Genomic DNA, 1,153,433 nt, shown 5'->3' with positions numbered 1-1,153,433 from the left:
CTCTTCCGGGTCTCCCACTCGGGTGCAGGGTCCCAATGCATGGGGCCGTCCTCAACTGCTTTCCCAGGCCACAAGCAGGGAGCTGGATGGGAAGTGGAGCTGCTAGGATCAGAACCAGCACCCATATGGGATCCTGGCGCGTTAAAGGCGAGGACTTTAGCCACTAGGCCACGCCACCAGGCCTGACTTGTTTTTCTCTTAAGAAAAGTTTTGCCTTATTATCTTCTACAAAAATGTGGCAAATGATCACTTTCCCTTTAATTACACATTTTGCATAGTAAAATTTTCATCTAATATTCATCATCAGTGTGGCAAATGATACATTCACTCTGTCCTCCCTTCCACAGACTTATCAGTAATAATCAGGCATAATTCATATGTTGCAAGCACTAAAACTGTCCACCCTTTGGCTAGGTTGGAGCCTCTTACCTTTAGCTCCTAGGTGCTTTGTCTGCATACACATTGGCCTTTGATCTCTTGGGTACTATAAGAGATCCCAGGCTCACTTTGTGCTTGTTCTGCCACATGGCTGAGAGTCAGCCATGATTTCTTCCATTGCCAAGCTATTGGACATCAGGATGAGGTTCCTAAGTATTAGTGTTACTACTAGTGTGTCAATGGCTTTAAATAATTATAATACAAAATTTAATATAAAATCCAGGAATTTTATATGCATTTCTTTTGAGAGGTAAACCTCAGGGAACTGTTTTCCTTCCACTTCTCTAGTTTTTCTTATTTGTCTCCTTTTGCTTATGTAAAAATCTTTGTTTATAATAACATTAATACCATGTCTTAATTGATTTACCCTACTATGTTTACATAGTTTCATCATCATCATCATAGCTATAGTAATGTTAGTAAATTAAATGTATCTTCTTAGTTTCCGTTGTCTATGGAGTATCATAAAAATGTTAAGAATAAAATATCACAGTAAGACTGTCATCTGAGAAATGTAGATCAAAACCAAAAATTGAGAAACCACTTCATAAGCATTATGATGAGTACAGTGAAACAGATTGTCACGCATGTTAACTAGGATGTGGAGAAATTTAAACCCTCATATATTACTGGTAGATGTATTAAATGATTTACTTTACCTGCAGTTCTTAAAGTGTTAAACATAGATTTGTCTTATTACCCAGCAATTCCATTTCTAATAATATGCCCAAGAGAAATGAAAGCATACATCCACATAAAAATTTACTCATAGTGGCATTATTCATAATAGCCAGAAAGTGGACACCACACACTGATGAATGGATAATTACTATTATTCAACAATAAAAGCAGAATGAGGTACCGATATATACCACAACTTGGATGAATCTTGAACACATTAAGCTAAGTAAAAGAAATCAGACACTAAAGACCACACAGGTTGCAGGATCCTATTTATGTGAACTGTCCCCAAAAAAGCAAATAATAATTACAGACAAGGTTAGTAGATTAATGGTTGCCATAGGGGTGAGGCAGGAGATGCTGTAGACAAACATACTGATAATACAGTAAGGATCTCTAATGGGCATGAACAAATGTTTTGGACATAGATTTGGTGATGGTTGTGCAGTTCTGTGAATATACAAGCCACCACAGACTTGCACAATTTCAATTTTATGGTATTTGAATTTAAAAAAGAGAAGTTCTTCAGCATGGTAAAGGGTAACTATAAGAACTGTTGATAGCAACAACTAAAGACTTATTTTTCCCTCATGATTGGTAAATTTAAAAAAGGACATCAGCTCAAACCACTTTTTTTTAATATTACACTAGACTTCCTAGCCAGTGCCTGAGGAAAAAAAATAAACAAATGTTAAATGAAAGATACAAACATTTAAAAGGGGAAAAATTATCTTAAAAAACATTCGAAGGAGCCAATGGAAATAATAGGTGGATTTAGCAACTTAATAAGTATGAAGCTAGCAAATAAAAGTCAAATGTGTCTCCATATAAAATCAGTAGGTCATTGGAAAATGAAATTAAATGAACAATTCCATTTAAAATAGCACTCAAAAACATGAAACAAAGATACATTTAGTAGAAGTATACATTAGATTATGCATGAACATGCTAAATAAAATTAAGGACATCTAAACAAATGGACATATATACTGTCTCTCAGAGCTGGAAGACTAAGATGCCATTTCTATTCAAATGGTTCTACAGATTCAGTGTGGTCCTAATCAAAACATCAGCAGGTTTTTGTGTAGTTGTTGCAAGGATCTACAATTGATAAAACAACTTTGGGAAAAAGAAAAGAACAAAGTTGGCAAATTCAAACATCTGATTTCAAGATTTGTTACAAAGTTAAAATAATTAAGACTTACTACAAAACAAGTAATTGAAATAGGATGGTGTTGGCATAAGAAGAAACAAAGAAATGAAATAGAATAAAGAAATAGAACTGCATGCATGTGAATTATTTTTAACAAAGGGACCAAGATAAAGCAAATGAAAAGAATAGTGATTTCAACAAACTGCTAAAATAACTGAATATCCAGATAAATAAAAGCCAGTCTTAATATTTCTTTGGTTCTAAACACACACACACACACACACACACACACAATCTATAAATGAATCACAGATCTAAATATAAAAATTAAAACTATAAAGCTTCTAGATAAACACATGAGAAAATGTTTATAACCTTGGAATAGAGATCTCTTAGAAAACAAAATTAATAAAACCTAAAAGAAAAAGCCTGATAAATACACTCATCAAAATTAACACTTTTGCTCTTCAAAGATATTGCTAAGTAATTGAAAAGGCAAGTCATAGACTAGGAGAAAAATATTTACAATACATTTCTCTGGCAGAGATCTTGTATCTGAAACACACGAAAAAATTTTACAGCTTAATAATTATCTTAAAAATAATCCAATTTGTAAAAATGAGCAGATTTGAACAGCTCCTTCACAGAAGCAGAAATGTAAGTGGTCCTTAAGCACACAAATAACATCAACATTATTCAACACAACTTAGAGTCACAGTGAGATACAACACACCCAAATTACAATGAAAAAGATGAGGGAAAACAAGCATTTGCATGAAATTCTCACATTTGGCTGGTGAGAGCACAAATTGTTATAGCTCTTTGCAAACATTTGAGTAGATCTTAACAGAGTTAAATCATACACTTATCCTATGACCCAGAAATTCCACCTCTAAATATTTAGTCAAGAGAAATGGAAATACAGGAATGTGTACATATGCTCCTAACACCTGCTTATGTCCCCTTTGAATAGAAAGAAAAGTGGTCCAAGGTCAAAGAGGCCAAAAATGGTCAGAACTCAGAGACAAAAAAAAAAAAATGGGAAGACAAGAGGTGTGTGGATAGACTGGTGGACACATGTGTAGATCTGCTTATCATATGTCAGCCCCCACCAGAGATCATCAACCAAGTAAGCAAAACGACTTGGACAGCTGAAGTCAGTAACCCCATATTCTAACTTACTTGGGTCCTTGTCATGTTTCTAGGGCCAGAGATTTGGTCTCCCAAATTATACAGTCCAGGTATGGGTTTGCCTTGCTTGCCAGCAGCATCTCAGCCAGCACCACTTTCATCTGGCTAATTAACTGATCTACCAACATAGGACCCTACGTATCAGGGGTCTCACTTCACAGCAGACACTCAAGCCATCTATAGCTATGGAACCCACTGTTTGTATCCTATGCATCATCCATGAGCATTTGGCTTACAGTATCTTTCAAGGCCACCTTTAATTTCTTGGTTTGTACACATAAACCAAACAGATCCACTCATAAATCAAAACCACTCGTAACACTAAGTGTCAGCTAACTTGCCGCTCCAGACTCAGATCTGGGGTCTCTGCTCACACAGCTTTCTGGTGCTACCTGCTCCTACTTGTACACAAACCTTAACATTTTACTGCCATCTCAAAGAAGTTGGCCTCTGAGCTGGATCTGACACACAATTTGGCAAGACACACAGAACTGAGACCACCATGGATAAGCTCCAAATACATGGGGCATTGTCCACTAGGAAATGGCTGGTCAGCCACTGTATCTCTGGCAGGTCTCAGTTTTATTGGTAGTAAAATGATATATTCAGTTATTTCCATTTTTTCATGAAGTAACTTTTGCTATCCCATCCTCATTTTTATGCAATTAGCATTCCTTAAACAGTGTGCATATAAAAGTTGGAATGTGAAAATCAAATGTTAGATATAATGCTTTCCTGAGTCCCAGAAATTTTTAAAATGTAACACTAATCTTATTTCATGTTAAAAATCATAATCTTATGCTTTATTATTAATTTTCTAGAATTTAAAAAAGCCTTCAGTTCAAATATGTGAGAAGATTGTACCTCATAACACACTTTATGACTTGCATTTTTGTGTTTATTAAATATGTGAATGGCCCATTATTAATATTAGAACTGACAGTTTTTCACTAAAATTTGGCAAAAATCAAAAAGTTCAGCTATTGTCCAATTTAACAGAGATGTTGGTCCTGGAAAAGCTGAACTATAGATTGTTACCCAACGTTATCATGGAAAAACTTAATAGCCATTTATTGGCTGAAACCCCCAAATCTGAATTCAATATAAAGAAAGATTTTTGACACTTAAAAGATTATACAAAAGTCAAATACAAAAATATAGTACTGCCTGTGTGACATTTAATTTAAAATTTAAGCTGAATTACTTCTCCTCTGAAAATGGTATCACTTAAGCCATGAAGCTGATGTATGAAAAGCCTTCCTCAAGGCAAGTGGTGCTGACTGATTTCTAACACATCAGGGCCATGTGTAGTTCATGTTGTAGAGCCCTACCTACACCCCTCAGGCCTACCCACAGTGGGAATTCCAGCATTTTTGTTAGTTCACCTGAATTCATTTGACTGAGGGTGTAAACACTGGAGTATAGAAGAATGAACATCTCTCTGCTTCATCCCTCCCAGAAAGCCTTAAAGCCCTGATTGGGGGAGTTGTCATTTAATATCTCAGTTCCTTGGCTTTTGTTGGAATAAAATCAAAGCACATATTTTATGCCATTTCCAAGAATCCCCTGTGTGATTAAACACCTGTCACCCACAGCTCTAGCTAATAGACACTTGATATTGTGCCCTTGAGTTGTATGTAACTCCCCGCCTGAGGCCTCCATTCCCCACCAGTGTCTCCTGAACTTCCTACATAAATAGCATATCGCATGGGAATCCTCATCTGAAGGTGTGCTTTCCATCACTTGACCCTACCAACTCGGGCACACTAATTGCGATAGCACTGGTGGCTCAGTCATCTTGATAGTGACCTGTTGTGAGACTCAAGTAGGCACTGAATACTGAATGGACCAACAAATCTAAGCAGTCCTCTCCTGGGAAGTTTAAATGTGAAACACTTGAAAACAGATTTGATCGGGGTAGAAGAAACTCAGACACTCTGCAGGGGCTAAGGAAACAGGAAGAAACAGTGGCACCAGGCATCTTCAGCAGCTGTGGAAATTAAGTGTCTTCCATGCTCCAAAGTTCATTTTTATAATGAATGCAACTATCATTAAACTCAGTAACTTTTTGTATTTGATGTATTCGCTCAACTCTGCATTTTCTTTCCTATATAAGCCAGCAATACCTTATTATTTCAAACATATCATTTCAAGTAGCATTCTATCTATAACAAAATCTGATCAATACCTGGCATTCCAAAGGTCAAATAAAGTGGATTAACCCTGGAAGTGAGTCAGTTACTCAGAAATTATCAAAATTGAATTGTTTAGATATCAAAGACTTTTAAAAAACATTATGTTCTTTTCTTTTGCAGTTTGCTTCTTTCAGTGCCCCTGTATCAGTTTTGAAAAATATGTTCAACAAATTATCAGCAATTTTCTTCTAGCTAGAGGATGTATATATATCATCTTTTTTCCTCTTAAATCATTGACCAAATTGTAGCTAAAAACACAGGACCGTATCCTGGTCTGGAAAGGTTTTCAGGATTATGTGTTAATGGTGCATCTTAGAGTTCTTCAAAAAGACAGGCACACCCTTTTGGCAGCCTTCTTTAGCCCAACAGTGATCTGTTTAAAGTTTTAGGAATGCTTGTAGCAATTTTCTTATATTCTTGGTTCAGGAGTCAATGAGAAAAGGAGGGCAATGAGTTTCCAGAAATAGGAGGAAATTGAGATGGTACACACTGAGTAAATTTCAACATGACTCACATTCACTGTTGGTAAAGTCAGAATGTGAGCCTTCTGACCTGGGACTCTGTCCTCCGGTCCACATCTAATCTGTGATTTTAACATTGTGAGTCCTTTGAGAGCAGGGGTCATGTCTTCCAATTTGATGGCTGAGAACATTGTGATACACATGGAATGCAGAAACTGGACATTTATCTGTGATAGTTTAAAAGATATCTCATCAGACCAACATGTGAGTCTTTGAGTAAACAATAATTCTTGGAAACATCAAGTTTGAGAGATTTCCATTTTGGGGGAGACTTGAATAACCCCCATCAATCTTTCCATTCTTATCCACATGAGCTTTTTGGAAAAAAAACTAGGAAAGCAAGAATCTATATAATTTTTCACTTTGCAGATTAGGGGAGGATTTTTAATGTGGCTAAGTTCTGTTTCTAACTCATCCCAGCAGCATTTTGCCAAATAATATTGCTTGGCTAGAGAAGATAGTTATCATGAGACACTATCATTTTAAAAGTTATAGTAAAGAAGCGTCTATGACAGTTTACTATGACTGTGTTTTAGAGTCTGTGTGTTCTATTCTGAACATAAACTTGAGGTTTTCTTTTGGTACTTTCAAATGTATAGCATTTTATTTCTATACTCAAGCAAAAACAGAGTAGCTCCTACCAGTGCTTCCTTTTAAGGACAAAATTTGTGAATCGAAGCACAAGACTTCCCCTGCTCTTGTTCTTTCCTACTTAACTGAAACATAAGTGAGTTGACCTTTAATTCTAGTGAACAGTGGCATGGTGAGCTCAGGAATCTCATAATTACACCCTGAGGACCAGCTCCAGGACCAGTCTCTAAGGAGGTCTTTGGAGAGTCATTTCAATGACAGTCTTTAGCTTCAGGGCAGCAGGAGCCCCTGCTCCCTTTAACAATGGCAGTCTTTTCTGAGCAGGTGCTGCCATCCAGTATCTAGTATCCAGATTCTCCACTGTTCATGCTAAAATGCCAGCATTTTAAACTGAATTTCCATGAGCCTTATGCATTCATCTAGTAAAATCACAAATTATTTTCACCAAAAATTTCCTCTGTGTATGTTTCTAGGTAGCGTTTTTCTTCTTGTCTTTACTACTGAAGATAGCGTTCCCTTCCTGACCAAGGTCACCTTCAAAGCCCCTGTGGAAATTTTTGTATGTGTTTTGGGTTTGGGCTGTCAAAGCATATTCTTTGGATCACAAATCATTCCTTTCTCCCTCTCCTGCACAATTCTTCAAGCTCAGAACAAGCTGCATTTTTAAACTGAGAATTCTTGAATTAACATTGATTTTCAATATAGGCTTAGTATCCGGATAACCAGGAACAAATTCATTTGTGAGGGTCATAAGCAATCTCTCACAGTGTTGTTTCTTGGAAAAAGCTGAGGATAACATGTTTATATGAGAATCTGATACATAAAAGTGTGAGGTTCTTGTCATGTGTACATTTGCTTGACTTGAACATAATACATTGGATTGACAGACATGAAACCTAAAGAACACATCCTGGATGACTTAACCAAGAGTTCCCATTCAGTAGCAGGCAATGAGAAGCAAAGGTCAATACATGAATAAGCAAATTATTACATAATTAAGAGAAGTCATTTAAGCTCACCATCCTTTAAGTCTAACAATATATTATGCTATTAACATTATAATGTGTATCAAATGTATTCAGACATGTTAGTTAATTAATGAAAATGTATTAATTAAATATATTAATGTGTATTAAAATGTCATTAAAGATGATATTTACAGTAGGCAGTGGTCATTTCTGTCCTTTGGGCATCTGCTATTCCTTCCTATCTGTCTGGGTTTCTAAGAATACCTCATTTTTCAGAAGTCCCAATAATCCAAGGCTCTCCCCACTTTCCATCACAACCTATGAGGGGCCTCATTAGGATTTTGAATGCTGAGTCAGGGATGAAGCTATTTGGAGAGGTTCAACATTAGCTCAGAGGCAGAGGGCATGAATCCGATCATTATCACAGTGTGACCTTCATTGTGGCTTCTATTGCCAACCTCAAGGAAACCACTTTGGCTCCTGCTAATTCTCTATGCCTTCTCCCCAAGCTTCCTGTTGATTTTCTACACTCTCCAATTCTCTTTTTTGCAAAAAAAAAAAAAAAAAAAAAGGAAGAAAGAAAAGAAGGAAGGAAAAAACTCCAAGTCATGATTATCACACTAGTATGGATTCCTTCATCCCAGAGCAGAATCCAACTCCACTCCTAATGCCCGGATCCTGCAGATGCACACCGTGGGAGGCAGCAAATGGTTGCTTACGTACTTGGGTTCCTGACAGCCAGCTGGGAGACCCAGACTGAGTTCTGGGGTCCTGCTTCTACCTAGCCCAGCCTAACTGTTGCGAGCATTTGAGAAATGAACCAGCAGACAGAACCCCCTGCCCCTAGTGGTATTCTCCTTCCAAGTAAAACGGTAATAAAAAATTTTTAAAGCTTATCTTGCTTGAATCAGAGAACCGAGAATTCCACTTAGATATTTGCCCTGGGGAAAATGTAATGAAGAAGCAATTTGCAGATGTGTGGAAAATTTAAAGAGCCCACCAAGGGTTGTTGAAGTGTCCAGAGATTAAAAGACAATACCCCCTGAAGGGGAAGGAAAAGACCTGGTTTTCCTGGAATCCAATGAGTGCTAAAGCCAAGCAGGAAAAGTCTGGTCAATGGAGGAGAGAAATCATCCGTTGTATCTGCCTCTTTCCCCTAAGTTCCCATCTGGGCCGCCTCTAGGCTGAGCTCGCTGTGGAGCCTGTCCACAGGTGGAGGCTCCCGGGGCTCAGTGATTGGCAAGAAAAGGGCAGGAAAGGGAGTTGAGCAAGAGCTGGCAAAGACAGTGGAGGACAGCCAACAGATTAGTGGAGAAGCAATAGGTGTTCTCTATCACCGTGTAATGAACTGTTAGCACACAGTCATCCACAGTCCTTGTGCTAATGTCATCTTTATTTAATTTATCAAAAGTTAAGACAGAATACCTTTCAGAAATCCATACCAAAAAGAGATGGTAGGAACAAGCATTGCAGTGCAGGAAGCTAAATAGCCAGTTGGGATACAACATCTTACATCGAAGCACAAGGTGGAATCCTAGCTACTTAGCTTGCACTACTGCAAGTGCCCCTGGGAAGGCAGCAGACTAGGACCAAGTGCTAGGATCACTGCCACCCGTGTGAAAGACATGGATGGAGTTCCTCCTGATTTCCCATAGCTCAGCCCAAGCTGTGTCGGGCACTTACACTCTCTCTTTTTGTCTCTCAATCTGCCTTCCAGTGTGTAAAAAAAAATTAAATACATCCTTTTTAAAATTAAAGATGACATTTATAATTCTCCACTATTATGTTGTGACAACCAATTTTCAAAAATAGTCTTGTATTTATTTTTTGTATAAACCTATATTATGTGAAACAATATGAATTTATGCAAATTTTATACTAATCTTAAAATTCAAGATGGATATATTATGGAAACTGGCATCCTTTTAGGACAGAAAATCAAATATTGATTGTCTCGGTTGGTTTTTAATAAAGCTGAAGTTTCATGATACACTGAAATGATAGGATCTTATCCAGATGTAAAATTGTACTAAGCAAATCCAAACAAAAATAAAGCAGGTTTTAAATAGTAACTTCAGTCAAAATAGAATTTGAGACAAAAATACACTAAATAGGATAATATCATAATAAAGGGATACTTTATGCTAAAGAAGTGCAAAATCAATAAGGATATTATGAAACTATATTGCAAGTAAAATATATAAAGCAGAAATGTTAAACAGCACAATAAATATGCTACAATTTACTTGCCTTCTTGAAACATCAATCGAAAAAAATTATAGTCTATAGTCTTGAAGTGCTAAACAAGGTAGTTAATATGGCTGATATTATAACTACATGTGAATTCAGTACTTAATAGAAAATATCCTTTCTACTTTATTTGTTTGTTTACTTATTATTGGAAAGCCAGATTTACTGAGAGAAGGAGAGAGAGAAAGATCTTCTGTCAGCTGGTTCGCTCCCCAAGTGGCCACAATGGCCGGAGATGAGCCAGTCTGAAGCCAGGAGCCAGGCGCCTCCCTTGGGACTCCCATGCAGGCACAGGGTCCCAACACTTTGGGCTGTCCTCTTCTGCTTTCCCAGCCACAAGTGGAGAGCTAGATAGGAAGTGGGACCACCAGGACATGAAACAGTGCCCATGTGAGATCCTGGCATATATAAGGCAAAGAATTTGGCACTAGCCTACTGTGCCAGGCGCCCTTTCTGCTTTAAAGATCCAAAGAGAATTAGTAAAGATGAGCATGCACTAAGCCACAGAGACCCACAGGGTGGGTATTGGTGTTCTCTAATGGTGGTTTCTTCATTCAGTTTAATTCAATGCCCACTTTCAACTCACACTGAAACTAGATCATTCAGTAGGCCTTTCTTCCTTCTTTCCTTCCTACCTTCCTTCATATTTTATTTTATTTTTTTATTTATTTTATTTCATTTCATTTCATTTCATTTCATTTCATTTCATTTTAAAGGCAGATTTACACAGAGAAGGAGAGACACAGAGAAAGATCTTTTGTTTGCTGGTTCACTCCCTAAGTGGTCACAATGGCCTGAGTTGAGCTGATCTAAAGCCAGGACCCAGGAGCTTTTTCTGGGTCTCCCATGCTGGTGCAGTGTCCCAAGGCCTGGGGTCATCCTTCACTGCTTTCCCAAGCCACAAACAGGCAGCTGGATAGAAGTGGAGCAACCAGGACAGAAACTAGCATCCATATGGGATTCCTGCAGTTGCGAGGGGTATATTTAGCCACTAGGCTATCATGCTGAGCCCAAAACTAGACTTTTCAACATCAGCAAATTTCACCCACAAATGCTGAGTTCCCAAGTCAACTTCATGTCTTTGATTTTAAAAGCATAAATGGGCAGACATCATTAGTCATCTGAATAAAGCCTGCAGTGTGAGAAATACTAATAATGGCTCACCTTTGATCCCTAACTATGTTGTTGCTAGTTGTCTAGGTATGGTTGTAAACTAACTTGCTAAATCTTTACTAGAGTTGAGGAAGCTTAGTATGACTGCTATGCCCTGGGATACTGAGCCTGAGGGAATGAGTGTACATGGTTAGCCTGTATGAGAGGGGGTTTGATATTTCCAGTCTGTGCTGATTAGCTGCTCTGATGTAGTTCCTTTAATAATAAATAAACAGAGCACTGGCCCCAGAGGAGAAGAGATAACTTAAGTAAAACAAAATTTAATTAGAAATTCCAGAAAATGTTATGCTTGTAAAATAATACAAAAAGGTAACAATGAGAACATTATGAGTGCTTTACATTTTCTGATATAATTTTAAAATAAGCAACCTAAGAGAGGATGGTAAACCACAGAATTTCTTTTATACGTTTTTATGGAATCAAGTATATTATTTCAACACATGCATGCAATGTAAGGCAGTTGAACTAGGCAACCAGGCTTTCCAGCTCCTCTGTTTGTTAACCAGTGTGTTACCCATTACTGTGATAATAGTCACTCTAATAGCTGTGAACACTGGAATTCGATACATGTGTCTGATTGTCTTTTGCATCCTCCTTCTTTTACCCAACTGGTCCTTACCTCTACTAATGACTCTCTTTGTTTACACTGACTTCTTTGTTTCCACACATGAGACAGAATATTACAATATGTGTCCTTCTATGTCTGGTTTGTATCCCTTAACATAATTGAATGGATCATATGGTAGATATATTTTTAGTTTCTGGAGCGCTATATTGTTTTCCCTCATGGCTATCTTAATTTGCACTTCCTACAACTGTATGCAAGCATTCCCTTTTCTCTACCTCCTTGCCAGCATTTTCTGGAATTTTATAATAGTCTTTCTAAATGGGGTGTGATGATATCTCACTATGGTTTTGATTTGCATTTTCCTTATTACTGATATTGAGCATCCTTTTTTTTTTATATGTTTGTTGGTCATTGCATTTTTTTCCCCGGAGAAATGCATGTCTATGCACTTTGCCCATTTCTTAGCTGTTCTGATTGTTTTCCTCTTGTTCAAGGTTTTTTAATTGCTTACGTATTCTGAATATCAATCCTTTGTCAGATGTTCTTAGTCGGTCATTTCTTTACTCTCATGATTTTGTTTTATTTTTTTCAAAAACTTCTTGGGTGATATAATCCTGTCTCTCTTTTTGCATTTGCTATCTCTGCTTTCCATTTTGTCAAATTCTTTATAGTTTCCCTATGTTTCCTTCTATGGCATTATAGTTTCACAGCTTACGTTTAGATTTTCGATTCATTTTGAATTTATTTTGTGGAGGGTGAGAGGTGCGTGGTGAAGGTCTAGTCCTCTGCATAGCGATAGTCAGCTTTACTTGACCGTTTATTGAAGAGGATATTTTCTTCAGCTACTTTGTCAATGATCAGTTGGCTGAAGACACATGGGCTAACTTCTAGGATCTGTACTCTGTATTTTTGGTCTGTGTGTCTGTTCTTATACCAGTACCATATTGTTTGGATTATAAGACCTATATAGTATGTCTTGAAATCTTAAATTGTTATGCCTCCAGTTTCATTCTGTTTTTTTTTTTTCCAAAATTTCTCTAGCTATTCTGGGTCTTTCACACTTCTGCATTCATTTAGGAATTGTTTTGGTTGGTTCTGTGAAGGAGTTCATTAGTATTTTTGTGGGGATTGTATTGCATCTGTAAATCATGTTGGATACTACAATCATTTTAAAATTATTAATTCTGTCCATATAAATACAGAAGATTGTTTCAGTTGTTTATATGTGTCTTTCTCAATTTCTTTCAATCATTTCTTGGTGGAGTTCTTTCATATCCTTGGTTAAACTAATTGCATAGGCTTTTTGGATAGCTGTTGTGAGTGGGTTGTTCTTATACTCAGTGAGTTTATTGTTGCTGTGTAAAAATGCTACTGTTTTAAGAATATTTTATTTATTTACTTTCATGTGATTTGAAAAGCAGAGAAAAAGAGATCTGCCTTCCACAGATTCACTTCCCGAATACCTACAACAGCCAAGACTGGAGCAGACTGAAATTATGAGTTTAGAATTCAATTTGGGTTTCGCATATGGGTGGCGAAAACTCAAGTGTTTGAGTCGTCATCTGATGACTCTCTGGGTGCACATTGGCAGAAATTTCGATCAGAAGGCAAGAGTCAAAACTCAAAAAAGTACTCCAGTAAGTGATGTGGCATCTGAATGAGTATCTTAATGTGTTGATTCTGTGTCCTGAAACTTTACCAAATTATTTTATCAGCTCTAAAATTTTATCAATCTTTTAGTATAGCCTCCAGGTTTCTGTATGTAGAGTCATGCCATCTGCAAACAGGTATAATCTAACATCTTCCTTTATTGTTTGTATTTCTAAAATTTCTTTTTCTTGCCTAATGGCTCTGGATAAAACCTTCAGGCCTGGGGGCAGGTGCAGTAACATGGTGGGCTGGGCCTCTCCGCCTTTGGCACTGGCATCCCATATAGGTGCCAATGTGTATCCCAGTTGCTCCACTTTCAATCCAGCTCATTGCTTATGCTTTGAGAGGAAAGTGGAGGATGGCCAAAGTCCTTGAGTCCCTGCCACCCACATGGGAGACCAAGAAGAGGCTCTTGGCTCCTGGATTCATTTACTGACCCAGTTAAGGCTGTTGCAACTATTTGGCGAGTGAAGCAGCAGATGGAAAATCAGCCTCCTTCTGTAAATCTTTTTTTTTTTTTTTACTCAATGGACAAAGTTCTTTAAAAATTTTTATTTAGTTTTATTTTATTTGAGAGGCGAAAAATACACAGAAACAGAGAAGGCTCTCCTTCCACAGGTTCACTCCCCAAATGCTCATAACAACCATGGCTGGGCTAGGCCCCAGTCAGTGGCATAGAACACAGCACAGGCTTCCCACATGGGTAACAGGGACTCAACTACACAAGGTATTATGTGCTACCTCCCAGCATACATGTTAGCAGGAAGCTAAATCAGAAGCAGAAATGTCTGACTCTCAGCAGTGAGCTGATCCAGGATACAGGCATTGTGAGTGTCATCCTAATTGTTGTGCCAAATGCCTAATGCTGGTTTGTTTTGGCTTTTCTTTTTTAGCTTGTGTTTCACTTATTCTGGTTCCCATCTGTATTGTACATTTTCTTATACTGACTTCTATATTGATTTGTTCTTATTTTTCTAGTGACTACTGTTGAGCAATCCAATTGTATTTTTATTTGAAATTTTTATTTCATTTTGATGTTTATTTGGTTCTTTTTCAAGATCTCTCTCTTCACTGGAATTCTCATTTATATCCAACATTACTTTACTGGTTTCACTCCACTATTTCATATATTCTCTTGAATCTCTCCTTTTCAAGATGTATTTAACTTATTTGAAAGGTTGGGGACCAATGCTGTGGTATAAAGAATAAAGTCATGCCCTGCAGTGCTACATAGGCACCAGCTCAAATCCCAGCTGTTCCATTTGTTATCCAGCTCCCTGCTCATGTGCCTGGGAAAGTAGTAAAAGATGGCTCAAATCCTTGCACCCTTACACCTAACTTGGAGACCTGGCAGAAGGTCCTGGTTACTGGCTCCTGGCTTTAGACTGATCCGGTTCTGTTGTGGCCATTTAGGGAATGCACCACCAGACTAAAGATCTTTTTTTTTTTCTCTCTACCACCCTCCTGTCGGTAATGCTTTCAAGTAAATAACTAAATATTAGAAAAAAAGCTGAAAGAGAGATATGGAATAATGGACACAATGCCTGGGACTGTGCCAATCTGAAGCCAGAACCCTAAAAATATATCCAAGCTTCCCACTTAGTGCCACATGAGCCATCCTCCACTGCTTTCCCAGTTACCTCCACAGGGATCTGGATTGGAAGCAGATAAGCTGGGACTTGAACAGGAATTCCAATGATGCTGACATTGCAAGCAGCAGCCTAACCCATTACATGACCATGCTGGTGTATCTTAAATCTCCTGAGTGTCCTTATAATTTTTATTTTGGGTTTTTTGTAAGATATTTGGTCAACCTCTTTTCTTTGGAGTCTATTGCAAGAGAGTCATTGTATTCCCAAAGGGACATGATATTACCTTGCTCTTTTCATGTTTCCTGTGTCCCTATGTTGGTATTTGCTAATCTGATGAGTTGGTTGTTTCTGTCACTTTTAACAACTAGCTTTCATGGTAAAATGATTTTTTTTCTGAAAATATGTTTTCAAGTATGTGTTTTCAGATATGTGGCTTGGTAGATTACTATGGCTTTATTTACAGTTAGATGTCTTGGTGTAATCTCCTTGCATCTTCTCCTTCCACAATTGGTGACAGCAGTAGTTGTGGTTGTCATCTCAAGTGCAGCATCTAGTTGGCAATAGGATGCTGTGTGTGAGGTTGGAACATTTGCCTGGAGTTCTGTAGGAGTCCTTTGGGTGCCTGTGTCGGGAGTAGCATAGTTGGAGTCACAGCTGTAGCAGCCCAAGGTCCAGCAGAGGTGCACCAGTTTTCAAGTGATTTCTTGCCACCTACCTACATATCTTTTCTTCCTCCAAATATACATGTATTCTCTCCATGTTGTATATCCTGGAGTTGGGGTAAAATAGAGTATGCAGTCTTGTTTTTACGTATGCTAAAATTCTAGATCATACTAAGAGTTCAAAGGACCCCGAAGATGCATGGATTAGGACCAAGGTGTACTTTACTGCAAGAGTTTAAGCATACTAAGTTGCCTGTTGCTAAAGTAGGCTTACAGTCTAAGGCTGCTGCAGCTCTATTTGAAAGCACTTGACTGGGGAGAGGAACCATTAGTATCAACCCAATATTGGTGTTATCAAATCTAAGATGATCCAAGAACCTTGGTATCCTACTCCCCAGTAACTGGACTCTTGACCCTTAGTATCTGCCCATAGTTGGGGAAGGGTAACAAAGAGAGCCCCTTGGCCACCCAGGCTGACAGCAAGCTGTGTCACACCTGATTCTCATAGTCATCAGGTCTGGCACAGTCTCACAGTGTATACCAAGCTCACATACAGGCTGGTTGAAACAAGCTCATCTCACTATGCTGCAATAGTGTACCTGATTCATTGACAGAACTAGAAGCTACTTCTGTGAGCATTAGCCTGTGAGTAGAGGCTTTTAGGATTTATTTGGTATTAGGTATCACTGGATCTGGCCTTGCTCTGTGTATCAAGACAAATCCCTAAACTTTCTTTGCCACCCTACTCTCTAACAAATGGAGTCTTGATTTCAAATCTGAGGACTGGACTTTATTTTCTTTCCTTTCCCTGAATGCAGGCATCTCTATCCCCTGTATGTGTTTCTTCAAGTTGTAGGAAGAGGCATGCACCAACTTTTCCTTCTTGCCTTCTTCAAGACTTTTAATTGTTGTACTACAACAAAATACTGTGATCTGTGATGTACAGATAGTCATTCAAACCAGTGTCTTTGCTGGAAGACACCTTTAGTTAGATGAATTTCATAAGTAACTGTTAAAAACTCATGTGAAAAACCTGTGCTTATTTTGGAAAGTACTCTATCCTGCCAATGAAAGAATTAGCACAAATGCTCAGCATATCATTGTTTAATTTCAGAACCAAAGATAGAAATATTCAAAAGTCTACAAAGATAAACCAACCCATCATTAACTTGTCCAAAAATATCATCAGCCTAAAAAGATTAGGAAGAATGAGGGATATTTGGCAGGGTGACTTAAGTTGGATGTGCACATTCTACATCTGAATGCCTGGTTTGAGTCCTAGTTACTTCACTGCCTAACCAACTTCCTGCTAGTGTACCCCAGCAGGCAGTAGATGATGATGACTCTATATTTGAGTAGTTTGCAGGGCCCATCAGGAAGAGCTGGATGGAGTACTATGCTCCTGGCTTTGACTTGATTCAACTCTGGCTGGTGTGGATATTTGAGGAGTTAATCAATGGCTGAGAAATCCCTATCTGTATCTGTCCCTCTGCCTTTGAGGGAAATGAAGGGGAGGGCAGCATTATGGCACGGTGGGTTAAGACATTGCCTCTGATGGCAGCATGTGATGATTGCTCTACTTCCTGTCCAATGTACTGCTATTATGCCTCAGCAAACAGAGGAAGATGACCCATTGGAAGGAAAAAAGAAGGAGTGAGGGAGAAAGGAAGGATGAAGGCAAAATAATGGCGCAAAGGAGGTAAGAAGAATACCTTTGTGTGGGCTTTTGGCTCAACAGTTATTATGATTCTTGGGACACCCACATCCCACATCGTTGTGCCTGGGTTCATATTCTGATTTCAGTGCAGATCCCAGCCTCTTACTGTTACACACCCTGAAAGATAACAGAAGATAGCTGGGGGACTTGGATCCCTGCCAGTCATGTAAAAGACCCAGTTGAGTTCTGGACTCTATCTTCCATTGCTTTTCCAGGCAGAGTGGCAGGGAGATGGATCAGAAATAGAACTCTAGTTTGATCATTACACAACATATACCTGTATCAAAAAAATTACCTGTAAATCTATGTTCATAATCATGTATCAGGCAAAAACAGTTTCAAAGTTAGCTTAAAATTTGGCTGCAGATGTGAAAGACACCTACAAATTATCTTCATAGAAATACCTATAGCAGGTTTTTAGTTATTTAGGTCCTGCATACTAGCCAAGTAGGCAAATATTCATGAAACTAACCATCACATTTATTTCAGCTCTCCTCTTCCAGTTTTATATAGTTTAATAAAATAATCATGGCATAACTTTCACCATAGCAATGTTTGAATATCCATTTTCTCCAACACGTTATTTTCCTTTCCTTTTCTTTGTTTTGCTTTTCCTTTCTTTTCCTCTCTTCGCCTTTCTTCTTCCTTCTTTTCCCTTCTTCCCCTTTACTTCTCTCCTTCTTCCTTTCTCCTTCCACTTATTCATTTTTTAATGTGGTCATCCTAATGTATATGAAGTGACATCTCATAGTTATTTAGATTTGAATTTTCCTAATGACAATTAACATTTACCATCTTTTGACATACTTGGAGGCCAATAGCTTAAGCGTATCCTCTTTGTATAAGTGTCTGTTTATACTCATTTTTAAATTGAATTGCTTGTCATTTTCTTTTTTAATAATAAATTCATTTTATTTTTGACGATGTTTACATAATTGAGGGGGATGTATTACCATGTGGACCACCAGTTAGGGCGGGAAAGGTCAAGGAATGGGGGCAAGTGGAAGAGACAACTGCCTCTGATCTCCTTTTTTCTTCTGGTATTTTAGTAAAATGGAGAGAAGAGAAAAGGCTGCTCCCAGTAACCCAACCCAGGAATGGGGGATGTCATCCTAGAGTCCCCAGTGTGTTCTGAGGATACTGTTTAAGTGATTATGATAGCTCTGAGGTGCTGTTGATTTTGTTACTCCAAGATTAAGGAAATCCTTCCAAGGTCTGTTGGCTGACATAGTCCACTTTAGAGTTTCTATTCATGGTTCTACAGTACAGTCTGACAGGACTTTCCCCCAATCCCAACACTTGCCAGCTGCTGCTGCAACAAAGCCCAACAAGACTGCACTTACTCTGGCTCAGGCATGCACCAGTGGATATGGTTGCTTAGCCCAGCCTGGCTCTCTGCCTAACCCAGTTCACATGCAGGCCAGTGGATTTTTAGCACTGTCCAGCCTTCTTTGCCTCCCAACCCCAGCTCTTAGGCTCACCAGCAGGAGCAGTGGCCCAGCAGGGGAACCCCCACAGGTCCCCTATTGGGCTCACATCCATCCCAGGTCTTACATGTGCTAGTAGGAGCTGCAATCAAAACTGACATGGCTTATCTCACCTCAGCATCCCAAAGCAGATACTATAGCCTGGGTTGGCATGGCCTGAATCCAGTTCCAGCACACACTGGCAGATGCTGTAGCCTAGCCCACCCAAGCCACATCCTACTACCAGCTTTAATGTGAATGGCTGGTGTTGTGGCCCAACTTAGCCCATCCTGCACCCCATCCTGGTTCTCACATCTACCAGTGAGTGATATAAACTTGCACTCACCTGCAGGGACTGCTTCCTGTCAAAGGAGTACTCCAAGCTCCTCTGTCAGGTCACCTCCCAGTCACAGATCTCACATACACTGGTGGGTCCTTGGCCCAGACTGCCTTAGTCTACTTCCTGTCCTGGCAGGTACAGTGGCCTTTCCTGACTGGCCTACACCCATTCCAGTTTCTACTCTTGAGCGCTACAGCCCAGCCATTCTTGGTCCAGCCCTTGACCCAGCTACTGCTTAGCTCAGCAGGAGCCAAGACCAAATCCAGCCTGTTCTACACCTACCCTGGCTCTTGGCAGCAACAGTAGGTACTGGAACCTAGCCCAGTCTGGTACACACCCATGTTGAAGGATACTGCAGCCATGTCCAGCCCAGTTTGCTACCTTTATTCCAGCTCTTATGCTCACTAGTGGAAAATGCAGCCCATCTGGGGTGTCCCCTTCATTCTCCAACCAAACTCACTCCCAGCCACAGATCTTGCGTGTGCTGCTGATTGCTTCACCTCAGCCTGGCATAACCCATTTCCCAGCTTGGCCTTTGCCATTAGATTCTGCAGCTTTGTCTCTCCTGACCTGCACCCAGTCCCAACTCTCATTGGGTGATGTTGCAGCCTAGTCCTGCCCAGCCTATCACCATTCCTGGCTTTCGTGCAAACTGATAGGTATGATAGCTTAGTCTAGTTTGGTGTGGTCCGCATCCCATCCTGGTTCCTGCACATGTGTGCTTTGGTTTTGCCTGGTCCTACCTGGTCTGCCCCCTAAAGAACCAACCCACACACTTGTCAACAAGTGAAGCAGCTCTTTCTTGCCTGACCAACACCCAACCTTGACCCATATGCTCATCAGCAGAGTGATAATCCATTAGGGGAGTTCCCGAAGTTTCTCAACCATGCCCACTCCCAGACACAAATCTCACATGCCAGTAGGTGCTAGGCCCTTGCATGACAGTCTGCTCCCCAGTGTCAGCCTTTGTGTATACTGATAGATGTTGTGGCTCGCCACCCCCAACACCCAATTCTTGGGTTTGCCTGCAGATGCTACAGCCTGGACTAGCCCAGCCTGTGCCGAACTCCAATACCCATGAGTGTTGTTGAGTTCCATGATCATTCCTAGCTCAGCCCATCACTACTCCAGCCCTTGAGGAAACCAGCAAGTATGGCAGTCCTACAGGGACTGTGATCTGCCATAGTTCTGCTCCCAGAACCAGTTCTATTTTGAGTGGTTAGTGTCATGGCACAGCCTAACATGGTCCACCCCCTGCCCCAACACTCACTAGTAGGTACTATGGTCACGCCCTGCCAGCCAGGCCCCATCTCAGGCTTGGTTTTTGTATGTACCAGTAGAGATGGTAGTTGATACCAACAGTCCCAGCTCAGGTCTCCCATATGGGCAGGTATATTGGTTTGGCTCCCAAATGTACTCCAGTATCACTCCTCTAAATCACCAGGTCTCAGTCTCTTGTTTACCTGCAATTGCAATAGCCGGGTTAGTAGAAGTCTCCCAGAAGTCACTCCTCACCTGTTACATTCTCCCTTAGCAGTCTTCCCTCCCACACATCCCCAGATCCGCTTCCTTGAGCAATTCTTAGTCTCCTATGCCCAGTCCTCTGGTGGTGTGCCATGCTAGCCTGGGACCCTACCTGCCTACCCAGGGCCCATGCACACTCATGTGCAGGCTCCAAGACCCTGTCTCTTGATGTGTTGGGGCCTGCCCCCTCCCATATAATTAAAAACAAAATAGGATAGACAAGGATGCTGGCATACTGGCATCATACTGGCATAGTTAACACAAATGTGGCATTAACCAGACCAGGATGCCCACCAGCTATTAGCTGCTTTTCTTCCAGCAGTGTAACACTTACCTAGGTACAATGCAGCCTAAGTCATTGCCTACAGCTGGGGTGTCATTTTATTTTTAATTAATGAAGCAAATAAAGTGGGGTTGTCTCCTTGAATTGTATATATGGAATGCATAAAGTCTCTTCCTTTTATATTAGAAAACAGTTAAAATTATAAAAAAATTATGCATTCCAAGCATTAGACCTTCATATAATAAACTATTTGCAGATATTTTCCTCCCTTGTATAATTGTATTTTCACTCAATCAGTTGTGTCTTTGGATACATAAAACTTTAATTTTAAGAAATCCATTTGCCCATTTGTATTTGTTATTTGTGCTTTCAAAGCTAAAATCAGCAAGACATTTCCCTAGTTTTTTTCCTAACAGTTTCATTTTTAAATTCTTATGTTTAGCTCTTCGATCTATTTTTAAGTTGATTTTCATAACTGGGATGAGATAAAGGTTTAATTTAATTGTTTGTATGTGGGTATCTGGTTTTCCCAGTGCCATTCATTGAAATGAACATTTTTTCTCATGTAATGGCCTTTGTCAGATGATTATAGATCTGGTGACTTCTTTCTAGATTTAAAATTCTGTTCCATTGATCCACCTATTTCTCCTTGTAATAGTAGCTTGCTATTTTGATTATTGTGGCTTTGTAGTAAGTTTTGAATTTGAGAAATGAGAGTACTCCAACTTTGTTGTTTGTTTTCTATAGGATTTTAGCTATTTAGGTTCCCTTACACATTTCCATAATTATTTAAGGATTATGTGTGTATTTGTGTATAAATAGTGATATGCATTGCATTGAATATATTTGGATAGGAGTACAATTTTTAAAAAGATTTGTTTTATTTTTATTGCAAAGTCAGATATACAGAGAGAAGGATAGATAGAGAGGAAGATCTTTCATCTGATGATTCACTCCCCAAGTGGTCGCAATGGCCAGTACTTCACTGATCCATAGCCAGGAGCCTGGAGCTCTTCTGGATCTCCCTCATGGGTGCAGGATTCCAAGGCTTTGGGCCATCCTCTTCTGCTTTCCCAGATCACAAGCAGGGAGCTGGATGGGAAGCAGGGCCACTGGGATTAGAACTGACGCCCACATGGGATCCCGGTGCGTGCAATGGAGGGACTTCAGCCGCTAGGCTACCAGACTGGGCCATAGGAGTGCAATCTTAGTAGTATTAAGTCTTCTAATCCATGAGGCTTCTGAATATTTCTGTTTACTTGAGCTTTCTATAATTTCTTCAGCAAAGTTTTATAGTTGTTAGTATCTAAAGCTTTTTGCCTCCTTAAATTTATTACTAAATATTTTACTCTCTTGGATACAATTATACATAAAATTATTTTCCTCTTATTATTAATTGCTAACATTTACAAATACAAGCAAATTTTTGTGTTGATTTTATATCTTGTGACACTGCTAAATTCATTGATCAATCTTAAAATTGGGGGAAATATTTTTAGGATTTCCTCTTCTGTAAGACCAAGACATTTGTGAATAGATAGTTTTGTTTCCTTTGTAATTTACATTTTTTAAAAATTCCATCAGCTTACCTAATTGTCCTGGCTAAAACTTTCAGTACAGAGTTGAATAGAAATGTTGAAGGCTTGACAACCTTATCTTGTTCTGTTCTTATGGGGAAAACTTTGTCTTTCATTGTTAAATATTACTTTGGCTGCTTTTTAAAATATAAATCCTTTTTATCATATTAGGAATGTTGTAAGGAATTTTTTTACAAGCTCTCAATCCAGTTGCAAACAGAATAAAAAACATTTCAAAGGTAAGTTCTCAGAACCTTTCATCCTGCCGTCCTCTCTGAAGCAGTTGCTTACAGCAAAACAAAGGCACAGAATAATCAAAGGAAAGATGTAGGATCCAAGTGATGTTAGATCCATCCACGCCAGGAACACAGGGAAAGGAAGTACTTAATAGAATGACTTCAAGGCTAGAACCCAACCAGTACAAATCATAACTCTAGTGAGACTAACTCATTCCATAGAGGTCTGTGGCAAGGTTTAGATGTAAGGAAAGGATGTATTAGTTCACAGAAGAAACTAGACCAACTCTTTAGGAAACAATAGTTTCCAAGTAACAAGTAGAGTGATGAAAGGACTATTTAAATATGCAGCAGGCAATGTGACATAAGAAAATAGTCAGAAATTATGAAACAGTATGGAATTATTTTAGGCAGTTGATGACCCACCAACACCATTGCACCATTCAGGAACTTCTGGGCAATCACTATCAGCATACTTACAGGGATGTGAAACTTTGTATTGGTTTTCAGTGATCTTAATAGGCAGCTGAAAGGAAGGTTTAAATATGGTTATGGAACAAAATGAAAATATAACTGGCAATCCAATGGGAAGACAAAAATATTGGGAACCATGTTTTGGAAATAATTTGCTCCTGTTTGTTAGTATGGGCTCTTCTTGCTGATGGATGCTACCAACAAGCCTTGCCGGAAATTGAATGAAATGAGAGATATACAAGGCCATGTGAACATTGACAGTAAGTCCAATTTAGTAGAAGGGAAGGAACGTTTCCAGAAGTATTGGTAGAAAAGAGGATATTCTTTTCTCCTCAGGGAAAGAAAAAATGGATGATTGGTGATAAGGATACTTGACACGAAAGGAAAGAAAGTTCCAGGGAAATTACTAGATTGCTTGAAAGTTCCATCACCATTTAGCTTGTTGGTTTTTTTTTTTAACTTCTGCCTGAAAATCCAGAATGGCATATTATATTCAATTCATTTTGAGCATAAATTTGAATCCATGAATAAAGTCTTTTTATTTTTGTTGACACCACAACGTTTTCCTGTTTTCTAGTTCTTTTCAATTTTGTCCCATAAGATAATTATGCCATTATGCTCTCAGGGAAGCCATTCCATGCATTTTTGGCATCTGTTGTGGGTCCTCTTGCTATCTGTAATTTCTGCTAGTATGAAAAGGCATGACATCATTATCAAAGGGTCATTTAGTTCAGTACACATTAGGTATGCTCATGAACTGTTTTCTGTACATGTAATATATACAAATCCAAAACTTGCCCAGAATATAAATAGTTCTCAAACATATTTTGTCCTTTATGTAAAACAATGCTGTTTTCATATGCACAAATCCCATGATTCCTCCTAGCCATTTTGGACGTATTACATGTAACTTCTCTTGAAAAAGAAAGTGAAGATTTAAGCAGTTATTCACTGAATGTATTTAATGGAGACAGTTAGTCTGGACCACATAAGCAGAAAAACTTTTCTAGAATCCTTTTTGATACTTTAATTATCAATTCAGGCATCTTATTCCCTCAGGTATTTATGAACATGAAGCAAATTACCTGGAATGTGGATGTGAAGTAGAAATATTTTGCTTATTTTCATAGAAAAAGAAGGAACTAGCACCATTTAAATAAATATTCAAATCTTTTGAAACAGGCCTTGGCAGGTTGAATTTTCTTTGGTGTAGGAAATAGTATAGCATAAGTGCTACCTGGAATCTAAAGGTTGGAGCTCAACCAAGTACAGTCTCATTTAACACACTTAGGAGTATAAAGGGTAAGAGAGAGAACCACCAAAATGGCACTCAAATGTTCTTTTACATACTTGTGTGTTTGTATTGTAGTTAGATCTGTAAACTCACAGTGCAAACATGTAAAATTCATGTTAGCACCTTCAATCAATGGTTAAGCTTTTTTTTTTTTTAACCCATCTTGGAAGATGGTTAATCTCCCCTTCTAACTCTTGTGTTGCTTCATGTAATCCCATAGGAAGCAAGAGGGAACTGTTTTGTTTTTCACTCTCTCAAGCCATATAGTTCTTCTGCAGGCAAAGGCAACTCAAAAGAGTGGTCCAAGGCAGCTTGCCACATTAAAAAGTGAGGAGGAAGATACAAAGAATCAGGCATGATTAGTTTCATGCTGTCTTTACCAAAGTGTGGGTGTAAGAGAGACATCATTACAGAAGACAATACAAAAACTTATTTAGCATTAAGGACAAGACAAGGCCAAGCAAATGCTCATTTGGTTACAGGTCTAGCACTTATATATAAGGTTGGTTGGCAAAAGATTATAGTAATCTGCTTATCTCTAAAATGTACTTCCTTGTTTCATAGGAACTTCATCACATGTGCTCATGCTCATGTACTGCCCCTAGCATTCCCCTTCCTTAAAAATGGCTACATAGTCCGTTCATCAAGCAAATTTATACTTTTTCCATCTCCATCCAATTCTAATACCCATGAACTAATGTACCTCAACTTCAAAGTTCTCTGTCTTGAATATTTCAACTCTAACACCACTCATGGTTTGAGAGCTTCCCTTTACCTATATATATCTGCATGTGGTTATGAACATGTTTTTATATCTGAGCCACTAGATTGTCAGTTTTTTTCTTTATCTTAAAGGATAGTCATTTAAAATTTATCACATAAAATTATTCTTTTTCCTACTTGTAGAGATAAATCATAGCTTTGAACACTTTATTGTTCCGCTTCATGCTGTCCCATAATACAGAAACATATTAAGTGATTGACAATTTCAACAGTGTGTACATCTGGAATCCTTCCGATACTTGCTGCTTTACTAGCCACTTTTTCAATCCAGTAAGTGGTTTTCTGTTTTGATACTGTTCCTGTTTCCAGACTGAGAGTTTTCCTGAGAGCAAGTCACACAAATCCATGAATGGAAGTCATTTCTAAATCATGTTCTCCAAGTTCCCTGGGTCCTTTGATTCATGGCAATCTTTCAGTGTCCTTCTTGCCAATTTTCTATTTGAGTCTCAATAACTACTTTTCTTTTTTTTTTTATTCATATAAAAAGAACAGGTTTTATGCATCCTGTAGGTGCAGTTCCAAGCAGACAAACACACTTCCCTCACTCCTGTCCTTAACCACAGCTTTGCCGTTGATTTTCCTTTTTCTGAGCAGGTGCTTTAGCCTCACATTCTACTGCAAAGCCAAGCATCATTTGATTTGACTCAGCTCAAGGAATTCTTGCAATCTTCCTCCTGTTATCCTTTAGTCAGTGCAAATAAGAACATCTCCCCTCTCTCATCCCAAGGCGTAAGCCTTATTACTTCCCATAAGGCCCTGCCCTTTTCTCTCCCTGGCTATACTGTGGAGAGATTCAATAACTTGTTCATGTTCACACAGCTTGCAAATGGAACAGCCGCACTTTAGACCCAAGCAAACTGGCTGTGAATTCCTGTACTTGACACCTGTATTTTCCTGCCTCTCACGCTGCTACCTCCTATCTGCTCCATCCTTCTCCAATTTTTACTAAAGAATCTGTTTCTTACCATTTGCCTTTTAATCATCTGCAGTGTTCCTCATAACTCCACCAGCATCTTGAAAGTCTTCTCTTTGAGATGCCCTCACCAAAAGGCTTTGTCTTCTTTGTAGCATCTTCAACTTTTCCAGGGGTTCAAATCTATTGGTGGTGGGGAAGGGTATGAGGAAACTCAGATTTGCTGAGTAGCTGTGAGGTATCAGAACCCTTGCATGTTGTGTAATATAACTAAATTCTTACAGCAGCTCGGTGATGTGAATAGCTTTTTTCATAGCTGAAAAAAATAATTATAAAAGACCTTAAAGGATTTGCTCATCAGAATTTGCTTTAAAGAGGAACCTCTGAGGACTCAGTAAGGAAATGCAGGATGTAATATTAAAAACAAGTAAAAGCTTTGAACAGACACTTCACCAAAGAGTAGTAAACACAACAAAAAGTTTTAACAAACTGCATATTAGAAAGATACTATTGGGAAAGAATCAAGATGGTAGACTATGGTAAGGACATGTATAAATAAATGGAGAATCATTGGTCAGGGTGAAGTAGAGAAGGCACATTCCAGGAAATAGGAGAGGACAGGATGACAGCAGAGGGGCACCTGGAGATTAATGAACATGGGAAAACAGCAGAGGGAACCATGCGGTGTTGTAATGACCAGATACTCCAGTGGAAGCCAGTGAGTGGTGATCTGAACTGCACCAGCAGCCAGGTGGGAAGAAGAGTTTATCGGGGTCTCAGCAGGTGAACCCAGGCAAACAAATAGGATAGAGTCCACATCTGCTAGCACACACGAGAGCCAGAAAAGTACAGGCTGATTGGGCTTTGTGGCAGCATCTGCTGGTAAGTACCAGGATTGTGTGTAAGTCGTGTCAGACTGGACCACAGTACCACCTGGAAAGTGTAGATCCTGGGCTGGGAGTATGCCTAGTAGAGAAGTTATGGGCAGTCCTCTGCTGGACTGCAGCTTGCACTGGTGAACATAAGCACCAATGCTGGGGGCAAGGCCTGGCTGGACAAGTTGCCAGCACTTGCTGGCATACATGTGGGCTGTGTAGTGGAGCCAGTAGAATTGAGCTAGACTGAAGTACCCATTTGTGTGCCTAAGAGCTGAAATGGATGTGGACAGACAGGAACAATCTGCTGCACATACTAGACCATGCAGTAACTATGACTGGGGGCTGATCTGGTGGTCATTATTGGAGTTTGCCCTGACTAGGTGCAGTTGCTGCTGGTGCATGCGAGCCAAGTGTGTGGTGGACAGAGTTAGGCTGGGCCAAAACATCTGTTGATTTGCATATGAGATGGGGCTGGAGACAGAACTGATCAAGTGACTGCAACCACCAGTGTATGCGAATTGATACAGGTGACAAACTGAGCTGGACCCTGCACTGGCTGACACAGGAGTCAGATCTGGGGTCACCTTAGGTAACTTTTTGGGGGGGACACCCCCAACTGGACCACTGAACTCAAAGCTCTGACCATAGAGGAAAATCACAGGATTTGTGGTCTGACCTTGAAATGCTTGCATTGACACTGGGCCTGTTCAATTGTTTGATTCCTTTGCAGCAGACAGCATGCCCAGATGCACATGGGGGACATGACAGCCAATTCATTGTGGCCTGCAGAGGATTCAAGTACCACGTCAGAGGATAGAGGGTAGAACAGATTGGATGACTCTCCTGGTCAAGTTTAGATAGCTTGTATGTGGGCAAGTGGATACACTAAGGTAGACTATGTCAGTCACTGGACCTTGGAAAGATTTCATCTGTCTTGGAGCAATGAAATCAACAGCATCTCAAAACCATCAAAAACCACTTAAGCAATACCCTCAGAACATGCCTCTCTATATTGATGATCCTAGAATGACATGAAGTGGCCATCCCCAATCCCAGGGTACTGATGTGGTTTGGTTGCTGGGAACAGCCCCCTCCATTTCTTGCCCCACCTGCCCAGATGCAGGAGAAAAATAAATCGGAAGTATTTGTTTCACCTATTATCCCCATGCTATACCCTCCCTACCCTAATCAGTGGTCCACTAGGACATATGTCCTTCTCAATTATGTAAACAACATCAAAAATAAAATAATTTTTAAAGAACAAATAGGGTGTAGTTTTCATGGAGTTTAGTATACCAAAGGCTTTCTGGGAATTTCATGGCATTTCCGCATGGAGTTTAACTTCTACTTGGCCATTATTGTGTCTCCCGCTTCCTGGTGTAAGAGTTATAAGTGCATCATGGGAAAGTGGGCATACTGGTTGACATGTAAGCAGCACTAGAGGCAGAAATTGTGAGAAAAATCTTTCAGTTAACTGTTCCCACATCATCTTTCTGCATATTTTCCAGTATCACCAGTAATAGGTGTTTACCCAAGGAAAGATAAAACACAAAGATAATAATTGTCACACAATGAGCTTTAACCTTACAGTTCTAATAATTTTATTTATAATTGCTTAAAACTGGAAAGAGCACAAATGTCCATCATCTGGTGAATGAATAAATAATGGTTAATTAAAAATTGATAACTTCTCAACAGTGAAAGGAAATGAATGATACCTGTTACAACATGCATGCATCTCAAAAGTGCAATGTAAAATGGAAGAAGCCAGAAACAAGAGACTAATATATATATATATATATACATATATATACATATATACATATGTATGTACATAGATATGTGTTAATATACATACACGCACATATGTATATACATATATGTATATATGTGTGTATGTATGCCAGTTTTTCATTTACATAGGAAATTCTAGAAAAACTGAAAGTACATTGAATATAAGCATTTCAGTTGCTGTTAGAGATCAGCAGTGCTAACAAGGATTTGAGTGTATAAAGGGATCAGAGTCTTGGGTGATGACAGAAATGCCTTGTTATGATCCTGGTGGAAGTTTCACAGTACAGAAAAACATTTGCCAAAATAATAAGCACTTTATTCTAAACAGGCAAATTTATATTACATAATTTTTACTGTATTAAGATGAAACATAAGAAAGGATGAGAAAATGTGGAAATAATTACTAATTAGAAGAACGACATTGACCTTACTATGGTCCCTCTTCATCTCTCATTTTTTCTCTTCTATATCCTTCCATATTCCTCTGCAGTCTTTTCCCTATTCTTCAAGTTTTCAGTTATACAACAAATGACTAGCTCTGTGATTTATGTGGTAATTTTTGAACATAGAAAATGTTACATGAGCAGAAGTGAGAGTCAGCCCATGTGAAATTCTGTGTTTTGGACTTTCTCATGACTAGATGAGCAAAACTCTATTAGAGTGAAACATGGCCATAACTATGTTATCATAATGATGGCTGTCAGGAAGGCAGGACCAAATGTGGTGCTCGGTCACAGCAACTTTATTAGCCCATGAGGTTGACAAATTTACTCTCTCATCCTCTCCATGGTCTTGATTTTCTATTTCAACTGCAGCATCTTGATAATTCATCTCTTCTTCATGAGTACCTAAATTCCTTTTGAAAAACAGAAGTCATATGAATAAAGGAAGTAAAATTATAGTAATACTGATGATGTTTACAATAATGAGATTATTCCTACATAAGGAAAGAACTATGGTGGTTTATACTTTGCTTATAATTCTTTCCCCAAAACTCAGGAAATTAGTATTTCCCAGGACAATGCATAATGGTCTTAAATTGCAGGAAACAAATAGGTTGGCATTTGTTTTTCACTTTTTTATATATAAACTTGAATTTCCTTCCTGCACTTGTGAAAGCAGTTTCTCTCTGCCCTCCCCCCATTTTTTTTTAACAGCATCAACTGGTATCTTTTTCTCTAGCATGTTTTTTATTTGATCTATGGAACACAACACTATGAAGTTGGGAAGACAGCAAAGAAATATGTTTATTCTTCCAGCTCTCTATGTCAAACTAATTGAATTCCTTTACCAAAAGTCCAACTGTGGTCAGGTACACCCTCACCAGCTGCACTGACAGCCACTGGGCCACAGTTTTATGGAATACATCTTCCCCTTTGCCCTGTGAGCTGAGTAATGGCAAAGACAAGCACCCACTTCTAGTTCCCCCTCCCATGCTACAGTGGGGGATGGGTGATGATTCTCATAGCAGATAGTCTATGTCCCTGTCCCCAAGGACCTATGAACTTGATCTCATTTAGAAGAGATTTTTGCAGATGCGTTAAAGTTAAGGATATTTACATGATGAAGTCATCCCTGACTTTCTCAGGGGACACTAGGTCCAGTAACAAATATCCTTGTAGAAGCAAGGCCAAGCAAGATTTGACACAAATGGAAAGGAAGAAGTAAAGGAGAAGGTAATACAAAGAGGCAGAGGAGGGAGTGATGTGAAAGTCAGAGACTTTCAGGAGCCACCTGAATCTAGTAGAGACAGGAGAACAATTCTCAGAACCTCTGAAGGCAACAGCCTCACTCACACCTTCATTTCAGACATCTGACCTCCAAAGCAATGAGAAGATAGATTCTTATTCCAAGCTGCCAATTTGGTGATTATTCCTTATGACAAACCTAGGAAGCGAATGCAGCTGCTGTGTCTAAACAGACCCTCTCAACACTCTTGCCAACTACAGTTCTCATGTTTCCTCTGTCTCCTGCTAATATCTGCCTGATCTATCTAACAATGAGTGTGCTTCACTATTATAACTCTAAAGTCTAGCAAATGCAAAATAGCATTGTGATAATTACTTTCATTTCTGGTAACTTTCTCTCCAGCATGAGATAGAACTAGAAGAGTAGCACAGGCTACAAAGTCCTCACTGACCTTACTGTGGATTGTTTCTACCATAAGACAGCTACATATATTAAGGATCTTATTTTTAAAAGACTTATTTATTGTTTATTGGAAAGGTAGATTTACAGAGAGAAGGAGACACAGAAGAAAGATCCTCCATCCACTGTTTCATCCCCCAAGTGGCCACAATGGCTGGAACTGAGTCGATCTGAAGCCAGGAGCCAGGAACTTCTTAGTCTCCCATGTGGGAGGCCCCAAGGCTTTGGGCCATTTTTGGCTGATTTCCGAGGCCACAAGCAGGGAGAAAATGTCTGTAAAAGTTCCTTTGTAGTATGAATTGATATCTGAAAAAAGGAACTTTCAGTTCATTTCATGAATAATAGCCTTCATGTCTAGTTTCTAAAGCTGTGTTCAAAGCAAGAATTCAGTCACACAAAGTATCCTACCAAAATAACCCATTTTGGAGACATCAGGCCAACTAGTGCCAATGTGAATGTTGCTTCAATTCAAGAGGACCACAACACAGTGAAGGAGAAACTGGTTAAAGAGTCTGAGGACATCTGTTTGGTAACGACCTGTATTTAAGATGCCAGAGGTAGAAGAAACAGGAGGGTAGGTAAAAAGCACTGGAATGTTGCGAGTTTTGAGATACCTGAAAACATAGACTGTTTCTAAATCAGAACCTTAGAAGTTCAGAGAAATGAGTACTAATGCAAGATCACTAATCCTGGGACTTAAAGTAGAGTGCCTGGGACAGAAGCCAGATTGCAAGAAAAGGGTCTGCTTCTTACTGATAAGGGTCTACCATGCTGAGTCAACTTTCAAATAAACAAACAGCACTCCTTTGAGCATTGGCTCTCAACACTGGCTGTGTGTTCTAATCCCTGCAGAATTTTCAAGTGATACCAGCAGTGGGGCCCATTCCAGAAAAACCAATCAGAATCTAGAGGGGGAGTGGTGTCCAAATAATACCACTATGTAAAAGCCACAGGGTTCTCCTAATGAGCATCCAAGACTGAGTTTCTGCTATGAAGTGATTCACGACCTACACTCCAACTCCAAATTCAACAAGCTGAGTGCTTTCCCAAATCAAGTTTGTTGGACAACACCCATACCCATTCATCAACTGTGATATTGTCAGAGGCTATTTTCATGCTGCAATGGCAGAACTTAGAAGCTATGATGGAGACCACATGGCCCAGAAAGGTAAAAAGATTAATTATCTGGCGCTTAATCAAGAGTCTGCAGACCAGTAGTACAAAGCAGAGAGGGTTTCCCCGCTTCACTGCTTTGGACATTTTTGGCAAAATAATTCTTTGAGACTGGTAGCTGTCTTGTGTGTTATATGAAGATTGGGTGAGTTCTTCCTTTTTGTTTCTTGGGTTTTCTAGGTATTTAACAGCAACAGCCAAATTACGCGTATTTATGGGGTACCTCTGAGATGTTTTTTGAAACATGTTTACATTGGATATGGTCTAATTAGGGAATACACATCTGTTTCCTCAAACATTTAACATTTCTTCAGGAGGAAGACATTCACTATTGTAGGGAGTTTAGCAGCATCCTTGCCCTTTATATTCTACACACAAGTACCCCTCCCAAACCCACTCATGCATGCAGTCAAGACAACCAGGTTGCCAAATGTTCCATGGGATAAAATCACCCTGAGAAAAATGGCTGCAGAGCTACCAAGAATATACAGTTAATTGCTATCATTCACAGTAGGTGTGCTCTATTATGTCACCTATGAACAGTAAACTCATGCCTCTAAAGGAAAGGTAGGGTTAGGTTGCTGAGAGTTTCTGGTTACGGTGTCTATTCAACACATAAACTTGTTTTGTGTTTCCATTTAAAGACTCTGTATTTAATGCACATTCCTTTCAAATAATTATATTTAGCATTTTCTTTATAATCAAAGGTGAATCTAGAGAAGTTTAGCATTATCATAAATCTGGATAACCTGAGAATTCTTTATTTTTTTGGTTCCATGACTCATTATCTCAGAAAGCCACAAGTCAATCCCTTTTCTATAGTTTCAGTGTGTGTTAGAGATATTCCTGGAGCAGATCATTCTGGCTTGCAGAAGGATGGATTTCCTATTTCTTTTCCTGGCATGTGCAGTTTCTATGTTGGGTCAGAAGTGAGCTCATAGCCAACAACACCGCAACTTGTGTTCGAAGGATGCTTATCTAACATGCATTTTCTCCACACAGCACATGGCAGTGTTCTTATGTTTTCCAGCTCCACACAGCACTTCAGCACTATAGCTAAGGTCTTTTGAAAGAGTGAGGTCACTAAGACAAAGCTCAGGAATACAAAAAAACTACATAGCAATAAACGCTTTGACATCAAAGAGGAGACCGTTACTTATGTGAGAGGTAAAACAAGAAGGCAGAGTATTGTTATTCACTTGGAACTGGTTGTGACTGGGGACTCAAATTTTGATCACTCTGCATTTAACTACAAACAATGACAAAAGCCCTACAAGTATTGACTTTTCAACTACGAAGACTAAGCAGCATATACACTAAGTTGTCTAGATTGACTGTATTAACAGATCAACATTAAATTTCCACAGTGTCATTTGCATTTGGATATAACAGTTCTTAATAAATAGGACTCTTTAATAAGTAGTTGTTTAGTTAATACTCAAAATGAGAAAGTATTCTTATGGGCTTTTTGATCCTTTTAAAATACAGATCACATGTAGAAAAAAGGAAATTTACAAAAGACCCAGTAATTTTTTCTGACTGTTCCCTGGGATTTGAAGAAGTTTGTAATTTAACAACTGGTTACCTGATGTGAAGAATACGGATGAAACTTGAAAATGGTACCATGGGAAAAGCAGAGAAAACAGCGAGTAGGGAGTTCAGCCAATTTGCAGTTCTCTGTCACTCACAGAAGTTTGGGAGCTAGAGCCCATGTGACCTGACCTTTGCCGACTCCATGAGATCACAGCACCCTGCATCTCAAGAGAAGTGAATCATTGTTAGGTGGCTCTTCATAACAGCTCATGGAACCTCAAGATTCACTTAATCACAGGATGCTAATAACTTTGTCCAGTAAGCAGAAAATTCTTTTCTGCATATACAGGCATCACCCAGGAGGAGTTCCTGTGCCATTTGGAATTCCTATCAAGAATTGCTTTTTCTTGGCAATCATTTTCAAACACCAGAAGCTTTTTAAAATTGTTGTTCAAGATCATCATGTCACTATAGTAGTAATGACAATGAGATCTTACATTCCATAAGTTTTGAAATTTTTATTTATTTTCACTGTATTTGAAAGGCAGAGACACACAGGGAGACAGAGAAATTGTCCATCCTTTCATTTGCTCTTCAAATGGCCATAATATCCAGGAGCTTGGAACTTAGTCTGGGACTCCCGTGTGAGTGGTAGGGTCTAAAGTACTTGAGCTATCATCTGCCACCTCCCATTTTATATATTAGCAGGAAAATGACATAAAGGGAAAAGAGCCAGAATCTTAAACAGATACTCTGTTATGGGTGGTAAGGAGGAAGCTTGGATCCCAACCATGAAGACTCCCAGACCTTCACCACAAACTATTAATACGAGCAACAAGGACTATATCCCAACTGCCAAGGAGGCCACAAGGAATTGGATGCCCTCGGAGGCCGAGTACTCTGAGGTCACCCACCCCCAACCGGAGCTTCCGCTGGGGATGGAAGAAGTCCAAACACTACCGTGCAGAAACCAACGTCATTGGAAAGACAACCAGAAGCCCTGAGTGGTCTGCAGAAACAGAAGAACAATAAACGTCCTTCGGGACCAGGGAGAAGAGCTTTCTCTGGTCCGAGCCTGGCTCCACCTCTGGACCCCCTCTCCCTCGCAATGACCATCGGGATTGCTTCGAAAACCCCTCACAGCAAACAATCCGACAAACTTTAAAAAAAAAAAAAAAAAAAAAAAAAAACCTAAAATAAATAAACAACAGAAAGTAGAACTTGAAATCTGACAGGAAAGAGCTGGCATGGATTGGCTCATGCCTCGCTGGGTGGGTCACAAAGATTAGTTACTCCTCACCATGGTGTTGAGGATTTTCCTGCACACCCCCCCCCAAAAAAAATGTTCTGCACCTAAAATGTTGACATATATCTTGTCAGAGTTACAAGCCAGTCTGGATTATCCTAAAATCTGCCAAGATCAGCAAAATTTTACTTCAACACAACAACTGGCTAAATACTAAGATGAAATGGACACAAAATAGCTGAATGGTGCCTTATGGCCATTTTAAGGTATATAGCAGCCGGTCCTGTATATGAACTAAAATTGAAATGTCAATGAGCTAATCATAGGTTGTGGCTAGGACTTGTTTTCCTTTTTTTTTTTTTTTCTTTTTTTTTTCTTTTTAATACACTGGTTACTCAAAACCATGTCAATTCCATAACATTGCAAATTGCTGTTGATGTTATATTGGGACTCTTAATTGACTGTGATGATATCCTGCCAGCTCAAACTTCAGACCAGAAAAGGTCTCCCCAAGAAACTGTCCAACCCATCTGGACAGTAAGTAGCTGGACTCTATGCTTGGTATATGTTTGCAATGAAAGAATCTTGATTGAATTTGAACTGTAATACTGCATCAAGGTGGAGGAATCCACCGGGGGGAGGGGAGGGGGAGGGGGTGGGGGATTCCCAGAGCCTATGAAACTGTCACATAATGCAAAATAATTAACAATAAAAAAAAAAAACAGATACTCTGTTATGGCTTGTGGATGTCCATTGTCACCTTAACTGCTGTGCCAGATACCCTTATGTTTTAAAATCCATAGTTACTGATATATATGCTTGTAGTTATTGTTTGCCAAGAAGCCTTCTCAATGTCTATAGATTTTGATATGTTTGTTGCTTTATTTTTAATATGGCACCCTAAGTTGAAATAATTATTATCTTCCTAATTTTATAATGAGGAAATAATCTTCCAGAGATCAAGGAATTTGCTCAGGTCATACAGCAATTAAGAGCAAGAGCTCAATAACAATAACACCAAGTAACTATGTGGGTGATGGATGTGATTGCTGCAATCATTTCATAACTCATACATACAACAGAAACCACATTGTGTACTTCAGTAATACAGAATTTTTCTCAATTTTATTTCTGTAAGGGAGAGAAAATGAAATAAGTAAATAAAAACAGAGTAAGAGTTGAAACCCAAGTCTTCTAGATTTCTAGCTACCAAAACATATAGTGCAAAGAGAATGTACAATAATTTTATATGATTAGCAAGTGTATCTTTGGCTAAATTTATTGAGTCCGTGGAACTATTAAACACTTAGGAATGTTTGTTGAACACATACCTGCTAGATATTGGTAAAAAAAATTTAAAAAATTATCACCTTTGAAGAATTTCTAGGTTTTTTTTTTTTTCATGAGAGCCTGATGGAAAAGACATCTCACTTTTGGATTTTGATTTATTTTGTCATCTGATTCAGACTGCTACCTATTTTTCCCCCTTTTCATTAATGTAACTGGCCTCAAAATTATAGTACAAAGAAGAAAAGCTTGTCTTTGTTAATAGGGATTTTCTAAGCCATAGGAAGAAAATCAGGGCAATCTGTCAAAGTGATGTTTGCCATGTTCTTAAGAATGAAATAGGATCCTAGAAATCCCAGGAGGTATTGTGGCATGAATGGAAGAAAGCAATTGTTTCCACTGAGACATACTTTATTACACATGAACTAAGGTGAGTTAAGGTCAGGAATAGTTTCATACAGTGGCTGCCAGAGGAACCTAGAAAACATACTCTACTTTGCCCAATAACCAAATGAATCCTGTGCAGAACATTTAAACATGATAGGTAATTCTTATCTAACACTTGTGGCTTCTGCATATCAGCCTCAATGCCATTAAAACAAAAACAAAACAAAAACAAAAAAACAGAAGCCACAAGAAAAGGCTGAGCAAGGATAACATTTGCACTATTGTTTATGTCCTTCAAAACAAAAAGAATTCTAAGATAAAAGAAAATGAGTAAACCAGGCCTGTTAGATGTTGATATCAGAGGAAAGCCATCAATCTCCTTTCGTAGGACAGATTTGTAAAATAAACCAACCCAAGTGAAAGCAATTAATGTATTTTGCCTTAGAAAATCGTGACTCATTTAGCATGAAAATTTTCATGAAATACCCCCAAAATATTTGACTTGGGGTAAAAACAACACAGAAGACACAAAAGTAACGAGTGTTATCAGGTATGAATTAAATAGACACTTCTATCCTTGGTTAAACGTTATCTTCTTTAAAAGACTTTTACTTTTATTTGAAAGGCAAAGATACAGAGAAAGGGAGAGACACCCAGAGAGATCTTCCACCTCGGATTCATCTCCCAAATGCTCAACAAACAGGCTTGTGGCAGGCAGAAGACAGGAGCCAGGACCTGCATCTGCAACTGCCATAGGTGGACAGGGACTAAAGTGCTTGTGTGATCATCATACCCTTTTTCCAGGTCCTTAGTAAGAAACTGGATCAGGAGACAGAGTAGCTCAAACTGGAACCAGGCACTTTTACATGTGCTAAGTTGTCCCAAAAGCAGCTGAACCTAGTGCTCTACAATGCCTGTCACAATCTTTACCTTTTAAATATTTTTTAATTTGTTTTACATAATAGATCTTTGTGGGTATAGGGATTTATCCCTTCCAGCCCTTCTTCCATCCTAATTTCTTCTCCCATCATCCCCCCCATATTGTCACAGCAGTATAATCCCTTTGTGCAAGTTACAAGTTTAACTTTCTAATATGTAAATGTATCATGACATGATAAGTATAGGCAAAGGTAGAAAGCCTAGTGTCATATTTTAGAGGCATGTTTAAAAGTTTCATTGGGAATCTTACTTTTATTTAGAAATACAGACACATACTGCATAATATCTTTACTTCTGAGTATGCTAGTCTCCCTTGTTTAGTTCATGTGTGTGTGTGATTATATGTGTGTGTGTGATTATGAGTGTGATATATATATAGTGCTTTGCATATTGGTTGTTTTATATCAGACAGCATATATTTTTCCTTTTAAGAGTGGCTTGCTTCACTAAGCATAATGGCATCCAACTAAGACCATTTTGCTGCAGATGGCAAGATTTCATTGTTCTTTATGGCTGAGTAGTATTCCATCTAGAAGATATAATATAAGCTCTTTATTTGTTCTTCTGTTGACTGGCATTTGGAGTTGATTCTATATCTTTGCTATTGTGCCTCCATAAATTCAGCTTTATTGATTGCCCTCTCTAGCACAGATTTTGTTTCCTTTGGGGATAACCAGGAACCTGTATGGCTGGGTCATATGGTAGATCAGTTCTCAATTGTCTGAGCACTCTCCATCGTGACTTCCAAAGTGGTTGCACTGGTTTACATTCCCAGCAGTGGAGGAGGATACCTATTCCCCCCACATCTTCGTTGTTTCCTGATTGCTGAATGTAGACCATTCTCATTGGAATTATGTGGAACCTTGCTATAGTTTTACTTGTATTTCCTTAATGGCTAAAGGATCTCAACATTGTTTTTCATGTGGCTATTAGCCTTTCTGATTTCATCTTTTGAAAAATGTCTGTTTGGGCCTGGCGGCGTAGTCTGGCGGCTAAGGTCCTCGCCTTGAACGTCCCGGGATCCCATATGGGCGCCGGTTCTAATCCCAGAAGCTCCACTTCCTATCCAGCTCCCTGCTTGTGGCCTGGGAGGGCAGTCAAGGACGGCCCAAAGCTTTGGGACCCTGCACCTGAATGGGAGACCCAGAGGAGGTTCCTGGCTCCCGGCTTCGGATCAGCACAGCACCGGCCGTTGCGCTCTCCTCCTCTCTGTATATCTGACTTTGTGATAAAATAAAAAAAGAAAAATGTTCATTTTCTTTATCCATTTCCTAACAGAATTTTTTTTCTTCTACTCTTGAGTTTCTGGAACTCTTTGTAGATCTTGAGTATTAGTTCAACTATCTGTTGTGTAACGTGGGAAGATTTCTCCCATTCTGTTGGTTGCCTCCTCACTTTATTGATCATTCCCCTTGCTGTACAGAAGCTTATTAGTTTGATGTGATTCCATGTGTTTATTTTGGCGTTACCTGCCTATGCTTTTGGTGTCTTTTCTATGAAGTCTACCTATGCCTATTGCTTGCAGGGTGTTTCCTGTGCTTTGTTTTCCTTTAGTAGGTTGATGGTGTCTGGGTATAGGTTTAGATCATTAGTCCATTTAGAGCTGATTTTGTGTAGGCTGAAAGATAGGGGTCTTGCTTCTTATTTCTGCAAGAAACTCTCCAATTTTCCCAGCAGCATTTGTTAAAGAGACTATCCTTTCACCTTGGATTATTTTCAATTCTCTTGTTAAACAGTAGTTGGTTATGCATGTATGGGCTCATTTCTGAGACTTTTATTTTGATCCATTGATCTTCTTCCCTGTGTTTCCCATGCTTTATTTTTCTAATCCTCATATTTTTCACCTTCCTGGTATTTGAAAGAATCAAATCAAAGCGGATGGAAGGCAATTATAAAATTATCAGCAGAATAGTAAATAGGGATTTTGTTTCCCAAGGCTATCTGATCTCACTGAACAAAAATGATACCATCTATTTTTGTGTGTGAAAGAGGACAAAGGCATTTTCTTTATTCTGTAATGTATGTAATCTCACTATGTAAGAATAAATTGTAAAGACATATGGCTATCGTCTAAGCATAATCAAATATTCAGCCACACATCTCCAGCTATTTAGTATATGTGTTTCACTAACAAATTGGGAGAGCTTCAACAGATAGTATTTACTATCTTAAATTCTAATGTGATAACATAGTATAACATTATGCTGTTAAATCTAAAGTCATAGACAATTTAAGATACTGTTTTCTGCTTGGTCCTTATTTACTATTTCCTTCATTTAAAATTTGTGAAAAATGTTGCCTATGCCACATATTAAAGTTTAAGAAGTGCATGGAGGTTCTCACTGGAAAAACCAGTGTGCAAGTACAGATAAGTTTTGAGGTGGGATTGTTGAGGAAGTAAGGAACATTCTAGGTCCCTGGAGCTTGTTAAAAATAAAGCAGAGTCTCGTGTCTGTCTGGGCTGGTTTGGGTGTGGCTCTGCCTGGAGGCAGGAGGCTGGACTAGAATAGATGACCACACATAGTCCCTGACAGCCTGGGGACCCTATGATTCAAGAAATGCTAAAACTCAGACACTGCGGGAATGAAGGAGAGGAAAACCCTGCGGAGTTTTTATTGAGCCACCAGGGCCTGAGAAGTAAACACATCCTTCATTCCTGTAGATTTCCGTAACTGAACAACACCTAGAATAGATGGTTAGTGTCTTTTCACACACTGTGTTAATCATGGTGTTGCTGGTAAGGATCTCAGAAATCATGCAGCCTTAGTCAGACCTTTATGTAAGTGTGAGGATAACTTACACTTTCTCAAAAGTGAATCACCTGGAGATCCAAGGAAAGCATTTTCATTGACATGAATTTGATACTGATTTCTTTTGTTAAAATATTCATCTTAATCTCTTGCCTTTTTGTTTCAGTCCATAATCCTGGCTCTCTTAAACTAAAGTATGCTTGTATTAACTTTCACTGACACATTGAAAACAATTTTTCAAATCATTAAAGATTTATTGAGTGAATGCTGTGGCTATTAAAATGATAACCTTAGGGCCCATCACAGTAGCCTAACAGCTAAAATCCTCACCTTGCCTGCACCAGAATACCATATGGGCACTAGTTCTAATCCCAGCAGCCCCTTTTTCCTTCCAGCTCCCTGTTTGTGGCCTGGGAAAGCAGTCAAGGATGGCCCAAAGCCTTGGGACTCTGCACCTATGAGGGAGACCTGGAAGAGGCTCTTAGCTATGGATCAGTGCAGTACTGGCCATTGCGGTCACTTGGGGAGTGAATCATCGGACAGAAGATCTTCCTCTCTGTCTCTCCTCCTCTCTGTATATCTGACTTTCCAATGAAAATAAACAAATCTTTTTTTAAAACTAATTAAAATGATAATTGTAAAGGCTAGCCAACATGGAAAAATGTAAATAAATTATTACGCAAAAATGGTAGAACCTGAAATTGTACATTTGGTATGCTTACAACTACACATACATTGTAGTGTGGATTGAAATCGGAAGAAGTATTTTTAGCATGAGTGTAGATGATAACACAATGTTTTAGAAATATCACATAAATTATATTCAGGATTTTTAAATGCATTATGAAATGGACAATATTCATGTTTTCCATAGGCTCTTTATGTAAAGCTAAATGATGAAGCCTGATGCGTACAAATTCAGACTCATCCACTATGAAGCATTGAGTAGCTGCGACCTCTCACAACTTTGTCTTCTCATCTGAAGATGCAAAGATAATAACCCACAATGTAAGATTTTAAGATTGAGGTAACAGTAAGTGACTGACATTGTGTAAGCACTATTAGGTGTAGGTGATTCATGGAAGTCAAATGTGAGCCAATTAAAAAGGGGCTGTTTTGGGAGCTGGATTCTGATGGGGCACTGATCTAACTACATTTTGCCCATCCTCTACCAATGCTAGCTACTTGAGAGTTCTATATATATAACCAAGTAGGTAACTCAGGGAATTGGCAGGCACAATACTCCCTATGGGATGTTAGCACATTCTTTTGAGGAGATGAAAGACCAATCTTTGATAAAGTTGGAACATCCTAATGATTGCACAGCACTGCTCTGTAATTGCATTACCCAGGAAGCTAACTTACTTCCTTTTAGACATCAGGAAGCAGGTACTATTCCTCTAAAAGCTATATTAGATTTTTTCCTCCCCCTAGGCCAGGCATCTTCCAAATACAAAGAATTCCGTGCGAGGGATCTTGACAGCACAGGATTAGTCACATTTGATTATATCATTGCTCTGTCGATCATGCTACATACCGAATGTAGAAAATCTTGACAAAGACTGGGCAGTTTGCAGTCATTGCATGGTGCAGTGTGCATAGAGGAAATGGAAAACTTGAAGTCCATGTAAGCTTGAACGTAGTCCTCTAAATAGATTTACACCCTTACTTTTGTTCCAGTGCCCATTAGAATAGAAAGGTTGCAACAATAAAAATGTTCATAAAATGCTAGGAGCATAATTTGGTGAAGCGTAGTATTCCGAAAAGTACAAGTGAACAGCTTAGGGTCAATCTCATTGGAAGCTACCACACTGGGTTGAATTTTAGGTCTCAAATTTTGTTCAATATTCCTTATTAGCAACAAAATAAAATTAGGAAAATCCTCAATTCTGCTATGATACTAAATGAGACAACATTGTTAACCTTTAAAAATACAGGAGTAGTTTAGAAGTATTTTAAGTAAATTAGAAATAATTGTACCACAAAGTGTTCAGTTAAAGAGTTTGAAGACAATATTAACTTGTGCCCTAAAACTGAAATATCTTGGGCTTGGCAGTGTGGCCTAGTGGCTAAGGTCCTCGCCTTGATCCCATATGGCCGCTGGTTCTAATCCCGGCAGCTCCACTTCCTCTCTGTCTCTCCTCCTCTCAGTATATCTGACTTTGTAATAAAAATAAAATAAATCTTAAAAAAATTGAAATATCTTGCTGTTATAATTGTAGAGATTATAATATAGACATAAGCATCCACAAATGAAGTTGAGATAATGACAGGAAAAAAAGAGACAGGTTTGTCATGTTCATTTTAATAATAAAATAAAACATGTACTATATGATATTAAAAAGTTAACTATAAGCACTCAGTAGAGCACACCCTTTATTAACTATGAGACTATACAACTGAATTTGTTGTAGTAAATTATAGGAGACTTAGAAAATGTATCTGAATATTGGAAAACATCGACTGGAAAGATGAAATGCCTGAGTAAATAGAAAAGATGGCTGAAAAACTATTTGTATCTTAGATTATTGACTAAAACATTATCCATCTTCCACAAGGTAGAATGTGATTTCTTGATGTCATAAGTTATAAAATGAATTCCTAGAGAGAAGGGATTTCTTAATCATAAAAATGACTAAATTCTTGATGAGCTAAATTACTAAGAGGAGCATATCCCCAAAGTATTACATCAGAGAATGTCTAGAGGTTCTAGCCAAATCTTGTAGGCTGGAAGCATTCTTACTGAATTCTTACCTTTGGTCTACTGCTTTGTTCTGTGCACACTTCCCTTGGTAAATCTCATATGCCCTTTAGATTTTAACTACAGTTTTTTATATTGTTACCAACTCCCAAGTCTCTCTCTATTTCCTACTGCTTCTGTTAATTTCATAATCACAGATACCAATAACTGCTGGGCACATTTTCTCAGATGTTTACTGGGACCTCACAGGGAGTATCCTTCCAAAGAATACTTTGTTCACAGTACATACATTCACAGATGTTCATAGGAAGACTATTAACAGTAGCCAAAAGATGTTAGAAATCCAGTTATCCATTATAGATGAATGATTAAATTAACTGTGGTACACCCAGGCAGTGGAATATTATTCAGTCATACAAAGGAATAAAGCACTGATACCTGTTAAAATGTAGATGCACTCAAAAACTATTATGGTGAGATAAATAATACAAAAGGTAATAATAATAATAATTCCATTATATGAAATATCTAGGATGTATAAATCTATAGAAATGGAAAGCAGGGGCTGAGAAGAGGAATGGAGGATTGGAAATAACTGTAATGGGTAAATTTATTTTTTGTTGTTCTTTTTGAAAAACATTATTTATTTTTATTGGCAAGGTGAATTTATGGAGTGAAAGAGAGACAAAAAACAAAACAAAAACCTTCCATCTGCTGATTTACTTCTCAAGTGGCCACAATGACTGGAGCTGAGCCAATCCAAAGCCAGGAGCCAGGAGCCTCCTCTAGTTCTCTCAAGTGGGTGCAAGGTCCCAAGGCTTTGGGCAGTTCTCAGCTTCTTTCCAGGCCACAGTCAGGGTCTGGATGGGAAGTGGAACAGCCGGGACTTGAACTCGTGCCCATATTGTATGCTGTACTTGGAGGAGCAGGATCAGCCATTTGAGCCAATGTGCTGACTCCTGTCAATCTTTTAAATTTTTAGCTTATTTATATAATGTGAGCATATTTCATGTATTTCACAATGAAGATCTAGGAACATAGTGATAACTTTCTACCTTCCCCTCCCTCCTGCCTGAACTCCCCACTAACCCTCCTTCTTCCTTCTTTCTTTTTTTTTTAAATTAAATTTTTACAATGGCATACTTTCAGTTCACTTCACAATTACAGGCTTAATGCTCTAGCAGGTAAAGAATTCAACTAACACTAAGTACAAACACACACACTACTATAGACAAAGGCTGTAAACAATAAAATAAATAAAATTTTAATTAATTAATTAATTAATTAAGAATGCTACAGGGAAGTTAATGCTGGAAACTACCCACTAATGAAACAAGAAGCCATTATGTTTAGTGAAATAGCGTATATTTTCCCTGATCTATAGTAACTAATACACAGAATTTTAACAAGTGTAATCTACATGAGCAAGACTGACATTTTGAGATTTATTTACTTGGAAAGACAGATATACAAACAGGAGGAGAGACAGAAAGGAAGATCCTCCATCCAATGATTCACTCCCCAAGTGGCCGCCATGGTCAGAGCTGAGCCAAACCAAAGCCAGGAGCCCAGAACCTCTTATGGGTCTCTCATGTGGGTACAGGGTCCCAAGGCTTTGGACTGTCCTCAGCTGCCTTCACAGGCCACAAGCAGGGAGCTGGATGGGACATGGGGCCGCCGGGATTACAACCAGCACCCATATGGGATCCTGGCGCATACAAGGCAATGACCTTAATTGCTAGGCTACTGTGCCAGACCTGAAATTTATTTTTTTTATATCTATTCATTTATTGGTAAGGCAGAGTGATAGAAAAGGAGAAATGGAAACACACACACACACACACACACAAACACACACACACACATTTCATATTCTGGTTCATTCCCCAGGTGGCTGTAATAACTGGGACTGAACTAGGTCAAAAGCCTGCAACACCATCCAGATCTCACATGGGAGCAATATAGGCTCCACCACTTGGGCCATCTGCTGTTACTTTCGCAGGTAAATTAGTAGGAAGCTGGATTGGAAGCAAAGTAGCTGGGATTCAAACCGGCACTCTTATAAGGGATGCTGGTGTTGCAAGTAGCAGCTTAGCCAATAACATCATGCTACCAGTCCCATGGGTTTAGAAGTACGTAAAAGAGTATATAAGGACAAAAGTTGTTCCTTTTTGAAGTTTCTGGATACACTGTTGTGCTTGTGAGCCTCCAAGAACCTCTGATCATTCACACTTCCTGGAGTTTGTCTTCTTGGGAAGCCAGTCCCCTGGTACCTGGTGATAAAATGGAATGGCTGTTGAGGATCTGTCACTTCTGAGAAGAGGTTATGAAAGGTACAGTAGCTCCTACTTTATTTGAGGACATTTTCTCTTTATCTCTTAAAAAAATAAGCTGGATGCCACATTATCAGAGTCCTGTTGACATAGGCTTACATAGAGAGAATTTGAGGACACCTCCCAGGAGGCACATGTGTGATCTTTGGAGTGAATCTTCAAGTCCCAGTCAAACCTTTGTCTAGTACTACCCCAGCTCACAGCTTCATCTCACGAGAGACTTTGAGGTGGAACCACCCAGCTAGGCAACTTCCAAATGCCTGACTGAGAAACCATGTAGGATCATGACTGTTTGTTATTTGAGCTGGTAAACTAGGGAATAATTTGTCAGCAGTAGCTAACTAACGTGATCATTAAAACTCAAGAGTAACCATGGCAAGTGTTTGGAACTTATAGCAACAAAGCTTTTTCAGAAGTGTGCACTCTATTGCTAACATTGTTCAGTGATCAATAGGGTGCATAATGGTAATACGAAACAGGCTTTTAGTTGGCTTTCTGGGTGTTTTTAAATTCTCTATGGATGGAACATTCCCTTAGCACCTCACTAGCATGGACCACTCCTACTGCTGGTTTAAGCTACTGTTTGGTTTAAGCCAATGTCACTTTTTCCCTGGAGCAATTCAGGATTCTAGTCTCCCACCCTCATGGAGTTTATTTGCAATGATGATAATAACCAAATTTCTCTAATCATAAATCTAAGTATTCATTTGTACCTGAGATTCAAAAATTCTTGTGCCCCTACACAATCAGGCCCAGGTAACTTATGAGGTTCTTTGATTCAATGATGCTTAAAATGTTTCAAAAAATTTCACTTTATGCACAGTGATATTCTAATAAGGTTCTTAGGAAGGTGGCACCATCATAATTTTTTTTAAGCCTTAATCTTACTCACCTCTTCAAATATCTTACTCTGTCCATACAGCTGTGAAGAAGCACCCCAGTGTGGGCAATCCACAAACAATAAAAATATATTTCTCAAGTGTTACCAAAGCTGGGAAATCCAGAGGACTTTTTTGTCCTCATATGGCAGAAACAGAAAAACAGAAAGGCAAAAAGGATAGAATTCCCTTTGTCTGTTTTGAAGAACATTAAGCTATTCATGAGGGCTTTTCCCACCACAGTGAGGATTAAGTGTATTGTGAACTTGAGATGGGGAGGGACTTTCGGATCACAGCATTATGTTTGTGGAGTCATAAGTAATAATCGATTGCTTATAGTTCTGCAATGATGCTATTACAAGACATCTACCTTTGCACCCACTGCTCTTTTTACCAGGAATTCTCTAAACCTGTTCCCCCTCTGTTCCACTTCTATGCCTTTTTAATTGGTGAATTTATTTTTTTCCACAAACTACAGTTTAAAATGTTTCTCCATAGAGAAGTGGACACTCTCAAGACTAAGTAAAGTACTTCTTCCTCATCCACTTCTCTACATGCAATTGCAATTATGTGAATTCATGTCTGCTTTATCTATTAAAATGAGAATCACCCATGGCCGAAATCATATTCATTTTGCATTTTGTTGCCTGTTGCTTAATACAATCAGGTTACCCAAGGAGCACTAAACACAGGAACGAGTAAAATCTGAAAATTAAACAATAGCATAAAAACCATCCACTATCACACTACCATGACTCACATGCTATATAAGTTTTTACTTGAGTTCTTGTATGTTATTCTAGATCATTACTTTGTGTAAATTTACAACTTCTACTCACTGTATTATGAAAGTTTAGCAATCTGCATTTACTTTTCAATTTACATAGCTTATGTTACTAAATTTCTAGTTTATCCATTCTTTCCTTCCACAATTTCTAAACTGTTATTAATTTTTTCAAATGCACTTTTATTTCTGGAAGTGTTTTTGCAGACAACTAGAGAGTATTACTGCAAGTCAAATGTATGACAGGCTATAGCTGTCAGCTACCAAAAGCAGCTTAAGGACTGGTCGCCTGCAGGAGAGGAAATAGTAAAGTCAGATATTTTCCCCCTTCTCTTCAACTGATTTGCTTGACTTCCTCACACTTATTAATTATTTTGGGCTTTGATGTCCTTCAGTGCTACAGTAATACTTATCAGCAACTGTTCTTGTACAAATACATTTATGGAATCAGAACCTTTAAATCATGGAACCTTGGATCCTCAAGGGCAGGGTCTTTATTTCTGCTGCTCAGTAAGATAGTCCCCTGCATACTGGTGGTGCTTACTAAATGCTTATTGGACGAGTTCATTGCTTTCTAAATTATTTCATCATATTATGGTAGATATGATCAACTGGGTATGGTAACCTTAATGATTGCTCTAATTATGGATGACCTACCGTAAGCAGAGTTGACAAAGAGAAAATATGCCTTTGATGGTAACTGAATCCTTATTTCCAGCATATTCTGGCAATGAACAACTGCATGCATTATTTCAGAAATGTTTTTCTAATGTTTATACATGTTGTATGAGAGGCATGCATTCTTTTGCTTTTCTAAAATGCATAAGGCCAAGGAGGGACAGAAAGAATGATTATTGTACTGTCCCTCTTTAAATCACAAAAATTGCCAAATTTCTGAATTGGAAGGAATCTTGGAGAACTTAAAAAACATTTCCTACCACAAGTTATGGGGATGCTTTCTCCTGAAACTTCTTGATATGAATTTAATGAATGTGCACAGTAAACTGGATATTTGATATTTGGAGACAGGTTCAAGCTGGGTCTCATAAGAGGACCTACTCAATCCAATCTAATGGCTAAAGGAATTTGAGACAGAGTCAAGTTTCAAAGATACAGTAAAAGTGGCTCAGGTAAAGAAAGGTAAAATGTGCTCTAGGCAGACAAATCAGAAAAGGCCAATGGTGACTGGAGTTGTTCAAGGATATGGTGAGGGTTGGGAAGACTAGACATAGAAAACAGCAAGGAGCTACATACCTCAAGAGGTAGCAAGGTGGAAGGAGATGGACCTAGAAAAAATGGGAAAAGTGTGGATGGCAAAGTAGCTTCCAGTTGTAGGAGCACAAGTGTACTAACAGTACTGCTCAAATTGTAAGGATAAGAGATGCATTTTGAGGGTTTAAAAATGTATGTTTTACTTGATCAACTACATATACTATCTATACTGAAAATATTTTCTGCATGGATGACATATAATAATGCTATAGTTGTTTAATTTAGAGCTCCATAAAATACAGTTTAAGGATACATATCTGAGAAACATCAGATTAGAAGATATTTCATGAGACATCCACTTTTTATGACAAAACCTCATCATAAATTAAAAGCTTGGTGTCCTTATATCTTTATTCTTCTTAGCAGACCCCAAAACACATGAGAGACACACTTTGGCCTTTCCTTAGTATTCAGTAAATGCTATCACAGACATCATCTGATTACCCGATATGGGCACAAAACTGCTCACCCATCAGTAATTCAGCAACTCCTTCACCAGATCTTTCTCATGAGCCTGAATCCATTTTAGAATCCACTGATGCGCAAGAATAGAAAGTGTAAGTAGCAAACTATCTAATTTTTTCTCCTTAGTCATGTCAGTGCTCCTAGGCAGATGTCAATAGCACTGAGCAAAACCAGTTTATTTGGTCCACTTTTAATTAAGCATAATCAAAAAATGTTTACCTTTGGTTATAAGAGAAATCTTGGATTGGAGATCTTATATACAAACATTTATGCTTCTAGATTTTCCGTAAGTTTTCCTTTTCCCCTCCCTTGGAGCCCCCTCCTGCCACTAGGACAGGAGCCTTTTTCCCTCCTCTTCCTGAATAAATCCTGCTTTGCAAACTAGAAAAAAATTTTTTCTGTAGGAACTCAGTTCTTTGCTCTTTACCTCCTACAAGGTTCTTAGGGCTCACCCAGTGCTATCCATCATGTCTCTTTGGAGAGATTCCCCATCTACTCTAATTAAACTTTCTAACCTTGCTCCTATAAAGTTACTCTCCATTCAGTGTCCTGTTATTTTCTTTGTGAAGTTTGTCATAATTTGTCATTGTCTTAATCTTTGTCTCCCTCCTAATATCATAAGCTCCAATAAGGTAGGCACTATGCCTACTGTTCTCCAACATTCTTGACATAAAAGATGGTCCTTTAGCCTTGGTGGAAAGGTGACCATATAATTGTGTCTCTTGATGTCACTCAATAGCTCATGCTCTGCTAGGGGTTATCTTGGCACAAGATTTCATTAAGAGCCATTCATGAACTCCTTCCCCCCAAGTGTAATAAATATCTAGGACATGTTTAAAGGAATTTGTTTATTATTTTTACTAAAAGCTGACCTAAGTTTCTTAGATAAATGACTGACTCAAATCTGGGCCAAACTATGTCAGAACCTGCAACAGTCTCATCAAACTAGAAAACAAACAAAAAAATGAATGAAGATATTAGGGTCTGACGAAGACACAGGAAGTGACTGGAAGGGGCTCCCAAAAGCCAAACATGGGAACAATTTGAACATCAGGAAAAATAGTAACTATAGTAGGTGAAATAAATTAAAAAGCATGGAAATTCATGTCCTGAAATTTTCACATAAAATTAGCTTTGAAACTTGCTATAACACCAACTCTTTATTCAGGAAATTGGTAAAGGAAGAAAAATCATCATGTTTTCTGCAATATCCATATTTCAACTTAACCGAAGAATTAAGGAAAAGAAATTCTTTTATAAATCCAGAGGTAATTTATAGCTAATAGATGCAGAAGAATGGTAAAATTGTCAGGGAGCTGAGGGGGAGAGGAGGGAATCACAAATTTAGATTCCTAACAAAATAACGGAATCAGGTAACACTCATGGTGTTAAAAACCGTACTGTGAATGGTTGCTAGGAAACTTTAGTAAAATGGATTATTCAGCCTGATAATATCTGAAATTCTGATCAGCCTTGATATCACAAAAGAAACACAACTGGACATCACATGTCTCCTGATGTCATCCCGTTCCATCCCCCATGTGTTCAGTACCATTCAGGAAACATTTTTTTTTTTCCAAAAATGTAAACCTGCAAACTTCTAGAACTGATCATATCTCAAAATGATGGCATAAGTTTTAATCTGTCCATGGGGGACATTTGATAGGATAAACAACCCAAACCCTTTAACAAATAAAGATCAACTTTAAAACTAAGTGGGGCTAAACTTTAATATGCTGAAGAGGTGCAACAGGAAAATCAATCAAATTTAAAATGTGGGAACTGTTTCATCCTGATTGAAATAAAACAATAAAAAGTTTAGATGACAGTAATGAACTAGCCAATGATTATTAGCTGATAACAATGAATTGTTGTATTTGTTAGATACGTGATTATTAGCTGATGTTAGTGAATTGTTGTATTTGTTGAGTATGTGAGTGGTATAGTATTTTTATAAAGTTCTTATTTGATAGATGTAGGTATAACAATAGGTACTATAAGATGATGTAATATTTTGGGATTTGCTTTGAAATAACTCAGTTGTGTGAAACAAGCCTGACAGAACACTGGTAAGGGTTGAGGCTGAGTGTTTCGAATGAAAGGATCATTATTCTATTCTTTCTGCTTTTACTTGCCTGCACATGATCATGTTTCAAATGAAAAGCTAATTTTATTTTAAAAATATCTTAGTATGAAATGCAGCAAAAACAGAAGCATCTATAAGCCACTTACAAAAAAATATTGAAATATATTCCTCTGTATCTACAACCCAGAGTATCACCTAGAGAATTACCATCTGTATCTGCCTCCTGTGTTCCCTCCATTTTTCCCTTAGAAAGAATAAATTATTCCCTTGGTTTTCTTTATAGTTTCGTTCAACTATTCCTAGACCTGTGAGTTTTCTTACACAGTGTATTACTTTTGTGTTCCATACGAATGGACTCCTGCTTCACATGTTGGGTTTACTCATCTCTTTGTTCAACATCAGTCTTGAAATGATCTGTATTGATGCTTTTAACTGGGGTTTAGTAATGTTTACTACTACAAGGTGTTCCATTATGGTGCTTACAACAACCTTTCTTCCCACTCTCCAGCTAGTGAGCATTTAGCTATTTGCCATATATTATGAGTATCCTGGTATATGTCTCATGTTGCACACAGAGAAAATTTCAAGGTATATTTTCAGTGCTTTTGGGATACATGCAAATAAAATTGAGTAGTAACACAGACTATTTTCTCAAGTGGTGGTTGTACCAATTTACACTTCTCCATGAAGCAGTTTTTCCCTAAGTCTTCTCATTTTCAGATTTTCTAGCCACTTCCAATATTTTCAGAGTTGTTAAATTTTGCCAACCTAGTGAGTGTGAAATGGCATTTTGTTATTTTAATTTTCCTTGCCTTAGTTACTAATAAGTATCAGCATTGTTGTATGTATTTTCAGGGCAGCTGTGCTTCCACTGTGGAATACACATTCATGTTTCTGCTCATATTCTCACCAATTGTTTTTTCTATTGATTCTCAAGGGATATTTTACATAGTTCCTAAATGGACCATTTGCACTTCTGTGCCTTACAAGTAACTATTTTGTCACTTGCTCATTCACTCTCTTTATATGCTGTATTAATGAGCCAACATTATTAATTTCAGTATAGTCACATTTAACCATCCTACAGTTTGAATTACCTTATTAAATCTTTTCCCTGTCTCATAGCTAAAAAGTTATTCCCTTAGGTTTTATTCTTTCAATTTTGGAGTTTGGTTCGCCATGTCTGTCTAGGCCATTAATACATATGAACTCTCCCTCCACCTTTGGTATTTGTCAGGCAGGGCTCCAATTTCATTTTTTTTTCCCATATGGACAAACAATTGGCCTAGAATCCTTGAAAATTTTGCTCCTCATTATTGTAGGTTACCAGCTCAGTCATACATCACATATTTACTTAGATGTAGGTGTGTGTCTGCTTTGGGGCTCTCTAAAACAGGCTGAATTTCCATCATCATAAAAAAAAAGTAAGTAGAACAATCTGATTTGGGGCAATTTCCTTTACTACCTCAAACCTAGAACTTCTGAGATTGTTCTCAACTTATTTCGCCTCTTTTGGTCACACCTCTGAGTCACTGCTTTTAGTCTTACCTAGGTTTCTAAGACACAAGTTAGTTTAAGTCAGTTGTCTGCTTTAAAACACTAAATTGTTTTATATTGGAACAATATATGGGGAATTTCTTTAAGCTCCCTTAGGCAAACAGTGAACCACTCCAACTTTGAGATTGGCATTAACCTTGAAGGTGGCCCATGATATAACAGAAGCTCAATAGATAATAGTTTCTTTATAGGATTTCACATGGACAATTGTGGGGGGACTCTGTTTCCTGGTGTGTCCACATGTTCTCACATGAGTCAAACGGTCAGAAATGTGTCTATACATTAATGATTATGCAGGTTTCAATTCACTGTTTCACCATTGTTCTAACACATCTTACTAAACCTGTTTTAAAATGTGATCACACAAAAATGTAAATGTTTAAGATAGTCAGACATTCTAGTTCAGTTTGATTTTCCTTGTGCTGTTAAGACTCTGAAAACCCGAAATGACACAACAAAGTCAGGAAGATCTGTTTGGTAACAAATGAATTTTTCCTTGAAGTGATTAGGTGCGCAAGAACATCAATTCGGGAATGCTTTCTTTCATACCTGTCCTATTTTAGCGTCTCTCTGCAGGCTGTTTTGGAAACCAATTACTCCATTAAATTATCTCCAGTTATTCAGTGAGCCAAACCAGCGCGCTCGTCTGGGGCTGTATGAAGTAGTGACAATTAGGAGAGGGAGAGAGGCAGAGGGAGATGGATTTTGTATGTCACCTAAGCGCATTGCAACAATATGCCAGCGTGAGTTTCAAAATGGCCTTAACATATTCCAAACTCAGGGAGTTTCCTTGCTCCCGAGTGGGAGTTGACAGACTGTCTGGCGGCATTAGAAAGAAGCAGAGCAAAGCTGATGTCTATATTGTGTCCTCTAATAACATCCAGCCTTTCTCTTTGCGGCATCCCTCCTCTTGGAAGGAGCCGTCTGTTTGTTGTGAGGTGTGTTGAGTGTGTGTGTGTGTGTGAGAGAGAGAGAGACAGAGAGAGAGAGAGAGCGCCAGATTCTGCCTCCCCTTGGTGCAGGGGGCCTGATTTCCACATCTCATAACCAGGAAAACCAAACGGAAGGGCACTTACTCTCCCAAGGTCACCCCGAAAATGAGTGCTGTGGCCAGGGGTGGGAGGTGGAACAGAACCCAGGCTTCACCGCTCCGGCTTTGTGTAGGGCCCTCAATCATTTTCCTTCCCTTTTGGGAAAAAAAAAAGGTATGGGGGAAGTGAGAGATTAATTAGATTTCCTTTTTCCCGTACCTCCCCTCCCCTTTAGGAAGATGAAAACTCCAGAGGTGCTCTTTCTGCAGTTCTTAAGCAGCACCCCCCACCCCGCTCCAACCCGACTCCATCCACCCCCACCCCCACCCGACACAAAGCGATCTGGGCTTGCTGGGCTCCTGCTGTCCTACCGCCAGCCAGGGAGGTGAGCAGGGCTCCCAACTCAGTCCTCACCTCCAGTGGGTCCGGCTCCTTGGTGCCCAGGCCCCGCCCCCGCCCGCCCTTTCCCCCCACCCCACGGCCTCAGCCGGCCGGCCCCTCTCCCTTCTCCAGGCGGGCGCACCCACCCCAGATGCAGCCTGGCACGGAGCGCAGCCGCCGCAGCAGCAGCACTTTCCACTTGCATTGATTCCCTCCCCGCCCGGCGCAGACTGCTCGCCCGCCAAGCACGGCCCGTGCGCCAGCCCTTGGCAGCCCCAGCGCAGTCGGGCTCCTGGAGGAAACTCCTTGGGAGCGCCCTGTCCGGGGTGCCCTCTGCGCGCTGCAGTGTCTCTCTGCCTGGGAGGAGGAGAGGGGAGGAGAAGGAGAGGGGAGGAGGAGGAGGCGGAGGACGTCTGGTCCCGGCTGGGAGGTGGAGCAGCAGCAGCAGCCTAGGCAGCCACCGCTGCCGCCGGAAAGGGAGAGGCAGGAGCGATTGAGACTTGGAAACCCCAAAGTGTTCGCGACCCTGCACAGCAGGCTCCCTTCCAGCTTCATGGGCAAAGTGTGGAAACAGCAGATGTACCCTCAGTACGCCACCTACTACTACCCCCAGTATCTGCAAGCCAAGGTAAGAGGGCTCCGCAGGGCGGAGGTGCCTGCAGAGGGGCGCCAGGGGCGCTTGGGGTTGGCCGGGAGAGGCGCTGGGCTCCCGGACGCCTCTAGTCGCCCCGGACGGAGTTGATGGAAGGTTGCTAACTATAGCACTGGCCTGGGCTGAGCCATGCTGCGTGGGGCGATTGTGGGGATTCGGTTACAGTGTGAGGGTTTGGGGCTGGGGCGGGGTGTAGGGGAGACCAGACAGGAAAGAGCCACCGTCCCCTTCCTGGCCAAGCATGGGGCAAGGAGGGCCTAGGGGGCCCCGAAGTGGCGCCTCACACTGGGTGCTTACCAGCAGGCAGCCGAGGTTTGGGGCCCACAGCCTTGGGACCCCCTTCCCCGGGCCTCGCCCATGGAACAGTAACTCTCGAATTCCCCCCAGAGCCCGCAGGGCCTCCAGCCCCCTCCCTGATGCCGCTCTACCTCCCGCACGGGGGCTGGGGCTCGAAGTGGCTGGGGGTGGGGGGTGGAGGGGGGTGGAGGAGGAGGAGGGGACCGGGACATTTCCCTGCCCGCCTCCGGCCCTGCGCGCCCGCCCCTCCGCCTCTGATCTTTGTGCGGTGTGGCACTTCACCTGGTTACTGATTTCTACTTTTACGCTTGTGTTTTGGGTAGAAAAGTGGCCAAAGTTCACTCAGCGTTCATTGATGTCCTTTTGAATCTTGTCTGTGGTTGCTCCCCCACCCCCACCCCACCTCAGTAGTGGCAATGGGCAGAGAAAGAAGTGAGTTTGTATTTAGTTTAAAGGAAAAGAAGGGGGAAAGACACTTCTGTGTTTACTACCAATGGATTTGCAATGGTGCTTTTTCAAAAAGTGGCCTGGCTGCACACTTGGGTTTCACTGGCTGATGACATGTAGCCATGCGAATTGCCACTGCGTTTCTGGGGGCCCTGGTAGGCAGCCTATCTAATTTTTCCTTTTTTTCTTTTTTTTTTTTTTAACTATAAAATGTGATGTCTTCTGAACTCATTAAAAACAAACCTGGATCCACGGAATAGTGGTGTGTTTCTGCTTTAAAAGCTTTTGCAGGCAGGCTGTTTGAACGGTTAACATTTAGCAGAGCTCGGGTGCCCTTGGAGCTCACTGAAGAATGAGGTAGGGATGTAGTGTCTGGACTTTCCTGGAGAGATCCTTACCGTGCCCTGCTGGCCAGAGAACCGGGCATGGCTAGGCTAGCCTGGTTCAAATGACTGCTTCAGCCTCGTAGAGCTCCTCCGTCTTCCAGTGTGTGTGTGGTCCATATTGCCATGGACCTGCCACACAGACCTGGTATTTGGCAGTGTAAAAAGGACACTTGTCAGCATCAAGGCCAGAACTGTCCAAGCACTCCAGGGTCTGCGTTTCACTCCCCACACCCCCTCCCTACTTCCTATTTTACTTCTAGGCCCGGGAAAGCTGCAAAAGGGGTGCCAGGCAAGGACAGCCATTATTCATTGCTCTGTGTGTGTGGCTCTCATGGGTTTGTTTTTCCACAACTTGGAGATGCTCGGTTTGAGGGGCAGGGTTTCCGCATCGGATCTCTTAAAAGAAGTTTTGTGACATAATCAATGCTCTACCTTTTAGACGTCTTATATATTTAATGCACTTGTTTGAATTATGCAGCATTGGGTGCCCGAAGGACACCCTATTCAACACTTAACTGAATGAATAATAAATACATACACTCAGGTGAAGAAGGAAAAAAACGTGTTTCTGCAGGCATATTTACCTTGGCAATTTTTATGAACCATTAGTAAGTTAGAAACCAAGTACCTAACATTTAATATAGCTAATGCAATGCCATTTGTTTTTTTTTTTTTTTTCTTCTCCCTGTAAATAATTGAAGAGAGACAAACGGCCAGAGCCTTCTCTGGTAATAAGGATCAGATCCCAGAAAGCTTTAGGGTCCATTTTCTCAAAGTGTTCTTCCTGCATAAGGCATTTAATATTGATTTGTGTTACAGTAAATGATATTCTCAAAACATATTTAGCTATTTCTACTATGAAATCTGAAGTCTTATTACCCTGAGTCTCTTTGTTTTTGAAGAGAGATGCTCATATTCACTTGACCTATATAGCCTGCCATTGAAGTTTGGTAATTAAATCTAAATTTCCTCTTGTACAAGTTTCTTGATGATTGCAATAAAGAACATTGCCTAAAAATGAAACATGATTAGTTGAGAAGATTTTAGCTAGGCAGAGTTTAGAACATGTAACCCGCTTTCTCTCTCCCCACCCCTATTTAAAATTCTCTCCTCTATCTGTTGGAAACAATATAGTGGTGTAGTTTTAAAAGATAGACTTGGTTGATTTGTAGTTAATTTGAAAACAAGTGTTGCCTGATCTGCCTCAAGAGTTAATAGACTTCTTAGAATCTGCCGTCTACCCTGATGATGTTTGTCTGTTTGAACCTTTCTGAATCAGGGGCTAGAAAGCATCACAATGTTTAAAGTACAGTGATGTGTTTACTAGTCTGAGTTGCTTTGAAATTTTTGTCTGGTAGCTCTGTCAAAAACTGAGGAATGGTATCGTTATTCAGAAGCAATATTTGACTTATGATCAAGGAATAGATATGACCTAATTGAATCAGGAAGAAATAAATGGACATGGTTTCTTTTCATCAGAGGAATGGATGATACCAAATAAGGGCTCTTGAAATATGAGTTTGTTCCCATTCTTTAAAAAGTTACATATGCCATACCGTTCATTGTCTGTTAATGATCCAATTGGACTAATTTGCTTTGTAATTCTCCTCTCTCTGCCAAATATGTGTTACTTCTACATTTTCTTAACAGACAAAAAATTACATCGATGTAGCTATGTTAGAACAATTGACCGTTTTGATATGCTTTGTGCTTAAAAGAAAATGGTGTTCCAAAAACTGAACTTGAGGGTGCTTTGGAAGGAAAGGGCTTGGGTGGAAACGAAGGAGGTGATGTAATTTTCAGAATATCTTCCTGTAGGGTAACATAAATTTCAAATAACCTAATTTTACACACTGATGAGATTTCTTTAATTCCCTAGTCATTATCGTCATGTCAAGGCAGGCTCTTTCTATCCCATATGATATTTATTCTGAATTGTACTCTGATGCATCTTTGAAAATATAAGCATATATTGTTTAAAAGACTATCTGGGTTTTAAAATCACATGTTGTATCGTGAAAATTTAAATTCTGGTAATCTAACATTTTAACTTGAAGATTTGTAAGTACATGTTTCAACCCGTGGCTGTAGTAATTTCACTTTTTGTAAAGACAATCTTTCAATCATGGTTTATTTGTTAAATGATGCTTTGTGGAAATTGAAATACTTACTCCATTTCTGTTTTTAAAAAAAATTAATAAGTAGCTAAATATCTTGTACCAACTGAAAGAAGATGGACACAATTGTAATCTTTATCATAGATTTCTAAAATTTATCTGTAGAAAGCCAACACTTGATTTTTAAGTTTTTCTTTATATAATAACATTGTGTCTATCCTAGGGAAAAGCTTTTTTTTTCTAAAACAGTGATTTTAGGCCATTTTTGTATATATGTATGGCAAAGAACAAATCTGAACATAGTTTCAAAATCTGAAATAATGATGAATGGTTTAATTTGGGATTCCATTAATAACGGATACAAGAACAAAATTTTTTGTGAATTGAACTTTTGCATGTCTCTTACTTAATTGTAGCCAGATGAATATTGTGTTGTACACTCTGCTTCTCCAGAAATTAGGAGTCCTGGTGTCATACATGCAGCTGCTGAGCGTAATGTGGTAGACGGGATACAAAGACATAGGGTGCTTTGTATCTTAGGAGAAGAAAAATTGGCTACAATCTATCAGTTTAGTAATGCAAGATCTTGCACCAATGAATGAGTCTTATTTCTTTTAGTGAGTGTGATGTGACTGGAAGAGGTATGGGAAGATTTAAGGTTATATAAATGTTGAAATGAAGATTCTCTATCTCTTACCTGTTAGCCCTGCTAGCCCCCTTCCTTTTAGATTTCTCACAACACTGTTACTGGGTATACTACTTTTTCTATGTTAGCTGTCAAATGTTAAGGTCCTCTAAGGGAACAGTAGAGGTAAGTGACAAAAAGTAGGAAAGTACTCAATCTTTTTCTTATCAGAAAACCCAGATACACCATACATTTTTAGCACTCTTGACCTTTGACTTAAATTTAAATCTGAGCAATTTCCATGAAATAAACTTCCAAGGATTAACTTTACTGATGCAGTGCTTTGAATTTTGCTTAATGGGTTATTGAAACTATCAAGTTAACCCAGCTTACTTTGTGAATACAGAAAAATGTTACTGTGGCTCTTTTATTTAAAAGACAGAAGAATCTCCTCCATCCCCTCTTTTTTTTTTAAGATTTATTTATTTTTATTGGAAAGTCAGATATCAAAGAGAGAGAAAATAATCTTCAGTCTGCTGATTTCACTCCCCAAGTAGCCACAACAGCCTGAGCTGAGCTGGCTCAAAGCCAGGCGCTTCTTCTGGGTCTCTCACATGAGTTAGGGGACCCAGGGGCAGTCCTCCACTGCTTTCCTTGGCCACAAGCAGGGAGCTGTAAGGGAAGTGGAGCAACCAGGACATGAACTGGCACCCACATGGGATCCTGATGCATCCAAGGTGAGGACTTCAGCCACTAGACCACTGCACCACCCGCATTACCCACACCACCCACATCACCCATCCCACCCGTTCCCCCCTACCCACCAACCTTGTTAACTGAAGAGGAACTTACCAGAAAAGGGATTCACTTATATTTTTCCTGATTCTGTTTAACTAGTAAAAGGCACATGAGAAGCTTCCAGAATGGAAGGATAAGTGTTCAGTAAAACTGACACTTTTTGATAAAGTTTGAAAAAACTGACTCATTGTTGATAAAGGTGGGGAATTTCTTCTCTAGTTTGTTTTTTATTGGGTCTCAGTTAAGAAATGTTTATTTTTTCCAGGCATTTTCTCAGGACCCCACTGTATGCTCTCTGCAAAGAATGTCAACACTTCCTTAGTTTCTTGCTATCAAGTATATATCCCAGTATATTAGGTATTAAATAAAGGTTTCTTTAGGAACTGTTATCATTCAGAAAGAAAAATGCATGCAGGAATTTTTTAAATTAGAAAAAAATTGGTAGGCCAAAATCTACAAATGTACCAATCTATCCTTATTTTAAAGTGAAATTTCAATATAGTTTGATTTGTGTTTTTTATTTATTCCTAAAATGAAACTTTCAGGTGTTTCATGGAGTAAAAAAAAATCTAATAAAAATCACATACCCATTGGCTAATGATTACTTGCATAGAATGAAAGTGATTTTTTTTTGCATGATCTTTTTTTTAAGACTTTGGATGCCCCAAGGTTGGCACTGTGGCCCAGGGGCTAAACATCAGCTTGCCGCAACCTGTTATCTATCACAGGGCTGATCTGAATCTCAGATGCTCTGCCTCTGTTCTGACTCCCTGCTAATATTCCTGAGAAGGCAGTAGAAGATGACCCAAGAACTTGGGCCCTTACTTCCATTGTGGAAAACACAGATGGAGATCCTGGCTCCTGGCTCCCTACCCTGGCTGTTGCAGTTATTGGGGAGTGAAACAGAGGATGGAAGATCTCTGTCTTTCCCTCTTTTAAATAAACAAGCAAATAAATCTTAGGGGAAAGAAACAGAATGTAGATGCCAGAGAACGTCTCCCAGTGGTAGCTTGAGGGGAAATATGTCCTAGTGAATTGGTGACATGGCAGGTACAGGCCCCATCATATCCTACCCCAATCAACCAACACTGTTCAAACTTGTCCTGCTTAATTTTCAAGAAAACCCCCTCTACTAGGTATGTTCTACCATATTTCACATATATTCTACCATATTTAATAGATAATAACTAAAATATAAACTAGGGTTGAGGTGTTAAATAGTATAGCTCTCTTTCAATTGCTGACTATTTTATAATGTTACACATGCCATTTGACCACCTGACTATTAAATTGGTAAAAATACGCTTTGTAACACATTCCTTGGGATATTATAAGAAAAAAAAGCAGGGGTATATCAAGTTGCTCTTAAGTGGAAGGGTTTTATTCAATTTAAAATAGTGTATGTTTTAAAAATATGGTAATGATATGTTAGTTACTTACATGCAACACCATAATTTTTGGTAAAAAATCAAACCAGATACCCAAGATGTGGACGTTTGACTTGAGGATGTTATGTGGGATGACTTTCAATCTTCTGGTTTCTGTGCTGTATCATTTTCATGGCTAAAGTAATAAAACCTGCTGGCCCTTGGCTGTACCTCATGAGTGGAGGCACTTGGACGAGAGAGGTTTACCACTGGGAGTTTGGTCAGATGACATACATAGCAAAATGTCTTCTTTGGACCATGTGTGTGGAACACAGATGCACATTTGGTAATAGAATCCAAACATTTCTCAATCTGACACATAGGCGGACCACAAAGATTATAAAGTGGCTGGTGACAGCTAAGCCAACAATAAGCAGAACATATATCTCCCATAATCTAATCTGTTATTTGTGCTTAATGCATCTAGTCTCTTTAACATAATTATATGAATATTTTAATTTTTCAAACAAGCACTGGAAAACAAGCATGCCAAGATGATGAGAGAAATAAAGCAAAAGGAAAGGGCAAAAATCAACATCTCGACCTCCTGGGGGAGAAAATGTATAATGCTGAGCATGGCTGCTTTCTTGCATTGTTGCTCAGTGAATTCTTAAATGGAAGCATCTGTTGTCTTAGAAGATGGAGGGTATGTTATAGTTTTCTGGATGATGGGTATGTCTGAGGAGAACTCAGATGCTAACATGAGCAATTACCTTGCTTCTAAACTTGGCACTGCAAGCATACAAAAATCTACACCCAATAGGAAGGAGACTTTGCACAATGGCAGTCACATCTGTATTCTGGAATTAGGTTAAATGTAAGCTGGAAGCTTGTTGAAAAATTGCTGAGATCCATAAAGGGCTAAAACATTCGCTAATCAATCCTGTTAAACAGTGATGCCGATACGCCATTCTCTGCACTTGACGTTGGGAAAGGTTAATATGATTCCCATTCTTCAGAGCGTCACAGATAAGCAGGGAAGACAGTACACACAGTATGAGAAATCAACAGAGTATACCGAGGAAATAGTATACTCACGAAAGCAGCGTAACAGCCAAAGGTCTGCATGACAGGAGATGCACCAAGATATGTGAGTGGGATTAAAAACTGCTGTGCATTTGGGCAGAAAAAGTGCTAAAGAAGCTATTACAAACCTTAGAATTTTAGAAGAAAATCTGATTTTTAAAAAATTTTTAAAAATTTGAATTAGTTTTTAATAGGTTCAGATAGTTTGTAGATACAATTCTAATGTAATGATACTCACTCCTTCCCTTTCCCACCTTCCCAGACAGCATTTATGTTTCTGAGTCTGGCTTATTTTATTCAACATGATTTATTCCAGTGGCATCATTTTGCTGCGAATGGTTGACTTTCATTCTTATTCTTATTCTTATTCATTATTTGTAGCTGAATAATAATCCATTGTATTAATATATATATATATATATATATATATATATATATATATATATATATATACCACATTTTCTTTATTCATTCATCTGATGATGGGTACCTTGATTGATTCCATAGAACATGAACATGTCTTTGATACAACATGTTCATGTCTTTATGGAACCTACCCCATAGTGGGATTGCAAGTCTGGTTTTTTTAAGATATCTCCATGCTGTTTTCCACAGTGGCTACACTGATTTAAATCCCTATTAACAGTGTATATAAGAGTTTTCCCTTCCTCCCTGTCCTTGCCAGCATTTTCTTACTCTGTCTTTTTGGTTTTAGCCATTTTGAGAAGGATGAAGTGATATCACTTTGTAGTTTTGATTTGCATTTCCCTGATGGCTAGTGATAGCAGGTATTTTGTCATATATTTTTACCATTTAAATTTCTTTGTTTGAGAACTATCCATGGGAGAAATCTGGTTTTAAATAAAAGAGTGAACATTTCTTGAGTTGATAGTCAGCATTGTTTTGTGTATCTTTTGTACTATAATCCTTTTAAGGCAACTTGGAATTTTAAAGGAATAACAGTTTTGTAGTTTGCTATGTTGTGTCTTCACCTTAAAATTTCATGTTCAGGTGCTTCATTTTACTTTGTCATTTTTTCAGTTTTATGCTTATAAATGTGCTATTAAGGCAAGCTCTTAGGGTTCTAACAGGCTTATAATGTAATCCTCAAATGATGACATAATGGTTATCCAGAAATGTTATTCCTACTGTTTTGAACCATTTAGAATAATGTTTATTTCTCATAATTCATTAGTCTTGCTAACAGAAAAGGAGAAAAAGAAAGTTTGGGGTATTGTAATTCTGTTGATTAGATCATTGCCTGCAATCTATGCATTAATAATGTGTCTAATGTGAGCTGGTGTTTCTTCAGAAAACGAAATTTTAAAAAATTATTTGTGATCTTCTGTGGATAGCTCATTATCTAACCAAATCAAGCCCTAATTCCTGTAAGATAAACAGTTATTGACGTCTGCAGATGGAGCCAAGTGCTTTAGGAGCTGTGTTGTCCTCCACTTGGCCTCGGTATGTAACCCTGAATCCATCTCTCAACCTGCCTGGCAACAAACACATGCTGTGCACTTGAGAGCCAGGTCCCTGCTAAAGAGGACTTCAGGAAGAGGGTTTGTGTGGCTAAACAAGGGCATTTCAAAGATCTCAGAAATATTTTTCCCTGATCCTGAGGGGAAAATGCATCATCTTAGCTCTGCAAAGTGTGGGCTCATTTCACAAAATGCTGGCCATGTTGCTCTATGAGTTGAAAAACTGCATACTTAGAATGGCAGAAGGGGATGCACTGTGCCCTAAGCTTGTGGCATGGAAAAATCCAAGTTGCCAAAAAGTGTTTTGTAAGTTTACACCTACATTACCCCCAAGTAACACTGCTATTTCTTCATTAAATACTTGTCAAACATGATGATTTTAAGTTACAGTTGCGAACTTATTTGTACTTAAGAACCTGTAAACCTCCATTGACTCACAGAATTGCAAGAAATATTTTCACAACTTTGATGCAATTTCAAACATTTATTTTGCAAGAATAGGAAATTTTATTAGAAATTTGTAACACAATCAGTTTTACTGTTGTCTTCAAAAACAATTTGGGTTCATTACTAAATAAGTTTCTGATAAATGCAGACATTTATAAAATAAAAAATCCACCAGAAATTTATTTTCAAGTCATTCCCTGGCTTACTACCAAGGGCCTATCTGCCTTCTACCAAGCACAGCTCTGATTAACTTTAGTGTTTTGAAATGGAATTATGTGTATTTAAAAAAAAAACATGCCTAATCTCAATCTCTTTTTAGGCTTTTCTCTGCAGGCTCACCTGCATACTTCTACTTAAAAACCATAACTGAACATGGAAAGAATTGGCTACTAGATTCTTTCCTTGTGTTATATGCAGTTCGCTCCACAGTTGGGGGTGCATTGACACAAAAGTGATTTATGTTTACAACAAATTTTATTTCACACAGCTCACTTCTTAGTTGTTTATTTAAAGCCTGCAACTCATTTTTGTATATAAATTTGTTCTACTTAGTGGAAGGGTCTCTAACAACCTGTAAGAATCAATGAAAAAAATTAACCTAATTTATAATTCACATATATATTTTAATCCTTCCACAAATCTAACACAGCTACTGGACCATGCCCTCTGGAACATAGACTGAATATTCAGAGTTGGGACCTACCTTTGCCTTTTAATTTACTTTCATTCATTTGAAAGTAACATGGATACACATACTCTTAGAGAGACTGATCCTCTATCTGCGAGCTCACTCCCAAAATGCCTGCAACATTCAGTCAGGCTAGGCCAGTCAAGAGCCAGGGACTCCATCTTGGTCTTCCTTGATGGTGGCAGGGACTCAAGTACTTAAGCTGGTAGCTGCTATCTCCCATGAAGTAGGATCTCTGGCATCTCTACCTTCTTTTTTTTTTTTTTTTTAACATTTATTTATTTTTATTGGAAAGCCAGATCTACAGAGATAAGGGGAGACAGAGGCACAAAGCCCTTCCATCTGCTGATTTACTCCCCATGTGGCTATAACAGCCAGAGCTGAGCTGATTCGAAGCCAGGAGCCAGGAGCTTCCCCCACATCTCCCACCTGGGTGCAGGGTCTCAAGGCCTTGCGCCATCTTCCACAGGCCACAGACAGGGAGCTGGATGGAAAATGGAGCAGCCAATACACGAACCAGTGCTCATATGAGATGCTGGTGCTTAAAAAGGGAGGATCAGCAATGGAGCCATTGTGCTAGGCACTCTCTTCCTTCTTTAAAGGAGTGGTAAGGCAGGCAGTCCTTGCAGTCCTTACATAGGGATTTGAGCTTTTAGGGCCGAGGAAGGAATTTCCAGAGATGGAACGCCTGGACACCACATGCCTCAGGGATTAGCAAAACCTGGAGTTGTTGGCATTGGAGCTTCCATCTGGGGTCAGACCCTGAAGCTCTCCTTGCTCCTGGACAAACTCCCACTCAGCTGCTCCTCATTGCTGGTCTCAGCAATAACCACCACTTATTCTTCCCCCGTCCTCCTCATTCCCATTAAAATTGCTTTTTAGCAGCCTGGTGGTTGCTTGGAGTCCATTTCTTACTACACTCAGCAGTGGCTGCATTATTATAGCCTCACAGCTTTTCCTTCCTCTTCTCTAGCCCTGAATGAGGCTGGAATAGGAAAACAAAGAGACACAAAGGGGAAATGTCTCATTTCATCACTCTCCTTGGACTGACCAGTCCACTGATGTTTGTATCGGGTAAGGGAAACCCTCCTTGACATCCTGTTTGTGGCTTGCCTTTGCTTTCACCTGGAAGCTTTGGGAGGACTCCGCCTGTCAAGGGCATGTTGTCAGTCCTACCCTGGCTGCTAGAGAATGGCTCAGCCCTTGAAACCAGCCCCGCCCCTCCTTTGTTTTCCTGGAGGGTGGTTCAGAAGGCACTGGCTGAAGAGCAAGGCCCAACTGTAAAGTGGTGGTGACTGCTGGTAAAGTGCGTGCTCCTGTCCAGCCAGAGTGTGGGCGGCTGGAAAGTGTTAGCAAACACTGTCTCCCTTCTCCCTACTCCTGCTCCTAGCATTTCTTCCTGTGCCAAGAGTTGAGCTGGTTTGGACCTAACCTCTGTTTTTTATTTTGTTTTTTTCCCAGCTATGTAGTCCATTCATGAGGGACGCGTTACATAAAAGCTACTTTCACTTCATCTGCTCCAATCAGGGACCAAGTGTATCTGACTTCATGTAGTTAAAAAAAAAAAGTCCACTAACTCTTTTGTAAAACAGTATTTATTTACGAATAAGAGACAGGTGGAGAGAGCACAGTGATCTGCTGGCTCACTTCTCAAATGTTTGCAACATCCAGAACTGGGCGAGGCCGAGGTGGGTGGCAGGAGAACCCAACCCAGGTCTCCCAGGTGGACAGCCAAAACCAGATTCATGACTTGAATCTCCACCTGCTGCTTCCCAGGCTCTGCAGTGGTGGGAAACTGTAGTCAAATCCATTGCATCGTAACTGCCAGGCCAAATGCCTGCCCCTTTACTTGCTGCTACAGATTCTGATTAAAAAATTTGCTAACTACAGTTACTCCTTTGAGTTGAATTTTGTCTTCTGATTCCTTACCCAATTTTATAGGAAATTTTAAATAAAATTTTATTTGGTAATGTTTAAGTGTGTTATAGAAGCACAGACATGATATAATACTTTGAACGAAAGAATATAATTAGCATCATAGAAACTATTTTGATGATAAATGTATATTCCTAATGAGATTAGAACTTCAATATGATGTAGTCCAATGCCAAACTGTTTATATTTCTTTCCGAAAATTTAAAATCACATATACTGTATTTCTCACTTGTGAATATTTCACCAGAGTTTTCTTCATTTGAAGTACTCATAAAAGAGATATATTCTTTTCTCATTTCCACTAGACTAAAAATGATATGATTTAACACGGCAATGGTCTGTTCAAGTTTAATTTTAACGGCAGAAATCGTCGACATTGAGTTAAATTGTTTTTTAAAAACAGTAATTTTTTTTTACATTATGAATAATACTTGAAATGACAGTGAGTGATACCTGGTGCTCTTTGCTACCCTCTGTCACTGTCAGAAAATTCAAATTTGTGTTTCATCAGTACAGGATGTTCTTCAGTGCACATCCTTTGAGCCTTCACAATTTGATTTGACTGTGTGGTCTGACGATAGCATGTTCAGATAAGTACATTGTGATAGTAATCTCTGTGTCTGGGCCCTAATGAACATCTGCTTTCTAGGGCACCACGCTGCACCTTCCTGTATTTTCTCTTCCTTTGCTTCTTGGATTTCAGTCTTTCAAATCCTACATGCAGAGTCCTTTCTGTTTGTTTTTAGTATGTAAATGATACTGTCTCCCCTCTTTTTTTTCCAGGGGAGGAAAGCTAGATTTTAAAATATGAATAAATGTGCTGAGACTGTAAAAGGAGTCTGCAGGAAAGCACACAGCTATGTATCTTCTCTGAACAATTCAGACACATGAAACTAAAATCATTCAATTTGGGTCATATAGATGGAACTACCTGACTTATGTAATTAAATACATTCAACGCCTACTGAACAGGCATTGTATTGGATCCTGAAAGTTGCCGTCATATAATTATAGGCATAGTTGGTGCCATCATGGAGGATAATGGGATTATTTAACTTGTTTGTTTAAAAAATTTACATTGAGGTAGAAAATACATTTGGGATAGTGTAACAAATTTAAATGTGTGAGTTGATACACTCATATGAGAGCCACCCAAGTAGAAATATAAAACATTTCCAGCACCCAGAAACCATCCTGAGATAACTACTAATTTTCGTCTTTATAGACTGGTTTTGCTTCATATACGTCATAAGAATGAAGCCATATTGTGTGTATCTTTTTTGTGTCTGAGCTTTTCTGCTCATCATTATTTTGATTTGATTCACTGATGTGATCAGTTACTGATTCTTTTTTTAATGCTGTGTAGCATTACATCACAAAATAAAGTTTGTTTATGTGTTCTGTTATTAGTGAGCATTTAGATTATTCAATTTTGAGCTATAATGAATGAAATTGCCGCGATTATTTTTGCCTGTGTCATGTATTCATTATGTGCTGTTGCTCCTAAAAGAGCATTTGGTAGGTTTTGGAATATGTATTTGTTCACCCTGGGTAGGTATTGCTATTTTTTTACTCTTACTGGCAAAGAATGAGAAATCTAATTGCTCTGCATTCTCACTAGCACCCGTATTGTCAGTCTTTAACTTAGCCCTTCTGGTGAGTGGCATCTCATTATGATTTTAATTTGCATTTTCCTGATGATTAATGATGCTGAGCACTTTTCCATGCTTTTGTTGGCCAGTTGGATATCCTCTTGTGAAATCTCCTTTAAGGTTTTTGCTTGCTTTTTAAAAGTAACAATTTTAATAGCATACTTCACATACAACACAACTTTTTGATCACTTTAAATTTCTAAGTTTTAAAATACATTCTGGATATAGTCATTCATCAGACATAAGTATGAGAATATCTTCTTCTAACATTCATTTTCTTCCTTCCATCATCTGACTTACCTATGCTTTAATATAGAAGTTGTTCATAAAGTCCAATTTACTAATCTTTCATGATTTTGCTTTTGGTATGTCTTTAGGAAATCTTTTTTTAAAGTCATGACACTTCTTTGTGGTTCCTACTAGAAGCTGCATTTTATCTTTCACATTTAGGTCTGTGATCATTTCTAATTAATCTTTGAATCTTGTGTGGATAGGCTTGTGTGGATAGGGCCAAGATTTGTTTTAGGTTGCAGTGCCATTTGATGAGAAAACATTCCCCCTGCCCCCTTTGTTTTTCAGCATTTCCTTTGTGCTTACCCAGGTGGCCATACATGTGTGTGTGAGTGTGTGTGTGTGTGTGTGTGTGTCTTTCTTTGGTTTTCATATATCCTTGTACCCATGCTGTACTGTCTTACAATAGAAATGCAGAGAGTGTACATACTCCATGATGGTCTTAATTATTGTAGGGCCTTTGTGTTGCATTGTGTATCAGCTTGTGAACTTCCATTCAGAAGAAATCTCATAGCATTTTTATTAGGATGCTATTAAATTTGTCTATCAATTTTGAAAGAATTAATAACACTGATGCCTTTGCTAAATTGTAAATGTGGCTTGTGTATCTCATTTATTTGTGAGATTACCACTTTTAAGTATTAATAAAAATAGCAGCAAGTTCGTTTTGCAAAGACTTGTTTGTTAAATATGTGCAATAGTTTCTTCATGACAACAGAAACTCTAAGAGAATACTTCTATTGAAGAGAGAATATTTATTATCAGAGATCAAAATTATTTGTAAAAAGTAGCTTGCCAATGGGATTTACCCTTTAATAACAGATGACATTCTTTTTGACTTTTCTTTAATATGTCTCAAAATATGACTTTTTTTCTGCATTTGCAACTGTGTTTGTATGATGTTCCTAAACTTTGTAATAAATGGGAGTGTGTTGGTGTGGAGAATTTGCCAACATCCTGTGTGGCTTATAGATATACCCTGATACTATGAAGACAAAGATTGGGAATTACTGCTCAGGTACTGACTTCTAAGCAGTGGAACATGTCACTCCATGGCTTGCAGCTCCTCCAGACATTTTTTCAGATGTTCTAAAAACCTGTTATGGTTTTTTCTTTCATTCTTTATGCTTAAGGTTTTGAATGTTCATTATTGTCATATTCAGCCAGCCAACAATAACTACATTTAACCTTCAAAGCTTATTAGTTCTGGCTAAGTTTGCCCTGATGAGTAGGAGGTTTAATAGATGACTTCGGAAGTTCCTTTCAACTCTCAATGTTATGATTCTTGGAATCTGTAACATCCAAGCCTCACCACAGGTTAGAATGAGAAGGGACTTTCAGATCCTCTGGTCCAAGCTTCTTGGATGAGGAAGCCTAGCCAGAGTGAAGAGACGGAGGGGATGCACTGGAGTTGGGGAACGGGAGCAGGAGGGCTAGAGTTAGGGTAGCCAGAACCTAAACTTCCATAACTGTGCAGTGATCTGTAGAGGAGCTGGGGAACCACACAGGAACCTCACCAAACATCCCAGGAAAATGATCGCAGAGGTGGGATATGGTGTGAAGGGGCCACTGTCAGCATCTGCTCTCAGATCTGGAGTGGCTTGTGGTCACTCTGAGATCACCCAGCAGGAATGGCCAGCCGGGCCTCTGTGCTCCAGGCACTGGCGTGACTGCTTCCTCCAGTTTGCCAGAACTGTGTCCAAAGCTCACTTTGCTTTGCTGTCATATTTCTAATCGGAAACAGATCAGCTGGATGGGCCAACAGCGAGGCCCTGTGTATCCTTTTTGGCTCCTGGGCAATTCATGGCCTTTTTCTGTTTCTGAATTCTTCCTTTACACATTCCTTATTTAGGCCATCTGTTTTTTAAGTCCAGAGCCTAGGGTCAAAGCCCTCTCATTTCTTCAGCATGCTCGGAGCTTTATAACACTACTTAGTTCACCCAGAATTGCCCCCTATCTTGCCCTCATTACCTGTTGTTACCTGTTTGTTCAACAACAATCACAACAAGACAACAACAAAAACTAGCTTGGCTATCATTACATTAAACAGGTGCCCTGTTTGTTGACGTCAGCCCATTTGTTCTTGACCTTGATGGAAACTACCTTCTGCTTAGGACACACCACTTTTACAAGCTTCTGTTTTCTCTGAACTATTTGACCAGGGTTGGAGTTGGCAGATTGGCAGACTTTGGCACTCATCATCCGATTAGGCTTAAGAAACTCTGTGTTAGTCAATTATGTGGATAACCTCATAAAAACAAAGTACACAGTAGGTAGTCGCAAGAAGTGCCTTGTGCCATTTGGGCATAGCTTGTGCTGTTTGTATCATGTGTTTGTTAAGTATACCAGCCGAAAATGTCAAGACTGGCTGCCACACACTAGGGAAATCGACCATGGGGAATGTTGAGATGTATTAATAAGCAAACAAGAAAGTGATTATTTTCAACAATTTGCAGGTAAATTCAACAGTGAAAATGCTCCCTTAATTCATTTACAAAACAAAACAAAACAAAAAAGATAATTACTGGTTGCAAACTCTTTGATAAAAGGTATAATTTAGAGTTAAGCAACCAGGACTAGAGTTAAGCCTCTGAGAGGCATGGTCTATTAAAAATTAATTAGATATTAATGAAAATGATTTATAAAATATCAGCTGATGCACATTGCAAAGCATTTTATTATACTTTATATATGTTTAACTTAGAATGATTATATACTTAAGTGAAAGCAAGGTACAACCTTAGCTAGATTTGTTTCCTTTTTGTTTACTTCTCATTGTTTCAACTGTGCTCTACCCTGGTTAGTATGAAGTGTTTTTTTGTTTTGTTTTGTTTTGTTTTTTCAAAAATGTCTGTGACCGTAACTGGAAGCTGCAAGATAAATACACAGAAAGAACTGACAGGAAGGACTGTGGGCGATTTACAATTATGTTATCTATAGGAAAACCAAGTTGTGTGTGGACCATTATTACTTGACAGATGTCACAGGGTGGCTTCCAGGGACGTGCTATGTGTAAAGGATGGAATGAACCATGCATTCGTAGACCATTCAGATACTTTTTAGAGAGTAATTGACTGCTTGGGCTAAAAGATTTTTTTGGCTGGAATCAAAAGACTCAACATATTGAGCCACAATATTTTGCTTTTAATAATATTCTTACTAAAATAAGCTGGTCTGAATCTCTCTCCAAACACAGCAGTAGCTTTGCATTTGAATTTCCCTTATTTAATTAATTTCCAACAGTTTCAGATGGGTGTTTGATACTGTAGAAGGTCATGGAGGGTGTATGTTTTCTGTAGATTAGAAATGTACATACTGAGCCAGAGAGATTTACATTCCAAAAGGAAAGAGAAGGTTTAGTTAAGCAGATGAAGAATTGTTACCCTAGAAATACAGGAAATTTCCTTTTGATCGAGTTTATTTAGATAAATGGGAAGTTTCCTGTTTTATTACCTTTCACCTAACTTTCTCAACATTTTCAAGAAAACACAGACAAACTGAGGCAGATCCATTCAGTTCTGTGTTGGTTGTCCTCATCAGCAGCATGTAAAATCTCATTCTTAGGATGTTTAAAAAATGGAGACATTACAGTTTACTAATTTGATTTTTCTTTTTCTTATTATATTTTACCTTTCACTAAGTGGCATTTCATTTAGACTGCAGTGCACAATAAATTTACATCTAGTATTAGTGAGTCAAGGCCTGAGAAAGTTAGAAAATACCAAGAAAGAAAAAACACAGTATGAGATTACAGGTTGGTTCAGTGATGGTTTCACACAGTGGGCTGTGCAGTAACTTGTGTACTGATGATCCTCCATCCCAAGTGCATAGGACCCTGAAAGATGGGGCATATAGATTGCTGAGTTTCTTGCCTGTTGGAATCGTTGGTACATAGTGGGCACTTGAATGTTTATTATTAGATTGAATTCCTATCTTTTGTTTGCTAACATGAGGCAGAGAAATGTGAAGCACAGATAGAATTTTATTTTTTTTTAGGAAGGCAGTGCATCAAGCTTCAAGTACATAAATGATGAGCATTAAAATGTGCCTTTGGTCTAAATTACCGAAGTAATGTTCTCAATCATGAGCTTTACAATTGGAGTTGATAGTAGCATCATTAAGGGCAATCACTACTATTAAGCTGGTTTGCATTTCATGAAGTGCAAAAACAAAATGTTCAATGACTATCTTATTTAAATATAGTAAATAGAATGCGTGTAGATATAATAGGTTCATTCAGATAAAAATCTCTACTCTGTTACTATACTGTTTACAATGGATGTGGGGAAGGCATTATAAAGGGAAGGTAATAAAATTTAAAAATCAAAATATAGGCTTCATCTCTAAAGATTGTTTCTTACAATTAGCTGGAGTTAACATTGGCCCTGTCATTGTGTTGGGCAAGAATACAGGCGTTGAGGAGGTGGCTGAGTTGGCATTCTGATGGCAAACACATGGTATGCTCAAACTTGGTATTCACGGAATGTTTACTAAACAAAAATGTTTATGAATGTGGTGGCAGGACTTGGAGAAACTGAAAATAGATACAGATTCTTTGGCCAGTTGAAGCTGGTCCCCTTCTGTGCAGAGTCTGAAGGACCAGAGGGTAGGAGCAGTTCCCAGACCCAGAGCAGTGGCTCTGGGAAGAGGCTGCCCGCTAGGGGTGCTGACCCCTCTACCACAGGGCCTGTAGCTGGCGCCCAGGGAAGCTGGAGAAAGGGATTCATACATTGGCAAGGCATGGCTCAGCCTCCCAGGGCAGCAGATTGGACAAATGAGGTGGAGGGGCACGTTTTATATATTTTTGAATACATAAGTGGCTGATCACTTTTTTTTAAAGAGTAGTTTTCTTTCTTTCAGTTAATAGAACTTTAAATTTCCCTTCTTTAAAATTAGCTAATGTTATTTGAGTGAATAAGCAAGTGGCATCTAGTGAGTGGTACAATTGATAACACCTGACTTTTAAGAAAATTACTGGAGGGGTACCTTGCTTTCCATAGACATAAATAGCTAAAAGAACTAACCCAGTGTTCTTTGAAGTGGCGTAGTAAAAGAATCCAAAGCACATTCCGAGTGGGCCTGGACACTTACTCTCTAAGGTAGGCCTGTGTTGCTACTCTCAGTAGAACTTTCTGCGGTGATGGAAATGTTCTGAATCTGCCCTGGCTGAATTGGTGGTCACTGACCCCCATGGGGCTATTAGGCACTTGAAATTTGGCTACTGCAGCCAAAAAAGTGAACTTGTGACTTACAGCTGCCTGTGACTAGAGGCTTTCATAGTAGGCAGTAAAACTTAAGTGAATATGTACCTTCAAAATTGATTTTTTTATTCGTCTATTTCAAAATAAGACATTAGATCTTACAGTTTTGGATTTTCATATTGCTGCTCAGCTAATGCTAGGGACCAGCATGCAAAGGTAAACAATATCAAAAGAGGCTAAGGTAGAGCAGGTTTAAGGCTTGGCTAACAAAAGCAAAGCAAAAACATGTAAGAACTCTTCTGTGTTTTATAGTATCTGCTTTAGAAAGGTAGATCATATGTATCTCTTTAGACTGAATTTTGGTGAAAATAGACCACGAGGCCTAGATATCATTATAGGAAATTACAATTAATTTATTTTTATGATACTATTTTGGTTTGGTGGTCCTTAGTTCCCACCCTTTTTACTTCTAAATATAGATAGTTGATTGCCAAGAAGATAGAGTGTAAAGGTAAGGAATCTATATACACAACTAGATGAAAAAAATGAATGATTATGTGTTGCGAGTATATTTAAGATTTTCATATTTCATGCCATTTTTTTCCTGGGATTTCTTAAGATCTATAGATCTGTATATGTTCATACATGATTTAATGACATTAAATAATTCACATTGTAATACAGCTATTACCATTCGAGAATTTTTTTTTCATAAATTCATATGAGAGACAGAGAGATACAGAGAGGAGGAGATATAGAACCAGAGACAAAAGCTTTCATCCTCTAGTCTACTGCCCGGATGCCCGCAATATCTATGGCTAAAGCCAGGGGCCTGGAATGCACCCCAGCCCTCCCGGGGACGCGACTGCTGTTGCTGCCTCCCAGTCCCTACATTCGTTGGAATCAGGAGCCTGAGTTGGGAGATAAACACAGATACTCCAGTGCTAGATGCGTGTATGCTCACTATTAGGCAAAATGACTGCTGCCCGTATGGGTTCCTGTTTGAATCCTGGCTTCTCCACTTGTGATCCAGCTCCCTGCTAATGTCTCTGAGAAAGGTATGGAAGGTGACCCAAGTACATAGGCCCAAGATGACCTGGGTGCTTGGGTCCCTGCACCCACATGGGAGATCTGGAAGAAAATCCTGGCTCCTGGCTTCAGACCAGCCCAGCTCCAGCAGTTGCAGCCATCTAAACCAGCCAAGGGAATATTCTGTCTCTTTAACTCTGCCCTTCAAATAAATAAATGAAATCTTAATCCTTAATATTAAAGGTTAGGGAGGTAAGTTTCTAGTCTTGTGAGATTTTTTTTTCTGTCTCAAAAAGAACAACAGCAACAACATCCTAGGAGTTCTCCCTTCTATCTGTAAAGAAACGTCTGCTGAAAGCCTCTCAAATGACATTTTGAAGCGGTAGTAAATCAGCAAAGTTATTGTAAGCTTGTTCATTGACACACATGAAAAGCATTTGTTGAAAATAACATTAAAAGTGAAAGTGTCACTTAAAGTAGGAAGATACTGTTATTTTGCTTCTACCCTTTTCCTTTCATAAGAATTTTGCGAGAAATCCTACAAACACCGTAGGTGAATGGGTAGTATGCTGAAAACTGTGCTTTTATGGTATACCCCACACTTGGGGACTCACCTTCCTTTAATGTGGTTTTCAAATTTGCATACTAGCATTCAGACTTAAGTTTACTTTCCTTTTGTTCATTTACTTGAGTTCTTGAAAAGATACCACAACAGTGAACCATTTAACTTACTTTTAGATGATAAAACCACAACTCATTATGTCTTAGGAAAAGATAGAGCATAAAACCAGCATTTTTCCATAACCTGAGTCTATCTTATTGGTTGCCATAGTAACTCAGTAAACACTAATAAAGCCAAATGAGCATCAAAACATTTTCTCATTTAAATCATGTTGAAAATTCTTCATAGTACTTTAAGAAAAAAAAAAGTGGGAGGGAGTTCTCTGAGTAAAGGAAGAAAAGACTAAAGTATGGAAGAGGAATAGCCTTATTTGAATATAGTTAGCTGAGGGGCGGGAATCTATGTTGCTGAGAAAAAGAGTTTTCAGAGCAGACTGTTCTGGTATTTTACACCAATTATGTGCAGTTATTGCTTTGAATAAATTTGGCTGCCCTGCTGTGATTTCCTTTTTACAAATCCTGGAGCAATTATAAGATGGAAGTCTGGTATGTATAAACAATGTCCTTTGAACAGTAAATGAGTCTCATTTTTTATAAAACTCCAGGGTAAGAATGTACTACCTTTTGTCCGACGGGTCTCTGACTTTTTTTTCCTCCCTGATCATGGCACAGAAACTAGTGTCTCATGCAGGAGTGCACAAAAATCACATTTTCCCCTCCTAAAAGTACTTTCAAATGATAAATTCCATCATATTAACAAAATAGCTCTTTGGCTATAATGGACTTGTTAATACTACCAGTTCAGTCCATGTATTGATGATTTCTTCTTCTTCTTCTTGACTATTTTTCTGGCGTTCACATATGGTTCTGTAATGATGGAGGACCTTTTCCTGCGCACCTGTAAACAGAACACCTCACCGCGTCAGTGTGTGTGGTGGAAGGGAGGGATACAGCTGGGAGAGTGAGAAGTCTATTGTCATTTGGAGTTAGTTGTGAAAAACCTGAATTTCTGTTACTTTACTGAACTTACAGACCCTGTGCTTTGCTTACAATACTGTTGGGAGAATTACCTGGCATTGGAATATATACAATTAGACATAGTAGAATGGCCTTTTCTGTCAGGGCTGCTAAAAGACTGTGACTATACTCGGAAGATAGTCATTCTTGGAACTCAGCATAAATGGAAATAGAGAGCAATCATTTGAAATTCCATCTAAATGCATGCAGGATTTTATTTTATCTTATCCATGTGAATCCTTGTGAAAAGCAACAATAGCAATAATAAAGGGATCACCAAATGAGAATTATTTCTTTGCCAAGGAAAGTAAGACTTTTATTTTGTTTGCAACTGATCCTAAGCTCTTCGCTCTTGGGACTTTTATTTAAGCTCATAAAGGCAAAGGAGAATACATTTAAATGAATTACAGAGTGAATTTTATTTGTTTAAAAGAACGCTAGAAATTAATATGAAATACACTTCATGGTTCCCTCCTTCAGACTTTTTCTAGCAACAGTAAATACAAAGAGACAACACAGTATTATAGATTAAAATGAAATAAACCACAGGCTACTTTTAAGTACACATCACATTTTGCTAAAGCTAGATTAAGCTAGCAATAGTCATTGTGAGACCAACAACGTTGATCTTTCTGCACTGGTGGGAACATAAGGGGAAATGATATACAGCTGAAAGATTTTTTTCAGAGGAAAGTGGAAATATTTAAGAGACTGATTTATAGTTTTGTCGCTCAGAAATATAAATATATGATTTTAATAAACATATTGGGTTCTCCCTAAAGTATTTTTTTGCTGCCAGTTTCCCAGGGATGTTTGGCTTTATACTTTTAAAAAATAGTTTACATTGACAACAAAATAAAACATAGCTGTGTCATCTAACAAAAAAGGCATGACTCGATACCAGGAGGAAAATCTGAGCTCTATTTAGGTCTCCAGAGTCCGTATTTGCAGCTGTTTTTGCCTCCATCTTCTATGCTATTATCTATAATGCAAGAATTTGCTGAGCATCTTTTTAGAAAGGCTTTAACTGTTGGACACATAGTGTAAGTGTCACATGGCAGAAGCAAAGCAATACTGTCAACCAGATAGGTTAAAGATATGTAACATATTTCAATAACCATGTGTTAGAATATCAGAAAATACAAATTACCTTAAATCTAATCTCCAATGAAAATGGAAATATTTACTTCCTTCCAGTGTGACATGAATCTTATAATTCACAGCCTTCAATACAGATGAGTTTTTGTTCTTTATTTCCTTTTACTATTAATATTTTTAACGGATTTATTTTATTTTTATTTGAAAGTCAGATATACAGAAAGGAGGGGAGAGAGAGAAAAAGATCTTCTGTCTGTTGATTCACTCCCCAAACGGCCGCAACAAGCAGAGCTAAGCTGATCCAAAGCCAGGAGCCTGGAGCCTCTTCCAGGTCTCCCACACGGATGCAAGGTCCCAAGGCTTTAGGCCATCCTCCACTGCTTTCCCAGCCCACAAGCAGGGAGCTGGATGGGAAGTGGTGCTGCCAGGATTAGAACCGGTGCCCATATGGGATCCTGGTGCTTGCAAGGTGAGGACTTTAGCCGGTAGGTTACAGCACCAAGCCAATACTATTAATATTTCTACCTTCTATTCAAAATACCTAGGGGGATCTCCACTATTAATACCAGAACTCATGGAAACTTAAGTCAGACTAAAATATTTGCCAATAGCATTTGATCTCTGTATTTGGAAATGAGGGAAAGAGTTTTTGGAGTACTAATTTCAGTAGTAAATGATCAACCCCCTGCTCCCATATCCCTTAAATAACCAGTGGGTCAGTGTTCTGTATGATTAAATCGCTCTTGGACCTGTGATTAGGACATTGAAAGCAATGTAACCCTCAAACATTTGTGAAGTACTACTGGTTTCATTTTTTTTCTTTAAGAAAATGCACAGTTCAAGCTCTTTCCTCCTTTGCTAATTATTCATAATTTGAGAAATACTCATTATGATTTTACAAAATTTAAAAGTTTTTCCTTTAAAGTAACATTTTTCCAGGTTTATGAGTCCTAACTTAAAAACATATGGTAGCATAGAAATCTCTAATCTTTCAGTCATTTTAGTTCTCTACTTTATTGTTTGCAAAAAGCAGTAATTACAACTCCTTGACTGTTGAGTTAGATGTATTTGAATTTTTTTCTTAAGATTTTATTCACGCATTCATTTATTTTGTGATTGTTTCTTCATTTAGTTTGAAAGAGTTATGGAAAGAAGAGAGATCTTCCACCCACTCATTTCACTCTCCAGATAGCTGCAGTGGCTAGCACTGAGCCAGGCCAAAGCCAGGAGTCAGGAGGTTCATCCAGGTCTCCCATGTGGGTGGAAGGGACCTAAGCACTGGACCATCTTCTGCTTCTTTTTCCAGACCATTAGCAGGAAGCTAGATTGGAAATGAAACAGCCAGGACTTAAACTAAACCCATGTGCCAGTGCTGCAAGCAGCACCTGAATTTGCTGCACTACAATACCTGTATTTGAAAGGCAGAGTGACACACACCCACACACACACACACACACACACACACAGAGGAAGAAAGGAGTAGAAGGGACATGGGGAGGGAGGGAGGAAGGAAGGGTGATCTTCTAATCACTGGTTAGCTCTCAAAATGGCTGCACAGTGGGGGCTAGGTCATGAAAGCCAATAGCCTGGATCTCCCACTGGATCTCCCACATGCAGGTGCATAGGTACTTGGGCTATCTTCCAGTGCTTTCCCAGGTGTGTTAGGAAGGTGGTGGATTAGGTATCTGGGACTTAAGCTGGCTCTCCTATGTGAAATGCTAATGTCACAAGTAGTGGTTTAAGTAGTTGTGCTGGATTATATACCTCTGTACCTGAGTTTTGTGCTCAGTAACATTATGGGTTCAGTTCTACTTCCAGCAACTTTTTTTCTTCCTCTCCAGTTTTCATTGTTCTTTTGAGTTATGATTCACATACGACTGTTGCCTTTCAGTAATAGTCCACAGTGACTCCCAACCACTTTCAATGTTTGGTAGTTTAAAGGATGTGATTGTCTTACTCTTGTAGGTATTAAAAATCATCTGTCACACACTTTTGTGGTTTCTTCTTTTTCTTCCTTTTCTCCTCCTCCTCCTCCTTCTTCCTCCTCTTCCTCCTCCATTTCCTCCTCCTCTTCCACTTCCTCTTGCTCCTCCTCCTCCTCTTCTTCTTCCTCTTCCTCTTCATATTATTGTTATTAATTTTGAGAAACAGAATTCGTATCTATATTATCATTAGTACATTCACTCACTAAATGCCCAAAATACCTAGAGCTGTAACTGGCCAAAGCTGAGTGACAAGAACTTCATCCAGGTCTGCATGTGTCAGGAACTGAGTTCTTGAACCATCACTGCTGCCCTTCAGGTTCATTAACAGGAACCTGGAGTAAGGAGGCCAAGCTGGGTATGGGATCTGGGTATATTAACTGGTTCCCATTTGTCACTCTTTTGGATCTGCTTTCCATACCTCATCCCCATCAACTCAGTATGCAGTACGCCACTGTGATAAATACAGTGTTCTATGCAGATGCAGACATTTAACTGTGGTTGCTTTTTTACAATGCTAAAGAGTTAAGTAGCTATAGGACCTAGAAAGACTGTTCTTGAAACAGAAACCAAGGATTATATCATGCCTCTTACATTGGTTTCTTGTCAAATTTCCTTCTATAATGAACTTCATTGCATTGATACTCCCAAATAGGTCTATCGGGAGTTTAAAGACTAGAAAAGAGAACAATATGACCTATTGGAGTAAATAGAATAGAGCTAGCAAACATTAACATCAATGGGTATTGACTGTTCCCCATCCCCCTCCCCACCCCATCTCCCTGTTCCCCCCAAAAAAGCTTGGATGAACATATCTTATTTCTGAACCTGTAAGGCTGAGGCAACATTTGTGATCAGTCTTGAAAGACAATTATCAGGTGTATGATATTGGTTTGGTGTGGTCAGGAGTGGACTAGACTTGGTGTGTATGTTTTAGTTTTTTTTAGCTGCCATAGCAAAATATCAGGGATTAACATCTGTAGACACAAGACCAGGTATTGGCAAGGTGGGTTTATGTTGAGGCTTGACTTCTTGAATTGTTGATACTAATTTTTTCCCGTGTCTTCTGGGGACCTACATGCTCCTCAGTTTTCTTCTTAGTAAGACCAGTGGGATTAGGACCTTAAGAACTCTTTAGCCATATTTACCACCTTAAGGATGATATCTCCAAATGTAGTCATACTGAAGGTTAGGTGTCAGCACAGTGATTTGGAAGAGCGCCAGAAACAGTTCATAGCAGTGTGTTGTGTATACTTAAGAGAAGCAAGTTGGATCTGGTGTGATGTTTCTAGGCCAGCGAAAAGTGTCTCAGTCCATTTTTTAAAATATAACAGAAAACCTGATACTGCATATAAAGAGTAGAGGTTAAGTAGCTCATGGTGCTAGAGAATGCGAGGGCCAAGAGAATGTTGCTGGCATCTTTTCAGCATCTGTGAGAATCTTCTACTATCTTCAGATTAGTGGTAGAAAGTAGAAGGAAGTGGCTCTTTCGGAAACAGAAAAACTGACTGAATTCCTAAGATAGCCCAGCCCAGTCCTGTGGAAGGCCATTTGCTCTCTGGTGAAAGTCCACCCCGCCCCCCAAATACCCTCCCACTAAGTCTCACTTCCCAACACTGCTGCTTTGAGGACCAAGACTCATGTGAGTTTTTGAAGGGGACAAATGAGATTCAAATCATAGCTGATAGGAACAAAAGATACATGGTTGCCTCAAAAAGTGTGTGGACCATGGAGATAAAATCCTCAAAAAGTTGATGGAAAATATTCAAAAAGAGGTTTATTTTGGTAAAAAATTGAAATGATGTGCATGAGAGAATCTTCAAGGAATTCATGGAAATGCATATCATGAAAAATTTTCAAAAATTGGTATGCCACATATTCCACAAATCTATGGGAGTAACATGTATCCATTTGAAATTATTTAAATTTGGATTTCTGCTTTATGAATCCATCCTACTAGGCATAATCTATAATATAATTATGATTCATTATAGTAAGAGGCTTTGCTATTAACAGCAATAATAATTGTACTGATAATTGTCACAGCTAACATTTATAGGATATCATATGGTATCCTGTTCCAGGAAATTTACATATGTATATATGTGTGTGTGTGTGTATACATTATTAAAACATGTAGTTAAGTATAGCATTTTTCATATTGGAGTAAATAATATGAAAGAGTTCACACATTCAATGTGAACTATAAATATTATTCATTTTCCTATAATGAGGAAAATCCTTGAATACTGTGCTCCTTGGGAAATGAATCATGTTACTGTTTTTATCCTGACAATTGAAAAACTGTAATGCAGTTAATAAGCATATGCTAGAAAATAAAAATAAGTTGGATTTATGGAATAATATTTAGGGAGTGTGATGTGGAGCTATTCCAAGCAGAACACCAGCTTGAATTTGTTTTTCATTTACATCTACACCCTCACAACAGCCTCATATGAAGATTTAAAAATATATCTGTGTGGTTTTGTCATCTTGGATGCGGAGTTCCACACTCAGCAAAAGTCATAGCTGTGTGCATAAGGCTTCGGATGTTGCCAGTGCACATCAAACGTCTTTTAAGAATCTTCTTATCAGAAATTTATAGCCACCCCATTTTAATTGTTTCATCTATTTTTTTGCTGCTGCTTCTTATTATTATCATTTTATGATACAGTTCCATAGGCCCTGGGATTTCCCTTTCCCCTGTCCCCAAAGCCCTCACTCCCACTGATTTCCCATAAATTATTACTATAGTATGATTCTTTATAAACAGTCATATGCCCATGATTGAGGGCATGGACAATGGCAGAGAGTCCAGCATCCTATCATCAATATATAGTTAACAGTCTTATTGGGAGTCCATCTTGATCTGGAAGTAGAGATGCACATTGCATTATATCCTCACATCTGGATATGATAGCCTCCATTACATAATTACTATACATCCCCTTAAATGAAAAGCCACAAAACAAAATCAACAAAAGGAAGAAAAATAGAAAATCACAATGCCATGAAGTTAAGTAACGTGCTACTAGATATGATAGTCTCCATTACGCAGTTACTGTCCATCCCCTTAAATGAAAAACCAAAAGACAAAATCAATAACAGGAAGAAAAAAAGAAATTAAAAACTTCTTTATGCGATCAACTTTTCAACTCCTTTGTTTTACTTGATTTTTTTGTGAATCTGTTAATCACTTTTTTTTTAAAGATTTATTCATTTTATTATAGCCAGATATACACAGAGGAGGAGAGACAGAGAGGAAGATCTTCCATCCCATGATTCACTCCCCAAGTGAGCCGCAACGGGCCGGTACGCGCCAATCCGATGCTGGGAACCAGGAACCTCTTCCGGGTCTCCCACGCGGGTGCAGTGTCCCAAAGCCTTGGGCCGTCCTCAACTGCCCTCCCAGGCCACAAGCAGGGAGCTGGATGGGAAGTGGAGCTGCCGGGATTAGAACCGGCGCCCATATGGGATCCTGGTGCTTTCAAGGTGAGGACTTTAGCCGCTAGGCCACGCCGCCGGGCCCTGTTAATCACTTTTAAAGAATGTGTATGTCCTATAATTAGGTGGTTATCTTACAGGAACTCTCTGGGTACCTCCCCTGAGTGATTTCTGGGTGACAGTGAGTTATGCTAAGTCTCCTGAGATAAAAACAAAGAGTCTGGACAGAAATGCAGAGCTGAGTGACTCTTTCAAGGAGTAGTCTGTAGCTAGGTGGGTACCAGAATGGGTAAGGAGAAACTTGTGTGGACAAAGATTCTGGTGCAGTGTTGTCCAACCTGAGGTTTAGAAAATGGCTGGAAGCTCTCAGGGCCTTGGAGTCCAGCGTTGCCAACGAGGGACCCAAGTGTTCAGATGCTTTATGAGAGCAGAGTCCAGGGAAGCCTGGAGTCAGTGTTGCCATGGTAGCAAGAACCAAGGGGATGAGAAACAGACCCAGGCAAGAAGCTATGTATTCCGCCTCTGTGGCAAACCAGAAGATGCTGGTTTGAGTTAAGATTGAAAGGGTGAACTTGGAAAAGAGTTTGCAAATTCCATGAAGGAATGATTCAATGTATAAACATGAGCTAGACTGTATGGGATTTGAAAATGTGTATTCATAGCATGTTTAACTTGCATGCATTTTTATTCCTTAAGATTCATTTTGTATTGGTTTGTAAATAGCTCCCAAATCAATCATTTTTGTATATTCTAAATGGTGGTTGAACATGTGATGCTGAAATATTTAGGATCTGTATGGGATACTGGAAGAGTAAATAAAAGAGCTTAAAGCTAAATGGCTCTGTCTTTGAAGAGAAATTTGCATCCTTTATTTAGATTATATTAGCAGAACATTTCCCTCCTTTCCTCCCCCCAAAAATAATGCTATTGGAGAGTCTGTATTTAATGGCCGCCTGAGGCGGGTTTTTGGCATATGTGTGTATCATAATACCAATACAGGTTAATACTGACTCTATCATGAGTAAGAGCAGAATCAATGCTAACAAGTAACTTTTTTTAGCAAGCTATCAGTAAAGTTTGGCCCAAAATATCCTTTCATGGAAAAGATCAGATCTCTCTTAGAAAATTAGTTATTCACTTGTCAAAGATAAAGTAATGAATGAAGGTTGCTTTAATGATGCCTTACATTCTAGTTTTTAATATTTAAGATAAAATCCTATGTAGATAATATACTTAATTTTTAAATTATGTTGATGTATTTGAAAGATGGAGGGAGGGAAGGAAAGGAGGAATTTGGGGAGGGATGGAGAGACAGAGAAAAAGGAATAAAAAAGAGAGAGAGAATTAGAATGTTCCATGTGTTGCCTCATTCCCCAAATGTCTTCCATAGCCTAGGCTGGAATCAAGCCAAAGCTTGGAGCCTGGAACTCAATCTGCATTTCCCATGTAGATGGCAGACCTAAGTCCCTGAGCCATTACCCTCTTCCAAAATGCATGTTAAGGAGAAGCAGGAATTGGGAACAGAGGTAGGGTTCTAACACAGTCCCTCTGCTATAGGATGTGGACTTCCCGAGTGATATCTTTGCTGCAGTGCCAAATATCTGCCCATCAAAAAAATGCTTAGGTTTTAATACCCCTCAACCTTTCTTGCCCCAAATAGAAGTTACTCTTACTCTGTACATTTTAACCAAGTGATTACATTCACATATCCCACGTGGCATGCATAATACTGTTATTTTGAATGAGAGTTATAGTAACCAGAAATTAGCTTGTATTTTTTTTGTTGGTGATATTAGAGGAATGAAAGTTAGTTTACTTACATGAAAACAGACTTCACAGATAGCTTTCCAGCAGTAGATTGTTAGAAGGCCGACCTGAAATCAGGCTAGAGGGGAACAATTCAGTTACCATGTTGAAAAAAGAGTTGAAATAGAAATCAGATGTTAAAATGAATCCATAGTTCCAGAGAAATGGTGAGGAAGCACCTTTTGAGGAGGGCTCAGGGCTTGGTGGCTTTGACCCTGCTATTACCCACATGGGGAGGATGTAGCTAATAAATACTTACTGAGCACTCCCACACCAGTGGAGAGTATCTTATTCTTTCAGGAAAGCAGCTCTTGGGTTTCTTTAATGCTAAGGCACAAGGTTCCTCCATTTCTGAACCCATGTGTAACTCACAGTAGATGGTGAAAGTCAGTGGGTCATTGGTCCAGATAGAAGGTAAGTTCTTCCGGAGAACATTTGTGGACTTGAATTTGCCTGGAATGGCCACCTGGGGCCACCTCCAATATGAGATCACTTGGAGTGCAATTCTCTGCTTGAGCTTTTGTAGAAGCAAGCTGGTGGTGGGATCATGGTGCCAACAGGGAGTTCAGATTCTGCTGGGGAGGTGTTTTTATCAGCTGGCTGCAGCCTTGAGACAGACAGGTTTCCTCACTTCTCTTTCAGCATGCTGAGATGATTTCTTTCTCTTTTTTTAAGACTTATTTATTTTTTATTGGAAAGTCAGATATATAGAAAGGAGGAGAGACAGAGAGGAAGATCTTCCATCTGATGATTCACTCCCCAAGTGATCGCAATGCCTGGTGCTACGCCGATCCAAAGCCAGGAGCCAGGAACTTCTTCCGAGTCTCCCATGTGGGTGCAGGGTCCCAGGGCTTTGGGCTGTTCTCAACTGCTTTCCCAGGCCACAAGCAGGGAGCTAGATGGGAAGTAGGGCCTCCAGGATTAGAACCATATGGGATCCCGGCGGATGCAAAGCGAGGACTGTAGTCATTAGGCTACTGTGTCGGGCCTTAAGGTGAATTCTTGTTTGCCCTTTCCTGGGAATTCTGACTCTATAGCGTCCCAGGTTTCTGTGATGGTCTTCCATAGCATTTTGGAACATGTTTAATTTCTTTATTGGCATGTAGAAGAATGGGGTTTTCTACTGATTTGCTTAATTTTTAAATTTTACCAACTTTTTTAAAAAGTAAAGGAAGATAGGGACAAGAATACAGGCAAAGTTACAGTGGCAGGTATATTTAAAGAGAGTTCCCATCTGGTCTTTCAGTCCCCAAATGCAGGAAAACTCAGGATGGACAGGAGGTGAAGCTGAAACATGGAAACTCATTGCAGCTCTCCCATGGGGTGACTGGAGCCCAGTTATTTAAGCCATCACTGCTGCCTCCCATGATCTACATTAGAAAGAAACTGGAATCAGGAACCAGAGCCAGGAATCCAACTCAGCTTTTAATGTGGGATGCGGGCATCTCAATCCTTGAATTAAATACCTGCCCCCATGATAATGGCGTTTCAGATCTGATGAAACAATACTCGCTGTGGTTGCCAGCTGATCTATACAATTTAGCTGGTTGCTAATGGGACCAAAAAACTTGCTTTGTATATGACGTAGATTTGGTACCATTGCCTTCTGAAAACATAGGTAACTCTAAATGAAAATTAATGTTTAGCAGTGTTATTTCTGTAGACATGTATTTGGAGGGGCTGGTATACTAGTGCCTTGGACTAAGCCCCCTTCTCAAAACAGAAATGCGACCATCCTCTATAAGCATTGATTCTGGTTCTGCCTACTCCATTTTTTAATTCAAACTTGTGTTAATGCATGTAAGAATGCAGCAGAATATGGCTCAAGTACTTGAGCCTCTCCCACTCCAGTGGTAGAACAAGATAGAGATCCTGGCTGCCCTGATATTGTGGTCATCTGGAGAGTGAAGCAAGAAATGGAAGATTTCTCCCTCTGTATCTTCCTCTGTCTCTATTAACTTATGTCAAGCACAATATGAAATCTTCAAAGTAATTCTTTCAACATCCTGTAATGGATAATTGCTGTTATCCCATTGTACATAAGAAGACTGATGATCCTGGAGGCAAAGTGCTTGCCCAAGGTCACTCAGCAGAAAAGCAGCAGAGCTAGGATTGGAGGACAATGTCAGGCTGGGACTCAGTCTGTTTACACTTCTCCTCATTGCATCCCGGGGGCAGAGCTGAACCTAGGATACGTTTTTTTTTTAGATTTATGTTTTAATTGAGAGGTAGATTTTACCGAGAAAGAAGGAATGGAGAGAAAGGTCTTCCATCTGCTGTGTCACTCCCCAAATGGCTGCAACAATCGAAACTAAGCTGAGCTGAACTGAGCTGAAGCTGGGAACCAGGAGCTTCTTCTGGGCCTCCTATATGGGTGCAGATCCCAAGGACATGAGCCATGCTCTTTTGCTTTCCCAAATGGTAAATTGAGAGCTGAAGTGGAAGTGGAGCAGCTTGGACATGAAGTGGTGTCCAAATGCAATACCAGTACCACAGGGTGAAGGATTAGCCTGTGTTTCACGGCACCTGCCCCCTGAAAGGCAGCCTTTTATAGAGAGGGAAGAAATGGACCTTCCATTCTCTGGTTCACTCCTTAAATGGCCATGGTAGTTTGAGCTGAACCAATTTTAAACCTACGTGTGTGCAGGATCCCAAGGACTTGAGCCATCTTCTTTTCTTTCTCAGGACGTAAGCAGGAAGCTGGATAGGAAGTGGAGCAGCTGGGACAAGAACTGGTGTCCATTTGATGACAGCACTACAGATGAGGATGTAGGACGCTATGCTATAGCACCAGCCACATAGGATTTATTTTTTAGAGCCTTTTTTATTTCACAAAAAATATTCAAAACACAAAACAAGTCAAATATAGAAGGTTCTGCACCCTAAAGTATTATGGATGTAGACTCTGTACCTGAACTTTGGGCTTTCATTTGATTTCATTGTGTGTGTATATTGTACACCTGTTGGCTGTTGATTGTTGTGTTGAAATTTTAAGAATAAGTACTTCAAATAAAAACAAAAGAAAATGCACTTACTGTTCTCATTGCCAAACTTAAAAGTCTTATGATTAGCTAACGTGCTTTTGAGAGGCATTTCAACATGAATGTCTGCTTTAAAGGTAGTTTTTCTTTGTAGGGTTTGGCGACACTTCATTTTTGAAATCACACAATATTTTCTATTTACGTTTAGTTGTACTCTGTGGAATCTCTAGACTGTGACACTGCAGTATAATTTACTGAATCCATGTAGTGTCACAAAAGTACGTTAGTTTAGAAACTTTGGTGTTTGTAGGTGTGATTGGCAAACACAAGGTAACTTCCTTGGGATAACAACACATTTCAATAGAAGTAGAATAAACATTTTGAGTATATAAATATATATCATACTTAATAAGATCTAAATACATTTTAAGATAACAGACATGTTTCTGCTGTTAGATTATCAACACAGGTGTTTTCTGTAATTACTCATAAAAATTGAAATTCTAGAAGTGTAAGTGGGAGAAAGCATGTGTGTGTGAATGTACGCATGTGTGAGTAGCCCTGCAGAAGCCTGACTTGTTTACCCGGCCTCTAGTTCCGTGTTGCTTGATTGGACCCAAGCAGAGGCTTGTATTGTCTGAATCACCCTTGTTATCTGATGGGCTCCACTGTGAGCGTTCATGATTGATCAGCACTAGAAAGAAGTGAATTTTGTGCCAGCACATGGGTCTTGGTTCGTGAGTCAGTCAAGCTTGCTCTTACGATTCCACAGTGAGCTTCCTGACTCCTGATATGGGTGGTGAGCTGGTCTGTTTCTGACTTTTTCATATCCTTCCACCTGATTCGGTTTCAACAGTACTTGGTACCCACGATAATCTGTCTGCAGAATGAGGGCCTGACATGTGATGATCCAAAACTTCGCATGTTGGTCATCTTTCATCACATGCAAAAGTGAATGCAAGGTGTACTGTTGAGTTAGGCAGGAGTGTAATGCTGGATCTGATTTCTTCAATGTAGTTGGCCCCATTTATGTAAATGTTGCACAAAAGTACCAATGGCCACTTTATAAAAAAACCACCTTAGAAAGGCTTAGACTTCAGTTCCTGGAGAATTGAGCCATAAGATGTTGGAAATGCTATTGTAGTGATTATGCCAAATTCAGGTTTCACCGTATCACTTACTGTTGTCGTTATTAGTGACAGGTTGGCCAATTAACATCTCTTTGGAAAACCTTCAAAGAAAGACAAGCTTATTTGACTTTGTATTATTATGATTGTCTGTTCAATAATAATTCACTTTGGAACATCTTCAAAACTCATTTGCTTAGGTAGCCTTTTAAAAGCTCTTGGCAAGAAGATAGTTAAATACAAATATTGACAATTTTATTTTTGGAACTACAGTAGCATGCTACTCTGTAAATGCGCACATGGCAGTTATTCTTGGGCAATTTGAAACCTTGTGAATATCCTTCCCTACTATATACAGCAACTTATTCTGCAGAATGTGAAAGGATTCCTGAATAAGGATTAGACTATTTCATGAAGGCCTGGTAAGGACAATGTTGTTTTTTCCTCTTTGTATTCCAGCATGAATGATATACTTTGCAAATATTTGTTGAAAGTGTGAGTATATGGGCAATTGAGCGAATTGAAGAAAATGTGTAAGTTTTAATTTAAAAGTTTTCAAATTTGATACTATTTTCAAACGATTTATATAGAAAGCAGAGGATAATTCAGCAAATAGCTGAAAGTGTTAGCAGGATTTGATTAGCTCCTGTTTTTCTTTTTGGCAAATAAAGGAATTTCTTACCTTCCTTCTGTGGCACCTCATGAACTCTGAGTCTACCCTTTGTATCCATACTGTCCTTGTATGTGCACACACAATTTACATAAAATAGTGTTGGTTTACATATATTTTGAAATTTTTACTTGTGATATCCTCTGTGCATCCTGCAATTTGTTCATTTGGAATTGGTTTTGAGATAGGTCCATACATATACATTTTATTAAGCCCTCTGTTCCTTTTTTTTTAAGATTTATTATTTTTATTGCAAAGTCAGATATACAGAGAGGAGGAGAGACAGAGAGGAAGATCTTCCATTTGAAGATTCACTTTCCAAGTAACCGCAACAGACAGTGCTGTGCCAATCCAGAGCCAGAGCCAGGAGCTTCTTCCGGGTCTCCCATGTGAGTGCAGGGTCCCAAATCTTTGGGCCATCCTCGACTGCTTTTTCAGGCCACAAGCAAGTAGCTGGATGGGAAGTAAGGCTGCCAGGATTAGAACCAGTACCCAAATGGGATCCTGGCATGTTCAAGGCAAGGACTTTATCCACTAAGCCACTGCTCCAGGTCCCAGTTTTTTTGTTTCTTAAGTATACTGTAATTTATTTATCTTTTGATCTGAGCTGTCTTTTCCCACTTTTCCAGATGCATTAGCAGGGAGCTGAATTGCAAGCAGGGCAGCCAGGACTCCTTCCAATGAGTAGATATAGGATGCTGCTATAGCAAGTGGCAGTTTAATGTGCTATGCCACAATGCTGGCCGTCTTCTATTCGATTCCTGCTGCCTGTGGAGGCTGCTATAGTTTTCTCACAAGTGCAGAGTATCCAGGGAGTATCATTGTACAGCTTGCTGTGTCTGTAAAGGAAGAGCTTCTCAGAGGTGCATTTGCAGATACAGCAACAGGTTGTGGTACAGGGTGGTCTTATCCACACTTATCCTTGCCTTGGCATATAGGAGCACTACACTAGTCTTTATTATCCCCCCAAAAGCTTCAATATTGAGTTAGCAAAACAGACCAAGTAGGGTTCTTTTCAAGTTCCTGGTGGGTGGCTTAACTGCTGTTTAATTTAGCAAAGTTTCTTTTCATTATTTTACAGAAAGACAACATAATCCACAAAATAATTGTGAATGGAAAAACAGGAATAGCAATGGAAAAAAAAAGCAGGAGACTTTAAATTGAAACCGCTTCTAAATGATTCTGCTGCCTTTCCCTGATGTTGCTTAAAAATGTTGGCAGCTAAACCTCCTGATTATAATCCCAGCTGAAAAGACTGGATAAGAATAAATTTTTAGCCCTGTATCAGTCTGAAAGTGACTTTTTGAAAGGTATATTATAAAATGGAAGTAGATATTTACTGAAAGATTTTGGATTAAATAGCTTAAGTGAATAAGCATCATTTTTACAGTTATTGTATTAGCTACCCTAACCACTCTGAACATCTTTTTTAGTCTCTCTCTCTCTCTCTTTTAGATCAAATATCATTTATTTTATGTAAGCCAGTTTTAGCAGAAACAAAACCCTGATTTTGTCAGAGGACCAAAACAAGAAAAAAATTACCCACAAGCTGACATCTGTCTGCAATGCTGGCATCCCATAAGGGCACCAATTCAAATCCTGACTATTCCACTTCTAATTCAGCTCCCTCCTAATGTGCATGGGAAAGCAGCAAAGGATAGTCCCAGTGCTTTGACCTCTGCAAAGATATGAGAAACCTAGAAGAAGCTCTTGGCTTCTGTTTTTGGCTTCTTCCAGCCCTAACTTTTGCGGCCATTGGGAAAGTGAAGCAACAAATGGGAACACTCTCTCTCTCTCTCTCTCTCTCTCTCTCTCTCTCTCTCTCTGTAACTCAAATAAATACATAAATCTTTAGAAATAAATTACTAAACAACCATTATGATCAGTTTTATGGATCCACATTTGTTTTCATTTTTATCCTGAGAGTGATTTCCATTGTCTTCTCAATTCTGCAGAAAGATTGCATTCCTGTGCTGCACTCTTTGGTTACTGCATAAACCATACATGCAATACCCGCTTTTTAACCTCAAGGCTCTCCCATTCTTCTCAAGATTTTTTTCTTCAGTTGAAACACTCATATGAATCTATAAACAGCATGGTCCGTAGGATGTTCCTAATCCATTGCCCAGTGGCTCTATTCCTCTTGCCAAATGTTCTTATTGTTAAGAACATCATTTCTGTCTAAGAGTAGAACGTTAAATGTCTCCAGATATTCAAGTCTCCTTCCTGGGTGTCACTCATTGGCCATAGTCATCTGAGTATCACTGCTCCTCTTTTTTCAGCCCCTGTCTGATATGCTTTAGTCCAATCTGAGGCAGACGTTAAGTGAGAAGGCAACGGAGCACCTCCTTGGGGGCACTGTATTGAGACCTTGACCAGAGGTCCTTATTAGTTCATCATAGTGCTTAGCCTATTTGTGGACCTCATAAAAAGCAAACACAAACTCTGAAATGCCATTTGCATTTTTATGTGATGCATGAAAACAGATTGCTTTTCTGATAACATACCAAACCATCAAACTCTTTAGGTACCCTCCTCCAATGAATCAAGTACACATCCAATTTGGGGGCTGATGGACTCAACAGAAGAGATCTTGGAAAGTAAATCAGTAGGCGAAGAGCATGGAAGGCATATCCCTCAGCTAAAGACAATGAGAATAACATTGGAATCATCTGTTGTCTTGGGTCTTCTGATCTGCCACTTGCCTTCCATCAGCTTAGAAAATTAGCTATTGATTAAAATTATTAAATCGGAATGGTGGCAAGAATGATTCAGTTCTGCTTCCTACATTCCCAAGAGATTGCTTTGCAGCTAAGCAAATGGCCAACTAGTCAGTACCTAAAAGAAATAATAAGAGGAGAAGCAATAATTAGCAGATATTGAACTCTCTACTCTCTGTAACTGCTTTTTTATTGCTTTATACTGAATTTTGGTATTTATCAAGAATATCTGAGTCATTTGCTGGAGGCACAGGCTTGAGTAAGCCTCAGGGAGCATAGAGCAGTGAAATGGCACTGATAACTTGGCAAGGAGGGCAGTTAGGGGCAGTGGTGGATGGCAGCCAGGATGGATATCTTTCCTGGAAGTTGTAGTGCTGGGTGCACATAGCAGTCATGAAGCCTAGCAGCCACTATGAGCTTTTCTTGCAGAGGTGCAGGCTCAGGGCCTTTTGTGACCATTGTATTGACTTTCCAGAAATAAAATGAAAAGGACAGGAAAGTTACACCCTGTCCCTCCACTTGCTTTAATTGGAGAGAAGTAAGTTCTAGAACTTCTGATAATGCCACAGCCACTCTGTGCTCTCTCATTCTGGGAGAATGCTTGTCATCCCACTATTTGGACTTGATTTTTTTTTTCACCAGAACATTTATGGTAGTTTTCTGGGGGAAAAAAGAGCACATTTCCTAAGAGGGATACTGTTCAACTTCATTGCTCATTTAACTCTTATAGCATTCCAATGAGAAGCTAAGGGGGCAGAGGTGCTTCATGGTCTTTAGGTCATGGCACTGGGAGCAGCAGTCAGGGTGGCGTTCCCCAGAAAGCAAAGAGAATATGCACCTCCTTCCTCCAGATCCATTGAGTGTTATCTTAGTGGAATCCAAATCAGTCCAGACAAGTGCAGCATTAAAAGGAACCAGGGGCAGGGCATTAGCCTAGCAGTTTGTGCCCATGACCCACCTCAAAGTACATGGCTCCAGTACCCAGCTGATGACTCTTGAATTCTGACAGTACAGATCCCAGAAAGCAACGGTAGTGGCTCAGGTATTCCCTGGCACCCTTTGGAAACCTAGCTTTGGTCTATGGCAGCCCTTGCCATGACAGGCATCACAGCACGTGGGGGAGTATGCTCTCTTATGTGCATGTTCTCTCTCAAATATGTAAATAGAAATACTTTTGTTATGGGAACAAATCATCAAAGGAGAAAATGCAAAGGAGCAACAGGTTACCTGGCGGCACATGGGTTGAAAACGAGGAATGACTATTATCCTATTATGTCACAACAGTTTCAGATATTCCTTCCTCTGCCATCTTGCTGGTGATTGTGGCCACACCCCCCACTACCTGCATCCATGCTCGGGTGACTCTGTACTAGCTTTTGGTAAAACTTTCAGTTCTCACCCAGAGACCTTATCTGCAAAGCTGGGACACAGTGCTGACCTGGCAGAGATGGTGCTGGGATTAGATTAGTTTTCATCTGCAGAGCCCCAGGTCATAGGACTGTGTTTGTGTTAGTGAGCTGTGTTGATTCCCTTATGGCATGGGAAATACTGAGTGATAGAGGCTCCCAGATCTGATCACCACTGCTTTTTCCTCTTGTTCCTCTGATGTGCTATCTTTCAGAGTCATTGAATGACCTCCACTTCTTACTCCCTAAAGCAAAGCAGGCGCTTCACAAACTTACCAGATATGGGGGCAATTCACCTTGATTGCCAAGCTTTAGGTGAGAATGGGCCCATGGGGTAGTAGGAGCTGTTCATTTCTACTTCTGAAAGCATCTAGCTTCTTTGGCCCAGAGATTTTTTTTAACTTATCTACAAGGTTAATATTGAATTGTGTATTAGATTATAATTACGACTTTTTCCCAGTTAATGATTCTTGAATAGGAAAAGCCATAAATCCTACCCTGGCTCTGTAAACTTGGACTTAAAGAGATATTTAGAAGAAGTTCCTCTCTCCTGATATGTACTTTATATGCATCTTGGGTTTAATCAATATTGATGAACTTGTCTTTTGGAAAGATTATTTGCGTGTTAGACCTTAGCTCATCTATTTAGTAAGCCAATGACCATGCATGAATTTTACTGTCAGATATTATTCTGAAATGACAGAAAAGTGGAATGAATTATTTATAAGAAATTTTGGTCATATGATACCCTACCCCAATCACTGGAGGCAATAAGATTAATAAAACCATGTGAAATAATACGCAACTGCACTGAGTAGTTAACAGTTATAAACGAGTGGCAGACAGTAAAAAGCATTTAAAAAGAAGTCCGAAACAGTATATCTACTTGGAAACTTTTAAGTTAGCACATGTATTGTCTTCAGTTGTTTGAAATATGCCATTAAGAATTAAAGATTTTAAAATTTTTCATAGAGATATTTAACCTTTTAAGCATTGGTGCTTTTAAAAAGATCCTGAAGGATCAAGAAACATTTTCAGTGTAAATCTTAGAAGGAGGAATGGCAGCACTTATCGTGGTGTCCTATTTATTTTTCTAAGATGAAAATATAAGTTCTATACTTGCAAAGCCAACTAGAATGTTTTCTAAGAAAGACAGCTCAGAAGTCCTTAGATAGGAGAGATGTATGGCCACGAGGAGTAGGTATTGAAGTGTTAGGAAGGACATAAAAAAAGCTGGAGTCTACATGAATAGAAGCAAAAATGCAGAGGCACCTATTAACAGGATTATTTGTGACATGAAAGTGACCTGAACCTAGGCCAAGTCATCTCAGAACATAACTGCATTAAGAAAAAGAAAAGGTTTGGACCACATGCTGAATATCATCAGGACTTGTCTCCAAATTAGTGTCATAAAAATACTGTCTGATCTAAGCAACTGTTTTAGCTGATGGAGTTTGTGCTTGGTTGCTTCTGCTCTGCAGAGCAGAAAGATAGAGGCACACGTGTATGTCTAAAGTGAATGCAGGGAAAAGGTCAGGCCCATCCAGTACTGGAGAATTCTTTTTGACTTTGTGTTCTAAGAGCAGGAGCCCATGACAAAACCAAACAGTTCTAGTATTTCTTAGAAAGTTCTAGTGTTTCTACGTATTTGCCATATGAACAGCTTCCTACACTGTGTGAAGACTTACATGACCTTAAATATGAATGAATTGGAAAGTGCTTTTAATGTAATTAGATGTTTGAAATAACTAATGAAAGGTTTCTGGATCCACTTTTTAAATATTGACAGTTTTAATGGTCACTGCTAATTTAATTCAATAACTAACCCAAGTAAATGTCCAGAGTTCTTAGGGTCATAGCCATTCTTACCGTATAGCATAATCTGTAGCACAAAGTATCTGTTTGATAAATATTGGTTAAATCAATAGAAGAATTCAGACAACCAGGCTAAAATAGAATTAGATCTAAATGGGAGAGGGAAATGGTTTTCTGAATAATTTGATCTTAAAAACTTATGATATTCAAACCTTAATGCTAGCAATATTTCAGTTTTAAGATAGTTAGCATGTATAATACAAATCTATATTTCTTTGCATATTTGTTTTACTCTGATGCAATAATGTCCTTCAAAATAAGTGAGCTGAGCAAAAAATGCCAGGAAATCACTGTGGAGGTTACAGGATATGATAAAGCATGACCTTCAAGCTGGTCACTGTTAATGCATAGGTGGCACTGCTTGAATGTTGCCAGTTTGGCAATCTCTGATCTATGCTTTAAATCTCACTTTATAATTTCAATATGGATACATGACATTATTCAGCATTTGTCACCAATAAATACAGCAAATATTTGGTTATTTCTTATTGCCGTCAATATTATAAGAAATGGTTTTAGTCCCCTCCCCTCACTCCATTTGTGGCAGTGAACCTTAAAAGGACCTTGTTTGATCCCAGCTGTACTGCCTGCTTGCCCTGAAAGCTGGGCGTTGCTTCATATTCCTAAGACTCAGTCCATGCCTCTGCAAACTGAGGACACCACTAACAGTTCATAAGATTTTCAGTCTTCCTAACTTTTGTTAAGTTAGACAAAGTCCACTGGATCTGGCTAGTCGAGGTTTTACTGGAAAGAAAGTGCAGATTTCTTTGGTTTGGCACAGTATCTCTACTATCTCTATTGATAAAATAGGCCATGGAGAACAAGTACAGGTCCAAGCAGATCTTACAAAAGTGGGTTGAACTGAATTCATTGACATTTCCTTGGCCTTGGGTAGCATTAGAGGAAGTTGCAGAAAAAGCAGAGTTTAAAGGAAGCAGAGGATTGTCCAGTGCTCTAAGAGCAGCGGGTGTGAGTTGGTAGCCTGGTGGTGATGAAAGAGACAGTAAATATAGAGGATCAGGGACACCTCAAAGAGTATTTAGTTCCAACGTGGTAAGGAAGCCCTACTTATGTTAATAGCTCTTGAAACTGTTTTAAAGCAGAATGTAATGACTGATGTCATTGAGTAAGGCACTCAACAGCCCATGAGATATTTATTAAAAATGTCAAGTAAATCCTCTTATTTTTGTATCATAGTGTCAAATAGCAGTAAAATAAACATGTTAAGATCCTTAATCTACTGCTATGTTTCACTGCAAAATTTACCTTTGTTAAAATTTGCTTCTGTTCAAATTTGTTGAGATCACACGTAAAAGTATCCTAATATTACTTTGGCTGGTATTTTCTAATTACTGTATAATATTTTGGGAATGCAAATTTTATTTGAATGTCAACTACAGTTAAGCATGTGCTGTTTGTTTTTCTTGCTCAGGTTTTTGTAATTTGATGGAATGTTTTTATTACAGTTTAATAAATGTTTGCTTTATTTTTTAAAAATAATAAAAAAATAAACTGTAAAAAAAAAGAATATAATGACTGATGTTCAAATTAAGCTCTGTTATGGATTATGACAGAATTTGATGATTGAGAAATAGTACTTCAAGAAAGAAGGGAAAGCTAAAATGACTTGGAAAAAACTTTCATTAAAAGGGCCGCAGCATCAGCTGGCAGAAGCTGGCACTGGGGACTAATTCTGTCGAGTCAAATCTCAGGACCACCTAAAGAGTGCATAAACCGGGACAGAGAGACCTGGGAGGGAAAAGTGGGTTCCCCCTTCTTGGGTCACTATTCCCGTGGGAGGGCATGAAAACTAGGACGGGGGCTGGGATGGCTAGATAGAGAGGCACTCAACAACATCTGTGAGGGCTGGATGGTTGAGTTGGTTAGATAGAACTAAGCTTTAATACCCATTGACAAGTACCAGAGCCAAATGGGATGGGGGACAGACTGGCAAACCAGGGTAGGGGGCGGGCTTGGTGGGGGTTATTGTGGGTCACCCCTACTAGGCTGCAGCTCCCACTGGTTGATGTAAGGGCCGAACCAGACTGGACTGCAACACCCATTGGTTCCAGTGCAACTCGGGACTGAAAACAGAACCAACCCAGCAATTGCAACCACCAGCTGATCGGGGTGATGGACTGTGCCGGGCCCTGTGATTGCTAGAACATATAAGAATCTAGTCTGGGAATACCTCAAAGTATCTTTGGAGATCTCCCAAATCAAACTGTTGGACTCAGAACTCTAACCAAGAAAAGACAGAAGACAGAATAGGACAATCATTCATCTCAGCTATATGTTGGCAGCAAGTTATGGGGCAAACGGAGACTTTATGATGGACCATATCAATCGGTGGACGACCTCATCGAGTGAAACTGGCAGCGATTCATAACTGCAGAACTATTAACACCACTCGAGCACATATTTCAGAGCATGCCCCACATCCGGGACTTGGGGTGGGCGGGAAACCGGGTGGGGCTTCTCCCTCAATGTCCCCCTTTACCTCAGATACATGATGGAAACAATATGGACATAATAGCATTACCCACTTTCCTATCCCCCAAACCTTTTTTTTTCCTTCTTTTTCCTTTAACTGTAATTAACTATGTAAAGATTGTCAACAACAATACAATAAAAATATATATATAAAAAAAAGTGTACATCATATTTTACTTAGACCCAAATTATAACCAGATTAAAAACAAGAAAACATACCTTGAACTTAATTGTAAAAGCCGCAATCAGAAAAGAAATGATTTATGGAACCCATAAATTAGGCCTCCTCCTGCAGCACCAACATCTCATTAGAGCAGCAGTTGGAGTACCAGCTACTCTGTTTCTGACCCAGCTCTCTGTTAATGCTTCTGGGAAAGCAGCAGCAGAAGGTACCAACTACTCAGGTGGGAGAGCCAGGTGAGGTTCCAGACTCCAGGTTTCTGTCTGGCTCAACCCAAGTCATTGGTGTCATTTGGGGGAAGCAAACAGCAGATCAAAGATTCTCCTTCTGTTTCATTTTTCATGTCGTCCCTCATTTATTCTGTTACTCTGCCTTTAAATTATGTTTTTGAAAGAACCAAACTTAACTGACACTCACTTTCTGGCATCTTAATGTTTGATTTAGCAGGAGTTTCTTCACATTTCCAATGGAAGCAAAAAATATTTACCATAGAGATGTTTAAGTTTGAAATCACATAAACTGTAAAGTGCTTAGTACAATACTCAGCATGTAATACTGAAGCTCTGAAAAGATCACAGATAAGGCCCGGTGCAGTGGCCTAGTGCCTAAAGTCCTCACCTTGAATGCGCCAGGACCCCATATGGGCATCAGTTCTAATGCTGGCTGCCCATCCAGCTCCCTGCTTTGGCCTGGGAAAGCAGTCAAGGATGGCCCAAAGCTGTGGGACTCTACACAAGTGTGGGAAACCCAGAAGAAGTTCCTGGCTCCTGTCTTTGGATCAGTGCAGCTCCAGTAATTGCTGCCACTTGGGGAGTAAATCATTGGATGGAAGATCTTCCTCTCTGTCTCTCCTCCTCTCTGTATATCTGACTTTGCAATGAAAATAAATATAAAATAAATCTTTAAAAAATCATGGATAAATGAAATTAAAAAGTAAGTTTATTTTGTTGCAAACATTTTTAAATCTGTTTAGTTTTTCAGAATGTACACTTTCAATGAATTTTGTAATTAAAAAAACTACAGATGGATTCCAATTTTTTAGTAACAGCATAAATTTACTCTTTAATTCCATTTATCCATAAATGGCTTGAAGAACCATTATATGTCATAAATACAGTAATATTTATTATTGGTATGTTTCAGTTGCTATTCCATGTTGCAAAGTTTGCCCTCCTAAAATCATTTTGTCCAATTCTGTATACATTGCCTGTATTCGTTTCCTTGGTTCAGATTATCTTTTCTTAGAAGAATTTTTCAAATTTATTTTTAAAAAGATTTTTTTTGTAAATGCAGATCAGATTTATAGAGAGAAGGAGAGACCGAGAAAAAGACCTTCCATCTGCTGGTTCCCCCCTCAAATGGCCCCAATAGCCAGGGCTCAGCCGATCAATAGCCAGGAGTCCCTTCCAAGTCTCCCATCTGAGTTCAGGGTCCCAAGGCTTTGGACCATCCTCTGCTGCTCTCCCACACCATAAACAGGGAGCTGGATGGGAATGGAACAGCGGGGTCATAAATCAGCACCCACATGGGATCCTAGTGCTTGCAAGGTAAGGATTTAGCCATTGCCCCATTGCGCCAGGCCCATCCCTGTGTTATTTTTAAGAATAAATTACTGCACATAAAGTGCTTAAGAAAGGGTTTTGTATTACATCATGTGTGATGGCTATGTATTTTTCCCTCCGCACTGTTTCATTTCTTGCAGTGGGTCCATGTTGGATGCTTCTTGACAATCCTCTCCTACAGTTGGCTTTCCCAAGGAGCCAGTAGTACCCGTGCAGCGTTAATGCTTGCTGGCTGAAGTGTGTTCCTGATGGTCCTTCTTTATTCTGCAGTGGTGTATTTCTTCTTCTTTCCTCTCCCTCTTTTTCTGGTTGTAGCAATTTTTTTTTTTTTGGTCTATGAAAATGTTACAAGAGCATTCTTACAATGATCCTGAATTTTATCAGATTTTGTGACATAATTGTAACTTGAATGAATTCAACAAGCAGAAACTCCACCTTTCTTTTTTTTTAAAGATTTTTAAATTTTTATTACAAAGTCAGATATACAGAAAGGAGGAGAGACAGAGAGGAAGATCTTCCGTCCGATGATTTACTCCCCAAGTGACCGCAACGATCCAAAGCCGGGAACCAGGAGCCTCTTCCAGGCCTCCCACGCAGGAGCAGTGTCCCAAAGCCTTGGGCTGTCCTCCACTGCTTTCCCAGACCACAAGCAGGAAGCTGGATGGGAAGTGGAGCTTCCGGGATTAGAACCGGTGCCCATATGGGATCCCGGGGCACTCAAGGCGAGGAGTTTAACCACTAGGCCACGCTACTGGGCCCAAAATTCCGCCTTTCTGTTCTCTTACCTACCACTCATTGCTCATCAGCTCAGGGGGAAAAGGCTATGTTTTTAACCGAACTTGAAATGAAAAATTTGAATTTCCATCAACATCAAATACTAGACTTTATCTTGACAAGATATTTTGATGCTTTGGAATGGTAGCTCTGATTAATGGTAGCTCTGATTGGATGTGGCATTCTTAGAACCAGGAATTGTTGTGTAACTTTGTATACCTAACATATATTATTCAGAGAAATAAAAGTGTATGAGGAGGTTTGGTTTTACATTTTAAAGATGATCAGAGACAAATATTTGACTGATACATGTTCAAATAACTATTATACTGAGTTACTGAAAGATCAAATAAATGGAGAAATTTTCCATCTCACTGGTAATTTTATCTGTAAGAATTTTAATTCTGCACTTGAGAGTGATATTTTAAAAATGTAAATCTGATCCCGTTATCCTCTCTTCTCCCCCCCTCCACCGGCATTGCTTGAAATCTTTAATGGCTTAAAGGTGCCCTTACAAGAAACAGCAGTCTCTTCCAGGCGCTCTGAGCTGGTGCATCACGCTGCATTTCTTCACCAGGCTGCAGGCGACCAGCGTCCCTCACTTTCTCAAGCACACTAAGCTCCCTTCAGCCACAGTTCTCATCAGGACCTTCTCCTTCCTTGGGAATGTTCTCTTTTCCATGCTGTACATGGTCAGTTCTTCCCTAGCTGTCATTTTCCATTGTCATAATTGCTTCCCTAGAGATGCCCTTTGGTACCCTGTTTCCAGTTAGGATCTTCAGTTGCCATCTTTTGTTTGTTCGTTAAGATTTATTTATTTTTATTGGAGAGTCAGATATACAGAGAGGAGGAGAGACAGAGAGGAAAATCTTTCATCTACTTATTCACTCCCCAAGTGGCCGCAACAGCCAGAACTGAACCAATGTGAAGCAAGGAGTCAGGAGTTTCTTCCGGGTCTCCCAACGCTATGGACCATCTTTGACTGCTTTGCCGGCCACAAGCAGGGAGCTTGATGGGAAGTGGTGCAGCTGGGACATGACTTGGCACCTCTATGGCATCCCAGTGCCTGTAAGGAGAGGACTTTAGCTACTAGGCTACTGCGCCAGTCCCAGGTTGCCATCTTTTATGGCTGGCTAGTCTTCCCCTTTATGTGAGTATATATGTATCAGTGTGTTACTTTCACATCTGTGTTTGCAATTGTGTACCTAATGTCTTGGCAAACAGTCAATGCCTGTGTACTGAACTGGTAAATACACACACAATATTACAAGAGACAAGTCAATAGTTGGGATGGCATGTCATTCCATGTCTTCTCAGCATTTATTTTGAATAGTCTATTTCTCGTGATTTTCTCAAATAAACAATCATGGTTTAATTAGGACAGCAACACTATAGACAACTGTTGAGTTCAGAGCTGGACATAGTAACAAACAACTGTAGAATAGACAAGTTCCTGCTTTGATAGAACCCATCCTTCTGGCAGAGAGACAAACACTTTGGAGACTGTGTTAGTCAGCTTTCCGTTACTATAGCAAAATGTCTGAGACAAGCTACTTGTGTAGCAAAATGAGACTTATTTAAAGTTCACAATCTTGAGAAATAAAAGTGCCAATGGCGTGATGTATGCTGTGGCAAATACCCCACAGCAGATTGTGGATGACAAAACTGTGCTCAGGAACTAATACATGGCAAGCCAGGAATCAGTGGTACCAAACTCAGGATTTTGTTAACAACTCTCTCACAAGAACTACCAAGGAGTCCCATAGGACTACCTCCTGTGAGCCCAATCCCAGTGGCCGAGAGCCTTCTGCTAGATCCTACTCCCTAAAGGTTCCACTTACCACTGCCCTGGGGACAGACCTTTAATATATGAACCTTTTGGGGATGAACTGGTATCCAAACCATAGCAGATGTAACATGATGAGTGCTATAAAAAGTCAACTCTTAAGGATTTGTGTTTTGGAGAAAGGTGGACAGTATGGGAGAAAGTTTTGTACAGGAAATGTCAGTGTATCTTAATGGATTGAAAGTGAGTCAGATTTTGATAAATGGAGATTGACATGAAAATTAAAACGAGATGAGGTAGGGGGGACTGCCAAAGCATATGCTGTATTCAGGAAGTTGGTGAGAGATTTTGCTAGCTAACAGTGAATATAGGAAGAGAAAGGAGAGAAGCAGGAACAGATTCTGGAAGAGCCTGGGCCGAAATTCTGGATCAGCTGGGTGATTTAGTTCAGGAGTTTGGTTGTTATTTTGTAGGACATCAGAAGCCATGGAATATTTTAAGCATGTGAGTGATAGAGCGGATTTGTATTTTGGAAACATAGTGCTGAAGTTTTCTATTTGAAGATCTTGCTAAAGGCTGATGGAGTAATGGCAGTGAGTCACTAAAAGAATGGAAAGTGACACAGAGCAGTGAATGAGAGCCAGATTTTGTAGAAGTTAGATTGTTACAGGGAGTGAAAAGTTGAAGGTATCTCTTCTTCAGAATTAAGAAAGTATCATGAGAATATATCTGAAAAATAAAGAAATTTATAAAAATAGGAAATGAAGATCACACTAGGATATCTGCAAGGGAAATAGAGCCTCAAGAAAATGCCTTTAGGATGGTTAGGGAGAGAGGACAAAGTTTTGGGAAGGCTGCAGAGGGTCTTCCTTTACGTTGTTCCCTAGTTATTTCATCTTTGCAGAGTCTAATTCCATCCACAGGGGCACCATAACTTTTGGGGACTCAAGACTTTTGTTTATATATATATATATATTTCCCCCCCTCTGGAATGTGCGCTCCTGCTATCCTCCTCTCCTCCCTCCAACCCCAGTTTTGCCTGGCTAACTTATAGCAGAAACATACATTGATCACTTCCCCAGTGCTTTTGACTGTCGTTGTTGCTTTCACTTGTTATCAAACTTAGCCTTCATGAAAGTCTTATCGGGTAGGTACTGCTATTAGTCCATTCTACAGATGAAAGCACTAAGGTACTATAAAGCTATGTAGATTCAGCAAATGTAGATATCATAGTGTGTCACCTTCTCTGGAACCCATTCTGGCTACACCTCCCTGCATCACCACTAAGTTAGGAATGCCTATAATAGGACTTCATAGTTACTAATTTTTATGGGATGGTTTGATCATATATGTGTTTATCTCATAAGTGAATGAGAGTCTTCTCTGGTGGGAGTCTTCTCTGTCCTCCTAAGCCTTGGGGGGGACAGGTTTTGTGTCTTTCCTGCTCTCTTCAGTGCTTAGCATTGTGATCACCTGGCACATGCAAGAGTGCTCAGCAAACCGAGCATTTGCAATCATGATTGATACTCATATAGTAAGATTGTTCTATGCCTGTGATGCAGGACCCACCCGGAAGGGAGTACTTGTTACCCCATCATGATGAGAACCTGTGAACATCCTAGTGTACAGGGGCCTCCAGATCAATTCCATCTTGTACTAGTGTTCCTGAGTCCATAAAGCCTTCTTGCCACTAACATGATTGACTGGACCTCAAACTGAAGCACATTCTCTGGGAGGTCCAGGTGACAGGGCCTTGAGGCAACCCATGACTAATACTCAGATGTTCTGAGCAGGCTTATTGAACAAATTTACATTTGCATTTGTTTTGTGTTAGCTTGATATTTTTTATTTTTGTACATTTTTAAATTTAAATTGTGAAAAATAAAGGGAAAGAGAGAGTAAGAGAAAGATCTTAGGTGCTGGTTCATGCCCCAAATGCCACGATAAGCAGGGATAAGCTGGGTAGATCTGGGCTAAAGTGGAAAACTGGAAATGTAATTTCTCTCTCCCCTGTGGGCAGCAGGAACCCAGTTGCTTGAGCCATCACCACTGCTTCACAGAGTGTGCATTTGTAGGAGCCTGGAGTCAGCATGCAGAGAGGGCTACCAATGCAGGCACTCCAAAATGGGAGGCAGGTGTCTACCTTTAGGCCAAATGCCCATCCCTCTGTATTTTATTTTTAATTGACACACATATTTCCTGGGAAGCAGTATGTTATTTTCACACACACACACACACGCAAGCATATCTCTCATCTCAGTAGTTATTTCTTCGTGATTAGAACATTGAAAATCCTCTACTTTGAAATACACGATGACTTTCAAAAATTTTAAATTGATATATAATAAATGTATTTATGAATATGATGTGATAATTTGATATATGCATATAGTGTGTAATGATCAAATAATCATAATTAGCACTTCTGTCTCCTTAAACACGTGGCATTTCCTTGTACTGGGAGCTTTTGGAGTCCTTTCTTATAATTCTGCTTGCATTATGGAATACCTTGTGATAAGCTATTGTCACTCCAATCTACAGTACCCACCATCCAACCTCTCTCAGCACCCCACCCCTTTCCTTTCCAGCCTCTCGTCATCACTGTTCTATGACAGTCATTTCATTTGCTTTGATTCGAGTTTTATCCATTTGGTTTTACTGAATGTTCAAGGTTTTATCGTTTTTAAACAAATCAAATTGAGGTAATGGAAAGTTGATTTTCAAAGAGAATGCTGAACTAAAACTTTGATTTTCATATTTTGTCTGATAAGTTATATTTAAGTATTTTTGAAAATCACTAATAGAAATGATAAGCTTATTTTACGACCAAAATGATAAATTGTTGATGTGTTTGTTTTAATTAAAATGCAGGTTTCACTTGTACATTATAGAGCAGGCACCTTTTTGGATTAATTTTGGACCAATTGCTTCTTTGTTTCATTTATCAAAAAGAATAAACACCTGGAAGGCACTGGAAGGTGAACACTCTCATTTCAGCAGGTTAATATTGGATATTTTGAACACAACAACCAACATCCAAAGCTTGCCAAAGAGAAAACATTTTCGATTGCTTTAAATAAAAAAAATAGGTTCAGATTTAAGGAGCCTGACTTTTTGTTTTCTTTTTTTAATAGGTAATACAAAGTGCCAAGCAAAGAAACATATTATGATTTTTTTTTCTGATTTTAGATGTTTGAGGTGGCCTTTTTTCCTTCTTTCTTAAAAACCACTCACAGTAGGAAGTATGGTATTTAAGGCAGGTCAACACAAGTTTCACAGTGTTGACTTGGGAACTACTTCAGTTGTTATCTTTGTCTTCCTCTTTATTTATAGACTGGAAAAGGAAGACAGGCTTTCCTGCTTTTTCGGTTTCCTAATGATAGCTGTTTGTAAAGATTTAATCCAAAGACAGAAGGTATTTTTTTTTTCTCTGTAGTAGAAGCTACCGCTGCTAAACACTTAACCCAAGTGGGTAAATGATTTCAGTTTGCTTAAAAAGTAACGCAAATTTGTAAGAATAATTCTTAGCTGGAATTAGGAAAAGAATAGTGCATAGGGCTAGAAAGTGTTGGGGCTGAGATTGTGGCATAACAGGTTAAACCACTACCTGCAGCATTCCATTTGAGCATTGGTTCAAGTCCTGGCTGTTCTATTTCCAATCCAGCTCCCTGCTGATGTGCCTAAGAAAGTAGTGGAGGATGACCCAACTGTCTGTGCCCCTGCATCCACCTAAAATAGTGAAAGGAAGCTCCTGGCTCCCAGCTTTGGTCTGGCTCAACCCCCTCCATTGAAGCCATTTAGGGAGCGAACCAGAGGATGGAAGACTTCTCTCTGTGTGTGTCTCTCTCTCTCCCTCTGTAATTCTACCTTTCAGATAAATAAATCTTTTTAGAAAGAGAAGCAGACAGCTATAAAATGTTATGAAAATAGTTGTTGTTACTTTGATAAAACTGATCTTGGTTGGCTTATTATGGCTGGTCCTGTTACCAACTTTCATTAGTTTTTGTGTGAAACTAGTTATTGTATCTGGTTGCATCACTGAACTAATTATAAAACATATTTTCAGTGTTTTACATTTGTACATTGAACAGACAATGGTAAGAGTGCCAACTGCTAGGGAATCAACAATGAGTAAGACTCGGAGTGTCAGTGAAAGCGCGTGGCTTCCTCTTCTCCAAGGCAGAGGCAGTATTCAATCCACATAAGAGCCACTGAAACATCTCTTGACACCCCCAGCACTCAAAAGAGTCATAGTGTTGCATATGTTGCTTTTTGGATCTTCAAGTACTGTTTTAACAATCTAGTCTGGAGTAATAGAAAGGATGGACCTAGGCCTATTCATTACTTCATTTGTTTCCAATACAGTGGACATTTGTAGCAGGAACATCCTGTACAACACACTAGCAACATGGAAGTGAAAGTTACATGGCTGGCCACCAGGAGCTTCCAGTTAAGTTAGAGAATAGATGAGCGACCATATAGATTTTCACTGTCCAGTGCAATGAGTGTTTTTATCCGTTCGTGATTACTCTTTCATAATACTAGCTGCTCCTACATTCTCTTTGTAATATCATTGTGATCGCAGTAAGTGTAGACTTTCCTGAGGAGCGAAATAGAGTCCTCTAGACAGTGCTATAGATTCAGCAACCCTTCATTTTCCTCCTGCAGCTACATTTCTCAGTTTCCTCTGCAGTAAGTCCTATAAATGAGAATTGGTGAGTGAAATGTAAGCAGAACTGATGTGCACCACATCTTGGCCTGGATATAAAAACTTCTATACACTCCTTTATGCTTTTTGATTTCTTTCTAAGATGACTTTGAAGGCTCTAATGTGGAAGACAACTACATTCTCAACCAGAAACAGTCTGGGTTCTTGAAGTACTGTGTTTGGTTCACCTAGCTAAAGTAAAGTTAAAATCCTGGCTTCCACCCCAGCAAGATTGGACTGTAATATAAATAAGAAGTAAACTTACACGTGTCCCGAAGATTTGGATGTTATTTTTAGCTGGCTGGTCTGTACTGACCAGCAAATGGGTGTTCATAAAAATATTGATGGAAAATGAAAATACATTCATCTTGGTACATAAAATTGAAATCGATACATTACTTTTTTTTTAACATTTCATTATTATTGGAAAGCCGGATATACACAGAGGAGGAGAGACAGAGAGGAAGATCTTCCATCCCATGATTCACTCCCCAAGTGAGCCGCAACGGGCCGGTGTGCGCCAATCCGATGCCGGGAACCTGGAACCTCTTCCAGGTCTCCCACGCGGGTGCAGTGTCCCAAAGCATTGGGCCGTCCTCAACTGCTTTCCCAGGCCACAAGCAGGGAGCTGGATGGGAAGTGGAGCTGCCGGGATCAGAACCGGCGCCCATATGGGATCCCGGGGCTTTCAAGGCGAGGACTTTAGCCGCTAGGCCACGCCACCGGGAGCTACATTACTTTTTAGTACACATTTTCCATTACCTTTCTGAAACTCCTTTATATAGATGGAGTGTACAATTTTTTCCACCAAAATAAACTTATCTTTTAATTTTATTTTTTACAGACCTTTCAAAGTACCTGCATATTTTTGAGCTCTCAGCCTACCTGCCCAGAGTGTCTATTGGTTACACATCAAAAAGGGAGGAATAGTATTCCAGGCAAAGAGCAATATAGTGTAGAGAAAACTTGGAGGGCAATACCTGTCCACTACAAAACAAACAAAGGGTAAGACCCAGGACTGCTTTTTAGGCAGAGCTTAGGGAAGAGAGCCATGTAGACCTGAAGACAATTAGTCAAGGGAATAGAGTATAATGGCAGTATTCAAACACATAAGAAAAAGAGCTAACCTACATGTGGTACTTGGTTTAAGAATAAGAGGAATTTCTTATATGAAAATTTTTGTAATGGACATTCACAATGGGTTTTCCTACATGCATGGGCTCCCAAAGTCCACCAAAGACACTACTGTTGGCACAGTCATTGACAGATCAAGAGAAAAGCTAAGGAGCTGAGAATGCTTGCTTGAGAAGGAGGAACTCCCAAAGACCATCAGTGGTATCCTCAAGTGTCAGAGGGGGAACAGGTCAAAGAGCTGCTGCTTGACTGAGTTGTCTTGAAAGGCAAGTTGAGACAGATTAATGGTGTGGAGAGAGACTTGAGTTCAGTATAATCTTCCATTACAGTTTGCCTAAGGAGCAACAGGCTGAACCTGGAGAAAATAGCAGGTTTTGTGAATAGGAAGAGCTCAAATACACTGGTTTCAACTTGGAGGAATTGTCACAGAGGTGGTGTGAGCAGACAACAATCGGGATCTTTGTGTGATGTCTCATGTTGTTTGATACTTGTCTAAAATGAGAACTTTCGGAAGGTTGATTTTATTCAAATAAACTCTGATTTCAATGTAAGGAAAATGGATGATATAAGGTTGGAAGTCTTCCAAAAAGAAAGGTGATGCTTGTCCAACGTTCTCACCAGAGTTCACCGCTTAACACTTAATGCATGACTTTTGTTGGGGCTAATGAACATGCATGTGATCTGGTTAACATTCCTAGATGGCCTGGCAGTGATATTTTAAATAGTATGTTTAAGAGAATGACAAAGCCCAACAAAAGGACAGTGGGTAAAAAGACAGATTATACCTTGCCTGGAGATATTGAGGCAAGAAAGTTTGCTGTAACTCGCTATTTATCAAAGCCAGGTAGCTTGGCTGTTCCTCTGAAACTGTCAAAATTTCTCTAATCACTGCCTCCAAACTGATGGATGGAGTTTGGTTTTGCTTACCAAATGTGCATGCTAGCAACACACAACTTTATTAAAAATACCATTAAGATGCAAACACATTATGGTTACTCTGAAGGCCTTCTCTTAGAACATGAATTATTCAAATTGCTTCTTAATAACTGCATTGATTCCCACAGTTAAAAGCAGATCGGATTATGGAACCTGCTCAATACCACTTAAATGTTTATAGATGTTGGACTTGACAAAGACCTTTTAGAGACTGATAATTTCTTTCCCAAGGCCAGAATGCTAGAGATTTGGCATTACTGCTAATGCTCTGTGATTATTTTTAATAAGTGGAGAACATTGTAAGAGCAACCATTTAAGATCTTCGTTCTTATTCCATTTTAGTTCCAGAATCATTGCCTGAAAATGTAGTTATGCTAAAAATCAGACCCAAAACTTTTACATTTATATTGATCAGAAGCTTTTATGTTTGCTTCGCAAAGATCAATTCAGTAAACATGTCTTAACCTGCAAGTACTGGTGTGTATGTTCAAAATGAATATTTATAATGTGAAAACCCAATCATGTTTCAGTTTTTGGGTTGCTTTTAGAACCCCTTGAAAGAGTGAAAGGGAGATAGGCTTCTAGTATGTGAAGAAATTGTAGGGGAAGCAAAAATTTGATCTTATAATCATTTTGATTTTTATTTGGCAGTTTCTAGGAAGAGTAATTTATGTAGTGTCTTAGTTTGCTACCATAAAAAAATACTGTGGGCTTAAGCAATAGAAACTTCTTTTCTGACAATTTGAGATGCCAGAAGTACAAGATCAAATTACCAGCATGGGTGGTTTCCAGTGAGGGCTTTCTTTCTGGTTTGCAGATGTCACCTTCTTGCCAGGTGTCCAAGTGACTTTTGCACAGTATTTGCATGTGCAGAGACAGAAAGAAGGCGATAGAGAAGCTATGATGTACTCTCTTCCCATTGTTATAAGGCCACAAATCCTATAGGATTAGGACCCTACCCTTGTGTTACTGTATGACCTTCACTATCTCCTTAGAAGCCCTATGGTCACACTAGGATTAAGTGCTTCAACATATAAATGTGTGGAGACTCAGTTTAGGTCTATAGCATGAAGGTAGTGGGCTCTGCAATCAGACTGCCTGATTCTGTGTGTTGCTTCTTTGTGCCTCATGTTCTAAGAAATGAGAAAAAAATGCCTTATAGATCTCTCACATTGAATAGATGAGTTGACAAGCAAAGCACTCAGCACATAACATTTATTAAGTGTACAAACATGTTAGTTATTCAGGATCAAATTAGATATTTATGCCTTTAACAGAGCCTTTCATTATCTTATACATGTGATTTTCATGTTTATATATCATGATTATTGGCATTGGAAATTCACAGTATGTCTTGGAATATTTTCCTCTGAATCTTGATAGCTGTTCAAGTATAAGTGAATTACAGATATTTTATCTTATAAAGTTCTTATGAAAAGTTGTTCTTAAAATCTAGTCCTTGTCTCCTCTAACACAGGAGAATGTCTCCTCTCCAGAGTCAGGACTTCATCCATCTGCTAGACTGTGGGGATGATATTATACACAAACTCCATAAAGAATGAGGGTAGAGGCATTTCCCTAGCAATTAAAGAAGGAATTTTCTGCCTTTTCCATTTCTCAGTTGGTTCGAGATTCTCTCTCTCTCTCTCTCCCGCCCCCCGCCGCCTGTCTCCCCTGTCCCTGCCCCCTCCACCATATACCCTTGCATTCTACTTATACAATAGAAGAATCATGGCTATAGACCTTGTTATTATGGAAATAAGAGTAATTATTCTTTATAACAGCTTCAGTAATTATTGGATTCTTCCCATAGAGAGTTTAGGGTCCCCATTTTGTTAGTGACATATTAGATTATAAGTTGCCTTTTGTGAGCCACTCCATATGGGAGCACCAGTGTGGGTCCTGGCTGTTGTGCTTCCAAGCCAACTCCCTGCTAATGTGCTTGAGAAGGTAACAGAGGTGGGAGACTCACATGGAATTTCAGGCTTCTGGATTCAATCAGGCCCAACTGCAGCCATTATGGCTGTTTTGAAAGTAAACAGAGGATAGAAGATCTGTGTGTGTACGCATGTGAATGTGTGTCCTCTCTCTGTCATTCTGCCTTTCAATAAATAAATCTTAAAAAAAAAAAAGAAAGTGAAATTAGAAGCAGTAGCCAGCTTATCAGAAGTGCTACAGGTAAGGTACAGTAGTGTTATTCTATTAATATTGGCCAATATTCTGTCTTGATTTGCTTGAATTAAGAGTGGAGAAAGTGTGCTTAAGTGACTCTCCAGTAAGAAATATTTCCTGGTTTCCATCACATATTCTCAGGCAGTCTCCAGTTTTTCCAGGCTCCTTCTAAGCCTGGATAAATAGTCTTATTCTTTTTCAGAATAAATCAAGGTCATTTCTACTTGGCAGGCAAAGTTTTTGTTTTGTTTTATTGTAAAAGGGGAAAAGACAAAAAAGAAAGAAAGAGAGAAGAAAAGAAAGGAAGGAAGGAAGGAAGGAAGGAAGGAAGAAAGGAAGGAAGGAAGGAAGGAAGGAAGAAAGAAAGAAAGAAAGAAAGAAAGAAAGAAAGAAAGAAAGAAAGAAAGAAAGAGAAAAAGAGAAGAAAGAAAAAACCCTTTCTGGAAAGTGATTGTCCAGTGAATTTGTGCTCCCTGTCCTGGACTTACTGCTTTCCCCTCCTCCCAATTCCATGGAGAGTACAGAAACAAATCACAGATATTTTACAGTTTAAAACATTTCATTCCAAATAATTGTACTTATGAGTCAAATTGTAAGACTTCCGTTATGATTAGCACTTGAGTCTCTATATCTGAGCTCTTGCTTTAAAAAAATCAAAGTGAAATATTTATGTACACAAAGCTGAGCAGTTTAAATGATCTATCTTTGTAAAACTTCTCAGTGTTAGAATGACTGGTCCTATTGGAACACTGAATGTAGTAAAAAGTGAAATCAGCATGGTGTGGGCACGTATGCCTTAGAGCCAAGTTGTTTGATTATTCTGACATACCAGTATTTCCCAAACTGCAGTCAAATACATTAGTAAAATACAGATTCCCTTGGGGGAAAAAATGAATCTTGATTTGAATTGAATCATAAACCGAAATGTAAACTTGGAAGTATAATCAACCTTCTAGAAGAAGACAAGGGAAAATATCTTTGTGATCATGGGGGTGAGCAAAGATTTCTGGCATATGACATAAAAACTGCATCATAAACTTAAAAATTCCAAAGTTAGATATCACCTAAATAAAACATTGCTGCTTACCAATATGTACCGTGTTTAAGTAAATGAGTAAGTCTGTACTAACTGGGAACATACAACACATCTATCTGACAAAGGACTTAGGTCTAAAAGACATAAAGAATTTCTGCAAATCTGATAAAAACACAATCCAACTGAAGATGAATGGGCACTGCACATAAGAAGATAGATATTGGGCCCAGTGGGGTGGCTCAGGGGCTAAATCCTCACCTTGCAAGTGCCAGGATCCCATATGCATGCGGGTTTTTGTCTCAGCTGTTCTACTTCCCATCCAGCTGCTTGTGGCCTGGGAAAGCAGCTGAGGACGGCCCAAGGCCTTGGGACCTTGTACTCATATTGGGAGACCCAGAAGATGCTCCAGGCTCCTGGCTTCTGCTTAGCTCTGGCTGTGGCAGCTGCCTGGGGAGTGAATCAACGGATGGAAGATCTTCCTCTCTGTCCTCCTATCTGTATATCTGTTTTTTATAGTAAAAATAAAAAATAAATCTTAAAAAAAGGCAGTTGTAAAAAGTCATTTTTCTGTGATTCAGGTTATTTCAAAATCAGGTATAGAAACTAATCAGGGATGATCCAGCAATTATTAGCAAGGAAATTGACAGGAAATGAGCATTGGGGAACTTTTTAGGGATGTAAATATCCTATGATTGTTTTGTCTGGTGGTTATATAACTACAAACAGATGTTAAAGCCCAAATGTGCATATTTTATTCATGTTCCTTAATTTCAGTAAAAAAATGTAAAATAATTTGCTCCCACTAAAACAATTACAGACCAAATAACAATAATTAATAATAATTACAGTTGCAGACTGAATAATAGAAGGCAGGAACCTAGGGGAAATGAGGAGAAGTATTGTTAGATTTCTTGGAACAGAAAGGATGGCTGCTTACAATGAGTGCAAAAATGTCTATGCTGTGAGAACCCTTCAAAAAAGTCTTAAGAGAGAGAAACTTGGAGTCAACACCTGCTAAGCAAATGGAAATTGAAGGCACAGCTCCCGTAGTACCCTTTTTGGAGACATCAATGAAGGGGTCGTTTTGGACTGGGGAGAAGGGAGGTGGGCCAGGATGAAGGCAGGCATTTCCAGTAGGAAATATGGTGACTCCCCTGCAACACTCAGAGAAGAAGGTGCACAGAGATCTCAGGTGTTCGTTTCTGGGGAGTCAGCTGCCTCAGAGGGCAGTTAGTAGGTGAGTGTCTGTTGGAAGTGGTGCTGAGGTAGAAGTGTCCCAAAGTCAGGGATGCTGTGTTTGTTTTAGGCACCAGAATTGTTCCCTGGGGATGTTGCTTCCAGCCTCAGACAGAAAGCAGGGTCTGTATCATCCCATCTTCTTTACAGTGAAGAAGTCCTTTATGCTCAATTACCAGAAAGCATTGCTTCTCCTTTAGTGTGCATCAGCAATGGACTTTATGTAACTGAGTTCCCGTGTGGGGTCTCTCAGGATGATCTCCAAGAATGAGCCTGACTTCCGAAATGCTTTCAGTGCCACAGAAAAGCAACAAGTACTTGACAGGCAGTCAGAGAGGATGTCAGTACCAAAGTGACTTCTTTCAGCAATGGAAGGAACAGCAGGTCCCTAAGGAATTTCTTACTTCTTGTCTAGATCCTGTCAAAAATCTCAGCCTGCACCTCAACACAAGAGTAAAGGAGTTATGAATGGGATGATTCTCCTGCATTTGAATGGTCAGGCTCTTGGAAGTTGTCTCAGAGAATTTTACTTTATAGATCCTTAATCACTTAAAAGGAGGAAGTATCTAATAGGACCAGAATTGAAACTTGATTTTAGGAAAACTGTGGTGCATTTCTTAGGTCCTTAATGGTAGTATATCTGATTTTTCTTGAGTGACAGTAGTGGGTATTGCATGTGTTATGGACATTTCTTTTCTACCTGTGACACTCACCATTTAAACATTTATGCTTCTAGAGATGTAAAAATGCGGTGTGCAGTGTATATGAAACCCTTGGGAAATTGATCCAGAAGAAGCATCATATTTGCAGACTGCCTATGTTCATATTGTTGCAGACATTTCAAGACTCGGTTGTCAGCCACAAAATTGGTCATATTTCAACCTGGTACTCCTGCACATACGGTTGGAAGGATGACAGTTTTGTGCCGTGAATGCTTGTTTGGAGTGTTGGCATTTCAGACAGAACCAGCAATTTTTCAAATTGAGTAAGGCATTAGATAGACTGACTTTGCTTTATGGATTATATATCACTATGTTATAGATTATATACCTTTCTTGATACACGTGCTCAATGCAGAGAGACTGAAAGAGAAATGAGAATATGCTATACTTTGATCCTCTCACTCCTTCCGAACAGCTTTAGAAGGGCTAGACAAAAAAAATGAAGATAGTGGCAATGGTCGAGAAAAGCTGGATGGCATAAAGGAATAACCATGAAGTTCTGGGGTGTTGAGTTTTAGAAGAGATTAAATTGCATTTCTACCTTTAGCTAAGTTGTTATCTTCCTCAACATTACTCTGTCAGGGTACAATCTAAATGAATTGGGGGCTCTAAAGCAGGATTCTCTTTAAGAGTGTCCTGTTAAAACATTTTAGACTCCACAAGCTATTGCATTTCCCCTCCTTTTAAAAATATCATTCATACTTATATTGTCCTGTAAAGATATTTTTCTATTGAGGGGCAACAAAGCATTCTCCTGTACATTGAATAGGATTAATGCGTGAGCTTGACACCTATCTGCTTATATTTTGCAATAACGTCAAGTTTTTATTTCATCATTGAATTAAATATTCCTAGTAAAAAGGACAAGGCAAGATGCAGGGTGGGAGCAGGGTTGATATTTTAGAATTTCTTCCAGAGCAGGACAGCCTGGCTCCTTGATTGCAGTTTTATAAGATTATGTAGATAGTTGTTTTTTCTCCATCACACTTGAAGTTTCAGTATAAAGGCCTTAGCTGAGAAATCTGTTGCGAAACACATTCTTCCTAAACAGTACAGAGATCTATGCTATCCTTTCCTGGGGACTCATTACCCAGTTACTATGCTTTTAATTTTAGTTGGTGGTGGCAATAAGAAGGAGACCAGTGTAGCAGGAAGCCACGGGATGTGCTTTCTGTTTGTGTGAGCCTTGTCTGTGACAAGTAACACACTCCTAAATATTTGCATTCAGCTATATTTAAGCACAAAGGAAAATAGGCAAAGGAAACTTCCTAGTTACTTTTCCTACTCAGAATGAGAAGTTGGAGTAGCACGTTGGGTAATCAAGTATGGAAATAGATAGCATAACAAATCAATCCCAAATTTTGTGGCTTTAGCATAACAGTAATTTATGATTTCTCATGTTTCTGTGGTTCGGGAATTTGGACAGTTAGGCTACCTCCACATGTTGGCAGCTGTGTGTGTTCTGGGCTGCATCAGCTGGGTCCTCATGTCCGTACTCAGCTGGCAGGCCCAGGGACCCGAAGGTTGGGAAGGCTTCACTGTTAATAGCTGGTGCCTCTTCCTTTGCTCCTTTAACCTTTCTCTTTCCACATAGTAGTTGGCCTTTCTCATAGGATGGCGATATCAGGAGAGTAGAAATTCTTTCCTGATGGGTTCCTTCCAACAGAGAAGGTGCAACCTGCCAGGCACAGTGTCACTTCCACACCCTTTTATTATCCAAAGCAAATCACCCTTGCAGCTGAGTTGCAAGCTTAGACCTGCTGTATTCCAATTTTTGAAGGGTGGAGTGGCATGCAAGTAACAGAAGGGAAGTGCTTGATGGTGGAGCCATCAACAATAATGTCTGTTAACTCAATGTTGGAAGAGACCATTTAGAAAAGCTGCCTGCTTGAAATTGCTCCATCTGGTGGATTGCTACAGTGGAAGATTGGAGAACCTTTCTTGGTGAATTCTCTCTTGGTGGTGGGGGTTGACTTTATAACCCCAAAGATATGGATTAAAGCTCTTTCCCCCAAGTATCCCTGCTTCACACTCAAAATCATCCATACTGATGAAACAAATAACTTGTTTATCTAAGGGAACATTTATTTATGTGTCCTAGCTAAATCCTTGGGATATGCATTCCTGATCATTTGAAAAGTAGGCCAAGGAAGATTAATTTAGTCTAGAACTAAAAATAATTCTAGATTCTCCATTATTCTATTTCAGCTGATTCTGTAACTCTTCTTGCTCTTCCTGATCCTTGCTGTAGGAATAATATAACTTCACCTTCTCATGAGCAGAGGTGAATTTGAAAATAAGTGCCCTGCTTATGGCCTGGGAAGGCAGAGGAGAATGGTTGAAGTTGTTGTACTCCTGTACCCACTTGGAAGACCTAGAAGAAGCTCTTGGCTTATGGTTTCAGATGTGCTCAATTCTGGCTGTTGCAGCCAAATGGGAGTGAGCCAGAGGGTGGAATATCTCTCTTCTTTAACTTTGCCTTTCAAATAAAGATAAAATAATTCTTTTAAAATTTTCATGTATAACTCCGTGGCTGAGAAAGAAATTGTAAGTACAGGCCCCTTTAAAATAGCAGAGAGGAACCATAAATACCTTGAAATTAGCCTAACCAAAAAATGTGGAACGTTTCTATGATAAAAATTATGGAATATTGAAAAAATAAATAGAACAAGATATCAAAATATTGAGAAATTTACCATGTTCCTGGATTGGCAGGATCAATATCATCAAAATGTCAATATACCGAAAGTAATACACAGATTCAAGATGATTCCAATCAAAATCCCAACAATATTCTTCTCAGAAATAGGAAAAATGATACAAAAGTTCACCTGGAAGCACAAGAGACCACAAACAGTCAAAGCTATCCTGCAGAATAAAAATCAAACAGGAGGAATCACAATTCCAGACCTCAAGACATAATATAGAGCAGTGGTCATCCAAACAGTCTGGCACTGGTAGAGATCAATCCAACAGAATAGAAACACCAGACAGGAGTCCATACATGCATAGTCAATTAATCTTTGAGAAGAGAACTAAAAGTAGTCCCGGGGAAAAGCCTGGTCTCTTCAACAAATGCTGTTGGGACAATTGGATAGCAGCCTACAAAAGTAAGAAACAAGATCCCCACCTCTCACCTTGCACAAAAATCAGTTATAAATGGATCAAGGACATAAATCTGCACCCAGAAACCATAGGACGCACTCTCAAAGATACAGGAACTGGGAAAGACTACTTAGACAAGCCACCAAAAGCACTGGCCAAATAAACATATTGGACTACCACAAAGAAAAAAAAAAACTCTTCTGTACAGCAAAGGAGACAAAGTGATGAAACAACCAATGGAATGGGAGATGATCTTTCCACACTATACAACCAATAGGGGACTGAAATCCAGGATTTACAAAGAGCTTCAGAAACTCAGTGACAGCAAAATGAACAATTCTGTGAAGAAATGGGCAAAGCAAATGAGCAGACATTTTTCAAAAAACAAATTCAAATGCCTAATATACATGTGAAAAAATGCTCAGGCTCCCTAGCTGTCAAGGGAAATAAAAAATGAAGACCACATTGAAATTTCACCTAATTCCAGTGAGATTGTCTGCATTCAGAATTCTACTAACAACACCTCTTGGCATTGATGTGGAGATAAAGGTACTCTCCTTCACTGTTGGTGGGAGTGTAGGCTAGTACAAACATTATGGAAGTCAGTATGGAGCATGCTAGGAGAATTGAAAAGAAACCTGTCGCATGACCCAGCTATTCCACTTTAGAAATATATCCAGAGGAAATGACATCAGCATTTGAAAAAGGGATCTGTAATCCTATATTTACAGAAGCACAATCTACAATAGCAAAGACATGGAAACAACCCAGATGGCTATCCAAAGAAAAGTAGATAAAGAAACCATGATGCATCTACGCTGTGGAATACTACTCAGGCATTAAAAAGAACGAAATTCTACCATTTAGATAGACCGTTTTGCTCGATGAGACAAATCAATCCTCAAAGGAAAAATATATGTTCTCTCTGGTATAAGGCAACCTTCGTGCAAAATACAAGTTCAGTAGGCCCTTTCAATGCTGTTTTGCTCCATCTCAGGGGGTTGCATGCTTTGATTTTATTTTCATTCATTTGAAAAAATGCTTTTGTTTCTCTTATTAATTTCCTCACCGACTCATAGTTCACACAGTAGCATCATTTGCTTCAGAAAGGTCTTTGATTTTCTTATTCATTTCTTCAGCGACACATTTATCATTCAGTTACGTGTTATTTAACTTTATGTTGCTGTAAATTTTCTATTTTTCTCTCTGTTGTTGGTTTTGTTTTATGGCTTTTCATTTAAGGGGATGTATAATAACTGTGTAATAGAGACTGTCACTTGCAGATGTGAAGATACAATGTAGTGCGCATCAATACTTTCAAATCAAAGAGGGACTGTTGACTATATCTTGACAATAGGATGCTGGACTCTCTCTGCCATTGTCCATGCCTACAAGGTCAGGATACACTTCAGAATGATGGACTGATGACTGTGAAGGACTATACTATTGTAATGAAATAGGGGAAATTAGTGGGAGAGCAGGGATTTGGGGATGGAGGAAGAGAAAGCCCAGAGCCTATGGAACTGTGTCATGGAATAATAAAATAAATAAATAAAAATTTTAAAAAATTTATTCAAATATGAAGACTAGTTTAAGGCTTGTTGATTATAAAAAATTGACTATTCCTACTGCATTCAAGGTGTTGTTCAATAAAATATATCACATGACTGCTGTTTGTCAAATTCTCAAGAAAGTGGCATGGAGTAGGGAACAGTGGATCGACTGGTCACCTTCACTGGCTGCTTAACTGCAAGTGTTGTTTGTGTTTGTTTGTTTTATTTTTTGTGTTTTGTTTATCTCTGAGATGAGGAGGATAGTTCTTTGTTCATTGGCCCCAGACAGTGTTTGTGAGACTTAAATAAACAGAATTATTCAGGGCCACAGATAAAGTATTACCACATGGATGGAAAAAATACTAGGTTATCTTCCTCAGAGTGGGAAGAGACACAATAAAACTACATCTGTCTATCATCTGTCTATCCATCCACCAACCCATCTCTCTATCTCTCTTCCTTGGGCTCACGATCTCTAATATTAGAGTGTTTTCCCAGTAAGATATCTAGTGAAGATGTGATAATTTTCAACAGTCTCCCTCACTCCCACAATTAGGAAGTTCTAAACTCCTTTTCAGGTCTTCTGAGTTCTATCTGTGGAAGTCTCAGCGAACTGCATTGGCCAAAGTGCAGCGCTTTGCAATGCTTCATTCCTGGGCAAGCTGGATGACCTGGCAGAAGAGTGCCACAGGACTCAGAATGGGGCTTGTTCTTCTGCCATGGCATTCCTATCATTTCTGGCTTTCCTTGACAGTACTCTATTTATAGCCAAAGCTCCTTTTTATGACTGAAAAGAATTTTTAAAGATCATATGATAAAAATAATTACAGATTCTTGTTGGTAATAAAATAATCGCTATATATAATATTATATACAATAATTTGTTTCCTTACTTTTCAGGGATTCAGTTAATTATCAGTTAATCTTGATAGCCTTAACTACATGTGGCTTTAAATTTATTAAAATAAAAGTTTCAGGAGATGGCATGGTGGTGTGGTAGGGTAAGGCATGGCTGGTGATGCTAGCATCCCATATCAGAGTTTGAGTCCCAGCTCCACTTCTGATGCAGCTTCCTGCTTCTGTGCCTGGGAAGGCAGCAGAAGATGGCTCCAGTGCTTATGGATCTGCCACCCATTCTTGAGGCTAGGAAGAAGTTCTTTCCTCCTGCCTTCAACCTGGCCCAGACTTGGCCATTGTGGTCATTTGGGGAATGAATCAGTGCATGGCTCTCTGATTTTTTTATCTCCTCACTCTAAATGTCTTTTCTTTCTCTCTTCCTCTGCCTTTCACATAAATGGTAAATAAATCATTAAAAATTGAATACCAAGCTTCTTAGTCCTGTTAGCTATTTATCAAGATGTCATTCATTGTATTTGGCTAATGGCCACCATACTGGGGAGTGTAGATGTAGAACATTTCCATCTTCACAGAAAATTTTGATGGATAGCACTGTTAATAGTTTCAAGATTTAATGAAAGATATAGTGAAAAGATACTGTATTTATTAACAAAGTCATACAATGTTTTAGTCCCGCAGTGACAATCTCCTTATTGTTATAATAACAACATGAAATTAAATGTTGAATAATACCAAGTAGTTATTACAGAATATTTTATACATTCCTAGTCTTTTCAGTATGTCTTTTTATTTCTGAAAGTGAAAGTTCCAAAACATTCTTAAGTTTTTCAAAGTTTTTAGAAATAGCTAGATTCTGCAGGGTTGTTGCTATGTTTCTCTTCTGCTATCTCCCACAAAGTCTCTCAGTTACACTTATTTGCTTTAGGTGAGCTTAGGGAAAAAGAGATAAAACTCATGTCCTATTTTTAATAGTGTTGTCAAAATAGCTGATAATTTTACAGACAGTAACTATCAAATAGGATAAGATTTCTGAAATATTATGTATTATTGTCCAACGTGGTGGTTGTAGAGCACTTTAAAAAAAAAAGATTTTTTTTGTTTGAAAGCTAGAGAGAGAGTGGGGAGGGGGAGAGAGGGCACAGTCTTCTGTTTGCTCATTCATTCGCTGGACGGGCACAACAACCAAAGCTAAGCCTGGTGCTCCATCTGGGTCTCCCACCTAGGGGCAGGGACTCAGGCTCTTGGGCCATCCTTGGCAGCTTTTCCCAAGCCGTTAGCTGGGAGGTAGATCGGAAGTCAATCAGCCAGGACACACCTGGCACCCATTTGGGATGCTAGCTTCCCAGATGGCAGCTTTACCCATGACAAAGCCAGTCCAAAGGACTTGTTTTTTTAAAGAAACTAGAGCCCTGTGTCAGCTAAACATTTTAAATGCATTGTTGACTTTATTTTTCTTATTGTTGTTTCTTTAAAACTTTCACTAACTGCCCTCTACAGTGAAAGTTAGGCTGTAATATTTTGGATCTGAAGTCATTTGAAGTAGTATGTGCCATTTTCTTAGTTTAAACACAATTTATGATTCAAAATCTGTTCAGATCTTTTTATGTGCCAATTAAAATATTGACTTTAAATAAAAGGGTCATAAAAAATGTGAGATTAAAATGATTAGAAGCTGAGTCCTTATCACATAACGCAAAGTAAACACGGATTGCACAATGTCCTCCTGAAGCAGCAGAGTTCAGCTGTAGACATACTCCTAGATGCTCACCACTGCTTACAAATGACAATGCTCCATGCAAGAGGTTGATGTTAGAATGTACTTGGCAATTAAGATTCATGCTGGGATGACTAGTTGCTTGTAGGACTGGAGACATGGGAAGGAAAAGAGTAGTCGCCAAGACCAGGCCACACTTTTTTCATTCCAGAGTCAGAAAAGTTTATGTAAGCAGTGTGGTTTACCCAGCGTGTTTTCCTTCGTGGGAACCTATTTTTCACTTTAACACTGACATAATTTATGCAGAGTCAGGAAACACAATCATAAAGTGTGTCACCTGAAGCAAATTTCAGTGATTTTAATTATGACACTAAGAATGCGAATTCTATTGCTGAATCTCATAAACAGGCTTGTTTTGTGCTGGTCTCCTATCTTTGTGCTGAGAACAGCCACAGTCGATGCTCTCCTGTAAGATCTAGCCATTTACCAAGCAGCCAGGAACCTCAGAGAGAAGCTTATAGCCCATTTTATTGGATCCCACACAACAGGAAAGACTTAAGGTTTGGGCAAGTCATGCAGTTTCTCAGGTCGAATGTGGCTTTGTTCTGGGTAGTTGGGCAGGCTACTTAGTGTATCTGTCCAGAGACCATTAATGAAATGTGTGTCATTGATGTTTCTCAATCACTGTGGCTTGTCCTATGGGTGTGTCATGAAGATTTCCTACCTTGTTAAACAGCAGGAACAGTTCTCCCCAAGCTCTGGCTGCTCTGACAACCCGCTGCCAGGTGACTTCCACAGCCTGTGCTCATCCTCCTGGGCCCCATACATTTTACATTGCTTTTGTCTGGCTCTTCCAAGGACTTGACTTGGACAGGGCTGGTTTGCATTTCCTAATCAGAGTGCCTCCACAGAAGCCAAGCTGTAATTGCGGTCTTTACACAGTGAAGTCTAACAGTTTATCTTAAAATATCTCTTCCTTGAGTTAAGTGTCACCAATGTTCCTTTATAATACTGTTTAATTTCTTGGAGCTGGGGAGGCATTTGGAAACCAAGTACAAGGAGGGACTAACAGAAAAGTGTCGATGGGGAAGACAGATGCTTGAGAATTGTACTAGGGGACCAGAACATGTATGTGTAAACACTTTTTCTTTCTTATAGGCATGTTCAGATTCTCTTCCATGAAATATTTATTTTCTAGTCATCACTTGGCATCAGTATCCTTGTCCCAGCTCTTTCATTATGTATTTGTATTTTATACATCTTCATATCACTGGTTGGAACTATGTGCCCTGCCACATTATTTGTGTGTATATTTTTCTTTTTTTAATTTTTATTTTTATTGATTACATTGCATTATGTGACACAGTTTTATAGGCACTGGGATTTCCCCCCCAACGCCCCACCCCCCGTGGTGGATTCCTCCACCTTGTTGCATTACCACAGTTCAAATTCAGTTGAGATTCTTTCATTGTAAGCATCTACCAAGCATAGAGTTCAGCATCTTATTGTCCAGATAAGTTCAACGGTTTCTTGGGGAGACCATCTCTGGTCTGAAGGTAGAGCCAGCAGAGTATCATCCCGTTCAATTAAAAGCCCCGACATAATATCAGTAACAATTTATAACGTTATGGAATTAGTTGACATGGTATTGAGTAACCAATATGTTAAAAGAGAAAAAGAAAAAACAAAGAATGTAAGTTCTGAACCACATCCTGTGACTTCTACATTGACAATTCAATTATTGGCTTATATACAACCAGGTTCTATACACCTTAAAATGGTTATATATTACTATTCAGCTGTCTCATGTCTATTTTGATTTTAGTATTTAGCAGTTTATAGCGTTGAAGCATGATTTTGTTGAACCTGGCTGTTTTTCGGGTAGTCTAACTCTGTAACTCTAACAAGACATATGTCAACAATTTAAGTGAACAGTTTTAGAAGGGGTGTGCAGATCCTTTGTTGTATCTTCAGAGGCTCACATAATATATACATTCATATTTAAGTTCCTTAATATGTGTGTAATGTTTATTACATTTCAGTTCTGTAAATACAATAGGTTTAAATTCAATGGATAGTATTCAATCTTTTACAAGACACTGGTGATGAAACAGCAAATGGAACAGATACAACCCCTTTGTCTCCAGAAGCTTTCATAATGAAGCGCAATGTCCATACTGTGGACATTAAGTAGTTATTTTTAAGTTTAACCATGGTGAGCTCCCAGGAAGTATGCCAAACTCAGACTAACGAAAGACCTGGCTTCTTCTTGGGACTAATAGGGATGGTTTCTGGTAGAAGTGGTACAAGCTGCTACTTGAAGCAGGAGTTCATTCTCATAAAGAGGTAGAGGTAGAGCATCCCAGGCACAGGGAACAGCATCTGTGAAGTACTGACCTGGCTGCCTTGCAAATAGAAGGAGCTGACAGACCAGAAAGCCTTGATTGACGTGGGTAAGCAAGAGATTGAAGAAGCTGACAGTTCTCACCAGGGTTTGTGGGCCATGTGAAGGATTTGTTTTGTTAGCCTGACACTAAGAGGCCACCACTGAAAGATACAGAATAGAAGATGCTTATTCTGTATGTGTTCTGGCACTCGCCTAGTAGTTTCCTGGTTTCCAGCATCTGTAACTCAAATTTATGGTCATTGTTTTTCATTTGCCTTGTCACTACTGTGGGAAAGGAGGAAGGAGCATGTTCTGTCCTCTCTACCAAGACACAGCAAAATGCTTCTGAGAAAGAGAAACTGGCCAGCAGGTTGATGAACCACAATTTGGACTTCAGTCTTTTAAAAGTGAAGTTTATTCTGTCTTGGTTGTGGGACACTTAGTTTATTTTGAAAATCTGGTTTTTTGGCCATCATCTTCCTCCAGTTTATCATTGGACAATTGCTGAGGTAAAGCAGACCAGTCTTCAACTCTGAGCACATTCCACCTGCTACATTCAACTTTTCCTCAAGAACATTTAGCCATCAAGGGAAACATCCCACAGTTGTCTCTTGTTGGAACCCTGTGTCAATATCAGCCATGCAAGACCTCACAGTTAACCTTAGAGAAGGAAAATTTGGGAAAAGAGAGACAAAGTGCAAAGAGAGGACTTGGTGTCAGATGCCCAATTGTTAGTTTGTCCAGGGCGTGACTCAAATACATGGGAGAATTATAAAACTTTGCAATATAGTGAGAATAAGCAGAGAAAGAATGTTCAGGGGTGATTTGAAATTTAAAAGTCCAGTTTATATCCTCACTTGAAGTTGCCCTGCTTTGGTTGTAGAACTCTGAAATAATTGATAGTTCTTAAACAGCAAGACAAAGCTAAACGGTGTATAAATAAACAGGCATAGACACATCTTTAGGATTAAGGGAAAAGATTACGGTTGTCAAGATTAATCAATTCATATTGGAAAGAAATTTTGAAGACAGTAATTTTTGGTAATGTATTTTGTTAGTTGATCACCATTACTGTACTAGACATATAGTAGGAAAATAGGGATATTTTACATATTTGGCACTTACTTGGAAGAAACACATCTCTTTTGAATGTAAGCTTTGTTTTTAAGCATTCTGAGATCTTGGACAGAGATAATTGACATTTGATCTAGTTTCCTCGTACTTGTTATTCCTGTAGGAGACAGTTGATATGAAAGGGCTTTAAATTTTTTTTAGAATATCATACAAATGTTTTTACTAGTATTATTGTTTCAATTATGCATCACAGGGTAACAAACCATCTCAAACTTGAAATCATGGTTTGTTGTTTTGCACAATTCTTTGGGTTGGCTGATGGCTCTTTGTTGCAGTTGACTTGGGCTGGCTTACTCATGCAGCTGCATGAAACTGAGAGCTCAGCTGCGGAAGAAATGTCCTTAATGGGCTCCTTCACATTCCCTCAATCTCTGGCTGTTGACTGGAATGCCTTCTTTCTCTTCCACCTGGCTTCTCATTTCTCAGGGCCTCTCTATTCTGCCATGGGGGTTCTCTGGGTAGCATACCAGCCTAGAGTTCTTCACATGGAAGTTGACTGAAAACGTTTTCAATCCTGGTTCTAAAGGTCACTCTGTGATACTTCTGCATTCTTCTGGTGAAGTCATAGGCCATCCCCTATTCCACAGGAGGTAAAAGAGATTCCAACCTTTGACCTAGGAATGCAGACTTTCTTAGGGAAAGCACATGGAGAAGGTAAGGGGTTGTAGCAAGCACCATGGGGATGTTCTCCTACAATTATTGGGGTTGTTATTTTTAATTTTTAAATTTTTGTGTTTTATTTTAATTGGTTTTTAACAAATTTAGTGTGATCTTTTAAAAATAATTCCAAAACATAATGTTATTCTCTCCCCTCCTCTTTTAATCCTTCCTTCCCATCCTTACTCCTTCATTTCCTGCTTTTTTTTCAGTCTTTTTTTTTTATGTTGGATTTTGTGGTACAATTATGTAGGGTCTGGGATTCTTCCAACAAATTTCCGTCCCCTGACTGACTTTCCCCGTATTGTTGCAATAGCATAGTCCTTCATAACAAGTTATAATCCTATCAGTCTGTTATTTAAGTGTGCCCGTAACTGTTGGTACAGACAACGTCAGATGGTCCAGTATCCCTACTTCCAGATCAAAGATGGGTTCCCAATGAAACTGCTGGACATATCTAGATAATGGAATGCTAGTGTTGTTATGTTTAAATTATTTATTTTTATTTTATTTGAAATGGACAGAGACAGACAGAAAGACGTAGATATTTTGAAAATCCTGCATCCCGTGATTCATTTGCTGAATACCAGCAACAGGCAAGGCTGGGCTAGGCCAAAACTGGGGGCCACAAACTCAGTCCAAATCTTCCTCATGATTGTGGGGACTCAAGAACATGAGCCATAAACTGCTTCCTATGCACTAACAACAAGTTGGATAAGAAGTACAAGCACTTGAACTCAAAGTAGGAACTCAATTATGGGCTACTGGCATCTCAGGTGGACCATTGAATCAGTGCACCTCATTCCTACCTTCTGTACTTACCTTTAAAGAAAGCTCAAAGGCATAAAAGATCCCATTCCCAATGAATAAGCAATTAGAAATGAACTCAGTGATGTTACTTAGAGATTTTCAAGTTTTTCAGGGACTTTCAGTATGAATATATGTTGCACACAATAACCCTCACATGTGTTCACAGTTTATTCTAGTTAAAAGTTAAATACATTCCCTAAAAACTATTCTTGGTTTAATCTTATTGGCTAATACTGTACTCATACTTTTTTGTTTCTAAGTTAAATTAACTCTACATGTTATTCATACAAAGGGAATTTTGAACTCCCTCTAGTGGTAAAAAGATTTTATTTATTTCAAAGGGTTTGCTTGGAAGAGTAAGATGGCTGACTTAACATGGAATGGACCATAGTTCTAAAAATGCCTGGCTCTTACTGTGATGACCACTTCCGCCTGAGTTATGATGGGTTATATCATCCCCCGTGAAAACATTTCACCTTTCTAAGCAATGTTTCTAATTTAATATGAAAAAGGTTATTTCCTGTTCATTTTAAATTATAAAAACAACCAACTTAGATAAAATTACCATATTTTGCTAAAATATGTAGCTAAGATGTAAGTTGAATTATAAATTTGGTTCAAAGATTTATTTTTTGGATAGGTGAGTTTGTTTAAATGTGAAACTTCTGAGAGAGTGAGCAATACAATAGAACTTTGGAAATGTGAGGCTTGGAAAGCACTAGTAGTCACACTAGTAAACAAACAAAAATAGAAGTACCAAGATCTTGCATTTTTCTCTTTCAGAGAAGTTCAATTTTGTTTCTTTGTAGCCAACAGTGGGACAGTATTCACCAGTGTTATGATCACGCCATCCACAGGGAAGCATTACATCAAAGGGTGGGAATAGGAAAGTAGTTACTGCAGACTTCGGAACTCAAGGTTTTTCTATCTCCACCCTACTGCTGAAGAGAGTTAATAATACTCATTAACTAACTCTTTTACATGACTGTTTACAAACAGATTTATTCTGATCGTTTAAAAGGAAGAACAGTTTTGTAATCCTATTAGAAAACCCAACGTTACAAAATGCTGTCTCCCCACCATTACAGGGTTACGTGCCCTGCAAGTTTGAATGTGAAGCTGAATTTCTTTCCCTTCAGGAAGTAACTTTTACTCAAGATTACAGATCCCATACTGTCTGGCAGATGGACACCCTTATTCTGTGTTCTTTTGCCCATAAAGATAAGAAATTGACCAGGGATGGTAAGAAGCCATATTTGTTGTGTGTGTGTTTTTCTTTTAAGTCTACAGACAGTGGATTGTCAAAATAATTCCAAGAGTTTTTGGTTTGTTTGTGAGTGAACAATGAACTAAAAAGATTTCACCAAAACAATTATTCCACTCAATAAAAAGTTAGACTTCGCTTCTTCCCAGTACATCTTTTTAGTTCGACATTTATAACTGCGTATGTGTCTCTTGTGGTCTTGATTGCATCCGGTGTTGTTAGCTGCCAGTATTTCCTCTGTTGAGGCCACCCTACATTGTTTGCCAGGCTACATTTCTGTGACTATAAAGACAGAAAACCACACTGTATTAGAGAATGAAATTTTAAGAAAAGATGAGTGTAGATAATTCATATAACTTCTGTTTTCGAAATAAGGCATAAAAAAAAAACAAACCTGGTGATGTTATTAAAATATATAGGCTACAAAAGTACATGGAAAGTCTTACAGCTTTATATAACCACCCAACATGCTTTCTCTTGAATATTTTTAAAATCTAATTTAACTAACAGAGACCAGAGATTGCCTTTCCACTTTGGTTGTACAGAGTTCAAATAATGAAAGTGAATTTGCATTTCTTAAAATGGTGTTTTCTTCCAGTCCTCATAGCAAAGTTTTTGGAACGGTGTTCTGTACTAACAGCTGTATTCAATCTTGAGTAAAAGTTACTTCCTGAAGGGAAAGAAATTCAGCTTCACATTCAAACTTGCACGGCACGTAACCCTGTAGGGTGAATGTACTACGTGATTATGAAATGGCACAGGCACCCTGCTGAGGTGATTGCTTGTAAATAGAATCCTCTAGAAACCAAAAATCTCAGCCAGTGTTTTTAACTGAGGATCCAGTATTCTAACCTGTTACTGATTCAGCCATGTAATGGTCTTGATTTTTAAGAATTTTATTCCTTAATATTTTTACAATGCAGTCTGCTCCCTTGTGAAATTAAATCTGCAGTCTGTACTTCTATGCATGTCCATATAACTGTGGAAGGAGCAGTACAGATGGATATACTGAGTTACTTTATAAAGATCATGGAAATGTATAGGAGGAAAAAACTAGATAAGGATTTCATATTTTTTTCACCAAAATTAGTTTTCCCACAAACTTTTTGAAATACTTTTGTGTATCTATACTTCTTAGAATTTGAAGACTATTATGTCAGTATTAAATTGTCAATTTATTTTTACTCATCTTACTCATTCATTTGTTCATTTATAGTAGTGTGAACTTAATTGAAATAGAACATGTGTCTAGCCTTACAAGGCCCGTTGAGTAGTTATACTTACGTGTGTCAGGGGGCGGGGAGGATAATATTTTTTTCCAATTTCTGTGAATTTTAAAATATGTTTTATGTGGATTTTACTTATATTCTCCTTAATATTGTACTCATCTGAAATAAGGAACATCATGAATTCATGTAATTTGTATATTGGTAACCCTTAAAGGAATTATGCTTAAGGTGAAAAGCTTTTGATTGCATCTTTATGAACCTTTTTAGGTTTTTGATCCAAACAACACTTAGTTTTCATTCACAGGCTATCATTTTGAAAGAGAGATGAAGTGTAACACATTAAGCCAGAATGAAGAAGTATACATGGGCATTCCAACCTTCCCAGTTTGAAGGAATCAAAACCGTTTCCGGCCCGGCCCTGTTTTGATAATAAAGAGCAAGCTAGGGTGTATTTTTTTCCTTCTTTGACTAAACCACTGAGTTGCCTTGAAGACCTTTGTTTATAATGTCTTTTTGCATTCTTCTTCCCTCCCTCCAGCAGTGAGATACTAATTAAAGAGGCATCCATGACCTTAGGTTGTTTGGAAGTCACCCGGAATGAGGTGGTGGCACAAATCTGGATAGGAAATGTTCATTCCTGAAATATAACACAGTCCTTAACAGATTTTATCAAAATCTGTTGGCTTCTCATAGCAAAAAAGGAACTTCCTTTGATTTAAAGCATATAGACTTCAAACCAAGCTAAAGTTTCTAATGAACCAACACATCACATAAATACTTTATGTAAGAATATGGAAGAAATAGCATTAACATACATATGTAATCATGATTTTAGAGGCATTGAAACATGTCAATATTAAAGGCACATTCCTATTTTAAACTTCACTCTAGGGTAGTCCAGCCTGGTCATCATGTGTTTGTTTTATTGGGAGATAATCATTTCTTTTCAGAATCTGAGACAGCTCTGCTTATGTGTGAGAATTTTTTCCCTTAAACTTTTTTTTTTTTTTTTTTTTTTTTTTTTTTGGTGGTGGACAGGGAGACAACAGAGAAGAGTTTAAACACTTCAGTTGTGATGATCATGTGATTATGTTGCCTACAAATTATACATATGTGCAAGTATGACAATTCCTTTTAATAACAAATGTTATTAAACCGTAAATAAGCAACGATGCTATCTAATGTTAAAATGTTTCCCTTTCAAAAACTATTCGTGTTTAGTAAGTACAAACACATAAGGTGCTGTTTTCACACAGCTCTGTTAAACTGTTTGTTTAGTAAGATAACTTGGATTGTAACTAAGAGACCCAGTACCTGGAAGTGGTCTAAGAGACGAGGAAGGCAATAAGAATCTCAGCTGCAAAAGCAGCTTCAGTGGGAGCTAGGGAATCTCCCAGTTCTCAAGATCCACAGGGGCCGCATTGGTGTGGGCATCACAGAGCCAAGCTGAATGATTGTTCTTTTGTCAAGGCACATGCTGAAGAGCAGCAGTTTTACATTAACCTTTTTTTTCTCTTGAACTACTATTTCTGTCTCTCATTTGCTCTTTATTTAGTTGGTTTTGGAGACTAGCTACTTTGCTTCTTGGGATCTGCTGGCTTCTCATTCCTCTCTTCCTGTCAGTGCTGTTGGGAATGCCGTGGGCACTATAACAAGGAAACATGCTTCCTCATTGCTTCTCCTTCCTCTCAGCTCCTTTACTCAGGGCCTGTCTGTGCTCAGCACCCAACAGTTCCACTAGTGTAGGCTCCCTGCAAATGTTCATGGATTAACTAGGTGAAGGCCATTGTTAGGGAATTTTTGAAAATAACATTTTATGCTCTTTTTCACTCAAGTGTTAAAAGAAATAATAAAAGATGACTAAAGGTTGTGGGAACAGAAAAGATATCTTGAAAAATTTCATCATCTCTGTCTCTTTTGGTAAAAAAGAATGCATTGTAATAGTGATAAGAAATTATTTGTTTTAAAGGCACTATGCAACTTTTAAGGAGAAAGTTTGGACTGTACTATTCGAAATAGTCATGCTTTCAAATCCTCCCACATCATTGAAAAGGATAGACTATCAGGAATTGAGATGTTATTTGTGATTCAGATATCAAAGAGAAAAGTAGACATCTTATTGACCATATTCTTACACAAAAGCCAAAAGTAAAGTCTCTAATAAATATTTGAAGACTAGTTTTCTGCGGCCTTCAGCTGACTTGTCTTTGAATATCTTATCAATTCCCGAATATCTTAAGGCAACCATTCTTTTAATGTTTATTTTGACATTTCCCTTCTTGCAATTTGCTTTTTTAGTTTGGAGATAAAAATAAATCTCAGGAAACACTCCACAATTCCTCATTTCTCCACTTGCTTTTTATTTTTTTAATATGAAAGAAGTTTGACATTAGACAAAAATCTTTTTTAGTTTTTGCCAATCGCAATTAATAAGAGTGAATGTAGAACAGATATTACCAGACCGGCATATGTAATTTTTCTTTACGTATAAAATTTTTGGGTCCAGCACAGTAACCTAGTGGCTAAACATTTACCTTGTGTGTGCCAGGATGCCATATAGGCACCACTTCATGTCCTAGATGCTCCATCCCCATCTTGCTCCCTGCTTGTAGCTTTGGAAAGCAGTAGATGATGGTCCAAAGTCTTGGAACCCTACACCCACATGGGAGACCTAGAATAAGCTCCTGGCTTTGGATCGGCTCAGCTCTGGCTGATGCAGCTACTCGGGGAGTGAACCTGGGATAGATCTTCGTCTCTCCTTCACTCTGTGAGATTTGCCTTTCCAATAAAAAATAGGTAGGTCTTTAAAAATTATTTTTCAACCAAGAAAGGAGTTGAAGAAGAACTTGAAAAACAGTTTAAAGTTTATCTGCGCAGTTTCCCCTCTTGGAATATGAATATCGTACAGTTCTCAGTTAATGATACTTTTATTTCCCCCATTTTTTGAAAATAATCAGCATTCCCCCATGCATCTGAGAGTTAAATCATATTCTGAAGACTTTCCATGTGAAAACAAAACAAAATAAGTGCTATCAGGATATGAAGAAAATTTTCTCCTTGATTGTACTTGGTCAATAAATTTAAGGCAAATTTTGTTTCTGGAGTTGCAGTGGTAATCAAGACATTGATGTCAACCCCTTGCTCCTGATGAACTTATATTCCACTAGAAAGGGCAGATGGAGCTACAGTACAATACAGACAGCCTTAGTGGAATGCATACAGATCTCATGGTACAATGAGTGTGAGATCAGTGAATTCTGACTGAGGGATGTGGAGGCTCAAAGGAAGTTGGTACCAGGGTCTGGAGTCCCAAAAGAGGTGAAAATGGAGGTCTGTATTTGGGAGTCATTTGTTCAGTAGTTTTTACTCAGTGCTAGTTGTGGATGGAATTAGAAATGGGAAATAATCTAGAGCAGAAAAGAAAAGTGGGCCAGGGTGTATGCCTAAAGGAGTGGATGACTTGGAATCTGGTGAGGATGAGTGGCTGACACTGTCGCAGGATCAAGTCATGCTGGAGGAGATTGACTGCTGGGGTCAGAAGCCAGATTGCAGTGGGAAATGAGGGATTGAAAATACTCACTGCCCAATGCTGTTTCAAGAACTCTGTCGTGCAAGAGAAGGAATAAAATACATTAAGCAGCAAGCGAAGCAAGCCTTCCACCTTCCTTACCCTCTTTTAGGATGGAGACAACTTGAGCAAGTTAGTTTACTGGAAGAAAGCCATTGCATCTGCTGCTCCTATTTCTAAAAGGAAGAAATATTAACGTATTACTTTTCCAGGAAAAAATTAAGCAGTTAAGAAAATTTGCAAGCAAATAGGCAAACTGGTATAGAAGTTCGATTGGGGTAGTTGAGTGAGGGTGGGTGTGAGGGAAAGAGAAGTTGATTTCGACTCAAGGATACAAATGGAAATCTCCATACTGCAGAGAACCAGGAACATTTCTACTACAAGAACAGAGAAGAGTGCCAAGGAGATATGCAAAAACATACATGTATATTTGAGAAAGAACCAATTTAACATAAATGTCAAGTGATATCTACCTTATGTTTTGGCAGCAAAGGTCAGAATGGAGGACTGGGAGGAGGGAGAAGTAAGAGGTTTGGAATTAATTCTGTATAAGCTACTTGGAAATGAATAAAATGAATGCTGTTCAGTATCAAAAGTAAGTGAATTTTGGGGGAAACTAATGCCATCGTCATGTGTAGTCAGCACCTGCAGAGAGGAACAGAAACATCTGGTAAACAGTGATCATTGAAAAGACAGGCTGAAAGGATGAGCAATAGTGGGCACTGGAAATAGCCAAATGAAATTGGCTGATTTGGGGATTTAGGTCCATTTATAAAACAGCAAGGGGTGGGGTAGGACTGATGGTGATGATCTTGACTTCATGGACCAGTGGGATGGGAGAATAAAGAGAATGAAAGAGAAGGTAAATTTTTCATGCTGGATGCAGGTATTGTGGCAAAATAGGTTAAGTCATAGTTCCTAGGTTAAGTCATAGGTTAAGTCAGCATTTCTTGTTAGAGTGCCAGTTCAATTTCTGGCTGCTCTGCTTCCAGTCCAGCTCCCTGTTAATGCACTGGTAAGGCAGGAGAAATTGACCCAAGTGCTTAGCTGCCTGCACCCACATGGGAGACCTGGATGGAGTTCCTGGTCCCTGGCTCTAGCCTATCCCAGTTGTGGAGTGGACTGTGGATGGGATATTGCCTCTCTCTTTCTCTGCCTCCCTCTCCTATACTTTTAAAATAAATAGATAATATAAAATCATCTAGAAATGTGAAGAATAATAGTATTGGGGTGAACATTAATAAAATAACAGCCATGAAATACTTTGAATAATATCTGACATATATTGAGCACTCAAATATCTAATACCTTAATTTTTGTTAGTGGAGTATAGAATAGAAGACAAATGGGAATTTCAGAACTTGTTGACACACAATGCTATCACTGAAGGAAAAAGAGTATGTAGGTCTGTTTGAAGTGCAGTAGTAAGGCTACGACTTAGGATGAAATGATAACTTCACTGGGAAGAGACTCGGCCATGTGCTCAGATTCTCAGATATGCCTTCAATAAATAAATTGTAACAAATCTTCATCACTTAATTAAATATCCCTTTTCACAGAAACTGTATCGGGCAGATACCATCATCTGTCCCCTTTTCTAAGCACTAGAGGAGGTTGCAAGCTCACACAGTAGAATTGTCTTTGGAACACGGTAGTTTTAAACACATGTCTGTGCCTTGTCCACTACTCGCTTACACGGCAGTGGCAGTTTGTGACAGGATGGGATGGAGTGGATTGGAACAGCTTTGCTGTCATGCATTGTGGAGAAACAAGCGAGAGGCAGATGCTTTTGATATGGGGCAGACAGAAGAATGGACCACTGCAGCAGAATTGTGTCATCACCTGAAAGGAATTCTTGGTGCTTCCGTCATTCACCACGACAGTTGGCACCATCTTGGACGTAAATATAAATAAAAGGCCCACCCAAAGAAACACTTAATCATGCTCACAGGTCAATCATTTTAAGCACCCTGCAACAAAGGTGTTTTTATACACAGAGAAAGAGAACAAAGTTTAAAAAGTTAAATGTTTATTTCTTCTGGAAAGTTGCTTTAATCTCTTTCTGATTCAGTGTTTCTAACAATGCTTTCAGCTAAGAATGGGAGGGTGTGTCTTCATCATTTCCTGCTCAGCATCATGAAGGAGCACAGTGACGAAGACGCCATATGATAACATCATGTGTGCTGGATTGGAAAGGACACATAGGAAGCACTGATTTGTAGGAAGTCAGGTCAGTCAGAACTCGCTAAGCACTCATAAGATGCCTTTCAATGGAGCAAATAGTGGAGACGCTATGCTAAGTCTTGGCCATGGTTTCTTTAGTAGTGAAGTTTATAATGTAAGGGCATTAAGTTGGTCTCATTTAGGCATTAATGTAGTTCTTGGAAAAAGATGAGAGTAGAAAAAATTCACAGAGGGCAGACCATGAGTTGTGATTTCAACAGAGTAAACAGAGGGAGGGATGAGTGTGGTTTGGCTGGTGGAAAAACAGAGGTTGTTTCCTGGCAAAACTCAGAGCCAAGGAAGAGTGAGTTCATGGGCAGCCAAAACACAAATAGTAGCTGGAAGAGAGGTAAAGGGGCAAGGGAGGTAAAAAATAGAGTGTTTTACAAGTGTTGTTCAGAAATTTGCATTTGATGTGGGAGTTTCAGGAAGTTAGAATGATATGGTCGAAGAGGCCATAAAAATTATTTTGGAAGCAGGGTACACAACAATGTAGGTAACTGAAGACCAGCCAGAGGGAAAGTCAGAAGTGGTTTCAGCAGTCCTGCTGGCTGAGAGACAGAGTCAGAAAAAAGAGGAAGAACCAAAGGGATGCTGCTGGGTTACAAACAGCACGATTCCCCGATCAAGTGCAGAAATTTGCTGAATCCTGTTTAGTTACTTAGATTTGTTAGCATTTCCTGAGGAATTTACTAGGCCACTTTAAAAAGAAATTTACATTTATTTGGAAGGGGGATTGCACAGAGAAAGGAGAGATAGAGAAGGTCTTCTGTCTACCTGTTCACTGTCCAAATGGCCACAATGGCCAGAGCTGAGCTGATTCAAAGCTGGAATATAGGAGCTTCTTCTGGGTCTCTCATGTCAGTGCAGGGGCTCAAGGGCATGGACCATCTTTCACTACTTTCTTAAGCCATCAGCAGAGAGCTGCATTGGAAGTGAGCATCCAAGACATGAACCAGCACCCGTATGGGATGCTGGGGCCGCGGGCTAAAGGATTAGCTTGCTGCACCTTTGTGCTGGCCTCTTGCCACTTTTATATACAGACCATAATCTCATATTTTACTCATTTAATTTTTTTATTGGGACAGTTTCTTTCCTTTGGTGAGATAGACACAGAAAATAGTTGTTTAAAATAAAATGCAACTAGCTGTCTAGTCGCTTCCTCGATGTTGTAGTAGCAAGAAGCAGTTTGTGGGACAGAGGTTGTGGCATTAGCAAGTTAAGCCACTGCTTGTGATGTCCAGATTCCATATTAAAGTCTTGGATTTGATTGCTAACTCCATGCTTCATTCCAGTTTCCTGTTCCTGTCCCTTGGGAATAGCACATGATGGCCCAGTACTTGAGTCCCTGTCACTTACCTACCTAGAAGACTTAGATGGCATTCCTGGCCTTTAGTTTTGACTTGGACTGGTCCTATTGGAGGCACTTGGGGGATGAACTAGATATCTGTCCTCTAACCTCTCGTCACCATCGCTCTTCCTTCCAAATAAATAAATAATACTTTAAATAGTTCACAAGAAAGGAAGCAATTTGGCCTTGTCCAGAATCCCAAGGCTGTGAGTACACTAACCCCAACTGAAAATGTTTTATTATTGGAAACTTTAAGCATACAATGAAGTGAAATACATAGCTAACATTTATCCATTATTACTTACTGATAAAATTCTTTTCAAAGTTACATGCTAGAATAAAATAAGCTGTGATTTTCAGTTATGTAAGTTTGTGCATGTATTTTAGAAAATCTGCTAGTCACCAAAAACTTAAGTCATTTTTTAAATAAAGGGGATAGACAGATATAGAAACAGGAGAAATGAGTGCTTGGGGTCGTTTGCAGTACTTTGTAGCCTGATTTATTTAATAATGTTCCTGAGAAATAGTTTATGTGAATTATATGACTTCCTAAAAGAGCACCTAAAATAAAATGCTTGAAAACCACTCAAGATCATGAATTGCAGAAGCAAAAACTATAGTCTTTGATGCTGAGGGATGTTTGGATAATGAATTTGATTTTAAAATTCAGCATGAAGCTAACAGAACTCAAAATCCATAAGCTTATTTTATTTCTCTTTCTAGAGAAGTAAGTAACGTCTGCTTGAACCATTTTTTCATTTATCTGAATAATTACTAAAACACCTAGTATATTCTAGCGTCTGAGTTAGAAGGTTGGGATACATCAGTGGTGTGATAAGTTAACAATTCATATAAGATGATTTTAAAAGTATTTCAAGATGATGCCAATTTTAACTTTTCTCTTACAAGAAAAGCATTGCAAATAAATGAAATGCCTAAATTATCCCCAACCTTCAATTTGACCAACCTGCCATCAGTAAATACACTGACAATTTGTTTCTCCTTTTTATGATGGTTGTATTGTCCCACCAGTATGGCATGACTATAAGAACCTCTGAATAACGGGAGGAATCGTAAGGGAACTAGTATGAGCCTGAGCAACAATGACAAACCAGGTCCCAGGAATCGCTTCTTCAGGTGTAAATCACTCCCTTCTTCAAGTGTAATTGGGTCACCTTACCTGCTCTATTGTTGCTTTTTAATTAAGACAGATTTAATTTAAAGCAGGAGTGACAAGGAGAAAGAGCGAGGCATACACACATAAATCTTCGGTCTGATTGTTTGCTTCCCAGATGGCTGCAACAGTTGGGTTTGGGCCAGACTGAAACCAGGACCTTCAAACTCCATCTAGATCACCATGTCACACATTGGAATGATCTGCTGCTGCTTTCCCAGGTACACTAGCAGGGAGCTGAACAAGAAATGGAGCTGAGGGATCCAAGGCAGTGCTCATATGGGACACAGGCCTTACAGGAGGCATTAACCCTACTTTGTCACCACACCAGTTCCTGTTACTACTTTTGATTCACTTTGTAGTTTCATATCAATTTTAAGGATTATGGTGATCATTTCAGCTAGAGCTGATTTGATTTATATAAAAATTACTTTTGTGCTCTGAAACCAAAGAGTGACTGAAAATTGCCACTCCCAGGTCCCATAAAATGATAGAAATCTGTTAGCAACACTTGGAAGTTGGAATGGTGCTCTATGCCAAAACAGCCCTGATGACTGATCTTTTGAGAGAGAGAGAGAGAGAGAGAGAGAGAGAGATTTCATGCACATGCACATGTTTGACTATGACCTGCAAAGACGTAATAATCTAGAATTAATGTTTTCAGGTTATCTTTGCAATTGACAACTTCAACAAAGCATTTAATTTAAAGGGCAGAAGACAGAATTCTCTTTGGTCAGCTGGTTCACTGCCCAAATGCTTGTAGCAGCCAAGGCTATGCCAGGCTGAAGCCAGGATCCAAGAGCTCCATTCATGTCTCCCATGTGGAAGGGATCCAGCTGTTAGAGCTGTCACCTGCTGCCCCATAGGGTGCACATTAACAGGAAGCTGGGTTAGAAGCAGAGTCAAGACTCAGTTCCAGGCTTTCCTATATGGGATGGGGACACCCCGAGTGCTGTGGTACAATCAACAACTTTAAAAGCATCAAGAGCAAGAAACATGGAGTACAGAAATCAGAAAAGTAAGCTTTCTTACTACTGAAATGCACTATACACGTTGAAACATGACAGCTATAACTTGATTGTGGGGAGTTGGCTCAAGAGGGAAATAGCTCTGCTTGAGCTTTTGTGAGATTGAGGAGAACGTTTTCCATTCTGTCTTGCAGAGACCGTGCCCATTATTTATAAGACACACTGTCAGATGTCCTTGGAAAAATATGAGAGTGTATGAGTCATTTACTTTTTTTTAAGATTCATTTATTTTTATTGGAAAATCAGATATACAGAGAGGAGGAGAAACAGAGAGGAAGATCTTCCATCCGATGATTCACTCCCCAAGTGGCAGCAACGGCTGGAGCTGAGCCAATCTGAAGCCAGGAGCCAGGAACCTCTTCCAGGTCTCCCACACGGGTGCAGGGTCCCAAATGTTTGGGCCGTCCTCAACTGCTTTCCCAGGCCACAAGCAGGGAGCTGGATGGGAAGTGGAGCTGCCGGGATCAGAACCGGCGCCCATATGGGATCCCGGGGCTTTCAAGGCAAGGACTTTAGCCGCTAGGCCACGCCGCCGGGCCCAGTCCTTTGTTTCTTACAAGTAACTTTGGCTGTAGAAATATATTCTGCCACTCATTTTTTAACTTCTCTAAGAACACAGAGCTACTAGGTAGTTAAGAGTAAATGACTCGGGCCCGGCACGATAGCGTAGTGGTTAAGATCCTCACCTTGCACGCCTGGGATCCCATATGGGCACCAGTTCTAATCCTGGCAACCCCAAGTCCCATCCAGCTCCCTGCTTGTGGCCTGGGAAAGCAGTTGAGGCCGGCCCAAGGCATTGGGACCCTGCACCCGCGTGGGAGACCCAGAGGAGGTTCCAGGTTCCCGGCTTCGGATTGGCGCGCACCGGCCCATTGCGGCTCACTTGGGGAGTGAATCATCGGGCGGAAGATCTTCCTCTCTGTCTCTCCTCCTCTGTGTATATCCGGCTTTCCAATAAAATGAATAAATCTTTAAAAAAAAAAAGAAACAAAGGACATTCTTTAGATGTTAAATGTGAGGTGTTCATATGTGCCATATCCCACATACATTCTGAGATTCACCTTTTCCCAGTTCTATACCTGTGAAATGTATGATTTCTTGTAATTACTGTCTTCCACATTTTCACATGTAGGCAGGCAGCCTACAATCAGTGGCATCTCAGACTACATGGCATGCAGATTTTATCCAAATAATTGCAGGAAACTGCTTGCCAAGAGGAGAACAGAACCTTCTCTTTAATCGAAATAATCAAACTAGAAAACTCCTTTTGAAAAACAATCTTTTAGAACTACTTATGTAGGGCCCGGCACAGTGACCTAGTGGCTAAAGTCCTTGCCTTGAACACATTGGGATCCCGGATGGGCGCCAATTGTAATCCTGGCGGCCCTAGTTCCCATCCAGCTCCCTGCTTGTAACCTGGGAAAGCAGTTGAGGATGGCCCAAACATTTGGGACCCTGCACCCGTGTGGGAGACCCGGAAAAAGCTCCTGGCTCCTGGCTTTGAATTGGCTCAGCTCCGGCCATTGCAGCCACTTGGGGAGTGAATCAACGGACTGAAGATCTTCCTCTCTGTCTCTCTTCCTCTCTGTATATCTGACTTTACAACAAAAATAAATAAATCTTTAAAAATATTTATTTATTTTAACTTGAAAGAGAGGAAGAGGAGAGAGAGTGTGTGTGTGTTTTGTGTGTGCGTAAATGAGTCTGCCCACTGGGTCACTCCTTCACCTGGCTCCAACAGCCAGAACTGGGCCAGTCTAAAGCTAGAGGCGTCTTCTGAGTCTCCCGCATGGGGCAGTGGCCTGAGGACTTGGATCATCCTCCGCTGCTGTTACAGGCACTTTGGCAAAGAGCTGGATTGGAAGTGGTGAAGGTAGGACTTGCACCAGTGCCCCTTTATGGTATGGCAGCATCACAGGCTATGCCATAGCACCAACCCCTAGACTTATTTTGACAGTAACAGTTGAGGTCAAGAAAAATCATTGGTTATGGAATCACACTTCCCTAATGAATTGTATACATATGAACAATTTAGTGTTCTGCAGTCCCTACTAGGATTTTAGGTGACGCAAAAATTAGGGTGCAAAGAAATCCTATTTAATGTAATTTGTCACACACACACACACATACACACATTTAGGGACCAGCACTGTGGCATAGCAAGTAAGTATGCTGCCTGTGATGCTAGCGTCTCATATAGATGTCATTTCAAGTCCCAGGTGCTCCACTTCCAATTCAGCTCCCTGCTGATGTCCCTGCACCCACATGGGACAGCTGCAAGAAGCTCCTAGCCCCCAGCTTCTGATTGGCCTAACTCCAGCCATTGTGGCAATTTGGAAAGTGAAACAACAACAGGTGGAAGATCTCTGTCTTGCACTCTTCCTCTCTCTCTCCTCTTCTACCTCCTCCCACTGATGAACTCTGCTTTTCAACTGTGATATTCTTTAAGATTTGATCACTGAATTTTTTTCATTCTAGTATTTGTAACTCAGATGTATATGGTTTTGAAAGGAGGGCTAAAGTCTCCTTTGTGCCATTTGTGTATGTGCAAGAAAGCCAGCTTGCCTCACCCACTTATGCCTCCTACCTATAGTGTGTATGGGACAGTAGTTTAACGAGTTAAAACTACTATGCATTGTCTGAGCAGTCTTATAACGGTTTTAAAATTTAGGGAAAATAAAAGGTAATTCAAGTCTCACTTTCTTGTGTGAGAAAAACGGAAACAGAAATATCATGTTATCTAAAGAAGGCGAAAGTGTTAGTACTGGGTGTCCTGTAGCAGCTTCAGATTAGAAAGAACTTTCTACCATTTATGACTAAGTATGAACAGATGGACTGAAGCATGCTTTATTGGCTGATCAGGTTAACTGAGGATAGTAGCATTCATTCAGTTTCTGAAATGTTCATTGAATGATTATTTTATGCTGGAATGGGGTTTAGCCCTTACTATTTCTCTCTGGGCTTTATGACCTAGGACAAGTTGCCTAATCAACTTGAGGTCATGTATCTGCTTACAAAAATTGGAGATATGGGTTACTTGCCACCCCTTCTACCTTTGATGTGATGATAATATGCAATAAAACACTTGAAAAATTATGACATTTTCATACACTCAGTATGTTTGTAGGTGTACACATGTCTTCTCTGTTTACAGTTTATTAAATGTAAATCTGAAAAATGTGTCTTTGAAAGTTTTCTTCCTCCTCTTGACACTTTCTCCAACTTGGAAGAGTCTAACAGGGTTTTAACACTTAATCCTTTAGTTGAAACATCATTGTACTGGCCACTAAATCAAATATTAGATTGGGAGGGGATGGAAGGGTGGTTCTGGGAGTATCTGTTTAATATGCTGTCAGCGTTCTGGGAGTGTTCTTTTCAGTTTGGAATTAGGAATTGCTGATGTCATGATCAGTCATATTGTCATGACAACGCCAGAATCTGCACATTTGCCTTCTCTTCACTTGGGGAGTATCAGTTCGCCACAGGTGTGTCATCAGTTTGCTCCACGTGTTAAGTGTATTAGATAACCCACAACTAGTCATTCTTGAAGATACAGGGTGGGGATTTTTATAAGTTCCTTACATATTTTATTTCTGTATTCTTAACTTTGTATCCTAATGTTGGGAAGTTTGCCTTCGTACACATTCAGCTGAATAGAAATTCATTTGTAATATCTCACTCTTTGAATTTTTTGACTCAAGGGAGGATGAAACACATTCCAGCATTCTCTTTTATAGAAATTGTTCTAGCAGTCTCGTGTTTGGTGAAATAGACTGAATTTAATGGTAATTTTAGCCACTGAAGTAAAGGAAACTTTGTAATTGTTTTGGCTTTTGCTTTTTCCTAATGTGTTCTGAATGCTTTCAAACCTGATTGTGCTGTGGATCCCGGGTTTTGGAGAAACACTGATGATCTGCCTCCAGATCCAGATACTTCCGGATGTTTTATAGTAACTCTTTATGGTCATCAGCTTCCATGTGGGTTTGTTCGTCGTGGGTTCAGTTTGCTGTGTGCCGTCAAAGTTGTCACTCGTGCAGTAGACTTTCACTTACAGAAGAGATGGGTTATTCCAAGTTCAAATTAGCTTTGTTTGCCATGAGCTAAAGATACTCGTTCTTGTTCACAAATTGTTGATTTCCCAAGCATTTTCTGTTTCTTCCCAGGTCCTGTAGGAAGAAGTGGATGTGATAAGCAGTTTTTCCAGCACACCTGTCAATCTCTTTCCCCCATCACACTCTATCCTTTTAGCTTGCTCACATAGATTGTGTTATTTCTATCTCTTTTGTTAAACTGTAATTTCAAAGATTAATATTATCTTCCTCTCCTTATTTATAAATTTTACAACTCATTGAAAATTGATAGAATGAACTTGAAATATCTCGAAAAGAAGCACTTTTAATTTTAAAGGCTTACTGTAAGCATGGCGAATAATAGTTTGAACAGCAGTCTAGAGACTGTGAAAAATGGAGTATCTTTTTATCTTGGTTTCTCCACTAATTACCTTGTCTTTGTTACGAAATTTGGTCTGGTAGGACAAGCCCATTAGAGTAAAAGCAAAGAGAATGTGAAAATCTGGGATTTTGAATTCATGTTGTATTTTGCAGGATTTGTTTTTACAACCATAACAATCTACATAGCTGTTTTTATAGAAAGACTTCAAAAACATTAGAGAACTCTTAATGATAAGCTGAAATTTTGAGTGAGTTTTGATTTTTTAAACTTATGCAGGAACAGGGAAATAGTTTAATGAACAGATTTTATCCAGAAATTTCTGTGAGGAAATTTTGAATGTTTCCCCAAAGAGAAAAAAAAAGTCCCAACTGTTGATATATGAATCCCTTATTGAAACTAGTGTCTCATGTGGTCGCCTACTAGCTTTTAATAAACTCAGTTATAACTTGGTTTTAGGGAATGTATTTCACCTAAATACCCTCACAAATTCTAGAAGTTAGTTCTTTCTGCTTATCTTCCAGCTGTATCTTCACCTATCCTAGTAATGAAACTGGCTGTGAGAGAAGAATTACACATTAACAGCCATCGGCAAAGCAGAATTTTAGAAGCCAGATTAGGGTCAGATTAAACTCCTATATCTGAACTCTTTGATATATATTCTGATGGTGTAAATTCTGCCTTCATATTCAAGTAATAAAATCCAATGCTCAGATGCTTCTTACAGCTTCCCAATAAAGTTGTTGGAAACTGAAAAATACTGCCTGTCAGAGTGTATGGACTGTCACTAACCCAATGAGCCTCCTATTCAGCAGCATAGCATGCTGGGGTGTCCTGGGAAATTCTCCTGAGTGGGTTGCAAGAGAGGGTTGCAGGGCATGTCAGTAGCCTGCAGAAAGATCAAAATTACTAATCCAAGGTACAAATTCTAGTGAATGCTTATAGCCTTTGCACAATTGTTAAGTCAAAAACTTATTACATCAAAACATTATTAATTAAAGACCATGTGTAATTCCATTATTGTTTTATAAATGAACAGACAGAGGCTCCCAGAAGGGTTAATTGACTTGCCTAAGTGTCACACAGATAGTAAAAGTCGAAGCCAAGATGCAGCACAAGGTGCCCTCATGCCCAAGCTCTGCCTAATTATACCATGTAGATGTTCCCCTGTGAGGGTTGAGCATCACCCATTACTGCTAGTAACAATGGCTATCATCAGTACTAATACTGGAAATGGATGATGTTGAAAGAAAAAAAAAAAGAAACCTTACTTCAAACGTCAGCTCTATGATGCATTGACTATGACCTTGGCACAGTTACTAAAATCTAGCCTCTGTTTGCTTCAGTAAAGTAGAATGTAATCATTCTTGTCGTGTGTGTGTGTGTGTGTGTGTGGTGTGCTTAGAAAGTGCTCGAGCTATAATAGCTACTCAATAAATAAGAGTTATTTCATAGTCTTTGCAGAGAACCCACACTGGGGCAAAATTTCATTCTTCTGTTTTGATCACCAGGCTAGATTTAAGAATCATCAGAAAACAGCTGCTTAGACTCGTCCAGGTATGGCTATGTTTGTATTGTTCTATATACCTTCTCAGATGATAGACACAGTTTTATTTTATTATAGTGGTTTCATTTTTATATACATGTGATTTTATATGTTTCTAGGGAGTCTTTGAGTATGAAAGAATTGCAGGTTGTTTTTTTTTTTCTTTAAAAAGAAACATAGTAAATAATAGAAAATATTGCTGCTATTTTAGAAATAGAGTACCCACTCTGTTTTCTTCCAGGAAAGATGAGAGAAATTTAAAGGTTCTTTTGACCTCATTCTCCCTCCCTCCCTCTCTCCCTGTTCTCCTCCTTTTTCTTTTTTTGCCAGGAGCTAGAGATTTTGTGAGCTTTTAAGCATACAAATTCTGAAGTGTAGATAGTGTCTTTTTATTTTTGTTTTTGTTTTAATGTGAGCTACTTTAGTACTGGTGGCTGTATTTTATGTATTAAAGCTTATAACGTGAAGTAATACAGAATAATTTCTTCTCTTTAATTCCCTCTTGTCTTCCTTTCAACTCAAATGCAGGAGTGCTTGCTCAGGCAGTGATAACAGAACAGAAACCTGCCCTGCATGCCTGCCAGTCTTCCTCTAGTGTTCTTAGTCACTGGGCACCTTTTCTGCCCCAATTCTTTTTTCCCTCTTTCAAAACGAGCTTCATCACCGTATTTTCTTCGTTGTAATTTTAGTCACAGACCTCTCTGTTATAAGGGTCTCAATAATAAGTGTATGGAGAGGGGGTTCCCTGGGATCTTAATCCTCTGTCTTCTGCCTCTTTCAAAGAGTACATCAATTAGTGTTGATTTCAACAGTAATTACCCCAAATCTCCATCCTGGGCTTATGCCTCTAATTCTGTATTTCTGTCATCTGCACATCGCTACTTTGTGAATGTCCCTCAAACAAAACATTTATCCAGCTGAGCTCCACACACCCATGTTATATCCTGTATTGATCTCCGTCTCCTGTGCACTCCCATAGAACATTATTGTCTGGACTACTTGCCTGGCAGTTATCACTTAATGCTTGCATTATTCGCATACAGCAACTTGGTGCTGTATGGGTTACAAGTACTGCTCAGAATTGGAGCAATATTTATAATTTTTTTTTTTTGCATTGCAGCATGACAGAGTTTGAAGGAGCACAGGAATTGTTTAAACCCTAAAATTTCTGCTTACTTACTAGCTCTAAGGGTAGGCTAGTCTCATATTTTCCTTTTACCTGTATACTGAACCAAATAACTTTCTGTTTTCTTTAAGATTTATATACTTATTTGAGAGGCAGAGTTGGAAAGAGAGAGAGAGAGAGAGAGAGAGAGAGAGAGAGAGCGCGAGAGAGAGCGCGGAGTGCAATGGCTAGGTGAAGCCAGGAGCCTAAAAATCCGTCTGGGTCTCCTATGTTTATGGCACGAAGGACCTAAAATGCATCTGGGTCTCCTATGTGGATAGCAGGGGCCCAAGCGCTTGGGCATCTTCTGCTATCTTTCCAGGCCCATTAGCAGACCCCTGGATCAGAAGTGCAGCAGCCAGGGCTCAGGCCAGGATTGTTAACAGCCTGTAGGAGACACCAGTGCTAGAGGGAGTGACTTAACCCAGCATGTCACAGCACTGGCCCCAATAACTTCCAATTTTATAAGAGTGTTGTGAAAGTGAAAATGTGAAAGATTTAAAACTGAAACTCTTGCTTTGAAATTCCATGGGACAGATGTCTTGTAAATTCATATTTTCACATTCCGGTTACACTAGCTCTGTTCAGTCATTGAAGGCATCGCTCCTTCCACATCTCATGTAGTGTGTGGACTTCTGCTGGTGGCTTCGCCCTTACCATCCTACCCATTTTACCCCTCCTGCTTGACAAGAGTGTGATCCTGCACACAGTCTCCTCATTCATTCAGAAATGGCCTTGGTCCAACACACAGCTTCTTCAAAGGAAACTGAACAGCAACAAATGGAAGAAAGCTAGGCTGTACCTAAGCTCTTGGATAGACCCTTGTCAGACTTTCTTTTTAGCCTTTGAAAGCTTAGAGTGTGGTGGACATAGTCTTGGAAAGCATATTCATTCAGCCGTTCAGCAAACAGTTGTTGAAAAAGTGACCTCCCTTTACCTGACTCTGCACCTTTTCCTTGTCCACAGTTCCCACTCTCCTCTGGCTCCTGTTCGCTGATGGCCACTGTCAGACTTCCTAGGCATCAGCTAGTTACACAACACACCCACCTAAATCTGCAAACCAACATCATAAAACCTGGGGAAAGCATAATAATCGCTGCCCTTTATGGAGGTTGGCAATTCTGTTGGGGTGCTGGACTAGCAGACAATCTAAGAAAGGCAGTCAGGGAAACAGAAAGCTTACCTAACTTGCCCAGAGCTATGTGGCTTAGTAAGTGTGAAGCTGAAATGCAGAGCCAGATCTGCCTGGCTCTGTTTCCGCTTTGGTCCTTGCATTAGAAAGTGCAGATCCATGACAGCTGCCTAAATGAGGTGTGGGGACTTGCAGGTAGACACATGGAAGGGCTGTCCGTCTTGAAGCGCCAAGACTGCAGGATTACCCCTCCGCTTGGCGGCTCTTGGCGTCTGCTCTGCTCTCTGCCTGCTGCCAATCAGCTCCCTGTTTACTCATAGTTTCTGCTGCCTCATACCCATGGCTTGCATATGGTTTGAGCTTATTGTGGCTTTAATTCTACCCCTGGCACTCTTGTAGCTTCTGCCCCTTGGCTAACTGGTTCAGTTCTTGGAGTTTCCTGAATCAAATTCCTGCGAGTGAAAATTGGGTTGGCTTGCTTTTTTTTTTTTTCTCAATCTCAATCAGGCCATAGGTTACTGACCTGTTGGCAGATTGCCTGCCGCTGGGTCAGATTCCCACAGCTTTACCTATCAGTAGAGGTGGGAGGGGAGGACACTGGAGGACACCCCAGGAGGCAGAGTCGGTTTCCCTTCTAAGAGGATGAGTCTCCAGCACAGGATCCAACACCGTTATTCTTACCGTGATACCCTGCAGTTGCTCCAGGCTGCTGCTTCACTTTCTCTCCTTAAAACAGCGTTTCAAAGGTCAACAAACTTCCAGGTGAACCTCACCAGGGGCTATTCCTGTAATCTGACAATTAAGCACTTGTGAGCATCTATAATTGATAATATATGTCAAGCCTCTGTGTGTGTATTAACTCTTGCTTTTCTTAAGTTGGCTTTATTAGGCTTGAATTTTGATCTCACTGTGTTTTATGTTTTTTGAGGATAGATGTTCTATCTTCTCTTTATAATGGTTTTCTGGGTTGCTGTTAACATTCTGGTTTTAACATTTTGCATCCTGGTGGATATGGTATTTTAAAACCTATGCCTATGTGCCCTCCTTTTATGCCCATCATCATTGTAGAACATTTTGGCAGAAGGCTTCTGCAAAGGGTTCATGCAAGTGTATATTAACAACAACAACAACACCTGTGTGTGGATTTTTATTTTTTTTTGCACCAAAATAAATTTAACTATAAATTCCAGGAACAGTTGGAAACACTCGCATCACTGCATGTTGACTTTTACATATTCTTTTTAAAAGGGGCATTTTAATTTCTCTTAGTTTTTCATGTATTTGAGTATTTGGTATCAGAGTTCTTTTTAGAATTTGGTTTAAATTTCATTACTGCTTCTAAACTCTTATCCTTGTAGACACATTTCAGGGTATCCAACCCAATGTTAGCATTCTGGAATGACCTTAGAGTATGCTACAAAAAAAAATTAATCTATGCTGTTCTGCTGTGGTTATTCAGTGGTTTCCTATGAGACCAGTCATGACACAGAGGTTGAACATGGATTTTTTTTTTCTTTCCATAGAAGGTATTGGAGTCTTTAGCATTATGTCCTTGGGAAAAGGCAACTGTGATTTGGTCAGTTCTAAGTGAAACTTTCTGTTTTGAAATATATCTCTGTACACAAAGAGTTGGAGTGAGGGAGAAGAGCAGCCAAAACCATTGTGAATGCCTGCAGTAGTAGAGAATAGCTTTTAAGCATACACGAGACACTCAGCTAAATGCTACTTGTACTGTTTGTAATCACTTTAAGTTATTTTACTGTGAATTTTATCTCACGCGTTTTAACTTGCGTATTCCGTACCTAGTATTGTGTCCAGGATAGATTCCTTTGCTACTTTAATGAAAAAAAAAATAGAAATGATATGTGCGTCCTATGTCTACGGTTTAATAGATGAGATGCGCTGATTCTCACCATTTTTTGCTGGGGAATGTTTGGGGGCACTTGCCGGCATGCAAGCAGCTCACTGAAGATGCTGGGATGGGCGGTTCCGGTTTTTTTGTTTGCAATGGGAAAAGTCATCGGATGGCCATAGCTTTGCTACTCAACTGGGAGATACTTAGCCTTCCTGGTGACAACCAGAAGTCAAGTCCCTTCGCATCTTAGGCAAGCCAATATTAAGCTGAGGCTTTGGCAGGAAGGCATTACAATCTAGAGGCCAAGGAAGAGCTCTGTCTTGCACATAAGCAGGGTGGTAACTTCTCTCTGCAGTCAGTACTCACCAGAGCACAGGCCGACCTGAAAGGCGGCTGCGAGCCTGGCCCAGCGACCCGTCCTTGGGCTCATCGCCTCACTGCCGTCCAGACTTTCTTCACTGGACAGGTTCGGGACTAACGAGTCCCCCCAAAAGCTGGTGGAGAAAGGGGGCCGCTTGAGGAGAAGCCCTCGGTCACTTCAACCAGCAGACAAAGGAAATCACCTCCTCCCTTTGTCCCTTTCGTACCGACTGCCTGTCTCTTGAAGCGCACACATGGGTGTCGCATTTGACAATTAGCCAGGAACATGGGCTGCGCTCTTCCAGCTTTCAGCCTGGGGTGGGGAGGGGGGAAATCCCTGCTGGGGGACAACCTTGACCGCGTCCCGCCGTCCACTCGCCCATTGTCACCTCGAAAGAAAGCTTGGGAACTCTGGTGTAGGAAACACGAAACTCTCCCGCGGTCCTGGGAGAGGGGCTTAGCGGTGGAGACCCGTTTGCTGTGTTGGGGAACTGGGGGCGCGGAGATCCGCAGAGGTTTGACGCGAGGCTAGCTCGTTCCTCGAAGCCGGGGTGACACTGTCAGCAGCCGTTCCCGTGACAGGGTAGTTTGGAAAATGCAGAAAGCCGGAGAAGACCTGGGGGCCAGTTTGCATCCTGCCCAGGTGCCAGCGCGATCTCCTTAGAAGGGACTTCGAGCCGGGGTGCAAAGCGACCTCTCAGGCACCGAACCGAGGGAGTGGGGATGGAAATAGGAGAAGGGGAGGTGGGCGACGGGTGGGGGAGCTTGGGTACTCCCAGGAATGTGCGGCATGTGGGGAACCAGACCCAACCATTGCACCAGAGCGGGGGCGCCCGCGGCTCCCGGGGCTGCAAGGTCCCGGCCCGGGCCCCCATCCCCGGAGCCGGGCGGGGAGAGCGCGGGGGCCGCGCCCAGCGGGCGGGCGGGCGGGTGGGCCTGGGCGCGGCGCGAGGCGGTGCGCGGCCGCCTCCCCGCCCCCGGCCGGCGCGCTCTCGGGGCGGTGGTTGAGGCCGCGGTAGGTGGGGACGCGGAGGCGCTGCTCCTCCGCTGCCGGCAGGAGAAGAGTCGGCGGCGGCGCCAGCTCCGCACGCGAACTCCCGTCCATGGCACGCAGGGCGGCGGCCGCCCGTGCTCCTCGAGTCTCGCCCGCCACCGGCGCGCCGCACTTTTAGGGCGAGTGCGGAGGTCCAGGGCGGAGGAGAAGTCAGCCAGCAGCTGCAGCCCCCGCCGGCCGCCGCCGCGCGGCGAGAGGGAGTTCCCGGAGCGGCCACGGCCCCGGGCCCGGCCGGCCCCCGCCCTGCGCCCTCCCCCTCGCGGCCAGGCTGCCCCGCTGCCCGCCCGCCAGCCCGCCCGCCACGATGATCTTCCCCAGCAGCAGTGGCAATCCCGGGGGCAGCGGCAGCAGCAGCTGCAGGACGCCCTATCGCAAGCAGGTGAGGCGGCGCCGGGATGCCGCGCGGAGGCCGGCGAGCCGCGTGCTACAAAGGGCAGCCGTGCTCGGCCGGCGCCGCGGCTCCGCCGAAGCACCGGGCTGGGCGGTGGTGACCTTGTTCCCAAGGAGGCGGCTGGCGCGAACGGCTCGGGCTGGGGACCTTAGCGAAGAGAGGCGGGGTTGGCGCGGGGCGGGTGTGTGTGTGTGGGTCGGGGGTAAATGCCCTGGCCCCTACGGGTCTGGCCGGCCGGCAGGACGGGACGGGGAAGGAAGAGAGCAGGGGCAGGGGTAGAGAGGCGAGGAGAGCTGCAGCGCCCCGGGCCGGGGGTTTCGCCCAGCTCTGCAACAAGTTTTTGGGTTTCCCCGGTGAAACCTTTGTGTGTGCAAGAGTACGGCGATGAGTCGCCAGGGCGCTTGGCAGCCCGTACTTGGAGCCTCCAAGAACCTGTCTGATTCGTAGCAAACCCGGAAGGTGTGTGTGGTGTGTGTGTGTGTGTGTGTGTGTGTGTGTGTGTGAATGTGTGTGTGCGCGCGCGCCCCCTCCTTATTTTAAAAAGAGAGATCGAAACAGGAACTTCTGTCACTTTCTCAGGGTTTTCAGTTTTCAGAAGCACAGGGAAATCCTGCGACAGCCTCGCTGCAGAGATAACTTGGATACGCCTGAGTCATAACATGTCTTTTCCTATTCTCATACCGTTTCATGCATTTTTTAACAGATTGAACTCCAAAGGCACTTGAGTGGTTAGATCCCAGTCCCCTGCCGGGAACAGGAATGGAGCTGAGAGCTGATACTTGCGGCCTTTTGTTTTGTTTTGTTTTCATCAGTGTTTTTAAAAGCAGGTTACTTGAAGCCATGTTGGAACCAGCCTCACGAAACCCTTCGGCGGGAGCAATAACAAAACCTAGCTTTCAATTATGTAAAAAATGTGCGGGTCTGTTTAGAAAAGGTGAAACTGATTTTAGAGGTCAGCGGCGAGATGCTTGTTGAGAAAACAAAACCATGGTTGCAGATATTTTATTCCTCCGTAAAAAAATCTCTTTTCTCCATCTTTAGCCACTGAAACAAATCAATTAAGTTATTATCCCAATCATGATGCCAGCGAACTGAATCTCTTTCTGCTGGGCTCTGGCTCCGGCGAGAGGGCCTGGTGGCTTTCCTGTGGGCATTCCATGGGCAGTTCCTATGGTATTGTCCCTCAGCTACAGTTCTTGAAGTCATTTGGGGGCAGACACGTCCTAGGCTAAGTGTCTATCAGCACTAAATCACGCTTTCTGTCTTCTGGGCCTTTCGTTCTTTGAGGCGTGAACTTTACCTTACACAGGTAGTAAATAGCCTTGCTCCATGTGCCTTGAGTGGGGAAATGAATGGCACTTTCACCTGGGTTAGAAAGATGCCCCTTCCTTTAATTACATTGCAAGGAAACCTACTGTTGGGACTCAGCTGAAGTGAGTGGCAACATTATCAGGATGCAGGAGCAGGCATCTTTAACCCTGTTCCCTGGAGCTCCCTTGAAAATGCGTGCCCTTGGACCTTAGCATGCTTGCATCAACTTCCTAGATGAAGCCAATATACCAGAAATAGTCTCTCTGTTCCTCCCTCTTCCACTCAGCCCACTCCATCTGAAAGGATGCTAATTATGTTAGGACCTTGCGTATTCCTTTATTTGTTGTAACAGTGTGGCAGGGTGTTAGCTCTGAGATGGGGAAAACCTGTGAGGGCGAGGCCCTTGGCTGCAAGGGGCTGGAGGTTTTGTGCTTGGAGGGGGACAGCCTGCTGGTCTGGAGCAGGCTGATAAGATGCTGTTCTTCTCTCAGGGCTCTCCTTAGATTCAAACCCTGAAAGGGCCGACTGAATCAGAAAAACAAACAGACTTCCTTTTTTCTATAGGCAAAGAAAGACATGAATGTGTAGGCATTATACAGACACAAGACCCGGGTACCACTGGTATTTGAGTCAACGGTTTCTTTTGTTCGTATTTAGCCATTCAGTGGAAAAGCACACTTCCAGCGCGGGGGACCTGGTTACCACAAGTGACTTTGTGATCTCATCCTGGCTTAGCCTAAACGGGAAGTCCAATTAATGCTTTTTGTATGCGATTTCTTGATGTGAAGCTTGCCCCTCCCCCCCAAGTTCTGGTTAGTTTGTTCATTTTGCTGAAAGAATTGGCAAATGTTAGGTGTAGAATGCAGCTTGATTTTAACACAGAAATAGTGTGAGAGCTGATTTCTGATTATTTGCCTGGAGTAGGGGTTGAAAAATGCAATGGATTAGAATCACTCTTGCATTGTCCATGTGTTATGGTGGTAGCTAGCAGTAAAGTAACTTATTGCTTGCTGCTTGCTCTTCTGAATGTTTTTGCCTGCTTGCTTGCTTTTCCTTGCTTTTCTTCCTCTCTCCCTCCCTCTCTACCTCCCTGCTTTCTTTCCTTCCTTATTCATTTATTTGTATTGGAAAGGCAGATTTGCAGAGAAAAGAAAAGACAGGGAAAGAGATCTTCAGTCTGCTGGTTCACTCCCCCAAATGGCCACTGTGGCCAGAGCGGAGCCAGTCTGAAGCTTCTTCTGGGGTTCCCAGGAGTGTGCTGGGTCCCAAAGCTTTGGGCCAGCCTCCGCTCCTTTCCCAGCCATAAGCAGTGAAGTGGATTGGAAGTGGGGCAGCCAGGACAGAAACCAGCCTCTGTGTGGGATACTGGATCGTGCAGGCAGAAAATTAGCCAGCTGAGCCATTGCACTAACCCTTCTGACTGTTTCCTGTGGATGGAGTGATTGGGTCATGTTGCCAGTCCTCTGAAGCAGGGAATGTTAATATCTCCATTTCACAGTGAAGAACAAGAAGGCGTAGATGAAATTATTTGCCCAAAGACTGTGGAACTACAGGCGCAGAGCCAAGATTTGAATCCTGGCAATCAGACGCTTAAGCAAGTGCCTACTTAACTTGTGTAACCTCAGTAGAAACCATGGGACTGACTTGCACCATGGCCCATGGCCCTGTCGGACTCAGCATTCCACCTTAGGTTAATCTCACCTTGTGAAGGGAGTGCTGGATGTTGGGAACTGGGAGGTGAAGAATGACAGGGATGCTGGGTTCATGGTATTTGGAAACAGCAGTAAAGTCAGAATACTTTCCTGAGTGTGTGTGTATAATTCTTAAAGCTTTCTAAGTTTTCCACTGGTGAGAGTATCAAAGCAGAGGTGGGCGGTGCTTAGCACTGTCCTGCCCCCACGTGGTGTAGCCAGCTGACAGGGAGCACCACTCTGGAGTCATCCAGGATAAACAGGATTTTCCTGCATTGCAGACCTGTGTGCACATTCACAATACACCTGCTCTAAGTGGGGCACATTTAGAGTGATAACCCAGTAGGCAGTAGTAAGATAAAGATGGTTCATACATCTCAGTGGGCAAATATGTGCATCCTACACTGTTTACTGTGACGTTGAGACAAATGATACTTATTCAGCAGACCCAGACTGATTATACAAAACAGCAACCCCCAAACCCAAATGAACATCATTTTATCAGAAGTTTCTTATTATGATGCTGCTTTAACATGCAGTGGCTGGGGCTGTCCCTGGGCTAAGTCAAAGCCTGGGATGGAGAGCTCAATCCAAGTGCCCCAGGTGGATGTTAGAGACCCAGTTATTTTATTTATTTTTTTTTTTAATAATTTTATTCCCCCCCCCCCCCGCCCCGCAACTACTTGAGTCATCTCACCTGCTGCCTTAGGTCTGCGTTAGCATACAGCTTCATTCAGGATCCTGAACCAGCTATTAAGCCTGGGGTTCTGCTACTGGCATCCTAACTGCAGCATTGTGACTGCTCGGCCAAAGACCCACCCCTTTAGTGTGCTTTGAAAGGAGAAAGTTCTTTATGCTTGAAAACCTTTAAATATAGAAAGTGGATATTTCTGTGTTTCCTTCATGTTATTTTCTTAATCTTTTCTTAGCTATTCTCTTTATGTCTTCATACTTCCATTTTGGAACTGCTTTCTAAAGTTATGCCACATACTTTAGTCTTGGCAACTTGTGGGATATTTTGTTTAGTACTCAGTTATTGTAACAGTTTGCAGTGGAGTTTTGGATGTAAAGGAATAAATGGAAGAATTTTCCGGTGGGTGTATATGTTAAAGTGTGTGTATATATATTTTTTTTTCTTGCCCTTCTAATAGTTTAGTATTAAGTGTTGCTAAGGTTTTATAAGTGAAGTACTTATCTACTCACTTTAAGTCCATTTACATAGTTTGCTGCTTTCTGGAAGATTAACTGGGTGTAGCTGCACGTGAGGAATTCAACAGTGATTCAGTGTTTGACCTTGTTTGGGGGATGACATCAAAGCTGTTGATTAATCCTCTTCAAGCAGTTTCTGTTCACAGCAATTTATGTTTAGTGGACTGAGTTTTGTTAAAGTTTGAAAACTCAAGTGGCGCCTAGAAGATCTTTAAATGAATACTGTCGGAACCAGGCCCAATTTATTCTTGTGTCTTGTTTTGTTTGTAAAAAGTGAGCGTACTCCAAGCACAGAGATGGGAGGCTTAGGGAAAGCTGCAGAGAGCTAAGTTGGTGACTCTTAGCAAGGCCTTTCCCTTTTTTCATGTTATCCCTATTTATGTATGGTCTAATATTTGTGAGTCAAGATGACTATTTTACATATCGGTCCATAGCAGTTGAGAAACTAGGATTCTTCTTCAGTGATTGCCTATGATTTCTGCTAGGTATGCCCTTTGGCACGGCACTGAGTTTTTCGTAGTTCAGGCTTTTGAGCACATTTCTACTTTGTGTTTTTTCCTTCTTTTAGAGACTGCTGTCAGCTGGGCTCGCCATGCACTGCTAACACTGTGATTTCTGTGTTGTGTCTTGGTGGTGGTGGGAGAGTCTGTCTGATCCAGGCTTCTGAGAATATATTTCTAAAGTTCTCAGCCAAAACAGAAATATTTTCAAGGTGTGTGTAATATCCTCTTCTCAGCTTCAGTTCTGTCTAATCCTCACAGCACCCATGTGCTGTGGAGAAGGGTTTGGAATTTGGAGGCAATGAAATTGAGTGGCCTTGCTGGTGAAAGCCAGGTCTCTGGGGTCAAGGGCTGTGTGTGCTACTAGGAAAAAGAGAAGGAAGCTCAGTCAAGAACAGCTGGAATCTCCCTCCACTTCCCTTTACTTGGCCTCCCGAAGACATGTGGTGCACAGAACAGGCTAGATTTCAGCTTGGGGAATTGTGCAGCTGTAATTTACTAGTGTTTTTGTGTGTTCTGTGAAAGCCTTCAAGTTGTTGAATAACCTGCTAGACGTTGAACTAAATTTGAGTTTTGGAGAAACGACAATTTCCTAGGAAAAGGATCTCAAATGTTTTGTTATACTTTGGATTTTTGGTCACCAAATCCAACAGCCCTATCTTAGGGGAACCCAATTAATGTATGAAAAAATTGTTTTCTGAAACTCAGGGATCAAGCAGCATACACTTAATCTACTTTCTTCACTTGAAATTTTTACCGCATAGCATAATCCTTAAGCCCCGATCCTAATGCAAATCTCACATGTTAGCTTCTTACGTCATTTGGACAAGTGCTTCCTCTACACCAAGTCTAAGAGAAAGTCCCTGGTTTATATGCTGTGCCTGTCATATTCACATGCTTTTTTACTTTGCTGCCCAGGCCTCAGCCTCTGCTGAGTAAAGATAATAGTGTTCATAGGGCGGCTGTTGTGAATTCTCCTGCAGGGTTATTAATAATGTCCCCATGGAGCATACAGTAGCAGGGGGTCCTAGGAGAAGCCTGTGTGGTCCTGGAAGATGTGATACAACCCCCTAAGAAAGGGCTCTTTACAGCATACCAGGATGGACCAAGTTTAGAAAGTGCGGCAACCTCAGAAAGGGTAAGAGTCTGGAGGTTGAAAATGAAAATTCTCAAACAGATTTTGAAAGAGAATTCTGAAGTGGATCCGATTATATTTATAGATAGTTGTTCCAGGGTTATGCTCTTTGTAGCGGTTTGCTCTCCTCTCTTTGGAGAAGAAAACTCCTTTGGTGCTGTTCCTCATTTAATGCAAATATGTGATGAGGGAAACAGTGAATACTGCTTTTCCATTTGCTTGAAAACTGACAGATTAGACTATTAGTGTGTATATGAGTTTCCTGAATTCTCTCCTTTGTCCTGTTTATATGTTTGGTTTCCAAAGATGCTCTTTCTTTACTATTCCAAAAACAACAACCACCACGCCTTTTTCTGTTTGGTCCTTGACCATCTGTAGGCATTTAGGTGTCTGTCTTTGAACTTGGAACTGCATAAGGTACTTTGCTTAACTTGTTCTGAAACATGGGGAAACAGATGAAAACTTTCCCTAAAGTTAAGTAAAATATCCAAATAGAGCAAGCTGAATTCTGGATTAAAATAACAGATGTATTGTGTCTTGCTTACTAAATCAGTAGAGCAATAATAGAACTCTGGGCCATACTATGGTCTGCTAACAAGTAGAAATCTCTTAACCCCTTTTTATTCATTTAAACATACAAACTTCTCTTGCAATATAAATGTGAGAACAGTTTGCCTTTATTTTATGTACAATGTAATTTTTAAAGACTGGAAGGAAATATGTCAAAATATTGACAAGCAGTTGTTTCTTGTAGATGTATTTATTGAATTCTTCACATTTTTTTCTGAGTTTATATTCTTCCATACCTTCTGCAACCACCATATAATTCTGCAATTTATTTATTTAGCCAAAACAAACCCTTCCCAAAAGTCTCTATTTCAGATTTATTTATCTTTATTTGAAAGACAGAACTAGAGGGAGAAGAAACAGAAAGATCTTCAGTCCACTGGTTCATTCTCCAAATGGTCAGAGTAAGGCTCATCTGGAGTCAGGAGCCAGGAGCTTCTTCTGGGTCTCCTATGTGGGTACAGGAACCCAAGGACTTGGGCCTTCTTTTGCTGCCTTCCTAGGTACATTAGCAGGGAGTGGGATTGGAAGATGAATAGCCAAGATTTCAACCGGTGCCTGTACAGGGTGCTGGTGCCACGGATGGAGGCTTAACCTGCTATAAGTTAAGCAACAGGCTTACCACCACAGCACCAGCCCAACAATGCTTCAATGCCAAAGAAAGAAACAGAGTGGGAGGAGAAAAAAAGACTAGAAAGATTGCTTTTTAATATCTAAAAATTATGATGAAAACAAAGAATTCCTGCTGAGAAATACAGCAGATAGGTTTTTGAGAAGCGATCTTTTCCCATTCCTCATGAATTTTTGTTGTTTTTATTTCCAGCAAACACCTATACCACCTTTTTGGAAATTCTTTATTCCTGACAAATATTGTTTTTATATGTAGCACAGGTCTTCTGTACCATTAACAGAACATTTTTAAGACCGTGAACTTACCTATGTGAGTTGGTGAAGGTGGGACGACAGTGTAGCTAGCTATTATTAGTGAAATTTCAAATCCAGATTTCTTTGCAGGAGAGTAGTGATGGTAGATATTGAGAAATGATCCCAGAGACGTGTTTTCATCTGACTTGTAGCTGCAATTAAATGTTGCTGTTTGTGGACAGATAAATCCCTCTCCTTCCCACTCACCCTCCCCCCCTACTCATTCAAGGATAGAATCCTTTGTGTTTATCTTAGTATTAATACTCCAGGATTGTCTTCATTGGAAGCTTCATTTTTAGTCTGTAGCTCTATGAGAGAGAGGATGCTAGAAGTGTGGCCTTTAGGGCTTAATGGAACAGTGCACGTTTCTAGCACAGATAATGTCTGCACCATAGGAACAATTGTGAGTGCAGAACCCATAGGGTCTCAGTGTGTCTGAGAAGTAAAAGAAGACAGAGTGCTGGAGGGGTCACAGAAGGAGAGGGAGGGCAGAAACAGTATTACCTTGTTAGGTTATTTCTTGCTGATTAATACATTCCTGGACAAAATCAGTGCAAATCTCCTAATTTTGATACTGTGTGGATTGGGAGCAAATATGTCATTTCACTAGCATTGGCTCAGATGTTTACATCCTATTTTTTGCTTGCTATCATTCCCATCACTTCTGTCCTCATAAGATAAGCTCTCTGTGTGTCATTCTTTTATTTTTCTTTTTTTATTTTGAGAGAGAAAGGTGACCATAAATGGTCACTTTTTGGGGAGACCACTTATAACCAGCTCAACCCTACCTATTCAGATATTCTCAATACCCTCAGTTTTATCGGTTAAATGTATCAGACCAACTCCAGAGAGTAGACAAATTCTTGTTTAACTGTAGCTTTCACAGAAACTCAAAAATGTTGTGTTCAGTAGTTACTGAGTATGTACTTACGGTAGCTGGTTTTTCAGACACGAATCCTTAGGAAGTGAACTGGTTGCATGCAGGGGATACACTGTTGCAACCAGGGCAGGCAGCGAGCTAGCTGGTAAGATAGCTGAGAGAGATGGTAGAGACACACCCCCTGAAATGCGGATACATTGTAGAAAGGAGTGACAAGATTTTATAACTGTTTGAGTACCTGAAGTTTCAATATCCTGAAAGATTGTGTGCACTAAAAATTCCCTGAAATTTGCCAAAGTCACCTGAATATTCCAAAAAAGATTTTGTGATCCCATGTGGCAACAGGGATTATAGGTGATGCCAGCATTTCTAACTTGGCAGATGGGACTGTTGGTTGTACCATGGATGGAAGGTGACATTACAGGGAACATGTGTGCTTTATTAGGCGACAAGTGAGTGATTCCGGTTCACAGGATGCTGGGCAGAGGAGCCAGAGCAAGTTCGAGCTGCTGAAATGGATGAGTGGAGAGCCTGCGGTTAAAAGGTGCTATGATAGAAGAGAGGTGGTGTCAGGTGCAAGGATGAATTGCAGTGGAGTGAAGTTACTGTGTAGAAAGCATTGACGAAACATGACTGGTGACTGGGTGGAGATGGGGAGATCTTAGAAGGTCCTAGGTTTCTAGTCTTAAATGACTGGAAAGATGAAAAGTTACTGCAAGCTTGCTTAGTTTGAGCTCAGTGATGGTGAAGAACCCAGCCAGTTATGTTAGAGATTTCTACCTTATCTTAGCTGTTAATTACAATGGGGAAAAAGATTGCGGAATCCTTCTGCTGACTTTGTGTCCAGACACTATGTGTGCAAAGTGTCCTACCATGACTAGGTCCATTTCTCATAAGGAAGAATTGTCAGCCTAAGGGACTAATCGCACTCCCAGTGAGGACCACTGTAAGAACTCATTTTGGATTCAGAAAATGTAAGCATTTCTGTACTGTGTGCTTGGGGTTGCCTTGAAGTCAGTTAGAAGCTGCATCATATGGTTGCTAGATTTTTGTGTCTGATCTGTACATCGCAGACATACACATACAAATACACATATTTGCAAATACACATGCACAAGTCTCTTGAAAATATATGCCATCTTTAACTGCACAGTTGTCTGTTACGTGTAGAAAGTACATTGGTTGTGTTGAAATATTTTCTGTTTCAGCATGAATATGGAAGGTAGACAAGTAGGATGGCAAATGGGTTAGTGCTTTGATCCTACCAAGATAATATCTGAAGAAAGACAATGCCTGGCTTGGCCATTTCAATTTGAGCACATGAATCATATTTTACTCTGTATATTCCCAATCCCAGGCAGAAATGTCTGTTAAACAATTGGAGTTACAATTGGGGTCCTCAAAAAGTTCAATGGAAATGCATATTGTGAATAAAACTGCGTGAATTTCAATACTTCTTTGCATTACAAAAATCTGTGGGGAGCACAGATTCTGGTCTGAGGAGTAGGTTGAGCCTTTTGCCAAATATAGAAATGATGGAACACTGAGAAATAAAGTTTCAAGAGGTGGTCAACTCTGTTAAATGTTGCCAAGAGATCAAGGAAGACAAAGGCCAGTAAAAGACTGTTGGAAACGTCCATTTGGAGACCTTTGTGAGCCTTGGAGGTGCAGGTTTCAGTGGAGTGCTGCGTGGGTGGTGGGGCAGGGAGGGCAGTTGCCAAAAGCACATTCCAAAGAATTTCTAGAGTGAGTGAGTGAAGAGCATGTGTCTCTAGGAAAATCAGATACCAGAAGGGAGAGTCTATTCTGAAATTCTCAACATCGACATCCTGGATGGAGACAAGATCATTTTAACTTCTGACTGTGCGTGTGGTGATCAGGAAAGAGGAGCGGGTATTTGGAAATGGGTCTTACTTTTATGAAAGATTGAAGCGTTTGTCTTCCCGGAAAGGGATCTCCTCTGAGAGTATGCTGTCAGCAGTACAGGAAGGAGATGGACTGTGAGGAAAGGAGGAGGAGGAGAGGGAGGAGCGCCAGTGCAGCTTGCCCTTTTGTAAGCTTGTGTTTCCGCAAAGAGGTGAAGTCATCTGTGCAGATGTACCTACACTCACACAAAAAGACCAGAGTCTGGGAATTTGGTGAACATTCAAACTGGAATGAGGAAAAGGCCCTCACTGAGCCTGGGGATGGGGAGGGATTAGGAGTGAGTCAAGCAGAGTACTTTGACCCATTTATTGACCCATTCAAGAGTAATTGGTGAGATAGGGGAAAGAACCTGGACAATGGGTTTAAGTGGAGAGGCATTGGAAAGGTGGAGATGATATGAAAATTGAGAGAATTGTTTTGAAAAGCAGGTGAAATCAACAGAGAATGAACTTTCAGAATAAGGGTTGGCATTAAAGGTTCTGGTAAGATTAAAAAGAAAGCTTGTAGGGAGAGAGGTGAAACATAAAACAAATGATGTCATTAGAAGACATCTTGAAGGATCAGTCATTCCAGGACCCTGAACTTGTAGTATTGAGAAAATGCAATGAAATAATACTGTGTACCTGTCACTGAGTAAGTGCTCAGGTGATAATTATTTAAGTGTGGCTCCCATATAAGTTACTGCTTCTTGTAACCATTGTAGTATTTGTATAAATAAAATCATTTTTTTAAATTTATTTTTATTGAAAAGGCAGATTTACACAGAGGACAGAGGAAGATTTTCTATCTACTGGTTTACTCCCCAAATGGCCACAACGCCAAAGCTGAGCTGATCCCAAGCCAGGAGCCTCTTCCAGGTCTCCCACATGGGTGCATGGTGCAAGGCTTTGGGCCATTCTCCACTGCTTTCCCTAGGCCACAAACAGGGAACTAGATGTGAAATGGAGTAGCCAGGATATGAACTGTTGCCACTGTGGAATCCCCACAGTTGTTGCAAGGGAAAAATTAGCCAATTGAAGCATAGTGCTGGTCCCAGTCAAATCACATTTCACCCAGACTTGCACCAACCATGAACCATAAATCAAAGTAAATTGTGGTTATTGTTATTTCTTTAAAAGGTTTAATCAGAAGTCAGAGCAAGAGAGTGCACACTGTTGAGATCTTCTGTTTGCTAATCCACTCCCCTAAATGGCTGTAATAGCCTAGACTTGGTCTGGCTGAACCAAGAGCCTTAAACCCCATCTGAGTACTCCAGCATTGAGGCTGTCATCTGCTCCCTTCTCGGGTACATTAGCAGGAAGGAAGCTGGTTTCTAAGCAAAGCTGCTGGACCTCCAACCAGTGTTCTGACATGGGAAACCAGTGATGCAAATAGTAACTTAAGATGCTCTACCACAAAGCTAGCTCCAAACTGTTAATTTTTTAAACTGAATCATAAACTTAGGTTTCAGAAGATATCATCCAATCTTTGAAAACATTTCATTTAAAGAAAGGAAAAGAATGTAAGTGTGGATCCCACCTTTAGTATTTGTTAGTACTATGAAAATTCATTTCTTAAACATTCCGGTTCTTAATTTTTTCAGCAGCCTAACTAGGAACAGTGGTTACTTAATGTTATTGAGGTGCTTAGATGAAGTTATAAATGTGACAAAACTTTATACCACCTAGTACAAGTACCCAGCCTCCCTCCCTCCTCCTTGGGGTATATAACACATCAGTTCACACTGATGGTGATGTGACGATGAGCCAAGTAAACCCTGCAGTTCCAGTGTGGCAGCCTGTGACCATTCTAATCATTAATAGGAAGTAATTTCTCATGAGAAAGATCCCATGGAGAATCTCAGTTCTCAATGGGAAAATGGAAATGGTTCTTTTGTCCTTAACTTCCAAGAATTAAGAACCAAACAAGTTAACAAGTCAGTTGAAATGCTTTATGACACATACACGCTACGAAGCTGTGGCTCAGTTTCTGAAATGTAATCTGCTTCTTTCAGCATCACACTTTAAATTCATGAGGTTTATTGTCTGAAGCTTCTTTGTCCAAATTGTGTTCACTGAGATGCTCAAGTTCTGTTGTAAGTGTTCCGGGAATTAAAATATTCAGTGCTCAACGAAATTTGGGAATTATCACATACTATATGCTTACTGTTGTCTAGGAGGGTGACAGAATAAATGATCAGAACAAAGATTCTGGGAGTCCTACAGTGATGACATTTGTATAACTTTATGTGGTTGACTTCCTAGAGCTGATCACAAAACAAAACCACTTAGTCCTAGAATATTTACTACCTGTTTCTAGAAGGAGTTTGGGGAACACTGGTGTAGAGGAACCTGTTCTGCATTGTAAAAAGGGAAGGGACTATAGAGGTTATCTGGACAAGCTCAGTGAATTGACTCAGAAGGAAATAAAATCCAAGAACCTTTAGTGGTTTGTCCAGAGTTTTTACTTATCCAAGTAGGTGACATGCTTGCATCAGTGCTTTTCTTATGACGTATAAAGAATATATATATATTTTAAAAATGAAACTTTAGGTTTATTTTCCTATGAGGGTTTTTCTGTGACTTTCAGTAATTTTCTGAACAATGTAAACCTTTAGTAATGGTATCTTGTGTTATCTGCTGATAAACTATTATCTCTCGACACTCATTATTTTCAAACAAAATTTTTACTTATCCTCTCTTTAGAGAAATTTCCCTACCTCTGTTTTATAGCATTTTGTAGCATTTATAGAATCAAGACTTGAGAAATCAATTTAGTTCAAAATATCAGTGATCCGGAAAACCCACACATTCTAATTATTAATGAATACACTTTTTGCCCTCTAAATTAGTTTGTCTTTTTCGCGTAATTGGCTGTGGGCAGACAGATTTGCATAGTTTTAATCCCCTTCCTGCCTGACTTCTTACAGCATGCAAGGTTTACTCTGTGGTTTCTAGGCGCAAGTTCCTGTGTAGAAGAAACCACAGTCAAGACTTTGCAATATTACTGTGCCCCAGCTCTACTGGACCCATACACTGTGTGTTCTTGAAAATTTTGAATAGGAATCCTTTCAATAGAAATCAAATTATTTGCTTGTAGAATTTTTGTTTTCAACTGCTTTCAAGTTCTTAGTTGTCTAACCTAAAAAACAACAACAACAACAAAAAATCATGGGTATCTGCCAGGGAATCCTCATCAAGCAACTGTTTCTGTTACCTGAACCATGAAATTTTACCCTGTATCAGTCATATAGCTTGGGACTAATATTTTGAGTGAAGTGATCTGAGGGATTATCCATGATCTCAAATGTTATCACAAAAGGGTAATAAATTAGCTCCTCAGGATCCCAAACTGATCAGTTTTTCCCTTTCTGCATTGTAGGATGAGGATGTTTCAACATCACATTGCATATCTGCAACAGAGCTAGCATGTAGAACCCTGTCTCCTGACTGTCAGTGCAGGTTGAGCCTTTTCAGACAAACCAAGCCTGGATTATTATTCATTGCTTCAGTCCATAGTTTAGAGCTCCTCGGGAGCCGTGCAGTGTTTTGGGTCCCAATAGGAATAGCTAAGGAATGATTCTCTTTCCAACCTGATAATCTAAAAGGGGATGAAGCATAACTTTGTAAGGGAGAAAATAATGTCATGAGATTAAAGTACTTTGAAAGTGTGTAGTAAGAATATGTCTAACCTGCAGCTGTCATGCTCCAATTGGCCTGAATTTAGACACTTTTTTTCATCCAGGTACATTTCATTTCATTCCAAGTCAAGAACAAAATTCCCGTTTACTTTGTATTGGTTCTCACCTTTGAGTCTTACTCTTGAATCGATAGAAGCTGCTTATTAGGCTGCAAGACAGAATAAAGAAAGTGAAGTAGTCCTCCATGTCCTTGGCTTCAGTTCATTGGTAAATTTGATTTTAAGTTCTTTGAAAGTGATGCAGGAAAAAGAGATCATTAAGAGAAATTCAAGCAAAAAATATTGCAATTCAAATTCTGAGAGGCTCTTTGTCTTCTTGTTCTTTAGTCAAATGTATGGGGATTAGAAAACACAAACAGCATGAAATTTAGACTGTTGACAGTCAAGAGAAATGATCAGTAAAGGTTTGTATAGGACTTGCTCTTCAGTTTTATGCACTATCTATGGGTAAGGTTGGGCCGGCACATGTTGACAACCTGGGGCCAAATGTACGTTAGTATTTGTAAATCAACAAGTCGGCCAGTTACTCAGCACTGCTTGTGTAGCTTGAAAGAAGCATGGCTGTGTTTGTACAAGACCCAGCTGCCATGGTCAGTATTGTGGTGTGATCCCATCCAATATTGAAGTACTGGTTCAAATCCCAGCTGCTCCACTTCTAGTCCCACTTCCTAATGATACATACAGGAAGGCAGCAGATAATAGCTCAAGAACTTGGGCCCCTTTTGCTCATGAAGGAAGCCTTCATGATTCTATTCAGATCACATTCAGAAGGGCTTTAGCTTGTCCCAACCCTTGCCATTGTGGCCATTTGGGGAGTGAACCTGCAGATGGTTTCTTTGTTTTCTTTCTATGTTACTTTGCCTTTCAAATAAATAAAATTTGCAAAGAACAACAAAGCAAAGCCAGCTGCAATAGCCAGGTGGGCTCTGACAGTAAGTTGCTGCTCCTGATCTGTAGGGTGCTTATTTTATGGGCTTGTTTATCAAAACAAGATACACAAAACATAAATGGAAATACCAGGAAACCCAAAGCAGAAAATAATGATACCTATTAGCACCATCAGTATAAAGTATTAATATGAAATATTAAATGTTTAATTTTTCTGAATAGATTTGGCCAGAAATGTTTAGATTAAGGGTTCATTTTTCTTTTTAATAAATGTGTTTATTTTAACGGTGGAGTGAGAGAGAGAGAGAGAGAGAGATGGAAAGATTTTCCATCACGCTAAATAAAACTACTACTTCCTAGGCTAGGCCAAACTGAAGCTGGTAGCTTCATCTGAGTCTCCACGTGAGTGGCGGAGGTCCAAGCACTTGGGCCATATTCTGCTGGTAGGTGCATTATCGGGGAACTGGGTCAGATTTGGAGCAGCCAGGAATCAAACCTGAGCTCATATAGGATGCCAACATTGTAAACAGTAACTTAATGTACTCTATCGCAACTTAGGTTCCCAAGGTAGTTATTTAGATCTTTTCAGAGGGGTGTTGTTCATCAGTTTATGTAATCCATACTTCCTTGGTTGTTATTTTTGTTTGTTTGAAAGACGTTTTTCATTGGAAAGGCATATTTACACAGAGAAAAATCTTCCTTCCACTGTTTCACTTCCCAAATGGCTGTAGTGGCTGGAGCTGAGCCAGGACCTTCTGGGTCTCCCACAGGGGTGCAGGGTCCCAAGAAGACTGGCCATCCTCCACCGTTTCCCAGGCCACAAGCAGGAAACTGGATGGGAAATGGAGCAATATGGGATTCTAGTGCTTGGTGGTGGAGGATTAGCCAATTGAACATTGTGCTGGTAGTGGTCATTTTATTTTAAATTCCTAACCCTTAGTTATAATTCTAAAGTAATGAGTCAAAGAGGTGTAATGAAATAGAAATGTTAGCAAAATGTTTATTTCTAAAAAAGTGTTTTTTTTTTTAAATAAAATTTACTTTTTTTCCCCTGGATATTAAGCCACAAGAAACTGATGAAGCATCAGTGTATTTGCTACATGTGCTCTAACTAATTCTTAACAGAAGTTGGTTTTCTCTCAGTTTTAGTTGCTGGAATTTCAAGACCAACATGTAAGGTGGGCAGGCAGCTTTGCTGGTGCAGGGAAAGCCCACTTTATTCCTAGCTTCTGGTGACTGCCTGCCTATCTGCCCTGCACCCACATTTCCCTTTTCGAGAAGGATACCAGTCATTTTGGAGGAGAGCTGCATTTTAACGTTATTAGCTTTTAATTAAAGACCCTAGTTTGCAACTCAGGTTATATTCAAAGATGCCTAGGGTTGGGCTTCAAATCTGTTTGGGGACAGGGGCACACAATTCAGTCCATAACAATTTGGTGCCAGATATTTCAGAACTTTAGCGCAAGGGTGGGCCTCCATCCAATCTGTGTACCATATGAGGTCTATGAAATCATTTGGTCTCGCCCTGCCAAAAAAACCTAAAGCAGGATTAGAAATTCGGTAAATCAGTAAAGGACTAGTTCTTAAGTTGCTCATTTTGTATGGCCTATGAACGGTACTTACAAATAACCTCACTCATATCATCCCTAGTATTGTAACAGTGGCCTTGGAGTACATAATGTACGAGAAAATGTGATGTTTTGTTGTTTTAACTTATAAGGTAGAGATTTATTTGTAGAAATAGCCTAAGCTTGTAAATGGTCATAGAGGTACCCATTTCTAGTCATAGCTTTCAAGGACCATAAGTACTGGCCGCTTCCACTGTTTTTTATTCTCCCACTGCTTTGAAGTTGCTTTTCCCTCCCTCCCTTCCAGCTTTCTGTAGGTTATTACAGGTGACCAAGCAATTCTGTCTTCCCACCTTCAAGTCCGTATCTCTTTGTCTGCTGAAATTCAAGGAAGATAATTTCTGTTTCTCTCTTTCTTGATATTTATTTGAAAGAGTTATGATGGGGTAGTAAGAGAGGGAAAAGGAAGAGACAGAAGGGAAGGAGGGAGGAAGGGAAAGAGAGAGGTGAACCTAGTTCACTTACTAGGTGACCACAACAGTCAGGACTGGGCCAGGCTAACGCCAGGAGACAGGAGCTTCGTCCAGGTCTTCTAAGAGGTTAGTAGAGTCCCAAGCACTTCGGCCATCTTCCACAGCTTTTCCTAGGCCATTAGCAGGAAATTGTGTTGTGTGTGCAGTAGCTAGGACACAAAACAGTACCTTTATGTGATGACAGTTTTGCAGGCAGTAGGTACCTTTACTCACTGTCCACCCGCCAGCCTGTCTACTTTCACTTTGGTTCTTTCCGCTTGTTTACTACATAGAATAGAATTCTGTAGTGAAGGATTTCCATCCACCAGTTCTTGCTTGTACAGGGGCCTAGAGTAAAAGCAAAGATGCCATTTGTATTTGGGCAGGTGTGAGTTGTATTACTGCCACTTAAGGCGTTGGGTTTCCTCTGGGGGATGGGAATGAGTTCTTGTCACAATTAGTAGGTCCTTCATAACCAGGAGGTTCTTGCCCATTTGCTTAGTGAGTTATTTTAGAGCCAGGATACCGTAAGAGCATAGGTGAAGTTGGTTTCATTACAAGTGCTTCACTTTTGTGATGCTCAACTTCCACCTTTTTAAAAACATTTTTCTATTTTTAATTTATGGAATCTGAACGACACATCTCAAATGTCATTGGTTAAAAACAAGTAAGTCCATCATTTCACTTTGCAAAAGGATTGCTCCTCATTGATAGTTGTTTAATTGTTGGCTTGTTCCTTAACCTTTTGTCTGAGCATAGAATTCTCTGTAGCAAAATTTTTGTATGTTTGTTATGTATTTGGGTACAAAGTTTGTTGATTTTTCTGTCTCTAAAAAAACCACATCCAGTGCATGAAGTTAGGTACTTTTTTTTTATCAGCAAGAATTTATCAGTGCCTAGGTGTACTGGGTGCCTGGGAATGTATCTATAAGGGCTGTACTCTCTGCCCAAAGTAGAGTCATCTGGTCTTCCCAAGCAGTCACTTGGAGGCATTTTTGACACCATCACATTGAAGCAACTTGTGAAATGTGCACATATGGTATTGATTCCATGTCTGAATAGGAGCAGAAAAATCTTGTCTGGTCATTGTGTAGGAGAGGCACTGAGGAAGGCTCTCCCAGGGAATAGCAGCTCAGCGGATGTGGTTCTGTTTATTTGTACCCAGTGAAGTATGTAGAGTTGTTAACCTTGAGCCGGATGGTGACCTCTTTGTGCGTCAACAAGGAGCCCCTAAAACTTCTTAGAGCTGAAAGAGGCTTGGTTAGCAGTGTCAGATCAGGGAAGCACAAATTGCTCCCATCAGCCAGTACAAAAGAGGATCTGGAGGGTGTGGTCAGAGAGTGTTCAGTTGTAGAGTCTGGAGACGCCTTTTCCTGATGGCCAGTGATAGGTCAAGTGTGCTTTGGAACAACTGAAAGTTGATGCTGCGCAGCAAGGGACAACATGGTGGCATAGACACAGAGCTAGGGTGTCGTAAGGCCCAGAGTTTCTGTGGAAATCTCATGGTAGGTTTTCCTGCATTGGGTAGGACACCAGGGTCTCTGAGTTTCCATGTCACACAGTCATGCTCCTCACCTTTACTAGATAGGTGTTTCCTGGAGTGTGGTTTCAGGACACCCGCATCACTGTCTTCTGGGTGCTCATTAGCAGAGTAAGCTGTTAGGGCCCCTGCTGCCGGCACATCCCCCCCCCGCCCCCCCCCCCCACACATTTTAAATTCTCTGGGGGAATTAGAAGCCAAACAAAAGCTGATGACCATTGAGTTGCTCTGCACATTTGAGTCTTTGAGGAAGAGTGAACCATCTGATAAAGCCGTGATTTTTGAAGTCTAGGAGTGACAAGAACAGGAAATGGAAATGAGTGCCCAGTAGAGAATGACAACTTCTTGAGTAACTGAGTTCAAAATAGGATCCGGAGAAAAATGGAGACACTTCTTCTAAGGTTGACATCAGAATAGCTGACAGCACATGTTCCTCAAATTAGCTGATTCTGAGCTCTCACAGGAAGCAGGACAAGGTTTCTGGGGTCAGCTTAGGTGTGCTGAGCCAGCTGAGGGACCAGAACCAGGCATATACTGTAAAGCCCAGTGGAAACTCTGACGGCCTGCATGGGGAACAGCTTTCTCTTTTCTTTTCCTCCTCCTATTTTTCTTTTTTATTTTCCTTTCACTTTTCTTTGTCTTTTTTCTTTCTCCGTCCCCCGCTCCACCCTGTCAAATATTTGTCATGTGTTCATGTACCAGCACAGGGGATTGGAGGCTCTCTGAGTCATTTGGGGAGGCATGGGCAGGAGGACAGATTTCTTGAGCATCTCAAAGTCCAAAATGAGAGACCCTTTTCCTCACTCACTTCTGCACCAAAAGTGGGCAGGACTTCCACTGGCAGTAGACATGAAAGGCTCCATGATTTTGGGCTTTGCAGGTAATTCCCCACCCTTGCAAACTAGCTGGATATTCAAAGAAGGCACCAGGCTGTACTTCACATCTGCTAACTTAGCCGGTATACTGGTCTCGATATTTGCATATGGTTGCAACCTTCTAACTACTTGAATCAGTCATGATATGTTGAACTTTTAGCTTCCCTGCGAACAGCCATGTTGGTGTATTAGATAGCTGGAACAGAGAGCAGTTGGAAAAATCAACAGGTGGGGACTATCTTCAGATATGATAAATGGATGGTGAATATCCTTTGTTCATGTTTGCTGGGAACAGACGCCTGACACCCTATAGAAAACATGCTTCCCTGTTCTTCAAAGGATGCCAGCTTGAAGGCATGCTCCATGCCAGAAGATGAGCCCAAGACAACAACAGGAAGGTTAATAGGAACAAATTGACATAAATGCCTTTGTGTTCTAGAGATTGGTAATCTAAGGTTAGGATGCCATGGTCAGGTTTGCATGATTCTGACCACGGCATCCTAATGGGGCAGGCAGAGCCCCAGCTGTCTAAGGACTGTGTCTTCCTCCCGAGGACCCCGATCTCCTCATGCTATCACTCTGGAGGTTAGAATTTTGGCATGTGGATTATGTTGAAAAGGGACAAATTCAGTCTTTCACAACTGATTTGACTGTGAAACTTAGCCAACAAATACATGTAGCTACTTGGAACACTTTGGGTTAAGAAATGAAATCATCTAGCTGCATAGACAGAAAATTCTAGTTCAGAAGTTCTTCTCTGCATTCTAACTTTAAAAATCAGAACACTCCCCCCCCATGGATATGTTGTATTTAGTAACTTTTTTTCAGAATTCCCTCGTGAAAAGTTGCTGGTGGTTAGACTCCTAGGCTAGCCCAAAGAGCTGTTCTTTATTTAATAACATCAGATTTGATGTTGGAAACTTCAGTCTTGAGTCTTGTAAGCAAAGGTTTAGTAGCTGTTCTCGGTTCTGTTTTAACTTGTCATATCCTGCAAGTGTTAGGATTCCAAAAAGATACCCAAATGGTAATGCAGCTCTAGTTAGAATCCAGGTGGCGAGACTGACTTCAGGTGAAAGTCTAAGATCAGTGCCAGTGTTGAATAGGCCAGCCTTTCTAGTGATCTTGGCTGGGGAATCAGCACTCTGAGCTTTTTCCACTGTCCCTGTTACCTTCCACTTCTGAACTGGAGTCTTTTTATTTTCCTTCCAGTTTTCTTCATTTTTCCTTCATTGTGGCTATGCAAAGGATCCTCGGGGTAGGAGGAGGGAAATTGAGAAGATGCTTAAATGTTGTGTTAGCACTGCTGATACCCTACTGGGCAAAGCGCACCTGAATGCCATGCTTGAAGGGAGACACTGAGAGGTGACCTTGGGAGTAGGTAATGGTTTTTGAGCACTTCTCAAAAACTTGACATCTCACTGAAGGCCTAACAATCATTAGCTTAGCTTAGGTAATCCTCTGTGAGTTTCAATGTGTAGGTGGTATCATCTCCCCATTCAGTAGATGAACAGATGTAACGTTATGGGAAATGTTAAATAATTGACCCAAGACTACGTCATAGGTAGTCTGGTAGGATCTGGATTTGGAATCTGTCCTTTCAACTCTAATCACTGTCCTGCCGCCTCCCTAGATGTTGCCGAGGTTGAAGAAGTTTGTTCATGTTTGCTTTGAGGTTGTGCAGTACCACTCGGGATAATAGTTATCATTAAGAATTGTTTAAGTGAGAGGAGACTACATTGACCTTCGAAGCTAGGAGACAGTATCTGTTGCTTAAGCCACTGGATTATGGCGATTTGTTCAGCAGCGCACCCCAAGTATTGTGTAATGCCCACATTCTACTTTCTCTCCCATTAGATTCCATCTCTAATTTTGGAATAGTTTCATGCATATATATGATATTACAGTTATTATATAAAGGGTGGTTTTTAGGTTTCCTGGTGGAAATTAATTGTGTTTATATTATTTTGGGCTGTATTCATTAGCTTGATATATTTAGGAGATGAGGCACATTTCAAGGAGTGACCTTGTTGTTTTTAAGTTTGCTTTTTTAAGTTTTGATAGAGTTGAGGTGGGGGGTATTTGGCTCATTTGAAAGAATTTATTAAACCACTCAGGCGAGTCCACTAGGAAGTTAGTCTGCTAAATAACTCTGACTTACACTTCTCTAAGGTTAAAAATCAATTAAAAAAATTAGAGTGAAGGTGTCATTTTTCAATTGAAAGTCTAATAAAGCGAATCCTGGCAAGAATGAATAACAACTGCCTGACCAGATGTGGCCATTACCAAAAGCAGGAGGATCCCAAAGTGATTACCTCTTCTTGAAGGTTTGTAGTAATTCTGATTAATCTGTTTTGAAAAGACAGATACCCCATATCCCATGCATCCAAAGGCAATGAGGTTAAGATTATTAGGATTCAGATTTTTTTTCTGAATTATAACTCTCACCATCAATCATAATTTGTCTAATGTCTCTGGTGTTTTGAAGTCTAAATTCAGAATTTTAAAAGTCCACCTGTCATGGAGTTCAGAAGTGTTTCCAGAGATGCTTCAGTCTGGAGAGGAAATACAATTCCCAGTGGCAATGAAGACTGTTTGAGCTAGGGAAATTACCAGCTAACGTATTTCTTCCCAGGCATCAAACTGCATGCTAAGATACTTAGGCTGCACTATCACCACCCTTGCCAACCTCGCCTACCTCATGAGATGCCAGAGCTGTTCAACAAATACATGTCAGTGTGTGTAGTTATTCAAGCACTAGGTGCAGGTTCTGGAGATTACCTGAAGAGATTACCAAGTCAGGCATGAGCTCATGTCCTTGAGCAGTACAGACAAGTGGTAAGGGTTGCTGGGTATCCCAATGAGGGGGATTGTTTTGCAGCTCTGGGGGATCAAGCTGCTGCCTGCTGCACTGGTATCCCATGTGCACACCCATTTGTTTGCTCCTTACTAGTCTGCCTTGGAAAGCAACAGAGAGCCCTCGGGTTTAAGTACTTGCACCCTTGCACCTATGTGGGAGACCTGGATGGCATACCAGGCTTGTGGTTTCCACTTGATCACAGCCCAGGCTGCTGTTGCCATGGAAAAATAAATCACTGGATGAAAGATCTATCAAACTTTCAAATAAACAAATATTTACATCTTTAAAGAAGAAAAATTCCACATTGAAAAGTGATAACTTTTGTTGATATGAATGTATTCTACATTGAGAAGGTCTAAAGGAGAGCAGACTTCCTGAGAAGTTTGATACTATTGCAATTCTCCTTTGCAGTAATACTGTGCTTGTGCATTGGAGAAAATAGAATATGCTGCACTATCCTGAGACGAGCCTTTTGGTTATTTTTATTGAATGGTTTTCATTCACAGGTGTACAATGTTTATAAAGCCTCATTAGAGCAAGTGTATGTCAGGTGAGGCCTCTAATACAGTGAAAAATGTACTCTTACCCTTAGCTCCTAAGAGGGACCTTATTTCAAAAACTGTCACCTCCTCAGTGTCCTTGGGAGAATTCTCTGAACTTTTCTATTTTCTTATCTGTAAAACAGTGATAAGTGTATCTACCTTCTTGTGCTGTGGTTGTATTCAATGAACCACTGAATACAGAGCCTGTGTCTGTGAGCCAAAGCATTGAAGCATTGTGAAGGCTCAGAAATGTTAACACTACTATGAATCATGCTGAATTTTTTAGGAAAACATATTTACGATCAACTATCATCATTTAAACTGTTTTCTCTTTGACTTTTGGCTTATTTGACCAGTTGTAAAGATTACATGGGTAGCTCTGATGATACTAAGGTAAAACTATTATGAACTAAGTTAAAATGGATGAACAAAGAGCTGAACTTAATCCACTTCTCAGGAGGAAATAGTGTTTCTCGTGTTTGATCTGTTTCTAGGGTAACTGTGAGCCAGAGTTTCATATCAGGTAGTATGGCAAGTGTGATGGAATTTTGCAACCAGGGAGATCCTAAATGAGGTGACAGTCTGTAGCACAAAGTTTCTATATGTTTTCCTGGGGATAGCAGTGTCTTATAACCTGTCCAAGACTTTTATGGATTAAATTTGGCCCCAGTATGTATAACTTCTTTATTAACTTTTAACAGCATATCCATACAGGATTAATCTGTCATTTAGATTTGCATCTCTTAATTTGCCTTGTGATGGAAGTGCTTGTAAGTGTCAGGTGATGCTTTTAAAAAAGAAGTCTCTATTTTATTATTTGATGATATATTTCCATAGACACTGGGATTTCCCTTCCCCCTTCCCCTACGTCCCTCCCCCCACAACACTGATTTCCCCTATATCATTACAATAGTATAGTCCTTCATAAACAGTCATAAGTTCAACATTTGACTATTTAAGTATATCCTGACATTGTAGGTATGGACAATGGCAGAGAGTTCAGCATCCTATTGTCAAGATATATCCAACAGTTTCATTGGGAATCCATCTTTGATTTGGAAGTAGAGATGCATACTGCATTGTGTCTTCAACATCCAGATATGATAGTTTCTATTACACATTTACTGTACATCCCTTTAAACAAAAAGCCATAAAACAAAATCAGTAACAGGAAGAAAAAATAGAAAATTAGCAAAAACATGAAGTTAAATAGCATGCTACTGAGTGACCAATGTGTCGCTGAAGAAATGAAAATCAAAAACCTTCTCAAAGCAAATGATATTACTGTGTGACCTATGAGTCAGTGAGGAAATTAATAAAAACACCAAAAATTTATTTTAATGAAAATAAGAGCAAAAATATCAAAGCCCTGAGATGTAGCACAAACAGTATTGAAAAAGCTAATGATCTTATATTTTGCATGAAGGTTGCCAGAGAGAACATATGATGTTTGTTCTTTTGAGATTGACTTATGTTATTGAGCATAATGGTCTGTAGTTGGGACCATTTGGTTGGAACAAGTCTTGTATAACTGTGACAGCTACTGGGTTACGGGGAACAGCCAAGTGGCTGCTGGTAGTTTCTGTCGGTCACAATGAGGTGCTGGACTTTTTCGGTTTCCTGGCTGCCATGTTTGGGAGGAAGCTTGTCCTTTCCTCCCTGAATTATTTTCCACACCACAACTTAGTTGTTGCTTGGTTATGATCTAAAGGAAAGATGCTTCTACTTTCTCTTCATTCACTGTTGTCCTCTGTGCTCTGAGTTTCAAATCAGTAAGTGTGATGTTTTGCAATTAAATCCAATCAAAAGGGCAAGGGAAGTAGCCAAAAATGGGCATTTCAGGAATTTGGAAAGTTGTCTCTCTGTGAAGAAACAAATTTAAAATCAGTTTGGGTTCCTTTGCTGGATTTTTTCTTGTTGAGCCAAATGATGTGGTGACGTCAGGAGCTCTGAAGTTTCGCTTCTGCTGCTTTCTGTTCCCGGAACTCTGAGATCCTGGTGTAGCTGCCGGCCACACCCAGACCACAGTTCCTGTCTGCTCTCCCACCACAACGCTTGGGCTCTGGCCTGGTTTTTCCTTTGTTGTTTTGGAAAGATCACTAGCTGCTTGGGATTGGGGATGGGGGAAGGCAGAGGGTGTGTGAGGGGGGACAGGAACTGATTCCCAGTGCTGATCATGGAGTGTGGACACTCCCAAAGCCAGCTTCTACTTGGCTATAATTTTCTTCATAATTGTGTGTCTTATAATTAGTGAGGAGAAATGTTGTCACCATCTTTGTACATTTCGAAGTTCAATGACTGCAACCTCGTTGCTGATGAATCAGGTTACTTTCCTTCTGACAGCAGTAGACAGTGAAAACCTGCATGTTTGATTATGTGTGGTAGTGGTTAAAGACATGAAGCTAAACGTAAGGGAAGATAAGAAGGATGTGAAAAATTGAGTGAGGGAACTGAGTGTGGTGCTGACCTCTGAACTCCAAACCTGACCCCTTTCAAGTTAAGTGGAGGTTCCGGATCTCGCCTCTGGGGAGCCAGAGATTTGTATACTATACCATGTTCTTCGGCAGAGTCGCCCTGTCTGCCAATTCAGTATGTAGCAGCACGTGCCTTTGTTTCCCAGAGGTGATGATTTTAAACAGAAAAAAAGTGTTCAGTTAGAGTAATATCGTCACTTTTCACTTGTTAAGCCCTAACTCCAAATTCTAAATTGTGTATTGCAAAATAATTATTAAACTAAAAGGAAAGAAAAAAGTTACATCTGATGTATGTAAACATTGAAGGCTTCTCTGAGATTCTGTTTCACAGACTGAGGTGTTACTTCAGAAGGGAGGAAGGGAAGGGTGAGTTCTTGCCAGCAGGGTTTCCAGCTACGGCAGCACCACTGCAGTGGCTAGACATGCTTAGGCTGGTGCTTCACAGAAAGGAAGGTCTGAGGGCAGCTGCTCGCAGGAGATGCTCTGCCCAAGCACGCAGTAGCATTCAATCTGACGTGTCCCTGTATAACTGGGAATATGCTTTTTGTGGCCGAATAAGGACTGTTTTTCCAGATTATGCTGGTGGGCTGCTGGGATGGGAGACACATGCATTTTATGTTCCCAAAGATCTATTTAGGCGTAAGAAAACTGACAGACTGAAGTCACTTGGTTTAAGTGTATGAATTTGTGGCATGTGGGGAGACCAGACACTGAATGGGCAATTTTATTGATTCCTCATGGATTTCTACTGTAAGCCTGTTACGCTACCAGTCAGTCCTGAATGTGCTCGGAAAGAAAAACATTTAGCTGCTCTAAGTAACTGGGTGATTTTTGTGTTCTCTTATAAATGTTATAGATGAGGCTCACATGTGCTCTTTACAAATGTATAATACAAAGAATTTTGAGTTGTAAATTTGCATTTTCTTTTTTTTTTCCTTTAGCAAAAGAACTATCCAAGTTGACACTGAATAAAATGTGAAGTATAAAAGAGACTGTATAAAATACATGTTTTCCTATGATAACATATCAGGATTAGTGTATCAATTTTACTTACTTGTTACCAACTTCTGAAGAAAACTTTTCCTGTACCATCATCCTTGCAGCAAACAAGGGTTGGTGGGAATGAGGACCTAGTTCTACCTCCGATTTGCTATCTGGCTTTAGCTTTTTGACTTTGTACCTCAGGTTTCTGAAAATTTAAGGGTTGGATTAGATATGTGCTTCTCAGATTTTTTTATACCAAGATCTCTTTAATAAAAGTGAAAATACTGCACCTGCCTCCATTCACCATACTGCTATCCCTCAATTCTGTTATCCTTCCAGTACAGAATTATTGGATCTTATTGTCTCTGGTGTTCATGCCAGCTCTAAAATTTTGTTGTGAGCAGACCCTGTATTGCAAAGATTCTCATCTCACTTAGTGAATAGATGCAGCTTGCTTATCTCAAAGCTGAAAGGGAGTTTTCCAAATTCTTTTCTCATAGGCCTGGAGTCCTGCCTTGAATCTGCTCTGTGTGGGTAAAACTTTGCAGCTTGTTAGACACGCAGAATGTTGGCCCCAGCCCAAAAGGTGGAGTGGAAATCTGCATGTTTAGGAAACAGTGCGGGTGGTTTATCAGTTCAAAGAAGATGGCAGACCATCGTTTTAACTGGTGGATGACAATGTTACTGGAGTCTCAAATCAATTTAGTGGGTCACTACCAATATTTTTAAAAAATTAAATTGACTAGAAAAAGTAATGTCAACATTTCTTTTAAGCGCATGTTGCATGGGGTAAAGGAAAATACTGTTGTATCAGACATGTGTTTCTATGTGAATATCCATACCTGTGTATGTAGACAGGGCAGACAGCACAGTCTGAAAGTTAACTTTAAAGTGGATCTGAAGCCAAAAAAGAAACCCCAGTTTTATAGGCAGCATAGCTCAGAAATAAACACCCACCCCTTCTCTTTGTACTTGCAGACAGACACGTTTGTACCAGGGAGCATCAAAAAGTGATTGAAAAATGAAACATAAAAGAAGGCTTATTTTGGGCAGAAATTGAATCTGTTCATAGTTTTTTTCATAGCTCACCTTTCCATGAACTTTTTGAAGACCCTGTGTATGCATGGTTTCAAAATACTTTGCACCAAAACTACCCTTTCTTAGACTCCATTTCCTGCAACTTTCTGAAGTTGCCTTATATACGGAAGTACATAGACTAATACATAGTGAATTAAGAACCATTCTACAAAAGTGTCACTGAAGCTATATGTTTCCCTATGAGGAAACAAGTGTAGGTGTTACATGTTGAATTGCATTTAATCAGAAAAACTTTGTCTACAGTCTTAACAAATAAGGCTTCATGTTGTCAGAGTGTTTCAAACATGTGCTTGTTCAGGTTCCTGAGACTATATATATGCCATGAAAGTGTAAGCTTATTCACATATCATGCTGCATCTGAAATAGATTGATAACTATAATAAACTGGATAGGGAGCAAAGTAAGCTTGTGTGTAGTTCATCAATTTAAAATACTTTCTGTAAGTTGCTGGACATAGAGAACATGTGTTGTAGAAAGGGTAGTTAGCACCCTACGAACTTTGCCGTCTCGGTGGCAATGCCCTAACTCGTCAACATTGTGGAGAAGATAGAGACTGCTGTGGGAGATTGAAGACCAGTTGGGAAGTTGTCAGCTCTGGAATCCAAGCTTCAGTGGGGCGAGGCAGAGATTGAGAGCATTGCAGAGTTACTCTGAATGATCAGGATGCAGAGAATGTTTCACTTTCTTCAGGAAATTTTCTTTTCTCTTATTTAGCTTAAGGAAAGAGGAAAGCAAGAGCTTGCCTTTCTCCACTTCACAGGGCTCTGCGTTGAGGAAAACTGATGTGGATCCGGAAGTGCCGCACGTAGGGCTCAGAAGAAAACAAGCACTTCCTTTGCACCTGTGCTCAGACTCCAGCAGAATAATTAATTGCACACCTGAACTTGGACAGGGTTGTGTGTTTACCTTGTTCTCATACAGCTGGTTGTTTGGGTTGTAATCTGCTTATACGTCTGAATTTTCTTTGAAGGTGGTTTCAGAGCTTTTAACAGAAGAGGTTGAATAGAATGTGAAGTCAGCCTTTCATGCTGATGACATGTCAGTGCCGGCCTGCCCACTAAGTCTCAGTAGATCTGTTATTTGGTGAGTTCAGCAGCAATAGTACTTTTCAACTAAGGACACTCCAGGTCATGGAGGAGCTCTGTATTTTTTGTTTGTCTTTACATTCCTTCATATAGGCTTTTGTTGTAATTTTAGAATAGCTTATGCATTTAGAATATGTTCTTAGAAGCACCAGTGGCTAATTAGGGAGTCAGTGCTGGCCTAAGACACATAGGAAAGCAGTCCTGTGGTGTGACTTCTGGCCTTAAGCTGTACTGGGTGGTAGAAGTTCCCCTTCTTGAGGTTTGTGGGTGTAATTCATATTCTACCATTACTTCTCTGGCTATTGACAAACAGGTAAAGACTCTCAGCAAGGCCAGGCTGAATTCTGTCTGGATAAGCCTCAGCTGCTGATGGCAAGAAGCCTTTTCCAGCCATGGGGTTTTAGGAATGTAAGTGAGTTTAGTTATCATCCAGTCTGAAATGGTTCCAAATATGAGCAGTGGAGCTATCCAGGAAAATCATCTCTTCCAGACTGAGCTAAGATGGAAGTTGAATCTGTATGTTCTGTTTCTTCTATCCAATCATTATCTTTTCATGGAAGGCAGGGGAATATTCCTGGTTGCATGGTTCCCTTCAACTGTTTTCTTCCTCCATTTTTTTTTTAAAGATTGTTTGAAGACAGATTTACAGAATGGGGTGGAAAAAGATAGACAAAGTAGTCTTTCATCTGCTGATTGATTCTCTAAATGGCTATAGCAGCTGGGGCTGAAGCAGCCAAAGCCAGGAGCCTAGAACTCCATCCATGTCTCCCACATGGATTCAGGAAACCAAGTACTTGGACTGTCTTTTGCTGCCTTCTCAGGTGCGTTAGCAGGAAACCAGCTGGGAGCAGAGTGACCAGGACTCAGATTGAGTGCTGGTGCTCAGGCAGTGGCTTATATGGTGCCATAGAAGCCCCACTCATCTTTTTTATACTTTGAGCCCATGGTAACTGTGACATCTCTATATTCTACTTTGGTATTTAGGTCCTTCTGTTACCTTTCTAGTACCCAGTACTGCTACCCCATCTCCACCCACAACATTTGTTTGTCAGTTGGCTCAACCAACCAGGTCATGTATTCTGTAGACTTTGAGGAAGAACCAGCCATTGGGTCTGTATCTGTGCTTGTCCCTCACCCCCTCCCCTGCCCACTTGCTCTGATCTTTTTATTCTTATTGGAATTAATATTCAACTCACACTGCACTGCCCTGACCTGCCATGTGGGACAAGATAAGCTTGCATCACCAGCATCGCCATTTCAGAACACCAGTCTGAGGGAGTATTGACTGCTCCTTTTCCAACCCAGTTCCTTGGTAATGCTGCTGGGAAGCTGGCAGGTGATGGCCTGGCCCAAATGCCTTGGCTCTGTCCCCCAGGTGAAACCAAGACAGAGTTCCTAACTCTGGCTTTGGCCTGTCTCAGTCCTGCTGTTTTAGCCATTTGGAGAATGAACCAACAGATAAAATACAAAGATATTTATTTTATTCCCATTCATTCTTCTTGTCTCCCTCCCTCCCTCCCTCCCTCCGTCCTCCCTTCCTGTCACTCTGTGTGTGTATATATATATGTGTGTATGTGTCTCCCTTCCTTTCTGTTAGTCTACCTTTTGCACGAAAAACGAATAAATACTGTTTTTAAAAATAATACGTTCATTTAGTGCCCACTTCTTGCAAATAGCCCTCTTCAACCCATCTCTATCCTTTCACCCTCTTCCTCTTCCCTGATCTGCTCTTGTTTACTCTCTGTTAGGATCTACACCATCCCACAGCATTGCCTGCAATGGGACTGAGCGTAGATGAGGCTAGGAACCCAGTAATAAAAGCTTTTCCTTCTTGAGGATGTATTCTGTGGCAAGGAAGTTCTGAAACATTGCAGTAGGCCCTTCACTTTCTTTGTTTTCTCTGCGCATTTTCTGGTGAAGCAATTGTAATGTCTGCAGTGGGTGTGATCTCTCCATGTGGGTCTCTAACCCTTTCTGGCTCCCCTCCCTAGTTGCAAGTGCTGCTACAAAAGCCTGGAGGAACAAAAAAGCATCAAAGCACTGGGAGCAACTTGGTGTAGTATTGGCCATCTTGGAAGAATCTTTATGGGCAACTGGCACTATGGGCTGATTTGCAGAAGTCCAGGCTTACTGCTACAAGATGCATGAGTGCTAAGCAATCTGGCTTTTTTAGTGGATCTAGAAGAAAATTTTGTCTTTAGAAACAATAAGTTGTATTTAATATATGCTTCCTACCCTGGATTACCAAGTCACTTAGCCTTTATTCTTCTAACCTGCTTTACAACCGCTAGGGCCACACCAAAGCTGCTTTAATCCCTTAAGGACCTTTTCGTTTTGTTTAGTTGCCTGTTCACATCTGCAGCATGGTCTCCCTCCGTTCAGTTGGCCACGTGCTATTCAATAGTACATGTCTTACACATATTTCTTTTTATCTAAAAGCTTGAGAGAATGGTGCTTTCTTCATGAATTTAAGACATGTCTGTGTGGAGATTACAGGGATCAGCTTTTGATAGAGATCTTGGAGAATTCTTTGTAAAGCATACTGGGCATTTTTATTTTTAGATTCTATTTGAATAGCACCTGTAACAGGGACCCCTCTACTTTGAGAGCTTAATTCAACAAGAAAATATTTACGATCTGATGCTTAGTTTTTTACATTCTGGAGACATGTTAATAAGTTTATTCCTCAACAGGGGATAGTGAAGGTGGTGGTACCAGTTATATGTACTGTGATTTTCAGCTTTGGTAATCCTTATAACCAATGGGGTCATTGATACTACTCTATTCCCACAGTAAGAGTGAGATGTTGAGAAGATGGGCTCTTAGTCTTCCTAAATTTAAATGTTGCGCTGTAACTTCCTGGCCTCAGGCATTCCTTCTCTAACATACCCAGAAGAGCAACTGTCACCCATCAATTTCTCAATTCATATTTGCCAAGTACATCTCTGGTTTTTCCAGTTCTTGTGCTGGAACTTCTCTTTTTACGTCACCATACCCAGTTGCACTTCTGTGCTTCAGCAGCTCGGATGGCTAAAGGAATACAAATAAAATTGGCCTGTTAGAGTACCCCCCCCCCCCCGCCGTGCTATGCACCCTTGGATAATTCATTTAAACTATTCATCTCTGTCACATCTTGCAAGCATGCAGTGAGGAGCCAGTGTATGGAAATTAATGTACTATGTGTCATCACTGTATGGTACATAGGCCACCAGTATTTCCTGGTGAAAATGATAATGGTCTGTAACTTCTCTCTACTCTCGGGGCAACTGTAGTGATTATTTTGCTTCTGCATAAATCAAACAGTTGGTGTATTGACCCACCCTGCTGTTCCTGGTGGGGATTGCCCTGTGCGTGTATTGTTTAGTAACCATAGAGGGAAGATTTTGTTTAATCTCTTCAGATGTAAGGATAGTAGCCTTAAGTCTTAGGTTACATTTCTTTTTAAAATGGGCTGGAATTCTTGGGGAAGTTGCACAGAGGGGTGGAGGGAGAGGTTAGCCACAGGGCTAAGATTGCTTAGAGCACTCTTTAGCCAATTAGCAACAGGAAGGAAATGAGACAATAGAATTTAAAGTGAAGATCCTTCATTTAAAGAGTGGCAGGCAGGCAGAGAGGCAGCTCCTATTTGCTGGTTCACTCCTCAGATGTCTTCAATAGCTGTGGAGGGCCTACATCAGGGACTCAGAATTCAGTTTCCCATGTAGGTTGCAGGAAGTCAAGTACTTGAGCCAGGACTTGCTCCCGGCCGGGTTCTGTATTATTAGGAAGCAGGAATTTGGAGTGGGAATTGAATCCAGGCATGATGTTGTGGGATGTGGCATTCTAACCACCAGGTCAGAGGCTGGTTCCCAAGGCTTTGTTTTTAGTGTTTGTTGGATAGAAAATGATATGGCAGTGTATATAATTGTTAACATATAGAATTTCACATGGGATTATTTTCGTTTATTTTTAAAGGACTTTTAAACATGCTTTTAGCCAGAGGAGAGTAATGGGTGGGATGGTGGTTGATGCAATGGAGAGGGAAAGCCTGGTGAGCTTTGCAATGGGATGCCTACCCATTGGAAACCCTTCTACTCTGAGTGGGGCTCACATAGGAAGTGTTCACTGAGTGCTGTTGACGCATGAAGGCCATTCCCAACGGCAGATAGCACTGTTCCTGAGCTGCTATCACACAGCTCCTGTCAGACAGTGCAGAGTCTCTACTGCTGTGACCACCCTACTTGTTCACTGCTGCATTTGCTTTCTGTAGGATTTTGTATCTTTTAAGCCCAGGTACATGTAATCCTGGAAGCAGGAATTAACTGTTTCCCTTGAAGAAACAGAATGGAGTCTGTTTACCTGACCCTAAGGTAATTAGGCTGAAGGGGCGGAGATAGACTCCTGGGCTCTCTCAGGATGGGTAAGCAGTTGCTTAATGCCTTCTAGTCACCGACTTCCCTAACTGAATGGAATGGCTTCAGCAGTCTATAAACTGCATCCACAGGGGATCTATTCAAATTCCTAAGCAGTTTGGGAGTTTTGAAATGCAAAAAATGGGGAAGGAATGCCAGTGAGCAAAATGGAGTTTGGTAAAATATATTTTTTTAGGTTTCCTTTAAGTTTACCATTTGTATCATCAAGATGTGTTATCTACCTGCAGAGTATAATGGTTTTAAGTGTGTTAGAGTCCTAAGGTGAAATTAAACCTCATCAGTATTTGCATTTCAGTCCAGGAGAGTTTAATTCTTGACTGTTGTAATCTTGGCTTTGTAAGACGTGAAGGTTAGTTGCAATATGCTCTTGCTTTCAAAAGTTATTTGCAACTCTCAATCTTGAATGAAAAGATTTATAAAGTAGAATTTAGAAACCATTTTTTTAAAAAAGCTAACCTGTTTTAGAAATAAAAAGAAAAAACCCTCTAGCTGTGTGCTCACTAAATCATCTCCAAGATACTTCTTCCTTCCTAAAAAAAAAAAAAAAAAAAAAAAAAAAAACAAGGATGGGCATGTTGGCACAGCAATTGAATCTGTGCCTGTGGGCATCCCCAACCCAAATCCTACTCTGGTTTTGATCCAGCCTCCTGCTAATGGCAGGACAACTCAATTCCCAGCTTGTTTCTTTCAGAATTCTTTGTTGTCACCTAGTCCCAAGAAGTTCCTATTTAGATCACATTTAAATTTGAATGGGTTTCCTGTACAGGATTTGTCTGGCGGCTAGCAGCCCTCCTTACCTGTAACCAGGACTCCCTTGTCCTCAGTGGGATCAGGACGCGAAGAGATTGTGTTCAGTAAGATGCAGGCCAGACAGAAGGGAGAGCAGAGAGGTACCTGCTATGGGAGGGGATCTTCAAAAGATTCATGGAAAATGTGTATTATGAAAACAGCATGCAAGAATCTAAAGTTTTTACACCAAATGAATGTATCTTTTAGTTTTATTTTTTCTCCGACTTTTGAAATGCCCTCATGTGTGGCTCCCCATCCACTTTCCAAAGCGAGAAACCGTTACTATAGCAAATATGAATGCCTGTCAGACACATCTAAATCATCCAGGTGGATTCAGAAATGTAAATCATGGTCCTCCTGTCAAAAGCTGCCACATAAATACTTACTACTTTCATGTCTGTCCAAATAATCTTCAAGTTAATTACAACCCCAAATGTTTCTTTTCGTCATACAGTTCTGCAGCCAGCACTCCCCTTTCCAGCCCAGACAAAAACGGTTTCTGGTGGATGCAGAATTGGAGTATCATCTTTTAAATGTCTGACACAGAGTGGGTGTTTGACCTGGTGGTGAAGATGCCAAATTGCAATGCCTGTGTCCCAAGACAGAATACCTGAGTTTTCAAGCCCTGGCTCCATTTCTGCTAACGCAGACCCTGGGACATCTCAAGCAGTTGGCCCCTGCCACCCGCTGGGGAGACCTGGTTTGAGTTCCCAACTCTTGGCTTCATCTTGGCTCAGACCCAGCTGTTGTGGACAGTTTGAGAAGTGAACCATGGATGAGAAACATATGTTCGTGTCTCTGTCCTTCTCTGCCTTTTAAACAAAATGAAATTGTAAATAAAAACAAAAATACCCACTAGCTCCTTTGTTGTTAGAATTCCACTAAGAAGTGGGAATCAGCCTAACCCACAGCTTCTCTCCTATGTCTCCAAGTCTTGCCGCAGGCGGCTGTGCTTTGTCCCCCGACAGCTACAACAAGCATTCCGAGGCCCCTTGTGAATGACACTTGGAGAGCGATCTGTGTCGGCGGTGGCTGGTTTCTCGGTCACTAGGCAGCAGAGTCAAACTTCAGTCTTGTCTGACTGGACTGTGTCAGTCAAAGGCTTGGAAAGAGAGGCAAATGTGTTAACCTCCCAGTGCCTTGGTTCTCACTGATGTGAAAAATAGGGGAGAAGTGGGTAAATGCAACTAGAAATTGAGTGACTTCAGAGGTGTGAAATATCCTTTGTGACAGAACCAGAGAGCTTAGTTTTAGTATTATGTTTAAAAAGCACCATTTTTGGCCCTTGGGGAAAACACAGTGGCATGGTGGAAGGATGTGAGTTCAGCTACTTATTAAGAGCATAAATCAGATTTACTACAGTGTGATCACAAGCAGGTTTTTCTTGTGTGTCTGTTAGTGCGCACGTGTGTGTGTGTGTGTGTGTTAAATAGTGCTGATGTTTCTGATTTGAACTCCGCCTTCAGTAAAATAGCATCTCTACACTGACTATTTGTCAGCCCTCTCTTTAGCTATATTGGTGATTGGGCTCAGGGGATGTCTTGGCAAGAACTCTGAACAGTGGGAAGCAGAATCTGGAAGTTATAGGAGCAGAAAAAATGGTTACGTGTCTAAATTACCCAGACCCCTAGCGTGTTAACATGTTATGGGATTGGGATGAGTGTGGTAGACACTGCATTCTCAGCCAGGAATCTGTAGTAGACAGCTGACAAGTTCAGTGACGATATGTTTACTGTTAGAGGTCGGCTTTTTGACCTTGCCGCTGTGGAATTTAATGTCCTATGTGTAATTTTTTTCATTTGTGGTAGTAAAAGTCAGGCACTAAAACTCCAAGTGTTTAGGGATTATCTAGTGACGATTTAATTTTGTCTCTTCACGTTTCTAACCTAAACTGTGTCCTTGGCTGGGTACATTTCTTGCTGAATGTGAGGCAAGGACACTTCTGGCCTGCTGGGAAATTACAGAGCATCTGCTTGGAGGATTCCTGCTTGTGTTGTGAAGCTGAGCCATCTCACTTCCTCCAAAGTTGGAGGCATGGACTGGGGGCTGTGGTGTGGTTCAGCAGTTCACAGAGAAGGATCTTGCTAGGAAGGCTGAATTTGTAAAATCACGCTGCGCCCTTGGTTGCAGGCTTTACTAGGGTTGTGATGGGGACCGCGGGTCCTGGGAAGGGTTCCAACCACTCCAGCAATCTTATCAGGGTTCAGTTTCGCTAGTTAGCTCGAGCAAAAGGTAGCGCACTTGTCAGTCCTGTGCAGAGGCCACTCTTAAGAATGAGGTGAAGTCGTTCTCATTTAGGAATATGGATTAACTTTCTTACACTTTTTAATTGTTTTTGACAAAGTTATCTAAAGAAGACTATTGGTAACTTTCAGTCAGTTGTGCTTCAGAATTTGAAAATTTGGATGAAATGCTAGTGAAGTCTAAATCACTATTAAGATGATATCATAGGACCTCATTCAGTTTTGAGTGTCTGAGGAGATGTATTTCTTTAAAATGTGTGAACACATTAATCTTTTATAAATTTAGTCACAATAAAGGCAGGCCTAATCATTTCATGCTGCAGGAGAGGTTTTTTGGGGGGGAGGTGGGTAGTAGAATGAGCTTATCCTTTTTAAAGTATATGTTAAAATTGATGCGTCACAATAGCTCAAGGTAATCTGTATTTGAATCTAGATCATTTCATTTTGTTTTGGAGATCAGATGGTCTCTGAAGGGTGCTTTCTGGGGGCCTTAGCAAGCTAACGCTCCTGTTCTTTGTTTTGCAGCAGTCTCTGGTCCCAGCCCATCCTATGGCCCCTCCCAGTCCCAGCACCACCAGCAGTAATAACAACAGTAGCAGCAGTAGCAACTCAGGATGGGATCAGCTAAGCAAAACAAACCTCTATATCCGAGGCCTGCCCCCCAACACCACCGACCAGGACCTGGTGAAACTCTGCCAACCGTAAGTAGTGGTGCTTCTTGTTTGGGCTGCCAAATGTTTCCGAGACCCCGTGGTAGAGTGATGTACATTGTGTGAGATTTCAGAGGCTTGCAAGACCAGTTTGTGTACCCTAGTATCACAATAACATGAATAATTATTGGTCTTTGGGTACTTGGTCACTGTAAACATCTGCAGGGTCCTTAGATAGCAAAATAAGTTGGAGTATTCTCTCAACAGTATCTGACTTTACTGGAACATGAAAAGTTTTAAAAAAAAAATCTGTGTGTAGATCCTTTTGGGTTCAGTCCATCCCGTAAGAGAAACATTAGCTGTTATTGTGAAGAATGATAGTTAGCCATCCAAACTCATCTGAACTGTGTGGAAAGGTCTTAGTTTCAGGGAGCATGTCAGTCTGTCTTGATGACACACCTGTTTGTAGTTTTGTGGTCTAGGCTGTTGACCCTCATCTCTTTGGGAATGAGAAAGAAAAAAACAACTTCCATTCTCTCTGAATGCCATTAGGGAATGTATTGGTGGCTGCATAAAGTTTCAGAGCAAATCTGCATTATGTGCTGATGTCTTGATGAATGAAATGTAAATGTGTTCCTTTACTGCAATTACATTAGCAGCCAAGAAAGAAAGCACTAATTTAAATTAAGGAGCTAGCAGCACTGTATAGAGTTATGATCATTGTGTAAAGACTGAAAAGCATCAAATTACATCGAGCTGTCAAAACCTACACATATAGCAGCACTTCTTGCTTATCTGAAGACTGTAGTGGTCCTTTACAAAAGGGATTTTGTACTAGAGAATGTTTCCTAATCCCCAAAAGATACTCCCATTTCAGAGCATCTTATTGATAACATTTCATTTCTTGGACCATGAATAAAATACAAGTTCATTACTCTTTTTTAAAGAAAAAAAAATCAAAACTAACTTGGACAATACTTCTAAATTGAAACTGAAGAGTCACCCCCCCGCCTTCTCTCAGGAGTGGATGATTTCACTTTGTTTTGAAAGAGGAGATGCGGGGCAGTAGTCGGTGGTTGCCCTTTAGGATCTGGAGAACTTTCTAAAGGGTTATTATTCTGAGTCTTGTGCCTCTCTTATGTCAACTCTTTGCTCAGCCCTCTTGGACTGTGAGCTTAGCTTTTGGCTTCCAAGGTGATAAAATAATGGCTTGTGCTAGGGTCTGCTGTGAAAGCAGTCCGGGCTCCTGTGGTTGTCAGGCCTAGGGAGAGGCAGCAGGAACCCTGCAGGTATGCCCTGCCCTTCTGCAGCTGTTCAAGACCACAAAGAGACTTCTGCTATCTTGTCTGTTGCTGCCCTTTCATTGGCGCCTTCTGATGCTTCTGCAGCATAATTACAGGTAGAAAGAGCGCCGTAAAGTCGGAGGAGCTAAAAATACAACTTTGTAGGGAACAAAAGAAGGTTGCTAACTCTCAGATTCTTGAGGTGTGCAAGAAAGGAAGAGGATTTCAAAAGACAAATTGTTCCACAGCTACTTTTGAATTACCTGAGTGCTGACGTCAAGAAGACAGTGTTAAATAACCATGAAATAAGGGGGTAATACTATGCTTTCTGTACTCAATTATATGTGTATATTTAATTGAGGAATTGAACCAGTAATTTTTATATAGAATCAAATCACATTTCAAATGTAGTAGAAGAGCATTTTATCTTTATCTGTCAAATATTTATTTCTTTTTTTGCTATGGGTCTCTTTGATGGATATGGATTTTCTTAACTTGTGTAAACATTGCTCTTTTTGCTGTTATCAACAGCAGCAATAACTGCCACTCTCTGTTTTGTCATTTACAAAGAAAGTCTATTACAAAATCTCCGGGTTGATAGCAAAATCTGATGTTAGTTTTCTTGATACGTATTGTACAAAGGCAAGATGTGGCAGAAAATAGAGAGCTCTATCTCAAAATCTGCTGGAAACTTCATTCCGTTTAATGCAAGGAATCTAGTAAATACCAGATTTAACATGCTGAGCTGCTGTATTATAATGTATAGAAAAAAAGGACATTCCTGTTCTGAACTTAATTGTTTTCAGTAGAGAATAGCTGGTGACATGGAAGTGACAAGGATCTGATGGGAAAGTGACTCATCTTGTGCTTTAAAAACCCAGTGGACATAATTAGAGGTTTTGGAAAAGTTGGTATCAGGAGCTTCTCAGAAAAGGTAGGGTGTAAATCTATGGCTCTGAAAAGGGAAACAAAATACATTTTGGAACCAAAAATTCAGCATTGTAATTGCAAATTGACCTGAAGAGACTGAACTGGGGGAGGGAACAGCAATTGAAACAAATGGTGTGGCTCCCAGGATACCTGGAATGCTTATCCCAGTGGGCCCAGTTCTGTAGCATGTGAAATTTGGTAGTGCACCGTGTCATGTAGCATTTCTGAGGTCCTGGTTCATTGCCTGGTACTCCATGCTGCCCATCCATTCTCCTGCTAATTTGAGAGGCAGCAGATGAGGGCCGGAGTTCTTGGGTTCTTTCGACCCCTGTAGGAGAACTGCATAGAATTCCTGGCTCCAGCCTCACCTAATTCTGGCTGTTCTAGACATTTCAGGATTCAGAATTGCAATATATTTGTTTCTCACTGTCACTCTTGCTCTGACACTCTTTTAAACAAATAAATGTTTTAAGAAAAATGAAGGTACATATGTAAAAACTTTAAAAACTAAAGAGAGACAAAAAGTGGTTTTTAGAATTCCATATGACTTAGAACATAGAGATACTATGATGTTAGAGAAAATAGTGAGAAAATAAGATGTTGCGATGTTAAAAGAGTTGACAGACTAAAAGCAGCCTTGGGTGACCAAACAAACTCTTGGCCCTAGAAGTATATAGGTCAGCACAGTGGAGAGGGTGGGAGGTATTAGAGGGGACTCAGCCTGGAAGGCAGTCCCTTTAAATTGCTATAATAGGGAGATGAGCAATAAGAAATCAGAGTAGTGAGAGTGGTAAGAATTGGTAGTGTGGATTCAAAGTAGATACATTTTCTAGGACCATTTAGTTTAACTTTTTATTTCAGAGAGACCTCTCCCTTCTGCTGTGTCACTTCCTAAGAGCCCATAAGAGCCGAAGCTAGTCCTAGCTGAAGCTAGGAACCAGGAATGCAATCAGGGTCTCTCATGTAGGTAGCAGGACCCACCTTGTCTGTATTGTTACCTGTTGCCTTCTAGGGTGTATGTAATGTGCACTGACAGCTGAAATGAGAGCAGAGCTGGGAGTCAAACCAAGCCCTTCTAAGTATGGGATGCACATGTCCCAGGCAGTGTCTTAACTGCTGTGCCATTCAGTTGTGCTTTCTAGGAGCATTTAGTGCAAGAATCACATTCAGTTTATACAGCTTAAACATTTTGAGGCATGTATGGGAAACCATGGGGCCTCAGAACTTCTTCAGACTGCTGCAGTTTGGCTGCTTATTTCTAGAAGGATATTTACTCAAGAAGAGTGTGTCAGAGTCGGCACTATAGCATGGACTAGGTAGTCACCACCTGCACTGCAGCATCCTATATGGGCACCAGTTAGAGTCCTAGCTAGTCCTCTTTCAACCCAGCTCCCTGCTAGTTCACCTGGGAAAGCAGTGGAATATGACCAAGTGCTTGTGCCTTTGCATCATCGTGGAGACCCAGAAAAACTACTCACTTCTAACTTTGGACCAGCACAGCTGTGGCCATTTTTGTCTCCTTCCCTCTCTGTAACTCTGCCTTTGAAATAAATCTTTCACCACCACCCCCCACCCCCCCAAGAAAAAAGAATGTGTTATTGCAGTTACACAACAAGTTGAGAAAATCAAATGGAATCATCTGGATAACAGAAAGGATAAACTGGTTAACTTTGACCTTAAGATCTTCTTAATTCTCCAAAAAAAAAAAAGAAGGAAATTAAGCCAAACACTTCCCTAGACTCTGTTTATTTAGCAAGGGCCATTTGCCTGATAAATACTTTTCAGGTAAACTTTCTAGACAGATCAATCAGATGCTGTCATTGCTTCCCCACTTTCATATGCCTCTAACTATTTACATTTGACCTTCAGCTTCTCAGGCAGAACTCCAGTTTTTCTGTATTACTGTTGTCTGCCTCTCCTCCCAGCCTCTTGACTGTTTCAGTTTCCCATTTTCCTGTCTGGATCATCCTAGTCCAGTCCTCTTATAGCTTCAGTTTCCTTTCTTGCCAGTGTTCTTTCTTTCGTTTAAAGATTTCTTAATTTTAGAGGCGGGGTGGGAGGGAGAGACTGATCAATTCTTCTACCCACTGGTTTACTCCCCAAATGGTTGCACTAGCTGGGGATGGGCCAAGCCAAGCCAGATGCCGGGAGCTCTGTCTAGGTCTCTCCTGTAGATACAGGGCCCACACACTTAAGCCATCTTCTCTTGCTTTCTCAGGCCAAAAGCAGGGAGCTGGAGCAGAAGTGAAGCTGCTTGGACTTGAACAGGTGTCCATGTGGAATTCTGGCATTACAGGTGGAAGATTTTCCTGCTTTGCCACAGCATTGAGCATATCCATTCTTGCTGATTTCCTACACATTTCACGCTTGAATATTTGTACCACAAAATGAGTATTATCTACTTTCTGTCAAAACTATCGCATTTTGAGGCTTGGTCTCTGAAACTTGAAACCATGAGCAGTCACTGTCTACTTCCTGTTGTCCCCCCCCCCACTCCGCTCACCAAGTCTTGTAGATGATACCTTGGTCTTTCTTGTTTTTCTCTGTCAGAAGAACTGGATGCTTCTGTCCTTGTTCCTGTAGCAGGGTCAAGGGCAAGCTGATGGCTCCTGCTGCTGCCTTGCCTCAAGCTTCTGCTCCCCATTTCTTTCCTCAGTTCTCTGAGGCTAAGTCCAAGTTCTCTGCTGCCTTCATGCTTAAACCCCAGAAACCACTGTGCCCTTTTCCTGTATGTCTTACCTTTCCTCTTCAGCATTTTATTCCATCCAGGTCTGTCCTCCAAGTGCCTTGGACATTGAGTAACAAGTCAGTATATACAGCTGATACATAATCTTCACAGGTTTCTCATCTATAAGACCTTCAGAGTCAGGGCTGCTAGTTTCTAAAATTGCGGTTATCCACCTCTGTGCAAGGCAGAAAGCCTATCAGATGGCCCACATGTTGCCTAGTTCCAGAAGTGCCTTGAAAAATAAAATTCAAAGACAAGTTTATTTTTGATGCAAAAATATTTAAAAACCCATGGCTAGTTATTTGGTAGTATCTATTTTCCATGAACTTGTCCAAGACCTCTCTGACTGTAGGTAGGATTGTGATCAGGATTAAACCAAGTAGTACTATCCAAGTAAAACACTGGTCCACACCCTAGGATGCAGCTGTCAATGACTGATGTCAGTCCCTCTCCCCAAGCTCCTTTGCTCCTCAGAATCCTAACTGCCTGAAAAAGCCTGAATTTTATTTAATCTTGTGTTGAAAAGTAAGAGGGAAAATAAAAGCAACCCACCGGATTTTGATTTTGCAAGCCGGGAAAACCAGGGAATTGGGTTATGTTAACATACTTTCCAGCCTGTTCTCCCTTGGGGCCTTTGGTTGGTCCTTGCGAAACACTAGTTTAAGCCTCCCGCGGCCCACCCAATGCATTCCTTGTCATCGTAACTATTACAGCATGTAAACTCTTCTGTGCTGTCCACACACTCTCTTGCAGATTTACAAATAGTTGTCTCTGTGTAAGGTTTGGTGCACAGCTCTTCCCAGTTTGCAGTGGGAACAGAAGTGTACAAATCTCTGTTGACCAAGGCCGAGTAGATTCAAGGGGATTATAGTTTTAATGGCAAGTCAAAAAAGAAAAAAAAATTCCACCTACCACAGTACACCAGCAACTTGCTTGAAAGGAGGAACGGTTTCTGATATTTGAGCACAAGAGAGTGTTCCACTGCCTCTCACTTCCTAAGCTTTTCTCTCCTTCCTAAACTTGATTCTTGGTGTGTTTGCTTCCAACTTCATTCTGTAGATTTCTGATTTGTTTCAAAAGCAGTAAAACAAAGCAAAATTAAATCTAGCTGATTATATGAGAGCTTATCACAAGTTAAAAGTATGTAATGTATTCAATTTCCTGGTAGTAATAGCCAGTGCTGTTTTATTTCCTATCCCTTTGTTTTTTATCCTCTACAAGTTTTCACCATTCTTTGAGAGCTGAAGCAGAGAAGCGCGACAAATCAATGTAGATAGACATTAACTACCAAGCTTAGTTTTAAGACAGAATGAAGTCACAGTGATTGCCAGTGACGCCTTCTGTGGGGAGCCAGGCTGCCTTAAGCTTTCTTGGAGGGGGTTGGGTAACACTTCTGGGAGGAGACGCCAAGAATGTCCTCAGGATGGAAGGACTAGGAGGAAGATTTCTTGAGTAGTTCAGAGGTGTGAGAATGCTTGGATGGTTAAAAACTCAGAGCCCAAGGCTGTTTGGTACATCCCTGGTAGCCAGTAGTGGCGGACCTGGACTCCTGGTGATCAGGTTAGACCCTGTGGGTACCGAGACAACTGAAGCAGGAGCTGCAGGTTACAGCATATTTTTAGCACCTGGAACTAGAAGCACAAGTGTTTTTTTTGAGTTTGTCCTTTTGGTACAGAGGGGCAAGCCATTCGAGTGGAGGAAGAGAAAAATTGATCTTTTCTTGCTCTCAGATGGTAATTCTGACAGAGTGGCGGAGTGGGCTGGGAGAAGCAGGAGCCATGGATAGTTGAGAAGATGTGGACCTGTCCGGGGGTGTGATAGGCTTGGCAATGGGAGAGGACACTAGGGATGCATGGGGCTATCTCACACATGGGAAGAGCATGATTAAAAGTGATCCCCATGCATCCCACCTCTCAATTCAGTGACTGGGAGTATAGAAGAGGCATTGACTCTTGGGAATTTTCTGTTGGACCCTGAACTTTGGCCTCTTTCTTGTTTCTCAGATGTGGCCCGGTAGTTATTTATGCTTTACACAAAGAAGGCCCAGTAACCCAGAATGCTTCCCTGAAACCCATTAGTTTGTCATCACAGAATTTATTTTGTTGCTTACTTTTGTTTGCAGAACGCTGTTTTTTGAAAGAATATTGTTAAGGTCTTTTGGTTGTTATAAGGAATAAGGGCAACAAAGAGGAAACGAGAAAGCTTGAAATGGTTAATTATTTCTCTGTGTATCTTCATCTAGCCCTGGAAATCTAACATTGTAAGGTTTTTAAAGTAGCCCACTTGCCGACTGGTGCTCTCCCTAACCTGGATTTAAAGGCCATCTGTTTTTGTGTTTGTTTTCCCTCCAAAGTGATCAGGCGTACTTTTGTAGTCACTGCTTTATAAGGTCATAAGGAACAAGTGACAATGTTTGAGCCATTGGGCATTTAAATTTGCATCATAGCCTTTTGAATATTTAGGTTCCTAAAACTGCCTTTTTAAAGGAACTAAAAACTGTAGTGAATTTTGAATTCTCAGATTTCTTCGAAGGACCAGAAGAAAAAAAGAAAAATCTAATGGAAACATGTGGAATATTGGAAAACAGAATAATTCTTTCTTGGTGTCCCTTTAAAAAAAAAGCGTTGTTGGACTGGAAAAAAATGCTTTAATCTTCTCAGAATGTGCAGTTGAGTTAGGATGATGAGTTTTCCATAGCTGATCACAGAAAACGAATGACATTTTTTTTTCTATTACTATTATATGATTTTTGTCAATTTAGAAATTTTATTTTGTAAGTAATAAGATTTAAGTTCCATATGTTTTTGTTGTATAAAGCAGTTGATTTTTATTCTTTCCAAAGCTTCTTTCCAAGCTGATGTTGAGGATTCTTGGAGCACAAAAGAGAAGTAACAGTGGTCTCTGGAACGTTAAGTCCCTCCTATTGCCAGCAAAAATAGTGTGACATGTAATAAATAACACAAAGAGGCCTAGACCAAGGAGGTTGATCATTTGGTGTGATCTAAGATATGAAGTTTCCAGACTTTGTCTCATCCTGAAAAAAAAAAAACCCAGGAATTCCAATCTCTTGAATCCAAATGTTGAGTCATTAGCTACAGTTTAACACTATCCTCATAGACAATATTCCAGTAAGTTTCTGTGAGTTTGAAGGGTTTAACATTAAATGAATTTGAAAAAAAAATGCCTTATTTTCCTTGGTCTGCAACAACCAAGGATGGACCAAACTGAATCCAGGAGCCTCACACTCCATCCTGGTCTCCCTCATGGGTGACAGGGACTCAAGGACTTGAGCTGCCTCCCAGGAGCACCAGCAAGAAGCTGAAGCGGAAGCAAAAAAAAGCAGGACAGGAATATAAGCACTCAGGATGTAAGCTACCCCAGTGGCTTAATCCATTGGGTTGCACAGCCCAATCTTGTGTGATCTCTCCCATAACCCCAAACAAGTGGATGTCAGAGCAGAGCTGAGTTTGGGATCCACAGTCCATGTGACCAAGTCTTCTTGCCATTCATCTCTTGGGAAAGCCATAGACAGAATAATTTTCTTGTTCATGTTAGTTGCTCTATATCCTTTCCTAATATGGAAGAATCCTAACAGTTGAAAGACATGTTATGGGGGAAGCTGTCTGGCAGAGTGACTTAAAAATGTTGCTACAATCTTCTATCAGAGTGTCACTTCCAGTCCTGGCCAGTGTGGTTTCCATCTAGCCAGCTATGGATGCGTATCCTGGGAGGTAGCAAATAATGACTCAGGTGATTGGATCCCTGCCAATCTTTAGACCTTTTCTGAATTCCAGGCTCCTGGCTTCAGCCTGGTTAAGGCCTGGCTGTTGGAAGTGAAGCAGTGGATGGAAAATTGATCTGTCTGAATGTCTGTCTCTCCGTGAGTCTCTCCTTCTGCCCCTTTGTCTCTGCTTGTCAAATAAATAAAATTTTAGAAACAAAACAATTTTTATAGAAAGTAAAGATAAATCACAGTTTGCAGGCACTTTATGTATAGTATATAAAGTTATTTAAAAAGTTTGTGAAAGGGCCTGGCTCAGTGGCCTAGTGGCTGAAGTCCACACCTTGCATGCGCAGGGATCCCGTATGAGAACCAGTTCATATCCAAGCTGCCCTGCTTCATTCCAGCTCCCTGCTTGTGGCTTGGGAAAGCAGTAGAGAATGGCCCAAAGCCTAGGGACCCTGCACCCGCTTGGGAGACTCAGAAGTTCCTGGCTTCAGATTGGCTCAGCTCCCAGCCATTCTGGCCACTTGGGTAATGAACCAGCAGATGGAAGATCTTTCTCTCTGTCGCCCTTTCTGTAAATCTGTGTAATTAAATCTTTAAAGGAAAAAAAAAGTGAAAACTGGAATTAAAATAAATTTATTTGGCCATTCAGGGAGTGAATCAGTTGCTGGAAATTCCCCATCTCCTCCCATCTGTCTGTTCTCTTTCTCTCTCGCTCTCTCTTCTTTTCAAATAAATATATAAAGTCTTACAAAAAGATATTTATTTAGTGCCAAAATATTTGAGGTCTACGCATGGGAGTGTCTTCCTAACATTAATGAAAAGTTTATGTCATAAGACACTGCTTGGATTTCAAAAACCTTTATACCAAAATAAATTCATCTTGAAATTACATTTCTCTAGGAACTTTTAGAAGTACCCTTTGACATACAAAAGTATAATCTGAAGACTTTTGGAAACCCCAGAATTTCACAAAGTAAACACGCACAAATCCCCATGAATGAAATACCTGCTTTCTAGTGGGGAACTGGGTCTCTTACACCTCAGGTTTCTCCAGTTTTATCATTACAAATGTCAGTTGCTTAGGTCTTTTTTTTTTTGTGGGTGGGCAATTTTCAAAAATCATAATATTTAAAATTCAATCCCTTTCTGAGAGTTGCTGCACCCATCATCAGAGCAGAACTTACCTGGAAATGAGTCCCACAACATGCGCCCTTCTTCACTGGAGGCTAGACTCCTTTCTGAGTGCCAGTGACTCAGATGTGTGCTGTAGCAGGAGAAACACTGCAGCACAGGGGCTTCCATTGTTGGCGTGGGAGGCTGGATGCTCCGACATTCATGATGACTGTCACCCACGATCTGCATGCCTTTGACATTTTGGCCGAAACGTCTCGGCAATACCTATTTTCTAATTTCTACCCCATGTAAAGTCTGCTGGTAAGCGTGCATATTTCAGTGTTTAGCCAACCCTCCTTCTTGTCAGTGACCTTTTTCCTTGGGATGTTTTTTGTTATTCCTAGGCATGATCACAATTCATTCTGCTCTGTCATAACCCAACAGTGCACACGCTGTTGGCAAGTCATTTTCAGTATTAACCGTCACAGAAGTTAATTGGAAAGCCAGGGCTGAAAATAATGATCATAACTATAGGACTTTTTTTTAATCTCCTTTTTTGTGAGTGCAGATGCTGTTGACTCTGTGTCCATTCCTTGCTGCTTTAACGTGCGCTGTGGGTTTCTGTAACAGCAGGTTGGCCATGTTTTACTGTCCATGGAGATGAAGGTAGCCTATCAGAAACAATGGCCTCTAGGATCTTCATTTGGCAGTTGGTCTTAGTTTTCCTTAGAATTTCCTTATTAAATTACCATGAATCTCAGAAATTTACAACCTCTCTTTCATCTTTTCTTCCATTCATAACAACTTTATGTGGAAAAATCCTGTGCAGTGTAGCATCTATGCTCTAATGTTTGCTGTGTGCCTGCCACAATACCAAGTGTTTTATCATTTAATCCCTAGAACAATTTTATGTGTAATACTATCCCCCTATTGAAGATGCACTTGGGAGAGATTTCTCAACATGGCTGGTCATGACGGAGCCGGAAGTCCAGCTCAGACAGTCTGTCTCTTCTGTGCCACTGAGCTTCCTCCTTCCCAGGAAGGTCTGGGTGAAGTTCATAACCTCTCTCATCCTCCTTCTCTCATCAGCATCCATGGTGCCCCACGTGCCGCATGTTACAATGATGCATGTCTACAAGAACTCTAAAAGAAAGATTTATCCACGATAGATTTGATAAGATTTTGTTAAAAAAAAAAAATTTTAAAGTTCACTTCAGAAGCCAACAGAATCAAAAGGTCCAAGTGAAGAGACCAGAGCCACCCTTGTTTCCTGATAGCTAACACTAGTCATATTAGTATAACGGGTTGCATGAAACTCAGTTCTTCAGTAACTTTCTGATATAATTCCCCAAAATTACACAGCATAGAGAACATATGTAATGTCATTTGCTTGATGCTGGAGAGGTTGTGTGCATATATAACATGAAAGGTTTTTTTAGGCATCGCTGACTTATATATCCTAACAGTGCTGTAGAAAATAATGGGCATTTAGGAGCACTATAATCTAAGTATAACTTTGATTAAACATACCATGAAGCCACTTTGGGGAAAAACTAAAATGGGAATCCCCCTTTAATCTATTTTTAACACGTACTAGGTAAGTATTGTTCTAGAGATGTTGCTAGATGCTTCACTAAATCAGAATCATTTTCTGCCTTCAAGAAGGTTTTTGTCTTGTATAGAAGATGAGCTCCACACATAAAGTGGATCAGAATGTGAGAGGTGGGTAGTGCTGCCCAGAACACAGAGAGATTGCACATGACTAGGGTATCGGGCAGAATTCGGCATTTGGATGAGTGTTCAGGATGTGCTGGCTAGCGCAAGCCCAGCCCTGCCGCAGGACTGGTGTGACTGCCCGCCCTGTCTGCTGTTGACTTTGGGCTGAGTGGTGGGGGGGAAACATGTACTTCCTGAGAAGATAAATGGTAGGAATTCCTCCTGCTTTGCCCTTCATGGAATGTGGAGTGCAGGGTGGGTCAGAGGAGGAGATGACTCAAAGATGATTGTAATGTTTGAGTCTCAGAAACTGGAGACTTGGTTTCGTTCACAGATCCGAGGATCAGGAAGGAGAGCTTATTTTTATTCTTGCCTGGAAATTCTAACCCAATCTCAAGGGAAACTTTTCCAATTTAGTGTCTGCCTGCTTAATGAGCATCTGTACTTTTGGTAGAGCTGTTGAAAGGAAAGGAATAGTACATCAATTCCAAGCTAGTGAATCTTCACTGCAAACAGAGACTGGTAATTAAATATATTTGTCAGCAAGAGTAGGTGACCTAGTCTTTTATTCCTCATTGACCGTGTGCAGTATAATGGAAACTTGCAGTGGAGATAGTTTTTGCGATCATTGATGCTAAGATTTGTATTCTCCGAATATTATAATTCGTCGCTAGGAGTTCAAACTTTTAAGATCTTTTTCTGCTGAATAAACCACTTCGCAAATCCTTTGATTAGAATCCCTTGGCATTGAACAAGAGATGTGATAGGAGGTCCATGGGTTGAGTGTGAGGAATGGAGGATGGGTTGCCATATATGGAGTATCTAGAACTGGCGTGGAAGCAGACTCAGGACACAAACAGCCCTGACCTCCACTGGGGAGATCGGCTTTCCTGCTGGCTGGCCCGGGCCCGCTTGTCTTCCTTGCTTGCTTTTCATGCTATAGAAATCTTCTGCCTTGTTAAGTCTCGTATCAATCAAGCAACCAATATGGTAGACCAACTTTTTTGTTTTTTAACTAACAAGAATGGTTTTATAATTCCAAATTTATAAAGGCACTTTCAGATGGAATAAGATCTATTTCTTTTTTAAAAGGATTTTTTTTATTTTGTTTTTGTTTGAAAGGCAGGGTTATGGAGAAAAGGAGACAGAAAGAGAGATTAATCTTCCGTCTGCTGGCTCACTCTCCAAATGGCTGCCATTGCCAGAGCTAAGTTGAGCTGAAGCCAGGAGCCAGGAGGTTCCTCCGTATTTCCCACATGGATGTGGATGCTCAAACACTTCAGCTGTGTTTTGCTACTTTCCCAGGCCATAAGCAGGGAGCCAGCTGGGAAGGGAAGCAGCTGGGACTCCAACCAGAGCCCACGTGGGATACCAGCACTGCAGATAGAATCTTAACACATTATGCCACAGTGCCAGCCCCAAGACCTATTTGTTTAAAGATGAAGTACAACCATTTAGAATCCTCCTACAAGCTAATTGGACCTGCTAGCCTATTTGGTTAGGGCCACTGATTCTTTCAAAGGATAGTTTCAAAACGTTTCATCTTTACCTCCAAATTCAGGCTGTATATTGTGAAATTATTTCCATTGCCCTTAATAATAATAGGTATATCTTTTTCTCTAGAACTTATTCTACTTCAGTGATCCTGTGTTGCTAACTGGCTAGAAAATATTTTGCTTCTCAGATTTTTATTCCGACTATCCCTTTATTATCTTTCATTGAAGTTTGGCAGCATGCAATTATCTGTTAAAAGCCATACTTAATGAATTTGGATTCAATGTTTTCTAACAAAAACAAGTTTAACATTTAATTAGTGTAGATTAACCATTGTTCATATCTAGTCTGAATGAGAAGACCACATCTTCTCTAGTCACATGGCTATTATCAGACTGTGCCAGTCAGAGTACACCTTTCACGCCTGTGCCCTACTGTTAGGCCCTGCTATGACGTGCATCTGCACTGAAGAGCACAGGTTCACAACTCGCTTCCTGGCTCTGCCACTTGCTTGAGAAAATTTCTCAACCTCTCTATGCCCCAGTTTCCACACCTGTAAAAACAGGATAATAATAGTATCTACAAGACAGGTCTTATAGGGACTAAATGGGTTAATGCAAACTACTCCAAACATTTCCTGGCACATGCTAATATTAGTGGTGTGTCATTATATGTTTTTAAAAGCTTCTCTGGCGATGCTGATGTTCAGGCTCACGTAACAGCTTCTGTTTTAGTCTTTTTCATGTTGTAATGAAGTAAGCTAAAGCTCACAGAGGGTTACATGCTTTCTTGGAGTAGATCTCCTGTCTCTATAACACCTGTTGGGATTTGCTGCTTTATTTTTCATGGCTAAGTGTAAACAACCGTCCTCTGCAGTGTTAATTGTGAATATGAGATGTCGGCACTCTAGTGTCTTGCCAGAGAATTTTGTCCTTTCCATTGCATCACTCTTGTCGAAAGCTGTTAGGAGAGAACATATATATGAAGAACTGCCTAAAGGATTTGTTGTCCATTGTTCATTCCCAGCTTCGTCATTGTACACACAGAAAAGAATAATATTTATATTACGTTATGTTGCTGTTGCCTTAGATTATATTGCATTATTACCAATGACAAAGGGTGCTCATTGCTGCAGATGCCAGGTCCCACCCAGTCTCCAAAGCTGATGGGATCAATATCTGTGCACACGTGTAATAGAGCTATTTCCACAGGCTTTTGTTCTGATTTTAAGTGAAACAGTCATTATTCAATGAAGAGAACCATGAGTACATATACAAATACAAATGTGTGAAATAATTGTGCATTTTGCAAATACAAACTTACTACATTTAAGAAATTGATTAGGGAAAAATGAGGCAGCTCTGACTAACTCAAACATTTGAGATAAGGGCTCCCAGATGACTGAAGCAGAATGGTGTCAACAATTTCATCTATCTAATGTTATTTCTGTTCATCTTGGTTATACGTGTGTAAACGCCTTACTTCTGTAAGTAGTTTGGAAAAATTGATAATTTCAAACTGTTCATTTTTTCTTAGTATACTCTTGAACTAATTTGAAGTTGAACATAATCAAAATTTGTTTTGTGTCCTTGCTAAATTCTAATGATACAGCTATCTTCATGATAGAAAAATCACATTACAGGTTTCTAAAACTATGATTCGGTACTGTCAGTGATATCACTTTGCCATGATTCAACATGGCAGGTAGATTATTATTGTTTAAGTGGTTATTAGGTCATGGTGAGGGTGTGTGCCAACTCGTCGAACCAGCTCTTGGCCTAGCATTTGAATGTGATTGTGTGTGTGTGTGTGTAGGTTGTTTCTACAACTTTATATGACTGGACATGCACAGACTAGAGTATCCAAAAGAACACTAACATAAAGTTACAACTTTCCTAATCAGTGACTCATTTCTAGTAAGTTCACATGTGCCGGAAGAGAAGACAGGAAACATGTTTGTCCAGCGTCTGTCTGCACTTGAAGTGGCTTGATACAGATGTGGTCATTAGTTTACTAAAATTTGCCATGTCATATACAAGGGTACTTGAAAATTTTCATGGAACACAGAGTTACAGTAGAAAAAAAAATTTTCATGGAAAATGGAGTTAAAAATGCACATTTTCTGTGAACTTCTTGGAGACCTCTCATATTTGATTGTATTTCCTACCTAAGTGGTGTTTTTTTTTTTTTTTTTGAAAGCTAAGAAGTAACTTTGAAGTGGGAAGTTGGTGGATCTCCTACACACTTCTTCAGAGTCTAATTTAATAGATGCCACTCTAGCGGAATGTACATTTTATCCCCAGCTCCAATAGAACCTTGTGCATTATCCGCATAGCTCTGTGTATACTTGCGGAATTCTAGCCTGCCTGTGATGCTGGTGCCCCAGGTCATCATTTGACCAGAATTTGCACACAGGTTGTGGCCTGTAGGAAGATCTACAGGAGGAAGCTCCTGGCCACAGAGTTGGGAAAAAAACAGAACTTCTGTTGAGCACATCAGTTTAAAGCACCATTGAACACTCCATTTCATAACTGTGTTTCCTTTTTATTCTAACTACCCAGAAATGTCTAACTTGACTTTGCATCCCACATGAGCAGTTCTGTGGAATCCTTCTGCGATTCATAAATCGGGGGAGTAACTTGACCTCTGGGCTTATTTTCCCTTCCGCTGGAACTTGTTCTTGTTCCCCTGGAACTTAGTCTGTTTGTGACCTGTGGTGGTGCCTATGTTTTAACCATTGGGGGAAAGTGGTATAGACAGATGTTGTGTGTGTTTCTTATGTGATCACCCCTTCTTCAAATTACAGTTCAAAGAATGTTGCTTGGTCATCTTCATGGTCAGTTGGTCCGGTCATCATCATTCTTAAATGCACTTACTTGGGAAAGCTGATTATGTTGTACATCTCCTGGCTTTTCTGTTGGAAAGGGAGATCTGCATCCTGTCCTAATGGCCCTACAAAGAAATCAGGAGATGTATATAAACAGCTTCCTGGACTGTGAATAACCATTGAAATCCACAAATAGTCACAACTCTGATTTCCAGCTACCTTTACCTTGATTGATATTAATAGTGAAAGGAAAGGTTTGTTGTTGTTTCTTGGGCTTTATTATTAATGTTATTTGATTTTCTTGGACATGTGAACACTTTGATCCTGAATGAAATGTCCCCCATTTAAGCCCTTTTTAAAGCAACTTCTCTGAATATATGTTCTAACTGCAAAAGTTTGTTTCACCTATGGTTTTGGGTTTTTTGTTTTTGTTTTTTTGAAAAGGAGAGAGAGAAATTCATTCATCTGTGAGTTCACTCCCCAAATAACTTGCAACAGTCAAGGTTAGAATAAGTCAATGCCAGGAGCCAGGAACTCTGTCCCAGTCTCCTTCATGGATGGCAGAGACCAACATACTTGAGCCATCATATGCTGCCTCCCAGAGTGTATGTTGGCAGGAAGCTGTGGGCCCAGCATGGTAGCCTAGTGGCTAAAGTCCTCACCTTGCATGCACCAGGATCCCATGTGGGTGCTGGTTTGTGTCCCAGCAGCCCCACTTCCTATCCAGCTCCATGCTTGTGACCTGTAGAGGATGGCCCAAAGCCTTGGGACATTGCACCCACATGGGAGACCTGGGCGGGGGGGAGGCTCCTGGCTCTTAGTTTCAGATTAGCTCAGCTCCGGCTGTTGCGGCCACTTGGGGAGTGAATCAGCAGATGGAAGATCTTCCTCTCTGTATATCTATCTACCACTCCCACACACAAGAAAGAAAGAAAGAAAAAGAGAGAAAAAGGCAAAGAAAAGAAAAGAAAATGGAAAGAAAGAAAAGAAAAAAGCAAAGCAAAGCAGGAAGCTGTGTTGGACGCAGGGGTGGGCCTGGGACCTGAACACTCCAGTATGGGATGCACATGGCCCAACTGGTAGCTGAACCCACTGTAGCACAATGCCCGCCTCTGCCTGTGTTTTGCTTGCTTGCTACATCTCACCTGGAAACTATTGGTTCAGCCAGTAAACCTCCCTGGGCTTTGAATGTGCTTTATTCTCTGTCTGCTGCGAGCTCCTGATACATTTCTGGATCAGTTTTCAGCCCTGAGCTTGAAGAAATGGCCTTCTGGAAGCAGCTTCTCAGGTGCTAGCTGTCCATTAGCACTCTCCCGTCCACTCTGCACATTTCCTCTCTTGTTGGATGTGCATTGGGAAAGCCCCGAAACTTACTGCACATGGGTACACAGCGATGATCTGTGACTTCTGAAGGTTTGGGGATAGTTTTTCTTTCTTTACGGAATTCATTGGCACCTCGGTCTTATTTTGTATATGTAATGACCTCCCGTGCTGCCAGACCAAGATCTCCTGTGTGGTCCCGCTGTTGATACATGTCCAGAGCACAACTGTGAATACCACATTAATGGGCAGCATGAAGATGACACTTCAGATGATTGGTAACCTCATCCTCCACGTGTCTGCTTCTCCTTTCCAAGGCTTGGAGCACCACGTTCCCCAGAGCAGGATGCTGCTGGCACACCGACATGCTTGCTGGGTGTGTCCCCATCCCAGCATGTCTGTGCAGGCTACAGCCTGAGCTGAGCCATAAAGATAAGCATCTCAGGATGTGGGCCTGAGATCTGTGCACCCTGCTGCTGCCTGCATCTGCACTAGATGTGCCAGTAGGTCCTATCTCTGAAGGTAGACCAAGCCAAGAGGCCTGTCCTCCTCACCTCAAATAGTTTTTTTTCCATAAGACTTTCTTAAGTCTCACAGTCACTACAAGAGCTGTGCGGCCAACCTTTTTCTCCCTTCAGTTTTCTTACTTCTACACCCTGTCCCAACTTCACTCCAGTCTGCTGGGCTCTTTAAGCTTTCCTAAGGCCACCAGGCCTGTTCTGCCATGCCACCCCTCTGGTGACTTTTCTTTCTCTTTCCTGAATTGCTCCCCCTGGGGGGCCCTCCTGACTCACTTCCTCAAGTCCCTCAGGCCTTTGGTCAAGGTTCACTTTGTCAACAAGTTTGCCTTGGCCAACCTGTAAAAACATCAAATCTGCCTCCACTTTACCTTGGCAATGCCCAGTCTCACACCTTTTCCTTTTGTTGTTTAATGATCATGAAGCTGCCTTGTAACATACTATGTAATTTGTTTGTTTTTGCCTGCTTATTAAAAGCAAATGTCCACATATATTGTTGAATGAACAAAATACCATTTCTGGTAGTATGAAAGAAGGCCAAACCCCCAATTACAGAGACATTGTTATCTTAAGAGCCAAACTCAGGACTTATTTCTGAGACTGAATTGTGGGGACTCCAGAAAGGTCATGGAAAATGGAATTAGAAGGAGAGTTTAATTTAGTGCAGAAATGTTGCAAATCCATGCATACTTTTTTCATAAAACCCATTTTCCATTAACTTCATAAAGATATCACATATGCATGGATGTCAAATTCTTTTGCACTGAAAAAAAAAACTTAATTTTACCTTTTTTTGGTGATCGGTTTGAAATTAAAAGATTCACTTATTTGAAAGAGTTGCACAGAAGCAGAGACAGAGATGGCTCTTCCATCTATTGATTTAGTCTCCAAATGACCGCAGTAGCCAGGACCTGGTACAAGAACTCAAGGACTCGGACCATCTTCTGCCTTCCCAAACCACCAGCAGGGAGCTGGACCGGAAGTGAAGCAGCCAGGACTCAAATCAGCACTTCTGTTTGATACCAGCACTTTGGAAGGCAGCTTTACTGACTTTGCCACAGTGCCAGTCACCTCCCCCGCCCCCTGCCACCACTGAGCTTTTCAAAGTATCCTTGTATTTCTCACACATACTTTCTCCTTCCTGTTCTCCACCTTTCTGTTTTTCCTCTCCCAGAGATGAGCAACTAAAATATCAGTGGGTGTGGGCTCCCCAGTGTTGGGAAAGTTTGTGATGAAGGTTTTATACTTTGTACTCTTTTTCTCTTCCTTCCCCTTCTCTCCCCTCCCCTCCCTTTCCATATGAGAGCCTGTTTCTTTCATGCTGGTTTTTTTCATCAGCTTATTGTTACATAACTGTATGTATGTATGGTTGTACCACATCATGCATTTATTTAAATAATAAGGTGAGCTGCATGTAAACCTATTAAAATGATGAATAAATAACCAGTACTTGAAACCTCCAGCTCTTCATTGGTGACATCAGCAAAGTGAACCAGAGATCAGGAATAAACAAGTAAATGGCCGTGTACTGCCTCATTTCCTCTCCCCTGGCAGAGTTGCTAATAAATAGATGAGAACACTCTTTCCTGCTGGGCCTGGCCGGGCCTCCAAATCCTTCCCGACACAGCACAACTCCTCAGCTAGCAACTCCTCAGAATTGGCATGCGCAGTGAAAACTGTTTGCAACTCTTGGCAGATTGCTTGCAATTCTGTGATCCAAGAAAGGGAGAAATAAAGAACTGTTCTGGATCTTTCTAGGGACCTGGAGTCTTGCTTGAGATTTTTTTTTTAGCACATAGTATCTGCACATATTATCTGCATTAAACATTTTTTTTAAAAGGAAAAAAAAGCCAAGTATCTTTCAGTATAATCAAGAAAGGTTGGACTAGCTGATTGATTTTTCAGTCATGGGGTTTTTTGCTTTAGGTGTCTTACATGAAGTGTCAGTTTTCAAAGCATGGAGATGCATGTTCTTTTTATGATTCAGGTTACGCGTAACACTTGAAAGTCCTTATGAGGACCAGTGTCTTTGAACAGCTCGTGCGGAAGAGCTGCTTTTGGTAGATCTCTTGTGAATCAAGTGCTTCATCTCTGGGTTCTTTGCTGCATTTGGTCAGTGCCGGTTGATAATCATTAGACCAGCTCTTCAGGCTCCACCACCTTTGAGAAGCTGGGCCCTTCCAACAGTGGACCTCTTCAGAATCATTTTGCCTCTGCCCCAGTTTGCCTTTGTCCTATAGTTATTGCCAGTGGTATTTTTAAAAATCATTTTTATTGTCTTCCATGATGCAGTTTTGTAGATATAGGGCTTCCCTCTCCATCTTCCTTTCCCACCATCCCCCCCCCCCCCATGTTAATGCAGTAGTATAGTCATTCAGTATCAGATACAGGTTTAACATTCTGCTAGTTAAGTGCACCATGGCATTGTAGGTATAGGCAAAGGTAGAAAATCTAGTATCTATTGCCACTGATGATATTTTTTTAACCTTTATCTTAGGAATCTCCTGGAGTATGTCTTTTTGGAAGCTGTCCTAAATCCTTTTTAGCCTGTAGGACACACACACACACACACACACACACACACACATCTTTATACATAGATGAATGTCTTTCTTTCCACTCCTGATAAAGAAGGTATTTTCAATGAGACATCTTCTGAAATGTTTTGAGGGAAACATTTGGAATGTCAAATGCCTACATCTGCTTTTCTTTTACTATGTCCAGTGTATGGGGTAAATCTAAATGATGGCTTCCTTTCTCGCCACATTTAAAGTACAATGGATTACACATTTTGATTAGTTCAAGTTATGAAAACTTGTTTAAGATAATAAAATTAAAGATAATGACTTTGCAAGCCATAGTTCTTTTCTAAGAATGACCACCGCTCAGAAATACTGTCCATGCCTGTTCTCCATGCAGTGGACAGTATCTAATTTTTTAGTGTTGGTTCTATCATTCCTCAATCCTGAACCCTATTAAAATAATGAATACAAAAGGACTTTGTAAATGGGGAAAGTCCCTTCAACCAGAGATCAGCGATCTCCAGGACCCCCCTTGCCGTGCCAGCCTGCAGATATCGCCCATGGAAATGCAGCCCAAAGTGCTCTTAGGTCGTGCTGGCGATCAGAGCAGCTTAACTTTTGGAATTGCTCCTTCCGCAGATGGATATTTGTAGGCAGAACTGCAAGTTGTTCCATTCATAACATTCAGGGTGGCTAATTTATACCCAAATTTGTTGAACTTCACTGAGAAAAGTAATTGGGGCTACTGCTTGTCTTAGGATCATTGCCATTCTGCAAATAATAATTTTCTAAAAGCTTACCCAATTTTGTTGCATTACTGAAATTCATTATTTTGGGTTCCTCTTACCTCACTGGACAGCAGATGGATGCTATGGGTGGATATAAAACTGGTTTACAATGATGATCAAATGAAGATACATGCTATGTACAGAATGATGTTCTCACCATTACATGAAAACTTCTATTTTGGCAAAGTATTAGCTTTAGTGGTTAGATGGCTTGAACGATTACATCCACAGAAGCAACGTAACATTACTTTAGTATTCTAAGCAATTAATTGCCAATGCTTAGAAAGGAAGATATCCATGAATCCAGTTCTGCATTTGTACTAAAAGTGACTTTATTCTTGCATTTGAAGTCATTTGTTTTACCTCTGATATTTATTTCTTGTGTGACTTAAGGTAAAGCACTTAGATTCACCCTCTGATAAGGGTTTTACACTTATTTTTTACTTGTAATAAGAAAAAAATTTTTTTACATAGAACTTCTAAAAAAGGAAACAACTTTTTAAAAAGATTTTTTTAAATTGGAAAGTCAGATATACAGAGAGAAGGAGAGACAGAAAGAGAAAGATCTTCTGTCAGCTGATTAACTTCCCAAATGGCCACAACCACCAGAGCTTGAGCTGATCCAAAACCAGGAGCCAGGAGCCAGGAGCTTCTTCCGGGTCTCCCATGCAGATGCAGAGTCCCAAGGCCTTGGGCTGTCCTTGACTGCTTTGCCAGGCCACAAGCAGGGAGCTGGATGGGAAGTAGGGCTGCCGGGATTAGAACCAGCTCCTACATGGGATCCCGACGAGTTCAAGGTGAGGACTTTAGCCACTAGGCCATGCCATGGGGCTCCAGGAAACAAGTTTCTTTAATGCTTGTTCTTTTTCAAAGTTTGTGTTTTAAAAAGAATGTCTGTACCATGATTATATTTAAGTAATTTATGAAGAAACCCTGAAGAAATGTTAAGAGTTCAGAAAGACAGCCTTAAGAAATTTTGTTCAGAACTCTGTGGTATTTGGAGGATATTGTTGTTGCATAAAAACGATCATATTTCTGTTCTTCAGTACTGCATTACATTGAAATGCTTTCAAAGTTTTAGCTTTTAAGAATGACTTAAAACAAATCATATTCAGTTATATCATGAATCATTTCGATGGTTTATATAGCATTTCTTGCTGCTGTTTTCACTGTAACCCATTGCTTTATTGGTTAACAGAGGGCTGGACAGAGATGGGGATTCAGACTGGTTTTACAACATTTCATTAAGTGTTCAAACAGTAAAAGGAAGACTTGGGTATTTTATGTGATTTATATTTCAAAGGCAGATTCTCTTTCTTTATATGTAAGGATATACTTTTAAAGTTTGGAAAATTGAAAGATGTTTATTTTGGCGCAACATATTTTTGAAATGCATATGTTGGCATATTCTTCATGAAGTTAATGGACAATGTGTATGAGACTAAACTCTGCTTGTATTTTAAAAATATCTGGTACTCAAATTAATTTTTAATTACAATTTCCACAAACTTTCTTGAAGTTGCCTCATAATTTTGCTTAATAAATTTTCATCTTAGGAAAGCAGACCATATACTAAAAGACTGGCCAGGGAGACTTGGGCTGAGCTTTGGCAGCAGGAGGGTTCACTGGCTGACACCCGCTTTGATTAGCCAGTGTCTGTCATACCAGGAATTTAGTATTTTCCATATCAGATCTGGGCTGGCATGTGTGGGATGGGTGAATAATTTGTTAGTTCATCTCTAATCATACTTGTAAAGTTTCTTCAGATCAAGAGGTAATCTCTTACTGAATGGATTTTTTAACTGGTATACCTGGAGAAATTCAAAGGTTGAGGGTCCAAGACTTGGAGAAATCAATTTATCAAGTAATGAAGCAAGTATTAGTAAGCATACTTACTGTGCTAGACCCTGGGAATCCCATGCTGATGGTAACGCAGTCCACCACTTTCACTAATCACTGTTTGTAGCAATAATGTGGTTAACTTGCTTGGGTTGACTGACAGTGTGACTGTGATATGTGACCTTCTAGAGGCTCAAAGCCTGCAATATAAGGGAAAATTATTCCTGCTACCTCCCATCCCCTTTCCAAGTGTAGACAAAATGTTTATTAGAGTTGACTAGCCAGTCCAAATAAGCACAGGCAAACTGAGTATTATTATATTACTACCCTTTTCTGTCCACCCATGGGGAATGGCTCTAATTTTTTTTTTTTTGAGTTTTAAGGAACACAGTTTACTTGGCTATCATCTCCAAAAATAAATGAAAGACAGAGTGCATGATTTGGGGTCAGTTTACAAACAGAAGACCTGACTTCAAGCTGCTGAGCTACCGGTTCTCAACAGGGTTAATTAGAAGCCAGCACTTGGGAATGCACTGAATGTGAATTCGGTTTTTGTGATACGACAGTGAATATGAATCTTGTATCCATACCTCAGACCCCCTAGCTGTCCTCCTGAGTGTGTGGTTTCAAGTCCATTTCAAAGGACTACTTATCCCATGAAACACCTTCCTCCCTTTGAAGATTGGCAACTTGTTGTTCCAGCCTTCTCTCATACTTTTAGCTGCTTTGCACGCTGATAGTATCTGGTGTGGAAAAGTCGGGGTAGCTCTGTTTTCTTGGCTACCTTCTCATGTTTCTGTCAGCTAATCCCTGGGACCTGAATATCCTGCAGGTGACTCAGCTTAGCTTTGCACATTGCACAGCAGAAGGGAAGAAAACGTCCTATTTTCAGTTCTTCTGAAGATACTGCGTAACCTTAATCAAGTCTGTCCAAAATGCAGTCTCTTTATTTTGTAAAGTAAGGATAGAATGCTAACATGCAAAGGTTATGATTAGGAGCTGCGGAAGCACATCCTGCTTGCCGTGTAGACCACCAGACCACAGACAGCACTCATCACTGGAAGTCTGTATTCATATTACCATTGTCCTTACAGTCTGAGTTTGGGATTAATGATGCATCACCTCTCCAGTCTGGGAAGTCACTGTCAGTTCAAGTTTAATAAACATGCATTTTTTGAGCATCTTCAGTGCACCAGACACTGCAAATAATGAGATGATGCTAAACTCAACAAGCAGAGATGCCTGTAATCTGTTGCACCTGACACTTACCCACTTGTTTTCTGTTCCTATGTCTAGGCTGCCATGTAGATAACAGGCTAAATTATAGTAACCATTCAGTAAATACTTGAGAAATGACATGGCATGGTTATAAAATGTTTTGCCATTTTTATACTCTTGGGTTTCAAGTTAAAGTTTGCCCTCTTTCTGAATAGTTTGCATCTTCATGAAAAATATCCAAGTTTCCATGTATTGTCAAGAGTCCTAGATTAAAGTGCTCATCAAGGCACACCAAAGCTTCATAGATATGGAAAGCAAAATATATCTGCCCATCACTTGTCTTTGAGTGGGGCAACACTGAATGCATCTCTGAAAGGTAAAAGCTGAATCATAGAATTACCAGAGGAATAAACTGTTATTTTTTGTTAGTAAGTACTGCTTTCTCCAGTGTTGCTGCTTACAAGTTACCTAATTATCTACTTTAAATAGGCCTGTGTGAGATAAAATGTAGTTGTGTAATTAATATATCAAAAATGAGGTGAGTATACTGATTTCATATTGACTATTTTAAACCACAACTTACAGATAGAAAAAACAGCCATTCAGATGTTTTCCAGAATTTTGTATTGCTCAGATATCTAATTAATTACTTGCCATATCTTTAGTGGATCTTGCTCCAATAAAAAATAACTAAGATCTTAAAAAGGATCAGAATGTACTTGGCCAACAGAAGATAGGAGAAGAAATATGTGTAGCTTTAAAACATATTTTGGCAAGTCCTGCAATATTGCTTTAAATGTCAGCCTCAATTCCAACAGTAAACTCACTTTCTTGTAGTTCACGTTCTTGAACTTTGTACAAATATACTGTGTAATTTGCTGAATTAATAGGACATGAAAAATAGAATAGATGCATTATGATCTCACTTTCCAGATGAAATATTTTTAGATTTTATAAAGGGCTTTCATTGTAATTATTCTCCTAATGGCAAAGCAAATACTGTAAATAGCATTTTACAATCACAGACGCCTCCCAAGAAACCATCTTATATCATCTTTACTCCCATTTTCTCTGGTTCATAATTAAATTTTACTCCAGGTGACTCACAGCAGAGGTCAAAACTTCCTATAATGGCAATAATGCACATTAATAACTGTGTGGTAGCCAGTAACACGATCCTTAATTAGAACCAGTAATCTGATAGGCTTAATAAGGAACCAAGAAGTCCCACTGAGCTTGTTCCTTTTCCATGTGCAGACCTAGGATAAAGCCACAGCTATCATCTGGCTACAATAATAAGATAGTGAATGTAGTCCAATGCTGTGATGCTAACTAAAGTCAGTATTTCATTTTCATGTCAATTTTAAGTCTTTAAATTTACGGCATTCAAAGAGAATTTCTGAAAAGTCCAGTGGTCATTTTTGAAGATGCAGGTAATGGACACTTTGATTTTCCTTTTAGGAATATTCTCTAGAAATCCTAATCTGTTTCACCTTTTTTTAAAATTCATAACCCTGTGAGAATTGTGCTCTGCTTCTCCTTGTACATAGCATTTGATTGAAGTTAGCATTTAAAATTTTTTTAACATTATTTATTTGAAAGACAGAGTGAGAGAATGCTAAACATAGAGGTCTTGTCTGTTGGTTTGTTCTCCACATGGCCACAGCAGGACACAGATCTAAACTAAGAGCCTGGGCATTCAATCCTGTCTTCCACAGAAGAATCAGAGACCTGAGGACTTGGGCCATCACATTCTCCTCTCAGTGCTTATTAACACAAATCTGGAATCTGGAGCAGAGCCAGGATTTGAACCCAAGCACTCTGGTATGGGATACCAGTGACCCAAAAAATGGCATCATAACTACTACATCCCTAGGTCAGCTTTTTTTTTTTTTTAAATCTCAGCTGCCAGTACTTTTCCCCTAATGTTATGATCATTATTTGCTGAGATTTTAGAACTGGGTTCCATGCCATGGTAGCTTTTTGGTCCCTCATTCTAGTTTTCAGGAAGTTAGCCATTTTTCATGTTTCACTTGAAGACCGGTAGTTAGATTTAACTGATGATAACAGTGGAAAATCTGGTACTGAATTTCTCTGTGTAATGTTAACTTGATACATGCTTGTAAGGATTCTGATATGAGCAGGTGATATGGTTGCTTCATGATGGAATGAGTACTGTTTGTTAAGAATACACTGTTTGTCCTCTAATGCTGATCCCAGTATTCTTCAGAGACCCAACTGTTGGAACAATTAACACAAAAAAATAATGTCTTTAAAAATTATTCTGTTGAATGGGTTTTCTTTGTGGTATACATTTTGCATTTGCACTTAATGCAAGGAGCATATAGACATCTGTTTAGCTGTTTACACATGGCAAGCATGTAGAAGAACATGTTTCTCAAAAGATGGCTTTACCTCTCAGAGTTTCTATACATTGTGTCAATTTTTAATAAAAGCCTTTTTCTTTAAGAAAGTGCCATATCAAAGACCAATGTTTGTAAATGATAGTAACAGAATTCAGAATATCTCAGTTCACCCTGTGAAAGATGAGTTATTGTTCATTGATTTCACAGTTGAATTTACCAGGTTTTAAGATCAAAATGGAAAATTGTGACATGGAACTTATTTATCATTGTGGGCTTAAACAAATGGTATAAGAAGTGTCTCACCAGGTCTGTTAGCTTTTCTTTTGGAGAGGATATATTGAGCATTCTCTATTACTAGTAGACCACAGCTTGTTAATTCAGTCTTGAAGGCTGAATGAATGTCGACAGATTAGACATGAGAGCTCAGCTTCAGATCTTGCTCATGTTTGTTTATTCACACAGATGTTCACAGAAGATTTGAAACACATAAAACTATTTGTACATTTTCATGTTCCTTGCTGGTTCAGTTTAAAACAACAATGACCAAAAAAACTGAGAGGTTGACATGCCCTGTACCTCCCTTGGGAGGGACATACTTTCTGTGACCTCACTGAGATGCCTTTTCCTGTGGCAGTTGAACTAGACATGTTTGGTTTTTCAGCCTTCATTTCCTCTGGAACTATTTTATCCCAGATTTTCAATTCAACAAAGCTTTCAGTAATATATATATATATATATATATATATATATATATATATATATATATATATATATATATAAGGGCCCTCATTTGGGGTATGACACCTTTAATAGTTACTCAGGTCAGCTGACATGTGTTCACTCCTCTAAAACTTACACAATGTTTTAAGAGATTGATTTATGTGAACGGCAGAGTTAGTGGGAGAGACAAAGAGACATTCTCTTCCAACTGCAGATTCACTTCTCAAGTGGCCACAGGAGCCTGTACTGAGGCAGGCTGAAGCCAGGTGCCAAGAGTTTATCCGGGTCTCCCACGTGCTTGGCAGGGACTCAGGGATTTGGGACATCTTCAGTCATTTTGCCAGGCCACTCAGGAAGCGAAATCAGCAGTGGAGCTGCGGGATGCCAGCATCTCAGGTGGCAGATAAATTTGCCCAGTCACGATGTCATCCCCAAACTTAGATACATTTTATTATAATAATTTTTGAAGAGAACCCTAGTATGTAAGAATATTTACCTTTATATGTGGATATAGCAATTTGCAGTTGAACTGCTTCACTTTTTCATTGAGGGATCTAAACACATAGCACTAATTTTTTTTTCTGACATACATATAATCTGATTTCTTTAAGTTGTATATCAGAAAATTCTGGCTCTGCATGTCTTCTTGACTGAATTTGCACCTATTTCAAATCTTTCTCCAAGTGTTGTTGGCCTCGTATTCTCTGTCAAGCCTTGTGTAATTCCCACCATCGCCCCCATGGAGGATGCGTCTCTTTCTTCCTTTACCCTCAGGTCTCTGAGGTCAGCTGCTGCTTTTCTCCTGTTACTGGATGACTCCTGAGAGAACTAAAAGTCAGCCTCGGGTCACCTGGGAGTACCTTTGGAGAAATTCTGCCTTCCAGTATCTTGCAGAGTCTCCTTTTCACATAGGAACAGGAGCTCAAAAATTATAAATGTAATTAGAAAATATAGAAAAGGAGATACTAAAAACAAAAAGTAATCACATTAAAAAAACCCTTCTCAAGTGTTTATTGCTTGGTACTTACAATCTGTAAATTAGGGAATATTCACTGATGCATTCAGGCCTATAGAGCAGAGCACCAAATTTTCAGTTGTGTGTGTCCAAGGGTGCCAGGGACTGATGGAGATGTCAGGACCCAAACTGGAAGGACAGGGGAGTGGAGTCACATTGCACTGGGCCTGTTGTGAATGTCAGTTGTCACTGGTGTAGGGATAAAATACAAGCTTTTAAATGCATTCTGTGTATTAAGAAAAAAACAACTATAAAGACTGGTCAATTACAAGCTACATTTGTCAGAAAGGCTATTTATATATGCATACACATACTTCTAAAGATGTAATATATTTTAAAGTATAAAATATATCCTACTTTATGTGTACTATATACTTTTTTGATTTAAAGATTTATTTATTTACACAAAGACAGAAGCAGACCAAGCACTTCCATCCACTGGCTCACTCTCCAAGTGGCCACAACAGCTGGAACTGAGCCAATCTGAAGCCAGGAGCTAGGAACTTCTTTCAAATCTCCCATGTGAATGCAGAAACTGAAGTACTTGGGCCATCCTCCTGACCTTCCCAGGCCATAAGCAGGGAAGTGGCACATATAAGATTAGAACCAATGTCCACATAGAATGTTGGCACCTCAGGCAGAGGCTTGGCCTGTTCTACCACAGCATTGTGTGTGTATATATATGTGTGTGTGTACACATAATAAAATATATATAAATATATAACTATACAAATATATATAATAAATATATATACACGATACAATAAATCCTAAATATATATTTATATATATTATTTATATGTGTATAATATTTTTATTGGAAAGTCATATATACAGAGAGAAGGAGAGACAGAGGGGAAAATCTTCCATCCGTTGATTTACTCCCCAAGCAGCTGCAGTGTGCCAGGAGCCAGAAGCTCCAAAGCCAGGAGCCAGAAGCTTCTTCTGGGTCTCCCATGCAGATGCAGAGTCGCAAAGCTTTGGGCCATCCTCTACTGCTTTCCCAGGCCACAAGCAGGAAGCTAGATGGGAAGCAGGGCTGCCGGGATTAGAACCAGCGCCATATGGAATCCTAGCATGTGCAAGATGAGAACTTTAACTGCTAGGCTACCATGTGAGGCCATTCATATATTTAAATTGCATCTCACACGTATGTAAAGGTATATGCTAATGCTGGACATATTCTTTTGGCTACTTTGGGCCCTTCACTGAGAACTTTAAGTATGTAATAAATAAATCTTTTATTTCAGTTCCTGACATTGTGATAAAAGTTTAGTTTACAAATCTAATTTCTTAACTGTCACATCACCAGAAATTATTTTTTAAGTACCTAATGTTTAAGATTTGTCTGAAAATCAGAGACAGAGATCTTCGGTCTACTGGTCCACTCCCGAGATTAGCCCATGACAGCTAAGGGTGGGCCAGGTCAAATCCAGGAGCCTGGAACTCAACCTGAGTCTTCCATATGAGTGGCAAGGTCCCAAGTACTTAAGCCATCACTGCTGCCTCCCAGGATGTGCCTCAGTATGCAGCTGGAATCGGGAGTAAAGCTGGAACTCAAACCTAGGCACTCTGCTATGGAACACAGTTATCCCAAACAGCACTTACCATTGTGCCAAAGGCCTGCCCCATCACAAATGATCATATAGCCTGCATATAACTTTTACATTCATTTGTTTCCAACTACATCAGAAACATGGGGAAAATTTGTAATGAAGTCATATGACAGATCTCAAAACTGACAGAGCTCAAAGTATTTATGGGATTTTATCTTGTCTATTACCCAAATGGCTTGGTCATCATTTTAGAATTTAGACCGAGGCTGCCTGTTACTCCTAATGCAAATGAACTCATTTCCGCACCACAGATACTGTGTGTTACAGGCAAAGGGAAGAGGTGATGCTTGCGAATATCAGCTTGGGCAGTGCTGACTGGATGTCCCTGTAGAGTGTGGAAGCTGGCCTCAATTGGCAGTTCTGCCCCACCCCTCCCTGGGCTGGGGAGGCAGGGGCTGGGATCTTGAGTTGGCACAGCCAGGCCTGGTCAAGTTCCAGCTGCCTGGGTGATAGCTGGGTGATCCCGGGCAAGTTGCTTTTGCTTTCTGGCCCCTTATTCTCAGTTCATAAAGTGAGGATTATGATGCTTGTTTGAGGATTAAGTGAGATAACACACAGGGTTCCTGGGACGGTGTCTGGTACTAGCAGGACATGGGACAAATACTGTTGCCTTCTTGCCTTTCCCTCAGCTCTCCTTTCAAAGGGGTATCAAATGTTCTTCTGTGCTCATCCTGTCCTGCCTCATGACTGCCACCTCTCCTTTTTTCTTTGAAGTTTAGCTCTTCTCAAAGTAACAATCAGTTCAACGACCATTCATTTCTTAAGCACCTCTTTTGAAACTAGAGAGCACAAACATGAAGATAGCACAATAGGTAGAAAGCATAGGACATAAAAAAATGCAGAAGACATAGTTCCTGTTCTTTGTAAGATTAAGATGCTTGTGAGAAAAGAAAATGGGCAGTTGAATGAGGGATGAGTGGATGAATGGCAGACAGGACATGATGAAATTTTCTCGGTGCGTAGGGAATATCACATTTCATTGTGAATGTGAGCTTGACTTGAAGTGAGTACTTTCATTAAGATCCTGTTTAGATAGTGGAATCTACTATAGCATATATGTAACACTGAGTATTCTATTCTAATTCTGTCAAAATCACTCCTGTAAGGGAGGAATGAAAAAATGTGAGTTGAGAAAGCTCCATCTTTCCACTTATGTCACCGATGAACTCTATCAGAATCTCTTTTTTGGTACTCTATAAAGATTTATGGAAAATATTTTACTGAAGTTGTCATCTGTTTATTATAGGAACTGCCTGAAGTTTTGGAGTTTAATTTTCAGAGTACATGTGGCCTTCCATCTCCCACTCAATCACCAGAGCTTATATTTCAGTGACACCTTGAAGGGGTTTGTGGCTGCGCTGGTTGCTCCCCTAGCATCACATGGTAGCATTTGACGGATATGTGACATCTGAGACAAGTAGAGGTCTCAGATCTGCATGGTCGATTGAGTTCAGATTTAATCAGTTGTCTGTGTTTTTACATTTTTCTTCCTTTCTTTTGTTCCTTCCTTTTTAATTTGAAAGGCAGTGTGTCTAAGACAGTTCTTCATCATCAGATTTATTCTCCAGATGTTTACAACAGCTAAGACTGTCCAAACCAAACCCAAGAACTTGAACTTCAGGTCCTCCCACCTGAGTGGGAGGGACCCAAGTACCTGCGCCATCACCTCCTGCTTGGCAGGAGGACTATCTAGAAGCTGGATATGAAGTAGAGGAGCCAGATATTCTGATAGGAGATGCATGCATCTCAGTGGTGTCTTGTTGTGCCAAAGTCTCAACAACCCTGGTTTGGTTTTTAAACAGTAAATAAATAGCGAACTGTCCCTCCCTCTGCTGATTTTTTTTAATGATGCCTATCAGATTAAAATGTAGCATTCTGATATGATTTCAAGTCATGCCCATACAAGTCTATTATTCATTCTATTCCAGTAATGATTAAAGTTCATTCAAGAGCTTAAGTGTTGATGCTGATGAGGGAAGAATCAGAGTATTCTGGTGTGCTATGAGACTTAATTTATGAGACTAACAATAGAATCTTACTTAGAAGGAAATTACTCTTGTGGCTTTTCAAGCAGACCTGCTGTCTGAAAATTTGCCTCAAAAGAGGAATGATTATCTCCCAGAAACCCAAAGTTAGAAAAAATAACTTCAGAAGTACAAAAAATTGATTTACAGTTCCAAAATTGTGTCCATTTTAAAGTAACTACCTTAGGCAACCTAAAGTTCATGGATTAAATGGAACCAAGCTTCTGTTTACTGTGTGAGGGAAATGCCAAACTGTCGGAGAGGCAAGAGGGATGAACTGGAGGTGTGAAGTATACACCACACTTAAGAGACTCAGGAAGAAAATGATCAGGTCTCCTGTTACTTTATATTCATTTCACATCAAGAATACTTTGCATATATTGCATTAGAGAAAAAGTTACTGAAATTAATTTCATCTGTTCCTTATTTTCATTGTGGTTATCAACCAGAAATTTTTAAATTACAGATGTTCACTGGGTTTCTGGCTTGCATTCTGTTGCTGTGTGGCAGCTCTGATGGGATCCGTTTTGTCTGGAAGAGAAGAGGGCCTGTGGCTGAATGGTTTCTTCATGGCCCGTATCTTGTAAGATGCAATATCCGGTTCCCCCTCTCTAAGAGGCGTGGGTTATCTCTGCAATGAAACAAGAACACACAGCATCACTGATTAAATGCTTTTTGCATTCTATAGTTCTTCTGTCGTTTATTTAGGATTTAGATGGTTTACAGCTTTTTCTGTATAATCTTTACAAGAGTATTCATTATTGTCTTTGGAGAGACTATTTAAAACTTTCGCTGGGGATTGCCAAATTGCCCTCTGACTGCAACCAATCTCCACTTACCTACCTTGCCTGACTGTGTAGCCCTTTCTTTCCACCCAAGGATTTTCACTTGTTGTTGCTGTTATCTTTTCCATTATGATGGATCACATGCATCCTCTGTAGCAGAGAAGGGAAAATGACTTGGGGTACACTGACATCAGCTGCTCAGTGTAACATGGTAGGAGGGAATCATGAAGAACAAGTTTTCCTAACCCTGCTTTGGGGAGAGATCAGAATTAGCTCACAGTCTGTCAGAATTCATCAGACTCAAAGACCATTCCAAATCATAGCTTTACTGAATGATCCTCTTTGTCAGCCATGAATACTGTAAGAAATATGTAAAACACATGCGGCACCTGCAGGGTGAATCTTGTGGGAACCAATCCGTATAGTTGTGCACTAGAAACAAAAGGAAATTACGAACAGTTAGCGTTGTGTGCACTTTTAGAAGCGCATAATGAAGTTCCTGGGGAAAAGAGTCCTTCTCGACTGGGAAGTTTTTAATTGGCATGGCTACATGGGATACAGTTACATCAGGATTGCATGTCCAATTAGCCAAAGGTTTATGAAAATCTGTTGTGTGCTTTCTGAACTTGAGAAGAACAAATGAAAAGAAGTCCTGGACAGCCTTTTGCTTTCTTCCTTCTCATTTAGCCAAAGTAAGAACTAGCTCACATCAAGAAATTGATCATCACTGTTGTCTGTAGTGCATTAACATTTTTCACACGCAACAATTGGAACAGTTCCCTAGGAGGCTGCTGTCCTGTAATTGTCATGTCTGGGTTTGCTATGCAGTTGTAACAATGAGAGCAACTCAGCCAACTGGTGAATTGGATGCTCTCAGATACTCTCCCCCTTCCTTCCTCTCTTCTTCTCCCTCCCTCCCTCCCTTCCTCTCTTGCTCACTGCCTTCCTTCCTACCTTCCTCTCTTCCTCAATTCCTTTCTCCCTTACTCTCCTTCCCTCCTTCTTCTCTGCCTTTCCTCCCCCACTAACCCCTCTTCCTGCCAGCCGTTCTGTATTCTGAGTAAACCTTAAGGGCACTAAAAATTATTATAGCTTTATATTTTTTTCCAATTGGTTCATTAGCTTGATAACAAATACATTTTTACAAGTGTTCTTTCCCCAAAATGCTATCTTCTACATTTGCTCATCTCCTTTTCAGGTGATGGCTATGTAGGTCAATCACATGCCACTTCTGTAGTAATCATTGACTTCTCATGGCCAAGTATGAATAGTAGGTCTCAACATAATGTCTGACAAGTAATATACATTCAGAATCCAGAAGAAAGGAGCTCAGGAAAGAGAAAATAATTATCACCTGCTTTGACGGAGTGTGTTCAGCACTGAATGCAATCAGACATCTCTTAACCTGGTCCTCTGAGCTCTTTGTGAGTTAGCACAATCAAAGGTCTAGAAATGATATTCTGGAGGGAACAGCTGAAGGTCTCGCAGATACATACCTAGAACCAAGACTATGTGGCCTTTTTTTTTTCTGATCTAAAAATCCCCTTCCCCATATCAGAATAAAATCTTATATGTATGTATTATTCTACAATTATATGTATTTGGCTTAAAGACGAAATTTGGGGTTTTCCTCAAAATCATCTCTAGTGTCTTCTATGTTAGATTCAACTTAAAACTTGTGATTAAACCTAACCTGGAATGGCGTCTAAGGGGCAAATGTTGGGATTGAAACATCTTCATTTGGTCTCCTTGAAGAAGAGTTGTGGCACATTGTTTTCTTGGCTCCACCCATCTTCCTGGCACAGATCCCATCTCTCCTCTGGTAATAACCTCTTCCCCTTTTCACCAACTGTTTCCCTCACACACATTGTCCCTGGAAATGACTGCTCAATGGCCTTCAAAGGGAGCCTGACTCAGACTCATTCTTTTTATTCTGAAGGCCTGAACCCTGGTTTTGTCTTGTGGTTTCTCTCTACTGCAGTGCAGAGGAAAGATGATTCACAGACTCCCGCAGCCTCAGTTTCCTTCCTCTGTCAGGCTGGCCGACAGGTGCCTCCTTGACTGCTGCCACAAGGTTTGTGCAGGCCTTGTGACTCATGTGGTGCCCCGTTCACAGTTGATCATCAATGTCAAGTACATGTTAGAGCTTCTCCCCTGGTTCCTTAATTGCTCTCATATTCATTGTAAACTTACTAGAAATGGGAATTGCCCTCCTTAGCTTCGCAGGACCTGCCATCCCCAACTACACTTTAGTCTCCCCTTCTGCACCATCTTCCTTACATAATGTCACGCCAGCGCCATGGAAATCACTCGGTACTATAGATAAATGCTCTATGAATAGCTGTGCAGGATTTCCTCACTGAAAAGAACGACAGTATTTATAGAAGCAAGTTCTCAAAATATTCATGGTCAAACAGGATGTTCAAAGGCAGGCATCTTGTTACACACTGAACTAGAATAGTTGCCCTGGCCCACAAGTGTTCATCCGTTGGAAATGAACGTGCTTTCTGGCTCCGTTTTCTTCTGGGTGCGCTGCTCAGGGTTCGTGCTGAAGAGTCTCACAGCCCCGTCCCTCTCAAGTGTGTGTTGGTTTTAAAGAGACCCTTGAGTGCTTAGCCCCTGAATTTCCATCCCAACTTCACTTTGAATCTTCTGAGGCTGAGAAGCTCCTGTTCTTCACATGCAGTCACTAGAAGGAAATGCGATTTTTCATGTAATGAACCCTAAAGCGCTTGTTGTGCTTACCGTCGTGGACTGCTGCAGCTCTCAGTTCCTCTTTTTGTTGCCTTTACAAATGAAGTTCACCATGTGGGAAAGGCTTGGAATTAGGTCTAGAGAGTTAGCGGCAGCCTCTGGGCCATGGCCTGCTTTGTTTTTCCATTAAGGTGTTTGCAAGAGGAAACAGCAGGGGCTTGGAGCAATTAGTGAGCCCAGGGTAGGCCTGGGCGTTAAGGGGGCAATTATCACCTGGCCCTGGATGTGGTCTGCAACAGGCGCCAGCCTGTGGACCAATCTCGGCTGACCTGGTGGGATGTGGGTGGGGGTGGGGCTGACCTACCCAGGTAAAAGAAAACAAGTATTTTGATGAGCTGAACCCTGAACAATGAAATAATGGCAAAGGGTATTTTGTGTTTATTTAGGACTTGATCTTTCTTTTGCCTCTGTTCTAAAACTGATACCAAGTCATTTAAAAGAGGAGGGGAATTAGTATTGTTAGGTTCGTGCTATATGCTGCATGTGGTCCTCAAACAGGCACAGGGCAGGCAATCTTGGTTTTTTGTGGTTGTTCACTGAAGCTCAGCATCCCCCTCTTCCCCCGCCCTGCCTACCTCCATGCCCCCAGCACTCCTGCTGTACCTGGACGGGGGTGTAAACCTCTCCACCTGGGTTGCCTTATTTGTTGAATCCAGAAACTGGAGGAGTATAGCAGAAAGAACCGTGTCTTGAGTTATAAAACCACGTTACTGAACAAGTCTGTATTCTTGGACAGCATGTTTTCGGTGATTGTCCAGCACCATTGGGGTCTCAGTTGCCTTTTGGATTTCATCACTCCTTTTGTGTTGGTTGGGACCTTTCCATGAGTCTGTAAACTGCCCTCCTTATGTCAAGATCCTTTTACTCTGACTGTAGAAGTGGGTGAGGTTAAAGCAGCTCTGAACAGAGCAGTGAAGAAACAAAGTTGGACATGGGCATGCACCTGCTGCTTGAGCAGGACAGTGAGGAGGAGCGTGAGGAGAGCCAGGGCTGCTAATGTGCCCGTTCCAGCTCCATCCTGAGCAAAGGAGACAGAAGAGAGCTCACCAGAAGCTGTATCTCTGCTCTCTCTTTTTCTTGCGTGAATTTTTATTTGTGACAGTCAGTTTATGTACAAGTTTGCCAAATTTTATTGGACTATTTTTGCCTGAGTTTGTAAGTTAAATCAAGGGGATGGTATTGTGGTGCAGTTGGTTGAGCCACTACTGGGCACATGGCCACCCTGAGTTAGCGAACTGATTTGAATCCTAGAAACACAATTTCTCATCCAGTTTCCTGCTTAACGTGCCCAGGAAGGTAGCAGACGATGGCACAGGTGCTTGTGGCCCTGCCACCTATCTGGGAGATCAGGCAAGTATTCCCGACTCCTGTTTTCCACCTAGCCTAGTGCTGAGATGAATTAGTGGTTGGAAGACCAATTTCTTTCACTTTGCCTTTCAAGTAAATAAGTCAACTTCAATTTAAAAACAAGAATATCAGAGTCACATCCTCTCAGGAGACATTTAAGCTTTTGACGGACCCTCTGCACTGGTTTCTCTTTTGTGGACACACTGGGGACCACCTCCTGCCAGCCTGCTTTCTAGATAGCCCTGCTCTGCAAACTCACCCTGAGCACCCAGGTGCCCACCTATCGCTGCTTGAAAACCAGCTGTAGCCAGAAGCACAGCTCTGTGGATTTCAGGAAAGCCTTCCTTAGATAGGGTTTCCTTTCCCAGGGGATTTTTGGCAAGACCTTTAGCTCTTCCTGCTTCACACAGTATGATTTCTAGACCTTTGATTATGGTGCTTGCTACTGCTGAAAGACTCAGAAGACTAAGTTAATAATCTCAATAATTGCATTCAGTGTTGAGAGTACTTGGTGAAGCAGGTGATTGTTGCTTGCTTCTGTGCTCCTTTCTTAATTTCGGGTGTTTATCAGGCACTGTGTGGAGGTGTCACACAGGCTGGGGGAGCCGCTCAAGGGCACAGCCCTAATGGTGACAGCAACCAGGCCAGAGTGTAGACAGCTCAGCTCTGTGTTGAGCACTGCAGCAGCAGCTGCTGCACCCAGAGGCTGCCGTGGGCACCAAGCAGGGACAGCACTTAGCCTAGCACTAAGGTCAGAAAGGCTTACTGCTGGAAAAGCTATTAAACTGAGTCTTGGAGAACAACAATAATTTCCCCGATGAAATAATGTCATAAAGGACAGGGAATTAAGATGGAACAGGGCAGGCACAGGGACCTATGTAGGAATATATAGGAACGTTAAGTCTTCTTTTGATAAGACTTCAAAGGGCCCAACACGATGGCTCAATGGCTAAATCCTCACCTTGCAAGAGGTATGATTCCATATGGGTGTCAGTTCATGTCCCAGTTGCTCTACTTTCCATTCAGCTCCCTGCTTATGGCTTGGGAAAGTAGTCAAGGATGGCCCAAAGCCTTGGGACCCTGCACCCACGTGGGAGATATGAAAGAAGCTCCTAGCTTTGGCTCAGCTCAGCTCTAGCCGTTGTAGTCCTTTGGGAAGTGAACCAGCAGTCAGAAGATTTTGCTCTTTGCCTCTCCTCTCCGTAAGTCTGATTTGCCTTCCCAATCAAAATAAATTTTAAAAAAGACTTCCATTACAAGGTAGCTCAAATTGAGTAGCTTACAACCCATAATTATTCTGTCAGTATTCTGCAGATCCAAAACTAAGGTTGAGCAGGGCCTCTGTAACACCTAAAGGGGAGAATGCCCTCTTTCCCCCGCTAGTCCTGCTGGCTGGCTGGCTGGCAGTTTTTATTAGTCCTGGCTTACAGCTGTATCCTTCTCATCTCTTGCCCCAGTTTCCACATGGCCTTCTCTCTGTGTATCTGTTTCCAAGATTCCCTTTTGAATGGCACCAGTCACATTAAGTTAGGGTCTCTCTCAAGAGAAACATCTTAATGTGATTATACCTGCAAAGACCTTTTCCCGAATCAGTTTACATTCAGAGGTCTTGGGACTTAAGGCTTGAGCATATTTTGAGGGATGGGCTATTGTTCATCACATAGTAACGAATGCTGGAGAAGCGCAAGCAAAAAGGCACACAAGTATACAGGTCAGTGCCCTGCACTTTTCTTGGGGCAACCTAAGTTGTAGTTATTCAGAGAACTTGAAGTTGCATTTAATCCATGTTTCTCATGCACAAGCCAAGACTTTTTCTTAGCTTGTACAGTTGATTTTGCCCCCTTTGGAAATTCTAGATGAGACTATTTTCCCCTGTTAAATATTTTTTCTTTTGGCATCAGCCAAGTATTCACTCTAGCCTGTTGAAGTATTTTAGAGTATCCTGGCATGTTACATTCACCACCTAGCTCTGGGACATACATATATTTGATAAATGCTCTAGCAGTTACCTGAGTTCAGTCTGTCATGTTTTGCAAAATGCTGGCTGTGAACAGAGCCCAGTGATATATCCCCAGAGGCCCACAGCATGATCGTGGTCACTGACCAGCACTCTTAAGCTTAATCACTGGCTCCGCCAGTTACACACTCATCCAAATCTAATTTTGTTTTGCGAATTTGCTTCATCTAATCCTCATGGATTAGATTTTTGATATGGCTCAAATCAAAATGCACTGTATAGTATTTGCCAGCCAGCTCTATCTTCCTCACCACCCCCAAAATAGAATGAAGAGTGGGTGTTTGTCTTTTGGGTTTTTTTGTTTTTGTTATTTCATTGCTTAGTGGTTTGTTTTCTTTTTTTTTCTTTTTTTTTTTTTTTTTTTTGGTCTACCCATTTTTTTTTCTTTACTTTTTTTTTATTAATTATTTTGCATTATGTGACAGTTTCATAGGCTCTGGGAATCCCCCCACCCCTCCCCCCGCCCCTCCCCCCTGGTGGATTCCTCCACCTTGGTGCAGTATTACAGTTCAAATTCAATCAAGATTCTTTCCTTGCAAACATATACCAAACATAGAGTCCAGCTACTTAGTGGTTTGTTTTCTTAAGGCTCCCATCAGCAGGTGGAATAGATGACAACTCCCTTTTGACCCCTGGCAACCAAGGCATTAGACTCCTTCACTGCATGGTCAGAGAATGTGCATATCCATGCCTGTTTCTTGAGCCTCTCCCCACTTGAGGGAGCACCTTCCTGTCCTTCATCACTCAGCGAGTCACAAGGATCTGTACACCCCTTCCCTCCAGTGCTTTTCCTCTTCTAGGCCGCACGCCAACAGTGTGCTCAGCTCCTGCATCAGCAGTGCCCAGTCCAGCTATGTGCTGGCCATACTTTGCAGTCCTTGAAGGTGCAAAGACATCACACAGTTTCAAAGACATAGGAAGGAGTTTTAACTGAAATCCCAAGACCTTCTCTTCTCAGCATGGATTCCTCAAAGAGCTGCGTGCTTTACTGCTTGCCTCAGTGATGTTAACATGCTCTTAAGGACCATGCCACTCCTGTTCCTTTCGCAAGTCTAACCTTCTAGTTTCCAGTGCAGTCCTAAATTTTAATTCAGATCTGTATTCTCTTTGCCTGCCTGGACAATCTGGAAATGAATTCTTTTTGTTCTCTTAGATAGTATGAATGGCATTTGACCATTCATTTAGCATGACTCCTATAAAGCAGGATTTCTTGAAAAAGTCAAGATGGGAAAATTCTTACTGATTGGGTTATGGCAGAAGAAGCTCTTTGGGGCAAGGGTGAGCATTGTAATGCAACAGAATAAACTCTTGCTTGTGGTGCCCATATCCTGTGTCCAAGTGCCCCTTCCAGGCCCCTCAAATCAGTTTCTGATCCGGATCTGTGCTGATGTGTCTGGCAGGGAGGAGGAGAAAGGATTGGAGCAGATAATACTTGATTCCCTGCCACCCAAGTAGGAGACCTAATTGGAGTTCATGGCCCCTAGCTTTATCCTGGCCCGGCTTCAGCTGTTGCAGGCATTTAGGGAGTAACTCGGTAAATGGAATATCCGTTACTATCTCACTATTGCTGTGTTAGTCTTCCTTTCAAAGTAATGATTATTTTTAAAGCAGAAGCCCTTAGGTCAGGCATTTGGTGTGACAGGACATTGAGTGAGATGCTCAGATCCCATGTTGAAACCCTGGGTTCCAATCCAAGCTCTTTTTCTGATTCCCACTTCCTGCTGTCATGCGCTTTGTGAGGCAGCAGGCTGTGGCTCTGGTATCCGGGTCACCACCATCTGTGTGGCAGATTTGGATTGAGTTCTTGACTCAGTCTTGGCTGTTGCAAGCCTTTCAGATTCTCTCTCTCTCTCTCTACCTTCCAACAAAAGAGAAAGAAAAACTGATGAAGAGAGTTCTCTTGACTTTGATCTCTATCCACAGCTCGCTCACTCGCAAAATAGAGGCCGGAAAAACATATGGAAAATTCTGTGGAGTTGAGTTCTATTGAGAGTCTAGCTTATAACCTTTGTTTGGGATATGGTAATTGTGTGAAACTGACACTATTTTTACAGCTTTTAGTTCTCCTTTCTTCTTTCAAGTACAAAGACGATTCCTGCCTGATTTTCTTAAGTTTGTAGGCTGAGATTTTAGTGCTGCATTATTTATTCTGCCTTGAGAGTAAATGCGTGTCTTTATCTACAGTATCTAAAGACAGAACAGTTCAGAGGCAGTCAGAGAAGAAATCAATGCAGGAACCTTATTCATCCTTTTCCATCAGACCTGCCCTTAGAGCTGTAGCCACTGTCACTAGTGACCTTTGAGCTTAATAGAAACATCACCTCTGCCGGTTGGCTACGTGAGCATGGCCTTGCTTATCCAGCCCAACTGTGTCTTCTAGTGATTCATTCATATCATATCCCCTAATTTCTTAGAGGTGAAGTGGATAAAAAAAGATACCATTTTGCTTGTCAGTCTGTTTTTCCAGACTGGCTTTTCAAGGTCAGAGGGCAGCTAGGATTTATTACTTGAGAAAGGGAGGAATTGCATTTGTAAATCAATACATCGGGGCTGTGTTTTGGCTGGAAGCCAGAGGGAGTGTTGAGGCTGAGAAATGTTCAGTATGAATCCTACCTATTCACATGGTGTCAGGATGGAGGAAAATTTCTAGCTAATTTTGCACGCTCTGTTTTTAATCGTTTCAGATAATTCCGTTTTGCCTCAAAGAGCATGTTTACTTTTACTCTCTGTCACGCTGTTCTTGTTTTGAATGAAGCAGTCACTTAATGGCTTTCAGTGTCGGGGGTTTAATGCAGTCAGTTGTTGGGGTTCAATGCAGTCAGTTGCTGCAGATTCTGGCCCAGTTCTTTGGTTGGGGAGTAGGGTGGCAGGTGCTGTGTGTGTGCTCGAATGTGTGTGTGCCTGAGTGGGAAAGATTTCCAGTTTTAATGTGAAAAGAAGCCACCAATTTATAGATACTTGAGAACCAATTTAGGGGACAAAAATTCTTGTGAATTTTATGGATTCTTCCCTCCCAGCTTCTTCAGTTTGCTTTTTTGGTACTTTTTAATTCTATCTGAAACTCCTGAATTACCTGGCTTCCTGTGTTTTTATAACTTGAGGTAAAAGGCAAGACCATGCCCAGCTTCCAGGAAAAGATGCAGTATTTCTATCACTGCTAATGCCTCTACCTTAAGGGAAGCAAATCGTGTTGAGTGGTCACAGAATGCAAAAAGCTCTCCAAAGAAAATGGAAAAGTGGGATGCCTGCCCTTTCTCAACATTTTGCATCCGGAGACTGCCTTGGCGTGAAGGTGAGGAGGTGGCCTGCATTAGTGCTCTGGAGTGATTGGCATTCAGCTACCCTGTATCCTGGCCACAAAGAGAATAGCATAACATTTTAGTTACTGAATATCCATTATGCCTCAAGCTTTGTGCTGGTTGCTAAACAAGAGCCCTGTGAAGGAGCTGCTGTCAGACCAGTTTCCATGTAGTGCTGGATCCTGCAGCCCAGCAGCTACATCAGCAACCAGGACACTCACTGGGCCTCCCAGCACCTGGGGACGGGCCTCTCTTGCTTTGCCGTCCTGTCTTCCTTATGACACAGTAAAAGCCAGGTACTAACTGAAAATGAAAAAGAATATCAAGCCAAAGGAATACATTTCAAGTTGTGTGTGTGGTAGTGGGGGTGGGGGTGATTAAAAAAGTTTTCATAATTGGTTCATAAATTCAATTGAGAAATAGAAGTCCACTCTATATAATCAAATCACTTTTGCTTTAAAAAGCTGGACATAAATCAGTGAGATTTTGGGGGATTCATTTTTATGATAGATAATACACATTTTACTTGAAGATTTATTTATTTTATTACAGTCAGATATACAGAGAGGAGGACAGACAGAGAGGAAGATCTTCCATCCGATGATTCACTCCCCAAGTGAGCCGTAATGGGATGGTACGCACCAATCCGAAGCCGGGAACCAGGAACCTCTTCCGGGTCTCCCATATGGGTGCAGGGTCCCAAGGCTTTGGGCCGTCCTCTCCTGCTTTCCCAGGCCACAAGCAGGGAGCTGGATGGGAAGTGGAGCTGCCGGGATTAGAACCGGCACCCATATGGGATTCCGGGGCGTTCAAGGTGAGGACTTTAGCTGCTAGGCCACGCCGTCGGGTCCGTATGTATAAGTAGTCTTAAAAGACTATAAAGTAGTCTAAAGCTACTTTACCTTGATTGCAGATCATAGTAAAACTAAACTGAATAGCAAATTGAAACTAAACTGCAATAGCAAATCTGTGTAATAAATCAAGTGCTTTAGAGGGTGCTTTTTATTGAATTTATTTTTTCATAGAATGTGGCAAAAAATGCACCTTGGCCATTTTAATGAAGTTGTTTTAGTGTTCCTTCTAAATTCATGTTTTGGTTCCAGGTTTATAAGTAACGAACAATATCAGTTGTTCCCATTGTCTAGCATATGTGGTGGATTCCCCAGTTTCCACCCAGGAACATTGATAAGGCTGAAGACCAGGAATGGCTTCACACGTATTGAAGAAAGTTATTAGTTCCAAACACCTGGATGTAAATCACCAGTTTCATTGGCACAGTGAAAGAGGATGTATTTACCTTAACATTTCAGTGTTGTGAAACATCAGGGAGGTAAATACATAGATTTTTTTTTCTTGAAAAGTAGGTTATGTACCTGCAAGGACCTGGCAACTGGCAGCCAGGGTGAGAGCACACGAGTGGCTCCAGGCATCTGCTAAATCCCCTCTGGCCTGCAGGTCTGCTGCAAACGCTGGCCCTTTCAAGACAGCTCAGAAAAGAGAATTCTCTGGATGCCTTTCTCTGTCTTCCAACTCCCCACAGCAAGCTGTTGGCTTTCCATGGCGTGGACACTGTGAATTATGTTTCTCAGACGGCACATTGCACATTTCAGGCTGTTTCAAAATTAAGTCCTGCGTCTGCCCCCCGCCCTCAGAACCCTCTGTTCTGCCCCAAGTTCTCGTCATCCCTCCATTTTAACTTCTTCATCATGGGTTATTGCTTGGGTATAAAAAAGGAAAAAAAAAAAGTGGCACCTCTCTGTCTCTCCGCTAATCCTAGGCATAAGATTTTTATTAATCTTCCCAAATCTTGCTTTCTTTATTTTGTAATAAAAACCTCCAGTTTTTGTTCTCTTCCCAGCTCCTTGCCTCAGCTTGGCACCCTCCAAAACCCATTTCTGAGTTCATTTACGTTCCTCGCACATAATGCAGGCACGCCTGCATTTCTGTTTCTCCTGAAGTCTTCCTTGCTCAATTTCACCTTCCTTTTAGCTTTATGCCTCCTTTCTGCAATGTTGCTTTCATTATACAAGACCTCACATTTTCAGCTATTAAAGAAAACATTAAAAAGCCCTTAGCCCTCAGCATTGTCCCCCCATGTTTGGCATCTAACATATTTGTCATAGGCCTTGTCTGGTAAGAAGTATATGATAGACAGGCTGTCAGTACTTGTGAGTTAATGGATTTGATCTGTCCTTTCTGAACTATATATGTCTTGCGTGTTACCCATTCGCCTGCAGTACCAGGGTTTTTTTGTTTCTGATCTTTAGGCCTGAAATGGCTTGTCTTGCCAGGCGTTCTCTCCCTTTAAACCCTGGCTTTGGTTCCAGCTGCAGAAGACGAAGCTTACTTCTCTGCATATCCCAGAAATCCATTCCTGCGGACAGCCGCACCACTTTTATAGCATAAGAGGAAGCAGCAGTTATCTAATGAAAGAGTGAAGAGCCACCCCCTCAAAAAAAAAAAAAAAGGGTGGGGAAAGGAAGCAAAATGCCATCTTGTTCTTTACTCCGAATGTTTTTGTATTGTAAGAGGTTTACAGAAACATTGAAAATCACCAGATCACAAAAGGTACGCTTCACAAAATCTGTTTGATATTGTCTCGTTTAAAATGTTCACATGTCTCATAACTCATCTTCAGATGCTTACCACTTCCTGTAGCGAGTAGAGAAAAAAATAGAGCAAGCAAAATTGCTCAAGGTAGTGGGAAGTCAGAAGAATGAACACCTATAAATGTTTCATTCCTTCTGTGATTTTATTTTAGGCTTTATTTCCCAGGAGTCTTCTTTAACTAAAAAGTTGCATTTTAGACTTCTCTATCCCCTCTTTATTCTGTTAGAAGAGCCAAAGCAAATTTTAGGAAACTCCCTTCTAATAAGCCACTGAGAAAAATAAAAAACAAAAATAAATAAATAAATAAATAAATAATAAAAATAAAAGTAAATAAGCAACCTAGATATATAATTTTTTCTTTTGACAACTCTAAAATAACAAGAGGGGTTTGGCTTCTACTCCTCAAGTTCATTTCCATGAAGTAGAAGCATGAACTCATCCTCTTAAGCTTTAGAGCCCATTGTGCCTTCTCCTGCACTGACACATAATGTTCTGTTGGTCCTGACTGGACCAGTGTCAAGTCTCCAGGCAGTCCTAGGCAGGAAACCTCTTTCAGAATGTTATTAGACTCTGTCTTAGAGAAATGAGCTGTCTCCCAGACTTCTCTTTGACTCCTTCGGAGCTGTGCACTTTCAAAGTGGGAGTAACTTTGAGCTTATGGAAGAATCTGGGCTGATTGACTCAAGCTTCTACAACTGTCAACACGCCTGGCCTTTAAACTCCAGAGCAAGCTTCCTGCCATCTTTGTTACTTATTAGTTGTGTGACCCCGAGGAGGCCCCTGGTGCTCCCTGAAGCTTCTCATCCACAAAGTGGGAATGCCATTCCGCCTGCTAAAGAGAAGGTTCTTGTGAAGATTAAAATAATGGATCTGAATCGTGTAGAACAGTGCCAGGCACAGAGTAAAAGCTGCAGAGATGTAGCTTTATTCCTCTCAATTAACTATGTCATAAGCTTTCAGGTGTTATTATTTTGCTTTTTATTTGTTTTTTTTTTTCTTTCAGTCCTCTGTCCCTCCTCCTTGCTGATTTTTATTTGCCAGGTTGCATCTCCCACAGGATACATGAGTCCCCATGTGTCCTTCTGGAGCATTCACTATTAAAGCAAACACAACCCATCCTGTATGCATGAGCAATATCCAGCCCTGGTTTAAACTTACCGCATCATTTTTGTTTTTCTTAGAAGTGTGTACGTTGCTTTCTGCTATTTCCAACACTCTCACTGCTTTTCCAGGTGTGATCATTTTCATAAAATGTCTCAATCTATCAAATACTGCAAATGACCTCATGGTACCTTAAATGAATTTACAGCTCCAGTGACCCATATTCCGAGAACTCATCAACCATGATCGCCATCTGTTGGTGATGGTGGGAGTGGACTAAGCTCCCCTGGGCTTGTAACTGGGCATTTCCAAAAGCAACACATTCCCTTGAGGAGAAGAATGTGTGATTGCACACGCAAGTGTGTGCATGAGCACATCTGTATACATTAGACAAACTCAGTGTATGCACCGATATTCATATCCAGGACCTCGAGTGATTTTAATGTTTCAACTCAACTACTTTACTGTGTTTTCTAACTACAGTAAGCATATGTTTCTTTTGTAACCCAGGTAAATTAACAAAAGGAATTCAGGAAGAATGAAGTGACAGGAGCTGAGGAGAAAATTAACCTTTATTTGCTCAGTGCAAATTAAAGCATAATTTGATTTGTTATAGCAAATGAAAGGAGTTGAAAATGAAACCAGGAAAAAATGATCTGGAGCTATGGTAAAAAGTAAGAAATTTTTTAAAGATTTTGAGCAAAATTATCAACTAAAATAGTTTCTACTTGTTATCCTCTGTTCAAATCCTAATTATTCTGTACTATAGACTCTTAATTTTCTTCATCCTGGCAGAGCTTCCTCTACAGTGGTTTAAGCATCCTTAGCACAGAATATATATTCTTAGTAGCAAGGGCTGTGGTGTGAGCCCTGTTACTTTCAGGATGGATGGAATTCACAAAATCTTCATGGTCACATTTGTTGTTGTTGTTGTTGTTTTGTTTTCTTTTTTTTTTTCCATTAAATTCTAGGGCTTGCCTTCTTGGACATGTGTCTCCATGGTGTTCTTACAGGGTAACTCTCTGCTGGTCACAGACCTATTTTTGCTCCCAGTTCCTGCACGTCCCTCTTTAAGGTGATTGTTTAACGAAACAAATTAAGCTGCAAATAGGAGCAAGGAGTGGTGATCCTCTGTTGCTCTATGAATTTGTACTCAGAAACCTGTTACCTCTGTAGGCACTGGTGGTCGTTTGTGGAATCATACTAAATGCTGATTATCTGTAAAGGTCGCCTCTCACCCATTCTTCAGTCTCACTGTAAGGACTACATGTTGTGGAAGGTGATAGCTACTATGACCCCGCCATCCCTTTGCTGTTCTCAGGACTCTTTGATAGATGGCTCTGCTCTGTAATTTGGATCCCAATCTTTCCTGGCCTTCTTGACATGCCAACAAAACTGCTTATTTCTGCAGAGAGCATTTGGTATAGTGGTCAAGACGCCAGTTCAGATGCCTGTATGATCAGATTGGAGTCCTGGCTCTGCTCCTGATCCAGCGTCCTGCTAAGGTGCACTGTGAGAGGTAGCAGATGATATGGCTCTAGTCCTTAAGGCCCCACTACTCACATGGGCAAGTCAGATGGAGTTCCAGGTACCAAGTTTCAGTCTGGTCCTACTCCCTGTTCTTAAGGGAATCTGGGAAGTGAACCAGTAGATGCCAGTGTGCTCGCTCGTTCACTCCTTCCCTGTCTCCCTCCCCCTAGAATAAACAAACCTTAAAACAGAAAAATCTGTTAATGCTGTATTTCCAAAATGGGAAGTAAAATTTCAGAACTGTCTTCTTCTACCTACCCTCTTTCAGCCATTAGCTATACACATCAGCTATACACTTTTTAAAAAAAGATTTATTTATTTGAAAGGTGGAATGTCAAAGAAGAGGAACAGGGCAAAAGAGAGAGCTTCTATCCACTAGTTCACTCCCCAAATGGTCCATAAATTTAAACTCCAAAACATCTGGTTGCTTTATGAGTTTGTACTCAGAGGTATGTTACTCTTGTAGGCAGAGATGATTGATAATAAAATACCTGCTGATTATCTGTATGGGCTGCCAAGGTCTAGGCCCATATCAGGAGCCACGAAATCCATTTCAGCTTCCCATGTAGGTGACAGGGGTCCAAGTACTTGGACCATATTCTGATGCTTTCCCAGGAACATCAGCAGGAACTTGAATCAGAAGAAGGGCAGCAAGCCTTTGAACCACAGCTTTGATACTAGATGCCAGTGTTGCAAGCAGTGGCTTAACTTGCTGTACCACAACAGCAGCCTAGACATGCTTGTTTTTTATGTGCCAAACAAACCAACAAAAAAAAATTACATGGATCTGAAAAATGAATGAATCTCAGTGTCATGGTAGGAGCGACTTCCTATTTTGTTCTTTCATATTCGGACTGTAAAGAAGGTATTGTTTTCAAAATCTTCCACTTATGATAAGTTGCAATGACAATATAAATACTATTCCTTTTCAAGCCTTGGGTTCTTATAAAATGGGTTAGAAGGTTAGAGCTGGTTTCATGGAACAGATGATGGTTGAATGGATCCATCAGGTTGAGGCCTGAGTGCAGTAAGAGAGTGCACAGAAATTTAAGTGGACATATGGACAGATATGCTTAATAGGGTGCTTAAGACATATTAGTGCAGCAAAAAGATCCTCTTGGAAGGACCAGAGGCTGGGGACAAGGAAAACCACTATGTACATTTGGCATAAGCCCAAGCAAAGTGAAGATAGAAGTCCAACAGAAATAAAATTCAAAAGCAGGTGAACTGAGTTGATGTCTCAATCTTGGTGGAAGATGGGGAATGTGAATTGTCAGGACTTTGTCCAGTCACACATCTCTTGATGGATTCGTGTAGGTCATCGCTAGACTCCACAACCCAGAATGATTTAGGAAATTTAGGAAATAAAGACAAATTTTGTGTAATAAAGACTCCTCAGAGAGTGACTGCACTGTTGAATGACAAAGGAATGTAAGTTACATGAGAAGACAAAGATGTGTATTGGATGTTGGGTGACAATTAGACATGTAGTTATTGGAAGAAAACACAAAAATACTTAAATTGAACGGGGAGAGATATCAAAGCTTTGGTGGCATTTAAGGGAAGGGGAAAATTAGGAGAAACGGATGTCACCAGAGATGCATTGGATATAATTGTGCCCTGGAGGGGGATAACCTGCAAAAGAGAGGTTGAAGACCAGTTACCAAATTTGATCAAAGTACTCAGTTAAGAGGAAGAAGAAAACTGAAGGAGGGCCAGGAGAGCTAGAATGCTATCAGAGTGTTGGGGCCAGGAGACAGAGTTGTCCATGGCGTAGATGCGAAAGTGACGACTAACAGACTCATGTGAGAAGTAGCAGAGTTCAAAGACAGTCAAAACTGTGGCAGGCATTTGGCTTAGCAGTGAAAATGCCAGCAAGAATGTTCACATCTTAACATCAGAGTGCCTGGGTTCAAGTCCAGTCCTTCGCCAGCTCCTATTGTTATGCACCCTGGGAGTGAGGAGTGATGGCTCAAGTAGTTGGACCCCTGCCATCCATGCAGACAACTTGGATTGAGTTTCTCTGGCTTGTGGCTTGTTCTGGCCCAGTCCCAAATGTTGGGAGTGTTTGGGGCAAGTGAACCAACAAATGGAAGCTTGCCCTCTGTCTCTCAAAAAGTTAAGAACTGCAAAACCAGAACCAAATCCAAAAGAGAATGTAGTATGCACTGTTAGTCCTACCAAACTTTTTCTCTTTGCCTTCTGCCACATCTCCCCATTCTCCATTGCCTTTCCAGCATTAAATATTATGCTCTTAAAAGTCGTATGTTTGGTTTACAAAATGCCCTGAACTCTGAGGTCTCACACAGATTCTCCACCTCTGATTTTCAAGCCTCTTATCTTAAATTGTAATACTATCAACTCCCCAGGCCCACTTCAACCCCACTCCTGTTTTTGAAAAGATCTCAGGCTCAGGCAAGGATGTGATCTAAAGATGCTCAAATGGAATACTTGAGCAAAGCAGAGTGTGCTGATAAATCTCAAACATGCGACCCAGGGCAATAAATGGTTGCTAAAAGGTGGTCTCTATGTCACTTTCTCATTTGTGGAGTTAAAAGTTTTTTTTCAGTGAGCTTAGCCATGTGTGTTAATATTACAAATGCTTGGAATCTACAGTGCAGGGAATGGAAGGTGTTATTACACCTTTATACCTCTTGGATGCATTCGTCATATAAACCTTGAATTATCTTTTCTTTCATGCCTAGTTGGTAATCACTTGATTACATGATTATGCAGAGTAAAAATGGAGGAAATTAACTGGAGGAGAAAGGTGGTCAAACCGTGTGCTCACAGAATAGACATCTGTAATATTCCCAACAGATTAAAATGTCCCCTTTCTACTTCTGCTTCCCCAGACATATAAGATTCTTCTTATTCCTCAAAATCAGTCATGAGAAAGTTTCCAGTAGAGCAGATGTGGAATTTTTAAGTTAAAGTTATGGGAGAGTCAGGTTATGTGATTTATCGTGTATTAATGAAGAAGCTAGATTCAGGTGAAATTATGTGCTTTCCAAAGGCTGATTTTTTTTTTAACATTTTAAAAATCACCTATCAAAAGTTCCCTACCCGTGGCCCACAGTGTTTAGGAGACAGGCATAGAAGCAGTCCTTGTTGTCTACATTCTGAGATGTTATTTGTTTAATACACATAATCTGTCACTTCATTTTTAAGAAGAGTTCATTGACTGTTGCACATTTTTCCTCCATCTTCCTCAACTTCTGTGACAGATTAAGGAATTAAGTACATTCCTATAAAAACCCTCATAAAATCGGTTATTAACTCCCGGTTCATTGTTTTATATTCTTGGTTGGTTGGTTGGTTGGTTTTGTTTTTGTTTGTATGTGTATGCATGGACATGAATGATTGTACTGTATACTTAGTTAGAATGCTGCTAATGTATTTGTAAACAGTCATACAAGTAATCAATAAAAAGCTGCTGTGTAACCATTGGGTCCAACCTCTGCATGTGGACACACACACACCTCCTAGTCCCTGGTGCCCTAGAGCCATGCAGCGCTGTCCACAGAGCTGCACAGAAAGCCACTGCGGGCAGCTAGCCCCTGTTATGATGTCATAAAGGCTGTGTGGCTCACAGTACTTGCCTGTGGTAATTATGTAGCCTCGCACTTAGCTTTGTGCTTGACTACAGGCATAGAGTTTTCAGAAACAAAATAGTTTTTATACAACCCACACTCCATGCTTTTGTCCCAGAATTGTCAGGTAAGTATCTGCTCTTCATAAACAACACATAATCCCAAGATTCAAATAGAAGAAAACAGCCCTCCCCTTTCCCCCTGCCCCTTAAGTTTAGTTTTCTGAATTCTTCTTTCCTGGTCCCTTAGTAAACTGTCTTATACTATCATGTTTGCAGCTGTTTTGAAAGTATATGTATTCTTTAGACTTAGACATTTATAAGAATTTTTTGTAAGTGCTTTTTTCCTAATTAAAAAATTTTTTGCTTTTGCTTTTCTAGATACGGGAAAATAGTCTCCACGAAGGCAATTTTGGATAAAACAACGAACAAATGCAAAGGTATGTGTTCTTGGCTGCTTATTTGCTAAATCATAGCTTTAGCGAGCCGATGAAATTTTAAACCTGATCTTTGGTTTCAAAACTGCCCCTGTGTTATTATATGTCACCCATTTCTGTCTTGCACAACGTGAGCGTATTGTTTATGTTTGTCCCTGGTTAAAGTTTGGCTGCAAACCCTACAGCGGCTCGCAGTTTGCCAGAATTCCAGATTTGGCGCCAGTAAGAGTTAACATTCAAAACACTGGTTGGCATTTAGCCCCTGCTTTTAAAAGGGGAGTAGAGTTAGAAAATAGCTTTTCTTTCCTGTGCCTGAGGAGATTAGAGCTGCTTACTGAAGACCATTGGACTGTACTAAAGAACTGAAAAGATTACATATTGTGCAAATTGGCTCTATTAATTAGAATAGAGTCGTTTTAAGCAGTACTTAATTACATGTTTCAATACTCCCAATTGTTCTCCACTGAATGCCTGTTGACAATATTGGCAGCAGGGAGGAGAGAACCATTTTCACTGACCAAATTGTACTAGGGAGGGGAGGTCATGTGCCCCTTTGAAATATGCTGCTGCATTAATGTGATGCACTGACCTTCAGTTTTCCATGTAATTAGAATGAGCTCATCGAGCTCCAGGAGCGGAACAGGAGGTGTCTACAGTAGGCAGCCCGGAGTCTCGGCGGTTCAGACTTTTAATGATATAGCATCCCAACAATAGGCACGTGATTTCTCGGAAAAGGGAAGAATGGAGTCAGCTGACTTTGGGTCTAACGACTGACCCCATGAATTGAAATAAGGTTGACAGGAACAGGCAGAGAAGGCAAATCTCCTCATTAATTAGGCTCCAGGTTTTCAAGTAGTGGTGACGGGGCAGTGGCTTAGCATAGTCTGAAAAAGGCTGAGAGCATAAGTGAACCAACCCTATAGTCAGGCCTTTCCTTGTAAGCCAGCCTTTTGCTTTAATCTAGACTTCAAGTGGGTCTTTGTATGTCTGTCTCTTCTTCAGAGTGCCCGGGGTTTAAAGACGCTATTGTGGCAGATACCTAATCCCATGTTTAGTCAACAGGGCACATGAAGGCCATTTTGCCTCGTGACAGTGACTAGCCTGTGCTTTCTGTAAAATGATGTCGGATAAATAAAGTGAATTAAACTGGAGAGCCAAATTGTAGGCTGTAATGCATACACTTAGTTGCTGAGATGAGTCTTCATTTAACATTTATAAGTGATTGGGGAGCACAAGGACGTACAAAAACATCCTTTTGCTTTCATGAAGAAACCTAGACACTTACAGGCATGAAACGGGAACGTCAGTTTTAGACCAAGACAGAAATCCCAGTGCGCCAGTGATTTTAGTCTTACCCCAGCACTCCTCTTCTTCCCTGCTCCAAGAGAAATCTTGCGTGGCAATCCAGCCTGCTGAAAAACAGAACTGCCCTCGTTATGCAAGGAAGGGACTCCGAGATCTCCCTCCTTGAATTCTCCACCACACATCAGACAGAACATCACTGTACTCCAGAAGCCAGAGTCCCACAGAGTGCTCTTACAGCAGCTGGAGAAGACAGGAGTGAAAACTAAACGGGCACAAAACCTAGCACGTCAGCGGAACACAGAGGCTGAGTGACTTAGAAAGGGTTGGCAGACAAAAATGGAGGGAACTATGTTACTTCTCAACAGAATAGGGAGTGAGTCTCCTGCAGGCCTGCCTTTAGAGCGGGTCTCGGGAGATACTGCCTTTGTGTATGGGGATGCTGAGAGAAACTTTCTGGGACTTTCCGCCCCTCACAAGCTGCACCAAGTGTTTGTGGGCATCTGGTGAGGGAGTGGGTAAGTGGGCAACTAGAAAGCGTAAGCAGGTGTGAGTGTAGAAAACCCTGGAAGTGACACTGAGTACATACAGGAGAAATTATTATTTGAGGACAAATCGAGTAACACTTGCCTCATAATAAAGTTAGATGACATGTTAGCACCATTAATTGGGCATGGTGGGTATGCTTCTAGATAACACAGAGATGAAAACGGACAGATGTTAGAGAACGAATGTGATCAGAGCTAATTTGAGTACTAATGTGAGATGAAATTAATTTTTAAATGGAAATGAAAGAAGATCAGAAAACACCTCAAAACACATTTTGGAACCTCTATTTTGGACAAAACTTAGCGAATGAAACATTAACCTAAATAACATGAACTTCACCTGTTGAATTTTAAAAGGTGCAAGGTGATTATTATACATTTCCACCTAAGTCAGTTTAGCCAACTAAACCAGTGTTTGTATTTAAATATCTGTTGTTTAAATAGATTGGTATTTAAATATCTATGTGTTGTTGAATACATGGCAGTTCAGGGCCCGAAGAAAGCTCACAAAGGATTGATTGTGAAACTGATTATGTTTACTTGCTGAGCTGCACGTAAAACCAGAATGCATACACACATCTTAATGGATTGGAATAAGCCAGGACTACAAGAGATATAAGCATAAGGGCAGGAAACTTCATGTTGTTACAGAATGCCCTCCTGTTTCCTTAGTGGCCAAAGCCAAAATGGGAAACAGCGCTGTTTGCATGATTCAGTCTTCACAAAGTGACAACACCCCCACCCGTCCCATCACCTTACTGGTCCTGAGACCTACAAGAATTCTCCAGACCCATGTCAACAAGTGGCTGGCTGCTAGGTTGTACAGTGAGTCCCACCTTTGAAAATGTATTTATGCACATAGACCTAAAATGGAGCCCATGAAATCTGTGTAACTCCAATTGTATGAAATTTTCATGTCCCTTGAAAATAGCACTGAGAGGGCCCAGCGGCGTGGCCTAGCGGCTAAGGTCCTCGCCTTGAAAGCCCCGGGATCCCATATGGGCGCCGGTTCTAATCCCGGCAGCTCCACTTCCCATCCAGCTCCCTGCTTGTGGCCTGGGAAAGCAGGAGAGGACGGCCCAAAGCCTTGGGACCCTGCACCCGCGTGGGAGACCCGGAAGAGGTTCCTGGTCCCGGCATCGGATTGGCGCGTACCGGCCCGTTGCGGCTCACTTGGGGAGTGAAACATGGGATGGAAGATCTTCCTCTCTGTCTCTCCTCTCTGTATATCCGGCTTTCCAATAATAATAAAATCTTAAAAAAAAAAAAAAAAAAGAAAAGAAAATAGCTCTGAGAACTGTGAAAGAGCACAGGGTTGTATGCTTACCCACTTATATCTGTCTTTGGCAAACAAACAGCTAGTCTGGCGAGCATTAGAAAAGGCCAGAAAAGAAGGTAAACAGTTCAGGAAAATGTAACCACTGTGGATTTTTTTCCATTAGACATAGTAGAAAAGTACTAATGTTACCTGAGCGCATAGTAACTTCAGTACAGTAATATCAGCATCAAGATCTTCTGTTCATTGAAAAGTATTGGGAGTAGAAAAATTGGAGGAAAAAATTGTGCATCAGGAGGAGCTGTATCATGGCAATTTATTGATAATAGGAAAATTGGAGGAAAAAATTTAAAATCCATCAGTGGAAACCATTACCATATCAGCAGGTGTTCATTTACTACCACCTGAAATTGTGTGTAGCAGAGGAGGTAGGTCTATGTGCCTGTGAATGTCACCATAGAATCAAATGTTACACATTAACATAGCATCCTTTCTAAATAACAACTATGTTTTCTCTCTTCTAACCTGGCAATTGTTTCAGTTGTCTCTTTCCAACCTGACCATTTCAACTGTCAGAATCAAACTAAACCTTATTTCAGTCCAATTCTGAGTCATATAATAGAGCTGCTTTGTGTTTCAGCTTTAGCATCCATCTCTCCTAAAACACCTGTCTCTAAAATCAACAGTCCATGCCATTGCGTTACAGATTATTTACTGGGCAGTATTTGTGATACTCATACTCCTGAACTTCCTGTTTGACTTGTTTGGTGTATGTCTACACTGACACAAACATCACTTTCTAAATTATGATTTCCTAACAGAAATAAGTGCTTAGAATAGCTCTTCCAGCCAACCTCCAAATGGAACTATACTTGCATAAAATGTCTTATTTAAAATTAATGTTAAAATAATAGATGGAAATTGCAAAAGGGAATTTTGTCTGGTACCCTGGCTGTAACTGTTTCCTTAGTAACTTTATAGTTATCTCAGTGAAAAGAAAAAAAAAAATCTGAGTTTGGCTATTTCCATCCAGTGGTGCTCAAAGTATTTGTTGATACCTGGGGGGTTTGCTCTCATGCTAAATCCTGATCCTCATGTGGTGTCTGTTTTTAAGATTTATTTTTATTGGAAAGGTAGATATATAGAGAGAAGATACATAGAGCAAGATCTTCCATCCACTGATTTCGCTCTCCAAATGGGCAATGGCCGGAGCTCAGCCAATCTGAAGCCAGGAGCCTCTTCCAGGGTCTCCTATGCAGGGGCAGGGTCCCAAGGCTTTTATTATTATTATTATTATTATTATTATTATCCTCCTCCACTGCTTTCCCAGGCCACACACAGGGAACTGGATAGGAAGCGGGGCAGCTGGGACATGAACCAGTGCCCATATGGGATCCTGGCACGTGCCAGGTGAGGACTTTAGCCACTAGGCTACCTTGCCAGGCCAGCTTAGTGTCTTTAATTGCCTGTTGCTACATCTTGCTAAGAGACAATCCACATGCTTATCTTTGTAGACATCCTGCTCTTGTTGTACTCTGTTCCTTTCCCAAGTTTCTCATTTTTGATTCATTGTGATCTGGAAAAGCAGAAAAGACTTATTCAAAATGTGTGTAAAGCTGTGGACAAGTACTGAACCAGCTCTTCTCTTAGGTGATGACCTTATTTTCAACACTTTAGGGCATCAGTCAGCTCTGTGGGTTATCTGCAGCTCTGTCTTTTTTGGCAGAGATGAGCTACATTTTAAGCCGATGATGTTTTTAAACATGCACCATTAGTAAAATTATCTTGTATTGTGAATATCTAATTGGCTGTACTTACTTAGATAACTTGAAAAGTAAAATTTGTCTCTAGCATGACCCTAAGTTTTGTCAGGGGCATTTGTAACGCTGGAAGAATTGTTCTGTAATTTTGTGCATCATCAAACTCATGTTTTTAAGAAATTCATCGCCATTACAACTGTGTGTTTGTTTTTTCTTAATCTGTGGTTAGCAATTTAAGTGTCATTTCTTTTTGCAGTAACAGGATATCTAAGAGGGTGACTAGGAAAGAGCTGCCCCATGGCCTCCCACAGCAGGTGGGAGAAAGGGAGGCAGAGCCCAAGGATGCTGCCGCCCTGTGGCTGGCAATACCGGGACCTGTCCACAGGTTTCCTCTCTGTTGCCTGATCAAGAAGCAAAGCCAAGTCCTACTTTGACTCCTTCTGACATCATAAAAGACGAGCTTAAAAATCAAGTGTGTTTTGCGTTTCAGGTTATGGTTTTGTCGACTTTGACAGTCCTGCGGCGGCTCAGAAAGCTGTGTCTGCCCTGAAGGCTAGCGGGGTTCAAGCTCAAATGGCAAAGGTGAGTGAAGAGCCAGTCATCCCTTCTCTGTTCCATAGCTTGGGTTCTGAAGCGTAACACATGCTTTTCTGTCACCCTGTGTATCCCTGCCTCCCCCACTGTGGCCTAGGACCCTTCTGCGGCCCCATCCTCAATAGCACTAATGCTAAGGCTTGTTCCTTAACATCTAATGTATGAAGAGGGATTTACAAATGGATACAATGACCACAATAAATTATGTAACCTCACCAGCAAATCAAGAAATATCACTAGATATGCTCAGGAGTTATGAGTCTTTAATGTAGTTTTTGGTTTTGCTTTTTAGGTTTTTTTTCTTTTTTTAATTAAGATTGATTTATCTGAAAGAGTTACAGAAAGAGAGGGAGACAGATCTTCCATCTACTGATTCACTCCCCGAATAGCCACAGCAGCTGGGGTCTGGGCCATGCTGAAACCAGGAGTTTCTTCCAAGTTCCCCCTGTGAGTAGCAGGGGCCCATGCACTTGGGCCATCTTAGCACTGCTTTTCCGAGGCAAGTGCAATAACGTGGGACACTAACTGAAACCCATGTGGCATACTAACATAGCAAACAGGGGCTTAAATTTCTATACCACAATGCCAACCCCTGTACTGTTATCTACAAAATAGTATGTTTTTCTGTTTTTCATTGACTTGAAAGGTAAAATAAGACAAGACAGAAAGACAAAGAAGTCTTCCATGTGATAGTTCACTTCTCTTATGCCTACAACATCCAGCACTGAGCCAAGCCAAAGCCAGGAGCCCGAACTTGATCTGGTTCTCTCATGTGGGTGGCAGGGGCCAAGCACTTCAGCCTGCTGCCTCCTATGATACATTAGCAGGAAGCTAGATTAGAAACAGAACTGGCCCTCTGCTATGGGATGTGGGCATCCCTAGCAGCTTAACCTACTGCAACCACAACATCCTCCCCTTAACGAAAAACAAAACAAACTGCTTGGGGGGCAGTGTGGTGGCTCAACAGGCTAAGCTTGCAGTGCCAGCATCCCCTATGGGCACCGGTTCATGTCCTAGCTGCTTCACTTCCCATCCAGCTCCCTGCTAGTAGCCTGGGAAAACATCGGAAGACGGCTCAAGTCCTTGGATCCCTGCACCCACGTGGGAGACCCGTAACTAGCTCTCAGGTTCAGATCAGCTGAGTTGCAGCCATTATACCCATTTGCGGAGTGAACCAGTGGATGGAAAATCCTTCTTGTGCACGTATGCATTCTCTTAGTAAATATGCCTTCCAAATGAAAATAAAAGGGATGTCACTGCTCAAAAACTCACTACATCTTAGGGCTACTTCACAAGGTAAGTGTTTATAGATGTATTTTGAAAGAATTTGAAACTAGCACTTACATTGCTTTGACTGGTAATTCCTAATGTAAATATCAGCTACAGGTGCTATTTTTATAGAAGAGTCCATCATTTTTAGATATTTGTGGGATTAAGTCTACAGTAAGGACTTTAGTCATGACTATTTCCACTGAGGTTTTTAGTACTCTAGTAAGGAGTATTGTTGAAAAATTCAGATTTTAAAATGGGTACAATGTTTCCTAGTTCATATACTTTAGCATAGTATGAATAGAGAGTACCGTGAGAAAGAATATTTTTCTTAAAAGCTTATTCTTTTGATAGTTGACCTATAAGCTTTTACCTGCAAGATCATAATTTCTGAACATACATGTAGCAGCCAATCAGTGTCTCTTCTCACATTAGGTTTATCATCAAAGTTAAAATTCAAGCTGCCAGTTGCTTTTCAAAAGTAATGATGCCTTAGGTAGTTTTGATGAAAATTTGCTCTTACATGATCTAAATCACTAATCCATAATTCTCAAGCTGTATTCTAACCTCATCTTCAAATGGGCATGTTTGTAAACTAAGAATCGGAGGAGAGAAGGTCCCTTGAAATGGCATGCATCTCTTTTGTGTTTGTATTTCTGTGACAGAGGTGTCCAGAAGTTGCTGTTCACTGAGTTGCTATTTGTGCCCCAGTCTTAATTGCCTATGAGCTTAGGCCACATCTGAAAGCCTAGTCCCTACGGTGCAGACTGGAGACATTTCTATAATTATGGAGAACTTTTTTTGAAGAAAATGTGTTTAGTTACCAGGATAGAGATTTACTTTGAGTAAAAGAATCAACACAAAGACCTCAAGAATTTATTAAAAAAAAAAAAAAAAAGGTGGGGCAGGGATTGGTTGCCTCTCTAAAGTAGTTCTTGCCAGTGAATATTTTTCAAGCTCTTTTTGAGTTAGATTTTGTTGAACAGGAAAAAATTAACTGTAAATATGAAGACCATGATGATATTATTTGTAATCATAGAGCACTCCCCGTGGCATTTTAGGAAGACAGCAGTCCTGAGGTTTGTATAGGCATGCTTAGTTACTATAGCACACCTAGCATGCACAATGGCCTGTAAAGTGTCAAACTTGTATCTCCAGGTGGCAGGTGGCCAGGTGTTTGAGGACACACTCAGAAAGCAACTCTTCTTTCCTCAGTAGCGCCCTGGCTTCCTCTTCTGGGTATAACCGTGGAGATATTGTAACTGTTCCAGCCATCATTATTTTACAACATCCTTTCAGTGGCTTCTTTCCAGTTAAGCCTTCCTGGTTGATGTTTCTTTGTTAGAATGCTTCTTGATTTTTCAGATCCAAACACCATGAAATATACATAGTTTCTAATATATGTTCACTGTTTGTTTCTGTATTTATGTGGTTCTAACTTCAGCAAAGGATTTTAAAACCAAAACCTGTGTGAGTCAAATCTTGAGTTACATTCCAAACAGTTTGTAAAATGTGAGGAATATAAGGTTTTGGAAACTGCTGAGGGGGAACAGAAGGGATGTTGGCAGAGTTGAGAGGGACATCATGGCCTACAAAGCAGTTATTTGTCAGCAGTATTGATTATTTAGTGATCAGGAAGCAGAGTTTTAAAGGCGTCTGTCCCAACCTGTTTATTACAAAACATGAAATAAGTGTAGCTGGTTACATTTTAGAAATTAACTGCCAATTTTGACTTATGAATAATACATGCCTTTTCTTCCTATATAGAATTATGTGAACTAAGCTCTTCATTTGTATAGTGATATTGAATATCTGATTTTCAAGAACAGATTGTCGATGCTAAGTGCATAACACCTGTCATTTAAAAGTTCATTCCTGTCTTTGACAGAAATGTTCATTATGATGACATGGTGTCAAAGACGTCCCTTTCTCTAGATCAGCTAGCTATGCTCCCCACACAGGCTCACTGTGGGATTGGAACATGGTTAGTTTCTTCTTATTTCTAAGGCATTTGTTTCCAACTCCTCCATCGGCTTGCTGCTGGTGGTTCTCAGGCAGCAGTAAATGATGGGAAATGTCTTGACCTTTGATAGTGATGTGACTTGGTGTTGGTGTCTCTGTAAGCTGATGCTTGCTCCCATAAAAGGCTTTGAGCATTCTTCCGATCTGTCTACCCAGTCCTACACTCCCTCCCTCCCTCTGGTTCCTGGCAGCAGAGAACTGCCTTGTGGCTAAAGCTTTAGGCCCCTTTCCGCTGGGATGTTGTAACACACAGGCGGGGAGTCTTTGGAAACCATCCCTCCAACAATAATTCCTTCCCATTCACACAGCCTTTCCGCTAGCAGAGTTCTCCATTTTTTGAGTCAGATGTAGTTTGTTGTACCCACTGAATTCCATGAGATACAGATCAATCTTTGAGTGGCCACTGGAAGTCTGTCTGCTTGGCTGTCAGTGACAGACTGGCAGCCCACATTGGAGACCCCAAACACATCTGTGGTTTTATTCATGAAAATGTGTATTTTCAGACTCTCCTGTCTCTTACAGACATGCTGGAGGTAGGGTCTCAGCTCCTTGCACACTCTCCTTAGGTGGTCTGGTTTGTCACTCTGGAATGTTGGACAGCCATTGTTTTGTAGCTTGTCCTGAAACAGAGAGACCTGGATTTGTTTGTTAAAAATGCAAAGGGCTTACGTAGATTGTCCCACACACACTCACCTAGGGGTCATGCCTGTGACAGCCAGTGTAGTGTATTTTGTTTTTAAAGATATCTTTGCCATGCATTGAATCAAAACCTGTCTAAGTGTCGATTGACATTATGTGCCATGTCACGTGTGTACTTTGAATGCCAGCTCACCCATGGCTTGGTAACAAACATTGTTTAAAGATCTTGGAAAGCTTGACAGTATAAATTTGCCAGGAAAAGGGACCTTCCTCCCTCCTCTGTAGGGATGACTGGTAGTACACATGTTCTGACTGTATGCCAGCATTCTGCATATTATCAGTTTCTTCAGACCCCTGGAAATGACTTGAGTGTCCTGAGCCTAATTTTATTTCTCATTATTGTTACAAAAGGTATTTTAAATGTCAGCAGTTCTTCTTCTATACCAAGGACCCAGAGCTTTGAGTATCTGGACTGAGCCTCTCTGTGCTATTTGGATAAAGAGCACCTGTACACACTTCTGGGGAGGGAGAGGCTAATGATACCTTTTAAAAGAAATTTCAGTCTGGCTCCTGTGGTTGGAGGATAAGGCATTCATGACAGGCCACTTTTCTCCAGTGAATTAACCCGGGCACAGTAACATGTTGAAACTGATATTGCCACATATGAAAGGCTTGCTTTCTTATGTAATCAGAACAACAACAAAAAAGAGCACTTAGTTGGAAACGGGAATATGGGACAATGTGGTTTGACAAATTGGGTTCCTGGACCGGAAAAAAAATCCAACAGATATTCGAAATATGAATTGAGAATCTGCAAGGTTGAGAGCATTACAAGCCAGTCTGTTTCCATTTATATTTTAGTTCTCCGTACCTTGCTTGGTAGTGCCATATATAGACACCAAGTCATTTAAATAAGGGAAAAAGACATTCTTTGTAGTTTGGACAGAGACTGAGAATTAAGAAACGGGCCCTTAAAAACCACGTCCCTTGGGTGTGTGCATAAAATTTAGCAAGTAGGAATTCCCTTGGGTTGTTTGTTAAACTTGGAAGGAATTTAGTTGTGTGTGGTTTTCAATCCAAGACATAGATTCTGTGAAGACAAAAGATATTGAGATGATGAGCAAAAGCAGTGTCAAATTTGAATCAGCATGGGTGGGATCTATACATGGAATGACTTCTGTCAGCCCTCCAGGGCTTCCATGGGCCACTCAGGGTCAAAAGACTGGCAGGTGGTAAGCTTGCACTTTTTTTTTTTTCAGTAAACAGGCAGTGAAATGAGCAGGCTGTAACTTTGCCTACTCCCCACCCCCAAGGTTCTCCCTGTGCCACACAGTGCGCTGTCACATGCCCCTGAGCAGCTATCTGCTGGTTGGTGAACCTATTCAGTGCAAGAGAAAACAGATGTCTGCTCTTCCTGCCAAGTCCCTTTCTTGCATTTTAGGAACCATTCCACACGCATGGGGAGGTTTTTGTTAATTTCTTTCAGATGATGCCTGAATGTGTACACCCTACGGGACCTCCATGTCCCACTTTCCTACTCAGGTAAACAGTGGTAGTCATGGATGCCTCGCCTGCCAGTGTGGAACCCATTTTCCAGTTGTTAGAGAGAAGCCCTTGAACCTTCATGCCATGGCCTCGCTCGTTGGCCCCATTTTTCCATTTGACCAAATTATTGACAAAATACTAATTTTTTTTCTAAATGTAGCTCTGATTACCATAGCAGTTAAGATTCTAAAAAGACTAGGTTATCATCACTCAAGACTATTACTGTAGATATCCTATGAGCAGACAGTATGAATGTGCCAGGGAAGATGACCTGGGCACTTTAGGGATTATATATGTTTGTAGGCAGTGCTGCCAGCTTGACATTCCTTCCCATTCTAATCTGTTATGTTTTTTTATTTGAGATTACTACACATTTATGGGTAGTGTTTGCAAGAAGATTGACCATTTAAAAAAATAATAACATTGACTTTCAAAGTCATTGCTAAGGAAGAATCTGGACAGAGTTGCCACTGAAAACACATGCATAAAATCATAGGAAATATTTAAGGAATTTTATCTCACTGTATTAAATATTAAGTTAAGAGCCCATGTTCTGGGGCAGGCAGGCTTTGGCCTAGCATTTGAGACACTGGCTGGGATGCCCACATTGTACATCAGAGGACCTGGATTCAATCCCAGCTCCCCCTTCCAGGCTACCCTAGGAGGCAGGGATGGTGGCTTACATGCTTGAAGTCCCTGCTACCCATGTAGGAGACCTAGACTGAAACCCCAGGTTAGCCGTGGCTCAGCCCTTGCTATTGTGGGCATGTGAGGCATAAGCCAAGATATGAATGCTCAATTTCTTTTCTTTTCTTTTCTTTTTTTTTCTTTTTTGGTCATTTGAGCGAAAAAAGAGCCCAGTTGCTTTCTAGATCCTAGTTTTCACACTTTTTAATACTATTTCTTTGTATGTAAACTTTGAACAAATGTTTTAAAGAATTATATTTTCATTAATACTTCAACAAGAAGCTAAAACAAATTTAGAAACCACTTAATGGTACACTGTCAATTCTCTTTTTAAAAATGTGTTATAATGTTATAAATTCACATATTCTCCTTTGAGCATTCATAGCCATTTAGGACTGAGCTTTCTTGTAATTTTAAAAAGAAAGTCTATATTTCATCTGTCATTGTCCAGAGTGCTGTAATGCACTCTAATTAGGGAGTTCCCAGCTGAAGTCTGAGTCAGACATCTAAGATATGTCAGTTTGATCCTATCACACCCCTGCTTCCATGCCTCCAAAACCTCCCTAATTTTCAAGGTGTGGCTCTCAAGGTGCAGTTCTTCCTGCTGCCCACTCTCCACCACCCGAGTACATGAAGTCACAGGATAAACATGGCTTATCTTCCTGGCATATCTGTTTCTCTATTACAACAAACTGGAATAGTTAGGGCATAAGTGGAGGAATAAAGAAGACTGAGCATGAGAGAGCAATGAAAGGTAGCAGCCCTGGCTTTTTCCTAAAGACTTCTGAAGCCACATGCTCATTCTTCTTGCTGTGATCTCTGCTTGCTTTGGGAAATTTAAACAGCAAGGACTGACAAGATCAAATTCCTTAAGCGCAGACAACTTGGCGCAGTGGGTTAAGTTCCACCCAGGTTGCCCACATCATATTGAAGTACAGGCTTATTCCACTGTCAGTTCAGCTCCCTGCTGATGTATCTGGGAAACAGTGGATAGCGGCTCAAATACCTGGGCCCTACCACCTATGTGGATGCCCTGGATGGCGTTCCTGGCTTCTGGCCTCAGTCTGATCCAACCCTGGCTCTTGTGGTCATTTGGGTAATGAACCAGCAGATAAAAGATGAATGGCTTTGTCTCCCTCTTTTCCTTTCCTCTCTCCTTCACCCTGCCTATCAGATAAATCTTCAAATAAAGAAAACTCCAGATCCTTAGGTGGCTTTTCTCATCTGGCTTCAACCTCTTGACTTCTGTTTGTTCCTAAAGTTCTAACTCAGTGTCATGTCCTCTCAACAATATATTCCCTAATGTCCCACAGATAAGCCCTCCCCCCCCGTCCTTCCATTGTCATTTGCATACATTTCTCACAGCTTTCATAACCTGTGTTTCTTTGTCCCTTGCTGAACCTTGTGGTAAACCGTTAGAAGATAGGACAAGAACCATGATCATTTAATATCCTTCAGCTGTATCAGACACCAGGCCCCTGCCTCAGACAGGATGGACTTGTTTGTGTTGGCTGGTTCAGGGTCTGGCTGCCAGAGTAGCAAGCAACCGTGTTACTCTGCAGAAGAGGCACAGGGATTTGTCAGATTATGACCAAAATGAGATGGCTGAGTGGGGAGCTGTGTGTTTAATTGGGTCATGTTGATGGAGGCAGTGAATGAAGTGGAAATAAGGAGACCAAACTTGAAGACTTCAAATCATTTTTGTTGATTTTCCCCTGTATTTTGAAACATTGGATCTGTTATTGTCCTGCAAGGATTAAATCACATTCCGCTTTTCAGACTCTAAAGGAAAGACTATTCCTGTCAGCAGGTTTACTCGGGATAAGATAATCAGCGGTGCCAGGCTAAATTGACCTCATTGTAGCTAAGAGCAAAGAGAGTTGCCATTTGGTTGGCTGGTGAAGGTAATGAGGCTAAGTGTTCAATTTGCTGTTGAGTGTTTGAAAAATGCTCATTTCTTTTTGGACCCACCCTGAAAGTCGAGTTTCCAGGCTGGGAGCCACCTTTGGGATTGTCACAGCTATGTGCTGCTTTCCTTGGTCATCACTAGGAGTCCCAGGGTCAATACTCTCTGCCCACAGTTGCTTGGTCTCTGGTGACTTTAACTCCTGAAAATATCAGAATATTTGTGATTCCCTACGATAATGGATTTTATTGTAAAAGGTCTGTGTTCACTTTTACATGCAGTCTGTGTAGAGAAAATGTACTTTCAAATGTATGCTAATTAAATTTGAAAGGAAAGAGATTTTGAGCAAATTCAAGCATGCATAATACCTCACATATTTTAATTTCCTGTGCATTTTAGAAATCTAGAAAGTTATGGTGAGTTTGCTGTTCTATAGCCTGAGGCTAATGCATCAACTAATGACTTTACTAATAGAACGTATTGAAGATCATCATCCTCTCTGTGTTTCAGTATGCAGAGGTAGAATTGGTTAGTGGGGAATCAAAGGGAAGACTGATTGTGAATTCATTAAGGCTACGTGTATCTGAGTTACAAAGGTGAATTTTAACTTAGCCATAAAATAGTCCAACTGTCAGATAAGCTTTTTTTTTTTCTGACAGTTGAATACTATGGTTTTTTTTTTAAAGATTTGTTTTTATTGCAAAGTCAGATATATAGAGAGGAGGAGAGACAGAGGGGAACATCTTCCCTCTGATGATTCACTCTCCAGGCGGCTGCATTGGCTGGAGCTGAGCCAATATGAAGCCAGGAGACCGGAGACCGGAGCCTCTCCTAGATCTCCCACACAGATGCAGGGTCCCAAGGTTTTGGGCTGTCTTTGACTGCTTTCCCAGGCCTAAATTTCTGTATTTCTAACATACCGCTAAGATGTTCTCTGCTTAGAGCTTGTAATTGTACATGGCTCTGAGATTTCTTGTTTGGTAATCACACCTGTACCATAGAACGGAGATGGAAATTTAGGCAAAATCTTCTTGAACTGTATGGGTCTTGGTCCAGAATCCTTCAAGTATCTCTAAATTGAATTATTAGCAGTAATAGCTTCCTGTACAATAATGTGCCCAAAATAGACTCCTAAAAATAGCAGTATGGAAGAGTTTGGTTATTTTTGGAAATATTGCAAAGAGCCAAGAGTTAGTTGTGGCTCCAGAGGGCAACCTTTCCAACTCTGCAATGCCACCTCCCAGTCTGCCAGAGCTGCACAGATGGTCCATGCTTCTGACATTGGATTAGGATATGAGTGTTCTGTGGTCTTAAGTAAAGGGAGTAGCTTTTAAAAAAAAAAAGTTCTTTAGGGTCCAGTGTGGTAGCCTAGTGGCTAAAACCTCACCTTGCATGCACTGAGATCCCACATATGCGCCGATTTGTGTCCTGGATGTTCCACTTTCTATCCAACTCCCTGCTCGTGGCCTGGGAAAGCAGTTGAGGATGGCCCAAAGCCTTGGGATCCTGCACCATTTGGGGGACTTGGAAGAGTCTCCTGGCTGAGAATCAGCTCAGATACAGTCATTGCGGCCTCTTGGGGAGTAAACCAGGGGACAGAACATCTTTCCGTCTCCCCTTTCTATAAATCTGCATTTCCAATAAAAAAAAATAAATAAAAAGTTGTTTAACATTATATCTTACCTTCTTTTTGAAATGAATGGACAATTCTATTTTCTGCTTTAGCAACAGGAACAAGATCCTACAAACCTGTATATTTCTAATTTGCCACTATCCATGGATGAGCAAGAACTTGAAAATATGCTCAAACCCTTTGGACAAGTTATCTCCACCAGGATACTACGTGATTCCAGCGGTACAAGTCGTGGCGTTGGCTTTGCTAGGTAAGCATGCCGCCCTTTCTATAATATTGGTAATGAAACCTCTTACAGGTTCTCAAGATTTCAGCCATGGCTATGGGAGCACATTGCATCTTGGAGTCAATGTACAGGGAAAGATAGGTGAGCACTACCCCAGATATTCAGGCAGTTCACTTAGTATTGAGACAGAGAGCACCCCCACATCCTTCATTGCTACTTCTCTCTCCCCGCAAAAAGTACAGTGGTCAGTACTAGACCCAATCGAAGCTAGCACCCCATTCCCAGTCACCATGTGCACCCTCACTTTCTTGCCTCCCAACATGCCCTTACCAGGAAGGTAGAATGAGCAGTGGAACTGGGCACTTTTGAATGGTTCATGGGCATCCAAATTGTTGTCCTGAATGGCAGAGCCAAACCTACTCCTGAGTAGAAGGCGTCAACCTTTGCAAACTGCTTGGTGAGCTGTATCAAGAGACATGAGCAATAATTCTGAAAGTCTGTGACCTTAATATCTTTAACCAAATCAGGATAGATGCCTTTAAAAAATCGTTTTACTTGTTAGAGTTATGAAAAGAGCAGGGGAAACCCATGGATCTTCCAGCCATTGGTTCACTCCCTAAATGGTTGCTGTAGCCGAGGTTGGACTTGTATTTGAACTGGAGCCCATAAGGCCAGCATTGTAGGTGGTAGCTTCACCTTTGCACAGCACACCAGCCCCTATGCAGGCTTCTTAAATGCTAAGCTAACCATCTGCCTCCCAACTTCTTAAAAATAACAGTCTGCTCAGCTTCATGTCTCATTTTTTTTCTCATACTCAGGAGGGTGACTCATTAGGCTGGCATGATGGCTCAATTGGTTAATCTTCTGCCTGCAAGTGACAGCATGCCATATGGGTGCTAGTTCATGTCTTGGCTGTTCCACTTCCCATCCAGCTCTCTGCTTACGGCCTGGGAAGGCAGAGGGAGGTTGGGCCAAAGCCTCAGGATCCTGTACCCAACATGGGAAACCTAGAACAAACTCCTACCTTCAGATTGGCTTAGCTCCAATCGTTGTGGCCACTTGGGGAATGAACCAGCAGATAAAGCATCTTTCTATACATCTGCCTTTCCAATAAACAAAAATGAAAGTTGACTTATCATCAGCAAATTAAATAGGACCAGACCAGCCTCTGTACAAATGTAACACATTTTATACTTTAGTGATAGCTGATTTCTGATAGCTGATAAAGCTCACCCATTTCTTCTGGTTTTTTATCCATTCTGCCCCCAAAAAGATACTGCAGTGTAATACTTTAATATTTCCCCCCTTAGAAACAAAACTAGCAGATACAGGATTTTGTGTTTGCCATAATTCTAATCCAAAAGCCACCTGTATAAGCTAATTTTACATGATGCATTCTTTAGGAGCATATGAACAATGTGCTGTAATAGTTGATGTCTCATGTTTTAAATAAGTCGACTTTGTACGTGAAAGTAATTTTCCTCTGGAATCAAATGACAAGTGTATTCTATGATAACCAGAATACACTTGTCATTTTATGTATGAGAGAACTGCAACAAAAAGACTTGCATTCTTACCTGGCTGAAGCAAGGACTCTGGCGGCTCTCTTGGTCCATTGTGCTTTCTTTTGCAACAGAACTGAAAATGTTCCAGAAGTTAAGTCTCCAGGCTCAGTATTTGGAATATACCTGCTTTGCCAGTTCAAAGGATCCAGGTGCAACAGTTTAGCATCATCTGTGATGTTCTTTCAGAAACAGTTGTAGTTGTACCATTTCTGCAGCCAAAAATAGAATCCTAGTAAACTTTTTGTCACCACCATTAAAATGAAGGTTATTCTACAGGTAGTGTAGGACTATAGCACATTTTGGATAGATCATTTAATTAAGCAAATGTCCATCACTTAAGTACCAAGAAGTGTTTTTCAAATATTTTAGGCACCTGTCAGTTTATGAGGATACTTCGGGTAGTTCATGGGAAATGCATGTTCTAAAAATACTGCATGGATTTCATAATATTTCAAAACCAAAACATATCTTCCATTTTCCATGAACTTTCGAAGCACAGTCCTAGAATATCTTGCAGAATTATATTCTGTCATGTAATTACTCTTCTGAAGCCAAGATGACAGACTTATCTCATTGATTTCTAATTTAACTCAAAACCTGACATGAACCTAAAAAAACACATAAGGCACCCATTCTGATTGGATTTTGTTAGTTAAAACAATGAACACTGACTTAGAGACAGTGGGACAGAGACAGAGCTGTCATCAGCTAGTTCACTCCCCCAGGGCCCACAGCAACCCAGGCTGAGAAGGCCAACCTCAGGACCTCAGCTGTGAATGCCAGAGACCCGACTGCTTGAGTCGCCTCCTGCTCCCTCCAAGTACACATTAGCAGACTTGAATCCAGGCTCTCTGATTTATGATGCAGGTGGCCCAAGTAGCAGCTCAAACACTTGGCGAAGTACCTACCCCCAGACCATCTCTGAAATGACAAATATTCTAGCAAGCAGCAAGTATATAAGTACTGTTAACTGTTTTTAACTCAGTGTTGTGACGAATAAAGCTATTGTGTCCTGATTTCTTAATTTTCCAACAATTAGGATAAAACTGTACATCCTATATGTTTGTCAGTCACCATCATGGATGTAGTTTATTCTGTCATGTGATTCAGGATATAGTCTCGTTATAAGTTATTGTACTATAGAACAGTACAGATAAAAGAATTAGGACTCTTACCACAGTCAAATTTTTGCTTATCTTCATTTGTATCAGGAAAACCCTACAAGAGAGTTTCCCTGTGCACAGAACAGAATGAAAACTAAGGCCTCTAAATATTTACAAACATTCTGTGTTTATGTTTACATAGGATGGAATCAACAGAAAAATGCGAAGCCATTATTGGTCATTTTAATGGAAAATTCATTAAGACACCACCCGGAGTTTCTGGTATGTTGTTTAACATTTTATCAGTAGTCTTTTGGATACTGTGTGTACAACTTCAGCACAGGGCAATGCTAAGGTTTTCTTTGGATTGCAAGTTGACTTTCAGAGCATTGGGTGTTGAAGTGCTAGTGGAAGCAGAACCAGCAGAAGGCTGACATGGCATTGCAGCACATCAACCTGCCTTTGACCTGTCCTGTCACCATCCTGGCAGGTGGCCCTGCCCCGGGTCACCCTGCCAGGAGTGTGATGCCCTACTATCCCAGGGGCACTGGGCCTCAACTCCCATGGCCTCTCTGTCCTCTCCACTTCAGCCACTCCTTTGCACTGCTCAGTATTGGGTAGTCAGTACTATGGACACCATATTTCAGCTTTTCATCCCACAGTCACATTCACCTGAGGTACCATGGGATCCTTCCACTCTGTATTTATTGGTCCATCTTTTCCTGTGGTCCCATCCCTTCCTTATCTGGGCTCTATTTTCAGCACTGAATCTGCTGCTTCTATGGTATTCTCAATTGTGCTTGTCCAGCCTTCCTGGCAGAGCCCTGAACCTGCAGCGTTCCACCTGCACAGCTCTTGTTAACATCTAGGCAGCTAATGGTCACCGCAGATGACAACCAACAACCACTTCCTGCTGGTGATACATTCTGAGGAAGGCATCAGTAGGCGACTTCACTGATGTGCAGATTTCACAGAATGAGCTTACTTAGACCAGGTTATGTACCACACACCCAAGCCGTGTTAGAATCCTAGAGGCCAACATGGTCAGTGCGATCTGTCTTTGACTGGGAACACTGCTTTGTGGCACTTGACTAAGTATCTTCAGCTTGCCCAGTCCCTCAGCACTGCTGGTGCTTGCTGAGCTTCCTCCCCCTTCCCTGCAGCACTTCTGAATTTTCACCAGAGGCTCTGCAGTCCTGTCCCTTCCTGCTCAGTGAATACATTTGCAATCACCAGGCAGAAGCACCACGAGCTTCCTGCTTCCTCCCAGCAGCGGGCCCTTCACCCTGTCTACCTCTTCCTTATTTAATGTCCCATCAAAGATGTGGATTTCAGAGCTGCCTTTAAGATCCCATCCATTCAGTGTCTTGTTCTGCTACCTACACTCCCACCATTTTATATCATTTCAAATCCTATTTTGCTTTTGTTCACCAACAAAACCAAAGACTTACTTTCAACTAATGACATGGTTTATGGCAAGATTAATAGATGAAGAAATGGGATAAAATAGAGACACAAAATAGAATCTTGTGATGTGAACATAACTGCATTAGACGGTTTTTTTAAAGCATAGAAGTCAGTGAAAAAGAAATTATGCCAGACCTTATCTAGAAAAAGATACCCATTTGTGTTTGAGGTCATTTAAATCTTTGGAGTCTTGAAATTCAGTAAACCTGAGTGCACTCTTTATTTTCCTTTTGTGAGCTCTCCTGTATAATGTTCCCACTCACATCTCAACCCTGTGCAGGTTTGACATATCTTGCATAGCATACCGTTGAAACCTGGCTTGGAAAGCCTACTGTGTTGGTTTGTGAGGGTCCTACACACAGCAGCTTCAGCCACACATCTGTAGTTTCCTCAGCAGGTAGTGCTGAGTGTGAACAGAGCTGGTTCCTTTGGAGGGCTGTGAGGATCTGCTGTAGGACTCTGCTTAGCCTGTAGAGGGCCATTTTCTCCCTGTTCTAACAGCGCGTTCCTCCTACAGCTGTTTGCCTGTGTCCTAATTTTCTATGCTTAGAAACACTTCCATGTCATTTGATAAAGATCCACCCTACATGCTTCATTTGAAGATCCTGTCTACTTAAGTTCTTATCCTGAGGTACTCAAGGTTAGGAATCAGCCATCATATCTGGAATTTTTTTTTTCTTTTAGCAATAGGGGAAAGAGTACATAATTCAACTCCTATCACTCATCTCCTCATTATCCACTCTAAAGATCTTCATATTTTTTGTATGCTGGGTCTGTAATGCTGTATTTGGTGGCACTGGTCCTCCACATCTTTGTCTTCCCTTGAATTCCATCACGCCTATCTTTTAAAAATTCTCATCTCATTACTTTGTGGATTTATTTCTTTTATATACTGCTAATTACTGGTGTACTATGGTAGATTTCATCTGTTTTCTGCTCTTCCATTTAGACAACTCTCAGGACTTAGTCTCTTGCCTGGCTTTTTCCTCCAGGTTTCAGGCTGCCTGACCTCATTCGCTGAAGGTTCATCTGCTCCCAAGCTAAACTGTTTCCCCTTCCCATATGATCCTGCTCGGCTAGCTTCTTGTCCTTATCTTAATGGAACCAGTGAGTAGGTACTCAACCCAGAAATGTAGGCCTGGCTCCCCGACCCCTTCTGTCTTCACCTTTCCTATCAAATCATCATTCAAGCCTTTGCATTTCTCCTCTGAGTAGGCCTAGAATCTTCTTCCTCCCACATCCTCATCCAGGCCATTGCCACAGCCTCCCAGTGGTTCACTATGTTTTCTTTATAGAGATGTGGATACAATAGCCTCCTTTGAGTCACTTTTCAAAGCACAGCCTACTCTTGCTGATAGGACAGTGAAGGCAAAGGGGGCAGCAGCCCTTGCCCACTTAGGATAGTCTTCCTTCCCTAACCACAGTGCTATCCCCAGCACTCCCTGCTGCATCATTTCTCCTTTTTTCCTTCTTGTAGTTTCTGATGCCTGTGATCTGCTTGGTTCCCTGTACCCCGTCTGCCACCTCCTCACCTGCCAGGACTGTTCAAGACTTGCCTTCTCCCTGCAGGGATGTCCTGTGACGCAGCTAGGATAGACTGACTGCAGAGCACCCTGAAGACACTCATCCTAGTGCGAGCATTAAACAAACTGGAAGCTCCTGCAGGCAGAAACATTTACTCCTCTTTTTATGTTCATGTTCAGGACAGTGCTTGAACCATACTAAGCAACATCAAGTGTGTGTTGGTCTTGAGACAATTTCACTGCATTATAACAACTTATAAGCCAGCATATGGGGCAGAAAGATAAAAGGCCTTCTGACTTAGAGCCAGGCACTAGCATGCTGCCTGCCCACAGGGACACAGTTTGACAATTTAAAACCAATCCCACCTTGTTTTGAGGGGAGAGACAGTGCAGTTAAAACGTGGAAAAGGAGAAAAACTCCAGACACTCTCCATCTAGCAGCTGTCATTAACCCGCAGGCCTACTTCATGCCTTTATTCCAAATCTGCATCTGATGTAGGACCATGGTAGTTGCAAGCTACTAGAGCCCCAATTGATGTTGGATAGAAGTCTGGACAGTGAGCCTTTATCTGTGCTAGCCTGCTGCCTGCTGGTAGGAGTCCCTTAGGTCGATCCGCCTTATCAACGGGACTGACCCCCGTGTTCATCTCTGAACGAGGCAGACACCTGAGCAGTGAACATAACCACAGAACCAAGAGGAGTGATGATGAGCACTCCCTGTCACAAAACACCAGTCCCTCCCATAGTATGTCCAGTCCTGCTGGCATTGTATGTACAGATGCATGGAGCATGGAAGTGAATAGATCCAATGCGGTGAAACTTACCTGCTAACATGGGAGGCAGGTTGGCACAACCTATAGGAAGTGAGCACAGAGACCATGTAGAATACTGATCCCATTTTCCACATTGGGGAGAGAAGAGTGTGTTCTGGTGTTTTGAAGTCAGGGAATTCCAGCCGGAAGGCACTGAAGCCAGTTCCTGCAAGGCTGTGCATAGGTTCCCCATGCTCACTGTCCAGGCTCATGTGGTTCCAAGGTTCTGTCCTGAACTGGGTGACTGATGACGATTAAGGATTTGTTTTCATTCTCTATACCCTGTTGAGTTCTATTGCATATGGAAACCAATTTGTACCTACGTGCAGCATCACAGGCTGGCTATACTTGACTAATACTGCCACCTGACAGGGCATGGTTTTTGTGACTGCATCTGAGGAGGGTGGCCTGTGGGCCCACATTTGGGGCATAAAACATGCAACCTAGACATACACTGCTTTTACCTAGTATGCCTACTCAAAAAAGTAACATCCCTTTAACAGTTTGGTTTCCCATCAGGAAAAGAAAAGTTTCTAACTTCCACTGGAAATTAGGGAATAATGACCTGGGTGGCAGCCTTCTGTGAACCTACCTTCCCCCCGCCCCCCTTCCTGGCCACTGAGTTCAACAGCAGTGCCCAGCTGCTATTTCGTTTGCTTCCTTAAGGACACCCCAAAATTGGTCCCTATCGAACACTGCTTATCCACCTGATGACCTGTTTGGCTTCCCAGCTCTTTCTGGCATGAAACAAGTCAAATCTAAGAAGGGAAAAGATCCAGATGCATTTGTTTTGGTGTGGTATCAGTCTGAGATGAGGTCTTCCAGTTTGCCAGAAGAAGTGGATTGGAGAGTATCCCAGGCTATATTTGGACAGTTTCTTTTCCCAAAGGACTCCTTGGTTGTTTAACTGTTTTCTTTGAAGTGGGTTCACAGACTGACCTTCCAAAGCGCACACAGGTATACGGATGCTCACCTGTGCCGCTGCAGTTAGTAAAGGAGCGTTTCTTCTAAGTTGTGCCAAGAGACAAATGGGAAGTGAGAAACAGATGAGGCCCTTTGCATGGAGTGCTGTGCTGCAGAGTATGCAGTCTGGCATTCAGCCCAGCCTCCTGGCTCTTGGTCATACTTCATTTGGTGCCATTTTTGCATGCCTAGGGATCTTTCCTTTGTTTTAGGTCTGGGTCTAACTAGTGTGGCAGGTTCTGGAGACACAGGTGTTGTGTTTGATTTTCAGTTGCCTGCCAGGCAAGACCTGCATCACCCAAAAGTTGCCACATGGCTTCTCAGCACTTCTACATGGAGCTCATCCCAGCAGCCATGGCTGGTGAGGGCCTTTGGGGTAGCTTGATGCATGGATGTGAAAACAAACTGTCCTCAAAGCATGTGTTTGAAATGTACAGTGTGGGACTTGGAAGGACACTGTTGCATGGAGTTCAAGTTCTTTCCAAAACACAATTCCATTTAGCCTTGAAGACCCACAGAGAACCTGAAATTTTCTACTTTTTTGTACATCATAAGCTTGATCGTTGAGTACCTATTTATTGCGTATTGTTGTTCTCTCATTTTACCATGAACAATTATCTGCATCATACCAATTTCTCCATAGGGTGCATGTGATAATTTTCCATAGACCCAAACGAATAGAAATGTTGTCAGGCAAGAGTAAATTGAATGGGCCTCCACTGCAGTGTTTAAATAATGTAGGCTCATTGCTAGGCAGACATAACATTTCACAAATAGAGTCGGAGGATGGTTTATTTAATGATGCAAGATGCTTAGCTGGCATAAGCAGAATTATCCAGGATGGTGCCTGTCAGAGTGCTTGGATTCTTGCATGGCTGGCCATTTGCCTGTGACTTTGGAGCCAAGTACAGGGAAGAATCCCGCAACAGACACAGTCCCCAGAAGACACTTTCCAAAAATGAACAAACTTAAAAGATGAGCTCTGCATGTGTGTTGTCACTTGCCACATGCCACCCACTCCCCAACCCACATACCCTTTTCTCATAGGGGTGGGTAGCATGGCTGGGTTGCCCATACCTTGGTTATGGTGCATAATGGAAATATGCCTACAATTCTATGATAAAAGCTAACACAGTACATTGTAAATTTTATGTTTTCTAAAATGCTTTTTAAAAATATTGTGCTTTCATATCTGAAAGTACCATATTTTGAAAGAAACCTCATCTTGTAGCAGATACATCTTTGGATGTGTAGGTACATTGGTTAGGGGGTTAGGAGGGAAGAATTTCTCTTTCTGCACCCCGTTCCTCAGGTTTACCTGAAAATGGTGGGATATTCTTCTGATTCTGGATGGACTTCCAGATTGAGTGCTGACTGGTTTGTAGTAAGTCAGATAGGCTTGAAAAAATCCCTAACCTAAGGTTTAAAAATCCATGATTTCTTTTTGAGACAACCTAGAGGTGGTCCAAAGAGATTTTCCATATCCCTGATGGGAGCTTGATAAATATTCCTTCCTAGGGCGATACTGGGGTGGCAGTCTACACGGTGAGTTCTAGAAACAGGAATGCAAGTTGCAGGTATGTTGAACTAGTGACCAAATTAGGAGAAGTTCTCCAGGCAGAAACACTGTGAGCATAATCATGATTCAGGGATTTGTCTAAAAATGCTTTTCCAGGACTTTCCTGGAAGAGCACAGGCTCCAAGAAGACATGCACATGGGCTGTTAGCTGGCACTCACCCGGAGCTGTACCCGCGCCAGCACCCTGCCTGCCAGACACACACACCCCACCCCCGACCCCTGACAAAGGCCAACAATGTGCCCAGGGCCACAGGAGACAATAGGGCCATCCCTCTCTCTTTTTGAACCTCTTTGTGACATTCATGGAGTCTGAATAAGCCCCCATGTGCTGAAAGCAGAAGAGTTTTGGGGAAAAAAGAGAAGGGTCTGTCTGCTCACTGGGAACTTGAGAGCCTATGCGATCCCTGGTGTTGTGCCGGTGTCGTGTGATTGTGCGATTGCTGGCCGATTGCAGCCAAGGACTTGAGCTGCTCTCAGATCTGCCTGTGTGTTCCTCTGACTTTTCCAATTGGGTATGCATTCAACAGGCCCTGAAAAGCGCTGTTGCTCACATACTGCCGAGCTGCCTGTGTGCAGTGACAGTGTCCCAAGCTAGGTTGTGTTTAAATGAACAATTATAACTCTAGTCAAAGACTTGGAGATTTTTCCCAAAGGCTTTCTTTGCCTATTTTGGTCTGCAAGTAGGTATGGGCACTGGTTCTTCGTGAAGCCAGAAAACTTTGCCAGCTGTGCAACAAAAGGAACACACAGCTCTCCATGTACTCAAGTTCCTCATCTATGAATTCACGCAACCCGGGATCAAAAATATTCACAAAATACTGTCTAGACTGTGTGCATGCAACCTCTTTGTTCCTTGTCCTTACTTCATAAGCATTTTACCTAGCATTTACATTAAGTAGCTTAGAGATGACTTGAAGCACATAGGAGGATTGTCTAGGTTATTGGCACATACCAACCATCTTCTATAAGATGTTTGAGAACTCACTGATTTTATTATCTGCAGGGTTACAGGCATTCTAGAATGGAAACCCTGTGACTGTCCCACAGGACGAGTGCATCTGAGGACACGAGCAGTGATCGTAATGCCTTTAGGGTGGTGTGGGCCTCCCTGTGCAGCGGTCATCTGTTCATGTCTCCCTCATCTAGCCTATATGATGCTATGGGTCTGTACAGTCTCATTATGTGAGATGTGCTCTTCAAGGGCCACCCCAAGGAGGAGTCATGGCCCTGAGCACCAGTGCACTGGAACAGTCTTTGAGTGGACAGTGGGTCAGACCACAGGTCCAAGCTTCAAACTCATTCTCCACCCTGAGAGCAAGGTCTTGTTCATGGAAAGTACTAGGGCACCAGGACCAGACACGTGCCAGTGTTTTTCAGCTCCAGATGTTCTGAAGGCCCATATTTATATACCCTTCCACTCTCAGGTGCTTACAGTAAGGAATGGTAAAATTGTTAAAGAACCCCATAAAGGTCTTTGCAAATCATGAACCACAATACTCCCTAAAAGCACACATTCTAAAGGGCACATCAAAAAATACATGGAAAACATAATTTGAAGTTTTTTGTGTGTGGACTTTTTTTTGGTGCAAGAAATTACTGAGATCCATGATAGTCTTTCCATCACACACACCCTCAGTGACCTTTTGGAAATCCATCTCTTTTCCCTTCAAATGTCTTTTTATACTTACATACTTCAAATGTCTCGTAATTCCATTTTTCACAAACTTTTTGAAGTATGCTGTGTCAAGGAAAGACAATTAAGCCTAAATTGTCATAGAGCTGCAGCCTCAGAAGGTAGGTTAAGGAAAAAACGTGTATACAGTCCGTCTTCATGGGCATCAGCCACGTGGCTTGTGGTCTCAGGAGTATGAATCCTGTCAGTACTCCACGGCCACGCATGTGTAAAGAATCTTTATTCTCGGAGCTCTGTTGAGGGCAAGGCGCAGATTCTGACAAGGCCATTGCATTAGATGACTGTTCAGAGATGCCAGAGATTTAAAAAGTGTTTATATATGTGATTTCACCAAGGGCTTAGAACAAATGCTGAAGGTAACACTATAGTTGTCAGGCTTTTAGAAGTGCATGGTCCTGTTGGATCTGAGGAACAGGGAAATAATTTTTCAGTCTTGGGTTATGAGGAAGAGAATCTGACCTGCCTGAGAGATTTTGCATGTCTGAATCATAACCTTTACAAATCCAAAAGATGATTAATTAAGGGAATCCCAGTGCCTATAAAACTGTCACATAATGCAATGTAATCAATTTTTAAAAAAGTATTACCTCAAAAAAAAAAAAGATGATTAATTAAGGGGGAGTTCATCCTGGAAGCTCGGCCTATTGAGGAGCATTATTTGACAAGGGATAGTTCAAATAATTTTTGTGTCATTTTATAAGGGCATTTATGTTAAATCACTCATCATTTGTCATAATTTTTTGAAATTGTTTTACACATTAAGGTAGAGTTGCTGTTTTAGAACTTGGTCTCTGAAAACTGATTGGCTATTATGTGGTTTTTTTTTTTTTTTTTATTTCCATGACACTTCATTTTTAAGTGTCGGGCTATGAGTATCTTCCCTTCCAGAATGCCATCAAGGAGGCCAGCCAGCTGCAGTGTCCCTTCTGCAGCAAAGGCTGGCATCACATAGGTCCTTCCAACTTTCCAACTCAAAACCTGTGTGTCAGGCTCCAGAGGTGAGCTAGGAACCACTCTGGGTTTAGCAGAAGCCAGGAGAGTTCTCTAAGGAGAACTCATTTTGTAACAAGCTGACACAGATTTAAAAATAAGGGGGCCATGAAGTGGAGCTGAGTTGTTTTTCTACCCTGCAGTCTTGCTGAATCTTTCTCACCTTTGCTCAAAATCCTACAAAAGACCACATAAGCATCAGTTGTAAGAAGGTAGGCCCATTCGTCACCAACAACACCTGGACATTTCTTAAACCTTTACCCAATTTGTTTTCCTAGAGCACATGGAAATAGGACATAAAGAACTTACAGTGTCTTCTAAGCCAGCAGAGCCTGCATCAGAAGTATTTGTTCCTGGGTAGTGTATTTATTAGAAATCTCTAAATTCTATCAACAGTGTTCTGTCCCATAAATGACTACAAGGTTTTCATCACACTGACTCTCATCCCCCTTAAGCTACATGGCCCACTGAAACAGGGTCCCTGTTTAATCAGCCACTGTATGTCCTGCTCATGTGTACCTAGCACGTGCAAAAATGCAAAGTTCACCTGAAAACTAGACCAAAGAAAAATTGTAATGCAGAAAAGAAGGGGTAACAGTTTTATACTGCCATGCATGGAAAACTGGGACACTCATTTTTCATGAAAGAAGAGGTTGAAAAATGTGTCGTTTCTACTGGTTGTAAGTCTTTTAAAATAACAAACTTGTTTCCCTAAGCAGGGGAGACCTGTCAGAATAAACTCATTTAACTACATACATTCTTGCTTTTAGAAGAAAAATCTTACTGACAGCATAAAATCATGTAGTAGTTAGACTTCATTTCTCAAAATTCAAGTGCAAACTGTCCCAGTTGTTTCACTTGAAATGATATATTGGTAAACATATCACTCACCTCTTTACCTCAGTGCCATATTTTAGCAGGCTCTGTTGTCACCTAGAGTTTCATTATCTTGAGAGTGCAGGATATAGATTTGTAAAAACATATTAGGTGTACGTCCTATGCAGACTGGCACACTGAGCTTCCGCACACACCAAAGTTGTGCTGCGTAACTCTCATCAATCCCTGTCTGCCTAGCCAGCAGGGCTAAGCTTCAAGGATGGGGAGTGTGAGCCAGTGGATGGAAGATCTGTCTCTGCAAATCTGACTTTCAAATAAGTCAGTAGTCTTTTTGTTTTTTTCAGTGCGACATCAGGGTATGAAAGCTCTCTCTCCATTCCATCTATTTATTTTACCTATGTGACTTTTAATGAAGGTAGAAATTTCCAAAAGGTCAACATCTTTATTTTTTTAAAGACACATAGTCTGTCTTATGTGTATTTTATCTACAGTTTGGAAAGTCTCAGTCCTTCCTTCATCAGCTGCACTTACCTTTTAAAGATATATACATAAAAGATAAACATTATATGAATATATATTATATATAATATGAACATGTATATATTCATTTGAAAGAGTTACAGGGAGCAATCTTCCATCCTCTGGTGCACTACCCAGGTGGCTCTAATGGCTAAAGCTGGTCCATGCTGAACCTAGGAGCTTCAACTGGATCTACCACTTGGGATCAGGGGCTCGATGCCTACTTCTGCAGGCATTTAAGCAGGGAGCTGATTTGAAAGTGGAGCACCTGGGAAACAAACCAGTGCCCCTTTAGGATGCAGTTTTATTAATTTTTTTTTAATTTACCATGATGCTACAATGCTGGCACTTCCCCCACTTGCCTTAAATAGAAGTTCTGTATAGTAAAGCTAAAAGAAGCTTAATGAAATCATTCACTTTGTGAATGCTGAGGGCAAAGCTCCCCAGTAAGGCCACTGGACACCTAACACTTGCTCTGAGCTCCTCAGACCCGTAGGGCGATTGCCATTCAGAAGTGAGCTCACATCCAGCCTCTCCTTCTGGGTGGCTTCATACTGACAAGAAAAGCGGTGGAGGGGGTTCTTGCAGCAGGCTGAATGGTCCGCAGGAAGGAATGAGGAAATGTTGTTTTGTTTGTTGGCAAAGAAGTGTTGAGAGACACTTTAACTTCTATCCTGTCATTAGTGGGTGGGTGGTAGTGATATAAAATAAGAGCTGAATTAGGATAATCAGAGGCAAAGGAGAAAAAGACAGTTTTCCACAAATAATATTTTTCTCTTCATGGTTATTTAACTATGAAACTTGAAAGTAGTAATCATGGTTCTGTGGTAGACAAAGGACCAAATGTGGGAAGCAGACAGGAAGGTGGGAGTGCCTTTATTACACTAACTGGAAAATGCACAACCCTCGGGAATACACTGCGACTTGCATGATGCCAAAGCAGAGAAAAGGCCAAGTTCAAGAGTGGTCTACTGTGCCATCTGTTCTCTCTCAATCCTAATGTGCCCCTTAAATACTCTGTACACCTTTTGCTTTTTTTATTTCTTGGGTTTTGAGGGCTCATTTTCTGAAAGAAAACAATAAAGTAAGATGATCAACAAAATTTTTAAACCAGCTGGGCAAGTGTTTGTACTTTTCCACATGAGGTATTTTCAAGACGGCATCCCCAGCACAGCCAACGTGATCCACTCAGTATTCATGGATTCATCTAGGACGTGTAGTAATTGCCTACAGAGTGCTGGACTCTGAGGGGTTTACAGTGCTGAATGAGGCCCCCCCCCCCCCGACCATGCCTCTGCCCCCTTAGGCTCATTTCTAGAGAGGAAACGAGATGAACAAGCAAGCAGGCTCCCAAATACAATGCAAGGAGTAAAGATGGGTGTCAGAGGTCCCATGGGGGAATTGTTTCCTGCAGGGGAAGTAAAGGCCTCCCTGAAGAGTTAGAAAGGGAAAGGAAGGAAACTCCAGGAGTTCTCAGCCTTGAGGGGAGGGAGGTGACATAATCCTATTTGCATGTGACGGTAATTTCCAGGCTATCAAGATACAGAAATGAAGAATGAAAAGAAGTGTGTGTGCACAGGGGGAAAAAAAAGAAAAAAAAATGAAGGCTCCCTCTGCCTCCTCAGAATAATTACTTAAATTATTTCATTAAACTTTACTCTGGAAATAATGACTGCTATGTTATTCTGTGCTTGTTTTCCACCAGTGGATAATTTTATAAGGGCCTGAGTAGAATTTTTGCCTTAGAGTGTTCTATCAAGTCTTGCATATCCCTAACAAACTGCTTCTATTAAAAAAAGAAATCCGATAGTGTTTTATCATACACACAAGTTGTGGTTTCCTGTTTTTCCCTCTTTCCTCAGCTCCAACAGAACCTTTATTGTGCAAGTTTGCGGATGGAGGACAGAAGAAGAGACAGAACCCAAACAAATACATCCCTAACGGAAGACCATGGCATAGAGAAGGAGAGGTGAGACTTGTAAGTCCCTTCCTGAACCTTTAGCATGGGTGTGTAGTCATGAATGCTTACATGAAGTTACAAAGACATCTTGATTTGGCAGTCACGCTTCTGAAACAGAAGGTGCCTGCTTGCAGCCTGCCTGCTGGTATGTTCAAATTCAAATGACATCACATTCTGACATTTGACACAGTAGTTAAGATCCAGTGTGGGATGTTTAAATCCCAAATTGAAGGTCTGGGTTCAGGCCCCACCTGCACTCCCCATTCCAACTCCCTTGGAACTGTTCTGCCGCCCATACGGTGGGCTTGGATTGAGTTTCCACTTTCCGAACCAGATGTGGCTATTGCAGTCAGGGAGGGAACCAGTAGGTAGGAGGAAATACTACGAGCCTTCCCCCTCCCATTTCCACCTTTCAAATAAAATTTAAACAACACCTAAAATTGTGTGTGATAGCAGATTTAAACACCTTTCAGTGCATTCAGTGCTGAGAGTGATGATTCTCCAGCCGGACAGATAGACACACCTGTGCACAAAGTCCGAGAGCGTTCTGAGTTGCTGTAAGATATGCGCAGGTGTTTAGGGTTTCAAGGATATGATTTAGACATTTAAATCTTTTCAAAGGGTTTATGTTTATAATCAGAAATTATAAAAAAACACTAAAATTAATAGTGTATATGTCATTGTTTTGTCTCCGTCTTTTGGCTAGTTTTCTGTTAATTCTTAATAAACTTCCCCACACTAATTTTCAATGAGTTACTATTAAAAAAAAAGTTAACCTACTGGCCCAAGAATGCCCAGTGATGATGCACCACTAGCTAGGTAGACTTGGCTATCTGAGGACAACCTCGGAGCTAGACTTTTCCCATTAATTTTGAACAGACTCATGTGTTTTATGGTTTCCAAAGGAGTCTCACAAGGTTTACAGCTCAATTCACATAGTGGGTTTGTCATTATCTTTGGTAACAGAAACTCCCGATTTTATGAACCGCTACAAAATTATGACTTTTATACAGCCCTGAGTGTAAGTGGTGGCGTTTTGAATCACACCTTGCTAGATGAATGTTTCAAAGTCTTTTCTCTCCCCTTCAGGCTGGAATGACACTTACTTATGACCCAACTACAGCTGCTATACAGAACGGGTATGTCACTAAGATAAATGTGTAGTGGTTGAAGCACAACGTGAAGGTAGATAATACCAGACATTTGTTTCATGAATTATTCTCTTTAAGGACTACTTAATAAAGACTTTTGTGTTTGTTCTAGATTTTACCCTTCACCATACAGTATTGCTACAAACCGAATGATCACTCAAACTTCTATTACACCTTACATTGCATCTCCTGTATCTGCCTACCAGGTTTGTACCTATAGAATTTGTCAACAGTATGACAACTTTGCGCACCACGCATCTGTTCCATTCTTATGTGTCTGAAAATTTTGAACATTTATAATGGAACTTCAAGTCAGACGTTATGCAGCTTGGATACCCAATTCAGAGAGAGCTACCTTTGTTCCTTGGCAAAGTGATTGCCTTTTATGTGTAGGAGAACATAAAGCCCAGGGAAATGGTTGTCTGTTGTCAGTCCTTGGACTCACAGCATTTGACAACTGAGCTGAACTCAAACGCTTTGTGCACGACGGAACCTGTCTCAGACATTCCAGTCTAAGAGAACTGCCGCTAGGTAGCATACATAGGAGAGCACACTTTTGCTTTTGTCACACGTCAGCAGGCACTGACCGGAATAACAGGTAGATGTGTTGCTACAGAGTGTTTCTGTGAAGTAACACTAACTGACAATGCAGAGGAGATCTGAGGATGGGAAAAAAATGACACCGTGTTCTGTGAGGAAGCTTTATGTTTAAAAAGGAGATTTTATCTCAAACACCTTATTACACAATACTGGTTTCATTTCAGGACAAGATTATCTCTTCTCCTCCGTGAACCCATGGCCCGACATGCATTTCTCCTCTGTTAGGGTACCTCTAACAGGGTGACTGCATTGGTTCACACAGGAACCTTATGAAGGAGTTAAGTGACACACATATGCAAATAGACTTCTCTTCTCTTGCTGGTTTCTGTGTATTCTTATTTTTGAGAAAATTGAATTAGATGTGGTAGTCCCAATTTCTAACAGCTTGGGGACTACAATATATAATCACTGTAACTGTAAGTTCTGGGAGCCTCAGTTTCCCCATCTATAACATGGGGATAATAACGGTTCATCTCTAGACTGGAGAAAGAAAAACTAAATGAAACTGTTAAGATCTCTCTATAGTACTTGCCGTATCATTGGCCTTCAGTAAGCCTTAGCTGTGATGATCATCATCATTAAGATACAGAATTAGCCAGATGGTAAGAGTTTATTTATTATACTTTTAAAATCGTGGATTGATCAGCCTAAGCAGTACCATCAAATTAACTCTAACAGCAACAACAAAACGGCTTTGAATAACGGAAACGATTGGATGTGCTGGAACCGATGCACTCCAGCAGCATTCACAGCCTCCCTCAGCTTTTAGGCCTTCAGAGTCTCCTTTCCTGTAACTGACACTCACCTTCATTTGTTCATTTTTTCAGGTTGTTTATGTCGTTTGTTCTGGGACTTCAATCTGCTAGACATAGTAGTCAAGTCCTTTAAATGCCTTTTATTTATTTTAGATGTGAGACTCAGTGACATAAGCCACAGAGCAAATTTTCCTATTAACACCTAAGTCTGACAGTAAAAGGCTGGCTGGCCTCTTTCTTAACCAACTGTACTTGGAAACCTCCGTTCTTTTTATATATCACTAAAAATAGTAGTAAGTGGAAGCTCATAATCAGGCAAATAAAAGATGTAAATAAACTTGGATTTATGTTGCTAGACATATTATTGTTATTCAAGCATCTCTCCTTTTCCCCTGTGTATTATAAAGGTCATGTACATTTTGTTCACAGAATCATTTCATAAAATGAAAAAAGACCAGTGTTCATAGTAGATTGGATTTGCTAACCTTAGATAACTGCATATTGCAGAGGCCTGGTTTCCTCTTCTGGCTAGTGTGTGTTACTCTGACTAACAGACTTTCATTCCATTTGCCTGATGCAAATGCCTCCAGAAGCCTCACATCTCAGACTGGTGCTCAGCACCTTAAGTTTAGAGACTGTACTACAGGGTCAGTAGGTAAGCTTTTTAAGTGATCTATGATTTCCTTAGGCTGTTGGCAGAATGTTCTTTGCAGTTAGGGGGCAAAGATCTTTCTTTCATCAGGTTTTCAAAAGGATCCATGACCCACAAGAATCTAAAACCAATGGCAAAGAGTGCATAGAGCATAGATGATTACCCCATTTTATGATTAGGAAAAACCGAGGAATAGAAACTGACAGTAGCGATTTGCTGCTTAACCCTCCAATTCTATAAGCTGTTAGATTTTATAGGACCATTGAAGCATTTGAAAAATGGGGCACCTGGCCTGTGTTGGGTTTGTAGAGAGCTGATTTGCCCAGCGAGGGCCCTATACCACCGCTCTTGGAGTGGGTCTTTCTCTATTAAACAGCTATGTGCTTATGCAATTGGAGTTGAGAAACTGGCATCTGCAGGAAACCACCAGGATACCAGTGGGGAGAGGCCGCAGTCCAGATAACTGACATGTTACCAAGGCACAATCACTCAACTTTAGTCTGCCTTAGGTGGCAAAGCAAAGCAGAGAGAGCAGGTGTCGGGGCTGTGCTGTCAAGGTAAATCACAATGCCTCTTCCCCCTTATCCTTCCTGTAGAACTTCTGAAGTTAACAATAGGGGCAAAGCTACATGACGGTGTGGTTATTAAGAAACTGAAATCACTAAATGTCAGACTCCAGAAAGCTCAGGGCATCAAAAGAAAAAAATAATAATAATAAACTGTGAGGTATCTTTCCAGCGGTTACATGTGCTTGCTTTTCTGCCACAAAACCTGACTCAGATTATTTTCTACTCTGAGGGTCTGCTCTTGGATGTCCTTTTAACTGTAAGATCTCATTATGAAAGTTTACTTTCCTAAACCTGAACTCCAGATTTTTTAAATTTTTCCTTTCTAATTAGAAATTGCTGACCATGCTACAAGAGTTTCAAAGAGATTGAATTTGGTTATTCTTATGAAATGAGCACATGCTGTAAGGGTCTGTTTCTAATAAGATATGCTGGAGTCAGTCCTCACTCATCTGTATCCCTAAGACACCTAGCTCATACCTTGATGGTAACACTTTTCACTAATTTGAGTTATTGACTTGCTCACCCCCCTGCTTTGATGGTACATTTCTCTAGGTGAGGGCCCTTGTCTGACTCTTTTTTTCTTTGGTGCCTGATACTCAATATACACTGAGATGGCAAACACACATTGGTTCTAAATAATTCTATCATCCCATTCAGAGTGACCAGTTGCCAAGAAACCTAGCTGCCTTAATCTTTTAACCATTGATAGTATTGTTTCTATTTTGTATCTGTGGATATTTTTGTATCTGTGGATATTTAACATGACTAAAAGAGTTCTAGAAAAACAGCTAAGCATTACAGTAGAAATCAGTGTTTCTTCGTGTCCTCTCTTTTTCAGGTACAAAGTCCTTCTTGGATGCAACCTCAGCCGTATATCCTACAGCACCCCGTAAGTGTTTCATTATACTGGTTTTGTGCTTTGTCACTGTCTGTTCTCTGGATTGAAAAAAAATTTTTCCAAAAGAGTTTTAGGATTTATGAAATTTTAAGCATGGAATAGGAAAATGTTCATGTTACCTATAAAATTTCTCTTCACCCTTGTCTTCAAACCAGCTGGTACTAGACATTGGGTTAAATGTTCTACAAGAATTTAAAACACATACTAGAGGCCACACAACATTTTCTTGGCTCATACAAGTTCAACAACTCATCCAAGAAGCTCAGTTTTTTTTAATACTGCTTGCGATCTCTCACTTTTTTTGGTTTTGTTTAATACAAATATACAGTTTGAAATTAAGGTGGAAATTTACATCAGTGTTATTTAGTCTCTTCAAGGAAATTATTAATTCTACAGTAATAATGCATTCTTTGGTAAATGACAAACTTATTTAGTGGCATGAGCATTTGTTCTTATATCTTTCAAATTGACTTATATACTATATAGCTTATTGTATAAGTACTAATGTATCTTTCAAGTGTACACAATATCTAGTTTGCTGAATTACAGAGATCTAAAAAGTTAAAAATAAGAGACCAAAATCCCAAATAAAGCTAAGAATGTATACCATGACCTGTATCCCTGCCATGAGAAGGCCAGAGATTTGAACCCAAGCTTTTTACGTAAACAGTGCAAAACTCAACATCCTGGTAAGAAGAGCAGGTAGCAAGATTTAGAAGATCTACTCAGATTGGCTGCTTAGAAGAACAACTCTATTTTTCGCCTTGGACGAGAGAGGAATTTGTCTCAAGTTAATGCACAAAGTGGTTACGGTGTGACAGAAGGCAGTAGAGATGATCCAGCATAGATGATCCAGAGTACTATGTCCCGCAAGTGACTTTGCTGAGATGACCATTCAGGGCCAGATAAAACATGGTTAGGCAGTGGTCAGCAGAAAACCTTTTTGATGATGTCCATAGGTGTGTTGCATGGTCAATACACATGCTCACATAGATACCTGTGCATCTGAACATGTGTACACATGTACAGGCACTAGTCCTCATCTGCTCAGAGCAGTTGGACCCTCTGACACAGCACCCGTTCTATTTTGCTTTGCTGGAAATCAATCTCCTTTGAATTTAGGAACGTCCTAGTGTACTACCTCTGACAGATGGTGCTGATGAATGGGGGGGGAAGCAGCATGGAATTCCTTCACGATATTCTGGGTTTCTGAGTCATTTCCAGTTTCCCACGTTTCATGATGCACATTTTTAAAGGGAGGGTTTTTCTTACTGAGATATACTAACATTATCTCAGACACACATTTTTTTTTTCATTCCAGCAACTATAGTCAAGGGCTCAGTGTATTTCAGTGTAATGTCTTTGAGGGGGCTGTGAATGTATGCTGAAGACAGCATTTACTACATTTCCCCATAAAGATTTAAGTGGCCTGATTTACACCGTTTACCTAGTTATCAATGCATAGCAGTATATTTGTTTCAAGGGAATGATCGAGTCCAGTGACGACCAAAACATATCAGTATTATGTCAGAATTCCTGTCTTCCTGGGTTCACTGGGTGATAGCAGAAGTGAGGGGATTGGTCCAATCCATAGGAATATTAAGTTGGAAAAGTTAGACATAGGTAATTTTGGTTTCTGCAATTAGACATGATAATACCACGTGCACAGAGGGTTAATGTTTATATTACAATGCCAAGTTAAAAACAAAAACCCAGGAAATGAAATTGCCCATGAACTCGGCAGCTCCAGGCAGTGGGGTCCTGGCATTGTTCACCATGGTTGTCCCAGAAAGGTGACGTTACTGGTGATTTTTTCTTTTCCTTTTTTTCATAAACAGTTAATTTCACTTGTAATGAGTGAACAACATTTTATTTTTCAAGTGAAAGAATCAAATTTTACAATGTCCATCTTATTTTGTTTCCATTTTCTGGCATCAAAATATCTTAAATTTACAACTATTAAATATCAAGTGAATGAAGAATGCACTCTTGATCCTAACAACCTAATTTTCAACCAAATGATATTAAACAACACTATATTGATTTTATGAAGTGTTTTAAAAAAACATTCTGTAACTGTAGCCAGCCAACAGTAATCATAATTTATCTCCTGGTATAGCTCCTCCTGGTGGACCAACTTTCTTCCAGTAAAGTTAAATGCAGGGAAAGGGAAGAGTTCTTCATGAGTTAACACAAGGATTTCTGTCAACTGAGCGCCAACATATAATGTCTTCTAACACAAAATTTTCAGGAAGAGCCATCTAATCATTTAGGATGCCATTCGCAAGTTTGAGGGAGTTTGCTCTGTATGCCCTAATAAGCAGAGATTCCCTCTGCCAAAGATAAGTACAGAATCTGGACTCTCTCCCTCACTTTCTCTTACATTGCCCTTGCCTCCTCCGCAGGGTGCTGTGTTGACTCCCACAATGGAGCACACCATGTCACTACAACCTGCATCTATGATCAGCCCTCTGGCCCAGCAGATGAGTCACCTGTCACTAGGCAGCACCGGAACAGTAGGTGGCAAATTAGTATCACAAGTCTGCAAATGGAGGCGGGTGGAACGGCACAACCCTATCACATTACAAGCTCTGCTATGACAAGGATCCCATTCTATCCCCTCCCCACCATGCATACTGCCTTCTATAAAGCTGTTTCCTCATTGATGAATGGAAAGTCTATTCCCTGGATATTTCTCCTTCATCAAAATATGCACCCACACATCTGGCCTTATTTATGGTATTGTTATTTATGACATTGTGGCAATCAAAATTCAAGGTGATATATAGTAGTAAAGGCAGAAAACTTTCCCTCCCTGTTTTATGGAACTGGAGGGCTCTGCATCATTATCCTCATATTGAGTTACATCCCCAAGTCCTGGGGACTCAATTGAACGAGTTTGAACTGTTGAACCAGATCAATTCCCAGGTTGGTATTCTTAGCATTTGGATTGCAAGAGATGGTCAAAAAATGCATGTAAGTCAGCCTGTCTCTGTTATGGTACATTTCCCCCTCTGCCACCTCTCACCAGCAGCAGCAGCTTGTGAAGGCTAAGGGCCAACATCTCCCAAGATGGGAGAAGAATTTCTTTTACCTTTGAGGCAAGGGAATTCTCAGCATCCAGAAAGCATTCCCAAGCTGCAGTGACTTGTCAAATGTATGAGGAGTGATTTGCCCCTGTTCCCCCATTTAAAAGCAGCAGTAGTAACAGGGAGCTACTTGAACATAATAGGTGTGCGGTTGAAATTGTGGCCCCGTGGCTAGCCACCATCTGAAATGCTGAGAACCCATATTTTAAGTCCTGGCTGCTCCAGTTCCAATGCAGCTCCCTGCTCATGTGGCCGGGGGAAAGTAGAGGATGACATATACTTGGAACTCTGCCACCCACATGAGAGACATGGGCGAAGTTCCAGACTCTAGGCTTTAGCATGGTCCATTGCAGCCCCTTTAGGAAGTACACCAGCCTGTCCCTCTCTCTCCCTCTGCGTCCCTCACTCCCCATCTTGTTCAACTCTTCTAAATAAAAAATGTTTTAAAAATTAGAACACAATGAGGTCTCCGAGGCAAGATCTTCAAAACTAATACATTAATATTGAATTGTTGAGGATAGGAAAGTTTAATGTTCCTAGCCAGTTTGCTGCTTTGTTAGGAAATTGAAGAAAACTGATTTTTTGTTGAGTTTGACAGATTCATAAAGTAAAAAGCATTCACTTTGCCTTCCATATGACTTACCTATATGCACTAATTAAGCTTTCAGGTGTCCCACTTAAGTTTCTATTTTGAGACTTCCACCTCCTAATTCCTCAAGTCCTGGGAGTTTTAACTGGTGTGCCATTGCCCATCCTGACCTTGTTCTTATTTTCAGTACATGCCTGCAACATCAGCTATGCAAGGAGCCTATTTGCCACAGTATCCACACATGCAGACCACAGCGGTTCCTGTTGAGGTTAGTACAGATCATCCAGTGGCAATGGTAGTTTCAAAAGTTGGTAAATTAAATAGAACTCAAAATAGAAGCTACCAAATGTCACATGTTTGCATAAAAAAATTGGATTTAGAGGAAAGAACACCTAGAATATCATTTTCAATGGTAAAATATAATTCACTCCATGCAAATGATAACAACAACATTCAAGCCACACTCCCTGGATCCCAGAAATATTTCCCAAGCTTGTGGTGCATGTCACACTTTCATATGGCTCTGTCTTATTTCATGTGAAATGGTATTTAGAAGCACAGAAAGACAAGTCTGCAGTTTGTGATCCTGCAACTGTAAAATGTATTAATGACAAAGAAATCAGTTATAGTTAACATAATTAAAAAGAAAATATGGTGTTTCAAAACTAATCAGATGAGGAAAGCTATACCTGGTTTATAGAGGCTGCTGGTGTAGCCAAAATAACATTTAGTTCTTGTTTTAGAATATATTGGTATGGAAGAAATGTGACATTTGGATAATGATTGGAAAGAAAGCATAGTATTTTCCTGCAAAGTAGTCTTAAAATTCTAAAGATATTCATCAGTCCATTTGATCACATACACTAGGTAGATCCCAACAATTCCAGTTGCAGGAAGGACTATAGGAGTGCCTCATTATTTGATTCTGATTGTGCAGTTATTGGCAACCACCTTAACCAGAGCTAGTGATTCTTTCTTGGAAATTCACCCAACATTTTGAAAATGAAAATTCCCTTTATAACTTCTTTAGCAAAAAATCCTGACCTATGCCAAAATTCAGTTGGAATTGAGACAAGACTCTTTATAACCATTCACTGTGTTGCCCAATGCCTTTCAGTATGGAACCATTCATATGTTTTAAGAAGTACACCTTACACCCTACATAGCGGGAGATCTTTATATAGATATGGCACACGCATGCCATATTTCATGCTCTAAAAATGTGAAATTGCTGAGCTACAAATCACATCTGGTCACATGTCATGAGAGGATAAAAGATGTATTTGATAAGAATAGATAAATCAAACATTTGGAAGAAAGGTTGCAGCTGTTAGACATTGCAGCTACTCAGGGTAATGATTAACCTTGACAGTTCTATATGACATTATGAAATTCACTGTAGAGAGTGCCTGTATTTTAAGGCGCATGCTGCTGCACTCAAGCCTAAGTTGCAGAATTTGAATGTCATTGCTAACCTGTCTCATCTGTTTGCTTTGTTGTAGGAGGCGAGTGGTCAGCAGCAGGTGGCTGTAGAGACGTCTAATGACCATTCTCCATATACCTTTCAACCCAATAAGTAACTGTGAGGTAGGAGGGAAAGGCCTCCATAACTTTGGGGCTCGCATTAAGCTAAGTCTATGGTTCTTTTGTCAAAACATTGTTTAGAATAATGCAGATTTATTTAGTCATGCTCCCTTGACCATACCAAGCATATCCAATTTTACTGGAATGTTAAAATCGATAATTTTATGAATTTGCAGGATAATCATTCTGCCCAAAAGGAACAAATACATATTTACTCCTTAACCTCCCCAAAAGATGCCAAGCATCAGAAAACATCTTACTGAAAATGCCCTCTGGTTTAAATATCTGCTGTTATGCTGCTGTAGAATTCATTGATGGGAGGGAGAACAAAAGATGTCTCTTGATCTAGCATTACAAGATTAGCAACATCTTCACTGTGAAATTGGATTAATGCCATTATCCACAGATTCCAAGGTCATACTCCCAATCCTCTGTTGAATCACAGATCTCAAAATGCTTTACCACACAGATCACATTAAACTAGCTGGGTGGCACTGGTTTTTTAATCTCCTTGGTGGAAGTAGGTATTGTTGCTTTCAGAAAGCCACACTTCATCTTCAGAGAACCACTCAAACTGGGTAGCAGTTCTCAGAGAAGGAATTGGCCAGTCACAGGTTGAAAAGGCAAACTGAATGTGACTGCTGGTTCCAGACTACACTTAGCCAGCACTTCCCCAGCTGTGGGCACAGCCTGATTCAGACGCACAACTCTAAAACAGAATCTCACAGAGGAGGCCCGGTGGTGAGTTACACCACCTTCACCTGTTTGTTTCCTTCTTCTCTTCCAGATACACAGAAGGGTGTTCTTTACATGAAGAAGGGTGTGAAGGCTGAACAATCATGGATTTTTCTGATCAATTGTGCTTTAGGAAATTATTGACAGTTTTGCACAGGTTCTTGAAAACGTTATTTATAATGAAATCAACTAAAACTATTTTTGCTATAAGTTCTATAAGGTGCATAAAACCCTTAAATTCATCTAGTAGCTGTTCCCCTGAACAGGTTTATTTTAGTAAAAAAAAAAGAAAAAAAAGAAAGAAAAAAAGAAAAAACAAAAAAACAAAAACAAAAGATTTTTATCAAATGTTACCATGCAAAAAAAAAAAAAAAAAAAGGAAAAAAAAGAAAAAAAGAAACAGAAAAAAAAAAAAGAAAACTTCGATTTTCTGGGTATGCACAAAGACCATGAAGACTTATCCAAGTGCATGACCGGATTTTTGTGGTTCTGTTCATTTTGTGTTTGTGTTGGTTTTTTTCCCAGCTGTATGAAATGGGCTTTCTGAAGTTTTATCTAGTCTGACTTCAACCATGGTGGTTTGTGCTTGCAGTGCGAGTGTTGCTACCCTTCAGTGTCAACGTCTCTTTTCTTAGCTTTCCATTTTTTGTTTCCATGTAGTGTGAAGTGTCTTATACTTTTCTATGAATTCCAATTTGCCTTAACTCTTTTGATGCTGTAGCTGTTTCAGTAAAAGTTAGTTCAAACTAATGATGTAGAACGCTTTGACCAAATGAGCTGGTCTATCATGCCTTGTAAAACAGCAGCATAGGGCTTTTAAAAGGTAGTCAATAAAAGTTGCTGAAATTTTGGCTTTTTTAAATATGTAGTAGGTGTTTTTAATGATTTTTCACATAATGTGTAAGGTAGTGAAATGCAAGAAGGGAAAAATGTTTTGTGTGAAACACATTTTCAGACTGGGGAACTTTTAATAGGATAAATTGTTTGTAAGACTGTACGCCAACAGTTTCCTGATAGTTTGATGGATTTAGGATATCTGCTGTATGATGCAATGTAAAGTCTTTTTTGCCTTTTTTCAGGAAAAAAAAATAACTTGATGTTCTAGGTTTAGTGTAGGTAGTGTTGGGGCTGGGGGTGGGGGGCGGGGGAGGGGAGTCACTGAATGTTTTGTCCTTCTTTTATTCTAATGATAGTGCTTTAGAATGAGAATTATGCCTGAGATCTGGCAGACCTAAAAGAAAAAGAAAAAAAAAATGTTGCTATTGCAACTAAATGGCAAAAGCTAAAAGTAAGGATTTATCTTCAAATGTAAGCTGAGATATGAACAGAAGCAAAACGATTGGCTACTAGCTCTCTCTCTATATAAGGTAAATTTGAAAAATAAAAATGACTTGGCACTTTTAAAGGTAACTTCACCAAAGACCGAAGAGCCAGTAACCAGTAGCTCCAACTCGTCTCAGCATCTTATCTTCTGTGCTCTTTATTTTTGCCGGACCAGTTTGCGGTTAGGAGAATGTGCCTTTTTTGTACCTTTCCATTTAGGTTTTTCTAATTTTAATTGATGTATGGACACACACACCAACAACAAAAAAAAGCATGAAGGAAGATTTGGATCCAAGCAGTGCCACACTTTACATCATCACTACAAGTGTTCAAGTGTAAAGAAACCCAATTTTGAAACTATGAAATTCCTGATTCATAAAGTTATTTCTACTTTAGTACATATAAGGTTATTCACTGTTACGAAAGCTCTTTTATTAAGGCAATTGCGTATGTTTTCAAAGCAATGGTAAATTAAGTTGTCTTCCAAAACTGTGTACTTTGTCTGGTCAGCTGTGTATGATCAGTTATCTACCTCAGAGTCTGTTTTCTTTCGTGCTGGGACAGGTTGCTGGCCCTCCCTGTTTCCACAGACCAAATCCTCCTAGCTCAGGAGCTAGGGCTAAGCAGTTATTTCTTTCGAGTATTTTTTAGTTCTGAAATCTTATGCTTGTTATTTGATGATAGATGTCAGTGACATTTCATAGTTTCAAAAGTCCTTGCTGCTCTGAGAAGTGTAGAGTCTAGTGAAAATTACATAGTCATAAGAGAAATGTGTTTTGTTTTTGTTTCCTTTTTTTATTTTTAAAGTTGTGGTATTATTGGTTCTATGCTCCCTGGAATATTACTGCTTTGTCAAAGTCCAGACTGAACGCAGCACCCTCTGTGTACTTAGTACCTTTACAAACCTGGGTCTCTCACTACTTGATATTTTTTGCATTAGTTAAGACAGAACTCTGATAGCTGAGCTAGAGGGGAGGGGATATCTGCTGCTAGAATCGTCTGAACTAAGTGCCATACTCGTCTGGGTAAGATTTGGGAAACATAACCTCTGTACATAAAAAAAAAAAAAGTCAGTTAAACATCACATAGTAGACAGCCATTAAATTATAAAAAAATTAATTTATGAAGAAAGACCTTTTGTACAGATTGAAAAAAAAAGATTTTCATAGAGATATCTATATGATCAAGAGAGTTAATTTTTTATTTTTGTTTTACTAGTGCCACAAACTTGCCAGTGGTAACTTATTTGTCCGGTTCAAGATAACTCTGTAGTTTTCTTTCGTAGGACTTGTTAAACGCCAAAAGACATTTTTGAACTGTACATTTGATCAGATTGTTAGCTTTTTCTGTTTTATTTCTTTTGAGAACCTTTGAATAAAAAAAATCTGAAATTTTCTTCTCCCTGTCCATTTTTTTTTGGAAGTCTGCTTACAGTATGTCAGCATTCCCTGTCCGCTGCCTTCAGTGCAGGAGACTGAAAGTAAGCTGAACATGTGATCAGATACGGTACATTTTCTCAAGAATCGGGAACATCTTCCCACTCCTTTCCTGTTGGGTATTTGAATCTGTATAATGGTCAGAGAATCCACTCAGACCTCTTCTGCCAACACAAGTCCCCCCCAAGATACCAGAGCCTTGGGCTGCGGCTAAAGGCCAAGGCACCAGACCCCAGGCCTTCCTCCTTCCCCGTGGCGGCTTTATTGCCTAGGAATCTGGACTTCAAACCATCTCTCCTCTTGGATGAGCCGGCACAGGGCTAAGATCTCACGCTGATCTCCCAGCCTGTATGACCAGAGTGTCCTAATGGGTGCCCTTTGTTTGCCTGTTACCCCAAACAGGGCTCCTCTCTGCCTCACTAGTGATTTATGGCAGACACTTAATGCAGGATATTGGCTCCAACACCAATGGGAATTAAATGCTGTAATGTGCTTCAGCTGTATTTTCTGCTGTCCAGTAACTGTCATGGGATGGAGGAATAAGCAAGAAAAAGATGCCCTCCCCCATTTCCATCTGCCACCTCCCTGAGTATGCGTAATGGGAGTCACAGAGGGGGGAGAAAGGGCGTCAGAGCATTTAACTGTCAGGAAAAACCCTGGAGGATGTCAAGATGAGAGACACACACCACCTTCTGGAGACGGACACGGCTGCTAAGAAGACAGGGTGCGTGGTGTGTCCATGTCCCAGGTAAGTGCTTGTTCACATGACCAAATAAACATGCTGTTGAGGCTGCTGGACCCCTTGGTCTTGTGAACCTTAGGATTGCACTGATTTTTTTCTTTTTTAAAGATATTTTTATTGGAAAGACACATTTAAAGACAAAAGGAGAAGTTTTCCATCCTCTGGTTAGTGAACCCAAGTGGCCACAATGACCAAAGCTGATTCCATCCAAAGTCAGGAGCTTCTTCCATGTCTCCCATATGTAGACAGGGTCCCAATGCTCAGGGCTGTCCTTGACAGCTTTCCCAGGCCACAATCAGGCAGATGGATGGGAAGTGGGGCAGCTGGGGCACAAACTGGGGTTTGAAGGAGGAGGATTAGCCAATCGAGCCATTGCACTGGGCTCTCCTCTCAGATTTTAAGAAAACTTGATGTCCTGAGCCCTGGTGCTACCATGTAGCTCTGTTACCCTGAGAGGAGCTAGTTTCAGGACCCCTAGCATGGAATCTGCATAATACCCTAGACAGATCCTCCCATATGCTGTAAGCCATCTCGAGATGGCTTAGAATACTTAATAGAAAGTAAATGCTCCATTAATAGCTGTTAAACTAACTTTTAGATTGTGATGATGAGAAAACGATATCTGGACCTGTTGACACACAAGTTTTTTGCTGCTCTCTTGGATCCAGGGCTGTTTCATCCACCAGCATGGAACCCATGGGCCTGAGCAGCCCACCACCTGCTGAAATGCGTAGCCTCTTCTCTCAGTGTACAAGGCAGAGTGAGCCAGGGGCACAATATTTCTGACAAGATTATCGGTCAAATACAAAGGGGGCTATGGTGCCTATGGGGGAGGAGCCTACCTGGCTAGAAGGCTGTGGCTCTTCAGGCAGCGGGGTCACCAGGAGCCAGGTCTCCCTTTTGCCTACGTGTGTAATTCTGTAGTTGGAAGGAAGGAAATGGGCAGCTGCCATGCATTCCCCTTTATCTTGGCAGGTCTCATGCCAGGGAGCCCTATTCTCATTGCCAGCATTGGTGCTGTACCCAGGTGATGGCACTAGGTAATTCCCATGGGAGCCTGCATGCCACCGCCCCCTGATTTCACCAGCATTGCTTTAAGATTGATCTGCTCAAAGACGATTTCCTCCCAGCTTCTGTGGGCTAAATGTTGGGATCTAACGTTTATCAGGAGCCTCATTCTACCAGGGTAGCCGGAAAACAAAAGATCCCAGGATCCTGGGACAGAAGTCACCACCCTATCACAACCCTTTTCCACAAACAGCCAAATTCGGTATCAGAAATGGGGACAGAGGAGAGATTCCATTAGCTCAGGGTTCAAGAGAAGCCAGGCAGGGACACAGTGCACCCACCCAGCCCCAGACAGGCTGAAAGCACCACAGGGTCTCCTTGTGGTTGCCCAGGGTCTGTGAGCCACTGTGGGCAAGATCTTCCCTGCCACAAAATGGGGTTTCAGACCTGTGGGGTGGGGTGCTCTGGAAGGTTTCCTGCCTTCAGGCCCCTGGAGCCCAATACAGCCAGAGGATGTTTGAGTTTGAGCCACTAGAGGGAGGATTTTCTTCAGCCTTCAGCTGTGCTCTCTGAAAGCTCCAGACTCATAGTTGGCTGTGACCAGGATGGTGGACGCGGGGGCAGCAGGAGAGATTCTTGGAGCACAAGCTCCCCTGCTTGTGAATGAACGGGTCTTAGGTTTGCAGTCTAATTTTAAAAACTGAAACACAGACCACCATCCTACCCAGTGCTGGCAACATCTTCGTGGTGAGCCCTGTGGCTCAGACCAGGCAGTGACTTTAAGGCTGTGGGAAGCCACAGCTGGCTAGACCATGCCAGTCAGTCCGGCACAGGAAAGCACTGGCAGTGGCAAGTCTGCGGGCTGCTCTGAATTGGAAACATGTGGCTTTATGCTGTTCCCGCATTCTAATGCTATTTTTTCTTTTTCTTTTTCTTTTTCTTTTCTTTTTTGGTAATCAAGTTGTGACTCTGAGAATAAGATTTGATCTAAGGTACTCCACTGCTTGCTCACAGAGCACATTGTAGACACAATTACAAGTATTGCCTTTTAACAGTCCCAAAGCCACCTGCTCTGCTGAGATTCCTTCATACCCCACTGAAGTGGGATGCATCGTTTTGAAACAGCACAGACATAAAAGCAGGTCCCTGCAAATTCCACCAGCTAGCCTTAATGCAGGTCAAAAATGCCTCCAGCCTGGCAGTGTGATTGTGCGTCTGGTCTGCACATGCTCTAACTCTTTCCCCATGACGTCTGGCTCCACACCCCCATTCCTTCAGCTCACCTTCCAGCTATACCTCAGCTCACTGACGACCCACCCCAGGGCCACCAACAGGCCCAGGATAACACATCTCCCCTGGCCTTTACTCCAGATCTAAGTTTCTTTTTTGACGTCTCAAATATACCATGATGCTTAGAACTTGTGCTCAGTGCCGTTTTTTTTAATCACAGTGACTATGGGAAAAAATGAAACAATATTAAGAAATAATTAGAATGAAATAATTTTAGTTGCATGAAAAATGCTCAGGATATAAGGTGAAGGAAAAGTGTCAGATACAGAATTGAAGATGCATGACCATAATCATGAAGTTTTAAGTACAAAAAAGACAAGATTAAATTCCACCAAAATACTTAACTGTAGCCAGGCAGACTGTGGAAACTAATTATCTCATAGTTGTCTAAAACATTTTTAATGTTTTAATGCAAAGATTATCAGAAAAAAGAATGTGGTCAGATCTTCCTCAAATTTTCAGGTTATGGTCATTCTCCAATCAGGCACATCTAATCAATACTGTTGCACTTACAAGACAACATACCAGGTCTGGCATGGTAGCCTAGCAGCTAAATTCCTGCCTTGTACACACCAGGATCCCATACGGGTGCCAGTTCTAATCCCAGCTGTCTCACTTCCCATCCAGCTTCTTGCTTGTGGCCTGGGAAAGCAGTCAAGGACGGCCCAAGGCCTTGGGACCCTGCACCTGTGTGGGAGACCCAGAAGAGGCTCCTGGCTTTGAATCAGCTCAGCTCTGGCCATTGTGGCCACTTGGGGAATGAATCAGTAGATGGAAGATTTTCCTCTCTGTATGTCTTCCTCTGTATATCTCACTTTCCAATTAAAAAAAAATCTTGAAAAAAAAAAGAAAAAAGACAATGTACCGGATGCAAGAAGACACAAACAGGATTTGTTATGGTCCCAGTCACGGACGGACAATTTTGTGCAGACACCCATGTCTGTAAGTGACAGATTGCAAGGAGAAATCACTGCAGTCAGTTCTGTGAGGGAGGACAAAGATACCACAAACATTTCTCCCAAGAGGCTTGTTGGTACCACATTACCAAACAGCCCATCATGGATCTAATTCACTCTAGGACATCTGGGTTTCTTTCTGGTGCTTTCTACCTTCTGAGAGAAGAAACTGTTGGGCAGACAGCCCAAGTCTTTGGTAGCTCTGCTCCTGCCAGAATGGGACAAACAGCAGCCATCCCAAAAGATGACACATTCCTTTGTCACTTCTGCTCTTAAGACACTAGAGTGTGTAATAGCGTGTCCCTTTACTTTTTATTCATCAACCAGAGCATATGGGATACTTTCTAAGTTACATCATTCCAACTTTTACCTTCTGGCAGAAGTTGCCCACATGCCAGATTGAGAAAATATCTGTATGGCTTTCTTATTATTCTGCCCCACCTTGCCTAATTCCCCCACACTGTATCTTGAAAACTCTTATACCACAGTCCTTCAGGCAGGACATTAATGGAAATCGATCTTAAGCATAATATATATGGGATGTCTCCTGTAAGACCCCAGCAAGTGGTGTTCAAAGTGTAAGGTAACATAATCCATCCTTACCACAAAATTTAGTAAGTCTTTATTCACCAAAATCTTTAAAGTTCATTTTTCCCCAGACTTTTTGAAGTACCCTTGTATGCACTTCAGAAAGAGTTGGCAGTACTCCCATGTTTCGCCTATGCTTTTCTAAATGCTTGGATTTATAAGGATGGTTCTGAACCCTTGCCCATTGTTGTCGTGTGATTTTCCTCTCTATTATTTTGACTTTTTAAAGGAAGTTCTGTTTCCTTCAATTTCATTTTTCCCAATGATCTTTCTGCCTCTTTGTTTTACAACATTTGGTTTAAAAAGGTTTGAGGCAACATTCTAGGAAACAATGAGATGGAGATTTTAAAATCAAAACCTGAATGATCAACAGCTGAGAGGAGGCAGGAACAGAATACAGCTTTGTGGACCAAGTGGCCTCCACTGTCACTACAGTTAGGCCTCCGTAACAGTGACTTTCTGGGCAGCCATGGTAGGAAAGTGCATGCACCTGTAGCTTTTAATGGCCACAGCAGCAAAGCCTACCATCATCTGGAGAGTAACAGTATTTACTATGCTTGTCTAAGGACCGCAACAAGAAGTTCTGGGTGGTATCTACCACATTTCCCTAGGGTGTTGATGACAACTTCCTTTGGCTGTTTCAGATAGAAACCCTCTGAGTCAAAGGCAGCAGAGCGAAACGCCACTGTGTGACATTGCTTCTGAGAGGTCAGAGACTTCTTAGAGGTTTGAGATCTAAGGCTCTTACCATATGTTCTAGATAATGAATGGACTTCAATTCCTCTTGCAAAGCTTGTTTCTCTGAGTATGAAGGACAGAATCAGTGCCATATCCACAAAAGCTCCAGTTCTCCTTTTAGTTCTATATTCAGATCCTCAGAAAGAAAAAGAGGTGCAACCTCTTGCCACTCACTGAGCAACTCAAGGCCCCATCCAGGCCTCTCATTCCACACTCTACCTGAAGCAGGTGGATGAATTGCAGGGTTGGCCATTGACCATCAGAGTACTCTGAATTAGGTACCACCACAGATTTCTAAGGGCTATTTTACCATTTGCTTTATTTTACCATCAAAGGGTCCTGGAGTACGAAGGACAGAGCAGGAGGCCACAAGGACAGATGGCCTTTTATAGCCCACCCAAACCACAGCATTTCAGTCAAGTCGTATGCTTTTTCTTAAAAGAAATTGTGTTTGTTTCCTCACATATGTTTTTCCCTAAAGTGGACATGCTGTTTAATACATTTAAAATTGCATATACAGTACAAATGACTTTTATCCCAATTCATTGGAGAGCAAATTATGGGCCTAGTGCTCCAGGAACCCTCAACAAGGACATTGCTCTATAGGACCACAATACAACCTCCAAAATGAGAAAAGTCACAAGACCATGACTGATGACTAATCCTCAGGCCCTCATTATTAAGTCTCACCATCTAATCCGGTAATGTTCTTAGTTCTAAGAGAATCCAGTCTGAATTCAGACATCACACTTAACTGCCCCATCTTTTAATTTTCTTTCCAACTAAAATAACTCCCCAGTCTTCCCTTGATTTTCTTGACAGACAGTGGAGGATTGTGGGCCTGTTATTTTGCCCAGTGTCCTCAGACTGGCTAGTTTGAAGTTTCTGCATGGTATGTTTGTGGCAGGAAAACCTCAAAAGCAAAACTGTTCTCCATCAGCAGGGGCACACTTTCAATTTTATCATTCCCAATGACCGACCACCTGCCTAAGATAGTGTCTTCCAGGCTTCTCCACGTAAAATTAGTCTTTCTATTTTGCAGTTGTATTTTGTAGGCAAGTGCTCCAAAACCAGGGGAAAATCCCTAAATGCCTGAAGTGTTCGTTACTTTGCTTGTGTGTGAGTATGGACTCAGCATTTCCCGTTTTACTTAATAGGTCCCCAGCAGTTACAGTTACTTATATTCTGTTTAACCTCAGCTTGGCCAACAGGAGTCCCTACATTCCAGTCTGCCATTTCCTACAAGTAAACTGTCATCATTCTTTAAGCACTCCCTTGCTGTCTGGTGCCACAAGATGTCCCTGGCTCATGCCTGATTTTCCCTGTCCTGATCCTGCAATCAGCCACTTCTTGAAAGAGCTCAGGTTCCTCTCAGAGGAGAATAACATTTAACCCTGTTGGTAGACAGGTTGAAGCAATGCATGTGCATACATGTGTTCACATATAGATGAAAATAACTTCAACAAATTTGTGGAAAATGGATCCAGTCTCTTTTATGTTATATATTTTTCATGGACTTTTTAAAAATCCATGATAGGCGTGGATCAGTGTTTTTATGTCAAAATAAACTGAACTTTTGATCCTGTTTCAATGAAGTTTAAGAACCCCTGAGGGCGTGTGCACACACACACACACACACACACACTGACATCCATCTTGCCCATATCTATAAATACTGAAAAATATGAATTTGCACACCCACACTTCTACTACTCATCTCACGCTGGAAGCTTCATTTCTCTTTACATTTTCATAACTTTCTAACAGGAAGAAACAGATCCCAGTACCCTTGATCTAATGACTCGTGTGATAGATGTCCTCTCTGATGCCTCCTACTTGACCATGTAAAGGCCTTAGCCTGGTTCACCCTGGGCAGGCTGTCATGCCCTCCAAGGGCGTCAGCTTGCTTTTCCTCCTATTCTCTTTCCAAAGCAGAGGGCAGCCACGTACCCCTTCTGAAAGAAGAGGTCTTTTGTGATGCCCTAAATTTGTACCATGAAGTCGGCTTACCTCCACTGTCTTACTAAATCTGGTAAAGATTTGAAACATAGAACAGCTAGAGTATGGAAGTAAAAATTCCAGAAAGCAGGTGTAAATTTGAGAGCATTGCATAAAAGCAAAAGGATGTAAACAACAAAACTTAGAAAGGAAGTTGGGTAGATGCCTGCTTCCCAGTACCATTCCTCCAATGCCTGGTAAGTTGGCTGGTGTCTCGTAAGCTCCTACTCACTACCTTCAGGGTGTATGTCCACCGTCAGCTGTGATGTCCACCGTCAGCTGCCACCTCTGAGGCTGCACTGGAAGGTGGCTCCCCAGTCCCATCCCACAGTAGAAAAAAGTGAGCTAAGCAAGGGTGAAGTTCAAGGATAGGGAGGCTCTGGGGTCGCAAGTGCTGTTACACTGGCTTCCATAGATAGTGGGGCTAGCTGCTGAGCTGACAGCCTGCTCCAGGGCCAGCCACTTTCTCACCATCCACATTGGTAGTGTGGGCTTCATGATTTCTCTTGCATTCTGTCCTGACTCCGGTCATAACAGGTTTCTCACAGTCCTGGCCCCTCAGGCTTGGCAGACAACTTTAAGAGTCTGAGAGAGGCAGAGGACTATCTCTTCTTGCTGACCTCCTTCTATACTAACAGGTGCAGGGGGAGTGTGAGTGGGAGAGGTGGTGTCACTGGGGATGATTCTGAAGTGAAGGCTGCAGGGGTGCCCACGTCTCCTTCCTTCACTGTACTGAGAAGTGGCACCATGCCTTAATCTTCACTGGATGCACCCCTTTTCCCTGTCCCACTCCGATACCTCACACTGATCTGTACCTAACCTGCCACTTACTCAGAGGTGGCACCTTGTTCTTAGAACTTTTCTCCACTACAATTTGCAACAAAATCATCCCAAATGGAGACCATGATGCTCAATGAAATAAGCCAATCCCAAACAAATAGCATATGTTCTCTCTGATATAAGGCAATATTCATGCAAAATATAAAACAGATACATACTTGAAGAAGTATATACATAAATTCTCATAGATGAACTATATAATGGAGCCTACTATAGCAGGAAGTAAAGATATTTTACAGTATGCATTTCTAATCCCAATGAAACAAATGCAATACTATGATCCTAAATTTTCTGCCTTTGTGTAGACCTGTAATGCCATGGCACATGTGGATAGCAGAATGTTGAACTTGTAACTGTTCTAGGGGACTTTACATGGCTGTAATAATGTGTGGGGGAAAGAATAATGGGAGGGGAAGGCAGGAATACCTATACTTACCAAATTATATTATGTAAAATAATAAAAATAATTTTTAAAAAGTGGTCAGAAAGGCCATACAAATCTACAATGGTTACATGAATGGTGCCCCCTGGAGTTGTGCTGTGCACAATATTATCACTATATACTGTAGGCTGTTTGATGAATATAATCTAATGTTTATAGGCATTTTAAACCAACATTCAAAACTCTCAAAATGAGGTTATCAGAAAGATTAAGAAAGAATAATTATCTATATTAATGTGCATTAACACATTTTGGTGAGAGAACCAAACTTCTCTTTTTAGAAAGTCCTTTGAGAGAGGGACAAACATAATTCCTACCTACTGATTCACTCCCCAGTTCTGGTGACACTCTGCGCTGAAGCTGGGCGTCAGAAACGCAATCCTATTCTCTAATGTGGTTGCCAGGCACCTACATGCTTGACCCATCATCACCATCAGGGTCCACATTAGCAAGAATCTGAAATCATTAACTGGATCAGGGAATTTAACAAGGTGCTCCAGTGTGGGCTCTGGGTATCTTAACTGGCATCTTAACTACTAAGCCAAACACATATGCTTCAGATAGTTCTTTAGGATCAGGTCAGCCAGAAAGTACCAGTAAATGGTCTAAGAATTATTTAAGAAAATATATATAGATTTTGATTTTGCTATGGGTTCATATTTTTTTTTCCATGTGGGATTGAATGGCTTTTTCCTTTGCAGAAAATAACCGACATAACATCAAAGTTTATCATTTGAAGTAGTGATTAAAATACTACTTGGGATACCCACATTCCCATAGCAGAGTACCTGCATTTGATTCCAAGCTTTGCTCTCAATTATAGCTTCCTGCTAATGTGCATCTTGGGAGGCATCAGGCATAGGCTGTTGGGTCCCTGCCTCTCACAGCTAGATCTGTGTTGGGTTCCCAATGCTTGGTCTGGGTCACTCTCATTAGTGCAGATATTTGGGGAGTGGATCAGATCACAGATCTCGTCTGTCTCTCTTTGTCTCTCTGCCTTTTGAATAATTTAAAAATTTTATCTTTAACTTTGTTCACAAAAGGGAGCTGAAAAAATACTGGGCATTAATCTGGAGCCACAATCAGGGTCACACACACCTTGTGTTTGGCTGAAGATGAAGAATGGGTGTCCACTAGCAGGAATCAGAAAGGCTGCTAAAGCCAACAGCAGAAGTCACCTTTTTTATAGGTATCTGCTGGCAGGCAGTGTCATGTTGCTAATTCTTACAAGAACCGGTGCTGGGCAAGATGTTTAAACAAGACCACAAGGCTGAATCACAGAGCAGCATTTACCTGAGTGGGCATCTCTCAATTCTCAAAAGCAAATAGCACTGGCTCACCCCCATCATTGCTCCTGGCTTTGGTGTTAATTCATTCGTAACCCTATGAGTCAAGGAAATCTGATTTTCATATTTGGAAAGTGACTTTGTACTCCTGCAAAGTCCCCTATTCCTCTGTGTCCCAGGACATGCCCTTAAGGGGTGGCATTACAGATTTGCTTGCCTCCAGCTTTGCTTGGGTTTAGTCCCCTGGGAAGAATCAGCATGGCAATAGGTTAGAAGAGAGACCCATTAAGGTATTATTTTCCAGGATTCCTTCTCTATTGGTCACAGACTGGCAATAACGCCATGATAGATTGGCCTGTGTCCCTCTCACATTCACGTGTTGAAGGTTCAACCTCCTGCATCTTGAAAATGTATTTGGCGATCAGGCCTTGAGAACAAAATTAACATTAGTAGGTGAGACCTTAATCCAGTATGACCTAGTGTCCTTCTAGCAGGAGGTAATGTGGACATAGACAAATGCACAGAAGGACAAGATATGGAGACACAGGGACGAGAGGGTAAGCAGCGAGGCCTCAGAAGAAAACAATTCTGCAAGACCTTTGGCCTGGGGCTTGAGGCCACCCAAATTGAGAGATTTCTGTTGTTTAAGCCTCCAAAGTCATGGTACTTGTGATGGCCATCATGGAAACAATACAATACCTGTACAAAATCGCTGCTGCCTGGTGCTGGTGTTGTGGCTCCCTAGCCTGGTCATCTTCCTTCCTTTAACCCCTTCAGAGGTGAGTAAAAAGGCCTCCCTACTCTTACTTCTCCACCCCTGTTCATTACCTCTGCCTGCATCCATGTTGTTGTGAACTGCCTTTATTAAATTTCCTTTAGTTGTCCTGTGCAAGTGCACCAAGTGTTGCCTGCTGGAACCTGGATCTATTCATTACGCACACTACATGCCTGAGCTGTGCCTGACACACAATCGCACTACACAGCAGAAAATCAGAGCTGCAGGTGAGTCCCTTTTACCACGTTACTGTATAAATAGCATTTTCTGGAACTCTCTTGCTGTTAAGAAGCTGTTGGATATGTAACCTAGCAGTTTAGCTCTGCAAAAATGAAGATGCAGAACCTGTCCACTCAGGGTCACAAAGATATTGCACACTTTCCCCATCAAGTCCCAAGTGAGGTTTGTATGCACGGAGGTCCAGGAACCAAAGTGTAGGGATGCTCCAGTCGCTTGCCTGCAATACTACAATATTTGCATATAATCTATGCACATGCTCCTGTCTATATCATTCATAGATTACTTATAATGCATCAGTTAATACAGATGCAATATAAATACTGGCTATACCATATCATTTAGGGTCTAATGACCAAAAGGTCTATTCATGTTCAGTATAGATGCAATTTTTCCTCTAAATATTGTCAATCCACAATTGTTTGAGAAACTATAAATGTGTGATCCCATGTATAGGGAAGATTGCATATACTAGGAAAGTGAACACACTAAAATTGTAACCCATGCTATGGAGAAAGCACTTTGAAGGCTTATGCTCAGATTTATTCCTATTATTGCAGATACTAGTGTATGAAAACATTGATACTGCTGATGAAAACTCATATATTTATATTTTTAAATTATTTCTGAATCTTTCAGATGTTCAGCTTCAAAGCAGTTTTGACCAGCTCTCTGCCTTGGTGCAAGATATCACCTTTCTATATGGAAACAGTATTCAACCAGACTTTTCTGCCTTCTTTCTCTGGATTTGGCCAATGGGAACCACATTTAGATTAGATCATAACAGTATTTTATGGATGCCAAACCAGAGGGAACCAGAGGGAAAGTAATGCAACAGAACCTTGCATAGCAGATGGATGTGATTGAAAGAATGAGTTATGGCTTAGTAACTGTAGACAACAATGAACTTCTTGCATTGTCTCCAAAGCATGGTTTTAACCATGAAAATCACCAAAATCAGGTTTCAAAATAAAATGAGCTTAGAAGCAGAATTTATATCAGATAAAATTATTACCAAACTTTTCAAATTATACATGTGCAGTACATTCCAATATAAAGTATAACCTTAGTAGAATAGTCAAAAGCAAAATGAATGTTTGGACCGTCAAGAAAATCAACATTGGTCTTTTGGGAGTCAAGGTGGCAGCTAAGCAAGAGGCTCCCAAAATACCAATATAAAGAGCTGCTCACACACTAAGTCACCTTCTGAAGAGCTGTAGAAGCCAGGTAAGAGTCCATGCAGCCTTTTCTTGCCATAATCCTAAGAAAACTCACACTAAAGACATCAAGTCACCCTTAGCTCCAAGGGGCATGGTGTGGTGAGACATCCTCCACTTGGAAGGTGAGGAGATAGAATCTCAGCTCCATTCCCACTGTGGGAACTTTAGTGGGACTGAGCCCCCTATGCTGTCCCTCAGGCCAATACTTGCACAGTGAGCATGTGATGCCTTCACAGCCAGACAGTCTCTGCCACCCTTCCCCTAGCTGCCAGAAGAAAGCTAAGCTCTAGTTTTGTAAGAGAGACCAGGAGAGGGGGTTTAGGATGGCTGCCCAGAGCACAGTCTATGGCACTGACCCCTACCACCTGATGAAGCCCAAAGGCCTCTGCCCTGATCAGGACTCAGACTTTCCTGGCAAAAGGCACAGATCCAAGTTCTTGGCGGATGCAACAGAGGGGAGGGTCAGATCCATTTTTGGTGAATGTAACTTTTGGTCTCTGGTGAGCTGGATATACCTAGGACTTTTCAGGGATCTGTGACCATGAAAACCAGATTTGATCAGCCAGAGGTCAGCCTGTTTGGCTAGAGGGCTGACTTTGTCACTCAACCATGGGCAGACAAGCAAGGGAACACAGAACTCTGTCTTGAAATGCAGGGCTGGCCCGATAAGGCCTAATGCTGGACAGATCTTAGCAGTTCCATGCCTGTGGACAGTCTCTGGATTTGCCCTACTAGGACAAGGCACCCTGCTACGTCAACAGATGTGTTTTGGTATGAATCACCTTCAGCCTCTGGCAGTCCTAGTGCACATACCCAAGACTGCCCAGAGCCTGGTGATTGTGTGACTCAGGTGTTACCTACCCAGTGTCTACTTGAGTACTTACTTTACCACCTATCTTAAAACCTTGGGCAGATAGCAAGGATTATAGAACTATTCATGGACTCTGTGGCAGGCTGATAAAACAGCATGGAGTTAACCCTGGTGGTCAGTCCCCAGGCCAGTACCAGCAGTCAGAGCCTCTGGATCTGCTTCAAGGCCCAACGGAGTCCAGCTGAGCAGTCACACACCAAAGCCAGCATTTCTGGAGGCTGAGAGGTAAGGCATCAGGTGGTAAGCTCACCTCAGTGGCAAACACACTATTGCAAGATAGGCATTGGTCCTACTTCTAGGCGGCACCTGTCTTGGTGAGCCAAGGGCTCCAGAAGTGAGTTAGCATTATAGCACTGATGGGCAAAGAACCAAGAGTCTAAGCCTAACACAGATCCTAGAAGAAGCTTCTGGGCAGGGATGACTCCATTTTAGGCACTTCTTCAGTTCACACAGAACAATACAGCCACTGCAGATTTGAAAAAAAAAATTGCGTTTGGGGAATATTGCAAGACTGAATTAATAAAAACATAATAGTGGGTTTGGACAAACCACAACTTAAGATACTATTTGTTGCAAGCAGAAGCATCTATAGGCTTAGAGAAAATAGACTAATTAGAATTTATAAAAGGATAACCAGCAATGAAAACAAATCAATGACACTAATCCTTCTGTTTAAAACATTGTACACCATGTATCAAGCACCAACAAGTGTTGAGAACTCCCAAGGAATCGTGACCTTGTGTACAGTCAATTACACTGCCAGAAATGAACCATCTAGGTAAAGAAATCTCCAAATGCTTAAAGATTTCAAAATAGCTGTTTCAGGCAGACTCAACATAATCCAAGAGAACAAAGAAATGATTCAATATTAAAGATATGATAGAGAGATGGAGGTAATTTAATCAAAACAGTGATTCTTTTGCATGAAAAAGTACATTTATAGTTAAGCCAAAAATGCCACAAAAAGCATCAAAACAAAATGGATAAAAAGGGAAGAATCAGTGAGCTTGAAGACAAGCTATTTGAAAATACAGTTACAGGATATACAAGATTTAAAAGGAATAAACAAAGCTTATAGGAAACATTGGATAGCATGAAAAGAGCAAATATTCAGGCTAATGGGATTCAAGAGGGCTCCGAGAACCCCCAAAGCTGCAGGAAGCATACTCTAAGAGATAATGACAGGAAACTGCCAAAACTGTAGGAAGATGCAACTTTCTGGGTATAGGAAGGTCAAGGATCACCAGATAGAATCAACTCAACAAGTCTACCTTAAGCCATATGATAGTCCAGCTCTCCAAGGTTAAAGCAAAAGGATTCTCAATGCTTAAAGACAAAGAAGCAATTAACACATCAACAACAACAGCAAAAACATGAAGCTTACATGACTACAAACTTCATAGTGGAAAGCTTTTAGACCAGGTAAGAGTAGAATAAAACTTGTTTAGGACTAAAGGAAAGAAAAAGACTACCAGTCAATCATGTATCTAGTAAAGCTATCCTTTAGATAGAAGAGAGAGATAATGACATTCTCAGACAAATAAAAGCAGGGGAAATTTATCACCAGCAGACCTGAAATACTAAAGGGAATTCTTCAAACTGGAATGATGAGATGCTAGGAAATAAGGTAACCCCGGGAGGTAGAAAACTCACTAGTAAGAGTAACTAAATGAACAAATTCATAATACACTAACATTACAAATATTGTACATAAGCCATGTATGAAGGAAACGAAAATGATCATCACTACTGAAATGTTAACAAATAGGCAATATTGAAAGAGGTCAACTGTGACACCAAAAACTCATAACAGAGTTTTATTGGGATTTCTTATCTCTCTGCTTTTGTGTTGGTCTCCTTCCTTATTTTTATAACCAATGAGAAGTTGTTACTGATTTATGATAGCCAAAGTTTTCATAAACTCCATGGTAAATACAAAATAAGAACCTACCAAAAAATAAATAATAAGCAAGAACTCAACACTGCTGGAGAAAAATCACTTCACTACCAATAAATATTGCAAAAGAGGGATAGTGTCTGGCATTATACCTCAGTGGATTAAGCCATGGCCTACAAGGAGGGCCATTTGATTCCAGGTATTTCACCTAAACTCAGCTCCTTGCAAATGAGCCTGGGACGGTTGCAAAAGGACCCAGTGCTTTGGCTTCTGCAATCCATCTGGCATCTCAGATGGGGCTCCTGGTCCCTGGCTTTGGATTATCCAAACTCTGGACACTATGGCCATTTGGGAAATGAACAAAGAAATAGGAAATCCCTCTCTGTGTGTATTTTGGCTTTCCCCCCAAAAAACCACCCATGTGTATGTATGTTTGTATATATGTGTGTGTGTATATATATGTGTGTGTGTATGTGTATACACAAATGGAGAAAGAAAAAATCCATAATCGAAATACAAAACTAATATCAGAATGGTGGCAATAACAGCTAATCTAATCATAATTACCTTACATGTCAATGGGTTATGTTCTCTTATTGAAAACAGAATGACTGAATAGAACCCAACTATAGGCTTCTAACCAAAAATTTCACCTGTAAGGACACAGACTTTCGGTTATAGTACATAAGATATTCCAAACAAATCAAACCCAACAAAAACAGAAGTAGCCATACTATATTAAGTAGCCATAATATATTTTAAATCCAAAGTAGTAAAAAAAGAGAGAGAGAGACCAGAAAGGCCATTATATAATAATAATAAAGGGTGTTTGAGCCCTTTTTATATCACTGGATGCAGCAAGAGGAAATAACACTGATATAGATATTCATCTAATATGGGATAATACAAACATTTAGGTAAATATAATAGAAATATTAAAAAATAGAAGTAAAAAGACAAACTGCAAAAAAATAGTAGAGGGATTTAGCATCCCACTTTTAGAAATTAACAGATCACTTAGACAAACAAAAACAAAATTAACAAAGAAGCGGCAGAGTTAAATTGTAGTCTAGACCAATTTGACCAAAGAGAAATCCACAGAATTTTCCATCCACTAACTACAGAAAGCACATTCCTCAACAGCACATGGAACATTTTCCAGGATAGATCATATGGTAAGTCACAACACAACTCACACATACAAAGAGATTAAAATGAACATCCTTTCTGACCATAATACAAGAAACTAGAAACCAATAACAAGAAAAACTTTGGAAACTACACAAATAAAATGGAAATTTAAAATGTACTGCTGAATAATTAATGGATCAAGGAATAAATAGGAAAGTTAGATTATTTTTTTAAGATTTTATTTATTTTTATTGGAAAGGCAGATATACAGAGAGGAGGAGAGACAGAGGGGGAAGATCTTCCGTCCAATGGTTCACTCCCCAAGTGGCTGCAATGCCCAGAGATGAGCCAATCTGAAGCCAGGAGCCAGGAGTCTCCTCCAGGTCTCCCATGCAGGTGCAGGGTCCCAAGGATTTGGGCCGTCCTCAACTGCCCTCCCAGGCCACAAGCAGGGAGGTGGATGAGAAGTGGGACAGCCGGAATTAGAACCTGTGCCCATATGGGATCCCGCTGTGATCAAGGTGAGGACTTTAGCTGCCAGGCTATCCCGCCAGGCCCAAAAGATGAATTCTTAACAAAAAATGAAACAAATACAACATAACAAAACCTATGTAATATTACCATGTAATATATAGTATGTTAATGATTACATATAAATATATAAGCTAAGAAGAGAGAAGACAAAACTATCTTACCACATCAAGGTAGGAAGAAATTACTGCACCCTGTAGCTGGCAGTTATTACTGAGAATGAGCCCCACATCAGTCAGGGAAGCTGGCAGGGGCTGAGTTACTGCCACACTTGGAGCAGGAAGTTGCCTGCTTCCTTCCTCTTCCTAATGCTTGCAGAGCACCATACTGGTAGTGAAAAACGGGCAGTCAGATCAGTTGGTGTGATCTCACCCTATCCACCTTCTGACAGTAGAACAGACAGTAGAATAGACCTCCTGACAGTAGAATAGACAATAGAATGCCCAATTTGGCTGTCATCCTGGACTCTGAGTGCCTGAGTACCAGCTGAAGCTCCCTGGCACCACCCAGAAAATGCCTCCAAATACCCCCCAAAGGTGTGGATACCCCACTCAAACCACAAAGGCATGTTGTAAGAGTCATCAGAGGGGGCTTGGCAGCGTGGCCTGGTGGCTAAGGTCCTCGCCTTGATCCCATGTGGCCTCTGGTTCTAGTCCTGGCAGCTCCACTTCCTCTCTGTCTCTCCTCCTCTCAGTGTATCTGACTTTGTAATAAAAAAAAATAATAAAAAAAAGAGTCATCAGAGTACAAAACCAACAAATGCCTAAAAACAAATGTAGAATTGAGAAACAGGAATAAGGAAAACATGATTGCCGCAAAGGAATACACTCTCCAATATTAGAATCTGACAACAAAGACATAGATAGAATGCATGAAAAGGAATATAAAAGAATGGTAAGTTTACTCAAAGACTATGAGAAGGGAATTCATACATGATAGACATGAAAAATTGTTAAGTATTGAAGAGAAATAAATCTAAAATATTAGAAATGAAGAATATGTCAAATAAAGGAACAGTGGAACAAGTTAACAGACCTGATGAAGTAGAAGAATATGTGAGCCAGAAGAAAATCTTTAGCAATGTCTCAAAAAAAAAAAAAAAATAGAAGAACGGAAAACAGTGAAGGTGTAGAAAGAGTGCATTTGAAGAACTTTAAGTAAAACAATATCAGGAAACTTGGCTGCTTTGGATGAAGGGGCATCCAAGTACAGGATCTTCCCTGCAGCACATTATTGTCAAGATGTCAACAGTAAAACATGAGAATCCTACACTGTGCATGAGAGCAACGCCAGGTCACCTTCAGAGGATCACCAGTTGGACTGAAAACTGATTTCTTGCCAGAAACTCTACAGAGAAACATAGTTCAAGTCCTAACAAGGAAAAAAAAAAAGATCTGTGAACCTAGAATATTTACTGTATGCAGCAAAACTCTTTACAAATAAAGGTGGAATAACAGACTTTCCAAGACAAATAGAAATTGGATTAATCACCAAGGAAGTGCTACACACACAGAAGATAGTCATTATTACAAAAGATGAAGGCAGAAAATATAGTAAAAGTACAAAGGAAATCCAAAGCAAACAATTAGCGTTTTTATGGGAATTTGGAAGGACCAAGTTATTACCAATAACAACCTTGAGTGTAAGTGGCTTAAATTCTCCAAGTAAAAGATACAGCTGAACTACTTAAACACAAAACAAAAAATCCAACTATTTCCTGCCTGCAAGAAACATACTCCAAAGATACCCACAGACAAAAAGTGAAAGCATAGAAAAAGATATTCCATGCTAATGGAAAGAAAAAAAAACTGGGAAAAACACTCAGGAGTAACCATTCTAATGATACAACATAGACTTTGAAGCGCAAACTATTTTAAAAGACATAAAAAGGGCATTATGTAATGTTTAAGGAATCAAATCACCAGAAAGATTTGACTATAGTAAACATGTAAGCATGCAATGCCAGAGTGCCCGGCTACTAAACAAAATGTTAATAGATTTAAAGGGCAATCTAGACTCCAGTACAGTAATATTGGGGGGCTGCAACACTCCACTTTAATCAATGGATCAACTAGACAGAAAATGAACAAGAAACAACAGTACTAATTTGCACTATGTACTAATTGGAATTAATTGGCATCTACAGAACATTTAAGCCCACTGCTGAAGAATATACTATCTTTTCTTCAGTACATAGAACCATGTAGGATAAACCATAGGTTAGACCATACAGAAAGAATGAATAAATACAAAAAACTGGAAATAGTATCAGAACTTTTCTAACCACAATGGAAAAAAGCTGAAAATTAAGAATTTAAACCCCAGAAAATACAAAAACACATGAAGATTGTAAGTACACCTCAGAATGAACAATGGGTAATAGAAGAAATAAAAAACTTCCTGGAAGCAAATGAAGATGACAGCACAATGTATCAAAGCTTATGGGATACAGCAAAAACAATGTGACGAGGGAATTTTACGATGATCATTACCTACAACAAGAAATGCACCTCACGGATCTAGCAAAACAAAGCCACACACAGAACTAATAGGAAGATGGGCCCGGTGCAATAGCGTACTGGTTAAGGTCCTCGCCTTGCACGCTCCTGGATCCCATATGGGCACCGGTTCTAACCCCGGCGTCCCTGCTTCCCATCCAGCTCCCTGCCTGGGGCCTGGGAAAGCAGTCGAGGATGGCCCAAAGCTTTGGAACCCTGCACCTGCGTGAGAGACCCGGAAGAGCTCCTGGCTCCTAGCTTCAGATTGGCTCAGCTCCAGCCATTGCGGCCGCTTGGGGAGTGAATCATCGGATGGAAGATCTTCCTCTCTGTCTCTCCTCCTCTCTGTATATCTGCCTTTCCAATAAAAATAAAATAAATCTTAAAAAAAACTAATAGGAAGAAAAACATAATAAAATACAGAATTTGAAGTATTAGCAAGAGCAATTAGGAAGGAAAGAAAAAAGGATGACATCAAAAGTGGAAAGGAGGAAGCAAAAACACCCATATTTACAGATTGTATGATGTTGTATTTTCTAAGAAATCTCATCTATACACTCCAAATCAAATATTAACCAAAGATTGTAAACATCTCTGTAATGAACATTATAGAACACTGCTCAAAGAAATTATCAACAGCACACACAAAAGGGAAATATTCTCTTATCATGATTGGAAAGATTACTATCATTTAAATGCATATGCTACCTAAAGCAATCTATATATTTCAGTGATGTCTTTCTCAAAATACTAATGGCATTTCTTAGGACATTTTTTTAAAAAAACTCTTAAAATTCATATGAAATCACAAAAGATCCAGAATAGCCAAAGGTAATCAGAGCGAGGGAGGGGGAGTTTTCAGCACTCTAATGTCTGCTTTAAAGCAGTCTACAAAGCCACAGTAATTAAAACAGCAAGGTATTGACATAAAAATCAACACGCAGATCAGTGGAGATTACAGAACCCAGAAATTAGCCAACTGATTTTTGAAAGAAATTCTCAGACCATACATGAGAAAAAGAACCATACCTTCAATAAATGATGCTGGCAAAAGTGGGAACATACATAGCAGAAGGAAATTAGATTCCTACCTCCCAATAAGTAATGACTTAAGATGGATCAAAGAAATAAACATAATACCTGAGACTATGAAGTTGCTGGAATAAAATGTAGGAAAAGCATTTAACAGTACTGTACACAATGACTACTTGGTTAAGACCCCCAAAACACAGACAACATAAGCCAAACTAGACAAGTGGGATTATACCAAACTCAGAAGCTTCTGCACAGCAAAGGAGACTACCCATAGAGATATCTGACAGAATGAAAAAATCTGAAACTTACTTATTAGACAAGGATTAGCACAAAAAAATAAATCAGCAATCCAAAAACTTGGCAACAACAACAACAACAAAAACCCCAACCAAGAAATGAGCCAGGGACCACAAAAATGAATTTGCCATACATATCCAACAAATACATGAAAATGCTTAATATTACTAGTCATCAGGGAAATGCAAGTCAAACCTCAGTGAGATTTCACCTCACCTCTGTCAGAGAGGCTGTTATCCACAAGGACGAGAGTTAAATGCTGGTGAGGATGTGTAAAAGGGAAATTCTTATGTACTGTTTATGGGAATGTAAGTTAACACAGCTACTATGGAAAATATTATGGAGATTTCTTTAAAAACTGGAAATAGACTTGTCATATGTTCTAGCAATCCAACTACTGGTAAATATGCAAATTATGTGAACACATTGTGTCCAAGACACCTGTGCCATTTTTACAGCAGCACTATTCACAATAGCCAAAATATGGACTCACCCAAGGTGTCCTTCACCAGTTACAGGTGAAGCTACTTTTTCTTTATCCATTCACCAAATTCTACTTCTTTATCCATTCATCTATATGATATAGATATGTAGATATGTGATAGAAAGATATAGATATGGTATAGATATAGCATAAGCAATGTATATGATCTATATCATATATAGATAAATAAATGCTTATGCTATATATGCATACACTATGGAATATGATTCAGCCATTGAAAATAATAGAATTCTATTATTTTCAACAAAATGGTTACAGCTGGAGGACATGGTGTTATGTAAAATAACCTGGACGCAGAAGACAAATACTCCCTCATTACCTTTGTTGTGGGAACTAACTTTTTTTAAGTCACACAAAAAAAACTGCTTGTTACCATTATTGCAGCAATTTGGGTGGTTTATAAAACTTTGTTTTAAATCTTTGCCAAGAAAATTGGTAAGAATGATATATATACTACTACAGTGTGACGCAACCCCCCCCCCCCCGAAAAAATCCCACAAAAAATCCTATTAAAATGGACAGAATTAAATAGATGTTTTCAAAGGAAGACATACAAATGGCCCAAAACTAAATGAAAAAATTCTCAGCATCATTGATCATCAGGGAAATGCAATCAAAACCACACTGATCTATAACTTCACTCCAGTGGGTTGGTAATTAGCAAAATAGCAAAAGATAGTAAGTGCTGGTGAGTTTGTGGATAAAAGCAAGCCCTTATATGTGTTGTGCGGGTGTAAATTAGTGCAGGCATTGTGGCGAAAAGTATGGAGGCTCCTCCAGTCACTAAAAATAACATCAATTCCACTCCTGGGTATATATCTAAGGGAAATGAAATCTAAGAGACATCTGTACTCTTCTGGGTATCACAGCACTACTTATAACAGCTAACAAATATAAACCATCCTTGTTTCCATTCACCAATGAATAAAAAATGTGGTACATACATAAGGAAATACTAACTCAGCATAAAAAAAAGCAACAACATGGATGGAACTGAAGGGCACTGTTAAGTGAAATTAGAATTATCACATGTCACTCACATGCAGAACCTAAAACATAGGTGATGTCACAGAAGATGAAAATGCAGTGGTTGTTACCAAAGGCTGAGGAGGGAAACTGAAAGACAAGACATGAGAAATGCTCGATTGATGGGAACCAGGTTATAGCTAGTTAGGAATAAGAATTTGTGGAGTTCTATTGCACAGTATTTTGATTACACATAATACTAATAGACTGTACATGTCTATATTGTTCAAACAATACCAGAAGAAAGGATTTTGGATGCTTTCAAAATAAATACTTAATAATTGAAAGGACCAATATATTTTTTGTGATGTTATACAATGTGTACATGTAAAGAAACAATACATAATATCCCTCAAATATATACCATTTTTCCATGTTAAATTTTTCAAATTAGAAGGAAATGAATCTAATACTATTTCACATATCCCTTTTACATTCTGTGTATTTTAAATTTTCATAAAGTAACTCAACAGTACATAGTACATATTTTAAACTTGCAAATCAATAGCAAGTATTGAGAGAATCTGCTTAAAATGTATTACTAATTGGGATTAGCATTTAAGAAGGCTTATCTTATGGTTGCTATTCATATTTTTATAGGGTGTTTGGCTTTTCCAGCTCAAACAGAGAAGGCACAAGCAGCATCCAAAGCTCAAATAAAGGACCTGTTGCCACAGCTTGGACTTCCAAGGTCACTCCAGAGTGACAACAGACCTACATTTGTGTCTAAAATAACTCAAAAGATAGCTACTGCTCCAGGAATTTCTTTTCATCCCCAGGCCTTTTGGAGACTCCAGTCATTGGGTAAAGTCAAAAAGGCTAAACAGAGTCTTAAGAGAAGTCTAGCTAGGTTTTGCCAAGAAATCACACACATGACTTAAGATATTGCCTATGGCCCTCCTCAGAATGAGAATAGCACCTAAGACTCACCTAAAGTTTATTCCGTTCAAGATGCTATATGAGTGGCTCTCCTTGACCTGACATCCTCTAAATCAGAGATTCAAGATCAAATAAATTATTATTAACATGGGTCAAATATGTAAGTTTCTGATGAAATATAGTAATAAAATTCTACCAGTGCCAGACCCCAAAATTCATGAGCAGCCTGTCTCTCCAGGAGACTTGGTTTTATTAAAGACTTGGAAGGAAGATCCCACCTCAGAGCAGGAGTAATCTAAACAGAAGGGACCCTACCAGGTGCTGCTGAGCACTCCCACCTCAGGCAAATGACAGGACATCGCCAGCTGGGCACATTTGCAAAGTATTAAACCTCTACTTCCTGTTCAGTTGCATAGGGAAGCTAAGTTGGCCTACTCCTATAAACCAATCAAATTCTTAAAAAAGTAAGTAAAATCTTTGCTTTTATCTTACCAGGGGCTGTTGCATTCTATGCAAGACTTCTCTATCTCTTGATTCTCTCTAGGAGTTACTTTGGCAAGAAGATTCTGCAGTGAATTCTCTTATAATACTAGAAGATTCTGGTATGTCACATGAAGTTAATTTAAAAAATGTAATCATTACGTTCGGTACCCTGGCCCATACTTCAGGTCAGCTTTTTTAATTTGAGAAAGAGAGGTCAACTTTTACAACTAATACTCTAGCCAGCGGACACTCTAACATAGTTGTGGATAACCAACGGGCCTTAGAATATATGCTGAAAGAGCAAGCAAGAACAAATGCAGTGATTAGTGAGATCGGTCTCCTCTACAACAGTCATATGTTCAATGAAACAGACATTAAAAGTCTGATGTTTAAGCTAGATGATATTACAATCTTCACAGTAACAGTCTCTCAACATCTACTGCTTGGGCAATAGTAAAATATATTCTTGCCTTCTTAATGGGCACTGTACTTGAAATTTATGGGGTTCAGGGTGTCTCCCTCCTCTTTCGAGAAGCACCCCACCTCCCGGCTTTCTCTCCAGAGGTGCTTTCCCGTTCCCTCTCCCTTCCCTGCTCACCTGGTCCCTTTGCAAATAAACTTTTCTGTCTGCAAAAAAAAAAAAAAAACAAAAACAAAAAAACCCACCAACTTGTGGGATTCCCCCAAACCAATTTTACTTACGCTGGTTGATAAATAGGTCTGTTTCATAAGTGAATAACTTCTCAAAGTAATAATGAGCTTGCAAGACCCACAATGATCGCCATTAGACCCATTAGATAATACTGGAAGATTTCTGATTATGATAGGCAAGATCTATGCCCCCTGCTCAGCATTAAGAAGGAAGCCTGGATGAATCTGCATCCTTCAACACTCTAATATTAGGAGCCAGACATCTCTCTGAGGGAGAGAACAATTTGGGATAAAGCAGGTAGCCAGATTAGGGCCATAGCTGGAAGCCTCACCCAATAACCCCGGCTGTCCTATAGTCATCCACCTACATGCCTGTCAAATGGTCCCTTTCCAAAAATGAACCTCTTCTCACTTGGTGGTGTTATGTAACCTCCCTCACTTTCCAACCTCCTGAGATGTTCCAACCTCCTAGCAGCCATGAAGGATGCTCTTCCTTCACTCTCTCCCTCTTCCTACAAATGAGCATCAGACAAGGTGCAGAGGCATCATCTCCGGAATTCCCAATCTCATCCTTCTTTCCTTCCTGGCCCACCCTATTCTTGAATAGTGCTGGTGGTGGTGAGGTAGGAAGTGGATGTGTGCTTTTTTTCTTCATCTTTTTTTTTAAAGATTTATTCATTTTATTACAGCCAGATATACACAGAGGAGGAGAGACAGAGAGGAAGATCTTCCATCTGATGTTTCACTCCCCAAGTGAGCCGCAACAGCTGGTGCTGCGCCGATCCGAAGCCGGGAACCAGGAACCTCTTCCAGGTCTCCCATGCGGGTGCAGGGTCCCAATGCATTGGGCCGTCCTCAACTGCTCTCCCAGGCCACAAGCAGGGAGCTGGATGGGAAGTGGAGCTGCCGGGATTAGAACCGGTGCCCATATGGGATCCCGGGGCTTTCTAGGCGAGGACTTTAGCCGCTAGGCCACGCTGCAGGGCCCTTTCTTCATATTTTAAACAAACTTTATCCCTGTGCATTGTTGGGGGGTGGGGAAACCCAAGCAAAAAACAGAGCACTGAACTGGAAGCGGCCCCGCGGTGCCCAGAAGCCTAGAACTCCAGATTCACAAAGGCTGTCTTGGTTGACTTCAGAGAAAGCACAAGCAGAATGCCAAGTGGGACCAGCCAGCACCAGCCAGCCTTCCCACATCAGTCACAACCCTGCACTGGCTTGTTGAAGCACAAACCCCCATTCAAATGCTGGAAATATTTGAAATGCAGGAGAGTTTAGGGACCTCCCACCAATAAAAACTCAAACAAACCCCTTCCAAAGGTAACGGAAAAACCGGGGCATCAGCTTGACCCGAGCTCCACATCCTGGCTAGTGCTGGGCTAAGCAGTACAGCCATGCTGTCCAATCCTGCTCACATCTTATGTGCATTCTTGAGTGTCACATAGGACATAACATTGAGGATGAAAGTCATCGCAGCATGCAAAATTTGGAAGTGACGGAAAATACTTTAGTCACAATAGAGAGATTAGCCATTAAAACTAGACATGGGTCTGTGACAGGGATGGGTAGAACACTCCTGGAGTTCAACTCTTCATCTTTTCTGCCTAATAACACCGGCGTAACAAGAGCCCAGCTCCGGGGAGCACACTGGATGATATGTTTATTTATTGCTTGGCCTTTAGGGCAAGTTACCATGAAAACATGCTGGTGGAAAGGAGTCATCACCACATAGTTTTACATTCAAAGCTGGTTACAGAACAACAGACCTGTAGAAATGTAGAAACGCTCCGTTCTCTACTTTTCTGCAGACATCTGCTGCTGCTGCTTTTCTCCTTAAAGGCAAGGTGAACCCGAATCACCATCTTGGCACCAAAGGATGCACCAAAGCCACGCCATCGCTGCCAAAGCTTCTGCCAGACATGGCCCAAAGGCCTGAAGAATCCAGCTACCTTTTCCATCATGGGAAAGAAACTAGATGATATTAATGAGACATTGTCTCTGCTACACATATCCAGAATCCCATCTTTGAAAAATTGAGGAGATTTATTAATTATGGATCTGTCCCCCACAAAACCAGATCACAACGCCCAGGGACTCTGAATTTCACCCGTCCTCAGTAGCCTGAGAATGTTGTAGACTCCCTGCTGGGACTGCGGATAAACCTTGCCGGCAAACACATCTGGGGAGGTGCGAGGTGTCTTCCTTATCTCCTTCTTTCGATAGTAATTGTGGCCTAAGTGTATCTGAGTACAAAGTTCTGTTAGAATCTTTTTCTAGTTAGATCTGTTTATTTGCCAGCGCTGATTCCTGTAATTCATGTTTACCTATCTGTCTATTGTTGGAGTAGTTTATGCACCATTGTTCAGTTAACTTGTAACTTTTACCAATCTGCTTGTCCTGCAAAAAATTGGTATAAGAAACCCAGAAAAATTCAATAAAATCTGCATTGGTTCATCTCACCTGTGTACCCTCTTTGTTCCAAAGTTGTCGGTATGGACATCACACCCAAGTTCCAGTCCCCACTAGAGAGACAACCGAGAAAGAAATACATACTGATAATTTGCTACTTTGTTTTTGATGTCTGTTAAGGGGCAGTCTGATTAGATAATAAAACTTTATAATCTACTATAATAAGGCCATTCCTGAACTTGCCAATTCTCATTATTTAGCCTCCTATTTAGCTCACAGGGGACCTCCATCACCAGCATCCATCCCCATGCCCTCCACCCCAATTCAGATGAATGGAAACACCAAGAGCCCCCAAATCATCTGATGAGCAGCCAAGGCTGACAAATCCTGCCACCTGATGACTGCGGCCTCAAAACTGCGTTCTGCTTTTCACTCTTGCCCAGGTGGCACACACCCCCCATGACTGTGCCAAGATGACCTATCACCTGAGTTCCCAGAGGCATTTATCATTTACTCCGCACAGTTTCTTCTTACCTGTTGTAAAAACATGTCTGCATGTTCATGGTTACGAATGACACACATATGGAATACACTTTTTTGAAAAATGAAGGTGAGGCCTCGATTTTCTGTGGGTTGCCTATCCTTCTTCATAATGCCAATGGATTATTGGGCCTGGCAGCCTTGCCCATCATGGTTTATGGTAGGGCAATTCTGATCCTAGCTGCGGAGCTATGAATGGAATTTTAACTACAAATTTCCTCACGTTTAATAGGTCCAGGTCAAAAGGCCACATTCTGCCTTCAGATACACAAGAACAGCTTCCAACTGGAATTACCCATGTATAGCTGAGTTTAGTTAAAATACTCCAACACTCAGACACTACTGAATCATGTGCCTTTTTTCCTCTAAAATGTTTTTAATGTACATGTGGGAAGGTGAAACAGCATGTGTTCACTGATCAAAATTATTTTTTATAGAAATGTTTGATTTTTAAGAGAATAAAGTTATATAGACAAAGCAATTCCTAATCATGCTTATCTGTTGCATATATGCAGATGAACCACAGACCTTCTTTGAGCTTATCTTGAAGGGCTCATTAGCCCAGACTCATCCTGTACAGGAGGGACAGATTTGGAAGAGAGGACACAGCACAAGCCTGGACTCAGAAGCATCAAGGACCAATTCTGCTCTGATAGTAACTGCGGTCCTTTCACCCTCTCCAGTAAACTGAAGACTCTGGAAAGTAATTGCATGAACAAAATCAGTCATGGTCACTTAATTTGTTCCTTTTTCAAAATAGCTCATCTATGGTATAAGTAAAAAATATAAACTCAAAAGTGGAGACAGAATCAAGAAAGGTATAGTCAAACAATGGCAGTGAAAGTAAAAAATGGCGCAGTTGTAATGAATGCTGATAATATTGAGCATTCATACTTGTTCTCTTTGATCCAGTGATTCTGCATATGAAAATCTGTCATAGGAAATAAAGCGGAAACCTCTAAGTGTGAAGATTTTTTTGTAACACTTCTATTGTGGGAAATAAGTGTAAAAACCAATCTTAAGTAAGCAAGGGCATGTTCAAGAACATCATTATAGCCCTTAACAGAATGGCAGGTAGCATTATTGTGCTAAATGACTACAAACTGAGGCACAATATGTTTTCTGTATGATCACATCTTTATACTAAAACAGCAAAAATGCACAAGCTTTGCAAATGACTAGAAGGAAGTAGGGAAATTTTTTCAACAATACTTTGCAGGAGAAAACCAAAGATGCATTGGGTAGGACTGTATGAACTTTTGCTCCTCTTTGTATATTTAATACCATATACACTAACGGCACACAATACACATTAAATGACTTATGAAATGTTTTATTTCAGCTCCTAATTAGCTGAACACCTCCTTCAACTTACCAACTAATCAAAGCTTTACCCAAATTAGCTCTGCAAGATAGTTTTGAAATATTTGCACCCTGTAGTTTTATTTTTCCATCCAGTTATCTTATATTCAGGGTAACACATTTGGCATTTGATCAAATAGCAAAAGCTTGGATTTAGCCCCTGAATGTCTCAAAGCCCCACTTCAAAGGAATTTTCTAAGGCTGCTCTCTACATACAGCAGGGTCCATGTCATTCGATCCTCAAGAATGTGGAGCAGCGGGTGAGGACTGTGCAAGTCAGAAGAGCCTATATATATATATATATATATATTTCCATCAACAGAACAATGAGTTCATGCCAAACCAGGGGTGGTATGTTCCAAGTGCAGACAGCCATGTTCAGAGAAAGCTCATTAGCATATTGATTTTTAAATAACGAAAGGGCTACAATAAATAAGCCCTCGTTAACGTACAGAAGAACAAAGCATACAAAATAGGCAATCACATTTGTGCTTGGTTTCCCAATCCACTAGAAGTAACCTGTATTGCCTTCATATGCAAGCAACCATAGCGGTTTCTTCTGTGATAGTTTGTGAAATGTGTATTTTTTTACTTGTAGTGGGTCTGTAGTCCTCTTTACAACCCACTTGAAGAGAAACACAAATCTCAGCACACACAGTGGAGTCAGCCATCAGGAAAGGGATGTGACTCTGTGCTGAGGCAAGCCACAGAGGACAGACACTTACAGGGAAGAGGAGTAATATCTTTATGGCATAAATTAAATCAGCCCTTGAATTTCACGTGGAAACATTTTTTCACATCCGAGTTCACTTAAAGAGCAAAAGACCAAACATGCACCCCAATTACAGTAAAATTAAAAGCTCCTTGAATGCTCATAAAATCAAAGGTTAGAAATGAATAGTTTTAAAATCTAATACCCACAACACACAATACACATACACTTTTCATAGATGAAGAGAAAGCTCAGAGAGGTTAACAAGCTTTCCCAGATCACATAGCCAGTGAGAACATGCTCGAGTGAGAATTCAAACCCAGGTATCTTGGCTCATTGTTTCTGTTGCCTCAGTATCCCTTACATGCCACAACCCTTGCAAGCTGCCAGACCTTGACCAGTAACTACTGGTTATGATATCCAGGAAACCATACGACATGATGGAAAGGGCTTTGACTTAACACTGGAGTTTAAATCCTTACATGTTCGCACTTTAGAGTGCCACCTTGGACAAGTCCAGCAGTATCCTAAATCTTAGGTCCTTCTGTGATGCAAATAATCAAATCCTGTCCTGTGGTGCAGTGGTCAGAATTCAAAAATATGGTGTCCATCAAGTACTAATCAGGAGGAGGGCACATCTTGAAAACTCAATGACGCATGTCCGCCCAGGCCATCACATCACTTCCTCAAAGGCAGATCTAAAGCTCTAAACTTTCACTCTCAATCTAGAAAGACCGTGGGCCAAACCATTCATCCTTGACAAACACTGAATGGATGTTTCTGTTCTCAGCTCTGCCCAGTTGGAAAAAGTCTAATTTTATCTGGCACATTTAATTCCTGGCACCATTTTTAGTACTAATCTCATTAGTTGTGGTTTTCAGCTTTTAGTTAACCCAAGCAAGCACATATATAGATGCTAGTGGGTTTTTTTTTTTAAGATTTATTTATTTTTATTAGAACGGCAGCTATTCAGAGAAGAGGAAATATATAGAGAAAGATCTTCCATCTGCTGGTCGATTGCCCAAGTGGCCACAACAGCCAGAACTGAGCTGATCTGAAGCCAGGAGCCAGGAGCTTCTTCTGGGTCTCCCATGAGAGTGCAGGGTCCCAAGGCTTTGGGTTGTCCTCTATTGCTTTCCCAGGCCACAAGCAGGGAACTGGATGGGAAGTGTGGCAGCTGGGATTAGAACTGGTGCCCATATGGGATCCCAGCATGTGCAAGGCAAGGCCACTAGGCTACCATGTAGGGCCCTAATGCTAGCAGTTTTAAACCAAAGCATCCAGGAAGATGCTTACTTGAAGACACCAGGATCCCTCTGAAGCAAATTCAAGGTAAACACACCTGAGGTACAGCAACGTGACTTTGGTCACGGACTCAGACATGAACCCAACTGTGAACTCAACTGTGAACTCTTTGGGGTCATTAATAAATGCATGTGCTTCCTGTCCCAGCCACCCTGCCATCTACTAGGTTTCAATGTCCTGAATGGAATGAACTTGATCCTCTCATTTCACTTTTGGTCTCTCTCCAGAGAAGCGAATGTGCTGGCATAGTTCTGCCATTTGTCAGCCAGAAATCTGGCTACACATTTGCTCGTCAATCTAAACCTAACCTATTCTCAAATAAGTGCTTGGGGATTCCTGTAAGTCAACCAGACATTCTGTCATTCAGCGGCACTATCTCCGTAGGACTCTGCACCCCTGTGCCTTCACGAGTTAGCTCCTGGTGCCTGTGGAAGAAGTATTCAAATGAATGTACTTTTTCAGGGATTCTGACACCAGAATGTTTTAAGTTTGTTCATTACCACCACAAGGATAAATGGCGTTTCTGCCAAAGATTTAATATCGCATGCCGAAATGTGCATCAGCACTTTCTGAAATTAAAGGGCCGGCCCTGAGAGGTGAGTAGTATAACGCATGGCTAATGAGTGCAAGCGGAAACGTGGGAGCCGTGTGTTTGTCAGGGCCGTGGACTGCTTGGGAAAGCCTCTGCTTGGGAAAGTTCCCAGTGTTGCTTCAACTCTCTTGACATTCACGTCCAGGTGAGTCTGACCCCTAGGTTTATGTAAGGATAGAGCACTATTCACTCCGCATGCCCTATTGTGATTGTTTTTCCTACATTTGTTTTTAACAGCTGTTTTTAAAATTTACTGTGGTTCAAGAACGGTATTCATAGAAATACCAGTTCCTTTTCCAGTAAAATATTTTCATAATTAGTTGAATAAAATATTCTCATAATGATTTGAATGACATATTTTCATAATGAACTGAATAATCTCTGGTTAAGCAGGTTTTGGATTGGAGCTATTTAATTTATTAAAACATACTGGTGATGAGACTGCCTTTGTTAAATATTTTGGTATTTTCCTGAGGCACAGACACTAAGGACCTGGGCATTTCAACAAGAACAACAAAAAAACCAAGTATCAGTTCTCATGGACAAGTGTATGACACTGTGCCAGCTCACTAGATTCCAGACTGGTGTTGTCCGTAGTACTGATACATGACAACTACGGAAGTGTCTGAAAATGCCCTGGTGTCGTTACTGTTCACTGTGCAGACCGCAAGGATGATCAGCAGTGTGAAAAAAAATAACCCTGCATTTATGAAAGGCTATTCATCCAAGTGATATATCCTCCAACAGCGGAAGCTCACTCAGCTGAATTGTGTTGGCTTTCCAAATGCCTAGAATGGACCGAATGCAGATTCCCGTCAGTAAACAATAGTTACCTACGTTTGTAGATTCTCAACAGCCTCAGAGTTCACAGTTGAAAATTGTTAAGAGTGGATTTTACATATAGTCACTTTGTTGTCGTGCCTGTTTGTGCCTGTGCAACCTTCTCTTCATGAAGTATAGACCTGTCCCCTTGGTCAGGGTGCTCTTCAATTCCCATTCATTCCTACTGTGCAGCCTTTCTCTTCTGACTTACTCCCTCTAGTGTTTCCTGGATGAAGTACAATACCTAAACTTCAATTTACAAACAGTAATACTGCTGCAATCTCCATATTTTCCAGTTACTTTAAAACAGAACAAACTTACTAGACAGCAAGGATTTTTTTTTAATCTAAGACTCTCCCAGTTAGTGGAATCTTGTATTTCCAACTTCAGATCCCCAAGGGAGCCATTTACTTCTGATTGTTAGGGTTAGATTCCTTCTCTGCCTTTGAATCCTTGTGCTCTAATTTACTTTTATTGTGATATGTAGAAGGGAAAAAGGTACTTTCATGAAATAAAGCATGCAAGGAGGCACTTCTTTTACATATTTCCCAGGGGTAGAACTTACACTTTGATTCTTCTTAGTTACCCAGGAGGCTCACGGTATTTCCAACCACAGAGCTCTTAGTCAAACCTAGAGGGATAACTACCTGGGCAATGCATTGCTTGTGGGCACTTGCTCTTTACAGAGAAGAAAATATACTTCCAAAGCCATCAGCTGCCACTGCCGCTTTGGAGATCAGCCATCGCTGATTGTTTGAGCTAACTTTAGGCCAAGGTCATCTGGGGATCCAACCAGCCTGCTCCCAGGGATGGCATCCACACATTGCTGCAGAGCACGGTCGGTCCTGCCAGTACAGCGAGACCAGCCCTTATGGCTATTTTTGGTTTGGAATTCCCTTGACTGTCCTTCAGGCTGTTGGCATTCAGTTTCTTTCTTAAGCACTCTGAGCCATTATCTGTGCTCTAACACTGACAGGGTATCTATCTCTGTGGGGGACCCCCACGGGAGGCTAGTAGATGCTCTAACAAATTCTAATTCTCAAGCAGATGTTCCACTTAGCATCACAAAGCTCACACTTCAGCTCAGCTATACCAAATTCCTTCAAGCAAAACCTTGAGCAGGAAACTTCAGGCTAATGTAGCCTTCTTCAGTTCAGTCATCCCTCAGTCTCTAACCATCACCAGGCCATGTCCACTCTGATTCACAGAACCTGTGAATTATTAGGACCTGTTAGGACCGTGAATTGTTAGGACCATGTCCACTCTGATTCACAGGACCTGTCCCCTTCGTTGTTCATTGTCATTACAGCTCAACTGCTCTTGCCTAAGTCATTTTAACAATTTCTCAGCTGATCTCCCTTCTAAGTCACCAATATTCTAACATCTGTGGCCTTTCAGAATTATAATACAGAACACAGCTCTCTTGTGTTTAAAATTTTTCAAGGATTCCCATCACCTCCAAGATTCCCAAATTTTAAATTCCCTAGAGTCTTGGCCCATTTTATGTTGACAAATGGAGTAGTATAGTCTTCACACTGCATCTTTCTATTATGGAAAAACAGAAGATGGGAAGAGAACCAAAGGGGAGCAATCTCATCCACTTATAGAGAACACACTGTTGCAGTAACAAATCCAGTTCCAAAATAGTGGTGTTAATCTCTCAATCTCTGTACTCTGTTCATGCAAATTACCAACTGGGATATGTCCTGAACTGGGTAAACTTGACTTCAAAGTCAATAACTGACACAATTCCTACCTTTGTCTTGCCTGGTTAATGATCTCTACACACACCTTTTTATCAGAGGCATTCATACAAGCGAAGGCTGACTCGGGGATGCAGGAGCTAGGCACTGGTCCAGCTTCCTTGCACAGAATTTCTGTGACCTCCTAAGTGCCTTTCCTATATAGCTTCATTACCTTCCCATACAGCAAGTTGATAGCAGCTGGCAGAATCTGACCTTCCATTGAACTGCGTAACATGGTGTGATTTTTTGCTTTTCTGTTGTTTCTCAAGCAGTCATCAGTGATTAGTTTACAATTATGTGGCTGGTAATCTGGGTGGGACTCAGCTGGGCAGTTTTTCTGTAGGTAACTTTAGGAACAGATGATTGGCCTAGGATAACCCACACTGATAGGGCCTGGTGGCTCATAGGACATCTGAGGGCATGTGTGCCTCAGTTCTCTTGAAGGCATTTCTAGAAGGCTAGTTTAAGCTTATTTTACAGGGGTCCCTTACGTCTAGTGCAGCAGGACTTGGCAAGCCTTAATAAGTACGTGCTTCTGAAGATTTGACTTATAACATGGTTGTTTAATAGTCAAATGGTCAAAAACAAAGTCACACTGCCAAATCAAGACTGAAGGAGTGAAGAAATAGGTGTGTGATGGAAACAAACAGAGTAGCCAGAAGACAAGAAATGGAGGTGTCTGGGAAGTCTTCAATCTACCACAGAGACTCCTTCATGGTTATCAGTCTATAACCTGGTTTTCTTTTGGAGGATCTGATTCCTCTTAATCACCAGTACTCATACATTGGTACACTCATTGGCGCATTGGCTCCCAAACATCCTCAGGATGTATTTGGGGAATGTGCCGTTTTAGAAAAGTTTGGAAGACATCATATATAACGAAGCTCCCATTCTCACACAGCAGCCAAGTAATATGGCACTTACTAAACAACTGCTCTCTCTCAATGACCCAGAAGGTCACGACCTGGACACAGTCCCCATCACTTCCCTGTGGTGCTCACCACTGCACTTCCTTGCCATTTGCCTTGGCACTCAGCCCACTCTGCAGAGAAATTAAGGAAGATATTCTCATCTCCAACAGGACGTGAAAACAAGGGAGGTCAGCAAGAGTAAGATGTCATGGAAGAAAGAATGTTCTCATGCCAAGCATGCATTTCTGTATTTACATGTATGGACAATGTGTGTAAAAAAAGAACGTGACTTAAGTTGCCATTATAAAGCAGCTTCATTCATTTTGCCCACTGAGACCACACAGCCCTTTCAGTTTCCTACTCTTTTTATTTTAAAAATCTCTTTATTTGAAAGGTAGAAAGGACAAATACCAGGGAAAGGGATGTCACTCTTTGATGGAATAATATTTGGCTTGAGCCAAATGGCCGAGGCAGAGCTAATCACTGCATCTTAACCAGGGACAGCTGGAGCTTCCTGCTTGCATCCTGCCTCGTCCTCTTTATTCTTTCTCTGAAGGCAGGAAGCAGAGGGCTCTGCACTCAGCAGTCACAGACACTCATCAAAGACAAACCACTAACATGGAAATTGAACAACAGAAGGCTCCCAGGTCCAAGGCTGGCTTCTGGGAGCCACGTTCAAGCACATGCTAAGTGGCACCATCAGCAGGGTACAGGGGTGGTGGGAGTTGAGAACAAGAGTCCCTTAGTTTTCCAACACATGACCCATTTTCAGTGAAGTCAGAGAGGAGGCGCAGGGCTGTGGCTGTCAGTTATGTGCTGGGTGGTAGCGATGTTAGTATTTCATGCCAGCAATTCTGTCTAACAGAAACTCATCCTGGCTTTATTCCATTCCTCTTAGCAAGATTGCAGTTGTAAATCAGCTAGAGTGTCCTGGAGGCTGCTTCAGGTAGGTTGTCTGGAGGAACAATCCACAGAATAATTTAGGATATGAGTCTAAGAAGGAAGGTCAATTTTGCTATTTAGAACCAGAGAACTGTGCCAAACTTGGCTTTGGAGGGATGCTTTAAATGTCAATCTTGAAATTTGAATTTAGAGTATCTAAAAGACACAATAATTCATAGTTTTATTTCCATGACTGTGTTCTCATCTGACCTCTGCACATCCTCTAAATTTGAGAAGCTACTTCCATTGTAATACACTTAGGTTGGTTAAAAATATTAAAAATCATTTTTAGTCATACCACCATTTCGTTTGATCTAAAGAGTCGTACGGACAGAAACTGGATTTGTAAGAAGAATATGGACCCTGGTGCTGTCTCTTTACAACCACGTGACCACTGGGTCTTTTTATTTCTAAAATTAACAAACATCGCCATGACTTAATTAACTCTGAAAGGACCCACCATCTCTCAATATCACATTAGCAATTGAATTTCAGCCTAAATTTTGGCAAAGCAAAAGCACATTCAAAACATGGAGCAGAAACCATGATGCATGGAGATGAATGGTCCAAGTTGTCCAACCAGCAGATGTAGAATCGGGGCTAGTTGTTTCCTGTGTCACAGTACATACCATGACAGCACTAGCTGGCTTGTGATGTGAATGCATGCATTTTCCTCTCTGGTCAGGTCCCTGAGATGAGGATGGGATAAAAGGCACAGGCCCAGTGGAACAACCAAGCTTGGATCCATACACTCCCCAGATCCCCGATTGGTCTATGCTGCAATCTCTACCAGATTAGCCTAACCCTTAGCAAGTCACAGACACAAACAAGATTCAACAGGCCTTCTTCAATGGAAAGAATCTACAACAGGAATCAGTGGCCCTGTTGTTTGGAAACAACCCACAGAGAAGGCAGAGACTGTTGGCTTGAGTGCAACTGCCTCTCCAACATTATTTGCTTGACCTTGGTTCTATGTCCACAGCCTAAGAATGCTTCTTGGGTGCCTAAGACTGCTTCCTCCTCATTACTGAGTAACACTAAGGACAACCCTTTCTGACCAATGTGGTCTCTGTTCCACAGTTCTCTTAAGACTGCCTACTCTCTATGGACTTGTATACACAACAGAAACATGCCCCTTTGGGGCCAATAATTATAAGCCCCTTACGCCCCGGCATCATTCTCAGCCAGTCACTCACTAGTTTCTTCCTCTAAGAACTCATGGAGAAGGAAATCAGTACTCCAAGCAATATTTAACTCCTATCACACTGTTTAACTATTAATATTTGGTAGCCCAACAGAATAGCAGTACTTCATCCAGGCATTTAAGAAAAATGGGTAGCTCCTAGCTCAAACTTTGTACTTGGACAGTCCCGTTGGATGAGCACACATGGTTTTCACACATGCTGGTAAACACTCAGATGGCGACGGCTGATTCATTTCTTCCACAAAATATTTATTGAATTGGCGAGGTTCCAGTTGCTAGGAATATCACAGTGACCAAAACACACAAGAAACTCCACTATTGTGAAATGAGAGGTGGAAGAAGCAATGATTTAAGAGTAAACACACTACATAAGGAAACTATTTTAGATGGTAAAAAAAAAAAAGCCCAGCAAGATATGAGGAATGAGCACTATGGGTGGAGTGGTCCATGCAGGTTTCCAGAAGATGGAGGCATTGGAGTAAAGTCTTAAAGGATGAGCCGAAGTGAACCAAGTAGACATCTAGGAGTGAATGTTGCAGAAAGACCACACAACCAGTGCAGTTACTGAGGTAGAAGCATGCCTGGAGTGTTGGTGGGACATTGAGGAAGGCAGAGTGCCTGGAATGCACCGTGTTGAAGAGTAGCGGGAATGAGATCACAAACACTGGGTAGCTAGGCTCTCCTACAAGAGATATATATTTTGCCTTCTTTTAGAGAGTTAGGAGGCATCTGAGTGTATGGAGCAGAGTGATGTGATCTGAGTGTTTACTAGCATCTCACATTGGCTTCTGTATGGTGGGTTCCAGTGTGTGCTGTGAAAGAGCTCACAGGACTAGGGCATGTGCAGTGAAAACAGCCACATCAATTCTCTGGCAAGACAGCCTGCACAGGCTGCCTGGATGGCATGTCAGCCCGCTTACTGAACTGTACTCTGCTGTGGGCTCCATTGTGTGTCCCTGTCCCTTGGGTTCATCTTCCATTTCAGGATCATGGGAGGTAGATAGAGAACAGGGGGGCTCTCCTCACCCCCTCTGCTGCAGACGTCCCAAAAGCTCAGATTCCACCTAGTAAGATCCATTGGAGCTAATTAACGATCCCCTTCAGTAGGTGTCTCTTCACTGTGATTAATTCTGGGTCAGAGACAGAAAGCTTCTTCCATTATGGTTCTGTTTTTTTTTTTTTTTAAGATTTATTTTATTTTTATTACAAAGTCAGATATACCGACAGGAGGAGAGACAGAGAGGAAGTGGAGCTGCTGGGATCAGAACCAGCGGCCATATGGGATCAAGGCGAGGACCTTAGCCACTAGGCCACGCTGCCGAGCCCCATTATGGTTCTGTTTTAAAAATTATTGTTATTCCTGCTTCTAATACTAGCATGAACTGAGGGTGAATTTCTGAAGTCATGTTACTTAGCTGTCACAACTGGTAATAGAAAAATTCAATTTATAAAGAATCAGGAGAGGCAAGAGAGGCATGCTCTTCGGTCTAGAACAAAGGAGATCAATCCTGACACAATGGCAGCATGACATCTGTGGACTTTAAAGATTCCAGGCTTCCTCTTCATTAATTAGAGAGAATCAAGAGTTCTGGTGCTTAATTATTTGCAGAAATTGTGCTCTGCAAAAGCAGATGCCAATTCACTCCAGCCGCCTCCAGCTGCAGCCCAGCATGATAATTAAACTGCACATCAGTCCCAAACCCGAGCTGCTTGGCAGATCCACACTTAGATGGTGATTGCCATCATTTGCCATCGACCACTGGACAGGGGGAGATGGGGTTGTCAACCTTCCCAGCACAGAGACCCAGGTGGTGGAAGCTGCCCTGAATGGATTAGCCTGCAGAGGGAGTGCTTTTAAAACCGACTGCGAGAAACATTAAGCGCCAAGTCACCTGTAACCTGCTTTAGCAAGGTGTACGCTTAGTGGATGAGAACATGTTTCTGTCAGGGTCAGTTGGTGCCCTGTGTTGTTGCTTATGCTACCCCTGCAGATACCCAATTATTTTAGAAAACAATCTGGCTTGTCATTTTTAATTACAAAAGAAACATTCTTGATATCAAAGTTACACAACGAAGAGGTGTATGAAGTAAACTTTGATGGTCTCTGGGCTGCTTCCAATCCCACCTTCCCAAGAGATACATTAGGAAGTAGAAGGTCACTCCTTCCAGACTCTTCTAGGCTGCAGGTTGTAAATTTTGACTTGTTTTTTCACCAGATTCTGACTTATCATCACACCTTAACATCTTTGCCATGTTTTCTGTACCCAGAAGTACATCCAACTGTCCTCAACATCCATGCTCCTCCAAGAATCCATAGCAGGTTCACTTATGACTGCAACCCTAGGCTTGAGCCACATGACTGGTGTGTATGGATGCATGCATATGATCTACTCATATGATCTTTGTGTTTCTAGGCAGGGGAGAGGAGGCAACTCCAACCCCTCCATCCTGCTGTTAACTTTACATCTGTAACAAAATGTTTCAAACGTTAACAACAGATGTTGCTGAAAAAGAAAAGGAGAAAATAGGAACAGCAGCAAAGCCATGAGCGCAGTTGGAGTCAATCTCTGCCTCCAGCCTGCTCACATTTCCCAGGGGACAGGAGTCAGGACACAGGCTCCCCCTTCCAGAAACAGGGAGCTGCCAAGGGTAGCAGAGGACCTCATCTGCCATAGGTAATGCAGCAGACTGAGGTGGCACAAACTTGTCCCTCCCAAGCATCAGTTTCTTGAAAATTTCTCTCCACAACTTCAAATCAACAACAGGACAAGGCCTGGAGTGTGTGACATTTGGGAAGAGCCACAGGCTGCCTTCCAGGTCTCTCCCCTAAATATCCAGGTCATCTGGGGTGCCCTGACATTTGCTGCCACTGGGACACTTTTGCCTTCTTTATTTAAAGTATCCTAAACTCTCTCCACAGATCTGCTAAGGTTGTCATAATAGCCTGGTTGATGTTGGATCCTGACTTGGGTTACCAAGGGCATTTTGATTACTCTGAGGGCGTCCAACACTAAACAACAGTAAACAAGCTTTGTTTGCCTCCTGCTGATAGTCCTTATTACACCAACTTTTACCTGTCTGCCAGAGTGATGCCTTCAACACAGAATCATTCCCTTGAGGGCAGGCAGTGTTATTGTAAGCATCTGGGTACTGCCAGCCTCCAGCTGGAAGCGGCACACAGATTTAAGCCCACATGTCTGTGCCTGGGCTTTTATCCTGCAGTTTCTTTGGTACTTGGCTTTCTCCTTTGGTCATGGTGATTATGTTGGCCATGTCTTTCGGCAGGACTTATAGGATGGTGTAACTTGCTTTATATGCCATTTTGTAGGATATAATACTCAGTTACTTAATGAAACACAAATTCAGGCATTTCTGTGAAGGTATTTTGTGGATATGATTAATATCTAAATTGATTGGCTTTAACTAAAGGAAATGGCCCTTGATAATGTGGGTGGGCTTTGTTCAATCAAAGGCCTTAGAAGTTTTACAGCAAAGAAATTCTGATCTAAGACTATAGTACCAGCTCCAGCCTGCCCTAGAATTTTCCTTAAAATTAATGTCTTGGTGACTGCTTCTATCCAATGTTATTGGTCCCGAGCCCTGCCACAACACACAGACTTCATTCAAAGCAGGCCATACATTCAGTTGATACAATACTTACTTTGAGTGCCTACCACATGCAAAGCATCGTACAAATTGCTAAGAATAATGGTAGGCAATGACAGTCCCTGACCTCAAAAGTGTTTTTCTTTGAGGCAAGTTCAGGGTACTACTGTAACTTCCCTAAAGAACAAAGCTGGCCTGGAATCTGCAGGAATGAGTGCAACATGGTGAGTCACCTGCAGCTGCCATGACCTGGGGCAGGGACATCCTGGACCAGCACAGAGCCAGGAGTGCAGATCATACTGGCATCATTGCCAACAAGAAAAAAATAGCTTTGGGGGTAGAAGAGAGTTGGTCAAGAAAGTTTTTTCTGGCTGCAGATTGAAGCCGTCTTCTCTGTGGGTCCCCTCTCCCAAGAACTGCGTTTTCTGGTGCAGTGGTTTGACTTCACTTCCTTTCCAGGAAGTCCCAGAGACTTCTCACCAGCCCACTACCTTGGGGGAAAGCCTGTATCTGGGTTCACATTTTGATCTAGTGGAGTGGCTAGAGAGGGGGAAGAATAACGGCTCTTTGAGAATTCTTTTAAAATCAACTTCTAAAAGGAATAGGTCATCCTGATGTTGGCAAATCTCAGCTGAAAGGAATACAAGAAAGTTGTGTGCCAACAACAGAAACTAGAAGATGCAAACAGTATGGGAAGGATTGTGACTGCCTTCCATGTGGCCTAGCTATTATAGCTCCCTGCCCCACCCCTCCTCTCTCCCCATCCCGACCGAGGAAGGCTGTGGTCAGGACTCTCTCCTTGAGCAAACATGAGACTATACCTGTCTTCTCACCCAAGACAGTGGAAACAAGAAGAGAAGGCAAGGAGCAGCTCAGGGCTCAGCATTGTTCAGGAAGCTCACCAGCATCATCTATGAATAGGATAGTACATCACATTCTTCCAGACACTGGACTGCTGTCTGACATATGATGGTCTTAACACACAAATCCATAATAAGCAGTATTTAAAAATTGCTCTCAAGAGTTCTAAAACAAGCAATCATTTGGGGGGGGCGGCTTGAAACTATTTAGATTTCCTCTTTAAAGCTCCAGGATCGTGTACTTGCTGTTCTCCCCTTATCAGAGAGCTGTTGTGTTGGAAACTTACCCTGTGGTCTGTCATTAAGTTTCCCCCCAGCTTCCTGCTCCCCACCTCCCATCCAGGTGGACATCACAGTTCCCTATCAGGGCACATCTGAGGAGACACTGCCGGAAATTCACAAATGCTGTTCTCTCTCTCATTTACCTCTCCATTTTGTCCATCAAGAAGTTCAGGCCAAATTTGGGTATGTCAACAGTAATATCTGCTTACAAGTCAGTTGTCCTCACATGATCAAGAGACGCAAGACAAGGTACCAAATATTCTCTTTCTCTCCTCCTTTGTTCCAATTGTCCCAACATTTATATTAATAATATTTCATATTGATTAACTTAAGTCCTAGGTTATTGAAAGGCAGGCAGTTTTTGCCATCAACCCATCCATGAGCAATGAAATACGCACTTGTGCAGGATATCTGAATTTCAATGTCCACCAAGGTTATCCAATTCAGCCAACAGCAATCTCATAATTATAATAGTGTACACTCTACAGCACTTCACAGTTTGTGTAGTCTATACAAGAACATTTCATTGGCTCTTATAAAAAAATCACTGAATTATTACTACTGTGCAAATTGCACAACGGAGAAACCCAAGCCTCACCGAAGGTTTGTCGTTCAAACCAGCTCAGCTGGTCCCTGCCTAATCTTCTCCTCATCAATCAAGGCTGCTCCAGCTGGAGCCTGATCTCACCAGGAGGCACCTGTAGGCCCACATCTCTCTTTAAAGCAAACCTGATCCCTATGACTTTCCACTGGGGGTTTTCACAAAGTTGTGGGGCTCTCGAGCTAAGGACAACAATCCTACACACTTGTAACATGCAGCAAGATGCTCCGCCATCATCTCCTCCAATCTACGATTGTTCCTCTGTCAATAGTATCACTGATGAACCAAAATCAGACAACATAATATCTCAATCATGGAAAAACAGCAGCTAATTTGGAGGGAGCCCCACGAGTCACAAGGATTCAACGCAGAGTGGATAAATGCAGACCAAGTGCCTCCTCTCCACTTCCTCTTTGGGATTCATCCCGGTGAGACAAATGCCTAGGAGAGCCAGGCCCCTCCACAACCACTTGGGTCCTACACTGGCCACTGGGATGCCACTGAACTCCAACAACAGCACAGACCCGGAGATACCTTTAATCCATTCTTATGGCGGCAACAAATACCTGAGCATAGCTACTTTATAAGGAGATTTTACACTAACTTACGGTTTTGTAGACTGGAAATCCAAGCTTGGACAGGCACATCTGGCGAGGGTCGCATGCTGCGTCACAATGTCACCGCTTAGGAGCACAAGCAGAGCAGCTAGCAGTGTGCAGAAACTGCAGGACGAGCAATGGAGGAGCGGCGCCAGTCTCCCTTTATAACATCTCACACTTGTGGTCACTGATCCAGTCTGAGATCTAATCCACCTGTGTGAATTGGGTGTTATTCCCTTACGAGGGTGGAGCCCTGTGATCTAATTGCTGTCCACTCTTCGGAGAGTTTCCACCACCTCCCAAGTCCCTTTTTCATCAGACAGCAAGCTCCCAGAATGTGAACCCTCAGTAGAAGAATCACATCCAAACCATGGCACCCTCCTCTCAGCCTTGACTCCATCAGCTGGACTCTGCACAGTCCTATTGAGGGGGTCAGCGGGGCTCATCTGTCCTCTTCTAGGCTGGGGTTGAGGAGGAGCCTGGCGCAGCTGTGAAAGAGACTCAGCTCAGGATTGGGTGGGCCCTGTGCCCCATGTGTAGCAGCTATGCAGTCATCAGCTTGCCCTCGCCCTTGATACTCAACTATTTCCACCTGTATTGCCCACGGACCCTTTCCATCTTATGCTCTCAATGTCACAGGTTTGCTAGTGGCAGGGAAGAATTGATACCTCGATGTCCATGTGACTTTGGCAAATGCTGCTTCTCATTCAGTGTGGAAGGTGCTTTTCCAGGCATATGAGCAGTCCCCAGCAGGGAACTTTGCTCTCAGTGCTTTCTCCAGGCATTTGAAAAGAGTTGCTGAAAAGAGAGAACCATAGGCAAACCTTAAAAGTGAGTGGAAGGGTACTAACCCGTCCTGGAGCCCTTTCTGAGCACTCGCGTGAATAGAAGGACAGTGAGTAGAAAAAGCCTTCACCCACTCCCTGTGCAATGTTTTCAGATGTTGATCAACACTCTTGCTTCCTGAGGTGACCAAGAACTTACAGTGGAAGGATGTAAAGTGCTTGACACATGCTGAGTGCATGGTGAAAACTAGTTTCATAAAAGTCCAAGTTAAGGGCCCGGTGCAATAGCATAGTGGTTAAAGTGCCTTGCACGCACCTGGATCCCATATGGGCGCCGGTTCTAATCCCGGCGACCCTACTTCCCATCCAGTTCCCTGCTTGTGGCCTGGGAGAGCAGTCGAGGGTAGCCTAAGGCCTTGGAACCCTGCACCTGCCTGGGAGACCTGGAGGAGGTTCCTGGCTCCTGGCTTTGGATTGGCTCAGCTCCAGCCTTTGCGGCTGCTTGGGGAGTGAACCATTGGACGAAAGATCTTCCTCTCTGTCTCTCCTCCTCTCTGTATATCCGCCTTTCCAATAAAAATAAATAAATCTTCAAAAAAAGTCTAAGTTAAAGAGCAGGCCAGGCGGCATGCATCAGTAGAGTTGGGTGGCTAAAAGCAGTCCCCGAAAGAAAAATGCCTGGGTTCGAAGCTCTCATCTGTTACCAGTTTTTGAACTTAGCCTCTCTTTTGACATCTCTGCCTCTTATTTCTTTTATTTTTTTAAAAAAAGAATTATTTATTTTTATTGGAAAGGCAGATATATAAAGAGAAGGAAATACAGAGAGAAAGATCTTCCATCCATTGGTTCACTCTCCCAGTGGCTGCAATGGCCAAAGCTGAGCTGATCCGAAGGCAGGAGCTAGGGGCTCCTTCTGGGTCTTCCATGCGGTTCAGGACCCAAGGCTTTAGGCCATCCTCAACTGCTCTCCCAGGCCATAGGCAGGGAGCTCGATGGGAAGTGGAACAGCCAGGATTAGAATCAGAGTCCACATCAGATCTCAGTGCATGAAGGGTGAGGACTTTACCCACTAGGTTACTGTGCTGGACCTGACATGTCTGTCTTTTATTTCCTAAGCTGTAGGTATCGGAGCTTTCCTCATCTGGGTTTTTCAAAGATTTGAATTCTGACGTAGTGCCAGCTTCACAAGTAGCAAATCCACTTATGGACTGTTATTTTCCTACATGATTATGCTAGGGTTTATCAATCCTTCTCTATATGTGCATGAATTATAATGTTACCCACAGTTGAGTTTATTTCACAACTCATCTTATATGGCCATGACATCCAGGGGAACACCGTGCAACTCTGCTATGCAGAACTATCATTCCTCAGAATATTAACAGGTGTTCTGATTGTGGCCAGTGGACAAAACGCTATAGGTCAATTTCCTGCAGGCTTCTTGCAATGCCAACTATGCTGACCACTCTCCAGGCAGAAGTCTTGTCCTCCCTCAACCCTGGACTCCTCCCAGATCCCGTGTGAGCAGGGTACACTTGGGGAAGAGTTAGCTTCGGAACTGCTCAATGATTTGGAGTAAAACAATGTGATCTTCTATCTGGACACAGAGGGTATGAGTGCTAAAGGCAGAAACAGAAGAACCTTTTGGTGCTGCGGCAAAATCAGGAGGGAAAACAAGGCTGGGAAGAACTTGGCAGAACTTGTCCTGGAAGGACAAAAGTTACATTGTTGTGAGTTAGCAACACCCAAGGGCAAAGCAGTTTGTAGTCAGTCCAAGGGAAAAAATTAAGAGGGCAAGGAGGCTGGGTTACCTTCCCCTTAACACCTTCACCTCCTCACTCTGAAATCAACTGATTCCATGTACTGCCCCCAGCATTGGCCTTGGTGCTGAATGCCTTGTGTACCCAGGAATGTCAGCACCCTACAAATGGAGCCAGGCAGAGCAGCAGTAGGACTCCATGGAAAGACAAGAGAATACATGACCCTGGATGCTGGGGGAAGGGAAATCCGCTTCAGGCAGGGAATGTGGAAAGGCCTCCAAAAATGGACTTTTGGAGCTGAGTCTTCAAAGGGGCTTGTTTGGTTGGGCAGAGATGAAGTATCTCAGGGACAAAGGAGCCCCTTGAGCTCAAGTGAGGCAATACTGATGGGGATGGGGATGGGTGAGCAGGGAGTTTCTTTGCATGCATTGGGTGGAGCATGGATTCAGGCTAAATGGTCTTGCCCAGACAAGACTGTGGAGAAACTCATAGCCTGTGTCTATAAGCTTCATTCACTCCATAAAATCTTAATGAGCATCTACTATGTACCAGGCACGATATTAAATGCTTGGGGAGCAAACAGTGATAAAACAGACGAAGCTTCCACTGTCATAGAATTCAACATTCCTGCATAGAGGGAAACAATAAGTAAGCAAGCATATATAATCATTTGTCAATATATGGTAGGAAGAAAAAAATAATATGAGATGGAAAATAGAGTGAATTGGGGCTGTTATTTCCAGTAGGGTGGCCACAGATGGCAGAAAGGTTGAGACATTTGAGAAGGCACCTGAACAGAATGAGGGGCCAGCCAAGCAAGCATGCAGAAGAGCCAGGTAGAATTGGCACAAATATTCAGGGCAGCATCACTCTTGGGGGCCTGGACCTAGGAAGTTGGTGAGGCAGGGACGTGCAGCGTCAGGGAGACTGGTGGGGACTAAGTCAGAGAGGCCACAAGGGTTCCTGTTGGGCTGTGTGAGAATTTGGAATTGTATGCGAATGCCTTGGTACAATGGGCTTCATTTCACTGGCAAAGGGTGTGCAGAAGGCCCAGAATAGCTTGGGGTAATATGGGGTGGGCTGGTGTTTTAGAGCAGCAATTTCCCAATGGTAGGTGCACAGATCATACATAGACATCTCTCACTGAGTTGTGAGAGCCCAAGGATGCTCAGGCTGGAGTGCAGCAGGAGGCGAGGGCCCCAGCCACTCACCTTCGCTTCTTGGCTTCCAGGAAGACAGTGGCAAAAACACAGAGTTTTTCAATAACCTAGAGCAGAGGCCTTGCTTTGGGGCTAGGAGGAGGGGAGTGAGAAGGGAACTGGGTTATGAAGTAAACTTGCTCTGTTCTGCTCATCTCTCCTGGACATTGTGCACTGATGCGCTGCATATTGAACAAGTAAGAAACAAGCACATGGCCTGCTATTGAGATGGCCCACTTCGGGATTTGGGGGGAGGAGTTTATGTGGAGAACTAATCTATGTGGAGGTAAGGAAAGTTGGAGAGAACAGTATCAAGGAGCTGGGTCAGGATCCTTTCTTTATTCTCCCCACTTAGAACACATATTAAATGCCAGCTCCTGGGCTTTGCTGACCACTGGCCCTCACTCTGCCAGTCTCACTGATTTCCTCTTTACTGAGTTGAGCACACGGGTCTGGTTCCTATCTCAGGACCCTTGCACCTGTTGCTTCTTTGGCCTGAAAAAAATTTGCCTCCAATATTCATAGGACTGTCCCCCACCCCTACCTCCAAGTTTTCTCCAAAGTTTCTCATCTAAAGAGGATTTCCATGCCCATACCACCTCCATGACAATCCCTATCTCTGTTTCACTTCTTCTGTCCTTAACATTTTTTTTACTATAAAAAGTAATACATTTTAACTGTGTGTTTTTATTACCCATTTCTCTTCTTCAAGGTATAAACTCTACAAAAACAGACACTTCTGTTTTATATCCCCAGAGCCCACAATAGTGCTTGTCATAGTGAAGACTGGATAGAGACATGGGAAGCCTAAATGATATTTCCTTCTCCAGTTATTGTCACAGGATCTAGAGACAACTGAATCATCTAGTACAGAGGATATTTCACACACATACACAAGGCAGCAACATACACATGTTATGGTGCATGTGGTAATCAAGAAGTAATATTTAAACATTTTGAGAGAGAGAACAAATCCATCTGGTGGGTTACTTCCTAAAGGCCAGGACTGGGTTATTTCCTAAAAGACCAAAAGTGAGAAGTGGGGACTCAAGGTCTCCCGCCTGGATGGCAGGGACCTGATGGTTTGAGACATCAGCTGTTTCCTCCCACGGTTTGCATTAGCAGGAAGCTGGCATCAGGGGCCACACAAGAGATTTGAACTCAGGTACTCTTAGCATGGGCATCTAAACCACTGGGTGAAATGCCCACTACTGAAAATAAATAATTTATTTACCTTGATCTATTACATTATAAAAGTATATGCTAAAAAAGAGTGGACCAGTTCACACGAATATGTGACACTTCCTTTGATAGGGTCACCGCAGACACTGTGATGGCTAGTATCTTGTGAAGTCTTGGATTACAATGACAAATGAACCTGGCAAAATGTTGAGTTCTGTATTTTGATATTTCTTATACCAATTCTACTTTGCATAACCTGTATTTGCAACTCACTCCCATGTGCTTCTATTCTTACCAACAGCCTCCAGCTAGCAAACTGAGCTGTGTTCTTAAAACTCGCTTAACTGGAACACATTATCATATAGAACCTGCATAATATACAGAGAATTTCTTTTTTTATTAATTTCATTGCATTATGTGACACAGTTTGACATTGCATTATGCGACACAGTTTTATAGGTACTGGGATTCCCCCACCCCTCCCCAAACCCTTCCCCAATGGTGGATTCCTCCACCTTGTTGCATTACCACAGTTCAAGCTAATACATGAAGAATTTCTTAGGCTGGGCCACAAAAGTGTATTTAAGAGTAATGCAATTGATGTTGCATAAATCTGAGATGAAGGCTATAGGAAAGAACTGTGTTGGATCACTAATTTCAAAATGCAAAATGTATATTGAGTTAGAAACTGTGTTTTTCAAAGATACCTTAATTTATTTGAAAAAAAAATGCCAGGCAGAGAAAGGGAGAAAGAGATGGTGAACGGGAGGAGGGAGAGGGAGAGGAAGAGCGGTAAGGAGGGAGGAGAGAGCTCTCCTCACTCCCAGAACGGCTTCAGAGCTGGGCCAGACTGAGGGCAACAACCCAGAACGCCATCGTCGTTTTTCACATAGGTAACAGGGACTCAAGTACTTGCACTGTCTTCTACTGCTTTCCACGGAGCTGTATTGGAAGAGTAGAGCCAGAACTCAAACTATCTCTCTAATATGAGATTTTGGTGCTGCAAATGGCAACTTAACCAGCTGTGCCACACCCGCCCCAGAAAATGGTGTTTTTATGTACCTTGGCTGACTATGCTTGAAAGAATCTGAAGACACTGGAAGAATCTTTTCATTTTTCTAGGGAAGCAGTCTGCCTTTCACTTTATGACCCCATGTTTGGTATCCTGTCCTGGGCCTTCACCCTGCCCCCACCCACCCCGCCTCTTGTCTTCTGTCCTTTCTTGACCATTTTTCTTTCTCTTCTTCAGGCTATATACTTCTGCCTCTACCCATGTCTGTTGCTCTAGCAGCAGATACTTCTCCCACCCGTCTTGAGTTCCATGACTCTGCAAGATTCTCTCGTCTTTGCTTTTATTTTTACTTAAAATAGGAAAAATGTCACAGGAAGAGCCCATCAAGACCACCTGTTTGGAAGAACAGGGGTCTCACATTTTATGTCCACAGAGGCAACATTTTCCCATATCATTCAAGAAAACCAGGAACCCTGGAAAACTCTTTAGTTTTGTTTAAATGTTTTTGGTTACTTGAATATTTACAAATTCATGTTTCATACACCTTTGTGACTTCAGTTGCATGGCAGTATCAATATATGTATGGAAGTGTACAATATGAGTATAATTTCACCCACAAAAGAGCGGAGACAATAGAACAACATTATAGAGGGGTTCAGCTATGCTTGACCATGGGAACTGAAATGTCTTACACCTTCATTGCATAAAATATGATAAAAGAAACCTTTACAGGGACCAGGAGACACCCTGCTTCTGTCACCCAGGTGAGTTCCAGAGAATCCACATCCTTGCATATCAAAAGTAGGCAATGATCCTTGCTCCTGCAGTATTACTAGACTGTTCACAGGGACCAACAGAGCAGAAATGAGGAGGCAGTTAACTGTCACAAATCCTAGAAGCCATGGTATTGTAAACCATCAAGATGTTCATTTTGCCTATGTCTGCCATGTTCTCATACTGTGGGTAATTTGGGAAATTATTTATCAGAAGCCCGCATCAACAATCCAGGAAAGCTGTAGCATTTCAGCAAGAGTTGAAATCATGTAGAATCTGATACTTGTTTTGGAATAACTATCAACAGCCTAAATAGGCAGTTGAAGTGGTAAGAGCTCTAAAGATATATTTGCAAAAGAAGAGGCCAGAAAGCACAAATGCTGTGCTGAGTGAATGCTCCCTTTCATATCTGCCTCTTTCTCTACTGACCAGGTTAGGATCTTTGTGTTTGAGAAGCTGGGGAAAGGGCACAAGCATTTAAAGCATGACCAAGATGGAAATCTTCCTGTGTCAACAGCAGAATAAGGGAACTTGCTCCCCTCCTGGGCCTGACTCAGGTGTCTAGAATGTATATCTGCCTATAAGTAACAGGGGTGTTAAGCACTGTGATTATTTTTCTCCACCTGGGTTATGTAGGGATTTCAGTTCATTCCAGGTAAATGGCTACTGAGGTGTCCTTGTCCAATAAATGATATGATGCATGTGAGAGATTGAAAAAGGACCTTTACCAATTGTGCCAGTCCTCTGATCAATTGGACACTGGGTGGGTACAGCACTTTTTGCTTTCACATCCGCTGATCCTTGCAGCAGAATTTCAGCTAAGGATCAAAGATACTGCCTACTCTTTTTAAGAAATCATCCTCAGAGTATAGGAGGCTGACCTTGTCCTAACTAAGTCATAGTGTGACTGTTATTTTTTTTTTATTAGAAGTCACATAAGAAAGTAGATTTTTGCCTGCTCTTGAAAAATCTACTTGGGCCCAAATTCCAACACATTGATAACTAGCAAAAACCAGGTAGTAGCAATTACTTTCAATGAAGTTGCCAGAATCCTCACCATTCCCTATTGCTGCTTATTTTTGGTCTACTTTATAGTATTCTCCTGCTCTCTCAGACATTTGAAACTGTGATCCTGATGTTACTATCACTCTACTATTTTCCACTCTTAGTACTCTTTCTAAAAGCTGACTTGAGATGGGATTTACACCCTGACCTGAAGCAGGTGAGCAAAAACACTGCATTCTAGACAGAAGGGTCTGCAAGTCCTTGAGGAGCCGGAGAACCAGGGAAGGAGGAAGCATCAGACAGTATTCTGTAGGTGATACTACTCAAGAATGAAATCTAACCTGTTGGAGCAAAATGGATGCAACTGGAAAGCATTATGCTTACCAAAACAAGGCAGTCCACAAAAGGCAAATACATGATTTCCCCGATCTGTGGTAGCTGATATACAGAGTACAAAAGACGTAATCTACATGAGTAAGATGAATATTTTGAGATTTGATTATTGTTTATGCCTTTGTCTATACAGTTGAGGATTGGTCGGGTTTGCTTTCTGCTTGCTGTTTGTTGAACTTTTTACCTAATCGAGTGTTCAGCTTGTGACTGAAAAGTGAAATGAAAATACATCATTGTAAAAACTAAAAAAGAAAGAAGGAAAAGGGAAGTTAGATGAGGAACAAGGCAGGAGGAAGGGAAGGTGGGAAGCGTCACTATGCTCCTAGATCTGTATTGTAAAATATACAAAATATGTTCACCTTAAATAATGTTATTAAAAAGAAATTCAATGCAAGGTACAAATATAAGCTACTCATGCAAGTGACACTTTCCTACATTGTAAAGGAGCAAGAGCAAATAGGTGAAATTCGCAGCTGAAATGACTCCAAATATTTTCATTGTATTTCATCATGTACTCAAGTTTAAAAGTGAGACTTCTGTGACTCTGTGCTGCTTCTCATATTCAATCTCTGAGGTCCAGTGTGAACGTTACACTTCCAGCACATCTCCTTGTGAACTAATGAGCCACATTTTCAGTGCCCAACAGCAGCATGTGGTAGAGGCTGCTGTACTGGATACACAGGGATAGAAAATTAAGAAATTGCTACCCAACTTACTAGTTGTGTCTACAGTACTCTCAAGAACTACCTTATGAGACCAGAAAAAAAACATGTTTAGTGAATACTCACTGTGCACTAAATGTGATCTAAACATAACATTTAGTCAGGTGTGCCACTGAAAAGACAGCTAAAGCAGGAAGTAAAAGGTATTCAAAGGGACCTAATGTGCTGCCACAACTGTGTCGCCTGCTGTCTCATGCCCATGGAACTTCTTAGCCTTAGTTTTTCTCATTTCTAACACCAGCAATAATTATATCTACAAAAGGAGGCTGTTGTGAAATTCATGGAATTGCTTTAGGAGCTATAAAAAGTGAACTAGTTTTTAAAAAGACCAATAGCTGCATGTCATTCAATGATGGACACCCTGACTAGGTGTTATCTGTCTAATGCAATTATCAAATGCAATTATTAATTATTAACCAAATTTTTAAGGTGAAGAAACTGGAGCTTGTGAGAACTAAGCATCTCACACAGTCACATAGGTAGTAGTTGGCAGAGTTAATCATGACTTTGAAAACAGGTTATCTTGCATTTAGTACAACATGCCAGTTACCAAGATCATGAGAATAAGAGACAGAAAGAGAAGTTTAACCTTTTTGAGATATTTTTCAAACATATTCTTTTATTTGAGAGATAGACATACGGATCCTTCACATCTGCTGGCTCAAATCCAAATGCCCACAACACCCAGAGCAGGGCCAGAGCTGAAGTCAGGAAACTGGAACCAAGTCCAGTGGCAGCAATCAACTACTGGAGCTATCAACACTGACTGCATCCATGTCAGCCTCAGCAGGAAGCAGGAGCCTGGAGCCAAAACCAACAATGGAACCCCAGAACTGTCGCACAGAAGGTAGCCATCTCACTCATTAGGGAAATCAACCTGCTCCAGCCTTCTAAGATATTTTGATGTGTTTGAAGGCTGAGGAACCTGAGGCTTTACAGTTTTATGGAGGATCACATACATGATGAGTTAATGGTCCAGGTAGATTTACAACTGGGCGCTCAGCATTGTCATTCTAGCTTAAGTTCACAGAGCCTCTGAGCTGAAGGAATCTCCTGATTAATGAGATCGTGTTTTAATCTCCTAGATAAAACGCCAATCCCTCCAGGGTCAAACCTCTTCAAAGATGGAAATTGATGCAGCTGTGTGACTCTACCTCCCATTTGCTCAAACAGCTTTAATGAATACAAGGGATCTTCAAAAATTGGTGGGAAATATGTATTATGAGAAACTATGCATGGATTTCAGCTTTTTTTTTGCACCAAGATCAATTTACCTTTCAATTTTCCCCACAAAATTTATGCAGTTTCTCCATGTAGCCCACGCCAATTTCTCTTCTTATACCCTTTCTTTCATAAGAAAATGTATCATGACCTTTCCAAGCTTCAGGTGGACTCACGCAAATAGAGACAAGATGATTTGCAAACAAGTCCCTTCCCAATGGCACACAAACTCAGTATGACTCAAGGCATTTATGCCTCCGGAAAGATGCTATTTCTATCCCAGTATGTGAAATGATTTATATAACTTGACATTTTTTTAATGTATCAACATGAAATCTCATCAGCGGTCCATGTGTTGGGTGCACATGTAACACACTTCTCAGTGTGTAACACTCTTCTCAGTGTGTTACCTGTGTGTGTGCGTGTGTGTGCGCTCATGCGCGTATTCTTCCCACTTTAGGCAAATCCTTATCTCTTGGTCTCTTCCACCCGAGCCCTTCTTGTCCTTCACAGATCATTTAGCTGAGGTCAGCGAGCTGACCGTTTCAGCCAGGAGATAGTCCTTGACTTCTAAGCACATGTTTTCTGCACTTCTCCTTTGAGCTCAGCTCACATTCCACCTTGTGTTGTTACTGAATTTGTGCATGTACTTTCTTCCCCCAACTCAGTAGAGGCTCCTTGAAAACATAATCCTTCAATCTGTAATGTTTTACATGTCAGTAGTACTTGAAATATTTTATTGACTGAACACATGAATGCATTCCTTCTGTGTAACAAGGCTGGATTTATAACAAGAATGTAAGACCTATGGAATTAAGCAAATGTCAGCTGAAAAGCAGACAGAGTAGCTCTCCTAGAGGAAATAAAGCTTGCTACAGGTTCAAGGTTTTTGTCTTACTCTCCTTTCCTCTTTGTTTCATCTCTACAGTCCTAGAATGGGAGTTACTAAATCTTTCTGGACTAATATTTTTTACATCCATTTAAGAGTACTTTGATAATGCTACTTCCCAGTTACAATATGTAATGTCAATATCCTCAAGCAAAAAACCAAATTATCCGGCAAAGTGTATGATCAGAGTAATGTGGAAAGCAATAAAATTGGTACAAGTATAGAAAGACTTTGCTCCAGGTGAAACTGAAGACTAATTGAAAACTGTGACTCAGCTGTCTGCATTTTCCTGCTTTTAACAAAGCAGCACAAAGCGTACAGTGGCCGTGAGTAAACTCTCAATGCCCTTCAAGGTAATGAGTAACTGCCTGTGACTCAGATAAGTGTGGAAAGAAAATCTCAGACCTTGAAAAACACAGTTCCTACATCTGGCTGGGCCTGGGTCTCCCTGGGTCTGGGAAGGACTATTACACATTGGCATTCTAATTTGTCAAGGTGAACTCAGAAGAATCACCTATGGTCTTTAATTTTAAACTAACTACCAGGATAAAATGTGGAACCCTATCAATTCCTTTTCTCTCATATTTTTACCCTTTCTTTAATGTGTGTGAAGTCAGCAAACATGGGCACATACATGCTGAATATTGGCAAGGCAGACACCTTCTTTTGGGGTCTGGGTTTCCAGATGCTTGGAGAGTAGACTGGGCTGGCAGCTAATGGGCACTTGGGTTTATCTTCATGTAAAACAAATTAAATTCTGATATGAGGACTGTTATCAGAAATCCCCAAGCCCTGCCCAGCTCCTGAAATCTCTGCCGCCAGGGGCGTTTCAGCAGGTAAACAGAACTTCTGCCACTTCATACACTCTATCTCCCTCAAGCTATGTGCAAGTTATTTGACTTTCCAGCCTGTGGAGTTGGTTGTGGTTTGCTTTCCAAAGCTACTTTATGAAATATCTGAAATGAATTCTCCCACTTGAGTTTTTTCCAACATTTCTCCAAGTCCCTGAACATGTTAGAGAGGGGAGAGGGGAGAGAGGAGAAAGGGGAGAGAGGGAGAAAGGGAAGGAAACAGAAAGGGAGAACCGGGGGAGAGGGAATGGAAAGAGAGAAAAGCAGAGGGGGAGATGGGGAGATGGGAAGAGAGAAAGATGGAGGAAAGAAGAGGGAGGGAAGGCGACAAAGGAAGGAGAGTGAGGGAGAGGGGAGGAGAGAGAGAGAGAACATAGGCACCAGTGCCTCTTTTTCCTGCTGAAGAAGCCTCCCTAGACACTTTGGCACCTGCCCTATCCAGGTCACCTGCACACCAAGCCAACAGGATGCTTGGGCTGTTTCCTTTCTCTTCACCTCTAGTCAATCACCAAGTCCTGTTGGTTCTGCCTCCAAACAATCCAGTTCTGCCCATGATCTCCAAAACAGACCCAGTCACCCTTGCCCTACCCTCATCCTCTCATCTGTCCTCCCACAGCACATTCCTACCTGGTCTCCCTATTGCCTTTTCAGGACACAAAAATCCATTCCTCCCAGAACAGCCCAAGTTATATATTTAGAGCATGGACCAAATGATGCTTCCTGTTTCAAACTTGAATTGCTTTCCTATATACTCAAAGAAAAGGTCTCCCCTGCCTTTCCAAGTCCCACACCACCTCAGGCCTCTGGACTGACACACCTCTGCTGGTACCATCATCTCCCTCCCCTAGACTCTCAGCAGAGTCCACTAAGTCCCCCCAGGTGCCCTTCACCTCACTGCTCCTTTGCCTGGAATTCTCCCTCTTTGGCCTGTGTGGACAGCGCTTCCTTCATTCCGGTCTCCACTTGTCATCTCCTCCTTACCTGCCACTTGCTCTAGCAGAGTTGGGTCACCTCCCACACCCCTTATTCCATCCCCCAAATCAACAACTTTTTTGCCTAGCACTAGTTATGCCCTGCTATTTTCTTTCTTCTGTTTCCATTTTTTTTTTAGCAGCATCTTTTACACATTCCTACCTCTTCAGTGCCTGGGACAGAGCCTGGGACATTGTAGGTGCTCAGTAAAGAGCTTCTAAAGGGTGACTAACACAAGTCATGGCCAGCACTTACCCAGCACTAGCATGTGTTGAGCATTGACAGTACGCAAGATGTAACTTTATGCATTGGCATGGTTGTTTACAATCCGGGTGTGATTTTTACCCCATTGTCTCATTCAAACTTCATGAGAAACTGTGTGGAAGTCAAGGCCAAGGAATCTGGGACCTTGCTGCCAAACTGGAAGCTGCTTTCTGTCTAAGGCCAGAAAAGAAGTCAGACATCTGCAAGGTTTGACGCCTGCCTGATCCAGGGGCAGCTGAGCCTAAGCAGAAATCAAACATAGGAGACTGAGACCAACAGAGTGTGCAAATTTTTATTTCTGCATGTTTGATCTGTGTCATCTCGTGTTTAAGCTGCAAGAGCAAAGGGTTTCATCAATGGGGGGACTGGATGTCAGGGATGAATTGGAAAGGTGTGTGTACAGGATAAGGGAGGTCCACAGGATTTGAGGCCCTGTGGTGGATCAGAACAGAGAAGGTGAGGGTGGTTTGTAGAAGGAGCTTTGGAAACCTCAGGCATGAGCAGGAAAGCTTTCTGTTGCCAATGTTAAAAATTGGCCCAGGGCAGGGAGAGGGCACTTTCCCCAGCTCTGCAAGGAATGGGCATAACGAAAGCACAAAAAGGCCATGGAGCTCTGTGGCACCTTGCAGGTACAGCAGGCCAGTTTTGCATCCCTGGAAGGTGAGGCCTGAGTGAGAGAAGCATTGCCAGGAGGATTTTCTGAAAAATGCTGTGTCCTCCGTTCTCAGCAAGGCTAAAGTCGTAGTCCACCGAACACAGCCTTTAGGCCACCCGGGATGTTGGCATCAATCAGCCCCTGAAAATCTCTGGAGGCCACAAGTGGCAGCACACCAGGAGGGGCACAGGCACAGAGGTGGGTCCTTGGCAGAGGAGTTGGGACACAGGACACAGAGACAGAGTGGTGGCTCCAAATGGCTGGCATGCCACAAGCAGCTAAGAGCTACAAACAGATGGTAAGCATGTATGATGGACTTTGAGAAAGGGCAAGTCTGAGTCCTGTGGTATTTGTGAAGTGTGCGTGACAATGTGATCTAATGGGCTCCCCAGGCTGTGTGAACCTGGGCACATTTGGTTCCATATCTGCCAGGAGTCTCAGCAAGTAAGTCCTTATTCACCCAACTTGCAGGTAATTAAATGCCATGGCCAAGGATATACCCAAGGCCACAGGGACAGAACAGCAGCCCTGGCACCCATCCCTCCACAGGCTGTAGGGACCACACCCACATCCTCCCATCCACCCAGTCACCCTGCTCCACACAAAGTCAGCCTTAACCACCATGAGCTCACTTTGACACATTCATAAGATATGGGAAAGAGGTCAAAAGATTCACTGAGATTGGACCATTGAAGTAATCTCTTTTGGAGTTAAACATAAACACACATCACTCTCCTTTCATCTGGTTGGTAACGAAATCTCCACTTTGTTTAGCAGAGGGTGGAGACTCTAGATTTGTCCAGTTGGACAGCCTCCAAAGTCCAACTGGAATCTTGCACACAGTAGGTATTCAGGCTTTGTCACATGAAAGAATCAAATCCCAAGAAGAAATGAATGCCCTTTCATATTCAGGAGCTCATCTTCTGACAGAAAAGCTAAGAGTGTGACATTAAGAACACTCCTTCCTAATGACACAGAGGCAAACAGTTCCATTCCCGGTAACTCTCCCAAGAAAAACAGAGCAATTATGCTGAAGCGCAGTTTAATTCCAATAAAACAAGAAGGTAACGAAACAGGGTTGCTTTTTTGGCGTGGTCCAGCTGGCCCCATGTTGGAGCACACACATATGATTTCATCCTGATTATTAGAAACCTCAGTGTGTGTGTGTGCATGCTTGTGCATGGTCTGTGGGTATGCACATATACTGTTTGTGTACTGTTAATAGAATGACAGAAAGCCTTCCACTCAGTGGTCACAGTGTGAGCCCTGGGAATGCCACTGCTAAGCAACTGGAATAAAATTTCATTGGGGAGACGTGAACATGATGGGCAGTCAGCTAGCTCTCTTTCAGTCATCTAGGAAACTTCAAAAGTAATAAAGACAAAAAAGAGCCCCAAGTCAAGGTGAAGAGTGGGAAAGGAGGGAGAAAGATGATCTGTGATTAAAGATGAAGAGCATATTCACAGGGTAGGTAGAAGAAAGAGTGGCTTGTATCTGCATCTCATTGACTCTCATCCCAAGGACCTCTGGGGCTCTGCAACATGCAAGTCCAGGTGGAATCCAGGCACCACCAGCAGCAGCTCTGGGCAGCCTGTCTCGAAGGCTGATACCATCAGATGCTGCCAGGTGCTGCACTCGCATGGTCTTGAGATTGTACCATCTTGTGGCTAGGCGGCTGTATGTGCTCTGATGATCCCTGTAGCGCTTCTGCAGGGGCTAACACTATATCTTTCAGGGAATCTAGCAGTGCTTAGGTGGTAGGGAGCCTGTTGAGATCCCTTGGGCTACCCAGTCCCTGGGTTATAATGTATATGGTGTGTAATGGCATCTATGTAGTCAGGTTTCCTAGAACCTGACCATGATCCCACTGTCTTGACTCCTGAGCAGGAAGCCATTGCCAGGGATTGGTGCTTGCTCCTGGTTACATGGGTATAACTCCCCTGTACTGGCAGTAAAACTACAGCTCCTCCCAACCACTGCCACACAGGGCTAACTCATCTGTCCCCACTGGCTTAAGGGCTGAAGGTGAGTCACCAGGGTGACAGAGATGGCTGCATAAACCTGAAGGCATCAGGCGAGGAATTAAAGCTTTGAGTTGGACATGACAGGAACAAACCCGAACTCCTTAGCTCCCCTCCCTGAGCTGAGTCCCGCTAAGCCTTAAATAAATGCACTCCAGTTTTTCTCCCACCACTTTTCATTTTTATTTATTACTGCCCATGGAGCTAGAAGTAGAATAGTCAAAACATTTCTAGGGAAGCCAAATTTCCAGGGTATTTACAGTCAGCCTGGACACAGCAGGAAGTAGAATTTATAGATTTGCATTACCAGGCAGGCAATTTCCCAAACCTCAGCCTTTGGACTTGTTTTTAATGGAATAAATGCTCAGGGCTTAATAGGACTAGATCTCTGAAACCCTGGAGGCTCTCTCCATAAATTGAGATAAGATCCTTAACCTAAAGGTGTTTGCATTCCCCAAGAACACTGACAGGTGGGCGTTGCAGAAAAAGAAAGGAGGATGACTGCAGAATGAAGTCAGTCTCTGGGAGGTCAGAGAGTGCTGGCAGTTAGTACTAGAATGGGGGTGGGAGTGTGTGTGTGTGTGTGTGTGTGTGAGTGCGTGCGCGCGCGCGCTTGGGGGCACTGGGGGCAGGGGCAGTCCTTGCAACTCTTGGAGATGTCCTGGTAACAGAGAGGCAGCACTGATGAGGGATTAAAAAGCACCACTCAGGTGGGTGTTTAGCCTACTAGTTAAGACACAAGTAATGATACCTGTGTCCCATATCAGCATGCCCAAGTTTGAGCCCAGCTTTAGTTTCTGCTTCCAGCTTTGAGCTAATGCAGACTGTGGAAAGCACCAGAGGGGGACGGCTGCCAAACCTGAATTGCATTCCTAGTTCCCAGCTTTAGCCTGGCCCAACTCCAACATTTTGGGGATGAACCAATAGACGGGCATATTATCGCTCTCTCTCTCTCCTCCTTCTCTCCCACCGTCCCTCTTTTACTGTCTTGCTATTTCTGTATATCTCTGACTCTCAAAAACAATTGTCTAGTCTCATTTTGAAAAGTTTAAAAGAATGGTCACTCTGAGCTAAGCTTTTGTGTTGTATAATGATAATAACAGTACCATCATAAAAAGTTGCAGACTCCAAATGGGTACTGATTTTAAGTCTTTTCTACATATCAACAATATTAACACTCTGCTCCAACTTCTCAACAGGTACCTATTTCATTAACAGGAAATCCCAAGTGCTATCTAGAACCTTACAAGTTCAGGTTTTCTGCTAGCCCATTAATCTCCTCTTCAACAACTCCTCCTCCATTTCCATGGCACCTGCCACACTGGTGGCTTGCAGTTCCTGGCACACACAATAGCCTGACATGTGACCCACTTAGTTCCTCCTGCACAGAGTCCCCTTCCTCTATGTTGGGCTCCTGGGTCACAGCCACCTCCTTAGAGGGGAGCCCTCTCACCACATTAGGCTAGCTGAAACAGAAATTAGCTCCCCACTACTCCCTAAATATTTGGGTAGCTCAGCTGCACCCAAAATCCCCCAGTTATTATGCTATACATCCAAAGTCTATTCTTTTCACAATTACACACATACACACAATCAACCATAAGCTGTCTTAACATTTGTCATTGTGGGCTTCTTTGGCCAATGTCCAAGCTTCTTAGAGCCTCCCTGCTATACTGGGGTGGTCAGGAATTCATCCATGGAGGCAGCTGCTACAGGGGCGGAGGAGCACTAGGCATCATGCAGAGCAGAGAAGGGCCCCAGCCCAGCATCTTGTCCTGGCACCCCAAAGCATCCCATAACTATACTAAGCCTCAGTGAAGTTTATGGAAGATTTGTGATCCACTTTAGCTATCACAATGGAATGCTCCAAATTGGATGAAGAGGAAAAACAATGCGAGCCCTATCATCCCCAATTCATTCCCTCCCCCAGAAACCTCATGCCCAAGTTGCCTGCTCCAAATGGAAAAACTCAAAGCTTTGATGCATCCTCTGGATTCAGATCCCAACAGAGGCAAACAGGAATCAATAGCAGAGTTCTATGCGTGAATAAGGAGGTGGTGTAAGAAGAAAAATGGTGGCCAGTTAGTGTCTTCATGCAAATGAAAAAATTACGCAAATTTAATCTTCCTCAAGATACTTTACCACCATTTCCCAGAAACTCATCATAACAGGCAAATTTCATGTCAACCATGCAAATTGTTTCCCCAAAGGCCGTGCTCAGTAAGGCAATTCACACTGTTACTACCTCTCCCTTTTGCCTAGCACACAGTGAATGATGAGTCCTCTGTAGGATGTTCTAATACTGCCCTTCACCAGCAGGAGCACCATGAACAACCCAGCCCCTTCTATAAGTCTCAGATGTTTGCATACAACCAATGCTCTGGCTTCCCTCTAAATGAATGAAACTGTTGCAAGGACATGGAGAATGGCATGAAAATCCTGCCTACCTTCGAGATCAGCACTGACAGGCAGGTATCAGCATGGTTCCCTGCAGTGCAGAGCCACCTACATAGAAGGGAGGGCCCAGACGTATGACACAGAGCAGCCAAGAAAGGCCTAGGACTGATGGACACTGGCTTTTCCGCTGCCCACCAGGATCTGCCAGCTCTGCCGAGAAGCCAGTAGAGGCTTGGAAGCCTGAGAAGGCACGAGGCTGAGGCTCCCCGTCTCCCACATTCCACCAGGCTTAGCCTCTCCCTTTGCACCTGGGACCTACATGAGACTTCCAGGTCTGCAAGCCAGGCTTGAGAGGAATGATGGATGACACTGCTTTAGTTGATTTGTCTGAAGAAAGACATACCAGCTGTGAAGCTAAGAGAAAGCACTGCGTGGCTCATCTCCTGTAGAGGTCTGTGAATTAATGTGTCTGCTTCCTTCCCAACCAAACGTGCCAACCCCTGGGGAGCTCTCAGGGGTTCTTGATGCCTGCCTGCCCCAGTCATGCGTGTCCCTTGCCCAGGATGCCAGGCTGCCCATACTCTGCTGGCCTAGCTATTGTCTCCTGGAGCGTCCATGAGAAGCTGAGCTGGCAGAGTTGCACAGGGATTCCCAAGAAGCCTGAATTCACAGTGTAGCATGTGTGGGTCCCAACAGCTCTCTGAACCCAAGGCTGTACTGGCACTGTCTATGCTGCCCACCCCCACCTAGGGCATGAACTCGCACTTGGAGCTTGAGGGAAGCAGCACTGAAACTGCACCAAAACTCTTTGCCTCATGACAGCATACACAGAGACACCAGGAAAGGCAGGCTGGGAGACCCAGGGGAGGAATGAGCATGAAAACGAAGCGGAGATGGGGAGCAGTGTGGAACTGGGTTCTGCTGTTCCAGAGGATGCTTGAATACTGGTGAAGCCCAGTTAGTAGCAGCATGCCATTAGTCAAGTTCCATAAGCTCCCTTGATATTGAGAAACATTTGCCTAATTCATAATAAAGAAAGGATAATATTTTCCTTACTGTACTAGGCAGCATCTCTGGAGGATGCAAACTCCACCAGTTCCTTCAACAGAAAGACTTTGAGTACAAAGTTGTTGACTTGGCCCAAGAAAGGGTCAAAGTATCAGTCCAAACACCCAGCTCCCTTAGGGTTGGGAGGACAACAGGAAGAAGCTGGTATTACTCAAACCTACAGCAGAGGAGGGATCACCGGGCTTGTCCAGGCTCTTCGGGTGGGCATGACGGGCTGGTTCTGCCAGTGTTGAAAAGCCAGTAAACTGCAATCAACTATTGCTACAAGAGTGAATCTACTGCCAGGGTCAGGAACCCAGCTGGGGAGATGGTACTGGGCCAGTAAGACAATAGTGGACAGACAAGAAGGGACAGGTCCCTCTTCCTTCCTCAGGCTTGCGGCCTCCTCTACAGCCCCTGTTGGCATTAATATGAAGCAGCTGGCAGGAAGCTGCAGTTTGCTGAGTCCCAGTGTGCAGCACAGGAGGGCTGGGTCTGCAGTTCGGAGGCAATAATGTAGTAAGTGACCCACTCCCAGTTAGGATTAAATGTGTCTAAAGTGTTCAGCACAATGTTCAGCACAGTACTATGTGCACCATGCCAGGGCAGATGCTAAATGACTCTGGCAATCTGTGTTATCATCATCGCGGTAGATAACTGGGCTTGGCAATTAGATACAGAAATAAAGGTAGTTTTGTGATAGGTTAATTGTGAGTAGAGATGCCATTTCTGGGAGGTTTCATTGATGATATGAGGTTTCACATATAGCATAAATATGATATAAAGCAGCAGAAAACCTGTTAATTAGTCATGTGAATCTGATCTCCAAGATGTACATCTCTCTCTCTATTCCTATTCTCTGCACTGGGTCATACCTCCTTCATCTCCTGCTCAGATTCATTCATATACCCCTCTGATCTCCAGCCCGTCTGAGCCAATGCTATCAGTCCCATTTTCATTCCTATTGCATAGCTCTCATGAGATTCCCACTACCCAGAGATGAAAAGCTAAATCCCTGGAATAAGCATTTAAATACAGAATCATCTGTTTTGGGAGCCCTCCAGGTATGACTTTCCTTTGGGTCTTGTACCCTTCTGCTCAAACCAGGATCAAACGTGACCTTCAGGAGTGGGAAGGAAGTGAAGTTTGGTTTCACACCCAAGGAATCTCCCATTGGCTCTCCCAATGTCAGCTCTAACTCAGAATGTCAAGCACAGGATCAATGATCCCTCCACCTGCCTCCTATCTATTGCTGAACCTTCCTGGGGTCATCTCATTATAAAATCTCGCTGGGTTATGGTGGCAATGTCTGTTACTCACACACTCCATGCATTGGCTGTGAACCAGTGGCAGCTCTGCTTCATACCTTTTCACTCCAGTACCCAGGATGGGGGCACATCTCCCATCAGGAACATTACCAGGAGGAAAAGAGAAGATGATGGAACCTGAATGTGGCTCCTAAAGGTTCTGCTTGAAAGTAGCACAGATCACATCCACTCCTATTGTTTTGGCTAAAGTAAATCCAGGACTTGTGACTTCAAGAGGAAGCAGCAACTGACAGTCTCACATGGGGAGGAACTGCAAGTCACATGCCTGTCATCTATGCATATGAATGCATGTGAAATGCATAAATATTTTACAATCTCCCTTCCTGTGTTAGTCAAGGAACCCACTGCTTTGTACCTGCCTTATCAAATCCCAATGAGTGATGAATCTAATTTAATAGAGGTGTTTTAATGACTCAGTTTTGGTCTCCTTGCCTAGTGTCTGCATATTACACAGATAGTGGAGTGGCTGCTACAATATGATTTCTCAGCTCTTACAATCCTGTCATTTTCTTGCTCAGAACCTTCAGGAGGTCCCCATTGTCAATAACTTCAAGTCTAAGTTTTTTAGCCCCATGGCCAAGGCTGCCATCAACAGCTCTCCCTCTCATATCCAGTTATACCTTCACCCTGATTCTCAGACCCAGTCAGGGGCCTAAGAGCTGTCTATGCAACTACATATCACATATCCTTTCCAACTAGTGTGTGTTCCTCAGTTTCAGCTAGAGTGTCATAAATCTCATCTTCACAAACATTTCCTTGAATATCTGTCCTCTCCTCTTCTTACTCCTCCATATTCAGGGCTTACCTGTCTGCTTCAGTTTTTATTTTCTGTTTTTGGAATCATTGTGTTTCACTGTGGGACAAGATCTTGGGGATTCCCAATTTTACGTACAGACCACCTTCCTCAATTAGATCAAAGAAATTTGAATTGTGAAAAGAATGGGAAGTCATGAGCTTATTGAGAGGATAAATTGGGAGTAGCATTAAACCTACTAGTTCCTTGTTAGAATTCTTCTCTTACACCAATTTGCCTTTTTCAACTTATATCTACTAATACAACTGATTCAATAAGCTACTAAAGAGTAGAAATGCATTATTACAAAATTTCAAGCAAGAACCTTAACATGTATTATCCCTAACAAAATCCTTGTAAGGTAGCAATTTTTCACCTTTTATCAATGAAAAGCTCAAGGGTTAGAGAAGATAAGAACCAGGCTCAAGATCAAATAATCAATAACCAGCAAGCTCAAGATTTATGAAACACCTACTGTGTGTTGGTAAGCATGCTAATTCTCAAAGAAATTGAAAAGCCGTTTAGTTAAGGAATAAATGCCAACTCTTAAGCATAACTCATGATAAATTTCTAATGAATGTGTGCATCCAGGACTGTGGACACTCATTTAGGGAAGACATTGTGGTCCAAGGTACCACACAAGTGATTGGATGGGAACCTGGCAACTTGGTTTGCACAAGATAAGTGTCACATCAGCAGACGTAGTGGGAAGTTGCAGGCACATCCAACAAACAAGGGAGTAGAAGCTGATCAAAAATTAAATAAAATACATGTTATTGGGAAATGAAGGAAAAATCTGACAGGAGACACAGTTTTCATAGAAGCACTGTGCACAACAGATCACAGCAGAAGCCTGGGGTAACATCACAGAAACCTTGGAAAGCTCAAGCAAGGAGTGTGGATTTTGTTCTGTAAGTCATGGGCAGACACTAACCATGGCTGAAAGTAGACTTTTATGCAGCTGTGTAGTATGGGAGAGGAGAGAAAGGGATTGTGGGATGAGAGACCACTTAAAGGCTACTTAAAGTGGATTAAATACCACTTCAACCACCCACTAATAACCTGAGAAGCTTGGCATACGAGTAGGCAGGTTTATGGGGGTGATAGATAATGTATTATTGGTGTTAGAATTACTGCTATCATTTGTAGAGATGGTGGTTGGGGAACTGACATTTAAAATTTTAAGCTCTTTGTCCAAAGGCAGAGAATTCTGTTTTCCTGAAATAAGAAACAAAAGCAAAGTGTCTAAGGGGCATGAAACATGGGGGCAAAGATCAGCTTCCAATGCCATCCCACAGTTTCCATGGGCTTCCCAGGCATATCTGTCATACATTCTTTTTCTTTCATACTAACTCCACAGCTTAGTTGAACCAAATGTGCTTTCAACCAGTGATTTCCAAGTTACAGCATATCTTCTCTTTAATCCTGTCAGTACATTTATTTTCCCAGTATCATTATTTGATAAAATAAAACTTAAATTATATTTAATTTAATAAAATATTCCATTTGTTGCATGTAAATTGATAAACACAGAAGGCATTACTCCCCAGTAGCAGTGTGGCCATCTAGAACTACATCTATTAGCTCAAATTTAATGTATTAACTCATCAACTGGTATATAGAAATTCAATGTGAGCTGCCACAGGTAATTCACTGCTGTTATACCTTCAAGGAAGGCAAAAAAAATATGTATTGAACAAAAATTGAGTTTATGATGTATGCACAACTCAATGCATTAATTAGATGCTTAAAATTCTTTAAATCTTTAAGAGGTTTAGTTTCCAACATTGGAATCCCTGTTGGAATTCATTCCTATATCCTCTCAATATTCAGTCTTATTTCACTGCAAGATCCAGGAAACATCAGCCTAACTGACATCAATGAGAGTCAAAGGCTGACCACTATGTTGTTTCAAATCCTTTCACCCTAAAAGAAATTCAGTAATTCAAGTGCGTTAAGTAGGGAGGAGAAATATGAAAATCTTATGTTTGTGAGCACACATCTAGCCGTGTCTCCATGTGTTTGAAAAAGCATTTCTTGCATTTTTTGATTTGCTAAAGCCACATTTCAAAGGACACATCATACAAATGAGCCCTGTTTCCAACGCACATGCTGCAGGGTTGAGGAATTTACCTACCTTAAAAAAATGAAAAACAACTTGGCCACATAGCTCCCAAATACTATACCTAATTCTGAAAATCCCAGGTTATACTCATTTTCCTTTTCTTGGGACCAACTCACACAATCAGGGGGATCTAGGAGCAGATATGCAGCCTACATCTGTATATCATGGGTCTCAACTTCATTTCAACGATAAAAGGATGAAGAGGATTTCACAAGGGGTTAGATGATCTGGCAACAAGGTCCTCCGCATCCTTTCCTTTCTTGGGGCTCTGAATTTAGGTAGCACAGACCCCTTTGCCAGTATAATGAAGGGCATACACTCCTTTTCAGAAAAAAAATGGTTTAAAATTCCTAAAGTACATATGATTAAAAAGACAAATAGACTAAAAGATTCAAACACAGAATGATGCCATAGTGGCACATGCTTTAAACAAGTCTACTGGCTGATCTAATGACTACTGTGATTCTGACATGATGCTAAACGTCAAAAGTTTGAGATTTTGCAACAACTACAAAGTGATAAGAGAAATTCACGTCACATGATTTCTGTTGGTGAAAGTTCTAGGTACTGCCAATTTTGCAGTGGCTTATTGCTAACATCGATAATGGAAGGAAATGCTTACTTTCAATCTGGTTGTTAGCATAAATAAAAATGCAATTAATTTTCCCCTTCCAAGGTCACGGACATCTCACCAGGCATCCCAGGTTCTGTTACTGGGTTAGACATCAGGCCAAGAATACATATATTAAAACATTGTTCCTTGGTAACATACAGGCTATCAGCATTTATAGGACACCATATAGACATCTAACAGGCCCTGTAGATGTGATCTGTCAAGTCCTGTTGAGCTTGCTTGTCACCAGAGCTGACCCTTAGTGTCATGCTTTGCAAGAGTGGGTGCTCAGTGTATGTCTATTCAGCAACTGTTTGAAGAAAGGAATGAAGACATGATGGGGTGGGGCTGGACTTGGCTGCCTTCGAGCCCTTTCTGCCTTACATTCTGAGACTCTATGACAAATGCAGAAGGAATTTACTGAAGGCAGCTCAGAGTCTTGTGGCTGCCTGGAGTGACCGCAGGAGACAGCATGGGCATGGGGGTGGAGTAAGAATGCAATGTTTCGGGTGGGGCAGAGGTTGATGCTGAGTACTTGGTTGAAATTCTGTCCCTTCCAGAAAGCTCCTGAGCAGAAAAGGGGCGTGTTGCCTCCTGTGACCACAAGGGTAACCAAAGGGCAGAGGAACAGCTGAGGCTGCCCAGCTGTTGGGTTTGCTGCATATCTATCAACGTGGGCAGTCATTCATCAGGACCTTGGGGTGAGGAAGAGTTTCTAAGCTTAAAGCCTGTTGTGTTTCTGACAATCATTGCCTGGAGATGCTGCCCTCACCCCACCACCACCACTAAGGAAAAAAAAAGAGAGGCAGAATTCACACAGCCTTGTAAGGTTCCTGGCAGGCTCAAGTGTTCAAAGCTTAGAAACCTGCAAAGACCATGAGAAACGGAAAAAAAAAAGATTATGCATTAAGATTAAAAATGGTCAAATAAATTGGGTACAGATAAATGGATCTATGACCATGAGACATTTCCCCCTTTTTATAGTGGGAGCCTTCATATAGAACAAAAGAGTAATAATTACAATAATGGTTGCTATTTTTAAATGCCTGGTGTGTGTGTGTGTGTGTGTGTGTGTGTGTATACACACACACACACACACACACACACCTCATTTTGAAATCATCAGAACAACTGTGTGCACTGGTGGGTCCTGCAGTAAGCTCAAAGGTGGCTGCCTTCAAAATGAATATCCACCTTCCCAGGACTCATGAATGGAATCTTATTTGAAAAAGGGTCACTGTTGATGTCATTGAGGAGCGATCAGGAGATCAACCTGGATTTTTTTTCTTGATGAGTTCTAAGATCAATGACAATATTCTTTTATGAAGAGTATGAAGAGTAGGAGAAAAATGGGAAAGCTGGTGGTATAGGGTGCAGACTGAGGGAGAACCATGAGTCAGGGTGAAGCACAAAGGGCAGATTCTAGGAAACAATATAGGTCTGGCTAATGGCAGAGGGGTACCTAGCAAACAACTGCCTGTCTTGCTGATTTGCTTAACCAGACCACAGAAAGAGACAGAGCAGTAGACTCCAGCAGTTGGTGCAGAAACTGGGTGGATCTTACAGCGCAGACCCCCACAAGTGCTGCATTGAGCACCATTTTGTGCAATGAGGCAAAAATTGCAGATCTCAGGGACAGCTCGGAGCAGGCTCATTTCTGGCTCAGCACACTGCACTGATCCCACAGGGAAAGCAATGCTAACTTTGTGACCTGCAGGTTACACAGAGGGTGGGTTTGTGTGGCCCCAAGACCTAACAGCCAGCAGCCCCAGAACCATGCAAGTGCCATGACAGGTGCCATTTTGTGCAGTGGGGCATATGCCAAGTAACAGAAGGAATAACAGTAAACTTTGCATGTGCTAAAACAGGAGCAATCAGGAGCTTGGCATGGTAGCCTAGCAGCTAAAGTCCTTGCCTTGCACACACCAGGATCCCATATGGGCATCGGTTTTAATCCCAGCAGTCCCATTTCCTATCAAGCTCCCTGTTTGTGGCCTAGGAAACCAGTTGAGGACATCTCAGAGCCTTGGGACTCTGCACCTGCCTGGGAGACCCAGAAGAAGCTCCTGGCTCCTGTCTTTGGATCAGCTCAGCTCCAGCCATTGTGGCCACTGGGGAGTGAATCAACGGATGGAAGATCTTCCTCTCTGTATCTCCTCCTCTCTCTAGATATCTGACTTTGCAATAAAAATATATAAATCTTAAAAAAGAAAATAGGAGAGATCAGGTGCCATTTTCACAAAACCAAAGGTTGTGTGACTAGAGGCACAACAGTGAGCTGTGCAAGCACTAAACAAGGAGCAAAATCACTTCCAGCTCAGCGCATTGTACTGGTCCCCCAGAGAAAACAGTTCCAACATAGTATTCTACAGATTTCATCCAAAATAGGTCCAGATGGCCTCAAGACCTAACAAACAGCAGGTGTCAGCAAGATCGGAACCACTGACAACCCAGTTGTTTAAGACAGCTGGTGTCTCCCTAATCCTTGGCACTGCTTGGAACGGAAGTGGGAAAAAGGCTGTATAGAGTAGCCACAGCATGGAATCACTGGAGGTGGAGAGTGCTGAGCCGGAAGCTGGGGCTACAGGGGGAATCTGTAGTGGAAGCCTAGTACAAGAACCCAGGCCTGAAACTTGATAGAGTAGCACACGTAACTACAAAGAACTGCGTACAAAACCCAATCAATAAAATCAACCTGCAGACCAGTGAGTAAACACAGCTTTAAAACCTGCCCTGGCATACAGGGATGATTTAAATCAATAAATGTGATACACCACATCAACAAATTAAAATATAAAACCATATGATCATCTCAATAGATGCAAAGAAGACATCTGATAATCCAACATCACTTCATGCTGAAAACCTTAAGCAACACAGGCATAGAAAGAACATTTTATGACACAAAGCAATTTACAAACTGACCCAACGCCAGCATCATACTAAATGGGGAAAGATTGGAAACTTCTCCAGTAAGATCTGGAACTAGACAAGGATGTCCACTCTCACCACAGCTGTTCAATATATTATTGGAAGTCCTTTCCAGAGCTATAAGGCAAGAAAAAGAAATTAAAGGAATTAAAATTGGGAATGGGGAATTGAAATTATCCCTATTTGCAGATATGACAGGAGAACCAAAAGACTCAGTCAAGAGACTATCAGAATTCATAAGAGACTTTGGCAGGGTAGCAGGATACAAAATCAATGAACACGCGTTGATAGCACTAGTGTACACAAACAATTTCATAGCTGAGAATGTAAGTACAGTCCCATTTAAAATAATGGAGAAGAATCTTAAATACTTAGAAATTAATCTTTGGCAGGATCGACATCATCAAAATGTCCATATTACCAAAAGCAATATACAAATTCAACACAATCCTAATCAAAATCCCAATAACATTCTTCTCAAAAATAGAAAATACAGAAGTTCATCTGGAAATACAAGAGATGATGAATAGCCAAAGCTATCCTGAAGAATAAAACTCAAGCTGGACGAATCACAATTCCAGAACTCAAGACATACTACAGAACAGTAGTCATCAAAATAGACTGGTACTGGTACTGGTACTGGTACCAAGTGGAGAAGAAGATCAATGGAACAGAATAGAAACACCAGAAGGGACACATAGCCAACCAATCTTGGTCAAGAAAACGGAAACAATCCAGGCAAAAAGCCTGGTCTCTTCGAAAACTGCTGTTGGGACAACTAGATAGCAGCCTGCAGAGGTAAGAACCAAGACCCGCACCTGTCACCTTATACAAAAATCAGCTCTAAATGAATCAAGAACCTAAATCTGCACCCAGAAACTATCAAAGTGTTAGAGCAAAACATAGGAAGCACTCTCCAAGATATAGGAATGGGGAAAGACTTCTTACAAAAAAACACCAAAAGCACAGGCAGTAAAAGCCAAAGTAAACAAATGGGACTACATCAAACTAAAAAACTTCTGTACAGCAAAAGAAACAATTAACAAAATGAAGAAGCAACCAACAGAATGGAAGAAAGTCATTACACATTACACAACTGCTAGGGGACTGATCTCCAGGATTTAAAAGAGCTTCAGAAACCCAGGGACAGTTAAAAAAAAAAAAAAACTGTGGAGAAATGGGCAAAGCAAATGAACAGACACTTTCAAAAGAACAAATTCAAATGACTAACAGACATATAAAGATGCTGAGGCTCGCTAGTCACCAGACACAAATGAAAACCACATTGGGGCTCCACCTAAGTCTAGTGAGATTGCCCTTCATTCAGAACTCTACTAACGACACCTACTGGTGTGGGTGTGGGGAGAAAGGTACCCTCCTTCACTGCTGGTAGGACTGTAGGCTAGTACAATCACTATGGAAATTAGTTTGGAGAGCACTTAGAGAACTGCTGGTAAACCTGCCATATGACCCAGCTATCCTGCTCCTAGGAATATATCCAAAAGAAATGAAAACTGTATATGAAAAAGGGACCTGTAATTCTATATTTACAGCAGTACAATCTATAATAGCAAAGACATGAAACACCCAGATGCGCATCCAAAGAAGAGTAGTTAAAGAAATCATGTTACATTTACTCCATGGAATACTACTCAGCCATCAAAAATAATGTAATTATCCAATTTACAACTAAATGGTCCTAACTAGAGAGCATTGTGCTCAGAGAAATCAGTCAATCCCAAAAGGACAAAAACTATATATGTTCTCTCTACTATAAGGCAACCTTAATGCAAATTAGAAGATCAGTAATCCTTTCAATACTGTTTTTGCTACAACACATGGGTTTTGATATTGTGTTTACTTTCATTTCTTCAAAACAGTTTCTTTTATTAAACTCTGCACTGACTAGTAGATCACACAGTAGCATCATTTTCTCCAAGAAGCTTTTGTGTTTTCTTTTTCATTTCTTTATTGACACATTGGTTATTCAGTAGCATATTACTTAATTCCATGGTGCTGTAAATCTTTTGTTTTATCCTTATTCCTGTTGTTGATTCTGGTTCATGGCTTCTCATTTAGAGGAATGTATAATAACTTCATAAAAAAGACTATCATACTGAGTTGTCAAGATACAATGCAGTATGCATCTCTACTTCCAAATCAAAGATGGATTCCCAACGAAACTGTTGGATATATCTTGACAATAGGATGCTGGACTGTCTGCCATTGTCTGTACCAGCAATGTCAGGACACACTTAAATAACATAATGATAGACTTATGAGTGCTTATAAAGTACTATATTATAATATGGGGGTAAGGAGTGAGGGCAAGGGAATATGGGGAGGGAATAGGGGAAATCTCAGAACTTATGGAATTGTAGCATAAAATTAAAATAGAAGGAGGAAGAAAAAAAGTCATTGGAAAATTTAAGAAAATGCATTACTCACTGGAACCTCCTGCAGGAATACAGCTCTGTGAGCACCTTTATTTCTGAGTCCAGTTTCAAGCCCCTGGCCTCCAGGACTGTAACAAGTAGCTTTTTTGTTTTCTTTGTTTTATCAAGAATAGAAGAGAGAGAGGTATAATGGAAGAAGGTGGTGTACAAAACAGACATTAGAAGGATGTGCCTAGAAGGGAGGGTATGCCAAGGACATGGGCAGAAGTGTGGAACTGGTCCTCTCTCACAGCCTCCAGAAGGGAGCAACCCTGCTAAGACCTTGCTTTCAAACTTCCAGCCTCTGTACTGTGAATCAGAGAATGAGTTTCTACTGTTTTATGCCACTTAACTTCCTTTGGGATCTCCCTGAGGCTCTGAAAATCTGAGGATTATTATTCTTTTGTTGAAAACCACCCAAGTGACTCTGGCCAGTCGCTGACTGCTGTGAATCAGGTGTGTATACCACTCCGCTAGGCTGCTCCCTAAATTGATAAATAACTTGGGTTAATTCAAGTTGAAAGAACATCACCAGGGTAACAATAACCCAGTACAAAGGTTAAACTCCACCCCTACAATCAGAGGCCAACTTTCCTACTTAGGAGCTATGAAGAAGCCATGGGCAAGTTATTTAACCTCTCCCTGTGATGCATTTTTTCTTTTCTTCTGGAAAATAAAAAGAGGAGCCTAAGCAGGCCTGACACCAAACGTAAAGTGGTATCCCTGCAGGGGGCCCTTAAACAGAAGAAAGACATTAGATGAAAACCAGGGAACTCTGAATAAAATATAGATCTTGGATAGCAATTTATAAACAGTGGTTTACTAAAGGAAATAAATGTACCATATTACAGAAGATGTGAACACCAGGGAACAGCAAAGGCTGGACGCAGGGTACACAGGGACCAGTGCTATCCTAAAGCTGTTTGAAATGTTGTTTGCTGCAAGAAGGAAATATTTTTACCTCACTTCAGAGAGTGATACACATTTAGAATAGTGTTGGGCACACAGGAAGAGTTTGGTTGGCCATTGTTTTAGAGCTATTAGCAAAATCCAAACATTTACATTTGCAATACTTCATGAATCAGGTGAATTTTTAAAAAGTGAACTTATTTCAAACAAAGCTCAGTATAACCAAATAAAGTAACTGGACATTGTTCCATACCTCAGTATTCCTTGGTCTTTAGTGCTTTTCAGACTGATTTCTGACCACCACCCTATAACTTACATGCAATTCAGATGAGCAAGAACTATCTGGTTTCTATGATAAATAAAAAAGAAAGGCTTGTAAATTAAAAATATGCATCTGAAATACACCCTCATGCATTTCTCTCTCTCCCGTCTCTTTCTGCTACTGAATTCAAAATTTTAAAATATCTACATTGTTTTTTACTTGTTTCTTGGAAAACCAAGCAGAACAAGTTGCAGTACTCTACTATTTCAACATTCCACAAGGTGGACTAGCACATTTACTTATATTTCTATGACAATGAAAGAATCACATATTTGATAAAATTAGTGGGGGACATTTTTCAAAAAACAAGTTAATGTTGACATGGAAAAGATTCAAGATCAAGGCTACTATTTCCAGCAATGTTTGATGTCGGCAGAGAAATGGCAAGAGAATAAAATAAATTTAAAAGTCTGGAACAAGATATGCCCACTTTATACCCAAAAAATACACTTTCTACCCCAGAAGAATATTCTCTGGACCATCTTCAAGGAGACAGGTGGGTGTACTGATGTTGGGTGAGAGGTGAAAAAGGACTGCTATACTGAAAAGGCACAGCCCAAGGAAAACAGCGGGAAGCCATGCTCAAAAGTCATTTCACAAGGGAACCAGGGTAGGTCGTTCAGTTCTAAAACAGCCAAAGTCAAAGCCCAGCTCTGAGTCTATAGGTTTATAAGAACAAATTGTTACTCCAAGTGCTTATCTAAGCTGTTATTGAAACAGACCTATGCCTGGACTTGTCTTAGAGAATTTTCTCTGGGAAAACCCATCTTGAAAGGTCTTTGAATTGGACTACGCATTCAAACTCACCATCATCAAATAAATCCATGCCAGGTTTTCTTCAGGAATCTGACTACAGTATCATCAGAGGGCAACTTGTACTTGATTTTGGGTCTCCTTGACAGAAGGGTAGGTAAAATTTCATAAAGCTCAGTGTATCTGTTCTCTCCTGTAGCACCTCTGAAACTACACTGATGAAAATGGATCCCATAAACACATGAAGAAAACAATGTGTCCCTATAAAAATGGATTTTTGTCTGATTATTACTATAGTTTTGATTGGGTTTATCATCTAGGATTCATGTGTTGGAAGTCAAGAGCCCAGAGTGGTGATAGGAGATAGTAGACTCTTCAAGAGGTGAGTCCTAGGGGGAAGTCTTTGGGTCACTGGGAACACTGCCCTAGGAAAGGATTAAGGTAGTTTTCCCAAGACTGAGCTAAATTTCTGAGAAAGCAAGTTACTGTAAAAGACCAAGACTGAAAAGTGCTGTTATGGCACACATGGGTTAAGCTGATGCTGGCAATGCCTGCAACTCCTGCAAAGACTGGTTGGTACCCTAACTTCTCTGCTGCAAACCCAACTCTCTGCTAATGTACCTGAGCAGGCAGTAGATATGGTCCAAATACATGGGCCTCTGCCATCCATGTGGGAGACCAGGATGCAAATACAGCCCCCTGCCTTTACCTGATCCAGCTATCATCATTGTGGTCCTTTAGAAAGTGAACCAGTGGACTGGAGATCTTCTGCCTTTGCCTCTCAATCTGTTTCTCTACCTGTCTAACCAGTCAATCAATCTTTAGGGGAAGAATGGCCCTCTACTCTTCGTGTCTTCCTCTTTCACCATGTGAGATTCAGTCCTCCTCTCTCCCCGCACCCCAGCATGTTCCCCTCCCTTGCACACACAATTGTTCCCACCACTGGGATCCCATCCACCAGAATGCTCTCAGCACAGCCTGAAGCCTCCAAAACTGTGAGCTGAATAAACCTCGTGTCTTTTTAAAACACCTCCACCTCAGGTATTTTGTTATAGCAACCGAGAGCAGATTAATGCAATTGTTAAACAAAGATAAGCATTTTCCACCCTGTGGGACTTCTGAAAGTGTTCAGTAGAATAATGAGCATTGTGAATTTCTGGTAGGGGATAATACATTAAATAACCATAGGAACATTTAATGATCAGGCAAGGATTAACAGCTCTCTTCAGAATACAATTTCAAAAATCATGCCTCCCTTCCAGTAATATACATAATGATAAGTCATTCTGTTAAGCTGAGTTAACAGTTAAATCATGTCCTCTTAATCCCTGATTGCCTGAAGTTTAAACTATAAACCATTTAAAGAGCAAGTTATAAAGTGAAAAAATGCCCAATAATCCACCAAGTCCTGGCCTAAGATGCGTGATGGCAGCCACAGTCTCCAGGCCATTCCTCTATCCATGCCCAAGATAATTTAATCCCATCATTGTATGAGGAATGCCTTCCTTAATCCTTCCAAAATATTTGCAAATAACAGAAACTCCTGCAAGCATTTTAGTTGTGCTTTGCTTGGGACTTTACTTTTTTTTTTTTTTTAACTTCTTTGACATAAGCAAAAAAATTCACGTATTTTCATAAAGGTTGAGGCCTTTAGTTGCATGATGCCTGGAGTGAACACATGTTACTCTCTCACCAGCTAGGGGGCGCTGATGGGGGGAACTCAAGGATGATCTGTAAATCCGGCTCCAGACAGAGTACCCATCTCCATGCAGGGAAGAACACAGCCCGGGCAGGTGGCTTTCATACTCCTACAAACAAGGCTTTCACATCTGACAAGCTCACTGCAGTCACTTTTCGCCTACAAGTAATTATGCCCAAACATATACGGATTCAGTACTTATGGAGTGCTATAAAAATCTACCATACTGTCTTTAATTAGATGCCTGCTGGATTTGCTTTTAAAGACTTTTCCCCCTTTTCCTCTTTCAGTTCATGAAACATCACCAGATTAATGACATTTTGATTAGCTTGTTAGAATAATTTGTTGCTTAACCTTTTAAACGATTAGGGTGTTTGCATCATGAACAATCCTTTATTCTATTTGATTTTGCATAAACTTGCTACTGACAACATTCAGTGAGTGGGCATCTGCAACAATCAGAAAAGTCCCTGTCAGCTGGCAGTAATATGCCTTTCAGGGTCACCTCTGGCCAGCATTTCTCCCAGCTTCGTAGAGGGGACAGTACTCACTCCACTTTGTTGCTGTATGTATTACATGTGTAAGGTCAAAAGCAGTCTCACATTCCTGCTCTTTGCAAGGATTTCTTACAGTAAGCCAGCCTTGCCTGCTTTCTTGCAGTGACCTAATGAGGAATATGTATATTTTAAAGAAATCTATTAGGAGAGACTTGCTATGAAAAATGGACTCAATTCATCTACCAGGGCAGCTGGAGAGGACCAGGGGACCAAAGGGATTTTCCAGGTTTTCTTTTGTTGCCCAAATGTAGAGTCATGGGGAATTCCAGAACAGAAAGTGCTGGTGAATCAGACTTTCATCGGGCAAAAGGACTGTTAGCCCAGCACGTCCACAGCCTCACCGTGCCGTGCCTGCCTGCCTGCAGAGGGCTAGTTTGACCATGGTGTGCCCTCTGCAGAATTTTGACCACTCATGATCCCATTGGTTATTAGATTAGATTAGAGCTCTTGGTGACTCTGATGACAGATAGATACTATGCTCTGTCTCTGACAGGCTGATGAAGCCTACTGGGTGATGATGGTGTTATCAGATAGGTGCTCTGCAAGTCAGAGTCTTCGTGGTCCCTTGATTTCTTCTATCCCTACGAGCACTCCATTATGACATCCTGATTAATTTGGAAGAATATCCAGAATCCAACCACTTCTTGCACTCTTCCTTGCTTCTCCCAAGTCTTCATCAGCTCTGCTTCTATTGTTGAAACAGACCGCAACAAGTGTCTCACTCCCTCACCCCTTCCACATCCACTCAGAATGATCTTTGCAGAATGTGAACTATATTATTTCCAACCAAAGCTTTACAAAAGCTTGCCTGTACACTGAGAATACAAATTCAAAATTTTGAACATCACCCACCAGGCCCCCTTACAACAGGTTCTGTCTCTTTCCCTGCAATGCAGCACCATGAAGGCAGAGAATGTCCCAGTTTTAATTAATGCAGTGTTTGTCCCCAGAACAGTACCTGGCACATGGTAGGCTTTCAATAGATGGTGGATGAATGAGTGAATGAAGGATGAATCAAAGTCCATTTTTGGTAGTAATAATGACATTTGTTGCAGTCCCAAAAATGAGATATTATATTCATCAAAAAGACATTCACCGTGGGCAAGCAGTCAATGCAGCATTTAAGATGCCACTTGAGATGCCTACATCCTGTAGTAGCTTCAAGTCCCAACTCTGTCTCCTCTTCCAGCATCCTGCCAATGTGTACTCTGGAAAGACAACCGGTGACGGCTCATACACCTGACCATCCATATGGGAGACCAGACTGTCTCAGCATCTGGCCTCAGTGCAGCCCATTCCTGGCTGTGGGCAACTGTGGAGTGAATCGCTGAATAGGAGATGTCTGTCTGTCTTTCTATATTTCTTTCTCTCCTTGTGTTTGTTTTTCAAACAAGTATCTTTAAAAAAAAAAGAAACTAAGGAACTCTACCCTTTGATGGACTGCCTGAATGAACTTTTAAAATGAAGAGAAAAGGAAAGCTTAGCCGTTTTGCAAACTATGTGAGACAGAATCACTTCGCAATTCCTGGATCATGGCAGACCCTTTGCTTCATAGACAGGACAGGAAGGCAGCAGAAAGAGAGTCTCATTCTATTTCCTAAAAAATGTCACCTTTGGATTGATTGTAAAAATTCAAGGAGGAGCTTAGTCCCATGGAATCCAAATAATTTTTGAGGCCTAAGGTGAGGTGCTTCTCACACAAGGCTGATGAACCAACACATCTTCCTTTAACCAGGACTATGCCCACAAGTCTGCAGGAGGTCGGCATGGTAAAATAGGGATGGTGGCTGTGGCCCAAGGGCCAGCAGCTAAACCTGAGTCATCCCCTGGGGCACAAAAAACACCGGTGGCCACCCTTTCCTGAATCCACAGCCAGGCCTGGCTCCCACCCAACAGTTCCAGCTGCTCATGAAGAGCCTGGCAACTTGTTTTGTTTCACAGTATGGTTCTAAAGTGGCTAGTGCCTAACTTCAATCAAAGCAGGAATACAGGGGGTCTGCCTGGCCCAGGACCACAGCTCTGTTTCGTTTTAAGTGGTGAGTGATGCATAGCAATGTTGACGAACAGATCTGAAAGGCCCTCATGAAAAGCAGCTAGGGCTGGAATCAGAAGGGGAGGGTCAGAGACAAACATTTCCCAAAGTTCCTTGTAGAAGTTCATTTCTTGCTATTATCTCTCTGGGGATTCCAGGAACATCTCTTACAAACTCAAAGGCAGTGTGCACAGAGATTCTGAACTTGGTTAGGGGCCAACCAGTAGGCCTATATCCAGAACCATGCTTCACCGGCAGGTTATACCTCAGCCTGACCTTTGCCTCAGTTTCCCAATCTTATAAATGAAAGTGAACCTGTCCCTGTTTTATTCATAATCCCTTTGAGTATAGGATTTTATGACAATGAAATTGAGAGAAAAAATAAGTTGTTTAATAACACCTGACACTATGTTTTTAAAAATTCTCAAAAACATGAACAACTGCACAGGTGGATCAGAAAGAGGTTTTCCAGGAACTAGATGAACAATTCACTTGGTTCTCACCATGCACAGCTACCTGGTAGCTGCTGGGAGCTACAGGAGGACCCAGACGGGGACTGAAGTCAGAGGAGCACCATGAACCATTTCTTGGAAGGCTTTCTAGTGAGTGGTCTAAGGTGGCATCAAGAAAAATGGGGATTAGAACCTCCTGTCAGCAGTGATTTGTTGCCAACTCATAACTAATTTATTTCCAATTTTGTACTACTTTCCTTTAAAAAGAGTGCACCAAATTGTATAGCCTTCAGGCCTCACAAAATCTGGGTACATCCCAAAAAGGGGTAATTAAATATTCACCATAATTCTGATGGGTGCATATAATCTCTTTTTCCAGTTAAAAACTAAAGTGCTGGCAGAAATGCCATCCCCACAGACAGACAGCAGGAACTCGAAATTTCCCTAATACACTCAACTTCATAGGCACCATAAAAGCTTTAAAAAGTAAGCTCCAGACTCAGTTATTTATACACCAACATTCATAGCAGCTCAATTTACAATAGCAATAAGCGCGAATAACTCAAATGTGTCTTGACAGGTGAATGAGTACACAGAATGTGGTTTATCTACACAACGGAATTTTTTTCAGCTACAAACAGGAAGGAAATGTTAACACATGCTACAATTTGGGAAATCCCTTGAGAACATCATACTAAGTGAAACAAGCCCATTAGAAAAGGACAAATATTGTACGATTCTGTGTAAATGATGTACCTGGACTAGTCTGAGGCTGTGTTACTCTGTATGAATTGTTGTAACAGAATAGGTGATGCTGGGTAATGTACAAAGCAAAGAGGTTTATTTGACCCCTAATTCTGGTGGTGCATGGCACTGGCATCCTAGGCTGCATCACCACATGCAAAAAAGCAGAAAGGGAAGTAGTTGCATGCAGAGTGGGGTAAATGTAGGGAGAAAGGAGGAGAAGCGCAAGAGAGGGGTTGGCTCACTCTTATGATAAAAACCTACTCCCATGGGGGCCAATCCTCTCCTGCCAGACATGGCTCACCCCCAGAAACAGCAATAATCCACACCTTCAGGCAGCGCCCCTGTGACCTAATTATCTTCCACTGGGTCCCAGCTGTTCAAAATTCCATTACCTCAACACTGGCACACTAGAGACCAGGTTCTCAACATAAGAAAATTCAGGGGGCAAACCACATCCAAGCCAGAGCTGATGCAGGGACTGGCACCAGCATGGGGCCAGAGTTTCAGCTGGAGACAAGAAAGAAACTTCTGGAGAAGTTTAGTGGGAAAGGTTTGCAACAGTGTGAACGTATTTATTGCCACTGAACCATATACTTTAAAATGGTTGCAACGGTAAATTTTGTTATGGTTGAAATTTCCTCTCTCTTTCTTAAAGGAGAAATGCCTAGCCACAGAAGAATTTCTCCAGCACTCAGAATATCATAATTATTATGCACTAGGATGGCAGAAAAACTGTAACACATCCTTCTTTCAAAGATTTTTTTTCAACATCTTGAAATGTGAAAAAAAGATCCCCCCGCTTCCAGAATCTTTGCTGTCCCTGTTACAGATATCCGAGAGTTAGCTGATCGATTCTGTAAATAACACTGGGCCAAGACACTGCACACAGTCAGCCCAGCACCCAACCCAGTGACAAAGCACCCATGGGTGCTGTCTTACAGTTATTCATGCTCAGATGTTCTCACAGAAAGGGAGCCTTGTCACTGTCCTTGAAACAAAGCAGGGAGCACCGGAAAACAGCCAGAGGGCTGGTTTGTTTGGAGCTCACCCCAGGGTTCCAGGTGGTTCCTAGCCAGGTTCACTCAGCGCTTCCTCTCCTGGGAGGATTTCTGAGGTGCCCTGGGGCAGGCCCAGTTGTTGTGGATAGGTGTCTGGGAGAAACCCAAGCTAGACCCAGTGAGTCAGATGGGGTTGGGCAGTTTCCTCAACCCACCCCACCTCATCATTCCTTTAATCCAGCTTGCTTCTGCCTCTACATAAATCCTGATTCCTTGCAATGCTGGTTCACTCCCAAATACCAGATTCCCTCCAACCTTTGTCCTGTCACCCCTTGCTCCCCATTTCCAAGCAACTGAGTTTTCACTTGTATTTCCCAGTTCTGATTCTACATACAGGTTTACTTTCAGTAGTTTGTTTCCTGTGGTAATCTTTCATTCTGAAAATGTTAAATAAAAACTCTAGAAATAAAACAATTCATAAGTTTTAAGTTGAGTGCCATTCAAAGGATCTGATAAAATTCCATGCCATTCCCCTTTGCCCCTCCCAGGATGTTAATCATTTCTTTGTCCAGTGGGTCTATGCTGTATACACTACTGACCTGTTAGTCACCTTAGGGGTTATCAGATCCACAGTCATAGACACAGTGTTTGTGCTCAAGTAACCTTTATTTTACTTACTGATTGCCCCAAAGCTAGCAATTTGGATATGCCAAAGAGAAACTGTAAAATGTCTACCTTAAGTGAAAAAGTGAAGGTTCTTGGCTTAAGGAAACAGGAAAAAAAAATCATATGCCAAGGTTGTTAAAACCTGTATTAAGAATGGATTTTCTGTCAGTGAGATTATGAAAAACACAAAAGGAACTCCCTCAGATTTTGCTAACTCAAACTATGAAAGTCATTTATGCAAAATACAGAAAGTACTTAGTTGGTACTGTAAAGGCATTAAATGCACATACATATGTATGGGGGCAAAACATAGTATATTAGGGGCTAGATTCTAGCTACGATTTCAAGTAACCATTCAGGATCTTAAAATTCAACTCAGAGGTAAACAATCTGGCTGGGTTGTCTGAGATATTCATTTTTCCTTGGTGTACTTATGTGCTGGCAGGGAATGGGTTGACTGGTCATGCACCTGCTAGGGCTGCCTCTCTTCACAGCGTGTTGATGGGGTAATTACCAGGAGAGGGCACCAGGTACTACATCTTCAAAACACAAGAGTGTCTCTTTTCTGTGCCTTAGTATTTGGCACAAATTGTTGATAGCAGTGACAAGGTGAAATCAGAGTACACAAGTATTTTTCCAGTAACATTATTCCATTTTATCTGGCTTTCTTCAATTCCTCCTGTACTTTTCCCACCTTGCATTTTAAGCCTTTTCTCAACTGTTGACACAATCCCAGGAGGGCTACGCTTTCCCTCTCCTAATTGCATTATTTACTTTACTAAATTCACTTACTCATCGAATGACTCAATATCTGTTGCATATCTCCTTTGTAACAGGTGAAATACTAGACAACTAAAACATAAAATTCATCCACCTACTCCATCAATATTGGTTGTTTACAAAGTGCTACTTGCTATAGAGAAGTAAGACACAGTCCCTACCTGATTCAGAGTAAAAATTTAATATGTATTTGTTCAAGACATGAAAAAAAAAAGGTTAACTTGCAAATTCAAAATCATTTCATCTGCAGATAGGCTTGTTGCTTGGTATGTAAGGCCTTATAATATTTATGATTTCAGCTTTCCTTTTCTTTTCCTTCTTTAGAAAAAAAAAAAAGACATGAGTGCCTTAAAGGGACTTAGCCTTTCACAGTGGAGTAGCAAACATTCAGATGATTATAAGCAGAATTGAAAAGAGTTATCCTAGGGAATGTCTGCAGGAATGGAGGCTTTGAGAGACCAAGAAGCTGTTCCCACAGATACATCCATGCTGAGGCTTGGATCATGAGCTGAGGGGGTTGAGTGGAAGGCATGGAGGCACATGGTGTATTCGTAACAACCCGGATGGACTAAGGGGAATGAGCATGGGAGGGCACATAGCTGAGACAGAAAACAAATAAACCAATATAATTATAATTAAAGGGAATAAGATAGACTTCTTTACAGGGAGAGAATGTAGGTCAAGTAGCATTATGAAGTTCTCCTAAGATCTCACTGCTGTCTGCCAGCATTGGCAGAGCATCCAGATACTGGTCTGGACAAGGTGTACACCACTCCCATTCACATTCCATTGGCAAGAACTAGTCATTGGGATTTTTCTTTACTGCAAAGCAGCCTGGGAGAGGTAGTCTAACTGTATTCCCAAGAGGATTTTGGAGGGGGGGAACAACTGGAACCCAAAGGAAGTTTTTTTGCGAGTGGGTAAACCAAGAGACTTGAAGGCATCCTTGTTACCAGTTCATCCAATCTGCCAGGCAGTGGTTTCCATGGATGTCTGTAGTAGACAGACAACTTAGAATTTGGGAAAACCTCTAGAACAGCATTGGTCAGCCCAAAGCATTTTAGGCAGTTTATGGGATGCAAGATCTTTTCTTCCCAAGGAGGTGTGCAAGTTGCATGTTCAAACAATAGACAAGTTGGGTTCTGAGTTGGAGATTATCAAAAACTACAAAGGGTCTGAGTTGTTGCTCTTGGATACTGACAGACTTGAGATGACTGGGTCAGAGATATATGGCTGTTTACTTCACAACAGCAGCAGTGGCCAGAGTGTCAACATCTTATCTCACCAGTTCCCCAACCCATATTTCCACAGAGCAATGTTAAAGGGAAGAAGTGACACCTGCTGATGTAGTGGGCTGTATGACAAGGAGGAACCTGAGTTTAGGGAATCTGGGCCTTTGATAAGGGGTGGTAAACATTCCTGCTCTTTGTGCTGGGGAAGGACACTCTCTCTCTTCCAAGGCTGTAAATCATTTTGCCTCTACCCTGAAGAGAGACACTATCTATTGTCAAGGCTTGCCCACTTTCCACGTGTCCTCAAAGACAATTCAGAAGAAAGGCATACAATCTCCCTCCTCACAAGAAGTACAGAAATGAGACAATTGGAAAATTACCATCTGGCAATGATAAGAGGTTCATCTTTACACAGCAACTTCCTTGACTAGACCCTTATCCTGATCTCTACATAGTAGCAGCCACAGGGCTCAGTCCTCAGAGCATTTCTCATCCTGCCTATACTCACTGACCTGGGGGATTTCTGTCACTCATATCTTTGAACACCTCAGCCTCCTATTGTCAAAAATAAGCAGATGTTCCCAAGTTTACAGTTTATGCTTGGATATTGCCCTCATTTCCAGACTCAAATACCAAACTGCCTATCTGGTATCTTCACTTGGTCACTTTGGAGGCATCTCAAATTCCTCATATTCCTGATTCTCAACCACATCAATCCTGCTCCTTCCTCAATCTAAGCCCTTCCAGTAAACAGTGTCATTGGCTCAGCTGTTCAAACCCAACTCTGCCTTTGCTTCATAGCCACAACCAACCCATAAACCCGTAGTCTTTTCTAAGTTCATCATGAACCTAATCTCCCCTCTCTTCCTATATTACAAGCATTCAAATCCCAACTACACGGTTTCTGTCCTTACCAATGGCCTTCTCATCTTACCCCATCCAATTTCAATGTATAGAGCAGCCAATCATTCTTTTAAACATAAAACTAAGTGTCATCTCTCCTTTGCCTCCAGCCTTTCAATAACACTGCAATATGTCTAGAATAAAATCATGGTCAGGACCACACACGATCTGACCTCTGTTTCCAACCAGACTGTCCTCCTGCTCCCTTCTTGCACTCTGCTGCTTCAGAAGATGCCTGGCACTGGGTGTTCCTCAGTCTATGTTCACTGTGCTTTGTTAGAGAACATCATCTCAGACTCTGTCAGAATCTTTCCTGACCGTCTGAAATAAAATAGCACCAATCCCTGCCCCTGTTTCAAATTGATTTTATTATAGAGATACTTCAAAATGTATCTGGAAAATGGAATTAAAAATATGAGTTTATTTTGGTGCAAAAAGTTCTGAATCAATGCATATAAGCAGCCTCCCAAAGTTCATGGAAATGCAGGCTTTGGGAGAAAACTGTATGGATTTCAAATTTTTTTGTACCAACATAAACTTGTCTTTAAATTTCAATTTTCTACAAACTTTGTGAAGGACCCATGTATTTCTGATAGTTCTGATTATCACCACCCAGCCTAGCTATGTTATATAAGTCAAGAACTTTATTTTGTTTACTCACAAAGCTTCTGCTTCACAAATTATATTAACACAAACTAATTTCTCAATGCCTACATGTTAAATAAGTGGATGGATGGATGGGTGGTTGGATGGATGGATGAAAGAATAATAGCTAATACTGGACTGAAAAAATAATTGAGGCCAAATAAGGAACATGGAAAATGTATATCAGAATCTATCTTGTTCAAGCTAAGTAAATTGGTTTATGTAGCTGTAACAAAAGGTATATCTTCTAGCATTTTATTAATTCTGGATTCTCAAGGCAGGATTCTTGCAATATTCTTCCGGTTCTAATGGATCAGGGAGTTCAAAATTGAGCTTTAACTCCTGAGAAGAACCTAAGCAGTCTATAATTAATTTTCTTCTCTTTGTAGGTTTTATATGTTTGTCTAGAAACCCACTTTTAAAGGATAATCCCCTAGGACATGAGCACAGCCACAAAGAAGCTTGTCTGAGATCAGACAATTCAGAAAATGACAAAGTAAGTATTGAATTCTTACATGGTCACAATTTCTACCAATCCCAAAACAACTTCCTGACTTTGCTGTGGTGAGGGAGGGAAGAGCGCACGATAATAACTGTTTACGGTTTACTAATGGTAACTCGTTTACAAATAAATCCTTATCTCACATGTGAGTGAGGAGCTGTAACAGCACACTGGAAAAGAGCTTGACCCTTTCCTGAGGGATTCAGAATCTGGAAATCATTATTTCTATTTCCAAAACTGTTCTTATGGGACTATCTTATTCTGCTGTCATTTAAAATAACTTTTAAAAATATATTTCCTTATTTTTCATTTACTTGAAAGGCAGTGTGAAACACAGATAGACATAGAGATATCTACCGTTCTCTGATTCATTCCCAAATGATTGTAATAGCGACTGCGGGACCAGGCTAAAGCCAGTCACATGGATCTCACCGGGGTCTCCCACATGGATGATAGTGACCCCAGTTCTTGGACCATCACCTGCTGCCTCCCAGGATGTGCAGTGCCAGGAAGCCGGAACTGGGACTGGGACGGGGCCAGGACTGGGACCCAGGTACTCCAGGAAAGGTCTCCCAAGGTCTCGCAAGTAGGATCTTAACCATTGTGCCAAATGTCTACTCCCAGCGTCACCTTTTCAATACAAATTCTGCACTTACAGGAAAATTTCCTTCAACCAAATAAAAAATAAACATTGCCAGCCTGCCTTCCAAGCTGATTTAAATATATATATATTTTTATGTTTCAGAGTTCATGTCCATTTTCTGTGAAAGATTTAGCAATGAAATACGAACATCTCAGGTATTTTCATTTAACTCGTTTTTTTAAATGAGTGCCTTATGTGTGACTTAAATTACTTACATCTCATTTCACATCTTTACTGTTTATATTAAATGAAAATTACTGGAGAAAGTCATTCTTAAATTGTTCTGATATTTCATTAGTTAATATTTCACTACAGATCTTAACTTTCTCTAGACTACAGAGAGACTAACAGAATTTATACAAACAAAAATTTCTTCTGAATGAATTTCCCCACCTTCTTGGTGATTGTACACCTGCTTTCCTTATAAGGAGAACAAGGAAGTAAATCATGTTGAAGTTGCTTTCAAACACAGCTTTTCTTCTTTACCTGTCCAGGTAGTCTCTGTTTTCATTTCAGTCTTAATGAAAACTTCTTAACTTCCATCTCAAGTTTCTTTTCAAAACAGCGTAAGTAGTATTTAAATTTTTCATTTCAAGAAAGACTTTCACCGATACTTAGCTTTAGTCTTGTAACGTGGAAGGTAATTCATTTTTTAATCTATCTGCAACAGCGAGAACTGAAACGAATGGGGATTGGACTGCTCTGCCTGTTCTTTCTATTTCTAGGAAGGAATGTCTGCGTACAAGGTAAGAACTGCGTTTCTCTGTTATGTTGCTTTCGTGGTGTGCTAGACAAACCTGTCATTTGGCTCAGAAACTAGATCTGAAGTCATTTTTTTTTATTTGATCTGTTCAACTGCTCTTTTGCCACTGAGAGAACACTTTAACAAATTACGGGCAAACACTGAACTGTTCCCACAGTGAATGCTCCAGGCTTAAGGTAAATAAATACAAAGGTTGCAAAGGCATTTTAATGAGGAGAATTAAACAGCATTGCTGAGCAATAAAACTTCTCAATGCCACGGTGACAACCATTTTGGAAACCATTCTGATTGTAGAAACATTTTCGCTGAAGAGTAATAATCTTTAGAGACAAAAAGGATGTATTTCAAAACCAGAAGTATCACACTTGAGAGAGTGTAATTTTATGAGTGTAATTTTAAAAATGAACTTGTCATAATGAATAAAAATAATTAATAGAATTCTTTGTTTTGGGAACATTTAGCTATTTACATACTTTAAGAAAAAAAAGACTAACTTTTCCAAGACATAGTGTGAATTGCTAACATTTGGGATCTGACCTTTGGAGATTGAAGTGGACTTGGAGGGGGGTATAGTTGAGTAATTTATAAGGCATAAGTCTCAGAAGCAGAATGAATGGAGTGTTTGTAACAGCGTGTGTCCTATCGGGTTTCATGCAGGTGGCTGTGCCCTGGGAGGTGCAGAAACCTGTGAGGAATGCTTGCTGCTCGGACCACAGTGTGCCTGGTGCTCTCAGGAGGTACGACACGACCTCAGCTGCTTTGAACAATGATATCTACCCTCCTGTTCATCTCCTGGCTGATAGCTCTTGCTGGCGTCCTGCTTTATGTGGGATCATATGAGAAAAACAAATCAAGAAAGGAGACTCTAAGCACTTGTGGATCAACATGGCATCCGTGCAATTAATTTCAAAGCCCATTTGGGGAAGGAAAAGGTGTCATTATTTTGAAAAAATACTTAACTCAGAAGTCTCTATTTAACCTGGTCCCTCTTATTTTGATGTCATTTCTAACTGACTATATGTCATACTGGAGATCTCCAACAGATCAGAATTGATGGAGGTGATCTTTTATAAAAATGAACACACAATTGACATAAGTGTTCTAGTTGTATTCCATCTGGGAACCAGATCCTTTTCAAACCACTGCTAAATTCTAAGAGAACGTCTCTAAATTTAGGATTAAGAATACAGTTCAGATATGGTCTGGTTCCTTTAAAAATTACATTTTCACAAACTCAGTGACTTTATATCACATGGATGACAAAGCCCCAAACACATATTCCTTATCTGGTCAAACTGAAAACTGTGAATGTAGTTTGAAGGTTGATTGGGGAATTTATAACAAGACATCCAAAGTCACTGCCTGTCCTGTAAATCTGCAGAGCAATCTGTAAATGACTCATATAAGAGGGATACGTGTTAGCTTTCTGGATTTTAAAACAAGCCTCTGCCCACTGGATGTCATAAACACAATTGAAACATAAATCAAACCATACAAACGCCAAGTTCAGCAAGAGCTGAGTAGCATGCCTAATGGGATGCAAACCTTGACACCCACATCAGAACTGAGCTGTGATTGTGAAGAGTGCAGTTCCAAGGTGAATGGACATCCACCGAGGGGAACCTCATAGACAAGACTGTCCAGAGCCAGCTCATACCTCACCATCGTCTTGACTGATACAGCCACAAAATTCAAAGGAAGCATGTTTTGTGAATCATATATAACAAGACTTAAATAATGAGAAGGCAAATTTCACATTTTGCAAAATAATGATCCCCTGAAAAAGAACAATGTTGGAGACATGCTGCAATCAGTCTAGGATTTCTATTTTAAGCACAGTTTTAGCATTACCTTAAGAGAGTTTCTTGAGTTGCTATAATAGCTTTACTTACGGCTGATACTTGGCAGCCATTTTGATTGTCAAAACTTAAGGCCAGATTATTGTATGAAGTCACTCTAACAGTTGAAGTATTTATCAGGATATTCATTGAGGCAACTGGAGCAAAAGCCAGTTTAGGCTTTTGTTTGCAGCAGAAAGAAAGCAAGTTCCTCGGCTGACATCACAGCTGGTATTTTGGAATAGGCTATGAGGATAAGTCACAGCAACGTCAGTGGTAAGGGTGATTCTGAGGCCGTGAACAGCTGCTTTTTTCCTCAGCTACCACCATGGAAAGTTGGAATTTGCCATTTCTGCCCCAGATCCTCGAGTATGTATGTGTATATATATATATATGTATGTGTATATATATATATATAACTAACAAAAATATTTTAGTCTCAAAAATCAAATTCAAGAAGGGATGTACTTCTGTAGTTGGTGGACAGGAGTGGCTTAGAATTCTACAGCAGATCTTAGCCCATAGGCCAAGAAGCAATTGGCTTAGAATTCTAACAGGCAAGCAAAAAACACACATGTCGGTTTTGGTTCTCTCTGGGCATGAGACTCCAAGTTCAACTTTGCCTTCTGCTAGCCTAAAACAGCCCTGCTACCAGACAAGTTTGCTGCAGCTTCATCTCTCTGGTATGGGAATTCCAGACTGGACTGGAATAAGCACATCTCCTTTCAGAAACACTGTATTTCACGACTCTGCTACCCATGTGGATCAGAAAGGGGCTGGGAAAATCCTTGGTCCTATCTAGAAAAGTCAGCTTTTAAATCATCTTCTCTTTTACTTCTCTTCTGTCCTTTCAGAACACTTTACAACTGAGTTTAAAACCCCCAAGAAGTCGATCTTAGTGTAGTATAACTGTCATATTAAAGGTAACACACCAATGAACAAAACTGGTTCAGAGAGCTCAATGGGGACATGTTGCAATCCTTCCCCTGTAGGAATACAAGGAAAATTCCCTTTGTCACAGGATTTGTGACAAAAATCTCTTTGTTACCAGAGCTCAGATAGTCAGGATTTCAATAATCCATAGGTTACCCTGAACAGACATTCACAGGATGACACCAACAATATGAAACCAGCAGTTTCACAGATCTGGTCATGGCATGGGACAGATTTTCTAATTAAAAGGTGACTCTGGTTTTACTCAGAATTTCACTGGCATAATTCCCTGATTATTCAGCCATAATTTAACCTTGGCCCTACAATCAATGTCAGTCATAGGAGGATATGCTAATGTGGCAAGATGTTAACTGGAAGATCATGTGTACTTAGTTACTGGTATTCTTTTTCTATCTCCTGTTTTGCTTTTTTTTTTTTTCTTTTTCTTTTTTAGAATTTTACTCATCCATCTGGAGTCGGTGAAAGGTGTGACATTTCAGCAAATCTGTTAGCTAAAGGATGTCAATTAAGCTTCATTGAGAACCCTGTCTCCCAAGTTGAAATACTTAAAAACAAGCCTCTCAGCGTAGGCAGACAGCAAAATAGCTCTGACATCGTTCAGATTGCACCACAGAGTTTGATTCTTAAATTGAGACCAGGTATGTCATGATTTTGTAACAGAAGAGAGGGGGGCTCTATTTTGTGTTGACTTATGTAAATAAATCAAGTGGCCCCTTATGTTAATACTTTTTGGTATTATACCAACATATCTTGTACCATATTACATAACAATGATTATTGTCACACAAATTTCTCATCCTATGGAAACAGAAAATTTGAAAAACACTTTTTTGAAAATTCATAATGGCCACTGGCATCCAAATACGTGACTAAAGCTGTCTTGTCTCCTAGGAACTGTTTGAATTACTGAAATACTGTTAAGGCTTGCCTTACTTTCTTCAAGCTCTGTAATGCAGATTTTAACTTTCCTTTGTCTGGTTTTTTCTCAAACTACACACACACACACAAATTCAGCTTATCTCCCATCTAAATGGATGCTAATTCTCCCAAGGAGATATAAAATATCCTAACTTATACCTCCTTCAGGTGTCCTAAACTTACTGCTGCCTATTCACATAAAAACTTCTTCACATAGTTTATAAAAGTGCAGTTTTTTCCCACTAAGTTCTAATTGCAATGAGACAGCCAGCTGGCCCAGCAATTGGCTATTCACAAATATATTTCAGTGTGTTTTTATGGATCTGCTTTTCCTGCTGGGGCTTTGCAGGTAGTGAACAGACCCTGCAGGTGCATGTCCGCCAGACCGAGGATTACCCAGTGGACTTGTATTACCTCATGGACCTCTCTGCCTCCATGGACGATGACCTCAACACAATCAAAGAGCTGGGCTCCCTGCTTTCCAAGGAGATGTCTAAATTAACCAGCAACTTTAGACTGGGCTTTGGCTCTTTTGTGGAAAAACCTGTCTCCCCCTTCATGAAAACAACACCCGAAGAAATCGCCAACCCTTGCAGGTAAGTAAATGATTCCTTGGCATCTCCATGTACTGATTTTCTATGAGATAGCCTGCTCTGAGTGCACTTGCCAGCAACTTGCTGCCTCTCTTACCTTTCCCTCATTTGTTTGGGTTTCAGTAGTTCTTTGCAGTCAAGGTGAAGTTATTTTAACTCCACAGTTCTACCCTTGGTTCGCCCAGGATCTTCAGTGTCTACTTCCTGTGCTGGTTGTGGTGGCGGTGAAGTAGGGTTTGCCCTCTGTGGTAAGGAACTAACTCAACCTTCTTCTGTAGGTGCATTGGCTTGTGCCCAGTCCTAAAGCCCACAGATGTGTTCTACCTGTAATAACTATACTTTCTGAGGCTACTTGACAGTAACCTACACTTTTCTCAGAGTCTTTTTCCACTATTATGACTTCTGCCAAAACAATACTTGGTGCACATTTCTCTGACATATTTTAGGAAATGTAGGTTTCTCCTATTGCTTGGAAAAGGTCTTTGCAGCCTTCACTGCTATTAAATTCAGAAGGAAATGAGGCATTTGCTCCATTATAATATGCTATTATCAGCTATTAAAACCATGTATTATGCAGGTGATGGCAGAGGAAAATTGCTTTGTGATGGCTTACCTGTACATCAATGACAGGTTCCAAATCAACTTATTTAATATCTTTTTGTTGAAAAAGAACTGCCATTTGCTCTGTGGCAGACCCTGTGTGGAAGGCACTGCTTAACATGACCTCATTCAGTCTTCATGTAACAGCAGGTCACATGAACTCTACATCCTCAGGAAGTAACAAAAGTATAAAAGTTCGAGAGTTCAATAATTCACACAAGGCCACATGACTCATCAATGAACTATACCAAGATTTGGTTTGGTCCAAACCAATCCTATTATGTGTCATTGTATATGAAATGATATTCATACTTTCATCTGTCAAAAGCATCTATCTACATAACAAAAAGAAGAGTTTTACAATGTCATTTAAAAACATTTCAATGTAGTTCCCAACTCTATAATCTAAAATGACTGAAAATAATGAGGAAAGGGGTTTTTCACCAATTTTAACTCTTAAGTATTCTGTTTGGTCACAAGTATCAGACACAGGTGCTTTAATAGAAACAGAATTTTTCCTCCATCCTTTATACCAATTAAATCCACAGAAAGGCAATTCAGGACTGGCAATTCAGCAGCCTTCCTGGACCATAAAGATAAAATCTAAATGCCCGACACTGGTGGAGACATTTTTACTTTGTGCTCAGCCAGTGTTGGCATTCAAACGTCATCTTTATGATCCAAGAAGTCTGCTGGGCTGCTATTATTATTTTTTCATTCCTGGCAAGAAGAACGGAGGCAAGAGGAGTACAAACCAGACTAGGGGCCCTAACCTGCTCCCCTTGCTCACTCAAATGTGACACAAGCATTCCCATCCCCTTGGGAAGCTCCCTCATGCCCCTATGACAGTTGCTTCTGCTTCTTCAGAGGCCATTACTTTCTGCTTCCTATACTTCAGACTGAATTTGCCTGTCCTTGGATTTCACACAAATGGAATCATTCGGTGTATAATACCTTCTGTATCTGATTTCTTTTGCTCACCATTTTGTTTCTTGACCCTTACCCAGGGTCGTGCTTTTTTTTTTTTCAAGATTTATTTATTTTTATTACAAAGTCAGATATACAGAGAGGAGAAGGGATAGAGAGGAAGATCTTCTCTCTGATGATTCACTCCCCAAGTGAGCCGCAACGGGCCGATGCGCGCCGATCCGAAGCCGGGAACCGGGAACCTGGAACCTCTTCCGGGTCTCCCACGCGGGTGCAGTGTCCCAATGCATTGGGCCGTCCTCGACTGCTTTCCCAGGCCACAAGCAGGGAGCTGGATGGGAAGCGGAGCTGCCGGGATTAGCACCGGCGCCCATATGGGATCCCTGTACATTCAAGGCAAGGACTTCAGCCACTAGGCCACCACTCCACCAGGCCCTAACCCTTTTGTTTTAAATTAATATATTATTATAGGGATTTACTACATTTTGTCTATGCATTCTTCCATTGATGAACATTTGGGTGTTTCCTAATTGCTATTATGAAAAATGTTGCTGTGATTATTTGCTCGTAAGTTTTCCTATGAATGTGTATTTAATCTTTCCTACATGGATACTTGCACTGGGATTGCTGAAGTATATAAGTGTCCTTTACATTTTCAAGAAGCTATCTGTTTTCCAAAGTGGGTCTATAATTTTGTATTTTCATCAGCCATGTGAGAAGATTCCAGACCTTCCATATTCTTTTACACAGCCTGGTGCTATTAGTCTTATTAATTTTAGCCATTTGCATTGAGATATAGTAGTATGTTATTATATTTTTAATTTGCCTTTTGTTAATCACAGATGGGTTTAAGCATCTTCTCAAATGTTTATTTCTCAATATTTCCTATTTTATGAAGCATTTTTCACCCATTTAAAAAATTTTGGCTTTTTTTCTTCATATGTCAAGAGGATTTATACACATATATTCTGGGTATATTCTTTAAATATGATTGATAAATATTTCCTTCCAGTTTATGTCTCATATTTTTATTTTGCTAGCAAAGTCTTTGGTCAAGTAAATATTTTCAATTTTGACAAGCTACAATTTATAAATGTTTAACTTTATGCTTAGTAAATTTTTTGTTCTAGAAAATCTTTTGCCTAAGGTCTTAAAGATCTCTCCCACATATTATTCTAGAAGCTGATGGTTACAGCTCTTACTTTTAGGCTCATGATCCCACTGTTTTCTATTTGGAATGAAAAACAGGTCTATTTCATCTTCCATTTCCATGTGGCTGTTCTGGTGCTCTAGTACTATTTGTTAAGGAAGAATTTTCTTCCCACTCTGAATTATCTTTATGTCTTTGTTAAACAGCAATTGCATGTTTATAAGTGTGTGTAATTCTGGCCATTCTCTTCTGTCTGAGATCAGCAGTACATATATCCTACAATGAACTGAGATCACTTGCATTCCCATTAGGTTCATACTGGCAATTTCTTCCAGAGAAAAGCTGAGGTTTGGATTGTGATTCCATTGAAACTGGAGGCCAATGTGGGGAGATTGGGCATCTTAAAACATACTGCAGCTTCCTGATATTTCACATGATAAGCAATTCCATTTTGTTAGATCTTGCTTGATTTACACTACCTAAATTTTATTGTTTCCAAAGTAAAGTTCTAGCATATCTTTTGCTTTCCTTATTCCTGTGGTTTCTTAAAATTTCATTTTCATTGGCTTGCTGACAATATGAAAAAAATAGATTTAATGTTTGCTTTATATCTTGCAAAGTTGAAAAAGTTCTCATGAATTCTAGTCTGATTTTCGTAGTTTTTTTTTCTTCTTCTGGGTCTCCCATGCAGGAGTCCAAGCAATTTGGCCATCTTCCACGGCTTTTGCAGGCCATTAGCAGAGAGCTGAGTCAGAAGTGGAGCAGCCAGGACTTGAACCAGCACCCCTACAAGATGCTGACAACCCAGGCAGTGGCTTAACCCACTGTATCACAACACTTGCCTGTAATTTTTGGAGGCTCTTTGCTGTTTTCTAAGTTCTAGATCATGCTCTCTGAGAACAACAATCTATTTCTCTCTTATGTGTATGACTACGTTTTTTTTTCTTGCCTCATTACTCTGGTTAGGACCTTCAGTGTAATTTTAAATAGAAGTGGTGGGAGAGGATAGCCTTGTCCTGTTCATGGTATTAAGTTCACTAAGCTTTAGTTTTGACCATCAAATATGCTGCAAACTAGTGATTATTTTGGATCCCCTTTGTAATGATCAAGGAGATTTCCTTCTATTCCTCATTTTGGTAAAGGCTTTTTGTTTGTTTAAGAAATTATTCATGAATATTGAATTCTGTTTTCCCAGTTCTAGTGGTCTTGCCAAAAAGTCTCCCCAGATTCTCAAACAAGCCTTATGGTGATCTGAACACACCTGACCACAGCTAGAGACAAAGGAAGCACATGCCCTTCAAAAAATCAGGGTTCTGTTACTGAAGAATAAAGGACGATGCTAGAATGGTCTCTAACAGTCCCTACACCACTGAACTCAAATTCCCATCAGGTCTTTTAATAATTTGTACTCCCTAGAAATGCTGTGCAATAGATAATAAGGCTTGATGACTATCAAGTATTTCATTCATTTGTAAAAGGAAATAAGTTTGATTCTAACAGTCTCCTTGCTGTCTTTTATAAAAACACTTCTATGGTATCTTAACCTTTATTAAAGCATGAAGTAGTGTAATACGTGTCCAATCTAAGATGTGTCCTCAGTTCTTTTACTTAGCCCATGTGCTCCTCCTGCAACAACCTACAGTACAGTTAAGCAGCAAACTTTCTTCCAGGATTACAAAGAGCTGCCTCTGCCCTGGGGGTATATTTAAAATCTTTCTTCCTCTCACAGGGCAGGTAAGATGTAGCATCACAAGGTACAATGATGCCATGGAGAACAATGAGTAGAAATTTTGTCAGAGAAAAGCCTTGTGCTAGATGTGAAAATAGCAGGAAGAAAAAAGATCTGGACCCTGTCCTCAGAGGGCAGAAGTGCTATGAGCGAGCTGGCACTTGACATGGCAAGGTGGTAAGATGCAGAGCCTACAGAGTCAGTGCTGGGGTGGGCATTGATTCACTTAATTACTCATTGTGCAACTTTCAGTGGATTATGTCACCTTTCAAATCTGCAATTTCTTCCTTTATATTTTTTGAATATCTATGCTGATCTCACAAAATGACTGCAAGGATTGACTGAGATAATAAACAGAATCACAGGACACAGCCTGACCATGAGTGATCAATTCTCAACAAATACCAGGTGTTTTAGCAACCACAACGTATACGTGAGAAAAGAGCAGAGCCTTGTCCAGAATGCAGCACGTGGAGACCCAAAAGATCACACATTTGATCTCTCGAAGGGTCAGTGAACCCATTTTCCATGGGTGCTCTTATTCTTGCTGGGAAAAAAATTTACCCTGGAAGTTGTTAAAGCACAAGTTTGTGTTTCTGTGGGTTTTGTTGCCGATGCTGTTGCCTGGTTGTTTCCCTTTCCCTGCCTTCCCTCTCTGCTTCTCTGTCCAGAAAGCACCACTTCTCTCATGCATGCACCTACCAAGATGGCAGGTTCATCCTCTTATCAAACTAAACCCCAAAAGACCAAGCCTGACAACGATAGCATAGGCAATGAGACAGTAATCAGAAGTAAGACAGAAGAGCAGCACAGTTTTATCTAATCTATATGCCTTTTGGTCATCACCTTGAACAAACAACTTACTCTCTTAGTGCTGTCTTTTCACTCATAAATGTTCCATAATAGTGAGACGCACAGAGATCACTGAACCAAATGAGCTCAGGATGTATCTGAAGTTCAGAACAAGTATTAGTTTTCTTCTTTCTCTCACTAATGCTTATTACTGTTTCTTGAATTGGTAAAGCCAGTGATCCTGAAACAATCAAATATCTAGATTCCTTACACTTAAAAATGAAGGCCTCCAAAGCTTGAATTTACATAAGTTATATTTGAGTATAACCACAATAATCACTCTATTAGACAGTAAAAGTGAAAACATAATTAACCATTTATAGATTTCTTGAGCAATTAAAATAAACTTACCGTACATGCCTAGACCATGCTTTCAGTGAAAAATAAGTATTTCCTAAACAAAGCACAACTTAGAAAGTCTTCTGTTCTAAAATATAGTTGCACTCACATATTTTTACAAATCTTTTTAAACATCTTTTAGTAACTCCCCATGCAATGAAAATAAAAAGCTATTCCATCTGGCTTAAAAGATAACTGGATCTTACATTAGCTGCTGTACTTAATCTGATAAGATTGGTTTTACTTGGATTTTGTGCAGAAAGTTAAATCTCACATAGAAACATAATTGGAAAAGAGAAAAGCATCTAATAGTTTTTCCCAGTGACTAAGGACATCTTTGATACCATGTTGAAACAGAAAGACAGGTGAAAGTGATTTTCAATGTGGAATTGGAGACAGTAGCAGTGGATGTTTCATACTCGGTGACATGAGTCTTTGCACGGTTCTTTCACCAGTGTTTGATTTTGTAATATCATGCATTAATCATTTGGAAAATATTGGCTCAAAAGTCAGAATGTCCTAATTTCATGACCAAATATTAAAAGCTCAGATTTATTAATATCACAAATCTCATCAGAACCAGTTAAACTCAGGCACTCACACAAGTACTTTTTCGCTTGAAACACTGTGTTTTAGTGTACAGTAGAAATATTCTGAGCATTTCCCACCATGAATTGAAGAAAACCTACACACAATAAATGTCCTTCACTGCTTCATCAAGGAAGAAGTGCAACTAGAGTTTGTGTTTATGATTATGGTGAATTCTGTCTGGCAAAACAAAACACGAAAATGAGGATGAACATTGCAGTTTTGTGCTAGTACATTTTAGGACTCCTGTCTTGGTCTGTGCTGAAGCACCAACAGCTTTCCTCAATGTTGCTTTTCCATGATTAGTGCAAGCATCAGCACGGGAAATGACACCTTTACATTACTGCGAATTGGTTTGGACTTACCTGCTTCCAGGGTGGTCTCAAACCCCACAATTCTGTGCACTGCCCCTTAAAAACCACCCTTTTAATCTAATCTCTAATGCTTTTGGAATAGCCTTTTATTTTCATTGCATAGTGAGTTACTAAAAATTGATTTCACCCCATAAAAAAGTATATTTTTGCTGATGTGCCAAGGAAACACAAAACATTTCTCTTTGCTTTTATATTTATACATGAGCTGTAATATGCCTTTAAAAATATTTAACAGAATAAAAATTAAATTTTATTCTTCTAACATTTTGAGAAATTTAAGAACTTCATTCCATATGTATTGGGTTTGTTTTGAATTTGATGCCCACAGTGAGGGATCTACTGTAACTTTACAAAAGAAGAAAATGAACAACCAGATGTTTAAATGGATTTCCTACATGTACAATTAAAAATATAAATAAGCTCTAGTTTCTATTGGACAGCTAATACATCCATAGGAAAATATAGAAAGAAGAAAATACAAGTCATTTCTAACCCTGCTTAGAAGATGATGTTAATTTTGGTCCTATATATCTTTTTAAGTTTTATTTTATATTTGTTTTTATATTTATTTAAATGTTTGAAACAAAAACTAAAAGTAGCAGTCCTTTACATTATGTTTTACACATATCCTACATTCCAAATGCAAATCTATTGCCCAGGGACTCAACATCAAATCACTTTGTGAGAAATGTTTACTTCTTCCCATTGCTGTACTGAGACAACCTTAGCCAAATGTGAGCATGTGCTGGGAAAAAACTCCGACCAAAGCAGGAGCAGTTGCCATCCGAAATGCCTGCTGTGACTCCCCTCATTTGGCTGTGTCTAGCTGTGGTCTCCCATCACACGTTCATTACTCTTTCATTTCACTTTCAAAAGCATTAAGTCATATGTATACATTATGTTAATATATAATTGTTTATATGATATTAACATATGCTAATTTTCGCATTCATGTATAATTCTAACCAATAATAATGCAAATTTCTTATGAAACATAGGAATGCTAGTTCTTTGATTCTAAAAGATGCTCAATGATATTCTGATATGTGAACAAGCAGTCCCAAAGAGGAGATGAAACAGACAATTTCTAAGAATATTTGGGGGACAGGGACAATGGCATCCTGAATGCCAATACACACTTTTCATCTCATATACTTTTCATAGCAACTTTGTGAAGTAAGTACTATTGCTATGCCCAGTTCTATGGATGAGGCCACTGAAGTCCAACAGTGTTAATTCACTTGTCCAGGGATAGAAAACATTTAGTCCCTTTATTCTAATCATAATGATTTTTTTCCACTCTATATCATCTTTAAGCACTATAGGGATAAGTAGAACAAACATACAAAGTTTTTGTCATTTAATAGGGCAGCTATTTTGAAAAAACTTAAGATCTCTTCCTCTATATCATGCTTTAAAACAGCGGTTATATTTGAAGATGGAAAAAATTTGCATAAAAAGTTTTTTGTTAATGTGATAAAATAGTAACTTGATCATCTCCAAAGAGTTTATTCTAAGCAAATATATGAAATACTTTCAAAGACTTATATAGACGGGTCAGCACATTAATTAATTAAAGATTTTCAAACTAATTTTCAGTAATAGATGATTAAGTTAATTAACAACAATATATCTCACAATTATTACAATGGGCATGTTAATCTTCTCCTTTATACTTTTCATATGAAACCCAAATTTTCTTTAATGAACACACATTATTATTTTAATAAAAAATATGATTTCTGGGATATCATTAGCCAAATCCATTATCTGTTCTCACGTCTGTGTTAGACTCTGTGTGAAGTGAATTATGTAAGAAAGCACACTAACATTTATTAAGCATTTACTCTGAAAAGCTCATTACACTCTGTGCTTTGCATATTTAATCTCATTCAAGCTTCACAATAACCATACTTGGTAGATCCTATCTGTGGTCGGCACTTTCAAGTTTCAGTGAAACTTGATGCCTGACATTAAAAATAATAGAATAAGATTGCCTTCTGAGAGTTACAGTTATGCATAATGAATCAGACAGGAAATATGAAAAGTGACCTGAAAGTGACAGGTTAGTTCCTGCACTGACTACATCAGACTTGTGAACAGCTAAAAAGTAGGCCAGGTGGACTGGGAGGGGGGCAAAAATGAAGGGTAGCACAATGTGGGATGCATTTACCCAGGAGCCCTAGCTAAGGTGCTTCCAGAGTTTCTCGACTTGTTATCCCATAAACTTTGGTTTACTGAGGAAGCCATCTGCAGATGGGGCTGGGGTGACCAGCTATGACTCTCAGCATGCCTTTGCGAGATGGCTCTCTGAGTGAGCTTCAGGCTTGGGTCCTCCAACTTCCTTAGGGCTGAAGCCTGGGGACAGTCCGGATTCTGACCTGACATGAAGGAAAGGACTGCCCTCACTGGCATCAGGATTCTGGCCTCAGCGAGATCATGTCACTCCATGTGGAAGAAAACACAGTCATGCTGAACCATCACTCCTAGGCGAAGTGCAGGATAAGGCTCCTGCCAGTCTATGGGCACATTGTTTTTTATTCAATCCAGATACAACCTTGTTTTGTATGTGTTTCTAAGTACTTTATCAATATATATGGCTCATTAATTCACATTGTACACTCAGACCAGAGCACTATTCATCATGCCTGAAGGACACTCATCCCACCTGTATCTTCTCCATAAAGGCACATCAAAGACTTCTTGCACTTAGGGATGCTAAAGAGCACTTCAGCATTATCCTAGGAGACCATTCTATCAGTGATCAACTAACAACAACAAAAACAGAAAAATGGGGGCTGGTGTTGTAGCTTAGCAATTAAGCCACAGCCTGTTTTGTTCACATACCACAGGGGCACCAGTACATGTCCCAGCTGCTCCACTTCTGATCTGCGCCCCTGCTAACAGCCTGGGAAAAGCAACAGAGAATGGTCCAAGTATTTGGGCCTTTGCCATTCATGTGGAAGATCTAGATGAAGTTCCTAATTCCAATAGTGTTAGACTTTAGAACCAAGAGCCCTGCTTTGATGCCTTGACAGGTAGGGCTGGGCATATAGCAGGAAGAAAGCAGTTTCCTTTCTTATCTTACTACAAGGTGACTCACTCTTGATGACAGCTTGAAGTATCAGAGTACAAAGACATTGTTATCCTCATGAAAATTTAATGGCAGAATTTGTTTGTTACGTAATAGGAAATGATGATTACACACACACACAACACATACAGGAGGGAGGAAGGGGTGGGCAAGTGGGGATCCCTATACTATCAGAAATATATAATGGAAAATTATAAAAATAATTTTTTAAAAAGAAGTAGCTGTGGATAAGTGTTTCTAGTACAGTCAACATGGAAGGAATTAAAGGAATTAATCTTCATTTAAGAAACTATTGCCAGCCCATCAGATCCACCAGCTATGTGCTTCCTCATATTTTATCAAGAACATTTTTACATCTTGCTTTTGCAGTAGTATACCATATTTCTGCTTACCTACATTTGGATTCAAGCACATTTTGCCATTGACCAATGATGCTGAAAGATTTAATGAAATTGTGAAGAATCAGAAAATTTCTGCTAACATTGATACACCTGAAGGTGGATTTGATGCAATCATGCAAGCTGCTGTGTGTAAGGTATGCTGAGTAGCACTTTCATGTTGTAACATAAATTTCATCTCTTATTAACAAAACTACTTTGAAAAATATAGTACATTTACTATCTTTAATCACTACATTTCATTTTTATTAGAGGTTTTTTTTTTATTTGAAAGACAGATTTTTTTACAGAAATAGCGAGAGACATTCCACCAGTTCACTTCCCAAATGGTTGCAATAGCCATAACTACGCTGAGATGAATGTGGGAGCCAGGAGCTTCTTCTGGGTCTCCCACATGGCCTTGGGTCATACTTCTCTGCTTTCCCAAGCCACAGACAGGAATTTTGATCAAAGTAGAGCAGCTAGGACTCGAACTGATACCCAATGGGATGCTGATGCTTGCAGGTGGAAGATTAGCTTAATGTACCATCACACCAGCCCCAAATCGCTATATTTCTGCATTCATTGTTTTTCTTGAAACACAAAATTTCAGAGCAAGCATTTGGCTTAGAGGTTAAGACATGCCACCCCTGTTCCACCTTGGGGTGTCTGAGCTGTATTCCCAGCTCCGGCTACTGATGCCAGCTTCCTGACAATGTAGACTCAAGGGCGCAACAGACAACAACTCAAGGAGGTAGTCCTCTGTCAGCACTTAAGAGACCTAGATTGAATCCTCGGCCCTTAGTCTTTGAAATCTTTCACTGAATCTTCTTTTTTGAGGGTGTTACAAGCATTTGGGGAGCAAAGTAGCAAAAGAGAGTTCCACCTGTTTTTTCCAATAAAGACACAGCTTTTAAAAACAAAAGGCTTCGCAGTTTCTATAAAATTTTATATGCAATCATTTTGAAATAGAGATCAATGCTTATTGTTCTAAAATTGTAATAGTCTGTACTTGCAATGGTGTTGGGCAAACTGTTCTTCTATTAATATTTAAAGACACAGAACAGATTATTTCTTCACTTATATCTGGTTCAAAAAAAGGTGAGGGTAGAACATTGATAAAAAAAAAAACACTAAAATGCCTGGAGTTAGCATAACCTCTACAGATAATGATTTATTGATGTTTGAACCAAAGAAGTAAACATCAGAAGTCATATTGTCTCTACAACATCCCAGGAATTCGCTTCTCCTTGACTATTTAACAAGTATCCACAGAAATAATTTCCTTATCTTTAAATAGCAGCTTTCCATAGTTAATATCAGGAAATGGAGCAAAAGCTCCAGGAAGGTGCGAGGGAAGAAGACTTAGAGGAGGAAGGAAAAGGATAAGGTGGGATAGAGCAGCCAGGATGAACTTCTGCCCAAGTAGTTCCTGGACTAATCTTAATTAAAGGGAAAGCTCTGCTGAGACACAGACGGCAGACAATCTTAATTAGCACGACCCTGGAGCCATCCTTTGATAAGCAATCCTTATCCTTGTATTAGGTTTGTAATTCTTCGATGACATTGTTAGAAAGAGAAATGTATGCCTAAATGTTGGGCGACATTTTAATGAAGCAAGCTTCCTCTGTGTTTATTTCATGTTGCATTTTGACTTGTTTGGTTTTAGCTTGGATTAAGATTCATCTATAACCTCCTTACCGCCTCCTCTCATTTTTCTGGTGAAATGAAAGCTGGACCATAGAAATAATTAACTTTGCGAAAGTCAGGATCACCTGAATACTGATTATAGTGGAGCTGTTTTATTCTGAAACAGAAATCATCTGAAAATGTTGGCCAGGAAAAAGCAAATGTCACAGAATTTCCTATTTTTTTAAATATAATTTTATTGTCAACTCATAGTAGACAAAAGGCCTAAATAGACGGGATTTTTTTTAATCATCTGAGTGTCCAAGCACAACTGATCCATGCTCAGCAAAGATCTGCCTCTTCTCAATACAACCTGAATGTTTTTTCTAACTGTAGGAGAAAATTGGCTGGCGGAATGACTCTCTCCATCTCCTGGTGTTTGTAAGTGACGCTGATTCTCATTTTGGAATGGACAGCAAGCTGGCAGGGATTGTCATTCCTAATGATGGGCTCTGTCACCTGGACAGCAAGAATGAATACTCCATGTCAACTGTCTTGGTGTGTATAACCTGTGCTGCGGGCTCTTGGGGGAGGGGAGGAGGGGGCTGGGGGGACGAGGAGGCAAACGAAGCAATCATTGCTGAAATTCAATCAGAAATAGCTCACACGTAGCGAAGGCAGGTCACTTTTATAACTGGGGAAGACCAAATCACCTCCTCCATGTTTATTATCAGTAAAGGTTGCTCCCTGAGCCCAGGTGGAAGGTGAGGAGATGAGAACTTTTGATCTTGTCTGGCACATGTAATCTCAGAGCCTGCAAAACTTCTCAGAGGTCCTAGGACTGGTAATTAGCAGGACAGGCAGTTCATTCTGTCTCCACCACAGTCCAGTGAAGGCAGGTACTGGTCAGGACTGGGCTCCCAACGGGTTGCTGTGAATGATACTCCTGCATTCATACTGTGCTTCTGCTGACAACAAAACTTCATGAGAAACCATCAGTCAGATACTCCTTGATTGTTACTCAGAAGCACTAGGCTTGCTATCATTTAAGAAAACACTAATGACATTCAAAGAAAAAAAAAACCTCACCTGACTTGTCAAACACCATACAATGCTCAGAACTCTTTCAGATCTTATCTGATCCTTAACAAAAACCATATAGCCATGCTTCCCCAAGCAGGTCTGGAAGTCATGGGCTGGTGCACCTTTAATTCATCTGCCTGGAATGCCAACCCTCCAACCACCCCCACCCGCTGCTGATATACCACCTGCTAGGAGACTCCTATCATTTAAAATCCAGCTCCATCATTATTGTCTGCAGAAAGTCCTCCTCCGTCTCTGCCAGGCCCCAAAGCAATGTGTCTTCACATTCTTACATAGCTGTCTGCTTGAAAATCTCTACAAGCGAGTATGTTTGTTACAGCATCTGTGTTTTTCTACTGCACACTCCTTAAGGCCAGGACTGGTATATCATTCCTGTTTCTTGAAAGGAGAGTGCCTGGGGTGCAATGAGTGTCCATTAGCATTTGGAACAATTGAATTATGAAGCAGCCACCTGGGATGGTTCTATTATCCTTACATAACATTAGGAAAAATATGGTTCATAGAATTTGTGACTTCCTAAAATGACACTCTTGTAGACACATATATAGGAGGGAAAGAGAGTTGGAATTCTAACACCAACTAGAAAAAGTACTCTTCAAACTCTATGAGTTCTTATGTTACTCACTGTCATTCCTTGACCTAAATTTCTAAGCTTCCACCATAAAATTTCCTCTTAGGTTTTCATCAGTAGTATTTCCCCAAAATAACGTTCTTTACATAATCTGCCTTTTTGGATTACAACATCAGTAATTTTTTTTTAGTCCAAAAGGGGTAAAAAGCTGAGAAATAAATTGCTTTTTCATGACTTCTTTTTGCAACTTCTCAAAGATTCCATAAAAGACACCTTGAAAGCAGCAAGTTGACAGAAGCAAACATCTCCACTGTTTTCTTATGCGATCATCTTATCTAGTGAACAAATCACAGTTGTCACTAAGGGAGAGGGCCCTTGAACCATTTCTGTGCTTCTCTGAGGTTCTTTGAACATTTCCTGTGTACTCAAAATGAGGCTGGATTCCTGGGACAAGCAAATAATAGGACAAGGTTCCTGGTCTTGCAGTTAGACTATAATTGCAGGAATTAAATACAAAGGTCTGATTCAAACAAAAAACCCAAATGTTAAGTAGTCCATAGGGTGCAATCTGGACCACACACACCCAGCAGCTGAAGTTACAGGAACAGGTGACAATGAGGAGGGGGCAGAATTGGAGGGATTTAGGCTTTGAATGAAAGATGTTTATTGTTTGAACAGTTGAAAGGCAGAGACAGCCGAGCACATCAGGCTCAGGAAGATTTATAGTAGCTGATATCTCTGCTAATACAATCAGAATGTGTTAGAAAGCATGTATTACTCAGCCACATTTGCAGTTGGATAACTTCCCTGAGTATGTTAGGCAAAACTATGTTTATCTCTCTACTTGAACTTTGTACCCAATAGTGCTGAGAAGCTGTGAACACATCACATTAATGTACAGAAAGCCTTCTTTATCAATGTCCCTTCATCTTGGCTGCTTTCAGTCCTAACTGACAAATTTATAGTTTAATCATGTGCACCCTGACCTCTCATTTGAGCTTCCTTTTTATACATTAGTCACATTTGAACTCAAATGATTACAAATGTGCTATGTGTTTTCTAGACCTGGGACGTGAAGCCCAACTTGAGATGTGATAATCGATGACTTTTACTTTTTAATTCCTTTCACTTGGTACAAATATGCCAATGGAATAGAAGTGCAAAGTGTTTTCAAATATACCATGAAAATATTTCAGGGTCCTATATAAGCAATTTGAAATATTAAAAAAGTGATAAGGCCAAACTCAAGAACCAATACAGAAATTTCTGGAACTGGACAGACAATGGGAATTGTAGCACTGCCATTCCACACTACACTGTCCCTTCTGCCACTTTCCAATTTCAGTACCAGTTACAGAGTCACTTCATCACATACATCATAGTCTAACTGCCCCTCCCTTGACCCCATCATTTCTAGTCTGCTGGTAAATGACACTTAGAAGAAAAAATGTTCCTATACCCTTGAAAATATGACACACTCTAAGTCCTTAAATAAATTTTGAGTCATCTGTCTAGAGGTGACAGAGCTTAATACACTACTTGATCAGGAACTGCCTCTTGAGATCAGTTGGATTTACTAGTTTCAGGGAACAAAGATTAAACCAGATAAATGAATAATGATAATTCTTTATTTTGTTTACTTATAAGTGATAAATACAGTAATGCCTGTGTGCACTGAGATGCCAACTCAACAAAAAAATCTTGGAAATAAATTATATTTCTTTATTTTATATTATTTTATAAAGATGATACTTAAAATCCATGTTTACTTTAGGAATATCCAACCATTGGACAACTCATTGATAAACTGGTACAAAACAATGTGCTGCTGATCTTTGCTGTAACCCAAGAACAAGTTCCTCTATACGAGGTAAGCAGACATGACTTGAGTCATCCTTATAGGGAGATTATGTGTCATGAAATTTTATGATTAATTCTCTGAGCTGAACACATAGGAAGGCCTTTAGATAATCATTAACATGTATCAGATGCACTGGGCACTTGGCAAAGTGGAATTCATTCACTGTTTGCAACTTCTCATAATCACGAATGTGGAGTGGAGAATGGAGAGACAGAAATGGTGGAATAGGAAGAATTATTATGGCAATAAAGAAGGTAAGTTAGAAGAAAGCATCAATAAACAGGATGCCATCTACTTCAAGAAAAAGTAGCTTTACTTCCCCTTGAATTATTTCCTCTGATGAAAAGGGAACTGATTGAGCACAGTGAAAACCTTAAGGGTGGGGGTAGAATGGATCTGAAATTCTCTGACACGCCGCAAATAAAATATATTTAAAAAGATGCAAATAGAGACACAATTCAAGCAATTAGGAAATTCTTGATAAATTGAGCCAAAAGAACCAATTTCTCCATTAGAGTTTAAGACTCTGAAAGGAAACACTCATTATCCAGTGAGGACTGTTCCATGAAATAAAGTGCATGAACTTGCAGCCTACATGCAAACACAGAAGACTTCTGTGGTTTCCTTCTATCAAAAAGAACACATCAAAATGTCTCCAGCTGGGCTCCTCACAAGTAACCCACCTCCTCACCTGCAGTACACGCATAGATAAGGTGTCATTAGCATGAGCCCTACAGAATGTCGAGGAACTAAGCAGTCTGTGTTCCTAATAAATGCTTCAAATTCTCAACGCAGAGTGTGCGCTCAATTTCCTTTGGAAAGGACCTCTTTACTTCAGGACTGATACAGTACTCATGAAACTCAGATCATTTGACTGGAGGTTTTGATTAAATACCACTTACTAGTGAGAATGGTGCAACTCATGAACCTAAATCAGGTTCTGCAGAAAGGGTCCAGGAGGGGATGTTATCGTACATGTTTACTGAGAGGAGGGTATTTTACACCTGGTGAAACTGCCTTTTGCTGCAGCCAACCAAGTGCCTTGCAATCAAGCTTCATACTTGACGACTTTGTTCCACCCAGAGCTCTTGAGGGTTCACCTGATTGGGGCATTTTCTGAAGGCTTGTTGGTCTGTGGTACTTGCTTCCAGTAGTTTTGAAGCAGTAGAGTCACAGGAAAAATTAAAATTAAAAATTACTCCCAAGTATAATAATGAGTCTATTTTGCCTTTGATTCTTAAGGCTAGAGAGAGCACTGGGGGCCACAACACCTCCTCCTCAGCAGGACTCTGGCTTGGAGGAGGCAGGGTAATAAACTGAAACTTTTTTTCAAAGGGCAGCCTGGGGAACCCCAGCAATGATCATGATGATCAGGAACACACACACTCCCATAACTCACTTTGTAATAGTCTTTAAGGCTCACAACTCATTTATACGCCTCCTCCAAACTGCTATGAAAAAGACAGAGGATGAAAAATAACTGCGGCAAAACAGAATCTGTTGAATGTTAGCCACTGCATCCGCAGCAACCCCCTGTTGCAAAAGAAAGGTTCATTTCCAAGGAAAACGCCAGAGTAAAGCCTGCCTGGAATGTAACAGCAGGACATTCATTTTGCCTGTCTACTAATCTCATTAGGAGGCAAATCTATGTTCTGTCATGATCTGTGGTTTTCCTTTGCAAGCCCAATTCATTTCCAAGGGACATTTTTGCAGAAGACACAACGGAGAGTGGGTCAGCAGGCCCTCTCTGCCTCTGGTCTTCTTGTCATTTTATTTTTCTACTGATGGGTTTATCATTCTACCTGTGACGGTGAGAGCAGGCAGCAACCCAGTCTAAACATAAGGACAGCAACAGTGCATTTCCCCAAGGCTTTACACGGCCTGGAAGTGCTGAGCTCTTGTACCATTGATAATGAAAACTGAAAATAGACCAATAATGGCTGGTGTCGCCTTTCCATTTAAATTTCTTAGAAGGAGCCCGTGGGGTGCTAGAATCCCATGCAACCTGATGTTGGGAGAGCTGTAAGATAGAGAACATAACTGCTGAAGAATCATCACAAAATAAAACTGCTGATAGGAAGAATAAAACAACAGAGTGGTTAGCCCTAATGGGAATTCTAGAAGGAAAATGATTCAGCAGAGTTATATGTTGAGTACAGTTACGGACCTGCACAGCAGGCAGTAGATAGGTTGCATTCAATGGCAGCCCCAAATAGCAGCAAATAAGATCTGTTTGACACACTCATGGCATTCAAGAAAACTGAGGTGTTTTTTTTTTTTTTAAGTAATCTTGGTAAGATGCTGTAGACTGCCCAGATGTGTTGTGTAGCTATACATGTTGTAACAGAGATGGATAAGGTAAGCAGTTTTGCTTCAGTTCAGTGCGGCTGCAGTGTGCACACCAGCCTCCAGCAAAGAGATGATTTTGAACAAACTTATTATTATGAATAGTTTCCTGTTTGTCCAATTACAGGGTTCAAAAGATAATGATAGATAATTGACAGAGCAGTGGGTAGCATATTACACTGTAGAGCTAAATATCATTTTGAATCAGGATTCAATTACGCAAGATAAAAAAATTTGTAGCTCCTCTGTTGTTTTTAAGAGTTTACTGTTAATTTACATTAAGATAGTATCAGGCTGCTAAACCCCCATTGTCTAATTCGACTAGCCTTAGAGACAGTGAGATGAAAAGCAGTGTTCCTCACCACATTGTCAAACCCTATTATTAATCACCTTGGGTTATTTGCAAAACTTTAAAATACCCTGTATCTTTTAAAAATGTTTACATCTGGCTGGAGAAGACAACTTTTGTGAAGTTAATTACAATAATTATGATAAGACCTGGTATTTATGATGTCATGCTGAAACACAGCACTTAGAAAGACAAGAACAAGACCCACAGGAGATTCTTGCAGTCAGTGTCTGTGACCACTGAGTGATGTCTGACAGCATTCAGACCAGGGCCAAAGCAGGATTTTACACTTAGAGATGAACAGCCTCAATTATTAGCTCTTTGGGTTTTTAGATCGGTGGGTTTTGCTCATCTTTCATCTTTTGAGCCAATTACTGAATCACAATAAATTCCCATTGAATATTTTTAGTCACTTAAATTTAAAATTTTAATATTTATTCATTTATCTGGAAAGTTAAAAAAAATAGAGAGAAGCAAATAAAAAAAAAGGAAAAATCTTTCATCCATTTTCCAAAATGCCTGCAACAGCCAGGTCAGTCTAAAGCCAGCAGCTTGGAACTCCCTGCAGATCTCCCACAGTGGGGTCAGGGACCCACATACAGGAGTTATCCCCTCATACCTCCCAGGTCCACATTGTCAGGAAGCTGGAATCCGAAGTGGGGCTGAGAGTTAAACCCAGTCCCTCCAGTGTGGGACGCAAGTGTCTCCTATGGTATCTAAACTATCATGTCAAATGCCTGTCCTAATATTTATTGAATGAATAAAAACACAATAAAAGCACCTCTTCTTTTCTAAACTTGATATTCTAAACAAGGACTTGGAGTCTGACTTACAAGTACTATTTAGGGCTGAGGAAGACCATTTACGGTGAGCCAGTAGAGTAGAAGCAGAGCAGCTGAGACTTAATAACAGTTGTTCATATGGGGTACCAGTGATGCAGGCTTCAGCTTCACCCAGTCACCATGACACCAGCCCCCTCTGCTCTGGTGTTGAACCAGTCTTTTGGAGAAGATCCACAACCTTCTGAGGAGCCCATGGAAGGAAACCCCTAACTACTTGTTCATCTCATTGATAAATGTTTGATCTAAAAACAAGCATAAAGAGCATGAAGGAGCTTCAAAACGTTGGTGGAAAAATAAAATCAAACTCTGTTTATTTTGGTGAAGAAATTCCAGAGACTAGGCAATTGACCTGTCTGAAGTTTCCTCATATGCAATAAGCCTGATGTTCTTCGGTGGCTTGTGAAAATAAGCCTGATGTTCTTGGGTGGCTTGTGAAAATCTTCTGCCATGTGCAAGTTTCAGTGTTTCTGGACTCCATAACTCAGTTTTTAGTTTGCCTCTTCTTCCTTCTTGATATTTACAGCCTTTTACTACAGCAAGTCGGAAAAGGAGACAGAGAAAATAAGAGAGGGAAGAGTAAAAATTGAAGACCTTTGCTCTTCTCTCATTGCTTTATTTCACATCATTTGTTTGTTTGAGAGCGTTCCATTCTACTGGTTTGCTCCTCAGATGCCCACACCAATCCAGCTTGATCAGGCTGAAGCTGGGCGTTAGGAACTCAATCCAGAACCTCTAGTGTCTGAGAGCCTGGAGGGTCTCCACAGACAATGTTCAGCTAGCTGCCACATAGCTAAATGCAGGGCATGGCCTAGAAAGTTGTTCTTTGTGCTGTCTATCCCATCTGCTAATGGGATATTCTTAACTCATGATTTTTTGTGAATATAAAATCTTTTATGACTTAAAAAGACTACTTCTAAATTACAAGGCATCTGTATGGACTTAGCAAACTGATTATTTTAATTCAAGTGTAATGGAAAAGATTTCAATTGCTCCTTAACTGATAATATCTCAGAACAAAGGCAAGAGAACCTGCTCCCTACATGTTCCTTATTAATAGAAATATGCCTTGGAGAGGCAAGATTTGGAAATAAAACCCCTGACCTCAGAACATCAGGCAGGGTTGTTAAGCAGTTGTTTCCGGAGTAAAGAAGAAATCCCAACTATGAAAAAAATCATCAGTGGTTATCCCATAGATCTCCCACAGCATTCTTCTAAAGAATACAAAATTTCAGGGTCAACATTGTGGCACAGCATGTAAGGTCACTACCTGCCATAATGGTAATCCGTATGGGCACTGGTCATGTTCTGGCTGCTCTACTTCCAATCCAGCTCCCTGCTAATATCCCTAGGAATAGCAGCAGAAGATGGCTCAAATGTTTGGTTCCCTGCAATATCCATATGGGAGACCTGGGAGAGGCGTCTGGTTCCTGGCTTTGGCCTGACCCAGCCATCTGGGGAGTGAAGCGGTAGATAGAAGGTTCTTTGTCTTTCCTCTCTCTGTAGCTCCAATTTTAAAATAAATTAAAAATATAAATACTTACAAAAAGAATATGAAGCCTCATGATTGAGAAAACAAACACAAAGGAAAACAAGGCCTTAATGAGATATCTGTCGGGTCAACAAAAGCAGAAATATAAAATGGGGTTTCATTAGTACAAGATCTACATGTTTCAAAAGTTACACAACCACAGGAAAGGTTAGTGTCACATTGAACCAAAATACTACTGACTGCATAGTCATCCATTCACTCACCAAACATTTCATAAGCAACACCTATATGCCAGGCCAGTTTGGATCATGAGACAGAATAAGACAATACTTTCTTCCCAAAGTCTCATGGAGCATTCAAACATTTATAAACAAATAATTTGCCTAAAAAACAGTGATAGCAATCTAGAGATTGTGCTCCTGGTCAAAATCTAGAGTTTTGCTGAGGGGCCAGCATTTCCATGTCTTTTGGTGCTTTTACTCATTTGTAGTCAACATTTTTTGTGAGAGGGAACAGTGAATTAATTTGCACACCAATTTGCAACAGTATTACAGTGCCAAGTCTTTCAATTCACAGGGGTGAAAACTTAGGGCTATGAGGGTGTACACCCATGACAATGACAGCAATGGGGTAGCAAGGAATGTCAGCTAAGAGCTTGTTGGGTGACAATGTAGGGATTAAGGCTTAAATACTTAGTGCTTGTATCACATGATTTCCATCTTAGGGCTAAGAACTCAGGAAGGCCAAGTTGCTTCTGAGAAGCAGGATCTGAATTCTGATAACCTAGGTCTATAGCCTCAACATCAAGATAAGTGGGTCGTGGGTTTCTATCATGAAAGAATATGTCAATTGCTAGCCATTAGGGCACCAGAGGAAAAAAAATTAAAGAAGTAACCCATTTTAAAAATGCCTTTGACAGCACAGAGCCCAAGGGTGGAACAAAGCTGACTGTCATGTGAACTAATACAGGAATCCTTATAAATGACAAGATCTTTCAAGGCCAGGAAGCCGTTGACACAGACGTCTTTATTGCTGCTCTTTAGTTGGGTTAGTTCAGAAGACTAGAACAATTTTATGATACATAGGGTTGGTCACTTAGGGTAGAGACTAGGATGCTGCTTGGGATGCCTGAATTGCATGTCAGAGCTCTTGAGCTCTAGTGCTAGCTCTGTTCTTGAAGATAGTTTCCTGGAAGACAGCAGGTGACGGCTCAAGTAGTTAGTGGGAGACCTCAATTGAGCCTGGGCCAGTCTCGGCCCTGGCAGGCATCTGGGGAATGAAACAATGAACCCAGAAATCTCCTCTCTTTTTTTCACTTTCATTCTCTTTCAAATAAATTTAAAATAAAGATGTGTAGGTTTGAGGAAAAAGAGACATTTGGATTTTGTGGATTACTGAAAATCTCACAGTGCCCAGAATAGACCCCCCGCTGATCCACAAGCATGATGCCCTTGGCCAGCCACGGACCATGGCAATCATTGTCTCCAATGCCCACCAAAGCAGAATTGTGGGGCAGGAGCTCTAACACAGACCACGGTTTATTATAATGATACACTTTTAAATAATGAGAATGGTTCAAAAAAGTTCATGGAAAATGAGATTAAAATCTACATTTGGGTGCCAAAAAATCATAACTCATGCATAGTTTTTCATGATTTTTTGCTTGAGATTTTTTTTAACCAAAAAAACCCCCTATATGCATGCAATTCTCTTTTTTTGGCTATAGAATGCATATTAATCATTTAAATTGAATTTCCCCATTCGTTTGTGAAAATGCCCTTCTGTTTGGCCCTGTGTGCATTCTGAACTCATGGGCACCAGCTGACACCTGATTGTGCCACCTCCAGACATTGCAGCTCTGCAGCTCCTTGCACATGAACTCTCCACTGTGCAAGGAGCTACAGAGCCCTGTGAGGAAGTGCAGCCCTGGATCTTAGGCACATGGCACGTTCCATGTTCCTGCGTTTGTACAGGTTGTCGTCCTATGTAGTTGTACCCACTAAGCTCCTAACAACAATACTGTGCTGAAGTGTGATCAAAACAAAACTTTGAATTATTCTTTTTCTGGTTATAAAATTAGAGTACATGTTATTTATTAAAAGGAGTGGGGGCAGTTTCAGAAAAACACAACGAAGAAATGAAAGATCATAATCTCATCACTCAGACATCATTGCTAACCACCGTTGACATTTGAGCATGAAGTCTCCTCAGCCTTTTTTCTTTGCATACATTTACATCTTTTAGCATAATTGGCATCATACTATACATATTAAGTATGTTCAAAAACTTTTAGATTTGTTTATTTTTTTACAATCTTATAAAGGCAGAAAAATTAAATTGCATGTAGTTATGCACCAGTCACTTTTACTGACAAAAATAATGTTAGATGAAAGCAAGATCAACCTATAAAATTCTGAGTCTCTGGTTGTCATATTAATAGGATGTCTGCTTCAAAATAAAAGTAACTTAACCATCCCCACCAGGAGCCCCTAAACCTGCCAAGGCTACTACCTTACAACCTGCTGGGTTGTTTTGCATTTTATTTATTATCTTACATTTTCATGTTATGATTTTAATAAGATCCACACATAATTTCTAGAATGCATTTTCATATTCCCGAAAGCACCCCCTTGGGAAGCACTATGTATTTCTGAACAACATTCCTCTTTGGACTGCAAAACATTCAGAGTTGTGCAACCTGCTGGATGCTTTCTCTGGCCTCACCCCTAGAGGAGTCCTGTTTTTTCAGACACTCACCTGGCACCAGATGCAAGTTGGCCACTCAGCATTGGTGTCTCTGATGATGGCCCAGATTACAGCTATCCTCACCCCAGCTTGGCTCACCATACAGAGCAGAATAGCAATCTAGCATTTTCTTCATGGCACAGATTTTCAAACACTTACATGTGGCATCAAGGCACAAGGGATGAGTTACAAAAACAGCCACAGGACACAAGATTTGGAGACTATTATATATGTTAATTTAATGTTTTATTATCTCAGAGAGTCTAAAATATACTACTATGGTGGCTACTATTAATTGCAAGACTATTACTATTACTATTAATTGCAAGCTTCAAATATTTAATTGCCCCTGCAATATTAAATCTTCAGAAAGCAAACAATGTTGGAAATGAGTTGTTGAAATTGAGTAGTTTGGGCAAACTTCATTTATGAATTCTACTGGGTTGCCAGATTTTATACATAAAAATACAGGATGTCTAATTAAATTTGAATTGCAAATAAACAAAAGTTTTTAGTACAAGCATAACCCAGGTGACATTTGGGAGATACTTCTTTCAGGACATTTGCTTTGTTTTCTGAAATTTAAATCCAACTCAGGCCGTAAAAGACTCAGTGCTCACAGTATGTCGGAGAAACTGCAAAGAGGCCAGGTACCTTGCAGCTTGCTGGGGCGCAGAGTGTGAGAAGTAGATGACACAGATTGTTCAAGTGCTCCTAGTGCCACTCCAAGGAAGGAGGACTTGAAAAGTACCACATGTGGGTGGGCAATGTGACCTAAGCAGTTACGATGCCAATTCAAATGCTCACTGTTCCCCGTCAGAGGCCTGAGTTCCGCTCAAGGCTCTGCTTCCAACTCCAGCTCCTGTTCCTTCAGGGCCTGGGGGGCAGTGGAGATGGCCCCGGTGGGTGGGTCCTTGCCACTCTCCTGGGAGAACTGGACTTGAGCCTAAAGCAGTCTAGCCATGAGAGGCCTCTGGGTGAGTGAAAAAGTACATGAGAATATAGTCTCTGTCTGCATCTCAAACCAAAAACAAACAAGCCATTAAGCACAACAGAATCCTAGGCTTTTGTCTAACAGTTATTTAAAAGTTTTTTATTTTAAACTATCACTTTCAATACTAAGTATATGCGTCTCCAGTGTACAGCAGGCAGAAAATCCAATATGAATAATGGTCATAAAGGTTTAAAACCATAACACTTCTCCTTACCAAATGGCCACAGCCCCTCCTGGATGCCCTTCCAGCAGTGGTGCTCAGACACTGATGCCTATTGGATTCGCCTAGAAACATTTGGAGAAAAAAAAAAAAAAAAACAAAAAAAAAACAAAATAGCCCAGGCTGTAGCCTAAGGGGGTCAATCTGGTTTCTCTGGGACGGAGATCCAGGCACCAGTGGTGTTTAAAATTTTGTCTGGCGTGTGGGGTCACCTGGGTTCCTGTTGAAATGCAGACAATGATTCAGAAGGTCTGGGCCAGGGTCTGAGAATCTGCATTGCTGACAAGCTCCCGGATGCCTTTGCTGCCAGTCTACTTTCCAGACCCCAAGAGACTCCTCTTTAGCAGTCCTTACACAACCGCCTGTCTGCTATTTCCTTGTCCCCTTTGTTGCCTTCCTGCTAGTCATCCTTCAAAGTTTTATTACCTGCCGTTTGGTCTGCAGGACACAAGGGGCTGCTCCTGAACCCCACACTGCTTGCCATTTTACAAGAGCTCTCTAAAGCCGTGGGGCTCATGCTCCCCTGCCACCTGCTCTCCAAAGGCAGGCTAATCTCATTAAGAGAAGATCTGAAGCGTCCTCAGCAGCAGATACTCAACGCAGTCTCTTTGTTCTCCTGGTTTCCATTCTCCAATGCCTCCCTGTGCATTTGTTTGTCTCAGAACAGTCACGCACTATGGGTCCATTCGTCTTTCCTTATCACTTCTGTAAGTGCTGCCAAGCACTCATTCAGCTGTGGTTTTTTTTTTTTTTTTTTTTTTTTTTTGGCTGACAAGATAATTACATTCCAAGCAGGCAGGGAGAAAGACAGGTAGTGCTCAAAAGTTCCTAGGCTGAGGACCTAGTCATCGCTGGTACAGACTTCGAGATCAAGCAGCTGATTTAATTAGCACACTCCCATCGCTACCTGCCTGGCTGCTGACTGCTGACAACTAAAAGCTGGAAGGCAGAGCAGGTCTCATGCAACGCAGAGACCGACATTTCAGCTATCCTTGTGCCAGAAACAATTACATGATCTTTTTGGAATCCTAGATGTCCCAGTAACACAGTTGAGCCTAAGGGTAAACTTTTGCATAATACTTGGAGCCCTGCATTTATGGATAATGAACATGAGAACCAGCAGAATAAAACCCCACAAGAATGAAAGACCTCACGGGTAGAAAGCCTTTTCTGATTGCCTTCAGAAGGAAGACTGATTTCAGCAGACATAGCCCTCCCCTAGCTCTGTAGGATGCACACCCAACCTCACCAAAGTGAGTTTTCGCCAGCAAAGAGCTGTTTTCTTTTGACCAGATAAATAGCATGCTATGGTCCCCTGGGAATTTTTTTATGTTTTTACTACTTCCTACATTTCTTTCAAGATGCAGCCTCTGAGTTTGAAAGTCATTACAGACACAAACCTGTTTCTTTCTCTCTTTTTTGCTTTGGGTAGGAAGGTCCCTGTAAGAGAGTATTAGAAATTTAATGGAAAAATATGTATTATGAACAAATAACAGTGCAAGAATTTTGAAAATTTGACTCCAAATTATCCTTGTCTTTTAATTCCATGCCCATAAATTTTTTTGAACTGCCCTTATATAGATCTCTGTGTGTACATACATATATTCATATGACATTATCATCTTCACTTTCCAACCACATTATGGCATTATCATCTTAACTTTCTAATGAGATTGTGACCCTCACCTGCTGTTGGCATCTGTACCAGCTCCTCTACAATGGCCTAGTGGGACAAAGTGAGTACTGGCTTTAGTCAAGACCTGCTTTAACCACTTACACCTTCTGTTACTAGGCAAGGTACTCACTTGCCTCGTTAAGGGATGAAGGTTAAAGAAACCAAAAGATGCCTAGCCAGGGTTGCACATTGAATCATGTCCTCCCAAAAGATAGGGTGGAGACATAACATCTAGAATCATAGAATTTGTTGTTGTGGATATAAATTCATTAATATGAGGTCTTACTGGAGTAGAAGTCCCCTAGGACTGATGCCTTTGTACAAAGAGGAAAAGAAACACAGCTACATGTGTGACATAGAAGCAGATTGGAGTGGTGCTCAGGCAAATGGAACGACACCAAGGATTGCTGGTATCATGGAAAACGAGGAAGAAGCAAGGATGGTATCTCCCCAGTGGGTTATGGAAGGAGCATTATAGTTCTGCCGACATCCCGGTGGCAGACTTTGGGTCTCTAGCTAGTGAAACAATGTACTTCTGTTGTTTTAAACTACCCAGCTTGTGGTACCCAAGATAAGGAACATTCTCAGTATCTGACTCCCTCGTGAACCTCTCTCAGGCTCAACAGTGATATCATCAGGAGAGCCACATAGCCATTGCCAGGCCTCCAATGCAAGGGGTCTGGTTGAGAACTCTAGAGTCAGGGACAAGGATACCACTCTACCACTTCATGGGAAAATGAACTCCAGCAAGTTAGTGAAACTCAGCAAAACAGGGGTAACAATGGTACTGAAATACTAGAATCTGTTAAGAACAAAAGGACTGGTCAGCCGAGCATGGATGTTAGCCCTGGTTATTCTTTTTCTGGTGAGTTAGGTGCCGGGCTCTGAGCAGCCCTACCCATGTTTACCTTCTGCACTCTGCAGCAGCACAGTGAGCTGAGGAGAACCCAAGAAGACAGAGTAAGGCAGCCTCTTGTCCCGCCAGCAGACTTGGGTCACTGTGGACTCCAAGTATCTCCTGTGATTCTGAGAATCTTTCAATGCTGTTGCAAGGCCCTCTGAATTGGAAATTGCAGTTCATGGGGGCTTAGTGCTGAGTATTCATCAGCTTTTTGTCACTCAAGCAAAATATTTGAGGCAGGTTTTGCTTATAAAGAATGGGGATTAAATTTGCTTCACAGTTGTGGAGGTTCACAGTGCAAGATCAGTAAGTCCCATTAGATCAGCTTCTAGCTTCAGCATTTCTTTTGGCAGAGTCCTAAAGTAGCACAGAGTACTACATAGCAAGAGATGAGGAATTTGTGTTTGTCTATGTGACCTCTCTCAATATAGAGAGACAGTTTGTTCTTAAAAAAAAAAAAAAGATTTATTCTATTTATCTGAAAGACAGATAGAGCAAGAGAGAACAGAGTTCTTCCATCTTGTTTCACTCTCCAGTTGGCAACAATGACCACCTCTGGGCCAAGCTAAAACCAGGAGTCTGGAACTCCAACTGGTCTCCCATGTGGGTGGCAGGGCTGTAACTACTTGGGCCAACTTCAGTGTTTCCTCAGGCACATTAACAAAGAGATGGATGGAAAGTGACACAGCTAGGACTTGAAATGGCATTTATATGGGATGCTGGTATTTCAGAGAACGGTTTAACCTAAAGTGCCATTACTGGTTTTCCTAGCACCCTAATACAGTCTAATCCATTCCCAAAGGCCTCATCTCTGCAATATCATAATCAGATTAAGTTCCTACCTTTACAATATCACTAGTGTAAGAATTTGGGGATATAAAATCCTGCATGAGTTCTGAAGCCAAATAATATTCAAACTGTACAATCCTAGTACCAGCTCCAAAGAAAGAGCAGCAATACAGCAGGAAGCAGGTGAGATGCCTATGAGAGGGAACCCTTCCCTTGACTCCATCCTCAGGTAGGAAGAATGCAAGTAGAAGCCCATGATTCCCTGTGGGATATCCAGCATCTTGGCATTTCTTCCAGAATGCCCACACCTTCGTGCAGTTTGAGTGACATCCAGATTACCCAGAAGCATTCCATGGAAAATAGTTGCCTCTCTATGCATTGGTCAGAGCAGTCTCATAGCACGGGTCCATTTCAGCTGGGTGCACATATCTCGCCATGGCATGCTAATGTTCAGCTGTAGCAGATCAACTGTTTTTCCAAAATGGTTCTATCACTACAAATGCAGTAAAACCATGTGATTTAAAAAATTTAGCCATTCTAATGAGTACTTCCTGGGATGTCATTGTGGTTTTAATTTATATTAGTTCTATAATGATTCATGATTTTTTTATTTTCCCATACTTGCTTGTTACTTCATAACCATTTTCTTTTTTTATATTATTTCATTTTATGACACAGTTTCATTGGCTCTGCGATTCCCTCAGCCCCTCCCCAAGCCCTCCCCCCATATTGAATTCCTCCATATTGTTACAGTAGTACAGTTCATAACCAGTCATGATTCTCTCATTGCGGGCATGAGCCATGCAGAGTCCAGCATCTTATTGTCAAGATAAATTCAACAGTTTCATTGGGAGACTATCCTTGGTCTGAAAGTAGACCTGGCAGAATATCATTCCCTCCAATGAAAAGCCACTATACAACTTCAACAACAGAAAGAAACATGGAAATTTACAATATCATGAAGTTAACCATATGGTATTGAATGATCAATATGTTAGAAAATGCAAGTTCTTAACTACATCCTGTAACTACTTCACTGACATCTCAATTTTAGTTTATACACAACTGGCTGCTATAAACCTTAAAATGGTTAAAGGGTACTATCCAGCTGTCTTGTGTCTATTTTCATTTTTATATTTAACAGCTTATAGTATTTCAAGCATGATTTTTACTGAACTTCGCAAATTTTAGGATAGTCCAAACAGACTTATAACTCTAACAAGCCATATGTTAATGGTTGAGGAGCAGAACAGTTTTAGGAGGGGTGTGCAGAGAAATCAATACCTTGGGAGTAACTTTGTGTCCTACATAGTAAGGTATATGGGGGTCCAAGCTGACTTTTTCTTGTCTGTTCTAAGCTTTCCTTAGGTCTCTCTCTGTCTATCTGATCTAATTTTGAGGGTTCCGGAGCAACCCTGATCATCATTGCAAGAGAGGGTGGGGAGCCAAAATTGGAACTAAGTAAGGACCAGAGAAAGCTCCTCTCCCAAGTCCCGAAGGAAGTTTGCTGTTCTTCTGTTTCTGAGGACTGCTCAGGGCTCCTGACTGTTGTTCCAATGACATTAGTTCCTGTGAGGAAGGATCTGGGCTTCTTCTATCCCGTGTGAGAGATTCAATAGGGAATGGTTGACCTCAGAGTTCTCGGCCTACAAGGGCACTCCAATTCCCTGTGATCTACTTGGCTTTTGGGATATAGTCCTTGGTGCCCATACTGATAGTACTTGGTGAGGTACCGGTAGTCTCCAGGGTTAGGAAACAAGCCTCCTCCTGTCCTCCTGTATAACCATTTTCTTGACACCTTTTTCCTGGTATGTGAGGGTTGTTTAGATATTTAGATACATGCCATGAATACTTCCTCCTATTCAGTAATTCCTTCTACACTGTCACAATCATATCCTTTGGGACAGGAATTCTTAGTAGACTCTTTTTTAACACATAGATACTGTCAACAAATTTCAATGGAAGGTATAGAGCTATCCCAAATACCCCTGTACAGGTATAGCCACTGTCATTATCAATGACCTCTGCAGAGCATTAACGTTTGTTACAGGTAATGATCCCATGTTAATACAGCTTTATCACCCAAAGTCCATAGTTTGCATTAGGGTTCACTCATAATACTACCCTTCCTGTGTATTTGGACAAAGGTAAAATGATATGTGTACACCATTATAGTGTCACAGAGAGTATTTCCACTGTCCTAGACATAATGCACCTGTTGTTCCCCACTCCCTTCCACTTCAGTCTTGGACTATTACTGTTATTTTTACTATTTTCATAGCCTTTGCTTTTGTCAGACAATTGGCATTTTAGAACATGGAGCATTTCCAGATCAGGTTTTTACTTAGTAATGTGCATGTAAGTTATCTTCATGTCTTTTTCTTGCTGGAGAGCTCATTTACTTTTGGTACTAAAAAACATTCCAGTGTGGCAATGTATCACAGCTTATGTGTCCATTCATTTACTGAAGAGCCTCTTAGTTGCTTCCAGGATTTGTCAATTACAAATAAGATGGTTGCAAACATTTGTAGGCAGGCTGTTGTATAGACATAAGTTTTTAAATCCTTTGGGTTAATACCAAGGAGTTTGATTGCTGGGTCGTATAATAAGTATATGTTTAGTTTTGAAAGAAATTGCCAGTTGTTTTCCTCAGTGGCTTTGTCATTTTGCATTCCCATTAGCAATGCATAAGAGTTCCTTTTTTTCTACATCCTTCCCAGCATTCTGGCATTGTCAGTCACTTGGAGTTTGGCCTTTCATTAGTAAGTGTGCTATGGTACCTCATTTTGTTTAACTGGCATGTTCTAAAGACATGAAAAGTGTCTTTTCACATGCCTATTTGTCATCATTATATTTTCTTTGCTGAGTTGTCAAAGTCTTTGACTCGGTTTTAATTCAATTATTATTGCTGCTGCTGGTTTCTTTTTTATTGTTGAGTTTTTTTTTAAGATTTATTTATTTTTATTACAAAGTCAGACATACAGAGAGAGGAGGAGAGACAGAGAGGAAGATCTTCCGTCCGATGATTCACTCCCCAAGTGAGCTGCAATGGGCCGGTGTGCACCAATCCGATGCCGGGAACCAGGAACCTCTTCCGGGTCTCCCACATGGGTGCAGGGTCCCAAAGCTTTGGGCCATCCTCGACTGCTTTCCCAGGCCACAAGCAGGGAGCTGGATGGGAAGTGGAGCTGCCGGGATTAGAATTGGCGCCCATATGGGATCCCGGTGCGTTCAAGGCGAGGACTTTAGCCGCTAGGCCATGCCGCCGGGCCCTATTGTTGGGTTTTAAGAAATCTTTATATATTTCAGATCACAATCTTTTATCAGATATGTCTTTTCATTGCATTTTATGAAATTCATGAAATCTGCTATGTATTTATAAATAAAAACTTAACAATAAAAACTACTGATATCAGCATTACATTAGTGAATCAACAGAGAAAGAGCTAAGTAAGCACAAGATCTAAAGAGAAGCGATTGATTGCTCTAAGCATTTGATTTTCCAAATTCTTCATTTAAACACACTATTGGGAACATATATTTGATGCAGCAGTTAAGCTGCTACCCGGGACTTTCCCAACCCATAGCAGAATGCTGGATTTGAATCTCAGCCCTTTTATCCTCGGATCCAGCTTCCTACTCATGCACACCTCAAGGAGTAGCAGGTGATGCTCAAAGACTTGGATCCCCGCTGCTTATACAGGAGCCCTTGTTTGAGTTCCAGGTGTTAGGCTTATGGGTATTTTGTTTGAGTTCCACGTGTCAGTTTATGGGTATTTTGGGAATGAACCAGCAGAGGGAAATTATCTCTCTCCCTATCTGTCTCTCTCTCTCCCTGTCTCTCTCTCTCTCCCTTCTTCCCTTAACCCCTCCCTCACCTCTTTGGCTTTCAGATAAAATTTAAAAATTTTAAAAGGAAATTGTAAAAATTGTTTAAAAGAAAAACAGCATTATCTGCTATGTGGCAACTCAAATTCTGCTAGCCCAGCTTCTATCGAGGAGCCAGGGTAGTGTGGTCTCTATAGGCTGATGGGCCCGCAAGGAGGCACAGAATCTAAGTATGAGACTGCAGTAGAAATGCCACAAGAGCAGGACTCACAGGTTCAGATTAGAGTCACCATCCAAGGCAGAAACCAAGAAAAGATCCTCAGCAATCACATGGTTAATACGAATCAGAGTTCTAAGAAGTTCCAATAGGAAAGAGGTCATGGCAGGGGCTGTCCCTTCCTGGGGTGAGGATGCCAAGATAACACAAAAGCCAGAAAGAATTTGCCAAGGTCCTCAGCCAGAGTAGTTTGGAGGAGCAAGCCAACCAACACAAGTATGGAGTGGTGGTGGGGAGGGAGCAGCAGGTGCGCATGACTGCAGGATCCCCAGCCGTCTGCATAGCATGAGCGCACACCTGACATCTGGCTCTGGCAACCCGACCCAGCGCTGCAGGCACCTGGAGACTCCCTGGGAGGAGCCCAAAAGGTGCAATGTGAATTCAGGCATTCTCCTCTGTGTCCTTCCCTGCTTGCCTATTCCATGAATGCCTGCTCTGTTTCTGGCCCTTTCTCCTTCACAGGGAAGTTTCCAGGGAGCAAATGCCGACTGCTGGATGACAGAGTGATCACTTTTGAGATGGGACAGAATGAGCCAATAACTAGGGCTTAAAGAAGGAGGTTCTGAAAATGAAGGTCGTCAGAAAGAGAGTGAGAAAAGCAACCTCAGGAACTCCTGGGTGGCATGGCAAGGAGCAGGGGAGAAAATCCCTAATGAGGATAATCACATAAAGATAACAGAAGTCAAGCCCAAGCACAGGAGCTTACCGTTTTCATTGGCTCATGTAGCAGCATCTTTGCAGTGTTTCTGATTTTTAACATCCAAGCATCATCTTTTAGACTTACAATGCTCTCATTCATTCCATCCAGGTTAGCAAAATCATCCTTTTTCTAATGTTCAACATGTTTAATCATGGCCATTTCTAATAGCACTTTAGAACTTTAATGAAAGGAAGGCATTTGATACATGATATTTACAGTAATCATAATACAAGATTTAAAGTATAATTTTCTTACCAGTGTTCAACCAGGGAGCCAAACTGCTTGCGTTCTTAGCTAATTATCTGAAAAGCTTTTTTGGTGGGGGAGGAGGAATCAACATCCAGAAATTAATTAATAGCTTTCCTCCCCACAATTGTCAGTGCTACAACTGGTTACTGCTACTGGCTGCCAATTCCTTTATACCCTCACTCTAGTGGCAATCATCAAATGCAATTAATGTTAACCACTTATCCTAATAGCCAAATGCCAAATGTCATACCACATGCAGGATCATAATTATGTCTGAGGAAGTGGATGGGGTCGGCTTTGTTAGCCAATAATTAACCCCAAGTTTGGAGGCCACTTGAACTAACACTTGCAGAAAATCCCATCATGTCTCATCCTTGGGGATACCAGCAAGGTTTTCAAGGATGATTGTTTCACACAAAACCAAGAGCCTGGAAATTCTTTCTCAAAAGGGTCTCAACTTTTCTTTTTCAAACTCCGAAGGTTCCCTCTACTTTCCCTTGTGAGATCAGTCAAATTTACACACACATTCCAGCTCCACTTGAGTGAAATTGAAGTTCCTCTTTAGGTATTCACTGTTAACCGCAGGTTGCATGCTTCACAGCCCTTCATGACATGTGTTTATTCGAAGAGGTAAGTCAGTGAACCAAGTCTCCCTCAGACTGTTCAAGTTCTGGCTCACGACAACAGAAGGGTTCTGTGTCAGCAGGCCATGAAGTGGAGTATGGAATAATGTGAGGAAAGGTACTTGGATTACTGCCTGCAAGCCCTCTACATGATAAAACACAGTGCCAAAGCAAAGCAACATCTGACTCATTTAAGAGTTCAGATTCCAGCAACTTCAAACTTTCACAGGATTATTAACACTGAAATAGGAAGAACACTGCACAACCTACCCATCAAAACTGAAGCTCATTTTTTTTTCATACAAGATGAATTAAAAGGCTTGGATTTATCCAGATGCCCACCTCCAGCAAGTGACCAGGAACTTCAGCCTGCACCTTATATTCCGATGGCACCAAAGTACTCCTGGCAGCATTGGTTCTTCCTCTTGGCATCCCTTATCATGATCTAATTACTTTGTATCACTATGGCAATTAATGATAAGTATTAATGCTACTTGAGTGTGTGAGTTTTCTAAGCTACTTAAATCTTTGGAATAAGATAGAACATCAAAATTCCATTTGAACTGCTCAAGATGCCCTGAATCCTTTAGTTGAAACCTATTTCTACATACAATTTTAATAAACTCATTCATGCAATTTCACAATACACAGAAACTTAGAAGACCAGAGCTGACAGAAAAAGCCATTGTGTCTTGTCGATGCAGCACAACACATTAAGCCTACTTAATGGATGTTGTTGAATGCAACGGTAAATGAATAAATGAGTAATTAGTGGGCAGTGACACCTTAGCACTTAACAAGGAGAAAGTTAAACGTATTTAAAAACAAATGCAAGAAAGAAAAGCATAGCCATCAGGGGCCACTTGGTACAGGTGTGATCTCTCCTTGGCTTTGAACAGCCTTTGATCATTATAGAATAATAGTGAACATTGATAAGTATAGCTCTGTGCCTTCAAGGAAACAAAAAAAGTGTTCTTGAGAGTCTTTGTTTAACAAGACTGGGATGTGGATTGTGGCTCACACACTTACATAACTTGTCACTTGAAAATGTTTTGCTGCCAGGCCTACCACTACCACCTTTTGTGCCCGGATACCCAGAAGTCAGCTCTTGGGGGATGCAGAATTGTGGGGGTGGAAGGGAGGATGGGGGATGGTGGCAGGGGTGACCGGGGCTCACTACAGGCAGGTGGAGTGGAGCCTGGGGATTTTCCACGTGCATGGTCCCAGAATGGTTGGGAAGGGGAGGATCCTAGATTAGCATGCTGGCCTGGTGTACTGGTGTGCCGGGCTTGGGGAACTTTGAAAGGGCCTGGACCTTGGATGCATGGAGGGGTAAGGTCCCAAGGCCAGCACACATGCCAGGAGCTTGGGATCCTAGTGGGTGGGCAGAGCTCCAGCCCAGCACACCACTTCACTGGAAGATCAGCTAAGAAGGCTGGGCTGCAGAACCCATGTGCTCTTGGGCACCAGGACTGTGGGTTGATCAGTGAAAGGGGCAAGGAGATAGGTGGGAGGGAAGACCACTGAGGGAGTATGTTACAGGTAAGTAATGGCTTCAGAAGGATTTCTATTGACAAGGCCACTCTACTTGCCCATAAGCAAAGGGGATGAGACTGAGTGGTTTAGAGGGGGAAGCTGGAGGCCCTTTCTGGGTCAGAATGATGCACCAGCTCACGTGGGAGACCTGAGCTGGGCCAGTTAGCATTGACTACTGCAGAACACATTGTGGTGCACACTAAAGCTAGGGCTGGGGGCCTAGCTGGCAGGGCTAGATCACAGTACATACCAATGAGAGTTGGAACAGGGCATGGGTCACATTAGGCTGGGCCACAATACTAACCAGTATATGAGAGAACCAAGTCTGGGGAATATCTTGTTGGAGATATATGGGCCCACCCCATGAACTGCAATTTCCACTGGCTTGCTTAAGAGCTAGGAGTGGTGATGTGCTGAGCTAGGCATGATCATGGAGTCCTCCCCAATAATGGGTACTGGAGTTTGGATCAGATTAGGCTAGTCCAAGCTACAACATCTGCAGGTGCATCCAAGAATAGGGGATGGGGCATGCCAGACCACAACATCCACCAGCTCATACAAAGGTTGGGACGAAGGGGGCAGACTATGCTGGCTAAGGGTCTAGTACCCACCAACACATGTGAGATCTGGGTATAGAAGTGGGCCTGGTGGGGGGACTTGGGAAACTCCACTGCTGGGATGTAGCTCCTGCTGGTAGGCATGTGCTTTAGGCCTGGGTGTTGGTCAGGCCAGGCAAGGCAGTCTACTCGCCAGTAAGTGTGTGGGTTGGTTCTGGAGGGGTGTGGACTGGGAAAGGTCAGGCCAACCTTAGCCCACTGGTATATGCAGGAGCCAGGCTAGAGTGTGGGTCATGCTGGACTAGGTTATTCTACCTATCAGTTTGCATGAGCCAGGGAAGGCAGCAGACTGGGCAGAGCTAGGCTGAATTCACCTGCCAGCAGGAGTTGGGACTTGGGGTGGGAGTTGCAGGCAGAGTTTGGCCTGGTCAGGCTGTAGCATCCAATGGCAAAGTTCATGACAGAGGATAGGCTATGCCAAGCTGGGTCAGAGCAACCACTGGCACGTGCAAGATCTGTAGCTGGAAACAAACCTGGTTTGGAAACTAAGAGGATGCCGCAGCTGGGTTTTAGTTCCTACTGGTAACTACAAGAGCCAGAATGGGTGCAGTGATCTGGGCTGGACATGACTGCAGTGTTCCTTGGCATGGATGTGGACTGTGTCTGTGGTGTGCAAGACTGGGCTAGACTCCAGCACCCACTGGTGCTTGTGAGAGCCAGGGTGCATATGGTACAGGCTGGGCTAGGTCTTGGCTTCCGATAAGCTATGTGAGAGCTGGGTCTGGGTGTGGTTCAGGTATAGCTGGTCTGTAGCACCCAACAGTAAGAACCAGAATTAGTGCAAGCTGGTTGGGCAAGCTCCTGTGAGACAGGAGGTAGACCAGGTCAGGCTGGGCCACGAACCCACTAGTGTGTGCGATATCTGCCACTGGGAAGAGAACTGTTAGAGGAGCTTGGGGAATTCCTCTGTTCCTACAGGTGAGTGCAAGAACCAAGGCAAAGAGCAGTACAGTCCAGGCCAGGTTATGGTACCTGCTGACATATGTGTGGGTCAGATCTGCGAGCAGGCCGCTGGGTCAATTCATGATAATCACCAGCGGATTTGAGAACCAGGATGGGGTACAGGACAGGCCAAGTCAGGTCACAACACCAGCCAATTAACATTAGGACTGGGACTGCGAGCTGGCTGGACTGGGCTGTGCTATAACACCCACCAGCATGAGCTGGAACCGGGGGCTGCCTGGGCTGGGCTAGGTTACAGAACCTGCAGGCCAATGCCAAGGTGAAGCAGGCCAGGCCAGACTTGACCACAGTACCCACTTGACCACAGCATCCACCAGGCCAGACTTGACCACAGCACCCACCCATGTGAGACTGGGGTAGAGGGGGTGGTTCAAGCCCAGTAGAGGGGCTGTTAGGGCTCCCCTTCTTGGAGCTGCTCCCACTGGTGAGCATGAAAACTGGGACTGGGGACCGACCTAGCCAAGTAGGACTATAACATCTGTTAGCCTGCACATGAGCTGGGTTAGGGGGAGGGCCAGGCTAGGCTAAATGACTTGTGCATTCATGAGCTAGAGTTAGTGCAAGATGGTTGGGCTTTGCCACGGCATCAGCTGGCAAGTGGTGGTACTCGGAGCAAATCCTGTTAAGCTAGACTGCAGTACCACCTGGAGAGTACAAGTTCTGGGATTGGGAATAGGCCTAGTAGGGAAACTGTGGGCACTTTGATGGGCTGCAACTCCCACTGGTGAGCAGGATAGCCAGAGCTGGAAGTGGACCTGGTAAGGCAGGTGGTGACACCTGCCAACATGGGTATGGGTTGGACAGAGGAGTTAGTTGGACTGAGCTAGGCTTCAATGCCTATTGACATATATAGTAGCTGAATGGGATGTGGGACAGACTAGACCATTCTGCTTCGCATATTGGAAAGCACAGAAACCAGGCTGCAGGTGGGCCTAGTGAGGGTTATTGGGGGTTGCTCTGACTAGGCCGCAATTTTTGCTGGTATACGTGAGGGCTGGGTGTATTATGGGCAGGATTGTTTTATGTAAAAGACAGGATTGGGGACAGAACTAACCCAGTAATTTTAACTACCACTATGTGTGTAGGCCAATGCGGGTAACAGAGCTGGACCCCATACTGGCAAGCACACACAAGAGTCAGGTCTGGGATCACCTCAAATGAGGTTTCTTTGGGAATTCCCTCGGCTGGATCACTAGACTCAGAACTCCTACCACGGTGAAAATCACAGGCTATGTGGTCTGACTGTGGAGTGCATGTGTCAGAACTGTGCCTCCTCAGTAGCTTAGATGGGGCAGTAGACAGCATGCCCAGATGCACATAGAGAATATGGCAGTACATTGGGGCCTGTAGAGGACATTGAGTATCATACCAAAGGAAGGAAAGCAGAATAAATTGGTCAGCTACTCCAGCCAAGTGTTGACAGCAAATATCTGCATGAATGGAGACTCCAAGGTGGACTATGTCAGCCAACAGACCTTGGAAAGATTTCCTCATTCTTGCATTGGTAAGATAACATCATTTCAGAATTATCGAAACCGCTTGAGCAGAATCCTTGGAGCATGCTCCACACTGGGGACCCTGGGATGACATTTGGTGGCGGTTCCCCACCCCGTGTTCTGAAGTGGTTGGGAGGCTAGGTGCAGCTGTACCCTTGTCTCTTCCCTGTCCCCAGATACAGGAAAAAGAAAGAGAAAATTTGGAATCAAAGGTGTCACCCACTTTCCTCTAATCCTTGACCCTTCCTACCCTAATCAACTATATAAACATCATCAAAAATAAAAGTAAAAAAAAAGTCTAGTTTAAGAGACAGGTGATATTTAGCTGCCTGAAAATTCCCATTCTTTCCAATGGTTCATTCTTACAACAGGCTCAATACCAAGAGTGTTGAACTGATACTGGGAGTTGAACTGATACAGTCCACAAGCCTGGAGAATATGGAAGGTTTAGAATCAGATTGTGACTCACTTCCTCATGAAAAGTGGGAGCATTCTAAACAACCGCAGCACAGTGCCAACCTTCCTGGTAGGAAGAGAAGTGTTAACAGCAAGCATTCCATCACTCACTCCCTTTTACCACCAATATTACTACTTAAGGCCCCCAAACTCCATGACCTAAAGAATACCCTGATTCCCTCACTGCTCATGCATGCCAATGCATGGTTCCAATGTTAAAAAAGAAAAGAAAAAAAAAGTGTCTGGATATAGGCTCACAGTGTTTTGAAGCAAAGATGCCATACAAATCTAAGACTTCTGTTGGGATGCACACCTCAATCCTAGACAAAGGCAAATACAGACCCTCAATCTCTCTAGTGGCCACTATGGCCAACCCATTTCCCACTTGAGGCAAGAAGTAGCATGATGTGTGGTGTCCACTTCAGGAAAAAGGCCCTATTATTATCAGAAGCCATTTTCCCCATTGCACCCCCTAGCCTGGCCAGGAAAACAGAGATGATGCCAGACAGCAGGATGAACCCTCACTAACGTATCTTAATTGCCACCACAAACACTGACTCCTTCTCCCTTTTGGTTCACAGAACTATGCGAAGCTCATTCCTGGTGCTACGGTGGGGCTACTGCAGAAGGACTCCGGAAATGTTCTCCAGCTCATCATCGCAGCCTACGAGGTATGGAGTTTCACAGGGTACTCTTTTCTCATGTTCCTATGGCTTTCAAAAACTAAGACATATTTCAGGCAGTGAGAGGCATTCTCCTTTGTTGGTACAGTGTTTATCCAAAGAAAAATGCCTCTGTGTTAATGCAGCCAAAATATAAATTATACTCTATGCTTACATCATTTGTAGATCTTCCACCTGACAGGTAGAGCAAACAAAAGGTAAAAAAAAATCACAAATCTGAGCTTCAATGCAAATTGTTTTTATAATAAGAACCAACCGCAGGACTGTCCCCGGCAAATGCTAATTTGACTGAAAAGGCTCCATGAGTCATACAATTAAGCCCTCTGTCTGAAAAAAATTAAGTTTAAATTACCAGTGAGTAACAGAGTTATATGGAGCACTAACTCTGCAGGCTTAATGAGAAGAGACCTTAATGAAAGCAAAAACACAAGCATTGGCTATGCACCAAAATCCTTACAGCATACCAGGCACACCATGTCTCGGGATCTCTACTTTGGGGAAACCGGGAATTTTTCCCTTGGTTTTATTAGTATTTATACAATCTTTTGCCTTGATTTGGCAAATTAATACCCCAGGACAGAATTACTCCCTTAAAATAAGATCCATAATTGCAAGTGACTATTTCTTATCCCCATTACATAACTCAGTTATCACTGAAGGAGGGCCAACTATCAACTCTTTGTTTACTAAATACATAAAAATACAAACAACCACACACACACACACACACACACACACACAGATAAAAATGAAATTCTGAATTAGGAAAGGCATGAAGAAGTAAATTTTCATAAAGCAATAAACTCTTAGCATTTGCTATTTACATATTATCTAATCATGAGTGAAATCCTCCCAATATGTTTTTTTTTAAAGTTTATTCATTAATTACATTGTGTTGTAATTTCGTAGGAACTGGGATTCTCCGCACCCCTCCCCACACCCTCCCCACATGGTGGGTTCCTCCACCTTGTCCCAATATGTTTTAAAATTACAAATCAGAGATCCACACGCTACAGATGCCAATACTTAGCATATACTGCAACAGTGTTCCCTAAATGACATCAAAATCATCAGGAAAAGAGTTTCTTCCCCAAATTCATTTAGTTTGCTGAGAGGCAGAAGTGACAGGGAGAGAGAGAGAGCAACAGCAAGAAAGCAAGAAAGAGACAAAGGGAGAAGGGGTCTGTCATCTGCTAATTGACCTCCCAAATGGCTGCAACAGTTGTGCCTTGATCAGCTAAAGCCAGGAGCCTGTAACTCCATCTGGGTCTCCTATATAGGAAGAGACCCAAGCACCCAGGGCATTCTCCATTGCCCTTCCCAGGCACATTAGCAGGGAACTGGATTGGAAACAGAGCAGCTTGGACTCAACCTGGCACTCACATGAGATGCCAGCATTACAGGTGGCAGCTTAACTCACTGCATCACAATGCCTGGCACTGGGAATCCTTTCAAAAACAGGCATGGAGGAAGAAAGGGACATTCTACCTACTGGTTGACATGTGTGTTAGGACATGTAGTTCACATGTTGGAATGTGCCTGAGAGGCAGTGGTAATGGCTCAAGTTGTTGGCTTCCATGGCGAAGACCTGGATTTACTTCTCAACTCATGGCTCAGCTCTGGTCATTGAAGGCGTTTGGGAGTGGACCAACAGATAGTAGCTCTCTATATTTTATCTCTGCCCCCATACCACCTCTCTCTCTCAAATAATTTTATAAATAAACAAATAAATAAATAAACAGGCACATCCAGATTACTCTCACAGATGCCTTTTATGAACGTTAGGGGAAACTGGAGTTATATTTTTGGAGAAAAGAAAAACTCTCTAATGACTCTGATTGACATCATCAATTTTCCCATCATCACCCGAAGAGGAAAAGCAAGGTTTTCCTTCACAAGTATTTCATTTCCTTAAATAATGAACTGCGTATGTGCCCACTAAAATTATAGGATGGGGTCTTTTATGTCACTGATACCCTCAGAAATTTCAGTTTTCTCAGGTCACATCAAAAAGTAACAATCCACATTGCCTCATGCTTAAAATTCTTCCAGACCGGGGAGTTTGTCAAGAAAACACTGTGAAAACCTTCCTCCCTCACATGCAGTAATTAAAGGTCTAATGTGTAGAATCACTGAATCAGAACACACTCCTTTTCTTTAATCCGATACTCTGGAAAAGTATGGGTCACTAGCATTTTCAAAGAGAGCAAGCAAACGCATCATCAAAAATATCTGCCCTTCCTGATAGGTGAGCCCAATCTGACCACCTGCTTGCACTGTCAGAGGTTGTGGCTCAGTTGATGGCCCCCAATCACTCACACAACGACAGGGTAGTTAAAAATCAAGGCACTACATATTTGAATCAGATCTTGTGACCTTATTTTCCATCACAAAAAAAAGAGTATTAAGGGCAGGCATTTGCTCTCGCAATTCAGACACATGTTGGGATGCACACATGCCAAGTAAGAGTGCCTGAGTTCTGCTACCAACTCCAGCTCCCTGCTGACATGCACCATGGAACTGCTCAAGTGGTTGGGTTCTACCTCTGTGTGACATGTAGAATGACATGTAGACTGAACTCCTTGCTCTGTCTTCCACCTAATCCAGATCTGGCCATTGTGGGCAACTGGGGAATCAAGCAACAGATGAAGACTTTCCTGTCTCTGTCTCTCTCCCCCTCTGAAATAATAAATGACTAGATTTACTTAAACAAAAATTCTATAGAAGTATCTCTCAGTTTTACACAATGTTGCTCTATAAATTATTGGAGCTTGATGACTCAAATAGCAAAATATGCAATAGACTGTGATGATATATTTTTCTTCCAATAGTTTTAAATGTATTCTAAGAAGACTTGAAAAAAATGGGAACCCATTGAGTGAATTCCTTTCTAGTTAACAAAGAGAATGGGGAAGATAATACATTGAGAAGACATCTAAAATGCTTCATTTTTTAAAAAAAGATTCATTTATTTTTATTGAAAAGGAAGATTTACAGAGAGAGGAGAGACAGAGAGAGAGATCTTCTATCTGCCAATTTACTACCCAAATGGCCACAATGGCTACAGCTAAGCTGACCTGAAGTCAGGAGCTTCTTCAAGGTCTTCCACATGGGTATAGGGTCCTAAGGACTTGGGCTGTCCTTGACTGCTTTTCCAGGCCACAAACAGGGAGCTGGATGGGAAGTGGGGCTGCCAGGACATGAACCAGTGTTCATATGGGATCTTAACACATACAATGCAAGGCCTTCAGCCACTAGGTTATCATGCTGGGCCCAAATCCTTCTGGTTTCTACTAAGGCAGAAAGATAATCTGTACTGATAATGTGGAGCTACAAACTGTCAGAATTTTACAGTACAGTGGCAATATTTTTAAAAACCTCCAGTACTGGATGTGTATTCTCCCATTAACTGCCTTCTTTGTCTAAGTGTGTAATAAAAGGTGTTCAACACCTCAGATGTCCAGGGTAAGCTCTGCTGTTGACATTTACATCCACGAGGGCATTGATTGGTCGGTTTTGCCTGACATATCGGAGATGCTCAATGAGTGCCTAAGTGAAATGATGACAAATACAAATGAACATTTCTATGCTTTCCTGGAGGACTTTATATCAAAATGATCCTGGTCAAATTTGGAATTCGATTCTCTGTGTGCTGAAATGTCCTCCATGTTAGATTATGTCACTCACTGGTCCTCATTAGTGCTGCCATCCACAGATTTTCAGGTCATTTTCCACTTTTCTCTTTAAGCTTAGAATGTGCTGTTCCATGGCCCCCAACACTCCTGTCTTAACTCTTGATGGTTTTAGTCTGAGTAAAATTTAGAGGATGTCAGGGTCTTCTTCTTATAGTGTTGGCCAGATCACATTGAATGTTTAAAGCTGAATGTGCTTTTAACATGTTAACTGCACAATGGGTATATGTACTCAAAATTTTCTGAATTAGCTGAAGAGTAACATAATAATATTCTAATACTTACTCTGCTTTATTTTGTATTTAACTTTGGCTATTTTCTCCTCAAAATATACTTTTATCCTATAAGTCAACAAAGAACAACAACAAAAAAAGGTCAGTTTTATGATGGGAGAAATTCAATCTTGTAACTCCCCAGAGCTGTCTGAACACTAATGTACAAGTATTGACTTTACAGCACCATTTTCACCTAGGTTTCAACCTCTGTACAATCAGGTCCATCTTAGAGTTAGCAAGGTATACTGCCACGTTCTGAGAGTTGACAATCACGAGTAGCTTTCATTCATGACAGCCACTGTCATCATTTCCATTTGTTAAATACATTATTGCTACTATAAAAGTTAGTTTAATTGCCACTTAAAATACATTCAAAAAGTGTCTGCTATGATTTGAAGTTAAGTATGCAGATATGTACCAAAACATAGCAGCAGGGTGCAAATTTGATATCAGTGGGAAGATATTCACTGTTGAAAGAGTTACTGCAATTCTGTAGCCTTTCCAAAGCAACAGCCAGTTGCTCTTATGGGACCCAAGACATAGTGATACTTACAAGCAAAGGAAGCTGTTGTTTTATGTTATCATTGAGACATAAGCAAAAGAATTGTCTTTTATATGCCAAGCTGCGCAACTCAGGGAAGGAGAATTTGCCAAAACCCTCAGAGTGAATAAAATTATTTTCAAAGCCAAATTGCTTGAGACTGATGGGAATAATTCATATATTCTGCCAAACTGTCCCCAGGTATCTGTCATAATTTAATTGTCATAAAATAATAGCATATCTTATAACTGATGGCATCTTCAATTTGATTACATATGAAATACACTGATTGCACACTTTCTTGCTTGATTGATGATACAGTGAATTTATTTCAAGCCCTATTTGGCATTATTCATTCTTAGTTTAATGAGCATGATTCAGAGTTGCTTCTCGTGGCTGTATTTTGCTGTGACCTCATTTAACTCTTAATGCCTTAACTAAAGGAACTGCGGTCTGAAGTGGAGCTGGAAGTACTAGGAGACACGGAAGGAGTCAACTTGTCGTTCACAGCTATCTGTAACAACAGCACCCTCTTCCCACACCAGAAGAAATGCTCTCACATGAAGGTGGGAGACACAGTAAGTAGAGAACCTACAGGCCCTCTGAAATAAATAAGCCAGTGGATCAGACCCTAGCTTAGCTCACTGAAGTTTTGGGTTCTTTCATGAATTTCACAGATCTCCTAAGAACTTTTTTTTGCAGAGCAGATTGCCTTGCAGCTTTGGTCTCTCCTGCCTCTTGTTGGCTGGAGGAAACAGGTGCATTTGTTATGTTTTCTTGCAGGCATCATTCAATGTGTCTGTAAGTGTAACAAACTGTGAGAAGAGAAACCAGCACATTATCATAAAACCTGTGGGCCTGGGAGACACCCTGGATATCCTGGTCAGTCCCCAGTGCAACTGCGACTGTGAGCAAGAAGTGGAAGTAAACAGCTCCAAATGTCACAATGGCAATGGCTCCTTCCAGTGTGGAGTGTGTGCCTGCCACCCAGGCCACATGGGTCCTCACTGTGAGTGTGGCGAGGATGTGCTGAGCACGGATTCCTGCAAGGAGGCCCCTGATCTTCCCTCATGCAGCGGCAGGGGTGACTGCTACTGCGGCCAGTGCGTCTGCCACCTCTCTCCCTACGGAAGTATTTACGGGCCGTACTGTCAGTGTGACAATTTCTCCTGCGTGAGACACAGAGGACTGCTTTGTGGAGGTAGGCAATGCTCTCAGTCCATATCAGACACGGGCTACACAGCTTCCTGGGCACAGGAGCTATTCAGCAAATGTGTGCTACTCAACTGAATGACTTCATGTTTAGGTTGAGACTTCTTGAATCTTCCCCCCCCCCCCCAGCCTTACCATTTACTCTGGGTGGAATCTCTGCCTACTGAATTTGTGGTTAGCCAAAAGATGGCAATGAAACCCCAGACTCAGTCAAAATGCCTGGGATGTGAACCCACACTTTTCTGGATCAAGCTCCTGGCTCTGTCCCAATCCTTAAAAGCCCATTACTTTAGAAATACCCAACAGCTAGGCTGCTAAACACACATACTGCCAAGGCCAACATGGAGCACAGCCTTGAGGACCTTGACTCTTCACTGTGCCAGATCCTAGACTATGCACGGGGTCTAAGAAAGTGAGGACAGATGTGAAGGAGGAGATGAAAATCTACCTGGTGCTTCTTGAGAAATTTGAGAAGACCTAAAAATAGGAATATTTATGTGTTAAAATTCCTGGTAGATGTAAAGCCACTATAGTTCAAGGATATAAGAGGAAACTTCAAAAAGCACATGGAAACATTAAATCAAAAATGTTTTAGCAACAAATTTTTAGTTTCTTTTAACACAGTTTCTTTAACTTTCTGAAGCATCCTCATGTTACATATAGCATGATGTACCATCATTCTGGTATATACATGATATATTTATGCACGGTCTATTAAAGCAAATATTATATGCATATTAACACTTAAATTATTACCATAGAGAGAATAATTTCACACACTGCATCAACCCTACTTCCCACTTTTTTTTTTTTTTTAAAGATTTATTACTATTGGAAAGCCGGATATACAGAGAGGAGGAGAGACAGAGAGGAAGATCTTCCATCCGATGTTTCACTCCCCAAGTGAGCCACAACGGGCCGGTGTGCACCAATCCGATGCTGGGAACCAGGAACCTCTTCCAGGTCTCCCACACGGGTGCAGGGTCCCAAATCTTTGGGCCGTCCTCGACTGCTTTCCCAGGCCACAAGCAGGGAGCTGGATGGGAAACTGGGCCTGTAGGATTAGAACCGGCGCCCATATGGGATCCCGGGGTGTTCAAGGCGAGGACTTTAGCCGCTAGGCCACGCCGCCGGGCCCAACTTCCCACTTATAATTGATAGACATTGTTGCTACGATTGAAATATTCACTGACTGTTGAATTGAAGCTCTAACATGTCAGTTTTTCACAGTATGGAAGCAAACAGATCTTCAAACGCAGAAAGCCATTATCTCTACAGAAAAACTAAGTGAGTCAAGTTTCTAAATCAACATCAGGAGTATATGAAAGAGTCATTTTCCGAAAAGAAAGATGTGAGAGGCAGAACCTTAAAGAACTGCCAGCCTTTTGAAAATCACCAGGTCCTCTCTGATTTCTTTACTACTGCTGTTGCAGTGGTCAAGGTGTGGGTTGTTCTGAGTAAAATCTGCTTCCCTGCCTACCCTGTGCCCAGCAAAAGACCAACAAAAGTAGGGCGTGTCTCAATGGAGACATACCCCTCCTCTCTCCTAATGCAAACAGGACCCAAACAGAGGTCAGCTATGGCCAGCTACAGCCACCCCCACACTACAGGAAAAATCTATGTGGCAAAGTCCCACCATGCATTTCTAGCACAAGTTTCTAAGAAAACATAAGTGGAATCCAATAACAAAAGAGTGTTATTAACACCATCTAAATTTCACCCTTTAAATCTTAGATGAAACCAATCTAAGGCGCGTAAGTTGCTAAACTGTGTTTAGCAGCAAGGTATTTCCTGGCAGCCTTTCACTCTATTTCATGCCATGAAAGAAAAATATAAATTTAAAAAGAGATAAGTTAGTCCGTGCATTGTAGTTAGGAAGGTCTAACAATAGAGCCTTTCTTTGAATCAGTTGCAGTGATTGCTAAGGAATTCCATTTGGAAACCACAATGATTTCTTCAGCTGGACTCTCAAACTTCACTCGACCAATTTCTTCCTTACTGTGGGATGCTTTATGATCCTCAATCATACTGTCTCCCCAAAGCTTTGTTCTGTTTCTTAGCAGTACCAGAAAACAATATTGTGTTATAATGAGGAACCATTTCTCTAAAGTTACAGGAAAAGAAAGTACAATTATTGAGATTCAACATATAGTTATGGGGACCTACCATATGCCTAGCTTTCGGCTTAGGACAGCGATGAAAACTGCCTGCCATTGTGGACACCATGTTCTGCTGCAGTTACTGTTTTCAGCAGCAGGGCTAACTAGGCTACTGCTTTATAACTTGTGTGGATCTCACTTTTTTTAAAACCAGCAGACAGCATAGGCCACTTTTCTGAAGGTCTGTTATCACAGTGTTCTTCTTCATACCATTTCTTTCATCCACCTGTAAGTACTCAAAAATATAGGGCTCCATTGATTTTGTTTTTTCCTTGCCCAAATTCCATTAATGTCTTATATTTTGATTCAAGGAGCCTGGAAGCTCTAACAGGCAAATGACATTAGAGAAGAAATTTCCTGCCATTAGGCACTTACAGCTATTGTCAAATGCATCCCGGAGAGATCCATCCTTCTAAAGAGTTGGGTAAATCTTTTCTTGCTATTTGGTTATCATCTTGCCTTTACATGAAACCAACAAGGTTTTGCTGCTGTGTGAACAGGTGTGTCAGATAATTGATTGCTTGAAGACATCAACTGGCCACTTTTGTAATCATGTTAATGGTTCTGGAAGGCCAGCAAAGAGGAAGATTTCTCTATTCTGAAAAAGGAGTCCTTCAATACATGGGCCATATATGGTCCCTCTCTACTCTACAAGGAGAGTTTCTAAATTTCTTCCAAGTAATTCTGACAGGCAATTACAAACTGGGGCATTCACAAAACATTTGGAAATGTTCATTTAAAAATATTTATAAATTATATTAAAACCTCCAAATAGACTATAATATAGAAGCTTAGGTCATAAAAGTTTCTCCTTTGCTAGGGAAGGAAAAAAAAGACACCATCTTAGAAGATTGCCTATATATAAAAGCTAAATTAATGGCTTTGGCCCAAATGCCTTCATTATTCTTGACTTTGAATCAATTAGTTCAGTTATGAATGGCACAGGTTCTGAAAAGCAGTTGGAATGTGTCTTGATGAATCCAGATAAACTTCATTCTTCTTTCATTAGCTAAGCATGTCTTTTTAGTGCACGCACACATGCCTCAAACAGTTGGTGGAAAATGGAACTTTAAAATAAGCTTGTTTTGGTGCAAACAATAACCTCCCTGAAATCCATGTATATAATAGGGTTTTCAAAATACTAATGGAAAATACATATTATAAAAAGAAAAAACTATGCATGGGTTTCAATTTTATTGCTCTAAGACACATACCAGAAGTAATTAAAATTCAACTTCAAATTCTTTGTGATTATCTGCTGTGTCCTATGATTTTTTTAAACCAATCAGAGGATTGGGCCAAGCACTCTCCCAGCCCAAGCCCAATAAGGTTCACTCATGAACACAGGAAAGTAATCAGTAATTAGACCACCAATGACAAGAGAAAATCTAGAATCTTCCTTCAACGATGAACTCAGCAATGTCTCCTCCAAATGGAAACCTGCCTCATTTGTGATTATTTTTACTTCTGCTTTGTTTTCAGCAAAACAGTAGGAATTTTAATGGATAATTTTATTTACAAATTCTTCCCACTGGGTAAGTTTTGAAAGTAAGTCTAATAACCGCCACATATGCAGTATTTACTTACAACCAGGTACAGTTACAAACATTGTTGAATTCATATAGCATCTTGATTAATCCTAAATTGTTCTGGAAGAACAAATTCTGAGAGGCAGAATGCTTAAAAGCACATTTTTTTCTTCTGAAGAAAAATAACAATTACCAGAGTTTGTAAATAAATGTGGTTTGTTCAGAATATCAAGTGCCTATTTCAGTATTTTGGGAAGGGAAGACATCCAAAAATTAGGATAAAAAGAATGCACAAGTACATTATCTTAAACAGTTAACAATTTCAGAATGTTTTGTATGACATTAGGTGATAAGATAGAAAATGTGCCCTTTGAAATTAGACAAGATACTTGTCTGCAACAAGTGTCTTGCCTCCTGGATTTTTGTTTGTTGTTTTTGTATGTTTTTTTTTTAAAGATTTATTTTATTTTTATTACAAAGTCAGATATACTGAGAGGAGGAGAGATAGAGAGGAAGTTGAGCTGCCGGGATTAGAACCAGCGGCCATATGGGATCAAGGCGAGGACCTTAGCCACTAGGCCACGCTGCCAAGCCCTGTTTTTGTATGTTTTAATATGTATTTATTTATTTAGAAGAGTAACAGAAAGGCAGGGAGGCAGGAAGAGAGAGAGAATATTTTCCATTTGCCAGTTCCTTCCCAGAGGGCTGCAAGTGGCCAGATCTGAGCCATCCTAAAGTTAGGAGCCAGGAGCTTCATTCAGATCTCTCACGTAGGTAGCAGGGGTCCAAGCAGTTGGGACATCTGCTGATTTTCCCAGGCCATTAGCAAGGAACTGGACCAAAAGTGGATCAGCCAAGACATGAACTGGTACCCATATGGGATGCTGGCCTTGAAAACAGCAGCTCTGCCCACTCTAACACAGCACAAGACCCATGTGCCTCCTTTTTTCAGTCTGTCTCTTCCCTAGCCGTCAGCATCATCATTCCAATTCTCCTTCAAGCTCTCAGCTGGTCTTGTAAGAACCCTTTTCCTTGTTCACATATTTTTTGCTATTATTTAGTTACTGTTTGTTTTATGAAAGAGAGATCCTGTCCTCTGGTTTAAGCGTCCAGTTCTGCAACCACTAGGCTGAGCCAGGACTGCAGCTAACAACAAAATCCAGGTTTCCCATGTGGATGGCAGGAACCCATGTTCATGAGCCTCTCAAGATCTGCACTGCTAGGAAGTTGGAGCCAGAGCCAGGAACCAAACCTAGAGACTACTGTATAAGATGTGGGCATCTTAGCTGCCTGCTAAATGTCTAATCATACTACCATGCTTTAAATACTGATGCTCTCCAGAAATTTCTCACTGTGCATATTTTTCCTAAATGGCCTGATCCATGACATCTTTCTCTGATGACTCTGAAACCCACAGCTTCAGGCATACATGTCTTCATCAACCACCAAGATATCCCACGGACCCTTCCAAAACAAAGCCACAAGTGAACTTAGCTTCTTCTCCCAAAGCTGTTTTTCCTCCCCTTCTTCCGTCTGCTCATTTCAACAGCTGAGCTCTAGTCTAGATTGGGTCTGGAGATTATAATAGTGACCATGTGCTACCTTCAATTCTGCGTCAGTGAGAAACCATGCCATCCGCTAGCTGCCCAGTTGAGAATCCCATCTCTGCCTCTCTCTTCATAAACTCTGCCTCTGGCACCAGTCACACCCATGGCCTGAGCATGCCAACACCAAATTGTATTTCCTTCTGCTCCACTCCCATGGGTGCTTGTATAGTTCAGTGTCATATCTTCTGGTTTCTGCTGCTGCAGGAGCCTCCTGACTGGCTGTCTTGTCTTCCATTCAACCCTCTCTGCTGATGCCAGGATATCCCTAAAAATGCATCTATCTGTTCACACCTCTCCCTTAGTTAAAATCCCATAACTATTCAGATAAAAAGTCCTACTTCAACCAATAAGCCTTTTCATAATCTGATTTCTACTTTTGTTAACTTTTCCTTCATCCCCTGCCAGGGCCCTTCCCAGAGGAAGGAACCAGCCCTATGAAACTATCAGGGTTATTAAACAGGTCACGTAAGCTCACACTGCCATCACGTATCTAAACTTTTATTCTCTGCCTGAAATGCATGAGACCTTGCTTTTGTTATTTACCCTTTATATTTATCTTATAAATTCATCTCAAGTGCCTCATTTCTCTAGAAACATCCTCAGATCTCCAGTCTACTTCATGCATTCTTTCTCTGTGCATATAGCCCTTTTCACACTATCCTACATGTCTTAGTTCAGTGGTAGTATATGTTGGCCTGACACTTACACTAAATTATCAACTCAGTGACCTTGTCTTGTTAAATGTAATATACCCATGATTAAAACAAATTTTGGCAGGTAGTATATGCTCAGTTAAAGTTTGTTGCATAATGAATTTGTAGAACACTCACCACAAGTCTGTGGGGACATCATTCCTGGTGAGGCAAACTTGGGAAACTCACGGATTACTTCATCTGACTACAATGAAGTGAAGCACCTTTCACTCCCTCTGTCTCATAGATGAATGCTTATCTTGAGTGACACAGAAGGACGGGATCTGTCCAGTGACAGCTCCATTAAAAGTTCAAGAACAATTACATATACAAGGGTACTTCAAACAGGTTATGGGAAAATGGAATCCATAGATAACTTTATTTTAGTGCAAAAATTTTTGAAACCCATTCATAAAAGACATCCTCCAAAAATTCAAAAACCGCACATTATGGAAAAAGCAATGGATGCATTTCTAAATTTTTCAAACAAAAGAGATATATCTCTTAATTCTAATTTTCCTACACTTTAAACAAGCCTTTCATATATGCATATGGCTGCACATAGACACACAGAGTGGCTATTATGGGTTTACTGCCTTTTACCATCTGAGCCGGTCATAAATTCTATTTGATAGAGCAGGTAATATGTGGATCTTCCATTAAGAGACCAGGTCAGTAAATAAAATCAACAAAACACATTCAATAAAAATATATCTACACTCCCCACCCCAATTAAGACTTTTTGCTCATTTTTCCTTTAGCCTTTTTGGTGGTAAAGACAGAGACAGGATCCTAGACACACACACTCATACACACGCACTCACACCCACGCACACAACATACACATCTTTAAGTGGTTCTGGCCTTAAAGGATCCAGGGCTTAATGTTTTGCAGATAATGGCGACTGCGAGTGTGGTGAGTGCGTGTGCCGCAGCGGCTGGACGGGCGAGTACTGCAACTGTACCACACACACAGAGTCGTGTGTCGCTGAAGACGGAGTGCTCTGCAGTGGGCGAGGGGACTGCGTCTGCGGCAAGTGTGTCTGCACCAACCCTGGAGCCTCAGGCCCCACCTGTGAGAGGTGTCCAACCTGCGGTGACCCCTGTAACTCAAAACGGTAATATCTGTACTGTCTTCAGATTCCTTTGCAGACAGGGTTCACGGTGATCAAAGTCAGAATGTTATCTTGTAAACTTACACTGCAGACGGCCTGTATGGAGTTTGGGTTCTCAGCATCCACCAAAACACACAAACTGCATGGCCCCTGTGCTCCTCAGCCCGGAACACCAGGCTCTCCTGCTGCCTCTTGCTCAGTGCTGATCACCCCCCACATCACCCAGATGCCTCCTTTCTCTGGGACACTGGCTTGGAGACATTGGTGCTGTGTCCCACACTGATAACATCAGATGGCCTCTGGGTTACAACACTAGCTACACAGAAGGAATGTCCTGGAGGGAAACTGATGACCCTCCCTCACCAGCCAGTAACCTTTTCAGGGAAAGCAGACAAGCTGCCTTCTTCTTTATAGACTGACCTTACAGAGTCACCGCTTTCCACAGACAGCAGGGAGGACAGTGGCAGGAAGACCATCTTAGCCCCCAGCCCTTTCCCTCCTCTCAGTCACCCCCACTCTTTGGCAACTTTCTTTGTGTCTATTTGCTTTTAAAGCAGACAACAACAACAACAAAACCTCATATGGTCTTGTTTTCCAGTAAGAAAATGATTTCTGTGGTTGGCTGCTAATGTCTTTATAGAAATGGGGGGGGGGTGTAGATCACAGGGAACAAATCCTCAAAGCAGCTGTGCTGGATCATGGCTGTGACGAATCTACTAGGTAGCAAATATGTACTTCCTATTTTTATTAACTCCAAAATGGTGACATTTGCATTGCTGATGTAAACAGAGTGAGAAGCTCAATTTTTCACTCACTGGTTATTCATCATTCAGGTGCCAAAATGTCTGTCATTGCCCCTAAGTAGGACATATGCCAGGAAGAGCCTTGGAACAAGATTGGAATGATTAACATAGATTCTGATGTAAAATATCCTTTAAAATGTTTCTATCATTTATTTCCTCTTCTTTGTAAACATGGCTCAATCTTAAATCAGATTTACAAGACATGAAATTAGCAAAGTAGTTGGATTTGGAAATGAGGTAGAGAGACCTCCTTGGTGTTTATACTCATTTTGAGACTAGGCTATTCTTTCATTGATTAAACTGGTAGTAGCTTCCTACTGTATGCCAAGAATCAGGTTAGACCTATGGATATGCAGAAAAGACTGAAATGGATATCATTCCTGCCTTTATAGGTGCTAAGAGCCTGGTGAGAAAGATAGGCTTACAAAAGTATTTACAGTGATATCTAGGCTGGCAATAGAATATGGCATATGGAAAATACAACGGAGCTACACTTTCCAAGACAGGGCTGTCAAACAAGCTGCTGCAGGCATCAGTGAGATGCCCAAAAGGAATGGCTATTTGAGGGCTTCCATATTCTCCATCAAACCCCTGCAAAGCTACTCCAGATAAAGACCTATCTATACAAATGTACTCTACTTGCAATGCAAAGGTCACCTGTAAGGGAAACCTCTATTTCCCTCCTGAGCCTTCTGTAGTGGAATTCTGGGGTTTCTGTTGTAAGAGGACTCACAGGCCCAACAGCAAGAGAAGGTTAGCCAAGGAGGGGCAGTGGGAGCTGAGACTGGGCAAGGCATGGTGGAGTGTCCCCAGCACGGAGAGGAATGTGTTTCCATGGCAGCGGAAGAGAGTGCAATTGTCATGCACCCACCTGTAGTAAGCCAAGCTTCCTGTTTCAAGTTACTCCACAGTCTACTTGGCAAGGGATTCTCAGCTTGAGATTAATTCAGAGTCTCAATTTTACTCTGCTGTATTCTACAACATGTTCTCAGAATTGAAACCCTTTCTATATAAGAAGCAATCTTAATAAAAGATGCTTGCAGACAAGAGAATCCAGGTCCCAATCTGCAGCTTTTGGAAATACCCCCATCAAGGTTTCAACTTATTCAAAAGCAAAATTTTAAAATGATTATATTTCATTTGCCTATCACTTGGAAAAGCATTAATCATTTGTGGCATTCTTGTCACTATATAGACAATTTCTGTTAAGAAATTCAAAGCTTCTCCTAGTCTTTAATTGTATTTCAGGAATATAAGTTCTTGCTAGGGAAAAATAAAATCAAAGAATAGCTAAATCAAATATCAAAAACTAAATACTTATTGTGGCTTAACCAATCAGAAGCAATCACTAAAGATAAGTAAGCACAGTAGTTATTATCTAGGCCGGCACAAGAACATCGATTATTGAGTGGAATTCAGAAAGTCAATGTCCAAATATCATTCAACTGCCTTTTTGAAAGGAACAAAAGACAGTGCTGTGTATGAAACACTCCTATTAGTACGAACTGCTACTGCAATAGTAAAGCAATATTCTAGCAATTTTCCACAAGCCTGACCTGACCAATTGTTACCTATTGTCCACAGGAGCTGCCTTGAATGCCACTTGTCTGCAGATGGCCAGAGCCAAGAAGAATGTGTGGACAAATGCAAACTGGCAGGTGCAACCATCAGTGAAGAAAAAGGTCCTCTTTGTCTTAAATGGTTCTCATTTCCCTCCCATGGTTCTCAAGGGACAGAAACTCTTTGAATTAAGGGCTTCTCAATAGGTCCAGCGCATACGCACTAACGCATTAGCTGCCTCACATTCTTTTTTTGGTTTCTTGAGTCACTGCCTTCTATGAGGCTAAAACCTTGATAGCTTGACATACAAGCAATTTAGTCATAGCAATTCCATTTGGTTACAGCTCTGTTGACAAGTTCATTCTGCTTAACAAATACCACTGCAGAGGATTCCAGAATGCTCTATCACCCAAAATAGAAATGGAGAAATTGAAGACATGGCTATATGTTTGACCTCAAACTGGAAATCATCCTAACATCTGATTGCCTTAAAGATAAGATAAAACCGGCTGTAAGATGGTGTTACTGATAGTAACTGCCTGATACTGGACTGTTTCTGATCAGTGGCCATTTTGCTCCATATATGTTCACTCCTGACCTCCCCGGTGAGGCCTTACGTGCCCCTCCTGACTTCCTATTGCCTTACTCTCAAAATATAAGGGCCAATTATGTTAGCTGCTCAGCAAACTCTGTGCTGGCTTTCATCTATTATAGTAAATTTAATTACTTAAAATCAAACTCTTCCTAATGATCAAATTTCATCTCAAATATTCTGACTATGTTTTAGATGGAAAGATCATCTAGAAAATGACTTATGAACTTTGAAACACACAAAAAAAGAAGGCTAACTCTTCCTAAAGGGACACTCTGGGGTAATTTGGCATGCGATCATTTCAAGCTCTGCTTTGTCAAGCTGTTCATGTGGAATTACTACTCATGTGCTGCAGAGATGTAAACAAGACATATTGCAAGTGAGGTGAAATTATCAAGATAATAATTTATGATGCTGTAGACTATATACCTGACTAGCTGGAAATTAGAATATGGAAATTAAATCCTTCCCAGAATGGAGTAAGTTAATAACATTTGTAGTTGTGTGAAAATTGTTGACCTGGTTTCAAAACTGTGCTCAGTGGGATTACTATAAGCAGACATGACTAGTGACATAAAACATCTCATCCATACATTTCTGGTGACCAAAAATAAACCTGCCAAATAACAGTAAAAGGGCTGAGATGGTGTGTTCCTTACCATGGAAAGTAAGGTGCACTAAGGTGCTAAGTGAAGTGGCCCACGTTAGTAAATAGTCCAAAGTCTCAGCATATCTTTCTAGGCTCACTTCACAGCAAACAGTGAGTATATTTACCACTGATTTCTGAGAAATGAGTAAAAATAGCAAAAAAACAAACAAACAAACAAACAAAAAACACCTTTATAAATGACTAGAACCCAATTCCTTAGCAACATGGGACCTCTAATGTGCTGAGCAAAATAGGGGAAAACCTCAGAAATATGTCAATCATGATGGCAGTTACTATATTAAATTCACAATTTTCTAAGTATATCATAAATGTTCGGATTTCAAGGGATACTAGGTAAGTGGCATTTAAAAGACTGATGTTATTGTGTAAAAATACGCATATGTTAGACTGTGACTTTTACAAACACCTTTCTAATGAGCCTTTGTATATGTTTCAAGTTATTCACCCACCTCTGTAATGGATCAGACCACCCTGAAATGAGTACATCATTGTTGTACATCCCCAAGGTCTTATAAGACTGTGGGAGGAAGGTAAACTGTCAGTTTTGCTGTGGGCAAATCTCAGCACCTGTAGTATACTCTTCTTATTTTTGTTTTAAGGAAATAAATACCTTTTTAAAGATTTGTTTATTTCTTATAGGAAAGTCAGATTTGCAGAAAGTGGAGAGGCAAAAAATGGGAGAGACAGAGAGAAAGATCTTCCATCCACTGATTCACTCCCCAAGTGGCCAAGATGGGTAGAGCTGAGTCAATCCAAAGTCAGGAGCCTGGAGCTTCTTCCAGGTCTCTGAGACGGGTAGAGGGTATCAAGCGTTTATGCTGTCTTCTACTGCTTTCCCAGGCCACAGGAAGTAGCTGACTGGGAAGCAGAGCAGCCGGGATTAGAATTGGCACCCATATGGGATGCCGGCAGGTGCAAGGCAGCAAGGATTTAGCCAATACATTACTGTGCTTGGTCCTGAAAGAGTTACTTTTAATCTACCCTGACATTATGTACTCAAAGCCTCATTATTCAAATTTTGTTCCATGAAACTTCATTAAATGGAAAAGCATTAAATGGAAAAATGTACACATGGTCCTATATACGTTGGAAATGGGAAACAAAGTTTTTTTGTTTTCTGGTTGGTTTGTCTTGGGCACCAGATTAAATGTGCATTGCAAATCACCAGGAAAGGCCAGAGGAGGAATTACAGTAAAGAAGGGATTCCCAATGTGATTGGTCAGAGAATTTTTTTTAATCCCTGGGAAAATCTGTTTTCTTTCTAACTGATGTGAGTTGTCTTAAAGCACGTGGTTGTCCTGATACAACTGAGTTATTTCCTGCGTCTTTCCTGTTCCTTCCCAGACTCCACCTCCTTGCCCTCTGCTCTTGCTTTTCTTCTTTAAGTATGATTTTACAGACCGCCTGGGATCTCATTTTCAGAGTTTTATTCTACAACAGTACTGTGAGCACTCACACAGGAGGGTAGAAAAGAAAGGTCCTTTTTTTTATGAACAACAAAAGAAAGTCTTAGGAGCTAATTATGCAAAACTTCCATTGCCTATTCAATAATACAATTTCAATGCTCAAACACCACAAAACAGGCTGCAGCTATAGCTATAATAGTCATGTAAAGGAGTGTGGAAGTAATTAAACCAAGACAGCAGTTGTGACTCAAAGATCATATTCGCAGTTCCATTAAAACTTAAATAATCCTAGCCACATGAAGTACGCCTCCCTCTGCTTCGGTGCCACTGCTTAAAAGAGAATAAGAACACAAAATTAATATTACTGAAAGGGGTATGATAAGCTGTCCACATATTTTCTACCTGAGAACAAAGTATTCTGCCAAGTATTTTCAAGAGGAGCAAAGTGGGCCTGGGCTATCATGGTGGAGAGGGAGAAAGGAACATTCCAATAAAAAAAAAACCCACATTCCCTTAAACTTCAGGAATGCTAGTTAATTGGAATGTATGGCTGAAAGAAATATAATGAAGACCATCTAAAAATGACCAAACTGCAATGACATACGCAATGTCATTTGCAACCCATCCATAACATAACAAATTTTACTAATTAAATACTGCCTAGAGATTCCCAAACGTCTTAATTGGAATCACCTTATTAAAAATACTCATTAAACAGTTGGCCAGAAGTCCAAGTTCCTATGCAAACAGCCAGATTTTCAAACGAGAACATCTAGGGGTGTGTCCCCAGAATCGACTTGATCAAAGCTCCTGGTCATTTGGATGGTTGTAGACATCTGGGAAAGACCAGATGAGAATAGTAATGATTAGATTTCTTTACATTCTCACATAAAACAATACCTCTAGCAGTTAAAAATACCTTGAGCACTTAAATCTATCATCTAAAGCCTTATTTATAGTGCTAAATGTTTTACTATTTTCTCATGGATAAGACAGGCTTCTACATTAAATGCAAAGACAACAGCAAACAATAATTTAATGTTTCTATCTCAGTATGACTGTGGTATTTTTACACCTAAAACAGGTTATTATTTAGATTTTTTTGTCATATAAACTCAAATAGATTGTTTTACTGGCATTTAAAAAAATTTTCATGTTGATAAGAGATTATAAATTGTGGAAGAGTATGTCCAAGCTAACCTGGGTCAGTCCCAGTTTTAATATTCCTGCATGCCACATTATCCTATCACTACATGCTAATGACAGGTCATATCATGTCTTCTAAATTGCATTAAGAGAAAATCCTCATTCTGCTTAAACAGTGTTTATAACAGTATCATTGAAAAGCCTACAACTTAAAAGATAAGAGAACAGTTAAGCAAGTTTGTGTTTTAAGTAGGAAAACACTACACCATTTTGGCATAGGAGCTAAATATTTATTAGAATATTTGTTAGAATATCAGAATATCTGATAAATAGTACTGACATCTCAGATTGGCCATTTTACTTTGTTTTCAACTCTTGCCATGACATTCATTTTCTACTTCTTGAATAGGCTTGACAAGAAATTTTATTTGAAACATATTTGAAAAAAAGTGATTTTTATTTTCATTAAGAAAGGAGCATTCCAGAATGATAGACAGACTGTCAGTCTGAATTCCTCTCAATCTGAGTGTTATCTTTATCCTGCTGGCCCCTGAGCTAAATAACACCCCATCTCAGCTTCCTGATACCAATTTTGTTTACTGCTGTGACAATATATGACCAGCATCCTGACTATGTCTATTTTAAAGGAGCAGCATTTGGGGTAGGCACTGGTCTCTGTTTCAGACAGTAGCTGGGATGCCCAGATCCCATAGCAGAATGCGTGGGTTGGAATTCCAACTCTACTTCCCTTTTCAGCTTCCTGGTCACTCACATCCTGGGAAGCAGCAAGTGATGGCTCCAGTAGTTGGATCTCTACCACTTCCATAGCCAACTGGCTTTGGCCTGGCCCAACCCCAGCTCTTGAGGCATTTGGAGGAGTACAGCAGCACAAAGATCTCTGCTTCCGCCCCTCAGAAGAAAAAGATGTCTGCTTGGACATCTTTCCCATTGCAGTCAGTGAAGAACCTATGACCAACCTCCTCATGACCACAGTCAGGGTCCGTCCAGGCATGAGCCAGCAGTGGGCACCTGCCTGGTGATCCTTTCATCCTGCTGAAATCCTGCACACATCCAGTTGAGAAGTACACTGATGGTCAGGCCTGACTGGCCACATCTGGCATTGTTCTTCCCACCTGGTAGGAAAAAGCTTTACCACTCCCATTCTACAATATGAAGATTCTTATTTGCATATTAAAACTCAATGCTCCTTTGCTGTAAAAATAATCTCCTGGCATCTCACTTAACCTAATGAATGACTCTTTTATCTACAGATTTCTCAAAGGATAGTTCTGTTTCCTGCTCTCTGCAAGGAGAAAATGAGTGTCTTATTACATTCCTAATAACTACAGATAACGAGGGGAGATCCATCATTCACAGCATCGATGAAACAGGTGGGTAGCTTGCCTTGCCTGTCAGTGGCAAGTGACACTAGGTAGAACAGAACACCATCAGCCCATTACTCTGGGTCACTTGCCAGGAAAGACATCCCCAAACTTCTGATGGGAAGTTTTTCTACTTTTCTATGAATTGAAAGATACCCATTAAAAGGTTTGCTATGTTCCAAATGTCTTATTAAAACCAGACGAAAGCTAGCTGGTATTTGCACCAATCATGACCTGACAGTGGGCTGATGATTTGAGGAAAGGCCAACTGATTAAATGAAGCATAATCACAATGGGTGTGTCTTCTGGGCAACTTAACAGGGAAGAATAAAGCAGTTTTTAAAAATAGAGTTGAAGTGGCCCAGCATAGTTGCCTAGTGGCCAAAATCCTTTCCTTATATGCACCAGGATCCCATATGGGTGCCAGTTTATGTGCTGGCTGCCCCACTTCCCATTCAGTTCCCTACTTGTGGCATGGAAAGACAGTGGAGGATGGCCCCTTGGGAACCTGCACCCATGTTGGAGACATGGAAGAAGCTCTGGGTTCCTGACTTCTGACTGGCTCAGCTCTGGCCGTTGAGGATACTTCTACCTCTCCTTCTCTCTGTAGATCTGCCTTTCTAATAATAATAAACAGTAATAATAATAAAAATAAAGTTGGACTGGGCAGACTTGAGTTCAAATCCTGTTCTGCCATTCAATCATTGCTTGATGTTCCAGAAGACACTTCCCTCTCTGAATCACTACTCTGTCATCAGAAGATGAACTTCTAAGTGGCAATGAGTAAGTTCCAGTCATGGGTTCTTAGATGATAATGCTGAACCAGGAATGACATGCAAGGAAGGGTGGGATCTGTAAAAGATGTCAGGACTAGTTGCCCTGTAGATTTTCATCCTCATCACTTTGTGGGATTAGTTTGAGACTTAGGGCACCCTCAAAGAAAAATTCACATTAGTTACAGAAGAAAGTATGGGAGCCAGCATCTTTATGGAGTTCCCAAAATTTTAGTGCATATCACACATGCACTGGGGAACCTGTTAAAGTGTGCCAAATCCTGACTTGGCAGGCCTGATGTGTGGCCCAAGACTCTGCAAGTTCAACAATTACCCTTTGCAACCTTGACAAAGAGGGTACCAACAGCCCTGTGTGCTCAGAAACTCCTATGTGCTTCCCATTTCCTCTCACCAATGACATGTCCCTCCCTGAGCAATGTGTGCAGGTGACACTTGCATCAGATCTTGTCAGCAACCCCCTTCTCTTCCAATAGCTTGAAGCTGAAGTGCTTCTCCCTTTGCAGCAAGAATGGACTCTGTGGCTGGTATGCTTGTCAATGTGCTTATCAAATATCAAGTCCTGAGTCTGAAATAAAGGGTGTCAAATTGGCATCACTTAAGAGTATAAAATTGAAGGCAACAAAGCAATACCAAGATAACCCAAAGCAGGCTTCAAAAATTATAAGCCAATCTAGAAAACACACTCAGAAACCACCTCATCCTTTACAATATTGACTCTGCTGGAAAAATGAGCTCTAAACAACAAAAGCAAGTTTGCAGAACAGGCCCTTTTTAAATCTCAGGGTCTAGTTGGTTGGATTTGCTTCCATCTGCCCGTATTTTGTTTTACTTTACTTTTGGTGAAAAGTACTTTTGGATGATAAACGCCCTCTCACTACTTTAACCCTTCCATATCTCATGAGTGGCACACACAGCAACATACTCTAGAGCTGACACCCAGGAGCCCTGCTGCTTTCTTGCTGTGGTGTGTGCTTACTCCCATGCTTTTGTAGCAGGGAAATGACCTGTCTGAGCTGTAACAGAAGCCACCTTACAGCTCCAAGGACACCTTTTCTTCCACAACAGTAGGATTCCTGGGCAGGCCTGGCACTTCCAAGCACCTGGGGAATAGAACTAGTCCCCAGGAAATCAGCAGTTCCTCTCCCTCTAACAACTTGAAGGCCAGAGAATTCCAAGGCAGCCAGTCAGAGACTTGACAGAGGCAAAATGAGAAGGCGGGAAGGTTGGTGAGTCCCAGCATGCTCCAGGCAAATTGGAAAAGGAGCCAGGTGAAGAATCACCACCTGGATGTTTGTGGACACAGGCAAAGCATCCTGTCTTTCATCTACTTTCTAGCTTCTTGGAGAATTCAAGGGCCTAAAAGCCACATCGAGTCAAGGCAAGTTGGCCCGGAGCCGTCCCTAGCTCAGGGTACCAGAAGGCTCCAGCCAGGGAACTCCAGGCCCTGGAGTGACAAGAATACAGAAGGGGGAAGAGTGCATTTGTTATAAAGCGGGTAACCGTAATGATGATATAACAGCTCTCATTTATGGAGCCCTTACTCATACCATTTGTCAGGTGTTATTCTAGCATTATTTTCATTTTACAGGTAAGGACAATGATGCACAGAGACATTAAATCCTCTGCTAGGTTTTCCAGGATAGAAGTGCCACAGCGGGCTTAGGTAGTCTGGCTTGGAACCACTGTGCTATACTGCCTCCCACTGGCTACACTATCATGATAAATACCTGGACTGCACAAAACGTTAGATCTGTAGAACTGTTCCACAAGTCATAGATGTCATTTCAAATTTTCTTGTCACCACATAAAAAGTGAAAATAGAAGAAATGAATTTTATTTTTTTCAGCATGTAATCAATATTTCAAATAGGTAATGATACATCTTATTTTTTTTTCAAATCAAGTTTCTGAATACTGTGTGTTTTACATTTACTGTGTGAGCTCAACCTCACTTGGAAAAGTTACATTCCAAGCACTCCAAAGCCACACACAGTAGAACTTCCAGGCTGTACCACAATGCAATGTGTCATACTTAGAAATAGGTGAGGCCCCACCCAGGCGTGATGGGTTACACTGCACAAAGGGACAGAAGCAAGCCTCTTCTCCCACCTCAAAATGTGTATTCAGAGTCAGCTCAAGAAAGTACAGAGAGTATGCAAGTGAAGATCACTGTGTAACACCTGCTAGAATTTGAGCCAAAATATTTCCCTGAGAACTGGATGATTCCCACTGTCCAGCCTGTTCCTCCTTTATTTCCAACTGGAGAGCCCTCTTCATTCATGTCCTGATGGCAAGGTCTTAGTAAGCTTCCTCTTGTTTTGGGCAGGCATCTGCTATGCCCATCCCAGATATTTCTTAGCCAAAGAGGGTGGCAGAACAGTATATCTGAGTCTTAACTGACACAAGCCTGCTGCTTTCATTGCAGGAGTGTTACTAACCGATTAGAGGCAGCTATACTTTATTTGCTATGCCAGGAAACAGTATTCACATCTCCACAGTGTAGTAGCTGTGTCATTAGCTCCTTTTCTTATTTCTACATATTCTCCTTATGTGTTTTTTTAGCCAAAAAACAGAAGTCTGTGAAGCCTGGCATTATGCTATTAAGGGGTCATTAGTCCCACTCAAATTCAGATGGGCCACACATTCTAATCATAAATCCAGCATCACTTGTCCTGTGCAAATAACCCTTCTTATTAGATACATAGAAGCAGTGAGAGTTAGGGGAAGCTGAGCATGATTCATTTCCTCCCTAGATACCATGAATTTTGCCTCATCTCTAGCTGAGAGATGCAAATATTTAATGATAATTTTTGTGGCATTTTTCCCCTTGAAAGTCTGGAGGAGAGCTTAATTATAATGTTTCATTAAGAAATGCATCATCTCCTAGGTGTACTGCAAGGATGATCAGTTATTCTGCTGTCAATGAGGGAACATAATGTATCCTGGCACAATTACATGCATACTACCAGTAGAGAGAAAAGAACATTGTGTAGACTATTCAGGTTGAAAAGACCAAACAGAACATCTACTTTTGCAAACTTTCTAAAGATAGGATGACTTGGAACACTTCAATAATCACAACAGAGCCTCACATTAGAGCTGCTGAATCAGAAAGCTGGGAAGAGCCATGAAGCTGTGGGCCTGACAGGCACGAACATCTCAGCTTACTATTACCGGGATATTCAAGGTAATTTTGTGGTAACCAATGAGGAAATGGGGCCTGATAGAATTTGCACACCTACATCAGAAGGGAATACTAAACTTTTCAGGAGGTGGGGTTTCTTTTGAATAGTTTCTAATATAATTCCTGGATTGCTCAGGGTTCAAGAAGATCCCTGAGAAATTAACTATAGGCACCAAACCTACACATATTCTTCTTTTTTTAAACCACTTTTTAATTTATTTATTTTTAAAATAATCTTACTTAGTTGATTAGGGTACAAAGGATCAAGGGCTACAGGAAAGTGGGTAATACCATTGTTTCCACACTAATATTTTTTCCCCTGTTTTTGGGTCAGGGGAGAAACAAAGGGAAAAGCCCCACCAAGCCTCTCACCCATCCCAGGTCCCTGATGTGAGGCATGCTTTGAGGATCCTGCTCAAGCAGTTTTGATAGTTCAACAGGTCTGAATTGCTGCCAATCTCACCATTCCAATCGCAATGAAACCTATTCAGAATCCACTGTCTGACATAGTCTCTTTATGGTTGGGCTTCTGAGATCAGCAGTTCAGTTGGAGGGATCTCCAAAGAAACTTCATCTGTGATGATCCCAAACCTGATTCTTGTGTGAGTTTGCCAGTACAGGGTCTGGCACAGTCCGTCGCCCCAATCAGCTTATGCACATGCTGGTGGTTGCAATTGCTGGGTCAGTTCTGTTTCCAGCCCTGTCTTCCACGCAAACCAATGGGTGTTGTAGTCCAGCCCAATTCTACCCACTTCACACTCGGTCCTCACGCAAACCAATGGGAGCTGCAGCCTAGCTGGGGTGACTCCCCATAACCCCCAACAGCCCTGCTCCCTACCCTGGTTCCCATGCATGCCAGTATGTACCACAAGCTTGTTCAGTCTATCCCACATCCCATTTAGCTCTCGTACATGTCAATGGGCATTGAAGCCTAGTTCAACCCAACCAACTTACTATCCAACCCACACACATACTGTCATAAACTCAGAAGAGATCACCTTAGGAATTAAGCCAAAGCACTTCTGATGATCCTTAGATACTTTATGTTCATTCATTGCCATTCTTTTAGGTTCTAATTCTTTAAAAATTAGTCACCAAATATGTAACCACCAACCCCTAGTAACTGAATTCCTTCTTTATCTTAAGGGAAGTGATGTTAAGCTATCTGACCAGACCTCATTTGTCTTTAATACAGCAAGACAAAAACATGTCATCTGTTCTACAGAAAAAGCAGGGATGAAAATCCAGTGAGAAATGCCTTTCCTATTTCAAAATGTTGACTGTACTACCTTTTTAATGTAATTTTTTTTTCTTTCTTTAGATTGTCCCAAACCTCCCAACATTCCCATGATCATGTTGGGGGTTTCCCTGGCGATCCTTCTCATCGGTGTTGTCCTACTGTGCATTTGGAAGCTCTTGGTGTCATTTCATGATCGTAAAGAAGTTGCCAAATTTGAAGCAGAACGATCAAAGGCCAAGTGGCAAACGGTATATAAACACTGGGGGCTGTTCCTCGTCCAGGCAGAAAGAGCCTGGTGCGAGGGAGAGGGCGAGGGCTCAGCTCTATTCTAACCTAATAGAGTTCAAATATTAGGTTCTTTCTCTATCATGTTCACCAAAATCCCAGCAGCTTTCATTTCTGTTCTGCTTGGAGAACAGAAATCTGGGCCCAGATTGGTGACATACATTTGTCCATCAGTGCAGCAAGAATTTCTACCACTCAGAAGGGTCTCACAAAACTCATTCTGTAGCTACTTAGGAGTATCAAAGAAAAATATTTCATTCACTTCTTCCTTACCACCAAAGGATCCCACATGATCACACTTAGGTGCTGTATCTAACACTTCCTTAAATCAGTATGCTTTAGCCTGTGAACTATTGGCTCATGACTAGTATGACAATTCATGCCAATTTCTGCAGAAATGCATGTTACTGATATAATATTACAAAAAAGTTTGAGAAAACAGGCAGTTTTCTCAATGACCTAAATTTTAAACAGCTTCTTGAAAAAAGCATTAACCTTTAACTATATATGTTGAATAAATATAATTGTTAAATGTCTCCTCTTCTCAGTAGGCAAAGAGAAAACAGAACAACAGTTTTCTCTTTCTTTTCCACAGGAGAGATAATTACATTTCTAGAGACCCATAGAAGCAATTTCATGGTTTTAATTTCATGTCTGTGTCTCTAATGGTTGCCCAGCTATCTAATAGCAATTATCTTGCATTGCTGATTCCAAAAACAGTGTTATCACTAGAGAAAACATGGGCAGATATAGTGTTCCTGCAGGTTTGTCTGCCCCAATAAATTGGTGTTAATGGGTTTTTCTCTAAATCTGTAGTGATATCTTTAATTCATAAAGCAAATGAGATTTTCTGTTTGATATATTTATCTTGATGAAATGTTTCTATTTAATGCAGCTATTTCAGACTATATATATGTGCATTTGGACTATATATATGTGCATTTGTATGTATATTTCAGACTATATATATATAGTCTGAAATATATATATATAGTCTGAAATACACATACATATATATATATATATGATATAGGACAATGGCCAAGAAAGATTTTCACCTATTTTATCTTCCCATTAAAAATGCCTTTAGACCCAATCATCAAATGTATTGGGTAGATCTTGGTTGGATCCTGATTTGTTCAGTCTAACATCAAAAATGCAGTTGTGAGATAACTGGAAAACTATTAATATGCATTGGGTTTTAAGACAATAGCAATGAAGCATGAAGTGTGGTTAGTGTGAGTAGGAATGACAAGGATGTTATGACTTTGATAGAAAACACCCCATATGTTTTAGAGATGCATACTGAATTATATAGGAATGGGATAAATGAAGGCTGAAGGTTTGCTTTGAAACAATTCAGTCAAAAGATGCAGTAGGAGGGAGAGAGAGTTCAAACAGGTATGGTGAAATCCTAGTACTTGTTGAATCTGGGTGACAGCTTTATGGAGGTTTGTCACACAGCTTCCCTCGTGTGTGTGTGTGTGTGTGTGTGGTGTGTATTAGCTTTTCATATTAAGCAAAGGTCTTTAGGAAAGTAAGCTGCAGGTTTCCCATGAGGATATAACTGATCCTTTGCCAATCATAAGAAATGTAGCCTGACGGGCTAGCTCAGTGACTTGGTAAATAGTGCTAATGAGGTCAAAATTGTGTGGCAGTAACTTCACCTGATCCCATGGCCAGAGATGTTATTTTTAACTTCGGCCAGCTGTCAAACAACTGCCTAGCAATAGTCGGAAGGCCACCAGGCTAAAAACTGGTTGTGGTGGTGCAAAGCAATGACAGCAAATAGATGAAGTATCCTGAGTTCTGTGAAATGGTCTTGGTATTCCTATTATGAAGGCAGGGAAACTGAAGTTCAGAAAGTAAAGGGGTTTCCAAAACATGGGGTACATGGTGGGCATAAACCCTAATTGTTAAATGCTGTTTTTAGCACAATCTTCAGTTGACTCTCTTAGAATTAATAAGTAGGTGTTCCACAAACAAGCACTTGGGCAATTATGTGATGTCTAACAACCAGCACATTTTAATGTTCTCCTACAAAGGCAGGAGTGCTGACAAATGATTAATATCTTTAAAATAACATTTTAATTAACAGTTAATTTCCCCCAAAACATGAATTGTTCTCCCTCAGGAGGTAGAACATGACTGAAATTCAAATGCTGAATTTTTGCTCATTCTTCTTCTAAAATGGGACAAAAACATGCATTAAACAGATAAAAGCATAAATGAAAAATATTATTCTCTTGTTAAATTGAGTTTCTTTGCATAATAAATGTTTGATGTTCCTGACTAGATAATGACTGGGTAATAATTATTCACTTGGATGCAAAAGAGGTTTAATTCAAATAATTCAGTTCAAATTTCACCAATATAATTTTTTTTCAGACTGAGAAAAAATGTTGCTCAGTGCATACATTTAGGAGTCTTCTGTTTAATTCAGTTTTTATCTAAAACCTCTTCCTCAAGAGATGAATTTGGTCTTCAAAACCCAAGGGACTTCCAGGGCATTAGGGACCATCAGGGCTGGAAGGAATGACTACCTTTATATTCTGCTTTAAGAAATACCCCCTCCCTCTGCATATTCTTTATGAAAACACAAATGGAAGATATTTAAATTCATATTTGATTAGACATTTTTTTTCTGGAATGACAAGTCATTAACTTGAGGCAAAAAGTGTTCAGCCTGACATTTCTTGCTGTCGTGGATTGATTTTGTACTGTGCTAAGCAAATCAGGTCTGCATTTGGCAGTTAGGCAATCATTAAGGAAGCTGTGGGTCATGACAGAGAATGTTCCTATTATCACTTTTTCAAGCTTGAAAAATGCACCATTGCATTTACCGAATCCACGGTCTAAATTAGCATCCGTAGACCCCTGGGGTGTGATTAACCTGGTCCCCCAGATAGTTAGGGCAAAACTGACCTTGTCTGAACAGCTGATCACAGAGTTGTCCAGAATAGCATGGGAGCGCCTGTGTCTCAGCTGCAAATCCTACATAGGAACTTGCCTCCCCCTTGGCACTACAGGGGGCACTTTTGGACATCCCATGCTTCCTCCTGCCAACAAAATCTGATTTGAAAGTTTTCTTGTGAGGTCTGATCATCAGATGAGGATAGGAAACACCCTTCTGCATACAGTCCCAATGGCAACATGCACTTGCTATTCTTTCCTGTTTACATCTCTCCACCTTAGCCTCCTTCCAGAATTTGCTTTATCCATCATCCTATCAGCAATGCCTTGGTCCTGTAACTGTTCTGTCCCATCCCCAACCCCTGCTAAATATTGAAGACTTCATTAAATGAAGTCACTTTAAAACACAGAACAGAAACTACATGATCAAAAGGGAACATTCAATGAAATATATATTTTTGTTAAATGACAATGTGTCCCCTCCTGTTCATTGAAACTCACATCACCCCCTTTCACCATGCATATAAAGGATATGGAATGCATTTTAATGTGTTTGACAGGATGTTGCATCAGGTCTGCTAACAAGTATCTGGTCCTATAAATATCTAAGCTGGCCCTACCCATAGCCGATTGCCTCATTTAACATCTTCGCTCTTCCCTAAGCCTCTCTTCCTCCAGGACCAGCTCTACCCATCATCCACAGACGACATCTCTCCTTCGTTCATTTGTTTCAATTCCACTCGTATTCTTGAACCAATTAACATGTTGTCTCTTGACAAAACTTCACATATGCATCCAGACATTTAAGGTGACATCATTCTGCCTTTTACCCTCAAACCCCTACATTTTTATCGCAACAGGGCTGAGTTTCCTCCAATCTATCCAGGCTGATTTCTTCAGCCTCCAGCCACCACCAGTCAAGGAACAATTTTCCACCTGCTGTCATGGTACAGATAGAATCTCTATTCAGAGGTAACATGTCACTCTGTCAGAGGTCAGGCCACTGGCTTTAGGCAACATGAACAGGTGCAGGTGTGATACCTACTCATGATGAAGACACTATGGCAAATCTAAGCTCAGTGAGCAGGAGACTCCAGCAAATGTTTTTCAGTTCTGAATGCTGAAACAAATGTACTGAGGAAACAAATTGAATGGTATGTTGACAAATTGCTATCATCAGTACAATTCTTGGGCTAAGAAGAGCAAAGTGTTAAAATCTCGTAACAGAAGGTCACTGGGGGAGGTTGGACTCCAGACAGACTCTGAAATGAGCTTGGAAATACTAATAGCACTAAAAGCCTTAGGAGAAACATTTTCCTGCCCTTTCTAGAACTAAAAGAGAAAGACATCCCACATGTGAAGAAAAATATAAATACAAATGACATGAGAAACACTTAGTGGGCATTTCCTGTGTGCCAGACACAGTGTTACAGGCCTTTACATCTCAGGGGACACAGGGACTCTGTGAGCAACCTCACAGATAAGGGTGGAACTGCTAAAGGAAGCTCATGTTGTGCAGCTAGCTGGGTTTGAACTCAACCTGCCTGATGCCAAAGCCTGTGTGACCAAAACTGAAAAGCAGAAGAGGAGAAATTGTCCCTTCCCCATCACCTTATGCCTGTCTACAACATCTAGAGGAGCACAGAACTGGGGCCACAGTACCACACTCATTAGCACCTGGAAACATATCCACAGCCCAGCTGAGCTCACCAGGCACTGACACACAACCTTTCCTCTGCCTAAGGCAAAGCCATTTGCCCAGCTTGCCTCGGGACCTCTGCTCTTTCAAAAACCCAGAGCCCACACTCTTGCACTGCTCTTACTTTACATAGTAAAGCTAACCAGCTCTTTCGCTATCTGAAGCAGGTGTGAGCTGTCCAAAGGGTCCTTCTTGCTCTCCTCCAAAGCAGCTAGTTACTACTCACTCTGAGCCTTGATCTTGGTTTCACAAGATTACTTGTGTACCTGTTTGATGATGCTCACCAACCACACATTTCCTTTTTAATTTTTTTGGTCTCTATTTTATTTTGATTGACACATAATAATTGTACGTGTTTATGAGACACAAAATGTGCATAATATCTTGATATGTGTAATGACCAAATCTGTGTGGCTAGCATGTCCATCACCTTAAACATCTGCAGTATCTTTACAATCAGAACATTCAACATCCACGATGCTACATTTGAGTGATTTTGCACAGTATTATTTCTTGAAGGCAGGTACTACGTAGCTCAGTTTTGAGCACTGCCTGCCAGTGTGACACTGTTCTCTACATTTCACTTTGGTTCCTCCACCAGCATTCATTCTGCTCATGTGATAAATATCGAGTGCCTACGAGGAGGCAACCACTCTTCTCAGGGATAGGAAAACCACAATAAACAAAACATTAAAGTCTTATTTTCTCTCCACAAATTAGTACACTTCCAAAAAGGGTACAATTTTTAAAAACACACGTAGAGAACTGGTTCTGCATTTTTTAAAAAAAGAGTGAAGACATGTAAATTGTAAACTGCTGAAGCATAAAATAGCAGATGAATACAAAACTACCCAAATGGTCTCCAAAATTGAACTTGATTCTTCCAATTTGAACTAACATTAAATTGTTTAGAGACATTAAAAATAATAACAAAACATTTATATTTTCATTGGAACTTTTTTTTTTCAGGGAACCAATCCACTGTACAGAGGCTCCACTAGTACTTTTAAAAACGTAACCTATAAACACCGAGAAAAACAAAAGGCGGACTTTTCCACAGATGGATAGAACTGCTTTTCTGCGTGAGAGAAGTCTATTCCACTGACAGGAAATGTCAATGCACTACTGTATTTTTATTTCTTTGTTGCTTCCAAAGGAGGTTGGTTTAAGATAACAATAGGTCATTCGGAGATCAATCATTCTCTGTGTGAAGGTGAGACACTACCTTGGCAGGTTCAAAAATAATCAGGAAGAGGAATATCCCTAACAAAGAGGTGACTTTGGGGAGCATTTGAGGAATACTAACTCTGTCGCATTAATGCTTAAAAAAATCATCAAGATGATTCATGGGGGCCTGATTTGCATTTGAAAAATGTTTGAAATTAGAATCTCATTTGTTTCAGAAATACAGCTAGCTGAAGTCTTTGTCTTAGCAAAGTCACAAAGCCCATATGCTCATATTGTATACCCACACTTGTCAATTAATTCTCAACTTGTTGCAAATCTGCGTTTTCTTAAACAGGGATTCTTAAAAACAAACAAAACAACTCCATGATAAATGAGATTGATTCCATTTAAGCCTGAAGGATGCACTTCTCCCATAGGTGTCCCAAATACAAGACTAAGAATTAAGTTTTGTTAATGACTATGTATCAGCATGTACCTAAATGTCAAGTATCTTAATATTTTATTTTGCAATTAAAGAAGTAATTTATAAATGAAGAGGTTAGCAGTAAAGAACAAAATATCATCTTGTCATCTAGCTTATTGTAAAGTTACCTGGAAAAAATTAATATTCTGACTCATTTTCCTTTTTGATTCTAAGTTTTCAAACTATGATTTTGCCCAAATTTCTCAAGCCATTTTACTCAAAATCCTTTAAAATCCTGTGGCTTGTAATCAAATTTTTCATTTTTTAAACACGTTTACTTTAAATGATCAGCTTATTCAAAGAAAGATCCAGTAATATGAAAAAGAGCATGATCTAACTGAAATAAAATTTGAAATAAACACATCAGGAATTTGCAAATTCCTCATGAACTGTTCCAGCTTTGTAGTCTATATTCTTTTCTAATCTGTGTAACCAAACTTGTACATCTCAGCTGCATACAATATATATGCATGAAATATTTATTTTAAGAAGTAAATTTTACTTGCAAAATACATGCACAGAATTAGGGAGTTGTCTGAGGAGATGGATTCCATAGAATATTCTCTATGGTCACTACAGCTTTATAAGGCACTTTCATTTGATTTGATCCTCATTGGAAACTAAGGCTTAGAGAGTCAGCAGAACTGGGTTCAAAATCTACATATTCTAATTCCAAGCCGTGTCTTCTGTTCCACTGCCCAAGACTGCCTCATTTGTGAGTGAACCAACAAACGATACTAGCTAAGCTAGCATGTGTTTTTAAAGCATACTTAGACTAAAACAAATGGCATTTAAGCTACTGGAATGCAGGGTGAGATCTTGTACTTTGGTGCAAAGTTAATTACCTATGACTAAATGAAACTAGAATGTGATGACAACTTGGTGATGACAACTAGGTAGTGGAGGCTGTGTGGGTATCCATTGAATTGTCACAGTAACATCGGTGCATTTCTTCAACTCTACTGGATACACATATAGAGGCATTTGGAAATTCTCTCTCTCTCTCCTTTTAAATAACTCAGGTAAATCAAACATTCAAGGTGGACATGCTGTTCAAAAAGAATTGATCACCTTGAAAATGTGAGGACTGGTGTACCCCCTATGCTGCACCTAGAACCTGTGAAAATCTAGAGCAACATACAGATTCCAACACTGATGACACAGCAGTGAATTCACCTTCATATGATACTTCTTGTGTACTATTTTATTATTATGTTATTGTTATTATTATTGTTATTGGGGTGAGACTTAGAAAATAGACGCCTCCTTTGTGTGTGTTTTAGGGAAGGTAGAGAAAAATCTGTTCTTTCTCTGAATACTGTTTTGACCCCAGGCGGGACCTTGGAAAGGCCAAAACATTAACAGTAGTACTTCTGTTCACTGAAGAGTTATGTTACATGAAGATAAAATAGTTTTTGTGCAGGTTGTTTTATTGTATTTTGTGTCAACATAAATAAACATGGTAATTTAAACAACTGACTGTAGATGAGTGATATCTTCCTTTATTAACTGGGGACAAAACCCTCTTCTTGGATTTCTGGATCCTGCCGTGACCTGCCCTGACTGCCTAGCTGGCCTCCGCGTAGCTGGCCTCCGCGTGGAGCCAGGGAAGGGAGCAGAGACAGGCACAGAGGCAGGAGGCAACAGCGAAGAGGCTGTGACTTGCTGCTTGAGACTATGCATAGCAGGTCTGGACATGACCCACATTCGGTTAAATCAACTGTTTGAGGGTTAATATTATGCACTGAAATGGAACCTCTTTAATCCCCATCCCAAACACATGTCTTACCCACAGTATCTTGGGATGTCACTGTGTGGTTGGAAATGGGTGGTCCTTAATGGGATTTATGGAGTTAAAATGAGGCCACAGGAATGAGTCCTACCCCAATATTACTGATGTATTATAAGAGGAGATTAGGACACAGCTGTGGGCTGAGGGGAGACCACATGAAGACATAAGGGGAGGACAGCCATGTATAAGGCAAGCAAGGAGGCTTAGGAAGGAAACGTTCTCTGGAGAATCAGTTGCCAGTTTCCCATTGTGTCATCTTGTGTCTACTGTCCCTAATTTCCTAACTCCCTGCTCTTTTCTCCTGGGATGGCACTTCCATATAAAACACTAGCGTATAAATGTGTTTCAGGTTCTTATTTACAGGGATCCTAGACTAAGTCTGCTCAGCAGTCCCAAATACTGTCCAGAACATAAAGCAAGACAAAAGTCACACTATGCCCTGCAAGAGCATATCCTTAGATGGACTTGAACTTTTTAATAGAGATCTGCTTAAGAAAGAAAAATAAGGAAATGCAAAAGCCCCAAGAGGAAACATTATCATGTGAGGAAACTCCAAACAATTTATGGAATGGGTCCTGTGCAATGGTTCAATGGCTAAATCCTCATGGGATCCTATATGGGCTCTGGTTCATGTCCCAGATGTTCCACTTTCTATCCAGCTGCCTGCTTGTGGCTAGGGAAAACAATAGAGGATGGTTCAAAGCTTTGAGAACCTGCACTCGCATGTGAAATCCGGAAGAACCTTCTGGCTCCTGGCTTTGGATCTGCTTTGGATCTCCGGTTCTTGCAGCCATCTAGAGAGTGAACCCGTGAATGAAAGATCTTTCTGCCCATCTTTCCTTCTCTCCATAAATCTGATCTATCTTTCCAATAAAAATAAATAAGTCTATTTTTAAAATTTTATAGGAAATAAAGTTTTTATTGATGGAAAAATTTTTTAAATCCATGCATACACAAGGTCTTCAAAGAGTTCATGGAAAATACACATTACGAAAAAAACTATGCATGGGATTAAAAAATGTCTTTGCATCAAAATAAATTGGCTTCTAATTGCAATATTCTGCAAAGTTTTTTGTAAGGCTGTTTACATTTAAGAAGCAGCAAAAAAGTTAATTGGGACGGAAAGGAATTAATATTTGTTAAAAATGAAATTGAATGAAGAAGAATCATTAGGACAAAAACATATTTTTAATGTTACTGTGAGAAAAGCTTTGTAATTTCAAATATCACTATTTAATGATCCATAGCTGCGCAGTTCACATAAACTGCCGGTAACTTGCTGAGAAACATTCAGGATTTTTATTTAGATATGATTCTTCCCACATTAGGTGTCCTGACTGCTATTCATGCTTGCACTCAGTAGCAAATTATTGAAGGACATGTGACAGTCTCAAAAAAAACCAAAAAACAAACAAAAACAAAACACTAACACACAAGCATTTACAGCCTTTTTTTTCCTTTCCTTTACCTTTAGGGAAAGACAAGTTTTATGGTCTTCTGGTGCGGTGGGAGGGTTTGGTTGTGACAACTGCAGATATTTTTTTATTGTAAAGGACCTATGTAATAAAATACAAGTTTTAAAGGACAAGTGCAAAGCCATGATGATGTGAACTAAAAAGCATTAACATTGTGAGGAGGGTTGGGGAAAACATAAAGCCGACCTGGCTGGGTTTTGAGGAAAGAATGGCAGTTTGAGAAGAGAAAAGGTCTTTGGGGCAGCCACTATATGCAAATGTAGTTTCTAAAACTTAGAAGAAAATGAAACTGAAAGTTGATTTTGATGCAAAAATGTTTTAAATCCATGTGTGCAGAGGTCTTCACGGAGATTTATTTTGAAAAATAAATTATTTATTATGTGCATGATTTTTCAAAAGATTTGCACCAAGGCAAGCTTCTACTTTCAATTCCATTTTCCATGAACTTTTCCATGTCCCTCAGACAAGAGTGGAGGCAGGTGGCTGTTCAGTTTCAATGTGTTCATCCTGCCGAGACTTGGTCCCTGCCTAGCACTCCTAGCATCATCCATAGGTGTTGGCCTCAAGATAAGAGCAAGAAGACCTAGCTCTGGCAATTTCACTTAAGAGAATTACCTGGCTCAGCTTCCCTGTTCAAAACCCTTCAATAGAAGGCGTCTGAACAGGGGTTCTTTGTATTGGTCTCCACCACAAAAAAAGAACCATAACAAAGGAAGGACTATGCTCCCAGGAGATTGAAACAGAGAAAACTCTAGGAGAGAGCCAGTAGGAATTCCAAATAGCTGGGACGCCAGCACACAGAGAGAAATGAAGTACACCACAACTCCCACCCACTTGCCAGAAAAAGGGAAGCATCATCAGTGCACACCTGCACCCCCAACTAAAGGAAAATTCCAGTCTCACTGGCTTGTTGTCCAGCCTGAACCTGGTGGTTGCTTTATTCTATCCCATGTTGCCTGGTCACCACCTCCATCATGACCATGCCACAGCTTCCAGGTCCCAGATAAAAGTGGCTATGAGCAGCTACAGCATAGTCACTGATAAACTATTCTACCTGAGAGGCAAACAGGCAGCCCTGTTGCCTCCAAGAACTCCTGGAAGAAGTATACGTCACAGGGCAAGGAGAAGGCTATCTGCACCTTGCAGCTGCAGCATGCCATGCACACGTACCCAGGACCAGCATACTTGCTATGTGCTATATGCAGAAATTCTTCTCTGCTTCTTGGGCTCCAAACGGGCAACAGCTAATAGACAAGTCCTGGCCTCAGCTGAGGAACTGCCCCTCAATGTCTCATGGTTAAGAATTCTGTGTAGAAAGGGCACCAACCCCAGCATCACCCTTGCACATTCCATGTGACCTGAGGGCAGTTTCTTCTATGTCCTGCGTCTCTGAGACTGTGGCTATTGGTACTACAATCCCCAAGATAGATAGATAGATAGATAGATAGATAGATAGATAGATAGATAGATCGATCGATCTGTCACTGCTGGTGAAGATGTTGTGTGCATTCCAGTGATCCAGGCCTATATTTGTCTGTGCCAACATCACTCACATTCACACTATGGGACCAAAGTGAAGTCTCCAAGATTTCCTAGGGCCAGGATCATGAGCAAAAGTGATATATATTGTCTACAAGCCCCAGAATCACCCATTCTTACCCAACAGGACCTGGAGGAGGGCCCATCCACACTTTGGAGTTCCAGGGCCACAGCTGTCAGTGCCTCAGTCTTGGCATCACTCATGATCACAGAGCAGGTCCGGGGAATAGCTTCCATTGTATCTCAAAGTCCCAAGGACATGACTACTCCTATCAAAGACCCCAGTATCACTGGTACCCGATTCCTTTGCAAGTCCACAGCCACTACATATTTATACCACTACTTCTACGAATTGTTACAGACTAGATGACTGTAGCACTCACAGACATTGCTGCCACTGATTAAAGTGAAGAAAAGGCATATGGGTGATACTTCTGGGATCACTTAGAACCAAAGCCAAAACAACTACCTCCCTCACAAGGCATCTACTGAATGAGTGTTTTGCAGTCGAAGTTAGTCTATAAGCAAAAAGCAATCATTTCATCAGATACACAGACCATCAACATAGGCACACACATATGAAGCAGCACAAAAGCATGGGACCTTGAAAGAAACATAGTAATTCTCCAGCAAAGGTTCCAAGCTGAATGAAATCTATGAAATACAGAGCAGGTGCTGTGGTATGATAGTTTAAGTTGCCACTTGGAATGCCAATATCCCCTAATAGCATGACAGTTGGAGTCCTGGATCCTCCACTTGTAATCTAGCGTCTGGCTAACGCACCTGGGAATACAGCAGATGACGACCCAAGTAATTGGGACATGCAGGAGACCTGGATGGAGTTCCAGTCTCCTGCTTCAGCCTGGCCCAGCACAAGCTAATGAGGGAATTTAGGGAGTGACTTAAGTTGGAAAATCCCTCTCTATATTTCTTTCTCTCCCTTTCCCTTTTCAATAAATAAATAAAGTAGCTCAATCTTTCAAAAAATGATAAAATTCCTGAAAAAAAGGAAAAAGTAATGAAAATAATTATTATAAAGAAATAATGACTACAAGAGAACACAAGTTGATAATCCTTATAAATGAAGGAAATGGGGCTGCCACTGTGGCATATTAAGTTAAGTCTCTGCCTGCAGTGCTGGCATCCTATATGAGTGCTGGTTCAAGTCCCAACTGCTCCACTTCTGATTCAGCTCCCTGTTAATGATTTGGGAAGGCAGTGGAAGATGGTCAACATGCTTGAGCCCTCCAACCCACCCAGAAGGAGCTCCTGGCTCATGGCTTCAGATAGGCCAAACTGGACCTTTGTGGCCATCTGGAGAAGGTTACCAGGAAAAAAAAGGAAAAAAATGTTCCCAGGGGACTGAGTGAGAGACATTTTCAGTGGACAATGGGCAGAACAGAACAAAAAAGACTCAAGGGAATAGTAAGGAGAGAACCCGACACTACCAACAGCCACTACTGTATGTTCACTCCTGGCTCTGGGCTGGGAAAGATCATCTTTCCAGTGCAAGGTGACAGGGGGTTACCATAGTCCCAGGCACTGGTAATTGGGCTGAGGGAAAATTCCATGGTCCTCTTTGAAGTGAGTCCAGCCTGGGGAGCTGCTGGGAGACTGGGTGACTGGGCGACTACTTTGCTCTGTGAAGTGAGGCGTATCACCTCCCTCTCCCCTTATTAAGCCCAAGGATCATCTGCTGAGGTAGTTCCAACTGAACTCTGTCTTCAATCAAAAGTACCAGGATAAGAGTTAGCACTGTGGCATACCAGGTTAATGCCCTGCTTCCAGGGCTGGGATCCCACATGGGCACTAGTTTGAGTCCCAGGTGCTCTACTTCTGATTCAATTCCCTATTTGTGGCCTGGGAAAACAGCAGAGGATAACCCACTTGGGCCCCTGTACCCATGTTGGAGACTTGGAAGAAGCTCCTAGCTCCCACCTTCAGATCATCCCAGTTCTAGTCATTGCAAACATTTGGGGAGTGAAACAGCAGATGGAAGATCTCGCTCTTCCTCTCTCTCTTTCAAATTTTTTTAAAAAGCAAAACACCCAACTTTATGTTATTTTGCAAGAAACTCACTTCATAAATATAACAATATATTGGAATTGAAAGGCTAGCCAAAGATATTCCAAGCAAGAATACATTGTAATCATTAAAAAAAACTTTAAACAAAAAAATTAAAGGAACAAAGCAGGTACTTACATATTAATAAAAGAATAATAAGATAAAATAATTGTAGATACATACATCTGATACCAGAAAACCCAAAGCAAATACTATGAAACCAAAAAAGCAGAAAGCTTAGAAAGCAGAAACCTTGGGGTCAGCACAGTGGTGTAGTGAGTTAAGTCACTGTCAGCCATGCACTGATTCAAGTCCCAGGAGCTCTATTTCTAATTGGGCTCCCTGCCAAGAAGTGGAAAAGCAGTGGAAGATGGCTGCAGTGACTGGGTCCCTGCTACACACTTGGGAAACTCAGAGTTTCAGTCTCCTGGTTTTGGGCCATCTTGGGAGTGAACCAGCAGATGACATGTAGTCCTAAGAAATGCATCTTTCTTTCTTTTCCCTTCTTTTCATATTCCATATTCCAAAAAACCAGCTATTGATCTTGTAAATTACCTATGCCTAATCGGGTCACAGCAGCACTTGCCTAAGACCTTCAAGAGCCTCCTGAAGCGAGAAGATCAGGAATGGTGGAGTTTGACCCAGCTGATAAGCAAGCTTCCAAGCCACTGATGTTGAGCCCCATTGCCTCCACCTGACTGATGCCTGGATTCCTACAGGAGATAAATGGGCCCCCAATCAGAATAAAGCCTACATAATGGTCAAAGGAACAGACCCAGTGCTTTATTTATTTATTTATAAAGATTATTCCTCTTTATTGGAAAGGCAGACTTACAGAGAGAAGGAGAGACACAGAGAAAGTTCTTCCATTCACAGGTTCACTCCCCAAGTGGCTTCAGTAGCCAGGAGATTCTTCCAGGTCTCCCATGTGTATTGAAGGTCCAAGGCTTTGAGCCATCCTCCACTGCTTTCCCAGGCCACAAGCAGGGAGCTGGATGGGAAATGAAGCAGCCGGAGCTTGAACTGGTGCCCATACGGGATCCCAGAACTTAGAAGGTGAACCAATCATTCTGGACCCTAGCATTTTATTTCTCTGCAACTCTCCCTGTCTTGCTAGTTTGTTTGAAAGAACACATTTTGAATCAAGAAATCTCTCTTTCCCCAAGATGCTACCTTGTGAAATCTTTCCTCTCCCCAACACTCCTAACCGGTGAGTTGGGCATCCAAGCAGCAAGCAGCAAGCAGCATGGATCTGGTAATTTGGTAACAAGAAGATCACTCTCAATCTCAATGGTCTTTATCTCTCTCTCCTTTATCTCCTCTCTGTCTTTCAAATAAATAAAAATTTTTAAGAAAACAGATTTCAGTTAAACAATATAACCTTGCACCTCAAGGACTTAGAAAAGCAAAAAGAAGCCAAACCTCAAATTAGTAGGAGGCCAGTAACAACAAGGAACAGGGCAGAAATAAATGCAATTCAACTGAAAACAATTACAAAAGGATCAACAAAACAAATATGCAGTTTAAGAAAAAAGATAAAGTGCACAAACTTTCAGCCAGACTAACAAAGAGAAAGGAGAAAAACATAAAATTAAAGATGAAAAACTGATATTACCAAAATAAAAAAGGATCTATGAAACTATGAGCTATACGACAACTCATTGGACAACACTGAGTAAATGATTTAATCTCTTGACATATGAACTCACCATAATCAAATCAAGAATACATGGATGGAAATATGGCATATCAAGTATAGCCATGGCCTGTGACACTGGTATTTCTGTGATATGGTTATAGGCAAGCAGCTAGTTCAGGGTCACAAAAGTTTGGAGTCCTCTCCTCCCCTACCTAAGTAATCCTTTGTGCTCACCTGTGAGTCAAAGGATGCTTACCTATCATTACCTGTAACCTGAAGGGGGCGGTGTTGTGTAACCACTCCTTTTGTAAGCCCCTTACAAAGCCCATGTTGAGAAACAGCTTGCTTTCTTCCTCTGGTGTTTCGCTGCTTGTGGCTTGCTCTTTTTCTGTCTTCTTCGCTCATGTGCACAGGCTCCTGGCCTCCCACATGCCCTCTTTGTCTCTTGCTTCTCCATGGATGGATTTCGAAGATGGAAGGTGGCAATCCCTCTTACCCCTTTCCCTTCCTGGCTCACTCTTCCTGACCATGGCCCATGTCTGTATTCGTCACCCAATGAATAAACCCTATCATTTTCTGAAGTCATGTTGGTGCCCGAACTTAAAATGCCTTTTAAGTAACAGACAAGAACCTAGGAAATAAATATTCAACCCAAATCTAGACCACAGCACTTGCTGCTCCACTTTTGATTCAGTTTCCTGCCAATAGCCTGGGAAAAAGCATGAGAAGATGGTCTAGTACATGAGCCCCTGCACCAAGGTGGAAACCCATTTGAAGCTTCTGACTTCTGGCTAGAGGTGGACAAGGCTGTGGCTGCTGCTGCCATTTGGAAAGTGAACTGTTGACAGAAGATCTTGCTGTGTGAACTCTGCCTTTCAAATATATATACATATTCTAAACATAAGATTGGAACTAATCAAAAGTACTCATTCAAAGAAAAATCCAGGACCTGATGACTTTACAAACAAATCCTGTAAAGAATTGAACAATTAACTTAAACACTCCTCATACTGTTCAAAACCATTTGGCATTTTGTCAAGTTCTATTTACAAAGTCAGTATCACTTTTACACCAAAACCACATAACATAATAGAAAACTACATGCTAATATCCTTGATGAATATAGATGCAAAAATTCTCAACAATTCACATACCTTGATCAAGTGAGATCCCAGGGATGTAAGAATAGTTCAGTATTCACAAATCAATAAACATAATGAATCATAGCAACAGACTAAAACAAAAATTGTATGATCATCTCAATAGATGCAGAAAATGTGTATAATAAAGTTCAACACCCATTGAAGGCAAAACTATCAACATATTAATAAGAGAAGGAACATACCTCAAAATAACAAAGTTTATGTAAGGCAAACTCACAAATAACATCATACTGAATGTAGGAAAAATAAAAAAAAACATTTCTGCTATCACCTGGAACAGCAAAAGGATGCCCTTTTTTCACCACTCTCTTTCAACATGGTATTGGGAGTGTTAACAACAGTAATTAGAAAAAAGAAAACAAGGAGGCCATCTAAATTGGACAGGAGGAAGCCAATGTATCCATGTTTGCAGACAATGTGATTTTATACATGAGAGTTAGGGTTAGGATTAGGGTTGGGGTTGGTTGGGACTGAGACTGGGGCTGGGGTTAGGGTTGGGATTATGGTTAGGATTAGGATTAGGGTTGGGATTGTGGTTATGGTTAGGATTAGGGTTGGGGTTGGGTTAGGGTTGGGATTAAGGTTGGGGTTGGGGTTAGGATTAGGGTTAGGGTTCTAACTATTAAAACTGATAAAGTTTGGATATAAAAACAATGTACCAAAATAGTAGTATTTCTACAGACCAACAATGATCTTCTTGAAAGGAAAAGATAGAGTATTCAAAACAGTTACAAAATACTTTAGAATAAATTTAACCATACAAGTGATAGATCTCTATAATTAAATCATAAAACACTCAAGAAAGGAATCATGGAGAGTGCAAAGTATAATACATGTATTCCATGTTCATTGATTAAAATAATTAACATTGCTAAACTGTCCAACCCTGCCCCTCAAGGAATTACCAATTCCACCAACATATCAATGAGATTCTTTACAGAAAAAAAAGTTTAAGATGTATATGGAACCACAATAGATGTAGAATAGCCAGTGTGATCCTGAACAGACAACAACCAAACAAGTCAGCAAGATAGCTGGAGCCTCACTGTATTTGACTTTGAAGCAAACTACAACGCTATGGTAATGAAAACACTGTAGTACTGGCATGAAAATGGACATGAATTGATGGAACAAAGTGTAGAAACTATAAGTTAGTCCACATTATACCATCACATTGTTTTTCTGACAAACAATATAGCATACATTGAAGAAACAGCAGTCTATTTAATAAACTGTCCCGGCAAAACTAAATATACAGATGTAGAAAGAAGGAAAAATAGATACCCAGCTCTCACCATACTAAAAAATAAACCAAAAATGGGTCAAAGACCCAGATGTAAAACCTGAATTTTGTAAGATAACATAAGGAAACATAGGGAAAACATTTTAAGACATTGGTGTAGGCAAAAATGTTTTGGATAAGATTCTAAAAGCACAGATGACGGAAGCAAAACTACATAAATCAAAAATTTATTAGCAAATTAAGAAGCTTCCCTATAACAAAACAAATAATCAGTTAAGGAGACACTTAACAACAAAAAAATCCAGAATGTATAAGGAAGGCAACAAAATAGGGACTTCTCAAAAGAAGAAATACAAATTGCCAACAAATTATGAAAAAATGTTCAGGATCACCAGCCAAGAGAGAAGTGCAAATGAAAATTACAATGAGATATTACTTCATCCCACTTAGAACAATTATACAAAAGACAAAAAAGATCACAGGGAACTCTTATATTCTATTGCGGGTGACATAAATTACTACAGTCACTAAGTAAATATATGGAGATACCTTAAAACATTAGAAACAGAACTGCTAAATGGGCTAGCAATCCTCCTACTTAGTATATATGCAAAAAATGTGAAATTGCTGCATCAAAGAGCTATTTCATTACATTTCTTGGGGCATTATTCAGAATAGCAAAGACATATAATCAACCAACAACTCAGCAAAACTGAATGGATGAATTTTCAAAACAGTCATGTATGTATATAGTAAAATATGATTATGCCATTAAAAAAATGAAACTCTGACATTTGCAGCAAGATTTGAGAGGAAGAGAACGCCATTGTGTTAAGTAAAATAAGCCAGACATGGAAAGAGAGATGTTACATGTTCTCCCTCACATGTAGAAGTTTAAAATATCAACCCAGATATAAAAGAATAATTACTAGAAGGTGTGAGCAGTAAAGGGGGTCAGAGGGATAGATAAAAGGTATAAAATCAGAGTTAGCTAGGAAGAGGAAGTTCCTAGTATTACATAGCAGAGTAGAGTGACTACAGTTCACAATATCTTTCACATATTTTCTAAGCAAATGGATGATAAGAACTCCAAAGTTCCAAAGATTTTAATAGCTATATTTCACTAGCATTAACTAGCTTGTAATGTTAATAAAAATAGATAACCCCTAATGTTCTCAGAATTTTATATATACCAAATCATCAAGCACTCACAGCTAATTTCACAAATGGGGAAACTAAGGGATAGAGATGGTAAGCAACTTCCCCAGGTCACTCACCCACCTAGCCAGCTTTGAAAAGTGTTACATATAAACAAAGCTGCATGGTGAACAAAGCAGTAAGAACATATTTTAATCAATAATGTGATATTGCAATTAGAAAAAGAATCCATCATGAAATGAACTCAACTTTCACTGGGATGACAGTAATTTATTTTTGTAAGATTGATTTATTTGAAAGGCAGAGAAACTGATCAGTCTTCTACCCACTGGTTCACTGTTCAAATGGCCACAACAGCTAAGCAAGAGAGAGGAACCAGGAACCCCGTCTAGATTCCCCACATGGGTACAAGGAACCCAGGTACTTCAGCCATCATCCGTTACCTCCCAGATGCACAGAGAACTGGTACAGAAGTGGGACGTGGGTGTTGCACACAGCAGCTTAACATGCGGAGCCACAACATCTGGCCCTAATGAACATTTTAAATAGAGAATGGATGACTAGACAAAGAGTGAGGACTCAGTAAAGTTGAGGAACTGAAAAACAATTACCAAAAAAAAAAAAAAAAAAAGGCAAGAAGGTATTGAATCATGGGAAAAACCCACCTTGGTTTGCTAGGGATGGTAGGCTCCTGCTTGCCACCCACACTGGCAGACAGGGTCCCCACCTTCAGGTACTGGCTGGGACAGGCAGTGCATTCTTCAGGTAGCCTTGAGTTTTCTCCAGCAGGCACTTCACTAGGGGCTAAGTTAATCAAGCATATGGGGTCTTTAGCTTTTTAAGTCTTTCTAGGCTAACAGTGAGGTCCAATTGAGCAGAGGGCTCAGTGTCAGAATACATCCAACAGGATAGCTGGGCCAGCACAGGCCTATGGAATCCTACTGAGAAGAGGCTCCAGAAAAGAGGAGGAGGAGGGCCTCTCACCCAGAGTGCACTCTTGCCCCCAGTGAGTCCTTGAATGTGCCTTTGTGCTCTCCTTGATGTTAGGTAAACATCTGTGCTCTGTCTGGTCAACCAAGGACAAACAGTACTCTTTATCTATTCCTTATTTCAATAATGCTTTGACCACATCACCTTGTTAGCTTCCTTGAACTCTCTGTTCCCAGACATGATCTAGTTTTGAGTTATGTTTGAACTACTGTTTTGCTAAGTGTATAAGAACTGTAACCCTGGAAATAAATTTTGTCAGTTGCCCAGGAAAGCACAACCCCCCTTTTCTTCTCAGTCGCATCTCTTCCCCAGGAACCTGTAAGGTATTCTTGCAGCTCAGATGAGACTGTGTGGAGTTTGATCAAGGTAAGAACCATCGTCAGGGGCTAGTATTTAAAACCACACAGCCTATTCATCTCTACTTCTGAACAAAAGATGGGCTCACAATGAAACTGTTAAATATGTTCTGACAATATAATGCTGGACTTTCTACCATTGTCTATACCTATAATGTCATGATACACTTACATAAAAGAAAGATGGAATTGTGACTGTTGCTGAAGGACTATACTCTCATTATAACATAGAAGAGCACAGTGGGGGAAGGGAGATGGCAAAGATGGAAGGGGAAATCCCTGAGCCTGGGGAACTGTATCATAAAAAATAGATTTAAAAACAAAAACACATAACCTAGATCTGGAAAGCATGTTTTTTAAAGATTTTTTTTTAATTGGAAAGGCACATATACAGAGAGGATAGACATCTTCAGTCTGCTGCTGGTTCACTCCCCAAGTGGCCGCAACAGCTGGAGCTGAACCAATCCAAAGCCAGGAGCCTGGAGCTTCTTCTGGGTCCCCCATGAGGGTACAGGGTCCCAAGGCTTTGGGCCATCCTCCACTGCTTTCCCATGCCACAAGCAGGGAGCTGGATGGGAAGTGGTACAGCCAGGATATGAACAGGCACCCAACATGGGATCCTGGTGGATACAAGGCATTGATTTAGCCACTAGGCTTTGTGCCACGCCCTGGAAAGCATGCTTTTAACCACAATGCTAGATTATCTGATAAATCCCAAGTAAGCACGCAATAATCACAAAGCTCCACATAGTGATGAGCTGCTATAATTGGCAGTAGGAAAAGTACAGCATGTATTTATCACATTTATTTTTGAGAGCCTCATATTGTTTGTTCCCACTCCATGAAGCTGGAGGGATTTTTCTAAAGTTGCTGAGACTGTATATGACATCAGTGAGCTCTTGTTTCAGGTCAATCATAGTAACATTTACATTTTACTCCAATGTCCTCAGCCTTGAACTCTATGCCACCCTGATAGTACTCAGGACAGTTCACTGTCACTGTGCTCATTCTGTAAACCAGAGAAGGTGCCACCATTCATCTGCCCTAGCAGGACATGTCTCAGTGGTTTTCCAGATGCAGTCGTATAATAGCATTGTGATGAAATCTATCTATAGGAGCCAGTGTTCAGTCTAGTGGTTAAGATACCTATGTTTGTGGCTCAGCAGGTAAAGCCAGCATCACCTTGGCACCAGACCCAGTCCAGCTGTTCCAAACTTCCCATCCAGCTCCCTGCTGAAGCAACTGAGAAAGCAGCAGTTGAGGATGGCCCAAAGCCTTGGAACTCTGCACCCATGTGGAAGACAAGGAGGAAGCTCTCGGTGTCTGGATTTGGATTGGCTCAGCTCCAGTCATGGCTACCATTTGGGGAGTGAGCCAGCTGACAGAAGATCTATCCCTTTCTGTGTAGTTCTGCCTTTCAAATAAAAAGGGATAAATCTTTAAGAAAAATAGTGATATGAAGACTCCCAGACCTTCACCACAAACTATTAATATGAGCAACAAGGACTATATCCCAACTGCCAAAGAGGCCACAGGGAATTGGATGCCCTCAGAGGTCGAGTACTCTGAGGTCACCCACCCCCAACCGGAGCTTCCGCAGGGGATGGAAGAAGTCCAGACACTACCGTGCAGAAACCAACGTCATCGGAAAGACAACCAGAAGCTCTGAGCAGTGCAGAAACAGAAGAACAATAAACGTCCTTCAGGACCAGGGAAGAGAGCTTTCTCTGGTCCCAGCCTGGCTCCACCTCTGGACCCCCACCCTCCCTCGCAATGACCATCGGGATCGCTTCGAAAACCCCTCACAGCAAACAAACAATCATACAAACTAAAAAAACCTAAAATAAATAGACAAACAACAGAAAGTAGAGCTTGGAATCTGACAGGAAAGAGCTGGCGTGGATTGGCTCATGCCTCGCTGGGTGGGACACAAAGATTAGTCACTCCTCGCCATGGTGTTGAGGATTTTCCTGCACACCCCCGCCAAAAAAAATGTTCTGCACCTTAATTGTCGACAAATGTCTTGTTAGAGTTACAAGCCAGTCTAGATTATCCTAAAATCTGCCAAGATCAGCAAAATTATACTTCAACACAACAAATGGCTAAATACTAAAATGAAATAGACACGAGACAGCTGAATGGTACCTTATTGCCATTTTAACATATATAGCAGCCAGTCCTGTATATAAACTAAAATTGAAATGTCAATGAAATAATGAGCTAATCATAGGTTGTGGTTAAGAACTTGCTTTTTTTTTTTTTTTAACATACTGGTTACGCAAAACCATGTCAATTCCATAATGTTGCAAATTGCTGTTGCAATGACTCTTAATTGACTGTGATGATATTCTACCAGCTCTAACTTCGGACCAGAAATGGTCTCCCCAGGAAACTGTTCAACCCATCTGGACAATAAGTAGCTGGACTCTATGCTTGGTATACATTTGCAAGGAAAGAATCTTGATTGAATTTGAACTGTAATACTGCATCAAGGTGGAGGAATCCACCAGGGGGGAGGGGCGTGGGGAAGGGTGGGGGGATTCCCAGAGCCTATGAAACTGTCACATAATGCAAAATGATTAATAAAAAAAGTGAAAGAAAAAGAAATAGTGATAAACTATGAAGAAGCTACCTACATTCCATATCAGAGTATCCGGGCTTGACACCTGGCACAGCTCTCGACTCTAGCTTCTTGCTAATGTCCACACATGTTCACAGCAACGACAGCTCAAGTCATGGCATTCTTACCATACGTGTGAGGAACCTGGATTGAGCTCCTGGATCCTGGCTTTAGCCCCGGCCTAAACCAGCCTTGGTAAGCATCTGGGAATGAACCAGTGGATGGAAGGTCTGTCGTTTCTTCTCAAATACATTTCATTTTTTATTTTTCAAAATTTTTATTATTTTTCTATGATATAATTTTGTAGGCATAGGGATTCATTTCCTTTCCATCCCATTTTTCCCTCTCCTCTTTTCCCTCCCACCATTTTCCTCATATTATTACAGTTGCATAGTCCTTTAATAACAGTTACAACTTGAACACTCTGCTATTTATGTGCATCATGGTATCACAGGTATAGACAAAGGTAGAAAATCTAGTATCATATGTAGAGATGTTTAACTGTTTCACTAGGAGTCCTCCTTTTATTCAGGAGTACGGGTGTATACTGAAAGGTATCTTCGCTTTCTGGTATGCTGGTCTCCGTTATACAGTTCATTTATGAGACTATACATATGACTTGTTCACCTCTGTATGTATTTATTTCTTTTGTATTTTGAAGCAATATTGCCTTAGAAACAATTCTTCTGTAAAATAATGGGTCTTACAACAAATTACACTGTAATTCAGCAAGTTAGTAAGACTGAGAAAAAAGTCTAGAACTTAACCTGCTGAGTTTTCCTTCTATAGCCTGCCTGCCACCCTTTACATTCTTTTTTCTTTAAGATTTATTTTTGTATTGGAAAGGCAGATTTATAGAGAGAAGGAGAAACAGAGAGAAAAATCTTACATGTGCTGGTTCATTCCCCAAGTGGCCACAACGGCCAGAGCTGAGCCAATCCAGAGCCAATCCGAAGTCATGAGCCAGGAGTTTCTTCCGGGTATCCCACATCGGTGCAGGGTCCCAAGGCTTTGGGCCGTCCTTGACTGCTCTCCCAGGCCACAAGCAGGAAGCTGGAGAAGTGGAGCAGCCAGGACATGAACCCGTGCCCATATGGGATCCTGGTGGATGCAAGGCCAAGTTTTAAGGCACTAGGCTACCACGCTGGCCCACTTGCTGCCATTTTATATCTCTAGTCACTACCCCTGCCTGCCAGCCCTGTTACTAAGCACTTACATGTCAAGTTTTTCTCTTTATATCCTGGGGAATACTTGCAAGTTGGGTTAGAGGTAAGAGATCTTAACGTACCAAGGAATCTGTTACCAGGAACAGACTTTCACACTCTCAGCTAGAATTGTCTGGGAAAGTTGTTTGAGGTTCAAATGAGTGGCACTGGCTGGCTGCCAGGAGACCCCTTCCCATACTGTTACTGCAGAGCCTGCAAACTGCTGTCCTGAAGGCAACTCTGCAGCCCTTTGGGCCTAGTACCATATAAGTAAGCGCCCAGCCAAAGGAGCCCAGCCTGCTTGGCAGGAATGAGAACTTCCAGGGAAAAGCGGACAGTTTGTCAAAGCTGGGAATGCTCCCCTTCGCCACCGGATTAATTAGAGAGACAAGGAAGGGTGAGGAATGAAGTGTAGGTGACAGAGGAAACTATAAAATGATAATGACCTGGGACAGGCATTGTGGTGTTGCACGTTAAACTGTTGCTTGGGATGCCCAGATTCATGTCTTGGCTGTTCCAGTCGGATCCACCTTCTGCTAATGTGTCTGGGACACATGAAGTGGCTCAGGCACTTGAGTCCCTGTCACCCAACAGTTCTGGCTGTTCTGGCCACTTGCAGGTGGTGGGGAGCACCAGGAGAAGCAAACGTCAGTCTCTCTGTCTCACTTGGCCTTTCAAATAAGCACATCTCTTTTTGGGCCTGGCGGCGTGGCCTAGCGGCTAAAGTCTCGCCTTGAACACCCCGGGATCCCATATGGGCACCGGTTCTAATCCCGGCAGCTACACTTCCCATCCAGCTCCCTGCTTGTGGCCTGGGAAAGCAGTCGAGGACGGCCCAATGCATTGGGACACTGCACCCACATCGGAGACCTGGAGGAGGTTCCTGGTTCCCGGCATTGGATCAGCGTGCACTGGCCCGTTGCGGCTCACTTGGGGAGTGAATCATCGGACGGAAGATCTTCCTCTCTGTCTCTCCTCCTCTCTGTATATCTGACTTTGTAATAAAAATAATAAATCTTTAAAAAAAAACACATCTCTTTTTAGAGAAACTGGTAATGATTTGGCATGCCAAGTTTTCCAACGCCAGTTATTCAGAAGCCCTCATCTCTAACTTCCTTCCTTTATAGTTTATGAACAAGCTATTGGAGACATAAATGAGGATTAGTTCTTCAAAACAAAGATGATTACTAATGTTTTCAGAGATTTTCGTGGTCCATCTTGTTTTCAGTGCCCTGAATTAAAGCTTATGGAATGACTTGCCCCTCCCACCAAAATCCCACACACTATAACACCACTAATAAATGTCAGTTATTTAATAATCCTCTAATAACTATTTTCCTTTATATTCTTTTTTAAGCAAAAAAAGTTATGCCTGTTTTGTTTATCTTTCTCCTGTAATATATTATACTACATCCCAGGCACACTACCACTAGTTTTATAGCCATTGCTGTGGGATCATGAAAATTTAAATTAAATAGGCTGTCAAAAGCATTTTGCTTGACTTCAATATATTACGTTGATTCCAAAAGCATGCCATTTTTGGAACCTGTTTTGCTGAGATGGCAAGAAAACAATATAAATACAATTGAAAACACTGAGCATAATAAAAGATCTGAACTTGTCACAGAAACAAAGAAAATCTGCAATGTTCCAGCTGTATCAAGTTCATTCATTGATTTAATCAAACCTAATATTCATTTTAAGAGATAATCAACCTATACCTTAATAAAAGTTTATGATTCGTTCAAAATTCTAAAAATGCTTTTGGTTCCACAAGGACACTGAAAACCACGCGTTCTCATTTTTATGTTGTGGTTGCAAAGTAACTTTCTCTGCATGCAAATCTATCCTTTCATATCTTAGTGTAGAAAGAGTCAGTAGCAAGTTGTGCAAACTTAATTGTGCCTTGACTTCACACACTGGAAAGTCATAGAGAAAAGAGAGCATGCTGATGCCTGACTTACACTCAACCCAGTTCTGTCTACATTTCTACTGCATCTAGCCCCATATTTTCCCTACCGTTCTTGTGGGAATTCAGTGAAATAACATATGAAAGCATTGGTCATAGTGCTCTTCCTCAAAAGCAGCTGTGTTCATGAAACAATGCTTGTGATAAGCACCTTCTTGGAAAAACAGCAAGGTTGAACTATAAGTATGAACTAGGGTACAGCAGCAGGCAATTGCAAAGAACAATGAAAACTCCACCTGAAAATGCCAGAGAAACTAATTCTGTCGAGTCAAATCTCAGGACCACCTAAAGAGTGCATAAACCGGGACAGAGAGACCTGGGAGGGAAAAGTGGGTTCCCCCTTCTTGGGTCACTATTCCCGTGGGAGGGCATGAAAACTAGATAGAGAGGCACTCAACAACATCTGTGAGGGCTGGATGGTTGAGTTGGTTAGATAGAACTAAGCTTTAATACCCATTGACAAGTACCAGAGCCAAATGGGATGGGGGACAGACTGGTCTTCTGCTACACATACTGGCAAACCAGGGTAGGGGGCGGGCTTGGAGGGGGTTATTGTGGGTCGCCCCTACTAGGCTGCAGCTCCCACTGGTTGATGTAAGGGCCGAACCAGACTGGACTGCAACACCCATTGGTTCCAGTGCAACTCGGGACTGAAAACAGAACCAACCCAGCAATTGCAACCACCAGCTGATCGGGGTGATGGACTGTGCCGGGCCCTGTGCTTGCTAGAACATGCAAGAAACTAGTCTGGGAATACCTCAAAGTATCTTTGGAGATCTCCCCAATCGAACTGCTGGACTCAGAACTCTAACCAAGAAAAGACAGAAGACAGAACAGGACAATCATTCATCTCAGCTATATGTTGGCAGCAAATTATGGGGCAAATGGAGACTTTATGATGGACCATATCAGTTGGTGGACGACCTCATCGAGCGAAACTGGCAGCGATTCATAACTGGAGAACTATTAACACCACTCGAGCACATATCTCAGAGCATGCCCCACATCCGGGACTTAGGGTGGGCGGGAAACCGGGTGGGGCTTCTCCCTCAATATTCCCCTTTACCTCAGATACGTGATGGAAACAATATGGACATAATAGCATTACCCACTTTCCTATCCCCCTAAACCTTTTTTTTTCCTTCTTTTTCCTATAACTGTAATTAACTATGTAAAGATTGTCAACAACAATACAATAAAAAGAAAAAAAATTAAAAAAAAAAAAAAAAAAAGAGAAATGTCTCTAAGAAATGCCTCTATTACAAAAATCCAGTGTTTGGGGTTGGCATGGTGGCGTTGTAGGCTAAGCCTCTGCCTGTTGAGCTCGTATCCCATATGGGCCCCAGTTTATATCCTAGCAGACTAACTTCTGATCCAGTTCTCTGCTTATGGCCTGGGAGAGCAGTGGAGGCTGGTTCAAGTCCTTGGGTCCCTGCATCCACATGAGAGATCCAGAAGAAACTCCTTGTCTCCCAACTTCATATGGGCTCAGCTCCAAACATTGTAGCCATTTGGAGAATAAGCCAGCAGATTGAAGATTTATTTCTTTCTCCTTTATTCTCTCTTCTCTCTTTAATCCTACCTTTCAAATAAAAATAAAATAAATGTTTAATTTTTTTTAAAGATTCATTAATTTTTCTATTGGAAAGTCAGATCTCCAGAGAGAAGGAGAGACACAGAGAAAGATTTTCCATCCACTGGTTCACTCCCCAAGTGGCCCCAGTGGCTGCAGCTGAGCTGATTCAAAGTCAGGAGCCAGGAACTTCTTCTGGGTCTCCCATGCAGGTGCAGGATCTCAAGGCCTTGGGTCATTTTCTATTGCTTTCCCAGGCCATAAACAGAGAGCTGGAAGGGAAATGGAGCAGTTGGGATATGAAACAGTGCCCATAAGGGATCCCAGTGGATGCAAGGTGAGGACTTTAGCCACTAGGCTACTGCGCCATCCCCCTGACATCTTCAAAAAAAAAAAAAAAAAAAAAACCACCAAAGCCCCACAAACTTAGTGAATTGTAGGGAATTGTAGGGAAAATGCTGGTCTGGGCAAGTGTGGTTACAGATCCTTACACTGTAAATGGGTACCGTAATCATAGATCTGATCTAACTACATGGGACCCAAGTGAAGCAGAACATAGAACAGCTATTTCCAAATGGCATAAATGCCTCCGCTGGGTCAGAAGCAGCATTTTGCTATGGGAGGTTGGATTTCTCCCACTACAGGCTTAATGGCATCTGGAGACCAACAGCAGTGTGGAACACAGTGGGTGATGGGAACTTCAATGGGGACCAGAGCCTGGCACCCAGCACAAGCAGTGGAATGCAGGGCAGCATTCTGGGCCTGGGCTTGGGGCTGTAGGGTTTGAATGGGAGCAGCCACATAAGGGTGCACCAACAGCTTGTCATGGTGTACGTGGGGTGCCTTTAAAGGATTCCCAGACACTGGAGGTACATGTGAACTTCAGAAGGGGGCCACTCAGATGTGGCAGGTACCATGGTGAGGGTTGCAGTTCATCAAATTCAGGCGTAAAAGTTAAAAAGACTTTGCTCATACCCCCTGGGTGCTGACATTTGCAAAGATCTGGCCTCAGAGGGCAGACATATTTAATACAAAGGTAAACACAGGAAAAACAGTTTAAAGCAACATTTCTCAAATCAACATCTACAGACCCTTAAAGGTCAGTTCCAAGTAATTTCACGACAATGTACTGTACTTGGTCCTTTCCCTAAAGAGATGGCAGACTTTTCTGAGAAATAAGATGGTACTGGGAAATGTGGGGCACAATGTGAGGAATGGTTTAGGTCATGAGGACCTCTGGCAAAAGTAAGAATACTGATGGGGGGGACAAAGCTACAATGATTCATGCTAAGTAAGAAGCACCAGGGGCAGATTTCAGAGTTTTAAGAAACTCAAGCAAAGAAGCCAGAACCAGTTCAGATTCAAGTGTAGCCTTCCTTAAAATGACCCTTACTATCAAACAGCAACTTACTGGAATAGAATGCGCAAGTTAAAACGTTGAAAGATACAGTTACAAGGGACACACAGGTTTGATGTAGGGCACCCAAGTGAGTCACATAAACCCCTCAGGGAAGACAAACACAAAAGACTGTGGAAAATTCCAGAAGGTGGATAATTTTATCACATCAAGGGAATGAGATGGTTAGGAAGTCATGCCAGACTGCCCAGGTGAATTGGTCTAAGTGCCCAGATCCCGCGCACATCCTACTGATTTGGAAATTCAATTATTTGGAAGGCAAAATTACCCAGAGATGAAAAGTCATTAGGCTTTGTTGAAATAACCCAATAAATTATTTTCAGATTAATGATTCAGGGAGATTAGGAAACCTACAAGCAGATGTAAGGCATCTAGAATGGGATTGAGATGTGGTTTCTGCAAAAATGCTCCAAGAAAATTGGTGGCATTTCCTTCTGTCTGGTGTAGGGAAAGACAGTCTTCCAGAAGCCCAGGAAAGGAAATAAGGCAGGACCTGGACTAATATTTTTTAAGATTTGCTTATTTTTATTTGAAAGGCACATTTTACAAAGAGAGAAGGAAAAGCAGACAGAGATCTTCCATTTGCTGGTTCACGCTCCCAAAAGCCACAATGGTTAGAGCTAAGCTGATCCAAAGCTGGGAGCCAGGAGCTTCCTTCAGGTCTCCCACATGAGTAAAGGGTCCCAAGATTTTGGGCTATCCTCCTCTGCTTTCTCAGGCAGAGAGCTGGATTGGAAGCTGAGCAGCTGGGACAAGAACTAGCTCCCATATGAGCTGCCAATGCTGCAAGCTGTGAATTAGCCTTCTTTACCACTGTGCCAGACGCCTAAATGGAGTTTATTCCAGAAATGCAAGGTTTGCTGAAAATACAAAATCAGGAAATAACCTAATGTGCTAACAGAAGAAAAAAGCATGTGATTGTGTCAGATGATGACAAGTTTCTGGTGTTCTATGGCACAGTAAGATGATAAAAACTAATGGTTCATTACATGTTTCAGGATACCTAGAAAAGATTCTGAAAGTCTCTAACATAAAGAAACAGATGACAGAGAAACTGATTACTCTGTATCCCATAAAAATGTACAATTAGGGCCCGGCACAGTAGCCTAGTGGCTAAAGTCCTTGCCTCGCATACTAGGATCCCATATGGGTGTTGGTTCTAATCCTGGAAGTCCCACTTCCCATCCAGCTCCCTGCTTGTGGCCTGGGAAAGCAGTCAAGGACAGCCCAAAGCCTTGGGACCCTGCACCCACATAAGAGACCTGGAAGAAGCTCCTGGCTCCCGGCTTTGGATCAGCACAGCTCTGGCCATTTAGGGAGTGAATCATTAATGGAAGATTTTCCTCTCTGTCTCCTCTCCTCTCTGTATGTTTCACTTTCCAATTTAAAAAATGCAATTATTTTATGTCAAGTTTTATAACTTCCAATAGCCATTTCTGAAAAAAAAAATCTGAAGCCCCATGGTTAACTTAATCGTAGAAACTCAGTGAGTTCCCGAAAAGATGAAGACCATGACAAGGCTATGTGCTTCTTAACCCCTTCCATTTAGCACAACACTTCTAATCCTGGAAATTGTAGCTAGCTCAAACAGGACAAAAATTTTAAAAAAGGCATGGAAAGAAGCGAAACAGTCCTGTTTACACAATGCATTATTGCCTATGGAGAAAATTTAGGGATATCTATCGATAGCTACCAAAATTAATAAGGGAATTTGCAAGATTGCAGGATGCAAGATCACTATACAAAAGTTAACTGGGACTTTATACACTGGCAACAAAATACTGGAAATTAAGGAGTGTAAAAACCTATTAAAATGATGGAATATTTGGGAATGAATCTGATAAATATGTAAAACCTATGTATTAAAAACTACAAGAAATAGCTGAGAAAAATTAAGGAGCATAAATAAATTGACTCTAGCCTTTTTGTGAGATCAAAAGATTCAACATTGACATGTCAATTTCTCCAAAATTTTTCTTCAACTCAATGAATCATAGTCAAAATCCCAGCAGAATTTTATCTAAATTGGGGGCCTGGTGTGATATCTCAATCATTAAGACATCACTTTATAAGCACTGTGATCCCATATGGATGTCAGTTCATGTCCCAGCTCCTCTTCTTCCCATCCAGCTCCCTGCTTGTGGCCTGGGAAAGCAGTCGAGGACGGCCCAAAGCCTTGGGACCCTGCACCCGTGTGGGAGACCTGGAAGAAGTTCCTGGCTTCAGATCAGCTCAGCTGCAGCTGCTGCAGTCATTTGGGGAGTGAATCCGTGAAGGGAAGATCTTTCTGTCTCTCCTTCTCTCAATAAATTTGATCTGTCTTTCCAAAAAATAAATAAATAAATAAAATTTTAAAAGAAAAGTATTTTTATCTGGAGAATCAAGATGGCACAATAGGGTAAGGACACATTTAAACAGATGGAGAAATATTAGCCAGTGTGAAGCAGAGAGGAAACATTCCAGGAAATAGGAGAGGACAGAACAACAGCAGAGGGGTCTCTGGACTGACAGACATAGGAAAGCAGCAAAAACAACGGTGTGGTGTTGCAGTGACTGATACCCCAGCGGCATTCAGCCCGCAGCAATCTGAACTCCACCGGCAGCTGGAACTCCACCAGCAACAAGGTGGGAAGGGACGTTTACTGGGAGCTCCAGAGGTGAGCCCAGACAAACAACTGCTCGACCTCCTGGTCTGTTTGATTTTACCAGGAGCAGAGACACAGTGGCAGGTCCCACATGGGCGGTGTGGGAACAGGGTGAACTTCACAGCTCAGTCAGCCTCCCAGAGCCGATTTAGGTGCTATTTTGTTTAAAGAGGCAAGGGCTATGGGGCAGGGCTATACGGAGCTGGGAGTGAACTCATTTCTAACTCAGTGAACTGCAACAACATGGCGTTCTACAGGTTCCACCCAAGATAGGTCTGGGTAGCCCTCAGATCTGACGGCCAGCAGATCAAGAACTCTAGTAGTGGCACATCAGGTGCCATTTCTTACAGTGTGGCAAAAAATTTAAGACTGCAGGGGACAACAGTGAGCTGTGCATGAGTTGAGCTTGGTGAGAACTCACTGAGCTCAGTGGATTGCACTGCTACCACATGGAAAATAATACCGACTATGGCATTGCATAGCTTCTGGTGCTTTACTTAGAGTCGTTGGTATTTCTGGACTTACAAATGCATCCCTCCAACTTTACCATCTTCTTCACATAAGGCTCTCCCTGTGTGATTATTCCCTCTTTTTTATAAAGACACCAGATATATGGGTGGATGGCTCACTCGAATAGCTTCATGTTGGCACAATCATCTTTAAAAGGCCCTATTTCTAAATATTGATACATTTACATGTCCTAGGAGTTAGATCTTGAGCAAATTTCGAAGTACACAATTCAACCCACAACTGTAATACTGATAGGAATACAAAATGACACAATTGTTTTGGAAAACGGTTTGGTATTTTCTTATAAATTTTCTGGTCCCAAGCATTTTAGATAAGAAATACTCAATTTTCTTTGTCAGTGAATCCAACTATTTTAAAACAAACTACTGATTACATAAAACAGTTATATCTCAAAATCTCCTGAGTAGAAGAAGACCCAAAAAGAGTGTGACCCATAAGAGCTCATTTATATAAATTTCTGGAAACTGCAAATCATTCTGTAGTGACAGAAAGCAGCTCAATAACTGGTTGGGCTTGGAGTGGGAAGAGCTTAAGGAAGAATGTATTATTTTAATTTGTACCTTAAGAAAGTTGTTACAAAGAAATCACCGAATCTGGTGATTCACTAGAAAAATAAACTATTACATATCTAAAACTCTTGTGAAGTAGAAAAGGTGGGTTTTTTCTGAATTTTAAAAATTTTTTTATTTTGAATTTTTTAAATTTTATGGTACAATTTCAGAGACTGGGATTCCTCCCCACCAAATTCCACCCCCAACTGATTTTCCTCATGTTGCTACAATACTATAGTCCTTCATAAGGGGTCACAATTCCATCAGTCTGTTATTTAAGTGTGCCCCAACATTGCTGGTACAGACAATGTCACTCTAGCAACCTGAACCCAGGTCCTTGCCTTTTACTTAGAGAATCATTCTAAGCACAGGAATATGTATGGTGCACAAAGTGGTACATTTTGTTCAAAAGGTGAAAAGATAAAGACACATACATGGACATTGCTGAGGAGTAGAATGGGAAAAAGGGGCTCAGGGAAGAAAGTAGGGGGGCACTTCTCTTCCTAGCTGCCAAAGAGCCCCTCCCAGGTGCAGAGCCCTGATCAGGTTGGAAGAGTGGTTAAGTGAGACCTCCCATCTCAGATCCCAGCTGAGCAGAGCTCCAACCCGGGAAAGGAGCTATTTGACCAACAGATGGGCAGATGGGATTACATGGCATGGAGTGGGGGCAGTGGGAGGCTCTTACTTTAACATAGCTATCCCACATCACTTGGGAACAGAAGACCTTTAGATTTGAAGCTTGCTGAATCTGGGGATATTTGCCAACTTTTTAAAGTGAGCTTGCCTACTCCAAAGATCTGAGATATGAAATATGATTTCAAAACATTTGAGATTTCAGATTTTAGGCCAGGGCTGTTTGACATACACACTAAATTTTTAATTTAATCCATCAGTGTTAGTTTTAAAGGCTGGGGTTTCTAGCCTTTGATGAATAAATTGTCCCATTTTTTGGTAACAATAAATGTGAATAAAGCCAATATGCAGAAATAAAACCACAGAAACAAATTAAATTCCTAGTTGTAAGGTTTTGGGGCTCCAAGGAGAGGAGGCTGTTAGTATAAGCAGAAGAGGCTCTGTGGCTGAGGGGCAGATTACGGGGGTTCAGCCTGCCAGGACACAGGGAAGGGGTTAGAAGCCAGGCTTCATTCTGTTGAGGCAGCAGGCGGAGTTCCCTCTTTTTTAAATTTTATTTCTAATATTGCTTACATAGTTGAGAGGGAAGCACACCTATGGGGGCCTCTGATTAGGATGGGCCCTCCTGTTGTCTGCAAGAGAGGAAGGAGACGGAGTTCTCCTTGCTGTCAAACTGTATCAGCACTATATCAGTGGGGATGGGATGGTCCTTTGGTGATGCCTGAGAGACTCCATTACGGGGAAGAGTGTTCTGAGGGTGTTACTGAGGTGTTTTTGAAAGCCCTCAGATGCCAGTTTCATTACTCCAAGATTGAGAAAATCATTCCAAGGACTACTGGCTGACAAAGTCCATCTCAGTGCATCCAGACCCAGCTTGGCCAGAGGAGTTGTCCAACCTGTTCTGCTCTCCAGCCTCTGACAAGGCAGTGGATAGCCCCTGCTAGCCTAGATGAGCTGGCTGTCATGTCCCCCGTGTGCATCTGGACATGCTTTCCACTGTACAGGCAACATCAGCTGAGGAGGCCCAGTCCTAGTACATGTACTTCAAGGTAGGACTACACATCCTGTGATCCTGTGAGTTTTGCACTGTGGCCAGGGTCTGAGTTCAGCAATCCAGTTGGGCCATTCCCCAAGTAACTTCATCTGGAATTACCTCAGACTTGGCACAGTCCCTTCCTACGCTGTGTTTTGCTTTTGTTTTTGTTTTTTAGGGGCGGTTGGCAGTGGTGCAGAGCACCAAAGGGACTCTGACTAGCTGGGTAAATGGGCAGAGACATGCAGAAAGGCTCCTTGGTGACGTTGACAACGATTATCTTAGTTTGGGATGCCCCATGTAAGCCACTTTCCTGAAAAACGAAACTTTCACTAACTTTTAGGTGACATGCATCCCATTCCATCAGAAATGCCTCAGTGGCTCTAACACTGTTCCCTTAACTATCTACATTTTCCTCTTTCACAGAATTCATATATTTCATACCACTCTGGAAAAATCTCTGTAACATGCCTTGGAACTACCAAAAGAAAACAGATCTGCCAATTTCATGGTACTCAGCTACTTCACTTTGTACATCTTCTCAGAATGCTGCCCAGAACTTTAATCAGTTCAACTAAGAAGAACTTGGTCTAGAGTTTCCTTTCACAGCCCCAAGACTGTCTCAGGTCGTATCTCTGTTACTCTTACTACTAAAAGCTGCAGAATTTTTAATTGCTTAGGAGTAAAACTTGACCAAGTCCCCAAGTCTCCCAGCAGACAAGATAAGACAAGTGTGGGCAGGCTCTTTGTCCCCACCGCTGTGAGACAAGTCTCCTTCACTCCCACTGGTTGGAACCTGGACCTGTTCCCCTCCTCCACCCACATTTTGGGTCCCAGTATTTCTCATTAAAAAAAACAAAAATCAAAAAACCCTGCAAAGCAGGTTTTGATTGACCTGCCTACAGAGGAGGAAGTTCATTAAGATTATGTCGTTTGATCCAAGTAATACAACTGAGAAGTAAAGGGAGAAGGACTGCTCACTCACCAGCTCTGCCTCCTCTCTCCTCCTTCTCCTCTTACGTACTATCCCTTGCAGGTGCACACACACTCAGAGCTTGCTTGCTTCTGTTTCTCAGGGGACGCTTTGGACAAAAAGCAAAAGATGTCATCCCCTACATTTGACTAACTTTTAAAAAGATTTATTTATTTTCATTTCAAAGGCAGGTTTACAGAAAGAAAAGACAGAAATCTTCTCTTTGCTAGTTCACTCCCCCAAATGACCACAATGGACACAGCTGAGCTAATCTGAAACCAGGAGCCAGAAGCTTCTTCTAGGTGCATGGACTCAAAGACTTGGACCTCTTTCGCTGTTTTCAGAAGTGGAACATCTGGGACTTGAACTGGCACCCATATGAGATACTGGCACTGCAGGTGGCAGCTTAATCTACTATGCTGCAGCACCACAGCCAACCCTTTATTATTTTTATTTGAAAAGAATATTGGTGGTTTAAAAAAATGGTTTTAATGTTAAATGTAGAATACTTAAATTACTATAAATTGATTATTAGATAGTATATCACTACCAAATCACTTTTCAGCCATAAGTCCTAAGTTCTAGGACAGTTGTAGAGCCCAAAGAATGCTAACTGGAAATGGCAACACCTGGGAGTTTGGGTTTCCAAAGGGTGGCTCCTAGAGGCAGGCAGGAGACCTTTGGGACACACCTGCCAGGCCTTCTCAAATCCCTGTCTTCCTGTCTTCAGAGTTAGAACACAGCCAACTGGAAATCTGGTTCTAAAGCCAGCCCTTCACCCAACTAGGACCCATACCTATCCAGCCCTTGACCATTCAAAACACAGCAGGGGTTCTGAGCCCAGATCCAGCCCTTCTCCATCTTGAAGCAAAAAAATGTCAGAAGCTGGATCTGGCCACCTGGATGTGAATCCCCTGGGCTCAGGCAACTGAATCTTAGAGGAGTTTCAAAGCTCCCTAGATGACTTTGGCCTCTCAAAGGACTGAGCATTCAGGTTTCAGGAACCTGTGCCCACCCATTTTCTCTCCCGAGAGGTTCCCCCACCCTGCCTTTTTTTTTTTTACAGATGCTTGCCCTTGGCCTGTATCTTCACAAATATCCAACCTGGAAGGGAAGGCAGCCGCAAATAGCAATCAGGCTCCGCTCACCACCAGAAACAGATACCCTCTGCAGGCCCACCGGACCCAGGCTCGAAGAACACTGGTGAGTGAACGGACCTTTCTGTCCAGCTAAGTACTCAGCATCGGGCCAACTGTTAATTACATTAAACTGATATAAATTGCTGCCTGGACTAAGGTGGAATGCTAGTTTATTAATTCACTACTGGCATTGGCCCTTAGCCCAGTACATTTTCACTCCTTTTCACTCTTCGCACTTCCAGCCACTGTGGGTATTATTAGTTAAAATATCCTGGTGCTGCTGAATCACAACATGCAACAATATTTTGAACACATCCAGAAGTGTTTTACAAATGGCTCAGAGAGAGTTGCTAAATATATGCACCAAATAAGCTAGAAAAATCTTATCTTCTAAAATTCATTCTCTTATCTCTGGAGGAATTCCTTGATTTTAGTGAATCAAGGTTTATTAGTGAAATGGCTTACAAGAGGAAGCGATTGGGTAGTTCAGGGTAGTTGCATATCCTCATGGGTATCTCATGTCTTACACATCCTTCATGGTGTCACTCCCACAGGTATTAGCTAACAGAGCTGCACGCAGTATTTGCGAGGGTATGGGTGCTGCTTGCATATTAGGTTTTGGGAAAGATACTCTATTACCCCATTTTACAGAAAGGAAGCTTTGGCAGAGTTCACAGAGCAGACTCCCATGCAGGCAGTCTCACTTCTCATGTCGGTGTAATCTACGTGAAGCCTGGCACGTTCCCAGCCCTCTGCAGTTAGCAGCTACTGAAGACAGACAAGGATAACAGGTTGAGGCTTTTCTCTCTTCCTAGCAATAGGCCAATTCAACTCCCATTCTTTATCTGCCTGCAAAATAGTTTTTATTTGTGTCAAAAATTACCAGTACATACTAAAGGCTACCGTGGGTGGGTATTCTCTATGTGTCAATCACTGTTTAAAGAACATTCCAGGTATTCCCTCATTCCAGCTCTACATCACACCAATAAAACCAGTTGCTTCCAGTTGGGCTAATGAGAGCCAACGAGCCACATGCCAGGGTCTGACTCTGTCTAGTCCCAGAGCCCCTCTGCCTGCCACCACTTGTTCATCTGTGCTGATAGGACTTGCATCCTGAGATCTACTTTCCCATTATCAATCACTTTAATTTCCTGGTGCATACCATCGTGACCGGTCAATGTCAACGTCCCTCTCACCGTTCTCTGCGTCCAAGACAGCACACACCTCTGCAGAGGCACTGACCCCAGACCACATCCAGTCCTTGGTGATGCCCAGATTTCTCCTGTTCCGGATGGAGCCAGATCTACTCACTCCCCTCCACTTCTGTCCTCCCTCCTCATTTTCAGTCAACAAACTGCCCTGTTACTTCACAAAAAACTAGAAGCTCATGGATGACAGAACTCAAAACTCTACCAGAAGCTGACTTTACTCTGCCCACATCTGTCATCTCCTTCATTCCTGCCCTATGAAAAGTAGTGTCTTCCTTTCTATAGTGATTTTTTTTCTTCTTTTCCATTCCCCACCCCCCCGAAAGTCTGCCTTTTCAAGAATCTTATTCATGAGTTTTCTGAAAGTATCTTTGTTTTTTCTTCTCCAACTGTTCTTCACCTCTCTGGTCTACAAACAGCATAAATGGTACTAGTCATGGCATTCTATGCTCCCTTCATTTCTGACCTTCATCTATGTATTTGCAACTGAATATTCTACCACATCCTCACAACCCATGGCCCAAGCAACCATTTTTTTCTCATCTCCCCACAACTTTGAGCTGTTCAAAGGAGTTGTCTACCTCTGAGGTCTCTGCTTCTGGTCATCACCAAATCACCAATGTAGCTTTTGTCCCAGCCAGGAGTACTCTCCTTAAGATAATAACTCACTTATCTGTTGCAAAATCCAAGGCACATTTCTGACCTTAAATCCTTTGATCTTTCCTTCAAGTTGTTACTGGTTTTTTCCCAGCTTGCATAATACCGTACTTTCCCCCTACACTCTTCTATCTCTTTTAACTCCATCCCAATCTGCTCTGCAGCTGTCATTCAAGTGCTGCCCCAATGAATCTTTTGAAGTCCCTCCTCTTCCCTCTCAACCCACACTTCCTGTGCTATTGCATCCATTCCTGTGACTTTAATTATCAACCGCAAACAACTCCAAGTCTATGTTCACAGCCCACTTCAGACTTTGATAGCTATTTGTGCAACTTCCTCCTGGATGTCTCTACCTAGCTGTCTTATCAGACTCTAACATAACTCAAATATCTTTGCCAGTGGATGGAGCCACTAGGTTGGCCATGAAATGGCACATCATTCTTTACAACTCCCTTTCACCTGAACACAACTAAACACTAAATCCTGATGATCCTTTCTCTTAAATATCTTTTTAAAATAATTTACTCATCCATGTGGGCAGCAGAGAGACAAAAACACATGAACAGCTAGAGCTCCCACATGCTGGTTCACTTCCCAAATGCCCACAATGGCCAGGCCTAGTCTGGGATGAAGCTATGAGCAAGAACACAGTCCAGGTCTCCCACATGGGTGGCAGGGACCCAATTATTTGAGCCTTCATCTGGTGACTCCTGGGATCTGCATTAGCAGGAAGCTGTAATGAGGAGCTGCAGATAAGTTTGGAGTCCACAATCACTGGTACAACACATGGGTGTCTTAACCTAGGTAGGCTAAACATCACTCTCCTCTCCATTATCCTGAAATTCACTTCTTTCCTTTCTTCAGTGCCTCCTTCCTAGCCCAGACAATCACAATCATTTCATCCAGATACTGGCAGCAGCCTCCTAACCCTTGGAAAGTGCTCATCTCCATTCTCCCTGCTGTGAGAGAAACATTCTTTCTAGAATGCAAAATACAAATCTGGCCACGATGAAACCTCCTTAACAGCCTCTTTTTGGCTTTAGTGTAATAATGTTCTTGACATAATTTTGGACCTGGCACTAGCTTTTCCATTTAGGCAGAACCCCCCAAATGCACTACCCAATGATTCTGCTAAAAGAGTTTCCACAGCACCTTATGTATGCTCTCCAGTTCTGTTCTCCCTGCCTGGAACCTTTTTCTTCTCCCTCTTAGCTCAGCTAGGTCTTTTTTCCCAAACAGCCCCAATTCCTGGTCCCATTCCTAAGTAGCTACTGTTGAGGTTTATTAACTGTGGAGATCTGCCCCCTGACCCAGACCACCAAATGTCTGAGGACCCTGAATCTCAGACGTTCTGGGCAGACTGAGAATTATGAAGGAAGCAAAATCCCTGCTGAGACTGCAGGCCACCTTGTTGACACAGTGTGCCTGGGGAGGTGTAAGGTGTCTTCACTATCATTTATTTCTTGAACAATTATGGCCTGAACCCATCTGTTAGATTTTTTTCCTAGTTAGATCTCTTCGTTTACCGGTATTGGTTCTTGCAACCCATGTTTACTTATCCTGTTGCCTGGGACTTGGTGATTGTTTTCCAAATCCCATGTGATCTATTATTGGAGTAACTTGTATGAGATTAATTAGTTACTAGTAACTTTTATCTACCTGCTTGCCTTGCAAAAAATTGGTATCAGTTGCCCCAGAAAAATTCAATAAAGTGTGCATTGGTCCATCTCGCCTTTGCATCCCCTGTGTCCCAAAGTTCTCAAACAGACGTCATACCTCGAATCCCGGTCCCCACTAGAGGGAACCCCAAGAAGCTACTAATATGCATTCTAGAACATGTATTAGTATTTATTTTTCAGATTTTAGGTTAATGGAATTGTAAACTATGTACTATTGTTTTGCCTACCTTTTTTACTCTGCATAAATATTTTGAAGTATGGCCATGTTGTTGCAGGTATCAGTAGTTCATTTTATTTTATTGCTGAGTAGTATTCTCCATTGTATGAATGTTCCACCACCTATTCATTCATCTCTAGGTGGGCTTCTAGTTTGCCCACCTCTAGGTGCTGCCTCTAGTTTGGAGCTATTATGAATAAACCTGTGACAAATATTCGGATAAAAATCTTACATGGATGTGCACTTTCATTTTTCTTGGGTAAACATCTAGGAATGGAGTTGCTATATCATATGGTAGTTGCACTGGGATGTACAGTGTTCCCTACAAGGTCATAACAAGGCCTTTGCAGATATGACTCATTGAGACAGGGACATATTGGATTATATTGGATTATAATGAATCCTAAATCCAACGATGGCTATCTTCCTAAGCAGATCAAGGAAACAGAAAAAGAGACACCCACAGAAGACAGTCTGATGAGGATAGAGTCAGAGCCTGCAGTGATACAGCTCCCTGCCACAGAGCATGACCACCAGCAGCTAGTGGAAGGAGTGGCGTTCATTCCCCCTCAGATCCCAAAAAGGACCCACATGACAGACCTTGATGTCAGAGTTTGAGCTTACAAAACTGATAGAACGAATTCCTGCGGCTTTATGCTACCCAGTTGACTGTAGTACTTTGTTAAGACTGCCCAAGGAAATTAACACAGTCCTTGCATGCCATTCTGCTTTTAAGATCTATGCTACTGGGGCCCGGTGCAGTGGCCTACCAGCTGAAGTCCTCACCTCCCACATGCCAGGATCCCATATGAGCACCGGTTCTAATCCTACAGGCCCCATTTTCCATCCAGCTCCCTGCTTGTGGCCTGGGAAAGCAGTCGAGGACGGCCCAAAGCCTTGGGACCCTGCACCAGTATGGGAGACCCGGAGGAGGTTCCTGGCTCCTGGCTTTGGATCGGTGCAGCTCCAGCTGTTGTGGTCACTTGGGAAGTGAATCAACAGACAGAAGATCCTCCTCTCTGTCTCTCCTCCTCTCTGTATATCTGACTTTGCAATAAAAATAAAGAAATCTTTAAAAAAAGATTTATGTTATTGTATATGTTTAAAGAGGGCAATAGGATGTTTTGATATACACAGGGAAAGGATTATAATAGTTAAACAAATGAACGTAGATGTCACCTTCCATAGCTACCTTTCTTGTGAGTGAATAATAAAAATACCCAAACTCCACTCAGCACATTTTCAGGATTCATCACAATAATTGCAGTCTACATGTTGTGCTTATTTATTCTACATAGCCGCTCTTTGACCTGCTTCTCTTTATTTCCTTTTCTCTGGCTGATAATTACCATTCTACTCCATTTCTATTTATTCAGCTTTTTAAAATTCCACATATAAATGATACCATAAAGCATTTTTCTTTCTGTTTCTGGCTTATTTCACTTAGCATCATGTCCTCCAGGTCACTCTCACTGTCTTTGCAAAGGCCGAATGGTACACTGTGGACAAGGACCCATCCTGCCCTGTCCTCCATGGCGTCCTTAGGAACAGAGCAAAGACTGAGGACAGAAAAACCCTGTGCTGGGTGTTTATTGTCGGCTCTGAGCTCACGGTCTGCAGTTCTTAGCTCTCTGCTCTGGGAAGCGGACTTTTGCAGCCTTCCTGCCCCAGTGAATTCCTGCTGAGTTTGGTCAGTGGGAAGGGATCAAAAGGCGGGCAGACAGGGCATGTACTCTCCCAGCCTGCTTCCTGCTGGGCTTCAGTGGATGGTAGTTGCTCTTCCGTGTAAGTGAGGGTACGGCTCTCAGGGGGCTCCGGTCGCTACTCTCCACCTGGAGTCTTCAGGCCCAAATGTAGTAACGCCAACAGTCAGCTCTTGAGCAAACCAGGTGCTTTACTGTCCCATTCTGGCTCCCTTTGTCTCTGCCCAGGCTTAAATCTTCACTACAAACTATGGGCTCACCCTTTTCTTGCAGGGACCTTTATTCACATGGTGCTTCAAATATTTGGCTATTGTGGACCTTAACCATAACCCACACACTACATTTTTTTAAAGATTTATTTATTTGACAGAGTTACAGTAAGAGGACAGTGAGGGGGAGAGATGGAGAGATAGAGAGACAAAGTCTTTCATCTATTGGTTTATTGCCTCCAATGGCTAAAATGGCCAGAGCTGGGCTAGGTCAAAATCAGGAGCTCTGTCTGGTTCTCCCACGTGGGTATAGGGGCCCGAGTGCTTGGACTGTTCCCAGGCACATCAGCAAGGAGCTGGACTATGGAACTGGAGGTGCTAGGCCTCTAACCTGTGCTAACATGGGATGCTGGCATTGTGGGTGGCAGCCTAATGCCAGCTCCATTAAATGAGTTTTTAATTCCTGAATTCTCTTTACTGTTTTCAATAAACATAATTCAGGTTGCTAATGTTTTCCTCAAGGTTCAAAAGACTCCAAAAAGTATATTCCTTTCCACTTCCTTCCTTCTTTCTCCTTCACTGCCTCAGTAAAGAATCTAAACAAGTACCAAGCACCAGGAAGTGTGCTGCCCTGGATCAACAGAGTTAGAACACAGTCAGTTCTTTAAGGAACTTATAGTCAGGTGCGGGATAAGTATTACCCTGGGAGATGGCCCAGGGCTTTGCCAGTGGGGGCGGGGGCGGGGGCTCCAGCACCTGCCTGGAGGCCAGCATTCTGCAGTCCTGCTCCTCTAGCTTTTGCTTGTCATCTAACCCATTCGACACATGCTTGTAGCTCCCTAAAAGCGAGCTTTGACAACATGTCCCTATTCCGAGGACGCTACACTCATGCTCTCATGGCTACACCACCACTCCGAATACTACCAAAAAGTCAGCAGACATTATCTCCACTGACACAGAAGCCAACCAAGGCTGAAAGATGCTACGCAAGAAACCTGTTCATGTGCCGTGTGGCATCCACCTGAACACGCATCCGATAATGATCACTTTTCTCCAAGGCTGAAAATCTCTCCACCTCGGATTTCCACCTCAAAGCCGCAGTGCTTCAGCAAGAGATGAAAAACCTGTGCTCCTCCTGGAGACTTCTAATGGCTGAATAGGAAATGTGGTGTCGGCAGGCCAGGAAGCTGTCGTCACCTCTCTTCATTACACTAATTGCTCTGAGGATGAAATACGGCCTGTTTCCCCTCTCCTTATCCTACCGGCACACACAGCTCGGTTGCATCAGACCATCATCTGCTACAGGACAGGACAGGAGAGGTTTTTTAATTTTGCCCTCATTAAACAGAAGACAGAATGGCAGCCCATAATAGGTGATCGATTCACCACGTTCCACTGCAGGTGGGAGGTGGCCTGTGTCCCAGGGACTGACACTGTCATCTTTACTACTTTTTTCTCCCAATTCTGTGCCATCCTAGAACCACGTCCTCCCAGGCTGCACACATCTGAACACATTTGGCCTTCTGGACCCACTCCAGCTCCTTCTGGTCTCTGTGCCCTTTGCTCACACTGCCCCGATCTGTACCAGAGATGAATATCAAGGCCACTCTCAGTTACCTAATTGTGATGCATGAGTTGTGCCTACTAGCCAGGGCTGATTCTTCTGCGTGGGAGAGTCCTGATGGTGAGGCAACAGAAGGGCTATGCATGAAGTTTAGGAATGAAGTCCACGTATCTCACCTGCAGAAAGCACCCCTTTTCTGCATGTTAGCAGCAAGGGAGGCTGAGTTCAACAAATGCTCATGTAGCCTAGCCTCAACACACACATCTGCCACGTCCTCTCAGCCCACCTCTCCCTCCTGCCCCCTCTGCAGCAGCTTCTCACCCCTCACACACACATACCCATCTGTGCCCAGCTTCCACTTCCAGGAACAACTCCACAGGGCCTCATCTTTTGCTATGTCATGCACCTGCAGCTTCCAGACCAGGGGCTTCCTGGAGGCCTCAGAAGTGAGCAAGGGAGTTAATAATGATGTGATCTCTTTACCCAACAGGGATCATGAATCTATGGGTAATGCTTTTCTCTTGTGTCCTGGGGCAGACAGGGCTGAGACCCTTCGAGGGGGTCAAGCATGGGGTTAAGCCCATCAGGGCCCTCCTTTTTTATCTCACTCTGACCCTCGACCCAGCACCCTGTGGAGCAGCCAGCCTAAGCCCAGGCTAGCTGATCATGCTGGCTTGATATTAACTGAGAAGCAGCTGAGAAAAATTACATCTTCCAAGATCCTATCTTTTTTTCTAAAGTTTTCTTTTGTTTTCTTCCTCCCTCCGTGTATCATTAACTAACTGGCAAGGTCCCATGTAGGAAAGTTCTTATATTAGCCTGCTCTCATGCAGGTTAAATGGGCCTAGGATTGCACTACTTATTTCAAGGACTGTGATTGGAATGACTGCATTGCAGTTGGGGGCTTTCCTACTTACTGGCTTAGGGAGCAAACTGGATTAAACAGTAACCTAAGGGTAGGGAGCTTTTTCTTTCTTTTTTTTTTTTTTTTAATGAGAGAGCAGGCATGGAGCCAAGAAGTTAAGACACACCCCTACCCACATTCGCCAGACTCTTGGCTCTGGCTTCTAATTCCAGTTTTTCACTAACCCCCACCCTCACCCCGGCCCCAAAGCTGACCCTGAGAGGCCCCAGTGAGGGCTCAAGTTAAGGGGTTCCTAACAGGCACATGGGAGACCTGGGTTTCTTCAGCCCTGCTCAACTTCAGTTATTCTGAGCATTCAGAAGAGGAGTGAACCGGTGGATGTGAAAGCACTCTCTATGGCGCGCTCTTTCTCAAATATTAAATAGTTTAAAAACATTCAGAAAAGCTGCTCAAAGGGAAGAACCTTGAGGCTACTCAGGAGCAAGGCAGGCGGGGACCCGGGTGTCTCTGCTTTTATTTGGAGGTGGAGTCAGAGAGGCTCCCAAAGCCCAAGGGCTAAAGCGGCAGCTCCGTTTACTCCCAGCTGCCCCCAGTCAACCTCACGGTGTTTACCAGAATCCGCACGGTTTGCAAACCCAGATGCCAGACTTCCTGTCCCTGAGCTTCTCAACTCGCTGGATCCCAACTCCGTGCTGGCTTTTCCCCAGGAAGAAAAGAGCAGGGCTGGGAGCGGGTGGAGTCCGGAGTGTGCACTCCCTTCGTCCTCTCCCTCCCCTCTCCCCACCCCGGAGGTTGGAATTTCTGGGATGGGCTGATGGGTCGCCGCCTCTTCTTCTCCAAACCCGAGGAGGGAGAGGGGAGGAGATCTCCTGAGTGGCCACAGGGGTGGCAGAGCGTGTCTCCCTGCGCAGTGAGAGGACGAGGCCCGGAGTTGAGTGGCTTAGGCTGTGGCTCCGCTGGCACTACGAGCAAGGACGTGCGGGCAGCGCGCCTAGTGGTTAGCGATGCTGCAGCCGGGGCTGCTGCTACTGCTGCTGCTACTACTGCTGAGGGTGCCATGGGGCTGCACTGAGGGCGCGCCGGGGACGGGGTTCTCCCGTGAGCAAATCCTCCAGTGGCTGGGTGAGTGTTGCAGCCGGGAGACCAGAGCCCCACATGCCGGGCGGGGGCGGGGGGTGAGCAAGAATGGGAAGGGGAGAAGCTGGGGACTGGTGGCGTTTGGGGGCAGCATAACTAGAATCTTGAGAAAGTGTCCTGTACACTCCACCCTAGCCCCATAGTCTCCTGGCATCTGTGGAAACCGAGGGTTGGGTCCATCCGAGCACCAGAACAGAGAAGCTGTTTCAGAATGAAAACAGGATTGTTTATTTGTGATCCTCTCAAAAAGGTGTCCCCTCGTAAAGCAAGTGCTTGGGAGGTACACTGCAACCTGCGGAATGACCCCAGGCCAGGCCCCTGCCTTCAAACTTCATCTTTATTAACCCCTCTGTGGTGAGGGCGGGGTACAGACAGAGAGGATCCCTGTAACCGTCCAGGAGCTGGAGCAACTGGCACAAATTAGTCCCTTAGCGATGCAGTTTCTCTGGGCTGAAAACAGAAAACAGGGCTGCAACTTCCCTAGGTCTAGATGCTGTGTGCGTGTGCGTGCAGCACACAGATGGACTCTGTGTGCCCTGAAGGGGCAGAGAGGGAGAGGCTTCTGGCAGAGAGTGTGTGTGTGTGTGTGTGTGTGTGTGTGCATGTACTAACGACCCAAGAGGAGCACCAGGCATCTTCCTTTCTGCTCGGCCTGTGGAGAAAGAGGAAGGAGGGACAATGCCTTCCGCCTGTGCTCACTTGTTTTTCTTTCCCAACACACCATATGTACACCTTTGAGGTGGTCATTTCTAGACCCTATTTCCTAGCACTACCTGGCAGTCATTCAGCGGTCGGGTTACACACCATCACACTCCTTATTCTAAAGGAATGGGAGGTCTGACATACTCTTCCTGTGATCGTGTCAGTAAAAGATCGTTCCTGTGGATTCACATCTGAACCAACTGCGTGCTCCATTTCCACCAAGCGTTTACCCTGCAATAACTCTTCCTTTGCCTTTGAAAATCTGCGCCTGTGACTCCAGCATCCCACATGAGCTCCACCCTGTTATTGCTCCACCATTTCCCACCACACTGATTGAGGGAGTGTTCCCCCTCCTGGGCCTCTAATCCCCTGATATTTGTGACCTGCTTGACTGTACTATTAGCAGACACAGAAAGTTGGTCACAGTGCACACGAAGCATGTGTAGGTGAATGAGCTCTGGGTTAGGGGACATGAGTAGGGACCCAACAGAAAATGCCAATCATCCTCAGCTTGGGGAGATAAAAATTTGAGTAGGATATGACCCTGTCCAAGAAGCAGAGCAGGTACAGAAACAAACAGATACAGTTGCCAAACAGTGGGTAGGTGTTAGAATAACAAGGGAAGCAGAAGAGGCTCCTAGCAGCTCACTGTTTTCTGAAAGGATAAACAGGTAGCTGCCTAATGGGAAAAAGCCTGTCTCAGAGAACCTATTTTATGTGCAAAGGCAAGAGTCACATGTCAGGCAACAACATAGGAGTGATCTACTCATTCTGGTTGGGCTCTTTTGGAAGCAAAGGAAAAAGCCCTTTGGATGTCACCCAGGCAAATGTAGAGCCAGTCAGTGGTCAGTTCCAGGGTTAAAGGGGACTAACTGAACAAGTTTTTTTGTGCGACCAAGACTCCTGAAAACTGACCAACGAGAGAAAGCAGTTACTTTCTCTGTTGTTGTCTGGGACTCTGTTGTTGTCTCCTTTCTGCTGACCGGGTTCTTCTGTTTCAACTTGGAGAATATTTCTTGTGTGGCTATCACAGTTTGCTGAGAAGAGCCCCTTAGTTTTCTAGAAGAATCTAGCTACCTGCTCCATGTGCTGGCCAATTCCTGGACTTTGCACTTGAATCAAAGACCTTCCCATGGCTAAATGGACATGGCAGAGGGTGAGAGGCCCACAGTGCTGATGGGGTGGATCCCTAGGCAGGACAGACGGAAACGACACACATCTATATTTGGAAGCACGAGAGAGGGAAGGAAGGGAAGGGTTTGGTTGGCGGCCACCTGCTTTTACAAATCCAACCAATGAATTGGGCATTGCCCTTGTTTTTGGATATAGAAAATCAGATCAGACATTGAAGTTTGGGAATGTGAGATCAATTTTGTACTTGAAGGGGATAATTCTGGAAAGTAGTAAAGGATCATCTGGAAGGTTACACCTGAGCTAGGTCAATTTCCATCTGAATATTTTAGGGAAGAAACTTTCAAGACATTTCAATGAAACTTAAAGTAACAGACTCCAATCAAGTTAGGAGATGAAAGAAGTTGTAGGATAGGAGGCATAGCAGTCATAACATTGTAGTTGCAAGTTTGCAAAATTCCCAAGTCTCTTCTTGGGAATGAGAAGATTCAAGATGTGGCTGACTACAGGCATGGTCACAAAGGTGGAATAGTGTCCTCATAGAAGAGTGAAGAACCAGATCAACACCCGAATTGAAAGTTTCATTTAAAAATATGACACAGGGCTGACTTTCTTCTTTGTTCCAGTCTGTTTTCATGTTGTCATGATGGGCATGATTCACTTAATGCATTTCATGACTGTGAATGGACCACAACCTACACTAGAGAAAGCTCAGGATCAGAGTGTTGGGTCATCTGTGTGGAAGTTCAAAGCTTTGATACTGGAATGGACAGTGGAATCTTGTGGTGGTCCAATCCATTGGGCATGCATGGTGCAGCAGTTCAGAATATACCCCAGGGCTGAGGAAGGTGCCAGTGTGGGCAGGATTTGGGAAGGGAAGGCTAAGAGCCACGGCTACAGGTGGTACTAGGCAGGAGTTGGGGCTTCCATTTTTAATACACTGATAAAATGTCTCACTTTCTAAAAAGATTTATTTATTTATTTATTTATTTATTTATTTATTTATTTATTGGAAAGGCAGATATACATAGGAGGAGGAGAGACAGAGAGACATCTTCAGTCTGCTGCTGGTTTACTCCCCAAGTGGCCACAATGGACAGAGCTGAGCCAATCCAAAGCCAGATGCCAGGAGCAGCTTCTTTGTTTCCCATGAGGGTACAGGTTTCAAGGCTTTGGGCCATCCCCTACTGCTTTCCCAGGCCACAGGAGGGATCTGGAATGGAAGTGGAGCAGCCAGGACTTGAACTGGTGCCTATATGGAGTCCTAGCACTTGCAAGGCATAGAGTTAGCCACTGAGCCATTGTACCAGGCCCAAAATGTCCCTTCAATGCTCCTAACATTCTCTAATGCCTGGGGAGTGGTTATTCTGTGCTGCTTTATTATAACACATTGAATCTTCATCCTACCTATGTAGGTGTTACTAATAGGTAATCCTATTGTGACAGATGAGGAAGGCTTATACAGGAGCTTGAAGTGAGGGGATTCATGTCAGCCACTCAGCTCTTGGAAAAGGATCCCTGGATGCTGCTGAGATTCCATGACCTATCTCATTCTGCCCCCCTGCCCCGCATGATGCTAGCATGTGATTTAATTTTGCAACAGGAAGAACAGGAAGGCAGCCTCTTGCTCTTATCATGTCCAAACCCCTGCACTTCCACATGTAGGACCAAGTATTTTCCTGAGGCAAACGTGTGAAGAGCTACTGACTTATTTCTTGTCCTAAGCAATTCTTACATCCCTAGGCAATCAGCCATTTTTCTAATCTGGAAATGTGGAATTTGAAGGCAGACAGTGGTCAGATAGTGATGGGGCTGCCCTCCCCGATCCTAAATCATGCCAGCCACCTGGGCTTGGCTTTTCTTGTCTTGCCTGGCACCCCCCAGTCTCTCTTCCACTTCACACTTCTCTTATTCCACTGTCCTTGATTGGCTCCTTTTCTCACAAGCCTTTGCACATCAGCATGGATTTCCAGTGTTCCCAGGCCTTTCTGCCCTTAGGAAGCTTCTTCCCTCCTTTCCTATTCTTGTTCAGAAGTTGTCACAAAAACAGATATCCCCATGCTGCATGCAAGTCAGTGACATACAGGAGTGGTCCACAAAGATAGCTGTTATGTCCTCAAGCCCTAGACCTTGACTTAAAGGTCTGCTTATTTACATTTGATTTTCTGAGGAGATGGTTTTTTTCGAGTTGCCTCTTCTGAACTTTTTCCTTTTAGGCAACTCCTCATAAAATCTATCAAAGTAAAATATTTGAGACATTAATAGACTCTTCCCTCCATTTTCTGTCAGAAATTACCCTTGACAGTCTTTCAGGAGCCATCTCAATGCACAGCTGGGAACATACATTATAGCTTGCAGTGATCAAAGCGAACGGAGTAATGTTTAAAACTGAAACAAATGGAGTACCTTATAGGAACTATATTAAAATAATTTAGGGAAGACATTTTAGAAGACCACTCTAGAAAGATGGAGAACTATTAGAAATTCTATCATTCAGGTTGTATGATACACAGCCAAAGAAGATGAGGGGTTTCTGCCACTGCATGTGACCACACAACTCTTTGATTTATGATGCTTTCCAGACTACTGGAATGAAGAAATAATGTTTAACTATTTCTGGCTTGGGCCATGTCTTTTCAGTGAGGAAAACGTAAACAGGAAGTTCAAAGAGATTATTTGGGCATTGTTTGGCAGCATCTGAGTTCAAAGTTGTGCTCTTATTAACATTCATTAAGTGATCACTGTGCATGCCTTACCATAATCCTATGACCCCAGGCCAACTGTGAAAGCTATCCCTCATATGGGGACACCAAGGTAGTTACTTTCCTAGCTTCTGGCATTTCTGCCCTCAGAGCTGGGCTTTGCAGTTGGTCTTCTTCCAGAATGTTAGCTGTCTTCAAATAAGAACAGGGACAGCTTCTGGGCTTTGTGCATCCAGAAGCAACTCCCACATAAGGTTTGATCACCTGTGGCTTGGTGTGTTTGGATTTCTAAAATTTCTAGGAATTGAATGTGTGTGCCATGTATGAATCCCATTGGCCAACGGCTTGAACCTTCATTTCAAGTTCATCTATGACAGCTATCACATTCCCACCTCTCAGGAACAGGTCCTTAGCTATCCGTTCCCAGTTCTTACCTGACAGCCCTCTGCCTTCCACCCACAGTGCCAACCAGGTTGCATCAGGCATGAGAGGATGGAAGCCTGGGGCTATGGGTGGAGTCCTCGTGGTACCTCAAGTTAGGCAATGCAGCAGTTGTCTCTAGAGACCTGGCAGCCCCACTTCTGTGGGGAATGAGTGAGCAGCTTTCACCTGCCCCAGTCCAGGTGTCCAGGAGGCTCTGAGCCTGGTGTGACACAGGAGTCACAATTTCTTAAGGGCCCATGGAAAAGGACGTAACTGCATTTCCCCATGTCCAGATGGGGCCACCCATTTTTTATTGTATGGCGAGACCTTAGAAATTGCATAGCTGCTATGAATAAGACAGACTGTTGTGAATTCAACTGTGTGCTTCCAGCCACCCCAAGCACATATGTTGGGAGTCCTAACTCACTAGGAGACCAGAATGAGAACTTCTTTGACTGTTTACAGAGAGATAAACAAGTTAAAATGGAGAATAGCTGTAATCTGACTCAAAGGGAAAAATAAGACACAGAAATAAACACAGAGTTGATGATGTGAAGAGAAACAGGGAAGAGGTGGCCACCCACAAGCCAAGGAAAGAGGCCTAGGGCAGATCTCTGCCTCACAGCCCTCAGAAGGTACCAACCTGTCAACTCCCTGGATCTCATATTTGCACCTCCAGAATGTGGAAAAGCAAAAGTTCATGGCTCAAGTTACTCGAACATGGCAACACTTGCAAACTAATACAATAAACAAGTAATAATAATATATCTATCATCAAATGCTGTTTACCTTTTAAAATTTCTTCCTCACACTAAAGAACATGTAATTGTTTGAGTGGGGCGGTTGGGGTGGAGAGCTCAGTGTTGGCACTTGTGTTTTCTATGATGTCACACCATTTCCAGAGCTGTTTTGGTTATGGTGGAGTTGTCTTCTGTAGTTTGGGTAACTAGTCTTTGAATCACTTCTCCTGGGCCTTCCATATGCAGGTGCTTGTGGGGGAGTTAGGCAGGGTTCTATCTTTGTGTCTTGAGCCATGACTAGCTCCTTAAGGGGACTCCTGGTACTGAGACTGTATGTTTTCAGTGTAGTTTATAATATAATAACTTAGCTATAGTGTTGGCCCCAGCAAAGTCAAGGCAGAAGGTTGGGGGAATTGATTCAAAGTTAGAAGAAAGAAACCAGTCTTCACAATTCACTGGTGAAGAGGAGCAATAGAACAAAGAACCTCAGGAAAGGTCAAGATTTTCTGCAAGGGCTAGTGCCTGCTAAATCAGAAAGGCAGAGGCGGGTGGGACAGGTTGCAAGGACAGTGTGAAATTAGCCTCCTTCACTGGCAGTCTGAAGTCTCAAAAACGGCAGCCCCGTGAAATTGATTAAACCAGATTTCCTTTCTCTCACCTGTGAGTAATAGTGTTGTGTGTCTTGGGGTAGTGATTTGGTGAGACTGGAGGAGGCGGCGGGGAGAGGACCATGTAGACAGATTTTGCAGATGGGTCCTGTGGGCCTGTGAAGGCAGAAATTGCCCAAGATCAGAAGCTGCAGGGTATCAAGAAGGCTCAGAGCCAGGGACCAATGGCACTGTGACAGGGGAAAGACAAGGGAATCCTAAGCCAGGGTGAGGGGCTATGTCTTCTTAATGTACTGAAGTAACATTTTAGTTGACTCGTGGAAGGCAAACCACGAGAATCCAAAGGCTTGTGATGCTAAGAACCACACATTAAAGCTCAGGTGCAGAGTATCTCGTCATGCAGAGACAGCCAGGGCTGTTCCACTTCTCCTTTGGTTTCGGGACTCTGGTCTCTAGGGAACTCTACACAGTCAGCTTTATAGGACGTGGGAAATTCCTCTGCTACTGCTCTGGAAAGTCCTATTCAAACTCATCACTCAGTCACAAACAGGACTGGATTCATCAACTCACAGCATCCCGTCCTGCTCAGAGTAACATTGGGAACATGATCAGCTTTGCTCCATTGTTCACTGGGCAGGGCACACAGCTGCAACCCTGATGTGTGAAACCAGAGAAAGTCAACACATCTCCAGAGAGAAGTCACCCTCCTGCCTAGTTCCAGAGGACAGAGGCCTCCTCCACACTACCATCTGGATAGTTTCCTTTCCACAACTCAAAGACCGTTAGGACAGCAAAGAAAAACAAAGATCCAAGAAATGCTACATGGAGGAAGCGGGCCAGTCCAAATGCTAGTTGTGCAGGTAGATAAAGTAGAAGAGCTTTCAAACCCAGGGGAATGGGGCAGCGGATTGAAATTGCAGTTTGCAAGCTATGACTTAAACACTGCCCTTAATGTGAACTATGCACTTGAACTTTTCCTTCTGGATCCTTTCCTATGGAGCAGCATACTGGGTGATCATCATGGTAGAATTTATTGAATACCAGAAAGCCCTCTGGGCAAACCAAACATGCTAACTTTAAAAAAAGGTTTCCTTAGGAAGTATTCTATTTTTTTTAATACACCAAATATTCAGCTGGTTTTAAGAGGAGAGCTATCTAAAGCAGGATGTAGAAAGAAGGCAAGTAGAGGTGATCAGCAGGGTTCTAAGTGGCAAGGCCTCAGGAAGCACTTCATAAAGAAACCTCCAGTGGGCGCTCTTCAGCTGTCCTAAGAGTACAGGGTTGTACATTCCGACCTTGTGGCTTCATAGGGGTTGACCACAGGCATCAGCCACTCAAATAGCAGAAGCCAGAAAACCAGAGACTGCAACTTTCATTTTCCCAGATTCCTCACGCTCCACCTGTCCCCAATCTGTGTGTGTGTGTGTGTTTGTTTGTCCACTGAAGTCTGTAGCCATTGACTAGAATCTAAGCATTGCCTCTGCATTTTGTTTTGCATTCCTACGACTTTGACACCTTCAGTCTCTGCTCTGGTCACAGCCATGCTCTCCAAACTGTTCCTCAGGTTCCCTCTTGGACCACTCCTGAGCCATCTCATCCTGCCAAAAAGGGAACTCAGCCAAGCAGAGCTTGGTGGTGGGTCCTCATTTGTATCATTACCTAAAACAGCACAGTAAAGGCTTTTGTTCAGTGACTCACCATTCTGCTTCGGATTCTGATTCATCTTCTCTGCCATGGTTCTAGACGTGTCTCTTCCAAAACTCCTCCTTCATCTAAAGAATCAGAAACGTTTTTGAATAAAATACAAATTCTTCACCAGATGGTTCCAAGCCAACACTTTCCAACTTCATATTCTGCTACCAGCAAAATCTTTCCTTCAGCCTGGCAGCATCACTCCAGAGCTGATCACTTTCATCATGTCTGAACTTTGGTGAAATTCTCTATTTAGAATGTCTCTGTTCTGCCAGCCACAACACAGTGATGCATGCAGGCATCCATGCCTGTCTTGTCTACTATTTACAGCTTCCAATATTTCAAAGATTGGGTTTCTAGTAAGTGCTTTTTGTATAAAAATGTGGCAGAAAAGGTTGATTCCTCTGATTGTTCTGAGAGTAAACTGACTCCCTCTATTCCTAGATTGTTTCCTTGTTTTTATCTTACATATCAAAATACATTGTAGCATTAAGTTACAACTGTTTCTTTAAATAATTCCCAGGCAGAACATGAATTTCATGAAGGTGGGTCTTATGACATAAATATCTTCCCATCTGCAGGATTTTATACATGCCATGGAAGCAATCAATGAAGGCTTATTTGAAATTTCACATCCTACTTCAAAACATTTGTCAACAATTCAAAATAGTTCATTTTCTTCTTAGGTTATGAATGAATGTATATGAAGAAAGCTATATGTATATTAAATATCATTCCTGCTTAGTTTGTGGCAGGAAACTTCTATGACAAAATGATTTTGGGGGAAAAGAAACTGTAAAGGTCATGTTCTGGGTTCATGGGTAACGCCATTATCCTCTGCTTCCTTCCAGCTCTGTTCTGCTTTCCCAAACTGGAAAATGGGCAATTATACATGTGTGCACCCATACTACCAATTCAGAAAGTCAGACGCCACAAAGACATCCTGTCCACTCTTATCTGACATCATTTGGAGCCCAGGAAATTGTCTCAAACTTTGGCTTATTTTCTTTTTCTTATTTATTTTTAAGGACTTATCTTAAGTGCAATTATAAGATTTTCACTGAAACTGATAGGACCCTCCTCATTAGCCTAATTCCTATGATGCCAGAAATCCTAGATACAGTTTCATAGGACAAATAATTAGGCATATAACAACCTCCCTTCCCAATTGCCTTACATACTGGCTCTGACTTAACTGGCCCTAAAAACACTTGATGATTGAATGAATGAATATTAGCATGATGTTATAAAAGAAATGCCCTCTTAAGTTCAACAATTAATCAAGGAATGCTCTACATGCCTTTGGAGAGTATCTGTTCTCTTATGCGACCAGAGAGTGGGTCTGAAATGATCCCCTCCTAAAATGAGCTGAGGAGGAAAACTAGAAACATTGTCGGGCATAGGATTTCATTTTTTTTTTTTTTGAGAAATGAATAAAAATTAGTCAATGAGTTACTTCTGGTAAATCAATCCTTGTTCTCCTCCTGAACTTATAATTATTTGGGGACGTATAATAACATTTCCCTGCAAAGAGATTTAGTAATTCTGGCAGTACTTCATTAATCACTTAATCAGTGTTAAAGCAGAACTGATGTCCTTGACAGACATAATCAATCTTGATTTCTCCCACATTTGATTTTCATCTTTTATGAAATCTAACGACTACACCCACTAAGGTTGGCTGCTTATTTCCACATAATGATTTTGTTAGGAACAAGTTGTATGTGTCTATAATAGAAGTCAGACTATTGACACCGTCTTGGATTGCCTCACAGTCCATTTAAAAGCAACTGTTTTCAATGAATGTATGGAGATCATCAGTGCTAGTGTCAAATTCTATTATAACTTACTGGAAAGTGGGTTCAGGTATTTTTAGCTTAACATATTTGAAGGTAGCATGGTTATTAGTGCTTTTTAAAAAGCTCTATTTGAAAAAGCAGAGTAACAGAGACGCAGAGAAAGATCTTCTACCCATTGGTTGACTTTCGAGATGGGCACAACAGCCAAGGCTGGGTCAGGTCAAACCCACAACAGGAGCTTTATCTAGGCCTCCTACATGAGTGGCAGAAGTCCAAACACTTGGGCCATCTTCTGCTGCTTTGTTAGGCCACTAGCAGGGAGCTGGGTCAGAAGTGAGGCAGCTAGAACTCAAGCTGGAACTCATATGGAATGTATTGCAGGCAGTGGCTCCACTTGCTAAACCATACCATCAGCCACAGCATGTTTACTGTTATGAATAAACCTCAGGTACTTGTTTGAACATTCTGAAGAACTTCTTCAGAGTTACGTTTTGACAGCAGCTGACATAAAGATGTAATAGCACCCCAAAATTGGGCATATGCTTTAAAGCTTACTAATATCTTCTGTTTGGGAAAGATATTGTTGTGATTATTGATGTGCTCAATTAATATTGATTCTTCTACTTTTTCTCTTAATGTTCAGTAATTGGGAAGCTTAAATTCGTTATTCATTCCTCCCACATTTTAGTGGTGTGTCCTTCCCATGCCCACTTATTCATAGAATATTCATTCCCCTACCAGAGCAATACTTGTCAACATCACTTACTTTCCCCTTATAAAACAACAACAGCATTTAAAAAATTTTTTGAAATAAAGAAAAAACAGCAACAGTTTAGACTTCACATGTGGGTAATATGAAAGAGCAACAGATGTACACTCTTAACTCACAATTGCATATTGTTTTAACAATAAGACAAGGGTTTAGTCATCAGGTTGTTTGGCAGGCTTATTATTTTCTAAAATGTGATAGCAAAGTGTCAGGACTGTTTATAACTAAAACATAACATACTCACATGTGCTAAATTAGAAGTATGTTTTTGTGCTCAGGTTGGTAAAAAAGAACTTTGGTCGGGGGAATGCTCAGGTTGGCACCATATTGACAGCTAAATAATCAGACCAAGAATCAGAAAACCTAAGAGATAATTCTAACAACTCATGCTTATTGGTATCATCCCACTTCCCATGGTAACATGTGCTGTGTTTTGCATGAGTTATTTAACACCCAAGAGATTGGTATCTATATTCATCTAGTTTAAAGAAAACACATGAGAGGAGCTACTAGGGAAGCAAAATGGTTCACAGTTTGAGAGACAAATAGGCTAGGACTGGGCAACTCTATTAGTCTGGCATTTGGCAAGTGCAGTGGCTGGTGGAATTCATGCAGAGGGAGGATCATGTGGTGGTCCACACAGTATGGAGAAACTGGATTGAACTCAATTCATATAGCAAACCCTCCCACAAGAGCTACTTTCTGAGAATAAGAGCCCACTAACCTAAAGGCCTCGCAGTATGCCTATCTACCAGACACCAAAGCTGAATCAAGCCTCCAATCATCAATCCTTCAACTATTAATAATAATCCACTGGAAACCCTCCCCCCCCCCCCCAGTGCATGGACTTCTGAGGGACAACCAGAATACTGTCAAGTCTGTAATGGGATCGTACGTATCTCCAGTTCAAGTGAAAAAGCAAGGCTCACCAAGGTCAAGCAATCTGCCCAAAGGTACACACCTGGTCTGAAATTGGTCTGCCTGATTCAAATGCTCTTAACAACTGGCCAAGTCCATGCACCCATTTCAGGTGTGTAAAGTGAAACTTAGGCAGCAGGTTGCAAAGCTGAGTAAACTTGAATGTATGTAACAGGTAGAAGCTGAACTATGGAACTATTATAGTAAAATAATTATCCTTTAATGAAAAATTAGTGGAAGTCTGAACTAACCAGAAAATAATTAGTAGATTACAACAGAAATTAAGGTTAACATTTTACTCAAGCATAAAAAGGTGAAAAAGAGTTGAAGAGAAGGTTAATTATCAGAGTTCATATCACATTGATGAGAGGTAGATTTGATTTTGAATGACCATTTCTAATAACTGTACAGACATGGCTTTCATTAGGAAAACAAATTTCCTGTTCTTAATGAAACAGCCCTAAAACCATTCATTTTCCCTCAACCCCTCAGCCAACTCCTTTCTCTTTTACTCTGATATATGATGATCAAAGAAATTTTCTGACAACTAATTCAATTCTTCAAATACATGGCTCTAAGTAGGGTTATTGATTATTAAATGAGGTGTAGCTTTCATTATGACACCGACAGTCCTTTTAAACAATGTCTTAAATGATTCAGGCAACTGTAAATCAGCTGTCTTAAGCTTAACTTTGGGGAAACCAAAAGGACTTCCGTCAAAATGAAGCCCTGTTCTTTCTGCACTGTTCCAAGTCTCTGAAAGGCCCCTGCCTGTCCCTGCCCTACCACTGTCCTAAGGCATGTCTTTCTCAAGACCCTACTCATTTTCTTCCTGTTTGTACTTAAAAGTGAAATATGGAGAGCAGGCAAGAAGGGGGAGAAGAGTTAGGGGGAGAGAAAGGGGAGAGACAGGGACGGGGAGGCAAAAGAGGAATATCCTTCTTATGGTCCACTCTCTAAATGCTCACAGAAGCAAAGAGCTCAGAACACAATGCAGAGATCCCATGTGAGTGGCAAGAACCTGTTTATCTGCACCATCACTTGCTGCCTTCCTGGGCGCATGTTATCGTGAAGCTGGAATTAGGAAAAAGAGCTGGAACTCAAACTTAGGCACTAATACAGGATGCACGTTTTCAAACAGCTTCTCAGTCACAGCACAACCCCAGTCATTTTAAGAAACCTGATGACATACCTCCAGAGTTTTGAAGAGTTGACAGGGCTGGTGTTATAGCTTTGTGAGTAAAGCTGCTTCTCGTGACCCCAGCATCTCACATGGGCCCTAGTTTGTGTCCCAGCTTCATCGACTTCCAATGCAGCTCCCCAGTAATGGCCTGGGAACAGCAGTGAAGGTTGGCCCAAGACTCTGGATCCTTGCCACCCATGCAGGAGACCTGGCTGATGCTCCTGGCCAGTGCTGGCTAGTGCTGGCCAGTGCTGGCCATTGCAGCCATCTGAAAAGTGAACCAATGGGTGGATTTGTCTCTCTCTCTCTCCATCTCACTCCTTCAAAACAAATACATCTTAAAAAAAAAGGTGGGGGGGGGGGCAAAAGTGATCGCCTGCAACCCAGTACTCCAAGTAACCCAGTTTCAGAAATCTTAAAGGGGAGCCTTACACCCTAATGGGAAACCAAAAGATCTCTGAGACCTCCACAGGCATCTGAGCTAAGATCCATAAGTAGGGCCCGGCAACAGCTGCAGCGTATTCAATCATCCTCCTACCACGTGGCCTCCAAGGCCAAGCACCCTCTTCCTTAGCCCACAGAAGACATGATTTCCATCTTCAAAACACTTGTGAGGAAACACATTGGCAATTGTTGGGTAATCAGTGTCTTTCAGGAGAGCAGCTTGAGGTCAACACAGCCAGCAGATGTAGAACTAACACAGATTCCCTGCACAGTCCCACCAGCTTTTTCCACAAAAACCTCCCCAGATCCTTTTTTCTGGCTGCTTGGAGAGAGCTCGGGAGGGGGCGGTGCATTCCAAACCCTGCCTGCTCTCTCCACGTACCCATAATGACTGCTAGTTCTAGAGCTGTGGAGGTGCTTGACTGCCTCTTGTGTGTCTGGAGCTGGGATCTCAGCTGGTGTCTGGGGCATCCACCTGCTTCTGCCAGTCCCAATCAAGGGACTACCAATCCTATGAGCCTATCCCAGTGGCAAAGCATGCCCACATTTCTACTCCCAATGGATGCAGTACAGAGAGTCAATGTGGAGACACCCTATTTGTTCACTAGCCCTGAATCCTCTATGAGGACACAAAGTAGCACTCACTTGCTTTCCCAAAGGACCTTGATGGTAGAGATTTTTATCTCAGCAGCTATTGATTCAGCTGGTAGGCATCTAACATTCGTGTGTTTCTTCAAAGAAATCTGTACTGCCAGGCACACAATATGCTTTCCTGAGTATTGTTACCAACCCCTACTCTGCAGGTGCAAATGGCACCCTGCCTCTCAGCACCACACCTAGACTAACAAGGTAGCCCTGGCTCCCAAAGGATCAATGAGGTTAAGTTCTTCCATTTTCTATGGCATCATTGAATAACACAAACTGGGTGACATTTTTCTTAAGATTTAGTTATTTGTTTTAAAAGGCAGAATAATAAAGAGAGAGGGAGAAAGAGACAGGAAGAACGAGCTCATTCCCCAGATAGCTGCAACGGCCAGGGTTGGACCTGGTCTCCCACATGAATAGCAGGGCCCCAAGTACTCAGACTGTCTTCTGCCGTCTTCCCAGGTGCTTTAGCATGGAGCTGAGTTGGACACTAACTGGCTCCAAAAAAAGATGGCTGGTGTTATGGCAGCAGCTTTAAACTCCACAATGCTGGTCCCAGATTTGGTAATGTATGAAGAGTATAGATTGGTTTAACATGTGTTTCTGGAGGCTGGAATGTCCAATAGCATGGCAGCAGCATCTGTTCAACATCTGCTAAGGTTTTCCTTCTGGGTGTATTCCAGAGACACAACAAAGCTGGCTGTTTTAATGGAGCCTCTCATGATGAAATTGTACCTACCCTATCCCTTCTGAAAGCCCCTACCTGACCCCAGGTCTTAGTGTCTCACATTGAAGATTACATTTCACTGTGAGTTTTTATAACACTGTACCCATAGCAGGGTCTGAGGTCAGAGGTTTGCATTAACTCCAGTAAATCCTTTCATGCCTTGCAATAAACTTCTCTGCTTTGTGCAACTGAAGTCCTTGGAGGACCCAGCCAATCAACTGAAGATCCAGAAACACTGGCAGCTGGGAAAAAGAAAAGCTTAGATTTGTACACTTATTAATTATAAATGAAATTTTCACACCACCTCTTTACTATTTCTGTTGCAGAGAAAGGAATATTCATTATCCAGAGTGAAAGCCATAAGACATGCATCCAAGCAGACCACTCCATCCTGACCTTGAAGAACTGCGAACGACCCAACAAGAACATGCTGTGGAAATGGGTTTCAAATGAGCAGCTCTTCAATATAGGAGGCAGTGGTTGTCTAGGCCTCAATTTACTCAATCCAGGGCCGCCACTGAGCCTTTATGAATGTGATTCTGCCCACATTTTCTTCAGGTGGCACTGTACCAGGAGGATGATTATGGGTCCCAGGGATTCCATGATCCAGGCGAGGCAGGACAACATTGTGGTGGTCACGTGGAAGCAACTTCATAATTGGACTTCCTACATGTCAGATGGTGGAGATATCTGTCAGCATCTGCACAAAGGTAACTATAAGCCAGAATGCTAATGGGAGTGTGCACTTTTTTAAAAAAAATTTCTTTCTTTTTTTTATACCACCCTGAAAGCACCCAATCTCATCTGCTCTCGCAGGTGTACATTTTAAGTGAAATCTTCTCATAAGAAAGTTTTAGAAAGCACTGCATGGAAGAAATGCATAGAACATCAAGGAATATTTTAGCTGTTGCCTTGATTTTGGTGAAAGGATTACTGGAGTCTTGGAATGGACCTGCTAATTTTTGCTAAACAGCATCTCAAGACGTACAGACACTGGGGGAGAGATATCTGACCAGCTTTGGGAACAGGTGGAAAGGAGGAGGAGTACTAGTGGTGGGAGATAAGGGAGTGAAAGGCAAAGATCTCTGCGGTGAAGGCTTTTGCCCACACACAGTCCACACTCTGCTGCCATCACTTACTGTTGCAGCTCATCCCCACCTACGGAAGGCTGTCTGCAGGCCACCTCAGATGTCCCCTAACGTTTGATTGGCCTCCATGTGACAATCAGATTCCAAGGCACTTGAAGGATGCAAGACGGGGATTATTTGGTGTGCACAAGCATAGTTTTAGGGAAACTCAGTTTGGGGAGGAAGGCTTTATTTTCAATACTTCTTCTATTTCAAGCAGTTTTAAACAGGAAAAAAAATACTAATAAAACTAAGTCATATTGTTAAATTCTAAAGACTCTGACTTGCCCTCCAGCATTTGTTTGCCTTCCACCCCCCAACTTTTTTTCACCCATTCACCCAGCCAGCCAAGTATCCATGCATCCCTCCTTCATCCATTACACATCTATGGAGTGCCAATTATACTCGGGTCCAGAAGGAGGCACTGGTTCACAGACTATCAAGCCAGACGTGGGCCTTCTCTCATGAGGCTCTGTAGAACAGTATCTCCATGATGGCATATGCTATACTCTCTTAGGAAGCCAAGCAATGAACTTCTATGGTGCCAGGCAGGATTTTCTCCCATTACCACAAGGAGTGTGTGGAAAGCGAGCCAAGAGCAAGGCACCTTCTGGACTCCTGACAATAAAGCAAGCTTTCAATGCAGTACTCCAAGAAACCTACAGTCCCAAGGAAGGACTTGATATGTGATATTTCACTTTAGGCTAATGTCTCAGCTGTCACAATGCATGCAGAGCAAGATTCTGGGCTACATCCACTTCTGAGTAGCAGACAGAGACTTGAGACAGAAAGATATGTCCTGAAATGCCTGCAGTTTCTAAAGAGTTCTACCCACTGAGGTCAACAATGTATGTGAGCTCAGCTCCCCCACTCCTGCCATCTGTGTGAAAGTGGTGAGCATCTTCATTGTTAGCCCTTTTGTCCCAGGACCTGTTGATCTAGTGCAGGGAAACCCTTATCTCTAACATGGAAAACCCAGGTGAGCTATGCAAGGGCTTTCTTGACCCTGCTGTAGGCCAGGAATGACTGATTATTGCAATTTACTGAAAAGCAGCCCATAAGCCATCAATGTGGGGTCACTTCTGTCTAGACTGCTTTGGAAGCCAGCTAGTGAGACAAGTTTGGGCCTTTTTCCATATATGTTGTTTACCACACTGCACAGCAATTCTTTAAAACCGGAACTCTGATCTGGTCACTTCCACATTCAAACTCCATCATGACTTCCCACCACCCTGAGAGTGAAGGCCATATCCACATCTTGGCAGAGATGGTCCTCTGTGGGTGGATGCTCAGCTCTTCCTGATCCCCCATCCCTCCTCTTCCTCATTTATACCACACACATTCTTGTCACATGACTGTTGTACTTGCTGCTCCTTTTGGCAAATGACTCTTTTCCAAAAGCTTGTACCTTTGCTTCTCCTAGTTCTCATTCAGGGAAATCTTATACTGAATGCTCTACCCAAAGCAACCCCTCCACTACCCCCCCTACAGAAGCACAAACACACACACACACACACACACCAAACACACACACAAGCATACCCATTCTGTCTTCATGCCCTATTTCTCCTGCAACGCTTACTACTACCTAAAACTATGTGTATATACATACATATATTTCCTTCTCCTTGTCTCTCCTTTTCACCTTACAAGGATTTTTTTTTTTGCTTTGTCCACTGTTTTATCCCCAGTGCTGGATACCTTAAGTGCACCACAAACTTTTGCTGAGTGAGTAAATAAATCTCTGCTTAAGTTGAGTATTGATGCTGATAGCTGGCTCATTTGGGAAATGGAAAATGTTTTAAAGGAACATCTTCATGTAGTTTCCACTCTTATCCATTCACAAAAATGTATGCAGTGTGCTAACTAAGCAATTAAATGAATACATTAAAAAAACATTTGCCATCACATTCTCTGGGCACAGTGCCTGTCCCGGTACTCTCCTGACAGATATGCCTGCCTTAAGGGATTTTCAGACAGGAATTTTCGGTCAATGAAGGATACGTGCACTCTGTGGCATGTTCCAAAGATGAAGCTGACATCATATTTACCTGGCTTTGTGAACTTTTTTCTCCTAGATGTGTATACACACAAAGGGAATGCTCGTGGAATGCCATGTGTGTTTCCCTTCCAGTACAACCAGCAGTGGCATCACGAATGCATCCGAGAAGGCCGGCAAGATGACTTACTGTGGTGTGCCACAACCAGTCGATACGACAGAGATAAGAAGTGGGGATTTTGCCCAGATTCTAGTAAGCATTCATACAGTCTTCTCTGTCATGAATGAGTCAAGAATGATTAGAAAGTTACCTGTATCTAAAAGAAAAGCTTTGGGATTGATATATTGAAGCCTGAACAAGCACTCTGATTCCATTAATCCAGGTTTTGATTTGGAGTTTGTTTTGGTCCTGAAAAGACTATATGGTATATATTCCTGTTTTCTTTATGTTTTAAAGATGTTAATTAGCCATTCTTCATCAAGCTCAGTGCATTAATATGCTTTAAACAGAGTCAAGTTATAATACCATGTGATCTCATTAATCCCAGCTTCCAGGTCAAATACTTTAAAACAAACCTGCGTGCAGATAAAGCCCACTTATCCTTTCAATCCGCTACTTCTTCTAGCTGCCTTTTTAAATAAGCTGCCCTCATTTCTCTATATTCAGAGAGCTTGTCTTGCCCTCTGCCAAATCCTGGCATCAGCTCACCCTTGAGGATCTTGCCAAATTCTCAGTTGCCCTTATCATTTTCTCTACAATGAATTTTTGTTGTGACACCATTATCCTACTGTTTACTTTCTAGATACCACCTCAACATCTTTTTCTTGTTTTTCAAGTTTTTGTGATAACTATCATCATTTCTTTTTTTAACTTATTGTTTTGTTACTTTGTTTCATTTTTCTTTAGGTCTTCTAATTGTTCCTAAGAATTGTGGAATATTTCTATCTGCCTTTGGTTTCTCTATTCTGTGTTGTTCATCTTGCTTCTCATGAGACAGTACAGCACAGCTTTTACAATGTTGCCACCTTCCATGCCTGCTTCTCCTGGAAATGCATGTTAAAATGCAACAACTAAATTTGAAACAAAGGCCAATAAAAGGGAATAATTTCATAGAACCTGATTTATGAAATGATCCCTAAAATTGCCTCTGATTTGAAAATCATTATGTCTTACTAAAGTACATGTACTTTGAAATCAGACAAACTGAGAAGCCTATCCCTTTCCAAAGATGAGATTCAGAAAACCCCCTCCATTTCTCTGAATCTCCTATACCTTGAAATGGAAATCAGAGCAGAACTTATGTTGGTTGATGTGGGTTCAATCATATGGTGCACAGAAGACATCTGTCTTGGTACTGACACATCGTAAACACAAGGCCCCTGTTGGCATTATCACCATCATCAATATCATTGTCATCTTTAATTTGTCTTTTCAGCTCACGTATTTCTGAATCAATGATTCCTTCTCTTTTCAGGTAACAAGCACACAAAGCTAGGCATGGTGGTGAATACAAAGAGTTTTAAGACTTAGAATCCTCCCTTCAAAAAAATGTAGGATGCTCCTAAATCACTTGGGAGAGTGCAAAATACCATTCCAGCCCTTGCCCAGAGAGGCAGCACGTCTGATACACGGGACCCAAGCATCTGCACTTTTGACAAGTGCCCCTGTGGGTTGTGATGAAAGTAGTTCTTCAATAGGCAAGTTTTAAGCTGCAGGTAATTACACACAACATCTACATATAGGGCTGATAGACTGAACAACCAATATGGCAATGGATGTTGACAATCATAGTGGAAATCCTGATGTGCTGGTAGTTACCTGTTAGCTGCTAGAGCAAGGGTAGGAAGATGATGCAAGGAAGTCTGGGGCAATAGGTGAACTACTCTAAGAGCTCAGGACTGTGACTGGTCACCAATTAGCATGAAAGCATTTCATTTTTGTACAACTATCAGATCACCAACCATCTTATCTGAATCTGATAGGTACAGATGTATGCCCATATGATCCCCCATACTCCTTGGATTCCTGACCAGGTTTCATCTTATTTGCATCATCTTCTCTTTTTATTTCCATCTTAATAGCGACAGCATTAAAATTAATCACATGAGCAAATCCTAATAAAATCCAGTTTTTCATGTGACTCTATACTGAAGCATTTAAAAAGAAACTACATCATTCTCCTTAAGGTTCTGAGAAGAGCCCTTGTCATCATCCTCTGTCATTTGTAGCCAATTATGATTTCCCAGTGGAAGCCTGGATTTGGTGGTGCTTTGGATTGCACACTCCCTGGACTATCTATTTGTTCAGCTTCTTGGGCTTGTCAGCTTGCCAGTTCCCAATTCCCTGACCTTTACCAAAGCCAGCAGAAAGCATGTTTATTTGCACAAGGCTACATTACAGTTCTACTTTTCTACTTTCTTGTTACTTTTGGTTCCTAGTGGCTGACATACTTTAAAATCACGTGTCAGAGACTGAGTAAGATGAGAGCTTCTTCTTGGGGTTAGTGAGTGGATAGGATGGAGGGGAGTGAGGAATGCAGTTAAGGTTTGTACTTCTGCATCTCTCACTTAACATAGAAATTTTTATATCTCCATGTAAAATCACATTTTAAAAAAATTGTAAATGAGGGAAACAGACCTTTTGTACTAGGAAACAGAAGTACACTAGCAGTGAAGGATGTCATACAACATCTCCAGAAATAAGGGTGACACATTCGGGTTTGCACAGGGCAATTCTGCACCGGGGGAAGTCTCTCTTGCCTTGTTGCGGATTCACACTTAGAGTTAATGCTATATTACCAATCTCTGGAATGTTTTGATTGTCCCTGAACCTTACTCAGTTGATGGAAATGTGATCATTAACTTGCATGACACAACAGACAGACAGATGTGTGTCAATATAGATGTACACTGCCACCCACCCCTTGGTCTCCTCGTGGAGCAGCATCACTGGTGTGCTCTCCTAACATGATCTCACTTTCAACCAAGACCACTGTAGCCTCCTTTTCTGCCTCTAGCATACAATCCTCCTCCTGATTCTCATCAGATGACCTCATTTTCCACCTCAATATGACAAAAGAATCAATGACGAAAGAGAAGTGCAGCTCCTTAATCTTTAACCTTACTAATGTCTGGACTTTTGGTTCTTCTTCCCTCTTATGTAAAAGAATGATTTTCTTTCCCTGAGTTCTGGAACCTCCCATCAACTTCTCCAAGTTGCATCTCAGTATTTCTCAAACTGCAGCATCAGAATTTCCTGTGAGTTTGCTAGGACTGCAAATTATCAAAAACCCCCAGATCACTCCATCAGAAATTCTGGAAGTACAGCCCAATAATCTGTGTTTTAACAAATACTTACACATGATTATACAGTGTGTTTCTATCCTACTGGGTCCTATCTAGCAGTTAAACCTGTTCAAGGCATAAAATAAAATCCTAAAATATTGCAATTCCTTCATTATCACATCTACCTTTTGAAAATACCATCTCTCTCACTTGGTATATACACGGACTTCTCAAAAGAACCATCTATGTGTCCTCACCTTGCTTCCACTCCTCAGTGTACTAGCTCTCCCTGACTTCTGTGACAATCCATGACCTCCATTTCCATCAAATATGTATTGAACCTTATTATGTACCAGGGACTCTGCTGACTGTTGGGGGCTATAACTGAGGGTCACAGATCAAAGTCATGATATTAATGAAGTTCACATTCAAATATAGTAAGTAAATGTAGAATTAAAATTTTTTATTAGTTCTATTTTTTATCAAAATCATATTTTAAGTAAGAAACAGAATTCACATTTGACAGTCAAGGAATGTTTTCCTAAAGAAGTTGTATTTAAACTTTAGCCTAAGAGATGAGCAGCAGTCATCAATATAAACAGTAATGGCAATGAGAGTTTCATACAGAAGTAAATATGTGCCTGGTGCCAAGCAGAGAGTGAGGAATAGATCAACATTGGGTACAGGCTTTGATTAAGGGGCTATTTCGTTTCAACAGAACTGAAAAGTAATTAGACCAACCAAAGTTCATCTGTTTTTGACTCATCGCACGCAGGCTGACATTCCCAGGCAGTGTCAGTGATGAAATCCTCCCACTTTGCAAGCATAAACTAAACGTAGAGGGAATTTCAACAGTACTTGATCAGTGGATATGCAACAAGGTGGAATATTCCACATGGGGGGAGGGGAGTGGGGTGATTCCCAGTTCCAATGAAACTGTATCACATAATACAATGTAATCAATGAATAATAATTAAAAAAACAGCATGTAAACTGAAAAAAAAAAAAGAAATCCTCCCACTTACCCAGGCTGACTGCTCCCCCATCTCATTCCACACCACCCTCTACAATCGACTGGCCAATGCCTCAAGGCTTTCAGGAGTGAGAGGGGGTGATTTCAACCTAGAATAACAACATAGCAAGAGTGGAGTGAGTGGGGAAACAGTAACAAAGTGTCTGGGGAAGCACACACCAATTCAGGTAGATGCCAGATAAGTTATGATGTGTGAAGGTAAGGATTTACTTAATTTGCAGTACAGAAGAAAGCTATAAAAAGATATAAAAAGATTTAAGCAGGGAAGTACTATTTGTTTTTTAAATTTTAGGGATTACTTTGGTTCCTTTTTGGCAAGTGGCTGGGAAGGGAATATCATATGCTGGAGACCAGTTGAAGGGTTACGGTAATAATCTGGGCCAGGAGCAGATTTAGATAAGATGGTAGTGAGGGGGTTAGAAAAAAAGCGGATGTACTGAAGGTCTTATGTAGAGACAAACGAAACAGGATCTGGTTGTAGAACCCAATGAACTGTGCTGGAAATAGAGAGCTGAGTTGTCAGGTGGTTGAGCAGCTGCTTAAATCAACAAGCAGAAAAAAAAAAAATCAAGGGCTTAAGCCCTTAAGCACTACTGTAATGGAATAACTGAGTGTCTAAAACTGGAAGAAATGCCAACTCCCTGCTCCATTTTTCCCCAGGGAATGGCACACTTATCCAGGGTTAGGAAAAGCAGCAATGATGAGACATGTTGCTCCCTGTTGAGGAAACCTACAAACAAAACAAGTTTGTGTTTCATGAACTCTAGGTCAAGGATAAGGTAGAGGAGAAGAGCTAGAAGCAGAAACATCCTAGGTACTGAGTCCTAGCAGGGAAGTTTCTTTGAGGCTTCCCTTCTTCATTCCCACTCCAAAGTCAGCAGAGGTGTCTGAGTGAACCTCAACCCAGATACAAAGAGATTAAAAAGAGACAATTGAGGTTAGGAATGGTTGCATGCCAACAGCAAGACAGGTCAGATGTTCCTGAGATCTTGCCTATAACTCGCCTGAAGAATTGCAGTCCAAGAAAGTGGAGGGTACAGCAGAAAGTGAGGAGTTAATTACGACCCCAGGTTTCTGGCATGCATAAATAGCTAAGTTTATGGAGACAGAGAATTGAAGGGAAAAACTTAAATATTCACATTGTAACACGTTCCATGTGAATTGGTCATATGGAGATGTAGAGCAGCCAATTAGACACACTGGCCTGTGTATATTTGGAGGTTATAAGAAAGAGATCCACAGAAATGGGATAGATAGTTTAGAGAATATGTGGAAGAGAATGAAACGGGAATTAATGCCAAGTCTTAAGAACTCCAACATTTAATCTGAGTAGAGAAGAATAAAGCAGCAAAAGAGACTGAAAAGGTACCTCCAGATAACGGAAGAGTAGCCAGGAAATCAAGAAAAGAGGCAAAGTCAGCAAGGAGAAGGCTCAACTTGGCAAATTCTGCCAAGGGACTGATTTGACAAGGACTAAAATGTGTTTTCTGAATATGACAACACAGAAGTCACTGAAGACTTAACAAGATGCATAGTTGTTTTCACTGGCATAGATTACAACATATGGAAAATTTATACAATATCTGACAGTTATAGTAGTTATAAAAATGCACAACAAGATACTATACTGATAAACAGAACTCAACAAAATGCAGGAAAAATGTGTATCATGAATGGGGAAACAAGTATGGTTTATAATCTGAAAATTAATCTTAAGATTCAGTACACTAAGAGTGAAAATCACATGATAATCTCAATATATGCAGGGAAAAATCCAATAGAATTCAATACTTTTTAGTTGATAAAAAAAATCCAAAAAAATGAATAGCAGAAAGGAATGTCCTCAACTTGATAAGAGATGTTTAAGAAAAATCTACAGCCAACATACCTGATAGTGATCCCCCATTCAGTTCAGGAAGAAAACAAAGACATCCATCTTACACATCTATTTATCACTGTAGTAGATGTTCTAGTCTGAGTAAGCTGGCAAGAAAATAATGGAAAAGGCAACCATGATTATCTCTATTTGCAGATAGTATGATCTTTTGTATACAAACTCCTAAGGAGTTACTAAAATGTAATATGTAGGTCAGCATTGTGGCATGGTGTATTAAGCTGCTACCTGTGGTGCCCAAATTCCACATCAGAGCAACAGTTTGAGTTCCAACTGTTCTGCTTACAATCCAGCTCTATGCTTGTATGTCTGGGAAAGCAGTAAAAGATACCCTTAGTAGTTAGACCCCTGTGCCCATGTGGGGACCTAGATGGAGTTCCTGGCTCCTGGATTTGGCCTAATCCAGCCCCACTAGTTGTGGCCATTTGGAATGTGAATCAACATATGGAAAATCTCTTTCTTTATCTCTGCCTCTGTATGTCACTCTTTCAAATAAAATATAAGTCTTCAAAATTCCTAATACAATAAGTAAATACATTCAGTCATTGATAGGATTTAAGGTCAAGATAAAAATTGATTGTATTTTTATGCAGCATCACAAAATAATCCAAAAAAACATATTTCTAAAATAATCTCATTTATAATGGAATCAAAAAGATTAAAATATTTAGGAAAAATTTATCAAAATTAACCAAAAGCTTACACTGTTAAACTTACAATACAGAAGGAAGAAATTAAAGAGCTCAATGATGAAAGGCCATCACATGTTCATAGACTGAGGAACTTCAAACCGCTGAGGTCACACTGTTCTGCAGCAATCCCCATGAGTAGTTCAGCTAACTTGGTTTATTATGGAAGTTGGGAAATGGAAAGTCTAAGTTTTCCAACTTTGTTCCTTGTCATGATTACTTTGGCTCTCTTAAAATTAATGATTTTCACCTTTAAGTATTTTTGGTTATTTTAATACCATGTGAAGTTAAGCACAATAGTCAATTTCTGAGAAGAGTTCCAGTAAGCTGCCTTTAGCCTGAATGTGGCTGTTGCTGGCATTTGGGGAATAAACCAGTGAATGGAAAATCCCTTTCCATCTGTCTGTCTGTGTCTCATTCACTTCAAAGAAAATTTTTAAAAATTTAAAAATGAGTAAAGTATCTGAATAGATATTTCTCAAAGGAAAATTTTAAAATATCCAATAAGCATGTGAAATGTTGCTCAACATCATTAGCCCTCAGGGAAATTCCAACGAGAGAGAAGAGAGAGAGAGATACCACTTCACACCCACTATGTTGCCTACCGTAGGGAAAAAAAAAGTAATAATAAAAACAAGAAAATGTGGCAGAAGTTGGAATTTCATCCACTGCTGGCAGGATAATAAAATGGTACAGATACTTTGGAAAACAATCTGTCAATTTCTCAAGGCTCAAATTTAAAGTGAACATACGATCTCATATACATATATATGTGTGTATATATATATATTGAAAACCAGAGTTACAGATAGAGGAGGAGAGATAGAATCATTCCCTAGATGGTTGCAACAGCCAGAACTGGGCCAGGCCAAGCCCAGGAGCCTAGAGCTGCTTTCAGTTCTCCCACATGAATACAGGGCCCCACGCACTAGAGTCATCTTCTGCTGCTTTCCCAGGTGCATTAGCAGTGAGCAGGTCTCAAACCAGTGCCCATATGGGATGCTGGCATCACAGGTGGAGTTTAATTTGCTATGACACAATGCTGACCCCTACCCAATAGCATTCAAATACTGATAGACAAGCCTGGAAAATAGCATGAGCAAAATGGAACATGGTATTTGCTTTCTTCATACTTACCATTCTATCAAGAGGATAGATCATGAACCAGAGATTATGTAATATGTCATTTACTTATGATCAGGATGATCATGGGTCCTGTAAGGCCTTGAGAGTACATAGCAAGAAGTCATTTAGTTTCATACCTATTTTCCATTATTTCCCAGCGCAGCACTTTTAGAGAGAAGATATTCAATAGCTATTTTCTTTCTCTGAGTATACAAAAGCTGAAAGAGATAGAGAATGATAACTTCACAACTTGGAGTTCAATAGCTGCTCTGATAGTATAAGTATTCATTTTATTTTAAAAAGAATTCAACAACTGTATAACATAGTTGCTTCCCTCAAGGAGTTCAAAATTTACCAATAGAACAGATAATATAAAGACACACAAATAAAAATATGACAATATGATTGAGACCCTTAAGGCAAAATTTTTCTAGAATGTTGACATATCTGAGATATGAGCATTTAATTCTGCATTTTCAGTGGCTTATAAAGGGAGATTATATCCAAGTACAGATGGCAAGACCAAGGTGGGAGTTTGTGGCAGATGAGCTCTTAGGGAGCGATTACTGAGGCAGAGAAGTGCAGGTAGGTGGTTCCTTGAGGGGTCCTCTCAGCATGAATTCATGTGCAAAAAGGGGGAAGACAATGGGACTCGGCAGAGAACTGACAGACCTTATAGAGGTCTGTGAGGTGCTCACAGGGAGAATGCATCTCAGAGTCCTCCTAGGCAGGGTGAGGGGACCTTCAATTCCTGCAGCCGCCATTGTATCCTGACTGCCTTTGGCAGGCAGGGAGAGTGATGTTTGGCAAAGTGATCCTTTCAGCCAAGACAACCCTTGAGAGGGTCTGTCTGCTGCTGGGGAAGCAGGTCCACAGCACTCGCTACCTCAGCCAACCCAGAGTGGCATTTCCATTCTGTTTATTACCTGCAGGCTGCAGATGACAGCTGTCAAGTGACCCACAGGCCACTCAGAGAAGGATAGACAGGACATAGGCATCTCCCTGCATAGAACTTCATTTTTAAAAATATTTTATTTAACCAAAGTTCAATGATGAATGAACACACCTAACTAAGAGAGTATGACACTTGTTGGATAGATCATAAGACTTCCTTTTGATTAAGTTTAATTAACACAGAGATCCTCACACCAAGGGAAATCTAACCTTAACCTGATTACATTTGCACTAAGACATGATCGCCTGCACGACTTATGCTGACTCCTGAGTAAATTCAGGCTATACTGAAAAGTCACGACTGACTGTTGGCAAAAATGGGAATAAGATCATTTGAAAGGTCCTCTATATTCTTTGTCATCACACATATAGCAGTAACCTCGAGGCTTTAGGATTTGTTGTCAACACTTCCATGCAGGAAAAGACAAACAGGGAGGGAACTTGACCCAGGACTGACTCTTTTCTCTCTCTGTATCTCCACTCCTGTCATTCTACTATCTTCTGGTGTCCAGGATTATAAAGACTAGTCCTTTTAGGGAAGCGCATTGGGTTTGGTTTGAGTTTGTTCACTTGACACTGCTGTTTCCTAGTGTTCCCTTCATGGAACATGTGCATAAAAATCAGGAATTGATATTAAATGCATGTTCCTGAATCCCAACCTACTACTGATTTGGATTCTTTGAAACTGAAAACAAAAAGCCTTCATTTGCAGAAATTTGGTTAAGTGATTCTGTTTGTGGTTAAGCCGTAAGCACTTGCCTGCTCTTCCTTCGTGGTCCAACAGTCACACTGCATAGGTATGGTTGAAGCATGTCAAGCAGTGCCCAATGGGTTGCCCATCTCAGGGAAGGTTTAGGGTTTTAATGGAAGATGGGCTCTGAGGATTCCATCTAAATGGGGACATTTCAACCACCAGGACAATGTGGTTGCACTTTCTCTTTCATTGCTTCGATGTTACTTCCTGACAACCTTTGTTCTGTCCTTCTCAGTCTCAGATCCTTTCACCAATGTAAGGGTTCTTTTACAAGTTTTGTGGGAAAATGGAAATAAAAGATAAATTTATTTGAATCCATGCATATGAGGGATTTCCAAAAGGTTTGTAAGAAATGCATAGCATGAAAACAAATTCTGTGCAGATTTCAAAATAATTTTGCACCCAAATACTTATCTTTTAATTCCTTTTTCCAACACACATTCTAAAGTATCCTCATATATGTATCAGTTAGGAAACTAGTGAAACCTTAGATTTATACATGATTTTATAACTTTAGGCTTACCAACTGGATTCTGGAAAATGTAATTGCAACCAGACATGACTAAAAACTGTTCAAATTTCCCAAGGTAACCATTTAAGTATTATGGGGAAAAGAAAATTAGTGGAGAAAAAAAAATTTATTCTGAAATACATTTGAAAACTATTAACTTTAAAGTAAGCATGTTTCTTCACCATATGAAGTATCATAGCTTTCACCATGAGAGGTCTTCATAAAATTCACAAGAAATGCACATTATGAAAAACCCATGCACGAATTTCATATTTCGCAAATCTACCTGTGAATCACGTTCCTGTGAGCTTTTTGAAGCACCCTTGTTTGCTTGTGTATTTCCCAGGCATGCCATCCAAGTGCATTCCTCACATTCTAGCTTTTCTTGGGGAGCCTCTTGAAGCTGTCCTGCCTGAAAATCTCTTTGCAAAGGTTATTCTGGGTTTCAACAGGCTGCCTGCTCCTTTGTCACAGTCATGCTACACAAAGATTCAGACTTCTGCTCTTATAAAATTATTTGGGGGGGGTTCATTTCCAGCACTTAACTATATAACTCCTTAATTCATCTTCAGGTTTAATTTAAAATGTTAGTAAAAGCATTCAAACCAACTCCTGATTTTCTGCTTTTTTTTTTTTTAGTAAATGTCAGACTTTTTCAGATCAATATTTCATACTTTTTTAAAAAAGATTTATTTATTTTTATTGGAAAGGCAGATCTACAGAGAGGAGAAGAGACAGAGAGGAAGATCTTCCATCCAATGGTTCACTCCCCAAGTGACCGCAACGGCTGGAGCTGAGCCAATCCAAAGCCAGGAGCCTCTTCCGGGTCTCCCACGTGGGTACAGGGTCCCAAGGCTTTGGGCTGTCCTCGACTGCATTCCCAGGCCACAGGCAAGGAGCTGGATGGGAAGCAGGGCCGCCGGGATTTGAACCAGTGCCCATATGCGATCCTGGCGCATTCAAGGCGAGGACTTTAGCTGCTACACTACCACACCAGGCCCAGATTTCATACTTTATTAAATTTACTTTAAAGCATGCTATGCAATCATTGGCCAATGTCTTACAACTGCATTTTGTTTCTTTTCCTCTTGGTTGAAAGCACTTTTCAAGACTACATATAAACATTCGTGTGCTCAATATTGCTTTGAAAGTTTGTGATCCTTATTGACTTGTATTTCTACTGTACCTTTTTTTATTCAATTAGTCATTTCATGTTTAGAGATAAAGGTCTTTTGAAACAACATTTGTGCCTATTTCAAATATTTAAGATTACAATGTAAAGTTCTAAATGAGCACTTTTTAATAGAACAGATGTTATTTCCACAAATAATTCATTTCTATTTTCTTCTCTCTAAAGTTGTTTCTATCATTTTCCTGGAAAAGGTTAGGTCTTCCTTATGGGCAACTGCTTGAGTTTTCTTAGGTAGATCATAAAACAGCTTAATAATAACATTTCCATAGGATAACAATGCAGATTTCATCACAAAAGCTCATTGAGACTAGAAAAGGCACTGACAATTTCAGGTTTGCACCGGGGTAATTCCATCCAAATTCATCTTTCAAATTTATTGCTATGTAGGTAAAATAAGGATCTAATGGATGTTGATGTTGAATTTTGCTTCCACCCTCTGCAGAGCTAGGCTGTGATGTTATCTGGGAGAAAGACCCCAACACACACATTTGTTACCAACTCAACCTGCTGTCATCTCTTTCCTGGACTGAGGCACATTCATCATGCCAGATGCAAGGAGGTGCTCTGCTAAGCATTATGGATGAAGCTGAAGAAAATTTCCTAAGGAGTAAGTAGGTGGATTATGCACACGCTCATTGATGTAGCAAGATATTGAAAACTCTATCAGTGTACAAAAAAACATATTGTGGGGTAAAAGTTTTTCTTAGAAAAATATTTTTTAAACATTGATCAAACCTAAGATTTTCACATGACCTGTGGCCCATTCTGTCTGGCACCCACTGAAGTCCTCCTTATTGTTTGCATCTTGTGGAAGAGAATTTAGGGCACTACAAACGTCCTGTCAGAGTGCAGCTCCAGCAGGTTAATCAGGAGACATCCAAACTCAGTGCTGATTCTGGGTCTTTGTGGGGGTTCTTCTCTAGGTACCTTCCACATTTAAATAATTAAGTAGTCTAACCCACAGTCTAATCCATCACTCACTCTAATCCATCACAGACTTTCTGGGGGATACCAAAGGACTTAAAATTTAGAGGGAAAAGATAAGAACACGGTAGCAGACTTTACATAAAACAATAATACAAGATGTCATCTATTGTGTTAAAAATCAATACTTGTGTTTCACTCATCACTAAACTCTCCTTTATAGCCTAGATATACTATGTGCATGTACAAATGACTCTTCCAACACTCTTTGATACATTAGGAATTGACACAAAATTAGTACTTTCATTAAAACTTCCTGACACTACTTTTCAACTTTATTGCACATGTAGTACATGTTTATTTTAAAATAATTTTTAAATTTCAAGTTTAGAGAGCGAAATGAATGGAAAAGCTGCATAATTTCACAATACAGAGACAGCTGTCATATAATCTGAAAAGAGTACTAACAATACACACATATTTATATATGTATATACTATGTAAAAAGAGTATATATTGTATAAAAACATGAAGTGGCTATTTCCCAGTGGACAGGAGAAGAAGCATAGGGCTGACTGTTCAAGTCTGAACCCTGACTCTACCACTAGCAGCCAGAGTTCTCCTAGTAAGTTGCTTGATCACTCAGTCCCCCAATTTTCACCCTCTAGTATGTGGAAATAGTGAACATTGCTTACTTCTTGTTGTGGGGTATGTTCTATAATGCAGATGAAGTCTTGGGAAAGTTCCTGATACATGTAACACTTGATATGTGCTAACCATTTGAAACAATCATGCATAGCTTGGCAATGTGCTTACTTCATTTTCCTGCCTACAACGAACACCTATTCCTCTCTAGAACTATAAATATGTATCATAATTTTTAATGGTAACCAACAAGCATTGGTTGGCAGTAATGTGATTATCTCATCTCTTCCCATTCAGGCTAGATAGAATTATTTATTTTGTTTTATTTACTTAGTTTTATTTGTATTTACTTATATTTATTTAATATTATGCAAAGCATCCATGCACATGCTATTCTGCATAACTCGTCAATTATTTCTCTATAGATGTATAGAAATGGATTCACTGGGTGGAAGAAGGAAACTCTAAAGCTTTTGAAAACTATTAGTATTTTTCAGAAGGATTGTAACCATCTCCACAGCCATGCAAAAATGAGGAATCAACACTGAAGCTGATTTGATGGAGTTATGTTGCAGGAAAATACCAATTCTCAAAATCACTCTTAGCCTGTAATTATTTTATGTGAAAGTTTGCATACCATTTATTAATTTCAGTTGCTTTCTATCTTATATGTGAGCATTTCTCATGAGAAAGCTTGAACTTGAGGAATACCTTCCAAATAAGTTATTTTAGAGTCTCTGATGTAAACACCTCAATTTGCATCTGGTGAGGTGGTATAGCACGTAAATCCTTTGCCTGTGGTGCCGGGATCCCATATGGGCACCAGTTCAAGTCCCAGCTGCTGCACTTCACATCTAGCTCCCTGTTTATGGTTTGAGAAAGCAGTAGAAGAAGGCCCAAAGCCTTGGGACCCTGTCCCCACATGGGAACCCAGAGGGAGGTGGCTCCTGGCTTTGGATCAACTTAGCTCCAGCTGTTGAAGCCATTTGATGAGTGAACCAGCAGAGAGAGGATCTTTCTTTCTCTCCATGAATCTGATCTGCCTTTCCAAGTAAAATGAATTAATCTTTAAAAAAATTAATAAAGATAGATAGTTAAATAAATACCTCAATTCTATCATTTGTTTTCCAGAATTATTTAGAAAGACAAGTTTATTAATAAAGACAAACCTGTTCTGACCAAGGTATTTTTTTAAATGATGAGGATAGCCTAACATTTCTTGCTAACCAATGGTGAAACATTAATTATGCTATAAAGAACTTTTTAAGTTGTCTCAAATGCTAAGAATAGTCAAAGGAATTTAGGTTTGAATTTATATTTCAGTATTTTGGACAAATTTGGACCTTTTTAAAAATATTTATTTACTTTCATTGGAAAGGCAGATTCACAGAAAGGACAGAGAAAGCGCTTCAATCCACTGGTTCACTCCTCCAATGGTCAAAATGGCCAGAACTGAGCTGATCTGGAGCCAGGAACCACGCTCTAGGGGTTTCTTCAGGTCTCCCATGTGGGTGGCACCAAGGCTTTGGACCATCTTTCACTATTTTCCCGGGCCATAGCAGATAGCTGGAAGGACAATGAAGCAGCCAGGACTTGAAGTGGAATCCATATGGGATGCTGGTGCTTACAGGTAGAGGATTAGCCAATTAAGCCATCACACTGACCCCCTAGATTGGACATCCTTAAATACAGATTTTAAATTACGCAATGATATTTATGTGCTATGAAAACATCTGGATTCCAAAATCATTAATTAGCATTTTAATCATATTATTTAAAAATAGCTAATAATTATATTATTAAAAATAGACAATCTGGATTTGAAACATAGAAGTGTCTTCCTATCTTGTCAATCCATCTTTTATTTTGCCTATTGCTACTACAAATGCTGTTCTATGATTTAATCAAATGATATGGGAAGGAGTGATCAAATGGCCATTAGCAAGAGACTCCACGTTAATACCTCAGGGAACTGGAATGTTGAGGCCCATGTATGTTATGCTGTTAGTTAAGTAATTCATGGGATCTCAAAATTATAAAACAACATTTTGTGTTTTCTTACGAGGGTTTGATTCTTTCTATTCTCCACCATGTATTAAAATGTCTACCCACTGAAGATGATACAGTCTTGTTATGTAAATCAGCTGATCTCATTAAGTGGGTAATTATACAGTCTGCCATCCAGGGTGAGACTTCTGACAGTAAAAGGCACTGCAACTGATGACTACTCTGGAACTACCTGGACAAACCATGAGATTTTCAGGCAAACTAGGACATACACATGCCCTGCTTTTAACTCTTAGCTAACAGGGCTTTAATATCAGCCTGGACCTTTGCATCTGACTCACAGTAAACTGGATTCTGAAAATGATAAACCATTAGAGAACAATGCTTTCCTTTTAAAAATGAGATAGGTAAATGGCAACATAGGAAAGTGGCACAAAATGATCCATTTTTACTAGGTGTTTCTGATGTTCTTTTTGTCCAAATTTTATTGCACAAGACATTTGTGTTTATTCTATGATAATTTTGTAAAGCTCGAGTCAAGAAAAAGTGACAAAAAATTGCAAATAATGCTATTGTTTCCATAGTACACACATGAATGCAAATGTTTAATCCTGGTATCTGTAACAAAAAGGTTTTTTAAAATGTTTTTATCTGAAAGACAGAGACAAAGTTTATTCATTTGTTAGTTCACTAGGCAAATGCTCAACAGCTAGGGCCAAAGCTAGGACCCTGCTCAGAATTCAACCTGGATCACCCATGTGGGCTCTGCACCCATGTCCTTGCCTCCCAGATGCATATAACAGGAAGTTAGAATCAAGGGCACAGCTGGGACTCAAACTTCAGCAATCTGATACTGACTGTGGGCATCCGAGGTAGTATGTTAACCATATGCTGATAAGCTTTCTCCCAAAAAGGTATGGAATTAGAATGTGAGTGCTAGAACAGGTGCTACAGAGTCAGCCTACCATGAAACTCCCACCACAAGTTGTGAAAACAGCCTTGAGTGTGAGCACTGCACAATGCACGCAGCTTCCCTACTCAGGATGGCTCTGCCCACTCTATCCCTTGGATTCAGCTGCCCCTCTCAGCCAGACAGCCCCTGTAGCTGTTAAAATACACAGCTCCCTGGCTGCTCTGCCCCTGCAGGCTGTCCTATCTTTTGCTGTGCACGTTGTGAGATCCCATCATCCACCCCCCACCCAACCCTCCTGCACCTTCTAAAACCGTGAAGCGCATGAACCCCCATAAATAAAATGGTCTCAAATTTGTGATACCCTTAGATTAGGTTGGCAACCATGGTAAGATAACATTTCTGGATGCTACAGTCAGGGGGTTTTAGTGGACTGTCGTGTTTTGCAAAATGGTGGAAACAACAGGATGGGGCTTGGTAGTCCACAAGCCTTTTTTGTGTTACTGACTGGGATTGCCTTATGACTCCATGATCCAGAATTAGGAAAAACAAAACCATTGCATTTTGTTTTTTGAAACTTCATATTGTCTATTTCAGAGCAGATGAGCAGTGAAGCAGTGGAGGTATGGACTGGTCTGAATCAGCTGGATGTGAATGTTGGCTGGCAGTGGTCTGATGGGACGCCACTCAGCTATCTGAACTGGAGCCCAGGTACCCTGGTGTTTTATTAATTTTCCATTTGTGGCACAGGAAATAGCCTTTCCTGTGTAGCTACATGACATGTTGTCATAAAGGTGGTTTGTCAACGTTCATAAGCGCCACTGCATTCCTACAAGGCAAGCTTCTCCAGGCCAGAAGATGAGGCCAAAAGGTAAATGACTTAGCTGAGGCTGCAGCAGGGTTTGCATCAGAGCCAAGATTGCAGTCTGCTGTCTTAAAAAATAGCAACAGATTGCAAAATATCTCTCTACAGTACAACAAAGTTGGATCTTTCACAGCCTTTGGGAGATCACTTAATTGCCTTGCCCAAACTTTACCTGCAAAATCACAGGCCCCTCTATGCCAAAAGCAAAGAATCTCCTCGATGCTAAAATCGGATTCTGCATACTTTAATCTCTCCTCAACACACATGCTGTATTTTTCAGAGACACATTTTGAACCATTTGTCGAATATCACTGTGGAACTTTCAATCCACTGATGCCAAGGGCCTGGAGGAGTCGAGACTGTGAGTCCACCTTGCCTTACATATGTGAAAAATACCTCAACCACACAGATGATGACACAGTTGGTAAGTATTGTGATGTTTAGTGACTCTCGTATGTTGCTTGCCTTCTCAATCAATACACATTCTTTCACTTTTATCTAAAAAAAATCATACTTAAAACTAAGCTAAACCTTGTTTGTGTTTTGATAATTAAAAATGTATAACTAGCTAATAACCAGTATTCTAAAGGTTCTCTGAAGTGGACAAATGCCTATAGGTTTTTAGTAAAAACTAAAACAAAATTTCCTACACATAGCAAATAGTTTGTTCTATTCTTAAAAAAAACACAACAACTGGGTTTTGTCATTTAGTTTGTGTCAGAGAAACAAACTATGTTCCCTTTTACCTTTTAGCTCTGAATTCTATATTTCCTCTCGAAAGTAAGCACAAATTGAAAAATAGTTTTGTTAAATCTTCCACTGATTTTTAAATTATTTTTAAGCTGATACATAATCATATATATTAGGGGAGCAGTATATTTTTTAAAAGGATTTTAAAAATTTATTTGAAAGGCAAAGCTAGAGAGAAAAAGAGGACAAAGAGAAACAGGTTGAGGCAGGGAGAAGGTGAAAGAGAGAGAGAGAGAGAGAATCTCCCATCTGCTGGTTCACTCTCCAAATGGCCACAACAAGGGCTGGGCCACACCCCATGCTGGGAGTCTGGAGCTTCTCCCAGGTCTTTACCATGTGTGTACAGGGCCCCAAGAACTTAGGCCATCTCCTGCTGCTTTCCCAGACATGTAACCAGGAAGATGGATTGGAAGTAGAGCCAGGACTCCAGCTGGAGCCCATATGGCATGCCAGCACTAAAGGTGAAGTTTTAGCTGCTATACCACAACACTGGCTCCCAGTAAAAGGCTTTGATCCATGTGTACTTTGTGTAATAATCAAAACTGTTTATCTATTATCTATATGATAACATTTATCATATCTTTGTGGTCAGAACACTCAAAATCCTCTCTTCTAGCAACTTAATCTCCCCACTATACAATGTAACCCCAGAACTCACTGCATTTAAGTGTCTCTTGCTTTCCTATTTCATTAATTTTCTAGCACACCCGTATTTCTTATTCAGAACACATCCTGATGAAATAACTTTCAAAACTTTTAGATGCCATAAAGGCTTAAAAAATACCTAATTGCAATCTAGTGCCTGAAATCCAATTATTTCTGTTTTTTTTAAAGGACTATTATTTCTTTTAGTATCTGGGGGAATTAATGTTTTAACTCGGAAAGTAGAGATAAAAACAACCATTTTTAAAAGAATCATTACAAGAATAAAGAAGCAATTCTAGATTTAAGATAATAAACTGAACCATCATTTTCAAAGATTATTATTGCCAAGTGGATCTTATCTTTTTTATAACCTTGGAGATACCAAGCTTAGGAATGCCACTGAATGTGGAGAAGAGAGCGGGAAAGAAGCAGCATCCTGTCATTTTTTCTGTCAAGATTATATTCCCATCATTCTGAGAATTTGCTGAAATTGCTACTGGCTATTATTGCTCATGTCATTCTACCACTATCTTCTTTCCATCCTCCTTTCTCCATTTCTTCTTTCACTGTGATTTCTATTTCCTCTGCCTGTCTGAATTCCCTCCTGCCACCTTCGTTTTCATCTGTTTTATCTATTCCTGTGACCTATGCACAGCACAAATTGAAGTCAAATGACCAGAATTGGGGATAGTGACACTCAGCTGGCTTGAAATATTTGCTGTTGCTTCATCAAATTCTTTTGAGGGTGTAGGCCAGTGCCTTCAGATTGTACTGCTACGATTTCAAAATCTCTGCTGGTCTTGTCCTTGTTCCAGTTGAAGTTTCCCTTTTATCTTTGCATCTCGACTTTAGAGACTGAACGTTTCACTTTTAAACAGTGCTCTAAGTTTTTTAGATCACAAACTACATGGGTTGATGATATCACAATGTTCTCATAGTTTTTGATTATGAATCTAATTACTGCCAGAGTCCCAGAAGCAACTTTTGATTTTTTTGCTTACCCAACAGTAGCAAAGTCAAATCTAACCAAATTAGTTCTGAAGAGTGAGGAACCCCTAGCTGTGATTAATACAATACAATTCTAAAATGCTATTAACAGAAGGGAAACAGCTTTTGGAAAAAGAATGGCAAGCATTCCCCAAACACCAAGGCTCTGCATTCCTGTAAGTGCTGCTCATGGGCGTATCCACCCAGGGTGACACCACAGGCAACCAAAGGTGGCTGTCCAGGTGACATCTCTGTCAACTCTGTGCTGGAGAACACAGTCTGAATGTGGACTCTCTTCAGCTAATGATAACTGTGTGCCCTGTTCGCACCCTGCACATAAAGTCCCTGCACTAGAACTTAAACTGTGTTCCAAAACATCACTCTTTGTGCCAGGTGAAAAGAGTTCACAAATGGAAAATTAACTGTTCAAGTTTCTATTTGGTCCTAAGTCTCTGTCTTTGTATGACTTCTGTCACAGCTTCTGCTTCTCGTTGCCTGACATTTCCCAGGTCAAGAAGGGAATCCTACACTAGACCCTCCTCAATGCAGAAGGTCTAGAATTCCATGACTTATTTCCTAGGTTTTTCTTTTCCATGTTCAAAAAATCATCACACTGATGACCATTTATACCAAGGCTACTAAGTAAAATACGTGTGGAGATGACATTGTTTTTGTTTGTCTGAAAAGAAAAAGATGCTTGGAAATATTATGCCACCCACTGTGAGCCTGGCTGGGAACCTTACCATCGTAATTGCTACAAACTTCATAAAGAAGGAAAGGCCTGGAATGAGGCTTTGCATGCTTGCCTCTCTAGTAACAGCACATTAGCAGACATACGCTCATTAGCAGAGGTGGAGTTTCTCATCACCTTCCTTGGAAACGGTGAGTACAACTTTGCCTTTGAGTTAAAAGCTGAGTTTTCTTGTGTATTGAAAATAAACTGAAAATATGTCATGGTGAAAAAAATTAAAAGAAAAAAATAAGAAAGGAAAGAAGGGAGAGGTTAGGAGTCTAGGTGAGAGAAAGGGTTGGGCATGAAATGTCACTATGTGTTTAAATCTGTATACATGAAAAACAAGTTCATTTACCACAACAAATCAAAATGTCCTAAAAATTAGAAGAGAACAGAAGCAATAATAGAACTTATTGTAGTAATATTATGGAAAACTCTAATTCCACTGCAACAAATATCAAATAATTACAGTATCTGCCCAAATAGAAGTTTGAGTTAGACTACCATAACTATTTTTATTAGCAGAGTTAAAACATATTTAAACTATTTAGAAGACCTTATTTATGACACATATATTTGAAATTTCCAAATTATATCCACGCAGAGTATAAATTCATTGACTGTTATGAAATAGGTGTTCAGGAACCTTGTAATGTATTCATACATACCAGATATTTAAAATTTTTTAAAGGCAGAGGTCATTTTCTGAAATCGTCAATAAAAAAGCTTAAACTTGTAATTCAGCATTATGTCCACTCGACAGCAGTAATGTGTGGAAGTGATATAATGCAGGTAGTAAAGAGAATTTTGGGGCAAATGACAAGTTTAACTAAATTTGAGAAGTGACAGCAGTTCATTTATCTGGTGCAGAGCCTGAGAAGGCTCTGCCCATATTCACAAGTTCCAGGCTGCTGGGACTTCACCAGACTTGGTCCAACTGAGCAGGTCTGCTTCTTCCTGTCATGTGTATATTTGACATGGAAGTCTGCTGAAATCACCGCAGCCACTTGCTTCATATTTTACTTTTTAAAATCAAAAGGAAACTGCTCAGATTCTATTTTTCAATAATATGTTTTCATTTGAAGGGGAAACACAAATCCTTCTTTGTCTCTTTTCCCAATCCTTTGCCAATGGGATTAAGATGATCCATCTCAATAAAAGCTTTTGAACCTCATCCAGACATTTAAGGTTTTTTCACCCTACCCTGGCTGACAAGCTTGTATTCCTTTTTTTTTTTTTAAGATATATTTTATTGGAACAGCAGATTTACAGAAAGCAGGAGAGATAGAGAGAGAAGGTCTCCCATCTGCTGGTTCACTCCCCAAATTACTACAATGGCCAGAGCTGAGCTTATCTGGAGTCGGGAGCAAGGCACTTCTTTCTGGTTTCTCACAAGGGTGCAGGGATCCAAGGACCTGAGCCATCCTCCGTTACTTTTCCATGACACAAGAAGAGGTCCAGATGGATAGTGGAGGAGGTGGGACACGAAATGGCATCCATACAGATGCTGGCACCACAGGGTGGAGAATTAGCATGCTGTGTCACTGCACCAACCCCAGCTTGAGTTACTTTTACAGAAACCTACTGTTTTCTATTTCAGTAACAAAAACAAAAGGGGGGGAAATTAAAATGGCTATGAAATAACTATTTTTAAAGCTAGACTAGTATTAAAAGGGTATTTCTTAGTATGCCCTTTTCATGGTCTAGTGGCACTTTTCATTTTTCCCTTCTCCAGACAGAAGCAAAACCAGACTTTTCAGATCTACTTTACCTGCAGTAGCAGGAAACAGCATGCCAGGAATTTGATTTGCTGCAGCATTGCCTTTCTATTGGCTTTAGATCATACTCTGCCTTATTTATAATGCCTATATTGAGCCAAAGTGGATGTTATTGGATGGGGGAAAATTTAAATAGGTATCACTGAGATGTAAATGAGATTTCATCATATGAAGAAGTAACCATCAAACTGGTATATTTTGATCATAACCCTAGTACATCCTTTGCAAATGTCTTTCAAATAATTTATATTTATTTCTTACAGAAAATGCATCAGAAACGTGGATTGGTTTGAGCAGTAATACATTTCCCGTTTCCTTTGAATGGTCTAATGGGTCCTCAGTCATCTTTACGAACTGGCACAAACTGGAGCCTCAGATTTTTCCAAACAGAAGCCAACTATGTGTCTCTGCTGAGCAATCTGTAAGTTGATTCATTTTTTTCTTCAGTGCTCATTTTTTTTTCACCAGTACAAAGGGTCACTTGTTCCAATGACATGAGCTAAGACAGACTAAGACAGGCATAGTTCCTGCTTCTTGTGTGACTTCCATGCTAGGCAGTGAACAGGAACAGGAAAAAGCATGGCCATCATTGTCATAAAGACTGCTCCAAGAAAATTGATGCCAGTTTGGAAAGAAGCTTGGTGGTGGGCCCGGCGGCGTGGCCTAGCGGCTAAAGTCCTGGCCTTGGACGCCCTGGGATCCCATATGGGCGCCGGTTCTAATCCCGGAAGCTCTACTTCCCATCCAGCTCCCTGCTTGTGGCCTGGGAAAGCAGTCGAGGACGGCCCAAAGCTTTGGGACCCTGCACCCATGTGGGAGACCCGGAAGAGGTTCCTGGTTCCCGGCATCAGATCGGCGCGCATCGGCCCGTTGCGGCTCACTTGGGGAGTGAATCATCGGATGGAAGATCTTCTTCTCTGTCTCTCCTCCTCTCTCTGTATATCTGACTTTGTAATAAAAATAAATAAATCTTTAAAAAAAAATAGAAGCTTGGTGGGGACAACTACTTCATAGAGATAGTCACTTCTGAAGAGATGGCACTTAAGCTGGGAATTAAGCTACCTGAAAATTTCTTTTGAATTGCAGGGGAAGAAAATCTAGGCTGAGGATAGCAAACATAAAGGCCGATGCAAGTCAAGACCTGCTGTATTTAATAATCAAAAAGGAGACCAACAGTGACGAGGTGGTAGAGGATAGGGCAGGAGACGCGCTTTATAGGCCATGGGTCAGAAACCACTGAAATACTTCAAGGAACCAGAGGGCGTGATCTGAAGGCATGAACTGGCTTACATTTTAAAAACAAAGGTTTCCTACCTAATGAATGCATTAGAGAAAGATCAAGTGGGAGCAGAAAAACTAGTTTGAAAACTTCTCCCAGATGGAATCAGTATGGTTTCTACAGAGAGAAGTGGACACACTCAAGGGTGCACTGGAAGATAGGATGAGTTTTTAAATTAGACAAGGGTCACTTTGGTGGATGGTTGTGCCTTGACCACCATGGTGACATTGAGGAGAACTGCAGGTGTTCTGGGGAGTCATGGTGTGAATGCTCCAGTCTTAACAAACCCTCTAGAATCTGAAAAGCTTTTGTAAGCCCTTTGAAAATTGTGACTCAGCTGCAAATCTTGGTCTTTTCCTCACACAAATGGAATGGTCCCTATGGTCTTAATATCAGACTTACCTGTATGTTCCCATCTTTAACTTATTGAAACTATTTAAGTATACAAAGTTAGCTTAACCCCAAGCCATGTGGATGGATTATTATGCATTTAAAACAGATTTAACCTTCTTGGTTATATGGACAGCTGCTGATTACACCAGGTGAATAGTGTTTGAACTGCGTCTGAGGAGGGGGAAACAATGGACTTTCTAGATTTATCTCAGGTTTGCCCTGGCAAAATCCACCACAGTTTCTTCTACAGTATTTGACATTTCAGTAATTTGTGAGTTTAATATAATTAAGACTGTCTTCATCGCCCATGAACAAACAAGAATATTTCAGTTAACATAATCACAGAATAGGAGCCAACATTTGAATGAGAATAGTTTTATACAGGGCAAAAGCAAGTATTCATATCTTTGGGTAGGTTCAGAACGTTACTCCAGGATATTTTCTGATTCCTTTTTAAGCATTTTTAAAATTTCTTTCATGTGAGAAACAGACACAGAGACAGATGGACAGAGTTCCTACTTTCCAGTTCACTCCCCAGATGCCTGCAGCAGCCTAGGTATAAGCCAGGACCCAGGAGCACAATCGGTGTAGCCCATGTGGTGGCAGGGATCCAGTGATTCCAGCCATGACCTCTACCTGCCAGGGTCTGCACTGGCAGCAAGCTGAAGACTGAAGCCAGAGCGGGATATCAAACCCCACTAATCCAATGTGAAATGCAGACTGTTCCATTATCAGGCTCACTGCCCACTCCACCATGGCTCATTTTGGCTATCAGTGGCTACACAGCCACTTAAATAGTAGGCATGTAATAATTAACATTTATTTCTATCAAGTGAACCTTAGTATGAATATAATTATTATAGTTACCAAGTACTAAATTTTAATTTGAGAGTTAGGAAACTGTTCATTCTCTCCATTTGACAATTTTTAAGCAACCACAGTCTGCCTGACACTATCTTATAACTGCATAGTTTGCTGGAATAAGCTGTGGCAGAGGGATGTGGGCTGTGAATACAAGTGGACGTGTCATACCCACGGCCATATAGGATGTTTCTGAATATCATAGAAAGGTGCCATATTTCCCCCAAATCCTGCAAGCCTGAAATACTGCCTGGGGTTTGAATTGGGTGGTTTTAATCTAACATTCTATTTGTGCATTAAAATAAAACAAAATCCTTTAGGATGACAAACTTTTAGATTGTTGACAGTTATTTTGTTATTATGAATGAAGCACCTGAGAAGCCTTTGGTAGAACTAAGAAAAAGTATGAAAGTAATTGCCTACCATCTAAAGAAGAAAGATTTTGGGAGTTAGCCGGGCTTCTCAGCTATGAAAGTGCTATCTAGGGAGATTCGTGGCAGCTTCCAGCATCACAAATTATACATGAAAACAGCAGATTCACTAGAATACAAATAAATGGCTGAAGAGGGAAGCAGCATTCTCACTTGGTCAAAGAGATGGCTTTGTCCACATGGTTCTCCAAGTACGGCCCCTGGGCCTGCAGTATCAAAGGGACCTAAAAACTTGGTAGAAATTCTTGGGTTCCATCAAACCTACTGATAAGACTGGTCACTGGCTTTTCAGCAAATCTTCCATGTGATTCTGGTGCACAGTAAGATGGAGAACCATTGTTCTATCCTGTATTTGTTTTGTTTGTTTCTGTTTTGTTTTGTTTTGTTTTTTGCTTTAGAAAGTTTTGTTTCCCCACAAGCTCTGTACTTGGAATGGTCTGTAATTCTTTTTTATCTTTCTTTAATTTTTATTTTTCATGAGATAGTTTGTTAGGCTGAGGGGTTTTCCTTTCTATCCTGTAAAAGGAAATTTGAGAAGGGCCAGCACTGTGGGATAGTGGACTAAAATGCATCCCATATGGGCACCAGTTCAAATTCTGGCTGTTCCACTTCTAATCCAGGGCTCTGCTAATGTACCTGGGAAAGCAGCTGAGAATGACCCAAATGCTTGGGCTCTTGCACCCATGCAGGACACCCGGATGAAGCTCCTGACTCCCGGCTTCAGCCAGGCCTACCATGGTTGTTGCAACCATTTAGGCAATGTCTAATTCTGCCTTTCAAATAAATAAAATCTTTAAAAGAGAGAGAGAGAAAAGAGAGAAAGAGAGAGAGAGAGAGAGAGAGAGAGAGAGAGAGAGAGAAAGAAAGAAAGAAAGAAAGAAAGAAAGAAAGAAAGAAAGAAAGAAAGAAAGAAAGAGAAAGAAAGTGAAGGAGACTGAATTTTGGAGCAGCTTCATGGAAAGCCAACTTTGCTTCTGATATCAGTCATTGTCCCCATTTTTGGTGACCATGAAACCTTGTGCAAAATATGAAATGAACCTTCAGAGTGGCAATGAAAATCCTTGGCTCACACGAAAATACCCAATATTATGCTTGGCACACAGCAGTCAACAACATCAGTTGCTTTCTGTTTCCTGTCTGTCCTGGAGTGTGTACCTCAGACCCCTGACACATCTGGGATGACCTCTCCACAGGAAGAGTGTCTGCAAGGAGATGTCCTACTATATAAGCCCATTGGAATCCCTTGACACTGGGCATATTTGTGTTCAGAAGCAGTGGATTCACCCCTCATGGGTTAGCATGGAGCATGGTCATTCAACTTGTGACATCTTTCCTCTTAGGAGGGACACTGGAAAGTTACCAACTGTGAAGAAACACATTTTTACATTTGCAAAAGGCCAGGCCATGTCCTTTCTGATGCTGAATCAGGATGTTCAGAGGTAAGTGTTACTCATACTGCAAGACATTACAATCTAGGCTCAAAGGCTACCTAACTTGGATAATACTTGTCTATCTACCAACAATTTAAATTATAGATAATTTAAAGTAAAAATCTATTTTGGTTTCCCCTCCCTTCCTGGCAGCCCTCCTCTTTATGTTCTGGTTATGGGGTACTTTCGATAAACCAGTTATCAGCCAGGAACACCCAAATAATTTACAGCCTCAGAAGACTCATTGTCATTAAAGCCATTTTCAGGCTGAACAAATATAAAGATATGCAAACAAAAGTCTGAGGAGTTTTGCGTGATTCTGAGGACCAAACCATGGAACTAATAAATGTAAATGTTCAACCAAAGTCCTTTGGTATTCAACTAAATTAGAGTATGACCTTAATTCCCTTTCTCATTTTTTAAGGAGTGGGAGAGACATGGTGGATTCTGTTACAAAATTGACACAGTCCTTCGAAGCTTCAAGGATGCTTCCAATGGCTACTACTGCCCTCCTGCGCTTGTGACCATTACAGACAGGTACCTAACATTCTAACAGAAACATCACTGAAGTCTTGGAATGATGAAATGTGACTGTAAATAGACTTTGGTGCCACCTGAAGAACACTGTAATTGCAGTATTAAGTTATTTAAAGTCATTCTATATTTTTCTATATCATGCCTAAATTTATTTTTGCGTTGCCAATAGCAAAATTTAAGCTGTATCCTATTTTCCATAAGAATTTTAATTATCTACCTTGGTCCAAATATTCAGTTGTGTTGAGATTTTGAAGATCTAAATACTTGTAATGGAAGTACATTATTTAATAATTAAGTGTGCTTTAATGTGTGTGAGCTGCATAGGGATATTTTCAGCAGAAAAGGAAGTAACTAAGATGCGGATGTTTTCAAATGCCTCACCACAGCCTCTTCAGTCTACCTTGTTAGATTTAGATTTCTCTGGGCACTGGTGACCTCCTGATGATGGCAGCAAGCCTGCATGCCTGTCTCTCACTCCACATGATGCCACATGCCACAGATGTGTAATAGGGGATAAAGGTGACTTTGTATTACTGTCAATGCCACAGAGAGTCTAGTGGGAAGACTAATTCTTTCATGCTGAAAAGTGAATCAAAACAGAACTCTTCAGTAGCCTCAGAGGGAAGTGCACTTGCAAAACAAGTCACTCACTTTTCTTTTGCCTAGGTCACTGCCTTTACAAATGCCTACATGAGGGGAAAATATTGTGGTACTACCCACTGTGCCATTTCTCACAACTTTCACATCATGTATCAGGGCGTTTATTCAAGTCCTGTGTTTCTGGTTCACACTAAGGCATCTGCAAAGACAGCAGCAGATGATAGCCCAGCATTCAGGTGCTCGCCCCACCTCCTGGTTCCTGGCTTCAGTCTAGCCTGGCATCATCTGTTGTAGACATTTGGGAAGTGAATCAGTGGATGGAAGGTTCTCTTTCACTCTCCATCTCTCTATCTTCAAATAAACAAATAAATGAATATTTTTTTCCAGATGCTCCCTGGATACTAGGAAATATTTCAGGACAAGTGGTGCAATGATTTCTAACTACAGACCTTTCATATCCACATCTAATTGGTAGAGGAGTACATGTTCTTTACTATCCACACTTTGGGACTCAAAAGCCACCACTATTTTTTTTCTCCTTTTATTCTTCTACTTTCCTGCCTTGTCTTTCCTCAAAAGAAATGCAGAGATGCATACACACACACACACACACACACACACGAATGGATAGATAGCATTTGGCAAAATAATTTGGCCTTTTCAGAGAATAATACTATCAGTTTTTAAAATGCTTAGGGCTTTTTGTTTTAAGAAAAAGAGACAGAAAGAGAGAGCGAGAGAGACAGAGATCCAGCCTGCTGCTGTAAATCCCAAATGCCCACAACGGCCAGCACTGAAGCTACAAGCCAAGCTCTTAACCCAGGTCTCCCATGTGCTTGGCAGGGATTCCATTTCCTGAGGCATCATCACTGCCTTTTAGGATCCACATTAGGATCTGGAATTAGGAGCTAGAGCTGGGAATTAAACACAAGTATTCCAGTGTGGGAGTGCAAGCATCTAATCTATTAGGCCCAACAGCCCAACACTACCTTTGGTTGGTTTCAGGGTTCTCCTTAGTTTTCCCTTTTTCTTTCCCAGGTGTAGCTGCCAGGCAGAATAAATCCCTAATCCATTTTACTTAATTACTCACCCCAAGACACTGTGTTTGAGGACTGTCAGGATGTAATGTGGACATTACAGCACCCTGTCCAATAAAACTCTGCTCTTCTACTGATATAATTTATGTTTTCCACTGGAGAAAATAATTCTAATTCTTTCAGCTATTTTTTATGTCATTCTTTCTTTGTTGAAAATATTCATTGGGCACCTGTCACATAGCTGACACTTTGCTAATTGCTTTTCATATGTTATCTGACCGTGCAAAATTTTAATAGTTAAGAGTTTATTAGAAAGTTATTTATTGAATATCTACTTTGTGAAAGCCACTATATTAACCACTGACATGCCCTAGGAAAGAAGTCAAAGTGATGATATAATCAGAAAGGATGAAACAAGAGAAGATATGAATGTGATTTGGGTAATGGACATACTAATTTCCACAGATATAAGAAATAGGTGGAGACTAGCATTGTGTGCAAATAGGAACAGAATTTATGTAATAGTAAGAAAATAACCACACATTGATGGTGCATGTGCAGACCACCCTATATAAGGAAATATCCAGCATGAGTGCACCACAGAGAGTCTTGTAAATGGGAGAGAATTTGTGAACATGGAAACCTGTGACAATAGGAGAGCAGAAAAGGTTTTCCACTGAAGAAAAACAGAAAACAACAGTTGTACATCTGGGTGCATATGTAATATCTTGCCTTTTTACCTCCTTTTGGGAAGACTAGGATGACACCCCAATCAAACAGAAAACCAGATGGGGTCTGCGCACCTGCCTTGAGTCACAGATGTGACAGTTGCACCCTGGAAAGTCCACTGCTAAAAAAAATGCAGGGCTATGAGTTCTAGTTCACCTAAACTTGACCTTCCGAGTTACAGTGTATAGACAGACTAGCACAATAAATGGCTAAGTGCACAGTTGCATTAGGCTAAAGCAAGAAATCTACTAAGAGTTCAAGTACTTATTGTTCTATAAAACTTTGGGGACATCATGCAAATGACAGTAAATGTGGGGGGGAAATGAGTTTCATTTCCCTAAAACTCAATACCAGAGTATGTTGTGAAAATAGAGATGACCTTGAAGTTCATTGGTTTGAACTACTCAAATCCATTTACATATGAATTTTTGTTTTGTGAAATCTGTGGCAACCTAAAAAAACTCAGATGAAATACATAGCTAGAAATATTGAAAAAAATTAAGTAAAACACATGTCATGACCATACAAAGAATATGGTGATAATAGTCTGTTTTATCGTTTACTATTACAATGGATGGAAATCTATTCTAAAAGGTTAAAATTTATCAGAATTTACACACACACACAGAGCATGGTACAATTTATAATCGAAAAAAATCTAAACAAACAAAAAGATGTAGTTGTAAAGTATAACTGCATAAAAGCAACTGTACCATAAATCTTACTTACTGTTCCACTATCCCATAATTTCTTAGCAACCTCTGTTGCTATTGTGTTAAGTTATACACAGATGTTCCACTGATAGGCTGCCAGCACTTCTCCTTCTGCATTATTCAAGGGTCACCAGTAGTTTAAACTTGCTCTTTGATAGATGAAATTCAGTAGCTGATACTCTACTGCGATCAAACACTAAAGCAAAATTATAGTGTAGGTAAGCGTCTTTTTACCCCAACCTCAGCCTCCTCCGCGTGCCTATACATCTTGTTGGACAAGCTGCCAGGTCAGTACCCAAGCCCCTAGGACTCAGAGTGAGCAGCAACATGTCCTCTCTCTTTGTCACTCTACACACATGTATTTCAGAATTCTAAGGACTTGGTGGGAAAACTGGAATTAACAAATGTTCATTTTAGTGCAAAACATTCTTAAAACTAATGCATACTTTTTTATAACACACTTTCCACATGCATTTTGTAGCTTCCCTTTCCCATTAAAGCAATGCTTAAATACAAAGTAGTGACTCCAACACAGGACTTGCAGGTGGAAGAAAGGAATAATCCCACTCTTGAGTTTTATTTATGTTTAGTTTATCATCTATCCTGCTGTGTGAGTGACAGGACATGTTGGGACACTCTCCAATAGCAACTTTTCTCTAAGAAGGTTTGGAAGCAGGTGGAAGGTCTCCTCAGATGTGGGAGTGTCCACTCGCTGCCTTGGTAATCATTTTCTTCCATTACTGATTTCCTGTTTGAGTCCAGGCACTCCTGTCACTCTTCAGTACCCAAGCTTGTAAGTGCTAATTGATTTTCCACTCTTCTGCACAACTGAGTGGCAGGTTTGATGGGCACAATTAGAACCACCTGCTACAAAGTACTTATTTCTTTTGTTATTGGGCAACTGCTCCTGGTCTCGGATTTTTAACACTTTGTGGCTTAAATATGGGATGAAAAAGCAAGCCTTCTTGCTTGCCAACTCTTAGAAAACTATTTGAGATCTAACCCCTTTATTTCCAGACACAGCAGGAACACAAATGTTGAGTTCCCAAGTTAGCATGGATAAGTGTCTAAATGAAGGTATATCTTATTTTTTAATCAATCACCCCATATATTATTGGGTACAAAATAATATAAATGATACTCAATGTAGTGAATTTTATTAAAAATGATGAAAAATCCTATAAATTTGTCTTATCTAAAAGTATGTCATTTTTGAAGCATTTTTACAGATGTGCCGCTTTCCTACAATTATAAGAAATACTTTTGCAATTAATTTATCATGGTAAAATGTGTGGAACATGAAATTCACTATTTTAGCCATCTTTAGGTTACAGTAGAATTAGATGCTTTATACTGTACCTAACACCAGAACCTATCTCTGTGATTTTTTTATTTTCTCAAACTGAAACTCTGCATGTAAAAACAATAGCAGTCTATTTTATGTCTTCCACTCCAACCTTGGCAACCACTACTCTGTAGAAAGTGTGACTGTTCTAAGTGCCCCATATTAGTGGATTTATTCAGTATCTATCTTTCTGGTGTATGGCTTCTTTCATATAATGTCTTCAAGACATCCATGAAGACTATATTACACTTTCCTTTTAAACAAGAATATTTTTATTGGAAAGGCCAATTTACAGAGAGAATGAGATACAGAGAGAAAGATCTTTCATCTGCTGGTTCACTCCCCAACTGGCAGCAATGGCCGGAGCTGAGCCAATCTGAAGCCAGGAGCCAGGAGTTTCTTTTGGGTCTCCCACGCAAGTGCAGGGTTCCAGGGTTTGGGGCCATCCTTTACTGCTTTCCCAGGCCACAAGCAGGGAGCTGGATGAGAAGTGGAGCAGCCACGGCACAAACTGGCACCTACATGGGATCCTAACACTTGAAGAAGGAGGGTAAGCCAACTGAGCCATTTCACCAGGCCCAGAATTTCCTTTCTTTTAGAGTCTGGTTAAGAATCCACTGTCTGGGCCTGGTGCAACAGCTCATGGCTAAATCTTCATCTTGCATGTGCCAGGATCCCATGGGGATGCCAGGATCTCATATGGGAAAGGAGCTGAAGATGGCCCAAAGCCTTGGGAACCTGTACCCACATGGGAGACCCAGAAGCTCCTGGTATTGGTTTCGGATCAGCTCAGCTCCAGCCATTGTGGCCAGCACTTGGGGAGTGAACCAACGGGTGGAAGACCTTTCTGTCTCTGCTTTTCTGTGTAAATCCAGTTTTCCAATAAAAATAAATAATTCTTTTTAAAAAAAGAATCCAGTTTCTGTATATACCACTTTTTGTTTTTGTTTTAAAGATTTATTTATTTTTATTACAAAGTCAGATGTACAGAGAGGAGGAGAGACAGAGAGAAATGTCTTCTGCCCAATGATTCACTCCCCCAAGTGACTATAACAGCCGGTGCTGAACCTATCTGAAGCCAGGAGCCCAGTTCCTCTTCCAGGTCTCCCACGCGGGTGCAGGGTCCCAAGGCTTTGGGAATTATATGAAATGTCAACTGCTTTCCCAGACCAAAAGCAGGGAGCTGCATGGGAAGTGGAGCTGCTGGGATTAGAACCAACACCGATATGGGATCCCAGCACGTTTGAGCCGAGGACTTTAGCCGCTAGGCCACGCCGCTGGGCCCTATACCACTTTTTGTTTATACCAGTTTTTAAAATTAATTTATCCATTGATGGTCATTAAGGTTGCTTCTACCTTTTAACTTTTATGTGTAACACTGCTGCTAACACAAGTGTATGGATATCCGTTTAGTCTCTGCTTTCAATTATTTTGGGTAGTTGCCCAAAAGTTGATTTGCTGCATCATATGATAATTCTATTTTTGCTTTTTGAGGAACTAACATATTGTTTTCCATAGTGGTTATACCACTGTTACATCCCCACCAGCTGTACACAAAGATTTCAATTCATCAACATTCTGGCCAATAGTTCATTTTCTGGTTGTTGTTTGGTTTTAATATGAACCATCTTACCAGGTAAGGTAGTACTTCACTGTAGCCTTTTATTATTTTAATATCCTAATGATTGATGACGTTGGGCATCTTTTTATCTGTTTATTGGCCATCTGTGTGCCCTCAGAGAAATGACTACTCAAGTCCTTTGCCCATTTTTTAGTCAGTGTTGCTGTTTTCTTTTTGTTGTTGTTGAGTTTTAGCAGTTTTATCCATATATTCAGATACATGTATATTCTGGATACTAATCCCTAATCAGATCCATGAATTGCAAGTATTTTCTTCCATGTTGTGGATTGCCTTTTCACCTTGTTGACATGTGGGTCCTGTCCCTTGTTTTTGTTAAAGATTTATTAACTGTTATTCGAAAGACAGATTTACAGAAGGAAAGAGAGACACAGAGAGAAGATCCTCCATCAGTTGGTTCACTCCACAAATGACTGTAACAACCAGAGCCCAGCTGATAGGAGGCTGGAAGACAGGAATCTCCTCTGGTTTCCCATGTGAGTGCAGCGTCCCAAGGACTTGGGCCATCCTCCACTGCTTTCACAGGCCATACACGGGGAGATGTATCAGAAGTGGAACAGCCAGGACATGAACAAAGGCCCAAATGGGATGCTGGTGCCACAGAGTGGATGATTAGCCTGTTGTGTCATGACATTGGCCCCAGTAGTGTTTATTTTAGACTTCTTATTTCAGAATAGTTTTTAAGTTCAAAACACAAAAATTGTGAAGCAGTATGAACAGTTCCTGTATATGTCACATTCTTCTTCCCAGATTGTTAACACATTAGTGTGATACATTTGTCACAATCTACAACCACAGCTAGCTTCCCCTATTACTAACATCTTGTAGAGTGTAACACAATGTCACAACCAGTGAACCTTTTCCAGCTTCCCCTTTTTTGAAAGTGTCACTTACTGCACACACGTTTTTACATTTTGACTAACTACTACTTATCCATTCTTTTTCTATTATTATTATCAAGCAGTTTCTGTCAGACTTGAGCACTTCTTAGACCCTTAGTCATAAATATCATATTACAGTTTATGGGATTAGCCAAACCTTTTCATTACCCAACAGTTCAAAGACTGTTTCAAAGTTCTTACTAAAGTATAAACATTGTTTATAGTTGTGAAATAAAGTCTGATATTTCAACATATGTATACATATAATACATACTGGTCAAATCAGGGAAATTACCATTGCCATTAAAAAAAAACATATATTTATTTACTTGTAAGGGAGAGCTACAGAAAGAGAGGGAGAGGTAGATTGTCCATTCCCTGGTCCACTCCCTAAATGGCTGCCATGGCCAGAGCCAGGTTGGTTCCAAGCCAGGAGCTTCTTCTATGTCTTCCACGTGGGTGCAGGGAAGCAAGTACATGAGTCCACCTTCTGCTGCTTTCCAAGACACATTCACAGGGAGCTAAATGAGAAGCAGAGTCGCCAGCACTCAGATGACCACCCCATGGGATGCTGGTGTCCCAAGCAGCAGCCTTACGCACCACACCACAACACTTGTCCTAGCATTTCAATCTCCTGATTGTTAGTTTTTGTGTGGTTCCCTATCTTCTAGTTTGTCATATAATATAAAGTGTGTCTTGCCACTATGCTGTAAAAGACCAGAAATTATTCCTCCTATCTAACTGTATTCTCATTTCAAAAAAATTTTTAACAGGCAAATAATATACTTTAATGTGGTACAGTGCAGTATTTAACACATATATGCAGTATAAAGTAATCAGTTCATTTCCCTATGTTTTCTTTATGCTTGGACCCTTATCTAAGGCAGATCCCCTTATCTAATTCTTTACACAGTGTATAATAAATTGTTCTGAACTGTAGTCATCCCACTATATGGTGCAGAACACTGAACTTACTACTTATGTCTGGCTGTGTTTCAGTACATGTTATTGAATTTCCCTATATATGCATTATCCCTTTCAACTTCTAGTAATCCCTACTCTTATATTTAGATCTTTAATAAATCTTGAGCTCATTTGTGTGCAGGGTGCAATGGAAGGGGCCAATCTCATTGTTGCTACAAATGAAAATTTGTAATGGGCCTGATGTGACAGCCTAGTGGCTAAATCCTCACCTTTCATGCACTGGGATATCATATGGGCACTGGTTCAAGTCCCAGATGCTCCACTTTCCTTCTAGCTCCCTGCTTGTGGCCTAGGAGAGCAGTAGAGGATGTCCCAACGCCTTGGGACCCTAAATCCACATGGGAGACCCAGAAGAAGCTCCTGGATTGGAACCAGATCAGCTCCAGACATTGCAGCCACTTGGGGAGTGAACCAGAAGATGGAAGATCTTTGTCTCTCCTTCTCTCTGTATATCTGCCTTTCCCATAAAAACAATTTTAAAAAAAATGGATATCTGTAACAACACCATTTGTTGAAAGACTGCACTTTCCCCATTTAGTGGCCTTACATCTTCATTGGAAATCATTTGGCAGAGTGGGAAGGATTGTGTCTAGGCTGGATTCTATTCCATTGGTCTTTATGTTAACCTTTGTCCTGGTACCACACTGTTTTGAATACTGTAGCTCTGTGACAAGTTTTGAAATCAAGAAATATTAGACTTTCAACTTCGTTCTTTCTTTCCACAATTGATTTGGATAGTGTCAGTGCCCTGAAATTCCACATGCATTTTATCATGAATTTTTCTACTTCTACAAAAAGTATCATTGGGATTTGATAAGTACTGCATTGAATAGCTCAATCATTTTGAGTACTGTGGACATCTTACTGATATTAAGTCTTTTAAGCCATAAGCATAGGATTTCTATCAATTTATCTATGTGCTCAATTTATTTCATTAACACTTTGCAGTTTTTAGTTTTGCACCTCAGTGATTAAGTTTATTCCCAATTAGTTCATTCTTTATACTGCTTTTATAAAAAGATTTATTCTGTTTTTAGATTGTTCATTTTTTAAGTATATAAATACAACTTTTTATGTGTTGATTTTTTTTTTCCTGTAGCTTTCATGAATGCATATATTGGTTTGACCCTGGGTGTGTGAGCATGTGTTTGTATGTATGTGTGTGTATGCGTGAGGCAGTTAACTATCTTTTTTTTAATGTATTTTATTTCCTTTAAAATGATACAGTAAAAATCCTCACTGATACAAAATCATGAAAACTGGGAGAATCTGAAATCATAAAGTATTCCCTTGGCCGCTCTCTCTTTCCAATTTATCCCCATCTTCTCCTAAAAGAAATTGCCACTCAGTTTAGAATTTGCTCTTCCAGGTTGACTTCTTATGTCTATATTAAACATATTTTCTAACTCTGTAAATAATCTGATGCCACCAGCAACTTATGTCAATGGTGACTATAAAGCATGTCTCCCATTTAAAAACAACTGGTATTGTTTCATTCTTTATTTAATATAAAGAGAGAGAGGGTGCAGGCACCAGGCACGTCGTTAAGAGGCCATTTGGGACAAACACACATTCAATAGCAAAGCACTCTTTGAACTCTGGCTCAGCTTCTGATTCCAGCTTCTTGAAAACGCACATCCTGGGAGGCAGCAGGTGCAGGCTAGAGCGCTGGGTCCCTGCCACTCACACGAAAAACCCCGGCTGAAGTCCATGTTCCTGGATTCAGCCGGGCTCAGCCTTACATGTTACAGCCATTTAGGAAGTGAGCTCGTGGGTGAAAGAAGGTGTGTGTGTGTGTGTGTGTGTGTGTGTGTGTGTGTGTGTGTGTGTTTGTATGTGTGTGTGTGTTTCTTCTTATATCTTTTCCTTTCAAACAAATAAAACTCCTTTAGAAAAAGAAATATCATTTTTACAGTGGTTGAGAAACAAAGTCACTTACTTGAAAACAGTCCCCAAATTGCTAACAACTAGACTTTATGAAGAAACAACAGGATCTCCAACCTCCTCATTATACTTCAAGATTGCCAGCATTTTTTTCATTGGAGTTGTTCTCTAGCAAAGCTACTTCTAATCTATTACCTTTTGGATCCCTTGTTTTGTTTAAGGCAACACAAGTAGTCATTATCATATAACTGTCTGCTAAGTACTGTGTTGCTCAGATAGAAATCATCCTCTTTTCTATAACTTACATCTCTAATTAAATTGGTTTAAAAAACTCAACACAATGTTCATTTATATATGAAGCATAAAATGCCCCGTTAAAGTGTGCATTTTTGAAATGTAAAATGTTCATTTTGAAATTTAAAAATTGTCATCACATGTTCAAAATTTATGTTACTATTTTTAAATTGCATTCTTAAACTAAAATGTGAAATTTAAACTAAAAATTATTCTTGATTTCTTAAATTTTAAAGGATTTCATTGGGAAGTTAGTTTATTTCTAATTCTAAGAATCATTTTCTTGTAAAGCTTCACTTTGTAAGTAGGCACACATAAGCAAAATATTTACCTTAAAAACAAAAGTAAGGTTTATTTTACTTAACCAGGATACTTAACATACTATTCTGTTTCTAACAATAATATAAAACCATGCATTTTTTATGGTTGTTTCCATTTCCTGAAATCATAATATTTGAATTAAGTAATTCATGAACTAAGACAATAATAACCATTATTATGAAATTCTGGAATGTTCTCCTATGAATAATTCTAAAACATTGAGCCAGAAAAGCCTTTGAAAGGTCATTTTCTCTATTATCGTCAAAGTTTTCATAACCCTTTCTGTGTCTAAAACCTAATCATGAATTGCAGTGAATATAAACTATCCTGCTTTCTTTTTACTAGTTAGAAACACTCAAGAGATTGTATATTAGTACCTAGACTTCTTTTCATTTTTCTTATTTTTTTATCATTTGAAAGGCAAAGAAAGCAATTGATAGATGTCTCATCTTCTAACTCACTTCCCAAACACTCCTAAGAGCCAGGGCTGGGCCAGCTGACTCCAGGAGGAGTGATGGGCAGGATCCCCAGCCCCTTGAGCCATAACATTACTTCCAGCCTCCCAGGGGTGCACATTTGCAGGAAGCTGGAACCAACAGCAGGGCAGGGATTAAAATCAGGCCACTCCAATGTGAGATGTGGTGGCATTTTAACCACTGCATCAAATACATAACTCTGCACTTAATTCTCCTAGAATATATTGTTTTGAAGAAACATAAGTCACTGTTTGAATGTATGTCTTCTAACTTCATACAGTTTGAAATTGGATTTCTCAAGACAGTTTTAGATTTAGCTTAAAAGCTTGGTACTAGCTAAAATTTAATACTCCGGCTTTTCTTACTCAAGTGCATGTGGAAATATTCATATACGTTTTCTAGATTCTGCCTTTGATTCAGGGGAATCAGAAATTGCCAAACACTGACCACAAATGAATTCAGTTGCTTGGAGGCAAATACTAGCGTGTAAACTATTTTGGTGTAGTTCCTAAGGTTTACCTTTATCTTCAGTGAAAATGTATATTTGAACAAAATTGAACAAGCCAAAGATGCCATGTGCCTGTGAACAGACTGACTTGGGAGTCACAAAACTGCACGTCTAGTTTTTGCTTCATTCTTACCAGGGAAGAATGCAGGGTGGGTAAACGGATCTCTTCCTCGGTCCAGGTTCATTCAGGACAGCAGGCTATCCTTGCTCTCCCTCTTGCAGATCCCACACCATGTATATTCTGGCAGGTGTGTGGTGTGTGGTCTGAGTCCAGAACAGCCCACCTCTTACTCCAAGAAATGTTTTCCTAGCTGTGTAGACTTGACCACCTACACAGGAAACTGGAGCTGAAAAAAAAAAAATTAAACCAAAATTTGAGTCAAATTCTCTGCACTCTTGTATTTCTGGGAATTGCACTAGCATTTGGCATTTATTAGTAATGTTCAGAGTCTTGGGGTATTTTTTCTGCATGCTTTAGCGAATTAATGACAAATTCTAATCCCAGTACCATTCTGTGCACTTCATTAGGTTTTAATGATTTTTTTTTTATTGCTCAGAAACTCCATCTGACCATTTCCCTTTTCCCTTTCTAAGGTTTGAACAGGCTTTTATTACCAGTTTGATCAGCAATGTGGCAAACAAGGACAGTTATTTTTGGATAGCCCTTCAGGACCAAAATGACACAGGGGAATATAGCTGGAAGAGAGCAGGGCAGAAGTCTGAGCCGGTGCAATACACACACTGGAATGCGCATCAGCCCCGTGAGTAGGGTGGTCCGAGAGGCTGCCTCCTTTATACTTTGTGCCCCACTTCTCTGTACCCCAAATTTCTTCCAGCCCTTTTGCCACCTTTCTTTGACTCTTCCTCAATGTGTTCTTAAGGCCTAAACTAATCTAAATGACCATCACAGTGTCTTAGAGTAAGCTTATGACCACTCATTTTCTTAACACTTTTTTTATTATCATGTAATACTTGCACATTTTGTGGGTTGTGATTTTTCAAAACGTTCACGTACTACAGACTAATTGGATCAGGAACCATGCATTTCCATTTCCTTGTCGTTTGTCTGTGTTTGGAACCTGCCAGGCCCTTTGTTTCAGTTATTTTCACAGGATATACTGCACTGTTGATAGTTCCTCCTCTGGGCTGGGGAACAATAGAACCCATTAGCTCTATCTAGCTATGCTGGTAGGTCAGTTTTTCTAGTTCAGTTTTATTATATCTTCATCTTACTTGAAAGACAGAGAGACAGAAATTTTCTACCTGCTTCTTCATTCCCCAGACACCCACGATAGCCAGGATTGGACCAGGGCAAAGCCAAAAGTTGCCAGTAACGCAACTTCATGAGCCATCATCCCCTGCTGCCACCAAGCGCACACATCAGCAGGAAGCTGAATTGGAAGTGGTGTATCCAGTACTCAAATCAGGCACTCTAATATGGGATGCAGGCACCCCAATGTACTTTACAATGTCTGCACCAAACACCCTCCCCCAGCTAATCCTTTCAAAAAATATAATCCGTATGAATCATGTGGCATAGTCAAGCCATAAATTAGTTGCTCAAAATCATACCTGCTGTCATTAACAGGAAAATCAGTTTCTTCCTCCCAAAGCTTCTTCCCTGTTCTCACTGTCCAAGAATCATTGGGTTTACTCATTCTAGAATAGTCTAAGTGCAGTGAACAGTTTCATTGCAGCATGTCTAATCAGCTCACAGTCACTGCCACATGGTGCAGTGTGGGAAGTTGATGAGATAATTTTTTGTTGGGTTACCTTTTCTGTGATGCCATAAGGCACCTTACCCAAGATTCCAGAGATAAGAGCTCTGTTGATTCACCCTTCTGTGCTTAGCTCTGGGTCTCTGCTGATATTGTGCCAGGAAAGTTCAGGGTTTCAGCCAAAACTCACACTATCTGTAAGGAGCAAGCCTTAGTTCCTTGTGCTAAGCTTACGTAGACAACCTAGGCCAATCAGGGTCAGTTCCTGTTTGGATATCATGAATCCTTTCTTGCCCATGGCTTTGGATCAAGGCTATGTCAATGGACAGAAGGCAATTGACTTTGTATTTAGAAAAAATTAGTTGAGTCCCAGTTTCTTTGCTCCCAGGAAGTCTTAGTTTCTTTGCACAAATTGGTCTATCTCATTCTCTGAGCTCCGTACAACAAAGAAAATATTTGCTAAGATACAGGGGCAGAGTATCCAAAGGACATTCTCAATAATATAACAGAGGTCATGCAAGTCTTTTTTTCAGAGTTCTTAAAACTCTAGTTCAAGATGATTTGCTATTTTGTCAACTTAGATGATGGCTGGCAAAATGTCACTTTTTTTTAAATTAAGCAATGATGTGATGAATATATTAAGAAGACCATATGTCTCTGTTTGCCCCCAAAGAGTTCCGGTTGGTTTTTTTTGCATGTTTTTGTTTGTTTTGTGTCCAAGAGCAAATCCTAGATTCTATTTTACTCTAAAATTTCCTGATTTGGCTGACACATTCTGTGGATACTTAGAGAACATTAAGTATCGAGGTCCTCCATCATGTTCACCTCTTCACATCACCATTGCCAACATATTCCCCTTCTCAACAGTCACCATTAGCAACTATTTAGTGTGATCCTACTAGTGTTTGTGCAGTTACATCCACACATCCACACAGGAATTTTAAATTCATTTGAGATTTCATATACATATTGTCTCACTTAACAATCCACATTAAATATTTATCAACATTTTTAAAGATCTTTTCAGCACTATTTGTAAGGCAGATTTACAGAGAAAGACTGAGAGAGAAATACCTTCCACCCACTGCTTTATCCCCTAAATGGCTGCAACCACCAGAGATGGGCTGATTCAAAGCCAGGAGTCAGGAGCTTTTCCTGTGTCTCCAACATTAGTGCAGGAGCCCAAGGACTTTTGCCATCCTTTGTTGCTTTCCCAATGCATTAGCAGGGATCTGGGTTGGAAGTGGAGTAGCTGAACGCAAACTAGCACTGCAGGTGGAGGATTAGTCTGTTGAACCACTGCACAGGCCCAATATTTATCAACATTTTTTGAAAGATACATTTTATTTATTTGAAAGACAGAGTTACAGAGAAACAGACAAAGTAAGAAAGGAGTCTTTCATCCCCCATCTTCCATGTCTCTCCCCAAATGGCTGCACAATGACCATGGCTGGGCCAGGCTGAAACCAGTAGCTTCTTCTGGGTCTCCCATGTGGGTACAGAGGCCCAAGTGCTTGAGTCATCCTCCTCTGCTTTCCCAGGTAAGCAGGGAGCTGGATCCAAAGTAGAGCAGTCAGATCTTGAGCTGATGCCCATGTGGAATGCCAGCACCCCATATGGTAAAGGCTTAACCTGTCACAGCACTGACCCCTTTACCAACATTTTAAATAGCTACAGAGAATTTCATGGAATACATAATTTATTATTTATTTTGCCATGGTCCCAACTGATAGATTTTGGGTTAGATTCATTTTCTTTTCTGCTACTAAATTGGCACAACAAAAATCATTATATTCACAGATTTAATTGTAGGTAAGCAGGCAGAAGAACAGTAGCCTGAAACTAGAAATATCCCTAAAGCATGATCAGTTTACATCCTCATCTAACAAAACCTGAGAATGCCAGTCTTCCCACATTTTAGTCTATATTGAATACGATGATCTGCATTTTCACCAGATGCTTTTTATTACTTTCATTTATAGCCATGCTGAATCATTTTAACAACTTTTATATTTTCACTGTACATTTGTTTTTGGTTTTGTTTTGCTTTTCATTTCAATCACCTATTTACACAATTTTCTGAATTTTTATTTTTATTTGGGACACCTATTTTCTCATAGTTGTGTGGAAATTTAATCACATTCTAAAAAGAAGTTCATAAGCTGGAAGCTTACGAATGGTGTAAATACATTTCTCCCAGTTCTTGGGGTTGAAAATCCAAGAACTCAGGCTCTACCCAATTGGCTGCATGACTAGTGCCTTCTTGTTGCATCTTCACAGAGCAGAGGAGTACAAAGATGGCAGAGCACTCACCACTTGATAACTTCTTGAAAGACCTCACCTCTTAATATGATCATATCTGATATTAGGCTCTGTCATATGAGCTTTGAACACAATTCAAATCGCAGCAACAGGAAAGTATATGATGAGTGACATAAGTACAAAGACAGTTTTCTAAGAGGTCAAAGAAGGAAGATCAATTCTCATTGAAGTTGTAACAGTCCAATGAGGAAATGACATTTTACGAGGGTTTGAAATATGTTAGACTTTGAAGGACAGAAAGTTATAAACAATTTTCCAAACATGAGCAAATAGATGGAATTAAGGAAACACTGATTGGCTTTGAGGAACTTAGTGTATATAACTAGAAAGATAAGAAATACATTGAAATCAGAGTTAGTATTACAAGTTAAAGAGTTTTCACTCACTTTCTAGGCATGGGATTCCATTGAAAAATTTTGGATCAGGAAAATATTAGGCTCAGAACTGCTTTTCATTATGGGTATAAAATAGAATGATGCTAAGAGACACAAGAGACCACACTACAGGACTTACACATTGAGTATTTCATGATTATCAAGTCAGATTCAAGTTGAAATCCCAACTGTGTGAGCTAAAATAAACTACTTACTTTCTCCATATGTATTTCTTCTTCTCTTATTACAAAGAAAGAGTAGGCAGCATTTTGCCTATAGCAACCAGTAATGCCGTTGCTAGCCTAGTAGGATTCCTCACCTATGTACTTTCTAATACATTCCTGTGCTGTGCCACCTGTGGAGCACCTTAAAGGAGCACTGCATTGTTGCCTACATTGCTGCACTGTTGCCAATATTTTCTCAACACTCAGGAACCAGTTTTATGTACTTAAAAAGGTCTTTAGACCTCCAGAAGTTAAAAGAAAGAGAGATCAAGGAGGGTCAAGTTAAGATTTGTTCTGTGGACTCCATAGTTGAAAAGCTTGGACTTTTTGAAGGCTTCTGTTCCCAGGTCATCATGGAATGAAGCTTAGAATTTGCCACATCATTCTAACAAGAGGTTTAAAAAAAAAAAAAGCAGAACAAGCTGAAAAATCAACACCTCTTCTGAGATCCATCAGAGAAGCAAGTTCACGGAGCAAACCACAGCCCTCAATCTTGGAGAGATGGAGGGCAGAATCAGAAAATCACAACCTACAGGAGCAGAAATGTCTCCAGCAGCCAGTGTACACAAGGACAGCCTGCACTGCCATCGGCGAGTTCCTGGAGACTCAGAGTAGAAGAGTGTGAGAGTCAAAAACCCCAGGTGAAATAAGGATCCCGCTGCTGTTTGCTCTACCTTCAGAAGCTCTACCAGTTTCTCACAGTGAATACCATAGAAAAACCCTCTAATGCTTCCAGCAGGAAGCTAGGGGAAGGGTCCACTGTGAAATATAGTTGAGCATTCTGTTCTCAACAAGTCTCACCTTTTGGGGTTTCAGCACAGATGAACTTGTTTTAAGGAAGGGAAACACTTAGTTCTAACTCTGCCATGCTGTCCCACTTAGTGGGGAGGGTCATAGGCCAGGGTGACAGATGCTCAAGACAAGAAGGGCAGACCACTCACCTCCCTCTGCTCCCTACCACCCGAGACCGGCCCCAGAAGGGCAGACCACTCACCTCCCCCGCACTCTACCACCTGAAATCTGCCCCAGAATGGCAGAACAGTCACCTCCCCTGCCCCCTGCAAGTGCTTAGTAAGGACTTGTGGACTGCTGGTCTTTTCTTCCCAGGCACCCTTCTATGTGCTTCTTAAAGGACTTTATGTATTTATTTAAAATGCACACAAAGAGAAACAGAAGAACAGAAAGAGAGCTTCCATCCACTAGTTCATTTCCGCAAATGCATTCAACTGTCAGGGTTAGGCCAGGACAAATCTAGGAGCTGAGAATTCAGTATGGGTCTCCCAAATGGGTAACAAGGATCTAACCATTTGAGCCATCATCCACTGACTCCTAGGTTGCACTTTAGCAGGAAGCTAGATCAGGGAGTAGAGTGAGGACTGAACCCAGGCACTTCTACATGGGGTACAGGTATTCCAAGTAGTGACTTAACTACTGTACCTGCCATTCATGTTCACCTTCCAACTAAGTATTAAGTGGCAGGCTAAATGCACACAATTCACTGTTTGAAGGACAAGCAGCAGAGCCACAGTTGGATATGGCAGGCATGTGTAAACTCTCATGGAATCATCTTTTTTTAAAACTATGATTAATATATTCAAAGGCTTAATGAAAAAGTAGACAATCTGAAGAAACATAAGCAGAAATATGACACAAGAAATAAACATAAGCAATATGCATAAGCAGAAATATGGAGATTCTAATAAAAATCCAAGGGTACCACTGAAGACCCAAAAATAACAACAGCAGAAGTGAAGAATACTTTTATTGGGCCTGTGGTAAGCTAGACACAACTGAAAGAAGAACCTCTATGTCTGAGGATGTATTAATAGAAACGTCTGAAACTTAAAGGTAAATAAAACAGGGACTGAAACAAACAGAATGGGAAAATCCAAGAACTGAGACAACCAAACTTGTAAAAACATGTAATGACAGTATGAGAAGGAGAAGAAAAATGGGATTCACCCCTAACTTCCTGGAAATGCTCCAGATGAGAAGGGACTGGCACAAAATAAAGTACTGAGAAAAGTGCGGCACCACCCTAGAATTCTACTACACTCGATGACATTAACCTTGAAAAGCGTGTCTTGTGGAGAGGAGAAGAGGCAGGAATGAAGATTGTACCAGACAAACAAAAATTGAGGGAATGCATTGCTGGCAGATGCACCTTATTAGAAATGCTACAAGATATTCTTCATAGAAGGCATGTGATACAGAAACTGACAGTTATATAAAGAGCATCAGAGAACAAATACGTAAAGCAAACTCTTTCATTTTTAAATAATGTATTCATATACATGTACGCACATTACACATTTGCTTTTCTACATAAATGAAATGAATGACAGAAATGACATTAGGGATGAGTGGGACTCTGGATGGCTGTGTTGTTTTGATATGTCTATGAGTTTTAACAAATGCATCCCTATAGCGTGGGATGTCTGTGGTGAGGAAGACTAGGGCAGAGGGTGATATTAGAAACTCTGTACTTTCACTCAATTTTGCTGTTAACCTAAAACCACTCTAAAATTTTTAGCTTATCCATTATGTTTAAAATATTGGACTTGTTAAAGATGCATGCAAGGTGAAACAAAGACAAATTCAATTTCCTATGTATAAGCATCAGTTTGACAAGTCTGTATAGAAACTGGAGACTTCCCATAGCTTTAAACAACAAACATCACAATTCCCTCGAGAACAATCTGCTTTTCTTACAAGTCTATGAATATTATTAAAACGCAGAATGTAGGAAAGTTCTATGTCACACTATACTGCATAAAGATAAAAGCTCAGGTATGATTTCTGTAGAGTCTCGAATTTGGTTAGGAATGTCTATACTTGTCAAAATAAATTAATACATTTGGCATAGACAAATCCTTGGATTTTACTGTAACTTCCTTGGGGCATATTTAGATGTTTAAAATCAGGAATTGAAGCAGAGCTCCTTGTCATTCATAAGTTTCTGCTGTAATTTATTGGAGTGGCACCACTTTTCTTCTCTTTTCCCTGAAGCAAAAATAATGCCGTGATGCTCAGTTTGGCTGCTCATGCTGATTGACACTGAGTAAATTGTCTCTGAATAAGATGAAAATGTAAATCTTTTTTGAAGAAAATGGCAATATAAAAGCTCCCGTGTTTCCCTTTTTCTTTTAAATTGCAGTTTGCAGAAGCACCACCCTAAATCACATTTTCTTCCCTGCCTGTCATGGAAGAATCCATTAGCTTGGTCCCCGTGTCAGAATCTTAATCTGGCGTAGGCTGAGTGTTTGACTTGAGTTTTGAACAGGAAGCCTGCCTTCTGTCACCTGTCCTTATGTCATCACTGCAAAACATTCAGTTTGTGGTGCAATAGCAATTCTGCCATTTTTTTCAACTTATTATTTTGATCAAATATTTATAAGAAAGTACTGTGAGCACACTGGCAAGCATTGACAATTATCAGATCATGGTCATCTTATTTGGCGTATATTCCTGCCCTCTTCCTATATTTTTTCAAATAGCAAATCCCGAACAATATAATCTTTCATCCAGAAGTATTTCAATATTAATTCTAAAAGGTGGATTTTTAAAAATCCTTATAATTATCGCATCTTAAATTAACTATAAATGTAAAGCATCAAATCTTTAGTTAATTCTTAAATTTTTAAGTGACTAATAAATATCATGCTATATACTTTTGCATATTGTTTGAATCAAGATGCAGATAAGGTTCCCATATTGCAACTGATTGAGCTATCTCCTGAAGTCCACTGTAATCACTACCCTACCCTCATCTTTTATTTTTTTTCCTAAAATGTATTTGTTGATGCAAATGGCTTGTATCAATAAATATTGCTAATTATTCCTAAAGCATAGGTTTTATTGATTATGTTCCCATCACGTTTTTTAACCCATTACTTCACGCTTTTAATTTTCAACAAAATTGATACTTTAAAAAAACAGTCCAGGGCCTGATCCAATTCAGATTCTAATTCTTTTAGAGGAAGATGTCTTAGGTAATTTTGTGTTCTGCCTGGAAGCACACGTCTGTTTTCTCTAGCTTGCATTATTAGAGAGCAGCCTCTGATGCTCCTTGCCTGGGCCCATTGATGTGTTTGGAACTTCTTTATTCAGAGCTAACAGCTTCGTTTATATTTCTATAAATAAAGCAATTTCCCTCAAATCGTGTTTTGGTTACCCTGTAGCATGATTTTTATTGGAAAAACAATAGAAAATATGAATCCTTTCTCTTTGCTAGTTTTCAGAATTAATGCTCCCCCCCACCCAATTTCATTCTTTAACTGCAAATAATTAAAGCTTCAGTTTAACATTATAGAAATTAAGGATGTTAGATCCGTTGGGTATATTTTAGCTCACTGCAGTTACTTTTTTTAATGTTAAAATTGCCCCACCTTTTGATGGGAATCACTTCAAGGACTACTTCCTAAGTCCCTTTAAGGATACCAGCAGTGCTTGACTATGTCGGTGCCCTCGAGTGGGACAAGCCGTGACAATGTTCTCTAGCTGTAGAGACTTGCATTTCGCGGAGGGCCCTCAGGTCCTTTGGTGGGAGGTGGCATCATTTCAGTATCATGTTTAGGGCATTCCGTGTTCCTTGTAAGTTTGTTATTGTTTTTATCTAGGACATTTTAGAGTGTGTGTGTGTGTGTGTGTGTGTGTGTATGTGTAATACACTCTGAGTTTAAACTGATACTTTCAATTTGAATTTAGACCAAGAAGTTCTTTACTTAGCCTTTTATATGAATATCCTTTCTTTCACACCCAAATTAGCCCAAACACCCTAGAATGCTACTATTTCTATTAAAAAGTAGCAATAAAAGGGACTCTGGCCCTTGGTGTTTTAAGAAAAGTTAAACATCAGGTGAAACAGGAAAAAAAACTATTTTGATCCATGTTAACTATTGCCACCAATTAAAGGGAAGGAGAGTGAGTTAGCTTCTCATATATAAAAACTAAAATGTGAGTTATACTTGGATGAAAGATTTGATGTAAATGAACACTATTCTCTGAGAAAAGAAACAACTGAGTCCATACTTATCATGACATTCAAAAATGCTACTCCCAGTTATATTAGAGCTCTGTGTGTGTCTAAAAAGAAACATTTGGGATCTCTAGTTCACAGCCATCATTGTCTAAGGCACTGTGACAAAAATTCTAGATCTGATTCCTCTACAGAAGGTGGTGACTTCACTCCCGTGGGATGATTCCAGGACACATTTGTCCCAAAATGGTCCAATTCAGTGGAAATCTACCACTGGCAAGGAAAATCAGATTCCACTACAGCAAATCCTATTTTTTTTTTTTTTTTTTTGGAAAGCCGGATATACAGAAAGGAGGAGAGACAGAGAGGAAGATCTTCCATCCGATGATTCACTCCCCAAGTGAGCCGCAACGGGCCTGTACACGCCGATCAGATGCCGGGAACCAGGAACCTCTTCCGGGTCTCCCACGTGGGTGCAGGGTCCCAAAGCTTTGGGCCATCCTCGACTGCTTTCCCAGGCCACAAGCAGGGAGCTGGATGGGAAGTGGAGCAGCCAGGATTAGAACCGGCGCCCATATGGGATCCCGGCACGTTCAAGGCGAGGACTTTTAGCTGCTAGGCCATGCCGCCGGGCCCAATCCTATTTGTTTTTTTTTTTTTATTATTACAAAGTCAGATATACTGAGAGGAGGAGAGATAGAGAGGAAGTGGAGCTGCCGGGATTAGAACCAGCGGCCATATGGGATCAAGGCGAGGACCTTAGCCACTAGGCCACGCTGCCGATCCCAATCCTATTTGTTTTTAATCTTGTTCTTTTTTTTTTTATTTGAGAATAAGAGAGATAGCAATAAAGACAGAGAGAGAGAATTCCCAACTGTTGGTTTGCTTCCCATATGCCCACAACATCCAGATCTGAATCCAGGAACTCAATCCAAGTCTCCCACACAACTATCAGGTTATCAACTGCTTTGGCTGTCACTGCCCTCTCCCAGAACCTGCATTAATAGGAAACTGAAGTCAGGAGATAGGAAACAGGCACTGATCCTGGCACTCAGATGTGGGGCATAGGCATCTTAATCACTAGAGCGTGTGCTCACTCAGATTTGTTTTCTCAGAAATGTCCCACACATAGTGAGGGATAAGAAGCCTTTAAGGTCAGCAAACAGAACCAAAAAGGCCCATCCATGTTAAGGCTCGCTGGAATTCTGAAATGAACCACTATGCAAATAGAGAAAAACCCAGTCCTGTTTCTGAGGACCTCTTGGACATTTCCTCATCTTTTCCTAATCATGTAAGTGGCTGTCATCCAAGAGAAAAACATGACAGATCTTCAAGGGAAATCAGTTATCACATGAGGGCAAGAGACATGACCAGGGGAATGACAGAGAGCCCCATGGGAAGGGAGGAGAATCATCTGAGAGAAGTTCATTCACTAAAGTGTTGCTTTACTGAAAGTCCTTTTGCTCTGGGCTTTGATGTCATATCTCACAGAAACCTGACTGGAAATCCTGCCTCAAACCCTGCTAACTGTGTGTCGCTGAGGAAGTCACCAAACCTTCATGCCTCAGTTGGTTCCTGTGCAAAACTCAGATACCAGTACCTGCCTTGAAGAGCCTATACTGTAAAACAGGGCAAAGGTTATCATGAAGCACCTAGCAAAGGGCGAAGCAGACAAATAGTGCTTCATGAGCGCTCACCTTCCGTGCCTGAAGGGTTGCGCTTCTCTCTGTGGGAAAGCAGAAAAGGAAGAAGACGAAAGGGGCTGGCGAAGGTAGACGTGAGATGTGGATGTGAGAGGGCTGTGGCAAGGAATGGGGCAAAAATCATTTTCCAGAAGCACTGAGGGCCCTGTGTGGTTTCCTCCACCCTGAGGCTGCAGGTGGATCGTATTGTTTGGCTTGTGTTTAGGTACTTTGCCAGAGAGGTAGAAGGTGGAGGCTTGCCCAATTCAATCCATTAGTAATGGTTAGATAGCTTTGTCATCGAATGGAAGAGATTAACATAATGAATTAGAATTTCTCAGTTGACAGAAAGTTTTCCTGTTCAACTCTGAAGCAAACAGTGAAGGGGGACTAGAGGTAAGATGGCAAGGAGAATTTGGTGACCTGTGAAATTTGCCACTGAGAAAAAGCTGATAGGTTTTCTTCTCCAATGGGCAGTGAGTTGTCAAATGCAAGAGCAATTTCCCCAGGAGGAAAACACATGGCCCTTGTGTTTGGCTCTGCAAGCTTCCCCATGATATAGGCTTATAAATTCAGTTTATATGTCTCTTAGCCTGGCTTTCTTTTATCACACCATTTTACTGCTTCTTTGGGGCTGAGATTGTAAAATTTGGGTCAAATATTTCATTAAGTTAACCACGCTAGAATACCAATAACGTTCCTGCAGCACTTTTCATCTTCCTAGTCTTTCACAAACATCTCCTTCTTCACTAATGAAGATGAGTTGGATATCTATAGTGTCAAAAACCAAGGCTAGTTAATCACTGTCTGATGTGAGAAAGTGAAATAAACTGCAAGACCAATAAAAAAAAGCATATTGCATTTTAAACTTGCTGATTCAAGCTTTTTAAAAAAAATGGGGAACATGCAGGCAGGCAAAACTCAGGCCACAAGTCCTCATTTTTGTAATGAAAATGGCTATAATAAGAATCAGAGCAACTTCTTCAGGGTATTTTTTAAGCTCCTTTTATCTTATAGAGTGCTTTTCTATACATCGTTTCATTTGATCATCATGAAATGTGCGTGAATAGGAAATTAATAGCCCCATGTTTTAGACAAGGCTTATTGTGATTCATTAACCTGCTCTATGTTCAATTCACTAGATATTTGTACTTGGCCTAGAACCCTGCAGAGTTCCCACCTGTGCTGTGCCCTAGTAGGAGATCCAAATATGGCAGCTCAAAAAAAAAAAAAAAAGACAGGGGACTTGAGGGAGGGAGTACATGTTTTCCTTCCTCTTTCAAATGGAACATCTCCATGATCCTAGGACATGTTGGACTTCCATGTAGATTTGCACAGTTCAATTCCACTGCACAGAGATGGCATCATTTCCTCTTCTGCTCATGACTAAGCTAGGTTGTGAGATGCATTCACATGTTCTATAAGCCTGCAACACTCCATTCACAGCAACAGCAACTGCATACTACAAACTTCCCCCAGCCCTTACTTGCCTCCAACCTTCCATCTGTAGCAATAATTAGCTGTTCTGGACTAATGGAGCCATCTGATGGCCTTTGTACATACCATTCTGTTCTTCCAAATGAGCCTTACTGATGGACTTCCTTGTTGATGACCGGCGATTTCACCTTGTGGGGCTCTGTGGTGCTTCACTGTGCACACACACAGGACTCACACAGGGCAGAGCAGCTTGCATCAGAGACTGCCTCACGGCCACCATGCCCACTGCCTTATGTAAGGCTTGCACCTTGGATTATTGAAGACAGATGTTCATTCCTTAGCTCTTTATGCTTTCTCCTCTTTCAGCAAATTTTTCCCATTCCTCCAGTAGTCTTTTGCACTTTGTTCTCACTCGTTTTTATTCTTCATTGTCCTTTTGTCTTTCTGGGGGCAGAACGTCACCAAACATTGGGTGATAAAGATAACACTTTTAACTGGTACCTAATACAATTGGCACCATTATTAAGCCAGACAAACCTCTAGCTTAAGTGCAGAATTGTTATGTCTTTAGATGCTTCAACAAAAATCACCTGTTTCTTTTTTTTTACAAACAGGCCTTGAAAATCCTAATCTCCTTTTTTATCTTCAAAATTTGACTCAACTATTACTTCTTGCAAATCCTTCTCTGTCTTCTCTAGACAGTCTCCATTATTTTGTATGATTTCTCCCACAGATCTTTCTAAATTTTTTTTGAAGAGACAAAGAGACGGAACTTCCATCTGCTAGTACATTTCCCAAATGCCTGCAACAGCCAGGACGAGGTCAGATGGAAGCTGGGAGCTGGGAACTCTTTACAGGTCTCCCACTCATCTGTTAGAGAGCCCAGTACTTGATCCATCATTATTGTATTAGCAGGACAGTGGAATCAACAGTGGAGGAGGGGCTCAAACCCAGCACCCTGATAGGGAATGCAGATGTCTTCAGCACGGCTAACTTTCAGGCCAAAGATGAGCCCTCAGAACTTTAAACACACCTTAGCTATAGCACTTCACATATTATGTGTTTTTCAATTGATAGCTATATGTCTGTGTATGGTACTAATTTGAGAGTTGTTTCTGATTTTGTTTAATTTGTCCTCTATAGCCACTGGCTAGATGCACTGAAGAAGTATGATTTTTTTGTTGTTGCCAAATGTTGAATTAGCTAATGGAATAACCATCCTGGATTCAAGACGTACATGCATTCTTTTCTCCATCTTTTTTTCTGCTGTCTACAGAGGGCTGTTTCCTACTTTCCTTCACTGAAATTTGGAGTGTGTGTTTCTATCATCTTATGAGTTACACAAATTTGACTGACAAACTTGAGGATCTTAACTCACTGACTGATAAACTTGAGGATCTTAACTCAATTCATTAGTTATTTTTATGTAATAATGTACTCAATGTTCCAAACGTACAAACATACACAAAAGAATGGAATCTTCCCATTATTAAACAGTCTATCACCTTTCCCGATATTTCACATAAATTATAAAGATGCTGGAAAAAAACTGTGCTTTCACTTGTCTTTTAAATCTTCTCTGTCTCTCTCTCTCTCCCTTTCTCTCTCATTTCCCCTCCCCACTGAATATTCCTCATTGAATGTAACTGTCAGTGGATGAGCACTCTGCACTTATCATTGCTGGTTTTTCACAATGGGACTTGGAAATCTAGCGTGGAGTTGTACAGGAAGCTTTGGTTTGGTGTGGGGACAGCACCTGAATTTCCATCACTTGCCATCTGAGCTTAAACAACACCCAAATTCCAGGATCACAGTCTGTTTTTATACATTTCCATCTTCTATCCTTTTCTCGGGAAATGAAGAGAAATGAGATAATCATGCCAATAAGGCATCCCTTTTCATCTCCATTGTTCTTGCCTGGATGTTTCATTAAGAAATGACTATGAGTGAACTGCCTCTGAGCACAGTTGGCCAGCAGCTGGAGTGTTTGTGTTTTGTTTTCAGAATATAGTGGTGGTTGTGTGGCCATTCGAGGAAAGAATCCAGCTGGACGCTGGGAAGTAAAGGACTGTAGACACTTTAAGGCCATGTCCCTGTGCAAGCAGCCAGTGAAAACTTGGAAGAAAACCAAACATGAAGAAAGATGGCCCTTTCACCCCTGCTTTATGGATTGGGAGTCACGGCCTGGTCTGGCCAGTTGCTTCAAGGTAATACTAGGGTTACGTAGGCATCCTCAACAGCACTAGCCTTCTTTACTGTTACATCCCAAGTTCCCTTATTCTAGCACCTTTTGTTTTTCCAAAACAGTGTCTGGCACATAGTAGATGCTTAATTAATATTTTTGCCTATCTCAATCCTTTCACTTATTCCAAATAATGTGAGAGCCAAAAATTGGCATATCCCTGGTGATAGCAAAGGTCTCCCCATGGCTATTAATATCTGCTAAACAGAAACACCAAACACAAGTACAGCTCAGTGTACTGCTTATCAAACCCTGGGGTGGTGTCTCTTAAACTCTTAACCAATTCCTGCAAAGATTCCTGTTTCTGCCAGAAGTTTTGGCTCCAACTCATCTGCCACAGTATGAGAGCAGTTACAGCTCTCACACAAGTCAGAACAACACTGTCCTTCAGTTATGTTGTCCTTCAGTTATAGGAAGAAACAGAAAAACCAAGGTCCTCAGGGAGCCAGTCCCCAAAGACCCAGGAAAGTTGCCTGGAGCAGACAGAGTCTCAACATTCCAGGCTCCATGTATACCTCAGTCCAAGAGACTGAAAGTTCTGGATTACTCAGAAACCCCTTGGATTACCAAGTTCAAGTGTGGTGACACATCCCACTCTAGGAGGAAAAAGAAAACAGACTCTCCAGTCTCAGAACATTCCTATTTTGTAAGATTTGTTTATTTATATTGGAAAGGCAGCTCTACAAAGAGGAGAGACAGAAAGATTTTTCATCCATGATTCACTCCCCAAGTGGCCACAATGGCCATAGATAAGCTTATCCAAAGTCAAGAGCCAGGAGCTTCTTCTGCATTTCCCACATGAATGCAGGGTGCCAAGACTTTGGGCCATCCTCCACTGCTCCCCCAGGCCACAAACAGGAAGCTGAAAGGGAATAGAGTAGCAGGGACACAAACCAGCATCTATATGAAATCCCAGCACATGCAAGCAAGGCAAGGATTTAGCCACTAGGCTATCATAATGGGCCCAAGATGTTCCATTTTCCATGCATTCTCCCCAAGAATTGCAAGCAAGAAGAAGAGCTAGATTATTCCAGTTCACCCAAGGAGGCAGACACTCAGTAGATACTGAGATTATAGGACTCGCTGTGGTGTCCAAGCCAAAGCTATAAAATTTTCCTTACAAAATAATACAATCCAACCACAAAAGTTAGACTTTATAGATTGTCAGAAAGCTGAATATCAAACCAGCTCATTCGATTGGTTAATGTGTGTGTATATGTGTGTGCACATTTTATAAAATTATTTGAAAATATGTCTGTTTGTGAACCAGCTTCAGAAAATAGGTCTATGTAAGTTCCTGCAATCTTATCAAAAACATACTGTTTGAAACAGGATGTGGTTTTGTATGGTGGTTTTGTCTTGGTTCATTTTATAGAGATTCAGCTGCTCTGAGAGAAAGCACTAGGTACATGCAGAGCAGGGTCAGGACAATCTTCAACACCTGCCAGGATGCCACCTCACAGAAGTTGTGAGCACCTGTGAATGCGCTCCATTTCAGAGCACCCATGGAGAATCCTACACTAAATTCACACAGAGCAGGTCCAGAAGTGACCTCACAGAGCAGTAAGACCTTAGAAATGCATTAACTGAGGTTAGCTAGATAAAGAGATTTGTTCAAGATCTCAATTATTTATTAACGACATTGGAATAAAGTCCTGATCTTGGGACTCCTGGTGCAGGGCTTTTTCTGCAGTATATCATCCTGATGTGTCAACAAATGCATGGTGTGCTTGATGCGCACGACAGTAGGATTTATGAATTTAGAGAGATTCTGGAAGAGGTTCCCAGAGGAGGTGAGCTTTTACACATAATTTAAAAGATGGAAAGGCTGTGCTGTGGTCCAGAGGATTCAGAAAGCTACGCATTGTAGTCTCAGCCAATCAAAGCTTGTGAAGGCTGCCTGCAGGGTGTACCTGCCTGGCTTCAGAGATGCTGGCTTAATACTGAGCAGTTCAAATAGAGAGATGTACAGAAACCCAAGATCAGGAGTTCTGGGTCTTCAGTCCCTCACGCCTCTTGAAAGCCAAAAGCAGATCTTCCACTCACCTGTCTGTTTCCTGTGACCATGAGAACAACTGAGAAACAGCAGAGAATCTATACAGAGCACATCTGCAAGCTCAGCTAAGACCTCAGGTTCTACAGAGAGACATGTCCTAAGTCCTAGGTCTTATTTCTCATTCCCTGCCATGGATCAGCCAGATCTATGATTGCTCAGCTAATTCTAATTTGTCAGAATGCACACTGGTGGGATGGAAGTTCATAGATTCTGTAAACAAGGAATCTTGGATCTAATCCTAGCTCTGCCATGTGGTAGCTGTAAGACCTATAATTTGTAAGCTCTCCCAGCTTGATTTTCCTCATCTCAAGACACATGTTTGTTGAAAAACAAGTATTTGGCAGACACAAGAGATTTAGGGGGAAGAAGTTCTCAATATACACTCATGAGTGCATTACAAAGGTAAAATGAGCATATAGTTTACCACAACTAGACACATCCTAACTCAATAAATGTTATTTCCTCTCACCAAATCAAGGTATTAATAAAGAATAATGACAAATATTTAATTCTTCAGAAGAATTAAACAACTTCTCTTTATCCGTGACTATGTTGAATTTTTAATTCTACAGGTATTTCACAGTGAAAAGGTCCTGATGAAAAGATCATGGAGAGAAGCTGAAGCATTTTGTGAGGAATTTGGAGCTCATCTTGCAAGCTTTGCCCATGTTGAGGAAGAGAATTTTGTGAATGAGCTTTTACATTCAAAATTTAATCGGTAAATACTTGTCAATTTTTTGAAATTACAGTTGAATATTCCATCTCCCAGTAATGACTTCTTAGGGGTGAGTTTCCCAAATACTTGTCTAAAATTCTAGTATTTGTTATAAGCCTAAAACCAGTTAGCCATTAGTTGTGGAAGAAAATACATACACACATTTAGTTTTGTATTTGTGTCACACCACATCCTCATCTTATGAAACTAGAACCAAAGTGATCACGATTTTGCCATTTGAAGTCTTGTCTTTTTCCTCAAGTCAGATGTTTATAGCTCCTCTGTCAAACTTGGGAGTGTTGCTTTGTATATAATAGGAGGTCATGTTCAACTTTGTTTGTAAAAAGAGGAATCCCAGTGATTGTTTTAAAAAATTCCAATCTAGCCCCCTAATTATACATTTAAGGAAACAGGCATTCAGTTATCTGTAACCATCCTGGAAATTTTACACAATGTTTAACTCTGTGGAATTAGAAACTCAATTAAGTTTACACTGGAAGAAATCTAAAAGGTCTTGTGATACCTCCCACCCAGGGCAGAAATTCCTTCTAGCACATTCCCATGGTCACTCAGTGCCTGCATAATTCCTTCCAGTTGCAGAATGCTCATTACTTGGGAGAAAGCCCATTCCTCAGCCAAAAGGTGGTTTTAATATTCAAGTTGCTCATAAGCCTCAAGTTGGCTTCCCACCATTTTGGAATTAGAGCCAGTGCAGATCTGGTCTACCCTACATTCAAAGAAGCCATCATGTCTTCTTTTTGTAAGCTGTTCCTTCCCTTAGCCTCTTTCTCTAGAACATTCTTGTCAGTCAGCTTTCTTTTCGGGAGGGACATGGTCAGTCACACAACAGACACAACTCTGCCCTGAGGATGTCTTTGCTGAAGGGCAGTGTGCCTCTACGCTGCGTACCTTCATCCAATGAAAACACGGGTAAGCCAGAAAGCCAGTGCCAAGCCCTCTCTGTAAAACACTTGCCTGAACCCCAGAGATAATACAAGACTGTTTCATGAAGAAAATTCTGACTTATAAAATGATAAATATATAATACTTATCAATTTATTCATCTTCAATATATATATAAAATGATCTTGATCTCATAGAGTGTTCTATGGGGTAAAGAAAAGATTGAATGATTAAATGCAACCATAAAATGTATAATCTTGTTAATGTCATGTATGTTCTCATTGTGAAGGCCTTTAGAAGCAAGCATTTTCACTGTGAATCCCTTTTCTTGAGAACACATGTTAATGGCTCACAGAACTGTCGGTGACAATTAGAAGCACTGGCCTGAGAATGGCTGCAGAGGTTGGCTGAACATTCTACTCACTAACACAGAACTCTCTGGACTCACACCAAGCTGCTGAGTCACACTAAGACTGAAGGAACATGTAGGAAGCTTCTGTTCACCTGGATTATCAGCCAGCCATAGGGCCTCACATCAAGGGATACATGAGTCTCCACAGCTCCAGGCTGTATTGGGCTTCATTACTTTAGCCTCTTGCAAAATGCTCTTCACACTTTGCCCTTGAATATCAGTTAGGTTTGCTGTAGCAAACAATCACTTGCAACCTGCTTCCCATGAGCTTTAAAATTAATGCTGGGCCTGGTACGATAGCGCAGTGGTTAAGGTTCTTGCCTTGCATGCACAGGGATCCCATATGGGCGCCGGTTCTAATCCCGGTGGTCCCACTTCCCATCCAGCTCCCTGCTTGTGGCCTGGGAAAGCAGTAAAGGATGGCCCAATGACTTGGAACCCTGCACCCACGTGGGAGACCCAGAAGAGCTCCTTGCTCCTGGCTTCGGATTGGCTCAGCTCCAGCCATTGCGGTCACTTGGGGAGTGAACCATCAGATGCAAGATCTTCCTCTCTGTCTCTCCTCCTCTCTATATGTCCGCCTTTCCAATAAAAATAAATAATCTTTAAAAAAAAGTCAAATGCTAACTTTTAAAGGGTTTTAGCCCTAAAAATTGAAAAAGATTGGATGTGACTATGTCACTTTTTATGTAAATTCTACTCTTGAACTTTTTAGCAGTATTTAGTGCCAGGCATCTGTCAAATGATTAATCTTCAGCTTCTAACCATAGAGCCACCAAGTGTTACTGTTTGCCTGGAATACCAGGGGAGCCCATCAAATTGTGTTTGTGTGTGTGTATCTGAATATTATACAACTTTAGGAAATGGAGAGAAAACAGATTCTAATCCATCATCTAGGAGCCAATATATAGCAGGAAAAATACAGAACCTTGAATTCAATGGGGAAAGAACTAAAAAATTCTCAGTATAGAGAGAGTGACAAGGTTTTTATATTCTCCCATCAAGATTAATGTGTCTGGCTTAACCTCCAGGTGGTCACTGTCCTGCCTGGCTTAACCTACAGGTGGTCACTGTCCCTTTACGCCACCTTTGGTGTAAGTTGTCATCATGACAGTGACCAACCAAGGACCTGTGTTGGCTCCAATTTTGGATGTGGCATCTGACCTCAATTTGTATTGTTCAGGCAGAGGAGCTCCAATATCTGAGCAGTGATGCTTCCGAACAGGCTGGCTTCCTGCACTAAGGAAAATAAAGCATCTGTCAGGACTTCTGAATCTTTTAAATCTTTAATTCTTCAAAATTATACTCAGAAAATTATCCTGGCGAGACGGTTCATTGTACAATTAGACTTTATTGCTTGATTTATTGAGTACTCTGTGGCTTGACATATTTGTACTCTGCCTAATAGGAGGGAAGATGATTCTCTGTGGAACTTCTTGCCAACTCTAAACCAATGGTGACTGCTGGGGTTAATCTACCATGGCTCAGGCTGATTTGTTGTACAATGATTTGTGCTGGGATCCAAGAAAACCCCCACTGTGTACCCTTTATTAAGTAGAGTTGGTGGTGACTAACTTTCAGAAAAATCTGTGAATATTGGACAAATGAAATCACTATTAAGTAGTTTGGTAATACAGTAAATACATAGTAAAGTAGTTTTAAAAATTCCTCTAAGAAGAGCTGTTCCAAAAATCTCTTTCCAATCAGATTTTATTTGTTCTTATTTTGATCCAAAGACATTGCCACTCCTGATTAGAAACTCAGGTTCTCAATATGGGTTCACTGTCTACCAACTTTGCATCACTAGTGAACAAGCCAACACAAACCAAAAGATATAGAATTGGAAAGGCTATGTTTTCTCCCCACACACTGGGTAGCAGAGCATTTTGTACATAAAATATGTTCAAGAAATAGCTGTTGGTTTGATCACTCCTTAACCGGCAGCATCAGCTTCCTTCCTGCACACATAAATACTTTAAAATTTATTTTGACTATTATATAATGTTTGAGTTCAACAGGAAACACAGTGTTTTATGTCTTCTCTCTAGGACAGAAGAAAGGCAGTTCTGGATTGGATTTAATAAAAGAAACCCACTGAATTCTGGCTCTTGGGAATGGTCTGACAGAACTCCTGTAAGTCTTTCCTAACTGGAGGAGAGGAGATGAACTCCAAGAAAGAGGCCCAGAACCAGCCCAGAGAACCTAGAAATAATAACGATATTTCCTACAACAAAACTAGGCCAGACGTTGGTACCAGGAGAATAATTTTGGAAAGATCTTGGGAGAACTACACCAGTCTTCTGAGAACACTTTAGAGTCTTATCCTGAAACGGAATGAAAATCTCAAACACCTGCCCACAAACCATCTTGCATGTTAGCAGAGTTCCTCTGTTAGAGAAGCAGGTGTACTTTCAAACCCCAGACTTCTTTGAACCCAGCTTCACTCTCCAATACAATGCCCGGCTGCTGGGACTGGGGGACCATCATTTGTCACAGTGAGAAGCAGCAGTTTATCTCACTCTGAAAGGACACAGATGGAAGCCTCAGAAATATCACCTTCTTCTTGGCCAGAGCAAACATTTTAGAAAGAAAAGAAAGTTTTGCATTTTCACTTAGCCTTATCCTTGGAAACGTCAGTAAAAAAAGAGAATTCACTATTGCATTTTTTTTCTTTAAGTGCATTGAGGAGTTCTCATAGGCTCCTCAATGTGACAGTAAAAACGCTGATGCCATATTCCAGACCTAGATGGGATCCAACCTACGTCGCATGCGAAAATATCCAGGTAGTTTGTTTCATCTACCAGGATAGGTTGATGCTGACAGGGAGGATTGAATCAGTTCTTAGAAACGTAGACCTTTGACTGTTCCTAACACGGATCTGAATGCATTCCTGTGTGCTGCCATTTCATCTGTATTGTAATCCAGTGCAGTAATAATGAAGGGAATTCAATATTTTGTCTAGAACAATACATCAGAGTGTGAAAATTTGCACACAGGTTTTTTTACTCCAAAGCCAAAATGTTGCATCTCCCATTTGGCAAAATAAGACCAACCAAACTTTGAAACAGTAAAGACCAGCAGAGGATACAGATGGCTGCAAATCTGTGGCCAAGAAAGGATACAGAGATGGAAGGATGGATAAAGACTGCTGTATGTATCCAATGGGAACAAAAATACTGATAACAGCACAGTACTTTAAAAAAAAGGAAGAATAATATTTTCATTCCAATATAGCATTTTTGGAAAGACTTTCAAGAATAGAGAGTGGGAAGAAATCCTAGAGATCACTCAATTCCTTCCACCCATTTCACTGATGAGGAAACAAAGGCCCAGAAAATGAAACAGGCATAGCAGAGTTGTTTTACCTCATAAATGGCAGCCACAATACAGCAGAGTTGAGTTGGTTACTGACAATGTAGCATTTGAAAAACAAAAAGTGATACCTAGGGCTTAGGAATACTTCATTTTGCTTTAGAAAAACAAACTCATTAGCAATAGGGTAAGAGCGATTTGGTTCAGATTAAATGAAATTAGCCATAAAGCAGTGCGCCACACTGAGTTCCTCTCTACTCCACACTGGACAAACTGAATCCAAACTCAAGTCATTCCCCAGTTTAAACTTTTGAATCAGTTGAAGTCATATTGAATTCCAGGCTATTGGCTACAGCCTGGCACAGCCCAGCTTTCTCCTCACCTTTGTCTTTTAAATTGAATAAATAAGCCTTTTTTTTAGATTTGTTCATTTTTATTGGAAAGTCAAGTTTACAAAGAGGAGAGACAGACAGATGTTTGGTCTGCTGCTTCACTACCCAAGTGGCTGCAATGGACAGAGCTAATCTGATCCAAAACCAGGAGCCAGCAGCTTCTTCCAGGTCTCCCACATGGGTGCAGGGTTCCAAGGCTTTGGGCCATCCTCCACTGTTCTCTCAGGCCACAAGCAGGGAGCTGAATGGGAAGTAGTACAGCTGGGACATGAACTAGTTTTCATATGGAATTTTGGTGCGTGCAAGGCAAGGATTTAGCCACCAGGCTATCGCATCCTGCCCCCTTTTTTAAGCTAAGCAAACAAACCTTTTTAAATCCTCTTTTTCCCCCAATTTTGTCCCAATTTTGCTAATAGCCCATCCACTCTTATGTCAGGTAGTCATGAAATGGTAAAGAAGGTTGATTCTTTAATGTCTTGTTTGCATACATGAGGTAAGAAATGTAGTCACCTAAGGAAAGTGAGGGGTAGTTTCCTAAAGAAAGCTAGTTATGGCTTAGAGTTCAGTTGCTCCAGACTGAGAGCTTAACATCTATGTAAAATAATGGACATCTGAATTGTGATATTTCCCCAAGCCTCCAGGTTTACCCTTAATCCTCTAGCTAGACATCCTGCCAGTTAGTAAAATAATGCAAGTTCAGAATGAAGCATGCATCTGTTTTGTTCCTTCTGGACGAGCATCTAGCATAATTACTTTTAGGCAAAAGCATCTTCGAGAAACAATCCTTAAAATTTACTACCTGGGGGCTCGGCAGCGTGGCCTAGTGGCTAAGGTCCTCGCCTTATGGCCGCTGGTTCTAATCCCGGCAGCTCCACTTCCTCTCTATCTCTCCTCCTCTCAGTATATCTGACTTTGTAATAAAAATTAAATAAATCTAAAAAAAAAAAAAAGAAAAAATTTACTACCTGGTTCTTCACTAATTGGAATTGTGAAGCTTCCACTGGAAGTTCATGTTGGCTAAAGACAGGGCTGCCTTTCTGATCTTGTGCAATTTTCCTGTGGGGGATTCGTCATTAAGAAATAACGAACTTCATCTGCTGCAGGTTGTCTCTTCATTTTTAGACAATACTTACTTTGAAGAGGATATAAGAAACTGCGCCGTGTATAAGGCAAACAAAACATTGCTGCCCATGCACTGTGGTTCCAAACGTGAATGGATATGCAAAATTCCAAGAGGTAAAAATAAGATCTTTCCTAGCTGTTTGATTCCCAGTACTGTATAGCATGCCCCATTGAAGATTTTCAGACCTAAAAGTTAAATACCCTGAACCACACAATTCCAGCAACCTGAATGATGAAGTAAATTTCAATGCATCAGCAAAAATTGGATCACAGGTCAAGGAGAAATGATAACATCACTGCAGTGTCCCAAATTCATTCCTTGGGAATGAAGGGAGCCAGACAACATGAAAGAATATTTCACTGTGCACATTGATTCTGGGAGAAATGTCATTTTCACTTTAGCAGCAAACAGTAAGACCAGTAAGACTTGTAAGATCAGTAATGTGTGCCATCCACAAGGCCCTCCAAGAATGTTCATAGCCTTCCTTTCTTTACGCAAAGGTTCACTGGTTCCTTCTCCTCCAATATGAGAAGGAACCATACTATTCTGACAGCACAGATACCTAGCTTTTTGTTAAATGTTTTTTAAAAGTAGAGTACCAAAAAGTGTGGCTACCATTAAAGGAAATTAGGGACAATGCACCTATAAAGAAAGGTCAGTTAAGGCTGTTTGCTTTTACTTTGCAGATGTGAAACCCACGATCCCATCCTGGTATCAATATGGTAAGCACCGTTCTTGCAGTTACTACATTCTTAAGTATATATCATAGAAGTGCCCCATGCACCATTATTCTGTTATTACATTCCTCCAGTCGAGTCTCTTTTTACTTAAGTTCAACTTAATGATAAAAATTAGTGGCCATTAAACATAGCTGAAGGCTAGCAGCACAGCATCCCTCTATTTTCATGCCATGATTTTAAAATATGTATATATCCTTGATCTTAAAATAACAGTGAAGCTTTACTGTATGACTTAGACCAAGGAAAATGAGAAAATTATATATTTACATATGTGTGTAGATAGATATTTAGTGCACATTTCAAAATGCCGAGGGAACAAATTACAAATGCAGATCAAACATAGCATACCTTATTTGAAGTCTAGCATACCTTATTTAGAGTCCATGTTGTCCCTCTCAAAGTTTTGGCATCACTTGTGTTGCTTCTTCTCTTTGGTCAGATGCACCTTGGCTCTTCTATCATGATGCAGAGTACCTTTTTCATACCTATCCCTCGGAGTGGTCCTCCTTTGAGTTTGCCTGTGGCTGGCTGCGCAGTGATATTCTCACAATTCATTCTGCACATGAGCAAGAATTCATCCACAGGAAAATAAAAGCGGTATTTGCATGCAGTTCATTGGGGGAAATATAAAATGTAGCATCTGCTTCTGTCTTGGGGAGAAGTGGTGGCATATAAGCCCAGGATTTTTCTGAAGATTTTCTTCCTATCATAGAGATAAGAAAATAACAGACAGAGATTTACTATCTTGCATAGTCAGTTTGCTTCTCTTCAGTCTTTGTTAGCAACAACGGTGAGTAAATGGAGTTTTATTATTTTGTGAGGTTCCTTTGCTCATTCCACACATATTTATTAAGAACCTTCTAGGGAATCAAGGTTCTATTAGTGATCAAAACTGACAAAAAATTCCTGCCCTCCAAGACCTGACAGTCTAACCTGGAAAGAAAGACCTGATTAATACAAGTAAACAGAATTATAGAATACATTAGAGAAACAGAAGTTAAATAAATGCCATGAAGGAAAATAAAACTTAATTGGGCATACGAGAGACTAGCAGTACAAGGGTAGGGGAATAGTTTTAAATTTTCAAATATTTCTTCCTTCTGAATTGTGGATGGTATATACAGAAAATGGGAAGTAGCTTTCAACTTAAGATAAAGACTAAGTTTAAACTTTGTAAGTTCACTGCTATAATGAAGTTCTGTCCTAAAGCATCAAGAGGTTGCAGAGAATAAATATCTGCATTTACAGTTCATGGAGTTTTATCATCTATCTATCCTGTTTGTTGCACAAGCAGCTCATGGGGCTGATGCATCTGAGTCTCCTACTATGTTTTGATTGGAAAGCTGAGAAGCATACAGGTTAGGTGGCAATCCCAGTGTCCCACAGAGATTAAGATCTCTGTAACGTGGAATGCTGTCTAGTTGCAAGATGTTTTCCACCCTTCCACTCCTACAAATGAAACACTCAAGCTCAAAACTAACACTCAAGCCAAATCACAGGAAATACATTGTTTCTTCAGCCTGATGCAATCTCCATCCCTTAGGCAGCAGTAACTAGGGGACACAGTCCATCAATATGCAAAGTGCACATTCCAAAAAGAGCTGCTACTTAGCCAATACTTACCATCACCATGTTAAGCACTGTGACAACTTCTAGCATTTAAACCCATGTACTATTTTCCAAAACCCTCTGTAGGAAGTCTATGATTAGTTCATTTTATAGATGAGAAAGCTAAGACTCTGAATTTGAGCAATTTGATTACACAGCAGCTAAGTTGTAGGATATTTAGGGGAAGCCAAGCTTTCTGACTCAGAAGGTGGTTAAAAAAAAACCCTGAACGGTGCTGCCTATGTCAGCAGAACAGCTGTATTCAGATGCAGGGCACCTAAGAACACAATGTTTGCATTATATTAAAATGCTAGTTTTAAAATCCTTCCACAAAAGATGGCCACCGATATAAACAATGAAAGGCTTCTTTAATCTTTCCAGCAGCACTTATCTCTTCTCTGAACCTTTGTAGATGTTCTATCTTCATGTTTCCTCTCAATTTACCTCCTCATGTTTGGGGCATGGACAGCCACTGCAGGTGACAGAGTTAACATCTACTATAAGAGAATGGCAACTCAGCATGGATTTAGCAGTTTGAAAAGTCTTGCTGGTGACATGATCTAGCTGGGAACTCTGAACTCAAATCAAACAAACATCGTGGTGTCTTGTAGCAAAATTATGACTGAACCTGTGACCATGTTAATGTAGAATGCCCTGTCAGTGTTACAGATAAACCACTGACCATGCACTGTGCTATAAAAGAAAATCATTGGAGAGTATAGGAAGTACAAACTGAGAAAGGGCAAGGGCGATGCATCAGTCCACTCAGGCAGAATACCACCGTCTGGGTGCCACAGAAACAATTTTCTCACAGTTCTGGAGGTGAAAGCCCAAGACCCAAGTGCTGATCAGTTTGGTGTCTAGTGAGGGTTCACTGCCTGGCTGAGGTACAGGTTTCTTTTCACTATGTTCTCACGTGGCAAAAGGGAAAGGGGTCTCTTGGAATCCCTTTTATAAGGGTACTAACTCCATTCTCAGGGACTCGGGCCTAAGGATCTGATTACTTCTCCCTACTCCAAAAGCCTCACTTAACTCCTAATTCTTCATTCTGGGGATTAGGGTTTCAACATGTACACATGGGAGAAATATACACATTTGGTCTATTACCTTGTTATGAACTTAGAAAGAAGAAAACCATAAATTCCCAAGATTTTAATTTTGCACAATTTGTGGCTATGTGGAGCATTTTGGGTTATTAGCGGTGATGGTGGTACTTATGGTGGCCTTGTACATCTTACAAACAATCCAACACTGAGTATATCATCTTGGTAAATGAAATTAAATTTACCATTATATTTTTCATATAATTTAAACATTTCTGAAAATAGATATCAAATATATTAGCCCTCCTCCAAAGTACAGAATTTTCAAGCCTTAAAATAACTTAGTTTTGCCCTGTTTTGATAGAAACATTTAAAAGATGACAGGCTGTTCTTCCTTAGATTTCATAATTAATTGATTAATTATTGATAGATGTTAATACATTGATAGAGGTTAATACACGGACTGATCTGTTTTATCTCTTTTTGGTAAGTTTGTCCACATGATGCTAACTATAATGGCTGTTTACATAACAAAACACAACTGATGTTCTGAAGTATATCTTCATATCACTTTCTTACATAAACACATATTAATAAGCCTTCCACCATGCGGCCTTATACCTGAGTCAAAATCCACAACATTCATTTTTGCACTATCTGTTTCAGTCTGAGTGCTATGAAGATTTGTGCCATATTGCAACGGGCTATGATGTGCCATGTGGAAGATCACCACACTATAATTGAAGTGGTAATAAATCTGCCACTTAACTCGAAGTAGTTACAATCTGCATTTAACAGTCCTTCATCGAGGCAGTGAATAGTCAGGCCATGATTTCCACTCGTGATGCTCACAGACTTCTTTACATTGTATGAAACTGTGGTGGTTCTCCCACTCAGTCCACACTCTATCTCAATGGACACATTACAAAGCCTGACAACAAAAATCTAAATTCAGCATGCAAGAACCTGTCCATGAAACAACACCCCAGGGATCCAAAATTACATTTCTTCCAATCTGCTTTATTCTCAAATTGCTGACATGGCTGAATGCTGTGCTATTTAAAGCACAAAAATACCCATGTATTAGCTAGAGTGTTGGAATACTATTAGGTTCTGTTGTGTCATGTGCTGGAATTCATATAGGGAAGATAACATATCTTGAAATGTATTCTAAAGTCTTTCTGGAATAAGTGAAAGTGCAACCTGAAATTTATAATACTTCCAAATTAACAAATCTTTAGCATACAAAAATTAAGTTACATTTTAACACAGACATTATGCAGAGAGCGCACACGTCGTAAAGCATACTGATTTAGATGTCTTGGAGAAACTCTGCATGCCACTTCCCATTTAATAGTTGAAGAGGGCATTTCAATTTCCTGGGTGGTAAGGCCAATATTACATCTGCTCTAATTCATGTATGTGAGTGAGTATGTGTGGTATTTCACTCCCAAAGATTAATAATGATGTAATGTTAATGAAATACATAAAGGGTTCTAGTTGTCAAGCCCTGATAATTCTGAAGTATTCTTTAGTCTTGTGTAATATCTATTTGAATGTTGTTTAAAGCTTAACAATCAAACCAATACATAAAAATCAGAATCACAAATATTCCTCAAGTGTTTCTGCCTTGAGCAGGTTTTGAAATCGTTGTGATACCTGCAGTGTGCTTCTGTAAATAACTGAGAGGATAAACCACCAACTTGTTTAGTCACAAAAGGCATCTGGGGGTGGTCATTGTGGCACAGTGGGTTAATCGGCCACTTTGCCCACTTGCCACATCCACGCGCCTGGGGATGAACTGTGCCATTGTTTGATTCCAATTTGCCTTACAAATGAGGAACGAATAAAGAAGTTTTAGGTTTTCTCAACATGCTCTTCCTTAGCTCATCAGATAAAATGCTGGGGAACAGAAAGTTTTCGGTAGCAACCCCATCAATGTTAGTAGTGAAGAGGGAAAACAAGTGGAATAAACACTGGCTTCATTTTCTTCAACAGCTCTCCAAGTACGGTTCAAACTGGTGGATAGGAATTCAGGCAGAAGAAGCCAAGAATGAATTTCGGTAGGAACCTGGACTAATTTGCATTCAATTTTGCTTGATATGTTTTATTTACAAAATGATTGCCATTTTGTAAAATAGCCTTCAAAATTTTCTCTTACTTATAAATGTTCATTTTGCTAAGATCTGAGCATTTTTAGGCCTTTACCTAAGAAAGCACCACCACAATCTACGTATAAACATATCATAATCTCCAGTGTTTCCCCTCCACTTTTTACGTATTTATTTTTGTGATGAGAATAAATAGCTTGAAATTCACTATTTTAGAAAAGGTTTAAGTATACAATATAGTTAATTACTATTCTATACATGAGTGGCTTTTTTATTTTAACAAAAGTTTTGGAATTATACATATTTATGGGGGACTATGTGAAGTTTGGATACATGAATACATTGTAAACCAGGGTAAATGTATTTTTTTTTTCAAACATTTCACATTTTCTAAAAGTAAACAGATTCCCATCTTATTTTCTAGTGTTGTTAATTAATGAGTGTTTTTAAATCTCACGTAATAGTATTGCTTTAGTGCATGGCCTAGAGCTCCATGAATCTTTTTTTTTTTTAAAGATTTATTCATTTTATTACAAAGTCAGATATACACAGAGGAGGAGAGACAGAGAGGAAGATCTTCCATCCGATGTTTCATTCCCCAAGTGAGCCGCAACGGGCCGATGCGCGCCAATCCGATGCTGGGAACCTGGAACCTCTTCCGGGTCTCCCATGCGGGTGCAGTGTCCCAATGCATTGGTCTGTCCTCAACTGCTTTCTCAGACCACAAGCAGGGAGCTGGATGGGAAGTGGAGCTGCCGGGATTAGAACCGGCGCCCATATGGGATCCTGGGGCTTTCAAGGCGAGGACTTTAGCCACTAGGCCATGCCGCCGGGCCCAAGCTCCATGAATCTTACTGGAGACAGAGCATGCAAAGGAGAGAAGAACTTAGACTATTTTGTATTCCCACAGGTGGAGAGATGGGACACCAGTCATATACCAGAACTGGGACAAAGAAAGAGAAAGATCCATGAATAATCAGAGTCAGAGATGTGCCTTCATTTCTTCCATAACAGGTGATTTTACTGATCCTACTTGGGGTTTGTTATGCAAAACACTTACTCCAGGGAGGCTCAGCATCTTTTAGTGCATCAGTTATGCGGGAAGGCTCTATTTATTTGGTTGCTGTTTTTGTTTTGTTTTCTCTGTTGACTGTGCTCTGTGTTCAATTTTATTAGTTTAAGCCCTGAAGATGGCCATTTCTTCTGTTTAATCCATGCATTTATATTCTTCAAACTAATCTAGATCCAGATAAGTCCTTCCTCAATAATCGGAAGAGCACCAAAATAAGCCAAAACTTTTTAACAAACAAACAAACAAACAAACAAACAAACAAAAACGTTCCTAGCTCCCAGTTTAAAACTTGCTGGATAAAAACTATTGCCATATGTTCCCTCCTTTAATGAAGATTTGGGCTAAACTTGGCATTCTTTTCAATACCTAGCGTTCATTGCTAGCTGTATTTAGAACCATTTAGGCTGCAGTCTAATATGTGGGCTTTTTTTTTTCACTTCATCTGTACAATGTTGTTTGAGTGGATTGTTCATTTACGCCCATTCCGTTCTCTGTAACCAAACAACATGTACCCTATAAATCAGGAGAGGTATAAGGATGCAAGACTATCCATGGTCCACGGGCCTCTGTAGGAAGTTAGGAAAGGGAAATCATGTGGTTAATCAGCTTGCTTTTGCCAGCAGGTGTCACAACAGCCTGTGGAAAAGGCTGTTTTGAGAGAGCAGGAGAATCTGCATTGAAAATTGGACTCAAGCGCCTCCTTCAAAAAGCCAACATCTTTTTAGATCATACTCATAATGCTAGGAAACTGAATCTTGCAATTTCTACACATCCTGCCCTTTTCTGGAATTTATGACTTGGATACTAATGAAATATGTACTGTAACTGTCTAAAAATACAGCTCTTCTAAAGTAAAAACAAAAACAAAACAAAAACAAAACAACCAAAAAGGCTTGCAAGAGGCTAAGGACCTGAGAATATATTACCATTTTCTTAGAAGATGCAGTTTTTTTTTCCTAAATTATGTGTTCTAAACATTTTTTGTATGGAAGAGCTCATCTGTTGGTTTAGGATCTTTTCTCTCTGTATCATGAATCAGAATGTTTTAAAATTCAAAAATGCTTCATAAAGCATTATTTATCCAAGTCAAATATACTTAGGACTTCAGTCGATTCTGCTATTTTAAATTCAGTGGTTGCAAAATTTCTACATTCTTACCTTAGACTTACTAATTTGGAGTCTGACCCAGTTCGTTGTTATCACTGAAGAACTCCATGGTCAGTAAAGTTTAGCTCAGCTTCTAAATTTAAAAAACTAAATACGAAAAAGTAGAGCAGTTGTAGAAATAGTGGCCCAGGGTGGCTCAAGTGTAGGTCTAAAATGAGTCAGTGCTGTTTCTAAACCATGTGCAACCCATTTGCTCCTCCAGGACTCTGGGACATTAAAGACTGTTCAGTTTCTATGCCTAGCATTTGTAAGAGAAAAAAGTTTTGGGTCATAGAAAAAGAGAAGGATACACCAAAAAAACATGGAACATGCCCCAAAGGATGGCTGTATTTTGATTATAAGGTAAATTCCTTTGCAAACTATTGCTTTTGTTTCTCTTTTATAACTGTTCATTTTGGGGTAATTCAAAATCAGGGTAGCTTTTAGGAAGTATGTGTTGTTAAGAGAACCTGGAATATTTATTTGGGGGTGGAGGAAAGAACTTTCCACAGATTTGAGTTTTCTATTTAGGAACAACCTTTTAGAAACAAAAATTTTTGTCAAAGATGACTTGATACCACTCCTAATTTGTAAGCTCTTTTTTTTAACCACTTGGCACAATCATTTGCTGTACTGGATGAATGCTTCATTAAATATGATGTGGGGTGTGTATATATGACAGAGTACAAGAAAAGGAGGGGGGCAGGAAGAGAGGGCAGCAAAGAGACGAAAACTGCATGCTTCACAATGACAGCTCTACTCCCAATGAGTGTAAACTCAAGCAGGCCAGACTCCCATCTTACTCTGGCCTACCCTGCCTGGAACAGGGTACTTCAAGTAATGCCAAGACTTAGTCCCTAACTCCTTACGTTTAATGTAAAATAATCATACGGGCCTAAGGCAGAAATAATTAGAATGTATCCCAAATTCATAACTGCTTAACCCTTAGAGAGTTTTTTAAAAAAAACCTGTATCCTATTTTCATAGACTAATACAAAATTGCCCTTCAATGAGAGCTGCCCACTTCCGATCTAAACATTTAGTTATACTGGCAGGGCATTCTCACCTTTGAAATCTACCTCCAATTGGTAACTGGTGTAGTGAAGCCACTTGGATTTTGCACACACTGATGCAGTATCCTCTACATATTTGGCACTGGTTTTTAAAAATTTTTTCATCATAGCAAAATATACAGAACACAGGATGTACCATCTTTAAATATTTTAGATATGCAGTCCAGCAGTGTTAGCGCTTTCACTGCAAATCTCCACACTTTCCATCTTGCAAAACTGAAACTCTAACCACAGAACAAGAGCTCTTTGTTCTTCCCCCAACCCTGCCCTCCAGTTCCAGGGAAACCATGGCTTAAATCTCTGTCTTTGTACACTTGACTAGCTCATTTAATGGGAATCATGTAATATTTGTCCTTTTGTGCTGGTTTGTTTCACTTGACACAATATGCTCGAGATTCATCCATGTTGTAGGATGCAACAGGATTTCCCTCCTTTCAGCATTGAATATATTCCGTTTTATGTACTTGTCACATTTTGTTTATCCATTCATCCATTGATGGGCATCTGGATTGCTTCTACCTCTTGGCTGATTTCATGTATATTATTTTATTGAATTTTTATACACACAGAATAATTCTCATTTTGTAGATGAGAAGATTGATGGTAATAAAAATGTATGAATTTTCTGAAGTTCACAGTGTCAGGTGGAGAAGCAACCTCATGGCTTTCTAACCCAAAATCTGTGATCTATATCCTGTATCTGCCGCTTCACAGAACTATGCTAGGAATCCAGTTGAAATAACATCAAAAACTCTTACATATCTATTAGAACAGCCAAACTCTATAATACTGACAACACCACATATTGAAGATGAGGAACAACAAGAACTTTGGTTCACTGATGGAGGGTATGTAAACTGATACTGCTACTATCTAACACAGTTTGGAAGCTTCTTACAAGACGAAACACACTCTTAACATACAATCAACATTCACACTCCTTGTTACCTATCCAAAAAGGTTGAAACATTACATCTACATGAAAACCTACACATTGATATTTATACCAGTTTTATTTATTATTGCCCAAACCTAGAAATCAATATAGCTTTTAGATAAATAAACAGTGGTATATCCAGAGAGTAGAATATTATTCAATGCTAAAAATAGTTCAGCTACCACGCAGTGAAAAGCTATGCAACAAACTAAAATGCATATTAACCAAGTCAAAGACTTCTAAAATCCAAGGATATGTTAAAAAGTTAAACATATTTCTTAAGGGCTCATAAATAATTTTCTTCATGCTTGATGACAGGGAAGAGAACTGACCATGCATGGGTTGTTCAAGGAAGAACAAGTCTCCTAACATACTTGTCTCAGGAGACCTCTGGGAAAAATTCCGTGTGTGTGTGGGGGGGGGGGGTGTGTGAGAGATTAACTCTTCAGCTTCTACTTACAAATTTTTATTCAAGACCTGACTGAATGCTAATGGCTGCCTTGCACCAACTGGGTTGCAATCATCCAATAATTGATTTCATGCACAACATAGTTTTTCCCTTTAAAAACTCTTATCTCTGTTTATGGAATTTATTCTGATTTTTGCAATTTATTCATCCATTCATTAAACCATGCTGGGAGCTGAGAATTTAATGGTGGCAGAAAATGGACACAATCCTTTCTTTCGGGCGTAGTGAGCTCTGGGGAGGCAGAAGTAGCTCCTTGGGAAATGGCATGACCAGATGGTAGAGCTACAGAGATGATGGAGTGGAAGGATGAGGATGTCTCCCTGGTTTCAGACTTTTGTAAATGGGTGCTGACTATGCCATTCAATGTCAGTGGGAACTCTGGGAAAGGACTAGTTTGTAGGGAAGATCATGCAGCTATACATGACTTTGAAACAAGAGCAAATTTATATGCAAAGCTTGTTTGGAGTACCATAGGCCTCCTTAATTCAGAGTCATAATTAGAGATGCTTTATACTTGATCACATTTTGCAAATTAGTAAGTAAATAAACAAATTAAAATTAAGGATGCTATACTTCATCTTGCTGCTTTGCTTTAAGTATTAATGACAGTATTTCAGAGTGTGTTTGTAAATATGTGATATTTTTAGAAACAATGAAGTTGTAGTAATGGAAGGCCACATTTCCATCGTGGAAAGCTAGTAAATCTTGGTTGAGGCAACCGTTGTGAAAGACCAGAGGAGAGAGTGTTTTCTGTATTTATTGAGATAGCTGAACCAATGAGGTTCATTGGTATTTATGAATGGTTCATTAGAGTGACTATCTGAACACAAAGTGAATTCACATTAAATGATAAGACTTCCTAATAATTACTATGTGCCACTCTTTGGAGTTTATAATTAGAGGGAAGAGGCAAAATGAAAAGAAACAGATAAAAGGATAGTTGTTATAAAATTAAACTCTTTTAAAGCCAATTTGGTTTCTTTGTGAGACAAACAAGGCAGAAGAGACCAGACAAATGGAAAATGTTATTTCCATTCTTACTTGGTAACTCTACTTCAAGCTAAATCAGGGTTTCTGGTTTTCACGCTAAAAGCAATTGAAAACCCCCAGAGAGTTCAACTAAAGAATATTATGATCAAGACTAAGTTTTGAGCAGAATTATCTCAGCACTATTAATAGCTGGATAATTCTTTATTGTAGGGACCTGACCTACAGTGTACAGTATAAAATGTTCAACAGCACCTCTGGTCTCCATTTACTGGAAACCCCACCATTGTTAACACCCAAAATTATCTCCAAACATTGTCAAAATATATTCCAAGGGGCAAAAGTGCTTATTTGAGAACCAATGGGCTAACTGTAGATTCTTGAGTATGTTATTTGATAAGCATTTTAGGATCCATTTGCTTTCATTTTATTCCATAAACATTTATTGGGGAATTTATACAGTATGCTGTTCAAAGAGCAGTAAAACTTGAATCTTTTTTCTTTTTTCTTTTTTTTTTCCTTTTTACAGAATATACAAATGATAAGGAAGGGATGGGAAATAACAAATTCATAAATTGAAGAATTAGCAGAGGGAAATCATCCCAAAAATGGGGAAGATAGAGAAGGATGACAAAATTATTCTAGGGTCCAGCATGGTGGCAGAGTAGTCTAATCCTCTGCCTTGTGGAACTGGCATCCCATATTGGCACTGGTTCATATCCTAGCTAACCCACTTCCAATCTAACTCTTTGCTTATGACCTGGGAAAGAAGTGAAAGATAGCCCAAGTCCTTGGAATCCTTGGAATCCTAGGAAAAAATTACTGGCTCCCAGCTTTGGATCAGCTAAGTTCTGGCCATTGCAGTCATTTAGAGAATGAAATAGTGGATGGAAGACCTTCTCTCTCCCTCTCTCTCCCTCCTTCTTTCTCTCTATGAAATATGCACGTAAAATAAAAATAAATAAATCCTTAAAAAAAAAGAATTATTCTGTAACTGAGATTTTCTCCACAGCAAAACCTTGGGATCTAAGCTAATAATGACTACAGTTGTCTGTGTTGATTGATAAGCAGATTGGAGCAAGAGAGGAAATCTGAGCACACTCCAAGTGAATTTCATCTGCATGAAATCTCTCTTAACTTCTCTGGAACTTTCCTCAATCTTTTTTTAGGCTTTCTCTTCTATCTGTACCTCTTACTTAATTCCTTCCTATCCTATTGACATATTTTAATTTCACTGAGCTTAAAAGAGAGGAAAAAAGCTTATCTTCAAGCCTGTGTGCTCAGCCTAGTATGATAATCACTCAATTTCTCACCCTGTTCCATAAAAAAGAAATTTCTGCCATGTTATGATTCTCTTTTCAATAATAGTCAACTCTGCTTGCTAGACCCCACAGCCTTTCCTTGTGTGTGACCTTTAACACTGATGGCTGACCTTTCCTTTTATTTATTCTTTGTTCCAGCTTTCCTCCACTTGTTCTTGCTTCTTCCATTGGACTTCTTTTTTCCTTTCAGGCTCTCCCCAATGGCATAGTGACTAATGGCTGACTCCAAGTGTTAAGTGAATTTAAATACCTGATATGATATATGATATAACACCTAAAGAAGCAGGTGTATTTGTAAACAAAGTCAAATGAAGCTGTTCATCTACACTCCCACAATCCTATTCTAGATTTTTGTCTTCCATTGTCAACACTACAATCAGGCTGAAATATTACTTCCCATTGAAAGAAGACACTGTTCCGCCTGATGCAAATGCAGACAGGTCACTGCCTCACCCTAAAGCCTGTTCCTCTTTGTCTCATTTGAACACCTTCAGAGCTGGGGAAAGGAAAAAAGTTCTTTCTTTCCAAGAAAAGGATGAAGAATGTTCAAGGCTGATCCTCAGTGTCTTTAGGAAACTTTTTGAATCCATTAAGAAAAATATGGTAATAACATTTTGTTGTGACATTTGTATAGTGTCTTTTAGTGAATATCCCCAAGGACCCAAGCAGCAGGAAGAACTGGACATACGCTCGGGATTCCTGTGTTGCCAAAGGCGGGACACTGGTGGCCATTGAAAGTGAAGTGGAGCAAGGTAGAGGACTCAATGTTCAAGCAGGCCAAAACACTCTTACTCTCAAGCAGTGGCTGAGACATTTCCAAATCAACCTTTAAAATACTGTATTGCTGATGACACTGGTTTTTTTTATCACTAATTTTCCATCTGACCTAGAAGGCTTTACAACATGACATCTGTAAAAATCTAACACATTGCTTATCAGCTCTGAACTATGGGCTCCTTTGTGTAACCAGGAATAGTGAAGAGGAAACATTTATGATCTCTATTTTGAAATTACTAGAATAACCTAACATATAGATTACTACAATTGTATGAGTTTTTGTGTCTGCTTAGATTTACTTATATTTACTAGATATTTAAGCAATTATATACCTTAGTATAAACGTAAGAGCTACATGTTTTTGTTGAAAGACACATTGACTAAACACTGAAAATTGTTCTGATAGTGATGTGATGAAATCTCAGGTTATCCAGCTAATTTCTGACAATTTAAACTGAAATGAAGGTGAAAGAAATGGCACCCCCGTAACAAAGACATAGTTATATTCCCACAGTTGGTTCATAATTAAGTTTTTCTCTCATTTAAGTATAATCATGTAATAAACAGAATGTAATGATTACTCAACCAGTTGATACATAGTAAATTAGATAATGGATTCCTCTTTTTCAGCTTTCATTACCATGAATCTTTTTGGCCAGACAGCTAACGTGTGGATAGGATTGCGAAACGATGATTATGAAAAATGGCTAAATGGAAATCCTGTGATATATTCTAACTGGTCTCCATCTGACATACTAAATGTAAGTCTACAAATTTACTTTTCAGAAATCATTTTAACAAGAGAACCCACTCCAGGCTTCTTTACTAGGCCTTTTTTACTTCCTACTTTTTGCAGGCATAGATTTATATTTATTATTAACATATTAACTTTTAATAATGTAATTTCATCTAATGTTTATGTGTTCCATAAATCACTCATCACAGTAACTGCTTACTTCATAAGTTATGAAGTGATTTGTAAGCTTTACTAAATGCGAATTAATGAGGGTGTTTTAATTTGAAAAATTACATCCTTAATAAGAACCTCCATGTTATAGTATTGTGATATGTTGCCTTGTTTTTGATATTATATGTGGATTCTTTTCATAGATTCCCAATTATAATACTACTGCAGATCAAAATCACACCCCTCTTTGTGCTCTGCTGTCTAGTAATCCTAATTTTCATTTCACTGGAAAATGGTATTTTGAAGACTGTGGAAAAGAAGGCTATGGGTTTATCTGTGAAAAAATGCAGGGTAAGAAGTATTCGGGTTTTCTTATTTTTTTCATTTCTGAGACTCATCCTTATCTTTCACATTTGTTCTGTATCGCAGCAAAGCTAACAGTTTCATGACAATACCACAGAGTCAGGGTTCATCTCTGGAACTGTAAAAAAAAAAAAAGAGCCCAGCATAGGAACAGATATGCTGACCTGTAATATGGATTATACTTCTTAGTATTATATACTTGTGAACTCTTTAATGATACTAAGTGGAGCCAGAACTGCGGTGCAGCACTTTCGGCCACCATTTGTGGAGCCGGAACGGCCTATCAGAGAGTTTGAGTCCTGGTTGCTCTGGTTCCATCCAGCTTGCAGCCTATGTGCCTGAAAAGCAGCAGCTGATGGCCCAAATGCTTGGGGGCCTCCTGCACATGTGGGAGGACCCAAGTGGAGTTCCTGGATCCTGGTTTGGGCCTGACCTATCCCGGCTGTTGCAGTCATTTGGGGGAGTGAACGAGTCAGTGGACGGATGTGTCTGTGTGTGCCCCTCCTTCTCTCCCTGTCTCTCTGCCTTTTAAATAAACAACATTTTTAATGGTACTTAGTATCAAACCATTTTCAGAAAAGGAGTTCCAGGTAAACATTTATCACTGGGGCATAATGGTCAGAAAATGAAGGATGAAACTAATCTGTAACAGCAACAGAATTACAGGAAAGGCGAGGCTTGCTGGACAAAGAAATGCTATCAGTAGACTATGTACTTACACAATTGTGCTCTGGCACTGTGCCTTGGCTTTATGAGCATCATGCCATAAAATTTTCATTACAATTCTGTGAATTAGGTGAAAGTCTTCCTATCTTACACCCAAGAAAATATTAGGAAAAATATGTGATACATTCAAAGTCTCAGTTAAATACAATTCTGTTCTACTTCCTTGATATTGACCTCTTGCTATTTGTAGGATTTGTCATGGCAATGTTCTTTGGTGCTAGCACAGCGTAGGCATAGTTGAGGAGAGAGGATGTGCAGTGTCCACCTCAAGTGCGTTCCTATCCCGTCTCTACAAATACATTTTAGTCAAAGTGCTTATCTTCTAGGAGCTTTGATTTTTGCATCTGTAATATTATATAATTAGCTAGTTTGGATGCTTTATATAACTGCTTCCTTAGCATAGTTTCTACCATATGTTCATCAAATGATAAGAGGTTTTATTATTGTTATTTCAGAAAAAGAATTATTCAACTATGCAAATATTTGTAGTCTCAATGAATACTCAGGTTCTGATCCTCTTTATCATAAAATATGTACTTACATTGCATTTGAGCATAAGGTCTTGGAAGAATAAAAAAAAATTGAATTAAAAGAGAAACAAGGGCATGGCTCAGCACGATAGCCTAGCAGCTAAAGTCCTTGCCTTGCACATGCTGGGATCCCATATGGGCACTGGTTCTAATCCTGGCGGCCTTGCTGTCCATCCAGCTCTCCTTATGGCCTGGGAAAGCAGTAGAGGATGGCCCAAAGCCTTGGGAACCTGCACCCATGTGGGAAACCCAGAAGAGCTCTTAGCTCCTGCTTTCAGATTGACTCAGCTCCAGCCGTTGCGGCCACTTGAGGAGTGAACCATTAGACGGGAAGATCTTCCTCTCTGTCTCTTCTCCTCTATGTGTATCTGACTGTCCAATAAAAATAAATCTTTTAAAAAGAGAGAGAGAAACAAGGACAAAGGTTGAAACTTGGAAACTAATAGCTCTTCCTTTACCTGAGTAATGGCTGACAAAGTCACTTGAGTTTTGAAAGTTGATGGAATTAATTATTTAAATAGATCATGATATAACAATGCAGTGTTTGGTTGTTACATAAAGGAAGTAGGGGTAATATTGGTACCTGGGTCATCTATACAGAGAATTTGAGTCATTTTAATTTTGCTAATTATTACTTTTAAATATTTAGTTTGGTATTTATTTTGCATAAATGACTATAGACTAGTCAGGTGGGTTGACAAGCAGACTTCTAATAATAACTAAATTGATAATAAAAGTGTAAGCTTTCACAATTTAACAGCTAAGTATATTAATTTCTCTTTGATTTTGCAACATGTGCTACCATTGTATTTAGATAGCTGTTTTTGATAAAAGTCAAATACTAACTTTGCCATTTTTACTAGGGGAGTATAACTAGAGGAGAAAGAAGCAGCAACACTTACTGAGCACCTGCTATGTCCCAGATACAACAGTATGCACCCTACATGGCTATCTCACTGACTTCTAGCCACTCCACTTCACCTTTAAGGGAAACTCGTCAATCTCCTATTGAACAGAAATTTGATAGTTAGAAAGATTAATTTGTCTGAATCTCTTAGCCAGTTAAGGCCAGGAATGGAACTAAGTCCCAGTTGTTCAGACCTATAGGCACTTTACCAGATTCCTCTGCAACCCAAAATGTAATTAAACCAGTGGAAGGGGAGGAATTTAAGTCATTTTGGACCAAAATATGGAAACTTAGCTGAACTTCTATCTGAATTTGGCCTATGCTAACACACAACATCACATAGAATAAAAAAGCAAAGGTACATTATTAGGGAGAACACACTGGGATATAAAACACAGGCTAGATTTCCATGAACAAGAAACGACATGAACAACAACTGTGGGTGCAAAAACCTTGCCTTTTAATCTAGAATCTTCACTCTGACAAGTTATCGATCAATATAACTGCTTATAACAATTGTATGGATGCTAAGCACCTCCCTAATTTTTAAAATGTTCTTTTAGAGTTTGTACACGTAAACATTAAACAATAGTGACTATTATGCTCAAAAGCAAAATCAAGCATTTTATCTGAGAATATGTACTTAGAAAATGAGGGTGGGAGTTTGACCCAGCCATTACCTTGTCCTTTCATTACCGTGCCCATTACACTGCCCTTAGTGTTTTAAATCTTCAGCATCACCTACAATTTTAGGTAATGTCATCACTTTGAAGTGGTCAGTTTTTGCACAGAAAAATTCTCTGATCAACAAAGACCATCCTGAAAGGGACCGAAGACAATAAGTTTGCCTCCTTTATCATCCAGATGCTACAAATGATTTTTGTTGCTGTTCTCATTGTAGATTCTTCTGGACACGATGTAAATACATCTGACATGTATCCGATCCCCAATACCTTAGAATACGGAAACAGAACTTACAAGATAATTCATGCAAATATGACTTGGTATGCAGCAATAAAATCCTGCCTGATGCACGGAGCAGAACTGGTCAGCATCACAGACCAGTATCAGCAGTCATTCCTCACAGTCATCCTCAGCCGGCTCGGACACGCCCACTGGATTGGGCTGTTCACTGCGGATGTAGGTGTCTGAACTCCCTTGGGAAATCTTACGTTTCATTTACCTCTGTGGTGATATTGTCACTAAAATTAGCTCAGAAAAAAAGTCTTAGAAATAATTGTAAATATAACACGTATATAATTTTTCGATACAATAACTACTGATCATCTCTTATGAGCAGCTTGTGGCTATGAAATAGGGATTTACAACCTTATGAGTTAAATTAGGAATTGCCTAGTTTCTAGAAATACCTCTAAAAGGTTGCCTGAAAATTTCCAAGCACACCCAGATCCTCCCTAATGTGGTCCCTGAAATACTTCTTAAATTGATGCACTGTATTTAAGTAATTTGTTGCACTTAAAAGAATCCTGAAGAAAAATTAACCATATGTCCTGCCTAGAAATTTAAGTATTAGTTAATTCAGTATTCCTTGAAACTTAACACTTGGGGTCTTTTTTCCTGTCAGGATGTGATTGGGAGAATAGCTCTTTTTTCAAAATAAAATTCTTACACAAAGTAGTATCCGGTAAACATTAATCTGCCCCAAACTTTAATTACATTTCCCAGTGTAAATAGTTGTAAACAGTTTCTTGTGTGAAATCTAGATATTTTCTGTATATATACATCTGTTTACAGATAATTAATTAATATGTTATATAGTTTTTATACACAAAGGAGTTCATACTATATGTTTTTTCCTTAAATGTTCCTTTGTATGTAGTATATATTTCACAACTTTTAATGTTAGCACATAGAAGTCTCAGTCTTTGGGACAGAAGAATGGTAGGATATACCACAACTTATTAAATGATTCTCCTATGAAGAGACATTTGGGCTCCTCTTACTTTTTTAGTTACAAACAGTATGCCAAAAATATACTTGTGCGGGTGGGCGGGAAACCGGGTGGGGCTTCTCCCTCGGTGTCCCCCTGTACCTCAGATGCATGATGGAAACAATATGGACATAATGGCATTGCCCACTTTCCTATCCCCCTGAACCTTTTTTTTCATTTTTCTTCTTTTTCTTTTAACTGTAATTAACTATGTAAAGATTGTCAACAACAATACAATAAAAAGAAAAATATATATATATATACTTGTGCAAGTAGGATACATTCCGAAAACTAAAACTGTTGGGCACACCCACTGCCAAATTGCCCTCCAAAAGTTATTACCAATTCATATGCCAATAACACAATATGAGAGCATCTAGATTTGTCACATCCTTGCCAACACTTAATGTTATCAAAAATTTTGCCAGAGAAATAGATGGAACAATGATATTTTATTTTGTTTATTATATGTTTATAGTTCAGAGTGCTTCAACTTCAATCAATTTACTTCAGACCTTTGAATTTTGTACAACTTAGATTTTCCCCACACCGAGCCCCTAAAACATTTAAGTTGAATTTTCTTTGATACTTACATGTTTTCAGTTTTGTGACTCTTTGACCAATTTGAAATCTGTATTGGTGTAAAAAAGCAAAACACTGATACTGTTTGTCTAGGCCTATTTAGAGAGAAATTACAGTGGCAGGAAGGCAAGAGTTTCAGAAAGAAAGGAAGGAAGGAAGGAAGGAAGGAAGGAAGGAAGGAAGGAAGGAAGGAAGGAAGAGAAAGAAAGAAAGAGAAAGAACGAAAGAGAAAAAGAAAGAAAGAAAGAAAGAGAAAGAAAGAAAGAAAAGAATTTGTGGCATATATTCCTAATTATCAAGGAATATCCACAAACTGTAGAATTTCTGAACTAACAGGTATAGAAATACAAATCTACGTGGGAAATGGGAGATGCACAGTAGCATTGGGTCAAGCTGCCAGTACTCTTGCAAGGAAATGATGACTCAATTTCCCTCCACAGAATGGTCTTCATTTTGACTGGTCAGATGGCACCAAGTCCAATTTCACCTTTTGGAAAGATGAAGAGTCTCCCTTCCTTGGTGACTGTGTTTTTGCTGATACCAATGGACACTGGCATAGTACAGCCTGTGAGTCATTTCTGCAAGGTGCCGTTTGTCATGTGCCCACTGGTAGGTTCAGTTCTGTTCAATTCAGGAAGTATGTCCTGCACACCTAGCATAAACAAGGCACTCTACTAGGCAAGAGATGTGAGCATGAGTAGTAAGAAGTCTCTATTCTCAGAAGGCCTCTGATCTGGTTGGTGATGCAAAGACCAATAACTGCTATACTAAGCAGAGCTACCAAATGATCTGTGAGAAGTAGCAAATATTTCTGGAATTATCAAGCAAAAGAATACAGCATATCCATTTGAAGTAAAGTACAATGGCATTTTGAAGAAAACAACATGAAGATGGACCTTAAAGAATGAGTTGGATGTAAATGGGAATATAGCATAGAAAGAGGCCTTCAGAGCAAGAAAGCTTGAACAAAGTCATAGAAAGACAGCACTGGGCATGTGTTGGACAAAGCTTGTGTTGAGATTTGCCTGCACTACAAATCAGACTAGAAACATAGGTAAGAAGTACATGCAGAGGACCTTGACGAAGGATTTATAGTTAGATCAAAGACTAACATGATTCCAGGGCCATGAATAGCAGTGTTTGGCTATGTGAAACTGTATATGTTACATAATACTTGTATCTTCTTTACATTTAAAGTTCACCTCGCCTAATTGTCCTTTATTTAAAAACAAACTCAGAACACTTCAGCTTCCTAAGGATCTCACAGCTGTCTGTTAACAATACCAGAACCAGAAGCCAGGTTTCCTCACTTCCTGATGTAACATTTAATTTCATCAGGCACCCTCTCCACAGATTGCCACGGCACACTCGAAATCTCTTTCAGTGAAAGTATATGTGTTTACTTCTATTCTGGAAATTATGTCAAATGGCATATATATATTAGGTAACCAGATCAAAATAATTCAGCACTAAATGTAAATGATGGCCCTTTATATAAAACATTAATTCTGCTTGTAAAACACCATACAAGCTCTCCTTTGCTTTTTGACAACAGTGCCTTTCTGGATAGCCTAGGAAGTGTACCTGCAATGACATGACACATGCGGGCAATGCGGAGGGGAGATGAGGGAGGGAGGAAAGGAAGGGAAAAGGGGGAAGTCCTATACCATGGAAAGTAAGAATTTTTTAAAAAGAGAGAGGGAGAAGTGTCAGGCCTAATTTAACACCTCAATGTGCAGGAAAGGTATTTGTTGCCGGAACTCTTTTAGAGACAGGAACTCAAGTGAGTGTCGGGTACCATGCCCGGAGCCACCAAGCCAGGAAGTAGCAGAACCAAGACCTCAGCATGGGTGTGTCTGACTCTTAGATTTACTGTGTGAATCCTTCCCCGATTTTCCTTACTTACGTTATCTTGTGATACTTTCCCAGATGCATTCTTTTATTTCACAAGTTTATTAGCAGGGAATGATTTGTTTTTAATCTGCAATATTCAGCATTGCATGCAACACCTTTTTGTATATTTGAAAGTCATTCCCTGCCATTCATTGTCTTGGAGACATCTCCCAGCTGTTCCACCTCAAAGGTACTCATTGCAAACAGGAGAGAAGCTACCCTCCCCAGGCAGTACCCAAACTGAACTTACAAAACCATGGATCGGGCTCAGCAGCGTGGCCTAGTGGCCTTGATCCCATATGGCCGCTGGTTCTAATCCCGGCAGCTCCACTTCCTCTCTGTCTCTCCTCCTCTCAGTATGCCTGACTTTGTAATAAAAATAAAATAAATCTTAAAAAAAAAAAAAAAAAAAAACCATGGATCAACATATTCTGTTGTGTTATGTAAAGATTATTTCTGCCAGAAATGCTCTAAACTTACGCTAATTTTGTAATCATTTATATTAACCCAATATTTCAGAGTATCACCATGAAAATCTTACTACTATATTTATCTTGGTCTTTCATGGACTGTAATGTAATATTTATCTCAATAAATGAACTCAGTCACTAACCTAAAATTACAATGGGTTTTTCTTCACAGAAACAAGACCACTTGAATATCCAGAGCTGTGCTCAGAAACATCTATTCCCTGGATAAAATTTAAAAATAATTGCTACAGTTTTTCTACAGTCTTAGATGGTATGAGTTTTGAAGCCGCTCATGAATTTTGCAAAAAGGAAGGTAATTTTTATGTAATAGTAAAATGATTCACATATGATTTCTTGACAATTTAGGAAATGATTTTTTTATTTGTCTCAGTGTTTCAGTGACTTTAAGGAACCATAAAAAGTCTTGAGAAGACAAGTATTATTAAATCTGCTTTTTTTAGAGGCCAATTAATGTATGAAACTCAAGTGCAGTGAGGAACTTGAGAATGGAAGATAATGTCTCAGCATGTTGGACTTTCCCAAGAAAACGTTGCTTTTGCATGCAGTTGCATTATGAATATTTAATGTTCCTTAAAATTAATATTCTATGTTTTACTTCTTAAGTGCAGGCTTGTGTCTTTTAATAAAAATGGTTTTACTTTAAAATTTCTCACGGCAATGGGCCCGGAGCGATAGCATAGTGGTTAAAGTCCTCGCCTTGCACGCACCGGAATCCCATATGGGCGCCGGTTCTAAATCTGGCGGCCCCACTTCCCATCCAGCTCCCTGGTTGTGGCCTGGAAAAGCAGTCAAGGACAGCCCAAAGCTTTGGGCCTGTGTGGGAGGCCCAGAAGAGCTCCTGGCTCCTGGCTTCGGATTGGCTCAGTTCCTGTCGTTGAGGTCACTTGGGGAGTGAACCATCGGATGGAAGATCTTTTGCTCTGTCTCTCCTCCTCTGTATATCCACCTTTCCAATAAAAATAAATAAATCTTTAAAAATTTCTCATCACAATTACTTATTAATAATGAATATTGTTACCTTTCAAAGCCTGGACTTTACAAACAATGGCCCAGGAGACACTTTATAAATTAGACTGCCATATAAATAGAAATACTTGTTCATCCTCTACTTGTCTCTTTCACAGGATCAAATCTTTTAACAATCAAGGATGAGACAGAAAATTCATTTCTTCTAGAAGAGCTTTTTGATTTTGGTGCTTCTGTCCAGATGGTCTGGCTGAATGCTCAGTTTGACAGTAAGTGATCTTGGTAGAGGAGGGGATATAAATAAATACAGTTGTTAAGTCTGGTGATGATGGCATCTGTGAGCCAGAACATTCTCCTCGGGTACATTGGCCATGAGGATATGGGGCAGGGAGGCATGAGTCCCAAATAAATCTTCTAAAAACGACATTGCTACCCTTTTCTGTACACTCATATCCTTTACAATAATCCCAGAATACCAACGATTAGCAAGCATTTGTCCTTAACCTTCTTGGAAAAGATGCTTGGCTGGATCTTTGTTCACAGATTTACTCTAATACCAAAATCATACCACAGATTCCTAAATATTATAAAATCAACAACAGAATTACAGAAATGCTTCATTGATAAACAATTCTATAATTGCTATTTGCCATTCATCAAAAATAGATTTTGTAATAAAATGGAAGTAGGTGATTCTTTATCTAATTGATGGTTATTGAAAGATATTTGTAAAAAACAATTGTCATTGGTATGAAGAGTTTGCTACAGTGTTGTACCAAGGTGAGCAGTCAACCCACCCCTGCAAGGACATACATTTTAATTTCTGACATTGTTTAGAATGCCTAGCAGATGGAGCTAATAAGAAGCAGATGGAGTTTTACTTACTTTTATTGTTGGTTTTAAATTCTTTCCAAACAATGCAACCACTCTCCCTCATTACCTACACAGGGGAAAGACTCTTCCACTGTCCCTACATGGCTGGCACATGCTTAGCATGATATTTTAAAAGCTCTGTGTAAATTCTTTCAGAAGCTAAGCCATGTGTAAAAGACATAGATGTTAGGACCTCAAAGGATCTTTCTTAACCTTGGGTAGTTTAGCTTATTGAATGACTCTTCAAATTGCTTACAAATACTATGAGATATCCCAAAATTCGAACAACTTCATTAAAAAAAAACATGATATCCTAAGAGAACTAAATGAGAAACACCATTTATAAAATAAATACAGGGGGAAGTGGGTTATTCTAATGTAACATTATTACATATTAATTTTTTTGTGCTGAGTTTATGATTCTGCTTACAAGGTTGAAAACATCAGATTGAGAGTCTCATTAAGAATAGAGGCTGGTTTTTATGGTGCATACCAGTCTTGGAATGCTTGATAACTATGTACATAACTCATAATCAATCAGAATTTTTCCACAGATGAAACAATCAAATGGTTTGATGGGACTCCAACAGACGAGTCAAACTGGGACATTTGGAAGCCAGACACGGAGCACATCAAGGCACAACAGTGCCTTGCCCTGAAGATCCCTGAAGGAATATGGCAGTTCTCCCCATGTCAAGAAAAAATGGGCTTTATTTGTAAAATGACAGCAGGTATGTAACTCTCCATTTGAATTCTACCTTGACTGATGTTAACTCACCTTAGTTAAGGGTCTTTTTGAAAATTTTATGCAACAAATCCATAGTCTCTGGGATTTACCTACCCTCTCTCCAAATTCCTACCCCCTGATTGATTTTCCCCATATTATTACAATAGAATAGTCCTTCATAAGCAGTCATTACTTTCATCAGTCTGTTGTTTAAGTGTGACCTGACATTGCTGGTACAGACAATGCCAGACAGTCCAGCATCCTATTGTAGAAACATATATCCAACAGTTTCATTGGTAGTCCATCTTTGATTTGAAAGTAGAGATACATACTGCATTGTATCTTCATATCTGGATATGATAGTCTCTATTATGCTGTTACTATACATTCCCTTTAATGAGAAGCCATGTAACAAAGTCAACAACATGAATGAAGTTAAAACAAAAAATTTACAGTACCATGGAGTTAAACAATATGCTACTGAATAACTAATGTATCGATGAAGAAATGGAAAAGAAAACACAAAATCTTGGCCGCAGTAGCCAGAGCTGAGCCAATCCAAAGCCAGAAGCCAGGAGCTTCTACAGGGTCTCCCATACAAGTACAGGGTCCCAAGGCTTTGGGTCATCCTCTACTGGTTTTCCAGGCCACAGCAGGGATCTGGAAGGGTAGAGGAGGAGCTGGGACATGAACCATGCCTATATGGGATCCTGGCACATGCAAGGAAGGAAAGGATTTTAGCCACTAATCCATCGCACCAGGCCCTGAACATTTCTGAAGAATATTTTCACCCACATACGCAATAACAGATGTTTTTGAAGAATTTAATAGATTATACATTATTTTTAAGTTACAAAAACAAGGTTTTTTTCAATGTGATTTTGCTATCAAAACAACAATGATGCCTCTGTTAGGTCTATCAGAGTGATGAGCAAAAGCAAGACACCAAGACACCCTTCCACTCACAACTCCATTCACTCCATCTATCTCTTTAGTAAAATCAAAGGTTGCTGGCACAGACATTCCAGCATAGTAGTTACAAAGCCAGCTGGAATGTCCACATCTCATACTGGAGAACTTGGGTTTGACTCCAACTCTCCACTTCCTGCTCCTGTCAGCTCCGACAGGCAGCAGTGATGGCTTCATGCCACAGATGTGGGAACCCTATACTGAGCTCCCAGATCCTGGCTTGGGCACTGCCGAGGCTCAGCCACTGCAAGTACCTGGGGAGTGAGTCAGCATGTGAGGGCTGAAGTGCACCTGCTAGCTCTTGCTCTCACTTTTGCTCCTTCCTGTTCTCACTTTCTCTCCACAATTATCAAGTGATTTTTTTTTTGCAAAATAAAATCTTAGTAAGAAAACAGACAATAGCTATAACCAATAATTGAATGGAAAAATCACCATTTCATTCACATATACTAAATTTTAAAGTAATCAAAGGTCATTAAAACTATAGCAGCATACCATACTTAACTGCTGGTTTAACAAAAAGTATAAAACAAGGGCTTGCAAACCTGTGATTGCAACAGTACTGATACACACAGACCTTTCTCTTTTACTTTGTTTTTTACATGTAGCTCTCACATGTAAGGGAGAGCATGGTATTTTCTGTGTCTGGCTTATTTCACTCAACATGGTGTCCTTCAATTGAGTATATTTTGCTGGAAATGGTAGAAATCCATTATTTTATGGCTGAATGATATATACTTTCTTAATCTACTCATCTGATGATGGGCACCTTGGTTGATTCCAAATTTTGGCATCTAATAAATATTTTTTAATAACAGAATTTAAATTATGAGGCAGAATCAACTGGAAAGGTACTATTACTACATTAAGTCCTAAAACTGGAACCTTGTAACCTTTTGAACAGAGAAGCTTTTGTCTGTTTCCCCAGATCTCCAGACTACAAAGGTGAAAAAAACATTGGTTGTAAAATCTATGCCTAGATGCAGGCAGGACAAACTATACATGAGACTCCTAAGAATCTGAGAATCTGCATACAGAGAACTGATCATCTACTAATTTTCTATAACTAGCACAATGTCAAAATCAGGTTGGAATTCTTTAGTGAAAAGAAACAGTATATTTTTGAGCACTGAATAATGGTGATTTCCATAAATCAAGGATCAGTCAGCTTTTTTTTACAAAGGGCCAGCACATGAGTAAATATTTCAGACTTTCTGGGGCATGTAATCTGTGTCACACTGCCATCACAACGCAGAAGCAGCCATAGGTAATGCATAAATGAGTGTGACTGAGTTCCAATGAACATTGCATATAAAACACACAAGTAGATTGGATCCATGGGATACTGTTTGCTCATCCATGCCATAAATAATGGCATAATTTGCTGAATTAGAAAAGAAGCTTCATTTTTTTTTTTTTTGTATTTTGTTTTAGATGTTCACACTGAAACGGAGCACCCGGAAAAAAGTAAGTTGAGAACAGGAGAGAAGTTTCATTTTCTCTGTGGAATAGTAAAACAAAAAGCGACTGTGGGGCAGTATTGCTTTGTCCTGGAGGCTTGCCTTTTTCTGCTCTCTCTCCAGGACCGAGTCACAGCATCGTGCCGCTCGCCGTAGCTCTGACACTCGTGATTCTGGCCGTTTGCGCACTGTCCTTCTACATGTACAAGCAGAACAGGGGCTTTCTGAGGAGACTTGCTGGGGTTGGAGGTTCTTATCATCACACCACCAGCTTCAGAAGCACACATTTGGAAGAAAATATTCTCATTTCTGATCTGGAGAAGAATGACCAATGAATAATGAAGCCAGAGAAGGCCAAACCGCGAGGATGGGTGAAGACCACGGGAGTCGCCTCTGATCTTGCACCAATACCCCCTGCACATACTAAAATGAACTGGGTTGTTATTTTAACTATTTTTACAATGATTACTGCTTTCCAATTGTAACCAAATCAGATGAGTCTTGATATATTTATTTCCCTAAACTTCAATCTATCCCCTAAGAAGAGAAACTATGCAGTGGTTATTATTCAGAGGGATAAAAGAAAATCCCTATGGAAAGCTCTCAAAGCAATATAAATAATAGTTTTGCATTAATATTTTTCTAATAAGATTTTCTTGGGAATAACCTATTCAGACATTCGCTCTCGCTGATTTCATGTTTTCATGTTCTCTTTTGAGAATAAGGATGAGAAAAAAGTGTAATCATGGCTATGAGGAAACAAAAATAAAAGGTTTCTGAGAGAGTATTTATTTGATTTTAGTTAAATAATTGTTAATAGCAGGGTTTGGAAATACTAATTTCTAAGCTTAAGCCTCACAGGCCCTATACTCTGACCTAATATTTAAGATGACATTTGTTTTGCTCGTTCTGAAAAAATACATTTCTTTAAATAGTAAAGATTAGGGTTAGCAGTATATTTTCAAAAAGCAACCACCACGTTAAGACATGGCCTAAAACTTCCCATAACTAAATGAGGGCTAAGTTGAGATTTAAAAATATAGATGGGCTTACAGGAATATATTGAGATTTTAGTACTATTAAAAGTCAAATACTGTAAAAAAAATAGAGATGAAATAATATATGATGTTAACAAGAAGATATAAACAATTAACAAATTTAAAGAAAAACTTTGAAGATCTGAATTACTACCTCATTAGAACTAGACAAGAAAATATATACTGAGAAGCATTAAATAAATTAGCATATAGTAGTAAACTATCATATTAATGATATCATTTAGGTATTTTATTAATAACTATAATTTCCGGGAACCATATCCTTAGCAAGTTGGTAAACAATCATTACAAGTATCATACTGTATGTAAATAAGAAATCTCACATTTTCTCTCTGTTCATTAATTTCTTATAGAAGAAAATGACTCCAAAATCAATATTCAAAAGTCTGCTCATCACAAATGTTTATTGAGACCCAATCAAGAACCATGCACAATTTTATAAATTGGGGTACCAGGGAGTTAGTGAGGCTTTTATTCTCACTTATTTTCTAATGAAGAAAACTGACAGTGATCCAGTACAGAAATGTGTAAATCAAAAATAGCAGGCAGTTATGAAAATCAAGGACTCTTGATAGAAACAGGAGTTTCAGGGCCTCACTGAGAGTGTGTGTGTGTGTGTTACTTACAAACACAACCTCAACACTGTGGCCACTAGTCACAAGGGGGAGCTCCGGGAGAAAGTATGAATGAGCATGTAGGTGGCAAACCATCACTAACAGAAATGCACTCTAAAAGCACAACCCTAGGAATGGAGTCCTTGTGATGTGAGAAGTCCAGACGGCACCCCAGAAGCAGACCTTTGCTACTGCTGTGTGGTTTGCAAACTGGCACAATCTACTGATATATATATATATATATATATATATATATATATATATATATATATATATATATATATATATGTATTTAAATCTTAGGACTTCATTTTTAAGAAGATACTATATTGTGTGCCAGTTTTATGACTCAAAAGAAGAACTGACTTGCTCTAAACAGATGGTATAAAGGCCCAATTTAACAATCTGTTAAAATAGAGTTGTACTCTTTTCACTGGATGTGATAAAAAAGTGGTCGTCAATTATCCTTCTAGTCAAAGTATAAAGACACACATAGCAATTTAATAAAGTGTGTCATTAGGAAAGTGGCTTTGCCAAAATACAATCTATTGCTTGCCAATTCTCTGTGCTTTGAAAGTTAATATTGAACTACACCTCCAGAGAGTATGTCCTTATGAACAAATCTTACATTTCTTCCATGACTGAAATTTCAGAAATCAGAGGTATTGGCATATTTTGTTGTACTCACATATTTGCATTTGGTAAAACTTTATTCTATGTTTATTTTAATCTGAATTGATCTCACATCTGCAACATAAAAAGAAGAAAGTAGCAGAATCACAAACCTACCATAATTAAGGTGCCCCCTCCCAAAAAGGGATTATTTTCTGTGGCTGACTGTGCATTTTTATAGATGCCAAGTATTAGAAATCTTAGATTTTTTTTTCCAATTTAAGGTCTACTGGACTCTTCTAATTTCACTCACTATGTTTTAGAGTAAATATTTCTTCAAACTTTCACTCCCTAACCAGGGTTGGTTGGATGATCTCTCTAGAGTTTCTTTTCCTTCCTCAAAATGGTGATTGGGTGTAGGAAAAAGCCTGCTGTGTCCTTGTGGTGTTGAGAGGGAAGTTCAAGGCTGACTGTGGATGTGTCCCCTAAGAAGAGCTGTCTGGTCTAATTCTTGGGAATTCAGCTAGCAACCGCTGTGAAGTCTGTGGGTGGTGCAACTTCCAAACTGTTCTCTTTGGTTAGGAACTATGCTGGCTCTCTCTAGCACTGACTTATCTCCTGAGAACTGACCATGACTCCCATTCAGTGTTCTTCCCAAGCTCTGAAGATCTTGGTCACAAGGCCATTTCACCCCTACAATTTGGAGACCCTCTCTGGCAAACCAGGTACCCCATTAGGGGAAGTAAAATCTTAGGGCTAGACATACACAAAAATTTATTTCTCACTCTCATGTATAAGGACAGACAAGAGGATTTTGTTTTATTTGGTTATGCATAAGGCCTTGGAGTTCTGCACTGTGTCTCCTATCTATAGCAGACAGAAGAAGTCAACCTCAGACCTAGATTAATTAAGAGATACCTTTTAAAAAGTTCATAGAAAACATGTACTATGAAAAGCTATGAATTGGTTTCAAAACTGCACTAAAATAAACTCATTTTTAACTCCATTTTCCCACCACGGTCTTGAAATGTAATTTCTATGGGCTATTGAAATATGTTTTCTATGCAAACGGTCTTCACATTGAGGTCACATCCTCTAAAGGTGCATAAAGACTTCCAAGCAATGCAGAGGAGTGGTGCTTCTAAGAAACTTCATTCTAGAGTTGTAAGCTTCATGGATGTTCCTTGTTAGGACAGACTTTCCTGAGAACATGCCTCTTATCAAGGTGTCATGCTGCTGCCTCTCTCAGCTCCCTGCACAAATGTCTTTCTCCACCATAAAAAAAAAAAATGACTCTGCACTCCAACTCTTATTGTGATGATGCCTTGCCTTGAGCAAATGTTCTAGAAAACCTAAGAAAAATACTCAAACTATTGATATTAGTGAAGCTTCTTTTAACAAAGGGATCATAAGCCTCAATGTAAAGCCTTATGCCTTTACCTCTGTTCATGTATTTTGGTGTTGAGGATGAAGTGACAAGTTGGAAATTAGTTATTTTGCATTTATTCATATTCTGAATTAACATGTATTGCACAGCGAAGCAATAGCAGTGTTAACCACCTTTGAGTTTTTAACTCATTCTTGACCTTAACAGGTAAAAAAAAAAAACGTATTTCATGGGCACCGGTTCTAATCCTGGCAGCCCCACTTCCCATCCAGCTCCCTGCAAAGCCTTTTAATTTTACCTCTAGGAAACCATCAAATGAAATCCCTTTCCTGACTTGGTAACAAATCTTTTTGCAAGTTTAGTGTTTCCAGTTCTTTGCTTGAGGCAAAACTAAAGAAGGGTGTATTCAAGTTGCCAGTTGATAAAATGAAGAAAAACAATTGTTAGCTTCTCCATTGCAGAGAAAACAATCGAAGTGAACAGACAACACTCCAAATGGGACAAAACGCTTGAAAGCTACACATCTGACAAGGGGTCGATAGCCAGAATATGTAAGGAACTCAACTCAACAGCATAAAGAAACCAAATAATCCAATTTAAAAATGGGTAGCTGGGGCAAGCACTATGCTGTAGTGGGCAAACCCATTGCCTGCTATGTCACTAGCATTCCATATGGGCACTGGTTCAAGTCCCAGCTGCTCCACTTCTTTTTGTTTGTTTGTTTGTTTGTTTTTATTTATTTATTTTTTGCTCCACTTCTGATCTGGCTTCCTGCTAATGACCTGGAAAGAGCAGCATAAGACAGCACAAGTACTTGGGTCCCTGCCACCCACATGCGAGACCCAGATGAAGCTCTCGACTTCTGGTGTTAGTCTGACCCAGCCCTGGCCATTATACCTATTTGGGCAGTGAACCAGTGGTTTGAAGACCTCTCTCGCTCCCACACTCCCCCTCCCTCCCTCTGTAATTCTTTCAAATAATTAAATAATAAATAAGTCATAAATCTTTAAAATGGGTAGCAGATCTAAACATTCTCAAAGGAAGAAATAAATGGCTAACAGGTAACATGAAAAAATGTTCAACATCACTAATCATCAGAGAAATGCAAATAAACACAACAATGAAATACCATCTCACTCCAATAAGTTGGGCTTTTATCAGAAAACACAAAAGAATGAGTCTAGGTACATGAGAGAGGAAGATCAGGTCCAAAGACTCTAGATCTTTCCACCCACGGAATGTCTTCACTTTCAGAGTATGTCTTATGTGACTTCTCTGAGTTCTTGGACACTGGGTAAAGCTGCAAGCTTTACTGATTGAAAATCCATGAAGGTGATAAACTGTTCGGTGAACTGTTTTTGGCCAAAAAGAAGGAGGGTTCTGACCCGCATCACAATCACAGTCAAAATACGTAGCAATCACACACACACAAAACACACCCATTGGGAACATTCCATTTTCATAGCCTCTGTAGAAATGAACATCAGGATTTTTCTTTTTTATTATTATTGGAAAGGCAGATATACAGAGAGGAGAGATAGAGAGGAAGATCTTCCCTCCAATGATTCACTCCCCAAGCAGCTGCAACGGCTGGAGCTGAGCCAATCCGAAGACAGGAGCCTCTTCCGGGTCTCCCATGTGGGTGCAGGGTCCCAAAGTTTTGGGCCGTCCTCAACTGCTTTCCCAGGCCACAAGCAGGGAGCTGGATGGGAAGTGGAGCCGCCAGGGTTGCCACCGGGGTTAGAACCGGTGCCCATATGGGATCCTGGCGCATGCAAGGCGAGGACCTTAAGCACTACGCCAATCACTCCAGGCCCTGAGCATCAGAATTTCAAGGAGGAGCAAATACACTTAAAGAAACTTCATGTGGGGCCTGCCATGATAACCTACTGGCTAAATCCTCACCATACATGCACTGGGATTCCATATGGTTGTCAGTTCCTGTTCCATGTGTTTCACTTCCCATCCAGCTCCCTGTTTGTGGAAGAAGCTCCTGGCTCCTGGCTTCAGATCAGCTCAGCTTTGACTATTGCGGCCACTGGGGAGTGAACCAGAAGATTAAAAAAATCTTTCTCTCTGACTCTCCTTCTCTCTGTTGACCTGGCTTTTCAATAAAAATAAATAAATCAGTTTTAAATGTTCTATTAAAAAAAAAGCATCATGGAAAAGAAAAATCAAGGAATGGAGAAGGAAAAGAGCAACTAAAAAGAAACAGTGTTGGCTTCTGGAGGCAGAAAGCAGCTTACTCAGTGTCTGCGAGAACATGGGTCTGCTGTTGTTGCACAGGTTGGAGCATGTCCTCATTCTCTGTGAGGCTTACTTGTAGGAACACAGTGACCTCCATGTGAGCTGATTCCAGTTAAACTGTGGCTGAGATCTTAAACACATTCCAATTCTGCAAAATTATTCTGATATTGGCTTTGTAATTTGCTAATGAAAAGGATGTCTAAATTATTTTCTAATGACTGGTTCTGGATGCAGGTGGGAAGTTGGGGAGCAAAGGAGGACCTCATTAAATGTGTTACCATTTCCTCTTTGTTGACTCCTTCTTTCCCCTCTCACTTAGCCTAAAAATTCTTTCACCTCTGGCCATTGAACCACTGTCTCCACCACCAAACTCACAAACTTACTATGGCTCTCCACTTACTCCTTCAAGAATATCTAGTAAGAGAATTCGTGGAATAAAAGAAAAAAAAGGCAAAGATAACCAGTGTTGGCAAAGATCTAGAAAAAGGGGAACACTTGCACTCTACTGTTGGGAATGTAACTTAGTACAGTCACTATGGAAAAGAGCATGGATGTTCCTCAAAAGCAAATAAACAAACAAACAGAACCAAAACAAAACCGTATGATCCGGCAATCACATTTCAGGGTAAATATTCAAGGGAAATCAAATACATTTGTCAAAGAAACACCTGCATTCCCACATTTATTGCAGCGCTATTTGCCCAAGGCAAAAAATGAAAACAATTTAAACAGCTAGCTGATAAAAATATAAAGAAAAGGTTAAACAAATACATTCACAATATGTTATTATTCAGCCATCAAAATGATGAAGTTTTGTCATTTGTAGCAACATGCATGGAATGGGAAGTCATTATGTTAAGTAAAATAATCCAAGCAGAGGAAGGCAATACCACATTCACACCCAGAATCTGAAAAATTGATCTCAGAAGTTTAAGCAGTAGTTACAAGAGGCTGAAGAAAGCAGAGATGGCACAGAACAATGTTCATGACTACAGTTCTAGTACTTTTCTCCAACTTGCAGAAAAGATACTGAATGCTTTCACTGTAAGGGAATATTGATTATTTGAAGAGGTAGAAATATCTTGAAAACACCATTTCTTCCTTTAAGGAACTCAGTCTCAAGGGGAGAAGACATCTAAGCAGGAAGTACAATGCAAAGTGCTACAAACAATCACCAGACCAACAGAATCAGAAATTAAAGTGTGGCATTTAGACAGGTCCATCAGAACTGGGGAAAGAGACCACAGAAAGTGGCATTTGTTAAAGAGTTAGAAACTCTAGCTAGCTTTCTTTGCTGTGTTTTTATTTGAACAAGATTTTAGTTTACGGCTAACAACAAAGAAAAGAAGGGCCAAATTTCTGTACAGTTAATTTTTAAGTCCCAAGAGAAAAACCCATGTTATTATCTCTATACTATGACTAAACCCATGTAAAGCCAACTTGTTTGCAGTGATTTCTAGTTGCTGACGGAGTCCACTGGGAAAGGCAAACAAATCTGGGCTGTCAATCATATAAGTCATTCAAATATTAACCTACATAACAATCTCACTTTAAACTAAATATCACATCATACGCTGTAGGAGCAATGTCCTGAACATATCTTGTGGTTCTCCTCATTCTTAGACCAAAAAAAAAAAAATAAAAAAAATAACGGCTTAGGTTAAAACACTAAAAGCTTTTGTAACTCAACATTAGACATAAGCATGTTAGAATCATGCCAAGTTTAGAAAGACTTACTAGGCTGGTGACACTTCTCTAAAACCTTGTGAAACTTTTTACATTTTGGATTACTCACAAGCATTTAAAGTTTTATTTCTATGTTTACAATTCAATACAAAGTGTTTGAAATTCATACTCTTTGTGTTGCAAAATTTGAAGTGAGATACAACAGCTAATGTGCACTTTTACACTTTATCTGTAATATGAGTATTCAGGCTCAGAAAATGGCAAATGTTTAAGTATACTTATAAATATGTTGTGTAATTGTTCCACTATTGTTACTGCATATTAAGTTTTTTTAGGGAAGAATCAACAAGCGCATCCAAATCTTCACCGCTGGTGGAAACACAAAAATTTGTACTTGTTTATGCTGCCTAATGATGAATTCTAATTGTAGAACAAAAAAAGATCTACAACTAAAACCACAGATTAAGCCCTGTGTAAACCAGCGACCTTCTTTACTCAGCTAATTAACACAAGCACTTGCTTCTTACAGAGCACTTTGCTGTAATTTAGAATAAACTAAGGAAAAAAAATCTTTCAAGTGCTGTTTTCTTCACACCATGAAGTGAGCATGATGGACCAAAGTTAACTCATTTAAAATACTATCACTCATTTCTTGTCATTATAAACAGCAATATCATATCTTTTTTTTCCAAAAAAATAGACATCTGACTTAATGTTATTTTCTATTTGTTTCTTGTGGTATTTAGTAATGGAAATTGATATTCAATATTAAAATGCTCTTTTCTGTTTCTCCCATTGTCTTTCATTTACAATAGGTTTAATGTATTACTCATTTGATATTTCTCAAATAAATGTATTTTTAATTTATTATGAAAAAATTTAAGGAACAATTGTTTTAGTTTATCTTTGCTGCCTTCTCAGCACTGAAATTGTGAGTTTCTTATTGTCTCCACAGGCAGTTTGTGAATGGACTTGAACTCTTTGATTCCTATAATGCCATGTACCCAAGGGTTACTTAAACTTTACTCCTGACCTCCTTAAAAGAGACAGCTTGGGCCCGGCGTAGTAGCCTAGTGGCTAAAGTCCTTGGCTTGCATGTGCCAGGATCCCAAATGGGAGTCAGTTTGTACACTGGAGGCCCCACTTCCCATCCAGCTCCCTGCTTGTGGCCTGGGAAAGCAATCGAAGATGACCCAAAGTCTTGGGATTCTGCACCTGCATGGGAGACCCAGAAGAAGCTCCTGGCTCCTGGCTTCAGATTGGCTCAGCTCCAGCCATTCTGGCCACTTGGGGAATGAAACATTAGATGAAAGATCTTTCTTTATGTTTCTCCTCCTCTCCGTATATCTGACTTTCCAATAATAAATAAATTTAAAAGACACAGAGAGAGAGAGAGCGCTTGTAGGTACCAGAAACCCAACTCAGTAATGTAGGAATCAACAGGGTTCTTCTCCTTGTAGACACTGGAACCTGGAAGGTGAGGTTATCAGATCAAAGAGCAGAACAAGAGAAAACTCATAGAAATGGAGCAGGGTAGAGTGACCACTTAACAGAAACATTATTCACTGAATTACCTATGACTTCAGAGCCCCTGATTAAAAATATGTGTATATGGTGGCTAGTAAAAGACTTTTAAAAATTGAGCACCACTTAACAGATGTGGTATTTACTCAAGTCATTGGTGTCTGTATTCTTTAACCAACGGTTCCCCTGATCAAGTAAAAAAAAAAAATGGTTAGCCCTCTTTTACTCCAGATAACATCCAAAGGTACAGAAAGAATCCACCGTCTGCACAATACCTAGCATAGTACATGCAAATACAGCAGTTCTGCTGGCCACAGCAAAATGAAATGGTTATGCATTCACAGTAGAAGCTCCTTTGAGTTGATACTATAAATTTAAACTTCCCAAGGGGAGCTTAGAGAAAAAAGAGACATTGATTATGGCCTATTTGCTGTGTGTTGCTTTAGAAGATAATTTGTAATTCCACATTCATAAGCAAATTTAATATTATACTTCAACTGTAATCTGTATTAGTTACAAATTGTAGTTTCATCAGTGGCAGCCATTACAATGACCATATGGCTATTCTCATTAATCAACACCACACTCGAAGCTCTTTCCTTTGTGACCTCTAGATATTGTATCAAAAAAACTCAGTTAGAACAAGGAACCATAAAAACTTATAATTAGATACCTAGATTAAACGCCTTGTTTTCTTTTATATCATAGAAATATGCAGGGCCCAGTGTGATAGATAAGTGGCTAAAGTCGTCACCTTGCATGCGCCAGGATCCCATATGGGAGTTGGTTTGTACCCAGGAGGCCCCACTTCCCATCCAGCTCCCTGCTTGTGTCCTGGGAAAACAGTCGAGGATGACCCAAAGTTTTGGGATCCTGCACCCATGTGGGAGATCCAGAAGAATCTCCTGGCTCCTGGCTTCAGATCAGCTCAGCTGCGGTCATTGTGGCCACTTGGGGAGTGAACTAGTGGATGGAAGATGTTTCTCTATGTCTCTCTTTCTGTAAATCTACTTTTCCAATAAAAATAAATAAATCTTTTTAAAAATGCATTATCTATTAATCCTTAAGTGTAGGGATAATGTCATCCTTTTTAATATTGCTTTCTGCTGGTGTCAGCTTAAAACATACTCAATCTCTAGTTTTCATGTTTTTCATAGGTAAAAATTTAGAGTACAAGCCTTAAATCGCTATCATTTTCCCTACTATGTTGATTGTTATACTTAATACCACAATCTTTAATTATTTACATATATTGTGTGAGCACCAGGCTTTTGGATTATTTTTATACAATAATTTTCTCTCTTTTTTTTTAAAGATTTATTTTATTTTTATTACAAAGTCAGATATACTGAGAGGAGGAGAGATAGAGAGGAAGTGGAGCTGCCGGGATTAAAACCAGCGGCCATATGGGATCAAGGCGAGGACCTTAGCCACCAGGCCACGCTGCCGAGCCCAATAATTCTCTTTTCATAATTAAAGCGTAAAGCTGCAATATGTAGTGCAATCAGCATAAATGGATTTGGAAATAGGCAGCACTGACTGTTGCTCCCTCTAGGAGGAAACCAGCAGGCCTAGCAGCCCCATCCCTCTGCATTTCACAAGTTGGCTGATCTGATGGAGCACGCAAGTCATAAGATGCTCCTAAGCTAGCAGAGCTTGATGCTTCCTACAGAATTTTCCCTTCATGAATGTAACTCTAAAATCTGCACAGAAGGAACCAAAACATAAACAAGTAAGAGAGAAGAGCATCCCAAGAACTCCTGTCCAGGCTGAGACTTGATGAAAAGTGTATGAAGCAGGAAAGTGGAGAAGGGCTGAGGATGGAGTCAGAAAGGGAAACAAACCCTATGGAAGGAGTTTCAGAGACAGAAATCCTCAGCAGTCCTGGGGCAAGGTGTGACAACCTGTGGCGCCAGAAAAAAAGTACATTTCTATGGCTTAAAACCATGAACATGGAGCCAATGTAATGGCTCAATTGGCTAATCCTCCTCCTTTAAGTAACAGCATCCCAGATGAGCACCAGTTTGTTTTCTGATTGCTCCACTTCCCTTCTAGCTCTCTGCTTGTGGCCTGGGAAAGTAGCAGAGAATACCCCAAAGCCTTGGGACCCTGCATCCATATGGAAGACCCAGAAGAGGCTCCTGGCTCCTGGTTTCAGATTGGCTCAGCTCTGGACTTCGTGGTCATTTAGGAAGTGAATAAACAGATGGAAGATTTTTTTTTCTTTGCCTCACCTTCTCTCCATAAAATCTGCCTTTCTAATAAATATAAATAAATCTTTAAAAAAAACGTGAACCAAGTCTTGGGACATAATGGTGATCTTCCATGGCTATAGTTCATTACCATTAACCTTGCTTTTCTTTAAAATCAACTAATACATCCCCATGAGCTCTCATTACTTATTTCATTTTATTACTTGTGAGTTCACTAACACAAGCACCACTTTACAGATAAAAAAGCAAGACTTTGAAATAGTGACTTATGCATGATTAACTTATGGTCCAACTGGAATTGGAACCTAATCTCATGATTCTCAATTTGGAGCTCTCACCAATAATCTGTACTGTCTACTATACCACAAAAAAAAAGGCATAGGGGCCCAGCGTGGTAGCCAGTTGCACGTTCATGGCCTGGGAAAGTGAGGATGGCCCAATCCTTAGGACCCTACACCCACAGGGGAGACACGAAAGAGGCTCCTGGCTCCTAGCTTCAGATCACCTTGGTTGCAGTCATTGTGGCCACATGGGGAGTGAAACGTTGGATGGAAGATCCTCCTCTTGGCCTCTTCTCCTCTCTGCATATCTGACTTTCCAATAAAAAATAAATAAAATCTTAAGAAAAAAGTATAGGATGAGAGGCACAAGGGTTTCAGTAGACAAGCGAGAAGAAAGAAGCCAACTCATCAGGCAAAAAAAAAAAAAAAATCAGGGAAAGACAAATACATTTTTTTCCCCTGAGATACATAGGGAGGTAGGACTTCATTGCAAGTATGTTTTGGAATCCAAATATGTCTGTATCAGCTAAGGAGGCCAAGGAGAGCTCTAAATGCAGGGAATTGAAGGAAGAAGGTGAGAGAAAATCAGAGCCCTTGGAGGTCCGTGCAGAGCACCTACAACAATAAGCAGCCATTTTACTCTGTTTTACTTTATCTTTGTAATGTATTTGAGAGGCAGAGAGAGAGTGTGTGTTATCTGCTGCTTTATGCCTCTATGCCCACAACACACAGGTTGGCTTGCGGCTGAAGCTGGGAGCCAGGAACTCAATTCAGGTTTCTCCTGTGAGTTACAGAGACCCAGTCACCACCACCTCCCATATTCTGCATCAGCAGGAGCTGGAGGCAGAGTCAGAGCCAATGCTAAGATGCAAACTTGATGCAGGATGCATGCCTACTGACTGCATATATTTGTTTTTTTGAGTGGATCCTATGAATAGCAAAACTCCCTTCCAAAAAAAAAATGGGTTGTTCCCCCCCCCCAGTATTTTTAGAGCTGATGTGATCTTATTAAAAGCTGCTGAGTTGCATTCCAAACTGCTTACTGACACAAAACAACCAACTTTAAAAGTTATATAACCTTAGCAGACAAAGAAAAACTTTAAAAGAGTCATCTTTCTTAGTTATGACTGGAAATCAGAAAAACAGAGCAGGATAATTGCTGAGTTTCATTTCTAACTGATCACCTATACATCAAACCAGCACCATGGAGCGATGGGTTAAACGTCCATCTGTGGTGCTGGCATCCTTTGGGAGCGCCAGTTTGAATCCTGGCTGCCCTACTTCTGATACAGCTCCCTGCTAATATCCTGGCAAAGCAACAGAAGACCTCCCAAGTACTTGGAGCCCTGCACCCACATTGGAGACCTAGATGAAACGCCTGGCTCCTGCCTTTGGCCTGGCCCAGCTCTGTACATTGCAGCCATTTGAGGAGTGAATCAGCAGAGCAAAACCTCTCTCTCAATCCCTGTCCCTCTCTCAATCCCCCTCCCTCCCTCCCTCCACATGCCCCTCCCCCAATCTCTCTCCTCACTCTCTCAGTGCATGTGTGTGTTTGCCTCTGCCTCCCCCTCTCTGTAACTATGACTTTTAAGTAAGCAAATAGATTTAAAAACAACATTGTGAAGGCTAAGATGTTTAGCTTCGGTGCCATTCAGCACTCCTCACTCCAGTCTTGCATATTTCCTGCCTATGCCTCCAGAGCTACACTCTGTCCTCCTGGCTCTGTCTCAGATGATTTCCTTTGGATGTTGTTACCCTTCAGCCCAAAGGAAAGTTCAGAGAGCTGGTTCAAAGGTGGAAACAAGTAAAGTTCTAGGTCCTCTTAGTCCCTCGTCCCTTTCCTGTGACCTAGCAGTGACTATATTCCTCCTCTGGGACCTACTAGCTGTCATACTCTTGTCTGCCACAGACAGAGCATGTCCAAGATCCTAGAACACCATACCCAGGTGTTGAGGCCCTGGGTAATAAAGACTCCCTGTTTTGTTCCCTTTCACAGTTTCATCAAACAGTGCTGCTTCCCTTAACCTTCCCACCTTTATAAACACTCCCATTATTGAGCTCTCTTTAAGCACCATCACTAGTGAGCCACCCATTTACTGGAGAGCCCCTACTGACCCAGCAAGCTTGCAAATGTGGAATGTGCTACTGATACTACAATGATTCATTATTTAGCAGCCTTTTTTTCTCCAGCTTTCAATCTTATGTTTGTGTGGACTTCTTCCAACACCATAGCATAAACTTTCAATTGAACACATGTTCAGCCTTACTAGAACCTAGAAACAAGCATGATAAATCACTCCCCAGCAAGCCATTCGTGAGCTGAGAGTGGACATCGTCAAGGCAAAACAAAAGGTTATTATAAGCCCACATGCTTCAATTATACTTTCATGACTGAACACAACTATAATGCATATTATTATTTTAAATTACACTATAAAAAGCAGTCATTCTTCACCTTTCCAAAACATAGTGATAATATATTACCAAATTATCAAGGGTCCTTTATTAAAGCTCTTGAATTTGATTTATAATGCACGAGGTAGCTTATCCTTGAGAAAGATCTACTAAAAGGTATACTTAGTCTTAAAGCAGTGAAATAAAATCTCCCTCTAATCAGCTGCCAGAAAGCTTCCGCTTCGATGCTTTGTTGATACTGGTGTCAGCAGGACGTTAAAAGCTTGAAGCTTTTTATGTTTGATCAAATACCAACATTATGCTGAAGCAGACGCATTAATTCGTAGAGTGAAGCTTCTAAAACCACTGTAGTTCTCCTTCATCCCTCCTTCCCCTACCAAAAAGGTCACTTCAAACCAGAGGTTTGGAAATAAAAAAGAGAGGGGAGAAGCATTTTGTGAAGGGCTGAGGTACATAAAACCACTCCAAAACTCAAGAGAGAGAGAGAAGCTCTAAAATAACCTTTTGTAAAAATGTTGATCATATCTAATGAAGAAGAAAGTTATTGGCACTGGCAAGTAAGGTGACCTGGTTATTGTTCTCATCTTATAATGAAGAATACAGCACCAGAATTGGTCAGATCTTTGCCCCAAACTTTCATCTGATGTTCGGGTAATCTGATATTGTTGTCAATCTGATCATAACACCACAGCTCCTTATCAAATAAGATCTCTAAACAAAGAAACTGGAAACCCTGAAGGTTAAGAGGTAGGGGAGACATTTTTTTCCTATAACTTTAAAATGTTTGCTTTGATTCCGGGTCTTCTAAAAGAAAGCTTGTATTATATTTAAGTAGTCTCAAAATGGTCAAGGGGACAAATTGATTTTTAAGTGTGTCTCAGAAACCTGCAGACAAGTATCAGCAGAAAACAGCTTGTCAGAAGACAATCTACAGAACAGAACTGAAAATGCACATGCATTGGCACCTATGTGATTGTTATAAGTGCTAATCACAGTAACCTTTCCACGGTTTTCTTTTCTGATACATATACAACACCCCAAAATGAGGAAATGTTGTCCCACTACAGCAATATACGCAGCGTACAGGCTGTAAGATGCCCACACCATGGTAACACTACTAAGACACATCAGATCCTAAACAGATCATTTGAGTTTTTTAAAAGACATTGATCGGGAAGAATGTGAGCACTGACACATTACTTCCAGCAAGCACAGAGGGGAGAAGAGCTGGGAGAATTCCCTGCTGACATGGAGAAGCACGTGTATACTGGGCGAAAGGGAACGGCACTGAGGGATCATTTGAGTTTCTCTGGAAAGCACACATCAGGAGTGGAAGGAATAGAAGTTGTCCACTTCTTTTTACGCAACTCCTTTGTGTCATAAATACAGTGGCCAATGCTAGGTACTATATGAGTTATAAATACCAAACCTTCAGAAAATAGAACTGAATATGACTTTATAACTCCATGCTATTCTTAATAAAATGTGGGATCCAATGGGATTGTTTCTGCTTAAGTTCAGTAATAGATTTTTTTTCCTGTGCTTAACTCCAAATTTATACCTTACATCTTTAGTTTGTATTTTCCACCCTGAATCCCCAAGATAAAGAAAATCATTTTTCTGTAATTATTATTTTTCCTTGTCATTACTTGGCGAGGCTTGAAATTGGATGCTCCAGGCATGAAACAATAGGTACTTCTCTCAGTTTGAAGATTTTGGTTGGTCAATTACACAGAGATTCATTTTCATGAAGCATTTCGGGGCTGCTATTGTTGACACTGTCATGTGTTTTGGCCACCTACCATCTCTGAATCTTCCTGTCAGAAAGCTCACTTTACAAACTCTACTGTGGCCCAGGAACAGGCACGTGACCGAGGCTCCATCAGTGAGATACATGCAAGCGAATCTTAAACTGAGAAACAACAATGTGTTACAGGCCAAATAATACCCTCAAAGATACTGGGTCCTCATTCCCAGAATTTGTGAATGTTATCTTACATGGCAAAGTCTCTGTAGGTATGACTAAATTAATTCTTCTGAGATGGAGCAGGTTTTCCTGCAATATCCTGGTGAGTCCTACATGCAAGGGTCAGGAATTTCAAAAGCCTGGGAAGGAGTTATTCATATTCTCTCTCTCTCTCTCTCTTTCTCTCTCTCTCTCTCTCTCTCTCTCTCTCTCTCTCTCTCTCTCTCACACACACACACACACACACACACACACACACAAAACCGGAAGTGGCAATGTGAAGACAAAGCATAGAGAGTTAGAAGATGCCAGTCTTAAAGATTCCACTTAAATAAACATAAGCCAAAGAATGCCAATAGCCAACAGAAGCTGGGAGAGAGTGAATGGATTATTCCCTCCTTCAGCCTCAATGCCAACACCCAGATTTTAGCCTAGAGATACCTGATTTGGGAGTTTTAGCCTCTAAAACAGTAAAAGAATAATTCTGTGCTGTTTTAAACCACCAACTCTGTGGTGATTTGATACATACTGAAATCTAATTCAAACACGAAGAAGTAAACCATACCCAGACTCCAGCTTGGAGTTTGGGAGGAAACAGCAGACAGACACAAACAGCCTCTAGAATCAATAGTCTCAGATTCCAGGACTACCTTTGGGGGCACAATGGATTGCAAACTCTGTGCCCAAAGGTGTGACTGCACTCTGGTACTTTTTTTTTTTAAAGAGTTATCCACTTTTACTAGAAAGGCAGACCTACAGAGAAGGAGAGACAAAGAGAAAGATCCTCCTTCTGCTGACTGACTCCCCCAAATGACCGCAATGGCTAGAGCTCAGTCAATCCAAAACCAAGAGCCAGGAGCTCCCTCTGGATCTCCCACACACATGCTGGGTCCCTAGGCTTTGGCCTATCCTCTGGTGCTTTCCCAGGACACAAACAAGGAGTTGGATGGAAAGTGGAACAACCGAGACACAAACTGCTGCCCATATGGGATCCTGGCACTTGAAGGGGAGGATTAGCCAGTTGAATCATTGCACTGAGCCTCTGATAAATTTTTACTGGACTTTTGCTGCTGTGCAGTCTTAGACTCTTTCAACAATCTTGTACACCACCTAATATGCTTTCACAAATTACTTTTCCAATTGAACTAAGTTCAGTTTTTTGTACCTGAGAGTGCTAATGATAAACACAATTAAATTAAATTAAATTAAATTAGCAATCTCCTCCACATATCGAGCCATTCTCAATTGCAACATATAACATGTAGAGGTGATCCTTTCTCACAAAATATTTATTCAGGAGAAATCCAATTAAATTGAGAAATATGGATGACTCTAGGATGGAAAGAAAATGAGATGAAGTCACATTAGTCCTCCCAGAAATTTTGCAAGCTATTTGAAATCCTTTCCATAGATTTTTTCCTTTCAATTAGTTATATTTTCTTTCTATTGTATGTAACATAAAATCCTGACTGATACAAATGTGATAATCCTAACCAACAAAAACATGATTGTGGACAAAATCATCATAATCTATCCTTTTTTAAAGATCTGTTCTTGTATCTTTTTTATTGGAAAGACAGATATACAGAGAGGAGGAGAAACAGAAAAAGATCTTTCATCCACTGGGTTCAGTCCCAAAGTGGCCACAACAGTGGGAGCTGAGCCCCGATCTAAAGCCAGGAGCCAGAAGCTGCTTCCAGGTCTCCCATGTGGGTGCAGGGTGCTAAGGGTTTGGGCTATCCTCTACTGCTTTCCTGGGCTACAGCAGGAAGCTGAATGGGAAGTGGAACAGCTGTGACATGAACTGGTACCCATATTGGATCCCAGTTGACGCAAGGAAAGGATTTAGCCCCTAGGCTATCATACCAGGCCCCAAAATCCATCTTAATTGATGAACTGGAAAGTAAACTGGCCAAGGTTATTTTGGGAAAACAGAAAACTAACTTTGCTGAGTAAAAAGGGATTCAATACAGAAAACTAGGGGACTGCATAGCCTCTTCTGCATAGTCCAGGGGAGCAGAGTCTATCCGCTCTTATGGGGCATGCCTGGAAATCTGGGGCCCAACCCCCATGTGTCTCACTCACAGCTGCACTTAGAGAAAATGGCATCTCTCTCCAGTTTATAATTTTCATACAAATATCCCTCACTGAAGAATTCTAAATTTTTTAATTTGTAGTTCTATCATAAAAGGAGGAACTTGAAAAATGACTACTGAGAAGACAGGAAGCCACTTTTCCCCTCTGACAGTTAAAATGCATGGCTGCAACTCTCTTCTTTCCTTTGGTTTCATCACCCTCCTGCTTGCCCTTCACCCTCTTTCTATAGAAAGCACATCAAAAATAGCACAGATTTGGATTTCAAATGCCTTTCTCTCCTCTCCATCATTCCCACAAAACCTGCATATATAACCTGTACCTATTCCCAGTCTAGGCACTTTCCCCATCCTTCTGCATAGAATGTTCCCAAGCAGTTGTTTTTACCTCTTGCCCAATTGCCTCAAGTTCTTTCTCCTGCCTGTATCATAAAAAATGCTCAATTATAATTTTTTTTAAACGTAGGTGGGGGGACCCGGTGGCATGGCCTAACGGCTAAAGTCCTCCCCTTGAACGCCCTGGGATCCCATATGGGCACTGGTTCTAATCCCGGCAGCTCCACTTCCCATCCAGCTCCCTGCTTGTGGCCTGGGAAAGCAGTTGAGGACGGCCCAATGCACTGCACCCGCGTGGGAGACCCGGAAGAGGTTCCAGGTTCCTGGCTTTGGATTGGCACAGCACCGGCCGTTGCGGTCACTTGGGGAGTGAATCATAGGATGGAAGATCTTCCTCTCTGTCTCTCCTCTCTATATCTGACTTTGTAGTAAAAATAAATAAATCTTTAAAAAAATGTAGGTGGGAAAATGGTCATTCTTTAACCCTGCATTTACCATATCCCTTCTTTCTGCTCTCATTCATGACTAACTATATGGAAGACCAAGAATCTACATTCAGTCAACATCATCAACTCATGTCAGACTGGGAGAAATCACAGCAAAGTATTCAAAAGTTCATCTTGTGTTTGAGAGACAAAGAGAAAATACATCTTGATGGTCCTGTGGAGTTGGGGGATGCAAGGCTGGGTGGTGGGGATTTACTCTTAACAACAGTAGTGCTAAAAGATTGTTAGGGATAAATAGAAAATTAGTGACTAGAGGTGAGACTAGTTAAGCAAATAATAGTAGTAGGAGTACAACAGTGCTGAGTAGTGATAAGGCAGCCTTTCAAATGTTAACATAACTGCTGTACTGGGCTTCTGTAATCATTGCTTAGCTTTGCTGCATAAAGAATAGGACTGATGCCACGATAGGTCCAAGCTCAGAGAGTAGGCCTAAGTTTCACTTCACTTTAAAGTTTCATTTTCCTCAGAGTGATGGAATGGGCAGTGGGGAACAGCCTTGGGACCTGGGCCAATCGTGGGCATCCGCACGTCTGTGAGAGACATGGCTAAGATAAGAACTGCTTGCTGGAGACATGTCGTACCTGACTAGGAGAGAATAAAAATGCTCTGCAAGAGAAAAGAAGGGTGCTTGTCGAGACTCCACTGCATTGGATGAGACATGGACCCTAGCTCGAGCTAGCAATAAGTTTCTTTGCTTTTGCATTGTTTCGTATGGAACTTATCTGTCCGTGGGTCGGGGATCTTTTGGACCTAATAGCCCTCCTACCTTGTGGTTAAGATTTTCTTTTTTTCTCAGAACATGACTGAGTAGTCATCTCGTAATTGGGTTTTTAGCTCTTGTTGCCAAATGTATTGCCCCTGGTTGTTGTTATGACCTGATCCCACATCAGGAGGGAAATGATTAACAAGTCAGTGTCAAAAACCCTATTAATAATAATAATAATAAACTATTAATCACATTGAACCACACCGGGGACTTAGAGGGAAGAGCTCTTAGGCCAGGTTTACCTGCAGCCTATTGTTAAATTTAACTTCATCTGTTCTATATATGCAAGAGTCATCATCTCAAATTGTTGCACCAGCATTATTGTGTTGGGAGTTGAGTTTCTGTAGAATTTTGACAGGCAACAGACAGACATGTAGTCCAAAAAAGAAAATACAAACAAAACCAACAGGAGCATAACAACTCAAATTTGAATTACAAAACTGAACAGTTATAACCCTTTAACAGGTGTATTATACTTTTGGGTTGGTTATTTGCATAAGTGTAGCAATAAAAGTGACTTATATAGTAATTTTAGATTTTAAGAGAGCTCTCAAGGTTATGAAGCCAAACCAAGGTTGGCTTTAGATTTTTACCTGTAGTACCTAATCTTTTGAAATTTCAGAGTCTTCTCATAAGTGACTAATTTTCTCATTATAAGACTGGAAATCCTTGAAGCCAGGCGGTTAACGTATGTTTTTATTTTAATATGTCAGTGTTTTCCATTGTATTCTGTTACAAAAAGAACTCCTTTACTGGACTTGTGTAAAAACCTACATTGCCATGAAAAACAAAAATACTAAACAGCTTTCAAATGTTGGAGAGTGTAGGAAGGAGAGGGTGATTTTTTTAATCTTTATTTACAAAAGTATCTGCCCCAAATTGTCTCAATACCCAGGGCTGCTCCAGGCTAAAGCCAAGAGGTAGAAGCTTCTTCAGAGTCCCTCATGCGGGTTCAGGGGCCTGACCTGGGTCATCCTCCACTGCCTTCCCAGTGCATTGACAGGGAGCTCGAGTAACTGTGAAGCAGCTGGGATTCATACAGCGCCACTTCCATGTCAGTGTTGTGGGCAGCAGTTCAACTCAAAACACCACAACACTGGTTCTCCCCAACAGTTTCTTTGTAAGGATAAATTAGTCTGCTGATCCTAGAGCTATCAGAAACCTGTGTTTAAGAATATCTGCTTCTCAGCCTTTTGGCTGAGCAAGCGAAAAACATATGTGAGGGGCTGGTACTGTAGCACATTGCATTAAGCTGCTGCTTGCAGTGTAGGCATCTCTTGCCTGTCACAGCAGCGGTTCATGTAGCATCTACTAAAGTGCTGGGAAGACAGCAGATGATGGCTTACACACGTGGGTCCCTGCCACCCATCTGGGAGAGGAAGATGCAGTTTCTGGCACCTGGCTCAGACCTTGATGTTGCAGAAATTTTGGGACTAAACCAGTGTCTGGGGCATCTCTCTCTTTCTGTTCTCTCTCCCTTAATCTCTTTCTGTGTGTCCTTCCGGCTGTCACCCAGCCTTTCAAACAAATAACTAAATAATTCTCCTTAGAATCTTTTTCAGAAATCATATTTCTTGGGAAGAATTAGAATTCTGGGCAACAAAAAAATTAATATAATTATGGTTACAATTTTGCTAAAGGCTCCAAAATTGACAGAAATATAGGTATCTTTATTGTGTACAGCATTCTGTCATCTTTTAGCAATTCTGTCCTTTCAGGTCCCTGAGGATGTGATAGAATGGCAACCATAAAGATACGTCAAATGCTCCAATCTGTCTTCTACTCCCATCCCCCAGTAGGCACGAACCATACTGACACTATCAGTGCTACCCACCTCACCTTACATAACCCCAGGAACATTCAGGTCAGTAACATATCTGTAGATAAATATAAAGCAAACACATTTTAATGTCAAATCACATTTTGACATTGCTTTCCATATTTGTCAAACAAGCCTAATTAGCTATCTTTCTCTATAAAAGGAGCAGTTAGTCTTTTGAAGATCTTCAGGGACCCACCAGAAAAATCCCAAGTCTCCAAAAGAGAGAGGGAGTTCGTTTTAGAATTTTGATCCTGGGAAAGCCTGCCAATGATATCGCAAGGTTTGAAACATTTAGTGACAATAAGAGCCCACATCACTGTGAACCATATCACTGCATTTAATTTAGAAGATTTGCCCAGAGTTGTAGGTTTAACTAGTTATAAAATGGCCATTTAAAGCATTTTAAAATAAATGTATAACTAAAAAAAATCATTAATTCTTTTAAGAATCCAGTTTCTTAAGCAATCAAAGCTTAGCCAAAGCAGCCTCTTACTTAGTACTTAGCTGCTTCAGCAGTCAGGATTGCCTGGGTTTGATTCCAAGCGCTGACTCGTTAGTCAAGCTTCCCACCAATGCAAACCCCAGTCAGCACTGGGGATAGCTCCAATATTGGATGCCTGCTTTGCATGTGGAAGGCTTAGGTTTCTGTCCCTGGTTCTTGGGTCTAGCCCCAGCTGGTACGGCTATCTGGGGAATGAATCAGAGTGGGACTGCTTTTGTTTCTTCACTCTTTTTCTCTATGCCTCTCAAATAAATTTTTAAAAATTTAAAACCTACAAAGACAGCAAGACATGCAAGAGAATATCTTGACACAACATAAAATCTTGGTTTCCTTGGCTAGTTCCAAAAGAATAAAAATGCATTTTAAAGTAACTCATAAATAATTTTAAAACTACAGCCAACTTGACCATACATATACATTTTCTATAGAACATATAACAGTCTTAAATTTGCCATATGCAACATTTATAAAAACAGATTTATTAATAGATCCAAACATGTCATCTTTTTATGGATTTTAAGAAGCAAAGACTTCTTGAATTTATATTTAGAAGCATTTATCTCCTTTGTATTTACTTTTTTAAACACATATTTAGGTTACTTATGAAAACTGACATATTACACAAGCAAGGTCATGAGTTTATTTTTAAAGAAAAAGTCCCATAAACTGGCATATTGCGCAGCACTTAAGATACCACTTGGGACCCCCATTCCAAGGTACCCAGGTTCAAGTCCCAGCTCTGCTTCCTGCTACTGCAAATGATGGGTCAGGTATTTGGGTCACCACCATACACAGGAAAAGCAGATTAAACTCTGAGCTTTTTATTTCAGCCTGGTCCAGCCCTAACTGTTGTAGAAATCTGGAGAATCAACCAGAAGACAGATGATTTTTCTCTGTCTCTGTCTGAAATTTTAAAACAGAAAAACCCTAAAAGCTAAATCATTGCACTCTAAACACAGGAAGCTGTGCACTTTTATCTCCATTATTTCTTTAGGTCAAAATTATACTTTGATGACTTTAAATATCTAACAAGGATTAGCAGATTTTTACTTGACCTATAAACCCAAGAACAAGTATGTGAACAATCTCAGAAACATTTTAACTTTTTTTTTTTACTGACTAATTTTAAATCGCTTATTTATCAAAGATTTACTTAAGTCACAGGAACCAAAGCCATTTCAGTTAAGAGTTTTAACTTGCATGAGGATTCGCTTATCAGTAAACCTGAGTTTCAGACTGAAAGGATTAATGCATTTTTCCACAACTGAAGGACAGATCCTTCAAATTCATGAAATACAATAAAAAAGGATTTCTCTCTCCTTCATTCTCTCCCTCCTCCTGAATCCCCTCCCATGGTAAACAGGATCATTGTTTGCCATTTGCCCATCTTCCAAATGCCACTTTATATTTTTGGATATTATACTTTCCAATAGCTCTAGAAAATGTCACCTGATCCCCTTATCTGCTGTTGCTGTTCTAATTTTGGCCCTGGCTGAAATAGAAAACATGTTATGTCAAAGGCCAATAGCTCAATCTACAATGTAAAATTAAAGTGAAAAGATCATTTGCATCATTAGTGTACCATGCTAGAGTTACTGAGATTAACAAAATGGTTCAAAACAAAGACAGCTGCTGAAAGAGGCATGAGCCAGGACTCAACACAATATTGTTTTAAGCTGATAATTACCTGGGATGCTGAATTGATTTTTTTTTATCTCATAATTTGGTATCTAGTGATTTAAGTATCTGGCTGTTAGAGAAAATCCCATTACTACTTGGCAAATGATTTCAGACTGGATTGATTAGCCATGAAATGAATGCAAGTGATTTGCACAGTTTAAATATGCACTTAATAGTTTAAATATGAGATGACATTGACAGCTTTCCAAATAGCGCTGATATTCTAATAGAGCAATTCACCAGCACATATCAGGATAATTCATACATATTATCATCTTACCATACCATTTTTTTCCATTATACTTCTAGGATTTTCCATTTTTATCTTAATTATAATCCTAAATTCTTCATTCTGACACCTTTCAGGGATCATAGACCATGGAAAACAAAAGTTAAAATGATCATCAAGGGGACTCCAACGACACTGCTGGATATATCTTGACAATAGGTTGCTGGACTGTCTGCCATTGTCTGTACCCACAATGTCAGAATACATTTAAATAACAGAATGATGGATTTATGACTGCTTATGAAGGACTATATTATTGTAATAATATGGGGGAAATCAGTAGGTGAAAAGGAATTTTGGGAGGGGTAAGGGAAATCTCAGAGCCTATAGAATTGTATCATAAAAATAAAAATAAAACAGAAGCAGAAAAAATCGTCAAAGGGATTGTTGATTTTATTTTGCTCCTTTAACATTTATATTTACATGGAAACATTTAATGAGGTACTATAAAATTTAAGAACACTGTGTATAATGGGAAGAAAAAGAATCTCAACTGTATGTGGATTAATAAATATTTAAATGTGAAGTTACTTTAAAATCATTGGGAGGTTTTTATTGTATTATAAATACAAATCATGGGCCTGGTAAGTAGCCTAGTGGCTAAAGTCCTTGCCTTGCAAGCACCAGGATCCCATATGGGAGCCAGTTCGTATCCCAGCTGCTCCACTTACCTTCCAGCTCCCTTGCCTGTGGCCTGGGAAGGCAGTAGAGGACAGCCCAAAGCCTTGGGACCCTGCACCTGAGTGAGAGACTCAGAAGAAGCGCCTGGCTTCAGATTGGCTCAGCTCCAGCTGTTGTGGTCATTTGAGGTTGAACCAACAGATGGAAGATCTTTCTCTCTGTCTCCTTCTCTTTGTAAATCTGACTTTCCAATAACAAATAAATAAATCTTTAAAAAAAATACAAGTCCTGTTCCCAACCCTCTCAATGGCAGGTTATTATACTCTATATATTTTTTTAAAGATCTGCCATACCTTTTCTCCCCGCTCTATTCCCTTGTTACTGTTCTAGGCCACACTTACTTCACCACCTCCTGCCTAACAGCTGTTAAGACTTTCCTTATCAACTTACATTTAAATGTAAATCTAATGTAAATGCCACTGTTCTGTGTCTTTGTGACACTGTGTGCAATTCTCATCACCAGAAGGTCCTTTACCTCATAGGACAGCCTCACCCCTTCCTGGCCCCCCATCTCCCAGTATCAATATATCTGGAAAATGTACCATGACTGACCCAAGGAAAAATCAGTTATTCCTTCCCTTTTGCAATGATATTGGTTTAGTGAGTTTCTATTCCAACCACGAATGTTCCTTCACTGTTTCATTTTCCTTAGCTTCAGAGCTACCTGAAGCAAGGGTCTATCACTTATCCATTTCTTCTTTCTTCAAATCCAAGTTTAACATATAACAGTAAGAATAACATCAATTATTATATTCTTAAATATGTTTCAATTACTGATCAAAATACTTCATTTAATCCTCACAATAACCTTACGAAACATAAATTATTACCAGCTCTATTTTATGCATCAGAAAAACTAGACAGAACAGGTGCTCAGTAAATGTAAATGAACATTGTAAAAAATTAAATGTAACCATTCTTCCTGACTTCTGAGCTGCCAGATACTACTGCAACTGGAACCTGTTGTACTTAGCAGGTGAAGTGTATGCAATGACATGCTGGGGAGGAGCTACATTATTGGCCATGTTGAGCTCCACATATACTGGTCTTCAAGATTAAGTACTTTGTTTTTGCTCTTATTTTTGTCTTCAAGTGTTGTACTGCCTTTGCAAATCACTTCTCCTTCCCTAATCTCATCTCAGTCTGACCATTTTCCACATGAATGGTTAGCACTGGTTCTATTTGTCCATTTCTTTAAAAGGTCAGTCACAGACATAAAGCTACTAGTTCTGGGGAGAGAAAAAAATGTCCACTTTGACACCACTAAGTGGGCTAATTTAAAGCTTATATGGTTAGTCCTCTCTCTCGCAAGTCGCAATAAGGCACATTTGAGAGTTATCCTAAATCTTAATAAATAGTTCTACAGAACCATAGGCTTGTAATTCTTTTGTTACAATATCACATGCAAGAATATGAACTTGGAGGAAATTATAGGGATTATTTACAAAAAACATATGCAGTTCATCAACAATACGCTGAGTGTCAATGTATAATACAAAGGACAAACAGATGAGACAGAAATTGAGAGGCTGAGCTATTTGGAGTCCAAGGATTAGGATTAGTGCCAAATCACAGTTTGTAAGCAACTACCTACTGCCCATCATGATAGGGGATCCACCAGTCAGACACAAGACATGATAAGCACCTTCAGTTTCTAGCCCAATTCATTAATACCCATAACCTACCCTGAAATTCACAAGAGTCTGAGTTCAGCAGCAATCCAGTCAGTCCTTTCAAGCAGAGTTCATAACTCAATCCACATAGACAGGTAAGAGAGAAGAGACAGGGAAGCAGAAGAGCAAAGCAGTTGAATCCCGTTGGCTCCTGTGTGGAGGGCTGGACCCACTGTCTCTCACTTGGTCATTGCAAGTGATAGAAGAAAAGGCCACTTCCCATGGGACATAAAATCAGGCACGTTACCCTGACTCACATGACTGCACACGCTTGCATCTATTCTTTTCAACTCCCTCTGCTCCTTCTTGCCCCTTGATCCTGCTGGCTCATGAACTGTTACTAACTTTCCACTTATCTCCTAGAACTGTTACTAACTTTAACTGTGTCTCCTACATAGGCCCCAATGAGAGAGGATCTGCTTAGTTCCATCCATAACAGCCTTGGCATCTCACACCAGGCCTTAGGAACCTAATGGATGCCTGCCTCTAAGTTTCCCATCCATTGCTGTGCTATGCTTGTACACTTTCCCCCTGGTATGCCTGAATTTCCAGCAACCAGCAACTTTAGCTCTTTTTTTGAAAGGCTGCCTTTAGTTTGCATGAGGCCACCTTCCTCTACATGCAGAAAGAACACACAGTGCCCAGAAATTTCTGTGCCCCAGGTTCAACTCTTAGCCAATAAGTGACAAGTTTTGAAATATACATATTCTTAGCTACCTTAGCACTAATGGGATTGTTTCTGGTGCAACCCAATCTCTCAGAATAAAGACAAAATTAGCTTTTATGGGGTTTCACTTGACTCCCCACTGTTTTGTTAGTCTTATTTCTCTTCCTCACCCCATGTCCCCCATTACTTTCACAGCTTCCCTGCAACACCCACAAGGGGGGGGGGGGGGAGAGACTTCCTACTTCCTAGGAGTCCTTTGTTGGCAATACAAAATCTTGGTTTTAAGAACATTTTCGCACCACTCCTCATTCCAGTACCTGCCTCAGCGGAACCCAGCTCAGAAAAGGCCACTTCAGATTCTCCCTAGGCACCAAAGGGACAGGCTATCTTTAAGGTGGGGACCCAGCCTGATCCAATCAGCAGTAACAATGGCTGAGGGTTAACTAGAAAGCAGCAGCGCTTTGATGTGCACAATGAATATACACATTTTTGATCCAGGTTCTTGTATTTCACCGAGATGGAATATTACATAGAAATTAATACCAAATGTGAACAGGAACAGGGCTCATTTAGCAGAGAAGTTGAATAAACATGTTCACACGCAAGCATGGACTGCCCTACAAGGAGAAATCTCCAACATGACTGGGCCAATCAATGGCCCAGAAAGGAGAAAGGGGGAAAAAAATCATACCTGTAACTTGGAAGGTCCACCCAGAAGTGGGAGGGCTCGGCCCAAGACCACCCCGCAGTGAACAAGCACATGCCAAGAGCGAGACGTCTTAAAGCAGCACTCCCAAGACGAGAGACACGGCTAGAAAGAGTGCTGTCTCCCGATTCTACCTTTTATAAAAATATATATAAGAAAGGGAGTGGTGCCTTAATTGGATATACAAATAGAGAAGGGACCTAGCAAGCAGCTTGGTCCCGGAAGTCACTGGCGCATCCTGGGAAGGTGGACGTATCAAACCAACAGTTGAAGAGACAGGGTTACATTTCAGAATACCAAGAGTGCTAGCTTGCCTAAACTAACTGCCTAGTTACACCATATTGATTCCTGTACATACCTCCATCAAGGGCTTTGGCTATGGGCCTAGGAAACCTCTTGGCAAATGAGAGGCACAAGCCAGAGCTCTCTCCAGAAAATGCATGTCCATTTGGATCAAGTCAGCCAGGCACAGCTAAAGTAAGCTGCAACTAAATGCAGACAAATTGACAAAGGCAGAGTGCTCTCAGTGTCCAGTGTGTAAATAACAATGTGTCATTCATAAGCACGAAGCAGTACCTTAACACATGAGAGGTGGAGAAGCTATTTGGTCTCCTGGCAAATGTTCTAGTTGAGATGCCTCATGCCATGTCAGGGGGTTAGATTTCTGTCTGCACTCACAATTCTAGGTTTACAACAGTACAGATCCTGTGAGGCAGCACATAACGGCTCAAGTGATTGGGTAGGACTAACTTCCTGGCTCCCAGGGCTGACCCTACTACTAAAGGCATTTGGGTATTGGCCAGCAGACAGAAGCTCTCTATCTGTGTTGTTCTTCATTTCTGCTTATCTGTATGTGTGTGTTTGCCTCTCAAATAAAAATTGAAATGAAAGATAAATATACAAGAACTAAATGTGGGCATAATGCTTCTACTGGGAAACACATAGATATATATGAATTCACAAGCAGAGAAACTTTAGAAATCAACAGTGAAATTTAATGTGAGATTAAATTACATTAAAGAACCTGCACAAAAGCTCCTTAACTTTCCATTAACTCACAGAGGATGTCTCAACACTCCCGGAGCAAAAACTTAGTACAGTTACTTATAAGGCAGGAAGGGTATACTTTACTTGTGGTTGCTTTCTGGTTTTCATTTTTGTGTTGTCAAACATCTACCTTTCCTTCTGCAAATAGCATAGAGTAGCATAGTAGGTGGTTTGTACATTAAATTATTTCACCATTTATTCATATTTATTAATAACAAAAGACTAAAAACACCTAAGTTCAAAGCTATTTAACTTATATACAATTGACATAATACAATAATAACATCATAAAATAGCCAAATAATGAATGCAGGCACAAAATACACAATGAATCTTTGAGAAAATCAAAGAAAGATACATAAAATTTCTACCCAAATTCACTTGCAGTAACCTCACATCGCCCACCGGTCCAAAACCCAAAAAAGAGGAAAAATCCCAGTGTCCTTTATGAAACCCACTGTGCCTTATGGAACAAGCATTCACTTTTATTAATTGCCATCAATTATTACTTCACAGTATTCTTGCCTGTGAATTGAAAGGAGCTGTAAGTAGGACGTAAACTCTTAAGACATGATGTTGGCTCAGCTCCCACTTGGGTGATAAGCCTGCACATAATACCATAAAGGAAAGCTCTTCCCATCCCCAATCACTCACCCTCATTCTGAGGCTTGGCTTTGTGGAAGAGCTGCACTTCAGGAAACAGCACAATTTCCAAATTAGGAGGCCATGAATAGGATGTAGGAGGCCATGAGAAGGCCTACTTGGGTGATCACCTGGTTTCCCTATCACAGGCTATAGTAACCCCCTGGCAAGCCCTGGTGTCTTTGTCTTTCAGAATTTCTCTTTCACCTATCTTTAAGCAGAGAAGCAGGAAGTCTGACTTGGTCTTTTTCTTCTAACATAGAGCATTTTGTCTCTGAAAAGTCATCCACAGCTATCCTATCTGCATGACCACTGCTACCACAAAGACTGAAGCTTTCATTACTGTTCCCCTAGACGTCTGCAAGAATCCTGGTTGATTTCTCAGTGTCTACTCTCCAAATTGTTACCACTTTCAGACCAATAGTTCCAAAATAAGATTCTCTGGGTGTCATTTTTTCCTGTAAGAGATCCAAACAACCACCAACTCAGCTACCTACTGCCCAGCTTAACAGGCAGATACTAAAGACCTGACTGAAGACAGAGCAAATCCATGTTCTCAAAGAAGGGAGGAGCAGTGTAATCCAGAAGTTGGAGTGGCCTACTAGGGAGATAGTGGGAACCTCCTTCATATGTTATCACTCCCACTGGAGAGCACGAAAACCAGGACAGGGGCAGGGGTAGCTAGACAGAAAGGCACCCACCAGTATGTGTGTGGGCTGAAGAGTAGTTTGGCTGGGTTGAACTAGGCTTCAATGCCCATTGACAAGTACCAGGGCTAAATGGAATGTGGGATAGGCTGAACAAGCCTGCAGTACATATTGGCATGCATGGGAACCAGGGTAGGGAGCAGGCCTGGTGGGGGGTTATGGGGAGTCACCCCAACTAGGTTGAAGCTCCCACTGGTTTGCGTGAGGACCGAGTATGAAGTGGGTAGGACTGAGCTGGACTACAACACCCATTGGTTCACTTGGAAGACAGGGCTGGAAACAGAACTGACTCAGCAATTGCAACAACCAGCATGTGCATAAGCTGATTGGGGCGACGGACTGTGCCAGACCATGTACTGGCAAACTCACACAAGAATCAGGTTTGGGATGTCATCTGTGATGACAGATGAAGTTTCTTTGGAGATCCCTTCAACTGAACTGCTGATCTCAGAACCCCAACCATGAAGAGACTTTGTCAGCCAGTGGATTCTGAATAGGTTTCATTGCGATTAGAATGGTGAGACTGGCAGCAATTCAGACCTGTTGAACTATCAAAACTGCTTGAGCAGGATCCTCAGAGCGTGCCTCACATCGGGGACCTGGGATGGGTGGGAGACTGGGTGGGGCTTTTCCCTTTGTTTTGTCCCCTGACACCAGATACAGGGGAAAAATTGATATTAGTGTGGAAACAATGGTATTACCCACTTTCCTGTAGCCCTTGACCCTTTGTACCCTAATCGACTAAGTAAGATCATTTTTTAAAATTAATTAATTAATTAGTTTTTAAAAAAGAAGGGAAGAGCAGTGTCATTACAATGCTCTTTACAAGTTGGTCCTTACATTTAAGTAAGTTCCAGTGAAAATTCATGAAACTTGACCCACTGATTTTAAAGTTGATTTAAAGGAGTTCATTTACAGCAGGAATAGCAAAGACAATTTTGATAAGAAAAATCAAATGAAATGTCTCACTTGATAAGAAACTGAGACTTATTCTAAAGACAATGTATCTGGACTCTCTACCATTCTCTATACCGACAATGTCAGGATACACTTAAATAGAAGAATGATGTACTTGTGTCTGTTGTTGAAGAACTTCACTATTGTAATAATACAGGGGGAAAACAGTGGGGTGAGTGGAGTGGGAGAGTGAAAGGAGAAATCCCTGAGCCTAAGGACCTGTGCCATGAAAAATTAAAAATAAAATAAAAGCACATAGTATATCAAACTATTATGCTACTATTGGTGCAAAGATCCAGGAAAGTCATGACACTATATCCAGAACCCAGAAATTATTCCATGAACTTGTAGATGTGTATGTATGACAGAGGTAGCATTATGAATCAATACAGAAGGGATAATACTGGGAGAAGTAATACAATCATTTTATTTACTTAATATTTAATATTTATTAAATTATTACAAGTTCTCACCTGTCAAAGGTAATCTGGGTAGATTAAAGACCAAAAGTATAAGAAAAACATTCTTCAAGTTCACAAGAAAATTTAGTAGAAAAGTTTTGCGACCTTCAAGCAGGGAAGAGTTTCTTAAGACTGAGAAGAGGCCAGCACTGTGGTATAGTAGATAAAACCACTGTCTGTGATGCCAGCAACCCACAGGGACACTAGTTTGCATTCTGGCTGCTCCACTTCCAATCTAGCTCCCTGCAAAAAGCCTAAGATGGTCCAAGAGTTTGACTCTTCTGCCCACATGGGAGACCGGGATGAAGCTCCTGGCTTCCTGGCTTCAGCCTCGTCCAGCCTTGGTCCTTGCAGCTATTAAGAGAGTGAACCAGCAGATCAAAGATCTCTGTCTCTGTCTCTGTCCCTCTCTCTGTCAATGTAATTCTAACTTTCAAAAAAATAAATCTTTAAAAAAGAAAACAAGCCTGGAAAAAATCACTGCAAGTAAAAATATTTATATCTCTGAATAAATTAAAATGCCTATACAATAAAAACACCATAAACAAAAAGATAAGCCTCAGATCTTCAAAATGTGTTTATAATACACATGTAACTGACAACGGCTTGATATCCAAAATAAATAAAGAAAAAAAAATCCTGAAAACCAATGAAAGTACAAAGGCAGGCAAAACAAAGAATATCAACTCACAAAGGAAAATACTCAGAAGGCATTAACATAAGCTCTTAAAGAAACAGCCAACAAGAACATAGAGCAGTAGACCTGGGGGACTGAATTGGTGCAACTTGGGTGATCAACTGTCAAGATCATCCTTAGTTTCTCACATGCCTAAGTTGCAACAATCTCCCTCTTAGCTGCATATTTTAGAAAACCTTTTGTGCAGGTGCCAAAGGAGTCACATGGACACTAGTTTTCTCATCATGTGTTCACCAAATCATAACGTATCTCCACTGTTCTGTTTGATGTGGAGTTCCTCCAGCCCTCCCCCTCTTTGTGAGGGAGGCACAGCAGGTGTGAGGGGAAGGATTTTGAACCCTCAACTTGCCCTGCACATAGGTACTACTGTTAAGAGAAAAGCTTTGTACTGGCTTTTACCAGATTAAGACTTAACTGTCCTGCCTGCTAACCATCTGTCCACAGGGTAATTGTTAAAACTTCCCTAAATCTCAGTTTTCTCATCTAAGTCTAATTATTTTAGACCCTTCTATTTTAAAAATAGAATACCTATGTTAAAGAAGAAATAAGACATTACTAGCTCTCATTTACGGGTGACTTACTTTGTGTTAGGCAATTTAAGGTTTGCAATAATCTCAACTAACTAAGTGCTTTCTAACTATTCTTCTTTTAAACAAGAAAAATAGACTCAAAATTAGTATCCAGCAAATGATAAGGGTGAGGATCCAAATTTGTCTGACTTCAAAACCCATGATGTAAATAAGGATCAACTCACCTAGCATGAGTATCTCAAACATGTGCTCCTCAAAACCCACTGCCTGGTAAAAACAAAGCTCCTCGGAGAGTTGGCTGATTTCAGATCTGGGACAACATAAACAAATTTGAGGATGAAACATCTTGTCATTTCAGGTGACTCTTACGGCCATGTCTGCCCCGGCCAAAGGTAAACAGTAAAGAGCATAAACAAATACAGTAATTGCAAGGGTTTGAAACATATTAAATATACTTAAATGACAATAAAATAGAAAGTACTCACTGACCACTTTTGGCTAATTATAGAGCACTATGTTCTTATTTTCAAAATGTAGAAACAAATAGAAAGAATTAAGCATTTTCCTACTTTTCTTATATCATGTGTATCTCAAAAGTAATCAAACAGTTGAAGAAGGAAACGTTCTTCTCTAAAGAAGCTTCCAGAAAATAAATTAGTAAAAACAATAGGATTAGAATATATTTGGGGGGGATTAGAGTATCTCTTTTGGGGGAATTAGAGTATCTTTATACTTCAACTCTTAATGAAATAATTTTGCTGGCTATGGTCATCAATTGTTGATAATCTCCCCAAAAATGAAAAAATATATGACCTGAGTATTATCCTGACAGAAAGAAAAAAACAGAAACTAGACAAAACAGTACCGTCAGGGATGAACTGAACCTGAACTCATAAAGATTAGTACCAATTGGTAAGAATTATGCTGCAACTATCAAAATCAGATTGTGAGAAACTCTTCAAATGAGCAGGTCTCACACAGAAGGATACTGTACCTAGAGATTAAAAGACACATCAGAGACACTGTAACTGGTCTAATAAAAAACCTTACCCAGATTCTTATTCAAGCTATTAAACAAAACAAAGTCTTCGTAAGACAACTGAACAAGCATCAAAACTGGTGAATATTTAACAGTACTAAAGAATTATTGCCAGAATTTTTATATGACATCACTTATTGTCATTATGTCCTTTCAAAGATTTATGTATTTAAGACACAGCACAATGGCTCAGTGGCTAAATCCCCACGTTACAAGAACCAGGATTCCATCTGGGCACCAGTTTGTGTCCTGGTTGCTCCACTTCCCTTATAAGCTCTCTGCTTGTGCCCTAGGAAAGTAGTAGTGGATGGCCCAGTGCCTTGGGACCCTGCACCTGCATGGGAGACCTGGCAGAAGCTCCAGTGTCTTAATTTCAGATCAGCTCAGTTCTGGCCATCACAGCCATTTGGGGAGTGAACCAGCAGATGGAAGATCTTTCTCTTTCTGTCTCTCCTCTCTGTAAATCTGCCTTTCCAACAAAAATAAATAAATTTATAAACATTTATGTATTTATTTATTTTAAAAGCATAGTGATGAAGAATAAAAAAGAGCTCTTCCATCTGCTGTTTCATTCCTCAAATAGCCACAATGACTGGGTCTAGGCCAGGCTGAAGCCAGAAATCCAAATATCCTTCCAGTCTTCCACACAGGTTGGAGGGACCTAAGCACTGAAGTCACTGCTTTCTCAGGTACATTAGCATGGAGCTGAATTGGAGGTGGAACAGCTGGAACTTGAACTTGCACTCTAATATGGGATGTTGTTATCCCAAGCAGCAGTTTAACCTGCACAATGCTTAGGCCTGTAGTTCTGTCTTTAAGAGATCTTACCTTTTAGTGATGTATACTGACATATTAACAGATGAATTGTATATCTGACATTTGCTTCAAAATAATATGAGAGGAGCAGACAGTAGGTGGAGAAAAATGCAATAATGTATGCCCGTGCTGATCACTATGGAAAGAGGTTGATGGGTACAAGCAGTTTGTAGCACTGTTGTCTCTACTTTTTTTCTATCTGAAAATTACACAATAAAAAAGGAGTGCTTACAGCAAGTTAATGGTCTCTCTCTAATTCATGGGAAGGAGAAGCTAAACATACTGAAAAGAGTAAGAACGGGGTTGGGAATACAGAAGTCTTCTATTGTGGGAGTGGGGCTAGCTCTTTCTTCAAGGCTGAGCAACAGAAGAGGTGACAGAGATAGGGAGATAGTGAGCTCACATTCCAGGAGTGAAAACCCAGAAAGATGGAACCGGATCCCCAAGGGGAAAGATGAGAACCATTTGCTTCACAGAGGTATTGATGACTCAACCAAAAGAATCATCAAAAGGTGACACTAGCAAAATAAAGTATTGTTCTGATATCTCAGTGATGGAATCTCTTTTAAAAATCTCATCAATCCCTTTATAAATACTTCTAGGAAATATGAATCTATATTTTTTATCTTATTCCTTGGACAGGCATTGTGGAGCAACAGGTCAAGCTGCTGCTTGGGGCCATTCCAGAGGCACCACATAAGAGAGTGCCTCCATTCGAGGCTTGCCTCCACTTCTGATCCACTTTTCTGCTGATGCATAAAGTAGGAGACAGCAAGTGAGGGCCTGACTCCTTGGGTCCTAGCCACCCATGTAGGAGAACGGGGTGCAGTTCCTGGCTCCTGCATAAGGCCTGGCTCAGCCCCAGCTGTTTCAGGAATTTAGGGGAATGAATCAATGAACAGAAAAAAATACTTCTCTCTCTCTCTCTCTTTCTCTGTGTGTGTGTGTATGTGTGTGTGTGTGTGTGTGTGTGTGTGTGTGTGTTGCTCTACCTTTCAAATCAATAAAGATAAATAGAGGAAACTTAGCCATGGTAACAAGTTAGGTGGTTCTGACTCCTGCCTCTGGGTTATCAGCTAGCTTCTGCAGAAGGTCACATCACACTGATTTCTAAACCTTAAACATATGACTTTCATCTGCTAAAGTTAGATATTTATTTTAAAGTGCAAACTTGATCAGTTTCTCTGAGAATCAAAGACTACTGGGCTCATTCTAACTGTTGTTTTCTGGAACAGTTTTCCCATTAATTTCATTAATCCTGAGGGAAGAGCCTCTAATTTCTAATTACATAAGCAAAAAGCCAAATATATCAGCTCAGAAATTTCCTCTCTGCCAAAACACAGTGAACATATATTTCTGCCTAAGTCAAAACTTGCCCCTTCATCACATTTCTCACATCCAGAAAATTATTTGCACCATGAAATTGTTTCCTTATTCTCCAAGGTGTACACACGAGATAAACACTTCCTAGAGATTTCACCCATCCTAGAAACACTATATACCTCCCCCAAGCACACTGCTGATCCCTGTGACACAGTCCTGCCAACCCCAGGACTCTCTTGATCAAGATCCATCCTGGTATGCTCAACTTGCACTTTGCTCCATTAGAAGAGGGTAGGCAGTCCTAAAGAGCTCTCAGGGACCTGTTTTGGCCTCCTCCCATCCATCTCAGGAGCCTGCAGCCAACCTGTCTAATATTTCTTACAGTCACAGTGGCCATGAACCCTTTGAGCTTCAATTTTCCCATCTATAAAGGAACAGGGCAGAGAATGGGCTCCATGATCTCTAGACGCTCTTTAATTCTACAGTTCTTGGTGTCTGTGCCTGAAGCTAAGCTGATGAAGCATGTTAAGTCACCACCCACTTCCCCTCCTTGTCCTGTAGTCCTATATAGCTATCCCATTTGAGAATTCCACAACTTAAAGTTTTTAAGGAAGTCCAGGTTGCTTCTAACAAGATGAGTTGTTTGATTTTGTTTTGTTCTTTAAGTGTTGAGTTAGAACCACATGTTTGTCCTTTGGGGTCTTGCTGCATCTCTGACTACAGTCCCCAAGAGTTTACTTATGACCAAGAACAAATACAGATCTGCATTATAACAGTGTAGTGGGAATTGCTTAAAATTTATTCTAGACTAAGCTCTTATCTGAGCCTTCTGGGTTCTTCCTACATCTCTAGGGTTACTGTGGGCATCATAACCGCAGTTTAAATGCATCTCCCTTTATGCTATAATCTCTCAAGCATTAAAAGAGCTTCATATATTCTTTTGCCTGTTCATACTTGAGTCAATTTTGATCCAGCCTCAAGCAAAAATTTAAGTTAAATTAATATCATCAAGATCTGACAAGGAGAACAAAATCCATGCTAGACAGTTCAATTGAATAAATTTAAATATATGCACATAACTAGTTACAGGAGTGTTGGAAGAACTCAAAATAAGTGTTACAGGGGCTATTCAGAAAGTAACAACTAAAAGAAGTCACTGCCACCCTTGGGACATGAGGACAAGGAAGGGATGACGTTATTGGTGAAGTAACCAGAGCTATCTTATGAGAGCTGGAGCCTTGGAGAAGGTTCCAGACAGAGCTGGAAGCATGATGAGGTTCCCGTGAGAGCCACAAGGGTGGGGTTTCCCAGCAGGAACTGGACACAACCACTGCTTGGCATGATCCCTAAACAGAGACGAGAAACACTCTGGCTTCTTCCCCCTTCCAAATTCCCATTGCCTACCAGTCACTCTGATTGGTTGAACCTAACCAGGAGGCAACAGACAAGAGAGGCTGCAAAATAAAAGCTAACCTCTTGGGACTCAAAGACAGGAAGGATAAGAGGTGGATTTAAGAGAAACAGACAAGTTGTCTGCATAAGAATAGGAAAATATATTCAACTTCATTAGTAATAAGGAAATACAATCCTAAGCCACAAGTGGACACCACATCCTCCTACCAAAATGTTGAGAAGCCAAGCATTGATGAAGATACTCAGCATGTAATTGCTGGTGCTCACTGACAGGAAGACTCATGTGCATTGCTTAACTATGTTGTTGCTGAACATACCATGTGCTCCATAAATTCCAAGTCTAGGAGAATTTCTGAGTGAAAATTCCTCAGGAAACTAAACAATGTATGCCAGGAACACAAAAATGCTCACGTTTGCATTGTTAAGGGCTGCAAACTACCCAAATGGAAATTACTGAGGAATCCATCAACAAGGGAATATCTGGAGTATGTTTTATTCTTATAATGAAATGCTACATAAAAATAAATGAGCAACAGCTAAACATGCCAATAAACATCACAGATGTTCCTTTGAACCACAAAGGAAATCAGGATAAAGCTAATCTTGACATTATTCCATTCACATTGTTAAAACAAAAAGAAGTGAAAAACTATACAACATTTAAGGAAAGAATTGTATGTGAGGAACTGAAAAGAAAGGAATGATAAATAATTCGGAGGAGTCTTCACTTCTGTGTGGGAGTAAACTGAGTATGATTAGGAAAAAGCCCACAGCATAGCAATTTGGGGGTAAGAAGATATAGTTATATTTTAGAATTGAAACAAAGATTTTAAAGACCACCAAAAGCTCATTTCCAACTCCACCATCATTTTAGCTGCCAACACAATATTGTTAACATTCTGATACATCTACCAGGTTCTACAGAAGGATTGCCACCCTTTACTTGTAGCTATTAACATTGACTAATCCTCTTGGTATTTGAGTTTCCAAAAATAAGAATACATAGGAATAACTGTTTCTAAGATGATGACTAAACAAGAATGCACACAGAAAAACCCTTAGCACTCTGGCCCAGCATCCAATGGGATGCAGGCATCTAATATTTTATTCACGCTGTTGCGTCAATTTGAAGTGTCTTCTTTGTCTATTGAATTCATTGTGTACTGAATGTCACTTATTCAAAGACATCCAGTCTAGTGCCAGAAGACCCTCCCTTCCACACAAGTCCCCCCACACACTCTTTAAATGCCCAGACCTGTTATCTGCATTGTTTATGAGGCATACACCATATACTCACTCAGTCATCCAGTGAATCACATACCAGGTCCTAGAAACACAGAGGTGAATAAAGCAGACATAGCCTTTGCTTTCATGGAGCCTGCAACCTGGTGAGGGAAAGAAACAAATGAGACCTAAGCACATAAATATATAACCCAGTTGTGCATGATACAATCAGGGAAAAGCATGGCATGCCTTGAGAATCTGTCACATAGGAAGCTCATGTAGACTAGAATCCAGACAAATTTCTGTGAGAAAGTGACAGTCAAGGTGAGACCTGAAGCATGCTTGTAGAGAATATACATGGCTTGAGGATCTATAACTTAAGTGGAACATCCATGCACCTGTCCCTAAAGAAAGACTAGCAGCAGGAGGTGATGCCAACTGAACAGAATAAGCAAAATTATAAAGGTTCTTAGAGAAGGATTAACCCCACAGCCAGGGCTCTTCAGAGAAGTGTTCCTATATATTACAGAGTTTAACAGAAAAAAAAAACAACAGGAAAGGAGAATTAAGACAAGGGAAGGAAGAAAGAGGCACTCTGGCTGTAAGTGTGTAGGCAGATGAGAAGATGGGTTCAGGCAGGTTGCTTGAGCCAAGAGGTGAGACATAAGAAGGAAGGTCATTGAGGATAAAGGTTCAACAAAGGCAGCTGGCCTCAAATGTGGGTGCAGGGATTTAACCAGGTACGGCTGGTGGGAGAGCTAGGCTACAGGGAGGAAAACACAAGACATGGTAGGAAGAAAGTCAAGTTTCTGGTGTGTCACACAGTTGAGGTATGTGAGAGAGAGAGAGAGGAGGAGGAGGAGGAGAGAGAGATCGAGACAGAGAGAGAGAGAGATGATTTTGGTGACAGCCCAAGTGGAAATGATAACATTCATTTTATATGGAATTTTGTTTTTGTATCATGGACTACTTTGAACTTCCCATGTGAGCCTTGGACCCCTCCTCAAACAAGCTGCATCCAATTTCAGGGATTCACAACTGAACTTTCAATTGGGAACCACGGTTACAAGCAAATGCATTAAAAGGACTTGAATAGAATGGCACAGTGTTCCAGGGTTTAGAAGAGTTCACTTGCCTGCAAGGATTGCAACTGTTGGCAGCAAGGTCAGTTAAGAAATTATTGCAACAGGGCATAAGACAAGGAGGCACTCGTATGACCCTAGACTAAGGTGAGAACTGTAAAAATTCACTCGTTCATTAAGCAAACCTTTATGGAAAGCTTAGTCTGGCCCTGTGACCAGTGTTGGGGACATCATAGCAAACAAAACAAGGCCATGGCCCTCAGGCTCCAAACCTGAGGCAGGACCAGGAGCAAAGGAACGGAGCTACAAATGCAGTGACCATCAGATGGCTGGGAGGCTCTTACACAGGGAATGTCGGAAGACTTTAGTCCTCTACAAAACAGCCACCTGTCCCCTTTCTGCCGTCATTTCCTCTTAGTCTCTCACCACACTCTCTTCTCCCTGTATGGTTCTGTCTTCCATCTAGCACTTTCCTGCCTCTGATCTTTCACTGTTTTTCTCCCACCAGCTGCACCTGATCAAATCGCTCCCCTCTTTTTCAAGGCCCATTTGAGACATCTGCCTTCCTTGCGTTTGTGTGTCCCTCTGTTAAAGGATGGTGTGTGCTTCACTTACCCCCACATACCGGGGGGACTCTGGGAGGGTAGATGAGGTCTTTTGATTGTATTTCATAAGGCGTCCAATAAATCTACTGAACTGTAAAGCTACAGCCTGGGACAGGACAGAGCCAGAGTGGATCCAGAACCATTACTAGCACCCTGGACTCTGGTAGCACCTGCTGGGCAGTCCCATCCTACGGACTCACTGACTGCTGGGGAACAGGGATGAGGGTCGTCTCTGCTACACTTCATACTTTCAGCGATGGTGCGGTTTCAATAGACGGGACTCTTCCCTCCAGGCCATTTAAGTCAATAGGAATTTGATGGCATGTCTACAGTGAGACAGTATGTGGGATTCGCAACTTCTGGTTCTGAGTGTAGATGTCTGTATTTCTCCTGGAGGTAATAATGTGTCAAACTGTTAAAAGAGCTTACTTGAGGACTCATGAAGGCCAAAATCCTCCCAGCAAATATCAGAGTCACCAGGGCTACTCTTGGTTTTAATTCTTCACAAATCGCAGGTCGAACAAGAAGGTACCAAACATCCCGTCGCTGCGTTTTCCAGACTGTAGACGCAGGCCAGATGGACGGAACACTTGGGCTTGGCCGTAGCTGCCACAGAACCGCTGTGTATTTTCCCAGCTGGCGGAAGAAGGGGTTGTAGGGACCTTCCCAACCCAGCGGCGGAATGGAGAAGTCGGCCCTGCCCGCGGCACGCTAGGCCAAGAGCAAGGTTCTAAACCAAAGAACCCTCCCACCAGGGCGGTGCGAAATTTCAGCAAGCACCGGGTCTCCCCGGCTGTGCTGGTGAAGCGGTGGAGGCTGGGCACCCTCAGCCGAGGCCCTGCGCCGCTCGCGTCCGCTCCCTCGACGCGCACTTCCCGCCATCTCGCGCGTCTCACTCACACAGGTGTCCGAGGCAGCCGCCCCCGCCCGCTCCTCCGGACCGAGGAGGCCGCGCCTGATTGGCTGAGGGCCCTGGGGAGGGGCGGTGCCTGTGCCTCTGGAGGTCGGGGGGCAAAGGCCCGGGCGCTGCTAGCCGAGCGCACCTGCAGGGCGGCGCCGTCTGGGCCGGCTCGGGATGAAGGCGCGTCCGGCGACTCCTGGCCGCGCCGTGGGGCTCCTCACGCTGCTCCTCCCGTGCTTGGGGCTTGCGGAGCCCTCTAGCCATTCAGGTAACCACCGGTCTTTTGGAGGGGTTGGCTCGACGCTGAGGGAGCAACCACCAGTCCTCCCTTCAGGGTCGGGACCCCGGCTCCCCGGCGGGTCCCGGTTGCTTTGCTGGGGAGATCCAGAGTGGGACCACGCAAGGGACGGGGCGTCAAGCGGAGGCGGCGCCGGTGCCTCCGAGGCCCTGAGGAGGCGCCGCGGGGGATGGGAGGGCTGGGCCTCTCTGGTGCCAAGGGGACCCTAGCCAGTCTCTCTTGGGCTGGTCTGTCGTCCGTCCCTTGCGACCTCCTATCCTGGAGGATGGGATTTTCCGCCTGCCTCCTACAATCCTGTTTGGCCCTGCTCGCCCAAGTTCCCCTGCTCCCTCCACATCCCTCCAAGTCGCCAAGGATTCCCCCGAGTTCACCGCGCCCAAGTGCGCATCAAAAAAGGGGCGCTTCCCTCATTGCCCCTTCCTTGTAGTTGGCTTTTTAGCGCGAAACTACATCCCACCCCCACCCCAGACTGACAGCTTCACCCGGAAGCGCAGGTCGCTGGCTCCGAGACCAGCTGAACTGGAGCCGGGACCAGATGCCCGGCGCTAACGCACCAGGTGGTGTCGGCCCTGCCATCCGTCTGTGCAGCCGGCACATCTTGCTTTTACTTTCTCTTTTTGCCTTGGCAAAAGGTGTGCCGAGGACTTTGTTTCTTGGTCGGGTCTCCCAGCAGTCTGTGGACTTTCTCCACCACCTCTGCGTTCCCGCCGGTAGGAGGAAGGAACCGGTGGTCAGACAGTGCTTGAAACGCAATAAAATCGTTAGTGGCTCTTAGGTTCTTTGCCGCCCAGCTGGGTGACTGGCTGGGTTTGACCTTCAGAGAGTTTTCCTACCAGAGCCAAGGACCTTTTCAGGGACTTTGCTTCCCCTCCCAGTTCTCCTTGCCCCTCCAGGCTGGGAACTACCTTAAGAGTCATAACTCTCAAAGTCGTTGCTGTGAGCAGTCCCTTCTCCCTTCCTGACAATCCAAGAGGAGAGTTTCACAGCAGCCCCTAAGATGAAAGCACTAACCTTGGGATCTCTAACCTCTTGGTTCCAACTACATCCACTTTAGTCCTACCCTTGTTTCTCCTCCGCAAAATTTTATAGCTCTTTAGTTCTAGAAGTCTCTTGCAGTCTCCATCCTTTCTCCAGTGCTAACACTAGGTCCCTACAAATGTTTTTTGTCCTGCATTCTTCCCTGCTCCTGACTGCCGCTCTGGTCAGCTGCCTCTCGCTCTCAAAGCAAAGAGCGGCCTCCCTGGGAGAAGCACTGAAACAGTGAGTACCCAGCAATGGGGGTTGCCTTTTTGGCAATGTGTCAGCCTCAAGATGCTGTTGATGGCGTGTCCTCTTTCAGGTGTTCACAGCCAGGTTTGGACAGGTGGTCTTGGTAACCCTAGTGCTGAAGGAGTATGTGCATCTATGTCCCTGGAGACATGCCATGTTTACTTGCTTGGTTTACTTTTCTTGCTTCCTTGGAGAGCCAACAGTTCAAAGTCAAACAATCCTTTAGAGATTGCTGAGGTCCTTGGGAGCCCATATCACTGAGTCAGTGCTTTGTGATTTTGTGATTCCAAGATGGTTATGGACCCAGTTGGACCTGCTGTTGAGCTAGGAAGCCCAGACCTCTGATTCTCGCCTGCTGCGCCTGTGCACTGTGAGCACATGGGGGAGACTCCACAGAACACTGTGCAGTGTGGGCCCTGTCCGTTTCTCTGAAACACTAAGTGCTGCCATGTTCATCCTTCCTGACATCCCCAGCTGTTTCCCCCTCCTCACATCTGTGGTTAGCTCTCGGGTTGAGGCTGTGTAAGAACAGGAGTTATTTCATAGTCGGATATGTAAAAACACCGAGAGAAGTAGTTTTCCATCAAGAGATGTAAAAATACCAGAAATTTGCTTTCAATTCATGATAATACTACTTAAGGCATTTTCTCTGAACCACCAGCAGAGTATTTATATCAAATGAAACATAGTGAAATGTTTCTGGCACAATGAGGCAGTTTATAATCTACTTCTGCCTTTGAGATGTGTCACAGCATTGTGTTTGGAGGTAAGCATTAAAACTCCACGAACCCCACTGAGGACCAGTGAGGAGTGATAGAGTGAACACTTGCAATGTAAAGCCAACAGGAAAGCACCTGGCTTACAAAAAGCTCCGTAATTCCCTTTTCAAATACACTGCTACGATCATTTCTGTAACATTTGGCAACACATTTGTGACTTAAGAAATTATTTTCATACCCTTTTAGTTCTTCTTCCTGCCATTCTGCTATCCCATATTGTCCTAAAACTGGACTCGACTGAACAGCTGCTGGTAAGGGTGAAGAGAATATGGGAAAACACCATGAGAGGACAGGACTCTCCCTAACTAATATACTATGTGTGAATGCTTACATGTACATTATGCCAGAAAGCCAGTTAAGTTTCCTGCAGTGATTTCAGTATCTGTGTTAAGTGTCAAACATTGCTTTGACATACTTGACACAGATACAAGTTTAGTTGGGGCAAAAACTGTTTTTGCAGATGTTGCAATTTATTAGAAATCTGGAAATCCCTCTTTATCATGGCTATTCCATGCTGCCCCATGCTTCCTCTGTAGCCTTTCAGAGGTCCTGTGACTGTAAAGATCACAGGTGTCCCAGGAGTAAAGCATGTGTAGGAGAGTGTGAACAGTACCTTTCTCTCTTTCAAAGTATGTGCATAAAGCAACACTGTCACTTCCGTGCGAATGACCAATGCCAGTGGGATTAGAACAAATGAAATACCATATAGCAATAGCATGACATAAACTAGCGGACATCTGTTTAAAAACAATACACAGCTTGGCTGAAGAACTAAGGACACTATTATCTTGGAGAAATGGTTACATAGCTTGTTACCCCCACCCCCAAAGGAGTTTTTTAAATGTTACATTCTGCTCCTTTCATCCATCACCTGGAGCAATGAGGACCTTGGGAAACCAAATCAAGGACAAGTTCTCCCTGCTAAACAGGGACAGGAGTAAGTTTTCAGTGTAGGACCTCCAACTCCTTGTCCCACTGTCTTTGGCCCTATACTTGTTTTTAGCTAATTTGCCAGTTTCTACAAAGGTATCTTAAAAAATCTAGCGCTCCAAGTGGAGTTTGCAAAAGAAGCATAGATGCTGCCTGCTCAGTTCATGTGTTTGAGATCAATGGGCATGGAGCGTAGTGCCTGGGAGGAGAATGGTGAGACTGCAGAAAAGGGACTGGGGAGGAGTTTCCAACAAGGGTGTTTATTATGTCTGCTGCAGGTGCATGGTTTGTTTTTTGTTTGTTTGTTTTCCTGCTGTAATTCCTGATACTTTGGTATATAGGTTAATTTTGGAGAGGTGAAACAGAATTGCTTGGAAAAGAGCTAGAGCAGGATGTGAATGGTTGAGGAATATGTGGAAGTGTGAGTAGTACTCTTAAGACACTACATTTTTCTTGTTGTCCATCCTTCCCAAAACTAACCACCAAGTAGAGAGTTAAGAGTGCAGGAGGAAAGCTGCCATGGTAGACATACAAAGTTGAACTGTGCATCTTTTGAAATTCAAATTTGAGCACAAAATGTAAGGGATTTTTTTTTATTGCTGATGATTCTTTTTGCTTCTGTTCTTTAAAACACAAACTAAAAACAAAACCAAAAATCCACCCAAAGTTCAAGTGGCAGTCAAAGCTAATATTACGTTATTATTTACATGATAAAATTTCCCCTTAAATTGCTGCCTCTAGTATGAAAATGTTTGACTCTAAAAGCTGATGATTTATGACTAGAAAAGGTGTTCAGTAATAACAGTGATAGTAAATTGTCATCAGAATGAAACTGCCTTTTGGGAACCAAAATTATTCAGGTCTTTCTGCTGAACATTGCTTCATTGACAGTGATTGTTTAAGCTTTTCTAAAATATTTCAGCTTTTCCTTCATTAACATGATGATCCACAAGATTAATTTTTACACTTTTTTAAAAAGAACTGACTAAATTGTTTAGTAATAGTTTGTTATAACAGCTGTGTATTTTGCTTCACAAGCTCAGGCAAGGAACAACTCATTTCTTCATTTTCAGAAAATCAAGTTAAACTTGATTTTGAGTTTGTAGTTTGTTAGGATAACTAAACTTCAAATCCTGTCAGTATTGGGGTATTTTCTAGCTCATGCAAATTGTCACGGGAATATTCAGGTAGGTATTCCTTTAGATTTCAGTTCTCAGTGGTTGCGTCTGTGTTTCCCACTGTTCAGATCTACTAGATCTTTTTTTTTTTTTTTATTGGAAAGTCGGATATACAGAGAAGGAGAGACAGAGAGGAAGATCTTCCATCCGATGATTCACTCCCCAAGTGAGCCGCAACGGGCCGGTGCGCGCCGATCCGATGCCAGGAACCTGGAACCTCTTCCAGGTCTCCCACGCGGGTGCAGTGTCCCAAAGCTTTGGGCCGTCCTCGACTGCTTTCCCAGGCCACAAGCAGGGAGCTGGATGAGAAGTGGAGCTGCCAGTATTAGAACCAGCGCCCATATGGGATCCCGGGGCTTTCAAGGCGAGGACTTTAGCCGCTAGGCCATGCCGCCGGGCCCAAGATCTACTAGATCTTGAATCTAGAGGCTCAAGGGGTTCCTATATTTCAGGGTTCAGCCTCCATAGATGATCCATACACGTAAAGCCCCTCCACCTCCAAAACCTCCCACCAGGTTGTGTTACCTTCTTACAGGTAGTACTCCAGAGCTGGCCACAGATCTCCTCTACTCTCCGAACCCAAACCACTATGTATTCCCAGTCATTTACCCAATGCTTCTACTTCTACCCTCTGAAAAGTCTCCCCATCTCCTCTGAGATAACTCAGTGAATTTGGATTTCCACGAAAAGGCCTACTGAGAGGTGATTTGTAAGCTACTTCTCCTTTTGCTTGGCCATGCTCACTCGCCTGGACTAGAGGAGCACAGACATGAGACTACATGCTTGGTTCAGGAGAAAGGATCATACAGTGGGAACAATGCCCTGAGTTCCCATGTAATGTAGCTCCCTGCCGTTGTAGCTGATGTGTAAGAACTAGGAACAGGACATTTCTCCCTGACCATAGTCCTCTTTAAGGAAGATAGCCAAGGAACTTCTTTCGCTCATTGAACAAGAGGGAGACAATCTTCCATTGCAATAGCGACTACACAGACGCTTTGCATCTTCATACTCAAGCTACATCCTCTGTATGAAGCAGGTACCATGTCACAACTGAGAAATCTGAAGCCGGGGGCTATGTATTTTTTTGCTAATCACATGAGTTCTAAGTAGCAGAGGCAGCCTATGAGCCCACGCACACCAACTGCAGAACCCATTGCTTTGTCCCACTCTGTGCTTACTGCTTTTCCAGGCACAGCTACCCTGCTGCTTTGTGCAGGGCCTTCCAGGTTCCCAGACTAAGAGGGTGGAAATAGGCTAGTGGTGCAAGCAGGGAGCTAGGTGCATTGACCACATAATTCAGACTGCTGAAGTGTCTTTCCTTCACTGTCCACCTTGACTCAGGTAATGATCCATTCACCATTGTCCATGAAAACACTGGCAAGTGCATCCAGGCACTGGATGACTGGATAGTAACAAAGGATTGTAATGGAACCCGGGACATGCTATGGAAGTGGGTGTCCAAACATCGGCTTTTCCATTTGCAATCCCAGAAGTGCCTTGGCCTGAATATCACCAAACAAAAGGATTCTTTGAAAATGTTCAGCTGTGATTCCCCTGCCATGCTGTGGTGGAAATGTGAGCACCACTCTCTTTATGGTGCTGCCCAGTACAAGTTGGCTGTGGAAGACAGACATGCCATAGCAAGCACAAACGCGTCTGATGTCTGGAAAAAGGGAGGCTCATCAGAAGGCCTTTGTGACCAGCCTTACCATGGTAAGTACTGGGGAGGAACTTTGAGTTGGTTTTTATTGTGTTTATTAACTGTGACAGCAAATATGCCCAGCTGTGTAAGAAGAAGCTCATATTATAGTAAAGTCAGTGAGGAAGCTGTTCGATTCTGACCACGCTGCTGTTGCCGGGAACCTCATCCTGACTCCCCACCTGTAAGGGCAGTCACACTCACTAATGCTCCCAACCTGTATAAATAAGGCCAAGGAAGGATGTCTCACTGAGGTCAGAAGGCCGTATCGTCGTAAACCTAGCCCCTCAAATTCACCAGGTATGTGAGCGTAGTTACCTCTGATGGTGACTGAACTCCAGAAGAAAGCAGCAGTTTCACTACCAGGAATTTTCGTACAGGCCAAAACATTAAGTAGTCTAATAGAACTGATCTTATTCCAAGTTATAAATAAAGTGTATTTTCCTTGTCTGCAGTTTTGATACGATGGGAACATTTTAAGAGTTTCATGTGGATTATTCTTCTTTTGGGGATGGGTATCACACATGGGGTTTCCATTTATGATCAGTGTTTTGAGGGTGGACTTCTCAATTGCTGAGAAAGTAAATATATGAATATTACCAGGAGATAACTGGGCCATGAGTTATAATCAGCACCAATGGACTGCAGTGTAATGATTTTCCAGGTTTGAAAAGAATACAAAGATTTATTTTTAAACACTGAAATTAATCTATTATGGCTGCTAACAAATCTTTTTTCATATTCTAAGTTATAGCAATGTTCATATATATATATGTATATATATATAATTTAAGTCACATTATCTTGCGTTTCTTCTTAAAGCTTAGATTGCTTTAGAGAGGTTTTCTTCTTCTTTCAAATCTCTTACAAACTAATTTTAACCTCAGACTCAGGATAGCTGCTTCACTTCCCATTGTCTGCAGGTTTTTCTCCTAGTGAAAAATACAGAAAATTTGAGAGAATGTCCAGATGTATTATTGCAGACCTGTATTTGAGAGTTGCAGTGGGGGCTGTCTTTTATCCCAGTCCCCTGCCAAACTGTAGTTGAACAAATCTGCCTATAGCCAGCTGTCTCCTAAATGTAAAGTGGCTGCTTGAAATAAAAGCAATGGCTTTCTTGATACCACTTAATCTTTAGATATCATTCTACAAAAATCTCTTTCTAACCTAAAAATTAAAAGTAACATGTCCTTTGGGCTGGATTTTACTTGTACTGTCACTGGCTCAGGGATCAGACAGCACATGTTGCCTGGCAGGCCTCTCTGTCTCCTGCCCCCAGCTCTGTTGAATGCGTTTTACTGTAATCTTAATCTCCTGCAGTGCCCAAAGTGTCTCCGTTTCACTGTAAGCATTTCTTTCTTGTGTGTTTTATTTATGCATTCATAGTACTTTTCTGGTAAGGAAGTCCATGGGCTTAACACAACTGTTGAAGTGTTTCATGGCAAAAGACAAGACTAGAATCCCAACAATACTGGTACAGAAAACATCAGACAGCCGATCATCCAATTTTCTAGATATATCCAACACAAAAGAAGCCTCCCAGGGCACCTCTCAAGAGAAAACAGCATCACATGCACAGCCTACAGCCTTGAAGTGTTTCCTGACTTTTCCAAACATGGGTTTTTTTTTTAAACACTGAGTTGACTAAAACAGGTATAGTTTTGGCTAGTCAAGGCATAGGCAGGTTTTGATTTGCACAGAGGTCATGGCTAGAGCTACTCTCTTCTCTGTTCCTCTCTGGGTGACAGGTGCGCATTCTGCAAGGCACCCTAGAGTTTTTGTGTTTTCCCTTCCCACCATGTAAATTTAATGAAATACTAAGTTATGACAGTTCTGCCTTTTTAAAATTTATGCACGTTTCTTCCTGTTCTTAGGGACTGCTGCCTAAAGTTAGAGCTATTCTGTGAGATGGCTCTCTCAGACTCCTGATACGGGTTTCTGCCTTCCTTTCTTAGCTAGCTGTAAGCACAGACAAAATACAAGACACCTGAGTCCCAACAAATACAGTCTGAAATTAGCTGGCTTGTTCTGACAAAACGATGGCTCTTAGTCAAGATCCTTACCCCCCAAGATACCTTTGTTTTCTCTCCCTTGGCTTTTGCAATGTGAAAAAAAAAATTCTAATATCATTGAGCCCTAGGTCCTCTTTTCCAGAGCCATTTTCATCTTAAAGAAAAGCTCCCCCCCCCCCCAGTTATGTACCTTTGATGAACAAACTACTTTTGACTAGAACCTGGGTACTCACTCACACTGTTAAGATATGTTGGCCTCAACAGCAGTCGTCAGATCTTTGAGCGTCTGCTGAATTGTGCAGAAGAAATGGAACTGTCTGATTTGGGGGCCAGTTCTCAGAAGCCTGCCAACCTCTTTAACTATTAAAGCTATTTTGCCTCATGTGGTAGAAGAAATGAATTTGTTTCTCAAGCACACCATCTCATGATACTTTACCTATTGCATAATAAGCTGTTGCTTTAAAAATACTATTGCCATAAATTGACATGTTTAGAGGACATTAGTTTTGGAAAGCCAGTCTTGCTAAGGAAACTGAAGGAATTTAGGAGATCCAGCAACAGAAGAAAACGTGTGGGAATAAAAGTCTTCCTGAACACTTAACAGAGCTTAGCTGGCCTCTGTTTGTGGTAGTGGTTGTGTATTTATCATGCTTCAAAGAGTACTGGGACTGAGCGGGCCTTTTCATGGACATCTAGCTCTAAGCTAAAACCTTGAAACAAGAGGAGACAGCCACTGATGTCACAAACCCTCCTGTGTGCAAGGACTCTAACCTGTTCTCAATCCTGTCATTTACAGCCGAGTGACCAAATGTTTCACTTAACTACTCTGCAAAAATGAGTTTTTCACAAACATGTGTAGCAGTCTCCCTACTGACCTCACAGGTGAATGATTAAGAGAAAGTGAGAGAAATGTGTGTAAAACCACTGTTTATTGCAGAAATAAAAGGTTTTCCAGGAAAAAACAAAACAAAACAAAAGAAAAAACACCCTGATGGCCCAGAGGTAGCAGTTGCTGTGTTCAGGGGCTGTCCTGTTAGTGTTGTAAGAAGGAAAGGGAAATTGGTCATCAACTGTTGGGACTTTTGGGTGTTGTAAACAAAATGTGAAAGCAAAAACCTCACCAAATGAGAACAAAAGTACAATATTCAAAACCATATGCATGACATAGAAACACAAAATCAGTGGTCCGTAAAGGATTCTTTGTGGAGAAAGGCATCCACGTTATTTTTATATTGTGCTAGCTGGCTACTTAATGGTTTCTAAACTGTTAAGTCTCATGCTTCAGTTAGACGAATGCTTAAGAATAATGAAGGATGTAGAATCAAATACTGTCTTAAGCACACAGCTAGGCAAATCCTTGAGGCATGTTGAGGGATGTTAATAGCAGGGTGAAGGATGATGAGATCTGGTTACTGTGCTTTTGCCTAATAGCCCTGATTTTATCTCATGATGATCAGCATTTTAAACACACTAAGGCTAGAGAAAAAGGTAGCAGGTGAGCTGTTACATTACAACACCATTTGAAAAAGAACGATCGGCAAAAATATTGAATGTTCCCCTGAACCATATTTGAAGTTGGACTTTTCACTGCCTCTTGGTGGACTCAGAAAAAATGAGAGCCAAAATCTGCTGCCACAGTGGCCACTAGCTGGTTTCATGTCTGTTCCGATGAAGCGTATTCGTTCATGACCTGCATTACCATGCGCTGGGTCCAGCTCTAGAGTGCCCTCAGAGAGACCCCAGCTGTTTCTTCTCACTTCCTCAAAACCCTGTCTGCATTCCGCCTCCAGTTTCTAAGCAGCAGAGACTGTAACACCATCTGTGATTCCAAAGCACACACTTCCCTTCAGTAATGCCAAGATATTTTTCTGCCTCCACTCTCACTAAGGAAAACAAAATACCTGTGAGTTTATTCCCAGGGCACCTTGGTAATGAAGACTGACAGTTGCCAGTCAGTACTTACTTGGTTCAGCCATTATTGTTCAGCTTTTCATCCCGCAAGAATAAATGAAACTTTATGTGAACTTTCTCACTAAATCCTCATCATCATGTTTGTGATAAATACTATTGTTCCCAATTTTCATTTGCAGAATAAAAAGTTAACAGAGGTTGGATAGATAGCTTGCCCACAGCCACAGAGCTGGTTAGTGGAGGAGCTAGCATTCAAGCCCAAGCCTGAATAGTCTACGTCAATGCTCTCAATTTCCACATTATGCAGCTTACTTGGACAAATGTATTCTCATGAAGGAAACAACAACCTTTCCTTAAAAGGTATGAAAAATTAGTTGACTGAAATGGATTATACAGCTTGTAACTCTCCTTTCTATTTTTCCAACACACAGAGATATATACCAGAGATGGGAACTCCTTTGGGAAACCATGCGAATTTCCATTCCTGATTGATGGGAAATGGCATCATGATTGCATCCTTGATAAAAATAAGACTGCACCATGGTGTGCCACCACCTTAAATTATGACCGTGATAAGAAGTGGGGCTTCTGCTTAAAACCAGGTATGTATGAGCTGTCAGGCTGTATAGAACAGAGAGAGCAGCCAAAGGGAGAAGAAAAGAATCCAGATCAATATTTTCCTACATAAGAAGAGTAAATTTGGAGGAAAGCAGAGGAGGAGTAATGTGAATTTATATATTTGTCTTCAGAATCAGGTCAGGAAGAGGAGAAACAGGACCAGTTATATGTGCGCTGGATAGCAGCCCAGATAGCTCAGGGAGAGGTGTGAGCAGTTAGAAAATTGCTGCTGACCTGTGTAGCAGGACAATTTCAGAAGACTAGTGTGGGTTGGAGCTGGGTTACAGTGAACTAAGGCTTGGACAGGGGAATGAGTCTTGTATAATTCATGAAGAATTAGGGTGATAGGTAACGTGATGAAAATAGCATCTTCTAGAAAGGTGGTGAAGACTGCACCAAGAGTGAAAGAGAAAGGAGAAAAAAATGCCCTGGCCTGCACAAAATGAAGGACATTGGTTCCTCTGCCATTCCTGCATGTTGCTCAGAGCACTTTTTCTAGTTGTTTCTTATTAGAAGAAAATCACTCGGGTTTTGCTAAAAAGCTCTGTTTAATAATAAGAGGAGAGACCAAGGTGACTATGGCATCATTACCTGGAATATAGCTGAGACAGTTTCTCACAAATTAGGTAAGAGTTACAGAGGATACTAAGAAGCCGTTGAGCTTGACTGGACAATAAGATGATGGACTCTATGTTTGGTATATGCTTGCAATGGGGGAATCTCAACTGAACTTGAACTGTGGTTATGCAACAAGGTGGAGAAATCCACCATGGTGAGAGGGTTTGGGGAGGGGTGGGGAGAATCCAAGTACCTATGAAACTGTGTTACATAATACAATGTAATTAATGAATTAAAAAAATAAATAAATAAAAATAAAAAAGTTACAGAGGATCACAGTACCTGATAGGAGGTGGTGCTTAAGAAATATTAAATGGGTAACAGGTTTCGAGACTGTAGCAATAATGTTAAAAGGAGCTCCAAACCTATTTAATAAGTTAATACTGAAATGGCCCTGCAAGGTGACAGGTAGTTGTCTAGGCTTTCAATGTATACTAACTCATTCATATGTATGTAGTTCTATTACCTACCTCAAAGGAGGTAACAGGACTTATCTCCATTTTACACGTGAGCATAATTACATAACTTGCCTACGGTTACACAAATAATGTCAGGATTTCCAACTGTCAGGTGCCTTTCCTAAACAGCTACACTATCCTGTCTCGCTAAGCAGCTGGCCAGGTTGTATTCATAATGTTAATCCCTCTGTAAGGGAAACTCTGCCTTCAAAATACAGAGTTCCAAGCAACTTAAGGAGGAGATACCAGGCTTTCTCACTTCAGAAGTCACTACTCAGATGGTTTCTTGGAATGCAGAGTCCATCTCTACAAACTTTGAGCTAGTAGATACGAGGTGGGTAGGAAGAGACAAGAATTTATAATTTCTCAAGCTCTCAGGTAGTGGTGGTGATGCTGGTCTGGGGGATCTCACTTTGCGAAGTAGTTATCTGGGTAGAGGTACAGACTTTTCAACACTTGGAACCTACTGAAATAGAAAACGCCAGTATTTGTGTCAGTTCTAATTCATAATGAGCATCATTTGATCAACCAAGTACCCATTACACGCAGCTCTCACTGTGGTTTGTATCGGATGTGAAAGGGAGCTTAGTGCAGGTTGATAGAATGACCTGTCAAGGCCAGACGACATTTTTATGGAACCTGATCAAGAGCCCAAATTACTGATCTCATTCCCCCACATACGGACCTCACTATCTTGCTGCCTAAAGTGGAATTAGCCTTTCTGATAGTTAGATAAGGAAGTTGTTAATACATTCATATTCCTCTTAGAGTAATTTTTTTTATGGAGGAAGTAAGACTGTGGGTTGCTGAGACCTGACAATTGCTGACCCTGGAGGGTTGTGTTGCATAGAAATCACACTGCCATCCCATTGGAAGTTTCTGGATTTGCAAGTATAGCGGCTCAGTGGTAATGATAAACTCTTAGGAGATGCTTATAAATGCAATCTTTTTGTTTTCACTACATGTCAATCTCTGTTGTCATATGTGTCACAGAAAAGTAGCTGAAGAAGCAGCATGTACTGATTCTGAAGCTCCATTCAGGAGCACAAGACCTGGCACAGACATCAGTACTCTGCTTAAACAGTCACAAATACCTCTAGGTCTTTGTTCCATCTCTTCAAGCAGACCACTAGACAAGATGATCTCTAAGGGGCTTTGCAGCTTACAGGCCCATGAGTCTAGCATCTGATAAATAACTGGTCATGGGAGGTCATTTGGAAAACCCCTAAGGATCCTATGAATCATAGTTGACACAGACTGCACACTCATTAGAAGCATATGGGAAGCTCTGAGTGTACTTTTGAACCAATTATCTCAAGACCTATGTCATCCAGGTTATACCTTGAAGGTTTTTAGGAATTATACGTACTTTTACATATCTGTTAAAGAATAAAGTGTGTGCATTAAAATGCATGTTTTTATAGGCACATTTACGCATGCATATATAAAATGCACTTGTAGTGTGAATTATATATATTATGTATCATAAATCCAATCATCTGTTGAAATGTTAAACAGAAACCTGGACTTGGTTTCCCAAATAGGATAGTCCCTGGAGCTCTGTGTCTTGGCCATTTCAGCAGGGTGTCTTAATGCAGATGCGCAGTCGTTTCTCTGCCAACCCTGAGCAACCTTCTGCAGTTGGCCATTGTGTCCACATGATCTTATTTCTCACTGGCTCAGTGCCCAATGATCCATGCGTTTTGAGACTCCTACCTTCAGGCCAAGAGTAATGAGGATCCTTGGAGAGAACATGGTATTTTGGGACTAGCATTGTAACCTAGCAGGCAGACTCTCTAACTACAACACTGGCATCACATATGGGTCCTGGTTCAGGTCTACTTCCAGTCTAGCTCCCTACAGATATACTTTGAAAAACAGCAAACGATACCCTGCGTGTTTGGGTCCCTGCTCCCCCCGCCCCCATTTGGTAGACCCAGATGAAGCTCCTGGCTTCACCCTGACCCCATCCTGGCTGTTAGAACCATTGGGGGTGTAAAGCAGTGGATGTAAGATATCTCTCTGGAAGCCAGCACTGTAGCATAGAGGCTAATCCTTCACCTACAGTCCCATATGGCACCAGCTCAAGTTCTGAGTGCTCCATTGTCAATCCAGCTTCTTGCTTATGGCCTGGGAAAGCAACAGAGGATAGCTCAGGCCTGTGGGCCCCAGCAACCACATGGGAGACCCAGAAGAGGCTCCAGGCTCTTGGCTTCAGATCAGCTCAGCTCTGGCCATTGCGGCCACTTGGGGAGTGAACCAGCAAATGGAAGATCTCTCTTTTTACTTCTCTGTGTAAATCTGCCTTTCAAATAAAACTAAAATCTTTTTCAAAGAGATGTTTTTCTTTCTCTCTGACTTTGCTTTTCAAATAAATGTTTTTTAAAGAAAATATGATATTGTAATAATAGAGGATAAAAGAAAAGCAAAAGATAAAGGGAAGTGGAAGTTTGAACTAGACAAATTTCCTGTTGTTTCAATTTCATCATGTAGCCAAAGGATAAAAATATGAGCTGAAGGAACAAGGATAGCCTCCATTTTGGCCTATTCTAAGACTATACAAATTGAATGACAGTACTTGTCAACATTCTGCATGTTATAAACCCTTATACCCTTAAGATCTCTAACATACCTTTTTATCCACAGAAAATGGCTGTGAGGAGAATTGGGAGAAGAATGAACAAACTGGAAGTTGCTACCAATTTAATAATCCGGCAACTCTTTCTTGGAAAGAGGCTTATCTTGCCTGCCACAGTCAAGGAGCTGACTTACTGAGCATCAGCAATGCGACTGAGTTAACTTATCTTAAAGGTAGGTTTAGCTGCACATTGTCAGGGAAATTGCCAACTGTTAAGATGCTGTGAAGGTGTGCTTCTGTTTCCATACCCAAGTGTGTTATTTTGTGTATATCATTTCTGGCTTTTCTTGGAACATCAGTACTGAAGCCCACAAGCATAAGAGCACTTGGTGTAATCCTATTCCATCCACTGAAAATGTGACTTGTAGTAGAGACTAAAGACAGATGGATGTTCAGAAAATGAGGTAGGGTGGCCAGACGAAACTGTTAATCCTAATTGTAAGTGAAAGAATTTGGAGGAAAAGTCAACAGTATGTCCTGTGAACATACTGTTAAAAGTAGAGATTTCAAAGATGCTAAAGAAGTCCTTTCAAACAACTTCAGTCAGAAGTTCCCACATTTATGGCTGATGCCTTAGTGTAGCAGGCTAAGCCTCTCCGTGCAGTGACAGCATTCCATTTGGGGACCAGTTCATATTCCAGCTTCTCCACTTCTGATCCAGCTCCCTTGCTTACGGCCTGGAAAAAACAGCAGAGGTTGGCTCAAGTCCTTTGGGACCCTATAACCATGTGATAGACCTGGAGGAAGCTGCTGGTTTCAAATAACGTTGGCTCTGGTCATTGTGGCTGTGTGGGGAGTGAACCGATGAGTGGAAGATCTCTCTGAACCTCCTTCTCTCTCTAACTCTACCTTCCAAATACATTTTAAAAATAAATAAATCTTATAAACATACCAATGGAATTCAGTCCTGTAAAGCAAGATAAGTTTTAAGAAATCCCAAAGTGGATCTAATAAGCTGGGCTTTGTTTTGTTTGTAAGGCAGTGATTTTAAATATTTTAATTGTGAAATTTTAAAGCATATAGGCAAGAGAGGAAATATTCTTTAAGATATAATTTGTTCTTCACTGTAGTTGCAAGGGACCATCTGTTAGTTTCAGTGATAATTCCTATTATAATTTTGATTAATATTGTATTGAATTAGTATTTAATTAGGAAGGCATGCCTATCTCTGCATTGCTTTTTCATCTTTCCAAATGGGTGCCGTTCCATTTTTTAAAGATTTTTTATGTACTTCGAAAAATTATGTAACTTTTTCTGTTAGTTTCACAATCTTTTAAAAGAAAGCTTATAAACAAATTCTGATTTTTCTAAGCCAAAAGTCTGAGTTACTGTATCCCTGATGATTTGTTTTCTGAATGAAAAATGTAATAGTGCTATATTCGATGGATATTTAAAGAGTTCATGACAGGTGTGTATTGTGAAAAGGTTATGCATGGATTTAAAAATTTGGTTACCCAAAATAAAGTTTTTCTTTCAAATAGTGTCACATAATGATGTTGTTCAAGTAATATTACTAAATGCTTTTCATTCACTATTTAAATTAATCCCATACAGCCCCTCCATGCGGTAGATACTACTGTCATGTTCACTTTGCACAAAAGGAATGTGACATTCAGAAAAGAAATATAACATGTGCAAAATCACTCGCAAGCAGTTACTAGAGCCTGCATTTGAACAATCAGTCTGACTTCAAGACAAATTCTTTCAGAAATATACCTGGCTTTACTTTATAAGACTGTTAAGTCTTTAAGACAGAGATGAGTCTCATGGGTTGTTTCTGCCTTTGCCAAGGCCCATAAGCCTCTTTGCAATATGTTAGTTAAATATACATTGACTGTGGCCTGGCACAATGGCTAAGTGGCTACATTCTCACCTTGCATCCTCTGGGATGCCACTTGAGTGCTGGTTCATGTCCCAGATGCTCTACTTCCCATCCAGTTCTTGCTTGTGGCCTGGGAAAGCAGTGGAGCATGGCCGAAGGCCTTGGGTCCCTTCATCCACGTGGAAGACCCACAAGAAGCTCGTGGCTTCTGGCTTTAGTTCAACTTGACTCCAGCTGTTGCATCCAGTTGGAGAATGAACCAGGAGATGAAAGATCTTTCTCTTTGTCTTTCCTTGTATATGTAAATCTGCCTTTCCAATAAAAATCTTTAGAATAAATAAATAAATATTTTAGAAATGGGTGGAAATACTGTTACATCAATTGCTAATGGAAACATTCATGCTATTCTTTAATACTGCAGTCCTTAGAGCTTGAGAAATCCAAACTCAGTGACCATTTCTATAAAATATTACAGCAAAACTAGCATTATATATAAATAGAAGGCCTTGTCATTTTTTAAAAATTCACTTTAAGAAGTAGCTCTTCACACATATACATTCTCTTAGGCAAAACACATGTGTAAGGCTTTCCACTTTCTTTTAAGAGAAGTACTGTTATATGTTGAGTCAGTATTTGTTCAGCATGACTGTGACGTAGCGGCTAAAGCTGCCACCTGTGATGAAGGCGCCCCACAGGGCACTGTTTCAAGTCCCAGTTGATCACTTCCAGTTTACTTCCCTGCTGATGGCTAATGTACCTGGGAAAACAGCAAAGGATGACCCAGTGCCTGGACCCCTGCCACCCATGTGGGAAACCGAGAAGACGCTCCTGGACACTGGCTTTGGTCCTTGCAGCCATCCTGGGAGTGAATCAGTAAATTAAACACTTCTCTCTCTTTCTCTCTTTCTATTTTTCCTCTCCCCTTCTCCCTCCCATTCACTCCCTCTCTCTCTGTAACTCTGCCTTCCATATACATTAGTAAAAAGATGAAATAGTTACATAGTTTCTGTTTAGAGTGATGAAAAATTTGGAGGGCCCTATGCGATAGCCTAGTGGCTAAATCCTTGCCTTGCATGCACAGGGATCCCATCTGAATGCTGGAGATCTGGAAGAAGCTCCTGGCTCAGCTCTAGCTATTGTGACTACTTGGAGAGCAATCCAGTGGATGGAAGATCTTTCTCTATATATCTCCTTCTTTCTGTAAATGTGCTTTTCCAGAGAGAGTGTTGCAAATAAATCCTATCATGCTGTGTTACATTTATAGTTAAATATATGATAAATGTGAATCCTGAGGAAGGCTCTTGTTTCTCCAGAGAAAGAAACAACCTCACAAGACAAGTACAGCTATCTCTTGGTACCCAGGGAGGATTGGTTTGAGAACCTCCCATGGATACTGATATCTGTTGATGCTTATATAAAACTCTGCATAGGTCCTTTGCACATCCTACAGTATAATTCACATCACTTTGATACTACTTATTATACTTAGTACAATGCAAATACTATGTAATAGTTGTTTTATACCACATTGTTTAGGAAATAATGATGAAGAGGGCAAGTCCATTCATTTTCAATACAGACACAATTTTTTTTTCAAACATATTTAATCCTCAGTCAGTTAAATACACCAATGCAGATAAGGATGGATGGCCATATTTTTATCCACAGATAAGGAAATTGCTCAGGAAAATGAGGTTTTCATCATACAGTTGTGAAATATCAAATTAAGATTTGGATATTAATATACAGAATTGCAGAACCCTTTCTTATTATGTTACTTCTTCTTACCTATCTTTCTTTCTCAGACCTTTTTTCTAACTTACAGCTTTACCTTTAAAAAAAATCACATTTAGTTTGAAAGACAAAGAAACAGAGGTGGAGACAGATCTTACATCTGCTGATTCACTCTCCAAATGCCAAAGGCAGAAGTCCAAAACTCCCCCACGGAAGTTAACAGGGACCCAAGTATTTGAGCCATCGTTGGCTGTTCCCCTGGGTTTCATTAACAGGAATACTGAAATCAGAAACAGAGCCAGGACTGAAACCCAGACATTCCAATACAGTGTGCAAGTGTTTCAAACATCTTAGTGACCATGCCAAGCACCTGCCCAATATTGCCTTTTTGTTCTGTTGGTTGAGACTTGAATAATCAGACCTCTAGAATTAAAGAATCTGTCAAAAGCATACTGGGCTAATATTTGGCAGTAGAATTCTATTCCATACCCCGTGAAAGCCTTACAAGAGATATTATTCAGGACAAAAGTGCCAGTATAGTGAAACCCCCTTCCATCACATTAGGAATGTGGAAAGTAATGACTTCAGTGAGACTCCAGGTGTGACTGTCAGCACCCTAACAAATAATAATGCCTTTAGAGGAATGGAAGATACATAATTCTTTAGCTATCAGTTTTCTTTAATAACTCATGAAAGGAAAATGGCATAGTAAAGAATCTTATTGTCCCCTATTCCTTTCCAGCCGCTTTCCACACTTTATCCACATCAATAATTTTAGAGCTACGACATGTCTGTTTCTAGTATTCCAAATTCCTCTTTAGTTTGAAAGCAGTTTAGGCATATCAGTATGTGTAATTACAAAGTCTTTTTACCCAAAACACAAGAACGCTATATGTTAGCATCTAAAAGAACATCAAAATATTGAAGGAAAATTTCTATCAAGCATCCTTTTACTGAAAACTACCATATGTAAATATTGGAGCAGGAGTGATGAGGCCAACAAGATAAAATCAGACACACATTTTGAGGCCAATGTGTTTGATCTAGTTGCGGAAGTAACCATTGGATATTCTATGGAGTACAATTGAGAATCAAAAAAAAAGTTTGGTGTGATTAGAAAATCTTTTGCCACACATAAAAGCCTTAAAACTAAGTCTCATGTAGTCTACAAGAGCTTTGTTTTTCTTTTCTGCCAGCTCTGTATTTGTTTGTTTTCATTTTTATTTGTTTTATTACTACAGGGACCTAATGGGTAGTAAATTGATGGCCATATACTCACTGTATTGTGTTTGGAAATCAGATTTCCCAAGGCTCTGCCCTTTCCAATTCATTCAAGACCTACAAAGGAGGATTCTACAATTCCCAGAGCAGAAGCATCACATTTCCATTCCTCCTCATTTGCCCATATGCTGAAAAATTACTCACCTTGAACAACCTTGACAGATCTCCCCAAGGCTGCAGCAATTTTAGGTTAATGTCTCTGTTGTCAGTGGCTTTTCTCAGATGCGTGACTGTTATCGGACCCTGTGGCTTCTCATTATGGAAGACGGATAAAAGTATAGGGTCAGATAAGAACAAAGACATCCACGGCAGAGCAGTTAAACAACTCCTCTCTCAGTGTACTCACCCTCTTGCTGGAGTTTTACGTTAGTAATCATCTGTTTCTGGATAGAAATGAGATGTAATAGAAAAAACCCTAGTTCCGATTGCGCATGCCATAGAACAAATCTGCCCTATAAGCAGGAACTCTATCCATGTCCCATTCACTTCCACCTAGCAAAGAAACACAGAGAACTCTCAGAGTTGCCAACACAGTCACCATTTGAAAGTCTTGTGGCTGCAATGAGTTCATCAATGCAAACCACAAATAACACAGTAAGTAAGCACATCACAAGGCTATCAGCTTGCAAGCTTCAGTTTGTTCCATGATGAGTGTGAGCTTGCCATGCACAGTACGTGATAGAATTTTCAGAGGGAGCAGTTACTTCATACTGGAGGACATCTGGGAAACCTTCACACAAGAGACAGTACTGGATTTGGGGAGGATAAGAAGAACTTTTCAATACTATCGCCAATGGAATGCAGGGAATTCTGAATATCACGGTATGGTTGAGTCTGGAGACCCAAAATATGTCACAGTTTCCAGGACTTCCTTAGGGATGCCGGAAAATCAATTAAGGAAAAAAATTATATTCAATTATATTGGCAGAGTCTTTGTATATCAGTGCCGGCAGCCACTGCTTATGTTTAGAAAGTGAGAGAGAAGCATGAATCCTAAGTTCCCTTCAGCTTTCTCCTCATAGCACCTACCCAAATACCCATCTTTTCCTTCTTAGTGGAGTACCCTCACCATCTAGGCCTTTGAGAAAAGTGACTGTAACCCTGGTTCCTGACCCCAACTTATAACTTCATCATATTCCAGGTTAGCACATTCTTCAAGCTCTTTGTATCCACAGTACATGTTCTTCATCTTACGATTTCACCTACTTTTACTCTCTCCTCTACCTAGTTGTCACTTCCTCCCCAACTGGCTATAAATTTGCCTAAGCTTCTTCCATTAAAACATAGACTTGGGAATGGAGATTTGGCTCAGAACTTAAGATGCTATTTTGGATACCCATGTCCCATATTCAAATACCTGGTTCAAATTCCACTGAGGTCTTAATTCCCACTTCCTGCTGATGTGCATGCTGGAAGGCAGCCTTCACTGGAATGAGTTCCAAGCCCAACCCCAATGCAGACATTTGGGGAGTAAACCAGCAGGTGGGAGTCTCCTTCTTGCTCTCTCTCCCTCTCTTCCCCTCCCATTCCCTCTCTTTGCTTCTCTTTCCACTTCTCTCCCTCACTTCCCCCTTCTCTCCTTCTCTCCAGCTCCAACTCATCTTTAAAAATTTGTTTATTTTTATTGGAAATGCAGATATACAGAGAGAAGGAGCGAAAGAAAGATCTGTTTACTCGTTCATTCCTTAAGTGGCTGCAACAGCCAGAGCTGAGCTGATCCGAAGCCAGTACCTTCTTCCGGGTCTCCCACGCGAGTGCAGGGTCCCAAGGCTTTTGGGCTATCCTCTACTGCTTTCCCAGGCCACAAGCAGGGAGCTGGATGGGAAGTGGAGCAGCTAGGACATGAACTGGCACTCATAGGGGACCCAAGCAATTGCAAGGCAAGGATTTAGCCACTGACCTATCATGCCTGACCCATTTTCTGGAACCTGCAGCCCTACCGCTTTTTTTCACAGCCAAGTTCCGTTGCAATTCTCTCCTAACCTTACCTTTGCTGCCAAGCGGAACAATAATTATACATCTGTCCCTACCCATCTGAGTTTGATTTAGCTAATTACATTTTTTGTAATTTTAAAAAAATATATGTGATTCTTACAGAAAAAGAAGACATTGCTAAATTTTTCTGGATTGGTTTAAACCAGCTGCACTCTGCTAGAGGCTGGGAATGGTCAGACCACAAACCACTAAACTTCCTCAACTGGGACCCAGGTAACTGCTGCTTTTCCCACCTATTTTACATAGAGCAAATACTACCAAAAAAACCACAAAATCTCTCACCATTAAGAGCTTATAAAAGTTTCATTTCTTAACAACTCTTTTTTGTTCACTTCTTAAAAGATTTTTTTCACTAAATCATTCTTAATTTTGCTATGGTTATAGTCCACCAAACATACCAAAAGCAACTGATCCTTTGTCCCTGACTTTTAGAGCAATCCTGTGCTTTTAGATAAGGGCAGAATGAGCCATGCCACATGGCCAGGAGCCATTCTTTGTCCTTTGTAAGGCACTGGATATATCTATGACTTGCCCATATTGTGTCTTAGCAGTTTAACCCTATAGTCGAAATATTTTGCCATCCTCAAGCTCTGGGGTCTCCCCACTGGAGTATCCCCAAAATACTGAACACAAATAAATACCTCAATGCAAATTTTATAGTAAATAAAACAAATAAAAATCATGCTTAAATAAACAACTTTCTCAGTGAAAGAAGGAATTAAATAGATGAGATGTAGAACCTAAAGGTTTGTGTTAACTTCAGTGCAGAAGTATTCTGCACACATTGAGGTGATGATAAGCTAAGTACAATAAAATACCAATTTGTTGTTCTCTAGCTAATTACATTTATTTATTGGTGAATTGATATTCTATCATCTCAACCAATAAAATCTTTCAAGGTTATCTAATCTTTAAGTACTTAAAGGCATTTCAGAATCATAAAAAAACTTTATTTATTGTCTAAAATAACAAAGTAAGGCCTACAAGGCTATGGCATGGTAGTTATCTGGGGACAGCGGCTTCAGTGTTTTTGTTCAAATTCGCTTTGATATGAATATCTCAAGGTGTTCCCCTTCCCCCATAGTCTGAATTTTTAGAAGAAAGGCACAATTAATTGCATTGTTGTCCATTAAGACTTATACATTCAACTTATGAAAAAGTTTATTCTATGAGTTTCCTGGAAAGTAGAATTAGGAATCTGAATGATTTTTTTCTGTACACTACCCTGGCCCTAACCTTGTTCTTCTAACTGGAAATCTTCCCTGTTAAGACAAGTTCAATACACCTGCACTAGGTGGGTCAAGCTGTGTGAGAATGAACGCTGAGTCCGGTCTGTGGGAGAGTTTACCCTGTGAGGCTCTACTGCCCTACGTCTGCAAGAAACCATTGAATAACAGCATGGAGTTAACAGGTATCTTTCTTTCCTCAAACAAATCAGTCTTAAAATCCCAGTTTTCTGAAGTGAAGTCAACCTGTTCTGAGTATATATTTCCATGTTCCCATCACATGATACTGCCAGGTGCAGGAAAGTCTTAGATTATTCACCCCAGGGCTAGAGACTTTCAACTTTGCACAAATTAAGCTTTGGCACGGACAATGAAGAATATCAGGTAAATATATGGATATGCCTTTAGAAGGCAAAATGTTCTAGATAAGAAACACATTTCTATTCACAGATAACCTCTTTTTTCAATGTAGAAATGCAGGTTTTCAAGGAACACTCAAATTTACTGGATCATAAACTCCAGGAATGGGCCCAGCCATCTGTGTTTTACGAAGCAGTCTGTGCTTTCTGATTCAAGTTCAAGTCTAACAGCCATTGTTGTAGGGGTGGGACTGCGGATGCTGATATATCCCCAGGCTTTCCTTGACCCTTCTCCATCCTGCTTTGTCAGGCTGGTTCTTGGGTCTTTAAGTTGAGCAACTAGCTTGAAAAGAAGTGCAGAAAATCCTTGTATGTTTAAGGAGGGGCTTTTCCTGGGAGCTTGGACCTGATAGAAGCACAAGAACAGCTGACCTGTGTGAGGAGCAGAGCAGCCTGGGGAGTTTTTGAAAGAATGGAGAAAAGCAGGACTCAGACTTCATGGAGGGGGGCCTGATGTATCCCTGGAATTCCAGGGGATCCCATGGAATGAGCACTGAGAAGGAAATAGATGATTTGAAAATGTTCTGCTCTAGGGAACTGTAAAAGAAGAGAACAAAGCATTGAAATTTCTTACAACCCAAATAGGAGCATGAGACAATGTTTTATTTTACTAGTTATACAGAATAAAGAATGTTGGAGGATTTAAGATAATGGAGGAAGGAAATACTTGTCTTCTGAGTTAATTCAAACCAAGTTTAGTCCATAGAGCAAAAGCCATAATAAAAAAGACTGCACAAATGAAAGTAGAGCAGTGTAATCTGATGACAGATTAAGTAAATATCTCACTGTAGTGGTTATTAAATAAATCGTGATGCTTCCGCATGATTGAGTAATATGCATTTATTAAAAATAACTGTGCCAGCAAGAAAATACAAGAACAGAACAAAATGACATACCTACTTATTTGAAACTTGAGAAAATGTGCATTCTCAGAGATAAAGACTAGAATATGAAAATGATTGTTTTAAGTTCAGTTATGTATGTTTTTCTCTCTGTTCCTCTGTCATGCTTGTAAAATACACTAATAACACAGAATGCTGTTTCAGAGTTTTAACACTTAGTTATCTTGCACTTGTGAACCTGAACGTTATCCTTTAGTAAAAAACAAACTTCTCACATTTTTAAGATTCTGTATTTATTTTCATGCAATGAACTGTCCAGGTAGTTCTGAACTAATGAATAACTAAACACTTTCTGATGTTGCTATAAAGGCCTAAGTGTTTTCTATGGTTTTATGCCTGATCCTTTTTCTAGACTGGAATGATTAGACTTTGATTTGTGAGTTCAACATGGTCAGAATGAAGAATCACTAAATCTGTTGCGTGTATGGGTCTAGCAGGAGGATGAAAGGAAAATCCCAGATGCCTTTGGTCCCTCTCTTGAACGTGATAGTATACATTGTTCTGTTCTTCATATCTCTGCCTATCGTGTGCTCCACAGTGGATATTAATGAGTATTTCTTTGCTAAGCTTATCACAGAACAAGAGGCTTGGCTTCACTATAATCTTCTCAAAGGCAGCAACTGGAAGGGAACCTAACAAATCACACACTCTTGGAAAAGGTTTTTTAGCAACTGGTTTACTCTACCTTCCTACACTCTGCTGGGATCAGGGGCAAGCTCTCCTATAATGGTGTCCCTGCCCAGCTGCGCAGCTCATTTGCATCATATTAAAGTCACAACAGAATCTGAAACCCGGCATGAATTTTTAGGATGCCATATGTACAGGAGGGACCACCTAGATTGATATCACTGTAGGAAGACTCAAGAAAGAAAAATTTGTAATGTTATTGATTCAAAATAGATATGTCTTTACTGGAATATGAATAGCTGGATTTTTTTGTCAGATGATTGGACATATTCAGATACTCGCTGCGATGCAGACTGGTTGCCAAATAATGGATTTTGCTATTGGCTGGGGAATGAAAGTGACTCCTGGGACAATGCACGTATGAAATGCAAAGCCTTAAGTAGTGACCTTCTCAGCATTCATTCTTTAGCAGATGTGGAAGTGGTGGTCACAAAACTCCACAATGGGGGTAAGTTTTAAAATGTGTACTATTTGCAAGGTTTAAGTCATTTTAAAATGTTCCCATTTTCAGATCATGCTTGGCAATAAGAAGCTTATCATTTGGTCGTATCGATCAGCACTATCCATGTTCTGCACCTGTTTAGTATTTGCACTGCCCAATACAGCAACCACCAGCTGCACGTGCACTTGAAATGTGGCTGGGGCAACTGGGGTACTGTATTATCATTTTATTTAGTTTTAATTAAAACCCATATTTGGGTTGAAGTAGTCATGCCTGTGCAGTGGCTATGGACATTGTTCTCTACCTCCTTCCTTTCATAAGTTCACTTCTATTTAAGTTGCTCCAAAACCTTGAGTGATGATCACTTTACCTTTCTGATTATTTGGAAGCTGAAGACCGGTAAACGAAAATATACTAGATTGCCAATATTAGGACCTCTTCCTTGGTGGTTAATAGTAGGTACCTGTTCTGTCCTGGCATGATGCTAAAGTTTCATTTGTGAAAGCAGCAGAACCATACGAAACAGCAGAGTGCAGTATTGATGGAATTTCCCTAATTCCCTTAACATCAGGGTAGTTTAAACCCTATGTCGAGGACACCTAGTCCACAAATCATAGTAAAACGAATATGGCTGTGTAGTGTGTATACATAGGTGTGTTGAAACTCCTTCACCCTACTTGCCTTGGCCACGTTTTCATAGACTCATTAACAATGCCTTAAGGACCTTTAAAACTATGCATAATGATGTATATATCAAGTATGCCACTAAATAAAACTAAACATAGGGGTCGTTCTTCATTCAGATGCCAAGGAAGAAATATGGACAGGCCTGAAGAACATAAACGTGCCAACTTTGTTTCAGTGGTCAGATGGTAGTGAAGTTACCCTAACGTATTGGGATGAGAACGAGCCGAATATCCCCTACAACAACACTCCCAGCTGTGTTTCCTATTCAGGAAAGGTAGGAATTCTCTCAGGTTTATTTCTGCTTTTGTTGTTTTACCTGACAGTACTACTTTAGGATGTTTATGTTGGAATATGGAAAGAAAAGAAAATGTCAGAGCTCTGTATATTGCCTGAAAAAAAAAAAAGAGTTAGAGCAATTGCTAAATAAGTTATCCAATTCCTGACAGCAAGAATTCTTTTAGAACTCCAACCTGTGGACCAAACTGGTCCTGATAACCTGCTTTTTCACAGGACCAAGGTCTCAATCCCTTCCCTTCCATTAGTGCGATAGTTACATGTAGTCACAATCTAATCTAGAAGAAATGCGATTTTACAGTACCAACTTTGTGGCACAGCTAGTTAAACCACCATCTGTAGTGCCGGCATCCCATATGAACACTGGTTCAAGTCCCAGCCGGTGGTTACTTCTCATATAGCTCCATGCTACTGTGCCTAGAAAAGCAGCTGGCTTCCTGGTCCCTGGCTTTGGTCTAGCTCCAGCCTTTGCAACCATTTGAGGAGTGATGTAACTGATAGAAGTGCTCTCTCCACCTCTCTCTTTCCCTTCTCATAACTCTGCTCTTCAAATAAATATATTTTTAGAAATTTATATCTTTTTGTGTGTTTATGGGGTTTTTAAGATTTATTTATTTTTATTGGAAAAGCAGATTTACAGAAAGGAAGAGGGACAAAGATCTTTTGTCCGCTGGTTCACTCCCAAGTGACCACAACAAGCAGACCTGAGCTGATCTGAAGCCAGGAACCAGGAGCCAGGAGCCTCCTCCGGGTCTCCTATGTGGGTGCATGGTCCCAAGGCTCTGGGCCATCCTCTATTGCTTTTCCAGACCGCAGCAGGGAAGCGAAAGTGGAGCAGCTGGGATATAAACTGGTGCCTATATGGGATCCTAGCACATGCAAGACTAGGACTTTAGTCACTAGGCTACCGTGCCAGGCCACATGTATCTATGTTTAGCTGAAGTTATATTAATCCTACTTTGAAATGTGGGGAAAAACTGTTTAAAAATTATATCTAAATTTGTTTAAAATGCCTAAACATGTATTGAATGTATTGTAGTTAAAGCTAAAAATAGGCTGCATTTGTTTTAACACTCTCTTGTGCACACTTGACTCTAATTGGTTGTGTGGGTGATTGTCACCCAGCCATCTATAAGTCAGAGCAATACACAGCATATGGTTCTTGAAGAATTTCCATGATAAAGATGTACTGAGGAAGGCATCACATTGTGCACTCTATCTAAAAGGATATGCAAAAGGTATTTTTAAGAGAGTATCAAAATGGAAATGAGGTGCCATGGCCAAGAATAAGCTGATGGCATACCCAGACGACAATCCTCTGCTCTGAACTGACCCTATCAGAACCAATTTATTAAAACTTAACTAGAAGAAAGTGTCATGATTTAGTCAATTAAGCACATTTAATGTGAAGGAGCATATTTGAGAGAGCTTTCGAATCTTGCTGAAGCCACGTCTAGACTTCATGGAGCACAGTTCTACTGTTATGTGAAGAAAGCCAAGTAGAGCCGAGGACAGTTGACATGCAGAAGTTTATAACCTGTGAACAAACTGGTCAGGTTATATGAAGAAGATTGGAATCTGGCTGAGTTCCTCCTTCAGTTTCTTTACTGGTTGTCCTACGTTGGTGTCATTGTTTCTTGTACAAGAAAATGAGCTCCGTGCACTACATGACCTTGGGTGATGCTGCAATGGCAGGCTGTGAACCACAGCCTTGCAGGTGTTTCACTGTATTCTCTTCCTCTCCTTTTCTGTCTTCCCTCCCCATAGCTGTCTTCCAGCATCCCCATAGCTCTCATAGCTTTTTAGAATTAAGTTATAAATATCTATCAAATGATTTCTTTTGTGAACAAATGTGTTTGCCTTGTTTTTAAAAAGCTAGGTCAATGGAAAGTCCAGCCATGTGAAAAGAAACTGAACTATACATGCAAGAAAAAGGGAGAAAAAATAAATGATCCAGGATCTGGCAAGATATGTCCTCCAGAAGAGGTATGTAAACTCCCTTTGTAAAATTTTCCTCAGCCACATTATGCCTTCTTGTTAGTCATGATAGTTGAGGTTTACATAAACTAGACTTTTGAAATAAAAGAGATTATTATTTTTTGTTCACTTACATAATAGCAAGCTGAAGGCAGTCAGTCATTAAGTATTGATTCACTTGCTAAAGAAAGGTGTCTGTGTTGCATGAATTCTTTTTTTTTTAAAGATTTATTATTATTGGAAAGCCGGATATACAGAGAGGAGGAGAGACAGAGAGGAAGATCTTCCGTCCACAATGGGCCGGTGCTGCACCAATCCGATGCCAGGACCAGGAACCTCTTCTGGGTTTCCCACGCAGGTGCAGGGTCCCAATGCATTGGGCCGTCCTCCACTGCCTTCCCAGGCCACAAGCAGGGAGCTGGATGGGAAGTGGAGCTGCCGGGATTAGAACCGGCTCCCATATGGGATCCCGGTGCGTTCAAGGCGAGGACTTTAGCCGCTAGGCCACACCGCCAAGCCCTGTTGCATGAATTCTTATACAAATGAAGATGACTACTATCAGTAATACTGATGTCTTTACTTCTACTACTGCTGTGCAAAAGATAATTTAGCTAACATACATTTATGATAAGCCAGACAGTAAGGGTAAAGAGGATTAAATTGTCTTTAATTCATCCTCTGTAAGTCCACACCTGTGGTGAGGGTAAGAGGTGAGGTTATCTATTAAATGGCATTCCCACCCTCATCAGGTGTATGAATCCACTGGTCATAGTCTCAGTTTCCAAAAGCTGTAAGGTGTTATAGTGGAACAAAGCCTTGCTTGCCAGGGAGGAACATGATCATGTCTGGAAAGCTTCATGACACTATCTTCTCTGATTTAGGGCTGGAAGAGACATGGAGAAGCCTGTTACAAGATTTACAAAGATGAGGTCCCCTTTGGCAAGAACTGTAATCTGACCATCACTAGCAGGTGTGACTATCTGTAAATTATTAACTCTTAGCTCTTTTGCTACACTATGTTCCTCAGGGAGAAGAATGTGTATTTTTAAATTAGAAACATCATAAAACTTGTGAATTTGATTCTTTTGCAGATTTGAGCAAGAATTCCTAAATGATATGATGAAGAAATATGATAAATCTCTAACAAAATACTTCTGGACTGGCCTGATAGATGTAGATTCACATGGAGAGTATAGCTGGGCATCTGCTGGAGGAATAAAGCGGGCAGTAACGTTTGCCAACTGGAATTTTCTGGAGCCAGGTGAATGTCCTTGGCCGTTAGTGTATGCAGCTAACTAGAGTGGCTAGTGAATTGTGTATCTCCTTTAAACATGTTCTGTACCTTTGGAATGTGTGGGGGATCATCTTCAGGCATCCCTCTGTGGAGTCAGAGGTAGTGTCTGCCCTGTTCAGTCCTTGGAAATAATCCTGTGGAAGAAATGGCAAAACTCAAGTTTCCTCAAACTGCCATCTAACAACACAGAGTTAGAATCAGCAGTGCGAGCTTCTTGTTTTTGAAATGTGTGCTACAAACAGAATCCAGCAGCTTCTTTCTAGTTGCACTCCACATTTTTAACTTGCTACTCTTTCACCGCAATTAACTGTCTATTTCTTTTGTTCTCAATGATTAATTATCAGTATATTGTAGCTGGTATTTATTCTGTGAGTTTGTTCCTCTTCAACCTTCCTAAAGCATCAGTGATGATTTCCTGTAGAATCCAAGTATTTTAACCAAAAAGGACATAAAAAGGTCCTTCTAATTTTTGAGTTGAGAAAATAGGCTCTGAAATGTGAAGTTCACTTCAGGGCCAGGACTGTGGCATAGTGCATTAGGCCACTGTCTGCAGTGCTGTCATCCCAAATGGATTCTAGTTCAAATCCCAGCTGCTCCACTTCCAATCCAGTTCCCAGCTAATGCACCTGGAAAAGCAGTGGAAGATGGCCTACGTGCTTGTGCCTCTGAGTCCATGTAAGAGACCCAGATGAAGCTCTTGGCTCCTGGCTTCAACTTGGACCCAATCCTGGCTGTTGAAGCCACTTGAAGAGTGAATTAGCAAATGAAAGCTCTCTATGTCTCCTTCCTTTCTTCCTTCTTTCCTTCCTTCCTCTTCCCCTCTTTTTAACTTGACCTCTCAAGTAATTAAAATAAATCTTTTTTTTTTTAATTAGTTGTTCTCATACTTTTCACTATATGACTCTTGTCTCCCTCCCACTTCAGGTAGTGTGGCATATTGGAAAAGAGAACATGATTTTTACCAAACAAAACCTAGTTGAAATTTCAATTCTATCACTCCCTAACTATGAGTCTTCATTAGGGAAATGATTTGGATAGTACAAACTACTATTTAAGGTTATAATGAATAGATGATACTATGAATGCCATAAAATAAATAGTAAACAAATCTGTTACCTGATACCCTCTCTACCTTTATGGTTCTGACCGTCCCTGTGGGCTTGAAGCTGAGAGTTTCATTTTGAGGTTGACTTGTAACAACTTTTTTTTTTTTTTAAAGATTTATTTTATTTTTATTACAAAGTCAGATATACTGAGAGGAGGAGAGATAGAGAGAGGAAGTGGAGCTGCCGGGATTAGAACCAGCGGCCATAACAACTTTTTGAAGTTGTTAAGCTGATTTAAGTCCCTACATTGAGTAGCACAGTGGCTCAGGTATACGGGAGGCAGACCACATGGGTCCGTAATTCTGAGTCAAGCACTTCACTATTTGGGTGAAGTCACTGGATGCTTATTGTACTTCTGTTGTGACAGTAGAATCCACCCTTTGTTAATCTTATGAGGGTTATTTAATTGAATTCTTTTAGAATAGTCTGACAAGTTGCACGCACTTTCTTGTGTTATCACCTTCCTCATCAGCATCCTTATTCTGAACACTTATTTTCTCTCTTTCCTCCACTTTGTTGCCTAGTCTCTTTCCCTATTGTGGCTCAAATAAAGAACACTGGAAGCGTGATTGAACTTTAGATATTTATTTTTTGATGATAATTTCCCATTTGATCCCAGCTTTTCCAGGTGGATGTGTGGCAATGTCTACTGGAAAGTCTCTTGGGAAGTGGGAGGTGAAGGACTGCAAAAACTTCAGAGCGCTTTCAATTTGCAAGAATGTCAGTGGACCTGTGGAACCCGAGGAGCCAGCTCCCAAGCCAAGTGACCCCTGTCCCGATGGCTGGCATAGTTTTGCCAACAGTCTTTCCTGCTATAAGGTAAAGTAACATTCTCATTCAGTATTTCAACAACATTATCTTTCTACTATCTTAGATTATGTCCTTATACAAGTTATGACCTAAGATGTTGGATATGTTCCTCCTCATATACAAATATGACCTAAGATGTTGGAGCTGGGGGACATGTCCCTTAATGGGACATGAGCCTCTGCTGTCAGATGGCTCATTCCTACTTTCTGCACATATCCTCCCTGAAACAGCAGAACAAGGCCAGAATAGAGTTGTTTTTCTTCTGGGAAGTTGGGTAAATGCCATGTCATGATGGCACTAGGCTTGCAGTTCTCATGCACTTCCAATGCTTGTTGTCAGATTAAGAATTCCCCTGTTTCTAAAGAGATTTGAGGCACTTGTCTCATCTGTATTCCCCCATTCCTCAACCCTCTTCACCCTAATTGGTAGTTCACAAGGGCATGCATACTTCTCCACTATGTAAAACAAAATCATCAAAAATAAAATGAATATTTTATTTAAAAAAGAATTCCCCAGTTTCTTATGAAGTTTATTTTCAGGTCTGTATCCATCAACTAGTCTCACTGTTAGAGACCATTCCAAAATTCAGTGGCAATGACAATAAACTGTCTCATGTTCACAGATATCCAGGTCACTAGGGTTGCACTGATTTAGTTTGGACCTCAAATGTCATCCACCTTGGGCTCCAGGCTATGACAGGAGATCTGTTGCCATTCAATCAAGGGTTCAGACTGAGGGATCAGCCACTATCAGAGGCTTATTTTTCCGATGGTAAATCAATGAGGCCCAAGAAGGCAAATCTAACTACTTAAGCACGTTTTAATCTGATTGCTTTACCCCGCCCCCCATTGGGCTGGTGATCACGTTAAGTCATATGGGCAGGCCCTACAGTGAATTACAGAAATGTATACCCCACCCCCCAGAAGGTCATAATAGGAACTTGTGTTGATATTGCAGGAACTGAAGGATTGGGAACAGTAATTGAGCCCACCATCGTGCCATCTTCTCATCCTTTCTTCAGTATGGTTACTTTGGCTCGAAATTTATCATCACAATCAAAAGAAACAGTCTAAACTAGTAGATTTTGTTTTACTACCTTCTTACACCACTGCAAGCAGCCCCTTCTTTGGCTCAGAAAATAGTTCCATATGTAGGTCTCAGTGGTTACTACTCAAAATCATGTTGCTAGAACATTATTGGGCAAGAACTATTCCCAAAATATTCATAGACATCCTTGAATCTTTCCTGTTGGCTCATTGTGTCTTCCAAGTCCTAGGAATACAAGAAAACTCAGTTTCTTGTTGGAATAGCTTCCAGCCTGGCTGAACAAGGTCATCTATACGACAACAATGGCTGGAACCCATGCCAGCCTTCAGCTGATATTTTCAGCAGGAATTATCTGTGTCTAAGTATAAACATGTACTTATTATACCCATAAGAATGCAGTTCATGGGGGCAGACATTTGACTGTAATTGAGTTTGAACCTATGGATACTTTATGATGGTACCAGAAAATAAAATACCATTCAATTGTGTTAAGGCATTCCATATAGAAAGAGTTGTGAGAAAGAGGAACTGGGAAGAAGCTGAAAGATTCTGCCAATCCCTGGGAGCCCACCTGGTTAGCTTCGGTCACGTCGATGAGATGAAGGAGTTTCTTCACTGGTTAACGGAGCAGTTCAGGTAATACTTGTGGAGTGAGAGCTTCTGTGCTGCATTTATGTCCTCTAGGTGTTTCATACGCACATTTTGTTATTATCTAGAGGGGCATTCAGTACTTAGCAGTCATGTAACCTCACACACACTCTCGCGTACAAGACACTGTGAAGGATTCAAAAGGGAATGAGACATTATCCCCACCCTTTACGAAATAAAGACCAATGATGGGGATAAGCAAAGTAGGGCATAAAATCGAGAATATAGTTAAGGAATGGCCTTTGGAAGGGCCTTCAGAATTCAGAAAAGAGATGAAGAATTACTGGGAGGTATAATCAGGGAGACCTGAGGAAGGCAGATTCTTGTAAATTAAGTCATATTTTGAAAGATACAGTAGGAAAAGTACCAGGAAGAAAACTGTCATTAGTTAAGGTTCTAAGACCAAACTGTTCATAGATGGTGAAGCAGAAATGAGTCATGCAGCTTAGCTAGAAATGGAATTGAGATCCACAATCGGAATGTCCTTGCTTGTCAGGGAAGGAGCTCGATCACAAGTCAGGAAGCTAATTTATCTGTGGAGAACACATTCCAACCCCCCCTAGTGGACATCTGAAACTCTGGTACTACTTAACCCTGTTCATACTACTTTTTCTTGGATATATATACCTACAATAAAGTTTAATTTTTAAATGAAACACAGTTATAGTCACAAGAATACCTAGTAATAAAATTGAACCACTGTAATCAGGTACTACAAATACTGTAGTACAGGGAACATAAATGTGTGCTGTTCGTCTTACTATCCTGTCCTGACTCTTGTGATGATGTGAGATGATTGATTCTGCACCTGCATGATGAAATGAAGTAAAGTGATGTTGCAGCTACTGCGATACAACTGTTGGTGCCTGTTGACTTTTTCATGCTCTGTCAGACAGAAGATCTTCTGCATGTCACAGTGAAAGAGCTCTGACTACAGACTACTGAGAGTCACATGTGATTTAACACTTAGAAATTCTTCATCTCTGGGGATTTCCCATTTAATTTTTTCAGACCACAGGTCATTATTGAAACTGGGGAAAGTGAAACTGCAGACTAAAGGGGGCGCCACAGGATACTTCAGAAAGTCAGTATGAAAATACAATGTAAAAATGAGTTTATTTTGGTGCAAAAAAGTGGAAATCACACAGTTTAAATGTGTGTGTGCTTATATATTCTTTAAATTTGAGATGAGAAAGGCAGATGGAAGAATGGGGACCCCCCATCCACTGGTTAATTTCTTGGATTTCTGCAGTAGTTGGAAGTAAGTGTGGCTGGGACCAGGGGCTAGAGCCAGGAGTTGTGAGTAAAGGTCAGGTCTCTCTCTTGGGTGTCCAATTACCTAAGGAACCCAATTACTGAAGCCATCATTGCTGCTGCCTGGAACTGCATTAATGGGAAGCTCAAGTTAGGCGCTAGATCGAAGATTTGAACCTAGACATTCCAGCCTGAGACGCAGGCATCTTAATTGTTAGCCTAAACAGCTGCTGCTTTAGTTTAGAGTAATTTAAAAGGGTATTCAAATGCTGAATATTAAATGAGTTGGAGAAAATTCATGTAGAAATTTATAAAACAGTAAAATAGCAAAGGGTCAATTTCAGCATAAATTGGCAGAGGGTACATCTTATTCATTATCAGATTTGATTAAGTCCAAGTCTGCAAATTTATTCAGTATGAGATCCAATTGTATGCTATCAGAAAAGACTTGTAAATCTTGCCAGTTAGCACCTGTCCAACCCAAAGAGCATGATTTTTCCCCCTGTTATCTAGGAACCAAAAGCATTATAAAGCTTAAATCTTTCAATAGAAATTCATCTCTACCAATTAAACAACTGGCAACATTTTCTTGTTGCAGCAAATCAAGTTAGCTCTGAATGGTTGGTGGTACACTGAGATAGAAAAGTGCTTTCCGGATTGTCAGGGTCACAAATTCACTATTTCTTGACCCATTTTGCTTGGTCACACCATGTGCTTATCCCCTGTTACTTAAATAGCATTGTCATGTGATCATCTTAATGGGAGCTAAAAATGCAACTGGCAAAATTCATTATTCATTTCTTTTTATTAAGATTTATTTTTATTGGAAAGGTAGATCAGAATTACAGAGAGAAGGAGAGACAGACAGAAAAATCATCCATCTGTTGGCTCACATCCCAATGGCCACAATGGCCAGAGCTGAGCCAGTCTGAAACCAAGAGCCAGAAGCTTTTTCGGGATCTCCCATGTGGCTTTGGGCTGCCCTCCACTGCTTTCCCAGGCCACAAGCAGGGAGCTGGATAAAAGGAAGAGCAGCTGGGACATGTACTAGTGACCATATAGTATCTCAGTGCTTGCAAGGCAAGGATTTAGCCATTGAGTCGTCATACCAGGCCCTGTCATTCATTCCTGATATTATATAAAAATATAGTTAACATTTAGTGAATACATTTAATATATAAATTTTTATAGTAAGAATAAAAATTAACTTGAGCGATACATATGTCACAGTTAATGAGGAAACATTAAAAGTACTTTCATGAAACAAATGTGAAGAGCCAGTTGTCATCACTATTGTTGAGTTTATTTGGAATTCATCACTGGCATTAAAATAAAAAATTATAAAGTATGTTTATAATATATTACCTTGAGGTAAAGGCAGATTGTAAATGAGTAAAAAAAACATACTATTTAAATTAAACATTAGACTGAAAGATGCATCAAAATAGGTGGTAACTTTTTTTTATTATTAATTACATTGTATTTTGTGACACAGTTTTATAGGTACTGGGATTCCCCCCACCCCTCCCCTAACCCTCCCGTCATGGTGGATTCCTCCACCTTATTGAATTACCACAGTTGAAGTTCAGTTGAGATTCCTTCATTGCAAGCATATAATAGGTGGTGATTTTTACCTTTGGGAGTTAAGAACTGAAGTGATTAAGTTTTTTAATTTTCCTGTTTACTTTAATATAGTCATTACTGTATTATTCTCATTACAGAAAGTGATTTCACTATAGCACACTGCCAAACTGATAAAAAAAAAATGTGTTCCCTAAGTATCCATTTATTAAACAACTGTCAAAGAATTTCAGGTATTTTATACTTCATTGTTTAGCATTAGGAAGTAGTATACAAATTATATGGCAGATTGACACAAGCTAACAGGGGGAACCTTGAGAGCATATTACCATGCATTCAAAAGGGAACCCAGATCCTTTCATTTATTACACAGCTATCAATGAAGGCGCAAAACATTTAGTACAAGCTGTTTCAGAAGAGTGACAGCAACCAGCAGCCTGTCCTTTAGCTTTTCTAACTGCCATCTTGTATTGAAGGCTCACTGCTCCAGGCACAATTCTCTTAATGTTGCATTTGTCATCAGTCTGTTGCAATCACCTGACCCAGTGTCTGTATGTGGCGCCAGTTAGGAGAAGATTCGTAGATGACATTTTGAAAGATACAGCTTGCTAAAACTCAAAAGCCTCAAGTACCCTTTCATGAAGGATGAGAATTTCTCAGAATATATTAGCTAATCCTCATGTCTTGAATAATTTAAAATTCACCAATGAGAACTCCTTTCTAACATCACACTGATTAGAAAGTCTCAAAGTTCAGTGGTATAAGCTCATTTCTGACACTCACTCTGCTAATAATCAAAATCTCCCTCATGACCTCTGCGTTGGCCACTTCTGGAGTATGGCCACTCTGATAACTACTGTGCCTGAGGGGTGAGTTTCAAGCAGATGACTTGATGGCCCCAACACCTCAACATTCACACACACTCACTGTGCTGTCAGGGTGAAGTATTTTGAAGTAAAATATTGGCATATCAATCCAGATTCTAAGTAAAGGGAAATAATGAACTGAAACAGGGATCTCCGGATAAGTACAAAGCAATGACATTATAGATGTTCACAAGAATCAACTATGGGGAAGTTGAAATATCATTTGTGGTAGAAATGATCAGTTAGAGCATTTATATACAGGTTAGATTATATAGGAAACAAGATTAGTAAGTAAGGAACTCCTGATTTGTTTCTGATCATACTTGTTGAGAACCTCCACATTAAAATTTAATATGAGGCTGGCTTTTGGCGCAGCAGTTAAGATGCAACTTGGAATACCTGTAGCCCATCTCAGAGTACCTGAATTTGAGTCCTGGTTCCACTCATAAAACCAGCTTCCTTGGAATGCCCACCCTGAAAGGCAACAGGTGATAGCGCGAGTACCTGAGACCTTGCCACGCGTGTGAGAGACCCAGATTGAGTTCCGGATTCCTGGCTTTGGCCTGACCCAACCCTGGCTTTTGTAAACTTGTAGAAAGTGAACCACCAGATGGGAGATCTCTAATGTGCTCTCTCTGTGTGTGTCTTTTAGGTTAATAAAGCAAAAGTTTACTGTACTTGACTTTTAAAAAATCTAAGTTCTTGATATAGAATTTGGAAAATATAAAAAAATTCTTGAAATAAATCACCTCATATGCTAGCTTCAAGTTCAGTCAATATCTAGTGTGGTAGAACCTTCCCATTTTCTTCTTGTCTGGGCCTTGTAGATTTTGCAGAAGTTTTTTCACAAAATACAGTGTTCAGTTTTTGTTCTGATCACAAAATAATCCAGATTGAATTTAGAAAGCAGAGGGAGAAAACAAATCTGCATAATCCCCTTTCTTAGGAACCATATTTGATTTGCTCTATCCCTGCAGCTAACACATTGCCACATCCAGCCGACTATGTTGCCTGTTTTATAAGTGCTCTGTGGAAAAAAAAGAGATTGTTTGCCTCCGCTGTACTAAGACAACATGTGCTAAAACCAAAATTGTAGCCATGGCTTAAAGGAAGGAAGCAAGCAAACCCATTTGTGTTAGAAAAATGATTCTAAAGCTTATTCCTTGAACTTTTTATTGCAGAAGTTGACCTTTCCGAGCAAGATATCCATTCCCCAAATTGTATATTGCATGCCAAGAAGTTAAGTCAGATTACTGGTCTACTTCCTAGAATCTAAGTTTCACATCTGTATTTGTATTTCAATGAAAAGGCTTCACGGTGCACTAAGTCATTAAGGCTCTGGGATCTTTGCAACTCTTAATGACAGTCCAACAGGGAAAGTCATTGTAGAGCAAAAATAGTCATGGGATTAGAGAAGAAAGGCTGGTTTGCAATACCATTGCTGCTGTGCACGCTCCCTCCCAGGAGGTGCATGAGTGGATTGAGATGTAAAGCTAAGGCTTTGCAGGCATTTATGGGGAGTTATGGCTGAGTTATTCACCTTAGCAACAAGATGCAACAGAAAATTTCATTGAGAATGAGAATCTTTACAGTTACACATGCAGTGTCTTAACCTAATAGCTTTAAAACAATATACTTAAGTGATTGGAGAAGAAAATTATAAAGATAGAAAAATTTCGTCTTAATGTAATTCCCTTATAATAATCAGGTGCATTTTTTCCCTGCAAATTTTCTAAGATTAAGTTGGAAGAGTGCAGTGATTAATGTTACTTTCAATTTTCTTTCCTTTTATTTGTTATAGCTAAACTAAGTCAAACCAGAAACAGATACAAATCACCAAATAATTTTTACCTTGGATCACACACACTCAGAAATTGCCACACACAAGTTGCTACTAGTTTCTGTGTTTATGACACACAAAAGAATCTTGAAATGAAGCTGGAAACTAAGTTTCTGAGTTGAAATGGAGTTTGTTCTCAAAAAATAGTGGAAGTCAGAAATTTTAGACAACTAGGCAAACTTTTCCCTAAGAAATTGTTGAAACTGCTGCCTACAGTGCTGACATCGGCATCCTGTATATGTACCTGTTTGAGTCCTGGCTGATCCATTTCTGATCCCACTCCCTACTAATGGCCTGGAAAAAGCAACAGATGGCTCAGTTGTCTCAGTGGTCCCTCTACCCATGTGGAAGACCCAGATGAAGCTCCTGACCCTGTTCTGGTCTCAGACCTAGTAACTCTGACCACTTGGGAAGTGATTCAATGGATGAAAGCTCCCCTCTGTCTCTTCCCATCTCTCTCTACCTCTGTATTTCAAATAGATGAATAAATCTTTAAAAAAAGAATAAGGAAAGCAGGTAAGTTTCAAAGTAGAAGGAGAGGGAGCCATTGGTGGGATTCGAGGAGCCTAAAGAGTTTGGGACTATAAAAAGTTGACCTGACTGCCTAGCTGGAGACAGACATATGATCTCTTACCATCTTTCCAATTGATCACTGAATGTGTAAAGAAAGTGATCTAATGCTTATGTAAGGGGAAACACAGGTACAAAATTTCCAAGCCCTAAATATATCAAAGTATGCAAAGCTTTAGATGAACTGAAATTATCTGCAGAAGAATGAAGCCAAATCTTCATTTTGGCTTTTTTTGGCAACTGGATTTTAAGTGTGTTGTGTGGAGCAATTTCCTAGACACTGTGATTTGGAATGGTAGCACTCGGAGTGACACCAGAATTGGAGATACAAACTGCAAATTCCTCTCACAGCTACTATTTAAACTGGATGTAATTGTCTTTACTGGATTTTTAAGTCCACAAATTGGTACTCTTTCTCAATGAACTAGAATAAGAACTAAGTAGAACACAAAAAGTCGATGGTCTTCCTATGTCACTGCAGTAAGTTGAAAACCTTGATGTTGAAGCAATGAAAAGCCCCTTGAAATATCAAACTACGAAGAAATGATGCACAAAGGAAGAGATAAAGCAATGCAGTTATTTTGTTAAGGAGTGAAAAAGTAATTTCAAATTTAGTCTGGTTCAGCTTCTGGTACACTAAGGAATTATTTTAAAATGCAGAAAATTTATTTTATTTCCCGATAGGACGTTCCATATAATCAATATACACTATTGAGCCTCAGAGTAGGAATTTAGAATATAATCCTACCCCTTATCTAATATGTATTATGTTTCTATGTACATTGCATTCATAAAAATATTATGAAGGCATATGTATAAACACACATGCATGATCCTATAATCATGGGCCAACAGAAGATTAGATTACATGGAATAAAACTGGTTTACTTATTAAAGTCTAAAAAGCATAAAAATTTCAGGGAATGTTTTCAGCTGGAATTAGAGGCAGAGAAAATTTCTTATGAATATATTACTTCTATTCATTTTATATATATATATAATATTTTATATATATAAAATATATATTTTATATATATATATATTCTGGCTAGAAAAGAAAAAGGAATTGCTAAGACACTGTGTTGCTGCCTCCATGTGTTTGTGTATTCATGAATTCCTCCTGGAATGCCTGTCCGCTATCCTAACAGCTAGTCTGATCCCTGGCGCATGGTGAATACTTGCAAATTCTCAAGTTGCTCTGAAGACTCAGTGTTGTGCTACTCAGCCCATGAGTGTTTACTCATGTCCTATAATCTGTAATGATCTCTCCTTTCTCTGCACTTTTATTACCTTTAGAATTTATATGGCTTACTTGATAGCTTTCAAACATGATTTTACCATATTTTCTTTTTCCTTGTGCATTGTCCTCTGAATGTTTTGTCATCTACTTGAGGGTGGATATTAGATCTTACACTTCCACGTATTGCCTTTGCTACAACTCAGAGTCTTGTGGATGAAAGTGTAATACTTATTAAGTGTTAAGTATAATCACCTAAGTGATTGCTCAATTATAATTCTCTGGTATATTTCTTTGGCACAGAGAAAACATTCAAATACATGACTTCATAAGTTAATTCTCTTCCTGCAAGTACCAGCATCCCACATGGCCTCCAGTTCGTGTCCTGGCTGCTCCACTTCCAATTCAGTTCCCTGTTTGTGACCTAAGAAGGCCCAAGACCTTAGGTCGCTTTGTGGTACGGTTCAAGAGTTTCCTGGTTCCTGCCTTCGGATCGGCTAAGGTCCAGCCGTTGCAGCCATTTGAGGAGTGGACCAGTGAATGGAAGACTGCTCTCTCTCTTTCTCTCCTTCTCTTTATAAATCTGCCTTTCCAGTTAAAAAAAAAAAAATCTGTAATGAAAGCTTAGCCAGATAGTTTGTTTTTCATTTTAAAGAAAAGTAATTCAGTAGTATTATAAACAGATGCTTTCAGAAAATGCTGTTGTTGTGCTTAGCTACATCTGAGAACGGTCTGGTGTGATAGCACTGTAGTAGACGTTTTAGAATAATCACAGGTTTTTTCCTTGTAGAGCTTCAAGCAGAAGAACGTCTGTCTTTCGTATGCAGAGAATAATTTACAATTTAGTTTTTAGAATGATGGTCTTTTTTCTATAGCTACCCCAAAGGAAGCATCTACTTTGATTTCAAGATTTCATGCAGATTGAAGCTGTGTTCTTTAGTTAGTGACAAGATCTGAATGGATTCACATGCCTGAAGCCCTTTAGATATGTTAACGATTAACATTTTTGGCAAGCGTTCATCTCAAAAATTTTCAACGTTTCTTTTTTACACAGTGACAATCGTTGGCTATGGATAGGTTTGAATAAAAGAAGCCCTGATTTACAAGGATCCTGGCAATGGAGTGATCGTACACCAGTGAGTTGAAACTTTATCGTTTTGTGTAATATGTAAGGAAAATTTATTTTGATAACAAGTAAGTGGGTTGCTGAATAAAACATTTTTACGAAAAATTTCTGTAAAACCATGATAGACACTGAAGAGCTGAGACAAACTTAACAAAAATAAAACTTGGGCATCAGTTAACTTCAAAATATACTACAAAGTTATTATAACCAAAACAGTTTGATATTGACATAATAATAGACATGAACCCTTGAAACCAAATAGAAGAGCCAGGTCCAGCATTGTAACGCACACATGGGTACCCATTCAAGTCCTGGCTACCCTACTTCTGATCTGGTTAATGTCCTTGGGAAACAGCAGAGAATAGCCCAAAGTACTTGGCTCCCTGCCACTCATGTGGGAAACCTGGAAGAAGCTCCTGACCCTTGACTTTGGCTGACCCAGCCCTGGCTGGTGTAGCCATTTAGGAAGTGAACCAGCAGATAGAAGACTTCTCTGTCCGTCTATCTCTCTTTCTCTCTCTCTTTCTCTCTCTCTCTCTCTAACTCTGCTTTCCAAATAAATAAGTTAAACCTTTCAAAAAATTGCCTCAAAATGACTGAACAATGTAACTGTAAGCTCTAAAACTGTGATGCCGGGAGAATCAAGATGGCGGAATAGGATAAGGACACGTTTAAATGGCCGGAAAAACCTTTAATCAGGATGAAGCAGAGAGGACATATTTCAGGAAATAGGAAAGGACAGAACAACAGCAGAGGGGTACCTGGAGACTGACAGACACAGAAAGCAGCAGACACAACGGTGTGGTGTTGCAGTGACTGATATTCCAGCAGCATTGAGCTAATGGCGATCTGAAGTCCACCAGCAGCCAGAACTCCACCAGCAACCAGGTGGGAAGTGACTTTCACTGGGAGCTTGGGAGGTGAGCCCAGACAAAGAACTGTCCATCCTGTTGGTCCGTTTGATTTGACCAGGAGCAGAGACAGAGCAGCAGATCCCAGACAGACAGTGCGAGAACAGGGTGGATTTCACAGCCCAGTCAGCCCCCTAGAGCTGGATTGGGTGCCATTTTGCCAAAGGAGGAAAGGGCAAGGGAAAGGACTGAGCATGCGCTGAGCTGGGAGTGAGCTCAATTCTGACCCGGTGAACTGCATCGACGTGGCATTCTACAGGTTCCACCCGGGGCAGGTCTGGGTAGCCCTCGGATCGGACAGCCAGTAGATCAAGAACTGTAGTGTTGGTACGTGAGGCGCCATTTTGTACACTGTGGCAATAGCTTTGGGACTGCAGAAGAAAACAGTGAACTGCGCATGTGCTGAGCTCACGAGAACTCACTGAGTTCACTGGATTGCACTGGTCCCACAGGAAAATAATACCGACTGTGGCATCGTACTAGTCAAAGTAGGTCCGTGTGGCACCCAGACCTAACGTCCAACAGGTTCCAGCAAGATCAGTGCAACCAACAACCTAATTGTATAGGACACCTGGTGTCTCTCTAATCCTGGGACCTGCTCCAACCGGAAGTGGGAGAAAGGTTGCAGAGACAACAGTGCAGCCTCACCACGGTATCACAGGAGGTGGAGAGTGGTGAGCCAAGAGCTGGGGCTACAGAGACCACCGTGGAAATCTGACATAAGAACCCAGACCTGGAACTCACTGGAGGTTGTGGCACAAGTGGCTGCAAGCAATTGTGTACCAACTGCAATAAATAAAATCGCATTGTAGACCTGTGGGTGACACAGCTTAGAAACCTGCCCCAAGGAGAAGACTCTGCTAACCAGAAGTACAATGAACAAGGGCAAAAGAAGAGACAAAGTCACAATGAATATTACCGAAAACTCTCCTGCAAAGGAGCAAAACCTTATGCCACCTCAGAGTCACTGAGGAAGATATCGAGAAAATAGGGGACACAGAATTCATAAAACTCATTCTAAAGACTCTGATCAAAAATGAAAAGCTCATGCAAGAGTTCAAAGAATTTAAGGAAGCAATAAAGTATACTTACCTGGCAGGGGAGATACATGATCAGGAAGCAATAAAGCAAATCAAGGCTGGTATATCAGAAATTAAGAACACAGTGGGTCAAATTAAAAGTACAGTGGAGAGTCTCCAAAATAGAATGAAGCAAGCAGAAGAAAGAATCTCAGAATTGGAAGATATTTCCTGTCACCAGGGGGAAGCAAACAAAAAGCTGGAAGCAGAGCTGGATCAGGCCAAAAAAAGTATTCAAGAATTGAAAGACACTACTAAGAGGCCAAATATAAGAGTTATGGGAGTCCCAGAAGGTGCAGAAACAGAAGCTGAGTTTACAAAAGTATTTAAGGAAATAATAAAGGAAAATTTCCCTAATCTGGAGAAAGAATTGGGAAACAAGATCCAGGAGGGGCACAGAACTCCCAACAGGCTTGATCAAAAGTGATCTTCACCAAGACACATGATTATCAAGCTCTCTTCAATTGAACAGAAGGAAAAGATCCTTACATGTGCACGTGAAAAAAATCAATTGACATATAAAGGAATGCCAATTAAATTCACAGGAGATCTCTCACTGGAAATGCTACAGGCCAGAAGAGAATGGAGTGACATAGTCCAGATTCTAAAAGAAAAAAATTTTCGGCCCAGGATAACATATCCAGCAAAGCTTTCTTTTGTCTTTGAAAATGAAATAAAATTCTTCCACAGTAAAGAAAAGTTAAAAGAATTTGCCTCTTTCAAACCTTGCCCTTCAAGATGTTCTCTTGGCAGAGAAGAGGAATAGCACCTACTAAAGCCAAAGGCAAATGGGAAGAACATCCCAGTAAAATGATAACAGAACACTAAACCAATGAACAACCCATTCCTAAAATGACAGGACCAAAGTAACACCCATGTATATTAAACTCTGAATGTAAATGGCTTAAGCTTAATCAAACGTCATAGATTAGTGGACTGGATTAAAAAACAAAACCCATCTGTTTATTGTGTGGAGGAGACACACTTCAACAAAGATCAGCGGAAACTGTATCACATGGGCTTTGCTGTTTTCTGTTGGTTTCATCTGTTCAAAACACTTTCTTCTGATTAAATCATGCAATGACTTGTAGATCTTGCAGTGGCATCATTTTCTTCAAGATGGTTCTTGATTTTCATTTCTTCAGCTTCACATTAGTCATTTAATAGCATGTTATTTAACTTCTTGGTGTTGTTAATTTCTTTTTTCTTCCTGATGTTGATTTTGTTTTGTGGCTCTTCATTTAAGGGGATGTATAGTAACTGTGTAATGGAGACTATCATATCTAGTAACATGTTATTTAACTTCATGGCATTGTAAATTTCTATTTTTCTCTCTGTTGTTGATTTTGTATCATGACTTTTTATTTAAAGGGATGTACAGTAGCTGTGAAATGGAGACTAATATCCAGATGTGAGGATGCAGTGTAGTATGCATTTCTGCTTCCAGACAAAAATGGACTTACAATGAAACTGTTTATTATATCTTGACAATAGGATGCTGGACTCTCTGCCATTGTCCATGCCCGCAATGATGGACATATGACTGAGTATGAAGAACTATATGTTAGTAATGATATAGAGGAACTGGGGGGAGGAAATAGGGGAGGGGATAAGGGAATATGGAACTGTATCATAAAATGTTAATAATATTAATAAAATGTTAAAAAAAAATAAAGTAAAACTGTGATGCCAGTAGAAGAAAACATAGGTGGAGAAGCTCCCTGATACTGGCTCGGGCAATGGTTTATTGGTCATGACCCCAAAAGCACAGCAAGAAAAGCAAAATAAGCAAATGAAATTGTATCAAACTGAAATGCTTTTGCACATCAGAAGAGATGATGATCAGATGAAGGGGTCAATCTACAGAATGTAAGGAAGTATTTGCAAATTATATGTCTGATAAGAAGCTAAATATATAAAATACAAAATAAACTGAAATAACTCAATGGCAAGAAAACAAAAAACCTGATCAAAAGGACGTGAATAGACATTTCTTAAAAGTACATATACAAGTAGCCAGTTATATGACAACCATAATGCAAATATGAATTAAGGCTACAGTGAGATATCACCTCACTCAGTGAGGTTAGAATAGCTATTATCAAGATGACAAAAAATAAGCATTGGTGAAATACCGGGGGGTGGAACCCTTACACACTGCTGGTGGGAATGCAAATTAGTGCAACCATTTTTATGAAAAATATATATTTATATGGGACCCAGCGCAATAGCATAATGGTTAAAGTCCTCACCTTGAATGCTCTGGGATCCCATATGGGCACCAGTTCTAATCCCGGCAGCTCCACTTCCCATCCAGCTCCCTGCTTGTGGCCTGGGAAAGCAGTCAAGGATGGCCCAGAGCCTTAGGACCCTGCACCCGCGTGGAAGACCTGGAAAGAAGCTCCTGGCTCCTGGCTTTGGATTGGCGCAGCACCGGCTGTTGCAGCCACTTGGGGAGTGAATCATTGGACAGAAGATCTTCCTCTCTGTCTCTCCTCCTCTCTGTACATCCGCCTTTCCAATAAAATAAATAAATCTTTAAAAAAATGTATGGAGTTTCTTCAAAAACTAAAAAGTGGAACTGCCAAGGCCAGCATAGCCCAGCTCCTGTACTTCTGATACAACTCCCTACTAATGACCTGGGAAAGCAAAGGAAGATGAGCCAAGTGTTTGGGCCCCTCCCATCCGTGAGGGAGACCTGGATGAAGTTCCTGGCTCCTGGTTTTGAAGCTCCTGGGCTAGCTCTGGCTATTAGCAGATATCTGAAGGGTGAACCAAAAATATGAAAGTTTTTTTTTCTCTCTTTCCCCCCCTCTTTCTTTCTCTCTTTCTGTGTTTGTGTATGTTTCTGTAACTATCTCTCCCTCCTTCCTTCCTTCCTTCCCTCCCTCCTTCCCTCCAAACCCATGTAACTGACTTTCAAATAAACAAATAAATAAATCTTAAAAAAATGAATCTACCAGGCCCAGCACGGTGGCCCAGCAGCTAAAGTCCTCATCTTGTATATGCTGGGATCCCATATGGGTGCCAGTTCTAATCCCGCTTCCCATCTAACTCCCTGCTTGTGGCCTGGGAGGGCAGTCGAGGATCGCCCAAGGTCTTAGGACTCTGCACCCACGTGAGAGACCTAGAGAGGGCTCCAGGCTCCTTGCTTCGGGTTGGCAGATCTTGGAGGGTGAATCAACAGACAGAGGATCTTCCTCTCTGTCTCTCCTCCTCTCTGTGTGTCTGGCTTTCCAATAAAAATAAAAACAAAATCTTAAAAAAAAAAAAAAGGAACTACCATCTGAACCAAAATACCACTCCTGAGTATATATCCAAAAGAAACTACATCAATATATCAGAGAGACATATCCATTCCCATGTGTGTTACAGCACCATGTACAATAGTAAGATAGAGATCCAATATGTCCATCAACAGAGGACTGGATAAGGAAAATGTGGTGTACATAAATACAATGGAATACTGTTTAGTCAATCATAAAAATGTAATTGTGTCAATTGCAATTGCATGGATGAACCTAGAGGCCTTCATAACCTAGACACAGGAAGATACTGGTGTGACCACTAACATGTGAAATCCAAAAAGCCTTCATCCTGTAGAACTCAACAGTAGAATAGTGATTACCAAGAGCGGGAGCAGTTGTGAGGAAGGAGACGTTGATCAAAGGATACAAAATTTCAGCTACAGAATAACAGTAAGCTCAATAAATGTATTGATAATACAGATACTATACTGACTATAGTTAATTTATTATGTTCCTGAAAACAGTAAGAGACTTAGTATAAATTTTTCTTGCCACAAAAATAGCTGTGTGAGGTAATGAATATGCTAATTAGCTAGACTTAGTCATTCTATAGTTACACTGTATGTAATATACACATAATTTTTATCTGTCAGTTTTAAAAATAAAATTAAAATATATCATATTACCATTAAATTGTAAGTGTATGTTGGGATGGAGATAGTCATGTAAATTAGAAGGATAAAGTAAGTTACAAATCCCATTCTTATTTTCAAAGAAAACATGCATTGTCTGTCTGATTCTAACACTAGCCAGATATGGGCATGCTTTTGATTGTGTACCACAAATGATTTTTTTTTCCTAAAAGGGGTTGTCATATTGTTTGCCAACTCCTTTTAAAAATAAAGCAACAGTTATGAGAAAAATAAAGTATATTTATTCAGGAAAGTAATTTGTTTGGATAACCTTTAAAAATTCTTAGATATTACCTCAAATGTTTGTATTATCCTAAAGGGAGCTTTAATGAAACACTTTTAGGAGCAAAATTATTCCCAGTTTTTCAATATTTGTTCTACCTCATTGCTGTGGTCAATTCACTTTGTGTTTTTCTAAATACAAGACTCCTTGCGTTTTGTTCTCAGGTTGGAGCATGTATGAGATAAGTGGCACTTCATCACATGGAAAACAAAGTCTTTGGCAAGCTCTTGATTCTCTGTGACTCCAGTGGTGAACTTCATACACCATTAACCTCTAGTTCTGAAACTGTGTCTTCCTTCGTTTGGATTCATATAACATTATGACTTTCTCTAAGTCCTCTGAAGATTTAGCATTCTGCTGTAAAAATGAGATGAGAAGGTTTTCTTTGTGTAACCTGTGAACATGCTGGAGTTACTAGAGCTGCTTAAATGACATCTAAATTGCAAATATTTCTACATCACTCTTAAATTCTCGAGCCTCTCTTGTCTTTTCAGGTGTCTACTCTTCTCATGGAACATGAGTTTCTGCTAGATTATGACATCAGAGACTGTGCTGCTGTCAAGGTCAGTATAATGCCAGAGAGTTTATATCTTTAGAAAACCAATCTGCTGTCCCATGTGGTCAGCAGCAGATCCACGGGTGCCTTTTGTGGGTAGAGCATCGTGTCAGGTGCAGTGGGTGTTAAGTACATTCCTGGCTTTAGTAACCTAGCTTACACTTAATTTGAGAAGATAAAACTTACATTCAGCAAAGGGCACTGAGTTGTGGGGGAAATTATATAATATTGATAGTTTTAATCTGCATTAGCTCTAAGATATATCATATAGTAAGTTGAAATCAAGACTTGAATTGAAAGGAAAATGTAGAACACAGCAAGTAGCGTGAGGCTATGGCACCAGCATCCCATATGGGTGCCGATTTGTGTCCCAGCTGCTGCACTTCCAAACCAGCTCCCTAACTCTGACCTGGTAACGCTGCAAAAGATGCCTAAAGTCCTTGGGTCACTGCATCCACATGGGAGACCTTAAAGAACCGCCTTGGCTCTTAGCTTTGGATAGTTTCAACACCGACTGTTGCAGTCATTTGGGGGAATGAAGCAGTAAATGGAGTCTCTCTCCCTGCCTCTCCTTCTCTTTGTAAATCTACCTTGCAAATAAAAATGAAAACATCTTTAAAAGAAAAATAAGGAATAAGTAGCCAAGGTGTAGATTTCAGGTAACTGCTAATGTAAAAAAAGGAAAGACAATGAGAAAAGAGACCCCTAGGTAAGTGTTTACTTTGTCACTGTTTTCAAAGTAACTCTTCTATTAATAAGCTGTGCAATGTCATGCCCTTTAACAGAATTCACGGTTTAACTCAAAAAAAACAAAGGCTTTCAGTGAGGCTCGAACAACTTTCAGCAATGTTGGTGCAGTCGATTCTATGTAAACAAAGTCCTTGCATGTGGAGAGACTTGAACATGTACAAAATTAAGTGGATACGAGCAGGTGTTGATGTAACCTGTGTCAGGTACAAGCCCAGCCAAAACCATGTTCTACAAGGAGAATCTTGTTTCACCAGCCACAGTATCCACCAAACTCGTGGCCTTTACAAGCAAATGACCCCAAGAGTACTTGGGGGTTCCCCTCCCTGAACCGTGTCCTACCCTTTCCTTTCTCTTCTTCTTGCTGGCTGGAATTTGTAGTGCTATGTTAGATGGTTTGGAAACCAACACCTGTAGATGGCAGAATAAAACTGAAGAGGGATCCTAGGCCCCAAGTGTTGTCACTTTATTAACTGTTCTGATCTCAGCCTGCTGTTTGGAGACCACTGAAATACATTTGTTTTCTAAAATAGCCTTTTTGAATTTTAAAAGTACAAAATTTTGCCATTTCATATGAAAAGGATGAAAAAAGATAATAATCTATTACTAATACATATATGTATGTATATGTGTATTTATAGTTATATAAATATATCTGTATATGTGTTTGTAATATAAATTATGATATATTTGTATATATAAATATATATGTATTTGTAATATAAATTACATATGTATGTACTATGGTTTCTTTGTCGACCCTTCTGTAGATTTTTACTCAAGCTGTCACTATTTAAACATTCCACTCATTCGTGTATCCATTTATCAAGCAAGTATCTTAGAGAACTAGAGCAAAAACAAAGCTCAAGGCCATAGGGGTTACAGTTTAATGTTTTTAAATGCTATGTCAACTGTAAAATATTCTGCCATCTTTTTCCTCCTCTAGGTCACTCACAGGCCATGGCGGAGAAGCTGGTATTTCTTTGATGACTATGATTTTTTTTACATGAGGCCTTTTGCTTGTGATACAAAGCTTGAATGGGTGTGCCATATTCCAAAAGGTATGTGACAGTTACTCTGTGTGACAACTTTTTATGTTAATATTGTGAACGCTGAAATAAAAGGATCTAAGAGTATTTTAGTCTAATTATACCTCTTAAAAGCCTGTGAAGGTGCACTTACTATATTAAGGACCAAGCAGAAAGCTACTTTGTTGAAGTCTGAACTACTTTACTCTCTGATCATGGAAGCATTTGTGTACAAGATAAAATTGAAGGTTCATTTAGGAAGGTTTGATTGTGGAATGAAGGGTTATTTTAAGCAAAAGGATAAATGCATAGAAAAATAATTTTAGTTTTAATTTTGATGCAAAATGAAGAATGAGGCAAGAGTCTAGAAATCAAAATGTGGGAATTCCTGTAAGTGCCTGGACTCCTGCTGTTCACACAGAAGACCTCCAAGAAGCTCCTGGCTTCAGCCTGATTCAGCACTGGCCATTGAAGCTATGGGAGGAGAGGGGTGAACCAACACAGGAAAGATCTCCCCTTCCCCCGTGCTAACTCTCCTCCTAACTCCGGCTTTCAAATAAATAGCTACATCTGTTTAAAAAGAAGAAAGAAGGAAGGAAGGAAGGAAGGAAGGAAGGAAAAAAGGAAGGAAGGAAGGAAGGAAGGAAGGAAGGAAGGAAGGAAGGAAGGAAGGGAGGAAGGAAGGAAGGAAGGGAAAAAGAAGGAAGAGAAAGAGAATATATGTTCTTGTATGTAGCCTTTTGTTAGGAAACTATTATTAAGGAATAGCTAAAAAATTACAAAACTTAAATTTCTGAAATTTTTTAAGCAAAAATTGAATACATTAACTTAGTTAATGGCAAGTGTACAGAACGTTCAAAAATGCTATGACTTAACACGGTAGGCTGCCATCTGCTAACTGGCATCCCTTTTGGGCTAGAGTCTCAGCTGCTTCACTTTAGATCCAGCTTATGTGCCTGTACCCATGTGGGAAGCCCAGAAAAAGCTCCTGGTTCCTGGGTTTTGACTAGCTGTTGTAGCTATGTTACAAATAAACATCATCAGCCTGCAGCTATAGCCTACTGGCTAAATCCTCACCTTGCATGAGCTGGGATCCCAGGTGAGTGCCAATTTGTGTCCTGGCTATTCCACTTCCCATCCAGCTCCCTGCTTGTGGCCTGGGAAAGCAGCTGAGGACACTCCAAAGCCTTGGGACCCTGTAACTGTATGCGAGACCCAGAAGAAACTCCTCGTTTCTGCTTCAGATGTGTTCAGCTCCAGCCATTGCGGCCACTGGGGGAGTGAACCAGTGGATGGAGGATCTTTCCTTTACTCTCCTTCCTTCTGTAAATCTGTCTTTCCAATAAAATAAATAAATCTTTTTAAAAATAAAAATGTTTTTAATTTAAAAAATGAAAGTTGTAGGGATGGCAGCATGGTTCCACAGGCTACCATAGGCTACTCCTCTGCCATGTAGGTGCCGGTTCTAATCCCAGCTGCTCCACTTCCAGTCCAGCTCTCTGCTTATGGCCTAGGAAAGCAGCAGAAGATGGCTTAAGTCCTTGGGCTTCTGCACCCATGTGGGAGATCTGGGAGAAGCTCCTGGCTTCAGATCAGTTCAGTTTTGTTCATTGCTATTTTGGGAGTGAGCCAACAGATGGAAAATTTATCTCTCTCTCTCTCTGTCTATCCTTCTGTCTATAGGTCTGGCTTTCAAATAATAATAAATAGATTTCTTTTTTTTCTATTTCCTTATCATTTTATACACATCTTTAGATTGTTTCCATTGTACAACACTTTTGATAAATCTCTTTAAAACTTTCTGAATACTTTGACGGTAGAGAATCTGCCTTATTGAATTTTTTTTTAAGATTTATTGTTATTGGAAAGCCAGATATACAGAGAGGAGGAGAGACAGAGAGGAAGCTCTTCCATCTGATGTTTCACTCCCCAAGTGAGTCGCAACGGGCCAGTGCGCACTGATCCGATGCCGGGACCAGGAACCTCTTCCAGGTCTCCCACACGGGTACAGTGTGGGAGACCGTCCTCAACTGCTTTCCCAGGCCACAAGCAGGGAGCTGGATGGGAAGTGGAGCTGCCAGGATTAGAACCAGCGCCCATATGGGATCCCGGGGCTTTCAAGGCGAGGACTTTAGCCGCTAGGCCACACCACCGGGCCCTGCCTTATTGAATTTTATATTCTTTTTAATTGTTATTTTCCATGATACACTATTATAGGCATAAGGGTTCTTACCTTCCTCTCCTCTCTTTCCCTGCTTATTTCTCCTCCTGCTGTTTTACCCCAGATTGCTACAGTATTATAGTCCTTTAACAACAGTTACAAGTTTAACTTTGCAATATTTAAATGTGTCATGGCATGGTAGATACAGGCAAAGATAGAAAATTTAGTGTCATACTGTAAATGTATACTTAAATGTGTGTATTCTGCTTCATTACTTTTTAAAGATTTATTTACTTATTTGAGTAGAGTTACTTGGGTCAGGAAGGAGGCTATTGTAAAGGAAGAGGAGAGAGAGAGAGAGACAGAGAGAAGTGTCTTTCACATGCTGGTTCACTCCCCAGATGGCTGCAACAGCCAGGACTGAGCCAAGTTGAAAGCTAGGAGCCAGAAGCATCTTTTGTTTCTCCCACATAGGTGTAGAGACCTAAGTGTTTGGGCTATCTTCTGCTGTTTTCCTGGGCCATTAGCAGGGAGCTTCATTGAAAATGGAGCTGCCAGGACTCGAAGTGGTGCCCACATGGGATGCCAGCAGCAGAGGCAACAGCTAACCCACTGTGCCACAGCTCCAACACCTCATTTTTATAGAGTAGAAAGTTGAGGCTCAGGGAAATAAGCAACTCATCTAAAATACCAACACCACCACAGTGTGGATGAGGGCGTTTGGGCTCTTTGGAGCCCATACTTCTGTGTAACTTACCATATTTCCTGTTTCCATTCCAGGAAACCTGAGGAGTTCTGTTTTTTCCAAGTTTTGTCTTATAATCTCAAAAAGTTCAATATTGATGTCTTGGGGGATAATAAACTACCAACATAGATTTTCAGAGCAGTAACTCAGTTTCCATTGAATAGAGAAGTTGCTTTTGTATAATCTCACTCGACAAGGATTATCTTCTTGCAGGCTCTTTAATGATTCTTTATAATATAGCCAATACTGCTTTCTACTTCCTACTGATCCTATTTTATACATCTACTCTTCGGTTGTAACTGTCACAGTAGGTAAGTGTCCACTGCTGAGACTAGTCATTTTTCATTCATATTCACTAAAGCAGTTTTCCTGCAGGACCACACTAAAGCAGTTTTAGCATATGCCCTATAAAACTCAAGTGATCATAACTTGAACTAAATTGGTTTGGCTAGAGTTGCTACAAATCCTTTTAAGCTACACTAAAGGTCCTACTTCTAGTTTGCCATGATCTGTAATCGAATATTAGACCTAAGTCACTTGTTTTTCCTGAAACAGGTCGAACTCCAAAAGCACCAGAGTGGTACAACCCAGGTGAGTTAAGAGAAATGAAATTCGCCTAAGCTCTTTTGATTTTTAAATTGTTCTCTATGCAGTCAATTGTTTATGCCAACTTCTTCTCTATCATACATTCAAATAAAACAGACACACCCTACCAGCAGGCAAGGATGGGTGGCGTGGGTGGAGGGTTTGAGGCTGGGATTTTCCTGCCAGGTGAGTACAGGAAAGTGGCCAAGTCCATAACTCGGAAACCCTTAGTTCTTCCCATCAGCACTGCTGTGGCCAGAGATCTGTAATGCAAATGGCTCACTCTTTATAAATAGTGGAGAACATGACCTCACATTCCAAGGGGTAAGCTAGCTTTGCACAATGCTAACTGCAGTCTTCTTTCTCTTCTTTAGAGCGTGCAGGAATTCACGGGCTTCCAGTTGTAGTTGAAGGAAGTGAATATTGGTTTGTTGCTGAACCACACTTGAACTATGAAGAAGCTTTCCTCTACTGTGCTACCAATTACAGCTTTCTTGCCACTGTCACATCCTTCACAGGACTGAAAGCTATCAGAAACAAAATAGCCAATGTAATTTCAACGAGTGTGTTTTAAGCATGGTTTTTAATTTCTACATTGATTGAATGAAATAATACAAGGGGTCTTCAAAAATTTCATGGAAGTATATATTATGGAGGAAAAAGCCTAATGCTGAATTTTAGGGGTTTTTTTGCATCAAAAAAACTTTTAATTCCATTTTCCATGAACTCTTGGAAGTCCCCTCATACTTCAAAAGTCTTGCCAAAATCTATAAAACTTAAATGTTTTTCTTATAAAAGAGGAACATCCAAATTCGATGTTTTACTTTTGGAAAGTTAAATAGAATTGCTTGTTTTAAAATATGTGATTAATAGATTAATAGATACAAATTTGAGATGAGATAAGATAAAGAATCTTTATTCTTTTTCACATTTTTAACAGAAATGTAACCATCTAACTTAAGATTCTGGTGTTTTTGAAAAATCTGGTATAATTGAAAAAATCTGGTGTAATTGAAAAATCAGTTTTGGAAAAGAAAGTTAACGAATATATTTTTCAATTTATGATTTAATTATAATAAAACATTGTAGATCCAGTTAATGCGTTAGTTCAAGTAACAATTATAGCAACCATATTTTCTGTTCCCAAAATAAGACCTGTGAATATACGAAGAGTTCTCATATTACTTTTTTTTGTGAAAGCACTGTGTTTATGTAATTTTAAAGGTAATGGGATTATCTTCAAATTTTACTGTGTGTGGCAATAGGAAGAAAAGGTTTTTAAACAGAAAATGCAACACATGTAAGGGTGGATGTTTGGTTTGTTTTTCAGATCTCCAGTGATGAGCAAAAGTGGTGGTTGAGAGCTAATGAACAGCCCATAGATCATCCTTTTTCAGGGTATGTTATATTACTGATTCTGCCTTCATAAAGTTATCCCTTAAAATGCAATACAATCTTTCCATATAGTAAGTGGGCTACTACTTATAAATAGCTTTGATCATTAATGCATAAACTATCTAGATTAGAGCACCTCAAGTTCCTTTGCATGTTAACATTAAGTAAAAAGTGGTATAAATATCATTATAGAATTAAAATGGATGATTAAGAGCAGAATAGAATGGCTGATGATATTATTGTCCCTCTCTCATTTTCCTTCAGCTTTCGTCGTCCATGGTACTATTATCCTTTCGAGTTTGGAGAGGAATGCATGTACATGTCTGCCAAGACTTGGCTTATCGGTAAAACTAGTTCCAAATCCTTTACTGTTGATTATGTAGTATGTCAACTCTGGCTTCCATTACAGTCTTACTCTTGCTTTCCTTCTGATTATGTGTTTGGTAGCTTCAACTTATTCTGATATACTTTTAATGACAGTAGATCAAGTTCTATGTACAAATAAAGGTGATTTTCACTGTGAATATTTTAACTTCTTTTATCCTAAAGCAGTTATTTAGAGATGAGCTAGTCATTTGTGTAATCAATAAGCATATTGACAAATGTACCAAAGCAAAGCAGGCAACAGTTCTATAGTTTAGGTCCTTTGAGCCCTTATTGAACGTCCCGTTCAACCTGCTTCTTGCTTTCTGGCATCACTCCTTGAATGATGCAGTAGCCAGACTGAATATGTGCTTTTTGTAGGCAATGTAGGTATGCTACAACCTACTGATAGGAATAATAATAGAAGATTGGACTGGGAAAAGGATACATTTCAATAAATAAAAGATTGGACTGGAAAAGGGATCAATTTTAACCATTTGGAAAAGATTGATTTAAAAAGCTAAAGCCTTTCTGTAAAATGGATTGTTTTTAAATGTGTGGGATAAAATGTTCTCCCTATAATTATCCTACTTTTTCATTTCTCAGACTTAAATAAACCAGCAGATTGTAATACCAAGTTGCCCTTCATCTGTGAAAAACATAGTGTATCTCCATTAGAAAAATACAGTCCAGATCCTACAGCTAAAGTTCAATGCTCCGAAAAGTGGGTTTCTTTTGGAAATAAGGTAAGAGAGAATTGCTATATTGTGCACACAATGATTGCTTTCACCTTGCACGTGTGGCCTAGAAGAAATGACAGCCAATCAGACAGCCTCGCTAAATCGTCTCCACATACATCAGTATCACTTGTGTCACTCTGTACTGTCAGAATCCATGGAGTTTGTTAACTCTCAAACTACTCATTTCCACAGATAGGTCTTCCAAAGTGCAATAGTTCTATGCCCTTGCTACTAACACTGAAATTGCTGAACGGTAATTGAATAAAACTGGCCACTGAATGGTAATCCACGGAACAGTCAGGGCACTCACTGTACATATAGAAGAAGCTGACTTAATTTCTGGCTGATGTATTTTTGTCTCTCTCAAGAACTTCTGCCAGTCAAATTAGAACAGCATTTCCCAAACTACCTTCTAGGGATGCCACATATGCTACAAGATGTTAGCCATTGATTCTGTCACCAAATAGTAGCTTTATGCTTAAATAGGTTTGGAAAATGTTGCAGTTCATATCTGACTCTTTGAGATGCATAATCCATATTTGCATATGTATCTGTTAGGAAATGCATGTGGCTGCTAGAAAGGAATATCCAAGATATATTAAAATTGAAAACATTTATTCTTTCACATAGAAGTGTGCAGGTTGGCAGGCTGTGCTGATGTCTTCAAAAACAGGCTCCTTTTGTTTCTACTCTGCCATCCGTAATACACAGCCTCCAAGCTCAGTTTCAGGGTATGCTTTTTCTAGTGTCTTTTTCTAGATGCCCATCCCCCACCCAAAGCCTTTGCCTAACTCCAAACTGTAAAAAGCCTGAGAAACAATTTTGTATGACATTTCAAGAAACACAATTTAAGATGTGTTACTCCAAGAATAGCTGATTAGTATAGTGGGTATGCTACCCTTATCAGAGTACCTGGGTGTGGGTCCTGGTCTGTCACTGGTTCCAACTTCCTGTTGATTCAGATCCTAGGAGATGGCAGGTGAGGGCCTAAGTGGTCTTGTCCCTGCCACTGCTGTAGGAGATTCAGATAAAGGTTCTGGCTCTTGATTCAGCCTAACCCAACCCAGGGTGTTATGGGAATTTGTTATTATTGTGGGAAGCAGCAGATGAGAAATGTCTCCATTTGTCTATTTTTTTAAGATTTATCTATTTCTATTGGAAAGTCAGATATACAGAGAGGTGGCGAGACAGAGAGGAAGATCTTCCATCTGCTGATTCACTCCCCAAGTGGCTGCAATGGCCAGAGCCGGTGCTGCGCTGATCTGAAGCAGGAACTCAGATTCTCTTCCAGGTCTCCCACACGAATGCAGGGTCCCAAAGCCTTAGGCCATCATCCCAGGCTACAAGTAGAGAGCTGGATGGGAAGTGCGGCTGCTGGGATTAGAACCGGCACCCATATGGGGTCCCAGTTCTTTCAAGCTAAGGACTTCAGCCACTAGGCTACAGTGCTGGGCCCCCATCTGTCTATTTTTATCTCTGCCTTTCAAATAAATAGCATTATTTTTCAAGATGTACTATTGGATATGGTGGGTAAAGCAGCCATCTGTAGTTCCAGCATCCTATAAGGATACCAGTTTGTATCCTGGCTGGTGCTTTTTCCATCTAACTCCCTGTTAAAGCACCTGGGAAAGCAGTAGAAGGTTGCTGAAGTCCTTGATCCCCTGCACCCATGTGGGAGACCCAGAAGAAGCTGCTGGGTTCCCACTTTGAATCATCTGAGCTCCAGCCAATGTGGCCATTTTGGAGAGAAAACTAGTGGACAGAAGAGCTCCCTGTCTCTCCTTCTTTCTCTCTCTGAAATTGGCCTTTCTAACAAATAAATACATATGTTTTTAAAATGTATTACTGTTCTATACTGTAGTGATCAAAATATTAAAAAGAAAAAGGAAATTGACAGCTGAAAATATTTGTAGTAAGTTTAATCCATCCATTGATTCACCCCAATGGGTACAACATCCCAGGCTGGGCCAGGAACTTCACCTGATTCTCCAGGGTGGATACAGAGGCTCAAGGACTCTGCCTTCTGCTGCTTTGTCAGGTGCATCAGCAGAGAGCTGGATCAGAAATGGAGCAGCCAGGACTCAATCTGGCACATAACTAGGGCACTGGCATTGCAGGCAGCAGCTCAACTCGTTACATCACAATACCAATCCCAAAATTAGTTTCTTGATATAATTAAGTAAAATTAAGAGAACAAACTTTGAAACCAGATGAAACAGGGTCTGTATGCCACTATTACCACTGTGTGGTTTCCTCATTTATGAAGTAAAGTAAGTTACTTCTGTTTACCCAATTGTGAAAAATTAAATGAGATAATACTGTAAAACAACTTAGCACATGGAACTACTCACCATATTGAAAATATACACATAAATCATTACTTCAAAAAAATTACGGGAAGTAAAAATAAGAGATGCTTTATTTGCTCAAAAAAAATTCATGCAGTTTTACCATAATATTGTCCATGAGCATTTTAAGATCTTCAAACGTCATAGTTGGACAATTTTTCTTCAGTTTTTTAAAATGAAGTGTTTGTATCATAATTCTTATCTTTTAAAATTTCTATTTATAGGACCAGCACAGTGGCTCATTAGACTAATCTTCAGTCTGCAGCACCAGCGTCCCATATGGGTGCTGGTTTGAGTCCTGGCTGCTCCACTTTTGATCCTGCTCCCTGCCTCTGGCATGGGAAAACAGTGGAAGATGGCTCAAGTCCTTGGACTCCTGTACCCATATGGGAGACTCAGTGGAGGCTCCTGGCCTCAGATTGGCTAAACTCTGGCTAATGCAACTATTTGGGAAGTGAACCAGTGAATGGAAAATCTTTTCTCTCTCTGTAAATCTGCCTCTCAAAAATAAATCTTGAAAAAAAAGTTTTTATTTATGTGAAAGAGTAAGAGAAAGGGAGAAAGATCTTCCGTCTCTTGGTTCATTCCCTAAATTGCTGCAGCGTTCAGGGCTGCTTCAAATGATAGCCAGTGGCCTGAAACTCCATCCTTGTCCCCCACAAAGGCACTAAGGGCCTAAGTACGTGGGCCGTCTCCCACTGCTTTCCCAGGCACATTAGCAATGGGGCAGGACAGGGGGCAGAGCAGCTGGGACTCCTACCAGCAGTCTGACCTGGGGTATTGGCATAGCAAGCGGTAGTTTAACCTGCTATACGACAACGCTATCCCTAAACCAGTGGCCTATGGCACTACTTTGTACATGACATTTCATAGTCTGAAAATCAGCATTGCTGTAAGAACAAAGACATTTACCTGTTTTGTGATTTTTCCTTGTCTGTAATCTTATGCTTAAACTGCTTCTGTGTTTGCAGTGTTTTCTAAAGATCAACACCCAGTATGCCAAATTTTCTCAAGCAAATGATATCTGTCATTCCTATGGTGGCACCCTTCCTTCCGTGTTGAGCCAGAGTGAACAAGGTACCAGGATTGTGTGAGAAACACATCTTATTTTGATCTGAAATCCAAGTTAGTTTGAGAGGGCTGTAGAGAGCTAATATACAAAAATAGTTTATTCATCTATTTTATGGAGTAGGTAAAAAGTTGTTGTGATTGATAAACAAAAGATGTTCATGGACTTCTGTGTATCTTCAATTTGAATAAGTCAAACAGCTTTATAAAAATCTCCTTCTCACAGATTTTATTACATCTTTGCTTCCGGATATGGGAGCTACTCTATGGATTGGTTTGCGCTGGACTGCCCATGAGAAGATTAACAAATGGACAGATGACAAAGAGCTGATATATGGTAACTTTCACCCATTGTTGGTTGGTCGGAGGCTGAGGATACCAACAAATGTAAGTTTTCTTAACATCAATAATTACATAATTCTGTGAAATGTCCAAATCTTCCATAAATCATTAGATTAAGAACAAGGATCTATTCTGTGATTCTATTTATACAAAATGCCTAGAAGAGACAAATTTGTAAGAATAGTGGATAAGTGGCTTCTAGAAGCTAAGGAAGGGGATCAGTATTGTGGCATTGCAGGTAATGCCTGTGATATCAGTATGCCAAGTGGGTACTGGTTGGTGTCCTAGTTGCTCCACTTCCAAACTGGCTTCCTGTGAAGGGAAAAGCAGCTGAAGGTGGCCCAAGTATTTCAGCCCCTGCACCTGCCTAGGAGAACTGGATGAAGCTGCTGGTTCTGGTTTCAGTCTGGCCAGCAGATGAAAGATTCTCTCTCTCTCTCTCTCTCTCTCTCTAAGATTTATTTATTTACTATTACAAAGTCAGATATACAAAGAGGAGGAGAGACAGAGGGGAAGATCTTCTGTCCAATGATTCACTCCCCAAGTAAGCGCAACGGCCGGTACTGCACTGATCTGAAGCCAGGAGCCTGGAACTTCCTCCACGTCTCCCATGCAGGTGCAGGGTCCCAAGGCTTTGGGCCATCCTTGACTGCTCTCCCAGGCCACAGGCAGGGAGCTGGATGGGAAGTGAAGCTGCCAAGATTAGAACCGGCGCCCATATGGGATCCCCGCGCGTTCAAGGCAAGGACTTTAGCTGCTAGGCCACGGTGCCGGGCCCAGATATCTCTCTCTCTTTGTCTGTTTAACCCAGACTTTCCAATACATACATACATATATACGTACATAACTCTTTTTTTAAAAAAAAAGCAGCAGCAGCTAGGGAGGACAAAGTGATTGAGTATAATGACTACTAACTATGGAGTTTCTTTTAGAAATATTGAAAATGTTTCACAGCTGATTAGGTGATGGCTGTACAACTCTTGAAGATGCTAGAAACTATTGAATTGTGTATTTAATTGTAGTTCAATGAAGCTGTCACAAGAACAGGTGCTTCTCCAGCGTTCAGGCACGGGGCCTGTTTTTTGTGCAATAGCATCAGATCCCATTGCCGCTGTTCCACAACCATGTAAAGCCCTCAGGTAGTGAGTTGTAAACTGCAGCAACTATGGATGTTATGCTTAACATTTATGAACTTCAAGCCTCTATATCTTGACCCAAAAAGCACATAATTGAAGGTCCTATCTTCTTTTTTTTAAGATTTGTTTATTTTTTATATTAATTACATTGCATTATGTGATGCAGTTTCATAGGCTCTGGGATTCCCCCATCCCCTCCCCGTACCCTCCCCCAATGGTGGATTCCTCCACCTTGTTGCAATATTACAGCTCATATTCAGTCAAGATTCTTTCATTGCAAGCATTTACAACATTATGGAATTATCTGACATGATATTGAATAACCAATATGTTAAAAAAAAAATGTGAGTTCTTAACCACATAGTGTGACTACTTCATTGACATTTCAGTTTTAGTGTATATACAACCGGCTTCTATACACCTTAAATTGGCTGTCTCGTGTCTATTTTCGTTTTAGTATTTAGCAGTTTATAGTGTTGAAGCATAATTTTGCTGAACTTGTTCAGAGAAATCTTCAGTACCTTAGTGAGGAGTAACTGATCTTTGTGTCCTACCTAGTAAGGTATGTGTGAGTCACGCTGACCGTTTCCTGTCTGGTTCTAAGCTTTCCTTGTTGTTCTCTATCTATTCTAATTGTGTGTGTGTGTGCGCTTTGGGGTGGGGGGCTCCAGAGCGACCCTGATGGTCATTGCAAGAGAGGGTGGGGATCCAAAGTTGGAACTAAGTAAGGACCAGAGAAAGCTCCTCTCCCTAGTCCCGAAGGAAGCTTATTGTTCTGTTTCTGCAGACCACTCAGGGCTCCTGGCTGTTGTTCCGATGACCTTGGATCCTGCGAGGAAGGATTTGAAGGTCGTATCTTCTTAAGAACTAAACCCCCCAAGAAATGTAGGAGAGAAGAAAAAATTGTTCTTCTTTTTGTAATGACGCTGTGTAATTATTTCCCACTGCCTCTGTCTCCACTACTTCGTTGATACAGAACTCCTTTGGCACAAAGAGAGATGATTGAGAAATTCATGCAGTGAGTAAGCAGTGTTCCTGACACAGTATTAGCTTGCAGACGTTTGGGGTTGGTAACAGAGGGACATCTAAATAGTGTAACTATATACAAAGTAAAGAGAAAATTAATACTTAGTTGTTACAGAAAATGTGGAAGCTTTAGAAGACAAAAAAAGAGTTGACCTTAATTCCTTTTGACAAAACAGTTAGCAATAACCCATTGTGAAGAATGCAATTAAATCACCACTGAAGACATAGCTAAATATAAGAATGAACTGAACAAAAAAATTTAGGAAATAGTCCTTATCCTTAGAGATTATGTATACTGATGTTTTCATTCTATTCAGTTTGATTCTATTACATCACATGCTTTTTTATTCTATCATATCCCGTTCTGTTTAGTTTCATTATCTCAAATAATCAGAGAAGAGCTGACTTAATTTCATGTTCTGCTAAATGAGTCTTAGACCATAGTTGAGCTCTGATCCAGGGAATAATAATGACTGTTTTAGCACATTTTTTTCTAGAATTTTCTTACTTTTTTTATGACATATCTACTAGTCATTTTCATCACTATGCTAGTGTACTCTACTTATCTCAATATTGTTGCCTTGTTAGCTTTTACGTATTTCACAGAAAAACATAAAGGCTCGGTGAGCCTGTGTATTTAACAATTTTAAACAGCTTTTTAACATTATATGTACATAAATGTACTGTTTTTCTTGAAGGCAAGAGTGAAAATATTAATATCACATAATGTGGAATCATGAAGAGGTCATAAAATGAAGGACGAAGGCAATATTATCACAAAAAAATGTAATTCAGAGATCACTTTTATAAATATGTATATCATGAAAAATCTTATTCACACGTTTCATTGACTTCCACATATAAGAGAAACCTATAGTATTTCTTTTATTCTGTGTTTGGATTATTTCACTTAACACAATCTCTGATTCCATTTATTTTCCATCAAATGTGTTGCTAATGTTTGGATTTCGTGCCTTTTATGACTGTCATATCTCATTACAACATTGGCTTTACTCAGTTTCCAATGGATATATAGTTTCCTGTGCCATTAAAAGAGCTGCTTGGGACCAGCGTTGTGCCATAGCAGATAAGGCCACTCTGTAACACCAGCATCCCCTGTGCGTGCTGGTTTGCATCCTGGCTGGTTCACTTTTAATCTAACTGCTTGTGGATGCTCTTAGTAAAGTAGCAGAGAAGAGGTCAAGTTCTTTGGCCTGGGCAACCAGTTGGAAGGCCCAAAAGAAGCATCTTGGCATCATGCTTTGGGTTGACCCAGTCCTGACTGTGCAGGCCCTTTTGGAGAAATGAAACTGCAGAGCAAAAATTATTTCTTTCTCTCTAACTCTACCTTTCAAATAAATAAATATTTAAAAAAAACTGCTTGACAAGCATTTTAATGGCTACACATTATTGTGATATGCTATTACTTACCTAGCCAATGATGTTTGAAGTTAATCTCAGTTTTATACAGTAATAAATAGGGCTGCTACAAGCATCTTGGTGCATAATCTTTACCTACATTTCAGCTACTCTCTTAAATGACAAAAAGTCATATAGGCAGATCAAAGGCTGCAAGTGGTTAGAAAGCTTGGATTGCCAATCTGCTTTCCAGAAAGGTATGTGAGTTTATGTTGCTGTCAGCAGTTTGCTGTGCTTGCCCACCCATCATCCCCAGCATATTAATGATTTGTAATGTGTAGTAACAGTTAATGTGTGAGGTACCCTCCTGATATGCACATTCCTTATTTCATCAATGTGCATGATAGCTATAAAATAGGCATGTAACCCCTGCTCTTTCTTAGAAATGCAAACACATCACTTCTTGGCCTTTTGGCTGGATCAAGTATAGAAATGCATACATTTACACAACCGGCATTCTCCCTGCTCTATGTCATTGCCTGTAAAGAATATTAGTTTCTTAAAATTCTTGCTGATTTTCTACATTATATATTTTCATTGATATTTCACAGATTACTTATTTTTAAAAAAAGACATATATTTGGAAGTCAGAGTGACCAGAGAGGGAGGAAAAAAAAAACATGAAAGAGCTCTTCCAACCTTTGGTTGACTCCATAACTGGCTGCAACAGCCAACATGAGCTAGGTGGGAACCAAGAGCCAGGAAATCCTCCAAGGTCTCCCACGTCAGTGGCAGCGCCCACACACTGCTCCCCGTGTGCATTAAATGGGCATCAAAGTAGCAGTGGAGCAGCTCAGATACTGGACGCCACTGTTGTAGGCAGCGGCTTAACCCCTGCCACATCACAACACTTGACCCATATACTTCTCTGATTTCTAATGACAACAGATTTCCGTAGATTAAGTAACAGTTTGTATTTTATCCATTGTGATATTCTTTGCAAATTTATCCATCAAAGCCTTCATTTTTTTATTGATTCCATCACTTGGGAAATAGTCAATATTCTCATCTGTGTTTCGTGTTGTTGTTGCAAGTATTTTAATAGCTTTAAAAAATGGGTGCATGTTCCAGTTGTGGCTATTCCGTATCTGATCCAGTTGCCTGCTAATAGCCTGGCAAAGCAGCAGGAGATGGCCTAGGCCCGAGGTCTTGAATCCCTCAACTCATTAGAAGACTCAGAAAGATGATTCTGGCTCCCATCTTCAGACTGGCGAAGTTCTGGCCATAATGGCCGTTTGGGGGAGTGAACCAGCAAATGGAAGATATCTTTCTTTCTCTGTAGCTCTGACTTTCAAGTAAAAATAAAGAAATTTTTTAAGTCCAAATACAAAAATATTACCAAATTTTGGGTCTTTTTGGGATATGTTCAAATCTATCATTTCCCCCCTTTTGCCTACATTTCCTTTAAGTTAGAAAATCCATTAAATAAATGTTAGATAAACATGTACCTATATTTTCTGCTGGTTTTGTTTCATAGGTAGTTCTTTTTCTGGCAACATATCTTATCACACCATATGTATTTTCTGTCAAACAATGCACAACCCTTATTCCTAATCCTAGCCACCTATTCTGGTGTCACTTATTGTATGTTTACTTCCATTTGTTAAAAGTAATGAATGTATGTGTGTGTATAACAGAGAGAATGAATGAATCATATAAGTACTCCACCAGTATAGAAAACATCATCATTTGCCATACTTCATTTACTTTTAAGGTTTAATTATTTACTGGTTTGAAATGCAGGGCCAGAGAGAGAGGAGGAGAGAGACTGACTTTCTATCCTCTGCTTCATTGCTTAGATGACTGTGATATCAGGTCTGGGACAGACGGAGGACAACACAGATCTCCAGCCAGTGCTCCCTCATGGGGGCAGGTGCCTACGCACTTCCCATCTGTTGCTGCCTCCCAGCTGAATAAACAGAGAGCTGGGTTGGAAGCAGAGCAGCCAGAACTCCAGTCAGCACTCTGATATGGGATGCCAGTGTTGCAAGAGGCAATTTAACCCACTTCATCACAACACTGGCTCCAATTTTACTACAGTTTTTATAAAGATTTATTTTTATGTGAAAGAGTTATGGAGAGAGAGAAGAGAGAGAGAGACAGAGAACGTGAATTTCCATCCAGTGGTTCACTGCCCAGATCATAGCAATGGCCAGAGCTGGGCCAGGAGCTTCCTCTGGGTCTTCCTTATAGATTCAGGGGCCCAAGATGTTTGGCCTTCCTCCATGACTTTCCCAGGCCATTACCAGGGAGCTGGATCAGAAATAGAGCATGCAGGACTTAAACTGGTGCGCATATTGGACGTTGGCAGAGGATCAGCCTATTGTGCCATGCACTAACCCCAACTTTGCCAAATTTATAAATCATAATAGGATCAGTTGTCCCTTATTACATGACTTTAAAAAAATTGTTTTCACTTTTCTTATCCTTTAGTTCAGATAAACTTTAGTGAATTTCCAACCACAAAAGTTATATCTAGAAATTCCTGATAATGATTAGGTTTTTTATGAACAATTTTTTTTAACTTTCTATCTCAACATATGCTTATATTTTATCTCAATTTGCTTGAGTCATTCTTTAGATCGCTCTGTGAAATGCTGTAGTCTCTTTCTTACTGCCCATGAACGCGGCAGCCTTTATCTTGATTTTGATACTGGTATGTGGGAATGCTACTGTATGGGGAACTTGTACATTTTTTCTTAGGTATCCATCTTACTAAAAGTTCTTACTGTTATTCAGGATTACCCATTAGATTTTCTTGGGCTTCCTAATAGGATAACTTAGTCGGAAAATAACACTCATTCCTATTACCCCCTGTCCTTTTCATTTCATGTCTTGTTCCACATGCAAGGATTTTGAGAACTATGGTTGGCAGACACCAGGGGCATTTGTGACCATCCTGACTCACCTGGCAGGACAGTCTCCAGTCTGTTCCTGTTGAGTATTACATTGACTGTTTGTCTAAGATACTTCATTGTGTAATTAGCTTCGTGGATTTTGAAAATCAGGAATAAATAGTGGACGTTCTAAAACTTGTTTCCAATATTTAGTGGAATTGTCATGTAGTTCTTTTTCAGCCTGTTGATGTGTGATATGCTACAAGTACATGAGTGAATGTTATATGAAAACATCTTCTGATTCTTTTTATAGGATCTGGTTGTTAAGTATGGATTATTATTTTGCTACTGAGTTACATTTGTTAGAATTCCATCTGGGAATGTTTGTTTGTCTATCAAAGAGTTGATTTTTCAATGCTGTATCAGCAGATATTTTTCTGATCACACCAGCTTCGCATACCATCAACTTGTGATGGAGTGCTGGCTTTTCTGTGTTCTGCAGCCAAGACTCAGCGTGGGGAGGGAGTTTTCACTGAACATTTGGGAGAACAAGCTATAAAGTGTTAGAATTTGTTTTGGAGATCCTTCTTTAAAAATAGAAAATTTGGGGATGGGCATTTAGGACAGTAGTTAAAATGCCCTGTGATACCTGCATCTGTTGTTAGAATGCCTAGTTGAGTACCCAGCTCTTCTGCTTCCTGTCTAGCTTCCAGCTAATGTGCACACTGGGAGGCAATAAGTGATGGTTCCGGTGCTTGGGGCCCTGCCACCTGCTTGGGGGACATGGGTGATTTTCTGGGCTTTTTAGCTTTGGCCTGGCCCAGCCCTGAGTATTGGAGGCAACTGAGGAGTGAACCTTTAGATAAAACAACTCTATCTTTCTGCTTTCCAAATAAAATGAGAATAAATATTTTTATTTGAAAGGCAGATTTATAGAGAGAAGGAGAGACAGAAAGAAAGAGCTTCCACCCACTGACTCCTAAGTAGCTGCAGTGGCCATCTTTCACTGTCTTCTCAGGTTCATCAGCTGGTAGCTGGATCAGAAGTGGAGCAGGCAGCACTCAGAAAGGTGCCCTTATGTGATGCTGACACTGCATGCAGAGGCTTAACTTACTGTGCTACAGCACTGGCCTAGAAAGTTGCTTTGTCTATCCTTTTCTCAATCTCCTACCCCTATTACTTGATAGACATTTGTGAATGTTACTTCAATATTTTTATCCTATTTTTCTTACTTTTTTTTGCATTTTCTAATCTATATTAATCTATATTAGTCCACTTTTCATTAAAAAAAAACATAGTTAATGCTACATCTTTACCATCTCTAAGTTTTTACTTCCGTCCCTTTTTTATATTTCTGATTTTATGATTTCCTGCAATTATTGTGTCTCAATATTAGTGTAATATTTACGGAGTAATAAAATAATATTAACATTTTCTATCTGTAGTTCCTACTTTAAACTATTTTTTTGACTGTTTTTTAAGTGCTCTATGTTTCAAACATAGGGACAAATTGTGGAACAATATATATTGAGTAAATTTGCTGTGTATCATTGATTTGTAATTAGAAAGTGGAATCTGGATACTTTTAATAAACAGAAGCTTTTATAGTGGCTCTTAAGCAGTAAGTACCAGAGCTGTAAGGCATATTCTGTATTGTGTCATTAAAAAGTTTACAGACATTTTGAAAGTTGAATTACTAATTATGTTTTGCCAACCTGAGCTATCAACAGTGGTCTTGGTGTTAAACATTAAAACCGTTGCAGTTTTATTCCTAATAATTTTATGCTTTTTTTTTTAAATCAAACTTGACACTATTTTGTTTTTTATTTCCTGAAGTTAATTACCCTTTCACGTGATTTGAAAGTTTATCAGGATTTTCTTAGAATTGTCATGGTTACTTCATACAATGGAAAATTCCATTCTAGAAACTAAGATTTTCTTGCTGGGATTTCCAAGGTGTTGGTTCTGCCATTGTGGATGCCTCTTTGCCTTTTGTTTAGATTTTTGAGGAAGACTCCCAATACCACTGTGCTGTAATACTCAACCACCCAAAGTCACCTTTTACTGGAACGTGGAATTTTACTTCCTGCAATGAATATCACCCTGTGTCTCTCTGTCAGAAATATTCAGGTACCAACTGTTAACTGAATAACTTTGATGCTTTATATTGTTAAGTATACATGATTAATTTTTACAGAAATCTTACAAATGGAATCGTAACGTTTGACGTAGATCAGTCCACACTGATTTGATGAGGCAGATCATCTCAAATGGAGTGTGATTTTGTTCAAGGACCATTGCTAATCCTAGCTTGGAAGTTAAATATATGACGTGGTGTATTAGTATATTAGCTGTCTGATGATTGTAAAATTCTAGTTGGATTTTGTTCTTTCATTTCTCACCTTTTCAGATTTGTTTTTTTTACTATGGGAAAAGGAAAAGAAAATGCTTAATATTTTGAAGTGAGTCCAATGTAAACATTTACTGTTAGACTTAACAATATAGAAGAGTACATGAAGCCTGAGTAGTGGATCGTTGTCTGCACTGTTCTATAATACAAATAAAGGTGAACTATGTATCTAAAAATACAAATCATCTACTTGAATAGGAGTGGTATCCGTTTGAAAAAAAATGCTTTTGAAAAGATACCTTGTTTTTTCATTGGCCTCAGTGAGTTTTTAACAAATGATTAAGAAAAAAAAATTGTTCATGTAATGAGAACCTTTAAATATTTCATGTACTTTAGCAGGACATTTTTGCTAAATTAGTCTTTGCCCATTTTGCCCACCCCTTATGATTAGTACATTACTCAGAGAAGTACTCCAAAACAATGAGTCAGATACATCCTGCTGTGAGTGGCTTTTTCCACTTTTTCATGGTAGCTCTCCCAGATCAGAATTTTGTAAGGGAACACTGAAAGCCTTCCTTGTTGATGCACTTCAAACAAAAGGAGGGTTTTAACAGACAGCATGAAGTGCTCATCCTATTGCAGGTTGTTTGGTTAAAGCTTAGCATCTTCCCAGTTCACATCAACCAGGCAGAATTTTGTTCTGCTTTTATAAAACAAATATTACAGCTCATGCATTTTATCTATTGTAGACATTAGGGCATATCTCAAATCTGAATAAATACATAAGTAGGTAATATGTAAAGTAGATTAGCATAGGATAGGAAGAAATTGAGGGGGGGTGGAAGTTCCATAACTTGCAGAAGGGAGAAGTTTTTGTGTTGTTTTCTTTTACATATAGAAATTCAAAGCAACCAGTCCGTGCAGAATGCTTCAGAAACAGTAAAGTACAAAAATAACTTATACAAGATCATCCTGAAGAGGCTGACTTGGTACCAGGCTGTGGAGGAGTGTATGAAAAATAGCATGCAACTGGTGAGCATCACAGACCCTTACCAACAGGCGTTCCTCACCGTGCAGGCAGCCCAGCAGAACTCCTCCTTGTGGATTGGACTCTCCAGTCAGGATGTAAGTTTCCAGTTCTAACTGCCTCAACTTGGTGATAGAATGTGACCATTTTTATTGCAGAGAGCATCCCTCTCATCAGACCAAAAAAAAAAGAGATCTTTTTAGAATATTTATTTGATTTACTTGTTTGTTTTTATTTTGAAGATATAGAGAGGCACGAGACACAAAGATATTCTCTCTCCAAATGCCCTCAGCAGCTGGGGTTTGGGCTAAGCCAACACCAAGGCTTTGGGACTCCATCTGGGTCTTCTATGTGGTTTTCAGGGACCCATATATTTGAGCCATCACCTGCTTCCTTTCTTGTGCACATTAGCAGGAAACTGGATGGGAAGCAGAGGAGCCAGGATTCGAACAAAGCACTTTGGTATCCAATATGGGTATCCCCAGCAGTGCACTAATCACTGCACTGAATTTATCAAAGCTAGAGGCTTAAAATCTTAGTCCACGGGGCCAGCACTGTGGCATAGAGGATAAAACCACTGCCTACAACACCACCTTCCCACATGGATGCAGGTTCGAGTCCCAGCTGCTTCACAGCCCATCTAGCTCCCAGATTATGCCCCTGGGAAATCAGCAGAGGATGTCCCAAGTACTTGGGCTGCTTCTCCAAGGGGGTGACTTGGAAGAAGCACACAGCTTGGGAAGTGAACCAGCAGATGAAAAGTTCTCTCTCACACACACACACTCTGTGTGTCTCTACTCATCTCTCTCTCATTCTTCTCATTCTGCTTTTCAAGAAATAAACATAACTTTAAAAATAAAGTCTTACTCCAAAGAATTTCATGGAATATACTGTTGAAAGATCTGCTTTGTTGTTTACATAAAGAAAAATTTGTGGAGGATTTACAGTTGGGTGCATTTTTAATTTATTCTAATCAAACATGAAGCTAAAATCAGGAGTACCATATCCTTGAGCAAACTGGAAATGAAAAGACTGTCAGATGAGTTAAAGAATCCTTTCCATTCCTTTCAAAGTCGACACAGTGAAATTAAGCTACTTTTAAAAGGAATTAGAAAAGTGTTGCACCCATCTTGAGTTCTGACCCTAGGTAGATGTTCTTGGTACTTATTATTCCGCAAAGAATTCTTACCAGCAATGAATGCAAACCTTTTATTAATTTGTAGCACTAGCCTATGGAGAAAGTAGCAAAGAGAAGGAATCCAGGGGGGTGCAGACAAGAATGCAGGCAAAATCACCTTCTCCCAAGGGTCGTATTTGAGATAAAGTAGTTTGGGGATTACCTAGTCCAAGATTACCAGTGTAGCTCTGGTTGAGCACATTTAGATTGAAGCGGCTCATAGTATTGACCTTATTTGCTGCTTAGGGTTCACTAAGGATCCTGGGAAGAGCTTTCATGCCATTCTCTAAGTTCTGGTAGTACCGGGCGCCTTCAACCCCAGGAAAGCAGAAATCCCTGGGCCAATTAGGCCGTCATTGTAGGAGAGGCCTGTTGCCCTCCTGACTCAGTGAGAGAAGCTCAGACAGGCCTGGATCCCACAGTCCTTTCCCCAGATTTGTGACCCATCTCTGTAATCCTATCTTAAGATAACTGGATGGTCAGATCCTTGTTGGCATGAAAAGATGGATGTTTCCAGACTTCATGCACCCTACAGCATACAAGATGAAGGTGAGAACAGCAATGCGGGATCTGCCAGGGTGAAGGCATGAAGAAGAGAAAAGCCTATATTCATGTAGCTTTGTGTACTGCTTAACCCACACATGTTGTTATTTGAGCTGCTTCAGGTTAAGTGTATGCCCATTGGATAGATGAAGCGATGGAAAATTGAAGAGGTAGCTCACAGATTAAAAGCTGGTAAGGAATTTGAACCAGGATTCTAAATCAGGTATGCTTGGCCCTCAAAGCATGTGTCCTCTGCTCTCTGTCTCCATCAGCACATGCAGTAGTCCTCATGCCACTTGGCTTGGTGGCTTCCAGCACTCAGCAGTTCCAGTCAAGTGTGAGGCAACGTAGCACAATGGTTAAGGTCATAGGCTGTCAGGACCGACACCCTGGATTACAGTCCCAGTCATTAGGTTTCTATTCTGTGTGGCTGTATACACATTGTGTATCTTGAGTTTCTACCTCTGTAGGATGAAGAGATTAATAGTATCTCTTTCATGTAGTTGTAATTCTTATTAGGAAAGCACTCAGAATGGTATCTGATAGTACATGCTGTGGAGGTAGTGTGTTGCATAAAAAATTAAGTTACAAATCTTTAGATTGCTCATGAGGGTCAAAATGATACAAAATGGATAAATGAAGTTTGCCACTTGGTATATATTTCTGCCCCTTGCAGGATGAACTCAACTTTGGTTGGTCAGATGGAAGACGTCTTGAATTTACTCGCTGGGATGAAAACCACCACCATCTTGAAGACTGCGTGTTTTTAGAAAAGAATGGATTCTGGAGAACGGCTGATTGTGAAACCAGCCTGCCGGGTGCTATTTGCTACTATCCAGGAAGTATGGGGATTTTAAATATTGATTTCTTAAATCACCCAACTCACAAGTAGTAGAATAGGAGGGAGTAGTTTTGTAAAATCTGGTTTTAGAATTGTGAGGAAATTACACTAGTGTCTCTTTTGCAAAAATATGTTGCAAAAATTTGTATTCCAGTAGAAATGTTATATTTTAAGTGTATTGTCATTAATTTTTATTTTGAATATGTCATATTTTTATATCAGCTGACAACAGATTGACACGTAAAATTATTGGAAAGTCTTATTTGCAGAGAGACGGAGAGACAAATATCTTCCATCCACTGGTTCACTCCCCAAGTGGCCGCAATGGCCAGAGCTGAGCTGTTCCAAAACCAGGAGCCCAGAGCCTCTTCCGGATCTCCCAAATGGCTACAGTGTCCCAAGACTTTGGGATGTCCTCGACTGCTTTCCCAGGCCACAAGCAGAGAGCTGGATGGGAAGTGGGACAGCTGGGATATGAACAGGTGCTTGCAAGGCAAGGACTTTAGCCACTGCGCTACTGTACCAGGCCTCATAGATTTTATTCTTTTTTTTTTTTTTTTTTTTTTGAGAGATTTACACAGAGGAGAAACAGAGAGAGATCCTTCATCTGCTGTTTCTCTCCACAAACACTGCAGTGGCTAGAAGCTGAGCTGATCTGAAGGTAGGAATCAGGATACAGGAGCCTGAAGCAGCTTCCTTCTGCTGCTTTCCCAGACCACAAACAGAGAGCTGGCAGGGAAGTGGAGCAGCCAGGACTAGAACTGGTACCTAAATGTAACGCTGGCACTTCAGGCAGAGGATTAACATGCCATGGCACCCACCCCTTCCGTAGATCTTAACATTAGCAGCTAACATTATTTTTATGAGCCATTGTTAAGATCCACTTACTTTCAAATAATAGCAACTGGCTTATGCCAGCATAAGCCTAAAGGAAGATTTATTACCCCAATGTATGGGAACAGTAAAGCCTCTTGAAAAATAAAAATTGGGAATCCAGAGACACTGTCCTCTGCTTGTCACTGTGTTTTCCTCCGTGCCATGGTTACCCTTCATTCTGTACAGAATGGAATATGGTGGCCCTGAAGCTTGAACAGCAGCTGCAGCTGAAGGTGTATAGTGTGTGTCTGAATGAACTTTGCATAGTCTTGGAGGCAGCTGGAAGGACTCAGCCTGAATGAGGTCTGCAGTTTATAGTCCAATCAGAGGAAAGTGATTTCACATATATCAGGGTCCAGCTTTACAGTTTCGTGCTAAAAAGTCAATGCCCCTGGGGCTGGCAGGAGGCTAATTCTCTGCCCTGTGTTGCAGATGTCCTAATATGGGCATCATTTCTGTCCCAGCTGTTTCATTTCCTGATCCTGCTCCCTGCTTGTGGCCTGGGAAAGCAGCAGAGGGTGACCCAAAGCCTTGGAACCCTCCACCTGCATGGGAGACCCAGAAGAACATCCTGCCTCCTGGCTTCAGATTGGCTCAGCTCTGGCCATTGCAGCCCTTTGGGCAGTGAACCAGTGGATGGAAGATCTCTCTCTCAGGCTTTCCTTCTCTCCTTTAAAATCTACCTTTCAAAAAAAAATTAAAGTCAACACTACTTCCCAAAGAGGCTTCTTGTGCTGTGAGAAGCACTGATGGTGCTGCCTCACATCCAGTCAGTTGGATCTACACTGAGCACAGCTTCTCTGCATCTGCATCATGAATGTATGGGCTTTCCGTAAAATAAAATGTATCGGATTTTTTAGATGCCACATTTTACACAATATTCCTAGCTGATTTGATTAAAGTAATAACTTTCTTAGGATATCTGCTGTCATTAAAATGATCCTTTAAAATGAAAGATGTCAGTAAGCAGAATCTTGAAAATCAATTTCCAAAATGAAAGTTAGTGACTTTTGTTAATTTGTGTGTTCAACACAGTTTCTCTGAAATGGTCCTTTGTACTTGACCTTTGGCAATGTGGAAGTCAGAAACAACCTGTAACCTAGTCCCACCTCATTTCTTACACTCCTTCGTTTCACAGGAGGGGGTAAGAAATTGTGTCATGTAATTTCTTTCCTGCAGAATGTCAGCTTTCTTTTGGTATATTTGTATATACATAAAGAACACACATCACCAGGCTGTTATTGCTTGACTTCCTGAATAGTTCTTACACATCAAATCTAATGACTGGGAATAGCATTTAATCCTTCTCATCACCCTTTTTCTAGATGACACTAAAGAAGAAATCAAACCAGTTGCAAATGTTGAATGTCCGTCTCCTGTTCTAAGTACTCCATGGATACCCTTTCAAAACTGTTGCTACAATTTCATGATAACAAAGAATAGACACATGGCAACAACACCAGAAGAAGCTCATTCTAAATGCCAGCAATTGAGTAAGTATTTTTTACTATGATTAATACCATGCTCACTTGTAAAAGTATCACTTGAGTTGTAAATATTCCTAATTAGCACAAGTAACTAGATATTAGAAATATCTATCGTCTTGGGGAGGGGTGGGGAGAACCCAAGTACCTATGAAACTGTGTCACATAATACAATGTAATTAATGAATTAAAAATAATAAAAAAAAAAAGAAATATCTATCGTCTAATTTCTACATTATCGGTGACCAAGTATTACAATGTCTAGTTGAAGTGGAATGCGGAAGAATGGCATATTTACTTATCTACTGAGAAACTAGAATGTCTTTATACATGTAAACAGCATGACTCTCCTTCAAAAGGAAAGGAAAGGAAATTAGAGATGAGAAATCTGGATGTTAAATCAAGCAGAGCTGCAAGAGAAGTGAAAATAGTTTCGTTAGAGTGGTCAGGATCTTAGGTGCACTGCTGAGAGGCAGCTGTGCTTAAATGCATGTTTCGCACAGTTCTCAGGAATCTTCATGTATTTCCTGGGAAATTCAGTGAGGATTTGTGACTGATGGAATAGGGACCTAAGTGGAGAGTTCCTTAGAAAATATCAAACCATTATTGTTCAAAGTATGCACTTTATAATACTTGTATTTAGAGATATTCTGGAAGAAAAAAAATTTAGAAACAAAACAAGTTTGAGAAACACTTGTCACCATAGCCTCCTATTGAACATTACCCAATGTACAGTGACCTATATTTACTTCCAGCAATATTGGCATTAGTGAACTACTTTGCTTTTCTTTAAACCATTGTTTGCAAACTCTTTATCCATATATGTGTTTTCTGATGCACCGTCTATTTATTTCTGGAGAAGCAAACTGCAGAACCCCCAAAATAATAATAATCACTAAGGAAATTATACCATCCAAGATTTACTTATTATACCATAGTCTCTGGAGAATATATCATTAGCATGGGTGGATTTGTATATAAAATGAAAGGATCTTTAATTTAGGAGGGCAGAATAGTGAAATGAATCAGTATTTTAAATTTTCTTCCCAGCTATGAGTTTTCTATTATATTCGAAAGCCAAATTTAACACAAAGTATTTGACAACTTCTTAACTCATTTATTCTGATATAATGAGATACTTTGAGTTCATGTCTTTCTGTTATTTTTAGATTTTATACTAAATTGAGAAATAAAATTTTTTAAACCTGTCAAACTAAATAAAATATACTTAATGATTATTAAATTTCCAACTGTCTTTATATGGCAGATCCAAAATCACATATGCTCAGCATTCGAGATGAGGAGGAGAATAACTTTGTTCTTGAGCAGCTTCTGCGCCTCCATTATATGGCTTCTTGGGTCCTGTTAGGGTTAACGTATGAAGGTAAGTCAGACATTGCCAGTGTTTTCTGCTTGTATTCAAACTTCCTTCTAACTCGTTATCAAGTCACAAAAGTATATTTCTTCAAACGATATGTTTGCCAGTATACATAAGTGTGATTTTGTGCTTAGCATACTAAAAATAGTAATATGATTTTCGCATCTCTTCTCTGCCACTTATACATCTTACTATCAAGCTTACAGTAAAATAGTGGGAAATAATTTCTTTCTGCACTCTTTCCTCTAGAAATCCCTCAACTAAAATCACTATTCCCATTAAAACAACAAAACAAAACAATCCCAAAGCTTCATCTTTCGCATGTGAACTACAGTTTTCCAGTGCCACTTGTTGAGCGGGGCTGTTTTTTCCACATTGCACTGTCATTGTGATCTTCATAAAAAATTGGCCGACTGACGCCGACACCATAGCTCAACAGGTTAATTCCCTACCCTGTAATGCCAAAATCCCAAATGCACAGCTGCTCCACTTCCAATCCAGCTCACTGCTTATTGTCTGGGGAAGCAGCGGGTGGCCCAAGGCCTTAGGAACCTGTACCCACATGGAAGAATTGGAAGAAGCTTCTGGCTTCCAGTTTTGAGTCAACTCAGCTGTGGCCATCACAGGCATTTGAGGAGTGAAACAGCAGATGGAAGACCTTTTGTCCCTGTCTCTCCTTCTCTATGTAAATCTGACTTTCAAATAAGAAAATACATAAATCTTTCAAAAGAAAAATGCTGGCTGACCATAGGACTGGCTGTAGTGTAGTGGGCAAAGCCTTTTCCTGTTATGCAGCCATCCCATGGGAGTGCTGGTTCAAGTCTCAGTTCCAACCCAGCTCACTGCTGGTAACCTGGAAAAATCAGCAGAAGAAAGGCCAAGTCCTTAGGCCCCTGCTGCCCACCTGCAAACCCCGAAGAACACACTGGCTCCTGGCTTCTGTCTGGCCTAGCCCTGGCTCTGGCGGGCATCTAGGGAGTAGACCAGCAGATGGGAGATTTCTGTCTCTTATCTCTCTCTGTCTCTCAACCTCTCTCTTTCTGATTACTCTTTCAAATAAATACATAAATCTTTTAAAATTTGATTGATCATAGGTATGGATAGCTGTGTATAGTTTAGATCCAAAGAGATTTCTGTTAGTAATTTTGTGATATACCAACCTTCAATAAAAATTATGTTTGCTTCAGTTTCCAATTAAATATATATTAAGAGAAATGTAAATTTGATGAAAACCAATAAAATGTTGTTATTGAATAGTAGTGCAATTAAGTGTTCATTTAATCTGTATTTTCCAAATAAAATAAGCATGATTTACTATTGTAATAAAAATTATTTTAAAGGTATATGTATATATAACATGTGTATATATATAAATAAAAGCAAGCAACCTTTGAGAAGGTATGGAAAAAAACTAGTCAAGTTTAGAATATTAATATCAGAACTGTAATTCAAATCTTGATTGAACCTCTAAACATAGAAAAAAATGTGTCTTCTCTAGGTAATTCTCTTACATGGTTTGATAAGACTACATTGTCGTATACACACTGGAGAGGGGGAAGACCAGCCGTACAAAATGGCAAGTTTTGGGCTGGATTGAATACCGATGGCTTCTGGGATATTCAACCCTTTAACATGGAAGAAACAATTTATTTTCAACAACACAGCATTGTTGTTTGTAAGATTGAAATGGGTAAGTATGCTAAGGCAGGATTTTTCACTCCAGGGAAAGAGATTGTAAGGGCATTAGCTCCACCAGTGAGTGAGAGAGAAAGAGGGAGAGAGAGAGAGAGAGAGAGAGATTATTGCTCTCAGTTTGTGTGAGCTGCTGGAGCAGCCACTGAGGAAGGAGCAGACTGGTAGTTCATGCCACGGTCCTGGCCCCAAGAAGCAAACCACATTTAGAGAGATTTAAAGTCTTGTTTTACATAGGTTAGTTTTAAATTACTGGATACAGACCTCATTCTGGGGAAGTTACAAGAGACCGATGATACAACAAATAGTGCAGTGATGAGGACATGCAATGCCTTCAGGACGAGGTGACACCTTGCCTAATCCTTAAATATATCTAGTTCATAATGCATGTTAGTTTCTAAGCTGTTAGTAACTTAGAATAGCTCATCTGTGCAAAGCCCTCTGTTAATGGACCCCATCACAGTGGCATCCAGGCTGATGGTCTCCCTTCGCAAGGCTACAAAATAACATCTCCAAGACGTTTTCCATCAACCATCTGCAGAAATTCTTTGAATCCGTGTAACGTTTTGAGAATTTTTAGGGACCAGTCTCTGTTCCTAGCTCCTCCCAGCCCCGTTCCTCTATTAACCCTACCCTAGTTCCTAACATGGCCCCTCACGCACAGCCAACTTAAAGACTAATCCTGCCTCTTCCCCCAGGAGAGAACATGTATATACAGTCACTCAGCTTCTCTGGAGTGACATTTGTCTACTTTCTCCCGTTTTAAAGTACATTGTCTTTTATTTACATCTTCCTCATTGTGGCTTTATTATTTCTGTGTTTTCAGTATTTCCTTACTTTCTGGTTATGTCATTTCTTTCTATTCTTAATTTCACCTAACTCTCTTAATTCATTTTTTAGATATATGTGTTGGATGATAAACCAACATACTGCAAATTATTTACTATTTTGCTGAAGCTGTTCCAGCTTTGGCCATTGGGAGCTATCTCCCTTGGCTCCTGTGTTCTTTTGTAGTTATTGTTGCCTTTAGACTTTCTTACTTTCTTTTATTTCTTTATAGTCTTAATTTCACATAACCCTACATTCTGGTTTATCAAGCAGGCTTCCTGACTCCTGTGTTCCAGATGAGTCTCCCCTTTACTCAGACTTATAAATGTTTGTGTTATTAGTTTTGTCATCATTTCAGGTGTGGTCATTACCTTGACTATGTGAGCTTCTTCGATGGAAGACTGTGTTTATGCCTTTTAGAAGCAACCACATAACTGTAATATTGAAAAGCCTTATTATATGTGCCATGGCAATCATAAAAGAAAACTATATACTCCCTTGATAAGAAATCCAGTTTTATTTGGCTTTTGAAATAAAAAGTGTCTACTTGTCCTAGATATGTGTTTGAAATTAATTTAATCACTAACACTTTTAATTTGCATATTATAGTTGACTACAAGGAAGAATATAATACCACACTGCCAGAGTTTATTCCATATGAAGATAATATTTATAATGTTATTCAAAAAAGGGTAACGTGGTATGAAGCATTAAAGGCATGTTCTGAAGGCAGAGGTCAGTTGGCAAGTGTCCATGATCAAAACGGCCAGCTCTTCTTGGAAGATATTGCAAAACGTGATGGCTTTCCATTGTGGGTTGGGCTGTCAAGTCATGATGTAAGTTTTGCTTTGTTTTCTAAAAATTTCCCAAATCTGAAATGCTAAGTAACAGAGTTAGAAAACAGAGTATAAAATATTAACTTAATGTGCAACATTACATTAAGTCCTAAATCTCAGTTTGCGTAACATGATGCTTTTATACCTTTTACAACATAGAAGAAATGAACAACTAAATTTGTAGAATGCATGAGGGCAAATGGCTGGGCTACTGCATACCAGTGGTTTAATGTTTCAGCAGCATCTCTATAATCACCCGGAAAATAACAGGTCTCCCATTGACTTGCATGGTGATCATGATAATAGTACTTTTGTTGATATTTTAACACAGAATTTTATACGAAATGCCAGATGAAATTTTAACAAGTTTAAATTCATGAACGCATAAGCTCTTCAACTTTTACTTTAGGAATTAGCACTATTTAAAATTAGCCTTCTGGTAAACACATCTTTTGTTATTACTTAAATCCCATTAATTAGTAAATGTGTATACTTCTAATAGCACTGGGCATAAAAATTATCTTTTGAAATTAGAGTTTCAGACTTCATTTAAAGAAGTTTAAGGACAGAGTGTGGAAAGTAGACAAAAGGAAGGATGGTAAGGATGTTCTCCTTTTCAGTTGCTTGGCAAGTATTTTCCTTTTCTGTTCACTAAAGCTGCATGGCCTCTGTTACATGAAAAATGCAGCCAGACACACACCGTAAAGCTATAAAACACGGGAGGCAATATTCAGAACACAGTGAAAGTTAGAACTGTAATTGTGACAAATGGAAACTACTTGCCTGTCATTTAATTTCAAGTGTTACACAAACTCATGCTTTAAAAATTTAAATCTAAGGACTGATGATAGTAATTCTATCACTAAGTCTTTACTTAATTATGGCAGAGCAAATATATCAGATCAGTACTCCAAAATAAATTTCTTGCTTTACCAAGAAGAGATCCATATCTGCAACACTTGCAACCAAATAAAATTAAATCTGTATTATAATAATGTTCAAAGTATGCATATTGCTTCCTGTGTTCCTTTTGAAGTATACAGCTGGGTTCAGGTTACCTCTTTACTGTCAACACAGGGCAGTGAATCCAGTTTTGAATGGTCTGATGGCAGTGCATTTGACTACATCCCATGGAAAGGGGAAAAAGGTCCTGGAGACTGTGTTGTCTTGGATCCCAAAGGAAATTGGAAGCATGAAAAGTGCAGTTCTTCAGTGGATGGAGCTATTTGTTATAAACCTACAAAACGTAAGCTTTCATGTCCAATAAATGTATTTACTAAAATAAGATATAACAGATGCACAGGGTTAATACTTAATAAAATGTTCAATATATATTTAATTAGTTTATTGATATATTGTAGAAATATGATTTTGATGATTGGTGAATAGAAACAAATACAATATGTCCACTCAGGGAATTTGTTCCCAAAATCTTTCACTTATTCTATCACCAAATAAATTTTACTCTAGAATTTTTGAACTCTAATTTTCCTTCTCAATGTTTTTCAAAAAGAGGTGCTCTCTTTAAAATTCATTTTTAAGGTAGACTGAGAAAGATAGATAGTAGAAAACAATATAGCAATTTTAACAGAAATTTAACATTGCTAATATGATCCTGGAATTCCACTTGTGGGTAAATATTCCAAGGGATTGAATGCAGACACTCAAATAGATACTTATACAGTCATGTTCATAGTAGCATAATCCAGAATAGCTAAAACAAGGAAGCAACCCAGGTGTTGGAAGTTACCAAGGATTACAGGAAGGAGGTGTGACGAGTTATGATTTAATAGGTTCAGTTTCAGTTTTGAAAGACGAAAACTTCTGGAGACAGATGGGGGTGATTAATGCACATGAACTTATTTAATGCCACTGAATTGCACACTTAAAAGTAACAACGATGAAAAAGTTGACCACAATGTGAAAACTGGCAGCACGGTAGGTTAAATTGCCTCTTGCAATGCCATAACCCCATATTGACCACCAGTTTGAGTTCCGATTTCTCCACCTCTCATCCATCTTCCTGCTCTTCTGGGAAACTGGCAGGTACTTGCCCAACTACGCAGGCCTCTGCCACTCATGAGGGCCATGGGAGTGGAGTTCCCAGCATCAGCTTAGCCCTGTCCCAGTTGTTGTGACCATTTAGGGGGAGTGAATCAGCAGATGGAAGATTTTGTTTCTTTGTGTTATTCCACCTTTCAAACAAAAAATAACTTTGTGGGGATTTTGCAAAATAAATTAACACTAATAGTTTCTAATATGTCTAGCTGAACTTAATTTTTATCAAAATAAAATGCAAAACTAATTTACATTATTATTTCAGAATAATTTCAGGTCTGCCCAACCTGATTTTGCTTCCCTCCCCATCTCTCTAAAGCTGTTTTTACTTTAGTCTGAAAACCGTCTCATCTTCAGAATGGCATTCTAAGATGTGGAAGGAGATATGTATTCAGAGAGCATAGGCTGTGGCTTTGTCTGGTTGTGTAGTGAATTCAGTGCTTTTCACCCACACAAGCAAGAGTTTCACATAAGGATAGTTCATGAGGTTTGGAAAGGCAGTCATTTTTTTTTTCCTATACATCTTGATTGTGTCTAACTTTCTGTAGCCAAAGAGCTGACCTCTTATTCACACTCATCAAGATGTCCTGAAGCAAAAGAAAATGGGACACAGTGGATGCAGTACAAGGGTCACTGTTACGCCTCGGACCGGGCACTGCACAGTTTCTCAGAAGCCAAATACCTGTGTTCAGAACTCGGTGAGTTAAAACTCGGATTTGTCTTAAACTCAATGATTTAGTCCTTAAAAAGGTTTCTTAAGGAAATAATTTGAAGTAATGATTATAGTTCTGAAAATATCTTCAAAGCACTTACCTTGTATAATGGTTTTACAATATAATTTCCCAGTGGTAATTGCCCACTGTAGTAATAGTTAAGTGTTTTATGGTGCAGAAACTCAATGGCATTTTGGAATAAAATTACAAGTTATCACTGTAAGAAACAGTACATGGAAAATGAAAGGAGGAAGAAGTATAATAAAAGATGCTAGGTGAACTGTTAGACTGTTAAGCAAAAATACCGACAAGCAAATTGAAATAATTTTAAATATAGCTTAAATGGAGAGGTAACATCTTATTAAGTTGGCTAAGTGGTATAAATAAAATTATTATTTTGAGAAAGTACTTTTAAATTTTTGACATAAATACCAGTTTTTAAAAAGCAGACTCTAATGCTTAACTTTCTCAATAATATGTTCATGAAAACTTTTTTCCAAACAGCTCATTCAGAATAAATAACTTTTCTAGGTTGCATGAAGCTAATTAGTTGGAGGTTTGTTTTCTTTCAACAGATCATTCCTCAACGATTGTGACCATAAAGGATGAAGATGAGAATCAATTTGTGAGCCAACTGATAAGAGAAAATAATAATATTACCATGAGAGTTTGGCTTGGATTATCTCAACATTCTATCGGTAAGTGACAACTTTAGCGTGTGCTCTGTGCAAAGAGAGTTCAAGCTTACCCTAAATACCAAGCCAATCTTACTGAAACCTGCCAAGTGGTTGCCCATGCTTATTGATAAATAAGCCAGCTGTGCCAGCTACACTAGAAGTCTGTCAATCTTAAGTGAATTCATAATTTTCACTTAGTGATATTGGAGAACAATAATGAAATAGAAAAGTTAATTTCTGGAGGCCTATTTCTGAGATCTATGGATCAACTTCAGGATTCTTTTCCTTTTCCAGCAATGTCTGGCTGGCTGTTTATCCACAAGAAACCCAGGGTTGACTTCCCTACGATTCTGATGACTGTCGCTCTGTAGTTCTATAGCTAATAACATTTTTTTTGGAATCTTATCTTCTTGCCATTCCTTTCTCAGAATATGTTTTGCCACAGATAAAATCCAGGTCTTAATAGAAAGTTTTTACGAACAGGTTTAGTAAAAGTATAGCAGATTAATTCAAAGGGAATTTGTGGGAGAATTTTTCAACAAGCAATAAAAGATATTTAGCTGAACTTGGGATTGATTAAGAGGTCATTGAAAGTATTCTATGTGTTATGCAAAATTGAACTTGAAATAGTTGAACTAAATTTCAATACTATGTATATGTCCAAAAAATGAGTGTTCAGATTTGATCAAAATGAAGTATGAATTGTGTTTATGCTATCACCACAAGGTGGTGCCGTCTCAGCCATAAAGCAGAAATGCAGCCATAGATGAATGGGGCTACTCTCCTGGGCCCCTCTAGATCCTTCTTCTTCTAGCCACTTATCTAATTATACCAGTTGGTTTTTTTGTCCCTTGGGGCTGGCGCTGTGGTGGATTAAGCCTCTGTCTGTTGAATCAGCATCCCATATGGGCCCCAGTTTGAATCCCAGCTGCTTCTCTCATGATCCAGCTCCCTCCTAATGTTCCTGGGAAAACAGCAAAGGATGGTCCAAATCTTTGGGCCCCTAAACCCACATGCGAAACCTGGAAGATGCTTTAGGCTCCTGCCTTTGGACTGATGCAGCTCCAGTCATTTGGGCAGTGAGGCTGTGAATGGAAGATCTCTCTCCTCTGTCTCTCCTCTCCCCATAAAATCTGCATTTCAAATAAAAACAGATAAATCTTAAAGCACGTACACATACATACCTTTTCCTCAGCTCATAAACACACACACACCATTCTCACTTGAATTGTGATACCACGTTCTTTATTAGTGCTGTCCAACAAAAGCTTGTATCAAGTCAGAACCCTTCTATACCTGTCCTATCCGGCTTGATCATGACTGGCCACAGGCAACTCCTGACCACTTAGCATTGATGGTTGTGACTGAAGAACAGAAAACTTATTTTAAATTGTTTTCCACTTTTAAGAGATTTCATTTTGGATCGTGGCTGTTGCACTGGACAGCACAGATCCAAGTCAAGTTGGTGACATGCACTATACTTTAAATGTATTACTTTAGTGACTAAATATAGATGTATTGAATTTGTTTATTCAGATCAATCCTGGAGTTGGTTGGATGGCTCAAAAGTGACATTTGTCAAGTGGGAGAATAAAAGTAACAATGACGATGGGAAATGTAGCGTTTTGTTAGCTTCAACTGAAACTTGGAAAAAAGTTGACTGTTCTCATGGCTACGGAAGGGTTGTCTGTCAAGTGCCTCTGAGTAAGTATAAAACCTGACTGAAAGGAAATTTCTTGAAGAACAGGTCAGGAAATGTACAGCCCAGTTCTGTGCAGAGTTCTATAGTTGGCCCTGAACTTCTTACTTATAAAAGTATATCCATATGCCTTCATTAAGTCAGAGATTGTTCCTGTTTAAAAAAAAAAGATCACAAAAGCTGGTAAATGCACAAGATATCTAAAGCTCCAACATGAAACAGTTCAACAATCTAAACTTTACATATTTCTTTGCTAAGAAAACTGGAAGCTGCCAGGGTGTTAGGGAGGTAACATTTTTTAAATGTTGTAAACATCTTAAAAAACATTTTTTAAGATGTATTTTATTTTATAGTTTGAATATGTAAAAGCTAACATGTCTATTTCTGTAGCTAGTTTGCCTCCCTTCTTACCATTCTCATAAAACTCAAAGTTAGTTTTAAAGCAATACAAAACCTTATTTAAAATATGCAGGGTTAATATAGGAAATTATAATTTATTTGAGTTTCTGTTTCATTATGAATTGTTAGATACACTAGTGCTAAAAATACCCTAACCTAATTTCTGGAGACAGCTCTAACTTTTCTTCCAGATATATTGTAAAAGATGCATCATGAAAATGTCCACTTTGGAATGTAAACATTAAAGACAAAACCCTAGCTCTTGGAGCAGGTGTTTGCTGCAGCAGTCACAACATGCTTGGGATGCCAACATCTCCAATCAGGATAGCTAGTTCTCGTCTTCCTGTCCAGCTTTCTGCTACTGGCCAGTCAGGAAGGCAGCAGACCACGACTCAGGATCTTGCCTGCCTTACTCCTTCCATGTATATTCAGTAAGGGTTTAATATGCTAGGTTTCTCTTTCATAGATTGTGCCTTCCAGAAATGCTGAGGTAGGTTTCCTGTTTCTTACCTGTGATGTGTTTTGCCCAGCACCTCCAAACACTCACCTCCAGGACCTTAGTAAAGTTTCTCACCTTGTAAGTGTTCAAGTTTGTCTGATCACCCCAAGTAGCATGACTGATCTGCTATTTAAATTCCCTGTGATCCTTTTTTTAAAAAACAAAAACAAAACAAGAACGACTTCTCTTGGCTATTAGTGAAGCTTTCCTTCCTTTTGTTTGTTTCATTGTTGACTTGTGTGTATTTTCTTCATTGTTGGGGACTAACCCAGAAGTATCTGTCTCTGTTCTGCAGTCCATTTGGAGATTAATTTAGAGGAAGGGAATATTGTATGTGAAATTCAGCTTGGGCTGTTTCCCAAATGCAAGATAAGGCCATATGTACTATTTTCCCCAAAACTACAATGTATGAATGCTTGTTTAAGAATTTTGAAACACCATGTTCAAAATCAGAAGCTATATTTTACAGATTTGAACTCAGTCATTCACTCAGGACCTGTTTGTCCCCTGGGTATATTTATCAAAATAATTTGATCCTAAGTAGTACAAAATAGAAAATTTGTGATCTGTATAATTTATGTTTAAACTTCATTGTAAATTTCTTGGGAAATGCATCACAATTATCATGAATTTTTTGCACCAGTGGACAATAAAAATTGCTGTCAACAAAAAAAAAGAAGAAGAAGAAGAAGACCTGGATTGAGTTCCGAGCTACTGACTTTGACCTGGTCTGCCGTGGCTTTTACAGGCATTGCATTTATCAAACCAGTGGCTGTAGTTCTCTGTCTGACTAATTCTATGCTTTTCCAATAGTAAAAGTAAACAAATTTTAAAAATTTAATAATTGGTATCTGTCAGGGTATTTCAAAAGATTCTTGGAAAATGCATATTATGGAAAAAAAGTGATACTTGGATTTCAAATTACTTTTTACACTAAGTTTACCTTTTAATTCATTTGTTCCATGGGTTTTCTTTTGCACTTTTATTTTTATTTATTCAGAGGCATAGAAAGACAAAGACAAGGCAGAAGAGAGCTCCCATCTGCTGGTTCACTTCTCAAATGGCTGCAGTGGCCTCAGTGGGTGGCAGGAACCCAAGTTATTTGAGCTACTGCTATTGCATTAGCAGAAAGCTGAAGTCAGGAACTGGAGCTGGGCACTGAATCCAGGCACTGTGACAGGGAACGAAGGCGTGCTAACAAACCTCTTCCCTGCTGGGCTGACTGCTCAGCTCCTTCCATGAGCTTCCAAAAGTATTCTCCAATACATTTACTCAGCAATATTTAAAGTGTCTACTACATGTGACACCCTGTTCTGTATGCGAAGCTGCACCTATAAACAAGACAGATAACAAACTTGTTCTCAGATACATACTGGAGCAGAAACATTTAGGAACGGGAAAATATAGCTACAAACTATGTAAAAGACAAGGCGACTGACTACGTTATCAGGATGTCTGAGAGCAGAAGACAGTAAAGCTGAAACCTGAAACATCAACCATGTGAGGGCCAGGGGCAGAGGCCAACAGTGGGAGAGAACCTTCAGGAAAGAGCAGCAGGGCAGGCATCCACCAGCTATGTGTAGCTTTGGATGCAAAGCTCAAGAGTTCTGGTTCTCTTCTGAGTGGGATGGAAAACAGCTGAACCAAGAAGAGGGTTGGGGGGTGTATATCAAGAGCTCTCTTTTGACCATTTCAAGTTGTCCATATGGTGATGAGAGTCAGTGCCATGTCCAAATGCCCGGTGTGCAGTTGGACATGGTGAGAGAAGGCTGGTCAGCTCAGAGATGTTTTTTAAAATCACAGTACACCTGTGCCAAATGCAGAGAAATGGACTGGGTTGGTGCCTATATTTGAATGGCGAGGGATGAAATTAGGTTATCCTAGTGGCTTCAGTCACCTTAAGGCGAATAATATCCTATTTGCTGTTAGATAAGTCAAGCACAGACCTTTACAGCTTTAAGCAATTTGTGACCAAGTCAGGAAAAACATACAAAGAGTGACTGTCCCGAAAGCACTTTGGAAAGGGCAACTGAGAGCATGAGAATGCTTCCGTTTCTTTGGAAGACAATTCAGAAGGCAGTGAAGAGAATTCGAGTGGAAAGGAAAACACTTTGGTTTGAAAAGAAATTAGGGTTTTTTTAATGATGGTTTTGAAGCTATGAAACAATCAGTTTCCATAGTATCTAATTTGTACACAGCCTAAGTACATCTCGCAATGTTAGATATGAAATGAATAACAATGACTGCTTCTGTGTCCTCTCTTCCGATGTCCCCCCTTGCCCCTCCCAGGCTCTGACTACAAGGGAGTAGCTATCGGATTTGCCGTGCTCAGCGTCCTGGCACTCATCAGCGGGCTGATTTGGTTCCTGTTCCAAAGAAACCGTTTCCAGTGGGCAGGTTTCTCATCAGTCCGGTACGAACAAGGAGTGAGTGAAGAGGAGATTGTCCTTCCTTCTTTCCAGGACTAAATTGTTCCAAAAGTGTGCTAGTTTGCACTAATGTGTAAGGGAAAATGAACCACGCCAAGGTTTCCAGTGTCAGTATTTACTCTGCTCCAAAGTGAGAGTCTTAAATGCTTTACAGTGGTTCCATTGCTTGTTGGTATCCATACTCAATACCATGTTTACAGCTCTGCTTCAGAAAAATCTTGAAGCTGGAAATGAAGATCCAGTGGTTTGTAGGGTTATGAGTTCAATGTTCAACTTTCCTGGGAGGATGTGGTTGGGAACTGGAATAATGTATTTAATGACATTTTCAGGTCATCTTAGAAAATTTTAAAAGGCATAATGACTAGGCAGCACATCTGCCTTTTAATTTTTAAGAACATCTGGCCAAATGAAAACTTAGTAACTCAAGGTAAAAGCCCTGCTGTAAAGAATATTGTTTCAAAAAAGCCATGTGTAGCATATGCACAAAACTATCGAACAATGACATGTCTACCATTTTTGTGAGAGAATTGTCTCTTGGCAATATGTTTCTTATGTGATCCCAAAGATATTTCATAATGATGTTATTTAGATGCAAATATTTTTGTTTATAATTTGTCATAAATTTTTTTTAGATTTTTAATGTGTTAAAATATCATTGTTAGATCGCTTAGGTATCTTATAGTAGTGTGCTTTGTCTTTCTGATGTATGATATAGGACTGCTTCCTTCCTAAAGGGACTCAGTGAAGAATAAGAACGTTTGAAAAGTTTACAATTTATATGCAAGGACTTCAAAAAGTTCATGGAGAATATCCATTATGAAAAACACGTATAGATTTCAAAATGTTTAGCACCAAAATTAATGTAAGTTTTAATGCTGTTGTCCATGAACTTTTTGCAGTACCCTCATACTTGACGTGGCCTGCCAACTTTTAAGGATTTGTTGTTGTTGCCTTTTTACATGAACTAAGCAGAAAAGCAGACGATGAAGGATAGTTTGTATAACTTGCATTTGTAAAAATGAGATTTTTTGCAATAAAACGCTAAACTTTGAGGTTACCACTAAAATATTTTAAACTATGAATAAGAAAACATTGTTTTATAATTATAATTTTACCATCTAGAATATATTCTTAATAATAGTACCCACTGAACATGATGAATGCTTTATTCAGTGTTTAATTTATATTTGTACTTTATTTTTGTATAAAAGTTACAGATTTATTTTAAACTTGGAGTGCTTATACTATTATGCAATTATAAATTATTTTATAAGACAGATTTAAGATAATCTACAATTCCCTGAAACGTCTTTTAATGAATTTGTAAGACGTTCTTTGGCCCTGTGACTTATACAATTTTAATCATTAAGATGTAAAATTGCTTTAAGTAAAAATGCCACCATGGTTCCTTGTTGCAGGGAAAAAAAACCTCTGGATTGGGCTTCATTATTTTAGGTGTGCAGTGTAACCAGAAAGAAAGTGTCCAGCTATTATAACTAGAGATATTCTTAATATTATTTGTGCTCATCTTTTAAATTTTATGTACCTGAGACAGAAACAGTAAGAATAAAATATCCTGTCTGCCGGCTCATTCCCCAAAGGCCCACTGCAGCCGTGGCTGGGCCAGGCCAAAGTTCCTTCTGGACCCGCCACTTGAGCTCTCAGCAGCCGCCTCCCACGGTGCACATTCACTGAAAGCCTGGACAGGAAGCCAGGCCTTCAACACGGAATGAAGGCATCCCCAGCAGTTTCCTAACCGGTTGCCAGATGCCTTCCACTGTGTGCACTCCTTACAAAATAAACCTAGTCATTCCGCCCTGGCTGAATGCTTGGTTGTAGTCTCCCTTCTGGCTCAGTTCTAACTCCCTGGTGCTGCAGGGATCTGGCTAGGTATTACATATATCACTCCTCATACTCCCCTCCAAGGAGCATGTCCAGTCAGCACCCCCTCTAAAACATTCAACACGTACTTCTAGGCCTGCAGTTCCAGGATCACATTTTCCAACTACCCCATAGACCATGGACCTTTGTGACAGTCCCTCTCAGCATGTCCAGAACTGCCTACATTTTCCTCATCTTCCCTATCCCCCATGTCTCAGAGGAACTAGACAGCCTCTTCCTGTCTTTGCTAAGGCAGCTGACAAGATGCACCTCTTAAAACCAGGCAGCAGGAGCAGGTGTTGTGGCACAGGGAGTTCAACTGCACTGGGGATGCTGGCATCTCATATGTAGGAGCATCAGATTGGATCCAGCTATTCCGCTGCTGATGCAGCTTCCTGCTGACGCCTCCTGGGGGCAGCAGATGATGGCTCAAGGTCTAGGGCCTCTGCTACCTGTGCCCAAGGCACACATGGAATCTGGGGCTCCTGGCTTTGGCCCGGCTGTTGTGATTTGGAAAGTGAACCAGCAGATGGATGATATCTGTTTTCTTCTGTCCATCTGTGTGTGTGTGTGTGTGTGTGTGACTTTCAAAAAAAATGAAAATAAATTTTTAAAACATAATTCTATATTATGTAATGTATTTTTTTAAAGACAGAAAAGCAGGTAGACTTGACGCTGAAGTAGCGGGAACAAACACAGAAGTGGAACCGATACTCACCCCTCTTCTTCCTTCCTCCCCAGCACCAGGTCTCCATCCCCATCCTACATTAGATATTTTCACAACCTGGGGATTCTCTCCAGCAGGTGGCTGCTGTAGTCCCAGTAACCGAGTTCTGCCCCCCACTGCTGAGATTCATTTCCTAGAGAAAATCAGAAGTTCAGATTCCTTTTACTTCGATTCACATAATCCTAAAACTCTTAGAAAAGCAAATACCTACAGCCCCAAGCAGGCCGCCACCACCAGAAGTCCAGGTCCGAGCCCCAAGCCATCATGGGGGGTGGTGGATTGCCTGGAGAAGGGATTTTGGTGATGTAAGGGATTGGGGCTGCTACAGGAGTAGTTTACAGGTGTGGCATGACCTCAGGGGGATTCCACAAACCAGTCACTGCACTCACGGGTAAACAAGGAGGCTGGGACTCGGTGCTTTGGAGGTGAGGAAACTGGAGGGCATGTTTGGATCAGACCAATGCACCCACCCACATGGAAAACCTGGGCTGGGCTAAGAGGCATCACCCACCACCAGTCGGCACTCAAAAGCTAGACCCGGGGGCTAACCACAGTACCCCCCCCCAGTGAATGTCAGGGGAGCAGATGGGCCGTACAGGGCTTGGCCATAAAACCAACCGGCACCCAAGTCTGAGTCTAGAGGCAGATTTTGCAGGGGAATTTTGACTCACCCCTATGGGTGTGCAGTACCCTCTAATTTGTATAAGAGCTGGGGGTGATGACATGCTGAGCTAGGCATGCCCATGGAACTCACCAACACTCACCTGAACTGAGGTTTAGAGCAGGCCAGGTTGGCCCAGGCTGCAGTACCCATGGCAGCACCTGAAAATTGGGTCTGGGGCAGGCCAGGCCTCAGCACCCACTAGCACACACAAAGAACTGGGGGCAGATTATGCCAGGCAGGGGCATAGTACCTGCCTGTATCCATGAGATCAGGATCTATGAATGTACCTGGTGGAGGAACTTGGGGAATTCCCCTACAAGGCTGCAGCTGTTGTTGGTGAGCACAAGGCTGGGCCTGGGGCTGTGTCAGGCCAGGTAAGGCTGCATTATCATGCTTGTGGCTGGTTCCAGGAGTGGGCCAGTCTGGGCCAGGCCAAACCTTAGCACTCACTGGTATGCTTGGGAGCAAGGACAGGGTATGTGGGATGTGCTGGGTGAGGCTATTGCACCCACTGGTTCACATGAGAGCCAAGGATGGGCACAGTCTAGGCCGCCGCACCAACTGTAAAGCGCCGAGACTGCAGGTGGATCACGCCAGGCTGGGTCAGAGCACCACCGGCACACTCAACATTCAGCCTGGGAGTGAGCCTGGTAAGGGAACTAAGGGGACTCCCCTGATAGGCTGTGGTTCCCACCAGTGAGTATTAGGCCAGGGGAGGACCAGGCTAAACATGATTGCAGCATCCCTTGGCATGCAGCATGCATGGGGGCTAGGTCCAGTAGTGTGCCAGACTGGGCTAGTCCCCAGCACCTGCTGGCACTCAAGAGAGCCAGAATGAGTGTAGGATGGGCTGGGGTATGTCCACATGAGAGCTGGGTCTGAGAGTGGACCAGGCAGGGCTGGGTTGCAGCACCGGCTGGCAAGAGCAGGAATGGCTCCACAAGCAGTCAGGTGAGGCCACAATACCCACCAGTAAATGCTGGAACTTGAGGCCAGCATGTCAGGCTAGGCCAAGCACCCACCAGTGCTCACAAGATCCATGCCTGGAAGCTGTCTGATAGGAACTTTTGAACTGCCGTGTTAGGACACAGCTCCTGAGGCTGAGGATGGGGGCAGCCCAGGCCAGGTTACAGTACCCATTGGCATACATGTGTGGGATGGGCCTGGGGTGGTCTGGGCTGGGCATTCCACGGCACCCACCAGCATGAGCTGGGACTAGGGGCAAGCAGGGCAGAACCAAGCTGTAGCACCTGCCAGTGAGTGCTGAGGCAAGGAGGGCCGTGGCAGACTGTGCACCCACCAGCATGCACAAGACCTGAGGCTGGAGGTAACCTGGTAGGGAAGCTTTAGGGACTCCCCTGCTGAGCTGCTGCTCCCACTGGTGAGCATAAGACCTGGAATTGGGGTAGACTGGGCTGGGTAGGTCTGCAATACGCCTCGGCTTACAAGTGAGCTGGGTTAGGAGGAGGGCCAGGCTAGACTAAGCCACTACATCCACTGGCACATGCAAGAGCCAGAATAAGTGCAGACCAGCCCAGCTTTGCCGCAGCATCCACTGACAAGTGCAAGGATTGGATACAAGTCATGTCGGGCTGGACTGAAGTACATCCTGGCAAGTGCAAGATCCAGGGCTGGTGGCCAGGCATGATAGCATAGTGGTTAAAGTCCTCGCTTTGCATGTGCCGGGATCCCATATGGTCACCGGTTCTAATCCCAGCAGCTCCGATTCCCATCACACACCCTGCTTGTGGCCTGGGAAAGCAGTCGAGGACAGCCCAAAGCTTTGGGACCCTGCACCCGTGTGGGAGACCCGAGAGAAGCTCTGGGCTCCTGGCTTCGGATCGGCTTAGCTCCAGTCATTGTGACCACTTGAGGAGTGAACCATCAGACAGAAGATCTTCCTCTCTGTTGCTCCTCTTCTCTCTATATATCTGCCTTTACAATAAAAATAAATTTAGAAAATCTTAAAAACAAACAAGCAAACAAGAAAAGATCCAGGGCTGGGAGTGGACCTGGTAGGAGAACTGTTGCCACTCCTCTGCTAGGCTGCAGCTCCCACTGGTGAGGCATGAGAGCCAGGGCTGCAGGACGCTGGGCTGGACAAGGTGGCAACACCTGTGGGCATATGTGTGGGCTGGGTCTGGAGGTGGGTTGTTCTGAGCTGGGTCACAGCACCCAAGGGTGTGTACAAGGGATGGAAGGGATGCAAGATAGGCTAGATCAGACTGCTGCACACGCTGGCACCTGCAGGAACCAGGACTGGGAGTGAGCCTGATGGGGGCTATTGGGGGATCACTCCAGCTAGGCTGAAGTTCCCACTGGTGTGCATAAGGGCTGAGTTTGTGGCAGGCTGACTGGGCTGGCCTGCAGCACCCCTCGGTTTGCATGGGAGATGTGGCTGTGGGCGGAACTGGCCAGGCAACTGCACTCACTGGTGTGTGTACAGCCTAATGTGGGTATTGGACAGAATAAGACATTGCAGTAGTTGGCACTCACAAGAGTTGGGTCTGGGGTCACCCCAAGTGAGGTTTCTTGGGGGATTCCCCACTTGAACTGCTGGTTCGTGCCTTGGAGTGCATGTGTTAGGACTGGGCCTCCTCAGTTGCTGGTGTCTATGCAGCGGACAGCATGCCCAGAAGCAGCCGGTGAAACATGACCGCCAGCTCATCTAGCCCAGTGAGGGACATCGAGAAGAAGGGAAGCACAACAGGTTGAACAACTGTTTTTTTTTTAAATTCATTTATTCATTAATTACATTGCATTACATGACACAATTTCATAGGTACTGGGATTCCCCCCCCTTCACCCCAAACCCTTCCCCCATCATGAATTCCTTCACCTTGATGCATAACCACAGCTCAAGTTCCATTGAGATTCCCTAATTAAAAGTTTACACCATACAGAGTCCAGCATCCCACTGTCCAGTTCAAGTTCAACGGCCTCTTAGGGAGGCCCTCTCAGGTTTGTAGGCAGAGCCAGCAGAGCGTCACCTCGATCAATAAGAAGCACCAACATATCATCTGCAACAGCCCAGGTACAATGAGGCTGGTGCAGAGTCCACTGATTGACATAGTCCATCTTAGGGTTTCCCCTTGTCCAGTTTTCCGCTGGAAGCATAAAGCTGAGGTGGTTGATTGATCTACTCCATCTCCCATCTTTTCTTGGCTAATGGTTTGAGTCCTCCATTTTGTTCAGGGGAATCCCCCTAAAAAAAAACTTTGAGGCATTCCCAGTCCAGGCTCCTACATGTACTACTAGTAAGCACAGTGCCCGCCACAGTCCATCACTCCGATCAGCTGATGGTTTTAACCCCTGGGTTGGTTCTCTTCTGAGCCCCGACCTCTATTGGAACCAATGAGTATCGCATCTCTCCCCGGCTCTGCCCATCACACTCTCGTCCCTCACCTAAACCAGTGGGAGGAGTGCTGGTCGGGTGTTGCATTCCCTACTAGCACAGGCCATTTCACCTTGGCATTTTGTGTTTTGTACTTTTTTTTTTTTTTAATCGCAACCAAACCCGGCCAGGCCCCCACACAGTTTCAGCACTCTTAGCCAAGCTTTAGGTGCACTAAGGTGGACTTTGTCAACCATAGACCTTGGAAATATTTTCATAACCCGGGAGCAATGAAACCAACAGTGTCTCAGATCGATCAGGACTGCTCCAGTGGCACCCTGGGAGCAGCCTTCCCCACGTGGAGGTTTCTAGGATGACATCAAGCAGCTCTCCCCCCACCCCAGGTGCTGATGTGGCTTGACAGCAGGAGTGGCCTCCTCACCTTCCCCTTCCCCATCCCCTTCCGACACATAAGGCAAAGAAAGAACCAAAGCTGGAAGCATCGTCCAACCCACCTTCCTTCACGCCCCTGCCCTCCCAGCCTGATCAGTGGCCCACATGGCCATAATCCTTCTCAATCATGTTAATGACATTAAAAATAATTTTTTAATAAAGGAAAAGACCTAAACCTTATTAATCCTTTTTAACTCTTTTTTCAGAAGACAAATTTGAACCAGTTGTGTTTTGGTTAGATGCCATGGTCTTTGGATTTAGAGTGCAGACATGTAGTTCTTGTTTTTCCCAACTCAAATTAATCACAAGCAGACGTTGATAAATGACACGAAGACGAGGCAGGCTTCTTGTTGGCTGCAGTGGCTCTCAGAGGGCAGGATACAGTTGTATGATTCATACATGCATGACTTGATAGACTTCCTTTGTGAACTCTGATCAACCTCACTTCAATTTGGCTGAATAAGATATTAAAAATACTATTGTATTTCACACAGTTAAAACACTAGAATGAACAACTAGACCAATTTTTAAATGTGTAACATTAACATATGTATTCTATTAATCAAACCCTTTAAAGACCCTTGATCTAGGAGCTGGGGACAAAGGCACAGCATCCCGAGGACAATCTTTGCGAAAGAAGTTTCTGGTGGAAGAGGATGTCACCAGAGAGAGAGGTCAGTTCAAGGTGTGCCACCTGCGCCAGGCACATCACTTTTGTGGTCCTCTTGCCGAATCCAGTCAGGAGGAAGCAGCAGGCACAAAGCCACACGACGACCGCCAGCACTCTCCCGAGGCTTCAGTGCTGACAGGCAAAGGAGAACTCTCTCCAAACAAGTTTTCAACGCAATCCGTGATCCTGCTTGGGTCCTGGGCCAGAAAACAAGCAGCAGCATTAGAGGGAACCACTGGCAGAATGTGCTGCGGTGTGTGGAATTTCCTGGTTTTGAGCTTTGGACTGGGGTTATATAAGACGTCAATATTTAGAGAAGCTGCCCGAAGGGTCACGATCCCGAGCTGTTTCCCGCAACATTTCGCAAAGTCTGATTGCAGCTCCCACGAAAAGTTAGGACACCGCCGAGGGAGCAGTTCCCGGAGGCACGGCCCGCCCCGCCCCGCGGACCCCGCGCCAGCCCCCGCCCGGGGTGGGAGGGCTCCGGCCGCGCGCCGCACTTCCGAGAAGCGCCGACCGCGCCGCGCCCGTCGCAGCCGTCATGCCCCGCGCCGCGCTGCCCGCGCTCCTGCTGCCGCTGCTGGGCCTCGCCGCCGTGGCCGCCGCGGGTAAGCTGCCCCGAGGCCCAGGAGCCGCTCCCCGGCCGTGGGGCGGAACACCCCGAACACGGCCGAGAGCGCCGAGGGCGAGGCCGGGGTCCCGGTGAGGCTGTGCGTGGCAGCCACGCGCGGCCTGGGTCTGGGACTCTGGTGAGGCTCCGCCGGGGGCACTCACCCCTCAGCCCTCGCCGGGTCCCAGGACGTGACATCGGAAAGCACAGTGCAGTCTGAGTCGAGGACGGAGGGACGTGAGCAAGTGAAGGCTCGGGTTCCGCTTAACTGGTGGGATTTTAAAAGCTTGGGAGCATCGTGCCAAGGGACATCTGAGAAATACCGCACGGTTAGTCCTTTCCAGAATGACCCCACGAGGGAAACAGTTGTCCATGCGTTTCTTCTGAATGTCGAAACGCCAACACGAGATTTTCCACACCACTGTGGCCAGAGTTTGGGTGTTGGGGACACTCTAGAGGAAGACTGGGCAGTCAAAAAGTCAGTGGAAGACAGATTCCGGGGGTTAAAGTCAACAAGAAGACCGTGTGGGCTTGAACAAAAAAGTTGCGCAAGACACTTGCCCGTGTCCCTGGCTTGCGGTGTAAGTTCCTGTGGCCAGACACGCGGGGGCGAAGGCGGCGAACGCACCCCGCAGTTGCCCACTTAGGTGTGCACACGCTCCTCTGTGGTTGTGCCACCTGCTGCCAGTGGGTGGAGCAGAAAGAAGGCGTGCCACCCTTCTCGCTGTCTAGACCCAGACGCCTTGGCTAAGATGATGCCTTGGAGGGGAGGGAATAGGGGTGGGGGAGGGCTGGGCTGTTGCTGCTGGGCGTGCGTTCAATCCCCAACCCACTCTAAAGAGAGTGCCCGCGTGGCTCACCTCCTGGGCTGCCACCGTGCCTTGGAGTTTTGTTCATATTAAAAAAAAAAAAAAAAAAAAAAAAAGCCCAGTTTCTAGATTGCTGACACCCCTCTTCCTCGGTGAAGCAATTAGGAGCCAGGACGGGACAGACTTCTCCGTGGAGAGCTTTGTTCTTTTCTTTGTGTAAGTCCAGTGTGGATAAATGGGCTTTTAAAGAATTTTGGAAGAAGTGCACACATTTAACAATTTAATGGCTTGCTAATCTCTCGGTCAGAAGGCTTTAGAGATTAATTTTGAAAGCCCGTGAGCTTACACCTTACTCGTTAGCGGACTTACCTGTGGTACTCGCCTCGAAGGGCTTTTGTGAGGCAAGCAAGACACCAGAAGCCTGTGTCCAGGGCCTTTTGCTGGCGTGCCATCCCTTTTGCTCTGTCCATACAATATGAGGGGTAGTTATTGCAACTAGAAGACACCTGTGTGTGGCAGCACAAGTGTACTGGCTGTTCACGTTCGCCGAGCGTCCACGTGCATGCTGGTTTCAGGACTGGAACAGTGCTTTGGTGTTTGGATCACAGTATTGATTCAGAGTCCTATTTGGCTTGTCATGGAATTAGCTCAACAGCAAATTCTTAATGGGAAAGCTGTGATTGGCAACTGCATAAAAATGTGTTTAGGTTTGAATTGGAAATCATCATTTTGTTATTATTACTTTGGAGTTTATTAGTGAAAATGAGCTTGCATGGATCCTGAAAAATCACAATAGCCAAAGCTTTCTTGAAATTCATAGAGTAAGGTTCCCCAGCATGCCCCGGAAGAAGTGAATAACTACTGAGTGGCATGTTCATCCAGGCAGTGATTTCCTGGAGGGAGTGGGTCTGAGCCTGTCCTGAGTACATCCTCAGGTTGTGACCATCATGGAGATGCGAATCCGGGTTTCATATCATGAATTGCCATAGCCTACAGCCAGGGTTAGGGCACCCCTGCCTTCCTCCCAGCTCTCATCTCTCAACACCCTGCCTGTCATTTGCTTTCTTCATCCACACACACACACCTCTGGGCACCCAAACACCCGCTGGGCCTTCCCCACAGACCACCTCCCTGTGCGGCTTGGCATGGCTGGCTCGCCCTCATCATGCAGATTGCAGGTCACCCGCTGAGGCCCCGTCTGAGCACCACCTGCTTATCTTGCATGACTCCAGGATTTTCCGTCAGAGCACTTGTGGGTGCATCTTGTCTGTTCTCTTCTTGCATGGCTCATCTGCCTCAGAGGACTCCCGTGGCAGCAGGGACTGGATTGGCTTGTGGAGTATTATTTTTTCCTTCAGGATTGTGTTCCATCTGCTATGAACTCATCTCCTAATTGAAGTCAAAGCATTAAATCCTTTTAATCTAACAACGCCCCTTCCTCTGACCTGGGTGGATGGTGCAGCTGTGTGTCGGAGAAATTATCTCAGATTCATTATTATACTGCTTTTGTCCATCTTGAAATGTGTCTATTTTGCTTCCAGTCAAAAAGCAGAATTACAGTTATGTGTTGTTTCAGGATTTCTTTCATTTCTGAGACACTTTTGGCAGTTTGCACATGTGTTGAAAACAAGTTTTACAACTGGGGCAGCTTCCATAATTTTTCGCCATCAACATCAAGCAGTTCATTCCAATTGTGGATGAGTTTAGACTCTGAAGACAAGTCTCGTTCCCAAATCTGTAAGAAAATGGGCCGGTGATGCCCAGTGAGAAACTGTGCCTGATGCCTGGTGCGCCCCTCTGTGGACACATAGGAGGATAGCTTTGTGTACGGACAAGTGTGACACAGGAGGGATGGGGCAACTCAAAAGCTAGGTTGGAAAAGTGAGGTGGAGCCCGACAGAGGGCTCCATTTCCCGGGCACACTGGGAGACGGTGCAGCATTAGTGGAACCATAGAATTTTCTGGTTAGTTGGGATTTAGGCAGCTACATAGCTAGTGTGTACATACACTGTACATGGTAGACGCTGAACAGGACTCCCTCCTGATGCACTTGGCAGAGGGTCAGAGACTACTGCTATTTGGAGAGCAGAAGTTTTAGTATTGTCAAGGAAAAAGAAAAAGGAAACAGAAACCTTTGCCCTTGTTTTTAATATTTAGAACAAGCCCTCTTGTTCTGGGCTCCTTAGGAAGAAGCGCTGGGAACTGCGCATTCTGGCTTTGTCTGAGAAGGCCAGCCACGCCTGGGGTTGTGACATTTCACTCACTCGGCATGTGCTGACTTCAGGAAAAGGAGCCACGCAGACACTTTAGGAGTTAAATATGGCTCTTTCAATTTTATCAGACTGCTGCATTTCTGTACAGATAGAATTAATCAAGAGAATTTTAAATTTCTCAAGTCCCTAAAGAGCCATTTAGTTATATTATTAATATCCTGTATTTTAGGACTGCTGTGAGGCAGCAAGAGTAATGGAAAGTCACTTTGTAGCGAGTTTTGTGGGTAGATTTTAATCATTACAAGGTTATAGCTAAGTAACTTAGCTTTGTTGGCAGTGTCCTTTAGCCTGTTTTAGGAACCACCACAGCTTCCACCGCCCCTCCCACTTCCTCTGCCCCAGGGAAGCCCCAGTCTTCAAACTTCTCTTTAAGTACTGTTCTTTTTTTTTTTTTTTTTTAAGATTTATTTATTTTTATTGGAAAGGGAGATTTACAGAGCGAAGGAGAGACAAAGATCCTCCATTTGCTTGTTTTCACTCCCCAAATGACCACAGCGGCCAGAGCTGAGCCGAGCTGATCTGAAGCCAGGAGCTTTTTCTGGGACTCCCATGGGAGTGCAGGGGTGCAAGGCTTTGAGCCACCATGTTCTGCTTTCCCAGGGCACAAGCAGGAAGCTGGAGCAAAAATAGAGCAGCCAGGACACCAAGGGGCGCTTGCAGATGGAGGATTAGCCAATTGAGCTGTCACACCAGACCCTGAACACTTTCTCAGGGAAAGATGGATCTCCTTAGCAGTGCCCAAAGCCCATTTCTGGGGGTACATGCCCCAACATGTAGTGTGCAGAGAGGGGGTCAGTGTAGAGTTCCTGCTGACGCTGCCATGAGCCTAAGCAGAAGGCAGTTGGAAGTGTTCAGCTGTGCCCTCGTTGCTAATGGTTAACATGGCCTTACTCCCTGCTGTCCAGAGGCCTTGTGCTTGGGCTTCCCTCTGTCTGACCTATCCATGCGACTTCTTCCTTCAGCTCCTTCAGATCTCCACAGGTCACCTTTGTAGTGAGACCTTCCTGAGACACCTTTGTAAGATCACAGCCCTAACATCCGGCCCCTCGCCCGGTATCTGCTCTCTGGTTTTTCTCCTTACCTCTCACCAGTGTCGCTGGTTGCCAGCCTCTGCAGTGTCCCCCAGTGATTCTCAACTCCTGGCACATCTACTCACCTACTCGGGTGGAGACCACACCCACACATCAGATGCTGTTCACCTGTGTTGCTGGGCGGGCTGCTGGCTAGGGATGTCCTGGAGGCTGGTGCGCCATTGTTTCTAGATGGTTCTGTGAGGTTGTCTCTGGCAGACTGAGGAAGGAAATTGCTTCCTTATCCACATGAAACAGGCATTAACCATCTAGTCACCTGAGGACCTGGATAAAACCAAGAGGCCAGGCCAGGTCAGCTTCACTCTCTTGGCTTCAGTGGAGACACCGTCCTCTCTGCCTTGGACGTCGGTGCTCCTGGTTCTTGGGCTTTCGAGGAATAGACAGAGCTGAGCAGGCTGGAGTGGTTAGAAACTGAGGCTTGCTGCCTGTAGCCAGCATCAACTCACTGTGCAAGCTGAGTGAACCTTCAGGAAGCTGCTCCAGTCCCACCTCTGTTTTAAGATGTCACAGTCCTGACCAATGTCTTAGTTTCAGCTTCAGGAGTCACCTAGCTAAGCAGCTGCTTCCACATTCCTGAGCTGGACCAAGTGGGATATGGTATGTGTCCATTTAAGCTGTTACTATGTTATGTAGCAATAGATAACTTATACACCACCAACATTATTTTGTTGCTGTGCGTCTGCTTTAGCTAGAAGATAAGCTCCAGGAGGGCAGTAATTCATTCTAGTTCACTGTGGAATCCCAGAGCTCTAGAACAATTTTTCATCATAGTCCCTTCAGAGAGCTACTACTGTTCTACTTGTTTGACAAAGAAGGGAAACTGAAGCACAGCAAAGTTATGTAACATAGCAAAGATCGTATTGTCCAAACTAGACCTTTCTGCATGGTCTGTTATGCTTAGCTACAGCCTTGTACTGCCCCGCTTGTGTCTGTTATCCTGTGTCATGATGTAAGAGAGGAGAATACGTATTAGCACAGGTGCAGTTGGATTCAGGACATGGGCTGCATTTTCAAATAGTTAACACTCCAGTCAGGAAAGCAGGGTAGCTCCTGTGCAGGGCAGGGTTGGAGCGTGGCTAGATGAAAGTACAGGTGTCATCCAAAGACAGCACAGCTCCTCTCCAAGAACCTGTGGTTCTTATGCGTAGTTCCTCTGGTGTGTGCCATGCTGTAAATACCACCTTGGCAAAATAAGGATCTTTGCTTAATCAAAAGCGAGTAGGAATTGCCGAGAAAGAGCAACAAAGCTGAAGAATACCACCAAAGTAGCCTGAAACTGGCGTAAAGTCAGACACTGCTTAATGGAAGGAACCAGGCTGAAATTAGGAGCCAAGAACTCCTGGGTTTCTTTCCTGGGTGCTGAGGACTTGGGCCACTCTCTGCTGTTTTCCCAGGCCACTATCCGGGAACTGAATTGGGAGTGGCAAGGCAGGGACTCAAACCGGCACCCATAAAGGATGCTGACACTACAGCAACAGCGTAATCCACAACACCACAGCACTGGCCCCAATAAAATATATCTTTAAAGATAAAGTTTGATTCTTAGACTATATCCCAGTAAAGACATTACTATTGAATTCAGTTACATTGCTAATTCAGAATATTGTATATACTAACAAAATTTAGCATGCCTCAAAAAGGAGAGGAAAATTTAAAGGAAAGAGACTAAGATGCTGAACAGATGATAAATTGAGGTCGTTAAAGATGAAGAAAAGGTTCAGCAAAATGTTTTTAAGTCTATAATATAGCAGCTATCTCAGATACTGGGGATCCAAAAATTCGGTAAAATTCAGACATAATTTTCAAAATGCCAATTAGTAGGGAAACAGATACCATATATGGAGCAATATTTTTATTTTATTTATTTATTATCATTTTGATAATCTTTTTGTTAAAGATTTATTTTTATTACAAAGTTAGATATACAGAGAGGAGGAGAGATAGAGAGGAAGATCTTCCGTCCGATGGTTCACTCCCCAAGTGAGCGCAACGGCTGGTGCTGTGCCGATCCGGAGCCAGGAGCCAGGAACTTCCTCCAGGTCTCCCACACGGGTGCAGGATTCCCAGGGCTTTGGGCCGTCCTCGACTGCTTTCCCAGGCCACAGCAGGGAGCTGGATGGGAAGTGGAGCTGCCGGGATTAGAACCGGCAACCATAAGGGATCCCGGCGCATTGAAGATGAGGACTTCAGCCGCTAGGCCATGCTGCCGGGCCCTAATTTGATAATCTTTACATAGTTGATTAGGGCACAAAGGGTCAAGGACTACAGGAAAGTGGGTAAGACCATTGTTTCCACATTTTTTAAAACGATTTTTGTAAAGCAGATTTAAAGAGAGAAGGAGAGACAGAGACGATCTCCCACCCTCTGGTTCACTCCCCAAATGGCCACAGTGCAGGAACTGAGCTGATCCCAAGCCAGGAAATTCTTCTGGATCTCTCACATGGGTGAAGGGGCCCAAGGATCTGGGCCATCCCCCACTGCTTTCCAAGACCATAAACAGGGTTGGATTGGAAGTGGAACAGCCAGGACTAGAAATGGTACCTATATGGGATGCTGGTGCTGCAAGACAGAGGATTTGTCCCTATCTAGAGTACTTTGTGCTGGACACCACTGCAGTGATGTAGGGATTGGATATAGTCTAGTCTTTCATGAACTACTCCAGGAAAAGACAAGCTACCCAAGGTGTCACCATCAAGATACAAACCCAAGTCTGTCTCACTTCATAGCTGTGCGTACTTGACCACTGATGATGGCTTTGGAGAGTGGGAACTGTGTAGTTTCATGACAAGCAAAATTTGGAATAAATTACAGCACTGAGTTCTTGGGCCAAGGTACATCAGCGAGACACTGGTGTCAGGAACCAGAGTTGGAAAGTGTGGGAATGGAACACAGGTACTCCAAAATGGATATGGGCATCTTACCCATTAGGCTAAATACCCACCCCAGGACATTCAATTTTACAGCCAGATTTTTTGACTTATCGCTTCATTATGAGTGTTCTTTCAAAGAAACTGTTACTAAAATGTCTCTATTGGACTAATCTTTATGCCACCATACTGGAAGAGTTCTAATCTCTGTAGAATGTAAACCAATCTAATCTTATGTAATAACACAAATGTTTTCATAAAAGTGCAGGAAGGAAAAACAGCTGTAAATGGAATAAACCATGTCTTGGGACATCTGCCCTTAACCTGGTACATTTTCGTCTCCTGTGGCAGCATGAGACTATGACAGCTCACATTTCACACAGGGATCCTGTGAAGCAGTGTTATGGTACTAATTACATTCTTGGTTCAGCTACTGTAATGATGACCGGAATTAACAATAGCTTAACGGTGTTAGTCTAATTTTCTCTCTCATTGTAACTTGACATGACAACTCCACATAGGATTCTTTCATCTTGTCCTGGTCTTTCAAGGTGTTACATTGGCCACACAATTAAAGGTGCTAACAGTGTCACCAGTGGAAAGGGGCAATGTAGTGTGAGGGATCCACGCCTTGTTTTTAAAGGCAAGGTCTGCATGCTGAATGTTGCCAAGATTTTGTGATCCCCAGAAAGTCATCAGCACTCTGAAGTTGATGCAAACGCATAAGGGCAGTTTGTTCAGGCCAGCGTAGGCTCCCAGCCGCCATCCCAGCCCAGCAGGACTGGGACACAGCAGAAGGGGTGGAAGAAGAAGGGGAAAAGAAGGGCTGGGGCTCAACAGCTCAGGTTTTTTATACATTTCAGACCAATTCCGTATAATTATACAGTCATGACTGGTCAGTTTAACTGTTCACTTTTAAAAAGAACAAGTTGGCAGGCATCTTTTGGTGGGTTTGAAGCAAACAACTTTCAAAAAGTACAGACTGATGGGCTGTAGGGCAGTGGGTCTTATCTAACACCAGGGGCCTCCTTCCTGAGGAGTGCTCTGCCTACGTGTCCTGCCGGGTGTCACGTAGACTGTCAGGCCTGGAGTTCACACAGCCCCCAGCCAAGCAAGTAAGGCAGAAATCACAAAAGCAGAAAATACTGAGGTTCTTCACTGAACACCTCACTTCTGCTCATACCGCATTCATTATCCAGAGGTTACAAGAAGACTGGGAAATAATTAGCTTGGTGGCCATGTGCTCTGTGCTATCAGCGAAAGTCAAGTGTCAGAGGTAACTACCCTGAGCTTAGTAAAACTAAGTTTAGATTAACACGGTAGCTGATTGGTAGATTCTGCTCTTTGTCAATAGTGATTTCTTCTACTTTTTAATTAGAATTGTAGTATATACAGAACTTAAGCATACAGGTATGGGAACTGAAGCCAACACAGTGGTGTAGTGTGAGTCCCTGCCTGCAGCGCTAGCATAAAACAGCAGCTTATGGCCCAAGAGGCTGGGACCCTCCTACCATATGGAGGACTCATGAAGCTCTTGACATCTGGCTTTGGCCTGGTTCAGCACTGGCTGTTTAGAACATCTGGGAAGTGAACCAGCAGCTACAAGATCGTGTTTCTCTCTTGTTCCTTTCTCTATACGGCTCTTTCAAATATATATATTTTTCAAGATAAAATTCCAGAGTATATGCTTTAAAACACATCATCCTAATGAGCCGAAGGCAGTCCCGGTGCCCCTCTGCCACAGGGGAGGAGAGGGCAGTGAGGGAAGCAGAAGGAAGTCGGCTTTGCCAAGGCGCTAAGGACATTCCGGTGAGCATCAGCCCTGTCTGCCATGCCACGTCCGTTTTTCCTGGCCGTTCCTAACCCAGCAGCTAGCTTCTGTCTCTGTTCTTGGAGGTCTCCTTTGAGCAAAAGACATTCTCAGACTCCCATAGTTTTAAAATGGTACACTGCAGACATGACCTTCAAAGAGAGGCCTTTCCTTCTGAGTGCTTGCCTTGTTTGTTGCCTCATTGATAAGGCTGTAATTTCTGTGGCTGAATTCCTAAGTAACATGGTCGAGTGGGTGGCTTTGCTCTGTCTAGTCAGAACAAGAATCATTGCCATGTCTCTCTTTCCCTCAGATACAATGGATTTAACAAGAGAATCTGCCTTTTTGTGTGCAATGCAGTTCAGTATCTAATATCCTTATCTGCAGGAATTCATTGCTGAAGTTATGTAACAATGTTTTCCTCTTTCCAAGCAGACTGTCCTTCTTCCGCCTGGGTTCAGTTCCAAGACCACTGTTACATCTTTATTCAAGCCGTCACAGCAGAGAGCATAGAGGATGCCAGAAGCCAGTGTACTGACCACGGTAAGGGACTTACTCTTTCCCCCCCCCCCCCAAATTAGTTAACTATGTCAACTAATTCTGTGTACAGAAGTGTTCCCATAATCCTTAAAATGAAAGTACAACTTTTATTCTACTAAACACACACCCCAAGCAGGATTGGGTGTACGTAAATTTTTTGAGTTGGAAGACAAGTGAATGATACTGTGCAAAGCCTAGTCACAGAGGCTCAGGCACAGCAGTGTCTGCTAACATGGGTGCCTGTGCCAAGCACCGCAGGTAAGCATATTTATGTCTATTTATAGGTCTTTGTTTATTGACTTTCATTTTTCTTTTATCAAGAGAGGAAATTTGGTTGCTCAGAGTCACACTGGTCATACTTGAAAGGGCCATGATTCAAACAGTTTTGTTGGATTTTAAGCAAGAAGTTAATATGCTCTATTATTCTGCCCTAAAAATGCCGTTTCAGGCATAAAGTGTTGACAAAATCAGATTATATTTAGAAGCAGGAGGTATGACTGATTTTTAAAAATTAAAAGGCTATTTGACAGAATATGTAACTCAGTGTTTTTTTTTTTCTGGGAAGTACCTTTCTAAATTCGTAATGGGAAATATCTTAAATAAAGTGTCAGTTTTAAAGGGTTTGTAGAAGGCATTTTGCCATGTTTAAGATGCCAGTGTCCCACACTGGAGCGCCTGGCTTCAGTAGGAGCCTGGGTGCCTCCAGGCAGTGCAGCCCATGGATGGCAGCAGTGAGGGCTCGGGCCTGCCAGCCATGTGGCAAAGCTGCAGTGAGTTCCTGGCTCCCAGCTGTGGTCCTCGCTCTGCCCTGGCTGTTGTGTTTGGGAAGTGAACCAATAGCTGCAAGTTTTGTTTTTTGTTTTTTGTTTGTTTCCTTTCCCTGCCTTTCAAATCGATTTTAAAAATACTTTAAAAACTTTTTTTAAAAACAAATCTAGAATACGTACTTGGATGTAATTTCTGTATGTGGCTTTTGGAGCGTTGTTACCATACTGTTAAGCCTCTGATTGTTAAAACGTGTTAGCTCAAATTAGAACTACCATGAGTTACCATTCTGTCCAGTTGCATATCTGAGTTGGTGTTATAAGAGTTCTTGATTCTTTTTCTGACTCTTCCTATGTTTTTTGAAGTTTTATCTGTTTGAAAGGGAGAGATAGACAGAGATACATACGGGGAGAAAGAGATATCTCTTGTATGCCAGTCCATTCTAGTTTCCTACAATAGCCCCTCACTGGGTCTGAAGCCAGACAGTGGGAACGCAATCCAGGGCTCTGTGGGAGAGAGAGGGATACAGCCCCTGCAGCCGTCACACAGCCTCTTAGGGTCTGCACCAGCAGGAAACTGGGGTCAGGATGAGAGCCAGCTGGCAAATTCAGCCATGCCATTATATGGGACATGGGTCACCAGCAGGTCTAGTAGCCACCTAAATCCTTCATGTTTTAAGTGCTTTTTATTGCTGTAGGAGACCACATCTCTTGACCTTTCATTAAATTTATTCTGAGACACATTCACAACTCTAGCATTCAGGAATGCCTTTACTTAGAAACAGACTTCACAAATTTAACATTTTGGAGGACTATCAAATTCTATTTCCATTTATTAGTAAAGGAATAAATACAGAGTTCTAAATCTTATTTTTAAAAGTATCACATAGTACTGAATACATATTGCTTCCGTTGGAAAACTTCTTAATCCCAAGTAGGGATTAAAAATACAGACAAAATGTCCAACGTGCCAATATGGTTTTACTTCAAGGTAATTGAATAAAATAGCACAAGACTCTTTTTCAATTGCAAGATTTTAAAAAATGGGTTAGTATTTTTTTAAAGAATATTAGGCATACTTAGATATAACCACGGATTTTAATAACATAAATTACATCTAGAAAGTCAGCAAAAACATGTTCTTTTATGTAGTAGCATGTGTGAATCTTGGCATCAAAATTCATTAGCCAGCTTTAATTATTATCTCACTTAAGCAACTCTTTCTAGAGGCATAATTAGTACTTCTTGATTTCTCTGATTAAAATAGAGTTAGCTAGCTATTATTTTCTTCAAACAAAGCAAAACTAAATTAAAAACACTCAATACCTTGGTGGATTTCTATCTTGATTCCTTGAAGTCCATTAGTTCTACTTACTGAAGCAGAGTGGCTGTTTCAGAGGTTTAAATTATATACAAATATGTCTTGTGAAAATTATATCTTTTTCCCTGGTAAACAATTGATCAATTGTTATTACTGACTTGATTTTTCTAAAGTTCAAATAACCCTTTTAATTATTTGATAATAAAATACTCTTGCTTCCAACTAGAGCCTTCCAGTTCATTAGTCAATCAAAAAACTTGCTAAAAATAGTATCATTATTGTGTATTTTGGGGTAGTGTAGCATTTTTCTTCAGATTATGCTGACATGGCTAGTTTGCTATGTATGAAGAAGCATGAGGAATAGCAGAACATTTATATTAGAATAAAATATAAAGTTACCAAAAAAAAATCGTGTTTTTTTTTTTTTTTTTTTTTTGTCAGAAAGATGCAGGCAGATTTTGCAACCATTGGTTCACTTACCAGATGGTTCCATTGGCCATGGCTGGGTCAGGCGGAAGTGAGAAGCCAGGAGATTCACGTGGGTCTCCCATGTCGGTGGCAGGGGCCCAAGCACTGGGACCATCTACTGCTGCTTTTCCCAGGCTGTTCTTGGAGCTGTATCAGAGGTGGAGTAGTGGAGAATAAAACCAGTGCCCATATGGGATGCTAGTGGCGTAGAAGCCAGTGCTTTACCTGCTATGCCACAATGGTGTCCCAAAATGGTATCTTAAAAGGGGCCCAGCATGGTAGCCTAGTGGCTAAAGTCCTCACACTGGTACCCATAGGGATCCCATATGGGCACTGGTTTGTGTCCAGTGGTCCTGCTTCCCATCTAGCTCCCTGCTTGTGGCCTGGAAAAGCAGCCGAGAATTGCCCAAAGCCTTGGGACCTCCACCCACGTGGGAGACCTGGAGGAAGCTCCTGGCTCCTAGCTTCGCAACAGTGAAGCTCTGGCCATTGTGGTCACTTGGGGGAGTGAATCAGCAGACGGGAGATATTTCTCTCTGTCTCTCTCCTCTCTGTATATCTGACTTTCCAATAAAAATAAATCTTAAAAAAAAAAAACCCACTACTAATTGGATATAGTACTTTAAGGCTTCAGTAAACTGCTCATAAATATTCCCAGGATTCTGTGCTTGTTTACCTGATGTGCTAATCAAGTGCATTAATATACTGCTTTTCTAGTGTTATTTGTTATGGGGTGCAGCCAGTGATAGTGGGCAAATGAAATTTGGCTGGGTCCCCTATCCTCTGTCCTGAAGGTGGGTCCTAACAGCAATGGAATGATAATTCCATCCTCAAGCACTTCCCCCACGTCCTAATTTAGCCAGCATATTGGATGCAGACAAGTCCAATTAGTCTAGGCATTTTCAGCTACAAGCCCAGTTCCTGTTCCTGCTCATCCCAATGAGCACCAATTAACTCCTTAACTCACAACACTTAGGTATTCGCTCCTGCCCACCTGTGACTCACCTATCAACTGAGAGGGGCCGGCATTGCATTGTTGTGTAACCACTCCCCTCACAAGCCCCTTTAAAAGGCCCAGGAAGCAGGGCCTCTCTCTGGCTGTCTCTTTCTCTCTCTTTCTGGCCAGATGCTTCCATTATGCTAGCACCTCGACTCTTGGCTGACCCAGGACAGGTGATCCCCTGACCATGGTCCCTGTGTTCTGCTTAGATAGAGAAATGGTTATAATAATGTTGTTACTGGTTTGTGTGCTGTCAGGAGTTCCAGGAGGGGTGAGGCCAAGCAGTAGTGGAATGTGGGCAGAGAAGCCAGGGAAAGGTGAATGTCTGCAGCTTTCTAAGTGTGTCCAGGTTCTTTGTAAGTGTGTCCCGGTTATTCATTGCACGTCTCTTAGGATAACTTATATTGTTGGGGAAGCTGGGACATAGGTCTTTAGCTTAATGGATGGACTTAAGGATAATGACCATTGCTCCTTTTGGGATTATGATTGGTTGGATTGCTGTATGGACTTGTGATTTGCTATTGTGCTCTATTATCACCAAGCTTGGTTAATAAAGACTCCTTAATAAGCCTTAGACATGTCTGGTGTGATCTCGCTCGCACCCTGTAACATTATTCATTTGGGAAATTATGTTAAATTGTTTCTTACTTTGTAACACTTACCTTTAGTTTATGCATAATCTAATAAATATCTTCAGTATTTACTTTTCATGATATATTAGCTGTCACTAGCCATAAAAAGAACTAGAGATGATCCAAATCCTAGCAGACAGTGTCACTTGGAATGTGTTGTTAAAGAAAATAGTTTGAGCACTCGCATTCTTTGGGGATTTGTGCGGTTGTTTGTTTAAGAAAGTAAAAGTGTGTAGTATTTGCCTGCCATAGTAAGAGTCTACAGTTTAATTAGCTAACAATGGTAAAAGGCATTGAAGTTCCATCAGCTGCCACAATGTCAGAGAAAACAATGCAAATGTACCTCATCTGAGATACTGAAGTCTAATTAAAAAAAATTGTTTACTTTTATTGGAAAGCAGATTTAGAGAGAGGAGAAACAGAAAGATCTTCCATCTGCTGGTTCACTCAGATAGCTACAATGGCTGGAGCTGAGTTGATCTGAATCCAGGAGCCAGGAACTTCTGTCTCCCATGCAGGTGCAGGGTCCCAAGGCTTTGGGCCATCCTGCACTGCTTTCCCAGGCCACAATCAGGGAGCTGGAAGGGAAGTGGAGCAGCCAGGGCATGAACTGGCACCCATATGGGATGCTGGCACTTGCAGGCATTTAATTAGCGAACTGAGCCATTGCATTGGCCCCTGAAGCCTAAATAACCCAGTCAAACATCAGAGTACTTTGGGCCCGGCGGCGTGGCCTAGCGGCTAAACTCCTCCCCTTGAACGCCCCGGGATCCCATATGGGCACCGGTTCTAATTCCGGCAGCTCCACTTCCCATCCAGCTCCCTGCTTGTGGCCTGGGAAAGCAGTGGAGGACGGCCCAATGCATTGGGACCCTGCACCCGCGTGGGAGACCCGGAAGAGGTTCCAGGTTCCCGGCATCGGATCGGCGCACACGGGCCCGTTGCGGCTCACTTGGGGAGTGAATCATCGGATGGAAGATCTTCCTGTCTCTCCTCCTCTCTGTATATCCGGCTTTCCAATAATAATAAAATCTCTAAAAAACAAACAAACAAACAAAAAATCAGAATACTTCAAAAAGTTCATGGAAATACATATTGTAAAAAAAATCTATTAATGAATTGCACATTTTTATTGTATCAAAAATAAATTTATATGTTGATTCCATTTCCCATAAACTTTTTGAAATATCGTATTAGTTCTATTGAGGATTTACCTACATTGGCAATTAATCACACACCACAAGTACTAGGTAAGACAGAGTAAAATCTCTATGACATTTAATAATCAGCTGGAGCAAAAGTCACCCTGGAATTTTCTTTAGCGGATTTATTTTTATTGGAAAGGCAGATTCACAGAGAGGAGAGACAGAGAGAAAAATCTTCTGTCTGCTGGTTCACTCCTCAAGTGGCTGCAACTGCCGCAGCTGAGCTGTTCTGAAGTCAGGAGCCAGGAGCTTCTTCCAGGTCTCCCATGTGGGTGCAGGGTTCCAAGGCTTTGGGCTGTCCCCTACTGCCGTCCCAGGCTACAAACAGGGAGCTGGAAGAGAAGGAGCGTCCAAGACACAAACCAGTGCCCATATGGGATCCCTATGCATGCAGGACAGGGATTTAGTCACTAGGGTATTGCATTGGGAGCCTTCTCCTCCCCCACCCCCCTGTAGCATTTTTTAAAAGATATTTATTTGAAAGGCAGTTAGAAAAGTGGAAGAGAGTTTTCTGTCTACTGGTTCTCGTCCTCGTATGATGACAGTGGCTGAACCCAGGAGCCAGGAACTTCCACCAGGTCTCCCACATGAGTGTAGGGGTCAATTACTGGGCCATTCTCCACTGCTTTCCTACGTACTTTAGCAGGAAGCCGAATTGGAAGTGGAGCAGCCAGGAATTGAACCAGCGCCCACATGGGATGCAGGTGCCTAAGGCAGTGGCTTAACTTGCTATACCACAGTGCCAGTAGCCCCATGCTATCATTTTTAATACAGAACTGACTTGGAAAAAGAGCCTTGTTGAATTCTGGCTTTAGACTAATTGAAGTCGTATTTTACGGGTCAGATTGATTTTTTCCTTTCTTTATAAGTCGTTTCTACACAGTGCATGACCACTACAGGACTTGTAATACATAGGCAAATACAAGAAACACCTTAAACTTCAGTAGCCTAAGACAGTGACTAGCATTTTGATAACTATGCTTCTAGATTTTTTGTAAACATATTTTAATCTTTAAAGATGAAAATGGGATATAACTAGACCCCACTGTTATGTAATGCGCCTTTTTCCTATGTGGCAGCAAATACAGAATACGTATTTCCTAGCAACTGTACATTTTTTATTCTTTACTTTATGACACAATTTAATAGGCATTGGGGTTTCCCCTCCACTGTCCCCCCATTGTTCTCCTCTCTAGTCTTTCAATAGGTGTCATTCGAAACCCTCAGAAGTCCATCACACTGTGGTTGAGGTGTCTCCCAACAATGTAGGGGCTTATCTGTCCTTTCGCTGTGAGACCATCCTTGTATTGCAAGTACCGGAATATACTTCTCTGTTTCTGTCGGCAACTGTACATTATTCAACTACAGAGCTACACCTCTATTGAAAGACTGGAACCCCACACTTGTGGGTTCCAGTCTTTCAGTGCCACGAGCAATGTGATGGTTACATCAGTTTGTGATTGGCAGACACAATTTGTAGCATTTGTGAATACTGGATTAATAATTGCGCCTAAGCAGAGCCAGCGACTACCCTAGCATAAACTATTGAGGAATGGTGAGTCAAAAAGTATATACTTTTTGTAGGGTTTTTGCATCTTACCAAGTCTTAAAGATGGTACTGGTATTTACTGTTAGCAACTCAGTAGATCTGTTTTTCTACACTGAAGGTCAACACAATATACTCTGCAAGTCTGAAAGTCTGCTTATTTCCCATCCATTGACCGGTTGAATTTTTTACACATTTCTTGTATTTCTTTTGTGAAGATAAACTGCCTTTTGAATAGTCTATGACCACTGTGACTTTATACTTGAACAATATGGTGCTTTTCTGGGAAACTTCTGTTACTGTAGTTCTATTCCTTTGTTAAATGTTCGAAGGTCTCTTTTTTAAGGGTGTAATTCATAATTTTTGACTAGCCCATGGTTTTCATTGATTTTGGATTATGCTGGGTTTTTTTCTCCTTAAAATAATTTCAGGAGCAGACCTGCTAAGCATACATAATGAAGAAGAAAATACTTTCATACTGGAAACTTTGCAGAAGCAATGGAAAGGCCCAGAGGCTATCCTACTAGGCATGTTTTATGACACAGATGGTAAGTTATACTTATCTTGTGGGACATGACCTTCCATTTCCTTTCTATCAGTAACACTCATGCTTTTAGATTTTTTAAATTCTGTGGTTCAAGTTCAAGTTCAGCTTTCCTGTGACCTCTGGTTACCACATGTTCAGCTTGCAGCTACTGTTCCACAGCTTTTCCCTAAACAGCAGTGTTCCCCAAGTGAGCCTCTCTTCCGGAGTAAAATATGGTTCTTGGCTCAGTTTTTGTAATAGGGCATATTTGCAAAACAGGGCATGATGACATCAATTAATGAGAATTATTGGGGCTGTATTTATGGAAATGTTTATGATCAGGATAAAACCAGAAAATGCATACATAAATTTTTAAATGGAACGAAATTACTAAACTATTAACATTTTAATTATTTTTCTTGACTCTTTCCATGGAAAACATTTTTTCTTTAAACAAAATCTTTTCCAGAACTCTGAAACTAATCCTTTTCGACAGTTTCCTTGTTCAAGCGTATATATATGTGTGTGTATATGTATACATAGATTCCTTCTGCTAATTTTAAAGCAAAGGTTTAGATAAGACTTACTTTAGTAGCACCCCTAATTAATCCCTACAGCCTTTTCCTTTGCTACCTTTTAAAATAGTCACTGCTAACAGTATTCCTCAATTGACAGATGCGAGTTTCAAGTGGTTTGACAATTCAAATATGACATTTGATAAGTGGACAGACCAAGATGATGATGATCTGGTTGACACCTGTGGTTTTCTACAAACCAAGACAGGTGAATGGAAAAAAGGAAATTGTGCAGTTTCTTCAGTAGAAGGAACACTTTGTAAAGCAGCCAGTAAGTATTACTGAAGGTCTTTTTTCATTCGAAGGGTGGGGAGATCAAGTTTGGTTTAGAGATTATTGTGTCTCATTAAGCACAAAATGTAAGGCTAAAGAATATTTTGCTGCTACACTTTCTATACTAGCCAAAAACGGAGTTCCTGTGCTTTGGAGGTAAGAGTTAATCATGTGAATTAGGTGTCACTGTATTCTGTTGATGAGAGCTTTAAGAGGTCAGTTTCTTGTGCTGTTACAGAACCTGTCACAGACCGTTTACATATGATTTGATTGAGCAGAAGTGGTGAATATTCATGTCACTTCAGACTATAATGTTACTTTAAAGGATATTAGAGCCACTTAATATCTGCTTAGGCAAAGAAAATTGCATCAGTTTATTCATTCTGGATTAAAATATATAAATTTTCTTCTGACCCATCAGAATGCTTCTTTAAATAAAAAATTAATTTTTATTGGAAATGCAGATTTACAGAAAGGAGAGACAGTGATCTTCCACCTGCTGGTTCACTCCCCAGGTGGCTGTAATGCTTGGGACTGAGCTGATCCAAAGCTAGGAGCCTAGTACAGGGTCCCAAGGCTTTGGGCTATCCTCTACTAATTTCCCAGGCTATAAGCAGGGAGCTGGATGGGAAGTGGAGTAGCTGGGACACAAACTGGCACCCATATGGTATCCCAGGGATACAAGATAAGTGTTAAGCCACTAGGCTACCGCGCCAGCCACGGAATGCTTAATGAACAATAAAGTCCTGGTCCAAAATAGGTTTTTTTTTTAAAAAGCATGCAGAAGCTTGTTCTAAATTTACAAACTAAATATTTTCTCATTAGGGAATTTATATTTTGATAGAATTTGGTGTTTGAAACATGACACTAATAGTCATTTTCTTTTTTTGTATCCTTAAAATTCTCTGAACTATAATCCCAAACTCAACATCTGGATCTCATTATTTCCTGTTTACATCTAGAATTACACTTTACTTATTTAAGCCATCTAGACAGAGACAGAACAGTCCTATCTGAAACTACATCTGGCTCTGCTCATTTTCTTTTTCTATGCCTCGAGTTATGTAATTACATCCATTTGTCTGGGGTGGGTTGGCAGCATCTAGCCTATGGGCCACACAGACCCTCAAAATCATTTGGTCTGGTTCTACTGGTCCAATTTTCAAGTTGATAATTTCTGCTATGTCCCATGAATTCTAAGTATCAAAATAATCACTGGCAGAATATACATTCCCCACCTCTGAATTCAGACAGAGAGAGACAAAGCGCTCCCAGCCACGTGCTCACCCTTGGCTCAGCAGGGACTGAGCCAAGCTGGAAGTCTTTCAACAATGAAATGTCTCCCACAGGGAGGCAAGACGCTGCAGTCAGGAGCCCAAACATGAATTTAGGTACTCCAGCATGCTTCCACACTACTAGGCTACACATATCTACTCCACACAAACTTCTTTTTGTAAGAGATTTTACTTGAAAGTCAGGGTTAGAGAGAGGGAGAAACCGAATCTTCCATCTGCTGGTCCTCTCCCCAGATAGCTACAAGGGGCAGAGCTGGGCTAGTTCTTAGAGCAAGGAACAAGTTTTGGGTCTCCCAGAATGACACAAGGCCTTGAGCCAGCCTCCACTGCTTTCCCAGGCCATTAGCAGGGAGCTGGATTGCAACTGGAGCAGCCAGGACTCGAACTGGCATCCAGATGGGATGCTGGCACCGCAGGTGTGGAAGATTAGCTGACCCCATCACACACATTTTAACTTAACATAGCAAGGAGCTTAACTAAGTTTTCTTTTTTTTTTTTTTAAAGATTACATATTTTTTGGAAACTCAGATATACAGAGAGGAGGAGAGACACAGAGGAAGAGCTTCTGTCTGCTGATTCACTCCCCAAGCGGCCACAACGGCTGGAACTGTGCTGATCCAAAGCCAGAAGCCAGAAGCCTGCTCTGGGTCTCCCACATGAGTGCAGGGTCCCAAAGCTTTTGGGCCGTCCTCTACTGCTTTCCCAGGTCACAAGCAGGGAACTGGATGGACAGTGGGGGCAGCAGGGATACAAACGGTGCCCATATGGGAGCAGGGTACATTCAAGGCACGGGCTTTGGCAGCTAGGGTACCGTGCCGGGCTGGACTATATCTAGTTCTACAGTAACATGTAAATACTTTTCAATACTTTTATGGTGGTAGCATCAAAAGTTCAAATATTTGGATTTTAAAAATTGGCTCTTTTAGGGCTGCTGTTGTGGCTTAACTGATTAAGCATCCCAGCTGCGACCCTTCCCATTATCTCCCTGTTAATGCACCTGGGAAAACAGCAGAAGATAGGCCAGGCATGTGGGTCCCCTGCACTCACATGGATGAGCTGGACAAAGATTCTGGACTCGGCCTGGCCTAGTCCTAGCAGCCGCAGCCATCTGAGGAGTGGACAGCAAATGGACGATCTTTCTACTGCTCCCTCTCTGTAAGTCTTTCAAATAAGTAAAAATAAAATTTAAATATGGTTCTATTTATATACCTCAGGGTACATAAATCTTAAATGATTATACCAAAGGATCAGAAAGTATAAACAGATCCATGCTAATGAGTCAAGGTTATTTTAACTTTATTATGTTTTCTACAGCTTCTCCAACCACAATGTTCTTACCTCCTTCACCTGATTACCTTTGAGTTCCCTTATTTTTCTACCACCCAAGCTAACAAATTTGGATATCTGTAGCTTTCCTTAAAAACCAATTAAAAATAAGTATAAAAGCAGTAGACTCATGAACAATAAGCTGTTTAAAGTGTTCATTTTTGTAACTTAATTCAGTCTTATAACAAAGCATAAATTTATTAATTTCTAAAAATTTTCTTGTGTTTTAGTACCATATGAAAAGAAATATTTATCAGGTAAGTAACAGTCTTACTTTATAACCCCACGATTAAAGATACATTAAAATCTTAATGTTAAAATCCTACTGCAAACTCTTTCAAAAGCTAATTGTGTAACATAAAGTAGATGTGAAAAGGAATCTTAGCTTTGTAAAGAGTTGGTATTTTAAATCCAACTGGAAACTCTATATGATAAGAAGTGTGACTGGGTGGGCCAGGCCAGGCCAAGGCTTGCAGCAGGGGTCCTTAATCCACATCTCTCCCATGGTGCCAGTACCTGCTGTCTCCACACAAGCAGCAGCACCTGCTCACGATGTCCTGACACGACCCAAGCAGGCCAATAACGGATTTATGTGTGAATCTCAAATCCTAAGTGCTGCACCATGTCCTCACCTCGGAAATCCTGTACCAACGGCTCTGCTCTCATGTAACAACAAATGTCTTACCAGATTAGTAGGTCTCATTCTAACTAGTTAGTATTAATTGAAATAATGGGTATTGAAATAATTTAAAGGATCAAAATGTACCTGTAAAGAGAAAATAATTAAAAAATTTTCAATTAGTTGGGTCCTTTATTAGTATATTTAATACAAGTAAATGCCTTCCCAAGGCTGTGTTTCTCTCTGCTGAGCCTCTAAGCATCAGTTTCCCTCAACTGATTGAACTAAGCACCTACAGAAAATTCCAAGGACGCTGAATAGGGAAAAAAATCAGCAAGTTGTAACTTTAAGAAATACATAAAAAATAGTGATAGCTGAATGGAAGCAAAAAAATCAAAATGTGGCTCTTAGTATTTTTCTGTGAAGAAAACTTTAAATCCCAAAAACCTAGATGAACCATTAAACATCACTAACAAGTACCTAAAAATCACTATTTCTTGGGAGGGAGACTATGATTATGCTTTCAGAACTGTATGTACTGACCCTGTTCAACATAAAGTCTTCCTTTAGGAAGGAAAAGCTAAAGATGACACAATAGGATTGTAGTCTAGAGCCCGATTTCCACCTTAGGATTCTCAGCCCAGAGCCAAGAATTGCAAGTAGTACTATTCTGAACCATGGCCACTTTTCAAACCAAGAAATACAAACCTTGATAACAAATGAATAATTATTTTTCTCACCAATGTGGAAAATTATCAAGATGATAGACTTAGTAATGAAATCTGTGTTGTCTAAAAATGCATTGTTTGTAGTTTATATTCCTTGGTCTAACATATTCTTTTCTTTTTCAGATAAACAGATTTTAATATCAGCTTTGGTGATTGCTAGCACAGTCACGTTGACAGCTTTGGGAGCAATCATTTGGTTCCTTTACAGAAGACATTCTGACTCTGCTTTTACTACAGCGTTCTCAGTAGCACCCCGGTCACCTTATGACGATGGCTGTGTTTTGGTAGTCGCAGAAGAAAATGAGTGTGGTATTCAATTTGACTAACTTTTTGGTAACCTCAGACTAAAATATCAAATGACTTGAGATTCCCGTGCAAGATTTTTTAATATGAAATGTGGACATCAAAAACTAGAGATTTTATGGTATTCCTTATTCCAGTAATGGCACTTGCATGTTCTCATTGTAAACAAACTCATTTTTTAAATCATCATAAAAACAGGCTTTACAAAGGGAATTATAAAATCTAGGTTAGTGTTTCAGTACAGAAGCTTGTAGCTGAAGCAAAGCTTAAAGACAAAGTACAGTAGACATAGATAAAAAGTCTAACCTGCTTATTTTACCTGTTCTTTTTTGCTCACATGTGAACTATGATCTAATCCCAAAGGAGAAATAAACCTAATTTTTAGGTAAGCCATACATTTAAATATCCTAGATACTGATTACTTGGAAAGATAATCCCTCTCATAGTTGTATTTCCCTTTATGACTTAGATGAAAATTTTACAATTTTAAGAACCTTTACCAGTTTTACAGTCTCACTAGTTTGACACACACCATTTTGGAACACAAATACTATAAAAATGGTTAAAGTTTTCAGAAAACTTTATAAACATTTTGGAACAAAAATACAGCCTTATCACAAAAGATAGAAAGCTGGCAATAAGGTTAACACTTTAAAATGTTTTTCTTGCCAGAATGCTGATACAACCTACCTCTGGCTCCCAAAGGGTTTATAAATTTTATACTTCAATCGCGTGAGATCTGGGTAAGCAAATCAGAAGAAAAACTAGGTTTGACTACAGTGATGATGCTCAAACTTTCAGTGGGTTATACTCTTAAGAAAGGTGAAAGTAAGCTGAAATAAGTGATTTTGTTCAGTATCTTTCATAGCTCATAAACCATGTTTGTAAAAGATAAAGAATGCATAGAAGTCACAAGGAAAAATGTTTACAGAAGCCTGAAGCTTCAAGTAATCTCTAATCCACGTCCCATCAATTATCAGATTTTCTTAGTGCAGGATGAAGTCTCCGTATGGTTGAGTAATACCAAGAAAACTGAAAGCCTTATGCCATCTGTTTTCATTGACCTGAATAAAAAAGCAAGTCTTCAAAATTACTGTCATTGCAAGACACAAATAATTATAAAGTGGGGACAGAAAACTAAACAGTAAGGCTATGTAGTACTGGCAGTATTACACTAGTTGTACTCCATAAACAGTCATGTTTTTTCTAATTGTAAATTTGATCATTTGTGTATGACTGAGATGTCTATTTGTTTATAGGCTATGAATACTAATGGTGATCCGTTAACTGGAATTCCCTACTCAAGTTCTTCCAGTCCTTTAAAAACTTATCACCAATTATTTTGAATCTCCAGAATTACAACGTCCAGTTAACCACAAGTCACATGTAGATATTCAAAGTTACAGTTTAAGATTCAGTTCCTCATTTACAATGGCTACGTTTCAAGTTTTTAAAATCACATGTGATTAGTGGCTAGCTTGGGCAGTACATTGTACTGAGCAGTTTACATTACAGACAGTATTAGTGAACAGTGGTACTCCAGGCTCTCCCCTGCTATACAACTCCCACACTGCTAATTTTCCTATGTTATGTTTTGACAGTTTCTACTTAATGACACCACTTTCAGAAAAAGCTGTTTTAAAAAACTTTCACATTCTCATCAGGACAAAAGGCCACAGTAACGAAGTGCTAAATCACAGTTACATATCAGAATGTAGAAACTGCTTTCTTCAGCACCTTCCTTCTAGGTAATGATAACACTCTCTTACGTGTCTGGCAGATACCTTGGGAGATCACCATTTGAAGGTACATATAGTCTTGGGATTCTGTAATCCTTATAGTAGCATGTGGTCTCTTGTTCAGCATTTAAGTGATAACTAATGCAAGATGTTCCCCTTATTCCTCTGGTGTCACATTTACATGGGATTAGATGCTAATGACAGCACTTGAATGGTAAATAGTACTGTGAAATCTCAAAACTCAAGACTTAAACTGTTATCACTGTCATGTAGCATTTAATGACAACATTAAATACAGATTAAGTCATAAGCACATTGATGGAGTGTTTTGTACCGTTAACATTTTTAAATGAAATTGTGGATGAGCAGAAGACACTTAAGTTTCAAACCGAATTGTAAAAACTTTTAAGCATTCCTCAGGACCCACAGAACATACCAAAATTTTGTATTTTTTCTGAGTAAGGAAACGAAAAGATAAAAGGGAAAAAAAGTTAGACCAGTATTTCAAAAGTATTTATATTGTATGAAACAGAATTTGAAATTTTAATAAAATTCTTGGCTATGAGGTGTGATGGTTTTTGTGAGCACCAGTTAAAAGGAAATATTTGAAACTAAAATTAATTGATCCGTACATACTTTATTTCAAGCCAAAATTTTACATAAGACCAACAAACTAAGTGAGGGCAAACTGTTCACATTGGAGAAATTACATAGTTTGTATTCGGGTTCTGAAAAGGAAATTTGCTGACATAACATCAGACTTTATCCTAATACCACCTGAAGATGTTTTAAGCATTTCTTAATGGTGTTGACAGAGGAGAAATACAGTGTTATGAAAATACACACAACTCATGACAGTGTAGGCCTACTGATAGTGAACAGGTAATATTCATCTGTTCTCTGAAGAGATAGTGAAAAATATTAATAATCACCAAATAAATCCTCAGAATTACCAAGGAACAGTTAAAAACGACCAGAATCCAAACAGGTTATTTATATCATATTTATCTATAAAGTGACAACACTAAAAAACACATTGAAAACCAGTGTTTTAAACTTTGAATGTGGGATTTAAAAACATTCCAATAACTTGAAATTGCAATAATTTTTTTTTTTTTAAAACCAAACAGCATTTGACTGGCAATTCATGTCTAATTATAGCTGTAATATTCCCAAAAAGAATATCTACATTCTATGGCCTATCAAATATAATCTCCATTTTGCAAATTAATACAAAAGTTTAACCATCATTTATACATTTTATATTTCTAAAAATTAGGTTCTGCTAAATTTAGAATTCAAATTAAATTTGAAACCTAATATGTTCTTTATGACCTTCTCCCCATTCTTAAAAAAACAATTTTTTTTTAAAACACTGGAAGCAAATGATTATCAAAATGTGACTGCAACTTAAGGCATTTCAAAAGGAAAACTAATCAGGTACTATTTGGCATTTAATTTCCAAAGCAAAATTTCCACTTTTCTCACTAGGAAGAGACTAACACGAACCATTTTTCATAAATATGACTACAGTAATCAAAACACAAAAAAGAGCTGATGTGCACTGTTTAGATTTAAAACAAGGTTAATACTTTCCCACTTGCCAAAAATACTTCTGATGACCAGTTTATAAACATTAGATTAACTGGTCATGTTAAAAGGTCCAGCAGTTTCAATTAAGCAACACTGGAGAATATCTATACACATATGCATATATACACACATGCATATGTATATAAATATTTGTTCTATATAGTCAACATATCTAATAGGCATTCCCGCACAAAATGAATTCTTACTTAATTGCCAGTTTTAATAAAACACTTGTTCACAGACCATCCATTTGTCTTATATGAAGTTAGGCAATATCAAAGGTTCTGTTATGGTCTCCATCTTCTTCAGACTCATCCTCTGAAGCTGTTGAAAGAAAACAGGATGATCAAGAATGATTTTAAGGAGAATGAGAACAGGAAGTGTAAATATGCAGCCAGACAGCAATGACTTGTAAAACAAATTCCCAATTTAGTATACTGTTTGATCAAAATGATAAGCTATTATGACAGGGTTAGGGTGGTCTGATTGTGGGTGATGCCCATCCACAACACGCCCACCCACACACCATTTGTGATGTTATACAGTTTTATAAAAATGACAATGTTTAAAAATGTGGTTCAAGAGCATTTTCTAAAAAAGTTCTGAGATCAATCTGTGTTCATAACAGCTCATGACATAAACACTAGAGAAAAAGTGAATGTAAGGCAAGTGCTCTCACACACCTGAGTGGAATCTGGCTTATTACCGCTGCATGTTTGATGCATCCGATGAGAATGAAAAAAAATGTACATAAAATCATAGGTTATGGGTGATCTTGCAACTTACTAAAGCTATGTCTATACAATGCCAAGAAAAAATTCAATTTAGTAAGTCAAAAAAGCTTTATATAGACACAGCCTAAGTTAAGATAACTGGATTTAGTAAAAACCTTTTGTTGAGATTATTCTCCACATGGTCACAAACTTATCACTCTGCCAACATCTGACTTCAGGTTGTTCAAGAGTCATTAAGAAGCTCAAAATTTTAAAATATCCTAGACTTCTATAAACTGTTTTGATTGTGAAGAAAACTAAATATTTAACCAGCATCTTCACTATCAATAAGTACAGAATGATTTAATATACTCTACTTAAATTAATACTGGACAATTTAAGAGTATCCAGCAAATGGATCAACCTTTAGCAAAGCACAGGAAAAGTGTGCAATATTCAAGATGAAATCCATTTCTAATAAATAATACCAAATATATCATATAGCTTACTGAGTGAAATATACTATGTAATTAAATTTTATGATAGGTCATGGAAAAAGTAAACAGAATAGTTTTTAGGGAACTTTGTTGGAACCCATCTTCAAAATATATGAATGTTTTGTTAACTGTGTTAGGTGGTACACCCAGATCTTTCACTCTCAGCATTTTATTTCCATTTTTTCCCCTCTGTCTCTCACATGTTTGAAGCAGACATTGCTATGTTTGGGAAATGCAGTGTTAGTTGGACTGTTAGTTTTATTTAAGAAACAAAACAAAACCCTGTGGAAAATGTAAACTGACTCATCTCTACTAACAATACCAAATGAATTCCTACCAATTCAATCTTCACAAAACACTAATTAAACAATGAGAATGTGTTTCCTGGCTTAAAAAACAATCCTTTTTAAAAGTTAAAATTAGTATAAACTTAAGGGCAAAAATCTATCTTACAATATCCAAGGAATTAAAAGTTTCTTATGAAGACGAAGACCTCAAACTGACTTCAAAGGATGCTGAGCTTTCTCTAAAGATAAATCATGTATAACAGCCCAAGAATTCTAACGGTGAGTATACAAAGTAATCTGAGAATACATATTAAAGGACACCTCAAGGAGTGCTGTGCAGTGGGAAACCTGCTGCTTTGGGTTGAAAAATTAAATAATGGTTGAATGCATTAGTCTCAGTTTCCAGCAAAATGTTACAGACTCTAACACCTGTGGCCCCACCACTATGAAGCACCCTGGAAGCGACTGGACTTTGCAAAGGCAGAATTTACCTAAGCCTGTAAATCCACTCCATCTACGAGTCCTTCACTTAGAAGTTTGAAATGAGAACTTAATACCAAACTGCTGTTGAGCTTGCTGCATTTTAGATTAACATATAGCAAAATCTGTTAAAGAGCCAAGAGGATCTGACAAGGGGCCAAACTACTACCATCACCAAGGAAACACCCTTTAGCTTTTGCTGGAGATCCACAATCAAGAATGTTTCTTCCTTACTTTCCTGGAACCATACATAAGCTCAGAGAAAACCTGTCATAATCTTACAAAAGCTGAAAACAAGTATCAAAAACAAACAAGCAAACAAAAGAAATGTGGTTTGATTAGTAGTTAAGCTTATTATCTTCCTGATTAAAGTTCTAAAATCAGTGTGAAAAAATAATTAAAATTATATCCTTCTGTAAGTTTAAAAACTATACTTAAAACTCATGTCACTTCGACCCATATTTCCCAATCAATCATTCTGCTATACTAAGCCTATAAATGAAGCTCTAACTGGTAGAAAAGAGTGTATACTTAGGTCGTGTTCTGTGGGTTTAATTTGCAAGAATAAATTCAACAAGTCTGGGGAGGGGAAATTCCACCTACTTTCGAGATCTTCCATATGTGCCTGAAGCGTTCTTGCAAGGTTAATAAACTAGAAACAATGCAGAAAGAAATACAGTAGTTTAAATGTTGCAAATGGATCTAAATATAGAATCAGTATAGGAGATTTCATTAGTACTAAAATCAAATACCATTTTAAGCTTTTAAATAGGGGCCTTTTCCCCCTACCTCAAAAATTATATCTTAAGGGAATTACATTTAAGAACTTCAAATTATCAGCATTAATCAAATGAAACCAGTTTCTTAATTCTAAGAGCAGATACAATAATTTTTATTTATTTAAGAATAAAACTGTCGTCTTGTAAAACAAATTATAGCAGAGAAGGGATCTTAACCCATGGTAATCAAATTTTAGTGGCTAAGGGAAGAAAAAATTCAAGAGTAAGTATTTTCCTGCCTCAACCTGATACCTGTACAAGTTTGCATTTAATTCTAGACTTAGATCTTAAAATGACTTCCATTTTAATACTAATACAGAGTAATAATAAACTTTTCTTGTGAAGATATGAATTCAAAAGACCTTATATCCTTCTTGCATCATTACTCTTAACACTTAACATACCTTTTCAGAAATAATTTTAAGCCATTCAATAAATTTAAGGGCTACCAATTTGTAAAATATGCAAAGCTCAAGATACCTGCTCAAATTCTGAATGCCCCTGCTAGTGTTTTCATCTGTGACCATGGTAATCATCTGTCAGTTAGTTCCCTGTTGCAGTATCCACAGGATAAAATACAGTCCAAAGTTTTGTGTCCTTAGAAACAGTATTTTATACCTTGTATTGCAGTTGTTGCAATATCTAAACTAAAAACCCTGTACTTTTCAACATGAATTCTTACCATGAATTCTACTACATTTCTCATCAAAGTAAACATTCATAGGAACAATTTGAAGGGTATATTTATGAACACATTTAAAGATAGGAAGTGTTCATAATAATGCTAGAGTAGTAACGGATAGACCCCCAGCTCCTGCTACAGAAAATGGCCAAGACAGCAGACATTTATTTTCTCTAGTACAAAGAGCACCGTTTCCTTATTAATCTACATCTGAAAAAACTAGTCTAAATGTTATATATGGTCAATAGCACAGGCAGTAAATACCAGTTATTTTGTATTTTAAGTAGTTTGCAATATGACATGAAGAAAATCACTGATAATCTCCAAGAGGGTACTTAAACTGAAGTTTACTTCTCATTCATTGTCTTTTGACTTTGAGCATTCAAGCTCAAGTTTCTAAGTTATGATACGGAGTTGGCTTGTTTTGGCTTATTAAAAAGAATATTTACTCCTCTGTGTTTCCAATTCTGTTCCTGTCTGTCACTGAAATATGTTCCAATTACTTTCAAGAGCTAGATTACTTCTTTCTCTAACATATTTATGAAAAAATAAGCTGTTATAGAAAGAAGTTTCCCTCTAAATCTAATGTCTCTTACTTTTTAACAAACACGTTAAAGTCAGATCTCCCCAAGGAGGAGTGAACGTATGTGCTTTCTAAGAAAAACAAGGTCTCCATCACACTCTCCCTCCTCCCCCACTCCGACATTACTTACTCGGACACGTGTGCTTGGTTCATTTGTATTTCCCATCATGTCAGAGAAGCTTTGTTCACACAGGTGCAACAATACAACTAGGTAGAGACCGGAGCTGATAAACTCATACTCAGCCTTCAATAAGGAAGCCACAGGACAAAAGGAAAAACAGAAAATAAAAAATTAGGAAGAGAGATGGATACTCATAGAATACTGATAAACTAGAGGAAATCTTATATCTGGTTCCTTGTGATACAGTGCCCTAAAAATAAAAGGCTGTTGTTCATAATTTCATAAATTTTTATTAATGCTATATAATGAATCCACATGGGTGTGATTATCTCTTCATTCTGTTTTCCTTTATATATGAATTTATATGATTTATATAAATGATTTTATGATTTATATTAAAGTGGACAATTCAATTCATACAACATTTCATTTTACAAAGAGCTGTAGTTATATATATTTACTTAAAAATTATCATTTAAATGAAAGGAACTATTTTGAGTAAAATCTACTGACAATACAGTCTTGTGTAATACAATAACCACAAGAATGAACCAAAAAGGTAACACAGCAACTCCTATAAAAAACGACTGATTAAAAAAACGACTATGAGGCCATGCTGTAGTGTAGCATGTAAATCTGCCACATGGTAGTACCAGCATCTCATACGGGCACTGGTTGAGTACTAGCTGTTCCACTTTTGACCCAGCTCCCTGCTTATGTGTCTGGGAAAACAGCAGAGGATGGCCCAAGTGCTCGTGTGACAACACATACATGGAAGAGACTTGGGAGAAGATCCTGACTCCTGGATTCAGCCTAGCCTTGTTGTGGCCATTGTGGCCATCTAGGCAGTGAACCAGCAGACGGAATACTGTACTGCTTCTTTCTGTAACTCCAAACAAACAAAATAAATCTAACAGCAACAACAACAAAAAACCATGACTATAAAGCTAGGGAAAAATAAAATCTGCCCTACAATTTTACAAAGTGATCTGTAAGTTCTATTTTTCTTTTTTTGTAAGTTCTATTTTTCTTGGTAAATTTACTGACATTAAGAATCGTACATTCTCAATTATAAATTTAGCAAGTACTACGTATTCTAGAAACTTGAAATGTATCTTAACTGCTTACTCTTAATTTCTTTTTCAACTTAAAAATTCATATTCATGGGCCCAGCAGCGTGGCCTAGAGGCTAAACTCCTCGCCTTGAACGCACCAGGATCCCATATGGGCACCGGTTCTAATCCCGGCAGCTCCACTTCCCATCCAGCTCCCTGCTTGTGACCTGGGAAAGCAGTCGAGGACGGCCCAACGCTTTGGGACCCTGCACCCGTGTGTGAGACCTGGAAGAGGTTCCAGGTTCCCAGCTTCGGATTGGCACAGCACTGGCCGTTGCGGTTACTTGGGGAGTGAATCATCGGACAGAAGATCTTCCTCTCTGTATATCTGACTTGTAATAAAAAAATCAATAAATCTTTAAAAAATCATATTCATAAAGTTTTTAGAAACTAATCATCATACTACATTGGACAGCAATGATATTGGCAATATGAAGCTAATCAACTCAGATTGAGCACTGTGTTTAGGCCATTTGAATCCACGAATCACACAGAAAACAAAAAATCAAAAGCCATGAAATTCAATCAAGGCTGTCAGTGTTTTTACAATACCACTATCTGGTATTTCCTAATATTTTGAAATTGTTTTAAGACTGTGAGTCATTAAAATGCTTCAAGAAATAACAACACTCCTGGCTGGAAAACATCTTTCTCTGTATTATTCTGTATTTCCATGCTCTTTCCCTTTTTCTATAATGTGTCAATGATCATTGTTCTACAAAATCTTCTTGAAAACATTAAGACAGTTCCTGGCTGAAATGGACAGAATAAAAACTCCTGACATTTCATTTCAATGGAGATCAGTGACTCCTAAAGGCCTGGAGTTAGGTGATTAATTTCAAGGAATATGAAAATTTCTTACTGTTTTTAAAGCTAAATTTTTCTGAGGTCCATAGTTTTAATCAGATTTTCAAAGGGTATCATTATCCACATATTTTAAAACTAAAAGCTGTTCACAAAAGATCTAATATTCACTTGAAACACCCAGATTCATAAAACACCACAAACTGGTAGATACCAGAGGCCTAGAGAAGAAGGGAAAGGGGAGAAACTGCTTAATGGTTTACAGGATTTTCTTCGCAAGTGATTAAAGTTTTTGAGAATAAAATGGTGATTAAAAGTTTACAGCTCTGGCATGCCTAATCTAGGACAATTTCCCTATGTTTATGTAAGAATTTTGATTAATCTTTTATTAAAAGTTTCACTTTGTTATCTTTCTTTCACTCAGAAAAGAAAAATAATGTATAGGGTTTCTGACCATGCTTCAATCTTTTCTTCAAGAGCTGTCCGTTAAGCATAGGATAGACACTTACCAAATTAGGCAAAATATACTAACTTGTTCATTTGCATGAGCTCTATGTAGTTCATGAATATCAAAATCCTCCAGGTTAAGCTGCAACTTCTCTTTACAGAGTTCACAGGTAGTTACGGCCTCCAAGGAAGAACCTGGTAAAGATTGAATTGCAAGTCAAGCTCAGCCTTTCAATGTCTTCACAAGACATTTTTCGGTTAAGTTTTAAAGAGATAGCACAGAAAATCCTGCTCTGCTGAGAAAGAAAAATAAACAAACTGCATTACTGCAGTAAACCAGTCCTATCTTCCAAAATAGCAACCAATATTCAATGAGCAAGTCAGATCATGCCCTATAGCATTTAAACCTCTAGCCATTATTTAAATATGTATTTTCCTCCCACATACTCAAACATCCTTGATAGTAGGAAGCAGGCAGAGGGATGGAGTGTCAGCTGTACTTCCTACTTCTTCCTTAAGCACCATGGCATAAAACAATGTTTAGTCGGGCCTGGCAGCGTGGCCTAGCGACTAAAGTCCTCGCCTTGAAAGCCCCGGGATCCCATATGGGCGCCAGTTCTAATCCCGGAAGCTCCACTTCCCATCCAGCTCCTTGCTTGTGGCCTGGGAGGGCAGTTGAGGACGGCCCAATGCATTGGGACCCTGCACCCGCGTGGGAGACCCGGAAGAGGTTCCTGGTTCCCGGCTTCGGATCGGCGTGCACTGGCCGTTGTGGCTCACTTGGAGAGTGAACTATCGGATGGAAGATCTTCCTCTCTGTCTCTCCTCCTCTGTATATCTGACTTTGTAATAAAAATAAAAAAATCTTTAAAAAAAAATGTTTAGTCATAAAGTAACTCAAACAATTAAGTTACATATCCAGAGTATTAATCTGATGTGACAGCACATACCTAAGGCTTTAAGAGTACAGAGAATGGACCCTAAATAAGGCAGAGGCAAAAGGACAAACAGTTCATGGTGAAAAAGAACATTATATGCTTACATGAAATAACTAGAATATTATATACCTGTATGAAACATCTAGACAAGGCAAATGTAAAGACAAAGCAGATCCAAAGCTGCCAGAATGAGGGGTTACTGCTTTGGTGGAGAGTTTCTATCTAGGGTAATGAAAAGGCAGAAATGCACAGCAGTGAAGGTGCACAGCATTCTGAATGCACTCAACTATATAATATTGTCCCAATGGCAAACCTTAAATATATGTATTTTACAATGTTTTGTTCATTTTTTAAAAATCTGAAATGTAGAATAACAAGAGACAGAGATTGTCCATCCTTCACACACATCCCAAATGCCCCAAATAGCCAGGAATGCCATGCCTGCCTTCCCACACAGGTGGCAGGGATCTAATAATGCTGCTTCCCAGTGTGAAAAGCTGAACTGGAGGCTGAAATCAGTTCCAGGCACTATAAAATGAGATGTGAGCATTCCAACCTGTTGACTTCAGGCCCTGCACTATGACACTTGACCTCTCTTTTAAAAATAACTTTTAAATAAATAAAAATAACTTCTTAAAAATAACTTCTACTGTTTAATATGCATTCAACAGTTGATTACTTGTAAGCTCCTGACCCTATCTTAGTAGTTTTGTCTCATTAAACACATAATGTTTTACTTTTCCTGTGTTTATTTTCAGATATGGCTTCAAACCAAAAGCTGTCCGAAATATTACAGTAAGCCTATATGAAAAACAGGCTAGAATTGAAATTCAGTTACTGAGTGCTGTTACTAGCCAAGCAATAATCAAAGGTTCTAGAGATTCTGAGTAGCAGCCCATTTCAAAGAACTCACAAAATACAACCACTGTTCTTAGTTTATTTAACTGAGGCAAATTTGCGAGCTGGAGTATTCCCATAGTTCTGAAGTCACCACTTGTAACATCTGCCATTCCACAAGGGAGTGCCAGGGATCAAATGCCTTGTTTGCCTCCAAACCAGCGTCCTACTACAGTGTCTGGCAGACAGATGACAGTCCATGCACTTGGATTCTTGTCACCCAGATGGGAGACAAGGATGTAGTTCCTGGCTCTTAGCCCAGGACTGGGTATCATGAACATCTGGAAAGTTATCAAGCAGGTCAAACCTCTGTCTCATTCTCTATCACACTTCCTTTTAAATGTTCAAGAGAATAGTAATAATTTATGTGTATTCCCTAGAAAACAGCTGAAAGCAGAATGAGTTCAAATCTGAGAAAGTATGTTGTCTAAGTTGTTTCAAAATGAAGTGTAAGTACGCTGTAAATCTTCACTACTGTCATGTGTTGCATCAAGAATGGCAAAACAATAACAACTGCACGAATTAAAATGAAACTAAAAGAAAATTCACATTGCCTAGTGACATGTAGCCAATGTAGCACCAAGTTGCAATCCGTAATCTTGTGTTTGTGGCGACACTGATGTATAAACACCTATTGCACTAAACAGGTAGCACATGCAATTATTTAGTACATAATACCTGATAATTCTGAACAATTAATTTGCTGTTTTATGTATTTACATTTTTTCAACTTTAGTATATTTTTTTTCTTACATTAAAAAAAAACAGGTTTACTTTAAAATGCTGTGCCCAGTTTATGGTACCATCCAGCTTCACATATCCTTTTTGGATGGCACTATTGTTTTCTCTGTGTGTGCTTGATTTAATCTGCTGCTTTCTTCAGCGTGATCACAGGAGCACCAGTCATACCCCCACCTATAACAGACAGCCTAAGAGCACAGTCGGCTATATGGTGAAAACTTTAAACATATGCTCTACAATGTTCCCACACTGATGCAACTGACTGACCATGCATCTCTCGAAAGATCTCTGTCCTATATCGTTGATATATTATTTCATGATATATCATTATTTCAAGTTTGTAAATAAAATCAGTTTCTTTCTTTTTACTAATACAAATACTTTTAGATTAAAAGAAACTAAAATTCATCTGGAACATTTTCCTAATTTTCACAAGTCAATTATTGTAGCAATAATTAAATAATTTTATATTGTGATCTGAGGAAGAATATATTAAGAGATTTTAGAACTATGCTCACTCAGAAACAGTACAAAAATATTAATATTCAAGAATATCAACTTCAGAGATCATGTCAGTACACATTATTTTGTATCTTAGAATTTAATTATTCTCTTTCATGGAATGAGAGACTTAGCAAGTCATTCAAGAAAGGTCACCACTGCTAGGAGTCACCATTCCTTAATCAGAGCTATTTAAATTATACCCCAACTCATTCAAAAAGCTTCAAACACATCTGCCCAAGCTTGTCTAGACTGGTTTTACTCATCCTGTATATCCAGTAATAGCTCAGCCATCAGTGTAACACAGCTGCTTAATAAACAACTTAGGTCAACCTCTAGCACCACATCTTCCACAACATAGGGTCTTTGTTTAAGTGTGAGAAGTTTCAGCTGGTGATGTCTGTACTCATTATAACCTTATACAATAACTCAGTATTACATTTAATTGAGTATTTGCCATGACTGGTACAGTCATTAATGCATTTGATCTTCATAGCAATTCCACTTGGTATTGCTTGATTTTACTCATGGAACTGAGGCCCAATTCCAGACCTACATAAGAACCTTTAAAAAAGAGTATCTATATTTTAAAAACAGTGATTTTGATCAGCAGTCTGAGAACCACTGTTGAGAAGTATGTTCAAGATCCTGTAGTTAGCTAAATATTGGACTATAAGTTAGACAAATACTGGTATTAATATATTCCAATCTAAGCTTATCTAACTAAAAAGCTAATGTTAAAATAACACATTACTAGAAAAAAAAAAGCTAATGTTTAAACTCTAGTATCTGTTTTTCCTCCTCACCCAAAACTAACAAGGCAACTGGCAGTTCATCAAGCTGTTCTTCATTTTGGTAACAGCTCACATTTCTGGGCTCCTATTGTCAGGAATGATGGCAAACACATATCCAATCAACAATAAAGCCCATGAGACTACCACTAGACCAAGCAGCCACAAGAGAATAGGCTGCTATAAGCGAGAATTAGCACAGAGCCTTGGATTCAGATAGGCTTACAAGGAAACACACTACTGCTCCCCAAACTGAGTCTTACGCTAGCACCTGCACCAATATATCACTGAGACCAGCAGGGAAAAAACATTTTTCTAGTAGCCCCACCATCTCACTTTAATAAGGAAGTACCCATCCCCCTAATGGGCTGTGAGGACAAAATCAGTGCCATCATACTTCAGTGTATCAGACCTCCAATTGCACGTAATCACATACATTTACTAATCTGATCTAGTTTCCCACTTTTCTCACTCTGTCATTTTGACTATATCCTCTGGCACTCGTGGTCTAGGCATCAGTAAATACTTCTAAGCCTCAACACGGCTAGGTAAACACTCCAAGTTCTAGTCCTAACTCCCAAGTTCTTGCCAGTGCAGGTCCTTCGGAAGTGGCTGTGGGCAGACCTGTGTTGTGTTCCTGCCTTTGGTCTTGGTCCCTGTGAGCAAATAATTTGGGGAGTGAAACACAGATGGAAGCTGTTTCACTATTTTTCTGATTCTCAAGTAAACAATATTAATCTTTCTCTTTCTGTCAGGGACTAGTGCTGTGTTGCAGCAAGTTAAGGCAAGGCCAGCAAGACTGGCATTATGTGAACACTGGTTTGAGCCCCAGCTTCTCTGCCTCCAATTCAGCTCCTTGCTAATGACCAGGGAAAGCTGGGCCCCTGCTACTCATGTAGGAGATCTAGACAAAATTTCAACTTCTGACTTCCAGACCCTGCTGTTAGTGCCATTTGGAAAATAAACCAGCAATGGAAGATAACCCCGTCTCCGTAAGTATGCCTCTGAAATAAACCTTTAAAAAAACAGTCTTAAAATTTCACACCCCCAAATAAAACATGTCTTATCAACCCACATAACTCTATGCTCCCATCTCCCAACTCACTGACAGTAGTTTGAAAAGGGAATCTATATATATTGCTGTTCCTCCATTTTCATACCTCCTTTTTTCTCCTTAATCAGGTCGTGCAGGCTTATGATTCCATCACTCCATCCAAAGAGACTAAAGCCACCAAGGACATCCATGCTATCAAACCCAACCATCAATTTCTTCATTCTGACCTTATTTGAGTTCTCAGCAGAATAGGATTGATATTACCCTCTTCAAACATTTAAAAAATACTTTCTTCTTTGAACTTACACAATACACTTTCCTACTTTTTTTCTTACCTTACTGGATGAAGGCTGTACTTCAAATGTCCTTTACTCTCATTAACTATCTGGATGCTGCAGGGTTGTGTCCCTGCTCCATCTCTTTGTTATGTGATCTTTTTCTAGACAACCTTATACAGTCTCAAAACTTCAATTTTTGCTTTCATGTTTATAATTTCCAAAATTGTGTGCTTAGAATTTCTCCTGAAATACCAAGCTTGTCCAACTACAGACTACCTAACATTTCCATGATTGTCTAATAAATAAAAGTTCACATACAGCCATGTCCAAAATCTATTCCATTTGCAGCTTCTTTATTTCAGTAAAAGGCGTTACCATTCACTTAGTTTTCTAAGCAAAACATGAATTATGCAAACATGTTCCTTCACTTTATTCACATTGGCAAATCTTTTAAAAACACAGCAAATTCTATTTCTATCATCACTATCAGTAATTCAAACTGCCATTGTAAGAAACTTCAGATTGGTCTCCCTGCTTTCACCAATCCCCATAAAATCCATTCTCCACAGTTTACCCAACCATCAATAAGATCACATCAGATCCAGCCTCTGGTGCAACCCTCAACTCCCTGACCCCACCCCAGTGTCTTCATACCACATTTAGAAGACAATCTAAGTTGTGAACCCTGGTTGTAAAATTCTCCCATGTGAGCTAGCCTCGGCTATCTCTCAACTCGATCATTTGTCCCATTCCCTACTAATTATACATTAGGCACACTGTGCCTCATCCAATTTTTTGTGCACACACATACCCAAGTCAGTCCCAATTTAAACTGTACTTGGGGACAGCATTATGACTAGAGAATTAAGTCACCACCTGCAATACCAGCCTCCCATACAGGTGTCAGTTTGTGTCTCAGCAGCCCCACTTCTGATCCAGTTTCCTATAAATGGCCGGCACTGTCACTCACATGGGAGGCCAGAATGAAACTTTCATTCTCCTGGCTCTGGCCTGGCCCTGCGTTCCTCACTGCAGCCATCTAGTGAACCAGCAGATAGAAGATCTCTAATTTTCCACTAAATGAATAAAACTTAAAAAAAAAAAAAAAAAAAAAAAAAAAGGTCTTCACAATACCTGCGTTATTAGAATAATGCTCTTCTCAGAAATATCTAATTCCTCACTAGGTAGGATGAAGAGTTCAGTTATTCCTCACTTGCTAAGTTATTGGGGATTTCTCTGCTCACCTGCCCAAGAATGTTTTACTCTTCAATTGTTAACATATGGCTTGTCAGAGTTACGTTAAAAGATTGTTTTGGGGCTCGGCAGCGTGGCCTAGTGGCTAAGGTCCTTGCCTTGATCCCATATGGCTGCTGGTTCTAATCCCGGCAGCTCCACTTCCTCTCTATCTCTCCTCCTCTCAGTATATCTGATTTTGTAATAAAAATAAAATAAATCTTTAAAAAAAAAAAAAACACTTAAAAAAAAAAAAAAAGATTGTTTTGATTGCCCTAGAATGCGTGAAGTTCTGTAAAATCTTGCTTGAACACTATAAACTGCTAAATTAAAATAAAAATATTAGAAAAAAGAAATATCTAATCCCTTACTGATCAGTCTTAATGCCTTCACCTCAAAAAAGGTATTCACTTATTAACTAGTACCACGACCAGAGCCAATGGTTTGTTCTGCTTGTTCACTGTATTGTATCCCACAATAAAAATCCTGCATGGCTCCCTAAGATTAGGCCCTCAGTGAATAATTGAACATCTATTACAGACGAATCCCAAAATGTAAGGTGACAAACAGCATTATAAACAACAGGAAGCAGGCAAATATTATAATTTCTGTGATTCAAAAAGGATCTTGTATGATACAAGGTCATCAGTGATCACAAACTGTAATTATGTCATACATGCACAGAGAAATAGTTTGCTGGATATTATAAAACAAGATTAATGCTCTTCAATGCTTTTGTTTAGACTCCAAAAATGACTGAGGTATTTTTACATATGAGCCATCAATAAATTGTAACAAATGTGTTAGCTTAAATGCATACATATGTGAGTCTCAGAAAAGTTTTAAAAACAAAATACACAAATGGGTAACTCTTACCAGAGTTAATTTTTGCCTGCAACCACTTTTTCATACACTCTTGGTGGACATACTGTAGACTTCCCGTGCACTTGCAGGGCTCTATCAGCAAATTAGATGATGAGGCAGCTGCCATCTGACAAATTCTACACAAGTCGCCTTCTTCTTCCTCAGAGTCCTCTAGTAGGAGGCTGGAAAACAAAGCACATTTTCCAAACAGAGCTATCCTAACTCATCCTGGTTGGTCATTTACCATGACATAGAACTCCAAGTTTCTCATTATTCCTAGTTTTACAATGAGTAGAACACAAGCAAAAAGTAACAACAAATAGTAACCACCATGATAAGACATTTCACTGAGGAAAAAAAAAAATTTTAAAGGTAAGTAAATTAAGCTATTCTATCACTTCAAATAATTTCATTCGTCTTCTGTAACAGAACTTCAGTTCTCTATTTTTCACTGCCACTTTACAAATACTCCTATGCAACTAAATTTCCATAGTGTATCAGACTACTTCAAGCCCAACACACCTATATGTTCATCACTTCTGTTTCCTTATCTCCCAATGTTAAGACACTTTTTAATGGTCCATTCTCTCTAGCCCTAAAAACCTTTTAGACATCCTGGTGAAAAGTAGGCTTTTAAACTGTGGAACAATTCCCATTTACCTCTGTCCTTTACTTAACAGGTTAACTTTCACTGATTAATTTAAACACAGGCAAAAGAGCTGTGTAACAAGTACAGTACTGTGTTAAACCCCTACTGCATTAGTCCATGGCTGGCATGAGAATGGTACTCAGTGGGCCCGGCCTGATGGCTCAGTGGCTAAATCCTCATTTTGCATGGTTTATGTCCTGGCTATTTCACTTCCCATTTAGCTCCCTGCCTGTGGCCTAGGAAAGCAGTGGTGGATGGCTCAAAGCCTTGGGACCCTGTACCCATGGGGAGACTCAGAAGAAGCTCCTGGCTTCAGATTAGCTCAGCTCAGGCAACTGTGGTTATTTGCAGAGTGAACCAGTGGACAGATCTTTCCCTGTCTCCTTCTCTCTGCAAATATGCCTTTCAATAAAATACTTGATACTGGGCCCAGCACGATAGCATAGTGGCTAAAGTCCTCGCCTTGAACACACCGGGATCCCATATGGGTGCTGGTTCTAATACCGGCAGCTCCACTTCCCATCCAGCTCCCTGCCTGTGGCCTGGGAAAGCAGTCGAGGACTGCCCAAAGCCTTGGGACCCTGCACCCACATGGGAGACCTGGAAGAGGTTCCTGGCTTCGTACTGGCTCAGCTCCAGCCTTTGCAGCCACTTTGGGTAGTAAATCATTGGACGGAAGATCTTCCTTTCTGTCTCTCCTCTCTGTATATTTGCCTTTCCAATAAAAATAAATAAAATCTTAAAAAAAATTAAAAACAATTGAAACTCAGCAATTTGAAAATACTGAATGCTGAACTGCTAATGAAACAAAACATGAATTTTATGGATTCCTGAATGAATTTAGCAAAACTCAAGGATACAAAATGCCGCTGTCAGGTGACTTTTATCTCCAAGCTTAATCAGACCTAAATCTGGGCACAAATATTTTAAAAGACTGAAGGCACAGTGTTTTATGTTTTTACCTTTTACATTTAACTTTTCTCATCCATAAATTCAATTGCTTTTAATGTGGCAAATTTAAATTTTATAAACCCTAATTTTACCATGTAACTCTTAAAATCTTCATATATAAGGCAAAATTTAGTAAAGGTATACACACACAAACTCTATGGCAAAAAATGTGCTATTTTTAAAACAGGGTTTTGCTGACGAAACTAATGTTCTGCCCTCTGCCCACACTTACTTTACTCATATTCGTGTAACCCTGACACAGCAAGAAAACGCATTACTTACTACATTTCTCAGCAGAAGCTTCTAACCAGATGGAATTGTTACAAGCAACCATTAAAGCCACATTACCAGGGGAGATAACATCTTTTTACTTAAGAAAATTATGAAGTTCAAAATCAAGAAGATAGCAGCTTAAAGGTACAATGTATGCCATACAAGGAAAAATAGCAGTAGCTTCACACCCAACATCTCAGAAACATGTCAATCTTCCTTCACCAGAGTTGGAATCACTAGTTTTATTAAAGCACAAAAACGTCCAAAATGATAGTAACTGTGTCTCCCAACAATTCAATTAGGCCTTTTATCAAACAAAAAAATATTTTTAAAAGCTAATCTACAACTTTGTCTTTCCTTCCTAACACCGTGCTCTTTATACTAGTATATTATATTTAATCATAAAAGTTATTCAAAACCAGATGACAAATAACCAAGTTGGGAACAAAAACTAATCATCTCTTTCTGGTCTTCCTCTCATACTCTCTTACCAGTGACTCTCATACAAAATATAACTCTGCAAGACTTCTTTCACATGAAAACTTTCTAACTCCTGAATTTAACTGGTATCTGTCGAATAATCACAACATAAGGATGTTCAGCATATATATATATGAGTGTGTGTGTGTGTGTGTGGACTTAAAAACAAAATAAACTTACTCTGTGCAACTGATTCTACTTAATTCCATAAAAACATCCAAGGTAAAGGTAGCATTAAGATGTTGCTTATGACACCCACATCCCACCCTGGAGTGCCTGGATTCAAGTCCCAGCCCCACTCCAGTTTCTGGCTTTCTGCTGCTGCACACCCTAACAGGCAGCACTGGCTCAGGCAGCATTCCTTTCGACCCATCTGCGAGACTCAGACTGAGTTTCTGAACCAGATCCAGCTGTTGTAGGTATATGGAAACCAACAAGCAGAACTGTCTCTACTTCCATCTGCTTTTCCAACAATTTCAAAAACTTAAAAGCTCTAAAGTTAGCAATATATATGAAGGGTAGATGAACCATCTTAAACAGATGTAGTGATGATTCATGACAGCTTGATTTCTTAGAACATCCCAGTTAACATTAGTCTACCAAGGAACAGAGCAAGAGATTGAGATTTCTTATTTTGGGAGAATGTAACCCCAAAAAGGTTAAATATAACCTTTAGATTATTTCTTGATGCTTTCATTAAGCAAGTGTTGCTTCAATTAACATTCATTCATTTATCAATGAAACCCTAATAACTTATTACAAATGTTACAGGAAAAAAATTCAGCTATTTTGAGCAACCACTTCAGAAATAAGAGTTCTTTCTTTTACAGACTTTAAGATAGGTTATTCAAATTTACCTCTCTTTTATTTTCTGCAGTCTTTCTGGATCTCTGGAAGATGCACTTTTACTTTTATCACTTTTCCCATCAGTTGAATTCCAACCTGAAGGAATAATATCTACAGTAATCATGACATTGTCAGTCAAATTACTTCCGAGTGCTGGGGGCACTGCAAATCGGAATAAAGAACCAGGAAGAATCCCTGTTATTCCTGTGTTTCTTCCACCTTGAGCCGACTCTGACGTGGAGCCTCCTGCGGCGGCACTACTTGATGCTGCAGTTGCTTGTGGTCGGCTGGCAGCAGCCCCAACAGGATCATTCTGTGCTTCAAGGTGAACTACTTCATTTGAGTCTCTTCTAAAAATATGAGATCTAGATGGCATCTCAGAGGTAGATAGCCTTGAGGATTCATCTCTTCCTTCTCGTCTCCTTCTGGAGAACAAAGGAGTGCACCTATTTCTAAATGAGGAAGATAACCATGGTCCTGTACTTCTACCTTCAGACTCTTGGTGAAAATTCTCTGAATCTGGCTCAGAGCTATGATTCTGGCTAAGAGATGACAAACCCCATCTTCGCCTAAGAAATCGAAATCCCTGAGGACCTTCAGATGCCCTATTATCGGGAACTTCAGATGTAGATGTTGCAGTACTACGAGACTGTGAAGCTGTCAAAATTCTTGGAGAAATGTAAGAATTTTCAGAACTCAATGACCTTGTATTCAAGGAATCCTGACTAGATCTTCGTGAAAAAAATGTAGATGACATGCTAGATGCTATACGTGATAACAACCTCCTGGTTGTCCGCCTACCTTCATTGTCCGAAGACTCTTGAAATGATCTTTGAGATGAACCAACCCTTTCTGAATTGCTTATAGTTGGAGCTTCATCTCGACTTGGAATAAAAGAAAATCCAGATAGTGTACTGCTTCGGGGAGATCCTGATTCTCTTGAAGAAAAATGTGCCCTTAAGGAATTTCTGCTGGAGTCCCTAGAACTTGGCATGCTTTGATGTTCAGAAGGCAATTGGTGGTTGGTGGATGATGTATTCAACTGTAAAGTGCTCAATGAGTTTTCTTTTGGTCTTGCTCCCTGTGAATATGAAGAAGGAACTCTGTCTTGAGCATCTATTTTTGAAAGGAAGAAGAGTAACCAATTACATAAAATCATTCTTTAAATTTGCATTTCCTTACCTACTAATCACTGCCAAAAATCATTCTTTAAATTTGCATTTCCTTAACTACTAATCACTGCCAAAAATGAAATATTAGATTCAAACTGAGTACTGATACATCAAGTATTAGATTTAAGAATGATTATAGAAAAACAGAAATGTACTTCCTCTTCCTAAATACACTCATAAAATATAGTATACCAAAGTCAATATTACAAATTGAAAACAAAGAAATACATCATGAACTTATCAGATGCAAAAAGCTGATACACAACTGAATATTAATGAGAATACATATGGTAGAAAATTATCTAAATTGACAGAATTTTAAAAAGTCAAAATTTGGGCCTGGCGGCATGGCCTAGAGGCTAAAGTCCTCGCCTTGAAAGCCCGGGATCCCATATGGGCGCCGGTTCTTACCCCGGCGGCTCCACTTCCCATCCAGCTCCCTGCTTGTGGCCTGGGAAAGCAGTCGAGGACGGCCCAATGCATTGGGACCCTGCACCCGCGTGGGAGACCTGGAAGCGGTTCCAGGTTCCCGGCTTCGGATCAGCGCGCATGGGTCTGTTATGGCTCACTTAGGGAGTGAATCATTGGACGGAAGCTTTTCCTCTCTGTCTCTCCTCCTCTCTGTATATCTGGCTGTAATAAAAAAAAATGAATAAATCTTAAAAAGAAAAAAGTCAAAATTTAACAGACCATAAATGATTTTCTTAGGCCAGGCGCAGTAGCCTGGTGGCATCAGGATCCCATCCAGGCGCTGATTCTTGCCCTGGCTGCTCCACTTCCCATCCAGCTCCTTACTTGTGGCCTGGGAAAGCAGAGGAGGATGGCCCAAAGGCTTGGGACCTCGCACCCACGTGGGAGACCTGGACCCAAAAGAAGCTCCTGGCAACTGGATTCAGATTGACTCAGACACTTGGGGAGTAAACCAGCATACAAAAAATCTTTCTCGCCTTCTCTCTGTATATCTGCCTTTCTAATAAATACGTCTTGAATTTTTTTTCTTCAAATGATTAAAAGCAGTATCATCATAGGGAGGCTACATTTTGGTGTTTTTTCTTACTTGTAGAAATATAAAAGTAATTTTATGTAAATTACCACCCTAATAACTTTGAAAACCCTGCTAAAGGATAAAAACTTCTCCAATCATTTTGTCAGTAATTTTTCCAATCTTCAATATATTTGTAACAGTAGTGGTTCTTATTCCCTGCTTTCTCATTAGAACACATAAAACAGAATACAGTGAGAAAAGACTATCACATTCTTTTGTGAACACTTTGCCATACTACCAATGTAACAGCTACATTATTATAATATACAGAGCCTCATGAATAAACAAACTGTTGAGTCTAAATCTTATTTCATTCTATATTTGTACATCCTGAAACCTAGAAGTTACTGATACTGTCTATCTCCTCTATCAAAGCCAAGCATATAAAATGTTTTGTCTTAAAGTCTTACTCAAGAAAGATTATAACTTAGTTACATCAGTTTTCTTTTTAACTACTAAATTTGTTTAAATATTTATTTTTATTGCAAAGTCAGATATACAGAAAGGAGGAGAGAGAGAGGAAGATCTTCCATCCAATGATTCACTCCCCAAGTGATTACAACAGCTGGAATTAAGCCAATCCAAAGCCAGGAGCTTCTTCCAGGTCTCCCACAGTGGGTACAGGGTCCCAAGGCTTTGAGCCATCCTCGACTGCTTTCCCAGGCCAAAAGCAAGGAGCTGGATGGGAAGCGGGGCCAGTGGGACATGAGTTGGTGCCCATATGGGATCCCGGTGTGTTCAAGACGAGGACTTTAGCCACTAGGCTACTGCGCCAGGCCCAACTACTTAATATTTTTTAAGCAAAACAACAAATAAGGTACTTGAAAACCTATTAAACTCTTCTAAAATCTTCATCTGGATCTAGGAGTTACTTTATTTACTCCTTCATAATGTTATCTTAACAGCATACATAAAGAGGAAAATGCAGTAACATTAGATAAGCTATACACGGTGATTTATACATACATGATGAAGTTGTGAAATCACTACTTCGATGACTATAATCTATAAGATTACTAAGAGAGGAATCTGTTCTTCTCTCCAAATCTCTCCTCTCTCTCATTAAATCTGTTCCAAATGATCCAAGTACCATTGATGAAGATCTGGGAACTTGACTATGCCTCCAAGAAGAATCTTGAAATAATTGAAGAAATTTTATTTCAGAGAAAACTTTTCAAGGTATGTGATGGTAATAAATATTCAGTAACTGAGTGAGTTTATTTTTACAAGAATACCCACAGTTACCCACTGGCAACCAAAAGTAAAAATCAACAAATTAAAAACATATTCAGTAATGAACTAACCATTTTCAAAATGATTTCCTACCCAAACACACTGATTCTAAAATCTACCCACCCTACAAGATGTAGTAACTCACCCTAAAAATATGACCATTCATTAGAAACTTGATAATAAAATGGCTACAAAGCAAACTACAAATCTTGTCAAAGTTGTGAAATTTGGGAAAAAGTCAATCAATGATGTAGCAGCATTGACACAATCAAAATTAAGGAAATCTTGAAATGGAAAGGTTTTGTTTTTTTCTTTTTGAAAGGCTTTCTTAGCGTCATACTCGGTCCATCAGAATATTTTCCCAGCACTATATTTGGTTTATAAAGAACTAAAATATTGTTACAATTATCTTCTAAATTTTTGTTAGATAAGATTTCACTGAATAAGAAACTTAAAAAGTTGCAAACTTTCCTTCTTACTATTTACCTTGAAATTTTGGCTCTTCTTTTCCTAGTCTGGATAGCCTTAAAAATTCCTCTTCATTAAGAGAAGTGGCCCGGTGTATTTAATGCTACACTTTCACATAATAGAAGAGAATAAAATCTCTCTGCAAACTAGTGTTTATCTACAAAATTAAAGGTCAGTCTGCTCTCACCCATCAAACTACTCTTAATATCCTTTAGAGCGACAGTGTCTTTGCCATGGTATTCCTGCCTATTGAATTAGAAAGGAATCGCTTACACTAATTCAACAAGAATTTCACCTTCAACTGTGTGATCATCAGTTTTGTCTCCCTTTGAGAATATTTCAAACACTAGCTAAACATTTCATTTTTGGAGTATAAGTGAGGAGGAAGTAGTTAAGTAATCTGCCCAATGTCATACCTCCAGTAATAATGCCAATTCCTTACACAGAAGTCTACCGGAATACCAGCAAGCTTTTAAATTACTGAGTTTGTATACTAGTATCATGCCAAATGCGTATCTTTACAAAGAGAGTCACAGGAAATACTTTTAATACGCATCAGATTTAACTTTCCTGGTAACATTTTAAAAAGTTACCAATTTTATTACCACAGACACCAGTTTGTAATCAAATTAATCAAAGTATATAATACTATTTTATGTATAATACTAGTACTAAATTTACAGCAAAAAATGTAAAAGAAAAGTTCATACAGCTCTAGTAGTAATTCAAGTAACATTTTGGAAAACAACACTGCATTTCTAACTCACTGTCTTACACACACTCTACTTGTTTAATATCAATCTTAAGAACAATTATGCCACATCTTGGAAAAGGGTCTTTAGTACAAAGTACATTTACAGTGACTCTTAGAGAAATTTAATCCTTACCTGATACTGCATTTAAGCCACTTCCAACATTTCTTGAAGCTGAGGTAGATGTACAGTTTGCACAGGAAAGTTTAGGTCTTTTTGAATCATGATCGCGTTGTTGATTCTGCGACCTGGAGTGTGCTCCCTGAGTTATCTCAGACTCACTGTACCATGTGGACTGAAACGGTGATGCAGATGCTGAAGCAGACTGAAAGTCACAAACAGAAAGTTTAGGGAAGCAAACAAATGCTAGCAGTCAAATCAAATTTAACCTATGATGATGGGTTAAGTTCCCAAGGATTGTTTATTCCTCACAGTTCCAACATTCTTCCATGTGGTTTTTCTTAAGCTTTGTTCTTTTTTTTTTTTTTAAAGATTTATTCATTTTTTTTATTACAGCCAGATATACAGAGAGGAGGAGAGACAGAGAGGAAAAGCTTCCGTCCAATGATTCACTCCCTAAGTGAGCCGCAACGGAGCCATGCGCACTGATCCGAAGCCGGGAACCTGGAACCTCTTCCGGGTCTCCCACGCGGGTGCAGTGTCCCAAGGCATTGGGCCGTCCTCGACTGCTTTCCCAGGCCACAAGCAGGGAGCTGGATGGGAAGTGGAGCCGCCGGGATAAGAACCGGCGCCCATATGGGATCCCAGGGCTTTCAAGGCGAGGACTTTAGCCGGTAGGCCATGCCGCCGGGCCAAGGCTTTGTTCTTTTTACTATCCATATTATGATCTACACTGTGCTAGGTTGTCAATGTGGTTGAAATTAAGTGTTCTTTGTAACTACACATAAACATTTGGTTATGGTACACTGAAAGATATCAATTTTGTATTCTCCCTGGTTTAATAATTCAATATTCCAAGAAACTTCAAAAGTACAAAAAGAAACTTCAAATATATTCCAAGAAAATTCAAAACTACAAAAGACACTAACATAAAAAGTCTAAAAAATAAAGTGTTTTCAATTAAAAAAATTATCCCTGAGCTGATGCTCATTCTAACACTTTAGTCCTACAACAATAATAATGAAACAGATCAGGATAAAAAGAGGTTAAGGTTAGGGCCAGAGTCAAGGTTAAAGAAAAGACAGAACAGAAGCAGAAGAAAATCCCAGCATCTGCAATGTCTTATTAGTGAACCAAAACAATAGAAATACATACTTAAAATTCTTAGATCATGATTTTCTAACATAGAGCTATTTACGTAGCTCTTTGTGTAAGAGAGGAGGAAGAACATTATTTATTTGAAAATCCAAGTTGCAGAGAGAAAGTTAGATGCGAGAGGATTTTTATCCACTAGTTCACTCCTCAAATGTCTGCAACAGCCAGAGCTGAGCCAGACAGAAGCCAGGAGCTTCATCTGGGTCCTCCCACATGGGCACAGGGATCCAAGCATTTGTTCCACCTTCCAATGCTTCTCCCAGGCCATCAGCAAGGAGCTGTATCAGAAGTAGAGCAGCCAGGACTTTAATCAGCACCCACATGAGATGCCAGAATCACAGGTAGTGGCTTTACCTGCTATACCACAGTGCTAGCTCTATGATATTCTTTTGATGTACAGATAGACTGAAGTAGAAGAAAAACAAAACAAAACAAAACAAAAAAAACCTCATAATACAAATGGCACTCATCATGAACAGTGGCTAAGCAGTGTACACAATTTAATATATTTAAGATTAGTTTGTCTCCTTAAAAGTACTGGTCTAAATAATCAGCACATGTTCCAGCAACAATCTGAAACTGAACAACAACAAAACTGAAGTCATCCTATTATTTTTATAGGAACATTTTCTTCACATGGCACATGTGGTGTATAATCTCTAAAATGCTCAAGGACATAATGAGTTTCATCAAAAAGCCCTAGCATACAGATAAAGGACAGAAATCTACACCAGTCTCGGTCAAAAATGTATATTAAAATTGGCATACTGAAGAGTTGAATTTCTTGTGAGTTTTGCTGTTGCCTTCATTCAAAAAAAAAAAAAAAAAAAATCAAGCCTTCTTCCTGGCTGCTACCAATTCAATTGTTTTTACCATATAGATATCTTCAGATATTTAAGAAATGAGATTCCCCACTACCATCACCCTACTGTTTTTTAAACAAAGTTTTGGCTCACGTAACATTCATTCTTAGATCTGTATTACCAAAGTCAAATAAAATCAAACTAGCCTAACCTCAAAACACATTGCTTTTTGGGGGCTGGCATGGCCGAGTGTCAAGCGAATCCTCTGTCTGCGACTCCAGCATCTCACATGGGAATCAGTTCGTGTCCTGGCTGATACACTTTTAATCCAGCTTTCTGCTACTGACCTGGGAAGGTGGTAGGCCCCTGTACCTCTGTGGAAGACCAGGAAGAAACTCCTGCCTCTGTACTGTACTAGCTCTGGCCTTTGTAGCCATTTCAGAAGTGAATCAGTGGATGGAGTCTCTCTCTGTGCTTAGGAAAGCAATACAGGATGGCCCAAGTACTCAATCCCCTATTCTCATGTAGGAGCCCAAGATGGAGCTCTAGGCTCCTGCCATCAACTTGGACCATCCCCAACCATTGAGACCATCTGGGCAGTGAGCCAGCAGATGGAAGATCTCTATCTCTCCTTCTCTAACACTGCCTTTCAAATAAATGAGTGTATCAGCAGAAAAGAGAACAAGGCTGAATGAGGACTGAAGTACTTAGGACAGAGTAACATATTATACATCCCCAACTGAGCTTCCTCTTTTGCTGTACTTAGTCATGCAATTAAAGAAAAATGAAATATTTTATTTAATTAAAAATGTAAAAGTAGAAGACACATATACAGATACAGAGGATAAGGAAAAAGATCTTCATATAGTAGTTCACTTTCCAAATACCCACAACAACCAGTGCTGGGACAGGCCGAACTCGGGAGCTGGAAACTCGATCTGGGTCTTTCACATGGCTGGCAAGGACCCAACACTTGCACTAGCACCTGCTGCTGCTGCATGTGTAAATTAGCAGAATGCTGGACTGGAAGCAGAGGTGGGACTGATTTCACACACTCTGATATAGGAGGTAGATATCCCAAGCAGTGGTTTAAACCCAATGCAGCACAACACCTGCCTGGCTAAATCTTTTTTAATCCAAAAAAGTTTTTTTTTAAAGTCCCAAGGATTAAAAATACACACACACACACATATATTCCAAATTAAAATGTTACCTGATAATCAGAATCCAGTCTAAATGAAGAGTCTCTTGAGTGATAGGTTTCATTAAAACTATTTCCTCTGCTTCCAGACATCATCCTAGTACTTAAAGAGCTGGAGGGCTGAACAGAAATTCTTCTTGGAATCCTTGAAGGTTTAGACTCCATTCTTAAGATTCCCTATGAAATGCAAATTTCCATTAATTGCCTTTGGGAAAACATGCAATCCTTTAATTCTTAATCCCTCCTAATCATCAGCTTCAATCAAGAATTAACCATGCATATTAACCACATCTGACAAGGTAACTGTGAGTCTAATACCAACTTTTTTCTGCAAGGCAAAAGTCTAAAGTCCATAGAATAGGTTTCCTATTGTCTATCACATGAAGCAAACCAAAGTGCAATGAGAAACTGTGTGGCTTGCTGTTTCCAATGCCAGGGTTATGGTTTAATCAAAATAAAATAAAATCTTACATGAATTGCTCTTGATTCTCTTCCCATTCTTTTCTATGAGTGTTCTTGCTCATACCTACTGAACTATTTGCATATCAAGCACCACAATGTGCTCTAACAGGCTTTTATTTGGGAATTCTACAAACTCCATATCCAATTCCTGGCCATTAGTTTAAACAAGAGCATCTTTCTTCTGTGGGCTCAGTTAGCATAGACCTTTAAGACATTATACTAGCTCACACTGTAATCTTTAAAATCCCCTTGTCAGTCAAGATTTCCTTAGCTCAGTATCACTCCCAAATGATTTCCTGGAATACAAGATTCAATAATCACAGATTACAATGTAAGAATGAAAGGTATTGAATATTTGTCACTGAAAGATATCTTCAATTCCATAAAATTAACAGGTGATATGTATTGAATGCTATAAGCCTCTTTTATATAGTGGTTCACTAAATCTCCAAAACAAATCTCTGAGGTGGGTACTACATTATAGGGATAATAGATAAGAAAATTGGCACTGAGAGATTAAGCAATTTACAAGTTAGCTGAAGTGCCTCCTAGAATGTTGTCGAAGAATGACATCTTAAGTGGAAAAGTTAATTTGTAAAACTATAGAATTATTCTATTGGTAAAAATCATTCTAATGATGTTTTTTAAAAAGCAAAAGAAAAAACTGGTTTATAGAAAATGTGAAATTGTGTCTTGACATTTTACAGAAAAATTTCTAAGCTTTTCTCACTAAACATTTCTCAATCCATGAAAAAATAACCATCCCAGCCATGTCTGACTATCAACTATATATAAGTGGAATCTCACATTAGTACCCATATCCAACTTTGTGTCACCACAAGCAGTTAACAATAAATTCACCCTAATTTGTGGGAATGAATGTGATCTATTATTCTATTCTTTCTTATTCTACTATGACTGGACAGGAGATTGTTCAATTTGGGAGCAATGATAAAAAGCACTGCTATAAATTAAAAAGTACTCTCTACCTTTCTAATAAATATCACAGAAGAGAGAGAAAAGTAACAACAACAAAAAAAAACTTTTTAGAACTCTAGGACACAAATTTACCCATAAGACTCAAGAGTAGACAGGAAGAGTAGAAAAAAACAAAACAAAACAAAAAACAAAACCCACTGAGCACAATCCACCATCTTGAAATTTCAGACAACTAGAAGGCGAGAGTCTGTAAGGGTGGAAAAGCGATTCTCTTACCTAAGAGCAACATAAAAGAAAGAATACCTATATAGTTCCAAAAATAAACCATTAAAAAAGAGAAAAGGAACCTAGGAAGCAGTGACAAAGAAAACATACATACAATGGTATGCAGAAAGCAGAGGGAGCAACCAATACAGATTGGAGTTGGTCCTCAGGTAACAGAACATGTTTTAGCAAAAACAACACATCATATGGAAACTATATGTCACAGGCATGTGGCACAGGTGATCACCATTTTAATTTGAAAAACTATGCTACAGACACAGAACACATGTTAGTTCAAAAAATCTTATTTTTAACTTGAGAAAGAAGCTATCGCTCAAGAAAGGAATGGTGGTATTTGGCAAGATTCTTTGAATGTTAACACAGTTATAATAACTACTAAATCAATTTTACCAAAAACGTTGTGGGATGATGTACATAGGACAATGATGAATAACAAAAAATCCACAATGAAAAACAGAACACAAGAAATGGCATAAGTGAATCAATAAATAGGAAGGTATATAAAGCTTAGAAGACACAACCCAACTATTAAAGATCACTACTGTTGCAAAAAGGAATAGGAGATAAAGGACTGCTACCATCCCTCTAAATAGGAAACCAGCCCCAGTGTAGGCCCTGCCAATTCCTAATTCACATTCATGATCCCAGGATCATTACTGACATTGCCTGTGTTGTCTCCTCAAATGGGCATGGATTTAATAATAGAGCACATTACCACCTAATTCAAATCTTCTATCACTAGCTTTTTATAAGGTATGTACATACTTGATAAGCCCATAAGATTTTTTTAATCAGAAAGAGTTTAATTTTGAGTTGGAATTTTAAAGATATATAATAATATTAATGTTTGAACTCTCAACATGCAAAAAACAAGATACTAAGTAAGTCTATTTTTGATGTGAGGACTTTAAACAGGGAGACAACATGCTTTTTGAAAGACATACCTATATATCTTTTTTTCTAACAGCAATAATGTTCCTTGACTATGCCTTTTACAATTATACTCACATTTATACCCAGTTCTTACTTGCAGAATAGAACTAACCTAGTAGGAAATCAGCTTAAAACAAATCTCTCGGGAAAAGGCAAAGAGGCAGAGTCCTCTGAGAGAGATAATTTGATACTGTGTGAAACTAATTTTGGCAACTCCTCTACATAAATTGATTGAATTTTGTCAATGTAGGTGTTACACGAAAAGTTACATAATTTGGTTACATAAGCTGTAGGTCATAAGCACGAAAGATAGTGAAAAGTAAAATGTGCAGTCCTTGAAAAATCTGTACCACTTACAAGATTCGGGGGCATTTCTTCAAGTTCAGTCAGCCATTTAACAAATAGTTTTTTGGATGCTTTCTATGTGGTAGGCACACTAATATCGAACAAGAGGTTGACAACTAATCTAACAGGCAAAACAAGCAACACAAACAACCAATATCTAAATAGTTATAATATCAATACAGGAAAAGGAGTAAAAATAACATAGTACAATGGTAGGAAAAGGTAATTAAAGCTTGTTGCATTTAACCAAGACTTTTAAATGCACAACATTAAAACAAGGTTCATATGCAGTCTTTCCTCACTGATCAACGCAGCCCAGTGTTCTTCAGTCATCACAGAGCATTTCTTTAAATTCAGACTTGATTCCTCCACTTATTAGGTTCTCTGTTCAGTGAGAAATTTATCAGCATGGTTGGTTTCAGACATACTGGAAATGCACTTCATTAAAAGCTCCACTGACCAGCACAGGTAATGTCCTGGCAGTTAAAACAAGTATGGACACCCATGTCCCGCATCAGCCATGAGTGCAATGCTTGAACCCAGATGATACAGACACTGAGACAGAAATAATGGCTCAAGTAACTGGGATTCTGTCACCATGTGGTAGACCTGGGTTGCATTTCCAGCTCCTGTTGTACAATAACCATTTGATGGGAGAGCTCTGCCTCTCAGACAGGGGAGGGGCTTGCAGCACACCAGGTTAAGCTGCTGACTGGAATGCAGAACACCTAGAATCAAGTCCCACCTTTACTTCCAGCCCAGCTTCCTATTAATACACCATGGGAAACAGCACTTGGGCTCCTATCATTCACGTGGGGGACCTGGACGGAGTTTTTAGCTCCTGACTTCTGCCTGGTCCAACCCTAGTTTGATGGCATTTGTGAAGTGAACCAGCAGATGGAGAACCTTTCCTCTCTGTACCTTTAACATCCTTCAACAATAAATAAATAGCTCTGCTCCTAACATCCTAAAAGTTTGTTGTAATTTCACCTTTGCACTTCTGTTTTACAGTTAGAACAGTTCAGCATGACCTCGAGAAATGCATATACCATGCTTTCCCACTCAATTTGTATAGAGCATACATCACTAGTATGCAGGCTCCAAAATATAATTGTACTCAGACTTACAAAAAGGTCCATGGGATTCAGTGCTTTGTGGTGTTCATCAACACAAGTACGACGGTAAGGGAAGGAGGCACTCCAACTCTAAAAAGGCACTTTCTAGAACCTGTTCTGAGTGTATAAGAAAAATAATGAGCCACAAAAACCTTATGGCTAACATTTGAAATTTTTCACTTTGCTGAACTGCTCAACTTTTGAGATGACATCTGTAAGTCAAGATTCTTTGTAGCTTCTAGTTTACCTAATCAGCCATACTTTCACTCCAAATCTACCCTTACATTAAGGCACTTTAATCGTAGTTGACATCAGCAACAACAGTGGAAAACAGGTACTCATACCAACCTCATGATTTATGTAGTCCATATATCTCACAGTTCTGTGGCTTGCTTTAGCTACTCAAAAAACAGTAACTGCTTATTTCACAGGTAAGTTATATTCTGCCAAGCTTCCTAGAAAACCTTGAAGAGCTCTTGAAAGCAAATTCATGGCTTTCAGTGGCCTGTTGAACACTACGGAGGAAAAAATGTCTTTCAGGGTGGGGTGTGGCGGTGGGTGGGTGGGTGGGAGCAGGGGAAGCTCTGTGCTGTGGCAGATGTGCTGCCAGCATTCCACACGGGTGCCGGTTCAAGTCCAACTGCTCCACTTCTAATGCAGCTCTCTAACTGGGAAAGCAGTAGAGAACAGATCAAGGACTTGGGCCCCTGAACCCCTACAAGAAATCTGGAAGAAGCTCATGGCTTCAATCAGTCCAGCTCTGGCCAATTCAGCCTTTAGGGAGTGAATCAGCAAATAAAAGATCTCTCCTCAGACCTGCTTTTTAACTCTTTCAAATTAATAATTTAAAAAAAGCTTTAAAAATATTTTTCTAGTTATAAACAGCCTTAAATCTATTAAGCAGAAAATATTTTGCCTGAAAATTTATTTTAGTCCAAGTAAGAGGATGAAAGGAATCAGATCATGCAAAATTCTGAAATTCTATGCCTGACATAAAGATCTCAGTTATCACTGGAAAAACTATATCAACCTTTCCTAGAATATAGACAAATTAATTTGAATTTTAAGAATTCACTCTATTTTTATTGGAAAGTCAGGTCTACAGAGGCGAGACAGACCAGTTCACTCACCAAGTGGCTGCAATGGCCAGAGCTGAACAGAGCTGATCTGATGTCAGGAGCCCCGAGCTTCTTCCAAGTCTCCCACAAGGACTGTGGGGCCATCCTCTACTGCTTTCCCAGGCCACAATCAGGGAGCTGGATGGGAAGTGGAATAGCCAGGATACAAACCAGCACCCAAATGGGATTCTGTTGGTTCCAAGGCAAGCATTCAGCCACCAGGCTATCATGCCAGATCCAAATTAATTTGAAGTTTATGTTTCTCAGCAAGACTCCATTTGGCTGGATATGAGGCTCACTCAAAGTAAACTGCAACTCTGTCTCCATACTAAGGTTAGTCTAAAGAGTAGATCTCATTACTAGATCTATTTTGTATTTCATTCTTGGTAGTGGTACTTATTCTCTATCAAATTTTCAATTTTCTTTCCATCTTCTTAAAGACTGCTATGTTTTAAACGTGTCCCCAAAAAAGCATGCACTGGAAACTCAATCCCTAATGTGTAAGTATTAAGGAGTGGGACCTAATAAGGTATGCTTGTTTGGGTCATGAGGACCTCACTTCACAGAAGGATTGATGCCAACTATAAAACAGCTCTGCGTTTCCTCTCTCTCTCTCTCTCTCTCTCTCTCTCTCTCTCTCTCTCTCCTAGCCCCCTGCCTTATAATCATGCAACAAGAAGGCCTCAGCAAATGCGGCGCTCAAAACTGGACTTACCAATTCTGGAACCAGAAGAAATGTTTAATTAATTATCCAGTTTCAGACATCATGTTATAACAGTACAATATAAGGTAAGATACACTCCTGGGGCCAGCAATGTGGTATAGCAGCAAAAACCACCACCTGGGCACCAATTCAAGTTCCAGATACTCCACCTCTGATCCAGTTCTCTGGCTATGGCCCAAGTGCTTGGTCCACTGTCACCACTGTGGAGACCTGGATGACGCTCCTGGCTTCAGCCTGGCACAGCCCAGCAGCAACTGTAGCCATTCGGTGTGAACTGCAGGTGGAAGATCTATCTTTCCCTCTAACTCTGCCTTTCAAATAAACAAAAATAAAAAAAACGATAGCCATCATAAAAACTCTGAGTGCCAACAAAAGAGGTGGCACTGCATGTTTAACAGAAACAATGAAGGCAGACAGAGAACCTGAGAGGGGGAGCACTAGCTCCACATCGTGAACATGCAGGAGCTGCCCATATTCAAGGAGAATGGAAACCCTGGAGAAACCCATCCATGTGCCAGACGCTGTACAAGAAGACAGTAATAAGCTGCCATTAGGGGAAAGCTAGGATATTCAGTTTAGGAAAGGACTTTGCATTGGTACATGGCAGGTGTCTGTGATCGACTACTTCCACGTATCCATTTCCTTTTCCCCAGCTAGCTGCTGGACTCCTGCTTGTGCTGTACACTTTTATATGGTTAACCTTAGCACATCCCTCATTCCCTCCCACTTAGTATTTCTTCGGAAAAAAAAAAAATTTATTGTAAAGTCAGATTCACAGAGAAAAAAGAGAGACAGAGAGAAAGATCTTCCATCCACTAGTTCACTCCTCAAGTGGCCACAATGGCCAGAGCGGGGCCAATCTGAAGCCAGGAGCCAGGAGCCTCTTCTGGGTCTCCCAATGGGTGCAGGGTCCCAAGGCTTTGGGCCATCCTCTACTGCTTTCTTGGATCGCAAGCAGGGAGCTGGATGGGAAGTGAGGCAGCTGTGATAGAAACCAGCACCCACATGGGATCCTAGAGTGTGCAAGGCAAGGATGTTAGCCACCAGGCTACCGTGCAGGGCTCAAAAAGATTTTTTAATAAGGCAGATCTACAAGAAAGACAGACATTCTGTCTGCTGGTTCACTCCCCCGACGAGGCTGCAACAGCCAGCGCTGAGCCAAACTGAAGCCAGTAGCCTTGGGCCATCCTCTGCTGCTTTTCCAGGCCACAAGCAGGGAGCTGGATGGGAATTGGAGCAGCCAGGACACAAACTGGTGCCCATACAGAATCCTGGGTCTGGCAGGGTAGGATTAGCCAATTAAGCCATCGTGTACAAGTGCCTCCCCCCGCCCCCATATTTCTAATTACAAGCAAGAAAGCATGTGGAGAGTCCAGTGCCCAGCGATTACTGCTACCACACCTGCCTACCATGTGGCTCTTAGGATCAACTTTTCACATTTGGAAAGTTATAACTTCATAAAAGCAGAGAAATAGCAATATGATGCCAAACATTTCTCTTTAATTCCCTTACACAAAGGGCTTTTCTTATGTAACATGGATCCTCTCATCACTCTACAAATAACTGCTTCCCATTACTACAATAAAGATCTTGTTCAGGCATCTGTAAAGGCTCAACAAAGAAAGCCTCAGCCCTATCCATATTAACAAAGACTACTTCTTACACCCTAAGTCTTTTTCGCTATATGTGAATATATTCAGTAACAGAAACACATTTGATGTATTTATCAATAAAATCCACTTCCTACGTTTTTCCAAAATAACTTAAGGATAGGCAGGAACCAAGTGGACACTATCTAATCTTTAGAACAGTCCAATTTCCGACGCAGAATAAAGAATGAAAGCTTTGGCCATAGTGGGTAAAGCTGCTGCCTAAGATGCCCATATGCACATGGATCAAGTCCCAGCGGCACCATTTCTGATCCAACTCCCTACTAATAGCCTGGGAAAAGCAGCAGATGATGACAAACGTGCCTCAGCCCCTGTCACCCATGTGGGAGACCCAGATGAAGCTCTTCATCCCTACCTTCTGCCTGGCCCATACCTGGCAATTGCAGCCATCTGGGGGAGCAAACCAGCAGGTGGAAGATCTCTCTCTGTAACTCGGGCAAATAAGTAAGTAAAAGACAAGCAAGCATTGAGGTTTGTCCCTTGGCCTGACTCTAAGTTGATCTCCCTAATGCTTAATTTCCTCACCTACAAAAAGATACTACCTTGACAGGAATGCTGGGAGTTTTACTGGCATACTGGCATACTGGTCAGCAAATCCCATTATTAAATAACATCATCAATGTCGAAATGTTCACACAAACCACATAGTGAAATTCTGTTAGCTTCATCATTATTTGAAGTTGGCCTTGAACACACAGTAAAAAGACTTAATTTTTAGAGTCATTCAGATTTCTATATATACACATATACGACATTCACTGTATGGTAAAGAAACACACGTTTAGAAAGAAACAGCCATTGTTTATACTTCACTATATTTTTGGCATGTTTTAGCTTTTTATACTTAGTCTTTCAAAATTTCTTTGATGTACTTGATCTTACATTGCTAAACGGCGGAAAGCATTTATCAAAAAAAATAATTTTTTAAAAAAAGATTTATTTTTATTACAAAGTCAGATATACAGTGAGGAGGAAAGACAGAGAGGAAGATCTTCCATCCGATGATTCACTCCCCAAGTGAGCTGCAACGGGCCGGTGCGCGCAGATCCGATGCCAGGAACCTGGAACCTCTTCCGGGTCTCCCACAAGGGTGCAGAATCCCAAAGCATCAGGCCGACCTCAACTGCTTTCCCAGGCCACAAGCAGGGAGCTGGATGGGAAGTGGAGCTGCCGGGATTAGAACCAGCACCCATATGGGATCCCAGCAAGTTCAAGGCGAGGACTTTAGCCGCTAGGCCACGCTGCCGGACCCTTAAAATAATTTTTATCACAATAAAATTCACAGAGGACTCCTCAGGTAAACAACTCCGTTTCTAAACTGCAGGCTTACAGGGTCAACATTGGGTTAGCCCACTGCTTGGTATACTGGCATCTCAAATATGCCAGTGAGAGTTTTAGCGCTGCCTGCTTTCCAGGTAGTTGCTTCTGTTCCAGGAGGCAGATGATGGCCCAAGTGCCTGGGGAACATACACCCACATGGGAGACCTGAATGGAGTTTTAGGCTTGCAGATCTGACCTGGCTTACCCCTGGTTTCACATAGGCATTTTGGGGGAAGGGACAGCAACAAATGAAGATGTGTGTGTGCGTGTTGCTCTGCCTTTCAAGTAAATATAAATATATTTAAAAAATGTTTTTTAAACAACTATTCAACTGCTAGTTTATAGCCTTGGCAAAGATATTATACAATCAACGATCCTCCATGTACCAATCAACCATCTCCAACAACAATCAACTTTCAACCAATTTTCTTGTCTATTTTATCAATGCCTTTATAACCATAAAGTAATGGTAATCACAACACTGTAAGTAATTCTTTATTTATACTTGTCTAGACGTGTAGCAAGCCATAAAACAAGGCTATTAATACCCTGACACTGTAGGTATGCAAAACTTTGCAATGTAATGTTGATGGTTTGCCCAAGACAAGGACCTTTTCTCTCTCCACTCCTTAAGTATAAGTCAGCCTAGTGAGACTTAACCGCAGTTAACAGAAGGCACAACATACAATTTGCCAAAGTCAAGAGGAGTGGGAGTTTGGCTTGGTCTTTAAGATGCCACTAGGGACACTGGCAAATCAAACAGCACATGGGTTCAAGTGTGAGTTCTGTTCCCAATTCTGCTTTTCTACTGATGTGCACCCTGGAAGGTAGCAGACAGCTCAAGCAATTTCTTGACCGTCATCTACCTGGGCGACCAAATTGATCACCTGGCTCCCAGATTCAACCAGGCACAATCTTGGTAGCAGGCATCCAGGGAATGAGCTAGCTAGTGGGAGATGTATCTGTCCCTGTCAAATAAACAAATAAAACATGAAAACAAAAGATAAACTCTTTGAGCTTCCATTTTTACATTCTTAAAATGTTGCTCTGACCTCATGTCATAAAAGGCTCTCACTGAGCAAAGCCAAGACGCCAACCAACATCAAATGTTAGACATTAAGAATGAATCCATCTTGGGGCTTGCCATCTGGGAAATCCTCTGGTTCTAATACTGACACAGGAATTAATAAAGGTCATGACAGTACAACTGCCCAAAAGACACAGGAAACTGAATAAAACAGTGAATAGCTGTTTTAATTCATTAGGTTTTGAGGTGGTTTTTGTATGCAGCAAAGAAGCAAAACCTCCTAATGCACCCTTTTGCTTTCCTACTATTTGATCATTTAAACACATCATTAAAATGTCTACCTGCATTTAAAAAAAAGATTATAGCTGAGTCTAACACAAAAATCTGTCTTAAACATCAAATGAGAATCAAAGTATTAAATTACCACATTACTGTACAATAAATTCATAGCACAAAGTTATCACCCAAAATATCCACAGTCAAGAATTTCAACAGTCAAGAATCTTCCAAACACAGCTAATTCCATTACTTACCTGTACTCTGTATGCTCTTTTGGCTTAAAAAAAATTTACTTTTGGGGAAAATGATTTTTTCCTTAATGGGATTTTAGTGTTTCATAATCATACTGAACATGCAGACAAAAGAAAAGTAAGGGGTGGTCAAGTCTTAGGAGTGCCTTAAACGCACAGAACTTTCTGGGCCTTTAAAAACTAATCTCTTGATTTTTAGCTGGCATTCTTAAGATGCAGATATATCCCATGTTTTGAAAAAACAAGATAAGGGCAAAAATCATCTCCTTGAGAAGAGCACTATGTTAATAAAGAACATTTCAATAAGATAATCTGCTGCTCTTAAAGCTAATTTAATCTGTAGGTGTCACATTTCATTCTTTATTCAGTACGGGAATATCATTTTCTGATTCTTTCTGGAAAATGAGAAACATGTGATAACGAACCTTTAAAGGTTCAAAGCCTGCACTCTAAAGTTATTGGCAAATATGGGTGTGGAGTAAAATGTGATCTTAAAACCAGGTATTCAACCTATCCAGTCTAACCAGTAGTCGCAGAGAAAAAACTTTGGGAACAGGAAAAACAGCTTTGACCACTTTAAGTGCTAGTCAAATCTCAAATTACAAAATCATCTTATCATTACCACCCTCACACTTCTGGGGTTCATCTTACAATAAGCAACTATATTAAAGATAGAATTTCTGTAATAGCGGATTTCTAAGAGAATGAACCATTTCATTACATTGGAATTGTGCTGTGATGAATCCCAGTATTCTTTGTAGGAATCAAATTTCTAATTTTTGATTGTAATCATTCTAATGTGACCAGTTGTTGATTCAGTTATTTAACAGTTAGAAGGTTCATTAATCTAAGCAGCAGTTACTTGGCTCCTCCATTTCACAGCAGAGAGCTAACTTTCTAACCAAACACACACTCTTCCATGGCAAGCTGTAATCTCCCATTCAGTCTGTATTTCAGCTATGGAGAAAAATTTTTCATTTTCCAAAAACCACTGTGGCATCATGACTCTGCAGTTTTTTTTTCAAAGCCCTACTCATACTTCCCATCTTAGTTCAAGCATTACTGCCTGTAAAATCCGCCCCCCACTTACTTCATGTGAAAACACATGAAGATAACAGCAGTGGTTGCTTTTACATAAGCCAGACAACTACACCATGAGTTACAGGACAGCAGTTGTGTCGACTCATTCTTGTAAAGTGAAGACCTAAAAATCTTATAGCCAGACTAGGACAAACTGCCAAAAGAAGTTTTTACATTATTGCTTACATTCGCATAAAAATTATTTTTTCCTAAAACACAGTATCAAAATGGGACAGTTCTTACACACCAGACCAAGTTGTATGAGGTGGATATGCAGCAGACTAAAAATGAGCTACGTATGAATGATGACTTTTCCTGATACCTTCACAGAACCTGTGACTCATAGGACTGTCTTTTTGGCTTATCTGGGGAAATAAGACCTCTTGCCAACAAGGCTGAAAAAACAAATCTCTTGTACTGGAATAACTCTTACCCAAGACATCTGATCCAGCAGGAAAATGCAAAAAACAAAAATCCCCAAGACTCTACACAATCTGTCTACATCTGCAACATAATTTAAGGTGAAAAAAAAAAGCACTCTAAGTTCTTGCCTAGAAAACATGGATTGTACGATTATATATATTCCTGTGTGCAGGAAGTAGCCAGTCCTTATTGAAGTAAATTTTAAATTTCTGACCAGAATGCTTGGATATAAACCACTGCACTTTGGGTCCTCAATTCCAAGTCCTTGTGTTCAGTAAAAATAATCACCACTAGTCACATGCCCCAGTGTTGATGGCTTCACAGATTACCTCATCTAACTTCATCTTCACCTCAACTCTAAGGATTAAACTATATTCTTGAGGAAATCTGAAGGGGTCAAATCACTACGGTGAAAATCAAACATCACACCCAATTCTTTGGACGCAAGGGCCACTGCTTCTAACTCTTTTTCAAACTCAACGCTACGGAGCTGTTAAATGAAACACTGACCTCAATTCTCAAGCCCAACTGTTCCTTCAGGAAAAAAACTCTAGTTACACCATGTGCCTCCCTCTTTACCCAGTGTACTATTTGAGCTTTGGAATTAAAAAAAAAAAAATCAACCCTACCTCTTCATTCTGGACAGAAACGAGTAGGTGGGAGTAACAGGCAGGGAAAATTAAACTAAAGGAAAAAAAAAGGTTTGCCAAACCTTACTGAATTCACTTCTACTATACACGTCTACTCTCTGAACAATACCACTGATGACCCCCCCAGAGGCCTTCCCCGGGGATTAAAACTGATTTCTGTAGGCAGCGCCAACCACTAAGGGCAGGTTCTACGCTGCTGTGTGTACACACGAATCGCCACTGCGCAGTTTCACCAAAACCCAGCGAGTAGTCTACTACTCGAGCCTTCCATTTTTTTTTCCACTTCTTCCGCCAACAGGTCGGTTTTGGGTCCAAGCCACCACCACCGTGCTGATTCTAAAGGAGACGTGACTGCCTGCGACCCAGGCAGCACCCCCTCAAGCGTCGCGACGTTCAAGCGCCGCGGCTCTCAGCAGGGCAGTGAGGGGGCTCCCCAAAGCCCCCCTCGATTTGAGGCCGCCGAGCCCCGACCCTGCGCCGCCTCCGACTCGGGCTCGCCATTTAATCTCTCTCGGGACATCCTATGCGGGGCTCCACCGCACCCGCGGGACCCCCGGCCTCCCGCACCCGCCAGGCCCGAGCTGGATTCAGGCCCTTCCCCTCCACCCGGCCATCACGAAGACGTACAGTCGGCCCCTTCTTCACCCGACACAAACTCTCGCACCGGTCAGGGAAGCCCGCGCCCGCTCCCTTCCGTCCCCGCGGGCCCCGATGCTCCTCCGGCGCCCCAGTCGGGCGAGCCAGCGGCCCGTCACGTCCCCGGGCCGGAGAGGCATTTCCTCCCCTCCCCCACCAGCACCCCAGGACGGGGAAGCCCGAGTCCCCGCAATGTATTACCTCAGCTCCGGAGCCGGCGCTGACCAGGGCGCGTCGCGCTCACAGCGATCCCGCCGCCGCGTCCCGCCTCGCCGTCGGAGGCCTCTCTGACTGGGGGTGGCGAGGGGGGTGGGGGCGGAGAGCAGTCCGCAGCGAAGCACAATGGCGCCCGGCCCTTTCCAGGATCCGGCGCACAAGCAGCCGCCACCGTTAAGTGCCCCTCCCTTCCCCTCCTCCCTCGACTTCCCGGACCTCTCCGGCTTCTCGCGAGAGGAGTGGCGCTGCGGGACTCCGAGAGCTGCGAGCGGGCTCGACGTGCCCCACCGCGGGGTGGTGCTCTGACTGCGGCAGCCGTTGAAGGGCTGCCCCCCGGGAGGCAGCGAGGCGCCACTGGTAAGCGGCGGCGGCTGGTCGGCCGGCTTGCTGGCGGCGGGGCCGGCTAGGGTGCGGGTGCCGGGACCGGGCTCCGGAGGCCCGGCCCTGGTTGGTCATCCGTGTCCGGCTTGGCGTGAGGGCTCCGAGCCAGCCCGGTTGCTCTCAGGGGCGGCTCCCCACCCACGGACTCTGGCCCCGCATCACCACTAACCGGGCCCCAAGCCCAAAATACCGCCCAGCCCCCTCCCCCCGGCTTTTTTTTTTTTTTTTCTTTGCGCTTAGTAAGTGGCGCAGCGAGTGTTGAATCAAGCCCTCCTCTTTTCGACCTCCCCTCCTCCCGGCTAGCGCCCTGCCCTGCCCGCCCTAGTAGTAGGTTTGCCTGCAGGTCTTTCCCTGCCAGGGTAGCCAACCTTGTGGCAACGAAGTCTTGGTGTTTGGGGTACAGTCATGTCTCTCAGAATTGTGGTGTTAACCTTGGGTAGCGTATGGAAATTCATCTGTCTAGAGAAAGGTGAATATGAGATGGGACTTTCCACAAACTAAGTGTGGTAAACTAAGATATTAATGAGTACTAATAAATAAAAAGGAGTAGGTTAGAGGAAATAGGCGCCATGTAAGTGGGTTTGGAATAATGTATCAAAGTTATTGAACAGTAAATATCCGTTGTTGAAACTTGGACGCATACTGAAGACACTTGATTTTAAGTGACCTATTTTGTTAAGTAATGAAAAGCAATCCATTGGGTCCAGATAATTGCAGGAATTGAAATGTAGGATTTATGTGTTGATCTGAAGGGAGTGGAGGGTCCATCACGGTCATTCCATTTCACACTGGCTTGGGTACACACCCTACCCATGCTTTATTATGAAAAATTGTAAAACGCTGGACATTTTAAAGATTTAAGATTTACTATTTAAATCGCTTCTCCACCTTTTGGCTAAGATCAAGTGTAGATTTACTATTTATGGTCTGGCACGGCAGCCTGGTGGCTAAAGTCCTCGCCTTGCACACCTGGGATCTCATATGGGCACTGGTTCTAATCCAGGCATCCCCGTTTCCCCGTCCAGCTTCCTGATTGTGGCCTGGAAAAGCAGTCGAGGATGGCCCAAAGCCTTGGGACCTTGCACCCACATGGGAGACCCAGAGGAGGCTCTGGGCTTCTGGCTTCGGGTCAACTCAGCTCTGGCCATTGCGGCTGCTTGGGGAATGAACCAAAAGACATAAGATCTTCCTCTCTGTCTCTCCTCTTGTTTGTACATCTGACTTTCTAATAGAAATAAAATAAACCTCAAGAAGATTTGCTATTTAAAATTGACACACTAGTGCCAGTCCAATTTGTAGAGTATGAAATGATGATTGTTTCTTTATTGAGATAAAATGAACATGGATTAGTTTTGAGGGCATTCATTTGTTCTTTTTTTTTTCTTTTTTCATTTTATGACACAGTTTCATAGGCTCTGGGATTCCCCCAATTAATTTGTTCTTTAAAGAAAAATATATTTTAATGTATTTGAGTAACCCTGTAGGATTAAGGTAGCCATATATTTGTATGCCGGTGGGTGTTTTGAAGAACCAAACTACATAAGTTCAAATCCCAGTCCTACTATTACTACTTTTGTTATCTTGAGCGATTCCTTAACTTTACCACCTACTTTGCTTGTGTAAACTGAGCTAATAATAGTACTGTAAGGTTGTTGAGGGTATTAAATAAGATACTGCATGTGTTCCTGGAACATAGCAAACATTCCATAATTATTAGCTATTGCAGTCCATGTCTTGTCTCTTATGGGAGCTTTGTATTACAGAGGTCCCTTAATTTTATTTTCAGTTTCATTCTAGGCTAAGGGGAATGACTGCATCATTCTCCTGGCAGTGGAAACTTCTTTCTAGAACCCCCAAACCTGGCATAGATGTGTGCAGATGATCCAGCCAAGACAGTATCATCAGAGATGAGTGTAGCTTTGGTCTCCTGTGCAGAGCAGAACTTAGGGCTGTTAGTTTCTACTGTCAGTAGTATAAAGACTCCAGATGAATGGGACTGCTCTTCTTGTTAAATGCCACCCCATTTTTCTCTCTCTAGATTATTTTCTAAAGATTGATTTATTGATTGATTTAAAAGGTGGAGCAACAGAAAGAATGAGAAACAGATCTTCCCTGCTGGTTCATTCCCCAAATGTCCACAGTAGTCTGGGCTGAACCGGGCCAATGTCTGAGCCCGGAACTTCATCCTGATACCCCACATGGGTGACCTGGGCATGAATACTTGAGCTATCTGCTGTTGCCTTCTCAGGCACATTGATAGAAAGCTGAATCAAAAAGTGAGCAGCTGGGGTGCTCTGCTTGGCTACTCTGTTATCGGATGCCTGCATAACAAGAGACAGTTTAGTTCACTGTGCCACAGCACACTCCCCCAGTTTTTACTCCTTTACAGTGACTTTTTAAAAATTATTTTATGTATTCTCCATGATTTGGCTTTTTAAGTAGTTATCATTGCCAAAAAGTCATTATTGTGGGGCAGGCGTTGTTGCCCAGCACGTTAAGCCCACCATATGCAATGCTGGCAGCCCAAATGAACACCAGTACAGAAACTCCACTTTTGATCCAGAATCCTGCAAGTGCATCTGGGAGAGCAGCAGAAGGTGGTCTAAGTGCTTGTGTCCCTGCACCCACATAGGGAACCCATGCAGCATGCAGGGGTCAGGCCCTGCCCTTTGCAGACAGCTAAAGAGTGAACCTGTGAGGAAATGACCTCCTTCTCTCTCAGTTCTCTCTCTCTAATTCTAGTTTTCAAAAGTTAAGTAAACATCTTAAAAACATATATATAATTATTGAGATTTTTCTTCCTTCAGTGGCATTTTTCCAAGAATTGTGGCTGCAGATGGATATAATGGTGACCATATTTTCTGAAATAAAAATTAGTACAAAATGATTTGGGAAGCAAGTATCTGAGTCTGAACTATGGCAAGCAATTTAGACCTCATGGCTGCCTTGTATGCCGAGTTCCTCCACTTAACCATCCTTTGTTAAACTTTTTATTCTTTGTGGCTGACTCTGAAGTTCCTTTCTGTGTCCAAATATTCTTGTTCATTTGCTAGTTTCGACTCTCGAACATGGCTTTGTCTCTAAATTAGGGTCTGCCTGACTGTTGCTAGTTTTCCTCCTCATTCTTTATAAACTTGCTTGCCATTTATAACTCTTTACTCTTTCAATAAAGTGTTTTCTCATGTACCTGATAGCTCAGAATTCTCTTCCAGATAATGAATTTCGAAGTTCTTATTTCCCCCCCTTTTAATCATTATTTTGAAGAGAGATGATTGTTATTAGCGTTTTGCAAATGTTATCATTTCCAAGTGCTGGTTATTTCTTAAACTTTGGAAATATTCTGGGCCTGCTTAATGCCATGTTTCTGTTAATCTACGAGAGACCCAGCATTGTTAGCTATTTTATTTATTTATTTTTTTAAGATATGTGAAGAAGTTGACTCTGGGAGGCCGTGCCACCTCCACTGGGCCTAGAGCCTAGAACCGAGTGCCTACTGGAAGACAGACGACCTTGGGGGCCACACAAGGTGGTGGTGGGGAACACTGTGGATAGCCCTGGGAAGAGGGTTTGGGGATTCTTGGGAGTAGGGCCACTGAGGGAGTGCTCCACAGGTGTGGAATGACTGACTGCTGGGGCCTTCCAAGGTAAATTTACTTGCAGATAAAGGAGGTGGTTTAGAGAGCAGGTGATTTAGAGAGGGGAAACCAGAAGACATGTCTAGGTCAGACTGATGCACATGCCCATGTTGTGGTACTGGGCTGGACTTGGTAGCATTGCCCACCAAGCACCAGCACACATGAAAGCTAGAGCTGGGGGCCTGCCTGGCAGGGCTAGACCACAGTACCCGCCAGTAAGTGTCAGGGCAGGAGAAGGATCATACTAGACTTGGCCATGACACCAACTGGCACATGAGAGAACCAGGTCTGGGGGTGGATATTTTAGGAGGTATGTGGCTTGGTTTGTATGAGAACTGGGGGTAGTGATGGGCCAAGCTAAGCATGACTACAGAACTCACTGACACTCAAATGAACTGTGGTTGGGAGTAGGCTGGACTGGTCCAGGCTATAGCGCACACAGGCACACCCAAGAATCAGGTCTCAGGATGGGTTGGACCACAGCACCCTCAGCACATGTGAGGGTTCCCACTGGTGAGCACAAGAGCTGGGGATAGGGTGGACCAGGAGGAACATAACTGCAACACCTATTGGCATCTGATGGGCTGGGTCCTAGGGTAGGCTGGAATGGGCAGGGCCCTAGCACCTGCTGGCATCCAAGAGAGCCAGAGTGAGTGTGGAATGGGTTGGACTAGGTTGCAGCATTTGCTGCTCCACACAACAGCTGGGACTGGGAGTGGACCAGGCAGGACTGGGTTGTAGCACCCTCTGGTAAAAGCTGGAATGGATGTATGCTGGTCATGTAGTACCTGCCAGTGAATGCTGGACCTGGAGGCAGGTCAGGTCAGGCTGCACTAAGCACCCATCAGCCTGTGTAGGAGATCCAGAACTGGTAGTGGTCTGATAGGGGAACTTGTGGAACTCCCCTATTAGCTGTAGCTCCCACTGGTAAGCCAAGGCTGGGGGTAGTCCAGGCCTGGCCAGGTTACAGTACCCATTGGCATACATGTGGGTTAGGTCTGGGGCAGGCTGGGCTGAGCCAGTCTGCCACACCCATTGGCAGGTGCTAGAGCCAGGACAGGGTGCAGGCTGAGCTGGGTTGGGCAACAACTGCCACTGGTTCACATGAGGGCTGGAACTGGGGAGCTGGCTAGGCTGGGTTAGACTATGGCACCCACCAGCATGAGCAGGACTGGGGACAGGCTGGACTGCTGAATGCCTAGCTGAAACAGGCCATGTCAGACTGGGTCACAGCACCCACCAGCACACACAAGACCGAGGGCTGGGGGTAAACCTCTTAAGGGAACTTCAGGGATTCACCTGTTAGGCCACTGCTCCCACTGGTAAATGTAAGAGCTGGGGCTGGGGGAAAACTGGGGCAGAGCTGCAACACCCATCAGCCAACATGTGAATTGGGTTTGTAGGAGAGCGGGGCTAAGCTAGGCTGCCACATCTGCTGGCACATACAAGAGACAGAATAATTGTAGGCCAGCTGGGCTTTGCCATAGGATCCACCAGCAAGTGCTGGGAGTGCAAGTCTTGTCAAACTGCAGTACCCCTGGCAAGTGCAAAATCCAGGGCTGGGAGTGGGCCTAGTAGGGGGAACTGTGGGCACTTCTCTTCTGGGCTTCAGCTCCCACTAGTGAGCATGAGAGCCAAGGCTGGGAGTGGGCTGGGCTGAATAAGGCAGCAGCCCCATTGGCATATGTGTGGGCTGGGTCTGAGGGTGGGTAGGACTGAGCTAAGCTGCAGCACCTATGAGTGTGTACAAGAGCCAGATGGGATGTTGGATGGGCCACAGTAGACTGCTACACATGCCTGCATGTGCAGGAACTGGGACTGGGGGTGGTCCTGTTGGGGTTGTTGGAAGTCACTCTGACTAGGCTGTAGCACCTGCTGGTATGTGTAAGGGCTGTGTTTGTGGCAGGCTGGGTTGGGCTAGGCTGCAACACCCATTGGTTTGCATGGGAGGTAAGACTGGAAACAGAACTGGCCATGGCAGATACATTCATGCATAGGCTGATGTGGGTGTGTTGTGGGTGACAGACTGAGCCAAACCCTACACTAGCTGGCACACATGAGTCAGCTGTGGCATTACCCCAGGAGAGGTTTCTTGGGGTTCTACCCAACTAGTCTGCTAGATTCAAACTCCAACCATTGGGAAAATCAAGATATGTGGTCCAACCCTGGAGTGCATGTACTGGGACTGAGCCTCCTCAGTTGTGATGCCTGTGCAGTGGACAACATACCCAAATGTACATGGGGGTCAAACAGCCAGATCTTCCAGGCCAGCAGAGGAAGCTAAGTGCCATGTCAGAGGATGGGAAGCAGAAAAGGGTGAACATCTCTCCTGGCCCAGCTTTGGCAGCAAGGGTCTGGATGTGTGGATGCACTGAGGTGGACTTTGTCAATCAATAGACCTTGGAAATATTTTTTCAACCCTGGGGCAATAAAACCAACATCTCAGAACTATCAGAACTATTCAAAGAACACCCTCAGAACATTCTTCCCCATGTCAGGGTCTCTCAGATGACGTCAAATAACCATATTGCATCCCCAGGTGCTGATGTAGTTTGACAGCAAAGAGTGGCCCTCTCTTATTCCCCCCTCTGCAGATACAAGAGAAAAAGGAAAAAAAAGTGGAAACATTTGTCCCACTCTTCATTCTCCATATCTCTACCCTTCTCACCCTAATCAGAGGCCCATATGGGCATACATCCTTCTCAAGTGTGTAAACAACATTAAAAATAAATTAATTAATTTTAAAAAAGAAACAAAGGAGTGAATAAAATCAGTTTGCTTGACAAGGAAAAAAATGCATAAAAATCTTTGCCTTAAATCCTTGACAGAATGCATACCTTCTACGTGTAAAATATTATAACCCTGACCTGGTGCTTTATAAATTGTTCTCCATATTAAGTTTTATTGACAGGTACTGTAGTTAATACATGAACATCCAAAACGTTCCATTGACTTTTGCTGTGATTGCTTTCAATACCCAAAGCAAGTAGCTACATGTAGATAAAAAGCACATGAAGAGACACCACTTGAACTTCAGCTTACAGTCGAGATTTCACTACAAAAATCTTCCCTGCCCTTAGTTGCTTCAGAACATCTGACCCAGACAGGAAACAGCTGGGAGTTGGTTGTACACTTTTACACCTTTTTTGTTTGTTTGAGAAGTAGTGAGACACACACATGTAGATAGAAATCAAGATAGCTCTCATCTGCTTGTTCACTCTCCAAATGCTCACAGCAGCTGGGATTGGGCCAGGGTCACAGCCAAGAGTCAGGAATACAATCTAGGTTTCTCACGTGGATGACAAGAGCACAATTGCTTGAACCATTATCACAGTCTCCCAGGATCTGCATTAGCAAACTCAAATCAAGAACCAGAGCTGGGAATTGAACCCAGGCTCTCTGATGTGTGATGAGAGCATCTTTACTAAGGTCTTAACTGCTGCACCTCCCCTGATGCTACATTCTTGAAATAGAATTTCTTCTCTGGGAAACTTTTTTTTAATTTAATTTTTTTTTTTTTTTTTGTGGCTGAAGACCCACTGAATAAGGCCCATTCATGTTAAATCTCACTTCACCTAACTTCAGCCACATCCGGACTGGTGGTGTTGCCCAAGAAGTAAGTTGCTGCTTATGAGGCCTGTGTTTGAGTCATAGCTACTCTGCTTCCTACCAACGTTCCAGGGAGGTGGCTGATGATTTAAGCGTTTCAGTTTCTGTCAGCCACCAGGGGAAACCCAGATAGAATTCCAGGCCTCTGACTTAAGCCTGAGCCAACTCTGGCTGTTGCTGGCATTTGGGGAGTGAACCAGGAGGTGAAAGATCTCTCCCTGTTTTCTCTGTCACTCCGTCTTAACAGCAAATAAACAAACATGAAAGAGGTGGGGTAGGGAAAGAGCCACAGTATGATACCTTCCCAGCAACGCTTCCGTTGGTGTTGATTGAATTACTGGGTTCTATGGCCTTGCCAAGGTAACAGATGAAATTCATCATTGTAATCTATGGTTGCTGGCACCCTAAAACAGGCAGTTGAACAGTTACAACAGAGTTTATATGACACAGAAAACTTGGAATATTTAGCATCTGCTCCTTCACAGAAAGTTTGCTTAACTGAGCTATAAACCACAAATTCAGATTGAACTGTTCTGTTTCTATACCATCTAGCCTAGTCATGTGCTCTTATGTATATGTATAAATATATACACATATATGCACACCCAGACTTCAGAATGATAATAATCAAGGACTTTTTTCAAACTAGAAGCTGAAGATACTGGTGTAAATTCCTTCAACATTTCTTCTTGCAAACTTGGTTGTGACTTTCTTAAAATATTTGTTTTAACTTGTATTTTATAAAATGATATATTTGTGATTATATCATATAACTACTTTAATATAGGCCTCTTCTTGTCCCTTTATGTTCATTTTCTTTTTTCTCCCCCTTTATTTTTCTCTTTAATTTGGCTTCACAGACATCCTTTGCATCTGATATTGCAAATGACCGTGTATGTCTCCGCCTTTATATCTGTATGGTCACACAATATTAAAAATGGTCATGTTTGTGTATATTATACGTATGTAAGCAGACATTGTTTCTTTATCACTTATTTATAGAGCAGAATCAAATTTAAATATATGTCTTCTTTTTTCTTTATTCCATAGTACCTCTTCTCTGAATCCCCGTTTTTAAAATTGTTTATTTTTTCTTTTACATTTATAATAGATATTACCACTGTGCTACCCTCACAGTGGTTCAGGTGTTTTGGCATCTAGTATTTTTTTTTAAGAAGAAAAGATTTATGCATTTTTTTATTTGAAGGGCAGGTTTACAGAGAGAAGGAGAGAGAGATGGTCTGCTCTCTGCTGGTTCACTTCCCAAATGGCCCCAGTGGCTACAGATGAGCTGATCTGAAGCCAGGAGCCAGGAGCTTCTTCCAGGTTTCCCATGTGGATTCAGAGGCCCAAGGACTTGAGCCATCTGTTGCTGCTTTCCCAGGTCTTATGCAGGGAGCTGGATTGGAAATAGAACAGCTGGCACCCAACTGGCATGGGATTTAGCCTACACCAGTCCCTGCATCTAGTATCATTTGCCATAAAATGGTTTATATGACAAAGTCCAAGTATAATTTGCTGTGTAACTAATGTGTTTGCAGTTTAGCTTAAAAAGCATTGCATACCCCTGGATTTTTTCATGTCATATTCTGCATTTTCAGATTCCTTTAATTAACCCCAGTCAATCTCCTATGTTTGAGAAAAAACTGAATTTTAAAAATCTGATTAAAATAGTAAGGTCCAGTTTTAATTTTTACTCAATAGAGACCTAGGTGCCAATATCATAGTATTTTCATCTTTTAACACTGATTTGCATGTCTGTCTCCTGTCTATTCAGATGTGAAGAATGATAGCTGCTGTTGTTTCCTTCGAAATCATCCAGTATGTTTAACTGGTTTTGCCTTATACAGTGCATCTTATTCTACCAGCCTGCCCGGAGATGATGCTTGTTTTTCCTACTGTTCTTATTTTCCTTATTCAGCAGTTTGTTAAAACAACTAAATATATTTTATTTATTTAACAATTTTCACTTGTACTTTTATACATTATAATTTTGCCAAACTTGCATACATACACACAGACTTCCTATTATTTCTTAAATAACCCTGTTTCCTGTCCTAGAGTAAAATGTAGCATGCTATATGTAGCTATAGCCGTTCTTATTTGTTTTAAAGATGCATCTACTTTATTTTTTTTTCAAGATTTATGTATTTTTTATTGGAAAGACAGATGTACAGAGAGGAGGAGAGACAGAGAGGAAGATCTTCCGTCCAATGGTTCACTCCCCAAGCAGCCACAAAGGCTGGAGCTGAGCCAGTCCGAAGCCAGGAGCCTCTTCTAGGTCTCCAAGGGGTGCAAGGTCCCAAAGCTTTGGGCCGTCCTCAACTCCTTTCCCAGGCCACAAGCTGGGTGGGAAATGGAGCCGCTGGGATTAGAACTGGCCCCCATATGGGATCCTGGCAAATTCAAGGTGAGGACTTTAACCACTGTGCTATCACACTGGGCCCGGGATGTATCTACTTTAAAAGATGTTATTTGAAAGGCAAAGTGTCAGAGAAGAGAGATCCTGTTTGCTCCCCAAATCTCCACAACAGCCTGGGCTGTGTCAGGCCAAAGCCAGGGAGCCCAGAACTGTCCCCGGGTCTCCCACATGGGTGGCAGAGGCTCAAACACTTTGGGCCATAATCCACTGCCTTCCCAGTTAAAGGCAGGTAGATTGGAAGTGGAGCAGCAGAATTGGAACTAACACTCAAGATATGGCATGCCACCATTATATGCAGTAGCTTAAGCTGCTACAGCATAACTCTATCCCTAACGTGTCACTTCTTTTGACAAGTATGCCATTTCACCATGGATATTACACTGGTGGGAAAAAAAAAACCTCTGGATTTTTTTCCATTATAACATCCCATAATGGAATGGGTTGCTGACATACCTTAAATGTTTAGTTTGTATTTAATGTTTAAAAGTCTTAGATTTAGTGTAGCACATAAGCATGGTAGTGTTGGTGGTAATTGACATTTTTGTGGTTTGAATACTGTTCTCTTCTAAACATGTACTTCTAAAAATATTTTAACTTAGTTATTAAAAGATTTTTTCATTTGTTTATATAGATTAATTTTAGCCAACTGTGAGGAAAAACTGTCTTCGGAAAAATTTTTCTTGGGAAAGTGTTTTGCTGTTTTTAAGTCCACTTACTATGGGGTTTTTCTGGGCTTATGTTCTTGTCAAATAGTTGCTTGAACTGATAAGTTTGAGCATGTATTTGCATACCAGGATCCTAGAATATGAATGAAAATATGAGCAAATCATGAATATTTATTCTGTGTTATACCAATTAATAATTTTCTAGAAATACTGGTACCTCTTTTTTTGCTAGGATTTACTTTCTCAGGTTAATAACAATCTCAGGTTAATACCTATTTTTTCTGACAATAATCTTATTATTACTGGTAATAATAGATATTGATAGAGAAGTTGTAAAAGGAAATTATTTTTGTGAAGTTGTGTATCAAGGATTTTAATGGTATTTATTAATAATCATTAACCTGAATAAATAAAGCACCAATCTTACTGTAGCATTAAAAGTCTAGTCAGGCAGTACAGAATTGTTTCTAGAAGGTTTTGGGAGAAAGTTTTTCAGTTCTGTTTTAAAAATCCTTAATAATGTCCAGAAATGAAAACTGGTAATGTTTAGTCTTACCTAGGGGTGAAAAAAGCTTCAGAGAAACAGTTGGCAGTACTTTATTAAGAGAGAAATGTACAGAAACAACTAAAAGTACTGCATTTTTCTAAATCAGAATATGAGAAAAGCAGCTCTCAGGCATTGAGTAGACATACTACATATTCCTTATTTAGAAAAACAAAAGTTTTCCTAAATAAGGAATGAATTTTCAATCAGCAGCTAGCAAGAAATTTATTTCATTTAAGCAAAGTTAGGTTATTTTGTAGTGTTCTTTATTCAAGAAAGGAATGCATGATATAAAATAATAGCATTGTAATACTTAATTGTTAAGTTATTAACATGATGAAGATGAGCAAAGAAAAAAGTGTTTAAGTAGACTACAAACTAGAATGAGACTTGTCTAAAGTTTTAGCCTTGGCAAATTGTATTTATAGGGAACCATGTAATAATTCAGTGCATGTATACAACCTGTAATGTCCAATCAGCATTTAACGTGTCTTTATTGTGGGAACATTCAAAATCCTTCTGTATTGTTTTTTCATTGAGAAATACCTATTCTAACATTTTAAAAAATAATAGGAATATGTGGTTCTGTTCTTGAGGACTGAGTCGTGAGGATGTGTAACTTATGTTTTACAAATAAAAGTAATTATTAACTTTATGAATTCATGGTGTGCTAAATTCAGTATACTTCTTTTTTTTAAATACAGGGAAAAAGAGAAACATTCTCTTACTACCACCCTACAGTTAGGGCTATCGTAGCCATTTGGCAGTGAACCTGTAGATTGCGGTTCTTTACAAAAGGAAAGAACTGTCTCTGTGTGTCTCTTTCTCATGCTTTGCCTTTCAAATAAATAAATGAACAATTGTTTAAAAAGGGAACAAGCAATGCTGGAGCAAGTAGAAATTGACCTACAAAGAATGAAGTTGAATCCTTGACTTACACCATGTCAAAAATTAACTAACACGGATTAAAGACCTACATGTAAGTACCACAGCTATAAAACTCTTTGAGGAAAATGTATAAATCTCCCTGACCTTGAATTCAGCTTTTTTTTTCTTTTCTTTTCTTTTTTTAGATACGACAACTTCAAGTATAAGTAATCAAAGAAAACTGGTGTTGTAAACTCTAATGGTGTAGACCCTAATATCTTGATTAAGGCAGTGTCTGCAGGCATTTCTTACTGTGAAAGCCCAAGTTTTCCCATTCTTTGGAAGGCAGTCTAGATGCAGCCCATTTCAAAGGCAAAAAGAGGGGTTAAGAGGGCTCAGTTAAGCCTCATCTCCTGAAAGAGATAGCTCCTTCTTATGTTACATATATTATTTTAAAAATTAGACTCACTTATTTTTATTTTTGTATTTGTATCAGTATGGACTTATATAAATTTATTTTATACTTTGGGTGATAATAATATAATATACTATTATTTCTTTTGTCACTCAAATTGTTACGCCGTTGACCACTTGGAGTCCTTCCTGTAGATTTCCACGGCCCCGTAAATGACCTCACTTTGGCTTTTTGAGCATGTTCTTGCTTTCCAGTATCACACAAGGCTTCTTTTTCTGTCCTTTTTTTTCTACTTTAACCCCATAATCAGCTATTTATTCAAGGATCCTTTGTTTCCTTTATTACAGAATAATGTTTAGAAAGCAAAATCTGAGCAGTGGTTGGTTCATTGTATTTTCCTCCTTTATGTAAGCCTCAAGATATCACAAAATAAAAAAGTTTTAAAAATTAAAAGGGGAAACTGTGAGATTCCATTTGTTATCCTTAAGTTGCACTGTTAAGCATTAAACTGTTGTCTATTATTAAAATTTGTAGATATTTATCCTTTCTAAATAAAAATTATTTTTAAATTTCAATTGTTATTGGAAGTTATTAACAGAATTGCACTGTGTCCTTAATAGTACCTTTTTCTATTTTGTCTGTGACATTTACCTTAGGATGGAAACACCTCTCATGTTTTCTTCTTCATATGAAAAGCATAGAGGCCTATGATTAAACTCAAAAAACTTTACGTAACAAAACTAACCAGTAAGCAGTCTGGTTTAATGTGCATGCGTAAAAGGGCATTACAGAGGCATAAATGAAGCAGATCTGTTATGACTCTTAGGCAATGATAGCTCTACCCTCAAATTCCACTTTAGTGAATAAACATGATGTAAACAGCATGGCCTGTTTGACAGGAAATTTTGATTATGAACTTGAAGCATGTGTTATGGGAGGCTTTAAAAATACTGCTTTGATCTGTGATGTAAGGTTACTGCTGAACCAGGTGATTCTGTTCTTTCTGTTCTATATCATAGAATCATTGTAAAAGAATTCTTTCATCATATAAGAATGAATACTTTATACAAAAAAAAAAAAATACAGCTTGCTTTAAGTTTTAGTGACACTTAAGAGCATATCACCAAATAACACAAAGGAGAAAATGAGTAAAAGCAGTTACAGTGGTCCCATTTTTTCTTAAAATGAAAGACTATATACATGTTTATACATGCCTAGGAGATTTCTCAGTCACTGTCCATTTGAAGGTTGCTAACTTGTGTGTCATGGAGTAAGTGTAGTTGAATAACGTGCAGCCACCATTTTGTCGGGTTAAATGAACCAGGGCAAACAGTGTCAGAGTATTGGCACATAATTGTAGTTACTGTTACTGAAACATTTATCTCAGGTGTTCATGTTATGCAAGAGAGTGAGTATGAGTCCTAGATTGTGGTGCAAAATACATTCTTTATCTTTGGTCTGGGTCAAAAAGAATATCTGAAAAATATGATTCTATAATCAGAGATCAAAAACCCTTCAAAGTGAATTTCTCAAGAGAAGAGAGATATGGATGGAAGTGGGAGTAATCGGAGGGTTGAGGTGGTTGGAGATTTGGAGACCTTAACTTCTTTGATACCCTGTTCTTGTCGCACGAGCAGTATAGATAAACTAGTTTACAGAATGTTGCAAAGTTGTTGTCATTTAATTTGCAGCTTCTAAAACACAGTTCTATCTGATGTTCTCTACCGTGTTGTCTTCTGGAGCCTCACCTCAACTCTTCCCATTACTCTGCTGCTTTAGCTTTATTTTTGGGCCTTAGCTAACTGCTAACTCTGTTACTGGAAACGTTATATGGTGTACAGCTTGTGGGCCATACCAATTTTGTGATATCTTCCCTCCTATCAAAAAACTCTCACTTCTGAAATGCACCTTGTCCCAAGTATTTCAGATAGAGAATAATAGACTTTTAAGTTTATTAATGTCTTGCCTCTCCTGTTGTTGGTGAATTGTTTGTAGTCAATTGTATTTTCTTTTAAGTAATTCTCTCTCTCTCTCTCTCTCTCGCTCGCTCTCGCTCTCTCTCGCTCCCTTCCTCCCTCCCTCTATTTTTTTCTTTCTCTGGTCAGTTTATTTTCTTTTAAGTAATTCTCTCTCTCTCTCTCTCTCTCTTTCTACATATATATATATATGTGTGCGTATATACACACACACACACACACACACACACACATGCATATACATTTCAAAGATCTATTTACTTTCATTGGAAAATCAGATCTACAGAGAAGGAGCTACAGAGAGAAAGATCTTCCATCCTCTGATTCACTCCTTAAGTGAGCACAATTGCCAGAGTTGAGCCAATTTGAAGCCAAGAGTCAGGAACTTCTTCTGAGTCTCCCATGCAGATACAGGGTCCCAAGGCTTTGGGCCATCCTCTGCTGTTTTTCCAGACCGCAACCATAGAGCTGGATGGGAAATGGAGCAGCCAAGATACGAACAGGTTCCTATATGGGATCCCAGCACATGCAAAGCAAGGACTTTAGCCACTAGGCTACTGCACCAGGCCCAAAATATTTCTTTTTTAAGATTTTCTCTTTAACCTTAATATCTGTGTGTTTATTAAAATGAATCCAAGTATGATTTATTTCTTTAGTATTCAGACTATATTGTCAATTTTGTGGACAGATATCTTTTCTCTCAATTTTGGAAAGAATGGTGGCCATTTTGTATCTTTCTACATACGTTTCTACAATTATTGTTACTGCATAAGTGTTGAAGTCTTTATAAATCTTCATCCTACTTTAAGAAAGTATTTATTTATTTATTTATTTTAATTTATTTTATTGTATTATTGTTGACAATCTTTACATCATTAATTACAGTTAAAGAAAGAAAAAGAAGAAAAAAAAAAGGTTCAGGGGGATAGGGAAGTGGGTAATACTATTATGTCCATATTGTTTCCATCATGTAGCTGAGGTAAAGGGGGATATTGAGGGAAAAGCCCCACCCAGATTCCCGCCCACCCCAAGTCCCGGATGTGGGGCATGCTCTGAGATATGTGCTCGAGTGGTGTTAATAGTTCTCCAGTTATGAATCGCTGCCAGTTTTGCTCGATGAGGTCGTCCACTGATTGATATGGTCCATCATAAAGTCTCCGTTTGCCCCATATTTCACTGCCAACATATAGCTGAGATGAATGATTGATCTGCTCTGTCTTCTGTCTTTTCTTGATTAGAGTTCTGAGTCCAGCAGTTCGATTGGGGAGTTCTCCAAAGAAACTTTGAGGTAGTCCCAGACTAGTTTCTTGTATGTTCTAGCAAGCACAGGGCCCGGCACAGTCCATCACCCCGATCAGCTGGTGGTTGCAATTGCTGGGTTGGTTCTGTTTTCGGTCCCGAGTTGCACTGGAACCAATGGGTGTTGCAGTCCAGTCTGGTTTGGCCCTTACATCAACCAGTGGGAGCTGCAGCCTAGTCGGGGCGACCCACAAAATAACCCCCACCAGGTCCGTCCCCTACCCTGGTTTGCCAGTATGGGTAGCAGAAGACCAGTCTGTCCCCCATCCCATTTGGCTCTTGTACTTGTCAATGGGTATTAAAGCTTAGTTCTATCTAACCAACTCAACCATCCAGCCCTCACGGGTGTTGTTGAGTGCCTCTCTATCTAGCCATCCCAGCTCCCGTCCTAGTTTTCATGCCCTCCCACGGGAATAGTGACCCAAGAAGGGGGAACCCACTTTTTCCCTCCCAGGTCTCTCTGTCCCGGTTTATGCACTCTTTAGGTGGTTCTGTGATTTGACTTGACAGAATTAGTCCCCAGTGCCACCTTCTGCGGCTATGCCCATACATCCCTCACCCACTCTAATTTATGCTTGCACCAGCAGGAATAATCAGCCCAGCCTGGCTTTTCCCTGGTCTAGTCCACATGCAGCGCACAGGTGATGTAGCCTTGCTTAGTCTGGTCTGTCTCTATCCCAGCCCACGCTCTCCATTGGGAGTAGCTGTCCAGCGAGGGGACCAGCCTCTTAATCCCCCTGCTGGTTCTGCCCCTCCCTTCCTGGATCTCACGTGTGCTGGTTGGGTGCTGCATTCATATCCAGTACAGGCAACCACGCCCTGGCATTCCATAATGTGTACTGGTTTTGTCGCGACCAAACCCGGCTCGTCCCACACTCTGTTCTGGTGATCGGATTTGCCAGTGGGTGACATGAACCGATTCAGCCTGGTCTGCTCCTGACCCATGCTGAATGTGTGCCAGTGGGAAACTTTCCATGGCCTATTCTGGGCTGTTTCCTATCATGCTTCTTGCGCTAACCTGCAGGGACTGTGTCCTGCCAGAGGAGTTGCCCAGGCTCCTCCATCAGAACCCCTCCCGGTGGCAGATTTTGTGCATGCCAGGGGGTCCTTGAGCCAACCCTACCCAGTTTACCTCCTGTCCTAGCAGGAACAGTGGCTTTTCCTGGCTGGCTTTCACCCCATTCTGGTTCTTGTTGTTGGATGTTTCAGCCCGGCCATGGCTCGTCCATACCCACATACAGCTCACGCATGGCTCAAGAGAGGAATGAGACCCAGCCTAATCAGTCCCACATCTACCCTCTGGTTCTCCATGACACCAGATGGTGTTGGGATCTGAACTGGCCTGGTGCTTCCAATCCCAGCCCACACTAGTGCCTCGGGTGACTACAACTGTTTCCTAGATAGAATGCAGCCCCCGTTCCAGCACACGTGCCCCTTGGTGGGAACCTCAACCCAGTTAAGGTGTCCCCATGCCTCCCCAACTGGGCCTGTTCCTAGCCGTAGATCGTGCGCCTGCCAGTGGTTGCTCTGACTCGGCTTATCTCAGTCCCTCACTTGTCCTGGCCTCTGCCTTAGATAGTGTGACTTAGCGTCCTTGACTCAAGTAGCTACCTAAGCAGCGATTCAGACAATCAATACCCCAGAGCTCCCTGGCCGGGTGGCCAGCAGGCAGAGCCTGGCACCACATGGTGCCCTGGCCGCCCTGGGGGAGGCCGAGGACTCGTTCACTGCCTTGCGGCAGTGTCTTTGGCGTGAGCCCCCAGCATTGGGTCCGACCCGGCAGGGGCACCCTCCACAGCCGCCACACTGTGAGGAGCGGCACTTGCCCCCAATCCCAAGGCCCGAACCTATTTATTTATTTATTTAAAAGAGTTATATACTGAGATCCTTCATGTGCTGGCCCACTCTCCAAATGTTTGATGTGGCCAGGCCTGGGCTAGGCTGAAACCAGGAGCTTCTTTCAGTCCTCCACACGGGAGCTAGGGCCTTAGTGTTCGGACCATCTTCTGCTACTTTTCCCAGGCTATTAACAGGGAAGTGGGTCAGAAGTAGGCCAGCTGTGATATGACCCGGCACCCTTGTAGGATGCCAGCATCATAAGCAGTGGCTTCATCAACTAAACCAGCCCTTTGGTCCTGTCTGTTGAATGTGGTTCCATATTATCTGTGTATTTTCTTTTGGAGGAGAGCACATCCTGTCATTGTGATAGACACTGACCCATCCAAAACTGCTTCCTTCACTAATACTAACTGCTTTCTTTGAGTTTATGTAGTAGAAAAGTAAATGCTTCACACAGGATATGAGATGCAGCCACACTAGAACATTATTTAGCGATTTCTTAGAAAGTCAAGCTTACACTTAATGTACAACCCAGAAATTTCACTCCTTGCTATTAACTGAAGAGAAGAGAAAATTTTATGTTCACACAAAAAAGTGCACATTAGCGTTCATTGAAGCTTTATTCATACTTGTCAAAAACTGCAAAGTATGCAAATACATTTCAGTTTATGAATGGATAATCAAGTGTGGTATATACAAGGGGTAGAATATGCTTGTCATCATAAAGGAACAAGCTACAGTTGACCGACATCTGCCACTTTTGCATTGACAGATTCAACAAACTGCATTTTTTTTCTTCTAAACTATTACATCTCCACTGAATATATGCAAACTTTTGTCCCTGTTATTATTCATTAAGCCATATACTACCTACAAACCATTCACATTATATTAGATTTTACACACAATCTAGAAATACTTAAAAATATACAGAAGGGGGCTCGGCAGTGTGGTCTAGTGGCTAAGGTCCTTGCCTTGATCCCATATGGCCGCTGGTTCTGGTCCCGGCAGCTCCACTTCCTCTCTCTCTCTCCTCCTCTCAGTGTATCTGACTTTGTAATAAAAATAAAATAAATCTTTAAAAAAAAAAATATACAGAAGGGGGATCAGCATTATATCGCAATATGTTGCAGTGGGGTAAGCCATCACTGCTTGCAACACCAACATCCCATATCCAAGTGTCCCTTTGAGTCCTGGCTACTCAGCTTCCAATCCAGCTACCTGGTAATATGCCTGGGAAGACATCAGAAGTTGGCCCAATATCTAGACCCTACCACTCTTGTGAGATGCCAGAATGAGTTCCTGATTCCTGGCCTCAGCCTGGTCCTGCCCTGGCTATTGTAGTTATTTGGAGAATTAATTAGTGGATTGAATCTCTTTCCCTCCTTCCTTTCTCTCTCTCTCTCCCTCCCTCCCTCTCTCTGTCTTTCTCTGTGTGTGTGTGTGTGTGTGTGTGTGTGTCTTTCTCTGCTCCTCCTTGTCACTGTCATTCAAATAAGTGAGTAAATAAATAAACAACCTTTTTAAAGTGTAAAATATACAATAGGATATCTTAGGTTAAATGCAAAATATAATGCCATTTTTTAAATTTAATTTTATTTTATTGGAAAATCAGATTAATTACATTGCATTATGTGACACATTTTTATAGGCACTGGGATTCCCCCCTCCCCTCCCCGAACTCTCCCCCCATGGTGGATTGCTCCACCTTGTTGCATTACCATAGTTCAAATTCAGTTGAGATTCTTTCATTGGAGGTGTTTACCAAGCATAAAGTCCAACATCTTATTGTCCTGGTAAGTTCAGTGGTTTCTTGGTGAGACCATCTGTGGTGTGAAGGTAGAGCTGGCAGAGTATCATCCCAATCAATAATATAATGCCATTTTAAAGGAATTGGCTGTGTATAAAGTTTGGTATCTGTGGGTGTCCTTTATTCAATCTCTTACATATAATTAGGAATGATTATACCTATCATTGCAATATGGATGAATCTGATTCATAATGCTGAATGAAAGAAGCCAAACTCAAAAGGCCGCAAACTGCTGTGATGACGCTTATATGACATTCTAGATAAGGGAAATCTCTAGGGATTGACAGAGCAGTGGTTGCCAGGCGCTGGGTGACAAAGGTTCCCCAAAGGCAAAGGGAACTATGGCAGGCTGGAGACTGACCTCCCAGAGGTAACTGTATCCAGGTCTAGAACCTACAAGTTTTACCTTGTAGGCAAAAAAAAAAAAAAAAAAAAAAAAAAAAAGCAACAACAAAAAAACAACTTTACAGCTGAACACACTGAGATGCCAGGAGCATGTTGGACTATCCCATATATTTCACCTCGGGGGTTCTTATAAGTAGGTTGTCAGAGAATTAATGGGGCAGGAAACAGCAATGTGAAGGCAAAGCATACCTTGCAATAATGTGTTGAGAAACCAAGGAATGCTGTCTGTCGAGGTTACCAGGAGCTAGGTGCTGATTCTTCTCTGAAGCCTCCAGAGGGAACAAGTCCCACAGATACCTTCCTTCTGGCCCGTGCAACTGTTTCACCTTTCTGAGATGCAGAACAGTAAGTTTGGCACAGTCTGTGACAAGGTAGCCAGCTTTTTGATAATTTGTTATATCAGCAACAAGAAAACTAAGACAACTATACAGAGGCAAAGGGAACTTAAAGTATCTTAGCTATTGTACACTGAAAAATGAACTCATGCAAGTTATTCCTTAATAAATGCCTTTTAAAAAATGTTTCATTTAGAACTTAATTTCCCTTAGAAACAAAATTAAACATGTTGGTGGTTGTCTTAATCCCTGCATTTTATCAAAAGTATGACACAGATGGAAATTTCTGTATAAATAAATAGAACATCAAGAATATACAGTATGAATGATAGTGCTTTGGAAACAAACTCACAATATTTATTCAGTAAGCCAGAAATCCTTAAAAAATGTTTAAAAGGATGGCTGTGGGTATGGCACAGTGGCATGATGCGTTAATGTTCCTAGTGCCTTTATACCGTATGGGCACTAGTTTACATCCTGGCTATTCCACTTGTGATCCAACTCTCTGCTAATGGCCTGGGAAGATAACAGAAGATGGTCCATGTCCTTGGACCACTGAACACAGTTGGGAGACCTGGATGAAGCTCCTGGTTCCAAGCTTTGAACCAGTTCAGATCTGAACATTGGAACTATTTTGGGAGTGAACGAGTGGATGGACGACCTTCCTTTCTCTTTCTCTCTCTGACTCTCATTTAAAAAATTAAATATTTTTGAAATATTTTAAGGGCCTAGTACAGTAGCAGCTAAAATCCTTGCCTGGCATGTGCCAGGATCCCAAATGGGCATTGGTTCTAATCCTGACTGCTCCACTGCCTGACCAGCTCACTACTTATGGCCTGGGAAAGCAGCAGAGGATGGCCCAAAGCCTTGGGATCCTGTACCCACATGGGAGACCCAGAGGAAGTTCCAGGCTCCTGATTTTGGATCAGCTCAGCTCCAGCCTTTGCGCTCACTTGAGGAGTGAATCAGCAGACAGAGGATCTTCCTCTCTGTCTCTTCTCTCTGACTTTCCAGTAAAAATTAAGCAAATCTTTAAAAAATATATTTTGAAACAAGATGATAACAATTTAAGAAACTATCTCTTACAAGGATTCCCAAGAAAGAGTATATATACGTGTGTGTGTGTGGTTTTAGTTCTCATGAGAAGAAACAGTGTTAATGCTCCTATAGAGTAATTATAAGGAAAAGTAGTGTTTGGAACTTCTAAATAAAAAATTGAGGGAACTTCAGGGAAGTTTAATTACTTTTTTATTGAGGTGATGAACTAACACAAGGGCTGTTCTATTTTCTTGTTATATAAGATAATATTCTCCCCCACCACATACACTTTTAGTTGTTTTTTCTTTTTTGTTTTTGAGATTTATTTATTTTGGATGTGGGACAGACTGTACCAGTCTGCTGTACGTACTGGCAAGCACAGGAACCAGGGTAGGGGGCAGGCCTGGTGGGGGTTATTGCAGGTTGCTCCAACTAGGCTGCAACTCCCACTGGTTTGTGTGAGGCGGAGTGTGTGGTTGGCAGGATCAGGCTGGGCTCCAACACCCATTGGTTTGTGTAGAAGACAGGGCTGGAGGTAGGACTGACCCAGGAATTGCAACCACCAACATGTGCGTAAGCTGATTGGGGCAACACACTGTGCCAGATCCTGTGTTAGCAAGAACACACAAGAATCATGTCTGGGATCACCTCAGATGAAGTTTCTTTGGGGATCCCCCAAACTGGACTGAACTGCTGGACTCAGAACCCCAACCATGGAGAGAATTGCAAGTTCCAAGATCTGACTGTGGAATGCATGTGTCAGAGCTGTGCCTCCTCACTGGCTTACATGGAGCAGTGGATGGCATATCCAGTGCACATGGAGAGTATGGCAGTACATTGGAGCCTGCAGAGGACACATGGAACCACAACAGAGGACGAAGGCCAGAACAAATGTTGGCACTGAATAACTGGGCAAACGGAGACTCTAAGGTAGACTATATTAACCAGAGGGTTCTGGAGAGATTTTATCGTGCCTGGAGTGGTGAGAGCAGCAGTAATTCAGAACTGTTGAATTATCAAAACCTCTTGAGCAGGACTCTCACATCAGGGACCCAGGAGTGGTGTCGGCTGACTGTCCTCCATCCCAAGGTGCAGAGGCATTTGGGAAGCTGGATGTGGCTTCTCCCCTTATCTCCTTCTCTCCCAGGTACACGAAGGAAAAAAAGACTGTGTAAATAATGGTCTTACCCACCTTCCTGTAGCCCTTGACCCTTATCACCCTAATTAATTATGTAAAAATCACCAATTTAAAAATCTTGGAAAAGCACATTTACAGGGAGAAGAGTCAGAGCTCTTCCATCCGTTGGTTTACTCCCCAAGTTACTACAATTGCTGGAGCTGAGTCAATCCGAAACCAGGAGTTGGAAACTTCTTCTGGGTTTCCCACACAGGTGCAGGGTCTCAAGCCATCCTCCACTGTTTTCCCAGGCCACAGCAGGGAGCTGGAAAGGAATAGGGTAGTCAGAACAGAAGCAGGTGTTCATACGGGATCCCTGTATGTGCAAGGCAAGGATTTAGCCACTGAGCCATCATGCCTGACCCTCAGTTGGTGTTTCTATTATATGTAGCCAGAGGTGTCCGTGCTGGGTTTCTTACGTTACCTCTCCAGATCCACTCCAAATTGCCTACCCTGTACTCTGTTCTGTGTGGCTGATCTGCACAAACAATGTGTGTGGGCACTCTTGCCTCCTGGTTTCCAGTGGTTTGGCTAACACAAAGAGCCTAAGCAGATAAGCGGGAAAGAGGAGAGTGAGGGTGGTACATCTGTTCCTGGTTCTGGCTTTGGTTGACTGCATCCCTTGGCTGAAAATCACAGCTCCTCTCAAGGCAGGCCTGTCTTCACAACTCCCTTCTACTTAGTACTAATTGTGAGAAACTTAATTATTCTTGGTAATTTTCTTACATGCTTTATTATATCCTTCTTAAACGACCTTAATTTGTGTGTGTCATACGGTTAATTGCTAGAACCCTAAACATATGTTATCCAAAGTGGTAAAACTACCCTTCAATATAAGTACTTACATTTTATATATTATATTTCAGTCTAGTACTTATCAACTCTGTTAAGGTTTTTAATCTCAGTGACTACATTTTTCATTTCATTTCTAGAGGCTCGTTTTATTTCACAATTTATTGTCCTTTAAAGATGAATGTGATTTCTTTACTATTTTGGAAATCTTTTTAAAGTATTTATTTGCTTGAAAGACGGAGATATATGGAGAAAGGGACACACACACACACACGGCTTCCATCTGCTGGTTCACTTTCCAAATCCCCACAACAGCAATGAAACCTGGAGCCTGGAACCTAACCTGAGTCTCCAATGTGAGTGACAAGGCCCAAGTATTTTGACTGTTTTCTGCTGCTTTTGCAGGTGCATTACCAGAGAGCTGGGTTGGAAGTGGAGCAACTGGGATTCTAACCCACATTTCATATGGGGTGTTGTCATTGCAGGCAGTACTTTAACGCACTGAGCCACAACTCTAACCCCTGTTTTGAGCATAGTAATTACACTTAAGCGTAGTTGTTTTTGAAATATTTGTTGGACCTGGCATAGTAGCCTAGTGGATAAAGTCCTCACCTTGCACATGTCAGGATCCCAGATGGGTACAGACTTGTATCCTGGTGGCCTCACTTCCCAGAGGAGGCTCCTCCTGGCTCCTGGCTTCAGGCTGGCTCAGCTCTGGCCATTGCAGCCACTTGGGGAGTGAATCATCTTTCTCTCTCTCCTCTCTGTGTATCTGACTTTCCAATAAAAATAAATTAAAAAATTTTTAGTTTTATTTGCCTAAAATTAAGTTTATGTAAATCAACTTATGTAAATCACTTTTGATAGTGTTTTAAGATTTTTTTAATGGGTTTTGCAATTTTTGGCAGCAAGCTCATTTTAAGTGGAAGGAGATTTCGTGTTTTGCGTTTCTCTTTCTCTCCATACTCTTGCTTTGTGCACACTCATCCCTTCCTAGAAGTTTTAAGATTACCTTAATCTAAGTCCCCCTCCCAGGATAGGAATAAGTGTTATCACATTTCCTGGCTGTTTCATTGCAATCTTAATATAGAATATTGCTGATGCCCACACTAGGGCATAATCATAAGGCTATTTTGTTTTCTGTTCCTTGGGCTTCCCTCTGTAAAACTGAAACCCTATGCAATAGGTTGATAACACATGTTATAGCCTCTTTTTGGAGTGTAAATTGTGTTTGTGTACAAATACATGGAGGTAACAGCTTATTTAAGTACACACACACACACTGTACTTGCCTCTAGTTTGAAACAGTGAAGCTATTTCTGATGCAGCATTAAGTTTAGTGAGAATTATCCTTCAGAAAGTGAATTTTCAGTTGTCACTGCCTACTTTTAGACTGTGTTTAGCACGCCTGGATATTAACCCATTCATTAATTAACATAACTTCAAGTTTTTGTTCAAAAATATATTATGCTGGTTTTGAACTTGATTGTACATTTTGGTTTTCTAATAGAAATATGATTGGCCTTCCCCATTAGGCAACTGCCTACATTGCATTGAACCTAAGCAAGTATTATACTGCTGGGAGAGAAAAAGCTAATAGCTGGTGGGCCTTCTGGACCTGGTTAATGTCAAGTTTGTGTTAACTATAGCAGTATGCCAGCATAGTTTCCTATCCTTTTTTTTTCAAAGATATGTGGAAGGGGGGCAGATGCTGGCATGCCAGCAGATGGAGTCTAGGGCCCTGGACAGGTGGACAGGATCCCAGGCTGGTTGACACACCAGCAGAGGACTGAGCTTGAGTATCTGCACGCTTGCAGGCCTGGGGGGCTGTGGTTTGCTCTGGGAAGGGGGTCTGAGGATGTGTGGAAGGGAGGACTGCTGAGGGGAAATTTGATGGGTGAGGAGTAACTTCTGGGGGACATCCATCAACCAGGCTACTATGCTTACAGGTAAACGAGGGGGCTGAGACCAGGTGGTTTGGAGGAGGGAAACTGGAGGAGTGAGTGCTGGGGCAGGGGGTGGACCATGTCAACCTTGGCTATGACACTAATCTGCATGGGAGAGAACCAGGTCTGGGGGCAGATTCTGTGGGGGGTTTATGGGCTCATCCGTGTGGGACTGCCTTACCAGCTGATTTGCTCTAGCACTAAGAGTGGTAACCAGCTGACCTAGGCATAACCATGGAACTCACCAACACTCGTGGGTACTGGGGTTGGGAACAGGCTGAGCTGGTCCAGACTGAAGAACCTGCAGGCATACCCAATAATTTGGTGTGGGGCAATCCAGGTTACAGCAAACACCAGCACACACAAAGGCCAGACTGTGCAGGGTCCTAGCCTAACACCCACTGGCACATGTAAGATCTGGGTCTGGGTGTGGGCTTGGTGGAGGAACTGGAGAAACTCCCCTTGTGGGTGATCACTCCTGCTGATGAGCCTGTGAGTCTAACAGGTATTGGTCAGGCCAGAAAGAGCCGCTTCACTTGTTGGCAAGTGTGTGGGTTGGCTCTGGAGTTGTGAACTGTGTAGGGCTAGGCCAAATCATAATACATTAGCACACACAGGAGCCAGGATGGGGTGTGAGCTAGGATGGGGCTAGTCTAGGCTATCGAATGGTTTGCATCAAAGCTAGGACTAGGCTGCAGTACCCACCAATGAAAATTGGGACTGGGGTTGGGCCAAACCAGGCCAGGCTGCAGCATCTAATGACAAAGGCCAAACTGGATGATGGGTTATGCCAGGCTGGGTCATGCCTAAAATCTGTGGCTGGGGTAGTGCCTAGTTGGGGAGTTAAGGGAATAGCACGACTGGACTACAGTCCCACTAGCAAAAGGGAGCTGGCAGGGGGTGGTGAACTGGGCTGGCCATGGCTGAAGTATTCCTCAGCATGGGAGCAGACTGGGTCTGGAGTGTGCTAGACTGGGAGCCAGAGTTAGTGTGCGACAGGCTGGGCTAGGTCTCAACACCCACTGAACCACGTGAGAGCTGGGTGTGGGAATAGGCCAGGCTGAGCTGGGCTGTAGCACCCAGTGGTGAGAGCTAGAATGGGTGTGGGCTGATCAGGCAAGTCTGCTGTATCTGCCAGGATAGGAGGTGGGCCAAGTCAGGCTGGGCCAAAGACCCACCAATGTGCACAAGATCTGTGACTTGAAGGTGACCTGATAGAGAAGCTTGGGGAACTCCTTTGTCAGGATGCAATCCCTGCAGGTTAGCACAAGAACTAAAGCTGAGAGCAGCCTAGGCCAGGCTAGGTTACAGTACCTGCTGGCATACATGTGGGTCAGGTCAAGGGGTGAGCCAGGCTAGGCCAGTTCATGACACCTGCTGGCAGATGTGAGAACTAGGAAAGGATGCAAGACCAGCCAGTTGGGCCATAACACCAGCCAGTTCACATTATGGCTGAGACTGAAGGCAGTCCAGCCTTTACAGTACCTATGCATGAGCCAGAGTAAGTGCAGGCTTTTTGGGCTTTGCTGTAGTGTTGACTGGCAACCCTTATTGAATCTTGATGTGCTGGGGCTGGGGGCAAGTCCTGTCAGGCTAGGCTGCAGAACCATCTGGAAAGTACAATATCTGGGGCTGGGAGTGGGCCTAGTATGGAAATTGTGGGCACCCTGCAAAGGGACCAGGGCTGGGGGTGGACTTGGCACCTGCCAATATGAGTGTGGGCAAGACAATGTGCTTGGCCAGGCTTAGCTAGACTCCAACATCCATGATGTGTATGAGAGCCTGATGGGATACAGGAATGACTGGACCAGTCTGCTGCATGTACCGGCTTGTGCAGGAATCAAGGCTAGGGGTGGGCCTGGTGGAGGTTACTGAGGCAGGGATGGGCTTGATCACAGCATCCATTTGTGTAAGAGATGGGACTGAGGACAGAGCTGACTGGGTGACTGTGTGTGTTGAAGGGGGGAGCTGATGTGGATGACAGACTGAACTGGATCCCGTACTAGCTGGCACACATGGGAGTCAGGATTGGGGTCACCTCCTGTGAGGTTTCTTTGGAGAGCCCCCCCAGGTGGACCACTGAACTCAGAACTCAAACCATAGAGAAAATCACAGAATCTGTGGTCTGGTGTGGAGTGCATCTGTCTGAACTGTGTCTCCTCGGTTGTTGAAGCCTGTGCGGCAGATGCAAGCCAAGAAGCACATGGCAGACATGGCAGCCAGTTCATTGAGGCCTAAAGAGGACATTGAGTACCTTGGAAGGCAAAACAAATTGGACAGCTATCCTGGCTAAGTTTTGACAGCAAGTATCTGGGTGGGTGGAGACTTTAAGGTGGACAGTATCAGCCATCTATCTTGGAAGTATTTCCTCAACCTTGGAGCAATGAAATCAACAGCATCTCAGAGCTACAAAACCATTTAAGCAATACCCTTGGAACATGCTGCACATCAGGGACCCTGGCATGACATCGGGTGGCTGTCCTCCATCCCTGGTTACTGATGCAGTTAGGCCCTCTCCCCCTCTCTCCCCACTTTCCTCAGATTCAGGAAGAAAAAAAAGAGATTGCAAACAGTTGTGTCATCCACTCTCCCATTCCTTGACCCTCCCCACTCTAATTTGTGGTCCATATGGGCATGCACACTTCTTAACTACGTAAACATTATAAAAAAAGTTTAAAAATATTGTTGGCTTAAAATTGGTTTTAATCACTATATAGTATTTGTGCTTATTTATAAGATGCAGTATTATAATTTGGTATAGGAATGTAATATATGATGATCAACTCATGGGGATAAGTGTTTTCAACTCCTCAGATATTAATAATTCCAAGTGTTGGAAATGTTCAGTCTTTTCCCCTCATTATTTTGAAATATACAATAATTTTTATGCACTATAATTACACTACTACACAGTAGGACATTAGAACTAACTATATCATGTAAGTGCATTTTGATACCTGTTTTCTAATCTCTTTTCCCTGTCTCCTAGTCTAATGACCTCTATTCTATTATCTACTGTTTTGTGACCAACTTTTCTAGCTTCCACTAATGACCAAGAACATGTGATATTTGTTTTCGTGCTTGATTTAATTCACTTCAGGTAATGTCCTGTAGTTCTACCCAAGTTCCCACAAGTAGCAGGATTTCATAGTTTTATGACTGGCTACAATTTGATTTTTTATGGTACCCCATTTTTGTTATCCTGTCATCTGTCAGGGTCAGGCCATCTGTCAGTTGATTCCATATACTGACTGTTGTGAATAGTGTTTCAGTAACCATGGACATTCAGTTATCTCTGATACAGTGACTTCATTGCCTTTGTATGTAATTTGTGCTGGCCTTGCTATATCAGTTTTTTTGTTTATCTTGTCCATGGTTGCTATACCAATTTACATTCTTACAGTGAATGAAAGTTCCTCTTCATATGCTTACCAGTATTTGTTACTTGTTTCTTTTGATTAGCCATCCTAATTGAAGGATGATAACATCATGGTTGTTATTTGCACTTCCCTGACAAACAATGATGTTGAGGAGCATTTTTAAATTTCATTTCTTTAAAAGAGTTATTTATTCTTATTGGAAAGGCAGATATACAGAGAGAAGGAGAGACAGAGAGAAAGATCTTCCATCTGCTGGCTCACTCCGCAAGCGGCCACAATGATCAGAGCTGAGCTGATCCAAAGCCAGAAGTCAGGAGCTTCTTCCAAGTCTCCCATGTGGGTGCAGGGTGCCAAGGCTTTGGGCCGTCCTCAACTGCTTTCCCAAGCTACAGGCAGGAAGCTGGATGGGAAGTGGAACATCCAAGACATGAACTGGCGCCCATATAGTATTGCAGGTTTGCAAGGCAAGGACTTTTGCCACTAGGCTACCGCACCGGGCCCCTAATTTCATTTTTAATGTCCATTACAATGGTTGGATTGATTGCAAAACCATGTTGCCTACTGTGTCAGAGATGAGGGGCAGTGGTGGAAAAAATGTGTGCCACGGGCTGGAGATGTCTCTCAATTCCACTTCAGGGACTTTGGTAGGGTCAAGAATGTCCTGGGAGTGTTACTGAAGTGGTAGATGGGTAAGATTGACATAGAGCAGAGGAGGTGTAACTTCTGGTTTGTGACCCTAAGTTTGCTGCATAGTTGTGTTGGTTTTGACCCTCACTTAGTGGATCTTTATCATTGGCCAGACGCCTTTTCTTGTCTTTCATGTGCTTCTGGGAATGTTCTTCAGCACCAGAAGTGGCCTTGTCTGGCAACATGTCCTCCGTAGCTGGACCGCATGCCCATGGGATGTTCCCTGAGATCACAGATCCTGTTGGTCTAAGGCATTCGTGCGATTCAGGGAGCCCACTCCTGACAGAGCCACCTGCCTAGCCTGCCTACAGCCTTGGTTTTCACATGCCCCAGTGGGTGCTGTGACCTGGTCCATATCACACAGCCCTGTTTCACAAGCATATTTATGGGTGTGTCAGTTTAGCCTGGAGGAGCCCTTCAGAACCCTTACCAAGCCCCTTGCCACCAGCCCCAGCTGTCATGTCCAGTAGCAGGTGCAGCAGCCCAACTGGAGAAACCCGTTTAATCTGTATGAGGCCATTCCCTGGACTCAGCTCTCATGTGTGCCAGCAGGCACAGAAGCCTGGCCCTATTTACACCGCTCCCCCGCCCCAGCTCTGGCTGTTACATATACCAGGGGGCATAGCAGCCCAACCTCACCCAACCCTATACCTGACTCTTGTGCTCACCACTGGGTACTTTGGCCTGGTCCAGGAGATTCTCCAGAGCCACTACCAGGCTGACCCCCAGACCCAGCTCTCATGAGCATGTGGATTTATTTTGGGGGTTTCTATTCCATTAATCTATGTTGGCTTATATGTCACTACTGTGTTGTTTTGTTTATCATGGCATTGAAATGCTTTGAAAACAGATTTTATAATACTTCCAGTTTTATTATTCTTTATAATTTCTTTGATAATGTGAGGCATTTTGTGGTTTCATATGACTTTTATAATTGTTTTTCAAGTTCTTTGGAGAGTGTTATTGGTATTTCTGTGGAGATAAGCTTGAATCTGTCAGTCATTTTGGATACAGTGGACATGAGCATAAAATGTATTTCCATGATTGTGTTACCTTTTGTTTTTCTCATATGTGTTTTTTAATCTTATGTACAAATGTTTTGTGTTCTAATTTACGTTTTTCATAGGTATTTTATATTTTCTGTGACTACTGTGCATGAGATTCTTCTGTTGGTTTTTTTAGTCAGTAACATTTCAAAACATAGGAAGCAAGTACAAGTACCCATATATTCTTTTTTTTTTAAGATTTATTTTATTTTTATTGGAAAGTCAGATATACAGAGAAGGGGAGAGACAGAGAGGAAGATCTTCTGTCCGATGATTCACCTCCCAAGTGAGCGCAGTGGCTGGTGCTGCGCCAATCAGAAGCCAGGATCCAGGAACCTCTTCCGGGTCTCCCACGCGGGTGCAGGGTCCCAATGCATTGGGCCGTCCTCAACTGCCCTCCCAGGCCACAAGCAAGGAGCTGGATGGGAAGTGGAGCTGCCGAGATTAAAACCGACGCCCATATGGGATCCCAGGGCATTCAAGGCGAGGACTTTAGCTGCTGGGCCACACCGCCACGCCCACCCATATATTCTTATATTAGAATTTAACCCAGATATGTAACAAATAGGTGGTATGCAGACATAAAAGCACACATTTATTAACAATTCAGTGCAAAACACAAATCTTGAAGATTTGCTTAATACAATGGGTAACAAAACTGAATGTGACAATTATGGTTGTCACTTTCTCCTGTTTGTCCTTTTCCCTTTTCTGAGATTGTCCTCCTTGCATTAGTATACTTCGCGTTTTGTTTTGGTATAGACTAATGCCTACGCATCTCAGTCTTGTCAAGTTTTTCTTGCTCAATCTTGCTAAAAAAATATTTTTAATGATTAAAATGTTCTTAAATATTATTTTTCCCTAAAGCAAAAATTATTTTTATAGCTACTGGAATCTGTTGAGGATAATTTCTTCTAAGCCAGATATGGAAAATATGCTATCAGTTCAACTCTAGTTTCAGTTTTACTGTTCATGTATGCAAATGAAATGTTACCTTCTTAGTTTTAATTCCTGAATAGTAATAAAGTAATTTAGGCATTAAAGATATTTATTTATTATTACTCTTGTGAAAGTTACATTTTCATAGCATATTTTGTATCAATATCAGAACAGGAAAGTTTATAATACTGAATCCAATACATTTAATAATTAGAGGCTATGGGTTAACACAGTGGCACAATAGACTAATCCTCCACAGTGTGGTGCTGGCATCTTATATGAGCACCAGTTCACATCCAGCTGCTCCACTTCTGATCCAGCTCTCCGCTTATGGCCTGGGAAAGCAGCAGAGAGTGATCAAGTCTTTTTGCCCCTGCATACCCACAATGGGAGACCAGGAAGTGGCTCCTGGCTCCCAGCTTCAGATTAGCTCAGTTCTGGCTGTTGGAGCCTTTTGGGGAATGAATCAGCAGATGGATGACTTTATCTTTCCTTGTCACTATAAAAAAAAAATCTGCCTTTCAAATAAAAATAAATAAATATTTTTAAAAATTATAGACTAAACACATACTTCGGTCTACTCTATTATTGTATCAAACTGGGGGCCTAAATTTTCTTCACACCTGTGTATTTTTAAGTATTTATTTTTATTTAAGAGAGTTACAGAAAGAAGAAGACAGGGAGAGGGAGAGAGAAAAAGAGAGAGAGGGAGAGAGAGAAAGAGATATCTCCCATTCATTGGTTCATTCCCCATATGGTGGCAATGGCTGGAGCTGATCTGATCTGAAGGCAAGGAACCTTCTCAGGTTTCCCACATGAATATAGAGTTCCAAAGACTTGAACTATTTCTATGCTACATTCCAAGGCTGTAAACAGGGATCTGTGGTCAGAAGTGAAGCAGATGGGATACAAATTGGGGCCTGTATGGGATGCTGGTGCCACAGGTGGATGCTTAGCCTACTAAGCTGCCATGATATTGGCCCAGTGGCTGATTAAATATACTGTAATATTGCTTTATGTTATGTTATCCAATATAACATGTACTTCACAATACTGCTCAGCAATAAAAAGGCATGAAATATTGATATATTAAACTATTTGAGTAAATCTAAAAGATATGCTGAATAGAACTTGTTCTCAAATGGTTACATTCTGTGTAGTTCCTTTTTTAAAGTGTTCTTGATCACACACACACATACACACCTTAACAGATTAGTGCTTGTCAAGAGTAGGGATTTACAAAGGTCTATAGGACAAATAGGTTTGAGAGGGAAGCTGAGAGAAGTGTTTGGTAGCCTGGCTATAGTGGTAGTTATATTAATTACAAATCTGCCCTGTTTTTTTAAAAGTTTTCTTTATTTGAAAAACAGAGTGACAATAAGAGAGGGAGAGACAGAGAAAGAGAGGGACCTTTCACCTGTTTGTTCACTCTCCAAATGGCCATAAGAGCTGGAGCTGAACCAGGTTAAAGTCAGGAGTTTGGCTCAGTATATGTCTCCCAGGCGGATGGCAGAGGCCCATGCAATTGGGTCATGTTCTGCTGCCTTCCCAGATACCTTTGTAAGAAGCTAGATCAGAAATGGAATGGCTGGAACTCAAAATCATTACCTCATCTGGGAAGCTGATGTGGCATACAGCAGCAGTATAACATGCTCTGCCATAATTTTGGCTCTCTCTATATATATATGTTTTTAAATTCATAGAGCTTTCTGTCTCAAAAAAGTGCATTTTGTTTTTATAATTCCAAATATATATTTTAGGGGCCAGCTTTGTGGTATAGCCATAGTCTGGGACACCAGCATCCCATAAATGTGCCAGTTAGTATTCTATTACACTTATGATTCAGCTCCCTGCTGATGCCCTTGGAAAGCAGTGGAGGATGACCCACCTGCTTGGATTCTGTCATCCACACGGGAGACCACGAAGAAGCTCCTGGCTTCATCCTAACCCAGCCTAGGCTGTTGGGACCATCTGGGAAATGAACAAGTAAATGTTCAGATCTCTCTTCATAACTCCGTTTTCAAATAAATATTTTTAAAAACATTTAAATAGATTTTTAATAAGAATGTAAAATACTATTTTGAATTGTCTCAAATTTTCAGTGTGTTATATAGTGAAAGAGTCTGGGAAGTAGAATAAAAGTTCCAAGAAACTAGAAGCAAAGAAAAAAATCCTGCAGTTTGATATTTAGGTTAATATCTAGAGACTCATGACACTGACTTATTTGTAACAACAAAGGTATAAAACGCTGACAGCATTAATATTACTGCATCTATTTGAGGGACCTTATCTAGTAATTGATTCTCTTTTAAAGATAAATTTATTTATTTATTTGTTTGTTTGAAAGGCAGAATTACAGAAGGGAGAGACGAGAGATCTTTCATCCACTGCTTCACTCCCCAAATGGCTATAATGCCTGGAGCTGAACTGGTCTAAAGTTAGGAACCAGGAGCTTCTTTATCTGCACATGGGTAGAGTGGCCCAAGCAGTTAGGCCATCCTTTGTTGCTTTCCCAGGCCATCAACAGGAAGATAGATGGAAGTGGAACATCCAAGATATTAACTGGTATACCTATAGGATGCCAGCACTTGCAGGTAGAAAATTAGCATGTTGAGCCACTGTGTCAGTCCCCATTTGGGAGATTTAACCTAGCATGCCTGGATGCTGTGCCACAATCCAGTAATTAAAATGATCAGGTCAAAGGGATATTTTTCTTTAAAAAAAAAACAGATTTTTTTCATCTGAAAGGCAAAAATTACAGAAAGAAAAAAGGTATTTCAATAGTTGGTTCAATCCCCAAATGATCCCAACAGCGAGACTGAGCTAACCTGAAGCAAGGAGCCAGGAACCAGTCTCCCAAGTGGGTGCAGGGTCAAGGTATTAGACCATTTTCCAACGCTTTCCAAAGGAATTAAATGTTGAGCTGAATCAGAAATGAAACAGCCTAGAATCAACATGGGAGAATAGGGAAAGGACACATTTAAACAGATGGAGAAACATTAGCCAGTGTGAAGCAGAGAGACACATTCCAGGAAATAGGAAAGGACGGATCAATGGCACAGGAGTACCTGGAGACTGATGGACACAGGAAAGCAGTGGACACAACTGTGTGGTGTTGCAGTGACCAGACATCCCAGCAGCATTCAAGCAGCTATGATCTGAACTGCACCAGAAGCCAGAATTCCACTCTAACAAGGTGGGAAGGGACATTCACCGGGAACTCAGGAGATGAACTCAGACAAAAAACTGCCCATCCTGCTGGCCTGTTTGACTTTACCAGAAGCAGAGACAGACATCCTACAGGTTCCACCCAAGATAGGTCTGGGTAGACCTCAGACCTCCTGGCCAGTAGATCAAGAACTTCACAAGTGGCACATCAGACACCATTTTGTACAGTGTTGCAAAAGCTATAAGATTGCAGGGACAATAGTGATCTGTGCATGCTCTGAGCTGGGGGCAAGCTCATTGAACTCCGTGCATTGCCCTGGTCCCACAGGGAAAATAATACCAACTTTGGCATTGTATGGATCACTTAGCTGGGTCAAAATAGGTACATGTGGTCTTTAGACCTAATGGCCAACACATTCCAGCAAGATCAGCATCAACAACAACCTAGCTATTTAGGACTCATGGTGTCTCCCAAATCCTAGGAACTGCTCGAACTGGTAGTGGGAGAAAGGTTGCACAGACAATGGTGCAGCCTCAACACAGTATCACAGGAGGTGGAGAGTGCCGAGTCAGGAGCTGGGGCTACAGAGACCATGGTGGAAGTCTAACATAAGAACCTAGAGCTGGAACTCACTGGAGGGAGTGGCACAACTGACTGCAAACAAAGAGCTGTGTACCAACCACAATAAGTAAAATAGAATTGCAGATCTGTGGGTGACAGAGCTTAGAAACCTGCCCTAAGGAGAAGACTCTGCTAACCAGAAGTACAATGATCAAGAGCAAAAGAAGAGACACAGGCACAATGACTATTACTGAAGACTCCCCTGCAAAGGAGCAAAAGCCTTTGCCAACCTCAGAGTTAACTGAGGAAGACATCGAGAAAGTGGGGGACACAGAATTCAAAACACTTGTTATAAAGCTTCTTATCAACAATGAGAAGCATGTAATAGAGGAGTTGAAGGAATTTAAGGAATATGTCACACAGGAAATAGCAACACTGAAACAAAATCAAGCTGAATTGCTGGAAATGAAGGACGCAAATTAAAAATTCAGTGGAAAGTCTTAATAATGAAATTAAGTATACAGAAGAAAGAATCACAAAATTGGAAGATATTTCTTCCCACAATTGTGAAACACTCCAAAAGCTAGAAGTGGTGCTGGGACAAGCTAAAAACAGCATTCAAGAATTAAGAGACTACTCAAAGGCAAAATGTAAGAGTTATGGGAGACCCAGAAGGTGCAGAAAGAGAAGCTGTGTTCAAAAAATGTATTTAATGAAACGATAAAGCAAAAATTCTCTAATCTGGAAAAAGAATTGGGAAACAACATCCAGGAGGGGCACAGAACTCCCAACAGAGTTGATCAAAAGCTATCTTCACCACGGCACATGATCATCAAGCTCTCTTCAATTGAACAGAAGGAAAAGATCCTTATATGTGCATGTGAAAAAAATCAACTGACATATAGAGGAATTCCAATAAAACTCACTGATCTCTCAAAGGAAACTCTACAGGCCAGAAGAGAATGGTATGACATATTCCAGACTCTAAGAGCAAAAAAATTTTAGTCCAGAATAACATGCCCAGCAAAAAGTTCCTTTGTCTTTGAAATGAAATAAAATTCTTCCACATTAAATTAAAGTTAAAAGAATGTGCCTCTTCAAAGCCGGCAGGGGGTTGTGGGCTCCTCTGCTGGACAACCACTCCCACTGGAGAGCGTAAGTTAGGATAGGGGCAGACCAGACCATGCAAGGCTACAACACCTGTGGGCCTTATATGAGCTAGATCAGGGAAGTGCAAGCAAAAATCCGAGTGGGTGAGTGTTGGTTGGGCTTTGCCGCAGCATTAGCTGGCAGAGGCTTGCACTGGGGGCTTAATCTGTGAAGTTAAACTGCAGAACCACCAGGAGAGTACATGATCCGGGAGTGGGAGTGGCTTAGTATGGAGATAGTGGGCACCTCCTTCTTGGGTTACCGCTCCCACTGGAGAGCATGAAAACCAGGACAGGGGCAGGGGTGGCTAGAAGAAAGGCACCCGACACTAAGTGTCTGGGCTGAATAGCAGGGTAGGTTGGGTTGAACTAGGCTTCAGTGCCCATTAACATGTATGAGAGCTAAATGGGGTGTGGGATAGACTGAACAAGTCTGCGATACATACTGGCATGCATGGGAACCAGGGTAGGGGCAGGCCTGGTGGGGGGTTAGAGGGAGTTGCCCCATAGACTGCAGCTCCCATTGGTTTGCGTGAGGGCCGCGTATGAAGTGGGCAGGATTGGGCTGGACTATAACACCCATTGGTTCATGTGGAGGACAGGGCTGGAAACAAAACTGACCCAGCAATTGCAAGACCAGCATGTGCATAAGCTGATTGGGGTGACGGACTGTGCCCTGTACTGGCAAGCATACACAAGAATCAGGTCTGAGGTTTCTTTGGAGATCCCTCCAACTGAACTGCTGATCTCAGAACCCCAACCATGAAGAGACTATATCAGCCAGTGAATTCTGAATAGGTTTCATCATGCTTGGAATGGTGAAATTGGCAGCAATGCAGAACTGTTGAGCTATGAAAACTGCTTGAGCAGGACCCTCGGAACATGCCTCACATCGGGGACCTGGGATGGGTGGGAGGCTGGGTGGGCCTTCTCCCTTTATTTCTCCCCTGACCCTAGATACAGGGGAAAAAAGTGATGATATTAGTGTGAAAACAATGGCATTTCCCACTTCCCTGTAGCCCTGACCCTACCCTAATCAACTAAGTAAGATTATTATACTTAAAAAAAAAGAATTTGCCTCTTCCAAATCTGCCCTACAAATGATACTCAAAGATGTTCTCTTGACAGAAAAAAGAAATAGCACCCATCAGAACCAAAGGCAAATGTGAAGAACATCCTAGTGAAAATAACAACAGAAGACTAAATCAATGAACAACTATTGCTAAATGACAGGACCAAGTCATCATCTATTTATATTAACCCTGAATGTAAATGACTTAAACTCATCGATCAAACATCATAGATTAATAGACTGGATTAAAAAACAGAACCCATTTATTTGTTGCCTAGAGGAGATATATCTTACCAATAAAGATCAGCGGAAACTATCTCTCTTGGATTTTTTTGTTTCATCTTTTAAGATTTATTTATTTTTATTGCAAAATCAGATATATAGAGAGAGGAGGAGAGACAGAGAGAAATATCTTCTGTCTGATCATTCACTCCCCAAGTGACGGCAATGGCTGGAGTTGCACCTGTCTGAAGCCAGGAGCCAGGATCTCTTCTGGGTCTCCCACGCGGGTGCAGGTTCCCAAGGCTTTCGCCCATCTTTGCTTACCCAGGCTACAAGCAGGGAGCTAGATGAGAAGTGGAGCTGCTGGGATTAAAACCAGCACCCATATGGGATCCCAGCGCATTCAAATTGAGGACTTTAGCTACTAGGTCACCACCCTGGGCCCTGTTTCATCTTTTTAAAACATTTTCTTTCTCATTAAATTCTTCAAACGACTCATAGATGATACAGCAGCATCATTTTCTTCAAGAAGGTTTTTGTTTCTTTTTCATTTCTTCAGTGACACATTAGTCATTCAGTAGCATGTTGTTTAACTTCATGGCATTGTAAATTTCTTTTTTCTTTCCTGTTGTTGATTTGCTTAGTGGCTTTTCATTTAAGAGGATGTATATTAACCGTGTAAGGGCGACTATCATATCTAGATGTGAAGATACAATGCAGTATGCATCAATACTTTCAGATTAAAGATGGACTCTTAATGAAACTGTTTACTATATCTTGGCAATAGGATGCTGGACTCTCTGCCATTGTCCATGCCCACAATGATGGACCTATGACTATTTATGAAGACAATACTATAGTGATAATATAAGTGAACTCAGTGGGAGGGGGAGAGGACATGGGGAGCGGAGAAGGAAATCCCAGGGCCTATGTAACAGTATCATAAAATTATAATAATAATAAAAGAAATGAAACGAAAAGAAATCAATATGAAACATAGGAAAAAAGAAGTGGAACAGCCAGGACATGAACTGGCACCCGTATGGGATGCTGGCACTACAGGTGGAGGATTAGAATTCAAGGTTGCTTCTTTTGCCCCAGTTATTTTTCTGTGAAAGAAAGAGTGTAGATACTGTATTTTCCAAACTGAATATTCTGAAAAACATTTACTTCCAAATATGTTGGCTTTATTACAAAAATGTTTTAGTTTACTTAACATTTAATTGCATGGATTCTCCAGGAAAATCCTGTAAAATTTTTTCTGGTGGTTTCACCTAGTCTCTGGCAATTATTTTTCTATCCCATTTTTGTAATGGCATGAATTAGGTAAAATAATACTGTCCTTCCTAGTATAAAATTTGAATTCATTTTAATATTTGCCAGCTGACCTGAGTTTTTATTTTCCAGTTTTCATTCTTTGATATGTTGGAGAACAGAAATTTAAGACCACTAGGTGGGGATGTAAACAATAGAGCTGTTTGTTGTTTTTCCTGTGAACTGAAGGAACTGGCTAAAATCTTAAGTGTAATTCTTAGAAAAGAGAGCAAAAAAGAAATAACAAACAAATTTATCTTTCTAAATAAATAAACTAGTGATCTTTATTTGGAAAAAGTAAAGCTTGTGAATTAATAATGAAGTCATCTGAACTCAAATAGCATGTTGTGAAAATACAGCACGAATAACTCTTTGATTACTGTCCCTTGTCATAATATGTGACACTTTTTGTTTTAAAGGTTTATTTTATTCTGATACATGTTTAAAGATGTGAAATCAGAAATAAAAATCTAACAGTTAAGATACAGTGTAATTATCTTCCTGGGTTTTTCTTCTTTTTTTTTCCTTCTCCTCCTGCCCATCTTTGGCCATTGTGGGCATCTGGGGAATGAATCAATGGATGGAAGATCTCTCTGTGTTTCCCTCTCTCTGTGTTTAATTCAGAGTTCCAAGTAAAATAAATAAATCTCTAAAAATATATTTATTCATTTGAAAGGTAGAGTTACAGAGAGAGCAGAGCCTGAGAGAGATAACCTCCAAAGTCAATAGCAAGGAGCTGGACTGGAAGTAGAGCAGCCAGAACCCAAGCTGGGACCCAGTTGGGACACTAATGCTGCAGGTAGTGACCTAACATACAATGGACGTCACAGTGCTGGTCTCTGTATACATTTCCTTTTTAATGACTAAATTTTAATAAATATATCTATTTTTATTTTTCTACTTAGATGAAAAGATCAGATATTTAAGTTTACTATTATCATTTGGAGAAATATATAACATTTTGCAGTAAATATGTCACTAGTTTTTAAAATATAGTACTTAGTAACATGTCTGAAAACATTCACTTACACAAATAGCTAAATCACAAAGTCACTAGTATCAGTAAAATTACGAAGCATTATACTCATACTTTTGGTTTCCCAAGTGTTTACAGAGAAAGCGCACAATTTGTTTAGTTTTATAATGTGATTTATCAAAGGACAAAGTTCAGGAAACATCTTTATATGTAAACATACATAATTAAGATTCCCATTTTATCATGCTGTAGTGACAAGTATAATAAAGTAGTGTAAAAGCAATGGATACCATGGCACAGTGTTACAAACACCACTTAAGATGCTTACAACCCCATGGTGGAGTGCCTCAGGTTGAGTCTTGCTTCAGTTCCGATCTAGTTTCCTGCTATTGTGCACCCTGGTTGGCAACAGATAGTGGATCAAGTACTAGCATCCCAGTCACCTTATGTGGGAGATCCAGACTGACTTCTGGGCTCCTGGCTTTGTAGCAGCCCATCCCAGTACTGTCAGTAAACCTGTGGAAAGTGAGTCAATAAATAGAAGACAGATAGATTTATTTCACTTCCCTTTTTGTAATTCTGTGTGTGTATTTTTTTTTAAGATTTATTCACTTTTATTGGAAAAGCAGATTTACAGAGAGAAGGTGATACAGAGGGAGAGATCTTCCATCTGCTGGTTCACTCCCCGAGTGACCACAACGGCCAGAGCTGAGCCAATCAAGCCAGGAGCCAGGAGATTTTTCTGAGTCTCCCATGCAGGTGAAGGGTTCCAAAGCTTTGGACCATCCTCAACTGTTTTCTCAGACCACAAGCAGGGAACTAGATGGAAAGTGGAGCATCCAGGACATGAACTGGCACCCACATGGGATCCCTGTGCATGCAAGGCAACTATTTAGCCACTAGGCTATTATGCCAGGCCCAGTCATTCTGATTTCTAAATAAATTAATTAAATAGCAGTGTAAAATTTAGAAAGAAAACGGAATGTAAAACATCTTTGATTTTAAGGTTTATTAAATTTATATAGTCATATCAGACACATTAAATAAAAATTATAAACAGAAGCAACAAAAGATATAAAAACATTTTTACTGATACTAAGTAATTTCCTCGGGGCTGGCATGCTGTTACATGGTGGATGAAGATGCGACCTGTGGCACTGGTGCCGATTCCAAGTCCCTACTGCTCCCAGGGACGTTCCCCTGAATGCTCTCTGATAATGCACCGGCACGGCAGAGGAAGATGGCCCGTCTTTGGTCTGCTACACTCATGTAGGGAACCTTGAAAAAGCTCCTGGCTTTGCACTAGTTGAGCTCTGGCTGTTTTGGCCATTTGGGGAAATTACCAGCAAAAGGAAAATCTTTCTCTGTGATGTTAGCTTTCAAAAAAATAAGTCCTCAATAAAAAATAATAATAGGGCTTGACACAGTAGCCTTGTGGGTAAAGTCCTCGCCTTGCATGCAACATATCTCATATGGGCACTGGTTCATATCTCAACTGCCGCACTTCCCATCCAGCTCCCTGCTTGTGGCCAGGGAAAGCAGTAGAAACAATCCAAGGCCTGTGGGAGACTCAGAAAAAGCTCCTGGCTTCTGCGTTTGGATCAGCTCAGATCTGGCCATGCAGCCATTTGGGAAGTAAATCAGAAGATGGGCAATCTTTCTGTCTCTTCTTATCTCTGTAAATATGACTTTCCAATAAAAAAAAAATTAAACCTTTAAATAATCATAATAAAGGTGGACGTAGGCCAGCTTGGTGGTATAGCAAGCTAAACCTCCACCTGTGGTGCTGGTACTTCATAAGGGTACCAGTTCATGTCCCAGCTGTTGACTTTTTTTTTTAATTAAATTTATTCATTAATTACGTTGTGTTGTAATTGCATAGAATCTGGGTTTCTCCCCCGCACAGCTGTTGACTTTTGATCCAGCTCGCTGTTTATGACCTGAGAAAAAGTGGAGGATGGCTCAAGTTCTTGCGTCCCTGCACTCATGTGGGAGATTCAGAAGAAGCTTCTGGCTCCCAGCTTTGGGTCAGCTGAGCTCCAACCATCACACACATTTGGGGAAGATCGCTGTTTTTCCTTCTCTGTAAATTTGCCTTTCAAGCAAAATAAATAGAAGTTTTTAAAAAAACTGCCTCTCTGTTAAAACCAGTTTAAAAATCTCTTTAAATCTATATTAAACATGGATTGATGTTTAATTTTCTTTTCATAGATGTATTTATTTTGAATTTTTCATTTAAAAAAGTTACAGAGAAAGAGAGATGGAAACCTTTATCTGCTGGTTCACTTTCTTGATGGCCACAACAGCCAAGGCTGGCCCAGCCTGAAGCCGGCAGCCAGGAAATGCTTCAACCTCTCTCTCTTTTTTTTAAAGGACAATAAACCATTCTTGAGGGCTGAGTACTTGTTCTTTAGCCACTTCCCAAAGACTCCTACTCATCATATTGGATAGTGGGTTCAAATGTAAATCTGGGAAAGGAAAGGGTTAACGGAATAGAGCTTGGGCCATCTTCCACCACCGTTCCAAGTTCATTTACAAGGAGCTAGATTAGAAGAGGAGTAGTCTGGGCCCAGCGCTGTGGCCTAGCAGCTAAATTCCTCACCTTGAACGCCCCGGGATCCCATATGGGCGCCGGTTCTAATCCCAGCAGCTCCACTTCCCATCCAGCTCCCTGCTCGTGGCCTGGGAAAGCAGTCGAGGACGGCCCAAAGCTTTGGGTTCTGCACCTGCGTGGGAGACCTGGAGGAGGTTCCTGGCTCCTGGTTTCGGATCGGCGCAGCACCGGCCGTTGTGGGTCACTTGGGGAGTGAATCATCGGACGGAAGATCTTCCTCTCTGTCTCTCCTCCTCTCTGTATATCTGAACTTCCAATAATAATAAATCTTAAAAAAAAAGGAAGTTAATAAAAAAAAAAAAAAAGAGGAGTAGTCTGGTCTCAAACCTGCATCTAGATGGGATGCAGTATCACTGGTCGAAGCTTAAGTTACTGCAGCACAATTCCAGCCTGGAAAAACTGGTTTTAAAGAAAGAGGCTGGGAGCGAGAGTGTGGGTGGCACGATGTTACAGCAGGCTAATCCTCCACCTGTGGTGCTGTCATCTCTGGTGCTGTGGTTACCAGTTCATGTCTCAGCTGTTCCCCTTGCAGTGCAGCTACCCACTTATAAACTGGCTTAAGTCCTTGGGCCCCTCACCTATGTGGGAGAGCAGGCAAAGTGTCTAGTTCCTGGTTTTGGATTGGCTCAGCTCCAATCACTGCAGCCATTAAGAGGGGGTGAGTCCTGGGATGAAAGACTTCTTTGTTTGTCCCTCCTCTCTCTGTGAAATCTTCCTTTCATGTAAAAATAAAGACTGATGTCAGTGCTAGGCAGTGCTTTATTTAAATTTGTTAGAAGAGGAAATTTACTCATAATTTATAATTCAAGAACAAAAAAATCACACTTTGATGTTAAATAGGAAGAATAATAATATATGAGTAAATTTTTTTCTGGAATTTTCTTTACTAAATCTAATAGTTTTTAAAAGATTTATTTATTTTTATTGGAGAGCAGAGACAAAGGGGAGAGCAGCAGGAGAGCAGAGACAGAGAGGAAGAACTTCTGTCCGATGGTTCACTCCCTAAGTGACTGTAACTCCCGGAGCTGCGCTGATCCGTGGCCAGGAGCTAGGAACTTCGTCTGGGTCTCCCATGTGGATGTGGGGTTCTAAGGCTTTGGGCCATTCTCCGCTGCTTTCCCAGGCCACGAGCAGGGAGCTGGATGGGAAGCAGGGCTGCCCGGACTAGAACTGGCGCCCACATGGGATCTTGGCGTGTGCAAGGTGAGGACTTTAGCCATTAGGCTACTGCGCTGGACCCTAAAACTAATAGTTTGATTCATACCAAACTTTTATTCAAGAATCCTGATAGATAAGAGAGAATTGAAAGATTGAAGCCTTGCTGTTAGATAACATTTTATTAAATTTTCCAATGAAATGATAATCAAGTAAATATAAAAATAAGTGGGTATTCTTTAAATCAATTGGGGAAATCTGGAGAATCATTTTTTTGTGCTTGTTTTAGATAAACTTATGCCTCCCTTATCTCAGAAGAATTGTTGACCTAATTTTTAAGCATCATTTGAGATGGAACCTTTCTTAGATTTCAAAAGCTTTTAAGCATAGAAGATTTTTTACATACAATATGGCTATCACATTTGAAGAATTGTCTACTTCATTTTATGGAAAAAAGCAGAGCAGCAGATGCAGAGAGATCTTCCGTCCACTCGCTCATTCTTTAAATGCTGGCAGCAGCCAGCGCTGGGTCAGGGCGAAGCACAGAGCCCAGAACTCAGGCTTCTCACACAAGTTCCAGGGAGCCAAGGACTTCGCATTTCTTTGGGCCATACCTGGTACCCCTGAGGGTGCACATTAGCAGAAAGCTGACTCAGAAACAGAGATGTCAGGATTTTCTTAGTTTATGTCTTAATCAGCACTATTAAATTACAATCCATTTCACCTTCTTTCACTGAAGACATGTACAGCGTTCTCTTATTGTCGAAGTCTAATGTCGGATGATTCTGTTTTGTGTTTTCCCATGCCATAATTTGTCTTCCTTCTCTGCCAGTCAGAACTCCAACTCCCAAGACAATTTGTTTATTCAGTTAGTTACTACCATACTATGCAGTCATGCAGAATGCTATAGCCATGATAATGCAAATCACAATCTATGGCTCAAGAGTTCTTTGCATTTCTGTTTAATCTTCAGACTCTAGCTGTATACTCAAAGTATTTCGTTCAAAGGTTTTCTGGATTAATTAACTTTCTGGTTCTGTATGGCTACTATTCATTTGAAATAAGTTGGGTTTGTTTCTTCATGTGTTCTGTTTTAGGTTTTCCTCTCCTTTTTAATCTGTTTAAAAATTGTGTTACTTTATTTTAAAAAATTATTGTTAAACTGGTAATAATTTTATACTCAATAAATACATTTACCTCTTCTGTCCCCTTGATGTTTGGTTTTCATTTTTTTTTTGGTAGAAATAAAGAGATCTTTCTACATAATTATATGTTCTTACTTCCTCTTATTTCCACCAACAAACTACTATATATACTTTTTTTATATATTTGATTTATACCTAGTATGTTCTGGAAATCACTTTTTATCAGTTCATCTTGAGCTTCATCATTTTTATTTGTTTTTTATCTGCATAATTTCAGTGTAAAGTATATGTTACATACTTTAACAAACCAATGTGTGTACATTCATTTTTTCTAGTGTTTATGATTCTATAATTCATGATGTTGTACACATGCGTTGATAAATTTTAAGGCCGTATCTTCATGGCAAACTCAAGAAATGGAGTTTTTAGGTCAAAGGGTAAATACCAGTATAGTTTTATTTGACAATGCGAAATTCTTCCTTATCGATTTGTATTTGGTATTCTTAGCAGCAGTAGGTGTATTCCTGTGTACCACAGCTTTACCGTACAATTCAATCTTACTGGTCTGACAGATGAGAAATGATACTTTGGTGTTGGTTTACAAATCTGCACTGTTGAGATTAAGGTTAGGCTTAGTTTAAAATTGTGTTGTGAAAGTTAAGCTGCGCATATTTTTCTTAAGTTTATGATTCATTTTATGTTATTTTACTGAATTATCTGTTAATGTCATATGCCTGTTTTTCTACCGAGGTTTAAGACACCTTTCATTGTCTATTTAAATGTTGTTTTATGCAGTAGGAATATTAGTGTTTTATCTGTGATACATGATGTAAATAATTTCTACTTATTTGTCTTTGAAATTAACATATGGTATTCTTCATAATGCAAATTTTTATTTTGTGCACCTGCATCAAATTTATTATTCATTTGTATATTGCATTTGGATACTCAAAATTTTTATAAAACCTTTCTAAACATCTAAATGAAAAGAAATTAAAATATATCTTTAATTCTTTTTATCATTTCATATTTTACAATCTTCAAAAGATTCATTTGTTTATTTGAAAGGCAGAGTTACATTCGGAGAGAGAAGCACACACCTACATCTTTCAACTGCTAGTTCCTCTTCTAGTTCATTACCAAAATGGCTGTAAGCTTCCATGGTTCCGGGGGCCTAAGCATTGGGCCCGCCTCTATTGCTTTCCCACACCAGTAGCAGGGAGCAGGATTAGAAGTGGAGCAGCCGGGACTTGGAGCAGCTGATAATTGAACCAGCACTCGTATGGAATGCTGAAGTCACAGGTGGCAGCCTCACCCGCTATGCCATAATGTAGATCCCTCATATTCTACATTTAGATCTCATGTCTACTTGGGTTTCATGCTTTTATTTTGTGTTCTGTATGTATATACAATTGTTTCTTTTTCATATGAAAATATAGTTGTATCAACATTATTTATTAAAAAGTTAATCTTTGCCTTCACATTATTGCATACAAAATATCTAAATATTTACTTGTTTCAATTTCTGGACTATTTAGCTCCTTCTCTATTCTGCCTGTTAATGTGTTGGTACATATAATTTAATTATAATAGCTTTCTAATATATTTTAGTAATTGAGGAATCCAGTCTTCCATACTGTTCTTTTTCCTACTATACTTATGTACTTTAGAAAAAAAGATTTAGTTATTTTTATTGGAAAGGCAGATGTACAGAGGGGAGAGACAGAGAGGAAGATCTTCGGTCTACTGATTCACTTCCCAAGTGGCCAAAATGGCAGGAGCTGAGCCAATCCGAAGCCAAGAGCCTGGAGCTTCTTCCTGGTTTCCCATGTAGGTGCAGGATCCCAAGGCTTTGGGCCCTCAACTGCTTTTCCAGGCCACAGGCAGGGAGCTGGATGGGAAGCAGGGCTGTCAGGATTAGAACCGGTGTCCATATGGGATCCCAGGCGTGCAAGGCAAGGACTTTAGCCACTAGGCTATTGTGCTGGGCCCTTATATACTTCTTTTTTTTTTTTTTTAAAAAAAAAGGATTTATCTATTTTTATTGGTAAGTTAGATTTACAGAAAGAAGGAGAGACAGAGGAGAAGATCTTCCATCCGCTGACTCACTCCACAAGTGGTCACAATGGCTGGAGCTGAGCCTATCTGAAACTGGGAACCAGGAACCTCTTTCAGGTCTCCCATGCAGGTGGAGGGTCCCAAGGCTTTGGGCCATCATCTACTGCATTTTTAGGCCACAAGCAGGGAGCTGGATGGGCAGTGGGGCAGCCGGGATATGAATTGGCACCATATGGGATATGGTACATACAAGGCGAGGATTTAGCCCCTAGGCTACTGCACCAGGCCTGCTTATGTACTTTTTGTTAGGGACTTTATGATCGATTTCATTGTTTCAAATGACACTAAATATATATATAATTTTGCCAGAATTTTTATATTTGTAATGTTTAATAATCCTGTTAATAAATAGAGGATGGCTTCACATTCATTCAATCTACCTTTATTACTTTTTGTAGTGTTTTAAAATTTTCTTTATGAAGACTCAGCATGTTTATACTTTTTATTTTAGGTATTTTTAATTGATCTCTTCTATCTTATAGTCATTTTTTGATTATTGAATGAAGAAGCGCCACATTACAAATACACAGTGAATAGAGTATGAAAAAGACAGGTGACAAACTGGGAAAATATTTTTCACATGTACCTCAGAGACAGGCTTATTATCTACAACATGTGAAGAAGGGAGGATATAAAGTACACGAAAGACTTAAGAGCCTTACTGAAAATACATAATTCAGTAATGTCTATAAATTTGGAAATTAAGCCATGTACCTCTCTTAAAATATTTTAAGATCTTTAAAAATGTATTTTAAGAGCAGAATTACAGAAAGAGGAGAGGCACAAGGTGCGGGGGAGACTTCAACCTGCTAGTTCACTCCCCAAGTGGCTGCCATGCCAGGGCTGGACCAAGGCTGGGCCATGTGAAAGCCAGGAACCAGGAGCTTCCTCCAGGTCTTCCCAGGTCTCCCCAGCCAAGCACTTGGATCATATTCTACTGTTTTCCCAGAGCCATTTCCATGGAGGCAAATTGGAAGCGAAGCAGCTGGGTCTTGAATCAGTGCTAGTGGCCTAGCCCACTATACCACAACACTGGTCCTTTAAACATTTTGGAGAAGGGGTGCGCCTGGCATGGTAGCCTAGTGGCTAAAGTCCTTGCTTTGCCATGTGTTGGGATTCCATATGGATGCTGGTTCATATCCCAGATGCGCCATTTCTCTTCCAGCTCCCTGCAGTTGAGGAAGGCCCAAAGCCTTGAGAACTTGCTTCTGTGTGGGAGACTTGGAAGAGGCTATTGGCTCCTGGATTCAGATTAGCTCAGATCTGGCTGTTGTGGCCACTTGGGGAGTGAGCCAGTGGATGGAAGATCTTTCTCTCTGTCTTTCCTTCTCTCTGTAAACTGACCTTCCAATTAAAATAAATAAATCTTGGGCCCGGCGGCGTGGCCTAGCGGCTAAAGTCCTCACCTTGAACGCCCCGGGATCCCATATGGGCACCGGTTCTAATCCCAGCAGCTCCACTTCCCATCCACCTCCCTGCTTGTGGCCTGGGAAAGCAGTCGAGGATGGCCCAATGCATTGGGACCCTGCACCCGTGTGGGAGACCTGGAAGAGGTTCCTGGTTCCTGGATCGGCGCGTACCGGCCGTTGTGGCTCCCTTGGGGAGTGAATCATCGGATGGAAGATCTTCCTCTCTGTCTCTCCTCCTCTCTGTATATCCGGCTTTCCAATAACAATAAAAAATCTTAAATAAATAAATAAATAAATAAATCTTTAGAAAAAAAAATTTTTTTGAAATTTTATTTGAGAATCACATAAGGAAAGACAGCTTCCTATAGCTGATTCACTCCCCAGATGCTCACACCAGCCAGAGCTCAATCCAGATTTCCCTCATGGACAGCAGAAACCCAGCTACTAGAAACATGACTTGCTACATCCTCCAGTCTGCACTGGAAGGAAACTTCAATGGATTGTTAGATTTGGAAACCAAAGTAATACTCTCAACCAGGATTTTAATCAGTAGGCAAACCAACAAAAAAATTAAGGTGTCCTAAAGTTAGTAACTATAGTAGCAACTGGAAATGAATGATCTCAAATCCCACATCACAATTTATGAGACATGCTGAAAATTGCATTCAGACATTCAGGGCCATATACATGTATATAGTACAAAGAGGAACCTCCTGCCCCAAATAGCTGATTTTTTAAAATATAGTGTAATATGTCACAAAGTTGATGGCAAGATAAATTTAAAGAAAAGCATAAGATGGAAATAAAAAAGATAAAAGTAGAAGTTAGGGGCCAGCATTGTGGCATGAGAGATAAAACCACTGCCTACAATGCAGGCAATCCAATGTGGGTTCAGGTTCCTGTCCCAGCTGGTCCACTTCTGATCCAGCTCCCTGTTAATGTTCCTAGCAAAGCAGCAGAAAATGACCCAAGCGTTTGGGCTCCTATACCCATGTGGGAGACCCGGAAGGAGTTTCAGGCTCCTGGCTTTTGCTTAGTTCAGGCCTGGCTATTGTAGATTCTGGGGAGTAAACCAGCAGAGGAGGGTTCCCTATGTGTTTCTACCTCTCTGTTCTCTCTCTCTCTCTCTCTCTCTCTCTCTCTCTCTCTCTCTCCCTGTTTTTATAACCAATACTTTTTAAAAAAAATACAAGTTGAAAAAATATGAAAATGCTACAAAACTTAAGTTAAAAGTTCATTGTAGTGGATTGAGCATTTGGCAGAGTGGTTGAATCACTTGGGGTGCTCACATCCCCTGTCAGAGTGCCTGGGTTCAAGTACTGGCTCCACTGTCACCCATCTTGCTGATAACAGACATCAGGTGATGGCCTCAGTACTTGGGTTGCAGTCACCTGTGTGAAAGACGCAGATCGAATTCTAGGATCCTGACTTTGACTTGAGCCCATTGCAGCTTTTGTGGGTGTTTGAAGAGCTAACCAATTGAATGAAGCTATATGTTTGTCCATTTCTCTTTTTCAAATAAATAGAATATTGGTACTTTTTTGTTTTTAATTTTTTATTTTACAATACAATTCCATAGGCTCTGAGATTTCCCTTTCACACTCCCACAATTCCACCCCCACACTAGTTTCCCCTATTTTATTACAAAAGTATTAATGGTTTTTAAAATGCAATCTTTGGAAAGGTTATTGAAAATCATCAATTCCTAGTAAGAATTGTCAAGAGAATTTAAAGGATTGTCAAGAGAATTTAAAACTATGTGTACAAAAGTTTGTTAATTTTTCTACTGTTTTGAATATTGGGAAATTTGCGTAGTCAATACTGAAAAACTAAAAATCAGAATATTCTTTCTTCTTAAATTATTTAGAAAGGGCCTGGAACACTGGCTTAATTGGTTGATTCTCTCCTTACAAGCACTGGAATTCCATATGGGCACTGGTTCATGTCCTTGCTGCTCCACTTTTTATCCAGCTTCCTGTTTGTTGCCTGAGAAAATAATGGCGAATGACCCAAAGCTTTGGGAGCCTGTACCCATGTAGGAGACTCAGAAGGAGCTCTTGGTCTGGAATAACTCATATGTATTCTAAATCAGTATTTTTTTAATTTAACAAATTTTTATTTTATTATTATTTTATGTTGAGACACAGGCAGGAACCTCCCATCTGATCTCCATTCACTCTCTCCCATCACTCTTTAAATACCTGCAGCAGCCCAGGCTGGGCCAGGAAGGAATTCAGGAGCCCAGCAACTCCATCCATAGCTCTCACGTGGTGGGCAGGGACTCTAGTACTTGAGCCATCACCTGCTGTCTTCCAGTGTCCGCATCAGCAGTAAGCTCAGTTGTGAATGGAACCAGGACTCAAACTTAGGTACTCTAATATGGGATGTTTGCATCTCAAATAGTATATTAAACGCTAGGCCAAGTGCAGGCCTCTATTGACAACATATTTGACAGTTCAAAGATGAAGACCATGATTATGCTAACTAGACCCAATTGAATTTGTGAAAAGCTATAAGTCCACAATGATGTCCTAAGAGAGGGAATTCACATACACAATAAAATTATATATATATATATATATATATATATATATATATATATCCCCATGAGTCGACTATGTCAGCCAATGGACATTGAAAGGGTTCCCTCATCCTTGGATTGGCGAGATCAACATTTCAGAACTATTGAAATCACCTGGGCGGAACTCTCAGATGTGTGTGCCACATCAGGACCTTGGGTTGATATCGGGTGGCTATTCCCCATCCCTGAGTACTGGGTGGTTGGAAGGCCGGGTATGGCTTCTCCTATTATATCTCCCATTTCCTCCCAGAAACAGGAAGAAGAAATAGAAAATTTGGAAACAGTTATCACATGCATTTTTCCCTAACCCTTGATCCTTCCCACCCTGATTAACTATGTAAGCATCATCTTTTTAAAAAAAGTTACTTCTTTTTTTTTTTGTAAAGATTTACTTATTTTTATTGAAAAGTCAGATTTACAGAGAGGAGAGACAGAGTGATCTTCCACCCACTTGTTCATACCCCAAGTGGCCTCTACGACCAGAGCTGAGCCTAACCAAAGTCAGGAGCCAGGAGCTTCTCCTGCATCTCCCATGTGGGTGCAGGGTCTCAAGACCTTCAGCCATCCTCGACTGCTTTCTCAGGGCACATGTAGGGAGCTGGATGAGAAGTGGGGCAGCCAGGGACAGGAACTGCTGCATATATGGGATTCTGGCACATGCAGGCGAGGACTTTTAGCCACTAAGCTACTGCCCCAGGCCTCAATTATTTATTTTTATTTGAAAGGTGGACTTACAGAGAGAATGAGAGACAGAGATATCTTCATCCACTATTTGTGACTGCCCAGATAGCCACAATAGCTGGAGGGAGCCGACTCAAAGCCAGGAGCCACAATCTTTTTCTGGGTCTCCCACATCAGTGTGGGGTCTCAACGATTCGAGTTATCCTATGCTGCTGCCCCAGATCATAAGCAGAAGCTGGATGAGAAGTGGAGCAGTGGGGACTAGATCTGGTACCCATAAGGGATGCTAGTATTGCAGGAGGATGATTAACCAATTTAGCCTCCTCATTGGACTCAGGATTATTATTTTTTTTAAAGATTTATTCATTTTATTACAGCCAGATATACACAGAGGAGGAGAGACAGAGAGGAAGATCTTCCGTCCGATGATTCACTCCCCAAGTGAGCCTCAATGGGCCGATGCGCGCCGATCCGAAGCCAGTAACCTGGAACCTCTTCCGGGTCTCCCACGCGGGTGCAGGGTCCCAAGGCATTGGGCCGTCCTCGACTGCTTTCCCAGGCCACAAGCAGGGAGGTGGATGGGAAGTGGAGCTGCCGGGATTAGAACCGGCGTCCATATGGGATCCCGGGGCGTTCAAGGCGAGGACTTTAGCCGCTAGGCCACGCCGCCGGGCCCGACCCAGGATTATTTTTTTAGAAAAAAATTCTTGGTATTACCAGAAACTATATTTATATGAGAAGTGACCTTTAGAGGGAAAAACAATATACTTCCCAAATCTGGAAAGCTGCTAGCATGAGTATCTCAAGTGTTTGGCTTCCTAAATATATGAGACTATTCACCAAGAGTATGTGAATTCTGTTTTTACAATAAGCTGTATAACTTTCAGCAGAATCTGAGCAGAAGGAGTTCACCTTCTCTGAACAGGGCTCTCTGGTGATTTCAGAAGAAAATTGTTGCTTTTGCCAAACTGATATCACTTCCTAAATGATAATTGTCTTATCTGATTTTTTTTTGGCTTAGAACTTCTACCCTGAGCTCTTTTATTAAAATTAAAAAAAATTGTCCCTCTGGTATATGACTGTGTAGAGAATTATACTATAGTAATGATATAGTGGAACTAAGCAGGGGGGTGCAAATTGGGAAGGGTATAAGGGAAATCCCAGGGCATATAGAACCGTATCAAAAAATGATAATAATAATGATAATAAAAATGATAATAATAATAAATGATAATAATAAGTAAAATATTAAAAATATTATCACTCTGGACTCATTTTAAAACAAACCTGAAGTGGTTCTTTCTGTAAGTTTGTTCTTGATGTCCTATGTAGTTATTAAATACTTTGTCTTAAGATGTATCTTTTTTACGTGCATTTTTTTACATTGGGGTTGTCATCTGAAAAAACATTACAGACAATGCTGTCCTGGAGCATGTTGTGGTATACTTTAAAAACACAGAATCTTTCTTGGACAAGCAGACCTATGCTCATTGCAATCTGAAGTCAAAGTTGAAGAGAAGATCTGAAAAGCATATAGGTAAAAATTATGCTGTCACACAAAACAAAACAAAACAAAATGCCAGCATCTTTGATCAGAAAGCACACAGACTGAGATGATGTGGCATCATCTTCAAAGCTGACAGAGTAAGTCAGCGAGCCCCTAGTTCAGTGTTCAGTGGAGGCATCCTTCAGGAACGATACGAAATTAAAATAATGTTGTAAATGGAAAACTAACAGAAATTTGTTTCTGGCAGATCTATATGAAAAGAATTGAAATGGAAGTTCGCCAACTGAAAAGAAATGATACGAATTCAACACTTAGATCTTCAGGAGCAATTGAAGAACATCAGAAATGGTAAATATCTGAATAAAAATAAACACTGCTTTTTTCCTTTTAAGTTCCTTAAAAAGACTTGTGGATATTTAACGTTGAAAAATATTGCACAGGAGTTTTTTTATGTATGTAGAGGGAATATAGAAATATAAAATAAAATGCACATATGTAATTACTTAAAAAATGGGTCTGGCACTGTGGCATTGTAGGCTAGACTCCATTTGTGATGCCAGCATTCTGTATGGGCACTGGTTCGTATCTCTGTCCAAAATCAAGAAACAAAATCAGTCCATTCCTCAACAGATGCAAATGAAAACTGGTAATAAAGTCAAGTATATCTCTAAGAACAGACACTAAGAATCAAACTGAGCTTATAAGGGTTGCACATGAGATGACACAAATATTTCTGTTGTATCTAGGTCACAAACATCTTCTTTAGAACCTATTTACTTATTTGAAAAGTATAGTAACAGCCAGTGCAAAAGATTTTCTATACATTGAATCACTTCTCCAATGCCCGCCATAACCAGTACTAGGTGAAGGTGACATTAAGAGCTAGGAACTCCATGTAGGACCCCTGCCAAATAAGCACTAGGAACGCAAAAATGTCACCATCATTTTTACTGTATCAAGCTGAAAATGTCACTGTTAGAGAGCTAGACATAATAAATTGGGGGTTAAGTATGATTTCTCTCTGTTTTTCTGTATTGCACTTGTGCTTTGGTTCAATAATAAGTATGTGGAACTTTCTGGAAAAAACTAAAATGAGCTAACTGAAAAAAAGACAAGATATTAAGGTTTGGGGATAACAGATAAAATCGTACTTATAGAGTAATTTTGCTCTAAATCTTCAAGTTAGATATTAAGAAAGTTTTAAAATTAATAAACTATGATTCTAACCCAAGAAAGTAAAATAAGCAAAGTAGTCCATAATTAGTAGAATGAAAAAGTAAAAAAGAAAAAAGTGAACCATTCAAACACCAATTGATAGATACAATAATTATAAACATAGATATAATTGACAAAACCAAAATCTAATGCTTTGGAAAGATAAACTAAATAGACATAAGCTATTTAAATTATCAAAGAAAAGAAAGAATGAAAATCACTAAGATAAGGAGTCAGAGGATTTTTCACTGATCTTACCAAATTTTATGCATATGGGAGTTTTTTTTTCATTTTTTTGTATTATTATCATTTTATGATACAGTTCCATAGACCTTGGGATTTCTTCTACCTGATCCCCAGATTCCTGCTACACACTGAGTTCTCCCATATCATTACAACAGCATAGTTCCTTATAAACAGTTATGTCTATTATTGTGGGCATGGATAGTGGCAGAGCCCAGACACATCCAACAGTTTCACTGGGAATCCATTCTTATATCCTCACATCTGGATAAGTCACTCTGCACTACACAATCAATATAAAACCCCCAAGGGAAAAGCAACACTACAAAATAAGCAACAGGAGGAAAAATAGAAATTTACGATGCTATGAAGTTAAACAACATGCCACTGGATATGGGAGTATCCATTGCAGAGTTACTATACATCCCCTTAAATTAAAAACCATTAAACAAAATAAACAACAGGAAGAAAAATAGAAATTTACAACACCATGAAATAAAATAACATACTACTAAATGACTAATGTGTTGCTGAGGAAATGTAAAAGAAAATCAAAAACCTTCTTGAAGAAAATGATGCTGCTGTAAGATCTATGAGTCATTGAAGCATTTAATAAGAAAAGTGTTTTGAGGAAATGAAACTGAAAGTAAAATCACCAAAATCCATGAGATGTAGTTTTTGTTGAACTTTGTTGGTGAGATATGTCTTCTGAAGGCAGCAAATAGATGGGTTCTGTTTTTAATCCAGTCTATTAATCTATGATGTTTGATTGATGATTTTAAGTCATTTACATTCGGGGTTAAAATAAGTGTTAATTTGGTCCTGTCATTTAGCAATAGTGGTTCATTGATTTAGTCTTCTGTTGTTATTTTTACTAGGATGTTCTTCACATTTGCCTTTGGTTTTAATGGGTGCTATTCCTTTTCTCTGTCAAGAGAACATCTTTGAGTATCATTTGTAGGACAGGATTGGAAGAGGCACATTTTTTTAACTTTACTGTGGAAAAATTTTATTTCATTTCAAAGACAAAGGAACTTTTTTTAAAGATTTATTTATTTTTATTACAAAGTCAGATATACAGAGGAGAGACAGAGAGGAAGATCTTCCGTCTGATGATTCACTCCCCAACTGAGCGCAACGGGCCTATGTGCGCCGATCCGAAGCCAGGAGCCAGGAACTTCCTCCAGGTCTCCCACACGGGTGCAGGATCCCAAGGCTTTGGGCCATCCTCAATGCTTTCCAGACCACAAGCAGGGAACTGGCTGGGAGTGGAGCTGCCAGGATTAGAACCAGCACCCATATGGGATCCCAGGGCGTTCAAGGTGAGGACTTTAGCTGCTAGGCCACGCCGCCGGGCCCAGACAAAGGGCATGTTATTCTGGGCTGAAAATTTTTGCTCTTAGAATCTGGAATATGTCATACCATTCTCTTCTGGCCTGTAGAGTTTCCTTTGAGAGATCAGTGAGTTTTATTGGAATTCCTCTATATGTCAGTTGATTTTTTTCACATGCACATATAAGGATCTTTTCCTTCTGTTCAATTGAAGAGAGCTTGATGATCATGTGCCGTGGTGAAGATAGCTTTTGATCAACTCTGTTGGGAGTTCTGTGCCCCTCCTGGATGTTGTTTCCCAATTCTTTTTCCAGATTAGAGAATTTTTGCTTTATCGTTTCATTAAATACATTTTTTGAACACAGCTTCTCTTTCTGCACCTTCTGGGTCTCCCATAACTCTTACATTTTGCCTTTGAGTAGTCTCTTAATTCTTGAATGCTGTTTTTAGCTTGTCCCAGCACCACTTCTAGCTTTTGGAGTGTTTCACAATTGTGGGAAGAAATATCTTCCGATTTTGTGATTCTTTCTTCTGTATACTTAATTTCATTATTAAGACTTTCCACTGAATTTTTAATTTGCATCCTTCATTTCCAGCAATTCAGCTTGATTTTGTTTCAGTGTTGCTATTTCCTGTGTGACATATTCCTTAAATTCCTTCAACTCCTCTATTACATGCTTCTCATTGTTGATAAGAAGCTTTATAACAAGTGTTTTGAATTCTGTGTCCCCCACTTTCTCGATGTCTTCCTCAGTTAACTCTGAGGTTGGCAAAGGCTTTTGCTCCTTTGCAGGGGAGTCTTCAGTAATAGTCATTGTGCCTGTGTCTCTTCTTTTGCTCTTGATCATTGTACTTCTGGTTAGCAGAGTCTTCTCCTTAGGGCAGGTTTCTAAGCTCTGTCACCCACAGATCTGCAATTCTATTTTACTTATTGTGGTTGGTACACAGCTCTTTGTTTGCAGTCAGTTGTGCCACTCCCTCCAGTGAGTTCCAGCTCTAGGTTCTTATGTTAGACTTCCACCATGGTCTCTGTAGCCCCAGCTCCTGACTCAGCACTCTCCACCTCCTGTGATACTGTGTTGAGGCTGCACCATTGTCTGTGCAACCTTTCTCCCACTACCAGTTCGAGCAGTTCCTAGGATTTGGGAGACACCATGAGTCCTATATAGCTAGGTTGTTGTTGATGCTGATCTTGCTGGAATGTGTTGGCCATTAGGTCTAAAGACCACATGTACCTATTTTGACCCAGCTAAGTGATCCATACAATGCCAAAGTTGGTATTATTTTCCCTGTGGGACCAGGGCAATGCACGGAGTTCAATGAGCTTGCCCCCAGCTCAGAGCATGCACAGATCACTATTGCCCCTGCAATCTTACAGCTTTTGCAACACTGTACAAAATGGTGTCTGATGTGCCACTTGTGAAGTTCTTGATCTACTGGCCAGGAGGTCTGAGGTCTACCCAGACCTATCTTGGGTGGAACCTGTAGGATGTCACGTTGTTGCAGTTCACTGAGTCAGAAATGGGTTGACTCCCAGCTCAGTGCATATGCAGTCCTGTCCCATTGCCCTTGCCTCTCTATTCAAGCAGGTGCCCAGTTCAGCTCTTTGGGTGGTAGCCTGGGCTGTGAAATCTACCCTGTTCCCACACTGTCTGTCTCGAACCTGTAGGATGTCTGTCTCTGCTTCTGGTCAAGTCAAACAGGCCAGGAGGATGGGCAGTTTTTTGTCTGAGTTCATCTCCTGAGTTCCCGGTGAATGTCCCTTCCCACCTTGTTAGAGTGGGATTCTGGCTTCTGGTGCAGTTCAGATCATAGCTGCTTGAATGCTGCTGGGATGTCTGGTCACTGCAACACCACACAGTTGTGTCCACTGCTTTCCTGTGTCCATCAGTCTCCAGATACTCCTGTGCCATTGATCTGTCCTCTCCTATTTCCTGGAATGTGTCTCTCTGCTTCACACTGGCTAATGTTTCTCCATCTGTTTAAATGTGTCTTTTCCCTATTCTCCCATGTTGATTCTCCAGGATATGGGAATATTTTTAAATTAATGTCTTCAACTTAAATGGGTTGGATGAATTCCTTGGGAAAGCAACTTACCAAAATTTATACCAAAAGCAGAAAAGTTACAGAAAATTCAGATTATTTAGAACATTGAAGTGAGAACACTGGCCAACACAATTTGTTAGGTAGTACAAAATACAACATGCAAAATACAAAATCTGACCAAGAATAATGAATTAAACCATCTTCACTGTAATATACCTCCTGAAATTTAATTGAAAAAATTGCGTCTGGCATTATGGCATAGCACGTTAAGCCACTACCTGTGAAACCTACATCTCATAGGGGTACTTGTTCCTATCCCAGATGTTGCACTTTCAATTCAGCTCTCTGCTAATATGCCTGGGAGAGCAGTGGATGAAGACCCAACTGTTGCCTTCTACACAAACTTGGGAGATCCAGATAGAGATCCAGCCAGACTCCTGGCTTTGGCATGGCCTAGCCCTGGTCATTGTGACCACTTGGGAGTGAACAAATGGATAGAGAATTTTTTTGCTGCTTCTCTGAGTTCTCTTTGTAACTTTGCCTTTCCAATACATAAACGTTGGGCCTGGTGCAGTAGCCTAGCAGCTAAAGTCCTCCCTACAAGTGTCAGGATCCCACATTGGCCTCAGTTCTAATCCCAGAAGTGCTGCTTCCCATCCAGTTCCCTGCTTGTGCCCTGGGAAAGCAGTTGAAGACAGCCTCAAGCCTTGGGACCCTGTACCTCTGTCGGAGACTTAGAGGAGTCTTCCAGGTCCTGGCTTTGGAGCGGCTCAGCTCCAGCCATTGCAGCCACTTGGGGAGTGAATCAGTGGACAGATGATCTTCCTCTCCTTCTCTTTGTATACTGACTTTCCAATAAAAATAAGTTTAAAAATACATAAATGTTTGTTTAAAAATCCACCTTATAAAATAGCCCAATGAATTAAGTATTATATTTTTAAAAGATACTGCAATCAGTAAACAGAACTTGCTGTGTGAATGCAAGGCTGGGTCAACATTGAACACTTTACCAATTTTAATTCACTGTGCTACAAAGTAAAAGACAAAGCACATATGCTCATTCCAAAATGTACAGAAAAACGAAGTTGACAAAATTTAATATGTGTTTACAATGAAAACACAGTAAGCTTGTAATAATGGGGAAGCTCTCTTTGCAATATGTAGTATCTGCTTGAAAACTCTGGCTGACATCATGCATGGTAGTCAAAGACAGAGTATTTTATCCCAAAGATTGGAAATAGACGGAATTTCCACCTTCATAATTTATGCATTGCATCATAGCAAACTAATGACAATAATAACAATGATGTGTAAAGATCAAGAAGTAGAACTTCAGAAGATACGATGTTTCACTATATAACACAAGGAGTTTGTAAACAAATACTTCAGTAAGTGAATGCCTTTAATAACATAATAGGACACAGGTTTCAGATAAAAAGCCGTTGTGATTTTTATATACTATTACCAAACTGTTGGAAATATTTTGCCAAAAAATAATATTTAGGAGTAAATATGAGTTATACAGTTTTTACCCTGAAAACTATAATACACTATTGATTTATTCAGTAGTATGTTATTTAACTTCATGTTGTAAATTTTCTATTATTTTTCTTGTTATTGATTTTTATGGCTTTTCTTTTAAGGGGATTATAGTAACTGTGAGTGCAGTATGCATCTCTACTTCCAAATTAAAAATGAACTCCCAAAGAAACTGTTAAATATATCTTGACAATAGGATGCTGGACTCTGCCATTGTCCAAACCTACAATTGTCAGGATACATTTAAATAGCAGAACGATGGGGAAATAAGTTGGAGTAGGAAATTTTGGTAGGGGGAAAGGGAAATCCCAGAGCCTGTGGAATTATATTATAAGATTAAAAATAGAATAGAGGGGGAAAAAGAATGATGGACATGTGTCTCTTTATGAAGGACTGTACTGCTTGAATAATATGGGAGAAATCAGTTGGCGGGGGGAAGAGTTTAGGGAGGTGAAAGGAGAAATCCCACAGCCTATGGAACTGCATTATGAAATAATAATTTAAATGTATTGACTTAAAAAGCAAAAACAAAAAAGACTGACTTTTGAAATTATCTGAATTAATAGGAAAATAATCTATGTGTATGAATTTTTAGCACTCAAGATTGCAGTGATATGGCTTTCAACCAAATTAATGAATGTAACCTATATAATCTCAACTGGTTTGGGAGAATTGACAGGTTGTTTCTAAAATCATTTGGAAATTTAATAAAGGAGAAGACTAAGCATTGCAATTTTTAAAATGATAGACAAAATTTGAAATAAAAATTTGAAATTGAAATCAGAGTTTCCTTGATTTCAAGACTTGACATAACATTGCTATGATCATCATTATGTCGTTATCATGGTTATATTATTGAAACAGTATTACCGCAAAGTAATGGCACAAAATTGAATATTAAAGTACACTAATACATTGATAACTAATTTTCATTAATGGTGTCAAGCTAATTAAGTGAGGAAATGGAGAGTCTTTTCAGTAGATGGTGTTAATACAAGTGGCTGTCCAAGTAGAAAAAAAAATTATTAGAGCCTTCCTCACAATATGAACAAAAAGTAATTCAATGGAATATAGAGTTAAGTGGAAAACTAACATAATAAATCTTTGAGGATGTGAAATCATTGAGATGTGAAAATTATTTTTATCAGAACATAGAATCAAAAATATATAACAGATTAGTTTTTAAATATCAATTGATAATTTTTAAATTTTAAATTTTATTTTGGGGGCCTCAAATTAGGGTAGGGAGGGTCATGTGTGGAGGAAGGTGAGTGGGGCATACTTTTAAGTTTTTTTTTTCTCCTGTGTCTACATTAAAGGAAGCAGAGGGGGTTGCTCCTGGCTGTCAAACTGCATCAGTACCCAGGGATGGGGGATTTGATGATGCCTTAGAGATCCCCAATGTGGGGAAGAGTTTTTGAAGGTGTTATCTGAGTGAATTTGATAGTTCTGACAAGTTGTTGGTTGCATTGCTCCGGGATTGAAAAAAACTCTTTGCAAGGTCTATTGGTTGACAAAGTTCACCTTAGTGCATCCATAGACCCAGGAACATACTGCAAAGCTTGACCAACCTGCTGTGCTCGCTGTCCTCCAATCAGGCAGTTGATGTTCCCTGCTGACCTCGTTGAGCTGGCTGTCATTTCACCTGTGTACATCTGGATATGCTGTCCACCAAACAGGAATCAACAGCTGAAGAGACCCATTTCTGATATATGCATTCCAAGGACTGACCACACACCCTGTAATTTTTCCTTTAGCCAGGTTCTGAGTCCAGCAATCTAGTTAGGAAGTGCCCCCAAGAAATCTTGCCTGGGGTGACCTCCAACTTCATTCTTGTATGCACCAGTCAACACACATACTATTGGATTCAGCTACCTGGTTGGTTTCTGTATCTCATATCTCACACATATCTCTTGCAAGCCAATGTGTTCTGCAGCACAGCCAAGCCCAATTCAGGCAAGCCCGCCACAGAGCTAGTCCTCACACATACCAGCAGGTGCTATGGCTTAGTCAGGACAACTTCCAATAACCCCACCAAGCCTATCACCAGCCCTGATTTTTGCACATGCCAGCCTCTGCTAAGACCTAGCCTAGCCCAGCTCTGGTACACACACATGGGAATTGCAGCTTAGTGCTGCTGACCTGCCCCCAGACCTATCCTTCACATAGGCTGACAGTTGCCATCACCTTGTCCAGCCTGGCCACTCCCAGCTCCAGTGTTTATGCTTACCAGGAGTAAGAACAGCCCAGCAAGAAAGCACCCATAGTCCCCTACTAGGCATGCTCCCAGCTCTGGATCTTGGGCCTGTCAGGGGGTACTGCAGTTCAACCTGGCATGACATATCCAGTCCTGGCACCAGCCGGCATGTGCTGTGCCCTAGCCTAGCTGGACCACACCCATTCTCACTCTTGTATATGCCAATGGGTGCAGCAGCCTAGCCCAGCCTAGCCATCACCCAGTCCCAGCTCTCACACTCACCAGTGAAAACAGTGGTCAAGCAAGGGAGTCCCTGAAGTTCTCATATCAGGCCTGCTCCCAACCCTGGGTTTTGTGCATGCCAGCATGTACTGTGGCCCAATATGAGATGGACTGTCCCCAGTCTCAGCATTTGCCAACAGGTGCTATATCCTGGCTCAGCCAAGCCCAGCTCCAGTCCCAAACTAGCCAGCCTGCTCCATTCTCAAGCTTCTAGTGAACTGCTGGATGTTGCCATCCAATCTGGCCTGTCCTGCATCCTGTCCTGGATCTCACTCGAGTCAGTATGTGCTGTGGAGTAATCCTGCTTTGCCTGCACCCATACCTGGCTCATGCATATGCCAGTGGATATTGCAACACAACCTGGTCTGGCCTGCCCACAGCTCCGGTTCTCGCATACACAAGTGGGAGCTCTGGCCTAACAAGGGAGTTTTCCAAGTTTGCCTAATTGATCTGCCCCCAGCATTGGATCTCACATGTGCCAGAATGTGCTGCTATCCAGACTGACATGGCCAGCCCCCAGTCCTGGCACTCACTGGTGGGTGCCACAGCCTAGCCTGTTTGGCCAGCATCCATTCTTGCTTGCACTACTGGGTGCTACAGCCTAGCCCAGCCTGGCCTACCCCCAGACCCAACTCTCATGTGAACCAATAGGTGCCCTGGCCTAGCATGGCTTGTCACACACCCATTCTGACTCTCATGATCACCAGTGGAGGCAGGAGTGTAGTTCAGTCTGGTCTGCCCCTAGGCCCAACAAAAACATATGCTGAGGGGTGCTTTAGCCTTGCCCAGGCCAACCTGCTCACAGCCCCAGCTCTCAAATTGTAGGTTGTATGCTTTGTAAGAAGGGAAGATGGTATTTTATTATTTCCTAAATATTGTGTGAAGATAGACTGCCACTATGTAGATTTCAAAGCCATCTAGCTTGAGCATAAAGATTTTTAATGTCCCTTCTGGTGAACAGACTACTGTTGGGGAAGAAGTCACAGATTCCAATAATCATCACACAGCCATCACCTTGTTTTATAAGTATATAATCTAATGCCTGTTGATTGTCCATAATTACTTAAGACAGAGTGACCCCAGACCGGAGTACTTACTGTGTAAGTTGGCCTGAAGGGTAGACAAAGTTGCCTAAAGCAATAATCAGGTTTTTAAAATTATCTTCTTATTGTATACCAAGATCTTCTGGTATTTTATTAGAATATAGTAGAGTTCTCCTGTCATTGGCAGCTTCCAGAGAGGAGAGAAAGTAGGATAGAACATGTTTGTCTTAAAGTACAGCAGCCTTGATATGGTAAAAGCAAAGGCTTTACTTATCACGTAGAAATATTTGAGGCCATCAGTTGGTCCACAGGAGTAGGAACCTACGTATGTTATTCCCCCGTGCACAGGAGTCAGCAGCTGAAGTGTCCTAACATGCAATGTGCGCAGTGAGGCCAGGCCATACACAATACACAGCCAGGGGATCTGGTCCCTGGGATCAGAGATTCTGATATGTCTGATGCCAGCAGGACATGAGCGCACAGGCTGCTTGTCTACATCAGAAGCTGCTGGCCCAGGGCTCAGGGCCCAGGAATGATGATGGTCTGCTGGCTCTGGGTTTCCTGGGCCTGCTCCCTGCTTCACTGTGCATTTGTGACTGTGAGTGCAGGACCTGGCAGGGACCGTAGCAGTCCACCAGCTTCTCATGCATAATTTTCAAACATTGCATGTAGAAAAAGTGGTAATAACACTTTGGAAAAAGATCTGAATGTTTCTTGAAAGCATCAGTATCCGAAGAATATAGATAAACTAGACTCCACCGATATTTGAAATTTTGTATTTTTTTTAAGATTTATTTTTATTGGAAAGGTAGATGTGCAGAGAGGAGGAGAGTAGAGGAAAATCTTCCGTCCGATGGTTCACTCCCCAAGCGGCCGCAATGGCTGGAGCTAAGCCAATCTGTAGCCAGGAGCCAGAAGCGCTTCTTCTGCGTCTCCCATGTGGGTGCAGGGTCCCAAAGCTTTCGGTTGTCCTCAACTACATTCCCAGGCCACAAGCAGGGAGCTGGATGGGAAGTAGGGCTGCACCAGCATCCATATAGGATCCTGGTGCATTCAGGGCAAGGACTTTAACTGCTACACTATTGCGCCGGGCCTGAAAATTTTGTATTTTAAATCACACATTCAAAATGAAAAGACAACCAACAGAATGTGAGAAATGCTTGCAAAACATTTATCTAATAATTTATGTAATAGTAGCTTTTATCTTCAACATGTATATACATATACAAATAACTAGTATCTTGAGTATGTATTGACTTACAAGTCAATAAAAAGTCAATCCACTTTTGAAAGCTGGATAAAAGCCTGAATAGACATTTATCTAAATAAGATATACAGATTATACATATGTGCATGAAAAACTGCTGAACCTCATCAGCCATCAAGGAAATAGAAATCAAAACGACAGTATGATACCACTTCACACTCACTAGGATGATTTTTTTTAAAGCAAAAAATAAACATTAGAGAGAACATGGAAAAAACTGGGACCCTCTTCTATATTGCTGATGGAAATATACAGTGTTAGAGTCATTCTTTAGAAACAGTTGGACAGGGCCCGGCGGCGTGGCCTAGCGGCTAAAGTCCTCGCCTTGAAAGCCCCGGGATCCCATATGGGCGCCGGTTCTAATCCCGGAAGCTCCACTTCCCATCCAGCTCCCTGCTTGTGGCCTGGGAAAGCAGTTGAGGACGGCCCAATGCATTGGGACACTGCACCTGCATGGGAGACCCAGAAGAGGTTCCAGGTTCCCGGCTTCGGATTGGCGCAGCACCAGCCGTTGTGGCTCACTTGGGGAGTAAATCATCGGACAGAAGATCTTCCTCTCTGTCTCTCCTCCTCTGTGTATATCTGGCTGTAATAAAATGAATAAATCTTTAAAAAAAAAAAGAAACAGTTGGACAGTGCCTAAAAATGTTAACAGAATTACCATATAATACAACAGCTGTCCTCCTGGATATGTATCACAAAGGTCTGAAATCAGTTACTCAAATACTTGTGCATATATATATAGGGATAGGAGGAAGAAGAGAGGAGAAAAAGAGAAATTGTTCATCTTCTGGTTCATCCCCAAGGTTGGCCAGGCTAAAGCCAGAAGCCTGGGATTCCATCTGGGTCTAACATGTAGATGGCAGGGACCCAATTACTTATGTCATCATCTGCTGCTTTCCCAGGGACACTAGCAGGAAGTTGTAACAGAACTGGAACAGCCTAACTGATCCTGAAATGTTTCAGGTAAGAAACTAACAAAACATATGGACTATGTGAAAAAAAGTACAAAACTCATTAAGAAATCAAAGTTGTAAACTGGTGAGAGATACTTCATGTACGTGGATAGAAGCACTCAATTTGTCAAGACGTTTGTTCTTTCAGACTTTGTAGATTGATATCAGCCCTAATGCAGCCCTAACCATTATTTTGTAAATAGTAACACCCAATTCTGAAGTATACAGAAAGACAAATTATGTACAATTTCAAATAAAGTGTTGAAGGAAAAAAGTTAGAGAATTGACATGCCATGACGTCACTGCTTACTTGTTGATATATTTATAAATTTTAAGTAGGATTTTTATTCTCTTTCATATAGGCCATCTATCATAAATAGTTTTTAATTTTCTTTTTTATTTGTCAAATAATTTTTAAGATATACCTTACTTTAGTTGAAATACAGAAGTTTAGAGAAAGGAAGGAATGGAGAGAGAGAGAGAGTTCCCATTTATGGGTTCACTCCGCAAATGGCTACAGAAGTCTGGGCTAGGCCAAACGAAAGCCAAAAGCTTAAAACTTTATCTGGATCTTCCACCTAGGGGGCATACTTGGTTCTTTATCTGCTGTTTTGCCAGGCACATTAGTAGGAAGCTGGAACTCCTACCTGCATGCTAATATGGATTGCTAACATCGCAAGTTACAGCTTAACCCACCATGCCACAGTACTGGATCTGGGAAATGGGCCTCGCACAGTAGCCTAGTAGATAAAGTCCTCATCTTGCACGCAGCAGAATCCCATATAGGCAACAGTTCTGATCCCTGCGGCCCCACTTCCCATCCAGCTCCCTGCTTGTGGCCTGGGAAGACAGTCAAGGATGTCCCAAAGTCTTGAGACCCTGTACTCACGTGGGAGACCTGGAGGAGGCTCCTGGCTCCTGGCTTCAGATCAGCTCAGCTCTGGCTATTGCGGCCATTTGGGGAGTGAATCAGTGGACACTTCCTCTTTCTTTCTGTCCCTCCTCCTCTCTGTATATCTGACTTTCAAATAAATAAATAAATATTCTATTCCATGTCTTTCTTCAGTTACAGTCTGTAAATAAAGTACTGTGGTTATTTTATTAGTTAATTCAAACTTATACCAACCAAATGCTCCTGAATCTTGGGTGTCACTTTATTTCAGTTATTCCCTAGTATCTCCTATTGTGTCTTCTTTGCAGTAATTGAGCAAATAAAATAGGAAACCAATTATAGAATGTATGGTATTTTTACATGCCTTTTTCTAAATATTTGTTTATTTAACATGTAGAGAGAAAGAGAAAGAGTGTGCGAGAGAGCTGTGGGGAATGAGTACTGCTGGTTTAGGCTTTTCGGCATTAGCAGGAAGCTGGATTAGAGTTGCTGGGACTCAAACAGGTGCTCTGATACAGAATGTGGGTATCCCAAGCAGTGGCTTAACCCACTCTAACACATGGGCCCGGCGGCGTGGCCTAGAGGCTAAAGTCCTCGCCTTGAAAGCCCCGGGATCCCATATGGGCGCCGGTTCTAATCCCGGCAGCTCCACTTCCCATCCAGCTCCCTGCTTGTGGCCTGGGAAAGCAGTTGAGGACGGCCCAATGCATTGAGACACTGCACCTGCATGGGAGACCCAGAAGAGGTTCCAGGTTCCTGGCTTCGGATCGGCGCAGCACTGGCCGTTGTGGCTCACTTGGGGAGTGAATCATCGGAGGGAAGATCTTCCTCTCTGTCTCTCCTCCTCTGTGTATATCTGGCTGTAATAAAATGAATAAATCTTAAAAAAAAAACCACTCTAACACGTTCCTGCCACTTTCCATATTGTACACTTGCTGCAGGCTTTTTTTTTTTTAGAGATTTATTTTATTTTTATTACAAAGTCAGATATACTGACAGGAGGAGAGACAGAGAGGAAGTGGAGCTGCTGGGACCAGAACCAGCGGCCATATGGGATCAAGGCGAGGACCCCAGCCACCAGGCCACGCTGCCGAGCCCGCTGCAGGCTTTTAAAACCAGTTCCTCCTTTCGCTTTTCTTCATGCATTTCTTCTTTTCAGCATGAAAAAAAAATTTATTATACTTAAAAGAAAATAAAATTTCTAAATAAATCAAGACATAGGCAATCCATTTAATGTTAATTTTCCTGCAACATATTAATTGTAATGAAACTAAGTACTTAAATCCCATTCAAAATAACACTATGAATAGTATACACAAAAAAATGAGAGAAAATGACCACCTAGAATATCTTTTCTGCCATTGCCTTCACTGTTTTAGATTATTTGTCTAATTTGAAAGGAGAGAGACTGAGAGATAGGCAGAGAGAGATCTCCCAGCCACTGAGTCACTTCCACATGCTCACTACAGCTAGGCCTGTGTCAAGGCGAAGCCAGAAGTAAGGAACCCAATCCAGTTCTCCAACACAGTGCCAGAAACTCAAACGCCCTAGCCCCTGGCTGCTGCTATGTAGTGTAACACATTTGCAGGAAACCAGCTGCAGGAGCAGAGCCAGGACTCTGACCCAGCACTGTGCCGTGGGATGCGGGTGGTCCAAGGGGTGTCCAACCACTGCCAAATGCCTGTGTCTGTCTTCATCTTCTCATCCTCTTGTGTCTGCTTGGTCATTGAGCTCCTCTGGTGCTTTTTCAAGGATTTCCAGACTTGTTCATCATCATATAGCCGCTAGCAAAGTGTTCTTTTTTGTAATAACTTTGAAGCCAGGATTGTATTTTATATTGCAATAACTGCTGATATTTGTCTTTGGGCCTGTTTTTGAGAGTTTTTTTGTTTTGTTTTGGGTCATCTGCCTAAATTGGTCAGACCTGTGTTTACTTACTTTGCTAAGATGTGATCTATTCAACTCTATCTTTCTATCCTGTTTCTACTCCTGCTATGTATCATTTTACATGTTCCAACATCATGCCCCTATCTTTATGTGTTTCTTGCTCGGAGCTAAACACTCTGGAGATATTACAGAGAAAAGAGTCTGTGGAGGAACCTTTGGCTGACTTACCATTCTGGTTGCCTCAGAATATTACTTTGTGCAGTTGGAAAATGCCTAAAAAAACACGTTGCATTATAGGAGCTGAATTATTTTCTTGCTGTGGTAGCTTATGCTGTTCTTACCATGTAATGTATTCCTGGTTCCACTGCCATTTTTATAACTTGGGAAACTGCACTAAGATTTTGGCTTGCTATCTGTTGTTTGTTATCGTTTCTGTACTCTGTTTTTTTTTTTAATTAACTATTTGAAAGCCAGAGGGATCGAGGCAGAGAAAATGGGCAAGAGAATGCTTGATCCTATTTGCTGTTCACTCTACAAATGCCTGTGAGTGCTGGAAGCCAGGAACACAATCTAGTTGTCTGACCTGGGTGACAGGAGTTCCATTATTTGAGCTATAATCATTGCCTCCTAGGGTGTGCATTGGCAGAGAACTAAAGTCAGGAATTAAAGCCAAAAACTAAACCCTGGTACACCAGTGTGCAATGTGGATGTCTTAAAATCAGTTAAAAGCTAAAAGTAGTTTTCATTTCTATGATGCCAAGCAAAAATAATCTTAAGTTTTGTGTGAGGTATTTAATTACACAAAATATATATATATACTTTGACTATTTCCAACTGTCTTTCATATCCTTTTAAAAGAACTACAGACTACCTGATTATGTATATATGAAGTTTCAGAAACATTTAAACAAACTGGAAAATAGAACAGGAAAGACACTACAGAAATATCTTTGAAAACCGCAGAAATCAGTGCCTGCAACAATTGCTGAATGGCTAAATCCTCACCTTGCAAATACCAGGATCCCATCTGGGCACTGTTTTGTGTCCCAGCTACTCCACTTTCCATCCAGTTCTCTGCTTGTTCCTTGGGAAAGCAAAGGAGGATGGCCGTAAAACTTGGGACCCTGCACTCACAGGGTGAATCAGTGGATGGAAGATCTCTCCTTCTCTCTGTAAATCTGCCTTTCTAATAAAAATAAACAGATCTTTAAAAGTTTTTTTTAAAAACCCACAATAATAAAATGCTTTAGCACATAGATTTCTTGTGTAATCTGGGATTTTAGCTCAAAAGAATAGCTTTCAGGGTCCTCACTGTGACATAGCATATAGAGCGGAGCAGCCAGGACATTTACCCACACCCATATGCAATGCCAGTATCCCAATCCCTTAATTATTATTTCTCTGATGGCTAGTGATATTAAACATTTTTCCTAATGCCCATTTATTAACTGGATTTTTTGTTTTAATACTATTGATTCTGAACTGCTGACATATTCTGGATATTAATCCTTTATTGTTTAGATAGTTTATAAGTATTTTTTCTGATTCTTGGGTATCTCTTCTTTTTTGGTTGTTTCCTTTGCTGTGTAGAAACTTCTGTGTTTTGTATAGCCCATTTGTTTGGTTTTGCTTTTGATGCCTGTGCTTTGAGGGTCTTATCCAAAAAATCATCACGTACCACACCACTTCTTGAAGTGTTTTCCCTACATTTTCTTCCAGCATTTTTATGGTGTCAGCTTTTACACTTTGGCCTTTGTAAAAATTTTTATTTACTTCAAAGGCAGAGTTACACAGAGAGAGAGAGACAGAAACAGAGAGATCTTCCATCTGCTGGTTCTCTCTCCAAATGGCTGAAATGACTATGGCTTTGCCAGGCTGACATCAAGAGCCCAGAGATTCTTCCTGATCTCCCACATGGATGCAGATGCTGTTTTCCCAAGCCATGAGCAGGGAGCAGGATTGGAAGTTGAGCAATAGGGTCTTGAATCAGCACCCATATGGATTTACCAGCTAGGTCACAAACACTGGCCCCAGAGTATTTTTCATCCCAATTCTATGTCATTGGTATTTTGATAGGGATTTCATTGAATCTGTAGATAGTACAGACATTCTAATGATATTTGATTTTTCCAATCCAGAAAACAAGGAATATCTTTCCATTTCTTTGTGTCCCTGCTGATTTCTTTGATAGGTGCTTTGTGATTTTCATTATGGAGATCTCTCATTTGTTTCATTAGATTTATTCCTAGATACCTGATTTTTGTGTGTGTGTGACTATTGTGGATGGGATCTCTTTGTTGATTTTGCTTTCAGTAAGTCATCAGTATATTTAAAAATCTACTGTTTTTTCATGTTTATTTTGTGAGCTTGCATGATTATTGAATTGGTTTATCAGTTTGAACAGCTTTTTGATGGAGTATTTAGTGTTTTCCATGTACAATATCATGTAATCTATAAACCTGACTATTTTGGCTTCTTCTTTTCAGTTTTGATGCCCTTGATTACTTTCTTCTCCCTAGTTGCTCTTGCTAAGACTTCCATTTCCTATTGAATAAGAATGGTGAAAGTAGACATCTTTGTCTTGGTCCAGGTCTGAGGGAAAATGCTTTCAGCTTTTCCCTATTCAGTATGATACTGGCTATTGATTTGCCATTTATAACTTTTTTATTTTGATGGAAGTCTCTTCTAGGCCTAATTTGTTATTTTTAAAAAGTCGTATTTATTTGTTTTTGAAAAGCAGAGTTACACAGAAAAGGAGAGATAAAGACAGAGGTCTTCCATCCATTGGCTCACAATGGCCATCCAATGGCTGCAGTGATGAGATGAGACAATCTGAAGCCAGAAGCCATGAACATCTTCCTGTTCTCCCACATGGTTGTAAGGGGTCTAAGGACCTGTGCCATCCTTCTCTGCCTTCCCAATCCAGAAGCATGGAGCTAGATCAAAAGTGGGAACACGAACCAGTGCTCATATGGCATGCCAGCACCACAGACAGAGGAATGGCCTTATATGCCACTGTTGGGTCTTCTATACCTAATTTGTAGGAGGTTTTATTATAAAAGTGTATTGAATCTTTTTTTTAAGATTTATTCATTTTTATTGCAAAGTCAGATATATATAGAGAGAGGAGGAGAGACAGATATATCTTCTGTCCGATGATTCATTCCCTAAATGACTGCAATGACCAGTGTTGCGCTGATCCAAAGTCAGGAGCCTGGAACTTCTTCCCAGTCTCCCATGCGAGTGCAGGATCCCAAGGCTTTGGGCCATCCTTGACTGGTTTCCCAGGCTACAAGCAGGGAGCTGGATGGGAAGTGGGACTGCTGGGATTAGAACCGGCGTCCATATGGGATCCTGGCACGTTCAAGGCAAGGACTTTAGCCACTAGGTCACTGTGAGAGGCCCAGGGGTATTGAATCTTATAGAATACTTTTTCTGCATCTATTGCAATGATCATATGGTTTTGTTTTTTCATTTTGTTGATGTGATTTATGATATTTATTGATTTGCAAATCTTGAGCAAACCTTGCATTGCTAGGAAGAATTCCACTTGATCATTATGCATGGTCTTTTTTTTAAGGTTCATTTATTTTTATTTTATTTTTAATTGGAAAGGCAGATCAGATTTATGGATAGAAGGAAAGACAGAGAGAAAGCTCTTCCATCTGCTGGTTTACTCCCCAAATCGCCGCAATGGCTGGAGCTGAGCCAATCCAAAGCCAGGAGCCAGGATCTTCTTCTTGGTCTCTCACATGGGTGCAGGGTCCCAAGGTGTTGGGCCTTCCTCCTCTGCTTTCCCAGGCCACAGGCAGGAGCTGAATTGGAAGTAGAGCATCTGGGACATGAATCGACACCCATATAAGATCCTGGCACTTGAAAAGTGAGGATTTAGCCATTGAGCCATCAAGCTGGGCCTGCATGAACTTTTAAATGTTTTTGAATTCAGTTTTCTAGTATTTTGTTCAGAACTTTTGCATCTATGTTCATCAAGGTTATAGGCCTGTAGTTTTCTTTTTGTGTTGTGTCTTTGTTCAATTTTAGTATCAGAGTGATTCTGACTTCACAAGAGTTTGGCAGAATTTCATTCTGCTTACATTGTCTGTCTATATCCTGTTGAGTTAATCTTGGTAGGTTTTCTGTATTCAGGAATTTGTGTTTTGAGCTTTTGAAAAATTCATTAGCATTTATTGTTCTTCAGAATATGTTCTTATCATCCTTTGTGTTTCAGTGGTGTTCTTTGTAATGGCTTCTTTTTACCTCTCATTTTATTTTGAGTTTCTAAATTTCTACTTTTTTCTTTATTAGTCTAGATAAAGGTTTTTCTATTTTGTTTAGCTTTTCAAAAGAACTAGTTTGGTTTTTTTTATTTGCTCTTTTATAATGTTTTTCTATTGCAATTTCATCTATTTCTGCTCTGAAACTTGATATTTTTCACAATTTGCTGACTTGGATTTTGGTATCTTCTTGTTTATATAAGTTTTTGAGATGCTTCATTGGGTCATTTTTTCCCATAAAGTCTTTTTTTAATATATAGGCACTTACAACTATAAATTCCTTTCTTAATTAAGCTTTTGCAGTATTTCCCCAGGTTTCAAAATGTTCTGTTTTCATTTATTTCAAGAAAGTCTTGGTTTCCTTTTTAATTTGCTTATAAAATTATTTTCATGGTTCCTTTTTAATTTTTTCAATGGCCATTGTTTATTCAGTTGTATGTTGCTTAATTTTGATATTTTTTGAGTGTTCTATTGTTTTTGTTAATTTCTGGCTTTGTTCCTTTCTAGTCTGAGAAGATATATGCTGTGGTATCAGTTTTTAAAAATGTGCTGAGAAGTGTTTTGTGATCTGAAATATAACCTATCCTAGTAAGTGTTCTGTGTGCTGATGAGAAGAGCATGTATTTTCTGGCTGTTGAATGAAATTCCCTGTAAATAGTTTTAGGTCCATTTGTTGAACAGTATGGTTCAACTGTATTGTGTGTTTATTCATCCCCTGTCTGGATGATTTGTCCATTGATGAGAATGGAGTACTAAAGTCATCCACTATTATTCCATTAGAATCAATCTCTCCCTTTAGGTCCAACAGTATTTTCTGTATATAACTCTGTCAGCCTTTGTTTGGTGGATATATGTTTACAATTGTTATATCTTCTTGCTGAATCAAAACTTTTATCAAAATATAATGTCTTTGTTTCTTGTTATGATTTTTATATAAAATTTGTTTTGTCTGATGTAAGGATAGCTAATCCTGCCCTTTTTTGATTATTTGCCTAGTGTCTTTTTCCAGCCCTTCACATGTGTATCTTTATTTGTAAAGTGAATTTTTTGTAGGCAGCATGTAGTGTGGTCATGATTTTTTTATCCCTTTATTCAATCTAAATATTTTGTCTGGGGAATTTAATCTATTTATATTCAAGGTTAGTATTGGTAGATGAAAACTAACACTTGTCATTTTATTTGTTGGGTACTGATTTGATGAATTTGGTAGTGTCCTGTGTTTTCATTATGTCTACTAATAGTACAAGGCTGTCTTCAGAAATGTTTTAAGATGGATCTAGTGGGAATGAATTATCTCATTTATTGCTTATTTGAAAAATCCTTTATTTCTCCTTAAGTTCCACAGGATAGCTTCACTGGATGTAATATTCTTGATTGAAAGGTTTTTTTCTTAAGATCTTGAATGTATCATTCCACTTTCTTTGACTTTGTGGGCCTCTGTTGAGAAGTCTGCTGTTAGTTTAGTTTGTTTTACTTTATATGTAACTTTGTGGCTTTGCTGTGACTGTATTTAGGATTTTTTTTTCTTTGTCATTAAAGTTTGACTACAGTATACCTTAAAGTTGAGTTTGCTTGGAGTCCTTTGAGTTTCTTGCATCTGATGTCTCTTTAATTCAAGATGAATCCAGAAATATGGTCTCTGAGTGATTTTGTTTTGCTTTCAACAATGTCCGATGTGCCTATAAAGGACATAGTGTTCAAGTCTACTGTAGTTCAGACTTTGAGATGAGTATGAGTTTCCAAGTGTGTGAATCTTCAGTTCAAAGGGGGTTCAGCATCATTCACCCTGTGATTGTGATAGCCAGGGTGTTGTTTTTGGGGTTGAGGGAGATGTAGGCAGCTGTCTCCTTGTGACATCAATTCCTGTGTCTCTAGGACTGTGTGATATTGGTGGGCTGTTTTTCAGGACTTGATAGGACAGTATAACTGGTTATGGAGGCTTATAACACCAACAGCCTTAGTAATGTAAGAGTAATGGTAGAATAAGTGCATTGTATTCTTGGTGTCTCACACAGATAAGTGAAGGAAACACCTTGATAATGCTGGGATTGTAATTACTATTACTTGTAATGATCTCTCTCCTCAATAGTATTTTATTCATCTCGCTCATTGATTTTTTCATCTACCTGTATTCCTTTGCATTACATTGAGTTTATTTGCAATCATTATTTTGAATTGTAGTTCTGACTTTTATTTTAATTTTCAATTGGCTTATAATAAAATACATCTTCAAAAGATTCATGGAAAATAAGATACTGTGTTAGGAAAGCATATGGCACAGTGGTTAAGCTACTGCTTGGTATGCCCAAATCCCATATGTAAGTGGCTGGGGTCACATTCCCACCTGTCCTTTTGATTCAATTTCTTGATAATGTGTACTCTTGGAATCATCAGGTGTTGGCTTTAGTTTTTGGGTCCCTAATACCCACCATAAGAATTCAAGATTGAGCTCTGGGTTCCTGGCTTTGGGCTGGACCAGCACTTGTGGAAATGTGGGAAGTGAAGCCAGGGGATGGGAGATCTCTCTTTGTCTGTCCCCTGTATCTTTGCCTTTCAAATTGAAGTGAATAAGGGGAAGAATCTGACACTTACCCTAGTAGGTATGAGGCCAGCTTCCAGTGTCAGTATGCCCAGGTAGATCCCTGGAGTGAGGAACCAGCACCAGAAATCAGAACTGGAAGGCTGGAAGGCCTGGATTACTAGTGCAACCAGGGGAAATACCAGTGTTACTTTCAATCACTGGATCCCTGCCACCCACATGGGTGACCTAGATTGTGCTCTTAGCTCCTGTCTCCAGCCACCACCCATCCTCAACTATTAGAGGCATTTGGGAAAGTGAACCACTAGAAGGGAGATCTCTTCCTGCCTCTCATATATAGAAACAATAATCTAAAATACTTTTAACATAATGTGAACTGTCATGATTTCTTTTTAAATCTTTTTCTACTTGTGTATATAGTATACATTGTAATAACTTGCTCTCTCTCTCTATATATATATATACACATACAATATGTGATGTGCTAACCAGGGTAATTAGCATTTCCATTTTCTTAAAAATTTATCTTTATTTGTGTTGGGAATCTTTGAACTCCTATTTTCTAGCTCTTTATCAAATTTATATTGAAGTGGATATTCTAAAAATATATATGCCTTTTAAATATTTATTTATGTATTTGAAAGGCAAAGTTGCAAAAATAGAGAATGAGAGAGAGACAGAAAAAGAGAATGAGGGAGAGACACAGAGAGATCTTCTAGCCACTGGTTCACTCCCCAAATGGACACAAAAGCCAGCGCTGGACCAGGCTGAAGCCAGTAGCCAGGAACTTTTATCGGGATTGTGCTACATTGGATGGCATCTTCTGCTGCTTCTCCTGTGCCAGTAGCAGGGAGATGGGTCAGAAATGGAGCACCCAGAATTGAAACAGTGTGCACATGAAATATTGGCATTGAAGGTGCCAGCTTCACCCACTGTGCCACAGTATTTGCCCTTGATGGGAATTTGGTACAGGGTTAAGATAACAGTTGATAGGCCTATATCCCACATTAAAGTAACTGGGTTTCAATCCCTGCTCCATTTATATTCCAGTTTCCTGCTGATGTGCACAATGGAGGCAACAGGTGATAGCTCAAGTACATGCATCGTTCCCAGCCTTGTGGGTGTCCCAAATGGAATTTCAGGCTTATATTTTTGCTGGGCCCAGCCTGGGCTATAGTAGGCATACAGGGGGTAAACCAGCAGATGGAAAATCTCTTTCTCTTTCTGTCCATATCTATTACTCTGCATTTTATTTTTTAAGATTTATTTATTTTATTGAAAAGGCAGATGTACAGAGAGGAGGAGAGACAGAGAGGAAGATCTTTTGTCCGTTGATTCACTCCTCAAGTGATTGCAACAGCCGGTGCTGCGATCCAAAGCCAGGAGCCAGGAACTTCTTTCCGGGTCTCCCATGCGGGTACAGGGTCCCAAGGCTTAGGGCCATCCTCGACTGCTTTCCCAGGCCACAAACCAGGAGCTGGCTGGGAAGTGGAGCTGCCGGGATTAGAACTGGCGCCCATATGGGATCCCAGGCGCATTTAAGGCGAGGACCTTAACCATTATGCTATCACGCCAGGCCCCTACTCTGCCTTTTAAATAATAAATAAGTAAAGCTTAAGGGAAATAATTAAACATACATTTCAGCACTTTAAAATTTATGTTTATGTGTGCTAAGTTGTTGTAAACTGTAGCTATCCTATAGTGTGATAATATATTAGAACATATTCCTCTTTTCTAACTGCATTTTGGTACTTTTTACCCAACCTGCATCTATACCCCCTTCTCGTACATTTGTAATCTTTAATGACTACTATTTTGTGTCTGCTTTTATGAAATGAACTTTTAAAGCTTCCAAATTTGAGAGCATATAGAATATCTTTCTGTGCCTGCATTAATGCATTTAACATAATGTCCTCTAATTCCATCCTTGTTCCTGCAAACGAGAATAGATTTTACCTTTATGGCTGAATAATTTTACATTGTCTGTGTATACAAATCATATGTATATGATACTTTCTTTATTCATTCATTTGACAATGAGCTTTGGGTTTATTCCATACCAACGATATTGTGAATATTGCTGCAGTTTACCTGGGAGTCCAGGTATCTCTTTGATATATTGATTTCATTGCTTTTATATAGCTCATATATGTAGCAGTATGATAACTGGATTAAGCAATTACAAATAAATTAATAAGGATTTCTGTTTCTAGGCAGTTTGGAATGATCTTGTTTGGGCAAGATATAAACCTGTGCTTGAGGCAGACAATTTTCAAGGCAAAAGCTATTAGTTAACAAACAAATCTATTTCCTGAGAGAAAAGAACCAAATAATGCAGGCTGCACCATTTTCTCAGCTTCCTACATTCAAGAACTTTCCAGACCCTGTTATAGAAATAAAGAACAGTGGCAAATCTCAGAGATTTCTCATTTGAGGAGTCCTTAGTCACAGTCTCCAAAGGCTAAAGGCATTAGAATTTATCAGAGTCCTCGAGTAGTAAAGTTAATAAAAGTAGCTCCAAAGCTCTGTAGAGGAAGCCCCTTTAAATTTTCAGCACAGTACTGATCAGTTTGTGAATTTAGGAAAACTAACCACGACAGGGGGAAGAACCTCTGAAAAGTGTTTGAATAGGGAAAAATGTTCTCACAGGAATAGGAATAGTGCCTGTTCCCACTTGGAAGACTAAAAGACCTTACAATACATGGGGCATTGTATATAATATTTTAAAATATCTTGGGGTGGGCATTGTGGCACCCTGCGTTAAATCTCTGCTTGGAACATTCTAATCCCAGCTTTCTGCTTCCAATGCATCTTCCAGTGAATATGCCTGGGATTGAACGGGGTGTGAGACTCTGTGAAGCACATGAGAGACCCAGATGGGCTACCAGGCCCCTGGCTTTAGCCTGGCCCAATTCTGGCTGTTGTGAGTGTTTAGGAAGCAAACCAGCTGATAGGGACAGAGTTCCTGTCCACTAGTTGACTCCACCAAATACACACAATGGCTAAGACTTGGCACAAGCTCAGTCTTGGTGTTCTGTGTAGCTGGAAAGCACCCAAGAACTCGAGCTATCAATGTTGCCAGATAGAGTTCACATTAGCAGGAATGCTGGAGTCAGGACATGGAGGGCAAGCATATCAAATCCTAGCACTCCAGTATGGATCGTGGGCACTGTAACTAACACGTTAACACTAGGCCAAAGATTGTCCCCACGTAAGAAATCTTAAAAGCAAGAGCTGAAACTATCAAAATTAAGCACATTTATAGTAATGAAAAAAATACCTGGCACCTCACAAGATATTTCATTGTATCTGGCATTAAATAAAAATTTAGCAGGCATGCAGGGGTAGGCATTTGTCCTAGCAGTAAGGCAGCAGATTAGGATGCCCACATCTGACACTGTTTCAGGCAACTGGTTCTAACTTTCTGCTGATATGGATCCTAAGAGGGAACAATGGTGAGTCAAGTAATTCGGTCCCTGTCACCCACACGGGTAATCAGAACTGAACTGAGCTCCTAGCTTTGGTGCCTTGCCATTGTGGACATTGGAAGAATCAGTAGAATGGGAGCTCTCCATTTGTATGTGCTTTTCTCTTCTTGCTTCTTTACCTCTCAAAAAGAAATGGAATGAGGACATACATTAGGTAATTACAGTTGACTCAGAATTAATTCATATGGTAGAATTAAGGATATCCAAAATTATTGTAACTGTATTCTATGTGTAAAACAGAGCTAAAGGAAAGATCAAACATAGTAAAATAGGAAAATGGAAGACAGTGCAAAGATCCCAAACTTCTGATGCTAATAACTACAATATCTGAGATGAAAAATGCAAGAGGAAGGATTAACAGTAGATTATATGTTGTAGAAAAAAAGATTAGTGAATTGGAAGACATAACAATAGAAGCCATTCAAGGGATAGCACAAAGAGGAAAATGAATTATTAAAATATGAATGGAACTTCATTATATTGTGGGACAACTTCATAAATAACAGATGTGCATCAATTGCATTCAGTTACAAATCTGGCTTAATATGAGTATATTTGTAATTAGGCTTCTCTAAAAGGGGATGATAGAAAAAAATTGCTGTGAAAAATAGCTAAATTTTTCTACATTTGGTGTAAGCTCAGAGATCCAAAAAGCTCGATGAAATTTAAAACCATGAAGAAACATATCAATGTAGATTATTATTAAAATTCTTAAAACTAGTAGGGGAATAAAATCTTGAAGACAACTTGAGAAAAACAGACTTATGACATACGGAGCATGAAACATAAAGATCTCAGCAGATAGGTCATCAGAAGCAATGCAAATGAGTAGACCAATTTTTTAGATACTTAAGGAAAATGACCTATTAGCCCAGAATTCTACACCACATAAAAACTTTTAAACATGGAAATGAATTCTTTTCTGGATTTGCAAATAGATGAACTACAACTGATTCTTGAAAAAAGTGCAATGGAAAAGATTATTGGAACTGGGAATATTGAATATTGACAACTTCCATGATGTTTAAAGATTACCTCAAAACATCAGAGATCTGAATATAGAAGGTCACACTGTAACATTTCTAGTAGGAAATACATGTGAAGGAGAAAATGTTGGTGTTTTTCTACAAAGGTTTCTTAGCATAAATTACCATTCACTTGGTTTATGAGAATTGATAAATCAGTTTCATCAAAGTTAAAAATGAACTCTGTTCTTTAAAATATACTGTCGAGAAGAAAAGATTGGGCTTGGCACGATAACTTAGTGGTTAAATCCTTGCCCTGCAAGCGCCAGGATCCTAAATGGGCACCAGTTGGTTTCCTGAATGCTCCACTTCTCATCTAGCTTCCTGCTTGTGGTGGAGGATGGGCCAAGGCCCTACAACCCTGCACCCACGTGGGATTCCCAGAAGCAGCTCCTGGCTCCTGGTTTTGCAGCAGCTCAGCTCTGGCTGTTGCAGCCACTTGTGGAGTTAACCAGCATACCGAAGATCTTTCTCTCTGTCTCCTTTCTGTAAATATGTATTTCCAATAAAATAAGTAAATCTTAAATATAAGCTTGGAGAAAATGTTGCAAATCATATTGTAGTAAAGGCCTTGAATCTAGAATGCTAAGCTGGGTGATGAGAAGCCACACAATCCAGTTTAAAAATGGCCAAAGATCTGAACAATCATTTCATGAAAAAGAAAACGAGGCATAACAAGTAAACACAAAAAGTATTCAACTTCATTATCCATTAGAGAAAAGCAAGTTAATACCATATGCATGTAATTTTATACATCTACCAGAAGTAGTAAAATTGAAGAAAATAGACCGTCCCATAATTTGGCGAGATTATCAAAGTTTAGATGTGGAGTGTTTATTCACTGCTAGTTGCAATGTAAAACAGTATGGTTACTTTGGAAACACATTTTTATAGCTTATAAAATTGCATACATGGGTCCTGGCAAATTGCCTAGCAACTAAATCCTTGCTTTGCATGAATTGGGATCTCTTATGGGCACCAGGATCCCGTATGGGCACTGCTTCATGTCCTGGACACTCGACTTCCCATCCAGCTCCCTGCTTGTGACCTGAGAAAGCAGTAAAGGATGGACCAGTAAAGCCTTGGGACCCAGTGCCCACGTGGGAAACCTGGAAGAAGCTCCTTGGTTCCTGGCTTCAGATGGGCTCAGCTCTGGCCATTGTGGCCACTCAGGAAGTGAACCAGTAGACAGAAGGTCTTTTTGTTCTCTCTGTAGATCTGCCTTTTCTGTACATAAATCTTTAAAATAAAATCGCATACATGCCTATATTTTGATCCAGACTTTCTACTCCTTGTTATATACCCAGTGAACAGTGACATATGCTTTCATAAAATTCTAAAGGCAAATAGTAGCATTGTTTGTAATAGGTGAAAAGTAGAAATAATTCAAACATAAAACATCTAAACAATAAATATGTCTGGTATCTGTTCAATGGTATACAATTTTAACAATAGAAAATAATGGAACCAGGGGCCAGGATCCCATATGGACGCCAGTTCATGTCTCAGCTGCTCCACTTCCCATCCAGCTCCCTGTTGTGGCCTGGGAAAGCATTTGAGGATGGCTCAAAGCCTTGGGACCCTGTACCCGCATGGAAGACCTGGAGTAGGCTCTGGGCTCTTGGCTTTGGATCGGCTCAGTTCTGCCCATTGTGACCACTTGGGGAGTGAATCAGTGGACAGAAGATCTTCCTCTGTGTCTCACTGTATCTCTGTATATCTGGTTTTCCAAAATAAATAAATAAATAAATAAATCTTAGAAAAAGAAGAAAATAATGAGCCAGTGAAACATGCAACGAAAAGAATGAATCTGAAAAGAATTATATTCAATTTAAAAAGCCAGATTTTAAAAAAATAATATAGAATATGTGGTTGTATATATTTCTGGTTTTATTTATTTTTATACTTATTTTTAAATTCTGGAAAATATAAATGAATCTGTTGTGAGTGGCAGAAGATCAGCAGTAACCTGGGATGTTAGGTAACATGATAGAGTAAAGGAAGCTCCATGACAAAGTAGAAGGAAATTTTGGGGGATAATGGACATGGTTAGTATTTATTCTGTTAAATCATTTCAGAATGATCTAATGAGATACTTTAAATGTACATAATTTATCATATGTGAATTATAAGAAATCTTTATTTTGCATTGTTCTAAAGATACCTACATTTCTCTTAACATAGTTCAGTTAAATCATACCCACTCTCTCGAAATACACCTCAAGTTTATCTTACCACAAAATATTCATGGTGATTAACTAGATAAAGTACAAATGCTAACTCATGAGTTCGCTAACGATCATAGGCAACAGATACACAGAATGGCAGGTGAGTCAATACTCTCTCCACTTTGGCAGTAATTTTCACTGTTCATCATCTGTTCATCTGCATAGACACTTAGCATGTCACATGGGTTGCCTCCTTGTGTCTCAGTGATAAACCCATGTGACATGATTAAGTGATTGAATTGGTTTATGTGATGGTTAATTTTGCATATCAATTTATTTTTATTTCTATAGCACTTTTTTGAAGTTAGGTATTTTATTGCCTCTAGCTTTGTTGTTACTGCTCAGCATTGTTTTGGTCATCTGATGTCTTTTGTGGTCCCATACAAAGACTGTGATTTTTTTCCTATTTTCTTTCTTCTTTCCCCCACCCCCCTAATTCAGTAAGGAATGTCATTGGTATTTTGATGGAAATTGAATGGAATTTATAGTTTATGTTTGGTAATGTAGACATTTACAATATTGATTCTTCTAAGACATTGATACATATTTCTGTGTGCTTTTTTCCTATGTGACTCAATTTGTTTTATCAGTGTTTATTAAATTCATTTGGGATAGCAGTTAAGTTGCTTATTAGGACACCTACCTCCCATGCTGAAACCACCAGTTTGAGTTCCATCTCTTCTGCTCTGGATCCGGCATGCTGCCTGTGTGCACGCTGGGAGGCAGTGATGGTTGAAGCAGCTGGGCTCCCATCACACCAGTGGGAGACCCACATGGAATTTCAGGCTCTTGACTATGGTCTCACCTACCCCTCATTGCAGTAGACATTTGTGGAGTGAATCACCAGCTAGAAGAATGACTTCTCCATCTTTCTCTGCCTGTTTCTCTCTTGGTTATGTTGCCTTTTCAAAAAAGAAAATATATATATATATATATATACATATAAACAGAGCAACAAACAAAAATAGGCCATTTTGGGAATGTGAGGGTGATGTGTTGATGCAGGCTGTCATCTTTGGTAAGCCAAATGCCTACCTCAGTGTACATTTTTGTTTTTTATTGTCCCCTTGTGTGGTTTTGCTATTAGAGTTATGGTGGCCTCATAGAAATGGTTCCCTCCCTTTCAATCCTTTGGAAGAATTTTGGAAGAATTGGCATTGATTCTTTTTAAAAGTTAATTAGGGGTGCTAGCACTGTGGCAGAGTGGGTTAAAATGCTGCCAGCTACAGTGCCAGTGTCCCATTTGCCTGAACTCCAATTCACTTGGATATTCTTTTTGTGACTTTAACTTATACCATGTTACAAACCAATTTATTGATTTACACCATCAAATCCCCCCACCCAATTTAGGTCATTTTTTAGTCTCCCTATGTAAATATTTTTTGAAACATGCAAAAAGTAGTACACAGAGATCTTTCATCTATTAGTTTTGCCCTGCGCACACATGCCCACAATCTGGAGTTGGATCAGATGGAAGCCAGGAGTTGGAGCTCAATTCAGGTCTCCCATGTGGGTTGCAGGGACTCAACTACCTGAGCCATCACATTGCTGCCTCTCAAGAGGTCACTTTCGCAAGAAATTAAAATTGGGAGTAGAGCCAGGACTTGATCCCAGGCTCTCATTGGGGATGCAGGTGTCCCAAGTGACTGATTAAATCCTAGGCCACACATTCACTTCAACTTTAATATTACATGTCATTGGCACCTAAAAATTAGTTATAAACATTCAGTTAAGTTGATTTCCCCTTTAAAAATTGACTAATATGTAAAGTTGCTTAAAAGAAGCTACAGAATGTCTCTCATTTCATATGTAATGATAGGAGCTATGAAAATTAAAAAGTGAAGAAGAAAGAACAACAGACCCTGAAATTTAAAAAGAAAACAATACCAGCTATATCCAGAAGACATAGGACAGGGCAGGTGTTATGGAGCATTGAGTTAAACTACTACTTGGACTGTCTACATCCCATATCTGAGTGTTGATTTTTTTTTTCTAAAGATTTATTTATTTTACCACGAAGTCAGATATACAGAGAGGAGGAGAGACAGAGAGGAAGATCCTCGGTCCGATGTTTCACTCCCCAAGGGAGCCACAACGGCGGTGCACGCCGATCCGAAGCCGGGAACCTGGAACCTCTTTTAGGTCTCCCATGTGGGTGCAGGGTCCCAAAGCTTTGGGCCATCCTCGACTGCCCTCCCAGGCCACAAGCAGGGAGCTGGATGGGAAGTGGAGCTGCCGGGATTGGAACCAGTGCCCATATGGGATCCCGGGGCATTCAAGGCGAGGACTTTAGCTGCTAGGCCACGCCGCCGGGCCCCTGAGTGTTGATTTGAGTCCCAGCAGTTGTGCTTCTGACCCAGCTTCCTGCTAATGTGCTTAAGCCTACTAATGGGCTTAAGTACAGACATAATGGTTTTAAATATTGGGGCCCTTGCTGCCCACGTAGACGATGTGGATGGAGTTCCTGGCTTGCCCTGGCTTGTTCCTTGGCCTGCCCTGGTAGTTTGCAGACATTTAGGAAGTGAACTAGCAGATGGGAGATCTCTAACCTCCCCTCCCCTTCACATAAATATTTTTTTTAAAGATTTATTTACTTATTTGAAAGGCTGAGTTACAATAAGAGAGGCAGCGATCCTATCTACTGCTTCACGCCCCAGATGGCCACAGTTGTCAGAGCTGGGCCAGTCCAAGACTAGGAGACAAGGGTTTCTTTTGGGTTTACCACATGGGTGCAGTAATCAAGTACTTGGGCCATTTTCTGCTGCTTTCCCAGGCACATTAACTGGGAGCTATATTATCTCTTGAAGTCTGATGTTGCAATGCCTCCAGCTCTGTTTTTGTTGTTTAAGACTGTTTTATCTATTCAGTCTGTTTATCTATCTGTTCTCTTTTATTTCCACATGAATTTTAGCATCTTTTTTTTTCTAGATCTAAGAATCTTGGTGTTTTGAATGGTATCTCTTTGAATCTGTAAATTGCTTGGGTAGGAGGGACATTTTGATATATTATTTTCCAATTCTTTACATAGATTTTTCCACCTTTGGTGTTTTCCTCTACTTCTTCAATGTTTTTTATTTTAAAGGTAGAGATCTTTCATATTCATGAAAAATTTATTCTAAGTTTTTTTGTAGTTATTGTGAATGGGACTAATCTAGTTCTTTCTCAATCATGACATTGTTTTTGCATAAAAAGGATATTGATTTTTGCATGTTGATTTTGTATAATGCAACTTTAAAAAGCTCTCTTATGAGTTCCAATAGTCTATTAGTAGTTTGGTTCTCCTAAATGTTTGATCATGTTATCTGCAAACAGTGATAATTTGAGTTCTTGCTTTCTAATATGTATGTCTTTGATTTTTTTTCTCTTGCCTAATGGCTCTGACCAAAGGATCGTTAATGATATTTAACAGTAATGGTGAAAATTGACATCCTTGTCTGGTTCTAGATTGTAGTGGAAATGTCTCCAGCTTTTCCCCATTTAATATGCTGCTAGCTGTGGGTATGACATCCAATTTGCTTAAGGTTTTTATCATTACAGAATGTTGTGTTTTATCAAATGCTTTCTCTGCATCAGTTGAGATGGAAGTATGATTTTTTTTCTTCAACTTGTTAATGTATCACATTTATTGATTTGTGCATATTGAACCATCCTTGCATACCAATGATAAATCCCACTTGGCCCAGGTAAGTTATCTGCCTCACGTGTTGTTGGTGTCGATTAGGGAGTATTTTGTTGAAGATATTTGCTTTTGTATTCATCAGGAATATTGGTCTATAATTCTCTTTGTTGTATCTTTTTGTTAGGTGAAAGTTTTGTTTTGAATAATTTAAGAAGACTTGAAATTAGTTATTCTCAAAAAGATTATAGAATTCAGTGATGAGGCAGTATGTTTCTGGGCTTTTCTTTGTTGGGAGGGTCTTGTTTATTGACTAAATATCTCTCTTGACTATTGGTCTATTTAGGTTTTCTATGTCTCCATGACTAATTTTTGGTAGATTGTATGCATTCAGACTTTTCTGTCCATTTCTTTTTCTTTTCTCTTTCTTTTTTCCCCTTTCTATGTATTTTTTATTTTATTTTATTTTTGATTATGTTTACACAGTTGAGAAGGACAGGTACTCATATGGAGCACTGGTTAGAGTTGGAAGGGTCAAGAAATGGGGGAAAGTGGATGAGAAAATCGCTTCCAATTTCTTTTCTTCTTCTTCTTCTTTTTTTTTTTCTCCTGTATCTGGAAAAAGGGAGGAAAGAAGGGAAGAGGGCTGCTCTCAGCAGCCTGACTCATCAGTACACAGGTATATGAAACAGCCACTCAGTGTCATCCTAGGGTCCCCAATGTTGGAACATGTCTCGAGGGTACTGCTTAAGTGGTTTCTATAGTTCCGAAGTGTTGTTGATTTCATTGTTCCAAGGTTGAGGAAATCCTTCTCTAGGTTTTTTGATTGACATAGTCCACCTTAGAGTCTCCACTGGCCCAGATACTTGCTGTCAAAGCCTGACTGGGAGAGTAGCCCATTTCTTTAAAATTTTCAAATTCATTGGCTTATAGCTGTTTGGAGTAATTACTGATAATTCTTCAGATTTCTGGGGTATCTGCTGTTACAGCTCCCTTTTAAATCTTGGATTTCGTTAATTTGAGTCTTCCCCACCCTCCCCCTTTTCTTTCAATTGGGCCAATGGTGTTTTCAAAATCAGAAAAACAATTCTTCATATCTCTGAGCTTTTACATATTCTATTGATTTGAAACTAATGTCTTTTGTGATTTTCATTATTCCCTTCAACTAATTTTGGAATTGGTTTATTCGTGTTTTTCTAGGTTCCTGAGATCCATTTTTAGATCACTTATTTGATACCTTTTTAATCTTTGATGTAGGCACTAATTGCTGTTAACATCCCTCTGTACACTGTGCCATGTACCATAAGTTTTGATGTGTTGTATTGTTATCTTCAGTTGTCTCCTGGATCATATTGTACAGGCTTCCTAGTTTGCATATTTTGTGGTGTTTCTTAAGTTGTTAATTTCCAGCTTAATTCAAGCAATTGTTTTCTGGCGTGGACATTCTTTCTTCTGCTTCACTGAGTCTATTGTTAAGACTTCCCACTGAATTTTCTTCTTAATACATTGAATTATTCATTTTTAGCATTTCAGTTTGATTTCTCTTCAATCTTTTTGTTGGCAAAATTTTTCGTTTGTGTTGTGTATGGGTTTCTTTATCTCATGTATTTGTTTCTCTGTGTTTTTGAGTAACCCGTTCATTCTTTTCAATTTCATCAGTCTCTTCATTTTCACATTCTAATATTAAAGTGTTGTTTTATTACTGCAGGGGAGTCATATTTTCCTTCCTTGTTCATGTTTCTTATATTTCTGCATTTATTTTTAGGCAATCATAGAAACACTTACTGTTTTTCTTCTCAGGTGACTTTTATCCTGGCAACTATGTCTGTCTTTTTTGAGTGTCACCTCCTTCAGTGGCTACCCAGAGGTGTGAGCTGGGTGGGTCCAGGGAGCTCTGGTCAGTGCTATGGTGAGTGTGAGAGTCCAGGGTAACACCCAAGATGGGCGTGGTAGAGCTCCTGCAGGAGGGAGGGTATAATTGTATCAACCGGTATGATCACAGGCTCACTTCTCTGCCAGTTATCAATGCCCAGGGGTTGGCCCACTGAGGTTACAACCCTCACACATGCAGTTACGTGCATTTCATGAAAGGTTTGTGTGGTTCTCACTGTGAGCATAGAACCCACTGCAGTGACCTACCTCAGACAGTGAGGGAACTCTAGCCTCTCAATCCAGACACAGTGATTGCCCAAAGATCCAGCTGTATCTTACGCCTTATCATGCCACCCGCTTCACATACAATTAAATTCATTTATTTTGTTTACCATTTATTTGTGTGGGATTGTCTTTTAATTTTATTTTTGTTTCACAGTACCAAAATTTATTTTACATGGATACAAAATCACATCTGCAAAAACAGGTTTTAGGACTACGTGCTATTCCTGTGTTCACTACCCCACTCCCTCCCTCCTGCTAGGTAGCTATTTCACATCATGCTTCCATGAAAAACAAATAAGTAAATATACTGTAAATATTATACAACTAGTATATTATAAATATACGTGTTATGTGTGTTGGTATAATGCACATATTTTTCTTCAATTTTCTTTTTTCACATGCTTGTCAAACAATTTCTGTTACAAGTGTTATGTAAGTAAAGTATTTGTGCCACATATATTTCTCATTCCTTTTAAAGAATTGCTTAGTAAGGGGGTCTGAGCATTGGTTCAACTGGCTAATCCTCTGTTTCCAACTGCAAGCATCCTATATGCGTGCTGGTTTGTATCTCTGTTGCTTCATTTCCCATCCAGCTCCCTGCTTGTGGCCTGGGAAAGCAGTTGAGGACAGCCCAAAGCCTTGGGACTCAGCACCCATATGGGAGAACTGATAGAGGCTTCTGGCCTTGTATCCACTTAGGTTCAGTTGTTGCAGTCATTTAGGCAGTGAACCAGCAGATGGGCAATCTTTCTGTCTCTCCTCTATGTAAATATGCCTTTCTAATAAAAATAAGTATTTTTTAAAAAAGAGTTGCAAAGTACTCCACTGTGTTGATGTACCATGTTTAATTCATCCATTTCCTTATAATAAGCATTTGATTTATTTCCAGACTTTTGCAATAAATATTTGTAGTACTTCAGAAAAAATAATTTTCTATATGTTGATTTTCATGGTTTTGTCAGTGGCAGTATGATTGTTGGCTGTTACTAAAAATTTGCTAATCAAAAAACAAATGTACTTGTAACTTTATAAATACTGCCACTTTCTTTTTTCAGTTTTACCATTTTATACACTGTAAAAATGCTCCATTTCCCAAGAGCTTCGCTGACAGGCTGTGTTTTGGAGCTGGATTTTTGCTAATATGATAACTAAGAACTAGTATCTCAGTGGTTTGTGATGTATGTTTCTCTTATTATGAGCAATTTTATGTTTTCATGTAAGAGGTATTTGCATTTATTTTTCTGTAAAGTGCTTTTTCTATCTCTTGCTATTTTCTATCAGATTTTGGCTTTTTATTTTCAGATACCTTATATGCTTATTAAATTGTCTCATATAAGTTGAATCTATTTTTCATTGCTTAGAAATCCTTTAAATGCCTAATGAGCACTTTAAAAAAAAGTTCACTTATTTTGAAGGGAAGGATGGGGCAGGCAGGTAGAGAAAGAGCCATCTTCTATCCACTGTTCACTCCCCAAGTGGTCACAAGAGCCATTGCTGGCCAGGACAAAGCCAGGAGCCAGAAGCTTCATCCAAGTCTTCCACAAAAGAGTGCAGGTACTCAGCACTTGTACCATCTTCCACTGATTTTGCAGATACATTAGCCTGGACCAGAAGTGGAGCAGCTGGGTCTTGAACCAGTTCTCCGACCAGTTCTATTATAGAATGCTGGCATTGAAGGTGGCTTAACCCATACTGCCACAATGCACAATTTTTTTTTTATATACTTTGGTTGTGGTGAAGTTTTTCTTCCTTTTTGGTAAAAATAAGCTTTTTTTTCATTGTGGTACAATTTATCAATATTCTACATTACCGTTTGATTTTAACTGATGCTGGGAAATTTTTCCATACTTTGCAATTATTGAGGAATTTGCCTAGTATTTCTTCTGGCACTGGGAACTGATCTTTGAAATTTATTCTTGAATAGATACGAATTTGCCTGTTTTTACTGCATAACACGTTATTCAAATACTACTTATTAAGAAGTTCATGTTGGGCCTAGCGTAGAGGCCTAGCGGCTAAAGTGCTCGCTTTGCACGCACAGGGATCTCAGATGGGTGCTGGTTCGTATCCCAGCAGCCCTGCTTCCCACCTAGCTCCCTGCTTGTGGCCTGGGAAAGCAGTCAAGTACGGCCAAAAGCCTTGGGATGCTGCACCTGTGTGGGAGACCCAGAAGAAGCTCCAGGTTCCTGGCTTCAGATTGGCACAACTCCAGATGTTGTGGCCACTTGGGGAGTGAATCCTCTCTGTCTTTCCTCCTCCCTGTATATCTGACTTCCCAATAAAAATGAAATATATCTTTCTTAAAAAAAAGTTCATGTTATCCTATTTTGATAGATTTGCTAATGCATCATTTAGCATCTATATTTGCTAAAGTTCCTTGTACACTTGGATTGATTCCTCAATTTTTTTTAAAGATTTGTTTTATTACAAAGTCAGATATACAGAGAGGAGGAGAGACAGAGAGGAAGATCTTCCGTCCGATGTTTCACTCCCCAAGTGAGCCGCAACGGCCGGTACGCGCCGATCCGAAGCCGGGAACCAGGAACCTCTTCCGGGTCTCCCACGCGGGTGCAGGGTCCCAATGCATTGGGCCATCCTCAACTGCTTTCCCAGGCCACAAGCAGGGAGGTGGATGGGAAGTGGAGCTGCCAGGATTAGAACCGGTGCCCATATGGGATCCCGGGGCTTTCAAGGCGAGGACTTTAGCCGCTAGGCCACGCCGCCGGGCCCGATTCCTCAATTTTAAATTGTTTTTATTGTTTTTTTATTCATATGCCATTGTAACTATTTAAGGTTTATAATATTTTAATATTTAATCCGTGCCACCCACAAAGCTCTTCTTTTTCAAGGTTTTCTCTGCTTGTTTCCATTTCCAAATTATTTTTACAATCAGTTTATGCTTATAACAGTGTTCTTAATCAGGGTTGTAGATCTAAAACATCTTTGTAGTTAAAAAAGAAGAGGGCAAAAAATTTTGGCTGTAAGTCAGAATTTGTGAGCACTGGGTATGTATATACACTTTTTGATGAAGTTCAATAGTTGCTCCTAATAATCTCCTAAGAAAGTAACCCTAGTTGTTTGGGCTTAGCCACAGCATCAGCTGGCAGAAGCTGGCACTGGGGGCTAGTTCTCTCAAGTCAAACCACAGAACCACCTGGAGAGTGCATAATCTGGGAGTTCAAGTGGCCTGGGAGGGAAATAGTGGGCTCCTCCCTGTTGGGTTACCACCCCCCCACGGGAGGGCACAAAAACTAGAACAGTGGCTGGGGTGGCTAGACAGAGACACTCTACAACATCCATGAAGGCTGGACAGTTGAGCTGGTTAGATGGAACAAGGTTTTAATACCCATTGACATGTATGAGAGCAGAAGGCGATGTGGGACAGACTGGACTAGTCTACCACACATACTGGCAAACCAGGGTAGGAGACGCGCCAGATGGGGGTTTTATTGTGGGTCTCTCCAACTAGGCTGCAGCTACCACTGCTTTGTGTGAGGGCTTTGTATGTTCTGGGCAGAACCAGGCTGGATTGTAAACACCCATTGGTTCCAGTGTGGAAGACAGGGATGGAAAGACAACCAACCCAGCAATTGCAACCACCAGCTGATCGGGGCAATGGACTGTGCCGGGCCCTGTGCTTGCTAGTACATACAAGAATCTGGTCTGGGAACCTCTCAAAGTTTCTTTGGGGATCCCCCCAATCGAGCTTTCGGACTCAGAACCATCAAAAGACAGAGGACAGAGCAAGTCAATCAACTACCTCAGCTATATGTTGACAATGAAAATACTGGGCAAACGGAGACTCTATGATGAACTGTGTCAATCAGTGGATTCTCCAACGACCTCATTGTGCTTGGAGTGGTGAGAGTGGCAGCAATTCAGAACTGTTGAACTATCAAAACCACTTGAGCAAGACCCTCAGACCATGCCCCACATCTGGGACCTGGGGTGGGTGGGAGACTGGGTGGGGCTTCTCCCTTAAAATCCCCTTTTTCATCAGATATGTTAAGGAAATAATACGGAACTAATTGTCTTGCCCATCTTCCTGTAGTGCTTGAACCTTTTTACTGTAATTATGTCAAGATTGTAAAAAAAAATTTTTTTTAATTAAAAAAAAAAGAAAGTAACCCTAGGGTTGTAATATTCAAGCTCTAATTCCAGACCACCTCATAATTTTTGCATTCTGGCCCATAGTTGACAACTCCAGCATCAGCTTCTTGTGTAAGTTAGAAATTTCTCTAGTTTTCTTACTCTTTTCTTCTCTTGAGTTCTGGCTTTAGTCACCAAATTAAAATTTTACCTCAACAGTATCTGAGTAAGCCTCCATTGCAACTTCTAGCTTGTCTTTCTCATAGCCTGTCAATCTCTCCATACTCTAATATGGCCCTGCCTACCGTTATAGGCGTCTCCAGACAAGGTGAACTCCGTCATTGCTTTGCTTACCTTTGTAAATTCCACTCTCCTACCTTGGTACACTTTGACTTTCCCTACAGGTCCCAGCCTTTTTGTATCACCTTCATTTCTATCACTGCTCACCCTGAATTTTCCTGTTGTGCTCAATTGCTTACCAGTGGACAGACACCAACCTAGTGATTCTCATATTTACACATACAGGTGTTCCATTTTTTTTGCCATTTATAATACACACACCTCCCCTGTTCCTTTGCCTGGTAAGCTCTCAGTATTTGACATATCATTCAAATGGTATCTGTTTCTTAAGACCCTTTCCAGTCTCCCAATCCGAATCAGTTGCCCATCCTCTTTATTCTCATAAAACTTTATTATTTGTATCTTTATAATGTGATTTACATGAATTTCTAATCTCCCAGGAATTTCACACTTTCAAGATCAACCAGATGTTTTTCGTTTTTGTAGTGTCTAGTATAGTAGCTTGTAGCAAGCACTCACATGTTTGTTCAGTGAATGAAAACAAATAAAGCTTCATTAATCTACAGTGATTGAAACAAAACAAGATATGACAGTGGCCAGCTTGTCATATTATTAAGATCTTTCATTTATTTTTCTATGTAGTCATCCCTCCTAGACTTCATACATGGTAATTCTTCACTCTTTCAGGAATCATTTATAATACTTATAGCAGTAAATTAAATATCCATATCTATAGTCACCTATTCAAAGTCTGCCTTGGTCCTCAAATCAGATGCTATTTTACAGAAGAGACTGGGACAGTTCAGCCCACAGCTGTGGCATCATTAATCTGTGGCATGTATGTATATAAAATAGAATCAATTGCCACTGATATTAGAAAAGATATGGTGGATCCTTAAACTCCTTCACAATTCTGTATATGATGAAGTACTTAGATGACCTTGTAAAGACCTTGTAACAATAGTAAGTAAATTTCTTGATTTTTTTTTGAATTCTGATTATCCTATAACCTTTGAAATGGTCATGTGTGATGACATGAAAACAGGGAAATACCATATTAAAAAATTTAAGCACAATTCTTAGGTAAAATCCTGAGTAGATTAAAATTTCTAGTATACCATTTTTAAGTCAGTTTACAATAATAAATTGAATGATATATTTGAATTTATCAATAATACTAAAATGGTTTTTTTTAAAGATTTATTTTTTATTTTTATTACAAAGTCAGATATACTGAGAGGAGGAGAGACAGAGAGGAAGTGGAGCTGCCGGGATTAGAACCAGCGGCCATTTGGGATCAAGGCGAGGACCTTAGCCGCTAGGCTATGCTGCCGAGCCCATTTACTAAAATGTTTTTTAAAGAAATGTTTTGATATAAAATTATAGTTATTGAAATTAATTCATGACTTTTAGATGTTTTTCAGCAGTAACTGTTGTGTTCTCATCTATACTCATCTTTGACAATATCACAACAGTAATTCCTGAACTAAATAAAGAGCCCTTGATAATAAAATGCACTTTAAAAATATTTCAAAAAGGCACTGAGTTCAAGTTCTTCCACTATTACCCTTTATTCTTACTTTTTAATGATGATATGGCTTATAGTTTGTTATCACACAATCTGGGAAAAGATTTGTGTTGCATGTCATTTCATCTTGAAAGTATTGGTTCTTCTACACGCTGTTGTAAAAAACTTTGATTGTGGTTATGAAATTACTCAGGGGAATGATACTTGTTTTTGTGTAAGATGATCATTTTTTCCTGTAGATTAAATATATTTCCACAGTTTAATAAATTATATTGTTACACTTTTCTCCTCACAAATTTTTTTGGTGAAAACCAGACAGCGTAGACTGCCTATGTGAAACCCATTGTATGGGAACAAGTGTACTATGTGTAAACTCAATGTGATTCTAGGGTATTATTCAAGCAAAAAATTGATCTGCCTTTCACAGAATATTGCTTCAAGAACGTAAGAGATATATTATTTAGGGGAATTCTTTGTGGAAATCAAGACAACTTTGATCAGCTCTCTCTTTTAATCCTTTCAAAATTGAATGTTTTCAACAGTAGCCCTAATTTAAGAAAAAGTGTCAGTAATGCATTATTAAAATATTAATGTTACAACACTTGTATAGAAATGTCAACCCATCCCATTGCTTACCTGCAAGTATTTTAGAATGGCATTTATTTGGTATATATTAATGGCTACTATTATAGAATAATGCACGAATCTTTCTGTCTCTGCCTTGGAGGTCTGAACGCTGGCATTCTTATCGATAGTTTAATCTTAGTTTTTTTTCTGGAAAATTATTAGTAAATTTTGAGATTGTAGAACTATTGACCCACTCACACATGTACAGTGCTTGGCCTCCAAGTTAATTAAATATGAGTTAATAATATATTATAAGGAAATTATTGTCCTTATTACAGTTATTAGGTAGTTACTCAAATTACAGCTTGAAAGGAATGCAGAGCATGGAAAACTCAGGATTAAATTATGCATTTGAACCTTAGGCCAGCTTTTAGTGTAGAGACAGTTTCCTGCTAAAAGAGAAATTGTATGTCATTGAAATTAAATGCTTTTCTGGGGATGGAAGATTCCAGTTTTTAATGAAATTACTGAGTGTGGTGTAGTGAAATGATTAAAATCTGTATTCCGGGAATGTGTCAGGGAAAAAAATCAATAAGTGCTAGCACAGCTTTGCTGCTCAATGTGAATGGTGAGAATGAAATAAACTACTACAAAAATAATAATTAAAAACATATCAGCACATTAATTTATTTAGCATCAGTCTCCGGAGACATCATCTTCACTAATTTTTAGCATACATTTTACTATGTAATGAGCAGCCTTCTTTTCAGATCTCCCTATTAGACAGGCAGTATTCCTGCCCTTCCCCCAGTGCTCCTGCACTGCAATCATTGTACTTGCACTTATTATGTTACAAATGACCGAGGTAAGGCTGACATTCTCAGTGCATGCAAAAAGACCTAGGCTGCCGAGCTTTTTTTTTTCCCTAATGAAGCAGCTTTGTGAAATCTCCCCATGTGTTAATACTAATGAAGATCCTCCAGCACAATTAAAATCACAGCCAGTGGCTGAAGAGGAAACATAAAACAATAGCATCTTTTAAGATACATTCATCCACATTCGTATGTGCAAAATATGCATGTGATCAAATTATTCCCGTGACTTAATTCTTACTTGTTCCTCAACCTGAAAACTAAATTATGCAATTTCTTATTATATCAACTTTGAGACTTTAACGTGTTCTGAAGGAAAAAAAAACCCCGCTACCTCAATTTTTTCATATTTCATACCTACATGGGCAATAAAATGATATCAGAGTTAGGCTGATTTTTTTTTTAAAGTCGTGTTTAGGAAGCTGTGAAGTGAGGCGCGGGAAGGATTGGGGTGCACTTTACCTTTAATTTGATTGGCTGCGGGGACGTGGGAATGGGGGAGGGGGAACTGGAAAGATAGAAACAGAGAAGTTGTAATAGATTCTGGGGATAGATAAGTATCAATATGTGTGTACTTTAAAGATGCAGTAATGGGCTCCCAGTCTTATAACGTGGTTTTTAAAAAAGTGTTCAGTTCCCATAATTATTTTCTTAACTGGCAGAAATTGAAAAACTATCGGTATTACTTTTTACAGTTTGTACACGTGCCTTTAAAAAGCTTATTTTCATATCTTTCATTTGAATTTTAGTTTAACTCTGTGCTAAAACATTACCGTGAGTTTAGCTCGTGGAAGGGCAGCACTGTTTTGTCCCGGGACCATGTTGCGTCCTAATAGCCACAGACTGTTGAAGATTAATTTAGTGGGTTTGTAGACCTCAATAAAATTCTCAGATTATACACATAAAAAGTTTGGTTGAAGATGGCTAATCTGTGTTCCCTAATCTCTCGTTTTCATTTTGCAAACTTGAGTTTCCAATTCTGTTTTCTGTGCCCTCTTCTTGTAAAACAAAACATTTAAGTTTCTTAACTTTTTCCTGGGGCAGGGAAAGGTGCACTCAAAGCCCTAGTATTCTTGGAAGGAAGAAGCACCCCCCTCCCTGGGCTTCTTTCGGAGCTGATAGGTCATTTATTATTGGAGCTGAAATGGTATAAACAATTCTCTCTCTTTTTTCCCTTGTTAACAGCAACTTTCATTGTTAGAGAGAGGAGAGAGAGAGAAGCCTTGTTGGTTGACGTCACTTGGTTCATGAAGCCTTCGCCTAGAAGTGAAGCTGCTGAACAAACCTTGAGAAGAATCATCCCCTGCTTCAATCTGCTGCTGGATAGGAACTAATCAGAGGGAGAGGCGGAAGACGGAGAAGGACGGCGTCCAGGGCTTTCCCGACCACAAATCTCACCTCCGCTCCAACTCTTTATACTTTTCTTGCAGAAATTATAGTAGAAATAAGGAGGTTGGTGGGGTTTCCAAAAAATCTTAACCTTCGGCCATCTGGGGAAGGCAAAAAAAAAAAAAAAAAAAAAAAAATCCCATCCACCGCAACTCTCAGTTCGAAAGTAAAGGTGAGTTAAAAATCCGCGGGCGTGAGGGGTGCGGGCGTAGACGAGAATTCCGAATGTTCCGAGGCCGGTTGAAACAGAAAAGGAGAACTGCGCTCCTCGGAGCGGGAGGACTCCGGAGGCGCAGCCCGGACGCGCTCGCCGCGGTCGCCCGGCCGCCCCGCCGCCGCTGTTTACCCTCGCCGGTCGGTCGTCCCTTTGTTGTGCTGCCTGAGAGGCTGGGGTGGCAGTCGGGGTCCCGAGTGGAGTTTGAGGGAGGAGGACGCGAAGATACGCGGCCCCGGATGGGAGGCGGGGGCTGCGGTCTCAGGAGAACGTAAACTTTATTCCTGGCCGCCCGAGCGGGACCCCGGAGTAGAGGGGCTGCGGGCCGCGCTCGGCCCGGGCACCGGCGCCGCGCCTCTCCGCGTCCTTTGTGCCGGTCGCCCTTCGCGGCCGCAGGGCGGGCGTCTCCTCCTCCCCTCGGGCTTCTAGCGCTCAGGTCGCCGTCCACTGTTGGGCTTCTTCCATGAACCGGCTCTGGCGGCGCGGCGGTCGCCGTCCCTACCCCGGAATAGGCGCCGGTGCCCCACTCCCCTCCGGGGTAGTTTCGAGATGCCCCCCTCCCCCCGCCGCCTCCCGCGGCCCTTTCTGCCTCCGCCCCCTCTTCCCGCTCGGGCTGACGAGCGGCGTCTGCCACCCCTCCCCAATTTGGGCCTCCTCGGCTCCCTGCGTGGAGCTCGAGGCTCCGGAGTTTCCTGAAAATGCGCGGCGGCGGCAGCGGTGGGGGTGGGGCAGGTGGCCCGGGGAGCGGCGGGGCCACCTGGGAAGGGCCGAGGCGCCGAGCCCGCGCCCCGCGGCCGTGTCCGCGCGTGGGCCTCTCGCGGGGCCGCCCGGCTGCCCGCGCCGCGCCCGCCCCTGCCCCCGGTCCCTCCTGTCAGAACTCTTCCACGACCCCACGTCTAGGGTTTGGGAAAGGAAGTGTTGAAGGACTCGGAGCTGATCGTGCTCTCTGAGAGATTTTTCTCTTCTCTCTCGCTCGCTCGCTCACTCGCTCCGTATTTTATCTTTTGTGTGTCGCTTTCTGATAAAGGGAGAAGCAGCTGCAGCCCTTGGCCGAGTTGTTGAAATTTATCCCTTTGTGTATATTACAATATCCTCCATTTTTCCCCTGCCCTCTAAACAACAAGCGTTTCGCCATCTTGGGCAATTTTTATTCCCGAGTCTCCCTCTCTCTCCTTTTTAAAATTTGAGGAAGGGAAAGCAGCCTCTGAAAGGCAGAAAGTGTGTATGTGTGTGAATAAGGCTCAAAGTTTAGGCAGTGTTCAGGGGGCCCAGTGACGTCATGTAAAGTTTATTGAGAGATTTTTCTCAAGAGTTTTTCCCCCTCTTTTTGCCTTGGTTTAAAGATAGCGCAACTTTCAGGTTAACCATAAATCGTGGGCCTTAGTTTTTGTGTTTTTCTCTTGCAATCAGTCCGTGAAATATGCATATATTGTATCCTGGTCACAGGTGGAAGATTGTACCAAAAAATGGTATGAACTTCTGTGTAACTTGATGCTCATCTAGTTTTTCTGCACGTTTTTAAATATTTCAAATGTTTGCAGTCAGTGTATTTTCTTTCTTATTTGCTATACTCTTCCATATTGATTTTCCTTTAATTAGCTTGGTTCTTTATATATAGGTGTGTGTATGTATATATAAAGTACTTATTTTAGATTGCCTAACTCGTTGTAATTAAGTGAGCTTTTTTTTTCCCTTCATATTTTTCCTTACCTTTTGAAAAATGTGACTGTTGAAAATACCTGGAGATACTGGGTACTTTTAAAGAAATTGGCAGCAGATATTATTAAACCAGTGGCAAGAATGTACTTAGTAAAAGGCGAAATTGATTTCAGAAGATAGTCTGTAATCTCTAGATATAATCTCTTTGTTAGGCATTACGTTTATAGAAAGATCAATGGTAAAAGCCAGTGTTTTAGTTTGCTTGTCTAAAATACTTTTTCATCTCAGAGAAGTTGGGCTGGGTCACGTGACCAGACTTAATGAAAGACTAGTGTATAAATAAGAAGCAAGGTAAACTGGATAGTAAAGTAGAATTCTGTCTCCTTGTAGTCATTTGCAGTGAGCGTATTTACATCCTTTCTAACAAGGACATGAAACTATATTTGCATTCTCTTTGTCTTCTGGATTGGGGAATAAAAAGCCTTGACTACAATTAACTTTTTTTTTTTTTTAAAAAAAGCTAATGGAAATGCTTGTGAATACACTGAAAAGGTTTATCTAATACAGAAACTTTCATTGTATGTAGTATGTTTTTATTTCAGTAGCAGTCTTCTTTGGTGTTAGTTGCTATTTAGTCAGGAATTTGCTTTATGTAAAATGCTATATAGAAAGCTTGAGTGAATTGAATGTCTGCCATTTATGTGAATTGTAGGTAGGTGAAAAATGTTTAAATAGTTAAAAGCACATGGAACAGATGGTTCTAAATTATACATGCAACAAAGGACTAAAAGATTTGGCAGATTATAAATAGCAAGCAACAGAGGATAAGCAGTTTAAGAAAATGGTAGTTAAGTACATTTGATGTCTCACACCTATTGTAAACACAGTACATGTTATTGTCACTGTGCTGCATAATCAATAATTTAGACAACAGAAAAAGCACTTGTATGTTTCTGATGGAAAGAAAAGACTTTACAAGTGTTTGAAATGAATGGGTCAATGTAAAATTATTCTAATCCTGTGATAACAAGTAAGAATTTTTTTTAACAAATCAGATTCTATGCTTTAAAAACAGGACATTAGTTTTGAGAAGTTAACATGTTCATATCATGGTTTGGATAAGAATAGGAGTAGGCACTGGTTTTAAAATCCAGATAATAGTATCTTACTCCTCTTACGTGTTTAGTCCAGAACTGTGGTGGCATTCACTCTTTCAAATACTGTAGAAAAATATTTTATAGACTGTTCAGTCTTTGAACTGCCTTTGTTAGAATACTGTTGGCGTCAGTTGCTAAATACATACTAAATGAAAGAAGGATATGCTTTTGGTTTTCGAATTTTGTGCATGACATTTATGATACCTGTTTTACTTGCATATAGTTTCCCTTGAATTTTAAAAATATGTTGGTTTTGTCAGTCTAAAAATGACCTCAATATGTATAAACACAATAAATATATTTATTTAGCATCTACAAAATGTTGAAAATAACTCAGTATTCAACCTGGTAAAATTTGTTTTTATTTTTTGTAATCCATTTAAAATACATATAAGGGTTGTAATAGAAACCTTAGAATTTTTATTCTGTTGCCCTTTCTCCCATTTCTTTGTTTGCATGTTTATTATAGAACTGCAGTGTAAAGGAGCAGATGTTTTGCCAAACATCCTGATGTGTTGCTTTTTCTTATGGGAGTGCATAACTGTTCCTTCTGATGCATCAACTTGACAGCTGGTTGATTTCATGGAGCTGCTAAGAAGCCATTAGTGGTGTCATTGAATTGAAACAGAACAGTCACTCCCAGCTTGAACTGCAATTGTTAATGTCTTTGTTGCTACTTTTGTGTTACTATACAAGATATAAGATATCACAGTTGCATGGAAAGTTAAGAATTTCTGTCTTATCTCCTTAAATGAGTCAAAGTATATGTTAGAACTTGATTACTTTTGAGTTTAAAGGAATTTTATATTGTAATTTCTAAGCCTTTAAACTAGTTCTAGTTAGAACTACCCAAAGGAAAAGTATGATTTAGCACACACACAAAAATAATGTAGTGATTTGGGCCTCTTCAAAGAATTTGTACCATTAAAGTTTAATAATTATTTAGGATACTTGATTTCCTAAGGTATTAACCGTAACTTGTAGTTAGGTATTTTAAGAGGTTTTTTGATTAACAAAAATTAAGTATTTTGTATTGCAAGGTCTTAAAACTATTATGTTTTGCTGTATAAATATTGACTCAGTTGGTTTAATGTTTCTTTAAGCTTTATTATGGGAGACCATTATAGGAGCAAGGAAACAGTTTGGGGGCAAATAGGCTGTTTTGTGTTTCTTTTATTATGATGCCAAAGTGTTATTTTAAAAAATCAAACTATGAGCTATTTTACTAGTAGCCATTTGTGGTTTTTAAAAGAAATGACTTCATTATAAAAACTTGTATTGATAATTTCACTATCATATTGTTGTACTAAAATGATGTCTTCTCTTGGATTCTTAAGTATTTACCCCTTTTTCTGATTATTTACATGGTTTTTATTTGATGGGAGTGGAGATGGAAAGGAGGGAGGAAAAAAGTAAGGAACAATCCCAACACAGAGAACACTTTTAAAATAAAAAAAAAAGAAAAAGAAAAATGAAAATGATTAACATTTAAGATTACAGTATAGCTTACTTAGCACTCTGAGACTTTTTCTAGTCCTGGTATTTACTCATTTTTAATTTTTAGTTCTTTATGTTTACTATTAAATCCTCAAAGAGCATAAACTGCATAACATTTGAAATAGTTTGCCTTTTAAAAATTAGTTAAAATGTCAAATTGATGATTAGAATATTTAATTTGATGAGGTGAATCTCACTAAAAGAACTTCTTATATATTATAGTTAAATTTTAACACGATAAATTGCTGAGTGATTCCAGAGTTGATTTCCTAAAAATCCTAATTTTTATGGATACACTTTTCTTGACTAAGCTACCTGTTCAAAGAATACTCTTTATAAACTTTTTAAAAACTAGCCATATAAATCTTACAGAAAGAACACCACTACATTACCTTAAATTCTGACTCAGTTATTTTCTCATCTTGTACTTGTGTCAAGGTGTTTATTTATATCAGCCAAACTGTGATAAAGACTGAGTTGGGTATTCATTGTAATCTTTTAAGAAAGAAGTCTGAAAGCTTAGTCTAATTTTAGAGACAAGATAGTCTTAATTGTAATGCAGGAAAACATTCAATAAATTAAGTAGGAATTTTCAGTTTTGGATAGTTAACGTTAATTTTGAGAATAAGTCATAGAAAGCTTAAGCTTTGGTTCCTAAGTTTTTATGTTTACTATTAACTTTGAAATTATGGGTAATAAATAGACTTAATTCGTTTGCAAATAGATACGAAGCTACAAAATGTTGGAAGTATGTTAGCTGAAACTAGAAAAACTAAATAGATTTCTTATTTTTAAAATGTGTTGAGTGCCATTTGACCTATGATGAGTCAGAGATTGAGATGTAAAATATTTGTCTATTTATAAGATAAACATTGAGTTTTTAAAAATAATTGACTTCTATAAAGATATGAATTGAAAATAGTTTCTTCCACATATTTATATTTTTACAGTTTTAATCTTTTATAAAATTCATTGCCTTTCAAATAGCTTTTAAATTATTAGTAAAATTTAACTTGTATTTTGGCTTTTGAATGCCTTTCCCCACAAATAAAAATTGAGTTTCTGAGATAATAATAATGAGAGTGATTCAAAGAACCTTTGCTGCTTTTGTGTGTTGAGGTATGTATAAGAAAAAGGAACATTGGGCTTGAAGATAATTATTACCTTGCTACTTCAGCAGTGTGTGAACATAATTGTGTGTTTTTCCTGTTTGCTACTCCTTACACTTTTCCACAAACATGCACTCATTAATCAAAGATGGTGCACTCCTGCTGAGGGCAGAGAGGTTCATCAAATTGGCAGTCAGTTTGGTGTAAAGAACGGTGTACTGAAGCTCTTAACTCGTGGGGACATAAATAAATCTAAGGTCTTTGTATGCAAACCCTGGAGGTTAATACTGTATAATTCAATGTCCTGTCTTTGTTTTTATGATTGATGTTTTTAAATGTTTCAAGCTTGGTGCAAGTCTTCTAGTAGGTCATGTCTGACAATCTGATTGGCTATAGTAAGGAAGCATTAGGTTGTCAGAAGGACTTGGAGTATGCTGCAGGGACTTTGGTTTTTTCCCCTAGAAGATCATTGTCATATTGCCTGAGCTGTTATAGGAATGTACCAATGATTGACATTGCCTGCTGTGATAATGGACCTAGTGCATGAAATGCCAATAGTTTGGTCCTATTTGTTCGGAAGCTTACTGCTATTTGTATCCTTAGCAGAGCTAACATGTAGAACAAGCAAAACTACTGGGATTTCTCTGTAGAAATAGTGCTGGGATTTGGCTTTAACATGAATTGGTTGCATATTCATAATTTAAGAACAGCTGGTTACAGCATGCACACAGTCATTTGCGAGCTATTATAAACCATTCCACTCACACATGGAGCCTGTGCATGGTGAAAAAAAAATTTATTTTTTTTTTATTGATCTACCTGCATTTAAAATCTGGTCACTGCTGCTACAGAAGCCCTTCATTTTAGCTGTATTTGCAACACGGAACAGCTTCAATTTTGAATATTTAAACTAAATGCTGAAAAAAATAAAGCTCTAAAGGAAACAAGAGGTCATATCTTTATTCTCACACACTTAATCTTTGCCCAAAGTAAACAACAAACTTAGATTTCAAAAGTGCTGCAATTTGGGGGAAATAATGTTTTATGATTATTTTCTATATACTAAATAGCTGAATTGTCTTTGATCAAAACACTATTAAATAAATTTTGTTACTTAAGTAGTTTTAGAAAGTATCAGTATAGGAAATTGACAATATGTTTTGATTGATTACCCTGTAAAAACAGTGTCATTTAATACATGCAAGAGTGATAGTACTTTTATAGTTATAGAAAAAAAAAAGGAAAATTTACAGTATTTGTGATTGGATTAAAATGATGCTAATCCTAAAACTGTAAAGCTAAGATTTTATTGAATCTGTTTTGCTTTTGGAATATTAAATGTAACTGTGCTTTTGTAGTATCTAAATGGTGAGTCAGTCCAGCGATTTCCTGCTTGTTGTCCGTGGAGACCGTAATGAGTCAGGAGAAAACCTCTGTATCCTAAGCTTTCAATGACAAGGAAGAAGATATGTTAAATGCTGTCTTTCAGATACCCTTTTAGGAATCATAAGCAACTCTGCCTTGATTTGTGAATGTTTAAAATAAGTGAATACCTGAGTGATTTACGATGATACTGTTATAGCAGGCTGTCCACACAACATGGTGTTAGGTTCACATGTGCATGCTGTGTTTGCCCCCACAGCAGATGATGAAGTAGCTCTCAGCACTTCAAGGTTGAGTACCAGTCCTAAGAGTACATTTTACTCTTTCTTTGCTTCACAAATGACTGGATATGTTGGTAATATAACAAAATATATGGCCAAATTTAATCTAGCTGATAGTAGGCTGTACTTTTTTCTAAATAATAAATTCAAAGGTTATTAAAGGACGATGTGTTACGTTTTAGTTTTGAGTTACATGGAACCATAGCTTTATATATTACAGTTAACTTGCCATTATTTCAGGTTACACATTAGTCATTGTGTGAATTATCCTGTGTCCTCTTTACACTCCCTTTTCACTATTGTCCTGTCCTTTCAGTTATTGCCTTGTTGTTTAGCATCTAATTACAGAATAAGCAGAAGTTTAAAAAGAAAATCTATCTTGCTTTCCCTTCCTTTCTCCAAATGGATAAATCAGTTGAAGAGAAGCTCATAGTTTTTGAAAAGCTATGGTAAAGGTTTGAGATTTGTTTGTTAATCTTTCCTGTTTTTCTTTAGAACAGATATACTGGAAAAGAGGAAAGATGAATTAATGGACTGTCTTTTCTATGTCTTAGTAACAACAAATTGTAGTGCTTGTTTGAGAAGTGGATTGACTCAATAACACTAACTTCAAGATAATCACAAGTATTTGATACACTTTTAGCGTTCTAGTATTAATAGAGGAAAAAGGGCAGCTTTCTTTAAGTTTATATTGAATGCTTTCTCTAAATGTCCCTGGAGAGCTTTGAATAATAGTAAATGAAAACTTAAAACAGAATCACTGAATTATACCAAGAAAAATGAGTAAAATTAAAATTCAGAGATTTGGAAGCAAAGAACCAACAGAAATGTAGCATGAATCCCTCCCTCCATCTCCCGCCTCCAGGCTGGACAAGTAAACCGAAGCTACTCAGCTGGGCTGCTGAAGTGATGCTGCACTCTTGGGAGGTCAGTTTAGCTCCTGCCTCTTTACAGGACCCTTTCCTTCATCCATTGCTTGCAAATCTGACTGCTTGATTTTCTCTGAAGAAGGTGGGTTATACTCAGTTTCAGATCATTCATTTTTTTGTTTTTTCATTCTCTTACAATTTAGAGAGAGAGAGAGAGATCTTCCATCTGTAGGCTCCCTCCCCAAATGGCCACAGTGGCCAGAGCCAAGGCAATCTGAAGGCAGTTACCAGAGCTGCTTCTGAACCTCCCATGTAGGTGCAGGGGTCCAAGGACTTGAGCCGTCCTCTGCTACTTTCCCACTTCATAAGCATGGAGCTGGAGCAAAGCGTAGAAGTCAGGACACAAACCAGCACCCATATGGGATGCAGTGCCACGCGGTGGAGGATCAGCCTGTTTTAAGCCAACGCAGTAGCTCTGAGATCATTTCTATGATAGATGTGTTTGTGAAGGCCAGATTTCAGCTGACAAAACTCTTCTTTCTGGCCAGAGATATTCAAATACACTCTTTTGTATGAGATTAACCAGAACTTCTCCCTCTCTTCTGTTTGATTCTTGTATTATGCTTTTGTGAATGACTTATCAAAATCTAATGCATTATCTTTCATGCCTGTGAAAAATATTGACTATGCATCAGAGGAACTATTGCAGTGTCCCTTTTTTTAATTTAGTGCAAAGCAGTGATTTTCTAAGGAGACATGATGGAGAAGACAAACAGGTTAGCCGGACAGCCAATAATAAAGGAAACTATGTTTGTTTTACAACTGATTTATATATTTGAAAGGAGGAATTACAAAGAGAGAGGAAGAGAGTGAGAGAGATTAGTCTTCAATTCCTGGTTTGTAACTTCAGTGACTACAACTGCTAAGGTCTCATAGAGGGATATCAGGGATTCAAGTGTGCTTGTGCCTCCTCCACTGCTTTTCCCAGGCACATTAGCAGGATGCTGGGTGGGAAGTTGAGCAGCCCAGATATGAACCTTTGTTCATCGGGATGCTGGGACCAGAGTCGGTGGGTTAACCACCAGACCACATCATTGCTTCTATTTTCAATAATACTACTACTATACTTCATTAAGTATAGGAATCCTACAAAGAATAGATGGAAAGGGCCAAAAGGAAGGACTAAAATAATTTAAAATACTGCTATCTTAAAAATTTGTCTCATTTTAATTCATTTTTTAAAAGAGTCACTATGTTATAGATGCAATGCTAAAAACATGAAAATCTTTTCCTCCCATCCTTACTTTTCCCCTTCTATACTCCTTTCTTCTCTCTATATATATTTTTGTTAGAGTTTGAGATAACATTTTCAATTAATATTATAGTAAAAGGCTTAATACTTCACTAAATGAGAAGTTTAACAAGGTAAAAGGAAAAAGACCCTAGTTTACTAGACATGCAGACAATGGCTGTAAACAATAATTAAATGGAAAAATGACTATTTTACCATAGCAGTGAATTTTAAAGTCATCACAGATCATTAAAACTGTAATAATATAGCATTCTTAACCACTTGTTTGATGAGGGTTTGAAACAAAGTTTCATAGAACTAGAATTGCAGCAATACTGATACAGACATTTCTTCTTTTTTTTGTGTGTGTGTTTTTAGAATTCTATCTTCCATGTGTAAGGAAGAACATGCAGCATTTGTCTTTCTGTGTCTGGCTTATTTCACTCAGCATCATGTATTCCAGTTGTGCAAAATGTCTTTCACATAATGTCTTGCCCAAGGACAGTAAGTTTCAGTGGTTAGACTTACTTTAATTTCATCACTACTGCATGATAATAATGAAGCTTGTTATGAGTACATAATATTAAAATTTGACTGTATGAAGTATTATAATAAACATTTGCTTGCAACAGACTTGCAATGAGAAACCCTTAACACTTTGACATAATCATTTCTTATCTTGTAAAAGGAGAGTTTTAAGATAAATTAAACATATGAAGGGGTGGAAATAAAAAGCTATGCAGTGTCTAAGATTAGAGAGAAAGTATAGTAGTAAGTATAGCCAGTATAAGTATAGCCAGTATCTTTTCTGGTTTCCATGATGAAATGGTTGTAGAAATCTACTTCTGATCTTCATGGGAAATGTGTTCTTGTTAACATGAACCTTTACAGTGACATAAGAAACAGCTGAAAGAACCAAGAGCAACTTCTCAGTTGCTGGATGACATTTTTCATTGCTAGGTCAGAATGCTGAAATAGGTCTACAGCATGACACTGAGTGATGGCGCTTGCTCAACCTGGCTTTTGTGAGCATTTCGGAAGCAAGCCAGTGAATAGAAGAACTCTGTTGTTGTCTCTGCAGCAATCAGAGAGAATGTAAATAAGTCAAGGATTTTTTTTTAAAAAGAATGAAGGCTTGTTGATAAAATTGAGTATGAAGTTTTTTCTGTGGTAGTCTCTGTATAATCACTGAATTTCTGCACATTGTCACCAGGAGTTTCACACAGCTTCTTGGGGAAATAACTCTTCCCTGTAAACGTACCTTGGAGATTTGAAGTAGAACATTGAAGGGTTAGGGCAAGGCAGTGCAAATAGTAAACAGTTGGTCAAGGAAGAGAACTTGTAATAACTTTGGTCAGTTGGGGAAAAACTCTGTTTACCCTTCCCCCTCCAGAAAGCCTGTCCATAGGTGTACTTGCCAAAACTTACAACAAGAAGTGTTTAAAAGAATGTGTAAATGTTTTTGCACTGTGTGTGAAATTGAGGGTAGGAACAAGGCATGCTCAGAAAACAAAAGTCAATAGAATTTCACTATTTTTAAAAATCACTTGCTCTGTGACATAATATCTTGTGTATGGTGACTTTAAATTTTGAAAGGCTGTGAGAGACACCTTGGTTGCATAGGTCAGTTTTGCAACTTTCTTGTAAATATCTCATCCTTTCCTGGAGCATTTAATATGTTGTAACGGAAGTCCAGTAGGTGCCAACTGAATTGATTACATATACCTGGGCAAAAATGTGTGTTTGTTTCTGTGTTTGTAATCTTAGCACTTTAGAAGTGAGGTAAAAATGATTCTGCAGTTACCCCTGGAAACAACGACAAAAAAAATCACTTATCAGTTTCTCATGTTTAGTAGTGTAATAATGAGATAAGAGTCCCTTGTTAGCCCCAGTGGTAATTAATTAAATAAATTGGTCATTAAATTGAGAACAAGAATCAGGTCAGCATCTATTTCCTAATAATGAGAAGCAATCCAAAGTGCTCAGAAGTAGCATCTGCAGCTCTCATGCTGGAGGAATTCACACATGACATCAGGGCAAAGGATGTGCATGAACTTCATTTTTTGTGACTTTTACTCATAAACGTAAAGTTTTTTTTTTAAAGATTTATTCATTTTATTACAGCCAGATATACACAGAGGAGGAGAGACAGAGAGGAAGATCTTCCCTCCGATGATTCACTCCCCAAGTGAGCCGCAACGGGCCGGTGCGCGTCGATCCGAAGCCGGGAACCTGGAACCTCTTCCGGGTCTCCCACGCGGGTGCAGTGTCCCAATGCATTGGGCCATCCTCAACTGCTTTCCCAGGCCACAAGCAGGGAGCTGGATGGGAAGTGGAGCTTCCGGGATTAGAACCGGCGCCCATATGGGATCCCGGGGCTTTCAAGGCGAGGACTTTAGCCTCTAGGCCACGCCGCCGGGCCCAAACATACAGTTTTATTTATGTCAGGAACAAACAAATAAAACCAACAGGTGGGCGTGGAGAGAGGAAAACTCTCACACAGTCAGTGAACTTAGGCTCCGGGCAGTATGTGAGAGTCAGGAGGTAAGAGGGACAGTAGTGTAATCTCCAAAGGTGCTTCCTTTGGCAAATGAGTGATTTTGAACTGAAAACAATTGAGACCAAAGATGCAGAAAGGAATCTTCCTGGATCTTCTCTTATCTGACTAAAAGCAGAAGCTTCTGAGAAATGAGAACTGTCACCAAGCCTCTGACCAGGGGTGTTTATGGCTAAGAAGACAGAAGGGCAGGGTGGAGTTGTATCTGCAGGAACTCGTGCTTCTAAGAAGACAGCTCTTATTTTATATTTGTTTCCTAACACTATGGGGAGGTCTTTGGAAAGTTCATGGAAATTGAGATGAAAAGTGTAAATTTATTTTGGTGCAAAACAAAAACAAAAAGCAGAAAAGTCCACATATACATTTTTTCATAACATATATTTTCTCTATTTCATTTTTTTTTTAAGATTTATTCATTTTATTACAGCCAGATATACAAAGAGGAGGAGAGACAGAGAGGAAGATCCTCCGTCCGATGATTCACTCCCCAAGTGAGCCGCAAGGGGCCGATGTGCGCCGATCCGAAGCCGGGAACCTGGAACCTCCTCCTGGTCTCCCACGCGGGTGCAGGGTCCCAATGCATTGGGCCGTCCTCAACTGCTTTCCCAGGCCACAAGCAGGGAGCTGGATGGGAAGTGGAGCTTCTGGGACCAGAACCGGCGTCCATATGGGATCCCGGGGCTTTCAAGGCGAGGACTTTAGCCGCTAGGCCACATTTTCTCTTTATTCTGAAAGTTATTTTGTGCCCCAAATTTTTAAAACCCGAACAGATCCGTATTTTAAATTCCGTTTTCATGAACCTGCGTCCTTGACAGCCAAATTTCCTTTTCCTTCCTCTGGTCATTTCTCTACAACTTGCCATCTGTTAAATGGTTTATAAGCTGCTGCTTTTTTTTTTTTTAAAGATTTATTCATTTTATTACAGCCAGATATACACAGAGGAGGAGAGACAGAGAGGAAGATCCTCCATCCAATGATTCACTCCCCAAGTGAGCCACAACGGGCCGGTGCGCGCCGATCCGATGCCGGGAACCTGGAACCTCTTCCAGGTCTCCCACGCGGGTGCAGGGTCCCAATGCATTGGGCCATCCTCAACTGCTTTCCCAGGCCACAAGCAGGGAGCTGGATGGGAAGTGGAGCTTCCGGGATTAGAACCGGCGCCCATATGGGATCCCGGGGCTTTCAAGGCGAGGACTTTAGCCTCTAGGCCACGCCGCCGGGCCCGAGATTTATTTATTTTCATTTGAAAGGCTGATATACAAAGAAGGACTTACAGAGAGAAAGATCTTCCATCCATTGGTTCAGTCCCTAAGTGGCTGCAAGTGCTAAAGCTGAGCCAATCAGGAGCCACGAGTTTCTTCCAGGTGTCATGCTGACAGAGGGTCCTCAGACTGTGATGCGTCCTCCACTGCTTTCCTAGGCCATCAGCAGGGAGATGGCTGGGAAGTGGAGCATCCAGGACATGAACTGTTGCCCATATGGAATCCTGGCACTTGGAAGGCGACGATTTAGCCACTGAGCCCTTGCGCTGGACCCTGTTTTATAAGCTTCCAACAGCTTCTTTGGGATTCTACATACAGTATTAACATCAGGTATTGGTGGTATGGCACAGTGGTGAGCTCCACTCCTGTGGCAAACCTGGAGGATCCTGGCTCCTAGTGTGGCTGTTGTAGACATTTAAGGAATGAACTGGTGGATGGAAGGTACCTCTGTCTTTCCCTCTCTCTCTGTGTTAACTCTGTCTTTCAAATAAATAATATTAAAAAATTATTTCGGAAGCAGAGAGAGATGGGGATGGTGGTGGGTAGAGCACGAGCACTTACTTGAGCTGGCTTATTCTCCAAATGTCTCAGTGGGTAAACTGGAAGCTCAGAACTCAATCTAGGAACTTAGATCAGGTTTCCCAACTTGCAGTGTCAAAATCCAACTACTTGAGTCCTCCTCACTGCTTTCCAGCAACCACGTCAGCAGGAAGCTGGAATCACGGGCCATACCTTGGAACTGATCCCAGGTGCTCCAGTGTGGATATGGACTTCATACCTAGCAAGCCAGACAGTCACTTCATATTTTCCTTTTTAAGATTAAAAAGGCCTTTCTTACTTTTTTTCTTTTTTAGGATTTATGTATTTTTATTTGAAAAGCATAATTTACAGAGGGCAGCATAGTTAGAGGGAGAAGGTCTTCCATCCACTGGTTCACTTGTCAATTGGCTGCAATGGCCAGAGTCAAGCTGATGTGAAGTTGGGAGCCAGGATTCTCTTCCAGGTATTCCATGAGGGTACAGGATCCCAAAGATTTGGACAATCATATACTCCCTTCTCAGGCCACAAGCAGGGAGCTGGATGGGAAGTGGAGCCGTTGGCACAGGAACCAGCACCCATACAGGATCATGGCACCACAGGGGGAAGATTAGCCATCATTCCAGCCTCTCTCACTTAGGTTTTTATAGTTCTTATATTTTTGACATTTAATTCTTCTATGTTCCTTTCTGGTGGTAAAACTGTCCTTTTATGCCCATGTTGAGGCTCAACTTACCAGCATCACCACTTATTTTCTATACCACATTTCCCTCTTAGGTTGTATATTCTAAAGTTTTCTCTCATAGGGATTGTTGAGCTATATAACTAAGGGTCATTTTTTAAAAGCATGGCCATTTTTTGTTCTACCTTTGTAACTTTACTTTGACCTCTGTGGTAGAATCTTTCTGAATATGTTAACTTTATTAAAATATACTAAAGTATACTAAATTGACATTTTCCTTGATAAGGCAGAGTTATCACTGTGATAAGCAATTCTATTTGCCTTTTAAAGGCTTGAATTAAGAGTTTGAGGATATGAATTGGGGCTTTAAAAAATTCTTGTATCATTTTATATCTGTATAATTTGCTTATTTATGATAAAAGTGTATGTGTAGGTCTACAACTTGCCAGTTTTTCATTCTTGCATTTAATCATGTTAAATGTTCTTTGAGTTCTGTTTGTTAAAATTAAAGGCATATGTTTCACTATAAAATGTTAAAGTTTTTAAAATGTAGAAAAGTCTTAAGATAAAAATGTCAAAATTCTACTTTTCTCAGGCTACTGCAGTATATTTTTTCTTTTATGTTGAAGTAATTTTGCTTAAAATATTCATGAATGAAACCTCAAGCTGATGTCATGAACGTTCTACAGAAATGTGGCAGAGTGGGCTAGTCCTATAGTCAAATACTTGTGTGACATTATATATGAAAGAAACAAACTGTTCTTTGGAGTGACTGTTGGAATGATTGTTTTCTTGGGGAATGGTTTGTGGTTTGGGCTAAAGCTAAAGGATAGGAACATGAAATTTGGATGACTGTTCTCTTGTTTTTAATGGGAAAGAAAAAATTAGGTAGTTTCTAGGAAGGAAATGTGGGCTAGAACATGACTTTCCTAAGAAGAACGAGGATACGGGGGCCGTAATAAATTCAGAGATTCTCTGAGAATTGGGAAGAAAAAGGTCCTAGATTCAGGCTCTAATGACCGAGATTAAGTGGAAGGAGGGTTATGAATTTAATTATAAGTCGAGGAAATCAGAAAATGTGGGTGTTTGTAGTGTGAAATTGGAGCTCTGATAGAAATTTTGGAATGAGGTTCCATATATCAGAAATTCTCTAACCAGAAATGACTCTTTGTTGCTTTTTGAGTGAAGCAAGCTAATCATTTTCTGTTAAATATGTGTGTATTTACAAAATAACAATGATTATAAAACTTTCTGTGATTTTTTTTCTCTCCCTTTTTTCTGTCTTTGATCTTTATTCTTTTTTAATCATTTTGATTCTATCATGAACATTTTTCATGTCATTATATATTTTCAGATAGAACATTGTTATTTATTCAACTGCCCAATTTTGTGGCATGTAAGTTTTATTATCATATATTATTATATAATGGAATAGCATATCAACAAGATTTTGTGTGCATTTTACTATATTTCCTTAAGATTCATTGCTAGAGATGGAGTTGCTGAATGAAAAGCTATGACTGTTTTACATCTATAATGTAGTAGCCTGGGAATAATTTAACAGCTGGTTGTGTATTTGAAAAGGGAGCCTGGGTTTTATAGTCTTTTTCTTTTCCTTGTGTGAATACCCCCACCTTGGCCTTTTTCAGTTCCAACAACTTGAAGCCTCTGAATGGAATTGAGAAGCATAGTTGTACCACTTATTTTTAATATTTCCCCTTAATGATACAATGCATACAACGAACTTTACAGCACAAATAGTAATAAAATATAGCAAAATTATTGGGAACCAATAAATTTCTAAGTATTTGTTTTCTTATTAAATATAACTATTTAATTTTAATAATGATGATTGGGTTCACAACTGTAAAATTCCTGAAAATTTAAGTTGATTCTTATGAAACAGTATAAACAAGTCCTAAGATAGCACTGCTTGATTGTCCTTTTTTTCCCTGCTATTCCTCTCATTTGCCATCCATTTTTCCCATTTGTGATAACAACGGTGATACTTTTTTGCCCTCAGATTGTTATTTTCAATCCTGAAAGAAATAGGTGTAAAGAAAACTAATGCATCATTTCTCTCACATGTGGCTTCTATATTTGTCTCACTATACATTTGAATCTTTGTCACAGATTTTGTTTTAACTGCAAAAAGAAAAGTTTAGATTCTTAACTCTCTTTCCCCAGAAAATAGTATTAATTTTTTTTCTAAAATGCTATTGTGTAATTCATTCTCACAATTGATTGAATTACTCAACACTCTTACTGCTTTTAATATTTCTCAATTGGTTCTCTAGAGTTTTCCAAATATTTAGTAACATCTTATATGCATATAGATAATTTTGCTGTCTTGCATCCACTATTCGTGACTTTATGGTACTGTTTAAAGACTGAAATTAAGTTGGCTAGCACTCACAATGCATTATTAACATTGGGCACTCTTAATCATTTTCCTGACTTTGAAAATGATCTTGCTTCATCATTATCTTCAAAATTGCCTTCCGTTTGTTATGTAGTTTAAAAGATCATTGTATATCAAGTAATCCATTTACTTTATATTGTTAACAATTTTAAATATTTATTTTCATGTACTTGAAAGGCATAGAGAGAGCGAGAGCAAAGGAGAGATCTATATACTAGTTCACTTCCCATGAGCAGCGTGATACTATTTACTGACCTTTTTCATTTACATCAGTGTTGTTTAAGTTTTTGTTTGATGATTTGTTCTTAGAGGTTTAGATATTAGTGGTTTTACATACTTTGACTAAGTGGCAAGGTAAATTGGGCAATAGGAAATACTGCTTGCGTGTTTTTTGTCTAGAACTTCTGAATCTGTTGGGGTCTTTGCTTTGGGGGTTGCTGTTATCCTGAATATGAGGATAGGATTAGGATTGACCTCTCATTTTAGCGGTTTTATTATTTTAGGGAGAGCCTGTCGTATCTGTGGATGGGGAGGGATGGCTGCGGGAGAGAATGGCCCTCTAATATTGTGGATTATGAGGTTTGTTTGATGAACCAGAGCTTATGTCTGCTCAGATTTGATCAGCACCTTTAAAGATAGCCCTTTTCAATCTGTTAAATGAAAACCTGACAACAGTTGAATTTAAGAGAGTATATGTGAACAAGGAGAAGATACAATACAGACTAAAGATGTGTCAGCATGCCGCTTTAACTCTGGTCTGCTGTTTCTATAACCAGAAGACAGGGGTCATCTTGTTTGATTGGCTGTGTGCCTCGTTTGGGCATAATCTTGCAGCCTTCTGCCCAGGATTGTCAGCTGCTCTCCTACTGTTAGCTTAGTTCCTTAGTTCCAAAAGTATACTCAGGTGAAGTTACAGCTTGCTTGCACATCAATCTAGGTTGATTACTATAATGGGGGGCCACTTTGGGCCATGCATGCCATTCAAAATAGAGGCTTGTTTAGGCCAAATATATTTTGGTTCAACACACCTTAATGACAATTTAATAAAAGTCAAAACAGTGACGTCAAAAGGTAAGTGCTGATTTTCTTCTTGTCTTGTGGACCTAGATATGAAGCTCTGTGATCCTTACTTGTAGGCCTGCCATGTCCCTTAACTTCAATTTAACAAGTTATGAAGTAGGACATTTCAGAATATTCTCATTTATTTGCTTAAATCTCTGTTTTGCAGTCTTTTAGACATATGCATGTGGAATTGTAATTTTAGTATATTGTTGATATTTTCTGCAGCTTCTTTGATTATGGATTTTACCTAACTGGTTTTGGTCCCTTTTTAATGTGTTTTGGGAAGTTTGGGGAGGAGCCATGTGAAGGGATAGTATTGAAGATTTTTTTAAATTATTATTATCATTTTATGATATAGTTCCATAGGCCCTGCGATTTTCTTTTCCCACTCCGCAGGATCTCTCCCACACCACCAAGTTCCCCTATATTATTACTGTAATATAGTTCTTCATAAACAGTCCTATGTCCATCATTGTGGGCAGGGACAATGGCAGAGAGTCCAGCATTCTATTGTCAAGATATAGTTAACAGTTTCTACAATATGCTTCTCATAGGAGGTTTACCATTCTATACTCCTGGCACCTGGCACTAAAGTTTGAGTATTTTTTTCCCCTTTGTATTCTTAATGGAAATAACATCTTTTTTATTTTTTTCTTGTGTTTCTTTTGGGGTAGAGTGGTGAAGTTAGCACAGTTCCCCCAGATTGTCCCGTCCTCAAGGTTCCGATCTTTTCAGCCCCTTCTAGGAAGGATGAGGGGGAGGGATGAGGCAAGATTGAGGAGTTGAGACCAGAATTTTTTTTCGTGACCAAGGAACCCATCCACTATCCCCAAAATGCTTGTGGAATGTTCCTTCCACTGGAAAGCAACCCTGTTGGAGAGGCCCTAAGTAATTGGATGTGGGCAGTGAGGGAGTTACACCACACTGACCCTCACTTCCTTGACTGACTCACCCTTTTGCTGGAGTCAGGGCAAGGGCAGAGCTCTGTTCTTGAGTGGCAGTTACAGCATCAGGAGGGTTATGTGTCCTGGGCTCACCCATGGCTCCAGGTTTACCCTCCATGTTGGTCCCTTGCAGTGAGCAGGGCAACTGGATGCGAAGGGACAGTAAGTACTGAAGATTTGGCAATGTGTCCTGGCAGTGAAGCCAGAAAGATCCAACTCAGTTGTGTGCCCATGGTAGGCCAACGATTTGATCTCTCGCTACCTCTGCTGCTGCTGTTGCAGTCACAGTACCTCATTAATGACAGGAAATACAACAAAATTATAGAGGAGGCAGACTGTCCAGAGCAACTGGGATTATTCAAATTCCTAGTAGCAGGTGCCACAATCTATCTGCACATGGCAGTGACCACTGTCACAGAGGTTGTTGGCTCCTGGGCCCAGCTCTTGAAGCTGCCAATAGCAATGCTTGATGCCATTCCTGCTGCCAACCCAAGCTATGCCTGCAGCCCCCCAAAGCCCACAGTCCCTTCTGCTGCCAGCTGTGTTGCTTTGACCATGGTGTATGCTTGGACCTTCCTGGTTACCACTACCATCATTCCACAGCCTAACTTCCATCAGGGGAGAGTTCCAACAGCTCGTATCAGTAATACCACTGTTGTAGAATGCAAGAGAGATCATGCCAGACAAGTCTATGATTTATTAAAGAGTCCTTATTAACCTAGTTTGGTGATGGTAGTGCCCAGTAGGAATCAGCAAATGACAAGTCCATATAGCAATCCGGTCTGGATTAAAACCCTGAGAGGAACAAATGGTCATTTCCATGAAGCCCATCCGTTAAACTGAAGACCTATGTTCCAGGTACGCCAACAAGATAAATTACTCTAAGAGACTTACAGTGAATAACCTGGACATACAAACAAAACTGCAAACATTTACCTTTTCCTGGCTTCTCTGTCTTTATTTCGTTACTGCTATAGGCATTACTTCTCCTGGTACTCACGATAGTACACAAATTAGAATTGCAAAGCATCTTAGCATTAGCATCTTCCCTGACTCACCAAAACAGTGAACAGAGGGTGAGGAATACAAACAGGGGCTCTTTGTCCTCAGAATTTGACTATGGGAAGATGTGTCTCAGCTAGTAAGCTGGTACTGGGACAAGAGTCGGAGTGCAAGAGCAACAGAAGCATGAGACAAAGAGAAAGAGACTTCCCCAGTCATGGGCCTTTGTGGGGGCTTGTGAAGGGAGTGGTTATGCAAAAACACAATACCACCCCCTCTCAGATTCCAGGTGATGGTAGGTGAGCGCCATAGGCGGGTGGAAAGGATTACAAGGGTGGGAGAAGCATGACTTCCAATCTTGTGACTCTGAACTGCCTAAGACCACAACAATCATTTCAGTTTGTGTATTCATTGTTACAGGTAAATTTTATGTATTAGTAATTAACTGTGTCTGCTTATTAATTATTTCGAACAAATGGTTTAGGTAAGATTTTTGGAGCAGTGTGATCCTAAGAAGGCTAATCTCATTGTGAGATATGACTGATTTATTTCCAAAGGTGTAGTAAAACTATTAATTAACCCCCTATCAGCCTCTTTGGATTTACTTTTGACTATCTAGAGCCTCCACACTATTGTACCAAATACTAAGCTGCAGAATTGGCTTTATGACTTTGTGTGAGGAATCTGGATGAGGACATACATAAACACTATTGTTTGCTTTGACCAGATGAGGAAACAGCCTGGGGCACTCAGCACTAGTTCCTTTAAATGTCCCTTGAGATTTCTGAGATTCTTAGTCTGTCAGGAAGTGACCTTCCATATCTCCTGGAAGACTGAGCCGTTGCCAGGGCTGAGCTAATTGAAGCCAGGATCCTAGAACTAAATCCGGGTTTCTGACTAATACAGGTGACAGTGACCTAAATACTTAGGACATCAAATGCTGTCTTCTTATGTATATTAGCAGAAAGTTGGATTGGAAATAGCTGAGATTTGAATGGACATGCAGGTGTCAAAAGCAGAGATTTAACACATACACACTACCCCACAATGGCATTTTAACTGCTGTAGCAAATGACTACCCTTAAATATTATCTTTTTTTAGAACACTGTAATTTATTTTCATTTTATGTAGAAGGCACATAGGGAGATAGAGGAACACTCCTCAAAAGCCTGCAGCAGTCAGGCTGGACTAGGTTGCTGTTGGCAGTTTGGGAGTCAGTCTGGGTCTCCCACATTTGTGGCAAGAACCCAGCAACTTGAGTCATCACTTGCTGTCCGCCAGGGTACATGTTACCTAGAAGCTGGAATCAGGCAGTTAGGTGGGATTCAAACCTAGGTGCACTGATAAGGGATTCAAGCATCCCAAGCCGACTCTTAACCACTGTGCCGAATAACTTCCACTAAAGTGCTTAATTTGCCTTTTCATTTTATTTTATTTGGAAGGCAGAGAAACAGAAAGAGAGGAAGGGAGACAGAGAAAGAAAAGCTTTGTCTCTGCCTCATTTGTTCATACCCCAAGTTGCCCACAACAGTCAGGGCTCAGCTGGTATGAAGCCAGAAACCAGTAACTCTATTCAGTCTCTTGTGTGTGGCAAGGAGCGCCAGCAGGAAGCTGGGTCTCAAGCAGAGCCAGGACTCCAACCAGACACTGCAATATGGGACATAGGTGCCTAATGCAGCATCTTTGGGACTGTGCCCATCACCTGCCCCTAACGTTTCTTTTGATTGGACAATATTTCCCATGAAATAGTTACAAGAGTAAGATATCATAGACCTCGGAGTATTTCTAGCTACTTTATTTTTATTAGATAAAAGAACAAATGATTTGGTTTCCTGAGGTATTCTGGTATATTTTGAAAGCCTTACTTTTTTTTTCTATATTTAGGAGCTGATTAGGGAATGCAAAATTGAACATTGTCAGAGGATAACTGGCACTTGATTAAAATATAATAATGGACACTTGAGAAATAATACTTGGTTACCTATTTAATAAAAGTGAAAAATAAGAATAAACACAGAGAACCTCAGCTAATTGAAAAAGAGGAGTAGTAATCCAGGTCACAATAAAGTCAACATACAGCACAGAAAATAGCTCTGATGGGCCACAGAATTTCTGCTCTGTAGGCACATTACTCAGGAAGCGAAGAATAGGTTGTTACATTGAACATGAAGGTGTTAGTTCCCTAAGGAAACAAGCCCGTCAATGGTGAATGAGGTTTTCTAAAGTTTAGAATGTTTCATAGCTTGTTTTCAGAGGCTGTTACAAATCAAGGCAAATAAAATTCACCTCCCGAGTTAGGTTCTGCATGATCCTCTTTCATATTCTGGAACAGACATTTTTGTTTAGATCGATGATCCTAAGAGAATCTGGAAAGTCATAACTATTTTCATAACAATTCTAAGCGGTTATTTTTGCGTTAATACACAATGCATTAGTCATTGTCTTCAAATGAATCAATAAACAAGCATGTAAAATACTTATTTTTTTAAAAAGATTTATTAATTTTCATTGGAAAGGCGGATTTACAGAGAGGAGAAAGATCTTCTCTGTACTAGTTCACTCCTCAAATGGCCACAATGGTGAGAACTGAGCCAATCTGAAGCCAGGAGCTAGAAGCCAGGAGCTTCTTCAGGTTCTCCTACGTGGGTGCAGGGTCCCAAGAACTTGAGCCATCCTCTGCTGCTTTCCCATGCCATAAGCAGAGAGCTGGATTGGAAGTGGAGCAGCTGGAACTTGAAATTGCGTTGATATGTGCTACTGGCACTTGCAGTTGATGGATTAACCTGTTGAGCCCCCGCCCCAACGGCTCTTAATTTCTAATATGGTAAACATCAGTAGTTATTCCCATATAACTAAAAGCTCCTTTGAAGACATCAGTAAGTTTTTTTTTTATGAAAAATTAATTTTTTATTATATTTTTGACAATCTTTACATAGTTAATTAGGGTAAAAAGGCTCAAAGGCTATAGGGGGGGAAGTGGGCAAGACTATTATTTCCATATTGTTTCCTTCATGTATCTGAGGTAAAGGGGGATACTGAGGGAAAAGCCCCACCCAGTTTCCCACCCACCCCAGGTCCCGGATGTGGGGCATGCTCTGAGATACTTGCTCAAGTGGTCTTGATAGTTCACCAGTTGTGAATCGCTGCCACTCTCACCAGACATCAGTAAGTTCTAAGAGTGTGAAGAGATCAGGACATCAAAAGCCCAAGCATCCCAACTTTAGGACAAAACTATCATTTGTCCTTGAAAAATAAACACACATATCCTATTGTATAGTCCCTCTGATTCATGTTAATTCCCTCCTTCTCTCTGCCTTCAAATAAATGAAAATTAACATTAAAGATAGTTAAAATAGCAGCTTTTGTAGTGTGTATGTTTTACCACCAAAAAGGAAAACACAGACAGTAAAAGGCCTACGTAACTTTGTATATACAATGTAGTTTGGTTTTTGTTGTAATCTATAATCAGTTTTTCTCACAGGAATATTCTTTTAAGAATGGTATGCCTTGAGTGGATAAAATATACATTTTAGAGTAGGTGAAAATAAAATGCAGAAATTTGAACAAAGTTTGCATGTCACCATTATAATGTTATAGTTAAGATTAAAAATAGATTTTGGACCTAATGAGTACTCCAGTTTTCTAACGTTGTCAGTGATTACATTATATGGTTTATTGAATGACCATTTATTCCCTTTTCATTATTGTAGTTGTCATATGGATTTGGGGGATTTAATTTTTCTCACCATTAGCCTTAGAGCATGCCCATTGGTATGAATTTTGGCCAAAATGTGTCATAAATTGTACTGCTTTACTCTGTTTCTTGCTTACTTATTATGTTTATGTCATAGGCAAGGAGCGCTAACAGAATTGGGTAGGAAGGAATAAAAAGATGAGTAAAGCATTTTATTAATTACCTGAATCTATACAATAAAATATTTCAAGGATTAGAAACTTAGAAATGGAGTATTTGTTATTTCCATGTTCGTGAGTCAGGTATTTGGGAATGGGTTAGTCAGGTGGTTATGGCATAAGATGTCTCTCTGGAGGTGGTAGTCAGGCTTGCAGCTGGAACAGCAGTCACAGTCTGGCTCAGCTGGGCGGGTGGGTCTGCCTGTGTTCCCAGGATAACCAGGGTAATAGTGTAGAATATTTAAAAGCTTGCCTCCCGTATTGTGATTATTTGCTAGAAAATAAATCTGTGTACTTAGTGATTTTCAGTTTTTGCTTTGTGTTGGTTAGCTGTTATAAGAGTGGCATCAAATTTTTAGACATATTATAAGTAACATTTGAATGCTTTTCCATGAAGACAAAGAAAAATGTTGAAATGACAGGGTCTTCCCTTTGAGTATATAAGAGTGTATGAATTACGGTTTATTTTCATTTATATTTTAATTATTTTCTTAAATTACTGTGTATGTCACTCAAAACATTGATTCTTCCCTATTAACTGTTAAAGTGTTTACTTCTATTTCCCTGATTCTACCTTTGTTACCATAGAAACACAAGTAGACTAGGGAACGGGCAAGGCAGCCAAAAACTGAAATTAATGAGTGTTTTAATTCCTCACCTGTAGTCACTGTGTCCCATTACCATTATTGCTTTAATCCAGATCAACAAGGAGTATAAGGCCTGGTGACCAGGACCAGAAAAGCCTGGGACTTGACTTTGATCTGCCTCAGAGTTGTTCATTTACCTAAAAAGCTATTAGGAACGAGCTTTTCATTCTTGTCAATGGATAGTCTGCTGTAAATGTTTATAATGTGTATTTTTTTCATAGTGTTAAAATAATAAAGTAGTGCCCTGTTTTCTGCAGTTTTGCTTTCAACAAAATCAGTTTCTCATAGTTAGTTGTAGTCTGAAAATATTAAATGAACGATTCCAGAAATAAATACTTACCAAAGTTTTTTTCTTTTTCAGAAAATTGATTTAGGAGGCAAAGAAATAGAGATACATATGGAAACACAGAGCTGACATTTGCTGATTAGCAACCCAAATGCGCACAAAGGTTATGGCTGGGCCAGGCTGAGTCCAGGAGCCAGGGGCTCAGCCCCGGTCTCCTACTGGTGTAGGCAGAAACCCAGCTACTGGAGCTACTGGAGCTGTAACTTCTGTCTTCCAGAGAGTACATGAGAGGGAAGCCAGAATTAGGAACTGAACCCAGACACTGATGTAGGACACAGACATCTTCACTGCTAGGCTGTCATTCACGCCATTGCACAGCGTCTCAGGTAGCATGGTGAGATTTTTTTGCCACACCATTGCATTGTGCTCTGGCTGTGACTCATCCCCATTCCTGTTTCATGGTGTGTATGTTACCTGCCCATTAATCTAGTCATATAGTAACCAATTTGGTTAGCAAATTGTCAGAGAATTTCAGGATTTGTGTTCAAACAATTCGTATTTTACATAGGAATGGCCCCAAAGTGGTGGCAGTTCAAATATGCAAAAGAGAAGTACGTCCTTTACATGGAAGTTTGGGTACTGTAAGTTTAAAGGAGCTACTTTAAATGAAAAGATGAAAAGGGTGAAGGGAAAAGAAATCCATGCGGGTCTGCTGTTGAACCTAAGAATACAGCAGTCCCAGCCACAGTATAGCCTTAGGTGCCCCGTTGACTTGAAAAGGCATTAAATTTGTATGTATTTGTACAGGAGACAACATAGAAATATAGGACTTGGTACTGTTCATGGTTTCAGGAGTCCACTGGTGTTCTTGGGTTATAGCGTCCACAGATAATTGGGCACTTAAGTAGATTATCTAGGCAATGAGAGTGGATATTATTCCACTTCAGCCACTATAAACAAAATGTTTTCACATATACTGTTTTTTTGTGAACCCTGAAAAACAGACATGGATGTTGTCATCTGAATGTACTAAAATATTATTAAATATAAGTAGGATCAGTGTTGCATGTTTATCAAGGCAACAAATGAATATTTTGAACTAAGAAATTTTAAATGTAAAATAATTTTCATTTGAGGCTATATTAAAGACTTTAAAAATAATAAACTTTAAAAAAATCTTTCTTTTTATTTTATCTGAAGGGCTGAGAGAAATTGACCTGTGTACACCGATTCATTCCCCTCAAATGCTTGCAACAACCAGGCGTGGGCCAGGCCAAGGGCAAGAACTTGGTACAATCCACGTGTCCAATGTGTGTGGCAGGGGTCACCAACATTTTTACTGACAGAGAAACATAATCAATTAGGTGATTTTTGTAGAAGACTGCAGTAGAGAGAAAGTGTAGCCTAGAATAATTTTTTAAGCCTTAAGGTGAATCAGATTTAAAGTTAATTACACAAGAAAAGACATCCAGAAAGAAGTATGTGTGTGTGTGTGTAATATATATATATTGCATATTATATAGTATACTCTCTATATTAGTTATATAAATTTACTAATATTTCAGTATCTCATTGATAGTATGTATTTTCATATATAGTATACTATAGAATATATAGTATACTGGCAAATAATAGTTGAAAATAGAATGAGATAAAGTTGGTCTACACAGTGTCTTGAGCTGGGTGTTGTGGCACAGTGGCTTAGGACCTCACTTGAGAGTGCCTGGCATCCCTACCCTGCTTGTGATTCAATCTCTTCTAATGCAGCTGGAAGGCAGCAGGTGACAGCCCAGGTCTGCCAGTTCCTGGTACCCTGTGGGAGACTCAGGTGTTTCAGGCTCTTGGCTTCTGCCTGGCTCAACCCTGACTGTTTTGGGCATTTGAGAAGTGAACCAGTACGTGGAAGATCTCTCTTTCTCTCTCTTGCTCTCATATTTTAGAGGACTCAGAATTTAGAGAGACTGAATTGTTCTAAGCATACACTTGTTAAATAGAACCACAAGAAACAACATGAGATGCCTTGATGCTTCTGCTCCTCATTGTCATCCAAACTATGAGGATAAAACTAATTCTCTCAATCAGAGAGAATTATAAGTCTAAGAATTATTGTGATGATTGATTCTATTAACAGTTATCCTAAGTATATCTACTGTTTTTTAAGAAATTTACTAATCAGAATATAAAGCCTTCATATTTAACAAAAATTGTAATATACTTTTTGATTTACTGATGATCTATATTTTGTGTTAATGATTATGATTAGAATTTTTTTTAAAAGATTTATTTATTTTATTACAAAGTCAGATATACACAGAGGAGGAGAGACAGAGAGGAAGATCTTCCCTCCGATGATTCACTCCCCAAGTGAGCCGCAATGGGCCGGTGCACGCCGATCCAAAGCCAGGAACCAGGAACCTCTTCCGGGTCTCCCACACGGGTGCAGGGTCCCAATGCATTGGGCTGTCCTTGACTGCTTTCCCAGGCCACAAGCAGGGAGCTGGATGGGAAGTGGAGCTGCTGGGATTAGAATCGGCACCCATATGGGATCCCAGTGTGTTCAAGGCGAGGACTTTAGCCGCTAGGCCACGCTGCCGGGCCCATGATTAGAATTTTTTTAAAGATTTATTTTATTTGTATTGGAAAGTCAGATATACAGAGAACAGGAGAGACAGAGAGGAAGATCTTTCATCCACTGATTCACTCCCCAAGCGGCTACAACGGCTGGAACCATGATGATCTGAAGCCAGGAGCCTGGAGCCTCTTCTGGGTCTCCCACACCGGTTCAAGGTCCTAAGACTCTGGGCTGTCCTCGACTGCTTTCCCAGGCTACAAGCAGGAAGCTGGATGGGCAGCTGCACCGCCGGGATTAGAACCAGCACCCATATAGGATCCTGGTGCTTGCAAGGCGAGGACTTTAGCCGTTGGACTTTACCACACTGGTCCCTCATTAGAATTTTGCATTTGGTAGATTTTTAGCAATTTGAGAGAGTCTTAAGACTGAAAGTTATTTCATAATCCCTAAAAATATATACCTTCAATTTGTGATCCAAACAATTTTGTTTTGTTGTGGTTTTTGGTGCAGAAAATATTAGACCATTTGACAAATCTGCTAAGTAGAAATAAGTCACCTAGTTCCACACACTTATACACATTTTTTTTCAAATTACTATTAAACTTGCTATCAAGCTGAAGTATTTCAAGCAATCTTTAGTTGAATCACTCTATTAACTTCAGAGCTGTAAGTTTCTCACTGAAAAAAATAAGCAAGGTCATTAATTAGTCTTTGTGTTTTGTATCCAAACACTAAGGGTATAAATAAATGACTGTTTTGAACATGAAAAAACTTCTAAGGAGCAGGTGTTTAACCTGACAATTAAAATGCCCACATCCCACACTAGAGTGAGTGCGTAGGTTTGATTTCTTGCTGCAGGCCCAGATTTCCAGCAGTGCAGACTGTGGAGGCAGCAGGATTGACTCAAGTTATCTAGCAACCAGATTTCTATTACCCACAGGAGACCTTGATGGTGATGGCCCCTGGCAGTGATCCTGGCCCAGCCTTGGTTGTTGAGGTTCCTTGGGGAGTCAATCAGCTGGCAGGAGGTCTTTGTCTCTTAAAGAAATAAAAACTGATGTAAAATCCGTAAACAACTATCACTAAATGCATTAATAATTAAGTTTTTCAATGTAGAATATGCTTAGGCTTGTGTAATGTAAACCCTAAAATTAAAATAAAGTAAACTAGTGTCTGAAAGTTTGACTTGGAGAGTTTCCAACATTTGTTCTTATAAGGTCTGTTATATCTTAGATTCACTATAAGAAATCCTTATACCTCCTCCCGTCAACTATATCCTCTGCAGTGTTGACAGAGATAACCTCCAAAAACCTAAACAAAATCACATCTCTCCCTTGTTCATATTATTTTTTAAAGATTTACTTATTTATTATCACAAAGTCAGAAACAGAGGAAGAGAGACAGAGAGGAAGATCTTCGTTCACTCTCCAAGTGACCACAACAGCCAGAGCTGTGCCAATTTGAAGCCAGGAGCCAGAAACTTCCTTGGGTCTCCCACGCAGGTGCAGGGTCCCAAGGCTCTGGGATGTCCTCGACTGCTTTCCCAGGCCACAAGCAGGGAGCTGGATGGGAAGTGGGGTAGCTGGGGTTAGAACCAGCGCCCATATGGGATCCCAGTGCGTTCAAGGTGAGGACTTTAGCTGCTAGGCCACCTCTCTGAGCCCTTGTTTATACTTTTTAATGTGAAAAGGAAACAGAACAAAACTTGAATGATGTCCCATCACTTGTGGATTTCAGGACTGTGATCTAAATCCCACCGCCCAACATCACTTGTTCGTGCTCCTTTTAGAACTGGTACCTAAGACTACCCATCTCTTCCCACTTTGCCCCAGTTATTCTTGAAAAATTTGCTAAGAAACCAACTTGCTTAATCAGTTCACCCCTGCTGACTACACTAATAACTTTAAGACTCATTGTTCTCTGTGGTAAAGACGTAGCTCTTGAAGAGACACAGTCTTTGCCCTCAAGGAATTGAACAATCCACTGACCTTCATGAAAGTGTTTCCCTTCAGAGCTATCTCTTTATATTAAATCTTGTTATCTGGAAGTATTTTTTATACAGTATGGAATCTTTTTCCCCATAGTAAGTGTGTTATTTGTCCCAGCAGAACCAGCACATTGCCACACAAATTACCAGTGCTATTTGTTCTAGTAAAACATAAGAAAAGTTAGCAGATGAAAGGAAATTTTGTTTTTACTGTAATACCTCGACATTATATAATCGTATAAATGAGCTTCAGCTAAGTCTGTGATATAAATGCATTTATTAGATGTATTTATGAATTAATAATAGGTCATCTTAGCAAACAATAACTTCAAAATAAACCCTTAGCCCAGTGTTTTAGAGGTGTGACAAGTGTCTTGGACAGGACAGTTCTTCATTAGCGTGAGGCAGCCCCAGCCTTGCAGATGGCTAGCATTGCTTCTCTGCCTGGTAGATCCCTTTTAGTCATTGTGAGAAATCAAAACTTACTACACATTTGAAACTGTCCCCTAAATGGGTCAGCAAGAACCCCCTAAAAGTGTTACAAACTGCAAATTTGAAAAATCATTAAAAAACACATCAATGTGAACATGCAATTAAAATTCCATATTCCTTTTCCATTTTTGAGGTGTCTATGTGAGGTCAACTTTTTTTTTTATTTTAATTTTTTTAAAAAATATTGTTTACATGGTTGGGAGGGATGCATGCTCCCCCCCCCACCCCGGGCCTCTTATTAGGGTGGGGAGAGTCAGGTATGGAGGAAGGTGGCTGGGACAAATGTTTCAGTTCTGTTTCTTTGTTTTCCCCTGTGTCCACAGGGGTGGAGCAGGAGGGAACTACATCCTGCTGTCAAACTGCAGCAGCACCCTTCCTGGGATGAGGGATGATGAAATCTTAGAGACTGTGATGTGGGGAAGAGTGCTTCAACAGTGGTACTTAAGTGGTTTTGATAGTTCTGAGAAGTTGTAGGTTTCTTTGCTCCATGATTGAAAAAAAAAAAAAATCTTTCCAAAGTCTGTGAGTAGACAAAGTTCATCTTAGTGCGTCCACAGACCTAGGAACATGCTGCAAAGCTTGACCAGAGAATTCTCCAGAATGTTCTGCTTTCCAGCCTCAGTCCCCTGTTGAACATGCTCTTAGCCACTTCCACTCCAGTCAGTACAACCTCATTTCCCCTTCCCTGGGCAATCTACAGCCCTCCCCAGCATGGGGGTCAGGGTGGCATGTCCCAGCCTGGAGTTCCCCACCTCTCCCACTTTTTTTTTATGAAGAAGAAGCAATTATGTTGGCACACTGGTGTAGTTAACCAAATTTAGCATTAACCAGGCCCAGAATGCCTGGTAGCTACTGGCTATTTTTCTCTCAGCAGTTTAACACTTGCCTAGGTACAAGGCAATCTAGACAGTTGCCTGTATCTGGGGAGTATCTTTTCTTTGAGGATGGATTATGTAATTGAATACTACTCTTTTTTTTGTAGAAGTTTTGTGTGACGTTTAAATTGGAACAAGAAGTGAAACATTTATTAACTGGGGTGCAGAGTCCTTGTACATCTTCCTAAGTGTTTTGTGCCACTGTTCTATAGTTGTTTTCCTAACTTCTAATTGTCAGTAACTTTAATAATTAGCCTGCTTTCATCAAGTTTTTTTTTTTTAAACATTTAGCTTTTTACATTCTTTTCACTGGTCAATACAACAGTATCAGATATTACTAGCCTTAATAGATTTCAGAACCAGGGTGACTTCATAGGTATGCAAATCAAGTTGTGGAAACAAAAATTAGGGAATTCATTGTCAAGGAAAGAATACTGACTGGCAAGGAGCCTGTAGCTGGCCCAGCATGAGAAAGTATATTGAGAAATGATTCAAGAGGGACATGGTGCTGTGAGGAAGATCATACAGGGCATTGGGGGTCTCTGCAAGGACTCTTAAGTCATGTGGAGCTTTAAGTATAGGAGGGTGTGAGGAAAAAAAGAATCACTTTGGCTGCTGTGTTAAAAATAGACTTTCCAGAGCAAAAGCAGGAACTTTCCAGAAGGCCACTTCAGAGAATCCAAGAGATGTTAATATTTTAGGCTCCGAAGTGGTGCAGATCATGAAGAAAGGTAAGGATGTGGGTGCGTTTTTGGGAGGAGAGTCATTGCAACTTGCTGTTGGACTGCAAGTGGTATAGGAGAGGAGTCAAGACACCAAAAAGGAGGAATCATGAATGTGGGAAAGATGAAGTAGAGGGTGAAGTTTCCTTTAAACAGGAGTTGCCATTATTTGACATGAAGAAGAATGTGGGAGGGATCGATTTGGAGGAGTAAAGTTTGAAGTTTACCATTGAGTGTGTTAACTTTGAGAAGCCTTCTGGCTGCACATAGAGAGGTTGAGAAGAGGGTTGCCTGTGAAATTCAGCCTTCTCAAAGTTTTCTGGTTTCCCTGGTTTTTAGTGGGCTGTCTGTATCTTTCTCCCCTTACCCCATGTCTTAGTCTTTTGACAGTTTTCTTTTCTTGTACTATAATCATTCCCTTGTCATAATTCAATCCTCTGGGTTTGAATAACATCTAAAAGCCATTGATTTCCAAATTGGTTTTTTTTTTAATAGACAAAAACTTAAAAGCTCAGAATTTTCTCTGATCCTAGATTCTCACAGCTTATGTGAATGGGAAGCTCCCTGCTGCCCTCGCCTCCCTGTTTTTCTTTTCTGATACACTGTTGCCTTAGGCATTTAAAGTTGCTGTTGCTTTAAATAACCTGTGATTTGTTCTATCTTTATTGTGGGTGCAATTGTATCTTCTCCTTGGCTACATTTTTGTATCACAGAATGTTGTATTTTTATTAAAAAACTCAAATCAGTCCCCATTGCATAATGTAAGTATACTTCCCTTGACCTTTGCCATTTTTTTCGTTTCTGGAATTGCTTTTAAAAAGGTTGTCCTGTATAATCTCAGACCTCTTTTGTATGTACATGAACACATGTGCACACACCCCCCCCCGCACACATATGTACAGTATTTTTTTTAACCTGGATAATGAAAGTATTCTGTACTTTGACTATCTTTTGTACCAGTGTCACAAGATTACATCATGTCGGTATTGTAAAACTTCTTTCTTATTAAAAAAAAGTTATGAAGGGATTGATTTATAATCAACTTTTAGTTATTCCTTAATTGAGAATACTGAGTTTCTCTTGAATTTTGGGAAAAACTGTAGTGGCCTCTACAAAATTAAGTGTTTTATTCTTCAAAGACATTTCATTTATTTCTACTTATTTGAAAGGTGTGGTGGGGCAGGCAGAGAAAGAGGGAGGAAGAGGGAAGGAGATATTGGGGGCCATAGATCTTCGATCATTGGTTTATTCCTCAAATGCCGGCAACATCCTCAACTGGGCAGATGGAAAGCCAGGATCTCAGACCTCAGTCCTGGTCTCCCATGTGGGTAGCAGGGACCTAAATATTTAAGACCTCATTTGCTGCCTCTCCGGGTGTGCACTAGCAAGGATTAGAACTGGATCAGGGGCTCAAATGAAGAGAAGGGAGGTGAGTATCCCAAAAGGGCCCCTGACCTTGATTCAACCAAATGATCAACCCAAGAGTTAGATTTTTTTTCCAGTCATACGATGCATTGTGTATCTCCTAACAAGGATGCCCAGCTTTGTGGACTTAGTCTACCACAGATCTTTTTGTTCATGGACTACGTGATTTTCTCAAAGAGCATGTCCTGTTGGTTCACACTGTTCCTTTTTCTTTGAATTTCATCTTCCATCAAGTACATTTTCTTGAATTCAAATCGGAAAAATAAGCATTAGAATTTTTCAATGCGGGAAACATTAGTTTTCATATGTTAGTAGTATGGCAAGTTAGCATTGATATATCTTTAGGATTTTCTTTTTATGAGGAAATAGTACCCTGATGAGTAATTAGTGACAAGTGAAAATAAGGTAAATTTCAGGCCATTTGATTTAACTTTCATTAAGACATGGAAGCCTTCTAATGGGAACAAACCAATTATTTTTGCATGTTGAATAACTTTCAATTACTTTAAGAAAAAGAGTCACTTGAAAAGCAGTATTAATTTTGAGGGTACCTAGTACATTTGTCAGCTATTTTTTTCAACTTTCTCTTCCTCGTTCAGGTACTCTGTTTTGTTCTCTTAGTGCTTAGTAGAACTGGTCAACCTGTATTATTCTAGACACAATTTAAAACAGAGTCACTGAAGCAGACTTATAGCCTAAGAGTTAAAATGCAAGGCCCAGTATTGGAGTACTAGAGTTCTGTCCTGCAGATTCCAGCTTCTAGCTAATGCAAGTCACTGTGTGCAGTGATGATAACTCCACTCCCTGAGTTCCTGCCACTGATGTGGGGAACCAGGTTTGTGTTCCTGGCTCTACCTTCTGTCATTTTGGGATTTTGGGAAGTGAGTCAGTGAATGGGACGTCTCTCTCTTTACTCTTTGTCTCTCTGTTATTAAATAAACAAAAGAATATAAAAATAGAGATAGTGGTAAATGTTGTTACATATGGTCTTACTCGTGTACTTAATTGCCTAGGTTGTTAGATTCCATTTAAATTTAGAATACATTCAAAGCAGTCTTGCCTTCCTTCCTCACAACATATCCTAGGATCTGTTGTTTTCTGTAGTGAAAGCAATTGTTGTATTAAGAATTGATCTCTAACAAGAATTGTTGAGGCATACACTATGCTGTTCTTTGTTTCATTTTAAGTTGAGAAAACTAAAATGTGGTTAAGTCATTTGCCCAAATTACTCAAGCTTCAGACTCACAGTTCCCATGCTGATTCTCTGGCAATCCAGGTTGAATTGACCTCCTAAGTTCACATACACTAAAAGTGCCTTGACTGAATTTTGGATGTGAAGGGTCTACGGTCAACATTCCTTCCTTAAACACAGAGAATGTCAAAGATGAACTAGTGACAGATGCGATGGTTTTAACCGTAATCAGCAATTTTACTTATTGTCTTTGGGATATTTGAAAGTTTCCTTGTTTGGGGTCAGAAGCTTGTTAAGCCTCTTAGTGAATTCTTCAGTCTGTTTACATTTATATGCTTAATATATAATCCTGCCTAAAGCATAGTAAACACTTGATAAATGCTTGTTGAGTTGAATTCGCTTCTTTTTCAAAATTCATTTTTATTTTATACTCTTTTCAACTTAGTAATTCATTTTTCAGGTTTTTTTTTTTTTTTAGAGTTATTTTTATTTGAAAGGTAGAGTTACAGAGAGAGAAGAGAGACAGAGATCTTCCATCCACAGATTCATGTCACCCTCCATCTTCCTCGAACAGGCACTGTGGCTGCAGCCAGGACCAGCAGCTTCTGCTGTGTCTCCCACTTGGGTACGGGGTGCCCAAGGACGTGGACCATTCTCAGCTACTTTCCAGGGCATTATCAAGGAGCTGGATCAGAAATGGGGCAGCTGGTGCTTTAGGAGGAAGATTAACATGCTGTGCTGGTCCCAATGATTATTTTTTTTCATCTCGTGGCTAAATCTAGAGAACAAAAAACTAGACATTTATTCTCTGTCCAGGACCCCTCTAGAAGTCCATGCTGAATTTAATCACATAAAGGCAGGTGAAAACATTCAAAGCTGTTTTGTCAAACCATAAACATGTAGAATTTTAGAACAGGAACTAAGATGCTACGTAGTTGCAAACTTCCATGTAACAATTTAGGACAGAAATGATAAATGGTACAAATGTGTTCATGTAAGATTGATTTAGCCGTAGCCCTTAGTTTTTATGCTTGAATGAAACCTCTGAAGCTCTTTTGCTTTGGCCAAGTTTCAAAAAGGGAGGCTGTTTATAATTTCTCCTTGAAAATATAATGAGATTTTTTTTTAGGAGTTCTTTATAAAGATCTGTTGCTGGGTTCTGGGACTTTTGATACTCAAGAAGAATAGGTCAGATGACTTGTAGCTTACTTATTCTCAAGTTTCAGAAGTAGACGGATCACAGAGTTTCTAAACCACATTCCACTGTTCGCTCACTCGTGGTCAGCTTTCTAAATTTATTGCCAAGTCATGCATACTACTCATTAAGTTCTCAAGAATAAGCAAAATACTGAAATATTCAGAGCCAATCATATAAATTGTTCATCTCTGTGTGTGCAGGTTGTCCTACAACATGGTGATACCTGTAGGGATTATTTAGTTGTTTTGAAGTTCATTTTTTAAACTTGTTATTTAATTTTGTTTGAGAAATGGTGGAGATTTATTACAGTAATTTAGAATCTTTGTAACTTAATCCAAACTTGTAGGAAGTTGTGTGAGAGGCCAAGCTATGAAAAAAACTGTGTTTAAGAATTTTGAGAAACACAGATGAATAGTTCTGCTTGTATGATATGTTGAATTTATAGAAATGCAAATAGTAATGTTAGTAGATACTCAAAGTATTCTAGAACAAAATAAAACATAATATAGTATTCTAGGACTCACAGAAATGAGCATTGACTCTGACAGGGGATGGTAGTAAAGTTTGTAGACTTGCACCGTGTAGTCATTGATGATAATTGCATTGTTGCATCTTGAAATCCTTTTATAGGTTGCAGTCATAGTTTAGTTGGTTTGAAGGGGTTTGGGAATACTGATGAGGTATACTTGAAAGTGATTGTTACTATTGAACTCTACTGCAGTCTGTCCTTTATTCCTGTCATTCCATGGAATTTTTTCTCAAGGAAGGACAGTAACAATTATTCCTTGCTAAATTGTGTCCAGGAAAATGACATTTTTCTGTGTGCAAGATTTTTATTTCATAAGTGCTTTTTTTTCTTTCCTAATTTATATCTTTGATATGATTAGAATGTAGGCTAAGCTGTTAAAGAGAGAAAAAGAAATTCAGTGACTACTGGTTAAACTTTTATTTCTTTCCCATGTAACAGCCTGTAGGGCATGGTCCAGCTAAGGCTTTGTCATGCCAATCCTGTAGAACACGGCTGTATGTCTACAGTGGCTTCTTTGCCAGTTGTTGCTTTCTTCCAGCCATGAGCAAGGGAAAGAAGTGGGCCTGCTTTGTAATTTGGAAGGTGCAGATTGTGTGATTCATCTGAGGTTCTCTAGAACTTGACACACAGTTACAGAAGAGTATTGAGAAATGCAATTTCCGTGACAAAGTGCCCAGCTGCTTATGTTTGTATGGTAGCGGTGGGCAATGGGATTCTTTTAACTACGAGGAAGGAACAGTGAGCTCTTGGAGGCTAGAAAAGTCTGTGAAACGGAGGCAAAGCCCAGAAGGAGGACATGCTTTTTGCTAAACTGATATAAAGCATTTCTGTATGTAATTTTTATTATTGGAAAGTCAGATGTACAGAGAGGAGGAAAGAACAGAGAGGAAGATCTTCTGTCTGTTGACTCACTCCCCAAGTGACCACAACGGCCGGAGCTGCACTGATCCGAAGCCAGGAGTCAGGAGCCTCTTCTGCATCTCCTACGCGGGTGCAGGGTCCCAAGGCTTTGGGCCATCTTGGACTGCTTTCCCAGGCCACAAGCAGGGAGCTGGATGGGAAGAGGGACCACTGGAACTAGAACCAGTGCTCACATGGGATCCTAGCACATGCAAGGCGAGGACTTTAGCTTCTAGGCTACCATGCCAGGCCCTTTGAATGTATTTTTAAGTGATTTCCTTTTATTCTGATTTGGAAATCTGAAATCATGGCTCTAATTTAGTTTTTCTCCTAAATACCTAGATAATTGTCCCAACGATAAGAAATACCACTTTTAAAATTTACTAAATATTTTTGTGCTCTTTTGTCTCTTTAATCCTCTTTTTTCCTTGTTAATAGCACACTTTTTATTGCAGGCTGGATGCATTTTGATATGTAGGGTGTTTCTCTCATCCTTGTTCATTGATTTCAGCATTCTGTTGCTTAATTTTTCAGGAATATTTTTGTTGAATAACACTTTGAGTTCAAATTGAGGCTGGCTTAAATTAATAACATTTGATTTGTTTTCTTTGTTTTAGCTTTTAACTTCATAGAGCAAGTTTTCTTTTTGGCAGTAGAAACAGTCATTTGTTCTTATTTGTTGTAATGTATCTTTTTCAGTAATCTTTCGAATACTATATTTCTGCTTTTTTTGGTTATAGAAGGTTTGGTCCAGTTTCATTTTTTTTCTGGTTAACCCATCCTCATGTAAAGTTTGATTTATATAGAACTGTTAATTTACGTAAGAATATGCAAGTGGATTCTTCCAGACTTTTCCCCTTATTTATCTGTAGCCTCTTGAGGAGAATAGCAGTTTTCAAAAAAGTTACAAATGTGTACATTAAGAAAAAAGACTACATAAGGATTTCAAGTTTATTGTGCCAAAATAAAACATACAATAATACTATTTTCCATATACTTTTTGAAGTACTCTCTTATTTTGCATTCTGTTGTTTTGAAAGTAGGAATATTGGTAGCTCTCTCTCCTGTAGTGTTTTCTGCTTATAAATTGCCATTGTTTAATTAGCCAGCCCCACTAGATAATCCAGAGCAAGCTGCAACCCTGCTAGATCAGAGGTGAACGTGTTGCATCAGCTGCGATCATTCTTTTCCAGTTGGGCTTCTGCAACAGTGAATTCTTTCAATCAGTGACAAGCAAAAGCCTGCCCCAGTGCCGTTGACCTGTGTTTTCCATGGCTATGCTGTGTCTGCGTTTTGTCTTTACTGTTTTTGTTTCCCTATTTTCTTGTCCTCCCTCCCCAACTTCCCCTGGTTTTAATGACAGTGATTCAAGCTAAGAAAGTTCTCAATGAAGAGATTATATTGGGAGAATCAGAACTGATGTATATAATGGCTGTATTTCTGTAACTATCCAAAACAACAACAGCAATAGATATTTCTTAAACGTGCTATTTGATAGATGGGTGTTTTGTTAGAATGGCTGCATCCCATATTGTAATGCTGGGGTCTAATTCCTACCTCTGTCTGCTGATACCAGCTTCCTGCATATGTGAACCCTAGGATACAGCAGTGATGGCCCAAGTCCTGGGATTCCTGTCACACAGATGGAGGGTCTGGGTTGACATTTTGGCTCTTGGTGTTGGTCCCATAGCCATTGGGAGATCTGGGGAGTCAACTAATAGATGGGCGCAAATAAATAAGCAAAGACTTTATGTTTTTAAAGATTTATTCATTTTTATTGGAAAGGTAGATATATAGAGAGGAGGAGAGACAGAGAGGAAGATCTTCCATCCAATGGTTCACTCCCCAAGTGACCACAATGGCTGGAGCTGAGCCAATCTGAAGCCAGGAGCCAGGAGCTTCTTCCGGGTCTCCCATGCGGGTGCAGGGTTCCAAGGCTTTGGGCCGTCCTTGACTGCTTTTCTAGGCCACAAGCAGGGAGCTGGATGGGAAGTGGGGCCACTGAAATTAGAACCAGTGCCCATATGGGATCCCAGTGCATGCACGGTGAGGACTTTAACCATTATGCTATTGCGCTAGGGTCAATAAAATCAACTCTTCATTTATTTTTGGCATAGTAAAATTGCTGCGTCGTGTGATAGTGAGATAGCTTTCTTGTTTTCAGTTTTGCAAACCTACGTATTCCTTCATCTGCTTTTGTGACATGACCAAGAGACGTCCTTTGGTTGATTAGGTTTGGGTTATGCTGATTTAAAAAAAATATTTAGAAAGATACGGGCTGGAATTGTGGTATAGCAGTTAAGTCTGCAATGCCAGCATCCCATAGGGTGGCTTTTTATGTCTTTGCTGCTCCACTTCTGGTCTAGGTCCCTGCTAATGGCCTGAAAGAAGCAGCAGAGGGTGACCCAAGCACTTGGGCACCTGCATCCATGTGGGAGATCTGGTGGAAGCTCCTGGCTCCTGATTTAGGTGCAGCCCAGGTCTGGCCATTATGACTACCTGAGTACCAGTGGTTGGAGACTTTCTTTCTATAGATCTTTCAACTACATAAAAGAATCTTTAAAATAAACTTAGAAAAAAAGTTTTATTTATTTCTTAACTTGACCATATATGCCCTAAGGTGTGCCACTTTGCTGTGTAATTTTAGGTAAGTCATTTAATCTCAGCTTCCGTTTCATCTCCTCTGATGATTCACCTGCTGTATACTTCATTGATAAAGTGTTAAGAAGGAATGCAAAAGTATGTCTAGAATTTCTGCATAAATTATCCAATTCCATTAATAGAATACGAATGTGAATAGGATAGTGGGAAAGGATCTCTGGGCAAACAGTGGAAGGTGGTCCAAGTACTTGAGTCCCTGTGTCCGTGGCAGAAACCCTGATGGAGTTCCAGTCTCCTGGTTTCTGCCTGGCCCATCCCTAGCTGGAGCAGCCATTTGGAAAGTCAGTCACTCACTGCAAGATTTCTTTCTCCCTAACTTCCTTTCAAACCAATAAATAAATCTTTTAAATACATATACATATATATGTATATATACACGCATATATATAACAATATGCTATTTATCTGTATATATACATAAACATTAAAAAGCTTACAGATTAAAAATGAGGAAAAATGATAAAACTAGTAAAACAAACAATAAAAAAGTAGCATAGAGGAAACTAAACTAAGATAAAATAATTTTAAAAGGATAAAATAAAGTATTGCGGCAGTCTCCTAAGTATCACACAGAAATCAACATGTTATTTATTCAGCTACTATTGACTTATGTTAGTCATCTGCAGACTGTGTCAACAGAAAACCCACTAACATTGACTCATGAAAGGTTAGTGAAAGCTGTATTCCCTGATGCAAAATGTATTCCAGCATTGGTAACATTATTAATAGCTGTCGCTGGGGTAATTTTGCCTAAGTATTGAATATTAAATCAAAATTACTAAGATACTGATGCTGTTAGGTAACTGCCTTCATTATATTTATGAAGTTTCAGGAAACATTGCAGTATAAAATTTAGGTGTGATATGCTGACCATGTATTGAAATTCACCTGTAAATTAGGCATAAGTTTTTTTTTTTTTGAAGATTTAAAGAGAAGGAGAGTCAGAGAGAGAGAGAAAGACAGACAGACAGACAGTGCATGTATGAGGAAGCCTCTATCTGCTGATTCACTCCTCAAATGGCTGCTGTGGCCAGAGCTGAACTGATCTGAAGTTAGGAGCCAGGAGTTTCTTCCCAGTCTCCCGCAGGGATACAGGTTCCCATAGACCTGGACCCTCCTTCTCTGCCTTCCCAGGCCGTAAACAAGGAGCTGGGTGGGAAGTGGAGCAGCTGATACACAAATTGGTGCCCATATGGGATCCCAGTGCCACAGGTGGAAGTCTTACCTTACTAGGCTACAGCCATAAACACAAATTTTAACTCTATTTGTGTATAATTTCAAATTTACAGAAAATGTACAATAAGTACAGAATAATATAGATTTTCCGCTTTTATTACAACTCACCTATTTTGTTGTTGAGTTCTAAAACCATTTGAAAGCAACGTTCTTATTCGTAAATGCTTTAGGGTATGTTTCTTAGTAAGGAGATGGTTGTCAGCTTCAGATATTTAAAATTGTAGAACTCTGATTTCTTGCCCACAATTCATTTTGTGTCAGTTGACCACTTACATATTTTCATATGACAACTTTGTGTGTTTTCCTCATTTAATATAGGATCTAGACTGGGATCAGGTTAAACAGTTAATTGTCATTTCTCTTTTATTTTCTTTAATTTAGAACTTGTCTGTAGCTTTTCTTTATCTCCTTGTATGTCAATATTTTTGGATAAAATCACAAAACCTACTTTCTCACCCCCAACCTTTGCTTTGCTAGGAGACTTGTAATTTGGGGTTGTCTTTTGATTCCTTTGCTTAGGATCAGGTTATGCATTCCAGGCCAGGAAAGTACAGAACACCTGCATTATAAGTGAGCACTTTTAGGTTTTGTTTATGATAACTGAACATTCTTTCCATTTTGCTCTTCCAGTCACTGTATTTGCCACTTATAAATAGTATGTTATTTATTTATTTTTTTAAAGATTTATTTTATTTTTATTACAAAGTCAGATGTACTGAGAGGAGGAGAGACAGAGAGGAAGTGGAGCTGCCGGGATTAGAACCAGCGGCCACATGGGATCAAGGCGAGGACCCTAGCCACTAGGCCAGGCCGCCGAGCCCAATAGTATGTTATTTAAAAGTGTTGTTTAAAAAAACACGTGTTAGCCTTAGGTTTTGTTTTTGTATGAGTCTCATCAACAGCTAGTGTATAATGTGTAATTCATTGGTAAACATATTAGTTATTATTAACATCATTGTTTTAAAAATTATTTATTTCAGATGTAGAAAGAGACAAAGAAAGCCACACATAAGACATAACAGAGAGAGCCCCCATTCGCTGGTTCCTTCCCCAGATGCCCCTGGCTGGGTCAGGCCAAAGCCAGCAGCCAGGAACTCAGTGCAGGTCTATCACATTAGTGATAGAGAGTCATCACTTGCTGTTGACATATACCCCTTATTGTGGCACCATTTAATATTCAGACAGAGTGCTGTGAGAGTTCACTTTTCAACAATCCTAAATGAATTAAATATTATGAAACCTAAAACTGATTGGACTTGTTATTAAATGATAGCTCATTGTTCACTTTGTTCTTCTGAATATCTAATTGAAAAATTTCATTTGTTTGCTATTCATTTATTTAGATTTCCTTTTGTAAATGGCCTGTTCATATTCTTGACCTACTTTTTAAATTGAGCTGAGTTATATTTTAGTTGGTTATGTGTATTGGAATGTCTTCTCATTGTCTTGTTTTTTCACCTTGATTCAAGTGTGGGTTTGGTAGAGAAGTTTTAGCCCATTATTAGCTTTTTTTTTTTTTTAACTTTATGGCTATATAGTGTTGTTGTTTGTTCATCTTTCTTTATTATTTAAATAAATAGCCCAAAATGTAGTGGCTTGCCACAGCAATAATTATTTTATCATGGTTCATGTTTTTGTTTTGTCTTAGGGATTTAGACAGCTTAGCAGCATTGCATTGTTCCAGGTCCACAAGCCTCATACTGGATGGCTTAAAGTCTGAGAATGTCTGTTTTTTGAAGATATTTTTATTTTTATTTGAAAGGCAGATTTTATAGAGAGGAATTTCAGAAAGAAAGCTCTTCCATTCACTGGTTCTCTCCCCATATGGCAACAGCAGCCAGAGCTGAGCTGATGCAAAGCTGGGAACAAGGAACTTCCCATGCAGGTTAGGGTCCCAAAGGTTTTGAGCCATCCTCTACTGCTTTCCCAGGCCACAAGCAGGGAGCTGGATGGGAATGGAGCAGCCGGGACATTGTCAGATATTGGAGCCTCCCAAGTATCTCCTACAGACGTGTATACAGGGTTTTAAGCAATTTTTTTTATTGGTACAGATAATTTATAAATTCTCATATTAATGCTCTCAAAGTATACAGATTGTCTGTTTTTAGTATATGCCCGGAGTTGTATAGCTATCACTGCTATGTAACTTTAGAACATGTTTATCTCCCCCAAAAGAAATCTCACGTAAGTTAGCAATGATTTTATGTTTCTTAGACTCTCAACTCCTAGTAACCGCTAATTTAATTTCTTTCTTTATGGATTTGCCTATTCTGAAGATTTCATATAAATGGAGTTGTACATGTGACAGGCTTCTTTGATGTAACAAATGCATTTTAGGTTTGTTCATGTTGCGGCATGTGTAAGTTATTTCACTTCATGTTATTCTCAAGTAATATTTCAGAGTGTGGGTACAGCTTATTTATTGGTTTATTACCTGTTGGACATTTAAGTAACCGTGAATAACGCTGCTATGAACATTAATGTAAAAAACCTATGCACATATAAGTTTTATGTGGACATATGTTTTTGGTTCTCTTGAACATAAAATATTTGAAGTATTCCAAAACTATCGTTGTTTCCTCTTGAATAGGTCACTTCGTAATAATTTTAGAAATTGAAGGCAACCATTCCCTTTTAAGAGTTACAACTCTTTTGCTTATTTAATTCACTAGCAGCTTTAGAGGCTAATAATGATTTGTTTTGCACTAAAGTTATTATTTTTTAAATAGTGTGTATATTGATGAAACTGATTAGGCTGCCACTTGGGGCACCTGACCCCTCTGTCATAGTGCCTGGGATTGAGTCCTGCCTCCACTTCCCACTCAGCTTCCTGGCAATGCAACCTGAGAGGCAGCAGGCGATAACTTAGGTGCTCAGGCTCCTGCTGCCCATGTGGTAGGCCCAGGTAGAGTTGCTGCCTGCTGATTTGGGCCTGGCCCAACATGCACCACTGTTTTGGTCATATGGCAAGTAAACCAGTGGTTAGAAGATTCATTCTCTCTTTTTCTTTCTTTTTCTCTTTCCCTCCTTCTCTCTGTTGCTCTGCCTTTCAGATAGAAAATATTAATGAACATTTAATTTCTGGTTGAGACCAAATGAGTTGTGTAATGATGTAAATTATTGATAGTATGTCTCAATAATACTAAAAATGTGTCATTGATAATATCACAAATATGTGTAGGTTGAATGAATAAATCAAGATGTAATTTGTTCTGGAATAAATGTCATATACTAATTATTAGTTAGGAAATGTTTTTTTGTTGTGTTAATAAGAACAGAAATTATTTCAGGTAATGTTAGAGGGAGAGGTCTAAGAAACCCAAATATAAGGAAAATAATTGTAATTAGTACGGCAATAAACTTATTTATTATGACATCAGTAAATTGAAAATTATATCATAAAATTTGGATATTCAGATGATTAAGCTGAACAGCTTTTCTTGACTGTTCTCTTTTTCTGGTAAATTTAGTATTACCACTGCTTTAAATTGCAACTTTGGAGTGCCAGCATTGTGGTGCAAAAATTGAACTGCTGCTTGTGATACCGGCATGCCTTCTTGGAGTGCTGCTTAGAGTCCCGGCTGCTTGGTTTCTGATCTAGATTGTGTTAGTGTGCCTGTGAAGGTGGTAGATTATGGCTCAAGTGCTTGGATTAGACTTCCTATCTCCAGGCTTTAGCCTGGCTTGTACCTGACTGCTGTGGCCATTTGGAAAGTGAACTAGCAGGTACATTTCTCCCTTTCTCTGTGTCTTTCTTCCTCTGTTTGCTTTGCCTTTCATACAAACAAAATGAATAAATCTTTTTTTAAAAAAAAAAATTCCATCTTTTAAGAATCACGTTCAAGGGAAGGGGTCATTTGGCACAATGATTCAAACATTACTTGGATAACCACCTCCCATATTGGAGTGTCTGAGTTCCAGTCCTAGCTCGCCTGCCTCCTTGTTCCAGCTTCCTGCTAAGGAATACCTTGGAAGGTAGTAGATGATGGCTCAAGTGTTTAGCTCTCTGGCATCCACACGGGAAATCCAAATTGAGTTCCAGGCTTCTGGTTTTGGCTTGGGCTAGTCCCAGCTGCTGTGGATATCTGAGGAAGTAATCAATCAATGGATGGAAGGTCTTTTTTTTTTTTTTTATGTCTCTCCTCCTTTAAATAAAAAGTAAAGATAAATAATACTTAAAAATGAATCACAGGAAACTGAAAAGTGTATTTTCATCATCTCTAGCATTGCTTCTAGCCACTGATGGCATCTGTTTACTTAGTTTGATCATGTATCAGTGTTTTGTTCTCTTGGCACTTTACTCAGAAATGTTGCCTGCTCAGTCGAGAGCAGTCCAGATACTCAGAGTTTCATAGCTTCTGTTGAAAGAATCAAGCTAGCATTATTTTTAAAGTTCAACATAAGAATGCATTTGATATTTTAAACTTAGCATTTTGAAAACTCATTTCTCACCTGAAAACTCATTTGATTTGTAGTCAGATTCTTGCAAGTCAAAATTTGATTATTTTTACTGGTTTATCTAGATCATTTTTGTTGTGTCTCAATTCCATGAGGATGAAAAAATTATATACACTTGATACTAGTGAAAATGTTGAGTTTTATGTCAAGAAATACATTGTATTTAAAAAATTGTAATATTTTAAGGAGGAATACATGAAATAGAGGGTGTTGCTCTGGCTGTTTCAACCCATATCCTCAACTGAAATGATGCGTGACAGAGTTGACTAGCATTATTTTGGATACTGAGACCCTCAAGCACTATATCATTGGCCAGCTCTGAGGGATACTAAAGAAATAGTCCTAAGTCATGCATTGTCATACTTACATTTATCACTGGGATATTTTTGATAACTTAATAGAACTATATTCCTGAAGCATCAATAATGAAAAGTGTACTTCCTTCAAGAAATTGTGTAGTAGCATTCTTATGAATACTGTAAACAATGTAAATAAATAAAAGTTAGACTTGACAGTCAATTCTTTTCATTGATTATCCTGAAACTCAGTCATGATTTTTGTCCCCAGGTTTAAAGGCTCTTGTGGTATACACTTTTGATTAAACCTTATTCATAACTTCATTTTACTTTCATCATTCTGAATTTCTTCAGTTCTCATTTTATTTGTTCATTAGTATATCACCTAATATATTCTTTTAGAATGTGACAGGATATACAAATCCACGTGGTGGGGTGGGAGTTTGGTCAAGCAGGTGAGTTACCACCTGGGATACCTGCATCCCATGTCGTAGTGCGTGGGTTGATAGTATATCACCTAATATATTCTTTTAGAATGTGACAGGATATACAAATCCACGTGGCGGGGTGGGAGTTTAGCCAAGCAGGTGAGTTACCATTTGGGATACCTGCATCCCATGTGCTAGTGCATGGGTTGAGTCCTGGGTCCAGTCTCAATTCCAACTTCCTGTTTTTACGCACCCTGAGAAGGATCAAGAGATGGCTGAATCCCTGACATCCACTTGGGCTGCCTAGATTGAGTTCCTGGCTCCTGACCCAGCTTTAGGTGTTGTGGGCAAGAGTCAACTAGCAAATAGGGTCTGTGTCTCTCTGTCTCTCCCTCTCTGTCTGCCACTCACTTTTCCTCTCCTCTCTGCTTTTGAAATAAGTAAAAAAATCATTTTAAGAGTTTTACTTGAAAGGAATAGTTATATAGAGAGAAAGAAAGGAAAAGACAGAAGTAAGAGAGATCTTCCATCTACTGGTTCATTTCCTAAGTGGCTGCAATGGCTGGAGTTGGGCCAGTCCAAAGTCAGTAGCCGTGAACTTCCTCCAGGTCTCCCAGTGAATGCAGGGGCCCAAGGAGCTGGGCCATCCTCAGCTCCTCAGCTGCTTCCCCAGGCCATAGGTACAGAGCAGATCGGAAGTGTGGCAGCTGGACTCCAATTGGCACCCAGATAGTGACTTCACTTGTGATGCCACAGTGCCAATTCTGTAAATAAATCATGAAAAGGACACAAAGTGAAAAAAGATCTTAACATAGGTGAAAAAATGTTTAGGATGCATTTGTGTGTGAGTTGCTTAATTAATATATACTAACATGTAGTTAGTTGATAGCTTGCGTAACTTTCCGGACCTCAATTCTTTTAAGGAGGTAGGGAATTAGTATTATTATTTAAAAATAAGCAGAGGGGAAGGAAACTCTAGAGGTGATGATTTTTAGAAATGATCAGTATGTGAACAAATTCCTTTTTGGAGTAGGTGATGAAATAGAAAACAGAGGGATGCTAAAAGTCCAAAACCAAAATGGATCAATACAGAGGAGGGAATTGCTGGCTTTACTCTTTGTCTACTGCTATCCTATTTAAATCCCACTGTGCATAATCAAATAAAAGGTGTGCATGGCATTATGTTTATACTATGCAGCTGCATGTATGTAGCCTAAGAAGGGCATTGCTGTCATATCACAAAATACATCAGTATTGCTTTGCCTAGTATTTTTAACATGACAACCTTATTGTAAGGTAATAAAATTTCTAAAGGAATTTTGATTTAATTATGTACGGTATTTTGTAATTTTTCATTATAGTTTCCACATAATCCTTTAATTTGTCTCACATCTTGTATTTATTTCTTTGCATCTCCAGCAGCAAGGACAGATTTATGATTACTGGATGCTTAGTAATCATTGATTTTGCTTCTGTAATTTTTCCATCATTTTTTCTTGCTATCATCTCATCAGTGTGTAAATGTGCTATGCTCGCCCCCATTTGAATACAAAAAGCTTCTAAGGCACCGTCGTCCTCCAGCTACAGTCCTGTGCGTATACCGTGGGTTACAGCGAAGCTCCTCTGCAGAGTTGTCATACGTGCTACTTGCACACCATCGTAACTTCTGTGCTTTGTTTAGTCCATTCATGATTTCATCTTCACCCATGTAGCTCCAGTGTTCTCATGGCACCAGTGAAATGTTTCTTACTAAAATCTAATGCCTGTTTCCCATCCCAGTTTATCACAGTCTAACATGTTGTCTTCTCTCCTGAAACTCTTCACTTGGGTACTTGGTTTCTCCAGATTCCAGCTCTTGATTTGACTGCTGACACTGCTACTGCCAGCACTGTCACCACTACTGGTTCTCTCCCTACGCAAGTGTTTTCTCTCTGGATATTTGGCAACATCCATTTAATCAGTTGATTTGACCAAATCTTTAGAGTCATCCTTACTGTGTGTCTTTTTCTTTGATTTATTCACTAGCAACCAATTATTTAATCCCTTCTCTCCCCTAATGAGGCTATCACAATAGCCACCTTAAGCTTATTTCCACCTAACTTACCCAACTTTGTGCACTGATCTGTCTCTCTGTAGTCTCTCTCCTTTTTTTCAAGATTTATTTTTTTGAAAGAAAGAATTAAATATAGAGAGAAACACACACACAGAAAGAGAGAGAGAGAGACTCTTCCATGCATTAATTTACTTGCCCAATAGCCATGATAGCCAGAGCTGGGCCAGGCCGAAGCAATGAGCGAAGTACTTCATCCATTTCTCCCATGTAGGTATAGGGGCCCAAGTACATGGACCACCTTCTGCTGCTTTTCCCAGGTACATTGGCAGGGAGTAACTGGGACATTATCTGGTTCCCATATGGAGTGCAGGCATTGAAGGCAGTGGCTTAACCTGCAACACCCCAGTACTGTCCCATGATCTAGCTCAGTTCTTTCCTTCCCTATCATCATTCCAGGATGATTCTGTATATGGTAGCTAGTTTTTTTTTTTCCCCCTCCCTTAACTCAAAACATACTGAATGGCTTTCAGCGTGCCTGGAATAACATTCAGACTATGCACACTGTGCTTTCCAGTCCCTCCATGGTCTCTGCCTCTATCTCCTATCCTTTGTCTTCTACTTGTACACCAACTCTGGACCTTCTTGTCAGTTTTTGCAAACATCCTCCTCAGCTTCTTGCTTGCTGTTCTCTTTATGTGGAATATTCCATCCTATGCTGTTTGATTCTGGCAGTTCTCTTTTCGGAGAGACCGCCTTGCCCTTAACCTTGACTCCTTGCCCCTCTGTGTAGCTTATCACATTGTTGCTCTTCTTAGTTATTTCATAAGTGTCTATTACTAGAAAGGAAATTCTGTGGAGACAGGTTTTGTCTTGTTCACTGCTTTATTTCCAGGTCTACTACAATGTGTGCCACACAAAAGCACAAATATTTACTGAATGAACAAGGAAAATAATTAGATGATTAATGTCTTAATCAGTGAATAAGAAAAATTTTGGATTGAAATATATAATCTGATTTTGAAATATATAATCTGATTTTGCAGTTGTCAAATATTTTATTGTCATAAAATGTTACTTTGAATGTATCATGCTAACATTTAAAAGAATATTGCGATCATGAAGTACATTTGTGCTGTTGTACAGCCCCTACCAACATCGGTTTCCAGATCTTTCTTATCTTTAAAACTGAAACACTAGGCATGCATTTACTGCATTAGTTCAGGTGTGGGTTGGGATGCTTACCTCCCATATTTGGGTACCAATGTTTGAATACCTGCTCTATCCCTGTTTGTGTCTTGTTAATGCATATCCTGGGAGAGCGCAGATAATAGCTCCAGTACTGGAGTATGCATAGGAAAGCAGGATTGAATTGTGAGTTCCTGGCTGTTGTTGGCATTGAAGAGTGAACCCAGTGGAAAGAATATCACTTTCTGTCTCTCCTTCTCTCTGCCTTTCTGATAAATAAAAACATAATTTTTTTATATTTTATTTTTAAAAATGCTTTTTTTTGATAATCTTTACATAGTTGATTAGGGCACAAAGGGTCAAGGGCTATAGGAAAATGGCTAAGACCATTGTTTCCACATTAATATTATTATTTTTTTTATCTGGGGTAAGGGAAGAGATAAAGGGAGAAGCCCCACCCAGCCTCCCACCCATCCCAGGTCTCCAATGTGGGGCATGCTCCAAGGATTCTGCTCAAGCAGTTTTGATAGTTCAACAGTTCTGGATTGCTGCCAATCTCGCTGTTCTAATAGCAATGAAATCTATTCAGAATTCACTGGCTGACATAGTCTCTTCATGGTTGGGGTTCTGAGATCAGCAGTTCAGTTGGAGGGATCCCCAAAGCAACTTCATCTGGGGTGATCCTCAGACCTGATTCTTGTGTGTGCTTACCAGTACAGGGTCTGGCACAGTCTGTCGCCCCAATCAGCTTATGCATATGCTGGTGGTTGCAATTGCTGGATCAGTTCTTTTTAAAAAAGATTTATTTTAATTTTATTGCAAAGTCAGATATACTGAGAAGAGAAGAGAAGAGAAGAGAAGAGAAGAGAAGAGAAGAGAAGAGAAGAGAAGAGAAGAGAAGAGACAGAGAGGAAGATCTTCCATCCAATGATTCACTCCCTAAGTGACCGCATCGGCTGTTGCTGTGCCGATCCAGAGCCAGGAGCAAGGAACTTCCTCTAGGTCTCCCATGCGCGTGCAGGGTCCCAAGGCTTTGGGCTGTCCTCGACTGGTTTCCCAGGCCGCAAGCAGGGAGCTGGATGGGAATGGAGCTGCTGGGATTAGAACCGGTGCCCATATGGGATCCTGGTGCATTCAAGGCGAGGACTTTAGCTGCTAGGCCACACCACCGGGCCTGCTGGGTCAGTTCTGTATCCAGCCCTGTCTTCCACGCGAACCAGTGGGTGTTGCAGTCCAGCCTGATTCTATCCACTTCACACTAGGTCCTCCCGCAAACCAGTGGGAGCTGCAGCCTAGTCGGGGAGACTCCCCATAACCACCACCAGGCCTGCCCCCTACCCTGGTTCCCATGCTTGCCACTATTTACCACAGACTTGTTCAGGCAGTCCCACTTCCCATTTAGCTCTTATACATGTCACTGGGCATTGGAGCCTAGTTCAACCTAACCAGCCCTAATATCTAGCCCACACACATACTGGCAGGTGCTGTTCTGTCTAGCCACTCCTGCCCCAGGCCTGATTTTCATGCTCTCCAGTGGGAGTGGTAACCCAAAAAGGAGGTGCCCACTCTTTCCCTTCTGGGCCACTCCCACTCCCTAATCATTTCCTCTCCAGGTGGTTCTGCAGAGCTTCCAGTATCTGTTTTTGTGAAAACAGATAATTTTTTTAATTATTTATTATTTTTAATTCATTAATTACATTGTATTATGTGACACAATTTCATAGGTACTTGGGTTCTCCCCACCCCTCCCCAAACCCTCCCACCATGGTGGATTCCTCCACCTTGTTGCATAACCACAGCTCAAGTTCAGTTGAGATTCCCCCATTGCAAGCGTATACCAAACATAGAGTCCAGCATCTTATTGTCCAGTCAAGTTCAACGGCTTCTTAGGTATACCCTCTCTGGTCTGAAGACAGAGCCAGCAGAGTATCATCCCAGTCAATTGAAAGCTCCAACATACCATCAGCAAAAATTTACATCATTATGGAATTAATTGACATAGTAATGAGTAACCAATATGTTAAAAGTAAATGCGAGTTCCTAGCCACCTTCTGTGACCACCTCACTTACATTTCAATTTTAGTTTATACACAACATATAACATTCATAACATAACATGTTATACATAACATCATATCATCTTAAATTAAGGCAAACATGTGGTATTTAACCTTTTGGGATTGGCTCATTTCCCTTAGCATTATGGTTTCCAGTTTGGCCCATTTGGCCACAAAGAACTGCATTTTGTTTTTTTTAATAGCTGAGTAGTATTCCATGGAGTAGATGAACCATAGCTTTCTTATCCAATCCTCTGTTGATGGGCATTTTGGTTGCTTCCATGTTTTTGCAATTACTGATTGTGCTGCTATGAACATAGGAGAGCATGTTGGTTTCTCATAAAACAATTGTTCTGGATATATTCCTAGGAGTGCTATTGCTGGATCATACGGTATGTTGATTTTGAGTTGTTTGAATATTCTCCATACTGATTGCCATAGAGGCTGTACCAGCCTGCAGCCCCACCAGCAGTGGAGTAGGGTTCCCTTTTCCCCGCAACCTCGCCAACAAGTGTTGCTGGTGCTTTTATTCATGTGGGCCAGTCTTACTGGCGTTAGGTGGTACCTCATTGATGTTTTAATTTGGATTTCCCTTATTGCCAGGGAACTTGAGCATTTTTTCATATGTTTATTTGCCATTTGGGTTTGTTCCTTTGTGAAGTGTTTGCCCATTTCCCGTGCCCATTTCTTGAGTGGCTTGTTTGTTTTGACATTTTGGCTGTTTTGTAGCTCTTTGTATATTCTGGAGATTAGCCCTCTATCACCTATGTCGTGTGCGAAGATCTTCTCCCATTCTGTGGGTTGCCTTTTTACTTTGTTGATTGTTTCTCTAGCTGTACAGAAGCTTCTTAGTTTGATGAGGTCCCAATTGTTTATTTTGGTCTCGATTTCTACTGCATTTGGAGTCTTTTTTAGGAAGTGAGGGCCTAGCCCTAAGTGTTGCAGTGTGAAAAACAGATAATTTTTAATGAAATCTCTGTACCCATTACACCATAGCTCCTCAACTCTCACTTCTCTAGGCTTTGACTTCTGTCTGCCATTTCACTTCTGATCTCTGTAGATTTGGTTACTCCAAGTACCTCATGCATGTAAGCATAGGATACCATTATATTCTTCCTTTGTGACTAGATTATTTCACTTGGCATAGTGTCTTTAAGGTCTGTCCATGTTGTTGCTGGTGTTTGTAAGTGGCATTTTTTCATCAGATGCTTGGCAATTAATTGTATGTATGCCTTGCAACTCTGTCTTTCATCTAGGTACCTCAAAATATTTTATAAGCATAATTAACTAAACTTCACAATATCCTTGTGAAGTTGATAATTATGGTATAGCAAACTGAAGTCCTGACAGATTGCCCAAGGTTCATAATGAATATATGCTGAAATTCTGAGCAACTACCAGAGTTAAGTATCTCTGTTGAAAGCATTAGACCTTCTTGTTGACGAGGAAAGATCATTCTGAGAGTTCCATGAAAAACAAAAACCCACAGAGCAATAATTCTTATTTAATATCCCTAAATATTAACGGCAAACCATTTTAATAGGAAAGATAAAATATAAAAATTATCTGAAACTAGTATTTTTATTAGTAGTGATAACTTCAGTTATTTGATGTAACTAAATATTTATTTAACCTGTGTATTTTTAGCTGCATAACTACTGATCAGTCTTATGGCTGCAGTCAGAGATATACTTTTTAAAAGTCGTATTGAAGTATATGATTTCATTTTTTAAGCTATGGAACATGAAAACATTATACAATGATGAGCTTATATTTGTTTGTTTAAGCGGGTTGTTGTAAAGACAGTCCTTTGCATGACAAATTGTTTAATGTGTTGGCATTTGTTGCCTGGAATAAAATGGCCTTTAGTTTCAACATTAAAAAACTGACATTTTATCTGTTGATAATAATGTGATTTACTTAGTTATTGTAATTCCTAAAATCTTTAGTCCAAAACTCTCTGTGTTGCTGTAGTTTGAATTCCGTAAATAATTTTGTTTAAGAGAAATCCAAGTATAGCCAAATAAGTAACATTTCTCAAATAAGACTTCGTTCTGTTAACTTCATCCAAGTGATTGGTTCATTCTTGGAGATTGTGTAAATGTTAACCTCAAGATTGTTTCAACACTAGCTGGAAAAGTGCTACCACCTCCTTCCTTTTCTGGATGCCCATTTCTGGTTCTTGCAGTGGCAACCCATGAGCCAGTTGGGAAAGATTTTGAGAAGTGCTAATTAGTGTCAAAAAAAGAGTGTTGAAAGCAGTGTTGAAAAAAAAGTAAAGTTTGGAAGGAAAAGGCAGCTTATATGTACTTATTTTTTTCTTCTAATTTACTAAGTCCAGTAGCCTGTTGTGCCTTCTTTGTTTTCATAGTCTTTTTCCCCCCTAGCATTTATTTTATTTTTATTGTAAATGCAGATTTCACTCCCCAAGTGGCTGAAAAGGCCAGAGCTGTGCTGATCTGAAGCCAGGAGCCAGGCACTTCTTCCAAGTCTCCCACATGGGTGCAGGGTCCCAAGGCCTTGGGCCATCCCCTAATGCTTTCCCAGGTCACAAGCAGGGAGCTGGATGGAAAGTGGAGCTGCAAGGACATGAACTGGCACCCATACGGGATGCTGGCATGTGCAAGGCCAGGATTTTGGCACTGAACCATCACATTGGGCCACATTTTTTTTAATCATCAGCGAAACAATGAAAATATGATTTCAGCTCAAAAAAAAAATTTCAGCTCAAAGTAAATGTCATGAAATGAGGCTTTTTGTTTATTGTCTAAAAATTTTGTGAATCAACCAATGGGAATTACAACTTTTCGGGAGAAATTTCAGTTACAGAACAAAAGAGACAATTTTGCAAATAAACAATATGATATATTTTCAAAGAACATTTGTTTTTTATCAGATAGAATGGTAATATTCTTAATTGTAACATTTTAGCAATTTGTGGAAATGTAAACTTATTATCTAACACATGAAAATCTTTGGTAATACAAGAAGTTCTTTAAAAATATGATTATATTGGATTTTACCTAAATTAGTCCTACCAAGAAGGAGTTACTTCATTCTAAGGCAGTGGTTTGGGGCTGACTGAGGAACACCAGATGTGAGGGTCATTTTTCTACACCAAACAGTTCTGCACTGTGGGCACTGGCTAGGTATTCTACCCTTGAATTTAGTTGGACTCTGTATTGTCAGATGCTCCCGCACAGTGTTCAGGTACACAGTAGATAACATATGTTCCAGTGGGTCCATCAGATTATGAAGGAGCTGTGAAGATTCCTGTTTGCCAGTGGCATGATAACCATAGTATGTTCCTAGTGCAATGCCTTACTGATGTGTTCATGGAGATGCTGGCGTAAACAGACCTGTTATGCTGCCAGCCACTTAAATGAATAGCTCGTATAATTACAACTAGGGCATAATATTTGATAATGATAATAAATGACTATTTCTCTCACGTATGCCTTTACTGTACTTTATAATCATTGTTTTAGAGTGTATTCCTACTTACAGAAAGGAGTTTGCTATAAAATAGTATGTCATGTTGTGCTGGCATAGGCCTCATATACCTTGTGTTTACCAAGTTTCTGGGTGGCATTAGCAGGCCGTTTGAGCTCTACGATCTCTATGTAAATGTACTCTACCATCTTTGCAGGATGATGAAATTTCCTAATGACACATTTCTGAGACTGTCCTGGTCATTAAGTGGCACATGACTGTACTTAAGAGTTGTGTCAGTTCCCACAAGTAAAGGGCTCAGTGCCACAAGATGGTTCCCATTGAAGTCCCATAGGTCAGGTTCTTCTGATCAACCATCTATAAATTAGGGATTCCCATGATGTCTTCCTTGGGTTTGATAATGTACTAGAGCAGTTCCCCGAACCCAGGACAAACTTTTACTAATGTTTACTTATCACAGAGGACACCCATGAACAAAAGCAGATCAAGACACATATAAAATGTCCTATAGAATACCAAACCCAGGCCCTTCTAATTCCAGAGGGCTGGGATGCACCATGTCCTGGCATGTGGCCGACTTCTCCAGCCTGGATGCTGTTACATCTTGTTTAGTAGTTTTCCTAGTTCAGTGTCTAGCCCCTCCCCTTCTCAGGGTCAGTGGATGGGAACTGAAGTTCCCACACTGGCATCCTTTCTGAGGCCATCTTGGGGCTCCACTCTAAGTCACCTCATTAGCACAAACTCAAGTGTGATTCAGAGTAGTTCTCTATGAATCATAGGAGATACTCCTTTCAGGAAATTCCAAGAGCTGTATTTCTGGACTAGAAACAGGAGTGAATATCAAATATATTCCTAATGATACCACCATGAGAAAGAGATAGAATCTTAGTATATTGTGTCTTAAAAGTTTTAAAGAGATTGCAAATGCTTCTTTTGTCTTTGCTTGTGATTTTTTTCATTTTTTTTACTAACATAGACATATATTTCATAGATGTAATTCTAATTAAGATAACCATGATTCTCCTGTCCCCATCATTTTCTCTCCTTCCTTTTTCTTTTCTTAAAAAAGATGTATTTATTTATTTATTTGAAAGTCAGCATTACAGAGGGGTTCAAAGACTTGTCCATGGTTGCTTTCCCAGGCGAATGAGCAGAGAACTATATTGGAAGTGAAACAGACAGAACTTGAACCTGTGCCTGTATGGGATGCTGGTGTTATAGTGGCTTTACCTACTATGTCACAGCACTGGCTCCTCTTTGTTTTAATTTGTGCATTAACATTATTTCATTTCAAAGATTTATTTATTTTTAATTGAAAGATAAAGTTATACAGAGAGAAGGAGCAACAGACAAAGAAAGAGGGAGAATCTTCCATCTGCTATTTTACTACCCAAATGGCTGCAGTGGCTGGAGCTGAGCCAACCCAAAGCCTGGAGCTTCTTGCTGGTCTCCCACATGGGTGCAGGGGCCCAAGAACTTGAGCCATCCTCTGCTGCTTTCCCAGCCCATGAGAGGGAACTGGATCCACAAGGACATTAGCATCTATTTCGGATGCCAGTGCCACAGAAAGAGGCTTCACCTACTATGTCATGGCCCTGACCCCAATTTAAATTTATTCTATAATCACAGGCTTAATGCACCCTTCACCATAATGCTGAACAAGTAAAAAGTAGAAAGATCACTGTACCATAGGAATGTTTGCTTTTGATTTTGCTGAGTACTTGAGGCAGCTGTCTTACAGGGAATAGATATTCTTATGGAATCTTACATAGTTTAAGATGGTATTATAATGAAGTTAGGGGTTTTAAAGTAAGAATCTTGTGATTTGCTTTATTCTAGACCTTTGCTTAGAGGCAATGGAATGATCACTTCTGACTCTGACAGTCACCAGTCTGGATAGTAGGTTTCTTACTTATTTCCAATAGCAGGTGTTGGACTGGAAGTTTACCTATCTGCCAGAAAGTCTGGTGAGGGCTCTTGTCTGCCCAGCAGTGCTTAGCAACTAGGACTTTGCATGTATTGATAAAAGCAGTCCAAGCAAAAAACTAATAGATTTGAATTTGTCAGTATACCAAGATCCTTTTAGAATCTTCTCATTACATTTGGAGAATTAAAAGATTCTCCAAGTGTATGGGTACTTTATTTTAGTGACTCAGTCAGAAGTCTGCTTGGAGAGTAAATACCTCCAGCATTCATAACTTTTCATGTATTTCAGGTTAATTCTCAGCAGCACGGATTCCTGCCTTTCTGCGTCTGAGCATTCAGCTCACCTGATGCTTTAGCTCTGTGCTGTGCGTAGACTACAGTTAAAGCTGCAGCTGAGGACAGGGAGTATTCAGAGTGAGTCACTAAAAATATCACTTGGAAATGAAGCCTACATCTATCTATTCAACCTGCCTCTTTTTTTTCCTTTTCTTTTTTTTTAAACCTTGTTGATTATTTTTTTGAATTGAGAGGCCATGAGGCAGGGACGTGAAGTTCCTGTACGAGCACACCAAAGCTCTAGGTAAACAGGACAAGGGAGCTAGAGATTTTACCAGGACAAACTGCCAATTGCCTGCCAGCTGGGGACTGCCACTATAGTCAGTCAGTTACCGTATCTTGCTCTTCCTTCCACTTTCTTTTTTTCTTTTTTTTTTATTCATTAATTACGTTGTATTACATGACACAATTTCATAGGTACTGGGATTCTCCCCCCTTCACCCCAAACCCTTCCCCCATGGTGAATTCCTTCACCATGATGCATAACCACAGCTCAGATTTCGTTGGGATTCCCTAATTACAAGCTCACACCATATAGAGTCCAGCATCCCACTGTCCAGTCAATTTCAATGGCCTCTTAGGGAGGCCCTCTCAGGTTTGAAGGCAGAACCAGCAGAGCGTCACCTCTATCAATTAGAAGCTCCAACATATCATCTGCAACAGCCCAGGTACGATGAGGCTGGTGCAGAGTCCACTGATTGACATAGTCCGTCTTAGAGTTTCCCCTTGTCCAGTTTTCTGCTGCAAGCATATAGCTGAGGTGGTTGATTGATCTACTCCATCTTCCATCTTTTCTTGGCTAATGGTTTGAGTCCTCCATTTTGTTCAGGGGAATCCCCAAAGAAACTTTGAGGCGTTCCCAGTCCAGGCTCCTACATGTACTACTAGTAAGCACAGTGCCCGCCACAATCCATCACTCCGATCAGCTGGTGGTTGTAACCCCTGGGTTGGATCTATTCTGAGCCCCGACCTCCATTGGAACCAATGAGTATTGCAGCTCTCCCCGGCTCTGCCCATCACACACTCGTCCCTCACCTAAACCAGTGGGAGGTGTGCTGGTCGGGTGCTGCATTCCCTACTGGCACAGGCCATTTCGCCTTGGCATTTTGTGTTTTGTACTGTTTTTTTTTTTAATCGCAACCAAACCTGGCTAGGCCCCCACACAGTTCCAGTGTTCGGGCTTGCCAGTGGATGACGTGAACTGACTCAGCCTGGTCTGCCCCAACCCGAGCCAAGTGTATGCCAGTGGGTCACTTTCCAAAGCCTCTGCTGGGTTGTTTACCTCCATGCTTCCTGTGTTTATTTGTAGGGTCAGTGTCCTGTCAGAGGAACTGTTCAGATTCCTCCATCAGACACCTTCCTGGTGTCAGGCTTCACGCATACCAGCAGGTCCTTCGGCCAGCACCGCTCTTCAATCCATTCTGGTTCCTGCTGTTGAGAGTTTCAGCCCAGCCACGGCTTGTCCATACCCACATATATCTCATATATGGCTCAGTTGGGGTTGAAACCTAGCCAAGCCCGTCCCACATCTATCCTGGTACTCCGGAGCACCAAACTGTGCTGCGGTCTAATCCGGCATGGTGCGTTAAGTCCAAATCGATATTTGTGCCAAGGGATTACAACTGTGACCCAACCAGAACTCAGCCCCCTTCCAGTTCCTGCGCCCCTTAGTGGTAAGCTCCACCCAGCCAAGGCCTCCCCCAAGCTCCCCAACCAGGCCTGTTCCCAGCCAGTGTTAAGTATGCCAGAGGTTGCTCTGGGTCAGCCCAGCGCGCCCCATAGACTGTCATGGCTCCTGCATGCACTCCACCGGCCCATCTAAACCGTCCAGTGGGGTCAGAGTTTCCAGGGGATTGGTCCACGCATACCTGACACATTCTAGCCCTGAGTATGGTTCTCGAATGCCAGTCAATGTCATAGTCCTGCCTGCTGTGACCCCTCTGCTGATCCCTCATCCTATCAGGTAATGGGGTATCCTGCTGGACAAGCCCGGAATTTTGCCTTTTGAATGAACTGGTGTTGGCAATCTGTACTATAAAGTGACTACAGGTTCTTCAGAGGAAGATCAATTGCCATTGAGAATCTTAAGGACTAATACACATTCCAGGGGAACTGTGGGTTCAGCATGGAGCGACTCATGTAGCATATCAAAGAAACCAAATTCCAGAACTTCCTGGTCGGGCGGCCAGCAGGCACAGCCTGGCGCCAAATGGCGCACTGGCCGCCCGAGAGCCTCTCATCCCATGCACGTACGTACGTGGTGGTAAACCTGGCTGTGTTAGGCTGGAATCGTGGCAGGAGACCTGAAACCTCCTGGCCGCATGGCTGCCCGGGGGTTGAGCCGCTCAGGCCCCGCCCGGATCCTCCTAGCTCCTCCCCCACTCCAGCCGCATGGCACGCTGGGGCGTTCCAGATCTGCTTCTCAGAGTCCCGGAACAACCCCCCACTCCCAAAAGAGGGCCATCAAACCAGGACCCCGGCAAATCATCTTCCTTCCACTTTCAACCTGAGCACCGTCATGCTGCTTTGGCCAGGCTTCTGTCTCCTCCAGGTGCACCCTGACTCAGAACCATTATTTGTGTAAATACTCTGTTAATTTATTTTGCCTAACTTTTTTTCATTTAGCAAATATTTTTCCTCGTTAAATCACGGAACATCATTTAGCCTGAGTACCAACCTAGTCCATGTTTTCTCCGATTCAGGAGATGATCAGCTGACACCTGAAAGCTTTGTTGCACGTGAATTAAATATTTAAATCAGTGTATTTCCCACTCGACAAAAATGCTTAGCACAGTATTAACAGAACTTTTAGTAATGTTGTATAATATCTTCTATTTTTATGTTTGACTTAAACTAAGGTGTACCTTGTTAAATGCCTACTTAAATTGCATTGCTGTTAAAGCCTGCTCACCTTTTTTCTTTAAAATGTAATAAGAAAAGAAAAATAATAGATAACAAGGGACTTTCTTAGAGATCAGTACTATTTTTAAAATAATTGTTGATAAAGTAAATTTTATTTTGTTCTCTGTGCTTTGTTGAAGTTTCAGTCATAGTAACACATGAGTGGATGTGCTTAGCTGAACAAAGTAAAGCCAATTCAAACTTCAATATCAGGTAACAGTCATACAGCCGGAAGAGGTTTAAAACTGATTTGTCCAAACCCCAAGAATATTTCCACTCAAAAGAACCCTTTTTCTGTAAGATTTACTTTATTTTCATTGGAAAGACAGATTTACAGAGAGAAGGAGAGACAGGGAGAAAGATCTCCCATCCACTTGTTCACTCCTTAAATGGCTGCAGTTGCCAGAAGGCAGGATCCTCTTCCAGGCGTCCCATGTGAGTGCAGGATCCCAAGGCTTTGGGCCATCCTTCTCTACTTTTCCAGGCTGTAAATAGGGAGCCAAATGGGACATGGAGCAGCCAGGACATGAATCATCTCCCATATGGGATCCCAACATTATTAAGTGAAGGGTTAGCCAATTGAGCCATCACGCAGAGCCCTCAAAATAACTCTTATTCATGACTAGTTCTATGGTAAGAAAAATACTACCACCTCAACAGACACATCTAAATATGAAAATTACTTAAAGATAAGGGAATTCTTGTCTTCTAACTTTGTAACAGCTTTACTGGAATGAACATATCTTACAGCTAGATTTGAGAGTTTTTTCCCAGTTATAAAAACTAGACAAAATAGTTTTTCAGATGTTTATGAACACTCAGTCTATTTTTCAGTCCTGGTATTGGTGCCAGGCAGGAAGGGCTCCCCATTACCCAACCCCTTAACTTTGTTGCAAGAAAGAAATCATTAGTGAATCATAAAATAGGGAATAGCGAGCAACAAATATTTCATTGAGAAAGTGAAGATACACAATTCACAGACCACTGTGGGCCTTGTTTTGGAGGGGATTTGCTCTGTGTCTGAGCTGTGTTTCATGTTATATAGATGCTTTAATGAAAGGAACAGTGCATTCTAATGAAGGGGTCTATGCTAATAAGGGAGGGATTCATGTTTGTGCTGGGGAGTAGGTGGTGACTTCCTTGACTCTAGACCCTGCCTGTTTTTGCTCCTTTATGTGGTATAATGTTCTCTGTCATGAGACCTAGTATTAGTAAGTCATTTAACTTGCTGATCTGTTACAGCAAGTATGTAACTAACTGTCCATCAGTTTATGTCAGCCTTAGCACCCAGCTCTGAGCCTGGTCCTCAGAGGAGGGGGAATCAAGCTTAGTTCCTGCAGATCTTGAGATGTTCGTGACTTTATTTTTTTTTAAAAAGATTTATTTATTTTTATTACAAAACCAGACATACAGAGAGAAGGGGAGACAGAGAGGAAAATCCTCCGTCCGATGATTCACTCCCCAAGTGACCATAACGGCCGGTGCTGTACTGATCCGTAGCCAGGAGCAAGGAACTTCCTTCCGGTCTCCCACGCTGGTGCAGGGTCCCAAGGCTTTGGGCCGTCCTCGACTGCTTTCCCAGGTCACAAGCAGGGAGCTGGATGGGAAGTGGAGCCGCCGGGATTAGAACCGGTGCCCCTATGGGATCCCGGCACGTTCAAGGTGAGGACTTTAGCCGCTAGGCCACCATACCGGGCCCTACTTGTGACTTTTACCTTCAGGGAACTAGCTGCTTCCTTAGCCCCCTTGTGTTAGTATGGTCTCAGAAATGCATGATTGTACCAGCCAATATGATAGCTGCAAGCATCATGCAGCTATTTAAATAGATTAAAATATTTTAGGTGAAACACCACATAGACATCAGTTCCTTCTCCACACTGACTTTTTGGCTATAGGCTGTGTACTGAGCAGTGTAGACCCCGGCGTTTCCATCACTGCGCAGCACTGGAAAGATCACACTGGCAGTAGTTTCCCCAGAGGAGTTTTCTATTATTTACAATTATCTTCTCACCCTCCAAGTATTACACTGAATAATAGTCCTAAATAATGAAGAAAAAGAAATACTCAGAATTTGAAATATCTATTTGGTGGCAGAACCAAGTTTAGAATTTATGTCAAAATATGTGTAGTTAGAAAAAAATGTAGTTGGTACTTTAAAAATAGAATGACAAATAGTTCTTGATTTTCCTTTTTTTTTTTTCATTTAGAGATTTTTGTTACTTTAAAAAATGTGATTAAAAGAGAGACAAAGAGTTAGCTTTTGTTTACTCACTAAATGCCTGTTAGGCAGGACCTGACCATGCCTGAGCCAGGAGCTGAGAACTTCTCATGGAGCTCCCACATAAGAGACCCATCCCTGGGAGTCATCACCTGCCACAGCCTGGGCTGCATCAGCCGGAAACTGAATAGAAAACAAAGTACCTCGGACACAAGTAGGCATTGTCATGGCACATAGGATTCTCAATCAGCTTGTTAACTGCAGTGCCAACTGTCTGCCCTGGTTTTTCCATTGCAATAGTCCAATAGTCCAACACAGAGACAAGCTACCAACAGCATATGATATATGAAAAAAATTTTTACGTGTAAATTTTGGAGATAATGGTCTTTATTGATGAACTACACTTTGACAAAAATACACAAGAAAAATAGTAACTATTCATTTACATTGATGTTAGGGTTAGCGTTTATTTCCAAGTTCAGATTCTTTGGGGTGAGTAAAAATAGCTAGATGTTCTATTCATTCATTGCTTGAAATCTTTTCAGCGAGTTAGGTGGAGATAATAAATAGTCAAGCTTGGGCCCGGCATGGCCTAGCAGCTAAAGTCCTTGCCTTGAAAGCCCCGGGATCCCATATGGGTGCCGGTTCTAGTCCTGGCAGCTCCACTTCCCATCCAGCTCCCTGCTTGTGGCCTGGGAAAGCAGTTGAGGATGGCCCAATGCATTGGGACACTGCACCCGCGTGGGAGACCTGGAAGAGGTTCCAGGTTCCCGGCATCGGATCGGCGCGCACCGGCCCGTTGTGGCTCACTTAGGGAGTGAATCATCGGAGGGAGGATCTTCCTCTCTGTCTCTCCTCCTCTGTGTATATCTGGCTGTAATAAAATGAATAAATCTTTAAAAAAAAATAAATAAATAGTCAAGCTTTGGTAGTATTGTCATGACTTGAGCATGTTGATTGCATAAAGAGAGACATTGTTATATTTTGGGACAGAAGAAAGAGAAAACAAAGGTGGGATACACCAACTGCTGGAAGTGTACACATAGGACAGGATATTGTAACTTAAGATTCTTTTCCCACATTTTTAGGTGGCTAACACTGATAGGTATTTTCTTAGTATAAATATAATTGGGGTTTTCCATGTGTATATGTTCAATACAGTGGTGGCTTGCAGAGAAAAAGCATAAAGTAAGTTATTAGTTGAATTATGTTTTCATAAAATGTGACATTACTTTTTATATATGTAATTTGAATACATTTCTTTGTTTTAAGATAAAGTTAAAGACTTACTCTTTGCTTGTAAAAGCCATTTAGGATTTTTATGAGGAGCTTTAAGATTTTGCTGGTTTTATTCTCTAGTGTCATTTTAATTTTACATTTTTTCCCTTATGCAGTTGTAAGTGTTCGTGTGCAAAAATCACTGCCCTGAGGAAGGAATGCCTTTATTTTTGTGCTTTGAGCTTCAAGGATTTAAGTGTATTTTTAGCTTTAGTCTTACTTATCTTGCATTTTTTTCTAAAAAGTAAAATGTAATGCTTATGCTTATCTTTTTATTCACTTCGAATATTATTTTCATATGACTGTAAAATATACTTTCACAAGTTATAGTTTTATGTAAGATAGTCATTTCTTTCATTAAACTTTGTTGACTCTATCACCAGACTTTCTGTACCGAGAGCATATTGCTAAGCAAGTAGTTTCTTGAAGAAATTTCTTTCAATACAAAGAATATATTGATGTGTTATCTACATAGCTTCCTTTTACAAAAAAAAAAAAGGCTTATTTTGAGTTACAGAAGCCAGGAGCCAGGAGCTTTAGCTGTGCCGGCCACATTGTGGCAGGGGTCCTATCACATGGACCATCCTGCACCGGTTTTCCCAGGCTTTTAACCAAGCAGCTGGATCAGAAGTGGAGCAGCCAGGATATGAACTGGCATCCAAATGGGTTGTCGGTGTTGCAGGTAGTGAGTTTACTGGCATACTACAGTGCCAGCCTTATCAGTAACGTAAAAAAAATGTACTGAAGGAAAGAAGTAGGTTTATTTTGGCTGAAGAGTTTTGGATGTTGCAAGACCTAGGTCAAGAGGACCCCATCTTTTGGCATTCTTGCAGATAAAGTCCTGAAGCAGTGAAGAACATTACATGAAAAGCAGGGATAAAAGTGGGTTCATATGGTGAGCCAGGACACAGCAAGCATCTTGGCTAGATTCGGGCTATTCCATCCAATCTTCTTGAAAGAATCACTTTGCAAGCTGCATTACCCTAAGAACCTCTGCTAAGGCCCATCTCCCAAATGCCATAATTGGATTTAGTTTGTACCTTTTAGTACCATGAATGTAAAGTTAATGAATTTGGACCCCAATTCTTAATTTATAGCAAATACCAAGTTGCTGTGGCTAATTTTCTTTCAGTAGATAATAGTGATTATGTTTTTATTTATACTTCCCTTTGGGTTATCTGTAGTTCTAGACATACTACTGGATGCAGGAAGAACTTGCCACCTACTTATTCATCATTCATTCAGCAACCAGTTCCTTGCTATTTGTTGGTTCCAGATACTAAACTGTTGCTCCTGCAGTCATCATCCTTGTTCATGGAGGTAATAGCCAACAATAGTGTTAATGGTAAAGGAAGATCTTTTTGAGTAGGTGGCATTAGATATGCAACCTTATTGAGATGAGAAAGCCAGTTCTATAAAGATAGGACAAGGTGCAGGTTCTTGGCCTGGCAGTTAAGATCCAGGTTAAGATCCAGGCCTGGCAGTTAAAATCCAGGCGGGTTAAAACTTATCCCACATCAAAATACCTGGGTACAACACCTGCCTCTGGTTCCTGTCCTTAGGTGCTGAGGTAGACTGTAAGAGACAGGTATCATGACTCAAGTCATTGGGTCCTGGAGAGGAGAGCTGCATTGGGTTCTCCACTCTCAGTTCTCACTTGTGGGCTGTTGTGGGCATTTTGAGAGTGAAACAGTGGAGTGTGTGTGTGTGTGTGTGTGTGTGTGTGTGTGTGTGTGTGTTTCTCAAAAGAAGAATGGAATGGATAAGTTGATTGAGATAGAGGTAGCAGCAAATGTCAAAGGTCAGAAGTGGACGGATTAGGTACGCTTGAGGGATTATCAGGGTCTTTGTGATTGCAACATAGTGGAGAGTGGTAGAACATGTAGTCAGGTGATCAGCTGACAGAGTGACATAACAATCATATTGTACATCTTGGAGGTTTTATTTAAGTGATGGTGAAGCCACTGAACACTTCTGAGTGCAGCAGTGCTCTGCTTTATTTGCTACTGTATGAAGAATAAAAGTAGGGAGACTAGAATGGTAATGTGGAAGAACACTATCTTGAAATAATGAGGTTTTAGGCATTATTACGGGCTTTTGAATTGAAGATATTGAGGAAGAACAGCTGGTGGCATTAAATGAAATGTATGAAAAGAACGAAGAAAAACTCAGTTCTTTATGCTTAGACAAATAATGTGTTTTAACTAGCTTCTAGTTTATTGGAGTATGTGATCAGAAATAGTTTTTTTGTTCTTTTGAAATAATTGCTTTGAGGATCAGATTAAATAGCCTGATTAAATAGTACATGTAGGTTCATTAAAAACCTCAACATTGTAACTGTGTGTTCCTTTAAGGTAGGGAAGAGAGAAAGAGGGAGAGGGAGAGAGAGAGAGAGAGAGAACAAACATCTGTCTGTTGGTTTACTCCCTGCCAATAGCCTGGGAATGTAGCAGAAAATCCACCTAAGTGCTTGGATTCTTATACCCACGTTGGGGACCTGGAGCCTGGCTTCTGACTTCAACCTGACTCCCCCTTCTATCTCTGTTTCTTCTTCTGTGTAAGTCTGTCTTACAATAAATAAATCAGTCTTAAATTTTTGGAGGGAAGGCAGAGTTACAGAGAGAGGGGAAGAGGGGAGGTTAGAGAGAGAGAGAAAGTGCGCAATAAATAAACAGACCTTCTAACCACGGATTCACTCTTCAGATGATTGCCATGGCTAGGGCTGAGCTGTGTCAAAGCTAGGAGTCTGGAGTTTTCTATGGGTCCCCCACGTAGGGGCGGAGTCCAAGCCTTGACCCTCATCTGCTGCTTTACCAGGTGCAGTCGTAGGGAGCTGGAACTGAAGTGGAGAAGCTAGGTCTTGAACTGGTGCACATATGGGATGCTGCCATTGCAGCTGGAGGCTTAAGTTGCCATACAACAATGCACGCTCCAATAAATAAACTTTTTTTGTTGTTTTATTTTTCATGATGCAGTTTCTTACGCTCAGGGATTTCCCCTTCTACCCTTCCCATCCCCCTAATAAATAAAGCTTTAAATTAAAAAAAGAAAGAAAATAAACCTGTCAAGCTATAATATATACTGAACTGAAAGTAAACTCCAGGTATTTTATGTTTGTGTGTGTCATGGGAGTTATATTTTCTGACATTTAAAGTGAATGTGATTTTTTTTACATCAAGAATGATAAAAATTCTTAGCAAAGTTTTCACTTTCTGTTATTACTCAAGTGTTTGAAAATTTCTAATTCTGTTTTTCTGTTGCAGGTTTTCAACAGTAATGTTACAACATTGACTACTTTGATCACAGTAAGACCAAAACTTTAAAAATTATTATGTTCTCTTAGAATAAGAAATGAGCTAGAGAATACTTACAATTTATAAATTATTTTTATTCCTTTTACTAACTAGTTGAATGTTATATTTTTCATGATTCTCCCTGTGCTAATTATTTATTTAAACTTTTAATTATTTTAAAGAATATCTAATACTTTTTTAAAAAGATTTATTTATTTTTCTTACAAAGTCAGATATGCAACGATGAGGAGAGACAGAGAGGAAGATCCTCCATCCGATGATTCACTCCCCAAGTGAGTGCAAGGGCCGGTGCTGTGCTGATCCGAAGCCGGGAACCTGGAACCTCTTCCAGGTCTCCCACAAGGGTGCAGGGTCCCAAAGCTCGGGGCCGTCCTCCACTGCTTTCCCATTCCACAAGCAGGGAGCTGGATGGGAAGTGGAGCTGCCGTGATTAGAACCGGCGCCCATATGGGATCCCGGCACATTCAAGGCGAGAACTTTCGCAGCTAGGCCATGCCGCCGGGCCCAGAATATGTAATACTTAAAATGAATATTTCTTCTGATTCATAAATGAAATTATATGCCTAGTTTTATTGATATATTTCAACATGAAAAGTACTCTGAATACCATCTTTTTTTTTACTTAAAAAATAGATAAAATTTAGGCTGACTCCGCAATAGGAAAAATATATAACAAAATTATTTGAAAGTATAATGCATAATTAAGGAAAGAAAATGAACATAAAGGATTAAATTTTTCATTGGTATTTAAATAATTTATAAATAATTGTAAATGTGGAAATGTGTGTAGAAAAGGGTAGTTCTTAGTAATGGATACTTTGCTTCTTAGTTTTAAGAGTTTTGTTTACTACAAGTTTTTTTATTTTTAGATTTTTATTATTTATCTTACTTGAAAGTCAGAAAATAAGAGTTAAACAGAAAGAGGAAGAGATGGAGAGAGATCTTCCATCACTGGTTCACTCTCCAAATGGTCACAGTGGGCAGTGCTGGGGCAGTCCGAAGCTGGGAGCCTGGCGCAGCTTCTGAGTCTCCCACATGCCCAGACCCGAGACAGTGGGCCTTGCTCTGCTGCTTTTGCTTGTGCAGGAGCAGAGAACTGGATCATGGGTTGAGCAGCTCAGCTTAGAACCCGCACCCATATGATGCATCCAGACCACAGGCAGAGAATTAGTGGCCATGACACTGTGCCAGCTCCAATGATAAATTTTGGTTTGTCTAAAGAAATATGTCAGCTAAAATAAAACTTTATCCAAGGTCTTCATCCACATTATGAAATTTTAACTTATAAAATCTGAATTAGGAGATTTTATAGCTTTTTTGAAAAATGCTTTTAAAGTAACAGAAATAAATGTTGAGTATGTTATTTTCTCCATAATGTGTTCTAATTGCTCATTAAATATAAAAGAAGTAATCATCAGAAGTGTAAATCTATATACGGTTGAAATTGGCATTTTAAAAAGTGGTTCATTTGTTAGGTTTAACACTGTTGAAAGACTATTGAGAATTTTATTTTTAACAGCTTTATCATCCATTAGTCTGTGATATCTGTGGCATGTTCATTCATTTTCCTAAGAGGAGGGCATTTTAGCTTTCCTGACTTGTAGCTCAATGCTTGTTTGCTTTTTCTTAATTAGAACTTTATTACCGTAACTAGATATTTTACAACAAAATATTAACGTATTTCTTGTAATTATCTTGTATAACATCTTCTGCTTTACAAACAAGGAAGTTAAAAATAGCAATGCATGTAAATATTTTTGTCATTTTTTTTCCCATTACTTTCACGGTGCTGTCTTAAAATAGTTCATTTTTAGGATAATATTTGAGTTTGTTTGGTTTAGAGCTGGCCTAGTCTGAAGTTAGAAGCTTTTTCTGGGTCTCAAAAATGGGTTTAGTAGCCCAAGGACTGGAGTCGGCTTTTGCTTCCTTCCCAGACACAGTAGTAGGGAGCCAGATCAGAAGTGGATTATATGGGAGACAAACTGTTACCCATATAGGATGCTGGTAACAGGGGCTGCAACTTTATCCACTCTGCCACTGTGCCAGCCACTAAGAGAGTATTTATTTGCAGCTGGTCTAAATCCAAGAATTTCAATATTATCAAGTATCAAATAAGCTAAAGCCTAAGAAGTATACATCTGAGAGGTTTGTAAGCAAAACCTTTATTTTGCCGTAATGTCTTCCTAGCATCTTCAGATAAGGTTAGAGGGTAGATTTGCACAGTGACTGTGATGGAGGGGACTAGTGTGAGGGCAGCTCAAGTGTGAGCCATGGAAGAGTCGTGGAAAGGAGGTGAACCCAGGACGGGCTGATGGAGGTGAGCCCAGGAAGGGCTGATTGACGGGGGAAGTAGGAAAGTCCGTGTCAGAGGCAGCGAGTGCCAGCTGCTGTGACGTGGCCGTGCAGGAGAGCCAGCACAGTGGGCTGCTGTGGGCAGGAGGAGGGAGGGCAGACTGCTTCAGAGCAGGAGCTGAAGCAGCTATCTGCAGATTGTATGATGTATGTTTCATATAGTTTGGTTTCCTTGTCAGTTTTCCAAAGTTAAGAGGATTTCTTTCTCTCGCTGTGTGTGTGGTTTTTTTTTCCCTCGTATGTCGCAGTCTACAGAAATATCAGTGTCTTTGCTGATCTCCCTTCTTCCTGGCCTGCATCGATTCCAGATGATCCTCCATTTAATCTTGTGAAAGTGTTGCTCTTGCTATTCGTTTTACTTTCTATTTGAAGACATTTTGTGACTTTCATTTTTTAGGGGATCAAATTCAGACTTCTGAACTTGCTATTCAGGATCCTTCCTGCAGCTCCAGCATATTTTCCGGCTACAGCTTGTTAACTAGGAATGAGAGCCTTACGTCTGCCCAGGGTGGTCTACATATTCCAGCTTGAATGCGCATGTGGGCTCTGTGTCTCTGTTCATGCATTCCCTTTACCTAGCTAACCTCTGCTGCAGTGCCTCCCCACACCAATATCTTGCTCAGACTTTCCTTCATCATCCTCTTGAAAGGGCTTCTCCCTAGTGGTGGGTATGCTTGATTTTTTTTGTTCTCATGTTACTGTTATCATATGCTCTTATACTTTGGTTCTTTCTTTTAATACATAGCTTAGCACAGTAGTCAGCAAAAGCTGATGACAGCACAGTCAGCCATACCTCAAGAAAGTATGAAGTGATAACCTTATCTTTATTGGTTATGCTGAAATAAGGCTATTAGCACACAAATCTCTGTGTAATGTGTATTAAAATAAGCATCCAAAAATACAAAGGAGCATATGGCATCAGTAACATAGGAATAATAAAAATTAAACATTATCCCACTATTAAGGTGGGAGAAGGACTTTGAGTTAGGATTATGAGAGAAAGTCTAAGAGAGATGATTATATATGGGCATTCTATTAGAGGGGAGGTTTTTTATTTCATCAAATAAAGCATGGTAGATAGGAAAGAGTATGTTTTAGAACCAGACAGAATTTAAGCATTGAGGTTGTTGTGCACTAGTTATATATTGCAAGTCATGTGTGCTTCATTATATTCACCTGCAAAATTACATATTTAATGGGAGTCTTTAAAAAACTCATGGAAAATTAATATCATAAAAAAACCATTCATGTGTTTGAAAAATTTCCTACCAAACTAAATTTATCTTTTTAATTCATTCCATTTCCTATGCATTTTTAAGGTATCTTCATTTATTTGGAATCATATTTCTTTGAAAAACTTATGCATTGTAGCCCTTTTGCTACTGGTTTTAGTAAATGGACTTCTGCTTTCTATACTGACTTAGACAAGTTTGTTAAAGAAGCCAGGGTGATTTATTAGTATAATATCCTTTTATTTGGAGAAAGTGGGCAAAACTCACTAGAATGTCCGCATATTGAAAGACATTTTAATTTCACTTGAAGTCCATTGCTAAAGGATGAACTTTAGAACAATTTAGATTATTTCATTTGAAAAACAAAATCTTTTTCTTCTGCACCACACCACAATAATCACCATAGAAGTCTTTATTTTTTTAAAAAAATATTTATTTATTTATTTGAAAGAATTACAGAAAGAGATTGAAATCTTCACTCTGCTTATTCACTACCCAGATAGTAGCAAAGGCTGAGCTGGAGCCGATCCAAGGTCAGGAGCCAGGAGCTTCTTCTCAGTCTCCCATTGGGTGTAGAGGCTCATGCACTTTGACCATCTGTGCTGCTTTCCCAGGCTGTTAACAGAAAGCTGGATCCATAAGTGGAGCAGCTGATAGTCAAACTGGTGCCTGTGTCAGATGCCAGCACTGCAGGGGCAACATCACCCCTTATACCACAGCTTTACCCATTACACCACAGCACCAGCGCTGCACAGAAATCTTTTTTTTTTTTTGAAAGAACCATTTATTTTTATTAGAAAGTCAGATATGCAAAGATGAGGAAAGACAGAGAGGAAGATCTTCCATCCGATGATTCACTCCCCAGGTAAGCTCAATGGCCGGTGCTGTGCTGATCCATAGCCAGGAGCCCAGATCCTCTTCCGGGTCTCCCACGCGGGTGCAGGGTCCCAAAGCTTTGGGCCATCCTCAACTGCTTTCCCAGGTCACAAGCAGGGAGCGGATGGGAAGTGGAGCTGCCGGGACTAGAACCAGCGCCCATATGGGATCCTGGGGCGTTCAAGGTGAGGACTTTAGCTGCTAGGCCACACCGCCGGGCCCACAGAAATCTTTTATGACCTGAAAAGGTGTGGAGGTTTCTACCTACCAGCCAGCAAGTAATTCAGCAGAAGGCACTAGCTGGTTGCCCTCTACTTCAATTCAATTTGGAGGCTATCTCCCCGGAGATGCTATCTTCCTGGAGACTAGATCTTCCTGGAGTGCTAGATCCACAAGCGAGAACTTGATCTTCAAGGCTGTTACATCTTTCTGATCTCAGTCACATAGCTTTACCAACTAGTAAGGAGTTGGGGTACCATGCCCTTCTCTTCAGGTTCCACTAATTTGCTCAAGTTACTCACAGAATTCAGGGAAACACTTAACCTTTACTGGTTTGTTATCAGGGATATTAAAAAGGATACACACGAAGCTATTTACTGGGCAATGTCGAAGAGATGCAAAGCTTCCATGCTCTTTCTAAGAGCACTGCCCTTGGTGAACCTGTCTTCAGCTATCCAGAAATTCTCTGGACGTTGCCCTTTGGGGTTGTGGAGACTTCATTGCATAGGCATGGACAGCTGTGTCGGAATGTCATTGGACAAAAGAATTTGATCTAATGTTAATAGACTGAGCCTCAGCAATAGCAGCCTTCTGTATTCTTCATCTTTCTGTTCAGTCTTCCTTGCTCCAAAATACCAAGCGGGAGCCTCTGACTTGTAGATCAGACAGGGTAGGGTCATAAAGTAGCTTCAATGTGGACAGAGATTTCGATTTGCCTTGGAGATGAGAAGTCCAATATCAGTGATCTGTCTGCCCCAGGCAGGTGCGGGAATGTTGAGTGGGGAGGTAGGGAGGGAAGGGTGACAAAGTGAACGCAGAGCAGGAGAGACAGACACTGCTTTCTGAGACCTGAAACTGCCAATCATTCCGTGGTACTTGAGAAATACTGTGGGAGTAATGAATGAGCCGGGAAGAGTGGATGAAAACCGAAAAGTATATATCATAATATTGTAATTGTGTGCTACATTGTTCTAATAAAATGGATGAGCAAATAGAGAAGTTATATGCATAGTAGTCAAGAACATGGACTTGGGAAAAGGAAAATCTCTAAGTTTATGCTCTGCTACTTCTGCAAGTATAGGTATTGGGATCTTGAGGCGGTTACTTTTAAGATTTGGCATTTTCTCCTCTGAACTAGAGGTAATATTTTATCTCAGGCATATTGTGATAGCAGATGAGACAATGTTTATGAAACGTTTAAGAGTTGATGATGATGCATATTGAGTCTTCTGATGCTCAGCAGTTCCCATCGTCTGTAATGTACTTCCCTGAACGTACAGGATGAGAAACTGTTTTTGCTTTATATTCTAATTTGTATTATTTCCTTTTGTGAAGAGCTATTTCTTGACTAAAGAGATCTAAAAAGCATTCAAAGAAAATTTAATGAAATGAGTTTTCTTCTCAAGAGTCTCCAAGGTCCTCTGTCTTCTCTAAGTATTTATGCAATTTCATTCATGTGTGAATTTGTTTATGTGTAACACAAAATGATAGTGACTGTATTTTTAAGCATCCTTTTTTTAATATTTTACTACATCATCTCATTATGAAACAACCTTTGAATAATTAAAATGGCCTTTTCTGTTTTTACCAAGATTCCAAGCATTTAGATTAGAGATTGAGATATCAGTTAAGATCCCTGCATCCTCCATGGGAGTGCGTTGAGTCCTGTGTCCAACTGCTGCCTCAGTGTCCGGCCAGTGCAAGCCCTGGGAGGCAGCAGATGATGACTCAGGCAGTTGTATTCCTGACACCCATATGGGGGATGTGGATTAAGTTCCCGTCTCTGGCTGCAGTTTCAGCTGCGCTGGGCATGTGGGAAGCTAACCAGCAAAGGAGAGTCTGTTTCATTCTCTCTCTCTTGCATAGATTCCGAAATCTTTAAATACTTTTTTCATTAATTTGATACCTCATATTGCTGAAATTTTACAGAAATAAATTTCTAGCAATAAAAATACTTCAATAACTAAGGTTTTGGTGGGATTATCATATGTTTTTGAATTGTATACACTTAGAAATGCTAGTTTTAGGTAATAAGTTTAAAATGTCAGTTATATACCTATCACAGATATGATATCTATTACCAGCTATGACAATAAATGATGTTGTTTCCAATATAGATTTTCTTCCTCTTCTAATTTTTCCTGGAATATCAGTACCTAGAATAAAAACATCATTCCCACAGACTTCTCTACAGCTAGTTGTAGCTGTCTGACTAAACTTTGGCTAGAGATACAAGAGCAAAAGTAGTTTGTGCAACTTTCAGGAAGTGTCCTTAGAGGAAGGGGTACCTGTATTCCCCTCCAGCCCCACATACTTCTCCTTGCTGGTTTAAATCTGGGTGAGGTCACTGGACCATGAGTGGAAACCACATAGAGAAAGGGTGGCAAAGTGGAAAGATAGGAAGTCCCTAATAACTTCATGATGTCACCTTGCCCACACAGGACTGTCTACATCTGGATTTTTTTTTTTTATCTGAAACAGATTAACTTCTGTTACATGAAAACTGTCAACTTTTGGACTCTCTCTTAAAAGATCCAAACTGATCCTGGTACATTTACAGGTTGACAAAGTTTATGATATTGTTAAAATGTCTTGATTGTTTTTCACTTGTTTTATTGAAGCTCTATTTGTATTATAGGAATGGAAAAGAATGATTCATGCTGTTGAGGAGAGGGGCACACGAAAGCCTTTAAAGAGGACGTAGATGGCAAGGCTGGGTTTTTGAAGCGTAAGCTAAAAATCTGGGACAGGGAAAGAGTTATGAAGATCTGAAATAATGTATGGACAGGAAGATACAGATATTTTAGGACAGTCCTGTTGAAAATGTGAAGTTTGAGGAAGTAAATGAACTTCAGCTGTTTTAGGAATTTATGTGAAGTCCCTGGTGACAGTCATTTTTAGCAATAATTTTAATATTATTTTCATATTTCTATTACATGTTTTAATATTAAGCATGGAGGGGCAAAGCTAATGTTTAGTTACTGATTGGACTTTAAGATGCTAGTCATGGGCTAGCTGTGGGGCATCGGGTCGAACCATCACCTGCAGTGCCGGCCTCCACTTGATTGAAGTAGCAGATGATGGTCCAAGCACTTGGACCCCCTACCACTCATATGGGAGTGCCGTCATGAGGTTAATGGCCTTTGCACTGTGACCACTGGGGAAGTGAACTAGCAGATGAAAGGCCCCTCTCTCTCAATCTATTAGTCTATCTTTCAAGTGAATGTTTTAAGATACCAGGTAGGAGGCGTGTTATTACATTTACAGATGGCTAAAATGACACATGGGAAGGTTGTTGTCCTTCCCGGAGTGGCAGTCAAATCATCATTTGAAAAACACAAAAATAACCGTTTCTAAAACAAGGCTGCAGTATTTTATCTGACTTTTATTTTTCTATTTATCTAATATCGGAGGTGGCATTATAGTCAATTTTAAAGTATCTTTGATAAAATCTAATAAAGATCAGGTCAGAAGCAAAACACTATAAGATGATTTCTATGTTTTATGCTACCTAATTAATAAAAATTTTAAAATTTAAAAAATATTGATACAGTAAAATTAAAACTATATCTTAAACATTTTTTCTGGAATCTGAATATTTTTAACTTCATTTTCAAAGTTAGTATATAACAGCTATTTAAATTACTTCTTATCCATTTTTTTGGTAAAGGTTTATTTTTTGTTGGAAATGTTATTTACAGAGAGAAAGATCTTCTGTTTGCTGGTTCACTCCACAAGTGGCCACAACAGCAGGAGCTGAGCTAATCTGAAGCCAGGAACCAGGAGCTTCTTCCTGGTTTCCCACTTGGGTAGCGGTTCCCAAAGCTTTGAGCTAACTTCTACTGCTTTCCCTGGCTACAAGCAGGGAACTGGATGGGAAGTGGAGCAGTCAGGACACGAACCAGTGCCCATATGGGATTCCAGTACATGCAAGATTTACTGGCTGAGCCATTAACTGGGCCCCTTGTAGATTCATTTTCAGTTGTTGTTCCCATATGCATCTTTGGATAAAAAGAAATGTTTGCCGATTGTAGCTCCGTTAAAAGTTACACTATTTTAGCATTAAATTATTATTCTTTAAATTTTTAAAATATTTATTTATTTATTTATTTTTTATTACAAAGTCAGATATATAGAGAGGAGGAGAGACAGAGAGGAAGATCTTCCCTCCGATGATTCACTCCCCAAGTGAGCCGCAACGGCCAGTGCTGCACCGATCCGAAGCCAGGAACCTGGAACCTCTTCCGGGTCTCCCACGCGGGTGCAGCGTCCCAATGCATTGTGCCGTCCTCAACTGCTTTCCCAGGCCACAAGCAGGGAGCTGGATGGGAAGTGGAGCTGCTGGGATTAGAACCGGCGCCCATATGGGATCCCGGGGCGTTTAAGGCGAGAACTTTAGCAGCTAGGCCACGGTGCTGGGCCCAGCATTAAATTATTAATGGAGCTAAAATGCATACATGGAATTCTGTATTTGTGTGACTGTAGAAATAAATATATAACACCAGGTTCCTGGGTCCAAGTTAAACTTCTTTTTGGACAATTAAAAGTTTACTGTGTTACACAGTTTATTTAAACACAAATTTTTCTTTATCTGAAAATTTTAAGTGAGCTACTATTTAATAAATCTACGTTTTAAAAAAGGAAACTTTTACCAGTCTAGGTAATTTTAGAAGCATGAAAGGATATAAAAGAAAGGCTGATTATATGATGTTTTCTTATTATTAGCAGAGTCTTGTGTGAAGACTAGGTAGCTCTCTGCCAAAGCAAAGTGGTTTGAAATTTCATTTGGCACCTAGATTATTCTCATCCTCCCACTTTGTACATCAGTGAACATTTCTGCTCTAATGAGTACACTTAAGGAAATGTTAGTGAAGGTGTACTTTAGATGCAATGTATGCTTTGCAGATACTGTCAAATGTTCTCTGTGATATAAGGGCAACCTTCATGCAAAATACGAGATCAGTAGCCCTTTCAATACTGTTTTTGCTAATTCTGGGGTTTGATATTTTTTGTTTTTATTTTCATTCATTCAAACAAAGTTTGTGTTTTTCTTGTTAATTTCTTCCGTTACTCGTAGGACACACAATAGCATCATTTGCTTTAAGAGGGTGTTTGATTTTCTTTTTCTTTTCTTCAGTGGCACATTAGTCATTCAGTAGCATGTTACTTAACTTAATGTTAGTCTAAATTACCTAGTTTTCTCTCTATTGTTGATTTTGTTTTATGGCTGTTCATTTGATATTTGTCCTTTGGGGATTGACTTGTTTCACTGAGCATAATGGTCTCTGCTAAATGATCTTTAGAATGAAAACTAAAAATCAATAATGAAAGATTGAAGAGGATATGAAGAAATGAAAAGATATCTCATGGTCATGAGTTGAAATAATATAGTCAAAGCAATTTATGGATTCAGTGCAATCCTTTATCAAAATCCCAGTGACATATTTTTTCACAGAACTAGGAAAGTCACTACTAAAATTTTTATGGAATCACACTAGCTAAGTCATTTTGAGCAAAATAACAAAATAGGAGGCTGTACACTATCAGACTTTTAAGATACATTACAAAGCTGCAGTAATTGAACAACATACCAAAATGGAGCCAACCTCCCAGAGTGCAGATATCAATGTGATACCCAGCAGTTCTCCATGCTCAGACTGTGAGCACTGGTCAAAGACAGAGCCCTTAGGGCTTTATCAGATGCTGAGTGTAAGCATGGAAGACCCAGTTCTGATCTCCAAGGCAGGATCCTAGACTCTCTGACTGTCTGACCAATCTCTCTGGTGGCTGGAGTTTGGCTTTTCTCTGCTGGAAGTTGTGGAAGAGGTGGCAGTGTCTATGAAGCTGTGAAAGCTCCAAATGTTCTCCCCTTAGGAATGGACCCGGGGTGCTTAGTCTCACGGATTCTGTTCACTGTAATGGGGCGTTATCTCTCCAAACTGTACTCTTTGCAGCTTTGGAAGGCATGACATAGACAGTTCTTTCTTGTTTGTTTTCTGCATGATTGTCCACATATACTATGCAGTGAAAAAGGAGTTTTCCATGGGACTTTACAAGTTTTTAATATTAACATAAGTGTATTTAATGTAAATATACATATTCTTACATAATTTAGAATACCTGCCTTCCAACTAATTATTACAAAATATATGCAAGGCTGTGATTATGCTTAATTATGTCAGTCAAATGAGAAAAGAACAAAAGTAAAAATGATACATATGTAACTCTTAAGTGTGTCAAACGCAAACACAGCTTGAGAATAATGGGGAAGTACCAGTAAGTACTATATTCTTATTAGGTATAACGATCAGTTTAACAAAAGCATCATATGATATTTTGAAATCTTTTTATAACTTTCTTGTATATATTCATAAATTTGTGGGTTTTTTTTAAGATTTATTTTTTATTAGAAAAGGAGATTTACAAAAAGGAGATACAGAAAGAAAGAAATAATTAGATCATTTGTTCGCTGGTTTACTCCCCAAATGGCCACAGTGGCTGCATCTGTGAAGCCAGGAGCCAGGAACCTCCTCCAGGTCTGCCATGAATATGCAGGGTCCCGAGACTTTAGGCCATCTTCCTCTGCTTTCCTAGGCCATAAGCAGAGAGTCTGATGGGAAGTGGAGTGATTAGGACACCAACTGGTTCCCATGTGGGATCCCGGCACTTGTAACAGAAGGATTAGCCAATTGAACCATTGCACCAGGCCCAAATGTGTTTTCATTTTATGTTTGAATAAGATCTGAAAAGAAGAGGAATAATTTAATGTTTTCCATAGTTCTATTTTTGTGTATTTCATGAATGTAGTAATTTTTTCAAAATGTAAGTTATTAAAGGCATCCACAAAACTTCTTTCTCCATAAAATTTCAGAAGCAATGTAAAGCTCTAGAGTAAACTCCTTATAATCTTATCAAGGCATAGGTTGTAACTTATCTATCCTTGCAGTCTCTATAGAATCTGTTGTAATACTTGTGCCTAATAGTAGCCCAACTGAGACATATGTGATAAACTTTCCTGCATTAGTGTGCTAAATGTGATATAAACAGAATTAGGAAATATTTCTTCCTGATAGTATGTTGGTAATCTGTCAAACTAAATAAATTAAATGATGAAATATGTACAAAGCATGGTGGGTGTATTTTAACAATTTGAAATTCATATGACTTAAACAGAGTTCTTTTTTGAAGTTAAATGTTCTGTAGAGTTTTGCATACTTATAGTGTTGCATGATTTACAATTTTGTAATTTTGAATTTTGAATACTTATGATGTTGCATGAATTGATTAGATAACTTATTTTTATTGATCTACAGGCTTACCATAGAGATATCGTAGGTTCCATTCCATATCACTATAATTATTCAAATATTGTAATAAATGAGTTTCATACATTTTTTATTTTTCCAGCACATATAATGTGTATCTTTTCACTATACTGTACTCTTATGTGCATAAGACCATTATATGTATAAAATAAAAAGCTAGCTTTTGGTCTTCCTTGACTTTGGGTATATCTTCATTACTAAGTTTCGGCAGTTCTAACTTTTCATTTAAAGAGCTATACAGCTGTACAGCCCAACTTTCATTGGAACATTTAGAAGCCATTAACTCGGCTAATTTCAGTATCATTCTGTCTCAGGGAACAGAGAGACCTGGGATGAGATCAAGAACTAGTCTGATAGTAGAGCAGTCATAACATGCATAATATTTCTGAAGTTTGCCATCTTATATGACTGATGTTCCCAGGACTCCAAAACAATTATAGCAGTGTTATCAAAGATCACTGATCACACATCATCATAATAGTATAATAATAAAAATCTGCAACATTGGGAGAATTACTGAAATCTGACAGTCATAAACTGCTGACAAAGTGACACTAATAGACTAGTTTGACTCAGGATTATCACAATTTGTAAGAAAATGCAATATTTGAAGTTCGATAAAGCAAAGCAAAAGTAAATCAAGACATGCCTTTATAGAATGGTGGCAAGAGAACAAAAGATACCATAGTAGGCTAGAGCTGAGTATGAAGATGTAACCAAAGTATTCCAAGGAACAAAACATGCATCATTGCAAAAATCTTAAGTTGTTGTATTTAGGGCAGAGAAAAGGAGAGACAAGAGAAGGGACAGGAAATAGAAATGGGAGGGTAGGATATTGCCTGAAGCGGCAGTGCCTAGTAGACATTCCCTTGAATTTACATGGAAGTAAAACTGACATGTGGTCTTTTGGAATAATATAGCAAGTACATTTTCCGTATTTCCAATAGTTTGATTAGGCTTGTATATAATGTTACCATAGCCCAGAGTTCAGCTCTTTTGCTATCTTCTTCAATATCTTTTCAAAGTCTGATTGAATTAATCCGTACTTGCATTAAATTTAGCTCTGTCTTATCTATATAAATTAATTTCCCTCTGGTTTCCAGTACACATTATTTTATAGTTGGAATACTTCTTTAGCCGTGAGTACGGTAATGGCTCTGTGTGTTTCCCTACTCTTGAAGTGCCGCTTTCTCTCCTTATTGGGTGCCAGTGTCTTACAATGGTCTTGAACTCTGTCCTGACACCTGTGACCTTCCACTGAGCCACCCTTCCTCTCAATATTTGATTTTTATTTGCTGTTTTCCAACACCTCATTATGAGATTGTAGCACCTCTATTTCCATTTCTCTGTATAACAGTGCTACCTGACTAACCTGCAGGCACTAGATTTGATCTGTCCAAACTTAATCTCATTTCCCAGGAACCTTTTTCTCTTTACACACTATATTGTACAGTGATATCTACATTTACTCAACCATCCAAGCAAAAAAAATATTGCATAGCTTCATCTGCTTCAAAAAGTCAAATCCAATTTGTTTCATAATCATACTGATTCTCTATAGTTTCTTCTATGAAAGTGTAAGGGCAATTAATGGTATTTTTTAGGGGCAGGGTAGTTACAGGTTAGAGGAGACTTCAGAGTTCTGTCAGCCAGTTGCACTGTTTGGATCTTAGTTAAAATCAGATTTTGTTAAGATTCATTTTTTTATTGGAAAGTCAGATATACAGAGAGAGGGAAGTACAGAGAGAAAGGTCCATGATGGTTGGCGCTGAGCTAATCAAAGCCAGGAGCCAAGAGTCTTTCTCTTCTAGGTCTTCCACATGAGTGCAGGGTCCCAAGGTCTTGGGCTGTCTTTGACTGCTTTCCCAGGCCACAGGCAGAGAACTGGAGGGAAAGTAGAGCAGCCAGGACATGAACCAATGTCTGTATGGGATCCTGGCAGATGCAAGACGAGGAGTCAGCCACTATGCTATTGCACTGGGCCCTTAAGTCGCAGTTTAAAAAGCGGTTTTTCTGTAAGATAGGCTGGTGTTGTGACACAGTGGCTTAAGTAAGCTATTGCACGGACATACCATCTTGAGCAGTTGTCCCAGTCCTAAATGTTCAGCTTGTTACCTTGCTTATTTGCCTGGGAGGACAGCAGAAGATAGCCCAAGTAGTTAGGCCCCTGCCTCTAGGAAGCCAGGAGGGAATTCCTGAATCCTAGTTTTGACATAGCCCAAACCTGGCAGTTTTGGCTATTTGACAAGTGAACCAACAGATGAGAATTTTCTCTCTCTGTCTCTCAAACTCTCTCTGTATGTCTCTAAAAATATTATGTAAAGAAATATCTATATTGATTGGATATTGAATATTGAGAACAGCTAAAATGTTATTTTTTTGTATCATGATAATTTTGGATTATTTGTTTACATTAAGTCACACATCTTTTCCATGAAAGGATAAATATCTGTACCAGAGACTGAGTTTCAGAAAGAACAGCATGTTTGCCAGTCATCTTTTCCACTCACCATTGTTTATAAAGGGTTTGCTGAAGGAGGTGATAGAACCTGATAATATCATAGCTAAAAGAAGTGCTTAGAATTTTGCTAATCCATACTTCTCTGGCAAACAAAAAAAATTGTTACTGTGTCATGCTTCCTCATTCAGTGTTTGTTTCATAGTGATATGGGAAATTCAAGGAATAGACTGCAGTTTTATAAACTCTATAAAAATGGCAATGGTTATAATCATAATAAGTTAATAGTCAGCATTTGACAGATTAATTATGTACCAGACACCCTTTCATGAGTTTATGGTTTTAACTTATTTCATCTTCCTAATAACTTCATGAGTGAGAATCATTATTATCCTCTTTTTACAAGTGGGAAATCCAAACTATGGAGAAGTTTAGCAATTATCTCTAGATCTTGACAATCCATGATGTTAAGTGTTCAAGCATTTCACATGGAGTTTGTGCCTTTACTGCTGTGCTATTAGTTGATTTTAAAATGGACTTCATTTATTTCAGTAACATGTAAACATGTTAATCTCCTCTTAGTTTTTATTTATCATTAACATTTTTATTTCTGGGGTTTATTTCTCTGTCATTTTTGAAGTACAATTTGGCTGCATACAAACTTGTTGATTGATAGCTTATTATGATTATTTTTCAAGGACTTTAAAATATGTCTTCCCACTGCCCTGTGGCTTCCATTTTTTCTAAAGGAAAGTTGGCTGTTACTCTTAAAGACTCGTTTTGCATAGGTTGCTTTTCAGGATGCTCTGTTTGACATTCAAAAACAGATGTTTAAGACGTGTCTTGGTATGAATCCCGTTGAGTTTACCCTGCTTGTAGCTTGTTGACTGTTGGATATGTAGATTTGTGTCATTTTTCAAATCTGGGGAATTTTCAGTCATTATTTCCTTAGATAATATTTCTGACTCTTTTTCTTGCCTCATTTTGACATGTTAATTATACATATATTATTATAATATGCAATGATGTCCCATATGTTCTTTGAGTTCTCTTCATTTTTCTTTATTCCATTTTCTTTCTTCTCCTTAGATTCCATCTTCAAGTGTGCTAGTTTTTCTTATGCCTGCTCACATGTATTGACAATCTTGCTAATGAATGTTAGCAAGTCTTATGTATGTTATGAATGTTAGTCTTATATAGCTCCAGAATTTCCATTTGGTTCCTTCAAAAACATTCTATCCCTTATTGATATATTTTTTGTTGTTGTTCATGTAATCCTTTTTTTGTAAGATTTATTTATTTTTCTTGAAAAGATATTTACAGACAGAAGGGGATACAGAGAGAAAGAGCCTCATCCACTGATTCACCCCCCGAAATGGCTGCAACGACTGGAACTGAGCCTGTACAAAGCAAGCAGCCAGGAGCTTCTTCTGGGTCTCCCATGCAGGTGCAGGGTCCCAAGGATTTGGGTTGTCCTCGACTGTCTTCCCAGGCCACAAGCAGGGAGCTGAATGGGAAGTGGAGCTGCCGGGATTAGAACTGACACCCTATGGGACCTTGGTGCAAGGCAAGGACTTTAGCCATGAGATTATCGTACTGAGCCCCATATACTCCTGTATTTCATTGCCCATGGTTTCCTTTAGTCCAATGAACATATTTTGGAAAGGAATTTTGTTGCTTTAGACTTGCCTTGTAAGAAATGCTAATTGGTACTGGCATTGTGGTATAGCATGCTAATCCTTCACCTGTGGTGCCAATATCCAATATGGGTACTGGTTCATGTCCAACTGCTCCACTTGTAGTTTAGCTCCCTGCTAATGGTCTGGGAAAGCAGTGGAGGAAGGCCCAAAGCTTGGGCTCCTCCCTTTCCCATATGGATAGCAAATACAGCACCTTGAATGAAAAAATTGAAATCAGTATGGCTGAAGTATAAAAACCGAAGAATGTGTTTTCAGAAGACATGGGACATGGTGGGTCACGATTAGGAATTTTTTATCTTTATCTTATGAGAAATTGGAAATGCATGAAATATGGTCAACAGCTCGATTTTACTTGTGGCAAATAGAAATGTTAAGTTTGTCACGGAGAATCATGAAGTGGTAAAACAAGGATCACAGTTCTTACATCTGTGCCACAGATTTCTTAAAAATACAAATTCTGGGAATGTATAGAAGATTATAGTGTTGAAATTTCCGTGATCTGAGGTTGTGCATTATCTTATTATTGCAGCAGCTAAAAGCTGATTGCCTGCTTTGTTTGAGGAATAGGATTTTTACTCTTTGCAAATGTAGTCACAGTTATATTAATTTGTTAGCTTAGCCTGTGACCTATTGCATCTGTGTTAACAAATGAACCCATAGTGTTCAACAGGGACTATTAGAACAAAGATATATTTGTTCTGCTCTTATGACGTCTTCTGTCTTTCCATTGTTGCACCTTAAGAGAGAACGAACAATGAAGGCTACTTTTTTGCCAGATAGGTTTCAAGTAACATTTGGTTAGACTTACTAAAGTGAAATAATTGACCCAAATTAACATAATTAGTGATAATCATAACTAGGATTTGAGTCTGTGTTTTTCAAACTAAAGACCATAGTATGTCTACTATAGTACATTCAAAGAATAAAAAGTTCATTTTTGCTTAAGAAATATTAGCATATATAGCTAGAAATAGAAAGCATAATGATCAATAAATGCTTGCTAACTGATTGAATAAGAAAAATAGCATTTTATAGAAAAGTTTTCCAGAATTGGCCAATGTGCTGTGGGTTGGTATATGCTCTACAACTCATGTTGATATTTAATTGATATTGCGATATGATTACATGATAGGGGTGCAGCCCTCATGAATGAAGTAAGGCCATCATCCTGGATGTTGGTAAGTTATAGAAGGTAGAATTTGGGCAGTCTTCTGTCTTTCGTACTGTCTTACCATCCATCATCATCTGTTGCAGCAAAAAGACCTTCAGTGTATGAGGCCTTTGAACTTGGACTTCTCACCCTGTAGAACCATGTGTCAAATAAATCTGTATATAATTTACCCAATTGTAGTATTCTGCAGTCACTGCAGAAAAGAGTGTAAAAACACAATGTGCGCCTTGAGGTGATTTTATGGAACATATATTTTTTAATCTCTCCCCTCCCTTTTTTAATACCTCAATGGCAGTATGAGTACTCAGTAAAGGTAGACATGAAGCAAGGTACACAATGAAAAGTTGTTTGCTTTCAAAGATTCTAATTGGCAAAATAATACATAGTCGGGAGCTGTGAGTCTTTCATACATTGAATTAATCTATAGGGTGCTTCCACACATACTTATGGAGTGTTGACATCTGCTTCATAGGAAGAAGTTTCTTTCTGTCATTAAGTTTAATTTCTTGTAGGACAATCAAAACATTGGAATACTTAAATAAAATATTCTTAAATATTAGTAAGATCTCCAAAGGAAGAAATGGAATCAATATGTGACTCTGTCTCCGTGGCATAGGGTAAATGTCAGGGCACAGTACATAGGAAAGGCAGGGGAGGACTTCCTGATTAGGTGACTGTAATGTTTTCTGGAAGATCCTGTGTACAGATCTAGAAATGACAGTGACAGTGCTGCTGAGGCTGGATCCCTGTGAACCGGGGAAGCAGAGATAGGCAGACATCATCAGAAGTGGTCATAATTCTGTTTTAAAATGAAGAGAAGCTGCTGGGGTTTTTTGTTTGTTTGTTTAGTTGATTTTATTACTCCTCCTTCCATGTTTAATTTAGAATGTTTCATACTCAGTTCATCTCCTACTGGAAATTTTTAAAGAGAAAACTATGTCTTACTGCAATAGGAATTATTATTATTATCTATTCTTAATGCTTTCTAGGAGTTTATATTTTTGGTGACATTTGATAGTCTTTCCCCTAAGTTATATACTCTTGCTACCACATTTAAGATATTCTCGTTAGCCTACAGATAATTTTGCTAGTATGACTCACTCCTTGGTTCAGGAAACTTTTTGGCATGCCTTTTGAGTTACTTAGTAAGTTTATCAAACAAACAACTACTGTGTTACTCTTTTCATCTTTAGGCGCTTACGATCCAGTGGAGTGGAGTGTAAAGCCACCACTGTAGGTGTGTTTGATGCCTCAATAGAGGTGTGATTTGGCTGTGAAAAGCAGAGGTGATCCTATGGCTATGGAATCCCTTGGGGGTGAGAAAACCTTCACCAAATCTGCACAGTCTTTTCAGACTTTCCACTCTACTTTTTGAAGTATAGTTATTGCAAGGCTGCTGGTGCTACTGAAAGATCTTCAGCATTTGTATATTTCAACTGTATGTTAAGCAGATGCTATCTGACTCAATACAGTTGGGAAAGTTTAATTTCTCTTGAAAGTAGAAGGCAAATGGCATTATGTTACTTGTTTTGAGTACAGATGGTCACTAACTTACAATGGTTTGACTTAGGGTTTTTCATTAGTGGGTGTTGTGAAAGTGATATGTATTCAGTGGAGGTGGCTACTTGGAGCTTTTGTCTTGTCCCAGGCTAGAGATTCCTGACAGTGGCAGCAAGCTCAGTTTTCTCTCACCTCAAATACTACAGTGGAACAGCCCACGTTGCAATATAGTGTGTAGCTATGCTATGATATTTGGGAAGTTAGGTGCATTGAGTGGATTTTTGACTTAAGATTTTTTTTTTTGATTCACCATGAGCTTACTGGAGAGGCGGGCAGGGATGTAACCCCATCATAAACTGAATAATATCTCTGTTGCCTTTCCCCTCAGTCTTTTTCTCAGCCCTATTCTTCGTATTTGTGGTCTTATATAAAGGGGGAATAAAAAGTGTTGAAAGATTTGATGGGAAGAAGTCCTCAGGAAAATTTCTGGAAGGTAGGAAGATAAGATTAAAGAAAAGGGTTGGGGGACTTGGGAAGGATTTATTTCTAAGCTAGTGGTAACATTTCCTGATGGCCCTTAACTGGGACCATCTTCCCTCCATCTTCCGTTTACTCGCGCTCCTCAGTGTGAATGAGCAATGTGCTCTGCCACGGTATTAAACAGGTTCTCCCATAACTAAGACATAACAGGGTAATATGAAATTAGTGCCAGTGTTACCAGAGTGAACAATATGACCATTGAGAAAATGGTGTGATTTATAAGTCTGTGGGCTAAGAAGCAGAGGAAGAACACCTGGAGAGTTAAATTGCTTCAGGCCCAGGGAGATGCCTAAAGAGAAAGTGCAAACTTAGAAATGAATGCAGAGTATTCTGTTGCCAGCATATGACAGGAAGAGAAATGCAATCATTACAACATAGTTTAGGTTGTAAGAGATTTAAGAGACCTGAAGGAGAAAGGGTTATTTCCTCTTTAGGAGTTAATATATGTATTCAATCAAAAAGCACAGTGTAGTGTTGTAGAAAGATTTAACATACAAAGTGAGCATAAAAAGAAATGACAAAAAAAATAGCACCACCAGCAGCAGAATTTCAAGTGTGAATGTAAACTTTTATTTAAAGTTGACCTTTTAAGTTAACTGTGAAGAGTATTTACTTCTGAAACTAGCATGTTCCTACAAACGCTGTTCTTTCTCTTGCACATAGAAAAGACTTTGAGACTGAATAACAGTAGGTTTGTATTAAATAAAACAGATCAAGCATGCATATTTACTTCAGTTAACTGTAGAAATTCTCCTCATTTGCTGGAGACCAAACATTTTTTAAAAAGGCTTAAGAAACAAAGAGGAGATACATGGAGAACAATAAAATCCTGGAAACTGTTGAGTCACTGAATTATCAGCTGATAATGAGGAAGGTGAAGAAAACACAATTTATGCCTCTAAAACCACTGAAAGCACAATAATTAGCAATTTTGGGGCTGTGGAATGGGGAACAGGGCAAGAATTAATTACAGGTACAAGTGAACCTCTTTATATAGAATCCATATGATAATATGAAATACATGTAACTAGGGACTAATTCTCAATCACCATAGCATCAGAAAATCAGGTCCACCTTTATCACATAGATTTGGTAAGCATCGACCAAAGAATCAGCCAGACAGTTGCTGAGGCTCCAATCTGCGCCACAACATGGGTTTTCCTTATTGAAGGAGAAAAAGAAATTGATTCCACTTTAATTAAGTATTTATAATGGAAAGAGAGTATGCAGGCCTTTAGGAGAGCAGGGGCATCGCAATGCTTGATGCAGTGGTTAGGATGCTGCTTGGGAGACCTGCATCGCCTTTCAGACTGCCTGGGTTCTAGTCCCAGCTCTGCTTTTGAGTCGCTTGTGGCAGGCAGCAGGTGATGTGTTAAGTGTTTGGGTCCCTGCCATCCACCTGGGAGACTTGCACTGGGTTTCAGACCTGACCCAACCCTGAATGCTTTTAGGCATTTGGGAAGTGAACCAGCAGATGGAAGGAAGATTCTCTGTCTCTAAAAAATGAAAATAAAAAAATAAAAATCCTTTTAAAAATGGTTTTTACTGGAAAGGCAGATTTACAGAGAAAAGGAGATACAGATACTAAGATCTGTTTGCTGATTCACTCCCCAAGTGGTAGCAATGACTAGAGCTGAGCTGACCCAAAGCCAGAAGCCAGGACCCTGTTCCAGGTCTCCCATGTGGGTACAGGGTCCAAAGGCCTTGCTCCATATTTTATTGCTTTCCCACACCACAAGTAGGGAGCTGGAAGGAAAGTGAACCAGCTGGAACACAAACCAGTGCCCATATGGACTCCAAGGGCATACAAGATGAGAATTCAGCCACTGAGCCGTTACACTGGGCCCATAAATTAAAATGTTTAAAAAGGAAGAACTGAGTTTATTATTATTTAAGTTTTGTGTTTCATAAATAATATTCTAAATAGTTGTCATCTATTTTATTTATCATAAATACTGTACTGTTCATTTTTGCATGTATAACATTTGACTTATTAGACAAAATAGTCCTCATATTCTTCAAACAAAATATGAAGTTGTAAATTAATGCAAAAAAAAGTATTTTTGGAGATTTAAGTCTGTGAGTACAGAGAAGTGTGTTTTCCAAAGAACTTAGCATACTCAAACATACAGAACACCTGAAAATTTAATTATATTTTTCGTAGCACATAATGTTTGCTGAAAGTGCTGAAGAGTTGAAGGATAGTAATTTGTTTTGTCCTAGAAGTTAAGATGCCCATGTAAGTGCTTGGGTTCGATTCCCGTCTTGGGCTCCCGAGAGCCTCTTGCTAATGCAGGCTGAGGTGGGCAGCAGTACAGGCCGTTCAAGTGACTGAGACCCTGTCATCCACGGGGGAGACCTGGACGAAGCTCCTGGCTCTTGGCTTTGGGAAATTCTTTCAGTGTGTCTCTGCCTCTCATAATAAGTAGACAGGAAAATATTTGTAAAATATGATAAGCTCTGATGTATGATTTTCATTATATACTATCAGCAGTTCTTTTAAATGGATGGAATAAGGCAAGCTACTTAACTTTTTTGTATGTTTGTTAGACTAAATTCTGTGTAAAAGTAGAAACTATTTTATATTATTTTCATAGTATAAACTACTTCAGACTGCCATTTAAATCATAATTTAGCTTTTGAAAAATGTGTTTTACTTTATTGGTTTTGCGCATCCCACCAGAAACACACTTTATGAGTCATACATATATTTGGAATGATAATGCAAAAATTAAACATGATATTTTTACCTGAAGTTCTAAGCAGTCATTATGCAAAATTAGCAGTGTGAAATGCATGAGATTTTAATTTGATTGTAGCCTCTGTTGTGAAAGACAACATTCTAACAATACTTTTTTTGCTGATTTGCAAATTGCAGTTCACTTTTATCTCTCCATGGAAATTATATTAGGAATCATTTCCTTAGTTTGTGTCTTGTCTACATCATAGGACAGTTTTATGTTGTGTCATTTATTTTGCTTTTTTTGAAGATTTATTTATTTTTATTGGAAAGATTTACAAACAGAAAAGAAAGATCTTCTGTCCTCTGGTTCACTCTCCAAGCGGCTGCAATGGCTGGAGCTAAACTGATCCAAAGCTAGGTAGGAGCTAAGAGCTTCTTCTGGGTCGCCCATGTGGGTGCAGGGTCCCCAGACTTTGGGCCCTCCTCAACTGCTGTCCCAGACCACAAGCATGGAGCTGGATGGGAAGTGGAGCATCTGGGGCTCAAACTGGAGTCCATCTTGGATCTCGACGCATGCAAGGGGAGAACTTTCGCTACCAGGCGACTGCACCAGGCCAATGTCATGTATTTTTGTGTCACCAGTGAAATTATGATGTACTTAAAAATTCAGATTCTCTCTTTTTGCTTTTTCACTCCTTCCTGGTAGAATATGAAATGAATTGTCAGCTAATAACTACAGATCAGAAATGCAGAGTTAGATTGAAATTACTGGTTTTGTCTTTAATTTTGCATCAGTTGTGTTATTGGTGGCCCTGTGAGGTTAAAAACTGTATCTTTTCCTTTTGGATAGAATCGTGTTTTCTCAGCCTATATATAAAATATGTATCTCAACATGTATATAATATGCTAAATCTTCAGTCAGGAGTAAGACTATTTCAAAAGATTGCTTGCCTCAACAACTGAAAGTTTAGGGGTGAGATTATATAATGTTTTATATATAAAGCCAAGAAGAATCTTAGAAATCCACTTAAATCTAGTAGTCTGACTTTGGAAAGTGAGCTCCAGAGGGATTTGTTCTGTGTTCAGCAGCTGCTTTACAGCAGAGAGTTCAGTATCAACATCTAATTCCTGGCCCCATGTTGTCCTTCTGAAAACTAAGTGTGTTTCTTTATTTCTTTTTAATGTATTCTGGTTTTTGTTTGCATATTGTTTTGGAAAGAGAGTCACGTTACACACCCATTTCTGTTACAGTATCACCATTTCCTACACCATGATATGAGCTCCTGGTATCACTTTAGAATCTTCTCCTTCCTCTGACTTCAGATAATCAAAACTTAAAAGTGCCTGTGATCTGTCTTCCTCATCACTTGCATGCTTTGTTTTCCTTTCATTCCCACTGCTATCCTATTCAGGTCATGAATAGATTACTATGTTTACTTACTTATTTCTCTGTTTCCAGTAGCATGTCTCCCCTTCTCAGTCACCGTGGATAGCATTGCCACATGAACATTTCTGAAATCATGATTTCTTTTTCCACAGCTTTGTTTATGCCTCTCCCGACCCCTTCTTCTTCTTCTTCTTCTTTGTTTTTTTGAAGATTCTTTTCCACCTTCTTCATATATATTCAAGTACTAAACATCCTTCAAAGCTAACGCAGATCTACTCTTTTTCCAGTACTGATCATATGTACTTAAGGGGCATACAACCTGCAAAATGAGGGGTTATGTAGAATCTGAAATCATTTGAAGTCTAGAATATGATGTCCTGTTATCTAGAATGCCAAAGCAGGAGGAGACTTCAGATGTCACTTAATTTGGACACCTCACTTTATAGGTGAGTAAATGGTCTTACTGAAGTGAAATGATTACCATACAGGATTCAGGGCAGAAAATTCCCTCTTGTGTAACATACTGCCTCTCACTGTGAAGTGCTTTGTCTCTTTGGATGCTTTTTTCATAACTGCATCTATTATTTGCTTAGCTAGAGGCAAGGATGTTGTTTACAACTCTTGTACTTTCTTTAACATTTTGCAAATCACAGACCTTAATTTATTCTTTATTTATTTGATGAAGAATAAGTACTTTAAGATAAAAGTAATATTTTAAAAGAAATTTTATTTCCTTGTGTATGGATATTTTTGGCAAGGATTACTTAACAAAGAATGAAGTAAGGCCTGTAATGTGCAAAATGTTAAGGACAGCACTGATTTAATTTCAAGGGGATGACAGAAGTGTTATTTAATCATTCTTTGTAGTTTTTATCAATTCCTAAGACTACAAAACAAAAACAGTGGAAAGTGACTAAATATAATTGAAAATTGTGGGGCTCTATCTTACCTTAGTCAATGGGTTTCCTATAAGAGCAATATTAAGACAATGATTAGAGTACAAAACTAAATACTTTATGAGCATTCTTCATTATTTTGGTGTTTACAGTTTCTTAGGAAATCAAATGGTTTATAAAAGTATTTTGTAGCACATGATATTGAATGGAAGTAGGCCATAGTTTTGTTATCTTAGTTGCGAAACCATTGCTTAAAAGGACCATTTATCTGGTCCTTTTAGGTTTTAAAGTTTTGTAAATATACATCTAAAACTATGTATATAAAGCAAGAAAATATGTGTATACACATTAAAATTATTTTGCAACTCAGCATGGGTAGAAACAGTGCGTTAGAGGGGAACTGAAACACCTATCTGGTGAATAAAGGATGGGCTGCGTGCTTGTGGTTGGAGACCTATGTATCATCTGCTGTAGATGTGTTACAGAGGTGATGTCAAGGTGAAAGCAGGCTTGCAGAATGGTTGGAAATCATTGATATTCTGACTTGGAGGCTGTAAATGGCTCAGTGGCAGATGGAGTCTTTGTCAAGGAAGAAAAATGGCAGCTTTGGAGCACATAGATGTTTTGCTAGCTGCTCGGCACATAGGCTGTGACCTTCCAGTATTCAGGAGTCTTTGTGATCCAATAAATTGTCCTCAGCTTTTATTCACCTAAAGTAGATAAATAGCAGTCATCACATTTCAGTATAAATTGGGGTGTCTCATTATCAAGAAATACAAACATATTTTATTGTCTCTTTTTTTGAAAGAGTAAGCTTTTAGTGGAACATGGCATTTCTTGGTATCAAAAATACTTCTCTATTGGTGTGCAAGAATAAACTACCTAGTAGAGTTTTATTGTAACATATTTTGTAGAATCACAGTCAGGATATTAAAGCCAAAGAGTGTACCCGAAGTCCTCAAGCAACCCATTCCTATTACAATTGAAGAGATCAGCAATCAGAGACTGTTAGTGAACAAAAACAGCTTATCTGCTTCCTGCCTCTTAAATTATGACTTGTTTTATCTATAAAATATCTTTAGTTCTAAAGGTAAACTTCTGTTAAATAAAATTTAGACTGCAATATGCATCGGCTTACTCATGATCACTGCATAGTAAGAGTGCATCATTTTAGAGACATTTATTTACTGTTCAACTGTAGATATTTTTATTGCAAATAATTTAAGCTTTTCATTTTAGTCGTTGAAGAAGTTATATCCAGATTTTAAAGTTGTGTGTGTGAGCTGTTATTCCTTAGTAAATATTTATATGAATCAGAACCAACTGAAGTGTAAATACAACTGCCTACTTGTAATTATTTGACATAATTTTTTAGTGTTATAATAATAGGAAGCAATGTGTAGTCAGTGGAAACTGTGCTTCACATTATGAATTTTGCTTATTTCTCTGCTGATACGAACCTGCGCCCATATGGGATCCTGACGCGTGCAAAGCAAGGACTAAGTCACTAGTCACTAAGCTACTGCACTGTGCCCTACTCAGGCTATTACAAAACTTTGATGTTTGATAGATTGATATACAACACTAAAGACATTTTCTACTTAATGATATTGTCAGCTTACTGTAGGTTTGTTGGGACATAATCTCATCACAAGTGAAATCCCTCTGTGTCTGTTATGTTGGCTTACTTGTGTATTTTCAAAGAAATATTATATTTCATATTAAAATCTTTAGGTGTTTTGTGTATCGTATACTGAAAAATTTGAAAAATTTATCTGTGGAATGTTTTGTCAGTTTTTAGAAGACTGTAGATCCCCATGAGTGAATATCACTAGGTGGAATACATTCTGTTGAACAGATAACCTAAACTGAAGAAAAAATTTTGGGTAAATTTAAAGTGTATTGCACACCTAAAAGCATGCTAAAGCAGTGACACTTGCCAAAGTTATAGGACATAGAATGAGTCTTGGATTTTGCTGCATTGAACATTTCTGTCTGTTGTCTCTTACAAGTCAGTGTCCAAGAAATACAGATAGAGACATTTTACAGTTACAAAAAATGTTGTCTGCACATTTTGTAAAGATAAAATTACACATTTTATAGTTGTTTTTGATTAAGAGAAAGATTTGAAAAGTTAGAGCCGTTGGCTTCTGAAATTCCAAAGTATTTTTTTTTTTGAAGATAGGACTGGTTAGATCTCTTGTTTAGATTGTGGATATGAAGAATAGAGTTATAACATCATAAATAAAATTACCATTCCTTTCAGCAGATATGTTGATCTGCAGCTATTTTATTTATCATTTACTTTACTAAGGAATAAAGTCAAATGCTATATCATGTTCACAAAATTATTCAACAACTATGTATTAAGTACCAAGTTACATGCTAAGGATAAAATGATAAAGAAAACAGAGGCTTTGCTCTTGTGGGACTTGTGTTTTGTGGGTGAAAGAGCTAAGGTAATATGTTGTACCGTATGACAAACAATTAAAGCAAATTAAGGGCCATGAGTTCCAAAAGTCTGAGTTAGTATTTGTTCTAAAGCATTTATGGAAGGTCTTGCTAATAAGACGGGAGTTTAGCAGAAATATTAATAAAATGGGAGGAAGTGAGTCATGAAGATGCCTGAGTGATTATCAAAGAAAATAGTAAATGCCAACACACTGAGGGATTTTTTTGCTTGGCATATTCCAAAGACAGCAAGGAAACCAGCATGGCTGGAGTTGTGTGAACGACCAGAGTCATGAATGAAGCTGGAAATGTTTCACACAGGGCAACGTGTAAAGCTTTTTTTGTTTGTTTGTTTTTGTATTAACAGCACATTGACTAAACCATGTTCTTTAAGCTTAACAAAGACCACTTGTTGTTAAGCCAATGACCCCAAAGTAGTTTTGGTAGAGTACTGTTTGTATGGAATACTGGATGAAACACCAGTTCCATGTTCAAGTAGCTTTGGAAGACTTATTTTAAATAAAGATAGACAGGTTTTGTTTATTTAATAACTTCCTGAGAATCATTTCATGTGCTGCTACGTTTTGTGAATCTCAGAATTACGTGATCCATCCTTTAGGAAGGGGCTCTGGTGTTCTCACCTCTTAGTGAATGCTGCATTTGACAATCCTGTTGTTTAACTAGAGCTTAGTAAAAGGATTTTTTCCTGAAAATCCTGTTATTGTTTCATTACTCTCTACTCTCTTTTTAAGGCAACATCAGTTTTTGACTGCTTTTTCAATAAAAAGAGCCTGTCCTTTTTTCCTCCCCTCTAAATATTGCTCAGATCCTTCCTTTCTTCCAAGTTCACTGTGCCTGAACCTTGATCTGGGATTGCAGTGTGTCACGGTAGCCTAACTGAGGTCTCGGCCTCTGTCTTGCTGTGTCCGTGTTCATCTTCCTCTCAGTGATGATTTAATTGGCATCACAAATCCAACTATAGGCTGTTCGCCTACTTTAAATCCTTTACTAGCTTCCAGTCACTACAGAATGCAGTTTAATCTCATTACAGGGCACATGAAATCTTTCACAATCTGTCCCCTACCTACATCTAAAATTATGCCTAATGAGCCCTTCAAGTTTTAAACCACTTATGCTTTCTTAAAACAGGCAATGGGTGTACAATCTTTGTGCCTTTCCTCATTATCTCTTCCTGACTTAGCTTCCCACTGTGAATAGCCTAATTCTCCCTTTTTAGAGTTTAAAGCAGGTATAACTTACATGAGACAACGGCAACCTCTTTGTGGGTAAATAAGATCCACTAATGTATAATTCTAGCAAAACATACTAAACAATGAAAAATGTATATTTGCTTCTTCCACTTTCTTTAATCAATAACTTGTGTCTTACATTCCTAATACTTTAATTATATACTCTATGAAAGGTAAAATTAATTTGATGAATAATTGAAAGCCTTCTGATTAAAATATCTATGAGTTTCCCTTTTGCTGTGCTTTAGGACCCATTTTGATTAAATGTGAAGCAATTAAGAATTTAGAAGAAATACAAGGGAAAAGATGAAACTTGCTGAACTGTCCTACAGATGATATAAAAAATGGTTCATATAAGAAAAAAATCAGTGAATTTGACTTTATCAAAATCAAAAGCATTACTTTGCAGAAGACCCTATTAAGATAATGAAAAGATTAAGGGCTGCTTTTGTGATGCAGAAGCTTAAGTTTCAGCTTCACATATTAGTACACTAAGTTTAGTCCTGGCTGCTCCATTTCCAGTCCAGCTTCCTGCTGCTACACCTGGGAAGCAGAAGAAGAGGGCCAAAGTACATAGGCCCAACCACACATGTGGAAGATCCAGATAAGTGCTGGGCTCCTAATTCACCTGGACCATACCCAGACATTGCAGCTATTTGGAGAATGAACTAACAGATGAAAGATCTTTGTCTACTTCTCTCTCCCTCACTCTGTCTTTCTCTGTCCCTTTATGTCACTCTGCCTTTCAGATAAATTTAACAAGATTTTTTTAAGGTGGTAATGAAAAGACAGAAGGGCAAATATTTGAAAAACATTATCTAAAAGCACTCATATCTAGGATGTGTAAAAAAATATCAGAACTCAATACCAGTTGAGTATCCCTTATCCCAAATTCTTGATAACAGAATGCTCAGATTTCAGATTTGCCACCCCCACTACCCAAGATTTTGTAATGTTTACAGAGACTTCACTACTTCAGTATTTGTAATACAAAATCCTCCTAACTCTGCATTAATTTAGAAAGGTTTGGATGTTAGAATATTTTCTATTTGTCAATTGGGAATGCTCAACCTGTGGCAGAGTTAAAAAATATATATATAGACTTAGGAAGTGGGCAAGGGCCTGGTGCAATAGCCTAGTGACTAAATCTTTGCTTTTGCATGAGCACCAGTTTGTGCCCCAGCTACTCCATTTCCCATCGAGCTCCCTGCTTGTGGCCTGGAAAAGCAGTCAAGGATGGCCCAAGCCTTGAGAAGTGAACCAGAGGATGGAAGATTTTTCTCTATCTTTTCTCCTTTGTGTAAATCTGACTTTCCAATAAAAATAAATATTTTTTTAAAAGAAAGTGCAAAAAACATATGAAGAGTCATTTTACCTGTGAGAACATATGAATGTTACATGAGAACACAAAAAGATTTTCAGCTTCAATATTTCTTCTTAGAAATACAAGAAATGGTGATCACTACATATCTCTTGGAACAACTGAAATAAAGAAGTAGTAACAGTACCAAATGCTGAAAAAATGTGAAGAAATTACGTGCTTTTTTACTATTGGTAATATTTGTATTACTATTGGTAATATAAAATAATAGAACTGTTTTGGAATTTTGATGATTTCCTTTGAAAAAAAAGCAAAGTAAAGACATATTGTATTGAGAACCACTCTCTTAGTTACCACAAAACAAGCAAACGTATATGTACATAGCTCTGTACCTGTTCATAGAAGCTTTCTTTGTAATAGCCCAAACTAGGAACAACCAAAGTTCCCTGAGGTTGGTGAATTGCTAAATATAATGTGATGCATTCATACTTGAAAGGCTGTTAGTGGCCAGCACGGTATACTAGTGGCTGAAGTCCTCGCCTTGCATGTGCTGGATTCCCATATGGGTGCTGGTTCTAATCCCAGGAGTCCTGCTTCCCATCCAGCTCCCTGCTTGTGGCCTGGGAAAGCAGTCAAGGACGGCCCAAAGACTTGGGACCCTGCACCTGTGTGGGAGGCCCAGAAGAGGTTCCTGGCTACTGGCTTCTGATTGGCTCAGCTCTGGCCATTGAGGCCACTTGGGGAGTGAATCAACGGACAGTAGATCTTCCTTTCTGTCTCCCCTCCTTTCTGTATATTTGACTTTCAAATAAAAATAAAATAAACCTTCAAAAAACTGTGTAAGAGACACAGATATGCTTCAATAAGCAAATAATAATGGAATTAATGAAGCCCAAATAAAATTGGGGGTATTAAAAAAAAAGAAAGGCTACTTAACAATAAAAAGATATGAGCCATTGATACCTGCAATAACTTGAATGGGTATTAAGGCTATCAAACTAAGTGAAAAAAAACAAAACCAACTTAGAAAGATTGCTATGTGATTTTATTTCTATTTCCTCTCAAAATGATAAGATGAAGGAGAAGTAAACAAAAATAATTGTGTATCTTTTTAAAAAATAAATAATTTGATTGACAGAGAATTCTGGTCTACAGGCTCACTTCCAGAGGCCTGCAAATCCAGGGCCTGCTTGGCTGTGCTGAAACTGGAAGTTGGGAACTCAACGCTATGTGTGCCCCAGCAGTCCAACTTTGACGCCATGACTGCTGTCTCCCAGGGTCTGCATTAGCAGGAAACAGGAGTCAGGAGCCAGAGTTTAAAACTGAACCCAAATATCTGATAATGGGAACCTGCCATGTTGACTGTTCCTCTCCTCATTAACATATTTCAATTGTAGTGTATTCCATGAAAGTACACATGATAAAATGGCAGAGAAGTACATATACAGGTTTGTTGTTTCGTGGCTTTGAAACTCAGTGTACAGTATCAGGAAAATTAAATGATGGGTACAAGAGACCTCATTGTGGTATTCTTATAACTTCCTGTGAATCTATAGTTATTTCAAAATGCAAAGTAGAAACAACAAAAACATTTTTCTTTACTTGTCCACTTGTCTCTAAGAAAAAGTATTTCACCTCCTAATCAATCTAAGATTTTATTCCTTTTTAAAGATTTATATATATGTATTATTTATAGATATATTTTGTTTATATATTATGTATAAAATATAGAAACATTTTTAGTGTTATAAATAAGACTATTTAAATATTTTAAATATGTATTTACTATATATAGTAAATATTTTTTATTTTTATTGGGAAGTCAGATATGTGGAGACTAGGAGAGACAGAGAGGAAGATCTTCCCTAGGCTACTTCACTCCCTAAGTCGCTGCAACAGCCAGAGCTGAGCTGATCCAAAAGCAGAACCCAGGAGGTTCTTCCAGGTCTCCCATGCAGGTGCAGAGTCCCAAGGCTTTGGGTTGTCCTTGACTGCTTTCCTAGGTCACAAGCAGGGAGCTGGATGGGAAGTGGAGCAGCTGGAACAAAAACTGGCACCCATATGGGATCCTGGCAGATGCAAGGGGAGGATTTAGACACTAGGTGACTGTGCCAGGCCCTAAGATTTTATTCCTGCTTTTTGTTGTTGATTCTTTTCTGCAGACTTGCTTCATTGATCTTTCATAAGGCATAACCATTTATCCCTCTTGTGATTGGCCTATTTTATTGTTACCTAAAGGACTGTTCCAAATAGAATGATTAACAGAAATACACACAAAGCCTGCACTTCCCTCACTTGGGTGGCATGTTAATGTGTAAAGCTCTAGTACATTCATTTTCACTGTGTGTATTATTTCTTCACGAGAATACAAGACAATACTGTGCTCACAATACTGACACAGAGTGTTCAAGCCATTGCTTGCCTCCCATAGGAGAGCTGATTTGAGTCCTAGCTGCTCTAACTCTGATCCAGTTTCCTGCTAATTGCCTGGGAAAGCAAACAAAGGTAGCCCAAGGTCTTGAGCCCCTGATACTCTTGGGGACTCCCTGGAAATAGCCGCTTACTCCTGGTCAGAGGATGCAGCACTGGCCATTGCAGCCACTTGTGGATTGAACTAACAAATGAGAACCTTTGTTTCCTGGTTCTGCCAGATCTTTATAAAGAATCTTTATTTGGCCTAAACCATCTTAATAATCTGAGTATTGAATTGTTGACTGGGTATCTTCCCACTTCAAATCACTCCACTTAAAACTGCTACATCAATATTCCTAATGCTTACTATTGTTTGCACAATACTACATTTATATGACTAAATGTGATATTCAAGAACATCTCCAATAAGCTCCTAAACTACCTTTTCATGCTGTATCTCCCTCCCCACCCATTTCTGCACATATCCTGTGAATCAACATGACTACAATACATGAATGTATTTGTTGATCCTTTAAAATGCAGATATGTAATGAGCTCTTATGTTTTACTGGCATATTGGTGCTACTGGTATAGAATGAGTAAGTCATGATTCTTGTTATTAGGGAGCTTGTAAACCATTTGAAGCTACGCCACAATGCGGCTCTGTATTCTGCACCTTAAATGTTTTTGAAGAGTTGTTAGAATATCAAAATTACTGAATTGTGCAAGGCGAGGACTTTAACCACTACGCTATCACACTGGGCCCTATTAAAAAGCAGATTTTACAGAGAGGAGAAATAGAGAAGGTCTTCCACTCTCTGATTGATTCCCCAAATAACCACAATGGCTAGAGCTATCCTGATTTGAACCCTGGAGCCTCTTCCATGTCTCACACATAGGTACAAGGTCCCAAGGACTTGGGCCATCCTCTGCTGCTGTCGCAGGCCATAGCCAGACATTTGGATTGGAAGCGGAACAGCTGGGACACTATCCTGTACCCATGCAGGATGCTGAAGCTACAGGATGGAGGATTAGCCTGTTGAAGCACCATACGGGCCCAGATAATGTATTTATTGCTTAAAATCATCTTGTTTGGGCCTGAAGCAGTACCCTAGCAGCTAAAGTCCTCGCGTTGCATGCGCCAGAATTACATATGGGTGCCAGTTCTAATCCTGGTGGCCCCATTCCCATCCAGCTCCCTGCTTGTGAGCAGTTCAAAAATGGCCCCAAACCTTGGGACCCTGCATCTGCGTGGGGCTCCTGGGTTCTGATTGGCACAGCTCGAGCCATTGTGGCCACTTGGGGAGTGAATCAGTGGACAGAAAATCTTCCTCTCTGTCTCTCCTCCTATCTGTATATCTGACTTTACAATAAAAGTAAATATTTGAAAAATCTTTTTTAATTTGAGTGAGACAAATTGAGACACACACATAGAGAGAATCTGCTAATTCATTCCCCAAATGTGGGCAGTGCCTGGGGAGAAAGCCAGAAAATCATTTGTGGTCGCTTGTGTAATTGGCAGACTCCAACTCCACTGCCTCCCAGGTTGTGCATTAGCAGGAAGCTAGAGTCAGGAGCCAGGAGCCAGATATGAACTCAAATACTTATTAGGACAGAATTTCTTTTCTGTTAGGCTAAACACCTGCTCCATGTTTTTCAAGATTTTATGAATAACCTTAGAAGCTATTACAGCTGTGAGTTGTAACTCTCAGGGAGTTTAAGTTTTATAAGAAATATCTAATGATTTGGTTTACTTTGCTAACAACTATAATTTATGTTATGTTTTAAAATTTTTATAGCATATTTGATTAAAGTATTATAAAAATAAAACCAGGAAATCTGTTTGGCTGTTTTAGTTGGTATAAGTACTACTTTTCTTTCTTACGTTGTTATTGTAATGTTTTGTTAACAACTGTATACAACCAAGGTTAGACTTAATTTTATCAATAGCACAGGTGGGTTGAAAACCTTGTTTGTGTAAATAAATAACTAAGAGGATAGATAGCTGCGTGGTTAAAAAGCTTATGCTCAAAAATATATAAATTGATTTTAGTGGGCTAGTAATACTTAAGATATGTAATATGAAATACTTTTATAATCTTTTCTACTTTTCTAAAATTTGAGTTAACTTGTAAAACCTTTTAGAAAGTCTCAGTATCATTTATTGTATTTATTTAAAAACATTAGAATAATTTTCAAGTTGCTAGAAATTATATCAGCCCTACATTACTTCATTTAATAACTATCAGTAGTCGAAAGTGCTAGATGAATTATATTACTAATAGTTTTAATATGTATATTTATTTTTATTATTAAGCAGGTACTCACCTTGCAATTAAAATTTTCAAGTAGAATTTATGTCATATTGCTAAAATTTTTTTGGATTTAATCCAACAGCTCTCTGTCTAAGTAAACCTCCTTTGTTTCTTCTGGTAGTATGCATTGATTTTTTTTTCTAAAGGAACATTAATACTGCTGATAGAAGCAGAACAATTGGAATTTACATTAAAAATAAATGTGTTGAATACAAAGCAAAGTACTGTAATATTAGAGTCTTGATTTTGCTTTACCAATGTGTTCCAAAATCCAAAGGACAAGAATACTGAAAGGGTAAGAAGAATGAAAGAATGAACAAACGATGCAAAAAGAAAATGACACTCAGGTCTTGGTTTAATACATATGTATTTCAGGTTGATGGTTGATTTCATTAGCAAATCTCATTGTTATGCAATGTCTGTTCTTCTGCAGCAAAATGAATATTGTATTCTCACAGGCTCTGTGTGTATCTATTATGTTGCAATAAATGAAAATATATACATTTGTAGCTCTCTTTGGTTTACTCTTCCCATGCTCTTTTTAAGTAAAAGAGAGAAATTGAATTATTTTGTTGTTAAATTTGCCCCAAAGCCTTTAGATGAATGTAAGGATCTGCTTCCTATTTTTGTTCTCTGAACTAAGGGTTTTTAAGGTGTTTAATAAGGTAACCATATTAATTATCCTGTAACTTTTTAAATAAATAGCATGTACTGTTAATTGATTTAAGTTAATAATTAATATGAGTTCTTTAAGCATGTGTTCTAACCTTTTTAAATATTAGGAATTTTTCCCTTATTGCAAGACAATGTAGTAAGCAAGTATACATGTTTTGCTAAATCTAAAGAGTGCTACCTTTAGCTATAGTAAAACTTTCATGTTGTGATTTCTTAATTTTTTTAAAATAAGAAATTCATAAAAAACAAATTTCAGTGCATACACATTAGGAGTATCTAATGGTAATAAATTTATAGGTTGCACATTTCTTGTGAAATAAACAACATTTATAGTAGATCTAATTGTCATTTAATTTTAGTCATTTTGGGGTCTGACATTTGTTTATAAAATCTATTTGGTTCTGAGCAGTATTCTCAAAAGTTCTTCTTACAATTTATCTTTTTTCTGACAAACTGAAAACTACAAAAGCCCAAGGTTTAATTAAATAGAGCCTGATTTTATACCATGCAGAAATTTTCTATATGGAAAATTTTCCCTTCTGGTTCACTTGATTCAGTCCTGATCAATATCTTGGCTGTGTTGAACAAACATGAGCTGTTATAAATATGTATAGCAGTTTATTAATGCATCATATTAAGCTAATTTGCACTTAGAGTGTTTGCTACATGTTGAGTGTTTTATTATTCACAGTGGGTGACAGGAGGGAGATTCCCCAAATAATTTTAAAGCAACCTACCATGATGTGTGAAGTAGGAGGACATGAACTTACTTATTTGGGGAGAGGAGACCAACCCAATTGTAATGAAGATATGATCTGCTGCTGCTGCCAGACCTCACATGACAATCAGAGCGCTGCACTGTTAGATTTTTGCAGTGTTTATGTTCATGAGCAGTGCTAACATGGTGGACCCTGATTCTTTTCGCATAGTAAATTGGGAGTAAATGCACTAAAAGTATGCAAACGTGAACCTAAATCGGTGCTGTTTGAATGAGAAGAGAGTCAGGTTCTTGTTACCATTGTCAGAGGCAACCCTCTGCGCAGGAATAGAAATCATAGCTGAAGCCAGCTGGCTCTTAAATTCAGCGGAATCATTGAAGGTCACCAGTGAAGAACTCTTAACAACAGTGCCTTTTAAGTGTACATCTGTCTACTAGTATCTTGTCTTTTGCCTGATATTCTAGCAGAAAAACTTGAATTCAGAAAATGGAATAGGGATTTGGAATGTGAAAAATGGACTGTAAATTTAATCCAAAATTCTTGAGGAAGTTGGATGAAGCAGTGGATGCCCATGTCCCACACAGGAATTCTTGGCTGGATTCAGTTCCCCATGCCTGCTTCTAATTCTAGATTGCTTCTAAGGCAGTCTCTGCAGGCCATGGTGATGATTCAAGTTAATTGGTCTCTTGCTGCCCACAGGGGAGTACTGGATGTAGTTCCCAACTCTGGGCTCTGACTTTGGTCCTGTCAGCCCCAGCTGTTGAGGAGTTAACCATCAGCTCCATCTCTCCCTCTGCCGCCTTGTTTTTCCCTTTTGCCCCTTTCCATTTTTCCTCTCTAATAAATTGAGGGAAGAAAAATATCCTGGGAATTGTTAATACATGTTTAAGACACAGATCAGGTTCTCTCTAAATAGCTTTCCATTGTGTTATGATTCTGGCTTGCATTGAGGAAGTGTGGAAACTTCCATAAAAATGTGTTATTTAATTTTCTTAAAGGCACTGAGAAAACATCATACTTTCAAGTGCTATATTGTTAAAAAGTATGAACAAAATTTCTTTTAGTTTCAAGTACTGGAAACACTTTGGGGGAAAATTCTGTAATCTGATCATGTTACCCATTTCCTTCGATTGCTAGGAAGCTCAGAGCTGAATACACATGTCTTAGATTTGTATCAGATACAATGATAGGTGTTTCTGTCTTCCAGCTTTACCTGTGTTTCATCTTTTTTCTTCTTATTTTCCTTTTACATTATACTGTAAAAGCATCTTGTTATGTCCTTAGTTCTCTTAATCAACTTCAATTGTATTGAAATAAATGGAATCTGAGAGAACAATTTAGACCAAAATACAAGAATACAGAGAGAAGGAAAATTGCCCTTTTTTTTGCCATATATATTACCCTTCCCTTGTGACTGAACTGTAAACTGTTGATAACAAAAATTGGAGCCTCTTGATAAAAGCCAGCTTGAATGAGACAAAAATATCAAGTTATTTGTATATTTTTATTTCACCACATCCTCTACATTTGCCCAATTATGGACAACTAAGTCATGGAACTTTGAAAAATTGAAATAATGATTTTCTAATTTAAACTTTGTTTTGGTATATGAATTACAGATTCAAAACCATGTCATGGGAATTATTTTTCCATAATGGGAATAAGCCAATATATTTTGCATTCCAGATGATGATAGGATATTTAAATTATTTGACTGCAAAATTCATAGTTTCCTGAAAATTGGTGGTCCATTTCATGTGTTAGGGGTGGTAAAAATGATAATCAGTAATGTCAGTGACGTGTGTTAATGTGATTCATGACTGAATAGAGATGCCTTTCAAATGATGCATTGTGTGTTCCTCATGCTAAGATTATGTATCCTTGGCACAGTCTGACCTGCTTGGGTGTTCTTTTTGATAGTATTGAGTCCATTGTCATTTTGTTTTGTTGTATTTCGTTTCTTAGTACATTAGGATGTTACTTTCGCAAAATACATTAATATTAGCTTAAGCAATATAATTTTGGCATGATTATATTATCCCGTCAAGGTCTGTGCATTAAATCCAAGGCATATCATGCTCATAATAGATGCACAGCCTTAGTTAATATAGAATTTATAAGATAAATACAAATTGTGAAGATTTCTAAATCTAAATCTGGATGTTTTTTAGAGTAGTAGATTAATTTATTATTGATAGAGGGTTTTTTGTTTGTGTGTTGCTTACCCATAGTTAATTTAATTCAACCCTCATTCAATGTTATTAGAAACATCAGAGAGGAAAAAACCTAGAAATTTGGGAGGAGAATAACTAAAGATAAACTAATTTTTTAAGCTAGCATTATTTTCCTTTTTAAATTCTCACAAGTAAACATTTGTGGGTTTTTGTTTTTGTTTTTTGCTTTTGTTTTTACTGTTTAAATATAGATTTACAATGATGTCAGGAATAGCTTCAAGCTATGTAAACTTTTTGGTTCATTTGACAGATGTTTTTATTCAAACATTGCAACCTGAAGTGTAAAGTAGTCTCAATATTTTACAGAGGTTGTTCAAAGAATTAACTTAGCTTGTGGGTAAAAATTATTTTGGTCTTACTATGTAATTCCGAATTTTTTGTCTGCCTTCTTGAAGCAATCAAAATTTTCAAAACCTTTCTTTATATTTAGCTGTGTTTGAAGTTATTCTGATCTGTTATTCAAAGCATCGCCTTGTTTTTACAATGTGCTTGCCAGAACTAATTTTTGGAACCTACTTAAACCATGCCACTTTGTAAGCATTCCTTATTATCATCTGTGAGTTTATGCATGTCAGGAATAAACGCTCCTGGAAGGAAGGAAGAAAGAACTCTTTATTGTCTGTTTTGCCGTTACTAAAATTAAGAAAAGAACAATTACTGGAGATAACCTCCTTACCTGGTTTGGTTTTGTCACGTGAGCGTTCACGGTTCCTGGTGATCTAAGTGCTCCACCTGCCTTTCAGTTTGTTTACCAGGAAATCAAGATGTGTAAACTGCAGGAAGTACTATTTGACCCTCTCCGACAGTATCTCATTACAATAATTGCTAATCTCTGAATAAGACAGCCATGTTTTGTGAGTAACTGGGAGAGAGAGGTTGTCTTAGGTAGCTTTTAGGTTTTTTTTAAACAAACAGAGCTTTGTAAATGCTTACTTGGATTATGTTTTCATGATAGCTTTCGATAAAAGACATATGGTGACCTTTGGGGTCAGCAAAGCTAGGACACAATAGTAGGTATTCTTTCATGCCTTTTAACTGAAAAATATCACGGGGCTTGTTGTTTTGGAGTGCTGTCACTGCTCTGAATCGAAAGGATAATGGCTACTTCCTGATTAAACCCACTCTCCACAGTAAGCTGTTAATGTTCTCCTGTATGTCTTTCTCTCCTGTAAATGCAAGAGTGTTTGGTGTTTTCTTTACTTTTTATCATTGTCTTTTCATAGATAAATCTCTTATAAATATATCCTGAAGTTGAAGTTTATGATTAGAGTAGACACTACTGTTTTAAGTTTGGAGAATTTTTTTTAAATGAAAAAGTATTTCTGTTTCCTAAATCCAACCATCTCATATAGTTACTGGAGATTTTGGTTTAAGAAATTAGCTTTATTAAAAGTGATAAATTATATTCATCTGCCACTTTCTTGGTTTTGTAAGTAAAATTTAGAAAATAACTTATGCAGCAAATCAGACTGATTTTTCACAGCATTATTTGAGTACACAAATTTTATTTTTATCTAATAAATGTGCTATTTTGTATATTCATCATGTGTGATGATTATTTAAATTATTGCATTAAATTGTTGTTCTCAAATTAGGTAAGAGATCCTCGTGATGTAAAAACAATGTTAAGCGTTTAGACTGTAAGGAGGGAATAATGAGCTTAGTTTTAATCCTAAAGCTGATAGTCACTCCATCTGTGTCCTGGGACAATCATTTAAACTGCCTCCTTCAGTTTTATTGTCTCCTACTCATAGGCATGCTTGGATAAAATGTAGGCATTTATTTCTTTATGGTACTACAAACTATAAGGAGAGTAAATTTTAGAAATACTAATTTTGTAAAATGAAGACTTCACTTTGCAGATAGAAAAACCATTAAGTCAGAAATAATAGAAATAATGGAAATTTTTATGGCATTGAAAGAAATGCATTGGTCTTTTAATTTGAACAGTTTTCAGTTTTGATTATTCTGTAATATAAACATTAACAAAGGATATATGTTTTTGGGTTCATGACTAAAATAGGAAGTGGAAACCTTCCAAGTAATTTAGCAAAGATCCACAAATATGCTTACAAATATTTTAAATTTCCTCAAAAATCTTATTTCTGAAAATGAGACTGTTCAGATTAAAGAAGTGTTTTGTGTGTGTGTGTGTGTAAGACAGAGAGGCTGGCTAATGTGGTTGATCTAAATAAATAGCAAGGTGTTTCATTTTTAAGCTCTGTATTAAGCATAGGATTACATAAAAGAAAATATTTTTAAGATACTAAAAATCAAAATCAATCAAGGTTATAGAACCTAACATCTAAAAATATCTTAAAATATTTGCGGATCATGTAATTAGAATCTCACTACCATTGAGAAAATTGAAGTATTTTCGTTTCTTTTCATTTTTTTTTAAAGATTTATTCATTTTATTACAGCCAGATATACACAGAGGAGGAGAGACAGAGGAAGATCCTCCGTCCGATGATTCACTCCCCAAGTGAGCCGCAACGGGCCGATGCGCGCCAATCCGATGCCGGGAACCAGGAACCTCTTCCAGGTCTCCCACGCGGGTGCAGGGTCCCAATGCATCGGACCGTCCTCCACTGCTTTCCCAGGCCACATGCAGGGAGCTGGATGGGAAGTGGAGCTGCCGGGATTAGAACCGGCGCCCATCTGGGATCCCGGGGCTCTCAAGGCGAGGACTTTAGCCGCTAGGCCACGCTGCCAGGCCCGAAGTATTTTCTTTTGCAAAATGCTTACCAGGGTTATTTTAGGTAACTCAGTAATTTTTCATGTGGATTACTGGTGCATTCTAACAAAGTTCTAAAGGTTATGTTCAATGAGCATTCTAGCTTAGATGATCAAAGTAAAACTTATAGTAGCTTCTTTTCTATTTATCATAACAAGTAATAGATGTCCAAAAATGGCTTAAAATCTCAACCTTACACTGGCACTCATATTTAGGGAAAGTAAACAGTTTATAAAGATAAAAGGAAGTTTCTTGTAAAGGTCCTCTGTTTGTAGATCGGCTGAATTGCCTTGATCCCTTTCACTGCCCATTAACAAAAGAACAAAAAAATAATTGTATCAACACTAAGAACAAAAACAATTGAATCAGCACTAGGTGAAGGTGATGGTAATTAATGCATGATTTGATTATAAGATTTAGCAAAGAATCTGTTATATGGTTTCATAAAATCCTTTCATTTATCATTTTTAATTCTGTACTCTTTAATATTTTAAGCAATATTAGTTCATTTGTGTTTAGTAAAAATTGATTTTAAGTAGAAGTAAATCATTTGTCACTATGTAACCACAAACACTGCCAACCGTGGAGTTCCTGACTTCAGCCGGGTGAACGCATGTTTGAATGAGTAATGATTTGTTTGTATATGTTTTCCTTGAAGTAAAATAATATTTTTTTAGGATTGTTTTTGCATTCTCTTAACCATGAAGTAAAAAATGAAACAGTTGAATAGTGTGCAAAAGCTTGTGACGATTTGTGTATAAATAAAGAAGGCAACTTTTCTGAGTTGTCCATTATGAGCATCAAAAAAAAAAAAACCAAAACAAGTAATAGATGTCACTGATTGCTTATTGTGTGTAATTCTCTGAGCTAATATTATGATATAATATTCATCATGTGAAGTGCAGGCACCATTCCTGCTAACAATTTTATTGATAAGAAAATAGTTGTGGGCCCGGCAGCGTGGCCTAGCGGCTAAAGTCCTCGCCTTGAGCGCCCCGGGATCCCACATGGGCGCCGGTTCTAATCCCGGCAGCTCCACTTCCCATCCAGCTCCCTGCTTGTGGCCTGGGAAAGCAGTTGAGGACGGCCCAATGCATTGGGACAGTGCACCCGCATGGGAGACCTGGAAGAGGTTCCAGGTTCCCGGCATCGGATTGGCGCGCATCGGCCCGTTGCGGCTCACTTGGGGAGTGAATCATCGGACGGAAGATCTTCCTCTCTGTATATCTGACTTTGTAATAAAATAAATAAGTCTTTAAAAAAAAAATAGTTGTAGGTTTAAATAGTTAGATCAATAGCTTTAACCGATAAGTACCAGAGTCATGCTGAAGATCTTGGAACCCTGAACCCTGAACTCTTTCTCCAGTGTCATACCCTTAAACAAAGTGGTATTATTCTGGAGATGGTAGAGATGGTTATAACCTTTGATTTAGATGATTTTATTTTATTTTTTTCACCATTTGTCTTTTATTGCAGAGTGCCTACTAAGTGTCAGGCCCTGTGAGGAGGCACAGTAATTACAATAGATAATAACATCTCCTGTCTCCAAAAGCTTGTAGTTTTAAGGGGGTACAATACAGTGTTAACTGATAGAGTAGAGGTAACAGAAAATGCTAAAGGTTGCTCAAAGGCGAGCCAGCTGATGTACTGTTTTATTTACATATTAGTTTGTTCTTGTCTGCTACTCTAGGTACATGGGAAATATCAGTGAGGAAGACTTAGATCTCCACTTTTCTGGCACATACACTTGAGTCAGGGTGAAAATAAACGTAGTCAAGTATTTGTGAGAGGCTGGTGTTGTTACGGAGTAAGGAAAGAAGAATAAGATAAGAGGGATATGGGAGTTCAGGAAGTAAGGAAGGACTCAAAGAAGGTGATGATGACCACAGAACAATTAAGTTAACTGTGTGGACTTCTTTGGGAAAAGCCTTCTAGGCACAGGCCAGAAGGCAAGAGCCTGACTTTTTTGTTCATGGACAGGAATGAGATTGGCAGAATGCGGGGGACAAGGCGGAGGAGGTTCTATCAAAGTGGGAGTGCGCCTTACCAACCAGAATAAGGAGCCCGAGGAGGCACTGCAGGCTTGCACTAGTTCTTTTCAAGTGTGTTGTGATGTTGCCAATACAAGGACCCCCAGTTAGGAGACTCTTAAAAGAAGTTTTAGTGAGAAATGGAAGTGGCCTGCGAGTAAATTTGAGTGTTTTAAAAAGTAAACCCCAAAAGATTTCTTGAGGACTGACTGTGTGTGAAATATGAGAAATAGAGGGGAAAGATGCTTTTCATGTGTTGGCTACATTGGAAAGGATGGTGTTGCCATCAGCTGTGAGACAGGGAAAGTTTCACGTGTGGAGTGGGTTTGAGAGGGGTGTGGAGAATAAGGACTTTAGTGGGTGTGGTGGGTTTGAAGTGTCTAATAATTATGCACCTGCAGGTGTGGGGCAGCGTTACTGAGGAGATACAGTGTAAGTGAGATGAAAGAATGAACTGCAGTCATGCAGTCAGGGAGGTAGTTTGTCATAAAATTCACAAGGATTCACAACATGTGTAAGTGAATCTTTGGATGGTTTCCCTGACATGCTTACTAAAAAAAAAAAAAAAAAACCTGTAAAAAAGCTCAACATTTACAAAATTACCAAATTGTTTATTCCAAAAAATGGATTATTCTGGATAGTCAAATTTTAGAGTATTTCAGTGACTACTACATTCATGAATTATACTGGATGCTTTTACATATGTTAGATCTCACCATATTACTATGCGGAAGATAATACTCTTATTTTATATTTGGGGAAACTGAATGTGAGCAAGATTAATATTGTCTAGGATCGTTGGTATATTGCGTGTTGGTTCTTGATTCAAATCCAGGTCTTTAGCTTCCATTAATGATACTCCCATTAAAAAGGTGGTATATAATATTAAAGTAAAAAAAATTTTTTTAGATCTTTGTTTGAGACCTCAAGCAGCTGCCATTTTGAACACTACTGTTCTGTATTGCAATGCAGAGATACTCTTGGGATGTAAGGCCTATAGGTTCTGCACTGAGTTCAGCACAGACACTTCTCCCTAATACATGCTTAAAAATGAATGCAGTATTATCAGTAGCTTAATTCCTCCTGGTAATGTGCTGTGAGAGGGAAATCACAACCCTTCTTAGAGTCATGTACAAATTATGAGATCCCCTAACGAGTAAAGAATGAGTTTTAACCTGTATTTTGTCAGCTTAGTGACCGTTTTGGTTTCCTTCCCTTTTTTTTTTTTTTTTTTTTTTTGCCTGGTTTTGGCCAAGTGACTTTGCTAGATAGCTGCGTTTGTGACGGAAGAAATAGTAATATCTAGAATGCCAGTGGATGTTTTCATTGAGAAATTAAAATTAAAATTATTCTACTTAAATAGCGAGTAAGAATATATACTTGCATTTTCAAACACATCTGTTTTTGAGATAACCATTCCATGTGTTGAAAACTTAAGCCTTTTGCCTCCTGGATTCAAAAACTTTTTTTTTTTTAATTAATTAATTTATTTGAGAGGCAGGAAGAGAGACTGAGAGATTTGCATCTGTTGGTTCACTCCCCAGATGCTTGCAATTACCAAGGCTAAGCCAAAGTCGGGGTAGAAAGCCAGGAACTGGGTTCAGGACTCCTGCATGAGTGGCAAGAATGCACGTTCTCCGTTAGCAGGAGGTTGGAGACAGGAGTGGGAACAGAATGTCACACACAGACACTCTGGGATGACCCATTTGTATCTCAGCTGCTAGGCCTCATGCCTCTCACTCAAACACTTCGGCTTTTTTGTTGTAGCTTATGTTTAAAATTTTCAAAAAGAATATTTTAAGCCTTATTTATTTAATTTTTATCGGAAAAGTAGATATACAGAGAATAGGAGAGAAAGAGAGAAAGATCTTCCGTCTGTTGGTTCCTTCCCAGTTGACCGCAGCGACTGGAGCAAAGGTGATCTAAAGCCAGGAGTCAGAAACTTCTTCTGAGTCTCTAACGTGGGGACAGGGTCCCAAAGCTTTGGCCCATCCTTGACTGCTTTCCCAGGCCACAAGCAGGAAGCTGGATGGGAAGTGGAGCAGCAGGGCCATGAACCGGCACCCATATGGGATTCTGGTCCATGCAGGATGAAGAATTAACCACTAGGCTATTGTGCAGGACCCTAATTATTAGTATTTTTTATTTAATTTTTTATTTTTAATGATAGAAAGACAGATCAGAGATATCTTTCATCTGCTCATTCTTTCCCTAAATGGCCACAACAGCTGTCAGGATTAGAACCTGTACCCATAGGATGTATGTGGGCATTGCAGGCAGTGGCTTAACTGGCAACGTAAAAGCACCCAAAATACTATTTCGTAAACTTTGAGTTAATACTATGTATTTATGTTTATGATATGTTTTAAAAGGTAAAGAGCAAGTCATTCAAACAAACTGCAGGGAAGAAATCCTTCTACAAAACATGTTGCACAGGAAGCAAATGGTCCAGTTTATCAAAAAATGCAAACTCCTGCTATAGTCTAAGATAGCCTGGGAATCTAAAATGTCATCTTAAGCATATGATGTGGGAATGGATAAGGCTTTTCCTGGACTTTATATTTCTCTATATATACAAATGGCTTTACCATGTGTCTGTTGTGTGGACATTTCTCAAAAATCAGTGCTATTTTTTTAAGAAACGAAAAAAAAAGCGTTCATCTCTCCTTTCCATTTCTTATACTTCAGTACCCTAGCCGGAAACCTTTTCAAAAACCTTATAATAAATTTCACTGTAATCATTAGCTATGTAACAAAAGATTTTGCTTGGCAAAAAAAAAAATATTTTTTAAAGGATTTTATTTATTTTATTGAAAAAGCAGGTTTTCAGAGACAAGGAGAGATAGAGATAAGGATTTTCCGTCCACAGGGTCACTCCCCAAGTGGCTGCAGTGGCTGCAATGGGATTAGAACTGGTGCCGCTATGATATGCCAGCGCTTACAAGTCGAGCACTTTAGCCACTGGCTACTGCGCAGGACCCCCAAAACATCTTTTTTTATTATAACTAAATGATTTGTGTAATTTCATGTTTTAATGCTGTTCAAGTTTAGAAATATATTCTGAAAATTTCTACTTAGGCATAAAATATAATTTTAAATGTTTCTGTATTACTTATTTTTAAAACCATTTTTGTTCAGATAAGGTTAACATCAGTTCTGTCAAGAAAAGTAAAACGACTAGTCAATCAAAATCTTTAAAGTAACTTATTACCAATTTTTATAGTTATACTGAAGCAAATCTATTATGTTGTTGATTAATTACAATTCTTAGGGAATGAGTATTTTTATTAATTTTTCTGAAATGCTTCCTCTTGACGTTTGTCATTCAAATTTTCATCTTATTGTATAAGTCTAAATATTAAATATTTTTTGGTGACATGAAGAGGTAGGGGAGGCAAGGTCCTGATTTGATAGTCTAATCTACTCCTCTAGTTTGGTAAATAAAATACAAATATGAAGGTTGATAATTTGAACTGATGTAGCTTTGTGAGGAAAGCGTTATCAAATATTAAATGTGTTTCGATAATTTATAAACGTGCAATGCCCAAAGGTGAGTAAGGTTAATTGCTAAAGAGTTACATAAACAAAATACTGTGAGTAAACAGTAAAGGAAGGGTGACTACAGTGAACAGGGAAGGTTACTTTAATGGAAAGAAACAATAGTAAGAGTGTCATACATTAAAGATTTCAATGATTAGTTTCATAAAGCGATTTTATTGGGATGTAATTAACATATCCTGTTTACAGTTTTTACCCACTTAAATATATAATTCATATGTTTTTGGAATACTCGATTTTAATTTTTGAAGTTGTGGTATAATATGCACAACATAATATATATGATGCTGATAATTTTTTTTAATAACAGTGGCATTAATTACATTCACATTATTTTACAGCCATCACTACTATTTTCAAAACTTTTTTAAAGTTTTATTTACTTTTATCAGAAAGGCAGATATACAGAGAGAAGGAAATACAGAGAGAAAGATCTTCCATTCACTGATTCACTCCCCAAGTGGCCACAGTGGTGGAGCTAAACTGATGTGCAGCCAGGGGGCAGGAGCTTCCTCTGGGTCTCCACCGTGGAAGCAGGGTCCCAAGCCTGTGGGCTAGCCTTCACTGGTTTCCCAGGTCACAAGCAGGGAGCTGGATGGGAAGTGGAGCAGCAAGGACATGAACTGGCACCCATATGGGATCCTGGTGCAAGCAAGGTAAGGATTTAGGCACTAGGCTATTGCATAGGGCCCTCCAAATTTTAAATAACTATAAACAGAAACTCTAACCATTTTATCTTTTAATTTATATATATGGAAGACAGAGAGAGAAAGGGAGGGAGAGAGATGGAGAAGGGGAAAGGAGAGAAAGAGAAAGAGGTGTTTAATCTGCTAGTTCACTCCCAGGATGACTGCAAGGACCAAAGCCAGGATCCAGGAGCATCTTCTCGGTTTCCCACATGGGTGGCAGGGGTCCAGGCACTGGGTCATCCTTTGCTGTTTTCCCAGGTACATTAGCCATCAGCAGGGAAGTAAACTGGAAGTGATCAACTGGGACTTGAAACAGTGCCCAGTGGGGCGCCTTCATCACAGGTGGCAGCTTTAGCCGCTACGTCACAGTCAGGCTGAACAAATACTGACTCAACATATAACAGTACTTCTCTTAAAAGAAAGTGGAAAGCTTTATGTATGTGTTTTGCCTAAGAGAATGTGTATGTGTGAAGAGCCACTTCTTAAAGTGAATTTTTAAAAAATGACAAAGCCTTCTATTTGTACATAATACTAGTTTTACTATAATATTTTATAGAAAATGTCACTGAAGTTGGATTTTTCAAGCTCCCGAGGACTGCAGTATTGAAAAATACTATGGATTTATCCATAAGTAATTGATGTAACTTAATGTATTTCTACCCATTTCTAAAATATTTATTTATTTTAAAGATCTTTTTTGTTGTTTTTGTTGTTAGGCAGATTTACGCATAGGAGAGACAGAGAGAAAGATCTCCTGTCTGCTGGTTCACTCCCCAAGTGACTGCAGCGGCTAGAACTGAGCCACTCCAAAACCAAGCCAACCCAAATCCAGGAGCCAGGAGCTTCTTGTGGGTTGCCCAGGTGGGTGCAGGGTCTGGAGGCCTTGGACCATCCTCTATTGCTTGCCTGGGTCATAAACATCGAGCTGGAAGGAAAGTAGAGCAGCTAGGAAATGAACCTGCGCTTGTATGGGAAACTGGTGCCTTTTACGTGCAAGGCGAGGACCTAGCCACTAGGCTGTTGCACTGGGCTGAAATATTTATTTGTAGTTATCTTATTTGCATTATTAAGTAAAATCACTCACTGACGTTTCACTAAAAATATTCCCATTTGGGGGAGTTATTTCATATATGGTTTAACACTTGAGAAAGACTATTGCTGTTTTTATTGGCATCTTTGGAATAATGCTTAAGCATAAAATCTGAGAATTGAAGATGAATTCCGAGAGCTGTGCCAAATGGCAGACCTGAATTCAGAGTCTTGAGAAGCACTGGACACAGGAAATGAGAAGCAGTATTGGACAAGAGGAATTTTTGACCTAATAATAAATTTCCCTAGGAGAGATCTACAATTTCTCAGAACCACAAATGAGAATGATTTATACTGTGGATTCAAGAAAGGACTTAGCAGTAATATTAGATGTAATCAGTCATCCTGATGGGAATATTATTTAAGACATTTGAGAGTGATTTCTTGAAGACTAATTGGAAAATTCCTTTAAATTTCTCATCAAGGGGCTGTTACATGTGTATATTTGAAGCATAGGGAGTTTGAAATAAGTAGCAATTTTGAGACAGTGGACATGAATTGCTCATGGAAACCTTTGCTTTTTTGCTTTTTGGGCAAGCCTCTGAGGCAAGTTTCCTCAATATAAATTTGAGTCGCCTGAGCTTTTTTCATTTGTAAGTAGGAACTGAGAATGAGATTATGGTTTGTCAAAATCATTAACAAAAGGTAGATTTCAAGAAATCTTTTGGGAAATATATATTTCTTTTCTTAAAAGAGTTAAAAACTTTTACTATTTATTTAGTTATTTAGTTATTTAGTTATTTATTTATTGTAAAGTCTGATTTACAGAAAGAAGGAGAGACAGCAAGAAAGATCTTTCATCTGCTGGTTTACTCCCCAGGTGGCCAAACTGGGCAGAACTCAGCTGATCCAAAGCGAGGAGTCAGGAGCTTCTTCTCAGTCTTCCACGCAGATCCCAAGGCTTTGGACTGTCTTTTACTTGGGCTGTCTTTACCTTGAACATGCCGGGATCCCATATGGGTGCCAGTTCTAATCCCGGCTGTGCCACTTCCCATCCAGCTTCTTGCTTGTGGCCTGGGAAAGCAGTTGAGGACCACACATGCCCTTGGGACTCTGCACCCACATGGGAGACCTGGAGGAGGCTCCTGGCTCCTGGCTTCAGATCGGCTCAGCTCCGGCCGTTGCGCTTACTTGGGGAGTGAAGTAGCCTAGGGAAGATCTTCCTCTCTGTCTCTCCTCCTCTCTGTATATCTGACTTTGCAATTAAAAAAAAATAATAACCTTGAAATGCCTACAAGGTAAATAACTAGATGAAACAAGCATTTTAAAATTTTGGCATTACTCAGTAAGCAAGAAGATAAGGAGTCAATGGGATAAAAATTTAAATGAATGAGAAAATGTATAAAAGAGAAAGTATCATAAACGGCTTTCATTTCAGTAAACTTACTGAACCATGGTGACTGGAGTTTATTCCTAAGTCTGTGTATAACTGATAGAGTCAAATAGCACATAATGCTGTTATTTTATTTGAAAATACCTCTGCTCAATTGAAAGCAATATGATCTCTTTTGTATCTTGGTTTTTAAATTTTTAAGTTACTCCATTTTAGAGGTAATTATACTTTTATTCTTATCTGTCTCTAATGTTTTTTTCTTTAGAAATTCTTTTGTCATCTAATTAAGATTAATGCTGATGCAATGGGAAGTCTCAAGTGAACCCCAGTCTCAAATGAATTCCAGATCTAACTTGATTTCAATATGTTAGTGTACTGTGTGGAAAATATATCTCATTTTTTAGAATCAAATTAATCTGTGATAATAAGCAGATATACATTCACATAACTTAATGCCTTAAAAATTTCTGTCACTATGTACAATTCAATTTTTTTTAGTTACCATTGCTTTTCTCTGTAACAGTCTACTTTTCTGATCATATTTTTCACCTAAAACTTGGTTTTAATAATATTGTGTTTCTCGATATACTTTTGTTATTTTTATGGTTTACCTAATTGCCATTTCTCAAGGTTTTTTTTTTAAAGCCTGGTTTTTCTATAGTATATATAGAAAACAAAGCCAAAAATTGTCCAAATAGACCTGGAAGCTCATACTTCAATTTAAAGAATTATTTCCTTGTAGTATTGCCATTGAGTTTTCCAAGTCCTCAAAGAAGATATTGTTCGATTTGGTGTCTCTGAAATATTCTTCCATCCTGCCTGTCTTGTAGTGGTTTGAAGGCGGACTTTTATTGCTGACCCACTTGGTCTTTTGCCTAGTAAACTTAGGAGTTCATAGTATGCTTCTCCAAGTTTTGTTGCTCTTGTCACTATATTAGACTCCATGTTACACAGATGAAATTGGGTATTATTTAAGGGTACTTCAGAAGGTATACAAAAAGGAAGTTAAAAGGTTATTTTAGTGCAAAAAGTTTTCAAAAACCATAATTTTTTCGTAGTATGTATTTTCATGAACTTCCATTTTATCTATGGATTCCAATTTTTTTTTGTCTCACCATCCCTTTTACATGACCCTTAATATTTGTTGTTCATTTTAAAGTGACAGATTAAAGAAAATATTTAGGCATACCTGGCAGACATTTCCTTAGCTTCTGAAACTGAACCTTTGATGTAACAGTTTAGTTATTAACAATACTTACAGAAATTTCTAAGTTATTCCTATATAAAAAGGTGTAAGCTATAAAAATGGGTTTTGTTAAATATTGTTTATTCCTTATTATTTTTTATTTTTATTTAAAATATTTATTTATTTTTCTTGGAAAGTCAGATTTACAGAGAGAAGGAGAGACAGAGAGAAAGATCTTCCATCCGCTGGTTCACTCCCTAAGTGGCCGAACAGCTGAAATAGAGTAAATCTGAAGCCAGGAGCCAGGAGCCTCCTCCAGGTCTCCCACATGACTGTGGGGTCCCAAGCTTTGTGTGTTCCTCAGCTGCTTTCCCAGGCCACAGGCAGGGAGCTGGAAGGGAAGTGGGGCAGCTAGGACATGAAGTTGTACTCATACGAGATCCCAGCAAATGTAAGACGAGGACTATAAACACTAGGCTTCTGCACCAGGCCATATTCCTTGTTTTTTAAAAAACTGACAATTTATATATATATATATGTATATATATAAACAAATATCCTTGTTTATAACATTGAAATAATATCGAAGTTGCCCAACTTCAATATTTGTTGCTAGAAAAAATGAGAAATATATGCATACTTTTTTCAAATTCCTACAGCAATCTCTAATGATTATTATGAATTTTCTCTTTTTAAGATTTATTTATTTTTATTGGAAAGGCAGATATACAGAGAGGAGGAGAGATAGAGAGGAAGATCCTCTGCCCAGTGGTTCCCCAAGCGGCCGCAACGGTTGGAGCTGAGCCAGTACAAAGCCAGGAGCCAGGAGCTTCTTCCAGATCTGCCACGCGGGTGCAGGTCCCAAAGCTTTGGGCTGCCCTTGACTACTTTCCCAGGCCACAAGCAGGGAGCTGGGTGGGAAGCAGGGCTGCCGGGATTAGAACTGGCGCCCATATCGGATACTGGCATGTTCAAGACGAGGACTTTAACCGCTACACTATTTCATTGGGCCCTGTTATGAATTTTTATCAAGCCTTTTATTATGATCTTCTAATAGTATTTTAGGTTTCAATGATAACATTAGGTTTGACTTTCCAAAGATCCCACAGTGAGGTAGGAAGCTGGATACTAAATAGAAGGTTGCTAGGTAGTAAGTGTTGTAAGTGGTCTAATTAGGGAATATCCAAGAACAGCAAGAAATGAATACCTGCTGCTTTCTTGTGAGTCCCAAGGGTTCCCTAGAGGAGGTGACGCATGAGACCCAACCCAGGATATGTGAAGGAGGATGACAAGGACTAAGGGGAGGACCCTTGCCGGACAGCACACATGGCATGGATGTGGGGAAACCTGTAATGGATTTGTGAAGAGCAAACATCTAATATATGAGAAAAGAATGTGAAAGAGAAATTCAGAGGCCCATTAAGCAGAGGTTTTTATGCCTAGCACAACATTTGAGATGTTATTCCTACAAGCAACATGGAGACAATGAAAGAATTTAAGCAGGGGAGTGGCAGGATCAGATTTTTGTATTTAAAGGATTACTGTATTGAACACACACAATTACTGTTGGCTGTGTGGAGGAGGATTGGAGAAACGATGCAGAAACGTCTAAGAAGGTCACTGCAACAGTTTTGGTAAAAACTAATTTAGGTTTGTGTTAAAATGGCAGCAAGAATAGATGATATTTATGAAGTAGACTTAGCAAAAGAGAATGTGTAGTCTATGTATTTAGCATCTCTGGCTTATTTACCTCTATTAAATCCTTTTGAAAATCCTTTATAAAAGTCTGGGTAATCACATGGCTGTTGGAATAAGGTTGTCAAACAAGTTTGGCAAGTACTTAGAAGTGTGGGATAAACTTGTTAGTCCCTAAACTGAGTCAATACAACTTTATAACAAATTTTTAGTTGTTTTTCTTCCTCCCTCCCTTCCTTTCTTCATTTCTCTCATTCTCTCTCTCTTTTTTTTTTAATATGTACATATCGTTCAGACACAAGATTAACTAAAAGGATGAGTGCCTCAGAGTTTTATAAGTGACTTGGTTTACTGTGTTAAAATGTCATAGTATGGGTATGGTATTTTCAGTCTTCTAAAAATTTTGATTTATGTATTTTTGCTCTATTTGAAAGGCAGAGACAGAGAAAGTGAGACCAAGAGTCAGAGACCTTCCATCTGCTGGTTCACTTTCCAAAAGGTTGCAACAGCCAGGACTGGGACAGGCTAGAGCCAGGAACCCAGAACTAACTCCTGGTCTTCCCTGTTTGTGACTGGGACCAAATGCGTGAACAATCATCTGCTGCTCCTCAGGTTCACATGAACAGGAAGCGGGATCAGAAGCAGAGAAGGGATTTGAATGAGGCGTTCTGATATGGAATCCCAGTATCTCAACAGCATCTTACTAGACCAAAAACCTCTCCTCTGCCTTCGGTCTTGCGTATGGACCCTAGGATAGGGGAAATTGACTTCTAAAGTGTTAATGCCATTAAGTTAATGGCATTCTATTACTGAGAAATTCTAAATGTTCGTTTTCTTGAACACTGAAACAGCTTTGGCAAGTGTTTGACCTAAGTAATTAAGATGTTGTTTTGGATACGTGTTTCCTGTGTCAGAGTGACTGAGTTTGAATCTCCACTGTGGTCCTGATTCCAAATGCCTGCTAATGCCCATCTGGGAGGGAGACTTCCCTAATCTGAAGATGAAAGTCCTAGGCTCCAATCAGAAGATGAAACTGTTCTTTTTCTTTCTCAAAAAGCAAGCAAAACAAACAAGAACAAGAACAAAAACCAGAAAAATGCCCCGTCTTATGGAGATTAAATTCATGCGCCATCACTTCTGTCTCTTAAAGAAGGCAGTTCAGTTTTTATTCAGAGTTGAGCAACCATCACCACAAACAATGAAAACATTTCATCATCCCACAGAGAAACCAGCCTGCTGGCAGCTGTAGGCAGGTACTCTGCTGCCACTCTCTGTAGATTTGCCTTTTCTTGAAAGTTTGTATAAATGGAGTCACATCATTTTTACTCATTTTTCACTGGTTACTTTCACTCACCCCCATGTTTTCAATGTTCTTTCATGTTGTAGCACATATTATTGCTTTCTTTCTTTTTTTTTTTTTTAAAGATGTTTTTGTTGTTGTTGTTTATTTTAAAGCCAGAGCTACAGAGAAGTAAAAAGTAAGAGAGAGGGAGAGAGAGAGAGAGAGAGAGAGATATCCAGTTTCACTGCCCAAATGTCCACATGGTCAGAGCTGGGCCATACGAAGCCAGGAGCCAGGAACTTGGGCCGGGTTTCTCTCCTTGGCTCAGGGGTGGAGGGGCTCAAGCACTGGGCAATCCTCTGCTGCTTTCCCAGGCATGTTAGCAGGGAACTGGATCACAGGTGGAGCAGCGGGGACTGCAACTGGATGGGTGTCCATGTCACACTGGCTTCCATTTCATTCCTTATTATGGCGGGATAATATTTGATTATATGTATGTAACACATATTATCTACTTGTAAGTTGATGGCAATTTATGTTATTTCTACTTTTTGTCCATTATAAACAGCAGCTCAAATTGTCCATGCGTAGGTTTTGGTGTAGACATGCTTTCATTACTTGGGTACTTTTGCTTTTTATTTTTAATGTTATTAAAGATTTTTTTTTTATTGGAAAGTCAGATTTTACAGAGAGAAAGACAGAGAGGAAGATCTTCTCACCCTCTGGTTCACTCCCCAAGTGGCTGCAGCAGCTGTAGCTGAGCCGATCCGAAACCAGGAGCCAGGAGCCTGTTCCTGGTCTCCCACATGGATGAAGGATCCTAAGGCTTTGGACCATCATCTACTGCTTTCCCCGACAACAAGCCGGGAGCTGGAAGGGAAGTGGAGCTGGTAGAACACAAGCTGGCACCCATATGAGATCCCAGTGGTTGTAAGGTGAGGATTTAGCCACTAGGCTATCATGCTGGGCCCTGTTTTTGTATTTTTAAAAGGCAGATTTTGCAGAGAGAAAGAAACAGAAGGTCCTCCATCTGCTGGTTCATCCCCCAGACAGCCACAATAGCCATAGCTAAGAAAGAATTCTAGAACAGAGTTACACTTAAACCTAGGCTTACTGATAAGGTTAGGGTCATCTGAAGCGGTGTCTTAACCGCTTTGCCAAACAGCACCCCAGTGGAAGCTCTCCTGGATGTAGTGAAGGCCATGTTAAGGTTTGTTAGAGATACATAGGGCCTTGTAATATGAAGCTGGTTAATTTATGCCTCAGTATTATCATAGAGGGTCTTGATCCTTCCAAATTAAAACTAGGAATATTCATATTTAAGCGTGTTAGTGCAATAAGACAAGGACAACTGTATGTAAGTCATGAAACAATATAAAATATGATTGGAATGGACAGGATACTTTGGAAGAGTAAGTTAATAATTTGACTACATTTTTAAAAAATGTATTCTTTTCTATTGGAAAGGCATATTTTTCAGAGAGAAAGAGAGACAGAAAGATCTTTCATTTGCTGGTTTACTCCCCAAGTGGGAGCAACAGCTAGAGCTGCGTCCATCTGAAGCTGGGAGCCAGAAGCTTCTGGGTCTCCCACATGGCTGTAGAGTCCCAAGACTTTGGGTGGTCTTCCACTGCTTTCCCTGGCCACAAGTGGGAAATTGGATGGGAAGTGGAGCAGTTGGGAAATGAACTGACCTCTCTATGGGATGCTGGGTCTTGAAGGTGGAGGCTTAGCCAATTGAGCCATGGCATCAGCCCCTACCTTTTTTTTAATAGAATGATAAATGGAATTATATAGTGTTAGCAGTTATTTGGAGAGTTTTTTTAGTTATTATTTTTTGATAATCTTTACATAGTTGGTTAGGGCACAAAGGGTCAAGAGCTACAGGAAAGTGGGTACGACCATTGTTTCCACATTCTCTGTTTCTCTGTATCTGGGGTAAAGGGAGAGATAAAGAGAGAAGCCCCACCCAGCTTCTCACCCAGGCCAAGGTCCCCGACGTGGGGCATGCTCCGAGGGTACTGCTCGGACAGTTCAGCAGTTCTGAATTGCTGCCAATCTCACCATTTATTTTGGAGATTATTAATATCACAAAGGAAAAAAACACTTTGCTCCCAAATTACTGGAAAACAGAAAAACCTTAAACTGAAAATGAAAATAAAAATTTCACTGTTATCTAAAAAGACAAGCTCAAATTCTACAGAACTAAAATAAGGGTGACACTGTTTCACCTGCCAGATTGACAGAGAATAGCCTATTATTACTCTTAAGTATCTCTTCAGATAGACCTGTGAAAGAATCTTGCTGGAATTTAAATTCTCTCGATGTTTTAAACTTCCTTTTCCTATGTTAACTTACGCATAAAGAAAAGATTCTGACTTTTATCTCACTATTTTTCCACTCTTGCTTCCTGTGTTTTGAGGAGATAAAGGTGTTTTCCTCTCTCTGTTCTCCCAGCCACAAACAGAAGAACAAAGCTCGCAGCAGGAAGTGTGTTAGACTCTCTGTAAATAGCTCTTGGTTGTAAAGGTAGTGAATCCCACTGTACTGATTTACAAACTGAGGCTAACTAAAACATACTGACTGTGTATTGAACAATACGGCGAATTCATAAAACAAATACAAAACAGGAAAAAGTCAATATAATTAGAAGCTTCTAGTTGAAAGCTTAAGTGCTCTATAATTCAAAGGCGGGAAGTCGTGACCAAGGATTAGTCAGATACAGTTTTATGGATAAAGTGACTCTGGGGCCTATATTTAATATAGTAGAATATTTGGATTGTTACAAGGAAAACCAGAATGTGTTTCAGTGGTGTTAATAACATGAGCAACAAGGAGAAAAGGCAAGCATGTGCCTGCCATGTGTTTAGGAAGTTTTCTATGGGTCTCTTTATGTTGCAAGAAACAGTAATGTTGCAAGAAAGAGTAATCCTCAAATTCAAGAAAGGGATAGATACTGGAAAGGCTACAGAGAAGCCTCTGGGAACAATCTAACAAAAGCAAAAGAGCAGAGCTGAGAAAAAGAACCTGGTACTAACCACACTGAACTCTGTCTCGGCCACCTCACTTCAGCAGCATCCTTGTTCACCTTGGGTTGACTTGGTTTTGTTAGTCCTACCCATCATGACATACGTTGAATCTGTATTATTTTTCTGTTGCTATACCAAAGTGACTGCCGCTTAGCTCAGGTTCTTACAAGAAACTTAAACTTGGCTTGGATTAGGTCTCCACAGTTGCTCCAGCTTCCTAGAGTACAAAGCCTTCACGTAGCTTGTATCCCAAGCACATAGCATGTTTTATAGTTTACTAAATGCTTTCTGAAAGCCTTAAGTTTCCATGAATGATTAAACTTTATATAATTGATACCACTTGTGGCATCTAAGCGAAATAACTTTGAAGAATCCTTAATTAGCTGAGTGAACAGAGTAAAAGATTAACATTTAGGTGCCCAACTAAATTAATGTTCCGTATTTCTTTGTTGTATATAAGAGTGGATAGTTAATATTTGGTCCCTTAATCTTTAAGGAGATCCTACAAATTTTGCAGAACTATTCTCACACAAATGGGTTCTGTGGAAACAAAGAAAAACAAAACTGGGTTCTGCTAGTGTGGTATTAGTAATATGATTAGGAATCCCAAAAAATCCTTCTGTGCTTCCCTATAGAAAACATACATTCATGAGAAATCAAAGAAATAGATCTTTTAAAAAAAACTTTGTCAGTTACGCAGAGCATTTCACTTTTTGGGTGTGTGGATTTCGTGGCCTCCACTGCCTTATACCCTGCAGTTTTTAACGTGTCACTGCAACCAGCACTAAGAAAATTCCATGTATAAAAAGGCTGAAAGTGTCGAGTCGGTTGCCAGAGTTCCCTGTGATGATTCACCTTTGCTTTGCTCACTAAGTATCGGGTTCCTCTGGAATTGTGATGTAAGTTCTAGCATGAAAGGACAGTGGAATACCGAAGCTCCAGCTTCTCTTTCAACCCTTGAGAGACCTTTGCTATCCAGAGAGACGTCACTGTCCGAGGAGGGCCGATGGGGATCCCGCACAGAAACCCTTCTCTGCTGCCTTTCTGTGGTGCCTTCTCTCCTTCCTGGCAATGAATTCCTTCTAACGAAATACCCTGACGCCTTAGAGCAGGTACATGTTTATGTGTATGGCTCTTCCACACTAATCACCACACCTACAGTGTTGCAGATAGAGCAAAACTCGCGTGCTGTGTGCTAGGGAGACTTTAGTGCAAATGTTTTGGAAATAAGGAAAGATGTGATGAGAGTTGTTTCAGATTATCTTCGGAAAACAGCTGTTTAAAGTGAGTACTTATAATTAAGCTAAATGCTGCCTCTAATAATTTCTAATTGATTTTAATGAAATTCCCAATATTTTGGAAACAGTAAATAGACTGAAAAAAACCTAATACCCTGAAAATAAGCTAACTCTCTACTGGCTGATATGACTTCTTACATATCAACCTTCTTCAGGAAAACTGTATACAGTAGTAACTGCCCCAAAGGTGACATCTCATGTTTTCACTGTCTTAATCATTTATTTATTTAATATGAAATAATTTTCCTTACTACAGAAGAATGTTTCAATATCTAAGGGAAAGTATTGTTTAAGTCAGTACTAAATAATAGAAATTTATTGTAATAATGCTGTGAAAATTTTGGATGCTTGACATATGGTAGCATGACTATTTAATTTTCATTAAAGATTTTTTATTTACTTATTTCCACTTTTTGAAAGAGCGCCAGAGAAAAATCTTCCAACTGCTGGTTTATTCAGCAAATGCCCTCACCAACTGGGGCTTGGCTGGGCTGAAGCTGGGAACCCAGATCTAAATCCATGCTTTCTGTTTGTGGGTAGCAGTGACCCCAGCCCCTGAGCCATGACCTTCTGCTTGCTGATATATACAGCAGCAGCTGGAGTCAGAAGTGGAAGTGAGACTCAAACCCCAAGAGCCTCTCTGAAATGGGATGCCTTCCATGTGACAGTAACTGCTGTTCTACACACTGACCACTATGCAGTTTTAATGACTTCAGATTTAATTTTCTGCCTGTCATATATGGATACTGTACTGGATAGTACTAATTTAGATATGGCTTTTGATGCAATGAATTTTTGGTTTATCAAAATGGCTTGCTGTCAAATTGGATGCTGTCTTTAATCATGAGAATGAAATGCCTTGCCTAGGGCTGGTTTTATAACTTCTTGAACATGTAACTATACAGAGAAGAGCTATTTAAAATGACTTTAAAACACTGTAGTTTCACCAGATAAACCTAGTGGATTATATTCTTAGCATCTAATGCCTGTGTTTTCAGTAACTCTGTTGTTGGATTGTTTTAAAATTGTTATTCTAAGGCTATTGGTCCGATATTGTGGCAAAATTAAAACACTGATTCTATGATGAATGTTGAAAAATGACAGAAACTGTGGGGTTTTGGCAAACAGACTGAAATTTTTGTTGAATTAAAAGCAGAAAATACAGATATAAAAATTTATATGACACAAAAAAATTCCATAGTATTTCCTCTATTGTTAAGGAGTGAAAACAGGGTGTTACTCTATTGTTAATAGAGTGAAATTCATGTATTTGTATGGAATTCTGCTTTTGAGTTATACATGTGCTTTTCATGTTATTGTTTTAAGAAGGGGGAAGGGGACCAGGCGGCGTGGCCTAGCGGCTAAAGTCCTTGCCTTGAGCGCCCCGGGATCCCATATGGGCGCTGGTTCTAATCCCGGCAGCTCCACTTCCCATTCAGCTCCCTGCTTGTGGCCTGGGAAAGCAGTTGAGGACGGCCCAATGCATTGGGACCCTGGTTCCCGGCTTCGGATTGGCGCGCACCGGCCCGTTGCAGCTCACTTGGGGAGTGAATCATCGGACGGAAGATCTTCCTCTCTGTCTCTCCTCCTCTGTGTATATCTGGCTGTAATAAAATGAATAAATCTTTAAAAAAAAGAAAATAAATAAATCTTAAAAAAAAAAAAAAAAAAGAAGGGGGAAGGAAGCCCAAGAGACCGTGCTTTCATGCAGTGGTTCACTTCCCAAATGCCAGAAGCAGCCAGATGTCCATGGTGGTGCCAAAGACCGAAGGACAGCTGAAGACTGAAGCACTTGAGCCATAAGCTGCTGCCTCCTCGGGTGAACAGTCAGTGAGGCACTCGAAGCAGATCAGAGCCAGGACTGGAACCCAGGGAGTCTGGGATGGGGTGCAGGCATCTTGAGCACATCATAACTACTGTGCCAAATGTCTGCCCTCAAAACTATGGCTATTTTGGAACACATTTGATAGAATACTAATTCCAGTGTTAGGATTTAAAAACATAACAGGATACTGCTTTTTTCCTGCTATATTTTTATTTTAAAATATAATAAATTAAGTAAATTAAAATATAGATATATATTTTATATTTATAATATTTTATATAAATTTATTTTAAAATATAAATTAAGGAAATGTAAATTAAGGCATGTAATTAATTAATATGTGTTTTTTATTTAGCAAATATTTAATTAGTAACGATTTGGGGCATAATACTCTTATAAGGCTCTGTGGAAAGTGTTGGAGAAATAAAACATGATTTCTACGCCCATAGCAAATTATTAGGGAGATTTATGCACATTCATATTAATACAGAATAAAAGAGTTTAAGTGCATTTTGTTGCCAATTTGTCTTTATAGAGATCTGAGAAAAATGCAAGTCAATCAGGGATACATAATAGTTTTACATATTCTATGTTAGAGTGATGAAAATTGGCCTTTAGATTTTCAAGATGTCCTTCTGACAGGCCAGTTCTTGGGGTTTAAAGCTGCCAGCAGGCCCCAAGGTCACCAAGGGTGAGGCAGTGGTGCTCTTTGGCCATAAGAGCCGCAGGGACAAGCTGGTGAAGAGTGTCCACTTTATTATGCACAAGTTACAGGGTTTATTTATTTATTTATTTTTAATTTTATGATTATTATTATTTTTATTAGAAAGTCAGATATACAGAAAGGAGGAGACAGAGAGGAAGATCTTCTGTTCATTGATTCACTCCCTAAGTGGCTGCAATGGCTGGAGCTGAGCTTTACAAAGCCAGGAGCCAGGAGCTTCTTCTGGGTCTCCCATGCAGGTGCAGGGTCCCAAGGCTTTGGGCCATCCTTGACTGCTTTCCCAGGCCACAAGCAGAGAGCTGGATTGGAAGTAGGGTGGCTGGAATTAGAATCACTGCACGTACAAAGGGAGGACTTTAGCTGCTAGGCTACCAGGCAGAGCCCCAGGTGTTTTTTGTTTGTGTTTGTTTGTTTAGTTTATTTTTTGCAAAGTCAGATATACAGAGAGGAAGAGAGACAGAGAAGATCATCTTCTATCCAATGGTTCACTCCCCAAGTGACCTCAACGGCCGGTGCTGAGCCAATCAGAAGCCAGGAGCTTAGAGCCTCTTCTGGGTCTCCCATATGACTGCAGGGTCCCAAGGCCCCGGGCCATCCTCGACTGCTTTCCCAGGCCATAAGTAGGGAGATGGATGGGAAGCAGGACTGTTGAGGTTAGAACTGGCGCCCATATGGAATCCCAGCACATTCAAGGTGAGGACTTTAACTGCTATGCTATTGCACCAGACTCGAGCCCTAGGCTTTAAAGGTTAAGAAAGGGGAGGGCAGGAGGGCGCCTTCTGGTAGGCCCTCCACCCACCAGAGACACTGTAATTGGCTATAAGGCACATCTATTTCCCTTTACATTCCAGTAATATCAGAGGTCATGTTCCATGTGTATTCCCCTTGACCTCCTGGTCAGATCGGAGGTCACGCTCCACATGTAGGTCTGGAAGCTGTAACTCAGCTCATGGGGAGGTAAGATGTAAGCCACGCCCACAAGTAGCAGGTGGAGCAATTAGCCAAGCTTCTGATCTTGTACTCTTCTAGGAATTAAACTGAAACTTTATTCTGAAACTGTAATACTAAGATTTGGTTTAGGTGAAAGGAGGGGGGTCACAATTATGCTTGCTAATTCTATCGTTATTTAACATTGAATCAGACCTTTATTGTTTGGATTGAAAATTGTGACAAGGGGAGATTTGGCTAAATCATAAATTTTATCTGCTTTGATTTACATTTTCTTAGTTCAGGATTCTTGGTCATAAATAAGTTTAGTATCATTAATGGAATTAAAGCGTAGATTTGGCTGCATGATCTTTTGGGCCCGGCGGCGTCGCCTAGCGGCTAAAGTCCTCGCCTTGAGCGCCCCGGGATCCCATATGGGCGCTGGTTCTAATCCCGGCAGCTCCACTTCCCATCCAGGCTCCCTGCTTGTGGCCTGGGAAAGCAGTTGAGGACGGCCCAATGCATTGGGACCCTGCACCCGCGTGGGAGACCAGGAAGAGGTTCCAGGTTCCCGGTTTCGGATTGGCACGCACCGGCCCGTTGCTGCTCACTTGGGGAGTGACTCATCGGACGGAGGATCTTCCTCTCTGTCTCTCCTCCTCTCTGTATATCCGGCTTTCCAATAATAATAAATCTTTGAAAAAAATTGTCATAAGTTTGATTAAAAGTTAGCATTGTAAAAGCTTCTTTGACTGAAAAGGAATGGGAAAGAAATAGTATAATTTAATTCAAGGTTCATCCTATTTTTAGGAATTAAATTGATGCTTTTCTGGTTCTTTCTCAAGAGCTAATACTTCTTTTCCCAAATGTTAAAACTGGAATCCATGGGATTGACATTGCAGTGGAGTAGATAAAGCTCTGCCCCCTGCGCTGCCAGCATTCCTTAAGGTGTCACCTTCCTGGTGCTTTATTCCCCTTCCAACTCCCTGCTAATGGCCTGAGCAAAGCAGCACAGAATGGCCCTGCCAACCACATGGCAGATCCAAATGACGCTTTGTCTGCTGCCTTCCTCCTGGCTCAACCCTGGCTGTTGTGGTTATCTTGGCAGAGGATCAGCAGAGAAAATACCTCTCTCTGTGTCTCTGTCTCTGTGTCTCTCTCTAGCTCTTTCAGATAAATACATCTTAAAAATTTTTGGATCCATGTTTCGAAAGCAGTATACTCAATTGAAAGCTGTCCAATGCTGTCTAGAGTTCAATTTTGCTTTGAGAGTTTTTTTTTTTTTAGGTCTTTTATCATTATTATTTTTATTTGGCTTTAACCAAACATTGCAAGTTTCCAGTATTGCATGTATATTTTTTTCCTTACAACAATGTGTACTTAAACATTATACTTTTTGTTGTTGTCCCAATGATTCCTGAGAAATTGTTTTTCAATGTCTATTCTCTCCATTGTTTAGAATGAATAATTTCTATTGCTCTCTTTTCAAGTTCATTGGCTCTTTATCACCTTCATTTTATAATTTACTTCGGTGGGTTCTTAGATTCTACTTATTGCATTTTCAGTTCTAACTAGTTTCACTAACTTCTTTTTTATTGTTTTTACTGTTTTCCCATTAGTTTCAAGTGTGTTGATGATAACTTAAATAATAAGCAACTCATTTGTTTTCTATTTTTCAGCAAAGAGAAATAAGACGCTATCATGTAGTAAGGTATACATTCATTATAAGAGGAGCAGTATACATTAGAGGAAGTTGACTTTATGGCTTGATTAATATTCTTAATTGCTGGTCAGTGAATATAAGCTAGTTAGCTAAAAACACTGATAGTTTGGTTTGCAAAATATATGTGATTCCTTAGTGAAAAATTATCTCTCTTCAATGTCCTTGGTAATACTGTGGTGCATTTGGTTAATCATAACTGAAAATGAAGCTCCGGAGTGTCTGACCACTTTCTTTCCCAACCAATTGGATAAAAGACTGAGTCATCTTCCTAGCATGTCTTCAGGGACACAGTTCACATCTGTAAAAGGGCTCAGTATGATGCCCACCACTTCAGGATCGAGAACTTGTCCTTTGCCAGGTTTAAATTGTGAAGTCACTTCCTTCCCTTAAATAATAGAGCCTGTGTGTTAACTTTTGTGTAGTAATTATTAAGAAAAAACATTGGAATAAACTGAAAAGCATAAGAAGAAATGGAAATAACTCATAATTTCACCATTCTGAAATAATCATTGCCATCATTTTACTGTGTTTTCTCAATGTCTTCTTTTTGCTTTTCAGTTTTTTTTAAACATACTCATGTATTTTTATTTTTTATTTGTATTTTTATACACATTTAGGTCATACTTAGCTTGCATTGTGAATGCTGCCATTTTTCTTCATGTTTTATTATGAATGCTTTCTTGTGTTAGGTATTATTATTCACTTAAATCAGTATTTCAGTTCATTTAACCAACCTCTTATTTGTGGGCCATAGAAATTCTCAGCTTTTGATGTGCCATTAGCCTTCATAGTTTTTTTTCCATGATTTACTTATTTATTTGAAATTCAGTCCCAGTCTCCCACATGAGTGGAGGGAATCCAAATACTTCGAGTTATCAGCAGTGACTTCGTGGGTGTGTGTTGGCAGGAAGCTAGAATCAGGGAGCAGAGGTCGAATTGGATCTGGATCTCTGTTCTAGGACACAGACATCTTAAACAGCTTCCTAACTACAAAGTCAAAAATACAACCCAAAATAAAATTATCCTTAGAAGGAGTGGCGTGAAATCGTGACACTTCACACCATTTGGTTATGCCAAGTTACTTTGCCTTTCTAGGTCTTTGTTTCCTCAATGTGAAAACTATTATTAATAAATTATGATGATTGTAATTATACTTGGAGTTTACTTAATATAATGAAAATAGTGAAGTGAAAATACTTAGCATAATTCCTGTTATAAAAAAATTAAGCTCTCAATAGTAGAGTAATGACGATATCTTTCTGGTGGTTCCGTCAATCTTGTATTTGTGGTACTTTTGGTTCCACGTAACATCAAACAGATTTGTTTCCAGTTGCCATATTTTTCAATATATTACGCTATCAATTTTATATTGTCTAACATAGAATTAAACAGTTTCACTAAAATTGATTGAGTAAAAATTTGTTGTGTAGATTTGATTTCTTCCAAACTATTAAAAATTTTGTAGAAACAAAAATTTAAAATGGTAAGAACATCTTGCTTATCTTAACCTTCAATTTGATTTCTACATAATCATTTTTCTTCCAGAATATATTGATAAGAATGTGGAGGGAAACAGGCTAGTTTTTGTAAAGCTTAATTTTTGTTTCTTATTTGCAAATTGTTTTTCTAACAATTTTTAAAAACTTACTTGAAAGAGTTAGAAAGAGAGTTAGAGGGGAAGAGAGAAAGAAGAAGAAAAATTGATCTTCCATCCCGTGATGCACTCCCCAGATGACCTCAACAGCTGAGTTTGGGTCAAGGAGAAGCAAGGACCCTGCAACTCCATCCAGGTCTCCTACCCGAATGGCAGGAACCCAAGTACTTGGGCTATCTTCTGCTACTTATCCGACATGTTATCAAGAGGTTGAATTGGCAGTGTGGACTTGAACTAGTGGACATATGGGATGCTGGTATTGCACGTGATGATTTAACCCACAATGCTATGACATTGGCCCCATTCATGATCTTGAGCATCAAAAATCTGTTGCATTTAGCTCATTTGGCTAGAATTATTGAGCTATTATAAGAGCACATACTTATATAATGCTAAAGAGACAGATGGAAGGAATTTTCTGGAACCTGTCAGTAATTTTTAAATTTTATTGTTAGTGTAATCACAATAATGTTGAAGTGAAGCAGAAAAAGGCCCATTGTTTAATTTATATTTTCAACAGTGATTATTATGTGAAGAACGGAATTTAGTCATGAGTATGAGAGTTCTTGGGTAAGCTTGTAAACAAGATCCTTTAGCAATCTTGGTAGGCTAGGCTCTAGAGCAGAGCCATCAAACTTCTTATTTAGAGATGGGATAATTGTTTAGGCTTGGCAGCTCATATGAGCCCTGTAACAACTGTTGAAATCGGCCATTGTACAAAAGTATATAGTTAACATTTGCTTTACAAAAACAGGCATTTTGAGTATAGGGCATTGTTTGCTGAACCCTTGTTCTGGAGAAAATTGTGAAAGACATAGATCAGGGTAGTGGCCATAGAGATGAAGACAGTGAATCAATTTAAGATTTATGATGTAAGTGAAATGGAGACAGACAGGTGATGGATTGGATGTGGTGGCTCCAATGAGGGAACATGCTTCCCATCCATCCACCTCCCCTGAATGGTAGTTTAGATTCACACATTAAATATGAGGGTAGTTTTGTGATTTATTTCCCCAGATTTCTATCTGATTTGTGCTATGATCTCTCAATCAAATTGCTGCCAACTTATAATCATCTCTTCGTTGAATTTTGCATTCTTTTCACACAGAACCAGAGACTCATTGATTATGATTTTGCTTACTTTTCATGTTTTCATTCCCAGTACTAAAATCACATTTTGAGATGTATGAGAGTTAAATTTAGAGAGCCAGATTTGAGTGAGTGAAATTGTGAATGGAAAGTAGAAAAGTGGAAACCGTCTATGTAAAGAATTTCAGAATCATAGTTGAAAATGGGACAGCTAAATGAGGATGAGTGGTTACACAAGGGATTTTTGATTGTCTTTCAAGATTGGGGATAACCAAAAGGATCCAATAGAGTGGAGATGCAGAAAAGAAACATAATGACCAATGGAAAAGGTCCCTTAAACATTTGAAAAAACTAGTGAGGGGATCAAGGAAGCTACTTCCTTCATTTTAGCAGGAAGCGAAGAGATGGATATATGCCAGTAGCTTTTAGATTTTTAAGGAGCAGAAAATTGTGTTTCTACCATCTTTGAAATTCATTTCTTAGTCAATCACTAAGTTCACTAGTACATTCCTCATAATTAGTGTCCTTAGGTATTCTATACTTATTCCTTTGCTGTCCTCTTTAAAAGAGGGAGAGAGAGAAACAAAGAGCTGGGCATCACAAGGAAATTGAAAATGAGCAGTACACAGATAATGAGATGCATCACTTACAACATCCCCTCATAGGTGATTGACTAAACTAGTCATGTCCTGGGTATTTGGGGCAGCATTAGAAAGATGTCTTCCATGAGGGAAGATTCAATTTGAAGATACGTTGTATAGTGGTCTGAGATTAGACCAGGGAACAATGAGAATGCCTCTTACTTAAAGCTGAGGAGTCAGATGTTGAACTCACAGTAAATACAACTGGACAGATGACCATGTTGCTATAAACTGAAAAAAAAAAATAGATACCCATTAGGCCAATGCTTCGCAAGCTTATTTTAAAGTAGTGAGATAGTTCTTCAAACAAAATCACACATTGATTTCCAGTAAGAAAAAGATATATTAAAAAAAGAGATTTGATGGAGACAGGCAACCATGTGGGCCAGAGCCAGATCTCTATTCCAATGTAGCTTAAACTAATTGGAAATTCTGTGGAGCAGAGCAGGCATTTACAAACCATTGGTATATCATGAGGTAAAACATGCTGGTAAAAAAACAAAAGAATTACCTCATCCCAGCATGTAATTCCACAGTCCCTTTGCCTAGAAGTACATATGGTTACCAGTTTCTTGTATGGTCTTCCAGAAATATTATCATTTTTCAAAGATGTTTTATTTATTTGAAAGGCAGAATTGCACAGAGAGGGGCATGACCATTTTGGCCAGGCCTGAGCTAGGCAGAAGTCAGGAACCTGGAGCTTCATCTCGTCTTGCACATGAGTGACAGGGACCCACGCACTTGGATCATCTCCTGCTGCTGTCCCAGGTGCATCAGCAGGGATCTGGATCAGGAGTGGAGCAGCCGTGACTCCAACTGGCACCCATAGAATGCTGGCGTCACAGGCGGTAGCTTTACCTGCCGTGTCACAGTACTGGTCCCTTCAGAAGTATGCTACATAAATACATACAAAAGAATATATCCCTCCTTGTTTTGTCTTTATCACAAAGTAGAGCTTACTATGTATATTTTTCCCTTCCTTGTTCTTTCATTTTGCACCTTGCTCACATTTATCTATCTATCTCATTGCTTTTAAATAGCTGCATGGTAACGTACAGATTTAAAAATCTAATGTAATGATTTCTTGTAGATGAAAATGTGTGTTTTTCAAAATCTTTGCAATTATTGCATTTTAATAAATATCCCTATGTGTATCTTTAACACTGTGGGAGTATATTTGTGGAAATAAACTTCTAAGACAAATTCCTTTCAAAACATTTGAGGAGAAAAGGCAATATTAGGAAGACAAGCATAGGATTAGGGTGATCAGAATAAAGTGTTGTTTTTTCTTTTGCTTGCATTATCTTTGCTATTTCTTAGCTTCACTTTGTTCTTGAAGAAATATGTTATGTGGCATCTGTTTGGCCTGGTAGTGAAGACACCATTTCAGACTCTTGCATAGCATACTCGGGTGTCTGTGTTCAAATCCTGGCTCTGCTCCCAACTCCAGCTTCTCTAGTGGGAGGCAGGTTGTGGTTCAAGTGATTGGGTCTGTACCACATACAAGGGAAACCTGGATTGTAATGCAGGTACTGGTTTCATCCTGGCCCAGCCCTAGCCATTGAGGTTATCTGGGGAGGGAGGCAGCAAGAGGGTGATGATAATCTCTGTATCTTTCTGTCCCCTCACCCTTTTCTCTCCAACCCTGCCTCTATTTCTTGTCTCTCTGTTTCTCCAATAAGTAAATAACTTCCTAACAAAGGAAATACGTTGTTTCCCCTGTTGACCAAGGTCTGCTGCCTCCCCGAGAAAGGACATTTTATTTAGGTACCTCAGACACTTAGGAGTTAGCGTCTTTGTTCCCTGTGCATCTGATGTGTCTGTATATTTTCCTAGTAACATATATTCTGTTTGGTTCTCTGTTTTATTTGTTCATCCTCTTGTGTGTTGGTCTCACATGTTTTCCAGTTAAATTTTTTGTCGTTTTCTTAGTTATGCAAAGTTTTAGGTCATTTTCTTGTTCTGTGGAGTTCTTCCTTGCATTGATAGAAAAAGAATCAACTATTCATTGTCTTTCTTGTTATCTGTATAACCTTTGTATCCTTGATTGAAATGTCTGTCTTGTCAATATTTGAATTCAGAGAATAACCTATGCTTCAGTTTAGTAGATGCATAAATGATAAATCTTATTCACACCTTTCCTTAACATTCTTGCATAGATTTTTCATATGTCGTAGGATAACCTCTGCCGCACAAATCTCTGATTGCGAAGGAGGTTAATCCTTTGGGTGGGAAAGAATACTCTCTAGATAGATTATTTACTGAGCAGTATGAAAACCTGTGCTTTACTCTTGGATAATTTTCTTATCATCAGTTCCCTTGAGGTATAAACAAGACAAGAGTAAATCTTTGAAAGATTTAGCAGAAATCTATAGTTTAACATGATACACATTTAGAAATAAAATTGAGCCATTGAAAGGAAGGATAAGGAAGAAAATGGAATTGAACTGTTAAATATGTGAATACAGTCTGAATTTGTGAGTACCTGTTTGCTTTGTTTTTCAACCACTAAGTTCATAATGCTCTGTTAGGCATTTGAGAGCTAGTTTAATTCAGTCTCATCACTTTACTTGTAAGGAAACTAGAACTAGTAGGGGAGTTTGAAACTTGTTTCAGGTCACTGGTTAGAGTACAGAGATCTAATAGCCAACAGCTTTGTTGGAGGATGTAATTAATTGAATGTTTAAAGTGGCAATTAAAACGTGTCCAGTGACAGAGGATATCAATGCGCTTCACCTATTTGTATTATAAATCGCAAAATGCCATACTTCATTTCTTTGAGTAACTTCCTGAAAATCTTGGTAAAGACATTAAAAAATGTTAAAATACTGTCTTTTCCTGCTAACATGCTATCTTCAGAGAATTGTTTTGTCTCCTCATAAGGCTTTTCTACCTCATCTGTTCCCCCGATGTCCCTTAACAGATATTCCTTTTTGATATCTTGAAGTACTGTATGTACTCTTCTTATTTAGAGTATTTCTCTTGAAATTATGTAGTAAAGAGCTTAGTGCTCTAAACTCCCACAGAGAGTAATATCTAAGTGTGTTCTTGTACGTGGTTTCAGAACTGAAGTTTCTTGATCTATTCTGTACCCACACTTGAAACACTGAAGCCGAGTGCAGCTGGAAGGCAGGGAGCTGATCATGTTTACCCTTCTTGGCTAACATGTCTTGCCCGTCCCTATTCGCACCTGTTCAGGTTTACACCTGCCAGATGTCAGTGTTCATAAACTGTGGTTACACAATAAAGGAATATTTGTTATACATGAATTTCCACAGAATTATTATTAACAATTGAACACTGAATCTTTTGTAGTACAATAAAATCATCATGCAGGGAAAATTGTGGTATGTGATTTTCACAAATTCTGATTTTTTGTCTGTTCTCAGAATTGCTATAGATAAGTATTATTTTCATAAAATATAAAAACTTTTTTTTAACCCACGGTGAGTGAGCATTTTGATGTTCATTAATTGGTCTCATACTAGTGTTTTTAAGCAAATTGGACAACTTGTAAAAGACATGTGAATACAAATTTATCATTTATTACAGTAGCTCTGCGTCATCAGCTTAAATCATCTTACTATTGTAATTACGTAAAATTGCTATGTGAATGGTTTGGCGAGATGAATTCTGAATAATGTACCTTTTGATCATTTAGATCAAGGTTTCTCATGCTTAGCACCACTGTCATGCTTGGTTGGATAATTCTTGTGGGGTGCTCTCCTTACAGCATCCCACTCAATACATGCCCTCTCAACTGTGACAATCAGAAATGTCTCCCAAATGTTCCTTAGCAGAAAAGTTGGGAAGGTTTGGTTTCAAAGTTTTCCCTGATTGAGGACCACTAGTTTAGATCATGGGAAGGATTGATAATGAATCAAATCATTTAAAATCTCTCTCTCTTTTCTACATTTTTTTATTCCATTGTTCATGACGAAGTAGTTTTTCACGATAATGTTTCTTTTCCCTGATAGTACCAGTTACCCTATCTGGTTAGCAAGTGCTATGATGCAGTGGATGAGACTGAATCTTGACACACCCACATCGCATAACCAAAAGCTTGGAATTGAAACCCGTTTCTGCTTCTTGCTGATCTTGCTATTCCATGCACATCCTAGGAAGCGGTAGTCATGGCTACAGCACTTGGGTCTCTCCCATCCATGCTGGGGAAGGAGCCGGAGTTCTGGTCCAGCCTGACCCTGACCTGGTTGTTGTAGGTATGGCAAGCAGCAGTTTAACCAAATGTTGCCACAATGCTAGCCTTGACTCTTTTCTTTTTTGAATAGCAAGGATTGATTAACTTTATTAAATTTTTACAAAATATATTCAAAATACTCTTTAATTGTATGGTGAACATGGAGTTGTGAACTAAATTTTGGTCACTTGAATGAAGAAATTCTTAACAAAATACAAAGAAAATAACTTAGGGCTAGTGCAAAAAAGTAGTCATTTGCATACACAGAGAATATTCACATACTTAGGATATCATACTAACTCAAATATATATATGTTGAATCAAAATAAAACGATGCATGAATAATAGTATATGTTATGTAACTTAAATGAAATGGCTACATACACATGTTCTTTTTTTTATTTATTAATTATTTTGCATTATGTTACAGTTTCATAGGCTCTGGGAATCCCCCCCCCACGCCCCTCCCCCCTGGTGGATTCCTCCACCTTGATGCAGTATTACAGTTCAAATTCAATCAAGATTCTTTCCTTGCAAACATATACCAAGTATAAAGTCCAGCTATTTATTGTCCAGATGGGTTGAACAGTCTCTTGGGGAGACCATTTCTGGTCCGTTGTTAGAGCTGGCAGAATATCGTCCCATTCAATCAAGAGTCCCGACATAACATCAACAGCAATTTGCAACATTATGGAATTGACATGGTTGTGAGTAACCAGTGTGTTACAAAAAAAAAAAAAAAAAAAAAAAAAGCAGGTTCTTAACCACAACCTATGATTAGCCCATTGACATTTCAGTTTTAGTTTTATACACAGAACCGACTGCTATATACCTTAAAATGGCTATAAGGTACCATTCAGCTGTCTCATGTCTATTTCATTTTAGATTTAGCCATTTGTTGTGTTGAAGTATAATTTTGCTGATCAAGTGAACAAAAAGTAAAAAATGGAAAATTATACCTTTCCTGCAACTAATGAAGGCCCCAACTTAAACTACTAATTTTAGACTACTCTTTCTCATCACAGGTTTAAATTTTATTTGTCAGTTATGGTGTAACAAGTTTCTTATCTCCTGGTCCTTTACTTCTATAGAGTAGGTTCTGAAAAGTAGAATTTAGAACCTGAGATATGCGTGTTCAATTCCTGTTCAAGTTCCTAGTGGTCAGTGGTGCTTATGGCCTTCATTAATTGGTTGATAATTCCATTTTCTTTTAGGGAGTTTTTATGATGGGCTTCAGTTGGTCTGGGGACAGCCTGATTCCAAATTTGAAATTGCGCAAAGTGAAATCCCTCGAGGCAGTACTGACCATCAAGGTGTTACCTACCAGAAAAGTGAATGACCTCATGTGTGCAATGTTTAGAACCTTGAAGGGGCAGCAGCAGCACCCCCTCAGTCAGTTCAGCAAGTTCATATTAATCCATAACGAAAGGAGGGTTGGAGAGTGGGACCTGATAGCTTGTAATGTCTACATTCAAAGTACTGAGTAGGGGCGTGGTTTAACCTGCAGGCATCAAGAGTAACACATACTTATTATAGTTTTATCATAATCTGTGCAAGTGATTGGCAGCCGTGCCAAAATATGAAGAAATGGTAAATGATAGGAAAACTCTATAAAATGGTCTTACTAGTAATACTTAGTGTCAATGCACATTACCTTCCCCATATATATCAATTTTATGAGAAAATGTGTCCACATACTTTATGGATTCAATCAATATTTAACCATTAATGTTGCATTATTGTAATTAGTCAATACTTTCTAATGAAATATGACTGCTTATCGTAGAAAATATACAGTCACTGTATGAGTTGGCTATAAAGCTCGATATATTAATCTTTCAGTAAGATTATTTTAAATGGTGAAATTTTACATGTTCCTTATCATAAATTCATTTATAGAATAGCAGTTTTTACTTTATATTGATTGTCTATTCCTTAAAACATTTTTAAATTTAATGGTTTCTTTGCTTAATTATGAGATGAATATATTCACAGGCTATTAAAGTCATTGCAATCTCTTATATTCTGGATTTTTAATATCAACCTTGTAACTCTTACAGGTATTATTTGCTAGGCAAATTAAGTTGCTTAGCAATGGTTTGGTCATTATAAAGGGGTGATAATAAGGCCATTGTGAAATCATACAGGCTTGGAATTAATGAACACCCTGTAGTGTGGTTCCCTTTGTACTGTGGGATAGAAGTGCTCACAATGTTGAGGAATTCCAGGTTGGTTTTTTTGTACTCACAAGACAAACATGCATATCTCTGGATTTATAAGACAAGCTACTATACATTCAGTAGATTTTTAAAATCTGATAATTAGGATATTACAATACAAGTGAACAGATAATAAGGTGACTTAAGAATAAAAACATAACATGTTCATTTCACTATAGTGTTGGATATGAAAAACTCTGCAAACCTAGAGTAAAAGGATTTATGTACTTAAGATGAGGCTTATTTCATAAATTGGTATCATTCTTCACCTATTTTCTGGATGAGTTATAAGGAGAAGAATTTTGTTTAGATTACCGTTCTGGAAGCAGGAAAGGTCAGAATCTGGCGGCTGTGTCTGATGAGGCCTGCAAATTGCATTCATCTCAGGGCAAGGTAGAACTGGAAAACCCAGGCCTCCTAAAATATCCACAGCCAGTCCTTCCAGGCAGGCAGTAATCACTCCCAACAACTCAGTCACCTCTTTATTTTTTTAAGATTTATTTATTTTTGTCGGAAAGTCAGATATACAGAGAGAAGGCTTCCATCTGCTGATTCACTCCCCAAGTGGCTGCAGTGGTTGGAGCTGAACTCATCTGAAACCAGGAGCCAGGAGCTTCTTCTGAGTCTCCCACACGAGTGCAGGGTCCCAAGGCTTTGGGCCGTCCTTGACTGCTTTCCCAGCCCACAGGCAGGGAGCTGGAGGGGAAGCGGGGCAACGGAACATGAATTTGTGCCCATATGGGATCACTGCAAGTGCAAGGCGAGGACTCCAGCCATCAGGCTATCAGGCAGGGCCCTCCATTACCTCTTAAAGGACCCATCTCCTCACTGACACCTTGAAGAATTTAGCTTCAACACCAGTTTCTGTGAGAACAACCCATATTCAAACAATAGCAGTATTATTTATTACATTTTTGTATCCATGTTGCATCTTTCTGAATAACATGAATTTTAACATCTGTGTTTTGAAAATATGTAAGAGGCTGTAAACCGTCTAATTTTTTTGAATCGTTTCACTAACAGAGAATTCACATTTTCTCCTTCTGTTAGATATGGAGTCTGGAGAGCGGTTACCATCCTCTACAGCCTCCTCTACAACCCCAACTGCATCTTCTACACCTTCTGTGGCTTCTGCAGTTTCAAAAGGCGGCCTTTCCACTGGAGCTGCTTCACTTAGCTCTACAATCAACACATGTGGTAACTATCCTTCACTCTTCATGAACTCAATTTTAGGATTCTCTACTTTTATAACTCTTATAATCATAGGCATTTGTTGAGCTCTGAATAAAAGATTTGCATGTCCTCCAGGAAACTGTTGAAACAATGGCTTGGTTCAAGATCTCTTCTGATGTTTTTTTCCTGGATTTTCCATTGAAGTAGCACTGATTACTTTTGCTTAGTAAAAATTCTCTGGGAGAAGTAATCTTACTTCTTTAATTTGTTTTACCATTTTGACTAATAAACTGGCCAATGTAAAGTCTTTTAAAACAATAGGTCCTGGGCCCGGCGGCGTGGCCTAGCGGCTAACGTCCTCGCCTTGAGCGCCCCGGGATCCCATATGGGCGCCAGTTCTAATCCCGGCAGCTCCACTTCCCATCCAGCTCCCTACTTGTGGCCTGGGAAAGCAGTTGAGGACGGCCCAAGGCTTTGGGACACTGCACCCATGTGGGAGACCCGGAGGAGGTTCCAGGTTTCTGGCTTCGAATCGGCGCGCACCGGCCCGTTGCTGCTCACTTGGGGAGTGAAACATCAGATGGAGGATCTTCCTCTCTGTCTGTCCTCCTCTCTGTATATCCGGCTTTCCAATAATAATAAATCTTTATTAAAAAAAAAAAACAAAAACAAAACAAAAAAAACAATAGGTCCTTCAGGAATGAAAAAAATAGAAAACAGTCCTTCATAGTAACGACTATGCCAGTGCCATCACCTCTTGGCTCTAAATTTGTTTTCCAAGATTTTAAGTGATTTCTCAAGCTCTACTATCTTAACTCACAGATATATATTATGGCACATCACTTATTTAATAGGAAAGATTTTAAAAGCTTAGTCTGTGACAGGTTTCTGTTAGATGGAAAAAAAGCTTTTGCTGCTAAAAATAGACTTGGGAAAATATTCCCAATTTTAATAAATTAGGTATATGGTGTCTGGAAGCAACCCCCTCCAAATCATTCTTTGCCCTTTTACAAAGAGTATTTTTAGTTGTTTTTAGGAAATACTCTATAAATTAAATATTGTTAACTTTTAGGTTACTTCATGCTTTTTTTTAAATAAAAACATTTGTTTATTGACTTAAAAGTCAGAGTTAGAGAAGAGAGAGGAGTGACAGGGAGAGAGAGAGATCTTCCATGCACTGGCTCACTCCCCACATGGCCTCAAGGACAGGGGTAGGCCCGGTCCAAGCCGGGAGTGAAAGCTTTATGTGGCTAGCAGAGTCCTCAGTGCTTGCACTGTGCTCTGCTGCTTTTCCCAGGCCATAAGCAGGGAGCTGGATGGGAAATGGAGCATCTGGGACACAAACTGGTGCCGATATGGGATGCTGGTGGCTTTACTCACTATGCCAAAACTCTGGCCCCATTTCATGCTTAAAAATAGGAGAACAAAATAATATTTTAGTTTTTCAAAATTAGCTTTAAAAATCTGTGTAAACAAAATGTGTAAGTAGGAAATACCTGCTTATTCTAGAGAATTTTCATATATACATTTTCGCTTTGTTTTTTTTCTAATCCACGAGATGTAAGATGGCTATCCTTTTGGCACTGGATTATCATAAAGCAATTTTTTTTTAAAGATTTATTTTATTTTCATTACAAAGTCAGATATACTGAGAGGAGGAGAGACAGAGAGGAAGTGGAGTTGCCGGGATTAGAACCAGCGGCCACATGGGATCAAGGCGACGGCCTCAGCCGCTAGGCCACGCTGCCGAGCCCCATAAAGCAATTTTATAAGTTACTTTGCAGTTGTGATTATAAAATCATTAAAATGTTTTTTTTAAAAAATTAGTATATCTCATTTTTCCCTGTACCTCATTCACTCTTCATCATGTAATTAAACAAATTGATCAACATTTCCCTTAATTTTAAAATGATGACTGAATTATAACTTTTATTGATGATATGTTGTGTTCAAAAATATTGATGTGACAATTAACTTACAGATTGCTTGGGTCAATCAATGTACCCTGTACTTTTGTAATTATCTTTTTCTGTTTTTTTAAATAACTTTTCTTCCTCTTTTATTGCCAGCTTCTTTCAATGTATTCTAATCTTTTCTGTTTATTTTGTTTATCTTTGAATCAGTTACAGTATTTCTGGAGAAATATCTTTTTATAATCTTGAAGGTTTCTATAACATGATTGAGTGTAGAATCTTAGTTTTCTGAATCAGCGATGATGAGATTCCTCCCCAGTTTGTTTACTCATTTGTGGGGTGCAGTTCTTTGTCAGTGATGCCAGGGGCTTGCAGGAGGGATGGGGTATTGCTGAGTTGCTAATAACTTAGTCTAAGAAGTAATGTTTTAAAATCACTAACTTGCTAATACAAAAATTGAGCTTTTCTATTAAGATGCTTACATTGAATTGAAAGTATATTTTTATTTACTCAAAAATATGTCACTTATTGATATATTTTTAGTATCAACAGCATGAGTTGCTTTTTCCACTTTCTTGGTAACATGATTTTTTTTTTTAAAGAACTTTCGTTGTAATTTGGTTCGTGTTTAAAATACAATCTTTCATTTCCTTCTAGCACACTTAACGTGCCCAACAGAACACTTGATTGTCCTATATAAGTCAGTTTTGTTTTTTTCTGTCTGGTTTGATTTGTTATTTTTCTAAACATGTGTATGAGTTTCCTTGAAAGCAGGAGTATTATTATCACATAGCATGGGATTGATGAAAATGAACCAAACACTTAAACAATTTGATTCACTCTCTTTCTGTGTGTGTGTGTGTGTGTGTGTGTGTGTGTCTTTTGGTATGTAGAAATAGCAAAACAGAATTTTCATCTTTAAAATGCAAAATCTCAACCCAGCAATTCTTCATGTAGCCCCCAGAGGTTATTCTGTTGTTTCTGACAATTACTTTCCTTTTAGAGAAAGAGTAATATCACAGATATTCATGTATCTGTAGGAATTCCCCTGAGTTATAAAGGATGTAACTCAATCTGGCTTTTAGACATTGAATGATCAACTGTTTTCTATTGAATGAATGCCTTGTCAGGATCAAGATTCTGTCCACTTAGAGTTTCGTCGGTTGCTACAGTAGATGCTGGCAGAAGATAGGAAGGCTACTAGATCAGAGATCTTATTGCTTATGGCATAGCAAACAGCAAAGCACAAGCATCAAGTTAACCTTGATTCTCTATGTCCAAGTCCCATAAGAATGATATAAGAAGCCCTGTTGAATTCTGTACATGCAGTGGGTTTGTCATCTCTGAGCTTGAAGTTCAATCCTTCAGCAGCTATGCTTGAGCAAGTTAGATTCAGGAACTCAGTGCAGATCTCCTGCATGGGCTGCAGGACTTGCAGGGCTACATCACCTTAGTCCTTCCTAGTTTGCGTGGGCAGGAAGCTGCAGTCCGGAGCCAATGCTGGCAATTGAACCCAGGCACTCCAGTGTGGGAAGCAGTCATCTTGGTGGGCATCTGTACCGCTAGGTACTTATTATAAAGAAAAGAGATTTCTTTAGCTCATGATTCTGGTGGCTAGAAATCCAAGCTATGTAACTAACATCTGGAAACATCTGTGTTACTAACATCTGGCTGTATCACAATGTGTCCACTAGAGAAGTATTAAGGAAAACATTAAATACAGAAAAAGTGAAGCACACCAAGTGGCCACAGTAGCTAGAACTAACATGGTCCTGTGAAAACTACATCAATTTCTTTTCACTACGCAATAGACCACACATCTTGAAGACCCATCAACTGTTAATGCTGCCACGCTGGGCAGCACATTTCTAATGCATCAACCATTAGGAGTTAACTCACATCCAAATCACGGCAGGGAGGGCTTGTTCTTAACATCAGAGATTACACTTTCCTGCCATATCCTCAGGTGACAGAGAAAGGAGAAAGGTAGTTTCCTTCAGTCTTATTTTTAAGGACATTAATCCCATTTTTGAGGGCAGAGTACTTGTGACTTAGTTACTTCCCGAAGAGTCCCACTTATCACATTGGATATAGGTTCAAACATTAATGTTGGGGGAAAAGGGTGGAGAGCAGCAACAGTCAGAGCCCTGCACCTCCTGCTTGAGTATTACTTTGGAAAATACATGGTCATTAGCCTTCAGGCCATTGTGACAGTCTGAACTCGTTTTTTGATTTTTGGGGTTCTTACCATTTTGACCTCTTGGTCAATGTATTGGTCAGTTCAACCAGAGAAAACAAAGATCACTGAAGTTACTTTTGACACAAAAGATTTAATATGAGAAATCAGGTACTTAGAAAACCATCAACATGCTGGTTGCTGGCCTCCCTGAATGACTTTCTAACAGTCAAGGTCTAATTGACCTGCTGAGGAAATTACTTCTGGTTCATTCAGGACACTGCTGTAGCAGCTACTGGCTGCATTATCCCAGCTTATCTGCAAAGCAGTGATCCAAATCCACTGACAGAAAGGGCTCCAGTGCTGTCTGCTGCCTGCTGGATCTGAACCAGCAAGAAAGACACTTCATGTGTTACCAGTCACCCAGCTTAACTATTTTTAATTCTTTCCAAATACAACTGATTGACAGCATCTAAATTAATTCCAGAACCCTGGCTGCAACAGACTGGTAAATATAGTTTTTAGCTACTAGCTCCTGCATCACAGGAAGGCATACTAAATGGAGATTGAAATAAATGTTGGATGAACCGATTGCCCACTGAAGTTCACATGGTTTTAATCCCCCTGCCATATCTGTACTGTATTAAACTTTTCGGATACATATATATGAGCTTTATTTCTATTTGAACAGGCCATTCCTGCAACAAAAATGGTATTTCAGCAGTACTTCTGATCACTTAAGTGTAATTTTTAAAAATCTCCTTCAATGTACCATTATATCAGAGAATATAAATTAAGCAAATAGAATAAATGCTTGAAGTCAAAGTTATATGGTTTTTAACTCTCACACATGATAGTATCTACTGTTTACTTTGTAATCAGTGTGGGTCTTGCTTCAAGAATTTAATTCTTTCTACATAGTATCATTAATTGTTTATGCCCTGGATCATGTCCTTAAGTACAAAAATATGTTCTTAATAGCAGCCAACCTAAAAATTAATACAAGGGCATGTTAGAAAGCTTGTGGAGGATGAAGCCTTTAGTGTAGTGGTTAAATGCCTGTGTCCCACAGGGTGCCTGAGTTCAGTTTCTGGCTATAGCTTCCGGCCAGTGCAGACATTGGCAGGTAACAGTAATTAGACTAGTGCTACTCCTGTGGCAGGCCTGGATTTCATTCTTGCCCCCTGGTTCCAGCCCTGGCCTTGTCCCAGCTGTCGAGGGCATTTGAGGTGTGAACCAGAAGATAGGAGTGTTCTCTCTTTGTCTCTTAAACAAACAAAGCAGGTATTTTTTTTTAAGTTATGGAATTGAAGAAAATAGCAGATTTACTTTGCTACCAAAAAAAAATTTTAAATCTGGGGCAGGCACCTGCATTTGACCTAGCAGTTAAGCCGCTAGTTGGGCTCCTTTCTCCCTTATTGGAAATGCCTAGGTCAGATCCCTACCTCTGGCTCCCTTTTCCAGCCTCCTGCTAGTGCAGACCCTCGGAGGCTGCAGTGATGGCTCGGATGATGAGGTTGTTGCTCCCCACTCTGAAGACCTGGATTGAGTTCCCAGGTGATGACTTGGCCGCCTCCTGCCTATGGCAGGCATGTGGGGAATGAACCAGTGGATGCAAGAATAAGTAAATAAATACTTTGAAACCATGGATATAAATACCCTTCAGAGTACTGTGGATAATATAGCTGTACATGGATTGGAAAAATGAAACTTGCACAAATAAACTGAACTTTTAATACAGTTTTTCTAGAAAATTTAGAAATACCTCATATATGCTAAAATCTCTTGTTTTCCTTTGTTTATTGACCTGTTTTCTTCCAGAATTCTCACAGCCCAGTTTCTTGTAAGAGATAGCTCCCTATGGTTTCTCCTCCTTTTCTTTCATGCATATCTCAGCCCACACTCACGTCACTTTTCTATCCTCTTAGCAACCTTCCAGAAGCTGACAGTTGACTCTCCCCATCCTTCTTGATACCACACTTCTCTGATGTGTCTTGGTTTGCCTTTTTTTTTTTCAAATATCTTTGTTCATGGTGCTGCATTTCCTAGGTCCCAGTCCTGGGGCCTCTTACCTCTTTGTTTAAATAGACCTGTATGAAGACTTTTGCCAGACTTTCTCCTTGAGCTCCTGCGCAAGAGTATCAGGCATAAGTATTTCATACATACCTCAAACTTAGCAAATTTAACATATTCAAATCCAAATTCGTAGAAATCCTCTCTTATTCTGATTGTTCCACATGTAAACAACATGATTGCATTACATAGTCCATTATACCATAGCAATAGTAATCTCTAGATTTTTCCAATTTTTACACCAGAGTCCTTTTGGTTCTTGAAAATAGGACTTGCGGGTATGAGTGTTTAGCCTAGTGGTTAAGTGCCCGTGGCACACAAGGGTGGACCTGGGTTTCAGTCCTGGCTCTGGTTTGGACACCAGCTTCCTGCCAGAGCAGAAATCCAGAGGCACAGTGGTGGCTCAAGTAATTGGGCTTCTGCCGCTTCCATGGCAGGCCCCAATTGTTTTCATAGCTCGTGGCTTTGGCCTTGGCCCAGCTGCAACTATTGGGGGCATTTGTGGAGTGAACTGGTGATGAGATCTCTTTGTATCACTGCCATTCAGATAAAAAAAAATTAACAGCTGCACTCTGTATCCTTTTTGTGTCCACATCCATAATCTATACTACTGTCTGTCCTCAGAATCACCGTAGTTTATTATTAACTGGATTCTTCACCTCCATGCTTTCCTGACTTGAATTTATTGCTCCTCTAACAGTAAAGCTGTTAATTTAGGTGTGACTTAAGTGTAATAAAATTAACTATTTTAATTAAATGAATTTTGACATATACACACACACACATGCAACCTCTAGGTTAAATAACATTTTCACTACCTCCAAAAATGGCCATTCACATTTAGATGTCAGATTCCTCCACCATCCTTACTCTGACAATCAATGATCCGCCTTCTTTCACAGTTGTTTTATCTTAAATTTCATATAAATGAATCACATTGTCTGGTCTGTTTTATGCCAGGCTTCTTTTACTTAGTAAAAGCCTTTCAAATATTTCCGTATCATTGTATATATCTGTGGTATATTCCTTTATACTTCTGAGGAATTTTCCATGATATGGCTATACTAATGTTTGTTAGTTATAAACTGTCGATGGACATTGCAGTGTTTCTGTGTGGGGTGGTTGAAAATATGAATTTAAAAAGTCTGCGTGGCTAGGTATTAATGGTCTTGAGTAAATCCCTAAGAGTGGAATTGCTAGAGAATATAATAAGCATATGTTTGTTTGATACATATATACAGATCATTTTCCGAAGTGGTGTTAAAGGTTGTTATCCTCCACCACTCGTGTATGAGAGTTCTAGTTGCTCTGTACTCTTGCCGATTCCTGATGTCAGTCTGACTAATTGTAGCACTTCCTGAGAGTATAATGTATTTGTTTTGTTTTTTTAACATACATAGACAACTTTTTAAAAGATTGTTTATTTATTTATTTATTTATTTTTAAAGCAGGTTTAGAGAGAGAAAGAGAGGAGATCTTACATCTGTTGTTTCACTGCAGGGAGCTGGATGAAAAGTGGAACAATGGGATAAGAATTGGTGCCCATACAGGATGCCAATACCTGAAGGGGGAGTATTAGCCAATTGAGCCATTATACAGACACTCTATAGACAACTTTTAAAAAGAGCTATTTATTTCAAAGACAAAGCAACAGAGAAAGAGGAGGGAGGCAGAAGAGAAAGTTTACATCTGCTGATTCATTCCTACAAATGGTTGTGCTAAGCCTAAGCTTTGAGCCAATATGTCTCCAACATGGGTGGCAGGGTCCTTGTACTTGGCCTGTCTTCTGTTGGCTTATGAGTCATGGTAGCAGAAAGCTAGGTGAGAAGTGGAACAGCCAGAATTCAACCTAGCACCCCAATAAGGGCTGCCCACAGTGCAAGCAGTCTCTTAACTGCCTGCAACCTAACACCAATTCCTTGTTTGGGCTTTAAGTTCTCTATACACTGATACTGTGGAGTAGATTTTCATATGCTTGTTTGCCCTTCCTATAGCTTCCTTCCTAATTTATCAAACTATTTTACCCATTTTGAAAAAGTGTATTACCTTTCTTTTTTAAAAAACAATGTGGGCATGCCTTTACACAGAGAAGGAGATACAGGAAGATTTTCCATCTGCTGATTTTCCCCAAGTGGCTGCAATGGCTAGAACTGAGCTAAGCCGAAGCCAGAAGCCAGGAGCCTCTTCTGGGTCTGCCATATGGGTACAGGGTCCCAAGGCTTTGGGACGTCCTCTACTGCTTTCCCAGGCCACAGGCAGGGAGCTGGAAAGGAAGTAGAGCAGCCAAGACACAAAAGTGGCACCCATATGGGATCCTGGCACACGCAAGGAGAGGACTTTAGCCACTAGATAACTGTGCTGGGCCCTATCTTTCTTTCTAATCTGTGTACTTTTTATTTCTTTTCCTGCAACAGTGAAATATTGTCATTTAATATAATTTTGAATAGAAGATATTTCAAGGGCAATCACTGGCACAGTGGTTAAGACCATATCAGGCCTTTTGCTGCTAATCATGAGAGAAAGCACTTAAGAAACAATGTGCAGTGGGCTTGGCAGCATGGCCTAGTGGCTAAGGTCCTCACCTTGATCCCATATGGCCGCTGGTTCTAATCCTGGCAGCTCCACTTCCTCTCTATTTCTCCTCCTCTCAGTACATCTGACTTTGTAATAAAAATAAAATAAATCTTTAAAAAAAAAAAAAAGAAACAATGTGCAGCTCAACAGATCTGATGTATAGTTCTGTTCTGCCCCTGAAATGTGGATCTCTCATACTCTCTGCCAGTTATCTTCTGGCGCCCCCGAACCCTTCCCTTCTTCACACATAGTATACCTGCACTCAGGCATTTGGGGAGTTGGAAATCTGAACTTCTATGGTTTGTTCATTGCCAGGATTTTCCCTTAAGTTTCCAGTTGTTTTCTTCTAAAAGTTTTTTTAATTAATTAATTTACTTATTTACAATAGTTAAATGAGATCTTTTGTCTACTGGTTTATTCTCCAAATGGCCACAGTAGCAATGGACCAGGTTGAAGCCAGGATTCTGGAATTCCATCCAGCTTTCCCATGTGGATGCCAGGGCTGTCATTTGCTGCTTTCCTGGGCACATTAAAAAAAATTTGGAGCTTGACTGGAAGCTGGAATTGGGAGCCCTGCCAGATCGGCACCTTAGGCATCCTGATGTTGCATGTGGGCACCCCAAGCGGAGTCTTAACTGCTTTGCCGTATGCTCACAGCCCCTCACTCCATGTAGCCTTTTAAATAAATGTGGAACTATGAAGCTTAACTGTCTCAAAATTATCTGAGGATATAAGAATGAAGATTGTTTAAGGAGAAAGATTTATCACTGTTCTGAATTTTTAAAGATTTTATTTATTTATGTAGTTTTACTTGAATGTCAGCAATACAGAAAGAAAGAGTGTGAGATAGAGGGAGAGAAGGTCTTGCATCCACTGGTCCACTGGTTCACTGCCCAAATGACTGCAGCAGTTGGAGCAGGTCCAAATTGAATCCAGCAGCTTCTTCTAGGTCTCCCACATGAGTACAGGGCTGCACACTTGGCCTATCCACTGCTGCTTCTCCACATGCATTAGCAGGGAGCTGGATCAAAAGTGGACAGCCAGGACTCGAACCAATACTCATTTGGGATGCTGGTGACATAGGTGGCAGTTTAACCACTACGCCACAACATAGGCCCCTCTCTGTTTATTGCTTAACTGATATTCAGATGATACATTTTGAATTTCAAAGTGTTTAAACACTAACATATTTAAGGACTTTAACATGTAACCTGGTAATTTGAGTTTTTTGTGTGTGTGTGATTTTTTTTTTTTAGTTTCAACCATTTTGATGATGTTCACTTTGGTTATTACACCCAAGTTATTGCTGTTAATAAAGTACTTGCAGAATATTCTCTGAATGCAGTACCATTTTTGGTGATAACTAATTTGTATCCTGGAGGCTGATTTTGCAATTCTGTAAAATTATCCATAGAGTATGGGCCTGGCGCAGTAGCCTAGTGGCCTAAGTCCTCGCATTTCATACACTGGGATTCCATATGGGTGCCCGTTTGTATCCCAGCTGCTCCACTTCCCTTCCAGCTCCCTGCTTGTGGCCTGGGAAAGCAGTAGAGGACGTCCCAAAGCCTTGGGCCCCTGCAGCCTTGTGGGAGACCTGGAACAAGCTCCTGACTCCTGGCTTCAAAGCAGCTCAGCTCTGGCCATTAAGGTCACTTGGGGGGTGAACCAGCACATGGAGAATCTTCGTCTCTGTAGATCTGACTTTTTAATTAAAAACAAATACATCTTTTAAATAAAATAATTATCCATCGAGTTCAAGGAACTAGAAGCAGTTTTGAAAATATGTTGTAATTAGTAGCATTGAAAGATTTAAAATATCTTTAAAGTGGAAGAAAGCATCATGTGAAGTAATAAAGGACAAGCCTCTTTTAGTTCTTCCAGGATTAAATGCTTTGGCATGCTGATTACCTCCAGTGATTTTGTTTCAACTTTCTGTACTGTTAGCCAAAGGAGAGTTTTCTCACCTGTGATGTAAAAGTAAGAGTCAGTATTTCAGTATTTACATTATTTATTTCTTATAAGGTGAAAAAGTTTATAGTATTATGACATAATAATAAAAATGAAATTTCTGTGCCTTAGTTACTAATCTTCTGACATGTATAAATTGCCTTTACATTACTTTTATTTTCTTGGGTAGTAGAGTTTCAAAAGCTTTCCTAAAAAACATTTTACTTCTTAAAGTTTAAATTGAGAAATCAGGCATTTAAGATATGCATTAATGTTTATTAAGCATATGTGTACTTTGTGTCCCATTCATTAAACCAAAACAAGAATAAAATTTTCACACTTAATATTGAAATTGAATTTGAGGCCTCAGTGGGATGGCTCAGTCAACTAATCCTTCACTTGCATGCGCCAGGATCCCATATGGGAGCCAGTTTATGTCCTGGCTGCTCTACAGCCTGTCCAACTTCCTGTTTATGGCCTGGGAAAGCAGTAGAGGATGGCCCAAAGCCTTGGGACCCTGCATGCATATGGGAGACACAGAGGAAGCTTCTGACTCTTGGCTTCGAATTGACTCAGCTGTGACCACTGCAGTCATTTGGGGAGTGAGCCATTTATTGCAAGGAAAATCTTTCTCTCTTTGTCTCCTTCTATCTATAAATTTGCCTTTCAAAAAAAAAAAAAGGAAAGAATAAAATAAACTGAATGTTAATGTTCATTACAAAGAAATTACTTTAGTCTTCAAAAGAATTATTTTATGAGTATACAAATATTTCTTCTGCAAAAGCTTAGAAAGGTTTTATTTGGGAATTCTATTGATGTTGAACATAGTAATGTAGGAAATATTCCTTCCCCAAAGTGGAGCAATCAGATATTCAAATAGTTCCATTTTATAGTTCTAAGGTTTTTGTGCTATATTTTATGTTGTGTTATACTTTTGTGTTAATTTTTACCTGTTAAAACAGCATGTAGTTTAAGCATGATTATAGGAATCACTGAGCCACCTCCAGTCAGTGATCAAACATACCTTGTGAAGAGAAGTTTGAAATTTCAAGAGAATTGAAGGTCAACTGTAATGTCCTGGCAGTGTAACCAAAGATTTAATCGAAACAGTATTCCCTGCTGCAAAAAATAAATTACTTAATAAAAATTAAAAAATCAGAGTTACAACATAGATGCCTTTTTTTCAAATAATGAATGTTTTTTATTTTATTTTTAATTATTAGCGTCCATGAAATGATTTGAAAGGTATAGATTTCCCTCTCTACATGGAAATCTTTAAATTAACTTCTAACTACACCTTGAAGTTTTAGTCACATTGTATGATTATTTTTTACTCCAAAGCATAGAAAATGTTACATTTTTAATCATAGAAGATACTAACATTTTTAGTTATTTAATGACTGATTCCTGAGAAAACAGAATTGAATACTGTTTTACAGTTACACATAACAGATGTCACAGAATGTCTCTGCCAAGTGTTAATAGTTTACCTTGTGCAATGTTTTATAGAAACAAACATGATAAAGAGATGATTATGCCCTGTTACTGATACAATAAATGATAGATTGTTGTTGTGGGTTAAGCAGTTGATTTTTTTTTTTAAATCTATTTTATTGTATTGTTGTTGACAATCTTTACATAGTTAATTACAGTTAAAGAAAAAAAAAGGGTTCAGGGGGATAGGGAAGTGGGTAATACTATTATGTCCATATTGTTTCCATCATGTATCTGAGGTAAAGGGGGATATTGAGGGAGAAGCCCCACCCAGTTTCCCGCCCACCCCAAGTCCCGGATGTGGGGCATGCTCTGAGATATGTGCTCAAGTGGTGTTAATAGTTCTCCAGTTATGAATCGCTGCCAGTTTCGCTCGATGAGGTCGTCCACTGATTCATATGGTCCATTATAAAGTCTCCGTTTGCCCCATATTTCGCTGCCAACATATAGCTGAGATGAATGATTGATCTGTTCAGTCTTCTGTCTTTTCTTGATTAGAGTTCTGAGTCCAGCAGTTCGATTGGGGAGATCTCCAAAGAAACTTTGAGGTATTCCCAGACTAGTTTCTTGTATGTTCTAGCAAGCACAGGGCCCGGCACAGTCCATCACCCTGATCAGCTGGTGGTTTCAATTGCTGGGCTGGTTCTGTTTTCGGTTCCAAGTATTAGCTGAGCACTCAGGAAATGGGCTTTTGGCTGAAAGCACCTGGTCTAATCAAACTCATTGGAATCCTATTGTTCTGTTTAAGGACTTGGGGGAAAGAATATACAAGGAATAATAAAGAGGCTTTGGGGAGAGGCTTGAGAGAGACTTCCACCATCACTGGTCTCCGCGTTGGTGCCTCATCCCCAGACCTTCGCCATGTCCACCCTACTGGCTCTGCTGGCCAGAACAGATTGAGGGGCAGATGTTTGGCCAGGTGATTAAGTCTGGCTAAGTTGCCCATGTCCCATATTTCAGTACCTTCATTCCTGAATTTGATACACAAACCCAGCTGCTGAGTCCAGCATCCTGCTAATGCAGGTCATGGAAAGCAGGTGATAATCTTAGTAACAGTATTCCTTCCACTCATGTGGTATATACCTCGATTGAATTCTTAACCTAGGAGCTGTGGATCTAGCTGTTTGTGTGTCTGTCTCTGTTTTTTCTCTCTTTCTCTGTCTCTCTCTCTAAAAAAAAAAAAAAAAAAGAATTGTGAATAACATGTTATGAATGTTCAAAGAAAGCCCAAAACTTATCTAAGAGACTTATAATACTTTGGAGCCATGTGTTCTTGAGGGAATTAGTAAAGAATTGGTAGTGAAGGACAGGGTAATACATACTTAGATGTTCTGAAATGGAAAAGATAGCATGATCAAAAATACAACAGTGACAGCATTGGTTACACACAGTAGTGTTTCAAATTGTGTATGGTATTCGGCATGTTGAGATGAATGAGATTATAAAGTTTTGCTGTCAAAGAGCTCAAACAAAATGCTGGTTTAGAATTTATATGTGCAGAGGTGAATAGTAAAAATCATGGAGCCTCATGAAATAACTTGGGGAGATAATGTAGAAAAAATAGCTAGACAAATCCTTTAAAAACAAAACTTCCATTCATGAAAAACAAGGAAAATTGCATAAAGGGAACAGGAGTATTATTGAAAGATATCCATTTAACAAGATGGGGAGGGTTCTATGACATGGAATTTAAAGACAAACATGGCTTTTCATCAAAGAGACAGGAATTCCAGATTAAGGACAAAAAGAATAAAGATTTTTTGAGTATACTAATTAGAAAAATGTAGTGACTTTACAATCAAATGGAAGGGAGGCTTGGAACTCAACTCAGAAATTAAAGTTCCTGAGAAGTACAGATACAGTAGACATCATGTGTGTCAGACATTGGCCCCAAGGTTTACACCTGCTGACAAGAGTGAAAGGGAAGGAAATCAACCGGGGTAAAGGGTGGCCTTCAGAGAAACCAGAGATTGTACTAGGGCTCCCGGGCCGTTAGCAGGGAATTGTATGAAGTGGAGCAGGCAGGACACAAACTGGCATCTATATGGGATGTTGGCCTCAGAGGTGGCAGCTTAACTCCCTATGTCATGACATTAGCCCCCATGATGTAGAAGATGTAGCCCCCAAGATTTAGAAGAAAGAATAATAAGTTGGAATAAGGTGGCCTTGCTTTGAATTCCCAGCTCGGCAGTGGAGTCAGATGTGGTGTACACATCTATACATTTTTTTCAGTTGAATCAGTCCTGAATGAAGCTCCTGTTTTGTTGATGTTTTCCGCATAATTACTTCTTTTTCCTTTTTTAGAGTCAAAAAGGAGCTTTTTGTTATCAAACTATGTATGATTGGTTTGTAATTGTTGTTGCAGGAGTGATAACTTCATTTAGGTATGTCTCATGTTTTCTGCTCAGGAGACTCCTAGATATAGCTCATTTTTTTCTTCACACTAATAAAATTAATGTCTTAACTATGCATCTGAGAATTCTGCTCACCACCAATTCATTAGCTGTAGAAGTATTTCCATTAATTTTTCAACCCTAATCATCCCAGTTGTTCTGGATTTCTATATTGCATATAGTTTTGGTAATTCTGAGTTTATCTAGCTAATCTTTTTGTGATAAATCATGGCTACATAGATATAATGGGCAAGTGTAATCTTGAATTATTATTTTATGAAGGATAAATGACACATGATTCTAAAATCCCCAGGACTGGAGTGTTTAGTTCCACTTGCTTACCAGGAAAATTGATAGAGAAGGAAATATGACAAATCATGGTGTGTTTACAAATAAAGCATTTGATTAATCCCATTTGAGACACAAAGTTGAATTGATTGGTGATAATTATGATTATTATATACAATCACAGATGAAAATAAACATTAAACTTTAAGGTCACAAACCCACTATATAGGGAAATTAGCTGGGTTTCTTAGAATTGGCCACAAAAAGTTAATGAAACCTTTCTGGGGCCTGTTAGCAATCTTAAAAATAGTGACATTTGTGTCACCTGTTCTGCAGTAGCACACTCTACTTATTTTAACTCAGCTTTGGGGCTTATATGGTCCAGAATACAAAAGTTCCAATTCACCAGTTTTCTGTCTAAGTTTCAAAAAACCTTTTTTTAGTTAGTTATTTGAGAGACAAAAATATATAGCATTTCCTTCCTCTAATCCATTCCCTCATGCCAGCAGTGGCCACTTGTCAAGGGCCAAAACTGGGAACTGACCCTGTTTGTGGCCTGGGAAAGCAGTCGAGGATGACCCAAAGCCTTGGAACCCTGCCACCCATGTGGGAGACCCGAGGAAGTTCTTGGCTTCTGGCTTCGGACTGGCTCAGCTTCAGCCGTTACAGCCACTTGAGGAGTGAACCATCGGACAGAAGATATTCCTGTGTCTCCTCCTCTCTGGATATCTGCCTTTCAAAATAAAAATAAATAAATCTTTAAAAAAAAAAAAAACCTGGGAGCTGAGAACACAGGCCAGGTCTCCTATGTCATTTGAACCATCACCACTTCTTCCTGGATCTGTGTTCTTAGGAAGTTGGAGTGAGGAGCTAAGAGCTGGGAATCAAACCCAGGAATTCCAAAGTGGGTTGCTGAGTTCTAAACCACTAGGCTAAATACCTACTTCATATTGAAGTAGGTATTAAGACATACCTGAAGTAGGTATTAAGTCATACCTGACTTAGAAAGATACTTAAGTTTCTCCTATTATCTTGGAGTTTCTTTGTGGGCCTTCTTTTTAACTTTGATATTTGCTGAGTGATGTTCTTGGGGTGTTGTAGTGGGAGCATGACCATGAATCAGTACTTTGTCCCCAAGAGGTTAATCCAAGACATGCATACAGCATTTCTTTAAATCTTACTTTAAGTCATGTACTTCTTCCTCCAAATAGAGACTAGAGCATATTTCTGTGATGAATATTTGTGTGCAGGTACATTCTGACAAAATTTAGGACTACTCCTTGGTTTTCAGGGACCATAACAGCACAGGACAGGTTTTTTGAGGCACCCACATCCTATATCAGAGTGCCTGTAACAGAGTTACACACCCCAAGCCCCGGCTCCTTACTTCTGCTTCTCCCACTAATGTGCACCTTGGAAGGCAAGAAATGAGGGGTCAAGTACTTGAGTTCCTGCGACAGCGCTGCCCCCCCAGGAGGTCTGCATTGAGTCCCTGCCTCCATGCTTCTGCCTGGCCCATTGCCAGCCATTGTGAGCCTCGGGAGAATGAAACAGCTATGGAATCTCACTCAAATAATGTGAAAATGAATAATTTTAAAAAAGAAAGAGCAAATAGGAGAGACTTGCTTGATAACCAAAAGACAGCATAAAGTACCTGTTTTCAACTTACAGTTTTAAACTTACTTCTAACATACTGTGTTAAAATTAATTGAATTTTGTTGCATAGGCAGGATGCCTGTACACAGGAGATAGTAAAGAAGCCTTATTCTTATTTGCTATGCAATATTTTTCCACAAAGGAAATTGTTAGATGGGCTGGAATGTGTGGTATGATATCCTATCTTCATAGACTATCAAGCCAGGAAACCTTAATTATTTCCTGAAAGTAAGGGAAGAATTCCAAGTATTGAAAAATTGTTCTGCCACATCTTTAGACAGTATTTAAAATGTATAATGCATGCACACACAAGTGTATGTAACATTGCAGGTAGGGGTTATGATACTTAGTCCTAGATTCTAATTATAAAGTAAAAATTGAAATTGAGAGGTCACATGAATTTGAATTACATATTGTGTTATGATCAGAAAATTAAGAAATGGGCTCTATGTTGATAAATACTCATGAATGTGTTCAGAAACCTTGAGTAAACTCCTTAAATCCTTCTGTTCTTATGTGTTTATTTTTCCAAGATCAAGTATAATCCCTTGCTGGTATCAAGCTATTCTTTTCAATTATGTGGTGTTACATGGGAAACGAGCTTCAGTTCTGGCTCATATCTGAAGTGTATGTGATTTAATAAGGTTTTGGTAACATTATGAGAGTATTTCATTGGTTTTTAACCATAGATTAATGTGTTTTTTTCCTTCTTATGGTTAAACAAATGTGATAATTTATTAATGCAAATGTATTTTAAAAATTGGGCTCATTTCTTCAGGTCATACTATTTTAATTAGTGAAAATTATTTACGTAAAACATTGGTTCTCAAAATTTGAAGTAACATCGTTCATTTTTGGTTGTTTAGAGTACTTTCATGTTTCTGTAAGCATCTTATTCTGGGGGGCATTAAAAGAGTAGAAATGCAGAAGAAAAATGTAAAGCAAAGAATTGATGAGAAACTAAAACATTTTAACTGTGAACGCTGAAATCAGATAAATCTCACTTGTTTCTAGAACACAACTTGAAGTGTGTTTTTTTCCCTCCCAGGACATTTATTCAGAGCAGCCGGGGATCAGCCGTTTAACCTGGCCACAGTGTCGAGTGCCTTCCCAATGGTCAGCCACCCAGTCTTTGGTCTACATTCAGCCAGCTCAGGGCATTCAGAATTTGGTGGTTTGGGGACACTTGGTACACCCACAGCCTTAGCCGCACATCCCCAACTAGCATCTTTTCCAGGTAAACATCTGTTACAAACAGTGGTCAAGGAAAGGAGGAAAGCTTGAAAATGTTCAAGCAATCATTTATTAAACAGAACTAAAGAACAATAGTCTAATACCTGATTGTTGAAACCTTTGTGCCAGAGTTGGGCTCATCCTATTTGCCATGGGTAAGATTACCAAACACACTGTGTGTTAGGTGGGAGGGCAGTTGTTTAGGTATTTGAGTGTTTAGAAGGCAAAGGGGGCATCTGCTACAGATGGAAATAGTTTAGCCAAGCTTTTCTCGTGTTTTTTTTTTTTCTTGAAGCACAGTATAATATAAATACTTGTTATAAGTGTAATCTGTTGAATTGATGTAATGTACCATGTGAAACTGAAGTTTAGTTCTTATAATAGATATGTCTACTGTTTCATATTAGGTCCTTCCTTTGCTTTGTAAAGCAAATTAACTGTATTTTAAAATTCTGCATTTTCCCATTTTTGAGCACATTTAGAGATATTACAGAGCTGTACCACTTGTCCATCAAGAGGACCAGTATTATCTGAAGTCCCCCAAGTTGTGAGGATGCATTATTTCACATGGACACCACTTAAAACTAACCTTAGAAAAGCAAACTAGAGCTGAAGTCATCCAAACTTAAATTTGATGTTTTTACTCATAGCTGTGTGACCTTGGACAAGTTATCTGACTTGCCAGCCTCAGTTTTCTCACATGAAAATTGAGGATAACCATAACAGTACCTGTCCCCTAGGGTTCCTGTGCAGATTGACGAAGATAAGCATGTTCAGTGCTGAAAACGATGACTTGAACACACTGTTACTCCATAATTACTGTCATTAGTTGCTGTTGCCCATTTTAATGGTTAATGAATTGTCAAGTGCTGCTTTAATAGAAACACATATCTTGTTTAAGCTATGCATAGAGGAAGGCTAGACAGTTAAAGCTACAAGTACTCTTTTTTGAATTACATTATTCCTTTCATTCAGTTGTTCAAGGGAGAACAGATGGGGCGGGGTGGTTAGTAATGAGAGTAGACAAAATCCAAAGTTAAATTTTAATATTTCCTTGTACAGTATTAATAAGAACTTATTCCACTAAGCATTTAGCGTGGTTGCTTAGCAAAGTAAGCGTTTCACATCTATTTACTGAAATGTGAGATTATTGAACAAAAATCAGAATATATAATAATGTAGTTACTAGAATCTTAATCATTTTATTCGTTTGTCATAGTGTAATTTTAGTGTTATATTTGAGCAATTCTAAACCAAAATGTAATGGCTAAATTATTAAAAATCAAATGTCTTCTGCACTGGATTGAAGGCTAACAGATGTAAAAAATTACTCCTCTACACTTCAGTAATGTTGACCCTTCACTGCATGGAAAGTGTTTAATAATTTGCCCAGCCTACATATACTTTTTACTCATTCATCCCGTTCATTTAATGTGCAAAGTTCTTTGAGCATCTGTTGGATTACGTGCAGTTGGTCAGTCACCGAGGAATATGCTATCATAATAAATAATAATTTTTTGTTACTTATATTTTAGGAGATGAATGTATAAATGCCTAAAAGACAGAATCTTTAGGGACATACTTTTTTTTCTTTTTTCTTTTTTCTTTTGTTAGCCAAATGAGCAGAAATTATGCCTGTTCTAAAGGACAGTTGTGTTTAAGTAGTAAATTTAGCGCAATAACATAAGAATAAATTCTGTATAACTGGCCTTATTCAGAAGCATAACCGAAATGCCAAAGTTTTTAAAAATCACGCAACAAATAAAGGAGAACATACAATGAAAATATTAGTAGGAATTTTAAATAAGGAATAATTTGTTTTAAAATTTTATACACTTATAAGGTATTCTGCATTTCAAATTACTGATGAAATGTTAAGTAATTTAATGGATGTTAGTATAATAAAATTACTTCCATTTTATGTTGAAATAACATATTGTGGTCATTTTTTGAAGTATAATTTTTCACCATTTTATTTTAGTATCAAATCACCTTTAATTTTATGCAGTATCTGGCTCTACCATGTTTGGAAGATTTTTAAATTCTGCTCAATGTTCTAGATTTAAATTGAGATTCAGTATCACCTTTAAAATATAAATCCTTCCGTTGAATATGATTAAGGCTTTGAATACATTTAGAAATTCATCATGTGTGCAGTTATTTAATCCTTTTTGTGTGTTTTTTTTATTTTATCACCAAGCTGCTTTGTGACTAAATTTGTTTCTTATTTTCTTGTATTTGGAATTACATTTGTCACTGAAGTGAAATTATATTATTGCCTGTGAAGTAATCCAAGACATTTGTAAAGCTGATGTTCAGAAGCTCTGTACCTGTGTTCCGTTTTACTCCATGTTTTCAGCTTGTTTCTAACACACACTTTCCCAGTGTTTCATTTCTACTGTGCACTTACTTCTTATTGACACTCTGTGGTACATTTTTGTGTTTATTCTGTTTGATTTTTGTCTAAAATATTTGAATTTTATTATATTTTGAATACCTTACTTATTTGATTGTTTCAGTATCTATGCATTCTACATTAATGCTCTAATTACAGGCTCGAAATAACTCTCTTAGGGAAATGTCAGTCCCTTCTTATCCCCCAGGAAGAGCTTGTTTTTCAGATCTTATAAGTACCAATACAAAATTCCAACTGTGCTGATGCAAGCCTAAAACACATTTTTTTCTATCTAAATATACTTCTTTCATTTAGAGATTTGATGAATGATTAATGCCTTTAAATAGTTATTCTTAGTTCCGTCCCCATTGTCCAGGCACTGCTGAATACACGGTGGTGTCATTTCATTGCCAATGCCTTTCTGCAGGGCTCAGAGTAGCTTATTACTGTTTTTAAACTTCTGAGAATGCCATCTGCCATGAATGTTTGACTATTTTAAAAACCTAATCTTGCCATTAGATGATGAAGTCCTGTACCACTTGACATTCTATTTTTAATGAATGGGTAGTCCTCAAATAGCTTTAAACATAATATAGTACAATTTTCACAGTATTGAGTATTTCCCAAAATGTATTATTATAATTTGATCTCTAATTTCCTTATGGTCGTTACTAAGAAATACATCTTAAGTTTGGAAAAGTCAGCAGCCTGAAATAAAATAAGTAATTGTGCTGTCAGGACAGCCAGTTGGAGAAGGCTGTTTCTTGTGGAGTTTAGATAAAGCAGTACAAGACTCTCCTTTGGATTATTGGAAGCTTCTAATCTTTGCCCTTCCTCGAAAAATGCGTTCTATAAGATTTGGCGTATTTTCTTTTCAAACTTTTAACTAAGAGCCATTATTTGAAAATATGAATTGCATTGAATTTTTAAATATCTATTCATCTTATATTAATAAAATAATTGCTATGTGTAATTTATAAGTGGAAATACGGACACAACTCAAGCTTTATTTATTAACTTCAAGGACAGCAGTTTGTAAATCTTTAATATTTTACTGCAAAATTATACTTGTTTTTGAAATCTTCAAAAACTTCTTTGACCAAAAAAAGAAAGATACTTATTTTATTGTATTTGTGTTTTCATTTGATGATAAAATGGTTTTTTTTCATAAGTGCAATTGAGATGCTGTGGATTACACTAGTCGTAACTATTATTTAGATCACTTGGTTTATCACAGCCAGATTTATTGTATATAATTTGAGTCAATTCCTAACATAGCTTCAAATTAACGTTAAATTGCATAGTGTTAAAATATATTAGTATAATACATTTTTAAAATTTCCTCCATAGATTTAGAAAAAATATGCTGCAAGCCCTTTACAAAAAGTCACATAGTTCTTTAGTGGTCAGAGACCAAAGGCTTTAGGTTTTTAGATATGGGCTACCATTGTTCACTATAAGCTTGAACTCTAGAAAGCTACAGAATGAAGATCCTAGGACAGAACCCTAATGAGAAGTGGGATGAGGTTTCAGGTTCTAGTCAGCTGTTCACAATGAACAGGATGATCAGAACTATATGTATTTTGGCATTTTTGTTCTGAAGGTTGACTTTTTTCTTGAAATAAAACAGTAGTTGTTACATAAACTAGAAAGCTAATTGCGATATTTTTTGTTTGGTCTGTTTGGTTTGGAGGTGCAGAATGGTGGCGAACTACAGATGTCCATACTCGCACAGGGGCAGCCTTCTTTCCACCATTACTGGGAATTCCACCACTGTTTGCTCCTCCAGCCCAGAATCATGATTCATCTTCATTCCATTCAAGGACTTCAGGAAAAAGTAATCGAAATGGTCCTGAAAAAGGTATGCTTAGTCCCCTAAGTGTACATCGTCTTTTCCAAACCACCATTTACTAGTATTCAGATTTAATAACATGCTTATACCACTTGCACATTGTTTTACTTAATCCTAACTTAATCTAATTCTTTAAGATTATAAGAAGTCTCATTTTATAATCAAGGTTAACATAAGTTGCTCAAGAAAATGCTGCTTATATAGAGAGTCCAATTCCACTTCATTTTGTTTGTATTATGTGTTCCTTTTTTTTCTACTCTTTGTAATTTTTTTAAAAAATTGAGATGAAATTCACATAACATTATATTAACTATTTTAAAGTGAAGAAGTCAGTGATTTTTAGTGCATTTGGTTTGGTACAGCCATCACCTGCATCTTGTTCTGAAACATTACGTCACTTCCAAAGCAAATCCTTATCCCTTAAGCAGTTGGTACTCATTACCCTTATGTTCAACCCTCAGACACCCACCAGTTTGCACTCTGTCATCTAGCTTCTTCTGCTGTGAATATTTTGTATAGAAGGAATCATATGCTATGTGACCTTGTGCATATAAATTATTTCATTAAAAATGTTTTTGAGTTTCATGTACATCATACACACATATGCACTTTCAAAAAGTTCATGGAAAATGGGATTAAAAGATAAGTTGGCCTCGTGGTTGAGACACAACTTGGGATAACTACATCCTGTATCAAACAGAGTACCTGGATATAATTCCTGGCTCCATACTCAATTCTAACATCCCACTTATATACCTCAGGAGGCATCAGATAATGGCCCTGGAGAGTGGGTCCCCATTAACACTCTGGGAAGATCGGGGTTGAGATCCCAGGATCAACTTCACCCAGCTCTGACTGTTGTGGGCATTTAGAACGTGAACCAATGTGTAGGACCTCTGTCTGTCATCTTTCTCTCTCAGATAAATAAAAGCAATAATTTTTAAAAATTAAGGTAAGTTTACCTAGGTGTAAAAACCCATGAAATCCACACAGTGTTTTTTTTTCATAAAACACATTTCCATCAACTTTAGAAAAACCTCTTTTATATCAGTACTTCATTCATTTGTGGGTGAATAATCATTGTATGAACATGTTTGTCTTCAAGGTGTAAATGGGTCAGTAAATGGAAACAGTCCATCATCTGTAATTGGTATCAACACCACTGTCCTCTCTTCTACTGCTTCAAGCTCCCTGGGGCAAGCAAAAAGCACAAGCTCAGGTGGGGGAAATCGAAAGTGCAATCAGGAACAAAACAAAAACCAGCCTCTGGATGCCAGAGCTGACAAAATCAAAGATAAGGTGAGTTATTCTTTGAATGACACACAGCAGATCTCTGTGTTTAAGATAAGCATTCAAACGTCCAAGTAATTGTTCTGTGGGTTAATCTCCTGTGTTTGCAGATGTGTGTTTTTATGATGTAATATTAGTATTATTTTAGGAAAGCGGTCAACACTAGTATAAATGTTACGAAGTAATAATAGCTAAAATTCACAGGGAACTCACTACATTGCTTTATGCCTTAAATCTGTTGCAACCGTCTCTATGCCCTTAATAATGTGGCTACTGTTTTTACAAATGGGAAAGCAGAGCATGAAGACCAATAGCCCGTAAGTGCTGAGTGAAAATTTGAAGCCAGGTGGTTTGACTCCAAAGCCTATGCCTTAGGAAATAAATCACACCAAAAATAAAATTTTCTTATTGAAATTTTTAAATATACAAAGTAGACAGATAATCCTGTGTACACATTAGTCAGCTTTAAAAGATAACACATCATGGTCAATTTTATTTCATCTACATCCTAAGTTTCAAATTAACTTTAGTCTCTTAGCCCTACATTCACCGTTTGGTTCTTTGCCAGCTAGTACAATGGTAGGCTTTGTCATTCGAGGATCCAGGATAACACTGGACGGGGAAAGGGCCTGCTGTTCCTGCTTGCAGAGTTCTCATCATCCTGGTAGGCTGCGGTGGTCAGTGGGTGACTTCCCTGCCAGCTTGGCCTTAACAGTTTGTGTTCAGGAAACTCGGTATTGCGTGTCATTCAGTGAGTGTCCTAGACATCCCAGCAGGGAGCTTATTACCAAGTTTTGCTAGGAAACCAGTAGGTGGCTTTCTAATTTTACCTGCACTCCAGCTGGCATATGCCCAGCAAGTTTTCTCTGGCTTTCTAGCAGGTGATGTTTCCCGTGTGCCAGCCTTGGCCTGTGATACTTCATGGAGCTCTTCTGTTAGCCAGTAGACAGTAGCCACATCCTTTCCAACTAATGAGTTTTGGGAGAGAGGGGGCGGGGGACCAGAGGGTTTTAGAAGAAACAGACTGTCTTCTAAAGTTATCTTTATTTCAGTACAGATTAAACAGGTTTAATATGAAAATCTGAAGCCCAGAGTCCTCTAAAATCTGACATGCTCCAAATTCCTAGCCTTTTCTGAGTGCTTTTCTAACTTGTCAAGTGGAAAATTCTGCACTTGATCTCAGGTGACAGGAAGTGGTCAAAATATAAACACCCAAAAGTATTGTATAAAAATTTCCTCAGGCTATGGAGGATGGGTCTTCAAAAGTTTCATGATAACACATATTATGGAAAAAAATATGTGTTGTCAAAATTTGACACCGATATAATATTTTGATCTCTAATTCAGCGTTGGATACTGTCTTCAACATCTCTTCTTAAATATACACAAGTTTTGCAAAATGTGGGGGAAAAATATGAAATACACAACACTATAGGCATAAGAATTTCAGAGAGTGATACTTAACCTGTACTCTAGCCTGGCCCTACAGAAAGTGGTTACTCCCTACCTCTGGCATTCCTGAATTCTTCAGAGGTCTCTACATCCATCTCAGAGGTTAATCTTCTGCAATCAACTAATAATTCTCATTTTTAAAAATGCTTTATTTTTTATTTGAAAGCAAAGGGATGGGGGTGGGGGAAGAGGAAAGAGAAAGAAGAGATATCTTCCTTCCATGGCTCATTCCCCAAATAGTCACAACAGCTAGGTCTGGGTCAGAGATCTATCCACTGGTTCCATCCTGGATGGTTGAAACAAACAGGATCCAGGAATTCCATCCGGATGTTGTCTAAGAGCAGTGGGGCCCAAGGACTTGACCATCGTCACTGCCTTCCCAAGTGCATTAGTAGGAAGTTGGATTCTTAGCAGAAAAGATTTGAACCAACACTCCAATATAGCATGCCAGTGTCACAAGTGGCAGCTTAATAGGCTGCCAAAATGCCAACCCCAGTAACTCTTTATAACTTTTTCTGTCCATATTGCTAATGTAATTTCTCCCTCCTGTTTAAACCTTGTCTGCTATAAACTTGATACCAGGAATAGGGTAAGATGTGCAAGTAAATATTCACCTCAGAATGGTTATCATTTTCAGCTTTTGAATTCCTCTTCTATAGCATGTCAGGAAATCTGACTTCTCAGTTTTGTGGAATATATAGGTCACTGTTGAAGCCAGGTTTGTTTATCCAAACATACAAGCTACTGCCAGCTACATGGTCTAGCTCATTACATATTAGATCCCCTATATCAGTGCATTTGATTGGCTTCTATTTGTAACTTCTTCTTCAGTGGAAGGTCTTAGGTTTTCTGAGCTAAAATCTTGGAATCAATTATAAACATTTTAGAAACAAAGTTACAAAGTACAATGTGGCTTGTCTTCTACATTTTTTAAAAAAAATTGAAGATCTGGTTTCCAGTAAAGAGTGAAAAATTTGTGATTCCTGCATGTATCATGTTCTCTTGTGTTTCCAGCTGTAGTGTGAAATAGGAGACCTCTGAATATTATAGCAAGATGTAGGTAGCCGATGCCTTGCAAATGACATGGACCTAAACTTTAAATCCAATTAATATGTCCACCAGGCTTCAATTCTTTCTGAATATTTATGTATGTATTTGAAAGGCTGACTTAGAGTGAGTGAGAGAGAGATCTTTTGTCCGCTGATTCACTTACCAAATGGCCACAAGGGCCAGGATTGGGCCAAGCTGAAACCAAGAGCACGGAACTCTATCTGATTTCCCACATGAGTGGCCAGGGATCAAGTGTTTGGGATGTTTTCTGCTGCTTTCCTGGGATATTAGCAGGGACATGGAAAAAATGGAGCAGTCAGAACTTGAACCAGTGATCACAAGGACTGCTGACGATGAAGGATGTGGCCTTACCTGCTGCACCTGAAAAGAACCCTGGCATCACAGAAGCTGTCAAAGCATAGAAACTGTCTAATCACAGGAACAATCTTATCACGTTTTTCTTTGTCCTTTTCCAAATCTGAATCAAACTTTGTGTTATTTTCTAGGATCAACTGAACTAACAGTATTTCTTTCCTTTTTCCAACTGTATTTCCTTAGAGATATTTATGTTGGACCTTCCAGCTTCCTTGTCAACAGAGGACAGCTCTTTTCCAGGGTATACGATGTTCCTGTGTGTGTACAGGGGAAAATCATGTATTAACACTAAGAATTTAATGGTACCATCATCAAAACTGAAGGGTATTACACTTAGATCCCAAGACAAATATTTTGTTTTCTCTTTAATCCACACTCCTGAGCATGACAGACATGAAAAAAGATTCTGTGCTGTGTCCTCCTAGGAGCACATGTTGCAAAGCCATGCTCTGTACTTGGTGCTCTGTGGCTGCTCCTGTGACCGTTTTCAGGGCATGCCATTAGTGTAAGCAACAAGGACCCTGGTCTGAGCTGCTGCCAGACACCTATTGAAGGGCTACACATTTCCTCAGAGTGTTTGGAAGCCAACTAGATATGAGACCACTGGATATGGTTCTGTAAGGGATATGCTTCAAAGTTAAGCAAGCCTGCATTTTGCACCATCCTGCCTTGTGGAAGTAGTGCTAAAATCTGGAGACTAGCCTGCAGAATTATGCATATCAGAACTTAGGATGCCAGAACAGCTCTTTGGGATACCAACTTGTTTGGCACATGTTTACTGTAGTGGGTTGTTCAAAATGAAGGGGAAGTGTGTTAGAGCCAAAAGAAGAAAATTCTATACTCGTTTACCCATTACTCTTCAATAATTAACAGCTTCATAGAAATTTCCTTATTAGCTCTTTTCATGCATTGTGTGAAAATTATTCAAAAGCTTATTTGCTCTCTCCCTTGGGAGACAGCGCCATTATCTCAAGCATCTTGGAAATTCAGCCTAGTTCTCTGATATAGTTTATATGTATATTTAAAACAAATTAAATTCTTTGTTCAATGTTTATTTATTTTGAATGTCAGAGTTAGAGAGAGAGAGAGAAAGAGAGATCTTCCATCTGTTGGCTCACTCACCTAATGGCCACAACAGGCCAGGCGGAAGCCAGAAACTAGGAGTAGCATCCAGGTCTCCCACATGGGTAGCAGGGGCCCGAGTACCTGTGCTACCGTCTGTTGCTTTTCCCAGGCCGTTATCAGGGAGCTGGAAGGGAAATGGGCAGCCAACACATAAACTCATACACATATGGGAAGCTGACGTTGCAGGCAGTGGCTTTACTCACTTCATCACAACGGTGGCGCCAAATGCAGATGTTTTAAACGAAGTAATTACAGTAAATCTCACACTAAAATATAAAATCTACAAACCTTCAGCCTGTTTAGAAAAACTAAAAGGTGAAAGACTATATAAATGTCAGCAGAGTCTCTATTGGCTCCTGAAAGAATGCTGAGACCGGAGAATGAAGAGGAAGCAGACAGAGCCAGCTGACAGGTGCGCTGGCTTGAAGTTGTTTCAGTATCTTCTTTCAGCACAGAGTGCCGGAAGGGGAGAGACTCTACTCATTTGACAAAATGTGAGGAAGCTGGGCTAGAGGCTTGTATTACAGTATTCCTTTACCTCTGCTCTAGGAGTTAGCCCCTCAGCCTGCTGGCTTTTGTTTGTTTGTTTTTACCTCATGAGGGAGTTTTAAACTTTATGTTGGCACCGGATTGGCTTTGCCTGGGGGTTAGTGTTCTTCAGAGGGAGCTCAGAATTGGGGGGTGAGACTCCAGGGGGAAGGCTGTGATGGGCTCAGTGATTTCTAGTCCCGCTGCCCTACAAATTGTTGTTCCCACACAGTCCAAACAGCCTTTATAAAACATGGTGATGGCTCTATGATATTGGAATCCTATATGTTAAGAAAATGGTATAGCCCCAGTGAGAAAAAGCATGGTGGTTCCTCAAAAAATCAAAACAGAATTACAGTATTATCCAGCAATTCTGTTTCTGGGCATATGTACTCAACAGAATTGAGAGCAAAGACCTCAAAGCATTTTCTGTGCACCCATGTTGATGGCAGCATTAGTCACAGTATATAAAATGCAGAAAGAGTCCAAGTGCCTGTCCCCAGAGGAGTGGGTCACAAGGTGACCTCCACAATGGAACTGTGCCTACCTTGAAAGCATGGGAAGCTCTGACATTTGCTAAAACATGAATGAACCTTGAGGCTGTTATGCTAATAAAGCCTGTCTCAGGAGACCTGCCTTGTGAGTCCACTGACTTTAAAACCAGAAACGGGGATAGAAGGATGGTTAGCAGGGGCTGGGAGGACACAGGGACTGCCCGTGAGTGCTTTTGACTCTAAGATTAATTAATTAATTAATTGGAAAGAGTTACAGGGAGAGCCCCAGCCATCTCCAGAATACTTCACCCTGTAAAACTGAAGATCTGCACAGGCATTATATGACATCCATTAACAGAGGGCCAGTGTGAGGCTGGCTGCTGTGCAGGTGATCCGCTCCCTGCTAATGTACCTGGTGAGCTGGAGCAGTACCATGCTAAGTGTCCACGTGTGGCATCTGTTATGGGCCCCAGTTTGTGTCCCAGCTGCTGCACTTCCTTTCCAGCTCCCTGTTTATGGCCTGAGAAAGTAGCGGAGGATGGTACAGGTTCTTGGACCTGTGCTTACACATGGGAGACCCAGAGGAAACGCCTGACTCCTGGCTTCAAATTGAGTCAGCTCCAGCCAGTGAAGCACTTTGGGATGAACCAGCAGATGAAAAATCTGCCTCTGTCTCCTTCTCTCTGTAACAACACCTTTCAAGTAAAAATAGAATAAATATTAAAGACAAAAAAAAAAAAAAGAAAAAGAAAGAAAGAAAACTGGTAAGCCAATAAGGACCCAGGTGCTGCCTTTCACACAGCAGACTCAGCCAGGGTCCTGGACTCCTGGCTTGGCCTCGTGCAGTTCCAGCTGTTAAGGTGATATGGAGAGTGAACAGGAGGATTAAAGATCTCTTATCCTCTGCCTCTGACTCTCTCTTACTGTGTCTTTCAAATAAATAAATAGATCTTAAAAAAAAAAAAAAAACAGGTGGAAGGAACAATGGGGTAAATATCTGTTCTTCCTGCCTCCAGTAGGCTGTTGATTTGCCTCTCCTGTTCTCAGCCAGGCAGGGATGCTGTCTGTTTCGCATAATCTTGAGTCCCTGGAGTCTCAAGCAGCATTGCCTGCATCCTCACAGCCTGCAGTATGTAGCTGTTTTGCTACTGGGTGAAAAAATATACAATGAAAGTTGAAATTAAAAAGCTTTCTGAGATCAGGTGGGGAAAATTAATAAGCTCTTTGATCATTTGATGATGAACATAAGATTCATTTTCTAAATATTTTACATGAGAGAAAAAAGATATACTGCCTAATTATGTGTGAGTTACAAACACATACACCACATACACACACACACAAACACACACACACACCCTTAGCCTTAGCAGCGAGTAAGGAACTACGATGGATGATACCCAAATACATTTTTTTCCTCATAAAATCAATGCCTATTTCCTTTCTTCTCTCTTTTTATGAAACGGATACTAATTTTGCTATCTTACAAAGATAAAACTGTTTGCGCCCTGTCAAAGGCTGCTCTCCAGAGACCTGTTGCATCAGCAGAACCATGAGTGCCTGCTAATGCTGAAGCCTACGCCCTGGTTAGAATCAAGACATAAGAATCTGCAGCTCTTGACAAGTACAGTCCAAGAGGCTGACACAGCCTCAGGATTTGGAAGCAGCGCTTCTATGCCCTTTGCTGGGGAACCAGGGATCCATTTTTCATGCCATCTTTGAATAGAAAGTTACAGATCACTTCAACGTGGACATAAGTATTTATTTTTCTTAAATCACTGTAGCTGCCTTCTTTCCCTTGCCTCCAGTCAAACAAAAGTGACACTTCAGCTTAGATTACTTATACATATAATCTTCCTATACATGTTTAAAGATGTGCCACAGAATCTGGTCTGAAAGAAGGAGCCTGCTGTTTGGCTAACGGAGTGATAGAAAGTGCTGTTTTTGTCTCATCTCTACTGTGAGGTCTTGGCCATCCTGTTCCTCCTGTGTCATTCCCACTCCGTTCATTCCGGGGGGGAAGAAACAGCTCGGGATGTGTTGAGGACTAAAGGGTGGGTCCATGGAGAAGAAGGCTGTGTGCTGGCTAGAGTGCTTAACACAGACACACCCCGAGCAGGGCATTAGCAAGAAAGGGGTTCTGCACTCACATGCATTATAGCTTATGTTTTAATTTACATTCTATTTTATCTAAGCTAGTCTTCAGAAGACATAAAAGAAGGCCTGTGGATCTGCGGTCTGTAGCTACAACTTCAGTTTGGCTTCTGGTTGTATGGGTGTGTTACTCTGTCAGTCTCCAGACCTCAGTAGATGTAAAAGCCTGTATTTCCTTTAATCAGAACTTTTGAAACTTATTGCTTTTGTAATTTATGACTGCTTTTTCTGATTTTTGTTCTTTATTCTGTTTATCAGTAAATGCCATGGAAATGCTTCTAAGTAACTGTACATTATCCTTAAACTTATTGTCATCTCAGGATTTTTCCTTTTCCATCTGTTGGCCACATTTTAACTTTTCTATTGCTCCCAAGTTACTTAGTTATAGTACATCTAATTGCATTTCCTTTTTATCCATTATTACTATCTAATCTTTTTTTTAAGATTTATTTATTTTTATTGGAAAGTCAGATTTACATAGAGAAGGGGAGAGACAGAGAAAAAGATCTTCCATCCAGTAACTCACCCCCGTGCCCAAGTGTCTGCAATGGCCAGATGTGAGCTGATCTGAAGCCAGGAACCAGGAGTTTTTTCCGAGTCTCCTACGTAGGTGCAGTAGCTCAAGGCTTTGGACTATTCTTGACTGCTTTCCAGGCCACAAGCACGTTGCTGTAAGGGAAGTAGAGAAGTTGGGATACAAACAGGTACCCATATGGGATCCTGGCACGTTTAATGTGAGAACATTAGCCACTAGACTGTAACGGGCCCAATCTATTCTTTTTCAAAAAAAAGTTTTATTTGAAAGGCAGAGTGACAGAGAAGTGAGGAGCGACAGGGAGAGAGATCTTCTATCCTTTGGTTTACTCATTAAATGCCTGTAATAGCTGGGATTGGGTCAGGCTGAAACCAGAAGCCTGAATTCTGTCAGGTTAGCCACATGAGTATCTGGGGTCCAGGTACTTGAGTTATCTCACCTGCTGCCTGCTCAGGTGCATAAGCAGTAACCTGGATCAGAAGCAAAGTAGCTCAGACTCAAACCACTGCTCAGACATGGATGCAGACAACTCAGATGGTAGTGTTACCCTCTGTACAGGAAATGCCCACCCATATTATCCATTCTTTCTTTTCTTAATATACTTATTCAGGAAGCAAAGAGTCAGAGCTGCATTTGCTGATCCATTCCCTAAATGCCCACAACAAGTAAGGCTGAGCCAGACCAAACCCTGGAGCTGGGAACATCATCAAGTTCTCCTTGATTGGGAGGGTAGAGACTCAACTAATTGAGACACCATGTGCTGCCCCCGGCTGGCAGCTGGAACCTGGAGCCGTATTGAGAAACAAAGCCAGGCCGTCCAGTGCAGAATATGGGCATTTCAACTGCCGTCTTAACCACTAGGCTGAACGCCTTTCCTTAATGCCTGTTCTCAAAATGAGAAGAGACTTCCCTTTTATGTGACCCCTTTCTGGCAAAGAGCCTTAGATGTTCCCTAAAATCAACCTTTTTTTCTTTTATTAGATTTTTTAGATGAAATATAAATAGGGATGCCTGATCTCTAAGTAAAAGAGCTGCATGTTTCATTTTTTATTTAATCATCTTTTACAGCACTTACTACTTTATGTAATTATCTGACTTTGTATTGAACATCTGTCTATCCCGCCCCCACCACCACTAGGATGTAGGTTTCTTGAAGACTCCAACATGGAAAGCTTCTTTTATACCATTGTCCATCACCTAGAAAGGTGTATTTGTCATGTTTTAGGTAACTTGGACTATTTACTGACTGCTGTCTACATAAAGAAAAATTAAAGCTAAATATATACATTCAGTGTATGTGTCATAATTGGAATTATTATTTTGTGGCCTTCTTTTTAAAGTCTTTCTCATTTTGAAGCAGGACATTTTTGTTAGTAGGTCTATGTTCATGCCATGCTGATATTTTTAATATTCTATGTGTACTTTGATCAATTTGCTTAAAATTGCCTTTGTAAAACATAACTTTTCAGATTTTCCTAAAAATGGCATTTTTGAGATTGAAAATATCATCCGAAACTCAAAAAGAGCACACATTTTATTGAAACCTGTTTTTTTTTTTTTTTTTCCTCAAATCAAAATCTTGCCAAATACCTTGTCTTTGTCCAGAAACCAAGGAAAAAAACCATGGAAAGTTCTAGCAACAGTGACAGCGAGTCAGGCACCTCCTCAGACACCTCCAGTGAAGGCATTAGTAGTAGTGATTCTGACGATCTAGAGGAAGATGAAGAGGAAGAAGATCAAAGTATTGAAGAAAGTGAAGATGATGATTCTGATTCAGAGGGTGAAGCACAGCATCAAAGTACCAGCCAGGTATGAGTGTCTCACCGTGGTGTACAGGCATCACCTAGGCAGAGGGACCAACTGCTGTATCTGGACTTTCAGGTAGCCATGACTTTGAGTTCTTACTTTTTCACACCTAAGACTAGGAGGTAGAGAAACATTTTTAAAGGGATAAGAGCTACATTTTTAGTCACGGTTATAGTTTGTACACTAAAGCATCAGGAGCATTTTTTAAAGTATGCTTCTTATGCTTTTTTTCCCCCCTCCAAGTTTTACTGTGTGGTGTCTTTGTCTTCAATAGCTGTTCAGGAGTTGCCTTTCACTTTTTATCTCCAGGTGCTATTACATGGCATTGCAGACCCAAAAGCAGATGGACAGAAAGCAGCTGAAAAAGCCCAGGAAAAAAGACTACACCAGCCATTACCTCTTGTGTCTGAATCCCAGACTCACCCATCATTCCAGTCCCAGCCGAAACAGCCTCAGGTTTTGTCACAGCAGCTTCCATTTATTTTCCAAAGCTCTCAGGCAAAGGAGGAATCTGTGAACAAACACACCAGTGTCATTCAGTCTACGGGATTGGTGTCCAATGTGAAACCCTTATCTTTGGTAAATCAAGCCAAAAAGGAAGCTTACATGAAACTCATAGTTCCTTCTCCTGAAGTACCTAAAGCAGGGAATAAAAATACCTCTGAAGAATCTAGTTCTTTGACCAGTGAACTACGATCCAAACGGGTGAGTCCAAAAATTTTTTTTAGTTAAAAAACTTAAAGATTATTTTATTTGAAAGGCAATTTTTTTTACAAAGAGATAAGGAGACAGAGTGAAGTCTGCCTTCAGATGATTTACTCCCCAGATGGCCACAATAACTAGAGCTGATCCCACTTAAAGCTAGGAGCCAGGAGTTTCCTCTAGCTCTCCCACATGGGTGCAGGAGTCCAAGGATTTGAACCATCCTTCGCTGCTTTCCCAGGTCATAAGCAGAGAGCTGGATCAGAAGTGTAGTAGCCAGGACTAGAATAAGTCCCTTATGGGATGCCTGCACTGCAAGTGGAGAATTAGCATGTTATACCACGACACTGCCCCTAAAATTGATTTTTTGGAAGAACTTCATTGTTAGAAACAGTTTTTTATAGTCTTTATCACAAGCTTAAATTAAATTCCCACTTTAAATTAAATCCACTTACCATCTTCGTCTCCAGGATTAGAATATATACATTTGCTGAGTGTATATTGCACAATGCAATCATGTGATTTCTCATCCTTTTCTCCTTATCCACAATATCACTTGCCAGATGTAATGATTTTTTAGAAGATTTATGTATTTAGTTGAAAGGTAGAGTGATAAGATAGGATGTGGGAGAGACAGAAGAGAGAGAGAGAAAGAAAGAGAGAGAGAAATCTTCTATCCACTCAGTGCTTCACACCCCAAATGGCTGCAGTAGACAAAGCCAGGAACTGGGAACTCCATTGAAGTCTCCAAAATGACTGCCATCTGCTGCCTTCCCAGGCACATTAGCAGGAAACTTTTGGAAGCTCAGCAGTCAGGACTTGAACTGATGCTCCAGTATGGGATGTTGACGCTGGAAGCAAGGTTTAAACTAATGTGCCACAACACTGGCCCCCCAGGTCAATGATGTAGCAGGAAGTGGTTATATATGTCTAAATAAGACAAAGGTCACAGTTACCTTTGTTTAAAGTTAATGTTTTTTAAATCAATATGTTCTTTTTAAAAGAAATGATCTCCTAAGTAATTCTGTAGTCCTGGAATTTATCAATATGTAGTGCAAAACTCCTTTATAAAGATTTTCTGTTGCCATACTGATGAATTCTGTGCAAGGTAACTGACTTAGATGGGAACCAGAACCACTCCACTGAGAACGTTTCCATCTTTATTTTCTTTCTGTTGATCTTAGGTTACCACATTCTTTATCCAGTACATTTCTAATAATCAAACCATTATTATGTTTTAGAATTAGCCCAAAGTATGAAATTTTTTCTTAAGATTTTGTTTAGTTTTCTTAGAAAATTTCACCCAAAGGAGGAGAGACAGAGAGGAAGATCTTCCATCTGCTGGTTCACTCCCCAAGTGGCCACAACTGCTGGACTGAGTTGATCCAAAGCCAGGAGCCAAGAGCTTCTTCAGAGCCTCCCATATGGGGGCAGGGTCCCAAGGCTTTGGGCCTTCCTCTACTGCTTTCCCAGGTCACAGGCAGGGTCCTAGAAAGGAAGTTGAGCAGTTGGGACACAAACCAGAGCCCATATGGGATCCTGGGGATATAAGATGAGAATTTAACCAAAAGACTATTAAACCAGCCCCTAAAAATATTATTATTTTTGAATACAATTGTTTTGGAGCAAGTATTTTCATTTGGTATCCTAATCATTAAATAATCCTTATATAGAGTGCTTTCTGTTTGGCAGCTTTTGCTTTAAGTACTAAGTGTGTATTTACTCACTGAATGCTTACCTTAACATCACTGCCAATATTAGTATCTTTATTTATAAGTGATAAAGTTGAGATGCCTGGAACTCAAAATAATTCTGCCAAGAACTTGTTCCTGGTTAGCAATGAAACTAGAATTCAACCTTGATAATGTAGTACTGAAACATCTTTACTCTTAACAGTTGTGATATGGTAGCTTTGTTTCTAGAAAAAAATCAGAATGTCTTTGTCCATTGATCCCTACTGTGAAGAACTTAGGAGCAGTGTCAAAGAAACTGACATGAAGAAATCAGGTTTTTGGTTTTTTGTTTTTGTTTTGTTTTGTTTTTGATGAACTGAATTTATGGTTCTTAAGCCTAAGTATGCGTTAGAATTACCTGGAGAAAATAACCTTTGCAATGCTTAAACCAGATGGAACTATGTTTTTTTTTTTTTAAGATTTATTCATTTTATTACAGCCAGATATACACAGAGGAGGAGAGACAGAGAGGAAGATCTTCCGTCCGATGATTCACTCCCCAAGTGAGCCACAACGGGCCGGTGCGCGCCGAGCCGAAGCCGGGAACCTGGAACCTCTTCCGGGTCTCCCATGCGGGTGCACTGTCCCAATGCATTGGGCCGTCCTCAACTGCTTTCCCAGGCCACAAGCAGGGAGCTGGATGGCAAGTGGAGCTGCCGGGATTAGAACCGGCGCCCATATGGGATCCTGGGGCATTCAAGGCGAGGACTTTAGCCGCTAGGCCACGCCGCCGGGCCCAGATGGAACTATGTTATTGAATTTTTGGAAAGCATCCTGGGTGATTCAAATGTACAGAATGCTTTACAGATTGCTGATCTAAGCTTCTCACCCGTGTTCTATGTATTACACTGCTTGGCCATGAGGCGATTGGGTAAGTCCACAGAGCGGCTGGTTAAGCCATTGCTTGGGCTGCCCAGTCCCTTCCAGCTCCGTTAGTGCACCTCGACAGCAGCAGGTGATAGCTCAGACCTTGGCTCCTTCCACCAACGGGGGACACCCAGCTGGAGTTCCTGGCTCCTGACCTCAGCTTGTCCTGGCCCTGACCTTGGCTGTTGCAGCCGTTTGTGGATTGAGTTAGAGGACAGAGCCTCTCTTTCGGTCTCGTCTCTCCCTTTCAGTCACTCTGAGGTACAAATAAATAATTAATTTTAAAAAGCTGAAGGTATTATTAGTATCACATTATTCACATTTCATGAATAAAATCAACTGTTAAAAATTACACTATCTAGATTATTTGTGATTTTCATTTATATGCAATTCCACTTTCAGACAAATGAATTTACAGAGCCACCTCAAGAGTTATTACAAAAACTCCTGAACATTTTTGATGAGTTTTAAAAATATTTCTCAAAATAACGATTTTATATGGCTTCTTGTTTGAAGCCATGTGTTAAGTACTTGCTCAATAAATGCAAGTTACTTAGGCTTTTATACCTAAAATCTTACTTAATTCCTCAAAACCCTGTCAAGTAAAGAAAGACTGAGAGGGCAAGTCCCTGGCCAACATCACAAAACAAGCTAAAGGCAGAAAGAATTTAAGTCAAGCATTTTGAGTTCAATGCCCGTGATTAAGATGAAAAAAAAAAATGCCCTCTGGAGATCATTCAGAAATTATGATACAGGTTACCTGAAGTGATCATGGTGGCTAACGGAAGATGTTCTAAATGAATGAATGCTCCCCTTAGACTCAACTGTGAGTGATGTACTCTGTATCTGTGCCTCGTATTGAGGTAGAGGTTATTTCAGAAATACTTCTCTTACAGTACTAATCTTTCTGTGTATGTCAGTCTAATGCAAAATTGTGTTTTGTTATGATAATTTCATTTGGCTCCTGCTGCTTGCATCTTTTATTTCATAGACATATAATTCAAATTAGTATTGTCAGTATATGTAACGATCAGGACTAGAAAAGTAAGTGATACATCAGTTCTTTGATCAAGTTTTCTGGAGTTTGGGGAGTAAGAGCTTGGAGGTAAGAGGGACCTTCAAACCTCTCTTCTGTTACTGGTACATACTACTGCTGTCCAAATCGATGTCTTAAAGCAGTAAGACTACTGTATTGTTCTTCATTTTCTCCTTGTCATCTCTTTTTTACACACTAGTCTCGATATCAAAAAGAATGAAATGTGCACTCTAGTAAAAGAGTAGCCGGGATAAAATACTGTCCTCTTTGGTTCATCTTGAAAGTCTGTGGTTGTCATTATGAATTATCGTTAGGAGTAGTGACAGAGCATTTAAAACATAAAATTAAAGAGAAAAATTTTGTTTTCATCTTTCCCATTTTAAGATTTATTTTACTTGAAAGAATTCTTTTGATCTTATTTATTTAGCAGGAACATAAAAAATAGAGTATACAGTGATTATATGGCTTAATTATGCATTAAGAGATGAAATATATTCTTTTTCCTGAAATTTAAATCTTACATAAAAATATTTTGTTTAATAATTTTTCTTTCATTTCTTTTAAAGGACAAGTCCAAATATATTTAGTCCAATTTTCCATATTCACTGAATAGCTACAAAGTAAACACTGTGTCTTTGTGACACTGCTACAATTTTTGCTTACAAAGATTTGTTTTAACAACTTAATTTTCTAAACAACTAACGTAAAGATGTAAAGGATGATAGGAGTTTTAAAAATTAACTTATTTGTTTGAAAAAGTTAGATTCCATCTACTGATTCAAATGGTCGCATCAGCCAATCTGAGCCTGTCAAAAGCCAGGATCTAGGAGCATCTTTCCGGTCTCCCACATGGGTACAGGGGCCCAAGCATTTTTGCCATCTTCCTGTGCTTTGCCAGGAACATTAGCAGGGAGCTGGATCAGAAGTGGAGCAACCAAGATTCAAACCAGTGACCTTATGGGATGCCATTTTTACAGGAATCGGTTTTACTTGCTATACCACAGCACCAGCCCTGGGATGATAGGAATTTTATATGGAAATTCTCATGACTTTTGAACACTGCCACTTTAAATCATTTACTGAGTTGTTGTCTTTATTATTATTATTATTTTGAGATCTTATTTATTTATTCACTCTTGCATCTGCAGTTTCGTTTCCCAAAGGGCCACAGTAGCCAGGGTGTGTCCAGGCTGAAGCCAGGCACCACGAGATACCTCCAGGTCTCCCACGTGGGTACAGGAGCCCAAGCACTTGGCCATGCCGCACTGCTCCCCAGGCACATTAGCAGGGAACTGGATTGGAATTGGAACAGCTGGGACTTGAGCCTCTACCTTTGTAGACGCTGGCATTGCAGGTGGAGGCCTAACTCAATAAGACCACAATGCCAAACCCTACTGAATTATTTTTTAAGGCACTGACACCTGTGCAGTCCCCCTCACGAATCACTACTGACTTCAATTTCAAAACTATCTTTCTCAAGGCTGAATTTTACCTTAGGTTAAGAATTTTGGCTACACTTGTATTCATTTGTAAGGTTTTTTATTTTATTTTATTTTGAAAGGTAGAGTTGTAGAGAAAAGGAGAGACCAAGAGAGAGATCTTCAATTGGCTGGGTTCACTTCCCAGATGGCCACAATAGCTAGAGCTGAACCAATCTGAAGCCAGGAGCCAGGAGCTTTTTCTGTGTGGCTCACGTGTGCATAAGGTCCCAAGGATTTAAGTCATCCTCTGCTGCTTTTTCAGGCACTTTAATGGGGAGTTGGATTGGAAGTGGAACATCCAGGACTCAAACTGATGCACATTTTGGATGCTGGCATAGCAAGTTAAAACTTAACCTATTGGGCCCGGCGGCGTGGCCTAGTGGCTAAAGTCCTCGCCTTGAATGCCCCGGGATCCCATATGGGCGCCGGTTCTAATCCCGGCAGCTCCACTTCCCATCCAGGCTCCCTGCTTGTGGCCTGGGAAAGCAGTTGAGGACGGCCCAATGCATTGGGACAGTGCACCCGCGTGGGAGACCCGGAAGAGGTTCCAGGTTCCCGGCTTCGGCTCGGCGCGCACCGGCCCGTTGCGGCTCACTTGAGGAGTGAATCATCGGATGGAAGATCTTCCTCTCTGTCTCTCCTCCTCTGTGTATATCTGGCTGTAATAAAATGAATAAATCTTTAAAAAAAAATAACCTATTTTGCCCCAAAACATATTTATTCCTGGGTTTAGTTTGGCCTAGCCCCAAATATTGCAGCCATTTGGGGAGTACATCAGTAGATGGAAGATCTCTCTGTTTTTCTCTTTATCTCCCTATAGTTTGTTTTTAAGCAAACAAATAAATCTTTACAAAAATGTAGCAAAAAATTATATGATTTTGTTGTTTCAAAGAAATATCAGTGGCTAAATAATCTTTATTTGTAGATGTAACTTTTATGACTTAATATAATCTGAATTAATATAATATAGCCTATGATTAATAGGAAACTGTCATAGTTCTAAAATGGATATTCTTTCAAATGTTAGTATCTAAAGGCACTTAAAAGTATATCCCTCAGAATACAGAGCCATCATTTCTACCAGTGTATTCTCAGAATCCTTAGCAACAAAGACTTACCTCCTATTTTAAAAATCATTGATTCCGCAATCTAAAACACTGTTTCAAGTGAATAACAAGTTCAGAGCCTTAAGCAATATCATGGGAAGATAGGAAAGATAAATAAATCTCTGGGTAGATGTAAATGTGTCCTCCTTAAACCAGGAGTGTGGAACATCCAGTCCAGCCTGGCCTGCAAAATCATTTGTTCTGGCCTTGCCAAGGCAACTGCAGGAGGGACTTGAAATTGAGTAAATCTGTTGCAGATTAATTTCTAAGTTAATAATTTTGTGCAGCCCAGGAATCATGTCATAAATATGCAAATGGACTTTGGCAGAAAAAAGCTTCCATATCATTGCCTTTAAAAGCTTAAAGCATCTAAGTACATAACGTAGTATGTGTATAGAAAAGTATCTGATTTGGAATGTAAGGAGGTAAAAGGAGAAAGGACTTAGGCCAAGAGTACTTTTGATGAGGACAAACATATTAAGACTCTTGTGTTGGATCTTGGAGAATGAACAGTATTTCATGTGTTTGAAATCTATAAGAGGACACTATTTCTTGCAGGAAAAATGGTAACGGAGAAAGAATGTGGAGGTGGTGAATGTTGGACATGCATAGCCCATGGCAAATAGTCTATTCCACCGGAAGGGCATTCTAGTGCTTAATTGTACACTAATCTAACTGTTATTCTGCAGGGTAGATTTGATGAAGTTGGCAGTATTCCAGGAGGAGAGGCTCAAACAAGGCTTGATCTAAAATAAAGTTGGCATTGGTATATAGCATATGTTGAGAGTTTGGTGGGAAGAAGTAATGGCAGTGCTTAAATTTCAGCATTATTTCAGTGAAGGAATCAAAAGGCAGGGTATTATGCCTGACATAAAAAAAGAAATATTTTTAGGGCTTCAGATTTGGAATATTTTTAGAATGGGAGCCATAGTAAAGAGAAAGGGATAGTTTGGAAATGTATGAATAACTAATTAAATGTTAAATATATTAAGTCTAGCCAAGGTTCAACAACCAACTTGTCATCACTGTCATTCCTTGTACAGCACTTGTAGATCATGATTTAAATTTATATGTGAACATCTGCTTTCAGATTTTGAAAGCAAATAAAAGCTATCTTTGTTTTACGCTACATTTTGTTTTGTCTCTTAACTTATGTTTCAACAGGAACAATATAAACAGACATTCCCATCACAGTTAAAGAAACAGGAGTCATCTAAGAGCCTGAAGAAGGTTATTGCAGCTCTGTCAAATCCAAAAGCAACCTCTAGCTCACCAGCACATCCAAAACAAACATTAGAGAACAGCCACCCTAATCCATTTTTGACAAATGCACTTTTAGGTCATCACCAACCAAATGGAGTGATTCAGAGTGTCATTCAAGAAGCTCCGCTAGCACTTACTACCAAAACTAAAATGCAGACCAAGATCAATGAAAACATTGCTACTTCAAGTAGCACCCCTTTTTCCTCACCTGTAAATCTGAGTACAAGTGGGAGAAGAACTCCTGGCAATCAGCCACCTGCACTGCCCTCTACCTCCCCTATACTGCATAGTCAAGGGAAGGAAAAAGCAGTTGGCAATAACGTGAACGTGGTGAAAACACAGCATCACTCCCATCAGGCACAGTCTTTAGTGGAGCAATTTAGAGGAACAGATTCAGACATTCCCAGTAGTAAAGATTCTGAAGACTCAAATGAGGATGAAGAGGAAGATGATGAGGAAGAAGATGAGGAAGATGATGAAGATGACGAATCCGATGACAGCCAATCAGGTTATTTTCTCTTTTAAAATCTGAAAGATTTTTTTCTGAATGCTCTTTGAACCGAAGCATGTTAAAGAGCCTCTTAAGGCACATGCTTGTAATCATGGCCATTCATGATGTTTCAAAAAGCCGTAGCATTTCTTTAGCGAGTTAGTAAAACACAAGAGAAATTGCTATGGGACATTCCAAGTTAAATTCCTGGCTTGTTACTTATCTATTAAATAAACAGTAACTTTGTAGTGAATATAAATACATTATTTTAAAATATTTCATCAACTTGCTTAATTTTTACTTCATTCAGGACCACTTAATGGTTCTGGTTTTTTTTTTTTTGTCTCTTCTGCTTCTTATTACAGTGTATTATTATGCATATTGGACATAAGTAAAGTTACTGCTACTCCTAAATTCTTAATAATGTCCATTGATAACACAGAAATTATGAAATGCCTATGGAGTGATGAAATATTCTGTGATTTAGTTTTTATTCAATTTGTGTTTTTTTTAAGAGAGAAACTTTGAAAACAAAAACAAGATCATTTTAATGTTAAATATAGAGATGAATCACAAAATTTGGAAGTTTGTGCATTTGTTATCAGTCAGCCAAAAATGCAAATGGAAATCTTTTAGAAGTGAATAGGGAAAGGAAAATTTAGTCAATGTATAGTTTTAAGTGTCTCTAAATTTAAAAAAAAAAAAAACTACTTTTTCAGGGTAAGAGCAATTCTTCCTGATAATATTTCCCCTGGGGTTTCCAGTTGGGGAAATAGGTAATAAATATCATGTGTGATAGATAATAAATATTACTCCGCAAAACTAACCATTAAGGATTTAACGTAAGCATATATGACCAAGTCAATCAAAATGCCATATAAGTTGTTGTTCTGGGAACTTTTTAAGTCAGAGTCAGTCCGAGTGTGAGCCCAATTTATCAAGTATAATCTGGTAAGAGCTTTTACGTATTTGAAGGAGCCAATGCATTATACCTAAGACTGCATTTGCTAAGACTAAGAAAAATTTAAATTATTAAATCACTTGATTATGCTACTGTAATTATTCCTATAAGGTTGATTTTTTTTTTTGAGAATCCTAATGAAGTCTTGAACCTAAATAGAAAAACTGCCACCAAGTAATCCAAGGTTATCCTTTAGAAAATTTCACCCTGAAATCTGAATGAAAGGAGAGATGGTATGTCCAACCTTCTCTACTTAGTATGCGACTAGAGGCACTGAGTTTCATTAATTTGGTAGGTCAGCTATAGTTTCTCTTTTACTTAGTTTCTGACGTGACGTTCAGAAATCATTGATAAATAGTGTCATGTGAAAATCTTCTATGACTAAAGTGTGGAGTAAAACTGATACTTTTTTAAGAATTCTGAGAATTTATTGCCTACATATCCTGTACTCAGTTGATCAAATAGTAATTTTAACATTTATTCTTTGGGAAAGTTGCTTGAATTCTCAGTTTGCAGACACTGATTCCTGAACTACTCCATTGAGATACAAACTGCAAAGTATTGGTTATTATCTAGTTATAATATACAAGTGCTTCTTTTACTTCCCAGAATCAGATAGTAATTCAGAATCAGAGACAGAAGGATCAGAAGAAGAGGATGATGATGATAAAGACCAAGATGAATCAGATAGCGATACTGAAGGAGAGAAAACTTCAATGAAACTGAATAAAACAACTTCTTCCTCTGTTAAAAGCCCTTGCATCAGTCTCACAGCTCACTCAACACCTCGTAACCTCCACATAGCAAAAGCCCCAGGCTCTGCTCCTGCTGCCTTAAGTTCTGAATCCCAGTCACCTGCTTTTCTTGGCACATCTTCTTCCACACTTACTTCAAGTCCACACTCTGGTACCTGCACTTTATTTTTATTATTGTAAAGTGGAAGTCAAACCATGGCAAGAGTTTTTATTTATACAGTGTTCTGGAGATGAACTCATTGAATTCGAGTTGTTAAAGCTAGATTTTAGGTTATCGAAGAAAGGGCAGCATGTGTTTTCGAAGGGTGTGACCCATTTCCTAGTTGCTGGTGGTTTTTGTTGTTGTTGTTTTTTTTTTTCTTTTTCTTTTTCTTTTCTATGCTTCCAATTTAAGAATCTGGTTGATGACAGCCCTTGATTTTGAATTCATTCCTGCTTTTGTGTTCAGTTTGTGCTTCTAGAAGATAGAATTCGATTGACAATTGGACTTTCTGTGCATTATGAAAAAGCTCACTTGGTTACTTAAGCCACAGTTGTTTTTCTGCCCAACACATAGCCAGTGTCAATTCTTTCAGTGAGTAGCATTCTTATTCCATTAGCATGCCGCACCTTTTTTCGATTTGACTTTTTATAAAATTCCAGTGGTCATTATTTAAAATGTCTGCCTTTAATGTTCCAAAACTATTCTTCTCATCCAGTAACTTTGAAAATAGAGGTATATATGTTAAAATGTTTACTGGTTTAATGTATTTCTCTTTCTTCTTGGCAGTTCCCAATTTTTGCTTTTATTTACCATGAACCAGGATGATATCCTACTAAACTAAAATGAATTTACTTGTACTATGAAACTTGATATTTGTCTTTGAAAAACTTTATATGTAATCAACATCCTATAGCTTTGTGCTTTAGATTAATGCATAGACCTAATAGTATTTTTGACTCTAAATGTTTATAGATATAGAAATTAAGTTGAAACGGTGTGAGCCAGCTGTTGAGATTTTTCAGCCTCTGGACACATTCTGAAAGAAACTGTAAACAAGCTTGCTGAAACCTCTGTCTGATGTTTCCTTCTTCCTCCTTTAGCCATTTCTTTAATAATGAAATCGTAAAACATCTAGATATCTTTACTTTGGAAGCTTTTTTTTTTCTTTAGAGAGAAAGACTTGTTATTCTTTCATTCAGACCAAAGGAAAAAGGAAAACAACCCTGTACCTTATACAGTATGTTTTGTCAAAAACCATCTAAAATAATGTATCCATTGTAGAAACACACTAATCATCCAAGTCATCAAATGTATATTTTTTTAAAGGAACAGTTTCAAAATAATCAAAAAATTGTCATCTGTTCTAACTAATCTTTTATATCAACTGGTTATATTCTCTTAAAGGCACCTCAAAAAGAAGAAGAGTGGCAGATGAGCGTGAACTGCATATTCCCTTGGAATATGGGTATGCAAAATCAAATTTTCTTCTTGCCTTCTCTCCCCGTGTTTATGCATGTTTGATGTATGCCAATTTCTTTTCCGTACTGTCTGTAGAAGAAATGCATGTAACTTGTAGTATGTAGTAGTACAGAAGAGCCAGGACAAAGAAGTTGATCAGAAAACTGAAATTGGGTCTGACTGCTGCCAAGAGGAATGGCAGAGCTAGCAAGGATTGTGCAACCACGTGGGGAACTAGGAGCAAGCTGCCTGGCAAAGAGCAGGAGACACTGTTACGTGTCCGTACAGGTAGAGCTAAAGGACCGCGAAAGGCACGGTGGTCAGAAGTAAGGTCCTGGCTGCCACAGGTGAATTGGAACGGAGAGGTCTGAGCTTGGCTCTGCTTGAGCCCTGAGCAGCCAGGGCCACTTTACTTCCAGCTTCTGGCTTACAGCTTTGCAGATCTAATCAGGCCAAACTCATCCCAACTCCAGTTTCTAAAACATTAATGGAGTTCAGTGGTTGTAAATTGAATTGTTGATTGTTTTACTTGAAAGTAGATTAAGAAAATGTAAATAATTTTAATGCAAATGTATTTGAGTTGTGTGATTACAGATTTCTTGCTTTTTTCTCCTTTTAAAGAGCATGTTATACTTGAATTTTTTTTATGTTTGAAAGGCTTTTGCAAAATTAAGTGTATTGTAACCCTCATTTCTGTTGTGTGTAGCTGGCAGAGAGAGACAAGAATAAGAAACTTTGGAGGGCGCCTTCAAGGAGAAGTAGCGTATTATGCTCCATGTGGGAAGAAGCTTAGGCAGTACCCTGAAGTAATAAAGGTACATACTTTTCACCAAGTAGCATACATTTGATGCCAATGAAGCATGCGCAGATAAAATTCTTTGCTACAAGATATTCTCTGTGTGGGACTGATGTGCTTAACCTAAACTGATCTGCTCTAAACCTATAGCCCCCTAACCAGTATACGTAAAAACGTTAGTGTCCTGAAGCTAGCTACGCTTCGAAGCTGGGTTGTCATTACTAAAAGCTGAAGTGGAAAAATATGTGACTTTTTCAGTATCTCAGCAGAAATGGAATAATGGATATCTCAAGGGACAATTTCAGCTTCAGTGCAAAAATAAGAGTGGGTGACTTCTATGAAGCCAGAGATGGACCACAGGTATCCACTTTTTCAAAAGTATAGTCGTTGAACCAAAACGTAGTACCATAACCTAATGCGGTGAATTTCCCAACACTCTGGAGCCTTGCCTTTTATTAGCTCATTCATGTGGTAATGTGTACAGCCTTGTGTTAACACTCAGCACATCCTCTGGTAACTGTGTTTCAGTAACAAGACAGCTTAACCTCGTAGTTATCTTTGTCCTATTTCAGTTTCTGGTTTCCTGTTTAAAAATTCACTTTCATAGTGAATTCATATATAAAATGATCTACATGTAAAATTGAAACATAGAAAACACTAGTCCTAAAAAAAAGTGTCTTTTTGCTTTTTTTTAGCTAATTTGATGGCAGCATTTGACACATGGTTAAGACACAACTTGGGACTGCACATCCCATATACTGGTGTGTCTGGTTCAGGTCCCAGCTCTGCTTCTTATGCTGCTAGCTGCTTATGTATACCTGGGAGGTAGCAGATGATAGTTCAAGTAACTGGGTCTCTGCCACCCACATGGGAGACCAGAAGGAGTTCCCAGCTCCTGACTTTGACGTGGCCAATTACTGGCATGGGACCAGGGAGGGAACCGGATGGATTTCTGTGTCTCTCTGTCTCTTCTCCTCAACCCTCCCCTCATGTCTTTTTGAAAGTAAAAAAACTAAGAAAATAAAAATGTGAACAAGCTAATTTGAGCAGGTAAACCACATGTTATTAGAAACCAGTTCCAAAAAGGACAAATACGCCCTAGGAATAGGGGAGGGTCTTATCCAATTGATTCTGACACATTGCACTAGGCATTTATAAGAAACGTGGCTTTTTTTTTTTTTTTTGGTTGTTCTTTAAAATTAGGTGAGTGAAATGTCTTTTTTTTATATAGAAATTAAATGTTTAAATCAATAATCCACATTTCTGAACCTATGACCAAAGCTCCCTTTAAGTTTGTGGGTTAAGAACGCCATCTCAACAAAAAGAATCCTTCAAAGAGACCTCGCTTCCTGTGCTGCCTTACTGTTTCCCGTCTGCTCCTCGCAGTATTCCGTCCTGTATGCGTCTGATCCCTTTCCTTTAGCCTTGTCATTCCACTGCAAGAGGTTCTGGCTAAGGACGGAGGGAGAGCTAATCCTTGTTAACCTGTGAAGGAATTCTGGGATCCCCAACAAGAACATAATGCCGTTTTGCTCCTTGACTTCTTTTTCTGCCAAAAGGAAACAGAGTTACACTTAAGCCTCACAGAATCACAGCGGGGTTAAAAAGGAGATCCTGTGCATGAAAAGTTGGAAACTTCAGCCAGCTGAAGCTGATGCATCCTTTCTTGCTTGGTGTTTCTCCCTTTTAGGCTTCATAACACACAGAAAGACATTTCTTCTGCCATTTAATATTTTCTTTTCAAATGGGCAGACTTTTCATTCTGTCTTTCCTCTCTATTGTTATGACAATGAAAGCCCCTTTTCTTTGGATAAGAGGTTTATTTTGAGAGTTCAGAAGATTAAGGGAATTTTGAAATGTGAGCCAGGCAAAAATATGCCTAAAGGCACACAACTGCAACAAGGTAGAAATACAACTAGAATTAAAAGTTTTCTAAATAAAAGGTATTTTTCATATAGATGCATAACCCATTTTCCATTGTAATCCCTAAACACATCATGTCTCTTCTAAAATGACGAAATATAGTTGTCTGAGATTTAACTTCTTTAAGGAAAAATATTCTAAATGTTTTCAATTTCTTTTTTTACTTTTTGAACTTAAATTTAAAAGGCTATGTAGAATTTGAGTACCACTGCCATGTTACACTTCATGTCGTGGACCAGTCGTTTTGGTGGTGAAACATATGAGAGGGCAACGAGTTTCCTTTGGAGTTGTTTCTCTTTTTTTAATCTTCTAGCTAATGACTTCAGATGTCAAATGTTGTTTTACATTTTTAAGATCAGGAGACTTGTATTCTCGGAGGAAGGCTGATTGTTGTTCAGTACATAAAGGATGTTTGGTTTTGTATCACTGATAATCAGGCTTAATCTATAAAGACTCATTACACAGAGCAGCATGTTCCCTGACATCCATTCACTGTTTATTAAGCATAATCAGTGTTTTCCAAATGCATATTGTCTTGTTGAGATCAATTCCAATCAGGGAAGTATGGTGAATTACTAAAGCCAGAATATGTGAAGCTGCCAACATTTCAGCAGAGTACCAGGGAGAAATTTAAGCAATTTTGAGAGCACTCCTCTCGATTCATTAGTAAGTTGGATTTATTTCTGGAATCTTTTGGAGAATAACAGTTAAAGGTAAGTGATCTCCAAAAGTGTGTTTGGTAATTGAGATGTATAGAATTTCAGAGTCATGTACATTTTTATATATTGTATGATTCATATGTATAAGAACATGCCTAACTGGAAATGTATGTTGTTATTATTTTATGGAAAGGAATGATTATATATACTGTTTGCAGCAACTGTGGCATGAAATAACCTTTAAAACTTGCTCTTTTCCCCGTGTATTTTTATTAATATATTGAGAACAGATCATACGTAGTTCATAGATATAATTCAAAAGCCATAATAGTACCTCACTCCCTCCCTCTTCTTTCTATCTCCTTCCTTCCTTAATTTTTTTTAATTTTTGCAGTAATGTATTATTTACTTTATAGTCACAGTCTTAATGCTCCAGTAAAGAGTAAAAAGTAGAAAGACCGTTGTCCAGTAGGAATATAAACAAAGGCTCTCAAAAATAAATCCAAAGATATCAATTTCACTCATAATGCATTAGATTTTTTTTGTACTCTCTAGTTTAACTGCCACCATTGAAACAAAACATGTGATATTTGTCTTTTTGGGTCTGGCTTATCTCATTAAGTATGACTTTCTCCAGTTATATCAGTTTTGTGAGATAAGATTTTAGTCTTTTTATGGCTGAATAGTTTTCTAATGTATGTATTGTGTATATATGTATTTGGGATGATGGCTATTCTAGAAGTGAAACCCCTATGTGGTTTTTCTTTGCATTTTCCTTATGGCTAGTGATCTTGAGCGTTTTTTCACGAGTCTATTGGATATTTGTATTTTACCTTTTGAAAAATATTATTTGGGTGGAATCCAAGTAAGTCTACTCAGAGGTGCAGGTATCTGAATCTCGTAGCCATGTGGCTGTGACTGGGAGAACTCGTGCTGAACCAGGCTTCCTGCTGGGAATCTTAGCTCCTATCTACTGCTGCCAAGTGGTGGGCCAATCATGGGCTTGTCCAAGCCCCAGGTCCGAGAATTTCCGCCATCCACAGCGATCATTCTGTGAGTTGGGTCTCGGGACTGGCTCTGGGCATGCTCAAGATCATGGCTCCCTCCATAGCTGCCATGTTGTGTGTGTGGAGTCCAGGTAAGTCTGCTCAGTGGTGCGGGTGTCTAAATCTCCCAGGCATGTGATTGTGGCTGGGAGAATCCATGCCAGCCCAGACTTCCTGCTGACTCTCCTAGCTCTCATCCACTGCAGTGGGTAAATCCTGAAATTTCGGGTGGCCCAAGCAGCAATAAGAGCTGGGCTGCGCCCGCTGACTGCCTGGCAGCAAGTTCTGGGGTCTGAGGGGTCTGCCTAAGGACATCCATGGATAAGGCCACAGTACGTGTAGGTGAGGAATGACTCCTGAGGGACACCTAATGACAGGACCACTGCACTTGCAGGTAAGCCAGGGGACTGAGACCTGGTAGTTTGGAGGAGAGAGATTGGAAGATCTGTATGGGTTAGACTCATGCACCAGCCCACATGGGAATCCGGAGTTGGGCATGTTAGCATGAAACATTGCTGACCGCCACACGCTAGACCACGTGAAAGCTAGGGCTGGGGACCTGTCTAGCAGGATTAGATCCTGCTGAATGTTGAAACAAGGGACAGGTCACATTAGGCAGGGCCATGACACTAACCAGCACATGAGAGAACCAGATCCGGGGCTAGATTCTGTCTGGGATTTGTGGGCCAAACCCTGTGGAAATGCAAGTCCCACTGGTTAGCTCTAGAATTGGGGTGGTGATGGGCTGAGCTAGGTGTGACCGTGAAACCTGCCAACATTCACGGGTACAGGGACCGAGAATAACCTGGGCAGGTTCAGCACCTGCATGTGCATCCTAAAACAGTATGAGGCAGGCCTGGCTGTAACATTTACCAGCTCATACTAGGCCAAGCCAAGATGGAAGAGCAGAATATACTGGGTAAGGGACTAACACCTGCTGGCATACATGAGATCTGGGTCTGGGAGTGGACTGAGAGGGGGAAATTCATATCACTCCCTTAGTGGGGGCCATAGCTCCTGTGGTGAGCACATGGTCCAGGTTTGGGAGTTGGGCAGGCTGGGAAATGTAGCTCCAACTATTGGAAAATGTGTGAGTTGGTTTTGGAAGGGGGTGGGCCAGGCAGGGTCGAGCAAACCTTAGCTCACCAGCAAGTGCAGAAACCGGGCTGAAGTATATATAAGTCATGCTGGGCTAGGCTGTCACACCTACTGATTTGCATGAGCCAGGGATAGGAGCAGACTGAGCAGGGCCAGGTTGCAGCATCCACCAGCAAGAGTTGGGAACAGGCTGGGTAAGGCCAGGCTACAGCACCCAAAGGCAAAGCAAAGGCGGGGGGGGGGGAGCTATGCCAAGCTGGGTCAGAGCAGCCACTGGCACTAGCAAGATCTATGGATGGGAATATGGCTGGTTGGGGAGCAAATGAGATGCCTTGCCTGGGTTGTTGTTCCCATTGGTGAGTGTGAAGGCCAGAGTTGGGGCTGCTGTCTAGTCAGGGCGTGACCACAGTGTCCCTTGGCACAAGTGTGGCCTGGTTCTGGGGTGCGCCAGACTGGGCTAGACTCCAGCACAAACTGGTGCTTGTGAGAACCAGGGTAGGTGTAGGAAAAACTAGGCTACGTCTCTGCCACTGCTGAGCCATGTGTGAGTTGTGTCTGGGTGTAGACCAGGCTTTACTGGGCTGTAAAACCCAACAGTAAAAACCAGAATGGATGAGGGCCAGTCAGGAAAGGCAACTATTCCTGCTAGGACAGGAGGTGGACTAAGTAGGGCTGTCCCATGGACCCACCAGTGTACATGAGGTCTGACATTGGGAAAGGTTCTGATGGAGGAGCTTGGGTAACTCCTCTGTTGGGACACAGTCCCTGCAGGTGAGCTCAGGAACCATGATAGGGAGCAGCCCAGACAAGGCCAGGGATCGGTACCCACCAACATACATTTGGCCCAGGTCGGGGGCGAACCAGGCTGGGCCAGTTTATATCACTGGCACATCTAAGCACCAGAATGGAGTGTGGGTTGGGCTGGGGTGAGCCACAACACAAGCCATTTCACATGAGGGCCAGGACTTAGGGCTGGCTGGGCTGGGCTAGGCTGTAGCGCCTACCAACGAGAGTTGAACTTGGGGGTGGGCGGGGCCCAGCCAGGCTACAACACCCACTGGCAAATGCCAAGGAGAGGTGGGCTATGCCAGATTGGGCCACAGCACCCTTCTGGACCACCACTCCCACCTGAGAGCATGATTTGGGATGGGGGCAGACCAGGTTAGGCAGGTGTACAAACCTGTTGGCCCTCTCTGGGATGGATCGGGGCAAGCCAGGCTGGGTTGACTGTTCCTTACTGCTGTATGCATAAGTCAGAGTGAGTTTGCGTTGGATGGACTTTGCCGCAGCATCAGCTGGCATCGAGGGCAAATTTTGGAGAGTGCAGGATCCGAGAGTGGGAATGAGCCCAGTATGGAAACAGTGGGGGGACCTCCCTCTTGGGTTGCCACTCTGACTGGTGATCATGAGAACCAGGACTGGAGTTGGCATGATTAGAGAGAGTGGCACCCACCGGCATGTGTTTGGGTTGGATAGTGGGGCTGGTTGGGTTGAACCAAGTTTCAGTGCCCATTGACATGTATGAGAGTTGAATGGTATGTGGGACAGACTGGACCAGTCTACTGTACGTACTGGCAAGCACGGGAACCAGGGCAAGAGGTGGGCCTGGTGGGGGTTATTGCAGGTCACTCCTACAAGGCTGCAGCTCCCACTAGTGTACCTGAAGGCCGAGTGAGTGGTGCAGGATCGGGCTGGGCTCCAACACCCATTGGTTTGTGTGGAAGATGGGGTTGGAGACAGAACTGACCCAGCAATTGCAGCCACCAGCATGTGCATAGGCTGACTGGGGCAACGGACTCTACTGGACCCTGTATTGGCAAGCACATGTAAGAATCAGGTCTAGAATCATATCAGATGAAGTTTCTATGGGAATACCCCCAACTGAATTGCTGGACTCAGAACCCAACCATGGAGAGAATTGCAGGTTGCATGGTCTGACTGTGGAGTGCATGTGTCAGAGCTGAGCCTCCTCAGTGGCTTAGATGGAGCAGTAGACAGCATATCCAGGTGAACATGGAAGATGTGGCAGTAAATTAGAGTCTGCTATGGACACCTGGTACCACAACAGGGGAGGGAGGACATAACAAATCAATCAACTAACCCAGCTAAGTTTTGTCAGTGAATAATGCAAATGGAGACTTTAAGGTGGACTATAGCAGCCAGTGGATTCTGGAGAGATTTCATCATGCTTGGAGTGACAAGACTGTCAGTAATTCGGAATTGTTGAACTATCAAAAACCTCATGAGCAGGACCCTCAGAGTATGCCCCACATCAGGGACCTGAGGGTGGTGTTGGGTGTCTGTCTTCCATCCCAGGGTGACAGGTATTTGATAGGCTAAGTATGGCTTCACTCCTTTTCTCTCCCCTTCCCCCAGATACAGGAAGGAAAAAAAAGAGAATGTGGAAATGGTGATCTTCACCTTCCTGTAGCCCTTGACCCTTATCACCCTAGTCAAATATGTAAAAATCACCAAAACTAAAAATAATTAATAATGAAAAAGAAAAATGTTATTTGCCTGTTTCTAAATGGATTTTGTTGTGTTGGATTTTCTTGACCTCTTTATATATTCTCTATTTTAATCCTTTATGAAATACATAGTTTGCAAAAATTTCTCTCATTCTAATGTTTTTCTTCGTGACTTTGTTGAGTGTTTGCTTTGCAGAAGCTTCTTAGCTTTATGCATTCGGGGCTCTCTGTTTTTGCTTTTATTGACAGATTCCACGGTCTTATCCAAGTCATTTTTACTTCTTCCAGTGTCTCATATGGTTTTCCTTGGCTGTAGCAATTTGATGAATCTAGCTCTTAGGTTTAGATCCTTGATTAACTGTGAGTTGATTTTTTATGTAGGGTAAAAGGTAAGGTCTTGTTCCATACTTCTGCACATGGAGATCCAGTTTTCCCAACAGTTTGTTGAAGTTATTGTCCATGATTTTAGCAAGTTTGTAAAAGATTGGTCACTTGTAGATATGTGGGTTAATTTCTGGGGTTTTTCTTCTGTTCCACTAATCCACTTGTCTATTTTTGCACAAATGTCATGCTACTTTGATTATAACTGTCCTGAAGTACCTCTTAAAAATTTTGTGTTCTGATGCACCAGGTTTGTCTGTTTGTTTAAAGTTACTTTGGCTATTGGGGTCTCTTGGGTTTCCATATGACTGTAATTTTTTTTCTTTAGACTGAGAAGAATGTTCTTGGTGTTTTTATTGGGGTCTCATTTTATTAGGATCTCATTCTTTGTGTTTTTATTAGGATCTCAAAACAATCGAAAATTGTTTTGGGTAGAATGGGCATTTTGGAGATGATAATTTTTCTAATCCATGAACGTGGAAGATTTTTTTTCCACTTTCTTTTTGTTTTCTATTTCTTTCCCCTCAGTGTTTTTATTTTCATCGCATCCTTAGTTAAATTTATCACAAGATATTTAGAATGTTTTCATAACTGCTGCGAATGAGGCTAATCTTAAATGTGCTTTCTCAGCTATAGCATTGTTCATGTGTACAAATGTTATTGGTTTTTGTGTGTTGACTTTGTATCCTGCAATTTTACCAAAGCCACTTCTGAATTTTACTAATCTCTTGGTGGGAGTCTAATGATTTCCCTTTGTATAGGATCATGTCATCTGCAAACAGGGAAAATTTGACTTCCTTTTTTTCCCAATTTGTAGTGTTTATTTTTCTGCCTTGCATAGTAGATCTGGCTAAAACATCCAGACTCGTGTTGAATAAGAGGAGTGAACGTGGGCTTCCTTGTCTGGGTCTAGATCTTGGTGGAAATGCTTCCAACTTTTCCTCATGCATTGTGATGTTGCCTGTGGGTTTGTCACATATTGCCTTGATTGTTTTGGGAAATAATTTTGATCAACCTAATTTATAGAAGACATTCAATATAGTTTGAAACAAAAACACTGATTCCACAGAGTGATAAGGATATGTACTTATAATATTTCTACCTTTATACAAATTGATGGATCAATACATTAAAATTTTGCATTTTGAAGCATTAGAAACATATCAAATGTTGATGCAAGTTGTGTTTCTTACATTCTGTCATGTTTTGTATTTTCTAAAATTTGTCTTAAACATGTAATGTAAAAAACAATTTTCTGCCTTTTGAAAATAGTTATAATCTTTATAATCCAGTAAAGTTAAAAAGTCGTTGTTTTCCCAAGGCATGTAGGTTGTACATAATGATTCTACATGTTACAAGTTTTTAAACTTCATATAGAGTATTTGAAAGAAAAGGAAACATTAGATACACAGATTTATTAGCGTTCTTAACACTTCCAATAAAACATTTTCTCTTTTTAAAATCAAAGATATATAAATTGGCCTGATATGTAAATTCTTTTGAGAACCAGAGTTACAGTATAGGGAGAGACAGAGGGAGAAAGAGAGATACTTCCATCTTCTGCTTCACTCCCCAATGGCCACAAGTGGCCAGAAGCTAGGAGCCAGCTATCTGGGCTCCACATGGTGAAGCACTTGGGTTATCCTCTGCTGATTATTCTAGACACATTAACAGGGACCTAGGTCTGAAACGGAGCGGCCAGGACTACAACCACGGCCCACATGGGATGCTAGCACCACAGGTGATGACTCTACCTGCTATACCACAGCACCAGCCCTAGTATTTATCTCCTAAAGTATGCCAAAAATAACCAGTAAGTTCAAATTTTGCTAAGGAATTTATATATTGCATTAGCAGTAATCGAAAGCTGTAATTTTACAAATGATACTTAAGAGGCAAATTTCTACTAGAGGATAGGATCTGCAATAGAGAATTATGTTTGTGTGTGTGTATAAGTTGAACATTTTTGATTCAATGTATTCCAACTAGTAATTATATATTTATCAGAAGCAAGCATTTTGTTGAACGTATTGACTTTGCTTATTATACAATAAGCTGAGATGTGTGGGCTGATATTTTTTAAGTTTAAATAAATTCAGCATGAATTTAACTTGTCCTTCAGCATGAAGGACAGCAAGTTAATTATGTGTTTTAAAAAAGAAAATTCCTTAATTCAAGTTAATAGAGGTATAAAAAATATAGACTAAATGAGTTATTCTCTGTTAATTATCAGTTTCATTTATTTTGGTCTACAAATGCACTGAAATTTGAGAATGAGAGATTTGTAGAATCAGCTACTTGGTAGTATTTACTAACATGTCAAATACTTTTTGCAATCTTCTGGGAAACCTTGATTTTAGGAGTGATAGACTGCATGAAACAAAATGATAGTCTTTGTAAGTTTGGTTTGTCCTCATTAAATTACTTCTGGTGAATTTGTTAACTGATCAAGTCCTTTTCACTTTTTTTGGAAAAATGTGTATGTTACATAGTTGTTTCTTTTTTTGACGGACTTCTGCCCCACCATATCTTAAAAAAATTATTGCATGTAAATTGACCATTGTTTTGTTTTTTTTTCAGTTATCAGAATAATAGAAACTGAAATTTAAATAGAGAGGTTTTTTTAAGAATATAGGGTTTTATACATATATATTTATTTTTATTGGGAAGGCAGCTTTGCAGTGACAAGGAGAGACAGAAAGAACCTGCATCCTCTGGTCCACTCCCCAAATGGCTGCAATGGTTGGAGCTGAGCCAAGCTGAAACCAGGAGCCAGGAGCTTTCTCCAGGTCTCCCACGTGGATATAGGTTCCCAAGGCTTTAGGGGTGGTCTCTACTGCTTTCCCAGGCTAAACTCATGGAGCTAGAAGGGAAGTGGAGCAACTGGGACTCAAACTGGCACCGGTATGGGATTGTGGCACATGCAAGGTGAGGTTTTAGCCACTGAGCCATTGTGTCAGGCCATAGAGTTATTTATATTTACCTAGCGATATCAAGACAAAAGGTATTGACACATCTTAGCAATATGTATAAACATATTAACAATATGTATAAACATGTGTGAAGACTTCAAAATGAATTACTAATAACAAAGGTCATTTTGAGAAACTTGATGATCTACTTTGAAAATTTTTTTATGAGTTTTAGAAAACAAAATACGTAACACCAAAATTTTCTGTTAGGCTTATTTTTTCTTCTATGACATTCAGAAGATTTTAGGAAATTGAATGTCTATTGTGTTTAAGTTAATAAAAAAAGTAAAGAAAGGGTACTATGAAAATAAAAACCAAATTTTAAAAAAGACTCAGAGAATATTGCATTTTCTCTCTGAATGCACTTTTTAAAAAATACTCCCCCCCTTTTTTTATAGTATTAGACCATAAAAAAATTAATTATCCAAAACTGTCACAGAAAAAACCCTTTTTCTTATCTTGTCAGCTAATATTTGCTGCAGAGACCCAATTGGCCTGAATTTTTTTTCCAAATGAAGTTACCCTAAATCTTCTTTTTATTTTTTTTAAATAAACTAAATTCTAAGCATACTTTCTTCTGCAGAAAAGAACTTGAAATCCTGATTTTGAGGGAAAACTAGTGTTTGTAATAATACTGAAAAAGGCAAATTATGATCACTGACTTAGCAGTTTACTCTTTGGGTAAGCTTTTATAAAGCACTTGGAATAATGCTGTCCAGCTCCAATTAAGGTTTTATCAATAAGGAAAGAGAGAACACCTCACAGTGTGCCAGAACATGCAGTCCCTACCACAGTGGTGCTGCTTGTAATTATTTCCAATTACGTGAAGAACAAAAAGAGTGGAAGCCAACAACCAGGGTTCTAATTCAACTCTGCTGTTAACTGTCACACCTAATGCAACATAGCCGTGGGCACCCGTGGACACACAGAGCATGGAAGATCAGTACCAGAAATCTGAAAGTCTAGAAATTGATGTCAGTAATCTGCCAGGTAGGAATTTTGTAGCTCAGCAAAGCCTGTGGGATTGCCATTTGTATGAATTCAAGTGTGGAGTAAGTGGGAGTAGTGAAAGCCATGTCTCTTACAGGGCTGTCTACTGTAACTGGGGAGTAGAGTCAGCATTATGAAAACAATTGTGTCAATTCACACTAAACTGCCTTTAATCGATGATGATCCTTTCCTTCTGTGACTAACTGTTCTCACTCTTTCACATCTTTCAGGTGCTATTCAGTTTATTATGTTAATAAACTATATGATAGGAGTGGACTGAGAATCGAATTCCATAATTTTTATAGTAATCAGCCTCTTACTACTAATCTTTGGAACTTGACATACTTCAGCTGTGGTTAAATTTGCAGAACATTATATAGCAAGAAATTAATTTGATAAATGACTAAGTCATTGAGTGACTATCAGGCCTAAAAGTATCAAAACAAATACCTTGGTCTGCATTTAAAATATGTATAACAGGTATTTTACTGCCACAGCAGGCACTGGATACATAAGGAACCTAATCAGAAAGTCTAATTGAGGAATGCTCTCAATTCCCTTATATAACATTGAGTCTGCAGGAAGCCCTAGGCATCTCAAAATACTGACTTGGCAAATTGGCATTTGATGGCCCAGGACTGCAAGTCTATGGTGAACCTGATTCAATAAAGTCTTGGCGATATTAAACTTCAAAGAAAAAAAATAAGGCGTCAGTAACTTGGCAGGTAGATCATTTGGTGTGTTGGTTTCTGGTGGAATGGTTTACTGCACTTACTTTTAAACTGTTTTCTCTCCCCAAATAAATCAGCTCAGAAGTACATAAAATCGAGCAAAATGTGAACAACAAAAGAAAAATAATGACATGCTAAGATATAAAATAGAAGCAGGAATGAAATTTGAAAATACATTCCCCCATTAAGACCTAACTGACTCTTTCAGTGGAATATAGGAAAGCCAGGTAATTAGGCAATCAGGTGTTCACAAGAAATGTGGAGAAGCACTGGTTGTTCATAAAATGTTCAACTTTACTTTGGAGTGTCATTTGTGATGAGTAACAAATATTGAAACGAAAAAGTCATATTGAAATTAAATTTCCTAATTATCTTGAATTTGTGAATATAATTCACTCAATCATAAATAAGTATGTAAAGCTGCTTAAGAGTCTTGAAAACTGAAGAAAAGCATTTGACAGTTTCCTCAAATATTTTTTCATCCTAAATTTAACTATGTGAGAAGAAAATCTATCATTTCTTGTTGCTTAGAGTATTCCAAACCTTCATCACATTTTTGTTCTATCATTCAAGCTTCTCTCTTTTACATCCAAGCTCTTTTTAGTCACAGATGATTATTTTTTTAAAGACTTGTTTATTTGTTTAAATGAAAGGTAGAGTAACAAAGACAATAGTGAGAGATTGTCAGTCCCCTGGTTCACTCTGCAAATGGCTCCAACATGCAGGTCTGGGCAAGGCTGTAGCCAGGAACCAGCAGCTCTATCCTAATCTTCCCCTTGGGAATCAGGGATCCAAGCGCTTGGACCATCTTCTGTTGCATTCCCAGGTGCATTAGCAGGGAGCTGAATCAGAAGCAAAGCAGCCAAGGCTTGCACCAATGCTCTTGTTTGGGAATCTGGCATCACATTAGGTGCCTCAACCTGTTGCACAACACCATTCCGAATTCCAGGCATTTCTTTATCGGGCAACACCACCTTCCTATCTGATTCTCATACTCTTGCCCTAATCTAGAATTTAGCATTCTTGTTTCAAAAAGAGATTCTGTTTCAACCTCTGCCTTTATTTTTCCAATTCATTGTTTAGTGGTGTGGTCCTTTGATCACTCACATTGGAATAATCTCAGAGATCCTTGTTAAAACACTGCTCCTTCAAGGGGGAGAGGACTGTTTCTAAAAGCTCACCTTATGACAGTGTTAAACCTTGCTCAGATTAGTTGCCTTAACAAATATTTAAATGGTGAAAACTTTGGTTAACAGTAGATTTCAGCGTTAAAATGTACTTTCACTCCCTTTCTTGCTTACATTGATTTTGTAGTAATCTGAATGAAGTAAAAAAATAAATCTTTTTTCCCCTTCCATTTCTGTAGTTTTTAAAAAAGTGAATGTGTTATTCACCAGGATAGAAATTAGTAGCTCTTGAAAGTGAAATTTTAACATAGTGAACTAAAATCTGTCAACATCATCCCCATCATGTTGCCCGTATATTTTAACCTACATATTTTAAATCTCAATCAACAAAGTCGATAAGCAGTTATTATTTTAAGTTTTGAGAATTAGGAAAACATAATAAATTTTGATCATTTCTGATAGAGAAGATAGCAGTATATAAGTCCAGTCATATAAATTATATTGCTTTGCCTGAAGAAAAGTCTTTAAGAGAAATATATCATTTGTCTGTACCCACAGTTATTTTGCCTAGTCAGTGAATTAAATGTGTAATATAAACTTCAGATTTTTCTTCATCATCCTTTTCTCATTTTCTAAAATCTAGGTGTCATAAGACATATGACCCAATATATGCAATGCTCTTGGAAAGTATTCACTTTCTCAATGATGAGAGCGAAAATGGAGAGAAAATGTCACTGTATTTGTCCAATACATTTTGAGCATCAACATTTTTTAGTCCTTTCTGATACAGGTATAATTTTCTAGCTGAATAAAAATATAACCAGGAAAAGTGTATCAAGATAAGAAAAGATAAGTAGATAAAACCCTTTATATCTTGGCCTAAAACTGATTTGGCTATTAATACAATACTTCAACAGCAGAGTTTAAATTTCCTTTTAGACTTTTATTACTCTTTTCTAAGTGTCCAGAAATGTCACTTTTATATTTTTAAATTTATTAGTAGGTCTTCCTTCATGCCTAAGAGCACAATAGACAGCTGAAAACCTAAACTAATATAAACTTCTCAGACTGCTGTAGGTAATTTCACCTAATATTAAAATTCGATGATGTCTTCTTTCTCCATGGCTTATTGCCTTTAAAGGAACCTTCTGCACTTCAAGCAAGTTAACTGAGCTCACTGAGGCCAAATTCTCTCGATTGTGATTGCGGAACAATAAAACTGACTGTTCATGTCTCAGTGCCAGGGTTCGAGTCCCAGCTCCATCTGCAATTCCAACTTGGAACTAAGACACAGTTGGAGGCAGCACTTGATCACTCAAGTGTTTGGGTCCCTGACAATATCTGGGAAACCCAGATTGAATTCCCGGCACCTGAGTACAGCCCTGGCTGTTGTGCCATTAGGGGAGTTAACAGGCAGATGGAGGATTGATTGGAGGATTGATTCTTTCCTTTCGAATAAAATAAAAATCAATGTGTTGAATATACATACCAGTACAAAGAAAGGTGCATATGTATGTCCTCTTAAAATGAAGGCTCTGATGCATTCAGAGGGCCTGAAACAGAGCACTGCTTGTCAGTTGGAGGAGGCAGCGATGCAGATTCTTAAGTTGTGCTTGTGATTAGAAAGGTATGTAATTGTGAAAATTAAGAGAAAAATAGAAAACAAGGAGAGTGTGGGAGAAGGGAATAGAGGGAAATATCATTATGTTCTTAAAACTGTAAATTTAAGTACAAAAAATATGTTGTTGCAAAAACTGAAAGAAAAGAAGAGTGATTTGAGGGAGGAAAGAAGGAAGGCAGCTGAGGTTCGATTCTTAGACTGTATCTTTGAGATACATAAAATCTCTTTGTATTAATCTACATTTTTAATTTTTTAAGTTTATGAAAAATAGAATTAAAAGAAAAATTTACTTTTGTGCAAAATTTTTAAACCCATCATAATTTTTTGTAATCTGCATTTCTCATTAGTATTTTATGGAACCCTTGAATGCATGAATTTAAAAATGTTTGATGTTCTGTACCAAAAGAAACTTACCTTTTAATTGCATTTTTCACAAACTTTTTGAAATGTCCTTTATGTTAGCATTAGTAATATTTGTGTTTTTAGTGTTGACTGAGATATTCATAGTATATTAGGACTCATAGGATAAGGTAAAACTCAAAAATTATGCTATTGGTTTTGGTGGCAGAATTTCTTCCATCTATTCAAGAAGAATGGCTGTTTTGACTTTCTTTAAGAGAAAAACATGCTTTAAAATTTTTCCTTCAACTTGACCTTACAGGAATTAACCCTTCTTTTAAAAGCATAGGTAATAATAAGACCATTGTATTAAAAAGGAGCCTCTCGGGCCTGGCGCGATAGCCTAGCGACTAAAGTCCAGATCCCATATGGGCGCCGGTTCTAATCCTGACATCCCTGCTTCCCATCCAGCTACCTGTGTGTGGCCTGGGAAAGCATTTGAGGACCCTGTACCCACTTCAGAGACCGGAAGGAGGCTCCTGGCTCTTGGTTTTTGATAGATCTGCTCAGCTCCAGCTGTTGCAGGCATTTGGGGAGTGAACCATTAGATGGGAAGATCTTCCTCTCTGTCTCTCCTCCTCTCTGTATATCTAACTTTCCAATAAAAATAAATTAAATCTTTAAAAAACAAAAGGAGCCTCTCTTGTATTGAAAACTATTCTTTTGGACTTTATATACAAAAGCAAGGGAATAAAAGTGATTCCTGGAATGTAGCAGGGGCTGCTTTCACCAAGCTTGGGAAATACAGATTCCTCCTAACATCCTTAAAAAAAAAAAAAGTAAGGGAATAAGCATAATCTGATTGATGTGAGCTGGATAAAGGAAACTAGACTCCAGCTGTGTTTATGCACCAAGCACAGGGTTCTTCTAACACTATGCTAGCATTATGGTAGTGTGTGTGTTTTCATCAGGAGGCTTAAAATGAGCAATCTTAAATACACGCATGCAATGAGCCAGGTTACTATGTGCCATGTATACATCATCAGTTTCAGTAATTGCCATTTTGCCCAATATTATTTTATACTGTCATCTAATTCTTCTATTCCTCAGTTTGTTGAAGCAATTCTTGTAAGTCTTGTTTTCTCTATAAATGTTTCCTTTTCTGTAGCTCAAAGATAAGGACTATTATTGTCTACATAACCCAGTGACATTATTCTAATCTCAAATAAAATAGCTTGGGTTCATCAAATTTCAGTTATTACTCAGATTCTCAGCCATTTCTTCATTTTGAAAATTTCTTTAGCAGTTTATCTATTTGAATCAATATCCAAGTATGATCCATAAATTATGATCATTTGAAGTTCTTTTAACCCATTGTTTTTCTTTTGCTTTTGTTCCTTGGAATTTATTTGTTGGTGAAAGATTATTAGTAGAAATCACTAGACTGGATTTTGCTATGTACTTTTGCTTACATTTTGCATCTCCTTTTTCTTGATAATTATGGCAATTAAACCTACCCTTTTGTGCAATTCCACATTTGAAATTTATGGGGCATGACTTTATAGGTGATGGTGCAAGACTCCATTAGAAGGCCAGCATCCATGTGGGTGTGTCTTCTTTTGCTGACAGGCCATCATTAGGTACAATGCTTGCATCCATTAATTCATTAGGCATTGCAAAATGCTGATGTTGTAACTCTTTGCTTCCCATTTCTATTTATTAGCTTTACCTTTCGTATAAAGAGAAACATTAATCTGTTATTTGGATAACCTAATATTTTGGTTGAACCAGTTACCCACAAGAACAATCCACAGATAGATCATCAGACAACTAGTATTTTCAACTATCTGCCAACTTTAATGATTATTATATATTATAAGTTGTGATTGAAATAAATAGCTCTGTTTTTACACATACAAATCTCTATGTACATTTGAGTAATGTTAAGTCATTAAAGTATGAGTACTCAGGATATGCCAGAGGCCATGAACTTTATGATTCTAATTTTGACTTCAAACTCATAAAATAACATTTTTAAAAAATGTCAAAATATCAATGAATTTCACTTTGTTTTCTGTAATGTTGATTTCTTATGTTTATGCTATTTTTAATGTGTTATTTCTTTGTAATGTCAATTAAAAGGGAATGCAGTGGTGTCTTTTGAAAGAAGAAGATGTCATTCCGCGTATCAGGGCAATGGAAAGCCGGAGAGGAAGACCACCCAATCCAGAAAGGCAGAGAGCAAGAGAAGAATCCAGGTTGAAACGTCGAAAGGGCCGACCTCCAAATGTGGGCAATGCTGAATTCCTGGAAAACACAGATGCGAAATTACTAAGAAAACTGCAAGCTCAAGGTAAGAAGCAAAATCAATCTGATCTTATAAGAGTCATACATAAAAGCATTATGCTTTTGATTTAGGAATGATTAACACTGCTCTCAATTTCTAAGTAGTAGAATTTGTGTTAACATAAAAGGAGAAAATAAGGAGTCCCATTGGTAACTGGAGTTCTTTGATTTGGTGATCCTTGAAAAGCCATTCTCATGAACCCATCCTGCCCTGTGTGTTTACATATACAAAGGTGGGTGTTTTACGGCTTGAGCAGAAATGGAATCATTCAGCCCTTGGCACATGCGTTAAGGCTGTGCCAACCTTCTGGCAATTCTCATTTTGACAGATTCCTTGAGGTGGTACATGGGACTAACTCCAAAATAAATGGATCTGTGGAGTAAATTTTCAGAGAACTCCAATTACTACTGGTAAGTAATCCCAGTCTTCTAGTTTGGGTTCTCCTGTAGTCTGGATGTACCATACAGATTCTTTAGAATTCCCAATTAGTAGATTTAACTAAACTACTTAAGATCACCACAAGATGTCATTTAGGAAGCTGGAAATGCTTGGAATAACCTCAAATGTATTTGTGATTCAAAATTAAATTATGCTATGCAGATAACTTGTGGTATGCACAGCCATCCTAGGTATGGCCCAGAGAAGACAGACTGCAGTAAGATAGCTCTGCTCTGCAACTGAGTTACTATTGCAAATTGGAGCCTCCTTAGGCCATCTGCATATATCAGCAATGTGTGGCTGTCTCCTGTTTGCAAGCATCATGTATCAATAGGACAATGTAACACAGCACTTTATAAGAAAAATTGACTTAAAAGACTAACTTTTCCTTCTTTTGGCTCTTTTTTTTAACCGTCTATAAATACCACTAAAATCTGAAGGAAATGCCTGAAAGACATTTTTATTTATTGTAAGAACAATCATAATATTGAATCATAATATTGAATATTGTTGTTGTTGCTTTTAAAAAAAATTTGTGACAGAAAGCTTATAGAACAGACTGTTTTAAAATAGAAGACATTCTCTTTCTCACTTATCAAGGAAATCATTAACAGTTTTATTAGTCTTACCAGAAACATTTACACATATAAGCACTTAGATTCAAGCACTCACGGGTATTTCTGTGTCTTTTCTGATTTTTAAAGCAAATAGATTGAGTGTAAACGCCGCTCATCTTGCTCTTTGTTCTGCTTCATCTTGAGTATCTTTATCTGTCTTGACTACACCAACACTTGTGCACCAAACTCATCCTCTTCATGGTGCTTTGCGTGAGTCCACCTTATCTCATTAGGCAGGCAGAAAGACAGAGACCTCCCGGCTGCTGGTCACTCCCACAGTGTCCAGGAACTAGGAACTCTGTTCCAGTCTCTACATGAACAGCAGAGACTCAGCCACCCAAGCCATCACCTGCTGCGACGTGGCGTGTGTTAGCAGGGTGCTGGAATGAGAAGTGGAGTCAGGCCTCAAACCCAGGCACTCTACAGTCTACCTCCTACCATACTTCTCTGAATCATTAACCAGTCTCCTGGAATGAGTATTTCAGCTGTTTTTCAAAATTTGCTGTCACAAACACTGTGCAGTACATAGATATGCATGTGTATATGTATGTGTGTAACAAATTTCATTTTCAGTTTTGGTAGATAGCAACTAAGTGGTATCTCCAAAATGGCTGTATCAATTCATACCTCAAACAGTGGCGTCTAAGTTAGCTACCTACCATGTAACTTAATATTATGTAGACTTTTTGCTGCCCTTGTGTGTTTGCCAAAGCTTTTAAATATTATTTTATTCGATTTTCTATACAACCTTCATCTCCCCTAGTTACTAGTGAAGATTATGAAGGAAGGAAGGTAGAAATGTCAATAGACATAGATGAATCATAAAAATTATCTTTGTTAATAACCTCTAATTCTTCTGAAGAATGAATAGTGATGAAGAGTGTGTAATGGTGAAGAATGTAAGTGTTGTTTACATAAAATAGAATAGCTTGAAATGAACATTTTCCAACACAAGCTCTTCATACATGATTTATAAATTGAATACAAGTGTTATTACTTAGTATCTATAGGAGCAAATATAGATTTGCAAAACCATCTGTATATTTAGGATAAAACATGATAAAAATAGGCTCTGATGAGATTGAGAACAACACTTTGTATGTGGAGGTACTTCAACCTCAACAGAGTGTTTTAGGGAAATGAGCATGATATTTTCTAGCCCTTCACTCTCCTGCTTCATATCTTGCAGTTTGCTTTAATGTTTCATGATTCATGATGAGACAGTATCAGTTTCACACAGTGACTGTTTTAGGCTGGCAATTCTGTTCATATACTGGTAACATCCATTGAAACTTTCTGTTTTTCAGAAATAGCCAGGCAAGCAGCGCAGATCAAGCTTTTGAGGAAACTTCAAAGGCAGGAACAGGCTCGGGTTGCCAAAGAAGCCAAAAAGCAACAAGGTGGGTGATTTAACTGCCAGGAGCTGGAGGAGCAAGCATGGGCAGTGTGTGAGGCTTCCTATGCTCTGTCCTTGGCTGATGGTCACTGTGCTTTGATTTTCCACCCTAGCAATAATGGCTGCTGAGGAGAAGCGAAAGCAGAAGGAACAGATCAAGATCATGAAGCAACAGGTATGAGTCAGCACTGGAGCTCACTTAGCAAATGTGGGCCTGGGTTTAAGGAACTCTTTTCACATGTATGGTATTTTCATTTCTATTTCCTAAGCAACTGTGCTTCACTATCATGCTAGGGATCTTATCTAGAGAAAGTTTCATCTGCCATTAAAGTTTATCTCATTTTTCAACTCAGCTCTTCTACTACCAAGCCTTTTAAGAAATGTGTACCAGACAGAGGTTTTGTTTGAGAGGTTTTCATACCTTGGTAAATTTTGAATGGTTGGCATCTTGAACAATTTTCAGACTCTTTTTTTTTTAAAAAGATTTATTTACTTTTATTGGAAAGTCAGAGGGAGAGAAAAGGGGATAACAGAGAAAGATCTTCCATCTGCTGGTTCACTCACTAAGTGGCCCCAACAGCTGGAGCTGAGCTGATCCAAAACCTAGAGTCTGGAACCTTTTCTGGGTCTCCCACATGGGTGCAGGATACCAAGGTCATGGGCCTTGCTCGGCTGCTTTCCCAGGCCACAAACAGGGAGCTGGATGGGAAGTGGAGTAGTCAGATGCCATATGGAATCCCAGTAGATGCAAGGCGAGGATTTAGCCACTAGTCTGTTAACACGGGGCCCAATTTTCAGACTTTTAAAATTAGGTTGTCAGCAAGTGAAGATACTGTTTGAATGTTCAGATTTTAACACAACACGTTATTCTAAAATGTGTTAAATTTTAGTTAAAAAGTAAATTCAAGTTACTTATAATAATATTTGTCCTCATTCTAAAGGTTAGTAATATTGATACAAAATTGGAATTCAGAATTTAGAGTTTATAATCAGGCAACAGAAAGTTAAATAGGGACTCTGCTGCTTCATTGTTTTGTGACCTTTAAGGAATTATTTAATAGCTAACACTCTCTTTCCTCCATTGTGAAAGAAGATAGCTACAAGACTGTAGGATTCAATGGGGGTAATGAACATACAGTGCCTCCCCTGGAGTGCCTGCCCCCAAACAAATGCTCAGTTTTTAAAAGATAAATGTAAATTGCCACACTGTATATTAAATCCCTGTACAATGTAGTTTAGTCAGTTGTAAATTTGAATTCTTTCCATAGTTTCTTCCTTTAGATTGTTAAACTTTGTAAGATTGACTAAAGATAGCTGTTAATGAATATATCTCTTAAAATATTAGAAATACTGGATATATCTGAAAATCATATGTAAACTGTATATTACAAATAAATTCATATCTCATTGAAAACAATTGGAAAGACTTTTCTTATCCCATTAGCACTTCAAATTCAGGTTTGGCAGTGGCTGCATCCACATGGCCCTTGCTACTTACTGCAAAGCATTAGTCTTCAAAGACTCCAGCAACACTCATGCAAATGAAGGGTTTTTGATGTTTGTAAAGATATTCATTTGAAGTTAATTTCAGAATACCATGTTGTTTATTTTTACTGCCAACAAAATGATTCAAAGTATGAAATAGTTCTACTCATATAGTTACTAAAATGCCTAGTTTAAACTTAACATTTTGTCCAAAGTAAAACTGTAGCCTTCCTTCTCATAGTAGTATTATTTTTCCCCATCCAATAAGTGCATCAACAGGCAGCCCTTTGGCTTGGCCGCTTGGAAGACTGCCAAGGGATTATTACGATGCAAGAGTGTCATATGCAGTGTGAGGTAACTAGGGCTCAGGACTTACTAACCATTGTGGAGAAAATATTTGCTCTTTGGGAACCTTAGATTTTTCTTTTTAATAGAAAGAAGGTAATCTCAATTTCTCTGACATTTCTTACTATCAACAAGATCTTTTGTAAAGCTCAGTGGTTCAGTACTCAAAACCATAAGGTAAACCTAACATGATTTGTAAATTATGTTTACCTACATGCTAATGACAACACTACTAAATATTTATTGTGCTTAAACACAAATAACTTGGAAAGTTAGGATAAAGCTTTAAGCTAAGTGTCTTAAAACCCAAGATTCCTTGTCTCTGCATCCAAGATAACTAAGAATGATATGCTGACTTGAATGACAGGGGAAGGAAAGTTGAAGTGAGACCATACTTTTCTTGGGTTTCAAGATATAATCTAAATAAATACTTCAGATGTATACTAAAAGCACAGCAGGCTAAGCCACCATCTTTAATCCTGGCCTCCTGTCTTGGAGAGCCATTTGAGTGCCAGCTGCCTCACTTCCTGCCGATGTTCTGGGGAAGATAGCAGATTATGGCCCAAGTACTTGGAACCCTTCCGCCTATGTGGGAGACCGGGATACAGTTGGTGGCTCCTGGATTCAGCCTGGTACAGTCCTCAGTTATGGCTATGTGACTAATGAACCAGTGGATGGAATCTGTGTATGTGTGTGTATGTGTGTATGTGTGTGTTGCCCTACCTTTCAATAAACAAATCTTTAAGAAATTTATGTCCTAATAGACAGGCTTTGATAATTCTGTGCTTATATACTAGAATATTCTGCTTAAACATTTGTCACCTAGTTATTTAGATTATTTTATCGTACCATGATTCTTCCTACAGGAAAAAATTAAAAGGATACAGCAAATAAGGATGGAAAAAGAACTTCGAGCCCAGCAAATTCTAGAGGTAGAATTCTTAAATTTATAATAATTCAAGTAATGTAGTAATATGTTTTAAGGTCTACAGACATTTTTTTTAAAAAGCATATTGTCTTACCCTTACAAATTACTATGTTCATCAAAAATTGTCTTTAAATATACTATAGAGTGAAACCTTGTTTGAGCCTTGTTTAGCAAGTTTATATGATGCTCCCAGTGAAAACCTAGGAAATGAGACAAAAGGAATTTTAAGAAATGAGACCCTCTGAGCAGCCAGTGTAGTAGTTATGAAGTTCATGTGCTGTGGTCTGTGCTCTTACAGCAGCGGTTGGGCTTTCTGTAGTTACACTGCCACTTCTAACTTGAAAACACTGTTTGTAAAAGGAAACATCTACAAGGTGAAAGTAGTTTTAAGTGTAGAAGCAGTTTGACCAGCCAGGCTTGTGGGTTGCTAGCATACCTTTCTTCACTGGAATGTGAGACGAGTAGGGATAGAGGGCATGTATTGGTCACAACCAAAGTAAAAGCCAGAAGACAGCAAGAGGGTACCCAGTTAGCATACACAGGAATTCCAACACCTTGCCAAAGCCTGCCAACTTTGGGGAATAGCAGGAAATCTTCAACACATTCATAGCCCCCAGGGAAGTACTCTGTCAAACTGGGTGGTGTAACTGAGCAGAATAATCGTCCCAAGTCATTGCGAAAAAGCCAAATAATGGTGAGTGTATGGTATTTAAACAGGCATATGTCTCCAAAGTATTTCCTTCTAAAATAGTGGAAGTGTACGCCTTTTAGTGCTTAAAATGATTGTAGCCTCTTAGCTACGCAGATAACTGCAGCTTTATAAAGCACTTCATTCCCTGAGGGTTCCAGGTCACTAAGGTTTTCTATGTTACGGGTTTCTTTTTTCTTTTTTTTTTTCAGGAAACACACACATATTCCTTTGCTCATTTCAAATTAATTCTGAAATTCCCAAACAGAAAATATTTCTGTATTAAATTGACAATCACTACCAGCTAGTTCTGAAACCAGAACTAGCTAGCTCAGTGACTAGCTAGCTCGGTGACTAGATAGAACTAGATTATGAAGCTCACATTGGATAACATGATCTTGATAGTTAAAATGGACCTTCTGAAAGAATGTAAACTTGCAATCTATTAGAGAAACTAAGCACCTGAATTTAGTTATAATATAGAGATAGGGAAAATCAGAATTTAATTGTTTTCATTTAATGGATGTAGTCAGATAATAGATTTCTTGATCTTAGAGCTTAAGAATAAAAAAGAAATAAGTATAATCTACCCTTGAAATAATTTTAGTAGTTAAAAATTTGTCTTACATTTTTGCTGTGGTTACATAACAAATACACAGTTATTTCAAACATTAAACAGTCTTTGTAAGATAATAAAAAATGCCTGTTCAGTTCTTAATGATTTTGAAAGCTTTTTCATATCCCAATGCTAACCTATTAAATAAATGCAAAATCACCACATTAAATATATGTTAATGGGAAGGGGAGTGTGTAATTGTCTCCATACATGTTGCATATTGTTGTGTACCTTGTGAAGCATGTAACTCCATTTCAAGTCTGAGATTACTTGCAAATTGTAGCAGTTTTGTGGCATGACTTTGAGACCTGTTTTGCATGCACAGGCTAAAAAGAAAAAGAAAGAAGAAGCAGCAAATGCCAAATTATTGGAGGCCGAGAAACGAATAAAGGTTAGTGTAGATGAGAATCAGAGTTTTTATTTTCCAAAAATAAAAACTGTATGTTACACCAGCATCAAGTAAATTAAGAAAAATATGTAGCTTTCCTCAAAATTTAGACTATGTAAAAATTTGTCTAGATATAATATGTAATTATGTGTATATGTGTGTATATTGTATGTGTCCTTTTATTTCATCATGAAGGTTGTATGTGATGCTTTGAGATCTCTATCGACCTCAAATTATAAATACAAAACTACTCCTTTAATACCCCTGTGGAGTTGTGGTATATAGAATGATTGTCCTACAACTATTTTGTGTTTCTTCTGTTCATTTTTATCTGTGTCCAAATCTGATTCTCCACTTATATATTCTGTTTGTGTTCAGCAATTGTATAATCTGTTAAAAATGAAAAGTTTACAGAAGCAAAAACAGAGCATTAATCAACTGTTATTACTTAGCACTATAAAATTAGCCATTGTTAATTATTATAACTTGAAATGTTTAGGGAGTTTTGGATTTGATTTTCCCTCCTGAGGCGTAAGGGATATGTCTGCCTCCCTTCGCCGCAGAACTCCTATCGCCCACGACTAATAGCAGTGCTACAAGGCGGGCAGCTCAGCAGCCATCATGGATGTAGTTCATAAAGCCGCAGGACTGTTGGTCTTCTTGGCTTCATAGAATCTCTCATATTATTCCATAGGTTTCTGCCCCTTTTCACTCTTGCCTGTAACATTAATTTCATCCAGACTTGTCCATTCTAAAACTAATTTGATGACATTCCTAGAAGCATTTCTGTTAATACTATCCCCATTGAGGTGATACCCTGGGTCATAGGTGGACATGAAAATCCAAACTGATCACTTTCAGTGTTAGAAAGGAAATAGATGCTATTAACTGTACAGTGTCTTTGGGAGGATTCATTTGGAGAGATAAGGGGGTTCATATTGTGACTTTAATTCAACAGTTGTACCATAATAATCTTTTAAAAAATTACTTAAAAATACACGCGTAAGTCTTACCAGATATGCCATACCATCTGGCCAACCAGTCCAAGGATGTGCCATTGAAGTGTGTTGTCATGTCATTCACTGGACTTCAAGTTAAAAGCTACTGAAGAAAGATCTTTGTTACAATATCATAATGATTTTGTTTTACGGATTAGGACCATATGAAATAGAATCAACATTTTATAATTTTAAAAAAATAATTGAATGTTGGTAATTCCATATGATTTAACATAACAAAAGACTACAGAACTTCAGAACAGTGACTTTTAGCTCTTAGCATAGTCGATATTTCCCCCAAAGGCCATGTATTAAAGATCTCTTATTTTTAAGGAAAAGGAAATGAGAAGACAACAGGCTGTCCTTCTGAAGCACCAGGTCTGTATTAACATAGCCGGATACCTACTGGAATGTATATGTCATAATTTTGCTTAAACCTGTGTTTGGGGAAAATCTTCAAAATATTCTCTTTAAAATTTCTAATATAATTTCTGCTTAAGTTTTTCCTTCATCTTACAGTTTTATTGCCTTGCTTTGGTATTGGTGTGTCTTTTGGGGGGTTAAAATTGGTTTTATGACTCTGTGATTTCTGTTTCATAATGTTGTGCCAACTCTTTCTACCAGGAGTTGGAGAGGCATAGACTAGATATGGTATGGGTATGTTTATTTTTGTACATCTAACACCGCATTGTGATTTGGTTGTGATATGGTTGTCATAGCAATGCATAAAGTGTAGCACTGGCTGCTGTCATATTACATACTGCTGCATGGCTTTACAGCACAGTGCATTGCATACATCTGCTTGTCTGTCTGTAGAAAAGTATGGTACATCGCTAAGATTTTCATTGAGTTTTGTAAGCCTTAAATAAGGTTGTTGTCTGGAAATTCACATTACTGATGTTACAAGGAAAATTGGATCACTATACAATTAGATACAATTGTGACCCATATTCTCTCATTGTTCTAGATGCAAAACTGCCATTGGGCACAATGGGGATTTTGAGTTTGCTTGATGAGAGAATATGAAATATATTCCAGTTTTATAAAATAATTTTAGCAGTAATTTTAGAAGAACTTTAAGGAGACCAAAAGTGTTAGAACAAAAAAAACCTATTAGATATTATAAATTTTTTAAATTTAGAAATTCTTAAGCATATGCTCACATTTTCATACCATGCCTTTCAGATTTCATTTATTAGCCCCTGGTGCTGCCTTTCTGGCTTTAAATGGTGCGTCAAGTGGCAGACATCAGTAACCAGGAATATCCCATTTTATTGGTCTTCATATATTAACCAAGACTAATTTAACTAAATTGATATGAAAGCCATAAAACAGACTTTTTAATCTGTTAACAGATGATTGGATTTATAAAATGATTTTGTGCTTGAAATTAAGTTAACCAATTCTATAACGATACCATGAAAATGATTATAAATCTATTTCTACCTGATGTAAAAAATTAAGAACAACACAACCTTTAGTCAAATTGGCTGTAGTATTTGTGGTCTTTCTAATAGCAGATGTAAGGTAACTGACCTGTTCCAGCCAACCATTATGCTTTTTGTTCTGCCAGCTTTTGAAGGAGCATCACAACTGACCATAAGTAAATCTTGTATGCTTCTGTTTACACTGTCTCCATGTTCATTGCTTTACCTTTTTGCTTTTGATTGTTCTTGTATTTGCTTTCTAAACCTGAACTAAAACATGCACAGACTGGCCATTCTTGTCTTATATTTAGTATTTACTGTGACTTGTCTATAAATGCTATTGGTTTATTTGTTGGTTATTTTTTTCCATTTGAATATCAAATTGTTTGTTGTGGTTGAGTTAATTTCTTAATTTTATCTGGTCTGATAGGAACGAGAGCGTAGGCGACAGCATATGATGTTGATGAAAGCAATGGAGGCTCGTAAGAAGGCAGAAGTAAGTCTGTTTTCCTAAAAACATATTCCCTTATAAATTAATATTTCTTCCTAAAGCTTTGGCTTGTATAAATATAAATCAGAGTGTCCGTTTTTCATCAGTTATTATAGACTCTCTTTAGGAGACCAACGCTTAGAGACAGTAACTGAAAGAACATGACACAATATAGGAAGGACTCTAAAGCACATGCTAGTTAATTTTCATGCCTGAAATTTGTGTTTTTAATCTATTCAGTTTGGATAAAAGTTACAATGTACCAATATGTCCAAAAAGTTTCACAAAATATAATGAAAGCTTACCTAAACAAAACCTGTTTGTCCCTATTCTACACGGATGGATCTAATCATCTAATTTTCTGTTTCTACGGGTAAAGTCAGGTATAGTTTCTTTCCTTAAAATAGACTTTTAACAAGTAATTCAGAAAAGGAAAACAGTTAAAATAAATCCAGGTGAGTTGATTGGAATTTATAGAAATGTCAATATGTCTTCTAAAGGGAATGCATCCATCGTTAAAACAGTTGAATTATAACCAGGGATTTGGAAGTCAGAACACTCAGATTCTCAGGCTGGCTGAGCCAACAAATTGCTTTCTCTGTGCTAGCTGTTTCCTTAACATTGAGAGGATGAAACATAATCCTTAAGGCTGTGGGATTATCCAGTGAGATAAGCATTTTAAAAATGAGAAATAATAAATATGACACTGTTGATCTAGGAGTTGAGAGACCCATATTTCAGTGTTTTGGTCTTGGCTCTGACATTGATTAGCCATGTAAGTCTCTAGTGTGTATAGACACTATGTATTGTTTTGGAACCTTTGCAGTGCCACCAGCTTACCTGAATTTGAATTCAGTACTTTCCAATTAAAATACCTCAGACAAATTATTAAATCCCTCTGTGATTGATTTATCTACGAAATGCAGATGTTGCTAATTCCTGTCTCCTAGGGTCGATGCTTAATTGGGTGTGGGGGTGGGTGTGAACATGTGTGTAAGTCTTAGGAAGGTGGCTGGTGATGCACAGTATGTAATTACTTCATGCTGCTTGCTGCATGTATGTTTCCTATGTTGAATGGGCCTGAGATTGCTATATAGAATGCTAAGGTTGGGTACTATAAACAAGGATTATCCATTATTAAAATATTTCCTTACTTTTCTGAAAGGCAGAGGTACAGAGATAGAGGGAGAGGCAGGAAAAGAGAAACCATCCTTCTGCTACTTTACTCCCAAAATAGCCTCATTGACTGGGGCTGGGACAAACTGAAGCCAGAAGCCAGAGATTCATACAGGTCTCCAACTGGGATGACAGGACTCATATACTCGAGTAATCTTCCACAGCTTTCTCAGACACATTAGCATGGAGTGAGATCAGAAGTGGAGCAACTGAGACTAGACCTGTGCTTATGTGGGATGCCACCCCTGCTGGCTGCAGGTTAACATGCTGAGCAATAGAGCTGGCCCCCAGGCTAGCTCTTACAAGTCTCTTCTAGCAGTCATTTGCAGTGATTCTCCAAAATATTATGGAAGTTTTGCCCTATAATGTCATTACTGCTTTCCTGCTGCCTTTTTTTTTTTTTTTTTTTTTCCAGAAAGGGAGAGAAGGATTTTTCCATCTTCTGGTTCCCTTCCCAAAGGAAGAAAGGCTAGGTATAGTCAAAGCCAGAGGCTAGAACTCAGTCCTGGTCTTCTCTGTGGGTGGGAGGGATCCCAGCACCTGAATCTCTGCCTTAGGGCATGCATTAGCAGGAAACTAGAATTGGAAGTAGATCAGGGACACACTCCAAGGAATTCTGATGTGGCATGCTGATGACCCTCCCTAAAGGTGTCTTAATCCCTGCACCAAAAACACCCCCACCACTTGCTGTCTTCCCCCCACGCACACCCAAGTATTGATTGTCAGTAGTTATTGACATTGTGTATGTCTAACAAAATAATTAAAAAACCCAAGTATCTATGCATGGAATTTTTATTACAGTCTTTCAAAAATTGTAAGCAGAGGGAGATAACAGATTCTATAAGTTGGCATGGCTGCTCTAATCTCCCTCTCTCTCTCAAAGTGTTCATCTGAAAGCAGAGAAATAAACAGTAATCTTCCGTCTGCTGGGTCATTCCCCTGATTCCTGCAACTCAGGGCAAGGTCAAACCAAACCAGAAACCTGCAGCTTAGCCCGGGCTCACACAGGAGTGGCAGTGACCAAATACTTGCACCATCACTTGCTCCCTCAGAGAGTCTGCGTTAGCACAAAGCTGGAATCAGGAAGATGGAATCCAGGATTTGCCCTCAGGCTCTCTTAAAATAGGTTGGGGTGTCCCAAACAACGGATTAACTGTGTACCAGATTGCCTGCCCCAAGACTGCTGCATATCCTTCTGGAAGCATGATGGTGGTAGCAAGAGTAGGGGAGGAGGCTAATCCAGGAACACTCAAGTTTTCAAGTCTGCAAATGTTCCAACAACGTAGTATTTATTGCAGTGTTACCATAAATAATTGTATGTGTATTGTTCAATGTAAGTCATTATAGGTTTCTAAGCATAGAATGATGGGAAGTAATAATTCATCACAATCTCTATAGCTCAATCTAACTTTCTACTCTGAAGATATGGAAACTAAGGGAGCAATTAATAATTCAGAAAAAGACCTTGAAAAATCCCTCAAGACAAGTCCTTCTCTACCAACTGTGTGTTTTTGTTTCTGTTTTTTTATTAGCTGAAGTCAAAAGAGCCAGGCCTTATTCATTCTGTCTTTTCCTGATGTGGAAGAAAGATAATGAAAAAAAGGCAGGATAAACAAAATAACAGAACATTGTTTCTAGATATCCTAGGATTTAGTAGAAGGAAATCCCAAGAGAGTAGTACAAATAAGATCATCTACCACGTTGAACGTCCACATGAAAGCAGTGCCCTATAGGCCCAAAATACATCATTCTTCCCATTGATTTTCCTTTAAAAATTTATTTATTTCAAAGAGATCTTCCTATTGCTGATTCCCCAAATGACCACAGTGACTGGAACAGTGCTAGACAAGACCTAGGGACAAGAGCTTCTTCTAGGTCCTCTGTGTGAGTGCAGGGACCTAAGAACTTGGGCTGTCTTCCATTGCTTTTCAGGCTGCTTACATGGAGCTGGATCAAACGTGGAGCCAGCAGGACTTGACCTAGCAAGGGCAACCACCTAGTCTGTTACATTACAACATCAGTCCCTCATATTGGTTTTTCATGCTTGTGTTTAATGGTCTGTAAAACACAGCTACAAAAAGATCAGGGTTGAGTGGAAAATTACAGCTACAGTTTAAGTATAACTAATTAGAAATAGATGTTCTGAAAACTCTTCAAAGTACAATACACATTTCATGGGAGCAGGATATACTCTTGACTGCATGGGATCAATCGGGTATCATGCTTCCAGTAAAGTTTAGATGTCAGAAACCAGATACGGCAGTTCTGCTGCTCTGTCCTGAAAGAAAAAGAAACGTGTAGCTTACAACACATGGTAAATTCTTACATCTGAGATATTTAGAAACATAAAAAATAGCTATTAGATTCAGTGAGAAGAAATGATTGAAAAATGAATCCACCTATTCCGGGGCAATACAAAGTCTTTAAAATATTTTTCTCTTAATTTATTTTTAAATTTTTGTTTTCATCTTATTTGAAAGGCAGAGGGGAGAAGAGAAGAGAAGGCATGCAAAGATCTTCCATGTGCTGCTTCACTCCCCAGACACCCACAAGAGCTGAGCCTGGGTCAGTCCCTCAGGCAGGAGCCCAGAATGCAAGGCCGGTCTCCCAAGGGCGTGTCAGAGACACAGCTACTTGGACCATCACCTCTTGCCTCCCAAAGATGAGCATTAGCAGAAAGCTGGGATCAGAAGTAGGAACGGGCTAACACCCAGACACTCCGCTCTGGGAAGTGAGCGTCCTATATGACAACTTTTTTTTTTAAGAAATTTTTTTTTAATTGGAACGTCAGATTTGCAGAGAGAAGGAGACGCAGAGAAATATCTTCCATCTGCTGGTTCACTCCCCACGTGTCCACAACACCCAGAGCTGGACTGGGCCAAAGCTAGGATCCAGGAGTTTCTCCCACGTCTTCCATATGAGATCTGGATGAAGCTCCTGGCGTAGCCCAAGCCATTGCAGACACTTGAGAAGTGAACAAGTGGCTGGAACTTCTCTCTCTCTCTCTCTCTGTAACCCTTACTTTCAAATTAATAAGAAGTCATTTTTAAAAAACCTGAATAAAGCAAAATCATGCATTGTTTATGTTTTTTACTTATGCAGTTCTACTTCTATAACAAAATTGTTTTTTTTTCATTTTGCTCTAAGTGATTTTCTTTACTTGAAGCTGAACATTCAAGGAATTATTATTTAAAATAATAATATAATGAATTATGTCACAGATGATCCCTAAGCATTATGTTTGAGAGGCTATCTTAAGCAAAATGAAGTTCCTAAACATTACCCTCTGATAGCAGTGACCCCTGGACAGCACTGTACACAGACTGAGTAATTTGCTCAGTCATTCCAATTTTAAATTGGGATCTGCTAGTGAATTACATGTACAGATCTGTGATGAAATAAGGTTATTTATAAAATTTCTTATGCTAGTTGTATGCCCAGTGTCAAGTTGCATATGGTGGGAAAATAAAAAAAAAAACCATGCAAAATACAGCAATCATATCAGAGAGAAAGAAAACTTTATGTGAACACTTAAGCCATTTTGAGGCTTAATTTAAACAGGTGATCTGTGCTTTCACCCAGTCTTCAAAATAAACTTGCACCTCACTACTGGAAAAATTTCTCTATGTGTTCTTCTTCATTCCCTCGTTATAATTTAACATGCACAAGATGTAACTAATGGAATGTCAGTGAGTCTCCCTTGGCATAATATTTTGTAATTTTTCTGTTTATATTCTAATATTCTGTTAAGTAGTAGAAGAACAATTTTTGTTAAAACTGAAGGCTGTATGATTCTTAGGCAGGGCTAGTTCAGAATGGTTAGGGTTAGGGTAAATGGACTTATGTGCAACTGCTGATAATAAGCTTTAATACTTCTAGACCTTTAATTACTAGATTGTGAAGAAAAAATGGGGAGTGGGTATAAACAAAAATTAAAGCATTGCAGTAGTATTTAAAGAATGATGGGACTAAAAAGTCGTTTTTTTGCCTTATTAATTAAAAACCCTACATACATCAAATAAAGAAAGTAACACAAACACCACTGCAATGTTTCTTTACATAATCTGCATAATCTTACTTTTAGCTTTAGTATTACCTCTGTATTTTTCATTCAAAAAATCCTAAATTTCTAAGGCTCTCTTTGTAGACTTTTAGTTTGTATAGTTTTCCTTTATATAAATCTACAATTAGAAAAATAAAAATCAGATTAATGTAAATTGTGTCCATTTTATTTTAATTTTAAAGGGTTATTAGTGTATCACCTTAATTCCTAAATATTTTCTAGCATAATATAAGAAAGGAGAGTCTTTAGCTTCAAATGAAAAAGGCTCATTGTTTCCTAGTATGAGTCAAGTAATTTGAGGTCACTTTCCCTAGTGATGACAACGTGAGGAAGTAACATTTAAATCAGAGTCTCCTGTTGCAATTATAAAAACTTCTGACTGTACCAGACACAAGTGGATAGTCACTACACTCACACTAACAATAATCAACTGTACTAATTGTAACAGAATCTCTTGTATTCGCCCCAAGGATCAGTAAACTACAAAAGGTGGTTAAACATGCCACGGGCCCAGAAATGACTGTCAGCACTTCAGAAGACAGAGCCATAAAATGGAAGAGAGTACATTAGATTTCGAAAGTTGTCTAATAAACAATTTGAAAGCGGAAGAAAAAAAATGCAGAAATCCCACAAGATTCAAGTCTTAAACATATTTTATAATCCTACTAAATCAACCACTATTTAAATATAAAAAGAATTACTTATACACATAATTTGTCGAGCAAAGCACTTTTCAGTGGTAGACATAGCAAATATACCCAACCAATACTGATACAAATTATTTTTTTCAGTTTCAAAACCATAATGCTCTCAACACAAATGTGAAATTTTTTGTCTTAGCTAACCAATAAAATCTTAAATGTCATATAACAAAGATTTTAGAAAGTAATGTTAGTAATTTAATTTGTATATCTTAAAATCTGATTAAAGAATTATCGGAAATTTAAATTTAAAAGATAAACAATACCAGCTGTTTACCATATATTTGAAGATCATTAAATTGAAGAGAAAGCATAACAGGTTTTTTGTTTTTGAATCTATTTTATAACTATTAAATAAGAAAAGCAACTAGGGTTTCTTTGATTCTGTGATTTGTAATTTTTACATTACTTTTGGTAATGTAAATATAAAACATAATAAGTGCTTTTTAAAAATTGTCCAGTTGTTCTACTCATTTTCAGCATGCGACCCATCATTTCTGTTCTTTGTCTTCTGTGAGTGACTTCTATTATTAATCTTATTTCTGCTTTTATTTTTCCTGCACCCTGAGGTAAACCTCTGTCTTTTAAATTATATTTATGTACTTTAAATTTGAGTACAAGTTGCTGTCAAAAGAAATGTATTCTCCTAATTATCCCCAGAACAAACACCTAAGAGACCCATCTTTGCATCTTTGCAACATGATCTCTTAAAAAAGGCCTGTTTCGCAATCTTGTAAGTTGTAAACTTCAAAGTATCAAGTTATTCTACTGTGCTCCTGGTTTGGTTTTTAAACATGTGGTTCTGAAAGAGGACACATTTATTCATCCATTTGGTGTTGTGCTATGGAGTCCTGGAGTACTTTGCTGTTTTCTTATAGAATCTGCAAAATATTATTTTCATGTGAGTGAAATAATTTTTTTAAATGTTCAGCTTTGTATTTTGTCCTATTCAGAGTAATCTAAATTTAATGCATTTGCTACCAATAGTTATTTCTACTTTGAATGAAATTTTAGGTGACTTCTTAATGAAAATGTCACATTCTGATACAGAAAATAATATTAATCAGGGTGATGATGATGTAACAAAACAGGGTTGAGGAAAGGCAAAAAAAATTGTGGGGAGGCACTTCAATTGGCTTCTAATTATGTCAGCCTTAAATACACTGTGGAGCTATATTTTAGAACTGACTGAGTGCATATATTGCTTTTTCAACTACATTAAGTCCAGCAAAAAGATTTTCATTACCTTCGAATTTGACTTTTGTTCCTTTAAACATCAGTTTCTGGGGGAAAAAATTCTAATGATAAGATGTCTATTTAATTTGTTTTCAGAGGCAAGTCTATTTGAATTGATACCAAATCATACTGTAGGTATTATAAAATGGTCAGGAAATTAGTTGTGTTGGAATAGATGCAAGAAAATACATTTCGAAACTCTTAAATATTATTAATAGTGAACTCCACTTTTAAGTCCAAGGTTTGCATGTATCTGAAAGCAATTAAGTTTGTCCACAGAGTTAAATATAAATGCTACCCAGTTTATTTTTGTGGCTTTTGAATAATTAATCATCCAACAAATTAATAAATGCCTAAGTAACGTTTATATCCATAGCACACCAAATATACGCAGTAAGGTTCTTTGATGAGAAACAAAACAGTATTTAGATCAGCGAGACCAGTGGATGGATGCAGGTTTGCGAATAAGAAGAACAGTTAAACCACAAACTTTGTTGACTGTCCAGCTGTTCCAGCTGCCAGGAATTGAATGAGATCATGAGGAACCAGGGATGAGTGCATTGCTTCCTGTGTCATCTGGAGGCTTACACTCAAGTGAGAGAGGTCAACTTTAAATAAATAATTGTCACACATGTAGCAAGTGCTATCATAGGTTGTATAACAGTTTCAAAAGGAAAAATGTTAAGAATGCCTAAAATCATTGTGGGAAGAATTATTTTCAAAAGCAGGTTTTACACAGGTTTATATAAAGGATTAGGAGCATTCCAGGCAGGGGATGTGACAAATGCGAAGATGCCATGTGTGGATAAACAGGAACTGGAGCAAAGTGCACAAAGGATCTGGCTAGCATTAATCTTGTGTACATACTGGTTTGGGCTTTGTTGCTTTGTCAACATCGCCATCACAGCAGTGGCTTCAAACTGACTTCCTTCTCCACACGGAGATGTCACATGATACTCTAGAAGTCTAGGAAATTCAGTAAGACTGGAGAGAAGAAAGTAAAAATTGTATGGGGTTTGTATGCCATTCTAAATACTGGTTGGTGGTTGAGGAGCCCCTGGAGAGTTTATGTACCCAAGATTGCATCCAGTGGGGAGTTGGCAGTAAAAAGAGCACCTATGACATTTGGGCGCATTCTCTCTGTTTGAGAAGAAATAGTATTATTATAAACACTTTTATTGATTAGTGGATTGGTCTCATAATTGTAAAAATCACTAAGAAGTTTGGTTTGGTTTAGTGTTTTTTTCTGTTGATTATTCTAATTTATTATTCTGATGAAGAACCAAGAAGCTAAATATTCATTTTTAAAAACATATTTATGTATTTTATTTGAATATCAGAGTTACAGAGAGAGGGAAAGATGGGAGGGAGAGAAAAAGAGAATCTTCCATCTGCTAGTTTACTCCACAGTCAGAGCTGGGCCTGTCTGAAGCCAGGAGCTGCTTCTGGTTTCCCACATGGTTGCAGAGGTCCAAGCCCTTGGGCCGTTCTCCATTGCCTTCCCAAGCCATTCTCAGGAAGCTGAATCAGAGGCAGAACAGTGGGACTCAAATCAGCTCCAACAGGGTAACTGAAATGGTGCTGATTAGGATATGGGCAAATATGCTAATATATTTTAAAAAATAATAGGTGCTATTTTAAAAACATAATTAAGGGCTGTGAGAATGAATAGAAATTGCTAATATGAAGGACATTATTTAGGATTCGGATAGGTGATGAAGATATAAGGAACTTCTGCATTGGAATGGACCAATAATAAAAGAAGATAAGGAATAGTAAATAATTGGGCTAAGACTACAAAAAAGTAAAAAGTGAGAGATAAGATTGGGAAGAATAGTCTGGAGTTCAATAGTAAGGAATTACTCCTTATTTTCATAGAAAATAAAGATTTTGTAATCAGCCTTACAACCGAAATCCACCTATAGTGTGTAGGATTTCAAAGGTAGAAGGTTAGAATTGTCTACTTCTATTTCTGCTCAAATGAAAATTGTGTTTGAAGTTTAACAATAAACGTCCTGGGCCCAGGTTCTTTTCTCCATCGTGAGGTGGAATTCAAGGAGGAGACAGATAAAAGGCTAGCAGAAAAGCAAGATTTGTTTACTGGCAATGTGAAAGTACACGCTCACAAAAGAGTGCTGGCCAAGGTCATGAGAGAAAGAACTGTGCTCAGCGAGATTCAGTGCCGTCCCTTCATAGGACCCAGATGCCAGGCGCCCGGGCGGGGGAGGGGGTGTGGACATGGGGGGCATCAAAGGCATGGGGGTGTGGCTTAACATTCAGAGAGAGGAACATTGGAGATGGGTTTGAGGGTTGCACATTTCCTTTCCTGTTGTGGAATGTCTGAAGTGTTGTGGTGTCAGGTTCACAATGGGAGTGAGCATTGTCAGCCGAGGCAATTTTCTTATGCTAAAGTGAAAACATGGAACCTAGCCTGGCACCTCTTTTTAACTGGCCCTGGCTCTAAGTGGCAGCATTACGGAAGTTGAGGTTTTCCACTCCACTGTAGGGTGAGGTTTGGTGGGGCAAAAAAGAGACACATGTGGGCAGTGCTTAAGAAGGGAAGTTAAGACAGCACATGCAAAAAGGATTTTTGGTGGTGTGCAGAGCGGAGAGAGGGAATTGGGCAGCACAGTGGTTTAGACTTCCTTGCTGTGGGCTGGGCTGTGTACATGCCTGGCAGGCAGGGCTGGCAAACCTCAGCAGCCTCTTGCTAACCCTACTTCCTTGCCTGCATCTGTATGACAATAGAAAATACCTTAACTTTCCACAGTATGTTGTTCCCTGCAACAGGGAGATAAGACGGTTACTTCCATGTTGCCATTTCCCAAACATTTTTTGAATGCTTTAGGAATTGCCTTCAGAACCCACTTTACATTCTCTTAATCATTCTTAATGATGGCAAATAGTGTTTCTATTTCATCCCAGGTGCTATTTGAAGACCAGCTAACATGTTTTGAAAGAGTTACTTTTGCAGATTCAAATATGCTGCTTCCTCTTTTCTGCTATAAACCCTCCTCTCCCTCCTGGAGTCTCACACAAAGATTTGTATTAGCAGTCAACTCTATCTTGTAAATGTATGGTGGCTGATGTGCATTTTATAGATCTTCATTTGTCAGTAGATATTTTATTCATATAACCTGGCAAAGGGTTGAACCAATTTTGAATAACAGTGTAGCCTAGCTTAAATCTAATATTGAACTTAAATATTTACAGTCATAATTTTAACGTTCAGTGAAAATAATGAAAAGTGAAATACAAAATGATTTCTACATAATTGTAAATGTATTCCTAAGCTTCCTAAGAGAATTCTGTTTATGGAAATGATAACAGCCTTGATTACTTTTTAAGTTAACTAGAGTCTTTTCAAACATTTTTAATGATTAAAAGACTATGTACACATAATTTTCTTTTTTAAGGAAAAAGAACGATTGAAGCAAGAAAAACGTGATGAAAAAAGATTAAATAAAGAACGCAAACTGGAGCAAAGAAGATTAGAATTAGAAATTGCAAAGGAACTAAAGAAGCCAAATGAAGACATGTGCTTAGCAGACCAAAAGGTAATTTTTATATCCTGTTAACTAAATTCATTAGTAAGTTTAATTTTTTAGTTTGTTATCTTTCATTTGCAAGTGCTGTTTCAGTGAAAGTCTTTCAACATTTTGTTTTTGTTTGTTTTTTTAAAGATTTACTTATTTTTATTTGAGAGAAAATCTTCCATATGCTGGTTCATCTCTCAAATGGCTAAAACAGCCAAAGTTGAGCCAGTCCAAGACCCAGAGCCTGAAACCTCTTTTGGGTTTTCCATGTGGGTGCAGGGCCTCAAGGACTTGGATCATCTTCCACTGCTTTCCCAGGCACATTAACAAGGTGCTGGATCAGAAGCTGAGTAGCCACAGCCAGGAATGACATCCATGTGAGATATCAGCACCAGAGGCTTAAACTATTGGCCCCAATTATGGTTGTTTTAAAGATTCATCTATTTGAAAGAATGACAAAGGGAGAAAAAGGAAGTCCAAGGTATTCGATCTGCTGGTTCACTCCCCAAACAGGGCTTCATTGGCCAGCACTGGGCTAGGTCAAAGCCACGTGCCCAGAGATTCATCCTGATCTCCTAGGTGCATGGCAGAGGCCGAGCTGCTGAGCCCATCTCCAACTGCTTTGACTGGTACTTAAGCAGGGTACCGGATCAGAAGTGGAGGACTTGGGATTCTAAACAGTGCTCCATGTGGGATGCTGGCATCACAAGCTGTGGCTTAACGTGTTCTGTCATAATGCTTGCCCCTCATTTTGAAATGGAACAGTGGATTCCCAAGCCTAGGTGAACTTGCCTGTCCTGGATAGCCAACAGTCAACGTCTCTGGACATTGTTTGCTAATAAATGGCAGTTCTTACAATACAAGTAGAGCTCCTATACTATGGTATCGTAGGTAAAGCTGCAGTCTGCAACACTGGCACTCTATAAGAGTCCTGGTTTGCTTCCAGCTGCTCCAATTTACATCCAGTTCCTTGCTGATGGCCTAGGAAAAGCAGAAAGAAGATCCAAGTGCTTGGACCCTGGTTATTCACTTGAGAGAACCCGACAAAGGTCCTGGCTCCCAGTTCCTCTTGGCCCAGCATGGTTGTTGCCACTATCTGGGAGTGAACCAGCAGGTAGAAGGACTCTCCTTCTGTCTGTAACTTTGACTTTCAAATTAATAAATAAAACTCTTTGTAGAAACAAAAAGGCTGTATATAAGGTAAGTACTACATCCACTTTTAATATAAGAAAAAATACTGCGAATTTCTGCAAAAATAATTGGAGAAGTAGATAGGATTTCCATGTTTCTTTGATTGTTCCCAGGTATTCAGGCACAGATAAATTTACCCGCTATAATCTATAGCCCCTTTCAACGCTTTGCCAGCGGCTGCTGATCTTTACCGAGTGTGTTCACTACATGCAGGCACTATGCTAAGTGCTTACATGAATTCACTCATTTAATATTCAATACAATCCCTTGGAGCTGGTATTTCCCCCCACTTACAGCTGAGAAAACTGAGGTGTAACCTAGTTTCAAAATATAATTGTAGGGGACTTCATTGTAACATAATGGGTTAAGCTACTGCATGCAGTGCTAGTATCTCATATGGCCACTTGACTGCTTGTCTTACCTTGCCTGCTCCATTTTTGATCCCACTCCCTGCTGATGTGCTTGGGAATGCAGCAGAGGCTTTCTCAAGTGCTTGAAACCCTGTTCCACATGTGAGATCTGGAAGAAGCTCCTGGCTCCTGCCTTTGGATTGGCCTAGCCATTGTAGTCATCTGGGGAGTGAACCAGCAGATGCAAGATCTTTCTGTCTCTCCTTCTTTTCTTCTTTCTTTTTTCTTTTATTCGTTATTTTTCTTTCTTTCTTTCTTTTTAAGATTTATTTGTTTTAAAGGCAGAGTTACAGATATATATGGAGTTTTCCTTCCTCTGATTTATTGCCCAAACAACAGCTACAATGGCCAGGCTGAAGCCAGGAGCCAGGAACTTCTTCCAGGTCTCTGACATGGGTGTAGGCACCTAAGGATTTGGTCCATCCTCCATTGCCTTCCCAGGCACATTAGCAAGGAGGTGGGATGGAAGTGGAGTAGCAAGCAATGAAATGCTGGCATTGCAAGCAGTGGCTTAACCTATTAGGCCACAATGCCAGCTCCAACAGGACAAATTTAGAAAGACTACAGCAATCTTGATGGTTGGCATGAATTCATGTACTTTTGAATAGAAATTGGTTTTGTTTTGACTATAGTTAAGAAAATGATATAAAGTGGCTAAAGCAGACCATCAGTAATGGAATAATATTAATTATATATTTATAAAATATGCAGTTAATTACATATTATCTTTATAAAATATATAAGTAAGTATGTATTGATTCAATATTGAGTTGTATTATTAATATTCCATGCTTAGCATAGTGTAACTTTTTAAATAAAAATGGAAGTATTATTACAATTTGATCATTCCTATGCTTAAATGATACAAGTTTGCACATTTAATAAGCTGGGAATAAGTTTTTTAATCCTAAGTGAGCTTTGTTCTCTTACATCTTTTATTTTTTGCTTAAATTCAAAAGTACTGTGTCCATTATATAAGCCTTTTTAAAGTTATATTTTTAATCATAAATTTTTAGAATTGTATGAGATTGTATATGTCTGGTATGTTCCATTAAGGGGAAAAAAAAGGAGCTTCAAATATCAACTATTATCCTTATTTCTTGTTTTCTACATGATATTAATAGAAAAAGTATTTTATTGGTTAATTCAGTAGCCCAGGGTGTGTGACCATTGTTGAACAAGGACCAATTCAGATCAATAAAAATATGAATAAACAACTACTTTCCCCAATGAAAATTTGCACTTTTCATTTTCATACATGTGCAAAGATATTTTTAATTTACATTCTCTGTTTATGGGATTTTTGAAAATATCTGTGACAATTGTGGTACTATAATCTGGCCCTCCAAATGTTACCATGTGAACATATTTGGGAAGTAGCAACAGAGACAGCTTTCTAATTTTAATACTGAAGTTTATATTAATTAATGTTTCACAAGTATAAGGAAGCCTGACAACCTTAGGTTTCATTCAGTAGGCATGTTCGAGGTCATCAGTTTTGGTCATGGGAATGGCCTTCAGTAGCCATTGATGGTACCACTTCCTCTGACCACAGCCCCCGCAGACGCATTCGGTTAGTTCCTCAGCTGCCCAAGAAAGTGTGAGCCTTCAATGCCTCCATCTCATTAAAAGTCAGCGCATATATCATTGATGTGTCCATGTGAGGAAGTTTTCTAACTTTTGCTCCAGTTACATATGACTCATGTTTTGTCAGTATGTGAGTTAATTAAAATTAGTATCTCTTTTGCAAAGTTCTAAGTTTATACTGAGTGTATTCAAAATATACTTACGGCTACTTACATTTATGATACTATACTTAGTGCCAAGGGGATTACAGAAATGCCCCTCGGGGATTAGTCACCTAATGGGAAAACCACTGGTACAGTCCAAGAGAAACAAAGATAGCAATTTATATTTTTTTCAAAAGATAGAAAATCACAGTTCTTAAAATTTGCAAGTTCTCTTTAAAAATTTCTGCAATTATTTGATTTTTAGCCTTTGCCTGAATTGCCTCGTATTCCGGGACTTGTTCTGTCTGGAAGTACATTTTCCGACTGTCTCATGGTGGTACAGTTCTTACGAAACTTTGGTAAAGTTTTGGGCTTTGATGTAAATATTGATGTTCCCAACCTGAGCGTTCTTCAAGAGGGATTGCTGAATATAGGGGACAGCATGGGTGAAGTACAAGACCTGCTGGTGAGACTCCTCTCCGCTGCTGTGTGTGATCCCGGTCTCGTAACAGGATACAAGGTAAAATTATACACACTAAGGTTCGTTAAACTTTTCTGCTGTGTTTATTAATGTTTTCATATTAGCTAGAGGATTGTACTGGCAAATCGAGTTTTTTTTTTCCCCATATAGTGTCTTGAAAAGTGAAACCTAGATTTGCATCAGATTATACTTGGCACAGACCATGAAAATCCTTAGTTTTAAAGCTTATGGAATGTGAAACATTCTCAAGTTGCTTTTTTTCCTTCATCTGTAAGCCAAGATGAAGTTGAATCAATTGAATCAAGATGAAAGAAATCCTTGAATGGGTTTTTGTCAAAAACAGAGTGTAATTCATAGCAACAAATAGAAGTTGTGTGTGCCTTCTGAAATTACGCCTTGCCCTCTTTCAACTCTGTGTGAATACCTGAAGCTGGCCGAAGCACCTAGTGACCAGCACATTGAGACTCTGCTGCTCAGCGGGCTCCCAGTGCGTTTCAGTTTGTCGCAATCTCACTTCAAATAAACATCACCGTCAGCTTTGCTCTCTATGTTGTAGAACAAGAAACTGCCAGATAAATCTGTTCGTTTTTCCTCGTCTCCCTGTTTATTTCAGGCAATGAAAGTATGACTCAATAAAGCTATAGAACGTAAGGAACTGAAATTCTCCCTGCTTGCCATTTCTGTTAAAGTGTCTATAGAAAGTCCGAGAAAAGCTTGTGAATAGATTTTTTAGTGGGAGGCTGCTTGGTAGCTAGCTGATTTAGAACATCCGCCTCCCCTGAGTACACAGACGTTTCTGTTTGCCTGACTTTAAAACCAAAGGTTTAAAGGGGGAAGCGGAAAGATACAAGTACTTAAATATTTGTCATCTGTGGCCCATTTTTAGACTCCATTTGATCGAAAATATGAGTGAAGCCTTTGTCCGTGACATCCAGAAAATGCTGTATCGGTATTTTTAGTCTCACTGTTTTGATGTTATGAACAGTTACGGGCCACTTTTGTGACAGCGCCACCCTTTACAGGCCAAAACAGCTCTTGGCGATCACTTGCTAAATGTCGGTGTGAATCGGGACAATGTGTCCGAGATCCTGCAGATTTTCATGGAAGCCCACTGTGGACAAACCGAGCTCACGGAGAGCCTCAAGACAAAAGCCTTCCAGGCTCACACCCCAGCGCAGAAGGCCTCCATCCTGGCCTTGCTCATCAATGAACTGGCCTGCAGCAAGAGTGTGGTGAGGTGAGTGCTTGCCCCAGCTTCCCCGGGACTCTATTCTGCACTGGGTCTGTCTATCCCCAGAGCAAGACAAGCAGTCTAGAGAGAGTTTGAAAGCTGTGAAAGAGCACCAAGAAGAAAATTAAATTATACTCTTTACCTCACCAAAGACAGCCATTGACAATATTGTCATGATTCCTTTGCCATCTATTGAAAAAGAAATGGAATCATGCTCTATATTTGTCTCCTCCAGCTTTCCTCACCTGCTTAAATAGTTTTGTTTTGTTTTGTTTTTTTTTTACTTCTTGAAATTCTGATATTTTTTTTTCTTGCTTTGGTGCCAGAATTTAGCACCTATCATGCAAACCTAGAATTTATTTTCCTGTGCTTTCAAGAACATGTAATTTTGATTTCCCTTAGTAGTCATTCTTAGAATTATTTAGCCACTTTTTATTTTGTTTTGTGCTAAAGTGATCTCACATTATTTGTTTATCAATGTATTCAGGTATTTAAAAGCCTTTACTCTCATGTATTAGTCAGACTCCGTACTCCATTCTAGTGCTTATATTATTGAAATACAAATATTCTTAGATTTAAAAATGTGTGAATATTGCCATGCTTATCCTTTTCTATGTTACTTTCAAGATTTTAATTGTTACTTTTAGTCTTTTATTTTTCTAGAAGAAGGAGTTGGTCTGAATATTAAGATTCATGCATTTCTACTGTTCTGGTTATTTTAAGCTTTCTATATATGTGTTAGCTATTGTTTATATACTTTATTTGTTTTGCCATTAATTGGCAGTTATTTGAAAAGTGTGGTAATATTTGTTTTACAAGTCAATTAAGCATAAGAATGATAGCACTGAGTAGTACTAACCTAAAACACACAACATACACACACAAATACAGTGTAAACAGGACCCTGATTTGTAAGAGCAAGGCACTGCTGTTACTTATTATCACAGCATGTGTCACAGAATTCTTGTTTCCTGTTTGGACGTTAGGTACACTCAGGAAGCTATTAATGTTTATAGGTCGATGTATGTAAATAAACACACATGTTCTGATTTTCTGCTTTCATTTTAATTATATGCAAACAAAACATGGAATACTGTCTTTCTAAGGCAATCAACAGATAGTTCCTTCCTTGCATTAAAAGAGGAATTAGTGAGTTTTCTAATATTGATGTTGTATTCACTGAAAACTTTTGCATGCGTATTTCACATATCTATATCTATATCTGTAGCTATAGCTATACAGACAAGATCAATTGCATGATTTTCAGCTACCAAAATACATTAACTTACTAAAAAATAATGCATTGCACAAATAGATTAATTTGTGTCTTTCAATCAATTTTTGCATTGGCAGTGAAATTGACAAGAATATTGATTATATGTCAAACTTGAGAAGAGATAAATGGATGGTAGAAGGTAAACTTCGCAAGTAAGTCTGATTTTATTAAAACTAAATGAGTGTATTCCTTTCGTAAAATTTAACAATAAAGCATATAAGTTGTAAGTATAGAATTTAAACTTTATTTTGCCTAAAGAAGGGTTAATATTTAACTTATGTGGTATTAAATGAATAAAACTTGGGATTGTAATTTTAAGATTTATTTAGTTTTATCAGAAAGTCAGATATACAGAGAGGAGGAGAGATGGAGAAGAAAATCTTTTGTCTGCTGATTCATTCCCCAAGCGGCCGCAGCAGCTAGAGATGAGCAAATCCAAAGCCAGGAACCTCTTCTGGGTCTCCCATGAGGCTTTGGGCCATCCTCTGCTGCTTTCCCAGGCCACAAGCAGGGAGCCGAATGGGAAGTGGAGCTGCCGGGATTAGAACCGGCACCCATATGGGATCTTGGCACATGCAAGGTGAGGACTTTAGCTACTAGGTTATTGCACCAGGCCTTTTGAATTGAATTTGCTGTAGACAAAGGATATAATACTCATCAGGTTTATTTGCTTCAAACTTAGAATAAAGCATCATCTCATCCACCCCCCGACCCCACCGAAGGAATCAAGCAGCTAAGTTTTATAAGGGTGTTAGTATCAGGTAGATTTTTTTTTTCTTTTTTGTTTTTAATATTTATTTTTGTATTGGAAAGGCAGATTTACAGAGAAGAGACAGAGAAAAAGGTCTTCCATCTGCTGGTTCACTCTCCAAGTGCCGTGATGGCCGGAGCTGAGCTGATCCAAAGCCAGGAGCCACGAAGTTTTTCCAGGTCTCCCAAACAGGTGCAGGGCCCCAAGGACTCAGGCCATCCTCCATTGCTTTCCTAGGCCATCAGCAGGGAGCTAGAAGGAAAGTGGAGCAGCCAGGACACGAACTGGCACCCATATGGGACCCCGGTGCTTGCAAGGTGAAGACTGAGCCACTGAGCAATCATGCTGGGTCTAGCTTTTTTCATAAATACAAACTTTTTGAAACTAAAATTTTTTTCCATAATTGCTTTATAATTAAAATTTGTTCCATAAGTGTCTAGCCAAACCTATTCATCATTAAAACTTAATTGTCTTCTTCCCGGAAAATATAATGTTAAAATTATCCAACTTTTGTACTACAGAAGAGTTTCTTTGAGGTAATTGGAATTACAATGTACTCATTCTGGTAGTATGGGATTAGGAACTATCACTTCTCCATTGTCAAAATGAATTTCACCTTTCATAGTTTTAAAAGCATGTTCTAATTAACAAAGAAAAGACAGCCAGAATAACACGTAAGTTAATATATTTTGTAATTAATGAAGTCATATTTTTAAAATTTCCTTCTAATTTTATTGCCACTGCTATGTGCTCACCATGGGAGAACACTGTGAGACATTTTTGCTTAATATTCATGTTGTGCGCTTTAAAGGTACAGAGGGAAGGCTTCTGTTCCTGTCTTCATCCATTTTTCTTTACAGACTCAGAATCATTCATGCGAAGAAAACGGGCAAACGAGACACGTCGGGTGGAATTGACCTTGGGGAGGAGCCGCATCCCCTGGGCACACCAACTCCAGGGCGCAAGCGAAGAAGGAAGGGAGGGGATAGTGACGATGATGACGACGATGACGATGACAGCGATGACCAAGCTGACGAGGATGAGGAGGATGAAGACGATAAAGAAGACAAAAAAGGAAAGAAGACCGACATCTGTGAAGAAGAGGTGAGTGAATTAGGTTGACTTTAAGACAGCTAGAATGCCGTAGCAAATTGAAAAATAATACAGAATTTGGATTCCAGTGGAACTAGATTTGAATTCAGTTTTGACATAGATTTGCCTCTATTTCTTCATGTGGAAAATGAACGTTTTAACATTTATGCTGTGAAGATGTTTGTGGTGGTTATGTAAACGTTGATAGAATGCGCAAAGGAAGCACTGGACCAAATTAAAGAAACTTTGCTTGCTGTAAAATTACAAAATACCTGGGATCTCTGAAAAAGCCACTCAGGTTCTTAATTTCAGGTGCTTCATTTCATTCTAGTAACACTATGTGTTGAATTCTTACACCATTTAATGGCTTAAAGATGTTTTTAGGTTTAGAGAACATAGTGTGTTTCAGATATACCAATTATCATATCTCTAGTTTTAGACACATTTTTAAAATTTTACATGTTATTTTATTTGAAAAACAGAAACAGAGACTTCCCATCCACTAATTATCTCTCACATATCTACATCCACTGAATCTGGGCCAGACCAAAGCTGAGAGCTGAGAGCTAGGAGCTCAGTTCAGGTCTCCCACCAGGGAAGCAAGAACCACCAGCGGTTGCCTCCCATGGTCTGTGTTGTCAGGAAGCTGACATTGGGGCAGAACCTGGACTTGTAAACACTCCTAGATGTGATCTGGATGTGAACAACCTGGCCAATTTTAGGCACCTTTACGCAAAGGTGAATAAGCACTGAAAGCTCCTTCTCAGGCAGCAGTCTCACAGAGCAAAACTTGCCACGGTAGGGAGTGTCTGCCTGTTAAGGAGGATCATCTGGACTTGCTAAAACATAAACTCCCACAAAGGGTTTATGGCCCCATTCGTTGAGGCTACAGCTGTCCTCAGTGTGAACCCGGGAAGAATCTAGACAAGAGTGTTCCAAGCCGGAAAAAAAAAGCCTGAATATGGGCTCAATGCATGAAACCACAGTAATTTAAGAGAATCTAAATTGTAAGTGTTTCACTGTGGCTGGAGTGTCTTGTGTGCAACAACAACCACCACCTAGGATTTGATGCTTTTTTAAGGCTAGAAATTATATGGGCTTGTAAGTGACTTGCTTTGTGAAAGATGAAAACACAGTCCACATCAGAAGTTACAAGGATCAGGCAGGATATTGCAATATTTCATATGAACTATGAGGGATCTGTAAGTCAAGCAGTGATGATTGGGGATAAAGGAGGAAAGGATTCAAAAAACATTTAGGAGGAGGAATTGAAAGGATATGAGAAACTGTTGAATTTATCTGGACAATAAGATGCTGGACTCTATGCTTGGTATATGCTTGCAATGAAAGAATCTTGACTGGATTTGAACTGTAATACTGCAACAAGGTGGAGGAATCCACCATGGGAGGGAGGGCACGGGGAGGGGTTGGGGAAATCCCAGAGCCTATGAAACTGTGTCACAAAATAAAATGTAATTAATTAATTATATATATATATATATATATATATATATATATATATATATATGAGAAAGCATTTGAGTATGTCTGTTGTAGGTGATAGAAGATTAGGATTTGATTTTCAGCTGTCTGGCTTAGGAGACTCCATGCTATTGTGGGCATTAACTAAGAGGAAAATCAGCAGAGTAAGCACGTGAATAAGGGCAAGGTTAGGCAAGGGAACTGATTGATAAATGAACATAGGTTTATTTCAGTTTCAAATACCTGTGCAGATATTCAGCTGCTTGTTGCATATAGGAACCTCAAATCTAAAGAATTCTGTCTTGGAAATATGTATCTGTAAGTTATTAGCATATAGATGATAGATTAAAATAATATGGTAGGGCCTGGCAGTGTGGCCTAGCTGCTAAAATCCTCGCCTTGAATATACCGGGATCCCATATGGTCGCCGGTTCTAATCCTGGCAGCTCCACTTCCCATCCAGCTCCCTGCTTGTGGCCTGGGAAAGCAGTTGAGGACGGCCCAAAGTTTTGGGACCCTGCACCTGCGTGGGATACCTGGAGGAGGTTCCTGGCTCCTGGCTTTGGATCGGCATAGCATCGGCCGTTGCACTCACTTGGGGAGTGAATCATCAGACGGAAGATCTTCCTTTCTGTCTCTCCTCCTCTCTGTATATCTGACTTTGTAAAATAAATAAATAAATAAATCTTTAAAAAAATAATATGGTAGATTGGTTTGCACAGACTTGACTTAGGGAACAGAATAGTGGACTAAGGTTGAAACCCCAGGGAACATCTGTGTTTAAGAGGAGACCACAATGCCTCCTGTTAAGGAAGGAGCAGAGTGAGGGGATTTCTGTAGAGGGTCAGATCTCCAAGACTTCCAGTAACATCAGTGAGTCACTGGGGTGAACTCAGCGCACACTGGAGCTATGGCTCTGTATTCAGTTGTAAACAGGAAACAAGGCAAACTCAGCAATGAGCCCATGGGACAAGGTCCAGAGGAAGCCAGTCTTCTCCCAGTGGCTAGGCAGCATGAGCTTACTTTCCCCAGTAACAAGTTGTGACATCGTGTGTGATGTGCTGTCTGGGGATTTAGTGCCCAGGCTTGTTGTTAGTGCCTGATTATATAGTATCTCTTACAGCATGTGCCAAAGTCCCAGACCCCCTGCAGAGAAGCACACATTGAGCATAAGTCACATGATGAGCATATTCAGTATGGGTCTGATGAGTCAGTTTTTTTTTTCCAAAGATTTATTTATTTATTGTATTGGAAAGGCAGATATACAGAGAGGAGGAGAGGCAGAGAAAGATGTTCTATAACTAATTCAGTCCCTAAGTGACCACAATGGCTAGAACTGAGCCAGTCCAAAGTCTGGAGCCAGAAGCTTCTCCAGGTCTCCCACGTGGTTGCAGGGTCCCAAGGCTCTGGGCTGTCCTTCACTGCTTTCCCAACCTTAAGCAGGGAACAGCATGGGAAGTGGATCAGCCAGGATACGAACCAGAGCACCCATATAGGATCCCAGCAGATGCAAGGCGAGGATTTAGTTACTAGGCTATGCAGGGAACCTCTGATATATCAGTCTTAATCAATTTGAGAGAGAGTGTTCCCAAAATGCCAGCTAAGAATCAGTTTTATCAACAAGCTTTTCAAAAGACAGCAGTCAATCCTGATACCGTCTTGCTCATCTTCCTCTTCCTCTTCCTGCAAGTTCATGCATAATATGTCAAGATTGTTGTAGGAATGCCTTGTCCTCTTGTCTCTGCGAAATTCCACTAAGCTTTAGTAGCTAATTAAATCATGATTCTTCCATCTAGCCTCTCTTGATTTGTATTTTTCCCCTGGAAATAATCTTACCCTCCCCTAAACTCCACAGCTCTTAATCTTTGTCTCTTCTGACATCTTTACAGATTCCTAATATCTGATTTTTTTTAAAAAATGTAATGCCTCCTGTGTCTCCCTTCGAGATTGTTCCAATAGAGAACAAGGACTGAGAACTGAGTCTTGTTACCACAGTGCCTCTCCAGCTTAGCATAAAGGAGACTTTCATTAAGTATCATCATAACAAATCATCTTAAAAGCAGACAAATAACATGATTTTGTTATACATAGGATGAAGGTGACCAAGCAGCAAGTGTTGAAGAACTGGAAAAACAGATTGAAAAGCTGAGTAAAGTAAGCACTTTTAAGATGAATGTTTGCATCTTTTGAAGATTAAAGTTTCAAAGATCTGCCTTGTATGGAATCAGTTTTTCGTACTATTAAGTAAGAAAAAAAAAAAGCTTTAACAAAAAGCTTCAGAAACATTCTACTAAGCCTTAAGATGTAATGTCAAGGTTTAAAGCCTTGACATTACATCAAAATTTCAAAATAGGAGCCTTGGAATCTTTGGCTTTTATCTTATGTTTGTATATTTTGGATTTCATGTCTATTGTATTGACAAAATACAATTATGTAACTTTTGTTGAAAACCACATTTCAATAGCATTAGTGAAATTTAAGAGGAATGTTTTGTCAGGAAAAAAACATGAAATGTCTCTTGATTGTATCAACACATTCTTTAGAGATCTATCCCAAAGTTTAGACATATGTTGCCTGGGTTTATGACATGAGTATAAAAGTAAGCAAATAGTTGGTAAATTCCATCTAAGTACTGTTATATACTACATACAATGAAATCGAGTTAATTTGCTTTGGCTTAGTGAAATAGTTGACCACGTTTGTTATCAACTACAGCACATGTTTTAATACATGATACTGATAAAATAAAGCTTGTGTTTTTTTTAACCACATGGCAACAAAAATATTGCAGTTATTTTAAGAATGTGTTTATATTTGTAAATGTTACTAAAATTGTAGTCAAGCATGTAATATTGTGCCCTTTTATGATGTTTTCACACAGTAGTGTTTATTCTAATAGCATAATAAGTATAAAGTTGCTTATATGCTGATTTTAAAGCAATTACTCGTAACTTGATAATAAGTACCATTTTTTACAGCAACAGAGTCAGTACAGAAGGAAGCTCTTCGATGCTTCTCATTCGCTGCGTTCCATGATGTTTGGCCAGGACCGCTACAGACGCCGGTACTGGATTCTTCCCCAGTGTGGGGGGATTTTTGTAGAAGGCATGGAGAGTGGTGAAGGTAGGAATTGATAACTATGGATATTACAATGTGTTATGTAAGAAAACATTTAATATCTATTGCTTTAATATATTGCGTGCTTTTACGGTCAGTGCTGCTCCTTTGATAAATGCTGTAATACCGTGATTCTCTTTGCTTTGGACTCATGGGATAGGCAGGACCTTTCACCGGTAAATGTTTCCTACCTGCCTGTGACCTGTTTTTCTTCACTCTTGCCAACATGAAAAACAAGCTCTTCTGTCTCATAATAATTGTATTATATATGCTGCTCCATTTCTCTCTTTTGCCATTCTCAAACTTTGTGGTTGATCTTTGTGTTCTTGCACCAAACATGCTTTCTGACAGTGCCCCCTGAGAGGTCACTTGCTTAACTCCAAGGTCTTTATCATTGGCCTCATTCCTTTTGAAGTCTTGTCCGTGTTTGAGATTTGTGAATAGCTCCTTTCTTGATTTTTGTATTACATTCAATCTTTAGTGTTCTACCTTGGGAATATGCTTTTGTGGCTTCATTGTATTTTTTTCTAAGATTAATTTTCTTTTATTGAAAAATAGATTTACACAGAGAAGGAGAAACACAGAGAAATATCTTTCCTCCCCTGGTTCACTCCTCAAGTGGCCACAACAGCTGGAGCTGAGCTGATCCAAAACCAGGAGCCAGGCGCTTCTTCCAGGTCTCCCACAAGGATGCCTGCATCCAAAGCTTTGAGCCGTCCTTCACTGCTCTCCCAGGCCACAGGCAGAAAGCTAGAAGGCAAATGGATCAGCTGGGACACAAACTGGTGCCCATTGTAGGATCCCGGTGCTTGCAAAGAGAGGATTTAGCCACTGAGCCATCGTGCCAGGCCCACTGCCTCATTTCTCTAATATTAACTGGCACAATACAATGTACATTTCGGTGCTCAGTAGTGCTGCCTGAACTGAGTCTTTCAGAGCTATAGATCTGGCATTTACAAATGTCTAAATTGTGATGATGCTAGAAGTGTTGTATGAGTGTCTAGAGATTTTGGAATGATGGCAAAAGTGTCTGAATACGTCATTTGAATATCAACTGCAAGAATTACAAAGTACAACCTAATTCACATCATATAGAGGTTTATAGTTCTTTGGCAAAAAATGGCTTGGCTAATCACACTACATCTAGAATACTTGTAACAGAAATTATAAATAAAGGGCCTGACCCAGTAACCTAGTGGTGAAAGTCCTCGCCTACAACACGCCAAGATCCCATGAGCCCTGGTTCTTTATATATATATATATATATTTTATTAGTTACATTGCATTATGTGACACAGTCCAATATGCACTGGGATTCCCCCAACCCCTCCCCCCCATGGTGGATTCCTCCACCTTGCTGCATTACCACAGTTCAAAATCAGTTGAGATTCTTTCATTGCAAACATATACCAAGCATAGAGTCCAGCATCTCATTGCCCAGACAAATTCAACGGCTTGTTGGGGAGACCATCTCTGTTCTGAAGGTAGAGCCGAGCCCTGGTTCTAATCCCGGCTCCCCCGCTTCCCATCCAACTCCTTGCTTATGGCCTGGGAAAGCAATCAAAGACAGGCCAAACCCTTGGACTTCATACTCACATGGGAAACCAGGAAGATGCTCCTGGCTCTTGGCTCCTGGCTCCTGGCTCCTGGTTTCAGATCGGTACAGCTCTAGCCATTGTGGTCACTTATGGAGTAAATCAGTGGACAGAAGCTCTTCCTCTCTGACTCACCTCCTCTCTGTATCTGACTTTCTGATAAAAATAAATATTTTCTTAAGAAATTAAATTATAAAGTAGTTTTAAAGATTTTTTTGTTTCAACAGTGACAAATCTTTGAGTGAATCACTTGGAGGTGTAGAGCCTGGTGTGCCTGAGTGAGACAGGATAACTTTTGCTGGAGCTAAAGTAATCTAAGCAGCTTAAAAAGAGACCAACCTAAACCCTGCCCCAGACCAGTTCAGTATTCTTCAATTTGATTAAGGAATACATCATTCTCTGTCACCTGGGTTTGTGAACTTGAGGTTTCAAATTTTCTCTCAAAATGTCTGAAATTAGTCACTTGACACCACTACTGCAGTCAGTTCTTTATCACATCCCTGGATTATTGCATTCGACCTCAAATTTTGTACGATCTGGGTGTTCTTTCTCTTATGTTCTGTCATCATGCCGTTTTTTCGAACCAAAGAATTAAGTATGCCATTATTTTGGCACATTGGTATGTGTGTCAAAGCACACACAGAGACACACACACAGTATTTCCTTTTATACTGAAGTCTTACAAGTCTCATCTGAAGAGCCTTTATTCTCCATAGTGTTATGATACTATTTACATAGCACATGTACTTTAAAAATATCTTAAGACAAATAAAACACATGTTTCTGTCACTTAGTGGTGTCAGGGATATGCTTTTAGAAATTTCAGGTCATTTCTTCACTGTGTGTACACTGTGTGTAGCTTCCTACACAGCTAGGTTATGTATCAAGGGGTGTGATATATATATGTGTGTGTGTGTGTGTGTGTGTGTGTGTGATATACATGTGTATTAATCACACCCATGTAATATATGTGTCTATGTGAGATATACACACACACATACAAACATACACCCATGTAAATGGTATAGTTAATTGCCCCAAGGGCAGTGAGGAACCAAATCACATGACCACAGATCCAACACTGGAGAAAATGGCACAATCAAGAGACAGTGAACATGGATTGGATGAGGCTACAGTTGGTATAATGCTGCATGTTCCTTTACAGCGTTTACCTTTATAAATGGAAGATACTGTAAAAGAATAAGAGTGTAATATAATAAACCAATAACAGTTGTTCATTATCGTATCATCTGTCATGTGTCCTCTGTAATTATATGTACTATACTTTTTTGACATAAAGTAGTGGGTGTGTTCATGCCAGTATTACAAACATGAGAAATACAAACATGGTGATACAGTGTTTTTGTCAACACTAGCTGGTGGGGCTTTTCAGTCTCATTATAAACTGATGGGACCACTGACGTACAAGTAGCCTGTTGAGGCAAACATCTACGCAGCACATAACTTCAATTAAATGTCTTCATAAGAACTGCTTACAGGATAATTTATTTTTAAGTTTTAGGCCTCTATGATTAAATAACATTGGTTGAATTTGTATTTACTAAACCCTGGCTTCCTGGTAGACCCTGCCACTTAACCTCTCTGGATCCTGATTTCTCCCTCTACAGAAGAACAATCTCAATAAGCTCTGACACGTTCTTACGTTTTTACAGGGATTATGTCAAATAATAGATCTGAATGAACTACAAAGTGATATGTAAACATTAACTATACTTTATTATTAGCAGTCATTGCATAATTGTAGTGAACATAGTAATTTTTCACTTAAAGGATTTATTCTCATGAAATGTTTATTTCATTAATAGAAGTACATCTTCTATATTTCCTAAGTGCTGTGAGGCTGTAAAATAAATTGCAAATATATATTCCTTCTTACCTTGCAGCTATTTACAATGAGAAGGGGGACCTGGTTTAATAAGTTATTTAATTTGTACTGTATCGTGCCTCATAGCAAGTGTTGTGGAGCTGTGGAAGAATCAACTTGTCCCAATCCACAGAGAACCCACAGTGTGACTGGGGAGATGTACTCTGTATGCAGACAAAGAATGAAAGCATGTAAATGTGTAATATAAGCAAGTACTACGACTCAGTGTAAGGTGGATAAAGATGAGTATACACCAAGTGGCAGAAACTACTGAAACCAAATAAGTGTATATTAAACATTATTGCAATATTAGCAATATACACTACTTCTTTGTTTTATCACTTTTTAGAAGTGTCTTAAAAGCACAATGTATTCTTATTAAGGTTAGATTTAATGTTCATCTAACATTCAGACATACTTTAAAAAATTTCTATAGCATTATGATCATCAGCTACTATTACCTAGAGAAAATATACCTTGAGTTATCTCCAAAGAAATAATGATTTTGTTAAATTCATATTTTTGTGGGAGCTGTAATTGGTGCATGTGCTGCTAATAATAGCGGTATATTAATAATGGTAGCATAAGAACAGAGAAACAGCAACGCACACAGGATCTGCTAGACTCCCTGTGGTTCTGCAGGGTTGTGGAAACTGGATAAGCAAGCAAAGTACCCTGAGAGAGAGAGCCCTGCTTTTATATCACTCTGCCTTTGTAGATTTTGTGGGTAATGCTAGCAAGTGTCACTAGAATATGCAATCATTGCTCTGCAATGTGAATAACACAGACCTCTTCCCAGCCACTTGTCAGAGCCTTGATCAGCACACAAATATTGAAATCTGAAAACTCAGGTCCTGGCACAGCAAGTAGAGTCTCTATCCGTTTCTGCTGTTTGACTCCTGAGTACCAAGGAATGTCACCCAAATGGAGGGTCCTTTCTGAGGTCCTGTTCCAAGTATAAACAGCAGAGGGCATGCACACCAGATGATCTTATATGGCATGGCTGGAAGGTGTGGTGCAATATGTCTCACAATACTGTTCCAGAGGCTATTACTTGAGATGCCAGCATCCCATGTCTTGGAATGCCAGTTCAGTTTGAGTCCCAGCTATTCCACTTTTGATACAGCTCCCTGCTGGAAGAGAAAATGCAGTGTCTTCTTCCTCCAGAAGTGTGACATTGTTGTTCAACGTTAGCCTGTTAGTGTAGGTGAGCATTACAGCATACCTGGTCAACATACACAAGCTGCCAGCAGAGGTCATAATGAATATGTCCAACTGACACATAGAAGTATCTCTGTAGAATCCTAACACTCTGCTATTCCCATACTTGTTATGCAGACTGATAAAGAACAATCTAGAGTTACTATGGAAGGTCTGAAACTCTTTGCAGTAATTGTGACTCTAGTATTTCAGCCACAGACAATACCAAATCCATTACTCCTCCTCCCCCTACCACCACCAGAAAACTTGTGTGCCAGAGCTTTTTTGTGGTCTGGAACAATAGATCTTAGGTCCCCTAGTTCCATCCATCCCATAAGTGCTTGAGGCCCTTCTCTTTGTAGTGTAGTTTTTGGAGTCCATGGTTAACAATGGCATCGCAAGAGATGGAACCCAGACTGAGACCTCCTGAAGTTTGAGAAGGCTCAGGTCAGAGAAGCCTGGCTTCAGTATTTGAATCAAACTCATGAAGTAGAGTTAACGATTGAGGATCCCTCCTGCCAGGGATCATACTGCAAAATTCAAGATGATATAAGGTATTTCCTCTGCTGTGCTCTCCAAATTCTCTTTCTCTCTCTCTTTTTTAAACAGCTGACTGATTTTAATCTGCTGGTTCACTCTCCACATGTCTACAACAGCTGGAGAGGACTAAATGCAAGTCCAAATCCAGGAGTCAGGAGTGCAATCCAGGCCTCCTGTGTGGGTGGCAGAAACCCACTATTTGGGCCATCATCTCTGCTTGCCCATGTCTCCATTGGCAGGAAACTTGAGAGTCACAAACTTGAGTTAAGCTAGTGGGGGTGGCCCACACATGACATGTATTGGTGTGAGACCGACTTCCGAAAGTCTAGCCGGTCTATCTTCTTCCTTTGTACTTTCTTTTAATTAGGAAGGAAACCTGTGCTACTCATTAGGTTCTCTCATTCTGTTTCCTCTCCCCAGATAGGGGTTGCATGATCTGAAAGAACGGTATCATTTGTAACTTTGCCTCCCAGATGAAGGAGTAAAGTCAGAGTTCTTATCCAAGAGGAGAACCTGCTGGTGCAGCCAGTTTTCCTTCAGAGCAGCTGCCTCTCTTTGGACAGGGTCTAAGTCACATTCAAGAATCTCCAGAAGGAGTGGACATGTGGCCTAGCAACTCATGTGCCTATGTCCCGCATTAAATGCCTGGGTTCAGTTCCCAGCTCTGGCTCCTAGCTAGTTCCCTGCCAGTGCAGTCCTTGGGAAGCAGCAGGTGATGGTTCGAGGAGTTGGGTCTCTGTCGCCCACACTGGAGACATGAATTACATTCGCAGCTCTCAGCTTTGGCCTAACCCAACTCCAGTCCCTGGGAGCATGTCAGGTGTGAAATGGAAAGGGAACTTCTCTGCCACTATTTCTGTCTTAAAACAAAGGATAGTCTTGAGAAAATCACCCGAATGGGGATTTTTATCAGTTGTACCAAGCAGCCGGTTTAGAAACAGAGTAGCAACATCTGCCCCAGTGGTAATAGATAGTCCAGATTAACCATTCCTTCCATGGGCGCAGGTTTTCTCTTACTCAGCTGAATTTAACACTACTCTTGCCCCCTCATCATGCAAACAAGTCAACTAAGCTTCACAATTCTTCCAAGTACTTATGGTAATAGACCTGTTGAGAGAACCTCTTACTCTATTTATTGCTGGATTGTTTTCCCTCGGGCTTGCGGATAACATGTCTCAAAATAATTGTCTTCAGGGTCCAGTGCGATGGCCTAATAGCTAAATCCTCACCTTGCGACTGTCCAGGTTCCTATTTGGGTGCCAGTCCGTGTCCTGGCTGCTCTACTTTCCTTCCAACTCTCTGCTTGTGGCCTGGGAAAGCAATAGAGGATGGCCCAAGCCTTTGGACCCTGCACCACATGGGAGACCTGAAGAAGTTCCTGGCTCCTGGCTTCAAATTGGCTTAGCTCCTGCCAATCATGGCCATTTGGGGAGTGAATCAACAGATGAAAGATCTTTCTCTCTGCTTCTCCTTCTCTCTGTAAATCTGACTTTCCAGGACAAATAAATAAATCTTTAAAAATACTGTTGAGCAATTAAAATTTAATAACAATCATGATTTTTGAATTATCATAAGCTCAGTTTACCTTACTAGAAACAAATAAGTTATCTATTTTGAATATATGACAGTACTTTCTGAGATAAGAAATCAAATGCAAATATCAATACCATCTTCCTAGTGGATAACTTGTCTAAATTTTAGGAAATGAGAAGAGAATATGTGACTGTTTGCACATGTGCCTAACTGGGGACAATGAACTAGTGTTTCTCTCGGAAAAATTGTTCAGAAGATGATAAAGTCATGAGACAGATTTTTTTGTTCTTGTCCTTAAAATTTTAAGATTTTCTCTGTCATTGGTTTATCGTTCTTGTGTCATATATTGGTATAGTTGCCTTTGAGTTTTGTTTGCCTGGAGTTTGTTGTTTCTTGGATCTGTGGGTTTGTAGCTTTTACCAAATTTGGAAGTGATTTTCAGCTACTCTTGTTTCAAATGTAATGTTCTCTGCTGCTTGTGCCGTCTCGGCAGTTCCGGATCAGTTTTGATTTGTCTTTCTCATCACATGTCAGACTTCCCTGCTCCTTTGTGTCTACCAAGTTTTGATTTTGGGCATCATTGTTTTACCTGGTTAGGTGCTAGATATTTTTAATTCCTGTAAGTATTCTGGGGCTTTGTTTAACTGAGACACAGTTAAGTTACTGGAGGAAAGCTTGGTCCTTTCAAGTCTTGCATTTAACATTTTTAGGCAGAGCTAACACAGCGCTCATTGTAGGTCTGAGTTCTCTCCCTGGTGCCTGTTCTAGTTGGAATGGACAGACCGGAGTCCTGGCTAGTGAGAAGAGCAGGCGCTGCCACCTCTAGTGCTGTCAGAGGTCTTCCCGGTGGCCTCGACTTCCTTGGCCAGCTGAGTCCTCAGAGGATCCCCCTGCGGATCTGTGGCATCATCTCTGCAGCTCTGTGCTTGTCAGAACACGCCCAGAAGCGCTCTCATCACTCTGGTTTCCCTGGACGTGGTTTCATTTCATCTCAAGCCATTTGCCAGGCTCCACCTAGATTTTTGCTTCCCACCCATTCCCTCCCCCCTCAAAAAAAAAACTAGCCTAAAGCAGTGTGTGCTGGGGCAATGGTCGGACTTACTGGGTTTGTTTTCCATCTTTGTTATCTGACATCCAGTTTCTTGTGAACTGTTGTTTTATATATTTTATCTGATTTTGATTGATTTATACAAGAGTGTAAATCTGGTTCCTGGTACTCTGGATTAGAGTATAATCTGACAGGCAGAATTTTAATTTTTATTAGCAGCTGTTTTCAAGAGAAGGATTTGAGAGCTATTTGAAACATTAAAAGTCTGGTTAGATGAATTTTGATATACCCATATAATAAATGTTGTGCAACTGAAGCACAAAATAAAATATGGTTTGAACTTTTGGCATGAACAGTATCTAAGGAATATTGTTACTGATAAAATTAAATTTATCCTTTTACATTCAAGGGGTATTTATTGAGCCCCTATTTTAAAGCAGCAATCATGCTATTTTGTTTGGGATCTGGTAATAAGCAGTTTAATCATTGCTGTGCTTTTTATTAGAGCTCATTGTTTTACATTCTAATATGTGGGAGGGAAAATACAATAAACATTATCATATGTAATGGTTACTTCTGTAAAGGATAAATTTGGAATGATATCGTGAGAAACATGGGAAGTGGGCCCTATGTTATATAGATTGATCAGGGAAACCTCTAGGAAGATGACACTCTGAGACATGAAGGTTAAGGAGCCAGGCAATAAAACAGAATCCCAGGCAGAGGGGATTGCAAAGCCCCTGAGAAAGAAAAAAGGGAGAGAGAGAGGAAAAAAAAAAAAAACTATTCTGTCTGAGAAACTGGAAAAGACAAGAGAGGAGGGGTAGGGCTTTCAGGGCTGGGAGTGTGCCAGGAGTGGAGAGGATTTCATGAACCACACCGGGGACAGTGGTATAGGCCTTGCTCAGAAGTGCGGGTTTATTCCAGGTTGTAGAAAAGTAAATATTCCATTTATGTAATAATACACAATGATAGTCACAGAGAGAGTAGATAAGATTTCAGGATTGGATATAGCCATGATTAATCATGATTATCTCGGATTGTAGAAATGACAGGGCAGAAAGGATTTTACTGCATCCCCTTGACTCCGTGTGTATTGCTCTCCAGATTGAATGAAGTAGTGGACTTTGATTTTTAAGAGAGTTCTTATAAATGACTTTTAAAACATCAGGCAAAATAGGAACCAGAAGTTAACAAAGGAGAAATATTAGTAAACTTCTAGAAAGATCTTTGGCCTCACTTGTGATCAGAAATAATGCAGTGTAGAGTTTTCATCTTCAAGATATTGGGAAAAACCAGTTATTAGTGCGTAGTTTTGTTAGGGGTGCAGGCCAACAATGTTTTCCTGTACTTCTGATAAGTGTCTGTGTTGGTCCAATTTGACATATTTCAAAAACTTTGAAAAGTATGTATCTTAGGCTGCAGGGTTTTTCTCCCTAGTAATTTTTCACCAAGAAGTCAATCAGAATTTTTGAAAATTCAAAGATGCAGGTACAAGGTCATTCAGCATTTACAGTATTGTTTATGCTAGTGAATAATTGGGCCTTATTAATGTTTTAAACGGGGGTATAGTTCACTGAATAATCATTAAATTTTGTGATGCAATTGAGTATTTATTGACACGTTAGGATGTTAAAATATTAGAAATATTAGAAAAATAGATTACAATAGTATGTATGAGAGATCTAAAAAGTCATGGAAAATAGAATTAAACATTATTTTAACGTACAAAAATTTGAAATCGGAATGTAGGGTTTTTATAATAAGCATTTTTCATGAATTTTTTTTGAAGCTTCTGTGTATGATTTCCTCTTGTTAATTGTGTAGATGTAAGTGTGTGTGTATTACAGAGAACTCTTGAAAGATTTATTTAAAAATAGTAATAGTAAATTTTGCTTTTAGTAGTAAGGCCTCTTAATATTTTAATATTCTGTAATGTGTATACATCAGTTATCCAGTGAATGAGAAGTTAATCTATACTGTGGGAACTAGTAGATAATCTAGAAATACTTAAATATTTATGCATATAGCTTGGTAAATAGTGATATGGTTTATTTTCAATTTCAACCTTATCTGTTGTAACTATTGTATTTTATAGGACTAGAAGAAATTGCAAAAGAGAGAGAAAAACTAAAAAGAGCAGAAAGTATCCAAGTCAAAGAAGAAACATTTGAGACCTCTGGGGACACTTTAAATTGTTCAAATACAGATCACTGTGAGCAAAAGGAAGATCTTAAAGAAAAAGATAACACGAATCTGTTTCTTCAGAAACCTGGCTCTTTCTCCAAACTAAGCAAGCTTTTGGAAGTAGCCAAGATGCCTCCTGAGGCAGAGGGAATCACCTCCAAACCGAATGCTAGTGCCAACGGGTGTACATTGTCTTATCAAAGTAGTGGGAAACACCCGGTGGGCGGGAGCCCATCAACCACCTCACAAAGCAACGTGGAAAAGACAGACTCTAATAACCTGTTTAGTACTGGTGCAAGCGGGCCAGGGAAGTTCTACAGCCCTCTCCCCAACGACCAGCTGTTAAAAACACTGACAGAGAAGAACAGACAGTGGTTCAGCCTTTTGCCAAGAACACCTTGTGATGACACATCGCTGACCCACGCTGATCCACCTGCTGCTGCTTCCGCCACTCCTCAGTCTCAGCCACCCTCCAAGTCGCCGTCACCTGCCCCAGCACCTCTTCTTGGATCAGCTTCTGCTCAGAATGCTGTCGGTCTAAGTCCATTTGCTTTATCACCCCTTCAGGTTATTACCAACACCTGTAACTTCTTTTTACACTTTTATTTAACCTTTGATGCCTTGAAGATTTTTTTTTTTTTTACTCAAGGGGGTTCAGTTGCATAGTTAAAATATGCCTGCTATAGTTTGAAAACCAAATCAAGTCAGATTTTTGTCCCCAGGCTTCTGTCAGCGTACAAATGGCTGCTTTCTAGCCTATGTCTGTGTCTTCCATAACTAAAATTTTTAACTTATTATTGTCAAAGTACCTCTAAAAGGGAATGGACTTTGGGTAGCAAATGAGAATATGGAATTTAACCTTGAGGTTAAGTATAATATAATGAGGTCTCTCTAACTGGGCTAAGTGACAGAATATTATTTTGAAATTTGAAAACATGATTTCAGACTAAACCTGTCTCCTGACTTCTGAGAATAATCTCTTCAAATGTTGTCATCTTGCAGGTGAAAAGCGGAGTGTCCATGATGGGACTTCAGTTTTGTGGGTGGCCCACAAGTGTACTTGCTTCCAATATTCAATTTACGTCACCCTTACCTAGTCTAGGACCAGGACTGGGTTTATCGGAAGGAAATGGTAATTCATTCCTGACTTCCAATGCTGCTTCTAGTAAAAGCGAATCTCCAGTACCACAGAGTGAAAAGACATCTTCAGTTCAGCCTGCTGCTGTTGAAGTAGCAAAACCTGTAGATTTTCCTAGTCCAAAGCCTATTCCAGAAGGTAAGTGCATCGAGGTGGTTTAGAGCCACTTATTTCATTTTTATAAACTCTCCTGCTGAAACTTCTTTGGTGGTTTGGTATGTAGTTACCTTTTGTAGCTATTTTTTTGTTTGTGTTATGCCATAATTTCCTAGTCAGAGTATTTATGGGGTATGCATTTGGTCTAGCCATTAAGATGGTGGTTGGGATGCACACATCCTGTATCCGAGCACCTGGGCTCAAAATCCAGCTTCCTGCCAGTGCATATCCTGGGAGGCAGAGATGATAGTTGAAATAGTTCAAAGTTGCTGTCACCCGTATGGAGACCTGATTTGTGTTCTGGGTTGCAATCCTGCTCAGCTCCAGCCAATGCAGGCAGGCGTTTGGGAAATGAAGAGCAGGTGGGAGACCACCTTGTGTGAGTTGGTTTCTTTCTCTCTCAAATAAGTAATTTTGAAATAATTTGTAAAAGACCCCACATGTTTATCTTGACTTAGAGATGCAGTTTGGTTGGTGGAGAATTATTGACCCAGAGGACCTGAAAACTTTGCTCAAAGTGCTACATCTTAGAGGAATCAGAGAAAAGGCATTACAGAAACAAATTCAGAAACACCTGGATTATATTACTCAGGCCTGCATCAAGAATAAGGATGGTATGTACCTAGAAGAGACTTCTGCTCTCTTGCCCAATTATGAGAATTGACTCTTTTATCTGAAAGCATATTTTAGCACGTCTTAATTCTTATTCCTGTTGTCTTCTATTTTGTTCAGCAAACAATATGTTCTTAAATTGACACGCTCTTACGTTTTGTGTGCTAGCAGGTATATTAGTGTCTCTTAGAATGTTTCTATTAAGAGGAAGGTTCTTGCACATGCACAGGTGCAGCTGTGTATGATCAGTCAGATAAACTGGATTCTCCTGGAGTTTCTTCCACTTGATGGAATAAATCACTGAGTATAAAAACTTAATGAAAGTAGGTTTTAAAATTAGTTTCTTTTCAAATATAGTTGCTATTATTGAATTAAATGAAAATGAAGAAAACCAGGTAACTCGAGATACTGTGGAGAACTGGTCGGTGGAAGAACAAGCCATGGAGATGGATCTGAGCATTCTTCAGCAGGTAGAAGATCTAGAAAGGAGAGTTGCATCAGCAAGTTTGCAAGTGAAGGTAAAACTGACTTTGAATACAACCTGTTTTTAGGATAATGGAAGGTAACTAATATTTACTATGTCTCTAACATATGCGGTTACTGTGCTGAATGTTTTCACTTTATCTCAAAACAATCCTGAATTAATTTCCCTCGTCTTACAGGTGAGGAAACAGGCTCACAGTAAGTAACCTACCAGAGGAGTCCAGCCAAGTCTGAAGGACTCTAAACTCTATGTTCTTTTTACAAAATCTTGCTGCCTTCCTAATGGTATTCAGAAATACCTTTCTGGTGCACCAATCTCTATCGTATACGGAAGTTTACAGTTTTCTATGTGATCAATAGAGTGGTTGTCACACTCCGCTAGTAGTGCTCCTCATAGGGCCAAAAAGTACCTGTACTCAATCATGTTTTAGGTCAGACTTTATCCTGTGGGGTTTAACTTTAGAGTGCGATAGGGATACATCCAAATGTAAGTCTTATTGTGGTACACAGAGACATGTGCACATACCCATACAAGTTTGTATTCATCAGTCTGCTAGACATGACCACGTCAGAACTGGTTTAAGATAAGTAGGCAAAAAGAAAGCATTACCTCTGTGTAAAGATTTTTGTTTTGTTCAAAAGAGTGTAAAAGTCTTCATGGATGATAATGAGGTGATGACTCTAAGAATCATGGACAGATAATAAGTAAGGTTAATGAACGGATGCCTACATAGGTGGAGAAAATGTAGTGGCTGTGTAATTTTGATGTTTCCTAATTTATTTAGGATGGAGTACTAGCCAGGAATTAAACTTTGCTTCATAATTACTTTCACATAAGCATTTAGACACTTCTGAGTTTCTTAAAAAATGCTATTTTACAGAGCTAATAAAATATTCCTTTCATGCCAGAAATACAATTATTGAAGTTGGGAAACAAAAATGTATCATTTGCTGAATTATTGTGCTAACAAACTATGTGTCTCTTCCTCATCCTGGTGCTATCATACAGTAGAACTGTGGCATCTTCCACCAGTGAACTCTTCCACAAAGTTAGTTTTCTGGAGAAATGACATTATTCTATTTAATGCTATAATTTTGACATGTGTTTTGGATCTCCTAAGTCATGGATTTCACTGTCTTCTTAAATCGAGAGTAATGGCTGTAATTTAAATTATCTTGGTGACACAGGATCAGCAGTATGAAGACCAATTTTTAGCAAATGTTCCTCTTGGGAAATACAAAGAGTTTTTTTCCCCACAGGCTAAGTGATCCTAGCATGCTTTGCTATTTAAACTATTACATCTGCTTTCTATTGCCTGTCCTCTGTTACGGACAGTTCTCACTACTTTCTAAGCTAAACTTGACTGATTCTGGTTCCTCCAACTTTTTCCCACCTCATCTGCCAATCCTGACTGATAGGGGAAAACTTACCACCAAGCTTTTTAAAAATTATGTATAACATTACAGTATAAGCCAGAAGCATTTCCCAGTGACATAGTCTGCTTGTGGTGCATTACCCTTATCATGTAGCTATCGAGTGGAAACAGCATGAAAAAGGGCAGGATCAGGACACTCTGGGCAAGTTTGTGGAGTCGCAAGTTAAGGGCCCCAACTGCAGCATAGACAATGCTCAGGAATATGAAAACAGGGGTGGATTGAGATACCTGGGCTGTGGTACACATTTGGGACTTTGATAGGACTTTTGACCTAGAAAATCAGTGTAAACCAGCCAAACAAATCATTGACCCATTCATTTACATGTATTAATTGAGTGGCCATTATTTGCTGGACATAAATGAAAACAGACACAGTGCTTGACCTTTTGGAGCTCATGACCACACTTAGTATAAAACTGTAACTGAGACCAGGCTCTGAAGCATCAAATGGTCCACCAGAGTCTGAAATAGGTGGGTTTACCTCCTGAAAAAGGTCAAGAAATTAAGGGAATCCTTTCATGTTGAAGTGAATTTGAATATGAGAGTTGCAGGTTGAATGGCATTAACTAGGTGAAGAGGAGCAGAGCAAAACTGTGCAGACACACATAAGAATTCTTGCAGAGCCCCTACCGCCCAAGAGAAAATGGTAAGTACAAGGACATGTACATAAGAGTGCTGAAATAAACCAAAACAGAAAGGGAGACCAAAGTTTGCAGGCTACTACGACATTCCCATCGAAATGATCCCAGGGAATTCACCTAAAACCCCTCAAAATACTTTCATGATTTTCATTAAATGTTTCAAAATATCAAGTGTTGATAAGTTGTGTTTTCCATCTGCTACAACTGTTTCTTGTAGTGGTGTTTGTTGTTGTTGTTGTTGTTCTTATCTCTACCAAGCCTTAGGAAAACCCAAGGTAAAAGCTCATAGTAAAGTTCCTTGAGATCTGCCGGTCCCTGCTGCTGTATTCTAAGTAAAGGTAAATTGACCCATCTGACATTCTAGGAGGAAGCCATAATAATGCTAATTCTCTTAATATATAGGGTTGGATGTGTCCAGAGCCCGCATCAGAAAGGGAGGACTTGGTATATTTTGAACATAAGTCATTTACTAAATTGTGCAAGGAGCATGATGGAGAATTTACTGGCGAAGAAGAAAGCAGTGCACATGCACTAGAGCGGAAGAGTGACAACCCCCTAGATATAGCTGTAACCAGGCTGGCTGATTTGGAGCGGAACATTGAAAGAAGGTATCTGAAGAGCCCCTTAAGTACCACCATTCAGATCAAACTGGATAATGTGGGCACAGTTACTGTCCCTGCTCCTGCACCATCCATTAGTGGTGATGGTGACGGGTAGGTTATTGAGATTAACTTGAAAAATTATTGTGCTTCTTTGCTAATTGGAGCCTATTTTCTATTGCCTGTTATCTATGTATCTTCCTGTATGTCTGTGATCCATACGGATCATGCTATTTGCATGATGCTTTGTAAAAACTTTTTTTTTTATTTTTTTGTGATGTGCATTGATAATCCTGCAAAGTGCTCTTACATTTACCTGGTTGTGACTAAGCTCTGAGGCACGTAGCCACAGTCTGTGCACTACATCAAATTTAGTTGCTTAAACCTTATACTTATTGGCTGTTACATGTTTTTGTCATTGCTTGGCTTTCAGTGTGATGATTGTTTCACATTCAGTGACCGTAACCGCGGACATGACCTACATAATTTTTCTATATTTCATGCAGAACTGAAGAGGATATTGCCCCAGGGCTCAGGGTATGGAGAAGGGCAGTGTCAGAAGCCCGCAGTGCTGCACAGGTAGCTCTGTGCATTCAGCAGTTACAGAAATCAATAGCATGGGAAAAATCAATTATGAAAGTTGTAAGTGTTTTTATTTAAGAAATACTCTAACTAATCTACTTTGTCTTGTTTTAATTTTTCTTTCCAAATTCCAGATCTTGTGATTTTTATATTATCGGTATAATGACGCTATCTACTTCACTTGGGAGCTTCTCTTTCTTAAAGACTATGTAGTTTGGTACTTACTTATTTTGAGCATTTTTGAAGGAAACCACCAAATGTATTATCTTTTATTTGTTTTTAATTCTCACTTCTGACTCCTTTGAATTTTTTTTGTATTTCTACCTGCAATCGTCTCTTGATATTCTGTCACTATAATAGTTACTAATCTAAATATTTCAAGGCATTTTTTTTCATTCTTACAAACTTTGCTAACATTATCTGATTTGTTGCTGTATTTCTAAAATGTATTTCTCCCTCAGTTTTCTTTTTTCTTTTACCTTTTTTTTTTTTTGCTACTAATAAGAGAGATCATATGCATTCACAAAATGTGTTTTGGTATTTGAAGTGTTTGACAAGAAGAGCAAATCTTTACATCTTTCCCATAATAACTTACAGCTTTTTCACCATCTTTGTGCAGTCTGAATTAGTTATTATGAGGTAACGAACCTCTACTTTGTGTCAGGCACCAAAATGTTATGTGTTCAAACACAAGAGCTATAGTTCATATAGTTTTACAGAGAGATTTATTTATTTATTTGAGATTTATTTTAAGTCAGACACAAGGGTACCCTCTTGCCTCTATATCATATTGAGGAGTAACTTTGAAATGTGTATTTTTAAACACTTTTTGAGAGAGAGACAGACATGGAAAGAAGAAGAGAACTGTTATCTGCAGGTTCACTTCTTACATGCCCACAATGGCTGGGACTGGCGCTAAGAGCTGCAAACTCGACCCAGGACTCCCACACGAGTGGCAGGACTTCAGCTACCTGCATCCTCACTGCGGCCTCTTAGAGGTGGAAAACCACAGTCAGGAACTGCCTCTTGGAACTCCAGCTGAGCAGTGTGCGATGAAGGCATCCTGCCTGCAGGCTGAGTGCCTTGTCTAGGGTTAGAAACAGACTTAAATGAATCACTTTGTTTACTTTCAAATTATAGACTAACGGTAAAATTTGCTTTTCTGAGGCTTGTTTTTCTAAATAGCTTAGGATGGAATTTCATAACTTGGAATAGTCATTCGCTTAAAAAGTGATCCTTAAATAATTCATACTTTGCATAATTTTTGCTTCTAGGCTTACACTATTCAAGACCTAAATCATCCTATATTATTCATTTTCTCTATTGTGTGGTTTTTTTTCCTTCTTTTAGAACTTTATGTAGGCTAATGAATCTGTAATTTTATAATATGCTTAAATTTAGCTCTCTCAGTTCAAATTATCATCTGAAGTAAGTTTAATGTATTGTTCATTTTATCAGGTAGCATTTTTCCTGTATAAAAATATTCCCATCCCCACCCACCTAGTGCTGTGGCACAGTTGGTTAAGTCACTGCCTTTTCTACCAGCATATGGGCATCAGTTAGAGTCCCAACTGCTCCACTTCCAATCCACTCCCCGGTACTGACCTGGGAAAGCAGTGAAAGATGGCAGAAATGCTGGGGCCCCTATACCTATCTGGGAAACTCAGATGAAGCTCCTGGCTCCTGGCTTCAGCCTGGCCCAGCTATGGCCATTGTGGACATTGGGGGAGTGAAATAATGAATGGAAGATTTTCTCTTTCTCTAATTCTGCTTTCAAATAAATAAATAGTCCTAAAATAGTTGTTTTTTTCTTCTAAAAATTATTAAAAGAGGGCTTAAGTCAACCTAGACAATATATATTAACTGAAATTTAAGCTATAATGGTCAGAACCATTGAGTTCCTATTTCAAAATGAGCTGTGTACAGTCATATTTTTTCTTACTACATCAAAATCATCATCATGATGCGACCAGTTTTGTTATAAATCTATATCCAAAACGTCAAAACTTATACAGAATTCACTTGCATGTTAGTATGCCGTCTACAATCTAGAATTGTAATTCAGTTTTTGTGAATTCTTTAATCTTTCTCATGTTATTAATATGCAGTTGTAATCATTTAACCATGTCTCACAATCTTCATTTTAAAAATTGTTTAATGATACCTAAGAAAGTGCCTTCTTTTCAGGGCATTAATTCCTTAATGACTATTTTTAACCTTTAACTAGATATTTAACAGTATCTGTAATAATTTTGTAATTAGTCCTATCCAAATATGAAAGTGTTCCGTATCTTGTTGGCCAGAGACCAAGCTAACCAGGAAAGAAGGCGCTTTCACAGTTTGCCCTTTGATAGTTATCTTCCCACAGTATGCTGTCCGTTGTTATTAATGTTAAACAATAGGCAGTACCCACTATTTTTTCATAACAGCAAAAGGTTTAAAATGAGATGCTAATATAGTTACTGTAACCTATTATCAGCTATTACTGGGGTGTTTTTAAAAAGTGTTTAGAGTTTGGCATCACCCTTTCTGTAAATGTATAAGGAAATTACTTTTAGGTTTTAAATGTGAGATACAAGATTTTGTTGTAGTTTCATTTATCTTTTGAAGAAAACAATTTACTTATGCTCATGAATCTGATTTTAAAATTTTATTGTGACAGGGATTTAAATATAGTCTTCTAATAATATGATTTCTAAATGAATACCTTAACAATAAAAGTCCTATAGGTGTAGCTCACATTTGGAGAGATAGCTTAATATTACCTTAAGTATTGCATGGAATGCTATAAGCAGATATCATAAAGTAGATACTTATTGTTGGAATGTCAAACTCTGGTTCTTTTGTCAATTTGGGTATCATGCATAGATTCTGATTAATGTTAACTTGAATAGTGTATCTGCCACTTTAATATGATTCTTAAACTATCTTTGATATCCAAATTGCCATACCACTATATCAGACTTTCCCAGACTGATACAATGTTGTTTTTTGTTGTTGTTAAATTTTTATTTTGAATTTTTGAGACTGGGATTCCACACACATTCCCAATTTCCCACCCCTCGACAGATTCAATGTTGTTTTTAAAACAATTTTAAAGTTGAAAGAGTTGAACTGTATTGTTTCTAAAGTATGTAAATACTTAATTTTAAATTCATATGAATTATTTCCAATTTAAATGTTTTTATCTTGTATATCATTGGTTGCAAGACATTTATGTTTTTACTGTGACTGAAAGATGAATTAAATGTCAAAATATAACATTGGTATTTACCATTTGCAAAAGCTATCTTGAAAGAGTCCAGTTACCTAATATGTTTTATTTTTCTTTGCAAAACTTACTGTACAGAAAAAGAATATGTGTGCATGGAAAAATATATTTTCTTTGCCAGTTTAACGTTCTCCATGGTGCTGGAAAATTTTCAATAGCGACAAACTATGATTTATATTAGGTAACAACTCATAGACTGTTATATTCTTTAATTGATTATACTCAGCTTCTTTCCTCAGAAATAATTTTGTGGGATCTATTATCTACTATTGGCAAATATGTTTGATTTCTGAAGCTTTCTGGTTTGGACACATTTTTCAATTATGAAACATTCTTGGGTCTAAGTCAAAACCCAGGGATATCTCTGTAGTGTATGTAATTATGACACTAACATAAGTTTCCTAATTTTTGGTCTTAAAGGTTATTCTAACTCTTATTTCTTTCTCAAGATATCATGAGGATACTAAGATAAGCTAAAGATGAAATACGTTTTTAACAATCACCATGTATTAAAGCTATTCATTGCTTTATGTGCTCTAATGTCATGTTACTGATTTCATATGTTAATGTGTACATGCTTCGGAAGTTTGTGCAGGCATCCAGCTCTAGCCTTGTTCTTTGCAGTGTACCTGAAATGTGCATTGGCCCCAATAGAACTGCTCACCCCGTCACGTGGTCCATATCTGTGTAATGAGAGATACATAGATGTGTATGGCTACTGTGTATTTGTTAGCAAGCGGAATGTTCATTACTAATATAAACCAGGAATTGTGGTATGTTTAATATCCCAGTAGCTATTATTCACAGCAGAAGGTTAATTTTAAGTGATCTTTTATGTATTATAGTACTGCCAAATCTGTCGGAAAGGTGACAACGAAGAGCTGCTTCTGCTTTGTGATGGCTGTGACAAAGGCTGTCATACCTACTGCCACAGACCCAAGATTACAACCATTCCAGATGGGGACTGGTTCTGTCCCGCATGCATTGCTAAGGTAAGATGACTCTAAAATTACACTTTGAATTAGGACCTTAAAATGCAGAATTTTATGGAAAATTTTTTCAGATTTTGTTAATATGTCATAAAATTAACCTTGAAATTAATTGAGTTTTTTAATGTACTTAAAAAGTTGTGCAACTGTCACTACTACCAAATTCCCTATTAAAAAAAAACCTTATATCCCTCTCCCCAGTCTTTGGCAACCATCAACCTGCTTTCTGTTTCATGGGTGTGTCTTTGTGTGCCATTGTATGGCTTTTGCCACATTTTGCCCATCCCTCCATCAGTTTGTGCATATTCTTGTTTGAACAACTTTTCAGTTCTCTTCAGTCTATACCTAGGTCATATTGTATTGATCATCTGTATTCAAACCATTTTCCAGCCATATTTCAAAGACAAAATTGTAAACTCTAATGCTAATTGAAAGAGATAATAAAATAGAAATGGTTTCTGGAGTTAAAGAAACAAGTGGAGTAATAAGTGTGAAATAATTAACATATACTGAAAGCCAGACCTTTTGTTCATTGGAACCCCAGTGGGCAATGTCACAAACAAGAGAGGTAAACCCCATTTGCACCTGGTAGTCCTTATTTAACTGCATCTACTTCTTATCACTCTGAAGTTAGAGCCCAGTGTTGCAGGGCCTTCTTTATTTTAAGAGAAATCAGAATTGTGGATTTTTATATCTGTCCTGCCAAATAGTAAATATTGGGAACAAATTCAGGATATTTACAGGCACATTCTGCGTGCTATTTACAGCCTGAGCGACAGTAGCTCCCAACTTCTAATATATAAATGATTATAAAGAAATCTGATATGTTCTGGGTAAGGCCACCTGACAGTCCTGTTTGATTTGGTACTGCAGCAGGAAGGAAATGAGTACAGGTGTAAAAGCTTATTGGTTCAGTTTGTTTATGAGTGCCATTTAATGAGGTAAACTGTGAAGCATTTATTAAAGAAACATAGACTTTGTTACCCTTTTTTAAAAAAATCCTAGAATTCTTGATTCTATGATTTCTTTTTTCTTTTTAAGATTTTTTTTAATTGGGAAGGCAGATTCACAGAGAAAAAGATCTTACTGTCTGCTGGCTCACCCCTCCTCCCCTCCAAGTAGCAGCAATGGCAGGAGCTGAGCTGATCTAAAGCCAAGGAACTAGGAGCTTCTTCTGGGTCTGGGTCTCCCACATCAGTGCAGGGTCCCAAGGCCCGACTTTAAGCAGAGAGCTGAGTGGGAAGTGGAGCAGCTGGGATATGAACCAGCGCCCATATGCAATCCTGGTGCATACAAGGCTAGGATTTAGCCACGAGGCCATTGCCCCGGGCCCAGTTCTGTGATTTCAATGGGATATTTTCATACTTTGAATTTTAAATCCATTGTAAACATCCCAGGCAATGTTTCTGTTTCGAAAAGAAACCAAACATTTGTGCCCAGTATTCTTGAAATGTTCTTTGAAAATAATGCAACAATTTAATTTAATCTTTATTAAAAGGATTTTGATCATATTAAGCTTTCTCTTTTCTTATAATGTCCACAATGCTAAAAGCTCAGTGTAATATGAAAATCCTAGTGAATACAAAGTAAAATAAAGGAAGAAAAGCTTAATGAAGCATTTTAATTACTTCACTTAGTGCCATGTGGTAAAATTCCTTGAAATAGAATGGGTAAACTGTTGAATTAATGGTTGGTCTTATTATTTTAGTCAATTAAACTATCTGCTTAACTGTACTTTTAGCCTACCAATAGAAAACCAAATAATTAAACTGCTTGACTTGGAGCATTTTTTTTTAATAATGTTGCTGGCAGGGGTCATGATAACTTCAAAGAAGCTGCTGTGAAATACTTCAAAGAAGTGTTTTCAGCCAAATTCATTTCAGGAAGAGAGTCCACTTAAAATTATGGTTGATCTGGTTATATGGCCTGGCAATTAAGAGAAAAGTCATTTTCTAAAGGAGTTTGGTATGCATTATTTGGGAAAATTAAAAGCAAGTCACTTACAACTACATGTCCCTTCTATGATGTATTTATTAGAATATTTACCCTAAAAATATGGTTATTTTCCCCATTTCTTAGCTGATGAAATGTCTCATTTTGTAATAAAATTGAATAAGCCCAGTGAGATTATTTGGGTTATTTTTCCCCCATGTAAGTCTTGGACTAGGTTGACCTTCGCAAATATGTGGCTCATCTTTCTGACTTTACAAATGAAAAGACCAGAACTCACAGACACATTGAAGTCTGTACTTGGTTAGTAAGAAAGCTGGAATTCATATCCTTTGATGCCAACCAAATATACTATTCCATGATGCCGTAGTTTTAGATTGTTTTCCTAAAAAAAAAAGCAGTCATAATTCTTGCACTTTACCACTGCTATGTTCACACCAGGATGCTATAAGCTTATGGTGTTCTGTTCCTATTGCAGATGGTTTTATTCTTCGTCTGGAAAAAAAAATACCCATCTCTAGTAGATTTTTATCACTTGCAAAGGATTTCTGTACATATTTGTCCCTTCATACAGTCCTTTTCATGGTTGGCCCTGCTTTTTATTATCATTGACTTTCTTACTAATAAGCTCTGTGTTCTGAATTAGTCTCACCTTTGTTTTTAATTCTGTAGTCTAAAGAGTTCTGGGGTGGACTTTAGGGCCAGCAGTTAAAGGCACCGATTCTCATGCCCATGTCCCATATTGGAGTGCCTTGGTTCAGTACTTGCCTCCTACTCCAACTTCAGCTTCCTACTAATGCACACCCCGGCAGGCAGCAGATGACAGATTGGTGGTTCAGTACTTGTGCCCTGCCACACATTTGGGAGACCTGGACTGGATTAAGGCTCCCAGCTTTGGCTTGGCCCAATCCTGCTACTCTGGGCATTTGAGAAGTGAACTAATGAATCTATCTTTCTCTCTCTCTCACTCTCTTCCAAATAAATAAATAACACTGTTGTTTTCTGTAAACTCATTCAATCAGTGATCTATACTAAAGGAATTCTGATAGTGAATTCTGTAGATAGGTAACAAGCAGACCTGCCTCTTCAGCTTCTAAGAATCCTTTACATGTATACACTGCGCCTTGCAAATTTTTTTTGCTTTATTATATGGGAGAATAAATTCACAGCCTTCTCTTGTCCTGTCTTGAAGATACTGGAATTATCAACCTTCAAAGTTCTTGTTAATATCTCTTTTTTGTTTGTTTGATTTTTTTCTGTTAGACTTATAATTCAGAGTAACAGGAGGTTTGTATCAATTATTCTGTTACATCTTTTTTTTAATTAAAGGCAAGTGGTCAAACTCTAAAAATCAAAAAACTTCATGTCAAAGGGAAAAAGACCAATGAATCCAAGAAGGGCAAGAAAGTAGCTTTACCGGGGGACACTGAGGATGAAGACTCTGCCTCCACCAGCAGCTCTCTAAAAAGAGGAAACAAAGACCTCAAAAAGAGGAAAATAGAGGAAAACACTTCTGTTAATTTGTCGAAGCAAGACAGCTTTACTTCTGTTAAAAAGCCCAAGAGAGATGACTCCAAGGACCTAGCTATTTGCAGGTATTTATTCTAGTTTTCATGTACCACATTTGAAGAACATTCCATTTTATTTGTTTATAAACCTTTTCATCATGCTGAAGGATTTCTGTAAATAGAAAAAATATAAAGTATGTGGAAATGTATTCTTTTATGTTATAATTTGCACTGAGATTTTGCTTAAAAGATGATGAAAAAAAACTATTTTTACTAGAAATCAGATGCTGGATTCTAGATTATGATTTCAAGCATTCCATTTTTCAGCATGATCCTGACTGAAATGGAAACTCATGAGGATGCCTGGCCTTTTCTACTTCCTGTAAACTTGAAGCTTGTTCCTGGTTATAAGAAGGTTATTAAGAAGCCTATGGATTTTTCCACAATCAGAGAGAAGCTAAGTAGTGGACAGTAAGTCAGTCACTTTAGTTCAGTGTTTACCAAATATCTGTATTTGTTTTGTCCTTTTCTAATGAGTCAAAGATACTTTAATTAATAGCAGACTTTCTTTAGAGTAATGTGTGTAATATATGTGTGCTGTTGGGATGGAGAACAAGTCAATTAGAAGTAAGAAAAATGAAAATGCAGCATGATCAGGCTGCTTTTTGATACCGGAACTGTACCAAACCCAGATGAGTGGTAAGAAAACGGTGCCTCCCAGGGTGGGTAACATGGAACCTGGCACCTGATCAGGTATCAGTGGAATAATGACATCAGTCATGGGGTTGAACAAAAATTGACTCATGTTTTCAACTCAGTGTAACATGGGAACAGAAGGTTGCTGAAAAGTTTAATGGTTTAAAGCTTTGTTATGAGCTTATGGAGAACAAGAAAATCCATTTATAAATCTGGAAGAAAACTATGATTTCCTCCTCTCCACATATTTTTTTGGCGATTCTATACTCAACAGTAAATTGACTTCCTATATGGAATCATCTTCAGTAGGAGTCCTTAAGCTGCTGCTAAAGCAAGATTGCTATTAGGATAATTCAGTTGGTTCTGGATCATGGCCTATTTCAGATGCACACAGTAGGGCTGTCGCTTTACAGCATGGGGCCACATAAAGGCATTCTTAAGGACAGTACAGGGGCTGTGCAGCTGCTTTGCTTTTCCATTTGCTTACTGCCTCCTTTATTCATTTATTGAAATTTAATTTACTGTAGGCTGGGCCAGTTATTTCAGGCAATTTTACCAAAAGTAAAAAAGAGAGAGAGAACAAAGAAGAAGTTAAAAAGGTTTTAGAAAGTATATTTCAAAGGTAAATTTATTGTGCTGCCAAAAAATATTGAAACCTATGGATTTTTTTCAGAATGCATTTTCCATTAATTTTTTGAAGATCCCTTATATTGTTACTATACTATTGTTATTATTATAGAATAAATTCAGTTATTTTTGGACATTCTTTTGGTGAAAATCACTATGTCTGGAGATTTATTTTCAATATAGAAAAGTTGAGTGGAACTCAAACTGATCAGTGTCTCTCCCGTGTGTACCAGGTGCTTTACTAGGTAAAGTGACTAATTCAACTCTCAAGGCTGAATTAACAACCTTCCCAAAGATCGTGTGTAATTTCATTTTAAAAAGTGTATTAACTTTATTTGAAAGGCAGAAAGACAAATAGTGAGAGATCTTTCATTCCTCAGTTCACTTCCACAATGCCCGGAACAGCCAAGTGGGGCAGGCCAAGACCAAAGTTCTTTTTTGAACCTAATCTGAGTTTCCCACATGGGTAACAAGGGACCTTTGTACTTGAGCCATTACCTGCTGCCTCTAAGGATGTGCTGGAGTAGGAAGCTGTCAGAAGTGTAACCAGGCACTCTCCCGAGGGATATGTGGACAACCAGTGAAGCTTCATCCCGGCAGTACCCAGTGTCCATACTGCTTCAATACCAAATGGACACACACAAATGCATGCAACATTTAAAGCCATTAAAATGACTGGTTCTTTCCTAAACCAACAACAGAAGCTTTTTATTTAAATGAAGATTAGCTCTGGCTTTTTCTGTCAAAACAGATATGTGATGGGGAGGGTAGCACAATGAAATCAGATTTCCTGTGTGGTTCCGTTAACTCTTGTCTTTAACTTCCCTTATTCTGTAATTCCTGAATAGAAGATGAATTTCAATATCAACACCTCCACAACAAACAGACATTGAAATTAGCACAAAATCAACAAAAATCCCATCAAAGCACAGCTCCCCTCTGAGGAGGAACCCTTCCTGAAAGAGGCCTCCAGGGAAGCAGTGTGCATACACTTGTTTGTCATGCCAGCTGTTCTCTCCAGCTCCTCTAATTTGGAGTTATTTGATAAAATCCAAAGTAGTGGGTTGGAAACAAAATTCATAAAATATATATTCAGATTCCTTCATCCGTGTCAATGAAGAGTGCCTGCTTTAATGAATCTGAACTCTACAGGTGCCCCCATCCTTGTGTAAAAAGCAAGGCTACCCATAAGAGTTCCAGAACCTTGGCTGGGACTCTCTCCTGCTTCTAGACTCCCCAGTGTTCATCATTAACCCTTTCTGACAGTAGGGAACATTCTGAAGAGAGGAATATTCTTCCATGTAACTGTACAATATTTCATAAAAATAAGTGGTGGGCATTTTAACTAGCAGTTAAGAATCCAGTTTAGACTTTTACATCCCACATTGGATTATCAGGGTTCAATTCTCAGCTCTTGCTCCTGACTCCAGCCTCCTGCAGAACCTAGGAGGCACTGGTGATGGCTCCAGCAGTGGCGTCCCTGCCACCTGGGTGGGAGGTCTGAATGGAGTTCCCAGGTCATGGCATTGGCCCAAGTAGCTACAGTGGATGCCGGAAAAGTGATTGTGTGTATATTGTTTTTCCCCTACACACTCTTGCTTATGTTTAATTCATATTTTTTCATAAAGTTTCACTCATAAATGAAAGATATTGGGAGATAAGTAGAACAATTACAACAATATATTGTCATCTAAGTGAACTTGGTCTCTATTCTGTCTCTGGAATCTTGCATTGGGTATTTCTTAGACCACAGTTGACTATAGGCTGACTGAAACCACAGAGTAAGAGACCTTGGATAAGGAGAGCTACTATTACCCAATGCTTGTGTAAAAGAGCAGATTTGAAGAGAATAGTGGGTGAGAAGGGGGCAGAGGGCGCACACAGTGATGTATTCTAGGCCAGATGTGAAGCCAGCAGGGCAAGGGTGACGTGTATTAGAGCACAGAAAGCACTCGTGATTTCTGCTGCAGCTGAGCGTGTTCTGAATTGCAGATCCCTCTGGCCCGGTGGAATGAGTCCTGTGCCAGAATCATGACGATGTGGGTCAAACAGCCAAGGAGATGGGGGAGAATGTTGCTTTGCTGGTCACTATCTTGATGTTCAGTAAAATCTGCTTTTTCATTTAGCCTGTTCTTAAATCCAGTATGGTCCAGAACATAGGCAATTGTATCAAATGCTCCCCTTTTTAAGAGGGTTTCAAATATTTCATATTGACTGAAATGCAGTTATGTTTCTCTTTTTTTTTTTTCCTTTTGGTTTTACTTTTCTTTTTACCTTTCATGACCTCTGTGTTTGTTTATAAAACAAAGCGACCCCTGTGAAACCATCTCTAATTGTGTTTTTCCTTTTAGGTATCCAAACCTCGAAACCTTCGCTGTAGATGTCAGGCTTGTTTTTGACAACTGTGAAACATTTAATGAAGATGATTCTGACATAGGCAGAGCCGGCCACAGTATGAGAAAGTATTTTGAAAAAAAGTGGACAGATACTTTCAAAGTGAGCTGAAGTTAAAATAATCTTTTTTTTTTCCTTTTAAACAAGGACAAATGAGACCAGCAATGTGAACTATATTTACATAAACGTGCAAGGCACATACAAAATGACTTTTCTTTTTCTTAATATAAGTATCAGAAAAATTTTTAATGGCTTCACTCCTACAAACAGCCAAGGCCCTTGGTTATTGGTTTGTGTGATTTATCAGCTAATTTAGGTAGAACAGGGAAGCACACCCAAAGAATTTTCAAAGGAAAGGGTGTTTATAGTGCAATAGCAATTAAAATATATCAAATCGCACTGAATATTCAACACCAGAGCTCTAATGCGGGAAATGGTTCTCCTTTCCCTCTCAATAAATATCTATTTTTCATTTTTTTTACTTTGTAGTTTATTTTTTAGTGAATGTATTTAATTTTATGAATTATTTATGATTAAACCACATCCAGAATCTTCGTTTTCTGTGAAAAGGAAGAACTAGAAAATTGCTTTAAATCTTGAAAATACAACAAGGAATGTTTTAAAATATAAAACAAAGCCAAGTTAAACTGTTTACACTGATGTGCTCGAAAAAAGCACCAAAAATAAACTTTACTGTAGAGTTACAAGTACATTTATATATATATGTTGCTGCATCACTTGTGTAGTTAAATTGTATTTCAAAACAGTGAGAAGAATTGACTTGTATATACTGTTCATTATTGTTTATATTAAGTCTCGTTTTAAATATGTATTATGTGTATATATTGTTTGCAGACATTATCGTTTATGCCTTAGGAGGACCGTAGCATTTTATTTTAGTCTGAAGGTAATTATAGCTATACAGCTTGTACAGTAATTATCCTCTACCGACACTGTGGCGTCTCCTTAATCTTGGTAGTGCCTGCCTTTGAAACAGGGTGTAGGGGATATTAGTTTTCCATTTTTCTATTTTGTTATATAATTTTAAGCCACCAGGGCCTAAATTAAAGTATAATCATTTGTATCCATGTGGAATAAAATTGTGACAATTTCCTACACACACAGTATTTTTTCATAGAAACATTTCCCTCGCATTTGCCTTGCCTCAGAAATAAATTGAAAAGACATTTGTAACCACTGTGTTTTATCTACTGTGTGTTGTGGTGGCCTGTTGGAGGCAAATAGATCAGAATTTTTTTTTTGTATACCTATGTAAGAGTACTTGAAGTTTTATTTAAAATAAAATGTTGTGGAAAAGGTAGCATTCTTTTTTTTAGGAGTGTTATTTTTCACTACTATGTGTGGCACGGATACAATAAAAAAGCTTTTACAAACTAGCTTTTTTTTTTCTTTTTTTGGTTTTTCTTCATGAACCTGAGAGCCCAGTCTTTGCAAAGAGCCAGTGAACTTGAATGTGATACTTTCTAGAGTCCTAAAGAATAGCAAGTGGGGTGCAGTCCAAGCATGGTGTCCGGGAGGAAAGTAGAGTGGGCAGAGGGACTGCATCCTCTCAAGTCCCCAAGCTTCCCAAGTCTGGCAACTTCTCCTTAACCTCATGTTTCACTTTCTCCAGATGAAAATATTAGACTCCATTTCTTAAGAACTTTTTTCTGAACTGACAGATGTCTCCCTTGGTAGACAGAGAAACTAGTAGTGGCTCAGGAAAACTCGTGTAAATTAGCCTGAGACTAACTCCCCCGCCAAGCAGGAGCTGCTCTCTGATAGGCTGCAGGTGAGCCAGGCAGGCCCCGCCTCTGGGCCTCAGGGTTGAGCCCTGGGTCTGGGCCACTGCCCTGAGTAGCCAGGGAAGAATAGGAAGGTCTGAGGAAAATATTTCTAAACGTGACACAAAAGGCACAAAATGGTTCCAGAATCTCTAAGAGCCGTATGTGCAAATCTGCGGTTCCCATGGACACATGTCCATCTTAGGTAGCCCAAGACACCTTGGGGAGCACAGAGCAAGGTGGCAACCGGATCACACATGCTTGTGATATTTTGTACTCGGTGGCATGATGGGGCTTGAGTAATAATGTGCCTGGTGTCTGAGGCCTACCTTCAAATTTAGATCTGGATTATCATCCCAGTGGTAACCAACCAAAGCTAACATATCAAACCATCTACTTACTGTTGAACTGGGAAAACGATCATCAGCTTGAAGAAATGCATAGACAGTAAATATGGAGCTGTTAGTCACAGTGAAAATGTATTTATAACTGTACACCTTGACCCCTCAAGAAGTGAATGACCAAAAATTGAAGGTACTCTTTTCTGTTTTCCAAATGAAAAATGAAATTTGTTCTATGTACTGATTTTACTCAAAGTAATGAAAGGATCCGTTCGGTCTGTCTTTGGGACCTTCCTTATCACACCTCTTTGCTCCTTGTCTTTCCTGTCACTTCCAAATCCTTTCAGGAAATTCCAGATCCTGCTCCCTTCACCTTATGTCATCAGACACATCCACAACAGGGGGTCTGTTGCCAGTGATTTACTCTTAGTTATGAATTTATTTGTGGTCTACTTTGCTCAAATTTTTTGCATTTTATACAGTTCCAATTGATAAATGAAAGAGGTTTGTGTTGTTAAATTCATATTTCAACAAAATGATATTGGAGGTGTTTTAAAAGATCTTAAATTCTATTCCACAAGGATATGATTCATTTTTAAAAAGATATATGTAGAGAACTAATTTTAATCTTTTCCCATTGACTTTTTATGTAGTTGTTTAGTAGTAGCATGTTTGTCTTTAAAAACCTGTAGTAAGAAAAATGGATATCGCAGTGGTTTTTAAACTTCTATTAGTTTCACATTATTCTGCGGACCTTACTTTTTTTTAATCTGTTTCTTCTGAATGGGGGAAAATGTATAATTCTTGTCTCATTACTTTTGATTGTTGCAAGGCTTTCCATCACAGGCATATACCACATTTTACTTACAAATTTCTCTAGGAATGAAAAGCTAAGCTGTCTGCAACTCCTCGTCACTTCAGATAATGTTGTAGTGAAGATGTGGACATATGTAGGAAAACCAACATCCAAGATGGCCCCAAATGAACCTGGCTTTCTGGTTTGCAGGCCCTCACATAATCCCTTCCCATACTGTTTCAAAGTTAGGTTGTGTAACCAGCATCACTTGGCAGGGCAATGGCATGCGATTTCAGACGCTAGGGCAAAAACATGTGAAACGAGTATTTTAGGCAGTACCCAGTTATTTCTTAAAATAAGAGGAATGAATCAAGATTGCCTTATTTTTACTCAAGCTTTGCTGTGAAGGCTGCAAGGATACTTAGATTTTTGCGAAAAACGGAATTAAAAGATAACTTTTTTCTCGTGCAAATTTAAAACTCATACGTATTTTTGGCATATCACAAAATTTCCATCAGCATTTTGAATACCTTGTGTAAACTAGGATCTGGAAACGTAACTGCTTTCTTATAGGTTTGGAAATGATTTCATCAGCACCCCAAAAGTCAACCAGCTTCAGGGCTGCAGGTGTGTGCACCAATGTCACTAACGAAGCCGGAAGCAGAACATCAACTACATGGTAATAGGCGGGATTCCCTTCCAGAGAATAAAGCATCCTGTCCCAGTTCCCAGGGTCATGGTATCCAAGAACAACAATGACGTATCTAAAGGTACTTGATGAGCACAGTGTCATTGCAAAGAATTGGAAGAGCCAGGCATTGGTGAGGTCTTTACTACACAGCAAAGCCACAGTGGAGCCTCCATCCAGCTCAGAAAACTTCAGGAGCTCTTTCCCATACCGTGCCTAACAGACAGCACATGTTGTTCCCCAATTTCCCTGCTCCCCTGAGTTCTGTGGTGTTCATATTCCTGAGAAGCTGAAGTATTTCAGCTTTCTTGATGATCACATTTGCTGGTTTTGCCTCTTTAAAATTATATCTAGCCATGTGATTGTAATTATGGATGTTTTCAAAGCTCATCATGAGATGAGTTCATTGACATGCTCTTGATGTATGCATAGAAATTCCTGCCATTACGCACGGACTTATTTGGCTTTTCTCTTTGCCTTGCATAGCTCCTGCAAGCAGTTCTAGAACTGATATTCTCCCATAAGTAGGAATATTGCTATTGGCCATAGGTATCTGAAACTCTTACCTGACAGGGTGCCTCCAAATTGTGTCATATGTTTTAAAATATCTGGTATTTCATATGATGTCAGAGATATTAAAGATACCAAAGAACTGTGTCCATAAAGCCTCCATGTAAAAACAGAGAATCTGAAGAATGAGTTACATGCTTTCAATTGAATGCCCAACTGGAGCGTTAAAGTGCTTTCAGCTGACAGCTAAACCAGGACAAATGTTTGGCTTTCCCAATTGACTGCTTTGAAAAAAAATAGCTCCTATTTTTAGGTGCATGTTGGACTATGTTTAATGAAATATACAGCCTTAGGACTTTATAATCATATCTAGCGGTTTGATAAGGTTCTGGGAGAGCACAGCTGTTTTCTGGTTCCCATTGAAGAGGTCCAGGTCTAGAATAAAATACTTCACGAGGAGTGCCAGGTGAATTCAATAGGTGAACTGCTGTTCAATTCCCCAGATTGCTTCTAACTTGGATCTCATTCCCTCTAATTGGGACTCTTCAATCTCATTTCTTTTCGAGGGGAACAGCATCTACCATCTGGTATATTGATTAGTGCTATCACATGAAGGACTGCCAATGTCCCAGCCTCCTGTACACATGATGGAATTGCATTTCCTATACTCTGTAGCCAAGTTGGGCCATGTGACAAACTAGTTCTGGCTCAAGAGTTCTCATTGCCAGTGTCATGTGTCTAGGCCAAATATTTAATTACTGTCTTTTCACTAGCACTAAAACTGTTAGTGTTCAAATTGCTGCTCCATTTGCCTAGGTCCCAGATGAACTGTGATAAAC

At 40.1% G+C, this 1,153,433-nt stretch overlaps 6 protein-coding genes across 35 annotated transcripts; 5 read left to right on the top strand and 1 right to left on the bottom strand.

The window, feature by feature from the left end:
• Positions 1-54,012: 54,012 nt before the first annotated feature.
• On the top strand, positions 54,013-281,191 carry RBMS1 (RNA binding motif single stranded interacting protein 1). 5 transcript variants are annotated; one of them, XM_058664552.1, is made up of 15 exons: positions 141,296-141,388; positions 143,864-143,909; positions 186,069-186,244; positions 237,377-237,435; positions 242,809-242,900; positions 252,706-252,863; positions 255,710-255,789; positions 267,753-267,868; positions 268,940-268,989; positions 269,114-269,207; positions 272,416-272,466; positions 274,881-274,991; positions 276,341-276,421; positions 277,656-277,740; positions 278,525-281,191. In XM_058664552.1, the coding sequence occupies exons 3-14, from the start codon at positions 186,093-186,095 to the stop codon at positions 277,731-277,733; spliced, it is 1,122 nt and encodes a 373-aa protein (XP_058520535.1). In that variant the 5' UTR covers positions 141,296-141,388; positions 143,864-143,909; positions 186,069-186,092; the 3' UTR covers positions 277,734-277,740; positions 278,525-281,191. The 5 variants fall into 5 exon arrangements, with proteins under 5 accessions (XP_004577189.1, XP_004577188.1, XP_058520535.1 ...); XM_004577132.3 differs by lacking the exons at positions 141,296-141,388; positions 143,864-143,909 and adding an exon at positions 54,013-54,491 and having other exon boundaries at positions 267,753-267,859; XM_004577131.3 differs by lacking the exons at positions 141,296-141,388; positions 143,864-143,909 and adding an exon at positions 54,276-54,491.
• A 30,623-nt stretch (positions 281,192-311,814) lies between these two features.
• Positions 311,815-442,939, top strand: ITGB6 (integrin subunit beta 6). Its single transcript, XM_004577134.4, has 19 exons — positions 311,815-312,079; positions 366,106-366,212; positions 366,964-367,016; positions 367,356-367,427; positions 367,532-367,607; positions 368,282-368,361; positions 370,850-371,054; positions 371,684-371,930; positions 381,950-382,115; positions 383,983-384,144; positions 387,036-387,131; positions 410,799-410,888; positions 415,852-415,986; positions 416,192-416,609; positions 423,503-423,725; positions 426,110-426,207; positions 431,171-431,290; positions 436,580-436,746; positions 442,365-442,939. Exons 5-19 carry the CDS (start codon positions 367,547-367,549, stop codon positions 442,461-442,463), a joined length of 2,367 nt encoding a protein of 788 aa, XP_004577191.2. The 5' UTR covers positions 311,815-312,079; positions 366,106-366,212; positions 366,964-367,016; positions 367,356-367,427; positions 367,532-367,546; the 3' UTR covers positions 442,464-442,939.
• A 38,796-nt stretch (positions 442,940-481,735) lies between these two features.
• On the top strand, positions 481,736-588,909 carry PLA2R1 (phospholipase A2 receptor 1). Of its 2 annotated transcripts, XM_058664540.1 has the most exons (30): positions 481,736-481,978; positions 496,803-497,186; positions 499,682-499,855; positions 511,482-511,646; positions 516,123-516,236; positions 516,671-516,814; positions 519,460-519,654; positions 521,547-521,704; positions 525,588-525,686; positions 526,102-526,214; positions 538,220-538,386; positions 552,365-552,567; positions 555,231-555,376; positions 558,737-558,821; positions 561,496-561,628; positions 562,202-562,237; positions 562,695-562,852; positions 566,905-566,969; positions 567,928-568,031; positions 569,459-569,598; positions 574,658-574,775; positions 575,431-575,561; positions 575,911-576,058; positions 579,135-579,373; positions 581,207-581,375; positions 583,302-583,442; positions 584,275-584,385; positions 585,544-585,720; positions 588,120-588,152; positions 588,269-588,909. In XM_058664540.1, the coding sequence occupies exons 1-30, from the start codon at positions 481,861-481,863 to the stop codon at positions 588,478-588,480; spliced, it is 4,380 nt and encodes a 1,459-aa protein (XP_058520523.1). In that variant the 5' UTR covers positions 481,736-481,860; the 3' UTR covers positions 588,481-588,909. The 2 variants fall into 2 exon arrangements, with proteins under 2 accessions (XP_058520523.1, XP_058520524.1); XM_058664541.1 differs by lacking the exon at positions 583,302-583,442.
• Positions 588,910-629,157: 40,248 nt separating this feature from the next.
• Positions 629,158-747,153, top strand: LOC101520298 (CD302 antigen). 4 transcript variants are annotated; one of them, XM_058664548.1, is made up of 39 exons: positions 629,172-629,581; positions 635,109-635,480; positions 639,821-639,991; positions 643,730-643,894; positions 650,656-650,766; positions 651,824-651,964; positions 654,044-654,235; positions 655,033-655,190; positions 657,086-657,196; positions 658,069-658,157; positions 658,279-658,448; positions 660,207-660,406; positions 661,938-662,080; positions 670,495-670,576; positions 677,274-677,342; positions 679,029-679,143; positions 682,572-682,607; positions 682,976-683,151; positions 683,932-683,999; positions 684,261-684,340; positions 684,966-685,105; positions 688,419-688,524; positions 688,742-688,902; positions 697,276-697,405; positions 698,524-698,750; positions 701,049-701,214; positions 703,415-703,582; positions 704,841-704,957; positions 706,450-706,641; positions 708,081-708,307; positions 709,385-709,553; positions 710,914-711,063; positions 711,654-711,776; positions 713,292-713,459; positions 734,406-734,513; positions 741,878-741,994; positions 742,648-742,818; positions 745,672-745,698; positions 746,912-747,153. In XM_058664548.1, the coding sequence occupies exons 1-39, from the start codon at positions 629,488-629,490 to the stop codon at positions 747,112-747,114; spliced, it is 5,613 nt and encodes a 1,870-aa protein (XP_058520531.1). In that variant the 5' UTR covers positions 629,172-629,487; the 3' UTR covers positions 747,115-747,153. The 4 variants fall into 4 exon arrangements, with proteins under 4 accessions (XP_058520532.1, XP_058520531.1, XP_058520529.1 ...); XM_058664549.1 differs by lacking the exons at positions 734,406-734,513; positions 741,878-741,994; positions 742,648-742,818; positions 745,672-745,698; positions 746,912-747,153 and adding an exon at positions 716,642-718,409 and having other exon boundaries at positions 629,158-629,581; XM_058664546.1 differs by lacking the exons at positions 629,172-629,581; positions 635,109-635,480; positions 639,821-639,991; ... (29 more) ...; positions 711,654-711,776; positions 713,292-713,459 and adding an exon at positions 724,832-725,118 and having other exon boundaries at positions 734,403-734,513.
• Positions 747,154-749,447: 2,294 nt separating this feature from the next.
• MARCHF7 (membrane associated ring-CH-type finger 7) lies at positions 749,448-789,021 on the bottom strand. 6 transcript variants are annotated; one of them, XR_009245447.1, is made up of 10 exons: positions 788,835-789,020; positions 775,389-775,553; positions 772,233-772,422; positions 770,611-770,778; positions 767,439-768,543; positions 764,241-764,410; positions 756,994-757,126; positions 754,575-754,688; positions 753,004-753,052; positions 749,448-750,747 (listed from the first exon to the last, which is right to left on the bottom strand). XR_009245447.1 is itself a non-coding variant. In XM_004577136.3 (10 exons), the coding sequence occupies exons 2-10, from the start codon at positions 775,539-775,541 to the stop codon at positions 750,689-750,691; spliced, it is 2,118 nt and encodes a 705-aa protein (XP_004577193.1). In that variant the 5' UTR covers positions 775,542-775,553; positions 788,835-789,019; the 3' UTR covers positions 749,448-750,688. The 6 variants fall into 6 exon arrangements, 4 of the variants coding, with proteins under 4 accessions (XP_004577193.1, XP_058520525.1, XP_058520526.1 ...); XM_004577136.3 differs by having other exon boundaries at positions 757,017-757,126; positions 788,835-789,019; XR_009245448.1 differs by lacking the exon at positions 753,004-753,052 and having other exon boundaries at positions 788,835-789,021.
• Positions 789,022-789,087: 66 nt separating this feature from the next.
• BAZ2B (bromodomain adjacent to zinc finger domain 2B) lies at positions 789,088-1,149,796 on the top strand. 17 transcript variants are annotated; one of them, XM_058664527.1, is made up of 39 exons: positions 789,088-789,206; positions 841,976-842,076; positions 884,496-884,873; positions 951,116-951,156; positions 1,024,858-1,025,004; positions 1,042,543-1,042,731; positions 1,046,822-1,046,983; positions 1,048,080-1,048,273; positions 1,057,583-1,057,786; positions 1,058,093-1,058,488; positions 1,065,873-1,066,479; positions 1,069,565-1,069,625; positions 1,070,325-1,070,433; positions 1,070,673-1,070,774; positions 1,087,912-1,088,122; positions 1,090,479-1,090,571; positions 1,090,681-1,090,742; positions 1,093,264-1,093,329; positions 1,094,955-1,095,020; positions 1,096,349-1,096,393; positions 1,096,640-1,096,666; positions 1,097,873-1,097,938; positions 1,108,525-1,108,665; positions 1,112,241-1,112,495; positions 1,113,479-1,113,693; positions 1,115,041-1,115,115; positions 1,116,575-1,116,818; positions 1,120,380-1,120,442; positions 1,121,267-1,121,411; positions 1,131,305-1,131,960; positions 1,132,396-1,132,669; positions 1,133,146-1,133,301; positions 1,133,657-1,133,817; positions 1,136,262-1,136,572; positions 1,136,965-1,137,100; positions 1,141,157-1,141,303; positions 1,144,580-1,144,845; positions 1,145,086-1,145,229; positions 1,148,433-1,149,796. In XM_058664527.1, the coding sequence occupies exons 5-39, from the start codon at positions 1,024,860-1,024,862 to the stop codon at positions 1,148,584-1,148,586; spliced, it is 6,348 nt and encodes a 2,115-aa protein (XP_058520510.1). In that variant the 5' UTR covers positions 789,088-789,206; positions 841,976-842,076; positions 884,496-884,873; positions 951,116-951,156; positions 1,024,858-1,024,859; the 3' UTR covers positions 1,148,587-1,149,796. The 17 variants fall into 17 exon arrangements, with proteins under 17 accessions (XP_058520510.1, XP_058520514.1, XP_058520505.1 ...); XM_058664531.1 differs by having other exon boundaries at positions 1,046,816-1,046,983; positions 1,136,262-1,136,467; XM_058664522.1 differs by having other exon boundaries at positions 1,046,816-1,046,983.
• Positions 1,149,797-1,153,433: the final 3,637 nt, after the last annotated feature.

Source organism: Ochotona princeps, chromosome 5 (assembly GCF_030435755.1).
Source record: "Ochotona princeps isolate mOchPri1 chromosome 5, mOchPri1.hap1, whole genome shotgun sequence".
NCBI classification, from domain to species: domain Eukaryota; kingdom Metazoa; phylum Chordata; class Mammalia; order Lagomorpha; family Ochotonidae; genus Ochotona; species Ochotona princeps.
This window is presented reverse-complemented; position numbering and strand designations above follow the sequence as displayed.

Bases quoted from the DNA above. Each gene is read 5' to 3' on its own strand.
- RBMS1 (XM_004577131.3), top strand. From the start codon at position 54,417: ATGGGCAAAGTGTGGAAACAGCAGATGTACCCTCAGTACGCCACCTAC. The intron at 54,492-186,068 runs GTAAGAGGGCTC...TTTGTTTTGCAG, and splicing joins CCCAGTATCTGCAAGCCAAG to CAGTCTCTGGTCCCAGCCCA. The intron at 255,790-267,752 runs GTATGTTGTTTA...CTCTTTCCTCAG, and splicing joins GACACCACCCGGAGTTTCTG to CTCCAACAGAACCTTTATTG.
- LOC101520298 (XM_058664548.1), top strand. From the start codon at position 629,488: ATGAAGGCGCGTCCGGCGACTCCTGGCCGCGCCGTGGGGCTCCTCACG. The intron at 655,191-657,085 runs GTAGGAATTCTC...GTTTTTAAAAAG, and splicing joins GTGTTTCCTATTCAGGAAAG to CTAGGTCAATGGAAAGTCCA. The intron at 697,406-698,523 runs GTACCAACTGTT...TTTTACATATAG, and splicing joins TCTCTGTCAGAAATATTCAG to AAATTCAAAGCAACCAGTCC.
- PLA2R1 (XM_058664540.1), top strand. From the start codon at position 481,861: ATGCTGCAGCCGGGGCTGCTGCTACTGCTGCTGCTACTACTGCTGAGG. The intron at 499,856-511,481 runs GTAAGCATTCAT...CACCCTCTGCAG, and splicing joins GGGATTTTGCCCAGATTCTA to AGCTAGGCTGTGATGTTATC. The intron at 584,386-585,543 runs GTAAGTGATCTT...ATTTTTCCACAG, and splicing joins GCTGAATGCTCAGTTTGACA to ATGAAACAATCAAATGGTTT.
- BAZ2B (XM_058664539.1), top strand. From the start codon at position 1,024,860: ATGGAGTCTGGAGAGCGGTTACCATCCTCTACAGCCTCCTCTACAACC. The intron at 1,058,489-1,065,872 runs GTGAGTCCAAAA...ATGTTTCAACAG, and splicing joins GTGAACTACGATCCAAACGG to GAACAATATAAACAGACATT. The intron at 1,132,670-1,133,145 runs GTAAGTGCATCG...ATCTTGACTTAG, and splicing joins TCCAAAGCCTATTCCAGAAG to AGATGCAGTTTGGTTGGTGG.
- ITGB6 (XM_004577134.4), top strand. From the start codon at position 367,547: ATGGGGATTGGACTGCTCTGCCTGTTCTTTCTATTTCTAGGAAGGAAT. The intron at 368,362-370,849 runs GTACGACACGAC...TTTCTTTTTTAG, and splicing joins GTGCCTGGTGCTCTCAGGAG to AATTTTACTCATCCATCTGG. The intron at 426,208-431,170 runs GTCCTCTTTGTC...TTTTATCTACAG, and splicing joins AACCATCAGTGAAGAAAAAG to ATTTCTCAAAGGATAGTTCT.
- MARCHF7 (XM_004577136.3), bottom strand. From the start codon at position 775,541: ATGGAGTCTAAACCTTCAAGGATTCCAAGAAGAATTTCTGTTCAGCCC. The intron at 757,127-764,240 runs GTAAGAGTTACC...AATCTTTACCAG, and splicing joins GCAGGCAAAAATTAACTCTG to GTTCTTCCTTGGAGGCCGTA. The intron at 754,689-757,016 runs GTTAGTATATTT...TCCTTATTGAAG, and splicing joins GAGCTCATGCAAATGAACAA to GCTGAGTATGAGTTTATCAG.